The sequence below is a fragment of the Rhipicephalus microplus genome, chromosome 2 (genome assembly GCF_043290135.1).
Source record: "Rhipicephalus microplus isolate Deutch F79 chromosome 2, USDA_Rmic, whole genome shotgun sequence".
NCBI classification, from domain to species: Eukaryota; Metazoa; Arthropoda; class Arachnida; order Ixodida; family Ixodidae; genus Rhipicephalus; species Rhipicephalus microplus.
In genome coordinates this window covers 298,618,483-299,565,157 of record NC_134701.1, presented here as the reverse complement: position 1 = coordinate 299,565,157, position 946,675 = coordinate 298,618,483, and the positions used below count along the sequence as shown (strand labels likewise).

Genomic DNA, 946,675 nt, shown 5'->3' with positions numbered 1-946,675 from the left:
CTGACAAGCGGCGAAGCGCGTCGGCATTTATACCCTTGCCGTCGAATGTTCTAGCGTTATCGCTGGCGGTGGCGTAGGTTCCAGAACAATCTGTACCGTTCGCACAGTGGGCGTGATCTTATCGAAATGATCTACTACAGTCCGGAACCTTCTCGAAAACTGCAGGCGCGGTTTGCGCTGAGAATCTTGTGGTGTTTTGGGACGATAACAAAAACTTGGGAAATGGAACGTGGCATTATACAGAGTATTTCAAGAAATGTGCCCACTATTCTTTAAGAATTACAAAAGGCAACACTGCGTGCTACTTGCAGAGTTGCCTTTCTGTGGCAGAAGGCAGCTTCAGATGGGTACAAACATTCATCACGGCATTACTTATACAAAAGACAGCCTTTCTGTGATTTTCAAAGAATATTGGACATATTTCTTGAAACACGCCGTATACTCACACGTATCCCGACATGTTGCGGACTGCCATTGCACACCTATCTTTCATTAAGCAAAAGTTCCATCGACACACAGAGATCAAACCTCACGAGAAATGATTTAAGCTTATAATATAAAAAAAGGGACAAACAATGCATTAGCATGCCTTCTATAGCCCTACATAGCGAGGTTAGGTTCTTAGATAGCACAATATTTTTTCATTGTTCATTGTTTCATTGTTTTAAGGTTTTTTCATTGTTCAAAATGTCAGCTGATCTGCTCTTTCTTGCTCTGGTGTGGTCGCATGTGTGTGAAAGTTGAAGTGCTCTTTTTCTGTGCAAGTTTTTTCTAATAAAAATTCAGTTGCGGGTCAGCACTGCAGTTTGTCTCTTCTTTTTTTTGTGTCCATGTAATGGTACACTGTGTTAAAGTATGTTCAAATTATGTTTACGTCTGGAAGGCGGGTTGTGCAGTGTTATGTCGTGTGACTCCTGGTGTCATGTAAACACACTAGTGTGTTGATGTTCCTGTACATGCCGCTGGTTGGAGCTGGGCCTCCATAGTGTCTGTTTTCTGTAGCCCATGCTGTAGCCAAACCAGCATGGCCACCAATCAGCATGGTCATCTGACCAGTGCCACGCCTGCCGATTGCATCTCTTTCCCTCCTTCACAAAGGTGCAAGAGCTATAGTGACTTAGAAGAGATGTAGCGGCATCACCAGAGGGGTGCGCCTGGTTTCTAGGTGTCTCCTTACGCTCTGGGTAGCCGCAAGGGTTGGTAAGGTCATTGCTGCTCCTTTTCGTACTGCAGGTGGTGCATACAATTGGGTCCCACGTGCTAGTAACGTACATTGGCTGGACTTTGATGTGACCGAGGAAGGGTACAGGCTGCCACCCAGGCACCGGAGAAGGAGAACTCTTGCTAGGCTTCTTGCTTACAAAAACAACACACGTTTCATTTACATATTTACGGGAGTTTGAAAACACAAGAGACGCGTATTTACATGAGATGCAAGAGGGCCAGCAATGGCCAGAGAGAGCTCCCAGCACATGTGCTCTTTATATCCTTGGCTCGTGCACATGCTTCTCATCAAGCTTTTACAGCAGAAGGTGTTATCAAAACTCAGGTCACGTGCAACGCCATGGTTGTCCTCAACCACCACTGTCCGTAACCACTATCGCAAAATAAGAAAAAAAAATAGTACCAAGGACAGAGTGGGACTTGAAACACGGGTCCACTGTGTGCCAGCCCAATATTCTACCACTGAGCCACGCCGGTGCTTGTTCGCAAACTTGCCTTAGGCAGGCTAGATGTTGGGAAAGGAATCTCGTTAATATGAGTAATAAAGCGTTTTAGACAAAATAACGAGGCATCACACAATGCAAATACCCCGCAGGGGCGCCTGCGCAAGTAGGCGTTTGGTGTGTAGCGACACCACGGACCCGAGCTAACGGGGAACTATCTACTCCCTCCCACGCCTAGCCGTGCGTGGCTTTGCCAGGTCCGGGGAAAAGGGGATCCTAGGGGTTGAGCCGACGCTGGGTGATTGGACCATTAAGGCCCCCCCGGCAGAGGCAACACACCCCTTTGGCCCCGGCTTCACGTAGATGGCACCCCTGGGCTGACCCACCCAGGGGAAATCGGCAGTCGCCTTTTCCTATCTCTCTCTCCCTACATCTTCGTCTTTATCTCTTACTATTTATCTGTCCTGTCTTCTTCTCTCTTCTGTTTACTTCCGATATTCATGGCGGCAAGGGTTAACCTTGTGTAGGTATCCCACCTTGGATAATTACATTGGGTTATAGTTACAGCGTTTGGCTGGCGTCGGGAGGGCTTGTTTCAACAAGTCCAACCGCGTCCCCTTGTTGGGCTCCGTGGTGGGTGGTCGCCGCCGTTACCGAACACATTCATACTTGTATGGCTTGACAAGCATCCGCCGACCTTGATCGGTCTCGCAAGAGAGGCCGCACCGAAGCAAGTTATCACGTCTCGAAAGAAACTAAAGTTACTTTTGCGAAGTACCACATTATCCACAGTGACAGCACACCTCTAAGAAAATTATCCCCATTTTTGGTGGCCAAGTGCCTAAAAGAAAAAATAGTACCCACATACAAAGCATCCAAAATGTCAAGCGGTGACCTCCTTTTGGAGCTAACCGAAAAAGACCAAGTGCCTAAGCTATCCCAACTAACCAGCATTGGAGAAACAGCTGTCACCGTTTCGGTCCATCACTCTCTAAACACCAGCAGGGGAGTAATCTCTGAGGAAGACTTCTTAGGCCTTAGTGACGAAGAGCTCCTAGAAGGTTTCCAAGACCAAAACGTCATCAAAGTCCAAAGAATTGTAATGCGTCGCAATAATCAGGAAGTGCCCACCAAACACGTAATACTAACCTTTGGAACATGTGAAATGCCCACCTCTCTTAAGGCTGGGTACTTAAAAATAAATGTCAGACCCTACATTCCCAACCCCAGACGCCGTTTCAAATGTCAGAGATTCGGACACGCCTTGCACTCTTGCAGAGGCAAAGAAACATGCGCAAAATGCAGCGCAAACGACCACAAATCAGAAAACTGCTCATCCTCACCCCACTGTGTTAACTGTGACGGGGAACACCCAGCGTATTCCCGGTCATGCCCATGTTGGAAAAAAGTAAAAGAAGTGATCGCTCTGACCGTCAAAGAAAAAATATCATTCAGCGAAGCGCGAACACGGCTATCATACCGTTTCCACAGAAGTTACGCCGATGTGACGCAGTCGGGGGCAGCGTCACAAAGGCCTCAGGAGTCGACCGCTACCACACCCAGTGGTTCTATGGTGACTCAAACCGCCCCCGTAAAAGAAGCAGCGCCAGCTGCTCCATGCACATCAAAGGGCCCGCAGACTCCAGTCTCCCTGGGCCCTAAACTCAATAGAGTGCCAAGGCCTGAGATCCGTTTCTCAGCGCCTCACTCTCGATCTTCCAGCGCCTCAGACAAGGCAATGGAGATCGACCACAAAACTCCGGTGTCATCGACACCGAAGGACAAGCGCTCTCTCGAGCGTACCAAACAGGACAAGGACAAAGTCCCAGTAACCACAATAAGTAAGCGATAACCGTAATGGTTATCGTATTTCTTTCTATTTCTTAATATTGTTACCTATCATCTTTTATACCGATCAATCCCCAGAAGTATATTTACTTAACTTTATTCTGCCAAGGCTTTTATCGTACATTAGAACTGTAGAGGCTTAATTCATAACTTAGGTGACATAAAGGACATCATTAACAAATTCTCACCAGTAGCCTTTTGCCTCCAAGAGACAAATCTTCGTGCAAAACGCAGCCACTTTCTAAAAGGCTTCAAAGTTGCCCGAAAGGGCCGCGAACATTGCAACCGTCTTTCAGGAGGAGTAGCCATAGTGGTGCAGGGCAGCACTCCTACACGAGATGTCCAAATAAACACATCTTTCGAGGCCGTAGCCGTCACCATCCTATCATACAAAACCATCACCATCTGCTCACTGTATATCCCACCTCACACCCTTTTCACCACCAAAAACTTGGAAAATCTAATGGAACAGTTGCCAAAACCATTTATCTTAGTTGGGGATTTCAATGCTCATTCAACCCTTAGGGGTAGCGACATAACTGACGCAAGAGGGCAAGCCGTGGAAGATTTCATTTTATTATATGACATCTGCCTTCTTAATTCCGGTGCTTTTACTTACTTTTCACCAACCTCGCGCACTTTTAGTTGCTTAGATCTCGCCATGTGTTCATCGTGTATTTTTAATGATTTTAAATGGGACGTCGTCAACACGTCTTATGGTAGTGATCATCAACCCGGCATCATAGAACTCATACCATCTTACCCAACTCTAACAAGCAGGCCACGCCGGGGGAAACTACAGCTCACGAACTGGCCAGTTTTCACAGAAAACGCTAAGCTCAATGAGGTTTTCTCATCGGAGCTTTCTGTTGAGGAACTAAACGAAGAGTTCGTCAAAGTTTTAATCTTAGCTACAGAAAAAGCAATACCGCAATCATCTGGCATCGTACGCAAGAAATTCAACCCTTGGTGGACAAACGAGTGTACTGATGCCAAAAAACTACAAAATAAGGCCTGGGGAATTCTACGAAGATACCCCACCTACGCCAACCTCATCAACTTCAAACAGGCAAAAGCCAGAGCCCGATTTATTCGAAGACAGGCAGAAAAGGATTCATGGCAAAAATACATATCATCAATTAACAGTTCAGTCACATCTAAGCACATCTGGGACCAGGTGAGGAAGTTCAAAGGAGAGTACTCCTCCTACACAATACCACTGCTTACAAGTCCAGACACACAACACTAGAAGACCAGGCCAACCTATTAGGAGAACACTTTTATAAGGTATCATGCTCAGCAAATTACACCAATACATTCCTGAAATATAAAGAAAATGCAGAAAGACAAAGATTGCCTACTAGCAGTACCTCAAATGAAAGTTATAACCTTCCACTTACGCTGCACGAATTGAACAGGGTACTTTCTGCCGGTAAAAAAACGGCAACAGGGTCTGACCAGATACACTACGCAATGTTGGCACACCTATCCCAAGCATCCGCGAAGGCACTTCTCCAACTCTTCAACAAAATATGGGACTCTGGCATAATGCCTGAAGATTGGAAAAAAGCCATAGTCATACCATTCCTAAAACCTGGTAAACCCCCAACAACACCAAGTAGCTATAGACCCATTGCATTAACAAGTTGCCTTGCAAAAACTTACGAAAGCATCATAAATATTAGACTTACCTTCACTCTGGAATCGGAGCACCTAATAGACGCACACCAGTGCGGATACAAAAAGGGCTGTTCGACCACTGATCACATTGTTAGGCTGGAACAAGAAATACGACAAGCATTTCTACACAAACAGTTCTGTCTCTCGGTCTTCTTTGACTTAGAGAAAGCATATGACACAACTTGGAGATACGGAATTCTCAGAGATCTAGCTAACTTAGGGATTCGCGGAAGAATGCTGAACTGCTTACACGATTTTTTATCGAATAGAACTTTTCAAGTACGTTTGGGTACGGTACTGTCACGAATATTTGTCCAAGAAAATGGTGTACCACAGGGCTGCGTTTTGAGCACCACCCTGTTTATAGTGAAAATGAACTCCATCAACAGGACTATACCCCGTACAGTCATGCACTCCATCTATGTTGATGATCTGCAAATTGCATGCCGAGCCTCCAGCCTATCATCCTGCGAAAGGCAACTCCAAATTACAATAAATCGGCTTACGAAATGGGCCGACCAAAATGGTTTCCGCTTTTCAGCCCAAAAAACCACAGCTGTTCTCTTTACGCAAAAGGGAGGATTGTTCCCTGAACCCGCGCTCAAACTATACAACATCAACATGCCGGTAAAACAAGAACACAAATTTCTAGGAATCACATTCGACCGAAAACTAAACTTTCTGCCACACATAAATTCACTGAAAACTAAGGCAAACAGAGCACTCAATCTGCTCAAAGTACTCTCCCATAAACACTGGGGTTCCGATCGACTCTGCCTTATACGTATTTACCGATCTCTTGTACGCAGCATTTTAGACTACGGATGCGTAGTCTACGACTCGGCGCCAAACTCATACATCCGCCGTCTTGACCCTATACACAACCTCGGTCTTCGTCTGTCAAGTGGTGCTTACAGAACATCACCTGTGCAAAGTCTATACGTAGAATGCATTGAGCCCCCTCTATGTGATCGAAGAGCATTGCTAACCTTGTCATATGTTTTAAGAATAAGGTCGTCATCTGAACACATCTGCTATGAAATTGCCGCAAAATGTGACTCGCGCTCACACTACCTCAACAAACCGAACCTAATCAAACCACTTGTTCTACGTTTCGAGGAATACTGCCGCTTTTATACCATCCCTGATGGATCACTAGATGTCACTATTAAACCACCAAGACTGCCGCCATGGTTTGACCTGTCACAGCTATGCGAATTTTCACTAAGCCGTTTCAACAAAAAAAGCACCCCACCAGAACACATAATCCAAGAATTTTATACACTTCAGCACGAATATAGGGATTACGAAGAATTTTACACAGATGGCTCAAAAACGGAGGACCACGTGGGTATTGGGATTGTGACGACGAAAAGCGCAATTTCTGTGAAAGTACCTCGTAGTTTTTCTATTTTTTCAGCTGAAGCTTATGCCTTGAGTGAAGCAGTTCGGAAAATCATCGCTGAAAAATACAAGAAAGCAATCATATACACCGACTCACTAAGCACACTAAAAGCACTACATATAAAATCCGAATGTGAGCCTATAGTAGGCGACATTCTAAACGTGGTATACTTAAACAGCCAGGCAACCTGCATCCGTTTCTGCTGGGTCCCAAGTCATGTTGGGATACCTGGAAACGAAAAAGCAGATAAGTATGCTTCCCAGGCAGCCCATAAAACAGTAACAAAAGTAAAAATTCCCTTTAAAGATATCCAGAGAACAATTCGCCTGGCCCTACTAGCAAAATGGCAAAAGCAATGGGACACCTGCACGAACAATAAGCTCCACCTGGTGAAACCCACACTCGGGGAATGGAAGACCTTCTGTCACCAGCAACGGTTTATTGAAGTTGTATTATGCCGACTTCGCATTGGACACACACACTTGACACACAACTTCTTACTCGCAAAGGAAGAACAACCAACGTGTGAAAAATGCCAAGAAGCGTTAACACTTATGCACATCCTAATCACATGTCCTACCATTCAAACACAGAGACAAAAACATTTCAGCAAGCTATACAAACAACACGTACCTTTACACCCTGCTTTGTTTCTAGCAGATGACCCTCTAGTACCTCTGCCTGACTTGCTTAACTTTCTGAAAGAATGTAACCTGTTAAATAAGCTTTGAAATCTCATCTTTTTAGCGTCCATTCCTGAAAGTCTTGTGTCTGGCGCAGCATAGCCTTAGCTGCTTTTGCGCCATAAAAAACCAAATTAACCTAACCTAACAATGCAAATAGTGTAACGAGTGGGTCGTTCAATGCTCCAACCCATTAGAAAAGCTTGTTTTTGATCACTTATTAACTCTGGCGCATACCCACTTTAGGCATAATTCCTCATCGTCGTCGGCCACTGCATGAACAATTGGCACTAAATTTATTGCAAGTGTTTAGCGGATACAACGCTTTTCAGAAGAATGATGAAAAATAGCATAGTGTATGCTAGTCTACTACCCAGACATTATTATTATTATTAATGCCATAGTGAGTACCCAGCAAGTGTGCTTGCAGCAGTTACACAATGAGTGTTTAGAAAGGATCTGAAAGGCGGCTTTTCTAGCTTTCGCTCTGACTGTGCTGCGCGTTCCACGCAGGCCTGGCATTTTTTCACAGGACGCAGACTGGGCATATTGCAGCAACGCCAATGGGCGTTCTCTACAGCATACACGGACACCTCTTGTGTTTCTGCAAGACACAAACTACATTTGGAAGTTACATAGATGAGCGTCCCTTGATGACCAGGTTTACAGTTGCTAGTTGTAACAGCCTGGACGGGGCAAGACAGTCATGTGTGCCGGAGCATGAGTTCATTAGGTTTTAGTGCCCTCTCGTGTGGACCGTGTGCCCCGAGCGTGTTCACCGCGTGCAGCCCACGGCATGGCGAAGACGCCGGACAGGCTCGCACTACTTCTTTCGGCGTGGTCTACCCAAGAGGACCCAAAAGTATCGCTGTTCATGGCACTGAAAGACGACGACCTCAGCAAGAAGTGTGATTGCAACTTTCACAGAAAAAATAAAACTTTCACCATTTCGTTGGCTATATGCGAACATCGCTTTAGACTATGTGCTCATTATAAACAGAAAACAAAAAGCAAATTTTGAGTGGGAAGCTGTCGCTTGCTCTGGAGGCTGTTTCAACACTGCTTCCAGGCTGCCCATCATATCTTTCCACCGCAATGTTGCAACAAAGACAAGAAAGAAAGACAAAAACTCTACCAACTGCTGAAGTGCACCAGAACAAAGTGTTTCAACAAAGCAGGTGTGGATCGTGCATCGGCACATTACTGGAGCACCAGAGGATAAAGATTAATCTGCAGCAGGTCGTGTTTCATTTTATGTCAACTATCTCCGAACCATAGAACCTCCTTCCAAAGATTGGTGAGAGTCTTGAGGCCATTTGTCTGTGACATCTGTACGTTTGTTATATGCTTGGAAAATTCTTTTACTGAATGCTTTAGTCTTTTGGATTTGCATTCTGACATTGTACTCGATGTTTTAAGACCCATTAATGGAAAGAAAGGGATTGACATTGGATGTCGAAAACATTCTGAGCAACTCGCAGCTGACGTTACAGCATTTTATGGTAAATAGACCCCTAATAATTTGAAGTTGCTTAATTGAAATTTCTACTTAATTAGAAGTCAACAAGTGGTCCCATCAATTTTGCATGCTCAATAATTCAAAGTTAAATACCTGTAATGTTGGTTAATTAGAAGTTATATTTCAGTCGAGTCTTGAGGTAATCGTAATTTTTCAATAAAATAAAGACAATTTCGTGTTAGGCAAAGACCGCTATCGGACAGCGCTGTTGTGGCCATCGCCAATGCCTACATTGCCACGGTTTATTAACTGGCCATCTTGTTTAGTCAACGCCGGGAGTTTGCATAGGCTAAATCGGTCTTTCGTTGTAATGCCATTAACATAAGAATTAATTGATCACTCTGGTCAAAAGCGGCGACACTACGCAGCTTCACACTGGCCGTAAACTATAAAACATCGCTCACTGCTTTCAAGAAAGCACGGGTACTGTAGTTATCCACTACAGTACCATTTCTAGTGCATTATATATCTAAGTGTCTTTGCAACTGCGATTGTGGCTTTCTTATACATCGTTATCGCCTCAAGTGCACAAGGTTGGGCAGGATCTGGCATGAATCGGATGTGAAAGAAGTGTACTTTGCATGGCGTCAACGTGATGACAACGTTGTCATGCTCCGTGATCATGAGCATTTAAGGCGATGAAGTATGGACAGCAGCAGGGAAACGCAATAAAAGATGTTCGATAATTAACGTGCCCGGCGTGCGTGGTGGTCTTTGCTTGTTTCGTCTGCCTGTCTCCTGGCTTGGCAGCTGCTAAGTACGAATTAACACCATCATCATTACTTTGTGAAGTGTGTACCGCATTCGTCATTGAATACTTAAATTGCAGTGCTCTAGAAGTATAGGGTAGTAAAAAGAGCGAAACCTGCGTGATGACGTCACTCATAGGATGCCGGGTTGGGTTGTTTGCTAGAACACCGCGTTTCCTGGGCTTTCAAAGAGCTCGTGTGGCAGGAAACACGCCACCGACGTCGGCCTCATTGGTTGTAAGCGAAAAATCGTCTGTGCTTCTGTGACCAAAAAATCAAGTTACCGAGATGGCCGCGGGAGACTGCTACTTGTTCACAAGAAGAAAAAAAAAGTTCTCAAGGTCACGAGGCGTGGTACTTTCTTTGACCTGCTACACCTCCCTGCTTAGCTTCCAGCGCTTTCGTCGGGACGAGGTAAGAGATAATGCAATTGCAGCATATGCGACAAACCTTTGTAACTTCACTCGCAGTGGACGGATTCTTAAAATTTTTGCGGCGTTGAGTTCGTAAGGCAATAAGCTCTTCTAGTTAATTATTCCATTGTTACTTGAAAAAGTGTTTCAGGCCCCCTTGAGCGCATTTTGTTTGACAGGTGTCACGATGAAAACGAGCTCATTCCGCGATAATAACGCGCTGGTCCAATCTACTGTCTGCATGTTTGTGTGCGTGCACGTGTATGTAACAAAACATATGAATAAGTATGCACTTAGTGGTTGAAGGGTGCACTAGGGTCGAGATTTCTCTATCGCGTTCAACTCTTAAAGGCGAAGCTTAAGGGTCCCCCAATTTTTGCTGTGGACAGACACCGTGTGTGCTTTCCTTTGTATTGATGCTCAGTGCTTAAAGAAGCGGTAAGACCTGATAATACGGGCAAGCAAACTACGAATTGGTGCCCCCGGTGACACTCTCGTGTCTAATTTGTATCATAAAATCGCAACTAAAAACCGGTGCAGCAATGGGGAACGATTCAAGTGGTGTCGCGAAAGCGAAGCTGCCGCATTCCACAACTACCGCAACTACTACCCAACAAGGCGAGCGCACGCATCTTATCTGTGACGTCAAAATGATCGCAGCGCTAGCTCGAGGCCCTCGCGGCCAATGATGGCTAGCCACTGCCGAGTAAATAAGCATAGTGTCTAGATTAGGCACTATAATTTCTCTATGACTTGACTATCCACAATGGTGCCGTATGGTCAATGGTTGCCAGCTACTAGTTTGTTAATACGCGCTATAGCGGCGTATAATGACTAATTTAAGGCTGTGACATTTAGGAACACACTGTGTCAAATGTACATTTTGCAATACCAGGCACGATACCCAAGCCAATTAATTATGCATGTCTCATTAAGGGGACCGCGTACTTTGAAAATTTTCTGCTAAAATTTAAAGAAACAAATGAAGCAAAATTATACAATAACTTTATGACAGTATGAAACGAATGTGTGGAGAAAGTTTTCACATATGAAATGCATCTACCTGGTGGGCAAAGGTTTTGAGGAATTATATCTAAGTGCTAAGTGCAATGCTTTTGTCATCCCCAAAATATCTTTGACAGGACCTTTTCCGGACCAATTGTTGTCCTCAGAAAGTACTCGAAAGGACGTTTTCGGGTCATACCAGCTTGTGTCGTTCACAGTAAGTACTAAGGTCAATGAGAACTGTGCGAAGACAATTGTACCATATGAGGACGACCTCAGGACATCGAGTGTTGTCTGGGTATAAACACACCGAGCAATTCCGTTCACATGAGGAGCCAGAGGCCGCGCTATTATTACAAGAGAAAGATGCGGGTGACAGTTTATTCCGTCTAGGCCAAATACACTTCGAAATCTACTGTATTTTGTGCATATAAGAAACCCGCCTCGAGCCGACGTTTTTTTTTTTTTTGCTCACTTCACCGCAATGCATTTCTGTAGAGCGGTGAAGTGAAGCTTTGACAGCACAAGCACTGTCATATTACAAGACGCACGTAAGCAAGCGGTTCGTGAGTAGTGAATTTCAGAAGCGAATTCAATACAAATCCAATAGCGGTATAACTAAATAGAATGCTTAAATGAACCTAATACTCTTCCGATAGTTCTCAAATAGTAAGGAAACCTTTTCAAAAATAATCCTAGAACTCCACGAGAGTTTATTTGAAATAACTGTACTCGTACTGTCTACAAATAGTACTACAATTATGAAAACTGTGATAAGCTTGTATCCATATGCAATTAGAGCCTTCGAAATACTTTTCAACTGCATGTCGAAATACCGCAGCAACTACATTATTCAAGCTGAAGCTCTGTTGCCAGCTTTCAAGTAAAATAGCAGCATAAAATCTAAACAGTTTTGAACTGAACACTATGCATTCAGCTAAAGATTTATTGGAATAGGCAAAATTATCACAACATATACCCTGGCACAGAGAGTATGTAAAAATCAAGTGTTGAAAGCTGTATCTGTAAGAACAATTTACGTGAACAAAAGACTTCCATGGGTTTTTATTTGTTAAGCTGAATGCACTCATCACCTCTAACTTCAATGATTAAAACGGGAAAAGATTAATGCGATTCAGCTCCACTACAGTAAAACAGAGTGAAAGTGCAGCTTGCAGCAAAAATGCTTTATCTGGTAGAGATTATAGCATCAATATTGCTGTCAATACTTGGGCTGCATTTATTGTGGTAATTCAGGGATTACGAGAAGAAAATAAATCTTCAGCTGATCTCATGTTTTACTGCTTCAGGTTTGTCCCATAGAAGCCGATTATATTTAAAATATTAAGTATTTTGTATATGTACCATTCAATTCGACGAGCGAATCCTATTTGATTTGTTATTTAAATATTTGCACACCCCTAGTAATGTTGTTGCTACCAATGACCCAGCATCTTTTTTTTATAAATGTGATTGGGCATCTGTAAGCATCACGAGTGCTTTTTGTTGTTGTTTTTTTGTGCTGTGTCCCGTCTTATTGAACACCACCTTTGCACATGCCTCAAGGTACGTAAATGGAAAAAGAAACGTACCTGGCTACAAGTGATGCCAATGTGTGACATACAATTTCAGTAATAAGATAAGTGTATTTGGTGAAAGTTGCTCTGAATCTTCTCATTCATTAGCAAGAAGGATAAGTTTATAGCACATCTTTTTTACTCTTACATCAACTCATCAACTTTTTACTCTTACAGTTTTTTACTTACATCAGTAAATTAAGCATGAACCTATTCATAAGCAATTACTTGTTTATTATTGCATTATTTGTGAAATAATTATAAAACACAAGATCAGACAGCACAAATAACTCTGCTGAGATAGGAATAAAATAAACAAAGCGATTTGCAAAAAAAGTACATTTTACGATTCAGCACATACCAGACAGAAAATGTAGTGAATGGGAATACATTTGCGAAATTCTTGCCTAAATCACGAGTGGCAACATAGCTGAATTATAATTGGTAATATCAATAAAATGTATTTTCTGAGAAGCTTTGGAGGCATCCATTTTCTGGCTCAAGTTGAGTCAAATGCCTACATTCAAATGCAACACCTCACATCAACATTTCGATGTTGTCCTAAAATGAAAAAAGAAAAGGCAATATGGTAATTGTTTTTGCTAGAGAATTCTGGATATGAGATGATTACTTAAAGCTGTCACAAGATGTGTTGAAAATGAAAAAAATTACTTGCCATTGCGAACTGCTTCAGGAATTGTAGTCCACATATATTGTTACTACAGCTATGTGGATTGCTTTATATATTTCTCACGGCAATAACACATGCAGCACAACAAACCACGTTCAGATGTTTTTTTGGTCTCTGGGGATAAAACAATTTTTTTTACTTTGAATAAATTTAGCATACAAATGACAAGCCTGACAGCTAAGTACATGCATATTGCCACGTGTGTTTTATTTCGATAAAGTTGGGTTTAACCCGCAAAGACTCTAAGCAACCCTTGGCACAGCAGTGTTTCAGGAGCTCCGCGATAACTTGAGATCACCCTGTTAAGTTTGTGGATAGAACGCGAATAGTCTGGAGCTTACACAGCCACCAGAAATAACCCTGGATTTTTTTACAGCACATGTATCAAACTAGACGTGCTGTACTGCTTTTCAGATTATTAATAGCTGACGCACTGTTTACCGCCATCAGGGCAGACTATGTATTGCTTGTAGTTTAACTTTCTGTTCTTCAGGCAAAAGTTCACTGAAATAAAAATTTAGTCTCAATATCGCCAACTACTGCAGTCTTCAATATCATGACTACAAGGCAACATTATTTTTTATGTTTCTCCAAGAGATGTTTACATCTAGGAATTCAGAAAGTTGAAATTTCATTTTTTAGAAATGTGCAGATGTACAACTGCTAAATTATGAAATCTAATACTAACAGCTATCTTTTTTCGTTTTAATTTGAATCCATTTGGTGAAGCAGAACAGTATACAAGTGCCACTGCTAATGAAGACTATGTGATGAAGCCCGTTGATCTTTAAAACAGCTTGCATACCAATCTGTCTAGCATAATGTAAGAGTGAAGGTTTCAAAACGAATTTCAAAATGAGGCAATAATATGCTGGTCACAATGGCCAGCTTGTGGTCCCCCATTTTTTCGAAATAACAATGAGATGTAAAGAGCTCTAATAATTGCTGAGCAGAAGTCCTTGGACATTATTATTGGTAAAGAACTGGTGCACGGCTAATGGTTTAACAATTCACACATATAAAACACAGTTCATTATCTTCCATTCTAGTCATAATGCTTTTTCACCAATCCCTGCTACTACTACCAACAGACATCTTCGTATCGCTAGGTTCACATTCTTGGGAGTACTCCTAGATGCTCAACTAAAGTACCATCATCACATTTCACTTATTAGACAGAGGATAGCTCATGGTATCAGAACATTAATTGAGGCACGACCATGCTTCGACTTTGCTTAAACTATACTGCGCCATTATCCACAATCGTATTATGTACCGAATCATGTCAACATCTGCAATCTGCAATATCTGCATACTGCAACACCACAACACCTTGATTCAAAGTGACCGCCTAAAAGACATCTTTGCGGAATCACCCAAGGTGCACATGGTTTATCGCCGATCGCCAAACCCTCCGTTATACTTTAACTTCATCCAAAATAAACAACCGAATGAACTATGTTGGCTGTCACCCTTGCAATAAACCCTGTTGTGAGGTATGCCCACACATGACAACTTCGCACTCCGTAACTAGCAGCGCTTCAAGCTTTATCATGAGAATCAACGGAGACTTCACTTGCGACAGCACCAATGTTGTGTACATGCTTGAGTGCTCCACATGCCACCAGCAATACATCGGTCACGCCGAAATGTCATTCAGGTTACGCTTTAACAACCATAGAGCCCACGCTTCTAACTTATCTCATCTTCCACTATCAAAACATGTCCAGCTGCCAGGTCACCCCTTTGCAAACATCAAGGCTACCATACTACAGACTTGATTTAAAACTCATCATGACCGAGAAGTTCGCGAATCCTACCTCATCTATAAATTCAACAGTCTTCACGCTGGCATAAATGAAAGCATTGCACGTGTCACCTTTCTTTGTGGGTGACAAAGTTCATATCCATATTCATACACTATCCCTCCCCTCCCGTCACACACACTTTTTTTCCTAATGCATCCCACTCTTTTTTTACCACTGCATATTGCATTAAAGTCGCACATTCTCTATTTTGTATAGCGACCATGGTGACTTGTAAAAAAATTTTTGGTGATCTTTCAGTACTTTTATGTGTGCCGTGCCAAAGTAGATGCAATTAATATCTGTCTTGCCACGCATGTAGCCCTAATCTCTCATGTCTCTTTCGCAGCCTCATCATCGTTTTACTGGTTTATATGTTTCACTGATGCGATGGCTTCCTATTCATATGTGCCTTAAGCTGTCGCACTTATCTTGTTACACGAGGTGATAGATCAAAATGAATTGTTACCGATGTTTGATTTTGAACTCCTGAAGTTTTATTTATTTTTTTTTCCGATATATCAGTGGCTCTTAAAAGCGGTATATGCCTTGTTCACTTTTCATTCTCTGACGAAGGCCGTGCCACGGCGGAAACGTAAATCTATAAAGAAATATATATATATATTGTAGAGAAGCCGCCGAACACTGAAAAGGGCCGAACTCTCAAGTGCTTTCTAGTGGGTCTACCCAAAAAGAACGCCGCTCGCGCCGAGAGTCCATGCTTGGCTGTTACTGTCGCCATTGTGTAGACTCGCTGTGTGCCGGCTAATAAACACCATAACAATATATATATATATATATATATATATATATTGTTATGGTCGGGTTAAGTGAAAGCCACGGCCGGGTTAAGTGAAAGCCACGTTTCTATTATGTTAGCACCTCGCGAAACCACGGCGCTCCTGTAGGGCAGTTGATTGCATGTGACGTGCCTTCGTTTGAGTGAGCACAGGTGCCTATTTGTCAATGATACATAGTAGAACAAATAAACAGTAATGGATGACAGAACCGCATGACGGAGACTGCCAGAAGACAAGCGCGTAGGATTGATATCGGCATTCGCCAGTGCCCGTGGAGAGGCTAACATGAAAAGACCCAACGGATGATTTTATTGTCGATAGACCCAAAAGCCAATAGTGTGGCGCACGATTAAGCTAGATCAATTAAAATGTCAAGTCATTTTATTATGCAAAAGTGTAAAGAAGTAAAAAGAAAATTAAAATTGCCAGGATCAGCCCTAAATTGAAAATAAGTAAAATATTTTCACGCATCTTGTTCCAATTATGTGTTCACTGTTGAATTAGCTGCATTATTATAAAAACGTCAGGATGAAAAGAGATGAAAACATTCAAAAGCGCAGGAACGCAAGCAGTTGTTTTCGTATTTTGCAGCATGTCATTCCTTTTTCGTCTCACAGTTCTCATATTATTTACTTCATAACTGCTGGCTGAATTGCCAGCATTGAAATACAGTCACTGAAGTTTCAAAGATGCTCGAGTCCACTGTCATGAGATTGCACACATGCTAAGTATATTTCGTGACTGTAGCATCTGCTACTGCATTGTATGAATACTATAGACGTGTTTGGAGGAAGTGAGAAGTCTATCTTATTTTGTGTTAAAGGAACAGTAGATGCTGCAGTTGCTGAGGTTACATATTCTAAATGAAATGATTAAGTCTCAAGTAACGTTTTCTGAAGTGACATACTCAGTTACTATAATTAATTTAGATGCATTAGAAAGGTGTAGCTTATCTAGATCTGGTAGTTGTGATTGTGTTGGATCTGAGTAAAATGTGCTCACAATTCTTACTACCGCGAGAACTGATCGGTGTGCAATGTTCCATCTCGGGTAAGACAATACCAAAGATTTGCAAGGGCTGCAGGTATCTAAAAACAAGGTTGGTAATTACCTGGTGCGCACACGCCAGCCGGATATTAAAAGATTTCGTGCGTCACACAAAGATGCACGCGCTCAATCCTAACTAACTAAGGGAGGACGGGGCTGGTCGCCGTCCCCAACGCTGTGTCAGCGCTCTCCTCTCCCCCACTTCATTGCGGTTCATTCTGTGAAGTCCGTATTCGACGTCGATTGCCTGAATCCCGGTTCCAAGCAAAGAAAAGGTGCTCTCGCTTGAGCCCGCCAAGTGTGTATATATATATATATATATATATATATATATATATATATATATATATATATATATATATATATATATATATATATATATATATATATATATATATATATATATATATATATATATATATATATATATGTTTTCCTTTACACAAACCTCCCATTTTCTCGCCTTTCACCCGCGGCGTTATTTCTTGGTTTGTTGTTTTCTTTATCGGTTTCTCTTTTTTGATAACGCTGTCACGTTGCTAGTGTGCTGGTCCGTGGAGCCATGTGATTCTGCCAAGGTCACCAAGGTTTCTGTGAAAAGCGCAGCCAGAACAGTAGGCTGCATGTATGCGGTTATTTGCATAGCTGAAAAAAAAAGTTGAAAAAAAGTGCCTAATGAAAGAATCCAAGGATATATTTGGAACGAATATATGACAGTCAACATTTTTAATAAACATATTTTTTGTTACCATTCAGCAGGTTGCGAGTTATGAACTGCCACACGGCATAATATGCTTTCACAATTAAAACTATTTTTCGTCACAGTATCCTGCATCAGATATCATGACAAAGATTGAGAGTGACGTTTTTCAAGACATTGTTTATGTATTCAGTAAGCGTGCATCACTTCATGTTTTATATGAACACCACCAAGCATTTTCTGCGGGCACGGAGGAAGGAAAAAGGTAAGGAGAGGGCATGCCCATCCGGCGCAGGGCGTAAAAAATGTGGCGGAAATGACATCATGGCGGCCATATTCACTAGGCACAATGGCGGCGTTGCTATGGTTACGTGTTGCGCAGTGAAGCTGGTCTAGCAGTGAGCGGCCGCGGCTGGCGTCGGAATGTGTGCCTCCCCAGGTCTCGTGCTGAGTCGTGGCGGACAATATCTGTGCTCTGCGCCGCGTTATTGGTTACGCAGTGTTCTCCTGGCTGTTACATTACTCTTAGCAACGTTTACAAATCCCTTTGTCCATCACGGGGTTTCAACAGTGCGTAGAACAAGTGCATATCCATGTGTCGTGCGGCTGATGACGCGGATATGAAGCAGTTAGTGTTCAGCGAAATGCTCAGCGAAATTGCGTTGGGCACCATGACGAAGCTGAATGACGACGAACGCCTTGCAGGTCAGTGACGGTTGAGCAGTGCTCCTGCTTGTGACAACGGACGGCGCTGTTGAGCCCAGCAAGACGCCATGAGGACCATGTGCACATACGTAGTTTCGTGTTGTGTGTGTACAGTAACAACTTGCATGTGCGTATTAAAACAACTTTTCTGTTCCGCTTGGTACACTCACCACCAGCATTGCATGTAATCTCAACGTAACAGCAACCACGTTCAACTGTCACTAGCACCGTGCTCGAAGTCACCACGGTCGCAGAATGCTGACGCCGGTGAGTTTCACGCGGAACACGGACACAGTGGCAGGACGCTGCGTCAGTCGCGTGGCGGAATGCAACCGTAGAAGGCGCACGACCGATCGTGTTGTCTGTACAGTTGCTGAATTAATGACGTGAAAGCACTCGCCGTTGTCAGTGCATCTAGCGCGCGTTCTCTCGTAGTTGCTTCGTTGTCGGCGAGCTGTTGTTACTCCCTGTTATTACTCGGACGAAGCGATTTCGCTGAAGGTGTCCCGCTGGCTCTGAGTGATGAGCCCAGTTCCATTAGTTTCGGATCGTCCCGACACACGCGCTGCGCAGGCCACGTGCTTTCCGAGCCGGAGAGGGAGTCGCGCCTTCTGCTTCGCATTCATATGTAAACAAGAGAGGAGAATTTGCCTAGTCAATATGGCCGACTTCCGGCTTCATCGCGGCTTCACAACGAGTGACGTCAGGGCCTCTCCTTACCTTTTCCTTCCTCCGTGTCTGCGGGAGAGTTGTGATATAACGGAATTGGTGGTTAGTTTTTGAAAGCTAGCTCACCGAAATATTTCATATACTGCGCTTTATATGCTCGTTCTGGTTATTATTATTATTATTATTATTATTATTATTATTATTATTAATTTGTAACTTGCATGCTATTACAAGTGCCATGTATTGAATTGTAGTGTAAGATTTCCTTGTTTTGCATTGAACAGCTAGCAGTGTTCCTAAGTAGTATTTCGATAATTTATTCTTTCTTCAAACTTTATGCAACGCCTTTTTCTTGGTGACTTGTATAAAATACTGCGACACTACATGTCTTCCCCCCCCCCCCTGAATGTGATGACCGCTTACCTTTGTGATTTCATGGGATAAAATGTTGTTTAAAGCTTTTCAATCTGTACTGCGACTTTTTTTTTATCTTTAGCACGGTGATTTTAGGGAATATTTTCGAACGAACGCACTAATATATAATAAAAGTGAACTTGTAAATCAATTGCCACAGCACAAACACATATTAATTTTCAGAAAACTGCTTTCCATGAAAATCTAGAGAAATCTGGAGATATTTTTTTTTCTCCAGAGAGGAAAAAAGTGGTTCCGCAGGTTGACAGCACTGGCCGTGGTAGTTTCACAGCTTCCCATAGGCGCCCACTATCCGGCGCGGCCGCATAGCGTGTCGCGGCCGCTAGGGGCGCTGTAGGCATGCTTTGCTCCGCACTCTGCGCGTCGTCTGCTACACCGGAGGAAACGCGGTGCGGCGCGGCCGTGTTACCGCTCGCATTTCAAAGCGTTTCGCTTTGCTGGCGGAACAGTTCGTGCCAAAGCAGCAGTTTCTTCGTATACATGCATTTCATTGTTGCTGCGCCCATTTTCATCTGGTGGAATTACGTGTCTGGGCTCCATCTATAGCTACCGTCGCCAGTACATTCTTATGTGGGCATAGGCGGCCTCACGCGAGCATAACTGTAAAAAAAAAAAGACACCCTTCAAAGAAAACGTAGATGCAGTAAAACTTTTTAAAAGCATAGTGCTCGTTTCTGATGGCACATAGTCATGCGCCGTTTACCGAACAGACTCGTCAATCTGATTTCGGTGTTTTTTTTTTTCCTTTCCTATTCCCGTGAATCTTATTTGAAGATAACATGGGGAGAATAATAATACTGAGAAAGTAAAAATGGCAAATTCAGAAGGAACATGTATTTTCTTGCACATACAGAATAGTATTGCATCGTTCACTGAGCAAGAAAGGCAGCTCAAAGCAGCTTAGCTTTTTTTCTTGCATTTTGAACTTTTTCCGTGACAAGGAATTCACGGTTCTTCTTTCGAGAGAAGAAGTGCATGCGCATCAAACAATAGCATCTGATTATCTTTGCGGTGAGGAATTCATGGTGCTCATTACAACCAATTGCAGGCAGTGCAGTCGCATGAAGCCTGTTCAATACCATCCAGAAAATATCCCCGAACACTGCCGACGTTTCAAGCGTATCGTGCACAACCTCTTCTACTTCCTTAATTAATGCGTACAGCCTAAATGAGGCCTCTCGAAGGCATCCTGGCTTGAATGACCTCAACTCTGTCAGGCGCCTCTGGTTGAGCTGTGTTTCCTCGGAGTTGAACTGATCGGGAGAAGCTGTGAGCAACGCACAGCATTCTTCGCACGTTATTGTTTTCGTGATTTTCTTGTGCACATAACCGGCTAGATAGTACACCACCATCTCATGTGCTCCAGCTTTTTGGTACCCATGATCCCGTTCGTCACAGCAAACGTCCTCGGTACAAACCATCCCCAGAAGCTTCTTATCCAGCTTTGCTTCAACGGCGAGTTTTAGCTCAGCTGCCGCTTTCGCCTTTTCAGCAAGACTTTCATGAATTGAAACGAGGACGCCCTCAGCCGGTCCAGAGCAGTTCCCCTTTACGGCGTTTCTCACAGGTGTAAAAAGGGACAGCAGGCGATAAATCTGGCTGAATTGAATAATCGTGGGGTGGTCGTCGTCACCGAGGAATGACCGGACTATTCCGAAAAATCTCTGCAAAAGAAAAACGTTTAAACATCGGTGAGGGATAAAAAAGAAGACAAAGGAACGGCAGCAATGTTTGCATACAGACAAGAAAAGAAATTAAAGACCACGTAAGCACAGTGTAAATGTAAAGAGACATCCCCCTCGCGAGGGGCACGATCAAATGCAGAGCATTTCCGGGGGTGCACGACGTTAAGTAGTTTGCGTAACGTTAATGTTGTTGCACTTGTTTCTGTTGGTTGTTTTATAATTGCTATCTCTCCCCACTCAATCACCATTTAACCTTAGGAAGCCCTAACCACATTGCTGACGAGAGAGCGCCGATACCCGCTTTATATTCCTAACCATCATTTTCTTTTCTACCACAGCTCTTCTTAGCCAATCCCCCTAAGTGGGTATGCACCCATCTCCCCGCGAGGGGGACTTGAGTAAATGCGTCGCATAGGGGGTGGGTGTATTGCGTTAACGTTTTGTGGCGCAGTGGGAAGAGCACCATGCACCTTGCGTTCCGCCCGCAGGGTCATGGGATCGAAACCGGGCGCCGGTAACTGCTATTTTTTTATAGTGTAGTGGCCTACATTCGGAAAAAAGCGAGCATTCGGAAACCGGAAGATTCAGGCGCACGTGTGGGGAACGAAATCGCTTCGAACGACGCGCGCCCGCCAAAGCACCCGCCTGTCCGCGCGCCCGATCAGGAGCAAGTGAAGAAAAGCGTGACTGCAGCGCCGCTAGTTCGCGTGACCGCCACCACGGCCGCCTCGGGAGCGGAGCTGTGAAACTGAATTGTTCTAAAAACGTTGGCCGTGGTATAAGTGTTAATAGCCTCCTAGATTTCCCTTGCCTGTCGGATGAACGCGAAATGGTCGTCATTTATGGAGGCACTACCTACGTAGGGGTAAGGGTCTCTGTACTTGGCCTTTAAGATTGGCCACTTTTGTGTTTGCTAAATTTAGAGGCTATGCCTTGTAATGAGGGGGGTTGCCTGCTGAATGAGCGCAAAACGCCTGTCATTTATAACGGCGGCACTTACGTAGTGTTATTTATAATTACATTTACGCTTTATTAAAACTTTTTTACGTTTTTTTTCTTGCGTATAAGCTCCAAAAACGTAAAAACTTATTTAAAGACACTCCTACTTAACTGGCGCCACCACCATAGTTTTGACGACAGCCGCTATTCAAGTGACCGCCGATAATCCGACAGGCAATGGAGATGTGGCTATAAGAGGGAAAAGAAGAGAAAAGTGAACCCCGTAACTGTCTGCATCAGGGTGCGACACCTCAACAGCAGCTCACGGGGGATGGGGGTGAAAAGGGAATAAAAAGATAGAAGTAAAGGTGTAGAGAGAGGGAGAGGTGTGCCGAGCCAGCGAGCAAGGACATACCGAGGGTATAGGAAAGATAGGAAAGATGGAAACACGGTCACAGGCGTCCGAGGACGGGGCACCACTTGCGAGAGCTCTTGTAGGCGTCAGGAGACGGCGTAGGGCAAGTCCAGTGGGTCAGAGCTACGCTGTCGTCGGAGGTCGGCATCAGGAGATGACGTAGGGCCAGCCAAGTCGGCCTGAGCTACGCTGACTTCGGAAATCGCGAGGGCACAACCGGTCGGCACGGAATCCAGCTAGCGAGTCCGGCAGGCAATGTAAATCTAGGAGGCTATGTCTATGGCCAGGTTGTGAGGCTGCGCGTGCAGCTTAGCGCCGGTTGGGAGCTTGTCGGCGTCTTTCGTGCGATATGACGAAAGGAAACGTGCAGGCCCTTTGTCCGTCGTACTTCTAAGAGCTTGTGGGACCGACTTGTGTACGTTACCCAGCGAAAATTAAAATGTGCGATGGCATATCGACCCGTACGAACTGCGCATCGGTAAGGATGCTACACCGATCTGCTGCCTTCCGTGACACAAGGTGACACCGTCCACTAGTGGTGCTTTCGACAAGTCACGTCACGCAAATGAAGGCCTGCAAGTCGCTGGACGGCCACAACTACTTCACCATGCAGTGGATGGGTGAAACGCATGGCAGCCCACATGAATGGAAGCTTGGGCTAGTTGGCGCGTAGTCATATCTGGAAGATTGTTTCAGCGCGCGAACAAAGGAAAAAGGACAGGGTAGACAGAAAGAGCGCTGACTTCCAACTAACTTTATTTGACAGAGTGGCAAGAATATATACGTCTAAAAAGGATGATTACAGAGCATGAAGGTAAAAAGCAACCCTAATCTACACACCAGTAACAAAGCACGTGTGACAGGTCCTCTATTGCCTCAAAGCCCAGCCAGGTAATCACGTTCAGCCTGTGATAAAGCAACAACCGATGAAGTGCTTACGCATTTATCTCCTAGCAAGTGTATTTTTTTCGGCTTCGATAATTTCTCGGGTAAGGTGGTCCCTGTGCCTTGCCAATATAGAGCACTAATCAAAGAGGGGGGTGCACCCACAATCTCGGCAATGAATGCCAGATGCCCTTGTACCACATTGTTTCGATGTTTTCGGAGGCGCTCATTTATGCACCTGCCGGTTTGCCCAACATGCTGAACGTGATTACCTGGCTGGGCTTTGAGGCAATAGAGGACCCGTCACACGTACTCGTTACTGGCTTGCTTATTTTCATGCTCTGTAATCCTCCTTTTTAGACGCACATATTCTTGCCACTCTGTGAAGTAAAGTTAGTTGGAAGTCAGCGCTCTTTCCGTCTACCCTGTCCTTTTTCCTTTGTTCGCGCGCTGAAACAATCTTGCAAATATGGCATAGCAGCAAAGCAGCTTCCATCACAGCGTGTCGTCGTTCGAATCGAGGATAGTTACGACGCTCTTTTCTGGTTGAAGTAAAACATGGGCTTCGACGGGATTTCGTAGTGAGGAGTGCGAGCCCGTGTTGCATCGTGGTGAGGGAAATTTCGGTGTTGTTTGGGAGGCGGTAATGCCCCATTTGCACGCTCCTGCCCACGTCCATGTTCACACGTCATCGCAGTTATGCTCGTTTCAGTAGTGTTGCAATGCATGGTTTATTTTCCTCTCGTGAGCTATACGGTTTCGTTCGATCTACTGCTGATAGTTCATCACGCTTTGGTTCTGCGTATACAGCAGGCAGTTCAAGTGATGTTCCCGATTCTGCGGGCAGTGTGCCCTCTCTGATTGTATCCAGCGTGTTTGTCTGTCGCTTAATTTTTTGAGCGGTGAAATGGCGCTGATGCTGCTGCAATAGTCTGGTCATAACGGCCGTAGCCTAGCAACTAGTAGGCTCGTGGCTCAGTCGAGGTTCGCGTCGCCCGTTGAATTGGCGGGTTAAAAAGACATGTTCACATATGTTGCACTATTAGCCTCAACACGAGACGCGGCTATTCATGTGGCAAAGGTCGGCTGTACTTCGCTGTGAATCTAGGTGGCATTCCAGAGAAAGTGACGCGGTCACGTAAACATGACAAACTTACGCTTAACTCGAAAATACTCTTACCTGTGACGAAGTGATGACTGCTGTCACAGACTGGGGTTAAACGTCCCAAAAATCACTATATTATTATGAGAGACGCCGTAGTTGAGGGCTTCGGAAATTTCGGCCATCGGGAGTTCTTAACCGTGTGCCTAAATTTAAGCCCACGGGTCCAAGCATTCTTGCCTCCTCCGATAATGCGGTTACCGCGGTCGGGATTCATTTCCGCGACTTGCGCGTCGGCAGCCGAGAGCCTTAGTCACTAGCGCACCGTGGCGGGTATCATTCTGCATCCGAAAACGGCACAAATAGTAGTGAAGCCGGTAGCACGACCGGACACCAGATTTCACCACTGCAAAGCTCCCAACTACGCTTTCAGGCTGCTGCTTATGTTGACAAAAATGGCGGTTCTTGGTCCTCTTGTTCCCGGATGTGACGTACGTGCAACCTATATGATAATGCTGAAGTGTTCAAAAAACTATGTCGTGGACAGTGACAACAAAGGGCTGAACAACTACTTTACTGTGGCTCTCTGCTGCCCTTTCACGCTCGCTAGGTTTTTAACACCATCCCCAACGTTATACAACTACTCACGAGAGCCCACCAGGTCGAAGCTGATGATAGGAGTTCGCTTGGCAAAGCCACGTGGTGGACGGCACGTGAAGGCACCAAAGACCACTTGAAAGCAGTTTTTTAGCAGGATGGCGCAGCAGAAGCGGATAGGCGCAGTGTGGCACTAATGGTGCAGCACTTCCACCCGTGTACCATTGCCACACCAGGTGAAAATTTCCTGTTGTCTTTCTGCTGCGAGCCAAGGGCGTCTGCAGAACTTCTATCGGGAGAAGGGGGGCAACCGCTTGGTGGGGGGTTTGATAAGTTAGCTCTAAAAAGGCACACTTTATGGTCTGAGTTACGCATATGCGAAACGAAAAATCGAAACAACGAATCATATGGTTGGAAAATACATTAGATTTTGTTAATGAACAAATAACTAAAAATAATAAGCAAAATGTGAAAACATAGCACCGCTCTCAACGTGTTAATTTTGGAGCAAAGCTAGACAGAATATGACATGTAAGAAAACAGAAAAGAGTCAGAGGGGCACCACAAATGTTTATAGCCGTCTGAGATTAGAAATCACAAAAACTTAAAACTTGTACGCATGTGCCATGAAACGGACGTAAGCATGTCAATATGTAAGCTGTCGATTACAAAAGGATCTCTCCGATTGATACGATACAAATGATGCGTCACTGACGCAGGCAGACCCATTCCTTGAAATATGAAACACTTTGAGCAGTTACCTCATCTATTCGGTCTCTACTCTTGCCAACAATCTCAACTTGCTCGAAGTGGAAGATGCGCACTGTTGCAACGCCAGCGGTTGCCAAAGTGGACGCAGAACAGCACGTGCATACGTCTTCTAGCTCTCTCTCTGTTTGTTCCCTTTACCCTCTTTCATGATATAGGTTTCAAGCGGTCAATAAACGCTGTCTTCTGCCCGGTGACGCCGACTAGTTCACGTCTCCGGCGGCGTCTTTGCCGCCAACGTAACAGTGGCGACGAGTTTATGCGACCCACCGAAAACGCTTATGTTGACGCTTGCCCGGCGTCGCTGGCCCTTAAGCGCTGACTATACGACAGGAGCTCTGCAGCGCTGACTCAGCGCGGAACCCAGTGACCACCATGACAAATAGGCTCCAGGAGTTCAATCAGGAAATAGATAAGTAGAACGCTTAACTTGTAAAAGTTTAAGCGTATTTTGAAGCCAATGAAGTTACCGATGAGGCTAAGAATTAACAGGGCATTGCTGGTCGCTGCGTTGGGGTCAAAGATGACAGAAGTCCTATGCGGAAGAGCGGCGCCGCGTCTGCCAAACGCTCTCAGCTACAGGGAAGGGGTAACATCGCTGAATGACTTTTATGCCCCAACGCCTAATGAGACCTCGGAGAGCTTCGTTTTGTCACCGTAAGCAAGAGGAAGGGGAGTCCGTGAAAGCGTTCATTGTTAAAATTAGAAAGATTGTCCAGAACTGCAATTTTTCACTCATGTTAGAACGAATGCTGAAAGAGAGAATCGTATGTGGTGTTCGCTCAAAAAATTTGCAAAAACAGTTGCTAGCGAAAAGCGACTTCACTCTTGAAAAAGCAGAAGTCCTTTATTTGGCTGCGGAAAGCTCAAAAGACGGTTTGCAGAAGATAAATAAGCACACTGATACTTCGACGGTTTTGAACGTTCGCCAACGGCGTGCGTCTGATACCATAAGGAAGGAGCAAGGAAACGCACCGCGGCAATGCAAATGCTGTGGCAAGTATGGTCACAAAGCTGCTTCATGCCTTCAAAAGAGCCCTCGATACTACAGTTGTGGTAGGCAAGGGCACCTGGCTCGCATTTGTACAAGGACAGGCGGCACCAGAAAACGCTTGCTCTAACTGCAGGAAATACAGACCAAAGAGACGACAGTGACTCTAGCGCATTCCAAATCTGGTCCGTGCCTGGTGCTGATCCTCTGCTTCCGCCCATAAGAAAGTTTATCACATGGGATGATGTGACCATAAAGATGGACGTGAACACAGGTTCTCCTGTCTGCACAGTTCCTAAAGGAACGTGTGAGCCACTGTGCAACCGTTGGCCCCAGCTGCAGAATACCCGATTAAAGCTTTCTTGTTACCTGGGCAAACTACCCGTGTTAGGCACATCGGCAATGAAGGCAAATTATATGTCGGCGGTGGTCTACTGTAACCTATGTGGTCTCGAATTGGCGAGCGAGTGCCACGCCCTTGGAGAGAACAGACACAGCAGACGCGGTCGGTACAAACTAAACAATACACATTTATTTAACTAAATTGAGAACGACGATATCGTCCGCCGAATCGAAACATCAATTGTAATTAAGACGCTAGGACATCCTTACACAATAACATGACACACAACATGACAAACACACTAACACACCCAAGGTGGCGTCGCCAACGCTTGACTTACCACGAGGGCCCCCGGCGCGCAGGCCCGCGGTGCCACGCGCCGAGGACCCACGCTCGAGACAACCGTTCGCGGCAACTGCCACGCGTAGAAGAGACTCGCTCAACTCTCACCCGCAACCAAGACTTGCCTTCCGCCAGGGGTCATCGCCGGCGCTACACCATGATGATGATGGTGGTGATGGATGGATGTATGTGGCTGTACTCTTTAGATCGGGCGGTGGCTAACGCCACCTAGCCGTAATACTTAGTGAACTAACCACTAGATTTATCTTTTTTTTCCTTTGAATAGTAAAGTTGGACGGGTACTTTGCAGTGAAGGGCTCAATTTTCACTCGTGCCTTGACTCAAGCCACCTATCAGATAACCTCCTTCTAGTTAAGTCTACCCACTTGAAGTCTGTTTTGCCCTCCCTGTCCCTAAACCCCAGTGCTTTGAAAAACTCTGCGCCATCATTCTGAACTATAGGGTGAAGCCCTTTACAGAACATTATCAAGTGTTCGGCAGTTTCTTCTTCCTCTCCACACGCACTACCTACTGTGTCTACCCCTTCGTATTTGGCCCGATATGTCTTGGTTCGCAATACTCCCGTCCTGGCCTCAAACAGTAGAGAACTACCCCGAGTATTACCATAGATTCTTTCTTTAACAATTCCCTGCTTAAAAGATTGATAGATCTCTAGTGCGGACTTCTTAATCATACCAATTCTCCACATGTCAGTCTCCGTTTCCTTCACTTTCTTCTTAACCGATATGTCTTTTTGGTTTGGCCACCTGCTGTTTTTTAAGTATTTACCAGTGAATTTCCTGGTTCGCTTCCTCCATTTTGTACCGACATTCTTCATGTACAAGTAGCTGAAAACCTTCCTAGCCCAACGCTCCTCCCCGATTTCTCTCAACTGCTTCTCAAATTTTATCTTGCTGGTAGATTCCCTGCCTTCAAATGATGTCCATCCCATATCACCTTGTACTCCTTGATTTGGTGCATTCCCGTGAGCTCCTAAAGCAAGCCTACCTATTCCACGTTTCTTAATTTTTAATCTTGCTTGAACTTTTGATCTCATGCACAAGACCGCATTGCTGAACATCAGAACAAGAACCATGACCCCTTTCCATATTCCTCTCACAACATCATACCTATTGTAATTCCACAGTTGCATATTTTTCATCCCTGCTGCATTCCTGTTACCTTTAGTCATCACATATATTTCATGTTCCCTTAAGTACTCGGTCCCATTGCTTATTCATACGCCCAGATATTTGTATTTATCTGTTATCTCTAGCGTGACCTCCTGTATTCTAAGCTCACTACCTTCATTGTCATTAAAAATCATGACTGCTGATTTTAGGGGCGAAGCTCCTTAGGGCGTGGGCTGTGCGTCCCCTGTAGCCTGTATGTAGCCACCTCTAGTTTAGTTCTTGCAGTGTTCACTAGATGGCGGTACCGTCCCCTGTATGTAGCCACCTCTAGTTTAGTTCTTGCAGTGTTCACTAGATGGCGGTACCGTCTCCTGTATGTAGCCACCTCTCGCTTAGTTCTTGTGGTGTTTACTAGATGGTGGTACTTGTAGCTGATGATGAAAAGATGCAAGATGTTATAAACTAGAAAGCGGTACTTGTAGTTGATGAAAGACGTGAGATCTTATAAAATAGGAATGATGTCACATATGGCGCGTGTCATTGGTTGAAGGCAATCGTTCGATTTAGTGCGGCGACGTACGCTAGGGGGAGCGATGTAATAAAATCGAGTGGGCAAAATGTACAGAGGATCCATGGTTTACCAGGTTTACCTCCGGAGCTTCGCCCACTCATCATCATTCACTTCGTGGATGTGGCGGAATTTTTTTCCTTACTGAATCTGAAAACTAACCTATCTCCCTCATTACCGCAGATGTCCATCAATCTCTGCAAATCTTCCTTGTTGTCCGCCATTAGCACTATATAATCTGCGTACATTAATGCTGGTAGTGCCTGATCAATGAGTTTTCCTTGTTTGACTAAAGAGAGGTTGAAGCCAAGTCCACTTCCCTCTAATTGGGCCTCTAATCCTTGTAGGTACATCATGAATAACAAGGGTGACACTGGACACCCCTGCCTAAGTCCCCGTTTCACCTCTGTGGGCTTGGATACCTGTTTTTTCCACTTTATAGCTACCTTGTTACTTTTATAGATTTCTTTTAAAAGATTAGTGACTCCATCTTCCACACCCAGTTTATCTAGTATTCCCCACAAGTCCTCTTGAACCACGCTGTCGTACGCTCTCTTGATATCCAAAAATGCTAGCCACAAGGGCCTGAGTTCCTTTTCTGCTATTTCGATGCACTGCGTCAGTGAGAACAGATTGTCTTCTAACCTCCTTTGTTTCCGAAACCCATTCTGCAGTTCCCCCAGCACCCCCTCATCCTCTATCCATGCCGCCTGTAGACCACTGGTGTCACTGTTATGGGACGGTAGTTGTTTGTCATCTTTGTCCCCCTTTCCTTGCTCATCATGCTCATCCTGCTAAGTTTCCATCCATCAGGGACTTCACCATCGATTATAGTTCCGCTCACTGCCTCTCTCGAAGACTTCGTACCCGATGTCTTTATCAGCATAATTGGAATGCCATCTGGGCCTGTTGATTTACTACTTGGAACCCTCTTCTCAGCCCTTTCCCACTCTCGTTGTGAAAATGGAGCCATTGTGCCACTTGATCCATCCCTGTCTATTGTGGTGCATAAGGCACTGCTTTGTTGAAATTTTTCTGTCACCCTGGTTCTTATATATTCAATAGCTTTGTCCTCTTCTAGCCTAACACCTTGAGCTGTAGTTATAAACCTCTACTCTAGATTTGTTTCATTTATTAGGGAGTTTAGATTGTTCCAAAATTTCGCAGCTGCCTTTCTGTCCTTTTTATGTACTTCTGCCAGCCACTGAGCACCCTTTCTTCTAATCTTTTCATTGATCAGGAGGGATGCTTCCCATCTAGAGCCTAGAAAGATTTCCCATTTTCTTTCAACATCATCTGTCGGTTCACCCCGTTGCTTAGCATGTCTGTGTTCCCTAGAGGCTTCCCGACGTTTAGCTATGGCTCTCTTAACTTGCTCATCCCACCAACTCTTGGGCTTGTGTCCTCTTTTCCGGGGTGACTTGTCACGTGCCTTAGCAAGCTCCAGCCCAAACAGTCTCATTAGATTTGTGTATGTCCACACATTTTTATTATCCTCAGTGATTACTTTCTCAATTTGTTTAGTAGCAATTTCTATTTGCCTCTCTGAATGAAAATTTTCCTGTAGTTGCTCATCTTGTCTCCTTTCCACTTTCGCTGCTCTTCCAAAACTTAGCTTGATACGTTTGTGATCACTACCCAGACTTCTGGAGCCACCTTCATCTATGTGCATTCCCCTGAGCTTATCATACATCCTATGTGACATCAGTGCGTAATCTATCGTTGACTGCAGCCTTCCTACCTCTCATGTTATTTGCCCTTCACACTTCTCGGTACTGTTGCAAATGATCAAATCATGCCTTTTACACAAATCCATGATTATTTTGCCTGTTGAGTCAGTATACCCATCTATATATTCTATGTGTGTATTCATATCTCCTAGTATAATTATCTCGCACTCACCTCCTAACTCCTGAATGTCATTTGATATACGTCTACCATTGCCTGGTTTTCCTCTCTGGCCTTTGCTCCCGTCCACAAGTACACGAAAACAAGGAGTGTCATTTGCCCTGCCACTTTCCCTTTTAGTCATAAATGTTCCTTGCATGCCTGCTTGACTCTTTGCCAACCCATGCTCTTATGTATAAATGCACCAGTTCCACCCCCTTTTTTGCTGCCTTCTGTTTTATTGCAATGTTCCCATACGTAGTCTGGATTACAGGGTGGTTGCTCCAGGTCCCGAAGATATGTCTCCACAACCCCATACAGCATCAGCTCCTCCTGCCTCAACTGCTCGTCTATCTCTTCCCACTTTAACCTATCCCTGCCACCCTGCATGTTAGTATAGCCTACGACTGACTTAGCTCGGCCCTTGTGCTTACGTCGATTTCTTCTCTCACGAACTTCGTGTGGCTTGAATATTTGTGCCCCTTTAGGTCCGTATTTAGCTACACTTTTGGCCTCAGGGCTCTGGGTCCCCCTAAAAAGCTATGGCTTGGCGACCCATTCTGTTACCGACCCTTCTGCCCGTCGCACCACTGTAGTGAATGCCATTCTGTGCAAAGGGGTGAGCGCCGGGCTCGTACACGTCTTGGTTAACTTCCATTACGCTGTATACGAGTTGCCGGCTCAAACCCTTGATCACACAATTGGCCTCCACTACCCTCCGTTCAATGCCACGAGGCTGCCCCCAGACCTCTGGGACTGTGCATATGGTCACATGCACACTCTAACAGGCTTTTCGGAGCTTACGCATCCCATCCTCTAGCTTTGTCTGAAGGTTCTGATCTCTGCCCTTCAACACATCATTGAGCCCAGCATGAATAATGACTAGATTTTTGCCATCCATGCTGTTTTCTACAACCTCCTGAGCTTTGGCCAGTGCATCCACCATGCTCTTCCCTGACTGTGTTTCCACCCTGACTCTCCCATCTTCCTTCACTGTCTTGAAGACGCCATTCCTAACTTTGGCCACGTTAGAGTCCCCCACCACTAGGACCCTTCTACGCCCCAATCGCTGGCTTCCCGTTTGCGATGGCGCCCCTGTTTGCTTCACCTGTTTCTCTCTCTGCCGTCTGTCCTGTGTTTCTGCCCTGCTTGAAGACTGCTGCACCACCGAGCTCTATGTTCTCGGAGCCTCCGTGCTGTGGCCAGACACTGCAGCCCCCTGACCTCCCTTCTCGCCTGTTCCTTCCCGCCTGTCGCCTTCTCCGCTTCCCACGCCTTCCGTCTCACTCCGCTCGGGGCCGGGGCAAAGCGCCATTAGTTCCTTTACACACTGCTCTAGCTCGGTCCACCCTTCCCGTTCTTTTCAAAGGTCACCCTTCATTTGCTTTAATAGGCTGGCGGTAGCCTCCTCCCGCTCACGCTACGCTCCGAGCTCTTTTTGGAGTTCTATCCTCCGCTCCCGTTCCCCGCTAAGCTCCCCGTGAAGCCCCTTGATGCTAGCCTCCATGCGCTGCACGGCCGCCTTCAGTGCCTCGCACAGCCTGCACACGAAGCTCGCCTTCTGCGCGTCGGCTGAACTCGTGAATGCTGTCTCATCTAAGTAGCACCAGCGCTTGCATTCTTCGCACTGCACCAGCTCACTCTCGCTCGTGGTTTTCCTAGCCTCCTTAGTCATTGCCCGCCCGACCATCGGACCGAGCGCCCAACAGCCCTACGTTTAACCCTAATCCCGCTATCCAGCCGCCTCCGTTAACTCTCCTACCTCAACAACAGTTTGAAGCTGCCGCCTACACCTCACACATACGTGTTCAATTTCGCTAGTAGCCTCTCACTAGGTCCCCTTCGTGTTCGGCTCTAGCTAACAACTAACCGGGCGCCCGAACCTTCTTCAAAACAGCCGCCTAGCCCATTCACTTGGTCAACGTCACTACAACGTAGCCCGTGTCCCACACCTACGGTACTCGCAACGCTAGTTATTGATTAGAAGCAAAAATAAATAATAATGGCGTTCACTAACACAAAAATGAAGAGAAACTTATCTCTCGTTGCGCGCTGCTTCTGCACCAACCGATCTTCCACAACCTCGCACGACCTTGAATCCGTCGAACAGGCGGAGCGCACGAAAACACGTCCGCACAGCTCGTAAGTACGTCACCCCCGGAAGCTTTTTCCGGGGGTGACGGTAAGTAGGGCAAGAAAAAAAAAAAGGAAACCATCACTCGCTAACAAGGTTACATACCGCCCGGTAATTGTAACCGGAAATGCGGCTTTTGGGCGAGGCACCTGCGCCACGCAGTGCAAACAACTTTACAGGGGGTGTCAGCACCCCCACATTCCCTCCAACCTTGCTTCAAACCATCTTCCGAAAAAGAAAAAAATAGCTACACAAGCCTTAACAAAAAAAAATACTTCACATGTTTCTTCATAATATCCTTGCACCACGGCACCGCCGCCGGTCGACACTGCTACACTGTCCGGCTCAACTTCACCTCAGTACCGGTCCCGCAACGGCAACGTTGCCGTTGGCGCGAAGAACCGTCACTAGCGCCGAATCGTACTCCGGTTGCGACCAGCACTCACGAGGGCGCCGGAGTGCAGGCAGTTGGCAGGTCCCAGGCATCTCCATCGCCTGACCTCACTGTTGTGTTCTGGGGTTTCGGTTTCGGATTGACATGTGAGGATGCCAGGGGGCGCGGCTCTGGCATCATTTCAAGGCGACTGTAAAATAAAGGCAGAGTGTGTTAGGTAACCGTGGAGTGCGGTTGTGTGCTTTTCTTTCGGCGCTTGGCGCCAACCCGCGTGTTCGGGCTGGTCGGTGTCGCCGCTGGCCGCGTACGTCTCCGTCGGCCGTCTTCTTCTTCTTCTGCTTCGTCGGGACCAGCCAGCCCCCAATACAGCAATGACGACGAGGACTTGTAAGAACCCATTTCGTTCTCCGTGTTCGTCTTTTTCTTGCTTCTAATGGACCTACCCGGCTAACCCTAGACGCTCTTTGTTCCCAGCAAGGTGGCTACTGCGTGCTGCGTCGCTTCATTCCTTCTTCATTCAAGTACGCCGCCTCTGCCTTCGTCTTCAAACAGTATACAGGCGTAATTTTCTTCTCGTCTGCACCTCTTCATTCTTCTTGCTTGAAATGGCGTCTCCTATTCCACCTCCCCTATTTCTTCATTCGCCCGGAGATCCGCCACTTCCGTGGGCGGACTGGAAATTAGTGTTCCAGGCCTACGCAGGCGCGGTCGGGGAGGATGCCAGCAAGCCCGAGCGTCGCAAGGCCCTGCTGCTCAACGCGTTGGGCCCTGCCGGGTTAAAGCTCTTCTATACTTTGGAAGCCAACAAAGCGTCGCCGACGCCAGCGTCGGGTGATGCCTTCAAGAATGCTGTTGCTCTTTTCGATGAGCATTTTAAAGATGTTTCGTGCGATTATCTCGCACGCGTTAAATTCCAAAAAAAGCGACAATTGCCTGGTGAGCCAGTCGCCGAGTTCATTACTTCTCTTCGAACGCTCGCCGCGTCGTGCGGCTTCGGCGCGCTCGAGGACGATATGATCCGCCATCAGCTTTTCACCGGGGTAGCCTCGCAAAACGTCCGCTGCCGCATGCTTCAAAAGGGCTCCTCGATTTCATTATCCGAAGCCCTCTCGTTTGCGCGAGAGGACGAGCTTATTCGCTCCCAGTTGGAGCAATTCGCTCCGCATTCAGTGCAGGAACTTTCTGCTGCGGGGGGCCAAGGCAGCGGCTCTTTGTTTCACGGGACGCGTCAACATGGCGGCCCTTCGTCTCGGCGTGGTGGCCAACATGGACGCCCACCTGCACCGTCCTTCCGTGGCGGCCAACATGGCGGCCCCTCTGCATCACGGGGGCGAGGAAGCCGACAATATGGCGACCCCATTCCGCCGAATTCTGGTTTTCAAGAACAGCACCGAGCTCCTAACTCGTGTTCGCAATTTTCTTCTTCAAGCGCAACCGCGCATTGCTTTCGTTGCGGATTGGCTCGGCATTTAGCCAATTTTGCGCAGTGTCCCGCGAGAAACCGCACTTGTCTTGCGTGCGGAAAATTCGGACATTTTCAGTCCGTATGCAATTCCCGTCCAGCAAATCTTCCGGAACCAGTTTCTTCGTCCGCTCCTTAGAGCACTGAACCAACCAACACGGTCACTGTATTAAATGTGGATGACCTCCACACTACGTCCGAGCCCAGCATCGTAGTTTCAGTGGGCCATGTGCCCTTGTCATTTCTCGTGGACACTGGTGCCTCAGTCTCTTCAATCAGTGCCGCTGACTTTCACAGTCATTTTTCCAACATTCGGCTTTTGCCTTCACACGTCGTTCTACAAACATATTCCAAGGAAACGATTGATAATTTAGGTCATTTTACAGCTCAGGTCTCCTATCGCAGTCGCACTGCTTCCATTACTTTTTATGTAACAGCCAATGGCAGCTCACTTTTGGGACGTGATGCCATCAGGGCTTTGTCCATCAACATCGTCGGTGCGTCTATGACGTGTGCTCAAGTCGACGTCCAAGCCGACGCGCTTTCTGAATTCCACCACCTGTTCACCCGTGAACTGGGTTGTGTGCGTGGTTTTGTGCATAAAGTGATGCGTCGACCAGGTGTGTGCCCTGTGCGTGCCAAGCTGCGCCGCATTCCTCTTCTTCTCCGTGAGCAAGTCTCTGCGGAACTGTCTCGCCTTCAAGCCAGCGGAATCATCGAGCCTGTCTCTGCTTCCGACTGGGTTTCTCCACTGGTCGTCGTCAAGAAAAAAGATGGATCCCTTCGACTATGCGTCGACTTACGAGAACCGAACAAGGCGATCGTCGTAGACGGGTTTCCACTTCCTCACATTGAAGAACTGCTTCATCAGCTCTCCGGAGTGATATGTTTCTCCAAGTTGGACCTCGCGTCCGCTTATCACCAAGTTGAACTTTCTGAGTGCAGTAGAGACTTAACCACATTTGTATCGCACGAAGGCTTGTTTCGGTTTCGCCGCGTGTGTTTCGGGCTTGCATCTGCCCCTGCAGTGTTTCAGAAAATGATGTCAATTATTCTTAAGGGTTGTAATGGTGCCCTTTGTTACTTGGATGACATTTTGGTGTGGGGACGTACTCGCGAAGAGCACGATGCTAACTTGCATACTGTTCTCAACCGTATCAGTTAATGTGGTATGAAACTTAATAACAAGGGCATTTTTTCTGTGAATAAGTTACAATTTCTAGGACATAATGTCAGTTCCCGCGGCTTGACACCTGTTGAATCTAAAGTTCAGGCCATTGTCAATGCCCCACGGCCTACTGATGCCAAAACCTTGCAATCTTTTCTAGGTCTTGTTGGTTATTATGCCAAGTTTGTTCCTCACTATGCTGATGTTGTTGAACCACTGCGTACTCTACTTCGTCAAGCACAGCCTTTTAACTGGTCAGCTGAAGCTGAGCAGAGCTTCATTCGAGTTAAGTCAATACTGGCCGCAAAGCCAGCTGTTAGCATTTTCAATGAGAAGCTTCCCATCGTCATCACGACGGATGCGTCCGATGTTGGACTGGGAGCAGTGTTTCAACAACTCAGAGGTGATCAGCTTATCACTATCGTCTTTGCATCTCGTACATTGACCCCTGCTGAACGCAGATATTCAGTAGGAGAGCGTGAAGCGCTCGCGTGTTTTTTTGCCTGTGAGAAATGGCATGTTTACTTGTGGAGTCGGCACTTCACATTACGTACAGATCACCAAGCACTAGTTGCTCTTCTTCCTGCAGAATCCGAAGGCCGCCGCCCCATTCGCATTTCCCGTTGGTGTGCCAAAGTCATGTATTATAATTTCAGTGTTCAATATTGTAAGGGTTCTAATAACGTGGTTGCTGATGCACTGTCGCGCCTTCCTCTTCAGATACCGGTTACTGAAGAGCGGGATGAGGAAGTTGTTTTATTAGTTACTTCCTGCATTGCTAAAGCTGAGCTTCAGACAGCTACAGCTGCAGATTCCACTTTGTCTCAAGTTCTCAAATATTTACTTGAAGGATGGCGTTCCAAATGTGCTCTTGCTTCTGAATTCTTGCCTTACTTCGCAGTCCGACAGGGACTGTCTTGTGTCGAGGACTTGCTTTTCCGCGATGAACGCGTGATTCCCCCTGCTTCTTTCCGTAACAAGCTAATACAGCTTGCCCATGAGGCCCATCCTGGAATTGTCCGCACCAAACAGAATCTCAGAGACAGGTACTGGTGGCCAGCCTTAGATAAGCAGGTCGAGCATGCAGTTTACAACTGCCATATATGTCAGGCAGCTGACAAGTCTCCCAAACCTGCATTTCCTCCGTTGCAGCCAGTCCAGTGGCCTGGTCGGCCTTGGCACAAACTCGGCATGGACATTATCGGTCCTTTGCATAATGTTCCTTAAAATGCCCGTATCATTGTTTCTCTCATCGACCACCATTCCAAATGGCCAGAAATTTGTTTCACACATACGGTTACTTCTGAGGTCATCATTGAGTTTCCGCCTTCAATCTTAAGCCGGGAAGGTTTTCCTGATGCTATAGTTACGGACAATGGTCCACAGTTTCAATCCCAACATTTCGAGGCTTTTCTTTCACAACGAGGAATTCAGCACTTGAGGTCATCAGTTTTCTATCCCCAATCAAATGGGCAAATCGAGCATATTAATCGCGTTCTGAAGGAACATATCCAGATTGCCCAATTAGAGCACCGTCCCCTCAAGCAAGTCTTGACTGAATGTTTAGCTTCGTACAGGTTCACACCACAAGGCACCACTGGAGTGTCTCCTGCTCAACTTCTCCACGGTAGGCAACCGCGAGTTGCTCTCGACATAGTCTCTTTGCCTCGTAACATAGCAGTGTCTTCTCCTGATCAAATCCGCACCAGGATTTTTTTCTCATCAACAAGCAATGAAAAAGTTTGTCGACACCCGTCGAGGTGCAAAGCAGTCCAAAGTTCGCACTGGTGGTCTAGTCAAGGTTCGTGTGCCAGGCAAGCGCCCGAAGTATCGGGGTCCTTACGAAGTCTTGAGCCAGGTTAGCCCCACTTCTTTTCGCTTAAGTGATGGTAACATCTGGAATGCTTCGCGCCTTGTTATTTTTCATACGGATTCGCCTTCAACACCTAAAAGTCTTCCCCATCACGTTCCGTCCGCGCCTTTCAACTATCCATCAGATTATTACATGTGGCCTCCATGTAATAATTTCTTCAAGGGGGGAGGAGTTACCAGTAGGTGTCGCTGGTTCAAGTGCACCAAGTCATACGGTTCACTTCGAACCTTCAAATACGGCTGAGACCGTTAAACCGGACTTTGGTCCGCAAAATTCTTCCGAAGCTCATGCTGCGAGCTCTGATGAGACCGCGAATTTTAACGCTCGTTGAGAGCCTTCACAATCTTCCACTGCTCTTGATGTGTCACATCAGAGCACAAGTGACCAAGGTGCAGACACACCTGATTCTACACCCAAAAGGGCCCGCCCTAAGCAGAAGCGGCAGAAGCCGCGTCGGTCTAAAGACTACGTGATGTAGAACCCTTGTTCGTTACTGTTGTGAACATTATTGTTTTGTGAAAAGGTCCAATGCATTCAAATCAATATTGTACTGAGTTGTGTACATTTATTTTTTCAGTGCATTTTCAGGACTTATAGTGTGTGAGTTCGGTGTGCCGTGCTCTGAATTTTCATGTGTTCTAACGTACATCGATCATGTATAATTATAAACAGTCTATAGGTGAACTTCTTTCGAGGAGGGGATGACTGTTGTGTTCTGGATTTTCGGTTTCGGTTTCGGAATGACATGTGAGGATGCCAGGGGGCGCCGCTCTGGCATCCAGGATTTCAAGGCGACTGTAAAATAAAACCAGTGTGCGTTTAGTAACCGTGGAGTGCGGTTGTTGTTCTTCTCTTCGGCGCTTCGCGCCAACCCGCGTGTTCGGGCAGGTCGGCGTCCCCGCCGGCCGCCTTCGTTTCCGTCGGCCGTCTTCTTCTTCTGCTTCGTCGGGACCAGCCAGCCCCAACACAGCAGGAAGGCTCGAGTGCAGTGACGCTAAAATATCAGCCAATTCGTCGGCTACGTCCGGAAGAAAGCAGGACACCAGATGCCAGTACCTGGTCTGTTGGCTGGTGATTTGCCGTAGACGGAAGTGCGCCTCGACCTGCAGAAACCATGTGCTGGGGCTGTTGGGCCAAAATGGTGGCAGGTTGACATGCTGAATCACAGCGACTGCATCACCGCTAGGTCTGGAGTCTTTTGGGCATCAGGACTGGTAGGATTGGTGGCAGAGCCGGCGGGATCCGTATGGGATGGTCGGGACTGTGTGTTTGTAATCCGGTCACCATTAACTGTCGGAGCTAACACGAGGAAGATCCAGCCCTTACAGCGTTGTTTTCGAACTGATTTTTTTATTATTGCTTGCTTGCTTGCTTGTTCCTTTCTTTTGTGGCTCTCACCCACTCAGGGGGATTGGCCAAGAAGCCGGTGGTTAATGCAAGTCAATACCTATAGATTTTCTAGATTAAGGAAATATGATTACAGTGTTTTGACTGTGAAATTGATTTGGCGCAATGTCAAAAAAAAAGAAAAAAGGGGGGGGAATAATAGAATTTGTTGGATATCTGAGGTGGAATCGTTATATGAAATTCTCCTGAAAGTTGAATCATTGCAGTGTATCAGCTAAATAATAAGTGGTAGTGTGGCTAGTAAAATTCGAGAGCTGATCGCTGACTCAGCAAGGTAATCTTCTTGTTTTATATATGAATTCGCAGAGAGCCCCGCAGATGTTCCTGTCGCTGTGTCCCAATGAAGTGGCCCCAAAAGACAAAATATTGGGAGTATTAAGTGATATTCCTAATTTTGTGAATAAAGTTTCGAAGCACTTTTTTCTTTGATTTTTCAATCGGTGACATGTGATAAGAAAATGGTCGATATGTTCAGGTTCGTTACAGCTTTAGCACACAGGGGATGGCACCAGACCAGACCTGTTTAAGTAGAAATTAAGAGGCGGTACACGGCAACGTAATTTTGTTATCAAGACTTCCAATTTACGCGTGGGACACCATTTATTATTCCATGTGAAGTGCAGGTGCAAGAAATCTGGATTCGGTGTCATGGTTTTTGATGAGTCTTCAAGAAGGGAAAGTTTTCTAAACCTCGCTGCTGTTACATAAGCTGTAGGAGGCATGATTGGCACAATCGGAAGATCAAGAGATGTTCGCGCAAGTGTGTCAGCCATCTCGTTTATAAATATACTACAATGGCCTGGCACCCATATCATTCGCACTAGACGAATGTTTGCTGGGATTAATGATTTAAAAGTCTCTATGACTGCTGATGTCGACGATGATGATAAGAATGAACACACGGAATACGAGTCAGACACTATCACAGCTGTCGATTGAGTCGCAAGAAGTTTACGAATAGCTAGTATAACGGCCATTAATTTCACTTCAAATATTGGTGTATAATCTGGGAGGCGTAATGAAAATGACCAGAATAATGAGAGAGAGAAATACCCACACCTGCCTTATCGCCACTCATAGATGCATCCATTGCAATTACTATATTAGTACCTAATTGAGACAGGTGTTGTTCTAATGAACCAATCAAATATTTAGAGGGCAAGTGTTTAGCGTTCATGGGGAAGATATCGTCAAATTTTATTTGCACTTGGCCGATTTGTTTGACAGATGGTGTGATCTCGAATATATTAACATTTAAAGCATGTAGAAGTGTTTGAACAAATAGCACTTGGGGTTTATATACACGGGACCAATGCTCATTGAAAACGGTACCAGGCTCGGCAAAGAATACAAATTGTCGCCTTCTTAAAGTGGAATCAGAAAATTATAAATAGGTGTTTACTGTTAAAATACGAAATCTGCAAGCAAGGGTGGGTATCCGAGCTTCTTGATACAAAACATTGTTAGCTGTGAATTTTGGCACACCTAAACAACTACGTAGGGCTTCCCGCACTAAGAGAATGAGGGGGTTTATTTTGCATGCTGGTCCACCAGAGAATAGTACACATTTGAATTCAAGATTCGGACGAACGTACATGCGATAAATCATGATCAGCGTATCTCTGCGAAGACCGGAACGGAGGCGGCCAAGCCTACCTATCATTCCAACAGCGCGTGTAGCCTTAATTTTAATATATTCAATGTGGTCACGCCAGCTCAGTTTTTGATCGTGCAGTACACCCTGATATTTAATACAATTAACTTGGGGTATTATTTCTTGATGGTACTGAAGAGAAATAGTAACTGGTGCGTCCAACGGAAAAACTATTATAGCACTTTTAGTTACGTTCAGGTTCATATGAATTTTATGAAACCAGGTTTCCAATGTTGCCAAATAACACTGTAAAGTCGAATGTAGTGAATAAATATCGTTGTCAGATGCAAAGAACGCGATATCATCTGCATATACATATACTTGTACCTTATCACTCTGTGGTATTGAACTTAACAAAATGTTAAATAGCACAGACGATAGAATAGAGCCTTGAGGAACACCTCTCGTTTGGCTATACTTCGGCGTGGAAACACCTCGTTGGAAGCAATAAAATTTTCTGTCTTTTAAAAATTCGTATATCCAATTTATTATGTACTGCGGGAACGTAAGCTCTTTTAGGACATTGATAAGAATAGGATGTTCAACACTGTCATATGCCTTGGCTAAATCAAGGGTTACTAGGGCCGCATATTGTCGTCTGTGCCGAGCAAGCTTTATACGAGCCTCTAAATCAACATGCGCCCACCATATAGAGTAACCTGGTCTAAATTTAATCTGGCACGCACTGAGTATCGCATTATCTGTTATGAACTTCGTAACTCTAATGTAAAGTATTCTTTCTATTAACTTAACTTCGTGTGATGGTAAAGCGATTGACCTAATGTTATTTATCTGCATTCCTAGTCCCTGTTTTTTAAGAAGCGGTATTATTTTTGCAAGTCTCCAGTCAGGAGGTATCCAACTATTTTCAAGTGAATAGTTGACAACGTTAAGGAGGTCTTCAGGAGAGATGTCGAATAATATTTTTTAACATTTCTGAAGTGACGCCATCTGGTCCAGGACCTGTGTTTGGCATAATACGAACGACGTGCGCGAGTTCATCTCTACTTACTTCAATAAAATCATTTCCGAATGACGGTTTTGCACACTTTCTTTTGATTTGCGATGTAAATCTCTTCTCCAATTCTATTGCAATTTCCGTTAATGTATCTTCCCAATCAGTTGGAGAAAACATAACTGAGTCAATATTTACGTGTGCTGTAATAGATTTACGATTACGGAGAAATCTGAATAGAGCTTTCTTGTTGCCACTCTTGGATAAGTAGCTGTACCGTTTTTCTTCATAATCGTCTTTCGCTAATGAAACTGTTCTCCTAAAGGTAGCTTTAGCAAATAAATAATTTCTCCAATTACTCGGACATTGGTTGGTGAGGAGGTTTTTCCATGCAGCGTTGCAGCGTCTATAATCTCTGGCGCAATCCGCATTCCACCAGGCAGATATGAATTTTCTCTTTGTTGAAGATATAGTGAACTGTGATTTTTTAATTGTACTCTTTATGGTGGAACAAAGGCTCATAGCTTTCATATTTGCTTCCATATTGGGCAAGGAAGACAGCGTTGACTGTAAGTTCTTTTTAAATTTAGAGTAGTTTACAAAACTTTGCACCTGGCGATCTACCGTCACTAAAGGAATGCTGACTTCAAATACCAGGGGGCAGTGATCACTACTTGTAGCAGTATCAAGAACAGTCCAAGACGATATTGTCACACTTGAGCTAGCAAATGTCAAATCTGAGCGGACTTCGAATTACATCGAACGAATGTCGGAACTCTGGAGTTCCAACAAATAAGGTTATTCCGATTAGTCCAGTCCCACAACCGTTTTCCTGATGAATCAGTGCGGAATCCTCATGAAACGTGATGGAATTAAAGTCTCCCGCAAATAGTAAACCGTTTCTGCAAAAACTCACAGTCATGTCAAGGGCTCTTTCATCTTGTATTCCAGCCGGAAAGTAGTTGTTGACTATAGATAGTGGCGCGCATCCGGGAAAGTGAATTTCCAGAACCAATACTTCATAATCGTGTGATATTTTTTGGTAAACTAAGTGTGCTTTATGGCAAATTTTGGATGAAATGAAAAACATTAATCCTCCACCACGTGAGTCTCGGTCCAGTCGAAAGCACTGATAGTTTTTAGATAGAAGTTTTGATCAGCAGACAGCTAAGTTTCTTGTAAAATTATGACGTCTGGAGATTGTTGAGAAATTACGTATAATAAGTCTGTAGTTGCAGAGAGAATTGAACGGCAGTTCCACTGAAGTACTCTAAGGTACCCTATGATGATAAGCAAGCAGTAGCAACTGCTTGATCTAAGATACTATCTTTTAAGAAGTCCGCTTTAGTCCTAGGTTCCTTCACACTCTTTTTTGTTTTTGGATGAGAAGGATTATTAAGTTTGCTAGTGGGTGATCTGGTGCGTTTCAAAAGGCGAGCATTCATATCTACAACCTGATTAGTTATTGATTCTGAATCAGATATACCTTCCTGCTCAGTTGTGTTAGGACTGGAAAGCATTGCCTCATTATCGATATAGACATCTGACTGATGTTCGGCAGGTTTATTAATTGAGGCACTAGGAGGTTGGATACGCTTAGTTATTCGATCAGATGCGCCCGACATCTGTGAATCCATAATATTATTGAGTGAGTTGGACAGATTGAGTAAAAATTTTTCTAATACTTTTTCTACGGCCTTTTCTACCATAGCAGAAATAGACTGAGAAAGTGATGCATCCATAGAAAAAGGTGGACGAGCTGCTATACCGGCATAACCCTGATTCCTGCTTTGAATTTCTGCAATTGCTTCTCTACGAGAGCATCGTCTCTTTTCAATGATTTCAATCACCCGAAGTTCCTTTGATGTTGCAGGGCAGTAAGGATCGTCTGCAGCGTGATTTGCCTTGCACAAACAGCATGTCTTATTGTCTGATTGACACTCAGCAGTACTATGACCAGCCCCGTATATAGCCCCCCATATGCGGCATCGAGTCTCCGATCGACAACCTTTAGTACTGTGCTGAAAGCGCCAACATTTAGCACATTGCAGCGGACGGGGAGCGAAAGCTTCGACCTTATAGATAAGCGGCCATGCCTTAATCTCCGAAGGGCGATCTGTTCCAGCGAATGTGGCAATTACAGTTTCAGTGGGAACTTTCTGTTGGATTTTCTGTTTGGTACAGCGGTAAACAGAAATAACACCTGCTGGGAAAAAGATGTCCAAGACTTCTGCTGGGCTTAGACTTGCGTCTACCACCCGAACCAATCCTTTGCAGCAAGCTAGATGAGGTGGTATAAAAAAGCTCACCGGATGTGATGCAAAAGTAGTGCACTTCAGAAGGTCTTGGATGCAAGCCTTGTCTGGTGAGCAGCATAGTATCCCCCCGCGTCCAAACTGACGAACCTCTGTTATCAGTAGAGAGTGGGGAGTGATCACACGAAGTTCCGCTTGGATTGTCTTGGGATTTTTCATGCGGATGAACCCACCGGTGGTCGGCACCAAAGCGACAGGAACGCTACGGGTTCCATTGCGGAGAAACAACTCCAGAGGAAGATCTTGAGGGGGAACAGAGGCTGACCAGAGGGCAGGCTTCTGACCCGGAGAAGAAACAGACATGAAATAAGAAGAAGTTACACTTATCAATGCACTAAAACAGTTGCGGAACAAGAGGTAGATCTAATAAAATAAAAGTAACCGCCGGCTACTTGACCGCAACCCTGAGGATGGAACAAGGAACGCAGGCGCAGGCACGAACGCGGTGGAACGGACGAGTGACTGTTCCTCGCGAGCGCCTCGAAGCGAAGGACAGAAGGCAGGCTTTGCTGATGCTGATGACCTCAGATGAATGGCGCTTACCCACTAAGGGGGATGGGCCAAGAACCGGGCGGCAGGATACTTAAATGAAACTAAAATGAAAATGAAACCAATCTGAAAAAGTAGCTTAAAATAATACTACCAAGAAACAAAAATGTTTGCTGAGCAAGCGGTCAAACCATCTTTTGTTTTTGAAAGACATAACTACGAATTATAAACTAAAGATCTGAAAAGGTAGGGGTTCACTAGCAGGCTTTGGATCCGAACACGTCAAGGTGAACTTTCTCTTCTTCTTCCTCGCGCTGCATTTATTATTGCGCTGCATCCACCGCGCGGCCCAATGTCAACTTCTTCCTTGACGAGCGCCGCATTCTGAGGCGGTACAGATATATTTAGAATTCCGGAGGGGGGGGCAGATGCTCCCTCTTGCCCCCCCCCCCCTGTCTGACGCCCATGCTGGGAGCTGCTGGTTTGTGGTGGAACCAGCATCTAACCTGCTGGTTGTAGTGGTTCCAGCAGTGTGCTTACTGATCTTACGCTGGCTCCAGCAGTGTGCTTAACGGATTTGCAATGGTTCCAGCAGGCAAACCATAGGTTGTACTGGTCCAAGCAGAGTACTTACTGGTTTTCTGCGCTGGTTCTAGCAGGTTACTAGTTTTTTTTTCATGGGATGCTGCTGGAACTAGTAGATAACTTGCTGGTTTTCAGTTGGCTTGACCTAGTTGAAGCACTGAATGCACCAGTGACAATTTAGCATCGCATGCACGCACTCAATGTGAATCGCGTGCACATGCAAATACGGGGCCATTTTTTTTCATTCAGCAGCCGTGGTAGTGTAACTATAAAAAATGGGGGGGGGGGTGGGCGTTGCCGTAAACTTGTAGTCGTTTTCTTTAGGCACCACCACCTAGCTGTTCTGGTGGCGCAGCCGCGCAGTGGGTTGACGCGCAGTTGGGGATGCGATCGTGCCGCAGCTCGTCTGTTTGAATCCCGTTTGTTATTTTTTTTTATTTTCATAGTATTGCGTCAATATTAACGTTACTGCTTTCAAGAAGTCGTAATTTTACTTTCTACAAAAAATCACGTAGCTGTTTGTGAAGCTTGTTATATAGCTTGTGGGGTCTCGGCGAGGCGAACGCGCGCATTGCCACGCCACGCTCTTGGAGTGAACGGACACAGCAGACGCGGTCAGTACAAAGCACACAACATACATAGATTTATTAACTAATTTAGACGACGATATCGTCCACCGAATGTTACATCAATCTTTCATTAACCCGCTACCATACAAACAACATAACGCAGTGACACACTAAACACACAATAACATGATAAACACACACTAACACACCCAACACACTAGCACATACCCAAGGCGGCATCGCCAACGCCTGACTTTCCACGTGGGACCCCGGCGCGAAGCCCGCGGTGCCGAGCACCGGGGGCCCACGCGACAGACAACCGTTCGCGGCAGCCGGCACGCGCAGAAGAGAGTCGCTCAACGCTCGCCCACCACCATGGCCCGCCTTCCGCCAGGGGCCACCGCCGGCGCTACCATTCTACCAACAGTGGTACTCAGAGCGAACGCAACGCCATCTATCGCCCGGCGGTGGTCACCACCGAAATAAAGCCTTGGGGCGAGACACGTGCGCCACGCGGCGCAGACAACTTTACAGGGGGGGATGTCAGCATCCCCACATTCCCCCAACCTTAAATGAAACCATATTCCGAAATCAGAAATTAGCTACACAAGCTTTTAACAAAAAAAATCATATCGCACGACCATAATGTCCTTGCACCACGACACCGCCGCTGGTCGACACTGCTGCACTGTCCGGCTAGACTTCACCTCGGTACCGGCCCCGCAACAGCAACGTTGCCGTCGGCGCGACGATCCGTCGCTAGCGCCGACACGTCTTCCAGTTGCGACCAGCACTCGCGAGGGCGCCGGACTGCAGGCAGTTGCGCAGGTCCCAGGCATCTCCATCGCGCGACCTCACGACCGCATTCCTGGCCAGTGACGCTGACGATGTGCAGGACAGCCGGCCGTGGTTGACATCCCTCCCGCTGAATACATCAACAAAAAACAAAACTCGAAAGAAACAATAGAGCGCGGCCTAGGGAGGGAGCTTCAGGCTTTTCAGCCACGTGGTACGGTGGTCAGTACTGCTAGCTAATACATCGGTGGCGGCCGAGACGCCCATCAAAATAAAACAAAAATCACTTTTCCTAACCCTTGCATCGCAAGATAATAAAAAAAAAGTGAGGGAAGCAGAGCGCAACACCTCAACGCCACGATCCACCTAGCTGTGCCCCGTGCGACAGGCGGCTGCGCAGAGCCTTAGGCCTAATGAGTCGCTCGGAAACAACCGGCATCCACCCAGCACCCAGCCTAGGCGCAGAAGAGGCAGCCGCGAGGAGATGTCCACTCTGTGAGGTGGCCCTATCGCTCGCCGCACACAGCAGCTTACCGAGCGATCGGCGTCCACCGCCCCGGGCGGTGTCACGACGCCTCGGCGTCGAGCCGCAATACCAGACAGCAACGACGCCCGGCTCCCTGAGCCCAAAGATATAGAAGAAGCTATTTACAGAAAATCGGACCACCCACGAGGCTTCCGTACTCACTCGCTTCGGGCCTGGCCTACAAACCACGTGCTCTAGGCCTTGCTCACCCCAGGATGCGGACCGCATGGCTCTCGTCCTAATCCAACAACGTTTTCGAAAGCTAACAACAACAAAAATAACAACACTTGCGAGCAAAAAAAATAAATAGAGAGTCAACCTGCCGACAAATCCAAACACGTTACAAAACCAATCTCCTCGCTTCGCAACAAAGCACACCACCGACGCTAGCAAAGAAGTCCCCCCTAGGCCTACTCTACTCCGGTTCTAACAAAATCCCTGTATCGAACCGCAAAAACTGTCATCCGATACTCCAAGAGCCCCACGTTGGGCGCCATTGTGGGGTCTCGGCGAGGCGAACGCGCGCGTTGATCTTTCGACGCGCAGTGGTATACGTTGTTGGTGGGCAACATATGATGCGTTGTTGGTGGGTGACTTCAGTTCGAATCGCACTGACCAACTGAACTTTTCTCTGTCTTTTCTGCTTTACATATTGTTTAAAGCAATGTTGCCTATTTCAGAGGCAGCATCATACAGTGGAGTGACGGGAGGAGTGGCTGGTCAACGAAAACCTGGGCGATCAATTGAATCGAGGTTGTCGCTGACGGACCCGGCCGACGCCCCCGAGAAATCTGTCAACCCGGCTAGCTGAGTGACAGCTGCCGCAGAGCCCTAATCTGAACTCCCCCCCCCCCACCACGGAATGTATTGCAGAACTACAGTGCTCTAGATAGGGGTAGTAAGTAGAGTCACTGGAAAAATTTTTCCAGTGACTCTAGTAGTGGGACGAGTGGAGGCGGAAGCAAGCAGCAGCGGCGAGGCGAAACACACGGAAATTTTCGTGCGCGGCGTGGTGACGCCACTTCGCCTTTATCCTGAAGCCTCTAACGTGTGTTCGGCCAACAGGCGCTGGCGATTGTAGTCACTTGTGCGTGGTATTTTTGCTGGTGTGAATAAAGTAACGGACTGGCACAGAAAGTGTAGAAAAGTAAAATAGACGCAAGAAACACAGCAGCGGTGGGACAGCTTGTATGGGTGCTGAGTCGACAGCACGATGAAGAAGGCTGGATGTCAACCTTGACGCCTGATGTACGTGGATTCAGATCCTCGTCGCCAATGTGTTGTATCGTGCGGCGGACGCGCCGCACGGAGCACACAGGGCACGACTCTGAAGCGTGGGCCGACAAGAGTTACGCAGCAGCCGGTAACCTTGCAGGAGCTCGTTTATTTTGTACAATGCCGCACATGGATGGATGGATTGATGTGGCTGTACCAGGCCCCAGAAACTCTCAAGTCGAGGTCAGCAGCAACCTATTGACATCATTATCCTCATTTCAAAGTTTACGGCGGCCAACGGTTGCGATGGCAGGTAACGGCTCACGGTACGTTCGGATGTGTCTCGGACTGTTTCGTTTCGCTGTAAATATTTGGGCCTCAGCCGACCGACACACTCTTTTTCGTTCTGTTTATTTTTACTCGTTCAAATGCTTTAGCGAAGGGAATTCAAATGACTTCCGGTGAACGAAGCGACCGTTGAAGCTTTCATCGGATAACACCCGTTGCAAGCCCGGGCCAGTGAGTAGAAACCACTTCAGTTTTTTAAGGACGGTTGCTTGCGGTGCTAGTTGGTTCATTTCAACATATGTAGTTTTTTTGCCAATGACTGCGTAGGCGTCACGAGGTGGCAGCGCATTGCAATATTAAATTTTAAAATTGTTTAACGTCTCAATCTGTCACTGGAAAAACGTGCGTTACTTGCGGCGTGGCTTCACGTGGAAACGAGTCACTGACTCAATAGTTAATTCTGAAATTCTATCGCCAGGTAAAACCAACCAGGCCGTTGTGATGAAAGAAGGCAAATAAATCACTGTCGCCTCGCATGTGTCTTCGTAGCTAGCCCATATCTTAGTGCAAAAAACCTACTAGTTAATAGTTTACCGCAGTCGCGTTTGAGAAACATCACATAATTATGGGTGTGGTTTTGCTTTAGTGTGACAAAAAAGTGTCACATAAATGAGAAATACTTCTTTTTCTGTCACAGCCTCCTGGCTCGCCAAACATAGAAGCAGATGTGTACAATGGGCAAGGAACCTGCTACATGACATACCTTGTGAAGCAGCAGCCCTGAGTTACACACGCGTTATGAGGTACCATTACATATATCTATAAAATACTGCTGTTAACTAGTTAACTGAGTGTATTTGTTTACTTTGGAAAATTTCATGCATTGATATCTGGTGATGTTACTTGTTTTTCCAGACTGCTATGCAACGACAGGATGACTATACCCCCGAATGTCCACTCTTCAAGCACGTTGAAACATCTGAATGTCCACTACAACAGGTCATCTCGAACCTCACACATGCAATGCTGTATTTGTGAATGTTTTACCGCGCATATCATGGAGGGGTGCTTTAGATTGGCCACAAGCATTGGCTGTCTACCATGGCATGGAATCTACACTTCAATAATGTTGAAACTGTTACACTATTAGTTAGATTGTGTGGCACTGCTGAGCTCAACAACACACTGTTTGATCTCAGCCACAGTGGCCATATTTCGATTGGGGTTAAACGCTAAGACGCTTGTGTGCTTAATCGCCTGCACCACATGATCCATTTTACAAAGTTCTGCACCTCGCCATTCGCTTCAGTGGCGCAGCAATGGCATCTTCTAAGTCGTGCCATTCATTTCAGGAAGTGCAGGAGAGGTAGAGCACCAAAACTGGTTCATGATTTTCCTGTACCTTCTGCTCTGACGGCGCTGGTTTGGTGCAGCCGCACGCACAGCTCAACAAACAACATAGCATTAGACGTGGGTACTGTACCCACCTTTACAAATGCGGCGTGTTTTGCCAAGACGTCTGTACCTCATTAAATTAAGCGAACAAAAATAACAATTCCACCTTGTTGGCACTTTGTCATTCACTTGTGATGCCACACTGCTGAACTTGTGCTGCACAAGTTCAGAACTTCTCGTGCACAGCTGTGAACCAGTTTCGATTGGTGCAGGTGAACTAAACTGACCCTTAAAAGATGGAAGCTTGAAAATATGAAAAATCTGTTAACATGAGGTGTCATCAAATGTTTTGACAAGCAGTCTTGTCTCCTGCGCGGCTACAATGGCATTTGTTTGAACCTCTTGAAGCCAGAATCAATCTAAATTTGCCCACTACTGTACGACTCACGATGGCTTTATGTTGGCATGTGAATCGTCAGAAATTATTAATTGCAAAATGAGCACCCTTGCAGTGAGGGGCATTAAAAGGCTTTCCGACGTTGTCACACCGGTACCGTTAATTAGGGAGGCGATCGCCGGGCTAATTTCAAGGGCCGAAGTATCGGGCCCCCGAACCGCACCACGAAAGCGTGGACAATTTAGAAGTGGTCCTTTTTGGCGCGCCAGCGGACGCCGGCTGTGGCCCAAAGAACAAGTCAGAGCCGAGAGTTGATAAACAAACAAATTATATTCTCAATAATGGCAGATCGAAAACAATACACAAAAATGCACACTCCACAATAGTTGCATACAATATGTCACCAATCAAACCAATCAATCAACGTACTACACAATACAATCAGCCACACTTGAAACAACGGACACGGACAACAATACGAGCGACAATGCAGTCGCATGCATTGAACAACCAAGACACTTAAAGACTAAAGAGATAGAAAACCTATTCAGTCCAAAGTTCTTGGAACCAAAGTCGAGATGATACTCTTCCGAGGATCACTCACTCAAAGTCCAGCGTTGTTGTCGTTCCGCAGCCCTCGAAGTTTCTCTTCCAGGAAACCTCCCGTCTTCAATTGGCCACTCTTCAAACTTCAACTTCTTCGCCGGAACACGTCGGCTTCACACCCGCAGCTGTTGCCACGGATCTTCGCTCGATAGCGGTAAACACACGCTCTTGCCTGTAGCCCTAGCCTTCACCCCTCAGGTGGAAATCCTCTTCATCTCCGGCTTCGTCCCTACGGACCAAAACCTTCGCCGACTACACGGCGGAATCCCTACGCGCTCTGGCGCTCACTTCCGTCTCCTCCTGATCTCTCATCTCGGCTGCTCGGTTAAATACCTTGCGCGCGACATTCCAGACGGTTCTCGTCATTTCGTCGGCGCGATACGCAGCGAAGGCTGGGAAGAGGGCGAGACGGTTGGAATGCCCTCCCCGGCCGATGAGTCAACTCGGTATGACCACGCCCCTTTCGTTCTGGAAAAATCGAGTGCTTGCTCGGCCGCCGTTGTGGGGTGAGGAGGTTCGTCGGTGAAGCCACGCTTCTGCGGGGAGAGCGCGCGCCCGGGGAGCCTTGGCCGTTTGTTTTCTTTTTTTTCCCTTTTTTTTCTTTTGACTTCGCCGCGTTTCTCCCGCCCGTTATCGCAAGAATTTGGCGGCGCGCCCGTTTTTAGCGCTCGTTTTGTGACAGACGTTTAGATGTGCCTTGTGACAGTTTACTAACAACACCCGGAACTGTTGTGTCTTAATAATTGTGTTTAGCTCGTACAAGTTTACAAAAAGATGTGCCAAAGCTCATAAAGCTGCACTAAATTGCTTTAGCTTTGCACATATGTTCAATGGGTTCTTAAAATAATTAATCATAAAGGTGATGAGCCCTTGCAGCACAGCTTCCTCAAAGACTTGAATGCTGTCGTGAAGAGCAAGGTTGTGTTCATTGCATGTGGCACTGTTTTTTTTTCATATAGCAAAGAAACATTTCAGATTTCTTTGAATCTATATTTGCCCACTAATGTAAGACTCATGATCACTTCATAGTTGGCATGTGAATTATCAAAATATATTAATTGCATTACAAAATGAACACTCACTCAGTGCGGGGCTTTTCAACATTCAGTTGTGCCTTGTGAGACAGTTTACAATCTATACTCAGGATTGTTTTGTCTTACTTAACTGTGTTGAGCTCATATAAGTTTACAAAAAAAGATGCACCAAAGCTCAAAAGGCTGCACTCAATTACTTTAGCTTTGTACATATGTTCAATAGGCTCCTAAAATAATAAATCATAAAGGTGATGAGCACTTGCAGCACAGCTTCATCAAAGACGTGAATGTTGTCGCGAAGAGCAAGATTTTGTTCGTTGAATGTGGTACTGTTTTTGTTTTTTTGTTTTTCATATAGCAGAGAAACGTCCCAGATTTCTATGAGCACATCTGCTTCTGTTTAAATTAAGTTGTCATAGCTATACTGTCTACAACTACGAAGTGAAATTCTGTGCACTACGCTCACAAAAAAATGTAAAAATCGCACAGATAGTTGAAACATACATGATTTTGACTTATTCACAGCCACACTGCAAGATAGTACGTAATTCGAGTCCTAACTTATAAAAGTAGCAGGGAGAAAACAACTTCAGCTTGCAAGCACAAGTATACTGAAAAAGTAAACACAATAACAAGTGTGTAATTATTGTGACCTTTGTTCATCTAGTATTTGGACAGATTCACATTATGTATCACCAAGTTATTTCAGGAGTGCTTGCTTGCAAAAGAGTACTCAAGTTCTATCAATATGTCTATGCAAAAAACGGATTGTGCTCAGAGCTGAGCAAATAGTGTACTGTAAGAGCACCAACAAAGATGTACAAACAACAAAATTGTACAGTGCATGCCTAAAGCTTTTTTTTTAGAATTGGGCCTTTTTGATCTGTAAGCACACACCTCATAAGTGTCCCTTTAGCATACATGTTCGCTGCATACTCAGCAGACCGGTCATTACCTGCGACGTAAAATTCCAGCTGAAGTAACTGTGTTACTCATCTGTAACAATAAATGTAGCAAGCCTGAAATACTTTTAGGCCTATCACCTAAATACATATTATCAACGCTTCCTAGATTTCCTGTGTCTGCCGGATTATCGGCGGTCACTTGGGAATAGAGGTGTGCGCCGAGGCGATTTTGACCGGCGGCGGCGTGGGGGTCGTACAGAGTCGGCGGCGGCGGCGTTGTCGGCGCACGCCGGTTTTTTCATCGGCGGCGGCGTGCGGCCAATTTTCGTCGGCGGCGGCGGCGTCGGCGGCGCAGAAACCGAAACTGAAAATTCAAAAGGCTCTTCCGCCACAGGTTACTGAATTAGTTGAAATTCGGGAATTTTAATCCAAATAGCATAAATGACACTACACAGATGTGTCGACATCCCGATGAATGCAAAGCGTTTTGTAAAATAGTTTTGATTTCGCTTTCATGAAAAAATAACGCGTATTTCAATCTATGTCCATGTTCTACGGTAAATGTGCAGCACTTTGCTTTTTTTACTTTAAGATGTTGTTTTAAGTTGTTGTTGTTGTTGGCAACGTCATACTTCATGAAACCTTTTTTCATTGAACAATGAGCAAGCAGTGACGCACGTCACTCATTTCGCTTTTTCCGGATCTGATCTTACTTTTACATTGTACGCTGCACCAAAGAAGAAGCACCTCTGCTTCGAGTTTTCTTATTACGATTGCATGAAACCGCTTTTTTGAGTATCTGTCATGCTTTGAATGTAACTTTCCTTCAAACGAATCAAAATACCTACTTTTCGCAATGTGAGAATCTTTTATGCAGCGGTATAGGATGCGGAAGGAAACAAATCTGCGCATTTATTCAACTAGTTCTCAGCGCGGTGTTCAATGAATGAAGTGTAGACATGGGCGAGGCGGGTGGTGCAAAAAGGACACTTGAACCCTTCAAGCTCCACCAGCACTTGCTACCCACTCTAGCGACACCAACACGACCTACTCCCTCAGTCGTGATGCAAGTTGAAAGAAGGGTTTGCAACCCCCCAAGACAAAAACCTGTCGATGGTCATATGTGCAGATGAGAGCAAATGCAATATTTGCTCAGATAGACAGCCCATACTGGTCACGAGCTGGGCGTCCGTTGACCACGCCTGCAGAAAACGTTGACTCCCCGAACCCTTGGTGTTTGATCAGGGGAGGGGAACACCCCTTGCAAGTGGGCCCCATTAAAATTTCTCTTAAAAACGTCACAAATAAGAATGCTTGATAAGTATGTATAAAACATTCAACTTTTCAATGCTTTTTTGTAGCGTGTTCACGTGCTCAATACCCATCAGATGTGTGAAAAATCGAAATAGCAACTGCCACTCTCGACTTGTTCCGGAAAATACACAGTAGAACAATGCAATTACGAGTGCTGGGAACCTTTGTTTTTTTGTATATTTGATTTCTAGGCATGATTTGAATTCTTATATAAACAAAAATAAAACCTGCAACATATTAAAAAAAGGCTGCTATTGCAAGATGTGTGTTGCAAGACGCGATTTTTCTAGACTTAAATCTCTGCAAGGCACATCTGGTGTCAAAAACTTGTAAGTGTCCCCCCCCCCCCTTTTCCCCACGACATCTCCCGATCCCCCCCCCCTCTAATAAAGAGGCACCAATGTAGGCTTCCGTGATTGCCTACTGGCGCGCGGCGGGCCAATCCGGTGGCTAGATCCAACAGTGGCGATTTCGACTTGCTTTATCGAAGGTGCTGAAGGATCAAGAAAAGGCCGATATTTGTAAATTTCTCGAGAGTTCAGTGATAGTTTCTTCATGAATACCGTGGATTATTGGACATCACTTTGTGTATAATGCTCCAATGAAAAAAAAAATGGTTTCATTCTGTGTCACTGCAGAGTCAGAAGCCATCACATGTGCAGGCATCAATAAGCTTCTATATGACATTGCTAAGGTTCAGTACATTTGTACAAATAATTCTCGTTAATTGAACATTTTGAGTATAATCCCTGCTTGGGTTAGTATGTGTGAAACATAAATTTGAGATTTAAAATTATCATTGTGTGTTTCTGCAGCAAAGACACATTGATTAAAACTGATGACTCCGGAGCTACGGCAGAGGTAACATTCGTTCTGTTTTTTTCGTTTACGGTAACGGTAATGCGTTACCTTTTTATGTATCTATATAACGTGGAGCCGTGAAACGTTCCCCTTTTTCTTATTTGAGTAACTAGTGAGGTATTTAGTTACTTTTTATTGTAACGGATACATCACTAAATAGACTTACAGGAGTGATGTCGGCCCACACCTTTAGTTGTTGCGGTCTACAGGCTGGCTGTAAACATTAAATGAATATATTCCTTTCATCCAGAAGAGTTGCTCGATCATTGATGATCTCGAGCTTTGAGGAATACACAACAGCTTCTTAATGATATGCATATCATCCCACCGAAGCGTGCACTTCGTTTCGTTAATATTTACAGTCAACGTGAGTGCTGTCGTCACGCCGTATGTTTTAGGTAGAAATTTAGCCTTCTCAAAATACCCAAAGACGTCGATCCACCGTGCAACGCGTGGCCACGCGATGACGGTTCTGTATGAAAATGGCATCCACAGTGAAACACGTTGCATCTGCTGAAACTTTATCGCAACATTATTATACTGCCACGCTCGCTTGTATTTTTATGTCACAGTCTTGCGCAAAGGCACTGCCGTAGTGGTTCAGTAGCTAAGGTACTCGGCTGCTGACCCGCAGGTCGCGGGATCAAGTCCCACCTGCGGCTGCTTTATTTTCGATAGAGGCGAAAATGCTGCAGGCCTATGTGCTGCGATTTGGGTGCATGTTAAAGAAACCCAGGTTGTCAAAATTTCTGGAGTCCTCCACTACGACATCTCTCATAATCATGTGGTGGTTTTGAAACGTTAAACACCACATATTAATCAGTTGCCTTGCGCAAAGGACGCTTGGCTGTCTGCGAACACTCTAGATTATTTTAGAATTTTCTGATAAGCTTGAGACACCTACGATATGGATGCTACGTGTATAAATGGCGACGTACCTTCGCGCAGATCATATTACCAACGACCAATGCTCTGATTACCGCTATGTGTGTAAAGCGCGAATTTCGAGCACTTTGCACTTTCCTATGCACATGTTCACTCAATAAAAAGTGTCGTCTTGAGCAATCCACGTACCATCTTCTTTGACGTCGCAACCACGCGGCAATACCGTAAGTGAAATGAGAACGGTGAAATGATGGATACAAAACAGTGAGATGGGGCGTAAGTGCACGGCCAAGTTTTGTTTAAGATGCGTATACCACAAGCTATTTTCTTCTATAGAACCAATATGATGCGGATTTGTTAAAATACTGTGGAGTTGAATGTCAAGAAAGGAAGAACATGAACTTAGAAAGAGACAGTGGAGACGAAAAGTGATAGGTATCCACGTAAAGTTTGATCGGTCGTTCCCCGCCAAACGTCCTAAACGTTTTGTCGACTATCTCAGGTGTATTCGAAAAAAAAAAGTCGGGCTGATTTACTCCATTGAAATCAGTCTATCGCGAAAATTCTTTCAAGAGAAAAATATTTTTAGTGGCCTATATGTCACTGAAATTTCAGCTATAGGCTGGGCCCTATATTGAGTCCTAAGATAAAAGCCTATTTACTGAGAGATTCTATGTATAGGCTCTATTTATTTTGCCGACCTATGGTTTCGAATATTTAAAACCTCTCACTATGGCGTGCCTTGGTGTCGTATTGACGTTCTGGCTTGTAAAGCCGAAAATTTTATTTTTCAAATTATAAACTGTTCATATCCCCCCCCTCTCCTCCCCGGCACTCGTTCTAGGGTTGGTCCTTTGATAAACACCATTCACATATCTTTAAAAAAATGCTTGGATATCAACTATTCATAACTCTCCTTTAAATATGTGGAAATGAAATGACGTCACTAAACTACCGATGAGGTGAAATATTAACTCTAAAAGCACAGTAAACGTGCCTAAAAAGCTAATTCAACGCTAGAACAATGTAACCTTAACTAATAATGTCACCACACTTCTAAAACCTCATGCAATGTATATTGCATACCTGCAAGGTGCAGTTATTCAAGCGCTTTTTGCAGTGAAATTTGGCCATGGAGTTAATCTCGTTCATGGCAGTTCTATTTCTAAATTTGACGTTTGAATATCTAATGAGGTTTACGAGTTTCTTTCGGTGAAATCCGCGTTTTTTTTGTGCGATGTAATTGAGAATTTTATGCATTGTGCTGGCACGAAGTTTATTGTAGATGATGCGTTTATAGAGTACACCGTTCAACGACTGTGGTGAAATAGAAACAGCAATTTATGTTCATTCATGCTACACAACTCTCTTGATATGCTCCCAGAGAACAGAAAAACGCATAACGAAGTACATTACTAACGAACGGAAGAATTAAATATTTCTCGGCCTTTTAATGTTGTTTCTGTAGTCCAATCTACAAACGTTCGTATTAAACGAGCATGACGGTACGAAGGCATGGAATTGGGTTTTGCAGCATGTTGTGACACATGTGCCACTCCAGGTCACCTTTAATACATGACATCGGAATCCACACTGAGCTTGATCTATGATTATGTACCTAATCAACGGAGAATAAGAACTAAGCTCCGGATTCATTATTAATGTGGCTTCAAAGACGAGAAAGCAGCACGATTCGCGAGCAATCGAGCGCCCGTTCTCTTTCTCTATTTCGTTGAACTGCTTGTGCCCTGAGATGCCACTTCAATTTCTTTTTGAATTAATGTGGCGATCTGGAAAGTTGTGAGCGCCAAACAAGGCACTAACAAGAATGAGAGAGACAGGATGGGTGCTTGTGAACGTCGCGTGGAGGCATTAGTTAGCGCTCGAAATTTCCCGATAGCAATGCGCCATCTGGCAGGATTTCAAGTTTTGTTAAAATGTAGCGATGACACAGATCATGGGTTTTGTCATGTCATTTGCTACCAATTAAACAGTGGCTGCGTAATTTAGGTTACCATGAAAATTGTCGCGGCCATATTTCAAGAAGGAAGGAGGCAGAAACGCACCGTTCATGCCATACGTGATCCTTCATCACTCGTGGAAATCAATTTATTCATGCTGTAACGTGATTGAAGAATTCTGTTGCTTCTCGGCAATCAGAGAGGCTTTTAATTCTCCCGCCTCTTTATGAGATATTGCTGCCATTTTTTCCAACAGGCTTGCAGTTCTGTTGCACGGACATAGCAACACCCATGTTTTTGATGATTTTTTTTCATTCCCATTCAAAAACTTTTCCATTCATAGTCATTTCTGAAGCGCATAAGAACTGAATTCCTGTCGTTCGTCACCGGTCGCTACGTTCGTCCAGTACACACTGCAAAAGGCTTGATGACAAAGTCGTTTTCTATGTTCATGTTCCTTGTACCCAACCTTTCGCGCTCTTTGTGCACTTCAAGGAATTCAAAAAGACTACAATACAACCCAACCAGCTGTACACCGTGCCGTCGGGACTGGTATGCATGACGCAAATATGTTGCGAGTGGTCTCGCGGTGTTCTGCCATTGTGCTTCGTTCCCTGTTCCGTGAGCTCAAGTTTGGTCGACACGTGGCGTCGTTGCCGTGACATTGGTGTCGTGTTTCCCGTGTCTTTTCTTATACACAGTGTTCTACGAAGAAATGCCTCTGTGTAGCCGCTGGTGCCAAGGTCGCGGATTACGTTTTTGCTTCTTTCCTTCCGCAGCTGTGGTGACAATTGGTGGTTAGATTATCGGTTATTTCTTTACTTATTTGAGTTTTCTCGTTTAGCTAGTTTTCTGTATTCTAGCCCAAGAAAGGTGATCCAGACTTTTTTTCTCTCGTGGGAATGACCATAGGTATCTGCGTACATGGTTGCAACTCCACATTTCCAAGTTGTAAGACTCGCAGTGCCCTGCCGACGGCCCCTATTCTCTTTCTGCTCTAGCAGCCATTACCGTCACGTTCTTCCAAACCTTCTCCTCCTACCTACTTCTAAACTATTTTCTCCACTCTCCCTTTTCCCTTCAAGGGACTGAGCCGTGGTCTAGCAAGGAAAGAATGTGTCTTTTTCTTTTTCTTCAACCACACATTCATCCATTCAGGGGAAGCTTGCATGCAGTAACTGGTTTGGAAAGCAGGTAAGGTTCGCGGAAAGTCACCTCACCTACCCTGATTTGTTCCGGGTCTACGGGTCTACGCTCTCGAGGTGCGCCAAAAGAGGCGACAACATGAAAGTCATACTTCGAATTCTTTAGGGCTGTTGGCTCCCCTCGTCAAAAACTCTTTGGACACGCCTGGCTGACTGACGGCCTAGGAAGAGCTGTCGGAAATCGAGGCAGCTTGATTTGTTCGACGTGCCACGAGACGCGCTGAATAATTAGCCGAGAGGTTGGGATTCATCGTCAGGTATGTTTCCCACACTCTGTGGTGCTCTCAAGTCTTCCACTCCACCAGGCCCTAGCCTGCCTAGCGCTGCAGGCCCTATTCTGCACGTGCGATGCAACGTTATTGCACTGTGCTGTGTTGTGCGTATTATTGCATTATGACCTACGTTGTGTTTCTCTCTCGCCGTGTGACGAACTGAACGTGCATCCTTTCTATTTCCTGGGTAGAAAAGAAGGCAGTGTTTGACTTTCTCTCTCTTTCTCCTTCTCGTTTTTTTATCTTTTTATCTTTATTCGCTGCGCCATGCTCCCTGCTGGGCTGCAGAAATTAGGCGCCTTCTTCTAACCACTACCCCCACCATTTGGGGGACGGAGATGAAGACGGCAATTTCTTTGGACTGCCCTTGACTAAATGGACATGCAGTCTGTCCGTTTACAGTGAAATGCAAGGCGGCTTTCCTAAAGGTTTATTTTTTAACCAAAAACTCTTGTTCACAGATTGCTTTTCTCCCTCATTGTGCCTTTACCTTTTCGAATTCCAGCGAGTGCACGCGAGCACAACAAAATGTCACCTCTCCGAATTCCAGCAAAGGCACGCGAGCACAAGATCTCAAAAAGGTGAATGGCAAAAACAAAATGAGCGAGAAAAGCCGTCTGTGAACGAGAGTTTATGGTTGGAAAACTAACCTTACAGAAAAGCTGCCTTGCAGTTTATTGCAAACTGTCTATTGTTTTCTCCTGCAGAGAATTTTAGGAAGACCACGGCTTAAAATGCGAGCACCGAGACGCTCTGAACCAGCTCTCAGAAGCTCTCATCAAGCTTCCATGATGCTACCTTTAGTGTGTAAATAGTGAACATAAACGTTGCTCTTATCAGCCCCGGCTACTCTGCTTGACTTCTACCTAAGACTTGGCTAGCTCCTTCGAACACATCACGAGCAAGCAAAAGGGCACGGAGTTGTAAAGATGAAAATGTGCAACATCACATCGCTTTTATTACGTGACATATTCGTTCTCCGCCGCATTCGCCCGATCGTGTCCACATATAACTTTCCAGTTTTTATAGCGACGACACACCGTTGATTGCGGTCACGTCATTGAATGTCATTTAAACAGCGGTTGCATTATTTATTTGCAAATTACTTCTTCATAAAGTATGGTGAAGTAATTTATTATTTGGCCACCTAAGGAGCTTTCTAACTTGACTTATTTTTTTATCAAGACTTGAATATAATGTTAAGTTTTATTTGGTTGACTCTGAGCATTACCTTCGCAACAGAAGTACATCTGTCAGCGACAATCATTCTTAACCTTTCCCAGTGCCAGTAGGTCCGTTCAAGTTACGTGATGAAAACCAGTTTGCTGAACTATGTCATATATGACATGTCGCTCAAATGTCGGTCTCTGCATTTTTTGATGAATCCAGCCGTCTTTTGTAAATTGTCTACTGGCAAGTTTTTTAAAATTTTGTTTTGTTCTTTTTAAAACTGGTGGTCTCAGACAAGCTTATTACGCCGCTTCTCACCACTGGATAGCCGTTGTTACGCGCGGCGCCTGGGCCGACGGGGGAGGGCCGCGTTCTTTGTTCATCAAACAAGTCACCGAAGGGCTGCCAGCCTGCTGTCCGCCGTGTACTGTCCATCTTAGCCGGGAAGTGAGGTGGCATTCCGACACCATAAGACGTTCCACGAGACGACCACAATGGTTTCTTGGTGTCACAGGTGCAGTGTGGTGGCCACGCCCCAATCAAAGACCTTGACTTGAGCGAGTGTGAGCGGCACCGTCAGAAATGGTGTGTGTGTCTCGTGATTCAACAGCGCATTCTGGACCCATTCCCTGATTAAGTCAAAACGTACACTTTATAGTGAGCCATCCAGCTCATTCGCAAGAGACCTCTCGCCCTGTCTGTACAGAATGTAATAAATACTCTGTTAAGTTTGCCATCTTACTCCTGAGTGCACATGCGTTTTATTTTCTGTCTCTCTACACGCCCTTTCTTGCCCCTATTTCTCAACCCTCGGTGCTAGGCAGCAAACCGGATGCCAAGATATGGTTAATCCCCCAGCCTTCCTTTCTCTCTCTTGCCATCTTACTGCCTTGACATCTTCATCCCGGGTATCCAATGTCTTAAAAGGCCGGTACAAACAGACAAGTTAAAAAATAAAACAGATGGTGAATATTTTCTGCAGCATGTTCAGACGCTGCGTATAAGTAGTCATCCTCGAAAATTATCAACTTTAACACCGCGGACAGGTGCTGATATACCCTGAGTAGGTTCGAGCATGTATTATGCCTCGACGCTTTTAATCTTCATTAAACTTCTCCCTTTTGATTTCATCCTTCGGGGTTTTGTGTAGTTCTTCATCTAACGCCTAACCTCCATGTCCTTCCTCATTTATTCCTCCTCCTCCCTTCATCTAACGCGCTGCATTCGTGCTGCACTGCTACCACTTCATTTCTTCTTTATGTACGCCCTGTTTCGGGCACAATTATGGGCTGCCATCTTGGACTGATAATGATGCCGTTTTCCATCCGTATGAATATTCGAATTGTGCTATGGCGAACTCGCACGCATCAAAACGCTGGGCCATTACATTCAACGTCGTATCACCATAATCATAGCTAATTACGACACACAAAACAGATAAATTGCTTCTAAGCCTAAGCTGGCAGTGTCTATGCTTTACTGTAACTGTTACATTTATTTTTTGTCAATTTGTTCAATATGTCATTTCATGCAGCGGCCGCCGAGCTCGTTCCGCTGTTCATAGTGGTACTCTCTGTCTCTGAAGCTGGATGAAGATAACTAAGAAGCCTGGTTTTTACTGGCTACATAAAATGTGAAACGAAGCTATAAATCACGATGAAAAAGAAGACAAATCTGTGAAAAGTCAGTACTGGCGCATAAATGGCGCGTCGATTGCGCCGATGAAAAACGTCGGCGGCGGCGGCGGCGGCGCGCCGATCAGTTCGCGTCGGCGGCGGCGGCGCGGCGAAAACTATCGGCGGCGGCGCGCCGACCAGTCGGCGCACACCTCTACTTGGGAAGCGGCGGTCGTCGGAACTATGGTGGTGGCGCCGCTCTAGTAGGTGTGTCTTCAAATAGATTTTTACGTTTTTGGAGCTAACAAAAATAACGTTAAAAAGTCATAAAAAGCGCAAACGTAATTATAGTTAACCCTATGTAAGTGACGCTACCATTCAGCAAGCAACTTTTTTATTACAATGCATCCTCTGAATTCAGTAGAAAACGCCAAAATTTCCAATCTTAAAAGCCAAGTACAAAAATCCTTATTCTTACGTAGGCAGCGCCGCCACAAATGACCAGCGTTGCGCGTTTATCTGGCAGGCATAAGTAATTTAGGAGGTGTTGATATTACCATAGGGTGGTGTACTAGAATATGGGGTAGCGTGTTCCAGAGAGGAGCCATGGCTGACGCAGTTAGTAAGTAAGTAAGTAAGTAGGTGCTCCTAATCCCTTTTGGCACAGGGCAGGCGCCAGCGGCGCCACAGGACAAAGTTGTGCGCTTCAACGCACATCCATACACACGCACACACACATCACCAGTCAGGCGCTTGCCGCGCCACCGTCAAAAAAACATTTTGTGTTTTACACGCACTTCACGCGAACACGCACTCACACGTTTTCAACTTTACTGTTCGAAGAAAGAAAGGTCTGGTAGTAAATTGCCAGTTTCGCCACCAGGGGAAACGTGCCCTCGGCCAAGTCTATCCAGTGGCGTCGGCGTCGTTTAGCTATTTTCTGTCGGCCCGTCGTTGCGCTGGACACTGTCGGGGTGTTTGTCCACCTGCCAGCACAGTCTGTCCCAGAGTTTTAGACGTCGCTTGGCACTCTCGGTGTGTTCGACTCGGATGTCGACGGGATCATCTGGGAGACCCAGATATTCCGCCAGGTTTAGCTTGGGTAGGTCCCTCGCTCCGAGTCGCGGGCAATCCATCAGGATATGTTGGATGGTTTCTTCCGTGGCCCCGCATAGGCGGCACGACGGGTCCGTGTCGAACAGTTCCCAATGCCGCTTCCGCGTGGGCAGTGACCCCGTCCTGGCTTGGAACAGGAGGGCGCTTTCCCGGTCGCCCCTGTAAAATGGCTCACGGTCTGGAGCCTGCTTGTATTCGAGGTATAACTGTAGGCTCCTTTTCTTTGCCGCCGACGTGCGCCACATCTCTGTGCTGGCTTCGGTTATAGTGTTTTTTGTTATTATACGCCATTCTCGTTCCGATTTTGCTTCTTCCAGTTTTGTGTTATGGCCGAATTTATTTTCCAGAGAAGCCAGTCGTTTCATCCACTGTGTTTTTATGCCCCTGTATCGAAGGTGTAGGTATATGCGCTGGCTGTAATTTGTTTCTGGTAGAAACTTTAGCCGGCCCGCATATTGTATTTTTGACCTTGCTTCGCGTGCTTCGAAAGTTGACCAGGCCAACTCCCCTGTTACTGCTGCGTTTGCTGTTGCAAAGCTGCCTCCCAGTAGCCAGCGCCCCAGTTCATTTTGGTGGCGGTCCAAACATCGCACTGTTTGGGTAGAGTACGCCAATGTGTCACCTGCGTAGGTTATTGCAGGCACGGCAAGAGTCTTCCAAAGTGTGCGGCCTACCCTGTAGGGGTTGTAGGAATGCCGTGACAGGTGCCACACCCTACCTTTTAGGCGGTTGGATTGTTTTAGGAGTAATTCTTGGTGTTTGTCAAGGTAATTCTTTTGGTCTGATATTGTTATGCCTAAATATCTGTATGTTGCTGTTTTCTTGATGGTGTTGCCTTGGATGGTGAATGTTATGTCTTTGTCATCAATGTTTATGCCCATCCATTGTGTTTTGTCAGTGTTGAATGTGAGGCAATCTTCGTGGGCTACGCGAGAACATATGTCGAGGAGATGTTGCAGGTCCGCTGGGGATTCAGCCAATAATACGATGTCATCGGCAAATGCCAAGCATGAAATTTTAGTGTAGATTTCTTGGCGCTCAGTTGTTACGGTGGAAAGACGTAGCCCTGGTCCTTCTCTATTTACTTGTTCTAGTAGGCTGTTAATGTAAATATTGAATAATGTTGGCGATAGTGGGCACCCTTGTTTGAGTCCAATATTTTGTTTCACCTGTCTAGATTTATATTTGCCCAGTTCATACACTGCCGTACACTCTGCATATAGTGCTTTTAGTAATTTGATGAAGTCTTCCTCAATATTAATTTTTTCTAGCTTCTCCCACAGTCGTGAGTGCGGCACTGAGTCATATGCTTGTTGTAGATCCAGGTATGCCAGGTATAGCTGAGATTTGTCTCTGTTTTTCATTTCTATTGCCTGGGTTAGGGTAAAGATATGGTCACTTGTCCGTCTGTTTGGGCGAAATCCATTTTGCGATTCTGACAAGATTAAGGTTTTTTCACAGTGGTTTTGTAGCCTGCGATTCAGGATTGTATTGAAGAGTTTCAGAATGTTACTCAGTATTGTTATGGGGCGATACGCCCCAATGTCACTTGTTTCCTTTCCCTTTCCCTTGTGAATCAGCTTTACCCGGCTTTCTTTCCAAGTTCTTGGTATTTTTCTGCTTGCCAGAATGTCGTTGAGGCAGCCGCGTAGCATTTCCTTTGCCTCTGTTTTGAAAGCTTTCAGGAATTCGTTGGGTATATCATCGAGTCCTGTTGCTTTCTGGTTTTTTAGATCATTTATGCGTCTCTTTAGTTCTAGTTTAGAAATTGAGCCAGTCAGCTTTTCTTCTTCAGGTGTGCTGGTCTTGTCCTTTTTTCTACTGCTGATCTGGGGTGATGGATCTACTGGATTGGTTTGCATATTTTTAAAATGTTTAGTTATGTGCTGTTCAATTTCTTCTTTGGTATGTAGAGGAATGCTATTTTCAGTAAGTAGTATGAGTGGATCTTCCTGAAGGGTGTCCTTTGGTTCCAGTGTCCTTATGTATGCCCAAAACTTCTGACTGTAATGGTTACGGTCCTTATGCAGGTTTTCTTCTTCTTTTTGGAATTTCTGGTCTATCTTTTTTGCGGCCATTTCCTTTACTTTTCTTTTTTGGGCCAGGTATTCCTTCCAAATTACCTCTTTTTCTGTCGACTCATTGGGCGTATGACGGTGCCTTCTGGATAATTCTTTGCGAATGCGAATTTCTGTCTTCAGTTCTCCATCAAACCAAGGTGTGTTTCTGGTCCTTTTTTTTTCACTAGTTTTCCCAATGGTTTCTTGTGCTACTGACAGGCATTTTTCTGCGAATTCCTCGTATGCTAGAGGTTCTGTTAATGTTGACTCGAGTTTATTGGAAAATTCATCCAGGCGCTCTTGCTCTTTCACTCGCCAGTGAGCTTTTGTAGTTTCAGGCCGGTTTACTCGATGGGGTTGATGGCGTCTGAGGCACAGTTTTATAGTTGGTATAGACAGCATCGAGATGGCGCCACCTTAGCTTGGGCTGTCACCTCACGCTTTGCTTTTAATGCACTTCTTTGCATTGATATTAGCAATAGTAGGGGTTTAACGTCCCAAAACCACCATACGATTGTGAGAAATGCCGTAAAAGAGTGCTCCGGAAGTTCAACCACCTGGGGTGCTTTAACGTGCACCCAAATCTAGGTACACGCACCTCGGTATTTGCGCCTCCACCCAAAATGCAGCCGCCGCGGCCGGGATTCGATCTCGTGATATGCGCTTGCATACGTAACTGCTGACACGAAAAGCTTTCTAATAGGTTTGTTTGTACTGCATTCAAAACAAAATGTCAAAGCCGCAACACACGGTCAAAATGCAGGTATTAACAAACGACGGCGAAGCAGGCATCCCAGGAGAAACTGCCCGAAGTTTTTAAAGCTCAGTTAGTGAACGAATAAAAATTAGGAAGATTAAAGTATCGAAGGAGCTTCTATAAACCCGAAAGTTTCTTGTTATATTGCTGCTATATCGAGTTGTAGTCTATATGCTGTGTTGGGGGCTGGCTGGTCGCAACGAAGCAGAAGAAGAAGACGGCCGACGGAGACGTACGCGGCCGGCGGGGACACCGACCAGCCCGAACACGCGGGTTGGCGCGACGCGCCGAAGAAAGCACAACCACCGCACTCCACGGCTACCTAACACACACTGCTTTATTTTACAGTCGCCTTGAAATCCTTGGTGCCAAAGCGGCGCCCCCTGGCATCCTCTAATGTCAATCCGAAACCGAAACTGGAAACCCAAAACACAACAATCATCCCCTCCTCAAAAAAAGCACACCTATACACTGTTTACATTTATACATGCTCGATACAAACATATTTTACAAGGTATGTACATTAGAACATGAAAATTCAGAACACGGCACACCGAACTCACACACTACAAGTCCTGGAAATGCGCTGAGAAACAAAAAAAAAAAATGTACACAACTGTTCGGAACAAGAGTTCTACATTACATAGTCTTCGAACCGACGCGGCTTCTGCCGCTTCCGCTTAGGGCGGGCCCTTTTGGGTGTAGAATCAGGTGCAAAAGCAGAAGATTGCGAAGGCTCTGAACGAGCGTTAAAATTCTGGGTCTCATCAGAGCTCGCAGCATGAGCTTCGGAAGAATTTTGCGGGCCGGAGTCTGGTTCAACGGTCTCAGCCGTATCTGAAGGTTCGAAATGAACCGTATGAAATATAGGGCACTGTGGAATTACAATAGGTATGATGTTGTGAGAGGAATATGGAAAGGAGTCATGGTTCCTGGGCTGACGTTCGGCAATGCGGTCTTGTGCATGAGATCAGAAGTTCAAGCAAGATTAGAAATTAAGCAACGTGGAATAGGTAGGCTTGCTTTAGGAGCTCACGGGAATACACCAAATCAGAGAGTACAAGATGATATGGGATGGACATCATTTGATGGTAGGGAAGCTAGCAGCAAGATAAAATTTGAGAAGGGATTGAGAGAAATGAGGGAGGAGCGTTGGGCTAGGAAGGTATTCAGCTACTTGTACATGAAGAATGTCGATACAAAATGGAAGAAGCGAACCAGGAATTCGACTGGTAAATACTTAGAAAACATCAGGTGGCCAAACCAAAAAGCACTACCGGCTAAGAAGAAAGTGAAGGAAACGGAAACCGACATGTGGAGAATGGGCATGATTAAGAAGTCCGCACTAGAGATTTATCAAACTTTTAAGCAGGAAATTGCCAAGGAAAGGATCTATGATAATACTCGGGGTAGTTCTCTACTGTTTGAGGCCAGGACGGGAGCACTGCGAACCAAGACATATCGGGCCAAATACGAAGAAGTAGACACAGTATGCAGTGCGTGTGGAGAGGAAGAAGAAACCGCCGAACACTTGATAATGTTCTTTAAAGGGCTTCACCCTATAGTTCAGGATGATGGCGCAGAGTTTTTCAAAGCACTGGGGTTTAGGGACAGGGAGGGCAAAATAGACGTTAAGTGGGTAGACTAGCTAGAAGGAGGTTATCTGATTGGTGGCTAAAGTCAAGGCACGAGTGAAAATTAAACCATTCACTGCAAAGTACGAATGCCCAACGTCACTAATTAAAGGAAAACAAAATAAATCTAGCTTTTGGTTTATTAAGTATTACGTCTTAGTGACGCTAGCCACCGCCCGATCTAAAGGGTACAGCCATATCTATCTATCTATCTATCTATCTATCTATCTATCTATCTATCTATCTATCTATCTATCTATCTATCTATCTATCTATCTATCTATCTATCTATCTATCTATCTATCTATCTATCTATCTATCTATCCAGCCATCATCACGGCGACGGGCGGTACCAGTTCGTTTTTCATCGGCGGCCAATAGGGGCGAGTCAGTCAGTCAGAGTTGTTTGAGACCTGCAACTGGGCATCTCTGTTTAGGAGGCTATGCAAAGTGTTGCGTTGTAGCACCGTCCGCCACAAGTGACGCTAGCGACTGAGAACATTTTAAAATGAAAGAAGGAAAGGGTGTTTTTTAGGAGGCGTTGACCCATGTGGCTTTGTCTAGGGAAAACTAGGGAAGATGCGGTGGATGCGGCGCTCAGCAGACAACGGGCTGCATCAAGGAGGTCAGCGATAGCTTGATGACCGCGCCCGGCGCCAGCGCAAGAGGCACACCAACGCAGGTATGCCACAGAGCTCCTCGTTCGCCCCACCACTCGGTGACGCGTGTGTGTTTCGTCATCGCCGAGCCATCTTCTCAATGTGTTTTCCATTGGTTTGGCGTCTAAGTGTTCTGTCGTGGCGCCGCGCGCGCGCTCTGCTGCCGCAGTGGTAAACAGCTAGTGGTCGGCCCCTTTTAAGGAGGAGCTTAAAGAAAGACTGTTTGCTGTCGAAACGCCGTGATCATTCAGCAAACAATTGCATGACTGGTTGACATTGCAGATCCTGACAAACAGCACCAAGCGATTGTAGCGCCTATACTTCGATGGCCGGTCAACACATCCGAGTGGTGACCAACAAGAATGCTGCCGCGTTCACTTGTATTCGTCTATACGCGCAGATTTTACTGCTTATATTGCGCGCGGGCTGGTCGTGAAAGCTTTTGCACTTTTGTATCAAGCGAAGATGCTCGCAGCTAAGAGTTGCCTGCTGTCACGGAGAGCTATCGATGTACTATGCCATATGATCGCCCACGAACGTCCCAGAAAACGCGAGTTTATGAAAGCTGCAATGCTGGTGGTTAGATTTACAAACTGCCTCAGACTATTGCACAGGTCGTGCTTTTTCACGCACACCTTAATTTTCCACTAAGTTCAAAGCTAGGAGCAACAGACCTATGATTTCTTTGGCTTGGTGTAACAAAAAATGACTGTTGATCACTTCACGGCACGCCTTTCGGTAGCATATGCAAAGCTTTATTGGCCAGCTGCCAAAAAATAAATGAAAGTGTCCTACATAGTTACGATGGCCGCGAGTGGCGCTCGATAACACTGGTCACATATTGAATTATACAAAAATTTTGACGAGGCAAGGATTACTGTCGCTGCTTAGTTGGTTGAGTGTGATAATGTGTTTGCTTGGGTTTTTCCATTCACTATCAATAAATTTCCGTTAGTCCCATAAGTGCCAAGCTTCAGTGAAGTACTGCAAATAGGTCTGAATCACCTCTTGGCTTTATGTTGAACGATAAACACCAGGCCTGCACAAAACATGCAGCACAGTCGCAGTGAAAGCTGACGAGGGGCCTTCCTAGAACCTGTGATGGGGATAAAAATATTTTAATTTAAAAGTAAGGAAAATGGGGAAGATGCCTATCCCGGGACACCTATGACAACCTCTGCGACAGCCTGGTATCACTGGAAAAGAACCCGACAGAATTTGGGGGGGGGGGGGGGGGGGCTGTTGTGAAGGGCCCACTGCTCCTGGGTACAGGTGGACTGAAGGATCAGTGAAAGGGGAGAGAAGTAGGCAGCAGTGCACTCTACGGTGACGTGAAAGGTTGTAGGGATATAGCATCACATCATGGACAGGCATCAGTATACTTAGTTAAGTATATGGTAAATTCTGTTGGAGTGCCTACTGCAAAACAGGGTGCCCACTATGCCATAAAGCACCATCACCTTGTGAAGTAAAGAAATGGCCCATATCATGATTTGTTTTGCATAGTAGTCTGTTTCACACTTTGGGGAAATCTCGGATCGCATAACACATGGTGAGTACAACGCTGTACTTGCGTGCCGCTATAGCAGATGACATGGTTCAATACTATGGCCCTTCAAGTGTCTGCGCATGCACGAGCTAAAACCGGCACTTCACTGCAGCGCTGGCCACACCACAATTCATGCGTTCCGAGATTTCCCCTAAGTGTGAAACAGACTGTACCTGCTATGCGCCTATATGGCATTATATGCACATTGGTGGCTATGCACTTTGTTGATACTGTGGCTCATGGTAAGGAATCATGGCAGAGCCCTTTTGTGGAAAGCTACAAATCACCCGCACATCACACAATTCATGTTGTATTGTCTTATACTTTTGCATATGGTCAGTTTTTAAAGGTCATCGAAACACCACAGCTTTATCAGCTCAATAGAGTTGCGTGCTCCCACACAGCAGTTTTGAACGGCTATTGAGTGATGCAGGCATTTCCTGCAGAAAATTTTGGGGAGCTACGGATTTTTATTGATGCCCCCGTAAGGTAAATAATATAAATCCTCTTAGAATCGTGAATATGTGTCTAGTTTTTTATTTAAACATTTGAATAAGTTATTCATGCATAATTTGCAAGTACGTCACTCCACGGAACTTAAGGATACGATCTCGGACACCACCGAGCACATGACTGCAAAGTTGAGTTGTGCAGCTCTCAAATTTGTCGTCAATGCTGTACATTGCAATGGCGATTTGTGTGGTATTTGTCTGCCGCATGAGAAGTAAGTGTAGCTGAGATGAAACAGAACCACAAGTGGAGACGCGCAGTTTCAAAGCTGCCCAGGAACCTGTATGGCCGCCTGAAAGCAGTCTAAAAAGCGGAGCACATGACTTATGTGCACACAAACAACAAAAAAAAAAACTCCAAGACTTTAACACATGATCGCCATTGTTACTTCATAACAGACAAGTTATGTTTACAAATCTTGTGTGATGTTATTTCATTCATTATCCGTCCCACCATAAACTCTGGCACAGCTGGCATAGAGAATCCGAGTTCCCTAGTCAACACTGCGTTGCTGCTGGCTGGATAATGTCCTAAGCACTTCTCCTTTGTCATGAGCACAAGGCAAACAGTCCAAGCATGTCCCTACAGCCCTACACCAAAAGATCTGTTGCACGAGTGTAAACATGGTGTAGTCACTGAGACGTATCTGCTTTGTGATCTCGGCAATGGCAGATGGAAGATGGGAACTGACTTCACTTGCAAGTTATGTATACATAGATACAAATACATGGTTTTTTTTTTTTGTTGAACAGGGAACGTGCAGCCGGCAAAACTCCGCACGACAGTATGCACGTCGCTGTTGTTGAGAGTATCTGAAATTTACACATTTCAAGTGGCAAAAATACTTCATTAAGTTATTCGTAACACTCAAACCATGGTGGAACAAATATTTTTGGTGAGCGAACGCCAGGGCTATCTGCTCTGCAACTAGGTTCTGATCCGTCAGCAGCCTGAGAGATGGCACTACCAACTTCAACCCGGTGCGACTGGTACAGTGCCCTGATAACACATGGTGATGACACATTGAAAATGCACGTCATATTTATATTCAAGCAATTTGTACAAGACTTACTAATCTCTTGGAACGTTCAGTGAGTAGGTGAGCACTGTTGCAGTACTGTCGCTGAGGCAAAGCACTCCTGTTTGTCAAAAATTTACTATCATAGTGATTTCATTTTGAATGAACAGAATGCAGGAGTATCCCTTTTCTTTCGATAGTTTGCGCAGGTAAGAAACCCAAGTACTAATTCAAATTAATTTAGAAACTCACAATGCCCTCCTGGATATACAAAGTTGGAAGTCCCAGAACATTATAAAGTTTGCAACTAGAATTAAACAACCGTGCCATTGTTGGTATCAGTTTATTGAGGAAGTGTCCCGGTCTTTTGGGTCCTTGCAGGGCTTTCCAATAACCAAAATAAATCTCACGTAAACGACTCCTATCACTGTGAACAAAGCTATGCAAACTAGCATCTAAGCCTGTGAGGATAGAGCATGATTTGGTGTTGCAGGATAAGTTTTCTCAAATAAGATGGATAATACTGGTGTCACACGGGCACCTTTAATCACGATCAGGGTGATCCGTATCGGTTTTCTTGATCGCGATCAACTTTATGACTTCTGCTACATGGCCCAAGCTGATCTCGTTCGAGCTTGGATCAGACGAAATGCAGCAGGTGGCGCTTCCGTGCCATAAAACACGTCACTGACAAAACTCTGTGTACGATATTTCTATAGAGCCATTTATCAGCAATGTCATTCGTGCTAGAACTGCTCGAACGTCATATACATTGTGTGCCACTACAACATTAATTCAGTAGATCCATGATTCGATAAAATTTTCGTCGCACTTACTTGTATTGCTGTGTGAGATTCTTAACCTTCGCTTTTATTCCTGCTGCCCCTGCTCGTAGCTGTCCAGTCGCAGCGAAGCGTCAATGTTGTTGTACGCGCCAGAGTTTTGCTTCTGGCGCCTCAAGTCATCCAGTCATTCGTGTCAGCGGTCGTTTATTGTAAAGGTCTCTTCATTCGACCTCAAAGGGTGTGTACGTTGCGACAAAGTAAAAAAGCTGGTGGCACTCATAATACATTTTCTTCTGGGTGCTCTAACTGCTCCGACGGTGCGAGAGTGGAACTAAGCGCAGAAGGCAACGGCCATCTGCTTGTTGTCTGCTTCTACCGTAGCTATATATAATGTCGATACGAATTCTAACATATGCAATATTTCAGATATTTTTCTAATTTATACAGTTTATATTTAGCTTTTCTATAAATATTTAGCTGTTTTGAAATGTTTTTATTGAACTATGCTCGATTTTCTTGTTTATTGAGCTTTTAACAAGCTCGGCCAGGGCGTGCAGACGACAGTGAAATCGCAATCTCTCAGGTAAATCGCGATGCCCGGAATGCTATAGTCTTGATCCCAATCACACCTGATCATGATTAAAAGTGACCGTGTAGCAGAACCTAATCCAGATCGTGGTTAATCCGGATGGACATTGATCGCGATTAAAAGTGCCCGTGTGACACCGGTATAAGTGGGCATTACTACTGCTTGACTATAAACTTTGTTCAAGTGAAGAAAAAATCAAAACGATGTGTAAATATTTTCAACACGATATGTTACCTACACAGACAAGTTATAGTTTAAATAATACCAGGTAAACAAAATAAAATATTTCTTACACTAGCTTTGACATTTTTTGGCTTTCTCATTTTCGGAAGTCGACAATACTGGTGCTTGTGGTTACATATGCTTACTGGAGCAGATAACCATCGGCAGACCTTTGGCCGTTCACTGTGCTTTCTGTAAGCGAACAAGGCTGGGTTTCTTCACAGTGTTTTCCGAGTGGAAGTGTGTAGGGTTGCTTGCGGCATGTCTGCCATATTATTTTCTTTCAAGAGCTCTTGATCTTTTCTTATAGGTAGCCCAGAGTTTTTTCGAAAATAGATGGCACAGCGTCCTTAGTGAGCCCAGCCTTCCCCTTTTGCGACATTAAAACATGACCATTTCTCTCAGCAGATTGCGCCATGAGGACGAAATAGCAAACAAAGTGTCTTCGCACACAATATTTGTCCTGTGCAACACACAGTCTTTTTGTGGTATCTCACGAAAGGACTTTCATGCATGAAGATTTCGTTTTTCACCTGATGGCATGAAAAGCGCATTTTTTTTTCTGCAAGATTGGTACTCATTGTTGCAAAAAGGCACCAAGCACTTGCCCATTCTTCCCTAGTGCGAAAGCATTTGATCACTAACATGTTTTCAAAAACAAGCTCCAAAAGCAACGGCAGCAAGGATAAAAAGTGTGTGCACTGCATGGCTAGTATATACTCTGTTTCAGTAGTTTCGTGCAGCACTGTGAAAGCTTGTAGTCCGTTTGGACCAATCGAGGGGGCGAGCACATATAAATGTGTTCTTTCGCGCCCCGCCATCTGGAAGGGAAAAGCAGTTCTGCGGTGAGCTTGCGCAGCATCGAAATATCTTTCTTTTAACATAAATTGTGCACGACTTTGCAACACACCGAGGTCAAAGTCGTACAGCAAGTTTTCTTGATCGTGGCCCCTGTATTCGAAAAAACGTAGCATCAAACCAAATAACATGTTCTCAACCTGGCGCTTGAAGAAATGGTGCCATCTATCGAGGATTACAAAAGCTTACAAAACGCATGATGTGTACCCTCTGAAATTAGTGAAGCACCAATCCCCATTTGCTAAGCTTATAAATAACATTGATTATTTGAGCGTGGCTCCAAAAACGGGGCAGAATTGATTCGAATACTGTGTTGTTGAAGCTTCAGGACATGAATATGAAGTGAATGGAAGCATTAGTTTGAAACTTAAAGCTATAGAGCACACGGTGGCCGCTTGGCTGTAGTTAAGCGCAATGTACTGAAGGTGATTGACAGTTCATATCAATCAAGGAACGACGCGAATAGACATTGGCAACTTGAATACGAGAGCGTTAGCAAGAATCATTGCATCTGCATGAATTGAATGACGACGAGTGGCCGAAGCTGTAGGTCCTAAGGTTCATAATGTCTCGGTTGAAGTCGCCGACTAGTAAAAAGGATGGATGTATGCGTGCACGAACGGACGGACAGATGCATAGACGGATAGTGTGGGTGGTCATGTATTGTGCTGTCGTATAGTTGATGACAGTGTTGTGGAATGGGCGCTTCCATGTCCATTCCATTCTGGGCAATTGCAACTTGCCCCAATTCCATTCCTTTTAATTCCTCGGAACGAGAAGGCTTACCCTATTTTCACTCCGGGAATGGCCAGACACCTCAATTCCATTGATACAATTCCTCAATGTAGGGATAGAGTATCTTGATAATTTTATTGAGGAATGATTGTAAAAACATAAAGCTTATGTCATCAGATGTATAAGAACTGCAAAAGCATGGAAAACAAGTTACCACGATCGAGGGATAGTAGCTTGGTGACTTTTCTCGTGCAGTACAACCACAGGAATAATCGCCGTAGGGGCAGTTCTCCTGTTACCTATAGCATTTGAATGGTCAGCACAATCTTAGACAAAAAAATTAGTAAACAGATGTATTTACTTGTTTTGAGCATATTTTATTACCTTTATGGCATCTACAGCCAGCAGCAAGGAAATATGCAGACTTTCTTTTTCTAAGAGTGCATGTTTGAACGAATAGTGATGTTTTGATATTGTTTAAGTTTAAAATGCTATAATGCTAAAATGATGACAGTGAATCGTGATAATCGAATCGGGAAGGGCTGTCTTGGTTACATGGGATCACCTGCTCTGACTGGCTACCGAACCTAGTGCTTTCAAATGTCTATTCCATCTCTCTCTGTAGGGTTCATCTTGCACAAAAGTTGATCGCACGCACAGTTCTCACAGCACACAGTTCATCATGTTCGAATATAAGCTGCGTCGCCCTATACAGACATTTGCAATAGTGTTTCAGACAAAGGCGCTCATGTGTGTATGCTGGGGGGACAGTATTAGAAAAAAGAAAGACGGGGGTAATATGTGTTGAGACAGCATGCAAGCTGGTGTACGAAGGCCTGCAGTAAGCACAAGCATCGCACTAGCGTCAATACACATCACAACTTAGAGAAGCGCTTTTTAGTATATGCATTCGAGTTTGTAGGTGGCGGCAGAATCAAAAACAAAATGAAGCATGGGGAGACAGCAGGTGGCTGAGGTGCAACCGAGGGGAAAAAATACTAATGTGTAAAGTGGGTATGCTGCCACTATAGTTTTGCACAGTGGATACCATGGTATAGAGCCGTAGTTACATAAAGAATAGAGGAAAAACTTCAGAGCAATGCAGTTTATAGAAGGACAGAATTGTAGTAGGTGGGCTACTTATAAATGTTCTATGCTTGTTATCAGCCAAGCGTTCTTAAAATACAGCTTTATTGTTAAACTCGAGGGTCTGCCTTATTAATGTCGAAGTTTAAAAAACAGCACGTCTATGAAAATGTGCTCTATTTTTCGAAAACGGACGTAATTTCATTCCTATTCCATTCTTTTCCAAATCTGTGTAATTTCATTCCTCCAAACTTTGTCACCATTCTATTCTGGGTCCGAAAATGTGTAATGATTCCAGATTCATTCCGATTCTGGATCGGCAGCTCCGCGACACTAGTTAATTGCACATAAAGTTGGTTGTTTACACATATTCTGCACAAACATCAATTCTAGACAATATCTTTGCATGAGCATTTTGAATAAGATACACTCTCATTTGTGGGAAAAGTTGCTATTGGTGGCTGTGTTGCACCTAATTGGCTCCTTTGCGACTCCGCCTGGCGACAAAAGATTTAGGTTGTCGTTATGACTGCTTTGTGGCTCCTTTCGAACTTCCATTTAGTACATACATTACAGGGACACTTAGAGGGCCCGTAAACCACTCAGGGGTCGATATTCAGTTGTAGTGGGGAAATTGTGCATAAGTGTACGATGAACACGGAGCCGGGACAATTTTTGAAAACTGTGTGGTAATTACGGAGTTGGACGGGTTTGATTATCGAAACCGTGATGATTACTCCTTTTGCTCTCTCCTGCGCTCCCTTCCGCTGGTATCCTCTTCCAAGCTGCTTTGCCCTCTCATCGAGCGCCCCTCCCATGCCCCTACCAATCTCGCATGGCATACGTCATCGTTGACGCACTGCTTAAACACCTTCTACTTCCACTTGCCGCGACTCTGGCTGTCGACTCCGCCGGTTGTGTTGTAGCTGCATGTTTGTTGGTGTACTGTGGCTGCCATAATCTGGCGAACTGTGGCTGCCATAAGTATGGACCCTGTATTGTGTGCAAGCGTTAAGAGGATTGCCAGCGCAGTGGATTCATAATACGGGGACACGCGGTGCCAGAAAACGTCGAACAACAAGAAGCGCGGACAGCTGTTTGCAAACTCACCGGACGTTGTAGGCTCTTGCTGGACCAATTGCAACATATTTGGCTCAATGCGTCAGATATATGGAATGGCGCATCACGTGGAGGGCCGAAAGTCCGGAAAGAAGGAGGGATTGTTTTCTGGAAATTGTGGCACGCTGGCGGCTCGTAGCGCTGCCACTTGTAGAATCGTTGAGCACGATGGCATTCTGCACACGATGTGTGCTATTACTTCAAATGTTTGAAAAAATATCTGAAGCAGTTCACGGGCCCTTTAAGAGGTAAACAATTTTTTACGTATTAGTAAAATACAATTTCACAATCGTGAAGATGCCACTCTTATGGTAACATGAGCTCGGTAAGCGAGAAAACGCGTGAAAAATAAAGGTGCGGGTGAAGACGCCACCGTGAGATTTCAGCGCCAAACACCATGACTTCATAGACTTTGAAGATATGTACTGGGTTCCATTTAGCTTTTAATTGATAGCAATGAAGTACGTAAATTGTCATCTGTGAGTGACATAGACCTAGCATATGAATTTTCTGAAAATATCAAGCTAGTGTCACGAAAATACGAGAAGTACATTCTGCCAATGTCGCAAAAATTCAAAAAGTACATTTTGATATTTCTTATGTCGTGCGTAGAGATTTCAGTACGAAGTTTAAAAATGAGACTTCAATCTTGGTGTTCTTCACCAATAATGAGTCTATGTCAATGAGACATATAGCATTAGAGATCTCAGAATTCAGTTCGTCAATCCAAACCAAGTCATTGTTTCTATTTAGTGTTTCTATAAGTAGCCATTTTTTTAATTTGCAGATAAAATTATAAAATACACCATTTCTAATTTCTTTTTCGTGCCAGCTAATATACACGGTGCCCTTTCCCACATTAGCAAGCTGGTGAACATCAAGGCAACCCAAAGGAACTTGTAGTGTTCCTGCAAAAACGAAGTGGTGAATTTGCATGCATGCTGGCAAACGAGTTACTCAGGCATTGCTTACACTGGCTGTTGTGTACGCTGATGCTATGCGAAAGCTCATATATTTTGTGCGCATGGCACATTTTTGTGTGAACTTGACAAAAATAAGAGGTTCGCAGCTAGATGAAGTTCAGCTATTCATCTTCAACCAAATTTTACCATCTGAATCTTAAGCTAAATTGTTATTACGCATACTCTTCTAAAAAATATTATCTGCGGCTTTGTAGAAAAAGTATTTTAATGTTAGTGCTCCTACTTGTTGATATTAATGTTTCGATGTCACAGTGCACCTGTGAAGACCTATACCTCTTTTACCTTAACTATGCATTAGTGTACTGAATTTATTACAATTTATTTACTTATTTTCATTTTATCTATGACTTCAAGACAGAATAAAAGAGAAAAATACAAATGTTAATATTTTATAGTCTTGCTTATTGAAAAAGTAATAATTATTGTGTGAAAAACGTGGCTGATCCCACTTTTTAGGAATCAGTATATCACGAAAGTGAAATGATGCCTTCACTGAGGTAGTTGAGTATATTGCTTTGTTTCACCAAAAGGGCAAACTAATCAATGCTACAGCATGAAATTGCAATTTCATGCGAAGAACGGCAAGTAGCTCAAAACTTTCAGTCTGCACCTCATGCAGAAAGAACGCGCGAAATGGGCATACACAGCATGAGTGCGGACAAACAACTGTCTCAGCTCGACACTTAAAGCACGCTGCTCAAACAGAAAGAAAGATGCATGAAACGAACACACAAGTGCACACAGGCCGAATGCAAACATGTCACAATTCTTCATCGTATGTGAGCAGCGTGCGCCTTTTGTAAAATCAGCTGCGGAAGCGAGCGAAGTGACCTTCGTGCTCTCCTTAGTCACGAGTCAGATCTGATAAGCCCGCAGCCAGTCCCTGTGGAGGTGCACGTTCAAAGATATGCGAATGCGAGGCTGTTGTGTTATCTCGCTACTGATGATTAAAACGTGGTCAGGTTGACGAGCTCTTAGCCAATGGTATATGGTGTATATAAATAGCTTGCCGTTAGTCGGCTCTACAACTTACACTCCGTGGCGTGGTTGCTTGTGTCGCATATTGCAAAGTGAGGGGTGCCTGCTTCGTCACTCTCCTGCAGAACTTTTCCTTCCAGTTTCTTTCTTCGCAATCTCTTAGTATATATTTTACTGCGTCGTATCTGTGACCGAAAGACGTCAGTGAAGCCGTGGTAGACACAGGCAAAAACACTTTTGTGTCAATAATAAAAACTACACTCATAATATCACTTCTGTTCTACTTGGCAACAAGTTTTGCAATAAAATAAATGACGTGGCTACTTCAGCTACATTTAGCTTGAATTAGGGCTCTTTCGAAGATCCACCCAATCGTAAGTTTCTATCTTGCTTGGCAGTAGGGTAAACTCATTTTTTCTTTTCGCAGCTGGTGCCACACTATTCTTTTCTCTTGTAAGTGCAGGTTGACATGTGGGCTCCGTCATTGTGGAAAAGAGGTTTTTTATTATTGGAATGATGAAAATTCGCAGACAATGCTCTATTTTTGTTCTTGATTACCAGTAGGTAGCTGATCTCTTATATAATGAGCCATAATGAATGTTATCATGATAGTTTGACTGAGAGTGTGCTTTAATTTTTAAACATAAAAAATCAGCTTTTTAGAAGGAAAATGTTTTAGAAAAGTAACCATTCTGGAGAGAAAAGTTGTTGCTATATCTCATTAGGTGGGGATTTAACAAACCCTATGTTTCAATCATTTGTGTTCTTTTGTGTACTGTTCTGTAAAAATATGCATGTATTTAATATATGTGCTCACTTCTTAGACCTGAGATCTACCAGGCCCAGTGTGATGCACTTGTCACAGGTGGTTAAATGCGGTGGTGATGCAGTCTTGTGTGCTTCATGTAAAGAGCCGAGTGTTGCTTTGTTGGCTGCCAGCTGTTTCATTTGTGCGATAATGTTCTCAAGCCCATGTGTTTTCATCCATTCACCCCTATCCTTTTCAGCTGAACATGCATAGGTGACTATGGGCCTGCAGCTGCTGCTGCTGCTGCTGCTACTGCTGCTGACATTGGTAAACTGTGAGCAGTTGGCTTTCACGCGCAGCTTGTATGAGGCCAGCATTCCTGAGAACCCCGAACCCAAGCGCTATGTCCAGCCAAGTGAGAAGATGGGTGTGCACGTGGATAGCCCCCATTTGCAGGTAAGCTCCTGTTTTGGCTAAAGGGTGTCATTGCTGATGGCATGTGCTGGGTGCAGGTCCGCTACAAGATCATTGCTGGCGACAAGGAGCGGCAGTTTAAAGCTGAAAGCCGGTTGGTGGGGAACTTCTGGCTCCTGTTCATACGGGCACGCACCGAGAGTACCAGCACCTTGAATCGGGAATATGAGGACACCTACCATCTTCGAGTGAAAGGCTCGGTGCATGACACCTTGCACTTGCGGCGCCTGCCCGATGTCTATTGCGAAGTGCTCATACGAGTGACCGACAAAAATGACCTGAGCCCCTTGTTTTTCCCCACCTGGTACAATGTGACGGTACCTGAGGACACACCCATCCACAATGTCCTGGTGAAGCTCAATGCTTATGATCCAGATATGGGTGTCAATGGAGAGATCTATTACCGCCTGCTAGAACCCTCACGGCAGTTTGCAGTTCACCCAACCATGGGAACAGTCTTGCTCACACGACCGCTAGATGTCCAGAAGAAGCCTACTCACCAGCTGACTGTGGTAGCAGAAGATAGAGGCCCCAAGCGCCAGATGGGTAGCATTCTCAAGTCGAGCACAGCCCAAGTAGTAGTGCATGCAGAAGTGGTCAATAGGCATAGGCCGGCTATCTTTGTGCGCCACGTCCATGCACTGGTGGATGCTCCCGAGGTGTGGGCTGTAGTGGTAGTGACAGATGATGACCCTGGCATTCATGGCACCATTGGTGGATTGGCCATTGTGGATGGAGATGATGAGGACTGCTTTACTGTGGTGGCTGGCTCTCAGCCAGGGGAGTTTCATCTGCGCGTTGACCCAGAGCGCCCACTGAGACAGAGGAGTTATACACTGACACTGCGAGCTTGGGACCAAGGTGTGCCCTCCCAGTTTACCGATGAAAAGGTTTCCATCAGCCCTTTGGAGCTCACCAGTGAAGTGTTGGAGCACTCTTACTATGAGGCTGATGTGCCTGAGGAGGCTCCTCCTGGTTCTCCAGTAGCGCAAGTGAAAGCACGTGTGCCTGTTGTGTTTCATATAGAGTCTGGAAATGAGGATGGCCATTTTGTTTTGAACACTGCTACTGGAAGGCTTAGCACAGCTAACTGGCTAGACTACGAAGCGAAGGCCAACTACTCTTTGCGACTTAGTGCCACTAGCAGTGGAGCTACTGGCCGCCTTCAGGCTGTGGCCACAGTTACTGTACGAGTGTTTGACTGCAATGACCATGCACCTGTCTTTGATCCTATGCCCGGGGAAGTGTTATTAGATGAAAATAGACCAGTGGGAACCAAGATATTCACAGTTCATGCTCACGATGAAGATGAGGCAGAAAATGGCTATGTGAGCTACAGCCTCGTGAACTTGAATGCAGTACCTTTTAGCATTGACCCATTTAGTGGTGAGATTTACACAACAGAGGTTCTGGATTACGAAACCATGCGGCACAGCTATATGCTTCGCATCCGTGCCACAGATTGGGGTGCACCGTATCAGCGGCAGACAGAAAGGGCCCTCCTTGTGACACTGAGAGATGTCAATGACCACCGGCCCCAATTTGAGAAGATAGACTGTGTTGTTCGTGTACTGCAGAACGCAGCTGCTGGTACTCAGGTGCTCACGCTGTCAGCTGTGGACTTGGACAATGGTGGCAAAGGAACAATACATTACAAGATGGATGCCAGCAGCGACACTGCTTGCTTTCACCTCAATGCTAGCTCAGGTGTGCTGAGCTTGGAATGCACATTGCAGCTGCCTGCTCATGTGAATGTGACGGCAACTGATGGTTACCACTTCGCTGACGTGATGACTGTGCAGGTGCATCCTGTAGAACAGCAAGCTTCCACGGAATGCAAGGACGCTGGTGTCATTGATAAGCTACGCCATCAACTACAGATCTCTGAGCAGAACCAAGGCAACGATCACGGTGAACCGACTGCAGCCAGTTTTCTAGAAAATCGACACAGCCCACAGCTAAGCTGGCCTAAAGAGCTGGCTGTGAATGAAAGCACATCACTGGGCTCAGTGCTAGGCTACGTCCAGGCCAAAGACCCAGATCATGGCTACAATGGCCGCTTGGTGTATGTCATATCCAGTGGGGACCAGCATTCTTGCTTTCGTGTCGATATGCATACGGGGGCACTAATGCTGGTTGCTGCTCTCGACTACGAGCTTGCACCATCTCACTTGTTGAACGTGACAGCCTACGATCAAGGCCGGCCCCCGAGGTCAAGTTCTCAGACCATGTTTGTTCGGGTACTTGACGTCAATGACAATGTTCCGTTGTTTGAGAAGCCAGCCTACAACTTTGTGATCAACGAGGATGCTCCTAATGGGACATCTGTGGCCCGCTTGAGGGCAGCAGATGCTGACCAGGGCCGCAATGCAGAGCTGCATTTCATCCTCAGCTCTGAGCAGTTCCACTTGGACAGTGAGACTGGTCTCCTGACCATAAAGGGACCTCTTGACCGAGAGCGCCACGACCATCACATGCTCACAGTCACAGTGGCCGATGGGGCACTTGAGTACCCACTGTCCTCCATGGCCACTGTCAACATAGTGGTGAGGGATGTGAATGACAATGTGCCACATTTTGCACGAGCCCCCTATGTGGTGAGGATTCGAGAGGACCTTCCGATTGGTGCTTTGGTAACTTCGGTGCATGCTGAAGACGCAGACTTTGGAGATAATGGCAGGGTCCAGTACTCCTTGGATGCGGAAAATTTTGATGTTGATCCTGATACTGGTCTTGTACGGCTGGTTGCCATGTTAGACTTTGAAACATGGCGGCTGTACAATGTGACTGTGCAGGCTCGGGATTGTGGTGATCCACCCTTGACCAGCATTACCAACATGATTGTTGAAGTGGAGGATGTCAATGAGAATTTGCACGCACCATATTTTGCTGAGCAGGTGAGAGCAAAGGCTAGAGTAGGGCATTGCTAGAGCTCTAGTGGTTGTGTGTTACAGGTGATCAGTGCCACTGTGGATGAGAACCAGCCTCCTGGGACATCGGTCACCACCTTGACAGCTACAGATGAAGAGGGCATCACATACACCATCACTGGCGGCAATGGCTTGGGCATGTTCACCATAGACAACAACGGTGCGCTTTCACAAAGGCCACGTGTGTGCATGAGCACTGGCCACACACGTGCATGCTGCCTTGTCTGCATATTCACCCACTCGCACTTTATGATTAAAAATATATTCCCACTTAACGTAACAAAATATAACAAGAGCTACACAGAGGTTTCACCACCTTTGCTGGGGGCATTCTCAGTATCCACTGGCACCAAATGTGAAGTCAAAATCCAGTCTCGTATGTCTCTGTACACATCCGATAGCGAGCCATGGTTGTTGTTGCATGCCGACTTGTTGCGGCGGATGAACCGTGACTTGAGAGGCTCTCTTATGCCATATCTTTGTTTCTGAGCCAGCGTCGTCACAGTACTGAAGCCGAAGGCATGCCCCGTCAACCAGTGGTGTTCGGCTAGTTTGGTTTTAGAATGTGTGGCATGAATCACTCTAGCGACGTTTCCATGTTTCACTTTAGGACGACGATATCGTCCACTGAATGATAACCGATTTCAATTAACACGCTACCATACAAACAACATAACGCAGTGACACACTAAACACACAATAACATGATAAACACACACTAACACACCCAACACACTAACACATACCCAAGGCGGCGTCGCCAACGCCTGACTTTCCACGTGGGACCCCGGCGCGAAGCCCGCGGTGCCGAGCACCGGGGACCCACGCTACAGACAACCGTTCGCGGCAGCCGCCACGCGCAGAAGAGGCTCGCTCAACTCTCGGCTACCATCAAGGCCTGCCTTCCGCCAGGGGCCACCGCTGGCGCTACCACTCTACCAACAGTGGTACTCAAAGCGAACACAACGCCATCTATCGCCCGGCGGTGGTCACCACCAAAATAAAGCCTTGGGGCGAGACACGTGTGCCACGCGGCGCAGACAACTTTACAGGGGGGGGGGTGTCAGCACCCCCACATTCCCCCAACCTTAAATCAAACCATATCCCGAAATCAAAAATTAGCTACACAAGCTTTAACAAAAAAAAATGATATCGCACGACCATAATGTCCTTGCACCATGACACCGGCGCTGGTCGACACTGCTGCACTGTCCGGCTAGGCTTCACTTCAGTACCGGCCCCGCAACAGCAACGTTACCGTCGACGCGACGATCCGTCGCTAGCGCCGACACGTCTTCCAGTTGCGACCAGCAATCGCGAAAGCGCCGGACTGCAGGCAGTTGCGCAGGTCCCAGGCATCTCCATCGCCCGACCTCACGACCGCATTCTTGGCCAGCGACGCTGACGATGTGCAGGACAGCCGGCCGTGGATGACATCCCTCTCGCTGAATACATCAATATCAACAACAAAAAAACTTGAAAGAAAACAATCGAGCAGGTCCTCGGGAAGGGAGCTTCGAGCTTTTCGTCCACGTGGTACGTTGGTCAGTACTGCTAGCTAATACATCGGTGGCGGCCGAGACGCCCATCAAAATAAAACAAAAATCACTTTTCCTAACTCGTGCTCACAAGAAAAAAAAAGTGAGGGAAGCAGAGCGCAACACCTCAACGCCACGATCCACCTAGTTGTGCCACATGCGACAGGTGGCTGCGCAGAGCCTTAGGCCTAATGAGTCGCTCGGCAACAGCCGGCATCCACCCAGCACCCAGCCTAGGCGCAGAAGAGGCAGCCGCGAGGAGACGTCCACTCTGTGAGGGGCCCTATCGCTCGCCGCACACAGCAGCTTACCGAGCGATCGGCGTCCACCGCCCCGGGCGGTGTCACGACGCCTCGGCGTCTAGCCGCAATACCAGACAGCAACGACGCCCGGCTCCCTGAGCCCAAAGATATAGAAGAAGCTATTTACAGAAAATCGGACCACCCACGAGGCTTCCGTACTCACTCGCTTCGGGCCTGGCCTACAAACCACGTGCCGTAGGCCTTGCTCACCCCAGGATGCGAACCGCATGGCTCTCGTCCTAATTCAACAACGTTTTTGAAAACTAACAACAACAAAAAAATAACAACACTTGCGAGCAAAAAAAATAAATAGAAAGTCAACCTGCCGACAAATTCAAACACGTTACAAAACCAATCTCCTCGCTTCTCAACAAAGCACACCACCGACGCTAGCAAAGAAGTCCCCCCAGGCCTACTCTACTCCGGCTCTAACAAAATCCCTGTATTGAACAGCAAAAACTGTCGTCCGATACTCCAAGAGCCCCACGTTGGGCGCCAGTGTGGGCGTCCCGGCGAGGCGAACGAGCGCCTCGCCACGCCACGCTCTTGGAGTGAACGAACACAGCAGACACGGTCAGTACAAAGCACACAACATACATACATTTATTAACTAATTTAGACGACGATATCGTACGCCGAATGATACACCAATTTCAATTAACACGCTACCATACAAACAACATAACGCAGTGACACACTAAACGCACAATAACATGATAAACACACACTAACACACCCAACTCACTAACACATACCCAAGGCGACGTCGCCAACGCCTGACTTTCCACGTGGGACCCTGGCGCGAAGCCCGCGGGGCCGAGCACCGGGGACCCACGCTACAGACAACCGTTCGCGGCAGCCGCCACGCGCAGAAGAGGCTCGCTCAACTCTCGCCTACCATCAAGGCCTGCCTTCCGCCAGGGGCCACCGCCGGCGCTACCACTCTACCAACAGTGGTACTCAAAGCGAACACAACGCCATCTATCGCCCGGCGGTGGTCACCACCGAAATAAAGCCTTGGGGCGAGACACGTGTGCCACGCGGCGCAGACAACTTTACAGGGGGAGGTGTCAGCACCCCCACAACGTAAGGAATGGAAACAGTGGATGTTGTGTTTTCTTGCGCCACACTCCTTGTTTCTTTTCGCGTATGTTTGAGAGTGTCGTTGATGAATGCCTTTGTTCCAATGCACCGACCACATTTCCCATCTCATGTCGTCGCAAGTGCTGACCAGAACTAACAGCATCGCAACGGGAAAAGAAAATCCTCATAACGAACCATTTGTGCTTGGCCGGGTAATGTGAGTGGAAGGACGGAAAAAAACCCTCTGGTATCACATTGTTTCCGGTATGCTGTTGTTTTCAACCTGCCATAACAAGTCCAGCAAACGAGTACATATATCCAGAAATGGAAAGGAATTGTCCTTCTCTTCTTCAGGGGTAAACTGAATGGCAGGATGTACTCTGTTCAGTGCCTCATGGAAAGCAACCAGATTCGCCCTCTTCAGAATGATGAAAGTGTCATCAATGTAGCTATGGTACAATTTCAACTGGAAAAGTAGCTTATCCAGTCCAGCGCACATGTTTCAATGTGTTCCATCACTAAGTTGGCCACGGGGACGGAGACTGGACTTTCCATAGGGCACCCTTCAATTTGGTGGTAAATTTTGTTGTTGAAACTAAAGTATGTTTGTTACTGGCAGAACTGCAACAGAATTACAATCTCCTCTACCAGCACTTGTACGAACCTTACCGCTGAGGAACACGATGCGCTCAAGGATCTCAAGTTAGATAAGTCTATTGTCATATTTTTTTGCTGACAAAAGAAAAGGCATGGTTTCGCTAGATCCAAAGGATCATGAGGAGAAGATGCACGGCATCTTTAATGGTTCTTTGCATTTTGTGAAGCTGACCCGTTATCTGACAGCTAAGTCAGAACGACAACTGGTGGAAGAGTTGCGGGCACTGCGCTACGAAGGAAGCACTGATCAAGTGTTGTACTGCCGACTATTTTCTTCGGATGAGGCCACTCCAATGATTTAGGGCTGCCCAAGGTTCACAAGGAGGGCTGTTCTCTTCGTCCTATCGTGTCCTTCATTGGGTCACCAACTTATAACTTGTCAAAATTTCTGGTTGTTCTGCTGAAACCGTTAACCGAGAACGATGACCGGTCAGTCAAAAACTCTCGGGAGTTTGCAATTGTCGTGTATACACAGCATCTTGGTGATGACGATGTGATGGTATCTTTTGATGTTGTTTTCTTGTTCACAATATACCTGTTGCTTTGTAAATTGAGGTTGCGGAGGCTTGGTTGAAATAGGACAGGAGTCTGTAAAACCATACGTCTATGTCGGTGGAATAAATTGTAATTCTGTTGCATTTCTGCCTGAAAAAAAAAAAGTACTTCAGTTTAAACAACACCGTTTACCACCAAATTGAAAGATGCCTTTGTGGGGGTGCTAATACTTACTGTAAAGTTGTTTGCACTGCGTGGTGCTTGGGTCACGCACAGCAGCCGTGTTTTGGTGTCACAACTATTGAATGGTGTTGTGTTCGCGAGCGTTGATTCCCACCATCATCATCATGATCCATTAGCGCCAGCGGCGACGCCTGGCAGCAAGCTTTGGTGGCGGTGCGCGAGAAATAAGCTGGCCTCTTTCTCTGGTGGCGTTTGGCATGAACGATTGTCGGCAGCGGGACCCCGGTGCATGGCACCGCGGGCTGTCTGCCGGGGGACCTTGTGGCGAGTCAAACGTTTGCACTGCTGCCTTGTGTTTGTTATGTTGTTGTCTGTTGTGTAATTATGTATAAAGTTGTTTAGCGTGTTTATCACAGTTGATGTTATGATAATTCGGCTGATAATATCGTCGATGAAAAAGTAGTTAAATAAATATGTGTGTATTGCTTTGGTTTGGTCCGACCGTGCCTACCGTCTCCGTTCACTCCAAAAGCGGTGCTTTGGCTTTTGCCACATCGAGATCCCACACCCTATGGAAAGTCCAGTCTGTGTCACCATGGCCAACTTAGTGATGAAGCACATTGAAACATTTGCGCTGGAGGCTCTATCTTACCAGTTGAAACTAGGTTAGGCATGTTAATAACACTTTTGTCATCCTGAAGAGGGTGAATCTGGTTGCTTTCCATGAGGCACTGAACAGCGTACGTCCTGCCATTCAGTTCACCTACGAAGAAGAGAAGGACAATGCCTTGCCATTTTCGGATATACTTGTAGCGCCATCATCATCATCATCATTTCTTCATCACCGCGCCTCTCGCGCAGCTGATGCTAGCTCGAGCTGCGCGAGAATTAGGACGAGCTGACACGCCTGGCGTGGCGGGCGCTGGTAGCCGACGTGGCTCCGCTTCAGGCCTGCAATAAAGTGGCGAGATCGGCACGGCCCCATCGGCCGCCTTCGACGTCATGTCACGTCTCTCTTCTCTCGCCGCTACATTGGTGCCTCCGGACGGCAACGGCCAGACCTGTGTTTACAACGCCAGCTCGTGTGTCACAACCGCGACGGCGCTCATGCCTCATGCGTGTCTGCCACCCGTTGCCCTACGTCGGCGACGACGGCGTGCTTGGCGTCACACATTGCGGCAACTTTGGGGCCGCCCTGCTGCGCGGCCACGGGTTGCGGTCACGGCCCTGAAGACGGCGCAGGCGCCTACTCGGCCTGTCCGACGCGGTGTCCCACCACTGGTCGTGTGCCCGACTGCCCACCGCGCACTTGGTGGTATTGTTGGGACACGTTCCTGCGGGCGCCGGCACGTATGTTTATGCCAGCACGTCAGACGCTGCTCGACTTTGAGGTCTGTGTTGCGTCGACCACAACGTCAGAGCCCGCACTGCCGGCCCTCTGCCGACGTTGGCAGCATGACCTCGCGACACACGGTCCACTCTCGGCCTGTCCGGCCAAGTCACCGTGAGACCCGCTTGTCGGCTACCACAGCGACCCGGCACTTCCTCCTTCGTCCCTTGCGCTTCTCCCAGAGTCGCCCACCAGAGACTCGCTGCTTACCGATGGCCCATCAACGTTGACAACCTAGACTTTCCAAATGAACAGTTTATGGATTGTCGTTCATGTATATAGCTTTTGTCACTATTTTTTCTTTTTTTCATATGCCTTCGAATCGCGCAAAGCGCTAGGGGGGGAGCCCTGTAGCGCCATCATCACCATCATCATTTCTTCATCACCGCGCCGCGCCTCTCGCGCAGCTGATGCTAGCTCGAGCTGCGCGAGAATTAGAACGAGCTGACACGCCTGGCGTGGCGGACGCTGGTAGCCGACGTGGCTCCGCTTCAGGCCTGCAATAAAGTGGCGAGATCGGCACGGCTCCATCGGCCGCCTTCGACGTCATCTCACGTCTCTCTTCTCTCGCCGCTACATACTTGTTCGCAGGACATATAATGGCAGGGTGACAACAGTGTACCAGACGCAGAATGATACCAGAGGTTTTTTTTTGTCCTTCCACTCACATCACCCTGCCGAGCACCAACTGTCCGTCGTGAGGATTTTTTTTTCCTGTTGCGATGCTGTTAGTTCTGATCAGCACTTGGGACAACATGAGATGGAAAATGTGGTCGGTGCATTGTAACCAAGGCATTATTCGATGGCGTTTATCAATGACACCCTGAAACGTATGTGAAGAAGAACAAGGAGTGTGGCGCAGGAAAACGCAACATTTATTGTTTCCATTCCTTACGTTCAGGGTGTGTTAGACCCTGTTTGGAGGGATATTTGTCCACTGAGTATTAAAACCATTGAAAATCTCATTGTACCTTGGGAAGCGTGTTCACCAAGCCCAAAGACCGCACCCCTGCAAACGATCAAAGTGGGATTGTTTACGAGGTACCATGTGGGGACTGCGATGCTACATACATCGATGAAACAGGGAGGAAGCGGTCAACAAGGCACAAGGAGCGCAAAGGAGACATCGCTAAAGCCTCCCATGCTACATATTCTAAGACCGAACTCGCCAAACACTGCTGGTTGACGGAACATGCCTTCGGCTTCAGTAATACGACGACACTGGCTCGGGAACAAAGATGGGGCAAAAGAAAGCTTCTCTAGTCGTGGTTCATCCGCCGCAACCTGTCAGCGTGCAACAACAGCCGTGGCCCCCTACTGGATGTGTACAAGGGCATACGAGACTAGAAGTAGACTGGGTGACCTTCTCTCATTTGGTGCAAGTGGATACTGAGGGTGCTACCCGCATAGGTGGCGAAAGGTCTGTGTAGTTTTTGTTATATTTTGTTGTAAGTCAGAGTATATTTTCAATTATGTACTCACGTGGCTTTTGGAATGTTTTTGCACTGTGATTTTAGTGAGCATGTTTACACTGGGTGCTTTTTTTTTATTTTGAGCAATACAGATGCATATCTTTTAAATGAGCTATGACAGTCATACACCTGTTGTCTTGCCCATGAGCTCGATGTCAAGCGTGGTCGCTGCTGTAGTGGTGGGGGATTGACCGTGTCGATCTGGTGGCCCACAATCGACGTTTGGCCTAAAGTAGTGCTTTGGCTGTCAAAAGCTGAGTGAACCTTGTCAAGGAGGCTCAAAAGTTGACGCCTCTGTTGCGGATTTAGACCTTCATTGATAATATGGTTGAAAATGTTGCCAGCCGAAGGGCCAGTCAGTGGACTATAGAAGAGGGCATTGACTTCTGATGATTAATTGGGAATATATAATGTAGTGATGGTTTAAAAAAGATTCCATTGAGCCAATACATTTGCCGCAAAGCAACGTAATCGTGAATGGGAACAGAGTGCCCACAGGTATGTCGGTTGCACTACCTTGAAGAGTAAACAGAACGGTTAGAAGTGGTGAAAGGTGGCGGTGAATGAAAGCAGCGGAAGGCGTGAAGAGTGTAGTAGCGTCGGAGGCAGCGAAACATGACACAGGTGCGATGACAGTAGCGTACATAGGGATCTGGGTGTTGTTAGTAATGACCAACTTCACGCAGGAAGGGCGACGGTCAACAAGTAGAGCATTGGCATGGGGAGAAAAAGGGATTTCGGCACGGGTGCAGTCAGTGATGGCTTGATAATGGGAGAGAAAATCTTAACCTAAAATAATGTTGTGGAAACAGTGACGAACTGGACCTTGAAAACAACTCTGACGATACACACAGCCACAGGCTGCACTGGCTGTGCTGTGGCAATGTGAAGAAACGAACAAAAGTATGGCGCCATTACTTTTCGAATTGAGCAGCAAACATTTTCGGCTATGGCAGAAGTTGCAGCACCAGTATTGACGAGGGTGAGCACAGGTACACTTTCAAGAACAGCATTAATTACATTTGGCAGTGAAAAAGAGGGCTTGTACTTTGAGACGAGGACGCAGTTTTTGCCTCGGGAACTGCATCATTTAGTTTTCGGTGTCGATTGCAGGGGGATGTCGACGCAACGGGAAAGACTAGCGACGACGGGGAGGAAAACGACGGTTAGAAGCTGGTTGATGGCTTGGTCGCAAAAGGTGCAATTTGGGGTCTGAAGTGAACGGGAGTGTGTGGTCGTACTCATATGCGCAGGGGTATTTGCTTGAGTGTAGTAGTCAGTGGCAGCACAGGCGTGCCACGAGTCCGGGCAGACTACACGAAAAGCAGATGGACAAGTTGTTGGCTGTGGCCCAGGAATTGAGGACTTGGTGGACTGGAGGCCGTGGCGGCTGGGCGGCGTAAACTGGAGAAGGCAGTGAAGGCGGTGTGCAGAATGTTTGTGGTTGTGCTGCTGCTTTTGTGTACATCAATGGTGTGGTGACCGGTGGCGCTAGCTGTGGTGGAAGGACCTCAGGCATGTGGGCTTGTATAATTTGCCGTACTGTGGGACTAAGTGGCACACTGGGCTTCGGTAGGTTGGAGATGAGTGAGGGTTTACGGGCTACATCTTCGCGCACAAAATCTTTGATCTGTGGGAAGAGGATGAAATCTTGCGAGAGAGTTAAGCCAGACAGCGATTTCTGATGTGGAACAAGATGGTGGGTGATGAAACGTTGCCGGCGGAGCTCATCATAGCTTTGGCAGATCTCGCTAACTTGGGCAACAGTACCCAGGTTTTTTAAATCAGCATCTCGAATGCGTCCTTGTCGATACCTTTCAAGACGTGCTTAATGCAGTCCGCCTCTGTCATTGTCGCATCCTTACGTTTGCACAAGTTGATGACATTCTCTATGCAGCTGGTGAAATTCTCACCCAGGCAGTTGAGATAGTGACTGAAGGTGCTGTTGCGCACGAAGTTTCCGGACTGCAAGGCAACGGAAGACTTTTTGAACTCTGTCTTGTAGGGGGGTCCTCCCTATGTACAGCTGACGCAGAAGCCTAGCTAATGTTTCAGCCGCACACAGTCGTACCGTGCACGATTAACGTCCCCTATCCGTAGCTAGTCTCATTGCAGCTACACGAGTTCGGGCAAATAAGGCAACAGGCTAGGTCAACAACAACACTTTATTGCTAGGCATTAGCAATAGCGCACAAATGTCGGGAGGGTGGGCTCTGTGACTGCACCTCAACGCAGCCATCTAACCCGCTAATCTTTGCGATGCAGACGATCGTCCATATGATCACCAGCCAGCTACTGCTGACCTCGGTGCGCATCTTTGCCGGTGCGTCATCGGGGTGCGCACAGCCGTGCTTCGCAGCGGCGTCGGGATGCTACCACGTGTCGCCTGTCACCAGCCGACCCGGGATGACCGTGCCGCCAGGGGAGCAGTGGCTACCGGAGGCCAAAGCATTGTGGACGGCCACACCATCATCGACATCAACAGCTCCGCTGCATATAAAAGCGCAACCACCGCCGGCACCGCCCCGTGGGCTCTGTGACTGCACCTCAACGCAGCCATCTAACCCGCTAATCTTTGCGATGCAGACGATCGTCCATATGATCACCAGCCAGCTACTGCTGACCTCGGTGCGCATCTTTGCCGGTGCGTCATCGGGGTGCGCACAGCCGTGCTTCGCAGCGGCGTCGGGATGCTACCACGTGTCGCCTGTCACCAGCCGACCCGGGATGACCGTGCCGCCAGGGGAGCAGTGGCTACCGGAGGCCAAAGCATTGTGGACGGCCACACCATCATCGACATCAACAGCTCCGCTGCATATAAAAGCGCAACCACCGCCGGCACCGCCCCGTGGGCTCTGTGACTGCACCTCAACGCAGCCATCTAACCCGCTAATCTTTGCGATGCAGGTTAGTAAATCCTACGCGCTGTTTGCAAAAAAAACTAGCAATTACGTTTTGGTGCAGTTACCGAGCCCACGGTGCTGTCTCGCCATTGCCGCCGAATGTGTTTCCGTTATTCATTCCTTGTTGATGTTGTCAGGAGATGTGGAAACTAACCCTGGCCCTGGCGGAAACGATGCCGTGTTGACAGAACTTCAGAAAATAGCCGCAGGCCAATCCAAAGTAATTACTGAAGTACAGAGCCTCAAATCTCAGCTAATTACTACTGATAGAACATTAACGGATTTATGCAAACGGATGACCGACCTAGAAGCACACTACCAGGCCCTTATTCCTATCCGAGACGACATCGAAAAGATGCGGGCAGACACAAGCAGCATGTCTCGCAAGATCGAGGAGTTAGAAGACCGCCTAGATGACGCGGAAAATCGATCACGTCGAAACAATCTCATCTTTTATGGCATCTCCGACCCTACTGACAGCGAGACATGGAACGATTCAGAAAAAATAATTATCGATTTCTGCCATAAGAATCTAGGAATAACCGTAGGACCTCATGACTTCGAAAGAGCTCATCGCCTTGGTCGTCATTCGTTCGGTAGAAATCGCCCCATAATCGTAAAATTCACATGTTACAAAACAAAGGACTCGATCCTATCAAATGGCCGGAAATTAAGAAATACTAACTTCAGCATTGGAGAGGACTTTTCGCTCTCCGTTCGACACGCGCGAAAACAATTAATAGCATTTGCCAAGGCTAAATCTGCTAAGTTCTCCTTGCGGTATAAAACCCTGCACATCGGTCCAAAACGTTATATTTTTGATAAGTTGTCTAGCACAGTTAAAGAAATCACATAGCAGTCACCCTGTCACCATGTACCTACAAACCGACAGCGCCCGGCACCTGCCAAACCACTCTCCTTTTCCGTGATATTTACTAACATCTGCAGTTTCCTTCCAAAGCGCGAACTCTTATCGAACATTGTTTTGTCATCCGGAAGCAATATACTGGTACTAACTGAAACTTGGCTCAACGATAACGTTTCGGACGCTGAAATTCTGACTGACTTACCCGAATTCCGCGTGTATCGTAGCGACCGAAAGTGTACTCGAGGGGGTGGTGTTCTGGTCGCAATTCACCAAGGTATATCATGTTCCGTTGTACACGTAACGTCCGACATTGAATCATTATGGCTCATTTGTCACGCTCCTCCCCTAACAGTACTTCTTGGCGTTTGTTATAGGCCACCGCATACTAATCCAGACTTCTGTAGGCACCTAAACAATAGCCTAAGGCAACTTGTTGCCACTTATCCCAATGCCCGCATCCTTCTCTTTGGCGACTTCAATTACCCGAACATCAAATGGCATAACCTAGGCATGTCCTCATTATCATGTCATGCAGAGGCTAAAAACTTCATTGACGTATGTTTAAATTTTAACCTGAGTCAGTTAGTCTCGGAACCAACACGCGTTACGCAAGAAACAGCAAACATCCTAGACCTAATACTAACTAACAGTCCTGAGAACCTTTCATCTATCAGTTATCTCCCAGAAATCAGCGACCATAAAATCATACATGCCCTATTTTCATTCAGTTCTGCTCCAAAGTACACATCCGCAAAAACAATATGCCTTTACGACCGGGGAAACTACGATGCAATAACTGAAGACCTTAACACCTTTTTTTCTGAGTACAAATCAGTGTTTCCCACTCGCACAGTACATGAAAACTGGTCAATATTCAAAAATAAATTAAGTGTGCTCACTAATATGTTCATTCCGAGGGTTACCTTTCATGCTAATCACAATAAGCCATGGTTTTCTGTACGTTTAAAACGGCTTGAAAATAAAAAGAAACGGCTCTTCCGTTCGGCCAAACGCCGTGACACGCAGAGTGACTGGGATAAATACTTCGAAGTGGAAAAATCATATCTATTTGAGATCCGGAACGCCAAGCATACATTTTATCACGATGACTTACCAAAGCTACTAACCAGCAACCCCAGCAAATTTTGGCAACTTTTAAATCCAAAGCAGACCCGCGACATCACACTGACCAACGACGCGCATGAACCAGTGACAGACCATGAATGTGGGGAAATATTTAACACCGCATTCGTATCTGTCTTCACTCAAGAACTTGACGCACCTTCACAATCACCATCAGTTAACATCGAAGCATTCATGCCAACTATCTCATTTTTCGAAGAAGGCATTGCATCCGTAATCGATAACATGAAGCTTTCATCATCAGCCGGTATGGACTCAATTAATTCTAAGCTTCTGAAGAATGGTAAATCAATTTGTGCCGCCTATTTATCTTTGATTTTTTCACAGTCACTCGCATCAGGAATCATTCCAGATGACTGGAAAACGGGGAAGGTCGTTCCAGTGTACAAATCAGGTAACAGAGACTCACCCTTGAACTACCGCCCCATTTCATTAACTAGTGTACCCTGTAAAATCATGGAACACGTCATTTACTCTCAAATCGCAAGTTTTTTGGACTCATGTAATTTTTTTCATCGATCACAACATGGATTTCGTAAAGGTCACTCCTGCGAAACACAATTAGCGCTATTTCTTCACGACTTGCACACTAACCTAGACCGTAACATGCAGACTGATGTAATTTTTCTAGACTATGCGAAAGCGTTCGATAAAGTTCCTCACCGCCGCCTTTTGCTAAAACTTTCACACCTGCATCTAGACCTTAACATTCTTCGTTGGATTGAACAGTTTCTCACTAACCGTTCTCAGTCAGTCTTTGTTAATGGCCACCTATCTAACCCTCTCCCAGTCACATCAGGCGTTCCCCAAGGATCTGTACTCGGTCCCCTTCTTTTCCTAATATATATTAACGACTTGCCCGACCATGTATCCTGCAGCATCCGCATGTTCGCGGACGACTGTGCCATCTATCACACTATCAGTAACCAGCATGATCACGTGTATCTCCAAACCAACCTTAACAACGTGCTTAATTGGTGTAACACATGGTTAATGACCCTTAATCCTTCTAAATGTAAACTCGTGTCTTTTTCTCGTCGCCATAGCCCATATCGCTTCCACTATTCCATCGTTAACGCCGCAATTGAATCAGTACCGTCTTATAAATATCTTGGAATAACCTTGTCTTATGATTTATCATGGCATACACACATCGCTAATGTAGTTTCAGCATCTAATAAAGCACTTGGTTTTCTCAAGCGCCATCTCCGCCTAGCCCCCCCACATGTAAAATTACTTGCGTACAAATCTTTAATCAGACCGAAATTAGAATATGCATCTGCCATATGGAGCCCTCATCAAGCGTATTTAATCAAAGCATTAGAAGCGGTACAAAACCGTGCTGCCAGATTCATTCACTCATCTTACTCATACGATATCAGTATTTCATCTTTGAAAGCGAAATCTGGACTGCCACTCCTTTCTTTGCGCCGCCGCACTGCAACTCTCATGCTTTATCACAAGTTATTTCATTCTTCCCTCAATCAGCCACCTTATATAGTAGCCGCACCACGCATATCTCATCGAACCAGTCATTCATTTCAGGTTTCCCGCCCTTCTTCGCGCACCACTGCTTTTTCTGCCTCGTTCTTTTTTCGAGCAGCCACGGACTGGAACGGCCTCCCCCGGGACATCGCCAACATCGCCTCATCATCTGCCTTTCAAGACCGTGTTATTGATCATCTTCAATACTAAAACAACTTTTACTGCTTATTGTTAATCTAAATAAAACCCCACCCCTTATGTAATGCCCCTCCTAGAAAGGGGGGCCTTTAAGGTAATAAACTGAACTGAACTGAACTGAACTGAACTACAGAAACAAAGGTAGATGCTTACTCCTTGGTCGTTGTCTTCGGCTCGCAGGGGGTCGCGAATTCCACCTCCTTCTTCCTAGGCCGGTGTCAGAGAGAGCATGCGGCCGTCTGCACGCTAGTTTTGTTCACTGACCCGGTTTCCCTCTGTCTGACGAGAATAACACCTTTTCTCGCTGAGGGGGGGGAAACCTGTTGTGTGAGCCGGGAAAAAGGGGAATCGCAAGCGCTAGCTGTGGGGGTGTTCCCGCAACCAGGCTTTTGCGCTGCCGTAAAAGGAAAAGGGAGGCTGGGCGCTCGTGCGTCCCAAAGTCTTTAACGCTGTCCAGGCTGGAACGTCTCTGTTCGATGGTTCCGAAGCCAGAACTGTGCAATGCTGCTAAGATAAATACGGACGGTGGCCAGTCTTGTGGCATCCTCCTATTCGTTCAGGACTATGGAGTTTCATACAATAATTCTTAGAGATGAATCTGGCACTGCGATCGTGTACCTCCATGGTAATTATGGAAAGTACAGGCTTCAGATTGGGTTGCATTAGCTAGTGAACTTTCTACGCATCTTTTTCTACAGTTTCAGTTTTGTTCTCGCAACAAGGGTAGTTGGGGTGCAGTGCAATGTACTGAAGCAGCATCTTTGTTGTTCAAAAACGCTGAAGAGCACTAGGTCTGAGGTCGCAGCTTTGGAGCTTCCCCAAGTACAGTTTAAGCGAAGCGTTGTCCACTCACCGCTGTGCATAGATGTAACGTCTCATGCCAGTGTAGAGTATTACATTGATTTCACGTTTTCTTATAAGTGTGTCTTGCCAAAACTCATATCGACTTCAAAGCGACGGCAAAGCTAATTAAACGCAATGTCACGCTCTTCTGACTCGACTTCACAACAAAACGAGAGGTGCGTTACAACAAAACCCTGGTGGTTAAATTTGTCCAGGTATCGCTTTTACCTCATGGTCATGCAAGCTTTTCAAAACAAGATTTACGACCAAAAGAAACAAGCAAGTTTCGATTAGAAATAACTTCATTTGACTTTGTATTACATTCGGCAAAGAAGCCTCGCGAATATCAAAAACGTTATCCATCCAAAGCAAGATCCAAAGCCTGTACTTTCCATACTTCCCATACCGGATAGATGTGGCGCTGAAGGAGGCCGGGTAGACACTAGCGCCTGATTCCCCTCCAGGTATTATTGTATGAAGCTTTATGTTCAGGACACTGATGAGTTCTTAGAAAGCCAGGCAGTCGTCGATGTCATGGTTGTCAGTTCTACTGAATATGGGAGGGTCCCACTGACTGACTGCGCCGGAGCACACGATGGCCTGGGGAGCAAGAGATGGTTGGCCTGTGGCAGATTCAGTGGTCATGGTGACAGATAGAGTCAGGCTGTGTAACTCCAGGATTATTAAGAGACCTAGCAACCTCCACCAATTATACAAAAGAACTGAGACAGCCCAACAAGTAGAGCTGTTATTTCAGACATGACAGGAGTGTAAGCCTAGCCAGCAAGAACAGCGCAATGCCTTGCCCGAGCCTCTCGTGCTTAGCACTGACGATACGACTGCCAAGCTTCGCATGATCCACTACTTCTTCATTACAGTAGCGACAAGCTCAGACATCCTTATGCAATATTTCTAACACGACATTCAAACAAAATAACAACCCCAGGCGCCATCCTTGAGGTTTTTCCCACGGTTTCATCACCCACGAACCCACCATGGTAAACGTCTATTACAATCGCCACCTTCACACCAAAGTGACCTGCGAATATTTTCTGTGCGGCCACCTAACCTCGCTGCCAGGTGGCAACGCTGGTGCTATCGTGTTAATAATAATGATAATGATGGAGAACCACATGAGCACTGCACAACCTACTGCTCAGCAGCTTTTAAACCTAAATGCGATCTATCTCTGAGAGATTTGTGTGCTATGAGTTGAAAATGACTTTACAGGGGGTGGTAGCACCCTCATACCTTTCTTTTTCATTTGAATGCAAGTTTTTAGTGAGGATGTATCCTGCAAGAGTAGGGTCACTAGTGTGGGTTAGGCCTTAACGAGCCACAGAGCCGGGTTCATCGTCGCCTCATGTGACTAACATTGCTGCACACGTGCTTTCGGTCAGCCAAGGCGTCGAGCGCAGCGTGGCAAGTACACAGTACTGCCCTCAAACAATTTGCAACACTTTACTGCCTGCGGCAACACCAAACGTGCAGTACAGAGCCCACTGCAAAAAGACGGCGGGTAAGCAAAAAAGGCTTATTCACGCTACGAGCGAAAGCACAAAACAAAGGTGCCGAGAGCACGCATCCGCAGGGAAAAGGACTCACGGTGACACGTCGCTAAGGGAAACGGTCCCTTACGACTATGCTGCATGTTCTTACGTGTGACCACAGGGCCTGATCACTTGAGCGAGGGCAAATTCCGCTTGCGTTGGCTTTGAGAGGCATGGTTTGGCGTAGTAAGACCACACACGAACACACTGTGCCGCCCTTTGCCCGAGCATTTGGAAGGGACAACGAAAGGTTAGCGTTTGCTGCAGGCGCAAGGCATCGTTGGCAAGTTCGTCTGGGTGAGCTCCGAGAACAAAGGAGCTGACGGATCGAAGAAAAAGAATCTGCTTACCGTTCGCTGTCAAGAGAGCTTATCTGACTCCTGCCGCCTGTGCACAAAACATCTCTGGAGACTCTGAGCGGCACCACAGTTGACATCCGGTTCCAGGAAAGAGAGGTTAACGACACTCCTGCTTTTCCAGCACCGACGAACCGCAGGAGGGTATAATCATATTAGGACATGTGGGTGCCAGAAATAGGTAGAAAAGCCTGCGCAATGGCGATGGGCTAGTCTCAATCTCCACAAGTTTAAAAACTATCATTGACAATGTAAGCTTTGTATGTTATTAGAGCTCCTCATATCACCTCGAGGAGACTAGCTAAGGTGGTTTTGATGGGTTAATCACATTATAGGAGTCACATCCAGAAATTAGACACTGTAGTGTACACATATCCCGAAGGAGTACGGTCACTAGCGTGGGTCCAGTCTTAGCGAGCCGCACGGCATGCGTTAACCGTCACCGTAGCGAGATCAAGGTACTGCTCAAGGTAGCAACAGTTTATTGTCTGCGGCAACACCAAAAAAGCTGTACAGGGCTCGTTGCAAAAGGCACGGCAGGAAAGAAAATAGGCTTATCCACGCCATGGGCGAGAAGTACTACACAGAGGTGCCGCGAGCACGTCTTCGTGGTAAAAGTGATACACGGGGACACTGGGACAAAAGGCCCGGTTGCTAGAGGGAAGGCAAAGGCGCTCGCTTTGGCTTCAGAGAGGTATGGGTCGGCGTAGTTTGACCATGCACTAGGACACTGCACCGCTCTTCGGCCTAGCGTTTGAAGGAGGGGCGACAAAAGGTAAGCGTTCGCCGCGTGCACATGGCGTCGTTGGCGAAGTCCGAACGAGCGCCAAACAAAGGGAGCCCACAGACAGAAGAAAGCGTGCTTACCGCATGTCGTCCTGGAGAGATTCTTTCTTGCTCTCGAAGCGCGTGCGTGAAACGTCCTGAGAGACTTTGCGCACCGCGCCACAGCCGGCATCCACTACCGGGTGAGAGGGGTTAAACGTCACTTCTCGCTCCCGCAGCGCGGCAGAGCATGGAGGAGGATAGTCTTGTCAGAACATGGGAATGGCAGAAAAGGCAGCAAAGCCCGAGCAAAGGCGGCAGACTAGCCTCAATTCCCACAACACCCTCATGTAAAACTTGCAAATATTAACTGAATCTGCCACGTTGTACCAGTTAACAAATAGGTATGAAAGGGGGCCTTAAATGGTTTTTGAAATTTTGTCACTATTTAGACTACAGTTTCACCCTGTCACGTGCATCGCAATTTAAGCGACACACCTATCAAGCAGTTACAGGGTAACTGTGTAATAAATCACACAGGAACCCTTCTTATTATCACCACTGCCTTGTCTTTTTTACTCATTGGCCATTGCTGGTGACAGCAGCACACCTGACAGGTTGAGGTGCACAGCCTTTTTTGTGGCCTCTGCAGTCAGCACCAACAGTGCACCTAGCACGCCAGGACAACAAAGTGCTCAGAGTGGTTGACATCTGCTCCACAATGGGCCACAGCTGCTTTTGTTTTGTTTCCTCGGCAATCTGCAAATGGCAAGAAGTGTGCAGACAAACAAAAAGTATTTGAGAGGGATCTACGTGGGGATGAACTTGCAGCTGCAGAATCCTGGCATTGAATGGATAGCGAGAGCCCCACACTCAATGCACCAGTGAAGGGTCAGTAGTGATTGGATGTATCCAATCAAATAGGTTGCCAGCGCTACATATAGTGGAACATTTCAGTAGGGATAGGAAGTGGAAAAACTTGTTTGGCTGTCACTGCAATCGGTTGCAATTTCTATGTTTAAAGATGCAAAGAGCTTTAAGTGGCTTTCATGAAAATTTCACTGTCGGTGAGAAAATACTAAGTTCCTTCCTGCATGTTCCTGCCTTTGTCACTTGAGTGCTACAATTGCTTCGCAGGGGTTGTGCGCACCCATGTGTCATTGGATCATGAGGCCTGTGCGCACTACTGGCTCACTGTGGTGGCGCGTGACTTGAGCCCTGTACCCCTTGAGGCGTTTGTAGACCTACACGTGGCCGTGCGTGACCTCAACGACCAATTGCCCCTGACCGAGCTGCCAGCCTACGCAGTGACCGTGGCCGAACACAGTGCATCTGGGGCAGCCATCCTCACCATGACTGCACGAGACTCAGTTGATTGGAGACTCGTGGACGATGCGGCAGGCTGCTTTGCCATCGATCGTCGCTTGGGCACTGTCACCACCGTCTGCTCTTTGGACCGTGAGGCTGAGGAGCGACACGTGCTCGAAGTGGTGCTCACTGACCGAGGGGAACCGCCACTATCGTCCACCACCCAAGTGCTTGTCATGCTTGCTGACATTAATGATCACAAGCCAGAGTTTACACAGTCATTGTACCGCTTTCGGGTTCTCCCAGCCAATGGTCAAGTGGATGCAGTTCCCCTCTGCCAGGTACGTTTATGTCCACTGGTTATGTGATGGGTTTTCATTTGGCAAACTCGCCATTTTAGAAATGTGTCTGGTGCCGCAGGTGCTCCACTTTGGCTGCTCTCTCCCTTCTTGTCCATCGGCCTTCTGGCAACTCAACTTTTCATCTCAGTGATGTAATAGCTATGCCAATAGTGTCAAACCGTGCGATTAAACCTGCTATATCCTGCAAGTTTTTTTCAAAAGTCTCATAAATTGGCCCGAGCATGTGCCAAGACGTAATTCTTACAATCGATTGGAGAAAAAAAAGTGACTGAAAGTTCTTGCAAAGCATATTTAGGTTGACACTATCTTTGAATAGTCCTTGCAGCATACTGGCGAGTGCTAAATACTAGTATTTCCGAGGCGTCACACTGCAGAGTATTGTGGACAGCCCTTTTATACGCAACTAGACAATACTGTAAAATTAAGTTCAGTAAAAGTTGCTTTAATTGTTGTGTGCCAGGCTAGAGAAAGTTAACGCTTGTTGAAGTTACAAGTCTTTGGATAGCAGTCGTCTGTTTGCTGTATTCTGTTAATTAAATTCATCAGTAGGTGCACCTTCTTTAATAGACCATTTTCTTGCAGTTAATTTGACAAAAAAATTGTGCCACTGTATGTTGCAATGTACTTCCATATAGGTTGAGACAGGCGACTTAATTTTCAAGTGCAGTATCACCATATAATTATCAGACTTAGTCAAGTATGAAGAGCAAGACTGACAACTAATCGTAAGATGACTTGCCACTCGTGTGTGTCATGAAACCTTCTCACAGACACTTGCTGCCCTTACTCGCACACCACAACTTGTGGTATGTGGGTGTGTGTTACAAACAGTGTATTGAAACAGAACGAAAACTTGACCGAAACAATATCTATTCTTATGTACCAGAGTGAAAACAAATTTTCTTTTTCAGCATTTTTTGGTTCAAGTAGAAACTTGACAATTCGAAACAACTAAGGTTACGCAAGGTGAGCAATGCATAGTACTAGCGCAGGCAGGAATTTCAAAATAACAATGTGTTGACATTGTGTGAAACAATGGCTACCAAAGATTTTTGTATTATCTCAAGTGGACTTTTATGTGCCTGTGACACATGCCAGTGTGAAGAAAGAATTTGCGGCGTAGCAGTTTGTTTACATGAACAGCAGTCTCGCATATGTGAGGTATGCTCGATGACGGAATGCGGAAATTTCGTAGTTCACTTTTGAGAAAGTCTGCTATAATGTAGGAGGGCACTGGTTTGCACTCATTTGTAGGAATTTTTACTAATTGTACTCTTCTTAAAACGTGTCCTACCCCTGTCTCACGTAGCATAAGTTCCTATACAACAAAACAAATGTTGTTATCTTTACAAATTTTTGGATATAAATACTTTGCATTACAAACTGCTACAGCACATTTTTTTTTCTTTGTGTAACAGGAATGAACAGGACTTTTCGCTGTGTAACAAAACTAAAACTGGAGTAAAAAAAGTTTTCATTCCAAAATCCTGGCCACATGTAATTCACATTTTATATAAAACAGAGCAGCAAGGAAAGATGGCACAAATTTTATGAAGCACTTTGCGTGTATTAAACTAGAGGACGACATACAGCTTGTTGTAGTTGTGGTATCAGCATAGCGCAAATATTATCACTTATGCAGTCATGTGATAGCTGTGCCAATTGTGCCAAATAGCACCGAGAGGCAACACCTACTACATTCTTCTACATCTTAACGAAAAGTAAATCTGTACTCAGACTATGTGGTAGCATCATGTGGCATCACCTTCTTAGCAGGACGGAAAGGCTTGCCAAAGACTGGTAAAACAAAAGTGAAACAGCAGTACTGAAGATCATTTCTGAACTAATGCAATCAAATGATGTCCCTTCAGCTGTCTTAATATTGTGATGTTTTAGTTGTGGTGTACACGTACCCCGAAGGAAGAAAGGACTCAACGAAGTCATTACTTGAAAGCTGTGGTCTATTCTTTTATTTCTGATGCAAAGAAGCTATTCATTGTGTTCTAGAACATTTTTATGGCAAAATATTGTTATATCAGAACCTTGATGTAAGCTCAAATTTCTTGAAAGCCCTTGAATTTTGACATTCAGCATCTGTACAATGTAACAGACCGTTAGAAGTGTTCCCCAAGAAAGAGTGGTTGAAAAATAAGTAAACCTTTATTCCTTTGACGTGTCCTTATGAATAGGTACTCTCCCACGATCTCAAGGGACTGACTGAACACTGTGTACGGTGTGGTAGAAAACAAACTGGCCAGAAGTAGACAAGAAAAAAAGCTGACTGAAGGTTCATTTATCCCACACTACATATATATATGACACACAGAAAAAAGAAAAAGTTAGCATTTCAAGAAACAACAAAGTTGGTACACCCAAAACACGAGGCAGAATAGCAGATTTATTACCTACGTGCACTATTTACCTGATACTGAAGCTTTTTATCTAGGAGAGCAACTGTTGGTTTGCTCATGCAGTTGTCCGGTTCCTGTGCCAGCTTCTCTGCTTTAATGATCATCGGGTATAATCGTCTTAGTAGTGCTTATGCAATACACAGCTGTATTTTCGAATTACGCATGTCAACCCCGCCTGCTGGCATGCTGAGCCAATAAACCTTCACTTTCTCTTGCGTACATTACGTGCATGCTTACGCAGGCACTCATTGAGGCACCCAATAAAATTGATTTTCTTTATTTTTCCTGGCTTAGGGCTTACATAGACAGTTCTATGAGATCTTGAACAATGCATCTTCTCTTCTGGCAGGTGCTGGCAGTGGACCGTGACGATGTGAACCTCACCTATTCGGTGGTCGGCTCACCTCAATTCTCCATCAACCCCATCACAGGCCTGCTTCATGCACACGTGCAGCTACTTTCTGGTGACACTCACGAGCTCATGGTGAGTGCTTCTCTGGTGTGGCGCCTTGTATTTCTGATTCTACATTATTCATGAAATAACAAACTTTTAGTGAAATTATGATGGGGCAGCTTCTTCCCTTCTCGCTGTGTGCACATTTGTGAGCTGGCGCGTGTGACTCACAGAAACTATTCATTTGAGTCTGGGATGTCCTTATTCAAGATGGCCTCCATATAATCTATGCACATAAAACTGGGCTTCAGAATATTTCATAACCTGAAAATAATAAAAAAAAGCTGACAGCCTTCTTTTTGTAGGTGTTAGCCTCAGATGAGTCTAAAGAGCTGCTTCTGCACTGCTTACATGACCTCTGACGATGTCATGCGATGATGGCATTGTCTCTTTCTGACATCATGAAGTCGCGACTAGGGTTGCCACCTGCTCGGTTTTATACCGGCCTGGTTGGTTTTTTCGGCAGTGGACTGGTCGCTGGCAGTGACCTAAGACCGCTCATTATTGATCTGTTTTGTAGCGATCATAGCATCATCGTTTTCTTTTTAAAGGCGTAATGTCAGCAACTTTGGAGATACCGAATATTTTATTGCAATAGCAAATTAATAGACACTCTCGACGACTGATTTTTCGCTGTCACTGATATATATATATATATTGTAAGATGGCGTCGAGAACACTCGAGACTCTCCTTTTATTGACTCGAGTATGTGCCCCACAACCTAAACTTGACTGGTGATGATGAGTATTTACAGATGAAAAGATGGGACGCATAAATAATGCTCACACTTATTTTCCCCGCGCACTTGAGCGGCCGGCCCGCCCGAGACTTAGGCGGGAAAGGTACGGCGCACAAAGAGTTTGAGACGTGAAACGTGGACAATCTCGGAGGCACGGTAACGACAGTCCGAGGAACCCTCGACGGGAGTGACAAGGTAATTGACCGGAGATGTTCTTTCACAAACAACGTAAGGTCCTAGAAAGCGAGACTGAAACTTTTCACACAATCCGGGTGTGCGAACAGGCGTCCAAAGTAGTACTTCATCTCCAGGACGGAAGGTGACGTCTCGACGAAAGCTGTCATAGCGTTGCTTGCGGTCTTCTTGACTGGCCTCCGTGTTGAGTTGAGCACGTTGCCGTGCCTCAGCAAGCCTTGAGACGAAATGTTCTGGCGTAGTTGTCGACGTTTTTGTCATTACATTGAAGAAAGAGGCGTCAATGGTGAATGTCGGCGCACGACCATAGACGAGGAAGAAAGGTGAATACCCGGTGGTTCGTTGAACAGCGGTGTTGTGTGCAAATGTTACGAACGGCAAGATTTTGTCCCAATTATCGTGGTTCGGTCCGATGTACATGGATATCATGTCGATTAGAGTCCGGTGGAATCGCTCTGTCAGCCCATTTGTCTGCGGGTGGTAAGCGGATGTGGTCTTATGAAGTGTGCCACAAGTTTTTAGAATTTCGTCAAGAATTGTCGACATGAAGGCCTTGCCCCGGTCACTCAACAACGTGCGAGGTGCACCATGACGCAACACAATGGCTTCTAAAAAGAAGGCGGCAACGTCTGAGGCGGAGCTAGTGCGTAGAGGAGCGGTCTCCGCGTATCGTGTGAGGTGGTCGATGGCTGTGACGATCCAGCGGTGGCCCGCTGGCGTTACGGGAAGTGGCCCGACGAGGTCTATTCCGACAACGGCAAAAGGTGTGTCGGGACATGGAATGGGTTGTAATAAGCCAGCAGGAGCTGAAGTTGGTCGTTTCCGGCGTTGACAAAGTGCGCAAGAAGCGACATAATTAGCCACAAAGGTAGAAAGACCAGGCCAGAAGAAACGGCTCCTAACGCGGTTGTAGGTCTTTTGAAATCCCAAGTGTCCAGCTGATGGGTCGTCGTGCAATGCTTCGAGAACTTGTTTTCGCAGCGAACGGGGAAGTACTGGCACCCACCGATGCCCATCCGCATTGTAAGTATAGTGCTGCAGGACATTGTTCTCTAGCTTGAACAGCCGTAGCTGACGACGTAGTCTGGCATTAGGTGGAGAAGGCGAGCCATTCAAGTATCCGATGATGCGGTTACAGTAGGGGTCGTCACGTTGGTACGCGGCAAACTGGGTGCTGTTGTTTAAAGGTAGCGACCCAGCAACTGCCAGGGGTGATAACGTGAGTGAACAGGAAGCCGCTTGATCACCTGAGGGGCATTCAGGATGCGTGGTTGGAGATGAAAGTGGCAGAGGGCAGCGAGAGAGAGCGTCAGCATCCTGATGCTGTTTGCCGGACCTGTACACAACGTCGAAAGTGTACTCTTGCAAACGCAGTATCCAGCGACCGAGGCGCCCAGACAAATTCTTCAGCGAGGACAACCAGCATAGGGCATGGTGGTCGGTAACCACAGTAAAGTGGCGTCCATACAGATAAGGTCGAAATTTCTTGATGGCCCAAACGACAGCGAGACATTCCTGCTCTGTTATCGAGTAGTTCTGCTCTGCAGGTGTTAGTGCGCGGCTGGCATACGCAACTACTCTCTCACGTGAAGTGTCGTCGCGCTGGAGGAGGACAGCCCCGATTCCGTGGCCGCTGGCATCTGTGTGCAGGAAAGTGGGTGCACTCTCATCGAAGTGACGGAGGACGGGGTCTGATGTCAAAGCACGCTTAAGGGCTTGGAAAGCACACTCGCACTCGTCAGTCCACGTGAAATCCGTCCCTGACGTCAGAAGCTTGTGTAACGGCCCCGCAATGGCAGCAAAGTGACGGATGAAGCGGCGGAAGTAAGACGCCAGGCCCACGAAACTTCGCAATTGTTTTTGATTGCGCGGACGTGGAAAACTAATTACGGCAGCAACCTTGTCGGGGTCGGGTCGAACGCCGTCTTTGCTGACAAGGTGACCCTATACTTTGATGCTTGTGCTGGCGAAGTGGCACTTTTTTGTATTGAGCTGTAGGCCAGCGATCGAAATGCACGTTAGAACTTCGTCCAAACGCTTAAGGTGCTGAGAAAAAGTAGAAGAATAAATGACGATGTCGTCTAAATAACATAAACAGGTTTTCCATTTGAGACCACGTAAGACAGTATCTATCATGCGCTCAAATGTTGCTGGAGCGTTGCATAAGCCAAAGGGCATGACGTTAAATTCGTAAAGCCCGTCAGGCGTCGCAAACGCTGTTTTCTCCTTGTCTGCTTCGCGCATAGGTATTTGCCAATACCCGCATCGGAGGTCGAGGCTGGAGAAATATTCTGCGCCTTGTAGGGAGTCCAGGGCATCATCTATGCGTGGCAACGGATATACGTCTTTTTTCGTGATCTTATTGAGCGCTCTGTAATCAACACAAAAGCGGACAGAGCCATCCTTTTTTCGGACCAACACCACAGGAGACGACCAGGAGCTGGATGAAGGTCGAATAATATCCCGTTTGAGCATGTCGGCGACGTTTTTCTTGATGATTTGCCGTTCAGCCGAAGAGAGACGGTATGGGCGGCGGCGTACAATGGAGCTGCCTTCGGTTTCGATGCTGTGCTCTGCAACGGAGGTGCGGCCCAGAACTTTGCAATGTACATCAAACGAAAGGCTGTGCTTTTGGAGAAGGTCTAAGAGGTCTCTCTTTTGCTCGGCAGTGAGGTGAGGACTTATGGTGTCATTTAAGGTAACAGTGGTAGCCTTGATATCAGTAGTAGCAGACAAAGGCGGTGATTCTGCGTAAAGGGGAATCAGTGAAAAGGGCTCACTGTCAGCGAAGCAGCTCACAGCAGTGCCCTGGGGCAGCATCACTGGCGAAGAAGTTGGATTCAAGGCGGTGACCAATGCTTTACCGTCGTTAAACCGCACAAGGCCGGGTGCTATGGTAAGCCCCGCAGGTTTCGAGCGAACTGATGGAGCTATGAACACGTCACCATTAACTATAGTATCCGAAGCGATCGTTAGAAGTTGTTCATCTCCTGGCGAAATGAAACAATCAGTAGCAGCAATGAAACGGAAGCTGTATGGATCGACATCCGATAAACTCTCAGTAGCTGACATTCGAATGACTCGCTGACGACACGATATGAAAGCTGATGCCGAAGAAAGGAAGTCCCATCCTAAAATTACTGTGTGAGTGCACAAAGGAAGTACAAGAAACTGAATGTGGTGAATGATGCCATCTATGAAAACACGGACTGTGCAAACACTTGAAGGCTGAATAGGGACTCCATCTGCGCAACGAAGGGGAGGACCATCGTAGGGCGTCCTAACTTTTTTCAAGCGGGCACAAAAGTCTGCACGAATTACGGAAAGTGATGCGCCTGTGTCCACCAGTGCCTCTGTCTGTATACCTTCAACGTACACCAATAAAACATCCGATGGGCGATCCGGAGAAGTTTGACGCAGTTCGAAAGATGCAGCTTTCCCTCCCGAAGCTGCACTGTTCAGTTTTCCAGTTGGCGGTCGGGAATTGAAGTAGAAGGTCGGAGAGGAGAAGAAGAACGCCGCATCGGTGAAGGTGAGCGACGACGTGAGAACCGGGAACTGCCAACTGGGTCAAAGTTCTGCGGAGACGGCGACCGACGTGTGCTGTTCGGATACAGCCGACGATAGGGGGCTCCGGTCGCGTAGAAGTCGTCCCGTTCAAGGTTATCGTAGCCTCGTCGTTCGTCTTGCTGACGGCGTCGGCAAAACCTTGAAATATGACCACGGATGCCGCAATAGAAGCAAGTCGGCTGCGAACTGCGCCAGGCGTTGTAAGGCTGGGAAGATGGTCGCGGTGCGAGTGAGTTGAGCGAACCATGCACTTCGGGCGCTGGTAGCTGCATTGGGCTTTGCTGCGGTGCAGGTGTCCTAGCAGCAATCTGAGCATACGTTGGCATGGTCACAGGATATGAGCTCGGGACAGGTGTGACAGTCATCGAGGCCAGGCTTTGGTGGGGCGTAGGTGTCGTTGCAGCAACGTGAGCATAACTGGGCATGGGATGTGAACTCGGAGCTGGTGTACTAGTCATCAAGGCCAGTTCCTCCCTCACGACGTCGCGCAAACTAGTAGCGGGTGGCGTCGTTCGGATATCGAGGTGGCGAGGTGAAGCCTGTGCGTGAAGTTCCTCGCGGATGATAGAGCGGATCAGTGCACGCAGCTCTGTTGTATCATGACTTGAGCTCAGATCAGACATATCAGGTTGTACCCGAGTGGTCTGAAGCTCCTCAAGGCGCTGACAGGTAGCGACAACATCGGCTACGGTTTGAGGATTTTGCACCACAAGTGCATTAAAAGCGACAGTCGCAATTCCTTTTAGCAGGTGGCGCACACGGTCGTTTTCTGCCATATCGTTGTCGATGCGGCGGCAAAGCGCGAGAACATCTTCGATGTAAGAAGTGTAAGACTCGCCAGGGCGTTGGACACGTGCACCAAGCCTCTTTTTGGCGATATCCGAGCGCACTGACGGGTTGGCGGAAATCTGGCGGAGCTGACGTGTAAAGGCGGGCCATGTCGGAAAATCTGTGGCGTGGTTGAAAAACCACGTTTTTGCGACGCCGCTCAAGTAGAATGCAACGTGGGTGAGTTTCGCAGGCTCATCCCAGTTGTTGATAACACTCACGCGGTCATACTCCTCTAGCCAGTCTTCAACGTCTTCACCCGGAAGCCCTGCGAACAGCGGAGGATCCTTTTGAGGGCTGGTGATCAGGTGAGAAGGGTTTCTTGCCGGTGGGAGCGGTGGCGACGCTGGCACGCTGGACTGGGCGGCTTGCGACATTACCGGACCCAGGTCGTTTAAGCGGCGGCCTGAACGGAGCTCCAGGGATGTGTTCTAGAAGACGCTGGGGTGTCCGAGAACGCGAGAGGACGCAGGAACCGGGCAGCACCTCCACCACTTGTAAGATGGCATCGAGAACACTCGAGACTCTCCTTTTATTGACTCGAGTATGTGCCCCACAACCTAAACTTGACTGGTGATGATGAATATTTACAGATGAAAAGATGGGACGCATAAATAATGCTCACAATATATATATATATTCATTGACTGCCAATATGGATGGAAGCACGAAGCTGCGGCCACTTGTAATTGGCAAGTTACAAACAACCCCAAGGTGCATGAGGAACTGCCCCAATATTCCGGTGTCTTACGCCTGGAAGAAGTCGTTGATGACGAGGGATATTTTCGTCAAGTGGCTGAAGGCATGGGATTCGGATCGGGCACGTCAAGGGAAGAAGGTATGCCTTATTGTCGACAACTGCACGGCACACCACACCGATGCCTAGCTGAGCAACATCGAAGTGGTATTTCTGCCGCATAACACCACTTCGAAGCTGCAACCATTAGATCAGGGCATTATCGCACATTTAAGTCAATCTGCAAGCGTCGGCTGATCGAAATTTTTCTTGTCAAGCTCCGGATGGGCCAAGACCTGAAGATAAATTTTTTGGGCGCCATCCAAACGCTGAAAAGGTCATGGGATAACGTCCCATGACTTTTTTGGCTGCTTTCACAGTTGGCTGCGGAGGAAGCCGGGCTTGCATGCACATATGAAGAGAGCGAGCTCGCCGAAATGTGGAGCAAGCTGGAGAACTTTGTTGGTGCCGAGCCGCAAAGCATGTACATCTACGAGCTCGGTGGAGGTGACGACAGCACTGGCACAACAGCAAAGCTGACGGATGTGACGATCATCGCCGAAGTTACTGCTAAGCAGACAAATGAAAACGCTGCCGAGATGGATCTCCCAAGTGCTGATGATGCCCCGCTCCCTACATTAGCTGAGGTGATAGCTGCTCTGGCCCTTGTCTCTGTGGCGCAATTGAAGGCACCGGCTTATCACTCGTGGATTGCCTGGATTACGTTGAGGACTCAGTCATCAAACACGCCATTGCCAACAAAAAGGAGGCTAGCCTTTTTTAGTACTTTAAGCCGACGCATTAAATGCTTTGTTTGAATCAAGTGAGTACTTACTGCACCATTATTGGTTCATTGGTTGTTTTCCAGACGTTTGTCACTCTCTTGATTAAGGTTTACAGCAACAACCCTGTTAGCAGAAAATTGTATGGCATTTAACTGCTGGAATATCATAATCACTATTATATTGTGGTGTTCTGTAGCTTATGGTGGGTGTCCCCACATGTTCACAACTGTTCATGTTGTCAGTCGACATCATGCAGTTGCTGTGTGCATTCCTACTTCTTTCTTTTTCAGTGCGTCGAGCTTTTTTTGTTTTTTTTTCTGGTAAAAACTAGAACTGTGGGGTAGCATCATGTGTTGAGTGTACTCCGGCGAAGTGAAATCGACAAAGACGACAATGCTGTTGAGCCACGGTGACATAGACGGGGAAAAAAAAAAGAAGATGAGAGACGCGGGAAACTCGTGTGGCACGAGCAACTTAGAAAAGAGAGAGAAGAGAGGAGCACGCATAAGGAGAAGTGAGTTCGGCAGAAGAGCCCTAGTGGTCTAGTGGCTTAGGTACTCTACTGCCGACCCGGCTGCAGCTGTGGCGGCTCCATTTCCGATGGAGGCGGAAATGTTGTAGGCCCGTGTGCTCAGATTTGGGTGCACGTTAAAGAACCCCAGGTGGTCAAAATTTTTGGAGCCCTCCCTTACAGCGTCTCTCATATGGTGGATTTGGGATGTTAAACCCCACATATCAATCAATCGAGTTCGGTGGAAGAAGCAGCGATGGGGAGAAGAGATCCTGGCTCCTGCTGACGCCTGGTTCCTCAGAGCCTGCGGCTCTGAATCGCCAAGCAGTCCCCAAGCCGCCCCGGAGTTCACCTGAGCGTAAGTCGCCACGAGGCGTCCCGACGACAATCGTTCGCGACCCACCGTTTGACTCCCAGCGGAGCATCGAGCCCAACTCAACGCTGCGAGGCGTCGCACTTGGGACGCTCAGTGTTTCTCTGGCTAATACCTACGGTGAAGTGCTGTTTTTGAATTTCTAGCTTCTTTTCATGTGTACTGTGAATTGGTATATAACTAGTGATACTTATGTTCTTATTGTGTATAACGCGAGTGGCTTATCTAGTTGTTTTTTCATGGATTAAATGTTTGAATGTGTGTGTGCTACCGAGAACACTGCTTCATCCTTCTTATTTCTTGAACCTGACACTGTGAAGCTAATACACCATGACACACCGCTGCTGTGCCCTTGTCTTACTCCTTCTAGCCTCACTTATGTACTCGCTTTCCTCAGGGCTGTCGCTGCTTCCCTTTTCAATGATCCTTAACCCTTGAGCTTCTAAATACTGGTCTGCCTGTTTTGCCATGTCCTCTGCTGTGTGTAATCTTTCTCCTTCAAGAATACAGCCAGCTTGTTGTTACACTGGTTCAGGAACTGCTCAGCTACCATTTTATCATGGACTCCCTTGTAAGTTTTCTTTGTACAGTGAAACTTCACTGTTACGTTCCTCACTGCTGCATTTAGTCAGCTGTTAAGTTGTTTTTTATTGGTCCTGGCATAGTTCCCATAGAATCTCATGTATTGCGAACCCCACTGTTACGTCGCAACTGTGAGCTCGTTCCTGCATGATGCATCACAACTTAGCCCGCTGAACGCGCCCGGGCACTGCCACTTCGTTTTGACTTTTGCAAACCTGGCCTGGCTTGTCTGTGGAACGGGCTGCTGCAAGAAGCCGCAGGCATGTTAGAAAGGCCGCCCCTTGATGGCCGTTTGTGAAAAGTGCTGTCACCGTCATCACTGTGATTACAACGGAAGTTTCGCTGCGGAATGCCGAAAGTGCTTGACAGTCAACCACCATGGCACCTTTGTGACCGCGTTGCCAAGTTAGTGATTTCCCCGCTAAATTTAGCAGGTTTTTAACATGCCCAGCAGGAAAAATTGTTGTATTGTGGGAGGGGTGACTCTTGGCAATTTTTGAAGCCTTCCTAGCCTTTTCTTTAGTGGTTTTCGTGAGTCTCCTACTAGGTACACAAAGGAGCGAGTGTGGAAATGAAAAAGGGGTGCGCCACGAGAAAGACGACGTCTGTTGTGTCTAGGCTTTACTTTAAATATGTATCAGACACTTCCTTTCGAGAACCTTGGGTGCGCTTGACATAGAAACCTAAGCCCTATTATACCTTGGGACACGTGGTCACGAAGCTCGGACACCTGTGAAGCAGGGTCGTTTACAAAGTACAGTGGCAGAATCGGGATGATAAATCGGTGAAACGGGCAAGATCAATGAGAAAGTGTAGTTTTTTTAAAGAAACTGAACGCACACTTGGAGAGCAGCAGTGTTTCAGAACAGCTCCATCAGAGACTACCCGACAATGTGCGAGTGCTGAAACAAGTTTCACTTCTCTCAGTTGGGAATGCTCTGCAAGTTCTTAAAGACTCTTAAGTGCCTCTGCTGGAATCTCTAAATGTGGGAGATGAAAAAATTTCTGCCACTGAAGCGTATGGTGACTCCGCTCCTAACTGCAGCGGACGATCACCGCGGGTTCATGCTTAGCGAGCCACAGGGCCGCTACTCCGTTTACTCGCGTGTAGCGCACCGCTACACGCGGCAAACAGACAGTGTTCTAATGCAAAACACAACACTTTATTGCCTCTGGCGGCACCCCGAACAACAGTACAACGTCCGCTCCCGGGACGCGGGTAGCAAAGGCACCCGCACGCGGACGTTCACAATAAGGGGAAAACCGCGAGCACGTCGCAGCTGGCAATGGCGAGCTTTGACACGCCGGTCGGGAAAAGGTCCCTCGCGGCTATGCTGCGCACTCTCACGATGGCCACTGGGCCTGGTCGCGAGTGTTAGGGCAAACCTCGTACGCGTAGGCCTACGGCAAGTGCGGCTCGTTGTGGTACGACCACTTCAAGCACTAGGCACCGCTCTGGACTTAGCGTACGCTACCGAAGCCAGCAATCAAGTAAACACGCCTGCCGAGGTGCCCAAGGCCACCCCAGGCAGGCTACAGTCCGGCGATTCCCAAAGGGGACGCGGACGAAGGAAAACACGTGCTTACCCGGAGCCGACCAACGGAGAAGAGACCGCTCCCTCGGCGCGCGCAGTGGCGCGCGCCGTGCCCGCGCGTGGCGCCATCTATCACCACGGGGTGTTAACAGAGCAGGAAAGCAAAAGGGTGTGGCCGTGTGGCGGAATGCCCGCGAAATGGTCGCGGGCGCGCCTCAGATCCCCACATCCTCCTCTCCTTAATTCACCCTATATACCGGTCTGCAAAGGCAGCCGGTCGTTGCCCATACATGCAAAGGCGTCATGCAATGGGCAACAGCTAGCCTCAGCCTCGCTCTGCAACTGCTGCTGAAGAAAAAAATAAACAACACAAGAATCCACTTGACAAATACAATGGCTCCGCGGAAGAGGGGTAACGGGAGTTCATGATGCTCACAAAAGAGCGCGTCCACGGCTCGGAGGGGCAGCGTCACGTAATGTCTGACTTGGGTGATTGCGTGGATCCGAGAGTTCAAGGGGAGGGTTCTGGTTGAGGCCTTCATGCGAGGAACGGGCTCACCTTCGTCTCGTCGATGTTGACGACAGCCCTGCGAGTCCGACGAACGCCGCCACGGTGGAGGTTCGGATGGACCTCGCTGCGACAGCCGACCCTTCTGCTGGAATAATGGTCGCCAAATCCATTGGCTGCGAGGCGTCCTGCGGCGTTGGTCGAGTCGTGCACAGCGTTTGCGACAGCTGGCCTCGTGCAGGTCTCCGAACACCTCAAGAGTCCAAAGTGGTGTAGGGGTTGGTGACTTCCTAAGTTGTCGCCACACGCATACACACACGCACACACACCTCCGATGGTCGGGTCCCTCCAAACGCGCACCGCAAGGGAAGCGCAGAGTGTCATTTGTCCCTCTCCCCACGCTAAAGCACCAATTCACAAGCCCCTCCTCCAGCGAGAAGAAAAAAAAAGAAAACACGGAAAAAAACATCCAGTAAACAACAACACTCACATGACAATCAGCAGCAGTAACTGGGCGGAACAGACTTGTTTGCAAGCACTGGCTGTAAAGAAGTTAGCTAACTGAGACTAGAAAGTAAAAATGAGGGCCTTCGGTTGCGGAAATAAGCCCGCCGTCCGGCGCGAAATCACCAAGGTGACCGCTTCCTCAGATTATACCGGTGCGTGGTCCGAATGCGGTCCGCCGCGCCGGGTGTGCGCCGTTGCTTGCGCGAAGAGCCACTGGGCGCTGGCGCAGGCTCGTCAGACCTCGACGCAAAGGCTTTCAGGTCTGCGATATGGGCACGGCTGAGTTTTCCCGAAAGCGGGTCTTTCAGCAAGTACGCGAGTGGAGTCCAAGCTTTTTCCACTCGGTACGGACCAAGCCACTTTGGAGCGAGCGAAGTTGAGAAACCCTTGCTCGCGTCGCTAAGAGCGTGGTTGCGCTTCAGGACGAGGTCACCCACCTTAAATGAAAGGTGGCGACGTTTTCGGTCGTACTGGGCCTTTTGCTCGGCCCTGGCCGATGCCAAACTTTGCCTCGCTCTACTGAGAGCTCGACAAAGCCTGTCCCGAAGTGTGGAAGCGTAAGCAGAACAGTCTGCCGGTTCTTCCTCGTCTCCGAGCTGGCATTGCATGACACTGGTCACCGGATTTGCCAACTCCCTTCCGAAATTAAGGAAGGCGGGAGAGAAACCAGTAGAGCGACTCTCGGAGGTTCGGATTGCAAACGCGAGTTCACTCAAATGGTCTGCCCAGTCCCTTTGACTTTCGGCAAAGGCCGCCAACATCGGTTTGAGCGTATGATTGGTTTGCTCCGTCAAATTGGACTGGGGATGGTAGGGCGAAGTGGTGCAGTGATCTATTTCTAGGGAACGGCACGTATCACCAAACACCCGAGCGGTGAAATACGACGCATTGTCCGTGATCAATCTTTTCGGAAAGCCGAACCGACAAAACACTTCCTGTAGCCTCTCTAGCACCGCTCGCGCTGTCACTTTCCGCAGCGGAAACAGCTCCACCCATTTGGAAAAATGATCAACAACTACTATCAGATGTATGAACCCCTGCTTACTCCTGGGGAACGGCCCCATTAGATCGCAGGTGGCTACTTGCCACAGACGCTCACTGACAATCGGTTTCATCAAGCCGGGCGGCTTGCCACCCCTCGGTTTCACCGTTTGACAGACGTGGCAGGAACGGCAATAGCGAAAAATGTCACGCTTCATGCCAAGCCAAGTCACAACCTTGCTCAGTTTCGCAAAAACTTTAGAGCCACTCAGGTGACCGGCAATGGGCTCGTCGTGAGAGGCTTGCAACAGTGCGCCTCTCAGACTTTTGGGCACAACCACCTTAAACGGGTCCACTGACTCCTCATCGGTGGCTATGTACTTCAGCAGGAGTCCATCATGGTCCAGCAAGTATGTATCCGCGGGGGACCCAGCGACACACGCCGGTTCCCGTCCCCCTGCGCCCGCCGCACTACTAGCAGCGTCTCGGCGCTCCGTCTCCCTGAGACCGTCGCTCAACTCGCGACAAAACGGATCATCTTGCTGGGCCTTCAGTAACTCTTGTCTGCTGAAAGCGATTCCCATTCTCCCAAAGGGGAGCTTGGTATCGTTCCCACTCAGGACTGCAGCCATCGCCTCCGCTCGCATTGGCGTCACGGGTTCGCTTCCATTTCGCTCCACCTCTCGCCCGCTTCGCGGCGCGCTGCTTGCCTGGCCCGTGGAAAGAGTTTGCTCGTCGCCGCACTCACCCTTTTCTCCATTCGGCGGCTCCGCCGCCGTTTCGCCCGCGCCGCTTGCTTGCGCAAAGGCACCGCTAGCGGTTGTCGCACCGGGATCCAGGCTCCTGGTCGACACTGGGGCACGAGATAGCGCGTCAGCTACCACGTTAGTGCTCCCCTTCCGATACTGCACTGAAAAGTCATAATGCTGTATTAGGAGAGCCCAGCGCGCTAGCCTGCCTGCAGGCTCACGGAGCCGCATCAGCCAGCTAAGCGCGCTGTGATCTGTTTGCACCACAAATTTCGTCCCATCAAGGTAGACATCAAACTTCCGCAGTGCAAACACGATGGCGAGACACTCCCTCTCGGTCACGGAATAATTCCTTTCCGCGGGTATCAACGAGCGGCTGGCAAAGGCCAGCGGCTGCAACACACCATCGTATTCCTCTAGGAGAACTGCTCCTAATCCCAGATCGCTTGCGTCAGTCTGGACAACAAACGGTCTGGTCAGGTCGGGGAGCTTGAGCTGCGCTGTCTCCGCAATGGCGCTAGACAGACGGCAAAACGCCTCTTGCTGCTCAGGTCCCCATCGCCACTCAGCTGACTTACCCAAGAGCTTGGTCAAGGGCGCCTGCACTCGGGCACAGGACGGAATGAACGACCGGTAAAAATTAGCCATTCCGAGAAAGCGGCGCAGGCCGCGTACTTCCTTGGGCGCGGGGAAATCGAGGATTGCTCGAAGTTTCTCCCGATCTGGCTCAATGGAGCCTTCGCCCAGCGTGAAGCCAAGTAACTGAACTCGGGTTTGCGCTAGTTGGGCCTTTGCGGGATTTAACGTCATCCCGGCAGCTCTCACCCTCTCGAGCACATCGGCAATGTGGGCCAAATGCGCTTCGAAGGTTCGTGAATAAATCACGATGTCGTCGAGGTAGCACATGCAGTAAGACCACTTTGCTTCCCCGAGGACACGGTCCATGAGTCTCTGAAAAGTCGCAGGAGCATTGCAAAGACCAAAGGGCATACGAGTGAACTCAAATAACCCTCTGTGGGACGTGAACGCGGTCTTGCACCGGTCACGCTCATCCATCCGGACCTGTAGGTAACCTTTCGAGGCATCTAATGTGGTAAAATACCGCGCAGTGCCGAGGTTTCCTACGATGGAGCTAATCGTGGGGAGCGGATAGGCATCCTTACGAGTCACTCCGTTGAGACGGCGATAGTCTACGCACAGGCGATGACTGCCATCTTTCTTAGGCACCAACACAATTGGAGACGCCCAGGCGCTGGACGAACGGCGAACAATGCCAGATGAGAGCATCTCGTCCAGCAAGCCGTCAATTACCTGCCTCTTGGCCTGGCTGACGGGTCTGGGGTTACACTTCAAAGGAAGCGCGTCGCCAGTTTCGATCGAATGGCTCACCAAATCGGTACAGCCGGGTTGATCGGTGAAGAGCTCATCGTATTCGCGCAACAGTGCCGACAAACGAGCCTTCTGTGTATCATTCAGTTGAGTTACACAGGCGATCAAAGGATGCGGAGCCTCTTCGTGTCGTGCCGCTCGATCCCGATGGGGATTTTGAGCCGACGAGTGCATAGCGCAGGGGCCTGCCCCCGAAGTTTGCACGTGACACGGTTTCGACGCTTCAACTGCACAGGCAACAGAAAGCGCCGGAGGGCTGATGAACGGCTTTAGCTCGGAAAAAGGTCCGTCGCGATAGCCTCCATTCGCAATGTCCACTACGATACTGGTTTTTAGGAGAAAGTCCCGACCGAGAATCACAGGAACACTGAGCCCTGGAAGATGAACGAAACGCGCGCGTCTCATTCGGCCTCCCCATCTGACAGTCAACCTCGCGGCGCCCGCCGACTGGGCCACGCCTTTCGCGAGGGTGAATGTCGTTCGGCTGTCCCGCAAGCGCACCGAGCGCTTCTGCAAGTGGGACAACACCTGTTCGCCAAACAACGAAGCGCTTGCGCCCGTGTCCAGCAACGCCGAGAATTTGCGACCGACAATGGTGACCGAAATAAACGGCGCGTGCGCACCAGAAAGACTGCTTGCCCGATACGCAGAGGGGAGAAGCAAGAGTTCGGCCGCTCGTGCCTTCTCGAACGGCCCGCGCTCCCGTTTCCCTGCCTCACAGGAGGCACAAACGCGGAGCACTCCCTCGCTATGTGCCCTCGTTGACGGCAGCGGAAGCAGCGCACTCCATCGCGGTCCCTTTCCCGCGACGGAGCAGCTTCGAGCTGCCGGGGTGGGTTCGCCGCGTGATCAAAGGAACCGCTCTGACGACCGTTACCACCAGTGATGCGCTGGGTCGGATTTCGTCCCTGCTCGCGCGCGTCGAGTTGCGATGCAGCACCGGCTGCCCGCCTCCCGTACGTGTAGGGATCTAAAGCTCGATCGCTTATCTCCCACGCGCGCCCAGCTGTAGGGGTAGCCGCAAAGGCAGCTCCGGCGGGCTGTTGCCGCTGAGAAAGGGTCATGGCCCCTCCCCACGCGCAGCGCGGTTCGAGGGCCTCGCTGGCTGGCGGTGGCGGGTGATAGGAACGCGCGGCGAGAATGTCGCCTTGGATGCGCTTTGCTTCGACGGCCAATTGCTCCAAATCACGGAAGCGACTGCCGCGCAGGTACGCCGAAAAAGTCGGGTGTGCCTGCCTAATCACCCGTTCGACGCGCTCCTCGTTCGAGGCTCTGGGCTCAGCGATAGAAAAAAGGTCTTCCATCGCGCGTACGTACTCCTGAAGCGACTCATCAGGAGCTTGTGTGCGGAGCTCGAGCTCGCGCCGCATCCTACTCTCGTAGTCAGCGGGTAAGATTTCGCGCGGGAAGGCCGCGCGGAACTCATCGAGGGTTGCTGCTCGGTGGCCGGAAAGCCTATGCCACCTGGCCGCCGTGTCAGTCAATGCAGCCGGGACGACGCGTCCGAGCACTTCCTGGTCGTCTAGACCCATGGCTCTCTGATAACGTGCGAGGGAGTCCAGGTAATCTCTTGCACTTTGCAGATCACCATACCCGCTGTAGGTCGGAACGGCCAACATGACAGCGGGATGAGGGCGTTTCGGAACGGCCGAAAGTGCTTGGACTGCCCCCGTGAGTGCCTGAATCATTTGGGCGGCATTTTGCAGCAGCGTCTGTGCGCCCGCTTCAAAGGAAGTTATTGGTGCATTAGCGGCGCGGGCGAGCGATGGGGAACTGTCTCCGAGCTCGACAAGCGGCGCGGTTTCAAAATGGATACCGGCCGTCGCGACTCTGGGGAGCGCCTGTTTTTCACAGCTGACTCTTGGGGCAGCTTCACGTGAAAATGCTAGGCCGCTTGCGGCTAGCAGTGCAGGCGCGTGCTCGAAATGAGCTTGGCTGCTAGGTTGCGTAGCAGCCAGCGGGCAAAATTCGGCAACGGCTGAGGCCGCGGTGCCGATCTGCGCCCCGGAAGCTCCACTGAGAGCCGTTTCGGAGCGCTGTGACATGGAACTGCCATGCATTCCAAAGGGAGCAGTAGTAGTCCAATTTGCCCTTGGCATGCACTGTTCGGGTTGGGCTATGGCCCCGGACCCAAAACACGCTACCTCTCCAGTGGGAGCTGATACGTAGCGCCTCGTGTCATCCCGACTGGGGCTTGTGACCAGTGAGGGTGCACGACTGTGATGCTCAAGGGGGGCACTGGCCCTGTTCTCGAGCAATGCGGTATCTGCTAAAAGCGTCAGCGGACAGAACTCACGCGGAGCAGACGTAACGCGGGTAAACGCGGCGAGCCTGATTCGCAAAGGCGACTGACTCGGCTAAGACTAATCAAAGGCTTAATGAGCCTTTGATACCGCGTTGGGCGCCAGTATGGTGACTCCGCTCCTAACTGCAGCGGACGATCACCGCGGGTTCAGGTTTAGCGGGCCACAGGGCCGCTACTCCGTTTACTCGCGTGTAGCGCACCGCTCCGCGCGCGCTCAACTGATAAGGCGTTTAGCGCGGCGCGGCAAACAGACAGTGTTCTAATGCAAAACACAACACTTTATTGCCTCTGGCGGCACCCCGAACAACAGTACAACGTCCGCTCCCGGGACGCGGGTAGCAAAGGCACCCGCACGCGGACGTTCACAATAAGGGGAAAACCGCGAGCACGTCGCAGCTGGCAATGGCGAGCTTTGACACGCCGGTCGGGGAAAGGTCCCTCGCGGCTATGCTGCACACTCTCACGATGGCCAATGGGCCTGGTCGCGAGTGTTAGGGCAAACCTCGTACGCGTAGGCCTACGGCAAGTGCGGCTCGTTGTGGTACGATCACTTCAAGCACTAGGCACCGCTCTTGGCTTAGCGTACGTTACCGAAGCTAGCAATCAAGTAAACACGCCTGCCGAGGTGCCCAAGGCCACCCCAGGCAGGCTACAGTCCGGCGATTCCCAAAGGGGACGCGGACGAAGGAAAACACGTGCTTACCCGGCGCCGACCAACGGAGAAGAGACCGCTCCCTCGGCGCGCGCAGTGGCGCGCGCCGTGCCCGCGCGTGGCGCCATCTATCGCCACGGGGTGTTAACAGAGCAGGAAAGCAAAAGGGTGTGGCCGTGTGGCGGAATGCCCGCGAAATGGTCGCGGGCGCGCCTCAGATCTCCACAAGCGCTATGACAAAAGCTGACTCTTGTCTGCTGGGAAAATCACGGGAGCACAACTGCACTCTGGGATAAGTTCACAAGACAGGGATGCTTGTGGTGACCTCGCTACTCACCGTTGCAAATAGTCACCGCGGGTTCAGGCTTAGCGAGCCACAGGGCCGTGTCTTGTGGGAAAACACGAGCGCCCAGCCACCCTCTCTCTTTTACAGCAGCACGAAAGCCTAATTGCGGGAACACCCCCATGGCCGGCGCTTGCGAACCCCCTTTCCCAGCGCGCCGAACGGGTCTCCCCTCCCTCAGCGAGAAAAGGTATTATTCTCATCAGGGAAAGGGAAACCGGGTCAGTGAACAAAACTAGCGTGGGGACAGCCGTACGCCCTCTTTCTGACACCGGCCAGGAATGATGGAGGTCGAACCTGCAACCCTCTGCGAGCCGAGGACTTCATTGACCAAGGAGTAAGCATCTACCCTTGTTTTTTGTACTGTCTCCTCGCGACATTCACGCGCTATTGCTAAAGCCTAGCAATAAAGTGTTGTTGTTGACCTATCCTGTTGCCTTATTCGCCCGAACCCGTGTAGCTGAAATGAGACGAGCTACGGATAGGGGACGTTAATCGTGCATAGTACGAATGTGTGCGGCTAAAACATTAGTTAGGCTTCTGCGTCAGCCGTACATAGGACGAACCCCCTACATCTGGTGCCCAACATTCCATCTGGGGCTTGTGACAAGAGAGGGTACTGAATTGTGATGCTCAAGGGGAGCACTGGCCCTGTTCTCGAGCATTGCAGTATCTGCTAAAAGCGTCAGGGGACAAAACTCACCCGTAGCAAACATAACGTGGATAACACGGCGAGCCTGATTCGCAAAGGTGGGCTGACTCAGCTAAGTCTTATCAAAGGGTTAATGAGTTTTTGATACCGGGTTGTGCGCCATTGTGGCGACCTCGCTACTCACTGTAGCGAATGATCAGGCTTAGCAAGCCACAGGGCCTACAGTGATGAGCCGTAAGGCCTACAGCTACAGTGATGAAGCTTGCTAAGCCTCATCACTGTAGCGATGAGGCTTAGCAAGCCACAGGGCCGTGTCTCTGTCGCCTACTCGCGTGTAGCGCACCACTCTGCGCACGCTCATCTAACAAAGCGTTTAGCGTGGCGCGACAAAACAAACAGTGTTCGATTAAACAGCAGTACACAAACACTTTATTCCCTTTGGCGGCACCCCGAACAAGAGTACAAGTCTGCTGGGGGACGCGAAGAGCAAAGGCTCTCACGCGGACATTCACAATAAAAAGAAACCGCGAGCACGTCGCAGCTGGCAATGGCGAGCTTTGACACACTGGTCGGGAAAAAGGTCCCTCGGGGCTATGCTGCACACTCTCAGGATGGCCAGTGAGCCTGGTCGCGAGAGTTAGGGCAAGCCTCGTTCGCGTAGGCCTACGAGAAGTGCGGCTTTGCGTGGGGCGACCACTTTAAGCACTAGGCACCGCTGTTGGCTTAGCTTTCGGTACCGAAGCTAACACTCAGGTAAACATGCCCACCGGGGATGCCTAGGCACCCAGGCAGACTACAGTTCGGTGATTTCTAAAGGGTACACGGACAAAGGAAAACGTGCTTTCCGGGTGCTGGCCAATAGAGGAGAGAGGTCTTGCTCAAGTAAGTTTGTATAAAACTATGGGATAAGCTAGGTTACTCTACATTCTTGTCTTTGTCCTGTTTTTGGGCTGTATCACAGTCCTATTTAAAAGAAATGACTCTGTTTCATATTTGAACATCGGCAGTTTCAAGTACGAAATTAAAAAAAAATATTGAAAGAAAAAGCTTTTTCTACACGTTTAGGGCACAAATATTGAATTTAGCGGTTTTAGCGGTTCTTTAAGGCTCCTGCTGGGGTTTTTTTATATATGACATGGCAACACTGTTTGTGACTCGTCTTCAAGCCTTGTTGTGTGCGCTAAGCCTGCTGAATACCGTTGAACTTGTCAGCGCAATCTTTGTCAAGTCTTAATAGCATCAGGGAAGCGGAAAGTGCTTTCCTTTGAGGAAAAGCGGGGGGTACTTAACGCAATCGTCAAGCAGCCAGTGCGAAAAAGGGTTGACATTGCCAAAGACCTTACTGCCACCGTCAATGCTCAAGAGCATCACCTCAAAGTGTGGCGAGATTGAAGGGAATGCTGCTTTCTTCAGCCAGAAAGTAAAATTAGGTCATGGTACCAAGCATGAGAACCTCGACGAGGCTCTTCTCATCTAGTTTAAGCAAGCTCGTGCGGCCGGTATTAACTTCGATGGCAGCTTTTTACATGAGGAGGCAATGAAAGTGGCTGATAGACTGGGGTTCACTGACTTTGCGGTGTCCAATGGCTGGATTGACCATTCCCTAAAGAGGCATGACATCTCTTACAATATGGTGAGTGGAGAAGCAGCAAGTGTGAATGTGGGAACAGTCGATGATTGAAAGTCCACACTATCTGCTTTAATTGAGGGGTACAAGCGTCACGACATTTATAGTGCTGACAAAACAGGCCTTTTCTTTTGTGTGCAATCACCGAAATTGCTAAGCCTAAATGGCGAAGCATGCCACGGAAGCAAATGCAGCAAAGAACGGCTGATGGTGCACTTTTGCTGCAACATGGGTGGCTCAGTTCGTTGCAAACTTGATAGCAAGTGAAGGCGGTGGCTGCAATAACGACGATGTTGAGCACGAGCCACACGATTCTGAAGAGCTGTTAATGGACTCCGCCAACCTCAACTTTGGAAAAGCCGTCACGGCACTGGACTACCTACGCAGGTACTTCGCACATCAGCGACGCTGAAAGCGATGCGGCCTTCCAGATGATTGAGAAACGCATGGTGCTTACCAGCTAGCTAATAAGCGGCGGTCAACTATCTTCGAATAATTTGTCTGAGGCTCACTTTATTAAAATGGTTTGTAGTCGAAGCGCCTGTGCTTTCATTCATTTTCAGAGTTTTCCTCACTGTTGCGTTTTCTCGGCTATTACGTTTTTTCCTCCCTCGCCGGCTGAAAAACGTATGAACGGGGTTCCATCGTATTTGACTACTCAACCCAGCAATCAAAATAGTTAGCTTGCTGGCACACCAATTGCTTTCCAGTTTCAGAATCTCCAGGCTTACTTGTCCACAACCTTTCTCGAAATTTTCAGTTGGAATCGCTCCAATAAAGATTCCTTTACGAGGTCCAAAAACTCTTGAGCCGGCATACAACCAAACTACCTCTTCCACCAGACAAACACGTTCGCGCACTTGCTCTTCTCCCGGCCTTCTCACAGTACTCGTCACAACATACTTCTCACAACGCGATGCACTTTTCATCGTTAGACCTCAAGACAGGCTACTAACGAATTGAAGTAGGCGAAAGATACTGAGAAAAAGCTGCTTTCATAACACCAGATGGCCTCTTTGAGTTCAAGTTCATGTACTTTGGTCTTTGTTCGGCGCCTGCGACGTTTTGTGTTGGGGACCATGCTGTCTGGATTGAAGTGACAGACTTTGTAACCGACGCAAGTCCTGAATCGCGCTATGAGAACAGACGCACCTGGACTCGATAGACCAAATGACGCTGTGGCATCTGTAGCGTCTCATAATCAAGTGCTGGTTTATTGTTAGACCACTAGTAACGGACACATCCCGAAGTTGCTGGACAACTATATAATGTCCGCTGCAGAGTTATCTTGTGTACTTGGACAACGTCGTCATATTTGCTTTGAGCTTCGACGAGCATCTCTGGGACTTTGAAGCTGTATTTGAAGCAATCAAAACCTCCGGACTCACCCTGAAGCCAGAAAAGTACCGCTCCACATACGAGGGACTCTTCTTCTTGGGCCACGTTTTCAGCAAGTCTGGAGTATGCTTTGACTCTCACAAGACAGCGGTCATGGCTGCATTCCCACCACCTGCTGACAAGGAGGCCTTGCGTTGATTCCTTGCCCTGTGCACGTATTTTAGGTGTTTCATCAAAAACTTAGCTCGCATCGTCGAGCCACTTATTAACCTTACAATGACTTAAGTGAAGTTCAAGTGAAAAACATTTCAGGAGGAAGCATTTCAAGAACTAAAACGACACCTGCAAACGCTGCCAATACTTGCCCATTTCGACGAATGCGCCGACACAGAAATCCACACCAATGCAGGCAGCGAAGGGCTCGGAGCCGTCCTAGTGCAGAAGATTGACGGACATGAAAGGGTCATTAATCATGCGAGCTAGTCGCTATCCAAGGCGGAAGCCAACTATTCCACTACAGAAAAGGAGTGTCTTGCCATCATATGTGCTACATCCAAGTTTTGACTCTAGCTCTATGGTTGGTAGGCCATTCAAAGTTGTGAGCGACTACCATGCCTTGTGTTGGCTGGCTACCTTGAAGAGCCTTTCTGGTCGCATTGCAAGGTGGATTCTGTAACTTCAGGAATTCGACATCACCATAGCTTACAAGCTCGGACAAAGGCATTTGACACCGACTGCCTATGCCGTGCCCTTGTTGACTCAACAGCACAGGACGAGAATGGCGACTGCTTCTCGGGAACCCAAATAGCCTTAGGCAGCTTGTATATGCCAAGGCCCTCGGTGAAGAGCATGCTGCCGCTTTAAATAAGCTCGAAACCACTCTTATTGCTTCTGTTCTTTGGAACACATGCATTACAGACTTTTTTGTACAAAAAAAAGAGTTTTCACTAGCAACATTTTTAAACCTGTGTTATCCCCACCGCGGTGATCTAGTGGCTAAGGTACTCGGCTGCTGACCCGCAGGTCGCGGCATCGAATCCCGGCGGCGGTGGCGGCATTTCCGATGGAGGCGGAAATGTTGTAGGCCCGTGTGCTCAGATTTGGGTGCACGTTCAAAAACCCCAGGGGGTCGAAATTTCCAGAGCCCTCCACTACGGCGTCTCTCATAATCATATGGTGTTTTTGGGACGTTAAACCCCACATATCAAACCTGTGTTTCATTTACTATGAACTTCGGGATACAGTGAACAGATGCCATGCTGCGCTCAGGTTCGTTAGGTGGGCTTGACTATCATAAATATTGCCACATGCTTCCTGAAGTGGAAGTGTATGTAGAGGCGGGGCTGGTTGTCAGGCTCGCAAGCCTATAATCCTCGCCGCCCATGTTGATTGATAAAAAAAAATTGAACATTGAATTGCTTTGAAAAAATTTTGAATTTAATCAAGTGTTCTCTAAAGCAGTGTGTTCATATAAACTAGCAATGTACTCACTTTTTTTAAGGAATATATTGTTGGGATGTTCTATGTAGTACTCACAAGAGTCTTGCTTGTCTGAAACATTGATGCTTATATGTCTGCACTGCTAGGTAGCAGCGGACATAAAGAAAGAAGTGTTATTCTTGTGCAACAATCTCTCTTGTGTTTTGAAGGTACAAGCATTTGACTCTGGCAGCTGGCCTGCAAGTGCGCACGTGCAGCTTTACGTGGTCTCACGTCCTGTGACCAGTGGGAGTGCACCGGTTGTCCATGATGTGGAAGTCTCACCGACGCTTGAGACTGACCCCGTGGACCACCTTGTGGCCATTGTGCATGCCTCAGACCCAGATGGAGATGCCCTCTGGTACAGCTTGGCAGGTGGGTGTGTTGCCATTTTGTCCTATAGTGGGGCTGGGAGGTTAATTCGGTGCACAGTTTAAAAAAAAAGGGCAGTGTTAACACTCACGGCAAAGAGACGACGCATGCTCACTTGTGCAGGCGTTTCTCTTTCCCTAAAAGGCCTTCTGCTGGATGGCATAGCTTCATCTAAAACAATAAGACTGGCGAACGGGACTAGAAAGACGGACAAGAGTTGGTGCCGGTCTGTCTTTCTTGTCCCATTTGCCTGTTCTGTTTCTGATCATATTGACTGCCGTTCATATTGCGCATTGCTATATCTGAGATTTCAATTTGTTGTGTGCGGTGCTCATTCACCTATAATGAGTCCACGTTCTCATCTCACTTTTCAACTGCTGCACATGCTTTGTGTACATAAATAGCTGATGTGTGGGTAATGAGTTTTGTTCTATGCTGTATCCTTCCTGAGTACCTATCTTCTGGGTGTCAATGTCATGGCATCTTCCGTTTTTTTTTTCTAGTGCTTGTCAGTGTCTAGAAAAATTTCATGGCATGAACATGTTGTGACTGCGAAAATGCATGTCCTGCTAAAATTTTGGGCAAATATAAGTTCACTGATGTATATAATCTCCCTTGTTAGCTTTACATTTTGTTCTGCCAAGGGCTTGCATTTCCCAACCACAAAATTCAACGTAGCCCTTAGGGCAGGTGTGATTCTTTTACATGTGTGTTGCACAGTATGTACAACTCATTTATGTTGTTATGAGTCGGGAAGCGTTTATTCAAAATGCTCAGCAATTGAGCACTGCATGGGGCAAGGCTACAGAAACAATAACAATGCCCTCGTCCTCTTCTCCAACAGCTCGTAACAATATGGTCATCAAGTGGTTTGGAGACCTGTGTTTGAAGGGGGGGGGGGGGGGTTGACCTGGACTTCAAATTATGCTCCGCCAAGAAGGCTTATTTTATTTGTTTAACTGTGAAGCAGATCATTCCTTCTGAGCTGATTGCATCAACCAATCATCATCGTAACGGCTATGTGACGCTACTGTGTGGCCTGTTTGAAAACTACAGTCGAAACCCGCGATAACGAAATTCTCACCGCAACAAATTATTTTCGCAGCACCGGCGAACGCCCACAGGAGTCAATGCCTTTCGTAACTCGCGACTACGAAAAATATTCATACCGCAGTCCCTCATTAACGAAATTTTTGGAACATGAGTGTGCAAATAATCTGTTCTCGCAACATTTACATTTCAAGACTGCTGAAGTGCATTCATGCTACACTTCAATTGTGCAAAACTATCGCTAAGCGCACTTGAAAAGCAGCCGCCATCATTGTTTACAAAAAAAAAAAAAAAACGTAAAGCTCGCAACAATGATGATGATGGTGGCTTGCCGAAACACCTGGTCATTATCGCGGACTATGTACGAAGCCAAAGCCACAGTCCTCATGGAGTGTCATTCGTTGGCTTGGCTCTGTGCTTGGCTTTGTCGGCTTTGCGCACACATGGTCGTGTGTGTGTGGAGCCATTTGTGGAGAGTTTGCTTGGTCGCTTGGTGCAACGTGAACCGTTTGTTGCGATTGCTTCATTCGATTTCGCTGCCTGCGAAGATGCCACGCTCAAAGAAAAAGCGGAAGTTCATCACGCTGGAAGATAAGGCTGCCATCATCAGCGAAGTGGAAAAGGACAGAAAAAAAAATGGACATCGCCGAAGAATTCTACATTGCTTGCAGGTCATTGTCCGCGATTATCAAGAATAAGGCCTCTATTCTTAGTGCACTTGAACACAGCACACAAAACCGTGACGACTGCAGCGTTCCCGGACGTGGACAAGGCGGTCTTCGAATAATTTTGTGAACAACGTGCCAAGAAGGTGCCTTTATCTGGCAGGATCCTGCAACAGAAGGCGCTGGACTTCGCTTGTATGCTCAGCCACGACAAATTTAAGGCGAGTCCCGGCTGGTTGAGCCGTTTCAAAGCTCGCCACGACATCGTATCCAAAGTCATCTCCAAGGAGGCAGAAGCTGTCGACTCGGTGACAACGTCAGTGTGGCTGCTGAGCGACAAAGAACTGCTCGGCCAGTACAAGCTCTTGAACAGATATAATGCCGATGAAACGGCATTGTTTTATAAAATTCTGCCATCCAAGACCTTGGACTTCTAGGGCCAGAAGTGCCACAGTGGCAAGCACAGCAAGCGGGGCGTGACGATTATATTGTGCACCAACATGAATGGCACAGACAAACGGCCACTGCTCGTTATTGGCAGGAGCAAGAAGCCCCGCTGTTTCAAGGGGAATCGCAGGCTGCCAGTAAGCTACACCACGAACTTGAAGTCGTGGATGACGTGGGCTATTTTTAGCGGCTGGCAGTCCTTCGATGCCGACATGCGGAAGGCAAACAGGTCATTCTGCCTTCTTCTCGACAACTGTAGTGCCCATCACGTCGACGTGCAGCTCGGAAACGTGCACCTCATGTTTTTCCCAGCAAACTGCACTTTGGTGCTGCAGCCTCTCGATCAGGGAGTTATTCGCAGTGTGAAGTGCGCTTACAGAGAGAGGCTGATCCAGCGTTTGCTGCTGAATATACATATGAAACGCCCCACTGACGTGGACTTGTTCATGGTGCTTGAGATGATTGCCGCTGCATGGATTGCGACGAGTTCAGCCGTGATAACAATTGCTTCACACGCGCCAGCCTTGTCACTCCGCAGGCATCATGCACTGATCCGGCAGAACCGGAAGAAGGTTCGCCTATAGGCGCACTTGATGACGGTACTGGTAACAGTGCAGTGCCGCCATCACTGACCAGTGCATGGGGCGAACTTTGTGCTGTGTCAAACGAGATTTCCAATGGCCTCAGCGTCCATGAGTTCGTTTGCGCGGACGAAGGCATCGTCGTGCACGAAGAAGTGACTGATGAAGCCATCATCAGTAGCGTGTGCGAGGTGACCGATCCCAATGAGCAGCGACCGGAGCAGCTAGAGAAAACAACAAGTCTGCAGGATGTGCTGAATGCCTTCGACACAATTCGCATGTTTTTTGGCGAGCACGACAACGACGTGGCGATGGACTATTTCTTACAGTGTGAGTCGAAAGGCATGAAATCGCTGCATGGTAAGGCCCGCCAAAGTAAACTTACTGACTTTTGGAAATAAAATGTTTTTTTTTTGTAAATTTTCTGTCTTTTCTGCCGCATTCTTGCATTAACGAAATTTTGTGCTTTCCCCGCCGATTTCGTTGTTGTGGGTTTCAACTGTATCATCATCATAAATATGACTATGGGCCACAGAATACCACTAAGAATGGAGAAAGGTACAGTTAGCACAGCAAATGGCTTTGAATTGATGGCATGCTCAATTGTGGTCCTGCTGAAGAGAAGCTGAGATCACTTGACCCGACCTCATAAAGCTGATGGAGGAAGAGAACAGCTTTATTTATTGTATGAAGGAACACACAGGCTCTTGCGCCCCTGCATGACGCCGTTGTGCTCAAAGGTTCATTTGGTGTTGGTCCATGGTGCTTGCAGCTCAGTCGGCATCCATAGTCTGCTCAACTGGGTTCTCTGAATGCTGTAGGGCCTCTTCATGCTGCCAGCTGTTTAAGTTCTTTAGGGCACAGGGGGAAAGTCCGCCAGACAGTATGAAAGGATGTGAATAGCCGAAGCATGAGGTTCACTGGCCAAGGTGAGGAAAACAGGGTGGTTGTGTGATAAAATAAGATGAATTCAGCTCTACCGCAAGTCATGGGACATTTCAGAAAATCGCATGACTTGTTAATGCCCTAAAATGGCACCACTGGCCATGTGACACACAGTGGTGGTCCAACTGCACCAATTGTGGCATTTTGCTACAATCACATATACCTGTGATTTGCTGTGCACATTCCAAGTACAGCTTGCGCCAAGCGTGCAGAATTTCACCAGTCCACCTGTTTGCACTGCTTTGGACCGTTTATGGCCAAAAAATAATAATGTTCTGGTAACAAACACGGCTACAAATGCAAATGAGTTCTGCGGAGACCTGCAAGGAGTGGCAGAAGGGTTAAGAATGAAAAAGTGGACAACCATTTGTTTGTGGTATGAAGCCACATAGAAATCTATATGAATTTCTCAGAAAGAAAAGCTTTTTAGTTGCGAAAATTTTCGTCCTGGTCCGAGGATCAAACCTGGGACCAACTCCTTTCTTGGGCGGTCGCTCTACCAATTGAGCTAACCGGAAAGCTAGCAATCGGCAGCATGAGGGTGCATTCATTGACAACTTGAAGCACATGGACACAAGTAATGCATATGAGTTCTGCTGAAACCCGTAAGATGGCAGAAGGGTTAGGGAAGGTAAAGTAGACAGCCACCTGTTTGTGGTACGAAGTTGTAAGAAAAACCGTGCGTTTTTCTCAGAAAGCAAAGCTTCCTAAAATTTGTCCTGGTCTGGGGATTTTCTTGTGACTTCGTGCCACAAACAGGTGGTTGTCTACTTTTCCTTTCTTAAACACAGCTAAAGCTTTTCCACAATGCCCCTGATGCCCTCTACTTGCTTAATTACAGCAATGCTCTTTTTGTCATTATATTCAGCTTAACCAAAGTTTGTGCCACTCACTGCATGTGCCTCTGTTATAGAAAACATGCCATCAATAGTCTCACTGATTTCAGTGATTCTACTGCTGCACCAACCGCACCAAGTCAGATTTACTCTGCAACCCTGGTAATATCAACGACAATTGCGCCAAACTGCATCAAAGTTCGGTTTGGTGGGGGGGGGGGGGGGGGCGGAGGAAACGTCTGCTACTGGCAATAGTCGTGCCTGCGAATTAAAAGTGCAGCTTGGTCGTTCTTGGGGCCACCAATGTCACAACCATGCACTGAATAAAGAGCCTGTGTTGTGAAAGTCGGCCCAACAGCAAAATGTGCTCTTTGTATAGGCTCAAGATGTGAGGCCAATCAGTAGCGTGTAAGTGTGCGGCGAATCATCGGCGGACCTTGTCTATTCCAGAAATGCTGCTGCTAGCTTGTTTCAAGAGTGGCACTGCACGTAAATAAATCAATTTTCACTAATAACTGCACGCATGCCACTATAACGTTAATCACGTCTATTTTTGGACATAGCTGAATGAAATCTAGAAAAAAAAAACAGATATAAAGAGCAATATTGAATTTTCTATGCTTTTTATTTGTACAAAAGCATGTCAACAATGGGAACGCATTCACACTCATCTTCAAATATTCTTTATCCATGGATCTTCATCCAGAAGAGTTTTCCCATAATCCTGTCTACCAGCACATCAGCATTTGTAATACAGTGAAATCTCGGTATAACGAACTTCAGGGGACTGTGGAAACTCGTTCGTTATTTTGAAAGGTCCTTATTGTGAGAGCTCGAAAATTAACCATAAATACTTATTTTCACTTTTCAAAATGACTTACCTTTACAACAGTGGGTCCTTGAACTTGTTTTTCACGAGAAGAAAACAAATGCACAAGTAAATACCAAAAAATGCACGTTTACCTTAAAGAAGTCTGTGATTTTTTTTTTACAGCACAAACTTAGCAGCGCGAAGGCCTCCAGCTCATCCACAATCTTGTGGTGCAATTGGGTTCTTTGGTCACAACAGCCTGCAACAACCAACTCGCCCAAGCAACCACGTTAGCTGCTTTTTGCCTTCCAGTTGCCGAAGAATATCCATTGTCTTGCTTAGCGAAAACTGCTTCCGCTTCTTCGTCGCAAGCAGAGAAGAACTCATTTGTAGTACCACCGCAGCGTGAATGCCCAGTTGCTTTGCGGACACGATAAGTAATCACCGAAAAGAGATGAACACGACTGAAAAAACAAGGCCTCCAAAGAAAAACCCAAAGTGTCACGGCTATCATCGCCTCTTTCGAAGAAAAAAAGTGCTAAAAAAGAAAGTTTCTCGCGTTTCGTTTTCTGCTCTCTCGTCTCAGGTTTTCCGCGCCCATGCTTCCTGCTGCGCAACTCCGACTCTGCCTCGCTGACCTTGCCCTCCTGTGTGTTCTTCGCCTCTGTGCCCGCTTGTAAACCTGCAACGTCGGCGTTTCAACGAAAAAAAAAAAAAGAAAGTCCCCTTTTCGTTTTTTTTTTCTCCACACCGTTGCGCGTCTTTCGAGAAGCAAGGCTTCCGTTTGCTTTGTCGTCTGCTTGCGTTCCACTCCAATGGTCGCAATGGATTTCAGAACATAAGTTCGTAGTACTGAGGCGTTGTTAATATAACACGGAACTAAATTAACACTCGTTATGCTGAAAAGTTCGTTATTCTGAAGTACGTAGTAGTAAAATAATCTTACATTGAAACTATTAGGAGCTGGTGCAGGGTTATTTAAAAGTTAGTTTTTGTGAAAAGTTCGTTAATGTGGGGTTTGTTCTACCAAGATTCCACTGTAGCTCTTGCAGTAATACCCCGGTCACACGTGGCAACATCAGTGCCACGTGTGACTCAGAGCAAGTACACTTCGCCGCGAGTGTTTAGTTTCAGAGTAGAAAGTTTAGTTTCAGTTGCGCAAAGTACACTTGTCAGCAAGTGTGTTCCTCAATTTACTTAGCTGCGACGAAGTGTGTAGCCTTTGTACCAGGGGCTTGCACAGAAATACATTGTTGCCTAAAGTGGTGCTCATGCTATTTTAGAGGCAAAGCTCCTTATAGCAAGACCTTGTTGGTTGTCGATCGTCGATCCCTCTCGCGTACCCCATAGTGTTCCCTTATCGTACATGGAAGGCGCTGTCCCATAGCGATGCATGCAAACTGCAGTTGGGTGACGATATACATTGACGATATTGTGAGGAGCGATAGCAGACGACGCTCGGTGGGTGTCTCGCGTCTTTGTGCGAGGAAAACGAAGAAGATCGGCACCGAGGTCACGGGGGCTCGAGGAATGTGAAATAATTCCTGATCTTGAAAGAGTGTGGATGTCCTTCTTAGGCCGCCTCGGTACCAGTATATCCGATGGCCACAACGGCACGTCACAATTGGCGCCCAACGACTCGAGGTGAACTAAGAAAAGGTTTACATCTGCTATGTGGGGACGTCGCTCCATACGCGATCCTTTGGGAGGTGGGAATTGGGGCCACCCCGCTGCCTTTGCGCGGGCTTTGCCGCCTCTTTCTCCGTTCTCATGTCCCGACATGTCTCCCCTCCTCCACTGTCTGCCGCACTGGGGGAGCGGAGTGACGTTTAGCCCCCTCACTCGGTAGCGGATGTTGACTGTGGCGCCGCGCGCGAAATCTCCCGAGACGTTTTGCGCGCGCGCGTCAGGAGCGGGCGAGAGACCTCTCCGGGGACGACATGGGGGTAAGCACGCTTTTCTTTTCCGTCCGTCAGCTCCCTGTGGGGCTCTTTCGAACTTCGCCAACAGCGCCTTGCACCCGCGGCGAACGCTTACCTTATGTTGCCCCCCCCCCCCCTCCCAACGCTAGGCCGAAGGGTGGTAAAGTGTCCTAGTGCGTGGCCTAGCTACGCCGACCCGTATCTCTCCGAAGCCAACGCGAGCGCCTTTGCCCTCGCTCGAGCAACCGGGCCTTGGTGCCGGTGTCTCCATGGATCACCTTTACCGCGGAGACGTGCTCGTGGCACCCTGTGTAGTACTTTTATGCCCTGCAGTGGCCGGGGTAAGCCCATTTGCTTTCCCGCCGCGTTTTTGCAGCGGGCTGTACTGCGTTTTGGTGTTGCCACAGACAATAAAGTGTTGCGACTTTGAGCAGTATCGTGTTCTCGCCATGGCGATGGTTAACGCGTGCCCTGCGGCTAGCTAGGACTGGACCCACGCTAGTGGCCGTACTCCTTCGGGATACGTGTCACTACAGGGTCAACCACTGACGTTTGGACAGCGTCGGCTCCGTGATCCCAAGATGGCGACAGCCCCGTGTTCTGTCGACGTGTTCGAGCAGCTAGATGACGCCGCCTAAGTGGAAGCCTACCGGTCAGCTGTGTCCGAAGCCGATATCTTACGGACCGAGGTGGGCCAACTCCGGAGCGAATTGGATGAACTGAAACTGATGATTCTCAAGGACCCTGACGCCGCCAAAGAAGACGACGCACCAAAACCGCCTCTTTACTCGCAGATGAAGGCAAGTCACGACCTCTTGTATAACTTACTTACTTCACTAGTAGAGCGCATCGAGCGGCGTCTGGAGTTAAAAACACATGAAAATCCTGACGCCGAATCAAGCACGAGTGCAGAAGAGAGCAGTGCATCGATGAATCTCAAACACGGCTCGAAAAAGCAACAAAGACAAGCCAGAAGCGATGCTCCCGTGTGTATGTCTAACAGTGGAGGCGCTCGTGACCAACTTTCCAGTTTCGCGGTGAGCTCCTTACCACCTCCCGGGAAAGATCTAAATGTCTGGTTTCACCAAGTTGACTATTGGTTTAAAACCTTCTGCACTCCCGATGAGGTCGCCATACCATTCATTATTTCAAGGCTCCCAGTTGAAGACTTTACATGGATGCGTCGCCACACGAAGGTGGCTAGTATCAGTACTTAGACTGACATGAAGGCAGCGTTCCGCTATCAATATAACATGGGCTGCGATGTAACATCTAAGCAGCGAATGTTTGGCGCAGCGCGACGCACAGGCGAGTCATGTACAGACTTCGCATACCGAAAGCTCGACCTGAATGCTCGATCCACAGCGCCATCCGCCGAATGCTGTGTTATGGCAAAGCATTCGCCTCGGAAGCCTATGCGCCATCGTCAACGCGTGGACAGCATAAAGTATAGAGGTTCCTCAGATGATGAAGTAGTTCAGAGAAAGGTGCTAAAAGGAGGGGATACAAAAACAAAGCCATCACCATCGTGGCAATCGACTCACTCCGCAACGCGTGTTTTTGAAAGGTCGCAAGAAAATGCGTTGAGAGTTTGTAAGCTGTGTTTGAACTTCTCCAGAAGTGGCCATTTTGTCACACAGTGTCGTCTACCGCTAACTGCAGAATTTTCGAAGTGGCAGGAAGATTTCGAATCTTCCAGCTCACAACAGCGGGGAAACGAACAGCTGGTGATGCTGATGCCCACGAGCAGTTGCCAGTAATTGAGCAGGTGTCATGTTTATCTGAAGCAGGTACCTTTTCTGTTTCTGTCTCCATCAACGAACAAACGATTAAAGGCATCTTGGACTCTGGAGCGGTCAATAGCTTGATTACAGCCTCAATAGTTGACAAACTCAAATTAAGCATAAGGCCTTCGTCCGGACATTTGGTAGGAGCAAGCGGTCATCAGCTACAAAATTTAGGTCATGTCAGTGCTGTGGTGACAGTGGACGACCAAACACTGCAACAAAAACGTGTGCAAAAGAAGTTTATCGCGCATAACGATGTGTTGTACAGAAGAGACCAAGGACCAAACAGCAGTCCATTTCTCCTCTGCCTTCCTGTCCAACGACAAGCTGAGGCACTCCGTGAAATGCATGAAGGACGATACGGTGGCCACATGGGCATCAGGTTAAGAAGACCTATGCATACCAAGCGATCGAATGATGGCCACACCTCGATTTTAAAATTTGATGTCAGTGCTCCTTTAAGACTATATCTGAGCCCCATTGCTCACATAGAGCAAACCAATGCTTCGGACTAATTTGAAGCTTTGTCGTGGCCCCAGTGACTTCGATATAACGAGGTTTTACTGTAGTTCGTACCCGTCTTGCTGGTTTAGTTGCTAAGATGTACTGCTAAAAATGTCTGTTCACTTCACTTGCATTTGAAGGACATGAAGCGCAAAAACGCGGGTTTTAAGGTTTATGGGCGTGTTGGTAGTTACATGTTGCAAAGTGCCATGTATTTTCTTAGCCATGCTCTACAACAGCTCCTTTCACTTGAACGAAAGTCTTGAGCATTTGATTGATCTGGGAACTCTGGAAATATTTTAGCACCTTAGTAAAAATATTTTAGCACCCATAGGTCTGAAATATTTCATGTTTTCCATAACAAACAACTCATTTCAGGCTGTAAGCATTTTATTTTCAGAACACAAACTGATGAAGGCATATGTACAGGTGTAGAAGTATAAATAACTATGCATGACTACAAACTTATGAAATACGTGAGAAAAAGCGATTAGAGAGGCCTATCAGCAAAGAATTAAGTAGCACGAACAAATATCACAGTATATATATATATATAAATAAATATATATATATATATATATATATATATATATATATATATATATATATATATATATATATATATATAAATATTGTTTCAGTTCAACGTAGATGAATTTTTTAAATTAGTCAAGAAGCAAGTCATGTAAAACTTCCATGTTTGCATAATTTAGTGCATTCAATTCGTCGGAGTCTTTTGATGACTCATGAGGAAGCTTGACAGGCTTTCACTTTCACTTTAATTCCTTAAAGACCCTACGGAAGGGCATTGCGTAAGGGGCGAGGTACAAGAAGAATGCATGAAACTTGACCAATCAGGATGAGAAATGAGCTCTACAATGAAGTCTACAATGGTGCATGGGAAAAAAAAGACAAAAAGGTGAGAATAAGGGTTCGGGGGCGAGCAACATTTAAGGAATGGCTTGTACCTGTGTGGCAAGCACCGAGGTTCTGACTCCTATGACAAGCGTTTCGAGAGTCCATCAAGAAATTGCATCTGTCCTTAGCTTTGCTTTTTCATGCGGCAATCTAACAGTGGTGCCTTGTATAACGTACTTGTCTTCACAATCCTCTTTATCGAAATATGTTTCACATGCGCGAACGTTTGATGAGCGAAACTAGAGTGTACCTGTTTTTGATGCAGTATCACCTGTTTCCACTTCTCTCATCCTTTGAGGTCACTGAGAAACACAAATGACACTTTTTTGACGGTTCTTTTGTAGCCAGAGCAACTTTGTAGTACAGAGCATGTCTTCGGCATCGTTGGTCAAACTGCCGCTAACTATTCGTCATGTTAAAAAAAAACCAGCACACACAGCTCCGTTCACTGGTGATGAAGCATGACATCAACTGAACAAAGCCCTACACACCACGCCATATCCTCTTTAGCCTCAATGAGCGCCAGCTGGAGTGACAGTGCAGCACCCAATATGTCTTTGATATTGTCATTTGCCAATCTGCAGCTTATCATTTGGGACGTTCGAAAATGGTAACAGGCACACAGCACCCAACAGTCGGGGTAAAACATGACGCCAACACAGGCAACACACCATGCCGTCATCTTGCTGTCCTCGACGAGCGCCTTCTCAGCCGAAGCGACAGTGACAGTGCGGCACACAGCATGTTTTGAGCATTGTTTGTGAAGCTGCCGCTAACTGTTCGTCGTGTTTGGAAATGGTAACAGGTACAGACAGCACTACACGCTCACAACAAAACATGGTGCCAACAGAGCACATACACCATGTCGTCACCTCTCTGGCCTTGACGAGCACCTTCTTAGCTCTGGTGGCTACCTGCCAAGGTCAAGTTTGGTGGCGCACAAAGCTTTTCCCCAGAGGGACATAGAAGTTTCATGACCAGTAAAAAGTATTGAAACAGAGAAGTTTCATGACCAGTAAAAAGTATTGAAAGATTATGGGGGGGGGGGGCACTAGTAATCAAAGATTTAAAGGCTGGTCGGCTCGCTTCTAGTTGCGTTATTCAAGGCAACGAAGTTTGATAGAAATGTAATCGTGTTCAATTCAAAGCAATTCAAGCACATTAACGCATTATGAGAAAACGAACTGGGTTACGTTAGAAATTGTAGTGTACACATATCCCGAAGAAGTGTGGCTACGAGTGTGGGTTCGGTTTTAGTGAGCCGTAGGGCACACGTTAGCGGTTGACTCTGCACACGCGCATTTGGACAGCCATGGCACCGAGCCAAGCGTGGGAAGACCCACGGTACAGCTCTCAACAGGTCGCAACACTTTATTGCCTGTATTAACCAAAAATGCAGTACAGAGCTTATTGAAACAGAGGCGGTGGGAAAGCAAATAGGCTTATCCACACCATGGGCGAGAAGTACTACACAGGGTGCCGCGAGCACGTCTTCGTGGGCAAAAGAGATTTACGGTGACACAGAGATAACAATGCCCGGTCGCTTAAGCGAAGGTAAACTTCGCTCGCTTTGGCTTCGATAGATACAGTTTGGCATAGTACGACGACGTACGAAGACACCGCACCGCTCTATGGCTTAGCGTTTGAAAGGGGCGACGAAAAGTAAGCGTTCGTGGTGAACGCATGTCGTCGTTGGCGAAGCCCAAGCGAGTACCAAACAAAAGGAGCCGACGGACGGGAAAGAAATGCATGCTCGCCCTACATTGTCCCGAAAAGATTCTGATTCACTCCCGGTGAGTGCGGGCGGAACGTCACTCCCACTCTCCCAGCGCGACGGACGCGGTGGAGGGGCGAATCATGTTAGGACATGAGAACGGCAAAAATAGGTGGCAAAGCCTGCGCATTGGCAAGGGGCTAGCCTCAATTCCCACAAAATTAATGTAAAAGTCTCGGACACAGTCAGCCAAGTGTTTACAGAAATTCAGGGATGGTTTCGGTAGACATAGGAGTGTGCGAAACCGAGACTTGCTATAGAAAATACTGTTGTCTTAGCATCTGTAGTATATCAACAAAGCGAAAATATTTGAAGCATAGATCAGCAATATCATTTATTGTGAACCAGTGAGTTAGATGGATAAGGTCTCACGCTTTCACAAATTTTTATGATTGTGTATCCTTCATGGTGCATGTTAGGGGGGTGCTGACATCCCCGTAAAGCTGTTAGTGCCGCATGGCGCACGTGTCTCGCACAAAAGCCGTTTTTCGGGGGTGACAACTATCAAACGATAGGTGGCAAACCATCAAACGATAGGTGGCATTGGGTTCGCGTTGAGTACCTTTGTTGGTAAAGTGGTAGCGCCGGCGGTGACCCCTGGCGAAAGGCAGGCCTTGGTGGCGGGCGATAGTTGAGCGAGCCTCTTCTGCGCGTGACGGCTGCCGCGAACGGTTGTCTCTAGCGAGGGTTCTTGGTGCGTGTGGCACCGCGAGCCTGCACGCCTGGGGGGCCCACGTGGTAAGTCAAGCGTTGGCGACGCTGCCTTTGGTGTGTTATCGTGTTTGTCGTGTTGTACGTTTGTCCTGTTAATGTGTAAGGATGCCCTCGCGTGTTCATTACTGATGTATCAATTTGGCGGACGATATCGCCATTATAAATTAGTTAAATGTATGTATGTTGTGTTTGTTTGCCCCGACCGCGTCTACTGTGTTTATTCGCTCCAAGAGCGTGGCAAGGTGCGCGCTTGCCATTTTGAGACCCCACACTGGCGCCCAACGTGGGGCTCTTGGAATACCAGACGACAGTTTGTGCGGTTCGGTACAGGCTTTTGTTAGAGTCGGAGTAGAGTAAGCCTAGGGAGGACTTCATTGCTAGCGTCGGTGGTGTGCTTTGTTGAGACCGAGGAGATCAGTATTTGTGACGTGTTTGAATTTGTCGGCAGGTTTACTTTTTATTTTTTTTTGCTCGCAAGTGTTGTTCTTTTTTGTGTGTGTTAGTTTTCATAACCGTTGTTGAATTGGGACGAGAGCCATGTGGTCTGCATCCTGGGGTAAGCAAGGCCTAGAGCACGTGGTTTGTAGGCCAGGCCCGAAGCGAGTGAGTACGGAAGCCTCGTGGGTGGTTCGATTTTCTGTAAATAGCTTCTTCTATCTATTTGGGCTCAGGGAGCCGGGCAATGTTGCTGACTTGTATTGCGGCTCGACGCCGGGGCGTCGTGACACCGCCCGGGACGGTGGACGCCGATTGCTCGGTAGGCTGCTGTGTGCGGCGAGCGATAGGGTCTCCTCACAGAGTGGATGTCTCCTCGCGGCTGCCTCTTTTGCGCCTAGGCTGGGTGCTGGGTGGATGCTGGTTGTTGTCGAGCGACTCATTAGGCCTAAGGCTCTGCGCAGCTGCCTGTCGCACGTGGCACAACTAGGTGGATTGTGGTGTTGAGGTGTTGCGCTCTGCGTCCCTCTCTTTTTTTTATTTTGCGATGCACGAATTAGGAAAGGTGATCTTTATTTTATTTTTGATGGGCGTCTCGGCCACCGCCGATGTATTAGCTAGCAGTACTGACCATCGTACCACAAGGCCGGAAAGCCCAAAGCTCCCTTCGCTAGGCCCTGCTTCATTGTTTCTTTTGAGTTTTTTTTTTGTTGTTGTTGGTGTATTCAGCGGGAGGGATGTCATCCACAGCTGGCTGTCTTCTGCACATCGTCAGCGTTGCTGGTCAGAAATGCGGTCGTGAGGTCGGGCGATGGAGATGCCTGGGACCTGCGCAACTGCCTGCAGTCCGGCGCCCTCGTGAATGCTTGTCGCAACTGAAAGACGTGCCGGCGCTAGCAACGGTTCGTCGCGCCGACGGCAACGTTGGTGTTGCGGGGCCGGTACTGAGATGAAGTCGAGTCGGACAGTGCAGCAGTGTCGACCAGCGGCGGTGTCGCGGTGCAAGGACATTATGGACGTGCGATGTCATTTTTTTTTGTTAAAGCTTGTGTAGCTGATCTTTGTTTTCGGGATATGGTTTAATTTAAGGTTAAAAAAATGTGAGGGTGCTGACACCCCCTGTAAAGCTGTTTGCGCCGCGTGGCGCACGTGTCTCGCACAGAAGCCGTTTTTCGGGGGTGACAATTGCCGGACGATAGATGGCGTTGTGTTTGCGTTTACCACTGTTGTTAGAGTGGTAATGCTGGCGGTGACCCCTGGCGGAAGGCAGGCCTTGGTGGCGGGCGATAGATGAGCGAGCCTCTTCTGCGCGTGGCGGCTGTCGCGAACGGTTGTCTCTAGCGTGGGTCCTCGGCGTGTGTGGCACCGCGGGCCTGCGCGCCGGGGGGGGGGGTGGGCAGTGATAAGTCAAGCGTTGGTGACGCCACCTTCAGTGTGTTATTGTGTTTGTCACGTTATTGTGTAAGGATGCCCTCGCGTGTTCATTACTGATGTATCAATTCGGCGGACGATATCGTCATTATAAATTAGTTAAATAAATGTATGTATGTTGTGTTTGTTTGCCCCGACCGCGTCTACTGTGTCCGTTCACTCCAAGAACGTGGCGTGGCGCGCGCTCGCCATTTTGAGACCCCGCAATGTTTACATGGTATGCTTTGTCATTACTATCGAAAGAAAAAACTCTTGGGCACGGCCGTGAGATGCATACTTCTGAGCGCAGAGCAGATAATTTGCCTGCATCGGTCAGCTGTCGGGCTGCTGTCTACATCACTTCTGGTGAGCTGTAATGGCATTGTTTTTTCTAGTTTCTGTATAGAAAATCGTATAGAAATTGTATAGAAATTTCTATATAGAAATTGTTGGCAAGCTTTTTTTCATGGATGACCACTTGCATTTGGAAGGTGAAATTTGGCTCATAGAATTATCTTCAGCTAGACTGCCTATAAAATGGCTTTTTGAGCTGTACACAAATGTCGTTGCATTTTGCCTTTAACAATGGCTTTTCGGGCTTTTAGTTCTAAATGACGTTATGTCTAACAAATAAAAACAAGTCCTTAAAAATTGCCATTGTTTTGTGAATATTTAAAGGGTGATATTTTGACATTGATTTGCTGGTTTGTGGTTTAGGTGGCAATGAAGAAGGCAAGTTTATGATTGACTGTGAGCATGGCTTCATCAAGTTGGCAAGACCGCTTGACCGAGAAACATGTGCCAGCTACAACTTGACGGTACACGTCACTGATGGTAGTGCCAAAGCGACAGCCACAGTGAGTCTCCTCTCATTCACTAAGCTTACTCTTGGCCCGTTATTTTAAAATTTTATGTTAATGTGGGCATCTGTTATTCAGAGTGGTGGATTATTCGTGTTCACACTCTTTATCGGCTGTTGAAAATTGAGTTGTCCAGCTTCATAGCACAACCAAATTAATGAAGAATCACGTCATCTTCTTGTGTGTACACTTTTATTTCAGGTGGGCAGAACCAGTACAAATCAGTCTTTTCAAATTCCATCGCTGGCATCAGTTTGTACATTGATCATCATGAAGTGGTAATTAACTGGCCACTTGTACATTTGAAAAGCGCTTCATTACAAACTGCCCTAAAGCATAAATAGTCTACGCTCATTACTTAGGCCCTCATAATTGAGGAAAAAAAATGTCTGCTGTATCTGCAGCATCTATTGAGACGGGGGAGGGTAAGTTGATGGTCAAGTCAGAATTGTAGCCTGTATTGCCTAGAAATGTTACTAAAATGTAATTTTTTAAGATTATCGCGTTCTTGTCAGTGTAAGAACAGAAAAAAAGGTAATCTGATAAAGTATAGCTATGAGATTGAGGATTACAGATTCAGTTTGAAACATTGCCTGCCTGTAGTGCTGTAAACGGCTCAAGCTTACTAGGAAGGTCATCAAAGAAGGCTTAACAAGAAGGTACCACAAAATCGCATTACGTTTCACTCGTTTTACTAGGAAATAAGCAGTAAGGTATGATTTGAAATAACTTGCGTTTTTGTGAGCTTTCATGCAGAATGTTTCAAAGAGCAGGCTGAGGCGGTCCTTCGGTATCACCATATGTTGGCAATATAGCTGGCTACATTTCAGGCTTTCTGTGTTTGATTTCGCAGTGGCGGATCCCCAGTGTAAAGTACCACTGGGTCTCATCATCTCATCAACAGCATTGGTGTCGCATAAATCAGATGATGTGCTGACGTTTCTTTACGAGCGCAGGTCTCACGATGTTTGCAATCATTACGCACTATCCTATGGAAAACCCAGTGGTGCCGTCCTAAAGTGATACACAATAGTTGAGCAGGCTGACGCAGATAGTTGACTCATTTGTTATGTGTTGCCCAGGGTCACGACGTCAATCCAGCATGTTAGCGAAGCTGCAGATGTAAACTGTATTGAACTTCAAAGCAGACTTCCATACTCACTCGCTTGAACATTCGCGGGTGCGCTAAGTTCAGCAGACGGCAGTTGGCCTCTACCGAAAGGGAGTCAACTGTTTGAAAACTCGCAGCAATGTTTTTTGGGGCGGAGCTGCTTGAACGGCCCGTCAGCCACTTCCGATATTTTTACAAGGATTTCAAATAAACGGGTGCATTGTGTGCAGAATGCCGAGACAATCATTCATTCAACACGTGGCTACTCTACGAGGCGCCGGCGTGCCACAAATTGCAAGAAACCACCCCTCCTTCCTTCCGGGCCTTTCGGGCTTCCGCATGACTCGCGGTGCCACATCTCTGATCGCTGAGCCAAATATGCCAAATATACTGTGACTGGTCGAGCAAGAGCCTACATTTTCTGGTCAGCCTGGAAGCAGCTGTCCTTGCTGCTTGTTGTTCGTCATGTTGCCCGTTGCATGAACGCGTCACAGTGTGTCCCCCGTACGGGTCCATCCTGTTGGTGATCCTTTAAGAGTGTGCGCACAACACAGGGTACATACCGGCATGATTACGACAGCCACAATTCGCCAACACGCATGCAACTGACAGAGTCGATGGCTGGAGTCGCGGCAACCGGAAGTAGACGTTTCAAGCAAAGTGTCAGCAATGACGTGAGATTGGGAGGGGGATGGGAGCGGCGCTCGGCTAGAGGGCAAAGGGGCATGAGAGAGGATACCAGTGGAGGAAAGCGCAGGAGAAAGCGAAAGGTGTGGTCGTCATGGTTTCGATAATTAAACCCTCTAACTCTGCTATTACAGCACCGTTTCGAAAAATTTCTACGGCTCCGTGTTTTACGTACACTTGTGTACAATTTCCCCACCACGGGGAAGTGGCGCGAAAAAAAACTTTTTTGTTTGTTTATCTTGAGCAATGAAATTTGGCATGCATACTCATTATTGTCTTGAATAGGTAAATATGCAGTTTCATCATGATAGCTTGAGTAGTTCTCATGTTACATCATGCTACGTGGTTTGACTTATATGGTCTGCTCGTGGAAAGCCTAGGGCTGTAACAGAACATGCCAGGAAGCTGCAAGTGGTGTTGATCTTTTCTCAAAATAAAAACTAGTGGGTGTGAAAATCTTAGAATTTCTTTATCGCTTCTCTTTTTTTTATAGAGATTATCATGGCTGCCTACACACATTGTCAGAAACAGTGTCATGTACAAGTCATCTTTTAAAAAAACAACTGGGCCATAAACAAGAATTCAGAGATTCCTCAACAAATGTTCGGAATCCAGAAAAAAATAAAAACTGCATTAAAATCCGTCCAGTAATTCTCGTGCTACACTTTCAACGAGCAATACACATTTTCCAAAACACACTTCTGAGAAAAAGCCTGTCGAAGTTTTCGACAGGCTTTTGGCACAGACATTAAGAATGGCCTCACAGTGCTTTCATAAAATTTTCTAGGCAACAGCACAAATATTCAATGATAGACAAATTATTTCTTCATTGAACCTTGTGGAGGAGCTGAGCATAATGTAAAAAAAAAAACAGTATTGAAAACACTGCGTCTAAAGTTTCAACTTCTCTTTACGTCTCTAAAACACCTAAAAATTGGAATCTTGGGTTTGTCTTGTGATATTCGACATCTCAGGTATGTGGTCTCTGCCCAGTGTGCCTTTCATTAACGTAATTAAGTACTTGATTACAAATAACCACTGAATAATTCTTATATAGAGAGAGGTTTATTGCATAAAAAAAAAGCGGCTTAGACCATGACAGCCTATGCCTTCTTTCCAAATAACAGTTATAACAGTTATGGGCAGGAGGCTGGTGGCACAGGAATTTTTTAGCAATTTAATGACGCGAGAGGGGCATATGAAAATTCAGGCCCCTGCTTTATACATGCTTTTCTGCCACTCTAGCCTAATCTACGCTAATCTACAAAGCTTTCATTGTCTCGGAACATTAAAAGACGCTCGTGGTCATACCAAGCACGGCTTCAAGCACATCTAAATCACATCACAAAAGTTTATCGCCAGCACTTCATATGACCATGGAGTGCGTGGCCGCTTGGTCAGTGCAGCCAGCGCGGATGCAGTTGGCGGCGGCGTTCGGCGACTGTGACGTAGTGTCAATTTTGGGCCCAGGACCATTCAGCAAGGAACTGAATCGAACCACGAGCGCACAAACACACACGAGAATATATTTACAGAGAACGTAACTATGAACGAGTAACACTTAAAGTAGTAGAAACACGCAGTCTATAGCTGTACTCAATGTCTCTCTAAATTAGAAAAGTCTCGCCGTGTTTTGATGTGGCTTGCGGGTCGCCGGCGCCAATCGCTTGTGGGCTGTGCACCGTCTGGCTCGTTGCCGTCCTCAACGTGCGTCGGACCATGCCGTGACACGGCGTTCTGCCGCAGCAGCAGCAGTCAGTAGCTGATTGGTAGCTCCGCAGCAGCTCTCCGCCACCACGCTCGTCTCAGCAGCGCACCGGGGTCGCGCCAGCCACCCGGAACGGCAGCAGGAACATCAGGCCCGCAGCAACCAAAACCCACAGCCACTCTGGACGGCAGCCAGCACCGCGGACTGGTCCGGCTGGTCGCTGGGCCAGTCGCGCAGCCGGAGTACAGGCCCCGTTCACAGGATGTCCAGCTGTCTGGAACGGCAGCCAGAACAGCAGTGGATCGCATGGTCCCTGGGCTAGTTGCCCACCCGGAGTCCAGGAACGGTAGAGCGCCTAGATGCCGTTGTCTAGTTCCCCAGACAGAACGTCCAGCCGAGAACTGACTCCTTGCACGCGCTGCCCCGAACCACCGCACGCATCACGTGCACACTTCGTTTTCCTCTTTGCCCCCGCTCGGCGAACACTGAATTCTTTTTTTTTCCGCGCTTCTGTATCATGACAACCCCCCGTTTAAGAAAGTTGTTTACAACTTTTAGGACGTGAAGAGGCGGAAAAAATGTCACAAAGTCCTAGATAATTCACTAAATGTCCAGTTGTACGTCCACAGCCCTTCAGAAGTTTACATAACATAGTGCAATACATTCCCATTACACGCGGCTCAGGTAATCTGCTCTGACATTATCCGACCCTTTGATGTAAGAGACTGAAAATGAGTACTCTTGTAAGAGTAGGCTCCATCGCAAAACTCGATTGTTTAGGTGTTTAGCGGATTGCAAGTATTGCAAAGGCTGGTGGTCGGATTGTATGACAAATTGTTTGCCGTACAAATACAAATGGAATTTTTCACCGCCCAGAAGTGCCAAGCATTTTCGTTCGATGGTGGAATACTGGGTTTCTCGAGGCAATACGTTGCGGCTCGCGTAGGCAACAGGATGCAAAACCTGGTCCTCTCCTACCTGGTGCAGTGCGGCACCAATGCTAGTGGTCAAGGCGTCGGCGCGGAGAACAAATTTCTTTGTCATGTGGGGTGCTTGTAGAATGGGAGTATCTCCAAGCTTGTTCTTCAAAATAGTGAAAGCCTCTTCCTGAGAAGGTCTCCACGCGATGGTATTGCTCTGCCCTTTTTGTGTAAGGTCGGTCAAAGGCTTGGTGACCTCAGCGTAGCTTGCGATAAATTTCCTGTAATAGCCCGTTAGACCCAGGAAAGACTGCAGGGCTTTCTTCGTCTTTGGCCTTGTAGTTGCGAGAATCTTATCAAGGATTTTCAGGAGAGGTTCAACTTTACCGTCTTCGATTCGATGGCCAAGAAAACAGATGGTTTGCTCTCCTATCTCACACTTACTTGGCTTGATGGTTGAATTGTGTGGGGTCTCGGCGCGGCGAACGCGCGCCTCGCCACGCCACGCTCTTGGAGTGCACGGACGCAGTGGACACGGTCGGTACAAAGCACACAACATACATACATTTATTAACTAATTTAGACGACGATATCGTCCGTCGAATGATACAACAATTTCAATTAACACTAAACCATACAAACAACATAACGCAGGGACACACTAAAGACACAATAACATGATAAAAACACACTAACACACCCAACACACTAGCACATACCCAAGGCGGCGTCGCCAACGCCTGACCTTCCACGTGGGACCCCGGCGCGAAGCCCGCGGTGCCGAGCACCGGGGGGCCCACGCGACAGACAACCGTTCGCGGCAGCCGCCACGCGCAGAAGAGACTCGCTCAATGCTCGCCCGCCACCAAGGCCCGCCTTCCGCCAGGGGCCACCGCTACCACTCTACCAACAGTGGTACTGAAAGCGAACACAACGCCATCTATCGCCCGGCGGTGGTCACCACCGCAATAAAGCCTTGGGGCGAGACACGTGCGCCACGCGGCGCAGACAACTTTACAGGGGGGGGGGGGTGTCAGCACCTCCACATTCCCCCAACCTTAAATCAAACCATATCCCGAAATCAGAAATTAGCTACACAAGCTTTAACAAAAAAATGATATCGCACGACCATAATGTCCTTGCACCACGACACCGCCGCTGGTCGACACTGTTGCACTGTCCTGCTAGACTTCACCTCAGTACCGGCCCCGCAACAGCAACGTTCCCGTCGGCGCGACGATCCGTCGCCAGCGCCTACACGTCTTCCAGTTGCGACCAGCACTCGCGAGGGCGCCGGACTGCAGGCAGTTGCGCAGGTCCCAGGCATCTTCATCGCCCGACCTCACTCCTGGCCAACGACGCTGACGATGTGCAGGACAGCCGGCCGTGGATGACATCCCTCCCACTGAATACATCGACAAAAAAGAAAACTCGAAAGAAACAAAGGAGCGCGGCCCAGGGGAGGGAGCTTAAGGCTTTTCGGCCACGTGGTACGGTGGTCAGTACTGCCAGCTAATACATCGGTGGCGGCCGAGACGCCCATCAAAATAAAACAAAAATCACTTTTCCTAACTCGTGCTCACAAGAAAAAAAAAAGGAGGGAAGCGGAGCGCAACACCTCAATGCCACGATCCACCTAGTTGTGCCACGTGCGACAGGCGGCTGCGTAGAGCCTTAGGCCTAATGAGTCGCACGGCAACAACCGGCATCCACCCAGCACCCAGCCTAGGCGCAGAAGAGGCAGCCGCCAGGAGACGTCCACTCTGTGAAGTGGCCCTATCGCTCGCCGCACACAGCAGCTTACCGAGCGATCGGCGTCCTCCGCCCCGGGCGGTGTCACGACGCCTCGGCGTCGAGCCGCAGTACAAGTCAGCAACGACGCCCGGCTCCCTGAGCCCAAAGAGATAGAAGAAGCTATTCACAGAAAATCGGACCACCCACGAGGCTTCCGTACTCACTCGCTTCGGGCCTGGCCTACAAACCACGTGCTCTAGGCCTTGCTCACCCCAGGATGCGGACCGCATGGCTCTCGTCCTAATTCAACAACGTTTTTGAAAACTAACAACAAAAATAACAACACTTGCGAGCAAAAAGAAATAAATAGAAAGTCAACTTGCCGACAAATTGAAACACGTTACAAAACCAATCTCCTCGCTTCTCAACAAAGCACACCACCGACGCTAGCAAAGAAGTCCCCCTAGGCCTACTCTACTCCGGCTCTAACAAAATCCCTGTACTGAACCGCAAAAACTGTCGTCCGATTCTCCAAGAGCCCCACGTTGGGCGCCAGTGTGGGGTCTCGGCGCGGCGAACGCGCGCCTCGCCACGCCACGCTCTTGGAGTGCACGGACGCAGTGGACACGGTCGGTACAAAGCACACAACATACATACATTTATTAACTAATTTAGACGACGATATCGTCCGCCGAATGATACAACAATTTCAATTAACACTAAACCATACAAACAACATAACGCAGGGACACACTAAAGACACAATAACATGATAAAAACACACTAACACACCCAACACACTAGCACATACCCAAGGCGGCGTCGCCAACGCCTGACCTTCCACGTGGGACCCCGGCGCGAAGCCCGTGGTGCCGAGCACCGGGGGGCCCACGCGACAGACAACCGTTCGCGGCAGCCGCCACGCGCAGAAGAGACTCGCTCAATGCTCGCCCGCCACCAAGGCCCGCCTTCCGCCAGGGGCCACCGCTACCACTCTACCAACAGTGGTACTGAAAGCGAACACAACGCCATCTATCGCCCGGCGGTGGTCACCACCGCAATAAAGCCTTGGGGCGAGACACGTGCGCCACGCGGCGCAGACAACTTTACAGGGGGGGGGTGTCAGCATTCCCACAATTGGCGTGTTGTATTCGGTCAAATACATGCCGTAGAGTGACCAAATGTACAGGCCACGGGTTTGTAGCAATGACTACGTCATCAAAATAGTGATAAACATTTTCTAGATCACCTAGAACAGCTCGCATGAGGCATGCGAAAACAGCCGGAGCTGTCTTTATGCCAAAGGGCATGAACACAAAATGGTATACTGGAAACGGCTGTTTTCTCCCGGCTGTCCACAGCCATGGGCACTTGCCAGTAGCCTTTTTACCGACTTTAGCGAACACGGCTTTCAATGTTTTGTCGTTCTGTTGCTCTTCTGAGAACTGGTCTTTTGTTACGTCGCACCATTTTATTTTTGGCACGGACAATGGTGTTATTTTGTCCTCGTGAGGTTTAACCGTAGCGGAAACATAGTGAAGACACTCCTCAGATTCCAAGCTGCAGTGTCGCGTCGCATTGTCGTTCTTGTCGACTGTAGGAGGCTTCCACTTATGATCCGGCTTGTGAGGATCATTGACACCTGGTAGGTTACCAAGCACCAAATCATAAAGCGGCTTGTCCATACAAAGTGTGGTTATCTCTCCCTTAAAGTATGGGGTGTTCACGGAAATCTCGGCCTCTGGTACTTATATGGCGGAACCATCAATGAGTGAGACTCTGCTACTCTTCCCGGTCAACCGTTGTTTTGGCACTAGGTTTCTTCGGATAATTGCAGTATTACTGCCTGTATCTCGAAGAACCCTGACTGGTTTGCCCAACACTTCACCTTCAACAACTGGCATTCCTTGTACCAGAAATACTGGTATCCTTTCATCCACACTTGCATTAGGAGGGTCACGTTTCTTTCCTTTTTTTCCTCCGCCAGTGTTGTCACTCGAGGGGAAACCATAACGGTTCTCGTTCACTGCACATGCGGAACTTTTTTTTTTTTGTGCCTTGATGCTCCAGCACTCGTCGCTCTTGTGGCCAATTTTCCCACATACTCTACACTTGGTCGCTTCTTTGGCTGGGTTCCGACATTCATGTGCTTGATGTCCCAGATGCTTGCATAGCATGCATCTTGTCGGTAGTTTCTTGGGAGCATTATTAAGACTCTTGAATTCTTTGGAGTCGTCTGTACCCTTTCCCAGGTTTGACAGATTCTGCGCTTCCATGAAGCGATCAGTAGCGTCAGCTAGCTGTTGGAGTGACTTGCACTCGTGTTCTTTCAAAAAAATCATTAGTTTTGGATGGCAACAGCGGAGAAACTGTTCGGCGAGCATGTGGTCTCGAAGGTCATCGAATGTTCTGGGCACATCAGCCATGTCAACCCAGTGGTCGAAGTACCCTGAAAGTCTTGCGGCTAACTGTCTCCCGGTTTCTCCATCTTTTGGTCGTGCCATGCGAAATTTTTCTTGGTACCCTTGCGCAGGGAATTGAAACCTCTGCAACAAGGCTTTCTTTAGTTTCTCATAGTCTAGAAAATCTGTGACAGTCATTCGGCCAATTACTGTCAACGCTTTGCCACTCAAACACATGCTCACAGCTAATGTCCATTTCTCTTGTGGCCAGCCTTGTCCTGTTGCCACGCGTTCGAATCTTTGCAAGTATGCATGCAAATCATCACGTCGCTCATCGAACAGCGGAAGCAATTTCTGTGGATTCAGTACTGCAGAGGAGCTACTCGGCTGAGCCGTAGAATCAGAGTCAGCTGCTACATCTACCCTCGGAGCTCCTTCTTGAAGCTTTAGCTTCAGCTTAAGGATTTGCTTCGCTCTCTCATCTGCTTCCCTGCTCGCCTCTCTCTCAGCAGCACGTTCATCTCTTTGCCTCGCCTGTTCTGCCTCAACCCACTTACGCAATTCTGCGCCACTCAATCCTAGTTGTGCCCCAACAGCAGCTAATCTTTCTATGTCCATCATCAAAACAAGTTTTGTGAATGTGCAATCGAGAGACGATAACTTCCTTCGACGTTTCTACGAGCAGTATCCTGGCAGGCTCGCCAGATTGTGACGTAGTGTCAGTTTTGGGCCCAGGACCACTCAGCAAGGAACTGAATCGAACCACGAGCGCACAGACACACACACGAGAATATATTTACAGAGAACGTAACTATGAACGAGTAATACTTAAAGTAGTAGAAACACGCAGTGTATAGCTGTACTCAATGTCTCTATAAATTAGAAAAGTCTCGCCGTGTTTTGATGTGGCTTGCGGGTCTTCTGCGCCGATCGCTCGTGGGCTGTGCACGGTCTGGCTCGTTGCCGTCCTCAACGTGCATCGGACCACGCCATGACACGGCCTTCTGCCACAGCAGCAGCAGCAGTCGGTAGCTGATTGGTAGCTCCGCAGCAGCTCTCCGCCACCACGCTCGTCTCAGCAGCGCACCGGGGTCGCGCCAGCCACCCGGAACGGCAGCAGGAACATCAGGCCCACAGCAACCAAAACCTACAGCAACTCTGGACGGTACCCAGCACCGCGGAACCTCGCCTGGTCCCTGGGCCAGTCGCCCAGTCGGAGTACAGGCCCCGTTCACAGGATGTCCAGCTGTCCGGAACGGCAGCCAGAACAGCAGTGGATCGCCTGGTCCCTGGGCCAGTTGCCCAGCCGGAGTCCAGGAACGGTAGAGCGCCTAGATGCCGTTGTCTAGTTACCCAGACCGGACGTCCAGCCGAGAACTGACTCCTTGCATGCGCTGCCCTGAACCACCGCACGCACCACGCGCACACTTCGTTTTCCTCTTCGCCTCCGCACGGCAAACACTGAATTCGTTTTTTTTTCCGCGCCTCTGTATCATGACAGCGACGATGCGTGAATCGTGAAGCTACGATGACAAAAAATTGGTTCGCACTGCGCTTGGTATCGCGTTTTCGAGTGACGACGCGTGAAACTACTAGCCGCTGTTCCGAGCAATCCTTGGCAATGGAGGGGGGGGTTGATGAGCTTTACTGGAGTCAGCTGCCGAGGCATGAAATGCCCATCCGGGGTTCTGAGGAGCTAGCGAGTAATATGCTTCATTGCCTGCAAAGAAGCACGTCGCCACGAGTGCGCTAGTGTGTCGTTCTTTCCGGCAGTGTAGCCGTCAGGGGAGTTAGGCCTAAAGACGGCTCCGATGACGCACTGTGCTCAAAGAACGTGCTCCCGCTTGTAGTAATCTGATCGTAAATCCGCTTACAGCTTCGTTGCTTGAGAAAAAGCACGTCACTACGAGTTCGCTTTTGGGTCATTCTTTCCCGCAGTCAGCGGAGTTTTGCCTAAAGACCACTCTGATGACGCTCCAGGCTCGTAGACCGCACGTCTGCTTGCGATGAGGCTTGTAAACCGTACGCCCGCTCCTAGTAATCTGATCGAGCATCCGCTTAGAGCTCATAACCAAAGCGTAATTATATCCTAAGTGATTGTCTAGCCATGAACACGTCACGAAGTAGGGATTTTTGAGAGCCATGTCCTCGAGACGCACTAGCAGCAGACGACGATCTCCTGGAGCGGGCATCAGGCCAATGGTGAGGCGAGCGGAGCCGACATGGCGGCCACAGCCAATCAGGGCCCTTAAAACGACCTTCAAACATTAGCTTTTTGTGTGCTTGTTGTTAAATGAAGGAGCAAGTTGAGATGGTAAATCGAAACGCGGAGAAATGCTCTTTTTGATGAGCTCAAGAAACCAACTCCTGGCCGCGCCATCGCGAAGCTATAATTTTTTGAGAATCGCTGTTTTCTCGCGATTTCCAGAAAAAAGTTTCGCTACATAGTAGAGTGAAAGGTATTTTCCGAAGCACTTCTGCATGGTTTTCAGTGTAGATATTTTGGAATCTGGTAGAAAAAGGGTTCCAGAAACTGAAAACTTGATTTTCAAAAAATAAATTTTTTGCCATTTTTCGTGATACCAAAGCCACGTCCCCTCTTAAGCTGTTCGTCGTGCATCCTTGATGTATGCCGAACATCAGGGATGCATGATAGTAGTAGTAGCAGGTAGCCACCTCTCGTTTATTCCTTGAACTGTCTGCTGGATGGCGGTACTTGCGTATGATGAAACGATGCAAGATAGTGGTACTTGGGGGGTTCACTAGATGGACGGATGGAGAGATGTGCAGACAGACGGATGGACGCATGGACGGACGGGGTGAGTGGATGATTCACGGTTTGTCAATGAAACTCTTCGAAGCTTCGCCCCACTCATCATCATTCACTCTGTGGATATGCTGTGATTTTTTAATGTTTCAGCCAGTTTATTTAACTGCGACAACTGTTGTACACAGTGTTAATGAAAACGAGCGCATCTGATCCAAACAGCACTCTTGATTTATGTCAGCTATTGGCCAGTAATCTTTTGCGACGTCTGATAAGTGACCAGCCTAAAGAAGGCACCTGAGAAAACGGCATCTTCGCGCTTTGCTTGTAGTTTCTTGCGCCGTGCACAGCTGTAATATTTGGCTGAGCAGTTCAAAGTCACGTCAGCTTTCTGTAGAATGTGTTTTTTCAGCAAGCCCAAGGGGTGCTAGATGACCCCTTTAACCCCTCCGTTACTACGCCTATTCTCCCAGAATTGGTTTGAATTCGTCAGTTTGGCTACATATGGATTTTCGACAGACCTTTTAGCGAACTAATGTGCATGTGTGGTTATGAAAATGTACGTAGTTGATGAACTTCAAAGAAATTCGTGCCGCTTTTTATGTTGCAGTAGCATCTAAATTCTGTAAAGAAAGAATCGTAGCAATTCAGCTATCAAATTATGGCATTAGCTTCCCAGCAGATCCAGCTTTTCCGGACGTGAGCCGTTTAGTTCGCCTGATTGACACCATGTGGCGTATCGACCTTGAAGAATTCAAAAGTCCCGTCATGAAGTATGCAGTGACGTAGCACTAAGTTATATTATAATCATAATAAAAAATGGTGCATACATCTTGAAACGTTCACTTCACCTCAGTGCGTAGATATGAGTGCACTGTGTCGGCGTTATCTCAACGGCGACGACTGGCAATGAATTGCCAATTTTTCTAGACATACTGTGCCAGACAGCTCGCAGCATTCCGCAAAAAATGTCTGGCCGTCCCAGACAGGCCCTTGGTATATCAAAAGAAGCGTGTCTGTTTTTTATGTGTTTGTTTTTACTTTCTGTGCTGCCGTATCGATGTAGATATTAGAGAAGCGTGCTGCTTTCAGGGTTTCGTGTTCACTGAGCATCAAGCATTATGCTTGATGCTCAGTTTCGGCACGCACACAGTTCACTGTGTGTTTGCACACACAGTGAACACAAACACACACCCATATAAATACACACACACATATATTTGTATGTGTGTGTGTGTGAGATTGAATAGAAGGACGCACACACAAAATATGGTTTTAAAAGCATTTTGGCTGGGGGGCAAACCTTCGTCAGTTTATATGTACTACATGTTAGCGGCTCTATATATGGGTAAGTAAATGTACACTAAATGCACTGCATCACAATCAGAATATATGCACATCAAGAACAAATTAGCGACGCATAGTAGACAAGGCACTCCACGGCGAATCGTAACAACGATAAAAAGTATATAGCGTTAGACAAGAAACCTTGTACTTACGCACAGGGCGTCTGCGCCCAATGTCAGCAATTGTGAAGAAAATTGCAACATGTAAACACAAAGTGAGCGGCCAAAGAAAGTTTTTCCAGAGCCGCTCCTTGCCATGTATCGGTGTTGTAGGAATTTGCAGGACATTCTTACTTCCTGCAAATTTTGTTCTTTTACTTATATTCCACCCGCTGGTTGCCAATAATATTGGAAATCTTAATGCAAGGCATGCAATCAGATGAATACCACTGCGGCTAAAACCACCGCCAATGATTTCACCTTCAGACTTCGCAGTGATTTTTTTGTGTGAGACAGATAATGTAGTTTATATGTTTGCGTGCTCCATTTGCAAAGTGTTGTATATCGGTCAAACCAACAAGACATTTTGGTTCCGGTTCAATAATCCCAATGCTCATGTGCACTCTATGCTTCATTAGCCAATATCTAGACACGTTCCCACCAGCGGTCATACCTTCAGATCAATTAGGGCGATGATATTGAAAGCGAGATTTATTTCACAATATAAGCATAAAGTGCGCGAGTAATCTTTATTTCACAAGTTGCAAGCAACTTCTAGGAGCCTAAATGAAAATGCTGGTAAATTGTCTAGCATGCTTGCATATTGTAGCAACGCTCTTCTAGAATTTGACTGTAGAATACAGTGCATGCATTGTGCCATTCTGCCACTGACTACCTCTGTTTGTGCGCAGAATCATTCTGTCACAAAAGTGTTCTTTTTGTTGTAGTTTTTTGTCTGATTTTGTTCGCAGAGTGCAATCCTTTGCTATGTACGTTTGCACGGCACCAATGAATCTGATAAATGCTTTATCTTGCAGTATCTCATTGCACAGTGGTGCAGTTTTTTGGCTAACGGGATAAATTTGTTTGTGCCATTGTGATTCGCATTGCAGTGTTGTCACCACCACACACCTGTAACTGCTTTTCTATGCGCATGGAGTCTGATTGTGGTGCACTGTGCCCCATACTTTACATCTTCCCACCTCTACAGAAGGTTTTACCTAAAATTGCCAAATAATGAAAAATATTATACATGAGTTCTACATGTCTCCAATTAGTACAGAATACTTATGAGTTATACAGGCATGTAAGAATATTTTTTGCAGTCTGTCAAGCTTGGCAATGCACAAAAACTGCTTAATGAACATTGTAATAGTGACTCTTGGGTTAATCTTCAATCCAAAATATGTAGCGCTTAAGCAGAAATAATAATGTTTTCATTCTGCGATAAGACAACTGCACTCCTTAATTTCTGCCAGCCTCAGTTTAGAGTTCACGCAATCGAAACATTATCAAAACTTTGTCGCCAAACGCGCTGCGTTTTTAGTGTTCTTAAATGTAGGTTCAAGTAATTGTCAAAGACTGTTCTCGAAGGGAGGTCACTTGAACAGGCTATCAGTGACTAATATTAACGTGAAACTAATGCAGAATTGTATCGCTGTATATATATATATATATATATATATACATATATATATACATACATACATACATAGAGCATCGAACGCGTTATTCGAAGGTCGTAGGTTCGATTCCTGGTCACGGCTGGTTATTTTTTCACCCACTTTTTTTTCTTCTTATTTACATTCCATTGGTTCTAATAACTTCCCCTATACATTCCTTGGCATTACTGTCTGTTAGATCTCATTATTATTGTTTGCAAATGTGATATGAGACCGCAGGCAGAATTGGACACAGTGCCGGCATTTTTTTTTCTTTCTTTTCAGCGATCAGCGAGCATTGAAATATTGGCTGCAAACTTGAGGCAAACAAGCAATGTGAGCTTGATCTGTTCATTAGTTTGATGAACCATCATTGGGTTTGGCTTGGGACCACTGTGTGGAGGGCAGTCTAGTGAGCTTGGCTCATTGAATTTGCAGGCAGAACTTAAATGCGAAAAACGCTTCCTAGCGTTGAATTTTTTTTTTTCGTCTTTTTTCATTCGCTCTGTTGTATATTAATGCTGATATACATACCTGTTCTCGGTAAGTCAGCAGTAAAGACAATATGCCTGAACTTAGACTTGGAGATTACTCTTTGAACAGCGTATAAAGTGGCATTGCATCAAGGAAACTAGTGTTATCGGTTAATATTCCCGATAAAAATATGCCGATCAGGAGATTGCTGCAGTGAAGCAGAGGTTATGGAGCTCGACTGCTGACCCAAAGGTCGCGGGTTCGATCTGGGCCGGGGTAGTCGCATTTCGATGGAGGTGAAACGGTGGCGGGTAGTGAACCATCTAATGTCAAATTCAAAATCAGAATAATTTTATTTTCACATCAAACAAAGAGGAGAATACACGATTAGTATATACATAAGGAGGTCAAATAGTAAGAGCTGAATTGGGGCCTCCTGTACATGATAACAAAGTCAACAACACAAGTAAATTGGCAATTCATGGACTTACCACCACCACCACCACCACCACCACCACCACCACCACCACCCCCGCCGCCGCCGCCACCACCACCGTGGGGGTGCTGATGCCCCCTGTAAAGTTGTTTGCGCCGTGTGGCGCACGTGCCTTGCCCAAAAGCCGCATTTAAGGTTACAACTACCGGGTGGTAGGTGGCATTGATTACCACTGTCATCATCATCATGGTCGTGACAGTGGTAATCAATGCGCCGTATGGCACCTCCGCAACGCGGCACCTAACGCGCGGATTACGCTCAGCCAAGCGGTTACACTTTCGACGTTTTGTTGAGCGGCAGGAAAAAGCGTGCATCCTCCCGTTGGCCACCATGACCACACACGCACACCAATGGCGAGCAAGACGCGCACACGCGACACACATGCCAGAACACGTGGAACAGCTCGGGGCCCATTTCCAGTCAGAAAACGAAACTAATTCGAGCCAGCGTGGCAGGCGTTGCGGAGCGGTGGAGACGGGCGAAGGGGTTATGATCAGGAGAGGAGAGCAGACTTGCGAGAGAAGGGCAAGGCGTTGGGATAAAGAGGGGGGAGGATGCGGCATGAGAGCGACTTTGAAAACCAAAACACACGGGAAGGAGGCACGTTGGGTAGCTTGCTTAAAAGGTCTGCGAAACTCACACGTAGAAAAACTTGGAAAGAGTGCCTGCGCGCGGTGGTGTTTGAAGAATCGGCGGCCGTGGTGAAAAATCGTTTTGTTGCGCACGCAGGTTGGCGTGGCCTCACGAACTTCGATATTTCGCCATTCGTTCCGCGCAAATCAACAGCTGATTTTGCACTTCTGCACGCGCGCGGAAGGCATGCTGAGCCGAAGGCGAAGTGAGCGAGAACAAGTCCTAAGCATGAAACGAATCGCAAATTATCAGAGTTAGTGGGGAAGTGTACGCGCGTGCACTAGACGACGAATATCGGATACAGTCGGTGGCCGACGATGTTGTTAAATGGTCTAGTCACTCCAGTCCGGCGACGCCAATGACAGTGCCAGCGATTAAAAACAGGGTAGATGGCCGACCAGTCTTCGAAAGATCGGTGGTACTGTGCAAACTTGGGCCTCGTCTGGCGATACGGGGTGCTCAGAGTAGCGGGCAGACAAAGAACGGAGTGGTGCGTAACAAAAAGCAGTCGGGGCTTGGAGGAAGGAAACAGCTTTCCTTTTTCCATGGGTTGGGGAGAGCGGCAACTACAGGGTCGCGGAGGCAGGGTCGGCGTTGTCGATGCCTGATCGGTGGTCGAAATTGGTTTCCGGGGAAGTCGGCAGACCGCTGACTCCATTCGCTGTAACCGATCAGTAGCGCTCGAAGACGTTCGTTGGAAGTGCAATATTGTGCCATTGAACCAATGTATATTTTGACGGTCACGCCGATATTGTTCATTTTAAGCGAAAGTTTGTTTTAAGTGGGGCCATTATATGTGCGCTCGACTGTACCTACCATTTTCCTTTCCATTGCTCTCTGTGTCGTCCTCAATTTAAGCTGAACCCTCTTTGTAAGTCTCCAGGTTTCTGCTCCGCAGTTGAATACCAGCAAGATGCAGCTGTTATATACCTTCCTGTTGAAGGATAATGGCAATCTATTTCTTATGATTTGATTGTGCTTGCCAAATATGCTCCCTCCCATTCTTATTCTTCTAGTCACTTCTGTCTCGTGATTCGGCTCAGCGGTTATTACCTGTCCTAAGTAGACATAGTCTTTTACAACTTCAAGTGCACTATTACCTATCTCGTAGTGCTGTTTTCTTCCGAGGTTGTTGAGCATTATTTTCGTTTTCTTCATAGGGCTACTATGATATAATAAATGGTGGTTCAGCAGTACAGCGAAATATCACTTATCATGTTGATACACCAACTTTTTCAGAGACCGAGAATCATGACACGAAAGGCGAGCACTTCCATCAGTGATAACAACCTTCTAAAATATTCTTGCATTGATTACAAGTATAGACTTGCGTATATTACAAGCTTTAAGATTGATATATAGACAAAGATAAATATTTTGTATTCAGGAATTTTAACGTTATCATAGATCCAGCTTTCACAGGAATTGGCGTTTAGTTAGTCTGTATTCCACTGCGTGATCTTTATCTTTTTGAATCTCCCGTGTAGCGAAGAGTTGCGTTGAAGCAAAAAAAAAAATAGTAGAAAAAAAAGTTGAATACTAGGCTTGGTCTGCCGCTTTTCGTCGTCAACGGCGACACGGATAAGGCCGGCAAGTTGTAACGTTAAAGAGGTTAGTCGTTCTCTTTTTCTATGGCATCGATCGTTCAACACATCAGAAAAAAAATGCTGCCCTACTGCACTGGACATAAACATATTTTTTTTTCCTTCTTGTGATTGCCGGCTGCTTGTCAAGCTCGCGCTGTAGAGAAGAAACCGTGATTATGCAGGTGCAGCGACAGCGTCAAGCAAAATTCATAACAGCTGTGCCTATCTAAAGCAATATAACCATAGGAAAGCCTTATAAAGTCATGTTGTAAAACTTAATTGGCTATGTATAACTAAGGTAATTAAACTTCACTGTAATAAACCCTAATTATGCTGAGCTAAAATTCTTGTATACCTAGTCATGCCGCGCAAGGTAAGATGTGCGAAGCTTCGTCTAATACCAGTTAAGACTGAGCCTAACAATAGTGCTAGTTTGGTTAATTAGCTATTTGAGCTTAAAAAAACTTGAGATGAAACCTGATTGCTTACTCAGAGAAATAAGGTACTTGGTGCTGTGATTTCGAAATGATTCCCAATGAAACCTCATCGGTACCTAGCCAATACTCGTGAATTGCAATGTGATCGCGCGAACACTTGGTGCATGGACGTGTGAGTGAATAGGTGCCTAGTCAAACCTAAAAGCCAGTGCGAACTACTCTGGCTCTGCCCCAGCTTTCCAAGACTCCGCGAAAGCTGAGCAAATTTTTCACTGTGTCGAAAGAGAGAGAGATTGACTTTATTTAAAACATATCCTGAGGAGGCTGAGAAAGGGCCATTCCGACCCTTAATTCAACCTGGAGGCTCTGCCCAGGATGGCCCTGGCAGCCAAAGGCTTGTAGCGATGTCCCGGGCCCTGTGGACCGCCTGTAGTTGCTGCTTGTATTCATTGCTCTTGAGGACTTCCTGCCAAGCCTCTTGGGTATTCAGTTGGGCTGCGCTGTGGGCAGGGCACAGCCAGAGCATGTGTTTGAAATTGCAATAGGGATGGTTGCAAAGAGAACATGCGGGTGGTGTGTCGGGATCGACTCTGTGTAAGGTGGATGGTGTTATGTACGTACGTGCTTGCAATCTTCTTAGAGTTAGAGCTTGTGCTTTGTTAACTTTTGGGTGCGGTGCTGGGAATGCACGTCTTTGTCCCCGGTAATGTCCCCGGTAATGTGAAGTGATCTCGTGGTATGTGAGTGCTTTGTCCTGGCTGCAGAGATTCTCATACCGCTCACTCATCGAGAGGTCGTTGTCCGCGGCGCGGCGTGTTAGCTCACGCCCCAGGCAGTTGACCTCTTCGTTGGGATTGCAGTGGTCGAGTCCTGGTAACTGTTCCATGTGGGCTGGGAACCAGGATACGTAGATTTGAGCTTTCTCTTCTGTAACGAGGGTTTCTTTGCTCTCATACTCTCTCATTGCGTTAACAGTGAGTTTTCCCTGCTTCTAGCTACTAGGCCAGCCGCGAACGTTCGTGCCGCCATCTTAGAGTCTGTGTATATTCTGGAGTAAGCTTGGCAGCTTTGCAAGTCTAGCGCGATCGCCATTTCTTCTGCTTCGTGGACATGGCTTGTTTGGACTGTTGCCGAGTTCATGAGGTTTCCGTCTATATGAACGACTGCTATGGCAAACGCCTTCCTGCCATAGTAGCGGGCGGCATCTACGAATAGCGTGTGCGTGTTGTGCTTTTTGCCTTGTTTATGATCGCCCTCGCTCTGTCCTTCCTTCGCCCTTTGTTGAACGTTGGGTGAACGTTGCGGGGGATTGGCTCAACCCTAAAGTGTTTCCTCACGTCATTACCAAGTTGTGTTTTTTTCTCTGGTTGAAAAATTGGGCAAATGCCTGCGGCTCATAGGATGAGATGGCCTGCCTGAGTCAACGACAGGCGTGTGATCTGTGCCACTCTCTGAGCCTCAAAAATTTCTTCGACTGTATTGTGTAGACCAAGTTGCTCGAGTTTCTCATTGCTCGTGCTATTGGGCAAGCCGAGTGCCGTTTTCAGTCCCTTGCGGAGCATGGAGTTGACCTTTTTGATTTCAGCCTTCGTAAGTTTCTAAAACGGGAACGCGTGTGCTATGTGACTTACGAGAAAGGCGTGATACTGCTTCATGATGTTGTCTTCTAGGAGGCCTGCTCTCTTGTTGGCGATTCTAGCAATGCCCCTTGAAAAATTGTTCTTGCTTTTTTCAAGGCGCTTGAGCGCTTCTTTGTTGTGACCCTCCTTGGCACTTAACGTTAGCCCTAGTACTTTGACCGTATATACTTGCGGTATCGTTTTGTTGTTCTCAGTTTTGAGCACTACTTGCTGCTCTTCTTCGCCCGAGTTTCGCCAAGGGTGAAAGAGCGTTAAAGTAGATTTAGTGGGGGACAGTGCGATGTCTAGTGGGCTTAAGAAATTCTTCAGTTGTAGTCAGTGCTTGTTGAAGGATTCCTTCTAAGGCACCATATGAGTGGCCACATGGGACCCATATGGTGGCATGGTGCACGGATGGGATTTGAGCGAGCTTCTCCGACAACCTGTGTATCGCCACATTAAAGATCAATGGCCAGAGCACTGACCCTTGAGGGGTGCCGATATTTTCGAGTCGTTTGGGTTCGCCGCATTGCTTTCCTATGCATATGGTGGCAGTTCAGTTCGCCAGAAAGCTTTTAATGTAGTTGTAGAATTTCTCGCCTAGGTTCATGTGCGATATTTCACCCAGTATGGGTTCATGTTTTACGGTGTCAAAGGCCTTCGCGAGGTCCAGGGCTAATATGGCTTTGGGCGTGTGGAGGAGGCCGTAACATATGTGTTCTCTTAACATCAACATGGCGTCCTGTGTGGACAGTGCCCTGCAGAAGCCAATAATGTTGTGTCGAAAGAGCCCATTGCTCTCAATGTGGTCCTTGATACGGTTGAGTATTGCATGCTCAGCTACTTTTACAACGCAAGATGTGAGTGATATGGGCCTCAAGTTATCGATGCTCAGCGGTTTTCCAGGTTTTGGGATGAGCGAAACCTTGGCACTACGCCATTCTTTAGGCACAGTACCTGTTTCCCATACCTCATTTATCTTCTTAGTAATGATTACAATTGCTTTATCGTCTAGATTCCGTAGCAGTTTATTCTTGATTCCATCTGGCCCTGGCGCCGATCTGCCGTTGAGTTGCTGTAGAGCGTACTGTATTTCAGCTTCGCTGAATGGTTCGTCTAGCTTTTCTTGCGGTCGATCTCCATATGAGGGATTTTTGTTTTCCCTGGCTACTGCTTTGCTTTCCAGTGGGAGATATTTTTGGCCTAGCGTTTTGAGGAGAGCTTGGGATCCATCATTATCCTGGGCGTGCTTGTGCACCAGTCGTTCAATGCAGCTGGGTGCCGCCTCTGGTGGGTTTGTCGCTGTCCGCCATAAGGTGTTTGAGCAGCTCCCATTCGCTTCCCCTCCTCATTTTGCCATCTGATTCGTCACATGTGTTGTTCCACTGTAGCGTGAGATTCGATTTCGTGGCCAAGGTCCGCGATTCTTGTACGTAAATGTCTGTTGAGCTTGTTTTTACGCCACGCTTCTTTTAGGTCATGCTTTTTCTGCAGTAAACTGGCCAGGTGAGAGTCCATGACCTGGATGGATTGATCAGTCTCGACTTCTTTGGTGGCTTCATTCGCTGCCATTTTTAATTCATTTAAGAGGGCTTCATATGATAGTTCTGTATTGCCCTTCTGCTCCCGTATTTTACGGGACTGGTCCCAGTCTGTGATTTTGAATTTTCTTGGCGCTTTCGCCTCATTCTCAACAGTGATTTCTAGGATGCAGTGGTCGCTACCTAGGTCTTCGGCGAGGTTATCCCAGGTAGCTCTGACGTTCTTGGTGAAGGTTAAGTCCGGCATTGTGTCCCGCTGTACCGAATTACCTCTTCTTGAAGGGAGGGCAAGGTTGTTTATCAGCTGCAGGTCTAGCACATTCACGCTTTCTGCTAACGTGGTGCCTTTGCCTTCACTTTTTAAGTATCCCCATTCGGTACTCCTGGCGTTAAAATCGCCAGCTACTATGAGCGGATTGTCAACCGCCATTTTTACTGCCGAGGTAAGCAGTCTGTTGAAATCTCTTTTCTTATCTGATGGAGGACTGTAAACATTGAGCACAAAGATGCTTCTTTTAACAGCCCTGTGTGGTAAGATTTCCACCAGGACCGTTTCCAGGCCTTTTTTGTATACGGGGGCGTCCCTTTCAGCAAACATTATGTCCTTCCGGATGAAGGTAGCCACTCCTCGCGTCTTGTTCTGCTCGGGGTGCAGGGTCGGCCTGGCTATCCTGTACCCCTGTATGCCAATGCTTTTAGCAGTTTTGCTTTCTCCACATTCCCGTAGCAATATTATATGCGGCTTTTTTTTACAGGCTAGCAATAGTTGTGTTAGTGCTGGTGCTGCTTTGCGTTTCTGAAGTGAGTTACAGTTCCACTGCCAGATCTTAATCTCGTTATGGTCAGTTGTCATTTTGGCTTGGTAGCTTGTGTGCGTCACGGCTCGTTATTTCTGCCAGATTGCGTGCTTTGACTTGTCGGACTTTAGCTCCAGAAGCTATGCTCGGCACGCTTGCCGTAACCACTGGTTTGTCCGCGCTTAGGTTCGGAGGCACCTGCCACAGGTGGGTTTGCTGCCATCTTCTCCAGGCTCGTGAGCCTCTGGTCAGCTTTGTCAGTATAAGTCTTAAAGATTTCCATAAACTTGGCAAGCGTGTTCGCCAACATATCAATTTTGTCGTTGAGTTTACTTGTCGCGGACTCGACATTTGTCACTGGGGCTTCTTTTTCTATTGAGACCATCTTGATCTCCTCCGTTGTGTCGCTGTCACTGTCTACGGCTTTGCGTTTGTGTGTGTTGTGGATCGTTTGTTGTGAGCGTGTTGTCGGCGGTGCCCGTGAGCTCGACAGATTAATTCCGTAGCAGCTCTCTATTCTAGCTATTGAGGCCCGGAGCTCTTCAAGCTCTTTCTTGAGGGCCCTGTTTTTTTGTTCAAGCGTTACAATACGAGAATCGGGAGCATGCTCTGGCTGTGCCTTATCTTTGGGCTGGCTACTTGTGCTTCGTGATTCACTTGCAACCTTGCTGGCCCAGGAGCCATTGTTCGGCTGCTGCTGCTGCGTGGCTGTTGGTCTCGTTCTCGATTGGGATCTAGAGCACTCCCGAGATGACAGGCAGTTGTCGGATCTCGACAGGGTCGAGGGGTGCCCTCCGGAACGAGAATGGCCTCTGGATCGAAAACGTCTTCTGGATTGGAAACGCCGTCTGGATCGGGATCTCCCCCTGGATGGAGAACAGTGATGGATGCTCAAGGCGTTCTCCCGTCCCGGCACCTGGTTGTGGCAGGGTTCCTTAAACGTGACAGATGTTGGTGCGTCTTGACGTTGTTGTGCTTGCCTCTTGCTTTCTGCGTCTTCTTCTCCTTCTCACTATGTATGGAATGTGGAAGCGTCTTTTGCAGTCGCGATCTCCGGTGGGGTGATTGCCATCGCAAAGCTTACATTTCGGCTCACAGTGATGCACGCCGTCTTCTTGTAGCGTTTCACCGCTGTTGTGACATTTCTCGCTCGTGGCGTTTGTGTGCCGGCAAACATCGGCGCGATGGCCGACTCCTCCGCACGTTCTGCAAACATCGACTTGTCGCTTGTAGAGCGAGCAGGGAACCATGGCGGTTCCGCATATCACTGTGCTCGGAATGCGCAACCCGTCAAAGAGGATTGTAATGTCTTTGGTCTTTTTAATGCGTCTTGCCTCGATGGCAGTGGAATTTCGGTCGTGCACAATCAGGCGTTTGAGCGTTGCGTCGTCAAGGGAGAGGTCAACGTTCTTGATGACGCCCTTGCATGTATTATCGGGCGCGGCCACGTATGCGGCAGCTTCGAACGAGCCTTGGTTTGTGTGCAGTTTCTGCACGTTCACGTATGATGTAGCATTATTTTGGTACGGCGTAGAAATAACAATGATGTTTTGCATATTGTTGGGGCAGATCGTGTCCTCCCGTGCTTGTTCGTTGGTGATCTGGGCAGCCATGATGACGGCTCTCGCCAGCAGAACGAGTTCGACTCGTGCTACGTCCTATCCTCCTCTGGGTCTCATAATTACTCTGATCTGGTCCTTGGGTAGGCGGGGTAGCCTGGAAGCGAATATTACACGGCGTAGTGCCGATTGACTTTTTTTGAAGCCCCTGGGGTGCTTCGGCTGGTTTTTATGCTCGACCGTCCCAGCGGCCAGCTCCTCGTTCGGCGGAGTCGTCTGTTTTCGGCGTCCCATGGCGGTGGCCCATCCTGGTCCGTTGAAGATCTCCGCGCTTACTTCCATTCTCTCCACGGTTATGGTGGAAGGTGTTTTCAGTGCCTGGTTGTCGGCTGGGACGTACGGAGGTTGATTCAGTAGCTGCCGCGTATGGCCGAGCCCTTGGCTACGTGTAACGGCCGTACTCCTCGCCAACCCTAGGTGTGATTAGGGTTAGCGGGGACGCTCGCCACGTCGCAACATTAAAGTTCAAAAATATGTCTAAGAGTTCCCTCACCGCCAAAAATGGCGTCTCCACTGGAACCGCAGAGCTTGCTTGTTCGAATAAGCACAAAGCCAAGTGATCTTGGAGCAAAGAAACGAACGAAAACATTTAGAAAAGCGGGAGCCGACGTTTTCACGTCCGCGCTCCTCGACGCCACCTAGCGATCCCCTCACTGTGTCGAAAGGCTTCGTCAATGGCAGATCTTGAAGCGGTTCACAAGCATTTATCGACTTGACAGCTGAATAGTAGCATTTAATATTTACGTATAGGTTACTTAACTTGTAGCTTAGGTTAACTCGTCCCTGTGTTTTTCGAGCTTTTTTCTATTACTTAGCCTTCTCTGGCTGCACAGAAAGCGGTTATACTTCTTATAATAATTGTTGGTGCTTTTGCGTTCAAAAAATGCAATGTGAATGTGAGAGATGATGTTGTGGAGGGCCCGGTAGTACGACGACGGGGAATTATCATCATCATCATCAGCCTGACTACGTCCACTGCAGGACAAAGGCTTCTCCCATGTTCCGCCAGTTAAACCTGTCCTGTGCTTGCTGCTGCCAATTTATACCCGCAAACTTCTTAATCTCATCTGCCCACCTAACCTTTTGTCTCCCCCTAACCCGCTTCCCTTCTCTGGGAATCCAGTTAGTTATCCTTAATGACCAGCGGTTATCCTGTCTACGCGCTACATGCCCGGCCCATGTCCATTTCCTCTTCTTTATTTCAACTATGATATCCTTAACCCCCGTTTGTCCCCTAATCCACTCTGCTCTCGTCTTGTCTCTTAAGGTTACACCTACCATTTTTCTTTCCATTGCTCGCTGCGTCGTCCTCAATTTAAGCTGAACCCTTTTTGTAAGTCTCCAGGTTTCTGCTCTGTAGCTAAGTATCGGCAAGATACAGCTATTATATACCTTTCTCTTGAGGGATAGTGGCAATCGACCTGTCATAATTTGAGAGTGCTTGCCGAATGTGCTCCACCCCATTCTTATTCTTCTAGTTACTTCAATCTCGTGGTTAGGCTCTGCGGTTATTACCTGCCCTAAGTAGACATAGTCTTTTACAACTTCAAGTGCACTATTACCTATCTCGAAGCGCTGCTCCTTTCCGAGGTTGTTGTACATTACTTTCGTTTTCTGCAGATTAATTTTAAGAACCACCTTTCTGTTCTCCTTGTCTAACTCCGCAATCATGAGTTGCAATTCGTCCCCTGAGTTACTCACAATGCAATGTCATCGGCGAAGCGCAGGTTACTAAGGTATTCTCCATTAACTCTTATCCCTAACTGTTCCCATTCTAGGCTTCTAAAAACCTCCTGTAAGCACGTGGTAAATAGCATTGGGGAGATTGTGTCCCCCTGCCTTACACCCTTCTTGATTGGTATTCTGTTGCTTTCTTTATGAAGCACTATGGTAGCAGTTGATCCCCTGTAGATTTCTTCCAGAATGTTTATATATACTTCATCTACGCCCTGATTCTGCAGTGTCTGCATGACGGCTGATATTTCTACAGAATCAAACGCCTTCTCGTAATCTATGAAGGCTATGTATAGTGGTTGCTTATACTCTGAGCATTTCTCTATTACCTGATTGAGAGTATGAATGTGGTCAATTGTTGAGTTGCCTGTTCGAAATCCTGCTTGTTCCTTTGGCTGATTGAATTCTAATGTTTTCTTTACTCTGTTAGCAATTATCTTTGTAAATAGCTTGTATACTACAGAGAGCAAGCTGATCGGCCTGTAATTCTTCACGCCCTTGTCATCTCCTTTCTTATGTATTAAGATGATGTTAGCGTTCTTCCAAGACTCTGGTACCCTTCCCGTCAGGAGACACCTCGTAAACCGGGTGGCTAGTTTTTCTAACACAATCTGTTCTCCATCTTTCAGCAAATCTGATGTTACCTGATTCTCACCAGCAGCTTTGCCTCTTTGCATGCTCTCCAAAGCTTTTCTGACTTCTTCTATCATTACTGGTGGGGTGTCATCTGGGTTACTGCTAGTTCTTATAGTATTAAGGTCGTGGTTGTCTCGGCTACTGTACAGATCTCTGTAAAACTCCTCCGCTATTTTAACTATCCTATCCATATTGGTAGTTATTTTGCCTTCTTTGTCCCTTAGTGCATACATCCGACTTTTGCCTATCCCAAGTTTCCTCTTCACTGCTTTGACGCTTCCTCCGTTTTTAAGAGCGTGTTCAATTCTCTCCATTTATACCTTCTTACATCGCATACTTTACGTCTATTAATCAACTTCGAAAGCTCTGCCAGTTCTATTTTGTCTGTTGTACTTGAGACTTTCATGATTTGACGCTTCTTAATTAGGTTCTTCGTTTCCTGGGAAAGCTTGCCAGTGTCCTGTCTAACTACCCTGCCTCCAACTTCCACTGCACACTCCGTAATGATACTCGTCAGATTATCATTCATTGTATCTACGCTAAGGTTGGTTTCCTCTCTAAGAGCCGAGTACATGTTCTGTAGCGACACTCTGAATTCCTGTACTTTCCCTCTCAGTGCTAGCTCATTGATTGGCTTCTTGCGTATCAGTTTCTGTCGTTCCTTCTTCAAGTCTAGGAGATTTCGAGACCGTACCATTCTATGGTCACTGCATCGTACCTTGCCAACCACTTCCACATCCTGCACGATTCCTGGGTGTGCAGTCATTATAAAGTCTATTTTGTTCTTATTTTCGCCATTAGGGCTCCTCCATGTCCACTTGTGGTTTTCTCGTTTTCGGTAGAAGGTATTCAACATCCGCAAATTATTGCGTTCTGCGAATTCTACTAGTAGCTCTCCTCTGGCGTTTCTATTGCCGATGCCATAATCTCCTACTGCCTGGTCTCCAGCCTGCTTCTTCCCTACCTTTGCATTAAAGTCGCCCATCTCTATAGTGTACTGTGTTTTTACCTTACTCATTGCCGATTCCACGTCTTCATAGAAGCTTTCAACTGAAGCGTCATCATGGCTGGATGTAGGCGCGTAAGCCTGTACTACCTTCATCTTGTATCTTTTATTCAGTTTAATTACAATACCTACCACCCTTTCATTATTGCTATAGTATTCCTCTATGTTGCCAGCTATGTTTCTGTGAATTAGGAACCCCACTCCCAGTTCTCTTCTGTCTGCCAAGCCCCGTTAGCAAAGGACGTGCCCATTCTGTAGCACAGTATAGGCCTCATCTGTCCTCCGAACCTCACTGAGCCCTATTATATCCCATTTAACACCCTCTAGCTCCTGGAATAGTACAGCTAGACTTCCCTCACTAGATAAGGTTCTAGCATTAAACGTTGCCAAGTTCAGGTTCCAATGGCGGCCTGTCCGGATCCAGAGATTCTTAGCCCTCTCTGCTGCGTTGCAGATCTGGCCGCCGCCATGGTCAGTTGGTTCGCAGCTGCTGGGGACTGAGGGCCGTGAGTTATTTGACGTATGCATGTGGGAGGTAGTGGCCAGATACTGCACCAGGGTGGCCAATCCTTCTCTGGTGAGGGAGTGCGTTCCCGGCGGTGGTTACCGGTGAGGCCGCACCCCAGGCCTCTTAATGCAGTTCCATCAACACGCGAATTTTTTTTTTTCCGGTTGGGAACTGCGCGGCACCGGGATTTGAACAACGGACCTCTTGCATACGAGGCGGATTCTCTAACCACTACGCCATCGCCGCACCCGACACATATATATCACATCTGCGTACTTCGCTGTAAATGTTATCAACAGACTTTTGCCGACTATCTTTTTTTTTGTGCATAGCGTCGCGTTTTCAGCAGGGCCAAAAAAGTATTAGAGTGTTTAGAATTACGGATCTATGTATTTCTTATTGAGGTAAAGAACCACCTTATACTCAAGTATTGAAGTTGCACCTAAGATTTGAGTTAAATTTGCCTTTTGATCAACGATGTTCACAAGTATGAACGAAGCCACCAGTTCAACATGAATGGGCGTTTTATGTTCAGGAAAGCAAGTGCTTAAGCTTGGTCGGGTTGGCTGAATCCTGTGACAGACAGACAAACAGACCAAAATTTTTGCATTCAAGCGGCCCAAGATAGAGTATCGTCTTTAAAAAATGACGGCATATCCACGGGGTGAATGATGGAGAGTGGAGCAAAGCTTGGTGCGCACGCCGATGCCACGCCGCTTCGGCCTCCTGTTCTCGTATGCCGGGATGTTGTCGGCGCCACCATGCAGCTTCACGGCACGCTTCTGCCTCGCACGCTCGCACATCGGGTTCCGTATTCGAGCACGAGCTACCGCCGCTTTGGGCGCACGCCTCTCCACAGCGTTGTTCATCCGCCGACCTTATGAACACACGCCTGCGCCAATACAGCTTCTGTTTTACTACACCGCACTCCCTAGCGTACGGCGCCGCCGGCAAACACGCGATCGCGAACGTCTTCATGTGACGTCATTCCTATTCTCTCACGCGGTCGCACATCGGGGTTCCGTCTTTGAGCACGAGCCACCGCCACCTTGCGCGTATCATACATTTTATCGGCAAACCGTGAATCATCCGCGGGCCGCGTCCGTCCGTCGTATGTCTGTTTGACGCACGGACGAACTATGGGACGGAGGTATGGACGGACGGACGATCGGATGCAAGAATAGACGTACGCATGAACGAACGCAGGAACGAACAGACGCAGAGATGGATGCACGAGAAGACTAATTGACGCACGGATGGACAAAACAAACAACGAACGAACAGCCGGAACCACGGACAGAATGAGGGACGCTTCACTCCACTCATCATGATTCACTCCATGGATATGCTGTGATTTTTATTTGTCACACTACAAGTAACATTCTTTATAGTATCGTACCAATTGCATTTTTCAGCGCACATGCGTTTCGTTATATGTGCAAGTACCGCCCTTTAGGCCTGTTCAAGAACTGACGTGAGGTGGCTACATACGATTACGACGGGACGCTCAGCCCACGCCTAGCGAGCTTCACTCCTAAAAGAATAATATATTAGCGCGCATTAGTACCATACGTGATACACGTTTCCGTAAAGAAAACAATACTCACGGGGGATCAACGTGCTTCTAAATTTGAGTGCACTAGCTTCTAGCAGATTTCGTCTACCAAAATGTGGCCACAAACTCGGTCTTGTGAACTAACACGGTGTTAGCGAACATATAGCTAATAGTAGAAAGTACAGCTGCCGTGATCACATTTTTTATGAAAGTGAAAAAAGTGGCCCGTGGGCTTAAATAAGGTGCCTGTTCAAGCATTTCCTGTAGTCGAACTTTTTGGAGACCTCAGCTACGGCATCTCTCATAACCATATGATACTTTTGGGAAGTTAGACCTCCAAAATTACTATGGTTATTGAAGTACAAGGTCATCTTTCTACAAGCTGTTGGCTCACGGTACAAACTAGTTTGTGCCTAAAGCACACATGATCACCCATGTGTTGTCTGCCAGTTACTTCGCTTCGTTCATCAAAGTACTCAACAAAACAAGACACACTACAAAATGATGTCATTCTAAGGCCCACTGTTACATGATTTTTTAATAAACTAGAGGCATTAATAAAAATATCTGGCATTTTACGTACCAGTCCACGATGCGATTGTGAGGCCCACCAGAGAGAAATCTGGAAATTTCGACCCCCAGGTTTGTTTTTAAGGTGCAATGACATGGCACAGTTCACAGTTCTTTATCGTTCTGCCTGCATCGAAATGTGACCGCTGCGGCTGGTACCGAGCCTACACCTTTCGTGTCATCAGCCGCCGATCTTCATATCCACAGTGTCTTCATAGCCACCATAGACCTCCATAAAAAACATAATAAAATTTTATTAAGGAATAATGAAAAGCAGGAAGCTATACATATACAATCTCTCCAATGTTAGTCACAGCATTTTACAGGAGGTTTTCAGAGGTTTAGATTTCAAACAACATGAGATAACAGTTAATGGAGAGTATCCTAGTAAACTAGGATTCTCTGATGACATTTGTCATGTTGAGTAAATCGGGAAAACAATTGCAAATCATAATTACTGAATTAGACAGGAAAAGCAGGACCGTGGGTCCGAAAATTAATATGCAGAAACTAAGGTAATATTCAGCAGCCCTGGAAAAAAATAGTGGCTTGCGATATCTATGGAGACACTACAAGTACTAAAAGAATGTGCCTATTTAAGAAGGGGTACTACCACAGGCGTGAATCATGAAATTGAAGTAAGGGATGAATGAGAATGTTGTGATGCAGATTTGGCAATTACTCTTAGATAATGAATTGGCAGTTTACCAGCAAATTCCGAGAGAAAAGGTTATAAACAGTTGCATTTTACCGGTACTTGTACGAAAAGAAACATGAAGGTTTAGAACAGGCGAAGAGTGTTGATTTTAAACTGAGCACGACGCCGCTTGCCATGAAAATATATAAGATAGGTGTAACCTTATCATGGGCAAGAAGACAGCAGAGAGGGCGCCAAAACAAATGTGTGTTAAGGATATCTTAGTCAAAATTAAGAATGCTGTGAGAAGGCCACACAAATGGTGACCCATAAAAGTGACAGCATGGATTCTAACAGAAGGGAAGCGCGAAAACTGGAGGCAGAAAGTTAAATGAGCAGATCAGATTTATAAGTTTTCGGGGGTAACGTGGACGCAGTATGAACAATACTGGGCTGATTGGAGAAAAATAAGAGTAACATGTACTCTATAATCAGTATGGTTATGCTGCTCATGATGGTTATGAAGACCAGCATGCACTTGCAAAATGAGAATGTGCAAGTTTTATTACGTGATTAGTACACAGTTGAAAATATTTTTATATAATAACTATTATCATTACTTTGAGAAAAAGCCTGTCAAGAGGCCAATCAGGTTTTAGCCTTAGCGTTTTCAGTGAGTAACATGTGCTTAGCTTTCTTTGATTGATTGATTGATTCATTCATTCATTAATTCATCTCAAATGCACTAGAGTGGCTTGGCATTCAAGAGGGGAGTGGAGTATATGTGTGCAACAATAAGAACTCAAATGCACTCGAGCGGCTTGGCATTCAAGAGGGGAGTGGAGTATATGTGTGCAACAATAAGAAGAAGACTAATGTTTCAGCTAACCTTTTCAATAATATTTGAATGTGCTGCCGGATATTGTATAATTTCAGCTTGCAAGGTGGTCTACATGAAGAGGTAGAAGCGGAGCGATGCAAGAATGCCTGCATTGCTTCCTTTGTGGACTTGTTGCCTGAAGCAACATTACCTACTATTCTTAAAGAAGTAAGCCATTTAAGACACCATTTCAATCTTCGCGACAGTTGCTCTAAAATCTCAACTACCTCTGTGACGGACGCAAGTGACTCTTATTCCATGCTATCTGCATTAAGGGCATGTTCACACTTGGCCTCAAAAAGAGCAAAATCATTGAAACTCTCCGGAAACTGGCTCGTTTCGTCGCCCAAGCAGCCGGCGCACAAGAATCGCTCAGAGACCGATTTTCTTGCGACGCAAAACCGGATCCGGTTTCCGCTTCACAGCCTTGGCTGTGCTAGACCATACAGTGTGACCTAACCAGCCGGCCGGAGATTCAACATGGCGGCACAGGTGTCGGTGGTACCTCGGATGGGCTCAAATTGCAAACTACCCGTGCAGCACCACGAAGCTTGATGGCATCAGCGAGGACAGGTTCATCGAGAGCCTTACTTGAATTATGATCACCGAATACTCTGGAAGTAGACTGTGCAGGGGCAGCGAGTCAGCATGCCACAACATGGCTCGCTTTTCTGTACAGCTGGTTGAAACCGCGCTGCCGTTGCTGGTGTGTTCGCTTGTGTCGTTTCTGCTGGCGTACCTCCGGAAATAAGGTTTGGAAAGGTGCCAGATGTTTCTTTTCACTACTTTAAGTAAAAAATTATATTACAAACTTTAGTTCTCAGAAAACAGGCAAAATCGAAATAATTGTCAAGGTAGCAATGGCAGCGGCGGCGGGATGGAGCAAACAAATGGGAACAACATCGACGCGCGCAGTCATGGTTTTCCGGTCGCTCTGGCATTTTGGTTTTCTCCTCACTTCCCAATTGTGAGCGGCCTAAGACATATGCTTGCCTTCAGCGCTGACTCACAGTGTGCCCCTACCGAAGGAATACAGATTCTTTTCTGCAGCTCTGCTAACGTAGAATGTACGACTGAGTCCACCAGGAGTAGAGCCGGAAACACCTCCCCACTTCGAAATTTTTCGATTTTGCTTGTGTATATATACACACACTGGCGCAACCTGGGCAACCTGAGAAAGGCCTTTGTCTTGCAGTGGATATAGTCAAGCTGATAATAATGAGTGCAAGCACAAACAAACATAAAAGATGGTCCCCCCCCCCACGATAGCCATTTGTGACGTCTCTGTTGTTGCCCACCGCTACAAACGACAGAAGAGCCTCCCTTGCCATTTTCCTGCTCTGTAATAACCCCCGAGTTGCCCTCTCAGCCCTTTGGACTATGCGGGCGATAATTTGCGCGCTTCTCATTGCTCCTGCAACCAAAAGATAGATAATTGTCATCAGTCACATGCTAAGCAGAGACCTCGCCATCACCATCTGCATCCGGTAGCAAAGTTGCCTCCCATTTCACACCATGTCATCGTACAGCACGGTGCAATACATGAGCCACTCATTGACCGAAGGACGTGTATTTTCGTTTGAAGTCGAGCAATTTTAGAGACACGCAAGGTCTTTCACGGGACCACCACATGTTACATTCAGGAAACGAATGGTATAACAGAAATATCTAATCGAACATTAGATATTAGAAATATCTAATGCTCACATTGTACGTCACTACCTGTTACTAAGACTGGGACCCTGTGATTCTCTTCATGACTTATATGGCCAAAAGAGTGCTACGCAGACCACGACTGTATATAGACATCTCTCCTTATTTCTATTTATAAAGGATTCGAGCACTTTAGTACGTTGTGCGCTATACCTTCTTTCCACGCTTATGTGAGTGATACGACAGCAGTTTCCCAATTCGCTAAGCATTGAAGAAGATCGCCAAAGAGCCCGATCTCACGCAACTAGTGGTAAGCAGCGTCAAATACACTATCGTGATGTCTTGAAGCCTTTTAGCGTATGTGCCCATGACTGAGTTACATGGCTCTGAACTCCTTGAGCTAGGCCTGGTTGTCAAGCCACTTGAGCTTTGTTCTAATGTAGTTATCAATAATGTCAAGACATGAGATTGAGCATATGAAACTGCTAAAGCTTTACTATCATGCACTGTGCCGTGGTGGTCTGCCCGTGATTCTGCAGGATGGCTCTGCTTTGAAAGAGAAAAGCGCCGCTGCTTGTTGCAGCAGAACAAGCTGCTCATGTAGAAAAAAAAAACAATTCGGCAACACAATCTTTGCGCTGGTTCTGCCATCGCTGGGCAGTCTCTAGTAGTATAGTGTGTATATAAAATGCCTGATTATATTGCTACATGCATGCATATTGATATTCTAAGGTGCGATGCGCGTGTGTGCCTGACGAGGAAGACGAAGGGTTGTCTCCGCTCGATCGCTGGTGAGCCTGTCACGCCATTACCGCTGGTTTTAAATAAATCTAATCCCCAGCCTCGTCGATACGGCATCTTTTCTTTTCCGTAACATATTTGGTGGAGGTGAAATGTTCCCCGTCTTCACCATGAAGCTTCGCAGTGACCGCCTTGTTTAGACTCCGGCCATGGCTACTAATGACAACAACCCATCAGCGTCTCCATCTGTCGCTCCAGCCACTATATACTTGACCATGCCCTACCCCTGCGATCCCGGTACATTCTCCGCAAAACCTGGGCTTGATGTTGGCTACTGGTTCCGCATGTACGAGCGTGTTAGCCAGACACACTGATGGGACCGTACCATGACGCTCGCCGTTTACTTGGACGGCACGCCACCTGTTTGGTTCGAGGCCCGTGAGACCGAGATCATCAGCTGGGATATCTTCAAGGAGCGACTACGCGACATCTTTGGGGACCCGTCCAGTCGCCAAATGGAAGCGCAAAAAGAACTCGCCACTCGTGTGCAGTCCTCAACTGAGTCGTATGTCTCGTACATGCAGGACGTGCTCGCGTTGGGCCGGACGAGTGAATGCTAAAAACAGCGTAAACTTTTTTTATACTTTCTCAGAAAGAAACCATTCCTCTTGTTAAATTATGTATTTTCAGAAAATCGAACACAACACTTAACCTGCGAACGAGGCTATCGTACGCCAGCAACTAAAAGTGGAAACGCATGCCGCGTTTTTAGTGAGCCAAAAATGTGACAGGTGGTGGGCGCCAGTGCTGCCGTGGAAGGCGTCTTGCATGCAAGCCGAGAAGTGTCCCCGCCCAAACCCTATGTGTTGTTGGGGTGCCGACACCCCTTGTAAAGTTGTTTGCACCGTGTGGCGCAGTGTCTCGCCCAAAGCCGCATTTCGGAGTGACAACTATCGGGCGGTAGGTGGCATTGTGTTCGAGAGAGTTGACCACTACTGTCATCATCATCATCATGGTGTAGCGCCGGTAGTGCTCCTCCTGGCGGAAAGCAAGCCTTGTTGGCAGGCGAGAGTTGAGGGAGTCTCCTCTGCGCGTGGCGGTTGCCGCGAATCGTTGTTTCTAGCGTGGGTCCTCGGCGCGTGGCACCGCGGGCCTGCGCGCCGGGGGCCCTCGTGGTAAGTCAAGCGTTGGCGACACCGCCTTGGGTGTGTTAGTGTGTCATGTTGTGTGTTTGTCGTGTTATTGTGTAACGATGTCTTCACGCGTTGATAGCGATTGATGTATTAATTCGGCAGACGATATCGTAGTTCAAAAGTAAATAAATAAATGTATGTGTGTTCTTCTGTTTGTACCGACCGCATCAACTGTGTTCTATCACTCCAAGAGCCTGGCGTGGCGCTCGCTCGCCATTTTGAAACTCCAGAGGGTATATCTTACACAGTGTGACTGTGGGAGCATATACTACCCGACGCACGTGGTTCATAGTAACCTTGCTAACAACGCCGTCAAAAAGAGCGGTATTGAGGTATTGTGTGAAAGCCAAAATCCAGTGACATTTCCGGAATGTCTTTATGAAACTGTAATTGGAAGTGGTTTTTATTTATTTTATTTATTTATCATATACTGCGAACCATTTAAGGTCCAAGCAGGGAAGGTACAGCAAGTTCGAAGGTGAAGTAAAGTTACAACAAAGTTACAACAAAATTTATACTGGTATACACGAAATGTAAGAAAAACATAGAAATCACCATCAAATTATACTCGTTTCCAGAGGGCTGAGTACACCCACTGCAACACAATCCATAAGCAAGGCACCACACTCTTAGGCACACAACAAGTTGTTAAATCAAACAAGTATTGTAAAAGCCAGGAAACACAAGGCGCATTTTATGGTGAAAAGGAAAGAAGAGTAGAGTTTCGGGGCAACAAGTTCCACTCAGAGATTGATTTCGGGAAAAAGGAGTGTTTGTATAAATTAGTTCTTGCGAAAATTGGCTTGATGCTACAGCTGTGTTTGTGACGGGAAGGCCTGGAAGAATCCCTTACCATGTAGTTGTCTGGCTTTATTTCGAGTTTAGAAAAATATATTAGACGGAGTAAGTTAAGTCGAGCAGCTCGTCGTCTGTCCTCAAGAGGTTCAAGATTTGCCAACTGCAACATCGCAGAGGGGCAATCGCGGCGTCTATACCTACTGTAAATAAAACGGGCTGCTAGGCGCTGAATTTTTTCTATCTTTTGTATATTGCTTTTTGTGTGAGGGTCCCATACTACGGAGGCGTACTCCAAGGAAGGCCTTACCATTGTTTTGTAAGCTTTAAGCTTTAAGGAACTGGGGGCATTAGCTAATCGATGCTTTAGAAACCCTAGTTTTTTACGTGCGGAAGAGCATGTATTTACTATATGGGTTGTCCAGTTGAGGCTTGAGGTTATTGTAACACCCAAATATTTATATTCTTCGACTTGTGTAATCTGTGACTCTTTTATAACATATTTGAAGTGAAACTTGTTGATTTTGTTGGTGATACACAAGTGAGCAGTTTTTTCTAGATTAATTACCATGTTCCACTCGGAACACCAAGTTTCCAAGTTACCGATGTTTCTGTTTAAAATTTGTTGATCTGCCATTGAGTTTATGACTTTGAAAAGAATGCAGTCGTCTGCGAACAGTTTAACTGATACGCTGGTATCTATTGCTTGAACCAAATCATTAATATAAATGTTAAATAAAACAGGACCGAGTACGGACCCCTGCGGTACTCCGGAAAAAACGTCTAAAAAACGCGAGCGCGAACCCTCAATCTCTACGTATTGTTTACGGTTTAGTAGGTAAGATGTGACCCAATTTGTTATATCTGAAGGAACGCCAATTGACTTCAGTTTATTTATTAATTTTTTATGGGGAACTTTGTCGAACGCCTTCGAGAGGTCAAAAAAGATCACGTCAACCTGGCTACCAGCATCTAGAGCCTTCGCAAATTCATTAATTGTAGTTAATAACTGCGTAGTAGTAGAAAGACCTCGTCGGAAACCGTGTTGGTGCTCAATGAGAATATTTTGGGATTGAAGAAAGTTATTGAGGTATTTTGCGATAATATGTTCCAGCAGTTTACAACAATGACAGGTGAGAGAGATAGGCCGGTAGTTACAAAAATTGAGACGGTTACCCTTCTTATACACAGGAGTCACACGTGCAATACGCCAATCATCAGGTATCGCACCAGACGAAACGGATTTCTGAAAAATGACTACAAGGAACCTGGCTAACAGTGTAGCATAGCGTCTGAGAAATGCGGAAGGGATATCGTCAGGGCCTGTCGATTTTTTCGGATTCAATCGCAAAAGCAATTCTGTGATACCTTTCAAAGAAATCTGAATGACACCACAATCACCATTTTCACAAACAGCCCCGTTTAAAGGATCTGACGTTGAAAACACACTTTGGAAATACTCGTTAAACACCTCCGCCACTTCTCTTAGATCAGTAAGTACCCGATCACCCTTGGCGATTTGATCAAGCCTCGTGCCACCCTTATTTGATAAAAATTGCTAAAATTTAGAGGGACTTTCGGATACAAAACGATTGAGTGTCACATTAAAGTAGTGATCCCTAGAAGCAGCTAATTTGGACTTTAACGTAGCCTGTAAATCAAAAATGTCTGCTTGAGCAGCATTTGAACATTTCTGCAAGCGTTTTAATTTGCGTTTCACATGAATTATTTCTCTATTTATCCACGGATTCGTCCTGCCAACTTTTTTTTTTCACTTACCTGCTGATGTCAATCTTCTTTGACATCAGCAGGTAAGTGAAATGCAAAAGAAAACGTTTCTCGACGTAGTCTGCTCGAGTTTTGAACTTCGAGGACTCATAACTTCACTTTTCGAGCATCAATTTCCATCATTCTTGTTACATTCGTCTCAGTAATCATCGCTACATGCATTCTGGTGCTAAACAAGGCTGTCCCAAAAGTGTCGTAGGTCCCCTTTAAGGGCATGCGCAGGGGGATTTCAGAGCACCAATATATACGTGAAGGAGCAACATAAGAGCAGGACCATTCCTTGTTGTACGTCACCCCTTCGATCTTCGAGGGTGTGCTCGCGTGAAGAAGGGAAGGTGGCGTTCCAATCGAAATTTCATACCTTTCACGGTGCATAGCGTTGCAAATCTTGACAGGTGTAACCATGAGAGCCCAGAGCATGCATTAAACTTGTTAGCTTGAAATGTTCAGACCAAGTGAGATGCTTTTTAAGGTGTTCACCGACAGCAAAGAAATTGACACCACGCGATTAGACTCGGCCAATGCGAGGCATCCCTCCTTTTTTGTCTTTTAGCAGTCTGGCTATCTGCTCTTGTGCTCCAATTGTCAGCCACAAAGAAAAGAAAGGGACGTATAGGAGTGTTGATTCAATGGTGGACACTGCACTCACCATGCTAGGCAATGAAATGAAAGACCATAATATGCAAACCGTGTGGGAAATGCATGGCTATGTTCAACCGCTGGCACCTTCGTGCTGTCATAAACAGTAACATTTCTTGCTTCCTGTCGCAGATACAGGTCGAGCATGTCTTTGCTTGAAATTATCTGAATTTACGTGAAAGTTTATTGTGCCTTTATTTGCGATTTTAAAGGCCTGGAACGGTGTTTGAGGTGCCTATTTTTGGTGCCTAAAATGCAGGGGTGGAACTGCGCCAATAGCGCCATTCTGCGCCAATCTGACTTACTGCGCTAAATGGATAATTTTTGCGATAATTGTCTATTAGAAGTGTAAACTGCCAAAACTAGCCGAATATTGTCGACCGAGTAACACTGAGCATTGCCTATGGAAAGCTCGCGGCTGCTTAGATTTCCAGTGTAGTTTAATCATGTTGTAATTAGGTTCATTAAAAGGCCTAATAGTGCTCTGTACATCGCTGTTATCACCGTGATTTCCCCGTAAATGTGGTAGAACCAACACTGGTAACTGTCAGTTGTCTTGTTATACAGATGCACTAAACAGCAGTGCGCGTTTACGAGAACAAATGTGATTCTTTGACGTGCGCCATCGCCACCAATAAACAAAAACAGTATAACAGCAGATGTTGACCAAAAGTATCCACCAGAATGTCTTTTCCTTCTTTTTTTTACCAAAGTGCGTAAAAGATGCCTAGTTGGCACTCTTGCACTATCATTTCATAGCGTGCAGTAGTGACCCCAAGGAGCATTTCGAAACTATTACAGGGCCCGGGATACGTTGCGACTGAGATAGCGACAGCACGGACACTATTGGCTTTCCGCAATTCATCTGCACACTTTTCTACCGCGATCGGATACTAAGCAACAACTGACAGTTTCATTGAAACACGAAGTGGTCACGTGCATGTACTCCTGTTTATTTACGTGCTACACGGTGCCTATGCTGCCCACGCCGTCGCTGCCTGGCGGCTCCCTGTACCGTCGGCGCGAATTTGCCGTGTGAATCGCTCGCGTCCACGCTTCACTCCAAACCGATGAGCAGAGTTGTGCATTTAATTAGCATGGGGAGTAAAGTGCACCGTGATTATTTGCCGTTGTGAAAACAAGAGATAAGCATCGCTTATTCCTTTTTTTATCTGAGAATTTTCTGTCAGATGTAATGTTTAATGATGGGAACATACACGCACGCACAATTCTGTGAGTGGTAAGTCTCGTAAGCTTATTGTTACTGAATGTTCAGAAAAAGGCATTGCAATTTTTGTTTAAGCAGAAATAGTTTTGATTGACGAAGATGTTTGACGCTGGGAAGCAGCTCCAAAACCAACTTTCTCTTCTAATCCCGGCTGCGGTGGCTGGATTTCTGATGGAGGTGGAAATGTTGTAGGCCCGTGTGCTCAGGTTTGGGTGCACATTAAAGAACCCCAGGTGGTGGAAATTTCCAGAGCCCTCCACTACGGCGTCTCTCGTAATCATATGGTGGTTTTGGGATGTTAAACCTCACATATCAATCAAATCAACCAATCAAACTTTCTCTTCTCCAAAACACGCATTGTGGTGCTCCAATACATCATTATTCCTGCTCCCTGAGAGTCTCCAAAAAACTATAGTCTACTTCTACCCCCTGGAAACGAGATTTTCAGTGTCTAAAATACCAGCCTCTAGTAATGAGAAATAGAAAACGGGGTGGGTGCTAATGCTTCGACAAGCAGACTTCTATTTTTAAAGGCTGCAACTTAAAAAAACAAGTCCGCTTGTTGAAACGTTGGCTCCAGCACCCACTCCCGGTTTTCGAATTTCTCATCGCAAGCTTCCATCTTCACCTTCTTGCATTCCTTTCAGAAGTGTAAATGTGGTCTTTTAAGCTAGTGGTATTAGCAATACTCGGTGCATTCTGTTGCACCACAGTACCCTTTTTAGGGTGCTGCTGTTTTCTATTTAAAAGAACAATGCCATAATTTTGAAAGGAGCTGTTGGTTAATGGTAAATGTATGGCATGTGGCAAGCCAAAAAAAAAAAGGAAATCCTGGCCCAATTAATTGTCATGTGAGCACATTCATTCTGCCACTTGCCAGAATGATCAAAGCTTGTTTTTGTCATTAAGAAGAACTTTTATCATTGCATGAGAGCAACATTTTCAATTTCATATTTATTGACGGCTGCCATTTCGGTGGCATGGCTCACCTTATGCAGGTGCACGTGGAAGTGCTTGATGCAAACGATAATTGGCCTGTGTTCTCGGAGAGCCTCTACCAGGTTGAAGTGTCTGAGAGTTCATCTCCTGGCATGGAAATTCTACAGCTGACCGCCACCGATGCTGATGAGGACCAGCGTCTCTTCTATAGCATCCACAACAGGTGAGCATATTCCCGCTTGGGGAGGCATATAATTTATTATTGGGTCATTCCATGCCAGACGTCCCAGCCATTTTCGTGACCACCTCAAATGTATTTGAAAAAAATTGTGCTGATTTACTGCATTGAAAACAGTGAAACAGTAGAAAATCTCCTGCAGGAAAAATTTTTTGGTCACGTCGCTGCCTTCTGGATTTCTCGGAATGTTGTTTGGGTGTTGTTTATGGAAAAATTTATTTTTATAGTATCGCTCCTTCTTTCTATACCAAATTTGGTATACATGTTAAGTAAGGGTTCTTGTGTAAGGTGTTTGAAGCTCAGTAACATTTGTGCAACTTTTCTGGCATATACGCCTCCAAGAATTTAGCCAAAACGTGTTGTTTGTATTTTTTTTCTTGGAATACTACACTTTGTATGAATATCTGAGTAGTGAATACTTATTTTACAGAAGGTATATTTTAATAAAAATATATGTTTGGATGTCTCAAGCTGCTTAAACTTTATGAGAAAAATTAACGAATTTTTCAAAATCGTCATTTTTGTTTATATCGAGATGCACTTTGCATCATGTGGTGGTCCAATTAAAAATCACCTTTGTACTTGAAACCAAATAAACAGTTCTTTTCATATGGCAAATCTTGTCATTGTACTTTTTGTTTTAAAGAAGAAAATAATTTTTTTAAACTTTTCCATTGATGGCAACAGGGAATTTCGAGGCGGCAGCTGCCGTATGACCAAATGGGAAGATAAATGCCATCGGGAATGTTCAAAATTTTTTGCTTTTTAAAACAAAAAATGTAATAATAAGGTTTCTTATATAAAAAGAACAGCTTATTTGCTTTTGGTTTAGGTATAAAGGTGATTTTCAATTGAACGATCACGTGCTAATTGCGTCTCAATATGGACGAAAATGACAATTTTGTGAAGTTTATGATTTTTTCCTTGTGAATTAGCTGCTTGAGATGCCTAAAAATATTTTTTTCTCAGAATATATTCTGTGGAGTAAGTATTCATTACTCAGACATTCATACAAAGTACAGTATTGCAATAGAAGAAATACAAACATAATACATTTTGGCTAAATTCTTAGAGGGGTATGTGCCAGTAAAATTTCACTAGTATTACTGAGCTTCAGACATCATACACAAACACCTTTACCTAATATGTGAACTAAATTTGGTATAGAAAGTAAGAGCGATACTTTAAAGTAAAATTTTTCACAAACAACACTCATACGACATTCCAGGAAGTCCAGAAGGCAGTCACGTGACCAAAAAATTTTTTCTCTAGAAGATATTCTACCGTTTTTACTGTTTTGAATGCAGTAAATCAGCACACTTTTTTTCGAATACATTTAAGAGTGTCGCCAAAATAGCTGGGGATGTTTGGCATGGAATGACCCTACTGCATTGGTGCAAGTGCTATTGTAATGCTGTACTTTGCAGCTGTGCCTTTGTGTAAAAATGCACTTGCCGCTTTTTGTGAAGTCCATAGCGAAAACGGTGTATATAAAATATAAAATGCACATAAGTTTGTCTGCGTGATCAAACCTTGCAATGCGTGCTTGTGTCTTCATTGCAAAAACGTTGTACTTCTCTGTAGGGCAATCGTTTTAGTGCTAGCTACAAATTTTCATAGAATACAACTTGTGTCATACAATAATTTGCTGCGGGGCGCTAATATCCTAAAAAGTTGAGTCAGCAGTGATCAAACACTAAGTTTTATTGTGCATACTGACAGTTGCCATAACTTTCTTTCCTTTTCTTTTTTAAAGCATAGAAAAACGCTGTGCATTGCACTTCACTCAAAGCTGTCCACCGCATCGGGCATGTAACGAAACGACATCAGAGTCCTCGGACAGACAAGTGATGTCATGTTTTATTGGCAGCCATTATTTTAAAAACCAGTACATGCTGAGGTGCCATCTGGCTGTACTGTTGCACACTACATGGGTAGTACAGTCATGCTGTGGTACTGCAGTACACTACAGAAGCTATCGAAGGCCTCATCCTTTAAAGAACTTGTGAAAATTGTGGTGGTTTCACATGAAGAGCTATGAGTGATAGAAATGCATGTAACAGCTGTTAAGAAGACCATAATTTTATGAGCTGAACACAGTTCAGTAAATATTTGTGTATTAATGAAATTGAAAGTCTGTGCACACATAGACACAGGTGCATCTTATTTGGTGACTGTGAACATTGCCTTTCTGAGTGCTAGTGTGATGCACTGCTTGAACAGAAGTGAGCTAATGCAGTGGGTTGCTTCTTTGAGATTATGACAGCTGTGACTTCTATCATTTGTCATGAGTAGGGGCTCCAACTTGAAGGATTGAAACGACATGGTGATGTTGGATTTTGGTTGGCTACGGCAGCTTACTGGCAGGTCCAACTCCTCTTGATATTGGAGGCTTATGTTTTTTTTTTCACCCCGAAACCAGCGACATCACAGACACTTCTACTTCTAAGAACCATGTGCATCTGCTAATGCTGTGTGAGGAACGGACTGACAATATTGTTTGTGCTGCCCAGCCAAATGAGTTATGATGATATTATCGAGGCTCACTTTGATTCGGAACCAAAGAGCAAAAAAGACAAGAGAAAAAACTCCGAGTTGGTGCCTGTTAGAGCGAAAATGTCACCCTGGGAAAGGACGTTTACCCAGCGATCCTCGCCTCAATGCATGGAACTATTGTTTGCTGCTGCAGTGGCTGAGTTCGCACGCCCGCAGTCTCCACACCGAAGCCCGGGCGTAGTCTGCTACATCTTGCACTGGCCGTTTGCGCTATGTTGCCATGTGCTACAAAAAATAAGAAGAAAAAAAAAAGCTTTCAGTCAGAAATGTTCACACTATAAAAATTAAATCAGAGCAAAGCATCTTAGTGCCATTTTTCTTTATTATTTATATTTTGTATTGGATTCTTTTAACACAATGAAAAGAACACACTGGCACACTTCAGATAGAAGACGATCTGAAATCGTAGCAGGCACATATAGAAGAATGGTGCGGCTTGGCATTTCGTAAATTTTTCAGCATAAAAAAAGATGACAGTTTGTTATAGATGGCATACGCCTTAAAAAATGCTGATCAGAGCATGGGATACACAGCTGATGTGTGAGGATAAAAAATTTATTCACCTTTCTGCGTCACATTTGGTCAGACATGAACAGATAGAGCAATGTATGTGTTGGCTTCGAGAATCAACACACTGCATGTTTGTTAGTAAGACGGTAAGTTGAGCTAGTTGGTTAGCGCCGTCTTTTCTTTTCTCTTTTTGCTCCTTCCCTGTCCTGTATTTTTTGTGGTGTTGCGCTGTAAGTAAGTTCATGTTTGGTAGTACCTGCGCTGCTGATTTGCGATGTGTGTTGACTGTACAAGGTTGCCGATAGTCAACATGGGGCATCAATGCTTTGTTCCGAACTGCAACAGTAGATATATAAGTCTTGCACTGAAAAAGTTTGCACCTTCAAAGCTCCAGCTAATCCTGAATGCTTGCAGGAATGGGCGAGAGCTATAGGCCGGGTGGATTGCAATCTTACAACATGAGACTACATCTGCGAAAAGCATTTCCTTAGTGAAGTGGTGCGCAGGTGCAAATACTACGGGGAAGTTTGTGATAACCTCGCTACCCACCAAAGTCAAGATTACTGCAGGTTCAAGCATAACGAGCCACAGGCACGCGTTGACTGTCACCTGCTCATGTGTAGTGCAACACTCCTCACGCACTCAACTCGCAAAGTGTTAAACACGGTTTTAAAACAGAGTGTTCGATCTAACAAAACACACAAAACGCTTTATTGCCTGTGGTAGCACCCCAAACAGAGTACAATGTCCAGTCCTAGGACGCAGGGAGCAAAGGGCTCCCACACGCAGTCGTTCATGAAAAAAGGGAGACTGTGAGCACTTCGTAGGCAACAATGGCGAGCATTGACACGCCGGTCGGGAAACGGCGCCTCGCAGCTATGCTGCGCACTCCCACGATGGCCACTGGGCCTGGTCGTGAGAATTAGGGAAAACCTCATACGTGTGGACCTCCGGCAAGTGCGGCTTGGCATAGTATGACCACGTCAGGCACTAGGCACCGATTTGTGGCTTATCATATGGAACCAGAGCTACAACAAAAAGTAAACACGCCCGCCTAAGATGCCTAGGCACCCAGGCAAGCTACAATCCGACAATTCCCAAAGAAAACATGAACAAAGAAAAACATGCCTACCGTGTGCTGCCTGAGGAGAAAGAAAGCCTTCTTGGCATGCACGGGACTTGGTCTTGCAAACTTTCGCAGCACCGAGAACATGCGCTGCACTCGCTCGTGGCGCAATCTATTGGTGCACGTCGTGAAAAGAGTATGGGAGAATGAAAGGGAGCAGCCATATGGTGGAAATGCTCACGAAGTGGCTGCGGGCGTGCCTCAGATCCCCATAGCTTGAAGGGGCAGTCATTCCTGACGAATCAAAGAAGCCAGTGTTGCTTCCTGGGGCAGCTCCTTGCATTTCTTGAAGTTTCGCCGCTCTTGCATCCAGTGAATAAAATCAGAGCCAGCCAGAAAGTAACTGCCGATGAAAGCAGCGCCAAAAGAGTGAAGGTAGATAGTGTACGTCACAATTCAGTAGCCACCAGCAACCAGAATAATAGCCTTCAAACTAATACAAACTTCAGTGTGAACTCCATCACTCTGGAGGGGTTCACGTCTGAGCATTCACTCCACCACATGAACTCTCCACCACAGCCAAGCTGCAATTCACTACTTCTGCTGAGGAAGATGTTTCGATGCAGAAAACAGAAGCAGGGGTTTTGTTCCCTACAGCAGGCTGGCTCCAGCAGTTGTCCAGTGAACATCACATACCAATGCCAAACCCTGCATGGAAGCACCACTATATGAACGTTGATAGTGTTGAATGCCTTTTTCTTGTATACTGTAGTGGAGCACGAGTGCCCGGTCACCGTTTCTCCTTTTACGGCAGCGCGGCAGCCTAGTTGCGACTCGAAGGCCCCCGCATTGACAATGACATGCCACTCGCAGGGAGAGGCGCAAGTACGCGAGGAGAAAAGCGCGCGAGAGAGTGAGTAACCACCCTGCCAGAACAATGTGCCGCGCTACAAGGAAGGTCAGTGCACCCGCTCTTGGTTGAGGCACAGTGCCTGACAGAAGGAAAAGAGTGCAGCTGTCGTCGCTATTGTACGAGTACGACCATATGTTCACTGACTGCCCAGGCTGCACTACGCTGGTCACGCACAGAATTGACACGGGTGATACACGACCTTGAAAATGCAATCCCCCGACCGATTAGCTTGGCTAAGCAAGAAGCACCTTACACCGCCTTCAACGAAGTCATGGACACAGGCGTAGTTGAGTGGTAGACTTTCTGCAGACTACTGCAGGCTGAATGAGGTTACGAAGACGGACGCATACTCTTTTCACTCCATTTCATCGTTAGTATCAACCTAAGCAGGGCGAAGTACTTCACTTGGCTCGATGCTAGCTGTGGATACCTTCAGGTTGAGATAGAGTGGGACAAAGAGATGTCTGCTTTCACATGTGACAGAGGACTTTTCCAATTCAGGAGAAGGTCTTTCGGCTTGATGGGCGTTCCTGCTACGTATCGGAGGCTAACGGACCGTGTTTTGGGAGATGCAAAATGGCAGCATGCATTCACATATCTAGACGACGTAATGGTTTACTCGAAAACGTTCAAGGAGCACTTGCACCCCTTGAGAGACATTCTAGGAAGGCTGAGGTGTGCGGGCGTCACTCTGAACCTGAACAAAGCTCAGATAGCGGCAACCCGAATAACATTCTTGGGATTCATGCCTGACGAGGGTCGCATTTTGCCGGATTAGGGTAAGCTTGAAGTGATAGTCAGCTATCTATTGCCAAACAATATCGATGAGCTGAGGCACTTTCTGGGGATGGTGAATTTGCATCGCCAGTTCATTTCAGACTGCGTGCATTGCAGATGCCTTTGACAAAGTTCTTGAAGAATAGCGAGCGTTTGGCTTAGAGCCAAGCGCAGAAGGCCGCACTGCGTTGCCTCACGAAGTTGCTGGCTAACATGACGGAACTGGAGCTAGCCGACTTGAACAGTATAAAATATCATCATCAAACGCCAGAAGAAGAAAGAAGACTGCTGCCTGGAGCGAGCGGGTGCTACTTCACTTCTTCTAATAAACCATATTTCGTTCGAAGCAGTCCCTGGTCTCAATCGTCTTAATAATAGTGCCGTGAACCAGGGTACTACCTCCTCGCCGGCAAGAAAGGTCAACCTGCCACGAAGCAGCAGAGAAGAAAACGGCGGAGGAGCAGGTAGGATCGGCCTGGATCGAGCGACGAGACCACGGTGGACAGTACGAGCATCAGAACGAACGAATGACAAGTAAGGAGGCATTGTTAACCGCCTAAATATGAGCAAGGAAGTGATAACGAAGAAAAGGAAAGTGCTTCGCTCCCAGATCACGCAACTGATTAATGCAGCCGAGTAACAAATTAATGATGGAGCTAACCGGGAGCAGCTGCTTACAACGCAGCTGCAGATTAAAGGAATAAGCGACAGTCTCAAGAGCGTGAATGAGCAAATCAAAAAGTTTTTGACAGAAGACAATGCCGAAGTTGAATTCTAAAAGATCATAGAGTACGACATGAAATTAACGATGACCTTGTCTGCAATAGAATTCAGACTTCGACAGCCTGAACAATCGGATTCAAACAATAGGACGAGGCAGGTGACGCCATCAAGTACAGGACAAGAAGCAATGGAACTAGTTAAGCTACCAAAGCTTGAAATGGTCTAGTTCGGGGGAATAGCTTTGGAGTGGAACCGCTTTTGGGCTCAGTATGAGCCGGCAGTTCACCTGAGACCGAACATGAGCAAGGGACAGAAGTTCAATTACTTGTTAGCATCGCTAACCGGAAAAGCGCCGGCTGCTATTGAAGGACTTCAGTACTCGGCAAAGGAAAATTATGACGATGCAATCAAAATACTGCAAAAAGACTTTCGGCAGCCGCGAACATTCAATTGAGATGCACATGAATGAGCTCTTGAGTTTGGAGAAAGTGAGGTCCGCTCAAGATACCGATGACTTAAATAGGCTAGTACAGAGAGTGCAAGTTAGTATATTGGAACTCAATTCCCTAAAAGTGGAAACCGAGAGCTATGCGCCAATGTTGTTACCAGTATTAAAAAGAGCAATTCCACCAGAATTATCAGTGCAATTCAAGGCAAAAGAGGCTATGAGAAACAGCTCAGATTCAGAAAAAGGCGAGCAAAGCAACCCAACGGGAAAAGCGTGCGAGGAAAAGCGGAACAGGCTTATGTTATTCTTAAGAGAGTAGCGGATTTTTGTGAAGAAACACAACGTGAACAAGGGAGGATAACTGCAAAACCAAGAGAGAACGGCCGACAGATACGCACAACTTCAAGCTTCTATAGCTCAGCGGACAGAATATGCTTATTCTGCAAACAGAAAACCCACGCAATCGAAAACTGTCGTCGGAGCATTCCAACAGATGAAAAGAAAGCTATGCTTACCGAAAATAGAGCATGCATGCTTCAGATGCAAGCGACGAAACCACACTGCACGCATTTGCTAAACCAAAGTAAAATGCAAGCAATGCATGGGACGACATGCCACGTCAGTGTGTCGGACTGTGATGCAGAAAACAAGGGCAGAGCTGGTCTCAACAGCGCAAGGCGAAGCAATGACGCCTAGGCTACACGCAACTGAAAATATCAAGCATAAGTTTGTGCTTTTGCAGACGGCTGTAGCATGCATAGAAGGAGAAACATGTGGCCGACATTGCCGTTTGCGATTAGACAGCGGAAGCCAACCTTCTTTTATTGAAGCGGGATTAGCAAAAATAGTAGGTGCAAAGGTGTTGCGACAGGAAAGGCTGACAATTGGTTCATTTGGAGAAGACGAAAAGGTCAAGCTAATAAACTTGGTGCAAGTGACTATATAGGATCACGAGAAACAAGAACGACAACAGTGATTGAAGTGTTACAAGTCAACGTTATGTCACACAGTTGTATACCCATTCCAAGTCGGAAACTCAGCGAGAAAATGAAACAGCTAAAGACGCAAGTGGCAGATCACAGGACAGAGACGACTGCAACAGATTCTGTAGGGCTACTGATCGGCTCAGACTATTATTGGGAATTCTTTACTGGTAGAACTCGAAGAATTGAGGACAGACTGATGGCTGTAGAAACTATAATGGGATGGGTACTGCAAGGGCCGTCAGAGCAAAGCAAGACAGAACTAACACATAATCTAGCAGTCATGGTTTTGAAAGTTGAAGCTGCGGAGACAAAACTCCAGCAAGAGCTACAGAGATTTTGGAGCCTGGAGTCAATGGGGATCGCAAGAAATAGCTTGCATAACACAACAAATGAAGTGTTCAAAGGATTCGAGCGCAAGATTGTACAACAAAACGTTCGCTATCGATTTAGCTTGCCATGGAAACAGGACATAAACTTGGAAAGCAACAATTGAAATGTGATAAAAAGACTACAGCAACTGACTAAAAGGCTTCAGAAAAATTAAGACGTGCTGCATCGCTAGGAAAAAGCTATGTCAAAGTATATGGCATTAGGAGTCGCAGAGGAGGTCCAAGAGCTATCAGAACAGCCAAATGCACCTTGCTACCACATGCCACATCATGCGATCATTCGAGAGGACAAAGCCACAACAAAGGTTCGAGTAGTGTTCGACGCCTCATCACATTCTTGAAAAGGCATGTCTTTAAACGATAATTTAGAGGCAGGATGCAATTTGAATGAGGACATGCTATCGTTGCTCATTAATTTCCAAAAAGAAAAGCTAGCTTTAGTAGGAGATGTTGAAAAGGCATTTCTACAAATCTCTATACATGAAGACGATAGTGATGCAATGAGATTTCTGTGGTGGAAGCATGACGCTGAGGGAACGTTCATGAATGAAGTGCAAACATGGCGCATGACAAAGAGTAACGTTTGGAACAATAACAAATACGTTTATTCTGGTAGCTACAATTAAACACCATTTGAAACAAGTGGAAGACCAGTTTCCTAATACGACAAGGACACTGCGGAAAGCAATCTACGTGGATGATGTCATTCTGGGAGCAGCAACGCTTGATCAAGCAGTCAAGTTGTACAACGAGGCAAAGCAAGTGTTTAGAGAGGCAGCGATGAATTTGAGAAAATGGACATCCAATGAAGAGCGATTAAACAAAATAATTGATGAAAACGAAAGGGACGATTCTCACATGGAGATTCGATCTAGAGGATTTACAATGTTTCTGGGCTTGATATGGGAACACTCAAAGGACATGATTTTCTTCCCTGTTGAAAAGTGGGAATCATTAACAAATACAACGTACTTGACAAAAAGGACCGTGTTACAAGCTACAGCGAAGATATTTGATCCGCTCTGTTTGTTGTTTCCGTTCACAGTACATGCGAAAATAGGACTGCAGAGACTGTGGAAAACAAACGTCACGTGGGATGACCAGCTTCCTAAAGAAGAATGCGACAAATGGAAGAACCTCATGTTTGAAGTGGAGGACTTTCGAGTTCTAGAAATCACCTGATGCTACGCAAGCAAGAATCAACTAGTACAAGAATACAAGCAGCATGTATTTGCCGACGCGAGTGCATCAGCATGCGGAGCGACAGCATACCTAATAGCAGTATACCGCGATGGAAGCAAAGAATCAATGCTGGTAACAGCGAAAAGCTGCGTAGCTTTATTTAAAGAGCTGACATTGGCGCGATTTGAACTGATGGCAGCAGTGGTAGCATCAAGATTATGCGACTACATCAAAGGTCACTTCAACGAAAAATTTCAGGAAATGCACCACTGGACGGACTCGGTTATTGTGCTTCACTGGATCAAGGGAACAAGCAAAAGGGATTCTTTTATTGCCATCAAAATCGCAGAAATCAGAGAAAGAACACTTCAAGCAAGTTGGTCATTCGTGCAAAGTGACAACAACCCTGCTGACCTACTTGCACGAGGAATAAGCGCAAAGGCATTGATAACATCAAAGTTATGGTGGAACGGTCCCGAATGGATAACATCACTGGAAAAGAACTCCGCAGGCATAATTGGCACGAATACACACATGGAAGACCAGCATAAAACACAATGTCACCAATGCATAGGAGGACGTGAAATTGAGTCAATCTTGAAAATCGAAAGATATTCATCATACGGATGGCTTGTAAGAGTGACAGCACGGGTATTCAGATTTGTAGACAACACTAGAAAAGAAAATCACTAAGGGGTGTTTACAGGAAAAGAGGTAACAAATGCAGAAAATTATTGGATAAGATGGACCTGAGTATCACTGAGACAAACAAAGTGTGAGGCCTATTTAAACACTCAATCATTTGAAATTGATGGGCACGAAGTCTACCTTGATGATGGAATCATCAGACAGAAGGGACGATTGCAGTGCAGCCAAGAATGCAACAAGCTCGTTAAAGTAATTCCAAAGGACGGGCTTTTGTAGGAACTGCTAATACGTCACATGCATAAAATGGTGTTACACAGAAGAGTTGAAGTGACGCTAGCGCAACTTCGAACTAAGTTCTGAATATTGCAGGGTAGACAAGCAGTGAAAAGAGTTCTGAACAGATGTGTCATCTGCAAGAGGCATAACTCCAGACCGGCGACTCAAAACATACCCCCACTCCCAGTAGACGAGTCACCGAAGCAGAACCATTCAAAGTTACAGGAGTTGACTTAACAGGACCTCTTTACGCAAAGTACAAGTACCAGATTGTGAAGCAATATGTACTGATATTCATCTGCGCAGTAATGAGAGGAGTACACTTGGGAGGTTACCAACGATTTGTCATCGTCAAGTTTTCTACAAGTATTCCGACGATTTACAGCTCGACGAGGAATGCCAGCAGTAATCTATTCGGACAACGCCAAAACATTTATCAAAACTGAAAAGGAAATCAACAGAATGCTCGAAACCATTAAACACGAGGTCTCAAAGAATTACTGCAGTGGCCAACAAATTCAGTGGAAAAGGAGAGCCGAGTGCGCACCGTGGTGGGTAGGATTTTACGAGCGCCCCATAAGAAGCCCGAAGACGTCGATGCGTAAGATAATATCGAAAAGGACAGCTTCAGTAGAGGAGTTACGCAATATTGTAGCAGAAGTTGAAGGAGCACTCAACAATCGACCGTTGACTTACGTGTAGGAGAACCTAGTGAGCCAATGCCACTAACGCCGACAGACATCATAGGCGGACGGCGACAGCTTCAAGACGGACAAACAAAACTTTCCAACGGTGACATTGAAGAGGCATGGCGAAGCAGATGCAAACTCGTGCAAGCTTGGTGGAAGAGATGGCATTGAGAATACATCAAAGAAATAGGAGCTACAGTCAAAGCCAAGATGCGGCAAGCAAAACCACTCTCACAGGGTGACATGGTGTTGGTTGAAGACAAGACTTTAGGAACATTTTGGAAAATGTGCCGGATTGAAAACTCTACCCTGGGCGAGACGGAATAACAAGAGCTTGTCTCCTTCGCACAGGCAAAAAAGAACTTCTAAGAAGATCTGTGAGCTACATATACCCTATGGAGGGTTGTTTCAAATAGCCCGCAAGAGCATATCCTATTTCAACTTGGGTGGGCGGGAGCCTATAAAATATCACCATCAAACGCCAGAAGAAGAAGAAAAAAGACTGCTGCCTGGAGCGAGCGCGTGCTACTTCACTTCTTTTAATAAACCGTATTTCGTTCAAAGCAGTCCCTGGTCTCGATTGTTTTAATAAACAGGGAGTTTGTGATCCACACAGACGCAAGCGACCTGAGTCCTGGGAGCAATTCTGCTTTAGCAGCATAGAGGTTCCCTCCGTCCGATTGTATACGCGAGCTGTTTATTGACTTTGCCGGTGTGGAAATGCTGGTAACCGAAAAAGTGTGTCTCGTGATAGTTTTTGCTCTCCATAAGTTTGACTTTTACATCAACGGAGTTCCGTTTGTGATGGACACTGACCACATGGCGCTCACGTGGTTGAGGCACTTGAAAGAACCAAGTGGCTGCCTGTCGTGTTAGGCATTTCTGCTGCAGCGTTATGACTTCATCGTACACTATCGGCAGGGGAAGAACAATGCCGCGGCCAACGCACTATTGCGTGCTCCAGTCTGACATCAGGCAAGTCACACGACTAGTTCGGAACGTACTGAGAGCGAGACACTCGTGCAACGCAAACAGCGGAGCAAACGTTACTTCGAGGTAAGAGCGTGAACCATGTAGAGGCTGTAGTTGGCGCAGGGATTGTTTTCAGCAGAAGGGAACTGTTAGAAGCTCAGTAGAACGATCCGTTTTGTCGAGAGGTGTATGATGGGCTCCAGGAGCCGGGTGGCAGGGAGGCCACAGGGCACATGGAGGCAGCTAGTATTGCTGTCGCTGTGGAGCACTTGGCAAAAGCTGGTAGTGTTGTGAGCATGCTGAATTCATATCTGCTTGGATTCTGAAGGCATGCTGCTGAGGTATATCCCATCTGACGATGACACAAGTGATTCATTCAAAGTCGTGATACCTCGCACGTTGAGGGGAGCACTTCTTCGCTACTTTCATGACTCGTGCATTGTTGGGCATGTGAGCGGCTCTAAGACTTATGGGCAGTTGTGTCACCTTGCTACCTGGCCAGGCATGAAGTAGGATGTGATTCTCTAAGCTCGTTCGTGCTGCATGTGCCGAAATGTCAATCCCGAGATGGGCAGTCGCAAGGCCTCATGCAGCCGATTGACAGCAAAACTCCCCGGCAAACCGTGGCATGTGACCTAATGGGACCGTACCCCACTACTCCTAGCAGAAATAGGTTCTTGCTGGTGATCACGGATCACTTCCCTGAGTGGATGGAACTTTTCCCTCTGAAGAAGCTGACAGCTCGAGTGATCTTGGAGAAGTTCACTGAGGTTTTCACCAGGTTTGGGTTGCCTGAGCAGTTGATTACAGAGAACACGTCTTACTTCACTGTGAAGGTGTTTGTTGACACGTGCGCTGTGTTGGGCATTAAGCGCAAGAAAACGACCACCTACCATGCTCACTGGAATCCTACGGAGCGAGTCATTTGCAACACAACATCAAGCACATGCTTGTTGCATTCTTTGAAAGACATAGGGACTGGGATACCTACCTTCCAGATATCAGTTTTGCATTGCGATCGACCGTGAACCGATCGATTGGGTGTGCACCTTCTTCTCTGAACCTGGGGAGAGAACTGCTGAATTCGATGGAGAACGTCCTCGCGGATCGCATTGGAGTGCCAGTGCTTTTCACGCGACGCAGCTGCTTGAGAAGCTAGCGAAAGCTTTACATAAAGCACGACATAATATCAGCACTGCTAATGCAAAGCAGAAGGGGCAGTATGACTGCATGAATCAGAACGTACACTACGAAGTGGGCGATGTGGTGCTGCGGCGCCTTAATGTTCTCGGTGATACTAGCAAACAGTTTTTTGCTCGGCAGGCGCCGAAATGGTCCAGGCTGTACCTAGTGCAAGAGGAAGTTTCTTCGCTCGTTGTGTTGGCTCGCAAAGATCAAAGGCAAACCGAGCGGCGGACTGGTTTACGTATAGCACTTGAAGCACTACGTGTCATGGGAGGAGGACGAGGACTACGGCCAGTCTCCCTCTAGGCTGCAGGTGGTGGGTGATAATGCTCGACACCAAGTGAAGAGTCCATAGCTATGTTACTTCCTTCCTAACTGGCGAAGACAACTCTGCATAGCAGGCCGTGTTTTATATGTTCAACGCGAGGTGCAAGGGTTCACGCACAACATACTGTGTGAGTGTTAACCTTTTCTGTTTTGAATGACCGAGCAGATGGATAGCCGAAAGGAAAAAAGGTTCCACCGAGATCGCTAAGAGAGGAGAGCGCTCTTCTCGTCGAATCACCTCCAACACCCTCCATAATGTCATCACGGCTCCACCCTACCAAGCAACACCACTTCCACACTACCTTGTTGCCCTCATCACCGGGCCTTTATGCAACAGGCGCCAGGGCGACCAGCCCAGCAAGGAGAGCCAGCTGTCTCGGATCCCTAGCACAAGGATGAGCCTACCTAGCCGGTGCATAGTTGTCTGGGCACCCTGTGGCCTCTGCTATTTCGAGGCCATGGTGCGGGACGCCGAAGATGAGACTCCCGAGACCCGGTGCAGCATTCCAGACCATGCTAGAGAAGGCGGCCTGCAGCCAGTGCTGAACGAGACACATCACCAACTGGCTACTCTCATTCGCCACCAACGACCTGAGTGGCGGGGATCAATGGGGCGTGGTCCGGACCAGAGTGCTCCTGGTGCCGGATCCATGGTGCCAGTAATGGCGGTGAAAGCGGCAAAAGCGGCAGCAGTGGCATTAAGGGCGGCGGAGGTGACAGCGGCGGCGATGACTGGCTACGATGCAAGTGAGCACGGCAGTGGCAATAACTACATCCGATGCAGCGGCAACATGTGGGGGCACTGGCGGCACCCACGGCAGAAGGCCAACCGTAGGAGGGCAAGGATTGATACCCACCGTCCTAGCCTTCCTCAATGATGAATAACAAGTTATTTTCCTGTTTCAGTCTTTGTCGTTCGGGGGCCTTCTTAAGGCAATGATGATGTGGGAGAGCACATGCGCCCAGCCACCCTTTGCCTTTCTACGGCAGTGCAGCAGCCCACTTATGAGGACATGTCTGTCCCTTGAAGAAACGAGACAATGAAGCCTCTTGTGCAAGGATGGGGCACCCCAGGGCCATCGCATGCTATTCCCCTTTTTTTGCTCACGGAACGTGTTTCTTCTCCCTCAGTGAAGAAACGAACCCTCATCAGTGAGGGGGAAACTGGACGGTGTATAAAATGAGTGTGCCGACAGCCGAACGCTGTCTCTGGCTCTGGCGACCAAGCAGGAAGGACAGACCCGGAACTCCAGAGGGCCCGGACGAATTCGTGAGCATACAGCTACACGCGAATTTCAACGCCATGCTTCAGAGCCGCCGTTGTGAACGATCGCACGAAAAGAAACAGGCTAACTTACAACAGTGACATACGAAGGGTGCGCGTACGCCAGGTAAATGCACTGTGCGTAATATTTCTTCCTACAAGCCAAACGTCGCAGAGACTGCGGTTGTAAATATGGGACTGATTTCAATATGGGCCCTGAAACAAACCACACGAGATCATTTACGCCGTCAAGAACGCTGTGAGCCTCTTAGAACTTTCTCGTAGAGACAAAGTTCATACGCGTGCTGTGCCTGTGCCCTCTTCACTTCGTCATATGCAGCCTTCCCCTCTGACCTCAGCAGAACTTCAGGCAGTGAAGTCTCTACGCAATAATAAAGACATTGTAATGCCTGCGGACAAGGGCAATGCTACTGTCTTGCTCGGCATGAATGACTACGTGAACAATGTTAACGCCTTGCTCAAGGATGACAGCACGTAGCTTCCACTAGATAGGAACCCAACAGCAAAACTTCAAAGGAACCTCCAAAGCTGCTAGCAGACGTCAATCGCTTCGTGCCGCCTCAACACAAGTCATTATATTACTCACTTTTTTGTAACAATGAATAAGCACCAGCTTAGTATGGATTGCCTAAGATTCACAAGACAGGTGTCTCGAACCGCCCTATTCTCGATTATACAAGGCCGCCTCTGAACAAGCTTTCAGCTTACCTACACAGGGCACTCCCGCTGCTCATTAGAAAAAGTGAAACGCGCTTAAGGAATTCCGGGGATTTCATTGATAATGTATGCTACATGGTACTAGATGATAATAGCGTTTAGGATCTTTTGATGTACGGTCGCTTTTTACAAGTGTACCTGTTGGTCTGGCAATAGACCTGTGCAAAGCAGCCCTTGAGTCCGACCAATCATTGTCAGACAGAACGCCCATTTATGTTCTTGATCTGTTAAGGTTGCTGCTGTTCTGCTTAGAGAACACCTACCTTATATTCAGGAGCAAATACTACAAGCAGGTGCATGGTACTGCCATGGGCTCTTCTGTGTCGGTGACTGTCGTAAACCTTACTATGGAGGCTGTTGATAACCGGGCTCTCACTTCATTTGCTTCCCCACCCAAGACTTTCCTTCGGTATGTGGATGATTGTTTCTGTGTTTTGCAACGGGATGTCCTGCCACTATTTTTGGAACGGCTCAATTCTGTGGAGGCCGTCATACAGTTTACCGTGGAAAAAGAATCAAATGGCTGCCTTCCGTCGCCTGACGTCCTCATGAAACAAGGCGGTAGGTGCCCTACTTTCGTCTACAGAAAAGATACACACACCGTTCGTTTTCTGAGCTTCAATTCTGTTTACTCACCCAGCCATAAACGTTCTGTTGTATCTACAGTCGTAAAACGCACTTGGAAGATTTGTTCTAAAGAAGAAGATGCTGTAGAAGATGTAGAGAACGTTCAACGGGAGCTCGCTGCTTGCGGATATCCGCCTTCCTTCATGAACTCGGTGCAGCGACAACTACAGTGCCCCGCTCAATCGCACACCATTACAAGAAAACATGCATCAGTGCCTTACGTCCCTAACTTCAGTAAAACCCTCGCTCGGGCTTTGCGCGGCTATGACGTCCAAGTAGTTCACGTTCCGACACGAAGGCTCAGAGGCCGTCCCAGAAATGTCAAGGATAAGTTAGACAGACATGAATTTCCCAGTGTAGTATATAAAATTTCTTGCAAAGACTGTGAATATGGATACATTGGCGACACACGCAATTACAAAAGAAGGCTCCGGGAACATAATAATGATGTCAAGAACAAGAATGTGGCTTCTAATACTCTTGCAGAACATGTTGCGACTACTGGGCACACTATTGACTGGGATAAATCCTGCATCATTGCCACGGAAAGAAAGTTGTTACCTCGATTGCACATGGAATCTCTGGCCATCCAAACTACTGCGCATACGTTGAACAGGAATATTGGGCACTCTCCCCTGTGTACGCACGATGTCTGCAACACGGGATGAAACGTGCATAAGAAGAGCACACTTTGGTATTTGCGATCACTGTGAACAAGGCTCCCGGGTGAGGAGCCGAAACGTCTTATTATTTCTTTCGTGTGTATTTCACCTTGGTCGGCGTTTTTGTTACTTTGCTCTATGTTTGTCCTCGACCAGACGGGATTTCGTCGGACTCTTGACTAGGCAATTAGAATGTGCCTCACGTGACGAGACAGGGGCCTGGAGGCACAACAGGCACCCAGTTTTTCTTAACGATTCACAGAAATAATGCTCACACTGCAAAACACTGGCCAACACATTTCATATTCACAAGAAACGAAAAAAAAAAAGCTAAAGAAAATTGGCCTCAGATCTGCATGTTTGGCTGCAAATGTCGTCGAAAGATGGTAGTCTTGCATCTGGAGAGAGTGAAGAAAACGTTTATTTGATGTTATGCGCAAAAAAATCGGTGAATGGTATTCTGGAGACGCTGCGTTGAGTGCCTCAATGCGCGTAGCGAAGGCAGACAAGCTTATCGAGGCACGTGAGACATGAGCGCTATCTGGCAGTCATCTTGAAAAACGAAAGGATGGCCTCTGATGTAGCAAGTGCGCCGCGTGCGCGCCCATCTCGGAGTCGATAAGGTGTAAAATGCAAAGCGGCCGGTAGGTGCCACCAGCGTTTCATCTTAGCAAACCACTGGAAACACTTGCCGTTTTTTGCATAGCGTTACATTGTCCGTGCAGCGTGATAAACGCTACGGTCCTTACTTATGGTCATTACTACGATCATTACTTATGTATGCCTTCTTTAGTATATAAAGACACACCACAGAATATCGACGTGTTGTTATTGTGCCTCAGATATGCACAATAGTTGCTTTAATTGACAATCAAAAAGGTATGATCACTGAAACTTGAGCAATATTGTTGGGCACTGCAGATTGGGTTGGATTTTGTCGTTTCGGGTATTGTTTCGGTGCACAAGCAGACAAACAGACAGACAGACAAAAATTTTTGTGTCTAAGTACCCAAGAAAGACTATTGTCTTTAAAAGTGAGGACATTTGTTAGGTTGTGTGTTAGCCGCCCCAGTGTGCCATACAGGTTGATATAAGAGGTAGTTAGGAAGCAACATGCTGTGTTGTATCACACGAAAAGAAGACTTGAATAAAACATTGAAAGCTTCGTGTGAAGTGAGCATGGAGAAAATTAAATCCTTTGCAGACAAGCAAGTTTTAGAACTTACTAAAGAAGCTGGCTTTGCCCGAGAACCACTGTATACATTTGGCAGAGTGTTTTGTAGCCGCAAAGGTCGCGGCAAAACAGGGAAGATGGTACACAAATGACTGGCTTCTCCTCTGCCTGCTTTTAAATGTACGCACGCCATCTGGCTACAGATTTCTCAGAGAACACAATATCCTGCCATTGCCCTGCATGAATACGATCAGAAAATACATTTTCTGCATAAGAAGGAAGTGTGGCTTCGACAAAGATGTTTTCGTTGCTGTGAAAGACAAACTGTAGCCGAAATCCAACTTCCAAGAGCATGGAATGCTCCTTTTCGACGAGATGCAGGTCTGCGAACGAAAGTGTGTCAATTCGAAGACACCTATGCCGGCTTAGTGTACCATGGTCAGGGAGTGAACCGTGCTATAAAGGTAGTGCGATTTGCCTGGCCAATTACGTCTTGTCTTCATGTTTATTCCGTTTGGGGAGAGCTACACTCAATCCATCAGTGTTTTTGCTTCACGAGGTTCAACGAAGAGAACAGTGCTAACCCAGTGGGTGCTGCAGGCCATCATACTTCTAGACAAGACAGGTGCGCTCGTCGATGGAATTGTTTGGGATCGAGCAAGCAGAAACAGGAGGATGTGGACCCAACTCGGCATAAATGGGTGACACAGTTCAAGGAAAAACTAATTTGAACACCTAAACAACAACGCAAGGAAGGTGTATGTCTTCTATGGCGTACCAAGCCTCATGAAGTGCGTTTGTAACAGCCTCCTGAAACAGCACCCTCTGAAAGTGAACGGTAAGTGGGTACAGTGGTCTCGTTAAACTGCTATCTACAGAGTGGATTTCAAGATTGCAGAAAGCTTGAAGGTTTGCCTTAAAGTAACACATCATCATATACAGTAGAAGCTCGTGTATATGTTTAAAAAAAAAATGTGGAAAATTAATGTACGATCCGAATCCAGCAAAAAATGAGGCTGACAAGTCCATACAGAGGTGTAAGAGCAAAAAACATTTTTTTTTTCTAAAAAAACAAACATTGTATGTATTTTTCTGCTGTTGTCTCTCATCTTTGGACAACAAAAGCTTCTTTTTTCTACGTTGCAGACTATTGTCTGCATTTTCATTGTTTTTGCTGCAAAAGAACCTTTGTAAATATTCTATTCGATCAAGGGCTTTGCCGAAGTTAGTTGGTCGGTGCATGCTTATGTTCTCGCCGCTGTGTTCCCGTGCTTCGTCTCCCACCTCCTTTGCTACGCCGCCCCCCACCACCTCCACGAAAATCTCGGTGACACTTTGCCGCTTGCGAGTCGGGATGTTATCGTCTATCGAGATGAACTCAGCAAAGGGTGCGTTGGCGCCGGTGGAGAGAAACTCCTCATCGATGTTGTCATCAATGTCAGATGCGCACGTCACAGGGTCGTCTTTCCTGCGCTTTGTGTCCACTGATGCAAACCGCTGCTGAAAACCCCACTTCCTGAAAGAAAAGCTCCTTAAGCATGCTGCCATCAAAGTTTACTCCAAGGGCCCGTGATTGCTTAAACCTTGAGTAACTGTATACGCTACCTTGAGGCAGTAGAGTAGTGTATTTATTTTATAACGCCGCTAGCAATCATGCACTGCGAGGAAGCTGGTGCGCAGGCCGCACTGCCGAAAGCCATTGCCGTGTACTTGGAATCTATCCAGTAACCGTCGTGTGCTCTGTAGCTCGTTAGCTAAATAAAGGTGCATTTATTTGCTTTAGATTCATGTCCTTAAGCTTCGACAGAAAAGTATTTGCATGGATTCGGCACCATTTTTGAAAAACATACTGAAATAATCAATGTTGTGGGCTTAGACGGGTGCTCCTTGAATCTCAGAGGACCTATTGGGACCAAGCCCGTGCCCCCTCCCCACTTTCCAAACGAAAATTTTCCATGGTATAGGCACACAAAATAATGGTGTACCACCTCTGTCTGCCTGGGCCCAACTCTAATCAAGATGGTGCCCCGATCCAGAAAAAAAAAAAAATCTGCCAACGCCTTTGTCGTCTGGGACTTGAGCTCACAGGTTTACTTCCTTGCTTATAGATTACATCTGTAGAATGAGCCCATAGCCACTGTCACTTTCTCTCAATGTTGTTTTGATCTACAGGCGAAAACGTGGCCAGCTTCGAGAACTGATTCATCTTCTAAGAGCTGCCGTAAAACATGATGCAGCTTATGAATGAACCTGTAAAAAAAAAGGGGGGGGGGGAAGAAAACTGGACAAGAAAGGAAAACTGGCAATTTTACTAAAACACGAAATTGCCGTTTAGATAACGGTATGCAAGACCTCGCAGCATACATATTCAAGGGTGCAAAATGATACAGCTGGCTATGATACAGTAACAGCAACAAACTATTCATATACACCATTTACCGCTCACGGTACACAGATCTCGGAAGCGTATTTTTAATCGTCGACACTTTTACACTTTCTTCCATATTGAAAGCTGCCCATGACACGAGCAAAAAAAAAGTGGCCCACTTTTTGTACCACTCATAATGTAGAAGAGAGAGAGAGGAAGAAAAAAAAAAAAGATGGGGCACACTATTAGTTAAACCCCACTGCATGGCAGGAGATGCAGAGGGGTCATTCCTTGTGCAGCACTTTAAAAGAAAAATCAAATAGCATTGTGGACTTTTTCCGTGCGTTCCTCAAATACAAACCCATACTAATCACGATGGTTGTTGCTTCACTCTGTGGCAATTAAGGCTAGCCTGTCATTATTACGCGGGCCTTGCCGCTGTAGTTTAGTGGCTAAGGTACTCAGCTGCTGACCCGCAGGTTGCGGGATCAAATCTTGGCTGCGGCGCCTGCATTTCCGATGCGCGTTCAAGAACTCCAGTGGTCTGAATTTCCGGAGCCCTCCACTACAGAGTCTCTCATAATCATATGGTGGTTTTGGGACATTAAACCCCACATATCATCATCACCATTGCGCGGGCTTTGTTGCCTATATCTGCCGTTCTCATGTTCTAACATGACTTCTCCGTGGTCTGACAGTGCTGGGAGAGCCGCAGTGATGTTGACTTTTCTCACCTAGCACTGGATCGTACCGGAGTCTTCGATCATGGTAGCGCCTCGCGAGACGATTTCGCGCGCAGCCTGGCAGGAGTAAGAGAGATACTTTCGGGACAGCAAACAGCAAGCACTCATTTTCTTTCTTGTCAGATGCCTCGGTTTGTTCTTGGAGCTCGCCAACGGTGCCCCGTCGCGGTGGTCTAGTGGCTAAGGTACTCGACTGCTGACCTGAAGGTCGCGGGATCGAATCCCGGCTGCGGCGGCTGCATTTCTGACAGAGGCGGAAATGTTGTAGGTCCGTGTGCTCAGATTTGGCTGCACGTTAAAGAACCCCAGGTGGTCGAAATTTCCGGAGCCCTCCACAATGATGTCTCTGATAATCATATGGTGTTTTGGGACGTTAAACCTAACATATCAATCCAGCTCGCCAACAGTGCCTTGCAACGATCTAAAACTATTTGGTAAAGCACTCTCCATATGCAGCGCGGACCCACATATGTGACACTAACTAAAAGCGTGGCACTGCCAACGTAAAAATGGTTCTCTTTTATTGTTTTTGGTTTGGAATGGGGGAGGACACATCCATCCGTGGCTGCAAGAACGGCGGCAGTGCTGCTGGTGGGCCGCAGGCCCACCTTCTCGCCTCGTGCACATTTGTGCGCAATGTTGAGTGCTTGCTCTTGCCTGGGAGTTGCCAGGGCCATGAGCACGTCGCCGCCTCGCGCTTCATTGGCGACGGGACACCCGAGGAAGATGCATGCTTGTACCAAAATGACAAAATCTGGGTCAAAATTTCTAGACTGTTTGTGGCCAAAATTTGTTATGTCAAGGATGCCTCCCGCTGTTGCTTTATTACACAGAAGTCACAAATACATGAACTTCTGTGGAGTAACAGGGGGAAATAGGAATATTTCGTTATATCGTGAAATTCATTATATGGAGGTTCGCTATAAGCAGGTTTAACTGTATATACTATTCAAATTCAATTGAAATTGTTCAAACCAAAGTAATGTTAAAAAAACTTCACTTTCAACCTAGAATTTACTATCCGCACAAACCTTCAAATGTCAGATAAGCCGTAAAGTAAGAGTGTGAAATTGGGCATGTGGATTGATATGTGAGGTTCAACATCCCAAAACCACCTGCATACCTATGGTCTGAAGGATAACATTATTGCTGCTTGACTGTCCGGGTAAAACAAGCATTAGTGGGAGCCATATGATTGAGTTGCTCTGTGCAAGAGGATCAGAGAAAAGAGAGACACTTAAAAAAAAGCACAAACAGAAAGTTAGTCTTGTTTTGGAAAAGAGCTGTAATGGGTAGCAGCACTAGTGTTGGGTAGCACCACCCAATTTTTAAGCTGGTGCTGAATGTGACCAATGAGCACCCTTCACTGGGTGTTTAGGATTGTGAAAGCACTAAAAGAGTCAGCAATCATGAAGGTGATGCTTTTAAATGTAAAGATGTGAGTCGCATATTATATCTTCTTATGCTTTAAAGGTTTCTCACTTTTTTAGGTTGCCTTAAGTGCATAATGTAGAGTAGTAAGGTAAAAATAAAAGCTTAGTTTTTGCAGCACCTGTAGTGCAGTTTATTGTGAATTGTAGGGTTCTGCATGCTGCCACCATGGTCAAGAAAGGGTGTACATTACAATGAGGGCACCCGATGAGCAGAAGCAAAGAGGTCAACTTGAAAAGTTATAGCAGATCCAGTGTCCTCATAATAGCAACGTGCTACCGTGCTACAAAATGAAGCTTTGCTCAGTGCTTATTGCATGTTGGATAATTAAATAATGAGGTTATATTTACATGGGCTCGAATGTTTTGATTCTTCTGAGCGAAGAACAGCATGCATCGAGGTAAATGTGACTGTATTGAAAAGGGCACAATGTTTCTTTGCTGCAATGCAGTGAGCAGGTCACAAGCAACTCCCACTTCATGCTTGACTCGGACACGGGTGTGCTGTCACTGGCCTTGCCCCTCGATCACGAGGCCTCCCAGCAGCACCTACTCACCATCGCAGTGCGGGATTCGGGTGGACCTGTCACACGGCGGGGCTTTGCTCGTGTTCGGGTGCTGGTGACAGACCACAATGACCACGCACCGGAGTTCCTTCAGGCGCGGTATGAAGTGCGCGTGTCAGAGACGGCGGCCCCAGGCACAGTACTACTGCAGCTTGGGGCCCTGGATCGGGACCGAGGACCCAATGCCCTACTGACTTTTTCTATAACCTCAGGTGAGTTGTGCTGGAAGTGTGGATTTCTGTGATCTCTTACGGATGATTTGCGCTGGCCTTCATGCCTGTTAGGTTTCCAAAGACGGTGCATGTTCAGGAAGTGATAAAAAATGCTTGAAGCATAGAGTGTCACTGGAGTCACCCTGCTCCGAGCATTTCTCGTTTTTGATAAGCTGATGCACAGGTTCCAAAGGACTCGACAGTGGCATTTTGATATTTCACTTTCAAGTTTGCAGTCAGACACGACCATTTGAGAAAGCTTGAGATACGTTTTGATGCACTCTTATTTGACCCCTTCAAAATATTTAAAGGGACACTAAATTGAAACAATGAATCGGTGTAGTCTGTCTGGGATCTGTGATAAGAGAGCCACGCTCTCAGAACACTCGGGACACAGCAGATAGGGTCGGGCAAACCAATATGTGTACATTTATTCACTTACTTTTACAAACAACGATGTCACCAGCTGAACCAATTACATCACTAGTGATCAACATGCTAAAACAACCTCCCAGTATGTAGAAATCTGTTAAAAAGAACCACTGTTTAAATAGAACAAGGGCTTCTAACAAGGTTGGTCTCATTCTCGCATTTTGCACTTATGGATGTTTCTCAGTAAATGGAACCTTAGTTGACAGAACCTATTTTTCTGGTCCCTTTAAGTTCCATTTAGTGAGAGTCTACCGGAGAATATTCCTAGTATGACATTGAAACAAAACTATATATCAACAAGTTACCACGAATGCTGCATTGCTGAGATTCGACTCAACTCGAGAAATCCACGATAAACAACCTGCAGTTGCTGTTCCCATCGATCCATTGCTGGAGATGTCTATCTACACCAGCCATAAAAGCCAAAAAATGTGCTTTTTTTGGCGCCGGCCCAACTTCTCTATTGCAGGAGCTGCTGGTGCCATTACTTCGCGCAAACAGTGCCGCAACTTGCGCTCGACGGCTGTTAAACCTAAATGCAGCCTATCCGTGTGACATGTGTGCACCACGAGTTAAGATTTAGGAAATGTGGTGGGGCTATCACAGGGTTGATAGCACCACCACAGAACTCCACACAGGTTTAGGCTTATTGAGTGACTTGACAACAATTGGCACCCACCTAGCAACCAGCATTCGGGCAGAAAAAGTGGCCATGAGGAGACATCAGCTCTATAATTTGGCCCAACTCACTCACTGCACACAGCAGCTTACCAAGTGATTGGTGTCCACCCTCCCTGATGGTGTTACGAAGCCCCGACATCAAGCCACAATTCAAGACAGCTTGAAGCTGGACTCCCTGAGCCAGAGATAGATGAAGCTAGTTACAGAAAACTCGGGTCACCTATGACGCTTTCATACTCGCTTCGGTTTGGCCTACGAATACACATGCTCTAAGCCTTGCTCGCCCCAGAACGCAGACCACGTGACTCGTATCAACAACTCAATGTCGATCTTAAAAAAAAATTACTTGCGGATAAAGAAAGTCAACGTGCCGACAAGTTTAAACAGACTACAGCAACTGATCCCACTTTCAAGAGAGCACGCTGCCGGCACCAGCACCGAACCTCCTCCTCTGCCCCACCAGGGCCAGGGGAGTAGGCAGACATTTGGGGGGGGGGGAAAGAAAGGGGGGCACTTTTTTGAAATAGTCATTTTTCGCTTTGTATGTGTGTATGACAAGCCATTGTTGCCGTCAGATATACTAGGTGACGAGGCGGCCTAAAAATGATGTCCACACACAATCGAGATCAGGAAAGGACTCTCAGACCATTTTTTCTTTTTCGCGGTTCCTAGAGCACGCTGATCTTCGTCATCTTTTTCGCGCAAAGGCTTGAGACACACACCGAGCGTAGTCTGCTCTCGCTCGTGACATTACAAGGGTTTTAAAGGCCAACTCCGACGATTTTTCGACCATGTCAGGGTAATGGTGCTTTTATGTTCCTTAGGCACTTTTGTCACTAGCCCGGTAGCTGAAATGCTCAGCAAATTTGAAAATAATTTTTAACAAGCAAGAAGGTGCAATACCAAAACCTAACCGAGTGTACTGTCCACGTATGGTGTACTAGTATTTGGTAAGAGCAGACGCCCCGACTGGATATACTTGTCCTGCGGGCACGGAATATGAAAACTGTGAAAGCCGGGACGAGTACGGACTTGGAGCAGAGGCGATCGTGCCGAGCCGAGCCAGCTGAACACTCCACAGGAAAGGAGGAAGATTTTGCGTGCCAAACACCGTTGTCGTCGCCTTGTAAACACTGTAAACGGACAGTAAACAGTTTAGCGGTCAAAGTTAGCGATGCCATTGGCTGCGTCATTTTCGTTGAGATGCCAAACATGACGTCACACAGGCAGTGTTGCCAATAATTCTGGCCAGTCAGATGATGCCTTTCAAGCCAATCTTTGAAATTCATTTGCAAACAATCAGCGCATCTCTCAAGCATGTAATTTGGCATAAATGACGTAAATGTGCATAGGAACATACCCAGATAATTTAATTCAGGTTTATTGACCGTATCCACACTACTAGGCACACACTACTCCAAAGCATGAGGTTGCTCTATGTGAGCAATGCGGCTCAAATAGTCACACATTTCCACATGCACAGCATCCTTGGGGAGCTTGTATAAGTGCTCATCATTGTGTTTCCCGAGTCAGTATGTGGCTGAGAGCTTTCTGGCTTTCTGCAGGTCACTTACTTTGGCACAGTAGCTTGATTTTCTTTTTTTCCTCAAGCTCTTGTAGTTCACAGTGACTGTAGAGTATGTCTAGTTGCAGTACGGCATCTCTACCCTACACAAAGAAAAACGGAATACGGCGAACCGTGTCTCGGTAGCAAAACATGTCATATGGGAGAACCTCGGCCCACTTTTCTCCTCGGTGGTAGCCATGGCAATCGTCTACTTGATTGCCTCGTTGACCCATTCGCACAAGGCCGTTTAGTGGGTCATATGCGGTTGTACAAGAGCTTTGTCCACAATCTTTTCTTGAAAATATACGATGCCCGGTCACGGGAAAGAACTTATATGCAGAAGTGGTTGGTCATTCACAATTACCGCACTTATGACTTGACCCGAGTTTTGCAGTTGATGGCCACCTGTTTCCACGAAACGCAGGGATTAAGGCCCAATGTTCAGTTGAGTTTTTATACAAGTGGAGCCGTAATCGAACTTTTGGCATCTGCTTAACTACTGGTGACTGCTCGCGGTCATGGCTGTCACCACTTGTTCATTTCCCCATTGTTTTTGACTTGAAGATCCGAATTCTTCTTGCCACTTCGAAAATTGGAAAGGTAGCGGTAGATGACATCGTGTGACAAAATGACCAATGCCGGGGCTGTTCAAACACAGTTTATGGACTCTCGAGATGTTTCCTTGGGATTTTTCAAGAACAGGTGTTGCTGATTGAGCTGTTCGCCACGACGGAAATGGCGTCCTCTTAGTATCTTCTTTTTTAGTCACTTTTCGCCCTGCTACTTGAGCGTCTGAGGAACCGCTCGAGTCCACGCTATCTGTGCGCGATCGATAGCGGCTAGGCTTCCGTGGTGAACGCTTCACCTTAATGCAGTGTTTAGCGGATGGTGTTCTCGCTCTGGGCTCTCACTTTTATTTGAAACCACAGTCTTAACGTTTTCATCAGAGTTCATGATTTGATCAAAGCGCAGAAAGGAGCTTATTATGTCGTTTAACTGCCCGAACATGTTGTCAAAAAATTTCTTTTGCACCTTAGGTGACACTGTAGCCATGATGAGTACGGGATAATTGCACCGTTTCATGAGGTCTAACTTTCATTAGGCGAAGTCGGTACAAGACTCTCCAGTACATTGCGTTGCTTTGAACATTTGCTGCTTAGACGCTACTTAGCAGTCCATGTCATAATGTCGGCTGAATGCTGCCTTCATCTCAGCCCAAGTGCTGATATCAGCAACTTTCGTGTGATGACGCATCAATGTAAAATATTTTGCTGGAAGCTTCGAGATAATAAACGGTACAGCGACTTCGTCAGGAACGCTGAAGGTCTTAAACCAGTAGACTACTTGGTGAAACCAGGCGTTTTTATCCTTCCCGAGATGCGGTAAGGAGATTGCTGCGAAACTTGAAAGTCGGTCACGAGCGTCTTCCTCGTTAGACATGCGCGAGGTATTATTGCTTCTGGCTTTGCTTTGTTGATTTTCTGAACTGCGTTTCAGATTCATTGACGCACTGCTCTCCTCTGAACTCATGCTTGTGTCGGTGTCAGCAGTTTGATGCTTTTTTACCTTCAAGGGCTCGATGCATTCTACGTGTGGAGCAAGTAGTTGCAAAAGAAGCCATGACTTGCCTTCGACTGCGTGTCAAGAGGTCGCTTTGATACGTCATCATCTTTAGCGGCGTCGTGGTTAGCATAATCAGTTTCAGTCCCTCTAATTCGTGCCATCGCTGATTCATTTCTGTGTTTAGGGCATCGGCTTCCAACACAGCTGACCTGTAGGCTTCCAGCCTGGTGGAGTTGTCTAGCTGCTCGAACACATCGACACAACACGGGGGCAATCGCTATCTTGGTTTCACGGAGTTAACGCTGTATTAAAGTCAGTGGTTGAGCTAAAGGAACGTGTGGAGAGCGACGTCCCACTTAGAAGATGTAAACGTCTACTTAGCTCATCCTGAGTCGTTGGGCGCCAAATGTGATGTGCCGTTGTGGCTGTCGGATATACTGGGTGCTGAGGCAGCCTAAGAATGACGCCCACACACATTCAAGAACAGAGAGGGACTCCCATGCCCTTTCTTTTTGTAGGCTCCGGGAGTGCGGGTGAGCTCAGCGTTGATCTTCGTCGTCTTCGCGCGAAGGGGTGAGACAAACACCGAGCGTCATCTGCTCTCGCTTGTGACTGTATGCAATGGCAGAAAAAAAAAATACCTGGGGGGGGGGGGGCACAAGTATAGTATGGCACCTTCTGGTTATGTCACTGCCTAGGCCTACTCTACCACATCTTAAAAAGAAAGTGAGAAACCGTGAAAACTGATGTCCCATGTTTCCACGCAGATGGTCCAGGCTGCATTTAGGTTTAACTGGCGAGCAAATGGTGGCATTGTGCTCGCGTGCATTTTATTATCATGATCATCATGGTTGATGTGGTATAAAGCCCCTTGATCTTGGGAAAGTACCGCCATTCACTTTACTCGCTGCCATACGCTCGACCTCCCCTCTCTCTCCTCGCTCCCCTTCGCATCCTCCCGGTCTCACATTTTCTGCACAATAACTGGTCTCCTTCGCAGTTGTCCTTAGAGATGCGTGGCTCTTGAACTCTGCTTGTCTTTTCTTTTTTGCTCGTGCCATTTTTTGCCGAGGCTTTGTGTAACAAATGCAGCACGCGCTTCGTTTTCTGTGCTTTATCCAGGCGCTAAGCTGTGTTGTTGTGCCTATGACTCCAACAACCACAGTGAGAATAGTTACGCATTTTTTTTTTATGATACGCCAAGGTAAACGCAGTGGCTTGCGCAAGCAGCAGTGGCTACACAATATTGGCCGAAAAAACTTCGTTCTGACAAAAAACAGTGTACTTTGCGAGATAAGGCACCTTTTTTATTGCTTGTATGAAAGCATCACTGAATGCTGCATTTGAAATATTGCTTTGGCCTGCCCGCCTACATACATGTTTTTTAGACGTGAAGCTCCTTACGCGGTGGGTCCTATGTTCCGTGTCGTCGTAGTCGTCATAGTAGCCAGTTGCATTTCATTGAATGTCAATAAAAACGGTGTGACAGCACATCTACGGAGTGAATGATGATGAGTGGGACGAAGCATCCATCAGTCCATGTGTGCATCCATCCATCCGTCCGCATGCTTCGCCCCACTCGTCTTCATTAACCTGGTGAATGTGCTGTGATTTTTTCTCAGCTATTCGAGCGTTGCTCCAAAGTGAAGTTGTCATCATTGTGCTGTATTCCTTTGTTAGAAACAAGAATAAAGTTGAATCGTTTAATGTTTTTGTAGAAAATTATGTCGGGGAATGTTGCCTTAAATGTACCTTGTTGCGTTTAGCCAGCCTCTGCTAGGAATACCCGCCGTAACATGATCGATCTTCCATATTTTCACAAAGTAATGCTTATAAATACAGTTATTTTCGCAGAACAGTGGATAAATGCAATTTACTGCCTCATGAGATTTTTTTCAGCTTACAATTTTGCTATGTAGCTAGAACGTTATCTACTTGGTAATTCGCGCGTTCAAATGTCATAAATTTTGTTGCTGTTTCGCAGACTGGTGACCTCTATTAGTGTATGAATACGTGCTTATTTATTTTTTTGCGTTAACGAATCATTTGATGTTTCTTATGCTCCTCCTGCCTGGACCAAAATGCTGGTCTGCAGTATGTCTAAATGAATAAATAAATAAATGAATTAATAAAAGAAATAAAGATATTCAGCTCCTACTTCTTCACCTCGCACGCACCTCGGCAATTGTGGAAAATGCACAACTGCAGTCTGTTCTCGCTGCGAACAATTACGTGGGATGACATAGCTTCTCGGTCGCGTTTTTTTTTACTGTTAGGATTCGTTTACAAGAACGTTTGTTGAAGAAAACAAATGAATGGATGAATAGAGATGATTCTAATTGGTGCTTGTTTTTATAAACACATTTATTTTGTTAATTGTTTTTGAAGAGGAGGAATAAACGAACAAAAATCATGAAAGAGGTGGGGTTTATCGAAACAAACAAAAAAATACAGAGGCGCAATGAAAAAAAAAAGCTATAGCACAATGATAGTGAGTGAGCCATTTTCAAGGAAACCGTGGCCGCAATTGTTTTAGTCACGCCTGCATTAGCATGTCTTTCATTCCCCAATAAGAAACTATATTATATTTTATACCAGTGTCACATAGGTACTTCTGACCAGAATCAGTCAGTCCGGATAGGATTTTTTGGTCGCTATTGACGCGCAAATTATGATGATATTTCTGGTGCAGAGTTTTTCCTCTCACAAGTAACCCGATCGCTAGTTTTTTTGACAAAACGTAAAAACGCAGTTCTAATTTATTATTCTTTTGGGTTTCTGTTAGTGTGATAGATGAGTCACTGTTGCCGACACTTAATCGCATTGGCAACGCTGAAACCCTTCTTCGGTTTTGAAACCACTGCGCAAACCTACTTTCACGCTGTGGGGGAGCATGCGCGCCCAGCCTCCCTTTCTTTTTTACGAACATCAGCCATGTCACCTTCGTGTTACCTTGTGTTTGTTGTTATATTGATTGAGCGTATTTAAATAATTGTATAAGGTTGTATTTATAAGGTGCGCTTTAGCTCGCTGATCATTGGTGGTGTATTCCATTTGGCTGGCGATATCATGGATGTAAAAGTAATTGAATAAATATACACAACGCTTTGGTTTGCCCAGTCGTGTCTACCGTCTCTGTTAGTCTTGAGAGCACAAGTCATTTTGAGACCCCACAAGACACAGCAGACGCTATCGGGCAAGCCAACATTGTCTACATTTACTGTCAAAACTATTTATAACAAACTCCAAAGTGCCACGATAAGTGGTTGTCATATTGGCAGTTCGTCGCAACCAAACCATATATTTAGGAGTTTGCTCCTTTGCTATGGGCTTGTGGTATGGAAGCTGCTGGTGTGTACACCAGCGTGTACACTTCTGTGGACACTGCCTAATGTCGCCTCTTGGGTGATTCCAACAATGCTCACTAGACTGCGCGCTGCCACTGAAGGCATCGAGGTTCGATGATCTGTGCGCACAACTCTTTAAAGTAGCTTTGAAAGAAAGGAAAGTGAAAAGTGAAGCATCATAACTGTCTCTTCCTCAGGAGGTCACCTCAACAATTCCACATGGCGAGGGGTAGTAGGGGAGAGTAAGGAATGTGAAAGAGAGAGGTAAAGAGGAGAGTATTAGTAGCATTTGGTCTGTCCGTGCATGAACACGCGACGCCTTCGAGCCGGGAAAAGAGAAAAAAAAGTTAGGCAGGCAGGCAGGGCGAAGAAGATCCTCGCAGCTACGTTCACTTCGGTCTCGTCGCTTTGTAGGCACGGCAGCACGTGACAAGTTCGTAGGATGAGTGTTACGCAAGGGTATTGATATCCTCCCAAGCCCCTTCACCTGCCTGCTTGCAACCCTGTTGAAGAACACCTGATAGCTCCATGTCTGGCGTTTATGAGTGTTAGGCATTTGACTCAAGGCAGTGGCCAGTAGGTCATAAAGGTGCAGGTGGCTAATGGCCAATCGACACGGCTGACAGTCTGCAGTGCTGACCGTAGAACGTGCCCAGAAATGCTGCCTTCAATGTACACATCATGCGCTGGCTCGTTAACAAGCTTTCCTGCTGAAATGGTCTTTCCAAGAATTGTCTCATGCACCTCCAGGCAAGCTCCTTAACATCTTGCTGAACATTTTGTAACTGGCTTTACCCTAGAAACATGAAAAAGAAGGGACGTCTCTTTCCTCCCCTCTTTTTCATGTTCCTAGTACACTCAAACCTCGTTGCCTCACCGCGGGGGTCTAGTGGTTAAGGTACTCGGCTAACGAAATAATGGGTATAACAAAGTAAATTAAATTCCCCTTGAGAGCTCCATTGAGAACCATGCATTTTAAACCTGGTTGTAACGAAGTAAAATTGACCGGTAAATGGATATAATGCACTAAATTATTCAATCAAACAGCCTATCAAAAATAAAAAAACGATCGTAGTGTGTTAAGTACATCATTTTCTGCAGAGTTTGACGCTCATTTGGCGCGGCTTTTTCAAACTACTGCGCTGACCTTACAGCCGCGCCATGCTCGGGCGGGAGAGCCGTCCTTCTTCACACAGCCAGCGGAGAGGATTGAGGAAGCGTTCAGTGGGTCCCATGACCGAGAAGCGGCGCTGCGGTGCAAAGCAATTTCCCTTTCACTTATGCTCCTTAAATATGACGGCAACGACTGCGTCTCCGCTGCTACTTACTGCACCGAGAAAGGAAGACTCTCCGCGATAGCTTTCTTTTTTTCTTTTTTTCTCTCCACGCGCAGCCTTAAAAGGAGAAGGGTCTCTACATGCAGAGACGGAAAAGGGAGAAGCGTGGCACAGGCGCATCGCAGATCGGCATTTGAGAAAAAGCAAACAAACCACCACAGTCTTTTTTTTTCTTTCCTTTTCTTCTTTTTCTTCTTTGCGCGCAGCCTTGAGAGGTGCCGCTAGGGATCGGGCATGGTGCTGAGAGCATTTTCGGAGCATGGAATGTTCGAATTAAGTGTCCCAAGTGCCTGCGGGTTCCAATTACAGGGGGTTTTCGCCCATTGGAATACAGATAGCTTTGACAAGACCTCAGCATAAGTTCAAATGAACCGAAAGTTCGAATTGAACGTGTTTGAACTAATGAGATTCGGCTGTGTTTATTTTCCGTCGCGTAGCGGTACATCGAACGGCGCGGCGGTTTCCTTTTTTGCATGCTGATAGGTGTGCGCTCATCTGAGCATACATTGCCACAAACTGTTATAATCAATATAACAATATAACGAAATAACTGATATAACCAAATAATTGTGGCTCCCCTTCAACTTTGTTATAACGAGGTTTGAGTGTATAGCGCCAGTTGCGAAATGTTTAGCAAGCTAAGGCACCAGATCGCCCAAACGCGAGTTTTTCCTCTAACATCATTCACTTTGTGAAGATGGTGGTAATTTTTTCATGTTATAGTATTAAAAGTACAGTGCAGTCCACTTATAACGATACCACATATAATGATATATCGGTTATAACGATGGGTCGACTTAACAGTCTCATTTTATGCATTGGGGCTATGGGGAAAAAAACCATATATAACGATATGTTATCCACCGCATATCGGATACAACGATGAAAAGTTTGCCGTGGACGGCATGTTTCATTCAGAATAATCGTAACATTTAGATTGATAAGTTCCTCTGAAACGAACTATGCCGAGACAAGACGAAAAGTTAGCGTAGGCGAGTACCTGCCGCCACTGCAGCACAGCGCCGGCAGCGCGTCCCGGCCGTTCAAAAAGCCGAGGAGAGCATCGCGAGTTGGCGCGACGCGCTACAGATGGCGCGAGCTGTGTCGCGTTTTGCGCCTCGCCGTGCGTCGACCGCGGAGAGGCTGAGAGAATTTAAAAAAAAAAATGCGAAAAGCAAAGCGCCGCGGCGGCATCGGGGCGGGGCCTCGTTGGCATTCCGGCTGTGTACCTCTGGCTGTGCTTTCTTCCTCCCACTGCTCCCACCCCGCGGTCGGTCAGTCTCTCTTCCTCAGCGATCGCGCGAGCAACGTCTAGAGCGGAGCAGAGACAACCCTCTATGGCGCCGACGAAGCGAAAGGCCGTTGGCGCCAGTCAGGGGCGGAAGGTGGTGTTGCTGCTTGATAATTGTAGCGCACCCGAACCCGTGATGCGTTCTTCGGAGTAAGAAATAAAGTCTTGTTTTTGACATCCTACTATCTACAATATTTATTAATTGGTGAAAATAGCGAAATGAAGCCTGGAGCTACAAAAGGTACGTCCGGCGACGATTTTTTGGAGGCAGTCCAGATATAACGATCACCGGTTATAATGATCATATTTTTAGGTTTTCTCGATATCGTTATAAGTGGACTGCACTGTACTAACAACCCTTGACAATTTCAAAAAGTTAATTCGAGCGCGAAAACTTGACACGATCACTTACACACACAGACACCCATGCATCAAACACACACGCTCTCGAATTAACTTTTCGAAATGCTCTACCAACTAGCCCAACAACAAGTTCCTTTAGAACCCTTGACAAGTTTGACAAGTTTGGCCTTTTCGCGTGCAAGTGACATCTGCTATGTTCTCACACGTGAACTAAACCATGCTCGCAGGCAGCTCACACTGTTCCACTGAAGCGCAGTACAGTATAACTTCATTCCAACAGCCCTTCATAGTGAAGAGGATTTTGGTCTGTTGTAAATGGAGTATGTGAATCCAGAGTACCGTTATAACAGACTTCTATGTAAATACTGAATGGGTCAGTTATAACCAGGGAGAATTAAGGATACATTCTCAATGGGAGCATAAGTGAATTAAGTTTTTTCGAAAATCACATTTTTAGTTTCTGTAGTCTTTTTTCTGTCCGATTCCAAAACGTCTTCACTGAAAGCAATGTTAGAGGTGTGCACGAGTTTCGGGTAGTCTGAAAGCTTGAGCCCCGCTCGCGAGATCGGCTCGGACAGCCCGACGTCTTTTCACCTCGAGCCTGGGCCGGGCTTAGGTTTCCTTGTTTTTCTATTGGACTGAGATCGGGCCTGGTGAAAAGCCTGAATGAAGATAAAGATATAGATGATCTTCGGAATGGTTCTTGTTAATTTGTGTTCTTCCTTTTAAAGGTAAAATTACACTTTCTGTGCAAAAATCATTTGTTTTGCTATTTTTCAAGTTTGGGCATATATGGGTTATGTAGCTGAAATTCACGGCGTTTAACACTAAGGCCTGACGGAACAGCACGTATATGTATTAGAATTCAAAGTACTGTCAAATATTTTATAAATAAGTTTTAGTGTTTATATATTTTCAATAGTATACGCTAAAAACTATGAAATCATGTGTGTTATTGCATTGTTGATCGAGTCGAGTTGGGCTGAGCCCTGGGTATAACACGTCGGGCCAGGCCTGGGCAGCCAATCCTCTATGTGTCATCTGGCCGGGCTGGCCTACCTCCGGCAAGCATCGGGCCAAGGCGAGACCGAGCCGCGAAATTGGAGCTCGGGCACATCTCTAGTAGAAGTGTTATAAAATGTTTTTTCCGCCTGCCGAATCGGCAAAAATAATTGCGAAAAAAAAAAGCAATATGGCATTTAAACAAAATTTTGGCTCTGCGACAGCACAGCTGAGGAGCATAATGTTGTCTGCTGCTTGCACGTCGCAAGGTCACGGCTGCCGAAAATCTTGCTACTTAAATTTTCACACTCGTTCTGTATTCACAAGTCAGCGATAACTTAAAATACGATTATGCTTTATTTAGCAATAGTGCGCCTCATTTGTTGCGACCATCACAGACGCGCCTCGAACCGACTGTATACGTCGTACTGACACATTGGACCCGCTCTTAAAAGTTATGCTTATCAGCATTTTTAACATTGTGACGAAGATCACCATGGGACAACTCTTCGTATACTCGCAATTGATCATCACATACATTGAAACATAGGGCACTTAGGCCATGCAGATAGCAACCTAGCTTTCTGCTTAAAGTGGTGGGTAGGCTCAACTCTACTTTATGGGCAAGACAATCACACTAGGGGACATGTTGAAGGAAAGCTGTAATGTGCTTCATCAAAAACAACAAATTATATCGCTGGCTGACTCCTCAGTACTGCGGACGATTTGGGGATGTGAGGCGCGCCCGCGACCATTTCATGGGCATTTTCATCGTGCTGCTACTCTTTCCTCCGCCCCCCTGCAGGGGCGTCTGCACAAGTAGGCGTTTGGTGTGTAGCGACACCACGGACCTGAGCTAATGGTGGAGTTTCGACTCCCTCCCACGCCTAGCCATGCGTGGCTTTGCCGTGTCCGGGGAAAAGGGGATCCTGGGGGTTGAGCTGACGCCGGGTTATAGGACCTTTAAGGCCCCCTTGGCCTCGGCTTCGTGTAGACGGGACCCCTGGGCTGACTCACGCAGGGGAAATCGGCAGTCACGTTTTCCTACCTCCCTCTCACTACATCTTCGTCTTTCTCACTTTTTTATCTTTCCTGTCTACTTCTCCCTTTTGTTTACTTCCAGTTTTTGCGGTGGCAAGGGTCAAGCCTGTGTAAACAGCCTACTTTGGCCTAGGCGCATTGGGTTATATCAGTGTTGTATGGCTAATGTCTGCAAGCTTTCAGCATCTGCAAACTTGCAGCGTCCCCTCATTGGGCTCCATGGTGGGTGGTCGGCAACGCTGCTGAATAAATATAAAACTGGCATGCATAGAGCATTCCCCTTACTTACCGATCGTACCGGCTTGAAGCCGGTACGCACCGATGACATAAACTTTTTCAACAGGCCAATCGAAACATTTTCTCACTTTTATGTCATCCACTGAGAAACCTGGAAAGCAAGCCAGGACCCTCTCTCCCTTCGTAGTTGCTAGATGTCTTACTGAAACTCTTGGTGCTGGATACAAGGTTACCAAAATGGCTAGTGGAGACCTTCTCGTCGAAATTCAAGACAAAGAACAATTTGAAAAACTAGACCGTCTCACAGCTTTCGGTGACATACCGATAACCGTAACACCACACAGATCAATGAACACAACTCGCGGAGTGGTATCCGACACGGACTTACTTGACCTGAACAAGACTGAACTTTTGGAGGGGAAGAGCCAAAGTGTGACAGATGCACAGAGAATTATCATCAGAAGAGGCAACAAGGAAACACCGACCAAACACCTAATACGCATAGGCATATCAGCCGGGGGGCAAGGGGGGGGGCGAGCCCTCTACCAAGATGAGGTAAGGGGTCTGAGCCCCCCCCACTTCCAACAGTGGCCAATGTTGGCTGCACGATAGGGAAACAAAGAACTGAGGCGATGTTTTCTTTGACCACAGTAATCACTCAGTTATATTGTTACGAGGGTATCAATATATTACAAGAAAATGTTACATATAATGAAATATTTCTAACCATTCTGCTGTGAAGATTTTCTAGTAGACTTTTTGCGGTGTCGACCGCTAAACAACGCTCTCGAGCTTTGTGCTGTAGCACTGCAGAGCAGGCTAGCCCTGAACAGGGACCTATAAGATTACATCACTGGCTCATGCTTCTATTCTGCTGTGCCTGGCTGGCTGATGCAGCTACAGATGGGAATGAGCAAAGTTTTTATAGACTAATGAAAGCATTTGCTGCTTCACAAAAATAATTTTTTTCCGTATTAAAGGAATAGCATCATCACTACTCCTTTGAAGCTGCTGTGAGCCTATGAGTGTGATGAATTCTTTTCAATGTTTGGTTCTGCCATACTGAAAGAGGAAGAAAAAGAAAGGTTTGCGCTTCAGTCTCCGATCAACCAAATCAGTGATCAGTTTTGCTTATGGTACCTTGTAACGGTGGCAGCAGCTTTCAAAGTGGCGTTGAGTAAAACAGTGGAATCAAGCAGCGGGAAGCTCAGCTTATGATCTTTCCCTGAAACTTGATCCCACGAAACAGGGAGATGGTAAAGTCCATGGTGTTTTGCACTAAGTAGACTTAAGTAAGCCCACTCGTGCAGCACTGCTCATTCATCTCTCTTTCTCGGCAAGAATGAACTAATTGTATTTATGCAGAAAGCTGTGAGGGTATGCATAAAAAATCACTGCCATACTCGCAAAGTGATGTGATGTAATAGGCGCTTGCACGAATGTTACACGAATCCTCCGTGTACATCTCCCACAATGATATATAGACGTGACAACCTTAGTATATAGCCCAGCACTGTCTGTTTGCATGTTTCTGCACATACCCCATGCTTTGTTGTAGAAAACTATGTCTTGCTTGCAATTGTTTTCATAAAGTCATAACTATATGGCACATGTACCTATGTTTATTGATAGTGACACGGTATATGCCATATCTATGACGATAATAGTTAAGCACGTGTTGGGGGCCCCCACCGTACTCATCCATTTAAAAAGTTCGTTTTTGGGTGTACCCTGCATTTCATGATGAAGGAAGGCTGTCCTGCAGAAACTGTGGAAGAAATAAACATTTTCGCGCGGTCATTCGTCGTTTTTCCCTGCATATATGTGTATATATATATATATATATATATTGTGTGAGAACGAATCAGGTGACCTTGCCCCTCCACTCGTCAAGGAGTTGGTACGCCACTGTACTCACGTTTGCTTCTAGTAGATTGCCAGAAACTATTCAAACAGAGTACACGAAGACATCTCTCAGGCCATACATACCAAACCCCCGTCGTTGCTTCCTATGTCAGAGATATGGCCGTGGCTCTGAAAGCTGTCTTGGTCACCTGACCTGTGCACAATGTGGAGCCCTGGGCCACGTGTCTGAGAACTGCAAACAGTAGTGGCACTGTGTAAACTGCGACGGAAAACATGCTGCATATTCACGTTCATGTCTATACTGGAAGAAAGAAAACGAGATAATAATGCTGAAGGTGAAAGAAAACATTTTTTTTAAGGACGCAAGAAAAAGAGTCTTGCTATTCTATGGCTCAACATATGCTGATGCGGTGTGTCAGGGGGCATCGCCACACCAGCCCTCGCCACTCCCTTGGCCCGCACATACTGAGCCGGCGGTTGTGGCACCTGCCCCCAAGGCGGCTGTAGTCCAGACTACTCCGCCTACTCCCTAACAAAGACCGGAAACTCCAGGGTCCTCAGGTTTCAAGGCCTCGCCTCACCAGGCGATGTTCAAAATTCGAACAACTAGCTTGCACGTGAGGGCATCCAGTGCCTCCGAGGAGACAATGGGTACGTCGGTGTCCTTGGTGCCGAAAGAGCAGCGTGGCTCCTTAGAGCGTGTGAAGAAAACAAAAAAAGCAGATAACGGGGCCTGGTGACGGCCCTGTTACTTAAAATCAAACTTCCCGCCTAAACAGCCACTTGCTCTTCGTGCACACAGCACCGCATTACTTTCACCATGAACACTCAAATTATACAAAGGAATGTCAGGGGCCTTCTCAGGAACCTTGGTGACGTCCAAGAACTTTCTCATGAACACTCACCAAAAGTGCTGTGTGTACAATAAACGCACTTGAATCCAAAACACACCAACTTTTTACGTAAATACACTCTTTTCCTAAAGGACCGTGAAGATGCCGTGACATCATCCGGAGGTGTTGCCATCATAATGAATCAAGAGATTGCATGCACACACTTTCAACTCTAAACATCCCTTGAGGCAGTGTCTACTCGAACTATGCTTTCCGACAAACTGATCACAATTTGCACTCTTTATGTACCTCCGAGCTATCACCTACAAAAACATGACTTACAGTCCTTAATTGCTGAACTTCCAGAACTTTTTGTTCTCCTTGGAGACCTGAATGCGCATAGCAGGCTATGGGGCGACTCGTTGTGATGCCCGAGGTCGACTGATTGAGCAGTTTTTTCTCTCTTCCAGCGCGTGTCTCCTGAATCGAAAAGAACCAACCTATTATAATCTCGCTAACAATACCTATTCCTCTATAGACCTAGGCATAGTATCTCCATTGCTTGTGCCTCTACTTCACTGGAAAGTCATCACTAATCCCATCGGAAGTGACCATTTTCCCATTGTTTTGAGCACACCTACATCAACTGAATGCTCGCCACAGGTTCCCAAATGGCTATTAGGCAAAGGCGACTGAGAACAGTTTTATACCATCACTCATTTAAGTTGGCAGACTTATGCACTTTAAGCATTGATGCGGCTTTCAGCTACTTCACGACGTTTCTGATTGATGCGGCAACCAGATGCATCCCATAAACGAATGGACACCCTGGAAAACGACGTGTGCCATGGTGAAACTCTGACTGCCGAAATGCGCGCAATCATCTAAACAAAGCATGGAGGCTGTTTCGGAACTCACCGACAGCTGAAAATCTTGACATCTTTAAGAAAATTAAGTCTCAGGCCAGGAGAACGCGTCGGCAGGCCAGAAGAGAAAGTTGGCGGAAGTTATTATCAGGGATCAATTCATATACACAGGAGGAAAAAGTCTGCAACATGGTTGGTACGGTAGCTGGAAGACAACTACACACACTCCCACTTGTAAACACACAGGGTGACACCTTGGAAGAACAGGCCAACATCCTCGGAGCACACTTAGAACGGGTGTCCAGCTCATCATACTATACTGATGCTTTCCAAAAATACAGAACAAAAACAGAAAAGCAGAAGCTTGAACACAAATGTAGAAAATACGAGGCGTGCATGTACAACCAAGCTTTCAGCCTAGCTGAGCTCCAAACATCACTGAACTGCTGCAGTGATTCCGCTCCAGTTTCTGAACGTGTGGTTTACGAAATGTTAAAAAGCCTACCAATCGAAAGCAAAAAAACCTTGCTTTATTTGTATAATGCTATCTGATTCTCTGGCGCTATCCCTACTTCCTAGAAAGAGGCTATTGTTATTCCCATTTTGAAACAGGGCAAGAACCCTTCTTCAGTTTCGAGTTATAGGCCTATTGCGCTTACAAGCTGCCTGTGCAAACTTCTCGAAAAAATGATAAACTGGAGACTTGTACATTTCCTTGAAACGAACAATTTGTTCGACCGATTCCAGTGCAGGTTTTGAGAGAGTAGGTTCACCACCGACCACCTTGTTGGTATCGAGGCACAGATCAGAGATGCTTTCGTCCACAAGCAATACTTTCTTTCTGTGTTCCTCGACCTCGAAAAGGCTTATGATACAACATGGCGCTTTGGAATGTTAAAAGACTTGTCCCACTATGGCGTGCGTGGCAGAATGTTTACTCTAATTGAAAGTTACTTGTCAAACCGGACATTTCGCGTTCGAGTTGGCAGCGTTCTTTCTCAAACATTTGTCCAAGAAACAGGCGTGCCGCAAGGTGGTGTACTCAGTTGCACACTTTTTATTATCAAAATGAATTCTTTGTGCTTGTTCATTCCTCGCAATATGTTTTATTGTACATATGTCAACGACGTCCAGCTTGGTTTTAAGTTTTGTAATCTGGCTATGTGCGAGTGGCAGGTTCAGCTTGGTTTGAACAAAGTCTCCAATTGGGCAGAAGAAAACGAGTTCCGACTGAATGCGCAGAAAAGCACGTGTATCTTGTTCTCCAGAAAGAGAGGCATTCATTTGAAACACGATATTCAACTGCATGGGCAATGTCTTTCCTGAGCACAAATTCTTAGGCCTAATTTTGAACACCAAGCTAACTTTCCTACCACACATCAAATATTTAAAAAAGAAGTGCATAAAAGCTATGAACATTGTAAAAGTGTTGTCATGCACTACGTGGGGAAGCAACAAGAAGTGTTTAATGAATTTTAATAATAGCCTTGTACGTACCTGCCTAGATCATGGGGCAATAGCATATCAGTCTGCGACACATACTGCCCTTAAAATGCTTGACCCTGTTCATCATCTAGGCATCCGTTTCTCTACGGATGCTTTTCGCACTAGCCCCGGGGAAAGCCTGTATGTAGAATCGAACGCATGTTCGCTCCACCTACAGAGATGTTACATGTTTTTCTAATAATATCTTAATGTAAATGCAGACAAGAATCACCTATCGCATTCCACAATTAATGACATGTCAAGCCTTGCTGTGTTTGAGAAACGGCCTTCTATGAGACAGCCCTACTCACTGTGTGAGAGGCCTAGCGAAGGAAACCGGCGTACCACTTCAACAATGTTTGATGGCTCCCGTTCTATGCCTACCACCGTGGCAATTGCAGGCGATAGATTGCGACATGTCTTCCTTGGAGGTTAGGAAGCATGCACCAATTGCACATATCCAGACATACTTCCTAGAACTACAACAGAAATACACGTCCTGAATTCTTTCTGGATGCTTCAAAAGTCTGACACTTTTGTCTCGTACGCAGCCGTCGGCCCATCCTTTTTGGAAGCCATCTTTCTGCATTCTGATTCAAGCATTTTCACCGGCAAAGCTTATGCGATACTTGCTGCCGTTAAACTCATTAAACAAATAAAACTACAGAAGGCAACAATATATACAAATTTTGTAGAGGGTGCTGATGCCCCCTGTAAAGTTGTTTGAGCCGCGTAGCGCACGTATCTCGCACAGAAGTCGTATTTCGGGGGTGACAACCACCGGATGATAGGTGGCGTTGTGTTTGTGTCGAGTACCACTGTTGGTAGAGTGGTGGCGCCAACGGTGACCCCTGGTGGAAGGAAGGCCTTGGTGGCGGGCGAGAGTTGAGCGAGCTCTTTTCTGCGCGTGGCAGTTGCCGCGAACAGTTGTCTCTAGCGTGGGTAGAGTTGAGCGAGCTCTTTTCTGCGCGTGGCAGTTGCCGCGAACAGCTGTCTCTAGCGTGGGTCCTCAGGGCGAGGCACCGTGGGCCTGCGCGTCAGGAGCCCTCGTGGTAAGTCAAGTGTTGGCGACGCTGCCTTGGGTATGTTATTGTGTGTTTGGTGTGTTACTGTGTTATGTTGTTTGTATGGTAGCGTGTTAATTACAATTGATGTGATGATTTGGCAGACGATATCGTCGAAAATTAGTTAAATAAATGTATGTATGTATTGTTTGGTTTGTACCGACCGTGTCTGCTGTGTCCGTTTCAGTCAAGAGCGTGGCGTGGCGCGCGCTCACCAATTCGAAACCCCACACTGGTGCCCAACGTGACGTTCTTGGAGTATCGGACGACAGTTTTTGTGGTTCGGTACAAGCTTTTGTTAGAGCCGGGGTGGAGTAGGCCTAGGGGGGACTTCTCATTGCTAGCGTCGGCGGTGTGCTTTGTTGAGAAGCGAGAAGATTGGTTTTGTGACGTGTTGGAACTTGTCGGAAGGTTGAGTTTTTATTTTTTTCTGCTTGCAAGTGTTTTTTTTTTTGTTGTGTTAGTTTTCAAAACCGTTGTTGAATTGGGACGAGAGCCATGTGGTCTGCATCCCGGGGTGAGCAAGGCCTAGAGCACGTGGTTTGTTGGCCAGGCCCGAAGCGAGTGAATACGGAAGCCTCCTGGGTGGTCCGATTTTCTATAAATAGCTTCTTCTATCTCTTTGGGCTCAGGGAGCCGGGTGTCGTTGCTGTCTGGTATTGCGGCTTGACGCCGAGGCGGCATTTGGCACCGCCCGGGACGGCGGACGCCGATCGCTCGGTAAGCTGCTGTGTGCCGCGAGCGATAGGGCCACCACACTGTGTGGATGTCTCCTTGCGGCTGCCTCTGCTACGCCTAGGCTTGGTGCTGGGTGGATGCCGGTTGTTGCCGAGCGACTCATTAGGCCTAAGGCTCTGCGCAGCCACCTGTCACTTGTGGCACAACTATGTGGATTGTGGCGTTGAAGCGTTGCGTTCTGCTTCCCTTATTTTTTTTTTTATCTTGCAATGCACGACTTGAAAAAAGTGACATTTATTTTATTTATGATGGGTGTCTCGGCCGCCGCCGATGTACTAGCTAGTCGTACTCACCATCATATCAGGTGGGCGAAAAGCCCCAAGCTCCCTTTCCTAGGCCCTTCTCCCTTTTTTCGAGTTTTTTTTTATGTATTCAACGGGAGAGATGTCATTCACGGCCGGCTGTCTTCTGCACATCGTGAGCGTCGCTGGCTAGGAATGCGGTCACGAGGTCGGGCGATGGAGATGCCCCGGACCTGGGCAACTGCCTGCAGTCCGGCGCCCTCGTGAGTGCTGGTCGCAACTGGAAGACATGTCGGCGCTAGCGACGGTTCGTCGCGTTAGGCAACGTTGCTGTTGCGGGGCCGGTACTGAGGTGAAGTCGAGCCGGACAGTACAGCAGTGTCGACCAGTGGCGGTGTCGTGGTGCAAGGACATTATGGACATGTGATGTCATTTTTTTGTTAAAGCTTGTGTAGCTGATTTTTTTGTTTTCGGGATATGGTTTGATTTAAGGTTAAAAAAAAAATGTGGGGGTGCTGAAGCCTCCTGTAAAGTTGTTTGCTCCGCGTGGCGCATGTATCTCGCACAGAAGCCGTCTTTCGGGGGTGACAACCGCCGGACAATAGATAGGGTTGTGTTCGCATTTAGTACCACTGTTGGTAGAGTGGTCGCACCGGCAGTGACCCCTGGCGAAAGGCAGGCCTTGGTGGCGGGCGAAAGTTGAGCGAGTTCTCTTGTGCGCGTGGCGGTTGCCGCGAACGTTTGTCTTTAGCATGGGTCCTTGGCGCGGGGCACCGCTGGTCTGCGCATCGGGGGCCCTCGTGGTAAGTCAAGCGTTGGCGATGCCGCCTTGGGTATGTTATTGTGTGTTCAGTGTGTTACTGTGTTATGTTGTTTGTATAGTAGCATGTTAATTACAATTGATGTAACGATTCGGTGGACGATATTATCGATGTAAATTAGTTAAATAAACGTATTGTAGGGGCTGGCCTATGTACGGCTGACGCAGAAGCCTATAGCTAATGTTTCAGCCGCACACAGTCGTTCCGTGCACGATTAACGTCCCCCAACCGTAGCTTGCCTCATTGCAGCTACTACTACGGGTTCGGGCGAATAAGGCAACTGGCCAGATCAACAACAAACACTTTATTGCCAAGCGTTAGCAATCGCGCGTCACTGTCGCGGGGAGATACTACAGATAACAAAGGTGTTGACGCTTACACCTCGGTCGTGGACGTCCTCGGCTCGCAGGAGGGGTTGCGGGTTCGTCCTCCTGGGATGGTCGCTGGTGTCAGAGAGAGCGAGCGACCGTTTGCCCGCTCGTTTTATTCCCCGACCCGATTTCCCTTTCCCTGACGAGAATGGTACCTTTCCTCGCTGAGGGAGAGGGGAACCTGTTCCTGGCGCCGGGAAAGGGGGAATCGCACGCGCCGGCCGTGGGGGAAGGGGTCCCCGCAACCAGGCGCGTGCGCTGCCCTAAAAGGGAAAGGGAGGCTGGGCGCACCTGCTCCCCACATCCCTCCCCCCTTAAGAAGGCCCCCGAACGACAGAGACTGCAAAGAGGGAATAATTCGTTTTATTCGTCCTCTAGATAGGCCAGAAGGGCCTGGTCTACGTCCATGCCCTCGGACCGTTCGGTGTCTGCCGCGGGCACCGCCGGAGCCCCCACCGCTCTCTCACCCGCCTCCAAGGTCATTGACGCCACCTCCGGTGTCAATGCAGCCGCCACCAATGTCTCTCCCGGCCCCGCCGCCTCCCGCTCTACGGTAGCCGTTATTGATAGCGGCGCAGGCGGACTCTCGCTGGACGCGTGGCCTGAGGCAACTCTCAGCAGCCACTGCGCGAAGTCCGCCTCCTGGGCCGCCCGCGCCAGCATGGCCCGAACCGCGGCGCCGGAGCGCTCCTGGGATGATTCGCGGCTGGATGGTTGGGTAGCCTGGGTGCGGTGCCGGTGTAATTTCCCCAATTCGTGGGAGTTATGGATCACCACGGCGCCGCACTCGCAGAACCGCGTCCCTGCGGGCACTGGAAGGCAAGCCCCGTTAGCCCTCCGGTCCGCGTCCTCTACCGTGCGCCCCTGAAAAGGGCGATACAGGTGCGCTGGGGCGACCCCAACTCGGGCCCTTTCCTGCCGGCGCCAGGGCCTCGAGGAGACGTAAGACACCGGAGGGTCGCCTCCATCCTGGCTGGTCCAGGTTGCCACGTCTCGGTGGTTGCGGCCGTGAGGCGATGCGGTCGGCTCACCGCGTTGGGACCCTGGTCTCGTTCCCTGTGAACCGGCGGGTCGTGATGGTGACGGCGAAGCCGAGGGTTGGTGACCAGGCGGCAGCGCGCGCGGACCACCTCGGTGGCGGCGGCTCGAGTGGCTCTGCCTCGGCGTTCGCGGCCGGGCCGCAGTGGGGTAGGGCTGCCATGTGGACGTTGGTGGGGGTGGGGGCTGGCCGTAAGGAGGTGGTCTCCTCTCCTTGCTGTTCCGGCGGTGCTGTTCCCAATGGCGCTCCATCTGTTCGGTGAGAGTGATACAGATAAAGAACGACAGGTTAACAATCGCACATGTGTTGCGCGCTAACCCTTGCACCCCGCGTCGAACATATCAAACGCGGCCTACCGTGCATAGTTGCCTCCGCCTGTTACGCAGGAAGTAGCGCGGTTCTGGGCTCCTGACCCGGTGTCGAGCCATCTCACCCGCCGCGCGCGGCTTGGAGGGGGACTGACCGTAGTCCTCATGCGCCTCCCGTGCTATGTAGCGTTTCAAGTCACATACATGCACCGGTCCGCCGCTCGGTTTGCCTTTCATGTTCGCGAGTCGATACACGAGCGAAGAAACTTTCTCTCGCACTCGGTACGGCCCGGACCATTTCGGTGCCAGCGAGGCAGCAAACTGTTTGCTAGCATTACTGAGAACATGATGGCGCCGCATCACCAGATCGCCCACTTCGTAGTGTACGTTCCTACGCGTGCGGTCATACTGCGCCTTCTGCTGTGCCCTAGCAGTGCTGAGATTATGTCGAGCTTTATGTAAAGCTTCCGCTAGCTTCTCGCGCAGCTGCGTTGCGTATTCAGCGCGTGCTGATGTCGCCACTGGCACTCCACTGCGGTCCGCGAGTACGGTCTCCATCGGATTCGGCAGTTCTCTCCCCAGGTTTAGAGAAGAAGGCGCATACCCAGTCGATCGGTTTACGGTCGATCGCAATGCAAAACCGATCTCTGGAAGATAGGTATCCCAGTCCTTATGTCTTTCAGAGAACGCGACAAGCATGTGCTTGATGTTGCGATTGACTCGCTCCGTGGGGTTCGACTGAGCATGGTAGGTGGTTGTTTTCTTGTGCTTAATGCCCAACGCGGCGCACGTGTCAACAAACACCTTCGCAGTGAAATAAGACGCGTTGTCTGTAATCAACTGCTCGGGGAACCCGAACCTGGTAAAAACCTCCATCAACTTCTCTAAAATCACTCGAGCCGTCAGCTTCCTAAGGGGAAACAGTTCTACCCATTTAGTGAAGTGATCCGTGATCACCAGCAAGAACTTATTTCTGCTAGGAGTTGAGGGGTACGGGCCCATTACGTCACACGCTGCGATTTGCCAGGGAGTCTGACTGTTAATCGGTTGCATGAGGCCGGGCGGACGTCCTCCTCGCGGCTTGACGCTTTGGCACACACGACATGAACGGGCGTAGCGAATCACATCCCGCTTCATACCTGGCCAGGTAGCGAGGCGACACAACTTAGCGTAAGTCTTAGGGCCGCTCGCATGCCCACCAATGCACGAGTCATGAAAGTAGCGAAGAAGCGCTCCTCTCAACGCGCGCGGTATCACGACTTTAAATGACTCACTTGTGTCATCGTCGGATGGAATGTACCTCAGCAGGACGCCGTCAGAATCTAGCAGATATGAATCCAGCGCGCTCACAGCACTACCAGCTGTTGCCGAGCGCTCCGCACCGACAGCAATACCAGCTGCCCCCTTGTGCGCGGTGGCCTCACTACCACCCGGCTCCCGGAGCCCGTCGAACACCTTTCGACAAAATGGATCTTTCTGCTGAGCTTCTAACAGCTCCCTTCTGCTGAAAACAATCCCTGCGCTAACGACAGCCTCTACGTGGTTCACGCTCTTAGCTCGAACTAACGTTTGCTCCGCTGTTTGCGTTAGCGCGAGTGTCTCGCTCTCAGTTCGTTCCGAATTAGTCGCGTGACTTGCCTCGTGTCGAACTGGAGCACGCGATAGTGCGTCGGCCGCGGCATTGTTCTTACCCTTGCGGTAGCGGACGGTGAAGTCATAACGCTGCAGCAACAATGCCCAACGCGCCAATCGGCCACTTGGTTCGTTCAAACGCCTCAACCACGTGAGCGCCATGTGGTCCGTCTCAATCACAAACGCAACTCCGTCTATGTAAAAGTCAAACTTACGGAGAGCAAAAACTATCGCCAGACACTCTTTCTCGGTTACTGAGTAGTTCCTCTCCGCCGGTGTCAACGTACGGCTCGCGAACGCAATCGGTCGGAGGGAACCTCCATGCTCCTGAAGCAAAATTGCTCCTAAGCCTAGGTCGCTTGCATCGGTGTGAATAACAAACTCCCTGTTCAAATCGGGTAGCTGCAGCTGAGCCGTGTTGGCCAGCAACTTCGTGAGGCGACGCAGTGCGGCCTCTTGCTCTCGGCTCCAAGCCCAACGCTCACCATTCCTCAAGAGCTTCGTTAAAGGCGCCTGCACTGCCGCGCAATCTGGAATGAATTGGCGATAAAAATTCACCATCCCCAAAAAGCGCCTCAGCTCACCGACATTGTTCGGCGATGGATAGCTCACTATCGCTTCAAGCTTACCCTTATCCGGCAAAATGCGACCCTCGTCAAGCGTAAATCCCAATAATGTTATTCGGGTCGCCGCTATCTGAGCTTTGTTTGGGTTCAAAGTGATGCCCGCAGACCTCAGCCGTTCTAGAACGTCTCTCAAGTGGCGCAAGTGCTCTTCGAACGTTTTCGAGTAAACCACTATGTCGTCTAGATATGCGAGTGCGTGCTGCCACTTTGCATCTCCCAAAACACGGTCCATTAGCCTCTGATACGTAGCGGGAGCGCCCACCAGGCCAAACGACATTCTCCTGAATTGGAAAAGTCCTCTGTGGCACGTGAAAGCTGACTTCTCTTTATCCCGCTCGTCCATCTCAACCTGAAAATATCCGCGGCTAGCATCGAGCGTTGTGAAGTACTTCGCCCCGCCTAGATTGGATACTAACGATGAAATGGAGGGAAGAGGATACGCGTCCTTCTTCGTAACTTCATTCAGCCTGCGGTAGTCTACACAAAGGCGATACGTATCATCTTTCTTTGGAACTAGAACTACCGGGAAACCCCATGGGCTGTTTGACCTCTCAACTACGCCTGTTTCGATGAGTTCGTCCAAGGCGGCGTCTAGTGCTTTCCGCTTAGCTAAGCTGATTGGTCGGGGATTGCATTTCCAAGGGCGTGCATCACCCGTGTCAATTCTATGCTTAACCAGCGTAGTGCGGCCGGGACAGTCAGTAAACATCGCGTCATATTCGTACAACAGCGACGACAGCTGCGCTCGTTCCCCTTCCAGTAGGCTCTGTGCCTGTACCAAAAGCGGGTGCACTCCCCTTTCCTGCAGCGCAGCACATTGCTCCGGCGGGGCGTTTACTCGCTTTCTCGGCGCGCTTTCCTCCTCGCGTACTCGCGCCTCTCCCTGCGATTGGCATGCTTTTGTCAATGCGGAGGCCTTCGAGAAAAGCTTCAGCGCGTCTCCGTCGCGCTCTCGGTAACCACCGTTTGCAATGTCAATGACAATACCCGACTTAGCGAGGAAGTCTCGACCCAGGATTAGAGACATTGACAGCCCTGGAAGATGCACGAACCGTTGTCGCCTCACGCGTCTGTCCCAGCGGATCACTAGCCTAGCCGCGCCGCTCGATTGTGCTGTGCCCGTAGCTAGACGGAAGATGGTGTTGCTTTGCCTCAAGCGGATGTTGTTCTCGCGGAGATGGTGCAACACATCGTCACCGAATAAAGAAGCGCTTGCCCCAGTATCCAAAAGTGCTACGAACTTTTTCCGAGCTATCGTTAACTCGATTAGCGGCGCGGGCGAGTCTACGGCATCACCTGCGCGACAGACCGACGGTGCAAGTGATCCGAACGCATCGGTAGGATTACTAATCGCCGCGCGGGGTCCCATGTGAATCACCGGCGGCGCCGTCCGTTTCCCGAACCGCGCGTTTGCTCCTGACCCGGCGTGCGGTCGCATTCGCGAGCGATGTGCCCTGGCGCGCCGCACCGATAGCAAGGACCGCGGACACCACGCCGGTTCGCTCGTGACTCGCCTCGATCAGGTGGTCCTCGCTCTGGATTGCGCCGCTCGTTAGGCCTCGCGTCAACCACGTGCTCCTGCCTTGGAATGTCACGCGCAGGGGCGGCGTGGGCCGTACGGAGCGCGTAAGCGTAGGGGTCTAAAGCGCGGTTTGACAGCTCCCAACCGCGTGGCACGTGCTCATCAGCGAACGATGCTGATGCGTTACCCCTAAACGCTTCTGAAGTCACTGCGCCGCCGTTCCATGCACAGCGAGGCTCGATTGACTGCGCGGCGGGCGGAGGGGGGCGATACGAACGCGCTGCGAGGATGTCCCCTTGTATGCGCTTCGCCTCGGTGGCGAGCTCTTCGAGGTCTGCGAACCTGCATCCCCTGAAGTGCGCCGCGAAAGTCGGGTGCGCCTGTCGGGTAACACGCTCGACCTTTTCCGCGTTGGTGGCGTGAGGGTTCGCGAGACGATACAATTCGTCCATCGCCCGTACGTATTCCAGCAAGGATTCGTCCGGATGCTGGGTGCGCAGCTCCAACTCCCTCCGCAAACGCCACTCATAATTAGCCGGTAGGAATTCGCCGCGAAAGCTTTCGCGGAACTCTTCTACCGTACGGGCGCGATGTCCGGTTAGTCGGAACCACCGAGCCGCTTGCTCCGAGAGCGACACCGGGACCACGCGCTCGAGAAGTTCGGCATCAGAAAGACCCGTCGCCTGCTGATAATGGAGCAACCGGTCGAGATACTCGTTGGCGCTCTTGCAGTCGTGGTAACCCGTGTAGGTCGGAACGTCTACCTTGACACGTGGTCGCACATTTTGCACGGGGGCCTGCGCTGTGTTCTGCAGGGCGCTCGCGAGGCTCTGCATAACTGACAGCGCATTCTGTAAGAGTACCTCGCTCGAGGGCAAACTGTTGCCCGAAGACTCGCCTATAGTTGAGGCGCGTGTCGTAACTTGTGGCGGCGCCTCTCTGTTCGCGTCGCGAGATGCCGGAGCGCCATGCGGGCCGCTCTCCGTCGTAGGCCTACTCTCTGCTAACGCGGTCTCTGCACCCTCCTGATCATCCCGCGTGAAACGACCAAGCTCTACGCTGTCGGAAAGTCCTAACAGTACCCCCGCGTTAGCCAAAGGATCGCCACTCTGCGACGCGACATCAGACAACATTGACAAATCTTGGAATTCCGACATGCCTGTTATCCTACGTGTGGAAGAGCGCCGGTACTTGCTCGCGTCCACAGAACTAGCCGCGTTGCCAAATTCGTTACGTTGGGCGCCAGATGTAGGGGCTGGCCTATGTACGGCTGACGCAGAAGCCTATAGCTAATGTTTCAGCCGCACACAGTCGTTCCGTGCACGATTAACGTCCCCCAACCGTAGCTTGCCTCATTGCAGCTACTACTACGGGTTCGGGCGAATAAGGCAACTGGCCAGATCAACAACAAACACTTTATTGCCAAGCGTTAGCAATCGCGCGTCACTGTCGCGGGGAGATACTACAGATAACAAAGGTGTTGACGCTTACACCTCGGTCGTGGACGTCCTCGGCTCGCAGGAGGGGTTGCGGGTTCGTCCTCCTGGGATGGTCGCTGGTGTCAGAGAGAGCGAGCGACCGTTTGCCCGCTCGTTTTATTCCCCGACCCGATTTCCCTTTCCCTGACGAGAATGGTACCTTTCCTCGCTGAGGGAGAGGGGAACCTGTTCCTGGCGCCGGGAAAGGGGGAATCGCACGCGCCGGCCGTGGGGGAAGGGGTCCCCGCAACCAGGCGCGTGCGCTGCCCTAAAAGGGAAAGGGAGGCTGGGCGCACCTGCTCCCCACAGTATGTATGTGTTTTTTGGTTTGTACCGACCGTGTCTGCTGCGTCCGTTTCATTCAAGAGCGTGGTGTGGCGCGCGCTCGCCAATTCGAGTCCTCACAATTCCCTAAGCGTAGTAAAAGCTCTGAAAACTCTTAAAAAGTACAAAAACCCTGTCTTTGTCTCGCTTTATTCGTTTTTGGGCACAGTATACTCATTTAAGCAGCATGTTGTAGTCTGCCGGGTGCCAGGACACCGCGAAATTCAAGGCAGCGTTCTGGTGGAGCAGCTAGCTTGGTTCGCCAACAAAATTGATTCTAATACATTGATACCAATTTCTGCACTCGATTTGAAACCTTTTCTAAAACGAAAGCTCAGGGGCTATTGGCAGAGGACAGGAAAACACACACAGATAATAAATTGCATCTCATCAAGTCACAACTTGGTCATTGGCCGCCAGTATCAAAATCACGCCACACAGAAGTAATCCTTACAAGGTCAAGAATGGGACATGACATACAGACACAACACATTCATTTCTTTTGTCCGGGGGGATCCACCCTTTGTATGATAAATGTGGAGAAGCACTCACCGTACTTCACATTCTAATCCAGTGTAAAGATCTAGACACGCTGAGAAGACAACGCTTTCCATTACCCTACCGATAACAGATACCACTTCATGCTGCAATGTTCATCGGTAGGGAACCACTTTTTTCACATAAATCATTGTTAGCTTTTCTGAGAGAAGTTCATCATCTACCTGGGCATACTGTAGCACGACCTCTCTAGAGAGGTCTCCGCTGCGGTGGCTACTCTCAACAAAGCACTTGCCTGATGGCCCTTGGACGCAAGGGTGTGAACGATGGAGGCACAAGTGCTAATGTCATACATGTGCACCATCGTTTTTATTATCACCAACTTTTGTCATTCATTAACACCACACACTTTTCATGGCATGTTCATGATTTTATTACTTATATGTTTTTACCCTCTTTAGGGCGAGGAATTTTGAGGCCTTTATACAGCTGCTTACCACAATCATTGTCCATATCTCTAAAAAGATATAACTGGTGCTCTTTGGCCATGAAATGGCCCTTGCATCACAAAACATCAAACATCATCATCTTTCCTTCTCCCGTCCTCATGTGACAGCACCGCTCCTGGACGCAACTTATGATCTCGGGCTGTGAGAGTCGGCAAGTCACTTTGCCAGGAAGGTTCTCTTTTTCCTCGGACGGCGCATGGTAGGCACGTGTTTTCTTTTGTCCGCATCACCTTTGGGAATTGTCAGACTGTAGCCTGCCTGGGTGCCTAGGCATGCTCAGCGGGCCAACAGCTCTTCGACTTCATGTCAAGACAACAGTGGCCAACACCACTGTCATGGAGTTGAGACAGACAGCATGGAATAGTGGCCCATGACGAGTGCTACTTTCGCTTCTGTGCGATAAGTTGAACAGCTGTTCCTAGTGCTCGAGCGTGGTCGTAACACGCGGAGCCGCACTTGCCCGAGGCCTACGCGTACGAGATCTGCCCTTACTCTAGCAACCAGGCCCAGTGGACATCATGGGAGTGCCAGCATAGCCGCAAGGGACTTTTCCCAACCGCATGTCAGCACTCGCCATTGCCGGCTGTGACGTGCTCGTGGTTTCCTCTTTTGGTGTGCGTCCGCGTGTGGGAGCCTATGTTTCCTGCGTTCAGGGAGTGGACGTTGTACAGTGTTTGGGGTGCCACCAAAAAGAATAAGTGCTTGTGTGTTTTTGTTAGATTGAGCACTGTGTGTTTTATCTTGCTACGCTAAACACTTTGCTAATTGAGCGCATGTGGAGCGATGTGCTTCACGTGAGCAGGCAACGGTAGACACTGCCCTGTGGCTCGCTAAGCCTAAACCCGCAATGATCTTTTTTACGGTGAGTGGCGAGGTTGCCATACTGGCGCCCAACACGGTATGAAAGGCTCATTAAACCTTTGATTTGACTTAGTTGAGTCAGCACACCATTGCGAATTAGGCTCGCTGTGTTACCCGTGTTAGGTCTTCTACATGTGAGTTTCGTTTTGTTGTGTCATCGCAGATGCTATGCATTACAGCAGAATGCCATTAGAATCCAGCTGATATGAATCGAACATGCACACAATATTGCTGAGCGCTCTGCACTAACAGCAATACCAGCGGCACTGCGTGGTCACCTGGCTTTTGGAGCCTGTTGAACACCTCTTCAGAAAACGTATCTTTCTGCTGAGCATCAAACAGCTCCCATCTTCTGAAAACAATTCCTCTGCTAACGACAGCGCTGATAAGGTTCACGCTTTTGCCCTGAACCAACGTTTCTGTTTTCGTTGGCTCTAGTGTCTTGCTTTGAGTCCGTTTCAGATTAGTTTCTTGACTTGCCTCGTGCCACACCGGAGCATGCACGTGTTAATGCGTTAACTGTGGCATTGTTTCTACCCTTGCGGTAGTGTACAGTGAAGTCGTAACGCTGCGGCAGCAATGCCCAATGAACCAGGCGGCCACTTGGTTCGTTTAAGCGCCTCAAGAATGTTAGCTCCATGCGGTCCGTCTCAATAACAAGTGCAACTCCGCTGATGTAATCTTGCGTAGAGTGAACACTATTGTGAGCCACTACTTTTCAGTTACTGGGTAGTTCCTCTCCGCCAGTATAATGGCTCATGATCGCTATTGATCGGATGCCACTTCTTTGCTCTCAAAGCAAAATTGCTCCTAGACCCAGGTCGCTTGCGTCTGTTTAAACTTTTGAAATGATCAACTCTGGTAGCTGCAGTTCAGCCATGTTAGCCAGCAACTTTGTGAGGTGACACAGTGTGACCTCCAGCTTTTGGCCCGAAGGCCAACATTTATCATTTCTCGAGAGCTTCGTCAAAGGTGCCTGCACTGTTGCCCAGTCTGGAATCAATTGGCGATAGTGTCATAAGTAAATGGGCATGAGGCACATGCCAAATGGTGTAATGCGGGGATGGGGTGTGAGGCCCCCTTTGCGATAGTGTGCATACCCAGCACGCTCATGTACGGAATCGTTTGGAGGAAAGCTCGTGGCACGTGACCTGAGATGTGGTGGAAAGTACTTGAGAAAGCAACTCTGCTGCTCTGTGGAGTTCCGATCAGTGAAGACTAATGAAGTTAGCGTCACTACAGCGTTGGAAGCAGTTGGTGCCCGTTTCTGGAGGCTGTCTGTGCAAGAAACCCAGGAAGTGGATATCAACCTCAGGAAACCCGAGTGAGTTGTCCCGAACTTGCCGCACTTCATCACAGAAGTTTCCAATAGGCCAACAGCTCTTTGACCTCATGTCAAGACGGCAGTGGCCCACACAACTGTCATGGAGCACCCTGTCATTAGTTGGGTCAGACAGCATGGTACAGCGGCCGGTGACGAGTTAGGCTTAACCTGGCTAGGCTGAAGATGATGAAGACGACTGGGCATCGGGCAAGGAGGACAAGTGGCTCATTGGGCGGAAGCAACCGACAACGACCTTAGGATCTTGCGGAAGATGGTGACAAACTCGACAAACCGTCATCGTGACGAATGCGCGTAGTCGACGAGGTGGATTCTAAAAACGTTTGGTTAGCAAGACGGCGTATTGGCTATGTACTGGCGAGGGCTAGAGGCAAGCTTAAGCTGGAGCCCAGTCAGTTCTTGTTTGACTATGTGCCTAATGTTGCCTTAATTCTATGAGCTATTATTTTTTTAAATAGTTTCTAAAGAACGGACAGGAAGTTGATTTCCCTGTAATTTTTCAAGTCCTTGACGTTTTCTTTCTTATGGATTAAAAGGATGCTGGCGTTCTTCTAAGATTCTGGTACCCTTCCAGTCAAGAGACCACTTTGGTATATAAGGTGGCCAGTTCTTTTAACGCTGTTTCTTCACCGTCTTTTCGGAGGTCTGTTGTTATCTTATTCCCACCAGTGACTTTGCATCCTTGCATTCCTTATAGGGCTTTCCTTTCTTCTCTCGGTGGAACTCCTCTACCACCTCGGCTATCTTATTCATAATGGTTATGACATTGCCTTCCTTGTTTCTCAACGCATACATAACAAATTCACATAATGCCATTATAATAGACAGGAAGTATAACGTTCACCATGTGTTGAGAGAGAGAGAGAGATAGAGGGGAAGAGACGTCATCCATAAGGACAAGAGATGGCACCACAGCTGATGCTGTGATCATTGTTGTCCTGGGCAGTGGGTAGGAAGGGTAGGTATAAAGTGTGTTTGACAAGATGTGTTGTGCATGCTTTCTCCCTTAGATTGTGTTCGGCATGAGCACACACAGACATTCACCACTTTACTTTTAAATGCACACATAAACTAAACGAAAAGAACTTTTAGGAATTGTTTTTTCATTATTGGACACATTAATGGTATGCAATGGTGCATAGTGAAATGAAAATTCTTTGGTGAGATGCACTTCTGCCTCGTCTATGTATTTGACTGCGCCGAGGAGGGCTGGAGGCACGCGAGTCCTCCTCCATTCAATCCAGACGAAAAAAGCCTCTTTTCACGCAAGAGGTGCGAAAACACGATTACTGAAGGAAGTCGACAATTGGCTGTGGAAAAATGAAAGCGTGTAAGTTTGGGCGTGTTGGTATTTCATTTCAGCATCTAGCACACTACTTTAGATGAGAAGCAAGTGATAGCCACCGAAGAAAAGCACTATTAGAGTGTAGTGCTCATATGAAAAGTCTTCTAACCACAGTTGTGTCATTCAACATCTAATATGATGAACAGTGCAAGGTAAGAACTGGCTGAAACTTATCAGGAAATGATTTTGTTTGTCCCTTTTTGGCAAGTCATTCGTGGCTTGCAGGAGAGATCATTTATTTCCTTCATTAAATGGTGCACTTGCATATAGGTGCACAAGTTGTATTATTTTTTGTGTCATTTGCTTAGTGTTCTTGCTATGAAGGAGCAGTGCAAGTACTGAAGCTTTCCTCTTGCAGTTTCCGCAAGGGTGTCTGAGATGACCTGTATGACCGTTTTATACATTGCTGGCATATAGTGCTGGTCTTGTCAACCCTTTTGTTGTGGGCTAGATGCTGAAATGCTTTTCATAACATCAGTGGTCTCCTTTCTTAAGAAGGCTTGTTGTTTTTGCTGCAGGAAGCATGGGCTCCTTGTTTTCCCTCGACTCCACCCTGGGCCTGTTGACCCTTTCCCGGGAGCTGTCGCAGCAGACCGAACCCGAATTTTTTCTCACCGTGCGTGCTGTAGACCACGGAGAACCACCCCTGAATGCCACATGTACGGTGCATGTAGTGGTCGTACCTGCCGACAATGCACCGCCTCACTTTGTGCCCGTCGAGCAGACCATAGAGGCAGCCGAAAATGAGCCAGCCGGAGTGTTCCTGCTGGCACTGAATGTGCACAGCAGCTCGTCAGTCTTTTTCCAGCTGGAAGGTGCTTCCACCCACTTCCGGTTGGACCCTGTGACCGGTGTGCTCACCACAGGGGAGGCGGCCCTAGACTTTGAGCGAGTGGCGGTGCACCGGCTCATGGTGCGTGCAACTAACCTGGCTGGTGCCAGTGCCTTGGCTCGGGTGACTGTTGAGGTGCTGGACTGCAATGACCATGCGCCACGCTTCCGACAACTGTTGTACCGAGGCACCGTGAGCGAGGCTGCCCCTGCTGGCAGTGCAGTGCTCCAGGGAAGCCAGCCGCTGGTGGTGGCTGCCTACGATGAGGACACCGGCATCAATGCACAGCTAAGCTTTTCCATTGTGGAGGCCTGGGCCCGCAGGCTGTTTCGTATCGACCCCAACACAGGTTGGTTGGCTTGTGTCAAGAGTGCAAAAAGACATGCCGTCTGTTTACAGAACTGCTGCAGTGCCTAGATTGTAAGGTACCTGTTTCTAGAAGTACCGTTTGCTGGGCTAGTTAGTACATCATTGTGAGGGAAAGTATAGCACCACAAGAAAAAAAAAAGCAGAGGAGAAGAGCATCATGCGATGTTCTTTTCCTGTGCTTCTTTCTTTATCTTGTGTTTCAAGCATATGAAATTTTCCCTCATTTCTGTTTCTAGTCTGACACCCAAGGGACAGGCTGGTACAAATTGTAAATTTTAGGTTCGAAGTGAATAGCGATTTTTGTCGATTAATTCCTAATCGAACTTGAGTAGTACTTATATAATAAAGAAAAATGGACATATATTCGATGCTGAATATAGCGAGCTTGAAAAGAACCCCAAAATAGTTCAATATATGGATAATTAGAATACAAATTCATTCAAGGCCTAAATTAAAGCATTCCAGGCTTTGGAAATCGTTACAAGTGCTAACATAACGATTCGCTCGTAGTATAATCAAGAATAAGGGGTGAACTGCAAGTTACTGCACCTTGTTTCACATGAAAATAGTCTGTGAAGTTGTCTTCTTGCGAGCCATAAAGTTCCAGTCATCCTCTATGTCATCAAAGCTTTTCAAATAAGCGAATTCAGCTCTTTCGGTCACAACAGCGTTGACTGACCCAGAACACCGAGGCAAGCCTTGTGGCGTGGCAAAAGGTTGGTTAGCGACGGCAGCGGAGGCAGTGGCACATTCACAACCAAAAATGTTCACTACCGCAGGATTACACTTGCGCAGCACCGGCAACGGCAGCCATGACCTCTGAAGCAATGTAGTCATAAACGGCTACTTCGTCATTTGCACCGATGAAGTCGCTCCTTATCCGAGACGGTGCCCGGAAATGCTGAAAAGTCGCATAATTTACTGAGGCACTGTACGCTGTTGTCAGCGTTCATGACACACCTGAAGTCATCGCCTGGCCCACAAGCAAAGTTTGCGACAATATTTTACTTAACATCGCTCCAAGCACCAGTCATACTTTTTATCGCTGCGTGCGGGAAAACGTTCAGTTCAACTTCAGAATTGAAATTTATCAGGAACGAGGCGAGAAGTACACTGAAAGATAATGACGAGCTCCCACCCTCAACATGTTGGTGATATCGATGTCACTTGTGGCTTTGTAGTTGGCAATAACTGTTTTTGGTAGATTTGATGCGAAAAGCTAAAAAGAGTGTAGCCTGAGAGACGGGCGTTTAATACCCAAAACTAAAAATGCGTTGCGAAGTTGTACATCTCAAAGGTTATGCTTTTTAGGCTCGTATGTCATTGTGCGCTAACAAGGAAGGGAATGGGAACAATGCAATAAGATGGCCGTGTCACTCCGCATTCTTATTTTGATGTTTTCGGCAATCGGTCTTTTTGAAATACAGTGGACTCCGAATAAACTAAACTCACTTAAACAAAAATGCATCATTAACGGAACTAAACAGGCTCATATAGCTGGATTTCTATGTGTTGCGCAGTAAAATTAATCAATTAATCGAAACAGTGCTTATTGGTCACCTACGTTTAAACGGCACAAACTCTAAACACAGCGTAGACTCGCTCATGCCAAAGGTAGTGTCACAACCTTGGCAACATCTTCAGATCGAGACAAGCCAATCCAGTAGTCATTCTCGCTTGTAGCTGCGGGAGCAAAGTCTGCGAGTCAATTGTGCATTAGGCCTATTTGTGCGGCGAAGTGCGGTGGATCACGGTGTTATTTCAGCCTGATGGAAAAGAAGCGGCCGCACCATATACTCTCGCTTGAAAAAAAGCTGCAAATTCTTCAGGAGCTCAATCTAAGCGGCCTGCCCAAAATGAAGGGGGCGAAAAAATACACCCAGAAATCGACGCTGACACTGATCTGGAAAGACGGTGAAAAGATTGAAGGCACTGTTAAGAATGAGACCTTTACATCTAAAGAGATGCGGATGTGAACGGCGCCTTATGAACAACTAGAAAAGTTCTTTTTTTGTGGCTCAAGGGTGCACGGAGTTCCAATTTGCCCATAAGCGGACCAATTCTCGAGCATAAAGCTCAAGACATCGCCATGCAAATGGGTGTTCAGAACTTTGCCCTAAGCGACGGATGGCTCAGCCGCTTCAAAACACGCCATGGCCTAGTTTTTAAAGAGTGGTGCAGTCAGCAGGGACATTTGCACCGACTGGCAAGAGGGGCGGTTTAACGAAATTTTGATGAGCTTTGAGCCACTAGACGTCTTCACTGTCGACGAGATGGGTCTTTTTTATAAGGTGCTTTCATCAAAGACTTTCACATTCAAAGGCAAAGCCTGTAGTGGAGGAAAACACAATAAAGATCGCATCACTGTGCTGGTGGGTGCAAACATGGCAGGAAATGAGAAATTGAAGCTGTTGGTAACAGGAAAATCAAGGCACCCACGTTGTTTCAAAGGCGTTCGACACCTTCCCGTTGTGTACCATGAGAACGGAAAAGCGTGGATGACAATGGACATTTTCGAAAAACTTGCTTCGGGAGGAAGAGGCAAGATTTACGAGGCAAGGCAGGAAGGTTGTCTTCATTGTGGATAATTGCCCAGATTATGGTCAGGTTCAAGTACTCTAAGCCATCACTCTGGAGTTCTTGCCAGCCAATGCAACCGCAGTGATCTAGCCAATGGATCAAGGGGTTATTCAGAACATTAAAGTTCATTGCCGCAGACAATTGCTCCATCAAATGCTGCATAGAACAGGCAGCGGGAAATGCTACAGCATAGATTTATTGGTATCCATCCACATTTTGGCTTGTGCCTGGGAGCAAGTGAAGGAAACAACAATACACAAATGCTTTCACCATGCTGGCTTTTAAGCGCTAGGAAGGAGTACCTGATAAAGAAGAAAGCCCTGCTGATGCCGACATTGAGACAGTATTCAGTCAGGTCATACCTTCTGCCCCTTTCACGCTGCAGGACTACAGATCAATTGATGAAATTGTTCGTACTTGTCGTGAAGAGACTGTCAAGAAAACGATTGCTGAAGTGCACGATGAATGTAATGACAATACTGCCAGTGCAGTGGGGCCACCAGAACAATCAGCTAAACAGGCTGTTGAACTTTCGCAGCGCTATTTTGAGCATGATGCTTGTCCAGAATTTCTAGCTAGTTTGTCAGGCATGGGTGCGGACCTTATGAAAAAACAACTCAAGCTTGCCAAACAAACCACTCTTCACTCCTTTTTTTTTCTCCTACTCATCCTCATGAGTAAGGTCAGGTTTGTGCAGTTTGAATAAAGGTCTTGGTTCACTGAATAAGTGTACTTTGCTTAAATGAAACTTTCGCTTAAGAGGAGTCGACTGTACACTGTGCCCGTGCATTAAGACCTGCAGATCACGCATCAAACATACCGGTGCAATCACAAACATCAGGCCACGAACCATATCAGAGTGATGAAGTTCCACCGCCTTTTCGTCACCTGCACGCGAAAAGGAATCGGACCTTGTTACAATGCCGCCTAAAATTGATCAATATTTGTTAGGAAAAATGCACTTTCTGGGCTTTGGTGCGGCACAGCATTCGATATAGCGAATGTCCTGCTGTGCGGAAGTTCGATATACAGGTGCACTGGTCCCATACCTTTGCAAAGAAAATTTCAGGGGATTTCTCAACTGTTCAGTATAGCCAAAAATTTGATATATCCAGGATTGACTGTCAATTCTGGTTGATCGTCCCATCTTCTGCAAGCCGTCCACGGGCCACTCGCGCACGCCATAAAAGCTTTGTGACTATTTTTTCTCGCAATGGTTTAACCGCAACAGGAATATCTGCTTGTGATCTCGAGGGGCGCTCAAAAGGGTACACTCCCGGGGGAACGGAGAATGAAAGGACAGTTAGAGTAAAGAAAAAAGAAAGCTAAAAAAAGAAAGTAAGGGGGGGGGTCGCAGGAAGCGACCAACGTCAGTTGACACAGGCAGTTTGGTGACCTTCACTCGCTGTGTGCTTATGAGCTGCGAGGTGTCTACACACGCACCGCTCGTGAACTCAGCTGTGGCGTACAGACAAGACGGGGGGACGTGCCACGCACAGATGGAAAGAAAAGCCATAGGCACGCGGCAACTGGTGAAGGGGGAGGGAGTGAGCCGAAGTGATTAAGGACGTCGGCAAAGTAATAAAAAACGGAATAGATCCAATGGGTGAGGAGGTGTCAGGTATCGGTTAGCGGGACTGCAGCGGATGAATGTAGGGGGTGCATTTATTAGGCGAGTGAAAAAAAAATCCAAATTTTGATGGCTGGTTGGGGGTGCATTTATTATGCGATTGCGTTAATTACACGAGTAAATATGGTATATGAATTTTTAGGACTGCCCGATTTTTTGAACATTTTTGTGGTTCTTTAAAGGTTCGAAAAATCGGTCACTGACTGTATATCAAGCTTTTAAACTTGAAATTGATGAATTGAATCAAGGGTAATATCTTCATTTGACCCTGAAATGGGGCTTCGCGACAGTGCAGATTTTTTTGAATAAATCTTTTCAAGGCTCAGCACCCGTTTACTGCTGTTCAAGCAGTTTTACAGAAGATTACATTCAAAATAATCTACATTTAAGTAGGTGCTTTTACAGCCTAGCATGCTTCCACGGCAGTTAAATCACCTCTGCAGCGTGGGGTCTCAAAATGGAGAACATCACGCTCTTAGACTGAACGGACACAGTAGACACGGTTGGAACGAACCAAACAACACACATATATTCAACTGCTTTTAGAACAATGATATCGCCAGCCAAATTGATATACCTCAATTGTGATCAACACGCTACAACAACCTTACACAATATTCCACACCACTCAACAACCTAACAAACACAAGAACACACAAAAGGTGGCTTTGCCAACGCTTGATTCACCCCAGGGGCCCACGGCAGACTGCCTGTGGTGCCGTCTACCACAGATCCACCTCTAGAGATAACCGTTCGCGCCAACTGCCACCTGCAAAAAAGGCTTGCTCATCTCTCCCGTGCCGTCACCGAGGCTCCCCGCCAGGCACTACTGCCAGCACCTCTGTTCTAACCATCATGATAATGGTGGTACAGTCGAGCCCACCTGTAATGGCCCCACTTAAAACAAACTTTCGCTTAAAACGAACAATATCCGCGTGACCATGAAAATATACATTGGTTCTATGGCACAAAATTGCACTTATAACGAATGTCCCAGAGCGTCGCTGATCGGTTACAGCGAACGGAGTCAGTGGTCAGTCGACTTCTCGGGAAACCGATTTCGTCCACCGATGAGGCATCGGCGAGGTGCCCATACATTCTTATTTTTAAACGCAGACCCTGCCTCCGCGACCCTCTAGTTGCCGCTCTCCCTAACACATGAAGGAAGGAGAGTTGTTTTCTTCCTCCATGCCCCGACTGCTTTTTGTTACGCACCCCTCCGCCCTTTGCCCCCTTGCTACTCTGAGCACCCCGCATCACCAGACGAGGCCCGTGTTCTCACACTGCCACTGATCTTTCGAAGACCGGTCGGCCAACTACCCTGTTTTTGATCGCTGGTACTCTCCTTGCCGTCGCCGGCCTGGAGTGACCAGACCATTTGCCAACATCATTTGCCACCGACTTTATCCGATAGTCTGCACCTAGTGCACGCACGTACGCTACTCCACCGACTCTGATAATTTGTGATTCGTTTCGTGTTTAGGACTTGTTCTCGCTCACTTCGTACTCGGCTCAGCATGCCTTCTGCGTGCGTGCAGAAGGGTGAAAGCGGCTAATTTGTGCGGAACGAATCGCGAAACATCGTAGTTCATGAAGCCACGCAAACCAGCCGGCGCAACAAAACAATTTTTTCACCACGGCCGCCGATTCTTCGAACACCGCTGCGCGCACCAATGCAGGCGTCCATGCTTTGACTTCTGCGCGCGCAGGCACTCTTTTGAAGTTTTTCTACGTGCGAGTTTTGTGGACCTTTCAAGCAAGCTACCCAACCTGCCTCCTTCTCGTGTGTTTTGGTTTTCAAGGTCGCCCTCCCGCCGCATCCTCCCCTCTCTTTATCGCAACTTCTTGCCCTTCTTTCACAAGTCTGCTCTCCTCTCTTGATCACAACCCCTCTGCCTGTCTCCACCGCTCCGCGACGCCCGCCACGCAGGCTCGAATTAGTTACGTTTTCTCACTGGAAGCGGGCCCAGAGCTGTTCCACGCGTTCTTGTATGTGTGTCGCGTATGCGCGTCTTACTCGCTGTTTGTGTGCGTGTATGGTCATGATAGCCAACCTAGCACGCTTTTTCCTGCTGCTCAATAAAACTTCGAAAGTGTGACTGCTTGGCTTGAGCATAATCCACGCGTAATGTGCCGCGTTGCGGAGCGCTTGCTCATAGTTGTTGACCACCTGGCAGCCAACTTGCCGCTTCGGGCGTCCCGGTATTCAGCTGTGGAAATGGTGAATATTTTGTGGGCGGCGGTGACGACTACATGTTCGCGAAACTGTTTTCGAGAGGCCGACTTCGTCGACGTCGAGCCCGATGCCGAGCCTGAAGCTTTTGAACAGGACCACTGCGGCGGTGATTTGTGGCATCGCGTCGTGGACTCCGACCTGGGGGAGCGGGTGGGACATCTGTTGCGATGGTTTAATTACGGCCGATGATGATGCCGACAGTGCGGAACCGTGCATGGATTGGGGCATCGTGAATGAAGTATGTGGCGAGAGCGATTTGGAGGAATCGGACAGCGAGAACGACAAAACTTTGGAGCCAGTGCCTCATGCAGCTTATGCCACGGGCCTCGGCGAACGAGTACCCTGCCGTTTTAAATGAACTCGAGAGCGCCCTTATCGCTTCTGCTCTTCGAAACACGTTTACATGGACTTTTTGGGGCAAAAAAAGTTTGTGTTTTCACTCTCAACTTTTTTTAAAAGCTGTGTTTCATTTACTACAAACTTCGGGACACAGCGAACGGATGCCGCGTCACGCTCAGGTTCGTTATAAGCGGGCTCGACTGTAGTGAGAATTGGAGGCCAGATTGGTCAGCTGCACTTATCATCAATCAATCGAATCGCACAGACTCCAATCCTAAACTGCAGTGTAATGTATTATACTCGTTAGGTGGAGACACTTGTGAGATGCGATCGACCAGATAAAGTATAAGATGAAGTAACAACACCGCATGCCCGTTGATCTACTCACCACAGCGGGTACCTATTGGCAGGATGACAGAACTTCAAGCGAAAATTAGTTGTCGTAGCCACCAACACTTCGTGGGAGACATGAATATCCTAGTAGGGAAACGTAGTTGCAAATTACGAATTTAAGTCTGAAGCGTATGCCGCATTTTCAGCGCGTGAACTAGCTCGTTGTGCTGCGAACGTTAGTGTTGCGAGACACCACGTTAGTTGCCTTAACATTGGCATACAAAACATCTTTTTGTCTTGAATAAAATATTGTCCTCTTCAATTTTACCCTGCCAAGATTTAAGATTCTGCCTTGAAGTTCTTTTGTCCAGGTGATAGATATCCGGTGCTGTCGCTGGGCCAACGAGTGTGTGCCGTTGTTATTTTATCTGGTCACAAACATCATGCACATTATCAGTGTGACATAACTTTTTGGATAGGAAAGTGGCCAGCGCCAAGATTTTAAGAAAGGAAGTGCAAGCAAGCTGTGTGATGATTACTGTTGTAGGACGAAAAGACACCCCCATTTGCTTTATCTTTTCTCAGTGTTGTTTTAATCTGCGCAAAATGCTTTTTAGGCTACCTGAGCTGCAGTACAGATGTGTTCTGCGAAAAATGCATTGTGATTTGGAAGGAGCTGTTAGCGTAAGTCACGAGACACAGCACAGTTTGTTAATTTATTCATGTATGTATGTGCCGCATAATTGAGAGTACTAGTATGATCGCTGATGTCTAAGAAAAGTTACTAGCAATCGTTTGGAGTAGCGAAAGGCATTTCTGCTGAACTGAAAAAAATTATGCGTCAATGTTTATTATTTTTATTTTTGTGCAACTCTTATTTTTTGGTTTTTACGAATCTCTTGAATTACAAGGCCGCCAAGCTTAGCTAACCCACATTTGAATTCGCCGAGTCTGTCAAAGGATTTCGCAGGTTCGGCAAGTGTTAATGTGGACTTTATATTATTTGCTCACTGGGGTGGTTCATAATGGTACTTTTATTTAAATAGCAGTGAATTCTCACGGTGGTCATTGTGGCTAAGGCACAAGGCTGCTACTTGCAGGTCACGAGATAGATTCCTGGACGCCAGATTTTTGATGGAGGCGAAAATGCTTGAAGCCCGTGGGGCGCGTTTAAAAACCCCAGGTGGCAGAAATTTCTGGATCCCTCTACTAGGGTGTCTCTCATAGTGATATAATGGTTTCGGGACATTAAACCCCAACAAATATATGTAATAAAATATAGCAGTGCTGACATTTACTCTGTACGATTTACGTGAGGTTAAATGGCTCATATTTATCTTTTTTTAAAATTTAAGTGTTTTTTTTATACTGCTTCAAATTCGGTCTTTCATGATAAAAAAATGAGTGCTTTTTTTTCCCATAACCTGCTCCAAATTTGTGTTTTACTGCTTCAAAAGTAAGGTTTTGCTGCTCCAAGTATTGCTCCAAATTCTATTTTGGCTGTTCCACCCCTGAAAAATGTTTGTTTTCTTACGATAGCTCCTGCCATACAGTCTGCCGCGATGAGCCAGGTTACGTGGCATCCTGATTCGGAATCCCATTGTGTTACAGTGTGTTACAGTCAAATCTAGTCGGAGCAAACTTCAGATTAAGGATTTTTTTCAGATTAATGACTTTTTTGAAAATCCTCCTCCAAATGTTCATTGGTTCAATGTAAAAATATTTCACTTCTGCAAATTTCAGAATACCGAGTACTGTTAAATCTGGATATAATGAAATTGAGAAATTCCCAAGAGGAATGATAATAAAAAAGATTTTATTATATGCAGGTTTCATACGAAAATTTCAAAAAATAAGTATGCAAGTTAAACTAGAGGGGTACTGAAGGCAGAGCTAAACTAAAAACTCATTTTGCAGTAAAAGAAACCGCATTAATATTGTGACAGCAATTATATTTTTAACCTTCTGTAGCGGGCAAACATGCTAGCAATATTTTCCTCGTGCCAAGAAAGCGGTAACACCATTTGACTTCTTCCTGCCAGTAAAAAATAGTCAAGCGTGGTATAGCTATGCTCTGCCAGGGATCTCCTCTAAAAAAATTGTGCACGCACATGGTGCAGGGATCATTCAAAAACCTGATCCAGAGACCTGTAGCTGCGAATTTCCCTGACTCGTTATTGACAGCTGTTTCGAAAGCTCTTTTGCTGAAGGCGAAGAGTGGAGGTACTAGAGCTGCCAAGGGGGAACAAGAGACCCAAACCCTAAGACTTGCAGTGATTCCTCACATTCATAAGGTCTTCCACAACCTGAAAAAGGTTGCAGGCTTGTATGGGATACCTGTCGCCTTTTTTGCACCCGTAAAACTGGCTCAGCTATGCCCAAGAACTGCTTGGGCGGAGGCGAGCCGTCAAGGATACGGCAAGAAACATGGCACGACGTACAGGAATTGTGCCCATGGCGTGGTTTATGAAATTTCTCTTTCTTGTGGCAACTCGTACATCGGGAACAATGGGCACTGTAATAATGAAAGAGTCAGGGAGCATGAATTAAATCTAATGAAGGATGGCTTGGTGCATTTGCCTATGCATTGCAAAGCCTGCAAGTGTGTACTCTGTTTCAAAGAGCTCAAGATTGTAGGTAGAAGTAGGTATAAAACTGCACATGAGTTGATGGAGGCCTATTCCATTAGAAAGAAAAAAATAACGGTGTTTCAGCGACACGTCGGTCACGTTGTACATATCGAAAAAGAGATTGTTCGATAGCTGGATAGCGTAATGTATGTTGTTCCGTCAGTCTGGCTTTGCGCTTAGTCTACTTTATTTGGAAGTGCGGCTTGCGCTTGTCATTGTGCGTTCCTTTACTCTGTGTCTGTGATATTTTTGACCAAAGTTTGTCATCAAGACCTGCACACGTGCGGTGTATATTTTAAGCACAATCAGCCTTCCTTGATTAGCAACATGTACAAGCAGGGGCTCAGTCGGCGTAAGGACCTTACTTAACAGTGCTAGTAGATCAGAGCTCATAATTGAAATATGTGCACCGCTGTCATTGAGGGCAGTAACAGACAGACCATCCACTACTATAGAAAGGAGGTTTTGGTCCGTGGTCAGGGTTTGCAGAGGGTTTGCAGGTCAAGGGTTCAATACAGCGTCACCTTTGGGAGTGGCATTGCTCAGTTTTCTGAGTGTGGGCATCCAGTAGGTTGGGGCAACAAATATCGATGGGGTTGAAGGGAACGGGAGTGATGATTGTCCGAGGAGGGTGAACGACTGGAGTGTCGGACTGATGTTGCAGGAACCTCGTTGCACAAGCAACGAACAGCATGGGCTGGTTGTGGTAATGTCGATAGGCGTAAAACGAGCGAGATTGAGAGGTCTGAGAGCGACAATAGCGGAAGGTGTGTCACACGCCGTGTAAAAAAAGCAGATCAGCTTGTTGTCTTGTGTTCTTTACTGTGTAGGGTCCCGGTAGCAACGAGACATTTCCGGGGCATGTGAAGGTGGCATCATGGAACTTACATGTGGTTGTATTAGCGAGTAGACAGGCTGCAGTCTGGCATTTGCGAGCTCTTCCCTCACAACCTGCTGAATCAAAAAGGTCGTTGTGAAGAATGATCGAACGACTGCATTGGAAAAGATAGAGGAGATGCAGGGGCAGTATTCAGAAGCCTCATGAAATGTTGAGCAATGTGGCGACTCTTCAGTTATTCGAATTGCCGGCACTCTTTGATGATGTCCATGGCTGAGAAGTCCTTCGACACCAGCAGGTTGAAAGCATCGTCTGCAATTCCTCTGAGCATGTGGCTTACTTTCTCTGCATTGGCATATGCACAACGGCAAAGGGTCAGAATGTCAAGTATGTGTGATAATGTGACTCTGTTGAAGTTCAAGCCTGTTGGACGTATCTATAAAAGCGGCACGCTGGTGCCCGCCTGGTTTACCAAAAACATCCGGAGCTTCTGCTTACTGGCATCCCAACTCGTTATATCTGGTTCATGAGCCTGAAAAATCACACACCTGCTGTGCGGTAAAGGTAGAAGCCAACATTAACTAGTATCATGATTGGGTACCAACGATAAACTGCTGCAAAGCGCTCGTATTTCGGGATTCAATCATTCACGTATACATCATCTGTGACGCAAAAGTTGCCAGGATGGCGGCTGAGTCAGCACGACCGGCTGTACTGAAGTGTCTGTCAAAGAAGAAGCAGCAAGATTACCTTCTGTCGACATCTTGGGGCCGACCAGGACACGTCTGCTGTGGAGCTCTATCTTGTCATGTACGTGGCAACTCCACCGAAATATTTCTAGTATATTTCTATAGTGAAAAGTGGTTCACAAAGCAAAATGTTGGTTCTTGATCAACATCATCCTCTTCTTTCTTCCTCACATCCACATAATTGAGCTGCAACAATATCGACAGAATTTTAAATTTTTTTTGGGAGTGTTTGTTGAGACAAAGAAAAGACTAACACCCGCGTTCCCTGGTAGAATCATTTCTTTTCTTCTCCTTCATTGCGTGTTCATGTGCGGCCCCGTCCTGCGTTCGCTTTTTCGCGCGTCTGGTGTACAGCATTGTGTTTCCCGCCAAGGCTTTCTCGCGGTAAACTCAACATCTCCCCGCCGCCACGGCGTGATCGCTTGCCTTCAAAGGGTACAACTATTGAGTGGCGCGACAACCTCGCTGACCATTTTGGAAGGCGCTCTTGAAGTACCTATCGAGGCTGTCCCTGCCTGGAAACGCCTCAACTACTCTGCTGAGCTTCTATTGCAGCGCTGGCACATTGTTGTCCCTAACAACCATCAAGTCACCGACTCGCAGCTGGGATGAAGACGACAGCTGGCAGTGATGGGCAAAGCACAGGAAAAGTAAAAATTTCTTCTTCCACCGTGTCCACAATTGGTGCAAAAGCTCGTTTCTGTATCTCACCCCCTTTCGCAAGTCATGTGCGATGGAACTAGGCAAACTGCTGTGCTTGCTGGTAATCCCACCACACGCTTGCGGATTAAGAATCGCGATGGCGTCAGCGCCTTTGCATCCTCGGCATCCTAGCAGAGTTGGATCAGAGGGCGGCACTTGACGATTGTTTCCACCTCCGCCAGCACACTAAGCAGCTCTTCATAACTGAGGCTGCTTCGTCCAAGGCAGCGCTTGAGTGCATCATTAAGTGTCTGTATGACTCGCTCTCAGAAACTTTCCCACCATGGGGCTCATTCGGTGATGAACTTCCAATAGATTCTGTGGGTACCTGCGTGATTTTGCACGGTCTCACCTAGCAGGAATCGCGGCTGCTCTAAGGTTTTGGCCTTATCCGCATAAAATATAAATGGAACGCCCCACCTAGAAGTAAATCGGCGAAATGCAAAAAGAAATGAATGGGCTGTCATGTCCGAGGTTAATTCTACATGTACTGCCTATGTCATCGCACAGGAGAAAATGACAATATGAAGTTTCGCTGACGGTTGAGTACAGTGGCAGTACAGTGGACCGCAAAAGTCTACTCCCACGACGTCGAACGTTGACGCCTCTGTTATGGTGTCTTTTGGTAATGGTGCAACCAGGACCAGTGCTGGACGCAAACATCGGTGATGACATGCCAAGCACGACTAAAGCACCCTTTCAACGGTTCGTATGCCCTTTAAAATCCAAAATCATTATTGGGGGTCCAGCAGCGTAACTTGAACATGGGTTTATAGAAGACGGACATGCATTGCCGATATCATGAGCCTTGTAAACACGTCATTTGGTAAGAGGATTGGGTGTTTAAGCTCCCCTGGTTCATCATGTTCCAGTAAGCGGCCTCCAACTTCGAGACACCTATCCTGGTCAATATCTGGCCTTAACGCCAGAACACTGGAATCTAATAGCAAAGGCTGGCCTGCCTGACGCGTAACTACCTCTACTAGGAAGGTGGTTTTCTGGAAAAATTTGAGCCAGTGTAGCTCCATGTTATCTATTTCCAGGGACGTCTGCGGCCCAGAGAAGGATAGCTGGTTTCGGGAGGCGTTGCGAACGAACCTTGAAATTTAGGCGGTTACTATGAGGAGCCTGGAGAATGAGCTGTACTTCTCTAGGTCCAGTAGTGGTATCAGTGAATGCATGGCTTGCGGTGAGACTTCAGTTGGCAGCACACGGCCGCCAGTTCGCTGTTGAGGTCCTGCACCGTCAGTGCAGGGCAAGAATTCAGAGGCCAGATGCCTTCTAGTTCGGCAGTACACCACTTGATCTCTTGTATTATTACCGCTGCGGATATTCCGCACGTCGGAAGGTCTGCTAGATTGTCTGCGTTTGCACAGTGCCCCCAAGTGCAGCCTCGAGTCAAAGTTCTGAATCTCTTGCACACGGTTCCTTACGAAGGTCTCAAATCGGTGAACATTGCCAGAGACCCAATGTAGTGCAATCATTGAATCCATCCAGAAGGAGGCCACCCATGATGAGAACTCGGGCATTTTCTGGATGTAATGCCATAACTTTGCCACTGAAAGACACCCAAGAAACTCTGAACGCAGTGGAGGAATTCTCTTCAGTTGTGCAGAACGAGACTTGCTTATGAGGAGTCGCGCCGTAATACGGTCGTGTTTTAGTGGTTGGTGCACGAACACGGCGATTCCATACGCATGAGGGCTGGCGTCACCAAACAAGTGAACTGTAGCGCGTCCATGATCTTGCAATGCAACAGTGAGAAAACGTGGAATGCAAATAGTAGACAAAACAGGCAGTTCGGATACCCATTTTTTCCATATTTTCTCAATGTCATGTGGAAGAGGCTCGTCCCAGTCGATGTCATGTCATCATTGCAGCTGGAACAGGAGTCGTGCTGTCACGTGAAATGGAGCGATGAAGTTTAGCGGGTCGAATAGCCTTGTCTCGCAAACGCTTGCAACATGCTTCGCTTCGTCAATGCTTCGGTTGCAATGAATGCGAGTATGGCTTGTGTAGGGACGATGATGTGATCTGATGACGATCCCAAAGTATACTAACCACCTTGGACTTGGAGCTCTGCTTGGTAACATTCTCGAATAGAGGTCATCTTTCAAGAACTGGGTGCATAGAAAGCGGGAGTTGGAGCTTCACTTTCTCAATTCCATTCCTGCATCGGCAACGATAGCATTCGCCTCCTCTTCGAAAGACGCACCTATGACTAAGTTGTCCACGTGGAATGACCGCTGCAGATGGGCGGAGATGTCCAGGTGTTTAGTCTCCCATGTTTCGAGGTGGTGCTGCGGAATTGCTGACAGCAAGAATGGGCTAGAAGTCGCTCGCTCCAAAAGAGACCCGGGTCATTGGCACTCGACGATTGTCGGGACGGCATGACCAGATGTTGGGAGTTGGTCGATTCACAGGAAACGAAGGGCATCTTTGTCTTCTGGTCAGATGCATATCCGGAAGAATGCCTTTCGGATGTCTGCAGTAAAAACGATTTTGCTGCTCTTAAACTGTAAGAGCAATTGCAGGAGTTCAGGACCCAACTTGATGCCTTTATTGAGCATGTCATTCAAAGACAGTTCACCGTACTCATGCGATGAGGCACCGAATACGACACGTACCTTTGCAGTCACAGTCTCTCGTCGGGCTACCACATGATGAGGCAGGTAGTAGACGATGTGTCCAAGAGGTGCTGACGGGGCTACTTTCTCCGCATTGCCTTTCTTGAAGTTCTTGCTGATGGTGGCATGGTATTGCTGCGGAACCTCTGAGTGATGCTCGAACTGCAGAAGCTGACGCTTGAGCCTGGTTTCGGCCACATTTCGGTTTGTACAAGACGTGAGACCTGGTGCCTTGATTGTCAGCGGTACATCCTAGCGTCCTGCATTCTTGCGTACTGCGCTACGAAAGTGAAAGACTTCAGGGTGCCTCATGACGTCGTCTTATCCGTCAGTGACACCGATAGTGTCCAAGCACCATATGTCTGATGAGTCTCCAGGTAGGACTTCAGTGCACCAGTTGTCAGAACAAGCCAGGAACAAGGCAGTGGCACTGATGTTACCCGGTGACAAGCTATGGTTGACGTGAGCGCATACACCTTGAATGACTCAGCCAAATATGGTCTCTACTGCACACAGAGTCTCGGTGAAACGCTCGAAGCGCCCGGTTACTACCCTCCAATAGTGGCCTGAGCCTATCAAAACGCTTATCATGGAGTCTTGGGGTTGGTCCCCGTGAGGTTCATCAGCAAATGCCAAATCGCGGTCACGCATCATAGCGATAACGCTGGGCTGTAATGTTTGAACATTTACGGTGCAGACCTCTGGCATGTCCAGAGCTTCAAGATCGAGGTCTATAGGCTTCACACGTCCACAAAGCGTGGCTTTTACCCTTCGGCACTGGTAATGTCATGGATGATTTAACTCGCCGAACGTAAAAATGTGTACCTCTTCAGTTCCAGTGAAAAATAGGTGAAGTTGCTGTGATAGGTCCTTACGGATGAGCAATCGTTGGCTGCCAGTGTCAAACACCAGTTGCACTGGTATGCGCTAACCTGCTCCGTATGGCCACACTGTGGCTGTTTGGATTAACACAGGCAACGAGCGTGTGCTGCTTGCGGGAGCCGTTCTTACGCGCTTTTCTCGCTGTGAGGACACCTCTTGGGGTTCAGTTGGAGTCAACTGTAGACTGTCAGTTCCTCGTTGGCCCCAGATCTCGCACAGAGCAGGGATATGGTGTCCTAAGCATCAGTCGCACTTAAGCTAGGCTGCGGTTTTGCAACTGTGAGCAATGGGCCCTTGTTTCTCGCACCTGAAGAAGCTACTGTTGCTGGAAAGACGTTGGTGCTTTTTTTTTCTGCTGATAGCACGACCCAGCAATCACACGTGACGTGTCCTGAGATGCCATAGAGGAATCATATTGTCTGTCCCCATCTTGAATGGGCACCTGGTGATGATGACCGTGCTGTCAGTGCTAGAGCAGACGGTAGGTGAGGTGGTAACATGTCCGCAGCCTTGCAGTTTGTTGACGTTCTCCCTGAAGTCGTTTTTAAGCGTGACGCTCGACTCTCTACTTTCGACTTCAACTTTAAGGAACTTCAGAATTGTTTTCACTTGCTCGTCTCTCGACTGGACTATGGAGTCCATGGAATCTGTCTAGGTTTTGATGCGCTTTCGATACTGGATCGCCAGATCCTCTGGCAATGAGTGCACCAGAACTCGATCCAAAAGAACGGTGTACTTTGAAGATGACATGGCAAGGCCTTCCAAACATTGGCTCCTGAACTGTATTTGCTCATACAGGTCCCGCAGCCTTGATACTTGCGATGATGTCTCTATTGGTTCAATGGCAAGGAGGCTGTCAATGTGGTTGTCAATGAGGAGGCCTTTTCGGCAAATGATGCTGTAGTTCGCTTCTGTAAGGCGTATCCCTTTAATGACGTGCTTTGCAGCGCTAGCCAAGTACGTCTTCTGGTACTTGAACTTCTCGATAGCGGTGAGATCGGGGTGCGTGTCGATCACTTGCCACTCACGGTTCTCGTAGCCTGCTGTGGGCTGCGAGGTTTTGGCTGGCGGTGTCCGAGCGAGCAGCTCCCATAGAGCTGCTGAATCCAATACTCGTACTCAGACACCTCGGCTGGTTCGTTTTGTTGATGGTCAAACCAACCTGGACATGTGTAATTGCAGATGAAAGCCTGCTGATGGCCTTCATGATCCTCTCTGGTAATCCAAAGTGCCCACACTTTCTGTGTCGAACTCTTCATCATATAGGGTGTCACCTGTTCGGCGTGAGCTGTGTCCTTGTCGCAAAGCCCATTGATAATTCCCTGCATGTCGGCAGAAGTTGGCAATATGTCTTGCAGAATAATCTCCCTGGTCTCAGACAGAAGTCGTGTAGTGGAACTGTAAAGAGCTCCTTGATGTCTTCGTAACTTGTCCCTTCTTGGTACTGGATTGTTGCGGAGAATGTCGGCCTTCTCCCGGGTTTTCGGCACCAATAATGCTGAGACACAAGAGAGACCAATATTTGCGTTTCCTGGTATAACCATTCCTTTTCTTCTCCTTTATTGCGTGCTCACGTGCCGCCCTGCCCAGCACTCGCTTGTTCGCGCATCTTGTGCGCAGGATAGCGTTTCTCACTAACATTTTTCCGTGGTAAATTCAACAGTGTTTATTGTGAATTTCATTTTACTTAGCCTTCCATTTTATTTTCTCGGCTCATTTAGCTGTATTACTTACTGAATGTCAGGTGTCATTGCCAGCTCCTTACAGGAAATTTTTCGAAAGAAAGCTGGAAAAATTAACACTGTATTTTGCTAATTTTGCATGAGTGTTGGAGAATTCATGAAAGTGATGAACTGCAGGTGCTGTAAGCTTGGTGCATCCTTTGGACCGGGAGCAGCAGGATAAACACAACTTCACAGTGGCGGTATTGGACCATGGACTGCCACAACATTTTGCACTGCAGCCAGCCACTGTCACCATTTATGTGTCGGATGTCAACGACAGTCCTCCTCGATTTGAGCGTGAGCTGTACAATATTACACTCCTGCTACCCACATACGTGGGTGTACTTGTGGCACAAGTGGCTGCCCATGATCCAGACTTGGAAGGGCCAAACCTGCGCTACTCACTGGTGGCTGGGGACCACGAAGGCCACTTCGAGGTAATCATCATGGCATTAAGTCAATAGCATGACCTCTTTTCATGAGTCTTTCATTTTATCCCTTGTGGGATGCCATTACCAGCTGTAAAGTTGTTTGCACCTTGTGGAGAACACGTGTCTCGCACGCAATTTATCATCATCATTATTATGGTTAGCTCAGTAGCACCAGCAGTGATGCCTGGCGGTGAGGTTGGGTGGTGCCTCATGAGACATGAGAGACTCTTTTTGGCTTGGTGGTGGCTGGCATGGATGGTCGTCTCCTGTATGGCGGGTCGCACTTCGTGGGTCCCTTGCAGGGAGTCAAACATCCTGATGCCACCTTTGCATTACTGTTTATTTGTTATCTTGATTGAGTGTATTGGAATATTGTATAAAGTTGTGTTTTAGCGTGTCATTAGTAACGTATTTGATTTTGCTGACGATATCTTTGCTGTAAAAGTAGTTAAATAAATATTTTGTTTGGTTTAGTTCGACCGTGTCCGCCGTCTTGATGTGTTCTGAGAGCGTTAGTAATTACGAGACCCCACACCCTCTATCATTTATGTTTCATCACTCTAACTGACTGTCAGTTAAGGAAGAAAAGCGATTCGGGCTAGTTGGTTAAAGGAAATATAGCTGCCGTCCCTCTTTGCCTTCCGTTCTTCACTGTGTCAGCTTTCCTTCAAGGAGTGGCAACAGCAAACTTGTGCATCTTTGACACGTCATCTGGTTGCAAGCAGTACTCACGAGGTTGCCGGACTGCAGGCGGTTGCGCAGGACCGAGGCATTTCCATCGGCAAAGATGTCATGACCACTTTCCTGGCCAGCGGCGAAGATGATGTTCCAGCCGCGTGTTACATAACTTCTGCTGCATACACTCAGAACACTCTCGACAGAATGTTGCTGAAGGACAAAGGGAAGGGAGCTATGGGCTAAACGCCTATGTGGTACGATGTTCATTACGACTAGCAAATACATGGCGGTAACTGAGACTACAAGTTCGAATAAACAAAGGTTGCCTTTCTTAGTTCATGCCTTATAACATAGATATAGATAAGAAGTATCACTACCAGGAAAAACAACGGAAGCGCGTGTAGAGAATGAAGACAATGTTGCCTCCACTGCGATCCCTCTGAGTGGGTACGAGCCATTGCAGTGGAGATCATCATCATTAGACGGTGATCGCGGACTCAGGGCCCATTAAAAACCCCCATTAATTTACCTTGCCTCGTGTAACAATTTGTGGAGGTGCTGGGTAGGACGAACCCAAAGACGGAAGCTTCACTACCAGGACTTCGTCGCAGCCGCGGCCTCACCGGACTTCCACCTTCACCGATCATAATGGCCCAAGAGCAGCCATCCAACGCTTCGAGGCCAACTCCGATGGGTTCCGCGCCGTACTACAGAGTGCGCCAAACTTCGGCGGAACCTCAGGAGAAGACGTCGACGTGTGGCTCAAGAACTACAAGCGGGTAAGCAGAAGCAATGGCTGGGACTCGAAGAACAGCTCAATCATGTCGTATTCTCGTTAACTGACACCGCCCTCATGTGGTACGAGAACCACGAGGACATGTTCACTACTTGGGAACGTTTTGTTGAAGAAGTGCAGAAGTGTTTCGGTGATTCGGATGCAAAAAAGAAACGCGCGGAGCAGACATTGTCTCAGAGGGCACAGCTTCCAGGAGAAACATGTACGACATACATTGAAGAAATATTGAAGCTGTGCAAGATCGTGAATGGGAGGATGTCTGAAGAAGACAAGGTTGGACACGTTCTCAAGGGTATAGCCGAAGACGTGTATAATTTGTTAATTGGGAAAGACTGCTTGAACTCCGTGTCTGACGTGATGAAGCATTGTCGTACCTTTGAATCCCTCAAGATGCGACAAATTTCTCCTAAATTCGGCCGCCTGTCCAACGTCCCCACTGTTGCTAGTGTTGAAACAGTGCCGCCTAACGACCTTGCTTTGACCATACGGCAGATTGTCAGAGAAGAGCTGCTTCGATCTCAGCAGACCTATCATCGCCCCAGCGATTTTCAGGATGTGTGCGTAAACGAACCAGAACGTGTGCGGACTCCTGTTTCTCTTCCACCATGGAAACCATCGATCAACGCTGCAGACGCTTATGAATATCAAGGCACACGGCAGGCTGGATTTCCCCGTCATCCAACTCCCAACTACGAACGAAGTTTTCGCCCGCCTGTTTACCCAACATCGCCTGCCTACAGTGCCCCTGAAGGGCGGCACCACTATCCCATGCCTTTCGAGAGGAGTCGTTACTCTGGGCAGCCACGTGCCCCTCGACCAATTCCTGTATGCTACAACTGTGGCGTCCCGGGTCATATCGCACGTTTTTGTGACCACCGCCCATATCAGCGACAGTCTTGGCCTTTGTATCACCAACATTTCGACTACCCGCACTCCACGTCACGGAAACCACGCGCACCTACCGGGACACGCTACCCCTCGCCGGCCTCTGATCGAAGTTTGACGCCACCTCCAGCTCCCCGTGCTCCACGATCACCGTCGCCACGGCGACGCGCACGTACACCGCCGCCGGAAAACTAGTCGGTGCGGCCAGTGGGGGTGAAGCCGCAAGATCACAGGTGCTATCTACAGATATACCCCCGTCAGCGTTTATGTTGAAAAACAAAGTTCGTGTAGTTGTCGATGGAGTGGCTACTATGGCACTTGTGGATACAGGCGCGACAGTTTCGGTGATGAGTGTAAATTTTAAGAACCTGCTAGGACCAAAAGTGATGTTTTGCCTGAACCGTGGGGTGACATTTCGTGGTGTAAGTGGTGACGTGTTGTGTCCGGTGGGATATTGTACTGTGGACGTCTCGCTGTGTGGCAAGGTGTTTTGCACAGAGTTCGCGGTTATTTCGCGGTCTACACATGACGTTATTTTGGGTATTGACTTCTTGTGTGAGTGTTGGGCAACTGTAGACTGCAGAAGTGGGCATCTTTCTATACACGGTACTTTCCCAACGGCGCTCTTGGAAAATTCCTGTCCGGAGGAACGCATCTTTTTCGTCTCCGTGGATACAGTCGTTCCTGCATTTTCTGCTGCGTGTGTTCCTGTGACATGTTCCAGTAACAGCTGTGGCACGTTTGACGCCACGCTCGAACCGATTCCCTTGGCATGCCTGAAAAAGAACATTCTCATTCCCCATTGTATAGTGTCAGTCGTTGATGGACGGGCAGGTGTGTGGACAATGAACAGTTTCATGGAGCCTGCAATTCTGCCAGGCGGCATGAAACTTGCAGTATTTAGACCCGAGTCATGTACGACGCTGGTTGCGCTTGTTGATGCTACAAGCCAAAATGAACATCTAGGCTTAGAAGGTTCAGAACATGCCCAATTGCTACAAATGGTCAGCAAGTCACTTGACCAAAGCGAACGTCATACCCTGCTCGACATTCTGTCTAAGCACTCGAAAGTGTTCGATTTTTCTAAATACAGCCAAAGGCCCTTAATCCAGGCCCTTAATCCCAGCGTCCCGGATACGTCATCAGATCCACACCGAATCGGCGCATCCCATTAGGCAGAAACCTTACCGAGTGGCACCATAGGAGCGCAAGATCATCAACGAGCAAGTTCAAGAGATGCTGGAAAAGGGAATAATACAGGAATCGGCGAGCCCGTGTACTGATCCCGTCATTCTAGTGAGGAAGAAGGATGGTACGTGGAGATTTTGCGTTGACTACCACCGACTGAATTCTGTTACCAAGAAAGACGTCTATCCACTGCCGCGCATCGATGACGCTCTAGACTGCCTGCATTCCGTGTCCTACTTTTCATCTGTCGACCTGAGATCAGGTTACTGGCAAATTTCGATGCACGCAGCTGACAAAGAAAAAACGGCATTTGTTACGACCGACGGATTTTACGAGTTCAACGTTATGCCATTCGGATTATGTAATGCTCCTGCAACATTAGAAAGATTTATGGACTCTATATTGCGTGGTTTAAAATGGCATATATGTATGTGTTACCTTGATGATGTCGTAATTTTTGGCCGTACGTTTGAGGAGCACAACACTCGCCTAGACCTCGTGCTCAGCTGCATTGAAAAAGCTGGCCTTGTATTGAATTCAAAAAAGTGCCACTTTGGCGAGCGACAGACATTGGTGTTAGGACATCTCGTCGACAAAGATGGCATTAGACCTGACCCGCAAAAGACAGCGGCCGTTGAATCGTTCGAGCGTCCTAAATCTGTGAAACAACTGCGTAGCTTCATCGGGCTCTGCTCGTATTTCCGCCGGTTCGTACCCAAGTTTGCGGATGTCGTTCACCCCCTGACGAGCCTTCTACGCAAGAACAGCCTGTTTCAGTGGACCTCCAAGTGCGATGCCGCTTTTCACAAGCTGAAGTGTTTGTTAACTTCGCAGCCAATACTTCGGCACTTCAATCCTTCGTTGCTCACGGAAATTCACACAGACGCAAGTGGCATCGGTATCGGTGCTGTTCTCGTTCAGCGTTGTGGCAAGAAGGAACACGTTGTGGCGTACGCAAGTCGTTCTTTAAGCAAGCCTGAACGCAACTACACAGTGACCGAACAGGAATGCCTAGCGGTAGTCTTTGCCGTGCAACGGTTTCGCTCATACATATATGGTCGCCCGTTCACTATCGTCACAGATCACCATTCCCTGTGTTGGCTGGTCAACCTTCGTGACCCATCCGGCCGCCTCGCACGATGGGCCATTCGTTTGCAAGAACATGTCTTCACCATTTCATACAAGACCGGCCGTCTACACGCTGATGCGGATTGCCTCTCCAGAATGCCGCTACCATCGACAGATTGTGAAGGTGATAACTTTGACCACCTTATCGCTTCGCTGTCGTCTGACTTTCCCGATGCCGTGACTTGACTTTCCCGATGCCGTGACTTTCGCCGCTGAACAGCGTAATGACCCAAGCTTGAAAGCTCTCTTCCCTGGAGCGAGAAATTCATTAAGCGAAGGCCGATTCTGCATCCGAAATGGTCTTCTTTACCAGAGAAACTTGTCCACGACGGGCACCCGCTTTCTGCTAGTTGTTCCTTTGTCTCTCCCAACGTCTGTTCTGCGTCTCACGCATGATGACCCCACCTCTGGCCATCTAGGCACCGCACGAACACTTAGTCGCACGAAAGAGCGGTTCTATTGGCCGAAAATGAGCAAGACAATTAAGAACTACGTGGCCAGCTGTATGCAGTGCCAGAGCCACAAGCGGCCCTCCTCGGGTGCAGTTGTTCACCTACAACCTGTAAAGCCTCCCGGTTCCCCTTTTGAAAAGGTCGGCATTGATCTGATGGGACCATTTCCACGCTCCTCAAAAGGTAACCGGTGGATAATTGTATGCGCCGACTACCTGACGCGGTACTGCGAGACGGCTGCCTTATGCTCCGCCACGGCAGTCCAGGTTTCGGAGTTCCTGTTGAATTCAGTCATCCTCCGACACGAACCTCCTCGCGTGATAATAAGTGACCGTGGACAACAATTTACCGCTGATATTGTCGAATCATTACTTCATTTGTGTGCTTCCAAGTTCCGACACTCAACTGCGTATCATCCACAAACTAACGGCCTCACCGAGCGCACAAACCGAACGTTGATCAACATGTTGTCAATGTACGTCGCCTCCGACCACAAAAACTGGGATGAAGTTTTACCATTCGTCACGTACGCCTTCAACACGTCGAAACACGAAACGACAGGCTACAGCCCTTTCTATCTGCTCTACGCTCGCTCACCTCGACATACGCTGGACACTATCTTTCCTTTTGTCGTCCAAGACGATTTAAAAATTGCGGAAACTTTGTGTCGTGCGGAAGAGACACGTCGACTTGCCTGCCTACGTACACTGGCAGCGCAAGAGTCCTCCAAAACTCGCTACGACAGTCAACACAGGCATGTAACCTATGCCCCCGGTGATCTAGTGTGGATGTGGACCCCAATACGCAGACGTGGCTTGAGCCAAAAGCTACTGGCACACTACGCCGGTCCTTTCGTGATACTTCATCGTCTCAGCGAGGTCAACTATGAAATTGCACGTGTCACCACTAGTGGCCGACGTTCAAGCAAGACAGAGGTGACACATGTTGCCCGCGTGAAGCCGTTTACACGGAGGATGCAAGAATGACTCGCCCAGAGGGCTTCGTCTGAGACCGAAGGAATGATAAGAAGTATCACTACCAGGAAAAACAAGGGAAGTGCGGGTAGAGAATGAAGACAACGTTGCCTCCACTGCGATCCTTCTGAGTGGGTACGAGCCATGGCAGTGGAGATCATCATCATTAGACGGTGATCGCGGACTCAGGGCCCATTAAAAAACCCCATTAATTTACCTTGCCTTGTGTAACAATATGCTAAGTTCAACCACTCAACGCCACGATTCAACGGATTTGTCTCCCATGCAAGAGATAGCTCTGCAGAGACTTAGCCCTAATGCATTGCTTGACAACAACTGGCATCCACCCAGCAAAGGTGCATAAGACGTGGCTGCGAGGAGACATCAGCTTTGTAAGGGGGCCCCACGTGCTTGTCGCACGTAGGAGCAGCTTACCGAGGGATCAGCATCCACCGTCTCAGACAGTTTCACAATGCCTCGATATCGGGCCGCAAGACAAGACAGCAGTGGCACCTGAGTCCCTGAGCCAGAGTGATAGACGAAGCTACATTGGAACTTCGTTTAGACGTTCCCTGGTTTCGTGATGTCCCGCATTTTACGACAAATCGATTTGCTTGTGGCAAAACCCTTACGGAAATAATGCATTAAAAACCTTGGTTATACGACGCAGTTTTACGCCAATTCCGCATTTTGCGACAGCTTTCAGATTTCGTTCTACAGAAAAAAAGCCATCTTTACTCGAATCAGACGTCCAGCAAATATTCACAAGTGCAAAATATGAACTTGCATTCCCCTAGGTTGATGATTGGAAAGGCAAAGAGAGAGACGGGATATTTTTAGTATGGAAAGTTTATTCTTCTGAAAGTTCATGCACTTCTACGTACGCCTCGATGGCATGTGTAATTATCTGGGATCGTTACCTAGTCAAGCTTTATCCACACAGAGTGGCTTCAGCTGGCCGAAACACTGATATTTTTATGTTTTCTGTCTGTGGAAACTTCCTGTTTGATAGACAGCTCGTTTCCTACCTTTGTCGCACTAGCAGTTACAGGCTTGGCGTAGAGAGCAACGCAGCTGTTTTCACCGTGCAGAATTACTTTTACTTGACATGAATGTTCATACTAAAAGTGGGACACCACTAGTTGCACTTCACTAGGCAACAATTTATGTCTACAGCTCAGTCGCGCACGAAGGCATTTTATGGAAGCTCGTGTTCAGTTGTCATTATGTGATAGCGATGACACTGTGTCCGACTCTTCTGACGGGAGGCTGTTGGCAACGTGGTTTCGGTTTCGTTTTCATGCGAAATAAATTTTTGGGCTTTATTTATTAGTAGAAAGGTGCGCAACAGGTTAGATTTTTTTTAAGGTTGAGAATGATTTGCTCGCACCTCCTCCAACTATGTAATGCAGCCATTAAGTGCCATTGGCCAGAATAATTTAGTCTACCTTTTTTTCAGTGGCACAAGGTCGTGCTGTGGGCTTATTTAGGCAGTCTGTACCCATTTTTTTTGGGGGGTATGGCTGAGTGTCACTGCCTATATTCTTAGTTTTTTCGATTATACGACGCCTGGCTTATACGAAGAATTTGCAGGGTCCCTTGAAAATAGTATAATCGGGGTTCCCCTGTATTTACATAAAACTCGGACTACCTATGAAGCTTACATACTCTCTGCTGTGGAATTGACCGACGATTAACACGCTCTAAAACTTGCTCTCCTTAGGAAAGAGACCACATGGCTCTCCTACCAACAACTCAACGACGTTCTTAAGGGGGGACACGGGTCTTAGAAGGCCGAAAATCGCAAAAAAATTGACTTTTTCAAGCTGACATTTTCGGAATCTATCTCTATTTTTGCACAAATCTGCTAAGTTTCTAGCTTATATTGTCATTATTTTCGCCGTAAAATCAATTTGTAACACCAATATGAGGTGTGTATGAGCGCAAATTGACGCTAAAATCGCGCTTTTTCTGTGCCGAACCGTTGCCGATACACAAGGGCTATCGTGGCCATCTCGATCTCGTTTGGAAGAGCCGTTCTTCATCTTCCATTTCCCGCCACCACTGGCTCGCTTTGCTCATTGGTTTTCCAGCAAAAGCGCGTCATCGAGAGGTACAAGCGCGCGATTCTATTGGCTGCTTGGGGCACGTGACAAAATCTAGGCATCCGATTGGCCAAGCGGCGTTTCTGGCGTCTGCTTCACCGCAGAGACGCGCGTGAGCGTGCGCCATTTTGTCTTGGTGTTGTCAACTGCCTACAGCTATGGGTCGTGCCATCAAGAAGTTCCGCACCAAACACAAATTTGGAAAGCGGGTGAGGCGATCGCTAGCCGAGAATTTCAGGAAGCGCCCCGCAACGACCCAGGACAACGAGGATGACGAACTCGCAGCGGCCAGCGGAGCGGTCGTCGACGCCAGCGCGGCAGGCCTAACGGACGCTAGTCCTACGAGCCCGTCAGTTGCTGACAACGTCGCGGAAAGCGGCCGTGTGCGTCACGACACGCAAATTCTGCAGCCACAACAGATAGAGGATAAAAAGAAGAAGGCAGAAGAGAAGCTGCGAGAGATTTCATCTGTTGCGGCGACGGAGCGGAAGCGCAGCCTTATCGCTAAACGTGCCGACGCTGTGGGTCCCCCACCCGATGAAACGACTTTCACCATCCTGGACTTGGAGGCGGTAAATGCTTTGATAATATTGCATTTAAAGTGCAAGATTTGCAACGGAGACACCGAGATCAGGAGAGGCGAGCGGGAATACGGCCTTGCCGTCAAGCTTGAGCTAGTGTGTGTGAACTGCGGTGACGGGTCGTCAAAGTGGAGTTCGCCGCGCGTCAACGGATAGCAGAAAATAAATTCATTCACAGTGAACGTGCTCGCCACCCGCGCAATGCAGGCAACTGGCAACAGGCAGACTGCTTTTAACGACATATTTGCAATGATGAACATATCGCGTCGCGGCCTCCACACGAAAACGTGGCAGGCGTACGTGAAGAAGAAGCTAACACCTGCCGCTACTCTTGCTGCCTCGAAACTTATGAGTGAGTGCGCGAGTTCGGTTCACGACATCTACGCGGAACTCAATGTGGACAACCCGGGAAACATCGCCGTGTCATACGATGGATCGTGGATTATATGCCTGGTGCATATTAACTCGCTAAAATTATGTGTGCCTGTGATGTTTTACATTCTGTAGCGCTAAATAAAGTTTTAACCTGTTTTGCTCATTTTCTCAGAACATGGATTTTGGCCACTTCTCTTGTTTGCTTCTTCTCTAAAAGCCGACCCAGGACAGCTAGAGCTACAATTCTTTTTGCACAATGTAGCTAAATGTGCATAGAAAGCAACGCTGCAAGCAGATTTTCAATCTGCAGTTCAAAATCTTTTTTATATTAATTTAAAATTTTTTTGTTTTTGGCTAGGTGTAGACCATGAACTCATTAGTGCTGTAAATTGAGAAGTAGTTGTTCAATTTCCAATCAGCTTGCAGCGTTGCTCTCCTTCAGCTTTCTTGTATCCATATATGTGTTTAAAATGATGTTATGTTGCATAGATAATACTTTATTGTTTCGGCAAACAATAGAATGAGAGTACTAATTACCTCTGGAAATAATTGACCTTTGTAAAATATAACTGGATAGTTAAATAAAGCTAAAGAAACTGAACAAAGCAGTGCTGTTTCATCTACTTTGGCCAAGAAATAACCTATGTTATCTCTAAAAACCATGTCCCCCCTTAAAGGAAATGCACTTGCAAAACAAAAACAAAAAAACTCAACGTGCCAACAAGTTCAAACACTCCACAGCAATCAGTATTCTCGCTCTCAAGAAATCATGCAACCGACGCTAGTGATGAGTCCTCCCTAGACCTACGGTACTTCACCCTCTCCCCTCCCCCAAAAATAATAAAACCACTAAACCTGTTGTCCAAGGCTCGAAAAGCCCCACGTTGGGCAGCCAGTATGGAGTTTCAAAGTCTGCCGCTCACTGAAACACATGAACGCAGTAGACACCAATTTTTGTCAGTTGAGAGAAGCGGTGTACCAAATTTTCTCGAATGTTACGCGACCACGATTGTAACGCGAGGGGTGACTTTTCAGTGACGAAAAAAAAAAGAGAACACGAATGTAACGCGAGTAAAGCGGGGAAAAAAGTACCTTTATTTGTTGCACATGGTAGTGGCAAAGACATCCCAGTTTCTAAATATAAAGTGAGTTTTGTTCATTCGTCGCTTTCATCGCCGGTGGTCAAGCCCTCTTTGTCACTTTCTTCCTCCCTGATGAGGTCATCCTCCGTGCCATTCATATAGTTCGATATACCGATATAGCCTTTTCGGCCGGGCTCACTCTTGAAGAGCGCTTCACGCTGGAACCTCCACCCACGGATAGTAAATTCCGCCACATCTAGCCGTCGAGCCGCGGCTGAGTTCCCGATTTCATCAGCTATCAGTATTGCACTTCTCTTTTTAAAGCGGTCATCGTACTGAACTCGTCGCGTTGCCATTTGCTCGAGCCGAAGTCGCGGAAGCACAAAGGAAATGAAGTGCCCGCAAAACACGTCGCGAACAATAAGATTGGATTGGATTCGATGTTGCCAGCGTGCATATGTTGCCAGCACAAGGTTGAAAGATCGCTAGGTTTGTCGTAGCCATTTTAAGGAACCAGTGGGGCGGCACCGCCAAGGCACGATTTGAGGTGCTTCTATTATAACGCGGACCCCCAAATCACTTCAGAGAGATTTTGAAAAAAACTCGCGTTACATTCGAGTGAATACGGTATTCTGTATTTTCTCGTGATGTCATTTTGCGCTAAATCAGCATGATAGATTTTCACTAACTAGCCTGCTCACGCATTCTGTTGAATGGGTACATATATGCACTTGCTTTTATAACGTCAATATTTTCAGCCGAATCAAATACGTTTCAAGTGATGCAATAAACAACCTTACACAATATTCTAGTACAATCCTTAAACAACATGACAACAAGATACTATGAATGCAGCGTCGCCTACAGTCAACTCACCATGAGAGAGCTATGGGAGACAACGTGCGGTGTCATCGATGACTGACTTCGCAGGAGAAGTCTATTCACGCTGTGGATCTCGAAGTGGAGAGAGTGCCTCGCTCTTGGAATGAGCAGACACAGTGGACGTGGTCGCATTGAACCAAACGACACAGATTTATTTAACTACCCTTAGAATGACGATATCGCCAGCCGAATTTTCATACAGCAATTGTGATCAACACGCTAAAACAGCCTAACACAAAATTCCAAAAAAAAACATAACAAACACGAGAACACACTCATGGCAGCTTTGCTAACGCTTGACTTACCACTAGGGCCCCTGGCATGCAACCCGTGGTGCCGCGCACCAGAGTCCCACCGCCACAGATAATGGTTCACGCCAAACGCCACTTACCAAAGAGACCCGCTCATTTCTCCCGTGTCGCCACCAAGGCTTGCCGCCGTTCTAACCATGATGATGATGGCGGTGATAAACGCTCACGCGCACCATGCCACGTACCGCTCAGTAGTTGTGAACCTGAAATGCGGCCAATGTGCAAAACACATGGGCCACGAGGTGCAAACAACATTACAGGGGATGTTAGCACCCCACAACGCCAACCACATAATGCCAGCACTCTCTAATCACTTTTGTGTGCCCACCTAGTCTCGCTGTCTGTTGGCACTGCTGGCACTAACACACTAATCAGTGAGGATTATCATGATCCTGTACGAGCACAGCGCCACCTTCAGCTCGGTGGCTGAAGGTGGCGCTGTGTGGCACTGTGTGGAAATGTCTTTACATTATGTTGTGCCATGGCCTTGCCACCGGCAATCGTCATTCTGTGTAAAGCGACATTCCGAAGCGGCTTCAACATAGTAGTGGTGCGGCGAATTCTGCTGGGCTGTCGGCTCGCTCGCCAAGAACCCTTTAGACACACCTGACCAATGGGCTTCCCCAAAGGAGCGGTTACAGTCTAAGCTGTCATTTCCTCTGCGTTGCTTGGGCCGTCAAGTCACATCAGACAATGGACTGAGCATCTGGGCTCGGTCTGGGCGAACATTTCTCACATTCCTTACTGCATTCTTGTCTTCGGGGCGTGCCAGGAGCTAGCAGCTATTGGTGATCAACCATGAATCTTGCCAACTGGATAAGTCGACTCTATGCGTTGTGTTCCAGGTCTTCGCACTGTACCAGTTGTGCTGTGCTATGTATTGTGTGTATTGCCCCTGTCGCACACTGGCAGCCGCCTCCTCTCCGCTTCAGCCTACGAATAAAGTAGTGAGATTGGCACGGCCCCTTCAGCTGCCTTAGATGTCGTCTCACGTCTCTCTCCTTCTACTCCTCCTTCGCTACAGTGGTGACCCGAAGGACATGTTCTTCGACGAGCCACTGGCTGTCTTGCTTCTGCCACACTGCCCGCCAGTGCTGCCGTTCCACCCGACCTTACCCCAGGCATGGCTCATGCAGCTCGACACCGTTCTCTTTGTGAATTGTGTCGCGGGCCAGCCGCTTATACCAGCCATCTTGCTCATAGGCTGCTGGTCGAGTTCCGCCATTTTGATGCCGAATCCACCACAAGCCCGCAGCCATACGACGCCCTCTGCACTGCGGTGCTCTCCTGCTACGACTTCACATATATGGTGACTCCGTTACTAACTGCAGCGGATGATCACCGTGGGTTCACGCTTAGCGAGCCACAGGGCCGCGACTCCGTTTACTCGCGTGTAGCGCACCGCTCTTAGCAGAGCAGAAAAGCAAAAGGGTGTGGCCGTGTGGTGGAATGCCCGCGAAATGGTCGCCGGCGCGCCTCAGATCACCACATCCTCCTCTCCTTAATTCACCCTATATACCGGTCTGCAAAGGCAGCCGGTCATCGCCCATGCATACAAAGGCGTCATGCAATGGGCAACAGCTAGCCTCAGCTTCGCTCTGCAACTGCTGCTGAAGAAAAAAATAAAACAACGCAAGAATACACTTCAGAAATACAATGGCTCCGCGGAAGAAGGGTAACAAGAGTTCATGATGCTCACGCAAGAGCGCGTCCACGGCTAGGAGGGGCAGCGTCACGTAATGTTTGAATTGGGTGACTGCGGGGATGCGAGAGTGAAAGGCGAGGGTTCTGGTTGAGACCCTCATGCGAGGAACGGGCTCACCTTCGTCTCGTCGACGTTGGCGACAGCCCTGCGAGTCCGACGAACGCCGCCTCGGTAGAGGTTCGGATAAACCTCGCTGCAACAGCCGGCTCTTCTGCTGGAATCATGGTCGCCAAATCCACTGGCTGCGAGGCGTCCTGTGGCGTCAGTCGAGTCATGCACAGCGTCTGCGACAGCTGGCCTCGTGCAGGAGCCGTGATAGAAATGCCAGCAGAGCTTATCAGCGACGGTCGGGAGCAGGACACAACCGGGCTGCCTAATGACCGCAGGTCTCTGAACACCTCCAGAGTCCAAGGTGGTGTAGAGGTCAGTGACTTCTTAAGTTGTCGCCACACGCACGCACACACGCACACACACCTTCGATGGTCGAGTCTCTCCAAACGCGCACCGCAAAGGAAGGCGCGATGTGTCCTTTATCCCTCTCCCCATGCTAAAGCACCAATTCACAATGCCCTCCTCCAGCGAGAAGAAAAAAAAGAAAACATGAAAAAACACCAAGTAAACAAGAACACTCAAATGACAATCAGCAGCAGTAGCTGGGCGGGACAGACTTCTTTGCAAGCACTGGCTGTAAAGAAGTTAGCTAACTGAGACTAGACAGTAAATGAGGGCTTTAGGTTGCGGAAATGAGGCCGCCGTCCGGCGCGAAATCACTAAGGTGACCGCTTCCTCAAATTATACGGGTGTGTGGCCCGAATGCGGTCCGCCGCGCCAGGTGTGCGCCGTTGCTTGCGCGAAGAGCCACTGGGCACTGGCGCAGGCTCGTCAGACCTCGACGCAAAGGCTTTCAGGTCTGCGATGTGAGCACGGCTGAGTTTTCCCGAAAGCGGGAAAGTGTCTTTTATCCTTTGAGTGTCCTTTATCCCTCTCCCCATGCTAAAGCACCAATTCACAATGCCCTCCTCCAGCGAGAAGAAAAAAAAGAAAACATGAAAAAACACCAAGTAAACAAGAACACTCAAATGACAATCAGCAGCAGTAGCTGGGCGGGACAGACTTCTTTGCAAGCACTGGGCCGTGCCCGCACATGGCGCCATCTATCGCCACGCGCCGTTAGCAGAGCAGAAAAGCAAGAGGGTGTGGCCGTGTGGCAGAATGCCCGCGAAATGGTCGTCGGCGCACCTCAGATCTCCACACGTACCGCCTTCTTCTGAGGGCCCACAACTTCCGTGTTTCCTCTGCATCGCAGTGCGCGGTACCAACCGGTCAGTAGCCCTGTCTTGACCATGACTGAACTCTCTCAACTACATCACCTCTAACCTTCCGCCCGGCCACTAGCGCCGTGATTTTCATTCCCAACCACCCACTCGATGAGATTCAGGATGTTCCTGCTGCCATCAACCAGTACGCCATGAGGTGCGTGTCTTCGACGTCTTCGGCTGACGGTCCTGCAGGCATGCCGACCAATTATACATCTTTCCCGACTACCAAGGTCCACAACATTTCTGTCACGTCAGGCTGATGGTGACCTCGCCGCACGCCCTGAAGCTTGCCAAAACTACGGACATTGTCACACGCGCTATTCGCCCCCGATTGCAGAGGCATTGCCGTCAACGGTGTCCGAAGCTGACTTTCTACCGACCTTACCGCTCTTTTTGTCTTTCCAGCAGCCACTAGCATCTACTTCGACATCTCTCGCAGCTGAAGTTCCTGCCCGTGACATGCTACAGCCGTACTTCTGGGATGCTGCTGCAATTACCGAGGACTACGTGGCAGGTTCGTCAACTGCCAGACAGACCGCACATTTTGTACCAACCACACACGCGGACAACCACAAGGCTGCCCTGACAAGCAGGGGCACACCATTCAACACTCCAGCAGAGGCCACGTCTTCTGGGCTCCACAACTGTCCCCCGAAGCATTTGACGCCGGACGGTAACCACCACACGCGTGTTCCCAACACAAGCTCGTTGGTGACAGGAGTGACGACGCTTATTGCTACTGCATGTCTAGGACCAGACAAAACCATCGCGTGCGACGTAAAACAGATCGGCCTATTTCAGGCGTCCTGCTATGCAGCCATACGTTGCAACCATGGCCTTCAAGACGGCGCAAGCGCCTACTATGTCTGCCCGACACAATGGCCAACCACGTGCCCTGCATATGACTAGCCACAGTGCATGTAGCGCTGTTATTTGGGCACGGCGTTCTCGCGTCTATCGACTCTGTAATAAAATAACCGGTTCGCAGACTTCAATCGGAGAACACCCGTTCATTCGTCATGGAGCCCAAGCTGTCTTCTTTCAGAGCGTGCCTGTCCCCTACTTCGTCCTCTTCGAGAGTGTGGCCCACTCCAAGAGAATTTTCTGCAACATCCTCCCAGGGGGCCAAGATGACTCGCACAGACGATGAAGTCTGGACCACTATAAATTGCTTCGACCCGGATTATTATTCAACATCATCCTTGGGGACCAAAAGAATTGTACCCATCAAGGGTGCAGTATGTATTAAAATACTTTTGCTTTGCTACCGGGAGTGCCTGTGCACTACGGTCGTCAATTCGTGGCTGTGACACCCCTTCAGTCTCCGGAACCAATGCTGATGAGGCAGACGCTCTTCTTGACGTGCGTTAAGCCGATGTGCTGGGCATGCAGAAATACAGAGACACGATGTCTGTCGTGGTGGTCGCCCCAAAGGTGGCTTGTCTGAGACGAGTTGTTCAAGTACGGCGTTACCATGGACACGCTGGCGCTGACGACCTCGACGTACACGGCAGTGATGAGCATCGACATGCTTGTTCGGCGGCTAAGTTCCTGCCGCCAGCACCGGCGTAGTTAGTCTGATGGCACTTCTTTTCTGAGGATATACCTTGCTATCATAGAGATAGATCACGGTGCTTGTTTGAGGTTCGTGAAGGCACTTTGTCCCTCCTGATGACACCAAAGCGCCACATCGTAGATTCGTATGTGTGCGTTGCAGAAGGATTGCGGCTCAATACAAACGGAGTGCTAGACGGGCGCTGGATGCTGTCAGACGACGTGTCCCTGCACCATCCAGCCAAACATTGTCCCTATCGCTGTTAGCGTTTCTGTTACGGGGTCAATTTTGCTGGTGGTGACCTTCCAATAGGTGCCAGTTTTTATGATCACACTTATCTCGTCCGGTTGCTACATATTTTGTTGAAAGCTGTCAGCTGTGCTGTATCTCTGTTCGTCGAGCCGGTGCATAATGTCGGGGTCAAGTGGTGGGGTTGTGACGGTGCATATTTCCAAAATTGTTAATGCTTCCAATGTTGTTGCGAAGTGGTCGAACTGCCTGCGCAGTCACACGTTCACACTCTCTGTGCAGATTTCTCTTGACGACATTGAGTGGCCTAATGTGTAGAGAAATAGCTCTTCTTATCCTGGGACGGAGCACTGAAGAATTTTCGACAAATCGAGAGGTGCTGACACCCCTTGTAAAGTTGTTTGCGCCGCGTGGCGCGTGTCTCCCACAGAAGCGGTATTTCGGGGGTGACAACCGCCGGACAATAGATGGCGTTGTGTTCGCGTTGAGTACCACTGTTGGTAGAGTAGTAGCACCGGCGGTGACCCCTGGCGGAGGGCAGGCCTTGGTAGTGGGCGAGAGTTGAGCGAGTCTCTTCTGCGCGTGGCGTTCCGCGAACGGTTGTCTCCCGCGGTGGGTCTGCTGTGAACGGCACCGCGGGCCGCCTGCGGTAGGCGCACGTGGTAAGTCAAGCGTTGGCAACGCCGCCTTGGGTGTGTCATGCTGTGTGTTTGTCGCGTTATTGTGTAACGATGTCCTAGCGTGTTCATTACTGATGTATCGGTTCGGCGGACGATATTGTCGTTATAAATTAGGTAAATAAATGTATGTATCTTGTTTGGTTTGTACCGACCGCGTCTTCTGCTCTGTCCGTTCACTCCAACAGCATGGTGAGGCGCTCGCCATTTCGAGACCCCACACTGGCTGCCAAACGTGGAGCTCTTGGAGTATCGGACGACAGTTTTTGCACTTCGGTACAAGCTTTTGTTAGAGCCGGGGTAGAGTAGGCCTAGGGGGACTTTTTTGCTAGCGTCGGTGGTGTGCTTTGTTGAAAGCGAAGAGATCGGTATTTGTGAAGTGTTTGAATTTGTCGGCAGGTTGGGTTTTTATTATTTTTTTGCTCGCAAGTGTTGTTCTTTTTTTGTTTGTGTTAGTTTTCAAAACCATTGTTGAATTAGGACGAGAGCCATGCGGTCTGCATCTTGGAGTGAGCAAGGCCTAGAGCACGTGCTTTGCAGGCCAGGCCCGAAGCGAGTGAGTAAGGAAGCCTCTTGGTTGGCCAAATTTCCTGTAAATAGCTTCTTCTATCTCTTGGGGTTGAGGGAGCCGGGCGTCGTTGCTGACTTTTATTGCGGCTCGACGCCGGGGTGGTGGATGCCGATCGCTCGGTAAGCCGCTGTATGCGGCGAGCGATAGGGCCACCTCACAGAGTGGATGTCTCCTAGCGGCTGCCTCTTCTGCGCCTGGGTGCTGGGTGAATGCCGGTTGTTACCGAGCGCCTCATTAGGCCTAACGCTCTGCGCAGCCGCCTGTCGCACGTGGCACAATTAGGTGGATCGTGGCATTGAGGTGTTGCGTTCTGCTTCCCTCACTTTTTTTTATCTTGGGATGCACGAGTTAGGAAAAGGTATTTTTGTTTTGTTTTGATGGGCGTCTCGGCCGCCGCCGATGTATTAGCTAGCTGTACCGACCATCGTACCACGTGGCCGAAAAGCCTGAAGCCCATTGAAGCACCTTGTACGCCATTCGATGAAGTCGGCATGGACATTCTCGGGCCATTCCCTCTGTCTGCGGACAGTAACAAATGGTGATCATCGTGACCGACTATTTGACACGCTACGCTGAGACGCAGGCGATCCCACGAGCCACAGCTTCTGAGGTAGCACAATTTTTCATGCGCCACATCGTGTTACGACACGGTGCTCCTTCCAGTATAATAACGGACAGAGGGACAGCATTCACGGCACAGCCTATGGACAAAGTTTTCAAACTGAGCAACACCAGACACCGAAAGACAACTGCGTACCAGCCGCAAATCAACGTACTTACCGAGCGACTGAATAATACCATCGCAGACATGATCTCTATGTACATCGACGTACAGCACAAAACATGGGACCGGATCTTACCTTACGTGGCATTCGCGTATAATACCGCTGGGCAAGAGACCAGGCGATTCACGTTATTTCGGCTCCTCTATGGCCGCGAAGTGCAGACCATGCTGGACTCTATGCTACCGTGTCAAGACGAAGACGAGTTGGCAACTGTTGCCGAGGAATTTGCAAAGCGTGCTGAGGAAACTCAACAGCTCCCGCGACTACACATCGGCCAGCAACAGCAGGCAGACGCTTGGCGCTATAACACCCGCCACAGAGAAGCGTTTTACAACCCTGGAGACCAAGTTTGGGTGTGGATGCCCGTTCGCCGCCATGGCCTTAGTGAAAACTTACTGAGCCAGTACTTTGGCCCATATAAAGTGTTACGTCTCTCGTCAGTGACGTGAACTACAAAGTGGTTGCGTACTCAACATCGCAGGCACGGAGCAGGACACGACCGAGGTCGGACGTCGTTCATGTGTTGCACATGAAACCATTTATTGCGCGTTCGTAACTTTTTCTTTGCCGTACACTGTTCTTTGTGTTATTTATTTATTTTGTGAACTTCTTCGTTCGTTGATTTTTCCTATATTGGCACGCTCGTTAATTTCTACTTTTACTTTATCCGAATTTCCATTTTTTTTTTTTCACGTGCCTATGTCGTAACATTGGCATGGTGCTATGTACCACCCACACGTAGTGGGTCGACTGCAAAAGCGGCTCTACCATCTGGAGGAAAGAAAGAAGATCGCGTGCTTCTTCTCGACTCGAGAGCCAGCCACGACTGACGCACCGTCCCAGCGCTAGCTATTCGTTGGTTTAATAAACCCCCAGTACTTGTCATTCATTGTGACAGTATGTTGTTTGGTTTGTACCGACCGCGTCTTCTGCTCTGTCCGTTCACTCCAATAGCATGGTGAGGTGCTCGCCATTTCGAGATACCACACAGGTCTGCATGATTTCATTTCATTTCATTTCATTTATTTACTTTCAGGGCCCGAGGGCATTACAGAAAGGAGTGGGGTTTCATAACTAAAACGCGCAACAATACATTCAAAGCACTTCTTGGTGGGTGATGACCTTGAAGTTTTTTACATCTGTGATGGAGGCGATGGCGGCGGGAAGGTGGTTCCAGTCCCTGCTTGTTCGTGGAATGAAAGAGTCATAATAAAGATTAGTTCGACTAGATGGCACACCAACTTTTAAACCATGATCCAAGCGGGATGAAATGTAGGAGGGGTTTGTGAAAAGCTGTTCTATTAAAATGGGGTTGTGGTGAAATATTTTGTGAAAAAGTGAAAGCCGAGAACATTTACGACGCAACGACAGATCAGGCAAGTTTAGCGACATCTTCATTGCAGTTACGCTAGAATGGCGGGAGTAGTTAGAAAATACAAAACGAGCTGCGCGGTTTTGAATCGATTCGAGGGCGAGGATTAGAGTATGTTTGGAAGGATCCCAGATGGCGCATGCGTATTCTAATTTCGGACGTACTAGCGTTTTGTAAAGAGTTAGTTTTAGTGATGAAGGTGCAGATGATTGTGTGAGCGCTGACTGCCACTATTTAACAGTAATTGCAAAAGGAGTCGTGAGTCTCTGAACTCTTCCCGAATTCGGCCTGTTTGCAATAATACAGAATTACATTCGTTGTAACTGTTTTGGGCGGTCTTAGGGGTTCGCATGATACCTGACGGAGTATTGCGAGACGCGGGTGACTCATCTTTTGGATGTGGTTGTCCTGCTGGCGTGGAAAACTTGTAGGGAATCGTCAAGTGGCGTCGCTGGCAGGTACCACACCTAAGATTGAATAATTTCCTGCACATTCTGGCGATGTGGTTTCAATTCCACAGCGGAAGCAACAATTGGTGTACTGTAGCCTTGCCCGCTTATCTTCAGTAGATCAGTAGATAGGTCGGCGTTGCAGGCAGCGATAATGTGATCCTTGGTGTGGCAGAGTGGGCACGCGGATATAACAGGCACTTCCTGGTCATCGAGACCCATGGCTCTCTGGTAACGTGTGAGGAAGTTCAGGTAATCTCCTGCACTTTGCAGGTCACCATAGCCGATGTAGGTTGGAATGGCCAACATGATAATAGGATGAGGGTGCTTCAGAATGGCGGAAAGGGTTTGGACTGTCCCTGCGAGTTCCCGAATCATTTGGGCGGAATTTCGCAGCAGTGCCTGTGCGCCCGCTTCAAAAAAAGCTTTCGGTGCATTAGCGGCGCGGGCGAGCGATGGGGAACTGTCTCCGAGCTCGATAAGTGGTGCGGTTTTGAACTGAATACCGGCCAGCGCGCCATTAGAGAGCGCCTGTTGTTCACCGCTGACTCTTGGGGCAACTTCATGTGAAATTTCTAGGCCGCTTGCGGATAGCGGTACAAGGGCGTGCTCGAAGTGAGCCTGGTTGCTAGGTTGCGCAGCAAACAGCAAGCAAAGTTTAACAATGTCTGGACTCGCATTTTTGATCTCTGCCTCTGAAGCTCCACAGAAAGCTATTTGGGAGTGCTGTGACATGGAAGTGCCATGCATTCCGAAGGGAGCAGGAGCAGTCCAACTTGCCCGTGTGCACTGTTCGGTTTAGGCTATGGCCCCGAATCCAAAACACGCTATCTCTCCAGTGGGAGCTGTTACGTAGCACCTTGTGTCATCCCATCTGGGGCTTGTGTCAAGTGAGGGTGCGGCATTGTGATGCTCAAGGGGGGCATTGGCCCTGTTCTCGAGCAGTGCAGCATCTGCTATAAGCGTCAGCAAACAAAACTCATGCGTAGCAGACATAACGCAAAAACACGGCGAGCCTAATTCACAACGGGGGGCTGACTCAGCTAAGTCTTATCAAAGGCTTAATAAGTCTCTGATACCGCGTTGGGCGCCAGTTACTCACCGTAGCGGATGATCATCGCAGGTTCAGGCTAATCGAGCCACAGGGCCACGTCTTTGTCGCTTACTCATGTGTTGGGCACTGCTCCGCGCGCACTCAACTAACAAAGCGTATAGGGTGGCGCGGCAAAACTGACAGTGTTCGGTTAACAGAAATACACAAACACTTCATTCCTTTTGGTGGCACCCCGCACAACAGTGCAACGTCTGCTCTCGGGACACGGAGAGCAAAGGCTCCCGCACGCGGACGTTCACGATAAGGGGAAACCGCGAGCCCGTCGCAGCTGGCGCGAGCTTGGATACGCCGGTCGGGAAAAGGTTCCTCGTGGCTATGCTGCGCACTCTATTAATGGCCACTAGGCTTGGTCGCGAGAGTTAGGGCAAACCTCGTATGCGTAGGCCTACGGCAAGTTGCGGCTTGGTGTGGTGCGACCACTTCAAGCACTAGGCACCACTGTTGGCTTAGCGTACGGTACCGAAGCTAACACTCAGGTAAGCATGCCTGCAGGGGATGCCAAGGCACCTAGGCAGGCTACAGTCCGGCGGTTCCCAAAGGGGACGCGGACGAAGGAAATACGTGCTTACCTGGTGCCGACCAGGGAGAAGATAGCAGCTCCTTCGGCGCGCACATACCGTGTGACGCCATCTATTGCCACACGCCGTTATCAGAGCAGAAAAAGCAAAAGGGTGTGGCCGTGGGGCGAAATGCCCGCCAAATGGTCGTGGTCGTGCGTCAGATCCCCGCAAAGTGGGTTTCGCGATGGGCACGGCAGCTCGTCCTTTTCTCAACAGACTCGACCACTCCTGCCAGCACGTTAGTTGGAATGAAACGCTGACGTTGGTGTTCTATCGACGGGGACATTCGCACGAGCACGACTGGCCCACTGCACCTTGTCGACAGCCATGTCGGTGTCATGTGCACTGTCGTAGACGCCGCTACGGCTGTTACCCTTCAGTGCTCGGTCGACATGCCTACGCTTCGATGCATCGCACCTCTTCGCCCCCTTCACCTAGCCGGCCTCTTCGGCGCCCTCACACAGCTCCACCTGTGGGTACCCTTTTCAGCTGCGTCTGCTCGAACTGCCGGGTGCGCTCTCGAATGATCCCGCTAAGTCATCATGGAACCCGCTACTATATGACAACAGCGACCCGGCGCTTTCATCTTCGTCCGCTGCATTCTTCTTAGTGTCGCCCGCCAGAGTCCCATTGGTTGCCGATAGTCTCTTTCTGTTGACAACCTGGACTGCTCACGGATCTTTTTGTTTCGCCAACCTAACTAACTTGTATGTACACTTTCATTGTTTTCATTTGAGTGTTCATTTCTGGGGGGGGGGGGTTAATCAGTAGCGTTATCATTGTCGACAGTCATCATCATTATTTTCTTACCCACCACTCCGCTCATGCGCTCATGCATAGCTCGAGCTGCACGAGCACAAAACGAGTTCACTCGCCTGGCGTGTCGGACGCTGGCAGCTGCCTCTGCACTGCTTCAGCCTACGAATAAAGTTGTGAGATTGGTACGACCTTGTCGGCTGCCTTGATCTAGTCACGTCTCTCTTCCTCTATTCTTCGCTCGCTACATCCCCTCCCTGTACGACAAGGTGTGCATGCGTTTCCTCCTTTTCTAGGCTTGGAGGAAGGCAATGTTTGACTTAGCCTCTTCGGGGGCGGAGTGGAAGACGACGATCCCATTGAGGGTCCTGGACTAAATTGTTTTCCTTTGCAAGAAATCGTGGGAAGACGGAGGATATAAAGAGCGAATGCTGAGACGCTTGGGTTTGCTTAATTTGTTTCATGTCGTATCACGGTACTCTAAACATGTAAATACTGTAGATAAACACCACTTTTAGGGGTGAAGCTCCTAAAGGTGTGGGTCTGTCCATCCCTTGTATGTATGTATGTATGTATATATGTATGTATGTATGTATGTATGTATGTATGTATGTATGTATGTATGTATGTATGTATGTATGTGACCGCCTTTACCAACTGCCCATTGCTTCGTCCTTGCCCCATCACCGATCTATCACTTCACCGAGCGTGAAGCAAATACTGTTGAGAAGTAGCCAACATGAAATGCAAGGTGGTCATGTATTTGTATCCAGGTGCACGTTAAAGAGCCATAGATTGTCTCACAGTGTCCGTTCCTTGTTTGTGCGTGATCACCTATAGTTCCATCTTTGCAAACTGCCCACTACTTCGTCCTTGCATACATCCTACTATGCCTCATCACCGATCTACCACTTTACCGACCATAAAGCCGTTATAATGAAGGGGGAATGGAGGCAACGTATAGCTACAACTTACAAATTGTACAATTTTTTGTATAAATATATACAGTATCTGTTGTGGGGTCTCGACGAGGCGAGCGAGCGTCACGCTACGCTCTTGGAGTGAACGGACACAGCAGACACGGTCGGTACAAACCAAATAACATACACACATTTATTTAGCTAATTTATAACGATGATATCGTCTGCCAAATCGTTACATCAATTGTAATTAACACGCTACCATACGAACAACATAACACAGTAACACACCAAACACACAATAACATACCCAAGACGGCGTCGCCAATGCTTGACTTACCACGTGGGCCCCCCGGCGCGCAGGCCCGTGGTGCCACGCGCCAAGTACCCACGCTAGAGACAACCGTTCGCGGCAGCCGCCACGCGCAGAAGAGACTCCCTTAACTCTCGCCCGCTACCAAGGCCTGCCTTCGCCAGGGGTCACCGCTGGCGCTACCACTCTACCAACAGTGGTACTCAAGGCGAACACAACGCCATCTATCGTCTGGCGGTTGTCACCCCCCGAAATACAGCTCTGTGCGAGACACCTGCACCACGCAGCGCAAACAACTTGTCAGGGGGTGTCAGCACCCCCACATTTCCCCAACCTTAAATCAAACCATATCCTCAAAACAAAAAGACAAGCTACAAAAGCTTCAACAAAAAAAAATGACATCACATGTCCATAATGTCCTTGCACCACGAGACCGCTGCCGGTCGACACTGCTGCACTGTCCCGCTCGACGTCACCTCAGTACCGGCTCCGCAACATCAACGTTGCCGTCGGCGCGACAAACCGTCGCTAGCGACGACTTGTCTTCCAGTTGCTACTAGCATTCATGAGGGCTCCGGACTGCAGGCAGTTACGCAGGTCCCAGGCATGTCCATCGCCCGACCTCACGACCGCATTCCTGGTCAGCGACGCTGACGATGTGCAGAAGACAACCGGCCGTGGATGACATCCCTCCCGCTGAATACATCAACAACAACAAAACAAAAACTCGAAAGAAACAATGGAGCAGGGCCTAGGGAAGGGAGCTTCGGGCTTTTCGCCCACGTGGTACAATGGTGGGTACAGCTAGCTAATACATCGGCGACGGCCGAGACGCCCATCAAAATAAAACAAAAGTAACTTTTCCTAACTCGTGCATTGCAAAATAAACAAAAAGTGAGGGAAGCAGAACGCAACACCTCAACGCCACGATCCACCTAATTGTGCCACGTGCGACAGGCGGCTGCGCAGAGCCTTAGGCCTCATGAGGCGCTCAACAACAACTGGCATCCACCCAGCACCCAGCCTAGGCGCAGAAGAGGCAGTCGCGAGGAGGGATCCACTCTGTGAGATGGCCCTATCGCTCGCCGCACACAGCAGCTTACCGAGCAATCGGCGTCCACCGCCCCGGGCGGTGTCACGACGCCCCGGCGTTGAGCCGCAATATAAGTCAGCAACGACGCCCAGCTCCCTGAGCCCGAAGAGATGCATGCACAGATTGACAGACGCTTATGGTGACCCCGCTACTCACCCTGGCGGATGATAACCACGGGTTCTCGCTTAGCGAGCCACAGGGCCATGACTCCGTCACCTACTTGAGTGTAGTGCACCACTCCGCGCGCGCTCAACTAATAAGGCGTTTAGCAGGGCGCGGCAAAACGAACAGTGTTCCAATACAAAATACACAACACTTTATTGCCTTTGGCGGCATCCTGAACAACAGTACAACATCCGCTCCCGGGACGCGGAGAGCAAAGGCACCCGCACGCGGACGTTCACGATAAGGGGAAACCGCGAGCACTTCACAGCTGGCAATGGCGAGCTTTGACATGCCGGTCTGGAAAAGGTCCCTCGTGGTTATGCTGCGCACTCTCACGATGGCCACTGGGCCTAATCGCGAGTGTTAGGGCAAACCTCGTACGCGTAGGCCTACGGCAAGTGCGGCTCGGCGTGGTACGACCACTTCAAGCACTAGGCACCGCTGTGGGCTTAGCGTACGGTACCGAAGCTAGCACTCAAGTAAACACGCCTGCCGAGGTGCCAAAGGCCACCCCTGGCAGGCTACAGTCCGGTGATTTCCAAAGGGGACGCGGACGAAAGAAACACGTGCTTACCCGGCGCCGACCACGGAGAAAAGAGAGCCCCCTTGGCGCGCAGGTATCACGTGCCGCCCCTGCACGTGGCGCCATGTGTCGCCACGCACCGTTACCAGAGCAGGAAGAGCGAATGGGTGCGGCCGTGCGGCGGGATGCCCGCGAAATGGTCGCGGGCGCGCCTCAGATCCCGACATGCTTCACGGAACTCATCAACATTCATTCCGTGCATATGCTGGGATTTTTTTCCGTTGGTGTCATGTCCCAGATATACGTATGTATATAGTTATATAAGGCACAAAGAAAAATAAAACAAGAAAAAATTTCAAGGTGCACATTGGAGACTCGAACCAGGTACTCCTTGCTCTTCAGTACGCTGCATTAACCAGCTAGGTCTCACCGCTGATACTGTTCATCTTACTGTCAGCGAGGTATGTATATACACACTAGTTACCAGTCAGTGGCTTGCCCCGGTATTCCTAAATGCTGCTTGACTTGAACTTGACTTGAAACCGCCTCCAATGATGCACATTTTAAATGCATCTGTACGCTTGTGCTGCCTTGGCACCGTTTGAAGACAGTGCGTTCGAAACGCATTTGTGCTGAATGAAGTCAAATTCAAGTCAAGTAGCGTTTCTGAATGTTGGGGTTACTGTCAGTGGACTTGAAAGAAACATTCTTGATCTAAGCATGTGCTTTGGACAAGCCATATATGCTCCCCCTAAACACTTATTTGTCCGATGAATAGATCAATGGAGGGGTGGGTTCACTGAAGCACATACAGTTGGATGAAAGGGGCATTCTAATATTGAATATTTACCTTTCATTGAGAAGATGAAGAGAAAGAAGCTGTCAAAAAGAATGCGTGAACTCTTAAAAAGAGGAAAAAGAAGAAAGCATGCGCTATGAATTGTTTCTAATTGGTATGTGTAAATAATGTAAATATAGTCTTGTTTCTTCAAAGCAGTGACCAGTTATTTCACAAAGTGTTGCTGAAACCTACCCGGAGTACTCACCAGGACGATACATGCTACCAGTGCTCATCGGGAACTTTTGAACGGACAGCACATTGGGAGGATAGCTGCAGCCTTAGAAGAAAGCCAGAAAAGAAATCCTGAAGGAACATATGCCGCTTCTTGTCGCCGTGACAGCAAACAAACCAGTCGATTGAGGTGAGCATGGTCACGCATTTTTGAAGCAAGATTAATTGCGTCAGAGGGCTGAAAGAAAAGCGAACGGCACGACAACAGAATAATACGCATCTCATCAATGAAGCCAAGGCCGTGATGGAAAGGGCTTACAGTGCAAAGATTTTATCTTTGAATAAACGGCTACAAGGCAACAGCGCAGATTTGGATAAAGTTAACGCCGAGCTGGAAGAGCTTATTCCAGAGAATAAGTTCGCTACAGAGTTTGAAGCTGTGTTGACATATCAAGACGCTGCGCTAGAAATGCTGGGACAGCTGAAGGCTCGGGAGTAACAATTGCGTCAAAGCTATTGTCCTACGATACCCCAATCTCTACCTGCAGGGCCATCCCAGATGCCCAAGGATTGCACACCGCGCAAGGAAATCAAGCTTTTCACACTCCAGCTGCAAACATTTGACGGACAGCTCCACCACTGGCCTTCATTTCAGGAGCACTTTAGGACATCTACAATCTTTGAAAGCCGTTGGATTATGTGCAGTGTCACATCAGAGGTCTGAAAGGATTAAACATCAGTCCTGCAAGTTATGCAACTATGATGATGGATATTTTGTTGGAGGCATTGCCAACAGACATCGTCGTTGGCTATTGCCAGAAAGAAGCCAACCTAAGTTTACCACCATCTACAACAGACAATGCAGGCTCGGGACAACAACAGCATGACTCATCATCGACAGCCACAGCCGAGAAGGAGTTGCAAGAACTCCTGACATATCTTCGCGCAGAAGTTGAAAGCCGCAAAAAAAAGATGGGAAGCTCATCACTTCAAAGGAAAGAAAAGTGCCCGTACACCCGAAGAGGAAAGGAACTTGAACGCCACTCTACCAACAGCTGCGGTCTTGCAGTGTTCGTCGAAAGCTAAGGATAAAGACTGTCTGTTTTCTGAGTCTACAAAGCACGCTACTCCAGTTTGTGACAGCAGTATCACCAATGAAGAAAAGTTGAAGAAATTGGCTGCCGAGAAGCGATGTTATGGATGCACCTAAAGGAGGCATCTAGCCAAGGACTGCTACAGAAAAGTCAAGTGTGGAACATGTGAAGGTAGACATGTTTATTCAGTGTGTGATCCCAAGTGGGAACCGTAAAAGAAAGAACACGAAGGCTCCGTAACTGCAAACAGTCCGCATACCAGCCTTCATTCGTACGAAGAATCCGATGTCTTCTTGTAAACATTTAGGGCATGGGTCATGAGAAAAACGCAAAAGGCCTATATTTGTGGCATTGTGGACAGCGGAAGCCAGCGTACATTTATTCGTGAATATTTATCCAAGACGCTTGGATTAAAATAACTTGGATAGATTAATGTCGTGATAAATATATCTGGACAGACATGTTCCCTTTTGAGACATCGCGTCATCGAACTGAAACTTAGCAGTCAGTATGACACCTAAGAGTACCTGTTAAAGGCCATTGAAGTACCATTCCTCTGCAAGAATGTTGTGCAAGTACTAGTCGATCATGACTTTGTCAGAGACATAAATATCTGCGGTCATCTCCTTGCTGATAAATTGGTGATACCGGCCATGGCTTCAGTTCCAGGAATCGGCCTATTAATCGGTGCTGATCAACTTGGGCAATTCATGTCGGTAGGGACGAAGCGGTACCATGGACAGAAAAGCTTGGTGGTTATGGGTTCTGCTTTTGGATGGATGTTGCAAGGCCCACTCTCTTTTGACGCCCCTTTGAAATCAGCTCTCAACGTATGCGTCTTTCGACTAGGTATGACTGCCTCTACCGACGAGGTTCTACGAAGGTTCAGGAACTTGGAGAGCATCGGGATTATGCCAGCCGACAACACTCCAACCAAAGAAAAAAATACGGTAAAAGAAAGATTTGAACAGGACGTTACCTTCTTCAATGATTGCTATCAAGTCGCGCCTCTTTGGAAAAAAAGCTGGGGACAACTAGATGGTAACCGAATGTAAGCAATGAAGCGACTGAAGTGTCTGGGAAAGAAAATCAAGAACAATCCGGAGTTTGCTGAGGAATATGAGGCTATGACGACCTATCCACCTTTCGATGAGAAGATTAAGAGAAAGAAGCCGTCGAAAAGAACGCGTGAACTCTGAAAAAAGAAGAAAAAGAAGAAAGCGTCCGTCATGAAGTGTTTCTGACTGCTATGTGTAAATACTATAAATATAGTCTTGTTTCTTCAAATGCCGTGACCAGTTATTTCACACTAAAATATCTCTGGTTCCATTTTTAAAGTATTGTCACGCGCTAACCCTAAATCACGCACAGCACACCGCTTCGTCTTGCCACTTTCCACCACCACCCGAACTCCCCTTTTCCCACACACGCAACCCCCACAACTCCATCGTCCCGATGATGATGATGATGATGATGATGCCATCATGTAGTGCCCTTTCTCGGCCAAGTCCCGAGGATGATGATGATGATGATGATGCCATCATGTAGTGCCCTTTCTCGGCCAAGTCCCGAGGATGATGATGATGGTGCCGTCACGTAATGCCCTCTCTCGGCCACCCTCACAGTATCTGGAAATACTTCTTGCATCAAGTTCAGGACTATCCAAGAAGTTGCTGATCCTGTCGTGCCTGTGAGTTCAGTTCCCATCGAAACGCCCACCACCATTATCACTTTAGACAGACCAACTCAGCTCGCTGCCTCAGATGAGTTGTGGTGACGCATGCCTCAAAACATTGCACGACTTTGTCGTCAAAACAGTGTACATCTCACCAGGAACGTTGGAGACTGACGCCATCTTGCTGCACAACTTCCGTGCAGTGTGCCTACAGGATGTGCCGATGATAGTCACTTGAGATTTCAACGTCAATGTACTTGTGAAAATCAGTGGTTTGTCGTGTTTCTCGATGCTGAAATTGGACTTCGCCTCCTGTCGGATGTCACGCAGTCAAGTGTTTACAACAAAACCTGTTCAGACATTGCGGTTACTTCAAATACTGAATACAAACATAATCGACCATCTTCACTACATTTCGTTTGGTTCCTAAATTTTTTAGCCTTACTTCGTATAACATCTCGATATGTTGCTGTCACATTAATTGCTTTGACCTTGCACCCAAGCTGTGACGTTTTTTGCACAGCATTTTATCTTCCAGAAGGACACGTAAGTTCGCACCAGCGTGCTGGTGTAATGACGCCCTTTTGGATATCAGGGCAACTGAGCAGGCATGGGTATACAGTTAAACCTCGTTATAACGAGACGGGCTATAACAAAATAATGGATATAACGAGCAAATCCTAATACCCCTTGAAAGTCCCCATACAAACCAATGTATTCAAAACCTCGTTTTAACGAGGCAAAATTTGCCTGTTATGGGATGTAACGAACAAGTTTTGTTAGGAAGTAAAATTTTGAGCCGATGTCACGACAGTGCACAACGCGAATTTGAGACGGCGGGCAACGCGAGAACTGTATTTAGCAGTTCAAAACTCCCGCCACGCGCCCTCCAGCAACGCGCGCAAAGCAAACGGCACGCGCTGTTTCCGGAGGAGAGTTCGCTGCACGTACGCCGCTTGGCTACCACCGACAGCGGAGCGCTCCGCGAACGTCTCGCCCTTTTCTTTTCTTTTGTGTCTTCTTTATATTCTCCCTCTCCCTTTCTCATGGCGCTGAGGTGCGCTTCCTAATCTTACATACCCCCTTCCCCTTGAGGAATCGGTTCCTAGAGGGCAGCCCAAAAGAGCGCCCCTTCCTCTTCACAGTCACTTTCTCTGCAAGTGTTGTCGCTCGCCGACGTGAGCCGCATTGTGTTTGCGTGCGTGTTTCTTCTCTTTTTCGATTGCTTCTGCCTTTTCTTTTATCGTGCTGCGCTCGTGATTCCAGCAACATGAATGCGCCAGGCGGGAAGCGAAAGCGCACAACGCTATATCAGAAGGCGGCTATGATAAGAGCCGTCGAATCAAAGAACCGAGAAAGGCAACGTGGCAAGAAAGCCAACGTGGAACAGGACACAAACGTGCTGACGGCGTCGGAGGCATTAGACGCGGTGGACGTACTGCGCCGCTACTTCGGCGCTCACGAGGGCGGCGAAGATGGCTTGAACATTGCGGCCGCAGCTGAGAGAGCCATCGTTCGCATCAGGAAGATGCATCAACGTCCAATTACGGACTTTTTTGCAGCTAAGTCTGCCTGAAATGCAAGCTGTGTATTTTGAAGTGCATTAAAACAGGTGCATGACTTTTTTCCTTTTCATTTGGGAATGCGATTATTTGGTTGCATACCACCGTGCGACGGGATGCTATTTCGCCCGCTATTTTTTTTGGGTAAATACAGTGCATAATATTTGCGGTAAATGCCCGCTACGGCTATAATGAAATATTGGTTATAACGAGCAAATAGTGGTGGCCCTCCAATTTCGTTATATTGAGGTTTAACTGTAGTACTACTGGTATCGGAACATCTGCTTAATCATCGAATAAATCCCAGCCGTGTTTTGTCTTGTAGTTTCATACTGTCATCTGTGGTTGTGAAGAAACTTTTAAGCACGGTCGGAGTGCTCACCATGTGAGACGATTCACAAGGTGGGGTCCAAGGCCATGTCAGCAGCCTAGCTTGTGTAGTGAACAGTGTGTCGTTGAAGTGGTGTTATTCGGTATCGCCTTAAGTATTGATGACTTTTTTCTGGAGGAATAACTTACGTAATCTCTGAGACACGCAGGTGCGACCGGAGACCGGTGAAGTGGTGGTGCGGGAACCCAGTGGGCTGCAGGGCCTGTACCGCTTGTTGGTGTCCGTCACCGACGGTCGGTCTGAGACTGCCACCCTAGTCCTGGTGTCTGTCGGGCGGGCCAACGTGGGCCACCTGCGCTTTGCACAATCGCTCTGGGAGGCTGCTGTGCGCGAGAATGAACCGCCAAAGCAGCGCGTGCTTTTGCTGTCTCTGCTGGGAGCAGCTGTCGGGGAGCCCGTGCACTTCTCGCTGCTCACCCCGAGTGAGCATTTTGCGGTGGGCCTCCACTCAGGCCTGGTGCGCTGCCTGGCACCGCTGGACCGGGAAAAGCGGGCTCTCTACGAGCTGGCACTGGAGGCACGCTCTGCTCTGGCGGTGGCCCACGCCATGCTACGGGTGCACGTGAAGGACGCCAATGACAATGCACCCATTTTCGTCAACCGGCCTTACTACTCAGTCATCACAGTCAGTGCACAGCCTGGAGATCTCGTCTTAAAGGTGTGTATACAACCATAAGTGGACAAAGTAAAACCTAAAGATTGAACAATTCCAAACACGGTGCTCTAAAAATCGCAAGTATAGGATTTGCTCTCACAATTTGTGCACTTTTTTTGCTATTTTAGGGCCCTGAAAAGGAGGTGCACAATTTATGCAGGGATTACACAAATGCATATTAAATAATGTACAAAAGTCTTTAGTATATATATTAAAAAAAAAGATGAATGAGAGCATGAACGAAGCGTACTTGTTTCTTTAACAAAATTAGCATGTACTTTAAACAGTCAGGTTGGGTCACGCGCGGTCTAGTCTGAATCACTTATTGAGAGGTCTGATTATGAACTGAAGAAATTATCGTCGCAGTCACTGTCATCGCCTTCCCAAAGACTGTCCTGGGTTTCACCGGGCGCATTCGAATGCTCCAGTTTCTTGCAGCTCTTCTCAACCCTGGGAAAAACTAGGTCCTGCAACACAGCGATACCGGATGACCAAAGCATTCGTGCATTATTGAAAAGGCTTTCTTCAATGGCAGGAAACTTGTCTTAGCAAGCGTGCAGCTTTCTGGCCTACCGATTGCGTCGATTGTCACATGTTGAAGAACTTCACACTGTAGTGCTTGGGGGTTGCACATTTTCCATTTTCTTTGGCAGACTTTATCACAGCAGTCTTGAATTTCGTCGTGTACAACCGATGCCCGAAATTCCGGACATGCCTAATTTCCCGGACTCATCTGTGGCACCTTGAAGTTCTACATAGGGTCTATGTACTTAAAGGTCCGAAATTTTGGACAGATATATCCTTTGGCATCCGATTTTCCGGACTTTTTCCACAAACCACAGACTTGAAGTCATCATTAACACCGCCATTTTGATTGTTTTTGTACCCTCAAATCCACTATACTTTGCGCAACTCCGCGCCGCAGCGCCCGTATACACGAAACTGCAATCGTAGCAATCTAGCGCACGCCAATTCGTTGCCAGCCGTAGCTCAGTCAAATCTGTGGTCAAACTGCATTTGTTCACGTGTTGTTCTGTCAGCTCTGTGGTAGATTGTGTGCTGCTGCGCGCTATCTTCAGCGTTCACATTTACCAATCTTCAGCATTCACCGAGTTTCTAGCTGTTTGGCGCTGCATTTTTCGTTAAGCGTATTCGCCGACACGGCCGTCTCGCCCGGAGTGGACAGCATGTGTGATGAACTTCCATCGGCGGACGTAGCCTTTGATGATCTGCGCGCTGCTGGCATTTTGATTACAGCCAGTATAACTTTAAGGGCTTTGCCGACGCTGCGATGACCTCGAGCTGTGTGCCGAATTGACAGATAACGAAAGCAATTGTCAAGTTTGAAGTATTTTGACAACTCTAATGCCGAGATCGAAGAGGCAGCGCCTACACAGCCAACGAGCTCAGAATTGACGCGAGCATCGATGACACTGTCATCTGTGATATAGAGACTGAGGTTAGGTCCTTTATAACCATGCGTGTGGCAGAGAGTGAAAACAGAAGGAACCTGTTCAGGCCGACGGCAGGAGCAGAACTGAGCTTTAATTTCTTTTCATCACGGAGCACGTTGCACGAGGAACAAAGCGTAGGGGCGTGCACATGCGCCTGAGCGCGCCAAAATGATTAGGCGGCCAATGATGATGATGGCCACTAGAGGGCTCCCCCTATTAAGAATGGAAGTGATAGACTGGTCTCCAAGAAACAGTCTTAGGGGTCAGGTGATCGGGTGGGACCTGCGTTTTAGCAATGGCAAAGAAGTTCAAAGTATATGTTTCCGGCTCTATTGCGGGGTGGGCAGGTTTCACTCTGTCAATCGCCACGACCTTTTTACGTCCATTGAGCTCGATGGTGACTTTTTTCTGTCCGATTGAACGCTTTTAATGGGCCGTCATATGGATGGGTAAGGAAAGGTCGGATACCTTCACACCTGACGAAAACATGGCTCGTTGTGGCCAAGTCCTTGCTGACAAAAACGTTGGTTGACAATGCCTCGCGACTGGGGCAAGGACGCGAGCATGAGAAAAAGGAAGCAGAGCTGTTCCATGTAACTGTCTGGATCGGGTGTTGTGACAGTACCTGGCTAGAAAAAATTCCCCAGGCGTATGCAGCGTTGTACCATAGACCAACTCCACAGCTGTGCAGCCGAGGACTTTTTTGAAAGACGAGCGCACGCCAAGCAGTACAAGAGGAAGGTGTTCAGTCGAAAATGAAAGAGCTTGACTAGCCATCAAAGTGGCTTTAAGTTGACGGTGAAGGTGTTCAACCATTCCATTCGCCGATGGGTGGTATGTGGTAGTATGGATATGGCGGACTCCGAGCAGGCCTGTCTTTTCGCGAAAGAGATCGCATTCAAACTGTCGGCCGTGATCGGTGCTTACTACGCTGGGGCATCTAAAACGTGAGATCCAACCACAGACGAACGCTGGAGCCACAGTAAATGCTGTTATGTTGGCGAGAGGAAAAGCTTCAGGCCAGTGGGTATAACGGTCCACAAAGGTGAGGATGTAGCGAGCACCTCGAGACGGTGAGAGTGGGCTGACGATGTCGATATGAAAGTGATCAAGCCGAGCATCGGGTGGGCGAAAGGACTGAATTGGCGATTTCGTGTGTCGGGTCATCTTGGTGCATTGACAGTTGAGACGTTCCCGTGCCCAACGCCGTACATCGGAGTTCACACTCGGCCACACAAAGCGCGTCGCAATGAGACGTTGAGTAGCACGAACTCCGGGGTGACTGGCGCCTTGGAGCTCTTTGAATATGTCATGGCGAAGTTGGAGAGGAACAAATGGTCGAGTTTGACCCCGTGACACGTCGCAAGCTACGGTGCCTGGTAAAAATAGAAGGTGAACGTCAGTCAGCGTCAGCAATGTGGGGGATGAGCGGATGTCCCGAAGTTCAACAACTGTAAGTTGCGCCACGGTGATTTCTTCGTAGTCATGTGTGGGTGCTGATATGGCATCGATACGGGAGAGGGCACTTGCAGCGGCTCTGACTGGGCCTTCAATGTATCGAATGTCCACGGTGAATTCGGAGATTAAGTTGTGGTGTCGAATTTCTCTTGCGGTATTAGTGTCATGATTACCGCGAAAAGTGAATTTCAAAGGCTTGTGGTTCGTGAGGACTTGAAAGCTTGAGCCCTCCAGTAGGTGTCGGAAGTGTCAAATGGCTAAGTATACCGCTCACGACCAAATGTGCTGTAGGGTGTTTCTGCAGGTTTTAGTTTCTGTGAGAAAAACACGAGTAGATACCAAGAGTTGCGTTGCAACTGCTGTAACATGTCGCCGACAGCCACACCACATGCATCCGCGCTGCAGCGCCCGTATACACGAAACTGCAATCGTAGCAATCTAGCGCACGCCAATTCGTTGCCAGCCGTAGCTCAGTCAAATCTGTGGTCAAACTGCATTTGTTCACGTGTTATTCTGTCAGCTCTGTGGTAGATTGTGTGCTGCTGCGCGCTATCTTCAGCGCGCAGCAGCACTCATGTTCGGGTCACCACATTATAGGGACCGAGGTTAGGTTCTTTCAGCGCGCAGAAGTACTCATGTTCGGGTCACCACATTATAGGGACCAAGGTTAGGTCCTTTGTAACCATAAGACGAATTGGTGCAACATGCAGAGGATGCACCAGCAGATTGGTGTTTGCAATGCGTTTTTGGTGGCTTGGAAGGACTATTTGACATCAGGCGTCCATGTCTAGAGGGATGACAGAGCTTTTGTGGTTTTGAGTAGGTCAATGAGCTGTATGATTATGCGGGCGATGTTGGGAAGAAACCGGCGGTGGAAGTTAAGCAGCTTAAGGAACTAGTTTTCGGATAGATGTAGGGCGAGGGAAGTCGCTTAGGGCTTTAATTCTTGTCCAATGATGTGATGCCCTCGCTAGTTACACAATGTCTGAGGAACTCGATGTCTTCCACACCAAAGACACACTTCAAGGGGTTGATGAGAAGACCGTGTTCCTGGAGCCGAGAAAATAGGAGGCGCAATTGGTTGCAATGCTGTTCGGGACAAACACTTGCTATGAGGAGGTCGTCAAGATACGCGAATATGAAACGTAATCCAATCACATTGGTAAACCTCTGGAACGTCTGAGCAGCATTTCTCAATCCGAATGGCATGCAAATGTACTCAAAAGGCCCAAATGGTGTCATAGTTGCAGTCTTGGAAATGTCCGCAGGCTCAACTGGAATCTGGTCGTAGGCCTTTGCCAAGTCTATTTGGTGAATATCACTGCTCCCGCGAGTTTTGCAGAGAAGTTGTGAATGTTAGGGAGGGGATAGCGATCAGGGACAGTGCGGTGCGTGCGTTGAGAGCACAGTAGTCGCCGCACGGGCGCCAATCTTCTGGGTCACGCTTTAGTACCATGTCCAGAGCTGATGACTAACTGCTCGTCAAAGGACAGATGATGCCCAGTTGCAGCATGTGGTCGAATTCTTTTTTGGCTATAGCAAGGCTGTCTCTAGTGAGGCCCCTGCGTCGGCAAAATACTGGAGGGCCAGTAGTCACTACATGATGCGCGACATTGTGGCAGACTGGCAGCTCAAGGTTGGAAGGTTTCGTGATGGCTGGAAAGTCCAACAGATTGAGGCAAACATAGAGGATGGTATCTGTGGGGATTTTCCAGTGGTAGTTGTTGGCGGTGCAAGAATGCTCTGTATGGACATGCTAGTCCTGTTGACAAGTTGACGTGAACATAGGTCAACACTGAGGGCGAAATGGGTTAGAAAATTAGCACCCAATATGGCCATGCATATGTCTGCAACAACCAATACCCATCAAAAGGTGCGTCAGACACCCAAATCCATGGTAAGAGAGCGCTGACCATATGTGTTGATGGGATAGTTGTTGGCTGCTTGAAGGGGTGCTGTTTTTAGAGAGCGTTGTGGGTCTAGTCGCAATGCAGGAACGACACTGACCTCTGCACCTGTGTCCAAGAGAAATCGATGTCCGGAAATCCTGTCAGTGACGTAAAACAGGCAGCTTGTCGTATGGCAAGATTCACTAGCCGCCATCAGTGGCTCCGCGGTATGTTTCTCTGCCAGCTACAAGGAGGTCGGCATTTATGTGCGCCGGCACCGAAGGTTCTGTGATACCAGCAGTATACGAGTCGACGAGAACCTGAACGGGAGCAAGATCTCGGAGAAGATCTGGAACTGCAATCACAATCTTGTCTACGTGGGTGGGACGGTGGCCGTAGTGCATTAACAGTCTGAGCAAGGCGATCGATTAATTGCTCGAGGCGAGATTGCCGGTCTTTGAGTTGTGACAGCGAAATGGTAGATGTCGTTGCTACAGTACCTCTTGCTGAATTGTCAGTGACGCGATCTGCCAGCTCCGGCAGCTTGTTGAGGGGCAGGTTGTCTGGTACGGTAGCCAAGGCAATAACCACGTTCTGCGACAGGTGCTGAAGGAACAGCTCTCGCAGCAGCGGACAGTTTGCGTCCGACTGTCACTGAAAAGCCACTGCATGTGATGCAGAAGTTCTGACAGTCACTGGTCACCGAGCTCCTTTTCAATGAGAAGCTGCTGAAGACATCTGCTGAGAGACACAGGCTTGTGTCGAAGCACCGTTGCTTTGAAGTGGTCGTAGGCATTGGTTTCGGAAGGTGGGGGGGGGGGGGGAACGCGCCCACAATGTCATGAAACTCTGCAAACGGGTCTGTTGAAAGTGCGGAGACAGCGAGCTGGTACTTTGTTTGCTGCAAAGTAATTCACCAAAGAGCGAATATGGCCTCGATGTGCGTAAACGAGGCTGCAGGATTCTGTGGCCAGAACGAGGGCAGGTGAATCTTGTGGGAATCGAGGCCAGCCCGCCGCCTTTGCACGGGCTTTGCCACGTCTTTTTGTGTTGTCATGTCCCTACATGACTCCCCTCCTCCATTGTCTGTCGCGCTGGGAGAGCGGGGAGCGATGTTTAACCCCTCTCACCCAGTAGCGGATGTCGATTGTGGCGCTGTGCACTGTCTCTATGGACGTTTCCCACGCGCGTGTCGGGAGTGAGGGAGATTTTTTCCCGGGACAGCTGAAGGTGAACAAACATTTCTTTTCCGCCCGTCTACTCCTATTCTTTGGGGGCTCGTCCGACTTCGCCAACGGCGCCTCGTGCTCACGGCGATTGCTCGCTATTTGTCGCCCCTTTGCCAATGCTAGGTCGAAGAGCGGTGCAGTGTCCTAGTGTGTGGCCAGACTATGCCGACCCGTACCTCTCAGAAGCCAACGCGAGCGCCTTTGCCCTCACTCGAGCAACCAGGCCCTTTGTTCCGGTGTCCCCGTGAATCACCTTTGCCCACGGAGACATGCTCGCGGCATCCTTTGTAGTACTTTTTGCCCGAGGCGTGAATAAGCTCATTTGCTTTCCTGCCACCCCTGTTGCAACGGGGTCTGTACTGCATTTTTGGTCTTGCCACAGACAATAAAATGTTGCGACTTTGAGCCGTACCGTGTCCTCAACACGATAATGGTTAACGCGTGCTTTGTGGCTTGCTAAGAGCAGACTCACTCTAGTGGCCGTACTCCTTCGAGATACATGTACCCTACAATCTGCACTGTGGCGATGCCTATAGTGCAGATCGTCCTTCTGTCGTTCGCAGTCTGGTCCATGATTTAGTGCTCGTCTTGCGGTACTCATGTTCGCGCCACCACATTATAGGGACAGAGGTTAGGTCTTTTATAACCATGTGTGTGGCAGCGAGCGAAAACAGAAGGAACCTGTCCAAGCCGCCGGCAGGAGCAGAACGGAGCTTCCTTTTTTTTTACCATGGAGCACGCCGCATGAGGATTAAAACACAGGGGCGTGCATATGCGCCTGAGCGCGCCAAAATTAATAGGCGGCCGATGATGATGAAGGCTGTTAGAACGAACGTTAGGTGAAATGGAGGCAGATATCGTCCGAGGCAAGCAGATTGCCATGCAAAAAAAAAAAAAAAAAAAAAAAAACTGGTCTTTTTGGGCCAAAGTGTTGACCAATGAGGTAGTGCTGGCCTGAAACTGCTTTTATTCAGAGCCAACTGATGACGTATTCTCTAGATTGCAACGAGAATCTAGTACTCCTGCTATGACCCTCTTTCTCAGCGAAAATACCTGTAAAAAGGTGAGTTTTTGTGTGCATTCGTTCTTCTGGACTAGCCGATTTTCTGGACATTTGCGATGTCCCTTGAGGGCCCAGAAAATTCGATGCCTGCTGTGCATAATTATTGTAGCCCACGGCGAGGGAACAGTAAAAACGCGATGGCTGGATGGGGAAACCTAAAGTTCTGAAATCTACCAAGCAGGTGTTGCAGCGCAGACGTAGAGAACGGACAGTTGGCTCCATAGGCCCTCGCCTGCCTTTGATGCAGAAAACTGTCTGTGCTGTGACGCTGGTATGTATTCTCACGGTGGTAGAGATAGGGAGATAGAGGGAGGCAAACACTCGAGCTGCCCTCGGAAGAAGGGAATGTAGAAGAAGGAAACCGTACGAAATGTAGTGAACACGGTCTAATATGCATTGAGCTGCAGCGTTTCTTGCAGGTGCAGCAGCACGTTCTTTGTGTGTTATGCCACCTATGCGAGCCCACTTTGTTTCAGCACGACTAGCATTTTGTTGGAGCAATTTTGCAGGTGTTTGTACAAGATGCGGTTGCATCACAAAGCCAAACTACATTGTAGAGGTACTGACACTCTTTGTAAAGCTGTTTGTGTCGCGTGGCGTACGTATCTCGCTAAGAAGCCGTATTGCAAGGTCACAAATATACAGCGGTAGGTGGCGTTGTGTTCGCGAGCGTTGATCACCACTATCATCATCATGGTTAGATCGGTAGCGCCAGCAGTGACTCCTGGCGGCAAGCCTTGATGGCAGCATGAGAGAATTGAGCGAGTCTCTCTTTGGCAGGGGCCGGTTGGCGCGAATGGTTGTCTCTTGCATCTGTTCTTGGTGTGCGGCACCGCGGGTTGCACGCCAGGGGCCCTTGTGGTGAGCCAAGCATTGGCAAAGCCGCCTTGCATGTGTGCTTGTGTATGGTTTGTTGTTGAGTGTGTGGTAATATTGTGTAAGGCTGTTTTAGCGTGTTGATCACGATTGATTTATAATAATTCGGCTGACCATATCGTTGTTCTAAAAGCAGTTAAATAAATAAATGTGTGTTTGGCTGGGTGTGACTGCATCTGCTGTGTCCGTTCACTTCAAGAGCGTGGCACTCTGCACTCCGAGAGCTCACAACATACAGTGTTTTTTCAGGCATTTGTCCGACGTTTCCTTCCTTGGCATCAGTCGATGTCAACGGTACCGGTGACGGTAGCGAAAAGTTCTGTTCCAATGCACTTAACTAAAGCCTCCACCTCAGATTGTCCCAGACATTGCAGTGTGGGCGTTGATGCCGTAGCAGCTGGATGGTGGGAGAAGCTCACTTGTTTCTTAATATAAGGCTCCTACCCACGATGGTGGATTGGCCAGTTCCACCTGTCAGTGGAACTGAGCTGTCTCATTTTCTGTGTTGCATGACTATAAGCGAGATGAGCAAGCTTTGTTAAAGAATGTTTCTTATAAGTCCGTTGACAGTAAGCCAGTGGTAAATGGTGTGTATATATAGCTCGCCGTTAGTGATATGGATAACATGAGCGGTGCAGCTAGGTTCATTAATGAAGCGTACTGAGGAGCAAAGAGTTACTGGTTCGAATCCTCCGTGGGTGCCTTTGACATTTTTCTTCTGATTTATTTTTCTTGTGCCTTTTATATATATTGCCACATTCATTCATCAAGTTTTGTTAAACACCTCATTACGCTGTAAGTAATTCTCAGCGCAAACCACGCCTGCAGTGTTTGAGAACCTTCAGGACTGTAGTAAATCATTTTGTTAGGAATACACACACATTGCGAACACAGATTATTCGGGAACTATGTGGTCGTTAGCGATAGTGCTGAAATATTTGACAGCACATGTATAACTGCCAGCGCGCTTCACCGCTCGTCAGTTGATCGACAGCCGACGCTCTGTTCGCTGCTATCAGTGCCAGTGTCTTGCTGTAATTTGTCTTTTCTTTTACGTGGCCATAAGTTTGGCCAAATAAACAGTTTCATCAAAACATCCAGTCTGCACCCTTCGTCGGCATCAAGACCCTGTGACCCTGGTGGAGCTGCTCTGTGGTCCATGTGCCAAACAGCTCCCTCCAACTTTTAGCTAAGCCCCAACCGTGACATAAACATAGACACCAACATTGAAGCGTGCCAGCCGTATGCAACGAGGGCTACCTCCGGAGTACATGCCTCTACCTTATTAGTCTCTGAATGCCAAAGTCATGACCACCAATTCCAAAATGATAACCGCCCCTTTGCCGCCCACGCCGATCATTCTACGGCAGTCCAAAAAGCCCCCAACTTTCCGCAAATCATCATTTGAAGACCAAGAGAGCTGGCTCAAAGTGTGCGACCATGTCGCTGTGTTTAATACCTAGAGCAACGAGGACGACCTACGGCATGTTTATTTTGCTTTGCGAGATGTCGCTCAGACCTGGTTCGAGAGTCAAGAGCGAAGCCTGACAACTTGAGACACTTTTCACATTCACTTTCCACGCTCACAAGCATAGTCTGTTTTACTTGAAACAAGTGTGCAGCTGCCGAATGAAAACATGGCTCTGTTCATGGAAGAGATGCATAATTGTTCCGGCACGCTGACCTTGCCATGGCTGAGAACAAAAAGCTCTGGTTCTTCATGCGAGGTGTGAAGCAAAAGTTGTCTGCGGAGCTTGTTCGCAACCCGCCTAAGACTGTTGAAAAATTCCTCACTGAGGCAACTACAATCGAAAGGCACTTGAGATGCGCACAAGGCAGTGTGATTGTCACTCTTTAACAGCCAACTACGCTAAAGTTCATGTCCTCAGCACCAACAACTTTTGCGAGACCATTCGAGGGATCGTGCGAGAGAAGCTGCGCTAGCTGTTACTTTCGCTGCAGCCCTAAGTAGGTTCAATTGCTGATGTTGTCCTCGAGGAAGTTTGGCAACCACTTGCACTTTTCGAAAAACCGCGAGAGCCCTAGCCACAAGCTTCTAGCTACGCTGCTGCAGCCCGATGCTACGCTCCCCTTTCACGCCTACATCAAGAGGCTGCACCATCGCAGTTTCACCGCCAGACACCACCCCAACTGACGCCATACCATCCACCCGCTAACCAGCGCAACACTCTGTAGAAAACTAACAGGTGACGTGCTCCGGACCACTGACTTCTCTGCTACCACTGCGAAGAAGCAGGCCACACCTACTGCCGCTGCCGGTACCGACAGATGGGTCTATGGAGTTTTGACGTCAACGCACCGTTTTAACACAGTGGGGTGAACGCCCGCGCGACATCGCCGATAACCTGGCAGGAGTCTAATCGACGTACCGACGATCTTACCATTTGCTGTTGCCAGGCTGCTACTCATCATTGCAGCACAGGCAGTATGCCAGACCTGCTCGGGGATGATATCCAAGCCCTTACTCGGAAAATTAAAGGCAGCAACTGATAAAAATGCAGTTGCATTATGACGAACTACTGAAGATTCTCCACAGTCGCCAGTTCCAACGACGCAACGAAACATCAAGAACCTGCCGCACCCGAATGCAGCTCTGACGTCGAAGCCTCGCTGCCGGAAGAAAACGTGACGACGCAGCTTATAAGCAGTGAAGCAAACCTGCATTGCTGTGATCTGACGCCAGAACCCAACTGCAACGCAAAACGACGAACAAGTGAGCTCGACGTTCTCATCGATGGTCACAACGTTCACCGCTCTCATCGATACTGGCGCCAGCTATTCCGTCATCAGTGGGTCATTCGCCGCCAAAAGAAAGTAAGGACTGCTTGGAATGGACCCAAAATCCGGACTGCTGGAGCTCACCTTATAACCCCTGTTGGAGTTTGCACAGGCCAGAGTCACAATTAGCAACCAGACTTATCTTGCTAGCTTTGTTATCCTACAATAGAGCTCCAGGGACGTGATACATGGGATGGACTTCCTAAGTCACCCTGCTGTCTGTCATTATCGACCTAAGGTCTGACTCAATAATACTAACTTCAGAAAAAGAGCTGGCATCCTGCACGACGCCAGAAAAACATTTATTCTTAAACCTTCAGATTTGCGTCGCAATAGGCCTAGCTGACCTGTTTGGCAGCAAAAAAGAGGTAGTGCTGACAAACTTCAGCCACGAATATAGGCACCTGAAAGGGGCCCTCCAACGCTTTTGAAGCACCTATTTTTGTATGTGTTTTGCATAGACCAACGGCTGGGGATAATTTTAGCGTAGGTCCAAGCACTGATATCAAATTATTTAGTATTTCAATCGTGCAATAAAGTTGCCTCATTGCTGCCGACTGTGTCGGTGCACAGTGGCGCCCTCTAGAACTACGCGGGCGGAAATTGCGGTGATGAGTGCAGCCTATCACAGGACACGTAAAGCCTCGCTCCGAAGCAAAAGGACCTGCTCGAGTTCTGACCAATCGGGGAGGCTCATTTCTACCAGCCTAACCCAGCTGTTCGACAGGGTAAACAAAACGGCGTGGTCAGGCACCACGTTGCCTGTTGCTATAACAACAGCGTCATCAACACATTTGACTGAACAGGCAACAATGGTGTACGAGCTTTCTCTACGCAAGAGCTTTCAGCCTATGTCATTGGAGGCCCCCTGCAACATCACAGCAGAGAGTTAAATAGGGTCATGTCACTCCACGAAATTCGAGTTGAGGCTAGGCATTTTTTTCTTGTATATTGAATTTCTAAAATTGAATGACTTCGTACTGCGTGCTGCTATCTGCCGTTCTTGCTGCATTGATTTGTCCGTGTGTCAGTCTATGCAGTCCACGAGTAAAAAATGGGGGGTTGAAAAGTGTTAGAGGGCCCCTTTAACGTTGATACAACAGTCACCTACATCAACGAATTCATGGACGCCAGCAATGCTTTCACCATCTTCGATGCCGCTGAGGCTCCTTCAACAAATCAAGGTCCTCAACCAACTTTCGACTTTAAAGTGAGCCTTCAGACGCATAAACAAGAACAGCTCAGAAACCTGCTCCTGAAATACAAGAACTGCTTTTCGTCATCGTCAAAAAATTAACAGGCCGCTGTTGTGAAACATCTCGTCATAACTGAAAAAAGTGCCCGACCAGTTCGATGGAGCCTGTACAGAGCTTCGACGCATGAACACAAGACCGTGAAAAAACGCGTCAACGAAATGCTACACGACGACATAATTCGGCCATCCAAAAGTCTCTGCGTCACCCCTGGTATTAGTGAATAAGAAGGACAGAACTCCAGGTTTTGCGTTGATTACTGTCACCTGAACAAAATCACAAAGAAAGACATGGATCCTCTCTTTCTCTATTTTGTCCTTGCGCTTCTTCTTAATGCTTGACAGTCTCTCTTTCTTCATCTTCTCGCTCCCTTGCTCTTGGCACCGGAAACACAACAGTGGCTTTTTCGACTTAAAACAAATTTCTTTGCCCGAATTTGCCTTCGTTTCGCTTTCAAGGGCATTCTTTGCAGCACTACCGCCTTTACGTACCGTAGAATATTTGAGCGGCTGTTTGCTGAATGAATGAACGAACGCGCTTTCTCTCAGACTGGCGACAGGCAGTGTACTCATCAGCCTACTCAGCTGAATTGACTTCACAGCACCAAGTACTTTTCGTCTATGAACCTCAAGATCAGCTATTGGCAAATTGAGGTCGACGAGAGAAATTGAAAAAAGACTGCCTTCTTCACACCAGACGGCCTTTTCGAGTTGAAGGTGATGCCCATTGGTCTTTGCTCGGCGCTGGCGACGTTCCAGCGCGTTTCTGACGCTGTGGTGGCTGGATTGAGGTCATATACAGTGACTTGAGATTGGCAATAAGAGCATATGAGTGCGGTGTAATCTCTACTCCAAAGTGTCAGACACAATAGGATCAAACAACGTTTGCTAATGTGGTTCCCTGCACATGTTGGGCACCACATAGAGGTAGTCCCTGCAAACCTCATTAAGACGGCCCCCGCAAACATACGTGCGCACATCGATCGCACCGGCACCGGACTCGATGAAGACGAAACTTTGGATTGAAGGGACCTGCCCGCTGCCTACAATTAAATTACGAAGCACTATTACTTTGCCTGGAGAGAGTACCCGCCTCCTCACTCGAAACTAAGTTCCCCTCAGGTGCTGACGTTTAGATTGCTACAGACAGAGACATTCAGGTATGTCTCCGTCTGTAGTCGTGCCCCGCATTCAGGGAGAAGTCTGCGTTAGCGCGCATGCTTTGGGGGTGCCTTCAATCAAACCCAGATTCCTTCATGGCCAGGCAGCCATCTGCAGCCCAATACTGGCTGACCAGCGTTGGGCAGTCCAGCAGGCCCACGAAGTGGCCGACAGGCTTAGCCTGGAGGCCTCAACGTGGTGTTTGCCACTGCGTGCTAGAGCGAGTCCTACCGCATGACATCAATAAAGTGATTTAATTCAATCAATCAATCCATCCGCGAGTCATTGGAATACCAGAATGGCGACAAGTGCTCTGCTGAGGACAAAAATTCCATTTTTACTGAGACGTGCAAGTTGAATGTGCGTCGTTTACACAGGTGCTAAACTGCGAAATGACACTGCATGAAGTAAGGCAAATATGAATATATTGTTGCCTTTGTCTTTTGGTTCTTAGGCTCAGCGTTACAGCTCACTGGAGAACAACGGCGTACCATCCCCAAACGAACGGACTAACAGAGCGCCTTAATAAGACCCTCGCAGACATGCTCTGCATATATGTCTACACGGAACACAAGAACTGGAATGAAATCTTGCCTTATGTTACCTTCGCCTATAATACCACCTGGCAGGAAACTACCGGAGTGACGTCGTTTAGTTTAATACATGGGCGTGAAGTCCCTACAACGTTGGACGCTATGCTGCTGCGCGAGTGTGATGAAATTCATGCTGATGCCGAAGAATTTGACCAGCGTGCCGAAGAAGCTCGACAGCTAGCCCGCGTGCGTATTTGTCACCAGCAACACAAAGATGCGAAACAGTACGACCTACGACATAATTTAGTAACCTACACACCAGGCGACAAGGTATAGGTCTGGATCCCAACACGTCAACGTGGACTTTGAGAGAAGCTATTATGACGATATTTTGGCTCATATAGAGTCACCCGACGCTTGAACGACGTCAACTACGAAGTTATTCACGACGGCGATTGCAGTTCCAGTCGCCGAAACCGCTCACCCGAGATCGTGCATGTGATCCGGATGAACCCTATTTGTCCAGCTAACTCTCGCTTGTCTTGTGGGTGCCAGTGCTAATGTGTGTTATAAGTAGAGCACCTTGGCTGCGCACCGGGACGATGCCATTTTCGGAGGGAAACAAATGTCACGTGCGTCCTGCAAGAAAGACGAAGGCAACAGCACATATGCGCATCTGTCCGCTTTTATGCAGAACGCAACAAGAAAGACAAGGAACTCTCTGGCGCGCGTTAAATAAAAAGACCAACTCGCGGCTGCTTTCTCAGCTTCTTCCAATACGACCTCTGTCTTCACGTTGCGACAATATCTTGGTGCATGCAGTATCTCTTTACCCATGACAAATAAAATGATGTTCATGTTTTCCTCTATCACGCAAAAAACACGGATACAGTGGGCCTTTTTCAGGAGGCAAGTCGATGCATGCGCATCATGTGCACCATGTTTTTTGGTGGTCACCTAGTGGCGACCTTTGAAAATTAGCACGAAAATTTGAGGCCTTCCATGATTTTTCACTGATGCATGGTGGACAATTTCGGATGCCACTGACCCCCAGTTTCAATTTCAGCAACCTTCGCTAGAGGTGCTCTTGGGGCTTCAAAAAGGCCCATAGTAGGACTACATTTTTCAGCGATAGCCGAAGCCCAGTTTGGCTTTGTATCATTCCCTTCATTTCCAAGAAAAGTTGCCAGTGAATATAGCAACCCCTGCATTGATGAGAAGTTTCACTGCTCCAAAAAGCATTTTGCCTGTTCCAAAAGCAGCCTAAAGCTAGTAGCATCACTGCATGCATGGCTGAAAATAATTGTTGCTGCCTAAAATATAACCATTGGCTGAGCAGTGACGTCATAATCTCTGAGATGAAATTAGCCAGGAGGTTCAAGTTTTTGCCCCGCCGCGGTGGTCTAGTGGCTAAGGTACTCGGCTGCTGACCCGCAGGGCGCGGGTTCGAATCCCGGCTGCGGCGGCTGCATTTCCGATGGAGGCGGAAATGCTGTAGGCCCGTGTGCTCAGATTTGGGTGCACGTTAAAGAACCCCAGGTGGTCTAAATTTCCGGAGCCCTCCACTACGGCGTCTCTCATAATCATATAGTGGTTTTGGGACGTTAAACCCCACATATCGAGGTTCAAGTTTTTATCTTGAAATCGGTGACACAAATGTGGTGTTATTGATTTGGACTTCATATGGAAAGTACAGTGGGGCCAGTGAAGATGGCAACTATGTGCTGAGAGTGTCTATATAATTGTTGTCAGTATAAAAAAGACGCACAGAAAGAGAGAGAGATGAGGAAGAAATTCAACCAGCTGCGCCTAACACCTCTGGACACAATTACAGGGAACCGCGCCAGTTCTCCTGAAAACCTAGAGAGGACTTCGAGGAATGGCTCAAGCACTATGGGCGGGCGAGTTTGTATAATCACTGGTACACTACTGGTCAGCGTAACTATGTATCACTTTTTCTTGAGGGGACCGCGTTGATGTGGTGAATACGAGAACCATGAGGAGAATATGACTGCGTTTGCGAACTTGGCCGATGAAATCAAGAAGTGTTTTTGAGATCCGACCATGACAAAGAAGCGTTTTCAGCAGATCCTGAGCCGACGTGCTCAAGTGCCTAAGGAGACGTGCACGATGTATATTGAGTAAGTTTTCAAGCTGTGCAAGAGTGTGGATTCAATAATGACTGATGAGAGTAATGTTAGGCATCTCCTCAAGGGCATTGTGGAGCATATCTACCACTGCATTATAAGAAAGAATGACCTGCAGTCGGCAAATGACATCATTCAACATTTCCAAACATTTGAGGCCCTTAAAGCTCGTCACATTTCAGCAAAGTTTGGTAGACTCCCCAACGTCACTGCAGTCGCAAGCATAGATGTGGTTACTTCGCCCAGAGGTCTGGTGTCAACAATTCAACAAATTGTGCGCGAAGAATTCGATCGGCAGGACACTGCTGTGCCGTCGATAGTACATGGCCACGGATCTTTCATGCCATGTGGCCCCCCGTCTGTGTCCATCAATGCTGAGGGCTTTGTCGACTCAAGGAAGCCGGAACAGTCGCGTCGTCATGCCGATGTGTCTGATCTACAAAACGACACCGTGCAGAAGTCACCCCCTGTTAGAGCAGCTTGGCTAGATTCTCTCACGGACTATCTTTAGCAGTGAATGGGGCGTGAACAACCTGTATGCTTTTATAGCGGTGTTTGTGGACATATAGCCCGCTTCTGCTTAGAGCAGCACCGGGTACCTCTGCCGTAGTATCAACGACCCCTGGCATCATCACGGTGTGCAAGTACTTGGGGGTGACTATCGCTGGCCTCTGAACGCCTTCTACCGAACCGACTTCCAGCACACCTTCCGCAGCGATTCGCCGGCTTCTGTGCGGCGTGTGACGCCACCAGCCTCCTCTTGCCAGCGTCGGTCACCATCACCAGGTCGTCGGCGACTCACTTCTCCGCCAGGAAACTAGACGGCGCGGCCGATGGAGGTGACGTCGCCGGACATTTTTTACTGTGACCAGATATCCCTCCGCCAGTTTTTATTCTCCAGAATAAGGTCACTGCTCTTATAGATGCTGTCCCCATGTGAGCGTTAGTCGACGCGGGAGCAACTGTTTCCCTCATGAGCAGAAATTTTAACACTCGTCTGTGTAAGAGAGTAATGTTTTCTTGGGTAAGCCAGACGTTTTTTGCAGTGAGTGGAGAACCGTTGTGCCCAGTAAGAGTGTGTACTGCAACTGTTACCTTCGGCGCTAAATTGTTTAAGGCAGATTTTGCAGTTCTTATGAATTTTACTCATGACGTTATCCTGGGGATAGACTTTCTGAAAGCATATGGAGTTACTGTGGATTGCGCAGCTGGTGAAGTTTTACTTTCTGGTTTTTGTGAGAAGCTGACATGCTGCCAAAAAACTATCGCAGTCGTTGATGACATAACTATGCCGGCCCATTCGATAGTTTGTGGGGTCTCGATATGGCGCCCGAGCACCACGCCACGCTCTTGGAGTGAACGGACACAGAAGACGCGGTTGATACAAACAAAGGCAATACATTTATTTAACTAATTTACAACGACGATATCGTTCGCCGAATTGATACATAACTCGTTATGTAATACGCTAGGACATCATTAAACAATAACACGACAAACACACAACACGACAAACACACTAACACTCCCAAGGTGGCGTTGCCAACGCTTGACTTACCACGAGGGCCCCCCGGCGCGCGGGCCCGCAGTGCCCCGCACCGAGGACCCACACTAGAGACAACTTTTCGCGGCAGCCGCCACACGCAGAAGAGACTCTTTCAACTCTCGCCCGCCCCCAAGGCTCGCTTCCGCCAGGGGTCACTGCTGGCGCTACCCCATGATGATTATCACGATAGTGTTGCTCAACGCGAATACAACGCCACCTATCGCCCGGCGGTCGTCACCCGAAATGCGGCTTTGGGGCGAGACACGTGCACCACACGGCGCAAACAACTTTACATGGGATGTCCGAACCCCCACAAGTTCAAGCATCTGTTGATGTTTGTGGTATCAAAGCAGATAACGATGACGTTCACCCAATCGAGCTGAACTGTGTGAAGAAGAATGTGGTTGTACTGCATTGCGAGATTTCGGCAAGTAGTGGCAAAACCTTGGTATGGGTGGTCACCTCCTCTTTCGAGCCGATTGTACTGCCTGGTGCAATGAGGCTGGATGCCAGGAGCAACGTTAACATTGCAGTCATTAGCGATGTCAGGAAAAAGGAAAATGCGTCTGATGTGGCTTGTCCTAGTGATACCATACTCAAGAGGATGGTGAATAAGTCGCTATCACCAGAGAAGAGACAAATGTTAGTTTGGATCCTCTCTAACCATGCATCTGTTTTTGATTTTGCACTGAACAGTCATGGAGTTTCTGCACCGCATTCACGCACTCGTCATGCGATTGATACTGGTTCTGCCCATCTGACTTGCCAGAGACCATGCAGAGTATCTTTGTCTGAGCGTAATGTTATTGTTGAGCAGGTGGAAGAAATGCTGTCCAAGAAAGTTATAGAAGAGCCGCCTAGCCCCTGGGCAGCACCGGTTATACTTTTAAAGAAGAAGGATGGTTCCTGGAGATTTTGTGTTGATTACCAGCACCTCAACTCAGTCACAGAAAAAGATGTTTATCTGCCTCCTCACATTGACGACGTTATCGATTGTTTGACTCTGCTTCATACTTTTCTTTCGTAGACTTAAGATCTCGATTCTGGCAAATCCCATGCATTCTGCTGATAAAGAAAAAATGCGGTTTTGTAACTCCAGATGGTTCATTTGAATTTAATGTCATGCCATTTAGTCTTTGTAATGCTCCAGTCACATTTGAGCGCTTTATGGGCACAGTTCTTCGTGGCTTCAAATTGGAAATGTGTCTTTGCTATCTTGATGATGTCGTAATCTTTGGCCGCATGTTTGAAGAACACAATCGTCGACTTGATGTCGTTCTCATGTGCCTTGAGAAAGCAGCCCTTATCTTGAATTCCAAAAAGGGTCATTTTGGTGATCGTGAAACTCTAATACTTAGGCATCTTGTTGACAAACACGGCGTTTGGCCTGATCCTCACAAAATCACCGCGATCAGCACTTTCCCTGAACTAAGCTCGCTATGAGAACTTCGGAGTTTCCTGGGCCTGTGTTCATACTTTTGGCATTTTGTTCCCAGCTTCGCCGATGTTGCTGAGCCTTTTACTCGTCTGCTCAACAAAGAATTACCCTTCAAGTGAACGAAAGAGTGGGAGTCATCGGTTTCTCAGCTGAAGCTTATACTCACTTCTAGGCCCATTCTTCGTCATTTTGACGCATCAGCGCCAACTCAGGTACACAATGACGCCATTGGAATCAGTATCGGTGCAGTATTAGTTCGGCGTCACGGCTGTAGGGGACCCGTCCTATGTACGACTGACGCAGAAGCCTAACTAATGTTTCAGCCGCACACAGTCGTACTGTGCATGATTAACGTCCCCTATCCGTAGCTCGTCTCACTGCAGCTACACGGGTTCAGGCGAATAAGGCAACAGGCTAGGTCAACATAACGATGCTTTATTGATAGGCATTAGCAATAGCACACAAATGTTGCGAGGACATAGTACAGAAAACAAGGGTAGACGCTTACTCCTTGGTCGTTGTCGTCCTCGGCTCGCAAGGGGTGGTGGGTGTTGCGGGTTCGACCTGCTTCTTCCAAGGCCGGCGTCAGACCCCCTTGTGGCTGTTCATACGGCAGTTTTGTCCACCCTCCCGGTTTCCTTCCCCTTACGAGAATAATACCTTTTCTTGCTGAGGGAGGGGAAACCCATTCCGCTGCCGGCAAAAGAGGAATTGGGAGCTGGTTTTCTCACAACTAGGCTTTCGCGCTGCCGTAAAATAGGAAAAGGGAGGCTGGGCGTGCGTGCTCCCCCACATCCTCCCCTCCATAAGAAGGCCCTTGAACGACAGAGACTGCAGTATGCAAATATTTTGTTTTTGATCATTGATGAAGGCTAGGACGGTGGGTCCCAATCCGTGCCCTCCTGTAGTTGGCCCTCTGCCGTAGGTTCAGTGAGTGCCCTTACTTGTTGCCACTGCATCCGAAGTATCCACCAGCACTGCTGCCGTGCCCACTCGCGTCTTGCCAGTCATCGCCACCGCTGTCACCTCCTCCGCTGTTACTGCCACTGCTGTCGCTTTTGCCGCCGTTACTGCCGCCCTGGATCCGGTGCCGGTATCACTCTGATCCGGATTGCGCCCCATTGACCCCCACCACTCAGGTTGGTGGCATCTGAGAGTAGCCAGTTGGTGACATGTCTCGTTCAGCACTGGCCCCAGGCTGCCCTCTCCAGCATGGTCTGGGCTGCTGCATCGGGTCACAGCTCCCCTGGTCTGGTGAGCTTGGGAGTCTCATGTTCGGCACGCAACGCCATGGCCTCGAGGTAGCAGAGGCCAAAGGGTGCTGGGAAAACCAATGGATCAGCTAGGCAGGCTTAGTGCTTGTGATAGCGGCTTTGAGTCGGCCGGCTCTCTTGGCTGGGCTGGCGGCTGGTCGCCCTGGCGCCTCTTCCGTAAAGGCCGGATGGTGAGGGAGGGCGATGGGGTAGTTGGAAGTGGCGTTGCTTGGTTGGGTGGGGCCCCGATGACGACATGGATGATGTTGGGGGTGAACCAGCAAGAGGAGCGGTTTCCTCTCCGAGCTGTTCCGGCGGCACCTCTTTCCCTTTCGACTCTCCATCTGCTTGGTGAAAGTCGACACAGAAAAAAGAACAGGTTAACAATCGCACATGTATTGCGCGAACCCTTGCGTCTCGCGTTGAACTTATCACACGCGGCCTGCCGTGGACAGTTGTCTCCTCCTGTTACGCAAGAAGTAACGCGGTTCTGGGCTTCTCACTTGATTCGTTCTGAATTAGTCGCAAGACTTGCCTCGTGCCGGACTGGAGCACGCAATAGTGCATCGGCCGTGGCATTGTTCTTATCCTAGGTAGCGAACGGTGAAGTCGTAACGCTGCAGCAGCAATGCCCAACGCGCCAGGCGGCCACTTGATTCGTTCAAGCGCCTCAACCACGTGAGCGCCATGGGGTCAGTGCCAATCACAAACGCAACTCCGTCTTTATAAAAGTCAAATTTACGGAGAGCAAAAACTATCGCCAGACGATGTTTCTCGGTCACAGAGTAGTTCCTTCGCGCTGGCGTGAACATACAGCTTGCGAACACAATCGGTCGGAGGGAGCCTCCATACTCCTGAAGCAGAATTGCTCGTCAGCTCAGGTCACTTGCATCTATGGGAATCACAAACTCCCTGTTCAAATCGGGTAGCTGCAGCTGAGTCGTGTTGGCCAGCAACTTCGTGAGGCGATGCAATGCGGCCTCCTGCTCTTGGCTCCAAGCCCAACGCTTGCCTTTCCTCAAGAGCTTCGTCAAAGGCGCCTGCACTGCCGCGCAGTCTGGAATGAATTGGCGATAAAAATTCACCATCCCCATAAAGCGCCTCACACCATCCCCAGAAAGCGCCTCAGCTCACGGTTATTATTCGGCGATGGATGGCCGACTATCGCTTCAAGCTTGCCCTTATCTGGCAAAATGGGACCGTCGTCAAGCGTGAATCCCAATAATGTTATTCGGGTCGCCGCTATCTGACCTTTGTTTGGGTTCAGAGTGATGCCCGCAGACCTCAGCCTATTCAGAATGTCTCTCAAGTGGCTCAAGTGCTCATCAAAAGTTTTCAAGTCAACCAATTTGCCTAGATATGCGAGTGCGTGCTGCCACTTTGCATCTCCCAAAACATGGTCCATTAGCCTCTGATACGTCGCGAGAGCGCCCACCAAACGGAAAGACATTCTCCTGAATTATAAAAGTTTCCTGTTGCACGTGAAAGCTGACTTCTCTTTATCCCGCTCGTCCATCTCAACCTGAAAATATCCACAGCTAGCATCGAGTGTGGTGAAGCACTTCGCCCCTCTTAGGTTGGATACTAGCGATGAAATGGAGGGAAGGGGGTATGCATCCTTCTTCATAACCTCATTCAGCCTGCGGTAGTCTACACAAAGGTCATACGTATCATCTTTCTTTGGAACTAGAACTATCGGAAAACCACATGGGCTGTTTGACCTCTCAACTATGCCTGTGTCGATGAGTTCGCCTATGGCGGCGTCAAGTGCTTTCCGCTTAGCCAAGCTGATCGGTCGGGGGTTGCATTTCCAAGGTCGTGCATCACCCACGTCAATTCTATGCTTGACCAGCGTAGTGTGGCCGAGACAGTCAGTAAACATCGCGTCATACTCGTACAACAGCGGTGACAGCTGCGCTCGTTCCCTTTCTAGTAGGCTCTGTGTCTCTACTAAAAACGGGTGCACTGCCTTTCCTGCAGCGCAACACATTGTTCCGGCCGTTCCGGCGGGGTGGTTACTTGCTTTCTGGCCTGCTTCCTTTCTCGCGTACTCGTGCCTCTCCCTGCAATTGGCATGCTTTTGTCAATACGGGGGTCTTCGAGAAAAGCTTTAGCGTTCCTCTGTCGCGCTCGCGGTAACCATCATTTGCAATGTCAATGACGGTACCCGATTTTGCGAGAAAGTCTCGAACCAGGATTAGAGACATTGACAGCCCAGGAAGATGCACGAAATGCTGTCGCCTCACGCGTCTATCCCAGCGGATCGCTAGGCTAGCCACACCGCTCGATTGTGCTGTGCCGGTAGCCAGGTGGAAAATGATGTTGCTTTGTCTCAAGCGGAAATTGTTTTCGCGGAGATGGTGCAACACGTCATTGCCGAACAAAAAAGTGCTTGCCCCAGTATCCAAAAGTGCTACGAACTTCTTTCGAGCTATTGTTAACTCGATTAGACTACGGTCTCACCTGCGCGACGTACTGATGGTGCAAGTGATTCGCACGCATCGGTGAAATTACTGATCGCCGCGCGGGATCTGATGTGGATTACCGGTGGCGCCATCCATTTCCCGAACCATGCGTTTGCTTCTGAACTGGTGTGCGGTCGCATTGAGGCGATGTACTCCTGCGCGCCGCACTTATAGCAAGGACCGCAAACACCACGCCGTCTCGATCGTAAGTCGCCTCGATCCGGTGGTCCTCGCTCTGAGTTGCGCCGCTCGTTAGGCCTTGTGTCGACCGCGTGTTACTGCCTTGGAATGTCACGCGCAGGGGTGGCGTGGGCCATACAGAGCGCGTGAGCTAGGGTTCAAAACGCGGTCTGACAGCTCCGAAACGCACGGTACCTGCTCACCAGGGAACGATGCTGATGCGTTACCCCTAAACGCTTCTGAACCTACCGCGCCGCCATTTCATGCATTGCGAGGCTCGGTTGACTGCCCTGCGGGCTGCGGGCGAAGGTGACCGATACAATCGCGCAGCAAGGATTTCCCCTTGTGTGCACTACGCCTCGGTGGCAAGCTCTTCTGCGTCTGCAAACTTGCATCCTCTGAAGTGTGCCGCAAAAGTCAGGTGCCCTTGACGTGTAATGCGCTCGAGTTTTTCCGCGTTAGTGGCGTGAAGGTTAGCGAGATGATACAGTTCGTCCGTTGCTTGTACATACTCCAGCAAGGATTTGTCTGGATGCTGGGTGCGTAGCTCCAATTCCCTCCGCAAACGCCACTCATAATTAGCCGGTAGGAATTCGCCGCGGAAGCTGTGCCGGAACTCTTCTTCTGTGTGGGCGCAATGTCCGATTAGTCAGAACCACTGGGCCACTTGCTCCCCGAGCGACACCGGGACCACACGCTTAAAAAGTTCTTTGTCAGAAAGCCCCGTCACCTGCTGATATTGGAGCAATTGGTCGAGATACTCATTGGCGCACTTGCAGTCGTGGTGACCTGTGTAGGTAGGTTTGTCTACATTGACACGTAGTCCCACAGTTGCACGGGGGCCTGCACTGTGTTCTGCAGGGCGCTTGCGAGGCTTTGCATAACTGACAGCGCATTGTGTAAAAGTACCGCGTTCGAGGGCAAACTGCTACCCGCGGACTCGCCTACAGTGCTGGAGTTACGACGCGTGTCGGAGCAACTTGTGGCGACGCCTCTCTGTTCGTGTCGCGAGATGCTGGAGCGCTACGCGTGACATTTTTTGTCCTAGGTGTAATCTCTGCTAACGTGGTCTCTGCACCATCCTGATTATGCCGCATGAAACGAACAAAATCTACACTGTCGGAAAGTCCTAACAGTGCGCCCGTGTTAGCCAAAGGATCGCCACTCTGCGACGCGACATCAGACAACATTGACAAATCTTGGAATTTTGACATGCCTGTTATCCTACGTGTGGGGGAGCGTCAATAGTTGCCTGCGCCCACAAACTAGCCACGTTGCTGAATTCGTTACGTTGGGCGCCAGATGTAGGGGGTCCGTCCTACGTACAGCTGACGCAGAAGCCTAACTAATGTTTCAGCCACACACAGTGGTACTGTGCACGATTAACGTCCCCTATCCGTAGCTCGTCTCACTGCAGCTACATGGGTTCAGGCGAATAATGCAACAGGCTAGGTCAACATAACGACACTTTATTGCTAGGCGTTAGCAATAGCACGCAAATGTCGCGAGGAGTGTAGACGCTTACTCCTTAGTCGTCGTCGTCCTTGGCTCGCAAGGGGGGGTGGGTGTTGCAAGTTTGACCTGCTTCTTCCAAGGCCGGCGTCAGAGCCCCCTGCAGATGTCCACACGGCAGTTTTGTCCACTCTCCCAGTTTCCTTCTCCTTGACGAGAATAATACCTTTTCTAGCTGAGGGAGGGGAAACCCGTTCCGCCGGCGGGAAAGGGGGAATCACAAGCGCCGGCTGTGGGGGTTTTCCCACAGCTATGCTTTCACGCCGTAAAAAAGAAAAAGGGAGGCTGGGCAGGCGTACTACCCTAGACGGCGCCGCGAAACATTTCATTGCCTACGCGAGTCGTTCTTTGAGTAAAGTGTAGAGCATTTACACTGTTACAGAGCAAGAATGTCTGGCAGCTGTCTTCGCTGTGCACAAGTTTCGCCCTCATATCTATGGCTGCCGATTTTCCATCGTCACAGATCACCATTCACTTTGTTGGCTCACTAGTCTACATATCCAATCGGTCGTCTTGCACAATGGACGCTGGTCCGTTGGCAAGAATGACTTCAATGTGTGCTCCAAGAGTGGCCGTCGTCATGCGGATGTTGACTGCTTATCGCGACTTCTCTTTCCCACAACTTAATGCGACGCCGACAATTTAGATGGCTGTCTAGCCGCTCTTGACTCACGGTTTCCAGATTTGGGGACATTTGGTACAGAACAACGTCAAGAGCTTTGTCTGGCTCCATTTTTCTCATCTGCCGTTGATAAGCCGCGTTAGTTCCCATTCGTCATACAGGATGACATGATCAATTTATCCATCCCATACCGCCTCCATGTGTTCCCTTTGAGGTCATCGGTATTGACTTGATGAGCCCGTTTCCTTGATCGATCACTGGAAACTGCTGGATTATAGTCTGCGTTGACCACCTCACTCGATATGCTGAAACCGCGGCGATCTCTGGTGCAAGAGCCGGTCTTGTTTCTGACTCCCTACTACGCAACGTCATCCTCCGGCATGCGTTCCCTCGTGCTATCATCAGTGACCGTGGCTGGCAGTTTGTAGCCGACGTCGTGGAAGAGTTGCTTCGCTGGTCTGCTTCCCTGTTTCATCACGCCACTTCTTAACATCCACAGACCAACAGTCTGAGCATTTCAACAGAATGCTGAATAACTTGCAGGCTATGTATGTTGACTCTAAGCATAAAAACTGGGACGCATTTCTGTCGTTTATGACCTACGCCTACAACACTGCTCTACAAAAGACCACCGGCTTTAGCCTGTCTTATCTTCTCTAACTCCAAGAGCCATGTTCTACTCTCGACACAATGCTCCCGTTTTCGGAGCAAGAAAGCCCATCTTTTGCAGGAGGCACGATTCATCGTGTGTCTCCAAACTCACAGCCCAAGACTGTTCAAAGGCTCACTACGACAAGCGATGTCGACATGAATTGTACCGCGAAGGAGATATGGTGTAGCTGTGGATTCCATATCGCAAGTGTGGCTTGTATCAAAAGTTCCTGGCCCACTATACAGGTTCCTTCATTGTTTTGTCGTGCCTTAGCGTCGTTACGTGCATGATATCACGCCTCACATGTTCTGGCCGTCACTCCAGATAAACTGACGTCGTACATGTTGCTCGGTTAAAGCCATACTACGCACGACACTAGCTCGCCTTGTGGGCACCGTCTGCAACGGGGGAAATGATACTAAACCTTCGTCGAAGTGGAAAAAAGGAGAAAGAAGTGACTGCATTCCTTGCTAGGTCTTGTTCTGCGAGCATCGATCATCCCGCCTGTACAAAAACATCTCTCACCGTAACCATATTATGTTTATGTAGATAGTTCTTCTCATAATGTCGATCCACAAACTGCAGTATTCACGCTCTTTACAGTAAACAAGTGGTAGCAGACGTGAGGCATGTGTGGAGCAGATGACAAAATCGATAGGCAAGCAGACCCATGAGCGCAGCCAAGCGCGTGTCCGTGTTGTTGGCAACGACGAACAAAGCCCCCTCCCGCAACTCTGCTCAAGGGCAGCGCCTCTCTTCTGCCTCTTTTCTCCATTAGTAGCGCCACCTGGCAGACGAACCACAAAGCATGAAGTGGCATTGCATGATGTGTTCCTTCCAGACAAGCAGAGTCAGAGCTCCTCTCTTACCCTACTGCGTGGCTACAAACAAGAAGGTTTAGAAGAATGTCGATCGTACTACCTGTTACAGTGAAAGTGCGAAATGCCGATACAGTATCACAGCAACGAAAGAAGGGGAAAACAGTGAGGCGGGTGCAGATGGATGACGCTTCCAAGCTGAACGCATCCAAGACTAGAAAATCGAGAAGCTCTCAGAAGAGACTGCACAATGAATGTTTGTTCAAAGAAAAACTGATTATCGACAATGCAAGTTCATCAAAGCCGACTTGTTTAAATTTACAAGCATGGCACAAGCATCGGAAGCATCGATGGAAGATGAGGTGCAAGAGGAGACCCGGAGGGCTCCACATAGCACGACTTGGAACTACTTGGAATACTGTGAAACAATTAGTGTGCACTTAGAACCATGCTGTGTGTTGCGTGACTGATTTAAACCGTGTCTTCTGTTTCTTTATTGATTCTTTTGATAAGCTCGAACTAGTCTGTGAAAACGTTGCAAATATTCTGCAACTCGCTTATTTGTGGACGTTCCAAATGCAGGAGACTTTCGATGCTGCCGATGGCTTTCATTACACTCTTTCGTACGTGGCTGCGCCTTTCGATCAGGGCCTTTATGATCCGGTCCAGTATCGGGAAACGTAAAAAAATCACCGGCCGGCCGCGTCACGAGGTGAAGTAGGCATCACTGTGCTATCCGTCACAAAGCATCGCATGATAGAGCTCCGGGCATCGTCGACATGGTCATGATCCATAATCTAGGTCACGAGCAGGGTTAGGCTTCATACATGAGATTCACCCAATGGCGCTTCAACGAAAGTCCTGCAGGCTGCACATGCGGTCGAGAAGTCATGTAAGTCCGCTCTGTCTCACCCTTATAGGCCCTTTCTTCTGGGTTTTGACACAAAAATATTGAAAAAACGACAAACTGCCGGGACATGGCGAAGCCCTTCATCAACCTCCTCTTTTCGAAAATTCTGATTTCATACTAATTATGATATGGGTGCTTGTCATGTACACAATATTGACAACTAGTGCCTTTTGCAAAGGGGTTGAACTGTAGTGTATCAGGAGTAATGGACACCTTTTATTGTTTATTATTGCATTCCCACTCATCAACCACTGTCCGCCAGCATTATGGTTTGAGATGTACTATGGTAAGCTGTTGGCAGGGTTCACACAGCCCCTTGAAATCCTTAAATATTCTTGATGTTGACCATATAAGTTCAAAAGCCCTTGAAACTCCTTGAATACCCGTGTAATACTTGAAAATGCCTTAGCATTTCTTCCATCAGAAGAAATGAATGACGTATCTCCGAGTCGCACTCACTTCAAAGGCTCTTTCGCTTATGAATGACTATGAAAACAAGCTGTGTTTACCAGAAGGCATCGGACAGGTTTGGTTCTAAACCGCATTGCCGTTAAATCTGGCAACTAATATCGATTGAGCAGTTGTGCTACGAAATAGACAAACAAGTATTGGTGGGCTACGGTCCCTAAATAGGGCTAGTCTGCTCTCTCCGCACCATCTCGAGCTAGCCCATGCTTGCGTCGTTAATGCATACACGGACAGGGCTGCGATTCATCGGAGTGAATGCCGGGCAGGCGAAATTCATCGTGTCTTTTCTTTTAGCACGGGCATGTAGTGGGTTTGTGTCTGTTCAAGCTTGTCCTCGAGATAGTCGATGATTGGGCGAAGTTCTGTGTCATCACGTTGTTTCTGAGCCAAGTAAGAGCTATGACAGCCATGAGGAAACTTTCATCGGCAATTTGGTCAGGAGTAATCGACTCGACCGGGGCACGTGATAGGCAGTCAGCATTGGTGTGCTTGCGTCCTGACGTGTAAACCACAGTAACGTCAAATTCTTGTAGGCGGATACTCCATTGAGCGAAGCGGTCTAAGGGGTCTTTCCAGGCTTGCAAGCCTGCACAAATGATGGTGGTCAGTAACTACTTTGAACAGTTGCCCATACAAATACGGTCGAAACTTGGCTATGGCCCACACGACAGCTAGGCATTCCTTTTCTGTGGTGGAATAGTTTTCTTCAGCCAATGATAACGTAGGACTAGCGTAAGCGATCACTCGCTCGATGCCTTCCTGCCATTGCGCAAGGACGGCTCCGAGGCCGACATTACTTGCATCAGTGTGCACTTCAGTGCCGACATTTTCGTTGAAATGACCTAAGATTGGAGGAGTCTCGAGGCGTTGTTGTAGCTCGAAAAAAGCTTCGTGTTGTTCTGGGACCCACACAAAAGCAACGTTGTCTCTCGTGAGTTGGTGTAAGGCTTCTACTATTTTTGAAAAGTTCAGAACGACGTGACGATAGTACGCACAAAGGCCTAGAAAACGGCGTACGCCGTGTTTGTTCGTTAGAGTTGGGAAGACAGCGACAGCCAGTGTTTTCTCGTGGTCTGAGTGAATTCTGTCTTTACTGACGACATGGCTGAGAAACTTGAGCTCCTCATAGCCAAAATGGCATTTTTTGGGCTTGATAGACAGGCCAGCTGTTTGGAGCACCTCAAGTACTGCAAGAATACGCTGAAAGTGCTGCTCGAAAGTCGCTGAAAAAATGACAAATGTCATCCATATAGACAAGACACGATTGTCACTTGAGACCGGGCAAAACTGTGTCCATCATTCATTGAAGTGTCGCGGGAGCAGAGCTGAGTCCAAAAGGGAGCACCTTGAATTTGAAAAGCCCGTCAGGAGCAATGAAGGCGGTCTTTTTTTGTTCATGCTCATCAACCTCAATTTGCCAATAACCACTGCGTGCATCCATGGATGATAAATGTCAGGTGTTTCAAAGGCGATCGAGTGAGTCGTCAATGCGAGGAAGCGCATAAATGTCTTTCTTTGTCACGATGTTCAGTTTGTGATAATCAAACTGGAAACGCAATGTGCCGTCTTTTTTTTTTCACCTACATAACTGGTGATGCTTATGGGCTTGTAGATGGCTGAATGATGTCGTCAGGAAGCATTTGTTGCACTTGGTAGTGAATGGTGTCTTTTTTTCTCTTCAAGAAACACTATAAGCATGTTGTTGAATAGGCCTTTCGTTGGCCTGTGTTATGATTTTGTGTTTCGTGACAAACGTGTGTTTGATTTTGAAAGTCGTGGCAAAACATTCACTGAAGGAAAGCAGGAGGGAGTGAATACTCTCTTGCTGTGAAGTCGATAGTGCGCAGTTCACATCAAGCTTAACCGGAGTCTGTTTGTTGTTGTGAGGACTGGAAGAGAGTTGCGCGAATAATAAGCCGCCTGTCGAGTCTCTGATTTATTCGAACTAAGCAATGACACAGTGCCTCATGAAGTGCTGGTATTCATCACTGAAATTTGTAGAATTTTTGCAGGCTCCTGTGTCAGTTCTACGAGCCCGCAGTGAGGCATACTTGACGAGACAAGAGCATGGACGCATTGCCTTCCACAACTCCAAGAGCCGTTCGGTTGATGTCGCTCAGCCTGTTAACCAGAACACTGGAATGGAATGGTACTGTCACTGAATCGTTCGATACACACAATGCCATCACACACGATTTGCAATACTGATAATGTGCGTTACGTGAAAACGTCACCAGCCACTCCCGGAGATTATAATAGCCCCATATTCTCGAAGGAAGTGTAATCCCAAGATGACTTGCCTGGAGCATTCCTGCAGTATGATGAAAGTCCCTATGAGGGTCGTAGTACCGATATGTACGCGGGCAGTGCACATCTCTACTGGCGTCACTAGATGACTACCCATGGTACAGAGATACGGACCATTCCGTGGCGTCATCACTTAACGGAGTAATCGGCGCCAGTATCCACGAGTGCGGTGGCCGAGTGATCGCCAACGGTTATAAAAATATCGGTGGAAACTGCTGCATTGCATTCAGAAAATTTCGTGACAGGGAAATCAGCGTTGTCAAATTGTCGTGGTGAAGGATGTTTGTCAGTTTGGTCAACAGCGACCCCACCCCCGGAGGCCGTTGGCCTCAGTTTTCCTGGCGTGGGCCAGGACTTGGGGACCTGTTTGGAACACCAGAAAACCTGGCGTATTGACTAGGTGAACAGAGGCGCCAAGGAGAAGGTGGGCGTGACCGGTGGCTTTGTGCACGAGGGAACAGCTGCTGCACTGCGAGGTATTGTTGAATCTCGCGAAGACACTCCCCGTTTCTGGGTCGGCGCGTTAGGGTGAAACCCCGAAGACCCATCCTGCCATACGCACACTAGCGGTACAGATGGCCCTCTTCCCCACAGTGGTAACAAAGGGGCCTGTTTTCAAAGGTGCGCCATATGTCAGATTTGTGGTTGTCTTCGTGTGGAACGTCATGCTGGAAAGTGCTCTCATACGTTTGCAGGAGCGAATTGACAAGGTGATGGTGAAAAAGTAGAGGGTGGCCGGCGTCCGGTAGAAGGTTGAGGACTTTTCAATGCTTCGGCATAAGACAGAGCAGGAGCTTTTGCACGAATTGGGACCAATGGATGGGTCACATTGCTGAGTTCATTGCAAATGATGTCACCCAGAATCGTCGCACTTGGGTGAGTAGAAGTGGGACGAGCGTTTTCGAGCTCCTCGCGGACCATGCTCCGCACAAGCTCGCGGAGTGCTGCTAAGTCCTGTCCACAGGTGAAAGGTGACACCCGGCGACAGAAGCTTGGCGGTCGTACTGCAGAGAGCGTTGCCGAAGTGCTCTTTTCATGGTAGTAGCTTCAGCGATGAACTTATCGACAGTAGTTGGGGGCTTAGGCTTCAGTCCACGAAAAAGTTTGACACCCCGTAGGAGGAGTCGAACTTTTTTTGTCTCATCCATCTTTGGGTCAGCGCGTTTGAACAAAGTTGACATGTCTTGGACAAACGCAGCTACGTTTTCATTTGGTTTCTGAATGTGGCTCTGCAGAGCCTGCTTGGCTTTCTCTTTCCTTTCAGGATTTCTGAATGCCTGGCATAGCTGTCGCTGAAATTCTTGCCAGTTCGTGATAGATGGCTCATGGTTCTCATAACAGGTGCGAGCATTGTCTTCAAGTGCGAAATAGACGCAGTGGAGTTTCTTGGTTTCATTCCATTCATTGGCGGCTGCGACCCGGTCGAAGTGGTCTAGCCAGTCATCCACATCCTCGAACACATCAGCATAAATGGCTTCGGGATGCGTACTGTTTAGAAAACGCTTGGAATGAATGTGAGTTGGTCCATGTCGCTCTCTTGCGTCTGACTTGCCGTTGTGGTGGTATTCTTGCCGAGCTCAAGGGACCAAATTAAGGAGGTAGTACTAGCAAGCGGCGCCTAAGGTGAAGTTCCAAGTTTTCCTCCAGAATTGTTCAAATGGTGGCAGAGGCTTGAAGCAGCTTGAGTTCAAACTAGGGAATTTGGATTGTAACCCAGCACTTCCACCAGTTTGTCACGGTAATAAATCGAGTAGAAATAATAACAGTGCGGAAAACAGCGGAACAGTTCTGACCGAGCAGCGCGAGTTCATCCTCTAGCCACGCAACAGCCACAAACCCACTACATGCCCGTGCCATTATTGTGCTCTCGTGGATCACTCATTTCTGTTCTCTCTGTGCTGGCAGGGCACGGTCTGAGTCATGACTGGCAAAAAGAAGAGATGTGCCTTGTGTCTCGCCTCAGTCCACTTTTTGTTCGGCATGGTCTTGTAGCGCAGTGCACCGAGCGGCTGGCGACAGGATTGCTCCCCGTGCCACAACGACACCTTCGCTGGGCACACTAGGGAGTAGTATTTTTGTCCGTCGAGATCAATGTGCCATTTCTTCCAGCACATTGTAATTGTATATTTGCCTTAGAAAGATGCCAGGTGGATAGTGCAGCTTAATGCAACTAGAACCAAGCAATCTTTGTCCAGCCAAATGCGCAATGTGTTGGAAGATGATTGGCATTGTAACGATGCAGTAATTTGGCTAGATGAGCCATTAAAAAGTCGCGAAGCACCAATTTAAAGCGGCAGCAGGTGAGGACTGCTCATCCGTCTCAAGTTTTATGCAAGCGGCAAACCTGGTGTCCGAGGTGGCTTGTCGGTGTGAAAGCATGACAACCACCTCTCAAACTGCGACACTTAATGCAGGCTGCAGAAAGCACAATTCTGTGATCGAAGCAGAAATATAGTGGTCGATGAAAGTTGCGCCGTCGCACTACTTCTACTCCTCTAGTGCGTTCATATCAATGTACCGTATTTACTTGTGCAATCCTCGCACTAGCATCATTCTCACACACTCCACATTGCCCAACGAAAATATGATTTTTTTTCGTGAGTAATTATCACATCCCAGAATATTGCAGCAGTAATGTCACCTGCTCTTTCCAACCAATGACGAGAGTGCACAACAGCCTGGTGCCACTTTTTAAGCATTATGCAAACTATCAATTCACAAAGCCCCAATCCAAGCCAAAGTGGCAAGTACGCGTTGCAGCGTGCACATATGTTGGGTTCGTTCTGTGGTTACGTTGTAAGGCGATATGGAAGCTACATGGCTGCTTTCAAGTTGAAACTGATTGACCATTCACTAACAGAAATAGGGCCACCAGTAAGCGCTTTGGTGTCGACAAGTTTTGTGTTTGCTACTGGCGATGGCAGCACTGGCAGCTGAAAGCCACCAAGACACGCTGGGCCTTTCATGGGCCTAAGACCAGAATGGATGGTACAGTCAAACCCCTTTATAATAGACACTGATATAAGAGGCAAATGGGTCTAAGAGACCACCAGTGTGCCCACAGTAAAATACAGGGGAATAAAAGAATGCATACGTGGTACCTTGCTTATAAGAGGCATCTTTTATAAAAGACAACAATCGCTGTCCAGAGCATGTCTATTATAAAGGGGTTTAACTGTAATATTTTATTTTATCAGAAAGTAGCTACGGAAATTTCATGTTAGATAGCCATCAACCCAAGATTGACGTTGCCTTTTGCAGGCTCCCGTTGTGTGAGGAACACTAACGCTATGCCTGCAACGCTCACAAGCTTTGCAAAGTGTCTCAAATGAATCTTGCCTTGCATTGAGCCTGTGGTTTTATTGTTAGGATAAGTCTTAATTAATGTACTTCTCAAAGCTTGTTGTTAGTTGCTAGCATGAAAATGCTGTGTGTCTCCTCGCTCTGTACATTTTCGCAGAACATTTTTCTCGCGTAATTCTCGCAGTCACCAAATTTTCATTGGTTTTCGAAAAAAAAAAAAAGTGCGAGGAATATGCGAGTAGAAACGATATTTCAAGAGATGTTTTCAGACAATGAAACTGTGCAGTGCTTATGGTGACCCCGCTACTCACCGTAGCGGATGATCACCGCGGGTTCACGCTTAGCGAGCCACAATGCCGCGACTCCGTCACCTACTCGCGTGTAGCGCACCGCTCCGCATGCTCAACTAATCAGGCGTTCAGCGTGGCGCGGAAAAACAGACAGTGTCCCAATACAAAAAATACACAACACTTTATTGCCCTTGGCGGCACCGCGAACAACAATACAACGTCCGCTCCCGGGACGCGGGGAGCAAAGGCACCCGCACACGGACATTCACGATAAAGGGAAGAGCGCGAGCACGTCGCAGCTGGAAATGGCGAGCTTTGACACGCCGGTCGGGGAAAAGTCCCTCGTGGCTATGCTGCGCACTCTCACGATAGCCACTGTGCCTGGTCGCGAGTGTTAGTGCAAACCTCGTGCGCGTAGGCCTACGGCAAGTGCGGCTCGGTTTGGTACGACCATTTCAAGCACTAGGCACCGCTGTGGGCTTAGCGTATGCTACCGAAACTAGCACTCAAGTAAACACGCCTGTCGAAGTGCAAAGGCCACCCCAGGCAGGCTGCAGTCCGGCTATTCCCAAAGGGACGCGGACGAAGGAAACACGTGCTTACCCGGCGCCGACCACGGAAAAGAGAGAGCTCCTTTGGCGCACGTAACCCGTGCTGCACCCACACGTGGCGCCATCTATCGCCATGCGCCGTTACCAGAGCAGAAAAAGCAAAAGGATGTGGCCGTGCGGCAGAATGCCCGCGAAATGGTCGCGGGTGCGCCTCAGATCCTCACATGCTTCACCGGTTCTGAGAAAAAATCAGAAATACGTAGCGTGCCACAGCCTGAGCCCATTTTTCACTTCACAGGTACGATAAATGATGGAAAAGTCTTAGCATTTCGTAACACTTTCTTACAAAACCTCGAATAAACTTCTCCAAAAGAAACAACTTGACTTTCGCGTTAAATGATGGAACAACTGTATGGTGACAATCAGCTGTCTCACTTTGACCTTTTTGGGTCATAGCGCAGCAGACAACCTCTTGCAAAAGTTGACAGAAACACTCGCATCCTTTCATGTGACTAAGATTGTGCAGCTCTTGATGGAGCGCCCTAATGTCAACTGGAGCTTAAATTTGTTCTTAACATTTTAATTGACAACAAGCTTCTTTCTGAGCGCAAGAGAGATATTATGTGTGCACATTACATTCACTTCTGCCAAGGAAAACCGCATAAGTTGCACAACTATGAAAGAGACCGTGAATGCCTTCATGTTCTCTTCATGCACCTTATGAAGCATCACCCTTGTTCTCAATTTTACGGTAAGGGCTGAACGTCCTTCTCCTGCTAAGTCATGGACAGGCTTCAGTAGAACGAGGTTTCACTTTGAACTTGCAGATCACAGTTGGAAATGTGGCAGAGCTTTCATACATCTCTCAGTGAGTCATCTGCGAGGCTATTAAAACCCAGGGTAGACTGCGTAACGCTCAACTGTCAATATAGGGAATTTCATCAGTTTTCGAAGCCAAGCACAAGTATGTGCTACAGAAGCAAGTTGTGGCACAGCAGGTAACCTTGAAAAGAAAAGAACTCGAGCTAGAGCTACAGAGCATGCAAAAGATGAAGACAAGGCTAAAAAAACTCGGAAGTGCTTGCTGGAGTCAGTCGATAGTTTTTGGGAGATACCAATGCAAAAATTGACATGATTTATTTTGTCAAACCCAACATTTTTCATTGAATAGCTAAAAAAAGAAAAGGTGGAGATGCTGCTCTTTAAAAATAAATTAGTTCTAAAGAAGAGCTCCTGTTAAGTTATGTGTGAGAATAAAATTATGTTAGTAGTATTTGAATTTTTTGTTTCTGCATCCTTGAAGTTCTTGATAAGTTCTTGAATTTTGAGCCAAATATTGTGTGTGAGCCCTGTGTAGAGTGTAGCGTAGACAATGTGAGGCATCATGGACATTCAGCGAGCAAGGAACATGCCGTATGTTCTGATGTATAGTATGTTTTTTTTTTCCACTATTCTCGCTGGTGTGTCGTGGATCGGTGCTTATTGTATACAAAAAAAGTAATGCGATTCTGCAAGACCAGTATGTCGATATTTTAATCAAGAGAACAATGAAACGAGTGCAATAGCATTTGTAAAAAGGTATACAGTGGATTCCATATAAACGAAACTCGCTTAAACGAAAATGCCTCATTAACGGAACTAAACAGGCCCATATGGCTGGATTTTTGTGTTTTGCACAGTAAAATTCATTGGTTAATCGAAACAGTGCTTATTGGTCACCTACAAGTAAACGACACAAATTCTAAACACAGCTTAGACTCGCTCATGCCAAAAGTAGTCTTGCAACCATGGCAACACCTTTAGATCGAGACAAACCAATCCAGTTGCCATTCTCGCTTGTGGCTGTGGGAACCAAGGAGGTTCTATAGAACTTCTGCAGTGGCAGTCCCGGCCCCCGCCAACGTGAGCAAGTGAAGCCGGCGGTGGCCATATTGCTAGAGGAAAAACAGGGCGGAACTGCCATAGACCGCAATGAAATATGTGCGTTGTGGGCGTCCGTCTGCAGTTCCAGGATAAAAAAAAATGAGATGGAAACCACATTTAGCTTACACATACGAATAAATGACTCTTCTTGTTTATAAAAAAAATTATTTCATGCACCCATTGTCAGCTGCATGCTTTCAGATCAATCTGTTGTTGAGGAATGCTTCGCGTATCGAGCTTGCTGGCGCGCTATTGTGGTACAAAATGGTTGCAGTATAATTGTGTGTTTTAGGAAATGTGCCTGCAGATACTCGAGATCAAGGGGAACGCGACATTTGCTTGTCTCTTTCACATATGTGCTTGTGCGTGTGTTGGCAGATTACCAGAGAATATATATAAAGAAGATGAAGTAATTAAAGCTAAAGTTAGAAAAGAGAAGTAATTAAGTAAACTTGGAGTCACCAGTAATTTTTCTAGAACTATTGAACTCTAATCATTTTACAGGCAGAACCGAAACCGAAGCACCGATGTCGCCTGATACCGACAAACTCCTGGAGAAGTACCCCAAATGAACCGTTTAAAAGTACTATTGCAGTGGTGTTAGTTCTGCATAATATTTATAGACTGTTGTTGGCAACATGTGCTGTCATGGAAAGCGCAGCCTTCGGAGCCTAGAAACGAGGCAGCTCGATGTTTGATACAACGCCACTCACTCAGTTTGGCAGCTTCGTCTATCGGCGTTTTGGTTTCGTCGGCAAGATAGAATGGATTTTAAAGGCGTCGCATCTTGTTTTAGACGCAATTGCTTATTATTGTGACTAAATTCTATTGAAGCTACGTCAAGGAGGTAGAAACTAACAGGTTTTTGCAGATGCGCTCGGAAAGCAAAAAAAATAGAAGGTGCTCTGTCAGGCTGCAGTCTGGTTGTCTGCCCCGTTCTGTCGAAGCAGCATTCTTCGAAGTGAATGGAGCAGAGGGGGTCACCTTCACCTCGGTAGCCCTCGAACTATTTTTTCGAACAGCATGTTACCAGGCAGAATGCAGCGCACCGCCTTTCGGAAACCTGTAACACGGATAATTACGGCATGGAATTATTCTCTACATTTGCGAATTTCTGGATAAAGATGCAACAAATTCGATATTCACTCGCCAAAAGAATATGCATACTGAATATGCACCGACTGGCAGCAGGAGCGGTTTAAGGAAATTTTGATGAGCTTTGAGCCACGAGACGTCTTCACCGTCGAGGAGATGGGTCCCTTTAAAGGCGAAGCCTGTAGGGGAGGAAAACGCAGTAAAGATCGCATCACTGTGCTGGTGGGTGCAAACATGGCAGGAGATAAGAAATTGAAGCTGTTGGTAATAGGGGAATAAAGGCACCCACGTTGTTTCAAAGGTGTTCGACACCTTCCCGTTACGTACCATGGGAACGGAAAAGCGTGGATGACCATGGCCATTTTCGAAAACTGAATTCGGGAGGAAGACGCAAGATTTACGAGGCAAGGCAGGAAGGTTGTCTTCATTGTGGATAATTGCCCTGCCCACGGTCAGGTTAAATTACTCCAAGCCATCACTGTGGAGTCACTGTGGAGTCATTGGCGTTGCCAGCCAATGCAACGGCAGTGATCTAGCCAGTGGATCAACGGGTTATTCAAAACATTAAAGTTCATTACCGCAGACAATAGCTCCATCAAATGCTACACAGAGCAGGCAGCGGGAAGTGCTACAGCATAGATTTATTGGCATCCATCCACATTTTGGCTTGTGTCTGGGAGCAAGAGAAGGCAACAACAATACACAGATGCTTTCACCATGCTGGCTTTCAAGCGCAAGAAAGCAGTACCTGATGCTGACATTGAGACAGTGTTCAGTCAAGTCGTGCCCTCTGCCCCTTTTACGCTGCAGGACTACGAATCAATCGATGAAAATGTTTGTACCTGTCGTTAATAGGCTGTCGAGGAAATAATGGCCGAAGTGCAAGATGAGGATCAACCTTTCAGCGATAAATGTGATGACAATACTGCCAGTGCAGTGGTGTCACCAGACCGATCAGCTAAAGAGGCCGATCAACTATTGTAGCGCTATTTTGAGCATGAGGCTTGTCCAATATTTCTAGCTAGTTTGTCAGGCATGGGTGCGTACCTTGTGAAAAAAAAACAATTCAAGCTTGCCAAACAAACCAATCTTCAGTCATTTTTTTTTCTTCTACTCATTCTCATGAGTAAGGTGGGGTTTGTGCAATTTCAATAAAAGTCTTGGTTCACTAAATAAGTGTACTTTGCTTAAATGAAACTTCTGATAAATGGAACAGTTTTATGGATCCCCTTCGAGTTCTGTTTAAGAGGAGTCGACTGTAATCTTTTTATAATAATGAACTAGTTGTGCTTTGGATGTGAGCTACTTGCTCTTCAAGCTTTGTGGCGATTATGGAGATTACAGCTGCAATAAATGCCACCATCGTCACTCAAACGATTGTATTGTTCCAATAGCTTTTTTCAAACCAATGGAACCGAAGAAATAAATAAATGAAGGGCATCACAGTGTTTTATTGTAACAATGTAGCACCTGCGGTAACCATTGCAGGAATGTATGTTATGGATGATTGCTTGATGGGCTGGTTAGTTCATTTTATAATTTGTAACAGTGCATAAAACTAGACAAGACAGCACGGACAGAGAGCAAAGAGCAGTCGCTGCAGCACTTTTTATGCAGCATTTTTTTCTCTTTGTCTGTTCAGTCTTTTCTAGTTTTATGCGCTGTTATATATGTTCACTTTATCATCATCCTCAGTTTCGATGTGGGAGAAATTGCTTCAGTCCTGCAGTAGTCGCAGCTTCTGGTCGCCATTTAGGTTTTGAATGTATGTGTGTTCGTGTTAACCGTGTGGTGCAATTGTTGTTTATGTGTTCCTGCCAAACCTCATAATGTCGTACAAAAACATCAACAATGTGCTCCGAGGTGCTTTCAAGGCCTGCGTGTAAAAGAGTTACTCAGAGGCTGGCAACCCTGCTATACTGCCAACCGAGACTTTTGACAGTGTGCCTGAGAATGTGGCTTTGAATTTACACTCGCGCCTCATTATAATGAAGTTAAAGGGAAGCCACAATTATTTGGTTATATCTGTTATTTCGTTATATCGACTATAACAGTTTGTGGCAATGTATGCTCAGATGAGCACACACCTATAAGCATGCAAAAAAGGAAACCACCGTGCCGTCTGATGTACCGCTACGCGACCACGCGTGCGATGGAAAATAAACAGTCGAACTGCATTAGTTCAAACACGTTTCATTCGAACTTCCGATCCATTCGAACTCATGCTGAGGTCTTGTTAAAATTATCTGTATTTCAAAGGGTGAAAACGCCCTGTAATTCGAACAGGCGAGCACTTGCGATGATTAATTCGAACATACCGTGTTCCGAAAATGCTCTCAGCACCATGCCCAATCTCGCGGCGGCACCTCTCAACGCTGCGCGCAAAGGAAAAGAAAAAAAGGAAAGACTGGAGCGCATTGTTTGCTCTCTCTCTAATACAGATCTGCGACGTGCCTGTGCCACGCTTCTCCCTGTTCTATCTCTGCACGTAGAGAGCCTTCTCCTTTCAAAACCGCACGTGGAGAGAGAGGAAAAAAAATAAAATAAAAAAAAGCTGCGGCGGAGAGTCCTCCTTTCTCGGTGCAGTAGGTATCAGTGGAGACGCAGTCGTTGCCGTCATATTTAAGGCGCATAAGTGAGAGGGAAATTGCTTTGCACCGCAGCACTGCTTTTCGGTCATGTGACCTGCTGAACGCTCCCTCAATCCGCTCCACTGGCTGTGTAAAAAGGACGGCTCTCTCGACTGCACGTAGCGTGGCTGTAAGGTCGGCGCGGTAGTTTGAAAGAGCCGTGCCGAATGAGCATCAAACTCTGCAGAAAAAGATATACCTAACACACTACGGTCTGTTTTTTATTTTTGATAGGCTGTTTGATTGAATAATTTAGTTCGTTCTATCTATTTACCGGTCAATTTTACTTTGTTACAACGAAATTTAAAATGCATGGTTCTCAATGAAGCTCTCAAGGGGAATTTCATTTACTTTGTTATATCCATTCTTTCGTTATATCCCGCTACGTTATAACGAGGTTCGAGTGTAGTAGAATAAATATTGGCTTTCTGAACCTCAGGACAGCATTATTTACAAGTTTTATGTTGCTGCTTGCAGAGGACGACAGTGCATTTTGCCATGAACAAACTCTGCATGCGTCGTTCCGTTAATAGGGTTAAAAATAGGTTCACCCAATATATCCCGCAAAAGTAGTAAAATGTAGGGTGTGTGTTTTATACAAATGAGCCGCTTATACACGAGAAATATAGTAATGCACTACGATATTTGATCTGAAGTTGACACACGAGATTATCTTGTTTATTACAATGGGATCCACAGATGCCTAATATGCAGTAACCCTTTTCTTACTTGATTTATTTTGTTTAGAGCCAGAGAAATTCACTGTTAAATGTGCCACTTCCTGAAACGGAAAATTATATTTTGTGTTACAGTGAAAAAAAAAAATTTTTGTATTCAGAAGACGCAGTGATGCTAACACTGAGCTTCTACATAAACTGATTGTTTAAACGGTAAATTGTAACAAGCTGTAATTGATATTTGCTTCTCAGGTGAAGGCCATAGACCTTGACGAAGGCCCCAACGGGCAGGTTGTGTATTCCCTGCATGAGGGAGATGGCCACCTGTTTTGTGTTGATCAAGACTCGGGAGAGATTCGGCTGATGCGCAGCCCTGGCCGCCCAGACGAGTACGCCCTGGTGCTGGTGGCTCGAGACCAGGGTGAGCTTCATATGACAAGCATGAACTTTTATGCATGGTACCTTTCTTTTTAATTTAGCATGCAAGGCACTGAAAATTTAGTGTCAGCACTGGGCAGCAAAACGAAGGAATTTCACTGAAACCGGGCAATACATTTTTGTTGAACCTAAGAACCATATTTACATGGTACATCACCTTTGCCTCAGTGGCAGTACACCACAGAAAGCACACAGAGAGTGGCATATTCGCCATAGCACAAATAAAAACGCTAATGCAGAAGTACGAAAAAGGCCACAGGACAAATTTATGAACTGACATAATCTTGTGCAGTCTGCGAAAAGTTGTGCTCTCGGAGCACACAAAGGCAGCAGCTGTGGTTGGGGAAACCAAACTACATAACAATGAGGTACCACGAATGCAGTGTCACGAATGGTCAACTCACCACAAGAGATCTATTGTATAAACAGGACTATAGGTCGAGTGGGAATATAGGTCGACCCCCCCAAGTTCAGGTTACCGAAAAAAAAGGAAAACAAACCGAATGTGCCGAACCACATTTTTTTTTTAATTGGGCACACCGCACCCGGATCGTCAGAGCTCTCCTCAACCACTATCGCAACTGCTCCTATTCGTCCGACGAAGATGAGAGTTTGTCGCTGGCTCTCTCCCACAATGCATCATCTTCAATGCCATCCAGCGAGTTGCTCATGCAACATTTCTTGAAAGCATTTTCCACCATGGAATATGGCAAGGAACGCCAGGCGGAAAGCACCCAGCTACAAACATTTGCAAGCGGAGGCCTCTGTAGGCAGCCCGTCGGTGTCTTGGGGTTGTTGCCGGACATCCACTCTTGGTATTCCAGCCTCACTCGGTCCTTGAACGGCTTGTTTAGCACAATGTTGAGGGGCTGGAGGGTGGACGTCATACCACCTGGTATCACGGCGAGGTCCATTTTCCCATCGCCGAGTGCGCGTTTCACTGTGTTGGTCAAGTGGCCACGAAACGCATCCAACACCATCATGCTGCGAAGACGCAGCAGTGCTCTTGGCCGACGGTTCCACACCACTTTTATCCATTCGAGCATGATGGCCTCGTCCATGTATTCCTTTTTGTTGACGCGAACGACAATACTGGGTGGGAACACTTCCTTCGCCATTGTCTTGCGTTTGAAAATGATGAAAGGCGGAAGCTTTCTATCATCTGCCATGCATGCCAGTATGACGGTGAAGCGCGAGTGCTCGTTGCCCGCGGACAACAGCTTCACATTTTTGCCGCCGCGCTGCATGCTCGTGGTCGACAAAGGCATGTCAAACCACACGGCGGTCTCAACAGCGTAGCCAATCTGCCTCATCATGTAGTCGTTCTGCTCCCGAAGCTGGTTCACGAAGCGCTGAAAGTTTATAAGCTTGTCCTCGAACTCCTCCGGCAACTTCTGACAGATGGATGTGCGCCACTGGAAAGAAAATCTTTTGCGTCTCATGAATCGACGCACCCAAGAGTTTGGTGCACGAAACTTTTTTCTCGTGAGCCCAACTTCTCGAGCGAGTTCCACGGCTTTCTTGTGAATGGTATCAATGGTCCCTGGCAGTGAGCGCACACAAACTTCCCGCACAAAGTCCGCTAGCTTATCCTCTAGCTGCGGATGAATGGCATTTCATCCACGAAATGACATTTTTCGAGAATTGCTTCCCTCCAATAACGCACACTTTCTTCCGATACACCAAAGCGGCACTGAGCAGCCATATTCCCGTTTGTTTCTGCGAACTCAACAACATCTAGTTAAAACGCAGCTGAGTTCTGCCTCCTCGTACCCCTATCCATATTCAGTGAACAAAAAAAAAAAAGACCACTAAAAATGCAGCGTAATGTCAAGCGGAGCGAAAACTCAGAACAGATCGGAAGCAAATCACTAACACAAAGAAAACAGATGGAGAGAAAAAAAACAAAAACAGCCTGCGATTGGATTTGGATGCGAATATGGCCACGTCCGGCTTCTCAGGCACATGCAAGCCACATGTTGCCAGACAGCGGCGCACTTTCGGCTAGACATTGCTATATAAGACGAGCTTATTATTTTATTGAAAATATCTCGACTTATATTCCGGTTTATACCGTACGTGAGATGACTTACAGTTTCGTCGCCATGACCACACCGTGGGAGTTTTCCATTCACGCAAGCCACCAAACTCCCAAGAGTATTCCTAATGTTTTCTGTGCGGCCACCTAGCCTTGCCGCCAGGCGACGCTGCTGGTGCTATCGCACTAACCATAAGGATGATCCTGCGCGTGCACTGCACCACCTCCAGCTCATCAGCTGTTAAGCATAAATGCAGCTTACCTGCAAGATGCACACACACCCTGAGGTACGAATCACCTTACAGGGTAATAGCACCCCCATATCTCCCCAACCTACATTCAAAACATATGCCAAGGAAAAAAAACTGCTGCACAAGCTTTGTGTGTGAAAAAAAATTGGCCCTTAAACAAGAATATCCACGCACCACAATGCTGATAATAAACACCGCTGCACTGGCTCAACGACTTGACCTCAGTTCTAAACCCATAACGGCAACGTGACCGTCAAGGTGAAAAATCATTACTCGCACCAGATCGTCTTTTGGTTGCAAGCAGCATGCACGAGGCAGCCGTTGTGCAGGCAGCTGCGCAGGTTCCAGGCACATCTATCATTTAAGATGTCTCTACCGCATTCTTAGCCAGTGGTGAAGACTATGGGCAGACAACAGCCAGCCATGGGTTACATCACTCCCACACTCGTAACATACTCGACAGAATCTTTCATCATCATGGTCAGTTCGGCTAGCAAATACATCGGGGGTGATGCAGACGCTCAGCTCAAATAGCAAAAAGGTCGCTTTCTTCGTTATTTGAAAAAAAAAAAAAAAAGCCAGGCATGTGTGGTTGGCGCAGCACAGTCACTGTGAAAGCTAGAAGAGCGCCTTTCAGAGCTTTTTCAAAACACTCATGGGGTATCTACTGCAAGTACACTTGCTTGGTACCCACTAGGGCATTAATAATAAACTTTTGGGTAGTAGGCCGGCATTCGCTATGATAATTTTCGTCATTCTTTTGAAAAGCTTGGTATTCGCTAAGCACGTGCTAGGAGTTTTGTGGCACTTGTCCATGCACTGGCAGACGAAGATGAAGGCTTATGGCTTAAGTTGGTAGGCACCACAGTCAATTAGGAAAACAAGAACAAGCTTTTTTAATGGATTGGAGTATTTAACGGTTCATTCCTTACGCTAATCGCATTGTGCTCAACTGGTTGTTGTTTCGCTGTTGTAAAACGCTTTATAAGTCATAATAACACGATTGCTTTCCCGACATCAAGCCTGCCTAAGGCAAGTTTGACAAGTCACAAGCACCGGAGTAGCTCAGTGGTAGAAAACTGAGCTCACACCCAGTGGACCCGGGTTCGAGCCCCACTATGCCATTGGTGCTAGGTCATGCCTGCCTAAGGCAAGTTTGACCACAAGTTACAAGCACCAGCGAAACTCAGTGGTAGAATATTGGGCTGGCACCCAGCGGACCCAGGTTCCAGCCCCACTGCGTCATTGGTGCAAGGTTCTTTTCTAATTTAGCGCGATGTGGTTACGGACACCGGGGGCGGCGGCGGTGGACAACATGCAACTGCACGTGACCCGAGTTGTGGTCTCATAACAGCTTTTGCTGTAAAAGAAATAAGGGAAGCAAAGTGCCACACCTCAATGCCATGATCTAACGAGGTGTGTCTCACATGCGCCAGGTGGCTCTGCAGGGTCTTAGGCCTAACAAGACGTTTGAGAACAACTGGCACGCACCCAGCATAAGTGCAGAAAAGGGAACTGTGATGAGACATCAGCTATGTAAGGTGGCCCCACTTGCTTGCCGCACACAACAGCTTACCGAGCGATTGGCGCCCACCGTCCCTGACGGTGTCACAATGCCTAACTCCCTTAGCCAATGAGATTGAAGAAGCTATTTGCCGAAAACTCGGACCACGTACGATATTTCTGTACTCACTTGCTTCGGGCATGGACTGCAATGCACATGCTCTAAACTTTGCTCTCCCCAGAATGCTGACCACGTGGCACTTGTACCAACAGCTCAACGACGTTCTTAAAAAAAAAAATGTTTTGCAACAGAAATAGTTTCAACACGCTGACAAGGACGAGTTCGATTATGCCACAGCGATCGATCTCTTCGCTCTCAAGAAAGCACCCCACAAACACTAGCGATGCAAGTTTTCCTTAGGCCTACTGTAAAACGGCTAAAAAGAAAAAAGTTCCGGACCACGAGAATTGTCGTACGATGCTCTAAGAGCCCCACATTTGATGTGGGAGTCCTATCAAGGTCGTTACCGCCTCATGGTTCAAGAATCTTGTGCGAAGCCGCATCTAAGTTTAACAGCTGTTGAGTGAGAGATGGCATTGTGCTCACGTGGGATCGTCATCATTATGGTTAGCGCTGAGGCTAGGTGGTCACACACACAAAAAAAAATATGGAGATGGACTTTTTGCGCAGAGATCCGTGGTCAACGACACTATAGTTTGTTTCGTGGTGATTTCTCATGGTGAGTCGAAAGTTGTGTGTCTTCGCGTTTTTTTTGTGTTTATTAAATCGATTGAATGTATTTGAAAACAGTTAAACCTGGATGTAATGAAACTGACAAATTCTCAGAAAAAATCGCTGTAAAGAGGATTTCGTTATATGCAGGTTTGATATAAAAATACAGAAAATAAACACGCAAACTAAACAAAATAGGGATTGATGACAGAGCTAACCCAAAACACTTACTTTACAGTAAAGAACTGCATTGTTATTGTATTAGAAATTATATGGGCTCTATCGACAGATTTTTGGCATCGCCGCCATGTTCCGTAACAAGTCCAAATTGATAACATGCCCCTGCGCATCATGCTGCACCAGGGCCTGCGAGTTATGATAAGAGGCCAGTACCGGCTGGATACCGAAATGGGACCTATGCAGAAGACTTGAAGTATGCTGATTCTTCTTCTCACTGTTAATTCAGGCACCTCCTTTTTAGTTTTATTCAGTTGGCGCAGCCGCTCCGTTACTGCGATGATACATGTACGTCACCACCTTTCGTTTACTCTGGTCGCGTCTTTCATAATCATATGGTGGTTTTGGGGCGTTAAACCCCACAAATCAATCAATCATCGTTTACTCTGGTCCTGCACATTTTTCAGAGCAACCAGCATATTACCTCAATGACAGATGCACGTCCCCTAAAAAATCTGATGTTTGGCACACTAGCATGCACACAATATCCACCCATTCGCAGAGTTCATGTGGGTCCTTGATATTTTCAAAAACCTTTGAGTTTAAAAAGTACGTTTTTAAGCCATTGAAAGTGCTGGAACTTTCACAAATACTTGAAAAATCCTTCAATTCTCGTTTTTTTAATAACCATTGTCGCACATACCACAGCGCATTACTTGTGATGCTCTAAATCTAGCAGGTGGCTTATGTAATATGCCAATCACAAAAGAATGTAGAACATCAGTATTTTCTGCACGAAACCAATACCGCACATTCCTGGAAACTCAGAAAAGTTTGGAGCAGGCAAATGGAAAACAGAAAAAGAAACGTTGCATCGAGGAGGAGGCTAAAATGCTTTCAAAAAAAGGGAAAGAAACTAGAAGCCGTTGATATGGAATTAACAGCTACAGCATACTCATGTGCATAAAAGGCAGAGACAGTTAGTGACTTGATGTGCATCTTCAAGTCAAACAGCCTTAGGAAGACTGTGTTGAAATTGAGGCTAGCCCGCCGCCATTACACGGGCTTTGTCGCCTATTTCTGTTGTTCTCATGTCCCAACATGACTCTCCCCTCCTCCGCGTCCGTTGGCTCTGGGGGAGCGAAAGTGACGTTGACCCCTTTCGCCCTCATGTCCATTGTGGCACTGCGCTCTATCTCTTTGGACGTTTCGCGCGTGCGGGTTGTGAGCGAGTGAGAACCTCTCTGAGACGACAAAGGGTGAGCACGCATTTCTTTTCCGTTCGTTGACTCTTTTTGTTTGGGGCTCTTTCGGCATTTGCCAACGGCGCCTTGCTCTCGCGATGAACGCTTACTTTTCGTCGCCCCCTTTTGAACGCTAGGCCGAAGAGCAGTGCAGTTTTTGAGCGCGTGGTCGTGCTACGACGACCCGCATCTTTCAAAGCCAACATGTGCGCATTTTGCCCTCGCTTGAGCGATCAGGCCCTGTTGTGCCAGTGCCACCAAGAATCTCTTTTGCCCACAAAGATGTGCTCATGGCACCCTGTGTTGTACTTTTCACCTGTGGCGTGGATAAGCCGCATTTGCTTTCCCACCTCTCCTGTTTTAGCGGTCTCTGTACTGCATTTTGGTGTTGCCGTAAGCAATGAAGTGCTGCGACCTGTTGAGAGCACAGTACTGTGTACTCGCCATGCTGCCTTGGCGCATTGGCTGTCCGACCGCGTGTGTGCAGTGGCGTTAGTGTTGGAGGCGACGGTGAGCGCGTACCCTGCAGCTCACTAAGACTAAACCCACGCCAGTGGCCCTACTCCTTTTGGATACGTGTACACTACAACTGCCAAGACCAAGCAGGAGGAGATAATTTATATTGGTATGAAAGTTCAGAAAAAACGAGGCATTGTGTAATAAATGTTCCTTAGTTTTCCTATCTGTATAAAAGTTTGCAACTTGTGTCATACTGCAAGTGATTACTTATGCAACTTCAAGAAACTATCATTGAAATTTGTCTGGAAAGAAAGTGTCATTGGAGCCATGTTTTTAATGTCTGCTTCAGTGATGTTACCCTTTTTCGATGAATTCTATAGTTAATTCAAGCCTTTATCCTCCCCTGAACTTGTGTTGACTGGCTTTCTAACCGACAGTGTGGTTCTTGAAAAATCACATATATAGCCTTCAAAGTCCTTTAAAACCCTTTAACTTTTGTCATGTACACGTGCATGAACCTTGTACTCAGTGAAATGAAACCGGAACAAACCACAATACAACTAAAGTTCAATTCAAGTCGTAAGCTGATTCTAGCCAAGATGACTTCTCTGTGGCTACTCTCATGCAATCACGCAATAGTCAAACCTCTTATTGTTTTTTATATGCCACCTTACAACTACGACAAAGTGTTTTGTCATCGAAGTCCTTGAAGCTCTAGAAGTGCTCGTCTGGTGGTCGTCCAAATTGATAACATGACTCCAGGCTTTGTAACTTTTTTGAGCGGGTAAAAGCCAACGAGCACTGCAGAAGCTCAGATCAAATTTGTCGGCCCATCTCTATCGCCTGGAATGTGTATAAGATAACATCCCCAGCGCGTTAGAACTGCTGCGGTGTGCTCAAACAGAAAGGGAACCACCCGTCTTGAACGAGCATAAACACGTGCGTAGAGGGTAGGTGGGTCCTTTGGGTGGCAGCAAAAAACATTGATTTTAAGGGCTGTTGCGATCGCTGGCACGCATGCTTTCTCAGCAAGTATTAGCTGTATGGCTTCAACGCGAAGGGACTGTGTGAAAAAAGCACTTCTCCCTGAAGCGGCCGCATTTGCTCACACCAGCATTTTGTAGGAGTTCCACGATATCGAATCCAAAAGAGTTGGCTGCCAGCCTTACTTCTTATCACATTATAATTTTTTGCTATCGAGTTCATTACATGGCATTGAATGCACCTTCCTGTTATTGCCCGAACTAATTGGCTAATTGCCAAAGCCACAGTCTGCGAAATTGCGGCGCAGTGCAAGATGTAAGCGCATAAAGAGTCGACCTCCGAAGATCCATCATCACCGTTGTCTTGGAGAGTTTCCATCAGCGCCTAATCTGACATCTCCTGGGTGGTGACGATACAGTTGTCTCCATAAAAAAAAAAAAAAGCAGAGCTGAGCGTTGTAGGGGGTCACACCATGCACGTACGTATGGCGACGAAAGTGAAGAGCGAATGACACAGATACCGCGGAAGACTATCTGGTAAAGCATCCTTCACATCCAGTGCAGCCCCACATATGTGAAGCTAACTAAAAGTGTGGCACTGTCAACGCAAAAGTAGTTTTTTTGTTTTTGGCTTGGAGTGGAAGGGCGCATCCATGCTGTGGGGTCTTGTTGTGGCGAGAGCGTCAGGCTCTTGGAGAGAACGGACACAGCAGACGCGGTCGGCCCAAACCAAACACACACACATTTATTTCACTGCTTTAAAACGACAATATCGTCAGCTGAATTATTAAAACATCAATCGCGATAACACGCTAGGACATTCTTACACAATATTAAACGATACTCAGCAACATGACAAACAAGGCGATGTCGCCAACGACTGACTCACCACAAGGGCCCCCGGCAGACAGCCCGCGGTGCCGTGCATTGGGGTTGCCCTGCGAGAGACAACCGTTCGCACCAAACCTCACCAGAGAAAGAGACCAGCTTATTTCTTGCACACTGCCACCAAGGCTTGCCTGCTGCCAGGGGTCACTGCTGCCGCTACTGCTCTAATAACCATGATGATGATGATAGCGGTGATTACCGCTCGCGTACACAACGGCATTTATCACTCAATAGCCGTGACCCCAAAATATGGCTTATGCGCGTGACACGTGCGCTACGCGGTGTAAACAACTTTACAGGGGAGTGTCAATACCCTTACAGTTTTTTAACCTTAATTCAAATCATATTCCGAAAAAAAAAGAAATTCACTATACAAGCTTGTGGGCTCTCGGCGAGGCGAACGCGCGCATCGCCACGCCCTTGGAGTGAACGGACACAGTGGACACGGTCGGTACAACGCACACAACATACATACGTTTTTTAACTAATTTAGACGACGATATCGTCCGCCGAATGATACAACAATTTCAATTAACACTAAACCATACAAACAACATAACGCAGTGACACACTAAACACACAATAACATGATAAACACACACTACCCACACAACACACTAACACATACCCAAGGCGGCGTCGCCAACGCCTGGCTTACCACGCGGGACCCCGGCGCGAAGCCCGCGGTGCCGAGCACCCGGGGGCCCACGCGACAGACAACCGTTCGCGGCAGCCGCCACGCGCAGAAGAGGCTCGCTCAACTGTCGCCCACCACCAAGGCCCGCCTTCCGCCAGGGGCCACCACCGGCGCTACCACTCTACCAACAATGGTACTCAAAGCGAACACAACGCCATCTATCGCCCGGCGGTGGTCACCACCGAAATGAAGCCTTGGGGCGAGACACGTGCGCCACGCGGCGCAGACAACTTTACAGGGGGGGGTGTCAGCACCCCCACATTCCCCCAACCTTAAATCAAACCATATCTCGAAATCAAAAATTAGCTACACAAGCTTTAACAAAAAAAATGATATCGCACGACCATAATGTCCTTGCACCACGACACCGCCGCTGGACGACACTGCTGCACTGTCCGGCTAGACTTCACCTGAGTACCGGCCCCGCAACAGCAACGTTGCCGTCGGCGCGACGATCCGTCGCTTGCGCCGACACGTCTTCCAGTTGCGACCAGCACTCGCGAGGGCGCCGGACTGCAGGCAGTTGCGCAGGTCCCAGGCATCTCCATCGCCCGACCTCACGACCGCATTCCTGGCCAACGACGCTGATGATGTGCAGGACAGCTGGCCGTGGATGACATCCCTCCCGCTGAATACATCAACAAAAAACAAAACTCGAAAGAAAACAAAGGAGCGCGGCCTAGAGGAGGGAGCTTCAGGATTTTCGGCCACGTGGTACGGTGGTCAGTACTGCTAGCTAATACATCGGTGGCAGCCGAGACGCCCATCAAAATAAAACAAAAATCACGTTTCCTAACTCGTACTCACAAGAAAAAAAAGGGAGGGAAGCGGAGCGCGACACCTCAATGCCACGATCCACCTAGTTGTGCCACGTGCGACAGGCGGCTGCGTAGAGCCTTAGGCCTAATGAGTCGCTCGACAACAACCGGCATCCACCCAGCACCCAGCCTAGGCGCAGAATAGGCAGCCGCGAGGAGACGTCCACTCTGTGAGGTGGCCCTATCGCTCGCCGCACACAGCAGCTTACCGAGCGATCGGCGTCCACCGCCCCGGGCGGTGTCACGACGCCTCGGCGTCGAGCCGCAATACAAGTCAGCAACGACGCCCGGCTCCCTGAGCCCAAAGAGATAGAAGAAGCTATTTACAGAAAATCGGACCACCCACGAGGCTTCCGTACTCACTCGCTTCGGGCCTGGCCTACAAACCACGTGCTCTAGGCCTTGCTCACCCCAGGATGCGGACCGCATGGCTCTCGTCCTAATTCAACAACGTTTTTGAAAACTAACAACAACAAAAAATAACAACACTTGCGAGCAAAAAAAAAAATAAATAGAAAGTCAACCTGCCGACCAATTGAAACACGTTACAAAACCAATCTCCTCGCTTCTCAACAAAGCACACCACCGACGCTAGCAAAGAAGTCACCCCTAGGCCTACTCTACTCCGGCTCTAACAAAATCCCTGTACCGAACAGCAAAAACTGTCGTCCGATACTCCAAGAGTCCCACGTTGGGCGCCAGTGTGGGGTCTCGGCGAGGCGAACGCGCGCATCGCCACGCCCTTGGAGTGAACGGACACAGTGGACACGGTCGGTACAACGCACACAACATACATACGTTTTTTAACTAATTTAGACGACGATATCGTCCGCCGAATGATACAACAATTTCAATTAACACTAAACCATACAAACAACATAACGCAGTGACACAATAAACACACAATAACATGATAAACACACACTAACCACACAACACACTAACACATACCCAAGGCGGCGTCGCCAACGCCTGGCTTACCACGCGGGACCCCGGCGCGAAGCCCGCGGTGCCGAGCACCGGGGGGCCCACGCGACAGACAACCGTTCGCGGCAGCCGCCACGCGCAGAAGAGGCTCGCTCAACTGTCGCCCACCACCAAGGCCCGCCTTCCGCCAGGGGCCACCACCGGCGCTACCACTCTACCAACAATGGTACTCAAAGCGAACACAACGCCATCTATCGCCCGGCGGTGGTCACCACCGAAATGAAGCCTTGAGGCGAGACACGTGCGCCACGCGGCGCAGACAACTTTACAGGGGGGGGGGGGTGTCAGCATTCCCACAAGCTCTAACAAAACATAACCCATGTCCCTGCATAATGTCCATGCACGACGACACCACCACCGGTCGACACTACTGCACTGTCTGGCTCGACGACTTCCCCTCAGTATTGGTCCCGCAACAGCAACGCTGCCGTCGGCGCGACCAAGGCTGGTCACTGCTACAAAGGCTTGTCGCTGCCGGCGCTATACCATGATAATGATGATAGTGGTGATCAACACGAACACAACGCCACCTATTGCCCGGTAATTGTAGCCCGGAATGTGGCTTTTGGGGAAGACACGTGCGCCACGCATCGCAAACAACTTTACAAAGGGCGTCAGCATCCCCCACATCTCTCTAACCCTAATTCAAACCATATTCCGAAAAACAAAAAAAAAATCAGCTACACAAGCTCTAACAAAAAAATGACAACACATGTTCTTTCGTAATGTCCGTGCAGCACGACGCCTCCGCCGTTCGACACTGCTACACTGTCCCGCTCGACTTCACTCAGTACCGGTCCTGCAACAGCAACGTTGCCGTCAGCGCGACGAACCATCACTAGCGCTGACACGTTTTCCGGTTGTCACCAGCACTCACGAGGGCGCTGGACTGCAGGCAGTTGCGCAAGTCCCTGGCATCTCCACCGCTCAACCTCACAACCGCATTCCTGGCCAGCGGCGGTGACGATGTGCAAAGGACAGCCAGCCGCGGGTTACATCACTCCCGCTGCGTACATTCAGGTTTTTCACCCACGTAGCATTGGGCTTTTCGCCCACATGGTATGATGGTCAGTACTGCTAGCTAAACATCGGCCGCGGCTGAGACGCTCACTAAAATAAAAACAAGTCACTTTTTCTAACTCGTGCATTGCAAGATTTAAAAAAAAAAAAAGTGAGGGAAGCAGAGTGCAACACCCCAACGCCACTATCCACCTAGTTGTGCCACGTGCGACAGGTGACTGTGCAGAGCCTTAGGCCTAATTAGTCACATAACAACAACCGGCATCCACCCAGCACCCAGCCTAGGTGTAGAAAAGGCAGCCGCAAGGAGACATCCACTCTGTTAGGTGGCCCTATCGCTCGCCGCACCATGCAGCTTACATAGCGATCGGCGTCCACCGTTCTGGACGGTGTCACGACGGCCCGGCGTCGAGCCGCAATGCAAGACAGCAACGACGCCCGACTCCCTGAGTCTAAAGAGATAGAAAAGGCTTTTTACAGAAAATCGGACCACCCACAAGACTTCCGTACTCATTCGCTTCGGGCTTGGCCTACAATTCACGTGCTATAAGCCTTGCTCACCCTAGGATGCAGACCACATGCATACCTGCCAAGTCTCCTGGATTGTCCGGAAAAGTCCCGGATTTCGACCGTGTCTTGTGTGTGTACAGTTGTCATGAAAGTCTCCCGGAATATACATGCCAATCCACTCCAGGCTCTATGCGAACCCACCGCATTTTATTGTAAACGAATTTAAGAGGTGTTCAACTAAATGTAAAATAGTATCTCAGTAATGCGAAAGCGCGGCAGATACGAATTCGCTGATTCCCCAGCCAAATTCTGCTGTGTCTATTGGGCGAAAACTCGAATGTTCCAAACACTTGTCCTAATTGTGGCCGGTGAGATGAAATTTTGTATAGAAATTGTCGAAGCAAGGCCGAGAACAGCGTGCTCGAGGCTTCAGAAGTGCGCGTGCGACCAGCACACGCACAGTCTTCTACAAGCGCATGTGGTTGTCGTTGCCACAACCGCTGTGGACGAAACCGGGGTCGTTCTTGATCGTTCTTGATCGTTCTTGACACGATAATGTACGGTGATGACATAACTGACCGAACTCCGAAAGTGAGCGCACATCCAACGCTTGACCAGTCAAAGCGACATTGCTTTCTGCAAACTTTCTGGACAGAACTGCGGCAGATGCGGTCATAGATATCATAAAAGGACTTGGTTTTGAAGGGATGTGCGCAGCCAGCGCGCGTGGATTGAAAACGAAACTACACTGTTTGCCACAACCGCGGCGCACAAAACAGAGGTCGCGGTGATGCGATGGCGATCTACGATCTCCGAGGGCACGCGGCGAAAGGCCTGACCCACGTATTTGTCGCAGTGCATCAGTGTGAGGCTTTTTGACGTGGCGAGTTGGCACGTAACTACGCGAAGGCGCGCTCTCTCTGTCTTTCTCTATATGGGAGAGAGTTCAATGCCGCATCAAAAAGACATGCGTCGATGTGCTGCAATGGGTACGTGTGGTCAGGCCTTAACGCAGAGGTAGATTACAGGCAGTAAAGACATAAAAAAAAGGCTAGACACATTCGGCCGCGGTGACGTGATAGTGATCTAGGAGCTCCGAGGGCACGCTTTAATGCAGCGGTAGATCACAGGCAGTATAGACGTAAAAAGAGGCTCGGCGCGTGTTGGCGTTCCTGTCAAATAAATCGAGTCGTCGAATAAGTCCGTCGACGTACTCTCAGCGTTGGAAAACGACGTCATCTGTGCTTCATAGCAACTCGGTACAGCAAAACAAGGACAACTGCGTTTGCTGCTCGTCTAGTTATAATGGACCGGAAGCATGCACAGCTCACTTAATACTGACTCAAAAGAAGGAACTGCTTTCCAACGACTAGAGGTCTTTCCGCTGCACCACCAAAGGACATCGGGCACAGGACTGCAAAACGAAAATTTCTTGCTCCAGATGCCAAGCTCGGCACGCTATAATATAAGCACGTGCAATCCCGACAGGTGTTCGCAGAAGTCAGACTATGATAACAAGAATGGCGAAAAAGCTATGACAGTCTGCGCATCACTTGCGTTTTTCTTCAGACTTTCAGAGCATGGGCCATGAATGATGACACCTGCCGCTACATACGAGGCGTTTTTGATGGTAACAGTTGGAGGACTTCCATAACTGAAGATCTTTTTAAAGCAACTTCAGCTGAAAAGCGGGGGAACAACTCGAATAGCCTTCAATACTTTCGCAAGTGCACTAGGTTAAGAGGCTAAGAGGCGTCGCATCCTAGAACTACAATTGCGGAGCCAGTTTTCAGGTGCAGAAACATTCCTAGTAGCAATAGAGATCCCAGGCACCTGCCAGGACATCGTAGAGACAGCAATAGATGTAGCCTTCGTCGCGTCTTTCAAGAAGCTGGGAAAGGATGTCGCCGATGAGCTGAAACACCCATCTATCATCACTAAGAGTGGCATCACCGTACTCATCGGATCCGATATGATGTGGAAAGTGTTGACCGGCAAGATTTCACGGCGTGAAGGCAACGAATCATTGATCGCACTTAACTCCAAGCTTGCACTAACTTTCCAGGGAAGCACATCACAGTTGGTGTCTCGGCCAACTACTTCACAAATGATTGTGTGCGTGCTTAAAGTCAGAGCTACGGATTCGGACGAGATTTTGCGCTCCTTTTTGGAACTTGAAAACATAAGAATTACGGACATGATAATTAAGCCACCTTAAATCTGCAACACCATGATGCATTTTGAGAAAACGATGAGCTTTATAAGCGGAAGATATGAAGTGGCCCTCCCTTAGAAGGATGGTTTCGAGCTTCCAAGCAAAAGGCAAGTCGGCGTTACTCGACAGAACAAGCTTGTGAATCGTCTCGACTCCAGGAAATGACTGCTCGACATGTACCACCATACCATAAGAGAGTACTTTCACGCAGGACACGCCGAAGTAGTCAGTGATGTACCTGAAGATGTGATGTAGTTATATTACAAGCCGCACAAGGAAGTCATCCGTGAAAAAGCGCTCGAGAGGAAAATTAAAGTGGTGTTTGACGCTTCGTCACATGCCAAAGGATGCAGTCGCTCAATGACTGACTTGAAAAAGTGACAACTTGTACCAAGACCTCGTGCAAATTCTGATACGCTTCAGAACGCACCCGATGGCAGTGATTGCGGACATAGAAAAGGCATTCCTCCAGATTGTGATTCGGGAAGACGACAGAAATGCTTTCCCCTTTCTCTGGTTTCCAAAAGGAGATTTATCCAAGGGCAAGCTGCAAGAGTGGAGGATGACACGAGTGCCTTTCGGAGCTACATGTAGCCCATTCTTGCTCACTGTTACTATTCTCTACCATGTGAAAAGAACACCGGCTGCCATGGCACGAACAGCACCTCTTGCCCAGTCATTTTACGTGGATGACGCGGATGCTGCCGTCGGCGCGGAAGACTCGGCCAAGTCCTTCCGTTCTGTCTGCTGTGAATGTTTTGAGGGTTGTAATTCGTCATGCTCAAGCGCGTCGTTTGTTTTGGGTTCCGCCGGAGCTCCAGGCAAAAAGGGGCAATCCTGGTTGGTCTGCTGCTGCATATATGTCGAAGTGGGGTCCGGCGGCACCTTTCCTGTTGTGGGTTGTTTTGCGCGCACTTCGAATGGCGGTGGCGTTAGAGCAGGGTCCGCATGTCGAGGGTGCAGATGGTCGGCATGTGTGAAGCGTTGAACATCGCGCACTTTCACCATGTGTGTCACCGTACTGACAACCTAGATCACCACAGCTTCTTCCCAGGAGATGCTCTCACTGCGCACAGTTTTCACCAAAACACTGTCTCCCACAACAAACCTGCGCTCCTACCCCTGACACAAATCGCGTTGTTCTTTTAATTTCTTTTGTTTGCTTTGCATGCTTTTTGTGAAATCCAGTTTGAGCAGTGAGAGTTGCACGCGTGGCTGGCATTTCCAAAAAAGTTCAGCGGGCAATTTGCCTGTCACACTGCTTGGCGTGTTCCGGTAGGCCACGAGAAAGCTATCAATACTTTCATGCAGCGTTGGCTGCTTACCCCAGGCCTTATTCTCAAGCACCTGTTTCAGCAAAGCCTTTTTTACAGTTTGTATCGTTCATTCAGCAGCACCATTGGATGCAGCGTGACGAAGTGGAAGACGAATGTGTTCCACGCCATTTGTACTTAGAAAATCAGCAAACTCAGCTGCAGTGAACTGTGGCCCGTTGTCACTTACGAGGACCTTTGGCAAGCCGTAAGTGGCAAAGGCACCTAAAAGTTTTTCCAGGGTTTTTTGGGCTGATGTTGATAACATGGGCCACACTTGAATCCATTTTGAGAATGAGTCGACCAACATCAGAAACACGTTCGCGTCTTTCTGAGCAAAATTTACATGCACGCGTGACCAACACTGCGGAGGGTATTGCCACGGCTGAAGCAAAACAGGCCGGGCAGCTGGCTGCACATCTTGACAAATCTTGCACCTCTGCACGTACTGTTCAATTGCCAAATTTATTCCTGGCCACCATACGTGACTTCTAGCCAGCATTTTCATGTGGCTTGTGCTAGGTTGTTCCTCATGCAGCATGTTTAGCACACGCTCTGTCAGCGTTTCCGGGATTACAACTCTTGCACCCCTTGTCACACACCCTTGTTTCAGTGATAACTCCTCGCGACAAACATAGTGTGATTTCAACTCATCTGCATGCTGTCTAGGCCACACGTTTAGCGTGAATTGGGCCACACGGCTGAGTGTCAAGCTTCGCCTTGAGAACCTCGCAATCTCGTCCGCGATCAGCGGGAGACACTGAAAGATTGAGAAGCACTCCGATGCCTCATCCTTAGCATGCACTGGTTAGGGTAACCTAGATATGTGTCTGCTACTTCTAGATTTTTACCCTTTCTAAATTTCGGGCGGTACCTGTAAGCAGCAAGTGTTAGGGCCCAGCGTTGCATGTGTGCGGCAGCTATAGTTGGAATATGCTTATCGTGCCCTAGTACACCTAGTAGTGGCTGATGATCTGTGTATATGGTAAATCTCGGCCATACAGATACCGGTTAAATTTTTTTAGGCCATAAATTATGACCAAAGCGTCGCGTTCGCACTGCGCATACTTTTTTTCTGCTTCTGTTAGCGTAGGCGACGCGAAGGCGATTGGCTTTTCATCACCCTCGGCTGTCTCGGGAAAAATCACAGTGCCTAAGCCGTAGGACGACGCATCGCAAAGCATTGTGAGCGGTTTCTTGATGTCACAGAATGTCAGCACCTTACTGCTTGTCAGCAAGTGTTTCGTAGCTTTAAACGCATTGCTACATTTTTTTTCCACGTCCATTTTTTTTCTTTTTTCAGAAGCCGATAGAGCAGTTCCGCAACGGCCGAGGCATTCTTAAGAAACCTTGAATAAAAATTCCACCTGTCTAAATATGCCTTAAGCTCCGTGACAGCAGTAGGCTCAGGTGCTTCTAAGATTGCCCTCTTTTTGGGGTCTGCAGGGTAAATTTTCTGTTCTTTGACTGTGTGACCCGAATATGTAACCGATTTTTGAAAGAACTGACATTTTATCAGTGTTGAGCGTTATGTCATATTCGCTCAATCTCTGCAAGACACGTTCTAGTGTTTGTTGGCAATCGTCAATGTCAGATCCTGTCACGATCACGTCATGGATATAAGATTTAACGTGTGGGATGTCGTGAAGTACCTCATCCATCATAGCCTGAAAGATTGTGGGTGCACTAGCCACCCCGTAAGGAAGGCGCTGAAACTCACAGCCTCAGGCTGGTGTTGACTGTCAACAATGGTCGCGACTCCGCAGTAAGTGGGAGTTGTTGATACGCCGAGGACAGGTCTAGCTCACTAAACACCTTTCCGCCTGCTAATGCCGTGTACAAGTCCTTTGGTCTCAGAAGTGGATAATGATCCATCTTCAGAGAAGCGTTTACTGTTGTTTTGTAGTCTCCACATAACCGGACACTGCCGTCTTCCTTTAGAACAGTGACTAGGGGCGTAGCCCAGTCACTGCGCATCACCGGGTGGAGTATGCCTGTGTCCACATGTTCCCACAGCTGCTGCTCAATTTCTTTCTGCAGTGCAAATGGGACTGGCCTAGCGCTGCAAAACACCGACGTAGTTCCCGGTTTTGAAGCTATCTGTGGTTGAAACTTTTGTATTGTTCCCAATTTGTTGCAAACACGGCAGGGTACTTTTGTTTTAGATGGGCAACTCTGTCTTCGACGCAATCTGGCCAATTTCCAGCCAGTCAAATTTTAGACGTTCTAGCCAATTTCTTCCGATCAGAGCGGGTAACTGCCTGTCGTTGTCCCGCGGCGGTGGTGTAGTGGCTAAGATACTCGGCTGCTAACCCGCAGCTCGCGGGATCAAATTCTGGCTGCGGTGGCTGCATTTCCGATGGCGCCGGAAATGTAGGCCCATGTGCTCAGATTTGGGCGCACGCTAAAGAAGCCCAGGTGGTCGAAATTTCCGGAGTTCTCCACTACGGCGTCTCTCATAATCATATGGTGGTTTTGGGACGTTAAACCCCACATATCTATCAATTTCCTGCCGTTGTCCTTAACAACAATCATGGGTAACATCTTGCTTTGGTCTTTGTACTTCAAAGTCACTTCACATTGCCCTTTCAGCTGTATTTGCTCTCCAGTATACGTTCGAAGTGACACTTTGCACGGTTCGCATTTCACGTGTGAAAACTGAGATTGGTTAACTTGCTCCAGAATAATAGTGACTGCCGCTTCCATGTCAATCTGCATATTCAGTGCACACCCTTCAACCTGTGCGCTGACTTCATAAGAGGATTGGGTTGCCCTAACTAGATGGTACAGTTCATGCTCCGAGTCCTCGTCAGAACATTCGAGCACATGTGTGCACTTAGGTCTCGCTCTAGGAATTGGGCACATGTTTTTCAAATGACCTACTTCTAAACATTTCCGACAGACAGAGTTTTTGGTTCCAACACAGTTCAGACGAGTGTCCCCCGCCACATGGCTTACAATTTTCACTCTTGCAGACTTTGCTTCCCTTGGGCTTAGCTAGTTTCAGGTATTGGCACGGTCGGCCCTTGACAAAGTGAACGATGCTTCTCGTTCTCTGGACCGCATTTGCTCAGTGTTTCGTGCCGCTAGTTCCCTGTCCAGGGAAATTTTACAAGCGCCATCAAATGTCAGCTCTTGTTCAGCAAACAGAGTGCGCTGGGTTTCTTTGTTTCGTATATGAGCAACCAATCTATCTTGGAGGGCGTCTTGCAAGAAGTCACCGTAGTTGCACTTTCTGCCTAAGTATTTGAGTTCCACGATGAACCCTTCGACACCTTCTCATTCCTTGTGTACGTGTCGGTTGAACTTGAACCGTTCCGCTATTACTGAACTTCTGATGCTGTAGTGCTCCTTCAGGACGCGCTTTACTTTTTCATACGACTTTTGCCCCGGGGCCTCTGGCACTACAAGACTTCTTAGCACTTCATAAGCCTCTGGACCTATTACTGTCAAAAAGATGGGAAGGTGCTTGGCCTCGGCTAATCATTAGCCATTAGGAAATGCTCAAAACGCTCTAAGTACGACTCGAAGTTTTGCGTCTTTGGATCGAACTCCGCTATTTTCCCCAGTGGCCGCATTTCGAGAAAGTTGGAGATGCTATACTCATTAGTTCGGCGTTTCCTAGCTTTCACTGGCTTCTCTCGACGTCTCGTAGCCGGTGCTCAGACAAGTACTTCTGCAAGGCGTTGGTTAGGTGATGCCGTATACTCCAGGAGCACGTACTTGGGTGTTCATCGGACGAATGCGTGGCTCGCTTGCTTCCGTTCTGTCCGAATGGCCGCCCGACTGCTGCCTACAGGGGTACGTAGGACCCTCGTCGCCATTTGTAATAACGTTATCAGTCAGCCCGGCAGGAATAGAATGCCTTTAGTCAGCGCCGCTGTGAATATATATATACAGACATGTGACGTCACATCATTTGCATACTGATTGTCATCCAGATATACACGTGGCGCAACATGCTGCGCTATCGCATCGTTGATCGGGCTCATTGCACCGCGCCTGCGAGTGCACCGGTAAGCTCGATGCACGATCTGCAGGTGTATCGCACAGGCCAAGTGCTTTTTAAAAAGACAGATAGCCGACCACACCAAAATGAGAATTCCAAGTGATTCAGCGATCTAGTTGCAATGTTTGAGTTCCCTTCCTTGTCGTGCACAGTGGCATGCGAGCCTGAAAATTATGGCCTTCGAAATGTGCAACCTCGTGACGTTTTTTTAGTGTTCTCAGTTTCGAAATGGATATCGCGGAGGCTACACTTTTTCTATCTTTTCGCTTCAAAGCAGCTGAAAGCGGCGGCTGCCAGCAACAAAGCCACAAGTGACATCGATATCGCCAATATGTCAACCGATGACGACAGTGGGAACTCGGCCTCAACGGCGTTTTTTGTGCCTTGTGGAGTTGTGTAATTCTCGCCTCATTCCAGATAAATTATAATTCTGGAGTTTACCTGAATGTAATGCCCACATAGCGATAAAAATAGTGACTGGTGCTGGAAGCGACATCAAGCAAAGCTCAGTTGTAAATCTTTGCTTGCGGGCCAGGTCACGACTTGGGGTGCGTCATAATCGTTGACAATGGCATATGGTGCCTCAGTGAATCCTGCCACTTATCAGCATTTCTGGGCACCATCTCAGACAGTGAGTGACTTCATCGGAGCTGATGATGACGCAGCTGTTTCTGACTGCATGGGTGCTGAGATCATGGCTGCCGTTACCAGTGCTGCTGCCACCGCTAACCAACATTTTGCTGCGCTACAATGCTTGCATCGACGTTCTGCGTCAATGAATGCTGTTGTGGTCGAAGGTGCTCAATTTTCTTATTTGAAAAGCTTCAGTGGTACTGTGGATGACTTGAACTCGACGGCATGCAAGAAGCAAGACAAGTTTATTGATTATGTTCACGTGAAATAAAGTGTGATACCTTATTTACTCGCGTAATCTTCGCACTCGCACAATTCTTGCACCCCCTACATCGCCCAAGAAAAATACGATTTTTTCCTCGAGTAATTATCGCACCCCCAAAAACTGCCGCAATAAAGTCGTCTGCTCAATCCAGCCACTGATGATGATAGCGCGCGCAATCTGGCACCATCTCTTAAGCATCAAGCGTACTATTGCACGGAGATTCAATCCAATCCAAGCCAAGCCGAAGTGGCCAGTGCGCGTTGCGGCGTGTTTTGTTCGTTGTGTCGGTAATCTTGGCACGTTATGAGGCGATACTAAATCTACACGGCTGCTTCAAGTTGCAAGTGATGGATCATGCACTAAACAACAGCAACGGGGCCGCCGGTAGGCCCTTCGGAGCCTACGAGTTTTGTGTTCGCTGCTGATGACGACAGCTGAAAGCCACCAAGACGCGTTGAGTCTGCCGTGTGCCTAAAACTGAGATAGATGGTAAACTTTATTTCTTCAGAAGGAAACTGCGGACGATTCTGTTAAATAGCTATCAGCCCAATACTGACGTCCTACGCTTACCTTTTGAGGGCTTCTGTTCAGCGACAAACACTACTGCTACGGCCGCAACGCCCACAAGCTTTGCGTGTCGTATTCTAATTCTCGACTATTTCCTTCCACTTTTTGTGTCTCAAATAAATCTTGTCTTGTGTTGAACCTCTGCTTTTATTGTTGAGGTAGGCTCTAACTAGTACTTCTTAAAGCTTGCTGTAAGTTGCTGGTGTGAGAATCCGGATTTGCGGCAACTTCGTTGTCTTTTTCGCTCTCTACGTTTTCGTGGAAAGTTTTCCCCGCGTAATTCTCGCACCCCCCAACTTTGCATCGGTTTTCCGGCAAAAAAAGTGCGAGGATTATGCGAGTAAATACGGTAACTTGCAGTTCACACCTTGTTCTTCATTATACTGTTAGTGAACCGTTATGTTTGTGCTTGTAACCATATTTTGGGCCTGAAATGCCTTAAGCCTTAAATACGCATATTTTGTTTTTAGAATTAATAATATATCAAACTATTTTGCGATCTCCATCAAGTTCGATATATCCGGGATTGACTGTATGTAGTAATCGAATGTCTGTTGTAAGCCGATTCATTTAATGAGGTTATACTGTAGACAAGAAATGTTGAAAGCACTTTCAACAATTCTGATATTTCAAGGAGCCAGAGCTAAGTCTCGCCACTGCATAGAAGCCGGTACTCTAGAAAATGCTGCAGCCAGGTCTCTGCACACTTATATCATGCTCACTTTTGCGTTTAAAGACACTGGAAATCATCAATGGCCACTGCGAGATGACATCATGGGTGAGTAGTTAATTCAGTTATGGACAGGTCAGACTATAGCAGAATTTCAGAAGAAATTTGAAAAGGGGAAAAATGTTTGTTCACGAGGTGCCACTGGAGTTGACGTTTTGACAAGCAGTCTTGTCTTATTCAGGGATGCCACCTTGAAGGCGCAGGCGTGAAGAAGAGAAAACTGCTGGTTAAAATGTTGGTTCTAAAATTTTTTTACGTCGAGCTATAGTTGACGCAAGATTTCACCTAAAGACTCGAAATATAGCCTTTGTTGATAGGTGTAACGATTTGGCTGTTACCCTATTACAGGCAACCCTCCTCTGGAAAGCCATGCTGGTGTGGCAGTCAAGGTGACCGATGAAGCCATGCCCATCTTTGGCCAGCATTTCTACACTGCTTCTGTGGCTGAAAATACGATGCCTGGAACAGCACTGCTGACTGTGGAAGCCAAAGGGGCCCATCCACTTGTATTCACTTTGACGAGTGACCACTTCGCCATTGATCGGGCCACAGGCAAGTCTGAGCGCATGTTTATGAGCTGCAGACCAAGGCTGCCTCAGCTGGACAGCCTTCACAACAGACGGCATAATGTACTTGTATACACTGATGCATCTGTAGCTAGCAGTGTTAATTTTATGGCTGTCGGGTTATTGAAGATATCTTAAGTAGTTTTCACAATTGCTTATAAAACATGTGAGAAGGACAGATACAGTAGAATAGCAAACCCAGATATAAGGACTAGAGCTGTGAGAAAAGCAAAATTTTAGGTGCAAATGGAATTCGAACATTGCAGTGTGAGTGCAAATTCAGTGATTCCACTCCTGTGCCAACTGTGCCAAAGTGTGCCAAATCACATTTACTGCACCATACTGATAGTATCAATGAAAATTGTGCCAAAGGGTGCCCAAGTGTAAAATTCGGAGGCGTCTATCACCAGCGACAGCCATGCTGGTGCATCAAAACATGTGCAGCCTAATTGTTCTCGGGGCCACCAAAGTCACAATCATGTACCTAAAACTATTCTGTTAAATAAAATAAACAGCTGAATAAATAAACACCTGAATAAAAAGCATTAATTAAACCCCCAGTTCTTCAACATTGATAATCTCTATGTTAGAACAAGCATTACGTTCTCAAGTCAGTATGCGCTTGCAACTGTAGCAGAGCTTGAAAGGTAGCTTTGCTATTGGAAGTGTGATGGGGTGAAATATGTTGACAATCTGAAGGGCCCACTGCCAGTTGGACTTTGACTGTGCTATTTATCCTGGGGAAGTTGTAATAGGTAAATTCCAGTACTAATTGAATTGAATGGCAAACACTATTTGAAGATTATTCATACTTCGGATATTTGCGCATACTTCATAAGGACCTATCTATTATAATGACCACATTTTAGGGCACCTACGATCTTTCTGTGCCCCATTGAAACTGCATCCACATGCAGCGAATATTTTTCAAAGCCCCCTACTTTTACAATAACCACTTCAGACATGGTCTTGGTAAAAATATGGTGCATACGAAGCGATAAAGAAAGGTATAAAAGGTATAATAAAGCTTCAGAGAGATGCACATTCGTGTTTGCCTTGCTCCAGTTTTTTGCAACTAAGATATCCGTGATCTGTGAGCACGACACACAGATTTTGAGTGCTGTGAGTGAGGTCACTTACTTTCCAGGTATTTTGTTATTGGCTGAATTGCAACGAAAAAAATAAAAAAGAAATAGAGGCAGCATAAAGCTTTGCAGTCAACTTTGATACAGCCATCTTTCCTGATGCTTTTCTTGTCAGCTACGACCGCCCACAATTAACTGAACTACCGTATTTACTCGCATAATCCTCGCACTTTTTTTTACGGCGAACTGATGCAAAGTTGGGGGGTGTGCGAATCACGAGGGGAAAACTTTCCACGAAAACGTACAGAGCGAAAAAGAAAACGAAGTGGCCGCACGTTGGGATTCTCACGCTTGAACAATAAAACCACAGGTTCAACACAAGGCAAGATTTATTTGAGACACAAAAGGTGCAATGAAATATTTGAGAATTAGAATACCGTACGCAAAGAACGAGCAAACGACATTATTGCGGCAATTTTCGGGGGTGCAATAATTAGTCGAGGAAACCAAGAAATCCTATTTTTGTCTGGCGTCGTTGGGGGTGCGAGAATTATGTGAGTGCGAGGATTAGGTGAGTAAATGAGGAGCCATATAAAAGCAGGAAGCGATGCCCTGACAATTTTTCATTGCCTAATCTCATTGACATCTCATTGTTCCATAAAAGGTGTTTCGTCTTTCCAGTAATGGTTGAGACTGGTCAATTAATCACTATGACTTTCGAACAATTGCACCAATGCCTTCACAGAGAAGCATCAAAAAAGAGCAAAGACGAGGTAGTGGTCAGCAATGAATGTACCATTATAATTCATCACTGACTTTAGCCAGTTACACTCAAATCTCATTATAACGAAGTTGAAGGGGAGCTGCAATTTTTTCATTATATCCATTATAACAGTTTGCGACAATGTTTGCTCAGAAGGGCGCTCACCTATATGCATGAAAAGATAGAAAGTGCCTCACAGCCCAATGTACTGCTACGGCACCATGAACCATGCATGCGATAGAAAATAAATAGTTAACAAATATTTTACTTGTTCAGTGCGCACACTAGCTATTTTATTGCCTGCTAGAGCCATGTTCATGATGCTTTCTTTCTTTGGACATCGCAAGCGGACTTCTTTTTCAGCAGTGGCGATTGCGTTCATGCAATTTGTGCCATCTTTATGGGTGCGGAAGAAACAACCTAGGAGATCGGCCACATTGAATGCTGGTGACGACATTGCTACATCGAACCTATGGGCATGAGCATCCTTGTTGGTACTTGCATCAGTTTTCCCTGCGACATTTGCGACGATATCGTCTTTAGGCTCTTCTGTAGTGGCCGCGTCGACATCAACGTTGACATAACTGCAGAATGAGTCATCTCCTGCAACAATACCGGCGTCATCGAGTGCCTTCCATGACGCTTCCACTTCGTTCACACCAGTCCCATCACATTTGGCACTAGTGAAGTTGCATAAGGCCACTTCGCACATGGCACGTCAAAAACAGTTGCCTATTGTGCTATCTGAAGCACTTGTCCAAGCGGCTTGCAGCATTTCAATAGCCATGTACAAGTTGACTTTAGTTTCTCGCTGGAAACTCATGTTCAGAAGTCCTGCGATCAACCAAATGTTTGCAGTAGCCTGCTTTAAAAGACATAGTTACAGACGACGTTTGATTTCTTGAACACCCGAAATTCCGGACATGCCTGATTTCCCGGACTCATCTGTGGCACCGTCAAGTTCCCCATAAAGTCAATGTATTAAAAAGTCCAAAATACAGACATTTATAGCTTTTGCCATCCGATTTTTCAGACCTTTTAGCGCTAACCACAGACTTGAAGTCACTATTGATGCCGCCATTTTGATTTGTTTTTAAATCCTTCAACCCATCGCGTCACGCCTGCCGTACCCTCGAAATTAATAATGCCACAAACTAGCGTACCCCAATTCATTGCGAGCCGTAGTTTAGGCTGCATCATAGCCGCATGGAGCTGTGCAGCCTGTGCTCTGACAGAGGGAAAAGCTTCGCTGGCTATGCTGTCGATTTATGGTCGGCTGTCGGCACGCTTGGAGAATCGTGGAAGGTACTTACGCAAGAGGCCTTCGAGAATTGTTTTCGCTATGCGAGCATCGTACTGAATGCCGCCCGAAATGCGTGTGCGACGAACTTCCACCCGTGGACGTTGCCTTTTTCGATCTGCAAATTGGTGGTGTTTCCATTCCAGCCGGGATAACCCTTGAGGGCTTCACCGAAGCTGACGAAACTCGAGCTGTGTGAGGAATCAACCGATGACAAAATCATTCGTCAAGTTACGGAGGATTCTGGCGACTCTGACACGGAGATCGAAGAGGCAGTGTCTACACAGCCAAAGAGCTCAGAGTTGACGCAAGCACTGCCGCAGTTATCTGTGTACAGCGACAGCATGACGTTACCTGAAATTGAGGCAGGTGCTGTGCAAACAAAACGCTGTGCAAATGCTGTGCGAAGGAAAATAAGTGGACTTTTCTCCCCTGCCTAAGTGTTGACAAATGCGATAGCACTGGCCACATCAGATTTTTTGCTTTTTTTTCTTTTCGATCTTCTCAGAGCCACCTAAACAGTACATTTGTTAATTTACAATGCAAACCTTGTACTCCTGTTGCGACCCTCTCTGTCAGTGAAAAATCGCTTCCATTCATCTTTCTGGACTGCCATATTTTCTGGATGTTTTCACGGTTCCTCGAGGGTCCGGGAAATTGGACGTCGACTGTATCTCTTGATCAAGCCGCTGAATTAAGGAAGTACAGTTGGGTGGTAAGAACAAAAGTGCAGTATTGCAAAATGTAACAGTTGTGTAGTGAGCCGTTAAATTTTATAGTATTGGGCACACCTTGTGGTTCTGCTCACGTAGTTGCTCGTCCCAATTCCACAGCCATTCCACAAAAAATGTCTCGTGTCACCCACGCCTTGCGATCTGAGACATACCACACCTCCAAATTTTGTTTCCCTTCGAAGCATCGAGTTGATGCGCAAAAGCCGGTATTTTCTCTGATCCATCCGTGCTCGCGCAAAACAGCGCTGTAATTTTTTGCTTGCTGTGCTTCCTACCGTGGCACAGCTCTCCTCTGAGTGAAAGAGCTTTGTTGGGGAGCATTTGAAAAAAATAGCCCAGTCTCATCTGAATTAAAAATGTCCTTACGGGCGTAATTTTCTTCCACTGGTTCAAAACTCTCTTTCACTGCTCCAAAACATCTCAGCGATGTCATATCTTTCCTTAAAGCACTGAAGCCAGCCACCACTGGCAACAAATTGTCATGGCCTATTATGCAGAGAAAATTCACTGCTTTTCTGTGCGAAATTTCGCCTCTTATTGTCATACTCACAGCTCTAGCATTTAAGAACCATTTGTAGAGAGCATCTTCGACCGGTTCGAGCGTCGCCGTTTGCAGCTTCTTGCGACTGCCTTTCACACCGTGGCTAATGGCATTTGTGATCACCTCACAGCTTCCAAGAATGGTAGACAGTGGGTTCACCACAATGCCGAAGTTTTGGGCCACCTCGACTGGACAGTTTTTACAATGACTGCTTTTTGCTCTAACGATGCCGTTTTTCGGTTGCGCTTTCCAAAGCCTTCATCCATGATGACGTGACAGTCAAAAGTGACTGCAGTTAGCAAAGGTCTGTCGTCAAAAAGCACATTCGCGACTAACCACGATGACTGCTAAGCAGAGAACGAGGCCTTGCGCGAACCAGTTCTTGAAAGAGAGAGAAATCACCTCACTCCACAGTGAGGATTCTAAGTCATGTGGCCCGCTCGAGAGCTTGCTCAATCCTCTCCGCTGGCTGGGAGAGAAGGATGGCTTTTTCGGCCATGCGTGGTGTGGCTGTAAAATCGATGTGGGAGTTTTGAAAGAGCCATATTCAAAGGCGAAGCCTATAGTAGAAGAAAACGCAGTAAAGATCGCATCACTGTGCTGGTGGGTGCAAACATGGCAGGAGATGAAAAATTGAAGCTGTTGGTACTAGGGAAATTAAGGCACCCACGTTGTTTCAAAGGCGTTCGACACCTTCCCATTGCGTACCATGGTAACGAAAAAGCGTGAATGACCATGGCCATTTTCGAAAACTAGCTTCGGATGAAGACGCAAGATTTACGAGGCAAGGCAGGAAGGTTGTCTTCATCGTGCATAATTACCCAGCCCACGATCAGGTTAAATTACTCGAAGCCATCACTGTGGAGTTCTTGCCAGCCAATGCAACGGCAGTGATCTAGCCAATGGATCAACAGGTTATTCAGAACATTAAAGTTCATTACCGCAGACAATTGCTCCATCAAATCCTGCATAGAGCAGGCAGCGGGAAACGCTACAGCATAGATTTATTAGCAGCCATCCACGTTTTGGTTTGTGCCTGGGAGCAAAGGAAGGCAACAACAATACACAGATGCTTTCACTATGCTTGCTTTCAAGCGCAAGAAAGCAGTACCTGATGCCGACATTGAGACAGTATTCAGTCAGGTTGTGCCTATTCAGTCAGACAGTATTCAGTCAGATTGAAAGCATATCGCCAAGTGTACAATACAATGTACAAGCTCCATTCTCAGCATAAAACAAATGAGAAAGATTGTGCCCTATGGTGAACAAAAAGTATGATAAAGAGAGCGAAAGTACGAACACAGGCCCACACAGTCAGGTTGTGCCTATTCAGTCAGACAGTATTCAGTCAGATTGAAAGCATATCACCAAGAGTACGTACAATGTACAGGCTCCATTCTCTGCATAAAACAAATGAGAAAGATTGTGCCCTATGGTGAACAAAAAGTATGATACAAAGAGCGAAAGTATGAACACAGGCCCACAGAACTGCGCAGTTCTTGGGCCGAAGCTTGGCTGGATTGGGAAGAATTTTGTCTTTGTACACTATGTAACCTAGGATTGTGAGCTGCCATGCTGCGAATTGGCACTTCTTCATATTGTTACGAATAACTTATTTATTAAATTATATACAATGGACCGTGCTCGGCAAACAAGATGGCGACAGTTCATCAACAACCAGCAACCAACGTCGTCTTTCTCTTTCATGCAGCAACCCTGTGGCGGCTGTTGTGTATCATAACCCCCCAACGGTAGAAGCACCGTCTCGGTGCTTGAGCTACTCGGATGCGGTACAAGGAGAGTGATAAGGCTTGAGTCGAGCTATGTGCACGATGTCGCTCGAAGGTGACAATAATGACGTTGGATCGGCTGGAACGATCTCGTAACGTCAGTCACCTGGCGAACCACGCGGTATGGTCCAGTGAAGTGTGACAGCAGTTTTTCAAACAGATCTACACGCCAAGTGGGAGACCATAGTAGGACAAAGGAACCCGGTGAAAAGTGCACATTTCGATGATAGGAATCGTAGAGCTGTCTTTGGTGCTCCTGTGGGGCTTGCAGACGGCTGTGGGCGAGTTGATGTGCGTGGTCGGGTCGTGCGATGGCTTCGCCGGCATACTCCGTGACCGAGGGCAGCAAGTTGTCAAAGGGTAGGACGGGTTCTCGGTCGTATAGAAGATAGAATGGCGAATAGCCGGCAGTGTCGTGACGTGAGCAATTATATACGAACCTCACAAATGGCAAATGAATGTCCCAGTCCTGGTGGTCGGCCGTTACGTATTCAGAAAGCATGTCGGCTATGGTGCGGTTGAGGTGCTCCATAAGACCGTTCGTTTGCGAATGGTACGAAGTGGCGAACTTGTGCTTGGCAGAGCAGGAGCGCAGGATTTCATCAACGACAGCTGATAGGAAGGTCCGGCCCCAGTCAGTGAGAAGTTGGCGAGGAGCTCCGTGTGCTAAAATAATATCATATACCAGAAATTCCGCCACATCAATTGCACACCTCCCCAGAAGTGCTCGTGTGATAGCGTACCATGTTGCAACATAGTCAGTTGCAACAGCAATTCATTCATTGCCCGAGCTGGAGATTGGCAATGGGCCAAGCAGGTCGAGGCCAACTCGAAAAAAAGATTCAGTGGAAATGTCAATCGGCTGAAGGAATCCAGCTGGTATGGAGAATGGCTTCTTGCGGCGCTGGCAGGGCTCACAAGCGGCAACGTAGCGTCGAACAAAACGGGCAAGACCAGGCCAAAAGAAACGACGATGTACATGGCCCGCCAAAGGAGCGTCATGAAGTTGGTTGAAGACAGTCGTACGAAGATGTGCTGGTATGACGGGGAGTAAGTCATGGCCATATGAATCGAGATTACCGCGATACAGGATCCCGTCTTTGACTAGGAACATTTGTAGAGATGCGTCGCGAGGCATTGACTCAAGCTTGTCAATGATGGTTCGCAGGGAAGCATCCCGGCATTGTTCGTGGCCTAGGTTGAGTAGCTGCGTCACAGACAGAATGTCTGGAAAGGTCTCAGTATGGGCAGCTTCTTCCACAGGGTAGCGTGATAAACAATCCGCATCTTGATGCAACCGCCCTCTTTTGTACGTTACGGTGAACGTGTAGTCTTATAAAAGGACCAATGAGCGAGGCGTCCTGTGGTATTCTTGAATGAAGCCAGCCAGCAGAGCGCATGGTGATCGGTGACTACCCGGAATGGACGCTCGTATAAGTATGGGCGAAACTTGGCGACTGCCCACAGAAGAGCGAGACACTTGCGCTTTGTGATTGAATAGTTGCGCTTGGCGGTAGATAGCAGTCGGCTTGCATGTGCTATACAGTGGAATCTCGATGATACGATCACGGCTAATACGAATTTCCGGATGATACGAATTTTTCTGTGGTCCCTGCCGAGCCCCATTACTTTGCAATGCGCTAGAGTACGTTTGTTACGAATCGATTTTCTGCCCGCGTCGTTTGATACGAATGAACGCCGCCCACTGACGGCCGCGAAATAGAACAGCGCTCAGTCGCGCGCCGGAATGCGCGCTGCACCAACGGTTTGGCATTTTGCCAACGGTGCCTGCCGGCAGCGCGTGGCGGTCTCCAACATCGGCGCGCGGCGTGCGCAATATCGGAGACCTCAGAGACCGCTTGCGCCCTTTGATTTCGGTTTAGGTTTAGAGATGGCGCTGGCCACGGTTTCCTTTCTCTCTCTCTTTTTGGGTGCGGCGGCGCGGATGCGACGACGCGGCGGACTGCGCGGGGCAATTGGGCCGGTGACGCTTTTGTTGCTGTTGTGCTTTTCCTCTTTCTCTGCGTGGCGTTGGACGGAGTGGTTGCAGTGCTGTGCTTCGGACCGCGTTCTTTGTTTGCGCCATTTTGCCTAGTCGCAACGAGCTATGTCTCGCAAGCGTAAAGCGCTCTCCTTTAAGGAGAAATTAGACATCCTTCGCAAGGTCGATGAGGATCCTAAGAGAAAGCGGACGGAGTTGGCTAAGGAGCTAGGCCTTGCAACGTCAACACTGAGCACAGTTGTTGGACAGCGAGAGACGATAATGAAAAACGTGCTTTCGTTCAACGTCAACGCAAAGCAAGCGAAGACCGCTCAGCACGTAAAACCTGAAGAGACTCTCCTGACCTGCTTTAAAGAAGTAACCGCAGCTGCCGTAAATATCGATGGCAAAGTTTTGCGGGAGAAAGCCGACGAGTTTGCACTTGCTCTGCATATCGACGGATTTCAGGCCTCAGGTGGGTGGCTGCAGCGCTTTAAGACTAGGCACGCTCTCGTGTACAAAAGCGTCTGTGGCGAAGCGAAAAAAGCTGACGAGGCAGTTGTCAGCAACTGGTTAGAGAAGCTGCCGTCACTCATTGCAGAGTATGAGCCTCGCGATGTTTTTAATGCTGATGAGGCAGGTCTCTTTTTTAACCTGCAACCTGAAAAGAGCCTCTGTTTAAAAGGCGAAGCATGCAGAGGTGGCAAAAAAAGCAAAGAGCGTATTACTGTGCTCTTGTGCTGTAACGCCGACGGATCGGAAAAGCTTAAGCTGACCGTAGTCGGAAAGTTCCAAAAGCCCCGGTGCTTGAAGCGCGAGAGTCATTTGCCGTGCGTCTATCGCGCAAACAAAAAGGCGTGGATGACGGCGGCGTTGTTTGAAGAGTTTTTGTCACTCCTTGACAGGAGGATGGCTTGTAAGAATCGAAAGATTCTTCTTTTTCTTGACCAGTGCGCCGCCCACCCGAGGCAAGTAACGCTTCAGAACGTCAAACTCGTCTTTTTACCCGCAAACGCGACGACGCACCTGCAACCCCTTGACGCTGGGATTATTAAGAATGTGAAGCACCATTTTAAGAGCTTTCTTGTGCGTCGCCTACTCGCAAAAATTGACCGAAAGGACGAAGGTGACCTGAGAATAAACCTCTTGGACGCCATCCATTTTATAGCTATGGCATGGGATCGGGTAACTCCGACTACCGTAGCGAACTGCTTCGGCAAATGCGGCTTTTTCGGGAGTCCAGAAGAGGTGCCCCCAGAGCCGGAAGATCCTACAATTGAGGACTGGGAACAGCTCAACGTCGAGTGCACATCTGATGATTTTTGCACGGCAGATGACAATCTCGCCACCTGTGGTACGCGCACGGTCGAAGATATTGTTGAGGAGGCCGCGTGCGGGGCTGCCGATTCCAGCGATGATGGCGACGACATAGACGTGGGCGACGGCGAAGGACCACCACCGGCGGCTGAAACGCTGCACGCGCTCGACGTTCTCAGGCGCGCTGTGGCCGCGGATGAAGTCAGCGACGACACGTGCAGGCGTTTTTATGCTTTCGAACAAAGTCTGCTAGGTGACCTGGCGAAGAAAAAGAAGCAGAAGGACATCAGAGACTTTTTCATCAAGAAATAAGTGCTTTTTACGTACTTGTGCCTGGATGAGTTCACGTCTAACTCTTTGTTAATTTAGCTAATTTTATTTGTTTCGATGATACGAATTTCGGCTAATACGAATATTTTTCGTGACCCCGTGAGATTCGTATCATCGAGATTCCACTGTAACATGATCATGTCCGCGTTAGTGTTGCGATAGCATTGCTCCTATGCCGTGCCCACTAGCGTCAGTGCGAACCTCGGTTGCAGCTGATAGATCGAAATGAGCAAAAATCGGCGGTGTTGTAAGGAGGGTCGTGCGCTGAGAAAAAAGATGAGGCTTGATCAGCCTTCTTCTTCTTCCTTCTTCGAGAGTCCTTCTTCGAGAGGTCATGTGAGTGGGCGTGCAATGATCACAAAGTCCTTAACAAAGCGTCGAAAATAGGAGCACAAGCCCACAAAACTGCGAACGTCCTTTGTTGACTTCGGAACAGGAAAGTCCGTGATGGCATGAATTTTCTCGGGATCCGGGCGGACTCCTCCGGCATCGACGAGATGGCCAAGTACAGTTGTTTGACGACGAGCGAAGTGGCATTTCGAAGAGTTCAATATAAGTCTGGCTCGACGAAAAACTTCAAGAATCGCCTATAAACGATCGAGATGGGATTCGAATGTGGGCGAGAAAACGATAACGTCGTCTAAATAACGTAAGCAAGTTGACCATTTAAACCCTTGGAGCAATGAGTCCATCATTCTTTCGAATGTGGCCGGCGCATTACAGAGACCGAAGGGCATTACATTCAAGTGATAAAGACTGTCAGGAGTGACGAATGTGGTCTTCTCACAGTCCATCTTGTCTACAGTGATTTGCCAATAGCCAGATCGAAGGTCGACAGTGGAAAAATACGTAGCACCGTAAAGGCAGTCTAACGCATCGTCGATTCTTTGCAATGGGTAAACATCTTTCCTCGTAATTTTGCTGAGATGCCGATAATCTACACAAAAGCGCCATGTTCCATTCTTCTTTCTGATCATGATGACAGGAGAAGCCCAGGGGCTACACGAGGGCTCAATTATGTCTTTTGCAAGCATATTTTTGACTTCCTGTTGTATGACTGTACGCTCGGACGCCGAAACAGGGTATGGACGTCGGTGAATGGGACTCACGTCACCAGTATTGATGCGATGAGTAACAACACTCGTTCGGCTCAAGGCAGTGCTGGCGAAGTCGAAAATGTCACTATAGGACTCCAGGACCTGACGAAAGGCTTCCGCTTGATCAGGAGCGAGGTCTGATGGTATCATGTGGTCAACGTCGACGCCCGATCAAAGTGATAGAGTTAGTTCATGGTCTGAGGTGCAGCAATCATCCACTCTGAAGGGTTCAATCGAATGGTCTTGTAGAGCAGTAATTTTGGCCAGAAAGATACCTTGTGGAAGAATTTGGGCAGTGAGGGCAAAATTGACAATAGGAAGGCATGTGTGGTTTTCAACGATTGTCAAAATGGTGTGCGGAACAGCGACGCCATGCGTAAGCATCACGGCATGAATTGGGGCTACCATGTAATCGCCGTCAGGTATAGGTGGTGTAGAGAAGAGGTCGATATGTGTCACACAGTTAAGCGGAAGGCGTGCGAAATCAATACAGCAAAGGCGACCTTGGGGTGGGTTGGTCAGATCAGAAAGTAGAGGCATTTCAAGGTCAAGACAGCTGGCTGAACAATCTATAAGGGCCAAGTGAGCGGTTATAAAATCCATGCTTAGAATTACTTCATGAGGGCAATTTTCTGTAACGGTGAAAAAAACAGCAGCGCTTCTATTGGCGATAGTCACACGGGCAGAGCACATGCCAATAATCGCAGCGGTTCCCCTGTCGGCGACTCGAACGGCTCGGTTCAAGGCGGGTGTGATAACTTTCTTTAAGCGGCGACGAAGAACAGCACTCATTACGGACACATGCACGCCGGTATCGATCAACGCGCGCACAGGTACATTGTCTAAAGTAACTTTCAACAGATTCCGGGTGGTCGGTAATGTTACACGAGGATTTCTCGCAGAGGTCTTCGTCAATGTAGCTTCACCTCCAGGAGCTGCACTGCCTAGTTTTCCGGTCGAGGGCGCTGCGAATAGGTCGAAGAGGCAGGACGGCGTTGTGGGGGCGAACGAGATTGACGACGAGCAGGGGATGGTGAGCAGGTGTAGCGTGGTCTCGTCAGAGGTGCGGCAGAATCAGAGGATGTGGTCGGCATAGGGGAATTAAAATCAAATGTTGAGGACGACTGGTGGACAGAAGTGGCCTGGGTAGTAGGCCCATAGTGTGTCGGCGGAGCCCAGTGATTGCGGCAGTGGCAAGCAATATGACCGACACGTCGGCCGTAGAAGCATATAGGCTTGTCGTCCAGTGTACGCCATTCGGACAAATTGCGCTGTCGAGAGTATTTGGAACCAAATCGAGGAGCCGAGGGACGACGATAAAAAGGCTCGGCAGAGTAAATTGGTTGATCAGGGTGTAGGCCGACGTTCGATAATTCTTGAATGACCGCTTGTATCAGTGAGATCGGGGTCGGTGAAGGATCAGGCGTTGAGAATGGAGTGACTACTCGTTGAGCTGCCTCGACCTCGCGACGAATGATGCGAATGATGGCAGGCGCGAGATGCCATGGGTGATGCGGCGGGATTTAGCCTGTTCTAGACGGCGGCATTCTGCCAGGATCATGTCGATTCTCGTGGCATTATTAAAAAGGTTCAAGACATCGTCGGCAATCTTTTTGAGGACGTGATTAACTTTTTCATTTTCCGACATGCGCTGGTCGACTTTGCGACAAAGCGCGAAGACGTCAAAAATGTATGAGACGCACGATTCAGCAGACGTCTCAACGCGAGTGGGGAGAGTCTTTTTGGCAGCGAGCTGACAACCAGATGAATCGTCGTAAAAATCACAGATCTTCATTTTGAAGAAATCCCAGCTTGTGATTTCGGCTTCATTGATTTCGAACCATGTCCGCGGCGTGCTGTCGAGGTAGAACACAACATTAGCGAGCATGAGCGCGCGATCCCAGCGGTGGGTAGCACTGACATGTCGTACGACTGCAGCCAGGAGTCAACATTGATGGTACCATCAGCGGAGAAAGTGGCAGGATCCCGCAGGGGTGGCAGGGTGACGTAGGTTGTCGACTTGGCTGGAGAGGCCGGTGGTGATCAGGCACTGGCAGTTGAAATAGCCGAAGAGTCCCCAGTCTTGCGACCGCTACGCGTCTCCATCGAGGTACGGGAGTCGTCCACCTCCACCAATAATGTTACGAGTAACTTATTCATAAAATTATATACGATGGACTGTGCTCGGCGGAAAAGATTGCAACAGTTCATCAACAACCAGCAACCGACGTTGTCTTTCTCTTTCATGCTGCAACCCTGTCGCAGCTGTTGTGTATCAATATTTAGTTGGGAAGCAACTAAATATTGCTGCGAAGCTGCAAAGCAACTGACCACGGCGGCGGTCAGATCTGCAACGCAGCAGAGGGTGCTAAGAATCTCTGGATCCGGACAGGTCGCCATTGGAACCTGAATTTGGCAACGTTTAACGCTAGAACCTTATCTAGTGAAACAAGTCTAGCTGTACTGTTGGAGGAGCTAGAGGGTGTTAAATGGGATATACTAGGGCTCAGTGAGGTTAGGAAGACAGATGAGGCATATAGAATGCTACATCATGGGCACGTCCTTTCCTATCGGTGCTTGGCTGACAAAATAGAACTGGGAGTTGGGTTCCTTATTCACAGAAACATTGCTGGCAACATAGAGGAATACTATAGCATTAATGAAAGGGTGGTAGGTATCGTAATTAAGCTCAATAAAAGATAGAAAATGAAGGTGGTACAGGCTTGCGCGCCTGCATCCAGCCATGATGACGCTTCAGCTGGAAGCTTCTATGAAGACGTGGAATCGGCAATGAGTAAGGTAAAAACACAGTATACTATATTAATGGGAGACTTTAATGCAAAGGTAGGAAAGAAGCAGGCTGAAGACCAGGCAGTGGGAGATTATGGCATCAGTACTAGAAATGCCAAAGGAGAGCTACTAGTAGAATTCGCAGAACGCAATAATTTACGGATTTTGAATACCTTCTACCGAAAACGAGAAAACCGCAAGTGGACATGGAGGAGCCCTAATGGCAAAAATAAGAACGAAATAGGCTTTATAATGAGTGCACAACCAGGAATCGTGCAGGATGTGGAAGCGGTTGGCAAGGTACGATGCAGTGACCATAGAATGGTACGGTCTCGAATTCGCCTCGACTTGAAGAAGGAACGACAGAAACTGATACGCAGGAAGCCAATCAATGAGCTAGCACTTATAGGGAAAGTAGAGGAATTCAAAGTCTCAGTTCAGAACAGGTACTCGGCTCTTATCGAGAAAACCAGCCTTAGCATTGACGCAATGAATGATAATCTGACGAGTATCATTACGGAGTGTGCAGTGGAAGTTGGAGGTACGGTACTTAGACAGGACACTGGCGGGCTGTCCCAGGAGATGAAGAACCTCATTAAAAAGTGTCAAAGCATGAAAGTCTCTTTACAACAGACAAAATAGAACTAGCAGAGCTTTCTAAGTTGATTAATAAGTGTAAGGTATCCGATGTAAGAAAGTATAACATGGAGAGAATTGAACACGCTTTGAAAAATGAAGGAAGGATCAAAGCAGTGAAGAGGAAACTTGGGATAGGCAAAAGTTGGATGTATGCACTAAGGGACAGTGAAGGCAAAATAACTACCAATATGAATAGGATAGCTAAAATAGCGGAGGAGTTTTACAGAGATCTGTACAGTAGCCGAGACAACCACGACCTTAATACTATAAGAACTAGCAGTAAGCCAGATTATACCCCACCAGTAATGATAGGAGAAGTCAGAAAAGCTTTGGAGAGCATGCAAAGAGGCAAAGCTGCTGGTGAGAATCAGGTAACATCAGATCTGCTGAAAGATGGAGGACAGATTGTGTTAGAAAAACTAGCCACCCTGTTTACGAGGTGTCTCCTGACGGGAAGGGTACCAGAGTCTTGGAAAAACGCTAACATCATCTTAATACATAAGAAAGGAGATGACAAGGGCGTGAAGAATTACAGGCCGATCAGCTTGCTCTCTGTAGTATACAAGCTATTTACAAAGATAATTGCTAACAGAGTAAAGAAAACATTAAAATTCAATCAGCCAAAGGAACAAGCAGGATTTCGAACAGGCAACTCAACAATTGACCACATTCATACTATCAATCAGGTAATAGAGAAATGCTCAGAGTATAAGCAACCACTATACATAGTCTTCATAGACTACGAGAAGGGGTTCGATTCAGTAGAAATATCCGCAGTCATGCAGGCACTGCGGAATCAGAGCGTCGATGAAGTATATATAAGCATCCTGGAAGAAATCTACAGGGTATCAACTGCTACCATATTGCTTCATAAAGAAAGCAATAAAATACGAATCAAGAAGGGTGTAAGGCAGGGGCGTACAATCTCCCCAATGCTATTCACCACGTGCTTACGGGAGGTTTTCAGAGCCCTAGAATGGGAACAGTTAGGGATAAGAGTTAATGGAGGGTACCTTAGTAACCTGCGCTTCGCCGATGATATTGCATTGCTAAGTAACTCGGGGGACGAACTGCAACTCATTACGGAGTTAGACAAGAAGAGCAGAAAGGTGGGTCTTAAAATTAATGTGCAGAAGACGAAAGTAATGTACAACAACCTCAGAAGAGAGCAGCGCTTCGAGATGGGTAACAGTCTGTATCAGAGGCGAAGGCAACCAAACGAAAGACGTTTATTCAGGTAATGCTCGCGCATATAAAGGGGCACCATGGCTGATACGCATGCGCAGTTGCAGTTGCACATGACACGCTCGATACACCTTTATTTCTTTAATGCAAGTTGTACTGCATAGAAACTGAAGACACTTGCTGAAAATTATCGTCAAAGTACAGCCGACGTGGCTGATGTGTTGGACGTGGTGATCGCCTAGGAGCCGGCGCCGCCGTTGTCGTGCTGGACGTGCCAACTGTCCCCGGTGGCAGCGCATGAGCCGGACCGGCTGAGCACTGTGGCGAAAGCACATTTTTCTTGGCTGCGTCCTCGTTGTCCGAGTCATTGCTTTCAGTGGTGCCAAGCAGGAAAGGCTCACGCATCCTGAGCAGATGCTGCCCATTGCGCCGCAGCAGCTGGTTGTCTTCTGTGACTACTTGGTAGGATCGTGGTGCTAGCTTGCCAACGACCTGGGCCCTTCGGATACACTGTTTGCCTCTAACCCGGACTACCTCTCCTTTCTTTAGTGGCGGCAAAGTTCTCCGTGCGTCGGGTTGGTTGCACTTGAATACTGGGGAGCAGGGTTTTTGCGTGACGTCTGGGAGGAGAGTGCGAAGTCTTCTTCCCTTCAGGAGTTCTCCTGGAGATAGACCATCTTCAAGAAGAGCGGTGCGATAGGCCAGAAAACCCAGCCAGAGGTCGTCTCGGGTTTCCGACATCTTCTTCACTATTCTTTTCACAATTTGCACCCCTTTCTCGGCAAGCCCATTCGATCGGGAAATCTGGGACTCGATGTTATATGGTTGAAATTGTACCTGGATGAGAAAAGAAAGAAGTCATGAGAAGAAAACTGTAGCCCATTGTCAGTGCACACCTCTACTGGTATTCCATATCTTGCAAAAATAGCGCTCAGTTTGGAAATGACTGTCCTTGCCGTAGTGTCACTCAACTGTTCCACTTCTGGGAAATTCGTCTGGGCATCAAAGACGCACAAATAAGAATTTCCTATGTACTGGAAAAGGTCCACGCCCACCCGGTACCACGCGTGAGGTGCCGTTGGTCTCGAAATGATCGGTTCACTCGGTTGCGTGTACGCGTGCTTCCGGCATGCGCTGCAGCTTCGTAACATATTGTCAATGTCATTACTAAGTCCGGGCCAAAACACTAAGCTGCGCGCCCTTGCTTTACTCTTGTTCAGGCCTAAATGCCCTTCGTGAATGCGTGCAATAAGCATTTCCGGCCGCATGGATCTTGGAATTACCACTTTACATCCCTTCAGTAGCACTCCCTGCACTTTTGACAATTTTGAAGGGAACGGTTTTATTGGGTCTTCAAGGCTATCACCTCCTTGTCCTTCGACGCAACGACTAACGGCTTGCAGTTCTTGATCTTTTGCAGTCTCTACCACCAAGTGGTTGAGGGTTTTAGTGCTCACCAAACCCAGCATAACAGCGACTGCGCGGACTTCAACGTCTTCTGTCAAGCCTGCTTATTCCTCATTGCTTGGTCGTAACAATCTTGACAGCATGTCGGCAAGGACCAGCTGCTTCCCTGAAATGAATCGGAGTTCATAGTCAAATGTGGACAAACGAAGGAAGAAGCGTTGAAGTCTGTGGGGATCTGAGGGCGCGCCCGCGACCATTTCGCGGGCATTCCGCCACACGGCCACATCCTTTTGCTTTTCTGCTCTGTTAACACCACGTGGCGATAGATGGCGCCACGTGCGGGCACGGCACGCGGTACGCGCGCGCCGAGGAAGCGCTCTTTTTTCTGTGGTCGGCGCCGGGTAAGCACGTGTTTTCTTTCGTCCGCGTCCCCTTTGGGAACCGCCAGACTGTAGCCTGCCTGGGGTGGCCTTGGGCATCTCGGCAGGCGTGTTTGCTTGAGTGCTAGCTTCGGTAGTGTACGCTAAGCCCACAGCGGTGCCTAGTGCTTGAAGTGGTCGTACCACAACGAGCCGCACTTGCCGTAGGCCTACGCGTACGAGGTTTGCCCTAACACTCGCGACCAGGCCTATTGGCCATCGTGAGAGTGCGCAGCATAGCCGCGAGGGACCTTTTCCCGACCGGCGTGTCAAAGCTCGCCATTGCCAGCTGTGACGTGCTCGCGGTTTTCCCCTTATTGTGAACGTCCGCGCGCGGGTGCCTTTGCTACCCGTGTCCCGGGAGCGGACATTGCACTGTTGTGCGGGGTGCCGCCAGAGGCAATAAAGTGTCGTATATTTGTGCATTAGAACACTGTCTATTTGCCGCGCCGCGCTAAACGCCTTATTAGTTGAGCGCACGCGGAGCGGTGCGCTACACGCGAGTAATTGGAGTAGCGGCCCTGTGGCTCGCTAAGCGTGAACCCGCGGTGATCGTCCGCGGCAGTTAGTAGCGGGGTCACCACAAGTCGCGTTGGCATATCTCCGATACCCTTGAATGCGATGGCTAGAAGAGGCCGGTGATCTGTTTCGATAATAATTTTGCGGCTATACACAAAGTGAGGAAATTTTTCGCATGCAAAGGTGATGGCCAGGGCTTCTTTTTCTATTTGTGAATACATTTGTTCGGCATGCGTCATAACACGAGAAGTGTAGGCTATCGGTCGCCAGTAATCATCATACTGCTGAAGAAGAGCTGCACGCAGTCCACTTTTTGATGCATCCGCTGTTATTTTAGTTGCCCTAGCTGGGTCAAAGATAGCGAGAACTGGCGCCTGACTGAGCATGTGACATATAGCTTTCCACTCGCTAGCGTGGTTTTCAGTCCATTCAAACAACGTTTCTTTCCTGATTAGACTGCGCAGAAGCTTTGTGTTTTCGGCCAGGTCCGGCAGGTATTTTCTGAAATAGTTCACGATACCGAGCATTTTGTGGACTGCTGCCTTGTCCGTAGGGAACGGCATTTCACTTAGGGACGCGCTCAGTGCCACGTTCGGCCGGATGCGGTCGCACGTGAGGACGTCATCGAGAAAGTCAATTTTGTTCTGTCGAAACTTGCACTTTGCAGCGTTAAACGTCAGGCCGGCCTCGCTGGCCCGTTGCGAAACATTCTGGACGCGGGCATCAAGCTCTTCTGCTGTTGCTCCTCAGATTAGAATGTCGTCGATGTATACAGCTGTACCTGGGATACTGTCATATAGCTCACTCAGCGTTTTTTGGAATACTTTTGGCGCGGACGAAAAATCTGTACCGGCCAAGTGATGTTCCGAACGTGTAGATCTTGGATGTGGCCTCATCTCGTAGAATCTGGTGAAAGCCTGAGTTCGCATCGAGGCGCGAAAAATACCTGACACTGACTAGATCTGTTTCGATATCTTAGTGCCTAGGCATCTGGTAATGTTCGCGCTTTAAGCACTTCTTAATTTCGCTAGGGTCCATGCACACACACAGCCTTCCATCCTTTTTCCAAACGAGAACAAGGGGGCTTACCCAGTCTGTTGGTTCCTAGACCTTTTGTATGATTCCCGCTTGCTCCATGTGCCGCAACTCTTCTCGCAGAGGCTCTCTTAGCGCCAGGAGTAGTCATCGCGCCGGTTGAACCACTGGCGTGGCCCCTTCTTCCAACTTGATTTTGTACTTGCGAACAACGCACCCAGTGCCGCGGAACAGCTGCGGGAACTCTGAAAATATCGTCCACACCAGTGGTGTTCACGACATCAACTGACCTGAACACTAGTCCTAGTGCCTTACTTGCTAGTAGTCCCAGTATGGCAGGGTTTCCTTTTTTGACAATGAAGAAGTCAATGTTTCTTGATCGGCCATTTATGACGACCCACAAATTAGGCACTCCGATGTGCTTAATAACGTGCCCGCTATAGGCGCGAAGGACCGAAGTGCTTAAGCTCAAGCTTGCTTTTTCTTTGCATCTTTGATAGATTGAAAAAGGCAACAAGTTCGCCTGAGAACCTGTGTCTACTTTAAACAGGACAGCTTGACTGCCTACATGCGCTTCTATTCGCCATTCTGCCTTGCTCCTGATAGCATCGACACTGACGTCCAAGATACTGAAATCGTCTTCATCTTCGCGCACATCATGCACCTGAGGGCTTCGCTTGCAACACACCGCAAAATGGTTCGTTGCCTTACACAAAAAACTCATCTTTCCAAAGGCTGGGCATTTCCCAATTTCATGCGCCCTGTTGCATCTGCTGCATTTGGACTCGGTTGAATAAGGCCGTCGCTTCACTGTCGCAGCTTGGCCTTCTTGCTGTGCCCATGCCTCATTTCGAAGGGCTGCAACTTCTGCGGCTTTACAAAGCTGTTCTGCCCTTAAGCACTGTGAAATCCTTCTAACCAATCATCTTCTCTCGCAATTTGGAGTTGTTGGCGCTAAAAACAATCTGGTTACGGATCATCGAGTCGACCTGCAGCCCAAAGTTGCAGTTGCGGGCTTGCTTCCGCAAATCTCGCAAAAATTGCTCGAAGGGCTCTCATTCACCCTGAGTTCTTGACAGAAACAGGTATCGTTCATGCACCTCATTCTGCTGCTCTTGGCAGTACTCTTGGAATTTCATGACAACTGTGGCATAGTCATCTCTGTCTTCGCTCTCCAGAAATGTAAAATTATTAAATACCTCCAGTGCGTCATCACCTGCAGCACTCAGCAGCAGAGCTGTCTTTGCGGGTTCTGACCTCGGTTCTTTTCGAGATTCCGTCGCTGTAAGAAACAAGTCAAACTTCTGTTTGAAACGTACCCAGTTTTTCGAGATGTTGCCGGCTAGGAGCAGGGGATCCGGAGGCTTCACTTATTCTATCTCGTGGGCCCGCGTTGTGCAGACAAGTCAGGTTCCGCCCCCCAGGAAGCGAGCCACTTCTGACACCATGTATCAGTGGCGAAGGCAACCAAACGAAAGACGTTTATTCAGGTAATGCTCGCGCATATAAAGGGGCACCCATGGCTGATACGCATGCGCAGTTGCAGTTGCATATGACATGCTCGATACATAGTCCACTTCGTTGTAAAAGACTATGTCTAATTAGGGCAGGTAATAACCGCGGAACCGAACCATGGGATTGAAGTAACTAGAAGAATAAGAATGGGGCGGAGCACATTCGGCAAGCACTCTGAAATTATGACAGGTAGATTGCCACTATCCCTCAAGAGCAAGGTATATAACAGCTGTATCTTGCCGGCACTTAGCTACGGAGTAGAAACCTGGAGACTTACAAAGAGGGTTCAGCTTAAATTGAGGACGCAGCGAGCAATGGAAAGAAAAATGGTAGGTGTAACCTTAAGAGACAAGAAGAGAGCAGAGTGGATTAGGGAACAAACGGGGGTTAAGGATATCATAGTTGAAATCAAGAAGAGTAAATGGACATGGGCCGGGCATGTAGCACGTAGGCAGGATAACCGCCGGTCATTAAGGGTAACTAACTGGATTAAGAAGTTTACGTGTATAAGATGAGATTAAGAAGTTTGTGGGTATAAATTGGCAGTAGCAAGCACAGGACCGAGTTGACTGGCGGAACATGGGAAAGGCCTTTGTGCTGCAGTGGACGTTGTCAGGCTGATGATGATGATGATGATTTGGGAATGGCATTGCTCACATATGTGCAAACTTTTTTCAGGCATTGAAGATGCATGGATAAATCCGGAGCGTAAACAATGACATCGTCTCTATAACACAAGCATGTGTGCCATTTCAAGTTGTGTAGATCGGTGTCCGTCATGCGCTCAAAAGTCGCGGGTGCATTTCACAGACCAAGCGGCATGATGTTAAACTCGTACAAGTTGTCGGGTGTAACAAAGGCTGTTTTCAGACGAGTGTCAGCAGCCGAGGACAAATCGAGAAATGAAAAGAATTCGGCTTCATGGAGGCTGTCAATCGTGTGGCTGTCAAGGCTGTCAAGCGCGGCAATGGATAGACATCCACTGTCGTGCATCAATGCTCATCCTCACACACTGCGCTTATTTGTGTGCCTTCTCTGTTTCTTGTCTCTTTTTTGTGCAGTTTTTATAGCTGTAGATTACCAACTCGCCCTGCGTTCAGTCCTCTTAGATTAAGCATCTTTGCGAGTGATCGTATTGAGTCATCGATAGTCCACACAAAAACGCACAAAACTCTCCTTCTTGGCAACGAGAACAGGAGCAGCCCATGGGCTGTCCGAGGGCCGAAATATGTCGCGTCAGATCATACCGTTGACTTGCTCTTTGATTACCCAACATTCGGCAGGCGACCTGCCATATAGACATTGCTGTAACAGTAAATTGGCACCAGTGTCGATGCATGGTGTAAAAGCCGACGTGCCACTGAGAGAAGATGTCCGACATCAAAAGTGTAACGAAATTCTTGCTAGAGGCCCAAAAGGTGAAAACGATGTGTCGGCGTAAGGTTGCCCCTGACATAGAGACCAAATTTCATCAGCAGATGACTGGTCAGACATGGAAACAGGACTGATGGTACAGAAACTGGGACAGTGCAAGGCGTCGGGTATGTCCAGGACTTATGCGTCCTCAATGAGTTCCTTTCTTTCACACTATCCTCTTCGAAGCAAAGTATCAATGTGTGGAAATGGGTCGATAACAAAAATAGTGTTGCACTGAGTAACTTGCGCAGTTGCAAAAGATACCAGCAGCCCTTTCCTACTGCAACCTGTGGGGGAGCACTTGCGCCCAGCCTCCCTTTCCCTTTGACGGCAGCGTGACAGCCTAGTTGCAGGGTCATGACTGTCCCTTCTAAAGTCAATAAAGCCTCTTGCTAAGGGATGGGACACCCCCGCGGCCTGTGCTCGCGATCCTCCTTTCCTTGCACATGGAAGGGGTTTTTCCTTTCTCGGCGAGGGATTGTATTCTTGTTAGGGGGAGGGAAACCGGGATGGTAAAGAAAGCCAGCGTGCGGACAATCGGACGCTCTCTCTGACACCGGTCTAAGAAGAAGAAGGTCGAACCCCCAAGCCCCCTGCGAGCCGAGGAATACATTGACCAAGGAGTAAGCGTCTACCCTTGTTTCTGTAGTATCTCCTCGGGGCACTTACGCGCTATTGGTAACATATAGCAATAAAGTGTCATTTTGTTGACCTAGCCTGTTACTTTATTCGCCCAAACCCATGTAGCTGCAATGAGACAAGCTACGAATAGGGCGCATTAATCGCGCATGGTGTGACTGTGTGCGGCTGGAACATTACCTAAGCTCCTGCATCATCCGTGCATAGGACGAACCCCCTACATCTGGCGGCCAATGTAACGTATTTCGCCACGCGACTAGTTTTGTGGATGCGAGCCACTATCGACGCTCCTCCACACGTAGGACAACAGGCAACAGGCATGTCGAAATTCCAAGATTTGTCAGTGTTGTCTGATCTCGCGTTGTAGAGTGGCCATCCTTTGGCTAACGCAGGAGCGCATTTAGGACTTTCCGACAGTGTAGATTTTGGTCGTTTTATGCGGGACTATCAGGAGGGTGCAGAGACTGCGTTAGCCTGGTCTCTGAGATGAGGCCTACGACAGAAAGCGTCACGTATGGTGCTCCGTCACAACCCAGGCCCCCGTACAGACTGTGGAACCACGTGTCAAGGTAGACATGCCTATCTACAAGGGTTATCTCGACTGCAAGAGCGCCAACGAGTATCTCGACTGATTGCTCCACTATCAGCAGGCGACGTGACTTTCTGACGCCGAACTTCTCAAGCGCGTGGTCCTGGTGTCGCTCATAGCGCAAGGGGCTCGACAATTCGAATTAATCAGACATCGCACCCGCACGGTAGAAGAGTTACAGGGCAGCTTTCGCGGCGAATTCCTACCGACTAATTATGAGTGGCGTTTTCGGAAGGAGTTGGAGCTACGCACCCAGCATCCGGACGAATTATTCCTGGAGTATGTACGGGCCATAGACGAACTGTGTCGTTTTGCTAATCCTCACGTCACCAACGCAGAAAAAACTGAGCGTGTTACACGACAAGTGCACCCGACTTTTGCGGCGCACTGCAGGAAATGCAGGTTCGCAAACCTAGAAGAGCTCGCCACCGAAGTGAAGCGCATACAAGGGGACATGCTCGCTGCGCTATCGTATCACCCACCTCCACCCGCAGCGCAGCCAATCGAGCCTCGCTGTGTGTGGAATGGTGGCGCGGTAGCCTCAGAAGCATTTAGGGGTAACGCGTCAACATCATTCGCTGATGAGCACGTACCACGCGGTTGGGAGGTGTCAGACCGCGCTTTGAACCCTTACGCTGTGGGGATCTGAGGCGTGCCCGCGATCATTTCGCGGGCATTTTGCCGCACGGCCACACCCTTTTGCTTTTTCTGCTCTGATAACGACACGTGGCGATAGATAGCGCCACGTGCGGGCACGGCACGCGGTACGCGCGCGCCGAGGGAGCGCTCTTTTCTCCGTGGTCAGCGCCAGGTAAGCACGTCTTTTTCCTTCGTCCGCGTTCCTTTTGGGAATTGCCGGACTATAGCCTGCCTGGGGTGGCCTTGGGCACCTCGGCAGGCGTGTTTACTTGAGTGCTAGCTTCGGTAGCGTACGCTAAGCCCACAGCGGTGCCTAGTGCTTGAAGTGGTCGTACCATACCGAGCCGCACTTGCCGTATGTCTACGCATACGGGGTTTGCCCTAACACTCGCGACCAGGCCCATTGGCCATCGTGAGAGTGCGCAGCATAGCCGCGAGGGACCTTTTCCCGGCCGGCGTGTCAAAGCTCGGTATTGCCAGCTGCGACGTGCTCGCGGTTTCCCCTTACTGTGAACGTCCGCATGCGGGTGCCTTTGCACCCCGCGTCCCGGGAGCGGACGCTGTACTGTGGTTCGGGGTGCCGCCAAAGGCATTAAAGTGTTGTGTGTTTTGTATTTGAACACTGTCTGTTTTGCTGCACCGTGCTAAACGCCTAATTAGATGAGCGCGCGCGGAGCCGTGCTGTACACGCGAGTAAGTGACGGAGTCGCGGCCCTGTGACTCGCTAAGCGTGAACCCGCGGTGATCATCCGCTACGGTGAGTAGCGGGGTCACCATAACGCTTACGGGCTCCGTACAACCCACGCCGCCCCCACACGCGACATTTCACGGGAGGAGTATGCCGTTGACATGAGGTTAACAAGCGGCGCAACCCAGAGCAAGGACCACCTGATAGAGGCGACTTACTATCGAGCCATTGCGATTTCTGCGGTTCTTGCTATCGGTGCAGCGTGCTGAGGCACATTGCCGGCGAATGCGACCGCACACCGGGTCAAGAGCAATTGCGTGGTCCTAAAAAAAGACGGCACTGCCTGTGATCCACATCGGACCCTGCGCGGCAATCAGTAATCCCACTGATCCATTCAGATCACTTGCACGCTCAGCCTGTCATGCGAGTGATGCCATAGACTCACCCACACCGCTAATCGTGTAAACGATAGCTTAAAAAAACTTCGTAGCACTTTTGGATACTGGGACAAGCGCTTCTTTTTTCGGTGACGATGCGTTCCTCAAACCCGCAAGAAGAATAACCGCTTAAGACAAAGCAACACCATTTTCTGCCTTGCTACGGGCACAGTACAATCGAGCGGCGTGGCTAGACGAGTGATTCACTTGGATAGACGCGTAAGGCGACAACGTTTTGTGCATCTTCCTGAGCTGTCAACGTTGCCGTATCCTGGGTCGAGACTTTCTCGTCAAGTCGGGTATTGTCATTGACATTGTAAGCGACGGTTACCGAGAGTGCGACAGAGACACACTAAAGCTTATCTCGAAGGTACCCGCATGGACAAAAGCATGTAAATCGCAGGGAGAGGCGCGAGTACACTGGAAGGAAACCGCACCAAGAAAGCGAGTAACCACCCAGCCGGAACAATGTGTGTCGCTGCAAGGAAGGCCAGTGCACCCGCTTTCGGTGGAGGCACAGAGCCTGCCAGAAGGGCAATGAGTGCAGCTGTCGTCGCAGTTGTAGGAGTACGATGCGATCTTTACTGACCGTCGTGGCCGCACTACGCTGGTCAAGCATAGAATTGACATGAGTGATGCACGACCTTGGAAATGCAATCCCCGACCGATCAAATTGGCTCAGAGAAGGTTAAGCTTGAAGCGATAGCTATCCATCGCGGAACATTATCGGTGAGCTGAGGCGCTTTCTGGGTATATTGAACTTTTATCGCCAGTGCATTCCAGATAGCACTGCAGTGCAGGCGCCTTTGATGAAGTTATTGAGGAATGGCTAGTGTTGGGCTTGGAGCCAAGAGCAGGAGGCCACTCTGCATTGCCTCACGAAGTTCTTGGCCAACACGGCCGAGCTGCAGCTACCCAGTTTGAACAGGGAGTTTGTGATTCACACAGACGCAAGCGACCTGGGCTTGGGAGGAATTCTACTTCAGGAGCATGGAGGTTCCCTCCGACCGAATAGGTTCGTGAGCCGTACATTGACGCCGGCAGTGAAGAACTACTCGGTAATCGAGGAAGAGTGTCTGGTGATAGTTTTCGCTTCCCGTAAGTTTGACTTTTACATCGACGAAGTTGCGTTCCTGATTGAGACTGACCACAAGGCTCTCACGTGGTTGAAGCGCTTGAATGAACCAAGTGGCCGCCTGGTGCATTAGGCATTGCTGCTGCACCATTACGACTTCACCGTTCGCTACCGCAGGGGTAAGAACAATGCCGCGGTCGATGCACTATCGCTTGCTTTAGTCGACATGAGGCAAGTCATGCGACTAACTCGAAACGAACTCAGAGCAAGACACTCGCAATAATGGAAACACCGGAGCAAACGTTAGTTCAAGGCAAAAGCGTGAGTCACATAAAGTTTGTCGTTAGTGCAGGGATTGTGTTCAGCATAAGGGTACTGTTATAAGCTCAGCAGAAAGATCCACTTTGTCGAAAGGTGTTCGACAAGCTCCGGGAGCCGGATGATAGTGAGGCCACTGCGCACATAGCAGCAGCTGGTACTGCTGTCGGTGCGGAGTGCTCGGCAAGAGCTTGTAGTGCTGTGAGCCTGCTGAATTCATATCTGCTGGATTCTGATGGCGTCCTGCTGAGGTACATCGCATCCGACGATGACAAACGTGAGTCATTCAAAGTCGTGATACCGGGCAGGTTGAGAGGAACACTTCTTCGGTACTTTCATGACTCGTGCATTGCCAGGCATACTAGTGGCCCTAACACTTACACAAAGTTGTGTCGCCTCGCTACCTCGCCAAGCATGAAGTGGGATTTAATTCGCTACGCCTGTTCATGTCGTGTGTGGCAAAGCATGAAGCCACGAGGGGAACGTCTGCCCGGCCTCATGCAACCGATTAACAGACTCCCTGGCAACTCGCGACCTGTGACGTTATGGGCCCGTACCCCACAACTCCTAGCGGAAACAAGTTCTTGCTGGTGATCATGGATCACCTCACTAATTGGACGGAACTTTTCTTTCTTATGAAGTTGACGGCTCGAGTGATCTTAGAGAAGTTGATGAGGGTTTTTACCAGGTTTGGGTTCCCTGAGCAGTTGATTACAGACAACTCTTCTTATTTCACTGTGAAGGTGTTTGTTGACACGTGCGCCGCGTTGGGCATTAAGCACAAGAAAACAACCACCTACATGCTCAGTCGAACCCCACGAAGCGAGTCAATTGCAACATCAAGCACATGTTTTTTGCGTTCTCTGAAAGTCATTGTGACTGAGAAACCTACCTTCCAGAGATCGGTTTTGCATTGCGATGGACCGTGAACGGATCGACGGGGTATGCGCCTTCTTCGCTGAACCTGGGAGGAGAACTGCCGAATCCGATTGCGGCCGTACTCACGGATTTCCTTAGAGTGCCAGTAGCGACATCAGCTCGCGCTGAATACGCAATGTAGCTGCGCGAGATGCTAGCGGAAGCTTTACATAAAGCTTGGCATAATCTCAGTACTGCTAAGGCACAGCAGAAGGCGCAGTATGCAGTATTACCACACTCATCAGAACGTACGCTACGAAGTGGTGATCTGGTGCTGCAGCACCATCATGTTCTACAGTCAATCACGAAGACTGCAGTCAGTCCCCCTCCAGGCCACAAGCGGTGGGTGAGATCACTCGACATCGAGTGAGAAACCCAGATTCGCGTTACTTTCTGCGAAAGAGGCGAAAACAACTCTCTACGGTAGGCCGCAAAGGGAAAGAGGTGCTGCTGGAACAGCTCGGAGAGGAAAGCGCTCCTCCTGACGGGTCACTCCCAGCACCATCCATGTTGGCATTGCGGCCCCACCCAAAAAAGCAGCGCCACTTCCAGCCTACCCAATTTCCCTCATCACCGGGCCTTTACGCAAGAGGCGCCTGGGTGACCAACCGCCAGCCAGCTTAGCCGGAAGTGCAAGCTGCGTCGGAGCCACTGTCACAAGGAGCCTACCTAGTCGAGCCATGGTTATCGGGCACCCTTATGGTTTCTGCTACCTCGAGGCCATGGCGCGGCCCGCTGAAGATGACTCTCTAGCCTGCCGGAACGGGGAAGCCAGAGCTGGACAAGACCCGTCACCGACTGGCTACCCCCAGTCCCCACCAACAACCTAAGTGGCAGGGGTCAACGACGCGCGGTACGGACCAAAGTTTTACGGGCACCAAATCCACGGCAGCAGTAAGGGCGGCGAAAGTGACAGCAGTGGCAATAACGGCGGCAGAGGTGACAGCGGTGGCGATGACTGGCCATGTTGCAAGTGGGCAACAGCATCAGTGGTGGTGGCTACTTTGGATGCAGCGGAGACAAGTGGGGGCACCAGGGGCGCCTACAGCAGAGGGCCAACCACAGGGGGGCACGGATTGGGACCCACCATCCTTGCCTTCCTTGGTGATGAATACTGAAATATTCTCATGTATGAGTCTCTGTCGTTTGGGGGCCTTCTTAAGGGGGTGAGGATGTAGGGGAGCTCGTGCGGCCAGCCTCCCTTTCCTGTTTACTGCAGCGCGACAGCCTAGTTGCGGGGACATGACTGTTCCTTCGAGTTTCCATAAAGCCTCTTGTGAAGGGATGGAACACCCAATCGGCCTTTGCGTGCGATCCCCCTTTTTGGGCTCATGGAACAGGGTTTCCTTTCTCTCAGCGAGGAAACGCATTCTGGTCAAGGAGAGGGAAAACAGGGCGGTAAAGAAAACCAGCCTGCTTACGACCGGACGCTCTCTCTGACACCGGCTTAGGAAGAAAGAGGTCGAACCTGCAACCCCCTGCGAGCCGAGGACGACAAGGACCAAGGAGTAAGCAACCACCCTTGTTTTCTGTAGTATCTCCTCCCAACATTTACACGTTGTTGCTAACATATAGCAATAAAGTATGTTGTTGACCTAGCCTGTAGCCTTATTCGCCCGAACCTGTGTAGCTGCAATCAGACAAGCTACGGATAGGGGGGGTTAATCGTGCACAATACGACTGTGTGCGACTGGAACATTAGCTATAGGCTTCTGCGTCAGCCGTACATAAGCCAGACCTCCCTACAAGATCGACAAGTCATTGAACGCTACCGACGGAGCTCCTTATTATAGCTCTGGCACAGTGCCATAATCTCGGCCACTGTGCCAGAGTTCTTGGCGAGCAGCATGGTGAAGGCATCGATGTCAGTGTTTTTCATGGCGTGCCGGATTTTGTCAGACTCCGACATGGTGCCATTGGCTTTGTTACATAAGTGGAGGACCTCTTCAATGTAACTACTGAAGGACTCACCAGCCTGCTGAACAGGTTCACAAAGGCGCTGTTGGGCTTTCAGCTTAAGCTAGATTCACACGCGAGGGTGAATTCTCGCTGCTCCGCGGACCGAATGGTCACATGATTCGTTTAATCCAGAGCAGCAGCGGACACTTGCTTTCACACAGCTGGACCTACATTCACAGAATCCTCGTGCATATATACTCTCGACTCCTATGCTTATGCAGCGCGCTTGTTGCGCCTTTGTTTTCTACGTGGAAGTATTTTAGATAGGATGCAGCTGACACTAGCAAGAGATTCGTATTTATTTTATCCGTTGTGACTTCATGTTTTTGAACGTGTGAGAAAGTCCCGCCTTTTTAGGTCTGCGTCTACCTGAAACTAAGATCAGTAAATGAAAGAAATCTAGGGACCTTACATGAAACGCCAATGGTGCGCTCGTCACTTTCTACAGCGTTAGGAGACGCGTGTCCAAGCGGACTACTTCGCGTAGTGCCACATGTGCAAAAGCTCCACCTTCGTAGCTTTCCCTACAGTGCGAAGAAAAGTTGTCGTTGAGTATAAAACACATAGATTTTAAGCCGGCTGCCTGCTTCCTAGCCACGCCAATCTGACCAATGTTGACAGGTTTGACGCTGAATTCTCTCGATCAAGAGCAGACAACTAGCAAACGGAGAGATCGAAATAGCGGGAACAGATTTCCATCCGTGCCTCGAGCGGAGGAGAGCGGTTGTAGCGAGGACGACACATTTCGATTACGCACACGTCACGCACACGTCACGCGATGCGCCGTTGGCTGCGGAAATTCCTCCTTCATTTCCTCGATTGAATCCACCTTTACAAAGGGCAGGGTGACGAAAAAGGTTGATGACGGCGGTCTCGAAATTCGGCCAATTTTCAAAGTTGGACGTGTGGTTGTTGTACCACAAACTTGCTAATTCCGCAAAGTAGAATACCAAGTTTGTCAACTTGCCGTTGTCATATCATTTGTTGAGTACGTTCACCCACTCATAAAGTGTGAGCCAGTCCTCCATGTTGGTGCCATTGGTGCCATAAAATGTGTGGATGGTGGACGCATGGGACACCAAGACAAGTGGGCGGCAAGGGGGAGAAGCGTTTGCTGCAAAGCATCTTTGAACATTGTATATGGTAAAATACGTGATTGAAGCTCGACAGGCTTCGTTATATTTATTATTTTTTCATATTCCTTTATGTTATAACGAGGTTTGAGTGTATCTGCTTGGCTGCATGTGTGATGTAAACTGTGCCGATTAACAATGTTACGAACACAGCATGCTGCCCATTCTAAAGTTCACCACTGCAGGGGTGCAACAGCTGCGATGCGTCGATTTGATACAATTCCCAATCGTTTAGCCGGGCTGTGCCATAACCGGGAAAGTTACTTAAATTGTGCCACACTGTGCCAAAATGCGCCAGCCTCAAAATGTTCTCGGGTGCACTAATTTTGGCGAGAAATGCAGGCCACGTCGGCCACCTGCAGTTGGCGCTATCAGTCAATATACTTAAATTATTCTGGGCACCTGCCCTACGCTCGCGAGACGCGATGAATCAAATAAAGTAATGAGACTGCGCACCCATCGGTCCACTGATCGCAGCAGATACCTATCGGCGGGATGACGGAACTTCAAGACAAAAATGCGTTGCTGGAGCCACCAACGCTTTGTGGGAAATGTAAATTTCCTGGCCTGAAAGTGCGGCTATGGCCGTTAAGAAGTGAAGTTGTTAGGAAGTAAAGCTGAATGTGTATGCCGCGTTTTTCTTGCACAAACAAGCTTGACTTGCTGGGAACGCTGGCGTTGCGACAACGTTGGTTGCTTTAGCAGTGGCTTATAAAACATTTTATTTGTCGTAAAGTTGTGTCGTCCCGGTCACTGCCCTCGTGATAGATATCCGGGGTACCGTCGCGGGGCCAACGGGTGCATGATGTTTTATTTCATTCTTGTTGAACGCGCCTTGCAAAGAAGCCGAAGTGCCTAACTCCCAGGTGAAAAAAAAAAAAAAAAGGTGAGACGGGGGGGGGGGGCGGGAGGAGAGGGGGGGGGTGGAGGTGTAGCGGTTGGAAAATTTCTTGTCTTTAGTTCAAACTCGTGCAGAGAATGCTCCTTAAGCCACCTTCACCGCAGTATACCGGTGTCTTATGGAAAAGCATATTGAGATTTGCAAGAGCTGTTAGTGCTAGTGACGAGACACTTCACATTTTCTTTTGTTCAGTTTCTCATGTGTTTGTACACCGCATAGTTTTGAGTTCCAGTGTAGTCAGATAGGTCTAAATAAGCTACTGCCAGGGATTCGGAGCAACATATCACATTTCTGCTTCCCCCCCCCCCCCCCAAATCTGACTGTGTGCCAGTTTTTTTTTTTTCACCACCCCTATTTCTCGTTTTTGCAAATCTTCCGAATTTCAAGGTCGTGAGCTTGGAAGATTCATATTTAAATTCCCATAATCTGTCCAATGATGTGACAGGTGCAGGAAATGCTAATATGGACTTTATCATTGTTTATTTAATGGGGTGCTTCGAAATACTACTTTCATTGAAATAGCAGTGCTCATGTTCACACTGTACAATTTGAGTGATGTTGAATGGTTTATACATATTTTTTTTTTCTAAATGTAAGCTTCCTTTTTTATACTGCTCTAAATTTGATATATCATTATAAAAAATGCATGTTTTTTTCCGATAGCCTGCTATAAATTTGGATTTTAGTGCCCTAAAAGTAACATTTTGCTGCTCCAAAAAATGCTCTAAATTTTAGTTTGGCTGTTGTACTCCTGTGACTGCCATGTCATGCGAGAACACTGCAAAGTGTGCATCACTTTGTAGAAACAAACCACCTCGCTGGTATGGAGCAGTGTGGGCACCTGGAACCATCGGTGTACTGGCAGCGAGCGCATAGTGAATATTTGCCTAGCGCACTGTACCTTGTCGTGTGGGACTGCCACAGCAGTGTGGAGACATAGAGTGCAAATATATTATAAAATGCCTATCTTTGCCACGTTGAATGCACAGGCTACTTACCTTGCAACATTCATGCATGGTCCAAGGGAAATCGGGCACAAAGCACACAAAAGCATACATATGGTATGCAGCAAGTGGTGCCCGGCAAGGATAGTGTGAGTCAAGTAGCTAGGGCTGATGAGCTTCATGTGATAGGGCTTTGCTTCAGGGAAGGCTCTTCTTCAGAGCAGCTTGGCCCCAAACACTGAGAATCGGTTCTTTTTGCCTTGCCATCGCTAAACTCTTGGTTGCTGATGGAATATAGATTCCCTCATATTGTAATGACAACTTAACGCCAGCATACGCAGAGTAAAGTGAGGTTATCTGAGTAGCATCGCCCTTAAAACAAGCAAAACCACAACCTTCACAGCTATGTGTAGCAAACTGTGGCCCAACAGTGTATCGGAGACTAAGGAAAATGCACGGTAGTGCCCTCACTGGTCATCAGTGTCATCTCGCTTCACCTTGACTGCTCTGAGCCACCACCTGTCAATCCGCTGGAAAGCATTCTAGTTCACTATAGCCAGGAGCAATAATGATTCTCATAGACATCAACATGTAGTGAAGTGCTCATATTGGCATGACCCAGGTGTGCTGTCCCTTGTGGAGTCGCTGGATTACGAGAATCAGCCACGACACGAGCTGCAGGTGCAGGCTACTGACTGCGTGAGTGGTGCCCACTCGGAGGTGCTGGTCACCGTGCACGTGCAAGATGTCAACGACTGTGCACCCCTGTTTGAGCAGAGCTGGTACAATGTGAGCGTGTCTGAGGCCATGCCTGTGGCCAGTCCCCTGCTGGAGGTGCGTGCCAGCGACCAGGATGGGCCCCAGTTAGAGCTCCGGCTGGCTATCGACGACAACACCTTCCTCCTGGATGCCCAAGGTGTGCTGCGACTGCGTGCGCCCCTAGATCGAGAGGCACAGCCGCTGCATCGGCTGCAGGTGGTGGCATCAGACTTGGGCCACCCTGTGTCACTGAGCGGCACAGCACGTATCTGGGTCACCGTGATCGACATGAATGACAACTCACCTGCCTTTGCACAGCCGGCTTACACTGCTGTGGTGGACCAGCGGTCTCGTAGGGGTCAATTCGTCGCAAGGCTGCTGGCAATGGATCCCGATGTGTCAGACCAGTTGTCATACGCTATAGTTACTGGCAACGATGCGCAGCTCTTTGCCATCAACCGATCCACAGGTGAGCCTGGCTTACAGCCCATTTCTCAGTGCATGTGTGCACAAAGAGAAGCCGAGAGGGTACGTGCCATTGCATTCAATTTGAGCTGCAGCATTTTCACCATATCAAGAATGTTCTTTGCGCCATCTTGTTTCATATGCAAAGTGATAATGCACTGACTCATTTTTCAGGTGTCACTTTCTCTTATGAAACAAAACAGAAAAAGAGCACTCTAAAAATATTTACCAAGCTGAGGTATATCATGGCCCAGGGCCAGTGCTTCGTCATATGTCTGTTGCTGGAATTTCAAAATCATATTATGGGTGAATAGTAAATTACGTTAGGTTTAAAGCAAATTCAATGTAAATGTAAATCTGGTCAGATATTTGCAAATTAAATAGCTTGAACAATATATTGCATAATATATGAAAAAAGACAGTCAGTTTCGCCGCAAGGATGAAGCAATGATTGTGATAGCAACAAATTAGAATGTCTTATAATGAATGGGAAGCAATTGGATACTTGCAGTGCCACTGCTCAAGCTCAAAGGATGTATGAAAAGAACACAAACAAGATGAGTTCAAACTAACAACTGTCACAGCTAAAGCAGTCCGCCCAATTCATGGTTACTGCAGAAGCCTAGCTAATGTTCCAACTGCACACAGTCGTACTGAGCACAATTGTCCCCTTCTCAGAGCTCAAGTCATCACAATTATGTGGAGAAGCACACTCACCCTTTCTGACGTGCAAGGACACCCTTTGAGATGGAGACAATCAAGCCTCTTTCTCGAAGAAACCGTGTCCCCGCAGCTAGACAAGGCAAAAAATGCATGGGCGCGTGTGCTTCCCCACACAGCTCAGCACTTGCAGCACCCTGCTTTAACACAAAGGACAAATGCGAGCTAACAACTGTCACATTTGTAACTTTTTGTGTTTGATCGGTGGGCTACTAGTTACAGTTGTGCAAGTCCCTTCTTCTTTACACTGTGGCTCATGGGGTGACTCCTCTGTGCCTCCTGCGGCGTGTTTGCTTTCCCAGCATTCCACATTGTGAATAGGTGGAGAAATGTGTGTCTCAAGAGCAGATGAAACAAAATCTGGGAACGTTGCTTTAAAGTCCTTCGTGCCCTTCGCTCCATTTCACGAGTGTAAGTCTGAACACTCTGAGATCTGCATACCCCCAGAGGTAAATGCACGCCATTAGTATTCTACTGATTGAGCAGCATGTGGCAGAGCTGTCTGACATGACATGCTGCAGAGCGAGGAGTCGCAGTTTTGAATCCCAAGGGCTCACATAGGGAACTTTTTTCTAGTTTTATTTTTCTTTATGGCTTATATATAAATACATATACATATACGAAACATGGAGGCAATGGGAAAAATTCACTGAAAGGGTTCATATAATAATAAAAGTTAACTTTTTTTTGTCATGACTCACCAAACTTGCTCAATATTTTGAAGGATTGGAACTAGGCATCGACAAATCTCACTTTTTCATTCAAAGTCAAGTGGTAACAACTTAGAATGGTATCAAAATTTGAATAGCCCAAGTTACAGGAAACCACCTAGGTAATCTTAGAACCTTATGAAAAGATTACACACGCATGGTGTACATTAGACACCTGTAACTTATGCGGCCGCTAGCGATTACGCTGGAATCTTCGATGGCATGCCAACACGCTTCACTGTTCTTGCAGCTCATCTATAGTTGACGCTCTATGTTTGCTGCTATCAGTCTACAGCGTGTATTGCTTGTAGAGGGACGTTTTGTTTTCTGGGCATAGGTTCGTCCATATACATGAAAATGGTGATTGCTGCCTTCGTCAACGTCACGACCCACTGACAATATGAAGTGAGGCTGACAGATAACTCTCTGCTTCTGATATCGCATAACTCTACAAAACCCTAGTTGTGTAAGATTGTAAATACGGCCCCTTCAAGGAGAAATGTGCTTTTCACACGATCTTTTTTCATTGAGAGCGCACTATGTAAAAGGGTGTTAAAGGGTGTAATTGCGCTGATGTTTGCTGAGGTAGCACGTGCGCCAGCAACCCTGGAATCAAAGTTCACAGCTGCTGCTCAAGCGATCTTCCCCTCCCTCCCTTGTGGTTTATATGCTCATTCAAAACCTGCGGTGCTTTTTGTGGGGGAGCAGGTGCGCCCAGCCACCCTTTCCTTTTTACGGCAGTGCGACAGCCGAGTTGCCGGAACATGACTGTCCTTTTGAGACACGAGTCAATAAAGCCTCTTACAAAGGGATGGAACACCCTTGCGGCCGGCGCTCGCGATCCTCCTTTCCCGGCCCACAGACTGGGTTTCCCCTCCCTCAGCGAGGAAACGTATCCTCAACAGTACGTTATGTTGGTCTAGTTGGTACATATTAGGCTGAAATATGTGGCGCAAGGTTGACAAAGAGAAAAAAGACGAGACAGAAAAAGCGCCAACTCACAACTAAGTTTATTTTCTTGAAGCATTCACAATATATAGGCTCTTGGAGGACACGTGCAGACCATTTCATTCACCGCACCTACAGGCATGAGCATTTTTATGATGTAATAACCGATAATTGCAATCATGATATCTGGGAACCAGCAACAAACAGATATGCGTAATGTAAAGACCTCGAAAAAACCAAACACACTCAAGCCTGCGCAAAAAAAATTGCGAGGAAAAACCAGCAGGAAAGGGCTGACAGACACTTCGTAGCACCCAACTAAAGTACATCTAGATCCAACAGTTGGAATTTACTGTTATGCTCCACAACTGAAGGCATGCTGACGCACGAGTCACCTTTCTTCATTATGTGAAAGGCTTCGAGTAACTCCCGCGCCAGCGCATCTCGGCTCCTTCTAAGTACTCGCATGCGATTGAATGGCGGCTGCACGAAGCACAGTGAAAGGGCAAATGAGACCCTGTTCCATTCCTAATTGATAAGGCATGCTCCCTTAGACGGTCATTTGTACAGCGCCCTGTCTGGCCTATATAGACCTTGCCACAGCTCAGGGGAATTTCATAAACAGTGCCCACAGCACAACGCAGGAACAGCTTTACGTGCTTCTTATCGCACACCACCTTGGCACCTCTTGAAGAAATGCTGGCACAGAGCCTTGAAAGCTTATTTGGAGCAGAGAAAACCACTGGCACATGGTGCCGATTTGCAACCTTTTTCAGGTTGTGGGAGATTTTGTGCATGTATAGTACAACATGCGGTTTTTTCCTCTGTCCTTGCAATCGCTCTGGCCTCCTGTGATCCCCCTTCAGCCTCTGCAGCAATGTTCCAGACACACTGACTAAGACCGAATAAGAAAACCCGGCTGCAGTGAGCCGCGATACCTGAATGGAAAAACTATCAAACACTGTGTGCTGGCATGACTTGGACAACGCAGAACGAAAACACATAGCAGCTATAGACCTCTTCACCACCTTAGAATGTGCAGAATCATAAGAAAGAAGTCCTTTTCTCTTTCTAGGGCTGAACTTCGAACAGACATGACCCTCGCCCAGAGTCAAGTTAATATCTAAAAACTGCAAGCTTTCGTCAATGGGCAGTTCATACGTAAAAATCAAGCCTTTTTCATGTTGTCGAAACAGGTTCAAAACCAAATCTAGCTCGCTAGAGTGCGCTACACGGTTAGCAGAAGTTAACACCATGAGGAAATCGTCCACATATCCAAAAATCTTAGGGACTTTTCCTGGATCAACGGCATTTTCTAAAGCACGATCAATAGATGCCAAAAAAATGCTACAAAGGACAGGTGCAACGCAGGAGCCAATACAAATGCCCTTTCGTTGAATAGACAACCTATTATTAAAAGAGACAAAGGTGTTACGAAGATAAAGTTCTAAAAGTGACATGAAATTGGAAACAGATACGCCAGAGGTATTGATAAAAGTTGTGCCCCCATGTTCCTCGATACAGTCCCTTACACAAGATAAAAGTTCATTATAAGGCACTGAATAAAAAAGATCCTCAACGTCAATTCAAAAAAAGATAACTGACGTCACTTCTGCTTTTCAAGAAATCCATGACGTCACAGGAGCTTTTTGTTGTAAAAGGATCTACAAATGCTGACGTATTTAAATTTTTCAACAGATAGCGACTCAGTTGCAGCTGCCAAGTACCATTTTCTGTCTCAATTGACTTAAACGGCATGTCAACTTTGTGCGTTTTTACGTTGAAAAACACTTCCAAGGACGTTTTCTTGCATTCAAAAACTGATTTAGCCAGATTGGCTAAATTAAAACTCTTGCACAATTCAGCAGCACAACGTTTTACCTTTGACGCTTTTACAGTTGTAGACTCAAAATTCTTCATAATAGCAGAACTGGCTTTGTCCTGGAAACTGAAAGTATACATCACCATAAATCCGCCTTCTTTGTCTGCCTGAAGAAGGGAAAGTTCATGCTCCTTGAAGTACGAGACAACTTCACCTGTGGTCAACTTGAGACGGTGATTTCTACGGTTCCGCAAAAGTGAGTCCGCATCCTCAAGCAGGCAGCGCTCGCGATTTTCCTCGTCGGCACTGCGGGAAATGCCTGGGTTCAGGGCAAGCAATTCGTGGGCTGATACCTTAGGAACAACGCTGAACTTTGGTCCATTCTTGAGGTCCTTCATCCTCTGACAAAGGTCACAGTGACGCATGTACGGTCTGACATCTGCTTAGAGCTTTGGCCAGTAATACTTAAACCTAAGGGCATCGAATGTTCGACTGATGCCCATGTGGCCACCGTATCGTCCTTCGTGCCTTCGTGCATTTCGCGGAGTGCCTCAGCTTGTGGTTGTGCAGGAAGGCAGAGAAGAAATCGACTGCTCACTGGGCCTTGGTCTCTTTTGTACAACACGTCGTTATGCATGATAAACTTCTTTTGCACCCGTTTCTGTTGCTTTTTAATGCCCAGTGCACCCCTAAGCATATTCAGAATTTTAGCGCTAAATGCATCCTAATACTGCTCCTCACCCATGTTGTCACAGAATCGCAGTGATGGATATGATACTGCTAGAATTAGTTCAGCATCATCAACAATGGGGGAATCAACATTGTGTGTGTGTGTGTGTGCTCGTTTGTGCGTGCATGTGTGTGCGTGCGTTTGTGCATGTGTGTGTGTGTGTGTGTGTGCGTGTGTGTGTGTGTGTGTGTGTATGAGACAAGCGCTGTTGAGAAGTAGCCAGTATGAAATGCAAGATGGTTGTGTACTTGTATCCAGGTGTGCGTTAAAGATCCAAAATTTGTCTCACAGTGTCCATTCCTTGTTTGTACGTGACCATTTATGGTTCAACCTTTGCAAACTGCCCACTACTTCGTCCTTGCAAACATTCCACTATGCCTCATCACCGATCTACTCCTTCACCGACTATAAAGCTGTTTTAATGAAAGGAGAACGAAAGCGACGTATATCTACTACTTTGGCATTGTAGAATTTCTTGTATAAATATATACAATATTTCTATATATAACACTCCAGCGCTCTTCCCCACTCATCGTCATTCGCTCCGAGGATATGCTGTGATTTATTTCTGTTATCCATATATAGCAAGCAGTTATAACAATGAAATTTTTGTGACACTTCAGTATTGTTATAAGTGGGTTTAATTGTACTCACTGTTTTTAGGAATGTTACACAGGGCCTTTGTCTACGTCATACTAGTGGTGATGTGAGGTTTTGAAATCTCAGATGAACATTCATGCTTCATTAGTTCAAGCTGAGAGGGTCTGTAAAATTGTCGAATGAAGCTGTGTTCAAATTAGTGGGTGAGCGCTAGAATGGAAGGACATCATGCCACACTGCGAGGCAAAACCCAGTGAAGCCACTTCTGGACTTGTTATCACCAGTCAGGTGCTACTATACATTTGTGGCCAGTGATTTCGTAAATGAAGTTCATAGAACTCTAACAGTGAACGAAATTAATTTATCAATCAGTAATATGCCAGAAACAAGTACTGACATGCATTCATGTGTGCACTTAGCCTTAATGTTGAACATGTTTAAAGCAACACTATGAAAATAAATTACACAGTAATTTGCATTTGTTTGTGTTCTCTCTATCGCCACTTCATGAGCATCGTTTCGCTTGCCCAAACACTCGAGGGCAGTGATGCAACAGGTGTGCCAATTGCACCAAACACTGCTACATTCTACTACATTACCATCATTCTGCACCGAACACGAGCCAGACAAGGTGAATTCATCGCTCAAGGGTACAAAGCCCTAGTATGCAAACGTCCTCATGTAGGCACACCACGCTGCAGTGGCTGTGAGTACACAGAGTGAGAAAAACCTCAGTAAAAGGGCGCATGCCGGGATGAGGCGCACGGACCCCAGATGATGCGCAGACATGCCATGTTCATGTACAAGATTCATAGGAGAAAGGGTCTTGGCACACGACCCAAGCTGTGAGGGAAAAATCACAGAGGATGAGCGATCACTGTGCTCTGGACAAGGTTCTCTTGGGTGTTGCATAGGTTGTTGCCAGATTGGGGGTCAGTGTTGCCAGACTGTCCCTAGATTTGGCAGATAAGGTTGCCCTTGTAGCTGTCAGACTCGATTGTCGGACTCGATCAAAGGCACAATGACGCATATGAGTACACGCTGTAGGGGAACTGAATTTTCGCCCTGTGCTTCAATACATCAGAGTCGTGTCACCAGAGCACGGAATATTTGTGTAGCTGTGAGAACCTAGTTGACAATGCACAACGACGCGTTTCCTGGGGAAACTGAATAGAGTCCCAGCAGGTGGTGCGTTTCCTCCAAGAGATCATGCTCAATCGTGTCTCAGAAGTAGGGAGTATGCACAGCTGATCGTGCCGTGTCGACAACACGTGACAACGGGGACGCTATGGCGCTTCCCCTGTCACTGTGGGCGCAATTCATATTGTTCATACTTGTGCATATATCAAGATTAAACAAAGGCGGGAATCGCGCATATCTGCAAACTGGACCACACCCGGTCAACCGCCGCTGCTGCGGGGCGGCTCACTCACTTTGGATGCATTGTGTGTTGGGGTCTGTTGCAGGGTCAATGAAGTTGACAGTACATGTAGATCACGTTGTGCCAGTCGAGGTTTAGCGGCCTCCCAATGGCATCCGCAAGGCTGGGTATGCAATGGTATGCGGCCCACGGTGGCCGCATCCTGCTGTTGACCTTGAACAGCCTCAGCTCTCTTCGGGGACGTGCACAACATGCCGAAAATCCTCGGGCCCTTGCTCGTTATGTCATCGTTCGAGTTATACATTTTTGGCATGTTTAATCATGATGCATGCACGAGTCCGAACGATGTGTATTGTGCTGACACAGCGAGGGGAAGCGTAGCGTCCCCGTCATCACGCATGGTCAACACGGCACTATCAGCTGTGCAGACTCCCTACTTCTGAGACACCATCAGACATGGTCAGAAAAGGGGGGCACACCGCTTGCTGAAACTCTATTCAGTTTCCCCAGAAAACTCATGATTGTGCGTAGTGGACTAGATACGGAGGGCTACGGAGATACTCCGTGCTACGGTGACACGACTCCGATGTATAGAAGTGCTTGCCACAAATGCAGTTCACCTTGAGCGTGTACTGATATGTGTCATTGTGGGTTGAATCAAGTCCGACTTCTTCATTGCACAGCTGCGCACACAGCAAGAGAACGCGCCCCAACTTCTGTAACGCGTGTTTTACATTCATTCTGTTAATTAAAACAGCTAACGTGGCACACACTTGCGAATGCACCGTAGACGACTCAGAGCCTTCACAGAAAAGGCACAGTTACAGGGGATAATTTTTCCGCGGTGGTCTGGCAACACTAATCCCTAAATATAGCGACAGACTTATGCAATGCCAAAAAGAACCTTGCCGTGCTGCTGGGATCCGAGCTGCGAAGATGTGGGAAACCAGCATCGCTACAGTGACGGGAGCAGCATAGCCGCCCGGTTCTGAAGGATGTCAGTGTTAGAAGCCCGGCAAGTGGCCGACAACGTCGGAGGTCCTCCCGAGTGAGGCTGCCTGGACTTGCCTTGCCGCCCAGCAGTTCCTGGTGGACTTGTAGCTATCCCACTTCGCGCTAAGGTGGTAGAAGCCCATACCTGTCAGCAAAGTGGACACATCATCAAGGGAGCCCATGACAAGCTGAGCCTAGCCCACCGAAGCTGAAGATGATGGATAAGACCGAGACACGGGCATTGAAGACAAAGGGCACATTGGGCAGAAACTATCAATGATGACCGTAGGAGCTTGAGGAGGGCGTCAACGACAGACTTGACGTGCCGTCGACAGGACAAGGGCATGGAGTCCCCGCGACAATGGGATGAACTGTAAGAACGTTTTGTTGTGGATACTGATGCATTCGAATTATTTGGAGTTTTCGCGCATAGAAATACACAGCGTTTTGGTGGGACTGAGGCATCAGTTCTAGTTCAAGTTTGTCCGTTGTGGTGGAACAGTGGCCAGAGTGCTTGGCTGCTAACCCCAAATGTCGTGGTTTCGATCCCAGCCACAGTGGTTGCATTTCAATGTTGGCGAAATCGTAGAGGTCTGTGTACTGTGTGACGTCAGTGCACGTTAAAATACACCAGATGGTCAAAATTTCTGGAGCCCTCCTCTATGACGCATCTCATAATTATATGGTGGTTTTGGCAAGTAATACCCCAGGTAATTATATTATTGTAGGTTCGAATGAATTGAGTTTGAATTAAAAAGCTTTTACTAATCTGTTTTTTGCACACTCCTTAGTTTAGGTTCTAGCTTCCAAACTTGAGATTGCTAAAGCTCTGAAAATTGTACAGCTGTACACTAATGCTCAAACTTTACATATTTATAACTGCATGGCAACTGTGCTCACGTACCGTGTCTTCTAACTTTATGAGCACTGCATATTCTAAGTTTTTAATCAATGCAGCCATCTCACATCACCAAGGGCAGCACCACGACAATTTTCACCTTGGCAGAAAAAGTGGGCGATGCCCTTTGAGGAATCGCCACAGGTGAATGGCAGCACACAAACACAGGTGGATAAAAGCATTGAGAGGAGAGACAAATACTGATCTTTGTGCGCTGCAGCTCATCACTATATTCTAGAGACATTACATCATCTGTATTTCAGAGCGCAGGGACTTTAGCTGATGGATGTCCTCACATTGCAGGAGTGGTGACAGTGTCTAGCAGCGTACCCTCTACGTGGCCTCTTACTGGCTTTGAGCTGAATGTTTCCGTCACCGATGGGGTGTACCAGAGCTACACGCAGTTGCGCGTGGTGGTCAGGGCGAGCAACGAGCACTCGCCCCGGTTCAGCCAGGCCGTGTACGAGGCAGTGGTGGCCGAGAACCTGTCGCCAGGTGCTCGAGTGGCACATGTGTTCGCCACCGACCCGGACCAGGGGATGCTGGGCCAGCTGATGTATGCCATTCGCAGCCACAACTGTGCACTGCACTTCCACATCAACAGCACCACAGGTACCTCTTTCTGGTGCAATTAGGCAATGTGAACACCAGCTCGCACTATGGCCATTTTTGGTGAAACTGAACTGCTGCTGTTCAGCCAAGGGAATCATACTGGACAATAATTGTTGTCTCTTCAATGTAGGGCAGTAATAGTGACATTAATTGAAATGGCTTGAAGTTGGAGAAAAACTGCCCTTTCTCTGGGGATTCGAGTCTACAAGCTTCGAATCAGGTGACCAATGCTCCACCTATTGTGCGATTCAAAGGTTGTGGTGTTCAAATCCCACCACTGGAACGGGTGTTTCTTCATCGGCTCAAGTGCCTTTCAGTATCAGTCATAATCACTACTGCCAAATATTAACATCCCATCTGCCTTTCCTCTCCTGTTAGATTTATTTAGTTGTGTCTAACAAAAATGCAAGCCCCTTGAAAAAAAAAGTCCTCTTCTTTCGTGTGTTCATTGAGAGTGCCACATGACTCAAATTGGAATGTGCCTCTTCTTGGTGTAGGGCACCAAGATCTCAGGGATCAAACTGGGTTCGTGGCTTCCATGTGTAGAGGCACTGCCGAGAGGAAGAAAGATACTGGGCCTGCAGCATAGCCAGTGTAGCTGCAGAGCTTGTAACATACTCAGCCATGATGAAATGCCCTTTCACTTGTCCTTGGCATTGCACATTGTCCAGAAAGCACTATGAGACACTGCTGACACATGTCAGGGGAATTAAGGAAAGCAAAACGATGTCATCACTAGAAAAAAAGAAAGATGTGCCAATAGAAGACCACGTTCTGTTTCCTTCATTTTGTGAGGTTTGCTTGAACTTGAACTCCTCATTTCAATGCCGACTAGCCCATAAAATGTACTCTGTTGTGGAGGTATCCACGTACTAAAAATGTGGGCACCTAAACTAGGTGTGATAAAGTGGTTGCAAATCACGTGTTTTATATGTTTAATATGTATAGCTAATTTTTGTGGTGAGATGTTATGTAGCATTTGCTTTCTAACTCTAACAGGCAGCTAATCCATATGGGACATGCATCCCTGTGCTGGGACTGTTGTAGGCGCATAGGAGAATCATTTCCTGTGATTTAGTATACTACACCCAATGGGCATTGTTTTTGCACTGTGTTTTTCAGAAATGTGTTGGTCTGCAGTGTTGTTTAGTAGAGCACCACACGGGCACGAGCTAGCATAGGGTTAATCTCTCCAAATAATTTTTTTTCCGTTTCATGACTGGGTTTGGACAATGAAGCCGAATCAGTAGCTGCCCTACAATTCTGTGCATTCTGGGCAGTGCTATATCAATTGGTACTGACTGGCGACCACTGAATGAATACTCCCCATAACGAAATAGCCACGCCTATGTTAATAGGGACGCTTTGGAGGTCAGTGCCTGGTTGCCTGGCAGCGGTTTGCCGCTGCGACGAAAAAATGTCAAGGCGAGCTCTTTGAAACTCCTGCCTATATGACAAAAAGCCTTGTGTAAAACTCTATGGATAATTAGAAATAAAAAGCAACAGGTAATGCCACACCCAACATTACCAAAGAACCTTCATATCTGTTATTCTTCACAGTTCGTAAATGGCAAAAAGTACAGTTACCAGAAATGATGATGAGTGGGTGAAGCAGTGGGATTGTTTGGTTTTAGCATAATTGACCCGTGGCATTGACCACTCACACATGTAAATGAGTGCCAAGTGGTGTACATTTATACTATACAATGTTTATTAGTCATAAATGGTATGCTGAATTGAGTTGTGAATTTTGTTTTGCATTTATCATTACTGCTTTATGGTATCGGATTTAACCTGAAGTTCGCAAAGACGAGGTCTGGGCGCATTCCTCTGGTGGTTGTTGGTTGTTTCCAGTCATACCTAATGCATTGTAGAGCATGTCAAGATGTCATCTACTGCATCTACTGATCATCATCGTCATTGTTTTCATGACGTATAGTGGGTACCTTGCATGCGCTGTGCCGTTATGGCAGAAAGAGAATGTGTGGTCTAAAGTGCGCTCGTTCTTCATCGTCATCAGCAGCATCGTCATCGTCAGCTGCGACTACAGCCCACAATGCTGACCGTAATGCCAACGGACAAACCTCAACAATAAGGAGCTTCGCCCCTAAAAAAAGAAGGGGATGTTACTTCTGGTTATGCTACTACTGCGCTACCACTAACACCGATAAATAAAGAACAAAAAGAGAACTCAAACAAGAATAGAACACAATAGTGGGTACACACCCCTACCATACCACATGGAAAGGAATGTCTCGGCTTATAGCAGTCTGCCCTAGAATGCCTACTGCAAGAAGGGTTGTGAAGTGCCCAGTACATCATGATTCTTCTTTTTTTCTTCATGTTGGTTCTCTTTATATTGTTGGCGAAAAAGGCAGCACTTCGTTTGATGAAGACAAAACTTTTAATTGGGTGAACTTGTGCGCAGGAAGGGTAAAGTTGGTGTACTAGCAGTACGGTTGCCAGCAATTTGTTCGGACTCGAAAGGCATTGCTGAAAAGTCACACTCGTGTCGGTTTCTCGATTGGTGACTGCTAACAGCACAGTTCCGTTGCTACAAACGTGTACGCAGTCGGCACACACAGCAGAATAGCGGAATCTCGACGCTTGTACAAACCGCATAGCGTGCCTCCGCACACAGGACCTCCGCGCTATCTTTGGCTTGCTTACCGGCATCGGGAGCAACAACTAAAATGAAGAACACAGAACCAGTGCCAAAATAAAACTTATCAAAAAAGATAGTGAAAAAGGCAAAGAGCGTCGCAGAAGACTCTGGCCAAGGCGAACGTAGCAGAGCAACAAAGGGGTGAGTGCGCGTCATCGGAGGGAGTGACTGCCCTCACTGCTGCGCAGCAGCCAATGGCGAGCACGCTTTCTTCTGCAATAGATTGTCGCAGTACAACGCGAACAAAGCACAAGTACGCCTCGAGGCAGTGGAAGCAGCTTGTTCTCAACAGCTGAGCCGCAAGATTTTCTTCTTCGTTCTCCAGTCAAGCCAGAGGCCCACTATCTGGTGTCCGCTAAATTCCCCCATTATCGTTTTTGTCCACATGTAGACACGGGTCATTTGCCTCCCTCTCAAAGAGCATCGACCCGATGCGAAGTCAATAATGCAGTTTTTTTTTTAAAGATTTTTTTAAAGAAAAGTCTCACGCAATCACTCGCTGACGTAAGGCTTCATGCGCACTATGTGAACGAGTTCAGGATGGTGCTGGCGACGCTTGGTACTACACGAATTGTCGGGAACGACTTCGTAAGTGACGTCACTCATTTGTCGCAGCACTCGGTATGGCCCAAAGTATCTTTTTAAGAGCTTTTCTGATAGTCCTCGTTTCCGTACAGGTATCCAAACCCATACTTTGTCGCCAGTTTGATAGACGACTGCTCTGCGGTGAGCATTGTAGCGGCCTGCATCGTACTCTTGCTGCTGGCGGATCCGTAAATGTGCCAGTTGTCTAGCTTCTTCCGCGCGTTCCGTAAACGTGTTGGCGTCTGGGTCGATGTCGTCACTTTCGTGCGGCAGCATCGCATCTAACATAGTTCGTACTTCTCGTCCATGAACGAGGCGTAACGGCGTCATGCGGGTTGTTTCTTGCTTGGCCGTGTTGTACGCAAACGTTATGTATTGCAAGATTTCATCCCAATTTTTGTGTTCAATGTCTACGTACATCGAAAGCATGTCTTCAATGGTTTTGTTCAGACGCTCCGTCAGCCCGTTTGTTTGCGGGTGGTAGGCGGTGGTCTTACGATGCATTGTTCCACTCAGCATCAGGACGTGATCCAAAAGAGCTGCCGTTAATGCGGTTCCTCTCTCTGTGATCACGACGGTTGGTGCACCATGGCTCAGTACAATATTTTCTATGAAAAATCTTGCCACCTCCGCTGCTGTACCTCTCTGGATAGCCTTTGTCTCGGTATAACGGGTCAGATAATCTGTCGCGACGATAACCCAGCGGTTCCCTGCAGTAGAAGTAGGTAGTGGGCCCAAAATGTCCATCCCTATCTGGTAGAATGGAGCTGTTGGGACCTGCACGGGCTGCAGGAGGCCAGCTGGTTTAGTCGGTGGTGACTTGCGTCGCTGGCAGTCGAGACAGGTACGAACATGGTGCTTCACGGCTGTGGTTAGTCTCGGCCAGTAATACCTTTGCTGTACTCTGGCCAACGTTCTCATGTAACCCAAATGGCCAGAGGTCACCTCATTGTGGCATGCTTTGAGTACTGGTATGACGAGCAGGTAGGCGGATCCTGTCGACGAAAAGTTTTTCTTGTAGAGTACTCCACCCCGTAGACAAAATGATGAGAACACTCTTGCGAAAATTCTTGGCGCCTTCTGAGATCTGCCTTCCAAGTAGTTAATTAAGCCAAGCGACTCAGTGTTGTCACGTTGTTGCTGTGCAATGGCGGTCGTGTCGAGGACACTGAGAAACGCCGTTTCCTCCTCCTCAGGTAGGGTTGCCGACTCAATGGGTGAGCGGGACAGACAGTCAGCATCAATATGTCGCTTGCCTGACTTGTGCACGAGCGTCATGTCAAACTCTTGCAGTTTTAGGCTCCGACGTGCTAATCGGCTGGTGGGATCTTTTAGATTAGTTAACCAGCAAAAGGAGTGATGGTCACTAATAACTTTGAAGTGCCGGCCATACAAGTACGGGCGAAATTTCATTACTGCCCATACTACGGCGAGGCATTCTTTCTTTGTTGTTGAATAGTTAACCTCTGCGCGTGTTAGCGTTCGGCTTGCGTAGGCGATCACTCTTTCTGTGTCCTCTTGCCATTGCACAAGCACAGCCCCAAGACCTACATTCCTAGCGTCTGTGTGAAGCATCGTCGGGGCTTCTTCGTCGAAGTGGGCAAGCACTGGGGGCGTTTGAAGGCGTTGACGCAGGTCATTAAAGGCAGCTTCCTGTTCTTCTTTCCACTCAAAGGCAACATCGTCTCTTGTGAGACGAGTTAGTGGCGACGCGATGTGGGCGAAGTCTGCGATAAACCAGCGATAATAGGCACAAAGGCCCAGGAAGCGTCTGACAGCCTTCTTATTGGAGTATACTGGGAACTGTGTGACGGCGGCAATTTTTCCAGGATCATGCCAGACGCCTGTGTTGCTGGCGACGTGACCGAGAAACTGAAGTTCGTGAAAACAGAAAATGACACTTTTCTGGTTTCATTGTCAGGCCCGCGAACCGTATGGCACGTCAACTTCCAGTCTTTTGAGATGCTCGTCAAAAGGGGTCGAAAACACTGTAACGTCGTCCAGATAGACTAGGCACGTCTTCCACCTCAATCCCGAAAGTACCGTGTCCATAAGTCTTTGAAAAATCGGGGGCGCGGAGCACAAACCGAAAGGCAAGACTTTAAATTCGTATAAACCATCTGGCGTCACAAAAGCGGTTTTCTCTCGGTCTCTTGGGTCTACCTCGATCTGCCAGTATCCACTCCTCAAGTCCATGGAAGAAAAGTAGCGAGCGTGCCGAAGTCTGTCAAGGGAGTCATCAATACGTGGGAGCGGGTACACATCTTTCTTGGTCACCCGATTCAGCTTCCTGTAGTCCACGCGAAAACGCAGGGTGCCATCCTTTTTCTTTACTAGCACTACAGGCGATGCCCAGGGGCTCTGTGATGGTTAAATCACGTCATCTGCAAGCATTTTCGCGACTTGTTGTTGTATGGATTCGCGTTCCTTTGAAGCTACACGATAAAGGTTCTGGTGGATAGGTCTCACCGTGTCCTCGATGATTATTCGGTGCTTTGTCAAAGATGTTCGACCAACTCGTGATGTCGATGAAAAGCAGTCGCGGAATTCGGCTAGCAGCTGAAGAAGTCTCTGCCGCTCGTCCTTTGACAGGGGTGTGCCAATGTCGAGAACGGGTTCTGGTTCTTGATTAGGCGCTTCGTCCAATACCGACAAACATAAACTGCCTCGCATTTCTACAATATTGTCGTATCAAGCGACAGCTGTGCCCTTCGGAAGGTGCCGGCGCTCAGCACTAAAGTTCGTCAGAAGTAAATTCGTGCGTCCACCAGTGAGACGGACGATACCTCGTGCGACCGAAATGCCATGACTAAATAGCAGCAAGCCAATTTGGTCAGCAATGCCTTCTCCATCAAACGCTTCGTGGCCTTCCACCGAAACAAGAGTGCATGAGCGGGGCGGGACGACCACATCATCATCAGTTATACGTAAAGTGTTACGTATTGCGTCTAAACAGTCAACTAAACCAGGGCTGTTGCGGAATGTAATTGAACGGTCCGGGATGTTGATGACGGTACCATATTCTCTTAAGAAGTCCATCCCTATGATCAAGTCCTTGCAACATGAGGTGAGGATGACCAACGTCGCCACGAAAGAAGCGCCACCGATGTCGAGTCTTGCTGTACACCTTCCAACAGGCATCAACAGCAGGCCGCCTGCTGTCCTCAGGTGAGGTCCCGTCCACGTAGTCTTCACTTTTTTGAGGCGTACCGCAAGGTTTTCACTTATGATAGAAAAGTCGGCGCCGGTGTCAACTAAGGCTGTTACTTGCTGTCCGTCTACCGAAACGGTAAGATCTGTGGTCACAGTTTCGTCAATGTTACAACTTCTTGGCTTTACGGCGTCCTGTGGTACAAGTAACGAGGGCTTTTTTTCGTCGCCTTGACGGCCTGCAACCTCACCCCCGGAGGTCGCCGCCTTCAGTTTCCCCGGCGTGGACTCGGTGACCTCCTTCCAGTGACGTCAGCTGTAGTTCGGTGGGGCGACGGAGGCGAATAAGCCCAAGACGGAGAGCGTGGTCGACGTCCCAAACCTGGCTGGTAATCAGGCGCACTGTCGTCATTATTGGCGCGGCGGTTGTCAAAATGGGACTGATACAAGGGAGGTCCTTGAGAATGAGCGTCCCGGCGTGGTGTGTAGCAGTCGTTGGCGCGTCGATCGTCAGACCATTGCCGAAGAGGTCGAAACATATCTACGCGGTGCCAGCAATGGCGGGAAATGTGGCCCACACCTCTGCAGGTAAAACAAAGAGGACGCCTATCTACAGTGCACCAGGCGTCTGTTTTACGAAGCTGTGGACGTCGCAACGGCTCGTAATGTGGCAAATGCTGTGTCTCGTTAAGAGACGGCTCTTGGTACGGCGACATTTCGTACGGCGGCACGACGGCAGGGCGCCGCGATGTCTGTTCTTGCGGTGGCGACCAAGGAACGGCTGCTGATGGCTGGCGGTACGACGGCGCAACGGGCGGTTGGCGGCGAAGCGCGGCTGCGTAGCTCATAGGTTGCTGATCGTCAGTAGGATCAGCTGTTGAAAACGCTTGGCGTATTTTTTCGCGGACGACTTCAGCAACAGCGCCATGGGTGGTTCCGTGACCAGATTCCGCAGCTTCAGCAGCTCTTCGCGAACAATCTCTCTTATTGAATCGCGCAACGAGCTTTGATTGCCAGATGTCGTAGGGGCGACTTGAATGTGGGCGCTACCGGACAAGCGATCGTATTGTCAGCATTGTAGGTGAAGCGCCCGTTCGATAGCCGTAGCTTCTTTGATGAAGTCTGTCACGGTGCTTGGCGGGTTCCGCATAAGTCCGGCGAACAATTGCTCTTTAACGCCGCGCATGAGGTAGCGCAACGTTTTTTTCGTCGGTCATGTGCGGGTCATCTTTGCGGAAGAGACGGGCCATGTCCTCAGCGAACAATGCGACCGTTTCATTGGGTTTCTGAATTCGTAGCTCGAGTAAATGCTGCGCACGTTCGCGCCGGTCGACATCGGCAAATGTGTCAATCATCCCTCTTTTAAAGTCACTCCATGTTGACAAACTGCCTTCTCTGTTCTCGTACGAAGTTCGAGCGCTGTCGTCGAGATAAAAATAGGCGCGGGAAAGCTTTTGTTCAAGAGACCACTGGTTGGTGTTGGCGACACGTTCATAGTGATCAAGCCAGTCTTCGACGTCTTCATGTGCTCCACCACCAAAGCGATCAGGCACCAGCGGTGAAAAAAGGGTTACCTGAGATGGGGTTGGCAAACTACTGTCTCGTAGTTTTTTGTGGACTAACGGTGGCCATTGGTAGATCTGAGCGGTGCATTGTAGAGTGTTCCTGTGAGAGAGTGAACTCTGGAAGGAGGCCTCGCAAGCGACGACTGAAGCGATGCACGGGAGTTTCGACAAGTGTTTCTGGGCTGGATGAACGGCTCCCCGTGGGAGTGTGGAGCATCAGGCGGGGTCGCGGGCCAGCACCTCCACCAGTGTCGCAGTACAACTCGAACAAAGCATAAGTACGCCTTGAGGCAGCGAAAGCAGCGTGTTCTCAACAGCTGAGCCGCAAGATTTTCTTCTTCGTTCTCCAGTCAAGCCAGAGGCCCACTATCTGGTGTCCGCTAAATCCCCCCATCATCGTTTTTGTCCACATGTAGACACGGGAATACGCTGCTCTAGCCAATCAGCGCTCCACATTGCTTCGCAGGAAAACGCCAATAGCGTCTCAACCGTGCTGCCGACGCCGTTTTGCAAGACGGCAATTGAGCATAGAGTTTTCTATTAGCAACTTCTAAGTACAGTGGCGCCACTAAGTGGCAGTGGCCGGAAGCTCTGTAAAGATAATTGAAATTTTGTACCTGTTTCAAACAGCGAAAGTTGCTGCTGGGTGATTCCACGTAAGACCGAACAAAGCATGGCTGGTGGAATTCCTGAATTTTTTTCAAAATTTTATATATTGTTGCCTGATCAGTGAAAAGAAAACATCCACAATCAGTTTTGCTGTAAAAAAGATTTTTTGAAGCACAGTAAATCAATAATGACGAAAAGGTGGAGTGTCACGCTTACCTGCTCTGCTGTTTTTTTTTTATTTGTGGGTAAATTACACAAAACATATTAAATCTATGTAATTCACATTTGTTTTGCTAAATATATTCATAATTGTACTTATGATCAAATATATTTCGATTCTCAGTGTAATGTTAATTTTTTTTTATTAAAAAAGTCTCGATTTTGACCTAGAAAACTTTTTTTTTTGCCTAGTTATCAGGCCTTTATTCCAGAAAGCGCCTATGACAGAGCACTTAAAATTCCGCATTACTTTCTCAGTGCGCTTATTTATAAAACTGCTGAAGCCTATATTAATAACACTTTTCAATAAAAGTATATAATCGCACTAACTTCAAAAAGAGAGCATGCAAGAAAAACTTTTGACGACAATTAAGAAAAAACATTTTTGGTATTTTTTATACTTTCCCCACCTATCCGGCGGCTTATCAACATTCACAATCAATAAAAAGAGGTTGCATTACTGTCGTGCCTGCTTATAACGAACCTCAGCTTGATGTGGCATTCGTTCACTGTATCCTGAAGTTCTAAGTAAGTAAAACAGAGCTTTTAAAGAACTTGCAAGTGAAAACACAAAATTTTTGCCCAATAAATCCGTGATGCACGTGTTTCGAAGAGCAGAAGCGATAAGGCCGATCTCAAGCTCATTTCAAACGGCAGCATGCTTTTCGCCGAGGCCAATGGCATAAGCTGCATGAGACACTGGTTTTAAAGTTTTACGGTTCTCTCAATTCGATTCCTCCGAATCGCCTTTGCCCCATACTTCATTCACAATGCCCTAATCCATTCACGGTTCCACGGTGTCGGCATCATCATTGGCTGTAATGAAACCATCGCAACAGATGTCCTAGCCGCTCTTCCATGTCAGAGTCGACGACGCGCTGCCACGAATGGCCACTGTAGTAGTCCTGTTCGGAAGCTTCAGGCTCGGCATCGGGCCTTTTGTCGACGAAGTCGGCCTCGCGAAAACAGTTTCGCAAGCATGTAGCCGTCACCACCGCCCACGAAATATTCACCATCTCCACAGCTGAATACTGGGAGGCCGAAGCGGCAAGTTGTCTTCCAGGTGATCAATAGCTATTAGAAAGCGTTCCGCAACGCAGCACCTAATGCAAGGATTAAGCCCAAGCCAAGCGGTCACACTTTTGACATCTTGTTGAGCAGCTGGAAAAAGCGTGCATGGCCTCCCGTCCATCATACTGACCATACACACATAAGAAGAGTGAGCAAGACACACATGTCAAAACACGTGGAACAGCTCTGGCACAGAACACCTGTATACGGCTATATACTGCCCGTTTCTAGTCAGAAAACCAAACTTCTGTATTCGGGCCAGCTTGGCTGGCATCCCGGAACGGTGGAGGCGGGCGAAGGAGTTGTGATCAAGAGAGGAGAGCAGATTTGAGAGAAAAAGGCAAGGAGTTGCGATAGAGTGAAGAGAGGAGAGGATACGGTGGGAAGGCGACCTTGAAAACCAAATCACGCAGGAAGGAGGCAGGTTGAGTAGCTAGCTTGAAAAGTCTGTGAAAAGCACAACTCACACGTAGAAGAACTTGAAACAGTATAGTCGAATCTCATTGATTCGAACATGCTTAATTCGAATGCACGATGAGGTCCCGTCAAAGCTATGTGTGATCAAGGCTCCCGTGTGGGGAGCCGAAACGTCTTATTAAGTTTTATGTATTTCAGCTTGGTCGGCGTTTTTGTTATTTTGCACAAAGCTATGTGTATTCCAATGGGCGAAAACGCTCGGTAATTCGAACGCCCAAGCACTTCCTACGGTTAATTCGAACATACCGCGCTTCGAAAATGCTCTCAGCAGCCTGCCCAATGCCGTGGCGGCACCTGCGACATCTTGATGCTGCGCGCGAAGGAAATGTAAAGAAAAGAAAAGGCTGCGGTGGAATGTTTGCTCTCTCTCAAAAGCTGATCTGCGATGTGCCCGTGTCACGGTTCTCCCTTTTCTGTCCCTGCCACGTAAAGACCCTTCTCCTTCCAACGCCGCGCGCGAATACCCTGCCACATAACCCTTTTCTTTTTTTTGAACAATGCGCGTGAAGAGAGCAAAAAAATAAAAAGAAAACTGCCGAGGAGTGTTGGTTCTCTCTCAAAAAGCGATCTGCTTCTCTCTACGTGGAGACGCTCCTCATTTTCTGTCGCGTGCTGGTCATGCTGCTGTTGCGTAGCGGAGGGCGGGAGGCTCGGCTACGCAGTCGTTGTCGTCGTCTTTAGAAAGTGTCGGCGCTGGACATCTCCGCGCGCAACTTCTCTTGCCAGTAGAATGCTGAAGCTGAAGTAGAAATGCTTTGCAAGCTGCGTGTGAAATTTATTGCCTCGCTGAAAGGCAAACGTGTGCAGACGCCCATCATTGATTGCTTCAAATAATAACAGATTTTTCGTCATTTGTGAATAAATGTAAGTCTTCTGAAACTTCCCCCTCGTGTGTTAGCTCAATGCACATGCGCCACTGCATGGAGAGCTCTCCGTTTATTTATCTTTCATTAATTCGAACTTCTTTTAGTTCTAACAAATTTTCGGGCCCCTTGGAGTTAGAATTATTGAGATTCGACTGTACCTGCGCACGTAGAGGTCAAAAAATCATTTTGTTGCGCTGGCGGGTTAGCGTGGCCTCACTGACTTCGATATTTCTCTATTTGTTACTCGCAAATTAACAGCCGTTTTACGCTTCCGCACGCGTGCAGCGGCCATGCTGAGCGGAGTGCGAAGTGAGCGAGAACAGGTTCTAAACACGAAATGAATCACGAATTATCACAGTCAGTGGGGTAGTGCACGTGTGTGCACTAGAACGATACAATAAAGCAAGACGCAGACGATCGGGTACAGTCGATGGCCAACAATGTTGGCAAATGGTCTGGTCACTCTAGGCTGGCGGCGCTAATGACAGTACCAGCGATCAAAAACTGAGGGGAGACTATACTTGGCTGACCGGTTTTCGAAATATTGATTGCAGTGTGAAAACACTGGCCTCGTTTGCCGATGCGGGGTGCTCAAAGTAGCGGGGGTACAAAGGACAAAGGGGTGCATAAGAAAAAAAGGTCGGAAGAGCGACAACTAGAGGTTCGCGGAGCAGGGTCGGTCTAACAATGAAAATCTATGGGCACCTTGCTGATGCCTGATCGATGATTGAAAGTGGTTTCCCAGGAAGTCTGCAGAGAGCCGAGTCCGTTCGTTGTAATCGATTGGCAGTGCTCAGAGATGTTTGTTGTAAGTGCAATTTTGTGCCGTTGAAACAATTTATTTTCACGGTTATGCGGATATTGTTAGTTTTAAGCCAAAGTTCATTATAAGTGGGGCTGTTATATGTGGGCTCAACTGTATATGGTTTAACTTGCAGTTACAACCTGTCAAAAAATGCCCTTACGCAAGGATAGGCAACGGTAGATCGCACTTACTGCCCACTAAGTACGGAACGCAGGCCTATACTTCAGTTTGTTGGAAAGCAAGCAGCACTGCAATAGCTGTCTACTGCCCTGAGGACACCAATTTCGTAATGGTTTGTAACGGGAGCGGCCATGAGTGCGGGATTAACGAGCAAGCAAGCGTACACAGTCCGGTAAGTTCCAGGGCAAAGAGGGCTCATTTTCATGTCATCGGGCGGATAGAATGCAGTACAGCCGGAAGCAACTGCCATGCATAAGCATTGGAGCGTCACTATTTTATCCGCCCTTTGCTCGCATAACAGTTACGCGCTGTTAACATTGCAGATGTAGCAGACATTTTTTGCCTTTTGTGTGTGTCTAAGGTAAACGAGGAGAGAAGCACATCTACATTATGTATTTGTATATTTAAACAAAAGCGTCCCTTGGTGACTGATCTAACTTCGACACGGTAGGATTCTAATGCACGTGCTTAACGTGTAAACAGAGGCAATCAGGTAAGGTCACAGAGTCGCTGTCTGTAGCTCAAGTTCCCTGATCACATTCGGCGCCCGCACAAAAAACACTTCGAGGCATCGACATGGATGTTGAAGTTTGACTGCGTTCTCTCAGTGGGAAGCACATCAAAACACTATTCAGGAAGCTACGAGTGCTCGCTTCTCACACGCGGGTGACAGTTGGTTTAGCTAAAGAAACTGCGCTGCACGAATTGATTGATCTCAATGAAAACCATAAAGGTGGTGCTCCCGCAGCCAAATCAAAAGGGAACAAGTGCCAAACTATGGACAACCAGGCGCGCCGCCCATTTCAGATGGTGGCAGCAGACGACTTCTACTGGCCGTGCACACAGTCCGCTGCACACACTTCATTTGACTTCGATAGTGCTTGCTCTTTGCTCTGCTTCTGTTCGTTTCATGGTGGCAAAGCATAGCTCCTAGAAAAATTATTGTGCAGACTACCATTCGAAGCGCAAGAAGTTCATTTTAAATGCACGACATTTTTGCAGTGTTACCGACTTATACCGTTATGGTGACCCCGCTTCTAACTGCAGCGGACGATCACCGCGGGTTCACGCTTAGCGAGCCACAGGGCCGCTACTCCGTTTACTCGCGTGTAGCGCACCGCTCCGCGTGCGCTCAACTGATAAGGCGTTTAGCGCGGCGCGGCAAATAGACAGTGTTCTAATGTAAAAGTACACAACACTTTATTGCCTCTGGCGGCACCCCGAACAACAGTACAACGTCCGCTCCCGGGACGCGGGTAGCAAAGGCACCCGCACGCGGACATGTTCACAATAAGGGGAAAACTGCGAGCACGTCGCAGCTGGCAATGGCGAGCTTTGACACGCCGGTCGGGAAAATGTCCCGCGCGGCTATGCTGCGCACTCTCACGATGGCCAATGGGCCTGGTCGCGAGTGTTAGGGCAAACCTAGTACACGTAGGCCTAACGCAAGTGCGGCTCGTTGTGGTACGACCACTTCAAGCACTAGGCACCGCTCTGGGCTTAGCGTACGCTCCGAAGCTAGCAATCAAGTAACATGCCTGCCGAGGTGCCCAAGGCACCCCAGGCAGGCTACCGTCCGCGATTCCCAAAGGGGACGCGGACGAAGGAAAATACGTGCTTACCCGGTGCTGTCCACGGAGCAAGAGCGGCCGCTCCCTCGGCGCGCGCAGTGGCGTGCGCTGTGCCCGCGCGTGGCGCCATCTATCGCCACGTGGTGTTAACAGAGCAGGGAAGCAAGAGGGTGTGGCCGTGTGGCGGAATGCCCGCGAAATGGTCGCAGGCGCGCCTCAGATCTCCACACCGTACATCAGAGCTTGATGCCGCAGTGCCTCAATGAGCTTCACACTAACAACACTATTGTATAATCATTCACTACCGTGCTTATCACTGCTAGTTTGCAGCCACAAAACATAATTACTCGATCAATACAATATCATGCCAAATTGAAAAGCTGCATGCGATCACAAATTTCATACAATCTTCAGACCCACATGTTGTGCTCAGTCCTGCACAAAGTCCTTATTTGGCGAGCCCTCTTCACACAGGAACATGGAATTGTGCGCACTTGCTTGCTCAGTAATACAGAACTTATGGTAGCTCCGGTGACAAAATCATTTGGAAATTGGTGTCCTCAGTGTTGTCGAGAGATATTTCACTGCTGCTTAATTTTCTATTTGGAAACTGAAGAATTGGCCTGCATTTTATATTCAGCGGGCAGGAAGTCCTATCTACAGTTGCCTACAATTGTAGGGATCTATCACGAACCCGCTGCGGGAAGGTGGCAATTCGCAGCAGTCACCACACACCAGAGAGAGCCACTTCTGTGTCATGTTAGGATGGCTAAAAGGGGGAGGTGTGATGAACACAAGGTTTATTCTTGCTGGAGAGGCTCCTTCAGCACGCCAATGCCGCTAGGGGCGCTGATGGCAGCGGCACGGGTTGTGAGTGGCGCAGTTTTCTGTGTTTTCCTCTCATGCTCTGTTATTTTTTTCACAGGCATTCGCTGCTTTTTGTAAATCATCTCGTGAATTGGTGCTTGCATTGCACTTCTGTGAAATGTCTGAAGATGTCAACGACAAAAACAGAAGACCTAATCTTGGTGAATTGTACCTCAGTGAAACACTTGATGCCTCAGCTTCTACAGCCTTCCACAGAGTCCCAATGGTGGGAACACGGCTGAAGGAGTCGCAGAGTCTCTTCTGTCTGTTTAAATAATGCTGCATGAGGCGGAATATGATGAGAAACACAACGAAAGACATTTCCACTAGACGCGTATTGCCCATGCATCGTACACTGCTGAGAGAAGCGACGTCCACTTTGTGTATCAATCATATGGGAGGCTATGTTCCGAGAAAGCTTGTACAGTAGGCTCCTTTTAAATGAAACCTGGAGGGGCCAAGGAAACGTGTTTTCTTTGAGAGGAGTTTCGTGTACTGAGAGATAAACAGGGGTATAATATTCAAGTACGAAACCAAACATACTGGTGTCAGTTGCTCCACTTTAGCAGCAATTTAATTTAAGAGAGTTTCGTTTAATAGGAGTCTACTGTACTTCGTAATAATTACGGAAGTGCAAGAACGCCTGTCTTGTTTCTAGTGTTGGCAGTAGCGCACTACAAGTAACACCGTTACCGTGGTGTAGCACATTACTTGTTTCGGTTTATAATTTAGTAACCTGTTTGTTACCTGTCAGAATAGAGCTATTGCGCTAAATTCTGCAAGTTGTAGTTGTCAGCAAGTTGTCCCTGCAATACGGTAGAGCCGTTCACCAATCCTGCTTTCACAAAATTTGCTTCTGCTGCCTACTGCAGGTAACAGAGCACTCGTTATTTAATACCTTGGAAAGTGATGCTCACATTTGTGGGGTCTCGGCGAGGCGAGCGCCTCGCCACGCCACGCTCTTGGAGTGAACGGACACAGCAGACGTGGTCGGTACAAAGCACACAACATGAAAAAAATATGGACACAGATAAATACGGTAGTTTTGCAGTTTAACAATGTCATAGCTCCCGTTGAGATCGTTGTTGATGGAGCTAGCGTCACGGGCAAAGACATGTGTGATGCCTTTAACGATCATTTTGTTAGCCGCAGGACTGAATGTGCTGCACCGCCAAATGAAAATTCCTATTTATATAACAGTAATTGCATGTTTCTGAACCCAGTGACATGCTCAGAAGTTTATTCTGTTTTTATGAATATGAAAAACCATCGAAATGCAAAAGGCAAAAGTGTCCGCCCTCTTTAAAAAGGGAGATAGGAGATGTGCGTCAAACTATCGACCCGTGTCAATATTGCCGGTATTTTCTAAAGGGCTTGAAAAAATAATTCAGATTCGGATGTCATCATTTTGTAAAACTCATAAATTAGTTTCTGACGATCAATATGGCTTTGTAACACACAAATCTACGGAATTAGCACTACTTCAACAAAAAGAATACGTATTACGCTCCTTTGAAGAAAAGAAAGTTGTTCTAGGCGTGATCATAGATTTTTCTCGGGCATTCGATTGCATTAATCACAACATACTTTTATCGAAACTTGATAGGTATGGCTTCCGCGGTTGTGTTCACTCTTTACTCGCCTCTTACTTAGCCAGTCGCACACAGTATGTTTGTATTGATACCCACAAATCATCTGTTAAGCGTATAATAGCTGGAGTTCCACAGGGGAGTATATTAGGACCTTTGTTGTTTAATTTATATATTAATGATATTTTAAGCTTATGTCAACAAGCTAAGTGCATTTTGTATGCCGATGATATGACCATACTTTTTTCGTTGGACTCGTCTGACCAAATCGGAAGGGAAACTAACGCTGTCTTGCAGTCTATTCAATGCTGGTCAATTACTAATCGATTAAAAATAAATGCAAACAAGTCTAAAGCTATACTGTTTCGACCCCGAAATAAACAAATCATTGTTCCGCAGCATGTTAAATTTGGTTCTGACTCAATAGAAATCGTGGGATGCCTGAAGGTATTGGGAGTGCACTTCAGTAGTCACCTTACTTGGGATGACCACGTTAATTCTGTAATGATAAAATTGTCTCGCATTGCAGGAATTCTCAGCAAACACCGCCACTTGATTCCACCTAAAGTTAAGTTACTGCTTTATAAATCTTTGTTTGAATCTTATCTAAATTACGCTCACCTAGTTTGGGGAACTACTACGCTTGCTAATAAAAATAGACTCAATTTACTGCAAAAAAAATCCTTGCGTTCCATTTGGAATTTGAGCTTCTCGGCCCACACTGGTCATTTATTTCAGAAACACTGCATTACCAAAATTTTCGATCTTTATAATGTAAGATTAGCTCTTAGCTTCAAGAAAGAACTAGCGAACATTTGCAAAAATTTATCTGAGCTGGCCTGCCTTTGCCCGAATGCGCCTGTAACACTTGCAGAAACACTGAACGATGGCACGTGCCCACCTTTCGTACATCATACGGTCTGCAAACATTATCTAATACTTTGCCGCGCTTACTGAACGAACTGGAAGCAAGGAACATAGATATGACGCATACTTCCAAAAAGGAAGTGCATAGATTGATAGTGTCATCCTGGTAAGGTTTTTTTTTTTTTTAACGTCGCCCATTTTGTTATCGCCAAGTGTCCATCGATTCTGCCTTGCGGACCTTCGTTACAGACCTTCTTCTTACTCCTTCTCTTTGCTACTCAAATTTTTCGCGCCTTCAACAACAAACATTACTTTTTTCCTGTGTGTACCGTTTTAATGCATTACGCATCCAATTTTTCGGGCCTTCAATTACTAGCCGTTGGTTTTCCTATGTGTAACATTTTAGTGCATATGCATCTCAGTGTGGGTGATACCCTGAGTGGTGTAACCATTTTTCTGTTTTTTTTTTTGAAGCGCTTATTCCTGTTCTGTTGTGTGCAGTAGCTCACATGTATACTTTTTATTATCAGTCTTTCTTTTACCGGTGCATCTTTTTCTTTTTGTAAATTGACACTATTTGCACTTTTGTATGTTTCAGTATTGCCTCGTCGTTTCTCTTTTTCTTGTTTGTAGCGTTCTCATGTTTTTCGAATACAATATCGTTTCTTTGTTTAGTTGTTAGTGTGCATATATTTTTTACTTGCATATTTTTGTTATCGCAATAGAATTGCGATACTTTGGTGTGTTGTGTTTATTACTGTAAATTTCTACAGCATGCATATCTGCCGTCTGCTGCTGACGTTTGAATTGGGCTGACGGGCCTGTCAAGCTGCTTGTATGCAGCTTTTGTCGTCAGCCTTTCAATGTATTCACGATAAATAAATAAATAAAGATAAGTGAAATAAAAAAAACATACATACATTTTTTAACTAATTTAGACGACGATATCGTCTGCCGAATGATACACCAATTTCAATTAACACGCTACCTTACAAACAACATAACGCAGTGACACACTAAACACACAATAACATGATAAGCACACACTAACACACCCAACTCACTAACACATACCCAAGGCGGCGTCGCCAACGCCTGACTTTCCATGTGGGACCCTGGCGCGACGCCCGCGGTGCCGAGCACCGGGAACCCACGCCACAGACAACCAACCGTTCGCGGCAGTCGCCACGCGCAGAAGAGGCTCGCTCAACTCTCGCCCACCACCAAAGCCTGCCTTCCGCCAGGGGCCACCGCCGGTGCTACCACTCTACCAACAGTGGTACTCAAAGCAAACACAACGCCATCTATCGCCCGGTGGTGGTCACCACCGAAATAAAGCCTTGGGGCGAGACACGTGTGCCACGCGGCGCAGACAACTTTACAGGGGGGGGTGTCGGCACCCCCACATTCCCCCAACCTTAAATCAAACCATATCCCGAAATAAAAAAATGAGCTACACAAGCTTTAACAAAAAAAAATGATATTGCACGACCATAATGTCCTTGCACCACGACACCGCCGCTGGTCGACACTGCTGCACTGTCCGGCTAGACTTCACCTGAGTACCGGCCCCGCAACAGCAACGGCGGCATCGGCGCGACGATCCGTCGCTAGCGCCAACACGTCTTCCAGTTGCGACCAGCACTCGCGAGGGCGCCGGACTGCAGGCAGTTGCGTAGGTCCCAGGCATCTCCATCGCCCGACCTCACGACCGCATTCCTGGTCAGCGACGCTGACGATGTGCAGGACAGCCGGCCGTGGATGACATACCTCCCGCTGAATACATCAATAACAACAACAACAAAAAAAAAAAACTTGAAAGAAAACAATCGAGCAGGTCCTCGGGAAGGGAGCTTTGAGCTTTTCGTCCACGTGGTACGTTGGTCAGTACTGCTAGCTAATACATCGGTGGCGGCCGAGACGCCCATCAAAATAAAACAAAAATCACTTTTCCTAATCGTGCTCACAAGAAAAAAAAAAGTGAGGGAAGCAGAGCGCAACACCTCAACGCCACGATCCATCTAGTTGTGCCACGTGCGACAGGCGGCTGCGCAGAGCCTTAGGCCTAATGAGTCGCTCGGCAACAACTGGCATCCACCTAGCCTAGGCGCAGAAGAGGCAGCCGTGAGGAGACTTCCACTCTGTGAGGTGGCCCCATCGCTCGCCGCACACAGCAGCTTACCGAGCGATCGGCGTCCACCGCCCCGGGCGGTGTCACGACGCCTTGGCGTCGAGCCGCAATACCAGACAGCAACGGCGCCCGGCTTCCTGAGCCCAAAGATATAGAAGAAGCTATTTACGGAAAATCGGACCACCCACAAGGCTTCTGTACTCACTCGCTTCGGGCCTGGCCTACATACCACGTGCTCTAGGCCTTGCTCACCCCAGGATGAGGACCGCATGGCACTCGTCTTAATTCAACAACGTTTTTGAAAACTAAGAACAACAAAAAAATAACAACACTTGCGAGCAAAAAAATAAATAGAAAGTCAACCTGCCGACAAATCCAAACACGTTACAAAACCAATCTCCTCGCTTCTCAACAAAGCACACCACCGACGCTAGCAATGAAGTCCCCCCTTGGGCTACTCTACTCCGGCTCTAACAAAATCCCTGTATATAACCGCAAAAACTGTCGTCCGATACTCCAAGATCTCCACGTTGGGCAGCCATTGTGTGGTCTCGGCGAGGCGAATGAGCGCCTCGCCACGTCACGCTCTTGGAGTGAACGGACACAGCAGACGCGGTCGGTACAAAGCACACAACATACATACATTTATTAACTAATTTAGACGACGATATCGTCCGCCGAATGATACATCAATATCAATTAACACGCTACCATACAAACAACATAACGCAGTGAGACACTAACACACCCAACACACTAACATATACCCAAGGCGGCGTCGCCAACGCCCGACTTTCCATGTGGGACCCTGGCGCGAAGCCCGCGGTGCCGAGCACCGGGAACCCACGCCACAGACAACCGTTCGCGGCAGCCGCCACGCGCAGAAGAGGCTCGCTCAACTCTCGCCCACCACCAAGGCCTGCCTTCTGCCAGGGGCCTCCGCCGGCGCTACCACTCTACCAACAGTGGTACTCAAAGCAAACACAATGCCATCTATCGCCCGGCGGTGGTCACCACCGAAATAAAGCCTAGGGGCGAGACACGAGGGCCACGCAGCGCAGACAACTTTACAGGGGGGTGTCAGCACCCCCACACATTGAACACCTTCGAATAAATACTTGCTATTTTTGCGGCACTTAGTAGGTGAACGGGGCTAAAATTATTTATGCTGTAAACATCCTTTTCCACGGGACAAAATAATTCAGGGATTTCTTTATCGGTACAAAATCTATGCCTATGTCTTGTACTAGTAGATGCATGCTACCATAATTACTACAAGTTTGTAAAGAACTAGATCAGCTCTGCCACGGTGGTCTAGTGGCTAAGGTACTTGGCTGCTGACCCACAGATCGCAGGGCTGAATCCCTGCTGCAGCGGCTGCATTTCCGATGGAGGCAGAAACGCTGTAGACCCTTGCTCTCAGATTTGGGTGCACGTTAAAGAACCCCAGGTGGTCAAAATTTCTGGAGCCCTCCACTACGGCATCTCTTTAATCATATGGTGCTTTTGGGACGTTACACCCCACATATCTACAAGAGCTAGATCAGTACGGGATTTTTCTAGAAGAGCGTCAATAACGAAATCTTATTTTCCGTTTGTTGTGACTATGAGAAATATACCTACCAAGTTTCACGGCAATAAAACTAATTACTAACAACTCTTTGGTATACATTAGGGCACTATGCTATAAGACTGGCATTTTGTGCCATTTTTTCTAGTTATATCAGATATTCACCTAAAATAGTTCTTTTGGCTAGAGGCTTTTGTGAAATATATATATGAGGTTTATTAAATTGTTATTCGGGTTCTTGCAGAGAGGGCACACAGACTGAAAGTTCTCACCTTACGTAGTAGTTGAAATGAAAATTGTGTTACTTTTCTTACACAAACAATAACACGCGTAACTTTTTTTTGTGTTTGTAGGTAACGTAAAGTGGTAACACATTCTTTTTTTTTATTTTATTGAGTAATGGATTTAGCTACCTTTTTTCGGAAAAGCATAAAATGCTGCTTGTCTCTGAAGTAAATGTGCCAAGAAAATTTTCAACCCAGACAAGCAAGCAGCGGCATCTCGGTGGACTTTTATATCTGTCGAATTCCTTCTAAAGCCCCATCCTGAGTCTTGAGAACAAACTCACTCGTTCCTCGAGCACATCGCATCTTCAGGCTAAATCAGTCATGGAAATGTTGAAGGGGAAAAACGCGACGCAACAAATTGGCTGCCCAAAGCATACTGCAGCTTTGACCAAGAGTGTGGCGCGATAATATTGCCTCACTCGGGTCGACTTCTTTTTGAAACACATGAATCAAACATAAGGTGAAAAGAAAAGGCAAAGAGTAAAGCTATGAGTGAGAGCATGAACACCTGACATGCCTCAAAATAAAGTGTTTTTGGGAAAAAAAAAAAACAGTGCTTAATGTCTGCGACTGGGGACAAGGTGTTGCGCCCTTAATGCGTGACTCATTGAAGTTATTAAGCAGCTGCAGGCTGCTAAGACTGCTATACTTGGAAACTGATGATAACACCTATTATTCAAGCTACGGCTGAACAAGATTACGCGGTTGGAAAACGAGGCTCTGGTACCAGTTTTTCTGTCTTAGCTTGAAGGTATTCAGCATGTTGAAATCAGTATCAAGCTTTCTAGTAATTTATTGTATCTTAACACATCTGCAACGCTGCCTTCAATAACCACAATATCATTAAATCCACTAACGTCGGGGTGGAGTCTCACATCATAGGCCTTTTCAGAAAGGGTTTTCAGAGGCGAGACTATATTGCTATTTTAAATCCGTGTCTTGGATGCCTTGCAGTGCTCTACATTTTCTCAGTCAAAAAGGTTTTACCGAAAATGGGTGACCGCCACAAAGCATTGGAACGATTTTTGCGGAGAGCAGCGCGTGCTCACTTGTTGTGGCCCGTACGAGTCTAACTGCGCCCCAACCGGCATCGGTGTGCTTTGGAAAACGGTTTCGGCGGCTGCTTTTCGCACCTCCTAATTCTAGCCATCTTTGCCATGTGCCACCACCTAGCTTCGCTGCCGGGCATAACTGCTGGCGCTAACGTGCTAACCACGATGATGATAGCAGTGATAAACGCTCGTGAGCACGACACCACTTTCTGCTCTATAATTGTGAATCCTCAGTGCGGCCTATGGGCGAAATGCAGGTGCGCCACGAAGCGCACGCGACTTTACGATGGGGTGTTATCACCCCCACAACATGCAATAGAGTGGTTACATAAGAAGGGCAAGTGGCAATATTTATGTTGGTACGTTGTTGTGTTTATAGTTGTATAAATCTTCCTTTTGACACAGGCCATATGTTGGAAGGAAGAGCATTAAAACTATGCACAAGGGGTGATTGGACCGAGGATGTAGCCATGTAGGACAATGGCACGCACATCAAGTATTTTTGGAAGAAATGTTAGGGAAGTCACCATAGGTTCTCTGCTGTCTAGTGTTTATTTTCCTCCAGTTATATAGTTGGGTACTCGATAGCTCAAGTAATTGAAACAAACTGCTTATGCAGGTGAGCTGGTAACCCAGAAGCCCTTGGACCGTGAGCGTCGCCACCTTTACGAGGTCCCAGTGTCTGCAACGGATGGGGGTGGCCGGCTTGCATTTGCTGTGGTTCGTGTGGCTGTTACTGATGTTAATGATAATGAGCCAACATTTGGTGCAGCTGAGTATCAAGTCAGCATATGGACTAACACCAGCGTTGGAACCACCTTACTGAAGGTGATGTTTACTTATTTTGCATTTTGGCGAAAGATATTTTTGTGCCTCAATGATATGTGGCACAGTCATGTGGCGACCTGCATTTTACTACAAATTGGTTTGGTCTCTGTGAAACCCCCATAGGAATTATGCTCTGAGGACCTCAATATACTAGAAAACAATTCTTTTCTAACCTTGCCTCATGATGCTTCTCTGGTATCACTTGAGAAAAATAAATGTATTTAGTATTTCAATCTAACGTGCAGTCATTCTTTGGAGGCTCAAAATAAAAATATATCTTAATGTACTGAAACGAGCTTTTTTACTATACCACATTTACTCGCATAATGAACCCAGTCACATAATGAACCCAACCCCCACCTTGGTCTTGAAAAAAATTTTTTTTTAATGTATCTGTGCATTTTATTTTGATGTGATAGCCAGTGCCGTTAAAGATTGAAATGACGTTAAATCACACCATTTCGTCCCAAAATAATGATGCAATCGAAGTCAAAACATAGTTTAACAACCATGCTAAACAGTGCAAATAGAAATGATATTGATCAAAATTTAAAAGTCCCACCTTTTGTAGCAGAGCACCATACTAGCACAGCAACACCAAAACAAAGCAAAAAGCAAAACGAAACTAAACAGTGCGGTTCACCCGCAAGGCCGCAATGTGTGTGTGCCGCTATTGGATGCTGCATTTCTGATGTCAGGTTTGTCGTTGTAAACTTTGTTGGACAGCTGCTGCGCAGGGCATGATTGGCTGGTAGGCCAGCTACATTGCCAGTTTTAAACTCATAGTTGGTCGAGCATGCATTGGAGCATGATTGGCTGGTAGGCCAGCTACATTGCCAGTTTTAAACTCATAGTTGGTCGAGCATGCATTGGAGCATCGGTACTGTGCAAATGGACAGCACTTCGACATCGATCAGTGCATGCTTGTCACGGGGGAGAACAAGTGCTTCGGGGGACAAAAAAAGGTTCATTGTGCACTTCACGGGCCAACACACGGACAACGTTCCCTTGTAAAGGGCGAAGTTTTCGAATATGGACTGTGTAGTCTAGCCACAGAATTAAAGGCCAGCAGCGGTTGGACAGTGAATTTCTTAGTACCGTCGTGCAAAATTTTTGCTGTTTCAACTCCTGTGACTTTTTTTCTCTCATGTAATGAACCTTCCCCCAAATTGGCATGAACTTTTCGATGGTAAGGGGGAAAACAAAGAAAAGTGAGTTCATTGTGCGAGTAAATGCTTTATTCAACTACTTTTACCGACCATGATATCGCCGGCCAAATCAAATACAACACTAGTGACAAGCTCATTATTCTCGTACCAATAATTCAATACCTAAATTAACATAACAAACACAAGGTAACGCAGGGACGATGTCATCGACATTCGACTCCCCACAAAGGACCCGCAGGAAACAACCTGCGGTTGCCACATCCTGCAGGTCCTCTGCAGGATCTCTATTGCCGCCCCAATGCCGATGAGTTCCCCATGTTTCCTGTGCATCGACCTAGCCTCGCTGCCGGGCAACAGTGCTGGTTACGATAATGATGGTGATCGTGAAACTGCGCGAGCACTGCGTCACCTATCGCTCAGCAGCTGTTAAACTTGTGGGGTCTAAATGAGGCACCATGCTTTTGAAGCGAAAGGATACCAGTCGACGCGGTCAAACCCAACCAAAGAACACATATCCTCATCATTATCATTTATTGAACCCTTAAAGGCCCCTTGCGGGGTATTACATAAGGGAGAGGCAAAAACACAATTCAACAGATGCATGATTGTCAGTGGTACAAAGCATAATCGAAAGTGAACTACATGATAAAAAACAATGTCAACAGAAGGAAAAATATATATATACGTGGAAGAAAACGGCAACAATTGTAAATTAACTACCATATCAAGTGATTTGTGATTAGCTGTTTAAATTTTAAGGGGTTTTGTTCGTACACTATGGATTCAGGCAGGTTATTCCAGTCTTCAATGGCAGTAGGTAAAAATGATTTATTGAAAGCGTTAGTTGAACCATGTAAGCGCTGTAAACATAGGGAGTTAAAGAGGCGACGCGATGAACGGGCAGGAGGTAGAAGAACGGTATTGCGTTGCGACGGGAAATCATGGTATAGTTTGTGCAGAAGGCAGAGCTGAGTGATTTTGCGGCGGATTTCTAGGGGAGGGAGGTTGAGGGATAGTTTGATACTGGTAATACTTAAGCGAGAACTGTATTGTGAGGTGATGAATCTGGTAGCACGATTTTGAATTGCTTCTAATGCATCGATTAGGTAATTTTTTGTGAGGGTTTCAAATAGCAGAAGCATATTCAAGTTTAGTACGCGTGAAGGTTTCGTAACCTAATTTTCGGATTTGCGGTGGGCAGGACGTAAGCGATCTTTTAATGCAGCCAAGTGATTTTGCTGAAGCGGTGACTAGTTGTTCTATGTGCTCGAACCATGTTAGTTTACTTGTTATTATTACGCCAAGATAATGATAGGAGTCGACCTGGGTTAAGGGTTGGAAGTTCACAGAATACTGGAAGGAAAAGTTAGTGCGCTTGCGCGAAGCTTGCATGAATTTACATTTTTGTGTATTAAGCTGCATTAGCCACCGCGAACACCAATTATGTATGTTAGACAAGTCATTCTGGAGTGTAATTTGGTCAGTGCAACATGAGATGCGATGGTAAAGCACACAATCGTCTGCAAAAAGGCGGATGGTGGATGAAATTTTGTCTGGATTATAATTAATAAATATTATAAACAAAAGAGGCCCAAGAACGGAACCTTACTGTACACCGAAAACTATATCGACACGGGTTAATTCATTATTCGCGACAACAATATACTGAACACGACCGGTTAGAAAATTTTTAATCCAAGAAAGGGCTAAGGGGTCTATACTGAGACAAGAAAGTTTACTTATTAGACGGCGGTGAGGAACAGGGTCGAAAGCTTTGGAAAAGTCGAGGTATATTACGTCTGTTTGAAAAGAAGAGTCTAGGTTAAAATGAAGGTCAGTAGAAAATTCGTACAGCTGTGTCTTGCACGACAGTCCACGCCGGAACCCGTGTCGGTTAGAAAAAAAGAAGGAATTTCGGTCCAGATGAGTTGCATTGTGGGAGTACATTACGTGTTCTAGCAGCTTGCAGGCAATGCATGTTAACGAAATAGGACGATAGTTTGAGGGGTCTGAAGGGCTTCCTGATTTGGGCACGGGGGTGACTTTACTTATCTTCCAGTCTTTAGGAATAAAACCAGTGTCAAGGGATTGGTTAAAAATAAATTGTAGGATAAGACTGGATATTAATTTTGTGCTTTTCAGAATATTAGCGGGTATATTGTCTGGGCCAGGAGAACTGGAGAATTTAAGGTTGTCGATTAGATTTGCTATTCCTTCACTTGTAACAAAAATGCGTAGCATCTGTGGGAAGTCTCTGGGCGGCAAGGACGGAACATCGGTGGTTCATGCATGAATACAGATGAAAAATGGGAATTAATGATTTCGGCGGAGTCAGTGGCGGAAACGGCCGAACCATCGGGATTAGTAAATGGCAGGTTTTGAGCAGCGCTTTTTTTAGGAGACAAATACTTCCAAAATTTTGTTGGGTTGTCGCGCAGGATGCCGAGGAGATCATGACTGAAGAATTGCCTTTTTGCATTTTTCATCAGTGAAGTGTACTCGCGCAAACATGTGCGATAATTTTCCCATTTACCAGGGGATTTTGATAACTTGATATATTTAATTACTTTGCCATTGATGATATCATCAGCCGAATCAACACATCAATAGTGAACAAAACTTTATACAATAATCTGATACCCTCAACCAACATAAGAACATTAAGGTAACATGAAGGCGGCGCTGCCAACACTCAACTTACCACGAGAGCCCGCAAGAAACAACTCGCAGCACCGTTTTCATGGACCCACCGCGGCAGACGATTGTTTGCGCCAACCGTCACACACCAAAGAGGCTTGTCAATCTTTTTTGTCTGGCCATGTAACCTCGTCACCAGGTGTCACTGCTGCCGCTGCCGTGCTAACCATAATGATGACGATGGTTAAGATCATGTGTGAGGGCTGCGCCACCTACTGCCCAGCAGCTGTTTACCCTAACTGCGGCCCATTCGCGGGACACGTGTGCGCCACAAGGCGAAAACAACTTTGCAGGGGTTAACGAAACATAGACGTTTCGCCACCTATACGGGTGGCATTGTCAGTGCACAAATACCATCAGATGAGAAAGTACAGCCGCGGCCACGTCTATGTAGAGCGCGCGAGAAGGCGGTTTTTGCTCTGCGGGTCGAAACATTGAGGCAGTTTCGGGCTCTCAAGTAGTGTAGCAGGAGAATGCATGGCCTAGTTGTCAGACTGAGCATGTCACAGCCCGATACTGCCTCAAGCTTTCGTGCCGCAGTGCAAAAACAGGCTGCTCGCGTGCTCAGACGTGGCCGCGACTGTACATCACATTTATATCTTGCCGTGAACATTTGGCAGAGGGCAATGATTACTATTGCATGCAGATTGATTACCATGAATGAACCATGATTGTACAAGTTTTCTTAGGCCCCATCATTATTGTCGATCCAGCTTCGTTTCATTATCGAGACCAAACACGTGTCCTTATTAACGTTCATCCAGCCATTTAATTCACTTGTGAAATGGACGATTATGGCATTTCAGTCTATCTAGATGTTCTCATATGTCGGAGTGTGTATGGTTCATTGGAGACAGCCGTGTACTGCAAATTTTGTGATAGCCGCACTGTGATGAGTTACGACTCGCACCACTCTGCAAAGCACAAGTATGTGGTTGTTCATACACTTCTGTTACACCGCGACATGCTATTGTCAACACAGGCCCTGGGGAAGTATGAAGAAATGAATGTTGCCAGTATCTTGAATAAAGCGAGCTGCCCTCAGTGATTTGTTGTTACGATGCAAAGATTCTTGTGGAAAAAAAGGAGCATGAAATATGATTACAGGTGACAGCATATTTTTTGCGATCTGAGTAGGATTTATATTTTTAAATCGCATTCAAAAGTAACCAAAACTGGCATGTCGTGCCCCTAGCGCAATTTTGAAGTCCTAAACACAACTATGAACTCCTATTAACGTCGCTGTGATTATTTAAAGTGCACCAGAAGAAGAGTTTAAGTTTGGAATATGTGTGTTATTGTTCGTTTTCGTTTGTTTGTATGTGGCTTACCAGGTAAAAAGTACAGCATGAGAAGTGGCGCTGCATTTGTGGCCTCTGCAGGGAAATGAGTGCAGTTGTGCATGCGCGCGGCCGCGTGGTGTTTTCAGAATAACACGATTTCCATCGCAACGGGCGCATTGAAGAAGCACGTGCGTTTATGAGTGGGATCGCTGCGGCATGCGAAATGCCGTCGACTTACTGCTCTGTGGAAAATCGGTTCATGCGTGCTGCTTGTGGTGGCGATGGTGGCGGTTCGTTGAATTCATTGCTAGCGCTGTCGTCTGTCGAAGCATGTCGCTCTGGCGCGAGCAGAAATTCATTCCTCTAAATCCCTCAATTCGCTCAGCGAAGACATATCGAAGCCGTCCAACTACGGCCGCACGTGAAATGCTATGCGTGAATTTTTGATCACTTGTAAAGGCATGCGTTTTGTTTTCGATGACTAGGCATAGCTCGCCTTGACTAAAGTCGAAAGAACTACCTGTGCGTGACCAATAGTACTTGCATAAGAAGCCCCTCAAAAGTGCTGTAGCTCTTGTAAAACAATTCAGTGCACTATAGAAAACAATGGTAGCGAGACTGCAGGCTTGACAAACACATTACCTGTTTGTACTTAGGTCTTCACTTTTCATCACTTGTGGAATCACACTGGCGTATAATCGCTATCGCGATCACATCCACTGTTTGCAGCATGTCTTTATAAGGCTGCATAATCTCCGCAAGTAAAAAAATTTTGATTAGAAATGTTCTACGGTGTTTTCCGCGTTACCATTTCGTGATTATAAGCTTTGACCGGTAAGCTTTCCGTTGCACTCAAGAAAACGGGTATCATAAATATCGGTTGTGGCTCCCTTTAAGGAACACATAAGGGATGTTACGAAAGCTATACATGCAGCACTAGCTTAGACGGATTTAGTTGAACACTGCCTGATAAAAAAACACGTGTTTGATAACGCAACGGCATTAGCGCGAAAAAACAATGATGAGGCCCAAGAAAACTTGTGGAATCATAATTCATTCATCCTAATCAATCTGCATGCAATAATAATCGTTACCCTCTGCCAGGTGATTACAGCAAGATATATAAGTGTGATACATTCTCTTATCTGATGCTATTTGTTTACTGACGATGCCACCCGTATAGGTGGTGAAACGTATATCTTTTGTTTTTCTGGTCGAGGAAAGCCAGTGATAAAAAAAAAAAAGAAAGTTGAAGATGAACTCTTTTGGCTTATAGAACAATTTTTCATGTTAAACGTAAATGCAGCTTATTCGTGAGACACGTGTGCAATACGAAGAGTGAATGACTTTACACGAGTTGATAGCACCTGCACACATTTCAGTTGTGCCGAAAGAGGCCGCATCCCTAGGCTTGTACAAATATTTGAGCACTTTGAATATTCAAACTCGCTTCAATTCAAATTTTAGGCATGGAACAAATTTGGATATTAACATGTGAATGCAAATCAAATAAAATGTTTTTAGAATATTCCTTGGATATTTCTAGAGCACGTTTCTAATACGTCAAAGCAAAATTGCAGAAAAATGTTGGATAGGATTCCTAAACATAATCGTAGAAGATAGCATGATGAAAGTGTTTCTTTTGGCTTAATTGATGAAACATTGGTGGGATGGTGTTTCATAGTTGTCCTATCAAAAATGAGGCAAGCATATTCTAAATTATATTTATGTACATGATTTGGGGTCACCAAAGTGTTGCCGACAACACTTTACATCACTTTACATGTGGAAGGTAAAGATGCTATTTCCTCTCCTCTTCTTTCAACTTCTGTGGAAGCCCAACTGATATGGCAGACAAGAGTGTGCTCCCTTTGATACCGAAGTTTCAAATCTGCCTCGTAGAGGGCAATATACAAGAGCATCTGAACTTTTTTGGACTTTTTTTTTTTCTAAACTTAAGGTCCATACCAGCAATAATTGAGCTTTCGCTATGTCACACTGGTCATCTCTCTGGTGAAAGAAGTGTTAAGAGATAATACACTTGCGACTGTAGCAGAGCTTGAAAGGCAGCTTTGCTTCATTATGGAAGTGTGGTGGGGTGAAAGATGTTGGCAATCTGAAGGGGCCACTGCCATTTGGACATTGACTGTACTATTTATCTTGGAGAAGTTCGAATAGTTGAATTCTAGTGCAAATTGAATTGAATAGCAAACACTATAAAAAGATTATTTGAAATTTATATGGTCACACACCCTTAGTTGTGACCATTCTTTCAACCCTTGCATTCATGAGCACTTCTGAAATCTGAATACAGCCAAATCTCATTAATTTGAACACGTTTAATTCAAGCTTCTGATTAATTCGACCTCATGCTTAGGTCCCATCAAAGCTATGTGTATTCCAATAAGCGAAAACGCCCTGTAATTCGATCGTGCAAGCACTCACGACGATTAGTTCGAACATACCATGCTCCGAAAATACTCCTAACACCACGTCCAATCCCGCAGCGGCACCTCCGACGCCTCAACGATGCACGCGAAGGAAAAGAAAACGAAAGAAAAGGCTGTGGTGGAACTCTCGCTCTCTCTCAAATGCTGATCTGCGATGTGCCTGGGCCATGCTTCTCTCTTTTTCGTTCCTGCCACGTAAAGACATTTCTTCTTTTCAGGCCACGTGCGAAGAGAGGAAAAAAAAAAGCTGTTGCAGAGTGTTGGTCCTCTGACGCACTAGTGCCACGCTTCCCTCTTTCCCGTCCCTGCCACGTAGACTCTTCTCCTTTCAGCGGCGCGCACGAAGAGAGAAAAAAAAAAAGCTGTTGTGGAGTGTTAATTCTCTCTCAAATGCTGATCTGTTTCTCTTCGCGTGGAGACGCTCCTCCTTTCTCCTCAGGTGCTGGCCACGCCCGGCTGCGGCGCAGGGTAGTAGTGGTCCTAATGGAGGCGCAGTCGTTGTTGTTTTCGTCTTTAGAGAGTGTCGGCACTGGACATTCTCGCGCGCAACTACTCTTGCCAGGAGAATGCTGAGGTCGAACTAGCAATGCTTTGCAAGCTGCGTACAAAATTGATTGGCTTGCTGCAAGGCAAAGGTGTGCATACGCGCATCACCGATTACTTCAAATGATGATGGATGTCCTGTGATTTTTGAATAAATGTAAGTCTTTTAAACTTCCACCTCGTTTATTAGCTGAATGCACATGCTCAACTGCATGGTGAGCCCTTCGTTCATTCAGCTTTTATTAATTCAAACTTCTTTAATTTGAACAAATTTGAGGGCCCCTTTGAGTTCGAATTATTGAGATTCGAATGTATAATGACACAATTGGGACAATTGAGGAATGTAGAACATTTTGTGGAATTGTAAACTTTCAGTTCAGTTTCGAATGCATCCAGCATGTGAAACTAAAACTGAAGGTTTGCGATTCTGCAATACTTACTATCTCATCATAAATGTTATTGCATACATATTACTTAATGCTATGTGTTCTAAATATGTTCTCAACCTTGTAGAACAGGACATTTTCAATTTAATTTAAAATTTTCACCAATTGTTTTCAGCACTTTATGATTATAAGTTGTGTGCACTTTCATTCATTAGTACGTGTTTTTTTGTATATCATTTCAAGTTGTTGGATTTTCTTCTGACTATTTAAAGAGAAAGCTGTAGTACTTCATGAAACATAGTGATGTTTATGACAAGGAAAGAAGCGTCAACCTAAGTTATATTAGTATACCAAGCGTGAGCCCCTCACTGTAGAGCGTGGAAATGATAGTCAGCTCAAGACTCAAAATGAGCTAAAAAAATACGTCCTGCATCTTGCTCAAAAAAAAAAAAAAGATTGTGCCATTTCCTAAGTTGTAAGCCTGGTGAATTTCAAGCATATTGAATGCTTCTTCTTTACATGGACATTCGGTTATAATCTGCAAGGCCATTTTTTTTTTTTCAAAATGTGATTTTTCGCATGTTACAGTCGCGACAACGACAGCTTTCCTTCTATTAAATATTTTCGCGTTGCCCCGTCACGGTGGTCTAGTGGCTAAGGTACTCGGCTGCTGACTTGCAGGTCGCGGGTTCAAATCCCGGCTATGGCGGCTGCATTTCCGGTGGAGGTGGAAATGTTGGAGGCCCGTGTACTCAGATTTGGGTGCACGTTAAAGAACACCAGGTGGTCAAAATTTCCGGAGCCCTCCACTACGGCGTCTCTCATAATCAAATGGTGGTTTTGGGACGTTAAACCCCACATATCAATCAGTTAAATATTTTCGCATTTTGTGCTGTTTCTTTAAAAGTTGAATTGTGCAATTAAGCAGAATTTTGAAAACAAGCAGTAACATTTTGTACTATGGCCAACTGTGGGCAAAACAAACTTGCCAAATGTCAGTGCGCCTAATCTTAGAGATATGATGATAGTGGAGGTTAGATACACAGGGTGTTATTTTCACTACATTGCTACAAAGTTGCATTTCAGTCGTTACCAGTTTTTTTAGTTGGTGGGAATCGAGGCTAGTCCGCTGCCTTTGCGCGGGCTTTGCCGCTTATTTTTGCCGTTCTCATGTCTTGACATGACTCTCCCCTCCTCTGTCGTCACCCGCGCTGGGGAAGTGGGGAGTAACGTTTAGCCCCTCTCACCTGGTAGCGGACGTTGTGGGGTCTAGAGGTGGTAATCGCCACCACGCTCTTAGAGTAAAAGGACACAGTAAATGTGGTCAGTGCAAACCAAACCACAACATACGTTTATTTAACTAATTTTAGAACAACGATATTGTCTGCTGAATTATTATAACATAAATCGTGATCAACACACTAGGACATCCTTACACAATAGTAAACATACACTCCGAAACACGACAAACACAATAACACATCCAAGGCGCCGTCGCCAACGCTTGACCTACCACGAGGGCCCCCAACGCGCAACCCACGGTGCCACGCACCGGAGACTCATGCCAGAGACAACCGTTCGCGGCAATCAGCACGCGCAAAAGAGAGCTGCTTGTTTCTTGCGCGCCGCCACCAAGGCTTGCCTCTGCTGCCAGGGGTGACTGCCGGTGCTACCTCTCTAACAACCATGATGATGATGATGATAGCGGTGATCACCGCTCGCGTACAAAGCGCCACATATCACTCAATAGCCGTGACCCCAAAATACGGCTTCTGCACGAGACACATGGGCCACACGGCGCAAATAACTTTACAAGGGAGTGTCAGTACCCCTCACAATGTCGATTGTGGCGCCGTGCGCAAAGTCTCTGTGGACGTATCGCACACGCTCATCGGGAGCGAGAGAGAACTTTTCCGGGATGACGTGGGGTAAGCACGCCTTTCTTTTGCATCCGTCGGCTCTTTTTGTGTGGGGCTTGTTCAGACTTCGTCAATGGCGCCTTGTGTCCACGGCGAACGCTTTCCCTTTGTCGCCCCTCCCCCCCCCCTTCGACTACCAGGCCAAAGAGCGGTGCGGTGTCCTGTCTTAGTGCGTAGTCATACTATGTGGATCCCTGCCTCTAGGAAGCCAATGTGAGCCCATTCTTGCCCTTGCTCGAGCGACAGGGCCCTTCATCGCGGTGTCACCGTGAATCATTTTGGTCCATGGAGACGTGCTCGCGGCACCCCTGTGTAGTACTTCTCGCCCGTGGCGTGGATAAGCCCATTTGCTTTCCTGCCGCGCCTTTTGCAATGGGCTGTGTACTGCGTTTTTGGTGTTGCCGCAGACAATAAAGTATTGCGACCTTGAACAGTACCATGTTCTCGGCAGGGTGACGGTTAACGCGTGCCCTGCGGATTGCTAAGCCGGGACCCACGCTAGTGGCCGTAATCTTTCTCGATATGTGTACACTACAAGTTATAACTGTTGGTACAGCATATTAGAGCACATTTTGATTTTCCTAAATTAAATTTTTTACGCTTGCAGCTATTTCATCATGTTAAAATTAAATTTTCTTAAGCCCTACAAGCCAGAATCTTTATTATAATGTTTAGACTAAATGTAATAACTTTTATCGAAGCTGGTGACCTAACTTAAACTCTTAGTAGGACTGGCAGCTGGCCTAGTTAATATTGATACGCTATGAGCACAGCCATGGTTTGTGGACGCTATCATAATGATGCCAGTTGTCTTTCTCGCCATCCTTTGTCTACAACTGAGGACAATACAGAAACGTTCGACATCTGCTTTGCTACTGTTTCACGCGCATTTAATGATGTCACCACACTTCAGTGGGAACAGCGCAATGACTTAACTTTATTACGATCTATTGTTCTTCGCCATGGTCCACCTCATGTCATCATCAGTGATCGTGGTCGCCAATTCGTTGCCGAAACTGTACAGGAATTGCTTCCTCTCTGCACTTCGCAGCTTTGGCATTTGACACCATATTATCCCTAGACAAATGGCCTTGTGCAACACACAAACCACACGCTTACTAATATGCTGGCTATGTATGTATCTTCAAATCACCGGAACTGGGATGAGATTTTGCCATTCATCAGCCATGCTTATAATACAGCGAAGCACGAAGCCACGGGCTTCACTCCGTTCTGCCTACTCTACGCTCGACAATCGCTCAGCTACCTCGATACAATACTTCCATTCGAGCTCCATACGAACGATTCAGTTGCTCGAACACTGTGCCAAGCTGATGAAGCCTGTCAAATTGCCCATATTTGCACACTGGCATCGCAAGATCGCTCCAAGCAGAGGTATGATCAAGCCGACAACCCTGTTTCATTCAAAAAAGGGGACCGCCTGTGGTTGTGGACCCCTCAGCGGAAACATGGCTTATGCCAGAAACTTTTAGCGCTCTATGTCGGTCCATTCGTTATCGTAAATCGCCTGAGTGACTTGACCTATGGCACACTTGACGTCAGCTGGTCGTCGGTCAAGCCAAACACAGTTGGCACATGTAGCTCGTCTCAAGCAGTTCCATCCCACACTACGCCAATGATTCGCCTCGCCCAGCGGGCTTTGTCTGTGAATCGGGGACTGATACGGTATGAGCCGGGTCATGGCTTGGGACAAAAGTAGAGGAAGAGAAAGTTAGTTAGTTCGGCCTATGTTTGCCATCATCGCCGATCACCACCTGAACTAGCCTGTAAATAAACATAGTTAAACTCAATCTAACCGTAACAATATGAATTCATAATTACAAAAGCTTTCCAAATTGAATACTTTGTAAGGCTCAATGAACATGTGCCGTCCATGCTTTCTACCTTGCTCATTTCACCTGCAGTTTAGAGTTTTCTTTGCGGCTTACAGGTTCGTGCTTTTGACCAAGACCAAGGAAACTGGCTGCGTTACAGTTTGCACGAAGCCCCAAGGAATGTCAGTTCAATATTCAATATCACCCATGACTCGGGAGAGCTTTACCTCAAGGCGCCACTTAAAGGTGAGGCTTCCTCGAAGTAACAAAATCATAATAGTATGTGCAGAGTTCAGGCTTCCACATTTAAAACAAGACAATTAACCTTGCATACATTGAGAGGGCAGTGTAATCTTGACATAGAAAATCGCTGTGTAACTACATATTCAAGGAAAACTGTGTATTCTCACTTTTAGTGCACGAAAGGACACGGGCGAAAAGCAACACGCACACAGTGCCGTGTTTGCATCACTTTGCGTTCTTCTCTTTTAGTGCACCGAAAGGTGAGAAATGAATTACCACAATCCCAAGAAACTATCCCTGATGTGTCTTTTTTTTTTTAGCTAAATTTTCAGAAATTGTGTTTTTCTGTAATTTCAGTGTATGTAGTGACTGCTACAGCAGAGGAATAACTTCTACTGGTGCTAGTTGTCATACGTTTGACTTGCACTCTGTTTTTTTATTTATTTTTTATCTAGTATGTCAAAGCAGAGCGGAACATCTTCTAGCAACAGCTGTGGCAAAACGGTCTAGCAAAACCTTTGGAGCAGTGGCATTTCTCATTTTTACATAACGTAGTCTTGTACCTTGCATCTTCACGTGGTTTGGTGTTTCTGTTGTGTCAGGTGACAAGCATGAGAAGGGTGAGAGCAGTAAGTGCAGCCAGTTCTCGGTTATCTTGCAAGCAAGCACAAATGTTCAGGGTGTCAGAGGCAAGGCTTGCAAGTGACCTCATTTGGCTGAAAAGATTTTAAAAATGTCACCACTTGTTATTGCAGAGCCCACTCTCTGTTCTACAATTGTAGCTCAGAGGGTATAGCATAATTGTAGCTACAATTGTAGCTCTTAATGCGCTACAACAAGAGGTACAATTGAAACCTGCATTAAATGAAGTTATCTTGACAATGAAATAGTTTTATGTACTTGGTAAACACCCACACGATTCATGTCGTGTATCTTGCACTTTTCGACAACGAAATAATTCTCTGTTGCAATTTTGCTACAGTGAAAACTGACGGGTTATTTCCCCACACATTTCATGCTTGTGCAAAAGTTCACATACTCCAGAATAATGCGCTCAAAAACCTCTGCTTCGCTTAACTGCATTAAGTGCCACCGCAGTGCGCTTGCATCGGTGCCACCATCTTTGTTTATGAAATTGACGCGGTGCCAGAAGCAGTCACCAGATGTCAAGTCACTTGTTTAGACTGATTTTTTTATGTCTTTGAAGTGTACCGTATAAACCGGACTATAGGTCGAGTGGGAATATACCGTATTTACTCGCGTAATCCTCGCACTCGCATAATTCTCGCACCCCCCACATCGCCCAACAAAAATACGATTTCTTTTTTTTCCTTGAGTAATTATCGCACCCCCGAAAACTGCCCCAATAAAGTCGTCTGCTCGTTCCAGCCAAAGATGATGATAGCGCGCCATCTCTTAAGCATCAAGCGTACTATTCCACGGATTTTCAATCCAATTCAAGCCAAGCCAAAGTAGCCAATGCGCGTTGCGGCGTTTTGTATGTTGTGTCGGTAATTTTGGCATGTTATGGGGCGATACTGAAGCTACACTGCTGCTTCTAGTTGCAAGTGATAGATCATGCACTAAACAATGGCAACAGGGCCGTCGTTAGGCCCTTCAGAGCCTACGAGTTTTGTGTTCGCTACTGTTGACGGCAGCTGAAAGTCACCAAGACGCGTTGGGCCTGCCGTGTGCCTAAAACTGGGATTGATGGTAAACTTTATTTCTTCAGAAGCAAACTGCGGACGATTCTGTTAAATATCCATCAGCCCAATATTGACGTCCTACGCTTACCTTTTGAGAGCTCCTTTGAGCAACGAACACTACCGCTACGCCCGCAACGCCCACAAGCTTTGTGTATGGCATTCTAATTCTCGACTATTTGCTTCCACTTTTTGTGTCTCAAATAAATCTTGCCTTGTGTTGAACCTCTGCTTTTATTGTTGAGGTAAGTTTTAATTAGTACTTCTTAAAGCTTGCTGTTAGTTGCTGGTGTGAGAATCCCGATTTTCGGCCAATTCGTTTTCTTTTTCGCTGTGTACGTTTTCGTGAAAAGTTTTCCCCGCGTAATTCTCGCACCGCCCATCTTTGCATCGGTTTTCCGGCAAAAAAAAGTGCGAGGATTATACGAGTAAATACGGTAAGTCGACCTCCCAAGTTCAGGTTACCGAAAAAGAAAAAAAAAAGGAAAACAACCCAGAACTGCCGAATCACATTTATTTGCGAATCGGGCGAACCGCACCTTGATCGTCGGAGTTCCCCTCAACCACCATCGCAACTGCTCCTACTCATCCAACGAAGCACCAGTGTCTTCCAAAGACGAGAGTTTGTCGCTAGTTGCCTCCCACAGTGCGTCGTCTTCTGTGCCATCCAGCGAGTTGCTGATGCAACATTTCGTGAAAGCATTTTCCACCATGGAATCCTGCAAGAAACGCCAGGCGGAAAGCACCCAGCCACAAACATTCGCAAGCGGAGGCTTCTGTAGGTGGCCCGTCGATGTCTTGGGGTTGTCGCCGGACATCCACTCTTGGTATTTCATCAGCACTCGGTCCTTGAACGGCTTGTTTAGCACAATGTCGAGCGGCTGAAGGGTGGACGTAATACCACCTGGTATCACAGCGAGGTCCGTTTTTCCGTCACCCATTGCGCGTTTCACTGCTTTGGTCAAGTGGCCACGAAACACATCCAACACCAGCATGCTGCGAAGACGCAGCAGTGCACCTGGCTGACGGTTCCACACCCCTCTTATTCATTCGAGCATCATGACCTCGTCCATGTATCCATTTTCGTTGACGCAAACGACAACACCGGGTAGGAACACTTCCTTCAGAATTTTCTTGCGTTTCAAAATGATGAAGGGCGGAAGCTTTCTACCATCTGCCATGCATGCCAGCATGACAGTGAAATGCGAGTGCTTGTTGCCAGTGGACAACAGTTTCACATTCTTGGTGCCGCGCTGCGTGACCGTGGTCGACGAAGGCATGTCAAACCACATGGGGGTCTCATCGGCGTTGCCAATCTGCCCCATCATGTAGTTGTTCTGCTCCCGAAGCCAGTTCACGAAGCGCTGAATGTTTATGAGCTTGTCCTCGAACTCCTCCGGCAACTTTTGACAGATAGATGTGTGCCGCCGGAGAGAAAATTCTTCGCGTCGCATAAATTGACGCACGCAAGAGTTTGGTGCACGAAACTCTTCTCTCGTGAGCCCAGCTTCTCGAACGAGTTCCACGGCTGTCTGGCGAATGGTATCCACGGTCACTGGCAGCGAGCTCGCACGAACTTCCCGCACAAAGTCCGCTAGCTTATTTTCTAGCTGCGGATGAACGCCACTTCGTCCGCGAAAGGACATTTTTCGAGGATTGCATATCTGCAGCTTCCCTTTCTGCGCCCTCCAATAGCGCACACTTTTTTCCGATACACCAAAATGGCGCTGAGCAGCCATATTCTCGTTGGCTTCTGGGAACTCAACAACATCTAGTTTAAACACAGCTGAGTACTGCCTCCTCGCACCGCTACTCATACCGTATACACGCGTGTAAGGGCCGCACCCGTGTAAGGGCCGCATCCCGTTTTTAAGAAGCACATATTCAAAAAAAAAAAGTTGCGTGTAAGGGCCGCATCCGCACTTTCCTTGACCCATGCGTATTCAAAATGCGCGCGCGTGTGTGAGCTACTAGGCGTTGTCAGTAGATAGCGTTAGAGAACGCAATTCTCATCATCACCATATAGTACATCATTAGAATAATTTGTTGGTTTTCTTCATGCTAATATGTTCATGAAGTTGGCTAAAAATTTTTAGTTTTTTTTAGTAGTGTTCATACACCCGCCAACTAAAGGTTAAAGCAGGATTTTATCTTTAACTTCTGACACTTCTATACAAACGTGCTATTCATATCGGCATTAGCATCACCAACTTTGGTGTTTGTGCGTTGTTCGGTCATTGTGCTGTTCAGCCTGCCATGTGCTCGAGTTTTGCGCACCGTTGAATGACTCTGGGACTCCAGCTAGTCTTCTGCGGGGCGTTTACGTTTTCGCACGATGGGCAAGCAGCTGAGTAGCTACACAGCTGGCTATAAGTTGAAGGTGATCGAGTTTGCCCTCGAGCACGGGAAACGGGCCGCCGGCAGAAAATTCGACGTTGACGAGAAGTGTGTTCGACGTTGGTGCGCCCAGAAGAAAGCCTTGCAGAACACCAATATCAAAAAGCGCGCTTTCCGAGGAAAACAGTGCAAGTATCCCGATTTGGAAGCGGAGTTGCTCCGCTATGTGACTGAGGTGCGGAACGATGGTTTTGCGCTCACTACAGACATGCTGCGCATGAAGGCACTAGCCTTGGCACGTGCGAAAAATATACCGGCCGGGGATTTCAAGGCTAGTGCTGGCTGGGTGCGAAGGTTTATGAAAAGAAAAGGACTCTCTTTTCGGCGAAGGACCACGCTGTGCCAGCGGCTGCCAGAAGACTATACCGAAAAGGTGCTTAGTTTTCACAAGCATGTCATCGGCCTGCGCCATCAGCACATTTATCTGTTGTCGCAAATAGCGAACGCTGATCAAACTCCTGTGTGGTTTGACTCTCCCGAGAACTACACAGTCGAAGTAAAAGGCAAGAAGAGTGTCGCCGTGTGGACCACCGGCGCTAAGCGCCAACGCTGCACCGTGATGATTTGTGTGACCGCGGACGGGCGGAAGCTACCCCCGTACGTTGTTTTGAAAAGGAAAAGAATTCCGAACGAAGTTTTCCCCAAGGCATCATAGTTAGAGCCCAAGAGAAGGGATGGATGAACGATGATTTGGTGCTAGACTGGGTGAAAAGTGTTTGGCAGAACAGACCGGGAGCTTTGTTGGCCAAACATTCACTTTTAGTATTGGATAGTTTCCGCGGCCACCTTACCGATAAGGTGAAGGTGCAGCTGCGCCGTGTCGGCACAGACATGGCCGTGATTCCAGGCGGCCTCACAGGAATGTTGCAACCATTGGATGTGAGCGTGAATAGACCATTCAAAGTTGAATTCCGAAGACTCTACACGGAATGGATGGCAACCGGCAACCATGAGCACACGCCGACCGGACGGCTGAAGAGGGCACCGCTTGCTACTGTTCTCGGTTGGATATTGTCGGCGTGGAGCTCGGTGTCGACGGACATTGTGTCCCGAAGTTTGAAGGTCACTGGGATATCCAACAGCCTGGATGGCACCGAAGATGACTGTTTGTGGAATGATGGTGCTCCGCAACACACTATCTCGGACTCCGAGTTAGAGGACTCATCGAGTGACGACGATTAAGCGCACACGCGGCATACTGCAATAAACGCTCTTCGTTCACTAACTGGTACGTTGTTTTTAGTTCACCATAAAAAAAAAGGTCCGTGTATGGGCCGCAACCTGAAAATTAGCCCTCACTTCCTGAAAAAAAAGTGCGGTCCTTACACGCGTTTATACGGTATTTAGTGAACGAAAAAAAAAAAAGACCACTAAAAATGCAGCTCAATGTCAAGCGGAGCAAAAACTCGGAACAGATCGGAAGCAAATTATGAACACAAAGAAAACAGACGGAGAGAAAAAAAACAGCCTGCGATTGGATTTGGATGCGGATATGGCCCCGTCCGGCTTCTCAAGCACATGCAAGCCACATGTTGCCAGACAGAGGCGCACTCACTTTCGGCTAGACACCATCATATAAGACGAGGGGCGGCTTTAGCTTATTATTTTATTGAAAACGTCTCGACTTATATTCCGGTTTATACAGTAGCAACAATGCTGTTTGTGCTAGCAGTTCAGTGCCTTGCTGTTTGCCATTCTCGGGCTCACATGCACAAGTGGTCTTGTTCACACATGTAAAGGTTCTTTTGCGGTTTAAAGAATGGGTCTAGGGCCCATTTTAAGGATGTCCTGCAGCGGCTCCACAGCGATATGCACAATCAGCATCAAAAGGAGTGATTCTCATGGCTACATTCATATGTGTGCTGGGTGCTTTCAAAATGATGTCAGAGTTTGAATGCAGGATGATGAAGTCGCATACAATTTGGCACAATCATGAAGGAATATCTCTGTGTTTACCATGGTATCTACTAGCATAATTTGCACACTTTTTTTTTCGCAACTTGTGAGCTCAGCACAGGGGGTGTGCAAATTATGTGGAGATTCTGCTTGCAGTATATGCGTAAAAAAAATGGAGCACCAAGGAACTCTACTTGTTTATTTAACAGAATTAGCACGTACCTGAAGCAGTCAGTTTTCAACCAGTCTAGTCGGAACCACTGGTCGCGAAGTCCGATTGGGAAACATCACTACAACTGCTGTCACTGCCCTCCCAAAGCACGTCATCCTAGGTTTCATATAAGGTATTCGAATGTCCCATTTTTTTTTTAGCTCTTCTTAAAAATGCTGGGAGAAGCTAGGGAGGACCTAAGCTTATGCACGTTATTGAAAAGGTCTTCAGTAGCAGAAAACTTTGTATCAGCAAGATCACACTCTTTTGCTTTCTTCTGTGCCGATCATCACTTGTTGAAGAACTTCATGCTTAAGTGTTTGGCATTACGATCCCAATTTTTTTCAGCAAGCTTTATAACAGGGAGCTTGACTATATAACTATTGTAGCCTATGGTGGCGAGACCTAAACTTCCAAAGTCAACCAAGCATGCATTGCAGCATGGACGCAGAGATTTAGAGCAACAGTTGGCGCGACATGGCCTTGCACATCTCCAATGCAGAAAATAGTCCATGCTGTGTCATGAGTATGCATTCTCATGGTGAAAGAGGTGGAGAAATAGGTATACGCTGATGCAGTTTCGATGTCGGGTCAACAAGGTTGGGTGTTCGGGATGGTATTCTAGGCACTGTAGTTTGAAGCAAGTCCTCGGAAAAAGAGACTTCACATTCGCAGCCCATCTTACATGTTGCTGTGCTCACCTGCTTGGTGAGCAGCTCGAATAGCTGGTGAATGTCTGATTGTGGCCATGTTTGGACTTTTAAACTAGGAAAGGTTGCCGATAATTTTTGGATCTGGCCAGGCCACTACTGAATAGTTCAGAGCATGTACCTTCTTGAGCAAAGCTATATTAGCCAAGTTACTGGAAGAACTAGGATACTCTGACTGAAATACTGTTCACTTTAGTGAGGCTACAAAATTTGGAGAAGCATGCACAGTACAAATTAACCAGCGCATCTTGTGTTAGAAAAGGCTTTCTTTAATAAAGAGTTCAACATGTGATTTTTCATCTGTGAAGACATTGCAGGGAACATAGGTTTGGCTCTATGGTTGTACAAAATAATTACAGTAGTATTATGCCTAGAAACAGGGCAAATACCGTATTTACTCTCGTAATGAATGCAATTTTTTTCCCGAAAATTAAGAGCAAAGTTGGGGGGATGAAAACTTTTTCGGGAGGACCAAGAAATGTGGTAATAAAAAAAGGAGTCAGGTCGCTTAGCCTTTCCCAATTGTTATACGTGTACACTGTTTGGAAATAGCTTCTTTGTTGCTCTTTACTCATCTTCGGTGATATATGGCGCTCTCTTTTGCAAGCTGTCCTCGGGCCGCCCACACAACGTCATAAAAGCGTTTTGCGGCTATTTTTTTCACTGTCGTTTAACCGCAACAGTGGTATCTGCTATGATCTCGAGGGGTGACCAAAAGCGTGTGCTTCGATGCTACGGCGCACTTTGCGAATTTTCTGGCAACTTCTATGGTGACCTTGCTACTCACCGTAGCGGATGATCACCGCGGGTTCACGCTTAGCGAGCCACAGGGCCGCGACTTCGTCACCTACTCGCATGTAGCGCACCGCTCCGCACGCGCTCAACCAACAAGGTGTTTAGCGCAGTGCGGCAAAACAGACAGTGTTCGAATAACAGAAATACACCAACACTTTATTGCCTTTGGGGGCACCCCGAGCAACATTACAACGTCCGCCCCTGAAACGCGTAGAGCAAACGCTCCCGCACGCGGACGTTCACGATAAGGGGGAACCGCAAGCACGTCGCGGCTGGCAATAGTGAGCTTTGACACGCCGGTTGGGAAAAGGTTCCTCGCGGCTATACTGCGCACTCTAACGATGACCACTGGGCCTGGTCGCGAGAGTTAGGGCAAACCTCGTACACGTAGGCCCACGGCAATGGCGGCTCGGTGTGGTGCGACTACTTCAAGCACTAGGCACCGCTGTTGGCTTAGCGTACGGTACCAAAGCTAGCACTCAAGTATACATGCCTGCCGGAATGCCAAGGCCCCCCACCCCAGGCAGGCTACAGTCCTGCGATCCCCAAAGGAGACGTAGCGTGTATTAGCGCAGTACATAACAGAAAGGGACACGACACAAACGTAGAAATAGGTAGGCGCTAAACTTGCACCGGTTTATTTCATGCCAATCACAACCATTTTATACATCTGCGACAAAGCACAACTCATCTTGCACGTGTTCTTAAACCAAAGAACGTCATTTCCTTTTCTGACAAGGAAATCGATGACGGGCTTACACACAAATGGCCTAATTCTTCTATAGCCTCGGCTTCTTTTTTCTCCCATGTGAGCCGATCTCTAGAATGATCGATAACTATGCAGCTATACAGATCAGGGGAGCACCCACAGCCTTCCTTGGTTTAAGAACGCATGTAAGATGAGTTGTGCTTTGTCGCGGATGTATAAAATGGTTGTGATTGGCATGAAATAAACAGTTGGAAATTTAGCGCCAATTTATCTCTACATTTGTGTCGTGTCCCTTTCTTTTATGTACTGCACTAATACACGCTACGTTCATGGATGATTAACTCACCTGATCAGCAACCCTTCCCAAAGGGGATGCAGATGAAGGAATCACGTGCTTACCCGGTGCCAACCAACGAAGGAGAGACCTCTCTCGGCGCGTACATGACTCAGCCTTTGAATTTTCGCAGCCCCTGAGAACACATGCCTCGCCTACGCGTATTGCCACGCGCCGTTACCAGAGCAGGGAAAGGGAACGGGAGCGGCCGTACGGCGGAATGACTGTGAAATGGTCGCGGGCGTGCCTCAGATCTCCACACCTTGCACGATGACCATGACCACGCCATTGACATTGTAACAAGTAACCAACACTGCAGCAAGCTACACCTGAAGCATCAAAACAAACGGTCGATAACGAAATTAATGACAAAATACGGCCACCGCCTCTCTTCTACATGAGAAGTTCCTCTATGCACAAATAACAAGCGAAGCGAGAATCGGCGGTGCTACCATGTTGCAAAAATCGTCACGATCTTTTCTGAAGAATAAGGGATTCTTTCTGGTTTTCCAGAAATCTGTAATGTGATAGCGACGAATGAGCCTTCGCGAAAGCAAATCCTGTCCTTGTCACTTGAAAATCGCGGGCACGTGGTTAGGCTTTTTCCTATTTACAGGAAGCAACCGCCGGTTGGCACGGGCAGTTTTGTGAACTTCGCTCGCTGTGTGCTTATCAGCTGTGATGTCTCTAGACTCGCATCGTTCGTAAACACCGCTGTGGCGCTCAGATAAGACAACGGACGTGCCGCACACAGATTCAAAGAAAAACAATACGGCACGCGGCAACGGGCGAGGAGGGAGAGAGCGAGCTGAGATGGCCGAGGGAAGTCAGCAATGTAATAAAAAATGGAAGAGATCCAACAGATTACCGTGTGCTCAGATTTGGGTGCACGTTAAAGAACCCAAGGTGGTCGAAATTTCCAGAGCCCTCCACTACAGCGTCTCTCATAATCATATGGTGGTTTTGGGACGTTAAATCCCACATATCAATCAGAGCCAATGGGTGAGGAGGTGCCAGGTGTCTGTTAGCGGCACTGCAGCAGAATAATGTAGGGGGTGTGTTTGTTATGCTGGTGAAAAAAATTTAAATTTTGATGACTGAAGTTGGGGTTGCGTTTATTATGTGAGCGCGTTCATCACGCAAGTAAATACGGTACTTTCTAAGGGTGAAGCTTGGTGGACAAGTTGATGATTCTTGATGGTGAAACAGCACGAAGGTGCTGTTGAAAGAAGCAATACACATAGTGACCCGTGCACTGTGTTGTGTTCCTCCTTCGTGCCACACTGTTACATTTGCACTGTTCTTATCAACAAGTCCTCTTCGTAAGATTGACACAGCATGTAGGGGCCCATACAAAATCCTTGACTGAATTTATTACCTAGGCTTTAAATTACATTTCCGAGCAACTGCACTGCCTTTGCAGGTATTGGCGTGTTCCAGTTCTTTGTTCATGTCAGCGACCAAGGTGAGCCACAAGCTCGCTGGGCTGTGGCACCTGTCACAGTGGCCGTGGTGTCGCCACTGGAGGAGCTCCCTTCGCTCGAACTTCCCACACGCGACCTCTTTGTTCAAGAAAGTGCGCTTCTGGGTAGCTCTGTGCTGGCACTTCCACCTGGCTCAACACTGACGGGACCCTCTGAATTCAGCATTGATGCTCAAGGCAATCTTGTGGTAGCCGCACCACTGGACCGGGAACATCAGAGCACGCATCATTTAACCCTGCGCAAGGAGACGTCTCATGGCTTGGCCACGGCCTTTGATGTCACGGTGCATGTCTTGGACGACAATGATTGTGAACCTGTGTTCGATGTGTTGGCCTATAAGACTGCAGTAGCTGAAAATGCGGAGCAGGGCTGTGTGGTGGCTCGGCTCCTGGCACACGACCCAGATGTGGCACTGCGTAAAGTGACGTACGAATTTTATGAAGACACTGACCCTGCAGCTGATATCTTCCGGGTGGACCCATTGAACGGGGTGGTCACAACACGAGTGGCACTTGATCGGGAGGCTGTGCCTTTCTACAACTTCACGGTGAAGGTGCGCGATGATGGCTTGCTGTCCTCTTCAGCCTGGGTTTATGTCGAGGTGCTGGACGTCAACGACAACCCCCCGGTGTTCGAGCACTCCAGCTACCAGCTGCAGGTGCTTGAGGATGCTGTTGCAGGCACTGTGGTTGCCAGCCTGCGTATCGAGGATGCTGATCGGGAGACTGCTCCTGTTGGGTTTTATGTACTCTCTGGTGACCCTGGCCAGCAGTTTGCAGTGCGGAACAGTGGTGATGTCTTTGTGCAAAGGCCTCTGGACAGGGAGACACTGCAGAACTACACCCTCACAGTGGGGGCCACTGATGGCTTGCATGTGGCCACAACTCAGCTTGAAATAACCGTCCTGGACAGCAATGATAATCCACCCATCTGTCGCAAGGTAAGGTCATCTAGTGAGTAGGAATGCATAGAATGGTCAGGAGGGAATTAACTAATCAAGCAAGATAATTCGTGATGAAGCCACTGGCATCACAACAACAGTATTTTTTTTTTTAATAACAGGTACTAACCTCAAAAGCTATGCTTCTGTGTATGGTGAATGAGCTAGCAGATGGCAAGGCTAGTCAGGTGTTAAAATAAGAATAGGCGCTTTGTTGGCACTATCACCAACACAACCTTCTTATTGCTTTGCATGGTTGTATCACTCAACAACATTGCTGTCGCTAAGAATCAATTGTGCAAACCCACTGTTATGATTATCTCGGGAACGAATGCATACGAAGGATAGGATTGGGGAATAGACGGAGACGGGAGTGGCATGATCAATACACTTTATCTAACAAAGAATGAGAAATGCCCACGCTCAAAATTAATACAACGCGCATACACACAAAGAACTAAGCTCCATGCCTAAGCCAAAACTAATAATACTGCATTTTCCGGTCTATAAGTCTCACCCTTGTATAAGTTGCACCCCCCTCAAAATGGCAGTTTTTCCAACAAAAAAAATGAATATAAGTTGCACCGGTGTACAAGTTGCACCTGCTTACCTGGCCATCTAGTGCCGCGTCATGAGAAAGCACTATGATAATTCATACTAGAGGCGGCCGTCGCGCTTGAAAGTTTCCAGCTGTTTGCACACACGCGTGCGAGCTCTTCCAAACATACACAAACACAATATTTTCAGTCTGAGGTATCGTTATTGTGATGGCTAGCAGCGTTTATTCAAATCCACCGAAGTCTTCTTCTTCCGAGTCGCTGACAAATAGCGCAGCTATTTCGGGTTGTACTCCGGGCACGTTGTCCTCCAGCACGTCACTGTTGTCCTCCGACTCGCTCGATTCGGACTCAACATCAGTCACGCAGGGAATCAAACCGGCCTTGCGAAAGCCCGCCAAAATGATCTTGTCAGATATTGAATTCCATGCTACGCTCACCCATTTCATCACTTCCCCTAACTCAGCGCGTCTCATGCGCCCCGTTTTAGTGAAGCTGTGTTCATCTTCTGACATCCATGATTCCCACAAACGTCACAAGACGGCCTTAAAGCTGCGATTAACCGAAACATCGAGTGGCTGAAGCATCTTGGTCATGCCGCCGGGTATAATTATAGGCATACAATTCTTCGAACTGTTTTTTTTTTCACAACGTCGGTGATATGTGCCCGCATACTATTCATCACCAGCATTTCTGGCTTCACGTGGAAGAATCCGTCGGGTCGACGTGAAAAACAGCGGTCAAGCCACACACCCATAATTTCTTCGTCTATCCAACCCTTTGTGTTCGCCTGAATCACCACTGTAGAAGGGAAAATACCTTTCGGCAAGGTTTTTCGCTTAAAAATAAGGATGGGAGGCAGCTTGGTGCCGTCTGCGCAGCAGGCGAGCACAACGGTGAAGTGAGACTTCTCGTGGCCTGTTGTCCTCACTGTGACTGTCTTTTGGCCTTTCTTGGCGACGCTTCTCCCAAGCGGGATGTCGAAGGTCAACGGCACTTCATCCATGTTGACGATGTGGCTCGCGCTGATGTTGTTCTTCGCTACTTCCTCCCGCCGAATGAGCTGAAGCGTTCCAGCTGCACCTAGAAGTCATCAGGAAGCTTCTGACACACTGTAGTGCGGGCTTTCATCACAAGCTGATTCCGCCGCATAAAGCGGTAGCACCACAACGGACCACCATTGAACCCCTCAGCGTTTGTCTCCGTTGCCAGAGCCTTCGCCTTCAGGCGCAGCTGCACTGTTGATAGGCCTCTTCCTTCGGCTCTCTGTTGCAGCAGCCACGTTCGCAGGCTACGCTCTAAGTCCGGCCAGCATGCCTTCTTGTCGCGGTTGGCCTTCTTTGTAGACTTCATTGTCCGGAGGACGCTGTGGGCTTTGTACCAGTCCCGGATCATTTTTTTCAGCGACATCAAACTTTCTCCCTGCAGCACGATTTCCATGTTCTTCGGAAAATTCAACTGCTCGCAGCTTGAACTTGGCATCGAAACTTCGCCGACTTTGCCTTCAATGTGGAGCCATGGTGCCGTTGTCAGATTAGCGAGGCCGCTGAGCCTACGCCACACGCTACGACTGGCACAACACACGCGACGCGCGCACCAAAGCAGCAGTCGCGAGTGCGGACGGAAGTGAGGGCAAAGGAAGCGGCTCGGAAATCCAAACTCGCCTTTCATCATTCAAAAATTTTAAAATCCCTGCACATTTTCACCCCTCTGATTATTTATTTTCTGTGCTAAGCTACATCAGCTGTGTTATTTCTAGAGAGTTAATTTGCCACTATTTTTATTTTCTTGTAAAATGCGGTTTCTGTGCATGGCAAAAGGGGGCGCACGGCGATATCCAGGCTGCCGAAGTGTCGAAGCGGCCGAAGCCGCGGCATCAAGCCCGATTTTGACTGTGTATAAGTCGCACCGTTGTATAAGTCGCACCGACGAAAAATTCAGAAAAAAAACGCGACTTATACACCGAAAAATACAGTAAGTCATGTTACGGGTCAACTCTAGCTCTAGCCAGTATCCAGTCAAGATGGGGTCTTAGTATTCAAACGTTGCTACAGTTCACGTCAACTTCATGCCTTTGTCGAGCTGACTGTTTGTCGAGTGCTTCATCAAAGTCCTTCGCATACTCTTAACTACGGCACTGGTTGCTTTTACCCAATGAGCCACTTGTCCTCGTTGCCATTGTTCGGTCCTCTTCGTTGTTTTCAGACCAGCTAGTTGAAACCTAACTCGTCAGTGGCGTCATTCCATGTCGACGGGGGAACACTTAGACGACTGCGGTGCAGGCCGCAACCGTCCCGGCGTGTAGTGGAAGAGCTGTAGGCCCTCCAGGAACTTCTGTGAAAGGGTGAGGCAAGTCTGGGCAGCTTCACTTAGGTGTTCCGAGGTCGATGGCCACTCCCCAGGCCTCTTACACTGACAGCCTTCAGAGCTAGGCGACTACTGCTTCTGTTGCAGTAGCGACACTGTTTTTTCTAATTTTCGCAGCCCGAAGCCCTAGAGCACAGTGACAGCTCATCCAGTGGGATTTTCTATCACGGCTCGTGTCGCGTGCCACGAGCCTTTCTGCCTCCAATCTCGTACGTGAGCGTGGTGCATATGCACACCATCGGGGCCTCACGCATTAGCACCACATTCCAGCGCCTAGCATGTGCCTCGCACCTTGTTTCTCGTGACCCCCCCCCCCCCAGTACAGGGTTTCTTGTGTTCTGGCGTGGTCTTTGTCTCATCTGAGTATTTTGAGGGGTGCCCTATTTTTATGAATAAATGGGTACGAGGTGCGTGCCAAATGCTGGAATGCAGCGACAGTGCATGTGACCCCAATGGTGCGCTTACATGAGACGCTCACGGACAGGATTGGTCAAAGAAACGCCCATGGCACAAGGTGTGGTCAAAAACCCCTGGAAGATGAGGTGGTAATGTCTGGTCGAGTGGTGAAGGAGGAAGGTTGAAGAAAACATTGTTGCTTTCGCGGCGAAGGCTCGGTAAGCGAGATCTGAAGGTGGCGATGTTATGGTCCTGGAAGGCAGCCGTCGTTCGCGGTACCCACCCAGAGATGTTCTCCGTACCTGCGGCACCTTGTAACAGCAGTACCTGGGACACCTGCCGCTCTTCGCCGTCTTCACATGGCTGCAACCCACTTCGGAATCCCCAGGAGTTCAACATGTTGACAGGTAGGCTTAAGCTGCCGATATTCACGACAACCGGGTCACAAGTGAAAATGAGTGGATTGTCAGGCTGATGCGGGTAGATGACAGTGACTGCAAGACACCTTCCAGGACCTTGACGATGGGAACTTTTATGTTAGCCACGAAGCACCACTACGAAGAGTAAGAGTGTTTGATTTGAGAGCGAGTGTCACTTTCGCTTCAGAATAAATTAGCGGCTCTAAACAAGGCAACGAACGTTAGTGTTGACACAATGAACAATCACCTTACTAGTATGATCGAAGAGTGTGCAATGGAAGTTGGAGGTACGGTTACTGGACAGGACACTGGCAAACTATACCAGGCGACGAAAAATGTCATGAAGACATTACAAATTATGAATGCCTCAAATGCAAATAGCAAAATAGAGCTACTGGAGCTTTCAAAGTTAATCAATAGGCATAAGGTAACCGACGTCAGAACGCATAACTTGGAGAAAATTTAGCAGGCTGTAAAAGCAAAAATGCACATTTCATAAATGCAGGGTAATATGAAGAGCCTGATGACATTGACCATGATATTAATATCCCAGATACACCTATGATCAATACAAAATATTCTTACAACCAACATCTTCTGTGGAAATCGAGGCATCAATAAGGCGACTGAAAAGTAATGTCGCACCAGGCATTGACGAGATTGGTCCGAAAGAATGAAAGCAAGTATCTCCGCACATTTTAGAGGCAGTTACTCCCATTGTTAATCTCTTGTTATCAACTGGAGTTTTCTGATAGAAACGCTAAAGTAGCATGGGTAACAGCTATACATAAAGGTGGCCTTAGAAATAATTCATCAAATTACCCATGAATATCGGTCCTCCCTATTATGTCTAAAATATTAAGTGTGATTAACCAGAAACTAGTTTCTTTTATGTGACAAAGGCAAAATACCTTCTAGTAGCCAGTATAGTTTTCGAAAAAGCAGATCAACTGAAAAAGCATTGTGCTATATCAAATGTAGTATACTTACGAACATGGTTAGAAAAAGTTTACACTTGGTTTATATCTAGATTTGAAGAAAGGTTTTGATTCCATAAAGTATAATATAATAGACTCTCATAAAACGGAACCTTAAGGGACCAGGGTAATGTGTTTATCTAACAAGAGTTCTGTTTACGGAGAAATAAATGAATACAAGTACTAATTCAACTATATCAGAGACAGTTGTTTTATTTAAGCAGCAGTTCTATTTTACAGATTCCCGTTTACTGAGAGTCTACTGTGTTTTACATGAGAAACCAATCTAGAAATGGCTGCTGTGTAGGTAGTAGCATTAGAGCTCATTAAAGGCTATCTGAATCACCTTTATCAAATTGTGCCAATAAAAAACACAAAATCAACAAAGCTGAAGCTAACACAAGAAGTCCAGGCTCCATACTTGGGACATTTTTATTTCATGTTTATATTAACAGTATTAAAGCTATACCAAACTTTCCTGAAATTACTATGTATGCCAATGAGACTAATATTTTTTTTAATCCACAGACTTGACCGATTAGGAAACTAAGGCCGAGTACCTTGCTTTGCTCTTGACGAGTACCGATGTGGCTCTCGAAATCATCATCATCATCATCATCATCATCAGCCTGACTAGGCCTACTGCAAGACAAAAGCCTCTCCCATGTTCCGCCAGTCAACTCGGTCCTGTGCTTCATGCTGCCATTTCATACCTGCAAACTTCTTAATCTCATCTGCCCACCTAATTTTCTGTCTCCCCCTAACCCGCTTGCCTTCTCTGGAAATTCAGTTAGTTACCCTTAATGATCGGTGTTTATCCTGTCTACGCGCTACATGCCCGGCCCATGTCCATTTTCTCTTCTTGATCTCAACTATGATATCCTTAACCGCAGCTTGTTCCCTGATTCAATCTGATCTCCTCTTGTCTCTTAACGTTAACGTTACACCTATCATTTTCCTTTCCATTTCTCTCTGCGTCATCCCCAATTTAAGCTGAACCTTCTTTGTAAATCTCCTGGTTTCTGCTCCGTAGCTAAGTACCGGCAAGATACAGCTGTTATATACCTTTCTCTTGAGGGATAGTGGCAATCTACCTGTTATAATTTGAGAGTGTTTGCCAAATGTGCTCCACCCCATTCTTATCGTTTGGTACTTCAATCTCGTGATTCGGCTGCGCAGTTATTACCTGCCCTAAGTAGACATAGTTTTTTACAACTTTAAGTGCACTATTACCTATCTCGAAGCGCTGCTCCCTTCCAAGGTTGTACATTACTTTCGTTTTCTGCAAATTAAATTTAAGACTGACCTTCCTGGTCTTCTTGTCCAACTCTATAATCATGAGTTTCAATTCGGCCCTAAGTTACTCAGCTATGCAATGTCATCGGCGAAGCGCAGATCATTAAGGTACTCTTCATTAACTCTTATTCCTAACTTTTCCCATTCTAGGCCTCTGAAAACATCCTGTAAGCACGCCGTAAATAGCATTGGTGAGATTGTATCCCCCTGCCTTACACCCTTCTTGATTGGTATTCTGTTGCTTTCTTTATGAAGCACTATGGTAGCAGTTGGTTCCCTGTAGATTTATTCCAGGGTGTTTATATATGCTTCATCGACGCCCTGATTCCGCAGTGTCTGCATGGCTGCTGATATTTCTACTGAATCAAATGCCTTCTTGTAATCTATGAGGGCTATGTATAGTGGTTGGCTATATTCTTAGCATTTCTTTATTACCTGATTGATAGTATGAATGTGGTCAATTATTGAGTAGCCTGTTCGAAATCCTGCTTGTTTCTTTGGTTGATTGAATTCTAATGTTTTCTTAACTCTGTTAGCAATTAACTTTGTAAATAGCTTGTATATGATGGAGAGCAAGCCGATCGGCCTGTAATTCTTCAAGTCCATGACATCTCCTTTCTTATGTATTAAGATGATGTTAGTATTCTTCCAAGTTCTGGTACTCTTCCTGTCAGGAGACACCTCGTAAACAGAGTGGCTAGTTTTTCTAACGCAATCTTTCCTCCATCTTTCAGCAGATCTGATTTTACCTAATCCTCACCAGGAGCTTTGCCTATTTGCATGCTCTCCAAGGCTTTCCTGTCTTGTTCTATCATTACTGGTGGGGTGGCCATCAGGGTCACTCCTAGTTCTTATAGTAAGGTCGTGGTTGTCCTGGCTACTATACAGCCAAATAGACAATAAGGGCTTGCAAATGTTCCCCTTGAAGGAGAAATTCCCAGTAAGCGCGAGTCATAAGCTCGCGTTGATTATGTCCCTGCTCTTTGTACACACCACCCGTCGCTACTACTGATTGAATGATGGGACTGCAGTTAATACTGTCTCGCACAGTTGAAAAGTAGACTTTAATGAAAATAGCTAAAACGGGCAAACTTGTGCCCCACAAACAAACAAGTTATCATTATCCCCCTTCCGAGAATGCACCGTCCCGATGCTTGCTTAGATTCCAGGCTGGTATTGTATAATAATTATACCGGTTGTAGCAGGCATCATCCAGCGGTGTTGCTTCATTGCTCGTTGTCTTTCATAGTATAGCTTCATTCCGATGTCGTGCACAGTTTCTGTGGAATGCCGCTGTCTGGATGATGTTACTTGCTCTTCTGGGACCACTTCATAGTTGAAAGGACCTAGCTGGCGAAGCTCCTTAGAGGGGCCAAAATAATGTTGAAGTAGCCAGAGAGCTCACTTACATGTACGGGTGTCAATATTCATTTGTCTCCAGGAGCGTACTTGACGTCTCTTCGTCGCAAATTGTACCTATCGGCATCATCTTTTTCTTGCTGCTGAATGCGATGTCGAGCCAGCTGCCTTGCTTCTTCTGCTCTTTGCATGAAGTCACTGGTGCTATGGTGACGGTCGGAGTTATCATCAACAGTTAACATTGCATTCAGGGGCGTTGTGACTGTTCGGCCAAAAACAAGTTGAAAAGGTGTCATTTGTGTTGTTTCCTGCACAGCGGCGTTGTATACGAATGTTGCGTACGGTAGTATTCTGTCCCAAGTTCGATGCTCTACGTTGACGTACATCGGCAACATGTCAGTTGGGGTTCTGGTGAGCCGTTCTGTCAATCCATTTGCTTGGGGATGATACACCATGGTTTTCCTATGACTTGTGTGCGTCAATCTCAAGATGGAATTTGTCAAGTCAGCTATAAACGCTGTTCCCCGATCCGTCATTAGCACAGTAGGAGCTCCATTCCGCAGTATAGTGTTGGTCACAAAGAATTCAGCTACTTCCACAGCCCTTCCCTGAACAAGCGATGCTGTCTCCGGATATCCAGTCAAATAGTCTGTTGCAACAATTATTCATCGCTTCCCTGATAACGACGTAAGAAATGGGCCAAGTAAGTCCATTCCCACTTGTGCGAAAGGGGCATCTGGTGGCACTATAGGTTGGAGGAGACCAGCTGGTTTCACTGGTGATGTTTTGCGCCTTTGGCAATCTAGGCAGCTTATTACGTAATGTTGCACAGAATTCAGCAACTTTGGCCAGTAGTATTTTGTTCGAATACGTGCCAGCGTTCTGCTCACTCCCAAATGTCCTGCTGATGAGTCATCGTGGCATGCTTCGAAGATCTCTGGTCATAGCGCTGTAGGAACCACAAAAAGGAATTTCTCCGGACTGGGTTCGAAATTTCTTTTGTACAAGAAGTCATTTCGGAGGTTAAACAATGACAGGCTTCGGAAAAAAACATGAGGAAGGTGTAGTGTATACGTATCCGAAGGAGTACTGCCACTAGCGTGGGTCCGGTCTCAGCGAGCCGCAGGGCACGCGTTAACCATTGCCGTGGCGAGAACACGATACTGCTCAAGGTCGCAACATCTAGTTGCCTGTGGCAACACCAAAATGCAGTACAGAGCTCGTTGCAAAGGCGCGGCGGGAAAGAAAATGGGCTTATCAACGCCACGAGCGAGAAGCACTACACAGGGAGTGCCGCGAACACGTCTGCGTGGTAAAAGTCATTCACGGAGACACCGGGACAAAGGTCCGATTGTTCGAGCGAGGGCAAAGGCGCTTGGTTGGCTTTAGAGAGATACGGGTTGGCGCAGTTTGACCACGCACTAAGACACCATACGCTCTTCGGCCTAGCGTTCGGAAGGGGGGCAACATAAGGTAAGTGTTCGCCGCGAGCGCAAGGCGCTGTTGGCGAAGTTCGAATGAGCCCCAAACAATGGGAGCCGATAGACGGAAAAGAAATCCGTGCTCACCACCGTGTCGTCCCCTGAGAAATCTCCCTTACACCCAACGTTTGCGCGCGAAACCTCTCTCAGGAAACTTCGCGTGCGGCGCCACAGTCAACATCTGCTACCGGGTGAGAGGGGTTAAACGCCACCGCCGCTCCACCAGTGCGGCAGACCACGGAGGAGGGGAGTCATGTCTCGACATGAGAATGGAGAAAGAGGTGGCAAAGCCCGCGCAATGGTGGCGGGCTAGCCTCGATTCCCACATCCCCTTCTTTTAAATTTGCCCTTTATCGGTCTGCAAAGGCAGCCGGATGTCACCCATGTGGTGAAAATGACACTGCTGTGAGTGACAGCTAACCTCAGTCTAGCCCTGTAACTGCTGCTAAAGAATGATGAAGTAGAAAAAACAATATTAACAAAATAAACACGTGACACTATAAAATGTTTGCGGAAGGTATCACAGGAAAGTAGGACTAGTGTTCGTGGTGCTGGAGGGAAATAGGGTCCACCGTGCTGAGGGGCGGAAGAGTGTGACAATGTCCGCTGGTTGCGATGCGTGAGTGCGAGGTCAGAGGCACGGAAGGGGGTTCTCTGATGGCTTGCTGCTGCTCTTGATTAATGGAGAGTCCGACGAATGCCACTTCGTTGGTGATTTGGAGGCCCCGCATTTTTCGATGGAGACGGGGGAACCTCGCTAGGAAGCCCGGCCTCGCCAGGAATCAGGGAGCCCAAACCAGAATTGGCTGCGAGGTTCCCTGGCGTAGGCTGGCAGCATATAGCTGCTGTCAGCTGGCCTCGCGCAGGAGCCATCGTGGAAAAAGCAGCAGGACTTCTCGGCGACGGTCGAGAGCAGAGCACAGCGTCAGTAGGTCAGTGCCCCCAGCACCTCTAGTGTCCACGTGGACAGGATGAAGTCACGACGCGCACTCTTCATGGGTACGCACTGAAGCGTCACGCACTTACACATGCACGGAAGCACGCACGCACACACACACCGCCGACGGCTGCGCGAGAAAAGGCGCAAAGCGTCCTTCGTCACATTTTCAACGCATAAGCACCGGTACTCAAGGTCACAACTCCCTTTGCGGTAGACGAAATTAACACAAAAGAAAGTAAAACAGAGTGAAATGACACCCAATTTCTGGTCAAGAGAAACTAAAAACATAAAATACAAATGAATGCCTAATATTAGACAAAAGAAACATAAAAACATAAAATACACATGAACATTTAAAGAAGAAACACTGGCAGCAAGCTGGGCGTGGTCAACTTCTTTACGAGAACAGGCCGTAAAGAAGCTAACCTATACTGAGGCTAGACAGTAAACTGAGGGCCTTCGGTTGAGGATAGTTCAGGTGGTGGAGGAGTCCTACAGAGAGATGTGCACAAGCCAAAACAACCATGATTACATCATAAGAAGCAATAACAGCCCAGAGCAATTTGACATCCTATCAGCAACGACAGAGGAAGTAACGAACGCCCTAGAAGAAATGCAAAGAGGCAAAGCCGCTGGTGAAGATAAGAGTAACAACGGACTTGCTGAAAGATGGCATATAAATGGTGTTAAAAAAAACTGGCTACCTGATAAACGAAGTGTCTTTTGACAGGAAGCGTACCAGAATCTTGGAAGAGGGCCAACATCATTTTAATTCATAAGAAAGCAGACATCAAGGACTTAACAAATTACAGGCTGATCAGCTTACTGTCCGTTCTCTATAAGCTAAATACGAAAATAACTGCTGATAGAATTGGGGCGGCATTACAGTTCAATTACCCAAAGAATAAAGCAGGATTTCGTACAGGGTGCTTCATGGTAGACCATATTCATACTATCATTCAAATGACAGAGAAATGCGCAGAATACAACTAACCTCAATACATAGCCTTTATAGATTACGAGAAAGCATTTGACTATATCAAGACATCAGCAGTAATCAGGGCATCAACGAACCTTATATATGAACATACTGAAAGAAATCTACAGTAGATCCACAGCCACCGTAGCTTTTCATTAAGTGACAGAATCTGAACAAAGAAGGGTTTAAGGCAGGGAGGCATGGTCTCTCCATTGATATGCTCAGGGTGTTAACAGGAGCTTTTCAGGGCGCTAGATTGGGAAGATTTAGAGATAGGAGTTGTGGGGTCTCGACGAAGCGAGCACCTCGCCATGCTCTTGGAGTGAACGGACGCAGCAGACACGGTCGGTACAAACCAAGCAACATACACACATTTATTTAACTAATTTAGACGACGATATCGTCCGCCGAATCGATACATCAGTAATGAACATGCTAGAACATCATTACACAATAACACGACAAACACATAACACACTAACACACCTAAGTCGGCGGCGCCAACGCTTGATTTACCACGTGGGACTTCGGCGCGAAGCCCGCTTTGCCGAGAAGCGGGGACCCACGCTACAGACAGCCGTTCACGGCAACCAGCACGCGCAGAAGAGGCTTGCTCAACTCTCGCCCACCACCAAGGCCTGCCTTCCGCCAGGGGTCACCGCCTGCGCTACCACTCTACCAACAGTGGTACTCAACGCGAACACAACGCCATCTATCGCCCGGCGGTCGTCACCTGAAATGCGGCCTTGGGGCGAGACAGTGCGCTACACGGCGCAGACAACTTTACAGGGGGTGTCAGCACCCCCACAGAGTTAATAGAGAGTATCTTAGTAATCTGCGATTCGCTGATGACATTGCCTTGATGACTCGGGGGACAAATTACAGCTTATGATTACTGGGCAGAAGAAGCAGAAAAAAATGTCTGAAAATGAATATGCATAAAACTAAATAATGTGCAGCACTCTCGACAGAAAACAGTGCCTTTTGATAGGTGAAAAGACGCTGGAAGTTGTAGATGAATATGTTTACTTAGAACAGGTAGTAATCGTGGAGCCAGACCATGAGAGTGAGATAACTAGAATAAGGATGGGGTGCATCACATACGGCAAGCATTCTCAAATCGTGAATGGTAGTCTATCACTTACCTTCAAGAGCAAGGTACTATATAACAATTGCATCTTGCCGGTACTTACCTACGGAGCAAAAAACCTGGAGGCTTGCAAAGAGGGTCCAGCTTAAATAGAGGACGATGCAGCGAGTGGCGAAAAGGAAAGTTTTGAGTGTAACCTTCAGAGACAAAAAGTGAGCAGAATGGGTCAGGGAACAAACCGGCGTTAAGGTTATGGGGTCTGTGTTAAGGTTGTGGGGTCTGACTGTGTTCCTTCACTCCAAAAGCAGGCGCCACGCCACGCTTTTGGAGTGACGAAAAACAGTAGACGCGGTCGGAACAAACCAAACAAGATACATACATTTATTTAACTAATTTAGATGACAATATCGTCCGCCGAATCGATACAGCAATCGTTGTCAACACGCTAAGTCATCATTACACAAAATTTTCATACACTCAAACAACATTACACTGCATACAGCTGAATACAGGAACAGCGCAACCTACAAGTAGTTACTTCGTAACTACGGAAGCAAAAAAACAAGGACAGAAAAGAGCGCTGACTTTCAACAAAAAAGTAAGGTTTTTTTTTGTTGTTGTTGAAAGTCAGCGCTCTTTTCTGTCCTTGTTTTTTCGCTTCCGTAGTTACGAAGTAACTACTTGTAGGTTGCGCTGTTCCTGTATTCAGTTATGTCCTGCCAACTTGCCCAAGCTTTCGCGCTTCATAACATTACACAAGAGCACAGAAAAAGTGGCGTCGCCAACGCTTCACTCACCAGTGGGCCCCCGCAGGCGGTCCGCGGTGCCGTCTACGGCAGACCCACTGTGAGAGACAACCGTTCGCGGCAACTGCCACGCGCAGAAGAGACTCGCTCAACTCTCGCGAACATAACGCCACCTACCGCCTGGCAGTTGTAACTCGAAATGCGGTATTTGGGCGAGATACATGCGCCACGCAACGCAAAGAACTTTACAGGAGTGTCAGCACCCCCACATTTTCTCAACCCTAATTCAAACATATTCTGAAAAAACAAAGATATCAGCTACACAAGCTCTGACAAAACATTACAACCCATGTCCCTACATAATGGCCGTGCACCACGACACCGCCGCGGGTCGACACTGCTGCACTGTCCGGCTCGACTTCACCCCAGTATGGGTCCCGCAACAGCAACGTTGCGGTCGGCGCGACGAACCCTCATTAGCGCCGAAACATTTTCTGGTTTTGACCAGCACTCAGCCGCCGGACTGCAGGCAGTTGCGCAGGTCCCAGGCATCTCCATCGCCCGACCTCACGACCGCATTCCTGGTCAACGGCACATACGATGTGCAGGAGACAGCCAGCCGTGGATTACAACCCTTCCGCTGCGTACATTCTAAAACACTAGAAATAAAGAATAGCGCAGGACCTAGAGAAGGGAGCTTCAAGCTTTTCGCCCACGTGGGTCACATGGTCGGTACTGCTAGCTGATACATCGGCGGCTGCCGAGACGCTCGACTAAAATAAATCAGAAATCACTTTTTCTAACTCGTGCTTCGCAAGAAGACAAAAAAGTGAGAGAAACACAGTGCAACACCTTAACGCCATGATCTACCCAGTTGTGCCACTAGATAGATCATTAGTGTGCCACTAAGGAGGTGCGCCCGCGACCATTTTGCGGGCATTCCGCCGCACGGCCATACCCTTTTGCCTTTCCTGCTCTGGTAAAGGCGCGTGGCGATAGATGGCACCACGTGCGGGCGCGGCACGTGTTACGTGCGCGCTGAGGGAGCTGTCTGTCCTCCGTGGTCAGCGCCGGGTAAGCACGTGTTTCCTCCATCTGCGTCCCCTTTGAGAATCGCTGGACTGTAGTCTGCCTGGGATGGCCTTTGGCACCTCAGCAGGCGTGCTTACTTGAGCGCTAGCTTTGGTACTGTACCCTAAGCCCACAGTGGTGCCTAGTGCTTGAAGTGGTCGTACCACACCGAGTCGCGCTTGCCGTAGGCCCTCGCGTACTAGGTTTGTTCTAACACTCGCGACCAGGCCCAGTGGCCATCGTGAGAGTGCGCAGCATAGCTGCGAGGGACCTTTTCCCGACTGGTGTGTCAAAGCTCGCCATTGCCAGCTGCGACGTGCTCGCAGTTTCCCCTTATTGTGAATGTCCGCGTGCGGGTGCCTTTGCTCTCCGTGTCCTGGGAGCAGACGTTGTACTGTTGTTCGGGGTGCCGCCAAGGGCAATAAAGTGTTGTGTGTTTTGTATTGGAACACTGTCTGTTTTTCCGCGCCATGCTAAAAGCCTGATTAGTTGAGCACACGGAGGGGTGCGCTACACACGAGTAGGTGACGGAGTCACGGCCCTGTGGCTCGCTAAGCGTGAACCCGCGGTGATCCGCTACGGTGAGTAGCAGGGTCCCCATAGCGTTCATACTTGTGCAGTTGTCGGTTAAACATGGCACCATAACAACATGTATATATTCTGCATGTGCGCCTTTTGCTAGAAAAGGCATACATAAGTAATTTTAAGGCCCGTAGCGCTTATCACGCTGCGCTGACCATCCAACGCTTGCACGGAAAGGCGAGTGTTTCCAACGCTTTGCTAAAAAAAGATGGTGGTGGCACCTACCCGTTGCCTTGCGTTCTACACCTTATCATCTCTGAAGCGGGTGAGCACACCCGTCTCAGAGCCACACGCTTTGTTATTGAAAAAAACTGCTAGATGGCGGTCATGTCTCACGTGTGACGTGACTTGATGGGCTCGTTCGCTTCTGCTGCACGCTCGAGGCAGGCAGTCTAACCCAGCGCCTTCAGAATACCATTCACCGATTTTCTTGAGCAGAACATTTAATAAGTGTTTTGTTCACTCTTTCCACACGCAAGACTATTGTCTTTCGACGACATTTGCCGATTAAAAGCAGATATGGGGCCAATTGTTTTTTCTCATTTTGCACAATATTGTTTACAGGCGGCGACGGCCACGGACAACCTTGTACCCGACCCTTGTTGCGATCTCATAAGAGTTTTTGCTTTCAAAGTGAACTGTCATCACGTTTGTGCATGCAGTGCAAAGAGAAACGAATGAATTTTTATTGTGATAGAATTTACACTGCATTTATGACAGTACACAAAATAACTATCAACAATCATTTAGGGAATGACTAGTACAAATAAACAATAAGTTATATGAGAACAGCAATGAACTTGAGTTCAAGAAATAAAGTTAAAGAAACGGTCTGTTCGATGAATAATACTATAGATGCTGAGGTGCGAGAACTGGAGGCATGTGAAATGTGATCTTGTAGAGTGCAATCGGTTCGACCCCCAATCTCTATGTTGTCTTGTACAAACTTGCCGCAACAACTTGCTCAACCGTAGGCTAGGCTTAGTCATCATTGGTTGCTTTTAAGTGGTGGTCGAGCACGATCAGTTGTTTTTTTGTGTGCAATAACGTAATTCTTTGCTGTCGCTCTACTTAAAAGACAGGGGGTGTAAGCTGCGCTTGTAACACACGAATAGTGGTTCGGGATTAGATTGCAATGTCCTTTATATATGGGGTGCGAGCCCATGAAATGAACAATCGGCGCCGTTCAGCGCTCAAAATTTCGGTCGCAATAATGCGCATGAACTATGCGGCCTGAAACGTAATCGTCAAATTTCCCTCATTGGGCTTACTTTTTATTTTACTTTTTCTGCGTTCGTGTCGTAGGCTGCGCGGGTCTTTCAATGTTTATTTTTGGAAGTTTGAATGCTTGTAAGCACACTGCAACGCAGGCCTCGAATCTGCATGCTCAACTGTTTGGCACAAGTGTAGTCTATGAAGAAAGTCGTTTTGGCTGTTGGAAATAAAATTTTTAGAAATATTGCCCTGCGCTATAGGGGCATTTTGAACTTGGTGCCGGATTTTCTGGAAAAAAAGTGTGCCTAATATGCAAGTAAATAGAATGACGAAGTTCAGAATTACCAGGTTTGTTGTTTATTTCGTATACAATATATAATCTTTGTTTTACTAACATTCAAGCTGGTTTCTCAAAATACAAAAAAAAGCTTGAATTATAGCAAAACAATTGTAGAGGAAGGAGAGGTGAGACCGAGGCCATGAGGCCGCGCCATGGCTGCAGCTTTTATTTGGGCGAGGACATAGCGAAGCGGTATCGCCTACAGGGTCCAGCCAAGTTCAGAAGTAGGTCGTTCTATTTTCGCACAGCTCGAGCTTGCCTCAGCTGCACGAGAGGCGCGGTGCGGGGGTCGAAAAAATGATGATGATGGCACTTGATGATGATAGCACTTTCTTTTTCACATACCTTCAAATCGCGCTTTGCGCGATTTGAAGGTATGTGAAAAATAAAGAGAACAACCGATAGTATCTACATGAAAGATAATCCATAGGGTGTCCATTTGGGAAGTCCAGGCTGTCAACGTGGATGGGCCATTTGGAAGCAGTAGGCCTCCGGCAGGCGACTCTGCTAGTTGCGCAGCGGACGAAGAAGTAAGCGCTGGGTCATCGTGGTTGTCGACAAGCAAGTGACAAGATGACCAGATGGGGCTAGCCGGGTGCGCACAGGGTGTCGCGAGTGAGTATTGCTGATAGAGGTGCCTTCAGGCGGAGGTGACGACGGGTAGACGAACGTCGATGCGAGTCCTGCACGCGGAACGACGTGAACTGGCACAGTAAGGTTTCGAAGACCACCCATAGACAAGACACTGCTGCGATAGGGCTTGCGCTGGCTTGCACAGCGCTGACGCGGATGTCGGTACGTAGATGTTGTGATTTCAGCGGTGTTCGAAGATGGGTCGACATGACCGCTTATGTTGGTAGTGCGTCGGTGGTTCTCATGTGGAAGTCGGTGGCAGTGCAATGACACCTTCTTTGTTCCGTTGTAGCTGGCGTATTGACACATATGAGTTGGCTGACGCGCAAACACCATGCTCGAAGAACCATGCGAAGGATGGCACGTGATTTGTCAGTGCGTCAGGCTGAGGTGGACGAGGCTTGCGACGTGTGAAAAGGAATGCCTGCATTCAAGTTACATGCTTGCTGGTTTGTGTCCCTCTTCGAGAACACAGCAGGTGGCATGTCATAAAACAGAGCAAACGCGCATTTTGGAGGAAAGTCAATATGCGGCCCGGGAGTCTCAGAAGCCCCTTCGGTAGTCGACGCACGAGGGCTCGTGCACAGGTTGACATGGCCAATGGCTGCCTCTGGGGCATGTGCAAAGTCAGTTGTCAGAGCAGGCACGTTGTACATTGGCACGTCGATCATGGTGGCAGCATTCCTCATGTTCGGTCGTGTCTGGTGAGGGGCACGAGCTTCTGCTTTGATTGATTGATATGTGGGGTTTAACGTCCCAAAACCACTATATGATTATGAGAGACGCCATAGTGGAGGGCTCTGAAAATTTCGACCACCTGGGGTTCTTTAACGTGCACCGAAATCTGAGCACACGGTCCTACAACATTTCCGCCTTCATCGGAAATGTAGCCGCCGCAGCTGGGATTCGATCCCGTGACCTGCGGGTCAACAGCCGAGTACCTTAGCCACTTGATCACCGCGGCGGGGCACGAGTTTCTGCTTCAGGGTACATCCACGGAGATGCTAGTGGCTGCAGGCAGGTCGCACAGAGCACTTATGTGGATAGGGAGTCATTTTCGGACATTGTCCACGACGAAGCCTGTGCGATCATAGGCCAAGTAGCAGGCGTGACGATGTCTGGGGTCGTCGCAGACTCCAGAGTGTCCGGCACTGTCGCCATCATGGAGTCTGACAGGTCTGTGGAGGTAGGAGAAGACGTGCGGGTAGGAAGTGCGCCAGAAAGGCCATCGGTTGAGGGCTTGGAAAAAATGCATCTCATGGTGGACTGGTTGTCGCCAGCAGAAACTCATTGGGTGGGCAGAAGAACCTCGTTGGGTGGGTGAAGAATCTCGTTGGGTGGGCAGTTGGGCGTGGGAATCGCGTCGCTAGAGGCCGTACGAGAAGTTGAAGGAGACTTCGCCGGAAAATTGAAGGCTTGGTCATAGCAGGATTGATGGCCGGTTAATACCACTTGCTGTGACTCACGCGAAAAAGGGGAAGTGGCGGGTGAATGGAAGAGAGCGGTAAATGAGGCCGTAGGAGGCCAGCACCACAGAGCAGAGGTAATCCTACCGTGGCGGGCTGTAGCTTGAAGTGTCAGAGAGATGATGCAGCCTTACCGGAATGGCGTGGAGAAGAATGGCGTATATCGATGGCTGGTCCCTGACGCCATTCACTGCAAGAACGGCATCGAGCTGTATAAACCATACCTTGGGGTAGGTCGATTGGAACGGCGGCACTGGCGGGCAGAGTCACGGAAACATGGCAGTTGATGACTCATCGAAGGGCGTGCTCTTCAGTTCACCAGGTCCTTCAGGTCCAGAACGGTAGCAGAGGCAGGTCAAAGTGTGGCTGCAAGGCTTGAGCTGTCTGAACATGGCCGTGAAGCTCAGAGGCAGCAGTGCAGCAGCGGTCGCTTGTTCCTTGGTCCGGGGTCACCATATATTGAGGAAGGAGAGGCGAGAAGGTGGCAATGAGGCCGTGCCGTGGCCGCAGCTTTTATTTGGGCGAAGGCATAGCGAAGCTGTATCGCGTACAGCGTCCAGCCAAGTTCAGAAGCTAAGCCGTTCTGTTCACGGCGCGGTGGCCGAGCAAATGACGATGATGATGGCACTACACAATGATTATTTTATTTTGAATTTTCTATACTGAATCAGTTGGGCCTGCTTGCCGTTATCACCGCCGTTCTTGCTGCATTATTTTTTTACTTCAGTTTACACAGCTATCTAGTAATAAATGGGCGGTTGAATAGTGTTGGAGGGCCTTTAATATGCCTGAAACAACATACACCATACATTGTACTGCAAGTGTGTAGTCACCAATGCACAACTGGAGAAAGTCTGCAGGGCTGAGCTGAAGAATTGTCCCCTTCGACCTCCCCCAAGAGCAGACTGCCCGCAAGCAATGCCGAACCCATAGGAGACTGAGTGCTCTTCCTCACGCACCTGCACAACTTTGTGCTGCTGACTGTGTGAACTACACATTCCCCCATATGATGATGAGTACGCTAACTATACTGCCGGCAGCACAGGCACCATGAGGCGAAAAGACCACTATAGAGATGGTGCAAGAACTCCCACACCGTTAGGGTGAACTGACAGAGCCTGTGCAGATTTGTTTGTCTTATCAGGACGTTCAGTTATAAGAAGTGCCGACAAAAAAAATGTGTGATAATATACCAAGCACATCTATATATTTTATTTGAAAACACTATATGAATTTTACCTATAGTTGAAAAATTATGAAAAGAAAAAGCATTTATTTTACTGAACTGTCTTCACACATGCAGTAGTTATCAAGTTTAACGTTGTGGGATTCTGAGGCACGCTCGTGGCCTGGGCATTTTCGCCGTACTGCCGCTCTCTTGCCTCCTCCTAAGCTCTTGTTACGCCGCATGGCGTTGGATGGCGCTGAGCAAGTGTGCATGGTCTCGTGCCACAAAAGTCAGTGAGACCGAGTCACGTGGGCGCTGGGGATGCTCTCTCTCTTCTTGGGTAATGCATGGTGGGTAAATTAAAAAGACGCAGTTTTTTAGCACTTAAGTAAAGGAGGACAAATAGTATGACACACTAGACGCATGGGCGCTACTCACAAGAATAATGTTTATTCCCTGATCGCGTCGAACCAAAGTACCTCAAATGCACGTCACAAAATCATGTGACCATTATGTGACTCCAGAGCTAAGAAACTGCCTTTGCATTATGCACCAACAAGCCCACATCACTATGCTTGTGAATTAAGGAGAGGAAGCTGTGGGATCTGGAGTGCGCCCAGGGCCATAGCGCAGGCGTATTGGCCGTGCTGCTGATTCCTTGCCTCTTCCCAAGATCTCGTCAGGCGCAGGGCGATAAATAACATCGCGCGGGCGCTTGTGGTCTATGGCCACGATATTCCGCGAGACCGAGTAACGTGCGCTCCAAGAAGGCTCTCTCTCTCCTTGGGCAGTGCACGGTAAGCATGTGTTTTCCCTTTGTCAGCATACGCTTTGTAAATTGCCAAACTCTAGCCTGCCTGGGTGCCTCAGCCTCCTTTGTGGGCATGTTTAGCTTTCTACTAGCTCCGGTTTCGTACGATAAGCCACACAGCTGTGCCTAGTGCTGGAGCGTGGTCTTACTACGCCAAGCCCCACTTGCCGAAGGCTTACACATATGAGATTTCCCCTAGCTCTCGCGACCAGCCCCAGTGATCATCGTGGAAGTGCGTAGCACAGCCGTGAGGGACCTTTACCTGAGCGTTTTCTCAAAGCTTGCTATGGTCAGCTGCGACGTACTAGCAGTTTCTTCTCTTGGTGTACGTCCGCAAGCGGAAGCCGTTTGCTTCCCGCATCCTGGGAGTAGACATTGTACTGTGTTTGGGGGGTCATCAAAGACAATAAAGTGTTTATGTGGGTATTTAAATTTAACACTGTTTGTTTTTTCCGCGGGGCATTAATCGCTTTTCTAGCTGAGCGTGCATAGAGGGGTACACTATACATGAGCAGGTGACGGTATACGCGGCCCTGTGGCTCGCTAAACCTAAACCCTTGGTGATCTCGACTACGTTAAGTAGTGATTTAAGCACAATGTGCGTCATGCTTTCAAAAATTAAAGGTGCAAGTGCGCTTGAATGTATTGTTATCAGACAAAAAACGTGATTGATTCTTTCGCATAGGAATCCGTCTAACTCAAAAGTAGGACATGTCTTTTGTGGGGTCTCGATGTGAGAGCACTTTGCTCTCTAAGTGAACGGACACAGTAGACGCGGTCAGAACGAGTCACACAACAGGCATTTATTTAACTACTTTTAGATCGACGATATCATCAGCTGAATTATTATACATCAATTCTGAACAACACGCTAAACAACCTTATACAATAATACATAACACTCAACGACATGATAAACACAAGGCGATCTTTCTAACGCCTGACTCACCAGAAGGACCCTTGGCAGACGGCCCGCGGTGCCGTGCACTGGGGTGCCTCCGCGAGAGACAACCGTTCGCGCCAACTGCCACCCGCCGTACAGCCCCACTCATCTCTCGTGTGCCGCCACCCAGGCTTTCCGCCAGGTGTTACCACCGGCGCTAGTGTTCTAACAACCATGATGATGATGGTGGTGGTGATAAACGCTCGTGAGCACCACACTACCTACCGCTCAATAGTTGTGACCCCCTAAATGTGGCCTATGGGCGAGACACGTGCACCACGCGGTGCAAACAACTTTACAAGCGGGTTTCAGCATTTTTACACTCCATTTTACACTGTGACAACCTTGGGTAGCCTGGTCCTAACTGGAGCCTTCAGAGTCTCAGGTGAAGACAAGTAGAAGAGCCGGAGTAGGCAAAAGAATGCGATTATGTACAGTATACCTGCCAAGTCTCCTGGATTGGCCAGGAGACTCCCGGATTTTGACCCTTTTTTCGGTTTGTACGGTTGTCATGAAAATCCATTCTGTGGATGACTGCGAAGCAACTACCCTCAAATGCTCGAATTGTCATGGGTCACATGAAGCTTCGTCAAAACAATGCCCCAAAATCCGAAGAGAAATAGCGGTATTGAAACAAATGGTCAGAGACAATTCGTCGCATCGAGAGGCTGCCAGGACCGTCCGAAAGAGGCGTCACCGTCGCCGCAGTTCATCAAAGAATGCCGCAGACGCTGCATCGAAAGCACCACTCCACCACCCTTCTCTTCCACCGCCCTTGCCTCCCAGACCTAAGGCGGCCAGCGTGGTCAACAAACCAACGAGCAGCACTGTTGCAGATGAATCAGTTTGGCCTTCATTGCCGAAATCACAGCCACCTGCAAATCCCAAGCGCACATCGACAGTCACATCACTCCAGCCAGCCGCTGACAAGCTGCCTGAGGAGGACACAGAAGTCATCAGAATGTTCCGAACACTGCTGGATGCCATGCGAAAGCTGTGCAGCAGCCTGAAGTCTCCACTCGCTCAGAGTGCACTACAAGTACTGGATGCTCTAAGTCCAGTATTTGCAAGTCTCGAGTAGCAACCATGGCTCGACCAATTTTCTCCTTCCGCAACGAGGTCCGACAAGCGTCGATAATGCAGTGGAACGCGAGAGGTCTGAGATCCCGCATCTCTTCGTTCCGTCAGTATATATTCATGAATCGTATTCCTATGATAGTTATATGTGAACCAAACGTGCAACAACCTCCTAAACTATCAGGGTATGAATCTTTCGTTTCTTCAACGTGCGAGGAACGCAGCAAGGTGGTTGTTTACATTCGCACAGATTTCACATATGTGCATCATGCAGTTCAACCGCATGATGACAATCAATATGTCTGCTTACGTGTTAACAAGGAAAAAGTGTCATTCACACTCATTGGTGTCTACATATCACCATCCGGACGATTTGAACAAGAGTGACTACGAGACATACTGACAACAACTACGGGCCCGTGGGTTATAACTGGAGACTTCAACGCACATCACTTAATCTGGGGTAGTTCGACGATCAACGCTAAAGGAAGAAACCTCGTGTCATTCGCTTCCAAGCATGACCTATGTTTCTTAAATGATGGCAGTCCTACATACCTGCGGGGCCTTACGTACAGCAGTTGCCTCGATTTGACTCTGGTATCCAGAAACTTCCGGTCGCAAGTGCACTGGTTTTCAGACATCGAAACGCATGGGAGTGACCACATTCCAACTTATATGCGAATAAGGGGTCTTAATAACTCCTTTCCTAAGACCACAATACGAAGAATTGATTGGTCCAAGTTTCAGCGACTCATGGAAAATACATGCCGTGAAGACCCTGACCAGAACTTGGAGGATGTCATCAAAGAGGCAATGAGGGAAGCTTCCTGTCTCCTCCCGTTCACCGGCAAGCGCTCAGATTTCGACGTTGAACTGGAAAAACTGTGCGCGCTTCGCCGCAGGGCGGAAAGAAGATACAGGCGGACGAAAGCAATATGCGACTTGAGGCTGGCACGACGCATACAGAAAAAAGTCCAACGACGTTTAGACAAACTTGCACAGGAACGCTGGAAATCATTCTGCGATTCATTGGATCCCCGAAAGCCGTTGTCACGCATCTGGAGCACTATTCGTGGCCTGCGCTCGGCTCCCCAACAAAGACATCCTTTCATGGCTTTAGCCCTACATTCAGGCCACACCCAACTTGAAGTGGCAAATGAGTTTTGTACGCGAATCGCCGGTGTGTCCGCCTTGTCTGCTGGCACCATTAGGAGTGTTATCCCTGAACCCCGCATCTACGAAATGGACAATCTTTTCACTATAGAAGAACTTGACGCATCTTTGGCGGCTTCCCGACGATCATCTTCACCAGGACCCGATGGCATCACCTACGCCGCTCTAGCCAACCTTCAACAGGAGGCAAGGGGACAGTTGTTAAGCTATTACAACCACTCATGGCTGGCGGGCAATGTTCCCCAGGATTGGAAGATAAGTCGACTTGTGCCACTGCTCAAAGCAGGAAAGTCACCATTTGATCTGACATCATTTCGCCCTGTTGCCCTCGCAAGTTGCGTAGGAAAAGTCATGGAAAGAATGATACTTACACGCCTAGAATGGTACCTTGAGCGCTACAATGTATACCCAAACTGCATGACGGGTTTTCGGCGAGGTAGGTCATCTCTTGACAACGTGATTGATCTCACAACATTTATCCAGCAACAGAAGAGCCTCAAGCGCATACCACTGGCACTCTTCCTCGACGTCAAAGGGGCTTATGATAACGTAACACATAAAGCCATCCTAGACTCGTTGGAAGCTGTTGGAATCGGTGGTCGGATGTTCCAATGGATCCAGGATTATTTGACAAGAAGGTCCTTTTTTGTACAAACCTCAGATGGACCTACCACCAATTACTATATCTCCCGTGGCGTCCCTCAGGGCGCCGTATTAAGTCCCACTTTATTTAACCTCGTGATGGTAGGACTTCGTGAAATTTTGCCAAGTACCATCCTCATATCCATATATGCTGACGATATTTGTCTATGGACTTCGGCTGTAACTCGTCTACAAGTACGTGCAAGAGTCCAGCAGGCTGCCACCTTGACATGCTCATATCTCCGCAAGCAAGGTCTTTCCGTCTCAACGGAGAAATGTGCATTGGTTGCGTTTACCCGCAGAGCCATGACACAATACCCCGTTACCATCAATGGACAAAATATTCCATACCAGAAGAACCATCGCTTCCTGGGTGTGATTATTGACAGGGACCTTTCGTGGAGTGCCCACTGCAATTACCTGAAGAGAAGGCTGACTTCCATTGTCCATATAATGCGGTTCCTCTGCGGAAAATCTTGGGGCGCATCGATAAGGTCAATGATGCAGCTATACAGAGCACTGTTTCTGGGATTTTTGCGCTACAGCTTGCCGTTACTGGCAAGTACGTGCAAGACGAACATCCGCACTCTCGAAAGTCTGCAAGGACAAGCACTACGCGTGTGCTTAGGATTGCCGCGATGCACCTCAACCTACGGGGCAATTATGATCGCAAGAGAGCATCCAATTCAAACATACATCACCACTGACAATTTGAGAGCCCACATAAGACACCTCTGCCGAGTTCCTGGTCACCATGTTGCAGTGTTGCCACTTCAAAGACCACACGCGATCTTTTCAAAGATTATTTCTGCCCATAGAGAATGCCTCCCTTTTGGCTTCACTCCCGCAACAAGACCAGCGTCACCCCCGTGGTGCCTACAACAACCACAGGTGTGCCTCACTATTCCGGGAATAACGAACAAGAGCCATCATTCAACAGTGGTCCTACGACAGGTGACATTGTCGCTACTCAACGAAAAATACGGCCAGAAGACCCACATTTACACCGATGGATCGGTCTCGGCTGACAGCTCCACAGGTGCTGTTGTCATCCCGGCGTACCAGGTCACTATAAAGCTCAAACTGTCGCATAGGACAACATCCACAGCAGCGGAGCTTGCCGCCTTACGTGCTGCTATACTTTATATCGCGGAAGCCCGACCTCAAAAATGGGCTGTGTTCTGTGACTCCAAGGCATCCCTTCAGAGCTTACAATCAGCTTTACGACAGCGGGAACATCAACAGCTAGTGAATGAAATAAGAGAAGTGATTCACGAAGTTTTATCGAAAGGACATGACTTGGTGTTCCAGTGGTTACCGGGACATTGTGGTATTGTCGGTAATGACCTTGCTGATAATGCTGCCCGATCCGCCCACGCGGACGCCCAGACAACCCCAATTCCATTGTCGAGAACCGACGCTGCAAGGGGCCTTCACTCGTTCGCTAACAACATGTCGGAAACTTGGCTGAGTGACCCCAGTGTCAGGAACCGCCGCCTACACAAATTGGACCCATCGAAAAAGCTTCAAGTTCCATCGGACCTCTCCCGCCAGGATGCAACTTTACTGTGCCGCCTGTGGTTAGGAGTAGCTTTTACAAAGGCGTACTCCTTTCGCATAGGAATGGCGGATAGCTCCCGATGTGATTCGTGCGACACTGACGAGACAATAGAACATCTACTGTGTTCATGTGAACGTTTTGCGAGCGAACGCAATTTGCTACGCGAAACGTTGGAGACACTAGACAGTAGACCTCTTTCCGAAGAGAAGATACTTGGCTCATGGCTCTACGCGTCGCTGGCCAGCAAAGCGACGCGGGCACTGCTAAGTTTTCTGAAGACGACCGGACTACGCGACCGCTTATAAGCGTGCAATGGACAAGGTCCCACCAACATACACGTTGCCCTTCACTTCTCTCTCTCTTCTCCTTTAATCCCCTCACCCCTTCCCCCAGTGCAGGGTAGCAAACCGGACGTGCGTCTGGTTGACCTCCCTGCCTTTCATTTCTTCCCTTCCTCCTCCTCCTTCTTGAAATCGAAATTTTTGTGCCTGATCTGGCCGCATTGACAAAAAGCAGCTAAATCTGCTCCAGGCTTTTCGAACTTACCCCATTTTATTATAAGTGAGTTTAAGAGGCATTCATGTAAACGTACAGTAAAATCTCAGTGATGCCAAACCGCGGCACATACGAATTCTTGAAATTCCCCTGCCAAATTCTACTGTGTTCATTGAGCCTCGATTCGAATGTTCCGAACGCATTTCCTAGTTGCGGCGGATGATACGAACTTTAATACGGAAACCGTCGAACGAAGGCCGAGAGCAGCGTATTCGAAGTTTCGAAAGTACGCATGCGACCGGCGCACGCACTGTTTTCTACAGTGCGTGCGGTTGTCGTTGCCACAACTGCTGAGGACGAAGCCGTGGTCGCTCTTGACACGATCGTGTATGGCGATGACATAACTGACAGAACCCCGAAAGTGTGCACTCAACCAGTCAAAGCAACGCTGCTTTACGCAAACTCTGCGGCAGATGCTATCGTAGATGGCATAAAACGACTTAGTTTTGAAGGCGCATGTGCAGCCAAGAGCATGGGGATTGTAAAATGAGCTACCGTTTGCCGCAACCGCCGCACACAAGACCATGGTCGCGGCAACGCGATAGCGATCTACGAGCTCTGAGGGCATGCAGCAGTAGGTTAAAGGCAGTAAATATGTAAAAAGTTTTACGAAATTACTGTTTCGCCGCAAGGACGAAGCAATAAATGCGACAGCAACAACTTGGAATGTAACGCTTAGAACTGCAAGCAGATCCATTCATGTAGCGCGCTGCTCACACACAAATGACGCACAAAAACGATACTCGCAGGACAAGATCGAACTAACAGCGTTTACCGCTCGACCCCTAACGGTTGTTTAAACAAAAACGATGCGCGATACCTAATCACAAGTACCGATGTGTACAAACTAAAAAGTGTCCCAGTTGTTATATCTCGCTCTGTATGAAAAGCTCACTGTCTTCATAAAAGGGGCATGTGCAGGGACCGAAGTGACCTTTGTGGGCCTGGCAACTAACGCTTTCATTTCAGTGAAAGCCGAACGCACACGATTCCCCCACCAAAGGATAAGAGCGCACGCACAGGCATCCATTCATGGAGCAAAGTACACGTGAGAGATAGGCACGCGTCGGCGCATCCCGACGAGCTCGGCGCCAAGCGCGGGTGGCTTTTTTTTTTTCTTTGAGTGTTTATATATATAGATACGTATACATATGCGGTGAAGGACAGTGGTGATGGCGACGGCAAAAAAACAGCCTGAACTGTCCATATAATTGCTATCACAATAAAAAGGGGCTAGACGCGTTTTGCTGTTCCTGTCAAAAGAATCTAGCAGTGAGCAAAGCTATGACCCGTGCTTGTGCGGTAGCCAGCTGCGCCCTCGCGTCCGTTGACGTGTGTTCCAGAAAGACACATGTGACTTGTTTTGACTGAACGATTCTGCTAGTTGTGTTGATCCTTTGACACTCTCACCTTATTGAAAAACACTACCCTCGTTTGTTCGGCCAATCCTAGTCACTATAAGGCCGCAACGCTGACGTTGGCGCTTGTGATTGAGACCCCCCTCCAACCCCTTTTTGTTTTTCGCGGTGTTTTTTGTTTGTTTGTTTGTTCTTGGTTTTTCAATGCCCCCGCCCTCTTCTCGTTGCGAAAATCTCCCGGATTCAGAATTATTGAACTTGGCAGGTATGTTTAGAGTAACACGAAACAACATGAAGCAGATAACGCACACTTGGGCGTCTCTCCACTCACGTTTTTTTATACCTTTCCTCTTCTCAATATTATTTGTTAGGAAAGACAATTAGTCCAGGATCGTCTTTCTCCACTCCGCCCTCAAAGAGGCAAATTGCCGCCTTCAAGAAAAGTGTAAATGCTCGCACACCTTGTTGCACAGAGAGGGGCAATACGGTACCACTGGCACAGTGCGATGACATGGAACTTCATGGGTAGAGTCGTATCATTCGGTCCTGCTAGCTCCTTGCAGGCCGCCAAGACGAGAATGCACCAAGGCACTGCCGCTGACCCAGGAATGAGGGAAACGTTCTTGCGAATGAAGTCCACATGCGCGGCCCATTGTCCGGTGTGACTTGAGGACCTGAGCAACGCAGAGGAAGCGACAGCTTAGACTCTAATCATTCCTTCGGGCAGCCATCGGTCAGGCGGATTTAAAGGGTTTTTCGTCCGTGAGCCGACGTCCCAGCAGAATGTGCCGCGCCGCTACTTTGTTGAAGTCGCTTTGAAATGTCGCTTTACACAGGACGACGATTGCCTGTAGTGACCGGCACAACAATTCCCCGCCACCAAATAATGCATCGCGAGGATGAGCTGCCACACTTGGCTCAGCTGAATTGATGCGGTCGGACACCAGGCTTTTTCATGGGTCTCGTTGCGAAGCTCCCTGGACTGCCACCGTCTACGCAGGCATTTCGCACAATCAGGCCTCTTTCACGAACTCAGGTTTCCTGTGGACACTACGAACTCGACAAGACAATCATTGTCAAACCTCACCTAACGCTGCCACGCCAACTTTACACTCCTTGTACTGCCAAACCAGACTCAAAGCAACAAAACCTGATGATTAACATTTCTGCACCTAACTTCAACGAGGAGAAGTGCGTATCTCATGGCAACAAGTCAAAACACAGCTTAATTTCGGGCGTTGAATATACAACTACTTCCAAAACATACAAGAATTCAAATTGTGCGATAGCTACTTGGGGAGAAGTGAACGATCAAAAAAGCCAACGGAAACTCTCAGGCTTCACTAATTCGAAGTTGTAACACACACTGTACGACACAAAAAAAATATATATATATCCCTATGTGCAATGCATATCACAAGCACCTTACAATATTTGCATTGGTTTTAATGCAAAAGCCTTGCCTTAAATGGCTGTAACGATAACTCCATGGTTAAACGCCAAGCTTCATAATTTCACAAAATCATTTGGTTTTATGCTAATATTTTACTCTTTCAAATTCTCATTCATGCCACAGCAACATGCATAAGGTATTGCATTAAACTGTCAAGATACTAGAAATATAAGACATTTTTTTTCGGTCTTACCTTCTCCAAATGTTTGTCTTAATGAATAATAAACTGTTATGCTATCCTCAGCTTTTAGCTTGGTGGCTATCCTTCTCAAACCTGTTACACTGCATAATGTAACCTACACAATTGAAATGACTGAAATTGGCATCTCCAACAAAACACTGAGTAACAATACTTAGGACGCCAGTGAAAAAGTTACTCCAACTCACCGTTCATCATTTATCAATAAGATTCTCCTAAATCGTACGCAATGGGGTTGTGATCTCGGAAACTTTTGAGCAAGCCAAAGGCTGCAAAATGCACAAACTTTAAACTGTGTCCTGCTGTCACACCTCACATTGCAGTTCGGCTAGTTCCCTCAGGAATGCGAAAGAAACGCCAGAAACAGGGCGGAAACCGGAGCCATTGTCTTTTTGTGTTTGCCCCCACGCAGTATTTAGCCACTGTGCCCTTTTGATTTTGACCCCTTGGGCGTTGTCGCTGGCCTGAAGTTGTCAAGCTGAACTGCGCCTTTCGTTGCGGTGACACTCAAAGTTTTCCCACTCCGCACCTGTCTTGCTGCTTATACTTCAATGAACGGCACAAATAACCGTTTCTCAAACTGTCTGAAAGCCTACTTTTTAGCCTTTCTCGCGATGGGGTGGGACCTGTCCTAGGCTGACGCAGTGGCGAACGCTTTCGCTTCTTTCCTTTGCTTCTATGTTTGCAAACCTCTTTTTTTTTCAGTGCTTCTACCATCCTGACTTTGTGTCGCGACCTGCGGAGCTGTGTAGCTCATTGGAACTTGTGCTACACCTTCTGTCCCACTCAAACCTTTTGAGTTTTTCCCCACGTCGGACTGTCTGGCCAAATTATCTGTGTTACCACTGATAAAATCTGTAACTAGGCCTTCCTCGATGATATCGGTGCACTCATGGAGCATCGCGTTATCGCTATTGTTGAATTCCAATGGCGGAGTCGGAGCAAGTTTTTCTGCTCCTTTCAGAGCAAGTGTGTTCCAATGACAGAGTGAGAGCGAGAGTCAAAAGTTCCAATGAGAGAGCCGGAGGGGATTCAGAGCAGGAGTCCCTCCGTGGAGCAGGAAAAACTGCTCCGCCGAAATCGGTGGAGTGGACCGGAACTCAGCGTGACGTATTTCCTTTAACACGTTTGCCTGCTTGGGGGCGCGGCTGGCGCGGCGCGAGTTGTGTTGATAATGGCGGACGGCATGGACGGCTCGGCTACCTTGGCAAAGCGTGCGGCAATGCTTCTGCTACTCGATAGCGACAGCAGACATCGTGGACAATAGCTGTTGCACGCTTGGCGTGATATCCATTCCACACAGGTGAATAGCGCTGAACAAGCAAACGAACGATGCGGCGATGCTGGTAAACCACGTGGGAAACAGACAGCGGAAAAGACCACGCGCAAGGTATCCTGGGTAACGCGGCAGCTTCCGCCTTGCTCCAGCAGGGCGGGTTGTGCTCCGATGGCGGATTTGGAGGATTTGCTCTACGCCAGAGTCGAGTGCTCGCTTGCGAAGTCGGTCGGCCGCACCGACTCCGCCATTGGAATTCAACATATGATTAGACACTGCGCGAACCTTGTCTACATTTGACGAACTCGAAACATCCTCATGAGGCAAGAAAACGCTTCAAAGCTTCTTAATGAGTTCATTAGGGCTACTGGCACTTACTTAATCTACGCAAGGACCGTCTTTCAATATCGTCCCTACCTCTAGACTGGCCAAGGCCTCGTTCTCGACATGCTCTACCTTGCTGCATTCCTGAATAGGCGGGCCTTTCTCTGACGTGATCTCGTTCTTTAGTGCTTCCTGACGCACCTCAACTTCCAGCGCTTTCTTCTGTCCAGTCAACGCTTCGCTTGCGACATGCTCTTCCTTCAGGCATTCTTGATTATGTGGGCCCTTCTCTGGCACGATCTCATCCTCTAGTGCTTCCTGACGCGGCTCAACTTCCAGCGCTTCCTATGAACCGGCCAAGGCCTTACTCTGGACCTGCTCTTCCTTCAGGCATTTTTGATTATGTGGGTCCTTCTCTGGGGGGATCTCTTCCTATGACACTTCAATGTTTTGTTCTTTTCGATGGGCCTCAGCCTCTAGAACCTCGCGATAGGTTTCGGTCTCTCGTTCTTTGTGGGGCACGCCTCGTTCTAAACTTCTTTACAACACATCTCAGCCTTTAGCGCTTTACGGTGTGCATCGTCTTCTCGCGCTCTGCGGCACGCGTCGTTCTCAACTTTTTTACAGCATGCCTCAGCCTCCAGCGCCTTACGGGCGCATCGTCTTCTCACGCTCTGCGGCGCGCCTCGTTCTTAAAACTTTACAACGCGCCTCAGTCTCTAGCGTTTCACGACGTGCCTCGTCTTCGCGTGCTTTGCGGTGCTTGTTTTGAAGTTCTTTGTAACTCACCTTAGCCTCTAGCGTTTTATGACATGCCTCACCTTTTCGCACTTTGTGCTGTGCGTCCTTCTCAAGTTCTCTACAATGTGCCTCAGCCTTTACCGCTTTACCAGGCACCTCATCTTGTGCTTCGTGGTGTGCTACGTTCTCAACTTCTGTACGACGCGCTTCAGCCTCTAGCAGTTTATAATGTGTATCATCTTCTCGCACTCTGTGGCACACGTCGTTCCTAACATTACTAAGTGCCTCAGCCTCTACAGCTTTACGGTGCAAATCGTCTTCCAGTGCTCTGCGGCACGCACCGTTTTTAACTTTACGACGCGCCTCAGTCTCTAGCGCCTTACGGTGCGCATTGTCATTTCGTGCTGTGTGGCAGGCATTGTTCTTAACTTTACGATGCGTCTCAGCCTCTAGCGCTTTACGACGCTCCTTACCCTTAGCAACTTCAGGAAATGGCGGCAACTGTAAGCTCTCTGACATGGAAGCTACAACTTCGGCATTCCGGTAACCCTTCTCCCCTCTTCCCTAATGCGTGTGCCTATTTGGTTCCCCAGCGATGTTCGTATTCCCAGAAAATCAGAATGAATTGATTGGCGAGCCATATCTGCGCAATAGCGCCTCTTTGACCTTGTCGTAATCATCAGCGTCTTCTCTATTAAATCTAGCTGATTCAGCGTTGACACCACAGGTCGAAAGTGCTAATGATTTGTCTGGCCAACTCTTGAGGGAGAATCCTGCGTTTTTGCACGTTTGCTCAAAATCAACAAGAAAAGTTTCGATGTCCTGCAAAAGGTCTGTAACCTTTACCAGTTTACTCATGGTGGAAATACGCTTTGCTGCTAATATATTGTGATCCAACTTTTTTAGTTTCTGCTGTTGTTCTTTCTCGACAGCTTCCCCTTGTCCCTCACTTTCGCTTCTTTTTTTAATTTCCTCATGAGCTTTATAGGCATTTTCGACAGTCACTTTCTCTGTCTCTATAAATGCGATTATCTGCTGTTTTCACTTAGCAGAGCCACCTGCAAGCCCTAACTCTTCGCAAATTTCAATGAGGTCCCGCACTTTGAACTTGTCTATATTGACACTTCACTCCGCCTCATTTATCCTCTACTAAAAAAATGAGGCTGAATCATTAAATTCTTGGTCAACTCACAAAGTTACTCCAAAACCTACCAACAAAGAGCACTAGCGAGGTCTGGCATCGCGAGAGGTAAGCTTCAAGCGCTCACCACGAAAGGGTAGCTGACACTGGCTGATCCCATCCAGCTGCCATCCACTGTTAATAATGAGGTGTCGATACATCACCGCCACGTCCGTGACTGTGGTGACCTTGGGTAGCGTGGTCCTGACTGGAGCCATCAGAGTCTCAGGAGAAGACGAGTAGAGGAGTCAGAGTAGGTAAAAAAAAGCGTTTATGTACACTATTTACATGTTCAGAGTAACGTGAAACAACATGAAGCAGATGAAGCGAGCGTCTCTGCACTCGCATTTTATACCCTCCATCTTCCCAAGAATCTTTTCAAGGCAAGACAATTGGGTCCAGGTCTCTCCAATAGGATCGTCTTCCTCCACTCTGCCCTCGAAGAGGCAACTTGCCTCCTTCTAGGAAAGTGCAAAGGCTCGCACACCTCGTTGCACAGGGAGGGGCATTACGGCACCACTGGCACTGTGCAATGGCCTGGAACTCCACGTGTAGAATCGACTCATCCGGCGCTGTTAGCTCCACGCAGGCCGCAAAGACAAGAATGCACCAAGGCATGGTCGCTGACCCAGGAATGCGGAAAAATTTCTGACGGATCAAGTCTAGATGTGCGGCCCATCATTCGGTGTGACTTGAGGACCCGAGCAACGCAGAGGAGGCGATAGCTTAGATTGTTATCGTCCCTTCGGGCAGTTCATTGGTCAGGCGTGTCTCAAGGGTTTTGGTTCACGAGCCGACATCTCAGAGAAATTCGCTGCACCGCTTCTTTGTTGAAAATACTTTGCAATGTCGCTTTACACAAGAGGGCGATTGCCGGTAGCAACCGGCAAGGCTGCGGCACAACAACCTTCACAGTTTTTAAGCGTCCCACCAACTGCAAAGTGCTGAGCTATAATGCCCTTCATCATCAGCTATGGCTTATCAGAGTGCACATAATTTTTTAGAGATCTGTGTAGTGGTTACCTTGCTTCTCCACAGAATGATGAATAATGGCATAGTAAGCGTTTCCCTACTTCACAGAATTTATTATTTATGGTATAGTGGGTACCTTGCATGTGTACGTGTGTTAGTTGCCCCAAGAGAGTATACAGCAGTTTCTAGAAAGGCTGCTTGTCCGGGTTTCAATGTGTGGCTGTGCTGAATGTTTTGTGCAGGCCTGAATTTCTCCACTACATGCGTTGAATAGTAGAATGCTAAAAAATTGAAGGGCTTCAGGACCTTTGTAGCGTTAGTCAGCGAACTCACTCATGGGTAGACTCACTTGGACCATGGGTGAGTCCGAGCAGCTGTGATTCTGAGGGAGTAGTATTTTGGAGAGTTTGAGCCTGGAGTGAGTTTATATTTTCGTGAGTGTGAGTTTGACAGAGAAAAGTTTTAGTGTGTATGAGTTAGAGGGGGTCGAGATACATTTCTTGAGCTTGAGTGACTTCTACTTTTGTCTGCTGTCCTATGGTCCTATCACTCATCTTCAGGATTGCTATGAGCCTTACCTAGATTTATGTTTATACTCTGATGTCACACATATTCTAAAAGCAGCATTGTCTATACGCTATTTTCGATATTAATTGATGCTAGGTATGAATTGATAGGGGAGTACCTATAACTCTCCCCCCCCCTCCTTTGCCAACTGTTCCTGGAAAGTTCTTTTTAAATATGTTTTATGTTCACATCTTGTGCAAGAAAAAATGTCCTTAACCCTCATTACTCGTACTCAAAACTTCTATGCCAGAAGACGCCAGGAAGATCACCTCTGATGGGAGATACAGTCAGTCACGGATATATCAAACACTAGTATATTGAATTATTGGGTATATTTAACAGTTGAGAAATTCCCTTGAAATTTCCATGCAAAAGTATGGGACCGGTGCACCGGTATTTTGAACTCTTGCATAGCAGGACATCCGCTATATCAAACGTTGTGCCACGCTGAAGCCCAAAAAGTGAATTTTTTCTAGCAAATGTGGATCAATTTTCGGCCGCATTCTAACCAGTTTCGATCCCTTTTCACGTGCGGGTGACAAAAAGGTGATATTATTTCATCACACTGATCTGGTTTGTTGCACGGGACTTGTGAGTGCACGGATATGTTTGATGCATTATATGTAGGTCTTAACGTGTGCTCGTAGTTTTTTTCAATAAGACCGATTGCTAAGGACACCAAAATGAGAATTCGAAGTGACTCAGCGATCTCATTGCAATGTTCGCATTCTCTTCTTTGTTAGCGCACAATGACACGTGATATGCATGTGAGCCTGAAAAGCATGGCCTTCGATATGTGCAATCTCGTGACGTATCTTTAGTGTTTTTGGTTTTATAACGCAAGTCTTGGAGACTGCTTTTTCTACGTTTTCTTATCAAAGGAGCCCTAGCTTTTTTCCCGTTAGCCGAAAGCAGTGGCTGCCAGCTACAAAACCCAGTGTCGCATCGATATCACCAACATGTCCACAGTGGGAACTCGGCATTGTTATGCTAGCTTGAAAGGGAGGTGGGAGCAACAGCAGCCGCGTGTGTACCAGCAGATCGTGTCAGCAGTGGCTGGGCAGCTGTCGTCGCAGCCTAGATCGGTCTGCCGCGGCGGCCATAGAGTTTCGTGGCAGGTGTCCTGCTGCCAAGCTTCCAGGCACGCTGCGATCAAGATGGTAGGATCTTTGAGAACTTCCAAACAACGAATTTTAACACGATAGCATTAAAAAGCTTGTTTCGCAGGAAGTCCGGTGTCAGTGTCAACGCTGGTGTCGACTTCAGTGCTTGTGAACATTATTACCTTGTGCATGACCAAAAAAATTGAGAAACACGCAAATCAAAGGATAATAATAATTTCTGCGTCCGAGTAATATTTGGACCTTGTGGTGTACACGTATCCCGAAGGAGTACGGCCACCAGCGTGGGTCCGGTCTTAGCGAGCCGCAGGGCACGCGTTAACCGTCGCCGTGGCGAGAACATGATACTGCTCAAGTCGTAACACTTTATTGTGGCAACACCAAACGCAGTACAGCCCGTTGCAAAAAGGCGCGGCGGGAAAGCAAGTAGGCTTATCCACGCCACGGGCACAAAGTACTACACAGGGTGCCACGAGCACGTCTCCGCGGTAAAGGTAATCCACGGAGACACCGGGACAAAGGGGCCCGGTTGCTCGAGCGAGGGCAAAGGCGCTCGCGTTGGCTTCGAAGGGAGACGGGTCGGCGTAGCTAGGCCACGCACTAGGACACCGTACTGCCCTTCGGCCGTGGGTACGCAGCGGGGCAACAAAAGATGAGCGTTCGCATCGGGCGCGAGGCGCCGTCAGCGAAGTCCGACGAGCCCCGAGCGACGGGACTCGACGGACGGAAAATACGTGGCTCACCGTTTGAAGTCCCGGACTGTACTCACCGCTCCCGATGCAGCGCGCGAAAAACCTCTCCGGGGTCCCCGCGCGCGGCGCCACAGTCAACATCCGCTACCGGGTGAGGGGGTTGAACGTCACTCCGCCCTTCCCAGCGCGGCTGACAGCAAAGGAGGGCAGACATGTCGGGACATGAGAATTGAAGAAAGGCGGGAAAGCCCGCGCAAAGGCAGCGGGCCAGCCTCAATTCCCACATCCCCCTCTCCTAAATTTGCCCTTACCGGTCTGCAAAAGGCAGCCGGACGTCACCCATGCAGCTAAAATGACACTGCTATGAGCGACAGGCTAACCTCAGTCCAGCCCTGCAACTGCTGCTAAAAAAATGATTACAAAGGAGAAACAAAACATAACTAACAAAATAAACACATGACACTACACAAATAACTGCGGAAGGGAGCACAGAACAGTGGGACTAGTGTTCGTGGTGCTGAAGGGGGGTAGCGTCCACTGCGCGGAGGGACGGAAGGGCGTGACAGTGTCCGCTGGGTGCGATGCTCGAGTGCGAGGTCAGAGGTACGGGCGGGGGCTCACTGATGGCTCGTTGCTGCTCTTGATCAGCCGCGAGTCCGATGAAAGCCGCTTCGGTTGTTCGGAGGCCCCGCATTTCTGGCTCGATGAGGGAGCTGGACGTTGCGGGAAGCCGGGCCTCTCCGGTGGTCAGGGAGGCCGAACCAAAATTGGCTGCGAGGCGCCCTGGCATTGGCCGGCAGCATATAGCTGCTTTCAGCTGGCCTCGCGCAGGAGCCATGGTGGAAAAGGCAGCAGGGCTTCTTCGGCGACAGCCGAGAGCAGAGCACAGCCAGATGGTCTGACGTCAGTGTGTCAATGCCCCCCAGCACCTCCAGTGCCCGCGTCGATGGGGGGAAGCCATGACGCACTCTTCGCGGGCTCGCACCGAAGCTTACACACGCACAGAAGCACGCACACACACCGCCGACGGCTGCGCGAGCGTAGGCGCAAAGCGTCCTTCGTCTCTCTCCCCCGGCAAGCACCGACACCCAAGGTCACACACAGCTCCCTTCGCGGTAGACTAAACGAACACGAAAAAAAGTAAACACAGAGCAAACTGACACTAAACATCTGGCAAAAAAAACATAAAACACAAATAACACTTAATATTACACAAAAGAAACATAAAATACACATGAACACTTGAAAAAAAGAAGCACTGGCAGCAGACAGGGCGGGGTCAACTTCTTTACGAGAAAAGGCCGTAAAGAAGCTAACCTATACTGAGGCTAGACGGTAAACTGAGGGCCTTCGGTTGCGGAGAAGTCCGCCGTCCGGCGCGAAATCACAAAGGTGACCGCTTCCTCAGATTATACCGGTGCGGGGTCCGAATGCGGTCCGCCGCTCCGGGTGTGCCCGTTGCTTGCGCGAAGTGCCGCAGGGCGCTGGCGCGAGCTCGTCAGACCGTGACAAAGGGCTTCAGGTCTGCGATGTGGGCACGGCTGAGTTTTCCCAAAGGGGATCTTTCAGCTAGTACGCGCCACGGACGCTCACTGACAATCGGTTCATAAGACCGGGCGGCTTTCCAACCCTTGGCGCAACCGTTTGTCAGACGTGGCAGGCACGGAATAGCGATAAAAGCCACGCTTCGTGCCGGGCCAGGTCACAACATTGCTCAGTTTGCAATAACTTTCGAGCCACTCAGGTGACCGGCCATGGGTTCGTCGTGAGAGGATCGCAACAGTGCGGCTCTCCGACTTTTGGGCATAACCACCTCAAACGGGTCGATGGACTCGTCGTCAGTGGCTATATAGTTCAGCAGGAGCCCGTCATGGTCCAGCAAAAATGAATCCGCCGGGGACTCAGCGACACACGCTGTATCAGCCCCCTAATCGCGCCCGCCGCAGAACAAGCAGCGTAACGGCGCGCCTCTCAAGACGGTTTAACAGCGCCCGCCGCAAAGCAAGCGGCGTATACGGCGCTCCGTCCCTCCGAGACTCGAAACGGATCACTTTGCTGAGCCTTCAGTAGCTCTTCGCTGGTGAAAGCGATTCCCATTCTCCCAAAATGGGGGAGTCTGGTATCGCGCCCACTCAGGACCGCAGCAACCGCCGCGTGCACGGCGTCGCGGGTTCGCTCTCGGCACGGTGGCCTTCGGAAAGTTCCCCCGCTCGGCCGCTACGTAGTGCGCCGCTTACCTGGATAGCAGCCAAGGTCGTCCTCATGGGGACTCCCCCTTTCCGCCGCTGTTTCGCCCCCGACGCTTGCATGTGCTAAGGCACCGCGAGCGGCCGTCGCACCGAAATCCAGGTTCTCGGCAGACAACAGGGGGCACGAGATAGCGCGTCAGCTACCACGTAGGAGTGTATTCATCACAAAAAGGGGGTGACGACACGGGCGAGCGCCGAAGGGCGCCCGTCAACAGAGGCGGTGGCCTCTTTGTGCAACGCGGCATGCCACGAAGCAGACATAACGTTCGGGTAGGGCAAGAGGCCTATTCCGAAGCTACGCGCCATCTCCAAAGGGAGCGGCTAGGCGCCTCGTGTCGCCACCGCAATAGGGTGTGCCGACACGGACGGATGCAGAAGGGTTCCCGTCAACAGAGGCAATGGCCTCCGTTTGCACGCGGCATCCGCTAAAAGGGACAGCGGACAAAAGTCCCGCGAAGCAGCCATGTTGCGACGAGCCCGAATCGCGCAGGCGAACTGACTCGCTAAGAGCAATCAAAAGCTAGAGCTTTTGATACCGCGTTGGGCGCCAGTGTGGTGTACACGTATCCCGAAGGAGTACGGCCACCAGCGTGGGTCCGGTCTTAGCGAGCCGCAGGGCACGCGTTAACCGTCGCCGTGGCGAGAACACGATACTGCTCAAGTCGCAACACTTTATTGTGGCAACACCAAACGCAGTACAGCCCGTTGCAAAAAGGCGCGGCGGGAAAGCAAGTAGGCTTATCCACGCCACGGGCACAAAGTACTACACAGGGTGCCACGAGCACGTCTCCGCGGTAAAGGTAATCCACGGAGACACCGGGACAAAGGGGCCCGGTTGCTCGAGCGAGGGCAAAGGCGCTCGCGTTGGCTTCGAAGGGAGACGGGTCGGCGTAGCTAGGCCACGCACTAGGACACCGTACTGCCCTTGGGCCGTGAGTACGCAGCGGGGCAACAAAAGATGAGCGTTCGCATCGGGCGCGAGGCGCCGTCAGCGAAGTCCGACGAGCCCCGAGCGACGGGACTCGACGGACGGAAAATACGTGGCTCACCGTTTGAAGTCCCGGACTGTACTCACCGCTCCCGACGCAGCGCGCGAAAAACCTCTCGGGGGTCCCCGCGCGCGGCGCCACAGTCAACATCCGCTACCGGGTGAGGGGGTTGAACGTCACTCCGCCCTTCCCAGCGCGGCTGACAGCAAAGGAGGGCAGACATGTCGGGACATGAGAATTGAAGAAAGGCGGGAAAGCCCGCGCAAAGGCAGCGGGCCAGCCTCAATTCCCACAACCTGCACAGTTTTCATGGCAAGCAAAGGTTCTATCAAACAGCCACGCATCTGCTTGGAAACACAGTTAATATAATTTACTCTGCTTGGAAATGCAAGGAAAATCACATTGATACTTTTCAAAAACATGCATCTTGTATATAGGCTTCACAATAAAACATTATCACAGTATTATTGTGTGGTACAAGCGTGCATTTCCATTGGGCGTCAGAACTAATGATTATCATAGCAACTTTGGGACTTGAAGCCGGCCACCCATTACAAAAGGCACACTTGTTACTGTACATATAAGATCATGTAGTGGGTGCATTTAGCAGGTTCCATTTCATGTGCATAATTGCTTGTAGTTTAAAGCATGCTACCCATTACAGGAACCCAGTCATATGTGCAAGCTTCACTGACACAAGCCTCTTTCAACTTTATCAATTACACTGCACTAACTTCTCTAGTAACATCATACAATAAAAATATGCCCCAAGTGGTTGAAGTGCGCACTAGGGGCAGAATATCACTGTTGAAACTGAGGCTCAAGGATCCTCTAATTTTCTTATGTGGAATTTTAATAGATGTCGTAAACTTTACATACAGAATTCAGCAAGGCAAAAACATTGAGCTATTTCTACTGCCATGCAAACATAAGAAGGAGCATACTTCGTGATTACATTGCATGTTAATTTCGATGTGCCAGCTAAAACATAGGTTCAGGAGTCGGTAAAGGCTCGCAATTGTGAAAGAACATGATATCTACGTGAATCGTTTAAATACTATGCAGCTTTTAGGACCGGCATATCAATTTACTAACTTTTGGTCTGTCAGATGGAAGTTTCATGTTTGGTGAATTTTCTTCATCTCGAGTGACAGAGACAGCGTCCAAAGGCTTAAAAACTACGTGCTTTTTCTTCTACATCAATGTTGTGCAAGAGGCAGTTCTAAAACAATCAAAGGAAATTCAAAGTGCAATCAATCAATGAAACTCAAGTAACGCAACACCTTCTGCTTTCTCGTGCTACGTTTTCCACGTTTACTATAAAATGCAGCCTTGTCATTACTTGTCATTACATAAAACTTCATTAGGCTGTTAGTTTAATCAGTGGAATGTTTTTTGCAGCCAACACAGGTCATTTGATTTTTCGTTAGTGCTGAAATCAAGTTCATTGCACTATTTGTTTTCAGATTGTGGAAACAGATACAGGAGCGGCAAAATCAAACTTTTTGACGCCTCCTTTTCTAGCTGAAACGTGCACGGTCCAGTTCCGGGCATGAAACAGTGAATCTGGTGCTTCATAGGCTTGCTCATCGTTATTGACGCCATGGCATGCTTTAAGGTTTTATTGACGATTGTGCAAACATAGCGATGGAGGTGCACACAGTACGCTTCTCATACATGTGCTATTGCGCTTCTGACCAGAGAAAGCGATCTAAGAACCTACGCGTGCGCCATCTCTCAGTGGCATGAACAACTGCTACATCCACCATATACCCTGCGTTGCTCAAACCTTTCCTTCTAGCTACCATAGCATTGTCTTTCGTGCCTTGTTGACTTTTGTACTTCTCATTCCTGATAAATCTTCATATGAGAGTTGAACGGAACGATGATCCATACGTAGCGATGAAAATTATGACTAGCGCTTGAAGCGACGTCAAGTAAAGCACAGATGTAAACTTTTCTTGCTGGTCGGATGACGACTTAGGGTTTGTCATGACCGCTGACAATCGGAGTAGGTTGTCTTAGTGAATTCTGCGACTTATCAGCGTTTCCGGGCACCATCTCGGACAGTGAGCCACTTGATCAGTTAAGATGACGACGTAGCCGTTTTTGACTGTATCAATGTCATAGCTCTCATTGCCGGTGCCACCGAAGTGTACCCATGCTGTTATGAATATGCCAACGCCTTTCCTGCCATTGCTAACCAACCTTTTACTACACAACATAGCTTGCATCGACGTTCTGCGTCAGTTAACGCTGTTGTGGCTGAAGAAGCTGAGTTCGCTTATTTGAAAAACATTAATGATATTTAGGATGACTGTAACTTGATGGCCCGCTAGAAGCAGGACAAGCTTATTTTTTAATGCGAAATTAAGTGCGGTAACTTGCAGTTCACCCCTTGTTTTTCATTATACTGTGAGCAAATTGTTATGTAAGTGCTTGTAACGATTTCTGACGCCTGAAATGCTTTAATTTAGACCTTAAATATGCATACTTTGTATTTTGAATTACTGATATAATCAACTACTTTGCGATTCCTTTCGAGTTGGATATATCTGGGATCGACTGTATTGGTTTTAAAGAGCATTGACATCATGGTCGAAAAAGCTAATTATAGAACATCTAGTTGACTCACTTGGATCGAGTCGAGGTCGGAGTGAGTCGGGGTGATTGATATTTTGGTGAGTCTAAGCAAGCTTTTGCTGACCTATGCCTTGTAGTAGAACTTTCTGCACTTTCTTTCGCTTTATTGCAGGCTCACCAAATTAGTGCTTCAAGAGGTGTCAGCTTCACTTTTCTTTTTTTCACTTTTCATGTGCAGCAAAGCACAGCCTTATTTTTTTTTTCTTGTTTTCTGTGTTTACCTAAATGTTTGCTTCAGAGCATCTTCAGTGTTAACAGAAGTTTTTTCAATAGAATAGTACATGTGAGGTGGTTTATCCTAAATAGATTCTTTACTTCTTTTTTATTGAATACAGATAAGGAAAAAAAGTTTTCATGTGCGGCGTATGTGAGAATTCGTCATAACCGAGTGTGTCATAAATAGAGTTTACTGTACTTAATATCCAGCAGACGTTTGTTCCAAAAATGAATTTAATAATAATATCATACTTTAGCTGGGCTGGATAACATAGGTGCAAGTTTTTACTCGGTCCAGGTGGAGTTATCTTTGTATACTGTTAGTATACATACTGCTCTTATGCAAAACACACATTTCTTAAATGGAAATCAGGCACTATGTTCCTCACTAGGCTAATATGAAAAGGTGCAATGGTTGAAAGGAACACTAAATGCCAATAACAATGGATGCCAGAAGAACAGCTCAGCGTTTGAGAACATCTAAAACTTCAATTGTTATTCACAGAAGTGCGTTAGCAGTCAAGAAAACCAAAGAAAAATGTGGAACGGGCTTTATGTCACAAGCTGCGCTTTTACAATAGCTGCACTTTTACAATATTTGCACTTTTACAATATTTCTTCAACAATGCGCCTATTCGCGGATGATTGTGTAATTTATCGCCAAATATCTAATAATAATGACATCACTACCCTCCAAACAAATTTGACTAACGTGCTTAACTGGTGTAAATTATGGCAAATGGAATTAAATGTTTCGACGTGCAAGTCTATGCGCATATCACGTAATACTACCGCATGTCCAAATTATTTCCTTGACAGCACCGTACTCGATCCCGTCCCCTCTTTTAAATACCTTGGTGTCCATATTACTAACAACTTATCTTGGAAACATCATATCAACTCTGTCACATGTAAGGCAAACCGGGTTCTAGGATTCATGCGAAGAAACTTTTACATGGCCCCTGTTGATTTAAAAAAGCTTCTTTACATTACGTACGTTCGTCCGCATTTGGAATACGCGTCATCGATATGGGACCCTGGTAATATCACTTTAGTTAATGAACTTGAGAGCATTCAGAATCGTGCTGTTAGATTTATGTTATCAGATTATCGCCGTACCGCTAGCGTAACTAACATGAAAACAATTATTAACATTCCTTTATTCGCTACACGCCGTAAGATATCCCGTCTCGTACTCTTCCACAAAATTTACAACAACTCCCTTCTGCGTTCACTTTTAATAACCCCACCGTCATACATTTCAACTCGTACTGACCATGCGCAGAAAGTTGCTGTTCCTCGCTTCATGACATCAACATATTACCACTCATTCCTGCCTAAAACTTGCAAGGATTGGAACTACCTCCCACAATCACTTGCATCCATCACCTCACCTTGCAGTTTTAAAACATCGCTCGATAACATACTTGGTGTTGGAAATGTAAACGTTTGATTTTGTTGTTAGTTTTCTTGTATAATCTACTGGCTGTATAACATAGTTGCAGTTGATAATAGTTGCTTCCAGTGTTTAATAATGTTCTAGTGTCTCGTCTATGTGTTCTTTTCTTTAACATTGTTCGTCAGTGCCCGCTCCCCTCTGCAATGCTGTAAAGCCCTGAGGGTACAATAAGTAAATAAATAAATAAATAAATAAGTGAAAAATTCTGGAACAAAAGCTTACTGACGCTGTGGCACCTCAGTACAATTACTGATGAGTACTCAAGCTACAAATAACAAAAAAGAACATCACAGTGCATTCGAAGAATGAAATACACCCAATTGCTTTCAGTTTAGTTTATGCAAAAAAAAGGACTTTTTGACATTGTTCTTGAGAACAATGCAATAATAATTTTCACCAGGTTGCGATTGGCTCCTTGCTTTGCTTGCCGCAGCGCCGGCATTCGCGCAACAAAGACGGCCATGGCTTCATCAAAAGTCTGTTCTTGAAGCTGAGCATTTTCATTGTGGTAATAGTGCACATACTACAAACGAAGGATTTCGTTGACACAAAATGAGCACTAAGAGGTGTCTGGAACACTGTTTCAAAAATGCACATATTATTCGCCTCCCTCTAATACCTCTTGTTGGCATCTTGTGCTTCTGCAGTCCAAGTACACGGAGCTTGTTTCAGAGAGCATTCCAGTGGGCACTGCAATCCTGACTGTTGAAGCCACTGATGCGGATGATAGTAGCCAGCTGCACTTTTACCTGTCTGGCCAAGGAGCTGAAGACTTTGTTTTAGATGCAAGCAGTGGTAAGTCACAATACTCATTTGAAACATGCAGAGGCCTGCCTTCTAGATGGAGCTGCCTCCTAGATAGAGCTATTATTTCTACTGGCATCCATCTTGTGCACAAGTGCATGAGTATAATCCACGTTTTACTTTTTCCTTATTATTATGTACTATAAAAATCCAAGCAGTGGGCACCCACATAAGCAGGGGATTTTCATGGTAAGACTGGGCAGACAGTCCCAGTCTGTCAGATGCAGGTTATGCAGCTAAATGACGGTGCGGGCAAGGAACTTGGAAGGGCGTCTTGGATAGTGCAAAAAGTGTGTAGGCAAACAGGTGTGTGAAGTTAATGTGGGCAAGTCCCACACAGACAGGTTTTCTATTGAATGTGCACTCTAACACTATCGTGTTAAACATCTAGGTGTCAAAGTTGCAGCCCTCGCTTTGATTTCACGAAGCTTCGTGCCCCGCCAATGCATGAAACAATGAACTTGACCACCGGCAGCTTCTTACATGCCAGATGGGGCTAGATGCAGGGATGGTTACTTTGGTTATGTAATGCTTGTTGCGGTGGGTAGAACTGATCATCATCACCCATTTTATTTTTCCATCAACTGTCATCGACCCATCATCTCCCATCAGTATACCATCTTTCTTTCTCCGTCTGCTCCCAAAAGCACTGCATTCATCCTTTGTGTCATTGCATATCTTTCAGCGCTCTTGCCCTAACTTGACCATTTACCTAGCGTCCATCTCCGGGACGCAGTGTGTCTCACGTCTTTGCGACACTTTCAGACATTTCAGATATGCAGCCATTGGCTTCATAGCTTCTGTGTTTGCGCTGGTCATTTTAATTCAAAGGCATAGGCTGCTGGTAGGAACAACGCCGCGGTAACTTTTTTGAAGTACCAGTATACTATAATGAAAAAAATCTGTAATCAGGGGTTTTGCCGAGCCAACAAGTGGACTTGTCTACCTTATTTCTATTCCAGCCTTGAGGAAGACAAGTCGAAATCTCAACTGGACACTGTCCCTGTTTACAGATTTTTTCATTGCAAGCTTCTACCTTTCCCTTCTTGCCATTTTTAGGATATAGGGACCCACAAATCCTTTTCTCGGTTATATGAAGTTCTAGATTCATCAGAATAAATTGAGCATCCTCATCACTTTAAGTGAAATGAATATTTAGAGGACAAAAATATCATAATTAAGGAATAATTGAAGGTGCATGCTATACACCAGCTTTTATGCTTTATGGTAGAATTATATGTGCTGGAAGTAACGTAATATTTGTCACTTTGTTATGCATGAGGTGAAAGCAGAGATTTAATACAAACTATAGCTGAAACTGTGCCAGCATATGTGTGAAAAAAAGTTAGCCCAGCTTAACTGACTGGTTAGGCTGGGCTAATTAACATTCTCTTTTGGTTCATGTTGCCTTCGTCAAGCCGATCTTATGAGCTTCTCCATTTGAACTTTTCCTTCTTAGCAAGGCTGGGTCTTGCCTGTGTAGCATGTTCATAAAGTCAAGCACGCCACTGAACCGTCGAGGACTGGACAGCTCTTGTGTGTCCTTTCTTTCTGTTCCATTCTCGTCAATTCAGTGCCACGGTTAACTTCATGATTTTACTTTTGGTTCAAAATGATGTCAGCATTGCTGTTCATGCACTGATTCTCGATGACACTACAAACGGGCAGTTTCTTCTTCTGCAGTGTGAATGACATTGGCCACCACTGAACTTTTGAGATCACAGTTGAACCTCGATATAACAAAATTGTTAAATTCCCGAAAAAATTGGTTATAAAGAGGATTTCGTTATGTGCATGTCCAGTATGAAAATTGGGATAATAAATGTGTAAATTAAACAAAAGGGAAACTGAAGGCCGAGCTAGCTCAGAACACTTATTTAACAGTAAAAAAATATGTGTTAATATTGCGATAGCAATTACAGTGGAACATCGATTATACGTCCCCCAGTTTTGCAAGGACCCGCATTTTACGACAAATAGATTAGGTCCCAGCAAAATCTCTATAGGAATAATGTATTAAAAACCTTGGTTATACGACGCAGTTTTACGCCGACCCCGCATCTTACGACAACATTCAGTATTTGTCCAAAAGAAAAAAGAATGGTTTTACTCTAATCAAACGTGGACGAAATATTGACGAGTGCAAAATATAAACTTGCGTTCCTCTAGGTTGACGATTAGAAAAGTAGAGAGCAAGACATGTCTTCATAGAATGAAGAATTTATTCTCCTGGAAGTTCACGCGCTTATTATACACACGCCGCAGTGGCGTGTATACGTATCTGCCCAATGGTACGAAAGTGCTCAGCACAACGCTGGTCCGAGGTCGCTGGCCAACATGGTCGAGGTCGGGCATAGGTCGGCTGCAAAGGTCTGCCCATGTATGGGTGTCGACACTGGCCTCACGCTGGCCGATGTTATAGCCATCGACGTAGGGCCCACCTTAATGGCCGACCTGGCCGAGTGCCAGCCTCCATAGGGCCACGTTCGGCCCGGTGAAAATTACCTACCACTTTGCCATCAGGCGGCCACTAGGGCGTAGTCTGAGGGGGCTTTAATCCCTTTTTTTTTTAATTTGCAGGTTTACTGTATTGTATACAACTGCAAGCACACCCACAAACCCACGCACAAATAAAGTATCATTGCACCCCACCGCCCCCAAAATAAAATTTCAGCTAACGCCAGTAGCAGCCACTGTAGTTCATAGATACTATGAACTATAGGAGAATCAATGAAGCTCATGTCACAGTACGTGGAACTAAACCTTTTTTATTTACACAAATTCTTCCCATGAACACTTGTGGCAAATTGTGGATGCTCTCTCTGTGATGCTGCGTGATCGGCCACCTTCCTTGTCCCAGGTTTCAGCCAACCATTTCTTTGACATTGTGGACTTCCTGTATTGATGCATCAACATTATTTACCATGAGACAGCCTGCAAATACAAGAAAATCTATCAATACAGAAAACGTCACGATGAGACCAGCCATTAAGGCATCGAAGCACCACTCGAAGATTTCTTAGGAAAAATTTGACTTGCTTTCAAGCTAGTGTGTAGGACCAAAGGCGAATGGTAGTTTAAGAGGCTCATTTCTTTGCTGAAACCAATTAAACAAACAGACAATCCAACCCAGCAAAACATAAGTGAAACTATTTACTTTTTTTAAATGGTAGTGTAAACATTATGACCTACACTGAAAGGAGCTAAGTTGGTCGGAAAAATGGGCGCTTTCCGTCAGTATGCTATATAAGCATAAGCAACAGAATTCAGTGACACATCACAGCAATATTTTGAGCCTAAAAATGATCGAAGCAGCTTTTAGCATGCAAAAAGGCAAAGTTATCAGTCATTCAAAGGTAGCGTCTAAATTTAGCTTTGCGTGCAGTGGTACAAGTTTTGCAAACCATGGCACGCTATTGTTATAGCTCGAATAGTGTAGCAATGTACTAAGATACTGCGACAAAAATACTCTGCTTTATTTTAGAGCACCCCCCCTCCCCCACGAGGTTGGTGTCGGTAATCAAAGTGCAGTTCAATCAAATGCGGTTTTGTATCCAGTCACATTGTTATACTGCCAAGCTTTCATTTCTCACTAAAGCAAAAAGAACGAAAGCATGGCCAGAATGTTGTGGTCTTTCTTGTAAATAAAGATTTTGCTACATTCCATTTTGTGGGCGTGTACACCTCTGAGCCTCACACGATCGCTGCAAGGAAGTGCTTATAAGGGCAGGCAGGAGAACTTTTTAGGGGGTCACCGATGTTTAGCAACGTTCAAAGGTCACGCCATTGCGATTTCCCTATCATCTTATAATGTTCATTTTACGAAGAATCGGGGCATATATACTCATCGAACTTGGAACCAAGCTGTTCCCACGTTATCTTCTGTCAAATCAGCCTTCCAAGGGGTCGCAGGTGCCACTACTATTCTACAGATACGTATGTTCATCTAGACCATAATAGGGTATTTTAAAAATGTGAAAAAATTTAATTTATAGTTGTGGAACAATTATGTTACCTTTTCTTGGTACAATTCCTTGAAATTTATGTGTAAAAATTAATTTTTAGCTAAAATGATATACCTTAAACAGCCTTCATGTGTCTAATACACTGCAAATATGCCGAAATTAATGTCACTGCCCATATTTAAAAATAAAATAAGACGTGTGTTTCTGCTTACATGATGGGCAAATTTACAAACGTGATCGCCCATGCTTGCATTTGTCACTGATCTAAAGAAAGAGGTCAGCCGAAAGTAAACCTGCGACGCCGGGCCAAGCACACTAGCCGACCTACTGCCGACCTGGCCAAGAGGCGTTGGCAAATGGTAAATTTACGACGTTGGGTCGAACACGATGGCTGACCTACTGCCGACCTGGTCAATGGCCACTCATGGGCCGACCATTTTTTTCGGTTGTCTTGCCAACTAAACTGGCCACTGACTGGTTGCCAACCCTTAACCAACTGTCAGCCACTGGCCATGTCCCCTTAGATGGGGTCGTTACCCAGGCAAGCTCTATCCACACAAAGTAGCTCCACCAGGACGAAAAGCTGATATTTTCACGTTTTCGGTTCATGGATACATTTTCTGGTCGACATACAGCTGATCTATTCCCTTGTCGCACTCGAATTCACAGGCATGCGGGCGCATAAGGGTGCGACACAGCTGTTTTCACTGTGCAAGATTACTTCATACCTGCCAAGTCTCCCAGATTGGCCAGGAGACTCCCGGATTTCGACCTTTTTTTGCGGTTGTACGGTTGTCATGATAATCTCCCGGAAATCAAAATTTCTGTGCGCGATCTGGCTCCATTGACAAAAAAGCAGCTCAATTGGCTCCAGGCTTTTCGAATCTATCTCATTTTATTATGAGTTTAAGAGGCATTCATGTAAACAAACAGTATAATATCACTGATGCAAAGCAGCGGCAGATACAAATTTTTGAAAATCCCCAAGCCGAATACCACTATGATCATTGGGCCTCAATTAGAACGTTCCGAACACATTTTCTAATCGCATGGGTAATATGTACTTTAGTACGGAAACCATCGAACAATGGCTGAGAGCAGCGTACTCGAAGCTTCGGAAGTACAGGTGCGATTGGCGCACGCAATGTCTTTTACAGTGCATGTGATTGTCACTGCCACAACCGCTGTGGATGAAACCGTAGTCGCTCTTGACACAATCATGTATGATAACGACGTAACTGACAGAAGCCCGAAAGTGTGCGCTCAACCAGTCAAAGCAACGCTGCTCTACGCAAACTCTGCGGCAGACGCTATCGTAGATGGCATAAAACGACTTAGTTTTGAAGGCGCATGTGCAGCCAAGCGCATAGGGATTGTAAAATGAACTACCGTTTGCAGCAACCGCCGCGCACGAAACCGCGGTCGCGGCGACGCAATAGCGATCTATGAGCTCCGAGGGCATGCAGCGGTAGGTTAAAGGCAGTAAATACGTACAAAAAAATTTTTAAAAGTTACAGTTTTGCCGCAAGGGCGAAGCAATAAATGCAACAACAACAACTTTGAATGTAACGCTGCAAACGGCAAGCAGATCGAAGCGTGCAGCGCGCTGCTCACACACAAATGACGCACGAAAACGATACTCGCAGGACGAGAGCGACATAGCAACGTTTACTGCTCGACACGTAACGCACTGTTTAATCAAAAGCGATGCACGATGCGTAATCACAGGTACAGGTGAGTACAAATTAAAAAGTGTCCCAGTTGTTATGCCTCGCTGTATGGAAAGCGCGCTGTTTTCGCAAAGGGGACCTGTTGAGAGACCGACGTGATCTTTGTGGCCACCGCAATTAACGCTTTCGTTTCAGTGAAAGCCGAAGGCACATAATTGCACAGGCATCATCTATGGGGCAAAGTACACACGAGAGTTAAGCAAGCGTCGGCGCATCGCGACGAGCTCGGCGGCGTGCGTGGGCGGCTTTTTTTTCTTTGAGTGTTCATATATATACATATGTATACATATACAGTGAAGAACGGGGGGTGGTGGCGACGGCAAAAAAAAAAAAAAAAAGCCTGGACTGTGTATATAATTGGCAATAAAAAGGGGCCAGACGCGTTTTGGCATTCCTGCCAAAAGAATCTAGTAGTGAGCAAAGCTATGACCCGTGCCTTTGCGGCAGCCAGCTGCGCCGTCCCATCCGTTCACATGTGTGAAATAGATTCTGCTAGTTGTGTTGATCGTTTGAGACACTCACCTTAGTGAAAAACTCTACCCTCGTGTGTTCGACGGCTCCTAGCCACAATGCTGAAAACCGCAACGCTCATGTTGGCGCTTGTGATTGAGACCCCCTTCTCACCCCATTTTGTTTTTCCACAACGTTTTTTTGTTTGTTTGTACGTCCTTGTTTTTTGTGCCCCCCCCCCCCCTTGCGAAATCTCCCGGATTCAGAATCCTTTAACTTGGTAGATATGTTACTTTCACTTCACGTTGACGTTCATACTAACTGCAGGACATCACTAGTTTCACTTCACAAGGCCACAAATTACAACGTTCTTGCTCAGTTGCACACAAAGACATTTTACGCACACTCATGGTCGGTCGCCATATGTGATAGCAATGACACTGTGTCCGCGCTTCTGGCGGGACGCTATTGGCAACGCAGTTTCGGTTTCATTTTCATGCATAGGCAATTTTCAGACTATATTTATCAATGGAAAATGCACGTATGATTCATTTGTTTTTAAACTTGAGAATAGAGATTCATTGGCACCTCTTTCAACTAAGTTACGGCGCCACTAGCTATTGCTGCCTACAATAATTTAATCTACCTTTCTAGCAGAGGCACAAGATCGTGCCGTGGGCTTATTCAGGTAGTCTATGCCCATTTTTTGGGGCAAGGCTGAGTGTCGTTGCTATATTCTTAGTTTTTCGATTATACGATGTCCATATCATACAAAAGTTTTGTGTGACCCCCGAAAGTTGTGAAATTGGGGTTTCACATTATATGGTCACTCTCGGCAGGCTTTTGCCGTTGCCAACATGTCCCGTACTTAGTCTAAATTGATAACATGCCCCTGCGCATCGCAATATCTATGAGTGGGTAAAAGCGCATGAGCGCTTTTGAAGCAGAGATAAAATTAGTTGGTCCATCTCTATTGTCTGGAAAAAACATAAGATAACTTTCCCTGCAAGTTAGAACTGCCGTTAAATGCTCAAAGAGAAAGGAAACCACCCATCTTGAAAGAGGAAATTGCTCGAGTAGCAATAAGGAGCTTTCATTTTAAGGGCAGTCAAGATCGCTGGCGCGCTTTCTATCTCGGCGAGTATCAGTGCACTTCAATGCGGAGGGACTGCGTGTTAGGAATCCTTCCTGGAGCTGCCATATTTGTTGACACTAGCGTTTTGTAGGATTTTTATAGGATCCCGAAGAGTTGGCTGCTAGCCTCACTTCGTGTAATATTACAATTTTCGGCTACTGCATTCATTGCATTGCATTCAATGCGCCGTTGTGTTGCCAAAGCTAATTGGCTGATTCCAATAGCTACTAGCGTACGAACTCGCTGCACATGACGGAAGCGCGTAATGAGTCAACCTTCGAAGATCTGTCGTCATCAAGGTCCCTATAAGCTCGGTGGTTATAACACCATTGTCTGCATTTTAAGGAAAAAAGGAAAAAGAAAAAGCAGAAAAAAGCAAAGCTGAGCGGCATCGGGGCCACACTATGTGAACATGGCATTGAAAACGAAGAGCGAATGACACAGACTCTGATACCACGAAAAACTATTCGGTAAAGTGCCCTCCATATGCAGCGTAGCCTTACATAAGTGATGCTAACTAAAAGTGTGGCACTAGGTTCATTCGATTCGCCTTAACTTCCTGAAGCAGTTCACGAGGTGCTGCAACTTGCCGATTCAGTCGTGAAACACTGACGACCACTGAACCCTGCCATTTGTTTCAAAAGATGTAGAATAGCTGCAGCTCTGGTTCACCATTTTCCTACACCTCCTATGCTGACGGTGCCTGCTTGGTGCAGTGGCATGTGCAGCTCAGCAGACGACACAGCACTTCAGTGTAGGCGCCGTGCCACATCTACTAAAGTGGTATGTTTTCCCAAGATGTTTGTGCCCCATAAACTGTCCGCATGTGCGGTTTGTCATCGGTCAGGGTAAGTTTAGCGGTCTAAATTCAGAGAAAAGAATAATGGAATAATGGTATAACGTGCGTGTGGCCCCCTGCCTAGCCTAGTTCCATTACCTCGCCAAGTTCAGCAGGCAACCTTGGTCGTGCTTGAATAATAAACACTGGGGCTCTTAGACTTTCAGGTTTTTGGCAGCTCTCTGGCAGCCAGAACTAGCCAAAGGTCAGTCAGCTAGTTCCGGTCTGGACAGGAAATAACATCGTGGTCACGTGTGTGAGGAACTTGAGACAACTCGAAGCTGCCTGAAGATTGCAAAATCGAACGCTGGAACAGCCAGCATAAACGTAATCAAACTGTACCGTCATGGCAGCAAACAAAACAATGTGCTGTGTGCACGTTGGTTTTTTCTGCATTATCTGCTTGGAAATATGCAGCTAAGCTCGCCAAGAAGCTGAAATAATATCCTCGAGTGTACTCATTTGGGGTACGACTTCTTACGCTTGAACGATCACTCGCCGCATCCGTGAATGAAACAGTCAGCTGGCGCATGCCTCCTTGAGAACGAAGCGAGGTGAACTGTCGCAAGGCTGACGGCTTAACAAGGTCACGTCTCTTTAGTACATGTATCAGTCATAAGACAACACAACACGAACTCACGCGAAAGTGATTGTGTACTCAAAAGAGCTCGACGCTATATACACGCTCAGCTATCATGTAATACGCATCGCAAACACGCGTTGATCAACTTGCGTTTTTGTCTAAAGTTTAGACATGTCTAGGTATCAATACCACGAGTGCGCGTCGTATATGAAATAAACTTATGCATGACTCGTTTTCGACTCGTTTTGGAACTTGCCTGGGCCTGTTTTCTAGTCCTAAGTGGTAATTAACAAATGTAATGTATATCAGCGTTGATTTGACCTACTAGATGATGGTACATACTGTGCGGCATTATTAGGAAGAGGTGAAACAAGACAAAGCTAATGATTAAGTGGGGTTTCTCGCGTTGTGTCATCTGATATCATACCACATATGCTGGCCCATAGATCGAAGTTGATTCGCATTCCACTCGCGACTAGTGAGCATCACCAACAGTCGCGATCTAGGGCCTTCTATCACCGTCGTAGAGTTGTTGTAGGCCCGTGTGCTCAGATTTGTGTGCACGTTAAAGAACCCCAGGTGGTCAAAATTTCCGGAGCCCTCCACTACGGCGTCTCTCATAATCATATGGTGGTTTTGGGACGTTAAACCCCACATATCAATCAATCAATCATTGTCGTAGATCAATCGAGTAGTCAGGACAGAGGTTCTATGACGTGCACGCACACAAAGATATGACGGAGCGAGCTAGTTCGACCACAGTCGTCTCCGCAAAGTGCACAGAAAGCAGGCACGGCTCCACAAACGACTACCGAGGTCTCGACTACTACGAAAAAAAAAAAGATAACTCCAAAGTTGTTTCTTTGCATGCGTACGAACTTGTAGTACATAACTTATGAGGCATGTGCATGATACAGTCAGCACGTAACAGTTTGCTGCATTGTTCACAAAAGGAAGCTTCACGGGAAACTTAACAAAAGCGATGAACAGTAGCTTCAAACACTCACCCCCTCTCGTAATCGCCTCATCTCGCAAGGCGGAACAGGCTTTAGAAGATAACGCCATGCGTAGCGACAAGCGAAGGCGTAGTCGTGAAGCGCCTACAGTGCAATTCATCGAGTCCTCACAAAGATGGCTCCAAGCGTGTATCGTACCTTTTCAGCGTCTGCTAGCCCGAAACCTGCCCAAAACCTTCCAGAGAGCTTCCACGACTAAACGGTTCTGAAAGCGTCTGGCGACCCTCGGGCTTCCCTCGTTTCGCCATGTGGGGATCTGAGGCGCGCCCGCGACCATTTCGCAGGCATTCCGCCGCACGGCCACACCCTTTTGCTTTTCCTGCTCCGGTAACGACGCGTGGCGATAGATGGCGCCACGTGCCGGCGCGGCACGAGTTATGTGCGCGCCGAGGGAGCTCTCTCTCTTCCATGGTCCGCGCCGGGTAAGCACGTGTTTCCTTCGTCCGCGTCCTCTTTGGGAATCGCCGGACTGTAGCCTGCCTGGGGTGGCCTTTAGCACCTCGGCAGGCGTGTTTACTTGAGTGCTAGCTTCGGTATCAGACGCTAAGCCCACTGCTGTGCCTAGTGCTTGAAGTGGTCGTACCATACTGAGCCGCACTTGCCCTAGGCCTACGCGTACGAGGTTTGCCCTAACACTCGCAACCAGGCCCAGTGGCCATCGTGAGAGTGCACAGCATAGCCGCAAGGGACCTTTCCCGACCTGCGTGCCAAAGCTCGCCCTTGCCAGCTGCGACATGCTCACGGTTTCCCCTTATTGTGAACGTCCGCATGCGGGTGCCTTTGCTCCCCGCGTCCCGGGAGGAGACGTTGTACTGTTGTTTGGGGTGCCGCCAAGGGCAATAAAGTGTTGTGTATTTTGGGGGCGAAGCTCCTTATAGCCGCACCCGTTCGTCCCTCGTAGCCGTTGTAGTATGTAGCAAGTATAACATTTTGACCTCCAAGGTGGTGCTGGTGAGAGATTTCTTCTGCGCGTTGTTGAACAATACAAAATAGTGCTCAATGTACATGCCAATGGCTGCTAATGCGGAATGAGAGACAGTAGCATTCGCCTTTTAGTTAACGCGCACGCTGCGATCCCCATTAGCAATCATTGACATGTACATTGAGCACTATCTGACATGAGGGTTGCTACGTTGTACTCGCTGAGTGTAACCTCCTTAGTTTTAGAAAGGTTTAGCGAGCGTTGAGCCGCAGTGCCATGAATACAATGAACTAGTATATACCATGAATGAACTCGAGGTGGTTAAATGTGGGAAGCAGACCCGAAGTGCAAGCCAAAAGAAAGTGTGCGTGTGCCACCTCTTGTTTAGTCCTTGGAATGTCCGCTGGATGGCGGTGCTTCTATATGGGGAATATATGATGAAAAGATGCGAGATGGTGGTACTTGGAGTGTTCAATAGATGGATGAACGGACGCAGACAGATGCACGGATGGACGCAAGAACGGACGCAGGAGCGAATGAATGGACAAACGCAGGGATGGACGCACAAACAGACGCACGCACAGACGGGCGGATGGACGCATGGACGGTCACACAGATGGATGCATGGAAGTAAGAACGAGTGGACGGATGAATGCTTCGCCCCACTCTCCATCATTCTCTCCGTGGATATGCTGCCATTTTTTTTGTATTAGAACACTGTCTGTTTTGTCACACTGCGCTAAATGCATTATTAGTAGAGCGCGCGCGAAGGGGTGCGCTACACGCGAGTAGGTGACGGAGTTGCGGCCCTGTGGCTCGCTAAACGTGAACCCGCGATGATCATTCGCTGCGCTTAGTAGCGGGGTCACCATACTGACGCCCAACGCGGTACCAAAGGCTCATTAGGCCTTTGATTAGCCTTAGCCGAGTCAGCCCTCCTTTGCGAATTAGGCTCACCGTAATTAACCGCGTTATGTCTGCTCCGCGTGAGTTTTGTTTGCTGATGCTTTTAGCAGATACCGCATTGCTCGAGAACAGGGCCAGTGCCCCCCTTAAGCATCACAATCGCGCACCCTCACTTGTCACAAGCCCCAGTCGCGATGACACGAGGCGCTACGTAACAGCTCCCATTGGAGAGATAGCGTGTTTTTCCGGGGCCATAGCCCAACTCGAACAGTGCACGCGGGCGAATGGGATTGCTACTGCTCCTTTTGGAATGCATGGCAGTTCCATGTCACAGCGCTCCGAAACGGCTCTCAGTGGAGCTTCCGGGGCGCAGATCGGCAACGCGGCCTCAGCAGTTCTCGAATTTTGCCCGCTGGCTACTACGCAATCTAGCAGCCAGGCTCATTTCGAGCGTGCGCCTGTACCGCTAGTTGCAAGCAGCCTAGCAATTTCACCTGAGGCTGCCCCAAGAGGCAGCTGAAAACAACAGGCGCTTCCTAATGTCGCGACGGCCGGTATCCATTTTGAAACCGCGCTCTTTATCGAGCTTGGAGAGACTCGCTCGCCTGCCCCGCTAATGCACCAACAGCTTCCTTTGAAGTGGGTGCACAGATGCTGCTGCAAAATGCCGCCCAAATGATTCAGGCACTCACGGGAGCAGTCCGAACACTCTCGGCCTTTCTGAAACGCCCTCATCCCACTGTCATGTTGGTCGTTCCGACATACAGCGGATATGGTGATCTGCAAAGTACAAGAAATTACCTGGACTCCCTCACACGTTATCAGAGAGCCATGGGTCTAGACGACCAGGAAGTGCTCAACGCGTCATCGCGGCTGCACTGACTGACACTGGGGGCCAGGTGGCATCAACTTTCCGGCCACCGAGCAGCTACCCTCGATGAGTTCCGCGCGGCCTTCCTGCGCGAATTCTTACCCGCTGACTATGAGAGTAGGATGCGGCATGAGCTCGAGCTCCGCACACAAGCTCCTGATGAGTCGCTTCAGGAGTACATACGCGCGATGGAAGACCTTTTTTCTATCGCTGAGCCCAGAGCCTCGAACAAGGAGCGCGTCGAATGGGTGGTCAGGCAGGCACACCTGACTTTTTCGGCGTACTTGCGCAGCAGTCGCTTTTGTGATTTTGAGGAATCGGCCGTCGAGGCAAAGCGCAGCCAAGGCAACATTCTCGCCGCGCGTCCCTATCACCCGCCACCGCCAGCCAGCGAGGCCCTTGAACCGCGCTGCGCGTGGGGAGGGGCTACGACCCATCCTCAGAGGCAACAGCCCGCCAGAGCTGCCTTTGTGGCTACCGCTCCAGGGGGGCGCACGTGGGAGATAAGAAGCGTGCAGCTGATGCTGCATCGCAACTCGAAGCTCGTGAGCAGGGACGAAATCCGACCCAGCGTATCACCGGTGGTAACGGTCGTCAGAGCAGTTTCTTTGATCACGCGGCGAACCGACCCCTGCAGCTCGAAGCTGCTCCGTCTTCGGAAAGGGACCACGATGGAGTGCGCTGCTTCCGCTGCCATCAACAAGGGCACATAGCAAGGGAGTGCTGCGCATTTGCGCCTCCTGTGAGGCAGGGAAACGGGAATGCGGGCCATTCGAGAAGGCACGAGCGGCCGAATCCTTGCTGCTCCGCGCTGCGTACCGGGCAAGCAGTCTTGCTGGTGCGCACACGCCGTTTATTTCGGTCACCATTGTCGGTCGCTAATTCTCGGCGTTGCTGAACACGGGCACAAACGCTTCGTTGTTTGGTGAACAGGTGTTGTCCCACTTGCAGAAGCACTCGGTGCACTTGCGGGACAGCCGAACAACATTCACCCTCGCGAAAAACGTGGCGCAGTCGGCGGGCGCTGCGAGGTTGACTGTCAAATGCGGAGGCTGAAGGAGACGCGCGCGTTTCGTTCATCTTACAGGGCTCAGTATTCCTCTGATTCTCGGTCGGGACTTTGTCATAAAAACTGGTATCGTAGTGGACATTGCAAATGGAGGCTATCGCGACGGGCCTTTTTCCGAGCTGAAGCCGTTCATCAGCCCAGTGGCGCTTTCTGTTGCCTGTGCACGTGCAAACTTCGGGGGCAGGCCCCTGCGCTATGCACTCGTCGGCTCAAAATCCCCATCGGGATCGAGCGGCAGGACACGAAGAGACACCGCATCCTTTGATCGCTTCTGCGACTCAATTGGATGATACACAGAAGGCTTGTCTGTCGGCACTGTTACGCCAATACGATGAGCTCTTCACCGATCAACTCGGCTATACCGATCTGGTGTGCCATTCGATCGAAACTGGCGACGAGCTTCCTTTGAAGTGTAACCTCAGGCCCGTCATCCAGGCCAAGAGGCAATTAATTGATGGCTTGCTGGACGAGATGCTCTCAGCTGGCATTGTTCGCTGTTCGTCCAGCGCCTGGGCGTCTCCAATTGTGTTGGTGCCTAAGAAAAATGGCAATCATCGCCTGTGCGTAGACTACCGCCGTCTGCACGGAGCGACTCGTAAGGATGCCTATTCGCTCCCCACGATTAGTTCCATCGAAGGAAACCTCGGCACTGCGCGGTCTTTACCACATTAGATGCCTCCAAAGGTTACCTACAGGTCCGGATGAATGAGCCTGACCGGTGCAAGACCGCGTTCACGTCCCACAGAGGGTTATTTGAGTTCACTTGTATGCCCTTGGGTCTTTGCAATGCTTTTACGACTTTTCAGAGACTCATGGACCGCATCCTCTGCAAAGCAAAGTGGTCTTACTACATGTGCTACCTCGACGACATCGTGATTTATTCACGAACCTTCGAAGAGCACTTGGCCCACATTGCCGATGTGCTCGAAAGGGTGAGAGCCGCCGGGATGAGGTTAAATCCCGCAAAGGCCCAACTAGCGCAAACCAGAGTTCAGTTACTTGGCTTCACGCTGGGCGAAGGCTTCATTGAGCCAAATCGGGAGAAACTTCCAGCAATCCTCGATTTCCCCGCGACCAAGGACGTACGCGGCCTGTGCCGCTTTCTCGGAATGGCCAATTTTTACTGCTCGCTCATTCCGTCCTGTGCCCGAGTGCAGGCGCCCTTGACAAAGGTCTTGGGTAGGTCAGCTGAGTGGCGATGGGGACCTGAGCAGGAAGAGGCGTTTTAGCGTCTGTCTAGCGCCATTGCGGAGACGGGGCAGCTCAAGCTCCCCGACCTGACCAGACTGTTTGTTGTCCAGACTGACGCAAGGGATCGGGGATTAGGAGCAGTTCTCTTACAGGAATATGATAGTGTGTTGCAGCCGTTGGCCTTTGCCAGCCGCTCGTTAATACCCACCGAAAGTAATTATTCTGTGACCGAGAAGGAGTCTTTCGCCATCGTGTTTTCACTGCGGAAGTTAGATGTCTACCTTGATGGGACAAAATTTGTGGTGCAAACAGATCACAGCGCGGTTAGCTGGCTGATGTGGCTACATGAGCCTGCAGGCAGGCTAGCGCGCTGGGCTCTCCGAATACAGCATTATGACTTTTCAGTGGAGTATCGGAAGGGGAGCACTAACGTGGTACCTGACGCGCTATCTCGTGCCCCAGTGTCTACCAGGAGCTTAGATCTCGGCATGACAACCACTAGCGGTGCTTTTGCGCAAGTGAGCGGCACGGACGAAACGGCATAGGAGCCGCCGAGTAGAGAAAAGGGTGAGTGCGCCGACGAGCAAACCCTTTCCACGGACCAGGCAAGTAGTGAACTGCGAAGCGGGCGAGAAGGGGAGCGACAGAGAAGTGAACCCATGACGCCAGTGCGAGCGGAGGCGATAGCTGCAGCCCTGAGTGGGAACGATCCCAGGCTCCCCTTTGGGAGAATGGGAATCCCTTTCAGCAGTCAAGAGTGTGGGAATTGAGGCTGGCCCGCTGCCTTTGCGCGGGCTTTCCCGCCTTTCTCCAATTCTCATGTCCCGACATGTCTGCCCTCCTTTGCTGTCAGCCGCGCTGGGAAGGGCGGAGTGACGTTTAACTCCCTCACCCGGTAGCGGATGTTGACTGTGGCGCCGCGCGCGGGGTCCCCCGAGAGGTTTTTCGCGCGCTGCGTCGGGAGCGGTGAGTACAGTCCGGGACTTCAAACGGTGAGCCACGCATTTTCCGTCCGTCGAGTCCCGTCGCTCGGGGCTCGTCGGACTTCGCTGACGGCGCCTTGCGCCCGATGCGAACGCTCATCTTTTGTTGCCCCGCTGCGTACTCACGGCCGAAGGGCAGTACGGTGTCCTAGTGCGTGGCCTAGCTACGCCGACCCGTCTCCCTTCGAAGCCAACGCGAGCGCCTTTGCCCTCGCTCGAGCAACCGGGCCCCTTTGTCCCGGTGTCTCCGTGGATTACCTTTACCGCGGAGACGTGCTCGTGGCACCCTGTGTAGTACTTTGTGCCCGTGGCGTGGATAAGCCTATTTGCTTTCCCGCCGCGCCTTTTTTTGCAACGGGCTGTACTGCGTTTGGTTGCCACAATAAAGTGTTGCGACTTGAGCAGTATCGTGTTTCCCGCCACGGCGACGGTTAACGCGTGCCCTGCGGCTCGCTAAGACCGGACCCACGCTGGTGGCCGTACTCCTTCGGGATACGTGTACACCACACTGGCGCCCAACGCGGTATCAAAAGCTCTAGCTTTTGATTGCTCTTAGCGAGTCAGTTCGCCTGCGCGATTCGGGCTCGTCGCAACATGGCTGCTTCGCGGGACTTTTGTCCGCTGTCCCTTTTAGCGGATGCCGCGTTGCACACGGAGGCCATTGCCTCTGTTGACGGGAACCCTTCTGCACCCGTCCGTGTCGGCACCCCCTGTTGCGGTGACGACACGAGGCGCCTAGCCGCTCCCTTTGGAGATGGCGCGTCGCTTTGCACAAAGAGGCCACCGCCTCTGTCGACGGGCGCCCTTCGGCGCTCGCCTGTGTCGTCACCCCGTTTTGTGGTGAATACACTCCTACGTGGTAGCTGACGCGCTATCTCGTGCCCCCTGTTGTCTGCCGAGAACCTGGATTTCGGTGCGACGGCCGCTCGCGGTGCCTTAGCACATGCAAGCGTCGGGGGCGAAACAGCAGCTTCGCCGCCATTTGGCGAGAAGGGTGGGTCCCCATGCGGACAAACCTTGGCTGTTAACCAGGTAAGCGGCGCACTGCGTAGCGGCCGAGCGGGGGAACTTTCCGAAGGCCACCGTGCCGAGAGCGAACCCGTGACGCCGTGCACGCGGCGGTTGCTGCGGTCCTGAGTGGGCGCGATACCAGACTCCCCCATTTGGGAGAATGGGAATTGCTTTCGGCAGCGAAGAGCTACTGAAGGCTCAGCAGAGTGATCCGTTTCGAGTCTCGGAGGGACGGAGCGCCGTATACGCTGCTTGCTTTGCGGCGGGCGCCGTTAAACCGTCTTGAGAGGCGCGCCGTTACGCTGCTTGTTCTGCGGCGGGCGCGATTAGGGGGCTGAAACAGCGTGTGTCGCTGAGTCCCCGGCGGATTCATTTTGCTGGACCATGACGGGCTCCTGCTGAAGTATATAGCCACTGATTACGAGTCCAGCGACCCGTTTAAGGTGGTTATGCCCAAAAGTCTGAGAGCCGCACTGTTGCGATCCTCTCACGACGAATCCATGGCCGGTCTGAGTGGCTCGAAAGTTTTTGCAAACTGAGCGATGTTGTGACCTGGCCCGGCACGAAGCGTGGTTTTTATCGCTATTCCGTGCCTGCCACGTCTGACAAACGGTTGAGCCAAGGGTTGGAAAGCCGCCCGGTCTTATGAACCGATTGTCAGTGAGCGTCCGTGGCGCGTACTAGCTGGAAGATCCCCTTTGGGAAAACTCAGCCGTGCCCACATCGCAGACCTGAAGCCCTTTGTCACGGTCTGACGAGCTCGCGCCAGTGCCCTGCGGCACTTCGCGCAAGCAACGGGCACACCCGGAGCGGCGGACCGCATTCGGACCCCGCACCGGTATAATCTGAGGAAGCGGTCACCTTTGTGATTTCGCGCCGGACGGCGGACTTCTCCGCAACCGAAGGCCCTCAGTTTACTGTCTAGCCTCAGTATAGGTTAGCTTCTTTACGGCCTTTTCTCGTAAAGAAGTTGACCCCGCCCTGTCTGCTGCCAGTGTTTCTTTTTTTTTTTTGGAAGTGTTCGTGTGTATTTTATATTTTTTTTGTCTAATATAAGTGTTATTTGTGTTTTATGTTTTTTTGCCAGATGTTGAGTGTCGTTTTTGCTCTGTTTTTACTTTTTTTTTTCGTGTTCGTTTCGTCTACCGCGAAGGGAGCTGTGTGTGACCTTGGGTGTCGGTGCTTGCCGGGGGAGAGAGACGAAGGACGCTTTGCGCCTACGCTCGCGCAGCCGTCGGCGGTGTGCGTGCGTGTGTAAGTGCGTGACGCTTCAGTGCGAGCCCGCGAAGAGTGCGTCATGGCTGCCCTCCATCGAGGCGGACACTGGAGGTGCTGGGGGGGTCATTGACCCACTGACGTCAGACCGTCTGGCTGTGCTCTGCTCTCAGCCGTCGTCGAAGAAGCCCCGCTGCCTTTACCACCATGGCTCCTGCGCGAGGCCAGCTGAAAGCAGCTATATGCTGCCGGCCAACGCCAGGGCGCCTCGCAGCCAATTTTGGTTCGGCCTCCCTGACCACCGGAGAGGCCCGGCTTCCCGCAACGTCCAGCTCCGTCATCGAGCCAGAAATGCGGGGCCTCCGAACAACCGAAGCGGCTTTCATCGTACTCGCGGCTGATCAAGAGCAGCAACGAGCCATCAGTGAGCCACCTCCCGTACCTCTGACCTCGCACTCGGGCATCGCACCCAGCGGACACTGTCACGCCCTTCCGCCCCTCCGCGCAGTGGACGCTATCTCCCTTCAGCACCACGAACACTAGTGCCACGTTTCTGTGCTCCCTTCCGCAATTATTTGTATAGTGTCGTGTGTTTATTTTGTTATTTATGTTTTGTTTCTCCTTTGTAATCATTTTTTTAGCAGCAGTAGCAGGGCTGGACTGAGGTTAGCCTGTCGCTCATAGCAGTGTCATTTTAACTGCATGGGTGACGTCCGGCTGCCTTTTGCAGACCGGTAAAGGGCAAATTTAGGAGAGGGGGATGTGGGAATTGAGGCTGGCCCGCTGCCTTTGCGCGGGCTTTCCCGCCTTTCTCCAATTCTCATGTCCCGACATGTCTGCCCTCCTTTGCTGTCAGCCGCGCTGGGAAGGGCGGAGTGACGTTTAACTCCCTCACCCGGTAGCGGATGTTGACTGTGGCGCCGCGCGCGGGGTCCCCCGAGAGGTTTTTCGCGCGCTGCGTCGGGAGCGGTGAGTACAGTCCGGGACTTCAAACGGTGAGCCACGCATTTTCCGTCCGTCGAGTCCCGTCGCTCGGGGCTCGTCGGACTTCGCTGACGGCGCCTTGCGCCCGATGCGAACGCTCATCTTTTGTTGCCCCGCTGCGTACTCACGGCCGAAGGGCAGTACGGTGTCCTAGTGCGTGGCCTAGCTACGCCGACCCGTCTCCCTTCGAAGCCAACGCGAGCGCCTTTGCCCTCGCTCGAGCAACCGGGCCCCTTTGTCCCGGTGTCTCCGTGGATTACCTTTACCGCGGAGACGTGCTCGTGGCACCCTGTGTAGTACTTTGTGCCCGTGGCGTGGATAAGCCTATTTGCTTTCCCGCCGCGCCTTTTTTTGCAACGGGCTGTACTGCGTTTGGTTGCCACAATAAAGTGTTGCGACTTGAGCAGTATCGTGTTTCCCGCCACGGCGACGGTTAACGCGTGCCCTGCGGCTCGCTAAGACCGGACCCACGCTGGTGGCCGTACTCCTTCGGGATACGTGTACACCACAAGAGTTACTGAAGGCCCAGCAAGATGATCCGTTTTGTCGAGAGTTGAGTGACGGTCTCAGGGAGACGGAGTGCCGAGACGCTGCTGGTAGTGCGGCGGGCGCAGGAGGACGGGAACTCGTGTGTGTCGCTGGGTCACCCACGGATACATACTTGCTGCACCATGATGGACTTCTGCTGAAATACATAGCCACTGATGAGGAGTCAGTGGACCCGTTTAAGGTGGTTGTGCCCAAAAGTCTGAGAGGTGCACTGTTGTGAGCCTCTCACGACGAGCCCATGGCCGGTCACCTGAGTGGCTCTAAAGTTTTTGTGAAACTGAGCAAGGTTGTGACTTGGCTTGGCATGAAGCGTGACATTTTTTGTTATTGCCCTTCCTGCCACGTCTGTCAAGCGGTGAAATCAAGGCTTGATGAAACCGATTGTCAGTGAGTGTCCGTGGCAAGTAGCCGCCGGCGATCTAATGGAGCCATTCTCCAGGAGTGAGCAGGGGTTCATACATCTGATGGTAGTTGTTGAGCATTTTTCCAAATGGGTGGAGTTGTTTCCGCTGCAGAAAGCGACAGCGCTAGCGGTGCTAGAGAGGCTGCACGATGTGTTTTGTCGGTTCGGCTTTTCGAAAACGTTGATCACGGACATCGCGTCGTATTTCACGCTCGGGTGTTTGGTGATACGTGCCGTTCCCTAGGAATAGATCACTGCACCACTTCGCCCTATCATCCCCAGTACAATTTGACGGAGCGAACCAATCAGACGCTCAAACCGTTTGGCGGCTTTTGCTGAAACTCAAAAGGACTTGGCAGACCATTTGAGTGAACTCGCGTTCGCAATCCGATTCTCCGAGAGTCGCTCTTCTGCTTTATCTCCTGCCTTCCTTAATTTCGGAAGTGAGTTGGCAAATCCGGTGACCAGTATCATGCAATGCCAGCTCGGAGACGAGGAAGAACTGAGAGACTGTTCTGCTTACGCTTCAACATTTCGGGACAGGCTTTGTCGTGCTCTCAGTAGAGTGAGGCAGAGTTTGGCATCGGCCAGGGCCGAGCAAAAAGCCCATTACAACCGAAAACGTCGCCACCTTTCATTTAAGATAGGTGACCTCGTCCTAAAGCGCAACCACGCTCTTAGCGACGCGAGCAAGGGTTTCTAAGCTTAGCTCGCTCCAAAGTGGCTTAGTCCGTACCAAGTGGAGAAAGCTTTGACTCCACTCGCGTACTTGCTGGAAGAGCCGCTCTCGGGAAAACTGCCGTGCCCACATCGCAGACCTGAAAGGCTTTGCGTCAAGGTCTGATGAGCCTGCGCCAGCGCCCAGTGGCTCTTCGCGCAAGCAACGGCGCACACCCGGCGCGGCGGACCGCATTCGGACCACGCACCGGTATAATCTGAGGAAGCGGTCACCTTAGTGATTTCGCGCCGGACGGTGGGCTTGTTTCCGCAACCAAAGGCCCTCCTTTTTACTGTCTCGTCTCAGCTAACTTCTTTACAGCCAGTGCTTGCAAAGAAGGCGGTTCCACCCAGTTACTGCTGCTCATATTCATTTGAGTGTTTTTTTTTGATGTTTTTTTTCGTGTTTTCTTTTTTTTCTTCGTGCTGGAGGAGGGGATAATGAATTGGTGTTTTAGCATGGGGAGAGGGACAAAGGACACTCTGCGCCTTGTTTTGCGGGCCTTGTTTGGAGAGACCCGATCATCGGAGGTGTGTGTGCGTGTGTACATGCGTGTGGCGACGACAACTTAGGAAGTCACCGACCCCTACTCCATCTTGTACTCTGAAGGTGTTCGGAGACCTGCGGTTGTTAGACCGCCCAGTTGTGCCTCGCTCCCGACCGTCGCTGATAAGCTCTGCTGGCCTTTCTATTATGGCTCCTGCACGAGGCCAGATGTTGCAGACGCTGTACAAGACTCGATCGACGTCACAGGATGCCTCGCAGCCAGTGGATTTGGCGACCATGATTACAGCAGAAGGGCCGGCTGTCGCAGCGAGGTCCATCTGAACCTCCACTTAGGCAGCGTTCGTCGGACTTGTAGGGCTGTCGTCAACATCGACGAGACGAAGGTGAGCCCGTTCCTCGCATGAGGGCCTCAACCAGAACTTTCGCCTTGCACTCTCGCACCCACGCAGTCAACCAAGTCAAACATTACGTGACGCTTCCCCTCCGAGCCGTGGATGCGCTCTTGCGTGAGCATCATAAACTCCCGTTACCCCTCTTCCGCGGCGCCATTGTATTTCTCAAGTGTATTGTTGTGTTGTTCTTTTTTCTTCTTCAGCAGCAGTTGCAGAGCGAAGCTGAGGCTAGCTGTTGCCCATCGCATGACGTCTTTGCATGCATGGGTGACGACCGACTGCCTTTGCAGACCGGTGTATAGGGTGAATTAAGGAGAGGAGTATGTGGGAATCTGAGGCGCGCCCGCAACCATTTCACGAGCATTCCGCCGCACGGCCACATCCTTTTGCTTTTTCTGCTCTGGTAAAGGCGCGTGGCGATAGATGGCACCACGTGCGGGCGCGGCACGGGTTACATGCGCGCCGAGGGAGCATCTCTCTCCTCCGTGGTCGGCGCCGGGTAAGCACGTGTTTTCTTTCGTCTGCGTCCCCTTTGTGAATCGCCGCACTTTAGCCTGCCTGGGGTGGCCTTTGTCACCTCGGCAGGCGTGTTTACTTGAGTGCTAGCTTCGGTAGTGTACCCTAAGCCCACAGCGGTGCCTTGTGCTTGAAGTGGTCGTACCACACCGAGCCGCACTTGCCGTATTCCTACGCGTACGAGGTTTGCACTAACACTCGCGACCAGGCACAGTGGCCATCGTGAGAGTGCGCAGCATAGCCACGAGGAACCTTTTCCCGACCAGCGTGTCAAAGCTCGCCATTGCCAGCTGCGACGTGCTCGCGGTTTCCCCTTATTGTGAACGTCCGCGTGCGGGTGCCTTTGCTCCCCGCGTCCCGGGAGCGGACGTTGTATTGTTGTTCGCGGTGCCGCCAAGGGCAATAAAGTGTTGTGTATTTTTTGTGTTGGAACACTGTCTGTTTTGCCGCGCCACGCTAAACGCCTGATTAGTTGAGCACGCGGAGCGTTGCGCTACACGCGAGTAGGTGACGGAGTCGCGGCCCTGTGGCTCGCTAAGCGTGAACTCGCGGTGATCATTCGCTGCACTTAGTAGCGAGGTCACCATAGCCAGAACCATCCAACCTGAGAAAAACGAACGCCAACCGTAAGTTCACCCCACGGGGTTGGAGCAGCCCGAGAAAAACGAGCGCGCTCTGGCTGTGTCTGGCAGCCCGCGGGTAGCCAAAAGTGGAAAATCGAAGAGCCCCACTGATGAGAGCACTGCTCGGCACTCAGTAGCTGTCACTCAGCCATGCGTGTGGGTCATCCTTGTTAGAGAGCGGTGTCTCGGACCTCCTTCTCGTCCACTGTCTTGGGGGCAGATTGTGACACTGGTGATGAGTTCAATGAGTCAACCCACGCCATCGAGAGCGGCAAAACAAGGCCCTGGCATCTGACGCCATGCCGCTGTACAGAAGGCTCGAGCCGTTCGAGGGAGTCGGGTCTGCCTGGCCCATCTATGAGGAGCAAGTTCACGTGCTTTTTCGCGCTATTGACATGCCCGAGGAAAAACAATGGGACGTTTTCTCGGCAATTTGCTGAACCCAAGTCTTCAGTTTTTTGCTCGACCTCCTAAAACCGCCTACACTGCATGTCAAGATGCTCAGCGAGTTGCTTAGTACACTGCGCTCTCACTTCAGTCTCGGCGTCATCCACGCTAATGGGGTGTTTCCCTTTCAACAACCGGAGCCGCCGGGAAGGGGAGAGCTTTGGGCGGTTCATCGCTGCATTATGTGGTTTGTGGAGTACATGCGCTTTCAGGGACTAGCTGGACTTGCTGCTACGGGACCGTTTCATCTGCAACATAAACAACCCCGCCATGCTTAGACGTCTCCTGGAACGTTCCTACTCCTCGCTGGACGAAGTCCTGGACCTTCAGGACGACCTGGACGACCTTCAAGACCTTCAGGACCCAGAAGCTGCAACGGTTAAAGTGAGAAGGCTTGGTACCAGTCAAGACTGCGGAGTGGGCCGCTCTCATCGCTCACGTCATGTGGAGATCACCCCATGGCCATTCCCACAGAAGTCCTGGTCTCGCCTCCACGTGGATTTCGGGGGCCCCTTCAAAGGCCACTACTTCCTGATGGTGGTCGATGCATTTTCAAAGTGGGTGGAGGTTATAGCTGCCACCACTCCGTCAGAAGGTGCAACCAATGCAGTCCTGCAACAGATCTTTGCCGCCTAGATGCTGCCGAACATCATAGTCTTCAATAATAAGCCCGCTTTCGCCTGTGCAGAGTATCTGTCCTTGCTGTCAAAAAACAGAATCCGCGAAATGATGGTTCTTCTGTACCACCCTGCTTCAAGCGGTGCAGCTGAGCGAGTGGTGCAGACTATTAAAGACAAACTTAAGAAGAGCCAGGTTGGTGATTTTCGTATGCAGGTCACCTTCATACTCTTCAGTACCGAACTACACCTCATAATGTCGCCCGCCATGCCCCCTGTCAGCTTTTGCTGAGACGGATGAAGTCACCGTTGGACATTCTGCACCCAGACCTTCAGTCCACGGCACTTCTCAAACAGCTGAAACCGAAGCTGGCTGCTGACAGAGACTGCTGTCCTGGGCCATCGCCCAAGCGTGGAGTGCCAGTAATCGCCAGGAATTTCCGTTTTGGCCCCCCTTGGTCTGCTAGACAAGTGATCTCCCCTGCAAGCTCCTCCTCTCTACTTCAACAAATGCAGGATGGAACCACATGGCACCGACATGCTGACCATGTGAGGGCTACCCGCAGGACCAGGCTGGCATTCACGGCAGCGCCAGTTGCAGCCAGTGAGACAATCATTTCGCAAGAAACAGGCGCCTCCAGTTGTGCACCGCTACTTGGGCGACAGGCAAGTTCAGTGCCATCTCTGCTAACCACGGCGGAGTCTCAAAGGAATCAAGAGCGGCTCAGGCAGCACCTACTGCTACTGCACCTAGTTCCTCAACACCTGTACCCAGGTGGAACAATCGACGACGAAAGGCGCTAGACTGCTTTTCGCCTACCTAAACCAACGTTGAACCAGCTGGAACTTGTATTTTTTATTTTGTGTACAATAACTTGGAGTGAAGGGTGTAACGAGCGTGTGGCGCCCTGCCTAGCCTAATTTAATTACCTCACCAAGTTCGGCAGGCAACCTTGGTCGTGCTTGAATAATAAACATTGACGAGCGCTGCTCGACAGTCAGTAGCTGTTACTGCGCCATATGTGTGGCGTTGTTCTTGTTAGAGAGCAGCGCCTCGGTCCTCCCTCTCATCCACGATCTTCAGGGCTGATTGTGACAAATAGCCTGAATCTTGTCGGCACATTGTGATTTGTTTCTGGTGTCGCGTTGTGCCTGCACCACTGAACTTGCGTTGCACGATTTCTGAACTTTGCGTGCACAGACGTGAACTGGTTTCGATTGGTGCAGGTGAATCGAACATTAAACAGACCTATCGTAGTTTTCTTTTTTGTTTTTAGTTTGGAAGGAGGGCACATACACCCATGCGCCTGCGGCAGCGAGAACGGCAGCAACACTGGCTCGCGGGCTATCATGGGGCACAGGTGAGCAGGCACAGAGCCGCCTGCTCACCTGCGAGAAATAACGAGCGCTCTCACGCCCCCACTGCTTTACGCTTCGTCGGCAGGGCACTCGCAAAAGATGCATGCTTATGCAAAAATGACAAAATCCGGGGTGAAATCCTAGATTGTCCTTAAGGAAAATTTGTTATATCACGGTTGTCTCCCGTTGCACTACATAGAGGTCACAAATACATGTGCCTCTATAAAGCAACGGCAGGGAATAGAAAAACTTCGTTATATCGAGGAATTTGTTATATGAAGATTCTTAATAAGCAGATTTAACTGTAATAGGAATTGTTGGGGTTTAGCTTCCCAAAACAACCATATGATTATAAGGGACGCTGCAGTGGCGTGCTTTAAAAATTTCGACCTTCGGGGTTTGTTAACATGCACCTAAATCTCAGTTCACAGGCCTCAAGCATTTTTGCCTTTATTGAAAATCCGGCCACCGCAGCCGAGATTCGATCCCACGACTTGTGGCTCAGCAGCCTTAGCCACAAGACCACAGTGGCAGGTGAAATTTAGAGAAAGATTGCTGGGCTTCTGGATCAGAAACATTGGGCTCATACTGGCAAACAATCACTGATTTCACTCTTATTGTGTAATACATGTTGTGCTGGACATTCAGGGCAGTTAAACACAGCATATTCATGTTTACTTCACTGGGAGGGAGTTGGCGAAAGGGTTCTTGCTAGGATCTGCCAGCCGCATGCCAACCGTCCCGGGTAAGTCTTAAACAGCTTCACTGTTAAAAGTCATTGGGAAACATGTGACATCAAGATCATTAACCTTTTTGGCGGAGTGATTCTAAATTGAAACCTAAATTTCGTAGGTCAGTCATTAAGCACCTGGCAATTGTGAAGTACTGGTTTTCAAGGCCTCATATTAGCGTGATAGTGTTAAAGAGCTTGTTTCGCAGAAATTCCAGCGTCAGTGTCAGCATCATTGATTGTGAGTGAAGAGTAATCATCTTTTTCCTGACCACAAATCGAGAAAGATGCAAATAAAATAAATAATGAACATTTCTGGGTGGTGTTATATTACGCAACTCTGCATCTGCTTGGAAATACAGTGAAAATAGCTTCCTCTGTTTGGAAATGCAGTTGCAATAACTTTCATGCCTTACAAACAGACACATCCTGTGTACAGGCTTCACAATGCAACTTGTAACAACACAGTAATATTGCATGGTAGAAGCGCACATCGCCATCACGTGTGATTATCATAACGACTTCGTGGTTTAAGGCCGCCTACCTATTACGAAAGGCACAAAATTACTGTTCTTATTCTCTGAAGGCCACTAGTGGGTGCATAGCAAGAAAACATTTCATGCTCATAATTGCTCTTTGTTTAAAAAATGCTGGTCATTACACAGAATGCAACCATATACGTGAAAGCTTCAATGACACTAGCCACTTTCAACATACTCGATTACATCATAGTAATCCGCAATTTAAGCTTTTCAAGTATCATCAAACAACGACAAGATTACGCTAAGTGGTTTAAGTTCGCACTGGGTGCAGTATATTGCTATCGTGCTCAACTCTTATAGTTGAAACAAAGGGTCTCCCAATTTTCTAGCATCTACTCTACATGTAGTGCCAACCTGGTACACACAACAAATTGAGTTGTAAAAATTACAGAAGTGATTGCAGTGTTCATGCATTTGATTCAAACAGCTTCTTTCACCATGCACAAGTGGTGCATTTATTCTATTTTTGTGTCACTCATTTTAATATAGGCTTATGGATAATATGTCATCCCATTGAAATATTACTAAGTAATAAACAATTCATAAATAATTCAGCCACAAATTACTCTTGATGGAAAAGTGTGAGCTCAGATTTTATTTTCTTTCTATCGTTTGGGACTACCGTGACCATGCACATTGCAAATTGTAAAAGCCAGTAGCTTACACCTGAAAGCGGGCTGAAAGAGTTAATAAATGCGCCTTGTACTTACATTAAAATAACCATGCTGTGTGTCACAGAAGTGTATCGATGTAGGGGCTTAGATCATGATAGATTTTCAAAGCGACAGGGCCTGCAAACACAAACACAGATAGATTATGTGCTTGTTGTTACTGCCTCTTGCCTCTAAGTGAAGTCTTTGTGCAAATGCAGGTGTACTTCACACGTCACGCCCACTGGACAGGGAACAGCGGCCACACTACTCCCTTGTGGCCCATGTTCGCGATGTGGCTCGCTGGGAGTGGCAGTGCAACAGCAGCATTGAGGTGCTGCTGAGCGATGTGAACGACAACCCGCCGGTGTTTGGCCAGAAGACCTATGAGCTGGTCTTGCCCGAGGACACACCGGCTGGCCGCCTGGTTGCCCACGTGCATGCCTTGGACCGCGACCTAGGTCAGTCATGCGACAGGCATCTGTTGCAGTCCTCTCGCTAGGCTGCACTCATGCCACAATTCACGATACATCCCTAGACTAGGTGTGTAATTTTTTATGCAACAAATGGCATGCTAGTGTTCCTGCACTTTTATGTTTAAGGGGTCTGCTCAATGCGTGACTGTGCTGAAGTTTAGCTGCAGTTCCAGCCACGCACTGTCACACCATGCACGATCAGCATCCCCTTCTCGTAGCTCAACTCAATGCACCTACAACTGGTTCGGGCATGTATGGCAACAGGTTACGTCAACAAAACAACACTTTATTGCTACGTTTGCAATATCGTCCAAATGTCGCATAGAGAAATAGTTCGCCCTATGAAGAAAAAAGAGAATGCGGCCTACTCCTTTCATCGATTGGCCGGCTCACGGCGTCTTTGAGGTGATTACATTCAAGTCAGCACAAGTAGTTGAACCCTCTTATAATGCTCCCAGATATAATTAACCATCTATCAATTATAATGACCATATTTTAGTGCACTTAGGATTTCCTTGTGCTACCCTTTGAAACTGAGTCCACATACTGCGAACATTTTTCAAAGCATCATATTTTCACATTGAACACTTCTGACACAGTCAAGGCAAAAATATTGTGCATACAAAGCAAAAAAAGTGTTAAAACAGACATTTTAAAGCATGTGATAGGCACACGTTTGCACGTGCCCCGCTGCAGTTTACTTGCTACGAAGATATTGCAGACTGCAGTGAACACTGCGCGCGGATTTCGGGAAGCTGCAAGTTAGGTCTTCTACTCCTGAGGCGTTCCGTCACCGACAGAACAGAAGTAAAAAAAAAAAAGCATGAAGGCTTGCAGTCAGCTTTCGCACGACAAACTTTTCTGACGTCGTCCTTGGCCTCTACGACAGCTCACGATTATTCAATAATGCCTTCGAACATAACAAACAATAAATACAAGACGCAATAACTTTTTGTCGCATAAAACTTTACTGCGAAGCTCACCACTTTGACGCCACAATGAGCTGCTAAAGATTTTGGACCTTTCCATAACGGCAGAGACTGGTCTATTAAAATAACGACTGCACGGTTGTGGCCATGTTTTACCGACAAAGCATCAGAGAAGAGCGATCGTGAGGTGGCAATGAATGTGCCATTTTGACTAATCACCCTTATCACAGCCATCCTTTAATATCTGCTGGGGGAAGTGATGATGGTACAAGTGTGTCATTCTGCTGTTCACAAAATTCTTCTTCGTTGTGTTAAATGGATAGGCTACTTGTGTTAAATTAACAGGCTACTCGCCGCTCGAAGTGGCAGTCCCAAACAATGCTACTCTTGTTGAGGACTTCATTACCACTCTCAATGTTCCGTGACTATACATTCATTTCTATGCTCAGCTTCAAGCAGCACCCGAACTAAGGATTGCGCCTTATAGTATGAGCGATAGCCGCTGTCACAATCTGGTGCAAAACCGTTTCGATTGTCCCGCCATCTGTCTGTATTTTTTTCCTTCCCTTAGAGAAAGTATGTTTATTACGAGTTTGTGGTTTTACTTATTCTCTATGGCTAGCGCTACAAGCAACATTGAGAAGAATAGCCTTTCGGCAGCACTGTGACTTTTTTCTCTCGCTGAAGAATTTAAAATTAGACATAAAGCCTACAATTATGAATATTTCTTGTTGGTTCATTGATGAATACTGCACACTGCTTTGGGAAGTGTCAAATTCATTCCCTTTGGCTACAATGTGTAGCGCTGGGCTGGTGCTAACCTCAGCCCTTTCCATGTAGTTGGCCGCTCTCTTTTGCAGCATTTATATTATGACGAAATACAGTAAAACCCCAATAATTCGGACTTCATGAGACGAGAGAGAATGTCTGAATTAACCGAGGGTACGAACTATCGCAAGTACGAACAGAACACTTGAAAAATGTTTCCTACACTATCATACATTTATTTCTTTAAAAAGTCTGTGATCGCAGTTTGCTTCACAGACGCAATGTGCGATGAAGTGACAATTTTGCGAAGTTCCTGCTGGTAACTGGGTCCGCGCACACTGTGCGAGGAAAACATGCATATGTCCTCCAAAACGGCCAACGCATGTGCAGCCTCCGTCATAGTGTGGCGTGAACGTTCGTCAGCATCACCTACGTCCTCGTCAGCCGATCCCCCTTCGCCGTCCAAAACTTCAGCGAAGATATCCCTGTCGGTCACTGTGCTGGCCACGGCAACATCGCTGCCAATTGCGAAATAATCGCCCAGGGGCACATCGGCTGGCATGATGCTCACATAGTGGTCGTCTTGCTTTTTGCCGGTTTCCTCATCGGCCATCATTCCCTGATAAGCAGCGTTGTGCACGAAGCCACTATGCCTAAATAAGTTTTCGACTACTGCAGGCAGTGTGTTGTTCCACACGTGTGTCAGCATATGGATTGTGCTTAGCAGGCTTACTTCATATTGCTTGCCTGACTCCATGCCGAGCAACATCCGCTCGAGTACCTGCCGTCGATAGCGGCTTTTCACGAACTGTATGATTTCCTAGTCCATTGGCTGCAGGGAAGCCGTTGTGTTCGGAAGCAGGAAAAGCAGTTGAATGTTCCCGAGCCCGAACACCTTCATGTGCGCACTACAGTTGTCTAGCATGAACAACACCTTCCAAGCATTGGCGGCAAAGCGGCGGTCGAGCTGACGCAGCCAGGCTTGAAAGTGTTTGGCAGTCATCCAAGCCTTTCTGTTGAACCGGTAGTCGATAGGCAGCTGCTTGGTATTCTTAAACATCTGTAAACATATCCCCTACATTCATCCGCTGCCATCCTGCTAACTGACACCTGGCGCCTCCTTATCCATTGGATCTCCTCCGGGTTTATTTTTATGCCAGCCCCTCTCGGCCACCTCAGCTTGCTCCCTTCGCCCGTTGCCGCATGCTGTATTGCTTTTTTTTTTATCTGTGCACAGCACGTCTCGTCTGTTATACCTGTGGGCCACAGCGGGGTTCACGAACGGTGCGAGTATAGAGACGTTGTTGCTCATAAGCAGATAGCGAGCGAAGGTCACGAAACTGCCCGCGCCAACTGACGGTTGCTTCCTGCAAATACAAAACTTTAAGACTGAACTACATGCATGCAATTTTTAAGCGAAGACGTCAGGATTTTCTGTTGCTATGACTGTCGTGAAGGGCTATTCGTCAAAATCGCGTTGCATGTTTCTGGGAAACCAGAAAGAATTTGCTTGTGGCCCAGAAAAGATCGTGACTATTTACGTGACATGGTCCGCTATTCTGACTACGGTCGCAAGTGAGGCGACCGCCCTGGTTTGTCATTAGTCTTGTTAACGAGGGTTTGTTTTGATGCTTCGGTTGTAGCTTGCTACTGTATTGGTTACTTGCTACAATGTCAACGGCGTCGTTGCGACCGTGGTGCGTGGTTGCCGCGTAGTTGGCAAAGTGCATCGTACCATCTAGGCTTGTGCGGACATTCGAATGTTCTGAAAATTCGAATTTATGGTACAGTATTCGAATTCGGTTTGATTCTAGTTTGTATTGTTGAAAACTTCAAGTATTCGCAATGAACGAGTAGGTGTATATCAGTCTACATGTAGCTACTCGTAAAAGTGGTTTCACTGCAGTGTAGGGATGCTAAGCCATGAAAACAGTTGTTCAGGAGAAATCCGTTCTGTTTCACTTCAAATATAAAGGGGCCCTGCAACTATTTTTGAGTATGGTCAGCAAACGCTGCCGATCGGTAGTCGACGCTACCTGGAAAATGTCGGCTAATTATTATATCCCAGCACGCGACCTACGATTTCTAATAAACTGTGGAAGTCAGATAAAAATTGCTCTCTTCTCTCGGCAAATGACGCCATATTGTAAAAAATCACCTGTCACAGTCATTGTACCAGCCATTGGCTGATTTAAAAATGGGGCGCTCGATCGTTACTAGGGCAGCCGCTGTTGGCCGCGACTTGTCCACTCATACATGCGCGATTGCAATGAAAAGCCGTGTATTCAAAGAAAAAGGAGAGAGAAAAAATGCTCAAGGTCACGATGTGCACGTAACATATTTTCTTTCACCATGCCATCTCTCGTGATTTTGCTTCAAGCGCTTTTGTTGGGACAAGAAGAAAGAACCCAATCGCTGCATTTGGCAAATCGCAAAAGCCCGCTCATACTGGACAGATTTTAAAAGTTTTTGAGGTGGTTAATTCGTGAGGCTGTAAGCTTTTTTAGTGAATCTATTTCGTGACTACTTGAAAAGTTGTGGAAAAAATCCTTTTAATGAACATATGATCCTCAAATTGATTGATCATTTTTTTAAGCTTAAAAGCTTGTTTTGCCGACTTATTCGCTCTAAGTTCAATGAATAATGTTACGTATTTTACAGGTATCACTTGCATCCTGCTGAAAGCCAAATCCTGCTACTTCTCAAAGTTGTTTCAATTTCCTTCAAATGGAAAAAAAAGCACTTGCAGAAAGGCCTTACTTCAACTAAAAATTATATATTGTGCAGGTTAGTTAGATCATGATAATTACGCCCATTTTTTTTTTATGTGATTTGTTCTATTCAAATTTAATTCGAAATTATTCGACCAAAATCACTATTTGCTTTGAACCTAAAATTCACTATTCGCACAAGCCTAGGAGCGTCGTAGCGCACGCTTTTGGACATTCCTCGAGATCACAGCAGATACCACTTTTGCGGTTGAATGATTGCGAGAAAGAATAGCGGCAAGACGCTCTTATGGCGTGTGCAGGTGGCATGGAAAAGCTTGCAGAAGATAGGGCCATCATTCACTGAAGATGAGTAAAGTGCAACAAAGAAGCTGTTTCCAAACAGTGCACATGTATGTCAATTGCAAAAGGATGTTGGTTACTTGCTACAATGTTAACAGCCTGGCCACAGTTGTCGTGTGAGGCTGCCACAAAGATGGCAAAGTGCGTCGGAGCGAACGCTTTTGGGCACCCCTTGAGATCACAGCAGATATCATTGTTGCGCTTAAACGATTGGGAGAAAAGATAGCCGCAAAACGCTTTTATGGCGTGCGTGGGCAACGCGGGGACAGCTTGCAGAAGATAGCGACATCAACCACCGAACATGAGTAAAGTGCAACAAAATAGCTGTTTCTAAACAGATTACGCGTATGTCAATTGCGAAAGGCTAAGTGACATAACTGTTGTTTTTTTTTTTTTCATTACTGCACCTTTCGCTCTTCCCGAATAAGTTTTCAATAAATTTGCCTCACATAATAGACGTACCCGCAACTTTGGTCAAATTTTTTTTAGAAAAAAAAATGCTTTCATTGCACGAGTAAATACAGTATCAGTCCATGGGCTCTTCCTTTGCACATATTCTATTCTTAGCCTTCATTCTAAAAAAATCAGTCATGAAGTAGTAAAAAGAAATTACTAAACTTTTGTTGATTACCTCGAAGTTAGCTTTCATGCTGTTGTGAATGTTTTCAGCAGTATTCACTTGTCATCGATCTCGGAGGCATGTGCTATTGGCAATGAATTGAGAGGAGGACGCTGGGTGGTGCAGAAAACATGATTTAATTAGAAACAAGCACTCTATAAAAACAACTAACAGTGAAAACTTTACATAAAACACTAGTTCCTAAAAAATAAGCCATCATGTCTCGCGCACTAATCCAAGTCTGGCTGGCCAGTTATGCCTCGCAGTTTAGTTACAGTGTACTAGAATAATGAAGCGCTTCATGCAGAAAGCAATAGATGGGGCTCTACGAGCATGGGCTCAACGGAACCGACGGCCTTAAAACTTCGACACTGCCATATTAGTGAAACGAGCCCTTCAATGTCATCGTGTTAAAAGTTCTGCAATCATACTCTAGCGCATTCAATAGGCATGCAAATGTTTGCCGAATGTGAAGATGCATGCTCAAAATAAAGTTTGCTTAACAGATAAGAGAAGATGGATGCTACATCTAGTACCCAGCAAAGTACTGGATCCAGTATCCCGTGTAGTCAAGCTTTCAAAATTGCGAATTAAAGTCTGTTTTTTTCTCAGCAATGTATATATTTTGAAACTTAGCCATACGGAGCACTTGAGATCATAATAAATGGGCCAAATGTACAATGTGTGGCAATCATTCTAAATTATCTTTAATAATTGCAAATGAGTTCTGCGGAAACCCACAAGGGAGGCGGAAGGAAGGCGAAGAAGACAACCACCCAATCGAGTGGTTGTCTTCTTTTTCTGTCTTTAATAACAACAAAAAAATAATAAAGACACGAATACATTATGAAGAGAGACAAGGCTGACCTGCCTGTATTTCTCGTGCTACAGAAATGAATGCCAACTATCACAACCAACTAGCCCACTCTACTACCTTGATGGATTTAATTTTAAACGCAGTGATCAAGGGTGAGACAGCTGTGCATATTGTGCGTTTTTGATATATTTCTGTTTTCTTGCCCCAAACTGCTTCAAAAGCACAAAAATCGTGAAATTTGCGCCAAACTGCTCCAAAACAACCTCGAAAGTTACAATTTTCATGCCAACCTCAGCTTCAGTGAGAAAAAAAAGGCCGAATTCGCTACATGATTTTTCGAGCAACAGCAGGAATACCAAGAAAATAAGACCCGCCATACTTTGCACCTTTTTGGTGACGCCGAAGGGTTTCATAGTGCGGGCATAATCTCCTCTAAACTATTGCAAATATATGTGACCCCACAAAAATGTACTGCCGTGCATCGAGTGTGCTGCTTCTACTAGCTAGGCTGTGTGCTCTGGCGCTACTGTCGCTTAACGAAAACAACTGTGTTAGCCTCCCTAACCGAGTGGCAAGCGTAGCGGGGTAGACTCTCAGGCTCTTTGTTGTGCGATAGCGCGTTCCTCTGGTCGCTGCATTTTTGATGTCGACGCTGCTGCGTGCGGTCACCTACGCTTGCGCATTTGCCATGAGAGAGGAACTGAACACGGAGTCATTCCCCTGCATGCTACGCATCTTGATGCTCTGGCGCATGCACATGGGTTTTCAAACTAGGTTCCATGAGTGACAAAACACGTGCAACCTATTCCTGGTTTGCACCCATTAGCTACTAATTTATTTGGACAAGGTAGTTCTTATTGCATATTTCGCTTAAAAAAGCCATCGCACAAAATTCGAACATTGGTGTCTAATAACCAAGGGACCCAATTTGTTATTTTTCAGCCCGTGGTGACGGAATGCCCGTTCAAACCATTTTAAAGGATATTAACGGGCACCTCAGCGCTTCACTCTTCATTCATATGACGCGTTGGCAATTACGTGGCACAGTTTTAATAAGCGGTGATTTGCCCATTGCTCCATTTTGTTTTCGAAACTCGCAACAAGTGATTTAAGAGACGCCACTGCGTGCCGGTTCTGGGCTGCCTGAGCTTTTGAGCTTAGCTTTACGTTCAACCAGTGTTTTGGTCAATGGCCGTTCTGCAGTATGACTGGTGTATTTCGTTTTTCTTTTTTTTTTTTCAATAAAACCGGCTTGTGTACAATTGGCAGTTTGTTTGCGTGGACACGAATTTCTTACCTGCGCTGCGGGGTGCGAGCACTTTTTACGGAAATTGTGGAGTGGCATGGGCGGCAATCGCAAGTCGATGTATTATCGGGAGTTCTACATCAACAGTGATGACTTACGATATTAAGGTGGGACGCTGCACTTATAAGTTGAAAATCGGGCTAAAAATTGCATTTTCGCGTTCCCGATGCCCTTCCGCACCTTTCAACAAAGTTCGACTTCAAATTTCTACTTATTTCTCAAGTTATAACTCAAAAAGAGAGCAACTTTGCGCAACCGGGCCTTTAAAATGACGTGTAAACTAGTTGTACTTCAACCGCCGACGGCATGCGAACTATTCACTCCACCAGCGTCATTTTGATCTTGTTTGAAAGGTCGCGTTTCTCACTTTTTTTTTTCTGTTGACAATTATTCGCTCCTTGGCAAAAAGCAAAAAAAAAAAAGCGGAATCAGAATAACATGCAGCGCGTGATTCCATTGGTTGCTTGATGCAAGTGACCGAAATGGCGCTTCCCGATTGGCCAGGAAAACTCTCTGGCAGTGTCCGCTGCCATATTGAAACGGTATCGCCTTTGCGAAGGTGCCGTGATTCATATCCGTAATGTGTTTGTGCGTCTCGCTATGCCCGGCGGCGTGAAAGAGTCCCGATCACAGCATCATTTTGGCCGTTCATGGAAGAAAGGCAAAGGCAGAAAGCCCAATGGTGCTGCTACTGTATTGAGGGCAAGCGTCGACGTTGCTTGCTTGATAGCGTCGTCATAACTGAAGACGGTTCCTTGTGCGTGCGTAGCGTGAACGCTGGCCGCACGCTACTGACGATTTTATCAATGGAGGAGTGTGCGAGACAGCTTCCCCGGATAGCAGACACTGGGTGGATTATGACCACGACGACGCTATCGGCAACGGTGAAGTGGGCGTGGACGCAGACCTCCCTGACAGCACGCGCAATGTCGACTCCGGCCGTGTGCAGCTAGGCGCTGATGTGATCGGTGCCAGTGAAGTTCGTGACACGGGCACCCGCGAGACAGCCACGGTGAGGGTCTTTTGTTGGTGTCTGCAACAGTGAGAAAAATTGAGCACTTTTCAGAAGCAAGAGGTGTGGCAGCGAGGCAAGACGCCAGCAAGGCAAGACTCAGAATTCACACAAATGCCTCGAATTCATGATTTTGAGTTTAGTATCAAAGGAGTAGCACGCTTTTTTTTTGCTGTGCAAGCTGCTGCTCTTGCAGGAGCTGTGCTGTGCTTTAACACAGGCAAGGTCAATACGTTTGCTGCAATTCTAGAGCAGCTGGACATCACAATATTCAGCAGCACATCCCTGAGGGCTAAAGAGAAGGACTGCCGTCAGAGTGCAACCTTAAATAAATAGAAAGAAGCATCCCAAAGTTTGAGAAAGCTGGTCAAGAAGAAGTATAAGGACTGGATGCATTCAGATTATGCCCCTGGTTAATTTTTATAAGATTTTATTAGTATTTTTTAATAAAAGTGTTTCGAAACATTTTTTCTCATTTTCTCAAAACATCAATTTTGGCACATTTGCCAAGTTGCAGGGAAAATAAGTTCTGTTTTATTTGAGTTATCAGCATAATTTTCATTTTAGCCAGAAAGATATATGCATTTAGTATAGTATAGTATAGTATACTAAATACTAGTATACTATACTAAATACTAGTATACTATACTAGTATAGAACTATACTATACATTTAGTATAGTAGTTCTATGGTGGTTTTGCCGGGACCAAGCCAATTCGTCGTAAAATGCGGGTCGTCGCAAGACCAGGAGACGTATAATCGAAGTTTCGCTGTATTTTTGTTGGGCGATACTTGGTGATAATCTGTTTAAGAATTTCCTTCAAAGTCTGTTTCAGTGTTATGTGTACCATGGGCCAATTAACATATGCTCTGGTGTCCCCACATTGCTAAAAACTTGCCTTTTCAAGCTCCCAAGACGACATAATAAATGCCTTCTGGAGCCCTCCACTGCGCCGTCTCTCATAATTATATGGTGGTTTCAAGATGTTTATCCACACACATCAATCAATCGATAAATTAAATGTCCCCAACTGCTCAAAAGCAAAGTTCTCCTGCTCCAAAATTGAAATTTCGCTCCTCCAAAAACTTCTCCCAATTTATTCTCAGCCGTCTCACCCCGAGTCATCCCACTCCTGCACCAACTGTGCAAAAGCACGCCAAATCAGATTTACTGCGCTATCCTGATATCAATGAAAATTGCACCAAACTGCGCCGAAATCGGATTTGAGAGCCTGTATCACTGGCAATAAGCATGCCAGCGCATCAATAGTTGTGCACCTTGTCCTTGGGGCCACCAAAGTCACAATCACGCGCCTATTTTATTACACTGAACAAAGAGCAGTTGGGCGTAATTTCAAAATACACAATGCTATGTTTGGTGCCGACGCAACTCTCTTGTGCAAGTCCGCTTAACGGCAAAATTGGAAGTCTAGTCCAATTGGTAGTGTGAAACTGTGGCGTTAATTCATCGGCGAATGTTGTCCGTTCTAGGAACGCTGCTGATAGCTCGTTTGAAGAGTTACACGGCATGTAATAAAGCAATTTTCACTAATAACTGCACACTTGCCGCCAAAATGTCTGTCACGTCCGTTCTATTTCTGGACATCACGATTTAATTTTTCATGCTTTGCGTCCGCAGAAGAACATATGAATGATGAGAATGTGTTAACACTTTTTGTCTAATATACTTAACCGTGCATCATCATACAGAAGAGCTTTTTTGTAATTCCTTCCACCAGCACATTCGCGCTTATAATCTCTGTGGCGGTAAAAGCCCCCAGAAGACCCTGCCCTTTCGAACTCGATCGAGGTTGCTAGAATATGAACCGAAAATTCTTGCGGCTTTCTTTTTAAACATCATCTCAACAATAAAAGCATGCTTTCTGGTCGGAACAGCTACAATTTGGTTTTAATTTGCACAGCTATAGTCAGGCCATTGCTGGCGCTTCTGGTATTGGAAGGCCTGTGAAGTGGCTACGCCTTGTTACACATCTGCCTCTGACTTTCTAGAGTCAATAGCGGACATTTAAAAAAAAATGGACATCACGGCATTGCATTCATTGCTTTGTTTTGAAGGGAGGGGGGAGGGGAAGCTGCTACGTCACTTGAAGGGTGCAGTAGCTGGTGTGCGCTAACTCGAGGCATAATGAGACTGCTCATAAACTTTCTGTGCTACTAACCTCTGCTTTGCGTTTAGATAACTGAAAGCTCGAAAACAGCTTCGGCAACTGGAGTCATCATTGTCCCTTTAGCCAGAGTTCTGTTGAGTTACGCTATATCTGATCCAAAAGATAAAATTTGTTAGTTTCACTTACCGTCTTAGCAATGAATGTGATACCTACAAAGTGTATTGTTGTACCAAATAATAAAGCTTGGTGTCATCAGTGAGAAGCGCTAGCGGCATGGCTGCCGTTTCCAAGGTTGATGCACTCACCGCACTCGCAAAAACTTACTGCACGCGCGATGTTTGGTATCCGTGACTTGGGTGACTAGACACCACTGGAACATCTCTTGCACGCTGATGCATGTACAGATGAAATCATACTTGTCTAGAGTGCTCAGCCGGCCACTCCAGCTGGCATTTTTCTTGAGAAATATGTAAAGAGAGACGCCATAATAATACCAAACATGGTCATACTATTTGTTAGGCCCTTGTGCTATAATGTAAGCATCAACAAATGCTTGTAGCTAATGGGAGATAGAAGCCGAAGCCAACAACAGTGTTTACACGCATGCCCTCTGCTGCTCTAAACAATTGCGATTCTATCTGTACAGCACGAACGGCACATACGAATGACGCGACGATGGTGTGACCGCCTTGCGATCAAGGCTTAGTGCATAATGTTATATGGCCGCTCTAGAAAGCAAAGCACTTTTCGCACAGCCTTTTTGCATTGAGAGTACAAGGTATAAGGGCATACCAGCCAGAAATAGCGCGCATGCCAGCGATCACACTCTTGAAGTCATAGTTTATAACAACTCCTGCCTCCTTCATGTTCCTCTCTTCTTGAGTAAAACTCAATGGGAGGCCTGGCATGTAAGGTAATGCTATCGCATCCTCCCTCAGTGCAAAGTAGATAGGTCAGCTCTTCTTATCTCTGCTTTAGCCGTGTTCATTGTCCCCGCTTGCCGCTTTTACCTGCGTGTAAAACACACAATGCACCAGGAATGTTATCGGTTGGGACTAAACAAAGCATGACGTCCAGTGGCGTTCCCAGAAAAGGAGGGAAGGGGCACATTGGAAACGTCCATATCATCTTCGAAATTTTTTTCGTCATTGAATATCGTGAGGTCTCGAATTGGCGAGCGCAAACCACGCCACGCTGTTGGAGTGAATGGACAAAGTTGACATGGTTGGTACAAACCAAACATTTATACATACATTTATTTAACTAATTTAGACGACATCATCCACTGAATCAATACATCAAATGTAATTAACACGCTAGGACATCTTTACACAATAACACAACAAATACACAACATGACAACTTACCATGCGGGACCCCGGCGCGCAGGCCTGCGGTGCCACGCACCGAGGACCCACGCTAGAGACAACCGTTCGCGGCAACCGCCACGCGCAGAAGAGACTCTCTCAACTCTTGCCCGCCACCAAGGCCTGCCTTTTGCCAGGAGACACCGCCGGCGCTACCATTCTATCAACAGTGGTACTCAATGCGAACACAACGCCATCTATCGTCCGGCGGTTGTCACCTCTGAAATACGGCTTCTGTGCGAGACACGCGCGCCACGCGGCGCAAACAACTTTACAGGGGGTGTCAGCACCCCAACATTTCCTCAACCTTAAATCCAACATATCCAAAAAACAAAAAGATCAGCTAAACAAGCTTATGATGACCCCTCTACTCACCGTTGCGGATCACCGCGGGTTCACGCTTAGCGAGCCACAGGGCCGTGGCTCCGTCACCCACTCGCGTGTAGCGGGCCGCTCCGCGGGCGCTCAACTAATATGGCGTTTAGCGCGGCGCGGCAAAACAGACAGTGTTCAAATACTAAATACACAACACTTTACTGCCTTTGGTGGCACCTTGAACAATTGTACAACGTCCGCTCCCGGGACACGGGGAACAAAGGCACCCACACGCGCACGTTCACAATAAGGGGAAAACCGCTAGCACGTCGCAGCTGGCAATGGCGAGCTTTGACACGCCGGTCGGGAAAAGGTCCCTCGCGGCTATGCTGCGCACTCTCACGATGGCCAAGGGCCTGGTCGCGAGTGTTGAGGCAAACCCCGTACGCGTAGGGCTACGGCAAGTGTGGCTCGGTGTGGTACGACCACTTCAAGCACTAGGCACCCCTGTGGGCTTAGCGTACGATACCGAAGCTAGCACTCAAGTAAACACACCTGTCGAGTTGCCAAAGGCCTCCCCAGGCAGGCTACAGTCCGGCGATTTTCAAAGGGGATGCGGACGAAGGAAAACACGTGCTTACCCGGCGCCGACCAGGGAGAAGAGAGCAGCTCCCTCGACGCGCACGTACCACGTGCTGCGCCCGTGAGTGGCGCCATCTATTGCCACGCGCCATTATCAGAGCAAAAAAAAGCAAAAGGGTGTGGCCGTGGGACGAAATGCCCGCGAACTGGTCGCGGGCGCGCCTCAGATCCCACATTCTCCTCTCCTTAATTCACCCTGTATACCGGTCTGCAAAGGCAGCCGGTCATCGCCCATGCATACAAAAACGTCATGCAATGGGCAACAGCTAGCCTCAGCCTCGCTCTGCAACTGCTGTTGAAAAAAAAAAATGAAAGAACACAACAATACTCTTCAGAAATAAAAAACATTGTTATGGCGTTTATTAGCCGGCACACAGCGAGTCTACACAATGGCGACAGTAACGGCCAAGCACGGACTCCCCGCGCGAGCGGCGTTCTTTTTGGGCAGACCCACTAGAAAGCACTTGAGAGTTTGATCCATTTCAGTGTTCGGCGGCTTCTCTACAACATATATTTGGCATGCTGCAGCGTTTTGGGGGGGGGGGGGGGAGGGAAGGCTCCGCGTGGCCCTATATAGTTCTAAGAGACGGTCCACATCCAATGTGGCGATGCCATTCATCGGTGGCCCGTCGCTGGTTGCGGGCGGTGGCAGCCCTCACAGCGGTGCCGCGCAATGGGGGTCCTCCCCCATTTGCTGTTCGCACAGAGCCGCCAGGTCGGTGTCCAAGCGCTGGCTGAGCGGGGCTGGTTTTGAAGCCTTCCTCGTGGTGGCCATCCCCTCAGCAGCCGCATTTGTCCGCACCACATGCATGGCACTCTTATAGTGGCACTGATAGTGCACGGTCACACGGAACGTGGCGCAGAACTCCACTGCAACATCAGTAGGCAGTTGGGCGCATCCAACTGCCTTCTCGCTGTCCGCCAGTGTGCAGCTCCGTAATGGCCACGGGACACGGTCCTGGGGCAGGTCGCGCCGAACACGCTGCTGCGTCTTCCAAGGTGCGTCGCTCACAAAGTAGCGTGGCACCTCCTGCCGCGCCCACGTCGCCATGCTTCGTTTTGGCGTTTTGGGGACCGGTGGAGGTGCCGACAATGTTGGTTCCGGCCGCCGGGCTGCCCGCCTGGTGGACTTCTTCTGGCTGGAGGGCATGTTGCGGGAGGGCATGTGACCACGACGACCGGCACCAGAATGAAAATGGCGCACCGCTGGCAGTCTCCGGCTTCCCCTCCTCATCTCACCGACAACCAGTGCCACCTATGTTTACGTAGGTGTCGTTGACCCGGTTAACCAGTGCCACCTATGTTTAAGTACGGGTCGTTGACCCAGTTCTTCCCCCTCCCCACACCACACACAGACACACACACCTGCACCACCAGAGCGTCCTTGAATGTTCTCGCGAATAACCGGTCGCTACCCCTCCGCATGCCAAAAAAGCGGGAAAAAAAATGAAGAAAACATGAACGCTCAATGGACAATCAGAAGCAGCAACTGGGCGGAACTGACTTCTTTGCAAGCACTGGCTGTAAAGAAGTTAGATAACTGAGACTAGACAGTAAAAAGGAGGGCCTTCGGTTGCGGAAATAAGCCTGCCGTCCGGCGTGAAATCACTAAGGTGACAACGTCTCAGATTATACCGGTGCATGGGCTGAATGCAGTCCGCCGCGCCTGGTGTGCGCCGTTGCTTGCGCGAAGAGCCACTGGGCGCTGGCGCAGGCTCGTCAGACCTGGACGCAAAAGCTTTCAGGTCTGCGATGTGGGCACGGCTGAGTTTTCCCGAAAGCGGGTCTTTCAGCAAGTACGTGAGTGGAGTCCAAGCTTTCTTCACACAGTACAGACCAAGCCACTTTGGAGCGAGTGAACTTGAGAAACCCTTGCTCGCATCGTTAAGAGCGTGGTTGCGCTTCAGGACGAGGTCACCTACCTTAAATGAAAGGTGGCAACGTTTTCGGCCGTACTGGGCCTTTTGCTCGGCCCTGGCCGATGCCAAACTCTGCCTCACTCTACTGAGAACACGACAAAGCCTGTCCCGAAATGTTGAAGCGTAAGCAGAACAGTCTCTCAGTTCTTCCTCGTCTCCGAGCTGGCATTGCATGATACTGGTCACCGGATTTGCGAACTCACTTCCGAAATTAAGGAAGGCAGGAGATAAACCAGAAGAGCGAATCTCGGAGAATCGGATTGCGAACGCGAGTTCGCTCAAATGGTCTGCCCAGTCCCTTTGACTTTCGTCAAAGGCCGCCAACATCGGTTTAAGCGTACGATTGGTTCGCTCTGTCAAATTGGACTGGGGATGGTAGGGCGAAGTGGTGCAGTGACCTATTGCTAGGGAACGGCACGTATCACCAAACACTCGAGCGGTGAAATACGAGGCATTGTCCGTGATCAATCTTTTCGGAAAGCCGAACCGACAAAACACTTCCTGTAGCCTCTCTAGCACCGCTCGCGCTGTCACTTTCCGCAGCGGAAACAACTTCACCAATTTGGAAAAATGATAGACTACCATGAAATGTATGAACCCCTGCTTACTCCTGGGGAATGGCCCCATTAAATCGCGGGTGACTACTTGATATGAACGCTCTCTGACAATCGGTTCCATCAAGTCGGGCAGTTTCCCACCCCTTGATATCACCGCTTGACAGACGTGGCAGGAACGGCAATAGCGAAAATTGTCATGCTTCATGCCACGCCAAGTCACAACCTTGCTCAGTTTCGCAAAAACTTTAGACCCACTCAGGTGACCGGCCATGGGCTCGTCGTGAGAGGCTGGCAACAGTGCGCCTCTCAGACTTTTGGGCACAACCACCTTAAACGGGTCCACTGACTCCTCATGGGTGGCTATGTATTTCAGCATGAGTCCATCATGGTCCAGCAAGTGTGTATTCGTGGGGGACCCAGCGACACACACCGGTTCCCATCCCCCTGTACCCGCCATACTACCAGCAGCGTCTCGGCGCTCCGTCTCCCTGCGACCGTCGCTCAACTCGCGACAAAACAGATCATCTTGCTGGCCTTCAGTAACTCTTGTCTGCTGAAAGCGATTCCCATTCTCCCAAAGGAGAACCTGGTATCGTTCCCACTCAGGACTGCAGCCATCGCCTCCGCTCGCATTGGCGTCATGGGTTCGCTTCCCTTTCGCTCCCCCTCTCGCCCGCTTCGCGGCGCGCTGCTTGCCTGGCCCGTGGAAAAGGTTTGCTCATCGGTGCACTCACCCTTTTCTACACTAGGCGGCTCAGCCGCCGTTTCACCCGCGCCACTCGCTTGCGCAAAGGCACCGCTAGCGGTTGTCGCACCAGGATCCAGGCTCCTGGTAGACACTTGGGCACGAGATAGCGCGTCAGCTACTACATTAGTGCTCCCCTTGCGATACTGCACTGAAAAGTAATAATGCTGTATTAGGAGAGCCCAGTGCGCTAGCCTGCCTGCAGGCTCACGGAGCCGCATGAGCCAGCTAAACGTGCTGTCATCTGTTTGAACCACAAATTGTGTCCCATCAAGGTAGACATCAAACTTCCGCAGTGCAAACACGACAGCGAGACACTCCCTCTCGGTCACGGAATAATTCCTTTCCGCGGGTATCAACGAGCGGCTGGCAAAGACCAACTGCTGCAACACACCATCATATTCCTGTAGGAGAACTGCTCCTAATCCCAGATTGCTTGCATCAGTGTGGACAACAAACGGTCTGGTCAGGTCGAGGAGCTTGAGCTGCGCCGTCTCCGCAATGGCGCTAGACAGACGCCAAAACGCCTCTTGCTGCTCAGGTCCCCATCGCCACTCAGCTGACTTACCCAAGGCCTTTGTCAAGGGCGCCTGCACTCGGGCACAGGACGGAATGAGCGAGCGGTAAAAATTGGCCCTTCCGAGAAAGCGGCACAGGCTGCGTACTTCCTTGGTCGCGGGGAAATCGAGGATTGCTCGAAGTATCTCCCGATTAGGCTCAATGAAGCCTTCGCCCAGCGTGAAGCCAAGAAACTGAACTCTGGTTTGCGCTAGTTGGGCCTTTGCGGGATTTAACGTCATCCCGGTGGCTCTCACCCTCTCGAGCACATCGGCAATGTGGGCCCAGTGCTCTTCGAATGTTCGTGAATAAATCACAATGTCGTCGTGGTAGCACATGCAGTAAGACCACTTTGCTTCCCCGAGGACACGGTCCATGAGTCTCTGAAAAGTCGCAGGAGAATTGTAAAAACCAAAGGGCATACGAGTGAACTCAAATCACCCTGTGTGGGACGTGAACGCGGTCTTGCACTGGTCACGCTCATCCATCCGAACCTGTTGGTAACCTTTGGAGGCATCCACTGTGGTAAAATACCGCGCAGTGCCAAGGTTTTCTACAATGGAGCTAATCGTGGGGAGCGGATAGGCATCCTTACAAATCACTCCGTTCAGACCACGGTAGTCTACGCACAAACGATGACTACCATCTTTCTTAGGCACCAACATAATTGGAGACGCCTAGATGCTGGACGAACGGCGGACAATGCCAGCTAAGAGCATCTCGTCCAGCAAGCCATCACTTACCTGCCTCTTGGCCTGGCTGACGGGCCTGGGAATACACTTCAAAGGAAGCGCGTCGCCAGTTTTGATCGAATGGCTCACCAAATCGGTACAGCCTGGTTGATCGGTAAAGAGCTCATCGTGTTCACGTAACAATGCTGACAGACGAGCTTTCTGTGTATCATCCAATTGAGTCGCCAGGCGATCAAAGGATACGGAGCCTCTTCGTGTGATGCCGCTCGATCCCAATGGGGATTTTGAGCCAACGAGTGCATAGCGCAGGGGCCTGGCCCCAAAGTTTGCACAAGACACGGTTTCAACACTCCTGTTGCACAGGCAACAGAAAGCGCCGGTGGGCTGATGAACGACTTTAGCTCCGAAAAAAGTCTGTCGCGATAGCCTCCATTCGCAATGTCCACTACAATACCAGTTTTTAGGAGAAAGTCCCGACCGAGAATCACAGGAACACTGAGCCCTGGAAGATGAACGAAACGCGCTCGTCTCATTCGGCCTCCCCATCTGACAACCAACCTCACAGCGCCCGCTGACTGGGCCACGCCCTTCGCGAGGGTGAATGTCATTCGGCTGTCCCGCAAGTGCAATGAGCGCTTCTGCAAGTGAGACAACACCTGTTCGCCAAACAGCGAAGCGCTTGCGCCCGTGTCCAGCACCGCCGAGAATTTGAGACCGACAACGGTGACCGAAATAAGCGGCGCGTGCGCACCAGCAAGACTACTTGCCCGGTACGCAGAGGGGAGAAGCAAGGCCTCGGCCGCTCAAGCCTTCACGATTGGCCCGCGCTTCCATTTTCCTTCCTCACAGGAGGCACACGAATGCGGAGCACTCTCTTTCTATGTGCCCTCGTTGACGGCAGCGAAAGCAGCGCACTCCATCGCGGTCCTTTTCCCAAGACGGAGCAGCTTCGAGCTCCAGAGGTCGGTTCGCCGGGTGATCAAAGAAACCGCTTTGACGACCGTCACCATTGGTGATACGCTGGGTCGAATTTCGTCCCTGCTCGCGCGCGTCGAATTGCAATGCAGCACTGGCAGCATGCCTCCTGTACGTGTAGAGATTTAAAGCTCGCTCGCTTATCTCCCACGTGCGCCGACCTGTAGCGGCAACCGCAAAGGCAGCTCTGGCGGTCTGTTGCCGCTGGGGAAGGGTCATGGCCCCTCCCCACGCCAGCGCGGTTCAAGGGCCTCGCTTGCTGGCGGTGGCCGGTGATAGGCACGCGCGGTGAGAATGTTGCCTTGGATCGCGCTTTGCCTCGACGGCCGATTCCTCAAAATCACGGAAGCGACTGCCGCGCAGGTATGCCGAAAAATTCGGGTGTGCCTGCCTGGTTACCTGTTCGACGTGCTCCTCGTTCGAGGCTCTGGGCTCAGCGATAGAAAAAAGGTCTTCCATTGCGTGTACGTACTCCTAAAATGACTCATCAGGAGCTTGTGTGCGGAGCTCGAGCTCGCGCCGCATCCTACTTTCGTAGTCAGCCGGTAAGAATTAGCGCAGGAAGGTCACGCGGAACTCATCGAGGGTTGCTGCTCGGTTTCCAGAAATCCTATGCCACCTGGCCGCCATGTCAGTCAGTGCAGCCGGGACGACGCGTCCAAGCACTTTCTGGTCGTCTAGACCCATGGCTCTCTGATAACGTGTGAGGGAGTCCAGGTAATCTCTTGCACTTTGCAGACCACCATACCCGCTGTAGGTCGAAATGGCCAACATGACAGTGAGATGAGCGCGTTTCGGAATGGCCGAAAGCATTCGGACTGCCCTCGTGAGTGCCTGAATCATTTGGACGGCATTTCGCAGCAGCGTCTGTGCGCCCGCTTCAAAGGAAACTGTCGGTGCATTAGTGGCGCAGGTGAGCGATTGGGAACTGTCACCTAGCTCGATAAGCGGGACGGTTTCAAAATGAATACCGGCTGTCATGACATTGGGGAGCGCCTGTTGTTCACAGCTGATTCTTGGGGCAGCTTCACATGAAATTGCTAGGCCGCTTGCAGCTAGCGGTACAGGCGCATGCTTGAAATGAGTTTGGGTGCTAGGTTGCGTAGCAGCCAGCGGGCAAAATTCGGCTACGGCTGAGGCCGCAGTGCCGATCTGCGCCCTGGAAGCGCCACTGAGAGCCGTTTCAGAGCGTGGTGACATGGAACTGCCATGCATTCCAAAAGGAGCAGTAGCAATCCCATTCGCCCGCGTGCACTGTTCGGGTTGGGCTATGGCCCGGGACCCAAAACACGCTACCTCTCAAGTGGGAGCTGCTACGTAGCGTCTCGTGTCATCCCGACTGGGGCTTGTGACAAGTGAGGGTACGCGATTGTGATGCTCAAGGGGGGACTGGCCCTGTTCTCGAGCAAAGCGGTATCTGCTAAAAGCGTCAGCGGACATAACTCACGCCGCACAGACATAAGGCAGGTAAACACGGCGAGCCTGATTCGCAAAGGCGGGCTCACTCGGCTAAGACTAATCAAAGGCTTAATGAGCCTTTGATTCCGCATTGGGCGCCAGTATGGTGACCCCTCTACTCACCGTAGCAGATCACTGCAGGTCATGCTTAGCGAGCCACAGGGCCGCGACGTTCACAATAAGGGGAAAACCGTGAGTATGTCACAGCTGGCAATGGCGAGCTTTGACACGCCGGTCGGGAAAAGGTCTCTCGCGGCTATGCTGCACACTTTCACGGCAAGTGCGGCTCGGTGTGGTACGACCACTTCAAGCACTAGGCACTGCTGGGGCTTAGCGTACGGTACCGAAGCTAGCACTCAAGTAAACACGCCTGCCGAGGTGCCAAAGGCCACCCCAGGCAGGCAACAGTCCGGTGATTCCCAAAGGGGACACAGACGAAGGATAACATGTGCTTACCCGGCGCCGACCTGGAGGAGAGAGCAGCTCCCTCAGCGCGCACGTACCGCATGCCGCACCCACACGTGGCGCCATCTATCGCCACGTGCAGTTACCAGAACAGAAAAAGCAAAAGTGTGTGGCCGTGCGGCGGAATGCCCGCGAAATGGTCACGAGAGCGCCTCAGATCCCCACAAGATTTAACAAACAAAAAATGACATCACATGTCCGAGTGTCCTATCACCACGACACCGCCGCCGGTCGAGACTGCTGCACTGTCCTGCTCGACTTTACCTCAGTACCGGCCCTGCAACAGCAACGTTGCCATCTGCACGACGAACCGTCGCTAGCGCCGACACGTTTTTCAGTTGCGACAGCACTCACGAGGGCGCCGGACTGCAGACAGTTGGGCAGGTGCCAGGCATCTCTATCACCCGACCTCACGATTGCATTCCTGGCCAGGGACACTGACTATGTGCAGAAGACAGCCAGCCGTGGATGACATCCCTCCCGCTAAAGACAAAAAAAACTTCGAAAGAAACAATGGAGCAGGGCCTAGGCAAGGGAGCTTCGGGCCTTTCGGCCACGTGGTACGATGGTCAGTACTGCTAGCTAATACATCGACGGCAACCGAGACGCCCATCAAAATAAAACGAAAATCACTTTTCCCAACTCGTGCATCGCAAGATTAAAAAAAAAAAAAGGTGACGGAAGCAGAGCGCAACACCTCAACGCGACGATCCACCTAGTTGTGCCATGTGCGACAGGCGGCTGCGCAGGGCCTTAGGCCTAATGAGTCGCTCGACAACAACCGGCATCTTCCCAGCACCCAGCCTAGGTGCAGAAGAGGCAGCTGGGAGGAGACATTCACTCTGTGAGGTGGCCCTATTGCTCGCCGCACGCAGCCGCTTACCGAGCGATCGGTGTCTACCGCCCCGGGCGGTGTCACGACACCCCGCCGTCGAGCTGCAATACAAGACAGCAACGACGCCCGGCTGCCTGAGCCCAAAGAGATAGAAGAAGCTATTTACAGAAAATTGGATCATCCACAAGGCTTCCGTACTCACTCGCTTTGGGCCTGGCCTACAAACCACGTGCTCTAGGCCTTGCTCACACCATGATGCAGACCATATGTCGTCTCAATTGAACAATGGTTTTGAGAGCTAACAACAACAAAGAACAACACTTGCGAGCAAAAAAAAAATAAATAAAAAGTCTAAAAAGTCAACCTGGCGACAAATTCAAACACGTTGCAAAACCAATCTCCTCGCTTCTCAACAAAGCACACCACCGATGCTAGCAAAGAAGTCCCCCCCTAGGCCTACTCCATCCCGGCTCTAGCAAAAGCTTGTACCAAACCGCAAAAACTGTTGTCTGATACTCCAAGAGCTCCACGTTGGGCAGCCAGTGTGGGGTCTCGATATGGCGAGCGAGCACCACGCCACGCTCTTGGAGTGAACGGACATAGTAGACGTGGTCGGTACAAATGAAAGAGCAATATACATTTATTTAGCTAATTTATAACGACGATATCATCTGCCGAATGATATATATCGTTATCAACATGCCAGGACATCCACTCCATGACAAACACACTAACACAACAAACCATACAGTAACATGACAGACACAATAACACACCCAAGGCGGCGTCGCCAACACTTGACCTACCACGTGGGCCCCCCGGTGCGCAGGCCCACGGTGCCACGCGCTGAGGACCCACGCTAGAAGCAACCGTTCGCGGCAACCGCCACACGCAGAAGAGACTCGCTCAACTCTCGCCCGCCACCAAGGCCTGCCTTCTGCCAGGGGTCACCGCCGGCGCTACCACTCTACCAGCAGTGGTACTCAAGGCGAACACAAAGCCGTCTATCTTCCGGCAGTTGTCACGCTCGAATTACGGCTTCTGTGCGAGACACGTGCGTCACGCGTCTCAAACAACTTTACAGGGGGTGTTAGCACCCCCTTAATATATAGTGCAAAGTGACCTTTTGCGTGCCCCTCCTCCTTTATATCAAGGTGTGCTCCCCTCCCCCCCAGTATTTTAAAATTTCTGGTTACACCTCTGGTGACAGCAAAAACCAGTACAGAATGTCCATATAATTCCTACCCTATTAAAAACAAAACGAATCTCTCCTTCGAGTTGTCTTAGACGTATGCATAAGGTACCCTGCAAAAAAGAAGGTTATTTTATTTACTGCTTCCTAGAGGACAGGGTAGGAGGTTTTTTGGAGTATAGACAGAAAGAATGCTCTAGCCACATAAAATATTGCTGCAAAAGGAGAATGAAGTTTGTTAAATTGTGGAGTTTCAGCCAAGAGATGAGTGCCGGAAGAGGTTGGCTTTCTGAGCCTAGATTGACTTCATGTTACGTGCAGCAGACTAATCGGTTGTAAAGAAAAAGAACCTTCTTTATTCTTGAAGTCATTTTGGGGAAATGCAGTTGGGACTGTGTGAGTCACTAGTGTTGTACGTCACAGCATTTGTCTATCATATCAGCTCATAACCACATAGGTGTATTTTTAATGTTATTTCATAGATGATTGGCACCATGAAATTTGCAGTGAATTTAAATATTTCTAGCTCTTCACAAAAACTCGGAATATTTTTTCATGTCCTTGAATGTAAATTCAACTTGCTTCTCCTCCAGGATTTGAAGTTAGCTGCTCCAGACTGCCCCAAATTGAAACATTTTTCTGCTTCAAAGTAGAAAATTTTGCTGCTCCGAAAATTGTTCCCTTATGGAAGACCTCGGTAGCATCACTGTGAATGCACGCTATGCTATGTCGTCACTACTGCATTCAGTGCTGTAACTGGATCAAGGCGACAGAAAACAAACAAGTTATCTGCTGGTTCCAGCAGCATCTCAGGGAAAAACCAGTAACCTGCTGGAAGCAGCACAGAAAACCAGAAACCAGTAAGCACTCTGCTGGGACCAGTACAGCCAGTGGTTTGCCTGATGAGACCATCACAAAACCGTTAAGCACCCTGCTGGAGCCAGCAGAAGACCAGTAAGCACACTGCTGGAACCAGTACAACCAGCGGGTTAGTTGCTGGTTCCACCACAAACTAGCAGCTCCCAGCAGAAAGCCAGCAGGAAATTTTCACCTGGGGTGGTATCGGTACAGGGGTGGAAGTGCAGCGCCATGTGGTGTCACGCTACGCCTATCCGCTTCTGCTGCGCCTGTCCAAAACTGCTCTCAAGTGATCTTTTGTGCCTTCACAAGCCGTCCACCACGTGGCTTGACCAAGCCAGCTCCTATCATCGGCTTCGGCCTGGTGGGCTCTCGTGAGTAGTTGAATAGTGTTGGGGATGGCGTGAAAAACCTAGCGAACACGAAAGGGCAGCAGAGAGTTAGCCACAGCAAAGCAGTTGTTCAGCGCTCTATTGTCACTGTCCACGACATAGTTTTGTGAACACTTCAGTATTATCATATATATATGTACATGTGAACTGGTGTTTTTCAAAGCTAACATTAAAAAAAAATATATCGCAACCCGCCACGTTGGGAATCCCCGCCATGGTGGCCACACTTTCAATGGAGGTGAAAAAGCTTGAGGCTCGTATACTTAACTTCAGGTGCATGTTAAAAAACCCCAGGTGGTCGAAATTTCTGTAGTTCTACACTACGGTAGCTTGAATTATCATATGGCACTTTTGGGATGTTAAACTCTAACATTTATATTTTTAATAAATGCTGAAGTGTAGGCAGGTTTATCATTGCAGTGCATTGCTTATGTCTATTTTCTCTTTGGATCTCGTGTCAGCTCTGGCGTGGAAGCATAAGCTTTTCTAATTTATTTCCAGAGTCTCATTTGGTTTAGAATGATGTTAGCTCTTATTAGCTTACATCTGGTCTTTAATCATTCCTGTCTGCTGTGATTTCGTATTAAATGCACTTTCTTCATTTGTCTGAGATGACCCATAAAAGAGGAAAAGCCCTTCTACTAACTAGTCGAAATTACCAACAATGTCTGTTTTTTTTTTTTGGAGGGGGGGAGGCGGGGGAGAAAAGCTAGGCACTTTCACAGAATGACATCTAAATTCAATATGATGGCAAGCCAATTTCGCACCACAAGTAATTACAACAATAAAATAAGTAAATAAAATAAACGAGTGCACGCAGACTTCCTTTGAACTCTTTTTGCTCTCCTTCATGGCACAATGCATTTCAAGAACGGCTCATAACAAACGCCCTGGCATATTGATAAAAACACGGCAAGCATGACACAAAAGCCTCTCAGATGATGTGCCAAATCACAGGCTTGAAGCTACCAACACTAATCTCAAGACCCTAACTTTAGCTGGCTATCCTATCATAGGAACCACATTGAAATACAGATTTCGAAGGCCATGCTCTTGTGCATGGGGTCCTGAAAATCATATTGGGTGTCTTACACTAACTAGGGGGCGATCATTATGCACGGGAACTACAAATCAAGTTTTCACAAATGTCACCTTCAGGTGCTGGAAGATCGTGCTGCTAAATACAATCTGATGGGTTTCAACTGTGGAGTCTCGAATTGGCGAGCGCCATCACCACGCCCTTGGAGTGAACAGACACAGCAGACACGGTCGGTACAAACCAAACAATACACATACATTTATTTAACTAATATATACGACAATATCGTCCGCCCAATCGATACATCAATCGTTATCAACACGCTAAGTCAACATAACACAAAATTACCATACACTCAAATAACGTAATACAAGAGCACACAAAAGGCGGCGTTCCCAACGCTTCAATCACCTCATGGGCCTACCGCAGGTGGCCCGCGGTGCCGTCCACGGCAGACCCACCGCGAGAGACAACCATTCGCGACAACCGCCACGTGCAGAAAAGACTCCCTCAACTCTCGCCTGCCATCAAGGCTTGTCTTTCGCCAGGGGTCACCGGTGGTGCTACCACTTTATCAATAGTGGTACTCAACGCGAACACAACGCCATCAATCGCCCGGCGGTTGTCAACCCCGAAATATGGCTTCTGTGCAAGACATGTGCACCACGTGGCGCAAACAACTTTACAGGAGTGTCAGCACCCCCACACAACATACCCATTAACTCTCCCGAATTGTCCAGGAGACTCCCGAATTTCGACCTAATCTCTATACTGCATAAATGCACCCTTGAATCTCCTGAAAAATTGGGTCACTGGCATAGCAGAGCATTTTTTTTAATCACGTGCGTACGTCATCCTTTCTTGCTGTGACAGTTGTGGTGCTGCAGAAGAGTACACTTCTAATTCGATTCGTACCTCGGAGTATTGCCAATTATTTACCTCACATTTCAGTGAAGGTCAGCGGCCATGGGACGCGCTCCTACCACACCAAAAGCAGATAAAGAAAAGGGAACTGCTACTTTTTCATCTGTCTTGACCACTGCATTTTATACAGCCTATGGGGCCTGCCTAGGCGTCAGCTGCTTTTGTTATGTGGTTGTGGGGGTTGCCTGTTTCTGTGAGTTCAGTTGCGAAGTCGATGGCGGTATCAAAAGCAAGTACTTGCAAGTACACAGCCACGTTTCCGTGCTTTGTGATTTCACTATAAGAAGGCAATTATGGCAATTATGCCACTGCGCCTGCAATGTAAGCATTTCGCTTACACTTCGCTCGCTGCCGCTCGTGACTGCCCCATCTCGCACTACGGAACAGGCTTTAGAAGATAACGCCACGCGTAATGACAAACAAAGGCACAGTCCCCAAGCGCCCGCACTGCAATCTGTTGAGTCCTCATAAAAATGGCAGCAACCGTGTATCATATCTTTTCAGCGTCTGCTAGCCCGAAACCTGCCCAGCAGCTTCCAGAGAGTTTCCACTACTGAATTGTTGACCCTTGGGCTCTCCACGAGTAGCCGAAACTGTCCAACCAGAGAAAAACAAATGCCAACCGGAAGGGCGCTGCAGGGAGAGACAGAGCAGCCCGAGAAAAATGAGTGTGCTCTGGCTGGCTCTGGCAGCCTGTGGGTAGCCAGAAGGGGAAAATCGAAGAGCACGAGAGTTCAATCAAGGCTGTATTGTATTTCATTGGTATTTGAGAGTAGTAATTGAAACTCTGGTAAATAGTCCTGTCGGGTGTCATATATACTTATTAGTTAATACATATAAGGCTAGCCTTGATTGATGTGTGGGGTTTAACATTCCAAAACCACCACATGCACCCAAATCTGAGCACACGGGCCTGCAGCATTTTCATCTCAATCGAAAATGCAGCCACTGCAGCCAGGATTCGACCCCGCATTATATATGAGGCTTGCCGGATAACGTAGAATAATCGATGAAAAGGTAAGAAGCGAATCATTTCTAATTCTAGAGAGCTATAAAAGGCAAGAAACTTCATACGAAAGTAATGACATGTTTTCGTCACTCACCCCATAGTGTCAGCTTGAATTGATAGACCTCGATGACTCTCAGCACCACACGTGCACAACGATAAGTCTACACAACGTGTTCAGCTTCTCGGGTTCGTCATATCAAGGTTTGCCCTACTGCGGTGGTGTAGTGACTAAGGTAATCGGCTGCTGGCCCTCATCTCGCGGGATCGAATCTTAGCTGCGGCGGCTGCATTTTCGATAGAGGCGGAAATGCTGTATACCTGTGTGCTCATATTTGGGAGGACGTTAAAAAACCCCAGGTGGTCGAAATTTCCAGAGTCCTCCACTACAGTGTCTCTCATAATCATATGGTGGTTTTGGGACGTTGAGCCCCACATATCAATTAATCAATTATTTTTTTTTATTATTTGAAACAAAACCCGCAGCGCCACTTAGGCATTATTGCGGGGGGCACAGAGCCTCATAAAATGAATCCGCAGTCTTGCGGCCAACTACATCGGCTGGTAACGTGTTCCATTCAACAATGGATTGCGGAAAAAAAGAATGCTTAAAAAGATCCGTTCTGGGGTTGTATGGCCGTACTTTAAATTTGTGATCATGACGGGAGGATTGATAATACGCTTTTTTTAAATAATCTGAAGCATTAATGCCCGTTTTATTGTTATATATCGAATAAAATAGTTTTAATCTTAGATTACGTCTTCGATCTTGTAAGTATTGCCAATTAAGTTCTCTTTTCATACAACGGGAGCTTTCAGTTCGGCCATATTTTCCCAGAACAAATCTTGCTGCCATCGACTGAATGCGTTCTAATTCATGAATATGTATTTTGTTAAACGGATCCCACACAGGACAGGCGTATTCTAGTATTGGTCTCACATAGGCATAATATGCGGCCTGTTTAACCTCCTTGGTTACATGTTTAAGATTTCTTTGTAAAAAGCCTAGGGCTTTTCCCGCTCTACTTACAACACTGCCAATGTGTTCAGACCATCCCCCATCCTCAGAAAGCGTGACACCCAAATACTTATATTTGTGTTCATACCTAATAACTTCATTGTTTAAGATGTACTGATTTGTAAATCTATTAACCTTTTTGGTGAAACTGACGTGAACACATTTATTCGTGTTTAATACCATGTCATTATTTTTACACCATGCCTCCACGTGATAAAGGTCATCCTGAAGCTGGGTGGAATCCGTTTGGTCGGTCAGTTCAGTATACAACACACAGTCGTCAGCAAACATTCTAATACGACACCTAATTGTATCCGAAATATCATTAATAAACACAAGGAAGAGAAGCGGACCGAGTACGGAACCCTGAGGTACCCCTGATGTCACCGAAACTAAACACGAACATGATCCACCAAGCACAACCTTTTGTTTTCTTGAAGTTAAATAGTCCGCAATCCAACGGCAAATGGTTTGATGAATGTTCAAGTTCTGCAGTTTTTGAATCAGAATGGAGTGTGATACCGTATCGAAAGCCTTTCTGAAGTCTAAAAATAAACAATCAATCTGTCCTCGATTATCTAAAACTGATGCTATATCATGATAGAATTCAATTAATTGGGTTGTGCATGAAAAACCCTGTCTAAATCCGTGTTGTTTAGGATTAAAAAAATTAATTGAAGTCAGGTGATTCATTAAAGCAGAAAAAAGAACATGTTCAAGTACTTTACAACAAATCGGCGTCAAAGAAATTGGTCTGTAATTTGATACGTCTGATTTAGAACCACTTTTGAAAACGGGCACAACATTAGCTATTTTCCAATCATCAGGAAGCTTGCCTTCATCGAGTGATTTTTTATAGATAACATAAAGGTAACGAGCTACTGCCTCAGAGCAAAGTTTTAAAACTCTTGGTGATATGCCATCTGGGCCAGTTGCTTTACCTTCGTCAATGCGCTGTAACAACTTCATTATGCCATTGAATGAAAGCTCTATCTCACCCATAGGCAAACATTGTTCTTTTTTATTCGTGACAATCACTTGTGTAGGTGGGCGGAAGACCGATTTAAAGAAGTCGTTAAAAAGTGTGGCTTTATCTCGATCCTCAGTTACAATCTCGCCACCGTAACGTAGGTTTGGTGGGCTAACCTTCTCAGTACCACATCGTCTCATATATTTCCAAAACCTTTTCTTATTAGAAAAGTCAGCGGCCAAACTCTTAAAATACTTTTTCTTGGCTTCTTTCAGTTCCATTTTATAAAGTGATGTCAAATCTTTCATTTTATTAAAATTTTCAGGGGATTTTTTTTGGCAGTATCGGGAAAAAGCCCTCTTGCGCTTTTTGATAAGCTGAATAAGATGCCCCTTAATCCAAGGTTTCTTTATTTTACTCAGTTTATCGCTTGAGACGCTCGGGACGTGACGCCGAATGAGCCCAGTAATGCGTTCCTTAAACACTTGCCATAGCTGCTCAACAGTTGCTTCGTCTGCACTGCATTCAAAAGACAGAAATTGTTGCTCCAGTCCAGCTGATATTTGCTGATAGTTTGCTTTACTATAAAAGAAGATTCTCCTAGATTCGCATTTCTTTGTATTTACCCGGGATCTTGTTAGCTTTGCAAAGACGGCGTTGTGATCACTAATACCGGGAATAACGTGTGTTTCATTAATGACATCAGGGGTATTACAAAACAACAAATCCAGAATGTTGTCACCTCGCGTAGGACTGGAAACATACTGCATGAGGCCGAGCACGTCAGTCAACGTTTTCAATTCACAGTATGTCGCTGCCTGAGACTTTAAGACACAGTTACCGTTATTCCACTCAGCATCCGGTAAATTAAAGTCACCAGCAAGAACGACACATTCTTTAGAAAAGGTGCAGGCAATTTTTCTCAGCTGACGCATAACATTCGGTTCAAAGACAGGAGGCCGATAGAAAGCACCAACAATGAAACTAGAACGATTACTTTGCACTACTCGGCACCAAACAGATTCAGTTTCATTGTTATCAATAAAAATTTCTTCGGACATCAAAGAATCCTTCACAAGAATGAAAACACCACCACCATGCGTTGACCGGTCTTTTCGATATGTTTGAAAATTGCAAGGAAACATTTCAGAGTTCGAAACTGCTTCGTCAAGCCAAGATTCTGACCCAATGACTAAGTCAGCGTTCACTGACCTAATAAGGCCACCCAGCTCATCAGCTTTATTCTTAACACTTCGGCAATTCATCATCAGAAGGGCAATATCTCGGGCACCTTGGGGCTTTTGTCTCACTTCTTTGTTATCGCGTCACGAACGTCTTACTTTTGTGACATCCTGCGCATCACTATCCCAACTGTAAGTCCTACCGTCAATGATAAGCTTATCAAAAGAAAGTTTCACTGTGTGACCATCTGCTTTTTTTGATTTTGCATATTCCCATAAGTGCTTTCTTTTTTCGCGCACCTGCTTGGAATAGTCGTCACTGATTGATAAGCCAGAATCTTTCAATTTGTGTGCATTTTTGTAGAGATCAGCTTTTTCTCGAAAGTTGTAAAGCCGTAGAATGACTGGTCTGTTCTTCCCCCGCTTCTTTGTTCCAATGCGGTGAATTCTTTCAACACTCATTAAGGTGACACCCATTTTAGCAGTAAAAATATCGTCAAGAACAGTTTTACGAAGTGATTCAGTTGTTTCACCAGTACTTTCTTTCAACCCATATACAACCAAATTATTACGTCTGCTTCTGTTTTCAAGATCATCGAGTTTCACTTGCATCTCAACAATGCCTGCCGATATTCGATCCACTGTTTTCTCACAACGTTCAAATTGTACACTTTTACCGGCAAGGCATTTTAATTCACTTTCAATTGAGTCTAACCTCTGATCCGTAAGAGCAATGTAGTCGTCGAGCTTCTTTCTAATTGTTCCCATCACCTCAAGTATTTCTTTTTGACCTTTAAGTAGCTCCTGCATTGCAGAATCATTAGGGCCCGGGTTCAATTCAATGTCCCCACTCAGAAGCAATACCAACATACACGCAGCATCAAAGCACTCGGCCACTCCATCACAAAAGGCTCTTGGGCAAGGCAACACCACCAGGCACCGAAAACTCGTGGTGCATTTGGAATAGGAATGTTTTTTACTAACCTGCAGAACGTACAAGAGCAGATTATTCCGTGGCCGCATGCTGGCGGTGAAACCTTGCCCAATGCCACTGAAAACGTGGGGGGCGTATCTCGAGGCCTCGCCTGTCGCTGTCGATTTGGCTGTGTAGTTCAAAGCACCGGAAACCGAAACTTGAGCTGGCCACCGAATCCAGGAAAATTCATCTGTGCAGCGGAATTCAGGACTGCGCTGATTGGCGTCGGGTGACAAAATCACTGGCAGCAGGCTTTCCGGTGACCATCCATCCGATGATAACCCCAGGCACAAGGCGAGAATCTGCAGAACGTACAAGAGCAGATTATTCCGTGGCCGCATGCTGGCGGTGAAACCTTGCCCAATGCCACTGAAAACGTGGGGGGCGTATCTCGAGGCCTCGCCTGTCGCTGTCGATTTGGCTGTGTAGTTCAAAGCACCGGAAACCGAAACTTGAGCTGGCCACCGAATCCAGGAAAATTCATCTGTGCAGCGGAATTCAGGACTGCGCTGATTGGCGTCGGGTGACAAAATCACTGGCAGCAGGCTTTCCGGTGACCATCCATCCGATGATAACCCCAGGCACAAGGCGAGAATCTGCAGAACGTACAAGAGCAGATTATTCCGTGGCCGCATGCTGGCGGTGAAACCTTGCCCAAATTATATCGAGGTTTGAGTGTATATGTACATCTTACCCTAGAAAAGGGCGCCCTTCAATACAAGGTTGATTTGCCAGGCTAAGCAATATGCTGAATTCATTGGCCAGCCCCTATTCACAACACCTATTCTACCAGAACTGCACAATTCTCTGTCTCTTTCTGCTATCCTTGTGCTTGCACAGTACGCTACCCGTTTAATGATATCAGCTTTCATAAGAGAGTCATTGGGTTGGGGTTTTTTTTTGTGTGTGTGGCTCTGCAGGTGTGAACCGGCAGCTAAGTTATTCATTTGTTCAAGCGGACGGCCACTTCAGCGTAGATGCGCACTCGGGGCTGGTGCGGCTGGAGCAGCCGCTTGACCGGGAACAGTGTGCTCGCTTCAACCTCACAGTGCAGGCCCAAGACCACGGCCAGCCCCCTCTGGCTTCCCGGACTCACCTGGCAGTCACCGTGCAGGACATTAATGACAGCCCACCCGAGTTCACTCAGCAGGTGTATGCTGCTGCCGTGTCGGAAGTGGCACCCGTGGGATCGCCCCTCAGTGTGGCCGTCAAAGCCGCCAGCCGAGATGTGGGTGTCAATGCTCAGATCACGTATGCTCTAGTTGCTGGCAATGACATGGGACACTTCAGCATCGAAACCAAGACAGGTACGTTGTGCTCAAAGACAGATGCACTTTCTGGCGTCCACTCAAAGTACAGTGTGAACACTGTATGAGTACCAAATAATGCACTGTTAAATTAGGGGTTTTCTGACTGGCTTTATTGGATACCAAAGAGTTCCACAGAGGTAGGCTTGTGTGAATATCAGTGTATTCAAATTCGCTCTATTCGAATTTAAATTATTGAAAATTTCAAAGTATTTGAAATGAACGATCAAGTGTATATTAGTCCACGTGCAACACCATAAAAGTGGTTTCACTGCAGTGGAGGGATGCTAAGCCATCAAAGCATCTATTTAAATGCATTTTATTTTGTATGTATAGCTTCCTATAAACGTGGTTTCACTGCAGTCAAGGGCTACTAAGCCAAGAAAATATTTATGTTCGAAATCTTCTGTTACAAGCAAGCTGGCGTCCCTTGCACAGACACTGATCGCGTCCATCACGGACACCTGGTGCGTCCGCCAGAGACGCTGGGCACGTCCTTCACAGACACCGAAGGCTACAACACTGCACAAGCCTGTTCCCTGACCCGCCCGCGAGTCGGGCTGGGCCGGGTAAGGCATTGTTGGATCGGGCCCGGGCTCGGGACCTGGAGCTTCGAGCTCGGGTCGGGCCTGGGCTAGAGGCAAGCCCGTATTAGGCCCGGTCTCATATATCGGGTGTTTGAAGTACTTACAGAAAGCAGGTATCTGCATGCTACCTGAGGCGTTCCCTTTACTTTGGCAGAAAACATCTTCAGATGTGTGCAAACATTAATTGAGGCAGTAATTAGGAAATTGAGCAATAATGATTTACACTATTTTAAATTATTAACATATCATAGAAGGGGTTTCGAAGTGAATGGCAGATGGGCTGTTTGGTGTGCCAGTTTCAGTTCCGCCAGCTGAATCAGCCAGATTTCATTGCTCTGCAATGATTACCAGTGACCGCTTTTCGAAAATTTCAGAGTGGCTGTAGACTATTCGTCGGAAGAACTATAATTTACCTTTTTGACTCGACCGGCTATTTCTAGTGGTGAAAAGTTATTTCTCATATTTATGTAATTACTGCCATAATTAGTGCAGATAGAAGCTGTCATCATTCCTTTCATCTGTGGCGACATCATTGAATCTGCAAAGACGAATTACCTTGACGAAATCATCATTGCAGAAGTTAAACATTGGCAGATGCAGTTGTTTTCCCAAGCGTCACCTGCAAACCCGGAGAATGTTTACTGATTAGATCGAACCGTTTGTGAAAAGTAATATGCCACAAAACAGCAACGTTCGTTGGGTGTCAGATAACAGAGCAGAGCATTAATCGCCATTGACACGAAAATGGGGTGGACTCTTTAAGGACCATCATCCGTTGACAGAGCATTGTGGACATTAAGCGAGAAGTTACATCTGCATCCTGCGAAGAAATGTCTTAGAGAGGAGGATTTCTCATACTTGCCACAATGTGTTGCGGAGCCCGATACCAGTACTATTGCCAGAAATACATTCCCGCAGGAGGACAATGACATAAAAGGGATCAACAAAGCCATCGATTTCCGAAATGGTCGCGAAGAAGTTGCGCTACTAAGGACATCTGTGAAGGATCATGGCAGAGTTGCCATTTCTTTGATGAAAGGAACAGTTTAACCTCGTGCAATAAGTATGAAGCCACACAAGAAAGAATACTTACACCATCTCCTGCTAAAGGAAATTATGTTACGATGTGACATAGTGAGTGCTAACGTTTACACTGGCGGCGACGTTTAGGCTCATTGCGACTTTGCGCAGAAGAGAAACCTTGGGAGGCGTAAAGCATGCAGTGATCGACCGGTGTATCCTACTGGAACATGCTAATTGCTGTTATTGGGCAAGGAGAGACAGAAGACTGCAAATGGACAGAAACGCGCAGTCTGCTTTCGGATAATGTGCTGCTGTGAATTTGTATTGTTTCATAGTGCACAGCAGAAACCTCCCACCGGCATTACCTCAGAAATCAAGATCTAGTGGAACGAGTGGACCCTTCGTGCATGGTTTGTGGGCAGGCCCATCTGACCAGCTCTGCAAACTGCAAGAGAAAATTCCACCGTCTTCAGTGCCCCGGCGCGGTGGTCTAGTGGCTAATGTACTCGGCTCCTGACCCGCAGGTTGCGGCAGCTGCATTTCTGATGGTGGCGGAATTGTTGTAGGCCCGTGTGCTCAGATTTGGGTGCCCGTTAAAGAACTCCCGGGTGTTCGAACTTGCCTTCGAAATTTCCGGAGCCCTCCACTACGGCGTCTCTCATAATCATATGGTGGTTTTGGGACGGTAAACCCCACATACCAATCAGTTACAGTTGAACCCCGCTGCAACGAAGTTTAAGGGCGGAAAAAATTTCGTTGTAGTGAAATCGAGAAAATATAGCCAATCTGAACTAGCAAACAAAGGAACGTTTACTCTCAAAATTCAGTAAGTGTCCGCTGCTTTTTATTCTATCCCAGCAGCCTCACGACGCGATTCTCACCTATGCACAGCGAGGCAATGGTGAAAAGCACACTGAGACAATGACTACTACCGCTTTCGTGAACGAACCAAACAGTTGCATTAACACGTTAACACCAGCAGCTGTTTGCCGTCAAAACGCCGAGATGGCAGCAGGGTATCTTGGAGCAGTGACTTTTGTCTTATTTTATGCCATTATTATCATCAATCACTCGCGGCTAGCTGATTTTGTTGATAATGCGGACGAACAGCCGCTCTTATTAGTAACCACACTGGCCAAGCGCGAACAAAATGATAAGCATTGGAATCGGAAAAGGCATCGTTCTGCAAATGCACCCGGCAGCTGCGCGAAGGAAACCATCAACTAAGCAACTGAGCTTCAGCCTCGGATCGTCTGCGGCTTTTTGATGCATTTTTCAGAACCTGAAACTACGTCGACTAAGTCTAACACAGGCGGTGGCATTACCAGAAACCACTCACGGAGAAACTGAAAACCACCGCTGTTCAGCAAGCATGGGCGCCGCCATTTCTCGATAGCGATGGCAAGGAAGCTGCCCTGCTTCTGCCAGTGAAAAAAAGCAGAGCAGTCGCATCGCTATCGCTATCGAGCAATGGCGGCGCCCATGTTTGTTAAACAGCGCTAATGTTTGGTGGTGCCAACGCGTGTTTTACACTTCGTTGACATATTTTCAGGTTTTGAAAATGCATCAAAATGTTAATGATTAGGTTTACTGTATAGTAATAAATACCCGAGTCTGGAATTTCTTTGTGAAATTTTGCATAATGTTCCACAAAATGCCCGATTCATTGTTTCTCTCATCGACTACCATTCCAAATGGCCAGAAATTTGTTTCACACATTCGGTTACTTCTGAGGTCATCATTGAGTTTCAGTCTTCAATCTTCAGCCGGGAAGGTTTTCCTGATGCCATAGTTACGGACAATGGTCCACAGTTTCAGTCCCAACATTTCGAGGCTTTTCTTTCACAACGAGGAATTCAGCACTTGAGGTCATCAGTTTTCTATCCCCAATCAAATGGGCAAATCGAGCGCTTTAATCGCGTTCTGAAGGAACATATCCAGATCGCCCAATTAGAGCACCGTCCCCTCAAGCAAGTCTTGACTGAATGTTTAGCTTCGTACAGGTTCACACCACAAGGCACCACTGGAGTGTCTCCTGCTCAACTTCTCCACGGTAGGCAACTGCGAGTTGCTCTCGACATAGTCTCTTTGCCTCGTAACATAGCAGTGTCTTCTCCTGATCAAATCCGTACCAGAGTTTTTTCTCATCAACAAGCAATGAAAAAGTATGTCGACACCCTTCGAGGTGCAAAGCAGTCCGAAGTTCGCACTGGCGATATAGTCAAGGTTCGTGTGCCAGGCAAGCGCCCCAAGTATCTAGGTCCTTACAAAGTCTTGGGCCAGGTTAGCCCCACTTCGTTTCGCTTAAGTGATGGTAACATCTGGAATGCTTCGCGCCTTGTTATTTTTCATACGGATTCGCCTTCAACACCTAAAAGTCTTCCCCATCACGTTCGGTCCGCGCCTTTCAACTATCCATCAGATTATTACATGTGGCCTCCATGTACAGGCATTTCTTCAAGGGGGGAGGAGTTATCAGTCGGTGTCGCTGGTTCAAGTACACCAAGTCATACGGTTCACTTCGAACCTTCAAATTCGGCTGAGACCGCGACTCCGGTCCGCAAAATTCTTCCGAAGCTCATGCTGCGAGCTCTGATGAGACCGCAAATTTTAACGCTCGTTCAGAGCCTTCACAATCTTCCACCGCTCTTGATGTGTCACATCAGAGCAGAAGTGACCAAGGTGCAGAGACACCTGATTCTACACCCAAAAGGGCCCGCCCTAAGCGGAAGCGGCAGAAGCCGCGTTGGTTCGAAGACTACGTGATGTAGAACTTTTGTTCCGAACAGTTGTGTACATTTTTTCTTGTTTGTCAGTGCATTTTCAGGACTTGTAGTGTGTGAGTTCGGTGTGCCGTGCTCTGAATTTTCATGTGTTCTAATGTACATACCTTGTAAAATATGTTGGTATCGAGCATGTATACATATAAACAGTGTATAGGTGTGCTTTTTTCGAGGAGGGGATGGTTGTTGTGTTCTGGGTTTCGGTTTCGGAATGACATGTGAGGATGCCAGGGGGCGCCGCTCTGGCATCCAAGTTTTCAAGGCAACTGTAAATAAAATCAGTGTGTGTTGGGTAACCGTGGAGTGCGGTTGTTGTTCTTCCTTCGGCGTTTTGCGCCAACCCGCGTGTTCGGGCTGGTCGGCGTCCCCGCCGGCCGCGTACGTCTCCGTCGGCCGTCTTCTTCTTCTGCTTCGTCGGGACCAGCCAGCCCCCAACACAGCAAACCCAACTCGTGCACAACCTCGTTCCTCGATCATCAACCACACCAGACTCCCTGACACTCCTTTTCATACCTCACAACGCACATACTCCGCTGAAGTGGCGGCAGCGTTCGGCATCATTTGCCTTTGTATCGGCCGCAAAGAGGGAACCGGGCTGTCTCGCCTGGACAGCCTTGATAAGATCGAGACTAGCATCTTCAACATTTCAAAAACAAAGAAACAGGCCAAGATTAGTGATTTTTTCATGCAAGTAAATCATTCTGTTTTGTAGTGTGTGCATAATTTGTTGTGATTCTTAAATGCGCCTGTTGTGGGTGATGATCCGCTACAGGTAAGCTCACGGGGCCTTTATTTTCTTGTATCGAATCTTTCATATATTGAACTAATTTGGGATTTCCTTCGAGTTCGCTATATTTGTGTTCGATTGTATGAACCTTACGAATTGGATACTAGGGAAATTCCACAAAGTGCTGTGCTTTCTTCTTTACTATTTAACCTAGCGATGATACTCCTTCCAGCCCAGCTAAAGGGTTGTGCAAGTGGGCAGCATGTGCTGTGAGCCGATGACATCACCATCTGTGCCACAAAAGGAAACATTGGGCATATGGAGGAAAACCTGTAAGCAGCCGCTCACGTAGTGGATCGGTACGCAGAGCGCTGCGGACTCTAATGTGCACCAAACAAATTAGGATTTGTGCATCTTAGGCCACTTTTAAGGACACCACATAACTGTATCAGTCTCTGGCTAGTGGCCCCATACGCTAGGCTAACGAAATTGGAACTCTCAGATTCTTCATTCACAACACTACAAAAGATTTGCAAGGTTGGGGACCAAGTGGGCCGAATGGTCCAACACCTCTCCAACAAGGAGGATCACAAAGGAAGCATACTGTGCATCTAACTGATGCCTTCAAAATTAGCCATATTTTATCCCTATCCCCTATCTCTACTTGTAGAAGCATGATGCAGAGAAAGTCAAGGCAATCAACTGCAAAGTGATTAAGAGGGCCCTTGGCCTACCTGTCGCAACTTCTAATGTGAGACTTCTATCACTGAGAGTAGTGAACACCTTTCAGGAGCTCAAGGAAGCATACCTCACGAACCAATACACAGGTCCAACATAGACAAAGTCGTGACCGCATCTGCTGGACACGCTTCACTTAAAACACAACTTTCACACTCAGGAGAGGGTTCTAGTGCCCGGACTATGGATACGCATCATCGTCATAGTATACGGCAGTGGTAATTCACTAGGAAAAACAAGTCGATGGATTCGCTTTCAAAGCTCCCGGAGCAACACAAGCAGAAGAGGTAGCTATAGCAACCAGGGATTCGACCCTACTCCTTATTGCCTAGTCCGGACTCCAGGCCAAGAGGGCTTAATGGGGAGTGAGGCAGCAAACATGGCGGTCCGAGCACTCGTTCACCTGGCATCCTGCTTAGATCCTGAGTACCTGCAACCCGAAGGCGGATATCTGCTGACATTCAAAGATATTACGACCTATTACAGGGATCAGCATCGTCAATACCCACCTCCTGCAAAGGGGCTGGGTAAGGCTAATGAATGCATCTTGATTGATTGATACCCGTGTGCTCAGATTTGGGTGCACGTTAAAGAACCCCAGGTGGTCTAAATTTCCGGAGTCCTCCACTACGGCGTCTCTCATAATCATATAGTGGTTTTGGGACGTTAAACCCCACATATCAATCAATCAATTGATTGATTGATATATGTAGGGTATAACATCCCAAAACCACTTATGATTATGAGAGATGCCTTAGTGGAGGGCTCTGGAAATTTCGTTCACCTGGGGTTCTTTAACATGCACTCAAATCTGAGCACAAATACCTACAGCATTTTCGCCTCTACCAAAAATGCAGCTGCCATAGCTGGGATTCGATACCATGACCTGCGGGCCAGCAGCCCGGTACTTTAGCCACTAGGCTACCGTGACACGGCAATGAACGCACCTTGCTGAGACTTTTCGCTAATACTTTATTTTGCCCGGCAATCATGCAACATTTCAATTTTTTCTTCACTGGCAAGTGCCAATACTGTGGGCAGGTGGCTGACACCTACCACATTGTTTGGGCTGGCTAGCTCAACTCAGCCCTTCCCCCCTCTTTCTAACCCAATCAAAGAGGAGTGAGAAGCGACTCTACTGGTTTGCTCGAACCTTCAAGCCCCAAGGGCTTTGGTCCAGAGGGCCAGGCTAGCGACTGTCACCAACGGGGTCCCGGAGCAAGGACTCCATCCACTATGGAGCTTCTAAAGGGCTGCACCTCTCTTTTGTTTTTTCAATGAATGTTTTCACTCACTCACTCTACCGTCCTAACCGTGATAATGATTATAATGGTGAACTCTCGTGAGCATCGTGCCACCTACCACTCAGCTGCTGTCTACCCTAAAACTGCAGCCTATTTCACGAGACACGCGTGCACCATGAGGTGCAAACGACTTTACAGGGGGCAATATCATTCCCACAAGCTAAAGCAGCCATACTGATTCGGTTTTTCGCAAAACAGCGTTTAGCTATTGGGCACACCAATGGGAATAAAGCAACAAAATGGCATTTTTAAACCCACACGCGAGGAAATGATGTTTCATTAGTTTCAATATAAGCCACATAGACAACTGATGTCCATGGTAGGGCTGCGTTTGAGTTTTGCTTTTGTTCCAAATTGTTTTTCTTTTGTTTCTGAGCTTCGCCAGCAGCCAAAAAGCTGCCGAATCATCCAACATGCGGTCTAATCTGTCCGAAATAATGAGTGCCCAGTCTCGTAGAGTGATGCGTATATTTACAGCTACCGGATTACGTGTCCAAACTATTTGGTGTTTTGTATTAACGAGAGTCAAATTAACGAGTCTTTACTGTATATATATTCTGCAGGTTAGTTAAGTCATGAAAATATGCCCATTTTTTATAACATGTCATCTGTACTATTTGAAATCAATTTAAGGGGGGACATAGCACTTAGAAGTAGAAAATCGACGCAAAAAATAAATTTACTCTCTCATCATTTTCACGTTCTCGATGCCCTTCCACACCTATCAGCTAAGTTTGGCTTCGAAGTTCCACTTATTTCACGAGTTATAACCCATAAAGAGAGCAACTTCGCACTAGCAGACCTTTAAATTGAAGTGCAAACTAGCCGTACTTCAACCGCCGACGGCACTCGAACAACGCTCTCCACCAGCATCATTTTGGTCTTGTTCTAAAGGTCGCATTTCTAGCTTTTTTTCCTTTCCAGTAGACAGCTATGTGCCCCTCGCAAAAACAAAAAAAAGCAAAGTCGAAATCACGTGCAACGCATGATTCTATTGGTAGCTTGACGCGCGTGACCAAAATGGCGTTTCCCGATTGGCCAGGAAAACTCGCTGGCAGTGTCTTCCGCCATTTTGAAAAGGTATCGCCCTTTCGAAAGTGTCGACACTCGTGTCCCTAACGTGCTTGTGCATCTCCCTATGCCCGGCGGGGCAAAAAAGTTCCGATTACAGCATTATTTTCATCATTCATGAAAGAAAGGCAAAAAGCCCATGTGCTAATGTGATCAGTGCCTGTGAAGCTCGTGACGCGAGCACCCACGAGACAGCCGCGGCACTTGAGGGTCTTTTGTTGGTGTCAGCAACAGCCAGAAAAATTGAGTGCTTTTCGGAGTCGGGAGGTGTGGCAGCGAGTCAAGATGCCAGCTAGACAAGACTCAGAATTCACACGAAAGCCTCAAATTCGTGATTTGAGTTTGGTATCAAAAGGGCAGCATGCTTCTCTTTTTACTGTGCAAGCTGCTGCTGCTGAAGAAGCTGTGCTGTGCTTTAACACGGGCAAGTTCAATACGTTTGCTGCAGTTCTAGAGCAGCTGGATATCACGATATTCAGCAGCACATTCCTGAGGGCTAGGGAGAAGGACTGTCGTCAGAGTGCAACCTTAAATAAATAGAAAGAAGTGTCCCAAAGTGTGAGAAAGCTGGTCAAGAAGTAGTATAAGGATCGGATGCATTCAGATTATGCCCCTGGAGAATTTTTATAAGATTTTATTAGTATCTTTTTCAATAAAGGTGTTTTGAAACATATTTTCTCATTTTCTCAAAACATAAATTTAGCCACAATTGCCAAAGGTCAGGGAAAATAAGTTCTGTTCCATTCGAGCTATCAGCATATACAGTCAAAACCCACTACAAGGAAACTCACGGGGCGTGGAAAATATTTGGTTGAAGTGAGCATTTCGTTGTAGTGAAATAAAAAAAATATAGCTGATCTGAGCTAGCAAAACAAAGGAACTTTTATTCTTAAAATTAAAAAAGTGTTCGCTGCTTCCTATTCTTCCCCAGCAGCATCACGACGCGATTCACAGTCATGCTTAGCGAGGCTATGGTGAAAACCACACTGAAACTGCACCTACAACCACTTTTGTGAACGTACCAAACAGTTGCATTAACACATTAACACCAGTAGTTGTCCGCCATCAAAGTGTATCCGACAACGCCGAGATGGAGGCAGGGTATCGTGGAGAGGTGACATTTACCTTATTCTCTGCCATTCTTATGATCCATCACTCGCGGCTAGCTGATTTGGTTGATGATACAGATGAACAGCCGCTCTGGTTAGATACCAGACTGGCCAAGCACGAATAAAATGATAAGCATTAGAATCGGAAAAGGCATCGCTCGGCATTTGCACCTGGCAGCTGCGTAAAGGAAACCATGAACTGAGCGACTGAGCTTCTGCTTCGGATCGTCTGCGGCTCGAATACAAGCAAGTGGCAAAAGCAGGGCCTGGCAGAGCAGTCTCATTGCTAACGCTATCGAGCAATGGCGGCACCCATGCTTGCTGAACAGTGGCGGTTCCTGGTGGTGCCAACGCGTCTTTTAGACTTTGTTGACAGATTTTCAAGTTCTGAAAATACATCAAAATGTTAAAGATTGGGTTTTCTGTATAGCAACAAATATATGAACCTAGAATTGCATCGTGAACTTTCGTTGAAGCCGGACGGCAGAAAAAAAAAAGTGTTCATTGTGGCGACAATATTTATGCATTGACTCCTATGAACTGCTGACGGGGAACCGTGAATTTCTTGTTGCAGTGGCGTTCGTTGTAGCAGTGTCAGACTGTACTTATTTTAAAGGCAATAAACAGACCAAAACATTTTTTATAGGGTCACATGTGTGACAGGTGAAGGTGGCTTGTTTTTCTCTGAACATTGATGTCCTCTAACTCTTGTTGAAATTGACCCAGCAAAGTAATTTATAACATATTGCACTCCTTGAACATCCTACATATAGGGTCACATGCGTGACAGGTGAAGGTGGCTTGTTTTTCTCTGAACATTGATATCCTCTAACTCTTGTGTAAATTGACCCAGCAAAGTAATTTATAACATATTGCACTCCTTGAACATCCTACATTGTTTCTACATTGTCGCCAAGGTTTCTGTGCTTCCTTTTTAGATGCTAATTAGGCTGCAAACAAAGGACCCAGGCTTTACATTGATTATAGAGTATCTTGCAAACTACTTGACCTATCAAAAAAAGTAAATACATTTTTAAAATTTCCACATTTATATACACAACTTTGAAAATTTCTTTCACATCTATACATAAATAAAAAAGTTGCCCATTAAGTGTAGCCTCCCACTTTAATATTATTCTACCAAAATCACTTTGTTTTGAATTTGCTTTGAACCTAAAATTCACTGTTCAGACAAACCTATACAGAGGATCTTTTTGGGCTCTGTGAGGGGTGCCAAATAATGCTCCTGTTTTACTTCCACTACTGCACACTTTGTCAATTTATAGAAGCAAGCTCATATTACAAGATTGGATTCATCAATGTCTGCACGCAGCCCCGCCACTGTGGTCTAGTGGCTAAGGGATCTCGGCTGCTGACCCGCAGGTCGCGGGATCAAATCTCGGCTGCGGCGGCTGCATTTCCGATGGAGGCGGAAATGTCGGCCCGTGTACTCGGATTTGGGAACACGTTAAAGAACCCCAGGTGGTCGAAATTTCCGGAGCCCTCCACTACGACGTCTCTTATAATCATACGGTGGTTTTGGGACGTTAAACCCCACAAATCAATCAATCAATGTCTGCATGCATCATCATGTCTGCACCACATCAGCATATTTTGAGTCACACACAACAGTGGCAGAAAAACTCATTGTCATGCTGTTAACCTTAGGATTCCTGTTCTCTCACTGCTCCGTTTGCCAAATGGTGCTGTGTTGCTCATGCGCAAGCAGAGTCTTGTTAATGAGGTTTGCAAACTTGCTTTGAAACATGCGGGCTACTTTTTGCTACGCTTTATCGACTTGCAGCAAGTGCTGTCAGCTCGTTTTCCCCGTGAAATGTAGTGATGCAGTGCCGCTGAAGCAGGAAGGAAGGGGCACTCGCTCAGCGAGGTTGTGGTGCCGCCCTTTCTGGCATGGCGCCAGAGTCAGCAGCATGTTTCCAGAATGTTTTTAGGGATTTTGAATGAATATTGCAAATATTTCTTGGTTTAATCTTTTAGACCTTGTTCATTCATTTTAGCCTGGTTTTGAGCATTGCTAGCCTTGTTATGGTATGGTATGTGAGTGTGTTCATGTCATTCGAGATCCATGGAGCCGGGCTCCTGAAGTGCTATGCAGTTAAAATAACTATGTTAGTTTTTAGTTTGTGATATCAAATAAGCTCACATAGTTCGTGGGAAGACAATCATATTTCCCTGGTATGTAGGAATTTTAGAAGAGATCTTGTTATTTCAAGGTCCCAATGGCCACATGCAAGCCATGACTTGCATTCAAATGATAGGAAAGCACCTTTGCATTGGCCGTTAGAATGGTGGTGCGCAAGAGCACCAGCGAAGCAGATAGTCGAACCCCATGGACAAGGTGGTCCCTTGCAGGTGTGCTGCGAGTGGCTCACTCACTGGACTACGAAGAGATGACCAGCTATCAGCTAACAGTGGAGGCCCGCGACGGAGGTGAACCACCACTTAGTGCTCGTGCCTGGCTCAATGTGTCTGTCTTGGATGCCAATGACAATGCACCCATGTTTGGGGGACCCTACAGTGCTACCGTCACCGAAGATGCACCTCCAGGGCAGCTCCTGCTTCAGGCAAGCCATGATTATTGTTTTAAGTTTATTGCAGGCCACTCATTTTACCAGTATTGCATCTTTTGCCATCTGCCATACCATTCCTTCTTATTCATTTCAAGGCTGCGCCTGTTCGTTCGCTTATCCACTCAGCCTTTTAGCTATGTCTTAGTGTTGTGGGGACTGAAACGCTGCTCTCAGAACACACGAACATAGCAGACACGATCTAGCAACCAAACAAAAGTACATTTCTTTAACTGCTTTTACAAATGACAAATCACCAGTTGAATCAAATACACCACTAGTGACATGCTAAACAACTTTATATAAGGTTTCAATACCGCACTCGAGAAACAACAACAAAATGGTATTGTAAACGCGACATTGTTGATGGTGCTGTCCCCATGAACTCATTTTGGGAGGTATCCATTCCAGCCAGCCACCAAAGCCTCGCTAATGTTTTCTTTGCGACCACCCAGCCTTGCTGTGAGGCGACACTGCTGGCACTACTTTGCTAACTATGATGATGATGAAACCACTGACCGTTCGGGGGCTGTTACAGTGAAGTCTCGGTAGAATGAACCCCACATTAACTAACTTATTTAGATTAACAAACTTTTAAAAAATCCCGTGCCGACTGCTTATAGTTTCAATGTAAAATTATTTCACTACTACGTACTTCGGAATACCGAGCGTTTCAAAATAACGAGTGCTAATTTAGTTTCTAGTGATATTAATAACGCCTCAGTACAGCGAACTTATGTTCTGAAATCCATAGCGACCACCAGAGCGGTACGCAAGCAGACGACACAGCGAACAGAGGCCTTGCTTTTGGGAACACGTGCGACGGTGCAGAGGGAAAAAAAAGGGGAAGAACGACTTTCTTTTCTTTTTTTGTTGAAACGCCAATCATGCAGGTTTACAAGCTCCAAGATGAGGGGCGAGGGTAACACGGGAGGGTAAGGTCGGCTTGGCAGAGGGGTAGCAGCAGAGCAGGAAGCATGGGCATATAAAACCTGAGACAGCGAAGAAACAGAAAACGAAACGCAAGCAATTTTATTTTTTAGTTCCTTTTTTTTCTTTGAAAGAGGCGATGACAGCCATACGCTTCGGTTTTTCTCTTATTTTTGTCACTTCTATATGTCCTCCGGGAAGCCTTGAAAGTCATGTTCATCTCTTTTCGGTGATTCCTTATTGTGTCCCGAAAGCAAGTCGGTGTTTGCGCTGTGGCGCTACTACAATAAAGAGTTTTAAAATAATGTTTGCAGGCGCTGTTGGCGCCGCAGGCATAGTGGGCGCCATATGAGCTATAAAATAGTGTTTGCCCTCTTGCAAACCGCAATGCAATATAGGGTTGCGAAGCAGTGAAAGCACCTACCCAAAAAAATTTGCTTTGCCATGAAGCCTCTTTTCAAATTTAAAGGGGCCCTGCAACATTTACTGAACATGGTCAGAAAACGCTGCCGATCGGTAGTCGAGGCTACTGAGAACACCCAAGGCAAGCATTGTAGCGCAGTACGTAGCCTGTAATCCACAATAAGTATTCTAAGCTAGAAATTGCTTTCTTTCCTCTGCAAATGACGCTACAAGCTCAAAATTCACTTGTCACAGCCAAGAAAGAATATACGGCTTTGGTCACAGGCATTGGCTGATTCGAGCATGGCACGCTCGTCATTACCGGGGCCGCCGCTTGTCCACAAGTGTGTGTGCGATCGCACTGAAAAGCCGCGTATTCGAAGAAAGAAAAAAAGGTGCTTAAGATCACCTTGAGGTGCGTGTGAAGTATATTTTTTTTTCTGCCGTGCCATTCTTCCCTGCTTAGCTTCCAGCTATTTCGTCGGGGCAAGAAGAGAAAATGCAAGTGTACTGTGCGACAAATTTTTGGAACTTCGCTCATACTGGACTAATTCTAGAAACTTTGCGGCAATAAACTTGTGAGGCAACAAGCATGTTTACTGGCTCCATGGCAACTTGAAGAAGTGTTGCAGGACCCCTTTAAAGGAACATGTTACTCTCAAATCAATTCTTCATTATATTAAGCTTGTTATGATGGCTTATATGATGCAAGTATAATAAATTCTAAAACATTAAGTATCTTACAGGTTATGACTCACATCCTATCAAAATGACACTCAAAGTTGTTTCGACTTCCTTTGAATGAAAAAAAAAATGACATTTGCAGAGAGCCCCTATTTCAATTCAAAATAAATATTGTGTAGGTCAGTTGGGTCGTGATAAATATTCCCTTTTGTTTATATGTCTACATACCATTCGAATTCGATTCGAAATTATTCGATTAAAAGTACTATTCGCTTCAAACCAGAAATTCACTATTCGCACAAGCCTAAAATATTGTTATTAAGATATTTACAAGTTTTGAGTGATACTGTGTTACTAGAGTGATTTTGTGTACTAGCGAGTGTTTGTTTTCGATTTTCGACTTTCTTTGCCATTGTTTGGTGGTATGATAAAGGGCCTTTGTTGTGCTACACGTCCACCTCCCGTTTCTCTCAAATCCATCCTTCGCAAATGCGACAATTGCAATGGGCTCAAGCCAAAGCGTGCATTAGACAGGTTGAAAAAAATCCCCAGAGGTTTTACAGAAAAAAGTTTGAGTGCCCGATCAACAAAGTTCGGATATGTGCCACTGCAGTGGCATATGTTTAACAACATGTTGTTGAAGAAGACACAGAGAAAGAGAAAGTGACGCCTACACACAACAGAGATGCAGGGCATAGCATTCGATGAGGAACACCCATATTGATGAAAGAAGTGTAGCGATAGTGTGAGAGAAAGCACGAGAGAGGAATACGATGAAAGCAGTTCCTCAGATGCGCAGGGTCAATTGCCAGAAAGTAAGGGGAACGCAGACAGCTCAAAAAAAATTGGCATGCCGAGGTAATTATCAGGACCCGAGAAATATTTATAAATTTGAGAGTTGACGCACAAAGCCAAAAGGAAAGGATGTTGCGAAAACGCATAAAGTAGACTTCAGAAATTGGGAAGCAGAGAGGGTGATAAAAGATAAGACGGGACCTGGGAAAGTTGGTTTTAAGAGGCGTCGAGCCAACAGAAACAGTGAGATCATATGTAGCGAGCGTTCGAGACGAAGGGTAGTGAGTAGGCACAAGAACAAGCTCGAAAAGAAGCTGAGTGTGAAGAAGCACCGACTTAAGCTAGTTGTACAGAATTGGAAAATGCTGTTGTAAGAAAAAACATTTTGGACAGGTATTGAATAATATACAGATTTTTGGAATATTCAGTGTAAAGTACGATGTGCAGTTGTTTTTTGTGAGTGTATCTGTGTAGTGATTGATGCGTATTAGTGAAAATGTGGTGTGCTGAGTGAAGATCACTGAAAATTTGTGGTGAGGGAGTTATCACTTGTGGCAAATCGTGCAAGCCCACGCACGATTTGCCACAAGTGATAACTCCGAAAGAAGAGCAGGCTGAAGTCACAGGAAGAGCCAATGGAAATGAGCAGTTTTATTTAGAAAAAGCTCTTTAGAGGGGGTTCAATGTGATGAGTAAAGGAAAGGCCTGAGGCCTGTGCTGAACGTGGAAGCGCCGAGCCGAGAAGAAAAATCCTAGAGAATGAGCTGGCACCGTGTGTTTGGACGCCGAGCTGTGAAGACGTGGGAAACGAGCGTCACTATGCTGACGGGAGCAGCATGAGCTCCTGGTTCTGAAGGATGTCGGCGCTAAAAACTTGGGAAGTGGCCATCCACCTCGAAAGTCCCGAGTGAGGCTGCCCGAACTTGCTGCACCCTGCCCAGCAGTTCCTAGTGGACTTGCGGCTTCCCCATATTGTGCGAGAACGGGAGCAGGTCACACCACTCAGTAAAGTGGACACGTCATCGGGAGAGTCCCTGACAAGTGGGGTCTAGAGAAGCCAAAGTCTGAGACGAAGACCAGGACACCGGCAATGAGGAAGGGCAGTTCAGACGGCTGCAACAACCGATAGTGACTGTAAAGGAGTAGAGCAGCCCATCAACGACAAAGAACCTGACGAAACTTGGGCACCGCAAGGGGCAACGAGTCTCAACGCAACAAGCTGTGAGAACTTGCCATTGTCGACACCATATATGCTTAGGGCTAGGGGCTAGGGCTAGGAATGGATTAGAACTAAGCTACAGCCAGGTTGAGTTTGTTCATTTACACGGATTGTTGTTGAGGATTTTCAGATTCTGTTATTAGGATATTTATAAGTTCTGAGTGTTATTGTGTTACTAAAGTAATTTTGTGTACTAGCAAGTGTTTGTTCTCAATTTTCCATTTGCTTGCCTTTGTTTGGTGTGATAAAGTGTGTTTGTCTTGGCACAAGCCCATCTCTCCCGTCTTCTTTCAAATCCATTCTATGCAAGCGCTCCCGAGATAAGTTTGTGACACCTAAGTGAGGCTTTTTCGCAAAAGACGTGTGTGCCACGAAGCGCAAAAGACTTTGCGGGTGTGATAGCACTCTCAGAGTGTTACTTCTATCATTTTTTATTCTACAGTTCTTAGCTTCTTTGGCATTTTGTTTTCTAGCTCACATGTTAAAACTGGCCCACATGTGCACAATAGAGACTGCCAGTCATGAATGTGGAATGTATGCCATTCACCTCTTCAGTTAAATAGATGATTGGGTTATTACCCTGAAAGAATTTCTCTACATTGAATTACAACAACCACTTTACCACACTGCGAAAGCTGCCAGATGTAAGTGGGCCACGTTCTTGTGCAGCAATATTGCCACTCATGGTTATTTCATTTGTACAGCCGCAGCCACATCTGTGTAAAGCACGTGAACAACCAGTTTTTGCTTTGCGGGGTGAAACCTTGGGACAGTATCAGGCTCTGACGTAGTCAGCCTGACAACTAGGCCGCCCATGCTCCTGGTACACTTAAGAGCCAAAAACTGCCTCAAGGTTTCAGCCAGCAGAGCAAAAACCAGCTGCTCGAGTGCTCTTCACAGATGTGGCTGCGGTTGTACAGTATTTGGTTGTTGCCTACAAATACTAAGTACTGCTCAGCGCAAAGCATGCCTACAGTGTAATCGAGAAGCTTCAGGGTAGATCACTTTGTTAAAATTGTGTGAAACAAATAGACATTACAGATTTTTCTGTAGCTTACATGACCGCTAGCGATAACGCTGGAATATTCGATGACATATGCATAAATGCCGATGCTCATCACTACCTGTTAGTGCCATCGTGTATCAATGTAATCTGTTTCGTGGCAACAAGTTTGACCAAATACAGTGGAATCTCGGTGTAATGAACTTCAGGGGGCCGCAGCAATTTGTTCGTTATTTTGAAAAGTCAGTATAGTGAAACCCCAAAAATTAATCATAAATACTTATTTTCAACCGTCCAAAACGACTTACTTTAACAACGGGGGGTTCTTGAACTTGTTTTTCAAGAGAAAAAACAAATGCACAAGTGAACACAAAAAATGCTTGTTTACATTAAAGAAGTCTGTGATTTTTTTTTTTTTTTTTTTTTGACACGTGCAGCACAAGTTGCAGCATGAAGGCGTCCAGCTCATCCACATTCCTGTGGTGCGATTCGGTTCTTTGGTCACAACAGCCTGCTTTTTACCTTCAAGTTGCCAAAGAATATCCACTTTTTCGCTTAGCAAAAACTGCTTTTTCTTCTTTGTCGCAAGCAGAGATTAACTCATTTGTAGTAGCACCGTAGCGCTTTGCGCTGTGGTGCTACTACTTGCTTTGCGGACAGGATAAGTAATCACCGAAAAGAGATAAACACGACTGACAAACAAGACCTCCTAAAGCACATGTAAAAGTGACAAAGAAAGGAAAACCTGAAGCGTCGCAGCTGTCATCGCCTCTTCTGAAGAAAAAAAAAGCACAAAAAAAGAAAATTTCTCGCGTTCTGTTTTCTGCTTTCTCACTCTCTCAGGTTTTTTGCGCCCATGCTTCCTGCTCTGCAACTCCCGCTTTTCCTCGCTGATTTTGCCCTCCTGTGTTACCGTCGGCGTTTGAACGAAGAGAGAGAAAAGAAAGTTGCCCTTTCGTTTTTTGCCCTCCGCACTGTCGCGCGTCTTCCGAGAAGCAAGGCGTTCGTTCGCTTTGTCGTCTGCTTGCGTACCGCTCCAATGGTTGCGACAGATTTTAGAACATGAGTTCGTAATTCTGAGGCATGTTAATATAATGCGGAACTAAATTAATTCTTGTCATTCTGAAAAGTTCGGTATTCTGAAGTACGTAGTGAACAGTGAACAGTGAACTTTATTGACATCATGTACATAGTACACAATGCCGGTGGCCGGCAGAAAAAGCCATCGCAAGGATAGCTTGACGAAGCTGCGGGCCCCCGTTTTGGCACCAGCGTACAACGGTGTTCTCAGTACAAAAACAGACAACAACAATAACAACAACAACAAAAAATGTACTGAACAGATAAATCACTTAGCACAGGACCCGAAGGAAAATGTGAGCCCACTACAAATAACCACGTCTTGCGTACAAACCATACACAAAATAAAATATACACCAACGGATGTACTAAATAGCTCAGTACATATAGATTACCTTCATAATACATGCATACAGATTAACATAACTTTGTAATTTACATAGACTACACTATAGATATATAATTGCACAAATCGTTCAATACACGACCGAAGAAAAATATGAGAAAATATGAGGTGGTTACAAATCGCCATGCCTAGCGTACACCGACATATTCTCTATAGCTGACACTCAATAGGCATGCGCGAGATATTATATAGTGTCAATGTAATTATTTGCAAGAAAGGAACGTATTGCATTGAAAGTGTTGGTTTCCAGCTGAAAGTTAAATTCATATAAAGCATTTAGTAGCCTCGGAAGTCTGTTTCCTAACGTATGTCGCCCATATGTTGTTCTACAAGTTTTAACAGTCCAAATTTCGCAGTTTCACGTTTTATAAAGCTGACAATTTCTTTTAAGGTTGGCAAGTTCAGTCAAGAATACATGTTTCCCCTTTAATTCTTGTTTATAGGCTTTCGTTAATCTAAAGTTGTACATCTTCTCAAAAGGCATTACATTATACTTTTCAAACAACGGGTAGGTGTGAAAATGGGAAGGCACGTCCTCTACAGCACGTAGAGGACGTAGTAGTAGTGAAATAATTTTACATTGAAACTACTAGCAGTCGGCATGGGATTTTATAAATGTTTGTTAATCTGAAAAGTTTGTTAATCTGGGGTTCGATATACCAAGATTTTACTGTATATTTCTTCTTTGGCATGCCCACTGTTGCCTTTGTTGACGTCACGACTTTGTGACAATATACATTTTTATATGGAATTGTCGTATAGGGTTGAAACATCTGCGTTTGTTAGGTGCATGTTATGTCGTAGCAATACTTCATTACTATTATATGCCCTTAAGAAGTAAAACAGTTTTTTACCTAGAGTGTCTTATTAAATTAAGCTAGGATGAATAAAACTTAAGGGCTTGAGTATTTTCATGCACTGATGTGAATATTAACTCAATTTTCATGTAAACCACACTACTAATAACAGGATTTGATCATCTTTTTATTGAACTGCAAGCACAGCTTTTCCTGTATCAAATGCCAGTAAATTCTACACATGTTCAGGTGTGTAATAAGTGTAGTTTTAATACCTGCTTTTCCAGAATAAGAGTTATAAAGTTTCAAAATTCTTACCTGAATAAGTGAAAATATTTACTTTTTGTTATTTCACATTTACCTTGCTAAACACTATGGGCATCCGAAAAGAACACTTGACACCCTTTCTCACACTCTAAGCACTGCTCTTTTGTACACAGAAATCATCAAAACATTGTGTTCTAATGCTGAGAAACGTTTGTCAGTATATTTTAATACCACAAAACGAATGAACAGAGACAGAAAAAGAAAGAACAGAAAACTTGGCATGGGTTCAACAGCTGCACCAATTGCACCAATTTGATACAATCCTGAATTTTTGGGCCGAGCAGTGCCAAAACTATGAAACTTGCCAAAATTTCACCACATTGTGCCAAAATGCGTCACCAACCTTAAAATTTTCTCACTAGCTCTAATATCAGCGGAAAATAGACATCACATTTGCCACCTGCAATTGGCATCATCAGTCAATCCAGAGCTGCACAAGGAAAACCAGCCCTTGAATTTATCCTTCTTTTCTGTACTACGGTGTAAGATATATATTCATTGGGCCTGGGCACTCTAGAAATGCAATTGACCAGGTCGTAGCCTCCTAGATTTTTCTTGCCTGCCGGATTATCGGCGGTCACTTGGAAAGCGGCCGTCATTAGAACTATGGTGGTGGGGACACCTAAACAGGGGTGTCTTCAATTAAGTTTTTACGTTTTTGGAGCTTATATGCAACAAAAATAATGTAAAAATGTTTTAAAAAGGCATAAATATAATTATAGTTAACCCTACGTAAGTGACGCTGTTATAGATGACAGGTGTTTTGTGCTCATTCAGCAGGCAACTCCTTCAAACAAGGCATAGCCTCTGAAACTAGTGGCAAACGCCAAAACTGTCGATCTCTAAGGCTAAATACAAAGACCCCTAACACTACGTACGTAGCACCGTCATAAATGATGGGCGTTTCGCACTCATCCGGCAGGCAAGGGAAATCTAGGAGGCTATGACCAAATAAAGTAACAATGCTGCGCCAGACCCTGGAAACTCAGCGCTAGTTTCGGTTTCAAAGAATATGCACGCTCGTAGTGGTTGCCGAGCATCTTAAGATCCGGTTGAACAGTATGGCGTAGGCCTACGGCAAGTGCGGCTCGGTGTGGTACGACCACTTCAAGCACTAGGCACCGTTGTGGGCTTAGCGTACGGTACCGAAGCTAGCACTCAAGTAAACACGCCTGCCGAGGTGCCAAAGGCCACCCCAGGCAGGCTACAGTCCGGCGATTCCCATAGGGGACGCGGACCAAGGAAAACACGTGCTTACCCGGCGCCGACCACGGAGGAGAGAGAGCTCCCTCGACGCGAACGTAACACGTGTCCCGCCCGCACGTGGCGCCATCTATCGCCACGCGCCGTTACCAGAGCAGAAAAAGCAGAAGGGTGTGGCCTTGTGGCGGAATGCCCGCGAAATGGTCGCGGGCATGCCTCAGATCCCCACAACAGAATGAGGTTGATGTGAATGTTTGCATTTATTGGCTCTCACAAGTTTTTACAAATGAAAAAAAATCGTTATGCTTGTAAAGAATTTCTCTCTTTGCTTCTTTTTTTCCCAATGTCTTTTTTTATTTCTTATTTCATGAATTGTAAATGAGGCGAAACACGGGAAATGATTGACTTGCTGTCGTAGCACTTGGCTCCGCTCTTTTTCGTCCCACTCTGAGCGATATTAGAAGTTGGATCGCGCTCACTTATCTCGCTCAGTTGGCATGTCAACTACGGAACAGATAAAGACAGCAAGTTGTGGTGGGCAGAGAACGGAAGCCGCAGTGAGCTGCGCCTACAAGTCAACCATGCATTGGTCGAAGATGGCTTAATTGGGCAACACATGTTTTCCCCGACTCTGCGGTGTGCTAACCTGAGGATTTCTGGTTTCGTGAAGGTTTTTCAGCGTTTCCCAAAGGCAACGAGTGAGCGCAAGAATTTGAACTCTTTATTTGAGCAGGTAATAATTTGCATGAGTTCATATGAGTGAATTTAATTCTCTCCAAGCCTCACTGGACTGACAGAACTGCAGTGTTGCTTGACTAATTGGGGAAGACAGCAGCCAAGTTTCTGTCTAGAAAATGTGTTTATTGAAAGGCTTGAATTCGAGTTCGCTCGGCTACATAGCTTTAGTTTCTTTTACTTCAGGCGTGTACTTCAAATAATGTCCAGTAATTATAGGCTGCTTCCTTCTCATGAAAGTCGTGTAGCCACGGTTTGAATATTTGTGAGTATTTACTTCTAATAGTGTCACTCAAGTACACACGATGGACTAACTGCTTCTAATAATTATTACAGAGAATGTCGATAGAGCCAACATTTTGACAAGTGAACTTTTCTTCGTCAAGGCAACACTTTTGCCGTGACTAAGACAAGTCAACTTGCTGAAACATTGTTTCTAGCGATGTTCTTTTTCAAAAAATTCCTGATCTCTTCAAGCCTCTCCGTGTCTCTCAACTTCAGTCTCGTTTGGTACCCAAGTTTTGTAAGAAAATGATGTGCGCCATAATAACAAACGTGATAGAGTCAAATATGACATGCCCTGCTCGCTATTGTTGATAATTTTTGTATAGGATTGATTATTCTGGATTCTCATTATGTCATTATGTCTATATGTCATTGTAAGTTAAAGCTGCTTTTATAAATTGACACTTTCACACTACTTGTATGTCTGTTTTTCTATGCAAAGCCCGCAATAAAAAAGTTCATTTCATTTGTGCCGATCGAGTTTCCTCTTACTAAAAAATCAGGTTAACTTTCATCTTTTCAGAAAACACAAACAAAATTTTCAAAAAAAAAAATAACAACACTTTACGAATGGCTGGCATCACCCAAGCGGGCAGCAGACCTGAAAGAAGGGACGAACACATTTCCCTTGCTTGCGAAGTGCGAAAGGAGGTTTCTGTGGCAACCCTCTTTCTCTCAATTTTTGTCCTTTCTCTCTATTTCGGGACGTCACCAGTGAGACCATGAAAGAAATTTTCTGTTCCTAATTTATTTCTAGTAGGATGCCCGGCAAGCTGCCGCTGCCGAGAGCGAATGCATGGGAACTATAGGGAGTTTCCACCCCATGGTTGCGTGCCCATCAGTTTACTGACAGCAGCGAATATTTATCGGACAGACGAAGCAACTCCAAGACAAATAAATTGCACCATCTCCCACTAATGGGAACCATGCGTAGATGTGAACGGGCACTAAAGCTTACACTGGCGGCGATGTTTTCGCTGGTGCTCAACGCGACGTTTTGCAAGAAAGAAACCAGGGGAGGCGCACAGAGCACAGGGATGGAATGCTGTTTCCTACTGGAACATGGCAATTGCTGTTTATGGGCAATGAGAGACAGAAGACTCCCACTCAACACAGAGACCCACAGTCCGCTCTTAGTTTACATGCGTGCTGCAAATTTTTAAATTTTTATCGTTCAACAACGCACAGGAAAAATCTCCCACAGGCACTACCTTGGCAGTCAAGATCCAGTGCCCAGGGAACAGTTATACAGCGTGAGCAGTCAGTTTTTTTTTATGAATAAAATTATTTTTCTGGCCGACGCTGCTTGGGTCGGCGTTGCAAGGTGACAAAGGAAGAGCGTAGAGAGAGGCAGAGGGGACGCGCATGCGCAGTAATGGTAGGGTGGCTAGAATGGGGAGGTGTGAAAAGCGAGTTGTGTTTTCCTTGCCCGGAGGCGCCGCTTTGCGCGATCTCTCCGCTAAGCCACAACATGGCGTGTAGCAACAGTCAGAGGTGCTGCCAGCTAACATGGGGGAGACGTTTGTGTAGGCCACTGCGATGAGGGCTTGTCAGCTTCGTCAGCGTTCCACGCGAATTCATGAGTACTTAGAAGCATGGTGGTTGGGGCTAGTTGGTACTTTGTTTGAACCAGCTTGTTTATGAGTACTTTGTGTATGTGTGCATAGCGACTAATGGCGTCAATGAAAGTAAGAAAACTCAGCGTGCGGGTTTTCTGTCAGGCACTGTGATTCGAGGTGGAGAACGTCGTTTGGTCTCAAAATGTAGAGACTCCCTGCTGTTGGAGTGAACGGACACAGCAGATGCGGTCGAATCAAACCAAACAACACACATTTATTTAACTGCATTTAGAATCATGATAGTCAGCGGAATTAATATATATATTTTGATCAACACGCTAAAACGGCCTTAAGCAATACAGCCGAGCCCACTTATAATGAACGTGAGCCTAACCCGGCAGGTTCAAGCTCAGGTTGGTTATGAAACACAGTTTTTAAAAAAGTTGTGAGTGAAAACACAAACTTTCCTGCCCAAGAAAGTCCGTGATGCACATGTTTCGAAGAGCAGAAGCAATAAGGGCGGTCTCAAGTTCATTTGAAACGGCATGTTGCTTGTTTGCCGAGGCCCATGGCATAAGCTGCATAAGGCACTGGCTCCAAAGTTTAGTCGTTCTCGCAATTTGATTCCTCCAAATCGCTCTTGCCATGTACTTCATTCACAATGCCCTAATCCGTGGTTGGTTCTGCAGTGTTGGCATCATCATCGGTCGTAATTAAACCATGGCAACAGATGTCCCACCCGCCCTCCAGGCAAGTCGACGACTCGCTGCCACAAATCGCTGCTGGAGTGATCCTGTTTGAAAGCTTCAGGCTCGGCATCGGGCCCAACGTCGACGAATTCGGCCTCGCAAAGACAGTTTCGTGCTCATGTAGCTCTCACCGCTGAATACAGGGATGTCCGAAGCGGCAAATAGGCTGCCAGGTGGTGAATAGCTATGATCAAGCGCTCCGCAATGCGGCACGTAACGCGCGTCTTACGCTCAGGCCAAGCGGTCACACTTTCTACGTTTAGTGTAGCGGCAGGAAAAAGCGTGCAAGTCCTTTCATCTGCAATGCTGACCACACACGCTCACCAAGAGCGAGCAAGACGCGCACACGCGACGCACATGCCAAAAGGTGTGGAACAGCTCTGGGCCTATTTCTAGTCAGAAAACGAAACTGGTTCGAGCCAGCGTGGCTGGCGTCACGGAGCAGTGGAGACAGTCGAAGGCGTTGTGATCAAGAAAGGAGAGCAGATTTGCGAGAGAAGGGTAAAGAGTTGCGATAGAGTGAAGAGAGGGAAAGATGTGGCAGGAGAGCGACCTTGAATACCAAAACACACAGGAAGGAGGCAGGTTGGGTAGCTTGCTTGAAAGGTACGCAAAATGCGCAACTCGCACGTAGAAAATTTGAACGAGTGCCTGTGCACGTAGAAGTCAAAGCATGGCCCCTTAGATCGGTGTGCGCGGCGGTGTTCAAAGAATCGGTGGTTGTGGTCAAAAAGTCGTTTTGTTGCGCCGGCGGGCTTGTATGGCCTCACCAACTTCAATATTTTGCGATTCTTTCTGCGCAAATTAACAGCCGTTTTTGCACCTCCGAACGCGTGCGGAGGGCTTGTTGAGCCAAGTGAGTGAGAACAAGCCATAAACTTGAAACGAATCACAAATTATCAGAGTTGGTGGGGTAGCGTACACGCATGCACTAGACGCAGACGATTGGATACAGTCGGTGGCCGACGATGTTGGCAAATGGTCTGGTCACTCCAGGCCGGCGACGCCAACGACAGTACCAGCGATCAAAAACAGGGTAGATAGCCGACAGGTCTTCGAAACATTGGTGGCACTGTGAAAACATGGGCCTCATCTGGCGATGCGGGGTGCTCAGAGTAGCTGGGGGGTACAAAGGACGGAAGGGTCGGTAACAAAAAGCGGTCGGGGAGAGCGGCAACTAGAGGGCCGCGGAGGCACGGTCAGCGTCTAACAATAGGAATGTATGGGCACCTTGCCGATGCCTGATTGGTGGTTGAAAGTAGTTTCTCGGGAAGTCGGCAAAGCACCGACTCCGTTTGCTGTAACCGATCAGCGGCGCTCGGAGACGTTCGTTGTAAGTGGGATTTCGTGCCATTGGAGCAATGTATATTTTCACGGTCACGCGGATGTTGTTCGTTTTAAGTGGGGCCATTAATATGCACTCAAGTGTATTACACAACATTCACAAAACAGAACAAACACAAAAACACACTCAAAGCGGCTTCGCCAACGCTTGACTAACCATGAGGGCCCACTGCAGAGGGCCCGCGGTGCCGCCTATGGCAGACGCACCGCTAGAAACAACCGTTTGTGCCACCCGCCAAAGAGACCTCCTCATAGCTCCTGCGCTGCCACCCAGGCTTGCTGCCAGGCGTCACCACCTGTGTTATGTGCTAACCATGATGATGGTGATGATGGTAACAAACGCTCGCAAGCACAATGCCCCCTACCCTTGTTAGTTGTCAGTGTAGCCAAATGTTGCAGAGAAAAAATAGCTAGATTGGAACAAAAAGTAGCTAGAAATAGCTAAACAAATTCACCAAGGAGCTGAAAAAGTAGCAAAAGTAAAAATATTTTTAGACATTCTTTGTGTGCAACAAGTCTACTGGCCATTATGTTGCTATATAGTTTGAACAGATCTATCAAGTAGTGTTTTCTTTCACTGAACTACCCAGAACATGTATGAACGAAGATAAAATTGTTTCTGCTTTGATTCCAGTAATTTAGGGCAAGCATAGTTTTAGCAAAGGGTCAAGGCTTGCGCGCCGTTCTTGGTCAAGGCTTGCGCGCCGCTGTAAATATCACGGGTGCATGAATATTCGAAAATATTGAATAAGGAATTGAACAGCGCATAACAGAACAACCGAATTTTTTTCCATTAACCACCACTGCTAAGGAAACCCCCCAGTGGAACAACGCGTTGGAAAATCTATGTTCACTTCACCCATTAAAAATAAAATAAACACCCATCAAAAATAAAATAAAAGTCATTTCTATCTCATGCGTCACAAGATAAAAATAAAAAAGTGAAGGAAGCAGAGTGCAACACCCCAACGCCACGTTCCACCTAGTTGTGCCACGTGCGACAGGTGACTTTGCAGAGTCTTAGGCCTAATTAGTCACATAACAACAACCGGCATCCACCCAGCCCCCAGCCTAGGCACAGAAGAGACAGCTGCAAGGAGATGTCCACTCTGTAAGGTGGCCCTATTTACTCGCCGCACACAGCAGCTTACCGAGCGATCAGCGCCCACCGTCCCGGACAGTGTCACGACGCCCCAGTGTCGAGCCGTAAAACAAGACAGCAAGGACGCCTGGCAGCCCAAAGAGACAGACGAAGCTATGTACATAAAATTGGACCACCCATGAGGCTTTCTTACTCACTCGTTCCGGGCCTGGCCTACAATCTACGTGCTCTAAGCATTTCTCACCGCAGGGTGCAGGTCGCGTGGCTTTGGTCCCAACTGAACAACAATCTTGAGCCAACCCACAAAAAAATGCGAGCAGGAAAAAAAAAAGAAGCTGTGCCCTATGGCATAGCTATGGCAACATGCCGACAAGTTCAAACACGTCACCACAACCAATCTCTTCCCTCTAAACAAAGCACACTGCCGACAATAGCAACGGAAGTCCCCTGAAGCCTAGTCTGCCCCGGCTCAAACGAAAGCTTGTACCGAACCATGAAAACTCGAAAGCCCCACGTTGGGCAGCCAGTGTGGGGTCTTGAAATGGAAGGAGCACCAGGCTCTTGGAGTTCATGAACACGGCAGACGCAGTCGGACCAAACCAAAACAACCCACATTTATTTAACTACATTTAGGACGACTATATCGCCAGCTGAATTAATATACATAATCAATTGTGATCGACACGCTAGAACACCCTTACACAAAATTAAACAACACTCAACAACATGACAAACACGACACACACAAGGCGGCTTCGCGATTGCTTGACTTGCCACGAGGGCTCCCAGCCCGCAGTGCCGCTCACCGGGGACCCACACGAGAGACAACCGTGTGCACCAACCACCATTCGCCAAAAAGACCCGCTCATCTCACTTGTGCTGCCACACAGGTTTGCTGCCAGGCATCACCGCCCGTGCTACACACTAACCATGGTCATGATGATGGCGAGAAATGCTCGCAAGCACAACTCCACCTACCGCTCGATAGTTGTCACCCTTGAATGTGGCTTATGCGCGAAACACATGCGCCGTGAGGCGCAAACAACTCTACAGGAGGTGTCAGCACCTCACACACTACATCGCAGAATAGTCGCATTATGAACGGTTGAGTTACATCTGATTTTCTGAAAAACAAAAAAGGGCTAGCATAGGACATAGAAGCAGCAAGACCAGCGCTTTTTTCCGATGGTGGAGAATGCACCAACAAGTTCGCACTTGATTGATGCTCCATTACAACGAAAACTAGCTGTTTAAGATCACAACTCGGGTCTGACGCTGCGCTGTAGTTTTCTGCCGCCACCACTGCCGAGGTTCATAACCACATTGCACGAAATTAGCAAACAAAATAACCTAGTACTATTGACACATTAGGGTTCGAACCTCGGTCTGCTAGGTGCCATCCCAGTATTCTATCTTTGAGCCACGCGGGTGATTCGGACTTGTTGGCAAATTCGCCATAGGCAGGCTTGATGTTGGGAAAGCAATCACGTTGATACGACTTATAAAGCGCTTTAAAACAGCGAAAGAACAAGCAGTCATTGCACAATGCGAATAGCGTAACGAGTGAGTCATCCTATGCTTTGTCGTCCTGTTTTCACACCTCCCAATTCTAGCCACCCTAGGAAGGGTTGTCACACCACACACTGGCTAGGACATGATAGAAACTATAGCTGGAAGTGTATGCCACTCTTACTGCATGCGAACGAACTCAACATGCGGCAAATGCCGGCGTTGCCAGGGATCATGTAGTTGCCACAGCAACGGCACATGCCCGTTGGCCCGTCACTGAGCCAACGGCCGCGTGTTGTTACTTTATCTAGTCAAACGCGCCTTGAAAGCAAGCCGAGAAACTGTGCCCTAAACTTTACCCCATCGCAAAAAATAGAGAAGGAGGGGGAGCGTAGCAGCTCGAAAATATATGGCGGTTGAACCCGTGAACAACGCTACTTAAGCCATCTTTGCTGCAATACACAAGTGGCCTGCAGAAAAAGCTTTTTAAAATTTGGATGGGGCTGTTCACACTACACGGGACACAGCACAGTTTGTTCAATTCTTCATGCGTCTATACGCCACATATTTCTGAGTACTAAGATGATCGCTGCTGTCTAAAACGTTAGTGGCATTCATTTGAACCACTGCATAATGTTTCTGCAGCCCTCAAAAGTCAAACAAAACTGCACGCCAGTTTTTTTTTTTTTACACCCCCTTGCCCCTTCACCTACTCCTCTCTTTTACAAATCTCCATATCCACATTTCAATTCTCAGAGCCTGTCAAAGAATTTCACTGATGTGACAAGTACCAGTCTGCACTTTAATATTATTTGCTGAGTGGGGTGGTTCAAATAATTACTTTTATTGAAATAAAAAAAAAAACAATAGGAGGAGGAAAACGGATGCTTCCAAGAAAAATCCGTAAACAGGGGTTGTGTCAAGCCGACGTTTTGACAAGCGGACTTGTCTTCCTCAAGGCTAGAACAGAACTGATTTCTTTACCATTAGCATGTCTACACTTCATACGCTCTCCTGCATCCTAACAAAGGAGGAGGAGGGGCATTATTGGTTATGCGAGCGTGAGAAAGTGAGGGAGGGGGACTGTGAGAAATTGTATAAGTGAAGAAGGAGCAGGTATTCCATGAATGAAAAGAAAACAGGGAAGGGGTGGGGAGGTGATCTGGTACAGGTGTCCCAGAGTCCCGGTTGTCGAACCTATTGTCAGAAGTTGACTCAAGCAGGTTTGAAATTCCCAGAAAAGGGCTTAACTCCCAGTAGTTTTCTTTTGGGTATGTACCATTCCGAATGGATTCAAGAGTCTCTTAGAAACTTTCATACCTACTGGCTGGAGTGTACTGAACTTATGAGTAAGGTATGACTCTGTATATTTTCTGTCTCTCTCAGACCAGAAGTTTGACTGAAGAATGTAAAGTTTGAGATCGTTAAAGTTGTGTTCAACAACTGAGACCCTATTTTCAGCCCTTAACGAACGGCATGACTACAAGGCTGACTTGGTCACATGTGATGCATTACAACTTGTTAACCAACAAAATAATGCGTTTTTTACACACAATTGTAGGTAAGGCCCCTGAGAACAAAGAAATTTTTTTAATTAACAATGGCCTTTTTGGTATTTTCAAACTTCAGTATTTATTATAAACCACGAATATTTCATCATGATTATGCAGTACAACAAATGTGATAAAACTGCGTAAAGTATTTAAAAAAGAAGCGAAAGTACCAAAGTTAATAGTATCTACTGAGTGTCGTTATTTCCAGTTTAAGCTATATGTAACAATAAATTCCTAAAATACAAGCACATTGTGCAGTTTGCCATGTTTGTGATTTTTTACCTCTGAAGCAATACTTTTTTGCAGACTAGTTGGTTCATACCTGAAAAATTGAATTGCTGCACAAACTTGAAGAAAAAAAAAACAAGGGAGACAGGGAAGAGCGAGACAGGAAAGCTGCGCTCTTTCCTGTCTCCCTTGTTTTTTTCTTCAAGTTTGTGCAGCAATTCAATTTTTCAAGTTTTACCTCTGAATTTTTTCAACAAGCAAAAAAAATACTTGCTTCAGATCATTGTCCATAACTTGTTCTCTAAGGGAAATAAATAATATGCTTGAGAAGACCATCATTTTTTTTTTACTTCCATGGGCTCCAATTTCAGAAATCACGAGATTTGTGGAAGAGCAAATTTTGCAGCTGAACGTTATTTTTTTTCAGGCAAGACAATTTTTTTTCTAACAAAACAGTTTGAGACTAATGCTCTGCATAGTTCCACAGTAAATTTAATCAAAATCGCGAATGGTGATCAGGATCTCATGTTTGATCTTACCTGGACACACTCGGCACTGGAACTATGTCTTCTTTGTGTGTATTCGTAGCTTCTTTACATGTGCTTTTGTGTACTGTTTCATCAATGTCATGGCTCACCATCAGGACATGTTTAGTTGGCATGTAGACGAAACCTTGTGAAACTAGCGGGGCTTATTGCCAAGCTAGTTGGCTGTTTACTTGAGAGAGAGAGAGAGAGAGGAAACTTTATTAGAGCTTGGCCGGCAGCTTGGTCTTGGTGGCCTCAGATGGCGGCGCTGAGTCCCTGAACTCGGGCGGCATCTTCGGCCTGCCGGACAGCCCAGAGCTGGTCGTTGAGCTCCGAGCTTCTGAGCGCCGCCTCCCAGCGGCGGCGTCGCCGACGGAGAAGGTCCCCCGCGGCTCCCGCAGACGGGACGGCGGCGGGAACGAGTGAGCTCGAGGCTTCCTGTTGCCTGGTATTGGCAGCCGCCATAGGCGCATCGCGAACGGCGGCCGTTTCTCGACCATTGTTACCGGCGCATTCCCAGAGCATGTGGCGCAGCGTTGCTCTGTGCCCGCATGCTTTACATAGATCGGTAATGTGTAAGTGCGGGTAGCAGTGGCGTAAGACGACCGGGCTGGGGTAAGAGTGGGTTTGTAGTAAGCGATAGCTTACGGCATCGTGTCTGTTTAATTTGTCATGCGGTGGCGGGAACTTTCGCCTTTCCAGTCTGTAGTGTTGCGTAATATCTCGGAACGTGATGAGACGATCACCCCACGACCGTTGTGGTCTGTGTTGTCGCTGCGTGTCTGTCGAAGTGTCTCGATCCGGCAGATCAGAAGCCCCGTTCTCGGGAGCGGAGGCGGCGGCCACGGAATGTGCCACGGCTCGGCGAGTGAGACCTCGAGCCGCGGCGTGGGCCGCCTCGTTGCCCGGAAGCGGGACATCGGTGTGTGCCGGGGTCCAAAGGAGGAAGACTGTTAAATTTTGTTGTGGCGATCGCGACGCTGAGTCACCATCACCGCACATCTTAAGGATGCGGGCCGCTTCCCGCGAGACGCGGCCGCGCGCGAAGCCGCGGATTGCTGCCTGCGAGTCGCTGATTACGATCGTAGCGTTCGGCACCGTGGCGATTGCTAGGGCTATCGCGGCTTCTTCGGCCGCCTCCGTATGTCCCGTGGTCACCGTGGCGCTCGCGAGGCATTTGCCCGCACGGTCAACGACCGCAGCGGCGTGTGCGTGTCTCCCGTCCCCATATCTCGCGGCATCTACGTACACAACTTCGTCGCTAGTGCCGTACTTCTTTTGAAGGTCTCTAGCTCGCTGGTTACGGCGCCCGACGTGGTGCGTCGGGTGCATATTCTTAGGAAGCGGCGGAACAATTAGGCGGTCGCGAACCGAGGCAGGAACATCCGCTTTTTCTCCCTGCTGAGTGTGGTACCGGATGCCAAGTGACTCGAGGATGTGTCGACCCGTCTTAGACCCCGACAAGCGTTCGTTTTGCGAAACGACATGGGCCTCAATTAACTCGTCGAGTGAGTTGTGCAGTCCAAGTTCTAGTAACTTTTCAGTGCTCGCATTCAGTGGAACTCCAATTGCTCTCTTGAAAGCCTTTCGTATTATACATTCGATTTTGTTTTTTTCTGAGCCTAGCAATTTGAGGTAGGGGGCAACGTATGTTATACGGCTTATTGCGTACGCCTGCACTAGACGGATCGCGCAGTGTTCGCGCATACCAGTACGTCTGTTCGTGATACGACGTAGGAGTCGGATCGTGTCGTCTACCGAACGACGTAGTCTTCGCACCGTCTCACCATTATGGCCGTTTGCCTGCAGGTGTAACCCCAGAATTCTAATTTTGTCTACGTGTGGAATGGGAGTGCCATCTGCCAATAGAACGCTTATTTTGTAGCACTCCCTTTCCTCGTCGCGCGGGGTTTTGCGACCTCTACTTGTAGGTTTGTAGATTAGAAGCTCCGACTTGGTTGCCGAGCATTCGAGGCCCGTTCCTCGCAAGTACTCCTGAACTTCGTCTACACCTGCCTGGAGCGTACGCTCGACGTGACCATCACAACCTCCGCCGGGAACCCAGAGGGTGATGTCATCCGCGTAGATACTGTGATACAATCCTTGTATGCCTAATAATTTCTCGGGTAGCCCAATTAGAACTAAATTAAAGAGTAATGGCGAAATTACGGAGCCTTGTGGCGTGCCCCTCGAGCCCATCTCAAATTCTTGCAGTTCCACATCTCCAACGACGACGCGTACGCGTCTGCCGGCAAGGAAGTCACGTATGTAATTATATGTTTTTTGTCCTAGTCCTAATGTTTGAACTCTGTTTAAAATTGCTTCGTGTTTAACGCTGTCGAAGGCCTTTTTAATATCTAGGCCAAGGATCGCCTTGGTTGAGCTGGTAATGTCATCAACAATGTGGTGCTTCAGCTGAAGCAACGCGTCTTGTGCGGAGAGATTGCGGCGGAATCCTAGCATGGTGTGCGGAAATACATCGCGGACTTCGAGAAAGTCAGTCACGCGTTTGAGGACTGCGTGCTCCAGAACTTTTCCTACACAAGACGTGAGCGAAATTGGCCTTAGATTATCAAGCGCAACCTGCTTGCCCGGTTTAGGAATCATGATAACTCGAGCTCTTTTCCATGCTTCAGGAAGGGAACCGCGTTGCCAACACTCGTTGACATAAGTCACAAATCGGGAGATTGACTCGTCATCTAAGTTGCGGAGAGCCTTGTTCGAAACCCGGTCCAGGCCGGGCGCCGATCGGGTGTTTAGTTCAAAAAGGACTGCCCGAATTTCCGCTTCGCTAAATTCGGCGTCTAGTTGCTCATTAGCAACGCCGTCATAATCTGGGTGTTGGACGCTCTCTGCCGACTTAAAGTAACGGTCACGTATTGCACCGAGAAGGTCATCGCCTTTATGATCGTTCACAAGTCTCCGAGTTTTATGGCCTTGAGCGGCACGAGTATCTTCCGGATCCAATAGGTGCCGGAAAAGGTGCCAAGCACTCGCCCCGCGCATCTGTCGCTCGAGGCCGTTGCACAGGTCTTCCCATTGTGACCTACAGACTTGGAACGCATGTTCCTCAATTTCTCTGTCTAACCGTGCTATGCGTTTTCTCAACGCCCGGTTATGTCTTTGGCGCTTCCACCTCTTGAGTAGGGCTTGCTTTGCTTCCCACATGTGTAGGAGCCTGCTGTCGATTACTTCGAGCTTCGCTTCGGGCGGGATGTGGCACGTTACCGCGTCTACGTCCCGATTGAGCGTCGCGGTCCACTCGTCTATATCCGTGATCGGCTCGTCGCCTCGCCCGCCTTCTGCTCGCTGTTTGCGGAACGCGTCCCACTGCACTAATTTGAGTTTACGGCCTGTGCTTTCAGAGTATGTTCTACGAACGCTCAGGCCCGTGTCTACCGTAATCTCTATCAGAGAGTGGTCACTCCCTAAGTCCTCCTGCGTGTTTTGCCAAGACGCCGCGGTGACATTCGACACGAACGCGAGGTCCGGTAGCGTGTCTGCGCTCACGCTGTTACCCCGGCGCGTCGGATCGGCGGGGTTCACGATCAGTTCAAGCCGTTGGTCTTGCGAGTCTTCCCAAAGGTGTTTGCCCTTGAGCGTTTCACGCGTGTATCCCCAGGCCCCATGGGGCGCATTAAAATCACCTGCAACTAGCAGAGGTGCGCCGTTGGCGGCCGTGCTTGCTCTCCGGAGCAGCTCCCCAAATCGGTGCTGTAGCGTGGGTTTACTGTAGACGTTAAGTACAAACAGGCCTCGGCCGCGCTTAGGAATTAATTCTACAAAAACATGCGGTATCCTTACGCACTCAAGTTCGCGCTGCGCCACCGTGATGTTACGTCTAACTAGCACGGCGGCGACCGGCGCCGGACGCGGCGGGGGCGACGACAGCGACCGCGGTCGCGCCGACGACGAGAGCGGATCGCCCCGCCTTCGGCGACCCGCGGCCGCCCCCGGCGCCCCACCACGCGCCGAGCGCTGTGTAGCACGTTTTTCTTTCCGCCTGTTGTCCGCCGCGGCCGCATTTATGGCTTTGTAACCAGCTAGTTTTGCCGAAAAATAGGTTTTTGCTTAAAAGACGACTGCATGGTGAATATATGTGTTTGTTCTTTGATTTTTTTACTTGTTTTCATCCTTATAGTGCTATACCTGTAAATTTTTATCACAGCAGTATCTGTGGCTGTGCGTTTCTTTAGTGCACGAGTTCTGAATGAACTTGCTGTCACAAGTGGACTAAAAAAGCTGTGTCACGTACAGGTGCAGGCCAGTGATGCAGACAGTGGTGGTGAGCTGCGATACACCTTGCTGCACCCAGGGCCTTTTTTCTTAGATCCTGTCACTGGGCAGCTGCGTCTAGCAGGGCCTCTGGACCGAGAAATGGCAAGTTGACCATTAATTTGCTGGGCCAGTAGTGTCCGCAGAGTTCTCCATTGCTTGCATAAATGCTCATTGAAAGTTAAATTTTGTGCTCTATGTCAGTGCAGAATTTTTCTAAGGAAGTTAGGCTCTGCACTTATATGCAACCGATCTCTCACTGCTCTCCCTAGCACATTCAGTAGCACTGATAGTTGAGCGGGTTTATCGTCAGTGCTCATGTCTTTGCATCGCGTAATCATCTCCCCAGCTTATTTGTGCTCCTTCTGTTCTGCCACAGCAGCTGATACTCAGCCATTTCACTACTAGCGCTGCTGCGGTTTGATTCAAAATGAGGCACATCGGGTCGGAATTTAGGTGCTGCATTGCTGGCTTCTATTGTCTTTTGTCCCAATTGCAATTTTCATCATGAGACTTGCACCCATCTGCAGTTGCTGAGCCATGCTGTTAAGCAAAAAAGTTGTCTTTTATGTGGATAATTGATGAAGGTATGAGTATATAAACATGGAAGGTTCACCGCTGGTAGCCGTGATAGTGAGTAAGGAACACTTTCTTTAATGCTCGCTGGCATCACGAGCATCTGTTTAGCTAAGAAAAATGAGCCCTTAAAATTCCCTTTGGTGAATGGAGGTATTTGTTGGGAGCAGATAGATAGGCATCCTTAGGAGTCACTTTGTTAAGATAGCGGTAGTCTACACTGTGGGGATCTGAGGCGCGCCCGCGACCATTTCGCGGGCATTCCGCCACACGGCCACACCCTTTTGCTTTTCTGCTCTGTTAACGCCACGTGGCGATAGATGGCTCCACGTGCGGGCACGGCACGCGATACGCGCGCGCCGAGGGAGCGCTCTTTGCTCCGTGGTCGGCGCCGGGTAAGCGCGTCTTTTCCTTCGTCCGCGTCCCCTTTGGGAATCGCCGGATTGTAGCCTGCCTGGGGTGGCCTTGGGCACCTCGACAGGCGTGTTTACTTGAGTTCTAGCTGCGGTAGCGTACGCTAAGCCCACAGCGATGCCTAGTGCTTGAAGACTACCAACGAGCCGTACCACAACGAGTACCACAACGAGCCGCACTTTCCGTAGGCCTACGCGTACGAGGTTTGCCCTAACACTCGCGACCAGGCCCAGTGGTCATCGTGAGAGTGCGCAGCATAGCCGCGAGGGACCCTTTCCCGACGGGCGTGTCAAAAGCTGGCCATTGCCAGCTGCGACGTGCTCGCGGTATTCCCCTTATTGTGAACGTCCGCGTGCGGGTGCCTTTGCTACCCGCGTCCCGGGAGTGGACGTTGTACTGTTGTGCGGGGTGCCGCCAGAGGCAATAAAGTGTTGTGTATGTGTGCATTAGAACACTGTCTATTTGCCGCGCCGCGCTAAACGCCTTATTAGTTGAGCGCGCGTGGAGCGGTGCGCAACACGCGAGTAAACTGAGTAGCGGCCCTGTGGCTCGCTAAGCGTGAACCCCCGGTGATCATCCGCTGCAGCTAGTACCGGGGTCACCATAACACACAGGCAATGAATGCCATCTTTCTTAGGCACAAAATAATAGGGATGCCCAGGCACTGGAAAAAGGACAAACAATGCCATCTGAAGGCATCTCGTCCATCAAGCCGTCAATAACCTGCCTTTTGTGGCCAGGCTGATGGGCCTAGGGTTACACTTCACAGGAAATGCATCGCCATTTTAGATTGATTGGCTCACTAAATCGGTACTGCCCGGTTCATCGGTGAAGAGCTCATCGTAATCATATAATAGTGTCGATAGACGAGCCTTCGGTGTATTGAATCGTGCAGGCGATCAAAAGATGCAGAACACTTGCGTGTAGTGCCACTCCAATCTGATAAAGCTCTTGAGCCGAAGAATGCATAGCGCAGGGGCCTGCTCTTGAACTTTGCACGCGACACGATTTCGACGCCTCTACTGCACAGACAACCGAAAACACCGGTGAGCTGATGAACGGCTTTAGCTCGGAAATGGTCTGTCATGATAGCCTTCATTCCCAATGTCCACTATGATACCGGTTTTTAGGAGAAAGTTCCAATCCAAGAATCAAAGGAACACTGAGCCCTGGAAGATGAACCAAACGCGTGCGTCTCGTTCGGCCTCCCCATCTGACAGTCAACCTCGCGGAGCCCGCCGACTGGGCCGTGCATTTCGCGAGGGTGAATGTCGTTCGGCTGTGTCAGAAGCGCACCAAGTGCTTCAGCAAGTGAGACAACACTTGTTAGCCAAACAACAAAGCGCTTGCGTGGCTGTGTCCACCAATGCGAGGATTCGGAGCCAGCAACGTTTACTAAAATAAATGGCGCGGGCGCACCAACAAGACTGCCTGCAAGGTACTCAGTGAAGAAGCATGGGTTTGGCCACTCATGCCCTCATAAGCAAAGGGCGTCCCTGTTTCACTGCCTCAAAGCAGGCCTAAATACTGGGCACTTCCTCTGTAAAAGAAAGGTGTCTTCGTCGGTAGAACAGAACAAAACAAAGGTTTTAATGGCTTGGAGAGGTAACAAACGTGTTCATGTCCAGCAAACGCACGTTTGGCACACACCAGACATGAGCTCTCTTCTTGTGCCCACACTTTGTTCCCTTCTTTCTTGTCTTAAATCTTGGGCCTTCGAGATGGCGGGCACGTGGCGTGTTTCTTTTCGGCCGTCCTAATCGCTGCGCTCCCCAGCAAAACCGACGAGTATCACCTCCCGTGCCTGGATTCCGCAAGAGGACGCATTGAGTAAAGGTTCCGGCGGCGGCTGAGACCATGGCATGCAGCAGAGCGCTTAAAATTTCAACGTGCGCACTTTTTTATTTTTTCGCTTGCTTACGGGAAAGAATCGCCGCCATGATCTTCTTGCTGAACTGAAAGAGAGTATTTTTTTCTGTTACTGAATTTATTTTGGTCCAGTTCGTGAAGAAAAACATGGTAACTGTTGCATTTTTTTATAGGTAGTTTAAGGAGATATCAATTCGTCTGTGTAAGTATTATTTTTTTCATTAAGGTTCGTTTTGTCTCGGTGCTAAATACCTCGATTTTAGAAATATAGAGGCATTTTAGTATTCCTCCTTTTCTCTGGAGACTTCGATGCAAACTAGACTAATTATCGTCATTGAATTGTATTGCTCTCCTATCGTGGCTCATAATTTTACTATTATATCGCATACGGATATTTATGAGGTTCTCAATCGAAGTGCAGTTCACCATAAAGGGATTTGTCACTCTCATATAATACAGTCGAATCCGTTTATAAGGAACTCGAAAGTGTCACAATAAATGGTGGCTATATCAGTAGTTTGTTGTATATGTAGCCGCCCATAAAAAAGGCCACATAGTGGCCATACTGCTTTTTCTTTCTGTGTATTTTTATTAAAAAAGTGTGACCAACCCCTCTGCTGACAACGGTACCGACACGTTGAACGAATCATTCCTCGCTAGTTGCCTGCAGTATGTCGCTTACTCTTGCTACTCTTGTCATTACATGTCTGTTCAATTGTAGTTCGCACCAATGTATGTGCGCATTTATGTGTTTTTTGCGCATGAATGTATGTGCGCATTTATGTGTTCTTTGCACATGATTGATTCGACTCGTGCTCTGTGTCGGGTAGCCTGTTCATTTTTTGCGAGCCACATGCGCAAGAGGCCTCGCACGATGCGGCGGCGGTGAACTTGCGAACGGCACCATGATGTGCTTGTGCCACCATCACTCCGCCCAGCAGTTATCTGCAGATGACTGTGATAAGCTCGCCGGCAGAGAGTCAAAATGGCACGTTCATCGCCACCAGCCACCTCGTTATTGCACTTTTTTATGCTTATTCGTCAAGGCACAGCCACAACCGTGTGGGAGTAGTTATCACTAATAGAATGGTCTTTGGTGATACCAAAAGGTGGAAAAGCTTTAATGGCACATTGTGGTGTTGGAGTGTCTAGCATCGTAGTGAACTTTCACGTGACAAAAGTTATCGCTTCTCGCATTTATGGCTTCTTGCATTTGAAGGCATTGTAGGTTTATCCTCGGCGCTTGTAGATGCCGAGAATGGTGCCAGAAAAGTTTGTCATGCGAAAGCTGACCGCAATTCTTTATGTCGCCTCCTTTTTTTTTTTCCCCTCACGTTCGTTATGCCTGGGACGAACCGTCTGGAAAGTGAATGACCACGCTCGCAACGCCCGAAATCTGCGTGCTGTGTTCGCCACGTTTTGTGATATTTTTGTTGCAAGTAAACTGCAGCTGTGCACACGCGAGCACGCCTATGACATGCTTCAGAATGCCTGTCTTAACTTTCTTTTTTCCCTTCCTATGTGCTATATTTTTGCCGTGACTATGTCGAAAATGTTCGTTGTATATAAAGGAGGCTTTGAAACATGTTTGTTGTATGTGGATGTAGACTTGGTTTCAAGGGTTAGTATAGGAAAACCGTAAGTGCACCAAAGTATGATTGTTATAACCGATAGATTGTTATATCTGAGATCTTTATAAGTGGGTTGCACTGTATGCACCAATCACTAAGAAACGACAAGGTTATCAACGATAGCTTGATGATTAAGATGATGTAAATGCACAGTCGAAGAGCTTCCTGGTGGCATGCTCGGCGTGCGTGTTCACCTTTGCGCTAGCCCCGGTTTTGTACAATAAGCCAAACAGCTGTGCCTGCTGCTCGAGCTTGCTCTTACTATGTTGAACCGCACTTGCCAAATGCCTACGCATACGAGATTCACCCTAACTCTCGCGTCGAGGCCTTTTCCTGAGAAGCATGTCAAAGCTTGCCATTGTCATATGCAACATGCTGGCGGTTTGCCCTCTCGGTGTACATCCTCAAGCAGGGGCCCTTTGCTTGCCGCGTTCCAATAGTGGACGTTCGGCTGTCTTTCAAGTGCCGCCAAAGACAATCAAGTGTTTAGGTGACATTCTGCCTGTGCACACTTATTGCCCACCACTGCTAGGCAGTGAGGCACTTAAACCACACTGTGCATAGGAAGGGGCCATGACCCAAGGGCAACAGCCAGCCAGAGCAGCCTTTCCGGTTACTGCTTCAGGCGGGTGCACTTGAGAATTAAGCGATTGCAATTTAGATCTCTACATGTACTGGAGGCTGCCTGTGCTACATTGCAACTGGACATGTGTGGACAAGGACTCAATCTGTTGGTGTCAATTGTTGGTGTCCTTTGTTGGTCACGCAGCGAACCCAACCCTGCAGCACGAAGCTGTTCTGTCTAGGGAAAGGAACGGCAATAGAGTGTGCTGCTTTCGCTGTCGTGAACGTAGGCACGTAGCGAGGATGTTAAATATTGTGGAAAATTTATGACAAGAAAGAAAGAAGTGTGGGCACGAGACAAGGCTCTTGCCAGGTGTGTGTGGAACAAACGTTTTGCCGGACATAGACGTATTTTGTTTTCCTCTGAGTCATTAACCTTTGATTTGCTCCACTCTACCGCCGAAGCCACCTTTCTTCTACATTTTATGTTGCCGAAAAATTCGGGACTTTGCAATCCAAGTGACCCGACGCAAGCACTCCGCCCACAACGAAGATGAAGTGCATCAAAGGCAAGCGAATGACTCAGTGAGCTCTGCTCAAGTCTTTACGAAACAAAACACTGCAACTGATCCACTCCAACCAGTTCGCCTCATCGGATCTTCATGTGGTGTACGACACACTAAATGCATGCAATGAAGACCTGCAGGTGCTCAAGTTGGAAGCATACCTAACCGTCCAGCAAGTCGCAGAAGATTATGCCTACGTATCAGAATATGAGAACAACGCTGCTGCTATGCCATCGTTCCTGAGTCCCAATAATAATACCCTTTCTCGATGAGGGAGGGGAAACCCCTTCTGTGCGCCGGGAAAGGAGAATTGCGAGTGCCGGCTGCAGGTTTGTTCCATCCCTTCGCAAGAGGCTTTATTGGCTCTTACTTAAAGGGACAGACATATCCTCCCGACTCCGCTGTCGCGCTGCCGTAAAAATGGAAAGGGAGGCTGGGTGCACGTGCTCCTCCACATCCTGCCCCCCTTAAGAAAGTTCCCGAATGATAGAGACTGAAACATCAGAATATTTCTTTATTCATCATCGAAAAAGGCCAGGACGATGGGTCCCAATCTGTGCCCTCCTGTCATTTACCCTCTGCCGTGGGTGCCGTAAGTGCCGCCGGTGCCCCCACTTGTCGCTGCTGCATCCAAAGCAGCCACCACTACTGCTGCCGTGCTACTTGCATCATGGCCAGTCATTGCCACCGCTGTCACCTCATTCGTCGTTACTGCCGCTGTGGATACGGCGCCGCTAGCACTCTAGTCCGGACCGCACACCATTGATTCCCGCCACTTAGGTCGTTAGTGGTGACAGAGTTGCCAGTTGGTGATGGGTCTTGTTTAGCACTGGCCCCAGGCTGCCCTTTTCAACATGGTCTGGGCTGCTGCACCGGGTCACGGCTTCCCCAGCTTTAGGACTCTCATCTTTAAAGTGCTGCGCCATGGCCTCATGGTAGCAGAGGCGATAAGGATGCCCGGACTATCATAGGTCAGCTAGGTGGGCTCATCCTTGTGACAGCAGCTCTGAGGCAGCTGGCTCTCCCGGCTGGGCTGGCTGTTGGTCACCCAGGCTCCTTTTGAGTAGCAGCCCAATGATGAAGGCGATGGGGTAGGCTGGAAGTAGCGCTGCTTGATTGTATGGGGCCGTGATGCCAAACTGGACAGTGTTGGGGGGTGGTCCGGCGAGAGGAGCGGTTTCCTCTTCGAGCTGTTCCAGCGGCACTTCTTTCCCTTTAGGCTCTCCATCTGCTCGGTGGAAGTCGACAAAGAAAAAAAAGAGAGGTTAACAATCGCACACGTGTTGCGCACGAACCCTCGCACCTTGCGTCGAACATATCAAACGCGGCCTGCCGTGGAGAGTTGTCTCCGCCTGTTATGCAGGAAGTAACGGGGTTCTGGGCTCCTCACTCGATGTCGAGTGATCTCACCCACCACCTGCAGCCTGGAGGGGGACTGACTGTAGTCATCGTGCTCCTCCCGTCACACGCAGCGTTTTAGGTCACATATCTGCACTGGTCCGCCCCTCAGTTTGTCTTTCATGTTCGCAAGCCAATGAACGAGCAAGGAAATTCTCACACTGGGTACGGCCCTGAACATCTTGGTGTTCACGAAGCAGCAAACTGTTTGCTAATATCGCTGAAATCATGACGGAGCCGCAGCACCAGATCGCCCACTTCGCAGCGTACGTTCTGATGCGTGCGGTCGTACTGCGCCTTATACTGTGCCCTAGCAGTGCTGAGATTATGCGGAGCTTCAAGTAAAGCTTCCGCTAGTTTCTCCCGCAGCTGTTTTGCGTATTCAGCACGTGCTGATGTCGCCACTGGCACTCCATTGCGATCCGGGAAGACGGTTTCCATCGGATTCGGCAATTCTCTCCCCAAGTTCAGAGAAGAAGGCACAAACCCAGTCGATCGGTTCACGGTCAATCACAATGCAGAACCGATCTCTGGAAGGTAGGTATCTTAGTCCCTATGTCTTTCAGAGAATGCATCAAGCATGCACTTGATCTTGCGATTGACTCGTTCCGTGGGGTATGACTGAGCATGGTAAGTGGTTGTTTTTTTTTGTGCTTATTGCCCAATGCCTGTCGAGAAACACCTTCGAGAAACCTGTCGAAAAACACCTTCGCAGTGAAATAAGAATCGTCTGTAATCAACTGCTCAGGGAACCCAAGCATGGTGAAAACCTCCATCAGCTTCTCCAAGATCACTCGAGCCGTCAACTTCCAAAGGGAGAAAAGTTCCACCCGTTTAGTGAAGTGATCCGTAATCACCAGCAAGAACTTGTTTCTGCTAGGAGTTGTGCGGTACGGGCCTATTACGTCACATGCTGTGATTTGGCAGGAAGTTTGACTGTTAATTAGCTGCATGAGGCTGTGCGGACGTCCGCATCGTTGCTTGATGCTTTGGCACACAAGACATGAACGAGTGTAGTTAATTACATCCCGCTTCATGCCTGGCCAGGTAGCGATGTGACACAACTTAGCGTAAGTCTTAGGGTCATTCGCAAGCCCAGCAATGTACGAATCATGAAAGTAGCGAAGAAGTGCTCCTCTCAGCGTGCGCAGTATCATGACTTTGAATGACTCACTTGTGTCATCGTCGGATGTTATGTACCTCAGCAGGACCCCATCAAAATCTAGCACGCTCACAGCAATACCACCTGTTACCGTGCGCTCCGGGCCGACAGCAATACCAGCTGCCGCCATATGCGTGGTGCCCTCACTGCCACCTGGCTCCCGGAACCTGTTAAACACCTTTAAACAAAATTGATCTTTCTGCTGAGCTTCTAGCAGTTTTCTTCTGCTGAAAACAATCCCTGTGCTAGCGACAACGTCTGCATGGTTCTCGCTTTTGCCTTGAACTAAGGTTTGCTGCGCTGTTTTCGTTGGCACGAATGTCTCGCTCTCAGATCGTTCCGGAGTAGTTGCGTGACTTGCCTCGTGTCGGACTGGAGCACACGATAGTGTGTCGGCTGCAACATTTTTCTTACCCTTGCGGTAGCGAACGGTGAATTGGTAACGCTACAGCAGCAATGCCCAACGCGCCAGGTGGCCACTTGGTTCGTTCAAGCGCCTCAGCCACCTTAGCGCTATGTTGTCAGTTCAGTTTTGATCACAAACGTGAATCTGTCGATGTAAAAATCAAACTCACGAAGAGTGAAAACTATCGCGGGACATTCTTTTTCTGTTACCGAGCAGTTCTACTCCACCGGCATCAACGAATGCCTCGTGATTGTAATTGGTCATAGGGAACCTCTATGCTCCTGAAGCAGAATTGCTCCCAAGCCCAGGTCGCTTGCGTCTGTGTGAATCACAAGCTCCCTGTTCAGATCGGGTGGCTGCAGCTGTGCTGTGTAGGCTAGCAACATCCTGACGTGACACAGTGCGGCTTCCTCCTCTTGGCTCCAAGGCCTACGTCGCCATTCCTAAAGATCTGCATCAAAGGCGCCTCAATCTGGAAGGAATTGGCGATAAATGTTTACCATCTCCAGAAAGCGCTTCAGCTCACCGATATTGTTTCGGCGATGCATAGCTGACTATTGCTTCAAACTTACCCTTATCCGGCAAAATGTGATCCTCGTCAAGCAGGAATCTCAATAATGTTTTACAGATCGCCACTATCTGAGCTCTGTTCGGGTTCATAGTGATGCTCGCAGACCTCATCCTTTCTAGAATGTCTCTCCAATGGCGCAAGTGCTCCTCGAACATTTTCTAGTAAACCACTATGTCGCCGAGATATGCGAGTGCGTGCTGTACTTTGCATCTTTCAAAACGCGGTTTATTAGCCTCTGATACGTAGCGGGAGTTCCCACGAAGCCAAAAAACATTCTCCTGAATTGGAAAAGTTCTCTATGGCATGTGAAAGCCGATTTCTCTTTATCCCATTCGTCTATCTCAACCTGAAAATATCCACGGATAGCATCGAGAATAGTGAAGTACTTCGCCCTTCTTGGTTGAATACTAACGATGAAATGGAGGGAAGAGGGCACGTGTCCTTCCTCGTAACCTCGTTCATCTTGCGGTAGTCTACACAAAGGTGATATGTATCATCTTTCTTTGGGACTAGAACTACTGTGAGACCCCATGGGCTGTTTGACCTCTCAACTATGCCCGTGTCAATGAGTCCGTCTAAGGCAGCATCAAGTGCTTTCCGCTTAGCCAAGCAGATCGGTCGGGGATTGCACTTCCAAAATCATGCATCACTCGTGTCAATTCTGTGCTTGACCAACGTAGTGCGGCCGGGGCAGTCAGTAAACATCGCGTGGTACTCGTACAACAGGGACAACAGCTGTGCTTGTTCCCCTTCTGTCAGGCTCTGTGCCTCTACCAAAATCAGGTGCCCTGACCTTCCGTGCTGCGCCGCACAATTTTCCGGCGGGGCGTTTACTCGCTTTGTCGGAGCGCTTTCGTTGCCGCGTTCTTGCGCCTCTCCCTGCGATTGGCATGCCTTTGTCAATACGGGGGCCTTCGACAAAAGCTTTAGCACGTCTCCGTTGCACTCTTGGAAACCGCCGCTTTCAATGTCAATGATAATACCCGACTTGGCGAGAAAGTCTCGACCCAGAATTAGAGACATTGACAGCCCAGGAAGATGCACGAAATGTTGTCGCCTCACGCATCTGTCCCAGCGGATCACTAGCCTAGCCGCACCGCTTGATTGTGCTGCACCCATAGCAAGGCGGAAGATGGTGTTGCTTCGTCTTAAGTAGATATTGTTCACGCGGAGACGGTGCAACACATCGTCGCCAAACAAAGAAGCGTTTACCCAGTATTCAAAACTGCTACGAACTTCTTTTGAGCTATCGTTAACTCGATTAGCTGTGCGGGTGAGTCTATGGCCTCACTTGCGCGACAGATTGAGGGTGGAAGTGATCGGAACGCATCAGTGGAATTATTGACCGTCGCAATTGAGGGCGGAAGTGATCCAAACGCATCGGTAAAATTATTGACCGCCGCGAGGTGCCCGATGTGGTTCACCGGCCGCGCCACCCGTTTCCCGAACCGCGCATTTGCTTCTGACCAGTTGTACAGTCGCATTCGTGGGCGATGTGCCCTGGCTCGCCGCACAGATAGCAAGAACCGCGGCCTGTGCTGTGTTCTGCAATGCGCTCGCGAGGCTTTGCATAACTGACAGCGCATTCTGTAAGAGTTGTGGGGTCTCGGCGCGGCGAACGCGCGCATCGCCACGCCACGCTCTTGGAGTGAACGGACACGGTGACGCGGTCGGTACAAAGCACACAACATACATACATTTATTAACTAATTTAGACGACGATATCGTCAGCCGAATGATACATCAATTTCAACTAACACGCTACCATACAAACAACATAACGCAGTAACACACTAAACACACAATAACATGATAAGCACACACTAACACACCGAACACACTAACACATACCCAAGGCGGCGTCGCCAAACGCCTGACTTTCCACGTGGGACCCCGGCGCGAAGCCCGCGGTGCTGAACACCGGGGCCCACGCTACAGACTACCGTTCGCGGCAGCCGCCACGCGCAGAAGAGAGCTCGCTCAACTCTCGCCCACCGCCAAGGCCCGCCTTCCGCCAGGGGCCACTGCCAGCAATACCACTCTACAACAGTGGTACTCAAAGCGACCACAACGCCATCTATCGCCCGGCGGTGGTCACCACCGAAACAAAGCCTTGGGGCGAGACACGTGCGCCACGCGGCGCCGACAACTTTACAGGGGGGTGTCAGCACCCCCACATTCCCCCAACCTTAAATCAAACCATATCCCGAAATCAAAAATTAGTTACACAAGCTTTAACAAAAAAAAATAATAGCGCACGACCATAATGTCCTTGCACCACGACACCGCCGCTGGTCGACACCGCTGCACTGTCCGGCTAGACTTCACCTCAGTACCGGCCCCGCAACAGCAACGTTGCCGTCGGCGCGACGATCCATCGCTAGCGCCGACACGTCTTCCAGTTGCGACCAGCACTCGCGAGGGCGCCGGACTGCAGGCAGTTGCGCAGGTCCCAGGCATCTCCATCACCCGACCTCACGACCGCATTCCTGGCCAGCGACGCTGACGATGTGCAGGACAGCCGGCCGTGGATGACATCCCTCCCGCTGAATACATCAACAACAAAAAAAAAACCTCGAAAGAAACAATGGAGCAGGGCCTAGGGGAGAGAGCTTCAGGCTTTTCGGCCACGTGGTACGGTGGTCAGTACTGCTAGCTAATACATCGGTGGCTGCCGAGACGCCCCTCAAAATAAAGCAAAAATCCCTTTTCCTAACTCGTGCATCGCAAGATAAAAAAAAGTGAGGGAAGCGGAGCGCGACACCTCAATGCCACGATCCACCTAGTTGTGCCACATGCGACAGGCGGCTGCGTAGAGCCTTAGGCCTAATGAGTCGCTCGGCAACAACCGGCATCCACCCAGCCTAGGCGCAGAAGAGGCAGCCCCGAGGAGACGTCCACTCTGAGGTGGCCCTATCGCTCGCCGCACACAGCAGCTTACCGAGCGATCGGCGTCCACCGCCCCGGGCGGTGTCATGACGCCTCGGCGTCGAGCCGCAATACAAGTCAGCAACGACGCCCGGCTCCCTGAGTCCAGAGATAGAAAAAGCTATTCACAGAAAATCGGACAACCCACGAGGCTTCCGTACTCACTCGCTTCGGGCCTGGCCTACAAACCACGTGCTCTAGGCCTTGCTCACCCCAGGATGCGGACCGCATGGCTCTCGTCCTAATTCAACAACTTTTTGAAAACTAACAACAACAAAAAGTAACACTTGCGAGCAAAAAAAATAAATAGAAGGTCAACCTGCCGACAAATTCAAACATGTTACAAAACCAATCTCCGCGCTTCTCAACAAAGCCCACCACCGACGCTAGCAAAGAAGTCCCCCATAGGCCTACTCTACTCCGGCTCTAACAAAATCGCTGTACCGAACTGCAAAAACTGTCGTCCGATACTCCAAGAGCTCCACGTTGGGCAGCCAGTGTGGGGTCTCGGCGAGGCGAACGCGCGCATCGCCACGCCACGCTCTTGGAGTGAACGGACACGGTGACGCGGTCGGTACAAAGCACACAACATACATACATTTATTAACTAATTTAGACGACGATATCGTCAGCCGAATGATACATCAATTTCAACTAACACGCTACCATACAAACAACATAACGCAGTAACACACTAAACACACAATAACATGATAAGCACACACTAACACACCGAACACACTAACACATACCCAAGGCGGCGTCGCCAAACGCCTGACTTTCCACGTGGGGCCCCGGCGCGAAGCCCGCGGTGCTGAACACCGGGGCCCACGCTACAGACTACCGTTCGCGGCAGCCGCCACGCGCAGAAGAGAGCTCGCTCAACTCTCGCCCACCGCCAAGGCCCGCCTTCCGCCAGGGGCCACTGCCAGCAATACCACTCTACAACAGTGGTACTCAAAGCGACCACAACGCCATCTATCGCCCGGCGGTGGTCACCACCGAAACAAAGCCTTGGGGCGAGACACGTGCGCCACGCGGCGCCGACAACTTTACAGGGGGGTGTCAGCACCCCCACAGAGTACATCGCTCAATGGCGAACTGTTGTCCGCAGACTCTCCTACAGTTGCGGCGCGTGTCGAAGCAACTTGTGGCTGCGCCTCTCTGTTCGTGTCGCGACATGCCCGAGGGCCATTTGTGACATTTCCCGTCGTAGGCCTAATCTCTGCTAACGTCCTCTCAGCACCCTCCTGATAATCCCGCATGAAACGGCCAAAATCTACGCTGTTGGAAAGTCCTAACAGTGCCTCTGCGTTAGTCAAAGTATCGCCATTCTGCAATGCAACATCAGACAACAGTGACAAATCTTGGAATTCCGACATGCCTGTTGTCCTACGTGTGGAGGAGTTTCGGTAGTTGCTTGCGTCCACAAAACTAGCCTCTACAGTGACAGAAGCAGTAGTCACCCGCTACTGAAGGCTGTCGGCAAAAGAAGCATGCCATTGACGAGTCGGGCCTAACTGGACTAGACCAAAGAGGGTAATGATGAATGGGACTCCAGCAATGAGGACTAGCGACACGTTGGATGGAAACAACTGATGGCAACCTTAGGAGCTTGCAAAGAATGCCAACGACGAACTCGACGAACCATGGACACGGCAAAGGCACGCGGTCGTTGTGGTGAGCAGTGAGAACGTTTGATTGCCGAGACTCTATAGTGGCTACAGATTGGCAAAGGCTAGACGCAATCCTAACAACATACCTGCCAAGTCTCCCGAATTGACCGGGAGACTCCCGGATTTGGACCGTTTCTTTCGTTTGTACGGTTGTCATGAAAATCTCCCGGATATCGAAATTTTTGTGCGTGATCCGGCCGCATTGACAAAAAAGCAGCTCAATCCGCTCCAGGCTTTTTGAACCTACCCCATTTTATTATGAATGAGCTTTATAATTATGAACCAGCTTAAACGTACAGTGGAATCTCAGTGATACAAAACTGCGGCAGATACGAATTCTTGAAATTCCTCAGCGAAATTCACTATGTCTATTGGGCCTAAATTCGGATCTTCCGAACACATTCCCTAAGCGCGGCGGGTGATAGGAATTTCAGTACGGAAATCGTCAAACAAAGTCTGAGAGCAGTGTACTCGAAGCTTCCGAAGTACGCGTGCGACTGGTGCATGCACTGTCTTCTACAGTGTGCATGATTGTCGTTGCCACAACCTCTGTTGAGGAAACCGTGGTCGCTTTTGACGCGATCATGTATGGTGATGACACAACTGACAGAGTCCCGAAAGTGTTGCGTGCGTCCAACACTCAACCAGTCAAAGCAACGCCGCTTTTCGCAAACCCTGCAGACAAAACCGCTGCAGATGCGCTCGTAGACGGCATAAAACAACTTTGTTGTGAAGGCGTGTGCGCAGTCAAGCACACGGGGATTGAAAAAGGAACTACCATTTGCCGCAACCGCCGCGCACAATATCGCGGTCGCGGAGCCATAGCGATCTACGAGCTCCGAGAGCATGCAGCGGTAAAAAAGGCAGTAACTACGTAAAAAAAAAAGTCAGTTTCGCCGCGAGTGTGAAGCAACGAATGCGACAGCAACAACTTGGAATGTCACACTGAGAACAGTTAGCAGATCGTATGCGCAGCTCGCTGTTCACGCACAAATGACGCACGAGAACAATGCACACAAGATGAAAGTGAACTACCAACGTTTACCGCTTGTCACGTAATGCGCTGTTTAAACAAACAAAAAAAGCAATGCTCGGTACATAATCACAAGTATGGATGAATATAAACTAACAAGTGTCTCAATTATACCTGGCTGTGTATGAAAAGTGCGTTTTTTTTCAAACGGTGCCTGTGCATAGACCGAAGGTACCTTTGTGGGCCCCGGCAACTAACGCAATCGTTCCAGTGAAAGTCGAAGGCACATGATTCTCCCCACCGGAAAATAAGCGCGCGCGCACAAGCACCCCCCCCCAAACCCCCCATCAGCAGGGCAAAGTTCGCGTCACAGATAAGCACACGTCGACGCATTGCGACGAGCTAAGCACCGAGCGCGGGCGGCTTTTTTTCCTTTCTATAGTGTTAATGTATATAGATAAGTATATGTATACGGTGAATGACGGCGGTGGCGGCGACGGCAAAAAACCAGCCTAGACTGTCAATAACATAGGGACCAGACGTTTTGGGGTTCCTGTCAAAAGAATCTGGTAGGGAGCAAAGCTTTGACCCGCGCTTTTGTGCCAGCCAGCTACGCCGTCCCGTTCGTTCACGTGTTTTGAAGGAAGTAAATTCTGCTAGTTGTGTTGATCCTTTGAGACTCTCACCTTAATGGGAAACCCTACTTTCGTGTGTTCAGCCACTCCACCACTGTCATTGATTACCACTGTCATCATCATCATGGTTGTGACAGTGGTAGCGTCGGTGGTGACCCCTGGCGGAAAGCAAGCCTTGGCTGCAGGCGAGAGTTGAGCGAGTCTCTCTGCTGCGCGTGGCGGGTGCCGCGAACGGTTGTCACTCGCGGTGGGTCTGCGGCCTCCGGTAGGCCCATGTGGTGAGTGAAGCGTTGGCGACGCCGCCTTTTGTTATGTTGTTTGAGTGTTTGGTAATTATTGTCTAAGGATGTCCTAGCATGTTAATTACAATCGATGTATCAATTCGGTGGACGATATCGTCGTTCACAAGTTAGGTAAATAAATGTATGTGTTGTTGCTTGGTTTGTACCGACCGCGTCTGCTGTGTCTGTTCACTTCAAGAGCATGGCAAGGCGCTCACCTCGTCGAGACACCACAAGCCAAATAGATGCATGTCAGCAAATGAGTCGTTGAATTATATTAGAAAGATTCAGTTTGACTGATGACGGTATTCACGAGACGTAAAGGACCTTAAGGCCCGAAGACTCCGAAACTGGGAAGGAGTTTGTATCCTGCCTAGACAACTATTTCGATCGTTGGATCGAGCTGTCGCGTACAGAAGAAAATGTACTGAGGAGTCCTCGACAGGATAGCAGCATAGCAGTTTATGAATGGGTGCAGAAACAAGTTGGCCACATTTCTGAAAGAGAAGCTGCACATTGTAGAGGACATCGCCAAATGGACGAATCAATTTTGGGGGGCTCAGGGGTTAAGGAATCTTGAGAAAGGTTCGATTGAAAGCCCCGATGAACGAGAATGCACACTTGAGGCTCCAAGGAGTAAGGCGAAAGCACAGCAGTGATGTTTTCTATGCAGTCGACCAGGGCATATAGTCAGGAATTGCAGGGCAAGTATTAGTCAACAGCGATCGCCAAGTGATCTGTAAACTATGCCAAAAAAGGGGGCACAAGGCTAATGAATGTGGGTCTAGGTCAGGTGAAGGGGCTGATGTGCACTGAGGTCTGAAGAAAAGCCAGAAGTGGTTAGCATAGTGTTGAATATGTCGGCAGGCAGGCAGGGGTGGAAACGAGTGGGGGTGTTGAGAGATTCTGGTGCAGATACCTTAGTAAGGAAAAGCATAAATAGAAATTTTGTGAGAAAAATGGAACTGTGTTCTTCGTATTTGCATCCTAGAGGAGGTTGCCAGAGGCCAGGATAAAGTTGGACACACCCTATTTTGTAGGTGAAATCATTGTATGGAAAATTTAATATATGATGTCATTCTAGAAAATAGGCCAAGCAGTGGCGTACCAACTCCTCTAGAGGGGGGGGGGGGGTGGGACAGGCCGTGTGTGTGTGTGTGTGTGTGTGTTTCAGTGTTTCACACAATAATAGAGAGATTTAACAGACAATAATCCTAAGGAAAGTATAGGGGAAGTTATTAGATTGAATTGCAATGTAAATGTGAAGAAAGAAATGTGGATGCAAAGATAACTTGCCGTGTGCAGAAGCCGAACCTGCTACCTTCGAATAACGCGTTCTATGCTCTAGGAAGTGAAATACCACGGCGGCTATCTCCGCAGCCACCCATGGCAAGTTTTTTTTTCACCCAGTTTTCTTTCTTCCCATTTACATTGCAATTCGATCTAATAACTTCCCCTATGCTTTCCTTGGCATTATTGTCTGTTAGATCTCATTTTAATATTGTGTGAAACATGAAAAAACAAGCCCTTAAGTATTCACTTCTTTCCCTAATTTATTAACTAGGGTCTCATTCTGGCAGACTTGATGCCTTTAGTTTGTATGCGCGGCCAGCTCGTAATAAGTTCACGTGCTATGTAATGCCAAACAGGCTCATAAAGAGTGTGGCACACTCTTATTGTATAATATATATTAAGAGAGAGAACTTTATTGACGCACTCGCACTTTGTTATGAACTTGCATACACAGAGGTGACACGACGCGCTTTCTTAGATACCACGAAGTTCAATCACACATTAAAAGGCCAAGGCTGAGGATTGGTGCCCTTATCCTAGATTTCGCGTCCAATATGCGACACTCATCTTGCCATTATGCCTCTCTCTCTGATTAGGTTTTCGTGGTTAACATCTACAAATACCACAAGTGTTTGTTTAATAAAATTATTATGGATGTTAGTCGTCAGGGTGGAGATATACCAAGCATCAACAAGGATACATACATGTTAAACAGGGCTATAGCTGCCAAACACCAAAACGTACATTCGGCAAACTCTTATTTATTAATGTACAGTAAATATTCAATTACCTCTGTAAAAGCAAATTTTACTTTTGCATTTTACTGCCAATATAGCTCCAACCTCCAAGTTACCATAAGCAAGGCTGATCAGGTTTATCAGAGACTAAAAGGAAACAATTTTTGGCGTTTCAGTGCAGAAAATCTTAAACATCAAAAACGATTTGTTACACTTATCGGCTCGCAACAGCTTCGACAGAGCAGCGGGGATGATGCACCCTTTTCGAAGAAAATTATTTTCCGGAAGCGGCAAATGATTTTGACCAGTCCAAAAAAAGAGGCTCGTTCCCATCCGTTAGTGCATCAACAAGTTTCAGCAGAATAAAAGAATGAACGAGTGATGTGATATTACAGGACCCCTGTTCGGCGTTTGCCTGCTCTGCAATACTACAGCACAAGAGGTTAAAACGTCGCATAGGTAACCCGCACCGCAAATAACCTACAAGGAAAATCATCTAAGCGAAAATGTTGGCAAAATTTCACTATGTTATAACATTGCCTCATAACTTTTTCATTCTCCCGTAAGAACATGATTGAGTTATTACTGTTGACAGAAAACTTCACCTTACTTGTTGGTTTCTCCAGTGTGCAGCCAATAGTGACCACTTTTGAAAGTGGGAAAGCTCAGCCCCCCTTTCCTCATCTTTTTTTTTTTTCAGAAGGAGGGCTCGCGCCCCTTTTATCCCCCCCGGCTGATAGGCCTATGAGGGCAAGAGTGTGAAGGGTTGAAGACTCAGCGTGGAAGGGTATTTATGCCAAGGATCGAAATCGGGACATAAGAAAAGAGAAGGCATAGAAAAGCCCAAATAATTCAAAACATAGACTGAAGGGTTGAAGACTCAGCGTGGAAGGGTATTTATGCCAAGAATTGAAATCGGGACATAAGAAAAGAAAAGGCATAGAAAAGCCCAAATAATTCTGAACATAGACTGAGTAGTTGGAAAAGGCAAATCGAAAGTGTATTGCCAGTTCTTGAGCATGTTAGGAAATTCGCAAAAGAAGGTATGTAATTAACAGAATTGGAGATAAACAGAGAAAAAAAGAGCAAATAGTGTATGAAACAAGTCCCCAGTTGATTTTTTGAAAGTTTTATCAAAATGGAGCTGCAATTAGACAAGTGATGGTATTAGAATGTTATAATATCACTTTGCAAAGGGTAGTAGAGATCACCATAGCTTATGCAGGGAAGTGACCAGAGAGGCCTTTCGGCCAGGAATATATGAAGATGTAAGGCACTTTGTGTAAGACTTGGCCAGAAAAGTTGCAAATGAGGTGTCCTCATGATGTTGTAAAACAGTGTAGAGAGGATAAGCTAGTTGTACATACTGGACCATGAAACACTGTTGTACAGTGTGAGTGTACTTTTGATGTGTTGGTGCAGTGAATTAGCCAATCGCCTGATATTGTCGTGGTGTGACAAGTGAAAGCGTGCAGATATGGAAAGTGATGCGCCAGCCCGCGCATGAGTGGCCACAACTGATGACACCGGCAGAAGAGAGGGCCGAAACCATTAAAAGGAAGGACAAGAACAATTTTTGAGAAAGAGCTCTTAAAAGGGGGGCCAATGTCATCAGTAAAAGGGCATGAGGCACGTGCCAAATAGCACAATGCAGGGATAATGCACTACGACACGATAGTGCGCACACGCGCCACGTTCACATACGGGATCGGCGAATTGAGCAGTGGTGGAAAACCTAAAAGGATGGGCTGAGACTGTTCTGTTGAAACTCGGTCAAGCTGCGAAGATCAGGGAAGCTAGCGTCGCTACAGCCACAGAAGCAGTTGCCACCCGGTTCTGAAGGATGTCAGCGTAAGAGGTCCGGTGAATGGTCATCGACCTCAGGAGACCTGAGTGAGATTGCCCAGACTTGCGGCACCTCTTCACAGCAGTTCTCAGTGGGGCAACAGCTTTTCCGCATGGTAGCAGCCCACACCAGTCATCGAAGTGCTTCGTCATCAGTTGGGTCTGGCAACATGGAACAGCATCATTGACGAGTTAGGCCTAACCAGGCTAGTCCGAAGACTACGATGACCACTGGGACACTGGCGACAAGCTGCTCGTTGGATGAAAGCAACCGACGGCGACCTGAGGAGCTTGTGGAGGTTGTTTAAGATGGACTCGATGAACCATTGACACACCAAAGGCATGCATTCAGCATGGTGAACTCTGAGAACGGTTGGTTACCGAGACGCCATAGTGGCTATATATTGGTTAAGGCTAGACGCAACCCTAACAGGGCTTGTTAGTTTGGGTTTCATTTTTCTGTATAGCCTAGCGTTGTGTGGATGCTTGTTTCACACAATTTTGAGTGTTTTCTTTTTCATGTTTTTGTTTTTTTAAGGCTTCTTGCCGTCACAGCCTCTTGTCTATTTCTCTAAATTAGAATCTTTGCAAGCACTTTCGAGTTCATTATTACAGTTACATGACTGACATGGCAGAGGCCTAGCTCCACCCAGTGAGGAGTACCAGAAACGAACTGGTGTGCTTACAGTATCTCAGGTGTTGCGTGACACATCATTTTCCGCCGGGATACTTCTCATAATAAGGGCCTGAAGTTTACATGGAAAATTCAGTCCCAGGATATTCACAAAGAGCACATGTGCGCAATTCCTCCAAGGCAGTACAACCTGAGAAGATACAGGTAAATTCAGTCCAGGTGGACTGAGGCTTTTGTGCATTTTGTGGACAGTTTTACACAGACTCTAAGAAAATTTTTTAGGGTAGTGACTTTCAAGTCTCAGCTTTTTCCTTTCCTCGCACTATAATTTCGTGCATTTACTGTAAATGAAGAGGTATACTCGGGATGTTCGTCTTGAAGTCCGAACTTATGATGCTGGATTGCAGACAATTTACTTCACTTCACTTCACTTCATTACCGTAAACACCCCTTGGGAGGGGTATTACATAAAAGATGGGAATACATTAGTTGGTAATTTGCATGAACATAACTGAAAATACAATAGAAAAAATGCATGTGCTATACCTTTGCATAATATATAATTGAACGCAGAGGAGAAAAAAAGATGCACCAGTACAAGGGGTGACGTGTAATTACGTCAGCACAAATACTTGTATACCTAAGCAATACGAAATAAAAACAAAATAACGCTTTGATTGTGAAAAGTGTGCTGTGACGTCCTCCATAAATGCGCACGAGCAAGTGATAGCAACGATCTTGTGAAGCAAGTGAGAGAGAGAGAGCTCTTTATTGAAAAGCAGAGAATTTAGCCGGCGTGTGTGTGTGTCGCTGACTTGCTACTCTGTGTGGGGAAGGGGATTGGGGACTGAAAGGCAGAAGAGAGAGAGAGAGAAAATATTAGGAATTAAAATGAAAAGAAAAAAAAAGTAAATATACAGACATTTTTCTGTTTCTTGCGCGGGGACGTGTGCTGACAGCATGACTTCAGTTTCCAAGGCGTCCCTACAGTTTGTCTAGCTGACCAATATTGTCTAAATACGCGAATAAAAGTTTCATCGCTGCCTCTGTTGCTTGAAGCTGGGGAAAGGGCCCAGGGTACAATCAACTGATAAATCTTTTTGGGTTAACAGATGCATGCAGTGTTCATAGAGCGCATGCTCATCGGCATCAATCGGCACTTAAACAAGATATGTTTTACAGTTTCTACGGAGTCACAGTTATTGCAGTATGGACTGTCTACTTGACTGAAGCGATACCGTAAATTGTTTCCATAAGCACTGTTGAGCCAGAGACGGTGGTAGAGAGTTTCTAGGTGTCGAGGGATTCGGGATGGGAGTCTAGTCCTTAGATGTGGGTCGATAGAGTGGAGAAAAGCATAATGATGTGCCGGGAGGTTCTATAGCCTCATTTTTTCTTCAGAAGCAAGCCTTTTAGCCAGCTGGGAAGCATATGATTTTGGGAAATAGGTTCTCCTGTGATTTTGCTTTTGAAGTCTTTTGCGGGCCATTTCATCTGCTTTTTTTATTGTCCAGTACACCGCAATGAGCCGGTATCCATCGAAATGCGATAGCGTGACCTGCGGTAATAGCCAAACTGTGTAAGTATGCTATATTAAATGATATCGGGTGATAATTTGTTTTCTTTAAGAGGCTAAATAGTGCTTGTAGAGCTCCCTTAGAGTCGGTGAAGATCACCAATCGGTTCGCCGTTTGACGCAAGATGTAGAGGACTGCTTCTTTAATTCCATGAAGTTCTGCTGTCGTTGATGATGTCCTGCGTTGTAGCCAATAGGATAGACTTTGTCCTGTAGAGGGAACATATAGGCCATATGACGAGATCTCCTGAGTAGTTGAGGCATCAGTATAAATATGAGAATGCTGAGTGTAATGCTGGGCTAAGTAGAAGAGAGTAGTCTACTGCAGTGAGGTCTGTGCAATACGTCTTTTCGCTTCATTGATTCCTGGGACACACTGTTTAATATCAAGAGGTGAAAGCGTCCACGGAGGAAATCTTGAAGGCATCAACTTCTTCGGCTGTCTGATAGCAGTAAGTTGCTGCATTTGCACAGCTTGGCTGAATGCTGAATTGCTGTGGGTGAGATGTATGCGGGACAGAAAATGCTTCTTCCCATGTATGACATGCTGCAAACCGAGCTATGCGTATGGCTTTTCAGTCGATGTTGAAGACCTTTTCTATTCTGTGCCGCACTCGGAGCTATTCAAAATTGTTAGAACCTGTATTGAGACGAACGGAGTTCTAGCGTTTGAGAGGGCCGCAGGCGTATCTCTAGATAACTTTATGACGTTGTTGGAATTCTATTTTACCTCAACCTTTGTATCACATGATGGCAATCTTTACGTTCAGCGACAAAGGATCTGCATTGGCTCTTGTGTCGCTCCAGTGCTGTGTAACATGTTCTTATCCTCCTTAGACAATGCTTTAGCTTAAGCAATTGACGATGCAAAGGGGCTGAAAGTCTTTCAGTACGTGGACGACTTTTAGTCATTTTAAACGCTAACCCTCTGATGACCACCACTAGTTCAGTGGATGATATTTTAGCACTTTTCAGACAACATGCTAACGGCCTTTCGTTTATGCATGAGCTTACAACTGACAATAAATTGCAGTTTTTAGACTTGAGCATCATGTTCTCAGACCGACACGTGTGCTGGGCGTATCATCCACGTTCGCGCAAAGAGCTTTTACCTTTTTATGCAGCTCATTCTAAACTTGTAAAAAGAGCCATTGCAACCATGTGTCTCGAGGGAGCGCTAGTGAAATCTTGCCATCACAGGATGCAGGATAGCTACTTGAATCAGGTTAGGCGGCTGCATTCAGCTGGCTATCCTAACTCTGTCATTGTATCCGTTTCGGAAACCCTCCTTCAAAAGTTCAAGGGCAAACGAAAATGCAGGCAGCCGAGGGATAAACGACCTATGGTTGTTCCATATGTTCATAAGGTAGCGTACAACCTTCAGAACGTGGCGAGCAGGTACAATGTGTCTGTTGTTTTTTCTGCGCCACGAAAGCTGGCTGGCCTATGCCCACGTATTTCTAAAACACTGAGCGCCTCCACCTGTGGAAAAATACATGCTTCGATGTATGTAGTTTGCGTAGTGGGTGTGGTCTACTTAATCCCACTTAGTTGTGGCCGGGTTTACATCGGCCAAACTGGACGGTGTTTGAACGTGAGAATTAGGGAACATGAGCTTTCAATTCGAAATAATTCCGGAGCACATTTGCCTGCGCATTGCCGTTCCTGTTCTTGTGAGGCGAGCTTTTCAAGCGTTTCTGTCCTCACCAAAAGCCCAGATGCTCTGGCCCGTGAAATAATGGAAACGTTCTGGATAAAGAAAAAAGGTGACTTGTGTATGAGTGACACGTCAGTCGTCTTGCGCAAGTCTGAGTTTGATTTTTGCGCTTCGTTGCTTGATTAAATATGCCAGTTGAGCCTCCTCAGTTTATGTCTGTGGTCATGTGACTAGGTGAAGTAGTGTGCTCTGCACATGCGTGTGCGGCTATATATTTCCTGAGTTTCTCCTGCAAATAAATTGGTTGCAAGTTGACGCTCCTTGTCTGTGATTATTTCTTCCTGTGGTGCTCTGGACGTCTAGAATTACCCCTCAGTTGTGAGGTACGTTGCGATGACTTTTATGAAGACGACAAGACCATCAATTTCTCACATTTCTTTTTAGTAACATCTGCATACGTGTTAGCAGATGTCTTTTGGCTTTGTGGTGGTTGCTCTTGAGAGGCGTCTTTCATGCTCTTGAATGCCACATCCGGGTTAGGCGGTGGTTCGTTCCGCTTTGGTGGTTTTCCTTGTGCTTGCTCCAACTTGCGTGCGAGTGTAGCAGCCTTCTTTCTTATGCATCCTCCATATGAGGCCGGGTGTGGGCCACCTCAGTTTGCACATTTAGGTTGTGCTCTTGATGTGCATTCCTTGTGCGAGTGAGGCCCAGCACACACTTTGCTGCGCACCGGGCCTATGCAGTGTCTCGATATGTGACCATGCTTTTCACTCTTGTAACACTGTATTCCAACATATTCGGCAACCGGGTAACTACAGAAGCCAAGTGTAACTCTTTTAGGTTGCGGTAAATTCCAAAATGACAGTTCGACAACGTACCTCTTTGACTTTATCTCTCTCTTCGGGTGTGAAGATGGTGAGCCTCCTCGCTGAAACAACTCCTAGATCCCGTAGATAGTCTTGTAGTTCTTCATTTCAGTAGCTCAGAGGGACATCTTGCATTTCACCATACTTCGCTGTGTATGAGTACGGAACTCGGGCTTCTACAGCTACGCCAGCCAGTTCAGTCACAGTGACCAAACGGTTTGCAGCGGGTAGGGTTGACACTGTAACCACCAAGCTTCCATCCTTGTTGAGGCGATGGTTGAGAACTTTCTCTTGGGTCGACATTACAACCGCTGATGCCAGAATGTTAGGGTTGACCTTCCATAAGCTTCTGCTTTCCACAGTAGGTCGAAAGACAACAAGAACGCCAGTACCTCTTTCTTTCTCGTAGGACACAACCGTGAAGGGCGCTTGGTTCATATCCTCTCCATTTTCCTCCAAAGAATAGGAGGTATCCTGCTCATCGTGCTGTCGCTTGTTTAAGAGGTCATGGCCTGTAGTTCCCTCCGCAGAGGCTGCAGGAGTAGTACTTGCCACTGCTACCATAGATGCGGCATCGAGTGCACCTGGCGGCGATGTTTCTCGTGGTGGGTACGGCGCAGGGCGCCTAGAAGTCCGCTTCACGTGTTTCTCCAGATGGACGGGAGCCTCCAGGTCATTTCGGGTGGAGTGCGAAACCCAGGGGAGCGATAGGGACTGTCAGACTGAGAAGAATATCAAGAGAATAGGAACTGGCCAAGCACAGCTGATGCATTAGAACTTTTTCGTCTTCTCTTATCCGTGAGGCAAGTTGTTCCTTTCTTTACCGGCATGTCAAAAGTATGAGGCGGAAAAGCTAGTAGTGCGCATGCGAAGACGGCCCACTTGAAAAGTGCGTTGTGTTCGATGAGATATTCTGGCAGCTGGGAGGATATTGGGTGGTTTATTAAGCGAGATGTGATAGAACTTGTGGAAAAGCGAAAGGGTTGCAGTGTGCTGGCACATATTAAGAGCAAGCAAATTCAATTCTTTTTTTTACGTAAGATATGCTCGCGTTGTATGAATACCGTATTTACTCGCATAATAGGCGCACTTTTTTTTTTTTTTTCAGAAAATCCGGCTCGAAGTTAGGGGTGCGCCAATTACGCGGGGTAAAATTTTCGAAAATTTTTTCAACTCTGTTCTTGCTCTTCAAATCTGCACACTTGTCAAGTAAAAGGCGACTTTATTGTTTACCAATTAATTCAGCATAAAACAAACATACCTACGTACCTTTTAATGAACAAGCGAGAGCCGTCAACTGCACACACACACGTATTATTTATTTACACAAAAGTCGTAGCTGTTCCTCCTTTTCCCTATTCAGAGTCCGAGTCGGAGATCACACATTCATCCTCACCGAGCGGGGATTCGTTTACGGTGTCCGAATCATCCGCACCCCACAACATGTCATCCTCACTCGCATCCAGTGCGTTCGAGATACCCGTCTTCTTGAAGCTTTTCCTGACGACTTCGTCGGAGATCGCCTGCCACGCTTCCACGATCCAAGCGCACAGCGTTTCCACAGGCGGCCTCTTAATCTTACCACCTGGAGTCAGCTGATGTTGTCCTCCAGCCATCCAGGTGGTGTACAGCCTTCGAACATTGTCCTTGAAAGGTTTATTCAAGGACACGTCCAAAGGCTGCAGTATCGATGTGAGGCCGCCCGGAATCACTGCCAGATCTGTGCGCAGCTCCTTTAGCTCATCTCGTACGCCGTCTACTAGGTGCCCACGAAAACTGTCCAGGACAAGCATGGACGGCAACAACAGACCACCCGGCCGCCGACCCCAGACTGTTTTTCCGTGTTCCGTGCTCATCCAGCCTTTTTCCTGGACTCTGACGTAGATGCCTTGAGGGAATTTTGCCTTTGGGAGCATCTTACGTTTAAAAATAACGTAAGGCGGTAGCTTACGCCCATCCCCTGTCACCGCCAGCATTACGGTGCATCGTTGTTTATCAGCGCCAGACGTTCTGACGATGACGCTCCGCGCACCTTTCTCCTCCACTGTCGTGTTCCACGGCATATCAAAGCAAAGGGGGGGTCTGATCCGCATTGTCGATCTGGGGCAAAATGAAGTCTTTCTGCTGTCGGAGCTTTATAACAAAACTGTGGAAGTCCACCACTTTGTCCTCATATGCTGCGGGCAAGCGCTGGCACAAGGTGGTCCGCCTTCGCAGTGCGAGGCCATGGCGCCGCATGAAACGAGTTGTCCATCCGGAGCTGGCTTTGAACTCTTTTGCTTCGATCCCCTGCGCGCTCGGGCTATTCTGCGCGCCTCAGTCTGCACAATATCCAACGACACAGCACAGCCGTCTTGTCGTAGCTCCCCTATATGCCGGACCAGTTGCTCTTCGACGTTCGGACACCTGCCGGTCTTGGCACCGCGGAAAGCCCGTCGTGTCTTCTTCGTCGCCTTAAGTTTTTTTTCTTGGTCCCTCCAGTACCGAATACTGGTTTTTCCAACGCCGAAATGCCTGCTTGCAGCCCGGTTGCCGTGCTCCAGCGCGTACTGCACTGCCTTCAGTTTAAACCCAGCCGGGTAGCTCGCATACTTCCCCATGGTGGAACCAAAGTTCAATACACGACCACAACATACGCACACCGCTTGCAAAATGGCGTTTCTTTCTTTTTCTCTGATAGTGGTGATGGCGATCGAGCCCCCGGCGTTGTACACGTGACCTCCAAAAAGCGCGGCGATTTGGGGGGTATCAGTAATTGATGGAACAGCCGGGTTTTTTTTCGCTCATGGACGCTTTTTTTTTTTTCAAGTTTTATTTCGACAAACACGTTGGTTAGGTCGTTGCACTTCGAATTTTTTTTATTTGCTCGTCGATTTGCCTTCTTTTTTTCTTCAGGGTGCGGGGACCGCGTTCCAACTGTACCGCTGGGGGGTAGAATAGTTTCTGATCACGGTCAAGTTCGGGGTGCGCCTATTATGCGCGGAATTAAAACAAATCGAATTTTGCGCGACCAAACTGGGGGTGCGCCTATTATGCGAGTGCGCCAATTATGCGAGTAAATACGGTAATCAGAATGAATGAACCTTGTGGCGCGGATTCGAATGGCTTCAAGTGCGTTCATGAGATAGGTTTTGGGGAGGATTCGATATGGCGGATGCATATTCAAGTTTCACTCTGACTATTGCCTGGTAGTAGTTTTACAATTTTGGGGGCACATTTGTGATACCACTTGAGATTAATGAGTGATTCATTAGCAGATGAAATTATGTTAGTGACGTCTGTGCGCCAGAAAAAGTCGTTCGATATGGTAACACGGTTCTTGTATGACTGCAGCCCACATAGAAATGTGACTTACTGTGTATTGATAAAGAAATAGATCGCGACGATGAGAAAATACAACCAGTTTGCACTTCTCAGGATTAAAATCCGTTAACCAACAGTCGCATTATTGCTGTAGACAGTTAATGGCCTCCTAAAGTAAGTCTTGATTCGATGGGCTAATAATTTTTTTATATATAGCGCAGTCGTCCACACACAAACGAACGTTGCAAGACGTCATTGGGAAGAGGCTAGATTTGCAGTTGTTAACTGTAACGAATTGGGAACGGTTTGTCAGGAACGCTTCTATTCATTGCAAAATGTCGGGGTTAATATTTGCAAGAGAAAGTTTAAAATAATAGGTGTTGGTGTGGCACCTTGTTGAACCCTTTTGCAAAATTTAGGAATAGTACGTCTGTTTGGAGGTCACAATTTAAGTTGCTGTGAATAATATGCAGGAAAATGTCCAGTTGTGTTTCGCAGTAGAAACCTTTGTAGAACCCATGCTGCTAAAAATGAAAGCATTTGTTCGAGTCAAGAAACTTCATGATTTCTGTGTATGTAAGATATTTCGTGAGTTTACAGGGCATACTCCTGAACGAAAGAGGGCGATAATTAAACAGGCAATCGCTGTCACCTGTTTTATAGATGGGAAGAACCTTCCAGCAATATGGCACTTCACCTGTTGAAAGTGCCTGTGAGAACAGCAAACGCAGGAAAACTGCTCTGACATGTTTAGTATTTTTTAACAGTTTTGCATTGGTGTCATCCATGCCGTCTGATGATGTGAGTTTAAGCTTGTCGATTAACGATAAGATACTATTTGAGAAAAATGTATTAGTTGGCATAACAGTTGTATTAGTACACGTTGAATATTTGGCTGGTCGGCTTTCTTGTAGATATAGATACAAAGGCTGTAATAAAAAGTTTGCACACTCTACATCCTCGACCACTTCACGTTCTTCATTGGTGAGTGTTACATTGTGCCTATCTTCAGGATTTATCACCTACCAGAATTTTTTTGTGTTATTGGTTAATAGTTTCTGAAGGTATATATCTTTCTGAAGGAACATATCTTTCGCCCTGCGAATATTTTCTAGGTAAGCACGTTCTAGGTAAGCAGAAGTGTAGCATTTTTCGCATGCACAAGTGTCATTTCTGCATTTTGCGACGTGACAGAAGCTTTTTTTTTGTTTCATAGTGTTCTGAAAAAATTTTTAAACTATAGTTTTCGTTCATGCATTTAAAAGGAAATTTTTGTATGTACTGGTATACTCATTTATTGTCTCTTTGAATGTAAGCGAATTTTTCTGAATGCTGTGGTTATGAAATGTATCTTGAAAGGAAGGGAGAAAATTTTATAGATATTCACATATTGTATTGTTGTGTCGGCGAGTGGCGTCCGACGGCGAGGGCCCGACAACTGAACGCGAGACGCAACGTGCGCCGGCACGCGCCCCCGACACGCGCAGTAGAAGTGAGTTGACCGGAGCCCACGGAAGCCCAACAAAGACTGAGCCGGCCAGCGGCCATTTATTGAACGACACACAACGGACACGCGGACACACGTGATTGGCTGCATGCAATCACGTGTGTGCCGTTACAGACGACATCTGTTGACAGAGTACACACTAGGGTGCACTCAGTGCACGCGCCACTCACAGGTGGTGCCACGACACCACATGTATCATATTTATCTTTGTCATATAGGTGTATTGTTTTGAACAAGAATAAAGTACGTGGGGGTGCTGGCACCTTCTGTAACATTGTTTGCGCCGTATAGCGCAGGTGCCTCGCCCAGAAGACGCATTTTGGGTTACAACAACCGAGTGGTAGGTGGCGTTAATTACCACTGTCATCATCATAATGGTTGTGACGGTGGGAGCGCCAGTAGTGAACCCTGGTGGAAGGAAAGCCTTGGTGGCAGGTGAGAGTTGAGCGAGCTTCTTCTGCGTGTGGCGGTTGCCGCGAACGATTGTCTCTAGCATGGGTCCTGGTACCCCGGCCTGCGTGCGCCCAGAAGCCGCTAGTGTCGGTGGTGTGCTTTGTTGAGAAGCGAGGAGATTGGTTTTGTAACGTGTTTGAATTTGTTGGCTGGTTGAATTTTTATTTTTTTTGCTCGCAAGTGTTGTTCTTTTTTGTTGGTGTTAGTTTTCAAAACCGTTGTTGAATTGGGATGAGAGCCATGCGGCCTGCATCCTGGGGTGAGCAAGGCCTAGAGCACGTGGTTTGTAGGCCAGGCCCGAAGGGAGCGAATACGGAAGCCTCGTGGGTGGATGGGGGCCACCTCACAGAGTGGATGTCTCCTCACGGCTGCCTCTTCTGCGCCTAGGCTGGGTGCTGGGTGGATGCCGGTTGTTGCCGAGCGACTCATTAGACCTAAGGCTCTGCGCAGCCACCTGTCGCACGTGGCACAACTAGGTGGATCGTGGTGTTGAGGTGTTGCGCTCTGTTTCCCTCATTTTTTTTTTTTATCTTGCGATGCACGACTTAGGAAAAATGACTTTTTGTTTTATTTTGATGGGCGTCTCGGCCGCCGCCGATGTATTAGCTAACAGTACTGACCAACGTACCACGTGGACAAAAAGATCGAAGCTCCCTTCCGGAGGACCTGCTCGATTGTTTTCTTTCAAGTTTTTTTTTGTTGTTATTGATGTATTCAGCGAGACGGATGTCATCCACGGCCGGCTGTCCTGCACATCGTCAGCGTCGCTGGCCAGGAATGCGGTCGTGAGGTCGGGCGATGGAGATGCCTGGGACCTGCGCAACAGCCTGCAGTCCGGCGCTCTCGCGAGTGCTGGTCGCAACTGGAAGACGTGTTGGCGCTAGCGACGGATCGTCGCGCCGACGGCAACGTTTTTGTTGCGGGGCTGGTACTGAGGTGAAGTCGAGTCGGACAGTACAGCAGTGTCGACCAGCGGCGGTGTCGTGGTGCAAGGACATTATGGACATGCAATGTCATTTTTTTTTTTTTGTTAAAGCTTGTGTAGCTGGTCTCTTTGTTTTCGAGATATGGGTTGATTTAAGGTTAAAAAAAATTTGAGGGTGCTGACACCCCCTGTAAAGTTGTTTGCACCGTGGGGCGCACGTGCCTTGCCCAGAAGCTGCGTTTCGGGTTACAACAATCGGGTGGTAGGTGGCGTTGATAACCACTGTCATCATCATCATGGTTGTGACTGTGGTAGCGCCAGCAGTGACCCCTGGTGGAAGGAAAGCCTTGGTGGTGGGTGAGAGTTGAGCGAGCCTCCTCTGCGCGTGGCGGTTGCCTTGAACGGTTGTCTCTAGCGTGGGTACTCGGCGTGTGGTACCCCGACCTGCGTGCCAAGGGGCCCACGGGGTAAGTCAAGCGTCGGCAACGCCGCCTTGGGTGTGTTATTGTGTTTATCATGTTATTGTGTGTGTTTGTCGTGTTATTGTGTAAGGATGTCCTAGCGTGTTAATAACGATTGATGTATCGATTCAGCGGACGATATCGTTGTTCTGAAATTAGGTAAATAAATGTATGTATGTTGTTTGGTTTTTTCTGTGTCCGTTCACTCCAAGAGCATGGCGTGGTGCTCGCCCGCCAATTCGAGACCCCCACAAGTGCAACAATAAATAAGTACAAGTAATAAAGCACAATAACACAGAAACAAGAATAAATGAAATTCAACAGATCCCATGTACTTGGAAACCGACGTTATGCGAAGTGACCGTGTAGCAATTTTTTTATTGAGTGACACATCATGAATTGACGCTAGATAAATGTACAAATGTTGCACGCATAGACATATGTTACAGATATTTATATAACCAGTTATTTCCACTTGCACAACAATGCCAACTAGAACATGGGTGTTAGTAAAACCAGAAACTGATACGAAGTGCTGATGCTCGCAAAGATGCTGGCCCTGGGCACTGCTGCATAAATCAACTTCAGCGCATGGCAACTAACCACAATTGACGTTAACCTGACATGACTACTGTATCAAAGGAGCACATATGCAATGTTTATAAAATGGGGTAGGCAGCACTGCAACCATTACTGAGGCTTCAGATGAGCGTCTATTTGAAAAGTAGTTCCGAGACCTGGCGTAGCTCTGGGGTAAAATGCTTCATTGCCATGCAGAATGCTTGGGTTCGATTCCAGCTGGGACCCTGACATTTATTCTTTACATTCCTCGGGTCAACGATACTGATAATGGGCATTTCATAGCGCTCGCGCGTTAAAATTGCCAGTGTGTTCTTGTCGTTCCTAGGTAGATACCACGTGTCAATCACCTGTGGCACATACCCCTATACTAGCAGCAGATACCCGCCCTTGAGTATGTACCGCTGTCTGGTGGGAAGTGTTTGACGACGTGCGTGTCACGATTGTGGCATTATTAATCTCTTGACCAGTGCGTCATATTCGTCAAACCATCTTACCCTGTCAAGATAATTTTGGTTCAAGCCAAGTTAAGGGGTTGACCAGGAGAGCACCCAAATGAAGGCGGATAGATGGACAGGAGGACGGATGGCTACAGCCAAACACGGTCACCGAATTAGTACTCCATAAAGTGTCGTCGGAAATCGTAACGGCGGCTGTCGATCGTCTGTTGGTTCCTAATGTGGAAGTGGGCGAGTTGTTGTGCTTCTATGGCGCGCTGAAGGTAGACAGTCACGTGGAGGTTTTTTTTTTGTCAGCGATATTGGACAGCATGGAGTCAAGCGTGGTGGTTCCTTCTGTATACCAACTTGTATGGCAACATCCGCGTCATTTTTAGCACTCCCTTGTTGTACGCAAAGGTCACGTACAGAAAGATGGCATCCCCTGTCTTGTGTTCAACATCGACATACATGGCCAGCATGTTGGTGATTGTCTGTTTAGCCACTTGCAGAGACCAGTGGTGTTTTATCTGGCTGTGTGCCAAGATCACCTGAGTTAACTCTGCAGGGGGTTGCCATACCCTCGTCAGTAATGAGCACCTCTGGGGCATCATGATGCAGGACGATGCTCTCTACGAAGAACTTCGCCACCTTGGCAGAACTGCCTTCATCTTAGCAAAGTGGGTGACGTATACAGTAGCTACAATGATCCATTTGTTTCCAAAATTCGACATTGGGAATGGTCCCAGTAGGTCTATGACCATATGCTGGAACGGCCGGCGAGGTGGCTTGATGGGCTGCAGAAGTTCAGCTGGTCTAGTTGGCGGTATCTTCTGTTGCTGACAGTCTTGGCAGGTTTTTACGTACTGAGTGACATCAGCAGTGACGCGGGGCCAGTAGTACTTTGCTGTATCCTCGCTAGCGTATGGGAAAATTCAAGGTGTCCAGCTCTCAGTTCGTCATGCACAGCATCTACAACTTCTGGACGTAATGCCAAAGGTACTACGATGAGGTTGGTGGCTCGATGTGACAAGAAGTTTTTTTTTTTTTGACAAGGATGCCGTTGTGCAAGAAAAAGGACACCAGTCTTCGCTTGAATATCTTTGAAACAAGGGCAGCCTTGCCCGCGAGGTATTCCACAGGGCCCTTGATTTCAGGATCGGTTCACTGTCATTCTGCAAAATCATTAACGCTTAAGGTTCTCATGAAGCAGTCACCATCTTCATTGTTCTGCTGCGGTTGGTCAACAGGGGTGCGGGACAGGCAGCCGGCGTCAGAGCGCCTTCGACCTGATTTGGTGATGTCGAATTCCGGAAGTTGCAGACTCCACCGTGCAAGGCGACCTGAGGGGTCTGTCAAGTTAGCTAGCCAACAGAGAGCGTAGTGGTCGCTCACCCTATTGTGGACACAGTGCGTTCACCTCGAAGCCCCATATATCCATTTGTCAGTGCTGGCAACATGGGTAGGTGTGGCTGGCCTCTCTGCAGTGATAGCAGAGGGGGCGGTTGTAAGGTACACCCCAAATATCGGTTTTCCTTGGCACGCTGCATTGTCCAGCAGGCGAATGGTAGGGCGTTGATGGTGGTGGTGTGGCGGTGGTGCCATATGGCGACGGAAATGCGACGAGGGGGCGTCTTGGCATGGGCGTGAAGAGTGGCGTGATGGCAGGCTGCTGTAACATAGTTCATAGTTTGCAGCTGCAGCTCTGCAAGGTGAGGAACACCAAGCAATTGCTGGATCTCCTGGCTTATGACGTCTGCGAGGGAGTTGCTGAAGGCTGCCCTGAAAGAAGCATTTTCGCAGGTCTTCTTCCACAATAGATCGGATCATCTCAAAAGATCGGTGGTTCGTAGTGCTTAGATGACGGCATAGCTTGTATACGAGAAGCTGTGGTTTGTGGGAAGTAAGGCTAGTCTGCTGCCTTTACGCGGGCTTTGCCGCTTATTTCTGCTTTCTAATGTCCCGACATTACTCCCCTCCTCCGCAGTCTGCCGTGCTGGGAGAGCAGGCAGTGACGCTTAACCCCTCTCACCCGGTAGCGGATGTCGACTGTGGCGCCGTGCCCAAAGCCTCTCGGAACGTTTCGCGCGCGCGCATCGGGGGTTAGAAAGAACCTCTCTGAGACGACAAGGGGTAAACATGCATTTCTTTTCCGTTTGTCGGCTCCCTTTGTTTGGGGCTCGTTCGGACTTTGTCGACGGCGCCTTGCCCTGCGGTGAACGCTTACCTTTTGTCACTCACACCCCCCCCCCCCCTCTTCCGAACGCTAGGACAAAGAGTGATGTGGTGTCCTAGTGCGTGGCCAGGCTAGGCCGACCCATATCTCTCCGAAGCCAACGCGTGCGGACGAAGGGACCAGACGTGGACGGTGGGAGCAGACTGGGTGCTCAGGTTAAACTATTTTTGGGCCTAAGTTGTGGACACGTGAACGGAAAGTCAGACAACAGCGAGACACTAGCACTGATAGCGGCGAACACAGCGTCAGCCGGCGATCAACTGACAAGCAGTGAAGCGCAGCGGCATTCATACATGTGTCCTCGAATATTCCAGCCTTATCACTGGTTTTCGCGCAAGCTCTGGAATAATCTCAAGTGTTCGCTTGTTGCCAGCAATCTTAACAGAACCATCCACAATGCACTGAGCATTCCTGACCCAGGCGTTGTGGGCAAAAACCAAATCAAACAAAAGTGAAAATAAGAAATGTGCGTGACAATATAACGCCTAAAAAAAACTGTCATGTGATGAACGACACAGTGACTCTGGTATCTACCAGTATCTATAAGATCTGCGAGGACCATAGGGATACACAAGTCCTTCGGACCGATCGGCACAACATGCACAGACAAGACTATAGCAGTGTTGGAGTCAGTGTCTTGTACGGGGGTAACCTGCATCGACTCCTATCGCCTATGACGAACCGACGTGAACTGCCTTATGATGTTACAAGAATGGCATTTCTTTTTCTTGATCTGACAACTTCTCGAAGGTGGTTCCATAAGTGTTATTTTGCAGCAATGAAAACAGGCACCTACTGGAGGCTTGGAAGCAGGCTGAATTTCCTTTTGGCTGTGAACACTATCCTGAATGCAGCCACTCAGCAGACTCAAATGCAGAGCCAGTGAAACGAGTGGCGTTCATTTTTTTTTTTTTTTTCAAACACTGCGTTGACATGTAAAGCGCTTCCAAGTCGCGTCCAACTTCTACTGGCTTTTCGCAGCTTGAGGGCCTGCTTCCTCATAGGACAGAACTTTGGCTCATACATGTGCGTTGGGGACCCCGAGAATTGTTTGGTCCCATACTATGCCATCGTAAAGAGTGCCAAACCTGCACGAGAGGGCTTTTTTCTTGAATGCTGCAACAGATATTAGAAAGGTTTCGCCGAGCAGTTGCTTGTGACTTATAAACAAATGCTGCTCAGCTATTACGTTGGTTGTGTGGGCGAAGAGCCAGTTCAGGGATGGAGCTATGTTAGGCACTCTGTCATTACTGTTGCCATGTCAGTCTTCAAATTCATGCCCCAGTCTGATGCTGCTAGTGTCGCTATGGCTGCATCATTCAACGATGCTCTCGGTGTACTATTCGTGTACGTAGCATTCAAGTATTTTCACAAGCCTAGCATAAAGAAATCGGTCTTTTTTGGGGTATTTCGAGGCAAAAATTTTGGTTGTCTGTCTGTTTGTACATTTGTCTGTTTGTTTGCCGTAACGATACCCTAAACGGCCCCAAACGATATTCCGAACGGCCAACCCCTTCCGCAGCGCCCGCTACTATTGCTAAAGTTTTGGCGTTCATACTTGTGTGATTATCAATTAAAAAGCAACTATTGCACATATCTGAGCCACCATAACAAGAGGTCAATAATTTGTATGTGTTCTTATACTAGAGAAGGCATACAGAAGTAATTCTAAGGACTGTAGTGTTTATCGCGCTGCGCTGACAATGCAACGTGATGCTCAAAAGGGCAAGTGTTTCCAACGCTTTGAAACTAAGACGACACGATTGTGGCACCTGCCCGTCACTTTGCATTCTACACCTTATCGCCTCCGAGACAGGCACGCATGCCTTCTTTTGTTTTCGAAGATAACTGCCAGATAGCGCTTGTGTCTAACGTGCCTTAATGCGCTCGTTCACCTTTCCTGCACAGATTGAGGCTCTCTACTAACGCAGTGGCTCCAGTATACAATTCACCGATTTCGTCGTGCAGAAAATCAAACGTTTTTTTCACTCTCTCCAGACGCAAGACTATCGTCTTTCGATGACATTTGCAGTGAAGCATGTAGATATGGGGCCAATTTTTTAAGTTAGTACTTTTAGATTGTCCAAATTTTTATGTCTATGTTTATCGCTTTATCAAGTAAGAGTGTAGAGCATAATACAGGGATCTATAATTAGCATTATTTGCACAGATTTATATTTGAAAACAACTTGTATCGCTCACTCTATTACTCGGTTTCAGAGATGACAAAAATGTAGAAAGAGAAAATTCTTCGCAAAAGTTTAGATATGAATTATAGTGCTTGAGTTCTCAATTCACTGTGCTCACCTCCCTTCCCCTGATTGGTATGTCCTACATTTTGTTACTAGGGCTTGACTAGCACATTTTCGCGCCTTAGTTCCTGCTGTTTTCGTATCAGTAAATACCAGCAATTTACCTTTTAACTTATGATGAAGTACCTTGACAGTACATATACTGCATAAAGATGTGCCTTGTGACTGGGTGTATGTGTACGAGTGGTGTCTGAGGAGTGAAGGAAATGCAGGTCAGCAGATATGTGCTGGAAGTTGAGTGCTGGGATGGAGGCACGCCCCCATTGTCGGCCCAAGCCCTGGTGCACGTGGAGGTGCTGGACGTCAACGATCATCCGCCGCGCTTCGATCAGAGCAACTACACAGCTGTGGTTCACGAGGGTCGCCAGGCTGGCTGGACGGTGCTGCGCTTCTCACTCAGTGACGCAGACTCACCGTTGCACGGACCTCCATTTCGGCTGCAAGTGGAGGAGCCCTCGTTTTTTCGTGTTAAGGGCCACGAGTTGCAACTGGCCCGGCCGCTTCCCCCCCAGTCGCGCCATGAGCTGCGCGTGCGTGCCTACGACTCTGGCAGCCCACCTTTATCGGCAGAGGCACATGTCACCGTGTTGGCCATCCAGAAAAGCCGGTTCCGACCGCAGGTGCAGCCCCTGAATGTACTCGTCTGCTCCTTCTTGGACGACTTTCCCGGAGGTCTGCTGGGCACGGTGCACGCCACGGACGAGGACCCGTACGACCATGTTAGCCTGTCTCTGTCGGGGCTTCATGCCTCGCTGTTTGTGCTCGACCGGGATGACGGAACCTTACGGGCATTACCAGGCCTCGATGCGGGCAGCTACGTGCTCAATGTCACTGCTTCGGACAGCAGCACCCCGCCAACGCACGCGCCAGTGACAGTGCATGTCGTGGCTGTATCCGAGGAGCTGCTCAAGGCCTCCATTGCACTGCGTCTCACAGGAACCACGACTGCACGTTTTGTGGCTGCAGATCGGCGGCAGCTGCTTCGGGCTGTGAGGACAGCCCTGGGTGTTCGTCTCAGAGACCTGGTGGTACGTTCTCTTTGTTTTCCTTTTTTTGTCTGAATGAGGATGGCTATTTTCAGCTCGCCAAATTGCACAGTGAATGGCAAGTTTCAGTCTTTGAATTGCATTCTCATTTATGGTGCATTCTTATTATCCTCACTAGGTTAGCGACTTCTCATGGCCAACTGGTCCTGCTTATTCTTTCCAAGGCAACAAAAAACTCAATCACCTAGTGGCCAGCAGTATTTTATAGTGCTGACACAGGTTGGTTTACTTTAACCAACGCTAAAAAACATTGCAGTTTTCTTGTGATGTTTGTGTGGTATATACCACAGCACAGTGGCTTAAAAAAGCACCACCTTAATGCAGAGTGTGTGAAGCATTGGTTCTGCGCTGACACACCATATTTTCAAAAGCCAAATGTGTGCTTTGCATATTTCTCTTGCCTGTAAATTTCTCAAGCCAGCCAAGTGCGAAGATAACATGCGAGTCCTTAATGAGTACACTACAGACTGTGGAAGGTGACACACAAGCTAACCACTCAAACGGCACAAAATGTTGGCCATAATATCTCTTAATACTCTGTCGTGCACCCTGTGAAGGAATATATCATTGCAGGTAATGTGAGTAAGCTTTATGAAAATGTAACTTCAAGAAATGCATCCCACAATAGTTTTTGCGGTCAGGTGTGTACCATGCAGTGGTTTGTGGAGTCAAGTGATGCTTATACCAGAATGCGCTTATGTAATGTAATGCGCTTATGTTTGGAAGAAAGCCTCGACGATCGATCTGTGCAAGGGTCCAGGATGCAAAAACGAAGATGTTCATTCTCACTTGTTCGCAATGTGCTTTCATCTTTATATTGCACTGTAACAGCAAAGAAGGAAGAACTTCATTTGCCATATGTTTTGCTTTTTTCATAGCATATAATGGTGCCTACCACAGCATGACATGAAGATGAAGTTATGCATTCATCTTCATCATCAGTGGGGGTACACCCATTACAAGGCAAAGGCCTGTCCTATGTTTTCACAGTTAACCTAGTCCGGTGCTAGCTGCCACCATGTTATCCTCACAATTTTCTTTCTTAACTTTAACTACCCACTGGACTTCATGCCTTTGCGGCCCATTACTCTTAATGACCATCTTGTGTTCTTGCCGCCACTACACCCACCTAATCGGCCCTGCGGACAGCCCGAATTGTGAACGCTGCCAAGTGCGTTAAACGATAGCTCACATAATTTGTGACTGTGCATTATTGGCGCAAAGAAAAATGCTAACTGCAATTTTGGCAAGCATTGGACGAACACCATTAAGTGAAAGCCACATATTGTCAGCAATGAACGACCAAACAGTGTCAAAAACTGCTACAAAGGCTGTTCTAGACTTTATAAAAAGCACTGAACTAGAAACTAGACTGTAGGGTACTATGCTAAGTGGCTACTGTACATACGCACCAACTCTTCTTGTCCCCATCATCACCCTTCATCCCTCTTCCAACCCCTTTCCCTTATCCCCTGTGTAGAGTAGCAGGCTAGAGCGAACTAGCTCAGGCCGACCTCTCTGCTTTCTAATAAATTCTCACTCTCTCTCTCTCTTGTGTTCTTGCTACATGCTCTGCTTGCCCTGTCATGAGGTAAAAAGAAGATGAAGACTACGAAGTGAGAAGAGAAGCTCGTGGTACAGGCGCGAGCACGTGCAGGGCGTAGCACACAGCTCGAAGCGCGTGACACGAGCAAGAGGAATTTGCGATGAGCTGGCATTGCTTACATGGCTAGGGAAGAAGACGGTCGCATAGGTAGCTACCACGGAGGAAAATTAGACAGAAGGGGAAACTCAACACCTTTCCGCGCCGCGTTCTGTCAGCCACAATAGTTGCAGCAAACGTCCTTACAGCGCCATCTACAGAACCACGGCCGAACTGCTGTGCCGAAGCGGCAGACCCGAGAAGCGTCATCTGCTTGCACGTCTATGTTCACTGCTCAGTGTATCAGTGCATAGCTCAGATACACTCGCTATGCAGGACGGCAAAACGTTATGACGTGTTTTTGCCAAGCTAGCCAGAGCTCTGTGGGAGAGAGGCCATACCCGGATGGTCCACAAGCGCTAAACTGGTTCGCTTTCACTCTTTCACCTTTGCACGCGAGGGTACATACATTATTCGGGAGAACATAGTGTACAGTATGCCCTAATAAAAAAAATATATATGCCACAGAGCCCTCCATATTAAAAAAAATATAGAATAGAAGAAAGAATAGAAAAAAGGCTTTTCTCGTGTGTCCATGCTCTTCCGAAGTTTGTTTTATGTTGGAACTTAGTGAGAACCATTCATTCCTGCCAAGATACAACACTCGAGCGCGTAAAGCTGAGAACCACGCTTTTTCACAATGTAGCTTACCTTGAAGTTTGGAGGTTGGTAAAATGTTTGCCCAGGACTTCTGACTCATGACGAGTATCCTCAAACCTTCAATCATTTGGCGTTGCTTTTATCGGCAATTCCAGTGATATTCCAGCCAATTCTTGGCTTTATTTCTGGATACGAGTAAACTCCGTTTAAAACGTAAAGTATCGCATCAGGGAGCTACGAGAACCCAGGCTGGTCACAGATGTCGGTAGATTTAAACTTGGCGTACTGTCGTTCCTGCCGACTGTACCACTGTAAAAATAATTTTCTTAGGCGTAGTCGCTTCCTTTTCATTTTTGTTCTCTATAGGCCTCACCAATTTTTGCTGCCGTTCTTCGCCACACGGAGTGTTGAAAGTTCAGATGCATTTTTTTATGCAGTATTTATTCACAGCTCGAAGCAAGCGGCAGCCTCCGCTCTTCTGTTGAATTAGCTGCTGCCATCTGTTCGAAGGTGCTTCCTGAATTTCTGTCTTTCTTTCCCGCATAGTATATCTGTATAGCGCTGTTATATCAATGAACATGCAAAATCTATCCTCAAGCTACACAATGAGTTAATTTAGGCACGTGCCTAGCTACAAATAAAGATTGTATGCTTTTTAAATTCGACCACTTACTTTTTTTTGTTGTCCAAAGAACATATGATCTAATATAAATAAATATAGATGCTGACCCTAACATGCTCTACTTACTTCATTTTGTTTTGGCAAACCGAACTGGTGAAAAACTTTCATAGCCGCATCCAGTAGCACGGTGGAATCGGCAAGTGGCAGATGTAGCAGAACTACCTAGTTTTCCCCGAGCGCCGTCGGAGACTGCTGGTGCACGTGCTCTCTTGCGGCGGTAAACAAATAATTCTGTGCGTCGCGGAAAGAATCGCTGCGCACACGTTCCCAACCTTCTCTCCCAGGGTGACATTATCGAGGCGCGAACTCACGCTGGCGCCGGCTCCGAGTTTCCCCTCTTGTCTTTCTTGCTCTGTGGTAGCTACGTTCTGCCCTGGGACGCAGCGGACGTTCGGCTTCGGAGGCCGCGACGCTGGAACTTCGTGGCGTGGCCCTTAACCTCGGCGATGCTCAGACGAGACTTCTCGAAGGTGCTGCAGCATCTTTTGACTGGTCTGCACGCTCCCACCACAGTCACCCTTCGAACATTGGCCCACAGTAATCCCCAGGAAGCCATGTTGTGACTTCAAGAGGGCCGGTCTCGTCCTAGGACTAATGAACAATGACAATGTGCCACATCACCAAATGCAACCTGGGACTGGCTTACGGCAGTGCAGCGTGACCATGGTGTAGCGGAGCTACGATTTTAGCAAGATTATCCGGAACAACGGCGTCGGACAAAGCAGTTTGGACGTAACAATCGACGGAGCCAAGTAAGATGCTTCCATTAGGGCTACGATCAGAGGACAAGGTCTAGGTGGCGAGACTGAAGTTAGGGACAGCAATTAGACTGTAATTAGGAGCAGCTGAATATTATGAGTTTGCTTATGGTGATTTTGTCAGTAGTGTTCTAGGTTTTCACAGTTTTTTATTTGTTTATTCTGTGTTAAATTTTTTCTTCTAGTTTTTCTTCTTGTTTGTTAACAAATCATGTTTGCTGTGCCGACCAGCGTCCTCAGGATCTATCTCCACTAAAAATCGCTTTCAAGATCGTGATAAAAACAGTTGGCGATCCTGCCAGGATTCTTTTCCTGTCCAGTCACCGATACTCGCAGAGTATCGCGCTTCACGGTGATAGCCAAGGACTAAGGAGCGACTACGAAGGAGACCCTAAAGTTTTTTGAAAATGCCTGAGAGAACAGGACAAGCAGATTGCTCTGAAAGAGAGGGAATGGGAGTATGAACGAGAGAAACTGAAGCATGAGTTCAAATGTCAGAAAAAGCTTCTTGAATTAAAATTGAGATTAGCACAACTAAATGATATGCTGCACAACAAACAGTGTGTGATGTCAACATCCTCGGGTTGCAATCATCCAAACCCACCCGAGTATATTAAAGAAAGTTTATGGCCCCATTCGATGAAAAACGTGATGATTTGGATGCATATTAGCACAGATTTGAGCAGATTGCAAGGCGTCAAGGAAAGAAAACAGGAGAGTGGGCAACAACACTGAGTTTGTGTCTGGTCAGGAAAGCTATATGCTTTTTTGGTAGGATGCCCGTCTATGAATCTATGGACTATGATAAGGTGAAAAAGGCACTGCTGAAATGATTTCGGTTGACAATAGAAGGCTTTCGAGAGTGGTTTCGTGGGTGCAAGCCTGCAAATGCTGAGACAGCAAAGCAGTTTGTGTGCCACCTGTCAAATTATTTTGACAGCTGGATGGAGATGGCAAATGTAGAAAAAAAACATATGAGGGTGTGCGGGATCGCAGAGCTCTGGAGCTATTCCTGAATTGCTGTAGCAACAATTAAGGGTTTTCTTAAAAGAATGGAAGGTCCTTTCACAGGATGATGTGGTAAAACATGCCATCAGTATTTGGAGGCCCAGGAACTTGGAAACCTAGGGAAAGTCAATGAGGATTTTGCCGGAGCTAAACCAGAGGAAACAAGGGGTACACCTCAGGCATTACCTAACAAGCCACAGCGACCACTCAAGTGTTTTTTGTGTAACCACATTGGGCACTGAGCTTCGAACTGTCGAGCTGAAGATGGTCGTTCACATGCACAAGTAGTGTGTCAGTTGTGCAATAGAAGGGGACACCACGCTAATGAATCTAAGTCAGGGACTACTAACAGGGTAGCATGTACAGTGGACCCACAGGGCAGTAACACAAAAGAAGTTGGGTCTACAGGTAAATTAGCCTGTACAGTGGACTCACAGAGTGATAGCATGGAAGGGCAACATATGCCGAAAGAAGACGTAGGAAAGAGCGAAACGGAACTTTAGTTACAAGGAGACAGCTTTTTATTGGTAAATGGAGACGTGCATGGACGGAGGGTGAAAGTTTTGAGAGAGACAGGCACTAACATTGTTTTGGTGAAAAAGAGTCTAGTGGACAAAGAAAATCTAACAGTCATTTTGACGGACGGTTCAATTAGAAGGCTTCTCAAATAAAAGTTGCTAGTTCATACTATACTGGCTGGCTGACAGCAAAGTGCTTCGGGAAGCCCATGTATGACCTGATATTAGGTAATGTGCCAGAAATGAGGAAAGCAGATGAGCCTGATATGAATTGGGAAAACAACAAGAAAGCATAATGAATTCAATTGTAGAGCAGCGGAACAAAAAGAGAGGGCGAGGAAGGAATTATGTCACGAAAGTGTATGAGAAGGGTGGCTGCAATCAGCTAAAGTGGCATTGGCAGCAGTTACGAGAGTGGTGGCAAAGAGATAAGCAGAGGCCATGGGCTTGAAGATGGCAAACATGCAGAGTATAGATATAACCCCTGTGGAGTTTCAAAAAGAGCAGAGAAAAATGAATCATTATAGGGTTGTTTTCAGAAGGTAGGAGAACCTTTCAAGAAACAGCGAAGCAGGAATATAGCGTCATGGCAGCACATCAGGAAGCTAAGAACACGCTTACTAGAATCACCGAAAAATTCTTTTGGCCAGGGATTCATTCTGAAGTTAAAATATATGTGAAGTCATGTGATGTGTGTCAGCGCACTGTATCAAAAGGGAGAGTAGGCAGAGTGCCCATGGTGGACATGCCCTTTCGAAAGGTGGCTATCGATATCATGGAATCAATAGCACCAGCATCAAGTAAGGGCAATCAATATGTGCGGACATTAGTTGATATGGCAACTAGATATCCGGATACCATACATATAGCAGAAGCGCTGTTAGGAATATTTTCTACATACGGTGTGCCTAAGGAACAGGTAAGTGACAGGGGCTCAAATTTCACTTCAGAACTTATGAATGAGTTATATAGGCTATTGTCAATCAAACATAGGCTCACTACACCATATCACCCTATGCCTAATGGGTTGAAAAGATTCAATGGGATGTTTAAGATTATGGTGAAAAGGACGTTTCAAGAGAAACCTAAAAATTGGGACCGGTATTCACCTGTGCTACTTTTTGCGTACCATGAGGTGCCCCAAGCAGATCTAAGTTTTTTACCATTTGAAATGATATATGGTGGAATAGTGAGAGGGCTATTGGCGATTTTGAGAGAGTTATGGGCCAATGAGGAAATTGAAGCAGAGACGAAAACGACATATACATATGTTCTTGAGTTGGAAGGAAACGTGTGAGATAGTGCACAAGAGTTTAAGAGCTGCCCAACAACAATACAAGAAGTATTATGACCGCAAAATGGCTGAGCTGAAGTTGATGCCAGGAGATAAAGCTCCGATTCTACTCTCCAGTGATAATAACTACTGATGCAATGAAAGGGTCTCTTCATAGTGACGCGTAAGAGGAGTGGAGTATATTATAAGCATTTGGTACAAACTGTAAAAAAGTGTTCTATATAAATATGTTGAAAAAATATGAAGAGAGGGAAGTAGGAGCAGTGGGTAACGTACCCTGTATGGTAGTGATGGAGGTGAGTGAGGATGTAAAGATAGAGACTTATAGAGCAGAAGGGAGCACGGGAATAGAAAGGGTAGTCATCAATGCAGATCTGTCACGAAAACAGACATTGGAGATGAGTGAAAAGCTGCGCGCGAGTTCGACGATATATTTTCTGACCTTCCGGGAAGCACAAATGTAGTGGAATGTAAATTGGTGTGCACAAGCCAATTTATGTTACCCGTTGCCACTCACTGTACAAAGTGCAATCAAGGAAGAAGTAGAGGGGATGCTGAGTCAGAGCATCATTGAGAGATCAAGTTCTGGATATAATGCACCATTAGCTCTAAGGAAGAAACAAGATGGATCTAAAAGAGTGTGTGTGGATTATAGGCTGCTGAATAACATATTAGTGGCAGATGTTGGACCGATACCGAGGATAGATGTAATGTTTGCCAAAGAAGTCACTTTAAAAAAACATTTCTCGGTTTTATTTAGTAAAGGGGTATTGGCTAATGCCAATAGAAGAGTCCTCGAAGGAAAAAACAGCATTTTTTTGTTCTAAGGGCCTCTTTCAATTTTATGCTCTTCGGGTTAGAGACTGCAGCAGCTGTGTTCACGAAGTTAATGAGGAGAGTTCTACATGGTCTGCAAAATGTAGAACATTGTATTGATGATATTGTGGTGGCTACAGACAGACGGGAAGAACATCTAGACATTTTAGAATAGGTGTTTCAAAGATTAAGTAAAGCCAAACTTAACGTGAAACCTACAAAGTGCGAACCTGGATTCCTAGGAGTCACTTTTTTAAGACACAAACTGGGTATGGGAAGAATAACGACAAAAGAGAAGATTATAGAAAAGATTGAGCCGGCTACAGACAGATGGGAAGAATATCTAGACACCTTAGAAAAGATGCTTCAGGGATTAAAAAAAGCCAAACATAAGGTGAAACTCACAAAGCGTGAACTTGAATTCCAAGGTGTCACTTCTTTAGGACACAATCTAGGTATGGGAGGAATAACGACAAAAGAGAAGCGTTAAAAAAAAAAAGATTTAGGCGGCTACAGACAGATAAGAAGTACATCTAGACACCTTAGAACAGGTGTTTGAGAGATTAAGGAAAGCCAAACTTGAGGTGAAACCCATAAAATGTGAACTCGAATTCCAAGGTGTCACTTTTTCAGGACACAAACTGGGTATGGAAAGAATAACGACAAAAAAGGAGATTTTAGAAAAGATTCAGGGGGCTACAAAAGATGGGAAAACATCTAGACACCTTAGAAAAGGTGTTTCAGAAATTAGGAAAAGCCAAACCTATGATGAAACCCACCAAGTTCGAACGCAGGTTTGGGTATGGGAATAATAATGACAAAAGAGGAGATTTTTGATAAGATTCAGGTGGCAGTTGCCCCTAGGCCAAAAATGGAAATGCACTCATTTTCAGGGCTCACTGGCTTTTATAGATAATTTATTCTTCAATATGCAGAGATAGCAGCCCCTCTAGCTGTGTTAAGAAAGAAAAGAGCCAGTAATCTTGGGAAGTGGACAATAGTATAAGAAGCATTTGTTGCATTAAAGGAGAGTGTAGCGAACTGCCTGTGCTATTGGCACCGAATCTCGAGCAGGAGTTCGTCCTCTATGCAGATGCATCAGAGCAAGTGCTGGGAGCAGTCCTACAGCAAAAACAGGACGGAAGTTTGCATCTTGCATTTTATGCAAGCTGGGGGTTTAACACTTCAGAAAGAAATTATTCGACGATGGAAAAGGAGGGCTTAGCATTAGTATGGGCTGTTAAAAGGTTCCACATTTATCTGTTTGGAAAGAATTTCAAGGTAAAGATGGACCATCAATCATTAGATTTCACAAACAAGGCAAAGTTGACAAAAGGACAAGTAATGTGATAGAGTCTCGCTCTGCGAAAATAATCATTTAGTGTGGAGTTCATTAAAGGAAGGAAAAATGTGGGAGCTGATTTTGTGAGTAAAAGATGGTGAGTCACCAAAATACCATGTGTAGAGGATAAGACAGGAAAAAACAAAGCCTAATAGAGCTAAGACGTCGAGGTTCAAATGTGAAATAGGGTTTGTAGTATGTATGTACAGTAATGTGTCGGTTCGTGGTGTGGTGGATAGAATAATAGGGACAATAGATTTATATAAGTGTTCTGAAGTGATCAGAAAAGTGTGTATGTGTGACAAGTTGGTGGTGTAGTGTTAAGTGGAAAAGCCTGTGGAATGACAAGAATCATTGCAAGTGGTCAAAATGTACAGGTATCACAGCGAGGGAGAGGAGAGGTTTTTTTTTTTTAATAAAATTTCAAGAAAACGGACCCTATGTCATGAGTAAGGAGAAGACGAAGACAATGAAATGCGAAGAGAAGCTCGCAGAACAGGGACGAGCGCATGTAGGGCGTAGCACATGACTCGAAGAGGGTGACACGAGCAACAAGAATGTTCGATGAGCTGGCATTGCTTGCGTGGCTAGGGAAGAAGACGGTCGCATCGGTAGCTACATTCTACCAATGGGCGCAGCGGCCATTTGGCTTCGGAGGCCCCGACACTGGCACTTCGTGGCGTGGCCGTTGACCTCGGTGACGCTCGAGCGAGGCTCCTCAGAACTGCCGCAGCATCTTCCGGCTGGTCCAAACTCACTCGCCGCAGTTTCCCTTCCAACGTCAGCATGCAATAAGCCTCAGGACAACACGTCACTTTGAGAGGGCCAGTCTCTTCCTAGGACTGACAAACGACGACTATGTGCCACGTCACCGACTGCGACCTGGGACAGGCTTATGGCATTGCAGCGTGATCGTGATGCAATAAAGCGAGGATTTCAGCTGGATCGTCGGCAACAACGGCGTCGGACAAAGCAGTTTGGACGTAATGATCGACGGAGCCAAGTAAGACACTTCCATTTCGTTAAGATCAGATTACGACGCTTAGGTTGCCAGACTGAAGTTAGGGACACCAGTTTGACTGTCGTTAGGTGCAGCTGAAACTGATGAGCTAGCTTTTAGAGATTTTGTCAGTAGTGTTCTAGGTTTCCACTTTTGGTTGTTTGCTTATTCAGTGTTAAATTTTCTCTTCTTGTTTTTGTCCTTGTTTGTTAATAAAGCAGGTTTGATTTGCCGACCAGCGTGCTCACGATCTATCTTCACTCACCTCCGAGATTCGTGACACGCCCATGCATAATTTTTAGATGTGAAGCAGCTTATTGCAAAGCTCAGTTCAGTGTGCGTAACCACATTTACTGTGCACGCACAACAGCTGGCTCAAGCACTGCAGAACACGCTGACCCGCTAGCGCGTTCTGGCCTGTGAGAGGGGCTGGGCTCCCCTTGCACTCTCTCAGCGATCACGTGATGCCACAGACGTGGGAGAAACCCACGTGCTCCCACGTGGCGATGAACCTGCACGGCGTGCTCCAACAAAAGTTTGGGATGAGTAACAGCAACAGAAGCTACAGTGCATTCATGGTGGGCTCCACTTGAAAAGACCGTCAAGTCGACCTATGGTTCTCTGTAGTGGGAGATGGTGTAATTTTTTATTCTTTATTCGAATAAGATGTGCTTAATACTTCTGTGACACAGCGAATCTAACATCATCAACAACAAATGACATTCGGATTACCTGCCTGCTGTCTCACAACAAAAACAAATATAACTTTAAAATAATGACCTGTAGCCGTCCTGAGCTGTGACTTTGGGACAAATAATAATCTATCAAAACTTGCATTCGACATATGTGTAACTTTTAAATGGATTTGTATGTGCCTTCCTCGAGAGGACCTCGAGCGGCAGCGTTTTATAGCCATACTGAAAAAGTGTTGCAGAGTTCCTTTAAATTTGAAGTGGGGCTTCGCGGCAGTACGAATTTTTCTTGGACAAGTGCTACCACGGCTTAGCATCTCTACACTGCAGTGAAACATCCTTTACAAACAGTTACTTGCAGATTGATATATACCTATTTGTTCATTGTGAATACTTTAAAATTTTCAATAAGTTAAATTTTAATCGAAACAAATCCAAATATTCTACTATTCGTTCAAATATTTGAAGCACCGAAATATTCGCACAAGCATAGTTGTCATGCCCAGTCACACGAAAACCCTAACCGCAGCTGATCTGCTAACGACCATTATCATAAACAAAAGGAGGCAATCCTTGTTAGCGCTTTAAACTGGCAACATAGTGGCCGCCATGTCGGATGCGAGCAGCTCCGCTCTCAGCAAAATATCCAGCTATAAGCAAGTCAACTGTATCGTTGCGATGACGAAGGCGTTGACACGCATTTGGGTAGATAAATTATGTGTATAATCACTGCCATGGAAGATTTGATATTTTAATGAAGCTTCCACTTTTACCACATAGGAGCTACCAAGAGGCGTAGCTACGTGTCTCAGTAGTTATGGCATTGTTTTGAACACGCAGCTATAAATTGGGAACAGATCGTTCTTGCAGAGGATGGCACAGTTCTTAAACTTGTGCAGTCGTTTGATACTAATGGCATTACGCATTTTTAATGTCAGCCCTAACAAAACTTAAAACTGTGTTCGCTAAAGGCATACAAGTTTGTCGGTGCTGCAAGCGTGTGACAGCGCCTGTGTCTTGTTTACGGTAATGGTGCTTATGTTTGCTAACTGCACATGGGTATAACAGCGGTTAAGCTTACCCATGTGACAAGGGTATTACAAAGAGGGTCCAGATTAAATTGAGGACGATGCAGCGAGCCATGGAATGAATAAAAAAATAGGTGTAAACTTAAGAGACAAGAAGAGAGAAATTGGGGCGGAGAACTAACCAGAGTTAAGAATATCATAGTTGAAATGAAGAAGAAATGGACATGGGCCGGGCACGTATCGCATAGGCAAGATAACCGCTAGTCATTAAGGTTAGGATTTCCAGAGAAGGCAAATGCACAGGGGGGAGACAGAAAGTTAGGTGGGCCGATGAAATTAAAAAGTTCGCAGGTATAACATGGCAGCAGAAAGCACAATACCAGGTTGATTGGCAGATCATGGGAAAGGCCTTTGCCCTGCAGTGGGTGTAGTCGGGCTGATGATGATGATGATGCCTTTTTCAGCACGGCCTTAAAATACCCACTCGTTGTTTTCTGAATAGATTGTCCGAGTTTTGTAAAGGTTGTAGACAAGCTTTAGTTGTGGGCATTTTGTCTTATCAGTACATCACGCCATTGCATTACTCTACACAGGCTTGAGATACATCTGGGTTTAGCTTCAGTAATCTGTGGAGAGGCTTGCGGCAAGCAAGCATTCATGAACAGCAAAAGAAAGTGAGAAGTTCCTGGCAGTGCCTAGTCAGAATGCCATACCTTGTCGTAATGGCTGTCTGTCTCTTGCAGCTGGTGAGTGTGCAGCCAGCAGCAGGGGAGGAGGGGCAGCTGGACGTGCTTCTGGCCGTTCAGCTCGAAGGCGGGCCTATGCCAGCGGCCACTGTGGCAGCCAGGCTGCACGAGCGTCATGTGACCTTGGAGGCAGCTGCTGGGCTCCACATTCACATACTGCCTCAGGTGAATAGGGAATCTTGAGCATGGGTGCTCCACCAACTGAATAAAGTGCACATACCTCACCTACCTCGATTTTGGGTGATGATACACTTGTCACAGAATTTATGAATTTTTCGATGAAGCTCAGTCTTTGAATATACACCTTGCAGCTTTGGCTGCTTTTGCCATTGACACCCAGGAACTTGCGCTTGGGTTGCTTTTGTGCCAATAATCTAGCTGCTTAGAGGGTTTTGGTTCTGATTCTACAAATATATATTTTTTACGTGATCCTCACATAGTCACCACAAATTTGAAATTGGAGCAGCTTTAATAAACGAATTCACATTTTTTTACCTTGCTCCTGCTGTCACATTGCTATAGCCATGTCTAAGAAAGCTCTCAAGGCCTAATAGTAGCTGTACTTATCAGTAGAGACGAGTGAATGCCTATTTTGTTTTTGCATTCTAAACAAGCACCAATTATAGATTAAGAATGCTTTTTACAGTGAAACTCAAGTGGTTCAAATCTCACAGTGTTGCCAAAAATATTCGTATCATGAATAAAACATGTAAAACTAGTATGCGACAAAAGAAAAGTGGCGATGTTTTCATTTATTGTTTCAGAGGGCTGCTGCAATGTCAGACAGCCCTGAATGATTGCTAGTAAAGAATTCATACATGAATAATTATATATATGCTCGTATATATGTGGCACACGTGCGCTTGTGTGCTCAATAACGTAGCAGACATTTTATGACTCGCGACGACTAATAGCCCTTTCCTAATCCTTCTTTGCTTTTCTGCATGACAACAGAGTATTGCAGTGAAAATTACTCTCAGGGACTGACAGCTGCTTTTTTTAATTCATTTTTTTCCTGTGCGACAGAAACCTCGTTGTTCGTAGAGTTCGTAGCTGCAGCAGTTAATCCCAAACGCATGTAGTTAATTTACATGCAGTGTTCTTTTATTTAAAAGGCTCTAATTGAAAATGTACCTTTCCTCCAACAACACTGAGAATTGATAGCAACCATGCCAGCCCTTCTCATGATTTGTGAAAGCTGGTGTTATTTGCTTTCCCAGGAGTTCCTGTAACTGTGCTGAAGCATCTTTTTTAAATATTTTTAACTATTTTTGAAAATAACAAGCTCTTACAATGAGATCATGTGGCATTATACACTTTCCCTGTATTTGTACCGTATTGTGTGTGCCCTGTGTGCACCTCCGCTTAAGGTTGCTTGCACCTTGTGTTGGCTTCTTTAGGCTCTCCATACATGAGCCAAGCCAAGTCATCAAAAACGTCACTCGTAGTATGCATGGCTACACCAATTAGCAGTGTGCGTCATTTCTAAGACAAAGTATAGATAGAAAAATTGTTGCTCTAAAGTTTCAGCAGTCTGGAAACTGCATGCACAGTTGCATGATAATGTTGAAAAGTTGTGCAAGATGTGCTGATGAGCACGGAGCAAAACATCGTGCGAAGGCAGCACCACATTAACTGTTTCGTTACCACGCCTATTAAAATTGATCACCGGTGATCGACAATTTTCGGTCATAGATTTTGGCATGTTAAACTTTTTTCTCATGCATCCAGCACTTTCTAGTTGCTAGTTCAGCCACTCAACTTTCAGAATTTTTTTTAATTTGCCGACTTGGGCAACATAGCGATTTCGTTACAGACTTTTGCAGGAAGCAATGTGCGTATGTAGTTGGAAAAATGCACTAGGTTTGTGGGGTCTCAACGAGGCGAGCGAGCGCCACGCCACGCTCTTAGAGTGAAGAGACACAGAAGACGCGATCGGTACAAACCAAATAACATACATACATTTATTTAACTAATTTACAACGACGATATCGTCCACCGAGTTGATACATAACTCGTTATGTAATACACTACGACATCATTACACAATAACACAATAAACAGACAACATGACAAACACACTAACACACCCAAAGCGGCGTCGCCAACACTTGACTCACCACGTGGGCCTACTGCAGGCGGCCCGCGGTGCCGTCCACGGCAGACCCATCGCGAGAGACAACCGTTTGCGGCAGCTGCCACGGGCAAAAGAGGCTCGCTCCACTCTCCCCCGCCACCAAGGCCTGCCTTCTGCCAAGGGTCACTACCGGCGCTACCACTCTATCAATAGTGCTACTCAACGTGAACACAATGCCATCTATCGCCCGGCGGTCGTCATCCAAAATGCGGCCTTGGAGCAAGGCACATGCGCCGCACGGCACAGACAACATTACAGGGGGGTGTTAGCACTCTCACATTTCTCCACCTTAAATCAAACCACATCCCGAAAACAAAGAGACCAGCTACACAAGCTTTAACAAAAAAAAATGACATTAGATGTCCATAATGTCCTTACACCATGACACCGCCGCCAGTCGACACTGCTGCACTGTGCGGCTCGACTTCACCTCAGTGCCGGTCCCGCAACAACGTTGCTGTCGGCGCGATAATCTGTCACTCGTGCCGACACCTTTTTCCGTTGCGACCAGCACTCACGAGGGCGCCGCACTGCAGGCAGTTGCGCAGGTCCTAGGCATCTACATCGCCCAACCTCACGACCGCATTCCTGGCTAGCAACGCTGACAATGTGCACAAGACAGCCGGCCGTGGATGACATCTCTCCCACTGAATACATCAACAACAAAAAAAAACCAAAAGAAACGATAGAGCAGGACCTACGGAAGGGAGCTTTGGGCTTTTGGTCCACGTGGTACGATGGTCAGTACGGCTTAGCTAATACATCGGTGACGGCCGAGACGCCCATCAAAATAAAACAAAAAATTACTTTTCCTGAGTCGTGCATCGCAAGATAACAAAAAAAGTGAGGGAAGCAGAGCGCAACACTTCATCACCACGATCCACCTAGTTGTGCCACGTGCGACAGGCGGCTGCGCAGAGCGCCTAATGAGTCGCTCGGCAACAACCGGCATTCACCCAGCACCCAGCCTAGGCGCAGAAGAGGCAACCGCGAGGAGATATCTATTCTGTGAGGTGGCCCTATCGCTCGCCGCACACAGCAGCTTACCGAGCGATCGGCGTCCACCGCCCCGGGCGGTGTCACGACGTCCCGGCGTTGAGCCGCAATACAAGTCAGCAACGACGCCTGGCTCCCTGAGCCCAAAGTGACAGAATAAGCTATTTACAGAATATCCGACCACCCACGAGGCTTCCGTACTCACTCGCCTGCGAGCCTGGCCTACAAACCACGTGCTCTAGGCCTTGCTCACCCCAGGATGCAGACCGCATGGCTATCGTCCCAATTCAACAATGGTTTTGAAAACTAGCACCAACAAAAAAAGAACACTTGCGAGCAAAAAAAAATAAAAACTCAACCTGCTGACAAATTCAAACGCGTCACAAAACCAATCTCCTCGCTTCTCAACAAAGCACACCACCGACGCTAGCGAGGAGAAGTCTCCTCTAGGCCTACTTCACCCCGGCTCTAACGAAAACTTGTACCAAACCGTCAAAACTGTCGTCCGATACTCCAAGAGCCCCACGTTGGGCGCCAGTGTGGGGTCTCGACGATGCGAGCGAGCGCCACGCCACGCTCTTGGAGTGAACGGACACAGAAGACGCGGTCGGTACTAACCAAATAACATACATACATTTATTTAACTAATTTACAATGACGATATCGTCCGCCGAATTGATACATAACTCGTTATGTAGTATGCTAGGACATCATTACACAATAACACGATAAACACACAACATGACAAACACACTAACACACCCAAAGCGGCGTCGCCAGCGCTTGACTCACCACGTGGGCCTACTGCAGGCGACCCGCGGTGCCGTCCACGGCAGACCCACCGCAAAAGACAACCGTTCGCGGCAGCCGCCACACGCAGAAGGGGCTCGCTCCACTCTCGCCCGCCACCAAGGCCTGCCTTCCGCCAGGGGTCAATGCCGGGGCTACCACTCTACCAACAGTGGTACTCAACGCGAACACAACGCCATCTATCGCCCGGCGATCGTCACCCGAAGTGCGGCCTTGGGGCGAGACACTTGCGCCATACGGCGCAGACAACTTTACAGAGGAGGTGTCAGCACCCCCACAGGTTGGCGAACTTGACAGAAGTGCATGCCCCTCGTGATTATGCTACAGTAACATCGAAGTTCTGTAGTGAGAAAAAACTTTGCAAGCTAAATATCGAATTGGTGTGTTAGCTTTGCGGTTTGACCGAGTCAAGCTGTAATAATTGTCAGAAATTTATGCCAGTTAATCAATAGAGAGGTCTGGGAAAATTAATTCTGCAAAAAAACTATTTCTCGAGGTCCGCCGCATGTATAGAGTGTGCAGGTGACTCTCACAGCCAGTTTCCAGCCGCTATGGTTTTGCTTGTATTGTTATATTAAACATAGGCTCACATCTAGTGTCACTAGTCGCTCTTACTAGCTGGTGACAAAAAATTTCACACTTTTCACATTTTTATTCATTCTAAAATAGTTTTGTTGCTCTACTACCTATATTTTTTGGAAAGAGCATTTCATTCTGCAATGTTTGCTATGCTGCAATGCGTGCTGGAATACTTTTCAAACTGGGAAAAACGATCTTCCCAAGACATATGAAAAACGACTATTCTCGTGCGATAACGGAAGACTTCATGCATATTACTAATGCAGGTCTATATGTACATTTTTGTAGAGTAATTATATTTAATACATAGAAACTGAACAATGCTGTCAATCCTGGATATATTGAACTAGAAGGGGATCATGACGTAATTCAAGATATTGATATTGAATGTAAACATTCGATAGAAGTCTGTCTTGTTAGGTATGAAACTGGAAGATGATTTAGACTCCAACCAATAGTTTTAAAGAAACCCGACGTTTCGAAACCGACTTGGTTCCTTCCTCAGGGGTGACTGCGGAGGCTATGTAGCAGCGGCGTCTTCAAAGCACTCGCGGAGTGGATAATGACCTCTCTTTCTCGTTTTGCCTTGGAGCGTAGTCCGTTTGTATACACTGGGGGAAGGGTTCCGAGAGAGCGGTTGATGTTATGGGCTGTCCTCTGTATGGGCCAGGACTCGAGTAACAACCTTCTCCTCGAGTTCGGCTCGCTTTCAAGGATGGTCGTCGCTTCGACATTTATCTTGTGATCGAACGTCTCAGTGATCCAACGTGAGTTGAATCACTGAACGCGAGTTGGATCACTAGAATTCTTCATCATTTTTTGGAAAAACGAAGTGCCTGCTCCACAAGTGAAATGAATTTTGTGCAATACTTTGATGCTGTGGCTGACAAAGATGAAGAAATATGGCTCAGGTTTTTGTAAAAACTGTAAAGGGTTCATTCTATGTACAGCTGACGCAGAAGCCTAGATAATGTTTCAGGCTCACATAGTCCTACCGTGCATGATTGATGTCCCCTATCTGTATCTAGTCTCATTGCAGCTACAGGGGTTGCAGCTACAGAATAAGGCAACAGGCTAAATCAACAACACATTTTATTGCTATACTTTAGCAATAGTGCGTAAATGTCGCGTAGAGACACAGATAACAAAGGGGTTGACGTAGTCGTTGTCGTTCTCGGCTCGCAGTGGGTTGCGGGTTCGACCACCTTCTTTCTAGGCCTGTGTCAGAGAGAGCGTGCGGCCGTCCGCACGCTAGTTTTGTTCACTGACCCGGTTTCCCTCTCCCTGACGAGAATAACACCTTTTCTCGCTGAGGGAAGGGCAACCCGTTCCACATGCCAGGAAAGGAAGAATCGCGAGTGCTGGCCGTGGGGGTGTTCAATGCCTTGCAAGAGGCTTTATTGACTCTCGAAGGGACAGTCATGTCCCCGCAACCAGGCTGTCGCGCTGCCATAAAAGGGAAAGGGAGGCTGGGCGCATGTGCTCCCTTACATCCTCCACCCCCTTAAGAAGGCCCCCGAACGACAGAGACTGAAACATGAAAGTATTTTTTTATTCGTCATCGAGGAAAGCTACGACGGTGGGTCCCAGTTCGTGCCGCCTGCGGTTGGCCCTCAGCCATGAGTGCCGCCGGTGCCCTTACTTGTCTCTGCTGCATCCAAAGTAGTCACCACCACTGATGCCGTGCCCACTTGCAACATGGCCAGTCATTGCCATCGCTGTGTCCTCCGCCGCCATTATTGCCACTGCTGTCGCTTTTTCTGCCGTTACTGCTGCGTGGATTTGGTGCTGTTAGAACTCTGGTCCGCACTGCACCCCGTTTACTCCCGCCACTCAGGTTGTTGATGGCGACTGGGGGGTAGCCAGTCTGTGACGAGTCTAGCTCAGCACTGGCCCCCGGCTGCCCTCTCCAGCATAGTTTGGGTTGCAGCATGGGTCACGGCTCCCCCGATCTGGCAGACTGGAGAGTCATCTTCGGCATGCCACACCATGGCCTCGAGGTAGCAGAGACCACAAGGGTGTGCAGAAAATCATGGCTCGGCTAGGTAGGCTTGTCCTTGTGACAGCGGCTCCGACGCAGCTTGCTTTCCCGGCTGGGCTGGCGGATTGTCACCCAGGTGCCTCTTGCGTAAAGGACTGGAGATGAGGGCGATGGGGTAGGCTGGAAGTGAATTTGCTTGGTTGAGTGGGGCCGAGATGCCGACATGTATGGTTTTGGGGGCTGATCCGGCAAGAGAAGCGGTTCCCTTTCCGAGCTGTTCCGGCGGCACCTCTTTCTCTTTCAACTCTCCATCTGCCCGATGAAATTGGACACAGAAAGAAGAACAGGTTAACAATCGCACATGTTTCGCAAGAACCCTTGCACCTCGGGTCGAACATATCAAACGCGACCTGCAGTGGAGAGTTGTCTTCGCCTGTTACGCTGGAAGTAATGTGGTTCTGGGTTCTAACTCGATGTCGAGTGATCTCACCCGCCGCCTGCAGGCTGGAGGGGGGCTGACTGTAGTCCTCGTGCTCCTCCCGTGACACATAGTGTTTCAAGTCACATACGTGCACCGGTCCGCCCCTCGGTTTTTCATGTTTGGGAGTGGATAAACGAGCAAGAAAACCTTTTCTCGCATTCTGTACAGCCCGGATCATTTCGTTGCCAGTGAGGCTGCAAACTGTTTGCTAGCAGCGCTGGAAACATGATGGCGAAACAGCACCAGATTTCCCTCTTCGTAGTGTACGTTTCAATACGTGCGATCGTACTGCGCCTTCCGCTATGCCCTAGCAGTGCTGACATTATACCGAGATTATGTAAAGCTTCCACTAGCTTCTCGCGCAGCTGCATTGCGTATTCAGCACGTGCTGATGTCGCCACTGGCACTCCATTGTGATCCGCGAAGACGGTTTCCATCGGATTCAGCAATTCTCTCCCCAAGTTCAGAAAAGAAGGCACAAACCCAGTCGATCGGTTCACGATCAATCGCAATGCAGAACCGATCTCTGGAAGGTAGGTATCCCAGTCCCTATGCTTTTGAGAGAACGCAACAATTGTGTGCTTGATGTTGCGATTGACTTGCTCCGTGGGGTTTGACTGAGAATGGTACGTGGTTGTTTTCTTGTGCTTAATACCCAACGCGGCGCACATTTCAACAAACACCTTTGCAGTGAAATAAGACACGTCTGTAATCAACTGCTCAGGGAAACCGAACCTGGTGAAAACCTTCATCAACTTTTCTAATATCACTCGAGCCATCAACTTCCTAAGGGGGAAAAGTGCCACCCACTTAGTGAAGTGATCCGGGATCACCAACAAGAACCTCTCTCTGCTAGGAGTTGTGGAGTACAGACCCATTACATCACATGCCTTGATTTGTCAGGGAGTCTGTTAATCGGTTGCATGAGGCCAAGCAAACGTCCGCCTCGTGGCTTTACGCTTTGGCACACACGACATGAACAAGCGTAGTGAATTACATCACAGTTTATGCCTGGCCAGGTAGCGAGGCGACACAACTTAGTGTAAATCTTGGGGCCACTCGCATGTTCAACAATGCACGAGTCATGAAAGTAGCGAAGAAGTGATCCTCTCTACGTGCACAGTATTGCGACTTTCAATGACTCACTTGTGTCATCATCAGATGGGATGTACTTCAGCAGGACGCCGCCAGAATCCTGTAGATATGAATCCAGCGTGCTCACAGCACTACCAGCTGTTGCCTAGTGCTCCGCACCGACGGCAATACCAGCTGCCCCCATGTGCACAGTGGCCTCACTACCGCCCGGCTCCCGGAGCTCGTCGAACACCTTTCGACAAAATGGATCTTTCTGCTAAGCTTCTAACAGTTCAATTCTGCTGAAAACAATCCCTGCGCTAACGACAGCCTCTATGTGGTTCACGCTTTTGCCTTGAACTAACGTTTGCTCCACTGTTTCTTTTAGCGCGATTGCCTCACTCTCAGTTCGTTCCGGGTTAGTCGCATGACTTGCCTCGTGTCGGGCTGGAGTGCACGATAGTGCATTGGCCGCAGCATTGTTCTTACCATTGCGGTAAGGAACGGGGAAGTCGTAACGCTGTAGCAGCAATGCCTAATGCGCCAGATGGCCAGTTGGTTCGTTCAAGCGGCTCAACCACATCAGAGCCATGTGGTCAGTCTCAATCACAAACGCAACTCCATCGATGTAAAATTCAAACTTAATGGAGAGTGAAAGCTATCGCAAGACACTCTTTTTCTGTTACCGAGTAGTTCCTCTCCATTCACGTTATTGTACGGCTCGCGAACGTAATCGGTCGGAGGGAACCTCAATCAATCGATCAGTTTATTATCATGTCATAAAGTATGTTACAGGGAGTAAAATATACAGAAGAGGGTCCCAAAGTACAAGACTGCAACGGAACCTCTGTGCTCCAGAAGTAGAATTGCTCCTAAGCCCAGGTCCCCTGCGTCTCCGTGAATCACAAACTTCCTGTTCAAATCGGGTAGCTGCAGCTCGGCCGTGTTGGCCAGCAACTTCGTGAGGCGACGCAGTGCGGCCTCCTGCTCTTGGCTCCAAGCCCAACGTTCGCCATTCCTCAAGAGCTTTGTCAAGGGCGCCTGCACTGCCGTGCAGTCTGGAATGAACTGGCAATAAAAGTTCACCATCCCCAGAAAGCGCTTCAGCTCACCGGTATTGTTCGGCGATGGATAGCTGAATATTGCTTCAAACTTACCCTTATCCGGCAAAATGTGACCCGCGTGAAGCGTGAATCCCAATAATGTTATTCGGTTCGCCGCTATCTGAGCTTTGTTCGGGTTCAGAGTGATTCCCGTAGACCTCAGCCTTTCTAGAACGTCTCTCAAGTAGCGCAAGTGCCCCTCGAACATTTTTCAGTAAACCACTATGTCGTCTAGATATGCGAGTGCGTGCTGCCACTTTGCATCTCCCTGAACACGCTCCATTAGCCTCTAATACGTAGCGAGAACTCTCACCAAACCGAAAGACATTCTCCTGAATTGTAAAAGTCCCCTGTGGCACGTGAAAGCTGACTTCTTTTTATCCCGCTCTTCCATCTCAACCTGAAAATATCCATGGCTAGCATCGAGCGTAGTGAAGTACTTCGCCCGACCTAGCTTGGATACTAACGATGAAATGGAGGAAAGAGGGTATGCGTCCTTCTTCATAACCTCAATCAACCTGCGGTAGTCTATACAAAGGCGATATGTATCGTGCTTGACCTCTCAACTACGCGTGTGTCGATAAGTACGTTCAAGGTGGCGTCAAGTGCTTTCTGCTTAGTCAAGCTTATCGCTCGGTATTGCATTTACAAGGTGGTGCATCGCCCGTGTCAATTCTATGCTTGACCAGCGTAGTGCGGCCTGGACGGTCAATAAACATCGCCCATACTTGTACAACAGCGACGACAGCTGCGCTCGTTCTCCTTCTAGTAGGTTCTGTGCCTCTACTAAAGTGGTTGCACTGCCCTTCCCTGCAGCGCAGCGCATGTTTCCGGGGGGGGGGGAGGGGGGAGGGAGTTACTCACTTTCTTGGCGTGCTTTTATCACCGCGTAGTCATGCCTCTCCCTGCGATTGGCATGCTTTTGTCAATGCGGGGGCCTTTAAGAAAAGATTTAGTGCATCTTGGTCACGCTCTCGGTAACTGCCATTTGCAATGTCAATGACAATACCCGACTTGGTGAGGAAGTCTCAACCCAGGATTAGAGACATTGACAGCTCAGGAAGATGCATAAAACGTTGTCGTCTCATGCATCTATCCTAGCGGATCACTAGCCTAGCCGTTCCGCTCGATTGTCCTGTGCCTGTAGCAAGGCGGGAAATGGTGTTGCTTTGTCTCAAGCGGATATTGTTCCTGGGAGATGGTGCAACACATCGTCACCAAATAAATAAGCGCTTGCCACAGTATCCAAAAGTGCTACGAACTTCTTTTGAGCTATCGTTAACTCGATTAGTGGTGCGGGCGAGCCTACCGCATCACTTGCGCGACAGGCTGACGGTGCAAGTGATCCGAGCGCATTGGTGGAATTGCTGATCGCCGCACAAGGTCCGATGTGGATCACCGGTGGTGCCGTCCGTTTCCCGAACCGCGTGTTTGCTCTTGACCAAGTGTGCTGTCGCATTTGCGGGCGATGTGCCCCGGCACGCCGCACCGATACCAAGGACCGTGGACGCCACGCCAGCTCCATCGTAAGTCGCCTCGATCAGGTGGTCCTTGCTCTGGGTTGCGCTGCTCATTAGGCCTCGTTTCGGCCGCCTGCTCCTGCCTTAGAATTTGATGCGCGGGTGCGGGGTGGGCCATATGGAGCGCGTAAGCGTAGGGGTTCAAAGCGCGGTCTGACAGTGCCCAACCGCATGGTGCGTGCTCATCAGCGAACGATGCTGACGCGTTACCCCTAAACGGTTTTGAGGCTACCGCGCCGCCATTCCTCGCGCAGTAAGGCTCGATTGACTGGGCTGCAGGCGGAGGTGGGCGATACGATCGTGCAGTGAGGATGTCCCCTTGTATGCACTTCGCCTCGGTGGCAAGCTCTTCTAGCTCTGCGAACTTACATCCCTTGAAGTGTGCTATCGGCTGCGCTTGACTCGTAATGCGCTCGACTTTTTCCGCGTTGGTGGTGTGAGGGTTAGCGAATCGATACAGCTCGTCTATCGCCCATACATACTCCAGCAAGGATTCGTCCAGATGCTGGGTGCGTAGCTCCAATTCCCTTGGCAAACGCCACTCATAATTAGCCAGTAGGAATTGGCTCAAGAAGTTGTCGCGGAACTCTTCTACCGTGCGGGTGCAATGTCCGATTAGTCGGAATCATCAGGCTGCTTGCTCCGTGAGCCACACCGGGACCAGGCTCTCGAGAATTTCGCCGTCAGAAAGCCCCGTCGCCTGCTCATAATGAAGCAACCGGTCAAGATGCTCGTTGGCGCTCTTGCAGTCGTGATAAGCCGTGCAGGTAGATATGTTTACCTTGATACGTGGTCGTACAGTCTGCATTGGGGCCTGCGCTGTGTTCTGCAGTGCGCTAGTGAGGCTTCGCATAACTGACAGCGCATTTTGTGAGAGTATTTTGCTCAAGGGTAAGCTGTTGCCCACGCACTCGCCTACAGTTGAAACGCGTGTCGGAGCAACTTGTGACGGCATCTCTCTGTTTTCATCGCGACATGCCGGAGTGCCATGTGCGACATTTTCTGTCGTAGGCCTAATCTCTGCTAACGCGGTCTCTGCACCCTCCTGATCATCCCGCATGAAAGGACAAAATCTACGCTGTTAGAAAGTTCTAACAGTGCCCCCCGCATTAGTCAAACTTTTGCCACTCTGGGACGGGACGTCAGACAACATAGACAATTCTTGGAATTCCGACATGCCTGTTATCCGACGTGTGGAGAAGCGTCGGTAGTTGCTCGCGTGCACAAAACTAGCCGTGTTGCCGAATTCGTTACGTTGGGTGCCAGATATAGGGAGTCCGTCTTATGTGCGACTGACACAGAAGCCTAGCTAATGTATTAGCTGCACACAGTCGTACCGTGCACAATTAAAATCTCCTATACGTAGCTAGTCTCATTGCAGCTACACGGGTTCGGGCGAATAAGGCAACAGGCTTGGTCAACAACACACTTTATTGCTGTACGTTAGCAATAGCGCGTAAATGTCACATAAAGAGACAGATAACAAAGGTGTTGACGCTTACTCCTTCGTCGTTGTCGTCCTCGGCTCGCAGGGGATTGTGGGTTCGACCTCCTTCTTTTTGTAGGCCGGTGTCAAAGAGAGCGTACGGCTGTCCGCATGCTATTTCTGTTCACTGAAGGGTTTACCTCTCTCTGACGAAAATAATACCTTTTCTCGCCGAGGGAGGGGAAACCCGTTCTGCATGTTGGGAAAGGGAGAATCGTGAGTGCTGGCCACATGGGTATTCCATCCCCTTGCAAGAGGCTTTTTTGACTTTCAAAAGGACAGTCATGACCCCGCAACAGGCTGTTGCGGTGCCGTGAAAGGGAAAGGGAGGCTGGGCGCACACACTTCCACACAAAATGGAAAAGATCGAACGGGCAAGGAGGCACCAGGTGTTATTTGGCGGGACTGCAACTGATGAATGTCGGGGCTGCGTTTGTTACGCGGGAAAAAAAAATCCCAATTTTGATGACAGTAGTTGGGGCTGTATTTATTACGCGAGTGTGCTCATTAGGCAAGGAAATACGGCAGTCTGTAAACTTGTTTTGTTTCTTGTGGGCCGTCAAGTCCTAATTGTTCTCAATGTCATTAAAGCTTTCCAAATAAGCAAATTCAGCTTATTCGACCACAATAGTATTGATTGACACTGAATGCCAAGCAAGCTCCACTGAGCAATAAGGGGTGGGTTAGTGGCTGAAGCAACACACTTCCACTGCACCAGCAACATCAGCCATGATTTTGACTTCAATGCAGTCAGAAACAGCGTTGTCGTCATATGCGCTGATAAAGCCACTCACTGTCTGAAACGGAACCCGTAGTTGCTAGCAAGCCATAGAATTCAGTAAGGCACTGTACTCCTTTGCCAGCAGTGATGACGCACCCAAAGTCATTACCTGTCACCTAAGCCCACAAGGAAACAGTTTATGATGGCGCTTGACTTGATGTGTCTCCTAGCACTAGTCATGATTATTATGCTACAAGCAAATCAATGTTTAGTTCTCACTTCCACAGGATTTATTAGGAACGATGCGCGAAGTACGCAAGTCCACAAGCCGCAAAAAGACAATGCTGCCTACAAACAAATAATGAGCCAGGTGCTATCATCGACATGTTGGTGATAGCGGTGTCACTTGTGGCTTTGTCGTTTTTTACCAGGGAGTCGTTGCTTTGGCGCGGTTAACTAGAAAAAAAGTGTAGGCTCTGAGATATGTGTCCTAAAATTGTAAACACCAAAATATGTCATCTGGTTGCACATCTCAAAGGCCATGCTTTTCGGTTCCACATGATATCGTGCACTAGGGATTGCGAGCATGGCAATGGCATCACGAAATCACTTCGTTTTGGTACCTTTGGCAATCACTCTTTTTGAATAACGTCATGCCTGTTCTTTAAAGCCTGCAGATTCAACTATTGGAATGCAAATATTGGTGAGGAAAAATGCAGTTTTCGGGCTTCAGTGCAATTCAGTTTATGATATAGTGGATGTTCCACTGTGAGGGAGTTGATATACCTCTAGCGAGAAGGTGAGCGATCGCGCCACTTTACTCTATGGGGCCGAAGCTAAGCGGGGGCAGCTGCCAGCACGAGCAGTATAACAGGCACAGTGCTATGGCTGAAAAGTGATGATGCTGATGCAGATCGATGATATATAATAGCGCTACAGATCCCTCCCCCCAGTTATGTTTGTGGCACGCGAAGGATGGCCAGTCGGTAGACGGCGCCTGTGAAATGAGGCTGCCCAGACGCGGACTAAGCCATTCTCCTCGGAACGTGCCTTTGTCGTCAAACCCCGTGAGCCTTTGTTCATCGCACCTTGTGCTGGGGAGTCATCCGCACAGCATTAGCGCTGTCATGGTGAGCCAGACTGAGAAATAAATGGTCGCCGTCGTGACACCGCTCCCGACAAGATAACTTGGCACTGTGCTGTAACAATATGTGTGGATATACAGCAGAATCATGTCTAGTAACGCCAGACAGCCGACCGGCCGTCTAGACAGGCTTGTTGTCTCATGAAGGTATCTTTTAAGCTGTACGTCAAGGAAATAATGTAGTTCTTCTTAGCCGATGCTTAGAGGATAGCAAAGTATGGGATCGCGGAGGGGGGGACCCATCTCTGAGGAAAGGGGAGTTGTTTGCTGCATTGGTGGAGCATCGAGCAGGGGTTCATCCCACGAGGCTGTCTCAGATGAGACGGGAGATATTTAATGAAGAGAAATGGAGAGAAGGGGAGCTTGGTGCTGGAGAACGAAATCGGGAAGCGAGGACAGAGGTCATGCTTAGTGCAGACTCTGATCCAAGGTTGATACTACATCGAGAAGTTGGTGTCGGTGTGTGGAGTATAGAAAGGGCTCGGCAAGTAACGCCGATGTTAATAATGATACAGGCCAGTGCTTACTGTGTGGTTGGTTTAGTGGCCAACCTGGTTTTTGTTTGTAAATATGTGTCAGTGTGTAAATAAACTGAAGTTTGCCAGGAAGTTAGCAAGCAGTCCAGTCCTTCAACGTGTCGTCGTGATCATCTGAACCGTCCGGATTACATCCATCATCCCAATCTTAACTCCCCCTTCCCACAGAAATGAACCCAGAGTGAGAAATTGTGGGCACTTGTATACTGAAGGGGTTCTGCCCTATGTGCGGCTGACGCAGAAGTTTAGCTGATGTTTCAGACGCACACAGTCGTACCATGCACCATTAATGTCCCCTTCTCGTAGCTCGAGTCATCTCAGCTACACGGGTTCGGGCTAATAAGGCAACACGCTAGGTCAACAAAACAACACTTTATTGCTACATTAGCAATAACACGTAATGTCGCGTAGAGGAATTGTTTGCTCTAGGAAGATAACAAAGGGTATACGCTTACGTCTTTCGTCATAGGTGTCCTTGGCTCGCAGGAAAATCTGGGAGTTGTCCTCCGTCTCGTGGTCAGTGCAAGGGAGAGCGTCTTCCCGCCAGTATGCTCGTTTTGACCAACCTCCCATTTATCCTCTCTCCGAGGGTTGATTCTCTTGACAAGGGAAAGTAACCCATTTCGTGAACTGGGAAAGGGGGGAATAGCGTGCGCCGGCTGCGGGGTGAATGTCTCTTTCAAAAGAGGCTGCATTGTCTCTTTATCAAAGGGACCGACGTGTCCCCGCAACTGGTCTGCCACAAAAGAGGAATGGATGCATGGGCGCACGTGCTTCCCCACAATACAAGGGTGTTCATGTAGTGAAATAAAAGTGTCCGTTTGCAGTTCAGATTGTCAATGTGGAGGGGCCTTTGGGAACCAGTGGGCCTATGGTCGGTAGTTTTGGGAATGATCCAGCAGGCGGGCGAGGCTCGCGATGAGGGCACCTTTGGCAATAGCGAGTACAACAGCCAAAGTGAAAGTCGATTGTGGGTCAAGAACACACGCAGGCTGATGTTTTGGAGTCGATGCTCACGCAAGCTCTGGCACTGGCATCAGAAAGGTTGTTTATAGCAATGGCATAGTACGGTCAGACCAGTAGGTCAGGAGGATGTTGATGTTGCCGGTGGTGATAACATCAATGGGGAGAGTGGTAGATGCCCAAGGCGTGTTGACGCTGCTTCTGCTGTCGTTTGTGGCAGCAGATTACCGGCTGCAGCTTCAGCGCAGTCTGCTGTGTATGAAGACGAGCCGTGAATAGTGTGTGGCAGATAAACGTGGTGCAGTGAACGAGGTTGTGGAAAGACTGAGAGGCATGTCAGTCATAGCCGCAGGCTTATTAGGTGCAGGAGAGCACGTGTGTGGGGTGGCCGGCGATCGTCTGAGCCTCTTCGAGGGGGTTATCTTGTATACATTAGGTAAAAAAAGTTGGTTCAAGTTGTCAGTGATACTCATGTGCACAGTTTCCTGAAGGTTCATTATCATTTCCCATTTGTTGCACCATTCTGCCAATTTATTTAAAGTGCTGTTCAATGTGATTTGATCATGTACAGAGTTAACAGGTGTAAATATGATGCAGTCATCTGTGAATAATTTCAAATGAACAGACTGGTTCGCTACGTGTTGAATGTCACTAATATAGATGTTAAAAAGGAGTGGGCCTAAAACGGACTTTGCGGAACTCCTGAGTGCACATCTAAAAATCGCGAACTGAATCCATCTATGTTTACGTACTGTTTTCTATTGGTAAGGTATATATTAACCCAGTGAATAATGTGCAAGGGTAATCCAATTGCTCTTATTTTTAATATTAACTTTAATGCACCACTTTGTCAAACGCCTTGGAAAAGTCTAAAAGTATTAAATTAATCTGACCGCCTTTGTGAAAAACATTAGTAAATTCATGAACTGTTGTGATTAATTGAGTTACTGTGGAATGTCCATGCCCGAAACCATGCTGTGCGTCAGTTATTACATGGTTTCACCCTAAAAAATCATTTATGTATTTTGCTAACATGTGCTCAAGCATCTTACACAAACACGAAGTCAGGGAGATAGGACAGTAGTTATCTATCTGTAATGGAGAACCTTTTTTAAAAACTGGAATCACTTTTGCGACACGCCAGTCATCAGGCAACGTGGCCATATTGATAGACTTCTGAAAAATTATTGCTAAAAGAGGTCTTTTAAGGAACGTGTTTGAAATCTTATCCGGTCCTGTAGATTTCTTAATGTCTAAGCGCAGGAGAAGCTCAGTTACACCTTCAGTAGATATACTAACGTCGTTATTTTCGTTATCCTGGAATTCTTCGGAAAGCAACTGTGTCATCGAAGAGCATGGCTTTGTAAGAACGCTCTGAAAAAACATGTTGAATGACTCGGCTATTTCTTTTTTTATCGAAAGGACACTTCCATTCACAGAAATTTTTTTTTATTTTGTGAGAATTTTTTTGGTACAAAAATGGCAAAAATTTTGTGGGATTTTCAGTCGCAAAATGACCAAGCTTAACAGTAAATTAGCGCTCTCTCGATTCTTGTAGCTTCAGCTTTAGACCGAGAGCCAAGTCAGATATAACAGTCGTACCATATTTTCGCTTTCTATAACGTTTTATTTTACATTTTAATTGATTAATTTTTCTAGTTTTTCATGGTTTATCTCGACTAATGCTTTTCATTTTATCTGGGATAAGGGTGTCAATGCAGTGCTGGCAGCGTCTCTTAAATTTAGTCCATAATGTGTTGACGTTGTCATCGCAGAAAGAAAAAAGGGTGTCTTCTAAATGGAGTATGATGTTTGAGTCATCAGCTGCATCATAGTTTTTAACTTTTACCGCTTTAGGACTACACGAAGGAGATTGAGAATTGCGTGGAAGAACACATGTGAAATAGACTAATTTGTGGTCAGAAATCCCGTAATGTACTTCAGTTGAGCACTCGCCAAGGCCAGGGGAGCACATAACTAGGTCTAAAGTGGAAGATTATATAGAGGTTACACGAGTAGAAAGCAGGACGGTTTGACATAGGTTGTATGCCAGTATCATGTCCAATAAGGTTTCACAAGTAGTCACATCAGTCGAGCCACACGTCAGCAAACGCCACTCAATACTAGGGATATTAACATCTCCTGCTATAATTAGCTTCTGATTCTGGTATCTGTCAAGGTGATCGTACAGATCTAACAAGAAATTGGGATTAGCACCACGTGGCCTGTATAGCCCCGCAACTACGAGCTGATTGCCTGATAAGTTAACTTTACGAAAAATTTTTCATGATCTGAGTTGATAGGAGGTAAAGGTACTGAATGCAACATGCTTTTTACAAGGATTGCTACCCCCCCCCCCCTCCCCATGTAGCACGGTCTTCATGGTAACGCTTGTACAAAGGTGACAAAAAGACGTGATCTGGAATATGAGGGTGAAGCCAGGTTTTCAAGATAACAGTGACATGGGGATCATATGTGAGCAATGCAGGCTCTAATTGATATTTTTTTATTACACAGGCTTTGCACATTAATACAGAGCAGACGAAACACTTTTTCAGCTTGTTCATTCTCGGCATGCCAACGTCAGTCGTTGGATCTGCCCGTTTTATTTTTCAACCGCGTAAGTTTCCTCCTAGTATCCGCTTTTTGTAGAGAAATTCTGCTATCCGTCACCTCGTCCCACAAACTGATTTCATTATCTATGAAAAGTTTACCATAGACACGTCTAATCTTATCATCGGGGCGTCGGTCAGAACTCATAGATTGCCACAGTTTTTTCCTTGTTTGCAGCGTTGACTGTGAAAAGTCACGTGATACAGATACCCCAGTATCTTTCAGCTTGAAACAGTTCCTCAGAATGAAAGTCTTTTTATTGTAGTTGCAGAATTTGATAATAATGCTTAGGTTTACTGCCGCGGCTACTGCCAATTCTATGAATTCGTTCAACGGAGCAACGATTAGGCCAATCTTATCCTTGAAAACTTTGCCTACCACCATTTTTTGTAACATTTCCCTACTTTCATTCGAATCCTAAGGAATGTCAAAAACTACTAAGTTATTTCTGTGTGATCTGTCTTCATAATCATAAAGCTTTCTTTGATGTGATAATATTGTCTTATTTAGACACTTCACGGATTCCTCCAGAGCCCTTATTTGTCCCTCATTTGCTTTTGATAATTTTAAGACTTTGTCAAGCTTCGAAACCTTTGTGTTCACTTTAGAAACCATATCATCCCGCTTTTTCTCAGCCGACCTAATGTCCTATAGTTTGGAGAGGATAATTTTCAGCATATTTTGATCATTAGGGCCAGCGTTTGTCTCTATGTCACCACACAGTATGAGGAGCATAACAGACTAGCAATCACTCATAATACATAGGCATTGCCGAGGACACAGCAGCATCACTAGAGCATAGTAGCCGGTACGGGTACAATGAAAACTGTGAAAACTGACCTACACAGTCAACCAAGCAAAGCTAGCCGACATGCTTCCACGAATGCCACCGTGTCCTCTGAGCAGGCAAGGATCGTCAACTGTCTTTATAACACGGGTTGGTGATGTCACGCGCGTAGGAATTCATGAAGGTGGGCTGTCCGCAAATGTGCAGTACGGAGCGGTAGATCCTGCTTCGATGGTGCTATCCGGTGTGTAATCGAGGTGAATATCTATGGTGTGTTTTCGCGAGCTGCCAGGAAACCCGGGCCCTCCACAGGACAAAGCAGAAATAGCAGAGCCTGCGCAGTCAACCAAGCAAAGTTAGCCTTCAATGAATGCCACCATGTCTTATATACAAGGCCCTATAAAGAAAATGCTGTTGTCCTGTTTGAGCTGTAATTTCATTTGAAGAAATTTTCGTTTTAACACCATTTTATTGGGTATGCGCGGGGGAAATGTTAAACAACTGTAATTTGCTAGAGCAGCCCTAAGGGGCATTTAAGCACGTCATATTAGAACTGGCAACTCGACAAGAAACAGCACCTTTATTAAAGTATCCTGTCATCCATAAAAGAAGATCCTCTATGTGAGCTAAAATTACTTGACCGTAGAGCATTGATGTTGTGCGCAGGGTGACCGGTGCCCTAGCCTCCGTTGTGTGCATGGCGAATGCCAAGACCGGCTGGTGCTAGACCCTGGTGACTTGGTGGTCCTCGCTGCAAGTGGCCACAGCTTGGTTTCAGCCCGACACAGTCGCCACACGGCATGCATCTGTAACCCTGGCTTTGGTGGTGAGAACAATGCTGTTAAACAACTCACTTTTGTTTTCTCAAAGTACTTACATTGGGCTAAGAGAAGCAGTTGACATTGACCAGCCTAGAGAGCAGCAAGGATTTAAAAAAGAGTTTCCTACAAAAGGCATAGTCATGTCCTCATTCCGGTTATGGAAAAATCAGAGTGCAGCCGATCGCTTTATTTAGCATTCATAGGCTACGTAAAGGCATTCAACTTGGTTGAGATATCAACTGTCTTAGAGGTGTTACATCACCGAGAGGTACTGAAAACATTAAAAGTTCAGTAAAACCGAAAGTTGGGCGAGTTGGTGATAGTTCATGATTACAAATAAGCAGCGCACGACGTTTTACAAAAGCAGCGGTGTCCCTATCGTCTCTCTTTTGTAAAACGTCGTGCGCTGCTTATTTGTAATCATGTACTGAAAACATGTTGGTAGCTTAGTTGTGAAAAAGCACGTGGGCCCATGGTTTTTTTCTCTTTTATGGCAGTGCGGCAGCCTAGTTGCGAGGACATGTCTGTCCTTTCGAGAAAGGAGACAATGAAGCCTCTTTTGAAGGGTTCGGCCTTCCTAGGCCAGCGCATACTATTCCCCTTTTCTGGCTCACGAAACGGGTTGCCCTCACTCACCGAGGTAACCAACCCTCATTCGAGAAAGGGAAACTGGGTGGTGGGTCAAGACGAGCATGCGGACAGCAAGACGGGCTCTCTTGCGCCGTCCACCACACAGAGAACAGCCCCTGGATTTCCCTGCGAGTTAAGGACATCGACGACGAAAGGCGTGAGTGTATGCCTTTTGTTATCTTCCTTAAGCAGACAGTTCCTCTCCGTGACATTTACGTGTTATCGATTACGTATCAATAAAGTGTTGTTTTGTTGATGTAGCCTGTTGCCTTATTCGCCTGAACCCGTGTAGCTGCGATAACTCGTGCTATGGAAAGGGAACGTTAATCGTGCATGGTACAACTGCATGCGGCTGAAACATAATCTAGGCTCTCCGTCAGCTATACATAGGGCGGACTCCCTGCATAATCAACATCTGTAAAGATTTGACCGCTACCTTACTTCTCCACAAAAAAGCAATAAAATTAGAGTGAAAGGAGGTAGCAGGTAAGGAGATACAATATCCCCATGTTGTACACTGTGTTCTTAAAGGAGACATTTAAACAGGTGGACTGACAAGAATCAGTAGTCAAGTTAAACAGAGAATATTGCAACAGCCTTGCGATTTGCAGATCACATAGTTCAGTGATGATGGTGACAAAATGCACTAAATGATCAAGCCCCAAACCATCAAAGTGTTAAAGTGAATCTGAAAATATGTATGCTGAAGACAAATATAATGATGGACAGCTCAACAAAAGGGAAAGAATTCACCCCTGGCAGCCAGCCCTTGGGATCTGGCCAAAAGTATTGCCTCTTGTGCTTCTTCGTCTTTTGTGTAAACGGCCTATTGCACATGAGACCTCACACAACCCAATATCTCGGTACTTGAAAACCTGTCCTGAACATCTCACCTGCTGGTAGAAGAGGGACAAGAAGAGAAAGAAGAAACAAGAGAAAAGATTAATATCAATTGAAGAAAAAGAAAGAAGAAGACCATACATTGAAGCAGGCCGGGTGAAAAAAAAGAACACAAGAAAGAAAAGGGTAAAGAAGGTGCAGGAGAGGTGATGTGGCCGGCAGAGCGAACAGGAAGAGAAAATGAGGCTTGGAATTTCAAGAAGCGTACACGTGCAGTGACAGCACGTGTACGCCTCTTTGACAGCAGTCCGCCAGCGCAGCTTATAGCCAGGTGCCCCTGCCTTCTCAGCAACGCCCCGTAAGGTGTGGGGTGCGACAAGGAGAAGAGCTCAACCGAGCGACGTCATCCTGCGACTTCACTCCGTGGAATATACATCACAAGGACAAACAGTACAGCCGCTGCGGGGACCTGACGCTGCAGTCATGTGATACTGCAGGGGCCCAAAGGTGTAGCTGACGGTCGTGCACCTGTGGCATGACGGGCTTCATAGACATGACAAGCTCGATCACTCGACTCCGGAGCCGCCACCACGTCAGGCTTTGCATTGTTACTGTAAATATGTCTTTCTAGGCTGTGTATATAGTGTGTAAGGAACCTTTGTAGCTTAGCTTTCATGTATTTTGGTACTTGGGGTTTTTCTTAATTGTTTGTCTTTCTCATAAAATTTTTTTATACTCTTTTCTTCTTTGTGTCGTGCTTAACGCATAAAGACCACTAAAAAATAGTCGTGAGCCTGTCAGCACAACACAGGAGCATGGACTGATAGATTGTTAGGAATCGCGACGGCGTTGGGGCTCAGCCGAGAGGAGTCACGTTGTTTGAGTGTGCAAAAATGGAAGCTCCTGGGGCAAGTGAAGCCGAGGATATATTTCTCTTAAAGGACCCGTAAACCACCTCCAACATTTTTTCAAGCATTTCAAGTAAACTCGCGCATCGTGCACATAACGCCGTCGGAATCGTCGATTCTGCACGTGGCAGCGCTTCGAGCTGCCGGTGCGCCATAAAATCCAAGAAACAATCCCTCCTTCTTTCAGGCTTCTGCAGGACGCGTCGTGCCACATCTCTGGTGCGCCAAGGCAAATATGCCAAATATGCTGTCGAGCAAGAGCCTACGACTTCCAGTCAGTCTGCAAGTAGCTGTCTACGCTGCTCGTTGTTTGTCGTGTTGCCTCCGTGCATGTAACACGTGCGGGACACGGCGTGCCCCGGTACGGGTCCATTGTGTTGGCGATCCTTTGAAAGCATGCCCACAATGCAGGTTCCATACCGGCGCGATTATGGCAGCCACAGTTCGCCAACAAGCACACAACTGACGGAGTCGACGGTTGCAGTTGCAGCAACCGCAAGTACACGGTGCTTCAAGCAGCGCGTCAGCAATGACGTATGCCACGCGAGATTGGGAGGGGTGCTCAGCGACAGGGCAAAGCGGCACGGGAAAGGATACCAGTGGAGGGAAGCGCAGGAAAGAGCGAAAGGTGTGGTCGTCATGGTTTCGATAATCAAATGAATCTGACTTCACTATTACTGCACTGTTTCGAAAAATTCTCACGACTCCGTGTTCGTCGTACACTCGTGCGAATTTCGCCGCAATAACTGACTTTCGACCTCTTGGTGGTTTACGGGCCTTTTAAAGTTGCGCTTCGCAAACACGTCCTCCGCGAAAGACGATGGCACTAGATCATCCGGTTTCATCGAACAGGTGATTCCTAGAGAGAAGAGCATTTGTCCACACAAGCTAATAGCTCCCTTTGATGACAAAAGGGATGATCTGGATGTTTATCTGCATTGATTTGAAACGGTCGCTTGGGGACAAATATGGGCTAAAAGTGAGTGGGCGACGGCGCTCAGTCTGTGTTTTGTTGGTGAGGCTTAGAGCATATTTCAAAGAGTGCCTGCTTCCAAGTCGGTGGACTATGAAAAAGTCAAGAAAGCACTACTTCGGTGTTTTAGGTTGAATGCTGAGGGGTTCCGCAAAAGCTTTTAGAAATGCAAGCCCGAAAACGGCAAAACGGGAAAGCAGTTTGTGAACCGTTTGTCTAGCTATTTTCACAGATGGATGGATATAGCTGACACGCCTAAACCTATAAAGGTGTGCGTGACTGCATGGTCAGAGAGCAATTCCTGGCTTGTTGTTACCTAAAGTTATGCGTCTTCCTAAGGAAGCTAGAGTCACTTGATGAAGTAGCTGATCACTCTTATCAATATATAGAAGCCTAGGGGATCAGAAACTTGGGAGATATAAATAAAGGCAGGGTCAGAGAAGAGAAAGAGGAAGCGAGCTTCTAACCCCCAAATAATTGACATAGGCAGCAGCAGCATTGCTTCTTGTGTAATTGCTTTGGCCATCAAGCCTGTAACTGTCGATGTGGAGGTGGTGTACAACAGGAAAGTGGTTATTGCCAGATATGCAGGGTGTGAGGTCATAAGACTGAGGAATGTAGGTGGAAACCGCTAGGTCAAGCAGCAGCAATACTAGCTCACAGAGAAGTAGATGAAAATGACATGAAAGAAAGAAAAATATTAAATATAGTAAGTGCAGCGGGGACCAGAGCTGGCCTAGATGAGAGCAATACAGGTAAACACGGATATATCGAACTCGAAGGGGATTGCAAATTAGTTCGATATATGACACATTCAGTATAAAAAAACAGAGGCCTCGGGAGCTTATCTGTAGCGGATCAACACTTACAATAGGTGCATTCAAGAATGACAACTAATTCTGCACACACACCACCACAAAATGATTTATTTGCGTGAAAAAAAGTCGCGAATCTTGTCCCGCTTCTTCATTTTTTAAATGTTGAAGACGCTAGTCTTGATCTTATAACAACTCGCGAAACGAGTCGTCTATGTGCTCGTCGTCATCGTCTTCACCGGTTCCACTGTGTCGAAGCCTGCCTTGCGGAAGCAGTTGACCACTGTGGCCGTCTTCATGCCTCGCCAAACTTTGAAGATCTCTGCGGAAGAAAACTTCGCAGAGATTTCCGGCCACTCCTTCGTCATCCACTGCTGGATGTCCTTGTTGCTGGCAGCTTCGCTTTTGCCAGAATGGTTTTGCCAATGATGTTGTAGCACTGCTTCAATCGGGGAAGCCACCCGCTGTTGTCAACGAAGTTATTTCACTGAGTACAGCCATAAACCATTTGGCCTTGACGATCAGCATTGGGCCATCCACCGGAATTTGCTATGTGCACACTTCTAAAAATCAGGCATAGAGTGCCTTTTCTACATTCCTGTGGGCAGAAGCACGCACATGACAGGCTCCTGTCGTTTGCTGCTCCGCCGCCTTTGCCTTGATATCTGCCTTGTTTTTCAACAAAATACTCAGGGTGCTCCGCGGTATTCCGAAGCTGTCCGCGACGGTCGAACATTTCTTGCTCGCCTCAACAAACTGAATAACCTTCAACTTGTCGCAAAGTCAAGGGTATTGTGCTTCTTGACACTGGCTATAGCTATACGAGAAGTCGACAATTCAAGGAGTCTGCAGCGGCTTTGCACACCACGCATGCAAAAGAGAAATGCTGCACATGCGGTGGTTTGTAGGCGACGCGACAGCTCGAGAGCAGTAAAGCGTGAGAGCAACAAAGTGCTCGCGAGGCAATGGCCACCTGCGAGGGCAACAACAAAAAGTGCGAACTGTGGTTGGCTGATCAAACCTTGCAAAACAGCAACAAAAAATTAAAAAAAAAAGGCGAAAGGAGGAGGACGTCGGCTATTCGTTTCTGCTGTCTGAGCCGATACATACGCGATAAAATCATGAGGGAGAAAGAGAGAGAGACGAAAAAAAGCCATTTTGCAAGCTGGAGATTGCGCAGTCTGAGCCCTCTCGCCCTTACCTTTTTTCAGGCGTTAAGTGTTTTGGTGGAGGCGTGGTGCCGCGCAGAGGTCGCTGGACGCTGGTGCGAGTGTTAAAAAAGCACCTTCCAACTCACGTGCGGAGCTGCACTTACGGGGAGATTGTGGAGGTGGGGGGTAAGTGCCGTAGCGCACTTTCCGGCTCGCGCAGGGTTCGATATATACGTAGGCGAGTAAAAATACTGTTCGATATAAACGCGCGAATTCCTACACTTTTACAAAGGAATTTCAAGGGGTTAACTTGCAAGTTCGATATACTCGAAAATTTTATATATGTGGGTTCGGTATAACTGTGTTCGACTGTATCCTGATTGTCGAAGGGACAGTGAACGGTAAACCTGTATCAGTACTTTGAGACATCAGGGCCAATACGGTGTTGCTTAGACGACGTTTGGTTGATGAGAGAGAGTTTGCCGGAAAGACGTCACACGTGGTGCTGGTAGATGGGTCAAAAAGATGTTGCCAGAGGCAAGGATAATGTTAGATATCCCGTACTACACAGGACATGTAGATGCACTGTGTGTAGATGAGCCTTTATATGATGTAGTTTTAGGAAATGTTAAAGGTGTAATAGCAGTGAATCAGCTACTGCGACAAAGAAAAATGCTGAGTCTGCGTGTAAGCGGCGGCATAGAAGACGCAAAAAGGAAAAAGAGGAGGCGATTTAGAAGGAGGTGGTAGGTGAAAAAGAGACAAGGACGTGACCTTAATACGTCTGCAAACTGGATGATTCAGGCATGTCGAGAGCTGGGTTTGGTAAGGAGCAAAATTATGATTAGTCCTTAAAATATGCTATACTTGGGATTGGAAGTAGACCAATGAATGAAGGAATGAGAGAAAATGTGATGTACGTACGGTACAAAGATGTGGTATACAAAAAGTTTTTAAAGAAAGGGAGAGAGTGTGCACAATCGTTAATACCGGCAAAGTATAGGATGGCAATATCGAAGAAGTGCCATGCCAAGGGGCACAAAAGAGTGAGGCGAACTGTAATGGATTTAACTAAAACAGTGTTCTGGCCTAGGTAGTGTCCAGATGTGGAAAAAGTTTGTTGAGAGATATTGTATGCAGACGGGCAAAGGAAAAAAATGGTTCTAACGTGTAGAGAGCCAGGCGCAGAGTATCATAGCTTGTACCTGAATTTTTGTTAGGAAAAAGTTTTAGGAACAGTGAACTAACGAATGTGTCGAGTAGTCTCCGTTACTGTGAGTGTGTTTATACAGATGAATAAAAGGTAGAGACAGGGAATAAGTGTGTTCAAAACATATACAGTCGAACCCCGCTACAACGAACGCCTCTTCAACGAAATTCCCGCTACAACAAAAAATTCACGTTTCCCGTCAGCAGTCCATAAAAGTCGATGCATGAATATTGTCGCCACAACGAACACTTTTTCTTCTGCCGTCCCGCTTCAAAGAAATTTCACAATGCGATTCTAGGCTGAAATATTTGTTGTTATGCATTACACATAATCTTGAACATTTCGATGCACTTTCAGAACCTGAAAATACATCGACGAAGTCTAAAACACGCATTGGCATCAGCAAAAACCACCGCTTCTCAGCACAAAGTTTCTAGAACTAGGGAAGTTTCAAAACTGAGCAATGTTGCGTGGCACCGCCGCGGCCAGAGACATATGTGGCGCTGCTGTCGCATCCGGATTTACTTACTGCGTGCTTGCTCGTGTCACTCCCCTAACCTCAGTCGGCTGTGCATGTTGCAGTGCGTCGGTATTCGAAGAGGCTACTTTCTGCATGAACAGTTTTGTGCTTCAGCATACCCTGTTCTGCTTTGTATGTGTTACCTGTATTAATCATGCCCACATGTTGAGTTCCCGGCTGTACGAGTGGCTACAGGAAATGAGAGACACCACGACATTTCTTTTGTGCCCCTTGTGTACCTGAGCAGCAAGATACATGGGACCACGCTATTCTTTGTACGGATAAGAAACTGCCCAGCACATCACGTGTGTGTGATATACACGTTCATGAGAAGGACATCCTGAAGACTTTCACTCACGTCATAGACAGTAAGAAGGTACAAATCGCCAGTAGAAAGTGGGATCTCATCGGAACATGCATTCCTCGGATATCCCAAATTTGCCCGCTTACCTTTCAAAACCTGCGAGAAACAAGCGAAAGCTGCCCAATAGGAGTAGGGTACTTTTCAGAATATCATTGGCGAAAAAGAATAGACTATGTCCGAGCACTGAGCTCAAAACGGTGAATGAAGTTCTGACATGCCGTTAACAAGCGGCGGCATAGTTTTGCTTCAAGGCATAGAAAACGTTTGTTTGCCTGCTGCATGTTGGCGGAAAGTTGTTGAGAATGGTGAGACAAGACATTTTGTGGTGATTATGGTGCTCAAAGAAGAAAAAAAGAGCGCTATTTGGGGAGAAATGCGTAGTCGTCGCAGAAGACATGACAGTCACCATTAGTAGCCGTCACCATCGCTTAGCCAAGTCGCCTGGAAATGCTGATACCATCATCCAATTGGCCGAACTTCTGCAGGACATAGAAAAACTGAAAGTGTACTCATGGTGTCCCAATGCGTCAGCAAGAAACCTTGTGAGCAATGACTACGAAGTGCTCATTGATACTCCAAAGTGCGGTCCCTGCTCGAAGCTTTGGCTTCTGTGTTAACAGGTTTCATTAGAGGAACTCAAGAAAAAGCAGAGGGAAGACATGCTTAAGAAAAGTGTCGCATGTGCAGCTTTTCAATGGCCTAAGTTGCTAAAGAATAAGATTGACATTGACAAAAAAACTGACTACAGAACTAGACAAAAGCCACGGGATTGCGCCACATAGTTGTAATTTATTTTAATGCACGAAAAACAGTCACAAGCGAGAATACAAGACATTATAATTGGTTTTTTTTTTTGCACCTAAAAATATTTGGGGACGTACACCAACTAGCAACTAACGGACAGACTCGTATGCTATGCTATCAAGCATCGTTTATCGTGGGCAGTTTAGGAAGCCATAAATATACTGTATTTGCCTTACACTGTTGAAATATTACAGAGTATCAAGTTTCTGCGGCAGCACAACAAGAAATCCTGACAATATATTGTTGGCAAAGCTCTTTCAGAACGGCTGCCACGGCGTCTTGCCACGACGACTGGCCGTTTTCGTCTGCCAGTGGAAGCTTGTTGCGCCGCCAGCGCCACCAAACTGGAAGTTGTCTTGGTGCCGTGTTACGGGTCGTCTGACGTGGGGAGTTTTGCAACTCACCTAGTTCTAGAAATGTTAGTTCAGTCATAGAGTTTTCTCAAATTAACTAGAGGGGACTCTGGCGCTGGGATCGTTCAGCAACCATGGTATTAATGGGTAGTACACACATTTGTCGAGTCTTTATTCTTGCGGGCAACGAATCGTACTTGCAGCTTCGTTTATTGCTGTGTTTCGGTTTTGTTTTGAAAGTAAGATTCAATTTTTTTGGACTTTGTGACCCGATTTGGAAAGGTAGGTCTAAAAAAATTAGGTGATCAAGCGTAATTGCTGAACATTTGCTGATTTTGTTTCGTGAGAAAACAGCCCAAAGCCACACGAACACACATGGAGCCAAAAGCAGCCCAGAAGTAAGAAGATTAGACAAACATGTGTACTACCCATAATTCTCATGCTCGCTGAAGCGCCGTGCGTTGCAGCTCCCATAGACACTAGCGCCAGAGTTCCTTTTAGTGTATGTTAGGAAACTCTATGGGTTCAGCAAGCATGGGCGCCGCCATTGCTCAATAGCCGTGGCAATGAGACAGCTTTGATTTTGTCACTGGCAAAAGCAGGTCAGTCTCATTGCCATTGCTATCGAGCAATGGCAGCATCTATGCTTGGTGAACAACGGTGGATTCTCGTGGTGCCAACGCGTGTTTTAGACTTCGTTGATGTATTTTCGGGCTCTGAAAATGCATCAAAATGTTAAAGATTGGGTTTACTGTATAGCCACAGACGATCCGAAGCTGAAGCTCAGTTGCTTAATTTATGGTTATCTTCACGCGGCTGCTGGCTGCATCTGCGGAACGATGCCTTTTCCAATTCGGTGTGGCTAGAGTTACGACCAGATGTACAAATAGCCACTGCTACGTCTATACGTAACTATAGCCAGTGCTATTGTTACGTTCAGCCGTTAGACATAACTATAGCCATCGCTTGCATTACGTCCACGGTACTAAGGCAACGTTCGCACCTGCTACGGTAACGTTTGGCACTGCCACTCGTGAATTAAGTGGTCATGCGCTCAGTTACACTGCTATATCACCGAATCACTAGTGTGTTGAAACCTACGTCCTTTATTGTACTGGACTTTTTCGCGTATCAGCAGCTCTGTTGAGACAGACCAGCTGACAAAATTTTGGAAGATGTTGCCGGAGTCAGTCTGTCTGCTGCCAATGTCTCGGGAGCTGCCTTTTCGTTAGCTTTCTTCAAGCGGTCAACAAGAGGAGCAATCATGATGGAACCCTGCCCACACCACGGTTAGTGGCAAACTGCAGCTCTGCAACCAGATGCAAGTACGGTTTGCGTGCTCGTGCTAATGTAGCAAACGTTAGCTAGGGTTAAGTCCATACGATAACAGTAGTTACAGCTGTACTGCTTCTTGACATGTAAATGTCTTGTCGTCACGAAACCTGTTTCCCCCTAGCTATGATGGCGCAGCCTACTCATAGACCTTTGTTAGTACAGTCTAGCATTGCTACCATGAGCCGCGAGATCAGGCTTTAGATGGCAGCACGATCGCGGCGTTCAGAGTGAAGTACGCCCGATGCTGTCTCCTTCTTGTCCCTTTGTTGTCATTCTGTTCTCGAGCTATGGCTATCGTCACGCCGATCGGAGGTGCGTACCCAAATGTACTGTACTAAGTAGCTGCCACAGCTTCACTCTGAGTGGTTTGGGCAGAATCTTCTCAAAGAAAGCGCTTTAACTAGGGCCCAATACGGGTGCATACGTCCTTCATTGCCTCATTAATGTACAAAGCCGGCCTAACATTCCTATTATTGTACTGGACATAATTTTAACGGTTTCTATCGTTATGTGTAGATGTAGCTTTTGTGGAAGGCGAAAGGTGCGTCCAGTCATAACGATCAGCTGCTAAAGCTACGTCCGTCGTGTGGTTCACAATATGCACTTGAGTTTGATAATCATTTGACCAGTCTCAGAGGTTGGCTCGTGTGTCACTGGGGTATTGTCGCTTGGCAGTGCGTTTGGTGCAACCGTTGTTGTTACAGAGGCTATTTTCCTTAAGAAAAAATATATAAGCAGGGCCCTTGGCGCATTAATGCTGCAATGTTAAAACAACACTTGCACGAAAAAAAAAAAAAGAAAAGGAACACTGCAGTGGGGCTCAAAGCTACGACCTCACCAGTCCTGCGTGTGCCGCGTTAGCCAACTACGCCACAGCTTCCGATCGATTTGTCGGGCTTAACAAGCCGGCTTTGTATTGTTGTCACGCTGGACGTAACTTTGATGACTTTTATCGTTACGTCTAGACGTTACGACTAGACTCCGCTCCCGATTCCTGTGCTTATCATTTTGTTCATGCTTGGCCAGTGTGGTAACTAATCATAGTGACTGTTCGTCCGCATTATCAACAAAATCAGCTAGTCACGAGTGATGGATGATAAAAATTGCATAAAATAAGGCAAAAGTCACCGTTCCACGATACCCTGTTGCCATCTCGGCGTTCTGATGGTGGACAGCTGCTGGTGTTAACGTGTTAGTGCAACTGTTTGGTTTGTTCACGAAAGCGGTTTTAGTCAATGTTTTAGCGTATCTAAAGACAATAGTGTTTCTTGGAGACATTCGTCAGAAAAATTATGGTCTGTCTGTCTGTCTGTACATTTCCCTGTTTGTCCGCCCTAATAATACCTCAAATGGCACCAAACGGCCAACCTCATCCGCAGCGCCCACCAATATTGCTCAAGGTTTAGCTTTCATAGTTGTGCGATTGTCAATTATAAAAGCAAACATTACGCTTATCTGAGGCGCCATAACAACCTGTCAGTTTTGTATCTCTGCCTTTATACTAGAAGAGGCACACACAAGTAACTCTGTAGCGTTTAACGTGCTGTGAACTGTAGCGTTTAACGCACTGCGCTGACAGTCCAACGCTATACTCAAGAAAGTCTTTCCAAGGCTTTGCTATGACGGCACGGTGGTGGTACCTGCCCATCGCTTTGCATTATACACCTTATCATCTCCGTGACTGGCGCGCATCTTTCTCCGCGGTCGCGCATGCCTTCATTTTCGAAGATAACTGCCAGATGGCGCTCGTGCCTACATGCCTAGATGCACTTGTTCGCCTCCATTACACGCTCGAGGCACTCTAACGCAGCGCCTTCAGAACACCATTCACCGATTTTCTTGTGCAGGAGATCAAATAAACGTTTTGTTCACTCTCTTCAGATGCAAGACTATTGTCTTTTGACGACAATTACAGTGTAACATGTAGATTCGGGCCAATTTTCACCATGGCCTCGCTATGTATGGATGAAAATCGTGTCGCGTCGCTGCTAGGATAAAATAAAAAACAGCGGACACTTTTCAAAATTTGAGAATAAACTCTCCTTTGTTTTTCTAGTTCAGAACGGCTATATTTTTTCGATTTCACTACAACAAAGTTTTCGTTCCAACAAAATTTTTTCTGCGCCCCTTTAGTTTCGATGTAGCGGGGTTCGACTGTATTGAAATTTTGACCTAAGCACACAAAATTTCGTGTATGTGTGACGTCTGAACTATATAATGACGCAGGTGACCTTGCTTATTAGTGAAACAGACGTAGTGTGTGGTGAATTTGTCTTAGTGGTGTGATGCGAGTGTGCTGGTGAAGTGCACCAAGAAAACTTGTATATATCGCCCATTGACGACAGAAAGCCCTTGGACGTCAAGAGCTCTTTTTCATGCAGAGAGACACTTGAAAGAGGGGGCATCGTTGTCATGAACATGTACCTTTCCATAGAATTGTGCCGGTAACATGAACTATAGTGCTTAATCTAAAATTAACGTGGCCACTAGCAATAAGACTGAAATCTGAAAACTCTGCCTGCTGTGCAAGCTGAAGGAAAAACGGGAGGGATACCTGTCTCCCTTTTCATTTTTTCTGCGCCACAAGTTGAATTTTCCAGTATGAATCAATTACTTGTCTGCAAGAAACCATTCCTTCAATAAAAGACTGAAATCTTCAATGCAGCACGCAACAAAATGGGGAAAAAAAGAGAGAGAAAGACAGACATGTGGCATGGGTAATAAACGGTTGTGTGGGGAGCGTGGTTGCTCAGCATTACAAGTGAGTCTAGGATTGATACGGCAAGGAAAATGGAGACAGTGAATGTGGCGGAACAGCTGATGCAGTTGATCTGCCGGAACACCTGATGAACTCCTCGAACCACAACTGTTGGCGAAAGGTCCGGAATGGTGGCAGTGGCGAGTCGAATTGGGGCTGCCAGGCTCCGCGGCAGTTGTGCAGGGTCGGTTGCTTGTCCATAGTCACCAATTGTAGGCGACGTGACGGCGTCCGACGTAGACGTCCCGCCATCACTGGTTTAATGAAAAGGACAAGACGAAGTAGAGCAGTGACCATGGTGTCTAGCCAGCCAGAAGCAAACGAACATTCTAGGCGCCACGAGCCACTAGCGCTCTTTATCTTCTTTTCTAGCTGGCTGGCCATCACTAGTGCTAAGCTGCAGGGTCATAATTGATGACTGTAATCAATGGCATTTTAAAGGAAGTAATTGTAATTAGTTACTTATTTTCTATTACATAACAAAATGCAAAATGTTCCAAAAACTGGGTGAGGTTCTCAAAGATTTATTCGGACTTGAGTAAAAAAATTTAACAAAACTGTAATAAATTAACTAGACTGTAGGAATCTGAGGCGCGCCTGCGACGATTTCGCGGGCATTCCGCCGCACGGCCATACCCTTTTGCTTTTCCTGCTCTGAAAACGATGCGTGGCGATAGACGGCGCCACGTGCGGGCACGGCACGCGGTACGCGCGCGCCGAGGGAGCGCTCTCTTCTCCGTGGTCGGTGCCGGGTAAGCACGTGTTTTCTTTCGTCCGCGTCCCCTTTGGGAATCGCGGACTGTAGCCTGCCCGGGGTGGCCTTGGGCACCCCGGCAGGCGTGTTTGCTTGAGTGCTGGCTTCGGTAGCGTATGCTAAGCCCACAGCGGTGCCTAGTGCTTGAAGTGGTCGTACCACATTGAGCCGCACTTGCCGTAGGCCTACGCGTACGAGGTTTGCCCTAACACTCGCGACCAGGCCCAGTGGTCATCGTGAGAGTGCGCAGCATAGCCGCGAGGGACCCTTTCTCGACGGGCGTGTCAAAAGCTCGCCATTGCCAGCTGCGACGTGCTCGCGGTATTCCCCTTATTGTGAACGTCCGCGTGCGGGTGCCTTTGCTACCCGCGTCCCGGGAGCGGACGTGGTACTGTTGTTTGGGGTGCTGCCAGAGGCAATAAATTGTTGTGTACTTTTGCATTAGAACACTGTCTATTTGCCGCGCCGCGCTAAACGCCTTATTAGTTGAGCGCGCACGGAGCGGTGCGCTACACGCGAGTAAACGGAGTAGCGGCCCTGTGGCTCGCTGAGCGTGAACCCGCGGTGATCGTCCGCTGCAGTTAGTAACGGGGTCACCATACTGGCACCCAACCCGGTATCAAAGGCTCACTAAGCCTTTGGGTAGTCTTAGCGAGCCAGTTCGCCTGCGCGATTCGAGCTCGTCGCAACATGTCTGCTCCGTGGCATGCCGCGTTGCACAAAGAGGCCACCGCCTCTATCGACGGGCGCATATCGGCGCTCGCCTGTGTCTTCACCCCTTTTTGTGGTGAATACACTCCTACGTGGTAGCTGACGCGCTATCTCAGGCCCCTGTTGTCTGCCGAGAACCTGGATTTCGGTGCGACGGCCGCTCGCGGTGCCTTAGCACATGCAAGCGTCGGGGGCGAAAAAGCGGCGAAAAGGGGGAGTCCCCTTGAGGACGACCTTGGCTGCTAACCAGGTAAGCGGCACACCGCGTAGCGGCCGAGCGGGAGAACTTTCCGAAGGCCACCGTGCCGAGAGCGAACCCGTGACGCCGTGCACGCGGCGGTTGCTGCGGTCCTGAGTGGGCGCGATACCAGACTCCCCCATTCGGGAGAATGGGAGTTGCTTTCGGCAGCGAAGAGCTACTGAAGGCTCAGCAGAGTGATCCGTTTCGAGTCTCGGAGGGACGTAGTGCCGTATACACTGCTTGCTTTGCGGCGGGCGCCGTTAAACTGTCTTGAAAGGCGCGGAGCGCCGTTACGCTGCTTGTTCTGCGGTGGGCGCGATTAGGGGGCTGAAACAGCGTGTGTCGCTGAGTCCCCGGCGGATTCATTTTGCTGGACCATGACGGGCTCCTGCTGAACTAAATAGCCACTGACGACGAGTCCATCGACCCGTTAAGGTGGTTATGCCCAAAAGTCTGAGAGCCGCACTGTTGCGAGCCTCTCATGACGAGCCCATTGCCGTTCACCTGAGTGGCTCTAAAGTTTTGCGAAACTGAGCAAGGTTGTGACTTAGCTTGGCGTGAAGCGTGACATTTTTCACTATTGCCGTTCCTGCCACGTCTGTCAAACGGTGAAATCAAGGGTTGGCAAGCCGCTCGGCTTGATGAAACCGACTGTCAGTGAGCGTCCGTGGCAAGTAGCCACCTGCGATCTAATGGGGCCGTTCGCCAGGAGTAAGCATGGGTTCATACATCTGATGGTAGTTGATAATTTTTCCAAATGGGTGGAGCCGTTCCCGCTACGGAAAGTGACAGCGCGAGCGGTGCTAGAGAGGCTAAAGGAAGTGTTTTGTCGGTTCGGCTTTCCCAAAAGGTTGATCACGGACAATGCATCGTATTTCACCGCTCGGGTGTTTGGTGATACGTGCCATTCCCTAGGAATAGATCACTGCACCACTTCACCCTATCATCGCCAGTCCAATTAGACGGAGCGAACCAATCGTACGCTCAAACCAATGTTGGCGGTCTTTGCCGAAAGTCAAAGGGACTGGGCAGACCATTTGAGTGAACTCGCCTTTTGCAATCCGAACCTCCGAGAGTCGCTCTACTGGTTTCTCTCCCGCCTTCCTTAATTTCGGAAAGGAGTTGGCAATTCCGGTGACCAGTGTCATGCAATGCCAGCTCGGTGACGAGGAAGAACCCGCAGACTGTTCTGCTTACGCTTCCACACTTCGGGACAGGCTTTGTCGAGCTCTCAGTAGAGCGAGGCAGAGTTTGGCATCGGCCAGGGCCGAGCAAAAGGCCCAGTACGACCGAAAATGTCGCCACTTTTCATTTAAGGTGGGTGACCTTGTCCTGAAGCGCAACCACGCTCTTAGCGACGCGAGCAAGGGTTTCTCAACTTTGCTCGCTCCAAAGTGGCTTGGTCCGTACCGAGTGGGAAAAGCCTGGACTCCACTCGCCTACTTGCTGAAAGACCCGCTTTCGGGAAAACTCAGCCGTGCCCACGTCGCAGACCTGAAAGCCTTTGCGTCGAGGTCTGACGAGCCTGCGCCAGCCCCCAGTGGCTCTTCGCGCAAGCAACGGCGCACACCCGGCGCGGCGGACCGCATTCGGACCACGCACCGGTATATTCTGAGGAAGCGGTCACCTGAGTGATTTCGTGCCGGACGGCGGGCTTATTTACGCAACCGAAGGCCCTCATTTTTACTGTCTAGTCTCAGTTAGCTAACTTCTTTACAGCCAGTGCTTGCAAAAAAGTCGGTTCCGCACAGTTACTGCTGCTGATTGTCATTTTAGTGCTGTTGTTTACTTGATGTTTTTTTCCATGTTTTCTTTTTTTTCTTCTCGCTGGAGGAGGGATTGTGAATTGGTGCTTTAGTGTGGGGAGAAGGACAAAGGACACTCTGCGCTTTCTTTGCGGTGCGCGTTTGGAGAGACCCGACCATCGGAGGTGTGTATGTGCATGTGTGCGTGCGTGTGGCAACGACTTAAGAAGTCACCGACCCCTACACCACCTTGCACTCTGGAGGTGTTCGGAGACCTGCGGTCGTTAGGCAGCCCGGTTGCGCCCTGCTCCCGACCGTCGCTGATGAGCTCTGCTGGCCTTTCTATCACGGCTCCTGCACGAGGCCAGCTGTCGCAGACGCTGTGCACGACTCGACCGACGCCGCAGGACGCCTCGCAGCCAGTGGATTTGGCGACCTTGATTCCAGCAGAAGGGCCGGCTGTCGCAGCAAGGTCGATCCGAACCTCCACCGAGGCGGCGTTCGTCGGACTCGCAAGGCTGTCATCAACATCGACGAGACGAAGGTGAGCCCGTTCCTCACATGAAGGCCTCAACCAGCACCCTCCCCTTGAACTCTCGCATCCACGCAGTCACCCAAGTCAAGCATTACGTGACGCTGCCCCTCCGAGCCGTGGACGCGCTCTTACGTGAGCATCATGAACTGCCGTTATCCCTCTTCTGCGGAGCCATTGTATTTCTCAAGAGTATTCTTGTGTTGGTTTTTTTTCTTCAGCAGCAGTTGCAGAGCGAGGCTGAGACTAGCTGTTGCCCATTGCATGACGCCTTTGCATGCATGGGCGACGACTGGCTGCCTTTGCAGACCGGTATATAGGGTGAATTAAGGAGAGGAGGATGTGGGGATTTGAGGCGCGCCTGCGACCGTTTCGCGGGCATTCCGCCGCATGGCCACACCCTTTTGCTTTTCCTGCTCTGATAACGACGCGGGGCGATAGATGGCACCACGTGCGGGCACGGCACGCGGTACGCGCGCACCGAGGGAGCGCTCTCTTCTCCGTGGTCGGCGCCGGGTAAGCACGTGTTTTCCTTCGTCCACGTCCCCTTTGGGAATCGCTGACTGTAGCCTGCCCAGGGTGGCCTTGAGCACCCCGGCAGGCGTGTTTACTTGAGTGCTGGCTTCGGTAGCGTATACTAACCCCACAGCGGTGCCTAGTGCTTGAAGTGGTCGTACCACAACGAGCCGCACTTGCCGTAGGCCTACGCGTACGAGGTTTGCCCTAACACTCGCGACCAGGCCCAGTGGTCATCGTGAGAGTGCGCAGCATAGCCGCGAGGGACCTTTTTCCGACCGGCATGTCAAAAGCTTGCCATCGCCAGCTGCGACGTGCTCGCGGTTTTCCCCTTATTGTGAACGTCCCCGTGCGGGTGCCTTTGTTACCCGCGTCCCGGGAGCGGACGTGGTACAGCTGTTCGGGGTGCCGCCAGAGGCAATAAATTGTTGTGTACTTTTGCATTAGAACACTGTCTATTTGCCGCGCCGCGCTAAACGCCTTATTAGTTGAGCGCGCGTGGAGCGGTGCGCTACACGCGAGTAAACGGAGTAGCGGCCCTGTGGCTCGCTACGCGTGAACCTGCGGTGATCGTCCGCTGCAGTTAGTATCGGGGTCACCATAAGACCTTTTGCCACCTATGCTGGCGGCATATCCTCAGTATGCACGAGCACCAAATGAGCGTAGGCCTCTCGATTTGCTGCTGGTCACATGTGCCTCTGTAAATGTCCGGTGGAGGGCTGCGGTAGTTGTTGCAAACCAATTCGTCGTGATGGATGAACGACGATATTGGGATTTTTCTTCTCCCTCGATTCTAGGACTATCAGTGGACTAGGCGACCTCTGCTCATTTGATGTCAGTATATACTGGAAACACCACCTGTTTAGCTAGCCAAACGTCTACGTAATTTTGTTACTTTTTTGTTAAGTGAAGTTGCAGTGAATTTTTTTGAATTATTTCTGTAATGTGTAGAAGTCTGGCTTACCCACATTGTGCCCACTGCACTGGAGGTGAGTGCAAAACTGTGGTTGTACTGGGTCAAAGTTTTTCGTTTTGGGAGAACTTTAACGTGGCGTTTATTGTGTTTTCTTGTATTGAGGCGACGTGTCGCTTAAAGCAGTGATTTCAGCTCCGTAGTCAACACCCAGAAGAAAAGAAAGTTTAGAGACACAATGGCAGCCTATTATGATCCAATCGGCAGTGATTTGGTCGTATCTGAAAGGGTTGATTGTATGTAGTGGCAAATTTACCTTCATCTCTGAGATGTAATTTGAAGACAGAAAGGATCGGGCATGCTGGTTTGAGAAATCATAGCGACGCCGTCCTACTGCGCAGATAAATCCATGAAAAGGATCTAGCTTTTTTCTAGCTTTCGCAGTGCTGTGTACAGACAAGTTATGCGGAACCTTCCCGAACCGAGGTGCGAGTCGGTATGGGCAATACCAGCACGCGGTGAAGAAGTTTTGTTCAAGCGATAGCGTGGCTTGCTCAACCAGAGAAGATGTGTAGTTTTATGTACTGTTAGACTCGACGATATACTTGACAATCCACAACCACGTTCACTACGCATCTTTTATTTTCCGTACTACGTGTCTGACTCCTCTGCTCATGCTCCCGTATTCCCACGTGCTCACGCGTGCCCCCTCGCTGTTCACTTGACACTCTCGACATATTATTCTTCCGCAGACAACCACACCCAGCCTTCAAGACCTATGCCCAATAGACATGCGCTCCCTACTCCATCGCAGCTCTCACAACTCCCCCCTCCCCCCTTCAAGTCGTGAATCCATGGCTGAAGGGAGAAGTAATGGTTCGTGGTACAGCACCAATTTGTGGTATAGCAGCGATTGATCAGTATTGACGATGGCTTGACAACATTGCCTTGCATGGTCACTGAATGAAGTCATTTTCGCTAACCTGCTTGACCACACGATAAGGTCCCCCTCGCCACGGTTCTAATTTGGCCGAAACACCCTTGGCTGTATCACTCAAGGTGTGAGCGTCCAAGAGTACAAGGTCACCTTCTTTGATGCTTGTTCACTCCCCGCTAGGGTGTCTGCACGAGCAGGCTTTTAGTGTGTGGTGACACCGCAGGCCCGAGCTAACAGTGGCATTTTGATATCCTCCCACACATGCCCGTGTCCGGTGAAAAGAGGATTGGGGGGTGAGACAATGTTGGGCGTTTGGAGCTTTACGTCGTCTCTGCTAGCTGTCACTACGCCACTCACGCTCTTCATAAAAGCGTTTCGCTGCTTTCTTTTCTCGCAATCGTTAAACTGCAACAGTGGTATCTGCTATGATCTGGAGGGACACCCAGAAGTGTGTGCTACGATGCTAGGACCCACTTTGCCAACTTCGTGGCAACCTTGCACAATGACCGTGACGCTGCCATTGACATTGCACTGAGCTACTACCAAAGCATCAAAGAAACCATTGATAAGAAGATTAACGACAAAATATGGCTGCAGTCTCGTTGTCCACACAAGGAGGTATTGTAGAAAAGGTAGCCTACATCTTGCGTTCTTTGAAGTACGTACCGATAACAAGCATGAAGAGCTCATTGCAACCAAAGCGAGAATCGGGGGTGCTACCACGCTGTGAAAATCGTCATGATCTTTTTTGGGGGACAAGCAGTTTTTTTTGTTTTTCCAGAAACATGCAACGTGATTGAAACAAATGGCCCTTTGCGGCAGCCATCCGACAGCGAACCCTGTCATCGTCACTCGAAAATCATGGGCGTATGGGTGGGCCTTAAGTTTTGCATTTGCAGGAAGTGACTGTCGGTTGGCGTGGGCAATTTTGTGATCTTTGCTCGCTGTGTGCTTTTCGGCTGGGAAGTCTCTACACTTATACCGTTTGTGATCCTCGTTGTGGTGCACAGATAATAAAAAAAAAGGTAAGGGATGTGCCGTGCGTAGATAAAAAGAAGAGCAATGAAGCGCGTGGCAGTGGGCGAGTGAGTCGAGGTGGTCGAAGAGGGTCGGCATGACAATAAAAAAGCGAAGAGATAGAGATCCAACATCCAAGGAGGCGTCAACTGTCGTTTAGCGAAACTGCAGCGGACCAATGTACAGGGTGCGTTTATTACATGGGAGAAGTTAATCCAGGTTTCGACAACTGAAGGTGGGGAGGCGTTTACTTATTTTTTATTTATTTAATAATACTGTCAACTCTCGCTTGAGGGTGTGCACAGGGAGTGCATTCAGTATGCGAGTGAATACGGTACCTACAATATCAGAGACTAGGTAACCTAAAAGCATTTGGCGATCAGCCCATCTCACCACACCAAACAATAAACACCGTGGAGGGAGTCTTGTCAGATGGTGACCTGATGGATCTCTCCAAAGAAAAACTCTGGACAGGCTGGAAGGACGAGAATGTCATTCAGGTGTAACGCATAACAATAAGTATAGAGAGCAAAGAAATTCCCACGAAACATCTCGTACTTACTTTTGTTATAACCGGCAGAGTAAGGACGTGCATGGCCTCCAAGGGACGCTCATCGGTGTACCGTTGAAACGGTGTCCGCGTCCTGCCGGAACGCAAGAGGTATCTGTGTGCGCTGTAGGAACGTGCATTGGTATCCCTGGGACATGCAGTCTGTGTCCTGTGAAAGCCGCATGACGAAAAGCACATGCCAGACAGATATAAAAGGAGTGCATCAAGAGTGCACTGGAGCTCTTTTTTTGGTCTTCGCCTGGCCCTGTTGTCTCATATCTAAAGGTGTGCCTGTACGCCTAGCTTGTTGGCTTGCAAATATGTGAATAAATTGAATATTTTTATCACCAAAAAGCCTCACAGGGGCGTTTTCTTCTCCGGCACCTGGATGTCTGCCTGTGCCCCGCTCTTCAGTCACATCAACTGGTTGGCAGTGGTGGTATTCAGTTTGTGCTCTTTCATAATGCTGAAGCTGGTGACTGCTCACTTTCTGTAGAGATTCTGCCAGGTGCCTTAGATAGATGCTGAGGTTTATCCGAAAGGGTGCATTGGCTGCTGTTTTGTGAAGTCTTGTGTAATTTAGCGGTACCTTCACGGCAGTTTGAAGGGAAGTCCACACAGGGTGACCATGAATTTGAACAAGTTGGGAAAACCAGATTTAGTGCTTTCTTGCGACAAGCTGCGGGTCGACGTGGTGCCGATTCATAAGAAGCCACACTTGACAGTAGCGGTTAAGGAGTCTGGCGTGGATGAGGAGGAACTTTCCAAGTGCCGGGAGCTAATTCAGGAAAGGATGCAAAGGGCACGAGAAGACGAGGAAAAAATGAGACTGTCAAGCTTCAAGAAGAAGGGCTAAGAGAAGAAAGGGAGCTTGAGAAACTAAGTCTTTAGCTTCAGATCACAGAGGCAAAATGCGCGAGTGGTCAGAGATTGAAAACGCAGAGTTCATGCAGACACACGAGTGAGCTTGAGGGACCTCTTGCAGTCTTAAAAATGACCAAGGACATTTCATTGTTTCTGGTAAATTTTAAAAGAACTTGCCTTTTGTCACATAGTGAAAACTGTATAACCAAGTAAAGGCAGCACTCCTAAATAAAGCGGAAAATTTCAGGAGTTTGCATTCAGCATGAAGACCGATTTGGTAGAGTGGCTAAAGGGAGAAGGTGTTTACAAGAATCGGGACAAGCTAGTAGATCTGATTTGCCTGGAGCAATTTTATGTGTGCTTGGATGAGAAATCACGCTTATGGTTGCAGGATAGACTGGCCGAGAAATGCACCGCTGATGAGTACTAGCTGATGAGTACGTCTGTTGCCAGCCTGCTAGAGCACGCTTTTGTCCATTCAGCAAACAGCCACTAAAATATTTTTTTGTATGTAAAGGCACTAGCCCTGAAAAAATGCACCCGAGGACGAAGCAAAGGAAAACTCAAGGAAGGAAAAGAGTTTTAAGGAAAAGAAGCCGCTGCTGTGTTTTCGGTGCCATGAGCCAGGGCGCATAGCAGCTGGCTGCCAGAAACCGAAGTTAGTGTTCTCGGTAACGGGCGGTGACGACGAAAATATTCATTTCTTAAAGCCCTACATACGTGACTTAAGCGTAAAGGGAAAGGATTGCATAAAGGGAAAGGACTTCGGGACAAAGCCGCCACAATCGACCTCATCTATCCCGATTACATTGAAATAGAAAACTTGACAGGCAAGTATGCATTCTCAAAGTAGGGGGCAAACAAAGAACAGAATTTGCCTGCCTATCGCAAAGATTAAGGGACCGTTTGTTGTGCTAGAGACCGAGGCGGCAGTGTCTCAGAGTTTGCCAAAACAGTATCATTACTTATTCTCAAACAAGTCCAATTTTCTGTGAAAATAAATGGGTCTTGGCTTCAGAGGACTCGTGGCACAGGTGATTAAGCTAAAGCCGACAGATGGAAGCGGCAACGTTCTAAGACAAGGTGCAACTTAGCGAACTAGCGGGGTAAACCCGGAACGATACTTTGAGTTTAATTGCGTGCTACGAGTGATTAGATTTGTGCGCATGCATGTGTTTTGAGTTTGGCTGGTCACCACCATAATGTAGACTTCTGTTATGCCATAAGTTGTGAAAGGAGTCTTGCCATAACTTGCACCTGGCAAATCCGGGAGGGCTGAGTACTCAGTGTCCCTCCCCCACTAAAGCCCTGCAGAAGGGAAGGCTAGCTTGTCTACTGGTCCATGACGAACTAGTCACGACAGAGTGGGGCCTTTCTACATCGGTTAGTGGCATCTTCAACCTGGAGACGTCCGGGCAGCAGTTACTAGGGCTCTACAGCTGTAGACGTTACCATGCAGTGTCCAAGCAAATGTGCTGTGCGATGGGAAGGTGTGCTGTGTGGGGTGCATCTGTGATGAAAAGACACACAAGTCATGTTTTATTGGTGATGTGTCAGCATAAAGGACACGAAGCGTCAATCAGATGCCAAAATCGAAGAGCGGAGGGCAGGTGTCGTGGGTTACGAAAGAAGAAGTAGGAACGAGCTACGATGCAACGCGCGGAAAAAAGGCTCACGACGTGAAGACGAGGAAGCCAGGAGGGCTTCTGGAGCACAGTTTGAGATGACAAGCGTCAGCCAGGGTTCCTGAGGTGGCTGTGGGACCTGGTCGAGTCTGGTCAAGGTCCAGCCCCGGTGGCCTACTTCGAGGTTCAAGGACCTGACCTGCGAGGTGGCTCCTGCCTGGGTGCAGCGGCCGGAAGCCGGTTCGGGGGCAAGGCCTCCTGGTGCTCGAAAGTCGCAGCCCGCCGTGCTGAGTTGGCTGCCAAGTGTTCTGCAAATAGTGCTGCACACGGTAGCACATCAGTGTGTGGTGACCATGCCATACCGTGCGACCGTGCATCCCCCGTGCCACTTCTGCCCTGCCGCACGATGACTGGCACACCACAATGAGAGTACAGTGCACCGAACTGTGAGGCGGTGTTTTTCTTATTTCCGCTTACCAGTCCGAAACTCTACACGCTTGACAGGGTCATGCAGTAATGAAGCCGAACTCTGGACAGTTTAGGACTGCCTGCTGCACATGCTTATCATTGCCCGGTACATATAGTTTTTCGATTTATCGCTTTCCTATCTCGTCTTCACTAGTGTGCTTCATAAAGTTGTTGTTTCCTTCTCTTTAACTTGTGGGGATCTGAGGCGCGCCTGCGACCATTTCGCGGGCATTCCGCCACACGGCCACACCCTTTTGCTTCCCTGCTCTGTTGACACGACGTGGCGATAGATGGCGCCACGCGCGGGCACGGCGCGCGCCACTGTGCGCGCCGAGGGAGCGGTCTCTCTCCGTTGGTCGGCGCCGGGTAAGCACGTGTTTTCCTTCGTCCGCGTCCCCTTTGGGAATCGCCGGACTGCAGCCTGCCTGGGGTGGCCTTGGGCACCTCGGCAGGCGTGTTTACTTGAGTGCTAGCTTCGGTAGCGTACGCTAAGCCCACAGCGGTGCCTAGTGCTTGAAGTGGTCGTACCACAACGAGCCGCACTTGCGTTAGGCCTACGCGTACGAGGTTTGCCCTAACACTCGCGACGAGGCCCAGTGGCCATCGTGAGAGTGCGCAGCATAGCCGCGAGGGACCTTTTCCCGACCGGCGTGTCAAAGCTCGCCATTGCCAGCTGCGACGTGCTCGCGGTTTTCCCCTTATTGTGAACGTCCGCGTGCGGGTGCCTTTGCTACCCGCGTCCCGGGAGCGGACGTTGTACTGTTGTTCGGGGTGCCGCCAGAGGCAATAAAGTGTTGTGTACTGTTACATTAGAACACTGTCTATTTGCCGCGCCGCGCTAAACGCCTTATCAGTTGAGCGCGCGCGGAGCGGTGCGCTACACGCGAGTAAACGGAGTAGTGGCCCTGTGGCTCGCTAAGCCTGAACCCGCGGTGATCGTCCGCTGCAGTTAGGAGCGGGTCACCACACTGGCGCCCAACGTGGGGCTCTTGGAGTATCGGACGACAGTTTTTGCGGTTTAATACAGGGATTTTGTTAGAGCCGGAGTAGAGTAGGCCTAGGGGGGACTTCTTTGCTCGCGTCGGTGGTGTGCTTTGTTGAGAAGCGAGGAGATTGGTTTTGTAACGTGTTTCGATTTGTCGGCAAGTTGACTTTCTATTTATTTCTTTTTGCTCGCAAGTGTTGTTATTTTTGTTGTTAGTTTTCAAAAACGTTGTTGAATTAGGACGCGAGCCACGCGGTCCGCATCCTGGGGTGAGCAAGGCCTAGAGCACGTGGTTTGTAGGCCAGGCCCGAAGCGAGTGAGTACGGAAGCCTCGTGGGTGGTCCGATTTTCTGTGAATAGCTTCTTCTATCTCTTTGGGCTCAGGGAGCCGGGCGTCGTTGCTGACTTGTATTGCGGCTCGACGCCGAGGCGTCGTGACACCACCCGGGGCGGTGGACGCCGATCGCTCGGTAAGCTGCTGTGTGCGGCGAGCGATAGGGCCACCTCACAGAGTGGACGTCTCCTCGCGGCTGCCTCTTCTGCGCCTAGGCTGGGTGCTGGGTGGATGCCGGTTGTTGCCGAGCGACTCATTAGGCCTAAGGCTCTGCACAGCCGCCTGTCGCACGTGGCACAACTAGGTGGATCGTGGCGTTGAGGTGTTGCGCTCTGCTTCCCTCACTTTTTTTTTCTTGTGAGCACGGGTTAGGAAAAGTGATTTTTTGTTTTATTTTGATGGGCGTCTCGGCCGCCACCGATGTATTAGCTAGCAGTACTGACCAACGTACCACGTGGACGAAAAGCTCGAAGCTCCTTTCCCGAGGTCCTGCTCGATTGTTTTTCTTCCAAGTTTTTTGTTGTTATTGATGTATTCAGCGGGAGGGTTGTCATCCACGGCCGGCTGTCCTGCACATCGTCAGCGTCGCTGGCCAGGAATGCGGTCGTGAGGTCGGGCGATGGAGATGCCTGGGACCTGCGCAACTGCCTGCAGTCCGGCGCCCTCGCGAGTGCTGGTCGCAACTGGAAGACGTGTCGGCGCTAGCGACGGATCGTCGCGCCGACGGCAACGTTGCTGTTGCGGGGCCGGTACTGAGGTGAAGTCTAGCCGGACAGTGCAGCAGTGTCGACCAGCGGCGGTGTCGTGGTGCAAGGACATTATGGTCGTGCGATATCATTTTTTTTGTTAAAGCTTGTGTAGCTAATTTTGGATTTCGGGATATGGTTTGATTTAAGGTTGGGGGAATGTGGGGGTGCTAACACCCCCCCCCCCTGTAAAGTTGTCTGCGTCGCGTGGCGCACGTGTCTCGCCCCAAGGCTTTATTTCGGTGGTGACCACCGCCGGGCGATAGATGGGCGTTATGTTAGCTTTGAGTACCATTGTTGGTAGAGTGGTAGCGCCGGTGGTGGCCCCTGGTGGAAGGCAGGCCTTGGTGGCGGGCGAGCGTGGAGCGAGCCTCTTCTGCGCGTGGCGGCTGCCGCGGACGGTTGTCTGTCGCGTGGGCCCCCCCCGGTGCTCGGCACCGCGGGCTTCGCGCCGGGGTCCCACGTGGAAGGTCAGGCGTTGGCGACGCCGCCTTGGGTATGTGCTAGTGTGTTGGGTGTGTTAGTGTGTGTTTATCATGTTATTGTGTGTTTAGTGTGTCCCTGCGTTATGTTGTTTGTATGGTAGCCTGTTAATTGAAATTGTTGTATCATTCGGCGGACGATATCGTCGTCTAAATTAGTTGATAAATGTATGTATGTTGTGTGCTTTGTACCGACCGTGTCCACTGTGTCCTTTCACTCCAAGAGCGTGGCGTGGCGATGCGCTCGTTCGCCTCGCCGAGGAGACCCCACAAACTCTAAAGCATTCCTGCAAATCTTTTCTCATCCGGCAGCAGCAACCCACGTGACGAACGTCCTTAATCATCAAATATTTCTGGCATCCGCGAGACATGACCAAGCTCTCTCACTACATCTGAAAGCCTCAAATTGTTTCTTTGTGTCAGGCGAGAATGGGCAAAAAGAGAAAACTAGTTGAGCTGGGGAAGGAAATGGGGCTGAGTGGAGAGGGGTTTTTGTAATGGGTGAGTGCGGAGGAAAAGGAAATGTGGGCGCAGAGAGCAAAGGATCGAGAGGAGGCACGACTAGCTATGCAGGAGGATCATGAGCGTGAGTTAGCTCGTATGGAGGCTGAGAAGCTCCTCCTCGAGGGGCCACGTCATGTGGCAGAGGCGCAGCATCCGAACATGAGTTCTGTGCACGATTCTATAAGTGGTGATTAAAGTGTCCGCAGCCCAAACAAGATGATTCCGCCCTATAATGAAGGCGGAATTATTTTGTGTGGGCTGCGGAAACTTTGACCACCACTCATACAATTGTCCACAGAACTCTGAAGGCGGAATCATTTTGATGTTTCTGTTTTTGATGTTTGATGTTTTTTTATGTTTCAAACGATTGATGTTACAGTCGAATATCAATAATTCAAACTCAAAGGGGCCCAAAAATTTGTTCGAATTAGAAGAAGTTCGAATTAGTGAAAGCTAAATAAACAGAGGGCTCTCCGTGCAGTGGCGCATGTGCATTGAGCTAACACACAAGGGGGAAATTTCAGGAGACTTACATTTATTCACAAAGCACAGGACATCTGTCATTAATTGAAGTAATCGGTGATGCGCATCTGCACATGTTTGCCTTGCAGCGAGTCAATCAATTTCGCACGCAGCTTGCAAAGCATTTCTACTTCGGCTTCAACATTCTCCTGACAAGAGGAGTTGCGCGCGAGAACGTCCAGCGCGGACACTTTCTAACAACAACGACAACAACGACTGCATAACGGAGCCGCAGCATGGCCAGCACGTTACGAGAAAGGAGGAACATCTCCACGTAGAGAGAAGCAGATCGGCAATCGAGACAGGGAGGAAGGAAAAAAACACTTTCCTTCCTCCGTGATTTGAGAGAAAACCAACACTCCATGGCAGCTTTATTTTTTTGCTCTCTTCAGGTGCATCGTTGAAAGGAGAAGGGTTACGTGGCAGGGACGGGAAAGGGAGAAGCGGGGCACTGGCGTGTGAGAGATCCCCCTTCCTCAAAGGCACAGAGCCGTGCTCCCGCAAAGCGCAAGGGCTGCAGAAGATGGTGCCTTTTTCCTTTCCTTCAACCACACAACCAACCGTGCGACAGCTTTTTTTTTTTGTTCGTCTCTCCACGCACGGCATCGGAAAGAGAAGGGTCTTTGTCTGACAATGGCACGTGGCGGGGACGGAAAAGGGAAAAGCGTGACACAGGCGCGTCGCAGATCGGCATTTGAGAGAGAGCAAACATTCCACCGCAGCCTTTTGTTTCCTTTTCCTCCTTCGCGTGCAGCGTTGAGGTGTCGCAGGGGCTGCCGCGGGTTTGGGCGGGGTGCTGAGAGCATTTTCGGAGCGCGGTATATTCAAATTATTCATCGCAAGCTCTTGCGCATTCAAATTATCGGGCGTTTTCGCCCATTGGAATACACATAGCTTTGACGGGACCTCATTGTGAGTTCGAATTAACCGGAAGTTTCAGTTAAGCATGTTCAAATTAATGAGATTCGACTGTATAGTAATTTGGCTGATGATATGGTCGATCAAAAAGTGGTTAAATAAATGTGTATTATTTGGTTTGTTCCGACCGCGTCTGCTGTGTCCGTTCACTCCAAGAGCATAGTGGTGGCTCGCTAATTCGAGACCCCACACCGTATTGCAGGACACCGGATGCAACACCGTCATGATGAAATGGTCACTGGTTCCTGAGTGCCACCTAACCGGTAACACCCGTACCATTCGTTTATTGGACCGGTCCGCGCAAAACTTGCCCGAAGCAAAGTTGTACCTTGATTCTCCACTTTTCAAAGGTCAGGTACTTGTTGTTTGTATGGAGAATTCGTAATATGACATTGTGCTGAGTAACACCGAAGGTGTATTGTCAGAGACACCAAGTACCGAAGCCGGCATGACAACGAAAACGCGCCCAGACTCACCATGATACACTTGGCCCTGTTCAACAACCTGAGGATGCAATCTTATTGAGTAGAGGACTACAAGGTGATGCGACGGTAGCTGCAGGGAAAGAAAGGAAAAAGGTCAAAGAATTGCGTGTTACTTCGATCCAACACCTGGATATCAGTCTGGAAGAGCTGCAAAAATTTCAGCACAGAGATCCCACGTTGGAAACCTGCTTCACCGCATTAGGAAAGAAAGTCATCTCGAAGAAGTCGCCAGTTGCTGAGTTTGTGCTTTTACATGACCTTCTCTTCTGGCGCCACCACACGGCAGAAAGACGAGACCTGGAGCAACTTGTAGTCCCCAAGGCCCTCCGGAACACTCTGATGAAGATAGCTCATGAAGGCCTTCTGGTGGTTCACCAGAAACAAAAAGGACAACGGACCGTGTCCTTACAGAGTTCTATTGGCTGGGTGTTTAGGCGGATGTTATAGAGGTTGTGAAGTCATGCGACATATGTAAGCCGACCGTTCCAAAACACCTCGTCAGAAGAGTTCCATTGGGGAATATGTCTATCATCGACACACCTTTTTACAGGGTCGCTATCAATATTATCGGCCCTCTATCCCCAACGTCATTCAAAGGCAACAAGTATGTCGTAACCATGGTAGACTTTGCTTTGCGTTATCCGGATGCGGTGGCCCTACCAAGCATTGACACAGAGCGCATAGCGAAAGCACTAGTAGATATGTTCTCCCGTGTCGGAGTGCCACGAAATATAATCAGCGACCGTGGAAAATCTTTCAGTTCAAATCTTATGCAAGAAATCGGTCAACTACTTTCGTTTCGGCAACTACTCGTAACGAAATATCACCCCATGGCCAACAAACTTGTGGAGAGATTTAACAGCACCCTGAAACAAATGATTCACCGCATGTGTCGAGAACAGCCTCAACACTGGGACTGGTATTTGGCTCCCCTGCTTTTTGCTTAGATTTGTATACGGGCCAATGTTGATTCTTAAAAAACTATGAACAGTGGTGAACATCGATTCCGACAAGAAAGCAACATATCGGTATGTGTCGATCTCCAAGAGCGCATCAGAACACATGCAAGATGGCCCATGAACTCCTCAAGGCCAAGATCATGCAGAAGAAATATTACGATAAGAAAGCAAGCTATCGCCCAGAGATAAGGTATTACTACTGCTACCATCAGATAAAAACAAGGTAATATTGACATGGAAAGGACCCTTCATGGTCGTCAAAAATGCAATGACTATGACTATGTGATAGATCTTAGAGATTGGATAAGCTTATCTCACATTAATCTCTCAAGATATACGACGAAGGAGAGCACGAGAATGAAGTACAAGACGCTGCTGTTACTGTACAGTCAGACACTGCGGACCAGTGAGAGATTCTCTTTGTTGCTCGGCATCAACGTCACATTGTCGATTATAACCTTCATCGACCTCAGATAAAGACGTTAGACAATATCCACCCCACAAAGAAAGCACCAACAAAGAAGGAACTTCGGTTGTTTCAAGGCTCTCGCATACATAAACTTGGCTAAACAAATCAACAGCCGAGGGCTCCGCTTGAGTCTGCTACTTACAGAGTACAATTTTATAGTTGAGTACATTAAGGGTGCCGGCAACATAGGTGCCAACTACCTCAGCCACCTTTGAACACTTCGCTGAGCAGCGTTGAGTGGCAATACTATTTGTTAGCCATGCTACACTCAATAACTTCTGAGCTACTGGACTTAACACCTGTTAACCCTGTCGTTTTTCTTTTGTTTTTGTGTGTTTTCCATTTTCTACGCTTGTAAAAAGTTGGTTCTGCCAAACAACTTTCTTGAGCAGGGGGATATTATGATGAAAGGACACACAAAGTCATGGTTTATTGGTGATGGGTAAGCATAAAGAAGATGGAGCAACAATTCGAAACCGAAACTGAAGAGTGGAGGGCAGGTGGCACGGGGTGCAGAAGTAGGAAAAAGTAGGAACGAGCTATGAGGCAATGCACTGAAAAAGGCCCGCGACGCGAACACAGGGAAGCCACGAAGGCTTCTGGAGCACAGTTCGAGACAACGAGCATTAGCCAGGGTTCCTAAGGCGGGCATGGGACCAGGTCGAGTCTGTCCAAGGTCCAGCCCTGGTGGCCTACTTCGAGGTTTAAAGACCTGACTTGCGACGCGGCTCCAGCCTAGGTGCAGCGGCCGGAAGCGAGTTCGTGGACGAGGCCTGCCTGGTGCTGCCTTTATGGACCATTGGCTGATCATGGTGCTTGGGAGTCGCGGTCTGCCGTGCTCAGTTGGCCGCCGAGTGTTTTGCAATGTTTCTGCACACAGTAGCACATCCGTGTGTGGTGACCATGCCATACCGTGCGATCGTGCACCCCACGTGCCACTTCTGCCCTGCCGCAGGACGACTGACACGCCACAACAAGAAGGCAGTGCTCCGAACTGTGAGGTGGTGTTTTTCTTATTTCCGCTTACCAGTCTGGTGCTCTACACGCTCGACAGTGTCATGCAGTAATGAAGCTGAACTCTGGACTGTTTAGGACTGCCTGCTGCGCATGCTTACCATTGCCCTATACATATAGTTTTTCGGTTTATCGCTTTCCTATCTCCTCTTCACTAGTGTGCTTCATAAAGTTTTTCTTTCCTTCTCTTTAACTCTAAAGTGTTCCTACAAATCTTTTTTCATACGGCAGCACCAACCCACATGACAAAGGTTGATAATCATCACAGCATCAATGGGTTGTGGTTGACAATCAGAGGTATGACCAAAAAGACGCACAACGGCTACTTCAGGGAGCGGCGCCACTGCAGGCTTTCAGTGACCTTTTCGGGCGGTGAGCGGGCAGTTATAACTGGCCGAGCAAGGACATGCATGGCCTCCAAGGGACGCTCTTCGGCGTACCATTCAAACACAATTCGCGTCCTGCCCGATTGCAAGAGGTGTCTGTGTGCACTGCAGGGGACGTGCATCGGCGTCGCTGGGACACGCAGTCAGCATCCTGTTAAAGACTCCTAACGAAAAGCATGTGCACGAACAGATTGAAGGGGGTCCGTTCTATGTATGGATGATGCAGAAGCAAAGCTAATGTTCCAGCCCCACACAGTCGTACCGTGCATGATTAACATTCCTTTTTCATAGCTCGAGTCGTCGCAGCTACTCGGGTTCAGGTGAATAAGACAACAGGATAGCTCAAAAAAACAACACTTTGTTGCTATGTTAGCAATAACAGGTAAATGACGGGTAGAGTGACTTTTGCTCTAGGCAATTAACAAGGGGTAGACACTTACACGTCGGTCGTTGACGTCCTTAACCCATAAGGAGTTCCAGGTTTCATCCTACCTGCTTGGTCGCCGATGCCAGAGAGAGCGTATGGCCATCGGCGCACTCGTTTTCTCCACTATCCCAGTTTACCCCTCTCAGACAAGAGTTCGTTCCTTCACTGAAGGAGGAAAAACCCGTTCTGTGAACCGGGAAAGGGAAATGGCTTGGCCAGCCGCAGTGTGTCCTATCCCTTCGCAAGAGGCTTCGTTGACTCGTTTCTCGAAGGGACAAACATGTCTTTGCAGCTAGGCCATCGCGCTGCCGTAAAAGTGGAAGAATTCATAGGTGCACGTGCTTCCCCACAAGATATTGTTACGGGGATCGCAAACACACGGAAGAGAGAAATGAGCGTATTTCCTATATTTACATGTAAAAGTGACGCTTCAGAGCTGCCAGTCTCTCGCGCGGCGAGTCCACTTCTTTTTCATCGATTTGTTGTCCACGACGGTAGAGCCATGCCCACTGCCTCGTAACATCACCCCCGGCGAACAAAGCGCCGTCACGGCGCCCCTAAGTCAATCAGGACTGGCAGTATAGTAGGGCTTTAGGCGCGACACATGAACAACATCAGTAGATGGTGTGGCAGAGGATGAGTGCGGTTGAACGGGAGTGATGAGGTAGTCGACGTCGGTGACCTTGCGGAGAACTTTGTAGGGTCCTGTGTATCGTGGGAGGAGCTTCTCGCACAAACCTTCACGTCGATACGGCGTCCAGAGTAGGACAAGAGAGTCATCAGGGTAGTCAACGTCGCGGTGCGAGTCATCGTAGCGGACTTTTTGTGCGGCCTGAGAAGCACTGAGCCTAGTGTGCGCGATTTGGCGAGCGACGCGGGCTCGAGAAGCAGCGTCCTGCGCATACACCGTTGGTTGGATAGTAGCAGAAGGAAGGAGTGTGTCGAATGGCAACGCAGGGTTGCAGCCGTACAAAAGAAAGAATGGAGAGTAGCCGGCGGTGTCATGTCTTGACGAATTATATGCAAATGTAACGTAGGGGAGCATTGCGTCCCAGTCACGGTGGTCAGCAGAGACGTACATAGACAACATGTCTGTAAGAGTTCGGTTGAGACGCTCCGTGAGACCGTTAGTCTGGGGATGGTAGGCAGTAGTAAGGTGATGTTCGGTAGAGCAGCTCCGGAGGATTTCGTCGATAACTTTTGCGAGGAAGCAGCGGCCCCGATCCGTCAAAAGCTGGCGCGGAGCTCCATGCCGCAGAATGACGTCATTTAGGAGAAAGTCTGCGACGTCTGTAGCGCAGCTAGTTGGCAAGGCACGAGTTATCGCGTATCTGGTCGCATAGTCGGTTGCGACAGCGATCCACTTGTTGCCTGACACGGACGTCGGGAAAGGTCCGAGCAAGTCGAGGCCGATGCGGAAGAATGGTTCCGGGGGAATGTCGATAGGTTGGAGCAGGCCAGCCGGACGGAGAGCAGGACGTTTCCGACGCTGGCAGCGCTCGCAAGCAGCGACATAACGGCGCACAAATTTATACATGCCAGGCCAAAAGAACCGTTGCCGCACGCGGTGATAGGTGCGTGAAAAACCCAGGTGTCCCGCCGTCGGTGCGTCATGCAGATGTTGAAGAATAGTGGCACGCAGGTGTCGGGGAATAACTAACAAATATTCCGGGCCATCAGACTTCATGTTGCGACGATACAGAATGTCGTTGCGAAGGACATATTGACGGAGCGAAGGGTCGGAATGTCCTGAAGATACTCGCTGAATGACCTTCTTGAGGGTTGCGTCCCGGCGCTGCTCTGTGCCGATGTCGTGCAAATCAGATATGGCGAGCACACAAGAATCGCCGTCATGGACAGCGAGTCTAGCAGGGTCCACTGGATAACGCGAGAGACAATCAGCATCTTGGTGCAACCTGCCAGACTTATAAATTACGTCGAAGTTATACTCCTGGAGACGTAGAGCCCAGCGACCTAGGCGACCAGTTGGGTCCTTGAGCGACGACAGCCAACACAGAGCGTGGTGGTCCGTAATAACTGAAAACTCCCGGCCATACAAGTAGGGGCGAAATTTCGCTACAGCCCAGACCAACGCAAGACACTCGCGCTCTGTTATCGAATAGTTTCGCTCAGATGTGGAGAGAAGGCGGCTGGCATACGCAATAACACGCGTTTGGCCTCCCTGGTGTTGAGCGAGGACGGCGCCGATTCCGTGAGCACTGGCGTCTGTGCGTACTTCAGTCGTCGCAGACGGGTCAAAGTGAGCCAGTATTGGTGGTGAAATGAGCAGGTCGATCAGCGTGGAAAACGCAGCTGCTTGGTCTTGGCCCCACGAGAAGGGCACGTTCTTTTTGAGAAGATCAGTTAGTGGTCGTGCAATTGTAGCGAAATCGCGTATAAAGCGGCGGAAGTACGAGCATAAGCCCACAAAACTCCGAACATCTTTGGTTGAAGAAGGCAGAGGGAAATTCTTGACAGCGCTAACCTTGTCAGGGTCAGGTTGGACGCCAGCAGCACTTACAAGATGACCAAGGATCGTGATTTGTTGTCGGCCGAAATTGCACTTTTTCGAGTTCAGCTGGAGTCCTGCTCGACGAAAAACGGCTAAAATGGTCGACAAACGTGTTAAGTGAGTTTCAAATGTTGGGGAAAAAACAATCACATCGTCGAGGTAGCAAAGACAGATGGACCATTTATAACCACGAAGAAGAGAGTCCATCATGCGTTCGAACGTTGCCGGGGCGTTGCACAGCCCAAAAGGCATAACCTTGAACTGATAAAGGCCGTCCGGTGTGATGAAGGCAGTCTTTTCTCGGTCTAAGTCGTCGACAGAAATTTGCCAGTAGCCCGAACGCAGATCAATAGATGAGAAGTATCGCGCGCCATGAAGGCAATCAAGGGCGTCGTCAATTCGTGGCAGCGGATATACGTCTTTGCGGGTTATCTTGTTCAAGGCACGGTAGTCAACGCAAAATCTCCAGCTGCCATCCTTCTTTTTCACTAAAACAACAGGTGACGCCCATGGACTTGAAGAGGCCTCTATGACTCCTTTGGAGAGCATTTTCTCGACTTCTCGTTGTATGACCTGGCGTTCGGACTGGGAAACACGATACGGTCGCCGTCTAACAGGATTAGCATCGCCGGTATGTATTTGATGACGCACGAAGGACGTTTGACCTAAAGGGCGGTCATCGAAGTCGAAAATATCTCGGTAGGTAGTCAGAACGTGGTGGAGTTGCGCCAACTGACAGGGCAGAAGATCAGGGGCGATCATCATCGTGATTTCGTCGCTAGGTGCGTTTGCTCGGCTGGCTGCAGTAGGGGACGAGCAGTCTTCAGGGTCCAATGCCACGATGCTACATGCATCAAGTGGGGAAACGTGGGCTAACGAAATGCCTTGCGGGAGAACTTGGGTCGAACTACTGAAGTTAAGGAGCGGAAGCTGAACGTAGTTGTCCACAATAGTCACGATTGTATGCGGCACAGCAACACTTCGAGCCAAGAGCACATCCACCAATGGAGACACTATGTAGTCACCGTCAGGAAGAGCTGGTGATATCGTTAAGGCAACACACGTGGTGGCTTGCGGTGACAGCCGAACATAATCAACAGCGCACAAGCGGTGTGACGGTGAGGACGGCACAGGTCCAAGTCGAGGCAGTTCAAGTTGAAGAACGCCGGTTGCACAGTCGATGAGAGCAGCATGGGTGGACAAGAAATCTAAACCAAGAATTAGGTCATTTGGGCACTGCTCAATAACTGCAAAGAGAACAGATGTGGGGTGATCGGCGATAGTGATGCGTGCTGTGCACATTCCTGTGATGGCAAGACTTCTTCCGTCGGCGACACGAATAATGCCAAGAGCAGCCGGTGTGAGCACTTTCTTCAGGCGGCGACGAAGTCGGGCACTCATCACAGAAATATGCGCCCCAGTGTCAACAAGTGCAGAAACAGTCAGGCCGTCAACGTCGACGTCGATCAAATTTCGTCGTGTCGGCAGTACAAGGAGAGGATTTGAGGTCGGTATCGAGGATGCAGCTTCACCTCCAAGAGCTGCACCGCTTAGTTTCCCTGGTGAGAATTGAGCGGGGAGGTCGGGCGTCGTCGTAGAGGAGAAGGGGACGACGGGCGACGTCCTGGCGGCGAACGAGACTGGTGACGTCGAGGCGACGGTGAGCGGCTGTGCTGCGTATCAGGGGCATCGCAGGCGTAGGAATCGACGGGCAGAGGCCGGCGGTAGTTGTCGGCGATCGGCTCAGGAGGCTGGAAACGACGGTAGCTATCGGTGCGGCGAGCAGTGTTATACTGGTTTCGGGACGAAGACCAATGGTTGTGGCAATACCGTGCGACGTGACCTATGCGGCGGCAGTTAAAGCAGATCGGCCGATCATCCGCAGTTCTCCATTCGGCCGGATTGCGAGAGCGTGGATAAGACCTTTCTTGGGGTGGTGACCTGGGGCGAGGCGGCGACCTTGAACGGAAGCCAATTGGTCGAGACTGAGCAACGGCGCAGACATCGAAGCCCAAATTGCTCAGTTCTTCCCGCACAATCGACTGTACCAAGCAAACCTGAGGTACTTGCAAATCGACGTGGCCGTTGGCGGGAAGAGTAGGTGTAATTGCTTCGATTTCCCGCCGGACAATTCGCGTAATTTCAGACGCTGGTGAAGACTGCCGATGAGAGGACAGTCCATCTTCGCAGGAGGACGTCGCTGCGGTGTTCGGCAGTCGAGTAAATGATCTTGAAATCCGCCTGCTTTTGGCCAGTTCAAAACGCCGGCATTCCTCAATAATTTCGTCGACGGTCGCACAGTTCCGGCACATTAGCAGGTTGAACGCGTCGTCCGCTATGCCCTTGAGGACGTGGCCAACCTTGTCAGACTCCGACATGTCGTTGTCAACTTTACGACAGAGAGCCAGCACGTCCTGTATATATGAAATATACGGCTCTGTGGACGTCTGAGCACGTATAGACAACTCCTTCTTTGCAGCCGCCTTTCGACCGATGGGCTTCCCAAATAAGTCGCGAAGCTTTTCCTTGAAGGTGTCCCAACTGCCGATCTCCTCCTCATGGTTCTCGTACCAGACTTTGGCCGTGCCTTTCAGGTAAAACAGCACATTGGCCAGCATAAGAGTCGGATCATACCGGTTGAGAGCACTGGTGCGTTCGTAGTCGGCTATCCAGTCGTCGACATCAACTTCGTCCGTACCGCAGAACGTTCCAGGATGCTTCGGATGCGTCAGCACGTACGTGGGTGGGGGTGGGGCCAGTGGAGGCGTTGCCGTGGATGGTGCGGGCGTCGCCGAGGCCGATGGAGAGGTGGCCGTGGGATCAGTCCCGTGTTCCATCACGGAAACTCCGATTTGACGACCACTGCGGAGCTCCGTTGTATGGCGCTTCGTTACCCAGCACCTCCACCAATTTGTTACGGGGATCGCAAACACACGGAAGAGAGAAATGAGCGTATTTCCTATATTTACATGTAAAAGTGACGCTTCAGAGCTGCCAGTCTCTCGCGCGGCGAGTCCACTTCTTTTTCATCGATTTGTTGTCCACGACGGTAGAGCCATGCCCACTGCCTCGTAACAATATAAAGAGAGCGTCTCAAGAGTGCACAGGAGGTCTCTCTCTGGCCTTTGCCTGGCCCTGTCATCATGTATTTAAAGGTACTCCTGTACGCCTATCTTGTTCGCTTGTAAATATGTAAATAAATCGCATGTTTTTATCATCAAGGAGCCTCGCAACAGCGTCTGCTTCCCCGGCGCCTGGGTGTCCGCCTGTACCCTGCAGTTTGGTCACATCACCTTCGTATCTACAACACTCCCCACCAGATTAGCAACAGGTATCTCAAACTGCCAGTGGTTTGCCATGGTTTAAAGAACTGAAGGACAACTTACCTGCGCTAAGTTTGACACCACAGTACACTCCACTGATAAAGAATGCAAATGCAAATTCCACTGCGCCACTTCTGAAGGTAATCATCCAGCATACCCCAGGTCCTGTATGGCCTGGAAGAGAGGGAAAGAAATCATAGCAACAAAAATCAATCTGAACATAAGCTTTCGTGAAGGGTAACAGTGTGTTTCCTCGCAATTTGCAAGGAAGATCACATTTGCCAAAACGGTGCGAGGGGGTCAACACCATTAAGCGGAGCAGCCTCGGTTGCCCTGCCCTCCTTGAACACGGCCCCACTGAAGGCCCCTGCAAACTCTGGCAGGAGCCAGGGCAGCAGCCAGGCAGCCCACCAACTATAGATGTCCCATCAACCTCTGGCCTTGTGGGGTCGAATGTCTGTCTGGCGCCTCTCCAGAGGCTATGGACACAACTAGTTTGCCGGTGCAGACTGCGCCGAAGGAGCAGCAAGATTATCCTCTCTAAAAAGACAAAGCACTGATTACAGGGCCTCCCAAAGGCTATGTAAAATAAGTCACTTTTATCTTGTTAAACACCACTCACTACCATTTCGTACACACAACACTACATTAAGCCCAATTCGAAAACAAGAATTATACAACAAAACATCAGAGGACTGATTCAAAACCTTGACGATGTCAAAGAACTTTTACACAAACATTCAACAAAAGTGCTATTTGTACGAGAAATACACTTGAAATCCAGGGACACCAATTTTCTTCGTCATTATGTTGTATTTAGAAAGGACAGACATAATGCTTTGGCATCATCTGTCGGTGTAGCCATTATTGTTAATCAAGGAGTGGCATGTACACATCTACTACTACAAACATGCCTTAAAGCAATGACTCTTCAGCCAGTTCTATTGAATGAACTCGTCACCATCTACTCTCTATACATACCGTCACATCGCCATCTTGAAAAACATGAGTTGCAGTCCTTAATAGATGAACTAGAGCTGTATCTGGTCACCTTCAAGGGAGGCCTGTGAGAGAATCCTCACGACTTCAAGCCTTGACACCCAGCTCCGGGCCATCAAACGAGCTGACGAGGTGGCGACGAGGCATAGCCTGAGAGCCCTCGCCACTTAGGAAACCGTCAGCTGCCTTAATAAAGTTGTTTACTACTACTGGTCATAGGAAGCTGGTATGCACATACCAGTCTATGGCTTGACTCTCACTGCGATGCATGAGGTCGTCTCATTGAACAGTTCTTTTTTTCTTCTGGTGGTCAGTTGGAATTGAAAGAGCCCACATACTATAGCCTTGCTAACAAAATTTACTCATTCATAGACCGACCTCACTATCATATTTTCATCACCCTTTTTGAAGTGATGACTTTTCCGTAGTTTTGAGCACACCATTATCAAATGAATGTCCTCTACAGGTTCCCAAATGGCTCACAGACAAAACTGATTGCGAGCAGTTTCATAAGATTACTCGCCTAAGTTGGACTGACATATCATGTTTAAGTCTAAAGAAGCTATAGACTACTTTACAGCCTTTCTGACTGACGCTGCATTACAATGCATCCCACACACATCTATCCTACCCAGAAAACGACATGTCCCATAGTGGAACAATGACTGTCGCCATCCATGCAGGAAGCAAAATAAAGCATGGAAGTGGCTTTGGGACTGTCAGAAAGCAGAGGATGTTACAAACTTTATAAGTTGCAAAACAGGAGGATGCGCTGACAGGCAAGAAAGGAAAGTTGGCACAAGTCAGGGGTTACACAAGAGAGTAAAGTCTGGCACAAGGTCCATAAGGTGATCGAAAGACAAGTTCGTTCACTCACTCTTGTGAAGACAATTTAGAAGACCAGGCGAACTTTCTTGGAGCCTACTTCGAGGAGTATTGCGCACTACTCCGAAGCTGTACAACAGTATAAATTGATAATAGAAAATCAAAAACAAGAACGCAAATACACAAAGTATGAGGCTTACAACCAACCTTTTAGCTTGGCTGAGCTACAGACATTGCTAAACTGCTGCAGTGATTTCGCCCCTGATTCTGACCGCGTGGTGTATGAGATGTTGCAAACTTACCTCCCAAAGCACAAGAAACTTTACTTTCCCTGTACAATGCCGGCTTCTTGGAAAAAGGCTATTGTCATTCAAATTTTTAAACACAGCAAGGATACATTCTCTGTAGTGAGTTACAGGCTGATCACACTAACAAGTTGCCTGTGTAAGCTTTTCGAAAATATAATTAACCTTCAACTACTACATTTTTTGGAAACAAGCAACCTCCTGGACCCATACCATTGTAGATTTCACAAATGTACATCCACCTGTTATGCATCAAGGTCCAAATACGCGACGCTTTCATTCATAAACAATCTTTTCTTTGAGTACTCCTAGATATTGAGAAGGCGTATGACAACACCACATGGCGCTTTGGAATACTGTGAGACCTCTCACACTTAGGTGTCCAAGGTAACATGCTGACCATAATCGAAAGTGATTTGTCCAACCCCACTTTTTGTGTCCGGGTGGGGAGTCTTGTCACGAATATTTGTCCAGGAGACCGGAGTGCCGCAAGGTGATGTCTTGAGTTGCACACTTTTATTATAAAAATGAATACCTTGCATTCCTACATTTCACGCAATATGTTTTATTACACATATATCCACAATGTGCAGATCGGTTTTAAATCCTGCAATCTCGCACTGTGCGAGCGGCAGATTCAACTTTGTTTGAATAAGGTTATCAAATAGGCAGACAACAATGTGTTCTCTCTTAACCCGCAAAAAAGCATGTTTGTTTTATTTATAAAAAAGAGAAATCTTCAGCCCGATCTGATCATTCACCTGCAGAGACAGCAATCAGCTGTGAAAATTGGGCACAATTTTTAGGTGCAATTTTAGGTATGAAATTATTATTCTTATCTCACATAAAAAAACTTCAAAAACAAGTGCCTAAAAGCTACCAATACACTCAATGTTTTGTCGCAGATATGATGGGGCAGTGGTAGAAAATGCGTGATGAATCTTTATAAAAGTCTTATACGAATGCTCCTAGGCTACGGGGCACTAATCTACCAGTCAGCAACACCAAGTATTGTGAAAATACTTGACCCAGTTCATCATTTGGGCATCGGTCTTTCTAAAGGTGCTTCTTGCACTAGTCCCATTGAAAGCCTGTATGTAGAATTGAACAAGTAGTAGTTGCAGCTGCAGAGCCCTTTTATGTCTTTTGTGTTCGCCTCACAGCGAACACAGACAAGAAGCACCCGTCACACTCCACAAGCAAAGACTTGTCCAGTTATGCATCGTTTTTAGGAACGAAGCTTTTTATAGTGGCACTCGTTCGTCCCTCGTAGTTGTAATAGTAGTGTGTAACCAGTCTTACATTTTGACCTCCAAGGTGGTGCCGGTAGGAAATTTTTTCTGTGCGTTGTTGAACAATAAAAAATTCGCAGCGTGCGTGTTAACTAAAAGCCGAATTCTCCTGTCCCTCATTCCCCCTAAGCAGCCATTGGCATGTACATTGAGCATTATCTGACAAGAAAGGGTTGCTACGTTATACTCGCTGGGCGTAACCACCTCGGTTTTAGAAAGGTTTAGCGAGCGTTGGGTCGCAGTGCCCTGAATACAGTGAACTAGTATATACCATGAACTTGAGGTGGTTAAAGTTGGGAAGCAGACACGAAGCGCAAGCCGTAAGAAAGTGTTTGTGTGCCACCTCTCGTTTAGTCCTTTAAATGTCCGCTGGATGGCGGTGCATATGCGGTATATATGATGAAAAGATGTGAGATGGTGGTACTGGGAGTATTGAATAGATGGACGAACGGACACACAGACAGATGCGTGGATGGACTCATTGATGGCTGCACGGACGGATGGACGCATGGACGGACGCAGGAGCGGATGCATGGACGAACGCAGGAACGGACGCACAGATGGACTTGCGGATGCACGAACAGACATACGCACAGACGGGCGGATGGACGTACGGGCGGCCACACAACGTACGCATGGACGGAGGGAAGCAAAAACGAATGGACGGACAGATGCTTCGCCTCACTCTTCATCATTCACTCCGTGGATATGCTGCCATTTCTTTAATAACCGGCTTTCATTTCGACTGCCCTACTCACTTCACGTGAAAGGCCGCGCTGAAGAAACGAGACAGCCACTTTTTAATCAGTGTCTGATGGCTTCTGCCCCGCATCTACCATTGTGCTAATGTCAACTCATAGAATGTGATATATCATATGTAGAACTTGCGAAACACGCACCTGTGGCACATATCTGGACGTACTTAGAACTTACAAAACACGCACCTGTGGCACATATCTGCATGTACATCCTGAAGCTTCAACACAAATACGATTGTCCTTACTTCTTAACAGATGCCTCAAAGTCTCACACTTCTGTGTCATATGCAGCAGTCGGGCCATCTTTTTTGGATGCCGGTTTACTGCATCCTGATAAAAGCACCTTCACCGGAGAGCTTATGTGATACTTGCAGCCATTAGACACAATAAACAATTAAAACTACAAAAGGCAGTAATTTACACGGATTCATTAGACCTAGCCTGTTGTCTCATTCGCCCGAACCCGTGTAGCTGCAATGACTCGAGCTATGGAAAGGGTACGTTAATCGTGCACGGTATGACTGTGTTTGGCTGGAACATTAGCTAGGCTTCTGCGTCGGCCATGCATCGGGCGGACCCCTTTTTGTTGCCTAGTTGCTGAACTAACAGTCCACATGGCTCCAGTTTCGTTGTTTCTACCTGCTTATGAAAAAGACGATGATCATGATCAGAGTTCGGGAGCATAACACCTTGAACCATAGTTGGCAATGTTGAGAGACACTTGTCATGAGCCTGCTTTTCTACAAGTTGTCCGGTGGTCTTTAAGGGTGTCACATTGTCCTCCAAGACAACTGCTACTTGCTGCAATGTAATCTTTCCTTCAGGTTCTTGTGCAGCAGTGGGAAACAGTCTCTCAAACAAGCTGTCATCAGAGTGGTTCACACTTTGAAAAGGGGCTCTACTCGGGGTATCTGCGGGTATATTTCCCATTACCTGCCTGTGCTTGATTCTGCAAACAAAACCGAGCAGCTGGAGGACCCAACGCTTGACCCTGGATGAAGCCTGGCCGGTGCTAAACATTCATGACAAGAATGAGTAGTCACAGCGTATCTCAAACTCTATGGGCCAAAATATGCTCTGAATTTGTCCACTGCCCACACAACTGCAAGGGATTCCCAGTACTGGACAGTATAGTGGGACTCAGCCTCTACTAAAACCCTGCTAATGAAGAAAACTGGCTGCTGTCCATCAGAGCCAGCCTGCAGTAGCACAGCAGCAGTGCCAATCCCACTTGCATCGGTTTTGACTACAAAAGGTTGATTTAAGTCTGGAAGGCTTATAACTGCATCCTGGGCTAAGAACTGCCTCTTAGACCTCTTCCCATTGCCATGGCTTGTTCTTTTTCAGGAGGACAGTGAGTGGATGGGCTGTCAGAGAGAAGTGTGGTATGAAATTGCGATAATAACTAGCAAGTCCCAGGAAAGCCTGCAACTGTTTAATTTTGATATATTTTGCATAATCCAGCACCACCCATACTTTCTCTTCATCTGGTCTGCACTGCCCAGGGAAGATGATGTGGCCCAAAATCTTAAGGGACTGACGGTAGACCTGCATTTTATCAGGGTTAACTGTAAGGCCAGCATTCTTGATGTGCCGCAGAACTTCCCTTACATGCTCGACATGGCTCCCAAGACTTTCAGAGTAGACAAGGATATCATCGAGAAATGCCATTGCGAAGCGATGATTTGTTCCTTGGTACAGTCGATCCATTTAGGTTTGAAAAATTTCCAAGCCACCGGCCGCCGGCAAGGCATTCTGGCAAACTCAATTATATGCCTTGATGGCAGATAAAGGCTGTTTTCACTATTTGAGCCTCGGACACAAGGATCTAAAAAAACTCATGCGAGAGATCGAAGCTCGAGAACCACAAGGCATGGCCTAATTGTGCTAGCAGCCAGTCTGTTCGATGCATTGGGTAAGCAGGTACCCGAGTGCATGCGTTAAATGGCCTGTAGTCCACAGCAAGCCAGTAGCCTCCTTACTTCTTTGCAAGCACGAGGGCACTAGTCCGAGGACTTGTGCTAAGTCGTATAAGACCCGGATCCAAGTGCTCATTCACACATCCTTCAATGATCTTTTGCTTTTAAGCATTCAGTGACTGTAACTTGCATTTCACTGGTGCACTATTCCCATCGCAGTGTTGGGCAAGGGTGGTACATCCAGGAATATCAGTAAAAAAAAGGGAAAAGTCATCGAACACCTTATTCATGATTTGTATGCTTTCATCAGCTGCAAAAGTGCTTCCCGTGTCTGGTACTACAAGCATTTCTTCAAAGAGGCCTTGCAAGCATTAAGATTCGCCGTCTTCCTCTATCGTTAGCGCAGCAGTTACACCCCTGTCACGCTTGGCAAATGGCACAATACACTGCGGCTCACTTCCAATAGTACACTCCTCCAGCACTACGTGTAGAGATATGCTTGTCGCATTTGATAAGTTTCAGCCAAGCACCATATCCACACACCAATTTGGCCGACACAGGAAACATATGCGGTTGCTTGTGGCCCAGTGAATCTTGCACTTTGTGGACGTGCTATCATCCCCTGTAAGGTCGTTTGCATCTCGTGGCATGTACGTGTCCCGTGAATAGATCTCTCCCTGTTTGTAAACAGTGTGGCATCACTGCAGGAACCTCGCTCACACATACCCTCTCTTGGAGCAGGGGCTGGTTGGCAAGAAAGTTCTGCCGGCAGCATCTTTCTGCATAGCAGAGCTGTGTGTCTGCATTCCTTTGACAGAAATTTCTAGATTACTATGTCCTAGACTCACAGCTTCTAAAAGAAAGGGGTCGCAGAAGGGTCACTGTTCATAGTGTGGAAATTTGCTCTTCGTAGATGGATGGATGGAGAAACTATTTTGAGTACTAAGAGACACGACTAGCACGCACTGGGCTTCACCCACGTAGATGACAGCCTTAAAAAATCTGATGATTTTTTTCGAAAGCGAAGGTTTTAAATGTACACGTTAACTGGCACTTTGACAAATATTTACATGACATGGATGTAAACTTATTCAATTTTCATCGTGACATATGCATTGCAGTTTTAAGCGAGGTACAGCATTGCCGGCAGCGTAGTTTTGAGCTGCTGTGCTTGACGTCGCGGATAAGATTCTTATTGTGCAAACGTGATCGAAGATGAATGAAAAAAAAAAAAGAAGCACTTCTTGCCGTGCGTTAGGGTGAGGTTAACATATCCTCGTAAAAATTAAAGTAAATTTTGGCCGCTGCGTTTCTCAGTAACCCAGTGAAAATTCATGTGATGTAAAATCCGACAACCTAATAATATATAGTATTATCTGGCACAGTTACCATGCTGCGTTTTTCACCTATAACTTTCTTTCATACCTATATTGCTCCTTTAGGCCTGATACGCAAACTTTTAATGCGCATTGTGACCTAATAAGGATTGAGCCGTAAAAGTACAAAGTAGATAAGAAACGAAAATCTCTGCTGTTTTTATTAACACGTATGAGGTATCCGATAATATGAGTTATGGCCGTGGTGAAGTGTATATGCAGATTCGGCAACATTACAACTTGCTTATAGCTCATGAGTAGTCGTATATATAACCGGGAGATCATGCACTTTTATTTTTCTGCACACTGCGAATATGCTGAGATGTACCCACTCGCAGGTGATCGCGTTAAATGCATTTTTACCTTGACTAAAATGCCAGATCATAATGTTCCATCGACAACCGGTTGCTGCAACCGGCCCACAACGAATACCAGTGTTTTCGCAAACAGAACGCATCGCGTTATTCACACTGCACACACCACATACAATATTCTCAGTTTCACCGTCCTTAAAGGTGAAGCAATATTGTCGATGCCTTTCAACGCACACTACACGACACAGTCAACACTGCACATTTTCGAAGACGATGCCACTGTTTCTCGCACAGGCCACCTCGTGTGTTCACTTTTCCGAGATAAACAGCCAGCCAGCGTGGCAAATATTTCATCACGCACTTCACCCCGCACCTAGATGTTCTGTGACACATACCACAGCTAATGTTGCCACTGTGAGATGAAGATTAATCTCTCAGAAAGAAAAAAACTTGACCCAAGCCAACGAACATTGCCCTAAGCACCGAGCGACTGCACTCCACTCAGCCACCAGCGGGAGTGTTTCGCCAACCACCGCCTTGCACGTGCACCAATGACGTCACGCTGTGACGTACCCCGATAGAGGTCTATAGGCGCTAGGTGGCACAGTGCTCGCGGGAGTTCACCATCACAATCATTATCATGGTTAGCATCACACTGCTGGTTGCCGCCAGCAGTGTGATGCCTGACGGCAAGGCTAGGTGGCCGAACGGAAAATATTGGCGAGTGTCTTTGGCGTTGCGGCAGTGAGCGGGATGCGAACTCTTGTGGTAGGGACTGCGGGAGTTAACACCGCGGGTTGTCTTCTGTGGGCCCCTCATGGTGAGTCGAGTGTTGGCACGCTGCCTTTGCACCACCTTGTGTTTTTTTTTTATGTTCGATTATGTAAGGATGTTTTTAGCGTGTAATCACTTGTGATGCATTTGATTCAGCCGACTATATTGTCAATGTAAGAGTTGGTAATAATTGTGATATGTGGGGTCCCAAAATCACCATATGATTATGAGAGATGCAGTAGTAGGAGGCTCCAGAAATTTCGACCACCTGGGGTTCTTTAACGTGCACCCAAATATGAGCACACGGGTCTGCAGCATTTTCGCCTTCATCGAAAATGCAGCCGCTGCAGCCGGGATTCGATCCCACGACCTGCGGGTCAGCAGCTGAGTACCTGCCACTAGACCACTGCTGCGGGGCAATGTAAGAGTAGTTGAATGTGTTGTTTGGTTTTAGTCCAACCGTGTCAACTGTGTCTGTGTGCTCCAAGAGCAGCGTGTCTCTTTTCAAGATTCCACAACTTTAAAGATATGGTTGACCGCAACCAACCTGTTGCCTGTCAGAGTGCTCATTTCTTTGTTTCAAGTTTGGCGCCTGTTGCCTCAGCCACCCTTGCAGTTGGTGTCCCAAGCAAGCTCACACTGGAGCCTGTCTGTATATAACAGGGCCAGTTATGGTGTGGAAAGTGCGCACGAGTGTGCGACAAACACGGAGCCGTGAAAATTTGTCGGTGCGATGGCATAATAGCGGAGTTAGACGCATTTGATTTATGAAGCCACGATGATCACGCTTTTCGCTGTTTTTTTCGCTCCCCTTCATGGTCTCTTCTCCCGAACTCGCCTTGCCTTTTCACCGAGCGCCCCTCCCAATCTTGTGCAACATGCGTCATCGCTGACGCGCGGCTCGAAACATTGTCTACTTCCGGTTGCCGCGACTCAGTCTCTTTATCAACTCCGTCGACTTCGTACTTGTTGGCATGCCTATTTGTGCTTATATGAATTGTGCCGATATGTATCCTGTGTTGTGCATAAGCCTTCAAAGGATCGCCAACATTATGTATCCATATGGTGACTCCCAGTGCCAGAGCATTTTCACACGAGATGAAGAGGTGCCACCATCACCGCCTTCCCCACACCATGGCAATGATATGCGGTGGTACATACTGCTAGTCCCAAAAGCTTGCGGGATCTGCAGCACGAGGCGGAGCGGCAGAAAACTGTGTTGCTGCACTGTCTACTGTGCCGCAGCAAGGTGTGGAGGCTGCCGTACGCGGCCTCGGTGACTAGTAATGGCGTGTTCAGACAATGCGCTGCTGCTGGATCTAATCTCGAAAGCCGTGGCCGATAATCTCAACACCATAACATTGTGGGGGTGCTGGCACCCCCTGTAAAGTTGTTTGCGCCGCGTGGCGCACGTAGCTCGCACAGAAACCGTATTTTGGGGGGTGACAACCGCCGGACGATAGATGGTGTTGTGTTCGCGTTGAGTACCACTGTTGGTAGAGTGGTAGCGCCGACGGTGACCTCTGCCGGAAGGCAGGCCTTGGTGGCGGGCGAGAGTTGAGTGAGTCCCTTCTGCGCGTGGCGAGTGCCGCGAACTGTTGTCTGTAGCGTGGGTCCGCAGTGCTCGGCACCGCGGGCTTTGCGCCGGGGTCTCACATAGTAAGTCAAGCGTTGGGGACGCCGCCTTGGGTATGTTATTGTGTAATTGGTGTGTTACTGTGTTATGTTGTTTGTATGGTAGCGTGTTAATTACAGTTGATGTATCGATTCGGCGGAGAATATGGTCCTTCTAAAATTAGTTAAATAAATGTATGTATGTTATTTGGTATTGTACCGACTGCGTCTGCTGTGTCCGTTCACTCCAAGAGCGCGGCGTGGCGCTCGCTCGCCAATTCGAGACCCCACAACGTGTCTCGGTATGTGGCGCAGCAATGCATTTTTTTGCCATTACGCCAAGCGCTGCAGATCCCGCCAACTTTTGCAGCCGATAGTACGTTCCGCAATGCTTCCCCACTCGCTGTTGCCTGGCTCGTACTAATGGCATTGTCAATGCAGGTGCATGTGTGACCTCTGGGCGGCTAGTGCAAATGTGGAGGAGAACGTGTGCTGCAGGGAAGTGGGAGAAGTTGTTGCAAAGGGGAATGACGACAGCATCTCATAGCACGCGTATTTCTCAAGTATTTGGCTGAATCCCGGAGTCCTTAAGGCAGCGTACTACACTCTTTGGGAGCTCGGCATGCGAATCGAAGTGTCGCATTTTTTTCAGTCCATGCTCTTGCAGCCAAGCACCGCACATGGATAAATAAAAGCCATCGCAAAACACTCAGAGCTAGCTCACATTTGCGTTACGAGCTGCGGTAGCTAACTCGCAAGCGGGCGCATGCACAGGGGCGACACAATGCACAACAAGAAGCAGTGCGAACAGCTGCTTGCAGACTAATTGGAAGTCGCAGGCTTTTGCTCGACCAGTCACAGCATATTTTTGTGGTGCATCACAGATATTCATACGGTTTGCATGCAGAGGCCCGAAAGTCCCAGAGAAAAGAGGGATCGTTTCCTAGGATTTGTGGTGCGCCGGTGGCTCGTAGCACTGCCATGTCTAGAATCGTTCATCACAATGGCATTCTGCGCGCAATGCACGTATGTACTTAAAATGTATAAAAAATATTGGGGGTGGTTTAGGGGCCCTTTCTAGGAGGGGCTTCCTGTTGCCGGCCAAGATCGCTACCTGCAGCACTGTCTCGTAGGTGTTTTCCTGATTAGCACCTACTGTCTCCCATTTCCTGAGCACTGTGAGTGGGTATGTCCGGTTTCATTGACTAGGTATGCGGTTTCATTGACTAGGTAGATGGCCATTTTTATGGACGCCTCCTTAGTGACGGCAGACAATTCCACCGGGGTCGAGCGGTTGGTACCCTTGTGGTGATGGGAAATAAGGCTTTGTAGCAGAAGTGTGTGGCCTGTGCAACTGGCTCCGGTGGTAGGACGGCTGTATTGCTGCGAGGTGCAATGACTAGTAATATATCACCGACAGGGGGCGGGTGTGAAACCCGCCCCCATCGTTACTCTGGGCTGAATCCTGACAGGCCAGCCGTATTGACAGTTGGCTAGAAAACAATGTCTCGCTGATCTGTAGGAAGTGGCTTGTACTAAAACAGCCTCCAGTAACGCTTCAGTGAGGCCATTAGCTACCTTTGCCAGCTCTGTGAGACTGACAAACTGCCTACACTTCACCAAATCTTGGAGTTGCAGGTCTGTTTTTCGCAACACACGGCCAACATTTTCCAATTCTGGCATTTCCCCGCCAATTCGGTCGTGGTATGCCGCGATCATGTTGATGAACTCTTTCAAGTTTTCTTCCAGGCGATGAGTGCAGGCTCAAGTTCTTGTTTCAGGTGTTGCTTCGCGTCAATAGAAGAAAGCTCCACAACAAACGACGTCTTAAAGTGATCTCATAGAGAGAAGAACTTGACAAAGTGCAACCACAACTTCATGTAACTCTCCAGAGTAGCAGGCACATTGTGACTAAGCCTTTTATCAGCCTTAACACCAGTCACCATGCAAAAGGTTTTCAGCTGGTCCAGGAATTTCTCGGGTTATTGCGTGTCCCATGAACCTCGATGGCTAACTTCCTGAAGACCGCGGAGCACAGTCACCTGCCAGTCGGAATTCCGCCGCCTTTTTGGGGGCTGTGATGAATCTTTGTCTGACAGCCGCCGCTTTTGCTCACGCTGTATGGGGGAGCTATTTGTGTGCCCCGATGATGTTGAAGAAGCTTCTCTGGCATATTCACAACGTCCTTTTTTGTTGCCATGTCAAGCCCTGATTGCTAGACTCTACTTGACGATCCACAACCACGTTCACTGCACACCCTTATTTCCCCAACTCTTCTTCTCATACCAGTGTCTCCCGCCTCCCATATTTATGCACCCACATGTGCGCCATCTCAACACTTGGGCCATCTCGTATTTTTGCCGCTAACCACACACAGCCTTCGACCCGTTCCCAACGCATGTGCACTCCTCACTCCATTCCATCTCTCAAAGTACAGTGATCAGTCGGACTTTGAAGTACCAAGAGATAAACAGGTTCTGAGGAAGGTCGACGAGGAGACATGTGATGACTGACTATAGAGAATGAGCCATCAGCACTACTGTCGATGTGCGGTAAATCATTGAGCCGGAGCATGTGAAAGGTGAGTATGAAAGGTATGTCACGCAGACCAGTGTGACAAGGCTCAGCTATGAAGTTGTTTGTTATCAACATCCACGTTGCTCGTTTACAAAAGTGACGTCTCAATCACTTCTTGTTCTTCCTGACGTCAAACATTCTGGCATTGCTGTTTTTGTACATAATAAATTTAGAAAGTTTGAGCAAAGTGCTCTTGCATGGAGGTTGAATTGAACCACCACATGCTTGCTCCGTGATGACTTTTGTCACCCACCAGTGTTACTATGATTGAGTGTATCCAACAAGCTCTGATATAGCTGAACAAAAGCATGACAACAAGCGGCGACTCATCAACTTGCACATCAATGAAGTGGTTTGTCTTTCCCATAAAACAGCAGCACTACATTGCTTTTGTGGCTCTTGTTCATAAGGCTTTGTAGTAAATAAGTAAAACGGTGTCGCCGGCAATTTTTTTTAGGTGTTTGACCTTTCACTCCACAGCAGTTATTCGACATCGCTTTAGGATTCAGCCACCACACGTATGATAAACGTTGCTAATTTTACTACGAAAATGTGAACTAGCCCAAAACACACAGTGGCCATCTGTTTACTTTTCCGAGAGTATTGCGCAAGTTGAAAGTTCACAACCTATGGCAACTCTGTTGGTGCACACTAGGTGTGTACAGGTACACTACAGCAAAGCACTAACAATCAAATTTGATAAATGAGTCATACTAAATTAAATATTTCTTAATATAACGGTATGCAAGATTGCAGGGCACAAACAATCCCCGCAGGGGCGCCTGCGCAAGTAGGCGTTTGGTGTGTAGCGACACCACGGACCCGAGCTAACGGGGGAGTTTTGACTCCCTCCCACGCCTAGCCGTGCGTGGCTTTGCCGTGTCCGGGGAAAAGGGGATCCTGGGGGTTGAGCCGACGCTGGGTGATTGGACCTTTAAGGCCCCCCGGCAGAGGCAACACACCCCTTTGGCCCCGGCTTCACGTAGACGGCACCCCTGGGCTGACCCACCCAGGGGAAATCAGCAGTCGCCTTTTCCTATCTCTCTCTCCCTATATCTTCGTCTTTTGTTCTCACTTTACATCTTTCCTGTCTTCTCCTCACTTCATTTTACTTCCAATTTTTCCTGGCGGTAAGGGTTAACCTTGTGTGGCTATCCAAACTAGGGTAAACCATATTGGGTTATAGTAACTGCGTACTGCTGGCGTTGCGCAGGCATGCCCACATGCTCTGCCACGTCCCCTTGTTGGACTCCGTGGTGAGTGGTAGGCGCCGTTACCGAAAAATACACATTTTCCCATGGGATCCTCGACCCCCTCTCTAACTGATCGTGCCTCGAAAAGGGCACGCACCGATGCAACTTCACTACTTTGGTCGAAAAACAGAGAAACTTTCCCCAAATACCATGTCCTCCACTGCGAACAATCATCTACAAAAGCTAGAGCAATCTCACCATTCCTTGTGGCCAAGTGCTTAAGAGAGACCATCGGAACCGGTTATAAGGCCACGAAGATGGCAAGTGGTGATCTGCTTCTTGAATTAAAAGACAAAGAACAGTACAATAAACTCTCGCACCTTGTAGCCTTTGGTAACATCCCCGTCTCGGTGAGCGCACATCGTACCATGAATACAGTGAAGGGCGTGGTATCGGACGAAGATTTGATGACGCTGAGTGAAGAAGAGCTTCTTGATGGATGGAAGGACCAAGGTGTGATACATGTCCAGCGCACCAAAATCAGACGTAACAACAATGAAATAGCAACAAAGCACTTGATACTCACCTTCAATTCAACCACTTTACCTGAAACTCTCGAAACTGGCTATGTAAAACTCCATGTCCGACCTTTCATTCCAAACCCGAGGCGTTGTTTCAAATGCCAGCGATTTGGTCATGCATCCCAGAGCTGCCGAAGGCAGCTGATCTGTGCTAAGTGTGGCACAACCGGCCACAGTGCTGATGAATGTAGACATGATGAGGTCCTCTGTGCTAACTGCGAAGGTAGTCACCCTGCATACTCCAGAGCGTGCCCAGCCTGGAAAAAAGAAAAAGAAATAATAGCTATAAAAGTAAAGGAAAATATCACATTCAGGGAAGCAAGACAACGGATGTCGTTAACATTGGCACTAAAAACACCTTTCGCCGAAGTGGTGCAACGAGGCACCACAAAGGCCCTTGGCAGTTGCCCGGACCGCGCCTAGCGTGCAGAGGCCAACGCCACAAGCCCCTACGGCGGGAGCAGCCAGCGCTGCCCTGCCCACATTCACCCTGTCCACACCAGTGGTCTCTACAAGCTCTGGCAGCAGCCAGGGCAATCACGAGGCCAAGGGGGCTTCATCAACCCCCAGCTCGGTTGGGACAAAGACTTCGTCGATCGAGGCGAAGTCTAAGCGACGCACAGATCGCTCTTTAGAGCGGGTGTCCAGTGCCTCGCAAGAGGCTATGGACACCAGTTCAAGCCAAACGGCGCAGGAAGCGCCGAAGGAGCGGCGAGCTTCGCTCGACCGCCCCAAAAAGGATAGAACGCCGATTACAGGGCCTGACAAAGGCCCTGTAAAATGAGTTAATCCCCGTCTTCTTTGCACACAGCACTTTTTCCTTTTTTATTTCCACAATGGACAAAATCATACAGTGGAACGTAAGGGGAATGCTTAGAAATTTAGATGACATCCAAGAGCTTCTGTGTAAGTTTAACGCGAAAGTGCTATGTGTGCAAGAAACGCACTTAACTCCTAAGCACAAGGACTTTCTACGACAATATATTATTTTCCGAAAAGACCGGGAGGATCCTGTCGTACCATCTGGCGGTGTAGCCATTATAGTCGATCGTAGTATAGCATGCCAGCATTTGAAGCTCCAAACGGCCCTGGAAGCAGTGGCCATTCGAGCTGTACTTTTTAACAAACTCATTACCATATGTTCTGTGTACATACCACCGCATCAACAGCTACACAGACGTGATCTGGAATCATAATAGATGAACTCCCAGAGCCATTTCTGGTTCTAGGTGATTTTAATGCACACAATGTCCTGTGGGGCGATGCTCACTGTGATGCGCGAGGACGTCTCATTGAGCAGCTCCTTTTCTCTTCTAGTTTATGTCTTTTAAATATGAAGGAGCCTACATATTTTAGCCTTGCAAACAACACATACTCCTCCATAGATCTTAGCATTTCATCACCGTCCCTTTTACCTGTTTTTAAGTGGAACGTTCTTAAAAACCCTTATGGGAGTGATCACTTCCCAATCATCCTGAGTGCGCCGAACAAAGATAAACTACCCCCGCAGGTTCCTCGATGGAAGATTGACTCAGCTGACTGGGAAGGGTATAGAACTCTTACACACATGACATGGACTGAGCTGTCTGCCCTGACCATAGATGACGCTGTCACGTATTTTACAGCTTTTATACTTGATGCCGCATCTAAATGTATTGCAAAAACGAGTGGCATGTGTTCTAAACGGCGAGTCCCATGGTGGAACGACGCATGCAGGAAAGCGCGGACCACTCAGAACAAAGCATGGGCGTTGCTTCGCGATTCCCCTACAGCAGAAAACCTGGAAAATTTCAAGCGGGTCAAATCGCAGGCAAGGAGAACGCGTCGACAAGCTAGACGAGAGAGCTGGACAAAGTTTATATCGAGTATCAACTCGTACACAGACGAGGGAAAAGTGTGGAATAAGATAAAGAAAATTAAGGGCCAACAAACGTATTCTCTTCCACTAGTTAATAGCCTCGGGGAAAGCTTGGAGGATCAAGCCAACTTTCTTGGCACACATTTCGAACACATATCGTGCTCCTCAAACTACTCCGAATCCTTTCAGAATTACAAGGCACGAACAGAAAAACAAAAGTTAGAAAGAAAGTCCGCAAGAAATGAGGCATATAATGCACCATTCTGCTTAGCAGAACTGCGAACAGCACTCAGCTGCTGTAATACATCTACCCCAGGTTCTGACAACGTAATGTGCTGAAGGAACTACCCTCCGAAACTAAAGAAACCCTCCTCTCTCTTTATAATCGCATATGGTTTTCCGGTGTGATCCCCTCCTCCTGGAAGGAGGCTGTTATAATTCCAATTTTGAAGCAGGGAAAAGATCCCTCTACTGTATCAAGTTACAGACCTATAGCGTTAACAAGCTGCCTCTGCAAGCTATTTGAAAAAATGATCAATTGCCGCTTACTCCACTACTTAGAAACAAACAAATTGCTCGACCCATACCAATGTGGGTTTCGAGAGGGTAGATCCACCACCGACCATCTGGTGCGTATCGAGGCACAGATCCGAGACGCTTTCGCCCACAAACAATACTTCCTCTATGTGTTTCTCGATATCGAGAAGGCCTACGACACAACATGGCGTTTCGGCATTTCAAGAGACTTGTCTCACCTGGGTGTGCGCGGTAGAATGCTTTCCATAATCGAGAGTTACTTGTCCAATCGGAAATTCCGTGTCCGTGTGGGCAGTATTCTCTCCCAAACATTTGTGCAAGAAACGGGAGTACCACAAGGTGGTGTACTTAGTTGTACACTTTTTATTATCAAAATGAATTCCTTGCACCTGTCCATCCCCCGCAACATGTTCTATTCCACATATGTCGATGACGTCCAGCTTGGCTTTAAGTCATGCAACCTAGCAATGTGTGAGCGGCAGGTTCAGTTAGGTTTAAACAAGGTGTCCAAATGGGCAGAGGAAAACGGATTCCGGCTGAACCCAGAAAAAAGTACCTGTGTCTTGTTCTCCCGAAAGAGAGGCGTGCACTCAGAACCTGACATTGAACTGAACGGTCAACGTCTGTCTGTCAATGCGCAGCATAAATTCTTAGGCTTAATCTTGGACAACAAGTTGACCTTCGTACCGCACATCAAGTATTTAAAAACAAAATGTTTAAAAGCCATGAATGTTATAAAAGTGTTGTCACGTACTACGTGGGGTAGTGATAGGCAATGCCTCATGAACCTCTATAAAAGCCTCATTCGCACCCGCTTAGATTATGGGGCCGTTGTCTATGGGTCTGCTACTCAAAGTGCCTTGAAGATGCTGGACCCCGTGCACCATTTGGGCATCCGCCTTTCTACGGGTGCTTTTCGCACCAGCCCCGTAGAAAGCCTTTATGTTGAGTCGAATGAGTGGTCGCTTCATCTGCAAAGAACCTACATGTCCTTTGTATACTTTCTTAAGGTGAAAGCAGACAAGAGGCACCCCTCCTACTCTACTATTAATGACTTGTCGAGCTCCATTCTTTTTCAAAACAGGCCTTCATTGAGGCAGCCCTTCTCAGTTCGCCTGAAGGGTCTAGCTGAGGACACTGGAGTGTCACTCGAACACAGTTTAATGGCTCCTGTAGCATACCCGCCACCGTGGCAGTGGCAGACTATAGACTGCGATGTGTCTTTTGCACATGCGCCCATTACCCATATCCATTGCCCAAACATGCGCCCATTGCCCATATCCGAACATACTTTTTGGAACTTCAACACAAATACACACGTCCTGAGTTCTTCACAGATGCTTCCAAGACTAACTCCTCTGTGTCCTACGCTGCTGTCGGCCCATCCTTTTCGGATGCTGGCCCTCTACATCCACGCACAAGTATCTTCACAGCGGAAGCTTACGCGATACTTGTGGCAGCTAAACACATCAAACAATTACAAATACAAAAAGCAGTAATTTATACAGACTCCCTCAGTGTGGTAACGGCTCTGCACAGTCTTAAAAAACAAAAAAACCCGGTCCTTGTCTCACTTTACTCCATTTTGTGCACACTCTACACACTCAAACAACATGTTGTAGTGTGCTGGGTGCCAGGTCACCGTGAGATCCAAGGCAACGTGAGGGCGGATCAGCTCGCTGCATCCGTCCATGAGAGCACCGCCATTACATCCATATCAATCCCGGCCCTTGATCTTAAGCCGTCTCTCAAACGAAACCTCAGGGACTACTGGCAGAGCAAGTGGGATACACACACACAAAACAAACTACACGTTATTAAGCCACACCTTGGTCATTGGCTGCCCGTATCGAAATCGCGTCATACAGAGGTAACACTAACAAGACTCAGGATAGGACATACATACACGACACACACACATCTTTTGTCCGGTGGTGATCCACCATTGTGTGATAAATGTGGTGAGGCATTAACAGTTCTTCACGTTTTAATCCAATGTAAACAATTAGACACTCTTAGAAGACAACACTTTCCATTACCCTACCGACAACATATACCTTTACACCCTGCAATGTTCGTCGGTAGGGAACCGCTTTTTAGTCACAAATCATTGTTAGCATTTTTTAAAGAAATTCATAGTTTTCATATCATATACCCGGGCATCCCGTAGCATGACCTCTCCAGAGAGGTTTTTGCTGCGCTGATTACACAAGAAAGCACGTGCCTCACGGCCCTTGGACGCAAGGGTATGAACGTGTGAGGCACTTGTGCTAATGCCATACATATCCACCATCGTCTTTTATTATCACCAACTTTTGTCATCTATTCACACCACACACACATTTCACGGCATAGTCATGATTTTATTACTTGTATGTTTTTACCCACCTTACCGCGAGGATTTTTATGGCCCTTATACAGCCGCTAATCACAATCATCGTCCACACTCCATGTCCCATGAATTGGCGCTCTTTGGCCATCAAATGGCCCTTGCGCCAAAAAAACACCATATATCATCATCATCATCAGCAGGGCACAAACAAAGCATCAAAATGGCCCCATTATAGTGTTCATACATTTTGGTTTCACGTTCGTGCTGTGCTTATCTTTCATTTTCAAGCTTTTGTAGCTGGCCACAATTGCCCTAATTATCTTGTATTTAGTAAAATCTGTCTGAAATAGTGAGCATACAGCCTCATATGAGTGATGCATATATTTATGGGACCAAATGACATGTCCGCATTACCCGTATTTTCTAGTTAATGAGAGTAAACTTTCTAAGCTATTACTGTACTATACTCCATCTCAAAAACTACTTTGCGGTGCTGGCTACCAGGCCTATAACAAGCCTCGCACTTGCACAGCAAAACTGTTTCATATGTACTTAAAAATAAGTCGCAAGCAATCAAGCAAAGGTAAGTATAGGAGATGTTGTTTGAAGTTATTAGGGTATAAATGTGAAAAAATTTAACTTTGTGAAAGGTTAACTTGCAGGTGGCAGGGACTATCTGTTGCTCTACTTGCAATCGGTAGAGCGTCAGGCACGTTCAGTGATGGTGATTCGAATCATGCAAGCGGGAAGTTTCTTTTTGTTCAGTTTAACTTTGTTCAGATTTATATCATAATTGCCACAAGTAACATGTTCTGTGCTCTCCTTCTATTGGTTGTCTGGTAGTTCTCTTTAGGTAGGTATGAAACTATGTTTTGCTGAGCAAGCACAAGGCTTGCTATATGACTGGTAGCATTGGCAACACTGCAAAGTAGTTGCTGAGATGAAGTATAGTACAGTAAAAGCTTGTAAAGTTGACTCTCATTTATTAGGAAATATGGGTAAAGTGGACTTGTCACCTAGTTTTATAAATATATGCGTCGCTCATATGAGACCAGATGCTCGCTACTTCAGACGGATTTTTCAGACTGTTATTTCAGTGTGGAGCAGTAGTGAATCGTGTGGGGTGCTCGGAATATTACAATAGACACAACTGCATTGCTGTGTGGGCCATGGACATGAGACTGTGAATAATCGTACATTGTTTGCCCAGTGCTTAGCAAGGAATGTTACATTTGTGCTATGCAGGCGATACTTGTGAAGCAGCTGTGGACGAGTGTGCCCAGCAGCCCTGTGCTGCTGAGCGCCACTGTGTGCCTGATGCATCTCTCCTGGGCTACAGTTGCCAGTGCCCGTCTGGACGAAGTGGGCCCCAGTGCGATGTCCACTGTCAGGAGCCCACCTGTTATGAAGGTGAGATGATGTCCAGTCTACAACCCCAGGGGATGCTCTCCTTAATGTGCGGCGATAGAACTGAAGGATTATAAGCTACTTTGCAGATGCACCACAGACGGCATCTTGAGCTGCAGGCATATACAGTTATGAGCAACAGTAGTGCTAGGTGCAATGATGATGTCATTGTGCGATTTCCATGCTAAAAATGTGTGCCATACTCAACTAATTTTTATCAAAGTCAAGGTTTTTGTTTTAACAGTGAAGTAGTGTTTAGTTGACCCTTCGTCAAGTGCTATCGTATCACTCAGCAGAGCTCAGTAGCGTGCTGAGTTGAATCTGAGTGGTGCTGGTAGAGAAAGTGAGGCTGGAAAGGCCTGTGTTTTGCTAATAGTGGTGAAAGAAAAGCTCACTCGGAGGGGCAGAAGTCATTGTACACGTGCTCGGATGAAGAGGAAATGTGCAGGCAACAACATTGACAAGTGCTGCTGACTGGTTGAGTTGTTGCTTGATAAAATGGTATAGCTTTAAAACAGCTCAGTTTGAGCATGAAGAAAGATGGTATACAGGCAAGAAGGGGAAAAAAACAGAGAGTATGAGCGTTAACTTCCAACTTTTGGAAGTTAGTGCTCATACTGTTGTCTTTTTGACCATACAGCATCTTTTCTTCACACTCAAACTGAGCTGCGCTAAAGCAATATCATTTGATCAGGCAACACCTCAGCACCTTTCTTGGCCAGGTGGGCTTGTCATGAATGGCAGCGGCACTTGAAATGATGCTTATATTCTAGTGCAGCATTAACAGTAAGAAGCAGTGGGAAGGTGCAATCACCATATTCTTGCCACATAGCTTAGCACAGTGTCGAATACAAAGCAATTACAGTGCAGGTCATTTGCAACAAAACCACTTGTAGTGCAGGACCGGTTGCAGCACACTCTTTTTCGACTCCTGTTTACTCTCTCATAGAACCCCATGCATGAAAATGATTAAAACAAGATGCTAATCACAATAAAAGCAAAAGGCAAGATGTTTGGGCTCCCGTACGGGAGCCTTGCTAACAAATGACAAATGAAAACTATTTGCTACCGAAAAGCGAAAGCTGATGATTACACCTAGACTGCTGTTCGGCATGTTGTCGTGGGAAGTTTGTCGAAGACAACATGAAGATCAAGCATCGAAAAAAATCACACTCAACATTCGAACCAATAGCAGCATGCATGATACTGTGCTTGCACTTGCAGCTGCAGATAAATGATGACAAAAGCTCGCCAGCTTTTGTAAGTCCACGCACTAGCAGCAAAGGCAAAAGCTCGCATCATAATCCCATAAAACTTCAAAATTATGGGCAAGGTAGCAAACGAAATATCCGTAGCTAGTGCAATAACGACAATGCTTTTTTTGACAGAAAACTCAAAGTGCAATGGTGCTGTGGTGTGCTTGGTAAAAATGTATTGCACGTTGTAGTGTATACAAATCCCGAATTGTTATGGCAACTAGCGCGAGTCCAGTCTTAGTGAGCCCCAGGACACGCGTTAACTGTCGCCGTGGCAAGAACACGGTACTGCTCAAGGTAGCAACACCAAAAACCCAGTACAGAGTCCGTTGCAGCAGGGACAGTGGAAAAGTAAATGGGCTTACCCACGCCAAGAGTGAGAAGTACTACGCAGGCTGTCGCGAGCACGTCTACGTGGGCAAATGTAATTCACGATGACTCTAGGACAAAGGGCTCGGTCGCTCGAACGAAATCAAAAGCAAAAACGCTGCTCGCGTTGGCTTCAAGAGATACGGGTCGACGTAATATGACCACACTAGGACACCGCACTGCTCTTCGTCCCAGTGTTCGAAGAGGGGGGGGGGGGGGGGGCGACAAAAGGTAAGCATGCACTGCGGGCGCAAGGCGTCGTTGACGAAGTTCCAAGAGCTCCAAACAAAAGGAGTCGGCGAACGGAAAAGAAATGCGTTCTCTGTTAACATAATTTCTGTCGGAACAAAATGTTCTGAGAGATTCCGCACGTGGCATCACAGTCGACATTCGCTACCAGGTGAGAGGGGTTAATACTCACTCCCGCTCTCCCGCTTTGACAGATCGCAAAGGGGAAGAGTCATGTCAGGGCACGGAAACAGCAGAAATAGGTGGCAAAGCCCGCGGGCTAGCCTCAATTCTCACAATGTGCCCCGCATAGCACACGCAGCCAGCAAGCGGCCAGCAACTGGCTTGCCAGTGCTGGTGTAAAGACTTCTCCGTCACCTAGAAGGCCTAGGCAATCGCCCTCCTCTCACTCAACAAGCCTGCGCATTGCTATCATAGTCCTCTTTTTTTTTTCCTCCTCTTTTTTTTCATTCCACCCCTGGTTCGTTCTCTCTGCGTTCCAGCTCCTCAGTAACAACCTTGTCACTCGCTCCCTAACCACGCCCTCAGCGCACTTCCTTTGAGAAATGCACTCGCTATTACGTTTGTCACGAAGATTTTCCATCAACCACATTATAGGTGGTCTTTCATCTTGGGAAACTGCACAACAAGCAGTACGAGTATACATAGCGTTAAAACTGATAGTTTGACAGAAATCTGTTTTGTCAGGAACAAACATGAATATAAAACACGATGCTGACCACAATAAAAGCAAAAGGAAAGACATTTCGACCTTGTTTCCAAATGAAATATTTCTCATTTGTCGTATATTAGCGACGCTCCTGTATGGGGGCCAAAGCATCTTGCTTTTTTCTTTTATTGTGCGGAGCGTCTTGTTTTAATATTCTCTCAAATCGTCTTGGTGAGTATAATACTATTGGCAACATTGTATTTGGGGTATATTGTATGTGTTTTGTTGTTTCGTGTGTGCTATGTTCTCACACTGTGTTGGCTTGTTTTACATGTTAATAAGTGCCGTGTGCTTGTATGCTCAACGGTATCCATGTATTCCGAGAGCAGTGGCTTGTTTGGACCCCACTATGTATATTCTTGTATCAAGGTTAAAACCCACTCTGACTTCTCATTTCTACTGTGTTCAAATTAACAGGGTTCATGCAGGTCCTTGAAACCCTTGAAAACCCTTGAACTTGAAAAGTTTTTTTCAAGGCCTATAAAGTGCTGGAATTTCCGCAAGTTCTTGAAAATTCTTGAATTTCCTTTTTTTTACTTTTAATAAACATTTTCACACATTTTACAGACCATTATTTGTGGTGCCATAAATGAGCAGGTGGCATATGTAATGTGCCCATCATAAAATGATTGAGAACCTCAGTAGCTTCTGCGAGGAAGCGATACCATGCATTTTTAGTAACAACAATATCTGGTGTTTTACGTCACAAAACTAAGAGATGAATATGAGAGACCCTGTGGTAGAAGGCTCAGAAAAGGTTGACCATCTGGTGTTTTTTAACATGCACTGACATCACACACTGCGCGGGCCTCTACCATTTCGCTTTCATCGAAACGCAACCGCCGCAGCCTTGAATGAATTCACGACCATCAGGTCTGCAGCTGAGCACCGTAACGACTGCCCCACTGCAGTAGACAGCTCTGCGCATTTTAGGAAACTCACAAAAAGCGGGAGCAGGAGGATGCGAAAAAGATATGTTGCATTGAGGAGGAGGTCAGAATGTTCACAAAAATAAAAAGATACTAGATGTCACTGCTGTAGCAGACTCATATGTAAAAGCAAGACTCACCTAGTGACCTGATGTGCATTATCAAGCCGAACAGCTTTAGGAAGACTGCCAGCACCAAAAAGCAGGAGATAGTGAACATGAAAATTTAGATGATGCAGCAAGGAGTGGCATAACTGTTTCTTAGCTATGTCTATCTGAATAAAAGTTTGCATCTTGTGTCATACAGAAAGCGATTATCTATGCAACTCTAAGAAACTATGACTGAAAGTTCTCTAGAAAGAAAGTGTTACTATCGGAGCCATGTTTTCGATGTTTGCTCCAGCAAGGTTCTAGTTATTTCAAGCCTCCATCCTCCCCTTAAGATGCTTCAATTGAGTTTCTAACAGGCTATGTAGTCCTTGGAAATTCACACATGTAGCCTTAAAAGTCCTCGAAAGCCCATAATATAACTTTTCTAGTGCGCACAAAACACAAGACAAAAGAGACAGGCGAGCGCTAACCCTCGCCTAATTTATTTTGGAAACGAACAAAACTTAAAAGCACCTGGGAACCAGCATAGTACATGTGCAATTTATATGACACACGAACATAAAAAGGTAGGGCTAAACATAATTTTAAAACTGTACTCCCTATCTGTTGAGACCACCTAAGGTTGACTTATGGACTCATTTGCATTAAATAGCTGTAAAAAATAAATGGATAAATCAACCTTCGGTGGCTTTAACAGAAATGGAGTACAGTTTGTTAAATTGTGTTTAGCCCTATTTTTTTACATTCCCGTGTCTGACTTGCACATGTGCTATGCTGGTTCCCAGATACTTTGTTCCTTTCGAAATTAAATTAATTAAAAGTGAGCACTCGTCTTTCCCTTTCTTGTTCTGTGTGTGCTAGAGAAAGTTATATGGATACATACCAACTCACCCAGCTGTCAGTTGTATAGCAATACGTTCCTTGAAAACCCTTGAATTGCCCGCCGTGATGGTCTAGTGGCTAATTGTACTTTGCTGCTGACTCGCAGGTCGCGAGATCGAATCCCGCCTGCGGCGGCTGCATTTCTGGTGGAGGCCGAAATGTTGTAGGCCTGTATGCTCAGATTTGGGTGCATGTTAAAGAACCCCAGGTGGACAAAATTTCCGGAGCCCTCCACTACGGCATCTCTCATAATCATATGGTGGTTTTGGGACGTTAGCCCCCACATATTAAAAACCATTGAATTTTCATCTTGTAAACGTGCATGAACTCTGATTAAGTGAATTCGTATTTATTTCCCGAAGCTGAGTGATTGGTTTTGTTAGTGGATACTTTAGTGGTTTGAGCACCCATTTGAAATGTTGCTTGAGCCTGATAGTTTCATTGCTATAATGCACAAAAAGAAAAGTACTTTTGTTAAGTGTAAACATCTGTTTGAAGTTCTTCCTCATACTGTCATTTGTTTTTACTCAGCTTAATATCTTTTTGCATTATGAGACTGAAGCTGACGAACTCACCTGAATTTTCATTCCTGTAAGTGCTTGATGATGAAACCCTTCACTGATTATGACTGCTGCGAAGTCAGTGTTGTGCTCCTTGAAGTGCTTGTTCCATATTCTACCTCCCTTTGCAGAGAAGCGGCCCATCTCTTTTGGGGGCCAGAGCTACGCTCACTACGTGCTGTCACAATCACTGGATCGACGACTCTCTTTCTCGGTGATGTTGCGCACCCTGCACCCCGTGGGAACACTTCTGCACATCTCAGGACCACGGGACTATGCCATTCTTGAGGTTTTTTATTCCACACTTATCCATTACTTCTGGGCCTTAATTTTGCTGCAGCACCCTCTTGTAGAGGCAAATGAAGCATTCTTGGCATGTGATGAAAACCAAAGGGTGAGAAAATGAGACAGGACTGGTGCTACTTGCTTTTGTTTTGTCGCACATGGCTGGGTCAGCAGAGCTGGTGGTGGGCACCTGCAGCTAGGCTTTGGCCACTCCTTGCCAAGCTATGCTATACTATATGATTGCCATCTTCTCCCTTTAAAATCTCACACCTGCTTCCCTCCCCACCCCCAATCTACTATTTCTTTCCCTTTCTCAGTTCTGCCCTTCTACATACCAGCATTTTCTGTACTGCTATATTACTACATTATACAAGGATGTGCTATGCTCTGCTAGCGTACCTGGAAAGCCAAGTGGATTGTCCACTCGCCTTTTTATTGTGGGGACGACCATTTGAATCTCACCTTGCCAAAAATTTTCTTTCTCTCTCTCTCTGTACTCATGCATCCACCCACCAGACTTATTGCATCCGGTGAAGGATAAATCTGTGCATGTGTTCTGGCAGCAAAGCAGATGATCAGGAAAGTGCTTACTATAGTTCATGACACTGACAATCTACGACACACGGTCAGCCTCAAGCATAACTCTGCTGTAAAAGCTGTACTTTTTACAGATTCCTCAACTGCATTCAGTGTCACTATAACTTTGTGGTAATTCATGTTATAAACAAAAATCTTACTCGGACAGCATGTACCAATCTAGACCCAAGGTCGGCAAACATTTCCAGAATTATTGGTCCTACATTGGCCTTCAGAGTTTCGTTAAACCTAATAGGCATTGTTTCATTATAGACACTTTTCATAAATGTGCCACCTCCTGGTGATATTTTCGTCACTATCGATATTCCAAAGATTTCTGGAATAAAATTCATCATGTTTAGCGCAAGGGGGCGTGACTAGCACATGAATGCACTCGTGCCTTGCTTTGCCAACATAATGCAGTTGACTTGGGCATTGTAATAAGTGATTCTTCATCTGTGTGCACAAATTATTTGACATGGCTGAAACGAACGCTAGCCCATCCAGCTCAGACTTCAGTTACTGATAACAAGGAGTATCACTCATCAGAGCTAAAAGCGGCTGATGGGAACTTACATCCGCATGACTTACATCCGCATGACAACTCAAGCCATTCATCAGTCCGCCGGCGCTTACCGTCGCTTTTGCGGCAGAAGCGTCGGAAACGTGCCCTGCGCAGAGTTCGGGGCCAAGCCCCCGCTCAACGCATTTGCCCTCTCACAGTCCCCTTCGGGAACGAGAGGCGCGGCACGAACCGTGTCGTGCGCCAACTCCGGGGTCGTACCCTGGCGTTCCGCGCTCGTCGACTCGAAACCCCTGTGTGGATCGACCGGCACCACACGAAGAGGCACTACATCCTTTGGTCGCCTGCGCGACTCAGTTAGATGAAGCACAGAAGGCTCGTCTGTCGACACTGTTACGTCAGTATGACGAGCTCTTCACCGATCAACCTGGCTGCACCGATTTAGTGAGCCATGTGATCGAAACTGGTGACGCGCTTCCTTTGAAATGTAACCCCAAGCCTGTCAGTCTCGCCAAAAGGCAGATTATCGATGGGTTGCTAGATGACATGCTTGCGGCTGGCATAATGCCGCTCGTCTAGCTCCTGGGCGTCTCCAATTGTGCTGGTGCCTAAGAAAGATGGCAGTCATCGCCTGTGCGTCGACTATCGCCGTCTGAATGGAGTTACTCGTAAGGATGCCTATCCGCTCCCCATGGTGAACTCCATCGTAGGTAACCTGGGTGATGCACGGTACTTTACCACGCTTGACGCCTCTAAAGGTTACCTACAGGTCCGGATGGGTAACTGTGACCAGTGTAAAACTGCGTTCACGTCCCACAGAGGATTGTTCGAGTTTACTCAAATGTCCTTTGGTCTTTTCAATGCTCCTGCGACGTTTTAAAGACTCATGGACCGCGTCCTCGGGGAAGCAAAGTGGTCATACTGCATGTGCTACCTCGACGACATCGTGATTTATTCACGAACCTTCGACGAGCATTTGGCCCATGTTGCCGATGTACTCGAGGGGGTGAGGACCGCCGGGATGACATTAAACCCCGCTAAGGTCCAATTAGTGCAGACCCGTGTTCAGTTGTTCGGGTTTACGCTAAGCGAAGGCTCCGTAGAGCCAGATCGGGAGAAACTTCGAGCTATTCTCAATTTTCCCGTGCCCAAGAACGTACGTGGCCTTCACCGCTTTTTAGGAATGGTCAACTTTTATCGTTCCTTCATTTCGTCCTGTGCCCGACTGCAGGCGCCCTTGAACAAACTTTTGGGTAAGTCTGCTGAGTGGCAGTGGGGACTTGAGCAGCAGGAGGCGTTTTGCCGACTGTCTAACGCCATAGCGGAGACAGTGGGTCCCATTAGATCTGCGATCTAATGGGACCATTTCCCAGAAGTAAGCAGGGGTTCATTCACCTGATGGTAGTCGTTGATCACTTTTCGAAATGAATGGAACTTTTCCCACTTCGGAAGGTGACAGCGCGAGCGGTGCTTGAGAAGCTGCAGGAAGTGTTTTGCTGGTTGGGCTTCCCGGAAAGGCTCATCACTGACAGTGCTTCGTATTTCACCGCTCGGGTGTTTGGTGTCACGTGCCGTTCCCTCGGAATTGATCACTGCACCACTTCCCCCTACCATCCCCAGTTCAATTTGACGAAGCGCGTCAATCATACGCTCAAATCAAAGTTGGCGGCCTTTGCCGAAAGTCAAAAGGACTGGGCAGACCATTTGAGTTAGCTCGCGTTCGCTATTCGAACATCCGAGAGTCGCTCAACTGGTTCCTCGCCCGCCTTCTTAAATTTTGGAAGGGAGTTGGCAAATCCAGTGACCTGCGTCACTCAATGCCAGCTCGAGGACGAAGAGGCGCCGGCAGACTACTCTGCTTACGCGTCGGCACTTCGGGACAGGCTTTGTCGAGCTTTTTGCAAAGCAAGGCAAAGTTTGGCGTCAGCCAGGGCTCAGCAGAAGGCCCAATATGACCGCAAGCATCGCAACCTAGTTTTTGAGGTGGCCGATCTTGTCCTGAAGCACAACCACGCTCTTAGCGATGCCAGTAAGGGGGGGTTCTGAACCTCGCTCGCTCCTAAGTGGCTTGGTCCGTACCGAGTGGAGAAATCTTGCACTCCACTCGCGTACTTGCTAAAAGATCCCCATACGGGAAAACTCAGCCGTGCCCATATCGCAGACCTGAAACCCTTTGTATCAGGGTCTGACGAGCTCGCGCCAGAGCCCTGCGGCACTTGGCGCAAGCAACGGGGCACACCCGGAGCAGCGGACCGCATTCGGACCCCGCACCGGTATAATCTGAGGAAGCGGTCACCTTTGTGATTTCATGCCAGATGGGGGACTTCTCCGCAACCGGAGGCCCTCAGTTTACTGTCTAGCCTCAGTATAGGTTAGTATAGGTTAGCTTCTTTACGGCCTTTTCTCGTAAAGAAGTTGACCCCGCCCAGTCTGCTGTCAGAGTATTTTTTTTAAGTGTTACTGTGTATTTTATGTTTCTTTTGTCTAATGTTAAGTTTTTCTTTGTATTTTATGTTTTTATTTTCTGTTGGCCAGATGTTGAGTGTCATTTTGCTCTATTTTTACTTTTTTTCTGTGTTCATTTCGTCTACCGCGAAAGGAGCTGTGTGTGACCTTGAGTGTCGGTGCCGGGAGAGAGAGACAAAGGACGCTTTGCGCCTACGCTCGCGCAGCCATCGGCGGTGTGTGTGTGCGTGCTTCTGTGCGCGTGGAACTGTGTGACGCTTTCGTGCGTGCCCGTGAAGAGTGCGTCATGGCTTCCCCCCCATCGACGCGAACACTGGAGGTGGGGGGGGGCATTGACCCACTGACGTCAGACCATCTGGCTGTGCTCTGCTCTCGGCTGTCGCTGAAGAAGCCATGCTGCCTTTCCCAGTATGGCTTCTGCACGAGGCCAGCTGAAAGCAGCTATCGCCAGGGCGCCTCGCAGCCAATTTTGGTTCGGCCTCCCTGTTCACTGGAGAGGCCCGGCTCCCGCAACGTCCCAGCTCCGTCATCGAGCCAGAAATGCGGGGCCTCCAAACCACAACTGAGGCGGCGTTCGTCGGACTCGCAGCTAAACAAGAGCAGCAACGAGCCATTAGTGAGCCCCTTCCGTGCCTCTGACCTCACACTCGGGCATCACAACCAGGGGACACTGTCACGCCCTTCCGCGCAGTGGGCGCTATCCCGCTTCAGCACCATGAACACTAGTCCCACTTCCCTGTGTTCCCTTTCGCAATTGTTTTATAGTGCCTTGTGTTTATTTTGTTATTTATGTTTTTGTTTCTCCTTTGTCATCATTTTTTAGCAGCAGTAACAGGGCTGGACTGAGCTTAGCTGTCGCTCATAGCAGTGTCATTTTAACTGCATGGTTGACGTCCGGCTGCCTCTTGCAGACCGGTAAAGGGCATACTTAGAAGAGGGGGATGTGGGAATTGAGGCTAGCCCGCTCCCTTTGCACGGGCTTTGCCGCCTTTTCTGCCGTTCTCATGTCCCGACATGTCTGCCCTCTTTTGCTGTCTGCCGCGCTGGCAGAGCGTACTGACGTTTAACTCCCTCACCCGGTAGCGGATGTAGACTGTGGCACCGCGCGCGGGGTCTCTTGAGAGGTTTTCGCGCGCTGCGTCACTGGTAGGTGTTCTGTCGCTGCGTCAGGAGCGGACAGATACACTCCGGGACTGCGAACGGTGAGCCAAGCAATCTTTTCCGTCCGTCGACTCCCAACGCTCGGGGCTCGTCGGACTTCGCTGACGGCGCCTCGTGCCCGAGGCGAACGCTCATCTTTTGTTGCCCCACTGCGTACGCATGACCGAAGGGCGGTACGGTGTCCTAGTGCGTGGCCTAGCTACGCCGACCCGTCTCCTTCCGAAGCCAGCGCGAGCGTCTTTGCCCTCGCTCGAGCAACCGGGCCTTGGTCTCGGTGTCTCCGTGGATCACCTTTACCACGGAGACGTGCTCATGGCACCCTGTGTAGTACTTTTATGCCCGTGGCGTGGATAAGCCTATTTGCTTTACCGCCGCGCCTTTGCAACGGGCTGTACTGCGTTAGGTGTTGCCACAATAAAGTGTTGCGACTTTGAGCAGTATCGTGTTCTCGCCACGGTGACGGTTACGCGTGCCCTTCGGCTCGCTAAGACCGGACCTAAGCTGGTGGCCGTACTCTTTCGGGACACGTACAATATAGAAAACTGTATTTTAATTTCCTGCTTACTTGGTTGTGCATAATGCCACGAGATGGCATCATCTTTGCAGACCAGGCCAAGTTTTTAGCTGCCACACTTGGGTAAAATGCTATTATTAAGTTTATTAATATTATTATTAAGTTTGTGGAGAAACTAAAACTTTTTAATGCTAAATGCGAAGCGTTTCTCAGTGAACTAAAGGTACTTTAAGTGTTTATATCTGTCTGTCTCTCTATCTATCTAGCCACCTCTGTCTTGTTGCTCATGTGATCACCTCTTAATCTTAATGTGACAAAAATTGGTATGAAAGAGGATCTGATAACATGGGGGGGGGGAGGAATGTCTGGTGATGACATGGCAATCCTGTCACTTCAAACCCTTTTTCTTAGACAGATCTGGCACATATCCATGTACCATAGGCTGCAATATGCAGGTGTACACCTCAGGTGATTGGCAGTTTTTACCTACCAAAGATAAGTGATGACAGATATTGGTAAATAAAACGCGAGTCATCAAGGGACACTAAAGAGAAGCAATGACTTGGTTTAGATTGATGAACTCCACTATCATTGATTCATTATTAGCATAGAAATTTAAGGCTGAAGTTTCATTTTAAAATTTCAAGCCGAAATCTCTGTGCGTGAGGTCAAAAATATCTGAATGTACTTTTTGTATCTTCGTCACATTGGCTCGATGAAAATTTCTCACTCCGTATGCTAGGTCTATGGCACCTACAGATGTCAATGTACTTCATCATCGGTTATAACTACATAGGACCTGGTAGATTCTTTCAAAATCTATGATGTTATGTTGCAGGAATCTCAAGGTGGTGTCTTGACCTGTATTTTATGTTTGTGGAATTTCTCACTTACTTGGCGTTGTGTCGCGGTAAAAATGATGTTTTAAGGATTGCAAAATCATGCTTTACTAATTCATGAAAAATAGTTTCGCTTTTTTATGTCTCTTCAAGAGAAAATGGATGTTGGCAGCGGTGACTCGATGAATGCAAAGAATAAAAATTAATATCCAAGCAGCAATTGAACCGAAGCATTCTGGGTGGCAGTCAGGTATTCTACCACAGAGTCATGCCAGGTCTTAAAAATGATTTGGAAAAAAATGCTATGTAGGCGTAATGTCAGTGAAACTTCAACAGTAGTTGCAGTGCTGGCTATCTAGTTTTGTAACAAAGCAATGAATGTTGGTTGCAGCCTTTGTTTCCCTTTTGTACCAGTCCAATGAGCATGGAACTTATATTACTGCGATTCAGCAGGTTTTGTCCAAACATTGCTCAACCATGGAAGAACATGCTAATGAAACTTGCGTATGATGTTGCTCCCTGTAGTAGTGGCTGAAATGCATAACCAGTGGCACAGGTCGTGAAAGAAACAAGTGTGCGCGGTGTGCTTAATCGACGCTTTTTGCCAAGAGCCCTGCTACTCTACAACCAATAAACTTCGCCTGGACCTTCTATGTGACGTGACAATCGGTGGACGTGCTAGGTAGCCCTCACAGATGTTACGGACCCCTCCTGAAAGCTGCACCACAAGCCCAGTGTCAGTTAACACCTTTGTGCATCGGGCCAGCTGCAGGATAAGGGGACTTCTCCCACAAGTCTACGTTCCTGTTTGCAGTACCTCAACCAGCATCATCATCATCATCATCAGCCTGACTACGTCCACTGCAGGACAAAGGCCTCTCATATGTTCCGCCAGTTAACCCGGTCCTGTGCTTGCTGCTGCCAATTTATACCCGCAAACTTCTTAATCTCATCTGCCCACCTAACCTTCTGTCTGCCCCTAACCCGCTTGCCTTCTCTGGGAATCCAGTTAGTTACCCTTAACGACCAGCGGTTATCCTGTCTACGTGCTACATGCCTGGCCCATGTCCATTTCTTCTTCTTGATTTCAGCTATGATATTCTTAACCCCCGTTTGTTCCCTAATCCACTCTGCTCTCTTTTTGTCTCTTAAGGTTACACCTACGATTTTTCTTTCCATTGCTCGCTGCGTCGTCCTCAATTTAAGCTGAACCCTCTTTGTAAGTCTCCAGTTTTCTGCTCCGTAGCTAAGTACCAGCAAGATAAAGCTGTTACATACCTCCCTCTTGAGGGATAGTGACAATCTACCTGTCATAATTTGAGAGTGCTTGCCAAATGTGCTCCACCCCATTTTTATTCTTCTAGTTACTTCAATCTCGTGGTTTGGCTCTGCCGTTATTACCTGCCCTAAGTAGACATAGTCTTTTGCAACTTGAAGTGCACTATTACCTATCTCGAAGAGCTGCTCTTTTCCGAGGTTGTTGTACATTACTTTAGTTTTCTGCAGATTCATTTTAAGACCTACCTTTCTGCTCTTCTTGTCTAACTCCATAATCGTGAGTTGCAATTCGTCCCCTGAGTTACTCAGCAATGCACTGTCATCGGCGAAGCGCAGGTTACTAAGATACTCTCCATTAACTCTTATCCCTAACTGTTCCCTTTCTAGGCTTCTGAAAACCTCCTGTAAGCACGCGGTAAATAGCATTGGGGAGATTGTGTCCCCCTGCCTTACACCCTTCTTGATTGGTATTCTGTTGCTTTCTTTATGAAGCACTATGGTAGCAGTTTATCCCCTGTAGATTTCTTCCAGGATGTTTATATATACTTCATCGACGCCCTGATTCCGCAGTGTCTGCATGACGGCTTATATTTCTACTGAATCGAACGCCTTCTCGTAATCTATGAAGGCTATGTATAGTGATTGGTTATATTCGGAGCATTTCTCTATTACTTGATTGATAGTATGAATGTGGTCGATTGTTGAGTAGCCTGTTCAAAATCCTGCTTGTTCCTTCGGTTGATTGAATTCTAATGTTTTCTTTACTCTGTTAGCAATTACTTTTGTAAATAGCTTGTATGCAGAGAGCAAGCTAATCGGCCTGTAATTCTTCAAGTCTTTGTCATCTCCTTTCTTATGTATTAAGATGATGTTAGCGTTCTTCCAAGACTCTGGTGTGAGGGTGGCCGAGAGAGGGCGTTACGTGACGGCGTCATCATCATCGGGACTTGGCCGAGAGAGGACACTACGTGACGGCGTCATCATCATCATTGGGACTGGAGTGGTGGAGGTTGCGTGTGTGGGGAAGGGGGAGTTCGGGCTGGTTGGAAAGAGTGGCAAGACGTAGGGGTGTGTGGTGTGCGAGTTAGGGTTAGCGCGTGACAAGTGGGGGCTCGTCCGGGATGGCTTCAGGCCCGACAACAGCAGCGGACGACATGCCTAGGCTCCAAGGTCTCGTTGAAGAGCTGTTGCTGGGCACCGACGGCTCCGCCATGGAGCGCGAACGAATCGCGGCGGTCGTGCGCGATCGAGTGATGGCGACGCCGCTGCCCACGGCTCCGCACGTGGGAGCATGGACTGGGGCCGCTAACACTGGCGCGGCCCCTCGGGCCACCGACGACTCTGCGCCTCGGCTCGCCGCTGCGCACCTCCCCCGCTACTCCGGTGCTAGAGACTTGCAGTCGCCGGAGGAGTTTCTCGAACGTTTGGAAAACTTCTGCCTCGTGACGGGGGTCGCCGCCGATAAGCGACTGACACACGTGGTACCGGCTGCCCTCGAGGGTGGCGCGAAGTTGTGGTGGCGGTTCGTGCGCGGGTTCGACTCGTGGGAGCAATTCACCGCCGCCTTCCGCTCCGAGTTCTCGTCGATTGACGCGAAGCGTCGCCTGAAGGCGGAGCTCGAACAGCGCACGCAGCACCCGGAAGAAAATTTGAAGAAGTTTATATATGCGATCGCTACTTTTTACGACCGCATCGGGGAAGAGGTCTCCGAAGCCGAGAAGGTGCAGCGCGCACTGAGGCAGATGCACCCTCAGTTGCAAGATTTGGCGGAGGGGCATGCCTACAACGACCTCGCCGAGTTGGTGAAGGCAGCCGACGGCCTAATGGAGCGGGCTTGGCGTCGCCTCCAGTACAGACCACCGCCACTTCCAAGCAACCAAGTAGCCAGAGATCTGGCGTTCCGCCCTAGCCAGGCCCCCGACCATCGCTCACTGCCGCAGCCGAACACTATGGCGACGGCGTCGTTCGCTTCGTTTGCTGCTGCCCCACCGGCACCGCCGACTTATCACTGGCCACTGCATCCAGCTGCGCTAGACCCGTCGTACTGCCGGGACCGACAGTACTCGTGCGACACAGCGCCTCCGTTCTCACCCTACGGGCCAGGACCGATGCCGCGGCAGGAGCCCGCGAGTGGAGCAATGCGTGTGCAGTGCCATCGCTGTGGTGGATTCGGCCACATATCTCGTAACTGTGCCACGGGTCGACGAATGGGGCCACCCGTTTGCTTCCGGTGCCAGCGATCGGGTCACCTGCAAGCACAGTGCCCGGGAAACCAGTGGCGGTAGGTGCTGCCCCGGCGGGCACCTACGGCAGTGCGCACCAAGTAGCGACCACAGCCGGTGGCAAAGAGCCCCTTATGGACGTCCGTATCGGGTCGTCGACGTTCAAGGCCCTGCTAGATACAGGCTCAAGTGTAAGCTTCTTCGGACCGCACGCCGCGGCGGCGGCCCAAGCTTCTGGAGCCAAACCCAAGGCAGACGTACGCGTGCTGCGTTTGGCATCAGGCTGGTCGCAGTCAATCATGTCTCTGAAGTGCCAGATCGAGTGGGCTGCCGGTTGCCGCAGACAGCAGTTTTTGTGCGTTTCTGACCTGTGCCGTGACGTTGTCCTTGGTAGGGATTTCCTGACGGTGAGTGGCATCTCTCTGCACGTGTCACTTGGTGGGTGGACTGTCGGCACAGAACCACAAAGAATTGTGCCGTTTGTCAAGGCCGCTAAGGAACAGCCAGAGGCAGTGGACGATTTTGGAGACAGTCTGCGCTGCATTTTTGCTGAGAGTGATGCCAGTGTGTGTGCCAGTGTGCCGGAGGCGACTGCAGCCTGCAATGTGATCATTTCCGGCCACTCGTCGGACCTAGACCCACGCATGAAAAACATTTTAGAAGAGTTCAGCGAAATCTTCACCACAACTCCGGGCTGCACAACCCTGGCAGAGCATCGCATAGACACGGGAGACAACCCACCTGTTCGATGCAAACTGCGACCAGTGAATTCCAAGAAGCAGGCCATCATGGACAACTGCATTCAAGACCTGCTGGCACAGAACCTCATCCGCCCTAGCCAAAGTCAGCATGCCAGTGCTCCAGTCCTGGTTGAGAAGAAGTCTGGTGGCTACCGCATGGCTGTGGATTACCGCCAGCTAAATGCACGCACTAAGGTGCCAGTCTACCCCATGCCGAGGACTGATTGGTTGCTGGCACAGCTGGGACGAGCCAGGTGGTTCTCAAGTTTTGATCTTTCACAGGGTTTTTTTCAAATCCCTGTTCAAGAGCAAAATATTCCAAAGACAGCGTTCATTTGCCATCGGGGAACCTTCGAGTTCATGAGAATGCCCTTTGGAGTTGCCGGAGGTCCTGCCACGTTTCAGACCCTGATGGACCGACTACTGGAGGGAATTAATCACCAGTTTGCCATGGCGTTTCTCGATGATGTCCTGGTGTATTCGGAGACCCTAGAGGATCATCTTGAGCATGTTCGGGAGGTGTTGAAGCGGATAAGTTCGGCACAGCTGACCATTAACCCAGAGAAGGTGCACGTGTGCTGTCAATACCTTAAGTTCCTTGGCCATGAAATATCGCCCGGGCAGTGTAGGCCGGACAAGGAAAAAGTGCGAGCGGTGCTGGACTATCCTCAACCAACAACACTCAAACAGCTGCAGGCCTTCCTGGGACTAGCAGGCTATTACAGAGGGTTCATACCTCAGTTTTCTATCACTGCACGTCCACTCACAGAACTCCTTAAGAAAAAGCAACGTTGGCGGTGGGAGCTGCAGCAAGAGGAAGCCTTTAGAGCACTTAAGCAGTCCCTGGCCGACGATGTTGTGGTAAACTTGCCGGACCTCAACAGACCATTCGTGGTGGAAACAGACGCCAGTGGAGTCGGCATTGCAGCGGTGCTTCTGCAGGCAGCCGAGAGTGATGCTCAACTGCGTCCAATAAGCTTCATTAGCAGGGTCCTCACTGAGGCAGAGCAGCGCTATACAGTGCAAGAATGGGAGTGTCTGGCTGTGGTGTGGGCAGTGGACAAGTTCCGACCATACCTTGAGTTCACCGAGTTTGAGGTACACTGTGATCACTCCTCACTATCCTGGATGTTCACCACAGACCAGGCCTCACCACGTGTAAAGCGTTGGGTTTTGCGGCTGCAAGGTTTCAACTGCAGAATCAAGCACAGGCGGGGTCTTGCAAATGTGCCAGCCGACGCCTTGAGCAGAGCTCCCCTTCAGCACCAGGAAGTTCCAAGCCCGAGTCTACACGAGACACTGTTCCCTATGGCTGTTCCAGAGCCCAGCCCACAAATCAGCTTTGAGGCAGCTGCTGTAGCATCTGAAGTGGACGACACTACTGTCTTGAATGATGCAGGGCTCCTCGCCCAGGAACAAGAGCAGGGCCCCATACTGTCAAAACTACGAACTGTGATGAAGGGAGGAAAGCTTCCGCCCACTGACAGTGATCAACCTTTGATAAAAGACCTGGCGGAGACGACCGAGATGGAAGAGAGTGGGTTGCTTGTACAGCACCGAGGGAACAGGAAAGTACCTTGGCTACCAAACCATCTCTGCAACTTGGTCCTGCGACTGTCCCATGACCACCCGATTAGCGGCCACTCCGGCTTTTTTAAGACCCTCAAACGCGTTTCTCAGAATTTCGTGTGGCTGGGTATGCGCTCGGACATATCCAAGTATGTGCGATGCTGCCAGGTTTGTCAGCGCACCAAAGCCCACCGGCAGAAGCCAGAAGGGCTGATGAGCAGTCAATGGGCCACTGCCCCTATGGAACAGCTCAGCGTGGACATAATTGGGCCCTTGCCTATGACGCCTCGACGCCACAAGTACCTTCTCGTGGTGATTGACAAGTTCACCAAGTTCATTGAACTTTTTCCATTGCGGGCAGCAAACAGCAAGAGTGTGGTGGCCTGCATGATCCAGGTTTTTTGCAGACATGGCACACCTGTCTCCATTTCAAGTGATAATGGAAAGCCGTTTGTAAGCAGGTTGTGGAAGGGCCTCCTTGAGTATTGGGGCATACAAGACCGACACACTGTTCCGTACCGCCCTGCCGGACAAATGGTGGAGCGCCACAATGGCATTATCAAGCAGTGCCTTAGGGCTTATTGTTCCAACCACAAAGACTGGGACCAGCACATCCCTGAAATAGCCCTGGCCATGCGCACGGCTGAAAGCGTTGTCACGGGCTACACGCCTGCCTTCCTCTGTTATGGCCGGGAGCTGAGAACTCCATGGACACAGGCTGAGGCCAAAGATGACGCGGAGCCTCCTGCAACAGCATACCGTGCATTTGCTACTGAGGTCTCCAAGTGTCTGCAGGAGGTGCTTGACTTCTCCAGGACACACCAAAACCACATGTGGCGCGCCCAGAAGACTCGCTACGACCAGCACAGGCGGCCACTGACAATACGGGAGGGTGATCTTGTTCTGCTCGAAAGCCACTCCCTCAGCGATGCCACCAAGGGCTTCTCCTCGAAGCTTGCACCCCGGCGTTCCGGTCCCTTTCGGGCAGTGAGACGTGTAGGACAGAATGACTTTGTTCTAGTGGACCCCAAAACGGGTCGTCGCCACGGTGTGAGACACGCAGATCAGCTGACACTGTACCATGACGCTGCAGGCGATGTGTAGTGGTGGCTTCACATTTTGAGGGGGGGGGGGGGGGAGACCTGTGAGGGTGGCCGAGAGAGGGCGTTACGTGACGGCGTCATCATCATCGGGACTTGGCCGAGAGAGGACACTACGTGACGGCGTCATCATCATCATTGCGACTGGAGTGGTGGAGGTTGCGTGTGTGGGGAAGGGGGAGTTCGGGCTGGTTGGAAAGAGTGGCAAGACGTAGGGGTGTGTGGTGTGCGAGTTAGGGTTAGCGCGTGACACTGGTATTCTTCCCGTCAGGGGACACCTCGTAAACAGGGTGGCTAGTTTTTCTAACACAATCTGTCCTCCATCTTTCAGCAGATCTGATGTTACCTGATCCTCACCAGCAGCTTTGCCTCTTTGCATGCTCTCCAAAGCTTTTCTGACTTCTTCTATCATTACTGGTGGGGTGTCATCTGGGTTACTGCTAGTTCTTATAGTATTAAAGTCGCAGTTGTCCCGGCTACTGTACAGATCTCTGTAAAACTCCTCCACTATGGTAGTTAGACAGGACACTGGCGAGCTGTCCCAGCAAAGGAAGAATCTCATTAAGAAGCGTCAAATCATGAAAGTCTCAAGTACAACAGACAAAATAGAACTGGCAGAGCTTTCGAAGTTGATTAATAGGCGTAAGGTATCCGATGTAAGAAGGTATAACATGGAGAGAATTTAACACGCTCTGAAAAACAAAGGAAGCGTCAAAGCAGTGAGGAGGAAACTTGGGATAGGCCAAAATCGGATGTATGCACTAAGGGACAAAGAAGGCATGACCAGCACTTCTGCGCAAACAAACCCGACCGGTGTGAAAAACACAGTGGTGAACCGCTGCATACTTAAGAGCCCACAAGTTCCAATGCCGTTCCATGGCACCGAGCTCAAAGACGCTGAAGACTGGTTAGTTGACTTAAAGTGTGTGGCTGCCTTGAATGGATGGGACGACACACCCGTATTGTGGCGTGTGTATTTCTTTTTAAAGGGCGGAGCATGGACATTGTGCCAAAACCGTTTGGAACAGCTGACTTCTTGACGGGAATTCTTCCATTGGCTACTCGACACGTACACCAGCACCGATCTCTATGAACAAGCGGAAAGAGCGATCCATGGCCAAATCCATATACTTAAGAAACTGTGATGACCTTTGTTAAAGACATGGCACGCCTGTTCAGACATACTGACTCAAGAATGTCAGAGGAAAAGAAGTTGCATCTTATGCGAGGAGCCAAGGAGCAGCTATTCGCTGGTCTTGTGTGGAGCCCTCAGAAGACTGTCGCCAAGTTCTTATACGAGGCTGTCCCCATAGAAAGATACTTCAGTATTGATTCACCCTATATAAGTGGCAAATCAACAGCGCATTCGCTACTGGCATTTTCAAAGCTATGGGGAGCAACGCCGAGCGTCTGCGAGAATTTTTTCGTTCTATAGTACACAAAGAGTTGCAAAAGGCTGCTGCTTTGTCATTTCCTACGATAAGCTGGATAGCAAGCGTCATAAAAGATTAGCTAAACCAGGCGCTCAGTGACCTTGCAAGTCATGACAGCACTAAGGTGCTGACTGAATACTGCCGTGCAACGCAAGCAAAAGCCTTGAAGCACCCTACTTCTACTCCTCCGCTGTTTGTGCATGCACCATCTCCAGCTTCCATTCAGTCGATCGTAAATCCTGCAAGTAGTCAATCGTGCAGGAACAGGTAGCGAAGAATATGTGCTTGAACCTCTGGCAACTCAAAACAGCATGCGTTTCTTGCAGCTTGAACTTCGTTCGGCAACTTGTCATATTCCACGCGTGATTTTGTTTCTGTCTCGGAAAAGGAGCTTTCCTTTCACGGTGAACGGCGAAAAATACCCAAGTGGATTGTTTACTCTGGCCACAGTTTGAAGAATTGTGCATTTAGTGGCCGATCTGCTAGCTGCAAAGATGGCTGCGTTGCGGGTTGTTAACGCAATGGTGTCCCCTTTACGCTCTCATGGAATACCTAAAACTTTCATGAGGTGGTCGTTTCCAGCTTCATTCTCAATGGCAACATTATCCTGAAGAAACTGTTGCTACGGAAGGTCAGAGTTTGATGCCCATTTCCGCAACTTCATTCAAGCGTCAGCGAAAATGATGCGTGCTTCATTGTACACCGTCATAACCTCTTCTACCGTGGACAAACCGATTATGGTGTCATCAACATTTATGGCGTAATGAATCTGGCGGTCTACTTTTTCCTAATGCTGTCTCATCAATTCGAGATGTAGGAGTAATTTTTTCAGCTTTGCGATCATCGGGAATCTCGATGACAGTACTACGTAACTTTTCTTCACAACTTCATCAATATCTGCTCTCAATGATACCCGCATAACTAGGAGTTGCTTCATGTTGTGGTCTTCTGCTCTTTGCGACTCCTTCGAGCTCGTTAGTTGAACGGTTTTATGTGTCAAAATAAACAACGTTGGCACGGCGCAATCTAATCCAAGGGTAGTGTATCTGTAACTACTCTTACTGATAAGCATATCAGTACTCCAACTTCGGGACACTTGGATTTACTACATTGTCACAATAACAGAGCAGATCAAGTAATGAACAGTCGGTCGCTTTGAGGGATAGACCTGCAGGACGGGCGTCATCGCAGCAAACGTTCATTCTCCTGACCTTGCGAGACTCGAAGTTGTCGCTGAAGCGAAAATCAATTGGATGGGTAGACATACACTTTGCTGCTCCGAGGGCTGGGCTGACAGGACGCAAATCTCCTCTCTCCATGGGCAGACCAGAGCCAAAGTAATCACGATGGGCTCCCACCCCGGGAACGTCCAGGCAACAAATGCTGCTTCTTGAAACCATTCGCCGTCTCGGTTTCAGTTCCAGCCGGGGCTATAGTCTTGGGTTTCACGACACCAAATGTTAAAAATGAGAACCCGTGGTCACAGAACTGGACGACGCTTACTCAATCAGGGCTAGCTCGCCTTCCTACTTCCTCCTTCTCTTTCTTTTCCTCTGTCTCTCGCCTCCCTCAAGCCCCTGCCTCACTTCTTCATTCTCAATAACCGTTGTAGCGGCATTTCCAATTCCTACCAATAAGAAGGATGTCTGGCATTTCCTAGACTTGTGCGCCTACTATGGATGATATATTCAAGGCTTTTCAAATATCGTGGAACCCTTGACTCTGCTTACGAGAGACAGAATGCCATTTGCTTGAGCTAGTGAGCAGCAGGCTGCTATTGCCTACTACGACAGTGCATGCAGTCAGCACCCATTCTTGCACACTTTGGCGATGATGCTGACACAGAGCTGCATACTGACACCAGTAACATATGCCTCGGCACAGTGCTCATGCAACATCAACACGGAGAAGAAAAAATGACGGCATATGCACGGGGTGAATGATGAAAAATGGGGCAAAGCTCTTGCTATTTAAAATACCTCACTCCATACCTCAAATGAAACTCATGAGCAAAATGTCGTTGCAACAACCAATGTTTGTGCAGGTCCAGTACATCAACATTGAAGTCGGGGACTAGCAGGAACAGTCTCGACCTGTCGTATATGCACATGTCCTGGTCGGTGAATCTTTTGACGTCTTCGATTGGAATATTGAACGCCAGATACAGCTTCTCGTGCGGCCTGGCGCAGCTGCTGCTCCACTTCGTCCTCCCGCGCTCATACATCGGGATTTTGTCCACACCGCCACGCAGCTTAACAATGCGCTTCTGCCTCGTGCACTTGCACATCGGGATTTTGTCTTCGAGCGCGAGCCCTCTCCGCCTTGCGCGTATCGTACTACAAGTAACGCTATCTAATGTCTTGAATTTCGAGCATGTATGCATTTGTTATATGTACAAGTACTGCCCTCTAACGACTGCTTCAAGACCTAACGAGAGGTGGCTACATACACTTACGATGGGACGCACGACCCACAACTTAAGGAGCTAGCCTATGCCAGCCGCTCACTGTCCTGTTTTGAGGCGAAATATTTTACCGCATAGAAAGAGTGTCTCACAGTAATGGGCAATCACCAAGTTTCGCTCTTATCTCTGTGGTCATTCATTCAATGTGGTGATGGACCATCATGCTCTCTAGTGGTTGGCGAACATACATGATTTCCCAGGACAACTTGCCCAGTGGAGCTTGCGCCTACAGGAGTTTGATGCAACCATCGTCTACAAATCTGGCCGAAAGCGGGAAGACGTCGACACACTATCATGTGTGCTCATTCAACCCGTTGCCCACAAAGCAGAAAGCGGTGATGGTTTTCTAGGTGTCCTTAGTTCATCGAACTTGAGCAGGTGGCAGGGAGGCAACGACGAGATTTTACCATTCATCGATTATTTAGACGGTATTACTGAGGCTATACCACTTCCTTCTGACTTCAAGACAACGTTGACTTCCTTCTGCCTTCAAGACAGCATTCTGTATAAGAAAAATGCTCGTTTTTCGAGCTGCGCCTACTTCCTCATAGTTAAAGAGATATGCGCAACGAGGTCCCCTTCGCTTGTCATGACGAGCCCACCTCTGACTACCTAGGCTACTCACGAACACTTGTTCGAGTAGGGGATGCATACTATTGACCAGCACTTTCGATAAGCATCCAGATGTACGGCGAAGGCTGACCCACTTCGCAAATGGTTTGACCAAGTCGGCATGGATAATCTCGGCCAGTTTCCTCTGTCAATCGACGGCAACATATGCGTAATTGTCGCAACAGACAGACGCTACATGGAGACAGAGGTGATGCCACGAGCCACAGCTTCTAAGGTTGTGCAGTTCTTCATGTCTGACATTGTGCTACTTCACGGTGCTCCCTCAGTAGTAATAACAGACAGAGGTTGTTCGCCATTCACTACACAGCTTATGTATGATGTTTTTCGACTAAGTAACACCAGGCATTGAAGGACGACTGCTGACCATGTGCAGACCAACAAATTTACCTAGAGACTAAACAAGACAGTCGCAGACATCATCTCCATGTACATCAACGTCCAATATAAAACATGAGAATGGATCCTGCCATATGTGACGTACGTGTATAACATTACTGTTTAAGAGACAATGGGATTTATGCCGTTTCGCTTTCTCTCAGCTGCAAACTTTAGACAATGTTGTAATAATACACAGTACTAGGCTGGGGTGTCAGCCATCTTCTTTATTTCTAACCTCTTCTTCCTCCTTGTCTCCCTCCAACCCTGCCTCACGTCCACGTACACTCCCCCTCTTTGAAGACTCATCCCTCCTGGGGTGATACTTGAAAACGTTTCCAATGGTCGCAAACTCCAGCACACCATCATCGTTGGTGTAACCGACCCTTTTGAGAATGCCATGTTGCACTGCGATCTGCACCACGCGATAAGGTCCCATGTATACATGCTTTGTGCCGGGAAGGCCTTTTCTGACAAGCACCAGATCGTTCAGTTGTATCTGAGGTATCCTCGTGTTGTGGCGACGGTCAAAGTTCCTCTTCATACTTTCCCGGTATCGCTGGTAGGCTTCCGAAGGTTTTCGTTTTTCGCACAATTGCAGGCGATCTGCAATGCAAAGTTCTTGATCAGCAGGAAGCACTGGTACCTTTCCGAAAGCTGCAAAATATGGACTACAGCCGATGCTCGCCGTGTGTGACCGATTGTGATGACCGACAGCTGCCTCCAAGCAGCACTTCTATCCACCCTGAAAACCTGGATACATTGAAATGAACTGCTTCAAATCCCGAATGATTCTTTCAGCCATGCCATTTCCTGCAGGATGGTACGGAGCGCAGCGTCGCAATACAACTCCTCGTTCCTTCGCCCAATCTTGCAAACGTTGACTGAGAAACGCTGGCCCATTGTCTGATATTACTACTTTCGTATTCTTGAACATCTCCCGACTCAAAAGAGCGATCACACTATTTTCGTCTTCCCTTCCCGGCCGTGCAGCCACTATTCTTGTGCACTGGTCTATTGCCACTAGGAAAGACTGCGTTCTTCTTATTCCCGCAGCTTTCTTCTTGAGCTCTGCGAAATCCAGATGAATGACTTCAAATGGTACGTCGGAATGTTGAGGCAAAACCATCTCGGCTGTTCTCTGAAGGTACTTGGCTTTGTGAACTTGACATTGATGACAAGACTGAGCATACCTTTGAACGTCCTCTTTCATGTGTTTCCACTGGAAACGCTGACGAATCTTCTGATATGTCCTCCAAAAGCCGTCATGTCCACCTGAGTGCGGGGAGTCGTGATAGAGCTCCAAAATTCGAGGCACCATTGTTTCTGGGACTGTGAACTTTTCGTTATGGAACTTAAGTTCTTCAGTTCCCTCCCACAACAATGTTGCGTTGACAAAGGATACGGGTGTTGCAGTAGGTCTCCAGCTTGCAAGCGGGCGTCGTTCCTCAGCTCGTGTGGCCCCGGTACTCCTTGCAGCAGGTGTCATGGGTGGACGTTGGGTTCCTAGGTCCTGGAGGTAGAGGTTTCGCATTCCCTGCAGAAGTTCTTCGACCGTCTTGGGTCCTCGCATTTGTATTTGCTTCTGGAGGTCCGGACTTAAACCATGAATGATAAGTGGAACACAGACGTCTCAGGCAAAGATGAGTCCGCCAGCTGTAGCAAGCGCCTTTTCTCATAAAAATAGCTGAGTGCAGATCCAGACCTGTATTTGAACGTGATTGCTTTGTCCCATAGCAACACCTTGTTCTCGCTGAAGGAGCTCAGAAAGCTTGCTTTCCACTCTGTCCATGGTTTGTTGCTGTGAGCGTTGAGACGCCATTCATACCAACTCTTTGCTATGCCTGATAGGAATAGTCGCATGCTTTTCACTTTATCTTCGTCGCTGTGCCAGTAGTTTTCATTGCACGCATACTCGTAAAACGTGAGCCAGGACTCGGGACTATTAGACTCTCCGTCAAACATGTGTGGCTTCACTTGTTCGCGACTCGGTCTGCTTAATCATTCCCTCGCGTTTACAAGCAAGCGCATTAAATCATTTTGCTGCCTATTCTGTTCTTGGTGCAGTTCAAGAAACTTGTTGATCAGCTCGATGGAACTATCAGGCGAAGCAGTGGTAGCAGGCTTCGCGTCGTTTCTTACTGGAGTCAGCACGAAAATCTCATAATCCTGAAGTTTCATGTTGATCCTCACCGTTCTTTTAGCAAGTAAATGGTCTGGAGGGAGCTTCATTTTAGTGCTTATAGAAGAAACAAATGCGTCAGTGCTCACGGCTTCCGGAAGTGCTAGTTCCTCTTCATCTTGAGGCGTTGCGGTCAAGATCCGGATTCTACCGCGTTGATTTGCTCCAATGATGAAGTCCACCCACATCTTGAATGTCCGCACAGAAAGTATACGCGGCTGCGCCAATTTGTAATAATACACAGTACTAGGCTGGGGTGTCAGCCATCTTCTTTATTTCTAACCTCTTCTTCCTCCTTGTCTCCCTCCAACCCTGCCTCACGTCCACGTACAAATGTTAGACGCAATGCTTTGTTTTGAAGACGCAGGTCAGCTGACGATTGACATTGAAGAATTTGTTTGCAGAGCGTGCTGAGGAAGCTCTCAGGCGGCTGCACATCGATCTGCAAAAGCAGGCAAATGCACTGCACTACTGAATCCACTGCAGAGACGTGTCCTGTAGTCTAGGAGGCCAAGTTTAGGTCTGGACACATGTTCATTGCTGCTGCTTTTCTGAGAAATTTCTTTGTCAGTACTTCTGTGTCTATAAAGTTCTACACCACCTGAATGACATTACCTACAAAGTGGTTCCGGACAGACACTGCATCGCCAACACGAGTACAAGGAAAACAACCGAGCTCCAACATAGTTTCTGTCGTGCGCATGAAGCCTTATATTGTGCGTCCATAATTTTACCTATTGTTCATTTTCTTTTATTTGTCTTGATGACATTGCCTCACCATTCATTGACTGAGCATTGTCCAAGCTGCATGATCTCTATTTTGCTTTTTTCCTTACAACTTTCCTTGAGCATCGAGGCGATGCCCTGTTTCGCGAAAGGGAGAATAATGCCACCTGTAGTAATGGTTGAAATGCATCGCCAGAGGCATAGGTCCCGAAAAAAAAAAAAGTGCCCGTGCTGTCCTTTTCGAGACAGAGCCTAACCGACATATTTTGCCAAGAGCCCTACTGCTCTACGATCAATAAACCTCGCCTGGACCTTTTAGGCGATGTGACAATATTAATATCATGACACTGTCAGGTGCATTTTGTTTCGATAACATTGTTGTCTGTGTTCAAACAGGAATTGCGCCAGACCACATGTTGTCTAGCGTGGTCACCAGAAGACACTGTTAATCCAATGTTTCTGGTGGCTTTATGATGTGCTCTCCACTATTACACTTATACATCGATCCACCTAGTAATTCTTTGGTTGAAGCAAATACCCGTTGTGGGATTTACCCACTTTCTATGAAAAGATTGCACTGCGAATATGTGCTACTCCTCCTTCTGCATTATTCCCACAGCTCACCCACTGCTACTCCAGCCACTTCATCCCAGTTCATTCCCCTCCATTCAACCGTGTTGCATGCCACCAGCCTTGCTATTTGACCAGCGTCTGCCAAGCAGCACTGGCTGAATTTTAGGGGCGAAGCTTCTTAAAGTGGCACCCGTTCGTCCCTCGTAGTAGTGCGTAACGTGTCTTACGCTTTGACCTGCAAGGTGGTGCTGATGGGAGATTTCTCCTGTGCGTTGTTGAACAATAAAAATTCACAGCGTGCACATTAACTGAAAGCCGAATTACCCTGTCTCTCATTCTGCATTAACAGCCATTGGCATGTACATTGAGCACTATCTGACAAGAAAGGGTTGCTACATATACTTGCTGGGCGTAACCTCCTTGGTCTTAAAAAGGTTTAGCAAGTATTGGGCCCCAGTGCCATGAATATAGTGAACTAGTATATACCATGAACTCGAGGTGGTTAAATGTGGGAAGTAGACACGAAGCACAAGCCGTAAGAAAGTGTGCTTGGGCCACCTCTCGTTTAGTCCTTGGAATGTCCGCTGGATGGCGGTGCTTCTATATACGCAATATATGATGAAAAGATGTGAGATGGTGGCACTTGGGACTAGATGGACGAACGAACACATAGACATGCATGGAAGGACGCACAGATGGCTGCACGGACGTATGGACGCATGGACGGACATAGGGGCGGATGCATGGACGAACGCAGGGATGTTGTACTCGCGGGGCGTAACCTCCTTGGTTTTAGAAAGGTTTAGCGAGCGTTGGGCCGCAGTGCCATGAATACAGTGAACTAGTGCGTTCGATGAAGTCGAGGTGGTTAAAGGTGGGAAGTAGACGCGAAGCTCAAGCCATAAGAAAGTGTGCGTGTGCCACCTCTCGTTTAGTTCTTGGAATATAAGCTGAATGGCGGTGTTTCTATATGCAGAATATATGATGAAAAGATGTGAGATGGTGGTACTTGGAGTGTTGACTAGATGGACAAACGGACATACAGAAAGATGCATGGACAGACGCTCGGATGGACGCATGGACGGACGCAGGGGCAGATGCATGGACTAACACAGAGACGGACGCACGGGTGGACGTGCGGGTGCACGAACAGATGCACGCACGGACGGTCACGCAGACGGATGCATGGACGGACGGATGCTGCGTCTCACTCTCCATTATTCCCCCCTTGTATATGCTGCAATTTTTTTCAGATGCGAAGCAGCTCTTTGACTAGCCTGTGTATCGCTGTCCCTCTGTTCGCACCACGCTCTCCTGGTTGCAGCTGTAGGGGTGTTGCCAAGTAGGTCATGCCTTCCCCCGCAGTGTGCGCGCATTCACATCACTCTCTTCCTATCTTGTCGCCGCTCGCCACGTGTCATCTCTCCCACTTCACCCTCTCACGCGCTCGCAACGTTCAAGCACACATTGAGTGGAAACACTCACTCTTACGGCTCATTTATCTGCCATGAAACCTACACAAAATCCAACCCACCTCCGGTGTCTTAGCGTTTTAAAGAAACATTCACTTGAGTAAAAGCTAAACCGTGCTTCGCTTTAAACCGTTCTTCCAGTTTGCGCGTTGATGTCCGTTTCAGCCGGGTCAACGGCGTGTGACCACTGCTGTTTTGCATCCCATTATGGTTTCCTTCAGGGGGGATGGGCCATACTTTCTGTATTTTCTTAAACATTTCAAGTAGACACGCACATCATGTTCAAACTGTCATCATGATGCAAAACGCAGTAGTGTTAAGAGCCACAGGTATGCCGCACTGTCAAAATAGCAATCTCATGCTCTTCTCCAAGTCTTTGTGTATCCCTAGCATTGGTCAAAACGTCACTCGGAAAATCTGATCAAGTTAGCTACGTAAATAACCTATTTGTGTTTATCCTCCTCCTCATACGGTCAAGCAGAGCATTCGGTCAGGAGGAGAGATGAGACGACAAACAGAACTTAGTGCATGTAACTCTGTCATTATGACGCCTCTTTGCAAAATCCTTGCAGCTACATGTTTGTTGTACACTCAATCAATGGTAGAACTAAATTTATATCTCCAGGTAGTTTACGGGCCCTCTAATATGATCATTACAATGTGCATGTTGATAGCTGCAACCTCCATATAGAAAGCATGCAATGAGCGAGTGGTGTCATAGTATGGGAGTGGGTGAAAGGGTCTTGCGTGCTTTGTGCAACTACTGGATGGGGAACAGAGCCATGTCAGAATGTTAGTGGAGCTCTGCAACATCAATTGAATTTCTGCATTTGGTTATTTGGTTGGGCACTTTTTGTTATTTACTGTTCACCACTAACAGAAGCTATAGCTGCTCTAGCATGTTGGAAGTGGCATTGACATTCATCACCACTTCTGCAGTTACAGTAAGCACTGTTAATAAGCCAAGTTGCATCAAGGCGGTTACATTCAGCTAACAGGATATGATGTCTCAATATAACTGACCTTTATGAGCATAGTGTAAGAACTATGCCGGTAGTCGGTATAATGTCGACATTATACCCGACCATGAGCTACCCTATACTCCTCTGTGTAATCAACTTCTCAGCTTGCACGAAAACGATCCACTTTTAACACTTAGCTCGGAGCTAAATACCTGGACAGATCCTATCTTAGGAACATGCCTACAAACGAAATGCCATTGAGGTCTTGTAGCAAAGCTGTATGTGGCTAGGCAAAACTAATAATTCATCACAAACGGACAATGGTACAAATGTTTAGCTACATGTAATGCCAACTACCTATTGATTCGCCAAGAACGGTTTTTAGCGTACATTCTTGTCTAGGACATGAGCAAAGAGCAGCAAGCCAGGAGAGGTTTACTGCCGAGAGAGCACTTGTGACATTACCACAAAGTAAGAAAAGATAAACAAAAACACTTTGTTTAATCGAAGGAATAAGGCGCAAACAAGACGGACACAAGAAGAGACAAGGACGAACACCTATTAACATCAAGCTGTTAATAGGCGTTCATTCATGTCTCTTCTTGTGTCTGTCTGTGCATTATTCATTCCATTTAAATATGCACCAACTAGCCCAACAAAAAGTTCTACTTGAAAAGAACTTGTGCCATGCCAATCACATTACTTCATCCGTTCTGTCCTACTAACCGTCTAGATATTAAAGATCATTTTTGGATGTGACTCAACTTCTCTTGTGGTGAAAAGAGTTCAATATTGTGTCAGTGATACTTTGTTGTCCCTGCACTTGTCTGAATATTTTGTTTCATGTTTTTTGGCTATCATCCTGTTCTTCCTTTTTTTTTTAGATCTATTATGCGAGTGCTTGTGCAGTTGGTTGCTTAGGGCTTATGTATGTGTTGACATATATAGGATTCAAGCAGGATTCAAGCCAGGGCTAGTGTGTATTGTGTTTTTCCCTCAAAAGGTGTCTTGAATGTTGAATTGCACATGAAAAAAGATGCACAGGAAGGACGTGTCAACCATGTATAACCAACTAACCCCTACGCAGGCCTTTCTTAAATGTTTGTACTGCAACTTTGACTTCAGGATTATGTATCAACTAGGCTCAAGTGAAGTTTTGTTGTGATAAGAAAATTTAGAAAGCACTTTGCAAAATGCTTTTCTAGCTCTGAAACTATTATTTAGATGGCCATAATGATGTGGCATTGCATTTGCAGGCGGAAAGTAAAAGTTTCTGCCAAAGGGAATAAACAGTGGGATGCAACGCTTGCTGTTTGGAGAATGTCTCGTAAAATTCGTGAAGTAATGAGTTTGTCCCTTTTTATGTAGCATATGGAATCGATAAGTGATGCAGCACAAAGTGATTCGGAATTTACAGGTATCCGGCGGGTATGTCCAGTACCGTTTTGACTGCGGTAGTGGCGAAGGCCTGGTGCATGTGGCTGGCCGCCGTGTGGACGACGGCATCTGGCATGCTCTGCACCTCGAGCACCGTGGAGGCAGCGCGCAGGTTGCCGTGGATGCACACTACAAAGGCTCAGGATCGGCGCCGGGTCCCCATGATGTGCTGAATCTTGAAGGCCATGAGCTGCACCTAGGCGGGGCACCTGCAGTGATGGGCCTGGTCGGCTGCCTGGATGACGCTCGGGTGGGCGGCCTGCCACTGCCCCTGCACCTGCGCCCCACGGGCCATGCCCAGCTACGTCGACTAGCCAACGTCCACTTCTCCTGCCACCTGGTGGATGCTTGTGGTAGCCAGCCTTGCCTCAATGGGGCCACCTGCCGACCCCTGCTCACCACTGGATACAGCTGTACATGCCCAGCACATTTTCAGGTATGGACATGAGTAGAACAAGAAAATATATTGCCACTTGGTCGATAGCTACGGCGAGCGCAAGCCACGGCTGCCTGCGAGAATGGAAGATGATGTTCTGGGGCAGCACGTGCTCTGGCTAGTTGTTGATTATTGAAGCAGCCATCTTGCCAGTTTTCGGTGCGTCTCCCCGCCGGCTCAGTTCTTCCTAGTTGAAGACCTTTTGTAGCACGTGACAATATGCCACCATGGTATAATAGAGAAGTAGCTGATTAATTTGCAGCTTGGTTATTTTCTGGTACAAAAATGGCAGTGTAGTCAGTAATTGTCAAGATTAATCTCAGGAGTACTTGCAAACATTGCACATAAACATTCAGTTTAAACCTTCTCTCATGTTTGAAATATACAAGTGCAAAACATACAGTAAAACCTCGTTAACTTGAAGTCACCGGTACCGTGAGAAACCTTCGAATCAAGCGAGTTTTCGAATTAACAGAACATACAAAAAGTGAGATGCAAGAAACTTGAAATCATTCAAAGTAATCAGGGCTGGCCGTTTACAGTGCTGGCTAGTTTGCGGCTCCAAGGGTTATGTTTGCAGCAATATCAGGTCACAATTTCACCTCAAACAACAACAAAAAAAATTGTCATGATCAACTAAAATCTGCACCTGCGAAAATCAAAACATTTTCACTGCAACACAGAAGTGACACGCAGGCAGCATGTCACCTGCTCTTCACTGTGTCACCACTTCATGATGCAACCATTCACCCATTCTAGTAAAATGAACAATTCAATAATGGACAGTGTGACAAAATTATCGATGTGTTTTGGCTGGAGAACATGATCATTGAAGCTATCGAACAGCCCCGCCACGACGGTCTGGTGGCCAAGGTACTCGGCTGCTGACCTACAGGTCGCGGGATGGAATCCCGGCTGTGGCGGCTGCATTTTCAATGGAGACAGAAATGCTGTAGGCCCATGTGCTCAGATTTGGGTGCACGTTAAAGAACCTTATGTGGTCAAAATTCCCAGAGCCGTCTACTACGGCGTCTCTCATAATCGTATGGTGGTTTTGGGACGTTAAACCCCACATAATAATCAAAGCTTTCAAACAGAGTTTTCGAAGTAAGCATTGCAGGCAAGAACTCCGCCAGCAATGCAAGTGCGAAAGTTGATGGAGCAACCAGCCCTCTGAGGTTTGAATACATCACGAATTCCCCCAGACTGTATTTTAGTGATTTCTTTATATTCTGAGAACGAATGGGTAAATCATGACGCGCCGTTGCGAGAAGCATGCGAGATGCTGTTCACGCGTCACTGCTGTGTCGCAGTGAAGCATGTTTTGGTTTCCGCAAGCGCATATCTTAGTTAATTACGAGACCGTTTTTTTTTTTTGTTTGTTTACAATTTTATTTTTCGAGCTGGAAGTATCAAGGCTGGCGTGCTTAAGTTGCCACTTATTAGTATCGTAGCAGTACGTTGCCTAGTGGCTCTTAAGGGCTGTCGCTCCCGCTGTTTCGCGGCGAAATCGGGATTGGGATCGGGCACACTCCACCCAAAGTATTGGAATTAGCCGGACTTGTGCTAATTGCCGCTCTAACTTACATTGTAAAATATGGCACTGCAAAACTACTTCAAATTAAGCTGGATTTCAAAATAACCGAGTTCAAATTAAAGAGGTTTTATTGTATCTCTAAATGTAAGATTCACAGTTGACATAATCAATGTCCCTAAATCGGCGCTCAATCCAAAACATTGGACACAGTACAGCTATAAAGACTACTCAAATTTTTGAGCATCACTCATAGCACTTTCCAGAGATAAAAGTTCCCTAAAATAATTATTTTATGCAGCTGTCACATGGGTATACCTCAAGGAAGCTTACTAGACTAAACACGTAGTACACACATGTGTAGATTGCTCCATGGCTAGCTGCCATGTGCTGTATATAAGTGCGGCAGCCTAATGATTTATTCGGTCTCTTGTACCACTGTCATTGATGATGCTACCAATAAAGAATGAACTATTTAAGCAGTATGAATAATAAAAATTAGGCTATTATTTAGAACTGATGTTAGAAAGCACCGCAAAATGATATGAATAGTAGGATTGTGCGAATAGTAAATTTTAGAATCAAGTGAAGAGTGATTTTGGTCGAACAATCTTAAATCGAATTCGAGTAGCATATATCACATGTTTGAAAGAAAATTGTGCATATTAGTCATGACCTGCACATTGTATTTTAAATGTTGAAACAAGGTCTGAGCAGGTGCCATTTTTCTTGATCAAAGAAAATGGAAAGAACTTTGAATATTAACAGGATTTGACGTGCAGCACAATGCAAGTGATAAACTAAAATATCTTACATTGTAATACCTATACATAAGCCATATAAGCCAGTGTAACAAGCTTTTAAACTTGAAAAATGATGAATCGATGTGAAGGTAATGTGTTCATTTAACCTTACAGTGGGGCTTTGCGGTTATGGGAATTTCTTTAAAGGGGCCCTAAAGCACTTTTTTGAGTAATCATGGAATTAATTCACTGGAAAAGCATATTATTACTTCACAAGTTTGACGCCGCAAAAATTTTAAGAATTGGTTCCGTATGAGCGCAGTTACAAAAATTTGTCACACACTGCAATCGCATTCTTTCTTTCCTCATCCCGACGAAAGTGCAGGAAGCTAAGCAGGGAAGGATGGCAGGGGCAAAGAAAAAACGTCGTGTGCGCCTTGTGACCTCAAGCATTTTTTTTTTCTTTTTTTTTTCTTCGAATACGCTGCTTTTTTAGTGCGATCGCATGCGCACACAGGGACAAATGACGGCCTTTCATGGCGTTCTCTGTAACAATTGAGTGCACCGTGTTCAAATCAGCCAATGGCTGATAGATAGGCAATTTACGTGTGATTTTTGAGCGTTTTCCATCATTGGTCAAGGGAAGCGAAAGCAATTTTTTGCTGACCTAAATAATTCATTGTGAGTTGGCCAGGTGTTGCACTGTCACATTTGGCGCGCGTGCTCTCGGTAGCTTGTACTACCGATTGGCAGGATTTTCTGACCATGCTCAAAAAGTGTTGCAGTGCCCCTTAGGTGCTTTCGTGACTTAGCACCCCTTTACTGCAATGAAACTACCTTTACAGGGGCCTACATACAGAATAATACATATATTTGTTAATTTTAATACTTCTTTGAAATTTTCAACAATTTAAAGTTCAATCAAAGTGCATTGGAATGCAGCAATATTTGTTTGAATATTGAGGCATTTGAACAGTCGCACCAATCTAAGGAATAGTGCTACTGAGATGTCAACAAATATCGCGGCAGTGCAGCATTGTTGTGGCCGCGGCATAGGCGAGAGCAAGCTTGCAAAGTTCACCAGTCGTGGCAGTCAATGAGGAAGGTAAAAATAAAAAACTTATATTGTTTAAACACCAGTCGTTGGCACAGCGGCTCAATGAGCAACTGAGCAAGCACCTAGTTGGACGTCTACATTGCAGTAGTAAAATTTTGTAACGCGTTGTGTCAGCCAGTTGCACGGCTACCACTAGTGTCAAATAAAAGTGCGTCTTGCCTCAGCCATATATATATATATTTTTTCATTGTGTTCTTTGCAACCCAGCTGCACGGAATGCATAAGATTGCATTTGCCAAATGTCTCCTTAGTGCAGTGGTGGAAAACCTGCGCCATGCTGCTACAAAAAGGTCTTTTTTGTCTGATTGTGCCATTGCTACACCACAAGGTGGCTTTGTAATCGAAAGTAATGTTGAAAGCATGCATCGTGAGAGGATATTATGTGTAGGCACCATATTGTACAATTAAACTGCTGCAAAAGCACGGAATCAGCCGATTAATTATTCTGGCAACTAGACAGTAGATGATCGGCTACGTGGGACTATGCTGCGTTTAAAAAAAACTGTGTCAGTTTTCGCCAAGTAGTGTATCGCGGCACACCACATTTATGGCGGACAGTTGATTATATGTTTCGTTGCTGTGTCAGTCCCTGTGTTGGCTGTGTATCCCAGATTTTGCGGTAGTTTTGAAATGCACTAGTGTGTTGCCACCACGTGCCATCAGACGATCATGCGAGAATGCCAATAATTTCTGAGCATTGGCAGAAAGAAAAAAGTGGCTTTGTGATGGGCACTCTAGACAAGATTTGCTGTTGCACTATATTTATTCCTTCTTTAGCAGTGTTGGTACATGTAATTAAAGAAATGCTAATTGGTACTTGGTCATTGGTGCGCAGGCAGGCAAGGCCAGCCCCATACATTGACATGATAGGGAGAGGGAACCCTGCGCACGCTTATGTACTTGGTCGTTAATGCAGACTACATTTTGCGTGTAGTTAGCCATGTTCTCCACAGGTCCTCATCATGAATATAGTATATATTGACGAGGTTTAATTGTAACAGTAGCTTTAAATGTGTCTCTGTGTGTGCTGTGGGAATCGATGGCGCACCTACGACTATTTCACGAGCATTTCTGCCGTACGGCGGCTCCTTTTTCTAGCACGTAACGCGCGGGTGCGGCACGTGTTCTCAGGGATTGCGAGAATCAGCGAGGCCGAGTCACATGCGCGCCGGGAAGACTCTCTACTCCTTTGCTGGCGCTGGGTCCTCCTGGCGCTGGGTAAGCACGTGTTTTTCTTGCGTCCGCATCCCCTTAAAGAATTGCCAGATTGTAGCTCGCCTAAGCGCTTAAGCATCCCCGGCGGGCGTGTTTACCTGTGCCTCAGCTTCAGTACCGTATGCTAAGCCTGACAGCAGGGCCTAGTGCTTGACGTGGTCGTACCACGCCAAGCCGCACTTGTCAGAGGCCTACACATATGAGGTTTGCCCTAACCCTTACGACCAGGCCCAGTGGCCATCGCAAGAGTGTGCGCAGCATAGGAGGGACCTTTTCCCAACCGGCGTGTCAAAGCTTGCCATTGCCAGCTGCGGTGTGCTCGCAGTCTCCTTTTTATCGTGAATGTCCACAGGCGGGAGCCTTTGCTCTCTGCATCTGGCAGCACACGTTGTACAATTGTTTGGGGTGCCGCCAAAGGCAATAAAGTGTTTGTGTGTTACTGTTAAGATCGAACACCGTCTGTTTGCCACGCCACGCTTAATGATTTGTTAGTCTAGTGGGTGCATAGCGGTGTGCTATGCTTGAGTAGATGACGGAGACTGTTTGAGACTGTCAGCGGTGTGCCACTTTCTTTCTACGTATGCTGGGGCTTCAAGCAAGAATGATGTCCCCCAGCCAAAAATTTAGTTGCCGGGAAAGATGAAGGAGAACTGCCAAACAGGGACCCCGGCGATGTGAATCCATGATTTGACGCCACCACTGCATCCCAAGACACAAAAACGCAGCATGGGCATGTGGACGCGGCAGGAGGGGCAGGAGGTGCCGCGCTTTTTTGTAAGTGATGCGCCTTGGAAAGCACAGTGATGGATCTGACGCGACCTTCCTTAAACCGTGTCCTGTGGCCGTTCCGAGGCTGCACGGTGCCAGACGTCTACGAGGCAGCCACGGGTGCCCAACTTCCTGCAACGGAGCTTCTGCACCACGTGCGGAGTGGCCATCTACTTCAAGTGCCACTTCAAGGGCGATCTGCACGTGGCGCAGACAAAGGCGGCCACAGAGAAGATGGCCACCACAAAGAAGACGCAGGCACCAGTTCCGCTCTGACAGTGCTCGAAGACTGATGGCAGCTCTTTGCTGACGGCATATTGGGGGGGGGGGGGGTGGAGGAACCTCCATTTTGCGGCACTGCTGTTGGGGCTGCCACCGCCATCGACGAGCCACCTATGAACAGCGTCGCCAACATGGACGTAGACCAACTCCTCAAACTTTAGAGCACGGAGCCCCCCCCCCCCATAACTATGCAGGCCAAATATATGTTTTGTACTTCTCAAGTGTATTCTTTGTTGTTTCATTTTTTTTCTTCCCCAGGAGTTGCAGGGCTAGGCTAAGGCTAGCTGTTACTTGATGTCCTTGCTTGCATGGGCGATGACCGGCCGTCTTTGCAGACCGGTGTATTGGGTGATTGATATGTGGGGTTTAACGTCCCAAAACCACTTCATGATTATGAGAGACGCATGGTGTATTGGGTGAATTAAGAAAAGGAGGATGTGGGGATTTTTGGTGCGCCCGTGACCATTTCACGGGCATTTTTGCTATACGGCTGCTCCCTTTCCTTCTCCCGTGCTTTGGTAATGGGCGTGGCACCGTGCATGGGCGCGGCACGTATTCTCGAAGACAGCTACAATCAGCGAGGCCGAGTTACGTGCGCACCAAGAAGACTCGCTCCTTCTTGGCCGGCGCTGGGTATGGTCGTGTTTTTCCTTCGCTTGGTCACCTTTGGAAATTGCCAGATTGTAGCCTGCCTGGGTGCCTAGGCATTCCTGGCAGACGTGTTTTCCTGTGTGTTAGCTTCCGTACAGTACGCTAAGCCAGACAGCAGTGCCTAGTGCTTGATGTAGTCGCACCCCACCGAGCCCCACTTCCTGTAGGCCTACACGTACGAGATCTGCTCTAACTCTCGCGACAAGGCCTGGTGGCCACCGCAAGAGTGTGCAGCATAGCCACGAGGGACTTTTCCCCGACCGGCGTGTCAAAGCTCGCCATTTCCAGCTGCGACATGCTCCCGCTCTTCCCTTTATCGTGAATGTCCGTGTGCGGGAGCTTTTTCTTCCCGCGTCCCGGGAGGGGACGTTGTACTGTGGTTTCAGGTGCCGCCAAAGGCAATAAATTGTTTGTGTGTTACTACTATGATCCAACACTGTCTCTTTTGTCGTGCCGCGCTAGACTTTGCTACTCGAGCATGCGCAGAGTGGTGTGCTACACTTCAGCAGGTGAAGGAGACACGGCCCTGTCGGTCGCTAAGCCTGAACCCGCAGTGACCTTTCGTTATGGTGAGTAGCGAGGTCACCACAGCGCCTATGCGTGGGTGCGCTGCTATGAACTTCATGCTACAGCCAGCTTGTTGGTGCAATATGCTTAACTATCTTATGTCACCATGTCTGTCCATAATCCTACTTTTTTTATTTATTGTGCCTATTTTTGTGGGCTCTGCTTCTATATAAATGATTATGTAAACTGAGGGAACACTAAAGTAAGTTGAAGCTACATTTTCTTCCTCTGTGAGTGTCCTGGAAAGCCCGTGCACGCTCCAAACACAGAGGTAGCTGCTCTAAAAGCAGATCTTGCCTGCTTCAATGGCTGCTGCAAAATGCTGGAAGGCATTCCCACCACTTTTAGTGCCATGTGCTGAATATTCCAAGTCATCGTCATCTTAAAATGCACAGCCTGCATTGCCGAAGTCTCACTTTTCATTGTGCAATGATCTCACTCCTGCACCAACTGCACCATAGTGTGCAAAATCAGATTTACTGCGCCATCCTGATAATATCAACGAAAATTGCGCCAAACTGCGCCATAGTCGGGTTTGGGAGTGTCTATCATCGCAATAGTCATGCCGGTGCGTCAAACATGCGCATCTTGTTTTTGGGGCCACCAAAGTCTCAATCGCGTGCCTAGAATTATTCCGCCGAATTAAAAGCGGTCGCACGTGCGTCAAAAGTAACCTACGATGATATGTTTAAAGCCGACGCAACTTCTGTTGTGGAAGTCCGTTTAATGATAAAGCGTGCTCTCTGCAGGGGCTCGTGACGTCTAGTCCAATCAGTGCGTAAAACTGGCGGTGATTCGTCAGCGGACTTCTTGATATCACTATCTAACTTCCCACGCTTCGCGTCTACAGAACATGTGCACGGTGGATACGCATTGACTCTTTTCCTTTGATGTACTTTATTCATGAATCTTCATTCTGAAGTTCATTTTTGTAGTTCCTTCCACCAAAAGCTTCTGAAACACTCTGCCATTTCGAACTCGTGATTGCTAGGGTCTGTATTCAATGTTTTTGCATGCTTTTTGTTTTTTTAATGTCATCTCATTATTAAAAGCATGCATCCTGGTTGGAGCAGCTGGAATTCAGTTTTAGTACACGCAGCTTTCAATATCGCTGGTGGCTCTGGGGTCGGATGGCCCACAGTTAAGTTACTACGCCTCTCACTTTTCAAGGTTACTAGCTGAGTTTTAGAAAAATTAAACATCACGTCATCACATTCATTGCTTCGTTTTTTTTATGGGGGGGGGGGGTGAAGCTGCATCGCTTGAGGGATCATTCGCGAGCGAGCTATTTCGACGCTTAATGAGACATGCTTTTGAACTTCCTGTGCTACTATAACCTCTGCTTTGTGTTTAAATAACTGGCAGTGCAAAAACCACTTCGGCAATTGGAGTGATGATTGTCCCTTTAGCGAGCATTCACCTCAGTTATGCGACATCGTGTCCTAACGATACTATTCCTTCGTTTAACTTAGGCTCTTAGCAATGAATGCGATACCAACAGTCTGTTTGCATTGAGAGTACACAATAGAAAGGTATGACAGCCGTTTTTAATGCCTTTAATACAGTCATTGTATTGTTCATCGCTACCTTGAAAAGATTCGTCCGATGAGGGCAGATTCCAATTTAGAATTCTAGGCTGACTGCTTATTAGCTTCCCTGCGGCTTCTGGGTGTACTGCTTGAAATTTGGAACAGTTTCATACGCGACTGTCTTATAAAAGAAATGAGGCTGGCCCTCGTTGATTCATGATTTTCTTCGGTTCTGAAAAGTGCGAGAATATTTTCTCGTGAACAGATGGCTTTCTCACACGGACGTAGTCGCCGATGGCAAAGTTTCTGGGCCGAGCTCCACGGCGACAGTCAGTGTAAAGTTTGGAAGAAGCTTGTTTTTGTTGTACACGCTGACGCAGCCGTTCCATCAACTTTGCTTGATTTTCGAGAAATGAAGAATCCGGTAATCCAACGATGCTTAAGCGAGTTCGTGGCAGTCGTCCGTGCAGGAGAATGGCGGGTGCCATTCCCGTTGTGGCATGAGGTGTGCAGCGGTAGACGCCCAATAGTCCTTCACTGCGACACGGATATCATGCCGCTCGTATAATGCCATTTGGACAACAGACTTGAGCACTCTGTTGAACCTTTCTAAAAGACTGTTTGCTTGCCGGTGGTAGACAGAAGAAATGCAATGGCATCCTAAAATTCAGCTGAGCTGAATTGTAGTCCGTGATCCGAAACTATTTCATTTGGGTAGCCATAACGAGCAAACACTTGTGACAAGAAGTTCTTGACCGTCGCCGTGGAAACTTGTCTTGAAAAAAAAAAAAACGCTTCTGGCCATTTTCTGTGATAATCAATAAGTGTCACTGCATAACGGCAATATGTTTTAACCAGTTCTCTTACATGGTCATCCATTCAAGGCCATCAGTACGTCGCTCGCTGTCTACTTTTCATAGGACTGATCCCCGGATGTGATTCATGTGAGACATCCATCAAACGACGAGTGAGGCTACTTGGAACTACGATTCTTTCACCATGGTAAAGCAAGTTGTGCACAATGGATGGTTCGGCACGCACATGGAAATATGTCATTAGCACCGTTTTCAGTGATTTTTTTTCAGGCCAAGAAGACGAAACGAAGTCCATGACTTTTGTGATTATTTTGTCAGATGCACTCGCTGCTTGTAATTCTGCCAGAGTTAACATTGGAGAAAGCAGGCAAACAAATTAATCGTCAGTGACCTGACTGGTTTCTCCGGGTAAAGGCAGTCCGAAGAGTGCATCAGCCACCACATTATCACTTTCCTTGCGGTACTCTACAGTGCAGTTGTAGCACAGCAGTCATGCTGACCAACGTGAAATGCGAAATGGCCGATGTCCAACACCCTTTGTAGACAACAAGGTAACAAGGGTACTATGGCAAAGGTACACGTGCCAGTGTTCACTAGCCCAAACACATGCTAAGGCTTCGCATTCACCTGCACAATATATCCGTTCTTGTAGGTTCAAGGTCCTGGAGGCACAGGAAACTGTCTGTAGACCTCCCTTGCTCTCTTGTTGTAGCACAGCGCCTAGCCCATATCCAAAGGCATCGGTCATGACAATGACGGGAAGGTTCAGATCAAAGAAATGTAGAACCTTGCAAGCTGTCAGCAGCGATTTCAAACGGACGAAACTCTCTTCGGCAACTGACGTCCAAGCAAGTAGTTCGTTGCCTTGAAGCGATACCCGTAGAGGTTCCACAACATCCGAAAAATGGGGAACGAACTTGGCGTAAAATCCCGCCCGGCCAAGCAGGGAACGAAGTTCATTTATGTTTGAAGGTGCTGGAGCTTCTTTCATCGCTTGGATAGATGATGCTAGCGGAAAAAGTCCTTTGCCATTCACATTATGTCCCAAGAACGTGAGTTCCGTGATGTCAAAAACGCCCTTCTGATTTAGTTTCAGGCCTGCTTTAGAAAGTTGCTGCAAAACGCTGCGAAGGTTTGCAAGATGGTCTTCTCGAGAACGGCCATAGACAATAGTGTCGTCTATGTAAAAAAGTACACCTTTGCGCCCTTTCAGTATGAGATGCATCATTTTCTGAAACGCTGACGACGCTGAAGCCACGCCAAAGCGTACTCTTTTGAAGCAAAAAAGCCCGTCGTGCGTAATGAAAGTAGTCAAGTCACGACTTTCAGGATCTAGTTCAAGTTGATGGTAAGCAGACGCCAACTCCAGCTTCGAGAATCGCTTGGTGCCAGCCAAGCTGTGCAGCAGCTCATCTGCTTATGGTAGTGGAGAGCTATCAACAATTACAGATAAACCTGGTTATAGCGAAACTAAATTCTCGGGAAAATTCGTTATAAAAAGGATCTTGTTAAATGCAGGTTCGGAGCGATAATTCAAAAAATAAACGCAGAAATTAAACGAAAGGGGGACTGAAGGCAGAGCTAACCCATAACACTTATTCTACAGTAAAAAAAACTGTGTTATCATTGCGATAGCAACTGTATGGACACTATTGGCGAGTTTTTGCTGTCTTTGCCATGTTCCGTAATAAGTCCCAATTGATAACATGCCCCCGCACATCGTAACATTCAAGAGCGTGTAAAAGCGCGCGAGCGCTTCTGAAGCAGAGATCAAAAGAATCGGTCCATCCCTATTGTCAGGAAAGGGATAAGATAACATCACCCACGTGTTAGAAGTGTCATCGAATGCTCAAGCAAAAAGTAAACCACCTGTATTGAACGAGCATGAAACAACGCGTGGGTGGGAGGGGGGACACAACGCTCGAGTAGCAATAATGCTATCTGGACAAGTATCAGTGCTGTTTCAATGCGAAAAGACTGTGTGAAAAGAGCACTTCTCCCTGGATCGTTCGTATTCGCTCACACTAGCGTTTTGTACGAGTTCCGTCATATCGGATCCAAAAGAGTTGGCTGCCAACCTTACTTCTTATAACATTACAATTTTTCATTGCACTGCATTCAATTTGCCGTCATGTTGCCAGAACTAATTGGCTAATCGCGAAAGCTACCAACCTGCAACTCTCGGCGCAAAATGGTGTGTGTGACGAGCCGACCTCCGAAATCTATCGTCACCGTGGTCTCCGAGAGTTTCCATCAGCGCTTAATCTGACATCTCCGCGATGGTGAAAACACAGTTATCCGAAATTAGGAAAAGTCACAGTTGGGCCGCAAGGCCGCAGCAATGAATGCGATAACAACAACTTGGAATGTAACGCTGAAAACAGCAAGCAGATCGAAACGTGCAGTGCGCTACTCACGCACAAATGATGCCCGCAAACAACATGCACATGAACAAACTAATGATGTTTACTGTTCGACAGTTAATGGGCTTTCTAAACAAAAATAAGGCATGAAACGTAATCACAGGTACAGGTATAAGTTCAAACTAACAAGTGCCCCAGCTGTTACTTTGCTGCATTTGAAGAGAGCACTCTTTTCTCGCAAACGGCGCCTGCCCAGCGAACGAGAGATCTTTGTGTGTCCGTCAACTAAACGCAGCCATTTGGGTCAAAGTCGAAGGCGCACAATTTTCGCCACCGAAGAATAAGCACGCGTACGCACACTCATCTAAACCCCCTACTCGCGGGGCGAAGTATGCATGAGAGATAAGCGCGCGCCGCCGCATCGTGGCGAGCTGCATGTAATGCTGACTAAAAGCGTATCACTGCCAACACGCAAAACTAGTTTTCCTGGTTTTTTTTTTTTTTGAGTTGTGGGGGGGGGGGGGCACACCCGTGCATGCGCCCCCGGTGTCGAGAACGGCGGCGATGCCGGCTCGTGGGGTGCAGGTCCGCCTGCCCACACCTCCGCGAGGGGGGTGGTGAGAGCGAGCGCTCGCTCTCGCCTGGTGCGCCGTGCGTGCCGCCACCGCTTCACGCTTTGTCGACGGCGGGGCAGCCGCGGAAGATGCACGCTCCTACCAAACTGCCAAAACGCAGAGCAAAATTTCTAGATTGTCCGTGGAGAAACTTCGTTATATCAAGGTTGTCTCTCACTGTTACTTTGTTACATAGAGTTTAAAAATACATGTGCTTCTATGGAGCAATGACGGGGTATTGAAAAACTTCGATATATTGAAGAATGATATGGAGGTTCGTTATAAGTAGTGTAGTGAAGAGGAATGCCCATTACTGCAGCGACATCGGCACGTTGGTGCGAGGCGCGAGCTAAGGCTGCTTGGTTGCTGCTGCGACGCTGCCCATATACCTGGCCAGCTTTTGCTGCTTCTGCACCGACGGTGCTATCGCTTTTGACCTTGCATTTACATTATATCTTCTCTGTTTAACTGTATAGCTTTATTATGCTCTCGCAGATCAACACGCACTCATATTGAGTCATCCTTTTTCCGAACAACCTTTATAGGAAAAACCCACTGAGGCATCAACGCGCTTGATTATGTCTTGAGCTTCAAGTTTCTGCAGCTCAGTCGACACCTGCTCACGTAGGGTAAACGGCAGCCGTCGTAATTTGCTGGCAACGGGTGGAATGGACTCGCGTACCTTACCTTTGTGTTTGAATCCTTTGGCAAGTACGAGCTGTTGGTCAAAGAGATGTTCATACTCTGAACGTAAATCAGTGGGCACTGAGCCAACCATGTAATGTCCAGTACATATCAAATAAATATCAACCATATGATATTTTTATCTTCAATGAATGTCCACAAAAGTTAATTTAATATATATACAATATCTAGAGGATGTCCATTTTGAGGAGAGCAGACCTTCATATAATGGCCACACCAGTTCCACATATTGTATTGATATAATATTGGCAATAATAATACAATGTTTAGAGAATGTCCATTTTGACGAGTGTCAACATTCATAGATTGTCCACAGTAGTTCTGCAGATAACATTGGTATATATCAAATGACACTTATCTTTAGGTGCAGCGACGCACATATGCATACCATCTTAGGTTTTACGTCCCAAAACCACAATGCAAATAAGAAACACCGTAGTGGAGGGCTTTGGAAATTTAAACTATGTGGTGTTCTTTAACGTGCACCGACATTGCACAGTACATGTACCTCTATCATTACGCCTCTATCGAAATGCGGCATATTGAAACCGTGACCTTTGGGTTCACCAGTTGAGCACCCTAGCCACTGAGGTGAACAGACGCACATGCAATTGCACCATATGCTACAAAATAATGAGACTGTTCACTCGATATGATTGCCTTTAGTCAAATTTGTTGCACAAAATTTAGCAAAGGTCTTGCAGGATCTGTCACGGTGATGACACTTGTTAGTCAGTCATGGCACTGGTAGCTTGCAAAGATATGCATGTGTATAAACACCACTGTTGACACAGGCAACGTGAAATTGATGCTCAACGAGCTGTGTATGAAGCATGTTTGCAGGGCAGAATCTGGACCTTGAAAAATTACCTCCACAGCATTACAAATGCAATGACAGCAGTTCCAGTAATGAGTGTCACCACCGTATGGGGTATTCAGTCTAAACATTCTAAACATGCTGTTTAGAAACCAATGAATCGCACCAGCAGAGCATGATGAAGAAATTAGGTTCTATGGCTGTAATGGTTACCAGACATATATATAAATGCATATGCTAAAGGGTGAAAAGCACGCGGTTTGTTTGAAGTGTACACATTTATGCGTGCTTGAATACACTCCTGTTTGATTACATTATGCGATCACAATGCAAGATTATGCACGAATTAGTCTCTTTTACCATAATGTTTATTCTAATAATAGCCTGTCTGAGAACTGGCTAACCTCCAAGTCCTTCCATCCTTCCTATTAATGTGCAATTTGAACATTAAGGACACTTCGGTGCTTAACGGTAAGTTATACACTGTCATAATTAATCCAGAAACTGCACGCAGGACACAGACAATAGAGTCCACAAACACAGTGCTGTGCTTCTCTTGTTTGTGTCCCTCATGCTGTTTCAGGATTAATTATGAATAACCAAGCCTAAGCTACCCTTGTACATTTTCACTTGCTGCAACTGCTGGCCCTTCTATATGCAAGAGCAGTGCAAAACTGGTGGAGAATAACAGCAGCTAAAATTATACTTCAGCTATCAGCTACATCTACAGCACTGCTTGCAGCTCGTACAGAGGGCAACATGTTGGTCTAGAACGCCAGAGTGTCAGGCTCTGCACTGCATGGTTCACATCTACACACAACACAAAGATTGATATAGGCCACGTGCAAGCTTGGGCAACACTCAATGAAGAGTCTTTCTTGAGATGCGGATTGCAACTTTTTTGGCTGTCAGAAGCGCAGTTTGAACTAGCACAGAAAAACGAACAGCGGCAAATCGGCCGGGTTAGTGTCAGAATAATTTAAGCTATGTTGCAAAATTTTTCTGTTCGCAGTGTCGTCATTCCCGCTGCCTGTCGCAGACATATCTAGCACAATATCTTCTGTTCTGTTCTACATATTACCAAGAGCGCCTCTGACCGCTTGTGATGTCCAAAACACATGATGCAGCCACAGTGGCAAAGAAAATGCAAGGAATGCGCGGCATTGGGGTTATGCGCATGGTTAGATGTGGCCTATATGCTCAGGTGCAGCCCTGAGCGCGGCGCCCTGTTGTTTAGACATGCGTACTACCACAGCCGCTGTATGAAAAAGCGCACGATATGGCCCGTCATGTCAAGCAGCTTTCAATGGGAGAGTGTGTGTCAGCGGTAGTTGCAGTTGCGGCCGCTGCAGCGCGACAGGGCGGGGACAGGAGGGACGGGAAAATGAGTGTCGGCGGCTGCTTCGGGGCAGCAGCCGCAGCAAATTGTCTGGTCGTTGTCACAACAGTCACCCACTCAGTTGTTCTAATCAGTGCTTTCTTAATCTCATTTGTAGCAGTGATGGCATATCGCGTATTCAGTAGAGTACAAAGGCGCTATCTTGAATTGAATTTATGTGTGCATGCCGAGAATCTGACATTTGTTTTTTTTTTTTTTCAAGCACCAGCTTCTTGCTTTGAGGCTGAAAGAAAAATCTACAATGCATGTAGCTGAATTATACGGCACTGAATGCGTGTCAAAGTCGTTCTATTTATGAAGATGTGTTGGAGGAGGAGGAGGAATAAACTTTATTATAAGAAACCAGCAGGTTTAGGTGGCCGGGCCTAAGCCTCCCATGAGGGGACATCAAGGGCTTGCCTCGACGCCTCCTCACGGGCGTGCTGAGTCACCCAGGTTTGGTCATAAAAATTGGGGCTCCACAGAGCCTCATGAAGCTTCGATGCAAGGGTCATGGTGTTAGTGTGTCTGTACTGTGCCGGGCACTCCCACAGCATGTGCGGAAGCATAGCTGGTTGAGTGCCGCAGCACTGGCCGTGGGACGTTGTGTACACGTCTGGGAATATGAGGTGAAAGCGGGCAGGTAAGGGATACGTGTTTGTTTGAAGTAGACACAAAGTGGTGGCCTGTGCCCGGTTGAGCTTGGGTTCAGGTGGGGGAAAGGCTCGGCGTCTCAGGTAAAAGTTCTTAACCAGATCATTTTAGGTAGTCAGGTTGTCCCTGGTGTCCATCTCGTCTTCAGTAGCTCCAGCGCATTTGACAAGGCCTTGCGCATGAAGATGTGTTAAACTAAAGTATTTCGATTTTTGTGACGTTTATTCAGCGCCTTCGCATTTTTTTCAGCCAGAATGCTTGACAACTCATTTTTAGGACACTTGGCAATATACGTTCGTACTTTTATATGCTGAAAACGTATGAAAGAAACATGATTTGAATATTTTTTGTTATTCATGGAAAGTAATTCAGCTTCAAACCCTGGATAAAAGTGGTTTCTACCGACATGGTGACATTCTCCTCTTAACTTTATTGAAGAGGCTGCGAAAGTATACATCATTAGAAGTGGCATTCAAATTTTCTGGTAGTGCATACTAGGCAGGAAAATTTATATATATACTGTGGGCATTTGTTACTTACATCGTTCTCATCCCTGCATGATCACAATCACCATCATCCACTTGTCTCTTTGTCCTCATTGCCACTCTGTGTCATCGTCATCATCTGTGTACTAGCTTTGCCCGTTCGTTTTGCGAGGTCTTTTCTCAAATAAACGCTGACACAACCAAGACTACCAAGACTTCATACGTGGTGGAGGTGAATTTTCGATCCTCCGACCTCCCGCAGCCCGCTCTACCCCCTGGAGCTTCTTCATTCAGGCCGTCGCTTGCGCCCACTGTCAGGCAGCATGTCCCAGACTGAGCCTGCCAGCGCTGATGTCATCAACCAGGCACCACCGCAAGCTGCCCCTCCTACTTAACTGCACCGACATCGGCGGGAACCCTTGCTCTTCGCTGGTCTTTGTGGAGAAGACGTAGAAGACTGGCTCGATGACTACGACCGCGTAATTGCCGCAAGGTGGGACGAGGCCGCCAAACTGCATTACGGTGGGACGAGGCTGGATAGGTGCGACGAGGCTGCCAAACTGCATTACGTCCTTTTTTATCTGATCGGAGTCGAGAAGACATGGTATTTTAACCACGTCGTTAACTTACCCGACTGGGCTACCTTCCAGCAGCAGCTGCGATACGTTTTTGGGACAGCGGACATTCGATCCGCCGTCGCGAAGAGGACACTTGATACTTTCGCCCTTCCACCGTTCCACTTCTCCACTTCGGCCCGCCTCATTCTCCTCTCATATTCATTCGGAAAACTCAATGAGGCAGTTTGTAGAGGAAAAACTGCATTCGGAATGAGAACTGAAATTCCTCCATCAGGCCCGTGTAACATGGTTTCTGTGGAGGCGAATGGAGTGTGAGTCGATGCTTTAGTGAAAACAGGTGCGGCTTTGTCTGTGATACATGCTGATTTGTGTGAACATTTAAGGAAAGTAATGACGCCTTACGATGGTCCCATGTTAGTTGCTGCCCAGGGAAACGTCATTCGCCCTTCTGCGTTTTGTACTGTGCGTGTTTTCATCGACGGCATCTGCCATCATGTCCAGTTTTGCTGTTCTGTCCCGCTGCTCTCACCAACTAATTTTAGGGTGGGATTTTCTATCATCTGCTTCCACGGCGATTTGTTGTGGACAACGCACCGTTCACCTCACTGGAACCAACTACATGCTTGATGACGACAATCAGAAGCCACTTCATCTGGTCGCTGTGAAAGACATCGAACTGTCGCCACTACAGGAGCAAATTGTCAGCATTACGTCCAACGACATCTATAACGGTGATGTATCGGTCTCACCGTCACCACTTTGCGTTGGTAAAGGCAGACTTCTTCCATACGGTGTCGTTCGTTTTTGCAATGGCTCTGCACTTGTCACCGCTGTAAACTCTACACCGGATAAGATCGTACTGCCACAGGGCACTACTGTGGCCCGTGTTGCCGACTTCGAGCCTCTATTTGTCATGCCACTTCAGGCCATCGCATCCAAAGACCCTTCCCTCGGTGAGCATGTTTCTTCCTCCGCCTTTACCACCGCTATCAGCAGCGACTTGACAAATTCACAGACGCAGCGGCTGCTCGCATTGTTGCATAAGCACGCAAATTCTTTCGATATTTGCTCGTCTAAGCTGGGCCACACTACTACTACAGCATATCGAATTCAAACAGTTGGGACATCGTACACCGCCGACCCTACCGCGTGTCTCTAGCTGAAAGAGAAATCAGAAGAAAACGTTGCTGACATGCTTAAACGAGAAGTCATCCGTCCCTCATCTAGCCCTTGGTCGTCTCCTATTGTTTTGGTCCGTAAAAAGGATGGCTCTGTGTGTTTTTGCGTGGACTACCAGGCACTCAATAAGATCACACGCAAGGACGTGTACCCTATGCCACGCATTGACGACGCCCTTGATTTCCTACAAGGCGCGGAATTCTTTTCAAGCATCGCCTTGCGTTCTGGGTACTGGCAGATCTCCATTTATGAAGACGATGAGGAGAAAACGGCGTTCGCAACCGCCGACGGGCTATATGAATTCAACGTGATGCCTTTCGGGCTCTGCAACGCACTCGCGACTTTTGAGCACATGACAGATACTGTGCTGTGCGGCCTGAAATGGAAAAGTTGCCTTTGCTACCTGGAGGACATTATTATCTTTTCGTCAACGTTCGCTGAGCACCTAAATCGATTAGATCAAGTTCTGATGTGCTTTACCGGCGCCGGGCTCCAAATAAACACTAAGAAATGCTCTTTCGTTAGCAAATCTATCAATGTCTTAGGACACGTCGTTAGGAAAGATAGAATGCGGCCCGACCCTGACAAGAATTTTGCAGTCCTTCACTTTCCACGTACCAAAAAAACAAAGGAGCTTCGCAGTTTCTTCGGCCTCGCCTCCTATTTTTGCCGGTTTATCCAGAACTTCGCTTCTATTGCTGCTGCATTACACCAGCTACTTGCTTCCAACATCCCCTTTCTGTGGTCTCAAAAGAATGTCAAACGGCATTCGACCTGTTGAAGCGGGCCCTCACGTCTGAACCTCTGCTCTGCCTTTTTGACGAAGCCTCACTGACTATCCTCCATACCGACGCTAGCGGCTTTGGTGTAGGAGTCGTTCTTCTACAACGCGACAAGGCTTCCCTAGAGAAAGTTGTTGCATATGCCAGTCGTGTACTCACCCCTGCCAAAAAGAACTACACGATAACTGAGCAAGAGTGTTTGGCTGTGGTTTGGTCAGTGCAGAAGTTCCGTCTCTATCTCCACGGCCGCCACTTCACAATGGTTATGGACCACCATGCCTTATGCTGGCTTCCTACACTGAAGAACTTGTCCGGACGCTTGGGTCGGTAGATACTACGCTTGCAGGAGTACGACTTTCACATAACTTACAAGTCAGGTAGAAAACATCAAAACGTCGACGCTTTATCTCGTTGCCTGCTTCCAACTACCCATATCAGCATTGGTGAGAACTCAACCGCCACATCTACCAAAGTTGATACGCTCACATCAATAAGGCAACCCTTTTCGAACGACGAGCCAACATTTATCTCCTGCCAGTGGTCCGATTCATTCTGCAGACGCTTGATGGACCACCTTTCATGAGTTTCCCATCCACTAAACGCGCGACTTCGTCGTCAACTCCTGCACTTTAAGCTGGACAATGGGGTTCTCTACCGCCACATCTACCAACCTGACGGTCAGCGCTGGGTTCCTGTACTGCCACGCTCTCTTCGACTTCAGGTGCTCAAAGCCTTTCTCAATGACTTGACTGCTGGTCATCTTGGTTTTAAAAAAACTCTTGTCCGCATTCAATACCGTTAGTACTGGCCTGGCTTTTTGTCTAGCGTAGCGCAGTACGTCGGTTCCTGCTACCCATGCCAGCGTCGTTAACTCCCGACATCTGCACCTGCTGGACCTCTACAGCCACTCCCGTGCCCTTCAATGCAGTTCGAGGTTGTAGGTGCTGACCTTTACGGGCCTCTCCCCGTCACATCTGCTGGCAAACGATGGATAGTGACCGCCGTGGACAACCTGACACGCTACACTGAGACTTCCTCTGTTATTACAGGCTCAGCTGTGGAAGTTGCAGACTTTATTCTTCACGCCATAATCCTGCGTCATGGGGCTCCTCGTGTACTGCTTAGTGACCGTGGCAAAGTGTTCCTGTCACAAATTGTAAATGAAGTACTGCGCGCTTCTGGAACTGCTCACAAGACAGCTTCAAGCTACCACCCTCAGACAAATGGTCTCATAGAAAGATTTCACCGAACCCTTGCTGACATGATAGCCGTTTACGTCCAACCCAACGACAAAACTGGGATACACTTTTATCATTCCTGACCTTCGCCTACAACACCGCCGTTCAGCGAACAACTTGTTACTCACCGTTTTACCTTGTGTACGGACGCACCCCGACTACCTTTCTTGGCGTCTTTTTCTTTAACAGCCATGGGAATTCATGTCAGTCTTCTAGCGAAGAGTACATTTCCTGCCTGGCCCAGTCTCGCCATCAGGCTCGCATCAATACTAAAGCGAGACAGCACGAGCGGAAGATCATCTATGATGCATCCCATCGCGTTGTGTCTTTCCAACCTGGTGAGGAGGTTCTGCTTTTGACACCTATTCGCACTCCTGGTCTCTGTGACAAATTCTAACCACGCTTCATCAGGCCATACATTGTTTTAGAATAGACGATAGTTATAGCGCGAGAACAAAACGACGACACAGAGACAAAAGTGTCGTCGTTTTGTTCTCGCGCTATAACTATCGTCATGCCATACCAACTAGCCCAAGCTGCCACACCTTTAGAATAGACTTTACCGGTAAATTATATCGTGTGACATCACTTGTCGCCCCAACAGACCGCTGCTACCACAGCACAGAAATTGTCCATGTTTGTCGCATGAAACCTTTCACGCGACGTTCCCCGTCACTTTCACTCACGGTGGCCATCGTGTCCGCTTCCAAGTGAGGGGAATTTGTGTGGACGTTTGTTACTTACATCGTTCTCATCCCTGCGTGATCACAATCACCATCATCCGCTTGTCTCTTTGTCCCCATTGCCACTCTGTGTCATCGTCATTCGTCTGTGTACTAGCTTTGCCCGTTCGTTTTGTGAGGTTATAAACGCTGACGCAACCAAGACTACCAAGACTTCATAATATATATATATATATATATATATATATATTTCCGCACCCAACCTGCAGAGAAGAGTTCACACAGCAAGCTCTTCTCTGCAGGTTAAATGACAAAGTTCTTGCCCGGTCCTCTTTACAAGCGCCTTGCATGTAATTAAAGTGAGCTCTCCTATATCCGACTTATGCTGTGTCTGCGTCATGACACTGGTGGAGATGTTGTATACATGTTTAAGACACCTTCTAACAGCCCAAGATCCAGTCCACAAAGACTTCCGCTCGTCGAAACACCCGTTCACTGTGCCAGCCGTCGCCTGTTGGGAAAGCATGACCGCGCCCGAAAGCAGTAGCCCCGCCATGACCAGCCCAAGCACGACACAGGTGACTGTTTACACTCCTAAAATTTCCATGGGCTTTCACGGCAACACATATGAGGACGCAGATGACTGACTGGCTTGAGGAGTTCAAGCGCACAGCCAACTTTAATGGGTGGAACTCCGCACAGAAGTTGGGGTACGTGTATTTCCCCTTTTCAAGACAGCGCTCGCACATGGTTCACGAATAGCATGTGGTCAACATGGGACGAGTTCCGGCGGAAGTTCCTCGACACCTTCGCAAACACCGAAAGGCAGGGGCATGCACTACAACTCCTCGAATCACGGATTCAAAAGCTAAATGAATCTGTTGCTATGTTTGTTGAGGGCATGGCTTGTCTCTTCCATCGAGCCAATCCCGATATGTCCGAGAGCAGCAAGATCAGCCACCTCATGCGCAGTGTCAAAGAGCAGCTCTTTGCTGGTCTCGTGTGTAACCCACTTTCAAGCGTCGACAAATTTTTGGAGGAGGCAACCGCCATCGAACGCGCGCTTCAGCTACGCTACCGCCAGTATGACTGCCCAAACAACAGCAGACAAATCAGTGTAACCACCGTGACCACTGTGACACCTGACAAGCATTTTTTGCGTGACCTTATACACGAAGTTGTGCAAGAAAAAGCTCGTCGCCACACCGAATGACTGCGCGATTTCATCGGTCACAGAAGTTGTGCGACAAGAGATAAGGCAAGTGCTTTCGCTTCCCCAGCCGAACACTGACACGTTTAGGCCAACCTATGCAGATATTCTCTATCAACAGCCATCTAACATGCCGCCATCACAGCAGTACCACCAGCAACAGCCATTGACAATGCCTTGGTACTACAGGGAAACGCCGACGCCGATGCAATCTGCACTCTGCAAAACTGACATCTGGTGTACCCCTGACTACAGGCCCTTGTGCTTCCATTGTGGAGAAGCAGGCCACATATTGTCCTCATCGCATCGCTGGGTACCAAGGATGTTCGTCCACTACCCCTAGGCGCTATTTCAACGGAAGACGAAGCAACGTTGTAACGAACACGACGCTCACGTGGGACGTTTCTCCTGGGTTCCGGTCACACTCGCCCTCTCCTGGTCATTTTCCCCCAATTTAATAAAGGTAGCACCACGAACATGGCGAGAGGAAAATCTCCCGGTCCGCGCCAGGGAAACGAAAAGCAGCGACTTCAGGGGGGAAGTTGTGGATTGCCGAAGAGTCGAAAATCCCCCATGACCGCCGCTTGAAGCGCCGCACATTTCGAATGAATCGACGAAAGATGAGATTTTCATCGCCGACGTTACACTCTCAATTGACGGTCACGACGTGACGGCACTGGTCGACACTGGTGCGGACTTTTCAATAATGAGTGCGAATCTCGCCAACAAACTCAAGAAGGTGAAAATGTAATGGACGGGATCGCAAGTTAGAGGAGCTGGAGGCCAGCTGCTGATGCCTTCCAGAAAGTGCACCGCACGAATCAAGATCGGGGATTCATCATTCTTCGCAACCTTCGTTATTTTTTCCGAGTGTTGTAAACTGGCCATCTTCGGTATGGATTTCTTGCAGGAGTATGGTGTCATTATAAATGTACTGGACGGTGTACTGACCTTCTCAGCGGACCATAGCGCAGTGCTGCAGTGCAAGCCCATGCGCATCATTGAGGACGTGACCATGCCACCACTATCATGCCGCCTCGTCTCTGTGACATGTAACACGCAGCATACTGGAGAAGGTGTCGCGTAACGAGTATCGACGCTTTTACTCTCTCGAGGAATTGCTATTGCCAGAAGTCTCGTCAGTGTAGTATCTGGGCAAGCAGAGATCCTGTTGGCAAACTTCAGCAACGAGCGTCGACACATTACAGAGGGTACCACAGTTGCATACTTCGACGAAATTGTAGAACTCCGCGAGTGCTTCGCAGTGCAACAGGCAGAGACGCCAGCCGCTTCAGCACCACCACCTGTCGATGTGAGCACAGATTTATCGCCAGCACAGAGGCAGAGTCTTCTAGATGTTTTCGGCCAGTTAGAATATTGTTTTTCATCGACCTCGAGGGTAAATCAAATGTGACTGACAAAGCACCGAATTGTAACGAAAGAGACGGCAAGACCAATTCGACAAAGCTTATACGACGTGGCACCGAAGGAACCCGAAGCGATCCAAGAGCAAATCCAAAAAATTCTCGACAATGACATCATTCAGCCGTCAAAGAGCCCTTGGGCATCACCAGTAATGCTGGTTAGGAAGAAAGATGGCAGCTTACTCTTCTGCGTGGACTACCGCTAGCTGAACCGCATGACAAAGAAAGACGTATGCCCATTACCGCATATTGACAATTCGCTTGACAGGCTGAGGCATGCACCTGAACAGCGGGTATTGGCAAATCGATGCACCTGAAAAGCGGATATTGGCAAATCGAAGTCGATGAGCGAGACAGAGAAAAGACTGCTTTTGTTATGCCTGACGGGCTTAATGAGTTTAAAGTCTTGCCCTTCCTATTGTGCTCAGCTCCAGCAGCATTTCAAAAACTGATGGATACCATCCTATCAGGCCTTATGTGGCAGACGTGTCTGGTATACCTCGACGACGTCATTGTTTTCTCAGCAGCATTTGAGGAACATCTAAGATGGCTGCTATTAGTATTTCGAGCAATACGGTCAGCCGGCCTAACGCTGAAACCTGAGAAATGTCATTTCGGTTTCAAGGAACTCTGATTCTTAGGACATGTGGTAAGCCATGAAGGTGTTCGTCGGGACCCCAACAAGATCGATGCCGTTCGAAAATTTCTAGTGCCAACTGATAAAAGGGCTATGAAGCATTTTTTTGGCCTCTGCACCTACTACCGTAGATTTATCGCCAATTTCTCGCACATAGCGTCGCCTTTAACAGACATAACGAGAGACGATGTCCATTTTTATGAGGCGAAGAAGACGTGCCGGTGATAGTTACTGGAGACTTCAACGTTAATGTACTTTAACGTGAAAACCAGAAGCTTGTTGCATTTTTTTCATGTAAAACTTATACTTTGCTTCCTGTCTGATATCACGCAGTCAACTATTCACAATAAAACCTATTTACATTGGGGGGTCTCGGCGAGACGAATGCGCGCCGCGCCCCGCCACTCTCTTGGAGTGAACGGACACAGCAGACGCGGTCGGTACAAAGCACACAACAGACATACATTTATTAACTAATTTAGACGACGATATCGTCCGCCGAATGATACATCAATTTTAAATAACATGCTACCATACAAACAACATAACGCAGTGACACACTAAACACACAATAACATAATAAACACACACTAACACACCCAACACACTAGCACATACCCAGGGCGGCGTCGCCAACGCCTGACTTTCCACGTGGGACCCCGGCGCAAAGCCCGCGGTTCCGAGCACCGGGGGCCCACGCGACAGACAACCGTTCGCGGCAGCCGGCACGCGCAGAAGAGGCTCGCTCAACGCTCGCCCACCACCAAGGCCCGCCTTCCGCCAGGGGCCACCGCCGGCGCTACCACTCTACCAACAGTGGTACTCAAAGCAAACACAACGCCATCTATCGCCCGGCGGTGGTCACCATCGAAATAAAGCCCTGGCGGCGAGACACGTGCGCCACGCGGCGCAGACAACTTTACAGGGGGGGGGTGTCAGCACCCCCACATTTCCCCAACCTTAAATCAAACCATATCCCGAAATCAAAAATTAGCTACACAAGCTTTAACAAAAAGATGAGATCGCACGACCATAATGTCCTTGCCCCACGACACCGCCGCCAGTCGACACTGCTGCACTGTCCGGCTAGACTTCACCTTAGTACCGGCCCCGCAACAGCAACGTTGCCGTCGGCGCGACGATCCGTCGCTAGCGCCGACACGTCTTCCAGTTGCGACCAGCACTCGCGAGGGCGCCGGACTGCAGGCAGTTGCGCAGGTCCCAGGCATCTCCATCGCCCGACCTCACGACCGCATTCCTGGCCAACGACGCTGACGATGTGCAGGACAGCCGGCCGTGGATGACATCCCTCCCGCTGAATACATCAACAAAAAACAAAACTCGAAAGAAACAAAGGAGCGCGGCCTAGGGGAGGGAGCTTCAGGCTTTTCGGCCACGTGGTACGGTGGTCAGTACTGCTAGCTAATACATCGGTGGCGGCCGAGACGCCCATCAAAATAAAACAAAAATCACTTTTCCTAACTCGTGCTCACAAGAAAAAAAAAGTGAGGGAAGCGGAGCGCGACACCTCAACGCCACGATCCACCTAGTTGTGCCACGTGCGACAGGTGGCTGCGTAGAGCCTTAGGCCTAATGAGTCGCTCGGCAACAACCGGCATCCACCCAGCCTAGGCGCAGAAGAGGCAGCCCCGAGGAGACGTCCACTCTGAGGTGGCCCTATCGCTCGCCGCACACAGCAGCTTACCGAGCGATCGGCGTCCACCGCCCCGGGCGGTGTCATGACGCCTCGGCGTCGAGCCGCAATACAAGTCAGCAACGACGCCCGGCTCCCTGAGTCCAGAGATAGAAGAAGCTATTCACAGAAAATCGGACAACCCACGAGACTTCCGTACTCACTCGCTTCGGGCCTGGCCTACAAACCACGTGCTCTAGGCCTTGCTCACCCCAGGATGCGGACCGCATGGCTCTCGTCCTAATGCAACAACGTTTTTGAAAACTAACAACAAAAAATAACAACACTTGCGAGCAAAAAAAAAAATAAATAGAAAGTCAACTTGCCGACAAATTGAAACACGTTACAAAACCAATCTCCTCGCTTCTGAACAAAGCACACCACCGACGCTAGCAAAGAAGTCCCCCCTAGGCCTACTCTGCTCTGGCTGTAACAAAATCCCTGTACTGAACCGCAAAAACTGTCGTCCGATACTCCAAGAGCTCCACGTTGGGCAGCCAGTGTGGGGTCTCGGCGAGGCGAACGAGCGCCTCGCCACGCCACGCTCTTGGAGTGAACGGACACAGTGGACACGGTCGGTACTAGGTACACAACAGACATACATTTATTAACTAATTTAGACGACAATATTGTCCGCCGAATGATACATCAATTTTAAATAACATGCTACCATACAAACAACATAACGCAGTGACACACTAAACACACAATAACATAATAAACACACACTAACACACCCAACACACTAGCACATACCCAGGGCGGCGTCGCCAACGCCTGACTTTTCACGTGGGACCCCGGCGCGAAGCCCGCGGTGCCGAGCACCGGGGGCCCACGCGACAGACAACCGTTCGCGGCAGCCGGCACGCGCAGAAGAGGCTCGCTCAACGCTCGCCCACCACCAAGGCCTGCCTTCCGCCAGGGGCCACCGCTGGCGCTACCACTCTACCGACAGTGGTACTCAAAGCGAACACAACGCCATCTATCGCCCGGCGGTGGTCACCATCGAAATAAAGCCCTGGGGGCGAGACACGTGCGCCACGCGGCGCAGACAACTTTACAGGGGGGGGGTGTCAGCACCCCCACAACATATTGTGGTTGTTGCATTACTGTCAATTCAAACACAATTGACCGTGTTTAATACACATCATATGGTTCCTAAATTTTTTAGCCTTACTTTGTATAACAGCGCAATGAATTGCTATCGCATTGCTTCGCCTTTTGCCAAAACTGTGAATTTTTTTATAAGGGGCAAAGCTTTTTAAGGTGTATGCAAGTCCCGCGTTCTCGTAGCCACTTCTAATGTTGATGGCACTGCAAAGCTCGCTCCATTAAAAATGCACAAGAGTGCATAGTGTGGTGAGTGATCACTAGAAGGTGCTCGCGTGGCAGAGGTGAATTAAATACGAGATGGCGCTCGCCGCATGCTCTCATGTGATAGGAGACCGTGTTTGCTCTTGCTTTAAAATGCGTTCGCTCTTGGCGAGCTTCCTTTTTTGCCGGCAGTTGTGGGGTCTCGGCGAGGCGAATGCGCACCAGTGTGGGGTCTCGGCGAGGTGAACGAGCGCCTCGCCACGCCACGCTCTTGGAGTGAACGGACACAGCAGACGCGGTTGGTACAAAGCACACAACATACATACATTAACTAACTAATTTAAACGACGATATCGTCCGCCGAATGTTACATCAATTTTAATTAACACGCTACCATACAAACAACATAACGCAGTGACACACTAAACACACAATAACATGATAAACACCCACTAACACACCCAACAGACTAACACATACCCAAGGCGGCGTCGCCAACGCCTGACTTTCCACGTGGGACCCCGGCGCGAAGCCCGCGGTGCCGAACACCGGGGAACCCACGCTACAGACAACCGTTCGCAGCAGCCGCCACGCGCAGAAGAGCTCGCTCAACTCTCGCCCACCACCAAGGCCTGCCTTCTGCCAGGGGCCACCGCCGGCGCTACCACTCTACCAACAGTGGTACTCAAAGCGAACACAACGCCATCTATCGCCCGATGGTGGTCACCACCGAAACAAAGCCTTGGGGCGAGACACGTGCGCACGCGGTGCAGACAACTTTACAGGGGGGTGTCAGCACCCCCACACAGTTTATGTGCTTCGAGTATGAGCGTCGAAGACCAAGCAGGGGAGTGGAGGGCTCAGAAAACGACTGCAGTACATGCTTGCTGTATTTATATGATGATCGAATGGGCAAAATTCTCGGAAGATTCATGCGTAATGATAAAACTTCTGAATCTTCGCCCACTCATTATCATTCACCCCATGAATATGCTGTAATTTGTTTCTGACCTTTGTCGTTCTGAACGGGGCATTCAAAGTAGTCTATGCCAGGTACCCATTATTCTGTGAAAAATATATGCTCTGCGATGACCTTTTCAGATGTTTTTGTTACATTCATGAGTTATACCGTGATCTTGTGCAGGGCCCACTGTGTGAAGAGCCAGTAGCCAAGGGCCAGTGCACCGATGGAGCGTGTGAGCCAGCAAATTGCCAAGCCAAGCCATGTCTCCATGGTGGCTTTTGCCAACCAGATGGTCGCTGCCTCTGCCTGGCCTCCTACAAGGTAGCATTCACAATCCTTGTGCACTTACACTCCCCTATGCAACATTTTTGTTTTAACATCTGCTCATTGTTACAAGAGAGCTCATGGGGGTACACTGTACTCACTGAAAAGCTATTCATAGAGCACTTAGAGACAGTAGGATGGGGTGTGTTGGTACAACTTGATAAAGAGTGCTTAGCAGCGCATATGACAAGAGGGGATACAAAAGGTGAGACACAAAGCGCTGAACTGCCTACAATTGATTTCTGGCGAAAGTTTTATCTTTTATACAGTTATGAAATGCACCGGTTCAGAAAAGAACTAGGGGTGATTTTATACACAAGAATATTGCTGGCAACATAGAGGAATACTACAGCATCAATGAGAGGGTGGCAAGTATCATAATCAAGTTTACCAAAAGGTACAAGATGAAAGTTGTACAGGCCTACGCACCTACATTGAACCATGATGATCATTTGGTTGAACGCTTCTACGAAGACGTTGAGTCAGCCTATAATAAAAACACAGTACACTATTATGATGATTGATTGATATGTGGGGTTTAACGTCCCAAAACCACTATTCTGATGGACGACTCACATAGGTCGGGCACGAATATAGGTCAACGCCTAGTTTTAGTATTCTATGAGAGAAAAAAAAAATGTGCATATAGGTCGACCAATCTTTTTTTTAGTTTAGAAACAACGACTTTGAAATGTAGCACACCTTTATTTACATAACTCAGTGCCTTGATCACTGCTGGGGTCGTCATCTTGTCAGGTGTGCAAGAGGATGTCGTCACCGGATTCTTCGCAAGCATTCGCGACTTCCCAAACGACATCGTCCTTGCTGCCACCGCTGCTGATTGTTGGTGCATGAAAGGCACAGCGCCGACAATTTGCACACAAACAGGTGGTCCCGCTGCTTTCCCCAGCCCCTGATCAATGTCTCATTTACACAGAACTCGCACTACAGAGCACGATTTCTCGAGTCCTTGATGAAAAGTATCACTTGGCACTTGAAGTCACCTGTGTAGCTCTGCTGACGTGACGTCGGAATCGTGCACAACGAAATAGTGGTAGTGGTTAGAAGAAGAAGAAAGTGCCTGATTTCTGCTGCCCGGAAGGGAGCACGGTGCAGCGCCTAAAGCAAATGCAAACCGTCAACTCGTCACCTCGTACAATCAACAAAGTGGCGTCGCGGCAATGGCGAGGCCTCAGGCCAGTGCCAATGCGGCTGCACGCCAGCAGGCAGTACTGAAAGCACAGCTAGCGGGCTAGGGACTTCACGGCCAATATCTAGAAAAATTGTGAGTTTCATTGCAAACGCAGCAGAGTGGCTGCATTTTGCGAAGGCGGTGCACGGATATTGCATCATTAGCTTTTTCCTAATTACTTAGGTAGTTGAAAAGGAAAAGGGTAGTCTTTATTTCAGATTTTATGGTGTATAACATGCATATGCAGCAAGAATTGCTTGAAGAACAGCGGTCACGACAGTTGCACGCCGTAAGCTCGGCGATTTTGGTTGGTTTGATCGGTCGAGAGTCTTGGGTCAAGAATATAGGTCGATAGCTAGTTATGAACAACATTTCTAGGAAAAAAAGGTTGACCTATATTCGAATAAATACGGTAGTATTTGCCTAGAAAAGAAGAAAAACAACAGAGATGTCTAGATAAGTAGAGGCTAAACTTCCAACTCTGTTGGAAGTTTCGCTGTTGGAAGTTCAGCTGCGCTAATACAAGCTAATCTCATTAAGAGACAACGCACTATGAAAGACTCAAATGCAACCGACAAAGTAAAGCTAGTGGAGCTTTCGAGAGTTACATAAGGCCCTGTACATAAAACCTTTGCCCAAAAATATGCATCCGATTCACCATACGCAGCGCAGGCAGGCAAGAGCCAGAGCTTTACACGTTGAGTGCGGCGAGTACAAAGCGGCAGTCTATACAGATGTTGCGGAATATAAGGACAAAGACGCTTTTGTGATTGTGGTGGTGGACAGGTGGGGGCGCTTGATCGCCTCTGGATCGGTCAAAACCCCCCCCTCGGAATCTGCAGAGGAAGCGGCAATAGCGCTAGCTATAACTAATTCGCAGTCAGATTTGATTTTCAGTGATTCAAAGACAGCCATCCGAAATCTGGCGAGGGGCAGAATATCGGCGACCGCTGCACGATTTCTGCATGGGGCCACGGGACGATAAATTAGAGAAATAGAAATTGTCTGGGTACCAGCACACTCTGGGAACCCTGGGAAAGAGGCGGCTTACCTGAATGCTCGAGGTTTCGTCAGCCGGGTAGGTGAGCCGCCAGTTCTGGGGAGGTCCACAAGAGATGGGCGGGTGTCCTTTCATGACATAACGAATCATTATAAACTAGAGCGGAGGTTTTATCCGCCCGTCCCGCCGCGGTGGTCTAGTGGCTAAGGTACTCGGCTGCTGACCCGCAGGTCGCGGGTTCGAATCCCGGCTGCTGCGGCTGCATTTCCGGTGGAAGCGGAAATGAAGGAGGCCCGTGTGCTCAGATTTGGGTGCACGTTAAAGAACCCCAGGTGGTCTAAATTTCCAGAGCCCTCCACTACGGCGTCTCTCATAATCATATGGTGGTTTTGGGACGTTAAACCCCACATATCAATCAATCAGGTTTTATCCGCCCCCGCACAAGCGGTTGACTAAGGCGCAGGAATGCGTCTGGAGAAAACTGCAGACGGGATCTTTTCCCAACCCTTACGTGTTGAACAAAATGTACCCGGAGGAGATTAAGCAGCAATGCAAATGGTGTCAGGCTGTGGCAACATATGATCACATACTTTGGGAATGTAGCATAGTGCCGCCGTCGTTGGATATTATGCGTGATCCCTCTCTTGAGCACTGGGAGGCCGTGTTGACCAGCTCAGACCCAGTCGTCCTGTTAAGGGTCGTGGAGTGGGCCACACAGGTCGCCACCAACCTTGGGTTGATGGCCATCCAACACGGAATCATCCTCAGTTGCTTTCTGACGAAATAAAGTTTTTCCATCCATCCATCGAAGTTAATCAATAGGGGTAAGGTAGCCGACATCAGAAGGCAGGGGCGTAGCCAGAAATTTTTTTCCGGAGGGGTTCACACCACTTTGACTGGGGGAGGGGGGGAAACAGCCATCAGATTTCCTCTGTGACGTCACTATCAGCTATAGTTTGAACAGATTCTGTGCATGGACTCATATCATTGTCATGAGGCTGCCCCTCTAGCTATGGGTATGCTTGTGAAGAAAGTAAGTAAAAGTAAAGTAATTGCTGTAAAATACAGTAAACGATAGGTAATTTATTGATTGATATGTGGTGTTTATTGTGCCAAAACCATCATATGATTATGAAGGACACTGTAGTGGAGAGTTTTGGAAATTTCAATCACCTGGGGGTCTTTACCGAGCACCGAAATCTGTGCACTTGGGCCTACAGCATTTTCGCGTCCATCGAAAATGCAGCTGCCGCAGCTGGGATATGATCCCGCGACCTGCGGGTCAGCAGCCGAGTACTTTAGCCACTAGACCACCGCGGCGGGTGTAAACAACAGGTGCATCAACACCTTTGCGTTCATTCACGTTTGTGGTATGGCACCACAACGTAACAGAACCTGCCAGCCTTCTGTAGGGGTGCAATCACAAACATGAGACATTTCGCATACAGAGTGAAATATTAGGCAAGCAAGATCTTACCTGCACCTGAAGGGAAGCGAAGAAAATGTATGCTGGTGAATTTTTCTGCCAGGGGAGAAACGAGTGCTAGTGTTTCAGGGGGGATGCGGGAATCAGATCGTGAAAAAAATATATTTTTGGTAATCACTCACTTCGGCATCTCCAGTGCCTCTTCTATACCGTAACAAACTGATTTGGCTGGAAACCATCCCCAAATGCCCGAAAAAAATAAGTTTGTCTGTGCGATAGGCGAGAAAGAGGCTCAAAATTGCACAAAACACCGAAGTTCACAAAGCAAGTGTTCATCGCTCGCACCACCAGTCGCCGCCATCTTGGTATCCTTTGAAACGTCGACGCTTCGCCTTCCCGCTTTCATGCATTCCAAACGTCACCGGCAAAGAAAAAACGTGCAAAGAGCAAAAAAAACAGCACGTAGTTATACAGGCAATCCGAGGGCCGTTTTATGAAACGGCGCCTCTGATTGGCTGGCACGCTGCAAGGAGTGCTGTCATTGGGTGCTGTCACAACAATAGAGGAAAAGCCGCAGCGGTCGTCTGCATCAAAAACCACATTTCATGCACGTTTTTTGACGCTTGTTGCACACACGCCGTTATAGAATCTCAATCGTTCAAAAAGAAGTTTTCGACGACTCACGCATTTGGAAAACAAAAGCGGAAGCCTCATACGGCGAAAAAAAGGTGGCGGTTAGCGGGAGCAGTGGAATATCCAACGACTGTTCTGGAATCAACGGGACACGTGAATGACATGCCAAGTTGCCTTGCACCGCGTCACCCCCAAGAACCCAGCGGCGAATCTAACAGTCGCACTGCGACAACATCGGTAACACGTCGTCTGGTGATCGTCACGGAACACGGTCAACGAAGGACGTATCCGAAGCTTCCCCGAGTACGACGACCCTCAACGCACAGGCGCTCGCTCGCGTAGCTGACATGAAATCGCCGGCTACTGTTCGATTGAAAGGTTGCCGTCAAAGTCTGCGAAAGTGCGCCCGTTATCTACGAGCGATCTTCGTCCGTCAACAAGCTTCGAGATTAACGATTATTCACCATGTACGCTCGCTTTAAGTTACTCAACGCCGTCTACCGAGTGCCGAGATGAAATCGCCAACAGTCGTTGAGATCAAAGGTCACCGTTGCCAGCAAAGCCTGTGGAAGCGCGCCTCTTGTCAGGGAGTGTTCCCCGCGCGTTGATGAGCTTCGACGAGAACTTTGATTAACCGTGTGCCAGTGGTTCGAAAATTTACGCAACGTTGTCAAACCAATATCACACCATTAAGGCGCACTTGGAGACTCTCTACATATCAGCGGGAGCGGCAGAGGCGCAAGCATCGAGCGTTGACGACTCTCTTCGCGCGGTCCTCACCATGAGCTATGCCCCCTTGGTCGTACGAACTGGTGTACACACAGAGTTGCAGAGGCACAAGGACATGTACAACCAACCCACAAGTACCAGCCTTCCAGCAGAGTTGCCAAAGCGCTGTTGCAGTGTATGAACGCCTTGCAGACACAAAGCTGCTTGAGCAATGCAAAGGAGTGAAGACACAGAATGCAACTGAGAGCTTGCATTCTGTGATTTGGTCTCTACTATCCAAGGACCAACATGCCTCCCTTTTTGCTGTAGAGACAGCGGTAAACGAGGCAGTAATAAAATATAATTTAGGATGCGTGCGTATGTACTCGAAAACGTGTGTTACGTTGGGTGTGCGTCCTTGTTCCATGGCCCTCCAGAGGGCTTAAGAAAAAGACTGCCTGCATCTTAAAAAAAGCGCGTAAAAGTGAAGAAACCAAGGAACAGAGGTCCAAAAAGATGCCTCTTCACAGTGATGCCAAAGACTATAGCCCATGGGCATTTTCATTAAGGTGCAACATTTGCCAAACTTTAAAAGCCATTTTCTGTGATGTTTATTTTTTTTCCAACCACCTTGCTCATGGAAAGCATTGTACGACTATTGCTGGACCGATTTTCATTCTGTTTGTTTTATTGTAACTCATAGATTTTGTCATAACTGAAGGCAGTCTTCAAATATTAGTTTCGGCTTTCATTTTTTTTTAAATTCCACAATTACTGAAAAGCAGGACTTGATGAAGCACATGCATATGCAAATAATGTTCAGCAGAATATTGTTAGGGCATTAAAAAAAAGCCTGGCACTGTCTTCGGCTACAAGCAATATGTACACATACATTAAAAGTTATTCCAGCATTTAAGCAAGTTTCCTTGCTGTGCCAGATTCTCCACGAGCGACAAACTTAAGAATTTTTTATAAAGTAAAAACTAGTAAAGATATCTTTATGAAAATTTGCATTCATCTCTTTAATGTGATCTTTAGTGTGTATACCAAATTTCATGAACCTAGGCCAAGAAACAAAAAAGTTACAAACAATCCCCACATTCCCCTTTAAGGCGGAACATTACCAGCCGACATGTATCGCCGATAAAGTTCTCATTTTTCGCATTCAGTGTCACTGCCCGAACTATGCTGAGCTCGTTGCTTCCTAGCAATGCCAAGTCACCCCCTGAAATACGTTGGAACCGTGTCCGGCTTTTACCAATAAAACAAATTTCTGCCTAATAAAAATTATCGTAGTGATGGACTCCAGCGAGATCTGTTCCGGTGGGTACAAGTATGACCACAGCTGAGTACAGTCTAACCACTGCAGCATTAATCCTGTCGCCTAGCCAACTAACAACGCTCGTGGCCGGGATTCCTACCCAAAATCTCACAGAGTTCTAAAGCCTTGACAAACACCGTGGCACGTTTTCCCATGTGCAGACATCATTCACTGTAAAAAAGCGCCCAGGAATGATATTGTGACAGTAGCATCGCTCAGTTTCTAAATCATGTCAGCACAAAGCAATGAAAAAAAAGTAGCTAAGTGGCGAGGGGGTTGTCATGCAAAAAGTTTCTGTTGGCTTTACCCCTCCCCCAACCCCCACACCACTGTCAGATGGTGTAACATAGAGAGAATTGAGCAGGCTGTAAAAAGTGGCAGAAGCCTAAAAGCTGCGAAGGAAAACTTCTGCATAGGCAATTTCGGATGTATGCATTAAAAACCAGGAAGGCATTGTCATAGCTAATGTGGATAGGATAGTCGAGGTAGTGGAGGGGCTCTACAGAGAGCTGCACAGAAGCCAAAACAATCAGAATGATATCGCAAGCAGGAGTGGAAGTGCTGCACAAATTGCACCATGCTACGCTTATTTGACCTGCTGTGCCAAGCCGCGCCTAAACGTCAATTTCCGTGCAATGCCAAATTTAGCCGAGTGTTATCATCCACTGCACAATACGCGTAGGCTACACAAAGGATGCAACTGCGTCCATATCGAACGTCGTATTTCGAATTATTCATGAATCTTGTGCCGTGTTCGAACGTCGTTTTTTGGATTATGCATGAATCTTATGCCACGTGAACACACAGCATGATTCTTGTTAAGGTGGCATTTGTGTGCATAACTTATTATGGGACTCTATGGATTTTTTAACAGCAGAGCTGTTAGGCAAACTATATAGACGGCAGGGGTGTTGCAAAAAACTTGCCGAACCAATGCCGAGCAATGACCGAGCACAGCACGTGCTTGGCGGTTGCTCGGCAACGGTGAAGAAAGTTTTTTGCCGTATAAACGATAAATAAATGAAAATAAGTGTCACCAGCGAAATCATGACTGCAATAGCGACAATTGGTAATGCTGTAATGATAATGCCGCATGCGCTCCTTTATTTTTATTTTTGTTACTGCACCATTAGGCGTGTAACGCTGCCTTGCCCAAACCGGACCTAAAGACTGGGGACCATCTAGATAATCTTAGAACCTTTCGATGAGATTACGTGCACAACGTGTATATTACAGTTTGTTCTAAAACTTATGTCGTCGCTAGCGATAACACTGGAATCTTCGGTGGCACGTGTATAAAGGCCGACACACCTTGCTGGGTGACAGATAATTGACGGCCAACGTTCCATGTTCGCTACTATCAGTCTACAGCGTGTATTGCTTGTAGAGTTAAATTTCGTTTTGCAGCCACAGGTTAGCCAAAATAAAACGTTCTCTCATGAAAATAGCGGCTGCTGCCTTCCTCAACATCACGACCTCGTGACAATGCGAAGGCTAACAGCTAACCCTTTTGGATCCAATATCGTGACACTCACAACTACAAAACATATATTTAAGGTCCGCCCCGGGGTGAAATGCTTTTATTCCACACACTCTTCCCATTGAGGGTGCCCCACGTAGAACTTTTTACGAGCCGTGCACTCATGCTTGCTGATATCGCACGCACCAGCTATCTCAACCACGCCCTTTATTAGAATCAAAGTGCGCAGCTGCTGCTCGAGCGACCCCCCTTTCCCCCACGTCTTTTCATGCTCGTTCAAGGCGGGCAGCGTATTTTCTCTCTGCTTGAGCATTCAACGGCAGTTTTAACAAGCAGTAACATGCTAAAGCGTGTTTCCCTCTGAACAACGGAGATCGGCCGTCTCGTTTATTATGCTTGAGCAGAACTAATCACCCTAGCTTGTGCAATTTTACGCGCGAGTAGAATGTACGATGCACAGGGAATGTTACCAACTTGTAGTGTACACGGAACATGGCGGCGATGGTGAAAACCCGGCGAGTGTCCATTCAATTCCTATCGTAATACAAAAAGTTCCCTTAATTGCCTAGCAATGGCGAGGTGAGCGCATTTAAGTTTCCCCGTGGTTCTCATGTCGGCAGTAGCACTTCATTGACCGGAACATAAGTTTTCACATTTATTTTTATAGAGTCCTATTGGTTTAGTATGACAATAACTTTTATTATATTAGCTCATCTCTAGTCCTGTTGCTTTTCATGTTGGATGCAGTATTTTAATCACATTTTGAACATTTCAACATTTTAACGTTAAGTTTTTTTATTCATACGAGGTATAGTAGCTGTCCAGAGGGCCACGTATGTTTTTTTTTTTGAGTTTCTGCGCTTTCATCGTTTATGTTGTAGGGTTTAATATTGTTGTGCTGTGTATGTGCTGCACTAGAAAAAGGAGGAAGAAGCGAAGGGACACTAAGAAGATCTCTCTTGCATACTGGTCCTGTATGGCTCATAATCTGAACCATGTACCAATAAACCCCCAAACGCCTACTGAGGACATAACAGAGTGTTGGAGGTGTGGGGTATAACAACCAGCGACGGGACCAGTACCCTTAGGACATCGCCGGAGTGGTCGCCTCGCCGACTTGCCTCTTTTCTTGCCCACCGTGTCGAACAACGGAGACGCTCAGGAACCCTCGCCCTGCGCTGCTTGGCCACACCTTTATTCTTTTATTCTTTATTCAAAGGTTACCCCGCATTGCTCAAAGGGGTTACAGCAGGGGGGTTACAGAAACGACATAAACAATTCTTCATTCTTACAGCACACTTGTATGGCAGACAATTCATTCCACTCTTTCACAGTTCTAACAAAAAATTAATTTACGAACAGGTTCGTCTGGGTGTGTAATTCTCTTATCTTAAAAACATCGTTAGTTCTAGATGAACGGTAATAAGGTTCCTTAAAGTATTTTTCTTTATTTATTCCTGTTTAATCATTATATATCTGAAAAAAAAAAGTTCAATCGCAGCTTTTGACGCCCCGCAGGGGCGCCGGCGCAAGTAAGCGTTTGGTGTGTAGCGACACCACAGACCCGAGCTAACGGAGGAGTTTTGACTCCCTCCCCCGCCTAGCCGTGCGTGGCTTTGCCGTGTCCGGGGAAAAGGGGATCCTGGGGGTTGAGCCAATGCTGGGTGATTGGACCTTTAAGGCCCCCCGGCAGAGGCAACACACCCCTTTGGCCCCGGCTTCACATAGACGGCACCCCTGGGCTGACCCACCCAGGGGAAATCGGCAGTCGCCTTTTCCTATCTCTCTCTGCCTACATCTTCGTCTTTATCTCTCACTATCTATCTGTCCTGTCTTCTACTCTCTTCTGTTTACTTCCAATTTTCCTGGCGGCAAGGGCTAACCCTGTGCAAATAGCCTACCTTGGTCTAGGCGCATTGGGTTATAGTGGCGTTGTACGGCTGGCGTCTGCAGGTTTCAGCATCCGCAAACTTGTAGCGTCCCCTCGTTAGGCTCCGTGGTGGGTGGCCGCCAACGCTGCTGAACAAAAATAAGACAGGCATGCATAGAGCATTCCCCCTACTGTCTGATCGTACCGACTTAAAGCGATTACGCACCAATGATATAAATTTTTTCAACCAGCCAAAAAAAACATATCCTCACTTTTGTGAAAAAACTGAAAAGCAAGCCAGGACCGTCTCTCGTTTCCTAGTTTCTAGATGTCTTACCGAAACTCTTGGCACAGGATACAAGGTAACCAAAATTGCTAGTGGAGACCTTCTCCTCGAAATCCGTGACAAAGAGCAATTTGAAAAGCTAGACCGTCTTTCAGATTTCGGTGGCATACCAATAATCATAACACCACATAGATCAATGAACACAACTCGCGGAGTGGTATCTGACATGGACTTAATTGACTTGACTGAGACTGAACTTTTGGAGGGGTGAAAGAGCCAAAATGTCACTAATGTACCGAGAATCATCATCAGAAGAGATAATAAGGAAACACCGACAAAACACTTAATACTCGCGTTTCCATCCAGTAAACTACCGGAATCTATTCAAACAGGGTACACGAAGACATCTATCAGGCCGTACATACCAAACTCTCGTCGTTGCTTCCAATGCCAAAGGTATGGCCATGGCTCTAAAACCTGTCGTGGTCGTCAGACTTGTGCACAGTGTGGAGTCCTAGGCCACTTGTCTGAGAACTGCAAACAACCGCCACACTGTGTAAACTGCGAAGGAAACCATGCCGCATATTCACGCTCCTGCTCATACTGGTAAAAAGAAAAAGAAATAATTACGTTGAAGGTGAAGGAGAACATTACATTTAAGGAAGCACGGCGAAGAGTCGCTCCATTCTATAGACCTACATACGCTGATGCGGGGCGTCAGGGGGCACCGCCGCACCAGCCCACGCCACTCCTTCGGCCCGCGCATACCGAGCCGGTGGTTGTGGCACCTGCCCCCAAGGCGGCTGTAGCCCAGGCTTCACCGCCTACTTCCAAACAGAGACCGGAGACTCCAGAGTCCTCCGGTCTCAAGGCCTCACCTCACCAGGCGAGGCCCGAAATTGGAACTAACAGCCCGCACGTGCGGGCATCCAGTGCCTCCGAGGAGGCAATGGATACGTCGGTACCCTTGGTGCCGAAAGAGTGGCGTGGCTCCTTGGAGCGTGCCAAGAAAACAAAAAAGCAGATAACAGGGCCTGGTGACGGCCCTGTTAAGTGAACTCAAACTCCCTGTCTAAACAGCCACTCGCTTTTCGTACTCACAGCACTATTTTACATTCACCATGAACACTCAAATTATACAATGGAACGTCAGGGGCCTTCTCAGAAACCTTGACGACATCCAAGAACTCTAACAGGAACAATCATTAAAAGTGCTGTGCGTACAAGAAACACACCTTAATTCAAAACACACAAATTTTCTTCGTAATTAAGTTATTTTCCGAAAGGACCGTGTTGATGCCATGACATCATCCGGAGGTGTTGCCATCATAGTGAATCAAGGAATTGCATGCACACACTTACAACTCCAAACATCCCTTGAGGCAGTGGCTGTTCGAGTGGTTCTTTTTGATAAACTGATCACAATCTGCACTATTTACATTCCTCCTAGCTATCAGCTGCAAAAACATGATTTACACTCTTTAATTGATGAACTTCCGCAGCCTTATGTTCTCCTTGGAGACTTTAATGCGTCACCCCATAGCAGGCTATGGGGTGACTCTCGGTATGACGTGCGAGGTCGACTGATCGAACAGTTCCTTCTCTCGTCCAGTGTGTGTCTCCTAAATCGAAAAGAACCAACCTATTATAATCTCGCTAATAACACCTACTCCTCCATAGACCTAAGTATAGTATCTCCATCTCTTGTGCCTCTACTCCAGTGGAAAGTTGTCAGTAATCTGTACGGAAGTGACCACTTCCCTGTAGTTTTGAGCACAACTACAGTAACTGAGTGCCCACCACGTGTTCCCAAGTGGCTCATAAATAGAGCCGACTGGGAACAGTTTTATACCATCGCTCGTCTAGGTTGGAATGACATATGTACTTTGAACATTGATGTTGCTGTCAACTACTTCACAGCGTTTTTGATTGATGCTGCAACAAAATGCATCCCACAAACAAATGGACACCCTGGAAAACGGCGTGTGCCATGGTGGAACTCTGAATGCCGAAACGCGCGCAAACAGCAAAACAGAGCTTGGAGGCTGCTTCGGAACTCACCGACAGCCGAAAATCTTGACACCTTCAAGAAAATAGTCTCAAGGCAGGAGAATGCGTCGGCAGGCCAGAAGAGAAAGCTGGCGGAAGTTTTTGTCAGGGATCAATTCATACACACAGGAGGCTAAAGTCTGGAACATGGTCGGTAGGATAGCAGGAAAACAAGTACACACACTTCCACTCGTAAACACTCAGGGTGATACCTTGGAAGATCAGGCAAACTTCCTCGGTGCACACTTCGAACAGGTGTCCAGCTCATCCCGCTATACTGACACTTTCCGAAAATACAGAACAAGAATAGAAAAGCAGAAACTAGAACACAAATTTACTAGATACGAGGCATATAACCAAGCTTTCTGTCTAGCTGAGCTCCGAACGTCTCTAAACTCCTGCAGTACTTCTGCCCCAGGTTCTGACCGTGTGGTGTATGAAATGTTAAAAAACCTACCAATCGAAACACGAAAAACCTTACTTTGTACAATGCTATCTGGTTTCCTGGCAATATCCCTACCTCCTGGAAAGAGGCTATTATTATTCCCATATTGAAAGCGGGCAAGGACCCTTCTTTACCTTCGAGTTATAGGCCTATAGCACTTACAAGCTGCTTGTGCAAAGTCTTCGAAAAATGATAAACTGCTCTCATCAAAATGAATTCCTTGCACTTGTCCATTCCTCGCAATATGTTTTATTGTACATATGTTGATGATGTCCAGCTTGGCTTTAGATCTTGCAATTTGGCAATGTGTGAGCGGCAGGTTCAGTTATGTTTAAACAAAGTCTCCGAATGGGCAGAGGAAAACGGATTCCGACTGAACCCACAAAAAAGCACGTGTGTCTTGTTCTCCCGAAAGAGAGGCATGCACTCAGAACCCTACATTGAACTGAACGGTCAACGTTTGTCTGTTAATACGGAGCATAAATTCTTAGGATTAATCTTGGACAACAAGTTGACCTTTGTACCGCACATCAAGTATCTAAAAACAAAATGTTTAAAAGCCATGAATGTTTTAAAAGTGTTGTCACGTACTAGGTGGGGTAGTGACAGGCAATGTCTCATGAACCTATATAGAAGCCTCATTCGCACCCGCTTAGATTATGGGGCCGTTGTTTATCAGTCTGTGACTCAAAGGGCTTTGAAGATGCTGGACCCCGTGCACCATTTGGGCATCCGTCTTTCTACGGGTGCTTTTCGCACCAGCCCCGTAGAAAGCCTTTATGTTGAGTCAAATGAGTGGTCGCTTCATCTGCAGAGAACTTACATGTCCTTTGTTTATTTCTTTAAGGTGAAAGCAGACAAGAAGCACCCCTCATACTCTACTATTAATGATTTGTCCAGCTCAATTCTGTTTCAAAACAGGCCTTCGGTGAGGCAGCCCTTCTCAGTTCGCCTGAAGAATCTAGCTGAGGAAACTGGAGTCTCACTTGAACACATTTTAATGGCTCCTGTAGCATACCCGCCACCGTGGCAATGGCAGAATATAGACTGCGATGTGTCTTTTCTAGAAGTTAGAAAACATGCGCCTATTGCCCATATCCGAATATACTTTCTGGAACTTCAACACAAATACACACGTCCTGAGTTCTTTACAGATGCCTCCAAGTCTAACTCCTCTGTGTCCTTCGCTGCTGTCGGCCCATCTTTTTCGAATGCTGGCCCTTTACATCCAGGCACAAGTATCTTCACAGCGGAAGCTTTCGCGATACTTGTGGCGGCTAAACACATTAAGCAATTACAAATACAAAAAGCAGTAATTTATACAGACTCCCTCAGTGTGGTAACGGCTCTGCACACTCTTAAAAAACACAAAAACCCAGTCCTCGTCTCACTTTACTCCATTTTGTGCACACTCTACACACTCAAACAACATGTTGTAGTGTGCTGGGTGCCAGGGCACCGTGAGATTCAAGGCAACGTGAGGGCGGATCAGCTCGCTGCATCCGTCCACAAAAGCACCGCCACTACACCCATATCAATCCCGGCCCTTGATCTTAAGCCGTCTCTCAAACGAAAGCTCAGGGACTACTGGCAGAGCAAGTGGGATAGACACATACAGAACAAACTACACGTTATCAAGCCTCACCTTGGCCATTGGCCACCAGTATCAAAATCGCGTCATACACAGGTAACATTAATGAGACTCAGGATAGGACACACATACACGACACACTCATATCTTTTGTCCGGTGGCGATCCACCATTGTGTGACACATGTGGTGAAGCACTAGCAGTTCTTCATTTTAATTCAGTGCAAACAATTGGACACTATAAGGAAACAACACTTTCCATTACCCTACCGACAACATATACCTTTACACCCTGCAATGTTCGTCAGTAGAGAACCGCTTTTTAGTCATAAATCATTGTTAGCGTTTTTAAAAGAAATTCATAGTTTTCATTGCATATACCCGGGCATTTCGTAGCACGACCTCTCCAGAGAGGTTTTCGCTGCGGTGGCAACACAAGAAAGCACTTGCCTCACGGCCCTTGGACGCAAGGGTATGAACGAGTGAGGCACTTGTGCTAATGCCATACATATCCACCATCGTCTTTTATTATCACCAACTTTTGTCATCTATTCACACCACACACACCTTTCACGGCATGGTCATGATTTTATTACTTGTATGTTCTTACCCGCCTTACCGTGAGGAATTTTATGGCCCTTATACAGCCGCTAATCACAATCATTGTCCACATTCCTTGTCCCATGAACTGGCGCTCTTTGGCCATCGAATGGCCCTTGCGCCAAAAAAACACCATATATCATCATCAGCAGCAGCAGCAGCTTTTGCCGACGCGAGGAAAGTAGTTCCCACCCAAGCTCATTTTTCATCTGAGTGCAGCTCTCCCCTCTCTTGTACCGTCCCAAGACGAACCTGGCTGCCCGGTTTTGAATTATTTTCAATTTTATCAATCAATGTGGCTTGTGAAGGATCCCATATGGCACAAGCGTATTCCAGTATAGGTCGCATGCATGTTAAATAGGCTGTCTTTTTTAAGTTCAGTTCCGAAGTTTTTAAATTACGTTGGATAAAGTTTAGCACCTTTCCAGCTTTACAAACCACATCATCTACATGCGCATTCCACGAGCAGTCGAATGACAAGACTACCCATAGGTATTTATAACTATCTGCTCTTTTTAGACGTTCATGGTTTAAAGTATACTCTGTTTCCATAGGTTTCCGCTTCTTTGTAAAAGAGATACGAACACACTTTTTATGATTTAGGTTCATTTTTCACGTAGAGCACCAATCTTGAACACGTTCCAAATCAGTTTGCAGTTGGGTAAGGTCTCCGTCATTCTTTACTTATCTATACACAACACAGTTGTCTGCAAACAATCTAATACGTGATGAAATACCTGCTGAAGTATCATTTATGTAAACTAAAAATAAAAGTGGCCCTAAAACTGAACCCTGTGGAACTCCCGATGTCACATCAACATAATCAGAGCTTTTGCCGTTTAAGATGACACATTGCCGGCGCTGGCACAAATAATTTTCAATCCAATTTAGGACAGCAGAATCTATATTTAGTAATTTAAGTTTTTTTTACAAAGGAGTGAATGTGTTACTGTGTCGAATGCCTTGCAGAAATCTAAGAAGATGCAGTCAGTTTGCCCCCATGAATCAATGGTGGATACTAGATCATGATAAAATTCAACTAGTTGTGTGGTGCACAACAACCCCTTTCGGAACCCATGTTGAACATTAGTTAATATGTTGTTTTCAGTGAGGTGTTTCATTATTCCAGAGTAGAGAATGTGTTCCATTACCTTGCACACTATTGATGTTAAAAAGATTGGCCTGTAATTCCCAGCATGCTTTTTCGATCCCCTTTTGTAGATTGGAACAACATGGGCAATCAACTGGTAGGAGGCCTGATTTCAAAGATTGTTTACAAATTATGTGCAAGTAAAGAGAGATTGGTTCGGCACACCGTCTCAGAATACGCGGAGAAATCGCATCTGGGCCAGTTGCTTTCGTTTCGTCGGTTTGCTTTTATAGCTTTTCAATGCCACTTACGCTGAACTTAATTGGGTTCATTGGAGGTATGCTACTGGCGTCGACCGAATAGGCTAAGTCCTGCATTGACAAAAAGATAGAATTAAAATAGTTGTTCAAACAATTCGCCTTCTCTTCATCATCTATGATAGTTTAGCTCCTCAAGGAGCTAAGGCCCTTCTCAGGCAAGGCGACTGTGGACGCAGATGACTGGCTCAAGCATTACAAGTGAGTGAGCAACTATAACAAATAGAATGCTGCCTCCCAACTATCATGCGTGGTTTTCTCCCTTACTGGTGTTGACCTCGCTTGGTACAAGAACCACGAGGATATTCTGGCTATGATGGACCGCTTCGTTGAGGAGATCAAGAAGTGTTTCGGTAACTCAACTGCAAAAAAGAAGCTCGCTCTGCAGAGTCTTGCAAAGAGAGCCCAGCTCCCGGTGAGACCTGCACTGTATACACCTAAGAGATCTTGAGACTGTGCAGGGAAGCTGATTCCAGCATGTCTGAAGAAGACAAGGTTGGGCATTTTCTGAAGGCAATCGCAGAAGATGTGTACAACTTCCTTATCGGCAGGGAACGCCTGACTTTGGAAACCTTGAAGCAGCGCAGGACAGTGCCGAAGTTCGGTCGTCTGGCAAATGTCACCTCAGTGGCCAGCATAGAAGCGGCATCAACTGCTGACCGTTCGGCAACCATCCGTCAAATTGTTCGGGAGAAGTTGCTCAGACATGGAAAAATGACACGTAAAATGGCAGCTGCCACGTCTTCTTCCTACTTTCTGCAAGATGCTGCTGCCCAACAGCTTATGGTTTGCGAATACCCATCAGTCATTGCAGCGGAGGTTGCAAGATCTCGGCGTATTCAGCCGCAAAGTCTGGCTTTTTACGAGCAATAGCAATGCCCTCAGCGTTTTAATTCCAAAGGCTCATACCGCCGACCGACAACAAATTTCATTGAACATCGCACTTACGCGTTGTAGGGGGTCCGTCCTATGTACGGCTAATGCAAAAGCCTAACTAATGCCTCAGCCGCACACAGTCGTACCGTGCACGATTAACGTCTCCTATCCGTAGCTCGTCGCACTGCAGCTGCACGGGTTCGGCGAATAAGGCAACAGACTAGGTCAACATAACGAGACTTTATTGCTAGGTGTTTGCAATAGCACGCAAATGTTGCGAGGCGATAGTACAGGAAACAAGGGTAGACGCTTACTCCTTGGTCGTTGTCGTCCTCGGCTGGCAGGGGGGGTTGCTGGTTCGACATCCTTATTCCAAGGCCGGTGTCAGAGAGCCCGTGCAGCCGTCCGCAAGCTATTTTTGTCCACTGACCCGGTTTTCCTTTCCTTGACGAGAATAATACCTTTTCTTACTGTGGAAGGGGAAACCTGTTCCGCGCGCCGGGAAAGGGGGAATCGCGAGCGCCGGCTGTGCGGGTATTCCCGCAACACGGCTTTCGCGCTGCCGTAAAAAGAGAACGGGAGGCTGGGCGCGAGCGCTTTCCTACATCCTCCCCCCATTAAGAAGTCCCCCGAACGACAGAGACTGCAACATGAGAATATTTTGTTATTCATCATCGAGGAAGGCTAAGACCGTGGGTCCCAATCCATGCCCTCCTGCAGTTGGCCCTCTGCGGTAGGTGCAGCCGGTGCCCCCACTTGTCGCCGCTGCATCGTAAAAAGCCGCCACCACAGCTGCCGTGCCCACTTGCGTCATGGCCAGTCATCGCCACCGCTGTCACCTCCTCCGCAGTTACTGCCACTGCTGTTGCCTTCCCCGCCGTTACTGCCACCCTTGGATCCGGTGCCGGTATTACTCTGGTCCGGACCGTGCCCCGTTGACTCCTGCCACTTAGGTTGTTGGTGGCGGTCCCATTTAGCACTGGCTCAGGCCATCCTCTCCAACATGGTCTGGGTTGCCGCATCTGGTCACAGCTCCACTGGTCTGGCAGGCTCAAGAGTCATCTTCAGCGTGCCTCGCCATGGCCTCGAGGTAGCAGAGGCCAAGGGTGCCGGGAAACCATGGGTTGGCTAGGTAGCCTTGTGAAAGCGGCTTTGAGGCGGCTGGCGCTCTTGGCTGGGCTGGCGGCTGGTCACCCTGGCGCCTCTGGCGTAAAGGCCCAATGATGAAGGCAATGGGATAGGTTGGAAGTGGCGTTGCCTGGTTGGGTGGGGCCGCGATGACGACATGGATGATTTTGGGGGTGACCAACGAGAGGAGCGGTTTTCTCTCCGAGCTGTTTCGGCGGCACATCTTTTCATTTCGACTCTCCATCTGCTCGGTGAAAGTCGGCACAGAGAAAAAAAAACAGGTTAACAATCGCACAAGTATTGCACGCGAACCCTCGCACCCCGCGTCGAACTTATGAAACACGGCCTACCGTGCATAGTTGTCTCCGCCTGTTAGGCAAGAAGTAACACGGTTGTGGGCTCCTCACTCTGCGTCGAGCGATATCACCCGCCGCGCGCGGCTTGGAGAAGGACTGGTCATAGTCCTCATGCTCCTCCCGTGCCACATAGCGTTTCCACTCACATACGTGCACTGGTTTGCCGCTCGGTTTGCCTTTCATGTTTGCGAGCCAATAAATGAGTGAAGAAACTTTCTCTCGCACTCGGTACAGCCCGGACCATTTCGGTGCCAGCGAGGCAGCAAACTGTTTACTAGCATCGCTGAGAACATGATGGCGCCGTAGCACCTGATCGCCTACATCGTAGCATACATTCCGATGTGTGCAGCTGCACTGCACCTTTTGCTGTGCCCTAGCAGTGTTAAGATTATTCTGCGCTTTATGTAAAGCTTACTCTAGCTTCTCGTGCAGCTGCGTTGTGTATTCAGCGCGTGCTGATGTCGCCACTGGCACTCCACTGCGATCCGCAAGTACGGTCTCCGTCGGATTCGGCAGTTCTTTTCCAAGGTTCAGAGATGAAGACGCATACCCAGTCGATCGGTTCACGGTTGAGCGCGATGCAAAACCGATCTCTGGAAGGTACGTATCCCAGTCCCTATGCCTCTCAGGGAACGCAGCATGCATGTGCTTGATGTTGCGATTAACTTGTTTCGTGGGATTCGACTGAGCCTGATAGGTGGTTGTTTTCTTCTGCTTAATGCCCAACGCGGCTCGTGTGTCAACAAACACCTTCGCAGTAAAATAAGACGCGTTGTCTGTAATCAGCTGCTCAGGGAACCCGAACCTGGTGAAAACCTCCATCAACTTCTCTAAAATAACTCGGGCCGTCAACTTTCTAAGAGGAAAAAGTTCCACGCATTTAGTGAAGTGATCCGTGATCACGAGCAAGAACTTCTTTCTGCTAGGAGTTGTGGGGTACGGGCCCATTTCATCACGTACCGCAATACGCCAGGGAGGCGGACTGTTTATCAGTTGCATGAGGCCGGGCGGACGTCCACCTCGTGGCTTGACGCTTTGGCGCACGCGACATGAACGAGCGTAGCGAATTATGTCCCGCTTCATACCTGGTCAGGTAGCGAGGCGACGCAACTTAGCGTAAGTTTTAGGGTCGCACGCATGCGCAGCAATGCACGAGTCATGAAAAGAGCGAAGAAGTGCTCCCCTCAACGTGCACGGTATCACGACATTAAATGACTCACTTGTGTCATCGTCAGATGGTATGTACCTCAGCAGGACACTGTCAGAATCCAGCAGATATGAATCCAGCGCGCTCACAGTGCTACCAGCTGTTGCCTAGCGCTCCGCACCAACAGCAATACTAGCTGCCCCCTTGTGCGCGGTGGCCTCACTACCACCCAGCTTCCGGAGCCCGTCGAACACCTTTCGACAAAACGGATCTTTATGCTGAGCTTCTAACAGTTCTCTTCTGCTGAAAACAATCCCTGCGCTAACGACAGCCCCTACGTGGTTCACGCTGTTACCTCGAACTAACGTTCGCTCCGCTGTTTGCGTTGCGCGAGTGTCTGGCTCTCAGTACGTTCCGAACTAGTCTCGTGACTTGCCTCGTGTTGGACTGGAGCACGCGATAGTGCGTCGGCCGCGGCATTGTTCTTACCCTTGCGGTAGTGAACAGTGAAGTCGTAACGCTGCAGCAGCAATGCCCAACGCACCAGGCAGCCATTTGGTTCGTTCAAGCCCCTCAACCACATGAGCGCCATGTGGTCAGTCTCAATCACAAACGCAACTCTGTCTATGTAAAAGTCAAACTTACGGAGAGCGAAAACTATCGCCAGACACTCTTTATCGGTTACCGAGTAGTTCCTCTTCACCGGCGTCAATGTACGGCTCGCGAACGCAATTGATCGGAGGGAAGCTCTATGCTCCTGAAACAGAATTGCTCCTAAGCACAGGTTACTTGCATCTGTGTGAATCACAAACTCCCTGTTCAAATCGGGTAGCTGCAGCTGAGCCGTGTGGGCCAACAACTTCGTGGTGCGACGCAATGCGGCCTCCTGCTCTTGGCTCCAAGCCCAACGCTCGCCTTTCCTCACAAGTTTCGTCAAAGGCACCTGTACTGCCGAATAGTCTGGAATAAATTGGCACTAAAAATTCACCATCCCCAGAAAGCGCCTCAGCTCACCAATATTATTCGGCGATGGATAGCTGACTATCGCTTCAAGCTTACCCTTATCCGGCGAAATTCGACCCTCGTCTAGCGCAAATCCCAATAATGTTATTTGGGTCGCCGCTATTCGAGCTTTGTTTGGGTTCAGAGTGATGCCCGCAGACCTCAGCCTTTCTAGAACGTCTCTCAAGTGGCGCAAGTGCTCATCGAACGTTTTCGAGTAAACCACTAAGTCGTCTAGATATGCGAGTGCGTGCTGCCACTTTGCATCTCCCAAAACACGGTCTATTAGTCTCTGATACGTAGCGTGAGGGCCCATCAAGCTGAAAGGCATTCTCCTGAATTGGAAAAGTCCCCTGTGGCCTGTGAAAGCTGACTTCTCTTTGTCCAGCTCGTCCATCTCAACCTGAAAATATCCACAACTAGCATCGAACGTGGTGAAGTACTTCGCCCCGCTTAGGTTGGATACTAGGGATGAAATGGCAGGAAGGGGGTACGCGTCCTTCTTCGTAACCTCATTCAGCCTGCGGTAGTCTACACAAAGGCGATACGTATCATCTTTCTTTGGAACTAGAACTACCGCGAAATCACATGGGCTGTTTGACCTCTCAACTACGCCTGTGTCGATGAGTTCGTCTAAGGAGGCATCAAGTGCTTTCCGCTTAGTCAAGCTGATCGGTCGGGGGTTGCATTTCCAAGGTCGTGCATTACCCGTGTCAATTCTATGCTTGACCAGCGTAGTGCAGCCGGGACGGTCAGTAAACATTGCATCATACTCGTACAACAGCGACCACAGCTGCGCTTGTTCCCCATCTAGTGGGCTCTGTGCCTTTATCAAAAGCGGGTGCACTGCCCTTCCTTGCAGCGCAGCACATTGTTCCGGCGGGGTGGTTACTCGCTTTCTCGGCGCGCTTTCCTCCTTGTGTACTTGCGCCTCTCCCTGCGATTGGCATGCCTTTGTCAATGCGGGGGCCTTCGAGAAAAGCTTTAGCGCGTCTCTGTCGCGCTCGCGGTAACTGCCTTTTGCAGTGTCAATTACAATACTCGACTTGGCGAGTATTGTAATTGGACTTGGTGAGTATTGGCGAGTATTGTAATACTCGACTTGGCAAGTATTGTCTCTAATCCTAGGTCCAGACTTTCTCGACTTGGTGAGAAAGTCTGGACCTAGGATTAGAGACATGACAGCCCAGGAAGATGCACGAAACGCTGTCGCTTCACGTGTCTATCCCAACGGATCACTAGCCTAGCCGCTCCGCTCGATTGTGCTGTGCCCGTAGCAAGGCAGGAAATGATGTTGCTTTGTCTCAAGTGGATATTGTTCTTGCGAAGATGGTGCAACACGTCGTCGCTGAACAAGGAAGCGCTTGCTCTAGTATCCAAAAGTGCTACGAACTTCTTTTGAGCTATTGTTAACTCGATTAGCAGTGCGGGCGAGTCTACGGCCTCACCAGTGCAACAGACTGTTGGTGCAAGTGATCCGAACGCATCGGTGGAATTACTCATCACCGCGCGGAGCCCGATGTGGATCACCGAGGGCGCCGTCCGTTTCCGGAACCGCGCGTTTGCTCCTGACCCGGTGTGCGGTCGCATTCGCAGGCGATGTGCCCCGGTGCGCCGCATCGATAACAAGGACCACGGACACCACGCCGGCCCGATCTTAAGTGGCCCCGATCAGGTGGTCCTCGCTCTGGGTTGTGCCGCTCGTTAGGCTTTGTGCTGACCGCGTGTTCCTACCTTAGAATGTCACGCGCGGGGGCGGTGGGGGCCATACGGAGCGCGTAAGCGTACGGGTCCCAAGCGCAGTCTGACAGCTCCCAACCGCGCGTTACCTGCTCATCAGCAAATGATGCTGACGCGTTACCCCTAATGCTTCTGAAACTGCCAAGCCGCCATTCCACCCACAACGAGGCTCAATTGACTGCGCTGCGGGTGGAGGTTGGCGATACGACCGCGCAGCAAGGATGTCCTCTTGTATGCGCTTCGCCTCGGTGGCAAGCTCTTCCAGGTCTGCGAACTTACATCCCCTGAAGTGCGCCGCAAAAGTCGAGCGCGCTTGACGCGAAATACGCTCAACTTTTTCAGTGTTGGTGCCGTGAGGGTTAGCGAGACAATACAGTTCGTCCATTGCCTGTACATACTCCAGCATTGATTTGTCCGGATGCTGGGTACATAGCTCCGATTCCCTCTGCAAACGCCACTCATAATTAGCCAGTAGGAATTCGCCGCTGAAGCTGTCGCGGAACTCTTCTACTGTGCGGGCGCGATGTCCGATTAATCAGAACCATCGGGCCGCTTGCTCCGTGAACGACACCGGGACCACGCGCTCGAGAAGTTCTGCATCAGAGAGCCCCGTCCCCTGTTCATAATGGAGCAACCGGTTGAGCTACTCGTTGGTGCTCTTGCAGTCGTGGCAACCCGTGTAGGTAGGTATGCCTACCTTGACACGAGGCCGCACAGTCTGCACGGGGGCCTGCACTTTGTTCTGCAGGGCGCTCGCGAGGCTTTGCATAACTGATAGCGCATTCTGTAAGAGTACCTCGCTTGAGGGTAAACGCTGGTCGCAGACTCGCCTACAGTTGCAGCACGTGTCGAAGCAACTTGTGGCGGCGCCTCTTCGTTCGCGTCGCGAGATGCCGAAGGGCCATGTGCGAGGTTTTCCGTCGTAGGCCTAATCTCTGCTAATGTGGTCTCTGCACCATCCTGCTCATCTCGCGTGAAACGGCCAAAATCTACGCTGTCGGAAAGTCCTAACAGTGCCCCCCGCGTTAGCCAAAGGATCGCCGCTCTGCAACACGACATCAGATAACATTGACAAATCCTGGAATTCCGACATGCTTGTTATCCTTCGTGTGGGGGAGTGTCGATAGTTGCTCGCGTCTGCAAAACTAGCCGCGTTGCCAAATTCGTTACCTTAGGCGCCAGATCTAGGGGGTCCGTCCTATGTACGGCTGACGCAGAAGCTTATCTAATGACTCAGCCGCACACTGTCGTACCGTGCACCATTAACGTCCCCTATCCATAGCTCGTCTCACTGCAGCTGCAGAGGTTCAGGCGAATAAGGCAACAGGCTAGGTCAACATTACAAGCAGTTGGACAAGTGCACTGGTCCTGGTCGGAAAAAAAATACGGAGGCTACCTTGTGGCTGTCTAATAGACGTTTGAATTCCTGCACGGAGGTAACAGTGTACCCGATGCCTCGCACCGACTGGCTCTTGGCACAACTAGGCAATGCCCAGTCGTTCACAAGCTTTGACCTTACCCAAAGGTTCTTCCAAATTCCACTACGAGAACAAGATGTTGAGAAGACTGCATTAATATGTCATAGGGGCACCTTTGAGTTCACAAGGATGCCATTTGATGTGGCGGGAGGCCCGGCCACATTTAAAGCTTTGATGGACAGGGTTCTCGAGGGCATAAACCACCAATTTGACATGGCATTCCTGGATGATGTCTTGGTGTACTCTCCAACAATAGAAGATCACCTGGTACATGTCCGTGAAGTTCTCCATTGCATCGAGAACGGAGGACTTACAATTAATCCCGCCAAAGTGCAACAGTGCACCCAATCCCTCACCTTTCTCGGCCATGTTGTATCTCCATTAGAGTACCGGCCAGACCCAGACAAGGCACGTGTAGTGGCAGAGTATTCAGGACCTTCCAACAGGAAGCAACTGCAGGCATTTTTGGGCTTGGCCGGATTCTACAGGAACTTTCTTCCACAATTTTCTCTCACTGCAAAGCCATTGACGAACTTGTTCAAGCAGCAACAGCGATGGCAGTGGACGAGCATTGAAAAACAGTCATTTGCAACTCTCCGTGCAATGCTGTCAACAGATGCAGTTCTCAGCTTGCCAGACCTTAATGCACAATTCATAGTTGAAACAGGTGCCAGTAGTCTGGATATAGCAGCAGTGCTGCTGCAACGTCAGGATATCATTTCGAATCCAGTTTTATTCATCAGCAAAGGCTTGTCAAATTCGTAGCGTAAGTACACAGTCCATGAGTGGCAGTGCTTGGCTGTTGTATGGGCTGTGGAGAAACTTCGACCCTATTTGGAATTGACAAAATTTGAAGTCCACTGTGATCATGCGTCATTAGCCTGGATGTTCACCCCTTGGAGGCAGAAATGTTGTAGGCCCGTGTACTCAGATTTGGGTGCACGTTAAAGAACCCCAGGTGGTCTAAATTTCCGGAGCCCTCCACTACGGCGTCTCTCATAATCATATAGTGGTTTCGGGACGTTAAACCCCACTTATCTATCAATGGATGTTCACCCCTGAGCAGGCTTCTCCTCGTGTGCACCACTGGTTGCTACGCCTTCAAGGGTTTCTGTGCAAAGTTAAGCACCGTCGTGGGAAGGCCAACATCCCTGCTGATGACTCAAGCCGGGCACCTGTTGAGCCAGACTCCAAGACAGCAGCTAAAAGACTGCCTGAGAGACTTTTGCCACTTGACTTGGACACTGAGGAAGACTCTGCCACTTTTGAAATCTGCCTCCTGACCACCGTTGAGGACCTCAGTGTAATAAACAATGTGGAAAAAATAGCACAGGAACAACAACGTGATGCCCTTTTATGTGACATAACAAAGACTATCCAGGGAGAATTCTGCCTAAAGGCACTGCCCAAACCGGTCTTCTAGAGGACCTAGCATCCACATTCCATCTAGAGTCATCGGGGCTTTTGGTACAATGCCGCGGCAACTGTACAGTAGCTTGGTTGCCTGCTCACCTTCGTTTCTTGGTCATGCAGATGGCTAATGACCACCCAACAAGTGCCCATGCAGGATTCTTCACTACGTTGCGGCGCATCAGGGAGAAGTTTGTGTGGTTGGGCATGAACAGTGACATATTAAAGTATGTCTGTGGTTGCTCAGTCTGTCAAAGGATGAAAGCATAGCATTGCAAACCCCAGGGTTTTATGGTATGTCAATGGCCTGCTGCCCTAATGGAAGAACTTAGTATTGAGTTGATGGGGCCATTACCTACTAGCCCTCGGGGGCAAAAGAACTTTGCACAAGCAAATTCACCAAATTTATTCAGTTCTTCCCTCTTTGTGCAGCAACAGCACAGCAGATACTATGCCGTGTTGAAAAATTCATCTGCAGACATGGGGTACCTATTGCTATTTCTAGTGATAACAGAAAACCCTTTGTTAGTAAGTAACAGAAGAACCTGAGACGATTGAGCATCTTGGAGTCCCACACTGTACCCTACAGGCCAGCAGGACAAACAGTCGAACGACGTAATGGCACCGTAAACCAGTGCCTTCGGACATACTGCAATGAGCACAAAAACTGGGACTAATACATTCCTGAGAATGCTTTTGCAATTGAACTGCCAAGTGTTGCTGCTGGGTATGCCCTAGCCCTCCTCTGCTATGGTCGCTAACTATGAACCCTCTGGCAACCTACCGAAGAGAAGCAGGAGTCCGAGCCGGCTGCATCGGCTTCTCATGCATTCGCAGCAGAACTTCAGTCCCATTTGGCAGAGATCACAGATGCTGCACGGGCAGCATCAGCAACATGCTTGGCATGCACAGAAGCAGCACTACTATCAGCGACGACGAACCACGACATTGCAGGAAGGCGGCCTTGTCCTGTGTGAAACCCACATACTCAGTGACGCTGCAAGGGGCATCTCGTCAAAGCTCGCACCAAGGTTAAATGAACCATTCCGCATCTACAGACCTGTGGGTCCTAATACGTTCAAGCTCGTCCACCTGCAGACTGGAAAAACTTGTGGAGAGGCCCATGCTGACCAACATGCCAAATACTATCTGCCATGGTCGGCAGGGCGGGAGCTTCATGCTTCAAGGGGGGACGAGTGTGAGGACATCTATCGGTATTGATGGGAGGGTATGTGGCGCCCCCTGGATAAGGTGACAGCAGCGGACATCGGTCCTGTGTGTGCAGTATTTGTGCAGACGGTGTTGCGGTAGGAGGTATGCAATCGCGGGGACTGGGGAGTGAGGCCTAACGAACATGACAAGTTTTATACAGTAATAATACCTAGAGGGAGATCTGGCGCTAGTGTTTATGTGGGCTCCTTCAGCGGCGCTTGTACTCCCATGGGAAGTACAGACTTCAGATCTGCTTCAAATGGATCACGTTCTTGAGATTCGCAACGCTTCTTTTCCGAGTAAAAAACGAAGTAATGTCAAGTTATTTTCAATTCAAACTTGCCTCATTCTTTGTTATATACAACTTATTTCAAAAAGTTTTTGTTAGCATGAGGGAGAAGTGAAACCTGGACATTTTAAACCACCAGGGTATGCATTGCTTTGTCATTGTATTCCAGGTTCGGCATCAAGATATATTGAATTATTTTTTACAATATTTGAAAACAAATATTCTTGTTCTGCCCTCGAAAGTAAGCATAATGCATGTATGGAAATAACAGTACAATATTAAGTGAAAAACACTTAATGTTTCGTCTGCTGGGACACCAGATGCATCTGTTCAAGCATTTCGCTCACAGACGTGTTCAAACTTGACGAGATACTTCGCCATGTGTCGCCTACTACGAACGGTAGCAGTTGGTCCCGAATTCTATAACCGCTGACTTGAACTGTCAAAGAAGCTACGCTAGGCGCCTGCGAACACTGTAGGATTGCCAATTCTATTCGTTTCAACTTGAGGAGCTCCTGTCTCTCGGCTTCCTCACGCTCGCAGCGTTCGCGCCTTTCAGCTTTTTCATGTTCCCGAGATTCTACTTCTCGCCTTTCGGTCTCCTCGCGGCGTGCTTTGATATCCACCCAGGCCTCATCGACTTCCTCAGCCGACACTCCTTCATCCTTCATGATCTCAGGGATCGCTCGCTTTCGTTTTGCACGGCCCAAAGTAATGCCGAGTTCCTCACAAATTTCGATGAGTTCCTTCACTTTAAGGTTCTCCATCGTTCACACTAGCCTCTTGCTGTTTGCCCCTGTTAATAATCTACTTGCCGTACCCACTATAAGTCTACTAGCAAGATGCAAAAGCAATTTTAACACTGCCGTGTTTACACCCTCCGCATTAACTTTGGTTTCCAAGCGCTCTGACTTTGCTTGAAACGATCAAAGCTCACTCTAATGTTTCACACAGCCCTTTTCTAAACTACTATAACCTGACCTAGAGTAGTCTGGTGAACTGAGGGGAAAACATCAGGCACTCACTGCATCGATGTCGCTGACGCCGGCTGATCCCGCAGCTGCCAACCACTGTTACGAAGCGCGCCTCCGACGACATTACGAAGGGCACCACGAACTCGCCAATGACACCACTGTTACGAAAGACAGCGACGCCAACACGGTCCCGAAGGCGCCACTGCTTCGAACTCCACCGAGAAGGTCACCAGCCGTTTGGTAGCGTAGGTTTCTCAGCTCGCGACTGCTTCTGCGCAGAGCTGATAGATGAGTGGACGATTTATACAAAGTGGTGAGTGGACAAAGTTTAGCTTAAACTGTTAAATACAATTTCTAAAGCTCCAAAGCCACAGTAAATGTGAGACTTAGTGGTCTTTAGCCTCTTTGAACAACGAAGGTGCTTCTTCAGTGCTTTGCACCGCACCCCACTACTCACGCTGGGCGAAGAACGAAATTGAAAGGGTACTAAATGATTTGTGGACAGTTCGCTAGCTAATGCAATCGAATCTAAAACCTGTCTTTCCATAATTTCCATAGGTGTACACGATCGCAGCACTAGATTCTTCTCTAGGTATTATCGTATTAAACTATATGCTATGCGGAATGACACAAGTGGTTCAAAAATTCAATTTTCGCGTGGTTAAACTGGACAGGTCGTGCTATCTAGTAGGGCCCAGTTGAAGCAAAACACGTCTGCCATCTTGGAGCCAATGGCAGGAAATCGATCAATGGCCTTTGTTGCTGCTGTGGCTTGTGCTGCTTACATTCCTGCTGCTACCAGTGTCGGCGGCAAGCAGTAAAGCTGGGCGACGTTGCGCATGGAAACAGTGACGCGAGATGATCCGCTTCTTAAGGCGGGTAATTTGAAGTGCGCTAACCCAATGCGGACCTCTAAAATGTGATTTTATTTCTGTTCTTTGGCACAAAAGTAATGCTATGAGATTTCCAGACCGCTATGTCAACAATCAACGTCGGCTTAGTAGTTGCCTGTAATGTCCCTTTAAGTTGAGGACAGTGCAGCGAGCAGTGTAAAGGAAAATGATAGGTGCAACTCTAAGAGACAAGAAGAGAGCTGAGTGTATAAGGGAAGAAATGGGTGTTAAGGACATCATAGTCTAAATCAAGAAGAATAAACAGCCATAGACAAGGCATGTAGCACGAAGGCAAAATAACCGCTGGTCATCAAGGATTGCAGGCTGGATTCCAAAAGAAGGCAAGCGGGCAAATGGGAGACGGAAAGTTAAGTGGGTCGATGAGAGTTGGAAATTTGCAGGTATAAAGTGGATGCAGCAAGCACAGGACGGAGTTAGCTGGCGGAACATGGGAGACGATGTCCTGCAGTGGGCGTAGTCAGGCTGAGAATGATGATGATGTCTCAGGATGATGCAAGGAACCCGTTGTAGCTCAGGGCATTGCCAGGAACATTTTGCTGGTAAATGCTGAGACTTATAGTGAAGCTTGGAAGGAGCCATAAAATTTTGCTGTCTTCTTCCCAACAGGGTGACCGCTGTGAGCTGGTTGAGGCTTGTGCAGCGTGCGAGTCGGGCGAGAGTTGTGTGGAGCTGGCTGATGGCTTCCAGTGTGGCTGCCTGGAAGAAGGCCTGTGTGCTTACGAGGGTCTGCCTCTTGCCTGGCCCCTTGGGGGCGCTGCTGTACTTCTCCTGCTTCTCCTGCTGGCATTTGTGTGCTGCTGTCGGCACTGCTGCCGCCACCATCGTGCTGACCACCAGTGCAGCAACACTGTCACTGCCAAGAATTATGTTCTGGCGACAGCCAACATTCGGCCAAAGGTCTCTTCAGTCTTGTAGATAGAGAGATGAATTTCACTTGTCCATAGCGCTCATATGAATTGCAAGTCCCTTTCAGTAACCCAAGGTTTTGCCAGTAGTGCCTACGCCAGAGAGGCCAGTTGCAATGAAATTTGACTTTAACAGAATTGGCTCGGAATGTGTAGCATGTGTTGAGTAAGAAGTGACAATGAAACTGTAAAATCTCGCAGTCTCGTATTTTGTTTATAATCTGTGCTCTAATTGTCAGCTAGCGGATGACGTGGATCTCTAGTGGTGTGCCCAGGCAAATCAGACGCAAGCGAAAATGACGTCAGTCGCAGAACTTCCTGCAGCCGCATCCCTTCCTTTTCTGTGTGATGCTCCTTGCTAGCGGCTAATTCAATTTGTACTACTCTTTTGTAGTACAAAATAGGAGGCTGTAGGCAGTTGGAACTTGCATATCACGGCTGGGACCAACTTTCACGCATTTCCGAGAAATCCAAAGCTTCAAAAGCTGCAAGCTATTGCAGGGATACGAAAAGAAGGGGAGGTACCGTAGTGCATGGTGCTTTACGCTGCACAGTTCAGAGATGACACCTTTAGATATAACCAGGTAATCTTTTCCCAAATACTGCTGAAACTGAAAATAATGTTGAATCTTGTTGCTTTGCATTCAGCATTAAGCCACTGCAAACCCAAAATCAGGAATCTCCGACCAGCGTTTGGAGATGTACTAGTGAGCACAGTGATTCCAATTAGGCAGCTTTAGTACAGCATAAAATTCTTGCGTGAGCATGTTTTGCACGCTAAAATATAGTATAACTCTATTGGAAAGACATTTAGTATAGCGTAAAACTGGCAAAGTGACACCCCGCAATGTGTTAGACTAGTTGTACTATCTACATGGCAATAGTGAAAACTCCCAAAGCTGATCAGCTTGCTTATAGTTGCGAGCACTCAAAGCAGCTAAGTTCGACAAGTGTATTTTAAGAAAACAAATTGTGTTATGTTAGGTTTAATGTAAATGTTTTGGGGCACAGTCAGTCAGGTGTTTGCCTAAATGTAGGGACACTTTCTGCAGACATCGGATTGTGTCAAACCGAGCATTGATATTGGAAACAACGCTGTCTTACTGAAGCATAAACTAGCAGCATCATTTATTGTGAAACAATGAGTTCTTTAAGACAGCAGTATGAGACGATGGGTGAGAAGCGGGCAGCCATTCATGCTTTCATAAAATTTATGAGCGTGCATTCGTGTTTCCATCGTGGCGCATGCTTACATAGTTTGTTTCTGTGTAACAATCTGAAAAGTAAACACTGGAATGTGACCTCAAGGCGTGTATACTTCGGAGTGCAAAGCAGACCATTCACTTGCATCAGCCAATATGTCGAGCTGCAGTTTACGTCACTTCCGGTCAGCTGTAATGGTATCGTTTTTTCTAGTTCTGTATGAAACAAATTTCGGACCTTCTCCCCAAAGGGAGCCCTGATGGGATGCGAAGCAGCAGCGGTGCACACGGCATTGACCTGGTTGAAACGGGCATTGATGTGGGTGCTGTATGTACGGTTTGAAGCGAGACTTTGTGTAGCGTTTTCTCAAGTGAACGGTGTCGCCATTCGCGAACGCGCTCTGCTTCTCTAACCTTCGCAACATTTGCGATGGCCGGGTTAGGCGTAATCGCACGGCGGAAGTTTCAGCGTGCGAAGCAGCGTGGTCTTCTGGCGTCCTCTCTATGGGATATAAACGAGCCGAAAGAGTGTTACCACTCGATGTGTGCTCGAGCGTTGTGAGCGGTGGAGAGAGTGAAGTGAGCGAGTGACGCATACAGACATGTTTTTATGCATATGTTGAGCGCGCATCAGGTTAATTGCACGTGAACCAAACTTGTAGCGAGCAGCGGTCGCAGTAGCGAGCGTTCAGCTAGCAAGGAAGAGAGTGACGTCAGTGCGCACTGTGAGGGGAGTATGATGTCACTCGTACGAAAGGACAGCAATTTATGGGCTAGTCAAAGAGCTGCTTCCCATTTAAAATTGCGTTGTTGGCAAGTTTTTTTCTTAGGGAACCACTTGCATCCCGAAGGTGAAATTTGGCAGGTGGCATTATCTGGAGCTAGACTGCTTGTAAATCGACTTTTTGGAGTGTGCGAAATTTTGTTGCAGTTGGCCTTTAAGATGAGCATTAATTTGTGGATGGACACCATCGTGCAGACTGAGGAGGAGGAATAAATGAGGAAGGACAGGGAGGTTAGAGTTGTCAAATCGGCTTACCAACTGGTACATAAACTCTATTACAAGATTATAGTCTAGCGTCGGCACTAGCTGTTGAGCGCTACATTCTGCTAGCAAAGCTCATCTGTAAGTCGTTTTAGCACAGCTATATTATGTAATACATTGGCTGAACAAGTTAATACTACCAAAGCCTTTTCTAATGAGCACAATATTGCTGCAAAAAGTGGTCATTATGTCAATATTTCATTGTACAGTAAAACCTCGTTAATTCAAAGTCACTGAGGCCGCGAGAAAGCTTTGAATTAAGTGGGTTTTCAAATTAACAGAACATACAAAAAGTGGGATGCAAGGAACTTAGAACTATTCAAAGTAATCGCGGTGCTCGTCGTTTGCTGTGCCCGCTAGCTTGCAGCTCAAAAGGTCATGTTTTTCAACAATACCTGGTCGTTATTTTTCCGTGAACATCGAGGAACGGTGGGTGTGGCTGCTGCCACTGAAAAAAAAAAAAGAAAAACGTGGTCTTGACTGAAATGTGCGCCTGGAGAAAACCAGACATTTTCACTGCAGCACAGTAGTGACAGGCGGACAGCATGTCACCTGTACCTCGCTGCGTCAGCACGTCGTGATGCGACCATTCGCACGTTTTTTTCTATTATAATTATGAATTTAATAATGGCCAGTATGACAAAGCTTACGATGTGTTTTGGGTGGAAAAAATTATCTTTGAAACTTTCAAACCTAGTTTTCGAAGTAGGTGTTGCTGGCAAGAACTCTGCCAGCAGTGCAAAGACGCAAATTGCTGGAGCAGCTGGCTGTCGGAAGTTCGCATACATATCGATATCCGCTAAACTGTCCTCTATTATATATAAATTTCTTTACAATCCCAAAAAAAATGGGTTAACTATGACCCGCTAACGTTGCGAGAAACATGCGATAAGCTGCCCGCGTGTCACCACTGTATTGCAATGAAGTATAGCTCATTTTCCACAAGCGCACTGTTTTGGTTGACCACGAGATTGTTTTTTTTTTTTTTTTTGTGCTGGAAGTAGTGAGACTGGGGTGCTTCAGCTGCCACTCATTAGTATTGATACGTTGCATGCCTTGTGCCAATATAATGGCCGTCGTTTCTGCGGACTCGCGACGAAATCGGGAACAGGCACATGGCTCCCTAAGTTTTTGATGTAACCGGACTGGTGCCAGCCGCTGCTTCAAATTATCCTCTTAAACTTACATTGCAAAATACGGGACTGCGGAAATCCTTCAAATTGAGTGGGATTTCAAAATAACCGAGTTTGAATTAACGAGGTTTTACTGTATATGGGTTCACCTTTAAAATTGTGAATTTAGCGACCAAGCTGGGTTTTGTTGTCTTCTCTGCGCAATTTTATTAAAGGAGCCCTGCAACACTTTTTGAGCATGATCAGAAAACGCTACTGATCGATAGTAGAGGCTCCCGACTACACGCGAGCCAAATATCATAGCGCAGCACGTGGCGTTGAACTCAATAAATATTCAAAGTCAGCTGAAAATTGTTTTCTCTTCTCTCGAGAAATTATGAAATAAGCCTAAAAATCACTTGTAGTAAGCCCATCTATCAGCCATTGGCTGATTTGAACATGGTCGCTTGGTCGTTACAGAGATTACCGCGGGAGGCTGCTACTTGTCGACACATGCGCGCACGATCACACTGAAAAAGCCGCGCATTCAAAGAAAAAAAAGTAAAACAGTGCTCAATGTGACGAGGCATGCGTGACGTTTTTCTTTGCGCCTGCCATTCCTCCCTGCTTAGCTTCCAGGGCTTTTGTCGGGACGAGAGAAGAGAGAATGCAATTTCAGCATGCGACGAATCTTTGTAACTTCACTCGCACTGGACGGATTCTTAAAATTTTCGCGGCATTGAATTCGTAAGGTAATACGCTCTTCCTGTGAATTCATTCCATGGTTGCTTGATAAAAATTGTTTCATGGTTCTTTTAGGAAACATTAAGAAAACACAGCTCCGACTTTTTCTGCAATTGTGGCAGACAGGCAATGAAAATAAGCGTGCACAAGACATGAAAAGTTGGGTTTTGGCGCCGTCCCATGAGACCAGTCATTTCGATAAACAGAATCATGACAGTAAGACATCTTCATCTGAAAAGCAAAAAACTAAGTATCCCATCCTCATGACAGCACCGAAACCATCTGACGACTGGCAAAACAGGCACGAATAGCTCGTGGTCACCTGATGATACAAGTAATGCCCAGGCTGTCTGAGTGGCAATATGCCTGATATCCGATTCTTTATGAATGCTTCATGTCAGACCATGCACAGATGTGGCGAGTTGCCTGTTCATTCAACGAGGTGAAGACAAGTTTTTTGAAAGCATTGTGCAAGCGGTCTTGCACGATGCAGCAGTGGTGGCAGCAGTGAGCTTGTGAACGGTAGCATGGCACTTTTGTACCACCGTCAATCACAAGGTTTATGCCACATGCGCAGCCAAGTAGATAGCCACAGATGACTGTGTTAGGGTTATCAGCGATTGGTCATACAGCCTCGTTCATCGTATTTACTTTTTTCTAATGCTTATCCGTGAAAGCATCGCTGCAATTATGGTCGTCGGCAGGATTTATTTCTATGGGCGTGCAAACCAGTGTTCGTTGTGGCTGGGGAAAGGGAAAAGCCCTGGTGCAGCTTGGCTGAGTGCAAGTGCTGGTTAGACTTGAGAGGGGCAAGCGCCCCTTTAGCACTCCCCTGCCGACGCCCATGGCTGCAATTTCAACTAAGTCGTTATCACTGATTGACGAGTGTCTGTTGTTGCTGAAACAACTGATGAAGTTTTGTTAAAGCAGATGGCGCCAAAGAATGACACAAGCAAGGAACAATTACACGAAATGTGCGCCATCTTTCTCACTTGTGTTGTTCTTTTGTGCTACTTGCTTTAACACGAACTCTACAAACTAGTCCAGTTGCCCTGTCAGGGAGGAAGCGCGCACAACACGTCTCGTCAAACGCACACTTCATTTTCTCTCCTCTTGCCCAGGCGGCCCCTGTCCACCCTTATAATGATAATGAAAACGGCGGCGCTATCACCAACTGTAGCGCCATCTCTCGGCCATCTAGTTATCACCTTCGCCTCACAGTCCTTACACGTCTTCCCCGTAGAACGTGAACCCACCGCGGGCATGTCCAGTTAAGGCTCATGGTGCACTGTCAGCTGGTCAGCTGGTCAGCATGGGCTATCCCTTGACGACGCCCTGTCATTGGATTTGTCAGCAGGAAATCATTACTGCCTATCTTCTTCGTAATCCTCTAGGAACCTGAAACTTCTGGTGAGAGTTTCAATGAGAAGCCTGTTGCTGCATTACTCAGGGTATGGCTGTCCTGGAGAATTAGGTCATCTGGCTTTAGGGTAACTGGTGGCCTATGGTGGTCGTAATTGTTGTTTCGGGCATTTCATGACCTCCGATCAGTTTCGGTTTCGATGAGATTTGTCGCTTGGCGCTACGCAATGGCAACAATGTGAACCAATGCTACGCGCAAATGCGCGCTCTCTGAATAAACAGTCCCCTCCCAGTTCTCGGTTTAGCGTGGCGCTTATTGCAGCGCGCCGGCGTTAACGGGCCCATTGTCTCCATCGAGTGGTGCCCCGGCGGCGATGCAATGAGCTGGCGGCGAGATGAACAAGAAGTAAGCAGCTTTCCTACTTCATCGGTATCCTCCATCGATTTATTTCACGGATTGCCACCTTTTCGGGCGCACAGGGCACCGCTCTACTTGCACGCTGCAAATGCGTTAGGCCTACTGCGCTACTGCGGCCACCCCTGCACGTTTGGCCAATGCTTGCCGGCACCAGTGACTTGCTGACGCATACTGGCGACTACGACTCATCAGTGCCTCAACGTTCTAGCATGACTTCAGCGATTGCTCCTTCATCGTTCCTGCAGACTCCGGGCACTCCTTCCGTACCTTGGACTAAATGGCCTCGTGTTTTTCAGGCATACGTTTACGTCACCACCAGAGACACCGCACGGCCCGCTCTCAAGAAGAGTCTTCTACTTAACGCACTCGGAGTTGAGGCCTTAATGCCTACTAGACATTATGAAATGCACAGGACCAGGTCGAAAGCAGAGACGGGACTCGGGACAAAGGCATGCAGGATCAATACATCGTAGCACTCACTCTGCTAGAGAACAATTTCAAGGCTCCAAGCAATGAACTCCTAGAGCGCCTCCACTTCAAAATATGCAAGCAAATACTGAGGGATTCAGTTACTGACTACGTTTCTGCTTTACAGACAATGGCAAGCGAATTCAACTTCGGCGCCTCCGCCGATTTCATGATTCGTGATTAGCTGTTCAGCGGAACAACTGTACAAAATGTGCGAAGATGACTCTTGCAACTAGGTCTTACCCTTGCTTTGCAGCAAGCGATTCAACTTGCGAAAGAAGAGGGGCGTACAGGACTCGTAATGTAGAAATTCACAAATGCACATGTTGAGAAGATAGTAATACATCCAGGTCTACAAGATAGCCACCGAAAACAAAAGTATGGCCGACGGCCTCCTCGACAGAACTCAGCAGGAAGCCAACATCGCCGCGGGCATCACGACTCCCGTCCTACTACATCAAATTTTGCTAGCCACCAGGATGGACCACACCGATCTGAATCTGGTGTCTGCTACAAATGCGTATCTTATCAACAGTACGCTAACTTTCCTAATTGTCTAGCCCGCAACTGCACTTGTTCTGCCTGCGGGAAACGAAGTCTCTACCGAGCCGTTTGCCGCTCATCAAATGTCAGCACATCTCAACAGAACCTAGCTGAAGTATGAGATACTGCTGTAACAAACACAGTTACAATCCTAAACATTGATGAATACTCTAGCCGTCCTTTGCCGCTGAAGATTACTGTTCAAGTTGGTCAAGTCAACATTCCTTTCCTCATTGACACCGGTGCGACCGTGTCATTGCTGAACTTACAAGATTTCAAGAAGTACTTTTTGGGGACCATACTACTTGACTCATACGTTGTTCTTCAGGACTATTCGAATAAATGCATTCCCAACCTCGGATACTTCTCTTCAAACGTTCGGTACAATGATACTACTGCTGCTGTAACATTTTACGGGATAAAAGAGGGTTCTCCACTATTTAGCTTGGATGCCATTCGAAGCCTCCACATAACCATCGACGGTACAACATTGTCCTGCTCACAAGTTTCAAGTCCTCCTTCTGAATTTCATCACCTCTTCACCCAGAAACTCGGACTGGTGAAAGGATACATGCACAAAGTGAAACGCCTTCCAGGTGTGCAGCCAATCACTGCCAAACTTTGCAGATTGTCATTCCTGCTTCGGCAACAAGTCTCCGATGAACTTTGTTATCTTGAAAAAGCAGGCATCATCAAATGAGTTTCAGCATCGGATTGGGTCTCTCCACTGGTCATGGTGAAGAAAAAGAACAGTTCCTTAAGGCTCTGTGTAAACTTGCATGAACCAAACAGAGCCATTGCGGTTGATGGGTTTCCTCTACCGCATATTGAGGAAGGTCTCCAGCCACTTACATGTTTTCTTTTCAAAGCTAGATTTTGCATTAGCGTGCCATTAGGTTAACTTGTCAGAATCAAGTAGAGACTTAACTACCTTTGTAACACATGATGGTTTTATTAAGATGCTGTAGAGTTTGATTTGGGCTTGCGTCTGCCCCTGCTGTTTTTCATTGCTCTGGAGTACTATGCTGCTTAGAGGACATTTAGGTCTGGGGTCGAACGCGTGCTGAACATGATGCTAATTTACAAGTTGTACTAATACGTATAAGCAACACAGGAATGAAACTGAACGAGAAACGTGTCCTTGCCTTCAAGCAAGTTCATTTTTTAGGACACAGTGTCAGTGCCAGGTAATTGTCTCCTCTTCAATCCAAAGTGCATGCTATTGTTAATGCTCCTGCACCTGCAGATTGTAACACCTTGCATTCATTTCTTGGTCTCGCTGGCTATTACTCAAAATTCTTTCCACATTATGCTGACGTTCTTAAATCACTGCGTTCCATGTTGTGTAAAGGCCAAACATTCAATTTGTCCATTGACGATAATTCGGCTTTCAACAATATCAAAGAAGTACTAGCTGCAAACCCAGTCATTCAGCTCTTTGATGAGAAGCTTCCAATAGTCATTACGACTGATGTATCCAACATAAGTTTGGGTGCCCTGTTTCAACAACTGAAAGGTAACCAGTTAATTACAATTGCATTTGCTTGGAGAACTTCTTCTTCTGCTGAACAGAGTATCGGTGCTGAACACCGATACTCTGTTAGTGAGCGTGAAGCCCTAGCCTGCCTCTTTGCTTGTGAGAAATGGCATGTGTACTTATAAGGTAGACATTTTACATTATGCTCTGATCATCAAGCTTTTGTTACATGACTTTCTGCTGGATCAGAGGGCCGGCGCCCATTACACATTTCACGCTGGTGTGCCAGACTGTTATACTACAACTTCACTGTACAGTACTGCCAGGGTTCACATAATGTTGTGGCGGATGCACCTTATCATGTGCCTTTACAGCTAGCTAGCAGTCCGTCCAGAGCTGGAAGAAGAGATAATCTCTCTCGTTACTCCTTGCATAAGCAAAGCTGGCCTACAGGCAGCAACTGCTAAAGATGCTACATTAGAGCATGTGCTTGCATTCATTGCTAATGGCTGGCCAGATAAGAAATCTCTGCCACTAGAACTACTGCCTTACTTTGCAGTCAGATTTGAGCTGTCCTGTGTTGAAAGCTTAATTTTTCGTGCAGATAGAGTCATCATTTCTACATCACTGTGTGACAATTGGCTCATGAAAGCCACCCAGGCATTGTCAAGATGAAACAACGGATTAGAGAAAGATACTGGAAGCCTGGTTTGGATAGTCAAGTGGAACATGCAGTTCTCTACTGCATTGTGTGTCAAATAGCTGATAAATCTGCTAAACCTGTTTTTGCACCCCTTCAGCCTGTTCTGTGGCCAAGCAAACCGTTGGAAAAGCTAATCATAGTCAATGCCAGTCCACTTGAATGTGCTCCATATGGCTGCAGATTTGCAATTACGTTAGTTGACTACTGCTTTAAGTGGCCAAAAGTTTATTTCACTCATGTAGTCACTTTCGAAACGGTAGTTACATTCTTGACAGCACTTTTCGGTAGGGAAGGCTTCCCTGAGGCAATCGTTACGAACAACGGTTCTCAGTTCAAGTCGCAGTTATTTGAAACTTACCTCTCAGAAAGAGGCATTCAGTATCTTCGCTGATCGAACTACTATCCACAAGGCAACGGCCAAGTTGAACATTTAACAGAGTTTTAAAAGAGCAAATTCAGCTCGCTCAACTTGAGTGCCGCCCACTGAAACATGCTGCTGCAGAGTACTCAGGCACGTATCGCCTTACTGCTCAAGCTACTACAGGCTTTTCACCTGCACAACTTTCGCATTATCACCAACCGCGTTCTGGAATCAAAATTGCAGGGTTACACCCAAAGTCTTCTGCTCCTTTGCCAACATTAGATCCTGTGAGGACATGAGTATTCAATAAGCTACAGGCAACTAAGCAACGGACTGATTTAAAGCGTGGAGCTAAACCTTCTAAGCTAGAGGTGGGCCACAGTGTTAAAGTTCATCTTCCGGGCAAGCAGATTAGGTACAAAGGTTCATATACAATTACTAGTCAACTTAGACTGAATTTATTCTGCCTGAGTGATGGCAATGTATGAAATGTTTCAAAGCTCGTGCTGGTTCATGCAGAACAAAACTCAAATTCACAACAGAATTCACTTCTTCTGCCTAATTCTTTATTTATGCAACAGAAATACTCCTCACCTCCATGTTTGTCTGCAATGCCCTAGTTAGTGACTCTTCCACAAACTACCTTACAGTCACCATCACAAGAAAAAGCTGATGTGCCCAGCCCCAGTGAAGATTTTTTGGAAGAGGGGAAAGATGTCTCAGCTATGGATGTGTCATGTACGAGCACTCCAGAATCGCTACGCTCTCCGACTATGAGCATGTAGGTGATCCCTATGGCTCAAAATCTCCTGAAATAGATAAGGCTCCATCGATGAATCCTTCACCTCATCTTCCAGCATGCGGCCGTCCCAAGCAACGCCGTAAAAAACTGGCGTGTTACAAGGATTATGCTCCTTGAGGATAATAATTTAATTTACTCCAATTCCTACATGGGATAACTAGCGTATAATGCTGTTTTATTTCGTGAATTGATACAAGATACTTTCAACTTTTATGCCAAACTGTCATGTGCGCTAAAGATTTATTGCATTTTTATGGGTCTATCTTGTGCATGTTACTGTATGCCGAAGTTTCAGATCCTTGCCACTGTATAATGTTCTAAACAAGTGTGATTGCCTAATGTGGTGCTAGCTTTGTATGATTCGCATTCTCTTGTACAAGTGCACAAGAGTTTACATCTCCTTCCTTTCTAGGGGAAGATGATTTGCCAGGCATTTCATGACCTCCGATCAGTTTCGGTTTTGATGGGATGTGTCGCATGGTGCCATGCAACGGCAATATTGTGAACCATTGCTACGCGCCACTGCACGCTCTCTGAATAAACAGTCCCCTCCCTGTTCTCGGCATAGTGTGACGCTCATTACAGCGCGCTAGCGCTAACATGCCTCTTGTCTTCGTCGGACAGTGCTCGGCAGCGATACAACAGTAATGTTTTTTTTGTTTTGCCTGAGCCGCAACTTGTTGCCTGTGAGTAAACTCAAGGGCCTCGGCCAAATACTGGCGAACTTCTTCAGAGAAGGCATGATAGGCTGAAGCAGGCAGTTCAACATTGCCCTTGTAACGAGGTGACTCCCATAGATTACACAGCTCTCTGCCATAACAAGGGAAGGCTAGTGTAAAATCTCTTGCAACACTCTTCGTCGTGCGAAAGGCAAAGACAATTTCAGAGATGTGCAAGTCCCACTCCTTTTGATTGCTGTAGTAGGCCCGAAGACATTCTTTAATTGTACCGTTATGGCGTTCTGCCATCTGGCTCGCGGGGTGGTAAGGCATCATTTGACGATCTTTGATGACCCATTGCTTCAGAAGGCCTTTGCAAAGTGTGCTGAAGAATGGCTGGTTGTCGCTAGAAATTGATACCAGTATGCCATGGTGGCTGAAGACTTGCCGTGTGCAGTCAACAATGTTTTGGCTAGTACTGGCTCTCAGAGTAAACAATTCAATGAACTTTGTAAACTTGTCTACCCCTACCAGAAGGTACTGGTGGGGCCGTAGTGTGATCAGTAGCGGTCCAATGACGTCTACACTGAGCTCCTCCATTGGCCCAGGGGTCCACTAGCTGCTCATAAGGCCTGCTGGCTTTTGGTGATTGGCCTTGCTGCAATGGCAAACTTTCCAGCATCTGACATATTCAGATATGTTTGCTTGCATACCCAGCCAAACAAAGCGAGAAGAAACACACAATGTCTTGAAAAAACCTGCATGTCTGCTAGTGGGGTGATCATGTGCCATTTTCAACACTAGAGTCCGCATAGCCAAGGCACTTTTCAGTTTCCTCTTTGCTGCACGAGTAACCTACTAGACTCTAGTTCTGTCGAAGCAGCCAAGTCCTTAATTAGGCGTGATTGGGGGCTATTCTCCAAGAGTGGCCTACTCTGCATGAGGCTTTTTAGTTTGGCAAGCAGTGGATCATGACTCTGTTGCTCAACCAGACATTCAGTATCACTCAGAAGAGTGATATAATCTGCCGTAGAAAGAGGGGCGACTGTCTGAAATGTGATGTGTTGCTTGGGCTTTTGGATGGTAATCAGAAACAATGTTTCAGGTAGAGTCTAGCTCGGGTTGACTGGACAGTTCAAGGGAGCTTGGTTAAGTGCCTCAGCTGGAATGTTGGCAGGTCCTCTCCTATGCTTGGCTTTGCAGTTCAGCTCCTTGCACCCGAAGGATCCACTGCTTTACTCTTAGTGAGGCCTTATCTGTGTGAAGCATCTAGGACAGAGAAGAATAGACGCAATGAATTTCGAATTTCATGAATTCGAGGTAAGGCCTAAATTTATCCACTGCCCAGACTACTGCCAGGCATTCCCATTCCTGAACTATGTACTGTTTCTCTGCCTCACTGAGGACACTGTCTCAATTCCTTAGGGCTTCCCTGGAGCAACACAGGTCTCAATTTCTTAGGGCTTGCCTGGAGAAGTATGGCTGCTATTCCAATACCACTAGCATTCGTTTCGACCACAAAGGGCCAGTTAAGTTCAGGAAGGTTGTGGGAATTAAGGCTCGCCCGACGCCTTTGCGTGAGCTTTGCCGCCTTTTTTACCATTCTCATGTCTCGACAAGACTCCCCTCTCTTGCTGTCTGCCACGCTGGGAGAGCAAGGAGTGATGTTTGAACCCCTCTCACCCGGTAGTGGATGACGACTGTGGCGCCGCGTGCAAGGTCTCCTGGGAGGTTTCGCGCGCGTGCGACAGGAGCGGGTCAGAGACTCTCTAGGACAGCTGACGGTGAGCCACGCAATCTTTTCCGTCCGTCGACTCCCGTCGCTCGGGGCTCGTCGGACTTCGCTGACGGTGCCTCGCGCCCGAGGCGAACGCTCACTTTTTGTTGCCCCTCTGCGTACGCTCGGCCGAAGGATGGTACGGTGTCCTAGTGCGTGGCCAAGCTACGCCGACCTGTCTTTCTCCAAAGCCAACGCGAGCGCCTTTTCCCTCGCCCGAGAAACCGGGCCTTGGTCCCGGTGTCTCCATGAATCACCTTTACGATGGAGACGTGCTCGTGGCACCCTGTGTAGTACTTTTACGCCCGTAGCGTGGATAAGCCCATTTGCTTTCCCGCCGCACCTTCACAACGGGCTGTACTGCGTTTGGTGTTGCCACAGACAATTAAGTGTTGCGACCTTGAGCAGTATCGTGTTCTCGCCACGACAACGGTTAATGCGTGCCCTGTGGCTCGCAAAGACTGGACCCACACTAGTGGCTGTACTCCTTCGGGACACGTGTTGCTAAAAGGTTCACCACGGCATAATGAGCTAGAGAGTCCTTTAGTTTCTCGAATGCGCCCCCTTGCTGATTGGTTCACTGCCAGTGTGCATCTTTCTTCAAAAGGCTGGTAAGGGGGTGGGCTATGAGAGAAAACTGAGGTGTAAAGCTTCAATAATAGCCTGCCAACCTTATGAAGGCTTGAAGCTGTTTGACTGTCGTTGGTTGAGGGTAGTGCAACACAGCAAGCACCTTGCCCTGATCAGGTCTACACTGCCCAGGTGAAATGACATGTCCAAGGAACAGTAGAGAATTGTTGCAGAGTTGGATCTTGTCAGAAGTAATGGTAAAGCTTGCTCGTCTAATGCTTTTTCATTTATATTGAGTGTGTTTCACGTGGTTATCAAGGGTGTGTGAATAAACTAAGACATCGTCGGGGAATGCCATTGTAAATCTGTAATTTACACCATCCAAAACAGTGTCCATCAAAGTTTGGAAGGTTGCTGGCCCACCTGCAACACCGAAGGGCATCCTAGTGGGAGAGTATTTTGGCAGTGCATTGAAAAAATCACATGGTACACGTCGCTGTTCCCGGCTGTGGTCATTTTACGCATGCGCGAAGGTTGTCGTGGTTGTCTAGGCAATGGAGACACGTGAACCCCTCGTGAACCACGCAGCGGCTGTGGCGGCTGTCCCATGTGGCTGGCTCCCTATGTCGGCGGCAGTGTACGAAGACGAAAGCGCGATGAAAGCTAGAGACACTAGAGTGGACGTACATCAGAGTTATCTTCTTCCAAGCTAGCGTGTGGTATCCTGTTCTGCCGTGTTCATTTGCGGACGGACTTTATTTTGAGTGGTGGTCAGGTACAATACGTTTTATTCATTTGCTGACGTGAATATTCCTCCTGATGCTGTAGTCTTCGTGATGTCTTACAAGAATTAAGGGCAAGTACTGCAACTAGACAGCATCAGTGTGGGTCTTGTTCCAAGTAGTATTATTTTATAAAGATCGACCCACGCACTTTTGTGTGACGCATATAAGGGCCTCTTTTGCCAAATTAATGTTCTGATGATGTATATTTGTATCATCTGTGCGGCCGCTAATGTAGATGGTTGCACAATGTCAACTGCAGGACTCCCATTGCAAATATGATTGGAGGAAATAGGTGCGCCGCTTCACGCTACGCACTTTACTTATGCCTTTGAGCTGCATGCTTTATAGTAGGTACAATTTGTTTCAGACATGTAGTGCATTGCGCAGTATTGCCAAAACTTGCAAACTTGCACCTTAGCAATGACAAGATTTATCTGGTGTGAAAAATTCAATGTACGGTTAGTCGTTTTGGCTGCCGCCAACTCCTGCTCCATCCTGCGTATCAGCACAGGGCTGTTCGAACACTCTCCAAAGCAGTGAGCGGGCCTGCATACCTTCGCTGCCCATGTTTTGTTGCTGCCTCGACATACACATAGTTTTTCCTGCAAATCGATTGCGTTTAGCTGTTACATCTGAGCACATTTTTATTCTCAAGCAACAAATAAACATGTAAATGCTAATGGTGTATCGCTATTTTATTACATTGCACTTGACACAGCAACAGCCAGTTAGCATAAAGCCACTAAAGAAATGAATAACAAGGACGCGTAGTATCCACGGCGCGCACAGCGCCACCCACTTTTTCTGTCATGTGACTTTTTTAATGGGCTGCCGAAATACTCTTCTTATCCTAGTATACTCGTACGTGCCCTGGTGGCAGATAAATGCAATCTTGGGAATATTCTGCTCATGCACTGGTATCTGCAAAAACCATTGCGAAAGGTTAAACTTGAAAACCATTGCACTTGACCCAATTGTACAAAGAGCCAGTCAGTCCTGGGCATGGGATAGGCAGGCACCCTTATGCGGCTACTCAGTGGCCGATAATTCATTGCAAGGCGGAAGCCACCGGACTTATTTTCGATCAGAACAGGAGCACTTGTCCATATGCTGGTGCTTGGGCATATGAGTTCATTTTCCAGGAGATCAGCAATGCAGCTGTCCATAATGGCCTTTTTTTAGCAATGACAGGGCAAAGCTTGCAACGTACAGGTTGTGTATTCCCAATGTCAATGCAGTGTTCAGAAAATGTAGTGCAACCTGGAGTAGCAGTAATGATTGGGCTGAAGTTCTCAAGCACTTGTGTTAGACGTGGTTCTACATTTACCGGAGTCGCGAGGTGTGTGGAGCTATTGGCCGTTGAGATTTTCGAGTTGGCAGCAGACTCAGGTTGCTCGACAAATATTACTTGCAGGTCATAGGGCTCTTTGCTGTCCAACCCTCCTTCAACCTGGCACTCTCCCTTGACGAAAGGCACCATGCACTGTGGTTCAGTGCTGATTGCCCAACCTTCAAGTGCAACATGAGGTGATATTCCGGTCACAGTCAGGAAGTCTTTCCCGAGTACTACGTCTCTACAAAGGTCGAGCACACACAAAAAAACGCTGCCGCCGAGAGCCTGCTACCCATTGTATCTTGCATCGAAGCGAGGTAGCAGATTGGGGTCAGCCTGCAGCCAAGTGGAGCACACATATATTTCTTATATGGCTGGCCCCTGTGTGTTCAGCGGCCGGCATCGCCTGTTCTCCCAGAAGGCTTATGCTGGACCCAGTGTCTAAGAGCGCTTAGAACGTCATCGCCTCAATGCAGATATTGAGCAAGGGTTCCTTTCGGCCAGCAGTAGTCGTAACCTGGAGCGCGCTGTCGCAGATGCCTGCGGGCATAGCTTCTACCAACTTCGGTTTTGCCTGGATTGACCTGGTTGACCACCGTTAAAAACATGTGGACAGCACATTTTGCTTAGCCGTGGCACACTAATGGGCAACATGCTCCATCCCTCCGCAGTGCTGGCAGTGGTCCTGTCGTGTGTTAGGCCGCTGCCAAAGAGCAGCCGGTGGTAAGGCGTAAGTTAACAGCTGCATCGGCGTAGGGATGGAGAGGCCAGATATAACATATGACAGTTGAATTGCTGCAGGGTGCAGTGGCCTGTGGTATGGCAAGGACAATGCGGTAAACACAGTCGTACCCACAGTGGCCGTCATTGGTCGCGGCTCTATAGTAATGGCGGTCGCCATGTGTGGTCGGAATGCCAAGTCTCTTGTGGCCTAATTTGCTGGCGGTGATGGAGGTTTATACTGCCAACGCCAGCACGATCTCAGCATCAAATCATCCGCAGCAGTAGCGAAATGCTTCAAGGTCGTAAATGAAGTCCCTTCAGCCAGGTCTTGCAGCTGCGGGTGCATTTGGCGGAGAACCCGCTGCACCTTTTCTTCGTATGTCACTGGCTCACCGATGCGATCGTAGTACGCCGATATCACATATTTAATTTTCTTTATCTTCTCCTCGGGTGCTGCGTTCGCTGCTCAAGCTCCTCCTTCACGTGCCGTTTTGAGCCCATGGAAGCAAACTTCGTGCGAAAAGCTTGTGCGAATTCGTCCCATGAGGCGAGAGCGCTGATGAACCGCCACCATGATGATGGTATGTTGTGTTTAGTGGCTCATGGGCCATGGTTGGCCAAAGAGTGCTAGGACTATAGTTAGATAATGATGGATGGTAATGTAAGTCAGCTGTCACTAACTATAGTCTTAACTATAGACGAACCGCCACCGTGCTGCCCTCCAATGCAGCCAGCTCTACGTTGCTGAGCCTTTTCGCCTCTACAGTCCCAGACACGAGACAAAAATTTTCCAAATGTTTCAATAAACCTTTGGTAGCTGCAGGTTGTTGAAGCACGAGAACTTTGGCGGTTCTGTGGGCAGCATGGAAGTCATGGCAAGTGGCTGCGAGGATTGCAGCGCGGACACTCGCACGCCTAGGCTTAACGGCGCGGCCATGGTTGGGGTGGTCATCACACATTGCCGCAGCAGGAAGGAGACCTGCTCACGCTGGATCGTCGATCCGTATGTTTGGCCAATGAGATATTGTTCTACTTCCTCCGGGACGACTACGTTATCCATGTGATCACGGACAAGCCCCCACTTGTCAGGGAGGAAGCACGCACAGCATGTCTCATCAAACACACACTTTTTTCTCTCCCCTCTTGCACGGGCAGTCCTTGTTTATCTCCTTCAGGCGCGATTTAAGACTAACACGGAGGAAAATTATAATTCTTTCAAATATGCATCTAAAGAGCGACCCAAACAGAGTGATATCAATAAAAACATGTTTATTGAACCAAGAAATTGTTTTGTGATGTGTGCATTTGTACACATTGGGCCTCTAGGCCGTAAAATATGTGGATGGCCACTTACACAAGGAATAACTGTTTTCAGGTACTGTGAACTTGCCAGAAGTATTTAAGAGTGCACTTCCAATGCCTCTCAGGTTGACTGTTTTGATATGGCTCCTATTTCTTGACGTGAAAATCATAGTAGCAATTTATTGTGGCACTTGGGCAGAGGAAAACTCCGCATTTGCGACAAGAAACTCGAGACTTCGAAACACAGCGAGTGTTTCAGCACCTTTGTGGGAAGTTGGCACTGATGTGATTGGGCCAGTGGTTTGTGCCGTCAAACCTTGTATAATTTGTTGGCATTGGAATACCAACATGTGATTTTCGGACAGGCTTTGGAGAGATTGTGCTTGGTCGTCCCCTCCTGTTTGGCTCAGCTTTGTTGCTTGCGATCAAGCTCCGTGCAATGTTCCACTGGAAAGCCATAAGGTCTTTCACTTCCTTTTTGGGGAGTCTTTCGGTATTAGCGTCGCGAATGTATTCAAGCCAGCTGTTGCACACTGCAAAGCAAATGAAGTGGGAGATTGCTCTTACTGGCCATTTCTTTGTCTTTGCTTGCAGGGGATACAGCGACACCAAAAAGTCAAGCTTGTCAACGCCACCCATGAACTGATTGTACTCAGCGATTACCTGCGGACAATCGATGTCGACGTGTTGCTTGACTGAGTCGGTCCATCTCTTCACCTTAGTTGTGTTACCTAGTCCTACAATTGTAGAGACCATGTTGGCTGGGACATTTTCGTACCAGCAGACGATCACCACATCCCCTCTTTGGCAATCTTAAAGTCGGAGCTTCCGCGCCCTTCCTTATTCAAAACTTTTTCACTCTTGAGCTCACAGCCTAGAAGTCTGTTGGCTCTTATCGTACCAGACGCCAAAATTCCAAGAAATTTCAGCTCTCGGAAGAGTGGCACAGAAGAAAAATAATTCTCCATGTAGCATCTCACGTTCAGACCACGAGGGGGCGCTTGTTCAAGTCGCATCACAACCGATCCACCAAGGCGGAAATGTAAGGGGTCCTTGCTAACACCAGTCCTTTTCCCTCGATATAGCTCAAAATCATGACCCATGCCATCTGCGCTGCAACGGATAAATATTTTAATTTCTTCCGGATTTGGTTTGTTCTTCACAAACTGCTTGGTGGGGACCCTTCCAGTAAATGGCACCATCTGTTCGTCAATGCTGCTTTCTGTGAGAGGTTGCAATGCAAGACACCGACTTCTGATTGCATCAATTAATGGCGCTACTTCCCAAAACTTGTTCCGTGTTGGATCCAGTGGAGCATTGGCATCAGTAGCATGGAGTGCAGCTCGAAGCTTGAAAAAGCGTTTGCAAGTCATAGCATCCGCAATACCTGGTAGTCGTGTGTCCTCCTGCCAATACATGTCGATTCTTGGAAATTTCAAAATTCCCATGCGTATCAATACACCAAAGAAAACTTTTGCCCCGCCGCGGTGGTCTAGTGGCTAAGATACTCGGCTGCTGACTCGCAGGTTGCGGGTTCATATCCCGGCTGCGGCGGCTGCATTTCCGATGGAGGCAGAAACGTTGTAGGCCCGTGTGCTCAGATTTGGGTGCACGTCAAAGAACCCCAGGTGGTTGAAATTTCCGGAGCCCTCCAGTACGGCGTCTCTCATAATCATATGGTGGTTTCGGGACGTTAAACCCCACATATCAATCAAACCAAAGAAAACTTTAATTTCTTCAGATGTAGTATTTAGTTCAATTCTGTCTCTTTGGAGTGCATAAATGTTGGTAAAATGAGCTAAGTCATCAAAATTTTTTGAGTGAAGTACTTCGTATAGTACTCAAGTGGTTCAAGTACAGTTGATCCTTGGTCAGGGATGAATTTGCATGTGGTGTTTGGGAAGAATTTCTTCTTAATCCACTTCACCACTGTTTTCTGTCTTTTTGTGGGCGGTGGCTGCACATTCTCTTCATCATCACTGCTACTGATGTTGTCAGTGGCTCTCAATGGTTCTGGAAAATGATCTTCACTTGCAGCAGGCTAAAAACAAAATAAAAATGCTATAGAAATTCATAAATGGAAAACTTTTAAATTTCATTTGTCTGGAAGTAACACTCACCCCAATTTCATCAGATTCTTCAAACTCGTCGTCCGAGAAGTCCCTGTCTGAGATGTTCTCATCGGCTATTCTGGCTAAAAGAGCCTGAGCCGAAGTAGTCGATGCCTTTTGCTGGCAAATTGAGTGGTCTTTAAGACCTATAACACATAAACAAAATGCATAAGCTCAGTATTATCGACTAGAAACAACATAAACTATGAAAGGAATGTAATCTGGTGAGGCAGCCTTGAAGCGCTATGTGTACAAACGTACACACACATTTTTTACTGAACAGCACAAAGCAATCTTTAGCAACCACCCAAAACCTTCCCATTTGTAAAAAGCGATAACATTATCTGTTCATCTGAAATGCACATGATCTTTCTAAAAGTAACTTACAGCCTTAAAAAAAAAAGAACCGCATGGTACTCACGTGCCGATCCATAAAAACTCGAGGCGTCCATCTTCAGTGTTTGTTTGGGCCTCTGCTTTCTTCTGTGGCATACTTTTCTTCTTCTTCTGGCACGCCACACTTGGGACATAAGCTATTAATGGGTATTCTGCTGAGGAGAAAAGAGGAAGTAGTTAGAACATTGGTGGAGATGCATTAATAAACCGCGCTGTGTTTTCCCAATGAATATAGCACTCTGAAACGCCGTATTACTCAAACGACATATTTATTGACTGCCTAGAAACATCGCGGTGATGATGATAGCTGTGTGTAGATGCCATTGCGATGTGGCTGTTGAGGATTATCTCACTCTTGTAACAGAATGGGTAGCATAGGAAAATCGTAAGTGCGTCAAAACATGGCGGTGGTTATAACTAACATATTATTATAGCTGGGATCGTTATTAGTGGGTTCGACTGTAAGTAACATAATTGATCACAAGCAAACTCAAGCCTGCCTTTCTCGATACCACAACATTGTGCAGTGTGAGCTGCATCATAAACTGTCATAAACTGTCCATAATTGCTTGAAACTCCTGATGCCAGGTCATTATATTTCAAGTGTTTCAGCTGCAATATTTGTTCTTGCTGCAGATAAGCAACCTGGAGCAGCGGCCAGCCTCGTACACCACCACACGAGAGGCTACCCTGAATAATTTTGACACAGTGCGAAGCTACGGGAGTGCGGCCGACGACCTCGAGTCACGTTACCAGCCCAACGATCTGCGCTGCCACACTCCATCGGCCAGTGCTCCTACCAAGGGTCTCTACCTGGACAAGATTCCCAATGGTGCTTCACACTGTAACCTCAGCCCTTTCTTTGAGCCTTCCCTATTTTAATTAAGGGGAGACGCAGGTTTTGGAATGGCGAAAAATCGCAAAAAAGTGGAATTTCGAATAAGTACAGTATCACGAAGTTCGAACTTTTCATAATGTCCCGGCAAAATCTGAAAGATCAATTCAATCAAGAAATACAGTGAACTCTTTTTAAGATGAACTCTGTTAAGACGAATTCTTGCTTAAGATGAACAACAAGGGAGTGTTTGGTTTCCCATAGACTAAATGAAAAAAAAAAAAGTCTGCTTAAGATGAACTGTGTAACATGCCTCTTCTGTTAAGACAAACTATCGCAGCGACAGACAATGACAGGTATTCTATGCAACGAACATTATAACCTTTATGGGAGCGTTCAGGTGAACAAAAGAAGGCGAAATGAAAAAAAAAACTTTCTAGTGCAAAAACTCAAAGCCAACGAAAAAAAATCGCGCCGTGGCGGGAGGAAGCAAGATAAGTGGAAAAAAAAAAGGGTTGGCGCATAAAGCTGGTATCTTCCTCACTTTTAGCCTGTAGGTGGAGAGAGGGCTGGCTTTATTACCACAGAAAGCAACAAAAAATGTTTGTCCTTTTGTATTCTCGCATTCTTCAGTTCCCCCAAAAGGAGTACAGTGGAGAACAGAAGAACGCAGGAGCTTGCTAGAGGGAAAATCGCGGGGGAAGGGGGTAAAAAAAAGCAAATGAAAGTAAAAATGGGAACAAAGATTGCCTGTTCATTATAGTTGCATGAAATCTAAACCACATATGTGGCACTAGCACTCCCATCAGAGGAGTCAGATGCATTGTCATTGCCGTCACACAATGGCACCTGAGCACATGTTGTGGTCAATTTGCGTTGTATTACATAGGGCCGGCGCACTTCTTATGTGTTCCCAGTAAAATGCAACAAATTGTGATGCTCTACTTTGATTATGAAAGTATAGAATTAATGAAGGTCATTTTGCAGACTAAATATAACTGCGTCATGTTTTTTTTAGTAGTAGCGTAAACATAGCTGTTCAGCTGCATGTCATTCAGAAAAGGTTAATGCTGGCAGAAAATAAGAAAATATTCAAACTTTAAAAAAAAACTTGCAGACTTCCATAAGCAACTTGGCGTATATTGGCTTTGTCAAGGTAGTGATATGCAGTGAATGCGTATCTAAAGGCAATAGTGTTACAGGGTCGGTGACTTCTGTACAAAATGCTTTTACAGAGGAAAAGCCACAGGCAAGAGTCACAATGGCTGATTGGCACACTCGCGCACCTCTCAGCTTATTGTGTCCTTCCTCTTCCTTTACTTCACGTCCGTAACAGGACCCCCGGGCGCTGAAGCGCCGTCTCGGCATGAGTCTGGAGAAGTGCGACAAAAGTAGGGTTTCAGGCTCGAAATATGGGCAATGTCAACAAGTGACAAACTTGGTGACGTAGTGGAGTGCAATGGCGCTATCTCGTATCCTGTGGCCGGGTGAGACGAGACTGGGCAACTTGACGAGCCATGTGAGCCCAATCAATGGCTTCGTGAGCATACTAGGAAGCAGATGGCTTGAGAGGTAAGGCAGTTTCAAATGGCAATATGGTGTTTCAAATGGCAATATAGAAAAGCCGACGTCGTACGCGGTCGTGTGTGCGGGAAACACTGGGCCAGTATGGTGACCCCCGCTCCTAAATGCAGCGGACGGTCACCGCGGGTTCACGCTTAGCGAGCCACAGGGTCGCTACTCCGTTTACTCGCGTGTAGCGCACCGCTCCGCGCGCGCTCAATTGATAAGGCATTTAGCTCGGCGCGGCAAATAGACAGTGTTCTAATGTAACAGTACACAACACTTTATTGCCTCTGGCGGCACACAAACAACAGTACAACGTCCGCTCCCGGGACGCGGGTAGCAAAGGCACCCGCACGCGGTCGTTCACAATAAGGGGAAAACCGCGAGCACGTCGCAGCTGGCAATGGCGAGCTTTGACACGCCGGTCGGGAAAAGGTCCCTCGCGGCTATGCTGCGCACTCTCACGATGGCCACTGGGCCTGGTCGCGAGTGTTAGGGCAAACCTCGTACGCGTAGGCCTAACGCAAGTGCGGCTCGTTGTGGTACGACCACTTCAAGCACTAAGCACCGCTCTGGGCTTAGCGTACGCTCCGAAGCTAGCACTCAAGTAAACACGCCTGCCGAGGTGCCCAAGGCACCCCAGGCAGGCTACCGTCCGCGATTCCCAAAGGGGACGCGGACGAAGGAAAACACGTGCTTACCCGGCGCTGTCCACGGAGCAAAAAAAGACCGCTCCCTCGGCGCGCGCAGTGGCGCGCGCCGTGCCCGCGCGAGCCGCCATCTATCGCCACGTAATGTTAACAGAGCAGGGAAGCAAAAGGGTGTGGCCGTGTGGCGGAATGCCCGCGAAATGGTCGCAGGCGCGCCTCAGATCCCCACAAGTTGTTCAAGTATTTCAGGCCGTAGATGACAAGGAATGACAAGCAGAAGCTCAGGGCCTTCAGTGCTGACATTGCGGTGGTAGAGGATGCCGTCATGCAGCATGAACATACGGGATTCAGCGTCATGGCTGTCAGACTAGATGGCGTCGATGATAGTGTGCACTGACTCATCCCGTCGTTGTTCAGTGCGCTTATCGCTGATGTCAGTAAACTCCATTACGCTGCGCTCCAGGTCAGTCGCAACGTGATCAGGAGGTTGCACTAAAGTCCCTGAAAAATAAACTAAAGTAGCGCCAACCGCACCCCTTCGCCTCTACCTCCTCTCCCAGCAGCCACAGCAGCGCCTCTAGAGTGTCCACCAGGAAACTACGAATGCGAAAGCACGCGGGCGCACTGGATGTGCCAGACACTTGGGCAGCTCGGGCACTGCTGCATATAATGCTAAGTACACAGGCCCCAACATTTCCGCCTCAATCGAAAATGCAGCCGCCGCGGTCGGCATGAATCAAGCCAGAGACACAACGTTTACACGGCACTAAACGCGGCACGCGTTTCAACTGGCATGCACGTTTACCATCGATGCAGTTACTCTCTTTGTGTGATGCTCGAGCTTGACAATACCGCAACACTGTAAACACGAATACAAGCGAAACGATAGAGTTTAGCTCGCCGGTACTCACCTCACAAAGCCGCGACGATACAGGGTCCAAGTCAGTCCTTCCGATACACTGGAGCCACACTTCTTGCCGAGCAGCATTGTCTTTTCCTCGCGGAAGCGAAAATAGCTTCTTTCCTCTGCTGTACCTGCTTTTGCAACCGCTTTCACAGCAGGTCGGCGTCCCGAAACGTGCAGGATTACCATGCACACACTCATGCGCGGTCGAACTCCGGCTACACAACAATACCAAGCGCGCACGCCTAGCCACAAACAAACACCGCGAAAGTGGGCAAACAAAATGGCGTTTGCGATAGCTTCACAAAGGCTAGTGCGTCATGCTGCAGATTCTTAGCACCGCCGAGTTTATCACACAGACAGCAGTGGCGCTGCCATCGAGAGCGACACCGCTGAGCGCGTCTGCGTGCAAACGGTGGGCTATCGCGTTGAGTATTGCCTGCTTGCGGTGATGTCTTTTGCCACTGGATGCCACTTGCTTATATACACGTCACATCGTCGTATTTAACGTTACTTTTTATATTATTTTTCTTTCTCAATCACTCTTTCGGTGCATCGCCTAGAACCGCAGCGCCCAGATGCGCTTTAACGGAAACATGAGCACAAGCTCATCTTTGCGGCCAGGAGCCATACAGCCCCTCAACTAGCGTCGTTTACTATCTGCAATGCACGCGAGGGGAGAGGAGTCTGCACATTGACACGAATGGCGCTACTTTAGTTTATTTTTCAGGGACTTTAGGTTGCACCGGATGATGAGAAAGACAGAAAGATAGTCTGCGTCCTTGTGCAAACGGTCAGACTCGTAGCTGACGCTAAATGAAAATTCCTGGAGCCTCAGAGCCCAGCAATCCAGACGTCCAGTCGGGTCCTTCAGAGAAGTCAGCCAGCAGAGGGTGTGGTGGTCCATAACGACTGAGAATATGCTACTATATAAATATGGCCGGAACTTGGCGACGGCTCAAGCTAAAGCTAAACATTCTCTCTCGGTGATGGAATAATTCCTATTAGGGGGAGAAAGCAGGCGACTGGCGTAAGCTGTCACGCACTGTCTGCCGTGGTGCCGCTGAGCGAGAACTGCGCCAATATCGTGGCCACTGGCGTCGGTGTGAACTTCTGTGGCAGCAGAAGGATTTAAGTGGGCAAGTATAAGGGGGGATAGTTAAGTAGCCGATAAGAGTGGTGAACGCTTGAGCCTGCTCAGGGCTGCATGAGAATGTGGTATCCTTCTTCAGCAAATCTGTGAGCGGCCTGGCAACGTCGGCGAAGTTTAAAACGACGAAAGTAGGAACATAAGCCGATGAAGCTCCGGACGTCGGATGTAGAACGGGGCACCGGAAAGCTACGGACGACGCACATCTTTTCGGCATCTGGTTGGACGCCATCGGCGTTTACAAGATGGCCCAGAATGGTAATCTGACGGCAGCTAAACTAGCATTTCTTGGAGTTGAGTTGTAGCTCAGCTGTTCTGACGACTGCAAGAATTGCAGCGAGACGGGTCAGGTGGCTATCGAAGTAGATGAAAAGACTATCCATCGTCATCATCTAGATAACAGAGACAAGTAGACCATTGTAGTCCATCATTCGTTCGAATGTGGCAGGGGCGTTACATAGTCCAAAAGGCATGACCTTAAACTGGTATAAACCATCCAGTGTAATGAAGGCCGTCTTCTCGCAATCCATCTCATCGACAGAAATCTGCCAGTAGCCGAACCGAAGATCAATAGACGAGAAGTATGTAGCGCCGTGCAAGCACTCTAACGCCTCATCGATGTGTGGTAGCAGGTATGGGTCTTTTCACGTGATCTTGTTGAGGTGGTGATAGTCAACGCAGAAGCGCCAGGTGCCATCCTTTTTCTTCACAAGGACGACAGGGGAGGCCCAAGGACTACTTGATGGTTCTATTACACCTTTGTTGAGCATTTTGTCAACTTCCGCTTGGATAACTCTGTGTTCAGTGTGGGAGACACGATAGGGGCGTCGGCAAATAGGACTGGCGTCACCAGTGTTTATACGGTGCTGAACACTGGATGTTTGCCCTAGAGGTCTGTCGTCGAAATCAAAAATGTCGGTATACGACGCAAGAAGGTAATGGATGCCGTTGGCTTGCGCAGGATTGAGGTCGGGTGCAATAATCTTCGAGAAACGATTTGGCCGAAAACAGGTGCTGTTATCTATAGGAGACTGAAGTAAATCAATCTCAGTGGTGAGAGCCGCTACTTCGAACTTGTCAGCATTAGATACGCTAGCGAAGAACATGCCCCAAGGAAGCACTCGAGGGCACAAGCTGAAATTGAGAAGTTGGAGCGAGGTACAGTTGTCAGTGATAGTCACAAGCGTATGGGGAATGGCGATGTTGCAGCTCAAAAGGACGTCGGCGAGAGGAAGAAGGACCATTGGGAACCTGTGGCTGTGCGGTCAAAACGACGTAGGTGGCTGCCTGAGGTGACAGTCGTACATCCTGAAGAGAGCACAGGCGCGGCGGGGCAGTGTGGGGTTCAGCGACTATCTGAGGCAGCTCTAGCTGAAGGACGCCGGTAGCACAATCGATAAGAGCAGAATGATTCGACAAGAAGTCCAGGCCTAGGATAACGTCATAAGGGCAGTGGTCAATCATGGCTAAAATGACAGAAGTAGTGTGGTCCTTTATACTTAAGCGAGCAGTGCACAGACCGAGAACCATCGGCGTGCCGTCATCGGCCACACAGAGCATTTGTGCAGCCACTGGTGTCAAAACTTTCTTTAAACGTGTGTGTAGGCTTGAACTCATGACCGAAACCCTTGCGCCGGTGTCTACAAGTGCTTGTACAGGTATGCCATCTACTTTAACGTCCATTACACTTCGTCTGGTGGGAACGGAGAGAGGATTTGCTGCGGAAGTCGTCAATGCAGCACCACCTCCGGGGGCTGCAATGCCCCGTTTTTCTAGACGATGCGGCCGGAAGCCATGGGGGACGAGAAGCGCCGTGGCTGCGGTGAACGGGACGATGGACGGCGTATTTGCGGCAAACAAGACAGGTGCCCTCGTGGTGAAGGCGAGCGGCAGTACCCAGTGTTCCGAGATTGGTTAACGGCATTGGACTCTTCGGCAGGTAAAAACGTGCGGGCGGCACCGTCGAAACGGGTCATATGGGCTGTTGCACGAGGTGCCGAGGACCATGTGTTGCGGCAATAATGAGCGATATGTCCAGTGCAGTGGCAGTTGAAACATATAGGACGGTTATCTGCAGTTCGCTACTCAGCCGAGTTGCGGGTACGTGGAGAAAACCGTTGGTCAGAAGAGGGCATCGCAAAAGGGCGTTCGCTTATTCTGGGCACGGTGACATGGCACACAAAATGCACTCCGATGTTTTCAAGCTCCTGGCGCACGATGGCTTGAACAAGAGGAACAGTAACAGGAGTGGTATCGGTACTGTGCAAATAGAATGCTGAGGGCGCCATTGCTTTCAATTCGCGACGAACAATGCGTGTCAGGTCTTCAGGCGGCGACGGATGTTGTGGTGCGAACTGATCCTTAAAAGTCAATGTTGCAGCAGTGTTTGGAAGTTGGGCGAATTTTTGCGGAATGCGGCGATTTTTCATTTGCTCAAGCTGACGACACTCTTTGATGATCGCGTCCACGGTGGAACAGCCCTTGCACATCAGGAGATTGAACGCGTCGTCGGCAATCTCTTTCAGGACATACCCGATCTTGTCATCTTCTGTCATGTCGCTTTCAGGATTTCGGCAGAGGGCCAGCACGTCCTGAATGTATGCGAAGTATCACTTCGTTGGAGATTGGGCACGGCAGGCCAATTTCTTTTTGGCGGCGATCTTACGACTGGCGGTTTTGCCAAACACCTCTCGCATCTATTCTTTGCATTGCTCCCAGCTTGTAAGTTCTTCTTTGTTGTTTTCATACCATATCTTGCCGTTCCTCTCAAGTAAAACACCACATTAGCCAACTGAAGTGTGGAATCTCATCTGTTCGGCACACTCACTCGTTCGAACATGGCCAACCAATCGTCAACGCCGACGCCATCAGTCCCGCAGAATCCACCGGGATCCTTAAGTGGCGTGAAAATGTATGGTTGCGACGCCGTGTACGTCGGAGATGCTGACGTTGATACGGGGGGCTCAGCATTGGCCATGGCTGGGAAACAGATGCGACGTCTGCTGCGGAGCTTCGTTGCCTGATGGTTACCCAGCACCACTCACCAATATGTTACGGGGTCGTTGACTTCTGTACAAAATGCTTTTACAGAGGAAAAGCCACAGGCAAGAGTCACAATCGCTGATTGGCACACTCGCGCACCTCTCAGTTTATTGCGTCCTTCCTCTTCGTTTACTTCATTTCCGTAACAATTGCAAAGCCACTAAAACAGCCTCTCAGAAGGTGAACAGCCAGAAGAATAAGTTTCCATTCTTTGAAGGCAGATTGTGCTTGTCCCTTTATTTTTATCTTTTTGTAATTGTCACAATAGGGTCAAGCTACAGTTTTATTGTTAAAATATGGTAGCAATTTATTCATAAGCGTATTATTATGAACCTCGATATCGAGTGCTCATTTTATTAGTCTAAATCCTCTTCTTGAAAGGATCGTTTTTATCAAGCTAAGCCAAATAATGCTTTTTCTCGTTTTTTTTTTTCTCCCCATTGTAAGTATACTTCATTCAGTGTTTTCACGAAACATATTTAGGCATACTTGGCATATTAGCATGTGGTTTTCAAGGACACATCTGATAAGATGAACTCCTGATAAAACAAACAAATGATCATGGTGCCTTGGAGTTCGTCTTAAAGGAAGTCTACTGTATTAAAGAAACAGCGCTGTACATGTCGAGGTGGAGGTGAAATGACCAAAAAATTGGCTAATTTTGTTCGAAGTTCATGCACTCGTAACTTTTGAATGCAGCTACCGAGCGCTGCCATCTTGGTGTTGTTTTGAAGCTGTGTTCTTTTTGCATGTTTTCCCTATTTTTGAAATGGCGTCAGTGCAGCGAGAGTGATGGTACCACTCTGCATAGAGTTTTTTAAATATAAACTAGACGGAACTCTGGCGCTAGTGTCTATGCGAACTGCAACGCACGGCACTTAAGCGAGCATGGAAATGATGGGTAGTACACGGATTTGTCTGATCTTCATACTTCTGGCTCCGCGTGTGTTCCTGTGGTCTGAAGCTATTTTCTGACGAAACAAACATCAGCAAATGTTCAGCGGTTGCCTTCACCACCTTATTGTTTTACACTTACCATTTCGAATTGGGTCACGAAGTTCAAAAGAATTTGTTCTTTCCTTCGAAACGAAACCGAAACACAGCAATAAATAAAGCCACAATTAAGTGCGATTCGCTGCCTGCAAGTACGAAGACTAGGCAAATCCCTGTACTACCCATCATTCTCATGGTTGCTGAACGATCGCAGTACCAGAATCCCCTCTAGTTAATTTTTCTTAACTCTATGTCACTCCATTTCCGAAGGTAGTTTGGTGCGCATGTGATTGGTCAAAGCGAGCGCACGCCCCGCTCGCTGGCCTCCTATTGGCTTGCCGCGTTTGTCTTACTTTGGGTTTCCGGTCTTGCAATGCGATCACACACTCGCTCCGTTTGTGCTTTCGGCTGCTCTGCGTCGTTCTTCAGATTTGCAACTATACTACCTGGTTTGAGCAACAGCGATTATTGAGCTGCTCAGATGCCCGAAGACATTCATCTGAAGAATACTTCATGCGCATATTCGACAAGAAATGTCGGCAACCATAGAATGCCGGACAAACTTCGGCGAGGCATGTCCCGCATTTAGCCGCTCGATGGATTGAACATGCAGCTGCATCCTACTGCATCCAGCATGGATGCCTCAAATGCCAGCATGGAACTCATCATAATTGCGGAATGGCCTGTTGATGTCTCAGATAAAGTGCCGCAGCCGACTACATCGAGCGCATGCACCCCTTCGAACCATGCCTTGAGTGCTGCCGTGGAACGCGTCGGTAATCATCTGTTGGCAGTTTTTGTACGAAAACGCAACTTGGCACATGTAGTGTGTACATTGCATCAGCCCAAGCCCGGAGTGTTATCATGGAATGGGTCGATACCGTTTTCTTATCGGCTGAAGAAAATAGCCAGCGCGCAGCAAGTTCGGCCAACGTAAAAAAGCACCTGCCATCAAGTCGGCAACGGAACATAAATTTGAACTTCTTGGCGTGAACATGCAACAGTGGAACCCCAGTGACGATAAAACGGAATTTTCGAGCATACATTTGAGCGTGTGTAATTACCTTCTTGAACTTATGATTTGTGCTGACTGTGGCGACAGTGTCTAAAGAGCAAAAGAAAAGAGTACCGACTTTAGTGTGAAACTCGTGATTGCATGCTCAACGTGCGGCATGCACCATGAGCGATTTGGTTCACTGAGGGTGACTGGAGATTAATCAACAATGTCCTTTATATATGCAACAAAGACCATGCAGCCGTTAATGCTACGAAAAACAAGCTCATGAATAGGCACAAGCCAACAGTGGTCACTGCCTACAGCTCTGGTCAGCTGTAAAGTGTAGATTCAGCGCATGTCATTGTGAGAATTCAAATAATGTTATTCTTTCCCCCTTTTTATTTTTGTGACCCTGACCTTGGTGCCAATAGCAACAGCACAGATCTCATAGGCATGTTAATTTTATGCGCAGTGTACACATACAAGCTGAGCAACAACTGCGAAGTGTTCGGTAGCAGCTTTCTCACACTAATTTCAAGTACTATGCATGCTAATAGAGCATAATGTCTGTGGTTCCTGTTACATTGTTGTAACATATATAGCATTATCTTGTTCCTGAAGGGCCAAGCTAGATAATGATGCTTGTCATGCATGACGATACACTTGACGACAGGCAACCATGCTCACACAACCATTTATTCTCCGTGCCGTATCATGACTACCCATGTCTTGCTTCCCTCCTTCCCACGCACCCTTCACTGTTCATGTGACACTCACGCACCACTTCATTCCTCAACTATAAACTACAAACAGCCTCAGAGATCCACACACAACACCACTCGCGTGCCACCTCGTTCCTCAACCGTCAATCATACCCAACCGTCCGGCACTTCCTCTTATTCCTCACAACTCTCCCCCCCACGAATCGTGAATTGGGGCAGAAAGGAGAAGCAATGGTTCATGGTACAGTACCAATTGATCAGCATGGGCAATGGTTCGACGACGCCAGAGTCCTTCAATGCTTTACTGGTCACGAAACTTCGGCGCTTGTTTCATATAGGGTCCGCGGGCACCACTACTGCCGCCACCGTCGCACTGAGGGGATCCAGCCGCCGCGCGTGCGGCATATTTGCCAGCTTTTGGCATGAAAACGCTCGCTGCTTCTGGTCTCTGCGCGCTGGGTTTCTTTTTTTCTTTCCGTAGTTGTTAGCGATGAATCGCCCAATTATTGTGTATACCACCTGCCTCCAATGGGGTTTTATTTTTTCGAATAAATCGCCGCAGACCTCGGCCACGAACGGCAACTGCTTTCGCGTCTTTGGGCGCAAGCGCTGCGCCGTGTTTACCGATTTTAAAATATCTTTTGTTTGTTTCCTTCAAGAAAACTTTGTAACCACAATACATAAGGTAGCCCCGTAGCTGCGGACTGCTGCGGGCCTATCTATAATGCAACGAAAAAAAAAAACTGAAAAGAAGCAGGTACGCATCCTTCAGAGTAGGCTTTTAATGAATCTGTTGAGTGCTCTGGAATGCGCTGAGCACCCAGATACCCCAGTAATATTCTCTTTTCGATGAGATGGTACAGTAACATTTAAAAGCGCTGCATAAAGGAAAAGGATCAAAACACGAAATGATGTATGTTGCACTGTGTGTCTTTCCGCGAAACCGCTTTTCAATCCTTGCAAAAAAGGAAGCGCAAACTTTTATCACATGCTACAAAAATAAATTTCAATATTATGAAGGGAGACAAAAGAGCGTGGTGCAGCGTACGAAAATTTATTGTTTGCGCTTTGATGTGTAGTACACGGACGAAACAGAATATTGCCACGCAACAAAGACAAACGTAAAGTTCTACTGAATGAAGTTTATTAAAGCGAACTCATGCTCTGCAAAAGACTAGAAGGAAACGCAAACGTCAAAGAAGCAGTCCGCAGCGTGGCCTGCACAGAAGACATTGATAAAGTGAGTCACGCGGCATTTGCTATGCATGAATTGCTCTAGGGACGTCATTAATTTTCGATCCATGAAAATAGGGTCGAGAATATTTTCGAGCAAACAAGAAATCAAGTTAGTGACAAGGTGACAACCTTTCCATATCAACAATACTGCCCGACGCGACGTACAAAAAAAAGAGCAAACGGGCGCTTCAGTTGAAACACCAGATAAAAAACCGGAAGCGGCCATGCATGGTTACAAAACAAAAAAAGGAATCGTGAGCGATAGTTCGTGGAAATATTAAAAGTGAAAGCACAAAGACTCCAGAAAAGTTTTTTTGCATGCGAGCCTGACCACAAGGTTATAAAGTTTGCAAACAAGTAAGGAAACACAGCTACTATTTTACTGATCAAACAAAAATCCGCCTATAAGTGAGCTATACAATTATAGGTCCAGGAGGCTCGCAAAGGGCTGCTTTGCTTTTACACTACTCCTTCAGTTTAGCTTTCTCCCTCCATCAGCTGGGCATGTTGCTCGCTTTGTCACACGTGACTGCTTATTTTTTTCGCGTGTGAAAAAATGCAGGCGGCACCGAAGAAAAAGGTGTAGAACTTCAGCAGTCGTCCCAACAAAGTGGGTGGGGCAGCCGACAGCAGCTGAAGCTGTACGATTAAAACCTGCTCAACAATGCCCATGTACACACCAGCACATGCAGTTTGCTTCATCGTAAATTCTTCTACATGCTCTTCAGCAATTTGGAGGAGGTTTAGCAGTTTGGTGGAGAGGACCTGAAGGTAACCTCTCGACTTCACAAGAATGAGGTCACTTGGTGATCGTTGCAAGCCTTTTAAAGACTCCACGCAGTCGGTGCAGCACATCTCAGAAAATTTTTGGGCAACATAGCCAGCAAAGTAGTCTAAAATGCACTCCTTTGGAGACAAGTCCGCGAGGGCCTCTTCCTCACTCTCAGTCGGCTCCAAAAGAACGTCATCCAGAAGAATGGCTAGGGAGTCAACCTGAAACGAGAATTTTTTTTGTTTACATGCATGTTCGTGGAAAAATATCGTGCTCAGGTAAATGATGAACTCTGTGCATATTCTGAGTGAATGTCTGTTTAGCAGCTCTTCGCCGGAAAATATATTCCAGATGGAGAAACTATCAATAGCTCTTTTGTTTTCAATATGGCATCGTACATGATTGACAGGAGCAGCTTCCTTGTTGAAGAGGTCCTGCAGCTTGAACAGCAACTGCGGCCCGTCACCATCAACTGATGTCCGCTTGGGTGGGCGGACAAGGTTGTTGACCGAAAGCATTCGGTATATGAACAGGAACTGTTGAATCGTTGGTTGCCCTCCGTCACCAGCAACGTGTCTCGCAATGCCAAAAAACCTCTGAAAGTGAGACAACAGATTAGTCAATGCAGAAGTAAAAAAGCTTACATGTTTACCTCAAGAGGATCCTGTCCGAAATTTCCAACCAGCACGTATTGAAAACTTGAGGCCAGAAGGTTCTCCACAAGTGCGATAGTACTGAGTAGGGTTACTCGCAGCGCTTCAGACGTGGGCTTGCCTTTGTTTCAGCAAACTCTCAATGTAATCACAACAGTTTTTCAGCCATGTCACGTTCTCTTTTAATGTCTGAAAAATATTCATGTTACATCTGTAACAATAAATAAAAGCAGGATACCCATAATAACATATAAAGTCTCGAGTGGTATTTCTCACTGCAATGTGCTCCGCTCCGTTATACTGCACGTGCTCTGGCCTCCGAGAATTCAAGCAGTCAAACAGGCCGTTCATTCGTCTGGTGAATGCCGCGGTCGCCTTTGAATCATGGAGCTCCTTGCACACATCTTGCCTGCTGTAAAACTCCAGTGCAGCAGCTGTAGATTCACTGAACAACTGAAGATAAAAAATCAGTAAGGTGTGGCTGAAGGAGTAGTTTCCCAAACATGCTACCTGCTGCACAAGAAAAAGTCATAATATTACTTGCCTGAACAGCAAGTCTCACACTCATTTTCTGGAAGGCATTGGGCATTATGTGGGCTTTTGTCAGTTTAGGCACAGCTCGGAGTCCAGCTTGGTTTTCCTCATACCCCAAAAGGGACTTGAAATGATCGTGGTAAACGTCACCCTCTGGCAGCTTGAAACAAAATTTTAATTATTGTTGTAAACAATTCGTACAGCAAAGTATAGCATAACCACGCCTCGTTTTTCTTACCAGAAACTTCCCAACCTTTTGAAGGTTGTTTCTTATGCACTTGAAAATGTGCGGTGGGTCGATGACAGTGTAAATCTCTCTTGACGGGTCACAGGGGTGTTGAAATGATGTTTGTGGGTTTTTTCTGTCCCCATGTGTGCCTGGAAAGAAGAAATTTCAGCTGTATAACCATATATTACAGCAGTACTCTAGGATTGTTACAGGAAAAAGTTGTTACCCAACGACCTCAAAGCTGACCGGTTGCTTGTAGAATTGTCGCATGTCACAGCCTGGACAACAGCGCCAGAATTTTCCAAGTGCACAATGCACTGCAGCAGCAATTTGGCCACAACAGAACCAGGAGCAGCGCTGGAAGCGCAGAATGTTCCCACAGTTTGCGACCAGCCCCCAAGAAAGGGCTGAAACAGGAACACCAACACATGATCAGCGTCTTTCTCGTTATCCCCTGGCCTGGTGTGTTCAGCAAAGTTGACTTTTCGAAGCAGGGCCATATCAGATTCTCTGACATGCAGGCTTTTGCGAACACTCATCTCATCAAACATGAGTACTCCTGCAAAATAGAAATGGCCAAATGGCTTAGGAACAATGTCAAAAGTCACAGGCACTGCTTTTGATTTTAAATATAGATATTTCTCCAAACCTCGTCGTTCTCTCTCTGGGACCGCTGCAAGCTTTTCGTTCAGAACAGCAAACAAGTTTGCATCAAACCCAAAGTCAGCTTTCAGGTTCTTCATGTAAGTGTACAGAGTGCGGGGGTTAGGGAGAGGTAGAAATTCGTTCTCATGAAGGAACGTGTACACGACGTCGACTTAACCTTCAGATGGAGACAGTCATAAAGCCATTCTTTCCTGTACCTAAAGAGAAAAGTAGAGAACTGTTCTCACATTTCAAAGCATGCTACATAGTGGGCCTTCAGGATAAAAAACATTCATGCAGTGCATTTGAATTACATGCATGTACATGACACAGACAAGATGCTTTATATGCATGCATAATGTGTGTGCACCAGACACCAAAAATAGGAGAGGGGGCTCATCATACTGAAACACATGCATTAAATAGTAAAGTTGTTTTATAATGGATTTCACATGCATTTACAGTAGCGAAACTGCTAAAAGGATACAAGCACATTATACCAGGTTCATGCGTAGGTGCTTCAAGAATACCCCATTCCATGACATGCTGTATGCTGCTTTCGAGCTGCATGTGCTGAAAGCCCAATGAACAGTAGGCACAGAGGAACCATGTTCAGGATAAATACATGCGATCTGGCGTTTCTCTGGCATATCGTCTATTATGCAACCATAGCATTTGACACGTTGCAAACATATGCAGCGCATTCTCCAACCTTGTAGTATGGGCAATACGAAAATGTATAAAACTTCATCCGTCTGTAATTGTATTCATCCTCAATAAGCAACAGACACTGCAAAGTGAGACTGTTGGCACGTTAAGGATAAAAGGAATGCTGTGGAAAGCAAACACAACTTTTATTTGAAACTTCTGGAGTAATAAAAAATAGGGGGTGCTGAAACAAAATCGATGTGGTGACACGCATATGGCCTGTTGAATCAATATTCTCAACATGCCCGAGGAATGTTAACATTAAAGTGTATTTTCAGCGAAGAAGCATGGTGGGGTAATCTAAAGAACCAAATTTGACACCGAAATACACCAACACTGCTCCCAAACATCTTACACGCACTGGCCTGTTTTCTAAACTTACCTGGCAGCTTTCGCAGACTTGGCATTCGCCTTCATCATGCACTGATCAAAAATCAACTTCGTGCGGGTTGACATTTTTTGAAGGCTTTCTTCAAGTTTTTTGTGCTTGCTCGCTTGCACTCTCATCTTGGCAAATTTCGTCTGACACAAGGTCAGCTGTTGTTTCGTTGCCCGAAGTTGGCACTTCAGCAGTTTAACCTCGGCGAGAGGGCTGGTAAATTCATCTGTCTGGCACGCCGAGTCCGAAGTGCGCATTAGCCCCTCGCCGACAAGATCTGTGGGCAGTGCAAGATCTGCAAAACAATTTCAAAAATCGTTTAAAATAGCGCATTTTTAGCTCACACACTCCTTCGAAATTTCACCGATATAATCACTGCACGGGCAAGAAAGTTAAAACAACATTGAACGTAAACTCACCTTCATCGCACAACGCGGCACCCGATGTGCCTGGTGTGGCGTGAACTTCTGTTTTACGGGCACATGAGGACGACTCACGACGTCGCTTCGCTGGGGACCTTCTTGTCAGGGTCCGTGACCGCTGCTTCAGCTTCGTCAAATACGCTGGCAAGTCGTCAAACTTCCTTGGAATGGCACAAGGCTTCAGAAGGGGCTTGTCGCGCGGAAGTGACACTTTTTCGCCATTCACCACAAATTCATCTGCGCGGACGATGTCACTGTCATCGAAATGCTTCTCGCACACTCTCACATACTTAGAGTCGAAGCAAAAGTCACCCGTTTCTTGCCTTGGAATTAAGCGCTTCCATTTCTCGCGCAGCACGCCGTCGCTGGGTAAACAGAACAAGGAAACTTTTTCTGTTCTGCCCTTGTACCCGGAACGACATTTCGGGACACAACACGTGTTCGGCATCGTCGCTGCACTAACGCCGCATCACAACAGCACGATATGCACGTTTCCCACACAAAGCAAACAACTCGCAGCGTCGTTCGAGCCAGCGCAACGCCGCCCGACCAGCCCGACGAATCCCCTCATTGAGATGGTGGCGCCACCGCGCGGCAACCCAACGCATCATATAAAGCTCTGCCATTGAGTTACGGAGCAGTTTCGCGACCAGTAAAATTGAAGGACTCTGACGATGCCTTGTAACTGGATCAATCAGGATGAAGTAATTTTACTAACCTGCCTGACCACATAAGGTCCACCTCGCCACAGTGCCAACTTGAACGAAACACCTTTGGCTGCATAACTCAAGGTATGAGTGTTCCAAGAGCACAAGGTCACCTTCTATGATGGTTGTTGACTGTTGATGATGGTCATAAGTTGACCTCTGGGTCTGGCATGCAGCAGCTTGATGCTTCTTGGTGTACTTTAGGGCTTCTGCAAGGCACTGCTGGAGTTCTGCAACAAGGGCATCATGCATTGCCTCTGGAGGTTCCTTGTCCTCCTTGTCCTCTGCAGGTTCCCACAGACTGCACAACTGTTTGCTGTAGCAAAGCAATGCTGGAGTATATCCGGTGACTACGCTCTCTGCAGTACGCATGGCAAGGCTGATCCTGGGTATATGACGGTCCCAGTCTTTGTGGTTACTGCAGTATGCTCGTAAGCACTGTTTAATCGTGCCATTAAGACGTTCCACCATCTGTCAAGCCGGCTTGTAAGGCATAGTATGCCAATCCCTGATTCCCAAATGTTTTAGGAGGTTACGCCATAATGTGCTTATGAAGGGCTTCCCGTTGTCACTGGTGATTGCCACTGGTGTCCCATGGCGGCAGAAGACTTCGACCATACACTCCAGTATTTTTTTACTGGTTGCTGCTGGCAGAGGGAATAGCTCTGGAAACTTAGCGAACTTGTCAATGGCTACGAGCAAAATTTTGTGGCCACGAGGTGTAGACGGCATAGGTCCAACAATGTCGACGCTAAGCTTCGTCATGGGTGTTGTTGTTTAGTAACTATTCATCAGGCGTTCAGGCTTTTTGCGACGAGCTTTTGTGCGCTGACATATAGCAGAGCTCAGCACATACCTTGATATGTCAGCCCGCATGCCCAGCCAGACAAATCGTGCCACTACACGTCTCAAGGTTTCGAAAAATTCAGCGTAGGCTGCAGTCATGCGCCATTTTCAATGCCAAGTGTCGGAAGTCAGAGGGCAGCCATGGTACCTTCTTGTTGCCTTTGTACTGAACAAGCAGACCACTTCGCCCTAGTTCTGTTGTTTCTACCAGATCATGGAGAATGCATGATCAGCGTCTGAATTTGGAAGCATAACCCCCTGCACCACAGTTTTCAGTTTTGAAAGACAGCTGTCACCAGCCTGCTCTTGTACGAGTTGCACGGCATCACGTAAGGCAGTCATATCATCTTCGAAGGCAACAGGCACTTGCTCAAATGTAATTTTCCCTTCAGATTGTTGGGCAGCAATAGGAAGCAGCTTCTCGTGCAAGCTGTCGCTGGGACGGTCCTCACATTAAAGGGGGGCTCTACTCAGGGCATCCACAGCTATATTTGCAGTCCCCATCTGTGCCTGATTCGGTGATTGAAACCCTACAACTGGAAGACTCAGCGTTTCACCCTGGGCGAAGCTTAGTCGGTGCTGAACATCCACGACAGGGACGAGCGGTCGCAGTGTATCTCAAAGTTTGTAAACTCAAGATAGGCCCTGAATTTGTCCACAGACCACACCACTGCAAGGCATTCCCGCTCCTGGACAGTATAGTGGGTTTTCGCTTCTGTGAGAACCCTGCTAATGAAGGAAATGGGCTGAAGTCTGTTGGGGCCAGTCTGCAGTAGGACAGCTGCAATGCCAATGCCACTTGCATCTGTCTCAACCACGAAGTGGTGATTTAGATCTGGAAGGCTCATAATTGCGTCGTGAGTTAAGGACTGCTTAAGTGCAGAAAAGGCTTCCTCTTGACGCTCATTCCATCATTATGTCTCGCTTTTCTTCAGAAGAACAGTAACTGGATGTACCGTCAGAGATATGTGTGGTCAGTGATATGTGTGGTGTGAAGCTGCGGTAACAAACAAGCAAGTTCCAGGAAAGCCAGCAATTGTTTAATCGTGCTGGGTCGCGGATATTCCAGCACCGCCCGCACTTTCCCTTCATCTGGTCTGCACTGCCCAGGGGAGATGACGTGGCCCAAGAACTTGAGGGACTCACGGCAGACCTGCATTTTATCAGGGTTAATCGTAAGGCCAGCATTATCACTGCGCTGAAACACTTCCCTAACATGCTCAACATGACTCTCAAGATCTTCATAGTAGACGAGGACATCATCTAGAAAAGCCATGGCAAACTATAGTTGATTCCGTGCAACAACCGGTTCATCATGGTTCGAAAAGTTGCTGGGCCACTAGCCACACCGAAGGGCATTCTCAAGAACTCGAATGTGCCCTGGTGGCAGATGAATGCTGTTTTCACTATGTCAGCCTCAGACACAAGAATCTGAAAGAAACCCTGCGAAAAGTTGAAGCTTGAAAACCACATTGCACGGCCCAATTGTGCTAGCAGCCAGTCCGTTCAGGGCATTGCGTGGGCAGGTATGCGGGTGCGTGCATTCAACGGCCGATAGCTCACATCAAGCCGGTAGCCACCATAATTTTTGGCAACAAGCACTGGAGCACTAGTCCAGGGGCTGGTGCTATGTCTTATAAGGTGTTGTTCCAAAAGGTCATTTACACAACCTTCAATGATATTTTGCTTTTTTGCATTTACTGGACGCAGCTTGCATCTCACAGTTGCATTATCTGCAGTGTCAATGCAGTGCCGAGCGAGGGCGGTACATCCGGCAATGTTAGTAAACAAATTGGAGAAGTTATCAAGCACCTTATTCTTGGTTGGTATGTCTTCAGCTGGAATAGTGCTTCCAATGCCAGGGACCAGAAGCACTTCTTCAAATAGGCCCTGCAAGCAATAATATTTGCTATTTTCTATCCCTAGCATGGCGGTTATATCCTTGTGACGCTTATCAAATGGCACAATGCACTGCAGATCAGTTCCAATAGTCCACCCTGACAATGCCACATGTAGGGACATGCCTGTTGTAGTCAAAAAGTCTCTGCCAAGCAAAATGTCCCGACACAAATCTGGCTCACACAAGAAGCATTGGATGCAGTTGCTTGAGGCCCACTGTATCTTGCACTTTAAGGATGTGCTTTACTATGACCAACCAGTGGCCAGTCAAAGAGCTCTTTCTTGTACCCTGTGTTTGGCACCCATCTCCATCGCTACCCTTGCCGCTGGCGTACCAAGCAAACTCGCACTTGGTCCTGTATCTAGTAGGGCTAGGAATGTAGTCCGCCCAATTTGCAACTCTAGAAAAGGCTCCCTGTTGCCGTACACAGTCGCTACCCTGAGTGCCGTTTTGTAGGTGCTTGCCGGAGTAGCTCCTACCATCTCCCGTTTCCCGAGCACTAGCAGTGGATATGCCCGATTCTGTTGCACTGGTAACAGCGGGGCGGATCGTTACACCAACCCGAAGGGCACTCGCAGCCAACTTGACCTATGCCTCCACAGCGGTGGCACGTAAATCCACCGCCATCGAGCACTTGGTATCACTGCGTGCGTGGTGGCGTAAGGACATGTGGCCAGCTAGCAGAAGCGGGTGATCTGTGCAGCTGGTCCCGGTGGTAGGACGGCTGTATCGCCGTGGGGTGGAACAGCCAGTATGATGCCACCGCCAGATGCTGGAATGGCACCGCAGCCGCCACCATTACTCCGAGCTGCGCTCCTGACAGGCCATTCAGGCCAGCCGCATTTACAGCAGGCCGGAAGACAAGGTCCCTCGCAACTTTATGGGTTGGAGGTGGCGGTGGTTTGTACTGGAATTGCCTCTAATAATGCTCCATGAGGCCGTCAGCGGCCTTTGCTAGCTTCTCAAGATTTGCGGACTGCTTGCCCTCCACCAAATCTTGGAGTTGCGGATGCATCTGCCCCAACACACGGTCGACTTTTTCTGTGTACGACACTTCGCCGCCGATCCTGTCTTAAAATTCCGTGATCGGCTAGATGAATTTCTTTGAATTTTCTTCAGGGTGCTGGGTGCGAAACTTCAGCTCCTGCCTCAGGCACCGCTTCGCATCAATAAACCGAAATTCCGCAACGAACGCCGCCTTGAAGTTCTTCCAGGACGCAAACGATTTGACGATGCGCAGCCACAACTTCGCGCTCCCCTCCAGGGCAGCGGGCGCGATATGCATAAACCTTCTGTCGGCGGCGACACCAGTCACCAAGCAGAAAGTCTCGAGGCAATTCAGGAATTTTTTTGGGTAATTTGTTGTCTCCGAATTTAGCGAACCGGAAGGGTCGACTTCCCAAAGCCTGGATAGCACAGTCATTCGCCGGCTGCATCGCCGCCGCTGCTTCTGTCATGGCGGATCAGGCATGGGCTCCGCAGTCATAAGCCTTTGTCTGATGGCAGCTGCGATTTGCTCGCGCTGTATGGTAGAGCCATTTGTTTGTCCAAAAAACTGCTGCAGCATCACTTCCGGCACATTCACGCTGTCCATTCCGGTTACCATGTTGATCCCGGACAAGCCCCTACTTGTCACAGACGACGATACACTTTACAGGCAACCATGCTCACACAACCATTTATTCTCCGTGCCACATCTCGACTACCCGCATCCCGCTTCCCTCCTTACTGGGCGTCCTTTCACTGTTCACGCGACATTCGCGCTCCACCTCGTTCTTTGACCGTCACCTACAAACAGCCTTGGAGATCCACACACAACCCCACTCGCGCACCACCTCGTTCCTCAATCGTCAACCACACCCAACCCCCTGGCACTTTCTCACGTGCTATATATACAAATGTAGTGCAATACCACCAAAATAATGGGAAACTAAAACTTTAAATGCATTTTTCTCTGTTTCATGCTTTTAAATATAATATGTAGCCTTATGGGACATTTTGATATGTTTTTATTGAGTCATAATAACAAGTTTAGTACTAATGTGTTCTTATTGAATAGATCTGGACGATGGTGCTATTTATTTTCATATATATGTGGTTCACCATAATGTAATTCATGATGATTGTAAACAACATGTGGCAGAAATTCCTCACTCATGTTTGTATCCATTTATTTCACATTTGAAGTATGTTGAAAACAATGAAATTAGCATCATCGGCTGAACTATCTCTCCGAATATCTTGATATATACATTATTTTTGTGTTTGACATAGCGAAATTGCCAAATATCCCTGTGAAAAATATGCTAATTGCTTATTATAAAAATTTATTGTCTTCTGTTCTAATGCAGCTATCGAAAATCTACTTAGAGGTTTGGAATTTGCAGAAGAAACTGACTAAGTGCATCAAGTTTCATTCAATTCAAACAAGTAATAAAAAACATTTTTTTCATGGCCCACGTCTCCCCTTGAAGTCTGCTGCCAACATACTATGACGAGGGACTCAAGTTTTTTTGGCAGCTCATTGGATCAGGCATTGTTCGAGGAGGGGCAGTACTACATTAGCATGCATTTTTGAAATGTGTGGGATCGACTCTGCAGCATGGCATATGGGCCGAGCCTGGAGTGGTGAAAGTGATGTCCAAAAACAAGGAGTGAAGGCCTGTTGGAGAGCATAGCATATATGAAAGCTACATGGTTAGAAACAAACAGAAACTATCATCTTTCTGTTGGTTGCATTAATCTGCCGATGGCTTGGTCACATAGTTATCACAGCCTCTTGGGATAAAAAACGCATGTGCACACCAATGGTATTCGACATTAGTGAAGCTTGGTAAACAATGTAATGCATCAGCTCATTCAGTGTTCCTGTTATTACCATACACTCAGTGCAGGTGCTCTCATGATTGGATTCATAAGAACGGCAACCCTGTTGCAAAGTGCAGTTATGGGGTCACCTGTCATTGTATGAATTTACCACCTGTCATTGTATGAAGCCTCGTGCACCTTTAACGTCTTTTTTTCTGGTCAGACTGCCATGTTGATAGAGTGCCATTTGTTCTGGGTGTTCACCCAGCTCACGCACTGGGTGCTGCACTTGAAAAGGCTGCTCAAATGTAGTGACACATTTTGGCATTCCACCACTCCCAAGAGTTACAAGTATTAGAACCCATCAAATGAACTACCAAGTAGTGACCTCTCACACACATGAGTCAAAGTTGGACGACTAAACCTTTCTGCCACTACTTGAGGTGTAAGTTACTCCCTCCTAGAAGCTGCTGTCGGCTGTGCATTTTTATGCACACTAAGTGGTCTTTGTGATCGTATTCCTGTTTGTTTCTCGAATATCACTTTTTTGTGCTCACTGGGCCAAGACAAAAGTAGCATGTGGCAGCCACAGATGCAAAGCACTTTTTAAGAGGACAATATATTCACTTAAGTCCTTCTCGTAGTTGTATTTCACTTGTGGCGCACGATTTGCTGTTTCATTGTTTCCTACGATGGAAATGTTTGAGAAATCTTGCCTGGTCTATTGCCAAGCACATGCGCTTGTGTTAAAACATTGAAGTGAGATGCACTTCAGAGAAATAGAAAAACGCAGAGAGCTACAAAAAAACAGTTTTTCTGTGTCTACGTGCTTTTCCAATTTCTTTGAACTTCTGAAAATCAGTATTTCAACTAGCCCAGCTACAAAAATATTAATCTTGAAGTCACTTTATTATTCGTACCATGCTAAAATGCATTTCAAGTTTTGGTACCCTTTACATCTACAGTGCATAAAATTCATAACTTCTCTTGGATTATGAATCCATAACAAAAAGCCCAGTTTTCTGCTTTGTTGCATGCAAGCAGCAATTCTGTAGCATACAAACATGTTTATAATGAGCCTGAAAGTGCCACAATAAGAGGTCGTTATATCAGTGGTTCGTAACTTGCCTTTTAAGGGGCCCTGCAACACTTTTTGAGCATGGTCAGGAAACGCTGCCGATCGGTAGTAGAGGCTCCCAACAACACCCAAGCTAAATATTATAGCGCAGCATGCGGCCTGGAATTCATAATAAATTATCAAAGTCAGCTGAAGATTGCTTTCTCTTCTCTCGACAAATTGTAAAATAAGCCCAAAAATCACTTGTAGTAAGTCCATCTATCAGCCATTGGCTCATTTGAACATGGCGCACTTGGTCATTACAGAGATTGCCGCGGAAGGTCGTAGCTTGTCGACGCGTGTGCAGGCGATCACACTGAAAAAGCTGTGCATTCGAAGAAAAAAAAAGTTAAAAAGTGCTGAAGGTCACGAGGCATGCGTGACGTTTTTCTTTGTGCCTGCCGTCCCTCCCTGCATAGCACTCAGCGCTTTCGTCGGGACGAGAGAAGAGAGAATGCAATTGCAGCATGCGACGAATCTTTGTAACTTTACTCGCACTGGAGGGATTCTTAAAATTTTTCTGCAGCTTAATTCGGGAAGCAATAAGCTCTTATACCCAGCCACACGAACCCAGCCACACGCATACCCAGCCACACGAAATTCTGAGAAATGTATTTGAGGATTTTAAAAAAGCTGGAGTGGCCACTAATGATGGTCATGCGACAGTCGAAGACCAAGTTGCAGAGATTGTTTGGTAGCTAAGGTATTTTCCTGTTCCCTCGACGCTGTACAATGCGGGGTCTCGAAAAAGCGAGCGCCAAGTTTTTGGAGTGAACGGCCACAGTAGACATGGTCGAAACAAACCAAACAACACATATGTTTATTTAACTACTTTTTGATCGACGATATCATCAACCAAATTATTATAACATCAATCGTGATCAACATGCTGGGACATCCTTACACAATAGTAAACAACACTCAACAACATGATAAACAAGGCGGGGTCGCTAATGCATGACTCACCACATGGGCCCACCGTAGGCCGTCCACGGCAGACCCACCACGAGAGCCAACTGTTTGCGCCAAACGCCACCAGCCGGAAAGCGCAGCTTCTTGCTTGCACGCCACTATCAAGGCTTGCCTGTCAACAGGGCTCACTGCCGGAGCTACCGCTCCAACAACCATGATGATGATTATAGCGGTGATCACCGCTCGCATACACAACGCCACCTATCTCTCAATAGCCGTGACCTCGAAATGCAGCTTCTGCGCGAGACGCGTGCGCCACGCAGCACAAACAACTTTACAGGGGAGTGTCAAAACCATCACATTTTCCCAACCTTAATTCAAACCATATTCCGAAAAGAAATCTGCTACACAAGCTCTAACAAAAATAACAACGCATGTCCCTACATAATGTCTGTGCACCACGACACCGCCGCCCTTCGACGCTGCTGCACTGTCCAGCTCGACCACTTTACCTCAATACCGATCCCACAACAGCAACATTGCCGTCGGCGAGATAAACCTTCACTCGCGTCGACACGTCTTCCGGTTGCGACCAGCACTCATGAGGGCGCCGGACTGCAGGCAGTTGCGCAAGTCCCAGGCATCTCCATCGCCCGACCTCACGACCGCATTCCTGGCCAGCGGCACTGACGATGTACAGAAGACAGCCAGCCGCTGTTGCATCACTCCTGCTGCATACATTCCAAAACACTCGAAAGAACAATGCAGTAGACCAAAGGGAAGGGAGCTTCGGGCTCCTCGCCCAAATGATATGTTGGTCAGTACAGCTGGCTAATACATCAGCGGTGGCCGAGACGCCCATCAAAATAAAACGAAAATCACTTTTTCTTAAGTCATGCATCACAAGATGAAAAAAAAAGTGAAGGAAGCAGAGTGCAACACTTCAATGTCACGATCCTTCTAGTTGTGACACGTGCGACAGGCGGCTGCGCAAAGCTTTAGGCCTAATAAGGCACTTGACAACAACCGGCATTCACCCAGCTCCTAGCCTAGGCACAGAAGAGGTAGCCACAAGGAAACATCCACTCTGTAAGGTGGCCCTATCACTCGCCGCACACAGCAGCTTACCGAGCGATCGGCGTCCACCGTCCCGGAAGGTGTCATGACGCCCCGGCGTCAAGCCGCAACACCAGACAGCAACGATGCCCGACTTCCTCAGTTCAATGAGATAGAAGAAGTTCTTTACAAAAAATTGCACCACCCACAAGGTTTCCGTACTCACTCGCTTTGGGCTTGGCCTACAATCCACGTGCTCTAAGCCTTGCTCAACCCAGGATGCAGACCGCATGGCTCTCGTACTCAACTGAACAACGTTCTTAAAAACCAACCACAACAACAAGAAAGCTCTTGCAAGCAGAAAAAAATAATAACTCGAGTGCCAACAAGTTCAAACACGTCACAAATATTGATCTCCTCGCTCTCAACAAAGCACACCGCCGACTCTAGCAAAGAAGTCCCCTAGGCCTACTCTATCCCGGCTCTAACAAAAGCTTGTACAGAACCGCGAAAACTGTCGTTTGATGCTCCAAGAGCTCCACATTGGGCAGCCAGTGCGGGGCCTCGAAATGGTGAGAGCACCACCACGCTCTAGGAGTGAACGGACACAGCAGACACGGTCGGAACAAACTTAAGAACACATATGTTTATTTAAGTACTTTTTGTTCGACGATATCGTCAGCAGAATTATTATAACATTAATCGGGATCAACACGCTAGGACATTCTTACACAATAGTAAACAACACTCAACAACATGATAAACAAGGCAGTGTCGCTAACGCCTGACCCACCACATGGGCCCATCGCGGTGCTGTCCACGGCAGACCCTCCGCGAGAGCCAACGCTTCGCGCCAAACGCCACCAGCCAAAGAGCAGCTTCTTTCTTGCGCGCTGCCACCAAGGCTTGCCTGCCGCCTGAGGTCGCTGGCGGCGCTACCGCTCTAACAACTATGATGATGATGATAGCGGTGATCACCGCTCGCGTACACAAGGCCACCCATCGCTCAATAGTCATGACCCCGAAATACGGCTTCTGCGCGAGACACGTGCACCACGCGGCGCAAACATGTTAACAGGGGACTGTCAGTATGACCACAACAAGCAACCCACTCTCTTCCATCTCGGTTGTCTCCGCCAGGTCTTTGATCAAAGGTTAACCACTGTCAGTGGGGGGAAGCTTCCCTCCCTTCATCACAGTTCATAGTTTTGACCATATGGGGTCCAGCTCTTGTTCCTGGGCGAAGAGCCCTGCATCATTCAAGACAGTAGTGTCGTCCACTTCAGATGCTACAGCTGCTGCCTAAAGGCTGATTTATGGGCTTGGCTCTGAAACAGCCATAGGGAACAGCGTGTTGTGTTGACTCGGGCCTGGAACTTCCTGGTGCTGAAGGGGAGCTCTGCTTAAAGCGCTGGCTGGCACATTTGCAAGACCCCGCCTGTGCTTGATCCCGCAGTTGAAACCTTGCAGCCGTAAAATCCAACGCTTTGCACGTGGTGAGGTCTGGTTTTGGTGAGCATCCAAGACAGTAAGGAGAGATCGCAGTGGATCTCACTCAGTGAACTCAAGGTATGGTCTGAACTTGTCCACTACCCACATAACAGGCAGACACTCGCATTCTTGAACTGTATAGCGCAGCTCTGTCTCAGTAAGGACCCTGCTAATTAAGCTAATTGGTGGCAGTGGAGCATCATTCTCTGCTGCGTGCAGAAGCACCGCTGCGATGCCGACTTTACTGGCGTCCGTTTCTACCACGAATGGTCTGTTGAGGTCCGGCAGGGTTACAATGACATCGTGTACTAGGGACTGCTTCCTCTAGCTGCAGCTCCCACTGCCAATGTCTTTTTCTTAAAGAGTTCTGTGGGTGGATGTGCAGTGATAAAAAACTGTGGTATGAACACTCTGTAATAGCCTGCTAGTCCCAGGAAGCCCTGCAGCTGTTTGAGTGTTGTCAGTTGAGGATAGTCCCGCCCCGCACGCACTTTTACTTTGTCCGGCCTACACTGCCTGGGCTATATTTCATGGCTAAGGAACTTCAGGTATTGACAGCACACGTGCACTTTCTCTGAGTTGATAGTCAGCTGTGCCGAGCTTAGCCGCTTCAACACCTCCAGAACATGCTCAAGATGATCCTCCAGGGTCTCTAAATACACGAGGACATCATCAAGATACGCCAAGGCGAACTGGTGATTGATTCCCTCCAGTAGTTGTTCCTCCATGGTCTGGAACCTGGCAAGACCTCCGGCAACTCTGAAAGACATTCTCATGAACTCGAAGGTTCCCCGATGGCAGATGAACACTGTGTTTGGAATACGCTGCTCTTGAACAGGGATTTGAAAAAAACCCTGTGAAAGGTCAAAACTTGAGAACCACCTGGCTCGTCCTAGCTGTGCCAGCAACCAATCAGTCCTGGGCATGGGGTTGACTGGCACCTTAGTGTGTGCATTCAGCTGGCGGCAATTCACAGCATTGCAGTAGCCACCAGACTTCTCGACCAGGACTGGAGCACTGGCATGCTGACTTTGGCTAGGGCAGATGAGATTCTGTGCCAGCAGATCGTGAGTGCAGTTGTCCATGATGGCCTGCTTCTTGGCATTCACTGGTCGCAGCTTGCATCGAACAGGTGGGTTGTCTCCCGTGTCTATGCGATGCTCGGCCAGGGTAGTGCAGCCCGGACTTGTGGTGAAGATTTCACTAAATTCTTATAAAATGTGTTTTATGTGTGGTTTAGGTCTGGTGAGTGGCCGGGAATGCAGACTGCAGTCGCGTCCAGCACACTGGCACACACACTGAAATCGCCCTCAGCAAAAAGGCAGAGCAGACTCTCCAAAACCTTCCACTGCCTCTGGCTGTTCTCTAATGACCTTGACAAAGGGCACATTTTTTTGTGGTTCTGTGTCGAGAGTCCAGCCACCAAGTGACACTTGCAGAGAGATGCCACTTACCGTCAGAAAATCCCTACCAAGGACAACATCGCGGCACAGGTCAGGAACGCACAAAAACTGCTGTCTGCAGCAACCGGCAGCCCACTCAATAATTGACTGCGACCAACCTGATGCCAAACGCAGCACGTGTACGTCTGCCTTGGGTTAGGCTCCAGAAGCTTGGGCTGCTGCCGCGGCGGGCGGTCTGAAGAAGCTTACACTTAAGCCTGTGTCTAGCAGGGCCTTGAACGTTGACGACCCGATATAGACGTCCATAAGGGACTCTTTGCCGCTGACTGTGGCCGCTACTTGGTGCATACTGCTGTAGGTGCTCGCCGGGGCAGCGCCTACCACCACTGGTTTCCTAGCGACAGTGCGTGCAGGTGACCCGATTGGTGGCACCGAAAGCAAACAGGCGGCCCCATTCATCGACTTGTGGCGCAGTTACGAGTAATGTGGCCGAATCCACCACAGCGATGGCACTGCACAAGCATTGGTCTACTCGTGGGCTCCTGCCGCGGCATCGGTCTTGGCCTGTAGGGTGAGAACGGAGGCGCTGTGTCGCACGAGTACTGCCGGTACCGACAATACGACGGGCTCAGCGCAGCTGGATGCAGTGGCCAGTGATAAGTCGGCGGCACCGGTGGGGCAGCAGTGAGCGAGACGAACGACGCTGCCACCACAGTGGTCGGCTGTGGTAGTGAGGGATGGTTGAGGGCCAGGCTAAGGCGGAACGCCAGATCTCTGGCTACTTGGTTGCTCGGAAATGGTGGTGGTCTGTACTGAAGGCGACGTCAAGCCCGCTTCATTAAGCTGTCGGCTGGCTTCACCAAATCGGCGAGGTCGTTGTAGGGATGACCCTCCGCCAAATCCTGCCGCTGAGGGTGCATCTGCCTCAGTACACGCAGCACCTTCTCGGCTTCGGTGACCTTCTCCCCGACGCAGTCATAAAATGTAGTGATCCCATAAATAAACTCCTTCAAATTGTCTTCTGGGAGCTGCGTGCGCTGCTCGAGCTCCGCCTTCAGGCGACGCTTCACGTCAATCGACGCGAACTCGTAGCGGAAGGCGGCAGTGAATTGCTCCCACGAGTCGTACCTGGCACGAACCGCCACTACAACTTCGCGCCGCCCTCGAGGACGGCCGGTACCACGTGAGTCAGTCGCTTATTGGCGGCGAGCCTCGTCTTGAGGCAGAAGCTTGCCAGGCGTTCAAGATCCTTCTCTAGCAACTTTAAATCTATAACACCTGAGTAGCGGGAAAGATGCACAGCAACGAGCCGAGACGCATAGTTGTCAATGGCCCGACGGACCTTCCCAGTGTTTGCGATCACAGTCTATGCTCCCACGTGCGGAGCTGTGGGCAGCGGCGTCGCGATCACTCGATCGTGCACTACCGCCGTGATTCGTTCGCGCTCCATCGCGGAACCATCGATGCCTAGCAACAGCTCCTCAACGACAACTTGGAGCCTAGGCTTGTCTTCCGCTACTGTTGCGAAAGCCTGAAGCCATCTAGGACGATCTACCACTTGTCACAAACTAAGCCTAAATCACGCACAGCACACTGCTTCGAACTCGCAACTCCCAACCACCACACCGAATATTCCCAACATGCAACCCTAACCCTTTTCTCCCCGTCCTGAATATGATCATAGTGCCATCACGTAGTTCCCTCTCTCAGACATATCCTGATGATGATGATGATGATGCCGTCACGTAACGATCACGTAGCGCTCTCTCTCGGCCAAGTTCCGATGATTATGATGGTGCCGTCACGTAGCACCCTCTCTCGGCCACCCTCACAGGTATAAGTAACTTTGACTGCATCAAGTCGATGAGGGTGGTGATTTAGGCTTGTTGGTGTGATAGCGTGACAATTGTCTTCTTTGGTTTTTATCCAGTGCTATCATCATGCCCCAATACCAACCAGCACAAGCTCTCTTTGTCCTCTTCATCTTCCGAAATACAGAGAAGACCAACAAGGAAGGACACGAAACAGTGCAGACGAGGGCGCCCCCTTTTTTCTGTCTTCCTCATTGGTTACACACCTCTTTTATATTCCAGCAAGCATGTACTAAGTGTCCCAACAACATGTTTTACTCAGTTACTTCTCTTCATTTTCTGCTAGAGCCCACTTTGTTTGCATGCAATCACCCTGAGAGGAACGAAGGAGAGAAAATAGAAGGGGAGAAAAGGGAGTAATTCAGGAAGGGAAGTGGAGAGATATAAAGTGCAAAAAATAGATGAAAACCTCCACTAGAGCAAGGCGGGCTTCATTTCTTGTTTTCATGGTGCAAAACATTTTAGGTGCCTTGTGGAGGGCAAGGTTTTTTCTAAACTGAGAGAACTGTAAAGTAAATCAGTATATCACAATAGTCTGGAATAAGAAGTGCGCTGTGCTACTAAAAGGGACGTTCTGAACACATTTCAACGATTCTTAAGGTGTTTTGAACATTCGCGAGTGAGTCAGTGTTAAGCCGAAATTTTCCCTACAAATATTCAAGATTTTATCATGATTTTAGAAATGCGTTTTTCTTCACAACTCCAAATAAAGAAAAGTATGAATTCGTTCTTTACAGATGCTAGTGATGTTGACATACTGAATGTGCTTGGCAATTCATTTTTTTTTTTCTTGAGCCCTTTGTACATTTCAACTTATGGCAGCATTGAACAAATGTCGTCTTTATTTAATGAATCAGTTTCTCCATGCAGACGCCCAGTTTTCCAGCAGTAATTGACCAAAAAAATTTAGGTAAATGTGCCTGCAATAGAAGAAGCCGGTTTATTGTGAGCAGAAAGAGAAGTCTGTTGTTGTGTAGTGTATAGGGGGCGCTGTCAATGCTATCATCTGTATATAAGCGATTGCCATCAAAATAAAGGCAGTGGTTCCCCGTCCATGGATCGGTTCGACTTATCACTCGGCGCTTCGCGATACGGTGATATCACATTCTGGCGCAGTCGGCGAAGCTAGCGAGCTAGCGACGAACCGTTTCCTGCCGTTTCAAGGGGCGTCGCCTACGAGATGGCAACGTACGGACTACCGCCATTACCGCCTTTTCTGGAGACTCCTGGAGATGCGACAATCCCATGGGAGCAGTGGCGCGATGATTTCACAAATTTCCTTGAAGCAACGGGGATGGACGCGCAACCGCCACCACGGAAAAAGGCCATTCTACTGCAATGTCTCGGGGTCGAGGGACGCCGTATTTTTCGCACACTGGGCCCAGAGCCGGCGCGGACGCCAGGCACGACAGAAGATAAGACGGAGGCAAGTGGAAGAGATAGTTACATCGAGGCGTTGGGCCTATTGGAGCGTCAGTTCTCAAGCACCGTCAACGTACTGGTAGAGCGACGTCGATTCACTTTACGTCGGCAACTGCCGAATGAGCCTATACGGGAGTTCGTCAGTAACCTCAGACAGTTAGCGAAGACGTGTGACTTCGGGGATTTCTTGGAGGCGGCTCTGCGAGACAGGGTTGTTGATGGAATACGGAGCACTGAGTTGCGACAGAAACTGCTCGTGAAGGGGTCCCAACTTACGCTGGCAGAGGCTGTAGAAATGCTGCAGACGTACGAGCAGGCAGCGGAGGGCGCTGCGGTCTATGACCAAGGGTCGCCACAAACGGACATAGTACGGCACGTATCCCAAGGCAGAGGCCCAGACGGCGACTCGACGGCGACGTCGGTGCGCAAGTGTTACCGGTGCGGCTCTACAAGGCACCTCGCTAATTCACAGGAATGTAAAGCACGGGGGAAACGTTGCTCCAAATGCCACAAGATGGGACATTTTCAAGCGGTCTGTGGCATGAGGAGGGAGCGGAACGTACGGACGGTCCGGAACGACGGCGCTAGCGAAGAAGGCGTGCTCACTGTGCTGGCGGTCAGACAAGTGGAACGACGGACTTTGGTAGTTGACGTCGTTGTTGAGAACGAGCCACTTCAGTTGCTGGTGGATACTGGGTCGTCGGTGTCTATTTTGCCCGACCACGTCTATCGAGACAAGTTCGCCAACAGGTCTCCTTTGACTGCGGCTACAGCGACGCTGCGTGATTTTTCACAGAAGAAAATTCCAGTCTTGGGATGGTTCACAGCCAGAGTTGTACGCGGGAAAAACTCGGCTTGCCTCCGCTTTTACGTTGTTCCCCAAGGCGTGGCATTACTGGGACTAGACGCGGTGCACCAGCTACAGTTGAACATCATCGGTTCTACATTGGAATGTCTACAAGTCACGGCCAGCCCCCAGTCGCTCCCTCCTGAATTGTGTGAGTTTTCTTTTCTTTTCGCTGATAAGTTGGGCTTAGCGAAAAACTTTGTACATTCTGTAAAGCTGCGCGCAGACGTAAAACCAGTAGCAGCGAAAGTTCGACGCTTGCCCCTGACGCTGCGAGATAAAGTAGCGGCTGAACTGACAAGATTATTGGATGCAGGCATTATAGAAAGGGTTAGCGCTGCGGAATGGGTGTCTCCTATAGTGGTTGTGCAGAAGAAAGATGGAACTATTCGCCTATGCGTCGATTTGCGCGAGCCAAACAAAGCAGTAGTCATTGATGGATTCCCTTTGCCGCACACGGAGGAACTGTTACATGCGCTGAGCGGAGCAGCATGGTTCTCGAAACTGGATCTTGCTGCAGCCTACCATCAAGTGGAATTAGCCGAAGAGAGTCGCGAAATAACGACGTTTATTACGCACGAAGGCTTATTTAGGTTCTGCAGAGTTTGTTTTGGCCTCGCATCGGCACCTGCCGCGTTTCAGCGAATGATGCAAGAAATATTGAAGGGCTGCAAGGGCGTGTTGTTTTATATCGACGACATTATAGTCTTTGGAAAGACTAAGCACGAGCACAACCGTAACCTTCGCGAGGTATTGCATCGGATCGCTGAGGCGGGGCTGCAGCTAAATCAGAAATGCTTATTCGCTGTCAAGGAACTCTCCTTTTTGGGTCATCATGTGAGTGCAAGAGGTCTGGCCCCACTTAAGTCAAAGGTGGATGCTGTGATGAAAGCACAAACGCCTGCCGATGTAGTCTCGCTGCGGTCTTTCCTTGGGCTCATAGGCTATTACTCTCATTTTCTCCCCAATTATGCAGAGGTGGTGGAGCCGCTGCGACGGCTTCTTCGTAAAGGACAGAAGTTCGTGTGGGACCAGAGCACCGAGGAGAGTTTTTGCAGGGTCAAGAAGATGCTGTCGTCATGTGGGGTGGTGGCCATGTTCAACGAGTCTTTGCCTGTACAAGTGACCACTGACGCCTCGGCATATGGACTGGGAGCTGTGCTACAGCAGGTAGTCGACGGAGAAGTACGTACAGTGGCATTCGCTTCGAGGACACTAACGCCACCAGAACGCAAGTACTCTACCGGGGAACGAGAGGCGCTGGCATGTTTATGGGCGTGCGAACATTGGCATGTTTATCTGTGGGGCCGCAAGTTTGTCTTACGAACTGACCATCAGGCTTTGGTGACACTGCTGTCCACAAATGGGGTTGGAAGACGGCCACTGCGTATTGAACGCTGGTCTGCTAGACTTCTGAGATACAACTTCACGGTGCAGTACACAAAGGGGAGCACCAATGTCGTTGCGGATGCGCTTTCTAGGCTACCGTTGACCCCTGCAGAGGACGACCCTGTGGAGGAAGTAGTTGCTGTGGTTTCCAGCATGATCACAAAGAGTGAGTTGCAAGCAGCGACAGCTGAGGATTCAGTGTTAAATGAGGTGGCACAGTATGTTATGTCCAGATGGCCGGAAAAGGGCTGTTTAGCTGAAAACATAAAATTGTTTTTTCGTATGCAAGAAGAACTGTCGGTTATAGACGGACTATTGTTTCGCGCTGAACGGGTCGTTCCCCCAGCAGCACTTGCTTCCAGGCTGGTCATGATGGCACACGAATCGCATCCAGGCATTGTAAGGACCAAACAACGGTTGAGGGAACAGTACTGGTGGCCCGGAATGGACAGTGATGTTGAATCTTTGGTTAGGAATTGTGCTGTCTGCAAAGCATCAGATAAATCTGCAAAAACGGTAAGGGCCCCGTTGGAGCCAGTGCAGTGGCCCGAGAAGCCGTGGGAAAAGCTTGGAATTGACATCGTTGGGCCGATGGAACGAGCCCCTCCAGAGTGCAGGTTTGCAATCACTATTATTGATTACCACAGCAAGTGGCCTGAGGTGGCATTTGTGTCCACAATAACTGCACAGGCAGTAGTGAAAGTACTCGTGGAAATTTTTTCGAGAGAAGGGTACCCGAAAAGCATTGTGACTGACAATGGGCGTCAGTTCATGTCGACATGTTTTGAGCAGTTTTTACGAGACCGGGGAATTCAGCACTGTGTTACAACATTGTACTACCCGCAATGCAATGGGCAAATTGAGCGGTTCAACCGCGTTCTCAAGGAGTATATGCAGGTTGCGGCATTGGAGCGAAGACCACTGAAGGAGGCAATTTGGGACTACCTGGGTGTTTATAGGGCCACCCCGCATGCAACTACAGGAGCGTCGCCGGCTTACCTGCTGCATGGAAGAAAACCCAGAACGAGATTGGATGTTGTTGGCCTCCCAGAAAGGGAATTTTTTGAGGAGCCGCGTGTCGTCATGGAAAAGTTGAAACAGCGCGTTAAGGAGCAGCAACAACGAACAAAAAAGTACGTCGATGAAAAACGAGGTGCCAGAGCGTCTGTCATTGAGCCAGGAGATTTCGTAAAAGTAAAACAAGGCGGACCGAAGACGAAACACAAGTTTTCTTTGCCGATCCAGGTGAAGAGACGTGTGGGCACGAATTCGTTTCTACTGGCAAACGGGACGAAATGGAACGCATCAAAGTTAACAGTAATTAGTAAAGGAAGGACAGGACAGGCACAAGCACTAGCTGACGCGGTTACAGCGCGACGCAGTGCATCTTCGGGGTTTTCCTACGACATGGATCTTCACATAGGAAAGATGGCTCAGCCACAAAACCCTATAGTCGTGAATGAATCGGAAGTGGGTCCATCAGAAGACACCCAGGGAAGCGCTAACCATTCTGACAGTGCACAAACCACGGTAACGGAGCCCATATTAGAGGTTCCCGATCAGCAGGACACATCTCGGTCGCAGTTGGCCACAGCCACAGCACCATCACGCACCAGGCCGGAACGAACAAGAAGAATGCCAACACGGTATCAAGACTACGAGCTGGCCTGACTACAAGAACATTAAGTGTGGTGAAGTGAACGTGTGCTGTGAAGTGAGTGCGCGAAAGTAGACTGACTTTAGTTGTGTTGTTAATTTTTATGAGGGGGGAATGTGTTGTGTAGTGTATAGGGGGCGCTGTCAATGCTATCATCTGTATATAAGCGATTGCCATCAAAATAAAGGCAGTGGTTCCCCGTCCATGGATCGGTTCGACTTATCACTCGGCGCTTCGCGATACGGTGATATCACATCTGTCTTTTATATTACTGTTCTGGTCATGCTGTTTTCTGCACAGTGCATGTTTTTCAAGCTGTGATGTTTGTGTGTGCAGACTTGAAGGCAGCCCTTTCTCCATCGCTGGCGCCCCAAAGCTCAGCCACCAGTATTGCATCTGATCTCCCAGGTGGGCAGCGGAATTTCTGACCCTATTTCTGTCTACTTATGTGTTCTTCTTGTGGCTTTGCTTGTGCAAACTGCTACCCTCACAATTCGCTGTACAGATCTGCCTTAACATTAACAAGTTCTCTTAGCACTATTCACCTATGAAATCAGCAGGCAGCATAGCTAGCACTGCCATGCATTCTTTATTGTATATTTCAATGGCACACTCAGAATGGTCAACCAGCTCTGTACCGGAGCCCTCCATTCTGGTGCAAGGCAACGGAAGGAATGGCACTGCTCCCAGCACAAATTTGGAAGTGCCCAGCACTCCTCAAGTTTCACGCTGTTTTTGTTCTCAACTCGTGTGTGAGCTGTATATTTACAAGCTTTGTGTAAAATTTTTGCCCCCTGTGTTTTGATAAAAGTCTTCCAGTGGCAGAGCAGCCAATGAACTCTACGAGCTATGATAGCATAGAGCAGCACCTCTGCTACTAGAACACAATCTGTACTCAAGCAGGAAGTGGACATGCTGAAGCTGCTCTTCGGCTGTAGTTACCATACTTACTCGCACACGTTTTTTCATGGCTCCCAGAAGGGGTACACAAATTATGTGGGGATTTTGCTAGTGCATACAAAATAATGCACAATAGTCATAACGCCTGCAGTATGTATATCATTTAGCAGAATTAGCATGTACTTTAAACAGTCAGATCCGGTCACGCACAATCTATTCGGTATCACTTATCGCGAGCTCTGATAGGGAATCATCACGGTGGCCGCTGTCAAAGCGAATCGTTGTCACTTCCGTCAAGCATGTTCAAATGCCCTATTTTCTTGAAGATTTTCTCCACAATGCTGGGAGAAGCTACATTCTACGGCACGAAGGGCCTAAGCATTCACACATAATTGGAAAGGCCTTCTTCAACAGCAGGAAACTTGGATTAGCAAGCGTGCACTTTTCTGCTTCCTCCCATACCGATCTCGCTGACCGTCACAAATTGAAGAACTTCACGCTGAAGTACTCGGCACTTTTTATGACAGTGAGCTTTGACTTTCATCCATGGCCTTCAAGATTGCAATCGCATGGCGTGGTTCTCTTCAGCCGTCCCAATCATCGCGCTCCTCAGCAAAACCAGTGAGTCTCGCCTCACGCACCCGGTTACCTCTAGAGGGCGCGTTTAATGTGGGTTCCTCGTGCGGTGGAGACCACGGCAGAAAGCGGAGCGCGTGGTATTTTAGCGTTCATTTTTTTTCTCGGGTGTGAGCAGAAATCATCGACAAATTTTCTGGCTGCACTGAAGGCAAGTATTTTTGTCTGTTACAGCTTTTATTTTGGTCTAATTGAGGAATAAAAGCATGGTAACTGCTGATTTTTTCTTATGTAGATCATTGCAAGGGGGTAATATTTCGTTTGTGACAGAAGCAATCTAGCATTCCCCCTTTCTGGAGGCGCATACATGGGTGAAAACTGGGCTAATTATCATAGTTCATTTACATTGACCTTCTATCATTGCAGATCATATTACTGTTTTATCGCATACCGATATTTATCAGGTGGTCAACCAAATTCTACTTACGCTTTAGATAAGTGCCATGATCGTGCCACTTGTTATTGTGATGAGTAATTTTGCCAGAATATTGTGAAAAGCTACGATTAGCTAACCTACATTTACTCCCCATGTTCTTCACAGTGAAAGTGCTTGAGTTATCATCGTCCCCCTTTTTTGTCATCTGTATTTTGATTATGTTTTGGTGGCACTCTGGCAATATCAGTATAGTGCTCATTTACAGCAATCTCGACTGCATCTAAATCAAAGGGTCGCACACGCGGTCGAACAGCTTCTTTCAGAAAACCAAATATTCGTCAAGGTAGACTACTGAAGAAGAAAAAGTGTGAATTGTCACTGCTATGTAACAAGCCATGTTTCATACCAGATACACAAAGCTCTGAATGCGTGCGGTGTTCTTCTCCAACAAGCAAAACATCTCGATGTTCGTTCTTACATTCCCCAACATATCCACTGAACATGTAGAACTCACAGTGCGAATGGGGGAACATAAGTAACCAAACCGCACCTGTAACCAGCCTGTAGCCGTCGCAGAGCCAGTGACAATCAGTCTAGATGTAGTCTAGACAATTTCGCTGTCTCCAACTTCTGCAGCACGACAAAAGGTAGTTGGAAAGAGAAACTGAGAAAGCCTCGAGGGGGAATGTGAAGCGTTGTACACTTTGAGAGCGCGGCTTTCGCGCCAAACTTGACGGCATCGGCACACTCCGAGGAGAGAGCAAGACAGTTACTGATGCTGAGCGCCGAGTTTGGTCGACTCGGCGACCTTTTTCCTGCAGCGGGTGTTATTTCTTCGTAATGCACTCATGCTTCGACGTTCGCGTGGTTACCTTGCATGCATGCGTCACTGGCATTGTGCATAGAGGAAAGAAAATTTTGAAGTAGAAGTCACAATGTATGTTTGATTCAATAGTAGTGATCTATTAAATTGTCGACTGGTTACGGTTTGTACAATTAATGCTATGTCAATGCTGTAGTTTTTTTTTTCTATTAAAAAAAAGTGAAGTCTGCTCTTGTTTTTTCCATATAATTTCGGGAATGTGTCATACTGATGTGTGGCCTTCTGCACAATAAATAGAAAAAAATTAAAAACCGCAAACGCTGCATTCTCGAGTAGGTGCGATTATAAAACACTCCACATTTAATAAAAACAGACGGCCCAATCCACAAGCAAAATCATAATGCCACATTCTGCACTCACGGGTTACACGCAAATAAGTGGATCGCTTTCTTGTTCCTTTCGTGGAACTACCCCTTATTTAGATTGGATGCTGTTTAGAGAACTCTTACAGGCGCGCTGTCGTAATCATAGCTGGGACGCGTAGCACAACATGGTTTTATTGCTTTTAGGAATGAAGCTTTTTATAGCATTACTTGGTCGGTCGTCCTTCTATCCAGCGTAGCCAGCATATCCACGGAGTGAATGATATTGTGAGTGGGGCGAAGCGTCCATCCGTTCGATGCATGCCATAGTGTGAAGGGAGTCAATGAACGCATGAACGAATGCACGGATAGACGGACGGACGGGTGGACGGATGCTTTACCGCACCAATCAATCACTTCGTGCATATGCTGTGATTTTGTTTATTTATCCCTCGCGCACCGGACAGCATTTTGATTCTTGTTGACAAGTGCCAGTGTACGTGCCTCATCTATTGGGGAGACCAGTTGTGGCGAGCACAGCTGGGCGGCCGGCATGCCAGCCTAAGAAGCAATAAAACCACATCGTGGCGCATCTGTGATCACGTCAGGGCATCTGCGAAAATTCTCGAAAAAGCGTCACAATAAGAAGTAGCGCTAGTTTTGTGAGAGCAAGAAGAATCCATTCAATCGAGAGTGAAAAGTAATCCATGGACATAAAACGCTGCAGTCGTCTGACCTCGCTTGCGGATCAGGCTGCCATTTTTCTTTCTTCTTCGCTGGTGCCCCCCGCCCCCTCTATACAGCCCGCAAACTTTGAAGTATAGTTTCGAGCACATGCGGATTTCTCGCAGAGGCATCACAATTTCAACTGCTTAACTATGAGCGGCGTCAATCTACAGCAAAATAAAAGCCCCAATTGAAAATAAAAAGCCCCAGCATTGACTTTGCCTCTCGTACTTCTTGACCCGACATTTCCAAAGGAACACAAAGCTATATAAAAGTGCAAAACCATTTTTCTCTTGCCATATAGAAGCTTCACCGACATCGTGGCAGCCTTTTCGACAGAAAGAAATAGCGCTGCCATGCGGAGAAAAGAGCGAGCCACGCCCACCTCTGCAAACACGCGCTCTCCGTGTGATTGAGATGGCCGGTGAGAAACCTGCTGCGTGCTCACAATCTCTAAGGCCATGTTTCATTATATATTTAAATATTGTAACCCATAGCAAGAGAACAGTATAAACTCGGCGGACGGTTAGTGAAACCTCAGCGCCCGAAATCAACCAAGGTGTGTTACAATGCGGACGTAGAAAATGAGGGTAACTATTGGCACGACAGGCATCGCACACCTTCGATGGCGAAAGTCTGTGCCATGATGCGAGCGTGCATTCTTACGGTGATAGAGATAGGGAGATAAACAGAGGCAAACGCTCAAGCAGTTCCGTCATGAATTCCGGCAACCCATCAACAGGTTCGAGTGTTCGAGTATCATTCTAGGGACCTTAGTTCAAGGGAAGTTCTCGAAAAAAGGGGCTTTGCACTTGCAGCCCATGTGACTGCGCCTGCTTGATTGGCAAGGCACGCCGACAGTCACACCCGTCCTAAGCACCCAAGGTCCCAAGTCTCTTTATGCGTCCACCGGCGTGCTCTCTCAGGCGAGTCTGTGAGCGGGAAATGTGCAAGTAAATAATTTTTTTAGTAAAGCTGGCTTAATTTGAGCGATGTGCAAATTATTCAAAAACACGCATTATGTGAGTAAATAGAGTAACCATTCCACTAATTCTCCTGTCGAATTCTCTCATAATACCACTCACACATGGCAGTTTCAGAGTCGCTAGTGTCACTGTAGCTATGCGATGAATGGCTCATGCACAAACTGGAGTTGTTTGTTTTGGATCTGTCACCATGGAACAGATGTGAAAGCAATGCTGAACAATTTGCAAAGTCACCCATGTCTATTACTGTAAAAAAATGCGACACCGGCAGCATCCCGATGCAGGCAGAAGTGTTCACCGAGTTTCAGTCCACTCCGCCAATTTCGGCAGAGCAACTTTTCATGTGCCACAGAGTGACTCTTTCTGCAGGTCGCGGGTTCGAATCCCGGCTGCAGCGGCGTCATTTCTGATGGAGGTGGAAATGTTGTAGGCCCGTGTGCTCAGATTTGGGCGCACGTTAAATAACCCCAGGTGTTCAAAATTTCTGGAGCCCTCCACTTCGGGCATCTCTCATAATCATATAGTGGTTTTGGGACGTTAAACCCCACATATCAATCAATCAGAGTGACTCTTTCATTCGAACGCTTGACTTCTGCCCTCAATCTGCAGTTGGAAAGCACTTGCTCCAAGAGCAGCAGAAAAATTTGTTCCAACTCTGGCATTGGAATTCAACATATGTGCACTCCTTTCATCTATCAAGAAGCCGTCATGTGCTGGTTTCATAATCGGCACCAGTAAACATGACGTCAAAAACATTATTGCTTATGCTAGCTTCCAAAGCTTATTCATTATTCGAGTTTTCAAGAATCTGGAGCTAGAACTGTCACTCTGCGCAAGCACTATAAGCACAGGTTGACACTGTGTGACCATTACTTATTGCTTTCTAGCCACGGCTCACCTTCACAGGCGCATCACAGATAATGGACATGCTCGGGCAGCACATTGCGTCAGTCACGTCTGTGCACGTGCGGGACGCCTGCAACATCTGGTCCAATCCGCCACTTTTGGCGGAGTAAAGAGAGCTTTTGTTCAGTAATAAAACATTTTGAAAAACTGGCTTGGCAAGACCTTACCAAGCCCACCGTGCCTTACAACTCCTAGTGTAAGATTTGCCAGTGGGCTTTGGTATAGTTCCTCAAAATGTACCATAAATGTTCTTGCCGCAAACATAAGGATATTTCCCAACCACTGCAGGCTACTGCTGGGACTATTCAGACCTGGCAGCACATGCTGAAGAAGAAGATGTGTCGAGTGGGGATGATGAAGCAGCTGGCAGCCGCGAACACTCGGAGTGTTCGGAAGACACAGCCCTGCAGGTGAGCCCAGCTGAGTCACACTCAACTCTTGTCACCTCACCTCGGGAGTGCTTGAACTTGAGAGAGAGTCATAGGTGGCACAGCAAACACACTTCATTTGACAAAACCCCACCGAGCCTCACAGCAAGAGTTCATACAATCAAAACTACATACAAAAATAACCTACAACACTAATGTTCAGCTAAACTCTGTTTCTCAATGCCATGGTAGTCTAGCCACGCTGGCCTCTCGGTCACATTCGTAATGGATCGATCGTCCTTACTTGTCATATAGTTTGTGCAGTGTCAGAGTCGATCTCTTGTCATCCATGTTGCGTTGAGCTCACCGTCATCAATGATGCTCTTGCTCAGTTCCTGTGGTCTTTGCTGCTCAGCGGCTACGCACAAACCACTTGATTTCGGTTTGCATCTTTGGCACACAGGGAACTGTCCTGTGGGCTCTGCCAGCGAAGCTGGAGTGTTGCAGGTGCAGTAATAACAGCCCTGCTGTATCACTGGTGGTGTTTGTAAACATTTATTAAAAACTAAGAGGTTGCAAGAAAAGCCAGCCTCTAGCAGGTCAGCTTTCTTACAGTACTAGTAGAGTCCCTAGCAAGGGATTTCATTGGTCGTGGCCACTGTCCCAGCTGGCTCACCGGACCATGGCTTGTTGGGCAGGAAGGTCCAGGCAGCTGAGTGGGGCCGCGTTCCAGTCCTCTCTGGTTGAATTGGGGTTCAGGAGTGAAGAAGAAGGATTGAGCTAGCATGCCAATACCATGTGGTAGGTGTCAGCCACCTCCGCACTGTACTGGCAGAGGCCGGAAAGGGAAGAATCAAAATGTTTAAGCATAACCGGACATAGTAGCATATTGGTAGATAGAAAGAAAAGAATTATCTCGTCCGCCTTCCGAGTCCTTTGCAGGGCACAGGAAAGCGGCAGTGAAAGTCTCAGTAATGAGTAATTATCTCTCTAAAATTTTGGAGAGGAACGTTCTCTTTTGGATCACAGGGGTCATCGGAGTGGCCCAAGGAATAAGTGCACGGGTGGCCGGGTGTGCTGCCTCATTGCCTGCGAGGCCCTGATGGCCAGGAGTCCAGATTAGTGAGAGGGCTAACCTACCCACCCACAAGGTTTAATAATTTGGCCAGCTAGGGGTGAGATCCATCTCTATTGAAATTTTCAGCATGATCCTTTAGAGTCTGATATTATAGATTTAGAACTGTCCTATCAGATAGCTAGAGCTAAGGCCACCTCTTCAGCATGGGTAACACTGGGTGCGCGGAAGGACAGATCATCCACCTGCCTGTCTTGGTGGTATACCAACCCCCACGATAAGTGCCGGCAATGTTCGTATATAATACGTTTTGTTTACAGCTTATTGGTACAACAGAGCAAGAGCCCATACCTCTCGACAGCTAGCGTGCGACTCACGGGACATATTAGTGGAAAGGAGTCAAACATGGATCGCATATTTCTAATGTACGGGCACTCGTTCCCGCTCCTCTGTGTGGAAAGATGCTACAAGTCTGGTAGCCTACAAGTCTGGTAGGAAGGTCGACCTGGCACCCTCTGCTCTCTGCATTCTGAAACGCTGGCTTTCTCGTGCTGCTCCGAATGGTGCCCCACAAACAATACCCATTCTCTATCCCTGGGCTCTTCACCACGACTCATGTAGCGTGCCTCGAGCCCTCCTCCTGCCAGTCACGTGTGTGGATGTGGCAGCGGTGCATACTGTTGAGAAATTATCTGCATCTCGCACCCCATTAAAACATTTCATCACTGGGTGCGTGCCACGTGCTCTTTTGCTCGTGACAGTTCTATTTAGTCTGCTCATACCTTCACCTTGACAAATGCTTGACATGGCTTTCTTACAGGAAGGCTTTTTCATTTTTGCTAAACAATCATCAAATGTAAATTAATGAACTCCTTTATGAACTCCTTATTAATGTGCAGCAATATAGAATTCTTACATGGAAAAAGTCAGAGGAAGGAGGAAATCTAGAAACAAGCGAAGCTCTCGCCATGGTGATGCTTAAAAAAAAAGGCTCCTCATGCCTTCTGTTCATTACTTTGTGTCCTTTATTTTCAACAAATACAGTTGGGCTTTGTTTATACATTTTCAAAAAAGAAACGGAAGAAACATACTATCTGGGTAAGCTTACTATCTCACTTCACTGAAACATCGTGCAGTTTCACTTGATAACAATCTCGTGAATGTTGGCACTGGGAAATTGTATGAAACGTGACCATATCAACAAAATATGCCACATCAAAGTTTGGTCCTGCAGCATATTTCTTGAGTTGGCCAAATATAACAGGCCCCTTTCAAAACCCGGCTCTTAGCACATGAGAGATAGCATGATTACTCGCATTGGGTGCAACCTGCTTTTTTTTTTTTTTTTCGTCTTGCCATTCCATGGGATCTTTTTTCAGATATGCTGAGCTCATTAAAGAGGCCTTGCAAAATTTTTTCAGCATAGTGAGAAAACTCTGTCAATCAGTGATTTAGGCCTGTGAAAGCGTGTGAGCAAAACAATATTGTGCACGACATGGTCTGGAGTTGTCATTTCGTTCTCAAAGTCAGCTACAAATCGCTTGCTCTTTTCTATAAAAATGGTGCCATAAACCTAAACGACCATGCCATCAACCCAAAATCAACTGCTATTGGCTGATCTGAGCATCGTGAGCTCCACAGTTAACACAGCTGCCAAGGGGTGCCGCAGTGTGCTCACACTCAGTCACTGAGAAAGTGAGCAGTATCAATGAGAACTAACAGACAAGGAAAGTGTGTTATTAGTAGTCATTGCAATGTAAATGTGAAGAGAGAAAACTGCACTCAAAGATAGCTTGCCACTGGCAGGGACTAAACCTTGAATAACGCATCCGACGCTCTCGCAAGTGAGCTACATTAGGGGTCATTCCTCCGTCACACATTTCATCATCATCATCATCAGCCTGACTACGTCCACTGCAGGACAAAGGCCTCTCCCATGTTCCACCGGTTAACCCAATCCTGTGCTTGCTGCTGCCATTTTATACCCGCAAACTTCTTAATCTCATCTGCCCACCTAACCTGCTGTCTCCCCCTAACTCGCTCGCCTTCTCTGGGAATCCAGTCAGTTACCCTTAATGACCAGCGGTTATCCTGTCTACGCGCTACATGCCCAGCCCATGTCCATTTTCTCTTTTTGATTTCAACTATGATATCCTTAACCCCCGTTTGTTACCTAATCCACTCTGCTCTCTTCTTGTCTCTTAACGTTACGCCTACCATTTTTCTTTCCATTGCTCGCTGCGTCGTCCTCAATTTAAGCTGAACCCTTTTTGTAAGTCTCCAGTTTTCTGCTCCGTAGCTAAGTACCGGCAAGATACAACTGTTATATACCTTCTCCTTGAGGGATAGTGGCAATCTATCTGTTAATATTTGAGAGTGCTTGCCAAATGTGCTCCACCCCATTCTTGTTCTTCTAATTACTTCGATCTCGTGGTTTGGCTCCGCGGTTATTACCTGTCCTAAGTAGACATAGTCTTTTACAACTTCTAGTGCACAATTACCTATCTCAAAGCACAGTTCTCTTCCGAGGTTGTTGTACATTACTTTCTGATTATTTTTAAGGCCTACCTTTCTGCTTTCCTTCTTTAACTCCGTAATCATGAGTTGCAATTCGTCCCCTGAGTTACTCAGCAATGCAATATCATCGGCGAAGCGCAGGTTACTAAGGTACTCTCATTTCACTCATTTACTGATAAAACCAAATGAGAGTGTTCATATTTTACTCTGCGAGCGAATTGTGGACGTACTTTGGGATTGTGATCGCATTGGGCTGCGTACAAAAAGTGCCTACATGCAGCCATCATCCTTAGGCGCAGTACAGCATTGAATCGAGACGAAGACAACGATTTGACAAAACTGTTCATGTTGTCGAGTTGCTATCTGCTGGTCAATCGTTCGCATTTTACAATTTTCCGCCTAAAGGAAACTCGCACGGACCCATGGAGCAGCTTTGTGTTCCTTATTTAGCGAATACTTCAAAAATTGATCACTTCCACACAGCGACACATTTTAAAAGACGCACGCTTTTAAGAAGCCGTTTGGGAAAAAAGCGAAAGCTGGCTGCCGCATTTTTTCTCATGGGCAAGCGGAAATAGTGAATGTAGGGTCTTCGTGACCGTAAAATAGACAATGATGGCGGCACATTTGTCAGCTCTGCATCAGCTGGTGGAATAAACAGTTGCAAAAAATACGTAGCACATGGTATGTGACATTACATCTGAAAATGTACATTTCGATTTGGCCGCAGAATATTTGTGTGTGCTAAGACATAAGATGACCACAAACTATAAATTAAATCAGTGACGCTAATATTCATATATTTACATGCATGGTTTAAGGATAGGTCATCAGGTAGGTCAACAAAAGGTAGGTCAGCAAAATGCCCACTTGGTGGGGCTACCATCGACAATTCAGGCGCCTGCTCAGCGTACGTTCGAAGTGTCGGTTGCACGGCTGATGGCGGGCAAAAGTCGGCGAAGGCCAAAGCCTGCGCCCTGTCAATTCCGCAGGGAACCAACTGCGAGCGTTGTGCCGACGAACCGCCATGTATTCTGAAGGGCGCATTAGCTGTCAGAGGCGCTTGTGCGTACCGTTCGGGTAGGGCAAGAGGCCCATTTCGAAACGACGCGCCATCTACAAAGGCAGCGGCTAGGTGCCTCGTGTCGTCACCGCAATAGGGGGTGCCGACACGGACGGGTGCCAAAGGGTTCCCATCAATAGAGGCACTGGTCTCCGTGTGCAATGCGGCATCCGTTAACAGAGACAGCAGACAAAAATCCCGTGATGCAGCCACATTGCGACGAGCCCGAATTGCGTATGCGAACTGACTCGCTAAGAGCAGTCAAAAGCTTAGAGCTTTTGATACCGCATTGGGCGCCAGTGTAGCGACACGTATCTTGAAGGAGTACGGCCACTATCATGGGTCCTGTCTTAGCCAGCCACAGGGCACGCATTAACCGTTGCCGTGGTGAGAACACGATACTGCTCAAGGTCGCAACACTTTATTGTCTGTGGCAACACCAAACGCAGTACAGCCCGTTGCAAAGGCGCGGAGGGAAAGCAAATGGGCTTATTCATGCCACGGGCATAAAAGTACTACACAGGGTGCCACGAGCACATTTTTGTGGTAAAGGTGATTCACGGAGTCACCGGGACCAAGGCCGGTTGCACAAGCGAGGGCAAAGGAGCTCGTGTTGGCTTCGGAGGGAGACGGGTTGGCGTAGCTTGGCCACGCCCTAGGACACCGTACCACCCTTCGGCCGAGCGTACGCAAAGGGGCAACGAAAGGTGAGCAATCGCCTCGGGCGCGAGGCGTCGTCAGCGAAGTACGACGAGCCCCGAGCGACGAGAGTCGATGGACGGAAAAGTTTGCATGGCTCACTGTCAGCTGTCCCGGAGAGTATCTGACCCACTCCCAACGCACGGGTGCGAAAACCTCTCTGCGCGCGGCGCCACAGTCAACATCCGCTACCGGGTGAGGGGGGGTTAAACGTCACTCCGCTCTTCCAGCGCGGCAGACAGCGGAGGAGGGAAGTCCTGTCGGGACATGAGAAGGGCAGAAAAGGTGGCAAAGCCCACGCAAAGGCAGCGGGCTAGCCTTAATTTCTACACCGTTTGAAATAGCTCGAGACCGGCCTTATCGCTTCTGCTTTTCGGAACACGTACTTCACAGACTTTTTGGGGCAAAAAAAAGGTCAGGCTCAGGTTCGCGTCAGGCTCAGGTTTCGCGTCAGGCTCAGGTTTATTTAAGCGGGCTAGACTGTATTACTCAGCACGTACCAACACAACAAACACAAGAGCACAAAAAATGCGGCGTCGCGAAGGCATGACTCACTGCGCGGGTTCCCGATGCGCAACCTGCGGTGCCACGCACCGGGGACCCACGCTAGAGACAACTGTTCGCGGCAACCGCCACGCGCACAAGAGACCAGCTTATTTCTTGCCTGCCGCCAGGGGTACTGCGCTACCGCTGTAACAGCCATGATGATGATGATAGCGGTGACCACGGCTCGCGAACACACGCCACCTATTGCTTAATAGTTGTATATAACGAAATCCTTCTTATAACGAATTTTCGCAGTACTTGATCAATATTGTTATATTAACTGTAGTAAATATATTCACAACAAACCAATACTCGCATGTTTTCTGAAGGCATAAACTAGAAGAGAAAGTTAATTGGGCTGGTTGGTGCGTGGCATGTAAAAGCTATAAATTTCTAGTTGCAAGTTGAGCACCTGTGTTGTCTTTTTTTTTTTTAGTCCTTGGAATTTTTTTTTGCATTGTATTTACATCTGATGCATCAAGTCTGCCAGAACGAGACCCTCACTGTGAGGCTCACATTTTGGCATACTCACAGTGTTGCCAACCACTTTTTTTGAAATTGCCATGATTGTCGTGATCAAAATTGCTCTACTTCAACCTACACAGCTTTTTTATTACCCTACATTTTACCCTACCTCCAAATAGCAAAATGTAGCAATATTGAAGTTTTGACTATACTTGACATTACGATGTGTGATGGTGCTGAATTCAGTAGCAACTTGAGTAATTTCAAAATTAGTTTCAGAGATATTAACAAACATGAAAGACAGTTGATAAAGAAAGCATTCCAGCATTTGAATGGCAAGAGCATTGACTCGTATCTGGAAAAGCAGTCTGTTCACAGCTGGCAGTGTAAGCGACTAGGAGCGTTGAGAAACACCTCACAGAGGCGGAAATCGTGTATTGGATATCATCGATGGGAAGAAGAGCGACTTTTTGTAAGAACCGCGAGGGCCCACATGAACCCGAGCGTAAAGGTGAACGAGTTATTGATAAAAGTAATTCTCTACTGAAGGATTAGAGGTGGGGAAGTAGAGGCAGAAATAAAAAGCAGGAAAACTAAAGTTAGTGTGCAATTTTTGCAGCTTTTATCGAGTTCTATAGCATGTAAGAGGTTTTCATAGGATAATGATCTCAATTCAGCGGCTCAAGATTAGGCCGTTATGTAACGATAATATTGCGAACGAACTATGGAGCTTGCACAGGTTGCCACCCTATTGGGAAAACCATGGCCTCCAGCCGTTCCTTTCGGTACGTCGCCTAGTGAAAAAGTTCAATTTGGTTGCCTCCTGAAAACGCCGCGATCTTTCCCCATGAGTCAAGCGGCACTCGTCTCACCGGCACAGCATGCTATTTCAGTCGTTTTAGTCAGAACATCGTCCATGTTGGCTGTTGTTACCTATTTGAGACACGTTGTAAGCATGCTGTCACATTTTGCTACGCCTTGCTATACAGCTACCGTATTTACTCGCGTAATGATCGTACTCGCATAATGATCGCACCCTTAAATTTTGTCTTCTAAATTCGACTTTTTTTGCCCCCCTTAATGATCGCACCCTGAACTTGCCGCATCGACATGTCATGTGCCATGTCTAGCTGAACGCGCCTGTCATTGTTTCCTGGATCTGAAAGCGGGCATCACTATGCTAATTTCGTAAATTTACTGATTTAAATGAAAGGATTCCTTATTTAGATGGAAGAAACTGTTTTGACGCGCGTGACGTACACACAACCTCTATAACTGATGCAAAGAATAAATAAAATTCGGCGGCTTCGCTCCACGGAGTTCTTCGCTACGTCAGCCACCATGTTTGTTTTGACATCCCGCACTGTTACAGCAGCGGCCGCCCGTTGGTCGACCTATGTTCACCCTGCATCAATTTTTTTTTTTTTTCCTGAGACCACTTTTTTTTTGGTGTGCTTAGTGATCGTCTGTTGAAGCGCCGTGTCTCCGTGGGGCGGTATGAGAGCTTTACTGCCGCGTTAAAGCTGAAGGCGCTTGACTACGCGCTAGAGCACGGCAACTGCGCTGCCGGCAGACATTTCGGCGTCGAAAAAATCCGGATCCGATATTGGAAAAAACAGCGCGACATGCTCGTGGCTACTAACAGCACACGATGGGCTTTCCGCGGACCCAAATCTGGCAAGTTCCCTGACATTGAAAAGGCAGTTTTCGAATACGTGAAGGACATGCGCAAGGACAGTAATGCAGTGTCATTAGACATGATACAGACGCAGGCGTGCACAGGTTCCCGGAAGCTGAAAATAGCCACAAAGGGCTTCCGCGCCAGTTCCAGCTGGACGACACACTTTATGCGGCGGAATGGACTATCGCTGGCATTTCCAACGCGCTCGACAGAATGGAAGATGACCCTCTGTGGAACAGTGAAGACACTGCCGGTTCCGACAGGGAATCGTGCGGCGACGACACTAACGCCAGTGATGCTTCGGAGTCTGAATGAACGCTACGGGGTCAGAGAGGTAAAAAATGAAAGGGCAGTGTGCCATGGTTGTAGCTCCTGCGTAAGGCGTGCATTTTATTACAACGGTAAGCCTTAATTTACTTTTATTTTTGGTTATGTTCATGATAGCTGCCGTAAGAATTCTGATTAGCGACTTTTTTGCGTTTCTGGTGCTCAGAATATCTTTTTCACTGAAAATTTACCCTGCGTAATGATCGCATCCCAAAGTTGGAGTCAATTTTCTTTAAAACAAAAGTGCGATCATTATGCGAGTATATACGGTACAAAGAAGTTCAAGTACATTAATAAAAAGTTACTCCTTGGTTTTGCATGCAGCTTTAGTGGTCATTTAAAAGCCGATTTGGGCAACAGTGGCTGCTAACTGAATATTTCATCTAGTTGACCCGCAAGCTTGTGGGATGGCATTTTCCTCGTTATTGCGAAATATGACAACACGTTAGTATGCTTTTTTCATTCCTACCCAACTATGAAAGTACCGAGGTAGCTACATTACAGCATAGCTCTTTTTGGCTAAAACATCATAATTGCTAACAGTAGAATTTTCATGATACGAATTCGAAGGGAGCTCGCAAAATATTCGTATCATCCCGAATTCGTATGAACCAAAAACAAGTTAAAGCTGATCATGAAGAGGAACAAGAACTTTATTGCAGTCAACTACTTTTTGCTGAAAAAAGTCCATGATGTTCTTTTGAACTTATCTGCTTTCACCGCGTCTCAATAAAGTGTTGCAATATTCTCACTCATGCAGGTGGCGCTATAAGGCGCGTTCACACTTGCCATCAAAGGAAGCGAAAGTTGCATAACTTGTTGAAAATTCACTTGGTTCGTGGCTTAAGCGGCCAGAAAAACACACCGCGAAGTCGATATGAAAAAAATCAGTCCAACAAAATTCTCACTCGAGAATTCAAGGGGAAACGCCAGAGTGGCCGCAAAACCACATCTGTGCCTGTTGGAAATGTCCTGTTCTTTGTATACATCCCGCTGCCGTCTTTGCCGCTTGAGAATTTGGCACCTCGCCGCGGTGCCTACTTGGCCGAAACTCCTTTGGCTGTATTACTCAAGGTATGAGTGTCCAAGAGCACAAGGTCACCTTCTCTGATGGTTGTTGACTGTCGATGATGGTCAGAAGTTGACCTCTCAGTCTGGCATGCAGCAGCTTGATGCTTCTTGGTGTACTTTAAGGCTTCTCCAAGGCACTGCCGGAGTTCTGCAACAAGGGCATGGTGCGCTGCCTCTGGAGGTTGTGTGTGCTCCTTGTCTTCCTCCTTGTCTCCTACAGGTTCCCACGAAGTGCGCAACACTCTGCCCTAGTTAATACAATGCCGAAATATATCCAGTGACTTTGCTCTCAGCAGTACACATGGCAAGGCCGATCTCGGGTATATGACGGTCCCAGTCTTTGTGGTTACTGCAGTATGCTTGTCGGCACTGTTTAATCATGCCATTTGATGCTCCATCATCTGTCCAGCTGACCGGTAAGCCACAGTATGCTGATCCCTGATTCCCCAGTGTTTCAGGAGATTGCGCCATAATGTGCTGACAAAGGGCTTCCCGTTGTCACTGGTGACTGCCACTGGTGCCCATGGTGGCAAAAGACTTCGACTATAAACTACAGCATTTTTTTACTGGTTGCTGCTCGCAGAGGGAATAGCTCTGGGAACTTAGTGAACTTGTCAATGACTAAGAGCAAGTATTTGTGGCCGTGAGGTGTAAACGGCAAGGGTCCAATAATGTCTACGCTAAGCTCCTCCATGGGTGCTGTTGTCCACTGACTGTTCATCAGGCCATCAGGCTTTTTGTGCCGAGCTTCTGTGTGCTGTCATATAGCACAGCCCTGCACATACCTTGATATGTCTCCCTGCATGCCCAGCCAGGGCATCTGAGTAGAGCCCCCTTTGAAGTCCTCCCAGGACGCCAACGATTTGAGGAAGCACAGCCACGAATTTGCGCTCTCCTCCAGCGCAGCAGGCATGATATGCGTAAACCTTTTGTTGGCGGTGACACCAGTCACCAAGCAGAAGGTCTTCGAGGCGGTCCAGGAATTTTTCGGGTGGTTGGGTGTCGCCGAATCTAGCGAACTGGGGGTGCTGACTTCCCGAGGCCCGGGGAGCAAAGTCAATCGCCTGCTGGATCGCTGCCGCTGCTGTCATGGCGCCTGCGGGCATGGGCTCCGCCGTCATAAGATTTTGTCTAACGGCAGCCGCGATTCTTTCACGCTGTATGGCGGAGCTGTTTTTGTCTGTCCAAGCAACTGCTGCAGCAGCTCCTCCGGCACATTCACGCAGTCCATTCTGGTTGTCATGTCGATCCCGGACGAGCCCCCACTTGCCACACATGACGATACACGGGACGACAGGCAACCCTGCTCACACAATTGTTTATTCTCCGTGCCACATTCCGGCTCCCCACATCCCGCTTCCCTCCTTCCCGCACGCACCTTCACTGTTCACGTGACATTCTTTTGCCACCTTGTTTCTCGACTGTCAACTACACACAGCCCCAGGGAGATCCACACACAACCCCACTCGTGCGCAACCTCGTTCCTTGACACTCAACCACACTCATCCCCCCGCACTCCATCTCATTCCTCACAAGTTCAAGTCCCCACCGCGGTGGTCTAGTGCCTAAGGTACTCGGCTACTGACCCGCAGGTCGCGGGTTCGAATCCCGGCTGCGGCGGCTGCATTTCCGATGGAGGCGGAAATGTTATAGGCCCGTGTGCTCAGATTTGGGTGGACGTTAAAGAACCCCAGGTGGTCGAAGTTTCTGGAGCTCTCCACTACGGCGTCTCTCATAATCATATGGTGGTTTTGGGACGTTAAACCCCACATATCAATCAATCAATCAATCACAAGTTCAAGACTGATAAACTTGATAGTATTAAGATGCAAATAGTAAATAGACTGAAAGACCTGTTTTGAGCTTCAGAACTTATAGTTTAGGGAAACTATGCTATAAGTGAACTGAACATCCTTTGTTTTGCACAATAAAATTTACCATGAGCTACATTCGTGCTCCTTAAATTTTTGAAAGGTCCTTGAAAACTCCTTGAATTTTTCTCTTGGGAACCTGTACAAACCCTGTTCTAACGAACTGGATTTCCACCAGGCTATAATTCTGCGCCAGGTTGTAATACTCATTGGGTATGTCTCACGCTAGATGTGTGAATGCCTTGCATGAAAAACGCCGTGCGAGGCTCTTGAAACCCCGGAATGATTTTTAAAGGCGAGTCAGCCGTATCAAATGCATCCCTGGTGACACATTAAAAGCAACATTACACAATATTCCAGCACTCTCAGTCAACATTACAACAAACACAAGATAACGCTAAGGCATTTACAGTGCAGTCCACTTACAGCGATATCACATATAACTTTATAATGGTTAACAATGGGTGGACTTGACGATCTCATTTTATGCATTGGGTCTGGGTGAGGGAACCATATACAGTGCAAGTCATACTTATAACAACCACTTATAGTGCAGAACCGGTTACAATGCATTCATATTCTACTCTCGTTTACCCTCCCATAAAACCCCATGTATACGCATACTGCTTATTATGCTGTCCCTCAAGATGAAAGACCAGTTATAATGTGGTAGCCCGAAAATATTTATGACAAACACAGTTGAGAGTGCACTTCTGAAAGCGGGGAGCGAGCGACGAGGTCGTCAGAGAGGAGGAGGGAGAGTGAAGGGAACGAAGAGAGGGTGGAGGGCGGAAAAGGAAAAAGACCCGGGCATGCTGTGTGCAGGCTTTTTGCCTTCGCACCGGCAGCCATGCAGTTACAGTGTATGCGTCGGAAGCATAGTGGCTATGGCCGCGTGCAGCTCAACGGGGCAGATGCAATGCCGTCCTTATCAACTGCACTCAACAGTTTTTTGTTGGAAAAAGCGTCGTCGTTATCAAGCTTGCTAAAGATATTACGTTTGGTACGTCGTCCCCAACATTTAACTTTTACGTTTTTATGACACGAACTTTTCCATTTGCTGTCATTGCGCGGTCTTACGTAAGCTTGGCGGGTTTTCGTCGTTGTTGAACTTTTACGTTTTTATGACACGAACTTTTGCATTTGCTGTTATTGCGCGCTCTTACGTAAGCTCGGCGGGTTTTCGTCGTTGTTGAACTCCCAGCCACAAACGCGAACTTCATATTACGCACGCTGTTCTTAGTTCCGTGCTCGATGGCGGTCTTTTCGATGCCAGATCTTCATTTCTTGCACAAACTTCCTGCGACAACATACTGAACAGAAGGCGAGACTTAATCGGCGTTGGATGCGATTCGACAGCGGTCGGGTGTAATTTATAAGTTGCGGTTTGGTACCTAATCAACAAAATTCTTTGTGGTGGCTGCACTTTGACCTTAAGGGATACATATATCGTTAATGAAGATGAGGGTGGCATGTGTAGTTCTAGAATGGTGGTTCACGTTTCAATTGCGAAGTTTTGAAATCAGATGTGCAGTTATGAAACTGATTGATTGGCGTATTTCGGTGCATAAAATTTGGGACATGATTCGACTGGACATAGTTTCTGTGTAATGTGTATAATCAGGGTGATCTGAGAATAAGTTCGCGAATTTTTGCTATTGTACTTTTTTTTATTAGATATCCGCCCACCCTCCTTTTTTTTTTTTTCATGTTCATTTCACCGGCAATGCGTGCCTTTGGACAGTAATTTTTATTTTTTGACATCTGGAAATTTAAATGGTCGTAAGCACTGCACATCACGTGTTTTGATTCTTGAACATGTGCGAATGCATGCTCAACACATTGTTCGAAAGTGCGGCCCATGAAAATGGTTGTTTGGTTATAGTGCGATACTGCTTATAGTGCGAATATTCGTGACTCGCACGGCTTACTTTCTAAGCAGTCTATACTTTATAACGATAAGTTATTCATCGCATGTTGGTTGCAACAATCAAAAGTTCACCATCTGCATGGCATTTTCACGCAAGATAATCTTCACATTTACAATCATAAGTTACTATCAAACGAACCATGCTTAAACAAGACGTTAAGTTATCATACGTATCTGTAGTGAGAGTGAAAGAGATGCGAGACGACGTTGAAGGCGACCGATGGGGCCGTGCCAATCTCGCCACTTTATTCGTAGGCTGAAGCGGAGCGGTGGCAGCTGTTAGCGTCCAACACGCCAGGCGCGTGAAGATGTTCTGTTGCTCGCGCAGATCGAGCTAGGCATAAGCTGTGCGAGAAGCGTGGCGCAGTGGCTAAGAAATTGATGACGGTGATGATGAATGGTGATGGTAATGGCGCTACAGATTACTCCCCCAGCAGAAATTAGCCGGAAATGAAAACAATGAGAGCGTATGTCTGGGCACCAGATTGTCTGGGCCGCGAATTGAAAGGATCCGTTCGCACTCCAGGTCATCAACGTGAAGGGACCATCAGGAACCAATGGGTCTCTGGCGGGTGACACTGGGAAAAACGCAGCGGACGAAGATGAAAATGCTGGGTCGCTGTGGTCATAGACACTTCGTCTTACGATGACCTGGTGGAACTGTTCGAGAGCACATGAGGTGTCGCAGGCGAACGTGGTCGACAAAGGTGCCTGTAGAGACTACGGTTAGGCTGCTAATATCGACCTTGGGTAAGTGGTAGTGGTGTGGATAGCGGCGTCAGAGATACGTTAACCTCGGCATCGTAGGGCGTTTAGTGTGCTGGCATAGGTACACGTGTCGTTGGACACACATACGCTGTGTTCCCAGAAGCACACAACGGTCACAGCGGGCAGGCAGATGCATGGCTAGTGGTGGGTTGTGGTGCTGTGCAGAGGCAGTAGATGCCTGATGGTTGCCGTCCTGCGTCAAAGGCTCCGGGGGATAGTTGAAGAATCCAGTCAGCGTGGGCTCTGCCAGTGGGTCAGACGGTGCGCCTGTGCTCATGAAACGACTTTTGGTTGTCAGCGCACAAAGGTTGGTTTGCAGGTCTGTAATTTTGATGGCTGCCTCCATAGCAGGCAAGACAAGTGTTCTCTGCACTGCCATATGGGGACCAGGGACGTCGTTTTCAGGTGCATCAGTCACTGTTGCTGCGTCTTGGATTTTTGGCCATAGAAGGCTGGGGGCTTTAACTCCACCTGTGGCAGACTTGTACCTTTCTTTGCAGTGAAAGACGAACTGTATTATGCCGGTTGGCTCATTTTTCGCGGAGAACGTGTTACAGTTCTAGAAACTTGCAGGGGGCAATTAATTCAGTTAACCCACGAGAATCATCTAGGCATGATTCATACAAAGCAGCTGCTTTGTGACAGGTATTGGTGGCTATGCCTTGACAAACAAGTGGAAAGTTCGGTTCGGAAATGTTGCATTTGTCAGGCTGCCGACAAATCGGTGAAACCTGTCTTTGCACCCCTACAACCAGTTCCATTTCCTGAGAAACCATGGGAGAAGTTAATCATGGACATTATTGGTCCTCTTTCAGATGTTCCTTCAGATTGTCGCTTTGCAGTCACTTTGATTGACTATTACTTCAAATGACCTGAGGTTTGTTTCGTTCGAGACATTACGTCTGATGCAGTCATCACCTTCTTGACTTCAGTCTTCTGCCCTGAATGTTTTCCAGCATGCTTAGTAACATACAACGGTCCGTAATTGAAGTCTCACCAGTTTGAAACTTTTCTTTTCGAATGAGGTATTCAACACCTCTGTTCTTTCAACTACTATCCTCAAGCCAGTGGGCCGGTTGAGCGGTTCAACAGGGTCCTGAAAGAGTACATTCAACTAGCCCATCTAGAGCAACTTTTTCTAAAGAAGGCAATTACGGAATACTTGGGTACTTACCATTATTCTGCTCAGGCAACTACGGGATCGTCTCCCACGATGTTGCTTCATAAGCGTCAACCTCACACAGCAGTTGACATAACTGATCCACCATTGCCTTCTACTTTGCAGTCATTTTCGAACAATACCACAACGATGCGAGTTTTTCATAGGCAGAAGTACATGAAGAACTATGTGGATCAGAAGCGAGGAGCCAAACCTTCAGTCATTCAGGTTGCCCAAAGAGCCAAAGCACGTGTTCCAGGGAAAAACACAAGTATAGAAGTCCGTTTTCCGTTATGCCGGCAGTGGGATCCCAGGCATTTAAGCTCAGTGATGGATCAGTTTGGAATGCTTCTAAACTTGTAATCGTTCATTCTGAACGCTTGCACTCTTCAATACTTTTTTATAACCAGTCGCAATACTCTGCCTCGGTTCCACGATTGGTTTTTATCCCTATTCTTGCAGCATCACCATCTTTTCCTGGGGGAAATGGTATTCAGGCTCTGGTTTCGAATTCGACTGTGCTGCCCAGCCACCATGAAGTTTTACCGTGCACCGAGCACGCTTCAGAGTCCTTGGACTCTTCTCAGGCTCTGTCTCAATACCTGACTGACGAACCCACTTTCCATGCCAGTATCCTTCCTAACACTAATGGACATGCTTCCGAACCTTCAGGTTCCCATGTTTCGCGTCAGGGTTCTCCACCCCCAGCTACGACTGAGGGACGCTTAAGCGAGTCGTTGGACTCCTCAATGCTCTCGGCAGTGCCTGAGCAGCGCGTAAGCGAGCCAGTAGGCTCATCCTCACATACCGAACTTGCTGCTCGGCAAGGGAGCAATTCAGAGGGCAATGAGCTTTGGCATTCTAAGTGTTCCCGTAAAAAAACGTCCAGGTTTAAGGAATTCATGTCATAAATTCTTCTTTCTTGTATGTTGGAATCTGTACCATACGTGTGCATTGTTGTGTATATGAAGTGCATTTATTTATTGTATAAAGGTATAAGAGATGCACTGTTATGCTGTGATTTTTTAAATGCGAAGCATTTCTTAGCGAACTTTGAGCGTATCTGTCTATCTATCTAGCCGCCTATGACTTTTAGCTCTCCTGGCCGTTCTGATAATGGTATTGATACCAAACTCGGTATGGCATAACATGACTGTATGAAGAACGTATTTGACTAGTCATAACACGAAAATCATTACATGTATGTCATGAATGTCATGATTTACATATTATGGTCCTGTAGCTCTTGCAGTGGTTTCGTTCACATGGCATGTTGCAAAAGTGGTATGGTATGACATTATTGCCTGCCGAACACAAGTGACAGACCCCAGCATGAAAATCATGACATGCGTGTCATGTAACAACATGACTACGTTCCACTGTCATGATGCGCTCGCGGCCGTTTCGCTAGCGTCACATATACCGAATTTGGTGTTACGTGACGTCAATGGATTACAAAATATATGAGTGGTGCAAACATGATAATCCTGACACGTGTGTCATGTAGGAACATGACACATACCATGCTAATAGCCTGCTCGCGTGCCGTTTTGTTAGCTCTACATATACTGAATTTGGTATCACATGATTTGAATAGATGACCAAGGTAAACGACACATCCAAACATGATAATCATGACACGGAAGTCATGTATGGCATCATTTACCTCCACCTCGTAAGGTTGTGCCATTTTTAAAAAGACATATAAACATTTCTCATTCGTGCTTCGCATATCATCGATTCCCGTTGCACATGGGATCTGCCAATTTTTTTGTTATATGTTGTCTGTATAAGTGCTTTCAGCCATGGTGCGCTGTGTACACAGCTATGTCTTTTTTTTTCTCCTTCTCATGTTGCTTCTTTCTTCTTCAATTGGTTACATTATGACAAAAGGAGGGGGGATGGTAAGGTTTTAAATACAGAAGTTCTATGTGTCATTACATTCTTCTAAAATTGTATAAGGATCTTAGAGCCACATGTACTTTTCTTTCGGGGGGGGGGGGGTGATAAGGTGTTTCGTTTCAGTTTTCATGGTTGCCAGATTCGGTTTCATGTGAAGTGTTTTCACCCGCAGGGGGCGCTACTCTGTGTATATATGTGCAGCATTGTCCTTAATAAATAAGTTCCTGCTTGGCTACCGGCTGCTGCGTACCTCGTGTCGGCCGGCGCTTCAGTGTCGTGCCCTGTGTTCTCCATGAGGCGGATGCTACAGAAATGTTGTAAGCATGCTCGACTTGTGATCGAAGACACAATACCAATATCTATTTTTTAAGTCAAGTTTTGAGAACACTTTGGCTTGTGCAAGTTCTGGTAGTATGTCTTCTGGTAGTTCTCTTGTATGTACTGGCAATGGGTGCTGTTCTCTATTGAGCGCTTTATTTAGTGTCTTTGGGTCGATGCAAATTCGCAGCTCACCTGACTTTTTCTGTGCTACAACCGTGCAGCTGACACTCTGTGTTGGCTCATCAACTCTGGTGATGATCTGTTGCTGTTCAAGCTCTTGCAGCATTTGCTGTATATTTGGTTTGATGCTCACTGGTACCTGACATGTTGCTGATACTCCAGGTGCTACTGTTTCGTCGACGTTCAGATGCACAGTTCCTGGAAAGCTACCTGGTTCATCTTTGAATACTTCAGGGTACTTGTCAGTGATGGCTTACTTCAGCGCTGTCCAGCCCTGCCCAATTGTGGACACCAGGTCGTAATTCACTGTTATAAGGCCCATCTTTTCTGATGTGTCTCTTCCTAACAGAGGTTTCAAGTGTACCTCTATCACGACAAACTCGACGGAATACTTCTTTTGAGTCTTCAGGTTTCTCAGGGGAAGCCGACACCTGCCTTGTGGGGTGATAGTCGTTCCATTGTATATCTTCAACTGTGTAGGGGCTTCTACTAGATCTCTGTCATGGAAATATCTTTCAGGGATAACATATGCAGAGGCTCCACTGTCGACTTAGAACCTGATGTGTTCCTTTCTGTCTCTTGTCTCTAGTGACACAAAAATTCCATTTTTTTTTTCTTGCAACGCCAAGATGTCTTCGGAGCTGGAGTCATTTTCATAAAAAGCTCGTATACTACCTCTGGTCTTGCATTGTTTTGCGAAGTGGTTTCGTCTGCCAGTTGGTGCACTCTTTTCCCCATGCCGAATACAAACTTTTCTTGAAAATGTGCACTGTTCAACAGTATCAGCATTTTTCATTGGTGGGATGGGAGTCTTTATCACACTCCTCTGCTTCACAGCGTGCAGAGGGTCGGCGTCTTGGCTCAGATCACCTGTTTCTTGTCTGAACCCCTTTAGCTGCTTTGTTGAACTTTCGTGGACAGTGCAAACTTTTGCGAGTTTTAAGAGTCAGGTCTTCGAGCTCTAGTAACTTTATTCACACATTCTCTTTGTGGATTCCGAAGATTACGATTGCGAATCATCTTGTCACGTTGTCCCGTGAAATTACAGTCCTTTGCTCGCGTTTTAGTCTGTGAGAAAGGAGTCGAAGGGCTCATTTTTCTCCTGTTCTCTGCATCACAGCAAAAACCTTGAGTACTCTTCAGTTCTTTTCGGGGCGAAGTAGTTGTCCAGCTTCTCCAGTACAGCACTTGTGAGGGTCTGGGTGCTGCTTCGTCGAAGTCAAGCATGCTGTAGACATCTATTACCGTGGGTCCTGCAATCATTAGAAGCATTGCGACCTTTTGCTCATCAGACTTGTTTTTTTTACCTGTTGCAGTCAGGTACCAGTCGAAACGCTGCCTGAACTACTTCCAGTTCACGCATAGATCTGCCGTGAGGCACATATTTTCCGGTGGATCAATCGCCATGTTATTTGCCATTGTTGCGGTCGGCTGCTTTGTAACGGTAGACTCACAGTTGAGAATCAAGGCTTGGCTCATGCTTGGTCATCGCTCGCGGTCTTACTTGCTTTTGTGTTGGTCACCCTTTCTGACACCATGTTGAACTATCATTTCGATAGGGGAACAAACTGGAGATGAGGCTAGACGCACGTTACTCGAAGCCATATTTATTGACTGTCTAGAAACGTCCGGTAATGATGATAGCTGTGTAGTAAATCTGTTGAGATGTGGCTGTTGATGATGGTCTCACTCTTGTAACATATCCAACCTTGAGTAATATATGAAATAACTGAAAAAGTTCTGCAACCTAGGCTCGCTTCATAAACTTGAAAAGCATCACACTGCTAAAAAGTAAGAAACACTGTGATTGTTCAAGAATTGTAGTTAAATATAGCAGCAAGACTTTGCTTAAGATAAGTAATATGATTTCGCAGATTGCTGCTTTAATTTTGTGTAAGTCTGCGTTCTGCAAGCGTCTCATTTTTCTGGTATCCCGGGTGCTACTTGAAAGATCATGTTATTAACTCATCTTTTTTTTTCCCTCCCTGAAGCTCATGTAAGTATCAAAATTCCTACTTTTGAGGCTGTTTTAGAGCACTTCAGCACAATTTTTGTAATTTTTATGCTTTTGGAGCAACTTAGACAGAAAAAAAGAATTGCATTAAGGCTGTGTCACCCTTGCAGGTCTTCAGTGGGTGGGAACTCGTCTAATTAAAAATCAGTGGTGGTCTACATTAAGATCTTCTGGAGAGATGTGAAATAATAACTTTAACATTTCTGACCTAATGCAACCTGTATGCGGAGCTGAGGGTGGTAGTAATTTTATGACATGTGGAGGTTCTTTCACATTTACTTCTATATCATGTTCATATGAAGGTTTAACCTTTATTTGCCCTTATGATTTAAATCACTTTTTTAAGCCTTCACTCATGTGCATAGTTTGTTCCAAAGCTTCTTTTTTCTCTTCTACTTCTTTCATCACTTGCGGCTCTTACACGGGATTCGCACCCTCCTTTTAAAAGTTGCCTGCTTGGAAAACCTCTCGTAATGTCTTAATCTGCTTTTTGCTTCATATCTTTTACATTTGATGCGTCTCACCAGTCCACCGATAACCGTAACACCGTTTCACAACACTGGTGTGTACCACGTGCACAAAGCTTCACCGTACAGGAACACAACACTCTGCACAAAGCACCACACTTCACTGCTATCATTGCACGCCTAGTAATATACTGCAAAATGCCAAAGCATCCCAAACCCATCGTTCCAAAATTCAGGCATTCATTGTACAGAACACCATAGTCAAAACATAAGAACTTTCACCAGAACTTTCACCAGAACTTTCCACTTCATAATCATTCCTTGTACTAGCAAGGCTTTTTGCAATGTGAAGCATTGGACGTCATAGCTGAACCTTGCAAGGTTTTTCGCAACATGCAGCTATGAAGCACTTCAAGTCCCCATGCAACGTGGGCCAAAATACCTTTCTGGTTACTTCTCTAAGTGGGTGGTATTTTCCTATAAGCAATAGAAAAAGCTGTGTATGCCTGGCATAACAACAATTATGCAATACTTGTCCTATGGCTAGGTTATGAATAGCTGTGGTCTCTCTTGCAGGATGAGCGATATACGTGCCACCCTGACCAGTACCTGCCACGACACAGCGAGCCAGCAGTGTGTGCCATTGAGGACAGCGATGAGGAGGCGTGACTGTGCCAGCCATGTGACATTGCTTCAAAACTGTGCCTTTTGTGTTGTCCTTACAATAAAAAAATACATCCAATCATGTGCACTTCAGTTAAAGTAAATGGACCATCTTGTCAGGAGTGAGCACTCGTAATTGTTGGGGTTCAATGACCAGGATATTATTATGAGAGACGCCCCACAGAAGGGCACCAGAAATTTCGACCATCTGCAGTTCTTAACGTGCACCTAAATCCAAGCATGCGAGCCTCAAGCATTTTAGCTTCCATTCAAAATGCGGCCACCGCGGCCGACATCGAACCAGCGACCGGATGGTCAACAGCCTTGGCCACTAGACCACCATGGCGGGTCGAGTGAGCGCAGTTCTCTTCAAAACGTTAGTGTTCATGTCTGAAATCTATTGTGTCCCATGTGCTGGAGACTCCAAGGTATACGTTTCACGAGGCCCTCCATTGGTTTTCTGGACATTTAATCACAGCAGACTCCTATGACACGAAACTCTCTTGAATGAAATTGCTGCTTAAATGAAACAACTGCCACAAATATGTTTGGTTTTCTACTTGAATATTGTATCCCTGTTTATCTCTCAGTAAACGAAACTCCTCTTAAAGGAAATGTATTCAACTGGTCCCTTCAGGTTTCGTTTAAAAGAAGTCTACTGTAATATTCCACACATTTTTTCACAAATTTCAGACTAACAGCGTGCAGCTAAATGTATTTTCAAGTGGTGCTGCATTTATGTGACAAAGTAAAACAACCCTCATGTGGCTGTGTGGAAAAGCGTCTTTTGAATGAATTGCATTGCTTGTCAGCAACCACAAAGACTGCCGAAGCAAGCCATGACGTTGGCTACACGTGCACTACCCATCAGTGATGGTTCTCTCAGATCAACAGAGTGGCACCCTGCTGCAACCGCTGATGTTCACCAGCGCTCGCAGCAGTGTTCCTGCACGTGGTGCCAATTATCACCTCGCGCTATTACCAGAGCACAGGGAACGAAAAGGAGCGGCTTTACGGTGAAATGCCTGCAAAAGGGTCGTGGCCGCGCCTAAGATCTCCACAGAACACAGTAACTACAGTGTGCCGGCCCTGTTCCACTGGTGCACGTGGGTCTCTACAAACTTTGGTTTCAGGTGCGCCCCGCCAGGCTGCGCACACTGCAATGCCTGTAGTGTGGCTGTTTTGGTCATGCGACAACCACTTGCAGACGCCCTAACTGCTGCCTACGCTGCGGTAGGAGCCACCCCTCAACAGAGAGTTTCTTTGCGAAAGCTAGATGTGTAAACTGTGGTCACAACTACCCTGCAAACACTCCTGCCTGTCGTAAACGGCAAGAGGAACGCAAAGTGGCCACCATCATGGCCTCCTCTATGGTCCCACCATCAAGGCCAACTGTGTGCGCAAAGGTACAGGAGGAAAGTGGTTCCCACTTTTCGGGCCATCCTGCCAATAGCACAGGTATCTGCACATATGCCCAGGCTGCCTGCAGTGAAATGCATCCTGCATCAACCCACGCACACCAGCAGATTGGTGGCCATGAGGTGCTACGTCCGGCCTCGCTGCCAAGGCGTCTCCTGTTTCCCCTGCGAGGAGGTCATCTGCAGCGCCCTTGATGACACTGTGATGATCCACGAGATCCTATTATCGCATCGTTGCAGTTTAGGCTGAGGGCCGTAGGCGAGCTTCTCCCATTGGACAGTCCAGTGAAAGCCATCTGTCTTCAGGCAGGTTGTCTGCAAAAGACCTCCAGCCATTATGGCTAGCTGAAATAGTTCCATCCGCCGCCCATGCGTTCTGCACCTCCATGCGGCTACGCTAAAAGACCTCCTAGTTCCTTCCAACCACCACGCCCATGTTTTCCAGACAGTTCACTTCCTTGGGGACATTGAGGTGGGCTACGGACTGCGAAAGCTATCTGCCACTTTCATCTCTAACGAAATGAAAAACAGCGCGTAACACAGGATAGTGACAGACATGAACGAAGCGCTCACTTACAACCAAGGTTTTATTCCATACATGGGGGCATATATAGCACACGAAAATATGAAAGGAGAGAGAGGAGAAGAGTGACGTAAAACTTTCATGAATGAAATATTTGTATGCGTCTGAAAAAACTTTGCTTAAGCAATCATTCACTTGACAAATACGCAAATTTCTTGCTGAGAAGTGTTATCGAAGGTGCACTGACGCACATATCACCTTTCTAGTTAATGCAGAAGGCCTCATAAATCTCACGTGCTCCTTGATCACTGTATCGTCGAAGTATCTTGCATTTATCAAACACAGCATGACATCCGCAATCGGAGCTATGCTCAGCTAAGTGACTGCCAACAGAACGCCGCATTAGGTTGCGGTGTTCTCTGAGTGGGCCATTTATACAGCGGCTGCATGAGAGGGGAATTTCGTATACCACACAGAAACAACATTAAACAAACTTGTTCTCGTGTTTTTTATCATACACACAAGGCCCTCTGTCCTCTTGATTCACCTTATTGAATATACTGGAGAAATTATTTCTTGTTGAAAAAACAACCCTGATGCCGGCTTTATGTGCTACCTTTTTTAAACAATGCGACACCTTATGCAAATAGGGAATGACCTCTGTTTTTGAAAGTGGGCTCTTCTCTTGAACACTAGTTGGTACGGTTAATTCTTTCAAGTCTTATAGCTAAAACACCTTCACAGTATTTTATCCAGGTAGCCTGCCCTGCACCCTCTGTGCACCTGGGAGTCAAAGCTAGTACATAATGTGTGATACCATAACCGCGTCGAGGCCGCCCCTAGACAAGATTTCACAATCGCTCACTTGACAAGATTCAAATGCGCAGAAGTCTAGGATAGCAAAGTTTTCTTTGAGCAGGCCTAGGCATGCTGCTAGCACACGTGGTCAGATAAAAAGATTTCAAGGTCAAGAAACCGGAACTTTTTAGCAATTGGGAAATCAGTGGTTAGTTGCAGTGTGCCCATGCAAGAGCAAAACACATCAACAATTTGATCGGCACATTGCTGGGCTCCAGAGTGGTTAGACTTATACAATATCAGGAAGTTGTCAACAAATGTAAATTGTTTTACAGCACTTGCCTGATGCAGGGATTCCATGAGAGATTTGTCATATTTGGCTAAAAGAATATTGATTGATTGATTGATTTGTGGGGTATAACGTCCCAAAACCACTATTTGATTATGAGAGACGCCGTAGTGGAGGGCTCCGGAAATTTTGACCACCTGGGGTTCTTTAACGTGCACCCAAATCTGAGTACACGGGCCTACAACATTTCCGCCTCCATCGAAAATGCAGCCGCCACAGCCGGGATTTGATCCCGCGACCTGCGGGTCAGCAGCCGACCACCATGCACTAGACAAGGCACTAGACCACCGTGGCGGGGCTGGCTAAAAGAATGTCACTTAGCATCGGGGCAAAACACGAACCTATGCAGACACCTTCTTTTTGAATAAAAAGTTTTTCATCATGCTTTATAAATGTAAAACAGAAATAAAAGGTCAGCATTTCTTAAATGTTTTCGATGCTAACGCCATACGAGTCCTGCAACTTGGCGTTCCCATAGCGGTCTATGCACCGTGCACTAGACAAGGCACTAGACCACCGTGGCGGGGCTGGCTAAAAGAATATCACTTAGCATCGGGGCAAGACACGAACCTATGCAGACACCTTCTTTTTGAATAAAAAGTTTTTCATCATGCTTTATAAATGTAAAACAGAAATAAAAGGTCAGCATTTCTTCAATGTTTTCGATGCTAATGCCATACGAGTCCTGCAACTTGGCGTTCCCATAGCGGTCCATGCATTCGCTATGGGAACTGTCCCGGGGACATCTGAAGGATGCTAATATCGGATTAAATTTTTGCATTCGTTTGCCTGGCTTTCTCCAGCTGACACTCTCTGGACGTAATGAGCAGGACGTATTGCGAGTGTGTGCATATATATATGTATATATATATATATATATACATATGAAAAAGAAGGTGCCCTTGGACCCAGTGGAAAAATGCCAAGCAGTGGAGGATGTGCAAAACGAAAACTTATTATTTTTCCTATGTTTCAGCCAGGGACCGGCCTTCATCAGGGAAAACATGTTACAAAAATGCGCTTTTCTTAAGTAGGCATGGTATATCAAGGGCCCCTGACATGTGAACTATCACTATCATGCACTATCTACTGTGATGTGGTGAGTAATTAACAACAGAGAATGTCAAAGCAATGTCAAAGAAAGATTATGAGAATGCATGAACAGTGTTTACATCAAGTAGATCACATGAATAGCGGTTTGAAAAGTACAGTAATATCTACAAACGAAACTATCAAACCCATACAGCAAATAACACGCACAAAAAAGACAAAAAAGTATAGCAGAAAACGTTCAAATGGAACAAGATGGGTAACTAAGAATTTCATGGGGCACGAACAGAATTGATGACTCAAAGTCAAGAAATTCACTGCACCGAAAGGTGTAGTAAAAATCTGTGTGTACAGTGATTATGAACAGACTGTGATGAAACTAGAACTTAGTTCTGCGCCGAAAGAAACGTCAGTTTGCCTGGATCTTCATTTATACCAGATAAGATCGCGTTGAACTTGCGTATCAGAAATGACTCGCGCAGTTCCCTATTATAGTGTGAAGGGAAACCTGATTCCAGTATAGTAGCTCTTAGTTTATTGAATGAGTGACCAGAAATGTTCACGTGCTTAGATAAAGGTAGATTGGGTAGGCTTGTGGCATGTGAGTTATGGTTATCAAAGCGCAGTCTAAAAGGTGTTTCAGTATGTCCGATGTATTGGAGTTTGCACACAGAGCATTCAAGCATGTACACAATGCTGCTTGTGTCGCAGTCAGAATCCCCTTTAATTTGTAGATGAAAGTTTGACGCTGTACTCTTAACCAAAGTGGTCGTCGTCATATGCATGGTTACAAACTTTGCAACGGGGTTTGTTGCATGGATGACAACCAGAAAAAGTGGTGGCGGTAATCCTTGATAAGGTTAGTATGTCACGTAAGTTCTTCGATCAGCGATATACCTCACGTGGGGGATCGGGAAAGATTTTTTTAAAGTGATCACTCTGTATTAGTATGTTGTGATGCTTCTGAAGAATGCTGTTAATGTTTGGTGCTGATGCGGCGTGTGTTAAAACCAGGCTCGTGCTTGAGGGTGCGGCCTGCTTCTTCCGACTAAGTTCCTTACGGTCAATGTCCTCAGCCCGTTTAATAGCATTTTAGCTTCTGTAGGGCCTCCCGAAGTTTGGTGCAGTTGTCTGTAAAATCTGAATTGTTCGAACACATTTTCTTAAAACGCAGTGCTTGACCAAATGGGATAGCCGTTTTGCAGTGCTTTGGATGTGAACTATTGAAATGTAGGTGTGACTGCCTATCGGTAGGTTTTCTAAAGAGTTTAGTCGTCAGTTTGTTAGCACGTAACCTACGACGAAATTCACATATAAACCCAAAAAAGTGGACGGAGGGAAGGCCGCTGTGGTAGCTCAGTGGTTAGAGCATCGAACGCGTTATTCGAAGGTCGTAGGTTCGATTCCTGCTCACGGCTGGTTATTTTTTCATCCACTTTTCTTTCTTCTTATTTACATTTCATTGGTTCTAATAACTTCCCCTGTACATTCCTTGGCATTACTGTCTGTTAGATCTCATTATTATAGTGTCAAAACACGAAAAAACGAGCCCTTAGGTATACACTTCTTTCCCTTATTTCATTAAACGAAGGTCTCGTACTGGCAGACTTGGTGTCATTAGGTTGTATACGAGGAACTATTAATCAGCTGCCCGCTCGTAATAAGTTCACGTGCTACGTGACGCTGAACATGCGCATAAAGGAGTGTTTCACAGTCGTCGCTTGGCTTATAGATGGTGCTGACTGACACTCCTACTTCTGAATTCACATATAAACCCAAAAAGAGTAGATGGAGGGAAGGCCGCTGTGGTAGCTCAGTGGTTAGAGCATCGAACGTGTTATTCGAAGGTCGTAGGTTCGATTCCTGCTCACGGCTGGTTATTTTTTCATCCACTTTTCTTTCTTCTTATTTACATTCCATTGGTTCTAATAACTTCCCCTGTACATTCTTTGGCATTACTGTCTATTAGATCTCATTAATATAGTGTCAAAACATGGAAAAACGAGCCCATAGGTATACACTTGTTTCCCTTATTTCATTAAACAAGGGTCTCGTACTGGCAGACTTGGTGTCATTAGGTTGTATACGAGGGACTATTAATCAGCTGCCCGCTCGTAATAAGTTCACGTGCTACGTGACGCCAAACATGCGCATAAAAGTGTTTCACACTCGTCGCTTGGCTTATAGATGGCGCTGACTGACACTCCTACTTCTAAATTCACATATAAACCCAAAAAAGTGGATGGAGGGAAGACCGCTGTGGTAGTTCAGTGGTTAGAGCATCGAACGCGTTATTCGAAGGTCGTAGGTTTGATTCCTGCTCACGGCTGGTTATTTCTCATCCACTTTTCTTTCTTCTTATTTGCATTCCATTGGTTCTAATAACTTCCCGTGTACATTCCTTGGCATTACTGTCTGTTAGATCTCATTAATATAGTGTCAAAACACAGAAAAACGAGCCCTTAGTTATACACTTCTTCGCCTACGATGTTCGAAAAGCTTCGAGGCTGTAGTAGATCGTTTTGTTGAGATTAGGCCAACCACATGAACATTACAGATTATTCTGGAAGCTACGTCGCCGATAGCGATAATGCTAGAACATTCCATGGCAAGTGTATAAATGCCGACGCGCTTTGACGTTTGTCAGTTGATCAGTGGCTGACGCTTCGTTCACTGCTATCAGTGCAAGACTGCTACTGTAAATCAGACTTTCCGTTTGCCGGGCACAGGTTCACCCAAATAAACAGTTTGAGCTCAACATAAAGTCTTCGGTCACGTCACGACCCCGTGACATCTTTACAAGTGAAGTGAAGATCTGGTGGAGGTACTGCGTCGTTCATGTACAGTGTCCAGAAAGTACTACCTAGTGTGCTAAGCTACCTAGCGCGCGCATTTTGTACGACGGAGGGTGGTCCGACAAGTGATGACTGCGCTGATGACTGCGACGGCAGAGATATGGCGAATTAGTCGAGAGAAGGGTTTCGAGGTAGTGGATTTAAACAGGGAAGTGCACAGGTGGGGTGGATTCCAAAGAGACAGGATTCATTTCGATGAGAGGCTTGGACACGAGGTGGGCTGGCGACTGGCAGGACGCGCAGTAGCTTTTTTGGGGGGCTCACGGGCCCTTCGGAGTCCGGGGTAGCTCGTAACGGGGAAAACAAACAGGAGGACGCTTTGACAGGTAGAATTGCGAAAAACCAGAAAAAAGGTAAAAGAAAAAGGAAAAAGGCGCGTGTCGCAATTAGTTACATAAACATGCAGGGTGGCAGAAAGAAGGCAAAATGGTTAGAGATTGAAGAGCAGTTAAACAAAGAACAGATAGGCGTGTATGCGGTTACAGAAACACACCTTAGAGACTTGGAAGAGCCACCACATATTAAAAATTATGTTTGGGAAGGGTGTAACAGGACCATATCGGAAAGGAAAGGTGGGGGTGTAGGAATGCTAATTCACCGCGGAGCCAAATGGGTTAGAGTGAAACAGACGTGTTCAGAGCACCTCTGGGTTCTGGGCACAGTAGGTGGAAAGGAAACGTGGCTAGGGGTAGCCTACTTGTGGACGGGGAATAACTGCAGAGAAAAGAATCAGGAGATAGTGGATTGCATGAGTGCGGATATTAAGGAATTTGGTAATGGGGCCGAAATCATCCTTCTAGGGGACATGAATGCCCACATACATGACCTTGACGGATATTCAGACACCAATGGGAAGTTATTACTAGATCTTTGCGAGCAACATAGTCTGGAAATAGTTAACACAGGGCCTAAATGTGACGGCCAGATCACATGGGAAGTCGGAAACAAGCAATCAAGCATTGATTATTGTCTCATGACTGAAGGAATTTACCACAAACTGACAGAAATGAGGATAGACGAGGAAGGCATTAACAGCTTGGGTAGTGATCATAAACGAATAACATTACAAATGGGATACGAAACTAAAAATACGAGCATGGAATCAAAGTCTGGCAGCTCGTATTTAAATGACAAACAAATAATAAATATAGCCGCAAGAGTCGAGAAAGAAGTAGGCGAAATACCAGGCAAGGACTGGGAGTATAGGGAGCTGTTACATCTAATGACGAAGGAGATAGGGAAAGAGAAGAAAACCGTTTGCTGGAAAGGAAAAAGGAAGCCAAAAAGTTGGTGGAACAAGGAAATCCGGGAGGCGATCGAGAAGCGACGCGAAGCATCACGGGAGCATAGAAAGGCAAAAAAGGAGAAGCGGCCGCAGGACGAAGTCAAAAAAATATGGGAAATATATTTGGAGAAAAAATCCCTTGTACAGAAATTGGTAGAGGCAAAAATTAAAGGTGAAAGTGAACGCTGGATGACAGAGATACACGAAAAAAAGGAGGCCGCGCCTAGGATTTTTTGGAGCCACATAAAGGCGCTAGGTAGGAAGTCTGTCACAACGCAACAACATATTCTAGATGAAGGAGGAAATCAATTGGAAGGGTACGAAGCGCTAGGTTACATCCAAAAGGTAACAGCCGATTCGTTTAAAAAGAGCGTCCAGGGGATCTCCCCGGTGAGTAAAAGTGTGGCGGAGAAAGCAACAGAGGAAGAGCTAGTACTTGATAATTTCAACTGGAAAAAGGCCGAAGGAAAAATTCCAAAGCGCACTGCCGCGGGTTTAGATGGGATTCCCGTTAGCCTCATTAACGAACTAGGACATAACACTAAAGAAGCATTGTTAAAAGCAGTAGAAAAAAGCTTAAAGGACGGACAAATACCGGACAGTTGGCGACAAAGTAGAATGAACTTAATCTATAAAGGCAAGGGAGAAAAGGACAAGATTCGCTCGTATAGACCACTAACCATTACATCGGTACTATACAGGTTGGCGATGCAAGCAGTAAAAATGAAAATAGAAACATGGGCCGAACATAACGATATTTTGGGAGAACTTCAGAACGGATTTCGAGTCGACAGGCGGTTAGACGATAACCTGTTTGTTCTCACTCAGTGTATAGAAATATCTAAAATAGAGAATAGGCCCTTGTACGTGGCTTTTCTAGACATCACTGGGGCATACGACAACGTTAATCAGGAAATTTTGTGGGATATATTGAAAGGAATGGGCATGGGCGACGACTGTATACAGCTTTTGAGGGAGATATACCGAGAAAATACAGTTTGCATAGAGTGGGAAGGAATGCGTAGCAAAGAGAACGTGGAGGTTAGCAGGGGTCTGAGACAGGGATGTCCTTTGTCCCCACTGTTATTCATGCTGTACATGGTGAGTATGGAAAAAGCGCTAGAAGGTAGCAACATTGGTTTTAATCTGTCACACAAACAGGGCGGCATGATGATTGAGCAGAAGCTTCCAGGTTTATTTTATGCGGACGATATCGTCTTATTTGCGGACAGTCGAGATGATATACAGCAGCTGGCGAATATATGCGGAAGGGAAGGTGAAGCTCTTGGACTAGGATTCAGTGTAACGAAGTGTGGTTTGATGGTATTCAATGATCCCTGTGATCAGACGGTGTCCATACAAGGCCAAGAAATACCGAGGGTAAGTGAATACAAGTACCTTGGAGTATGGGTAAATGAGAGTGATAGATACATGGAGGTACAGGAAAAAGCCTCGGCAGCAAAAGGAAAGAGGAATGCGGCAATAATGAAGCACAGAGCGTTGTGGGGATACAATAGGTATGAGGTGCTTCGAGGTCTGTGGAAGGGTGTAATGGTTCCAGGGCTTACTTTTGGGAACTCAGTGGTGTGCATGAGGGCAGAGGTGCAATCGGGAATGGATGTAAATCAAAGGACTGTGGGACGCCTCGCGTTGGGTGCTCACGGGAAGACGACAAACGAGGCTGTAAAGGGCGATATGGGGTGGGCAGGTTTTGAGGCGAGGGAAGCGCAGAGCAAAATAAGGTTCGAAGAAAGGCTAAGAAATATGAAGGAGAGTAGATGGGCAGAGAAGGTGTTCCGTTATTTGTATAGGAAGAGCGTGGACACACAGTGGAGAAAAAGAACTAGAAGACTCACTAGTAAATATACGGCTGGTATTGTGAGCCATATGTCAACAAAGAGCGTTAAGGGAAAAGTCAGGGAGGCGGAGAGGATTTACTGGATGGCAGCTATGGAGAAAAAACCGGCTTTGAGTAACTACCGAAAGGGCAAAAATGAAATAAGGAGGGAGGCATTTTACGATAATTCAAGGGGAAGCGCTTTACTGTTTGAAGCGAGATCGGGTTGCCTTAGAACGCGTAGTTATAAAGCAAGATTCAGTAAAGAAGAAGAACAATGCACATGCTGCGGGAAAGATAAGGAAACGGCGGAACATGTTCTGATTGAATGTGGAGATATCCACCCAGGTGTACGTTTGGGCACGAACCTACAGGAAGCCTTGGGTTTTAGGGACAACAATGGAAAGCTGAACACACCCGCGATTGAAATAAGTAAGAGACGGTTAGAGTATTGGTGGCAGAAAATTAGGGAGAAAGGACAAAAATAAATATTGGAAAAATAAAATATGGACAGTGTGCCGTAAATGGCAGAGAACGTAAGCTGAAAATTTACCTTTTTTCCATTAAGATAGAATTTATCGAAGTAGAGGCATTAGGCCAACATAAAAAAAAGGAAAAAAGTTTTTTTTTTTTGTCGAGCCTGGTGGCATACTTGTCACCACCCCGTTATAAAGGGGACGCTCATAGCATCCATCCATCCATCCATCCGTGCCTGATTGTGCGAAGAAGTTTTCTCGTCCATTTGCTGCCGGAGCCTCGCTAAGAGTAAGATAAGTGTTTGACAGCTGTTATCTGTCGTATTGTAAAGTTCGATTTTGCCAGATGTGAACAGCAACATACCGAGATGTTAAAGGCTAAGGGGCAATGCAAAGAAATGACATGTTTTGTGCCCCTGTGTCGAAGCGGTTATCGGTCGAACGAGGAAAGAATATCTTTGTTCACCGCACCGACGGACCCAGCACGGCTTGCACAATAGGAAAGCAGAATCAAGGGGGCAGGCAGAAGGCTGACGCCGAATGCTGTCGTTTGCGAACGACATTTTGAGAGTGACTGCATCGAACGATCTTTTCAGATTACGGCTAACGGTGTCGTGAATGAAATCGGCCGAGAGAAGACGCGCCTGAAGCCCGATGCTGTCCCCACAGTGTTCGCAAATTACACAACACATCTTGTACCTAAGAATTGTGTGCGTGTGTTTTGTGGATGGCAGCCAACGGTGAGGTGTATGTTACGACATTATTTTCATTTGATATTGCTAAATACGAGTACTGTGAAAGCATTCGCGTAGGTATTGTGCAATAAAGCGTTTTGTAAAGAACTCTCCGAAAATACGGAAAAATTGAAAGTTGTCCTCACGCGCCTCGGCCTACTGAAAGCTTCGCAGTGCTTGCGGAGCGCGCGGATTGAACGCAGATGCACCTACTCGCACCGCAGCACGATGAATAGATGGATGGATGGATAAATGGATGTGGCTGCTTCCTTTAGATCGGGCGGTGGTTAACGCCACCTAGCCATAGTACTTAGTGAACTAACCATTAGATTTATCTCTCTTTTTTTTCCTTTAAATATTGAGGTTGAGGATTTGTACTTTGCAGTGAAGGGTTTAATTTTTAATCGTGCCTTGACTTTAGCCACCAATCAGATAACCTCCTTCTAGTTAAGTCTACCCGCTTAAAGTCTATTTTGCCCTCCCTGTACCTGAACCCCCGTGCTTTCAAAAACTCTGTGCCATCATCCTGAACTATAGGGTGAAGCCCTTTACAAAACATTATCAAGCATTCGGCAGTTTCTTCTTCCTCTCCACATGCACTGCATACTGTCTGTACCCCTTCGTATTTGGCCCGATATGTCTTGGTTCGCAATACTCCCGTCCTGGCATCAAACAGTAGAGAACTACCCCGAGTATTATCATAGATCCTTTTCTTGGCAATTCCTGCTTAAAAGTTCGATAGATCTCTAGTGCGGACTTCTTAATCATGCCAATTCTCCACATGTCAGTCTCCGTTTCCTTCACTTTCTTCTTAACCGATAGTTCTTTTTCGTTTGGCCCTCTGCTGTTTTCTAAGTATTTACCAGTCTATTTCCTGGTTCGCTTCCTCCATTTTCTATCGGCATTCATCATGTACAAGTAGCTGAAAACCTTCCTAGCCCAACGCTCTTCCCCCATTACTCTCAATCGCTTCTCAAATTTTATCTTGCTGCTAGCTTCCCTGCCCTCAAATGATGTCCATCCCTTATCACCTTGCACTCCCTGATTTGGTGTATTCCCGTGAGCTCCTAAAGCAAGCCTACCTATTCCACGTTGCTTAATTTCTATTCTTGCTTGAACTTCTGATCTCACGCACAAGACCGCATCGCCGAACGTCAGCCCAGGAACCATGACCCCGTTCCATATTCCTCTCACAACATCATACTTATTGTAATTCCACAGTGCCCTATTTTACATCACTGCTGCCTTCCTGTTACCTTTAGTCGTCACGTATATTTCGTGTTCCCTTAGGTACTCGGTCCAATTGCTTATCCATACGCCCAGATATTTGTATTTATCTGCTATCTCTAGCGTAACTTTCTGTATTCTAAGCTCACTACCTTCGTTATCATTAAAAATGATGACTGCTGATTTTTCCTTACTGAATCTAAAATCTAACCTATCTCCCTCATTACCGCAGATGTCCATCAATCTGTGCAAATCTTCCTTGTTGTCGGCCATTAGCACTATATCATCTGTGAACATTATTGCTGGTAGAGCCTGATCAATGAGTTTTCATTGTTTGACTAAAGAGAGGTTCAAGCCAAGTCCACTTCCCTCTAATTTGGCCTCTAATCCTTGTAGGTACATCATGAATAACAAGGGTGACAGTGGACACCCCAGCCTAAGTCTCCGTTTCACCTCTGTGGGCTTGGATACCTGTTTTTCCCACTTTATAACTACCTTGTTCATTTTATAGATTTCCTATGAAGATTGGTGACTTTATCTTCCACACCCAGTGTGTCTAGTATTCCCCACAAGTCCTCTTGAACCATGCTATCGTACGCTCCCTTGACATCCGAAAATGCTAGCCACAGGGACCTGAGTTCCTTTTCTGCTATTTCGATGCACTGCGTCAGTGAGAACAGATTGTCTTCCAACCTCCCGTGTTTCCGAAACCCATTCTGCAGTTCCCCCAGCACCCCCTCATCCTCTATCCATGCCTGCAGTCTTTCCTTTATAATCTGCATCGCCAGCCTGTAGACGGCTGATGTCACTGTTATAGGACGGTAGTTGTTTTTGTCATCTTTGTCCTCCTTTCCTTTATAAATCATGCTCCTCCTGCTAAGTCTCCATCCATCAGGGATTTCACCATTGATTATAGTTCTGCTCACTGCCTCTCTCAAAGTCTGTTTAGACTTCGGACCCAATGTCTTTATCAGCATAATTGCAATGCCATCTGGGCCTGTTGATGTACTACTTGGAACCCTCTTCTCAGCCCTTTCCCACTCTCGTTGTGAAAATGGCGCCATTGTGCCACTTGATCCATCCCTGTCTATTGTGGTGCATAAGGTACTTCTTTGTTGAAATTTTTCTGTCACCCTTGTTTTTATATATTCAATAGCTTCGTTCCCTTCTAGCCTATCCCCTTGAGCTGTAGTTATAAACCTCTGCTCTAGGCTCGTCTCATTTCTTAGGGAGTTTAGATGGTTACAAAATGTCGCAGCTGTCTTTCTGTCTTTTTATGTACTTCTACCAGCCACTTAGCTCCCTTTCTTCTAATCTTTTCATTGATCAGAAGAGATCTATCCCTTCTACAGCTTAGAAAGGTTTCCCATATTCTTTCAACATCATCTGTCGGTTCACCCCGCTGCTTAGCATGTCTGTGTTCCCTAGAGGCTTCCTGACATTTTGCTGAGGCTCTCTTAACTTCTTCATCCCACCAACTCTTGGGCCTGTGTCTTCTTTTTCGAGGTGACTTGTCACGTGCCTTAGCAAGCTCTAGCCCAAACAGTCTAATTAGATTTGTGTACGTCCACACAGTTTTATGATCCTCAGTGATCATTTTCTCAATTTGTTTAGTAGCGATTTCTATTTGCCTTTCTGAATGAAAATTTTCCTGTAGTTGCTCATCTTGTCTCCTTCCCACTTTCGATGCTCTTCCAAAACTTAGCTTGATACGTTTGTGATCACCACCCAGACTTCTGGAGCCACCTTCATCTATGTGCATTCCCCTGAGCCTATCATACATCCTATGTGACATCAGTGCGTAATCTATCGTTGACTGCAGCCTTCCTACCTCCCATGTTATTTGCCCTTCACATTTCTCGGTACTGTTGCAAATGATCAAATCATGCCTTTCACACATATCCATGATCATTTTGCCTGTTGAGTCAGTATACCCATCTATATCTTCTATGTGTGCATTCATATCTCCTAGTATAAGTATCTCGCACTCTCTTCCTAATTCCTCAACGTCCCTCAATATACACTCCACCATTGCCTGGTTTTCCTCTCTGGCCTTTGCTCCCGTCCACAAGTACACCAAACCAAGGAGTGTCATCTGCCCAGCTACTTTCCCTCTTGACCAGAAATGTTCCATGCATCCCTGCTTGACTCTTTGCCAACCCACGCTCTCATGTATAAATGCGCCAATTCCACCCCCCTTTTTGCTGCTTTCTGTGCTATTGCAATATTCCCAAAAGTAGACCGGATTGCAGGGCGGTCGCTCCATGTCCGGAAGATGCGTCTCCACAACCGCATATACCATCAGCTCCTCCTGCCTCAACTGCTCATTTACCGACACACTCTTTCTCGTTCTATTTATTTTGACTCGTTCAAATGCTTTTGCGAAGGAAATTCAAGTGACTTCTGGGGAATGAAGCGACTGTAGAAGCTTTCATCGGATGAACACCCGTTGCAAGCTCGGGCCGTTGAGTAGAAACCACTTCAATTTTTTTGAGGACGGTTGCTTGCAGGGCTAGTTGGTTCATTTCAACGTATGCAGCTATTTTTTTCCAATGACTGCAATATTAAATTTTAAAACTGTTTAACGTCTTAATCTGTAACCTGAAAAACGTGCGTTACTTGCGGCGTGGCTTCACGTGGGAATGAGTCGCTGACTCGATAGTTAATTCTGAAATTCTATCACCAGGTAATACCAACCAGGCCGTTGCGATGTAAGAAGGCAAATATATTAAATCACTGTCGCCTCGCATGTGTCTTCGTAGCTAGCCGATATATTATTGCAAGAACCTACTAGCTAATAGTTTACTGCAGTCGCGTTTGAGAAACATCACATAATTATGAGTCTTGTTTTGCAATAGTGTGACCAAGAAAGTGTCACATAAATGAGAAATACTTCTTTTACTGCCACAGCCTCCTGGCCCACCTGACATGGAAGCAGCTGTGTACAATGGGCAAGGAACCTGATACATGATGTCACAGGTCCTGTTAATTAGGGAGGCGATCGCCGGGCTAATTCCAAGGGCCGAAGTGTCGGCCCCCCGAACCGCACCACGAAAGCGTGGACAATTTAGAATTGGTTCTTTTTGGCGCGCCAGCGGACGCCGGCTGTGGCCCAAAGAACAAGTCAGAGCCGAGAGTTGATAAACAAACAAAATTATATTCTCAATTATGGCAGATAAAAAAAACAATACACAAGTACGCACACTCCACAATAGTTGCATACAATATCTCACCAATCAAACAACGTACTACACAGTACAATCAGCCACACTCGAAACAACGGACACCGACAACAATACACACTACAATGCAGTTGCATGCATTGAACAACCAAGACACTTAAAGACTAAAGAGATAGAAAACCTATTCAGTCCAAAGTTCTTGGAACAAAAGTCGGGATGATACTCTTCCGAGAATCACTCACTCAAAGTGCAGCGTTGTTGTCGTTCCGCTGCCCCTGAAGTTTCCCTTCCAGGAAACCTCGCCGAAGTTTCTCTTCCAGGAAACCTCGCGTCTTCAATCGGCCACTCTCCAAGCTTCAAACTTCTTCGCCGGAAACACGTCGGCTTCACACACGCAGCTGTTGCCCCGCGTCTTCGCTCGATAGCGGTAAACACACACTCTTGCCTGTAGCTCGATTCGTCACCCCTCAGGTGGAAATCATCTTCTTCTCCTACTTTGTCTCTACGGACAAAGCCGTCGCCGACCACACGGCGGAATCCCTACGCGCTTTGGCGCTAACTTCCGTCTTCTCCTCATCTCTCATCTCCGCTGCTCGGTTAAATACCTTCCGCGCGACATTCCAGAAAGTTCTCATCATTTCGTCGGCGCGATGCGCAGCGAAGGCTGGGGGAAAGGTCGAGACGATACGAGGGCCGTCCACGACGGATGACTCAACCCGGCATGACCCCGCCCCTTTCCATCTAGAACATTCGAGTGCTTGCTCGGCCGCCGATGTGGGGTGAGGAGGTGCGTCACCGAAGCCACGCTTCCGAGAGGAGAGGCTCGCGCGCCCGGGGAGCCTTTAGATGTTTGTTTTCTTGTTATTTCTTTTTCGTTGACCTCGCGGCGTCACTCCAGTGTTTCGTCGCGAGAATTTGGCGGCGCGCCCTTTTTGAGCGCTCGTTCTGTGACACATGACATGCCTTGTGAAGAAGCAGCCCTGGGTGATACACGTGTTATGAGGTACCTACAATTACATATATGTATAAAATACTGCTGTTTACCAGTTAACTGAGTTTATTTGTTTACTTTGGAAAATTTCATGCATTGATTATGCATTGATATCTGGTGATGTTACTTGTTTTTCCAGACTGCCATGCAACGACAGGATGACTACCTCCGAATGTCCACTCTGCAAGCACGTTGAAACATCTGAATGTCCACTACAAGAGGTCATCTCGAACCTCACACATGTAATGCTGTATTTGTGAATGTTTTACTGTGCATATCGTGGAGGGGTGCTTTAGACTGGCCACAAGCACTGGCTGTCTACGAGGCATAGAATCTACACTTCAATAATGTTGAAACTGTAACACTATTACATTGTGTGGCACTGCTGAGCTCAACAACACACTGTTTGATCCCAGCCACAGTGGCCATATTTCGATGGGGGTGAAAAGCTAAGACGCTTGTGTGCTTAAGGGTTTGTTCGATTCACCTGCACCACATCATTCATTTTACAAAGTGCTGCAGCTCGTCATTCGTTTCAGTGGCGCAGCAATGGCGTCTTCTAAATCGTACCATTCATTTAAAAAAGCGCAGGAGAGGTACAGCACCAAAACTAGTTCATAATTTTCCCGTACCTTCTGCCCTGACGGTGCTGGTTTGGTGCAGCCACACGCACAGCATAACAAACAACACAGCATTCGACGTGGGTAGTGTACCCACCTCTATAAATGCGGCGTGTTTTGCCAAGATGTTAACACCTCATTAAATTTAGCGAACAAAAATAAGTATTCCACCTTGTCGGCACCTTGTCATTCTCTTGTGATGATGCACTGCTAAACTCGTGCTGCACAAGTTCTGAACTTCTCGTGCACAACTGTTAACCAGTTCCGATTGGTGCAGGTGAACTAAACTGACGCTTTAAAGATGGCTTGAAATATGAAAAAATCTAATAACATAAGGTGTCAGAGCAAATGTTTCGACAAGTAGTCTTGTCTCCTGTGAGGCTACATTGTCATTTGTTTGAACCCCTGGAAGCCAGAATCGATCTAAATTTGCCCACTACTGTACGACTCACGATGACTTCATAGTTGGCATGTGAACCGTCAGAAATTATTATTGCAAAATGAACAACCCCACAGTGAGAGGCATTAACAGGCTTTCCGACATTTAATTGTGCCTTGTGACAGTTTACAAAGAACACCCCGAACTGTTTTGTCTTAATTAACTGTGTTTAGCTCATACAAGTTTACAAAAAGATGCACCAAAGCTCATAAGGCTGCACTCAATTGCTTTAGCTTTGCACATATGTTCAAAGGGCTCCTAAAATAATAAATCATAAAGGTGATGAGCACTTGCAGCACAGATTCTTCAAAAACGTGAATGCTGTCGTGAAGAGTGTGGGGTCTCGGTGAGGTGAACGAGCGCCTCCCCACGCTCTTGGAGTGAACGGACACAGCAGACGTGGTCGGTACAAAGCACACAACATACATACATTATTAACTAATTTAGACAACAATATCATCCGCCGAATGATACACCAATTTCAATTAACACGCTACCATACAAACAACATAACGCAGTGACACACTTAACACACAATAACATGATAAACACACTAACACACCCAACACACTAACACATACCCAAGGCGGTGTCGCCAAACGCATGACTTTGCACGTGGGACCCCGGCGCGAAGCCCACGGTGCCGAGCACCGGGGACCCACGCTACAGACAACCGTTCGCGGCAGCCGCCACGCGCAGAAGAGGCTCGCTCAACTCTCGCCCACCACCAAGGCCTGCCTTCCGCCAGGGGCCACCGCCGGCACTACCACTCTACCAACAGTGGTACTCAACGCGAACACAACGCCATCTATCGCCCGGCGGTGGTCACCACCGAAACAAAGCCTTGGGGCGAGACACGTGCGCCACGCGGCGCAGACAACTTTACAGGGGGGTGTCAGCACCCCCACGTTCCCGCAACCTTAAATCAAACCATATCCCGAAATCAAAAATTAGCTACACAAGCTTTAACAAAAAAAATGATATCGCACGACCATAATGTTCTTGCACCACGACACCGCCGCTGGTCGACACTGCTGCACTGTCCGGCTAGACTTCACCTCAGTACCGGCCCCGCAACAGCAACGTTGCCGTCGGCTCGACGATCCGTCGCTAGCGCTGACACGTCTTCCAGTAGTGACCAGCACTCGCGAGGGCGCCGGACTGCAGGCAGTTGCGCAGGTCCCCGGCATCTCCATCGCCCGACCTGACGACCGCATTCCTGGCCAGCGACGCTGACGATGTGCAGAACAGCCGGCCGTGGATGACATCCCTCCCGCTGAATACATCAATAACAACAAAAAAACCTGAAAGAAAACAATCGAGCAGGTCCTCAGGAAGGGAGCTTCGAGCTTTTCGTCCACGTGGTACGTTGGTCAGTACTGCTAGCTAATACATCGGTGGCGGCCGAGACGCCCATCAAAATAAAACAAAAATCACTTCTCCTAACTCGTGCACACAAGAAAAAAAAGTGAGGGAAGCAGAGCGACAACTCAACGCCACGATCCACCTAGTTGTGCCACGTGCGACAGGCGGATGCGCAGAGCCTTAGGCCTAATGAGTCACTCGGCAACAACCGGCATCCACCCAGCACCCAGCCTAGGCGCAGAAGAGGCAGCCGCGAGGAGACGTCCACTCTGTGAGGTGGCCCTATCGCTCGCCGCACACAGCAGCTAACCGAGCGATAGGCGTCCACCGCCCCGGGCGGTGTCACGACGCCTGGGCGTCGAGCCGCAATACCAGACAGCAGCGACGCCCGGCTCCCTGAGCCCAAAGATATAGCAGAAGCTATTTACAGAAAATCGGACCACCCACGAGGCTTCCGTACTCCCTCGCTTCAGGCCTGGCTTACAAACCACGTGCTCTAGGCCTTGCTCACCCCAGGATGCGGACCGCATGGCTATCGCCCTAATTCAACGTTTTTGAAAACTAACAACAACAAAAAAATAACACTTGCGAGCAGAAAAATAAATAGAAAATCAACCTGCCGACAAATTCAAACACGTTACAAAACCAATCTCCTCGCTTCTCAACAAAGCACACCACCGACGCTAGCAAAGAAGTCCCTTCTAGGCCTACTCTACTGCGGCTCTAAAAAAATCCCTGTATTGAACCACAAAAACTGTCGTCCGATACTCCAAGAGCTCCACGTTGGGCAGCCAGTGTGGGGTCTCGGCGAGGCGAACGAGCGCCTCGCCACGCCACGCTCTTGGAGTGAACGGACGCAGTGGACACGGTCGGTACTAGGTACACAACAGACATACATTTATTAACTAATTTAGACGACGATATCGTCCGCCGAATGATACATCAATTTTAAATAACACGCTACCATACAAACAACATAACGCAGTGATACACTAAACACACAGTAACATGATAAACACACACTAACACGCCCACACACTAACACATACCCAAGGCGACGTCGCCAAACGCCTGACTTTCCACGTGGGACCCCGGCGCGAAGCCCGCGGTGCCGAGCACCGGGGACCCACGCTACAGACAACCGTTCGCGGCAGCCGCCACGCGCAGAAGAGGCTCGCTCAACTCTCGCCCACCACCAAGGCCTGCCTTCCGCCAGGGGCCACCGCCGGCGCTACCACTCTACCAACAGTGGTACTCAACGCGAACACAACGCCATCTATTGCCCGGCGGTGGTCACCGCCGAAACAAAGCCTTGGGGCGAGACACGTGCGCCACGCGGGGCAGACAACTTTACAGGGGGGGGTGTCAGCACCCCCACAAGAGCAACGTTGCGTTCGTTGCATGTGGTACTGTTTTTTTTTTCATATAGCATAGAAACGTCCCTGATTTCTTTGAGCACATGTGCTTTTGTTTAAATTAAGTTGTCATTACTATGGTGTCTACCACTACGAAGTGAAATTTTGTGCATTTCGGTCATGAAAAAAATCTAGGAAATCGCACAGGTAGTTGAAACATAAATGATCTTGACTTATTCACAGCCACACTGCAAGATAGTTCGTATTTCAAGTCCTAACCTCTAAAAGTAGCAGGGAGAAGACAACTTCAGCTTTCAAGCAAAAGTATACTGAAAAAGCAAACACAATAACAAGTGTGTAATAAATGTGACCTTTATTGACCCAGTATTCGGACAGATTCACATCATGTACCACCATTTGATTTTGAGGAGTGACTGCTTGATCAATGTGTCTGTGCAAAAGAGTTTGTGCTCAGAGCTGAGCAGATATTGTATTGTAAGAGCACCAACAAAGATGTACAAACAACAAGAATGCACAATGCATGCCTAAAGCTTACTTTCTTAGAATTGAGCATTTTCGGTCTGTAAGCACACACCTCATAACTCTGTTCCTTTGAAGTGTGGCAGCTTGGGCTAGTTGGTATGGCATGACGATAGTTATTGCGCGAGAACAAAACGACGACACAGAGACAAGAAGGACACGCTCGTGTCTTTCGTGTCCTTCTTGTCTCTGTGTCGTCGTTTTGTTCTCGCGCAATAACTATCGTCTGTTCCTTTAGCATGCGTGTTCGCTGCATACTCAGCAGACTGGTCATTACCTACGACGAGAACTTCTAGCTGTAGTAACTGTGTAACTTAACTCCAACAATAAATGTAGCAAGCCTGAAATATTTTAGGCCCATCACTTAAGTACATATTACCTTTGATATGGGTTCACGGCTGGGAATTAAAACTAGTGCCTACCCTGTCGACACGACGCGACATTGCACAATTGTAAAGTACTCAATGTAGCATTGCAGAGCGAAAAAAATTCTGAAGTGCACGCATCCATAGTTACTTATTTAACAAATTTAACAAAACTACATTGCTCTCACTGCGCGAGCTATCTATCGGCAATGTGCAAGTTTCCTTCCCGATTCCACATCATGCATCCACTTTAAAATCAACACTACAGGGCAAGCGCCGCATCTGACGGCAGAAACGGACCCTTGTCCTGAAGCAGGCAAGGTTCCTTTTGGCATTGCATGTCAGTTGCCAGACTTTGAGATGGTTGTTGCCAGACTGCCGCTAAATTTGGCTGAAATTTTTTTTTCTGTAGTTGGGGCTGGGGCTTTTATTTATTTATTTATACATGTACCCACATCGCCCTTACGGGCATTATTGTAGGGGGGAGAACAAGCAAAAGAATACAGTACAGTCGATATACCGAAAAAGATGGTTGCGGATAAAAGGCTGTATCGTTTGAAAGAACATAGTCATAACAAAGTGAAACAACACTGTCATAAATAAGGCATCAAATTGCAAATACAAAGCAAAACGTTGAAAGAGAAGAGTGCTATTGGTAACACAGGGCAATAAAAACAAAAGAAAATAATTAGTACGGAACGCATCAGAAATGTACAGTAATGATTAGTTCAACAAAAAATTGTGCAAATTTTTAACAAAATATAAGGGAGGCGCAGAGACAATTTCCTCTGGCAAGCCGTTCCACTCATGCGTGGTTCTTGGAAAAAAAGCGTATTTGAATGCGTTGATCCTGGAAGTGTATTCACGCAGTTTTAAAGAATGGTCAGTACGGGGTGACACATAGGTAGGTGGCCTTATATACTGATCCTTGTCGATGCCTGTTTTGTTCATGAATATGCTGTAAAATAGGGACAGTCGTAGGTATTTTCGCCGGTCAGCTAACAGAGGCCATTGCAATCCTGAACGAATGTCAGCTGATCTTATGGTAAAGTTATAATTGCTTGCCACAAAGCGTGCTGCGCGTGCCTGTACACGCTCCAGGGCTTCTATATTTGATTTTGTTGAGGGGTCCCAGGCACTGCAGGCATATTCTAATATGGGACGCACATTGGATATGTATAGTGTTTCTTTCAACTTAGTTGGTGCCTGTCTGAAATTGCGCCTCAAAAAATTTAGCACTCGACTAGCCTTTAATGTTAAGTAATTAATATGAGCGTTCCAAGATAGGTTGGCAGAAAAAATGACCCCTAGATATTTATATTCTGTTTCAACCGGCAAGGTAGCCCTGGCCATGACGTAATTTGAAATCCGAGGCTGTTTGTTGTTCGTAAACCTCACCAATTTACACTTCGACAGATTTAGTGTCATTCTCCATGAATCACACCAAGAAACTATGGAGTTCAAGTCATTCTGCAATTGAACGGTGTCCGCTTCAGAGGTAATTTTACTGTAAATGCAGCAATCGTCAGCATACAATCGAACACGGCTAGAGAGATTGTCGGAGATATCATTTATAAAAATAAGAAAAAGCAGGGGCCCCAAAACTGACCCTTGCGGCACTCCTGACAATACACCGACGCTTGATGAGCACACACCGTCAAGAATCACGCACTGCTGTCTTTCTGAAAGGTACGCCTCAATCCACATGAGAAGGGCATTAGGTATGCCTAGACAATGAAGCTTTTGCAACAACAACACATGTGACACGGAATCGAATGCCTTCTGGAAATCCAGAAATATACAGTCAACCTGAAGGCCTGAGTTAATAGAAGCTGCAATGTCGTGCGTGAACTCGACCAGTTGTGTATCGCACGAGAAACCCGCCCTGAAACCGTGTTGAAATGGGGAAAAGAAGTTATTACTTTGAAGATGATTCATTAAGTTTGTGTAAATGATATGTTCGAGTGTCTTGCAGCACACGCTTGTCAGAGAAATGGGCCTGTAGTTACACTTTTTTGTTTTATCTCCGCTTTTATATACTGGGGTTACGTTGGCATTTTTCCAATCAGCCGGTAAAACGCATTCTTCAAGCGACGTTTTGTACATGAGAGTTAAAAAAGGGGCGATAGACACTGCGCAGTTTTTCAAGACGAAGTTGGATATACAGTCAGGACCAGGAGCAGAGTGAACATTTATTTTTTCCAACAAGAGCACGACACCGCGTTCGGAAATTTCTATGTCGTTCATTTGCGGGATCGAGCCATCATTCTGGCATAGACTACATGTGTTAACTGGATGCGAGAACACAGACTGAAAGTATGTATTGAAACCCTGAGCTTTGGCTTCCGTGTTAGATTCGTAATATATCCCGTCCATGATGTCAGGAATAGTGGGCCTAGAATTACTTTTATTTTTCACGTATTTCCACACTTCCTTGGGGTTGGTTTTAAGTTTCTCGCCTAGATCACAAAGGTACATTTCTTGAGCTCTGCGCATAGCTTTTGTCACCATTTTGCCTATCTCTTTCATTTTTGAAAGCAACGCAGGATCAGGCACTTGGCAATACTTTCGATACAATCGATTCTTTCCCAGTCAAAAATATTCAATGGGTCCAACTGGAAAATTTCCATTTAAAATCAATGGGTGTTGGACCAGTAGGATTTTCGCCACCCATTGAACATTATCCCGTTCGAATCAATGGGTAAACCCTTATATTCCAAAGGGGGATCCAAGTGGCTCACCACTTCAATGCAACTGGTTCAACAGGGGACCCCATTGGCTACCAGTTAAGTGTGGCTGGTGCTGAGCAATTGCCAGTTAGTTGCAATGGTGCGCACCATTTGAAATTGGTTGGTGACAAACTGGTAGCCCCTTTGGCCTCACATGGCCAGCCCATGAAAACGAAATGGTACGCTGGTGGTTGTCCAATTGGTGTGAATTGGCTAACCCGTTGAATCTAACTGGTGGTCAATTAAATATCCCGTTGATTTCAAATGGTCAACCCATTAAGACTAAATGGTACGCAGGTGGTTGTCCACCTGGTGTGAATTGGCTGACCTGTTGAAGCTAACTGGTGGTCAATTGGAAACCCCATTGACCTCAAATGGTCAACCCATTAATACTAAATGGTATGCAGGTGGTTGTCCACCTGGTGTGAATTGGCTGACCTGTTGAAGCTAACTGGTGGTCAATAGGAAACCCCATTGACCTAAAATGGTCAACCCATTTATACTAAATGGTATACTGGTGGTTGTCCACTTGGTGTGAATAGGCTGACCTGTTGAAGCCAACTGGTGGTGAATAGAAAACCCGTTGACCTGAAATGGTCAACCCATTGAAAATTAATGGTAGGCACGTGGTTGCCCGGCAGGTCTCAGTAGACTAACCCGTTGAAGCTAACTGGTAATCCTGTGGTTCCAGATGTTTGGCCCACTGATCGTAACTGGCATTCCAAACAGCCCCCAATTCATTCTAGTTGGTAAGCAAATTCAATGTGGCTGGTAACCACATGACTTCCCACATTGTTGCAAATGGTCAGCACTTTGATGGTAATTGAGACTCCAATGATTCCATATGTTTCAATAAAAGGTTGAGTTGGGCTAGTTGATACATACTTGGATACATGCAGCGCGAACTTAGACAAAGAACACAGACAAGCGCTCGTCTGCGTTGTGACTCTCTGGTCTTCGACCAAGCTGCACTGCATGTATCCAGATGATTGGCCCAGTGACAAAAGCTGGTGTTTAGCCAGTCACCATTCTACCTGGTAAGCCAATTTAATATGGCTGGCCATTAGTTTCTGGTAAGCACTTGGTTGACGCTAAATTGCTAACTGCATTTCAGCCAGCCAGTGGTTGGTATACAGAGAGAGCCAACTGAAGCTAAGTAGTAGTGTAGTAATTGCAGTCTCTTGGCTGACCTATAAACATGATTATCACATTTCTGCGGATGCAAGTAGAAAATGACAATCCTGTAGAAGGCTGGCTGTCATCACACTGCACTTCATTAATTGCAATTTCACAACACAGTGGAAACAGCACAGGCTGGATTACCTAGTGTGAATGTGACATTAATGCACACTCAAATGCATGCACATACAAGATAAAAACAATGGTAGAGAAAAAAAAAATATGAAAGAATGAAAATTTATTCACACATTCCATAATATTTACACTATTTAGAAAATGCACCAATGGTCCTCCTCTGTTAAACTTCCGCAACGCCCTGGTTGTCCTTCGCCCTGCAAATGTTTTGCAGAATTTATACATTTAGTCAGCCACACAATGGCTTACATTCTTCCAAGTCTAGATGTGATTTAACATAAAAACATTAACATAAAAATAGCTATGCATGTTGAAGGGGTACAACAGCTGTGCCAATTACGCGAATTTGATACAATTCCCCGCTTTTGCGCCGAGCTGCCAAAACCATATTGCGCCACGCTGCGCCAAAATGCCAGACGAGCCTCCAAATTTTCTCAGTCTCTTTCTGTACATGCATGTTGCAAGCAGATGAATATGGCCAAGTTTCTCTTAAAAAAAGGGGGGGGGGGGGAGTCCTTTGACACAAAGAACACACTTATCTTACCGCTTGGCAAGCTTCTCAATATCTGAAAGCTTCTCAACAATGAAGTGGTTCATCTGTTTGACTGCCAACGGCAGTACTCCTGCAGGCACGCCTTGATGCTCCAGACGTGCTCTGTAGCAGTCTGAAACAACAAAAATTATCAATAAATAGCCTTGAAGAAACCAGCTGCTTAAAGAACTAATAGCATCGATATTACTTTAAGAACACAAAAGTTCAAAATTGAACTTTTAGTCATATTTCTTGATGCAATGAAGTGTTATATGCTGAATGGCCTAGAATATGCCTTAGCAGCACAGGCTTGAACAATACAGAAAGCATTCTCCAGTTAGCAAAAGTGTTCCGTTCCAGCATTTATTAGAAAAAGGAAACTGCGAACTTAGCGTGCACATGCACAAAAATAATCTAAAAAAGTAACATTTCACAGCTCTCCACTCGCACCATGTAACTGTGTGGATTTATATAGTGCAGGAAGAAAGCAGAGAACACTATTTCTTTTTTTGTCATTTTTTATGAAAGAGATATAAGTTATGATGAAAAAAATGCTGGCAGTCTACACACTAGCTCTATTGTTGGCTTTTCTTTTTTTCGACTATCTTTTTGAACTACCAGTGCATTTAAGAGACTTAAGACTTTCACCTGCCTGCACTCCTGACTAAAACAAATGAATTTAATAGTAAGTAAGAGGCAAGGTGTTGGGTCACATTTTTACAACTACATAGTTTATGTAAAATTGTGTTCATAACTGAAGTCAAAGCAGACAGTAAAGTTTGTAGTGGCTTCAAAATAGACTCAATTGCAACCGAGCTTTGCTGTGATTTCATGTACTAAGAATAAGATTGGTTCAATATGCATTCCAAGAGACTGTCTGCACACTTACCACGCATTACGTCCAACTTCCACGGTGTTAGGGGAGCCTTGCGTGGACGGTTAGGGTACCGTGGACAATGTTTTCCTGCATAACAGATATCCACAACAGCGAATTCCCCCGTTACCAACTGACACACACTATGCTTTTGTATTATAACCAACCATGCAGGGAGCGCTCCTTAAGGTTGTCTTTCGACCAGATGGTGACTAGCAGGTCCTTGACAAATAAGGAATCCTTATGATGGGACTGCACATGTTCCCATGCACCTTTCTTGACCATAAGCCCTCGTCCAATGTCCACCTGCACGGAACATATGCATTCTGAAGGCATCCATGTGCAGTGCAACCTGTATTGCATATCATAAACAACAAAGGTCTATTCATTTCACCAGCACTTTGTCAGCCAGTTTTGTGGTGCTGCACTCTAGCATTCTTTCTATGAACTGCACATGGTGGTGTCAGCACCACAGTATTCATTGAGAGAAAGTGCAGCCTTTGTGCAAGACCAGTTTACAAAGTGCCTGCACCTTCTCAGTGAGGTTGTGCTGAATCCGCGCAGCACGAGATGGCTAAAACAGCAGCAGACAAGGCCAAGTGTATTCCTTAATATTTCTGTCCAACAAGTACGTTAGTGAAGTTGTTTTAGTAAGTTGTGTTGCTGACAACGAAATTCATTTTTTTTGGTTGTTCATAAGTTCTGCTTAAAATTTACACATATCTATAATGATCACTGAACTCTTTTTGGAATGTCTTGCTCAGCTGTGCAGAGACAAACTTCTATGACAAGTAATCTATAATGCTCAATCTTGCTTTATATTATTTTAACATGCTTTCAAAAGAACAGTTGTTTGTAATTTGGACAGCTGCACATTATTGACATTCCAGATAGAATACCATTGTTTCACTGTCATTCGGTTGCGGATTGGATGAACCTGGGCGAAGGGCTCGCTCTGTCAAGGTGTCTTGTAGATCCTCAGACACGGAGGGGCTCGACTGGCTGCCATCCATGATCCTTTTCATAATTCTGCAGCCTGCATTTATACATGAGGTGCCGTGCTGTTTGCATTGCCCAGAGAGGAAAAAGAGCTGACAAAATATTTTCATTAAATTTCATCAAACAGCTGTAAACAATAGCCATTTGCAGTCTAAACTCGAAATATCTTCACTTAAAGACTGCCGAACGTTTTATGGTAACAAGCTGTACACACTGCTAAATGTCAGAAGAATGGCATTAATGCTTTCACAGCACAAAATCAGTACAATGAAGACATTTTCTGCTTCATACCTTTCATGTCTTCCAGTGCAGAAATAACCTTGTCCTGAAGCTCCATGTTCAGTCTTCTGAGTTGAGCCATCTCCCTGTCTTTTTCTTCATTTTGTTTTCGCAGTTGGCGAATGATGGTAGATTTTTTCTCTACCTGCTCTTCAAGGTTATCAATGGTTTCATGAGCCCCCTGAAGGCGCCCACTGTCCATTGCTTCTTTGTGGTGCTTTTTAGAATGTGGCCCATCTTGATTTTTCGCCTGCCTCTTCATATTTTCTTTCTTGCTTTTTAAAAGCTGAAGCAGGCGTGCCTCTGCACCACTTGTTGTTTTGTTTTTCGTTTTTTCTTTGATAGGGCTCTGGGCGAAAATAGAAAATAACTTGTTACACACTGTTTACACAAGTGTTGACAGGACCTTTTGTAGGAGGTTTAGATAATAATTTACCTCCGCTTCATTCTCGTAGTCCGAAGACGCCGGCGAATAAACCCTCTTCGGAATACGCGTTCTCTCTCTGGCCTCTGTCTCCGCGAAGTCCTCCGATTCTGGAAAACGTGAGGGCGGATTGCAACATTAACATTTACTGAGTTAGTGTCACATCATCCTCTGACGCGTGCACATTTCACGATCTCTAGCATGCACTTTTATTAGTTTTATTGCATTGTAAATTAACCATCGAACCTCGTGTGAATGCTTAAGTACCGTTGTAACACAACGTCATATGCCGCGAGCGAAATAGTAGCGTATAGACCTTGTCATTAGGTATAAAAGCTGCAGTGCCACAAACAAAGGCGCGTCCTACCGCAAAAGGGCCTTATATACTCCAGGCTGATATACCCGACGCTGTTGGTATCTCTCTGCGGCCAGGTAAATACCAGCGTCATCTCCGTAGAGTTTTCAGGTATATGCATAAATTAATAATGACACCATACTTATTTGCGATTGCACGCGGTAAATTAACAAAATGAACTATGCTAGTGGAGATTATCGATAAAATACTTTGTAGTTACTAACGGTGAACAGTGCTTAGCAGTCAGCCAGGCCAAAGAGAATGCATTTCGCCGGCAACATATCAAACAAAAGCAGGCTTACCTCCCAGTGCCAGAATCCGGGCCCTATAGTAATCGCTGTCTCCACTGTCGTCCGTCCATTTGACTAAATAGAGGGATTTGGACTTGAAGTCTTGCTGGTGACGGGGGAAGAAATCTTTAACGTCTTCTATTGGCACCGTTCCAATTTTTTTATCATCTTCGTACCGGACTCGAACGTGGGTAATCATCTTGCAATGCTGAAGAAAACATCTACACACGTGCGCTACAGCTGGTCAAACGCTGGTCGCACACAGCAAGCAACAAGGGTCGACCGCAGCTGCGGATCTGATAGTTTGTCAATGAAAATGTTATTCTTCATTATAAGTAAACAAAAAATCAGAATAATTTTAAAAGTATTTTTTTACTTTTATAATGTTTGTTTAACGCTACGCTGTTTCAATCAATTCACATGCAGACTGCTGGCTGCAGGGTGTCTATGCAATATGGCAGCCGCTGTGGCCGCAGGCAGCCGGTGCACATTGTCCTATCGCTTACATCGCCGTTTCTGTACTTCGTGTCCCGGAGTGAAATAAGCCGTCTTGTTGCTTCAAGACCTCGCGATGGAGCGCGGTCCGAATAAAAGAAAGAGAGGACCCTACAAGACTTATTTAAATCCCAAGTCTCAGTTCCAGCTACCAAGGAGCACCGCACGCGCTTGCCCGCCGACCGTAAGTTCTGATCATTTTCAACATGGATGGGCACTTTCGATCGGGGTTTTAGCTTGATCCGGGCCCTGCTGGTATCAGATCAGCGGTTGTCCACAACATTAATCTGCATGTTGCTCAACGACTTCGATCGTTGCGCCGTGTTTTACGGTCTTCCTTTTTACCACCCTTTATAGTTCTGCCCGCGAATGATCGAATGTGCTCGGCCGTGTTAAATTGCTATTTTTTATCAGTGCATTTTCTTTTTCATTAATTTAGCGCAGCAATTTAAGTCCAAATCTCATTATTTTCTTCTAGGGTGCCAGCCCTAGCATGCCTTCTTCGAGTGATGAGGCAGACAGCGACACTGAAAGGGCAGATCCACCAAGTCGAACAACATCACTGAAGAGCCGGAATAGTCACATAGCTAGTCCGGGCTCCGAACGTCCGGAAAGTGAAGAAGATTTCCCCGAGTCCGATAATGAGCCGGTAAATTGAGCTGGTAGTAGAATGCTACGAGAACTATTGTTTCTATACGATAAACCGTTTACTATATCGGCGCACTTGTTCTATCACAGGTAACGTCAAGTGGAGGCCGGTTAGGCTCGTCAGCTGGCAGTGCTATGGAAGCTCCTGCTGCAGCCCCTGAAGCACAAGAGCAGAGGAACAGCGCTGATCCGTCACAGAAATTTCCTGCACGCGAGCCTCACGCCCCAGCAGATGAAGTTATTTTACTAAGGCTTATCAGTTAATTAGTAAGCATACACATGCTATTTTATGCTTATGTATTACGATGGGAAATTATAAATTTTGGTTGGTTTTTTTTAGGACTCTCCACTTCAAGACGGCATTGCAAGCCTTTCTGACGCAGATGATTCGTCACTGTTTGATAAGGATGAAGAGGTAACTTTTACACACTAGTTGCACTCTACAAATATGTGCAGCTGGAAGATTCACATCCACTAGAATAGCCTTGAGCAAGTGCATTGGCACTGTGGTTTTCTCTTGCATAATCAGTTCAAGACGAGTTATCACTTGGGACAATAAACTCTGGGAACAACCTGCAACAGGTTTTCAGACCATGTTCTTAACACTGTCTGTTGTCATGTAATTTACGTGCTATGAGTGAACTAGCACAGCTAACTAGAATAGGCAGATTGGGTTACTGTGGCACTAAATGCTTCTTTTTTTTTTTCTTCACAGGAAGCTTTTTCAAGTGACCATGCTTCACAGCAAGGTTTCCCTGGAGATTTTCTCACATTAGATGATGACATGGTGTGTTTGTTTTCACTGGAAATAACTAGATTTATGGTCAGGTTTTAAGGGCACTACTTTCACAGGCTCTTTTATGTACTGGAAAATGTCTGTGTAAATTGGGCACTGTTAAGAGGGACACGTAGCGGTGATTTGGTGAATGATTCATTTCAAGATCACTGGCTCTTTCATTTTAAAGAATATCTCACCAGTTGGTCTGTAAAAAGTTATCAGCCTAGCAGGCATGATATTTTGTACTGATCAATAACAGAGTTGTTTGCTCATATTCATTGGGCTTATCACGGTTCACTATAACTGAATTCTGTGATAGCTTCATTGACGAAAGCTTTTTTTTTTTTTACTTTCAGCAGCCTGCTGCAGATCCAGTGACAGAGCCTGATCCATCTTGCAAGGCACGCTTTGGAGACCTTTTTACACAACTTGTCACTGAGAAAGTGGTTCTTTCGAAGGGAGATATTCTCCTAATGGCACTAAAGCATGCTGTGAAGAATAATTTGACTCTTTTGGGTTTAACTAGCTTAATAGATTTAATTAACAGAATTTTTGATAAACCTATATTACCTCACTCACAGTATCACCTACATAAACTTTTTAGCGAAACTGGCACCACTATGACTTTTTTCTTTTTTTGTCCGAGATGCTTTTCGCATATTGGCAGTCTTGAGACAAATTCTTACTTGAAATGCTCGAAGTGCAGTCACACAACTTTTGTGTCTTCCCTTTCGGATGCCCCCTTTTTTGTCACTCTCGATGTGGAGTCGCAACTTCAAAGGCTACTTAAGGACTGTGATCTTCTTGATTTAACAAAGCCCCTTCCGACGAATGGGACATTTTCAGACATCTGGGATGGTACAATGTATCGTACTTTTGTAGCCGAATCTCAACACTGTGGACCAAGAATCAGTTTCTCGTTGAATGCAGATGGGACCCCGCTTTTCAAATCAAGTGGGACATCAATTTGGCCCATCCAGCTAATTGTTAATGAGCTCCCTCCACAGCAAAGAATGTCCAAATTGGTCCTGGCCGCATTGTGGTTCTGGAAAGAAAAGCCAAACATGGCACTTTTCCAAGGTACTTTTGTTGAGAAAATGAACGAGCTGTGTGAGAATGGCGTTGAATTACAACGTCAAGGAAGGGTTGAAAAATATAAGGTCTATTGTATCTGTTCAAGTGTAGATTCTGTTGCTAGGGCACCGATGCAAGGTGTAACCCAATTTAATGGGTATTTTGGATGTAATTGGTGTCTCCAAAGAGGTGAGAGAGCTGGCGGGGCAACTAAATACCCAGTTGAGGAAGTTGAACCCACAGAAAGAAGTGAGCTCCAAATGCTAAATGACATGGAGATTGCTTTGAAAGGGGGGGTGCCTGTGCAAGGAGTCAAAACAGTGTCACCGTTGATAAACCTGCCCCATTTTAACATAGTGTGGAGCTTTGTGCCAGACTATATGCACTGTGTCTTGCTGGGGGTAGCGCGCCAGTTCCTAGAATTGTGGTTCAATTCTGATAGTGCCTGTTCAATAAGCCGACATCAGCACATAGTGGACCGCAGGCTTATGTCTATTAAGCCACCAATGGATGTGAAGCGATTGCCGAGGCCGACAAAAGAGCGGAAATGGTGGAAGGCCAAGGAACTTGAGAGCTGGCTACTTTGTTACAGTGTCCCTGTTTTGCATGGCATTCTTGAGAAGCCATACATGCAACACTGGGCTTGCCTAGTTGAAGCCTTGCACATAATGTTGCAGCGTGCAATCAGCCCAACTGAGCTCACCATTGCCGAGGGGCTATTGTTGGAGTTTCATGTGCGTGCAGAACTGCTGTTTGGCAAGTCAGTCATGACATTCAACATGCACCAACTGACTCATATAGCAAAGAGTGTGCGCCACTGGGGACCACTTTGGGCACACAGTGCGTTCCCATTTGAAGCTGGGAACGGCAGCCTAAAAAAAGCTGTAAAAGCAGCTAACGGAATTCCCCATCAAGTCTGCCGAGTCCTACAGATGGAAAGCATGGTAGTAGAACTTCAACGGCAGGCTATCAGTCCAAGTGTAGCAGAGTACTGCTCGTCTTTTGATGGCACAAAAACGCAAAAAAGCGTACTTAGTAGTGGTGGCTACCGTTTTTTCGGACACGGTTCCCGACGTGCATCAGCAGGTTTGCAGCCATCTTTACATGACACTACCCTTGAGTTCACCAAATACAGAAGAATGTTGGCGAAGGGATCAATTATCACTGATAGCATGTATGCATCTAACAAGAGGACCAATAGCTCTGTTGTTGAACTTCAAAATGGGCATTTTGTTATTGTTGAAGAAATATACCATGGCAGCGACAACAAAGCATATATATCTGCAAGGAAATTAAGCTGCAGTCCAGTGATGTACAACTTGGTGGCCATGTCACATGTGCTGAAAGTAAATCACAAGGCAGCGAATACATCACTGGTCGAATGCTCTGAAATCAGAAAGGTGGTTGTGTTTGTGGAACTCGAAAGAGCTTCCTATGTATGCTTCCCTCCAAGTTCCTTTACATTGTAATGTATTTGAAGTGAAGAACCTATGCTGTGTAAGTTTTAAAGGAACCCTGTTTAGTGCACACTATGCCTCAAAACATGAGCGTTTTTTTATGTGAGTGGCCCTTGAAATGCCTTGAGGCGATCGACGTGAAATCGCCACCCGTGACTAGTTAGCTCTTCTAGTAGGCAAGATGTTTGTCATGATGACTCATACCATTGAAACAATTCCGTTTGAGTATATATAATGTATATAGTTCATCAAAAAGTATATAGTGAATCCAAATGTAAATTAATAAACATTGAGTATGTTATGTATATATAACATTGCCACGTCTATATATGGTAATAGAAGATTTGTACGGAGGATTCGCGGGTGACCTGATCATCTCCAAGCAAGCTCACCTAACATCATTCACTTTCTGGATATGGTGATGATTTTTTGTTTCACGATTATGTTTCAATGCATGGTGACAACATGGTGTACCTCATAAAAATTGTTCTTTAGAGCAGTCATGCCTGTGTAGCTCATGAACATACCAAGAAAATGTTTTTAAATGTGCAGTGAAAATGGTTATGTGTGGGCCCGCACATGAGAGCCTCCCCGGCTGCATATTTGAGACCACTGATATAGAGGGATTTATCGTGCTGTGCAGATTAAATTGATTGACCACATGGCTGTGACAAATTGTGAAATATCTGTCTGTAAGCCAGCTTGCTCTCTAGGTTTGATTGTTTTTGGAAATATTTTTTTTTCGTTAAAGTCTAGTGTTTTGCATATTGTATTAGGTATCTGAATATTACCGAAAAGAGATCGGTGGGTCTGAATTTCTTTAAATTTATTATGTCTCTTTTTGTGTGTATTAATGTTTTATATTTGCATTGTGTACTGAATGTTTTCCTATATTTATTCAGTGGGTGCTGTATTTTTTTTATTCTTACTGCTATTGTATTCTTTATTTTAGTGTGTGTGTCGGGGTACTGCAATATTACATGACGCTTTTTATTCTTTTTCATACAAGTTCAGTCTTGTACACTATGCATAGAATGTGTGCTTGTCATTCATACATAATTCATTGTGCCACTGTGAGCATCCTTAAAGGCCAACTCCAGCGATTTTTCGACCATGTCAAGGTAATGGTGTTTCTGTGTTCCTGAGACACTCTTGTCACGAGCCCAATAGCTGAAATGCTCAGGAAATTCGAAAACAATTTTTAATAAGCAAAAAGGTGCAAAACCGAAACCCGACCGGGCGCCCGGTCTGCATATGATGTACTATTTGTTAAGAACTGGAGGCCGTATACTGGTTCTGCCGGCACGTAGTATGAAAACTGTGAAAGCCAGACCAGCGAAGCACCGGCAAAACACCACAGAGGAAGGAAGAAAGCTCTCCCGTGCTATGGTCGTGCCAAACACCACCGCTGTCGTCTTGGGGCCAGCACAATAAACAATGTAGGGGCCAAAGTAGCGATGCCATCGCCTGCGTCACTTTCGTTGACATGACAAACTTGACATCGCACTGACAGTGTTGCCAATAATTCTGGCAAGCGAGGCGAGTTTTTCGAGGCAATCTTTAAAATTCATTTGCAAATAATCTGCGCATCTCTCAAGCCTGTAATTGGCATAAATGACAGGAATGTGCGTAAGAGTGTACCCAGCGAATTTGATTGAGATTCGTTGACCTCGAAAAACCACCGGAGTTGACCTTTAAGCATCCTTAAATAAGTAAAGACATGCTGTTCACGTGTAAACTGTTAACCTGTATGAAACCTGTTTCTCAGTGCTTTACTGAAATGCCAGTTGTATGGCAATGCCTTTTTCCTCCTTTGGAACTAAAATTCCTTTTATTGTGATTCAATTTACTGTTATAAGTATTTGTAATATTTGAAGTATCTTGTACGCCTTGTGTTGCAGCACTGGCCAAGAAATTTTTTTACACCAAAATATGTTCTGTGCTATTTAAATCCTGTTTGCCTTGAAATAAAATTCTTTTTTTTTCAATGTTATTGTTGCCTTTCATACCTTCTTTCGGATATCTTGTTAGTGAGAACATCTAATTGTTTTCTCTTAGTTGCATAACCTTTTCTATCGTATGAATATTAAAAAAATTCAGTCATATCCTGCAGCAGCATTATATGCAGTGACAGGTAGCCCATAAACACGTGACATCAGGTGCTCACTGGTAGTTAGCCATATTCCCTAGTTTGGGAATAAGACATCGTTGGTACATTGTGATGCTGCAAACAGTAGAAGGTGCGGTTCCAATGTGTACTAGTACTTTAACTGCTGCATTTTCATGATGCATATATGGAAAGCTTAATCAGATGCCCTGATACAGTGGTTGTTTGTAAACCAGGCAAGTGTTGTAAACAAGCTTAATTTAATCCAAGGTTTAAGTAAGTGACCGAGCTCAGGGATTCCAAGCTGAAGCACTAGCTCGAATTCTGTTTGGGTAACACACATAAATGAATTGCTTTATATGGAGGGTTGGATGCATCACCGTAGATTTCCATTTATGACTTTCAATACTGCTCAGGTAGAGAATTGTAAAAAATAAACTTCAAAGTTATGCATGTACTGCAATTGGGGTGTCCTATTGGACTCTCCCATTGCAGCTTGGGTCCCATTGACGTCCATTTGAGTCCCATTGCAACCAACTGGAACCACCTATCATGACAGCAGGTCATCCTGTTAGAACTTCAAATATGCAGAGTTGGTTAAAATGTTAGAAGCCACTACATGGGAAGTCCAATTGGACAGTCCCATTGCAGCATGCACTTCCAATTGGGCACCAGTTAGACACCATTTGAACCCCACTTAGCCCCCTTTGCCACCCATTGCTCCTAACTGGAACATCCAGTTGGACCCATTAACTATTTTTGACTGGGTTCTATTTATCTTTGATCGGAGTTCCCTACTGAGCCATGGTTTATCATTGCGTCGCTTGGCCGAAATGATACACGAGGGAATGAAAGTTTGGGTCAAGGACATTATCTTTGTTTTGAAGAAATTCCACTGCGCATTCATGTCTAACGATGAACTGTGCGATTGGAACTCAGGAAAAAATGCATCCAGTTCACGCGACAGTGATGGGTAGTCACCTTTTTCATATGAGAACACTGTAAGAGTTTAGTGCCATCCGCGGTGCATTTCGTGAGTGCATGAGCGACGCTGGCCGTTTTAATTAACAGAATGAACCGAGCTTAGCAGAAGTCGAGCGTGGTGCTGCCGTGTAATTAAGAGGCCGTTTTAATTCCGTTTTAATTATCGGAATAAACCGCGTATTACAGAATTCGTTTTAATTAACGGAATGAACCGAGTCTAGCAGAAGTATAGCGTGGCACTGCCGTGCAATTATGAGGCCAATTTAATTAACGGAACGAACTGCGCATTGCAGAATTTGTTTTAATTAACGGAATGAGCCGAGCCTAGCAGAAGTCGAGCGTGGCGCTGCCGTGCAATTAGGAGGCCAATTTAATTATCGAAATGAACCACACTTCTGCTAGGCACGGTTCATTCCGTTAATTAAAACGGCCTCTTAATTGCACGGCAGCGCCGCGCTGGACTTCTGCTAGGCGCGGTTCATTCCGTAAATAAAACGAATTCTGTAGTGCGCGGCTCATTCCGTTAATTAAAACGGCCTCTTAATTGCACGGCAACGCCGCGCTCTACTTCTGCTAGGCGCGGTTCATGCCGTTAATTAAATTGGCCTCTTGTTTGGCCTCTCATATCTGAAGTAGTTTACCCGTGGCCATTGATTTAGGGAGATGGAGCGCAGTTTTATAGGCATTACTAATGAGTCTGTTAAGTTGCTCGATCTCCGTAAGTGAGAGACAGAGGTAGGGGATAGAATAGGTAATTCTGCATAGGCAAAAGGCCTGTATGAGGCGGCGTGTGTCTGCTTCCCTCATGCCGCGATGACGATTGGATATGCGCTTAATGAGGGAAGCTCTATTTTGAACTGAGGTGCGGATTAACTTTATGGTGCGAGCGCTCGAACTATTGTCGGAAATATTAAGGCCTAAAATATTGATTTTATTGACCCTTCGAGTAGGGGTGTCATCAAGCATGACTTGAATGTGACATGTATCTTGCTTATTAAAGTCAATTACTAGGAGTTCCGATTTAGCCGCCGAGCAGGTGAGCCCGATATTGTTGGCGTGTTTAACAACAATGTCAGCAGCCAACTGAAGCTTCGATTCGATTTCGCCATGGTTGCCAGTATTGACCCAGATGGTGATGTCATCCGCGTACAAGGAGTGATTGATGGAAAAAAGTTTGGCAAGTTCCGGCGCTAGCGGTATGAGAGTAACGTTAAAAAGGAAGGGGGACAAAACCAATCCCTGGGGCGTTCCCTTGCTACCTAGCGTGAAGGGATCGGTTTTGAAAGTGCCCAACTGTAGGCAGACGGACCTAATGCTGAGAAAGGCAGAGACATACCTGTGCGTGCAAGAGCCTACGTTTAGTTCACTAAGAGATTGTAAAATCGAGGAGTGAGAAACATTATCAAAAGCCTTAGTCAGGTCCAATGCAAGGATGGCTCTGGTGATGTGTGGAAAAGTAGGATTTAGCACGTCCTCCTTAAGATGCAGCATGACATCCTGAGTGGAGAGTCCCGCTCGGAAGCCGTACATGGTGGAGGGAAACAGTTTCCCTTCTTCCATGTAGCGATTAAGACGATTGAGAATTACATGCTCCATCAGTTTTCCTGTACATGAGGTAAGGGAGATCGGTCTCAAATTATTAAGGTCTAACGGCTTATTATGTTTGGGTATGAAAGTCACCTTAGCTGAGTTCCATTCCTGGGGCAGCATGCCCTGCTCTCATTGTTGATTCATATAATCGGTAAGAGCTGCCACTGACTTGGAGTCTAAATTTCGGAGTGTTTTGTTTGTAATTTCATCTAGTCCTGGAGCAGATGTGGTGCGAAGTTTGCTTAGGGCCGCCCAAACTTCCGCCTCTGGAATTGGTACATCCAAGTCTGCATTGGGAGCTCCATTGTAGGTAGATAACGATTCTCGCCTTGGGCCAGGGAAATACGTAGTTTTAAGAGCAGTTTCAACGTCTTGCCCTTGTTTTTCTACTTCAAACAAGAGTTTTGTAATTCGTTTATTACTTTCACATTGCGAGGAGCATGGATCTAACATATGGCGAAGCAGGGACCAAGAGTTCGTCATATGTAGAGTACCGTCGAGTCGGTTACATATCTGGTTCCATTGCTGCGATGAAAGTTCGGCCGCGTGTTCAGTTACAAGCTGGAGTGTTTGTGACATATTGCGTTTTAGTTTACGATTATATTTTTGCTTGAGCCATCGTTTCTCCAAGCTCTGATAGGCCTCTCATAGGTGGAGTAGCCTGCTGTCCACTGGATCACGGATATGTGCTGCTGGGGCTACTTTTTCGCTAAAAGCTACATCCTGTTTAAGCTGAGACGCCCAGTCTTTGTAGTCTGGAATTTCTTTTTTCGGGTTTCGGTCTCGGATTTTGCTAAATTTGTCCCAGTCAACAATAGGTTTTAAATGAAACTGTGGACGAAAATTGGCATGGTACAGTGCAAATTGTTAGGATGTAATGATCACTGCCGAGGTTGACCCCACTGTGTGTCCAGTTAGCTTGTAGCACATTTTTAGTGAAAGTAAGGTCAGGGGTGGTATTTCTGCTCACACTGTTGCCAATTCGTGTTGGTGGCGTGCAGTTAGTGACTAGAGTGCACCTGTTTCGGTGAATGTATTGAAAAAGGCTGGTGCCCTTCCGAGTGTTTCTCCTGTAACCCCAATCTACGTGCGGGGCATTAAAGTCACCCGTTACAACTGTGGGAGCAGAGTTTGCTATTTGGATGGCCATATCGATTGCTTCAAAAACAGCAGTGAGGCCATCTGTAGGATGAGAATAAATATTCAAAATAAAATATGTGCCTTGTCCTGTACGACGTGGGAGAAGTTCAAGAAGAAGGCAGTCACTGTAAAGATCGGAAAGATCATGCGCTATAAACGAGATATTTCTTTGTATATATGTGGTAGCCCATGGGGAGCTAGGATACGAATGTACAGCCTGATAGCCGAGGAGTTTGCAAGCTTTTAAAGGCTCTTGAACGGAGATGACATCAGGGGCCCGTGTAGACCACTGTATATAAAGTGAGAGGTTGTCTCTCTTGTTTCTTAATCCACGGCAATTCCATTGCCATATGCAGAGTGAAGAGGGTGAAGATGAAGCAAGGGTGCAGGAGGGGGTTATGGCTGCTAAGGCGCTGGAGAGGGTTGAGATTGTGGGAGAGATTCGAGCCGAGCAACTAACACGTCTAGAATACTCTCTATCTTATTGAAGCGTTCAGCAATTCGCGTAAAGCCTAAATCAACCTTTTGTTTGAGTTCCCGGTGTTCTTTCCGAATTTTTCGACTGGTGCTTTTAAACTCATCCTCCGATGACTCGGGTTGCTCTGTCCTTTTCTTTTTTGCTGGCTGTGGAGAGGAATCTATAATATCGGTCCCTGACTCGGCTGCCATATCAGGCTCTATGACAGAGGGGGAGATGGATATGGGTGGAGTAGACGCGAGTGGGGCAGCTGTAAGTGTACTTAAACGTTCCAGCACTAGAGCCAACTGTTGCTTTAACTCTTGATTCTCTCGCATTAGACGTTTGATAGTCTCCTGAGTTTAGGAATTTTCTTTAGCGTCAGAGAGCATACAACAGGAGCAGGAGGCTTGCTTTGCCCAGCTCACTTTTTCGGGTTTGGTGCTGAAATCACGGCTTTGTGATGCACTTCGTCCAGGGCTTTTGCCTTTGCTGCCACGGTTTCGTCCAGAACTGCTGCTTCTGCTGCTACGGTTTCGTCCAGGACTCTTGCTTCTACTGCTACAATTTCTACCGTCGATGCTTGAAAAAAACTCCTTCTCGAGCTCGAACTCGGGCTGCTCCTGCTGGTGTTCTTGTTGCGGCCTTTGTCGTGGCCGAGAGAGACGGCTGAAGCTACGCTGAAAGCGTTGCTTGCGTGCGCCCTGTCACCCGTCTTGTGAGCGTCCCCACAGGTGACGCACTGCGGGGTGCAGGGATAGTCCTCCGGGTGTTTCTGTACGCAGCTTGAGCAAGTGAGGCGATTTGGCAAAGGACATACATCTCGTCGGTGGCCGACTTGTCTGCAGTTTAGGCACGCTTCCACCTTCGGTCAAAAGTTGAAAACGGCGTAGAGGATGCCAAACATTTTGACTGACGGAGGAAGCTCCTCAGCCATGAAGTGGATGAGCACTGAGCGTGAGGTACGCCCCATGTCCTTTGCTTGGACTATTGGTAGAAGGGGATTCGCCCGACGTAATTCTTGAATCAAGTCCTGAGGTGATTCACCATTCCAAGCGCGGTAGATGATCCCTGCTCGTGCCCCGCCCGGGGAAGCTATGTACGCGTGAAATCCCAGTTTTTTACAACGTAGCATGAGTTTTCGTATTTTTGCATAGTTGGCAACTCGGTCGGCGCAAGAAGTGGACATGGTGAAAATATTCTTGGCCAGATTGGTGCACACAAGATCTTCTTCGGCAACCCCAGAGTGCAGTCCGCTGTTGGCGACTACAGCCGCTCGTAACTTTCCGTCGTTGTATTGGGCCAGATCTACGCCTGCGCTCGGACGAAAGGCAATCTTGAAGTCATCGACTGGCAACTGTGGCAGTCGTTTTAAACGAGGACGCGACACAGCTGTGTTGTCGAGCTTTGAGGAAACGCTGGGCGGTGATTCCGTTTTCCGTGCTGGCATTTCGGCAGCTGACGCCGCTTTACTTGACTGCGTTCCTTCAGTTACTTTTGACTGTAGTCGAGGTAAGCGTTGTCGGGCATTCAGGACTACACTCCATTCTTCTGGGTTGAATTCTGTGGCAGGTAAATCCGTGCCACTCACCACGTATGCCATTGCGTTGCCGAATGAACTTGTGCACGCGCGTCGACGCGCGAGCCCGACGCCGGTGCCGGTGGCGTTAGGGCTGACGAGGCGGCGTTCCCCCACTCAGCAAGAGTTGAAGTTTGCAAAGCTCCTCAAGAACAAAGAGGTTTGAGGCACTCACCAGCAGCGTCGGCAACTTACTGAAGTTCAAGAGAGACCACTGTTGGCCCCCAAAAAGCAGTCTTGGTTCAACAAAAACTTCGTAGAATACGGAGCCCATGCAAGGCACACCAGCCTTGCCTGGCCCCCTAGCGGACTCCCCAACAAGGAAGATTTGCAGAGATTGGTGGACATACAGGAGGTCACGCTAGAGATAACAGATAAATACAAATATCTGGGTGTATGGAAAAGCAATGGGGCCGAGTACCCAAGGGAACACGAAATATACGTGTCGACTAAAGCTAACAGGAATGCAGTGGTAATGAAAAACATGGCACTGTGGAATTACAATAGGTATGATGTTGTGAGAGGAATATGGAAAGTGGTCATGACGTTCGGCAATGCGGTTTTGTGCATGAGATAAGAAGTTCAATCAAGATTAGAAATTAAGCAACGTGGAATAGGTAGGCTTGCCTTAGGAGCTCACGGGAATACACCAAATCAGGGAGTACAAGGTGATATGGGATGGACATCATTTGAGGGCAGGGAAGCTAGCAGCAAGATAAAATTTGTGAAGCGATTGAGAGAAATGGGGGAGGAGCATTGGGCTAGGAAGGTATTCAACTACTTGTACATGAAGAATGTCGATACAAAATGGAGGAAGCTAACCATAAAATTGACTGGTAAATACTTTAAAAACAGCAGGGGGCCAAACCAAAAAAAATTATAGGTTAAGAAGAAGGTGAATGAAGCTGAGAATGATAGGTGGAGAATGGCATTGCTTCGTCCCGGGGATCACCACAGGCTACAAGTCAGCTGAAAAGTACCTTTAAGGTAATAAACTGAACTGAAAAAGAAGCATGCGTTGTTCGGCATTTCAAAGGACGAAGCTCGGTTAGCACAAAGGCGGAGAGCGATCCCGCGAGCTGACAAGCTGCTCCAAGAAAACTCGGTTGTGCGCGAGCTGCACCTCGGAGAGAGATACATCTCCCGGCACTACGAGCACACTGTGAATGGCGAAATTGTCCGCATTGAAAGGGGTAGGCCCATAGGCATGCTTGCCGTTAGGGGGGAGGGGGCGAAGGTTCATTGCAGGGCGTTTTCTCCCTATTAAGTCAGTGTATGATGCAGATTTTACGCCCCCCTTTTAGATGACTAAAAGAGTGCCCCGCTGCCTAGTCAATGTATAGAACAGCTTTAGCGCCTCCTCCAAGCTGGCCAGCCCCCTTTGCCCCCTTCGTGCGGACGCCTATGGGTAGGCTTTCCAGAGAAGCTCTTCGCGTTTGTAGACGCCCTTGAAATAACTTTTCCAAAGTGGTGTAGCTACAACAAGCTTCACAGTTACAGCTTGGAAAAACCTGTTTCCTGCTTGGTAAAAAAAAGTCCCACTGGGCTGCGCACAACATGGTCCGAGCCTCACCAATCAAGTGACCAAGTACTTTTCTGCTCACCCATTTGCCTTTTTACACAAAGGCACTCCACAAGGAGCGAGCATCTTCCCGTGAAAAGAGAAAGTACCTGAAGCTTAGGCGCATCGCCAGGCTTGCAGCCCAATGTCCTGTGGGGCGCTTGTGAATGATAAAACTTTTTCCTTGGGGATAAAAAAGGACGCGCGACCAATTATTAAAAATGCATTGTTGTAAACAGACAGTGAGTCGCCACTCAGAAATGCGTTGTATAGCCTGTGTGCAGAAAATAAAAGGTTTTCATCCAGATACCGCTCGTGATTCTAGTCTCTGAGTATGACGTTATGAATGATGGGGCTTTATTTACAAATTTGTGCTTGAGGAAATGATGGTTCGCCGTGAAAGGTGTTGCAAGCAATGGTTCACAACTGAGTTCATCGTTCCACTCTTCTACCACTTCACATCGATAAAATGTTTCAGTGCCGTCCCGCGCTCACTTTCGGCATCCTGTCGACCTGACGATGTTTCAGCTCTCGTGCACCTACGTAGGCATCCTGTTTTCCAGCTGCTAATTAACATATTTTCTCGGTCGCCATTTGAGGCCATGCATGAGCAAAAAAAAATATTTTAAATGTTTCACATTGCCCACGGGCGTAGTTGATTCCCGTCTCTACGCAGCGCAACGCTGCCTTGGGTGACGTGCAAACGTGTACCAGCGTCATCTGGCGGTTTCCTAACAAGGCGTTACGCGCTAACCGGCGCGTTCATCCCGCTTTCCTATTCTAGTCACTGTAGTAGAGGTTGCTATCGTGGACCGGCAGATAATGGTCGATGATAATGGTCTTCTTACGGCGGATAACTCTGAAGGGTTTATCGTACGGTGGTTGTACTAGTACTGCATCGTAACGCAAAAAGACGTGGCTATACACTACTCGAGTTCACTCTGTAGACTGTCGTGAAGGTGTAGGCCGAAACTGTCATCGTGTGACGTAGGCGAGATGCATAGTTCCCAGCAGCAATGAGGGCTTGTTGTCAGTCAGGCTTAAAGAACTCACTACGCAGAGCGAAACAATATTAATGAAAGACACAATGAGGTCATTGAATTCGGCGTGCTGGTGGTGTGAAGGATGGTGGCCAGTAGCTTGCGATGACCGTTTCCCCCCAGGTAACCACTTCTGCCTGAACACAGTAGTCAGTCAACCATAGGTGTGACTCTCACGCCTCAAGGGAGGAAGCTGGCAATAGTGTCTGGTAGAGAGTTTTCCTCGCCTTCCCAGATAATGCAATTTTTGGTAGCCTTCAGGCACCCGCAATGTCGGCAGTGTGGTTGAATGTATTCTGGGTAAGTTCTAGAGAGCTGATGAGGGCTCAGAAAAGAATGTGGATTTGGTTCCAGAGCGTAGCTTGTTCCCTTATGAGGTCAGTATGTGGGGCCACGTATCATTCTTTAAGGTAAACAGCGCAAAAAACGAAGACAGGAATAGGAAGACACAGGACAAACGCCGACTTTCAACTGAAAATTTTAATAAAGAAACATCGTATATATACAGTTATTCGCACATGCTCTTGCACGAAGACAAAACTAAAACTAAAATAAGTGCTGTAGGCACGAGACAACTTGCCCTAAGAACGTGAGTGGCAATAATCTGAAAACGATAATCCTTTATCAAGCAGAGTGATTGATGGTTCACTGACGCAGTTTTTGCCCGCCTTTTGTGTTCTGTAGGCTTCAAAAATTTCTCTTGCCAGCTGGTTGCGGTGGCGGAAAAGAACCTTCGTTCTCGAAAAGTCTGGGGTGCATCCACAGTCACGGCAGTGGATGGCCAAGTGTGTCGAAGGTGCGATACTCCGAAGGGAATTTCGGTGCTCCCTCAGTCTAGAGTTGACACATTGCCCCGTCTGGTCAATATAAACGCATCCGGACGGGAAGAGTACGCTGTACACAATTCCAACTGCACACTCTACAAGCATATTTTTGTGATTAATGGAGCATGCGTTCCTCGTCAAAGGAGTGTTTTCAACGCGTTTCCGCACCGCCGCGCAACATTGCCGACCTTATTCCTGGCAGCAAAAACCACTTCAATGCCATGCCGTGCACCCACCTTTTTAAGCCTATGCGATAGTTGGGGAACGTAAGGCAACACGACAATTTTTTCCCCTTTACTTTGGCTGATGTGTTACCTTTGAGGTCACCCTTCAAACTACGCATAAGCTTATCGCAAGCCAGCCAAACGACATTTTCCGAATAGTTAGCTTCCTTTAGTCTTAGTATTTGCGATTGTACGCTCGTACCTTCCTTTAGCTTTAGCTTCCTTTAGTCCCAGTATGCTCGATTGTACGATTGTACCAGCAACAGCTTTGAGGTTGGGGTGATTGAGTTGTTCAAAGGCTCGCAGCTTAATCTTGGCTGGCTTCTCCTTAACCGGAAAAAAATGCTTCCCTGCGGCACATCCTGCTTTTTGCTTAAAGGAGCACTGACATCAAACTTCAAGATCGAGATGTGCCCATCATTAGATCGCTCGGTATACATAGGTTTTCTTGGCGAAATTTGAACGGCATCCGTCGCGTGGAAGTTATTTTAATTCGTTGTCAAACAGCGTAGAAAAGCTAAGGAGAAAAAAACGAAAAATAGACTGCCCTGCGACATCGACACTAGTGCGACGTGTTCGGTGTGATAGATTCCACGAATACCATCCTGAGTGACGATGCCCTAGTAGCGATGACGTATACGATCCGAGTGTTCTTATTGTGGCGCCGAAGTGCAGAAACGCACTCGCTCGTCCATGGCCGGGCTGCGAGTTTACAAAGGCGAGCGGATAGAGCCCCCCACAATGCACTGCGGCCCAGCGCTCTTGGAGGCTATGCATTTCCGCCGGCCTAATTGTTCAGCGCGCTGTAGCTCCCCGCATTTTCGCATAGCGTTGCCGGGAGGCTGCTGCACCAGCGGGGGCCTTGCTCGCAAAGGAAAGCCCTGCCAAGGCTTTTGGATTTGCGCCGAATTGAGTTGGCCCGGCCGCCGGCCGGGCTAGGGCCGGGCTAACGCTCGCAGGTGCAGTCTAGTCCGGCCGTGGCTCATCGCGTCTGATCTTCATCGCACTGGTTTAAATGATTTCATGAAATTATCAAGATAAAAACCACCTTTAAAGGAATGGCGAAAAAAAGAGCAAGAATAAACGTGTGCTTGTTGGTCAGCATGTCGGGGAATTGTTGTGAGTTGCAGTCTGGTTCGAAGCACGAAAAAAGCGCAATGAGGGTGTCTTTTCATATCACGTGTGAGTTACAAATAAACACGACCACAAGCGATCAAAAGTGGAAGAGCGTGTATTCAGATGTCATCGCTAACAAGTAACATGCAGGTATCGTTGAATTTTGGTTCATCTGTAGACTGCGTCCACGTAAAAGTAGTAATGCCGTGTTAACCGCGAAAGGCTGGATAGGGGGGGGGGGGCATCTGGGGGTGCAAAAAAGAACCTGACAAGCAGGAAACGTGTTCTATTTCTCTGCTGATGCTCATTTGCGACAGCTATACTGCATTGACCCCTCTGCGTATACCTGAATGCTTTGCACGCCCAAACACACTAATATAGCTAACCGAGACACACGAGCGAACAAGGCTGAAGCGTGCATCCTCGGGCACCTCTGCAGTGCTGCTTGAAACGGCGTCCATTTCGCAATCACTGTTCTGAAGAAGGTCGATCGAAGCAAAAATAATTCGCAACGTCGCGAATTGCGGGTATTCCATGCTCCAGACTATCGTATTGAACCCGAGTCGACACTTTGTATGGCGACGACAGCAATGCATGTGACAAGGCATGACTGAATGTGTCCGCCTAGCAGACGAAATGTTTGCGTAGCAGCTGAGCCTGACGTCACTATTTTCTGTGGAGAAGTGGGCAGCTGTGGCGTGATCTATCTGAAGGTGAACGCGAGGTAGCGCCACTGCTGGTGCTCCCAGCGCTAAAAATGGCGGGATTGCCGGCCGCTTTTGAATAGAGCTAGATCCCAAAAATGTAGATCAATAAAAGTAATAGTTATTCATTTCTCAGTGGCGTTTTAGGTCGAAAATCACTGCTATGGTGTCTATAGCTACTCGATGACGCAAAAATAATGGCATGAGTAAATTTGATAATAGTGCTCTTTTAAATGTGAGCTCAGGACTGAGAACGAAGAAGACTTCCTTGTCCGACACCAAGCACCGAAGTTTCCTAGATGCTGAAAAATCCACGATTGGTGCTAGACGCCTGCCCTTTTTTCTGTTACTGTTCTTTGGTAAAACTCCGGCAAAGTCAGACACACAGCTTAGCCTGTCTTAGCCTCCGCGACAATTCCCTGCACATGGCAACCTTATCAACGGCGCGAAGAGATAGGGTTTGTGGGGGTGCTGACGCCCCCCCCCCCCCTGTAAATTTGTCTGCGCCGCGTGGCGCACGTGTCTCGCCCCAAGGCTTTATTTCGGTGGTGACCACCGCCAGGCGATAGATGGCGTTGTGTTCGCTTTGAGTACCACTGTTGGTAGAGTAGTAGCGCCGGCGGTGGCCCCTGGCGGAAGGCGGGCCTTGGTGGTGGGCGAGAGTTGAGCGAGTCTCTTCTGCGCGTGGCGGCTGCCGCGAACGGTTGTCTGTAGCGTGGGTCCCGGTGCTCGGCACCGCGGGCTTCGCGCCGGGGTCCCACGTGGAAAGTCAGGCGTTGGCGACGCCACCTTGGGTATGTGTTAGTGTGTTGGGTGTGTGTTTATCATGTTATTGTGTGTTTAGTGTGTCACTACGTTATGTTGTTTGTATGGTAGCGTGTTAATTAAAATTGATGTATCATTCAGCGGACATTATTGTCGTCTAAATTAGTTAATAAATGTATATCTTGTGTGCTTTGTACCGACCGCGTCTGCTGTGTCCGTTCACTCCAAAAGCGTGGCGTGGCGATGCGCTCGTTCGCCTCGCCGAGACCCCACAGGCTCAACACAATGTTTTGGGCCCAGACGTAGAACTTGTTCGTGTTTCTTCAGAATCGGTTCATTACTTGCATTCAAAAGTTTTCCTTGAATATTAGGCTTTGCCCTTTTCGGAAGTGTACGGCGCACGTTATTCCATAAAAAACTCTCTAACCTGCTCACTTGCTCTTGACCATGCTTGGAAATCTTGGCAAGAAGTACTGTCCTTGCAGCATGCCAACCGGAGACAGTCTTTGGGATGTCTCGCCTTGTGCGACCATTCAGAGCAGAGAATCTTGCATATCCTTCGAGAATGTCCGGGGGACGGTTGAAAAAAAAAACACACAGCACATGAACTTCCGGGGCGCACAATGACCGTCGAGCGTACCAAGAAGCTGATCTTGTCTTGCAGACACATAAAGTGATCATGAACATTATAACATATGGGTCAACGAACTGCAAATTAGGACATAAAAAGGAGCCCCGTTGTACTAGAAATTGCACTGAGCAGTATTGAAAATTGGGCAAGTTGGTAATGATTCCTTTTTTTAAGGTAAACCGCGCGAAAACGAAGACAGAAGTAGGAAGACACAGGACTTTAAACTGAAAAATTTAATGAAGAAACATCGCATATATACAGTATTCGTGCATGCTCTTGCATGGCGAGAAAACTACAACTAAATAAACTAAAATAAGTGCTGTAGACACGAGGCAACTTGCCCTAACATGAGTGACAATAATCTAAAAATGATAATTCTTTATCAAGGAGAGCGATTGATGGTTCATTGACGCAGTTTTTGCCTGCCACCTTTCGAACTCTGTAGGCTTCGAAAATTTCCCTTCTCAGCTGGTCGCGGAAAAGAACTTTCGTTCTCGAAAAGTATGGGGTGCATCCGCAGTCCCGGCAGTGGATAGCCAAGTATGTCAAAGGTGCGATGCTCCGAAGGGAATTTTAGTGCTCCCTCAGTCTAGAGTTGACACATCGCCTTATCTGGCCAATATTCACATCACCCCGTCTGGTCAATCAGCGCTTTTCCTGTGTCTTCCTACTTCTCTGTCTCCCTTTTTCGCGCTGTTTACCTTAAAAAATGAATCGTTACCAACTTGCCTAGTTTTCAATACTACTCAGGGCCACGTATGTTTTGCGGTTCTCTCTGTAATCAACGGTAATTTCGTTATATGTGGTGATCCCTTCCTGCGGGACGTCCAGGGCTGATGGGTCCACCTCCCAGTTGAATCAAACCTCGGGCTACACGGGTACACAAAAAGAAGAAGGCACCTGCCTTCTTCATTTTCCTCATGAACCACTGACAACAACAACACTCTGAGCTGTGAAATTCACGAACAGTTGATGTTTCTGCGGGCTGCCCGCGCCTAGCGCGGACCGTGCCAATAAGCTTTTTAAAAGCGAGTGCCAATGCTGCTGTTTCATATCGAACTTGATATCCACTGATAAGCGTATCATTTTTAACAGTTCACTACAGTGAAACTAAGCACTGGCATGCATCTTATACGTGCCAGTATATGTTTGCTACGTGGGTGAAGGTGGCTGGTTGGGACACGCTTTCCTGCGCCGCTTCAGTCGTTGCCCTTAAAGTGGCGACCAGTTCGAACATGTACAGCGAACTCGGTCCGACACTGCAAATGCAGTTAGTATCGTACTTCGCAGTGGGCAAGGCGCACGTGATGAATCACTATACATTCTACCCCGACACAAAAAACAAACAAAAAAAAGAGCCAGACGAGTGCTGCTCTTGCCGCAATAGTGATATGTACACTGAACTGCGCTGAAAATTGCGCATGAATAGTTTGGCTTATATATTGCAATTCTGTTTTCTTTTAAATATCGTCAGTTTTCCTAATTCTGCCCAGTACTAAATTGATGATGTGTTAAAATGCAAACGGTGTATTAACTGCGCTAGAAGCATGCGACTGTCGTGTAGAATAGCCGATTTCGAATATGCGTACCGACATCTTTGCTCACGTGTTTTCGCTATAGGCAACTGACAATGGATAGGTGGCGCGGCGATCGGCCCAGCCTATGACAGGAGAGTGTGGTAGAGGTCGGACGTGTTTTTGGAGAGCTCCGGAATGACAGCTACAGATAAGTGTTTTTGCATGTTTCCAGCTTGCCTCTGTCTGTAGCGTTATGAGAACGTAAGGCGCTAGCGTAAAGCTTGATTAGGTCTATTACGGTGTACGTTTTTTTTAGTATTTTGTACTGTGTCTTTTTTTTTTCTCCAGCCACCACGTGGCTGAGGTCTGCGCGTAGACCGACCACGTGCATGCGCAGGTGCTGTGAAGTGTAGCGTATTTATTTATTATTGTGGTTCTTTTTGGCTTAGACCAGTGTATTTTAGTACAGTTTTCTAACACGTGGGCATCGGTAAACTGAGCTAGCCATGGTCAAAAAGACCGTAAAGTGTTCAGAGTGCGGGGTAGGTTGGAAGGTGGAAGTTAGTGCGGAGGAGAAAGCAGAAGATGACGCCAAGTGTAGACAGTGCGAGTTCGAGGAGAAAATGAAAAATATGATGGCGGTCCAGAGTGGGCTCATGGAGAAAATCGCAGAGCTGGAGAATGCATTGGCGAAGGAGCGAGAGAAAACGTCAGCCATGGAAGAAAGGCTCCGGTCAGCCGAGAAGGGCCTATCGAAGGTCAGCCGAGAAGGACGTATCGAAGCGCTAGGTTACATCCAAAAGGTAACAGCCGATTCGTTTAAAAAGAGCGTCCAGGGGATCTCCCCGGTGAGTAAAAGTGTGGCGGAGAAAGCAACAGAGGAAGAGGTAGTACTTGATAATTTCAACTGGAAAAAGGCCGAAGGAAAAATTCCAAAGCGCACTGCCGCGGGTTTAGATGGGATTCCCGTTAGCCTTATTAACGAACTAGGACATAACACTAAAGAAGCATTGTTAAAAGCAGTAGAAAAAAGCTTAAAGGACGGACAAATACCGGACAGTTGGCGACAAAGTAGAATGAACTTAATCTATAAAAGCAAGGGAGAAAAGGACAAGATTCGCTCGTATAGACCACTAACCATTACATCGGTACTATACAGGTTGGCGATGCAAGCAGTAAAAATGAAAATAGAAACATGGGCCGAACATACTGATATTTTGGGAGAACTTCAGAACGGATTTCGAGTCGACAGGCGGTTAGACGATAACCTGTTTGTTCTCACTCAGTGTATAGAAATATCTAAAATAGAGAATAGGCCCTTGTACGTGGCTTTTCTAGACATCACTGGGGCATACGACAACGTTAATCAGGAAATTTTGTGGGATATATTGAAAGGAATGGGCATGGGCGACGACTGTATACAGCTTTTGAGGGAGATATACCGAGAAAATACAGTTTGCATAGAGTGGGAAGGAATGCGTAACAAAGAGAACGTTGAGGTTAGCAAGGGTCTGAGACAGGGATGTCCTTTGTCCCCGCTGTTATTCATGCTGTACATGGTGAGTATGGAAAAAGCGCTAGAAGGTAGCAACATTGGTTTTAATCTGTCACACAAACAGGGCGGCATGATGATTGAGCAGAAGCTTCCAGGTTTATTTTATGCGGACGATATCGTCTTATTTGCAGACAGTCGAGATGATATACAGCAGCTGGCGAATATATGCGGAAGGGAAGGTGAAGCTCTTGGACTAGGATTCAGTGTAACGAAGTGTGGATTGATGGTATTCAATGATCCCTGTGATCAGACGGTGTCCATACAAGGCCAAGAAATACCGAGGGTAAGTGAATACAAGTACCTTGGAGTATGGGTAAATGAGAGTGATAGATACATGGAGGTACAGGAAAAAGCCTCGGCAGCAAAAGGAAAGAGGAATGCGGCAATAATGAAGCACAGAGCGTTGTGGGGATACAATAGGTATGAGGTGCTTCGAGGTCTGTGGAAGGGTGTAATGGTTCCAGGGCTTACTTTTGGGAACTCAGTGGTGTGCATGAGGGCAGAGGTGCATGAGGGAATGGATGTAAATCAAAGGACTGTGGGACGCCTCGCGTTGGGTGCTCACGGGAAGACGACAAACGAGGCTGTAAAGGGCGATATGGGGTGGGCAGGTTTTGAGGCGAGGGAAGCGCAGAGCAAAATAAGGTTCGAAGAAAGGCTAAGAAATATGAAGGAGAGTAGATGGGCAGAGAAGGTGTTCCGTTATTTGTATAGGAAGAGCGTGGACACACAGTGGAGAAAAAGAACTAGAAGACTCACTAGTAAATATACGGCTGGTATTGTAAGCCATATGTCAACAAAGAGCGTTAAGGGAAAAGTCAGGGAGGCGGAGAGGATTTACTGGATGGCAGCTATGGAGAAAAAACCGGCTTTGAGTAACTACCGAAAGGGCAAAAATGAAATAAGGAGGGAGGCATTTTACGATAATTCAAGGGGAAGCGCTTTACTGTTTGAAGCGAGATCGGGTTGCCTTAGAACGCGTAGTTATAAAGCAAGATTCAGTAAAGAAGAAGAACAATGCACATGCTGCGGGAAAGATAAGGAAACGCGGAGCATGTTCTGATTGAATGTGGAGATATCCACCCAGGTGTACGTTTGGGCACGAGCCTACAGGAAGCCTTGGGTTTTAGGGACAACAATGGAAAGCTGAACACACCCGCGATTGAAATAAGTAAGAGACGGTTAGAGTATTGGTGGCAGAAAATTAGAGAGAAAGGACAAAAATAAATATTGGAAAAATAAAATATGGACAGTGTGCCGTAAATGGCAGAGAACTTAAGCTGAAAATTTACCTTTTTTTCCATTAAGATAGAATTTATCGAAGTAGAGGCATTAGGCCAACATCAAAAAAGAAAAAAAAGGTTTTTTTTTTTTTTTTGTCGAGCCTGGTGGCATACTTGTCACCACCCCGTTATAAAGGGGACGCTCATAGCATCCATCCATCCATCCGTCAGCGCGACGGTGTCGATTCCGCGAAGCATCGAGGCGGCCAACGAGCCATTTCTACCGTTTATGGCGTGAGTTTATTGTGCTGTTAGAGGCATGTCGATGGTTTTGCATTGCTGTTTTAAAGCGATTAAAACATCGATGTCCACTTTCGACCACCGACGCTTGAAAACGGACGCGCACTATACGACAACGACCTTGTGTATAGTGTTAAAGAAGAACACCGACATCGCAGCGAAGTGCCTGTCACAGCAAAGCAAGCATGCTTAATTTTTACGACGTTGAATTCCACTTAGGCGCACAAATATGACCGCATACGTTTCTCTATCAGCTGTCACTTGCAGTTTTATTACTCAAAACCTCGAAAACTGTTGAGCAGGAGCTGTCGACCACCTCTTGTATACAGGAGGAAATAGTGTCGGAAGGTAACCAGGATTTTGGATGGTGCTTTTTCGCCATTGTCGAAATGCCTCGAGCATATCCTGGTATTCTCGTTAAGTTTTCAAGATGAGAGATCATCGGCGCTGAAACATTAAATTGAGAGCAATCAGCTGACTCAATAACGCGCAAAGAAAACATGTGCAAGTGTGCGCGAGCTAAGCGCAATTATCCGAATACACGACTAGCGATGAAGCAGTCAGCTGACAATAAGAGGAAAAGAAAAAGTGTGCGCGAGAGAAGTAATTTAAGAATAGTCCACAACTTACGCGGTGCACTATTGCCTCATTTCTGTCGTAAAGAAATAAGACTGTACCAAGCGCGAGAAAGCCTCGGCATTAATGAGCCCGTTCCAGCAGTATAGTCATCGTCCTGGTGCACAAAGTAGCGGCAAAGAACGTAGACAAAGCAATGCGTGGGAAAATGCGCCGTGCGTCTGCGCACTCTTACGACGTTACGTTTCACGAGTGACAACCACTGTGCGTGTTTCAACACAAGCTTGTGAGCAGTTGTAACGTTACCGTACGTTGCACGAATGCTTCCCGTTATTGCTTTTGCTCTGACGTCGCTTAAAAAAAGTTCGCAAGGGCGACACTTACTTGACGCGCCGAACAGCGACGATCCACTTCCGCCGCCGAGTTGCTTCCCACGGTCTTGATAGGAGGCAATACATTATGAAGCCGACATCCCCTTCTTTATTGTGGTATCCACGTTTGATTTTTTTTCCCCCTCTGACAACGGCGTTGTCCACAGGCTGCGGTGAATCCATTGAAAAACGACACGCTGCTATAACGTTGTCAGATAGGAAGGAAAAGGGGCAACGAAGGCGCTTTGTCTCAGAGTCGCACATAACTCACCAACTTATCGTCCATACGACTGTCCCGGCATGCCTTTCCCCCCAGGGTCATGTGGGGGGGAAGTCTGTTTGTTCCGCCTGTTCTCAATGCGCACAACGGTGAAATGCCGCCAAGGGCCGCCCCGTGGGTTCTAATCATCGCTGCTAGGCAGCGCGACGTGTACAAGCAAACTAGTTACTGTATATACAGTAACTCTAAAGCAAACTGCATTGCCAGGTACGCACCTGCATGCAAGTGGGGGAAAAGGAGGAGTGCTGCTGCTGCCACGAAATTCGGCAGATCCGCGACTGCCACAGCGCGCTTCATCTCGTAGATGTGAAGTATTTTCTTTTAACTGCAGCGGCCCATTTTGCAGTAATCTTCTGATCCCGGAGAAATTTGCGAAATGCGATCTCATCACGACCGTAAGTGCTGCGGCAGCCATATGCCGCGCAGTAACTTGGCATCGCGAGTCCCCTCAACCTTGCGAAAACACGACTAGTGAATGTCAGATGGTGAAAATCTCTAATAAAAAAAAAGAAAAGTGCAATGACAGAAATCCCTACAAACTGCTTTGCCAGGCAGCAGATCGCAGCGGAAAGAAGGCACAACAGCGAAGTAAACAATCTGAGCTGACTGAGCGACGCAGGCGGCCCGACGCATAGTTGCCCGCTGAACGGCGGCTCGACCACGAAGGTGCAGTCACTATAAGTTATCTAGAAAGGAATTCCCCTCACCTCACTCAGCACTAAATAAAGCACAACAATTAACGCTTCGACTGCTGCAAACACACAGTTACCCCAGCCCCTACATCTGCAGCAAATACCTCCCAGATATAAGGCCAGAATGCCCCAAATGCCAAAATTCAAGGTGCGATTTAAGTCGCATGCTGTGGCAGTGTCCCGAGCTACACGCTAGCTTCGGGTCCCCTGCCACCGAGGACGACTAGATCAACCACCTCAGGAGCCCCGACAGGGCCCTTCAACACCAGGCCGCCCAGAAAGCCCAAAAAGTGGCTGGCGAGCTCCGACTCCCAGTCCCCACATGGGCGGAGCCACCGGGCTGGCCCGAGTAAGGGGTGTCCAGTCCCCTTAGGACTTTTAATAAAGTTAATTCTCTATTGCCCATGCTCCGCCCCTGCGCGCGCTCGTGCCAAAGGGGGGCGTTTTTTCGGTTGAAGTTTGCTCGCCTATAACGCCACTGTTTAATTGAACCTCGCGGAAAAAAACCTCCATAGACATGTTGTAAGGGGTCGCGGATACCAAATTCACAGTAAATTGGCAAATTCATAACTTTTTCAGTGTCCCTTTAAGAAGCTTCACCCCTAAAAACACGGTCGCTGGTCGAAAAGGGAGGAAGCTTCATGTCTAATACAGCCACTATCGAGGTGGCGACGGCGTCGTGGTGCTCCACATTCGGGACTACGGGTTACCAATTGGTCTACGCGAGGAACGCAGAAACGAAGCGTGCTGCTGAGAGTCTCTATACCAACTAACTTTATTGTTCGTTCAACTCGGTCGACTCGGGGACCGGTTTCTCCCTCCTCTCTCACTACGCCTATGCAGAGGTAGGGTGCCCGGCCGTGCATTTGTAATCTGCAGTAGGCTAAACGCATGGCATGCCCGGCCTGCGCCGTGACAATCTTTAGGCTGAGGCCATTTTGAAGCAGGTTTTCGGAGCATCAAAAAGCACCTTTTGGAGCAGCTAGAACGTATTTTAAAGAAGAAAAAAAAATCTTTTTGGAACCGCCAAAACTTAACTTCGAGCAGAAAAAAAGGTGGGTTTTACGAGAAATTAAGGTCGTAAATTAAAGCAGAAAATAATGCTGTTGGAGAGCCTACGGTGTGATTGGCGAGTGGAAAAACAGAATTCGTGACATGATGGCACACTAGGAAGCATTTTATGCACGTACAACTCGGACTACTCAGAGCGTAACCACGTATAGTGCAGAACCAGATATAAAGCAGACCTTTCTTACTACCGTTTGTAATCCCATAAAACTTTTTGAACAAGCATATCGCTTATTGCGCAGCCCCCGAGATGTGCGGCTGAGATAAGCGAGGTAATGACCACGCTTCTCAACGGAGGTGCGCCGGCACTACAAAGATGGAACGAATGTGGAACAAACAAATAAACAAGGAGCAGAGTATCGAAAAAAAAATGAAATTCATGAAAAAGTGACCTGCCATCGCTCTCTGTAAACAGTCTTAACAACCCAACCAGACACTTCAAGTTACAAGTTGGTGACCCAATGAAGGACACGATATGACGAAGAGGGTAGCCCTCCTAGTCCACCTTGGTTCGCGAAAAATAGTTGGCGGTACAACCCTTGATCTATGCTTCATTTGTTGCGCAGTGCCCGTAACTGTTCCACTAGTTGTCATTCTGATTTTACCCTCGGATGACAGTTCCACTTCACATAATGCAAGGAGTCATTCAATATATGTTGTTTATTTGTTTCTCCTCATAATCCTTTCGGTCAAACAACAGTGTCCTTTTTCCTTGTCAGAAGAAAGGATGACAATAGAATTATCTGCCTTGAGATTCTTGAGCGCATCGCGTTCCCAAGTTGTAAGATCTGGACAAGTGCTTTTGGCATCCGCCAGGTTACTGTTCACCCAAGTTGTGTCCCGAATGTGCTGCAACGTTTTTTCAACCTCTACGATGGTGTCCCACTAGAACACTCTTTGATCAAGTCACTGGCCCCATTGTCTTCAGGAAACAGGTGAATAAAGTTTGCTACATATGATTTAACCTGCTACGCTTACACAAATGCTCTTTCCAAAGGCACAGCTTCCAAAGTTCCACAGTGTTTAACAGAAAGTGGTGTATACTATGCCACGGCACTCCATCTAGTGTCATCAGAGACTGAGGTACGCAGTTTACCACAGTGGTTATCACTTTTCACAACTAAGTTATACCTTTCATCTCAAGACAACAACCTGTCCCCCACAGACATATGGCTTGACTAAAAGACCGAAAAAAAAAAAGGTGACTGATATTCTTGTCATCAGTAAAAGTCCTGCTGAAGAAAGAAAATGAAGAGGTCCAAGCAGCATCCGAAACGGCAGGAGCAGCAGAGCGTGAAGCATGAGGCGTGTGACTCAAGCTGTGATCGGGACGCAAGCAACGATGAGCTGGCATTGTCAACGTGGGCTTGCAAGAAGGAGATCTCACCAGCAAGTGCACTGGCAACAGGAGCGGCAGGACTTTGAATCAGGAAGCCTGTGACGTGGGCGTCCTGAGAGATGGCTGGAGACCTCAACCACTTTGAGTGGGGCTGCTCAGGATGCAGCAACTGCTCACAGGAGCACTGACGTTCCTGGTGCAACCCCACTTCGTAACAAGCAGCTGAAGACAGTCGCCAGTGGGCCACATCAGCTTGAGCATTGGGTATCACTTGCTGCCACTAGGCCTAACATCGGAGGCCTTTGCCGCGTCACCAACGATGTCGGGCAACGCGCGACTCTTCAGAATCGGCGAGGTCTGTGATGTTCGTTAAGAGCATCGACATGATCGACAGAAACGCAATGAAACCAACCCAGACATTGACCCGGTGCCAAGTAAGGTAGGACTTGAGAGTAGGCACGACTAACGCCAAAGATAGCTGACGTTACTTGTGACGGTTGTGGGGGTGCTGACATCCCCCTGCAAAGTTGTCTGCGCCGCGTGGCGCACGTGTCTCGCCCCAAGGCTTTATTTCGGAGGTGACCACCGCCGGGCGATAGATGGCGTTGTGTTCGCTTTGAGTACCACTGTTGGTAGAGTGGTAGCGCCGGCGGTGGCCCCTGGCGGAAGGCGGGCCTTGGTGGTGGGCGAGAGTTGAACGAGCCTCTTCTGCGCGTGGCGGCTGCCGCGAACGGTTGTCTGTAGCGTGGGTCCCCGGTGCTCGGCACCGCGGGCTTCGCGCCGGGGTCCCACGTAAGAAGTCAGGCGTTGGCGACGCCACCTTGGGTATGTGTTAGTGTGTTTATCATTTTATTGTGTGTTAGTGTGTCACTGCATTATGTTGTTTGTATGATAGCGTGTTAATTGAAATTGGTGTATCATTTGGCGGACGATATCGTCGTCTAAATTAGTTAATAAATGTATGTATGTTGTGTGCTTTGTACCGACCGCGTCTGCTGTGTCCGTTCACTCCAAGAGCGTGGCGTGGCGAGGCGCTCGTTTGCCTCACCGAGACCCCACACGGTTTAGTTTGTAGTGTGGTTTGGATGGAGTCTTGTTGTAAGTGGAGTTAAATTGTACTGTTTTTTTTTATATTTTCACAGCTTTGTGTGTGCCGTACGCTTTTTCCTGTATTAAATGTCTTGTGCCATTTACCGAGCCTTGTCTCTGTCCATGACCCGCAACCACCCGAATCCATGACAATTCTGTCTATGAAGATGCATAGACTACAGCAAAAGATGTGGGCTGATGTACTGTTCACGTGCCAACCATTAACGCAAGAGACCACAAGCATCATACCACCTTCTACTTGGTCATGATGTCTAGACAATGTGTAATGCATGCTGCCATGCGACACCACCTGGCAAATGACAATCATAATGAAAACAGTGAGGTTTTAGTGCAACATGCTGAGAAAACATGCCAGCTTGCTTGCATGCCCATCATGAGACAGCAGGGCATTGACATGGCACTACAACCTCCACTACATCAATTACTGACTGTGTGATCAGATGTCATGTTTGACCCCTGCGTGCAGCCATGGCCTTTTAAAAATCATTTCAGTGTGTATTTCGGTCCTTATGAACTGCTGTGGTGAGTAAGTGATGTCAATTGTGAAATTTTTCTGAACGGAAGGCAACTAGCACGATGTTGATTGCCACGACCAGAGAATGAGCACGTGGTGCGGTTGAAACCATGTCACACATCCTTGGTTTGAGGAACAATAGGTTTTTATGTTTGATGTAAACACTTTGCTTAGCATCTAGAAAATGCTTTTTCAAGAGTAGGGGTAACGCCATCCACTAGTCACAAAGAGGCTGACAAGACGCAATAGTTCACACGCCAGTGCCTTGGCGTTTAAGCTGTGCAGCACAAACCTTTTTTGGGACTTTGACCTCAATGCTGGGTTTGTACACATCACTTTTTGTGTGAACATGACACTTTTTACCCAGAGAAGCAGAGAACAGAGGAAGCATGACATTGAAGCAGGCTGTCAAAGGTAAATGAAGCAGAGTGCATGTCAGCACCATTCAGCTTTATACTTGGCTAAAAGGCGTAGTCAATTTAGGGTATTTATTAGGATAGCTGTGATCAGTCTCTGCGCAGAGAAAACAGACTCCAAGAGAATTGGTCCACTTGGAAAGGGGGTACGTCATGGTATTACAGCCAAACCATTGAGCGGCAAAAAGTCTCACTTATTGCAACAAGGAACATGAAAAGATGACACTAAGAGTTCATTGCAGAACACAAACCATGTTTAAGCTTGCTCTTCAGCCATGCGCTGGTCGTTCTACCTTGCAAAACAAGAGACAAAAAGCTCATTACGGTAATGGCTTCTGCTGCTTCAATACTTCCTCAATCTTGGTTACATTTCTATGAATATTGGCTTTTACAGATATATCAAGCGTGGAACTTTCACTTTTTCCCTACTGCATAAGCATTTTCACATGATACACATAACTTATGAGAACCTCATATTACTTGCAGTTCTCCCTCTCCAAAATGCACACAATCAATTATAAATTCTCTCACTGAGATTTTCTAATTCGATACTGCCCTTTATAACGCTGCGCCTCATTGTACAGTAAATAGTGAAAAAAAGCACTAGACTGATTCAGCCCTATGTTAGTTTGCTATAATATATTGATAAGTAAAAAAAATGCTGCTGAGGCTGACATTTGAAGCTTGGATAAACTTTCCAACATGTCATAGCATTGCCAAGGCTAAAGAATCAAGGCAAATGTTTTGAATTTATCAAAATTCTTTTTCTTTAAATAAACATTATGAGCGATGATTTTCAGTAGTGTCCGTTGAAAGCTTATGAAATTTTTACCGATTAATGCAAGTGTGGGCAAGTTGCTAATTCAACTTCAAAAAAAATTTTTGACATTGTGGAACAACACTAATGGATAAAGAGGGAGCTGATACTGACAAGCGCTCATTTTCAACTAATTTTCAAGAAAACATCAGATTAAAAAAAAAATGTTTTTTAATCTCTAGCCTAACTGGCAATGAAATTTTCGCTGTACACATAGGTTTTTACGCCGATTTCAGTTGCATAATTTTCGTTTCGCACCATGGCAATGTGTGAAATATAGCTCTTCTTGAACAGACTTTTTCTGCCACTAAACTTTTATAACATTAAGTCATTAATGGCTCACATTGCTCTACATTAACTGCAAATGCAAATAACAATAAAAAAGTGTGCATAGTACAGCAGACTCGCATTAAGGCGAACTTGAAGGGACCTCGGTCATTTGTTCGGTTAATCAGAGGCACCCCCCAAAAAGGCCAGTCAACTCCTCTTAAACAAAACTTGAAGGGGATCCATAAAACTGTTCCATTTATCAGAAGTTTCATATAAGCAAAGTACACTTATTTAGTGAATCAAAAACTTTATTCAAATTTTACAAACCTGACTTTACTCATGAAGATGAGTAAGAGCAAAAAAGGAGTGAAGGGTGGTTTGTTTGTTGTTTGGCAAGCTTGAGTTGTTTTTACGCAAGGTACACACTCATGCTTAACAAACTAGCCAGAAATTCTGCACAAGCCCCATGCTCAAAATAGCGCTGCAAAAGTTCAACAGCCTATTTAGCTGATCGGTCTGGTGGCACCACTTCACTGGCAATATTGTCATCACATTCATTGCTGGAAGGTTTATCCTCATCTTGCACTTCGGCAATCATTTCCTCGACAGTCTCCTCACGACAAGTACGAACATTTTCATCAATTGATTCCTAGTCATGCAGCGTGAAAGGAGCACAGGGCACGACCTCACTGAATATTGCCTCAACGGCATCAACAAGGCTTTCTTCTTCATCAGATACTGCTTCTTGCACTTGAAAGCCAGCATTACGAAAGCATCTGTATATTGTTGTTGCCTTCACTTGCTCCCATGCACGAGCCAAAATGTGGATGGCTGCCAATAAATCTATGCTGTCCCATTTGCCGCTGTCTGCACAAAGCAGCATTCGATGGAGTAATATTCTGCGGTAAGGAACTTTAATGTTCTGAATAACCCCTTGATCTATCAGCTGGATTACTGCCGTTGCATTGGCTGGCAAGAACTCCAGAGTGATGGCTTGGAGTCTTTCAACCTGACCATGGGCTGGGCAATTATCCACGATAACACAACCTTCCTCTCTTACCCGGTTACTGTTGCGCATTACTCCCATAGCCAGTTTTCGAAAATAGCCATGGTCATCCACGCTCCTCCGTTCGCACGGTACGCAACGGGAAGGTGTCGAACGCCTATTAAACAATGTGGGTGCCTTGATCTTTCTATAACCAAAACCTTCGATTTCTCATCTCCCATCTGCCATGATCGCACCCACCAACACAGTGATGCAATATTTACTGTGTTTCCTTCACTACAGGCTTCGCCTTTGATGGAAGTGCCTTGTAAAAAAGATACATCTCATTGACATTGAAGACGTCTCGTGGCTCAGAGCTCATCAAAATTTCATTAGGCCGCGCCTGTTGCCAGTCCGTGCAAACATCCCTGTTGACTGCAGCACTTTCACCTGAGATTGCTTTGAAGACTCGGCCATGGCGTGTTTTGAAGCGGCTGAGCCATCCGTGGCTTAGGATGAAGCTCTGAACAACCATTTTCATGGCGATCTCTCGAGCTTTCTGCTCGAGAATTGGTTTGCCTAAAGGCAAATTAGAACTTCGTGCATACTTGAACCACAGAAAAATAACTTTTTCGAGCAGTTCATAAGGCATCATCCGCATCCGTATAGATGTAAGAGTCCTGTTTTTTAAAGCGCCTTCAATCTTTTCTCTGTCTTTGCAGATCCATGACAGTGTCGATTTCGGGATGTTGTATTTTTTGGCCACCTCAGTCTTGGGCACGCCGCTTCAATCGAGCTCCTGAAGAATTCGCAGCTTTTTTTCAAGCGAGAGTGCATGGTACGGCCACTTCTTTCCCATAAGGCTAAAATAACACCGTGATCTACCTCACTTAGCCACACAAATAGGCCTACACACAACTGGCTTGCCGACTTTACTCCCACAGTATAGTGTACTAGAATATGCAATAGTGTGTTCAGGTACCCTCTCTCGCCATGCATCGCGTGAAGCGGCACACGTGGACAAAAAACCAGTTGTCAAGGTGGCGCTGCCGTATTATGGGCTGGCAGAATTGTCAGCTCTGTGCCGCTCTGCCTTCTTGGGTGCTGTTCAGTGACCTGTTGCTTGTGTACGCGCCCGCTTAACGAAAGTTTTTCTGGCAACGTTTAGCTGGCCACGCAACTGTGAGGCAATGCAGAGTCATTGGCGGCAACGACACTGCTTTGCACCTAGGTGCGAAACAGGGTACCGTATTTACTCGCATAATCCTCGTACTTTTTCCGGCAGAAAACCGATGCAAATTTGGGGGGTGCGAGAATTGCGCGAGGAAAACTTTCCACGAAAACATACAGAGTGAAAAAGAAAACGAAGTGGCCGCGAATTGGGATTCTCGCACCAGGAACTAACAGCAAGCTTTGAGGAGTACTAATTCAAATTTACCTACACAATAAAAGCAGAGGTTCAACACAAGACAAGATTTATTTGAGACACAAAAAGTGCAAGCAAATAGTCGAGAATTAGAATACCCTACGCAAAGCTTGTGGGCATTGCGGTAGCGTTCGTCACTCAACCGGAACCCTCAAAAGGTAAGCGTAGGATGCCAGTATTGGGCTGACGGCATTTTAACAGAATCGTCCCCAGTTTCCTTCTGAAGAAATAAAGTTTACCATCAATCTCAGTGACACGGCAGGCCCAATGCGTCTTGGTAGCTTTCAGCTGCCGTCATCAGTAGAAAACGCAAAACTCGTCGATTCCAAAGGGCCTACCGGCGGCCCTGTTGCCGTTCTTTAGTGCTTGGTCAATCACTTTACATTTAAAGCTGCCGTGTAACTTCAGTATCGCCCCATAACGTGACAAGATTACCGACACAACATACAAAACATGCCGCAACGCGCACTTGCCACTTTGGCTTGGCTTGGATTAGATTGAATCTCCGTACAATAATAGTACGCTTGATGCTTAAGAGATGGCGACAAATGGCGCGCGCTATCCTCATCAATGGCTGGAACGAGCAGACAACATCATTGCGGCAATTTCTGAGGGTGCGATAATTAATCAAGGAAAAAAAAATCTTATTTTTGTAGGGCAATGTGGGGAATACGAGAATTATGGGAGTGCGAGCATTACGCTTGTAAATACGGTACACCTTTGGAAAAAAGGTGAGCAGCCGTCGCTTTTCGCTGCACCCAAAGATGAAGCACGGAGGAAAGTTTGGGAACAGAATTTACATCGAAAGAATGGAACCATGAACGAAAGCTGCTCTGCATGTGAGCTACACTTGAGTCTTCATGTGTTCTCGAAGACTATGCGCACATTATAAACAGCAAAGCAGTTTGCGCACCGCGTAGGAGACCAGAGCCAACGCCGGACGCCGTGCCGATGTTGCTGCCCAACGCTCCAAGCTACTTATCGAAGAAGGCGCCGCATCCAAGACCTCTGAGAAAGCGAAAGAGCTTGGCGGTCGAATCTACCATCTCCAAGAAAACTGCAGCACCCTGTGTTGACGGCGAGGCCACTGATTCAGGTTCATCGATAGACCTTCCTGCCGACTACGAACCTGAAATGGTGAACACTACAGGGGCTGCAGGTTCGCTGGAATGCCTGCTCAAGCTTTGTTTACCTTCAATTTATACGAGCTCGATCGCACCGCATCTCGTGTCAAAGAGAGCAGTAATTTACATGCTGTCACGACTTCATTTTTTCGTGAAAGGTATCAACTAGTCTCGAGAGGCAAAACAAAGCTGCACGTGAAAATCAGTCGGTGTTCATAAAGGTGCCACTGTGATGCAGTGATCGCGAACTGATAAGTCCACGGAATGGCGATGAATTTGATTGGTGTTACTGTTCACTGCAGTACGCGCGCTCGTAAATAAAGAGTTTCTTCTTACAGTCTGACAGTGGTGCCAAGTGATGCTTCCTTTTGACTGTACAGTGCAATATTCCAGTCACAGCAGCAGTATTTCGGCGAGCGCGTAATCGTTTAAGGACCAAAGATTGTCAAAATATTCCCAAGTCTTCAGCTATGGCATGCCTCTCAATGATGATGATATGTGGGGTTTAACGTCTCAAATCCACCATATGATTATGAAAGACGCCGTAGTGGAGGGCTCCGGAAATTTCGACCACCTGGCGTTCTTTAACGTGCACCCAGATCTGAGCACACGGGCCTACAACATTTCCGCCTCCACCGGAAATGCAGCCGCCGCAGCCGGGATTCGAACCCGCGACCTGCGGGTCAGCAGCCGAGTACCTTAGCCACTAGACCACCGCGGCAGGGCTGGCGTGCCTCTCAATCAAATAACGGCTTTGTCACCTTAGCCACATAATTAAAATTGCATGATGCAACTATCAACAAGAACGGTGCCATGCGCGTAACGAAGGATGTCGAAGCTGTCGCAGTGTGCAGACTAGAACTCTATATAGCAGTAATATAACAAGAAACTTTCAGGTTTACAGATGCTCCTTTGATATCTCAATCTTCCTAATTTTTTATTCGTTCAACAATTGAGCTTTAGAAACTGCAGGCAGTTTCCCCAGAGACGAATACTTCGCCGTCATTTGTTAATACCTGCATTTGGACCGTGCGTTGCAGCTTTGACATTTCGTTTGGCTTTCAATGCAGAACGAAAAAACCCATTCAAAAAGCTTTTCGCAGACGTGTCAGCAATTAAACACACGAATATTAAGCGCAACATATGCAAGCGCATATCACGGGATCGAATCCTGGCCGCGGCGGCTGCATTTTCGGCGGAGGCCCAAATACTAAGGTGCGTGTACCTAGATTTAGGTGCATGTTAAAGCACCCCAGGTGGTTGAATTTCTGGAGCACTCCTCTGCGGCGTCTCATGTAATCATATGGTGATTTTGGGACGTTAAACCCCTGCTATCACTTATATCAAAGCACAGAAGTGCATAAAAGGCAATGCGTGAGGTGACAGTTCATGCTGAAGTGGCAACATCTCGCGGCTGTCGATACCAACTGTGGCAGCCACGGCTCCTCCCTGAACACACTACTTAATGTTCTACACTATACCCACAGCCACAACAAGTGAGAATGGCTACTGGATTGGCTTGTCTTGAGGTGTTGCCATGGTTGTGAGACTACCTTTGGCTTGGGCAAGTCTATGCTGTGTTTAGAATTTGTGCCGTTTAACTGTAAATGACCAGTAAGCACTGTTTCGATTAACCGATGCATTTTACTACGCAACACATAAAAATCCAGCCACATGAGCCCATTTAGTTTCGTTAATGAGGTATTTTCGTTCAAGCGAGTTTCGTTTATTGGGAGTCCACTGTATGTCACAATGGGGAAGAAAAAACAAGAAAAAGTACATATTTCGTTCAGCTGATAGAAACTATTCCTTGAAGTCAAGCATTTACACAAGTCTAACGAGCACTCGATTTTGCAAATTCATAAAATATATGCTCATGAATAAATTGCTACCACATTTTAACAATGCAACTGTAGGACCACTCTAGTTTGACGATGAGAAAAAAGGAAAAAAAAAAAAGAAGAGAA

General features: G+C 47.5%; 7 protein-coding genes, 1 long non-coding RNA gene, 1 other non-coding gene and 1 pseudogene across 21 annotated transcripts; 5 read left to right on the top strand and 5 right to left on the bottom strand.

Moving 5' to 3' along the window:
• The first annotated feature begins 68,605 nt into the window (after positions 1-68,605).
• On the top strand, positions 68,606-880,825 carry LOC119178697 (fat-like cadherin-related tumor suppressor homolog). 7 transcript variants are annotated; one of them, XR_012888480.1, is made up of 38 exons: positions 68,606-68,752; positions 80,169-80,365; positions 80,422-83,280; positions 83,338-83,473; positions 101,682-102,193; positions 104,975-105,109; positions 127,635-127,839; positions 143,353-143,492; positions 183,535-183,698; positions 206,819-207,144; positions 240,294-240,956; positions 258,382-258,683; positions 290,123-290,632; positions 331,383-331,551; positions 353,957-354,160; positions 386,900-387,505; positions 396,607-396,915; positions 419,661-419,869; positions 432,268-432,397; positions 442,573-443,573; positions 487,504-487,651; positions 514,804-515,043; positions 546,714-547,100; positions 558,816-559,021; positions 581,719-581,847; positions 618,426-619,241; positions 631,443-631,610; positions 651,043-651,202; positions 709,297-709,461; positions 714,654-714,811; positions 740,033-740,488; positions 768,608-768,748; positions 797,890-798,180; positions 818,718-818,925; positions 854,281-854,352; positions 859,948-860,069; positions 877,274-877,418; positions 880,660-880,825. XR_012888480.1 is itself a non-coding variant. In XM_075882439.1 (37 exons), the coding sequence occupies exons 2-37, from the start codon at positions 80,189-80,191 to the stop codon at positions 880,750-880,752; spliced, it is 12,705 nt and encodes a 4,234-aa protein (XP_075738554.1). In that variant the 5' UTR covers positions 68,606-68,752; positions 80,169-80,188; the 3' UTR covers positions 880,753-880,825. The 7 variants fall into 7 exon arrangements, 6 of the variants coding, with proteins under 6 accessions (XP_075738554.1, XP_075738542.1, XP_075738551.1 ...); XM_075882439.1 differs by lacking the exon at positions 877,274-877,418 and having other exon boundaries at positions 818,718-818,913; XM_075882427.1 differs by lacking the exon at positions 877,274-877,418.
• On the top strand, positions 92,830-94,192 carry LOC142783824 (uncharacterized). Its single transcript, XM_075882467.1, has one exon. The coding sequence runs from the start codon at positions 92,840-92,842 to the stop codon at positions 94,190-94,192; it is 1,353 nt and encodes a 450-aa protein (XP_075738582.1). The 5' UTR covers positions 92,830-92,839.
• Positions 111,333-111,953, top strand: LOC142784422 (uncharacterized; annotated as a pseudogene).
• On the bottom strand, positions 112,043-120,756 carry LOC119161875 (uncharacterized). Its single transcript, XM_075882794.1, has 2 exons — positions 119,946-120,756; positions 112,043-112,056 (listed from the first exon to the last, which is right to left on the bottom strand). The coding sequence occupies exons 1-2, from the start codon at positions 120,754-120,756 to the stop codon at positions 112,043-112,045; spliced, it is 825 nt and encodes a 274-aa protein (XP_075738909.1).
• LOC142783826 (uncharacterized) lies at positions 490,409-546,441 on the bottom strand. 4 transcript variants are annotated; one of them, XR_012888495.1, is made up of 5 exons: positions 545,802-546,441; positions 538,481-538,699; positions 520,458-523,601; positions 514,643-514,723; positions 490,409-490,594 (listed from the first exon to the last, which is right to left on the bottom strand). It is a non-coding gene; the product is annotated as an uncharacterized LOC142783826 (long non-coding RNA). The 4 variants fall into 4 exon arrangements; XR_012888496.1 differs by having other exon boundaries at positions 490,409-490,556; XR_012888493.1 differs by having other exon boundaries at positions 514,643-523,601.
• On the bottom strand, positions 830,696-831,629 carry LOC142784409 (uncharacterized). The gene is made up of 2 exons (XM_075882791.1): positions 831,347-831,629; positions 830,696-831,169 (listed from the first exon to the last, which is right to left on the bottom strand). The coding sequence occupies exons 1-2, from the start codon at positions 831,464-831,466 to the stop codon at positions 830,696-830,698; spliced, it is 594 nt and encodes a 197-aa protein (XP_075738906.1). The 5' UTR covers positions 831,467-831,629.
• Positions 831,768-833,165, bottom strand: LOC142788600 (uncharacterized). The gene is made up of 3 exons (XM_075884969.1): positions 833,014-833,165; positions 832,374-832,923; positions 831,768-832,295 (listed from the first exon to the last, which is right to left on the bottom strand). The coding sequence occupies exons 1-2, from the start codon at positions 833,105-833,107 to the stop codon at positions 832,571-832,573; spliced, it is 447 nt and encodes a 148-aa protein (XP_075741084.1). The 5' UTR covers positions 833,108-833,165; the 3' UTR covers positions 831,768-832,295; positions 832,374-832,570.
• Positions 880,826-886,686: 5,861 nt separating the features above from the next.
• Positions 886,687-886,759, top strand: TRNAT-UGU (transfer RNA threonine (anticodon UGU)). The gene has a single exon. It is a non-coding gene; the product is annotated as a tRNA-Thr (tRNA).
• A 19,525-nt stretch (positions 886,760-906,284) lies between these two features.
• Positions 906,285-910,295, bottom strand: LOC119187359 (uncharacterized). The gene is made up of 8 exons (XM_075882346.1): positions 909,964-910,295; positions 909,319-909,416; positions 908,895-909,231; positions 908,504-908,640; positions 907,772-907,910; positions 907,620-907,694; positions 906,743-906,863; positions 906,285-906,395 (listed from the first exon to the last, which is right to left on the bottom strand). Exons 1-8 carry the CDS (start codon positions 910,148-910,150, stop codon positions 906,362-906,364), a joined length of 1,128 nt encoding a protein of 375 aa, XP_075738461.1. The 5' UTR covers positions 910,151-910,295; the 3' UTR covers positions 906,285-906,361.
• Positions 910,296-910,389: 94 nt separating this feature from the next.
• On the top strand, positions 910,390-915,193 carry LOC119163778 (uncharacterized). Of its 4 annotated transcripts, none has more exons than XM_037415847.2 (6): positions 910,496-910,630; positions 910,925-911,095; positions 911,185-911,361; positions 911,435-911,509; positions 911,810-911,881; positions 912,232-915,193. In XM_037415847.2, exons 5-6 carry the CDS (start codon positions 911,879-911,881, stop codon positions 914,413-914,415), a joined length of 2,187 nt encoding a protein of 728 aa, XP_037271744.1. In that variant the 5' UTR covers positions 910,496-910,630; positions 910,925-911,095; positions 911,185-911,361; positions 911,435-911,509; positions 911,810-911,878; the 3' UTR covers positions 914,416-915,193. The 4 variants fall into 4 exon arrangements, 3 of the variants coding, with proteins under 3 accessions (XP_075738457.1, XP_037271744.1, XP_037271743.1); XM_037415846.2 differs by having other exon boundaries at positions 912,229-915,193; XR_012888452.1 differs by lacking the exon at positions 911,810-911,881 and having other exon boundaries at positions 910,390-910,630; positions 912,229-912,394.
• The last annotated feature ends 31,482 nt before the right edge of the window (positions 915,194-946,675 follow it).

What these genes read in the sequence shown, in the direction of transcription:
- LOC142783824 (XM_075882467.1), top strand. Translation starts at nt 92,840, where the DNA reads ATGACCGTGCCGCCAGGGGAGCAGTGGCTACCGGAGGCCAAAGCATTG.
- LOC142788600 (XM_075884969.1), bottom strand. Translation starts at nt 833,107, where the DNA reads ATGAAGAACCTGAAAGCTGACTTTGGGTTTGATGCAAACTTGTTTGCT. An exon ending in CCCAGAGAGAGAACGACGAG is followed by an intron (nt 832,924 to 833,013) that starts GTTTGGAGAAAT and finishes TCTATTTTGCAG; the next exon opens with GAGTACTCATGTTTGATGAG.
- LOC119187359 (XM_075882346.1), bottom strand. Translation starts at nt 910,150, where the DNA reads ATGATTACCCACGTTCGAGTCCGGTACGAAGATGATAAAAAAATTGGA. An exon ending in ACTACGAGAATGAAGCGGAG is followed by an intron (nt 909,232 to 909,318) that starts GTAAATTATTAT and finishes ATTTTCGCCCAG; the next exon opens with AGCCCTATCAAAGAAAAAAC. An exon ending in TAAGGAGCGCTCCCTGCATG is followed by an intron (nt 907,695 to 907,771) that starts GTTGGTTATAAT and finishes TCTGTTATGCAG; the next exon opens with GAAAACATTGTCCACGGTAC.
- LOC119161875 (XM_075882794.1), bottom strand. Translation starts at nt 120,756, where the DNA reads ATGATTCAGGCACTCACGGGGGCAGTCCAAGCACTTTCGGCCGTTCCG.
- LOC119178697 (XM_075882427.1), top strand. Translation starts at nt 80,189, where the DNA reads ATGGGCCTGCAGCTGCTGCTGCTGCTGCTGCTACTGCTGCTGACATTG. An exon ending in GCTGGTGGCTCGAGACCAGG is followed by an intron (nt 331,552 to 353,956) that starts GTGAGCTTCATA and finishes ACCCTATTACAG; the next exon opens with GCAACCCTCCTCTGGAAAGC. An exon ending in CACCTCCAGGGCAGCTCCTG is followed by an intron (nt 559,022 to 581,718) that starts CTTCAGGCAAGC and finishes AAGCTGTGTCAC; the next exon opens with GTACAGGTGCAGGCCAGTGA.
- LOC142784409 (XM_075882791.1), bottom strand. Translation starts at nt 831,466, where the DNA reads ATGCTTTCGGTCAACAACCTTGTCCGCCCACCCAAGCGGACATCAGTT. An exon ending in AAGCTGCTCCTGTCAATCAT is followed by an intron (nt 831,170 to 831,346) that starts GTACGATGCCAT and finishes TTCTCGTTTCAG; the next exon opens with GTTGACTCCCTAGCCATTCT.